At 37.4% G+C, this 1,153,433-nt stretch overlaps 7 protein-coding genes across 16 annotated transcripts; 4 read left to right on the top strand and 3 right to left on the bottom strand.

Annotated features, from left to right (window-relative positions):
* The first annotated feature begins 87,551 nt into the window (after positions 1 to 87,551).
* LOC137241469 (uncharacterized) lies at positions 87,552 to 92,027 on the top strand. The gene is made up of 4 exons (XM_067769083.1): positions 87,552 to 88,294; positions 90,844 to 90,957; positions 91,015 to 91,441; positions 91,503 to 92,027. Exons 1-4 carry the CDS (start codon positions 87,552 to 87,554, stop codon positions 92,025 to 92,027), a joined length of 1,809 nt encoding a protein of 602 aa, XP_067625184.1.
* A 421,226-nt stretch (positions 92,028 to 513,253) lies between these two features.
* LOC137241992 (uncharacterized) lies at positions 513,254 to 514,395 on the bottom strand. Its single transcript, XM_067769363.1, has 2 exons — positions 514,290 to 514,395; positions 513,254 to 514,228 (listed from the first exon to the last, which is right to left on the bottom strand). Exons 1-2 carry the CDS (start codon positions 514,381 to 514,383, stop codon positions 513,318 to 513,320), a joined length of 1,005 nt encoding a protein of 334 aa, XP_067625464.1. The 5' UTR covers positions 514,384 to 514,395; the 3' UTR covers positions 513,254 to 513,317.
* A 107,467-nt stretch (positions 514,396 to 621,862) lies between these two features.
* LOC137239342 (discoidin domain-containing receptor 2-like) lies at positions 621,863 to 1,122,242 on the top strand. The gene is made up of 17 exons (XM_067764529.1): positions 621,863 to 622,657; positions 670,011 to 670,116; positions 741,611 to 741,842; positions 743,774 to 743,921; positions 744,957 to 745,136; positions 745,710 to 745,849; positions 748,112 to 748,319; positions 770,935 to 771,096; positions 771,182 to 771,408; positions 771,537 to 771,681; positions 794,506 to 795,268; positions 820,220 to 820,483; positions 823,572 to 823,664; positions 990,728 to 990,890; positions 1,011,202 to 1,011,351; positions 1,013,667 to 1,013,871; positions 1,122,110 to 1,122,242. The coding sequence occupies exons 1-16, from the start codon at positions 622,336 to 622,338 to the stop codon at positions 1,013,826 to 1,013,828; spliced, it is 3,465 nt and encodes a 1,154-aa protein (XP_067620630.1). The 5' UTR covers positions 621,863 to 622,335; the 3' UTR covers positions 1,013,829 to 1,013,871; positions 1,122,110 to 1,122,242.
* Positions 749,944 to 751,486, bottom strand: LOC137239344 (fibrinogen-like protein A). Its single transcript, XM_067764531.1, has 3 exons — positions 751,288 to 751,486; positions 750,297 to 751,172; positions 749,944 to 750,234 (listed from the first exon to the last, which is right to left on the bottom strand). Exons 1-3 carry the CDS (start codon positions 751,461 to 751,463, stop codon positions 750,153 to 750,155), a joined length of 1,134 nt encoding a protein of 377 aa, XP_067620632.1. The 5' UTR covers positions 751,464 to 751,486; the 3' UTR covers positions 749,944 to 750,152.
* LOC137239346 (angiopoietin-1-like) lies at positions 753,671 to 756,100 on the top strand. 3 transcript variants are annotated; one of them, XM_067764532.1, is made up of 4 exons: positions 753,671 to 753,887; positions 755,152 to 755,214; positions 755,283 to 755,837; positions 755,927 to 756,100. In XM_067764532.1, exons 1-4 carry the CDS (start codon positions 753,682 to 753,684, stop codon positions 756,033 to 756,035), a joined length of 933 nt encoding a protein of 310 aa, XP_067620633.1. In that variant the 5' UTR covers positions 753,671 to 753,681; the 3' UTR covers positions 756,036 to 756,100. The 3 variants fall into 3 exon arrangements, with proteins under 3 accessions (XP_067620633.1, XP_067620635.1, XP_067620634.1); XM_067764534.1 differs by having other exon boundaries at positions 755,283 to 755,850; XM_067764533.1 differs by lacking the exon at positions 755,152 to 755,214.
* Positions 758,650 to 760,363, bottom strand: LOC137239343 (uncharacterized). Its single transcript, XM_067764530.1, has 2 exons — positions 758,879 to 760,363; positions 758,650 to 758,808 (listed from the first exon to the last, which is right to left on the bottom strand). Exons 1-2 carry the CDS (start codon positions 760,351 to 760,353, stop codon positions 758,730 to 758,732), a joined length of 1,554 nt encoding a protein of 517 aa, XP_067620631.1. The 5' UTR covers positions 760,354 to 760,363; the 3' UTR covers positions 758,650 to 758,729.
* A 444-nt stretch (positions 1,122,243 to 1,122,686) lies between the features above and the next one.
* PDZ-GEF (PDZ domain-containing guanine nucleotide exchange factor) lies at positions 1,122,687 to 1,150,639 on the top strand. Of its 8 annotated transcripts, none has more exons than XM_067764522.1 (7): positions 1,122,687 to 1,122,821; positions 1,122,903 to 1,123,100; positions 1,123,975 to 1,127,863; positions 1,128,996 to 1,129,052; positions 1,134,691 to 1,135,161; positions 1,140,020 to 1,140,147; positions 1,143,078 to 1,150,639. In XM_067764522.1, the coding sequence occupies exons 1-6, from the start codon at positions 1,122,792 to 1,122,794 to the stop codon at positions 1,140,103 to 1,140,105; spliced, it is 4,731 nt and encodes a 1,576-aa protein (XP_067620623.1). In that variant the 5' UTR covers positions 1,122,687 to 1,122,791; the 3' UTR covers positions 1,140,106 to 1,140,147; positions 1,143,078 to 1,150,639. The 8 variants fall into 8 exon arrangements, with proteins under 8 accessions (XP_067620623.1, XP_067620622.1, XP_067620628.1 ...); XM_067764521.1 differs by having other exon boundaries at positions 1,128,906 to 1,129,052; XM_067764527.1 differs by lacking the exon at positions 1,134,691 to 1,135,161.
* The last annotated feature ends 2,794 nt before the right edge of the window (positions 1,150,640 to 1,153,433 follow it).

The following is a 1,153,433-nucleotide window of genomic DNA, read 5'->3' as shown; positions in this document are numbered from 1 at the left end:
TGACGAGGTAGTAACGAATGAAGAACTACAAGAGCTTAGAGTTAACGCAGCGCAACGTATCAACGTCGAACGAGCTAAAGCAAAGATTCGTTATGACTCCAAGCATATCAAACCAACACAGTATAAAGAAGGCGATCTGGTGCTAACTGAAAATGAACCTACGAGCACAGGTACGTCCAGAAAGCTAGAGCCCCGTTACAAAGGTCCTTTCATTGTAACGAAAGCTCTAAGCAACGACAGATACGTTATCGAAGATTTGCCTAAATCACAGCGTACGAAGAGGCATTACTCATCTGTATTTGCTTCAGATAAACTAAAGCGGTGGTGTCAATTTCCACCTGATGATTATGACGAAATCGAATACTTCGACGACAACGAGGATGGACGAGGGCGCCCATCAATGTCAGAATAGCCGACTGTAAGATGAATAATTGCAACCCTACCATATTTGCATATTACCGACCAACAGCAACCCTAATAGTCTTTCTCTCACGACGAGTTAGTTACCAACAAGAGTCGAAAAGATTAACATCATCCATTCGTGTGTGGCCAAATGAAGTATAATCAAATATTCTAACTTTCAATGTAACTTTAATTAAACTCTTTTAATATATACTATTATTCATTAAATATTATAACTTTAAAACATGTGTATTTAAATCCTGACAAAACATAAAGTGAGAAGGTGGAGCAGTGAAAACCCCTTCTTACACTATGAAGACTCAAAAAAATAAATTTGAATTTTTTGAAATGCAATCACAAATAAATTTTTGGTTCCGATTAGGCACGGTTTAAGCGTGTTCTACAAAGATCTAAGATCAGATTGGTCTTTGAAGACTCAATGTAATACAATCTGAAATTTGAACCTTCTACAACACGCTTTAACTGTTCCCAATCGGTAGTAAAATTTATAAGAAATATGTTTGACCATTGTATTACCATTTGAAGGGCTGATGGTAGAAAAAATGATTAATTTATTACTTTTAAGGGCCGTCTTAATAAACCTATTTACGAGGGCAAAATAAATATTTTTAAATTTAACATATGCATGCGCAAATGTATGAACGCCAACATATTTCGCGGAAAATTTCGCTTTAACTTGGTTTTTTTTTTTTTTTTTGGAATGTATGAAATTTATGACGAAATGTGGAGATAATAAGTTTATGAAGAAATTAAAACTTTTACATAAATGAATATTTAATTAATAAGAAAGTATGAAATTTAATTTGAATTTTTTTATAACACCAATTCAATTTAACCCTTTGCCGTGAATTTATTTATTTTTTCTCATCAACAAAAAATTCTCAGAATTTAGAAAGTCAAAGGCGAATCCTTTGAAACGAGCCGCAAGGAAAAACTTGCTTTCAGCTTTTAATGTTATAAAGGCTTGTACAAATATTTTCAGGGGTAAAGGTTTTTTTGTTTAATGTAAATGCAGCAGCAGGAGTAACAACAACAACAACAAAAAGCATATCATACCAAAAATTCCCAAAATACCAAAAAACGTATTTAATGTAAAATTTTAATTAAAGTGAACACTTGTCATTCATAATTCACGGAGAAATGGTAGTGATACCGAAGCCAAACTGTCAAATAGACAACCGACTGTTAGCAGTATGTATGTAAGTATGTATGTGAACGTGTGTGAGAACAGGGTGTCTAAGGTATGGTGTATGGAAACAAAAGTTGGCAATTTTACTTTACTTTGAAGAGTTTTAGACTTCACGCACAATCTTTTGGATTTGAAAGGGGCTACAATGCACTTTTTTTCACACAGTAATTCAAAATTTATAATAATATCACACATTGAAAAAAAGAATAAAAAAAAACTAAGTACACACACCAATTGCGCGCTAACGCATGACTGGTTGTTCAAAGCTGGCCAGCACTGTATGCAGTAGCTTCTGATTTTATAGCAAATCGTAGAGTACAAAAATAAAACTTTAGTTAGTCCTTGAGCTTCGTATATCTTTGAATACAGAATTGACTGCGAATTCTCTTCAATAATCCTTTGCATACACACGTAACCAAAATAATGAAGAAACCCGTTATACAAAACTACCAAGTAATGCAAATGTCCTTTTTCTAATGTCATAAAAGCTTTGTTTGTAAACCAAACAGAAATAAAGTTATAAGTCAATATGTGAATTAACCTATGAAAGGGGGTTTTTGGCCCCTAACTCTAAGTTCGTAGGGTTTATGTGTTCGACTACACCTACAAATTTGGGTATATCTTTGAGTAACTTGTAGCAGGGCTATAACCTTTAAACTTGGAACACATTTAAGAGTTTGGTTACAATGCTACATGAGCAAGAAAACTTTTCACTAGATGGCGATCCAAACGTGATATTTAGAAAACTCGTTCGAATTTCAAGTAACATCAGTCGAGTTTCAAGTAACATCTCGGTAACCTAGAGACTTTGAATATAGCTAAGAAAGATACCAAAATTCACTATTTACGATATAGAAATCCCTCAAGATGAGATAGGGTTCAAGATAAACGGACATTTTTAGAAAATTCGTACAGAAAATGCGAAATCTTCCAATACTCTTTTAGGTAATTTTTCATTGCGGTAGGAACTTGGAACCAGGCATGCTTAACCAACGAACCGATATCATTTCGTTACGATAATCAACGTTAATAAACGAAACGAAAGGACTTTGTTTCGTTTACTAACGTTAATTATCGTAACGAAATGATATCGGTTCATTGGTTAAGCATGCCTGCTTGGAACCGTGAACTTACTTCAGGGTACCGCAACACATAATTATAACAAGATAAAAGTGGCACAGCGGCCGAAAAAGTTTTGAAATGCATACAAAATATTGTGATCAAGTAACTTTCCGAAGAGCTAGAGCATTTAAATTTAAAAAATTATTTAAAGTTTAATGTAACTGTAGTACGTATGAGAGAAGGTCATGCTAGCGGTTGCACCGATCTAGCAATCGTGACGGATTCGGACGAGGTACAAGGTCTCTGCTGCAAGGTCACCACTCTTAGCTTAGGCCCAGTCCAATTTGATACCATGTAGCTCTGAGTAAACAACACCATATTCGTCTTCCCATCCCGACATTAAGTGCCTAAGGATGTACATGCCTAAGCGCCCGATCCATCAAAAAGTCATATTCTTATGGCGTAGGTTTAACCGGTCCCACATCGAACTACCTAGGCAGTTGGTTGATGATCAGCATCCACAGCAGATGTGATTAAACCACTCGTTACGGTGTGCCCCTGCCTGCTAATTTTGTGGCCTCATACAGCTCCCACTGTGAAGTAATCTTTCTACAACTAAGCATGCAGCCGATCGATCTGGTTAGGGCTGGGTGTACATACTTTAATGTACTTAAGACCTTACATGATCACCCGTTTAGAATCTTTTTTGGAAGTGTCAGCAATGCCTTAGAAGACTCATTAGGAGTGCTCCTTTTATTCTAAAGATTTCACTGTGTTTATAACCACCCTTTGCAGTGCCGTGTCTACCGGCTTGCCTTTGATGTACCATATCTCGTTGGTGTCCGTTGGTCAGCGTAATATTAGCCGTGTTTTTTACACGTTTATACGTCCACGTTTCGGGTAAAAAAAAACGCTTATCCTCACTTAGATAATGTTTAGGACACCCATCTAGCGGCTACCAGCTACAGAACATGTTGTACCGATAAGCGGAGATATAGCGATAGCGTATAACCTACAGCTGAATCGGTTGCGATGAATAGTGGACACACACCATTTGTAGATGTAATACATAGTAGCATTGCAGAGGTGACAAATAGATACATATTTCAGTTGCATCTGAGTATAATGCGTATTGATATTTAGGAGTACTAATTTTCTGTGCAGCAATTTCAGAAGAGTAGATAAAGTTTAACGCTTATCAGTCCATATAAAGTTTAAGCGTTTGTGTATATGCATGTAAAAAAACACGGCTACTGTTTCGATCGAAAAACTTGGATGTGCAAGAACTTAAACACCCGACGCACCCTGTATATGCATAATTCTTATTTTAGATAATTCTCTGACTGACCGAATCATATATGTACATATAGATATATACGTATGTACATTCAAGTACCCGTAAATGTATAGTGAAACCAAAAATTGCATGATGAATCGGAAGGATAATAAGCAAAATTGGTTTGACGAGTGAAAATTCTTTGGAAAAGCTCAATGTGCACGATATCAACGATACAAACATTTAGCATGCACACATTTAATAGCCAATGCCAGACATGCTGTCATTTTACAAATGAATATTATTTTTGGGTTTCATGATCTGTGCTGCGCCACTGGACTGCTACTCAACATCCCATGCAGTGGCGTAGTGAGGTTTTCTTGCGCCCGGAGTGAAATAATTTTTTCCACACTTAATAATGTTAGCTCATTTAGACGACCCTGCACCATCTTTGATCTAAAATATGTCAAAACCAGTTATAATTTACTGAATGAACGTTCGCAGCTAGCAATTGATACTGAGATAGTCAAGAGTATTTTAAGTGCCGCTCGCAAGTTTTCAAAAACATCTTCTCCATACTAGATTATAAAAGTGAGTAATTCTAACGGAGTTTTAGGTTCAATTTCTTTTCTACTGCGCAGTAATATTTTGCAGTCACATATTTCGATAAAAAGTTCTGTTCCATCAAAATCTGTATTATAAAATTCACCCATGTTCTTATAATTTCTTTCTGAGTGGTTATTATCCTTGTTTAACAAATTTCCAACGTCTAAGAGAAACCCAAATTTAAAGTTAAGATCATTTAGTCGTGTAAATCTGGTACGTATTTCTTGTTGTAGATGTTCGATAACACTTTTCATAACGCGAAAAATTTCATATTCTGCGGAAAGGCCAACATCTCCAGCCGATTCTCCGGGCATCTTGCGGCGCGTTCGTACACGTTTTACTATATCAATATCCCATTTTCCACAAAGAGACTTTTCTTTGTCTATTGCTGCTTCATAGAGTGTGTCTCAAATTTCTGATAGTTCAGTCCCCAAAGATTTAAGATCATGATACGATTCTCTAAAATTCATACCGGGATCTTGTTAACTGTGCTGCGCACAATCAATCCTCCTCAAGATTTCATACCAGAAATGAGCTGATGTTATGAAACTAAAATTTAGTATATTTTGCAACAGAATTTTAGCTTCGCCTCTGGTGTCACTTGTGGTGTAAGTGTCCTCTGCTTATTGTACTACTACATTTTCTAGCCCATCGACGATAACGCTAACCGCTTGTATTCTTGCGCCTCATCGTGTTTCAGATTCACGTTTACAGTTTTTGTTAAAGCATGTATTAATAATTCCCATCGTAAGTTTGAACATGAGAAAAAAATATATATGCTTCAATTATTCCACAACCTGTCACAATTGTTACGGATATATGTATGCATAAAAATACAAATTATCCAGAAAGTTCTGCTTTGCGGACCATTTGGCGCCCCCCTGTGATTAGCGCCCGGAGCAAGATGCCGCCTCCCCCCTCACTACGCCACTAATTTCATGCCCAAATACGTAATAAAGCTGCAGATCTACAATGCAAATGCCTTTTAGGTATGTAAAATTCACAAATGAGTTAATGAGTATATGCAGCTGCTTGTGACATGCACTGCTGTGCAGCGTAGCGTATGCATGCTAATTGAGTATTTGCACACACGCATCAAAAGGCAAAAATGAGAGAAATGTTAAAACTCAGTAATATCAGTTGAAAAGTACAATCATAAAGGATATGCGCAACAAATGCATCTTTTGAAGTAAATATTTGCAATTACGTATGTATGTGTGTGAATGTGATTGTACTGAAACTTTCAGATATATTATTATCAGCCGAAAGCTTAAATAGGCATTGTTACTCTCTCCGTAACTGTAGTACATATGTTCTTCTTTAGTAAATACATACATAGCTACATACACAAAAATTCGACATATCCTTTGAGTAAGCGCGTGTCCTTCGCAATTTTTCGAAGCACTTATGTATATATACATAGCAACAACAAACTAAATACCTCAATTTTCCTTAAAAAGTATGCAGCAATTCGAAATTGATGCCCGTGCTGGGATCATACCTGCCTATATTCCTGTGAGAATATTCTACGTAATCAAAGGGTATATTTTGCAAGATGTACTGTGAAGGGCAATGTATATGCATATATATATTTTTTCAGCATACATACATATTTACACCTTTTTTACAGCGTCCTTGTCATAATCAATAACTTATGGGAATCTGGAAACACTTAAAAAAATTCTTCAAAAAGTTTGCGTGGAGATTGTACATCAATCATACTGTCAAGAAAAGAAGTTTAACGACCACACTGAAAACCCCAATCAAAAACCAGGACCTATGTTATAAAATAACTCTGTCCGCTTGGCAAGCACGACAAGCTTACTGGGAACTATGCCACCTGCTGCTTCGATATCTCACAGCTGTATCACTCCTAATAGCTGAAGTCTTAGCCAAGCAAGCGCACGACACTAGCATAAAATATTTCCTCGTCAAACCCGCACTTCCTACATCTGACCAAGGCATGTTTAAAGGCATTTACCTTATTCCTATTCCTTACAGGGTTTGCTTGCACTCTAACACACTTGCTATGGGAGATAAATTGCTGTTTGGTTGTCGATATAAAAGTTGACACGGCTGCAGTTTAAGCTATTTAAGCGGATCTGCGCAGTATACCACAGACCCTACTCCTTTCGTTACTTTAGAAACATTGGTGTACACGTGTATCGCCTCCTCTGCCATAAAGGGCAACTTTGAGCCAAAAATCCGTCTCCAATGTGGCTCAAAGAAAGCCATCGAAGCACTGGTAGGAAACTACGCAGTCTGTATGTCACATATTTGATGACGCCTTACTACCATGTCGGTATGGTCTACGCGCAGTTGCAGTTGTTAGCTCTATGTTTTCAGGGCTCCCGTTATGCTAAGCAATGATAGCTGACATAACCTCGCCAATTTTTTGAGTTACGTCCTTTTTTTGTGTCCGTCCACTAAAAGGACTCTATAGTATAGGAAAGGCTTCACAATCTCTGATCCAATGAGAGAGAAATAGAGAGTGATAGACCGCACTTACTCCCAACATTCCTTTACATGCATAGAGCGCCGTCAAAACCTTCTTCAGTCTCTTCTCCACGTTAAGTTTCCACGCCAACAAGACCATAACTCATCAATAATGAATCGATAGAACGTCGATAAAAATATGGTAACTCGTGGATAATGGTTTTTGCCTACAACAAGTCGAATACTCGTCCTAATCACATAAATAGTTTGCCGATAAAAAACCCATAACAAATGCCGTTCGGAGTCGGCATGAGACATGCAGGTCCCGTCCCGTCATTTTGTAGCAAAAATTAAAAAAGAACATGACGAGAATTGGAAGAGAATCTCGGCGTTAAATCTCTTCGGAGGTTATCGTGCCTTACATATATATTTATATATAACACTGTCATAGTCAGTCGATAATATCCCAATATCTCTTCGATAACGAATTTCGTCGATATCAAATTATTAAAACTTCGAAAGCAAACCTCAGTGGTAGCGACTGCTGGCCAAGGAGTCATATCTCTAGGAGAAAATAAGTTTGCATGGGCTATCTACTCTTTTAAGAACTGCATCAGCAGAAAGAGAGGGGACTACTTTCAAGCTTGCACGATAATATCTACGTGAACTGTTAAAAGTTGGGCTATGTTGTTGCGATAAACCACTCTCACCAAGTGTTGGGAAGCGTTATCGATGTTGATGGTCTTTGTCCGAATATGGGTCCGGTACGGGTTGCGGAAGCTGTGAATGTATAAAGCTATGTATTGCGAGTATCAACCCCTTGATACCAACTTGGGCTATGTTCTTAAGTCTTGGATCATGGTCAGATTCACTTTCATTCCGAAGACGTGAAACTGCTTTTAGGTCTCTCCCAAATATTTTGGGGACGTCTGATGGATCTATTCATATGGTGTAGGGTCCCTGGCTGTGATTGTAATCACCGGGGCCATACTGAAATAAGGCTTCGCCCGATACGCGTGGAAATGGGCACTCCAGCTTCCCTCCGTTCCTATCAGCACATGTTACTGTTTACCTTATCCTCTAGTTTACCGTAGCAACGCAGCGATGATGTTCGAGCAAATATTTGACAGTGTATCTTTCTCCTCCTGTTCTCCTTTTCACTTATGGATTTGCAACAACTAGCCTTGTACACAACAATTTGCTTGCCTACCAAAAAAAGGAATACAAAAATGTGACCTGTTCTTCCTATAGCTTCTCAACCAGCTGGGAATATAGTCGAATAAATTAATGATTGAGAAAAATTAAATACATTTATAACAGCGTCAGCGAGATGCCTCCTTTTCTGCAATATTCTCCTTGTTGTGGCATGTGGGCATCACAAAGTTGTAAGCACACACGTGTAGAGAATAACCGTTGATACTACGAAGGTGACCATGTTGCCAGTGGCGATATCGACAACGATTTACCATTGACACTTGCAAAGTTGAGCGCACGACAATGTTGAGCAGGAGCGAAAGGCCGGAAGTAAAAATGACTAACGAAGGTTGGTGGTCAGTGGCCATTGGACAGTGAACTTTTGCCTGTCTGTTGGTCAGATGTTTGCTGATAGTAAAACGAGTAAGGCCAGTGAATGATTGAAATGTCGTGCAAGTGATACATGAACGTGAGGTGGGGTAGACAATGCATGAAGAAACACCTAGCCACATTTACTTCTGAATGTGTAGATAGGGAATCAGTCGATTTTAGAGGCATACTTATAGGCGCATTAGCCTGATTTCCTTATTTTTAATACAGAAATGAAGGAGTCTAAGCCTTAGTTAGTGTATGTGTGATAACTTTTTTGTTTAATCTATTATGTTTTTGATGTGGCAGATCTTTCTAGTTGATCAGTAAATGCGCCCTATATATTGTTATTTTAACTAGCCAGTTACATTCCTTATAAATTATTTTTTTATTATTGAGAAATTTTTGTACCTATAATTAAAATTTCAAAACACAAGTAGTAAATTGTGACAAAATCGGGAAATCCGAGTGGGATAGGGGGCTTAGAATGCATACACGGCAGTTTGGTCTGTCCAAATTGCTGCAATGGGTTATGTAGCCAATCCTTTAAAGAGGTTCCCAGCGCAATATATACCTTCTTTAACGCAATTGACAACCTAACCTACCCTAGACACATTCTGTTTGCTATGCAGCCGAAGCTACGGCGACCCCAAACTCCTCATAGAACTAGGGAATGGGTAGGACGTTATGGCCTAGAAGGAAGGTTTAATGTGGTCATATTAAATAATTTCCGAGAGGGTCGGAATAATACCTTGGTGGTGCTTGCTACTGGAACGTTTCGGAGCAATATCCACCTAAGAAATATCTGCATCCATACCACTCCCAAAAATATTCGGGTAGTGTGTTTATCGATACAACAACAACAACCAAAGTGGAAATTTATAATATAAAATTAGCCTAGATCATTTAATCTCAGTGCCTTTCAATAAGTCGATTATGTGCCATTAAATGTGATGGTTAGATTTTGTGAGTTCGTAGCACTTACTTGTAAAGCTTGATGTGTAAACAAGTAATCTGGTATTAGGATAACCATACACCAATGATCATAACTGAAACATGAAAAGAGGACATAAACTAGAACCGACAAGAACAGAAATCAAACAAAAGACCTTAAAATCGTAGCAATAGGTGCGTGGCCGTGAAAGCGTAACCATAAAGTGCTTACCGTAAATCCGTGCACGTGGATACCCAACGGTACAACCGAAGCCGTTAAATGGTATTCGTAGACCGGTAAATGTAAGAGTGTAGCCGTAAAACCTGTACCGTAAAATCTTAAGTAGTAAACGAAAATAAGTAACCGTCGAAAAGCAAAAATAAAATTGTACCATTAAACCGTACCATAGATTCGTAACTGTATAGTCGTAGCTCTTAAACTTTAACCATGTGACCGTCACTGACTAACGGTAATCACATAACAGCAGTCGTAAAATTGTAGCCCATAGAGCTGTAATTAAAAATCGAAACCAGAGACCAATATTGTAATATAAGCAACTATGAAACTATAACCGAGATCGTAACCACAAATACAAACATAAACGAGTTCTATGTGCTACCATAACAGTCACCGTATAAAAAACCATAACCGTAGCCCTTTAAAAACACTTTAACTCTCACTCTAACCGTCCCAGTGATTATGACTTTCCTTTATTATTTTCAATTTAGCTCTTGATCGCTCCTTTGATTTCAACTATGTATCTTATTTCGTCTACTCTTCATCATTACCACCGTCAGCAACATTAACGTTAACAATTTCATAAGCCCCTTTATCACGATCATCATCTTAATTCTCTTCTTCTTTCATCTTTTGTTATGGGCCCTCTTTAGTTTTCTTTGTCCTTTAATTTAGATTTCTCCTTCCCTTTCTTACCTCTCTTTCTAAATTTAAATTTATTTTCCCTCCCGTTCATCTTTTATTTTATCTATCATTATTTTCCGATTTTTAATTGTTGTTGTATGCTTCAAATTAAAAGAAGAGATTTTAGGCCGAGATTCCCTTCCAATGTGCTCCTTTATTAATTTTCCCTACAAATTGGCGGGGTGAGCCCTACTTGTTTTTATGCCAACTCCAAACGGCATCTGCAAGGCAGATGAATTTTCACTGAGAAGTTCTTCATGGCAGAAATAAACTCGGAGTGCTTGCCGAGGGGCGACCCAACTTAGAAAAATTTTCTTCTAATTGAATAAAACTTGTTTCTAAAATTTTGATGTTGCTTTGGCCAGGATCTTCGGTGTGGTAAGCGGAGCACGCTACCATCACACCGCGGCGGCTGCTTCAAATTACTTAATGGAAATTTAGGGGATTGTTGCAAATGCGCGCATTCCTTTCTGGATATGCATCTGTCAGTGCGACTATATTGTGCTACTGGATCGACTGTCCCGGGAACGACTTTTTTATTCGGGTTTTTGAATTTAAGTTGCCTCTTGCAATGCGCATATTCACGGGAGACATTTCTAAGCCCTTTATATCGCTAGAGTATACCGATTTTTTGTATTCCTATTTAGTTTGATAGTTTGGTTTATGCGCACGCTCTGAAGATTTCCCTTAATGCCTATTTGAGCTCTTATCAACTTAATCAGATATTCGCGCGTAAGCTGAGCGTCATTTACCTTTCAAAAAGTAAATATTTGGGTCGTTATATGTAGCTCCGAAGCGATTTGGGCCAAGCTACTATACCGATTTACGTCGTGCTATGTTTTCCCCCACGAATCGGCGGGACAGCAGGAAGATGAATTTTGTCTAAAAAACTTTTCATGGCAGAAATAAACTCGGCGCGTTTGACAAAGAACTGCTGAGTGGCGATCTCGTTTTTCAAACAATTTTTAAAGTGATTTGTTTTTGCTTTTTCAGGGACGTGATCCCATTATCTCACTTGAAGTGTTTTCGAAATCACAGCCGACTTTCGGTCTGCTAAGCGAGCACATTTGCGATTTGATATTTGTCGGATAATTTTGAGGAAAACAAAAATTTAAAATGTCAGCTGATGCAAAAAAAGAAGTAACAACAAAGATAAAACTTGCCGACAAGGTGGCAAAACATATGAAATATTTATCGATTGATCAAAGTAGGCAGCCGGCAGGCAACCCGTAGTCAAGCACTCAACGAAGGCAGGTGAAACGTCAAGGCATTTAATATGAGAAATACCGAAAGGGCATACGAAAATATGGAAAATGTGTATTTATGTAATAATGGTGTATGTGTATGCATGTATGAAGCCAAAGAAAAATGTATGCGTTATATGGTTTATTTCACTTGTCCCAAAGCTCAGATAGGGTGTTTTTGAAACAAATTCTGAACAAGGGCTCTATTAAAAAGTTTTCTGAGAAGAATGTTTTCACTCAGCAAAAATCAAACAACAACAAGAAATCAAAGCAATATAATTATTTGTAGCTAAAACAAGACACATTACATCCTTTAATGTAAAGTTTATTTATCAGCATTGCAAGAAACGCTGCAATCTTTTTGATGAGTATATATTAGACTGGGTCGAAAAAAAAAGTTGCTAATGTCCGCCCCTAAATTTGAAGATTATGTTGAGAGGGTTTCCGAAAAATTTTTTTTATCCTTCGAAATACAGCCAAACTTGGTTATTTGACGACCGATTTTTAAAATTGATATGTCATTATTTTGGCCTTGAGAAGCTCCACATTTCCGTTTAATGTCCTTTTAAGCTATGAAGTCGTTTTCACATGATTAGGTCAGCTAACAAAATTTTACCCCCTCCCCCCACAAAACGGAGATAGTACTTTGTTTACTTAAGCCTCAATCTCGACGAAAAAGTGGGTTTGTACAATACCCAGAAAAAAAGTTGATTTTTTCGCATAGCGTTATTATTATAAATACGAAACTATAGGTTTGACTCCCTTATTTACTTTGACTTCCCCTATTCATGATATTTGGCATATCTTTATTAACTTTTCAATGCAAACCCTGCAATTTTTTCTCCAAAAATATCATGAGTTTCAGGTCTAAGTATAATAAAAATCAGGTAAAATAACAGTTGCAATAAATATTGAAAGTGCTATAACTTCTTTGTTTATTAGCAACATTTTCTTGAATTTTTAAGTACTTTCGTTAGGTAAGAAAAAAAAACATACATTAGGGGGGGGGGGGGTAAAATTTTGTTAGCTGACCTAATCATGTGAAAACGACTTCATAGCTTAAAAGGACATTAAACGGAAATGTGGAGCTTCTCAAGGCCAAAATAATGACATATCAATTTTAAAAATCGGTCGTCAAATAACCAAGTTACAACGAAAAAACCTTTGGCTGTATTTCGAAGGATCAAAAAAAAAAAAATGTAAAAAAACATTTTCCGAAGCCCTCTCAACATAATCTTCAAATTTAGGGGCGTACATTAGCAACTTTTTTTTTTTGTATGGGGACCAACCCAGTCTAGTATATATGTACATATATTAAGGCGGGTATATACAAGGGCTGATTCATAAGTAATGATATTTGATTGTTCGGAATAGAGAGAGAGCGATGAAACGCCTAGGGAGGCTCATTAATCCGAACCAGAAAACGATGATGATGGGGTTGGGGGAGTTTCCCTCTCGACTATGGCGAAGTCAGAATAGCGATAGGCAGACCAAAAACAACAAGCTATTCAAATATGCCGTCGACGAGAAGATAAGGCGCACGCATCAACTTTCTTTGAAAATTAGGTCCGAGGGTTGCATGGCGGATGATTGGAAACTAAGTGTTCTTTGCCCAGTCTACAAAAAGTGAGATCCTGCAAACTGAGTCAACCAACGCGGAATCAGCTTTTTTACTTTGTATTGCATGTAAGGTCCAGTGGTATTGTTCGAAATACTCGAGCCCACCGTGAATAATGCTTATAGTACCTTATCAGTGCGACTTCAGACCTAGGTAAATCACCATCGACCAGATTTGCACTAGTCGCCAAATGCTGGAAAACCCCGCTTAAAAATAATAGACACACATCAAGTCTTTATCGCTTTTAAAGCATCCTTCGGCAGTACAATAACTTGCTCGCTATATGTCGTTATGCCTGGATTTGGTGTCCAAGAAAAACTGATGCGGCTTTACAAAATGACGCTGAGCAACACCATCAGCTCAGTCAGGCTTGAGTACGACCTCTCCGAGCCTTCTGAAGTTAAACGAAACTTCAGCAGGCACGGCCGGAGGTGCGATTGATGCTGAAGAAAATTATACCAGCTGCAGCAATTTACCGCTCTGGGACAACATTCTATAAGAGCGTGCAATTACTGGCGTTTGCCGACGACATTGCAAGTCACTTATCGTACCCGTCCTGCTATAGTGCGCAGAGGCATGGACCATAATAATATCAGATGAGGCGACTTAGGGAGTATTTGAGAGAAAAGTTCTTCGAAAGATCAACGCGTTGGCGATGGCGTGTACCGTAAAAGATTTCATTATGAGTTGTACGAGCTTAACGCAGACATCAACATAGTCCAGTGCATTAAAACAATGTGGCTTCGCTAGCTAGACCATTTTATCAAGATGATACCCCGGTTAAGAAAGTATCTTTTTCGGAATCCACCCACGTGAGCAGAGGAAGGGGCGGCCCCCACTCCGCTGGAAGCACCAGGTTTAAAAAGATTTAAACTCCCTTGGTGTGACGAATTGGTGCCAGTTGGCAGAGCGAAGAAATAATTAAGTAAGTAAGTACTGTTTACCCGGAGAAGGAAACTATCCATTACAGATTCGTTGCTGCGAGGCACCAAAATCCGATTTTTAATGAAGCAAAATACCTAGGATCGAAAGCTTGACAAAACTGCGTATCAATGACCAGGTAGAAAAGGATTTTTTAAATTCCCTTGGTGTGGCCGATTGGCGCCAGTTAATCCAGCAAAGAAGCGCCTTGCCTTGCTGGATGGCCATAACCGTTTAAACGGTTAAGCGCCAATTAAGTATGTAAGTAAGTATAAAACGTAAGTAAATAAATAAATAATTAAAAAGACTTCACTTACCTAATGATAAGGTTTAGTTATCAGCACAGAAAGCAGAGCTGCCGTTTTGTTTTGGGTATTTATGTGAATGCGAGTGCGAGTATGAATCACTGCCAATAGACTGAATATTTTGTATATTTTTTTCGGTAGCCACTGCCACATGAGGATATAGCGCAACGCTCTGAGGAAGAAGAAGAAGAAACAATATTTACTACATTAACAATAAATTCCAAAAAAAAGTTAATACCGCTTTGTGGTGGTATATAAAAAGAAAACTTCTTTTCATATTCTTAAAATTATGCTTGCAGCTGTAGAAACTCAGCAAAATCATGCAAGAACAAGTAAGGAAGGTTAAGTTCGGGTGTAACCGAACATTACATACTCAGTTGAGAGCTATGGTGACAACATAAGGGAAAATAACCATGTAGGAAAATGAACCTAGGGTAACCCTGGAATGTGGTTGTATGACATATGTATCAAATGGAAGGTATTAAAGAGTATTTTATGAGGGAGTGGCCCATAGTTCAATAGGTGGACGCCATTTAGGGATATAGCCATAAAGGTGGATCAGGGTTGACTCTAGAATGCGTTTGTACGATATGGGTATCAAATTAAAGGTATTAATGAGGGTTTTAAAAGGGAGTGGTGGTTGTTGTATAGGTGGTCGCCTTTTCGAGATATCGCCATAAAGGTGGACCAGGGGTGACCCTAGAATTTGTTTGTACAATATGGGTATCAAATGAAAGGTGTTAATGAGTTTTTTAAAACGGAGTAATCCTTAGTTCCATAGGTGGACGCCGTTTCGAGATATCGCCATAAAGGTGGACCAGGGGTGACCCTAGAATTTGTTTGTACAATATGGGTATCAAAAGAAAGGTGTTAATGAGTATTTTAAAAGGGATTAATCCTTAGTTCCATAGGTGGACGCCGTTTCGAGATATCGCCATAAAGGTGGAGCAGGGGTGACCCTAAAATTTTTTTGTACAATATGGGTGTCAAAAGAAAGGTGTTAATGAGTTTTTTAAAACGGAGTAATCCTTAGTTCCATAGGTGGACGCCGTTTCGAGATATCGCCATAAAGGTGGGCCAGGGGTGTGCAATATGGGTATCAAACGAAAGGAGTTAATGAGTATTTTAAAAGGGAGTGGGCCTTATTTCTATAGGTGGACGCCTTTTCGAGGTATCGCAATAAAGGTGGACCAGGGGTGACTCTAGACTTCGTTTGTATGATATGGGTATCAAATGAAAGGAGTTAATGAGTATTTTAAAAGGGAGTGGGCCTTATATCTATAGGTGGACGCCTTTTCGAGGTATCGCAATAAAGGTGGACCAGGGGTGACTTTAGAATATGTTTGTACGATATGGGTATCAAATTAAAGGTGTTAATGAGTATTTTAAAAGGGCGTGGGGCCTTTTCGAGATATCGCCATAAAGGTGGACCAGGGGTGACTCTAGAACGAGTTTGTACGATATGGGTATCAAATTAAAGGTATTAATGAGAGTTTTAAAAGGGAGTGGTAGTAGTTGTATATGTGAGGGCGTTTTCCAGATATCGACCGAAATGTGGACCAGGGTGACCCAGAACATCATCTGTTGGATACCGCTAATTTATTTATATATGTAATACCTGCCAAGATTTTAAGGGTTTTTTATTTCGCCCTGCAGAACTTTTTAATTTTTTCTAAAGTTATATTTCGCGTCAATAAAACAATCCAAGTACCATGTTTCATCCCTTTTTCGTATTTGGTATAGAATTATGGCATTTTTTTCATTTTTCGTAATTTTCGATATCGAAAAAGTGGGCGTGGTCATAGTCGGATTTCGTTCATTTTTCATACCAAGATAAAGTGAGTTCAAGTAAGCACGTGAACTAAGTTCATTAAAGATATGTCGATTTTTGCTCAAGTTATCGTGTTAACGGCCATGCGGAAGGACACACGGACGACTGTGTATAAAAACTGGGCGTGGCATCAACCGATTCCGCCCATTTTCACAGAAAACAGTTAACGTCATAAAATCTATGCCAGTACCAAATTTCAAAAGGATTGGTTAATTTTTGTTCGACTTATGGCGTTAAAAGTATCCTAGACAAATTAAATGAAAAAGGGCGGAGCCACGCCCATTTTGAAATTTTCTTTTATTTTTGTATTTTGTTGCACCATACCATTACTGGAGTTGAATGTTGACATAATTTACTTATATACTGTAAAGATATTATATTTTTTTTTAATTTTACTTTAAACAAATTTTTTTTTAAAAGTGGGAGTGGTCCTTCTCCGATTTTGCTAATTTTTATTAAGCGTACATATAGTAATAGGAGTAACGTTCCTGCCATATTTTATCATGATATCTTCAACGACTGCCAAATTACAGCTTGCAAAAGTTTTAAATTACCTTCTTTTAAAAGTGGGCGGTGCCACGCCCGTTGCCCAAAGTTTTTCTAATTTTCTATTCTGCGTCATAAGCTCAACTCATCTACCAAGTTTCGTCGCTTTATCTGTCTTTTGTAATGTATTATCGCACATTTTCGGTTTTTCGAAATTTTCGATATCGAAAAAGTGGGCGTGGTTATAGTCCGATATCGTTCATTTTAAATAGCGATCTGCAGCGAGTGCCCAGGAATCTACATACAAAATTTCGTCAAGATACCTCAAAATTTACTCAAGTTATCGTGTTAACGGACAGACGGACGGACGGACGGACGGAATCAAATTTTTTTTCGATACTGATGATTTTGATATATGGAAGTATATATCTATCTCGATTCCTTTATACCTGTAGAACCAACCGTTATCCAATCAAAGTTAATATACTTTGTGAGCTCTGCTCAACTGAGTATAAAAACAGCGTTACCCCCTTTGCCTGCCATATGCATATATATATGTTTGTAACTATGTTTCGCTACTTTATTTTTAGGGTATACCAGGGACTTTTTTCGTGTGCCTGAAACATATTCCGCTTGGACAATTTTTTATGATTTTTTTTCATTGATTCTTTTATGTGCCTCGCAAAAGCCGAATGTTTGAATGCCTCAGTAACAGAATGAATGGTATACAGTTACAACTTTTACTGTTGTTGTTTGTGTTTGTAGTAGTGATGGCGGTGGGTGTTTTGCAACTACATTACATACCTGTATATGCTTCAATGGACAACACTGTCGTTTACGTTTTAATCGCATTTCTCTTTTTTCAGAGATTGAAAATTAAGGAGTTTGTGTGCTTAATAATGCTTGTAAAGTTTCAAAAATAATTGAAAGCTGTGCTGTTAATATTTGTTTTACAACTGTATGTGGCGATTAAGTTTGTTTTGTTGTAATAGTTTTGAATTTACTTAACTGTCAATTGTATGAAAGTCGTAAGTGATATTATAGTGCCGCGTACTGTATTTCGAACCAAGGCGGTGACTCTACTGCACTTATAACCAGGTGCAAAGGGCGGTGAAGGCCTCCACTGAGTTAGGAGAACCAGTTTGAGGAAGGCCTGGCTTCCCTTGGTGCTCCCAATTGCTGTCAGTTATCGCGAAACGTTGGTGTGACTTGTTACTGTTAAGCGTTAATTAATGATGATGATGAACACTGCAAAGTAGCATTTAAATATTACTACATTTATTGAGGTATTGATTACTTGGTGAAGTATCTGCGTTGTCGCCCGCAAAAGGCTGTTAATTATGCATGTTGCGTTAATCTATACGTATACTTACAATTTATCTCAGCTATCAAAAGTGGAATGCTGCAACGCTCCACAAAAACCTGGCCTTTATGCATCCATTTACATCAATGCGAAGACTAAGAAGCTGATTTTTTCACCAATCGAAAGCTGCTACCAAAACCCGTTTCGTGTGCAGCCCTTTGATGAAAGGTGTTGTCACTGATAAATTTTCCACGGGTGAAAAATAGTTACTTTTTCTTCGGATTTGTAATCCGGACAAAAATTCCAGTTTTTTGATGTCCCATTTGACAATCTTGAGTAAGTTTTCGGTGAAAGTTATAAATTAAACCTTTACCATGCAAAATACCCCAAAGTTATTCTGAAATGCCCAAACTTGATTTTGAGCATGATGGTATCTATGGCCAATGTTATAAAAAATGCACATTTTTACGCGCTCTCACAGAGCGAGAAGTTTCATATCAGGTCATCAGTGTCTCTCTGAGAAACCCTGATTTGGGATAGTAGACTTAAACTATATTTTTAGAAGATTTCACTAACCAGCTGAGAATTACTAGCGCACTCAACAGCAATTGAAATAAACGAAAAAAATAATATTCACAGCATAACAGCCTCATTATTCTCAGCGAACGAGATGCTTAACGAACGGCAATATCATCTGCTAATAGCCTCATTATTCTCAGCGAACAAGATGCTTAACGAACGGCAATATCATCTGCTAATGTAGGTACTCTGAAGCTGAAGTTGTCGTTTATCGTCTAGCTTAACGTTATTCGTCAACTGTACGAAAGCAATTCTCAAATTTATTTTCGTCTATTGCAAATGTCGGAAAAATCAAAATTCAGCTGTGTTAGTGAGAATGCAATGGTCGCGTAAGTCACTTGATGCATACTGTTTTGTTGTTCATTCGCTTATTAGCAAGCAACAAGCGGAGATCGTTTGTGAACAAATGGTGAAACATGGAAAAGATTTGTCAACATTGCGAGCGACGCACACAATTGCTCAGCGACTACTAAACTAAAGAGAATAAGAATACGTGAGACGACGCTGGTCTACTATTAAGCGGCAATTACCCACCGACGTGGGCCCTACGTACGGACGTTTGTCGAACGAAACACGTTTGACCGAACCCTCAAGCCCGTAGGAATCAATGTATGCGTCTGCGTACATTTACATAACATATTTGTGTGTGTATTGTTTACAGATAAGCACTGTTGCCATTGACCATTTTGCATGCATGCTTGTGGAAACATCAGCTTTTTCCAATTTAATTTTTGATGTTGTAAAAGGCTGGTATTAATATTAAATAAATATAAATATATTACATATTTATAATCTGCTCTTTTACGAAATTATTTCGAATTATTTTCATAATTTTTCAAACTTTAATTAGATGTTTTTGCATGAAACTGCAAACGGTCAAAAATTAGCGCACAAAAGTTTACTAGGCAACTCTGTCTAGTGAGAGAGCGATCAGCTGACACGTTCTTACGGAAAAAATCAAAATTGTTTTAATTTCTACGTTCCGGGCTACGTACGTACAGGCGTTGCACGCCGGTGAGTTTTCGTTTGCATTGCACACTCATAAGATAGGTCGTGTCAGCTGAGACGTTTTTGGTACGTACGTTCGTGAGTAACTGCCGCATAACACTTCTTTTTGCTTTCAAGCAGTTCTTCGTGATAGGGAAAGCGGAGATAACGTAAGAGTCGGCTGTTATCATTTTGCCTATAGTACTGTTAGTTGTGCTACAAAGTGACGATCGTTTCGGACACGATAGCGTCAAAGCTAATAAGGCCGTTACTAATTTAAACACTACACAAGCGTGATTGTCAACGAACAAATGAAGAGGGACTATTCAGCGTCTCGAATGTCAAAGCTAAATCGTTAGTCAACAGTTGCGTGCACAGAAATCGCTCATTGGTCCAGGCAAAGGTACATGTGATGCGATATTTGATAACATACGCAGCAGTATATTTCCTTACATGTGCCCCAAAACAAACTCAAGCAACTCTCTACTGCAAATCACCCTACCTTCTTTTTGTTAAGCAAAATGTCACCATAATTTAATAAAGTGCTCCAGAATGGTCATTCTTCTATTATATTATCGCTCATTTATAGTACTTTGGATATTTGTAAGGTTTCATAAAAAATTACAACATTTCATGATGATGTTGTAAATTTCCAGCACAGTTCTGTCATAAATTCTTCATTTTGTGCTTGCAGCTGACATTTTAACCGTTACAACTCTACATGCCAATAAACTTCAAAATGCCACAATACTTTTAACAATACAACAGCATTTTATAATATGTATTTTATATATGTGAGTAATCTTCTAGAGGGTATACTGAGTAGGTGATTTCAAAAGTAATTGGACAGTCCAAATATCCGAAGGTAAGTTGTAATATAAGAACCACTTACCCACTGCTGGGAAAGCATTCAATTCGAAAATGAAAGTATTTCACGATGCTGCACTCGTTACCCACTTTGATGGTTACGTTAATTTTGACTTTGAGATTTAAGATCTAATCTCCAAATATCTATTAGGTCGGTAACGGAGCTCTCATAGCCTATTAAAAGGCAAAACCATAAATTTTGCTTAAATAAAGCAAATAGAGCTTATTCTTGGACGTATATCGGAGTTTCATTCCTCTGAGGTTTGGGTTATAGTGGCTGAACCCCGCAAGGCCGTGGGGCATACTAAGGTCAGCTGGCCTATTGTGATTTGACGCTTTGCTGCCCGATAGGAGAGATTTGGTCCAGATAGCGCTGAACCCTCTTCTTTTGAAATAAGGTACTTTGTCTCGTTCTCATTTGTGATAGGCTGAGTTTATAGAGACACCTCAAAGGCAGGTTCTAGTGCTTTTCAGAAATTGGGTTTCTCGGTAAATAAAAAGTTAAGGGCCAGTTAATGGTGACTAAACCATAACCAGATAAAACAGCTGATCGAACCAACCTTATGGAAATCAATGTAATCGATTAATGGTGCCATACTATAACGCTAAAGCCATAAACATATCATAGCCAACCAATTGGTTTTTGGTTTTTCGCCATAACCATAACCTAAAAATATTTGAATTGGAGAATTTATTAACTTTTTGTAGATTTCATTTATGGTTTTGGATACGTTTTGACTAAGAGACTTATCTTTTGTGGTATATGTTTGTAATTTTTTGCATTTTCTTCACTTTAATGAAATTTTCTCGATTTTTAGGTTAAGGCATCAATAACTGATGCAAATTTGATATGCATAAGTAAAAATATGGTTATGACTATGTCAACTTTGGCTCGGACTTTATCCCTAAAACCGGTTAAGAACATTTTGCTGCCATCCTAACATTTCCTGCTTACCCTGTCTATCACTAGTGTGTATTCTATGTAATGCTTTTTATTGGGTTTTACGAATTGGGATTTGGTTTCTTTTCACGAAACCTTTACAATTTCTCGTTTAATATTTTTTCGGCGTCATCATATTGACTTGACATCTTGCGGTCTCTACATGCGCTGAAGCCAAGCCTTTTTATATGGCACTTATACATTAATATGAGAGTACAGGCGCTTGTCGTACGTTCATTGCGAGGCACCAGCTGTCAATAGGGAATTGTTATGTGCAGGTGTAGGTGCATAGTTACTAGAAAAAAAGTAAAAAAAAATAGTAAAATGTTGCTATATGCACACCTCAGCCAAACAACGTACTTCTATTTGCCTTCTTTATAGTTTTTTATGTATGAATTTTGGTGAGTAAAAGAAATACATGTTTTGTAGCATAGTTAAAGGCACTCTGCAGCAATATTTTTGATTCCCTACGATGGCGCTGAAATTGCTTGCTCTATGCTGTCATGCAACGTGTAATGAAAATACCTTTGCGTTAAGGTATTGTACAAAATACCGAGAGTACACACACATACTCACTCAAAAAATGAAAGAAATCAAAATGAACAAATTTTTGAAGCGAAATATGGAAAATTATTGGAAAATAACTGCAGCAGCAGTAAATCATAATCAACCGGAGGTAGAATCTTATAGAGGCGATGCGACATAAAAAGTTTAAACGTGGTTTTGTTTTTTTAAACACACATTTTTTATGTGAATTTCATTGTGCTAAGAAAGTTAAATACGAAAGGTTGCATTAGATTGAGCTAGCCGGGACTGTGAGGAACTCACAAAGCCTTAAAGCGTCCATAGCGTTACTAGAAGTTTGTTTAGCGAAACACCCTAACTAAAAACAGGAAATATGTTTTAAAATAGCTACGCTCTTCTTAACAAATACAAGCAAATGTATATTGGAACGATTTTCCGTCATCTCTTGTCAAATTTGGTTTCGATACAAACCGGTTTTGGCGTTGTGCCATCATCAGTATCGATTTTCGTTATGATTTGTTGTTGTCGTTTGTCTTGTATTTAAGGTTCGTAGGTACGTGAGCAGGTATTGTCAAAATGAATGCTTGTGTATATTTATGTGTATGTGCTGTGTGTTCATTCTGAACCGAGGGTGGTTGCTACTGATCGATTTATGTGGGTGACTGAGGCAGGTAAAAGTCAGTAATTCTAGTCATATGACATTCTTTAACAAGAAGCTTTGAAGGGCCTATTACAATTGTTGCTTCTAGATCTGACAGCTGTATCACTTCCAATATCCGGAGTCATAACCTGGCAAGCGAAGAGTAGTCCTCTCCAACCAACATTTCCATATCTGCTTTTACTGGTTAGGCCTAATTTAAAAGCATGTGGAGCCGAAGGCAGTATCTAGTCAGAATACCCGTCATGAGTCTGCAGTCCTTGTGCCCTCTATTAAAGGGAAGAAAAATGCCAAACAGGAAGTGTTCGCAGATGAGCATTCTCATTTGCAATGGTAGATGAACTTACATTTTAACGATACCTAAACTTCTTCTACATTTAACGAGAAGAAGACTTCCTGACTGGTTTTTGGGTACTTTTACCGCTGTCCGAACACCTCGGGAATGAAATGCACTACAAAACCCCTGGGCAATAAACGTGTCGGTACATGGTGAAGGCACGTAGATGTCAGTGACAACAACCGTTAGTATTCCCACTGCAGCTTTGTTTGGCTTGAGAAGGAGGCTAGCAGCTTTCCTTTCCAAATATGGCCATAAGGGCGTTGAGTCGTCACAATCATGCCAGTTGCTATACAGCAAATCTGCGGTCTTAATCTCATATTCCTCGATTTGCCTTAGGAGATAATCCAACGGTGGTCGCAAGAAGCTTTTCGCCTCGCTTATGTCCATTTCGGAACCTTTCCAAGCCATCGCATCTGAAAATTTATTCCTTCAATAACGCTATGCATTGGAATCCAGCAAAGATAGATGCTTGAGTGCCTTACGCTTTCCAGCGTTGCTCGACAACTCCGCACAATAACAGAGTTTATCACATTGGATTTTAATACCTTTAAGGCAGTCTGGCTGTCGATAAAGATCTTTATATTGATGTATAGGGCCGTACTATCCTTTAGCTATCTAGTAGCTCTCTCTATGGCATAGATCTACGCCTGGAATACATACTTTGAGTACATTCCAGCTCCAATTAGTGTCCTTTTCCATTTTTCAGCCCTCTATCTTTAACTTTCGTACTTTTGATCAGAACTCAACTGCTCAAGTCAATCAATGCATATGCCTTAATTAAATTTCACAAACATGAACGTAGTTTGGTCCTTTCAGCTAGCAGTTCGCTTAATATAGAACTCCTATTGAGTTAAGTGCTACTTTATGTAAATTTCACACAAAATAAAAACTTGTAACAAAGCTACTTGTACCTACACATCCATTCCCACTTAACTTAAGGTAGAATCAAACGCTTTTGTTTCAAATATAAGGAAAGCTCATTTATTTTTTTTATTTGATGTTGAGGTGTGGGAGCGCAGAGTAAGCCCTTGACCAAGCACTGAGGGTTGCACAAAATTTGGTATATTACAAAATTCACAACATTCTTTGTTTGCAGCTTTGGTATTTGTACAATTGCATTGTTGTTTGGCAACAGAACTGGTAGTTAACCTCAATCCACCAACACGATGCAGCACAGCACATCCCTTAGCATCACTTTTACTTCTGCACCTCAGCTTTTCCTTCAAGCACAGCGTTTTGCCCAGCTACTGGTAAATAGATTTGAATCACTTCACAACTCATCGGTGATGGCACCGATTCATATCAACTTACATATACCGTTATAGCTTGGAATGAGGTTACCCAGAACCATGCACGTGAATACAAATACAATCATAACCACTTCTACATCACCACCAACCAAAAATGTTTGTTGGTATTTTGCATATGAACTGCCAAACATAGAAATATTTGTATACCTTGGAAAGTGGGTACCGTGCTTGAGATGGCAAAGTGGATGAGTACGTCTAGTTTACTAAATAAGCAATTTCAATTGAAATAACCCAAAAAATTCCAAATGTGCAGTGCAGCAAAAAAACACGGCACACATGCCCATGAAAGAATGGTAGAATGGGAATACATAAGAAATCTATAAATGCACATCAATTAACGTGAAAATAACCCCGTTGGAAATTCTAATTGTGAAACAGTGCAGCATTACTACTAAACAACGCATAGTCATAACCACAGCTCCGTCTGAGTTCATACCAGCCGGTAAAATATCTGAAATTGCACCACACAGAAGGGATATATCCAGAGTAGTTGCGGTGCTCACGGCGCATCGGACAATTGGGGTACATGAGGCACGGATGGGACTGGAACACAATACCTCCCGTCGGAGCTGCAAGCGTCAGGAGGTGGAGGAAACGGTTAGGCATCTGCTGTGCGAATGCCCAGCACATTGTCGAAGCAGAATGAAGTTTCCTGGGAAGCCCTTTTTCGAAAGCCTCCCGGAACTTAAGGACGTTAGGCCGGGAGAGCTTCTCAAATTTATAGACTCCACGGGATTGGTATAGGGGGACGGGTTTCCCTGAGACGCTTGAAAATTCTTATCAATCTTCTAACAACCACCTTTCATTAATTAAATCACTCGTATCAAAACGGCGTACGAGAGCTAATTGGAGTCAATGGGAACTCGCCACTTCAACCAACCAACCAAACATACCACACATCGCGGCCAAATACGCAACCCTAGCAAGAGGGCGCGACTTAGCTAGACAGCTCAACCTTGGAGACCCTGTTATCAGGAATATCAGCTATGATATTATGCATACAAACGTGCCAAATGTGAAGAGTGTCAAAAGAACTGTAATTTATCTGTGGTCAAACGTCAAATCCTTGTCATACCCGACAGAATACAAAGTGCCGCCCATTATAACCACCCTGCAGAGATTAATGAAGCCATTATAAACGCCGAGTCCTCCAAGTCAATAGGCTCAGGCGGCATCACCATGTAAATTCTTAAGCACCTTTGCGATACACGAATGTTTCGAATTTGTCGTTGAAGTCCTTCATCATCCCAGAGCAATGAAAATAGCAAGGAAGATCTACTAGTAAAGCCTGGAAAACCAGCTAACTAATGTGAGTTATGTTGACCGACATCACTAATTTCGCCAGTAGGACGAAGACGTTGAAAACGTCCCTCAGCGTTTTAGGGGGCTTAGAATATACTCGCGGCAGGTATGCCTGTCGTAAGAGGCCACTAAAATACTGTAATTGCTGCAAATCCTCTTATTTGCAATCCTCTGCTAAGTTCGAATCACTAAACTGTTGAATAAATAACTCCAATATTGAATAATGGAAAAATGGCCTTTATTAAAGTACTTCACAATAACACTTATACTTTGCTACTCGCTGGCTTAATAACCAAACTGATTGATAACTCAAATGAAACTCTCCTATTCAAAATAATACTGCTATAGCTCGCTAGATAGCGCTTAATCGAACTGCTTGACGGTTCAAATCAACTGAATTACTTCTTACTCGCTTGCGCCACATTTATAGTTTACGCTGCATACATCTAGGCTCTTCTATTTCCAGAAGTTACTAGTTAGTTTCGGCTACAAAATCGCCAGCCACAACTACGTGCACAAATTATTGCCCTCTCTTGTGACAACTCAGATAAGATATATGCATGTGTTTGTGCATTGCCGCTCCGATGCTCGTATACGTACATATGTGTAGACGCAATTATTTATTCGTTTATGTAGATACATAATGATTGAATTATTGATGTGAATGTTTGTAGTTTACAGTCTCTCGAGTACACATAGGCGTATAAGTAAATGCATCTGTGTGTGACATCTCTTTCGGCTGCCTTATATATGTGTATACATGATTTGATTATTGACGTAAATACTGCTTGGCATGGCCTTAGCATCGCCTTAGTGATGGTATAGCTTAGTGATGCTAATATCCGTGACACTGCCCTCCACCTAAGTCTGATCGTCCCGATCAGACAAATCTCCCGATCTAACTGCCGCTGGCATCTCCAAATGTACCACTCTTCTAATCCGTGGTTTCCCAGTGGTCTGTATGCGGTAGATGGTATCACTGATCTTCTTCACAACTTTGTACGGGCCTTCCCGACTGCACCGAAATTTGGCTGGAACACCTTTCCGCCGGTGAGGGTTGTTTAACATTACCAAATCTCCCGCCAAGAAACCTTCCGAATTAAAGTTCTTGTCATGCCAGTGTTGCATCTTACTACTCGTTACCCTGGGCCGTTCCTTCACACTCTGTTGTTTGGTCAATGAAACACTTCGTAGAGCTTGCGCTGGACGGATTTGCTTTGCATAATCGGTATCGTTCCCACATTTCACAACAGTAGTGCGCTCCGGCTTGAAACTACCCTCGCATTCTTTCTCGGAAATTCGTTGCTTCGTTTTCCTGCGTCTTTTAGGTTTTGTCAATGCCAGTGTTTCTCTCGCAGGTAATTTTGATTTTGATTTATTTAGCCCATTCGTTTCATCAACCTTTACCTTTGACTTTCGTGGCCTTTGTCGACTTTTCTCCACCAGTACTCGATTACTGCTGAAACCTTTTTGCAAACTGAAGTTAATTGGCACATCCTGGTTTTTATAATGCATAATCCTTTTCTGCATGTCGATCCTGATGTCATAGTCAACTAGGAAATCCACTCCCAATATGACTTCATCAACGATTTCTGCCACAACGAATTTGTGTAGAACCATGACCTCCCCAATTAAGACCTCACATACCACTTCTCCCTGGACTTGGTTATACTCGCCAGTAATCGTACGCAATCTTTCTCCAGGTAATGGCTTTACTTTCCTGTTGACCAAATCAGATCGGATCAATGAATGAGATGCGCCCGTATCTACAGTAAGTACACGCTCCTTGCCATCCACATTTCCTTTGACGGTAAGACTGCTCGATTTTCTTCCAGTTTGCGAGATAGGTATCACACGACATTCCATAGCTGGGGCAAGTCCTCGATTTTTACATTTGACTCGCTCTTTTTTATCTCCTCCAGCTTTGCGTTTACGACCAGCAAAGTTGGAACTACCATGACTGGTGCTGCAATGACGTGCAATGTGACTTGGGTTACCGCACTTGAAACACTTCATAACTCCGGCATTATTTTGTTGTAATCCCTTCAGTGCTTCCAAAATTGTGTCTACCCAATCTGGTCTTTCCACTTCCACACGATGAGCTTTGTATGCTGGTTTACTCAATAGTGAGACGGTTTCCTGAGTCAATGCATGTGATACCGTATCTGCAAATGTTGGCTTTGGGTTTGCGTATGTGGCTCGCTTCGTTTCGACGTCCCGTATGCCATTTATAAAGCTCTGAATTTTTACTCTTTCGGTGTATTCCACGGGTGCGTCGGCATTCGCCAAATGTGCAAGCCTTTCGACATCTGACGCAAACTCCTGCAAAGTCTCATTAGCTTTTTGGTAGCGGTTTTGCAACTCTATTTGGTGTATCTGCTTCCTGTGTTCGCTTCCATATCGCCTCTCTAGAGCACTCATCAATGTTTCGTAGTTGTTCCGCTCTCCCTCGGGAATAGTTTGTAGGATTTCAGCAGCAGATCCTTTCAATGCCACGAATAGCGCAGCAACTTTATCTTCCGCACTCCAGTTGTTCACTTCTGCGGTCTTCTCAAATTGAAGCTTGAATACCTCGAAAGGAACAGAGCCGTCAAAAGATGGAGTTTTTATCTTCGGATTGCTCGCTGGACCAGCTGAGCGGTTTAGTTGTAACTGTTGCATAAGACCTTTCCACGCTTCTATCTCGGCATCAATTTTGTCCTCGAGTTGTAAAATTTTTGCATCCTTCTCGTCCAGTTTCGCAAAGAGCTGCGATGATACCTGTTCCGAAATATTTGTCGATATTCCAGATATACGTGCCTCTTGCGCTTCCAATTGAGATGACATATATGTCTTCTGTTCTTCCAATTGAGATGACATTTTCGACGCCATTTCGGAAATGCGTGCCTCCTGTGACTCCAGCTGAGATGCCATTGTCGATGTTTGTACAGATACTGTGTTCGTCACTGTCTGCGGTGTTTCGTTTTTTTCTTCCATTTTTGTTGTTGTTTTGTCGCTATCATAATCAAAGTCATACTCCTCAGCATTGTAGATTCCTTCAAATACCATAGCTACACTTAGTCGTTTTTGTAGCTGGGATTTATCGCCAAAAGTAGCCACTCCACGGACCTCCAACTCCTCCTTCAGTTGCTGGATCGTCAATTCACTCAACTTTGGCATGTCCAAGTTTATTCGAAGTATTCGGAATTTATTCAACAATTCCTCTTCTGACACCAATTGTAACGAATTTGCTGCAAATCCTCTTATTTGCAATCCTCTGCTAAGTTCGAATCACTAAACTGTTGAATAAATAACTCCAATATTGAATAATGGAAAAATGGCCTTTATTAAAGTACTTCACAATAACACTTATACTTTGCTACTCGCTGGCTTAATAACCGAACTGATTGATAACTCAAATGAAACGCTACTATTCAAAATAATACTGCTATAGCTCGCTAGATAGCGCTTAATCGAACTGCTTGACGGTTCAAATCAACTGAATTACTTCTTACTCGCTTGCGCCACATTTATAGTTTACGCTGCATACATCTAGGCTCTTCTATTTCCAGAAGTTACTAGTTAGTTTCGGCTACAAAATCGCCAGCCACAACTACGTGCACAAATTATTGCCCTCTCTTGTGACAACTCAGATAAGATATATGCATGTGTTTGTGCATTGCCGCTCCGATGCTCGTATACGTACATATGTGTAGACGCAATTATTTATTCGTTTATGTAGATACATAATCATTGAATTATTGATGTGAATGTTTGTAGTTTACAGTCTCTCGAGTACACATAGGCGTATAAGTAAATGCATCTGTGTGTGACATCTATTTCGGCTGCCTTATATATGTGTATACATTATTTGATTATTGACGTAAATACTCCTTGGCATGGCCTTAGCATCGCCTTAGTGATGGTATAGCTTAGTGATGCTAATATCCGTGACAATACCAAACTGATTCAAGGGGTTGTGCAGCGCAACCCTCTCAAGAGGTTGCCAGCGCGATATAAAGCTTCTCCAACCTAATTTTCAATATCACCTATCCCTGGCGAATCCCGCTTCATTTACAGCCGAAGCTCTGGCGACCCTAAGTCCTCATGGAACTAGGGGATCGGGAGGGCGGGATGCCAAGAAGGTTTAGTGTGATCATATAAATCGTTCCCGATATGGTCGGGCGAGTACTTTAATGGTGCTTTGTTACCGAAACGTACCGAATCTATATCCGGAAAAGGACCATCAACATCGATAGCATCCAAAGCCTTCGGGGAATGTCTTTGTCGTTAATAAAACAACAACAACAACAGAAACAACGTTGAAATCGTCCTCTTCCTTTGTCTTACTGCAAATCGTCGGTTAACCAACCATCAACAAGGATTTCGGAAAATACGCAGCAGTACCACCGCGCCGCACGACTTACAAACACAGATAAATTACGGACTAAACCAGCCAAAACAATATAAAAAGACGGCGCTCTTGGCACTTGATCTGTCAAAAGTTACAGATACAGTCAGCTACGCGACGGAGTAGCACTTTGGCTGAAAAGATGGAGGCAAATTATTTAAATGGTCGGCAAGCGTTGGTTCAATTTAAGGAAGAAAACCTCAAAACCTAGAAGAATTAAACAGAGGATATCGAATGGTGGTGTCTTTTGCCCAAGTCTACGGCCGCTCTTTTTAGGAAGTGGAACGGATGAAGTAAATATGGGACGTTCACGTCGATAGCGTAACGTTACCGACTGTCAGTCACCCAAATATCTTAGGTGTAACTTTCGACAACACTCTAATCTTCAAGACGCATGCCAAAAAAAAGAAAAGATAAATAAAAAAACATTGCTAACAACTTTGAAAACAACTGAAAGGACGCTAATATGCTACGCGTAACCAGTATTTTCACCAAGTACTGCACCAGATCTCCCACGGGATGTCTTCTTATGACGCCTGAACACTACATATGTAGTGAAGCAAAAGAGCTCAATATAAAGAATCATAATGAAATGCTGAACAGACAGTTTTGTTACAAACCGGGGCTTCGCAGCAAACAACTCGTTGATCTAGCTCCACCTCCCATAGGAATAAGGAAACATCTTCATATGCACTACGATGAGATTGAGCAGCTAGCAACTCACCCATTTGATCCAGACAAGCAGAAGGAGTCCATTAGCAAAATCCACATGGAGTTGGTAAATACCTTCGTAGGGTCACGCTCGCTGAACCCCTTTATCAATGTACATTATTCAACACTTGCAGAAGAGAACGCAGACGGCGTAGAGGACACGAGTCACTCTGACCCAACTTCAAACTGGTCATGGTAGCAGGTTAAACTTTTACTTGTCCAGAATCAACCACAACATACGTACTTAAAATATATGCCCTGCATGCGATGTGACCACACTACGCCTCTAACAGCAGCATCCCTTGGACCATGCAACCATGTTGCGAATGTTAGTTTTCTCGGACTCCCTTAAGAAAGCTTTGACGACAATTTTTCGCACCTATTGAATGGAGCGAAGCACTGTAAACACAAACATAACAAAAGTTCCCCGCAGTATAAGTTTTGCATGGGAATTTTTAAAAGAGATGACCGAAATGGACATAAACGAGGCAGACTGGGTTATCTCCTGAGAAAAATCGAGGAACGTGATACTAGTGACAGTAGCTAAGGAACTAGCTTCCATCTCAAACTAAATAAATCTGTAATAAGAGTACTTACGTGTGTCGTCACAGGTCATTGCGCTGTTGCACCGATGCTTTGACATTGGCTCATATAAACATGTTCCCTCTGCATAAGCTGTCAGGATGAGGAGGAAGAGGACTCGATTCATCACTTTCTCTGCTGATGCCCAGTGCTGCAAACAAGACGGCTCAAATTTCCTGGCGCATATTTTAATCTAATTGGTTGTCGTATGGACTTTCTTAATAGCAGTTGCAGACTGAAAGATAGCCTTCAGAAGTTTTCTTTTCTGGTACCGGATCACAACTGATTTTATCTTGCTTACTATGTAGAAAAGGATACTCATACCTTGCCTCCACCTTCAACTCAATAGCTAATAATAACCATAATCTGGAGAAACCAACTTTTAAAATGAAAACTCTAATGAACATTAATGTTGTTCGTCAAAAAATTCTCCAAACTTACAAACACTCAAACCACCCATACAAACGCACCAAATATATTTTGATTTTGACACCTGACACCAAATAGAAATACCGCAAGGATGTTAGATGCAGTAAGAGCAAACAAGGCGCCCAAATTTCACGTGAAAAAAACGCTTAATAATGCCCCGCACATCTCCCAAAATTCAACCGGAAGCGGTTAATCGAGTTTTTTAGCATAAATTTTAGCTTAATATTGCAGCATAAATGAAGAAAAATTACATTAAAAGCCAAAATGACTCGCAACAAAAAAGATAAATTAAGAAATGAAAACACAAAAAACAAAATTTGACAGGAAGGGACTGCGTCAGTGAGAGCCTCTATGAGCCACTTTGATGCGTGCGACTCAAAAGGAGGCTGACAAAAATCAACTCCTCACACGCAAACACACATACACACCTAAATACATTAACTCGGGGGTAAGCGAGCCTAATTTGTAACATAAGAAAACGAAATTATATTTCTTTGTTAAAAATTTGTAAAATTTTTACTATTCACTTTTTTTTTTTTTTTTGTTGAGTAAACGACTTTCAGTGCTCCTGTGTGTATCTTCACTTGCTCTAAGTAATAGCATAACACGCGCTGTAATGTGATGTGTAAAGTCAGTTATATAATCGCATTAGTGCAGTTGGTGCGGCATAAAAGGTGATTTTTGGAAAATTTCAAAATATGAACGGTGTATACTTTTCGCTAAACCATATGTTGTGGTGCTGGGAACACACAGATGTACAGTAGGGTGTACCTTATTTGAAAGGAGACAGAAATTGGTTAGGTTAGGTTAAAAGGGCGTGCGTGGGAATTTCTTACACTTCTTCCAGACACTTTGGTCTATTGTGAGTGGCTGATGAACTTAAGTATAAGTAAAAGATCCACCTTCCCACCATACACCAGACTGTCGAAAAAGCATGCGACAAGAAATCAGAGTCTTCTCTTATGCATTTCCTGGACATCTCCTCATCCTGGTACAGTTTCTGCAAAAGAAGCTTGTTAATATGCGCCACTGTCGCAGCATTGATGAAATAGCGCAATGACCTGTGATGACACCCCTAAATACTCTCACTGCAAGATTGTTTAGCTTGAGAAGAAAGTTGGTTCTTTTCCTATCCAAACATGGTTATAAGCACATTGAGACCTTGCAATCAACCCGGTTGTTCCACAGCAAGTACGTTGCGCTCACATTATATTTCTTGATTTATCTTAGGAGATAACCAAGCAGTGATCGTACAGAGCTGTTAGCCTCACTTATATCTACTTCGGAACCTTTTCTGGTCATATCATATGCAAATTGATCATTCCCTTCAACATCGCGAGAAACTGAGATGCCTTATGGAGGACAGCGATGCTCGGCATCTGCACACGACATCCCACTTTTTCACGTTGGATTCTAATGCATTTAAACCATCCTGGCTCTCGACAAAGATCGCTATATTGATGTCTGGGATCCTACTATCTTGAAGTAGACTGTCTGCTCTATATATGGCACAGACCTCTAGCTGGAAGACATTGCATGAGTCTAGTAGTCAGTACGACCAATTTATCTGCCGATGAATTGAGCTCATTACAGCACCAGTTCACTTTTCCATTTTCGAACCGTCGGTGTAGATTGTTATGCTTCTACCACTGTCTAGGCCTTCCTGCCATTCCTCCTTTGAAAGATACCTTATTATCTGCGCCTGAAAGTCAAAAACTACTGTAATATAGTTGTTTTCGGACTTTGTTATAATTGGGATTTCGTTTAACCATTCCCTCGTTATGCCATATATTATTGTTGCGTGCCCGTTTTTGGTTGATTTCCATATGTTGGATTCTCCTGGTAACCAAGCCAATTTCCCTGCATGCACACTTGTAGAGGCATCAAGTGAAAAATTTAGATTAACCCTTGCTGAGGTGTTCTGCTGACTGCGCCTGACGTAGCCAGGCATGTTAGCCTTCGCACCTTCCCAGCGGCATGGGGATTCCTTTTTTTTTTGTCTAGCGCCTTTCACAGAACAAGTAACTACCGAATTTGTTGAATAAAATAAAGTGGCAGTCCCCAGTTCTTTTGAAAGCCCTTTCACAGGTGTTGCATGCTTTCAGAGCTTTCTTTGATTACACTTCAAAGTTCTTTTTCCAGCTTAATAAAGCTTTAATTTGGGTAGCTACCATAACAAATTATTTTTGCAGTCTTTCTGATCTTGCCACAAAAGGGAGAAGTTCTATCACGTTTTTCTAAGCTACTGGGCTAGACGAAAAATTTGCACCCACTTATTTCTAATGAAGGCAAAAAGCGCGCACGAAAAGCTTTTTCGAACATATTTATTTCATACCTTTGCCTCTTTCCCAAATCCGAAATTCAAATCATGTACCGAATTTTATCATAACATGAACATTTCTAAGGTTTATGGGATGGCTTACCCTAATGTATGAGTTTATGACTCATATGTAGATAACGATGTTAAAATACTCACGAGAGGCATCAAAGTCAAATAAAGTCGTGTTGATTTCGTGTAAGTACCTACATCACATGGCAAGTCACAAACGACAAGCGTAAGAATATGTCATCTCTATAGTCATTGACAAGTTGTTCGCCTGTCACATACAGACAGCTACTACTCAAGCTAAGGAGTTAATACTTTCCAATACCACCATCATTTTGAAGTCCCAAGTGGGCAAAGCTTTTGATCGCCAAATTCTTTAAGCATCTCACTCGATAAATGCGAACTAAGTAAGTCACATCCAATAGATGCGAAGTAAGAGACATGAAAATAAGACTACTAAAACTTGCGAAGTTTGCTAGACTGACCCTTCAGAAAATCACTGACTCTGTACCCAAGGAAGGTGAGTGAACTGCTCATCACAATCCTCCTTCGGGCGGACCTCACAAATATCACATTCTCATGCCTTTCTTGTCTCTTCATCTGAGTGGATGTGTAGTGCCACACTCAGTACCTCTAAACTATATCAGTGCTTGATTTTATTGAGCTGGAAAAAAAAAAGCCAAAAGGTTCGCTTCTGGGCTTCTTTCTGGCGATTTAACAGATTTGGAAGGTACATCATCATCGTTTATTGGCCTTAACCGCCTAAGCGATTTTGAACGTTTCGTAACAAGCCACGCCAGCTGTACACGTTTCGCGACAGCTGACGCCAATCCGGAGTGCCAAAGGAGGTCAAGTATTCCTTCATCTGACTCTCCCACCTTAGTGGAGGTCTCCTCCTTCTTCTGCTTCGAAACTGCGTTTTCGGCTGCAATACTTTCTTGGCCGGATCTTCTTTGTCCATTCGCATAACATGACCTAACCAGCGAAGATTTTGGTTTTCGGACTGCACTATCACCATATCTGCGTAAATCTCATACAGCTCATCATTATACTTTCTTCAATACTCACCGTCGGCATTACGGACATGACCATAAATCATCGGTAGAACTTTTCTCTCGAAGTTGGGAGGTACAATGCTTCCTTATTGTACTCACTTAGGTGACTGTTCTGGCATTATGGCCAATAAACAATAAAAATTCCCCTCATATATATAGATGATCAAATATCACCTAATGGAATGAGACTGATCCAGTTTTCCTTTGCCCGAAACATGGTCAAATCCAGCAAACGTTAAAAGATGTGTAAAGCTACAAGAATGTCTTGTGATCGTGTATTATCCCTGAAGTATTTTCGATGTGCTCACGATTCCAGTTGGAGGGTTCTAATAAATCCAGAATTCATAACTCAGCTCAAATACATATCGGCGAAGTAGCAGCAAATCTCTCAAGCACATTCTACCATCGTTGGGGAAGTACTTGGTTAACGGCGGCTGCTGAAAAATATATGAATAAATAGAAAATTAGGCGTTGCAAAAGAGACACATCCCATAAGACTACGTTGCAACAAGCAGAGTCCGAAGGCGCTACCACGACCTCGAGAGGGAAGCGGGATGCTTTTAAGTTAGTAGCAAGTAAAAGTAGAAAGGAATTAGATGAATTAGACTTCTCTGCCTCTAACTAAGAAAGAACCCGTCAAAAAGGAACATAACTTTTCGTCGATATAAAAACAGCTTCGCATGTACGAAAAGACACACCACCCAGTTAAGAAGCTTAGAATATTATCGCATAAATGCATAGCTCAACACAAATTTTAAAAACTCGCATGATGGACACATGGACACATCGTGTTACTCCACTTATTAGCCTCAGTTGTTTTTATACTTATCTCAGCAGAGCTCACAGAGTATATTAATTTTGTTCACATAACGATACCCCGTAACGGCATAAACTAATCGAGATAGATATAGACTTATATATATCAAAATGATCTGGGCAAAAAAAAGAAATTAATTTAGCCATGTCCGTCTGTCCGTCCGTGAATACGATAACTTGAGTAAATTTTGAGGTATCTTAATGTAATTTGGTATGTAAGTTTCTGGACACTCATCTCAGATCGCTATTTAAAATGAACGAAATCGGACTATAGATAACCGGGCCCACTTTTTCGATATCCAAATTTTGAAAAACGGAAAAAGTGCGACAATTCTTTACCAAAGACGGATAAGGCGACGAAAATTGGTAGGTGGGTTGACCTTATAACGCAGAATAGAAAACTAGTAAAATTTTGGGCAATGAGCGCGGCACCACCCAATTTTAATATAAGGTAATTTAAAAGTTTTGCATGCTGTAATTTGGCAGCTGAGTACGTAATGTTCGGTTACACCCAAACTTAGCCTTCCTTACTTATTTATTCAAGAGCTAGCCTTGACTAAACATTATTAACCCTCAACTAATTTCAATTACCTACCGCTAAGTGCTACACCGAGAAAGTTCCACAAGCCACAGGTCGCTTCAACGTCTTCACTGCGCATTTGTCGTGGCTAAATGACCCTCATAATCATTCATTAATGGAGACTAATATGACTGTTCCTGTGTATATGTTTTTTTTTTTCGAAGATGCAGATATTTGGAAAATTTATGATGCTCATTCAACAGTAGCGGTAACAGAGCAGCGCACACCGTTTCATTCCAGATGTGCTACAACAATTTGACATCGTGCTTGCAACTTCGTCTAATGTCATATGGACGGACAAAGCAAACCAAGCTGTCACTCATTACTCACTTTTATTCTTTAGTTATTCTTTTAGCGGTTGGCTACTCGAACTCCCTGCTGCGCTGTACCTCAGTTTCGTTTGTGGTTGCTGGAAAATTTTTCAGCTAATTTCATTTTATTTTACCTTCTTTTTTCTTCTAATTCCATTTTTTTTGATGCTCACTCTGGGCGTTTCAATCTTACTACTCCTGCTGCTTTACTTTTGCCAACTACTTTTGTTCTAATTTGTTTCTTATTTCGTTTTTATTGTGTTATTTCCTTCTGCACTCGATTTTCGTCAGTTAGTCATTTATGGCGTACCACCTAGTGAGTTCTCATCTTGGGACGGTTATGTACACACACATAGAAACGAATTTGTCAAGTGCCAATGTGTTCGTATTCAGACCGCGTTATGACTTGCTGCTGGAGTTTGGGATCTGGTCATTGACGGGTTTTGCGGTAGCATGTGATGCGGTTTTGTTTTTATGATTTTCGCTATTCTCTTCTTATTTAAATTCCAATGTTTCATGTTTGTTAAAGAAAATTGGTCCTGGAATTTACGAATTGATTTGGAGCCAGGGCTGATCAGTCTGCTGCAGAAAATTAAATATGGCTCTGCCTTGAAATATGAGTAGTAAACTCTCCTATCATCATCTCCTTGAATCCGCCACAAGCCCGCCTGCATCGGGAATGGTTTTGTTGAGCTCTCGAGCCTTCGCTCTGTGTTTTACATTTTTTTCGCCTTTTGGGACGGACATGCCTAGCACGGTGATATTCTGAGCTTCGAAATCCACAGGGAGATCTTTTCGTATAAGTGAAGATAGTTTTCTTTTTGATTCATTAAGAGATTTTGTTCCTTTTTTCATGATTTCTTTGTGAATTAATTAGCATTTTTGACTTCCAATTGAGTGCCTTTTAAAAATACTTGATGGCTAATCTTCTCAAGTGGCCCGATGAAACCAGACTAATCCTGTTAATCTTCGATCGGAAGACAGCCATGTAACTTCATGCGTCTTTTTATGTGTGCATCTGTTGCTGTTTATAACTATGTTTCGGGTAGTGGTGAAATCGATCAGTCTCATTCCATTGGACGATGTTTAATTATCTAGTCGAAAGTTTACGATCGCAAGGCCAGATACACCTTTTTTTCTAATATGACATGAAATAATCACTTTTAAATGATGGCAATGCATCTTTCGTACGAGTATTCTACGGACTAAGAACTCTTCATTTTTCAAATCGCCCTTCTCCTCTTTAGATTCAAGAAACAATATGACATTTAAGTCTCGAAACGAAATCTCCCTTCTACAGCTATTATAACCCCGAATCAATGACTTCTTGAGTGACCAGTCCTGTAAACTTCAAAAGTTTTTTTCGTCTTATTTCCATGTTCCATCTATTGAATAAACTTTGCCTTTACGAGGATATCATCAAACCAAGAAAGTGCACCATCATGACCCTGACTGGATCCCGGACGGATCCCAAAAACGATCTAGAAATTATCCCCGAAGGGTCCCCAAATGATCCCGAAATAATGCCGAAATGATACTGATGGGATCCCGGACGGATTGCGAAAACCATCCAGAAATGATGCCAGAAGGGTCCCCAAATGGTCCCGAAATGACTCTGACGTGATCCCGAAAACCATCTAGAAGTTATCCGGTAATAGTCCCGATATGACCTTGAAAGAGTCCAGAAAATGTCCCGAAATTACCCCGACGGAATCCCGGCAAGATCCCCAAAATTATCCAGAAATGTTCCCGGAAGGTTCCCAAAATGATCCGGAAATAGTCCCGAAATTACATACACGAAAATCATCCAGAATTGATCTCTGAAAAGTCCGCAAATGATACCGAAATAGTCCAGAAAAGTCCCGAAATTACCCAGACAGGATCCCGGACGGATCCCGAAAACCATCCAGAAATTATTCCGGAAGGATCCCCAAATTATCCCGAAAAAGTTCCGAAATTACCTTGACAGGATCCTGGACGGCTCATCCAGAACTTATTCTGGAAGGGTCCAGAAATAGTTCCGAAAAAATTCCGGAATTACCCTGAAGGAATCCCTAAAACCATCCGGAAATGATCCTGGAAAGAAATGGTCTCGGAAAAGTCCCGAAGTGATCCTGACGAGACTCCTAACGGATCTCGAAAACCATCTAGAAATGATGCCAGAAGGGTCCCCAAATGATCCCAAACGGATCCCGGAAACCATCCAGAAATTATTCAGGGAGGGTCACGAAATAGTCCCGAAATGACCCTGACGGTATCCCAAAAACCATCTAGAAAAGATCCCGTAATAGTCCCGAAATGATGTAGTCCAGAAAATTCTCCGAAATTATCCCGACGGATCCCGAAAACTATCCAGAAATGATCCCGGAAGGGTTCCAAAGTGATCCCGAAATAGTTTCGAAATGACCCCGACGGGATACCGGACGAATCCCGAAAATTATCCAGAAAGGATCCTGGAAGTGTCCCGAAATTACAAATAAGGGGAAGCTAATTATAAAAGCAAGTTAATAAAGCAGTAGAGCAGCAGGGGCGTTGAAGGGAAAGAAGAGTTACAAACAAATATTCAGGTAAAACTAGTAAAAGCGTATTAATAAAAACAATTGAAGGAGGATGGATGGCGGGAAGAGAAGGAGAGCACCACTGATCGTTTTTCCAAAATTGTTTAGATCTCGGTCTGTATGAGCCAGATACCAAAAAATATTGATTTAGGAGAAAATTTAGTTCGAGTTTATAGATTTTACACCAGATGTTGAAGAGAGCGGGGGGCGGGTGGGGGGTGGAGGGTGATACTGCTCAGTTTGTAAGCCCCCGACTTTTTTGACTCTTTGAGTTTGTAATACTTTTGAAGGTCAGTATACGTAACGTTATAATGTGTAAAAATATAGAAGGGGTCGTTGGACACCCGTCCCCTTTCCCTTTTCGAAAAAATTTTAGCCAGTAGACTATTTATTGTCTATCTGTGTCCCAAATTTCATCAAAATCCGTGTAACCGTTCTGGCGTGATTCAGTCAAAAAGACGAAAAAATATAATTAAATTGTAACTGTTCCTAGGGGACGTGTGTAGGGTATTAGTAATAGATTAATTGTATTAATTTAATTTAACTTTGTAAATTGTTGAAAATTATAAAAGTTTAAAGTAATTTAATTAATACAATTAATTTATTACTAATACCCCACAGCGTGGACCTCCCCGCTTTTCAAAAACATATAGCTAGTATATCCTTCTAGACTATTGGCTATATATGTAACAAATTTCATCCGAGTCGGTCAAGCCGTTCTTACGTGATTGAGTCACAAAAACAAACGTCTGGACATCCAAACTTTCGCATTTATAATATTAAGATTAAGATTTATAATGGACCGAGTGAAAACAAACAGGACTGGGACGCGGTTTTAGGCTAGTTTTACGAATATGTAAAAGATGAACAAACGTTTATATCTACAAGAAATACGCCTTATTAACACTTAAGGAAAGATATTGATTATGTCAGCCCATTTAAGTTCGAAGAGTGTTGTTGCCAGAATTTCGTGCACTGCTCCGAACTCTGGTTTTGTGGCAGTATACAATAGAAACTATTAGCAGTTTGGAAACAGATGAAACTAATTAAGTGTACTATTTTTACTATTCTGCATTTATTCACTAAACATACGTCCATTGTACATATATCTGTACTTTTTGGCAATAACCGCTTAAGTCTTATATTATAGTTTGCCGCAAATTGATATTTAAAGTTTAAATGCATATTTGAAAAAATTTAAAACAGGTTCTCAATCAAAAGTTCGTGAATCAGGTGGCTTAAAAAAAGGTTAATAAAGGCCACCAAGTCTTTGTTAAATCGTATGTGTATTACAAGAAATTATTGCACATAAATAACTTAGTAGGTTGTTGCAAATTTTAAAATATGTACATTTACATCTTACATCGACTTAAACGTTTATTGCAGATTTTGATTTAAATATAAGCCTAACTTATATCGACATAGGTTTTTATTGCAAACAGTAAACCAAACAAACCTTACGACTTAAAGCAAAACGGAAATATACAGTCTCGAGTTAGATATTTCATTTGTTAGTTTTATTTAACAATAAATAAAATTTTTAACATAAAAACTCACTCCTTAAATTGGGAAAAGTTCGGGGTCAGTGTATTCATATCTATGTTTATATTTCATATAGTCAGCTAAGTTTCATTATAACCCTTTCATTAAGCAATGGATTTTTTTAAATAAATTGTATATGAACCTCTATTTAGAATATGTAAAACTTTAAAAGGCTCAATTTCATTAAGACTAGTTTTATAGTAAATTTTGGCGAAATTGTTTTTTAAATCGTAACCATTTAACATTTTTCCAAAGAAATCTTTCGCTATTTTCATTACTAAGTCTCCAATTATATTTTGATTTTAGTATATTCGAAAATGTATAGAAATTAACACTAAAAACGTTTTTTTTGTACCTGCACAGTGCACACCCAACAAAATAATACCAATCATGGGGATGGTGCATTTGTGATTTTCTTCTTTTTTCTCAATAAGCGCGTGATCTACGCCGCACTCCATGTAGGTGTTCGGCGTAGATCACTAAACTTGTGGGTGTGGCCTGGTATTATCACTCTAGTCATATTATCATCTTAAGGTGTTCGAATTAACAACAGTGATCTTATTTGCACCGCGCCCTGATATTCCTTCATGCCACATGTAGCAATATGGAGATATTGTTGTGTAATCGTTAAATTAAAATTTCACAATTGCCTTTTATAAAAACTTAAAGATATGCGCAGGAAAGGAGCGAAGATTGTTGTAAGTCGAAGGTAAAACTTCTTATGCCAGTAGTTCCTTTATCTACCCATTTGGAGTTACAAGCCAACTCCGCTGTTTCTTTGTGCACTGACCGCTCTTTCTGCAATTATTGAACTAGATCTTGACTGTTGCCTTCATTAGCAATAACTATTTTTGCTTCGAATTTATCTCCAATTTATCACATATTTGACAAATGTCTAGTTTAATTTATTTTTTTGCTAAAAACGAACGTGCCGAGTTAAGAATAAATATAATAAATTCTGTACATTTAAAAACCTTCCAATATGAAACAGAAGCAGTGGCAAAATAGTGCATACATTTTCGAAAGCGATAACTCGGATTGAAAGTATTTGCAGCGTAGGCCTCTCCTTGTGTAGTGCCTCTCATAGCTTGAAAAGCTATTAATTTTTCTTAAATTTTGCTTATTCTATCTTTAGAGCGCATGCTTCATCTAGCTGCGGAGCCACGTCTATCAAGAAAATTTGAGTTTGGACTATAGATTTTTTTAACAACGCTTTTTAAAAACTTTTTAACATACTTGAATATTTGTTCCGTTTTCATTCACAATGGTATGGTCACGTTGACGTGGCTTTTTAGAGTGGTAATATAATTTAGGCAATTTTGTCCATTAATATTTATAAGGGTTCCAATAAATAAAACTCGTTCATTGTGAGAACCAAGTGGGCGAAAGCTATCAAATACTTTTTTGTGGAGAGAAGGTGATATTTTAGTTATGTGTATTGGGCCAAGTTTTATAATTGTATAATAGTACTTTTTTGTACTGGTGATATTTTAGTCTTACATTTTCTGCGGCATTCCTAATTTATAAGGTGGAAAACTCTTTCTGCTACTACTCCTTTGGAGTTTACGTTACTTTTACCACTATTTTATTTAATTTGGAGTTTTAGCGCGAGAAGGAAACTTTTTCAGTGCTTCAAATAGTTTCATCGATTTCTTGGTGATCCACTTCTGACTTAATGATATTAATTTGATTATTTTCATGGTTATCAATTTCAGATTCAAAGTCAGTAACTTGATGATAATCAGGATGGATTCGCGATCCTGTGTATCAAACACAAACACTTCGAATTCGGCGAATCCAATTTTTAAATCTGTTTACATCTCTTCGAAAATTTAAGGATCTCGCCAAATTAAAAACAATGGAACACTTTTAAATGTAATTTAGTAATGCGTTCATATTTCGTGCGTAAATTTAACATTAAAAAAATCAAATTACCACAAATTTAAAGATTTCATGTTCGAATACCGACAATTTTAAAGGTGAGAGAATAGCCTTTGTCGGACGAGTAAAGTGAATAGCTTGCGATCGGAAGGTTGTGAGATTAAATCCAGAGAAAGAAAAGGTTTTTTTATTCAATTTTTTTTTAACGAAACATCTGCGAGGAAAATTTGTGATAAGTACATTGGATGTGCGCTTTTTTGTTGTACTAAAATAACTTAAGTAGACTTAAGAACTCAAACGTGTTACACAATGGATGCAATAACCGCTTATCTCGATAGAGTTGCGTTATCCGCGACATAACAAACCTATATTCAGTTATGTTCATATTAATAGTAGTGCTTTCTTAGAACTCCAATAAAGTGGATTTATCTAAAGTAAATCAAACCAAATTTAAAAACGTTTGCGTTATGTAATAATGCAATAAGGCTAATTATATTAAGAGCAAAAAATATTCTTTCTAATCACGCCAAGTTGTTGTAAATTTGAAAAAGATTACACAAGTGTCAGAAAAGAATGTTCATAAAAATAGCAGTTTGAAAAGATTTTTATTAAAAAGTCACTGTAACTAAAAATATATAGTGAATTAGCTCAAAAAACACAAATAGTTGACTATTATTTCGTTGTATAACCCCCATTTCGGATGACGGCGGCACATCTACGAGACATGGAGTCCACTAAACGCTTACATCGGTCCACTGGTATATTAGCCCAAGCTGATTGCACTACTTCCCACAATAACTTTGTATTGGACGGTTTTTTTTTCATCAACGGCGTGCTTTATATCCTCCCATAAGTTTTCAATGGGGTTCAAGTCCGGAGATTGAGCTGGCCACTCCATTACTGCAATTTTGTTCTCCCGAAAGAAATCCTTTGCTCGCTTTCTTGTATGTTTTGGGTCGTTATCCTGTTGGAAAACCCGATTTGGCTGAAAATTTGTGGAGAGGTAGCTTAGAACCAGGGAACGGACATATGATACTTTTATCCAGTTCTGGGTAGGGTCTTGAGATCAAAACGTGGACCTGAGTAATCCTGAGATGTGTTTGTACAATATGGGTATCAAATGGAAGCTGTTTATGCGTACTTTGATACTGGGTATCTTTTGTACCCCTGGGTCACTAGGGTTCCAAGATCTAGGCCAAAACGTGCACCCGTGCAACCCTAGAATTTGTTTATACAATATGGATATCACATGAAAGCTGCTGATGAGTGCTTTAGTACAGGGTAGTTTTCATACCTATTGGTGAGTAGGGTCTCGAGATATACGCAAAAACGTGGATCAGGGTAACAATTGGGTGTGTTTTTACATTATGGGTATCAAATTGAAGCTGTTGATGTGTGCTTTACTACAGATTATTTTTTATACCGCTGGGTGACTTGGGTCTCGAGATATAGGTAAAAACGTGGATCAGGGTAACAATTGGGTGTGTTTTTACATTATGGGTATCAAATTGAAGCTGTTGATGTGCGCTTTACTACAGATTATTCTTTATACCGCTGGGTGACTTGCGTCTCGAGATATAGGCCAAAACGTGGACCCGGATACCCCGAGACAATGTTTATACAATATGGATATCAAATGAAAGCTGTTGATGAGTGCTTTACTACAGGGTAGTTTCCATACCTATTGGTGACTAGGGTCTCGAGATATAGGCCAAAACGTAGACCCGGGCACCCCTAGAATGTGTTTATACAATATGGATATCAAACGAAAGCTGCTGATGAGTGCTTTAGTACAGGGTAGTTTTCGTACCTATTGGTGATTAGGGTCTCGAGATATAGGCAAAAACGTGGATCAGGGTAACAATTGGGTGTGTTTTTACATTATGGGTATCAAATTGAAGCTGTTGATGTATGCTTTACTACAGATTATTTTTTATACCGCTGGGTGACTTGGGTCTCGAGATATAGGCCAAAACGTGGACCCGGATGCCCCGAGACAATGTCTATACAATATGGATATCAAATTGAAGCTGCTGGTGAGTGCTTTAGTGCAGGGTAGTTTTATACCTATTTGTTACTAGGGTCTCGAGATAAAGGTCAAAATGTTATCAGGGTAACACTAGGATGTGTTTTTACATTATAAAATAAAATGCATTAGAAACAAAAAAATGTTTAAACAGATAACTTGGTAAGCAGGCTAACGTCAATATCCCATATATTTCATTTTCTCCTTGCGGACGGGGCCGCGTGTAAAGGTTAGTCTAATATATATTATAAATGGGAAAGTTTGGATGTTAAGATGTTTGGATGTTTGGATGTTTGGATGTTTGTCCAGACGTTTGTCTTTGTGACTCAATAACGCAAGAACGGCTGGACCGATTTGTATGAAATTTTGCACACATATAGCCAATAGTCTAGAAGGATCTACGAGCTATATATTTTTCAAAAGGGGCGTGGTCCCCGCCCCCTAGGAACAGTTATAATTTAATTATTATATTTTTTCGTCTTTGCGACTGAATCACGCCAGAATGGCTACACGGATTTTGATGAAATTTGGGACACAGACAGTAGTCTACTAGCGAAATTTTTTTCGAACATGGAAAGATGGGTGGGGGTCCCACGACCCCTTCGAGAAATAATTTTTCATAATTTTTACACATTATAACTTTACGTATACTGGCCTTCACCAATATCACAGACTCAAGGGGTCAAATAAGTCGAGGGCTTACAAAGTAAGCAGTGACACCCTCCGCCCGCCCCCCTTTATCACCCCCTCTGGTGTAAAATCCATAAATTGTTATAACTCAATCTAAATTTTCTCCTAAATCAATAGTTTTTGGTATCTGGTACATACAGAACGAGATCTAGACAATTTTGGAGGAACGATCAGTGTTCCTCTCCTCTACTCCCGCCATCCGCCCTCCATCAATTATTTTTATTAGCACGCTTTTATTAGCTTTACCTGTATGTTTCTATCTAACTTTTTATTCGCTCCAACGCGCCTGCTGCCTTATTAACATGGTTTTATAATTAGCTTCACCTTATTTCTAATCCCGTAAGGGTCATATCGAGACCCTTCCGGGATCATTTCTGGATGGTTTTCGGGATCGGTCCGGGATTACGCCGGGGTAATTTCGGGACTTTTTCGGGACTATTTCGGGATCATTTTGGGACCCTTCCGGGATCATTTCTGTATAGTTTACGGGGTTATTTTGGAACATTTTCGGGACTTTTCCGGAATCATTTCGGGACTATTTCGCGATCATTTGGGGACCCTTCCGGCATCATTTCTGGATGGTTTTCGGGATCCGTGCGGGATCTCGTCGGGGTCATATGGGGACTTTTTCGGAATCATTTGGGGGCTCTTCCGGCATCATTTCTGGATGATTTTCGGGATCCGTCCGGGATATCGTCGGGGTCATTTGGGGACTTTTCGGGATCATTTCGGGGCTCTACCGGCATCATTTCTGGATGGTTTTCGGGATCCGTCCGGGATCTCGTCGGGGTCATTTGGGGACTTTTTCGGGATCATTTTGGGGCTCATCCGGCATCATTTCTGGATGGTTTTCGGGATCCGTCCGGGATCCCGTCGGGGTCATTTCGGGACTTTTTCGCGACTAATACGGGATCATTTGAGAACCCTTTCGGCATCATTTCTGGATGGTTTTCGGGATCCGTCCGGGATCCCATTAGGGTAATTTCGGGACTATTAGGGGATCATTTGGGAACCTTTCCGGTATCATTTCTGGATAATTTTCGGTATCCGTCCGGGATTCCGACGAGGTTATTTCGGGACTATTTCGGGATCATTTGGGATACCTACCGGCATCATTTCTGGATGGTTTTTGGGATTCGTCCGAGATCCCGTCGTGGTCCTTTCGGGACTTTTTTTCGACTAATACGGGATCATTTGCGGACCCTTTCGGCATCATTTCTGGATAGTTGTCGGGATCCCGTCACGGTCATTTCGGGACTATTAGGGGATCATTTGAGGACCTTTCCGGCATCATTTCTGTATTGTTTTCGGAATCCTTTCGGGATCCCGTCAGGGTCATTTTGGGACTTTTTCGGGGCTAATACGGGATCATTTGGGGATCCTCTAGGGGTCGTTTCGTGACTTTTTCTGTTTTATTTCGGGATCATTTGGGGACCCTTCCGGCATAATTTCTTGATGGTTTGCCGGATCCATCAGGGTCATTTCGGGACCATTTTGGGATCATTTGGGGACCCTTCCGAGATCATTTCTGGATCCGTCCGGGATGCCGTAGGAGCCATTTCGGGATTTTTTGTTACTTTTCCGGGATAGTTTTTGGACCCTTCCGGGATCATTTCTGGATCTGTGCGGGATCCCATCTGGCTCATTTCCGGACTATTTCGGGATCATTTTGGGATCCTTCCGGAATCATTTCTGTATGGTTTTCGCGATCCGTCGTTGATTCCCTCGGAGCCATTTCGGAAACTTTTCTGGAGTATGTCGGGGTCATTTGGGGACTTTTTCGGGATCATTTGGGGCTCTTCCGGCATCATTTCTGGATGGTTTTCGGGATACGTGCGGGATCTCGTCGGGGTCATTTGGGGACTTTTTCGGGATCATTTGGGGGCTCTTCCGGCATCATTTCTGGATGGTTTTCGGGATCCGTCCGGGATCCCGTCGGGGTCATTTCGGGACTTTTTCTCGACTAATACGGGATCATTTGCGGACCCTTTCGGCATAATTTATGGATAGTTGTCGGGATCCCGTCACGGTCATTTCGGAACAATTAGGGGATCATTTGAGGACCTTTCCGGCATCATTTCTGGATAGTTTTTGGAATCCTTTCGGGATCCCGTCAGGGTCATTTCGGGGCTTTTTCTTGATCATTTAAGGATGGCTTTCAGGATTCGTCCGGGAATCCGTCAGGGTAATTTCTGGACTTTTCCGAGACTATTTCGGGATAATTTTGGGACCCTCCCAAGATCATTTCTGGATGGATTTCGGGATCTGTCCGGGATGCCGTCAGGGTCATTTCGGGACTTCTTCGGGACTTTATCGGGATCATTTCTGGATGGTTTGTGGGATCCGTCCATGACCCCTTAAGGGTCATTTCGGGACTATTAGGTGATCATTTGAGGACCTTTCCGGCATCACTTCTGGATGATATTCGGTATCCGTTCGGGATCCCGTCTGAATCAATGCGGGACTTTTACGGAATCATTTGGGATTCCTTCCGGCATTATTTCTGGATGGTTTTCGGGATTTGTCCGGGATCCCGTAGGGGTTATTTCTGGACTTTTCCGAGACTATTTCGGGATCATTTTGGGACCCTCCCAAGATCATTTCTGGATGGATTTCGGGATTTGTCCGGGATGCCCTCAGGGTCATTTTGAGACTATTAGGTGAGCATTTGAGGACCGTTCCGGCATCACATCTGGATGGTTTTCGGTATCCGTTCAGATTCCCGTCGGAATAATTGCGGGACTTTTTCGGGATCATTGGGGTCCCTTCCGACATCATTTCTGGATGGTTTTTGGGATTCGTCCGGCATCCCGTCGGGGTCATTTCGGGACTTTTTCTCGACTAATACGGGATCATTTGCGGGCCCTTTCGGTATCATTTCTGGATAGTTGTCGGGATCCGTTCGGGATCCCGTCAGGGTCTTTTCGGAACTATTGGGAGATCATTTGAGGACCTTTCCGGCATCATTTCTGGTTAGTTTTCGGGATCCTTTCCGGGTCCCATCAGGGTCATTTCGGGACTTTTTCGGCATCATTTAAGATTGGTTTTCAGGATTCGTCCGGGATCCGTCAGGGTAATTTCTGGACTTTTCCCAGACTATTTCGGGATAATTTTGGGACCCTCCCAATATCATTTCTGGATGGATTTCGGGATCTGTCCGGGATGCCGTCAGGGTCATTTTGGGACAATTAGGTGATCATTTGAGGACCTTTTCGGCATCACTTCTGGATGGTTGTCATTTCGGGACTATTAGGTGATCATTTGAGGACCTTTCCGGCATCACTTCTGGATGATTTTCGGTATCCGTTCGGGTTCCCGTCGGAATCAATGCGGGACTTTTACGGAATCATTTGGGATTCCTTCCGGCATCATTTCTGGATGGTTTTCGGGATTTGTCCGGGATCCCGTAGGGGTTATTTCGGGACGTTTTCGGGGCTAATACGGGATCATTTGGGGATCATCTAGGGGTCGTTTCGTGACTTTTTCTGTATTATTTCGGGATCATTTTGGGACCCTTTCGGCATAATTTCTTGATGGTTTGCCGGATGCATCAGAGTCATTTCGGGACCATTTTGGGATCATTTGGGGACCCTTCCGAGATCATTTCTGGATCCGTCCGGGATGGCGTAGGAGCCAATTCGGGATTTTTTGTTACTTTTCCGGGATAGTTTTTGCACCCTTCCGGGACCATTTCTGGATCTGTGCGGGATCCCATCTGGGTCAATTCCGGACTATTTCGGGATCATTTTGAATCCTTCCGGAATCATTTCTGTATGGTTTTCGCGATCCATCGTGGATCCCCTCGGAGCCATTTTGGAACTTTTTCTGGAGTTAGTCGGGATAATTTAGGGACCCTTCCTGGATATTTTCTGGATGGTTTTTGAGATCCGCCCGGGAGCCCGTCAGGGTCATTTCGGAACCTTTTCGGAATCATTTTGGAGCACCTTCAGGGATCATTTCTGTGTGGTTCTCTACATACGTCTAGAATCGTGTCGCTCTCATTTCGGGCTTTTTTGGGATTATTCGGGGAACTTTTCGGGGCATTTCTGGATGGTTTTCGGGATCCGTCCGTGATAGCGTTGGGGTCATTTCGTAGCTTTTTCTGGATAATTTCGGGATCATTTGGGATCCCATCAGGTTATCAGCTCATTTAGTTCTTTTTTTTACTCAATTACAAAAATAAAATGCATTAGACAGAAAACAAAATTTTAAACAGATAATAAGCAGGCTAACGCGAATATCCCATATATTTAAAATTTTCCTTGCGGACGGGGCCGGGGGTAAAGGCTAGTGTATATATAAACAAACAATTACTAGGAAATTGTCTTATAAAGAAGTATAGCAAAATGTTTTGTCAAAGCAACGTTCATTTAATTTCTCTGCAATATGCGTCAATATGAACCTGTTTGTTTAACTAATTAAAAATTTCCATTAAAGTTATGAATCAAATAGGCTAATTAGGCCCTTATAACGAAAAATTTATATGGAAATGTTGTTACAAAAGCTTAATAATCATTGTACACACATCAATTTGATCACACAATTCAACTGTGCAAATATACATATTGTTAGTAAAATTCCCAATTATAAGAATTGATTTACTTCGACAACACTGACAAAATTGTAACACTTTTCTCTCTTCTATATTTCACCTTACATTTTATATGAGTTAGTTGCTGTTAATAAATCGTGCGATGCACATCTAATGTTTGAGTGCGTGTTTAACTTTATTTCGTAGGTTTACCCCAACAATGGTTATGGGCCCAGACGGGATTCTGTTTCAATAAAAGCGTTTTAAAGTTATTGACGCGGTAAATGTTTTTTGTAATACTACCGAAATGAGTTCCGGGCTATATCAAATTGAAAAACTAGATGAAAGCAATTATGATGGATGGAAAATTTTGATCAAATCCGTGTTAGTGCATTGCGATTTATGGGGCTATGTGTCCGGTGAAAGTGTCGAGCCAACTGAGCAGGTTGCTGCAGAAAAATGGAAAAAGTTGGACGGAAAAGCATTAGCTACATTGCTTTTGTGCATAAAACCGAGTCAATTACTGAATGTGAAAAATGCTAAAACTTCGAAAGAAGCATGGGAAAAATTGGCTGCAGTTCATGCACCTAGCGGTCCAGCGCGGAAAATTACAATTTTCAAGTCGTTGGTCAACTTGAAAATGGGTGAGGAAGACCCCATGGCAGAGCATTTAAACAAATTTTTTGATCTGTTCGAGAAACTTGTTGAGTTGGACATAAAGTTGCAAGACGAATTACTTGCAATTGTTATGCTTTCCAGTCTGCCGAAAAGCTATGAAAATTTCATTGTTGCGATCGAGTCTCGAGACAGCTTGCCAAGTACAACTGTACTTAAAACCAAATTATTAGAAGAAGAAAAAAGGCGAAAATCTGAGTGTGTGAGGTCCGAATCCAATGAGGTTGCATTTTTTGCGAATAAGTCCCGCAATCAGTCTCATCAACAACGGCAAGCGCAACAACAAAACAGAACATTCAAGGGCAAATGTTATAAATGTCATAAGAGAGGGCATTGTGCCTCGTCTTGCAAATCAAGTAACATAAGCAAACCGAGTGTTAATTGCGCTATGCTCAATGCCTCTCAGCATCGAAATAAGCTGAACAAGTCTGTTTGGGTTTTGGACAGTGGATCGTCGTGTCACATGAGTTGTGAAAAATCGTCTTTCACTCAATTTTCCGAGCATCGTGAGAAGATAGAGTTAGCAGGAGATAAGTTCATTTACTCCGAAGGTATTGGTGTTGTACGCGTAGAGACGAAGTCTAGCACAATTATCTTACATGATGTACTTTATGCTCCGCAACTCAAATCTAATTTCCTATCAGTGAGCAAGTTTACGGCGAATGACTGTAAAGTAGAATTTGGCAAAGAGACTGCAAGAGTGATGACACTTCAAGGTGTAGAAGTATTGCGAGCGAACAAAAATGGTGATCTCTTTATATATGAAATGCAATCAAATAATTTGTGCTTTGCGACAGCAACAAATAATTACATTAAAGCTTTTAAATGGCATAGAAAGTATGGGCATTTGAATATTAAAAGCTTGGAGCAGTTGTCAAAGAACAATATGGTGCACGGAATGAGCATAAAACCATTGGAAAAATTTGAATGTGACATTTGTTTAAAAGGCAAAATAAACTCATTGCCGTTTGCAAAAAATTATGATAAATATAGTAAAAGTGTTTTAGAAATCATTCATAGCGACGTTTGTGGTCCTATGCGTACTCCATCGCTCAGTGGTGCTAAATATTTTGTATCGTTCGTCGATGATTTCACCAGAACAATCTTTGTGTACTTTATAAAGCAAAAAAGTGAAGTGCTTGAAAAGTTTAAGATATTTAAATCTACTGTAGAACGCGAGACGGGCAATAAAATAAAAATATTTCATTCGGATAATGGCCGAGAGTACGTGAATAATGATTTTTGCAATTTCCTAAAGAAAGAAGGGATTCGCAGGCAATTGACTGTTCCATACACGCCGCAACAAAACGGCATAGCAGAGCGAGTAAATCGAACGTTAGTTGAGATGAGCCGCTGCATGTTGCTTGATTCGAAATTGCCAGAATTTTTGTGGGCAGAAGCCATCAATACAGCTGTTTACGTGCGAAATCGTTCGCCGACAAAAATATTGCAAAATATTACACCACATGAGGCATGGACTGGCCGTAAGCCAGCTGTTTCTTACTTCGAGATATTTGGCGCAAAAGGCATTGTTTTGAACAAATTTCCGCAAAAATCTAAGTTCTCGGCAAAAGGAAGAGAATGTTTCATGGTGGGCTATGCAAGTGAAGCAAAGGCATACAGGTTATATGACCCGAAGCAACGAACAGTAGTGATTGCACGTGATGTAAAATTTTTACAAGGTGAGCGTTCCGAGGCGGTAGCTGATTTCACACCAGAAGATGTATATGTGTTTGACAGTACGACCGAAGTACCAGCAGTAAATAGCAAAAAGGAAGTAAGTGAATGCACAAACGACGCTAATAGTTCAGTATGCACAGATTTTGTAAATTCTGAAGAATGCGATACGACCGTCCAAGCCGAGAATACTGAAAATAAAGATGAAGTACTTCCAAAGGCAAGTTACACTGAAGCCGAAAACATAAAAATGAAACTAAGACCACGGAAGCCGTTAAGCCCACAAGTAAATTTAATGAAAACTGATAATCCTTTAACAGTGGAAAATGCAATGCAACGAGAAGATGCAGACAAGTGGAAGTCTGCTATGCAGTCTGAATTTCAATCCCTTATACACAAAAACACGTGGACGTTAGTCGATTTGCCAAGTGGTCGTAAAGCAATAAAATCAAAGTGGGTGTTTAATGTCAAACGTGATAAAGATGGCGTTGCTGTTCGCTACAAGGCACGCCTAGTAGCTAAAGGTTGCAACCAAAAATATGGCGTTGATTTTCAAGAAGTCTTTTCACCAGTAGCGAGATATTCTTCAATTCGCTTGGTATTAGCGCTCGCTGCAGAATACAATTTGTTCGTACATACCATGGATGTTGCTACGGCATACCTTAATGGAAAGTTAGATGAAGAGATATTTATGGTGCAACCAGAAGCATTCGTTGACAAAGATAACCCAAATAAAGTGTGCAAATTGAATAAAGCATTGTACGGTCTTAAGCAATCAGGACGACAATGGAATGAAGAACTTAATATTGCACTTATGAAACTGAATTTTGTAAAGTGCAACGGGGACGCGTGTGTGTACGTTAAAAATGTTCCAGGCGAAGTAGTAATCGCTGCAGTTTATGTCGACGATATATTGATTGCATGTTCGTGTGTCGATATGCTTGAAGAAATAAAACACCAAATATCTGTGCAGTTCGACGCGGTAGACAAAGGACCCATTGATCAGTTCTTGGGTATGGAAGTTTCTAGAAATAGAGACGGTATTCAGATATCGCAAAAGCAGTTAATCCGAAACTTACTTGAAGATTTCGGCATGTCCGAATGCAGAAATTGCTCAACACCTTTAGACCCTGGCGTAAAATTTGAAAGATGCGATGGTGGACCCAATTGTGTATTGGTAGACCAGAAGAAGTACCAGTCTGTCGTTGGTTCCTTAACTTATTTGAGCATTTGTACCCGACCAGACATCATGCATTCAGTTTGCAAACTGGCACAATTCAACAAGCATCCGCATGTCGAGCACATGAATGCCATTAAGCATTTATTAAGGTATCTTAATACAACCCTTAATTTAAACCTTACTTATTTCCAGAGTCGTGAAAAATTAAAAGGATTTGTTGACGCCGACTGGGGTGGAAATTGCGTTGACCGTAAATCATATACGGGCTTTGCGTTCTTTATTGCAGGAGCACCGATTTCATGGGAGAGTAAAAAGCAAGCCACCATTGCCCTCAGCAGTACTGAAGCCGAGTACGTCGCTCTCTCTGCAGCCTGTAAAGAACTGGTTTATTTGAGGCGCTTCATAGAAGAGTTGGGTTTCAATGAACTCGTCGAAAATGCTACAGATTTATATGGCGATAACATTAGTGCGCAAAAGTTGGCTAAAAATCCTGTTTTCCACACTCGAACAAAACACATCGACATTAAGGTTCACTACGTTAGAGAAGTAGCAGAGAAGGCGCTTGTAAACATAAAATATTTGCCATCAGAAAAAATGGTTGCAGATATTTTAACTAAAAATTTAAAGAAAATAAAACATAATGAATTTACCTCAAAATTAGGGTTGAAATAAAAATGTAAATTTAGATATATGTACATATGCATATAGGTACGTATTTATATATTTTTTCTTTTCGAGTGAACATAAACTTATATGATCTTTAATGAAATAAGAAGCATATGAATTGAATTGTCCAAGTTTTCTTTTTAAATAAAAACTGTTAACTAATTTTGAGAGAAGGATTGTTAGTAAAATTCCCAATTATAAGAATTGATTTACTTCGACAACACTGACAAAATTGTAACACTTTTCTCTCTTCTATATTTCACCTTACATTTTATATGAGTTAGTTGCTGTTAATAAATCGTGCGATGCACATCTAATGTTTGAGTGCGTGTTTAACTTTATTTCGTAGGTTTACCCCAACACATATGAATATATAAACAAACAATTACTAGGAAATTTTCTTATAAAAAAGTTTAACAAAACGTTTGTATGAACCTGTTTGTTTAACTAAACAAAAGTTTTGCAAAATGTTTTGTCAAAGCCACGTTTATTTGATTTCTCTGCAATATGCGTCAATATGAACCTGTTTGTTTAACTAATTAAAAATATCCATTAAAGTTATGAATAAAAGAGGCTAATTGGGCTCTCATAACAAAAAATTTATATGGAAATGTTATTATAAATGCTTTATAATTATTATCCACATATCAATTTGATAACACTATTCAACTGTGCAAATATACATATGAATATATAAACAAACAATTACTAGGAAATTTTCTTATAAAAAAGTTTAACAAAACGTTTGTATGAACCTGTTTGTTTAACTAAACAAAAGTTTTGCAAAATGTTTTGTCAAAGCCACGTTTATTTAATTTCTCTGCAATATGCGTCAATATGAACCTGTTTGTTTAACTAATTAAAAATATCCATTAAAGTTATGAATCAAATGGGCTAATTAGGCTCTCATAACAAAAAATTTATATGGAAATGTTATTATAAACGCTTTATAATTATTGTCCACATATCAATTTGATAACACAATTTAACTGTGCAAATATACATATGTATATATAAACAAACAACTACTAGGAAATTTTCTTATAAAAAAGTTTGGGAAAATGTTTTGTCAAAGCCACGTTTATTTAATTTCTCTGCAATATGCGTCAATATGAACCTGTTTGTTTAACTAATTAAAAATTTCCATTAAAGTTATGAATCAAATGGGCTAGTTAGGCTCTCATAACAAAAAATTTATATGGAAATGTTATTATAAACGCTTTATAATTATTGTCCACATATCAATTTGATAACACAATTTAACTGTGCAAATATACATATGTATATATAAACAAACAACTACTAGGAAATTTTCTTATAAAAAAGTTTGGCAAAATGTTTTGTCAAAGCCACGTTTATTTAATTTCTCTGCAATATGCGTCAATATGAACCTGTTTGTTTAACTAATTAAAAATATCCATTAAAGTTATGAATCAAATGGGCTAATTAGGCTCTCATAACAAAAAATTTATATGGAAATGTTATTATAAACGCTTTATAATTATTGTCCACATATCAATTTGATAACACAATTTAACTGTGCAAATATACATATGTATATATAAACAAACAACTACTAGGAAATTTTCTTATAAAAAAGTTTGGGAAAATGTTTTGTCAAAGCCACGTTTATTTAATTTCTCTACAATATGCGTCAATATGAACCTGTTTGTTTAACTAATTAAAAATATCCATTAAAGTTATGAATAAAATAGGCTAATTGGGCTCTTATAACAAAAAATATATATGGAAATGTTATTATAAATGCTTTATAATTATTGTCCACATATCAATTTGATAACACTATTCAACTGTGCAAATATACATATGTATATATAAACAAACAACTACTAGGAAATTTTCTTATAAAAAAGTTTGGGAAAATGTTTTGTCAAAGCCACGTTTATTTAATTTCTCTGCAATATGCGTCAATATGAACCTGTTTGTTTAACTAATTAAAAATTTCCATTAAAGTTATGAATCAAATGGGCTAATTAGGCTCTTATAACAAAAAATTTATATGGATATGTTATTATAAACGCTTTATAATTATTGTCCACATATCAATTTGATAACACAATTTAACTGTGCAAATATACATATGTATATATAAACAAACAACTACTAGGAAATTTTCTTATAAAAAAGTTTGGCAAAATGTTTTGTCAAAGCCACGTTTATTTAATTTCTCTGCAATATGCGTCAATATGAACCTGTTTGTTTAACTAATTAAAAATATCCATTAAAGTTATGAATCAAATGGGCTAATTAGGCTCTCATAACAAAAAATTTATATGGAAATGTTATTATAAACGCTTTATAATTATTGTCCACATATCAATTTGATAACACAATTTAACTGTGCAAATATACATATGTATATATAAACAAACAACTACTAGGAAATTTTCTTATAAAAAAGTTTGGGAAAATGTTTTGTCAAAGCCACGTTTATTTAATTTCTCTACAATATGCGTCAATATGAACCTGTTTGTTTAACTAATTAAAAATATCCATTAAAGTTATGAATAAAATAGGCTAATTGGGCTCTTATAACAAAAAATATATATGGAAATGTTATTATAAATGCTTTATAATTATTGTCCACATATCAATTTGATAACACTATTCAACTGTGCAAATATACATATGTATATATAAACAAACAACTACTAGGAAATTTTCTTATAAAAAAGTTTGGGAAAATGTTTTGTCAAAGCCACGTTTATTTAATTTCTCTACAATATGCGTCAATATGAACCTGTTTGTTTAACTAATTAAAAATTTCCATTAAAGTTATGAATCAAATGGGCTAATTAGGCTCTCATAACAAAAAATTTATATGGAAATGTTATTATAAACGCTTTATAATTATTGTCCACATATCAATTTGATAACACAATTTAACTGTGCAAATATACATATGTATATATAAACAAACAACTACTAGGAAATTTTCTTATAAAAAAGTTTGGCAAAATGTTTTGTCAAAGCCACGTTTATTTAATTTCTCTGCAATATGCGTCAATATGAACCTGTTTGTTTAACTAATTAAAAATATCCATTAAAGTTATGAATCAAATGGGCTAATTAGGCTCTCATAACAAAAAATTTATATGGAAATGTTATTATAAACGCTTTATAATTATTGTCCACATATCAATTTGATAACACAATTTAACTGTGCAAATATACATATGTATATATAAACAAACAACTACTAGGAAATTTTCTTATAAAAAAGTTTGGGAAAATGTTTTGTCAAAGCCACGTTTATTTAATTTCTCTACAATATGCGTCAATATGAACCTGTTTGTTTAACTAATTAAAAATATCCATTAAAGTTATGAATAAAATAGGCTAATTGGGCTCTTATAACAAAAAATATATATGGAAATGTTATTATAAATGCTTTATAATTATTGTCCACATATCAATTTGATAACACTATTCAACTGTGCAAATATACATATGTATATATAAACAAACAACTACTAGGAAATTTTCTTATAAAAAAGTTTGGGAAAATGTTTTGTCAAAGCCACGTTTATTTAATTTCTCTGCAATATGCGTCAATATGAACCTGTTTGTTTAACTAATTAAAAATTTCCATTAAAGTTATGAATCAAATGGGCTAATTAGGCTCTTATAACAAAAAATTTATATGGATATGTTATTATAAACGCTTTATAATTATTGTCCACATATCAATTTGATAACACAATTCAACTGTGCAAATATACATATGTATATATAAACAAACAACTACTAGGAAATTTTCTTATAAAAAAGTTTGGGAAAATGTTTTGTCAAAGCCACGTTTATTTAATTTCTCTACAATATGCGTCAATATGAACCTGTTTGTTTAACTAATTAAAAATTTCCATTAAAGTTATGAATCAAATGGGCTAATTAGGCTCTCATAACAAAAAATTTATATGGAAATGTTATTATAAACGCTTTATAATTATTGTCCACATATCAATTTGATAACACAATTTAACTGTGCAAATATACATATGTATATATAAACAAACAACTACTAGGAAATTTTCTTATAAAAAAGTTTGGCAAAATGTTTTGTCAAAGCCACGTTTATTTAATTTCTCTGCAATATGCGTCAATATGAACCTGTTTGTTTAACTAATTAAAACTTTCCATTAAAGTTATGAATAAAATAGGCTAATTGGGCTCTTATAACAAAAAATTTATATGGAAATGTTATTATAAATGCTTTATAATTATTGTCCACATATCAATTTGATAACACAATTCAACTGTGCAAATATACATATGTATATATAAGCAAACAACTACTAGGAAATTTTCTTATAAAAAAGTTTGGCAAAATGTTTTGTCAAAGCCACGTTTATTTAATTTCTCTGCAATATGCGTCAATATGAACCTGTTTGTTTAACTAATTAAAAATTTCCATTAAAGTTATGAATCAAATGGGCTAATTAGGCTCTCATAACAAAAAATTTATATGGAAATGTTATTATAAACGCTTTATAATTATTGTCCACATATCAATTTGATAACACAATTTAACTGTGCAAATATACATATGTATATATAAACAAACAACTACTAGGAAATTTTCTTATAAAAAAGTTTGGCAAAATGTTTTGTCAAAGCCACGTTTATTTAATTTCTCTGCAATATGCGTCAATATGAACCTGTTTGTTTAACTAATTAAAACTTTCCATTAAAGTTATGAATAAAATAGGCTAATTGGGCTCTTATAACAAAAAATTTGTATGGAAATGTTATTATAAATGCTTTATAATTATTGTCCACATATCAATTTGATAACACTATTCAACTGTGCAAATATACATATGTATATATAAACAAACAACTACTAGGAAATTTTCTTATAAAAAAGTTTGGGAAAATGTTTTGTCAAAGCCACGTTTATTTAATTTCTCTGCAATATGCGTCAATATGAACCTGTTTGTTTAACTAATTAAAAATTTCCATTAAAGTTATGAATCAAATGGGCTAATTAGGCTCTTATAACAAAAAATTTATATGGATATGTTATTATAAACGCTTTATAATTATTGTCCACATATCAATTTGATAACACAATTCAACTGTGCAAATATACATATGTATATATAAACAAACAACTACTAGGAAATTTTCTTATAAAAAAGTTTGGGAAAATGTTTTGTCAAAGCCACGTTTATTTAATTTCTCTACAATATGCGTCAATATGAACCTGTTTGTTTAACTAATTAAAAATTTCCATTAAAGTTATGAATCAAATGGGCTAATTAGGCTCTCATAACAAAAAATTTATATGGAAATGTTATTATAAACGCTTTATAATTATTGTCCACATATCAATTTGATAACACAATTTAACTGTGCAAATATACATATGTATATATAAACAAACAACTACTAGGAAATTTTCTTATAAAAAAGTTTGGCAAAATGTTTTGTCAAAGCCACGTTTATTTAATTTCTCTGCAATATGCGTCAATATGAACCTGTTTGTTTAACTAATTAAAACTTTCCATTAAAGTTATGAATAAAATAGGCTAATTGGGCTCTTATAACAAAAAATTTATATGGAAATGTTATTATAAATGCTTTATAATTATTGTCCACATATCAATTTGATAACACAATTCAACTGTGCAAATATACATATGTATATATAAGCAAACAACTACTAGGAAATTTTCTTATAAAAAAGTTTGGCAAAATGTTTTGTCAAAGCCACGTTTATTTAATTTCTCTGCAATATGCGTCAATATGAACCTGTTTGTTTAACTAATTAAAAATTTCCATTAAAGTTATGAATCAAATGGGCTAATTAGGCTCTCATAACAAAAAATTTATATGGAAATGTTATTATAAACGCTTTATAATTATTGTCCACATATCAATTTGATAACACAATTTAACTGTGCAAATATACATATGTATATATAAACAAACAACTACTAGGAAATTTTCTTATAAAAAAGTTTGGCAAAATGTTTTGTCAAAGCCACGTTTATTTAATTTCTCTGCAATATGCGTCAATATGAACCTGTTTGTTTAACTAATTAAAACTTTCCATTAAAGTTATGAATAAAATAGGCTAATTGGGCTCTTATAACAAAAAATTTGTATGGAAATGTTATTATAAATGCTTTATAATTATTGTCCACATATCAATTTGATAACACTATTCAACTGTGCAAATATACATATGTATATATAAACAAACAACTACTAGGAAATTTTCTTATAAAAAAGTTTGGGAAAATGTTTTGTCAAAGCCACGTTTATTTAATTTCTCTGCAATATGCGTCAATATGAACCTGTTTGTTTAACTAATTAAAAATTTCCATTAAAGTTATGAATCAAATGGGCTAATTAGGCTCTCATAACAAAAAATTTATATGGATATGTTATTATAAACGCTTTATAATTATTGTCCACATATCAATTTGATAACACAATTCAACTGTGCAAATATACATATGTATATATAAACAAACAACTACTAGGAAATTTTCTTATAAAAAAGTTTGGCAAAATGTTTTGTCAAAGCCACGTTTATTTAATTTCTCTGCAATATGCGTCAATATGAACCTGTTTGTTTAACTAATTAAAAATCTCCACTAAATTCATGAATCAAATAGGCTAATTAGGCTCTTATAACAAAAAATTTATATGGAAATGTTATTATAAATGCTTTATAATCATTGTCCACATATCAATTTGATAACACAATTCAACTGTGCAAATATACATATGTATATATAAACAAACAACTACTAGGAAATTTTCTTATAAAAAAGTTTGGCAAAATGTTTTGTCAAAGCCACGTTTATTTAATTTCTCTGCAATATGCGTCAATATGAACCTGTTTGTTTAACTAATTAAAAATCTCCACTAAATTCATGAATCAAATAGGCTAATTAGGCTCTTATAACAAAAAATTTATATGGAAATGTTATTATAAATGCTTTATAATCATTGTCCACATATCAATTTGATAACACAATTCAACTGTGCAAATATACATATGTATATATAAACAAACAACTACTAGGAAATTTTCTTATAAAAAAGTTTGGCAAAATGTTTTGTCAAAGCCACGTTTATTTAATTTCTCTGCAATATGCGTCAATATGAACCTGTTTGTTTAACTAATTAAAACTTTCCATTAAAGTTATGAATAAAATAGGCTAATTGGGCTCTTATAACAAAAAATTTGTATGGAAATGTTATTATAAATGCTTTATAATTATTGTCCACATATCAATTTGATAACACTATTCAACTGTGCAAATATACATATGTATATATAAACAAACAACTACTAGGAAATTTTCTTATAAAAAAGTTTGGGAAAATGTTTTGTCAAAGCCACGTTTATTTAATTTCTCTGCAATATGCGTCAATATGAACCTGTTTGTTTAACTAATTAAAAATTTCCATTAAAGTTATGAATCAAATGGGCTAATTAGGCTCTCATAACAAAAAATTTATATGGATATGTTATTATAAACGCTTTATAATTATTGTCCACATATCAATTTGATAACACAATTCAACTGTGCAAATATACATATGTATATATAAACAAACAACTACTAGGAAATTTTCTTATAAAAAAGTTTGGCAAAATGTTTTGTCAAAGCCACGTTTATTTAATTTCTCTGCAATATGCGTCAATATGAACCTGTTTGTTTAACTAATTAAAAATCTCCACTAAATTCATGAATCAAATAGGCTAATTAGGCTCTTATAACAAAAAATTTATATGGAAATGTTATTATAAATGCTTTATAATCATTGTCCACATATCAATTTGATAACACAATTCAACTGTGCAAATATACATATGTATATATAAACAAACAACTACTAGGAAATTTTCTTATAAAAAAGTTTGGCAAAATGTTTTGTCAAAGCCACGTTTATTTAATTTCTCTGCAATATGCGTCAATATGAACCTGTTTGTTTAACTAATTAAAAATCTCCACTAAATTCATGAATCAAATAGGCTAATTAGGCTCTTATAACAAAAAATTTATATGGAAATGTTATTATAAATGCTTTATAATCATTGTCCACATATCAATTTGATAACACAATTCAACTGTGCAAATATACATATGTATATATAAACAAACAACTACTAGGAAATTTTCTTATAAAAAAGTTTGGCAAAATGTTTTGTCAAAGCCACGTTTATTTAATTTCTCTGCAATATGCGTCAATATGAACCTGTTTGTTTAACTAATTAAAACTTTCCATTAAAGTTATGAATAAAATAGGCTAATTGGGCTCTTATAACAAAAAATTTGTATGGAAATGTTATTATAAATGCTTTATAATTATTGTCCACATATCAATTTGATAACACTATTCAACTGTGCAAATATACATATGTATATATAAACAAACAACTACTAGGAAATTTTCTTATAAAAAAGTTTGGGAAAATGTTTTGTCAAAGCCACGTTTATTTAATTTCTCTGCAATATGCGTCAATATGAACCTGTTTGTTTAACTAATTAAAACTTTCCATTAAAGTTATGAATAAAATAGGCTAATTGGGCTCTTATAACAAAAAATTTGTATGGAAATGTTATTATAAATGCTTTATAATTATTGTCCACATATCAATTTGATAACACAATTCAACTGTGCAAATATACATATGTATATATAAACAAACAACTACTAGGAAATTTTCTTATAAAAAAGTTTGGCAAAATGTTTTGTCAAAGCCACGTTTATTTAATTTCTCTGCAATATGCGTCAATATGAACCTGTTTGTTTAACTAATTAAAAATCTCCACTAAATTCATGAATCAAATAGGCTAATTAGGCTCTTATAACAAAAAATTTATATGGAAATGTTATTATAAATGCTTTATAATCATTGTCCACATATCAATTTGATAACACAATTCAACTGTGCAAATATACATATGTATATATAAACAAACAACTACTAGGAAATTTTCTTATAAAAAAGTTTGGCAAAATGTTTTGTCAAAGCCACGTTTATTTAATTTCTCTGCAATATGCGTCAATATGAACCTGTTTGTTTAACTAATTAAAACTTTCCATTAAAGTTATGAATAAAATAGGCTAATTGGGCTCTTATAACAAAAAATTTGTATGGAAATGTTATTATAAATGCTTTATAATTATTGTCCACATATCAATTTGATAACACTATTCAACTGTGCAAATATACATATGTATATATAAACAAACAACTACTAGGAAATTTTCTTATAAAAAAGTTTGGGAAAATGTTTTGTCAAAGCCACGTTTATTTAATTTCTCTGCAATATGCGTCAATATGAACTACTTGTTTGTTTAACTAATTAAAAATTTCCATTAAAGTTATGAATCAAATGGGCTAATTAGGCTCTTATAACAAAAAATTTATATGGATATGTTATTATAAACGCTTTATAATTATTGTCCACATATCAATTTGATAACACAATTCAACTGTGCAAATATACATATGTATATATAAACAAACAACTACTAGGAAATTTTCTTATAAAAAAGTTTGGGAAAATGTTTTGTCAAAGCCACGTTTATTTAATTTCTCTACAATATGCGTCAATATGAACCTGTTTGTTTAACTAATTAAAAATTTCCATTAAAGTTATGAATCAAATGGGCTAATTAGGCTCTCATAACAAAAAATTTATATGGAAATGTTATTATAAACGCTTTATAATTATTGTCCACATATCAATTTGATAACACAATTTAACTGTGCAAATATACATATGTATATATAAACAAACAACTACTAGGAAATTTTCTTATAAAAAAGTTTGGCAAAATGTTTTGTCAAAGCCACGTTTATTTAATTTCTCTGCAATATGCGTCAATATGAACCTGTTTGTTTAACTAATTAAAACTTTCCATTAAAGTTATGAATAAAATAGGCTAATTGGGCTCTTATAACAAAAAATTTATATGGAAATGTTATTATAAATGCTTTATAATTATTGTCCACATATCAATTTGATAACACAATTCAACTGTGCAAATATACATATGTATATATAAGCAAACAACTACTAGGAAATTTTCTTATAAAAAAGTTTGGCAAAATGTTTTGTCAAAGCCACGTTTATTTAATTTCTCTGCAATATGCGTCAATATGAACCTGTTTGTTTAACTAATTAAAAATTTCCATTAAAGTTATGAATCAAATGGGCTAATTAGGCTCTCATAACAAAAAATTTATATGGAAATGTTATTATAAACGCTTTATAATTATTGTCCACATATCAATTTGATAACACAATTTAACTGTGCAAATATACATATGTATATATAAACAAACAACTACTAGGAAATTTTCTTATAAAAAAGTTTGGCAAAATGTTTTGTCAAAGCCACGTTTATTTAATTTCTCTGCAATATGCGTCAATATGAACCTGTTTGTTTAACTAATTAAAACTTTCCATTAAAGTTATGAATAAAATAGGCTAATTGGGCTCTTATAACAAAAAATTTGTATGGAAATGTTATTATAAATGCTTTATAATTATTGTCCACATATCAATTTGATAACACTATTCAACTGTGCAAATATACATATGTATATATAAACAAACAACTACTAGGAAATTTTCTTATAAAAAAGTTTGGGAAAATGTTTTGTCAAAGCCACGTTTATTTAATTTCTCTGCAATATGCGTCAATATGAACCTGTTTGTTTAACTAATTAAAAATTTCCATTAAAGTTATGAATCAAATGGGCTAATTAGGCTCTCATAACAAAAAATTTATATGGATATGTTATTATAAACGCTTTATAATTATTGTCCACATATCAATTTGATAACACAATTCAACTGTGCAAATATACATATGTATATATAAACAAACAACTACTAGGAAATTTTCTTATAAAAAAGTTTGGCAAAATGTTTTGTCAAAGCCACGTTTATTTAATTTCTCTGCAATATGCGTCAATATGAACCTGTTTGTTTAACTAATTAAAAATCTCCACTAAATTCATGAATCAAATAGGCTAATTAGGCTCTTATAACAAAAAATTTATATGGATATGTTATTATAAACGCTTTATAATCATTGTCCACATATCAATTTGATAACACAATTCAACTGTTCAAATATACATATGTATATATAAACAAACAATTACTAAGACATTTTCTTATAAAAAACTTTAGCAAAATATTTTGTCAAAGCCACGTTCATTTAATTTCTCTGTAATATGCGTCAATATGAACCTGTTTGTTTAACTAATTAAAAATTTCCATTAAAGTAATGAATCAAATAAACTAATTAAGCTCTTATATAACAAAGAATTTATATGGAAATGTTATTACAAACGCTTAGTAATCATTGTACACATATCAATTTGATAAAAAAATCAACTGTGCAAATATACATATCTATATATATAAAATTCAAATTATGTATGTAGGTATAGATCGAGTTGCGTCCTAAACGGATCGACCGATCACAACCAAATTTGCATGACCCACTAGAAACCTTCCAAGAATAGGCATAGGCCAAAAAATAATATAGATATATAAAAGGGGCGTGGCACCTCCCATACAAAATGAATATTTGTTACTATATAACTCTGAAGGTATTCATGCTAGAACATTGAAATTCAGTAAGGAGTTATATGAGGTCAATCCCTAGCATGCCCAAGAAAATGTGGGGGGGGGGGGGGGGGGGGGGGGGAGGTTAAGTCCAAAGACCTCCAGTATAATTCAGAACTATGGCTGCCGTATAAATTTAGGTTAGGTATGTAGGTATAGATCGAGTTGCGTCCTAAACGGATGGACCGATCACAACCAAATTTGCAGGACCCACTAGAAACCTTCCAAGAATAGGCATAGGCCAAAAAATAATATCGATATATAAAAGGGGCGTGGCACCTCCCATACAAAATGAATATTTGTTACTATATAACTCTGAAGGTATTCCTGCTAGAACATTGAAATTCAGTAAGGAGTTATATGAGGTCAATCCCTAGCACGCCCAAGAAAATGTGGGGGGAGGGTGGGTTAAGTCCAAACACCTCCAGTATAATGTGAAATTGGGGAAAAGAGGGCGTGGCACCTTCCCTACAAATGGAATTTTTCAGAACTATGGCTGCCGTATAAATTTAGGTTATTATAACCTTTAAAGTTTGACTACAGAATTGTTTGGCTGTTAACCCTTTTGGATGTTTAATAATTTTCCGGCCTTAAAATTTATTGTTAACTTCAGTCTATCCACATCTTCTGTCTATCTATATATATATAAAGTTGAAATTATGAATGTTTGTATGTAGGTATAAATCGGGTTGCGACTTAAACGAATCGGAAGATCACAACTAAATTTGAATCACCCACTAGAAACCTTCCAAAGATAGTCATAGGCTAAACATAACTTCAATATAAAGAAAGAGGGTGGCACCTACCATACAAATGGAATGTTTGATACAGCATAGCTCTGGAAGTATTCATGCAAGAACATTGAAATCCAGTAAAGAGTTAAACTGGATCAATCTCTAACACCACTAAGAAAATAAGGGGTGAATAAGAAGGGGCGTGGCACCTCCCATACAAATGGAATAATGAAAATTGGTAAGGAGATATATGACGTTAAGTCCTAACAGCACCATAATATATGGAATTGAAAAAAAAAAACAACACAAATGGGACTTTCAGAACTATGGCTGCCTTAAAAACTTAGGTTATTCCAACACGTAAAGTTTGATTGCAGAGTTGGGTTTGGCTGATATTCCTTTAGTATTCTTTTATGCTATCTTTAGGGAGGAAAAAAAACATTTCTGTTTAATTTGATATTAATTGATCCAAGAGAAAAAAGAGAAATCACTATGGCAGTTGCTTTCTCAGATACCGCGGATACCCTTTGCGTGGTGGACGTACAACTCCGCATTTGAATGACCACTGTCTGTAAACATCTGATAGACCGATGTGCAACATAAGCAAACGTTCAGGCCAAAGTGAGGGTATGCGATGTGTGCACCATGACTCATAAAGAGTCGCTGCAAGTTTCAGAACGAACCCTTAAGAATTTAAGGTGTAATGATCATCCCAAAGTTGCTGCTTTCCGGTTACTTGCTGGAACAGCCGCATTTGAAGTAATTGTGTGCTTTTTTTTCTATAGACCCCTTTACGTTCAAAAATTTACTCTCTTTAGAAATACGAGAGGGCATTTTGGCGAAAACACTTCAGAAGCAGCTTTTGCTAAACAACTTCTTGAAATTAAATATGGCAAAATTCCTATTTCTTTGCTAACAGATTTGATTCCTTTTGATTGAAGCAATTCAGTTTTCGGAAAATTTCGAAAACAAAAAAGTTTAAAACCAAGGATTTCATTGATATTGATAGATTTGTCTTTTCAATTTTAAATGCCTCAAATTTCATATCCTATCAATGAAGCTCACGGACAATCATTAGCTGCGATTCAAAGGATTGATGGGCGCTATACAAACCTTTACAGCTTCAGAGCTTCTGCAACTCAATTGTCAACCTCACCTACGTCAGGGGAATCCTGTTACAAATATGAATATATCATACAACAACAGTCATTAGCTGTAGCAGAAGTCAATCTTACCAACTCATGTTTTAGCCATGGCCAGTTACACGTAATCCGCTTATTTTTATAGAAACGTGTGGTAAAGCCCAAGGGCATAAGCCAGTATGTATATAAACAAACAATTTCTAGGAAATTTTCTTATAAAAAAGTATAGCAAAATGTTTTGTCAAAGCCGCGTTGATTTCGTTTCTCTGGAATTTGCGTCAATATGAACCTGTTTGTTTAACTAATTAAAAATTTCCATTAAAGTTATGAATCAAATAGGCTAATTAGGCTCTTATAACATAAAATTTATATGGAAATGTTATTACAAACGCTTTATAATCATTGTCCACATATCAATTTGATAACACAATTCAACTGTGCAAATATATATATGTATATATTAAGAAACAATTACTAGGAAATATTCTTATAAAAAGTTTAGCAAAATGTTTTGTCAAAGCCACGTTCATTTATTTTCTCTGCAATATGCGTCAATATGAATCTGTTTGTTTAACTAATTAAAAATGTTCGTTATAGTTACTAATTGAATCTGGCTCCTAGAACAGAAAACAGAAAAACAAGAAATGTCATTATAAACGCTTAATAAGCTTGTTGTATTTGCCGGGCCCCCGCCGTGGTGTGATGGTAGCGTGCTCCGCCTACCACACCAAAGATCCTAGTTTCCCGCCCCGGCCAAAGAACATTAAAAATTTTTAGAAACGAGTTTTTTCAATTAGAAGAAATTTTTTCTAAGCGGAGTCGCCTATCGGCAGTTTTTGACAAGCACTCCGAGTGCCACGAAAAGCTCCTCAGTGAAAACTTATCTATTTTGCAGATGCCGTTCTGAGGAAATATTAAAGGAAGCACGACGCAAATTGGAAGATGAGCTCGGCCTAAAATCTCTTCAAAGACTATCGCGCCTTCCATTTATTTATTTTTGTTATTTATAATGGTCCGAGTGAAAAAAACAAAATTTTTGTTGTGTAGCCTTGCTTTTAGTTAAGATGTATTGTTGTTATTTAAAATTCCTGAAATTTTGACTGAAAGGTTTTTGCTTCTTTTTTATTCACAAGACTCAATTCGATATATTGGATCCTCCTTTTTAAAGATCTCTACTATATCCTTCGTTCTGTTTATCACCGTGTGCTTATCTCCGCCATTGCGAGTATTTCATGATTTTTTAGGACTTTTTAAATATTATTTTCTTGGCGATTTCGTTATTTTTTTAAGGTCATATCTTGGCATATCGTGCCGACTGGGACGCGGTTTTAGGCTAGTTTTACGAATATGTGAAAGATGAACAGACGTTTAAATCCACAAATAAATAATAGTTTAAAAAAACTAATAAAACACGCTTTTATAGCAAACCGAACTAAAAAATAGAAAATAAATTTCAATTAAAAAGAGTTTATATAACAGTAGTAGAAGGTTAAACAATCGTTTATAGTTAATCACCTCAAAATAAAATTATAATAAAATTTAAGTTATTAACAGAATAATTGAATTCACAGTAAAAAGCGTGGGGTGCTTGATATTGAATGTTACAATCATTCTATTGGCAACTATCTGAGAGGAAAGGTATGAAATGTAGTCAAACGCACCCCACGCTTTTTACGCTGAATTAAATTATTCTGTTAAAAACTTAAATTTTATTATAATTTTATTTTGAGGTGATTAACTATAAACGATTGTTTAACCTTCTACTACTGTTATATAAACTCTTTTTATAATTGATGATTTAGCGACCTTTATATTCTAATATATGTTTTTTGCTGGCTCAAGGTCCAAATTAAAACACAAACGTTTCGTCTTTTTTGTCAATATATTTCGGTTACACTTCGGTAACCATCCTCAGGATACTATTAACAATATTTGTTAGAGAGCAAGCGACAACAGTAGACACATTAGACGGATCGGATATTCATCATGTATGTGATTTTTTGTTTACAAAAATTTTTTATATTGTACATTGTTTTATATTGTGATGTTTTTATATTGTTAATAGTGTCCTGAGGATGGTTACCGAAGTGTAACCGAAATATATTGACAAAAAAGACGAAACGTTTGTGTTTTAATTTGGACCTTGAGCCAGCAAAAAACATATATTAAACTCTTTTTAGTTGATATTTATTTTCTATTTTTTAGTTCGGTTTGCTATGAAACCGTGTTTTTTTTAGTTTTTTTAAACTATTATTTATTTTTAATTTTTTAGTTCAAATAATTTTAAAAGTTTTAGTCGAGAATGATGAAACCTCGAAACGCCACGGTCCATGGATGAATCCAACCCCACGGAACCGAAAAGGGCCAAGACGCAGGGAGGCTGAACGCGGTCTTGTGGTAATAAGGCCAACTGACCTTATGGCCGTTGACTTTATGTCAACACACCATCATATTAATGCATTGTCATCGAGCCTTAATATGTGTGCAAAGTTTCAATCAAACTTATGGCCATTCAAAGTGGTAATAAGGCCAATTGACCTTATGGCCGTTGACCTTATGTCACCACACCATCACATTAATGCATTGTCATCGGTCCTTGATACGTATGCAAAGTTTCAAATTAATCAGACTTCTATAAACCGATGAAAATTAAGCTCAAAGATTCCGCTACATACAGGCCAAGCTAATAAAAGCGTGTTAAAAATACGCCTAATTAACACTTAATGAAAGATATTGATTATATCAGCCTATTTGAGTTCGAAGAGTGTTGTTGCCCAGAATTGGCAGTATACAATAGAAACTATTAGCAGTTTGGAAACAGATAAAACTAAAAGTGTACCATTTCGTTAGCTTAATGTGAAAATGTGTAAGTCACCTTTTTTGAAAAATTTTTCATTTTTTTTACGTGCTGGGGGCAATGATGTGTAAATGTGCTAAGTCGTAAGCTTTTAAAAAGAGTGTGCTAAGTCATCCTGTGCACGCATTTAATTTATTTATTTAATTTATTCAGTCTAAAAGTACATACTTTGTTGCTGTTTTTGTTGTATTAACGTTAAAGACACTCCCCGAAAGCTTTGTGGAGTGTTACAGATGTTAATGGTCCTTTGCCGGATATAGATCTGGTACGTTCCGGTAACAAAGCACTATTAAGGTACTAGCCCGACCATCTCGGGAACGATTTATATGACCACATTAAACCTTCTAGGACAGGCATGCCTAACCAACGAACCGATATCATTTCGTTACGATAATTAACGTTAATAAACGAAACAAAGTCATTTCGTTTCGTTTATTAACATTAAGAACGTCAAATTAACGAAATGATTTTGTTTCGTTTTCTGCCGTTTCAAAACCAAATCAAATCGTTTATGTTGATTATTAATTTCAAACTATGCTCGCAAAGCTGATTGATGGCGGAGTCATTAAAGGTGAAAGCATTAGCCAAGCTGATTGCAAATTTTCTCATGAATTTTGACAGTACGAACATTTCTCAGAGTATTTTTGACATTACCACCAACGAATTACATAAACAAATTACATGGAGTTTGTGTGTATGTCCGCTCCACCTTACGGCTTCACCATGGCTATAGCATTGCCAGCACAATTCAAACATAAAGTATCACGTTTTTGTTAACGTTTCTAACGTTAACGAAAGCTTTTGTTTCGGTTAACAACGAGATACAATTTATCTTGATAATTTCTTTATCGATAATATTTCGAAGTGTTTCAACGGAAACGGTGGAAATTTTTTGATAAACGATTAGCTTAGCGTTAAGGTGCATCCCTGTTCTAGGCCATCCCGCCCTCCCCACCCCCTAATTCCATTAGGAACTTGGGGTCGCCAGAGCCTCGGCTGTCAATGAAACAGGAATCGCCACGGTTAGGTGAGGTTGACAATTGGGTTGGAGAAGCTGTATATTGCGCTGACATCCCCTTGAGAATGTTGCGAACATAACCTCTTGAATTTGGATTCACCCAATTGAGACATGCCTTTGGTGCTTGATAAACGCTTTGCGCTGACCACAATCTATTTCAATTCTTACACGTCGATAACTACATGCTTTCTTACAGACTAGTTAATAATAGAAAACAATTCAAGCTTAAACTTATATAAGCTGTTATTAAAATTAATAACACTACTGAATCGATTTGCTAGATGTATAGTCCTACTTTTTTTCTGCATAAAAAGGGTGCTGGACCCAAAACAGTTTTCTTTTCTTTCGGGCGGATCCGAAAACCATGGAGAAATGATTCCTGAAGGGTCTCCAAATGATCCCGAAAACCATCCAGAAATATGCCGGAAAGGTTCAAAAATGATCACGAAATAGTCCCGAAATTACCCTGACGGGATCCCGAAAGCAATCTAGAAATTATCCCGTAAAAGTCCCGAAGTGACCCTGACAAGGTACAAGAAAATTCAGAAATTACCCCGACGGGCTCCGGACTGATCACGAAAACTATACAGAAATGATCCCATGATGATAAGGGTCCCAAAATGGCCCCGAAAAAGTACCGAAATGACCAAGACGGAATGCCGGACGGAAACCGAAAAATATTCAGAAATAATCCCGGAAAGGTCCCAAAGTGATCCCGACATAGTCCCGAAAAAATCCCCAAAATTGTCCTGACCGGATTCCGAAAAAGTACCGAAATTACCTTGACGGCATCCCGGACGAATCCCGAAAATTATCCAGAAAGGATCTCGGAAGTGTCCCGAAATGACGAAAACGGGATTACAAATAAGGGGAAGCTAATTATAAAAGAATGTTAATAAAGCGAAAGAAGAGTTACAAGCAAACATACAGGTAAAGCTAATAAAATCGTGTTAATAAAAACAATTGAAGCAGGGTGGATTGCGGGAGGAGAAGGAGAGCACCACTATTCGCAGTTTTTCCAAAATTGTTTAGAACTCGATCTGTATGAGCCATATACCAAAAACTATTGTTTTAGGAGAAAATTTATTTCGAGGGTGTCACTGCCCACTTTGTAAGCCCTCGACTTTTTTGACCCATTGAGTTTGTAATATTTATGAAAGTCAGTATACGTAACGTCATAATGTGTAAAAATATCGAAGGGGTCGTTGGACAGCCTCCCCTTTCCCTTTTCGAAAAATTTTTAGCCAATAGACTATTGTCTATCTGTGTCCCAAATTTCATCAAAATACGCGTAACCGTTCTGGCGTGATTTAGTCAAAAAGATGAAAAAATATAATTAAATTATAACTGTTCCTAGGGGGCGTGGACGTCCCTTCTTTTCAAAGACATATAGCCAGTAGATCCTTCTAGACTATTGGCTATATGTGTGCCAATTTTCATCCGAGGCGGTCAAGCCGTTCTTGCGTGATTGAGTCACAAATGCAAACGTCTGGACATCCAAACATCCAAACTTTCGCATCTATAATATTGTCACGGATATTACCATCACTAAGCTATACCATCACTAAGGCCATGCTAAGCAGTATTTACGTCAATAATCAAATCAAGTATACACATATATAAGGCAGCCCAGAGAGATGGTCACACACAGATGCATTTACTTATACGCCTATGTGTGTGCGAGAGACTGTAAACTACAAACTCACATACATCTAAGAGACGCTGAAAAGTAGAAAATTGTAAACAAGTAGAAACTATATGAGAACTATAAACACTCGAAATAACTAGTAAGTTCTGGAAATCGAAGAGCCTAGAAGTATGCAGCGTAAACTATAAAAGCGGGGCAGGCGAGTAAGAAGTAATTCAGTTTGATTTGAGATTTCGATTAAGCGCTATCTAGCAAGATATAGCAGAATTATTTTGAATAGTAGAGTTTCATTGAGCTATCAATCAGTGTGGTTATTAAGCAAGCTATTCGTTGCACAGTTTGAGTGTTATTGTGAAGTACTTTAATAAAGGCTATTTTGCATTATTACAAATTGGAGTTATTTATTCAACAGTTTAGTGATTCGAACTTAGCAGAGGATTGCAAATAAGAGGATTTGCAGAAAATTCGTTACAATTGGTGTCAGAAGAGGAATTGTTGAATAAAGTCCAGAAGACAACAAGGATATGGCAAAGTTCAGTGAATTAAAGATCCAGCAACTGAAGAAGGAGTTGGAGAGCCGTGGATTGAATACAAGTGGCGTTAAACTCGAACTTCAGGCACGGCTACGAGACGCAATGGAAGCAGAAGGAATTGATGTGGAAGAGTATGTCTTTCACCTTGATGGCGAGGAGACAACAAAAATTGAAGAGAAAAACGAAACATCGCAGACGGTTACCAGCACAGACTTGAACATGATTTTGGCTGCAATATCTGCTCAAACATCGACAGTGGCTTCTCAACTGGAATCGCAAAAGACAGATATAACATCTCAACTGGCATCTCAACTAGAAGAACAGAAAACGTATATGTCATCTCAACTAGAAGAACAGAAAACGTATATGTCATCACAGATGGAATCCCAAGAGACACGAATAACATCGAAGATTGAAGCACAAGAAACGCGAATGTCAGAAATGTCGACACAGATTACATCCAAGATGGAAATGCAATTGGAAGAACAGAAGACATATATGGCATCCCAACTGGAATCGCAGGAGACACGCATAACATCAAAGATGGAAGAACAAGAGGAGCGCTTATCATTGCAGGTGGCACAAATGTCTTCACAGTTAGAAGCACAGGAAGCAAGGGTAACATCAAAGCTGGAAGCGCAGGATGCAAAAATCGCTCAATTTCAGGCAGAAGTCGATGATTTGAAGGGTCGTATGGAGCAGTTACAATTAAATCGTCCAGCAGTTTCAGCGAGTAAACCAAAAGTAAAAACACCATCCTTTGACGGTTCTGTTCCTTTCCAGGTCTTTAAGCTACAGTTTGAGAAGACCGCAGCAGTGAACAACTGGAATGCGGAAGATAAAGTTGCTGCACTGTTCGTGGCATTGAAAGGGCCTGCAGCGGAAATCTTACAGACGATTCCAGAGTACGAACGGAACAGTTATGAAACATTGATGGCTGCTGTAGAACGACGTTATGGAAGCGAGCATAGGAAACAGATATTTCAAATAGAATTGCAAAACCGCTACCAGAAAGCTAACGAGACTTTGCAGGAGTTTGCTTCGGACATTGAAAGATTGGCTCATCTTGCAAATGGGGATGCACCCGTGGAATACACGGAAAGAGTGAAGATTCAGAGCTTCATAAATGGCATACGGGACGTAGAAACGAAGCGAGCCACATACGCGAACCCAAAGCAAACATTTTCTGAAACGGTATCCCATGCATTGACTCAGGAAACGGCGTCATTATTGAGTAAACCAGCATACAAAGCTCATCGTGTGGAAGTAGAAAGGCCGGAGTGGGTAGATACAATTTTGGAAGCTCTGAAAGGATCTCAACGGAAGAATGCCGGAGTTATTAAATGTTTCAAGTGCGGCAACCCAGGTCACATTGCACGTCATTGCGATCTTGGTCCTAATAGTTCCAACAATGTGGGTGGCCGTAAACGCAAAGCTGGCGGAAATGAGCAAGAGCGTGTCGGATGTAAAGAACGAAAACTTGCCCCGGCTATTGAATGTCCTGCGATATCTGTGTCGCAGATTGGAAGGAAATCAAGCAGTCTTACCATCAGAGGGAATGTGGATGGTAAAGAGCGTGTACTGACTGTAGATACGGGGGCATCTCATTCCTTGATCCGATCTGATTTGGTCTACAGGAGAGTAAAGTCATTACCTGGAGCAAGGTTGCGTACGGTCACAGGCGAATATAATCAAGTCCAAGGCGAAGTGGTATGTGAGGTATTAATTGCAAAAGTCATGGTTCTACACAAATTCGTTGTGGCGGAGATCGTTGATGAAGTCATATTTGGAGTGGACTTCTTGGTTGACCATGACGTCAGGATCGATATGCGGAGAAAAATTATGCGCTATAAGAACCAGGACATACCACTTAACTTTAGCTTGGAAAAAGGGTTCAGCAGTAATCGGGTACTGGTGGAAAAGACTCAACAAAGACCACGAAAGTCAAAGGCAAAGGTTGATAGATCGAATGGGCCAAATAAATCAAAATCAAAAGTACCTGCGAGAGAAACACTGGCATTGACAAAACCTAAAATACGCAGGAAAACGAAGCAACGAATTTCCGAGAAAGAATGCGAGGGTAATTTCAAGCCGGAGCGCACTACTGTTGTAAAATGTGGGAACGATACCGATTATGCAAAGAAAATTCGTCCAGCGCAAGCTCTACGAAGTGGTTCATTGACCAAACAACAGAGTGTGAAGGAACGGCCCAGGGTAATGAGTAGTAAGATGAAACACTGGCATGACAAGAACTTTAATTCGGATGGTTTCTTGGCGGGAGATTTGGTACTGTTAAACAACCCTCACCGGCGGAAAGGTGTTCCAGCTAAATGTCTGTGCAGTTGGGAAGGCCCGTACAAAGTTGTGAAGAAGATCAGTGATACCATCTACCGCATACAAACCACTGGGAAACAACGGGTTAGAAGAGTGGTACATTTGGAGATGCTAGCGGCAGTTAGATCGGGAGATTTGTCTGATCGGGACGATCAGACTTAGGTGGAGGGCAGTGTCACGGATATTACCATCACTAAGCTATACCATCACTAAGGCCATGCTAAGCAGTATTTACGTCAATAATCAAATCAAGTATACACATATATAAGGCAGCCCAGAGAGATGGTCACACACAGATGCATTTACTTATACGCCTATGTGTGTGCGAGAGACTGTAAACTACAAACTCACATACATCTAAGAGACGCTGAAAAGTAGAAAATTGTAAACAAGTAGAAACTATATGAGAACTATAAACACTCGAAATAACTAGTAAGTTCTGGAAATCGAAGAGCCTAGAAGTATGCAGCGTAGACTATAAAAGCGGGGCAGGCGAGTAAGAAGTAATTCAGTTTGATTTGAGATTTCGATTAAGCGCTATCTAACAAGATATAGCAGAATTATTTTGAATAGTAGAGTTTCATTGAGCTATCAATCAGTGTGGTTATTAAGCAAGCTATTCGTTGCACAGTTTGAGTGTTATTGTGAAGTACTTTAATAAAGGCCATTTTGCATTATTACAAATTGGAGTTATTTATTCAACAGTTTAGTGATTCGAACTTAGCAGAGGATTGCAAATAAGAGGATTTGCAGAAAATTCGTTACAATATTAAGATTAAGATTTATAATGGACCGAGTGAAAACAAAAAGGACTGGGACGCGGTTTTAGGCTAGTTTTACGAATATGTAAAAGATGGACAGTCGTTTAAATCCACAAGAAACGCGCCCTATTAACGCTTAAGGAAAGATACTGATTATGTCATTTAAGTTCGAAGAGTGTTGTTGCCCAGAATTTCGTGCACTGCTCCGAACTCTGGTTTTGTGGGAGTATACAATAGAAACTATTCGCAGTTTGGAAACAGATAAAACTAATTAAGTGTACCATTTTTACTTTTTTATTTATTCACTAACATACGGCCATTGTACATATATCAATTTCATAACACGTTTTAACTGTGCAAATATACGTATATGTATATAAAAAACAATTACTAGGAAATTTTCTTATAAAAAAGTATAGCAAAATGTTTTGTCAAAGCAGTTTTCATTTCGTTTCTCTGGAATATGCGTATATATCAACTTGTTTGTTTAACTAATTAACTAATTAAAAATGTCCATTATAGTTTCTAATTAAATAGGCTTATTAGGCTCTTAGAACAGAAACCAGAAAAACAGGAAATGTCTATATAAACGCTTAATAAGCTTTTTGTATTTGCCGGGCGGCCGCCGTGGTGTGATGGTAGCGTGCTCCGCCTACCACACCGAAGTTCCCGGGTTCACGCCTCGGCCAAAGCAACATCAAAAATTTTAGAAACGAGGTTTTTCAATTAGAAGAAAATTTTTCTAAGCGGAGTCGGTGCCGTTCTGAGTCGGCGTAAAAATATGTAGGTGTCGTCCCGCTAATTTGTAGGAAAAATTGAAAGAAGCACGACGTGAATTGGAAGATAAGCTCAGCCTAAAATCTTTTCAAAGGCTATCGCGCCTTGCATTTATTTATTTATTTTATTTATAATGTACCGAGTGAAAAAAAACAAGATTTTTTATTTCGTAGCCTTGACTTTAATTAAGATGTATTGTTGTTATTTAAAATTCCTGAAAGTTTGACTGAAAAGTTTTTGCTTATTTTTTATAAGCTTTTATTTACTTTCACTTGGCTGTTGTATGTAAAAAGTTCAATTTGATACACTTCCCAGTGTCCGATTGAGCTGAAATTTTGCACACATGTATAACTCCGATGACAATGTAATATTACTTTGCGATAATTCGATAAATTAATCGATAACAGAGTTATCGGTAAAGATTTGTATTCACAAGGGAATAACAGCCTAAGTCGTCAAGAACGCAGGTAACTTCGCTTTGTTTCTGTATGCAACAAACGTAGAAGTTAGGCTGTTATTCCTCAATTTTGCATACTTTTTGTTGCATAATTTCCTGCGCACTTGATTTTGTGTTACACATTTTCGGCGATCACGGTTGCCACTTTGGGTCCATTTGGACCAAAAATGGTCCCTTCCAACCCCATTTGGTCCACTGGTCCATTTGCTTCAATTTTGGTCCTTTTTAGGCAGTTGCCCCGATTTTTGTACTTTTCTTTCTTTTTCACTCAGATAAAAATTCACAATATTGTCCAAAAAATTTGCAGCACATTCTTTAACCCACATATAATTTTGATTTTACTTGAATGGATTTCTCACCACAAAAAATTGCTCAGTCAATAAAAATGTACGAGTACCGTGACATTTCACCGAGGACATAATTGAGGAGAGGCATTAAAAAGAAAAGTGTTGGCAAACACATTGTTGTTAATTGTTGATGAAACAGCCGACTTATGAAAAAACTCTTGTTTAATATTTATAATAATAATGACAAGATATTTCCATCGGTTATTAAACCCTTAGTGAAAGATTTTTGTCACTAGTAGAGCTAAAAGTATGTATTTCAAATGCACTTGCGCCTCTAAGAAATTTGACAAGGCTTGCAACTGATCAAGCGTGGAGTTCAATGAATTGAAAACTAAGCAAAAGAATGAAACTAATTTAATTTGCATTAAGTGTACTTGCCACTTACTTAATTCAAGCCTACCGAGAGATATTGAGAGTTTGTGAAGGCATGTCGATATTTAAATCTTTTTCACCCAGCACAAGAAATATTTTAACTGGAAGACAGAAATACTTCTTGAAGGCAATAACTTTATAAATGTACAATACAACGAATGCGATTAAAAAATTTTGAAGCAAATGCAAAAGAGATTTGATTTTGGAAGAAATATTTTGTGTAAAATTATCCCCGTAGGTGCTAGCATTAACCCCTGATGCCAGGTATTAAAACTCACACTTACTGAATCTAGACTATGATATAAAGTTTAAAAATTAAGAGAAAAATTAAGCATCTATAGAAATAGAACTAACAAAATTGCTTAGTTTCATTTATGCTCTACTGAGTTTTCCACATAGTTCGACAAGAACGCAAATTTTTGAACCCTTCCTTACTAAAACTTAACTGCGCTGTACATTTTATTTCATTGCAACGAACGACATAATGCTGGAACTAAAAGCTTTGTGAGCAACGTTAGGTTGGTGAGCGACATACACCGATTCTAGAAATGTGAAAATATAATACCAGGAACTACATTTTAGTTTTGTTTGTTCCTTGAATTTAAGCAAAGTATTTATTATGTCCAGTAAAATATACCCCCGGGCCCAGGGTTTCTCAGGGGGCCCGCGATTTAGAGGTACTAAGACATTTTTTTTTTAATTCAGGAGAGTCTTTAGTTATTCCAGGTGCAAATTTTAAGCCGAATTTCAAAAGCAACGAATATTGATAATGATTTTTTACTTGGGCCTGAGGAGACAATAAAAACTTACTTACTTACTTAATTGGCGCTTAACCGTTAAAACGGTTATGGCCGTCCAACAAGGCGCGCTAGTCGCTCCATCTCTCTGCCAACCGACGCCAATTGGTCACACCAAGGGAGTTTAAATCGCTTTCCACCTGGTCCTTCCAACGAAGTGTGGGCCGCCCTCTACCTATGCTTCCATAGGCGGATTCCGATAGAAACACTTTCTTGGCCGGAGCGTCATCTTTCATTCGCATGACATAGCCTATCCAGCGCAGCCGCTGCGTTGTAATTCATTGGACTATGTTGATGTCTGTCTATAGTTGTTGTTGTTGTTGTTGTAGCGATAAGGTTACTCCCCAAAGGCTTTGGGGAGTGTTATCGATGGGATGGTCCTTTGCCGGATACAGATCCGGTACGGTCCGGTAACACATCACCATTAAGGTGCTAGCCCGACCATCTCGGGAACGATTTATATGGCCACATTAAACCTTCAGGCCATCCCTCCCTGCCCACCCCCAAGTTCCATGAGGAGATTGGGGTCGCCAGAGCCTCATCTGTTAGAGAAACGGGATTCGCCGCTCGAAGGTGAGGTTGACAATTGGGTTGGAGAAGCTATATATTGCGCTACACAACCCTTTGAATCCCTCTGCCAATAGCTCGTACAGCTCATCGTTAAATCTTCTTCGCTACTCGCCATCGCCAACGCGTAGAGGTCCATAAATCTTTCGAAGAACTTTTCGCTCGAACACTCCCAGAGCCGCTTTATCTGCTGTTGTCATGGTCATGCTCCTGCACCATATAGCAGGACGGGTACGATAAGTGACTTGCAGAGTATGATTTTCGTTTACCGAGAGAGGACCTTACTTTTCATTTGCCTACCTAGTCCAAAGTAGCATTTACTGGCAAGAGTGATTATTCGCTGGATTTCGGGGCTGATGTTGTTGCTAGTGTTGATGCTGGTTCCCAAATAAACGAAGTCTCTTACTATCTCGAAATTATGGCTGCCAACAATAGCGTGGTTGCCAAGGTGCATATGCGCTGACTCTTTGCTCGATGACAGCAGATACTTCGTTTTGTCCTCATTCACCATCAAACCCATCTTTACCGCTTCTTTTTCCAGTTTCTAGTAAGCAGAACTAACGGCGCGGGTGTTTAGGCCAATGATATCAATGTCATCAGCATACGCTAGTAACTGCACGCTTATATAGAATATTATTCCAGAGCGGTTAAGTTCTGCAACTAGTTTAATGTTCTCCAGCATCAAATTAAAGAATCGCACGATAGGGGTCACCCTGACTGAAACCACGTTTAGTTTCGAACGGATCAGACATTAAAAACATCAAACAGAAATGTATGTTTACATGAATCCGAATTTTTGTGGTGATATTGATGAAGGTTTATCTTCAAAAAGTCTTACAACAATACCACCAACTCTGTATCAAAATCCAGAATATTTAAGCTGCTTCGATACGGTACCGTGAATAATGAGTTTTTGCGATCTGAAGAAGTCAACGAAATAATTTGTCGAGGTCATCAAAAGTGTCCTGTTATTTTTCCACGTGATTGTCATGACGAGGCATTTCCTACCTCGTTGTTAAACAGAATCTTGCCAAATGGAGAGAAAGTGGAGCGTGACTGGTTAGTGTGGGGTACCAGTAGCAATGATTTTGTTGCCTATCATGTCGTCTATTAAGCACCAATACTTTAAATCGACCTGCGCACATTAGAAATTCCAGCTATGGAAGAAGCTATACGATAAACTGTCATCACACGAAAATGCTCGAGATAACATTAAAAGATATTTTATATAGAATTTTGGACACTATTTTATTTTTGGGAGAAAGAGGTCTAGCTTTCAAAGGCGAAGGTATATATCTTGGTGAACGAAACGATGGACATTTTTTGGACATCTAAGATCTCATAAGCCATTATGATCCGATACTTAGAGATCATTTGGAGAAAGTTAGGATTTAACAATAGCAGCACAACGTTTACAACTTCACTATCTTTCCCCAGACATTCAGAAGGAGTTTATAGCAATTTGTGCAAAGCACGTGAGGGAAACTATATTAGATCAAGGCAAGAAAGCCAAGTATTTTGCTATTATCGTTGACGCTGTGCCTGATGCTAGTCACGTTGACTACGTTCATTTTACGCTAACTCCATTTTAATTAGAAAGCAACAAATTTTACAATTCAAGAACGGTTTTTGGCTTTCGTGAATTGTAACAAAAAAACTGGTCAGAAATTCGCTGATCCAATTTGCCATACTTGAATGAAGATTGTCGTGCACAAGGGTACGATAACGGCGCCAATATGAAAGGAGCTTACAACTGAGCCCTACGTCACATTCTCGACAAAAAATCGAATGCTGATTTCTCGCCTTGTGCAACCCACAGTCTCAGTTTATGTGGTGTTGATGCTGCAGAATGTTGAACGGCTGCAATTATTTTCTTCGGAGTTGTACAGAAATGTTTTACTATTTTCAGCAGCACTCCACAACGATGGGTCATCCTCAAAAAAAAAAAAATGTACCGAGCTCGCTTCATAGTGTTTCAGCCAAAAGCCAAATTTGACTGCGCAAGCATATGGCGATGGTACCGGCATTCTCAAGTACATCAACAAGTTCGAATGTATCTTGCTGTCCTCAATTTGGTTCAAAATACTGACTACCATTAATGAAAGAAACGTGGCCTCCAAGTTAGGTGCCTTATTAGCTGATTTGAAGTTGATCAGGAACCAATGGCAAAACATTTTAAACGGATGCAAAACAGTTGCTATTAAATTGAACATCTCGCCAAAATTTCCGGACATTCGAAAGGGAAAACCCAAAAGACGTTCTGAAGATAATTTAAATGAGATGATTACGGATGACTCAGAGTCTGATCTTAAAAACAATACATTCCTGGTGATCGTTGATTCGGTGATCACTGGCTTTACTGAACGATTTCCAGCTATGAGAAATTTGAGCGAGATGTTTTCCTTTTTGTGGCAATTTGAAGACATGGATGAAACTACGGAAATACAAGTCGGACATTTCTCAAAGCTTAGAATGCGAAATAATTCACTTGAAATACATTTACGAAGCAAATTTTGATAAAGGTCTGTCACCATTGGAATTGCAATCTACATATGTTCAAAATCTGTATACAATTTTCCCCAACATTGGTGTTGCTTTACGCATCTTTTGCACTATACCTGTCACTGTAGCTGGTACAGAAAGTTCCTTCAGTGTCCTTTCTGGAATTAAAAACTTTTCAGGACTTGCCACGCTTTGTGTTGAATCCGTTTTGGCAAGACAGTTAAATTTTGATATCATTGTAAAAAATTTTGCGTCGAAAAAAGCAAGAAAAGCCTCTCTTTGATATCCGAACCTTCTATATTCAACAATTAAAATTTATAATCATCATTAAATTTATCAAAAATTTATTAAAATGTTACCAAATAACTAGAAAAGAATATTTGAAGCAATATGTGGCTGTTAAGAGAGAATTTTATTTCTACGTTAAAATAAAACAGTATAGTGTGACGAATATTATCATCACTAAGCGATACTATCATCACTAAGCCGATACTAAGCAGCCACTCGTATGTACGTAAACAAATCATTCATCATGTACACACATACATACAAGGCAGCAGAGAGATACTCACAAACGCATGTCATCATCAGCTGAAGTAGTACTCATATATACACCCGCATATAGCTACAAACAACAAATCTACAGGTATATAGCTGGTAACCAAGCATGAAGTTCACGAAATTACTAGACCTTAGGAGAAATGGGTGAACGAGGAAGCCGAGAGTACAAAAACAGCGCAAGCTGAGGCATGAATAATGAGTTTTGATTTAAGAACGCTATTGGTGGTGAAGTATAAGTGTTATTGCAAAGTACTTTCAAAGTAGTCTAATAAAGACCATTTTACATTGTTGAATATTGGAGTGCTTTATTCAACAGTTTAGCGATTCGAACGTTAGCAGAATGTTTGGAATAAGCGGAATTTCCCCAAATTCGTTACAATAGCAAATATTATGTGTTAATTCTATTTTCAGCTCTTAGTCCAAAAACCATTTAGTTGATGTGGCAAAAATTTTTTATTATGTAATCCATCAAAAATGATGCATGAATGAGACGTCATTAATTCAAATTAATCAAATTTATTAGTGGATTTTTTATATTGGGGCCCGTAAATTGTTTAGTCCCGGGCCCGGATTTTCTCTCTACGGTCCTGGGTGTGGCAAACGTGTTGGCGATGGAACAGAGCAGAGATCTGCAATGGGTAGTTGTAAACTGAACTCGAGATAGGCAAAGTCACAATAAAATATGATTTTAAGTTAGTTAACACTCGAATAGAAGAACTTGACTGTTCAAAGTTGACTTCGAAGAAACCTTGTAATGTTGATGGATTAAAAGAAATGGATATGATGAGAAGCGTTACAAATAACTAAGTAAAGATTACATAACTAATTTAAAGAATATTTTGCCCTACTAAAAATTAAAAAAAAACTGATATTTAAATTAAATTTAAGAAAAAAGCTTTTCTAAGAACAAGCTTTTATTACTTGTTAATAAAACGAACTAAAAAGTAAAAAATAAATTGACTGTAAAGCAATTTAACACTTTATAAGTTTATTGTAACCTTTAACGATAAATAGGCTTTTTCGTCTGCGACAAAAAAAAAGCCATAGTGTACATAATTATATATTTTCAACATTAAAATTTACACCCAAATTATTAAATCTTACCGTTTATATCACAGTTCTAATTGTTCTAATAAAAGCGTGTTACATTGTGATAGCAAGAAAAGGAGGTCCTAAATGTTCTTAATTATACCATCAAAATTTAAAGTGCTCTTTATTAGAACAATTCGGACTGTGATATAGACTGTAAGATTTAATAATTTAGGTTTAAAGCTTTAAGGTTAAAAATATATAATTATGTACAATATGGCATTTTTTTGTCGCAGACGCAAAAGCCTATTTATCGTTAAAGGTTACAATAAACTTATAAAGTGTTATATTTCCTTACAGTCAATTTATTTTTTTACTTTTTTGTTCATTTTATTAACCAATAATTAAAGCTTATTTTTAAAAAAGTTTTTTTTTTCTTTAATTTTATTATTCACATGACTCAATTAGGTATATTGGATCCTCTTTTTTTAAGATCTCCACTATATCCTTCCTTTCTGTTTATCACCATGTGGTTATCTCCGCGACTGCGAGTATTTCATGATTTGTTGGGAGTTTTTATATATTATTTTCTGGACGATCTCCTTATTTTTTCAAGATCATATTTTGGCATATCGTGCGGACTGGGACTTGGTTTTAGGCTAGTTTACCGAATATGTGAAAGATGAACAGACGTTTAAATCCATAACAAATACGCCTTATTAACACTTAAAGGAAATATATTGATATGTCAGCCCACTTAAGCTTGGAAAGTGTTGTTTTCCAGAATTTCGTGCACTGCTCCGAACTCTGGTTTTGTGGAAGTATACAATAGAAACTATTAGCAGTTTGGAAACAGATAAAACTAATTAAGTGTACCATTTTTATACTCAGCTGAGCAGAGCTCACGGAGCATATTAACTCTGTTCGCATAACGGTAATCCGTAACGGCAGAAACTAATCGAGATAGATATAGACTTCTATATATCAAAATTATCTGGGCGAAAAAAGAAATTCATATAGCCATGTCCGTCCATCCGTCCGTCTGCCCGTAAACACGATAACTTGAGTAAGTTTTGACGTATCTTAATGAAATTTGGTATGTCAGTTCGTGGGCACTCATTTCAGGTCGCTATTTAAAATTAACGATATCGGACTAAAACCACGCCCACTTTTTCTATATCGAAAATTTCGTAAAACCTAAAAAGTTCGATAATTCATTACCAAAGACGGATGAAGCGATGAAACTTGGTAGGTGGTTTGACCTTATGACGCAGAACAGAAAATTAGTAAAATTTTGGACAATGGGCGTGGGACCGCCTACTTTTAAAAGAAGGTAGTTCAAAAGTTTTGCAAGCCGTAATTTGGCAGTCTTTGAAGATATCAATATGAAATTTGGCAGGAACATTACTCCTATTACTATATGTGTGCTAAATAAAAATTATCAAAATCGGATGACGAACACGCCCACTTAAAAAAAAAAAATTTAAAAGTCAAATTCTAACAAAAAATTTACAGTATATAAGTAAATTATGTCAACATTCAACTCCAGTAATGATATGGTGCAACAAAATGAAAAATAAAAGAAATTTTCAAAATGGGCATGGCTGCGCCCTTTTTCATTTAATTTACCAATCCTTGTGCAATTAGGTAAGCGCACAGCTTCTATGCCGATAACTGTTTTATGTGAAAATGGACGAACTCAGTTCAAGCCACGCCTATTTTTTATACACAGTCGACCGTCTGCCCTTCCTCTTGGCCGTTAACACGATAACTTGAGCAAAGATCGATATATCTTTACTAAACTCAGTTCACGTACTTATCTCGACTCACTTTATCTTGGTATTAAAAATGGGCGAAATACGACTATGACCACGCCAACTTTTTCGATATCGAAAATTTCGAAAAATGAAAAAATGCCATAATTCTATACCAAATACGAAAAAAGGGATGAAATATGGTGGTTCTGGGTCACCCCTGGTCCACATTTATGGCGATATATCGAAAACGTCTTCACATATACTACTAATGGTCACTCCCTTTTAAAACCCTCATTAATACTTTTAATTTGATACACATATCCTACAAACACATTATAGAGTCAACCCTGGTCCACCTTTATGGCGATATCTCGAAAAGGTGTCCACCTATTGAACTGCGGTCCGCTCCCTTCTAAAATACTCTTTAATATCTTCCATTTGATACACATGTCATATAAACACATTCCAGGGTTACCCTAGGTTCATTTTCCTACATGGTTATTTTCCGTTATTTGGTCACCAAAGCTCTCAGCTGAGTATGTAATGTTCGGTTATACCCGAACTTAGCCTTCCTTACCTGTCACTTTTCCATATTTTTTCACTAAACATACGGCCATTGTACATATATCAATTTCATAACACGTTTTAACTGTGCAAATATACGTATATGTATATAAAAAACAATTACTAGGAAATTTTCTTATAAAAAAGTATAGCAAAATGTTTTGTCAAAGCAGCGTTCATTTCGTTTCTCTGGAATATGCGTAGATATGAACCTGTTTGTTTAACTAATTAAAAATTTCCGTTATATTTACTAATTAAATAGGCTTATTAGGCTCCAAGAAAAGAAAACAGAAAAACAGGAAATGTCAATATAAACGCTTAATAAGCTTTTTGTATTTGCTGGGCGGCCGCCGTGGTGTGATGGTAGCGTGCTCCGCCTAACACGCCGAAGATCCTGGGTTCTCGCCCCGGCCAAGGCAACATCAAAAATTTTAGAAACGAGGTTTTTCAATTAGAAGAAAATTTTCTAAGCGGAATCGCCCCTCGGCAGTTTTTGGCAAGCACTCCGAGTGTTATTCTGTTATGAAAAGCTCATCAACTCATCGGCGTAAAAACATGTAGGTGTCGTCCCGCCAATTTGTAGGAAAAATTAAAAGAAGCACGACTTAATTGGAAGATAAGTTTGGCCTAAAATCTCTTCAAAGGTTATCGCGCCTTGCAATTATTTATTTATTTATTTTTTTTTTTTTATAATGGACCGAGTGAAAACAAACAAGATTTTTTGTTTTGTAGCCTTGACTTTAATTAAGAGGTATTGTTGTTATTTAAAATTCCTGGAATTTTGACTGAAAAGTTGTTGCTTATTTTTTATTCACATGGCTCATTTAGGTATAAATAGCGCCCAAAAAATTGATATCGGCATACTTTATACTTAATAAGTGGTGCAAAAGTTCTTTAAACAAAATGTATTCACTCATTTATTTGGCAATCCTGTTTGTAATTCTAAGCTGCCATTTATCCCATACGAAAGCGCAATTTCGGATGACAAATAGCGAAATTATAGACATAACGGAGCGCCCACATGCGGTTGCTATCTATGGTAATTCCTATTATATGTGCGATGGATCGTTAGTCACCTTGAAATCGGTGGTTACAGTAGCGTCCTGCGTAAGCGAGATGCAAAAGAGCGAACTCGAGGTTTTAGGTGGTGTAACCGATAGAATGAACAGAGACTCAAGAAATGCGCAAACACGCAAAGTGGAGGAAAACATTTGTGCTGATGGTTATACTAGAGAATCAGAATGCATGAATATAGCTGTGCTTAAATTGGAAGGACATTTTAAACATACGAAGACAGTATATCCAGTAAAATTGTGCGGTTCCGATTTAAAAACGGGCGATTTAATGCAAGTTATTGGATGGGTTGGTTGTTTGCTCCAAAGTACTATATTATATGTAAAACGAAAGGATGAATGCCAGCATCTATTGGTCAATTCGAAGAAAAGTCTAGCAGCAACAGCGGTTTGTGCTACATTTGGTGGAGAAAATCGGGGTTACGGACTTAGTGGAGCGGGGGCAATTGTGGGAAACAAACTTTGTGCGGTGTCATACAATAATATTAATGATTGGACAATTCCGGGTGTATTTACAGATTTAACACATCAGAATATTAAAACCTTTTTAGATAACAATATAAATTTTGATGAGTAGTTATTCCTCCACAATATACATATTAAAAAAATTTTTAAATGATCTATATGCGTAAACTTTTAGTTAATTTTTAGTTTTTACGCTTAAATACTAGGTTCTTGTAATCTGTATGAAATTTTTTACATTTTCTAGATTAGTACGAAATAAATAAATAAATAAATAAGTTCACTGTTGAGTGGAAAATCACCTTTACTCAACAGAACACCCAATTTCGAAATATTTTGAGATAGGTCGTTTTCGAAACAGCAGTTGAGATATGGTGGCATTCCACTCAACAGTCGAACTGGCGTTATTTGTTTTATATGTCATCTACAAATAAAACGTTATGATTCCGAGTAAATAAATATTTTTGATTTTATGCAATGCAAGTGGTACGTATATAAACGCCTTAAATTGTGAGACCAAAGTTTGATAAAGACTGTAAAGTTTCATAGAATAACGATACCATAGCCAAACAATTAGTTTTTGGTTTTCGCCCATACGCATAATCTATAAATTTTTGTGCTGGCGAATTTATTCTCATTTTGGAGATTCTATTTTTTGATTCGAAATTTTTTACATTTTCTATTTCATGAAGTTATGACACATTTTAGGTTAAGGCACCAATAATCGATGCCAATATACATATATCTATATCTATTAAGTGAAAATATATCTACGAATTGGGCGTTATGAATATGGAAATTTTTCCAGGGCATTGAAGAACTGATATTTTACCAAAATATGATTTAACTTTGGCTAAAGTTATCGCTGGATATCGCACTGATCAACCTGTTTTGGAAACCCTCAGAAAGCGAAGCCGCTATTAAAAAATATACTTGGCGTGATTTACCTCCGAGAAGATGTAAGCCTAAACTTCGCTTGCAATTTACGTTGTGCTGCTTCTTAGTTTTTCGTACAAATCGGACCTACATGTTTAATGCCAACATAAATACATTCGAAGTGTTCGCAAAACCACTGCCAAGGAGCGACACCGCTTAGAAGAATTTGTTTTCTAATTGAAACAAAGTTTTTATTAGTTGTTGATGTTGCCTTGCGCGGGACTTTAACACAAGATCTGCAATGTGTTTGGCGGAGCACGCTACCACCATCCCAGCGAACATAGTGTCTAACGTTAGAGAAATATTGTCAACTTATATTAGAACTCGAATGTTGTTCTTTAGTGCATCCCTTATCGAAAACTTGGTCAGAGTTCTTGCATATAATTCGATCAGGGAACGATTTAAGCAGCACTAAAATGCGATGTCGTCACAGTTACCAATTATTCGCAGGACATGATAGGGCGAAAGTTGTGTGAAAGTATTTGTAGGCTTTGAATTATTATAAGAAGCATTTGAAATATATTCATATCAAGTATATGTATAAGCTTACAACCCATTAAAAATTTTGTTTAAATATAAGCCATGAAAATCAAATTGATTTTAAATAATGGCATTTAATTCCGCTTCAACTAAAATTTCACATTAGAAACCAATTTCTAATTAACGTTACAATTCGATTAGAATTTTAACCCTTTTCTCGATATCCAGAAACAAAGTTCTCTTATTGTTGTTGTTGTAGCAATAAGGACACCCCGAAGGCCTTGAGGAGTGTTATCGATGTTGGTGGTTCTTTCCGGGATGCAGATCCGGTATGTTCCGGTAACAAGCTCCATGAACGTACTACCCCCACCATATCGGGAACGATTTGATATGACCACTTGCAACCTTCTAGCAATCCCTCCCTCCTAGATCCACCAGGAGTTCGGTGTCTGCAGAGCCTCATTAAAAACTAAAAGGTAATTGCACAAATATTTGCTAAGTTTTCGTTTCTTCAATCAATGTTTTCAACTAACCGGGTACGTGCGCTGTCAAAAATTTAAACCCATGCGAGCTTATACTATGTTCAAAGAGAAAAATAAATTGAGGCAATTTCGATTTAAATTGAGTGCTGTTCATAGAACTCAATTTAGCTTGCACAATAGTAATTTGATAGCTGGTTTGCTCATCTCTACAGCAACAACATAACTTTGTTCAAACTGTCAAAATGTGCGTTTTCGTATTAGGCGAATAGAATGGAGTGAAAACATAAAGCTTTGAAATTTTTGTATGTTGTAAGGAAATGTGTTCAATGTTTTGGTTTCATTTTGAGTTTGTCATCTTCTTTTGACAATCCCTACTCCAGTGAAATGAAAAAAAAATAAATAAAATCAGGTGATGAGATGAGCCAAGCATATAGTTGAGCCATGCGTAACTAGAGTTTAAATCTACTCAATAAACACACTTTACAAGGTTGCATTTGCAGTTTGAAACAATTTAATATGGAATTTTTTTTTTAAATTGGCAATATATTCAGGTAGGTTCTGAAATTCGAGTGAAAGTGAATATGAAAATGAAACCTAAAACGAGGGAATTAAAATTTGGTGTTCTGCAAACCGAGTTTTTCATTCATTTTCTTGCTCGTTTTAAATTCACCCTTAAAATGAACTTAGCATTTGACAGTTGTCAATTGATAAAGAAAAAATAATACATTTTAGGGAAAAATAAAACTTAAAATAAAAAATTAGTGCTATAACAACGCTTTCGTTTATTATTTTGGAAAATGAGAGAAATGGAGAAGAAGCTCTTCATAGAAAGATACTCCGTGACCACTCAAATCCATTAGATGTGCCGGAATCTGCGTAAGTTTGTAGGGCATGCGGTGTATTCTGCTTTTTACATAGTGATTCTCATTATAGTTTTGTGTCCAGCTATCGTGTTAGCAAAGAAGCATTCATTATGCTCTTAAATATTGCTGCGCCACATATAAAGCACACTTCGCTTCCAACGACACTGCAAATGGCTGCAACATTGCGATTTTTAGCCGAAGGTGGCTTCCAAAAAGCTGTGGGTAAGGATAGCTACATCGCTATGGGGCGAAGCACGGTATCAAAGGTGTTAAAAGAAGTGCTGCGTATTTTGGAAAAATACTTGTGTCCCCGGTGGATTAAGTTGCGAATGACAGAAAGCGAACTGACTCAATCGAAGCAATATTTTCAGCAACACTTTGGGATTCCTGGAGTAATTGGCTGCATAGACGGGACGCACATACAAATAACTAAACCTAATAAAGATCACAGCATATTTTATAACCGTAAGGGTTATTTTAGCATGAATGCAATGATTGTGAGTATACAAATATAAAATCTAAAAATATAAAATAATTTAAATAAGTAAATTATTACAGATATGTGATTACAATATGGTTATTAGAAGTGTTGATGGTCGTCACCCTGGGTCAAGTCACGATGCTTTGATATGGAGTGTAAGTAAAGCAAATGACTCCTTCCAACGCCGTTATGAGAATAGAGAACGTGGTTCTTGGCTTTTGGGTGATGCCGGATATCCACTTCAGCCATTTCTGCTAACACCGTTCAGAAATCCACAAGCTTACACAGCAGAGCATACGTTTAACCAAAAACATTGTTCAGGACGCAATATAGTTGAAAGAACTATAGGGGTGTTAAAAAGCCGATTTAGATGTTTAGCTCGTACTCTTCAATACCAACCGGAAAAGGTTATACAAATAATTAATGTTTGTTGTGCTTTACACAACATTTGTATACACTACAAAGTCCAGGAAATCGTAGATGTTGACATAGAAAATCAGGAAGATGCTCTTGCCGAAGAAATATTTAACGATTCTATACTTTATGACGAAGCTGCATTAATTAGAGAAAACAAAACCAGTCACCTTCATAGAAATTCGTGAAAGTAGAAAACACAAAGCAAATACTTTAATTATTATATTAAAATCACATTTCAGGTACACAAAATTAATCACATTTCAGGTGTCAGTTAATAAATTAAAATTTGATACTTCATTACATAAATTACAAACTAAGAATCTAATTATTGTTTCCGCTTTTGTTATATTTTAAATGTATTTTAAGTTCAGTCAGTTCATTTTCCTTTTGTTTTAGCTCATTTTCCGTTTGCCGCTGTCTTTCCATTTCAAGATGGTGTCTCTTTCTTTCGGCATTGCCTTCACGTATAGCAGTCGTCGTTGCCTTTACTGCTTCACAGAGAGTTTCAACTGATCCGCTCACATACACAGTTGCCTCAATACATCCTTTTAAACCATTTACAATGTTTTTCATATCTTTTGTTTGCTCGTCAATGTTGGCCTTAAGGCAATCAGTTGCGGAAGGCTCAGACCTTCGCGAGCGAGATAATGCAGCAGCTCTACTTGTAGATGGCTGGTCATCATCACTTGATGAATCTGAAGGTGTCTCGCTTTCTGCAGCCCCGTAGTCTTTTGTGTTTGGAACACCTTTCACAGAAGTAATCAAGTTACATAAACGGGCAATTGCATCTTCTGTTGGGGTTAGTACATATTTGTTGTATGGTCCACCTCCAGTTGCCCTAGCTTCTTTGCTGTTATGAATGAGTTTCCTTTCTATAAAGGCTTTCCAATCTATCCAAACCTGCCAATTGTACAAATTTAAATAAGTATAAGAAAATACACAAATTATACAGAAAAAATTTAATTTTGCACCTTTTTCCAGACAGAAATATCCTTATGAGGTGGGCCATGCTCGTTCAATTCCACTACCACCTCCGCCCATAGTGCATCCACTTTCAACTTGTCACCTTTAACGAAACCCTTTGCAATATGTGGGTGCTTCTCCATAAATTGCAGTAAAACTGTTTCTTGGCGTACATTTTTATGCTTACCCCTAAATTATTCAACGTTAATTTATTAAATTGGCGTGTGTTTGTTGCGATTTAGTTAACTTACATGTTTTCTCTTGGCAAATTCACCAATTCAAATTGAAGCGAATGCTAACCGAATGTTATCTTGTGAATTCGTTTTCTAGAACATGCCAAATCACAGGGCGTTCATTTTGAAAAAAATGTGAAAATAAAACAGTGGAAGTGAAACACAGAACACCTTTAGTCGAATTCAAAATGATTTTGCTTGACATTCACTCGAAAGTGAATTACAGAACCTGCCTGATTATTCTAAGAATATGCAAAGAATTAAAAAAGTTTTACTAGCCACTCTGGATGTCTGGGCGTAATTTGAAAAATGTCATCGCCCGACGCGGCGTATATCGTCGTCGCTCGTCATTGTCTTTCAAGTATAACATCTTTATCGAGAATTCATTCATACTATTGGCATATATGTATTTACCAGCTTATGCCCGTGGGCTTTACCCAACGTTTCTATAAAAATATGCAAAATAAATAACACACATTTTAAACTTATTTTAAGATTGTGCATTTGCGATTTTAGGTATTGCTGAAAACCATAGTATATAATACAATATTTTTAAACGGTTTATTTAGCTTGACTTGGCAGGCTTGCACAAATTTTGTAATTGAAATTTGAGTAACTTCCATAAGCTACAAGCTTGAACCCGATGACAATGCAATAATAAGAAAAAATCTCCGCTAGTTGGCGCAAGCATCAGGATATTAAAAAAAAAATCATATTTGTGTTCCGATTTGGCTCATATTTGGAACACATAATACATACAAGAATAGAAAACGTCGATAACAAGCCGATTAGAAACCAAAAAGATGATGACTCCTCAATAGGTGGGTAGGTATAATGGCTGCGACCATGGTCGCCCAAGTAGCTAATGAAAAGCAGTTTTGATGCCATAAAACTCATCTGAACCGACTGAGTACCACATGGATATGTTTTACAACCAACCTGAGTTGTTTACAAAATCAAGAATGTTTGCCAATCCTATTTCCGCTAACCTTGCTAGATCTTCCAAAATAGGGCTCCCGAATGATCTTAAACGGATTCTAGCCAGAGCCGGGAATTTACACAGAAAATGCTCGACAATCTCCTTTTCATCTATGTCCTTACAACTTCTGCAGTGGTCATTGTGCGGAATACCCATATTTTTCGCATACGTTCCTAAAGCCCAGTGACCAGTACATACCGCTATAAGTCTATCCTGTCGTTGTAGTCCGGCAAAATGGCTTTTGAAATCGCACAACCCGCGGTGCGCTTCCATTTTTGTCGGGCTTTGTTCACATAAAAATCTCGGATAACTCCCTTGGCCACCCCCAGGGGTATACCTACTTCGACACTGGCTATTCCCTCGACTCTGCAATAACAAACCGATAATTTGTATCCCGGCCGTAGTGGTGTGATGGTAGCGTGCTCCGCCTACCACACCGAAGATCCTGGGTTCACGTCCCGGGCAAAGCAACATCAAAATTTTTGAAATAAGTTTTTTCAATTAGAAGAAAATTTTTTCTGCAATGAAAAGCTGCTCAGTGAAAACCGCTGAGGAAGTTCTAGTTGAAAACATTAGATTTATAGAAAAATTTTAAGGAGAATAATCACATCAAACATGTCAACTTTTCCAAGTACTTTATATACAGCTTTTCTCAGAAACCCTCTTGTCTGTAAGTGAGACTGTAAATTTTTATTTTACATATAATTACTCCAGTGTTATTGACTTCATACGCATTCATTGTCATATCTTAATTCCTCATACCAACATCTACACTACACAGGCAGCAAAGTGATGATTGAACAAGTAAAGAAGGCTAAGTTCTGGTCTAACCGAACATTACATACTCAGCTGAGAGCTTTGGAGACAAAATAAGGGAAAATCGCCATGTAGGAAAATGAACCTAGGGTAAACCTGGAATGTGTTTGTATGACATGTGTAACAAATGAAAGGCATTAAAGAGTATTTTAAAAGGGAGTCGCCCATAGTTCTAAAGGTGGACCAGGGGTGACTCTAGAATGTGTTTGTACGATATGGGTATGAAATGAATGGGGCTAATGAGTGTTTTAAAAGGGAGTGGGCCTTAGTTCTATATGTGGACGCTTTTTCCAGATATCGCCATATAGGTGGAACGGGGGTGACTCTATAATGTGTTTGTACGATATGGGTATCAAATTAAAGGTATTAATGAGGGTTTTAAAAGGGAGTGGCCCTTAGTTGTATATGTGAAGGCGTTTTCGAGATATCGACCAAAATGTGGACCAGGGTGACCCAGAACATCATCTGTCGGGTACCGCTAATTTATTTATATATGTAATACCACGAACAGTATTCCTGCCAAGATTTCAAGGGCTTTTGATTGCGCCCTGCAGAACTTTTTCATTTTTTTCTACTTAATATGGTAGGTGTCACACCCATTTTACAAAGTTTTTTCTAAATTTATTTTTTGCGTCAATAAACCAATCAAATTACCATGTGTCATCCCTTTTTTCATATTTGGTATAGAATTATGGCATTTTTTTAATTTTTCGTTATTTTCGATTTCGAAAAAGTGGGCGCGGTTATAGTCGGATTTCGGCCATTTTTGTACCAAGATAAAGTGAGTTCAGATAACTGAACTGAGTTTAGTAAAGATATATCGATTTTTGCTCAAGTTATCATGTTAACGGCCGAGCGGAAGGACAGACGGTCGACTGTGTATAAAAATTGGGCGTGGCTTCAACCGATTTCGCCAGATTTCACAGAAAACAGTTACCGTCATAGAGTCTATGCCTCTACCAAATTTCAGAAGGATTGGTAAATTTTTGTTCGACTTATGGCATTAAAAGTATTCTACAAAAACTAAATGAAAAGGGGCAGAACCACACCAATTTTGAAATTTTCTTTTATTTTTGTATTTTTTTTGCACCATATCATTACTGGAGTTGAATGTTGACATAATTTACTTATATATAGTAAGGATATTAAATTTTTTGTTAAAATTTGACTTAAAAAAAATTTTTTTTTAAAGTGGGCGTGTTCCTCATGCGATTTTTCTAATTTTTATTTAGCACATATATAGTAATAGTAGTAACGCTCCTGCCAAATTTCATCATGATATCTTCAATGGCTGCCAAATTACAGCTTGCAAAACTTTTGAATTACCTTATTTTAAAAGTGGGCGGTGCCACGCCCATTATACAAAATTTTACTAATTTTCTATTCTGCATCATAAGGTCAACATACCTACCAAGTTTCATCTCTTTATCCGTTTTTGGCAATGAGTTATCGCATTTTTTCTGTTTTTCGAAATTTTCGATATCGAAAAAGTGGGCGTGGTTATAGTCCGATATCGTTCATTTTAAATAGCGATCTGAGATGAGCGCCCAGGAACCTACACACCAAATTTCAGCAAGATACATCAAGATACGGACGGACATGGCTCAATCAAATTTTTTTTCGATACTGATGATTTTGATATATGGAAGTCTATATATATCTCGATTCCTTTATACCTGTACAACCAACCATCCAATCAAAGTTAATATACTCTGTGAGCTCTGCTCAACTGAGTATAAAAAATATCAAAGCATACTTTGAGGCGTTCCCGCGTTGAAACGACTAACCGCGCACAAGTGTGCACGTATTTAACTGCTTATTGACTGCTCTTTTGACATATTGACACTTTTTCTAAATTTTGCATTTTTTTCTTTCTTGTTTTTACTTTTCTTTTTTGCATGATTGCTTTTGTTATTATTATTATAATAATTTTTTTTACAGCACCAGCAGTCAAAGCATTTAATTATGCGACATGATAATAATAATGAAAGCAAGCGTGCGACAATGATGTACAACCAAGATGAGAATCACAAAAAGAAGTAAGCCACCCGCTGTGCTACAGCAGCCAAGTAGTCAACCAATGAAGTTTGCTGTCGAATGCAGTCAGTTGATTGTGTGGTAGGCTGACATGCATTAGAGGAGGTGTAGAAAGAACTAAACGTTGAATTAGGAAAGAAAGGAAGACGAAACACACAGATGGTAAGTGATTTTTAGAGGAATGTGGGCCCTTGAATTGGGGAGTCACTTTTCTACGCAGCCACTTTATGTTGGCGCACGTGTCGCTAACTGTGATTAAATCAAATTGAAATGAAAATGCTAACTAAGTAGTACCTTCAGAAAATAAAAATAAAAAAAACAAAACAAATAAGGAAGGTTAAGTTCGGGTGTAACCGAACATTACCTACTCAGCTGCCAAATTACAGCTTGCAAACCTTTTAAATTACCTTCTTTTAAAAGTGGGCGGTACCAAGCCCATTGTCCAAAATTTTACTAATTTTCTTTCTGCGTCATAAGGTTAACCAACCTACCAAGTTTCATCGCCTTATCCGTCTTTGGTAATGAATTATCGCACTTTTCAGTTTTTCGAAATTTTCGATATCGAAAAAGTGCGGGTGATTATAGTTCGATTTCGTTCATTTTAAATAGCGATCTAAGATGAGTGCCCAGGAACTTACATACCATATTTCATTAAGATACCTCAAAATTTACTCAAGTTATCGTGCTTACGGACAGACGGGCTGACGGACGGACATGGCTAAATAAATTAATTTTTTCGCCCAGATCAGTTTGATATATCGAAGTCTATATCTAGCTCGATTAGTTTATGCTGTTACGGCGTACCATTATGCGAACAAAATTAATATACTCTGTGAGCCCTGCTCAGCTGAGTATAAAAATCAAGATAAAGCAACGCAAGCAGAAATGAAAAGTGTAAAAATGAAATATCTGCAGAGTGCTTTGTCATTATTGGGCAAAAGTGCTGATATTTATGAATATTTCAATCAAAATTTGTTTATGAGCAGAGTAAAAGGGAATCAAAGTTAAGTGCGTGAATATTTTTTAAAAATGAGATTTATTGACTGAATACACTTCAAATAAGAAATTGACTCCAAAAGACACTTGGTTATATTGTTCCAACCAAAGGAATGAACAAACCATCAAGAAAGAAGAGTCAGCGTAAAGCGCTGATCGTGGTGCAGTGATTATTATTGTTATTACTATGCCTGGAAACACGGCGACCTTTGTGCAGATCTATTGTGCATGACCTTTCAGCCTAATATTGTATCTGGAGGCTTTTGATGTATCTAAGCACCTCTTCAGGCTTTTTACTCTCCACATCACATAGGAATTAAAAGTCACATCACCTGGGAGAGTCCCTGCCTAGCCAGAGCGACGCATTCGCAGAGAATGTGAACCGGCGTTTCATCATCCACCTCACAGAAACGACAAATTTGGGTTTCGGATAGATTTAACTAACTTTTGTGATATCTTAGACCATAGTGTCCCATATAGTACCCAGTGAGAGTTCTTAGATTCTCCCTGCTTAGATTAGATTAGAGTTTGGTTGATACTTTCGTTGCCGGAAGTATAAACAGTTTGGCCTGTCTTTTCCCTGGGCAGTCAATCCAGTGACGTCTGAATTGTTTAGTTTCCCAGTTACTTATAGCTTCCATGGTGTATGCTTTTGTAAGTCCACAAAAGGGCTCTGGATCATAGAATGCTGCTATAGCACCCTGCTATGCTAGGTAGTCTCTAGAACAACTTCATTATCATCATCATTAATTAGTGCTAAGCTATACCTACTTCGCAATAACTAACGGTAATTAGAAGCACCAAAGGAATTCAAATGTTATTCAACCAGCCTTTTCCAACTCAGTGGCGGTTTGCATCTACTTTCAATTTCAATTAGACTAAGCCTAAGCTTGAAATGGTAACTCTACAGAAAATTACAGCACATATTTCAAGAGGACTTATACTAGGTAGTAAGTTGTAGTGGAAAACTCATGGATAGGAGATAGCGAGGAAAACTTCCGTGGCACTGTATGCATGCAAGACGATACCAGGATGCACGTGGCGTCTATCGCCCAAACATCTCATTGGGTATTCACGGCAATTGGCAAGCACATACCTTACTATGGGGTGCCAGTATGGTGGGCAGCCACACAAAAGAGTAGGTTTACCAAAAAACTGGAGGGCGTATGCAATTATCAATGATTAGTATAACTGCAGCCCTTAAAACTACCCCCAAACGCAGCATTGCATGCCAGTCTGCAGATTAATGACATATAATGTACGGAAAGGGCCCCATGAGTTGGCAAAATAGAGTGAACCACTCGATTAATCTACGGTAAACCTCCCATTCCGTTTGCCAGAAATCAAAAGAAGACAGCAGTTCCACATGAATAATTAAGCAGGAAAGGCGTGGATGCAGGGTTGAAAAATTTCAAAGAAAATTTGCAAATCTTACGACGTTAGACTCCCAAAGTTGCTCATATCTCTAAAGAGAGGAGAATTAAGGCTCACGATGGGCATACTGACTGGTCACTGCCGTCACATGCTTATAAGTTAGGCCTGGTTAGTAAAAACACGTGCAGGAAGTTTGAGCTGAAAGAAAAAATGGGTGAGCACATTCTATATTTGACTCCTGTGCTCGCAAGTTCACGGCTCCAGCTTCTACGGATCTTGAGGCAACAACTAAGCTATGCTGTTTAAAACTGATAGTATTTGTCAGTAGGACTGTATTATTCTAAAACATAAATACTGGCATCAAATTGGAGTTTTTTCGTTTGGTCGTTTGAACACATTCATTCTATGTGAGGTCTTTATTGGCCGGCAAGTTAAACCTAACTTTACCTGCTGCATTCAAATATGGATATCGATAGAAATACTTTCTTGTCCGTAAAGTCTTCCTTGGCCTAACAGACTTATTCAGCGAAACCTTTTTTTCCGTTGCACTCCGTAAAGCTCATACAGATCGCCATTATACCTCATTCAAGCCTAGCCTTCAGAATCACGGACAGTGATTATAAATTATAACAACGCGGTGTATATCTGCTGCAAGAATTATCCGCTCCAGCAAAAGGGTGAAAACATCTCACAGAAGAGAGTCCTTTTGTTCGAAGACTCGTTTGGTTTCGAATGGCTCGGAGCGGACCTTCTAAAAACTTCCGGCGCTGGTGGTCGTGCTTAAGCTGCTTTGAAATCGATTAAAAGATAATGCGTCTTGGTTCGCTTATAGTGAGCTCTTTTCAAGAACTGGTGTATCGTCATGATTTGGTCGATAGCAGATTTACCTGGTCTGAAGCGCACTTCTAATATTCCAGGAATATCTTGACTTTTGGCTTCAGTCTTACCCACTCTACGCTAGACAGAACCTTGTAAGCGATATTAGGGTGGTTGATTACATGGTAACTAGAGCAGTGTACAGGATAACCCCTTTTTGGGTTTTTGGGATTGGCTTTCTTGTAAATTGAGCCGAGCACAACCAAGTTCCAATGCTGAGGTATGCGCTTTCCGACAATATTTTGCATAGAAGTTAATGAATGCTCTTTACCAACCCTTCCACTACATGTTTGAACAGCTCGGCAGAGTCCGTGGTGTGGCGGTAGCATACCACACTGTAGGTAATGGGTTTAGGGCCCGGGAAATGCCACATCAAGAACTTCTTATTCTGTTAAAATATAGGTTCCGTCCCGACAACTTGGAAAAAATTGGAAGCTCAGCCTGGATCTCTTCGGCGTTAAATCGTGCCAAGTATGTTATTGGTTTTTTTTTTTCAGGGACGGAAACTATTATTCGTTTTATAATATAGTTCCTTGCAAAACTATTAATTTTGGACTTTTAATATAGTTGGATCAAGATAAAAATTGTTTTCCAATTTTTATCACCTGAGTCCGATAAAAAAAAATAAAAATAAATGTAAGGCGCGATAACCTCAGAAGAGATCTAAGGCCGAGCTTCTCTTCCAATTTGCGTCGTGCTCCTATTGATTTTCCCTACAAATCGGCCGGACGGGACCTACATGTTTTATGCCAACTCCGAACGGCATCTGCAAGCCAGATGAGTTTTCACTGAGAGCTTTTCATGGCAGAAATACACCCGGAGCGCTTGCCAAACACTTATTTCTAAAATTTTGATGTTGCTTTGCCCAGGGTGTGAACCCAGGGCATACGGTGTGGTAGGCGGAGCACGCTACCATCTCACCACGGTGGCCGCCACCTGAGTCCGATAGAACTAGTTAAACTCTGACTTTTAAAAATAAAAGTCTGGAAATAAAAGTTAAATCCGGACTTTTATTTTTAAAAGCCAAAATTAAAGTCCGGCTTGATAACAAAGAAACAGCTTATCCGAATTAAAAAAAAATTATTTATTTATTTTTAAAAAATAAAAGTCCGAATTTAAATTTTATTTCCGCACTTTTATTATTAAAAATCCGAGTTTAACTAGTTCTTTCGGACTCAAAAAATAAAAATACAGATTTTATTTTTATATGTTGACTTTTATGGAAAAAGTTCGAAATTAAAAAGGATGCTAGATTCGACATGATACTTATAAAGGGATACCTGAGAACTCAAACATATTCACCTAGGACAATTCTTTGACTCGACCCTGTTTTTTTAGTACTAGCTTACATGTCTCCTGTTCACTCCCTGACTACAAGAGATGAATAGAGTTGGGCAAGGCTGAAAGTCTAGCAAAAACTCTACACTTCATGGTTATTTCGAATCTCAGAATAAGCTCCCCATCCTTTCAATACTGTTATTACTATAGAAGATTTCTCAAAAGACATATATGTGCCATTTACGTTCTGAATGGGCCACAGGTAGATGTTGGAGCTTTTCCTGACATTTTATTAATACTTGACCGCAGTTCATGACAGCAGTGCTCCGTATGTTAGAATTGGTCGAATAACCACCGTGTACATCCATGTGCTGAGCTCCGGCCCAATATAACTCCTCACCTGCAACTGCCCAGCGCTAAGTGGCGCATAGAAGTGCTTTCTGAGAGCTTCCTTTTAGAATAATCTGCGCTAGATCGTGGAGTATGACATCAAGGGCTTGGTAGTCCTTATCAGGTCCTCAAAATGGTTCGAAGAAGAAACATAAGGGTGGTTTTTCGTGGTACCACAACGACCCTAATATCACTGGCCTAACTGTGCGCTCGGGCAGCCACTTCAGGCTAACTTAACCTCAATTACAATGTATCACTTTGCACAATATCCAAAACAATCTTATATATCATTTCTAATTGCTCTTTTTATGTACAGGCCCCTTTTTCGCTCTTATTTGGAATCGAAATCTGTAAATAAAGTTTTGGTTGTAAAGATGGAGATTCGCGTTATTAGCAAGCTTTGGGCATTATTGGTCGTAGTGCTTTTGTTTACCTATATTTTATTAAAATAATTTGTTAAAAATAAACGATTGTGATCACACAAAGGAATATATTTGTATTATAGCACTATTGTGAACATTAGATTAGAACTAACACTGCATTACCGGCAGTTACTAACATTCGCCAGATGGCAGCGCAACCACATTTAAATTTTTATTGATAGATGATTGATTGATAGAACAGCTGATTTCTGTTGATATTTACTAGGAGACTTTTATATTTGTTGCGCAAAATACGCACGGGTCCGGCTAGTCATATTTATTAGAGTCTATCCGAGAAAAATGGATCTAACATGGCTTAATTTTAATCCATCCCTTCCCACGCAAGTATTCCATTTCTGCATTATTTGTGATCTAATTTAATGTGCCAGCATGAACGCATAAAACACCCTTCATTAGTTCCTCCAGCGCGTATCCCTCCTGCTTATTGCATATTGTTCTTCAATTTTTTTTTAAATTGGTAATTCACCTTTCTGTTGCAAATCAACATATGCCGACGTATCCTTGAACTTTCTCACGCTCTGCACAAGGATTAAGTCATTTAAACCATTTCACCATACAATTTTCGGACATTTATTTATTTTTTCTTTTTTTTTCTCTTCTACTTATATTTTGTGCAAATGATTTGTTCACAATTACTCACCGCAATTACGTATTTCGAACAAAGAGCCATGGGCCAGCAGGCAAACGGTGTAGTTACTATTGTGTTAACCTTCGGCTGGGCACGTGTTGCTCACTACCAAAGTTGAATATACAGACACGGTGCAACTGACTCACGGCCATTAACATGCATATGTGCGTGTGTGTTTGTGTTGCGTCTGTTAGAACCCAAAGTCCTGCGGTATCCTTAATTGCAAAGAAAATTTTAAATAAGCGGTTTTTATACCTTTCATGAAAATGAAATGGTATATTAATTTCGTCACGAAACCGAAAATTGTAAGTCCTTAAAGGAAAATAGATAGACCCACCATTAAGTATACCGAAATAATCAGGTTGAAGAGCTGAGTTGATTTAGCCATGTCCGTCTGTCCGTCTGTCCGTCTGTCTGTTTGTATGAAACTAGTCCCTCACTTTTTGAGATATCTTGATAAAATTTGGTGAGCAGGTGTATTTGGGTGTCCGATTAGACATTTGTCGGAACCGACCGGATCGGACCACTATAGCATATATCCTCCATACAACCGATTTTTCAGAAAAAGAGGATTTTTGTAATATCTTACCCAATTTAACAGATTGAAGCTTCAAACTTCACCATATACTTTCGTATATTGCACATATTGTTGCCTGAAAAAATTGATGAGATCGGTCGTATATATAGTATATATCCCCACAACCGATTGTTCAGATAAGGAACTTTTCGTAATTATATATATTGTTGTCTGAAAAAATCATAAAGATCGGTGGTATATATAGTATATATATGGTGATATATATAGTATATACATAGTATATATATATATATTTTCGCAAATTTTAGCCCCATTTTAACAGCTAGAAGCTTCAAATTTCACCGAATACTTACATATATAGCATATATTGTTTTCTGAAAAAATCATAGAGATCGGTTGTATATATAGTATATATCTCATACAACCGATTGTTCAGATAAGAAACTTTTCGCAATTTCTACCCCATTTTAACAGCTATAAGCTTCAAATTTCACCGATTGCTTACGTATATAGTATGTATTGTTGTGTCAAAAAATCATAGAGATCGGTGATATATATAATATATATATGATGGTATATATATATTTTTTGTGCGATTTCGGCCCCATTTTAACAGCTATAAGCTTCAAATTTCACCAAATGCTTACGTGTATAGCATATATTGATGTCTGAAAAAATCATAGAGATCGGTGGTATATATATTATATACTTCATAACTGTCATTTTTGCCCCTTTTTTACGGCTAGAAGCTTCAAAATTCATCAAATTTCATCAAATAGTTACGTTTACGTCATATATTGTTGAAGTACGTGATTCGTAGTCATAGTTTTTACACGCAGACCACAAAAAACCTGAAACTTTGCATCCTCACACAAAGTACCTACCTATTTTTTATTTTATTTTTATGTTAAAAATCGTTTAGGTATGTAGATTTGTTCATTATATATTTCTTATCATATACATCCGATTATTCGGAGATTACGAACGGCATAAGATTATTGTTCAGCCCCATTCATGAAAGGTATGAAGTCTTCGGCACAGCCGAAGACAGTCCTGTCCTTACTTGTTGTTATTGCATTTTGTGTGTTATATGCGCGCTTTACTCTACTATGTGTTTGTTTTTGTGGTTGGTTGGCAGGCGTGGGAAATGCAGCTTTGATTATCCTTTTCTTTTCTCTTTTCGCATACATACATCGTAGATACATTAAACTTTGGTGAACTTGCTTTTAATACTTTGTGGTTTTTGTTATATTCAGCCGTTAATTTTCAAGTACGCCACAGGGATTTTAAGGTGTGCTTGCTTGGTGCAACGGTAGAATCTGATGCGAGTTGCTTCCTATTAAGGAGCTCTTTTAATTGCTGCATACACATTGTGCTTGTGAGCAGCTATAATTCGGTAGAAAGACCTGTTCAACCGAACTCATATGCGAACACAGAGGATCTCTGTGGCACAAAGTGCATCCGTCCGACAGTATCCGTACGGGAACAAAGCGGATCTATCCGACAGTACGAGAGTAGATAGAGAATCTGTGCGACAGTACTAGCAAGGGTATAAAGGAAACTACCCGTTCAGGCATAAACAAGTACAATTTGTCTCTTCATAGGACATACTCAAACAAAGAGGGTCACTCGAATATCCTAGACTAAACGCATTTTTATCAGGGAACCTGTGATCGGTGTCTATCGTGGAAGAGCGTCAAGTTTTTAAAAAGTATCGAAACTAGCTCCCATACAATCCCCAAGAGGCTATTAAAACCCGCTGTGATATCACATTCAAACCAACTCTGTATCCCGAATAGATGTGAAATGTAAAGTCGTGCATAGTCGGCGTTGATTTCTGATTTGTTCGAATATATTTCGAATCGCATTCAAGCTTTTGTCATTTTTACTCGTTTGTCATAGTAAGGGGTAGCATTACGATTTGTCACGCTTTTGGCAGCTGTGATCTATATAACCGTCCAGCGCTAATAGAGGCGCGCCACCTGGACTCACAATAGACAGTGACCCAGCACAACCCTTATCACCATTGAAATATGAGCCTTGGTGAACCCAACAATTTTAGCAGATCGCCTGAAATGTGGTATCCGCCCAGCGTTTTCATAGCTAGCTGGCTCGAGGCCCATCTATAAAGGATCAGACCACAGATGGCGATGAAAACTTTTTAATCCTTATGCCCAAGCAGTTCAATTGTACCAAAGCGCGCTAAGAATAATTACCAGGGATACCGTTATGACCAGGGACCAAGATGGTGTTAATTTTAAAATAGTACGACACAGCTGCAAGCGAGGTCAAGCGCCCCATTCCACCCTCGAACGCACAAGCTTTGACTTCAGGGCTTCGTCCTTGAATTATATGTGAAAGCTCTTACCGGCCTTTGGAAGAATGGTAACCTTTACCTTGTTTCAACATGATGGCCGATCAGTAGAAAGAAATTCCCAAGGGGCAGACTTATATGAAAGGCACTGCGGCGATGCAGAGAGAGGTTCTTGCGCAGTAACATTTTTGCAACGCACTTTTACAGCGCAAGAACACATTAGCACCGACAACGATGTAGGTATTCTACAAGTACCCTATCGGAAAGCTTAAACTGCAGCTGCGTCAATTTTTACAATAACATTCAAGCAACTACTAAGGTTTTAAGCTCTCATACCACAACATCTTAAAGTGTGTTAGAGTGTAAGCAACAGTAGGAAAGACTCGATATAAGAAGATATATGCATTTGAATTCGGTCCCTGGGCACATGGGAATAGATGGAAATGAAAAAGCGAATAAGCCAGCTAAACGTGGCGCATCGCTCGAAACTTGCCACAATAAGAAGAAGGAACAGCACATTTTGTGCTCATGCAATGCGCTCGCAAGGCTAACGCTCCAGCTATTAGGAATGGCACAGCCATCAGATCTAGAAGCAGCAAGTAGCATAGGTCCAAGAAAGCTTTTTAGATGACGGAGTTATTTTTTAACATAGCTTCTGATTTCTCACAGCGCTTTTCATTTACGGCGTCGAGCAAACTTTTGGTACACGATGGACACATCTAACCTAGCTTATCCTTTCCCACATTGCCTTGTAAGTTATTTATTCTGACGGAACTGTTCTTTTATATAACATCAGAAGGCGAAATCTGCGACCAAATACGTACTATACATCGCCCAACGTTGGGCTTCATTTTTACCTTTAAAGTACGATAGTTACATAGGTTAGGTTAGCTTAGGTTCAACTAGCTGCCGCCCGCATCTAGGCCTTTATAGGCCCACTGTGAAACTACACGGATTTGTTCCTACTCTCCTAATCAAACCACTTCGTTGAGTTTGTAAAGCTAACTATGCGTCGTGTATTGACCTCAACGAGAAACAACTTGTCCATGAAACTTTGCCTTCTTATACCGAGCGCTGGACATTCGCAAAGTAGATACCTAACAGTTTGAGGCTCTTCTTCGTTGCCGCAGCTTCCACAATAATTAATGGAGCGCCAATCCTTTCCGCAAGCGGTCCAATACAGACGTAACCAGTGAGAAGACCCACAACTAAGGAAAGATCCTTCTTACGGAGGGTGAGAAACTCACGCGATCTCTTCTCATTCCATTCCGGCCATGTGAGTTTTGCCGTGTGGCATCCATCATGATGCGTCCACCTAGCTCCCGCTTCCATCAGTAGAGCCTCCTTTATCTTGAGCTTGCAGGCGGAGAGCGACATACCCAACCTCTTCCAGGATGGCGAAAGTAGAAGGGAGGTACCCTTACTTGCAAGCTCATCCGCCATCTCATTACCTGGTATGCCCCGGAACCCATACCAGATGCAGAGTAAACTGTTCAGCCATCACATTAAGTGATATGCGATAACCTACTACAGTTTCAGAATTAGTTGTAACAGAGTCAAGCGCTTTCAGCGCTGCTGAACTGCCTGAGAAAATATAATTGTGCCTCTGAGAGACTGCCTTCTGGTTAGGCAGTGCACATCGTCTTGTATGGCCACAAGCTCGGCGGCCACGCTACAGTGATCCGGAAGGCGAAACGATCTTTATATGTCCAATCGTTCTGAATAGACACCCCTTCGACCCTGTTATCTAGTTTAGATCCATCTGTGTGTAGATCTGAATGCTGTCAGTGGGCCAATTTGGGTCATTCGCCCACTGTTCCCTCTCAGAGATTAATATCTCGTATCCCTTATTAAACAGTTAGATGTTTTGAAAAATATTCAACTTATAACGAGTCAACAGTGAAGAGAGCTTAATATTTATTCTCTTTGTAAACATTCTTCGCGGCCACTGTAGTGTGATGGTAGCGTGCTCCGCCTATCACACCGTATGCCCTGGGTTCAACTCCCGGGCATAAGGTTTTTCAATTAAAAGAAAATTTTTCTAAGCGGGGTCGCCCCCCGGCAGTGTTTGGCAAGCGCTCCGGGTGTATTTCTGCCATGAAAAGCTCTCAGTGAAAACTCATCTGCCTTGCAGATGCCGTGCGGAGTCGGCATAAAACATGTAGGTCCCGTCCGGCCAATTTGTAGGGAAAATCAAGAGGAGCACCACGCAAATTGGAAGAGAAGCTCGGCCTTAGATGTCTTCGGAGGTTATCGCGCCTTACATTTATTTTTTTTTTTATTTAAACATTCTTCGCCATTCTCTTCGCACACATCTCTGTCGGTGTTATGCCCTTATACCATTAATATCAAAAATCTGTTTCCGTTTTATAATTATCAAATAAGAAATATTTTAAGTATATTAGGATCCCTTTTTTACGATCCCATAAAAAATCACGTTTAAAAGTTGTATGGTCTTTCGTTTAAACGCGGGGATTTGCCAAAACACATCAAATCCATATTGAAAAGTTGTCGATAAAAATGCAACTAATGCACTCCAGTTTAAAGCGCCTTTCCTCATTTTAAACCTCGCGCTACTAAAACTTCCTTACCAGTGCCCTAAATTTCTTTACGACTTGTTTATTTGCCAGTAGTTATGACTTCACCCTCCCTATTTGATGAGCTTTTGCTTGAGCCTTGTGTGCATGTATTCATGGCTTTCAGAAATTTTTTTTTAGTGTTTCGTGTAAATATTTGCTTATGAACTTACTTCGGAAGCCCATCGAGGCATACATTTCACTCATTCGCATTCATATTGCTTTTAGTGCTATTAAACAGCCTCACTCAAACACACACACACAAACATATACACTTTTTTGAGCTTTGTTTTAGCATAACGTGACAATTTTTTTGCTCTACGTGACGCCACATATAAAATTTGCATTAAAATTACTTTGATTACAAATTGGCAACGCAGCAAACCAGCAGGGGTTACGGGTTATTAATATTTTTTTGGGGGATTTTTTTTTTTGCTTTTTTCGTAAGTGCGGAAGTACTCGTTTGTGGGCAGATATGCGTGCGTTTTATATTTGAGCTTTCGTACTTTATTCCACCTTTGACAGAATTTTTCTGCGGTTACATGATTGCAAAGTTATTGCAGTGTTTCCCGCTAAAACAGTTAGGGAAATAAAGAACAAAAAGTAAGGGTGTCTCAATTTGGGTGAAACCGCTTAGTTCATACTGAGAGCTTCTATCGTATAAGCCATTCAGCTTCACATCTCAGAGTGGTGTTCTTTCCCCGCTCCTATGGAACTTTACGGTAAACTCGTTTAGAGAAGCCCCAAGCTCTGACGGAATACCATCTTTGGCAATTGGGTTAGCTGAAAATATCTGCCCAACACATGTCTCAAAGCAAGAATTTTTAGTTCTTATTCCGAAGGCCAAAGGTGATCCCAACTATCCATCGTATTTACGCCCACTTTGTATGCTAAGTACCGCAGGAAAACTGATGGAGAGCATCCTGGAGCAACGCCTCACGAAGGGGAATAGAGGACGGATAAACGCAGTCGAGAAAGCCGACACGGCATCCCACTGAGAAAGACCGGCGGTCTTGCTGCTCACGCTTGACGTCAAGAGTGCTTTCAACTCAGACAGGTAGGGCGACATGCTCAAGGCATTTGAAAGCAATTTCAAGGTACCTCAATACCTGCCAGAAATTATGAGGGACTAATTGAGAAACCAACCCGTGTAAGAAAAGGTAAAGATATCAGATAGGTCCCAATCTCTGGAATATTACTTACGACAGTCTTCTTTGATTGGACATGACAGAAAGTAGACTCCTAGTTGCTTTCGCGTACGACGTGGCAGCTGTCATAATAGCGCAAAGCTGCGAGCGGGCACAGCTAAAACTAAACCAGGTCATACGCCCTCAGCTGACGACAGCAAAAACGGTACCAGGTACATTCGGGTTGGGGAACAGCAAATAGAAATACGAACTTCAATGAAGTGTCTGGGGGTGAAACCAGAGAGTAAGCTCAACTTCTTAGAGCGCATTAGAGGAGCCTGCGAAAGGGCTGCAACACAATAGCGTATTTGAGTAGATTAGTAGCAAACACAGGCGTTCCAAAGCCATGTACAAAGAAGCTGCTTGCATTAGGCTTGGTTTCTATACTCTATACCGTGCAGAAACCTGGGTGAACGCAATGATATATCGGAACAACAGAATCGTCCTCACCTCGGTCCAACAGAGAGGGGCGCTCCGAATAGATACGGCTCACCGCACGGTTTAGGCTGAAGCTGTATTGGCCGTTTCTGGAACAATACCCACTATCTTCTCGCTGAGAAAAGAAAAGCAATATACGACAGAGGATCGAAAGCGAAGAGAACCGCTGTTGCTTCATAGGCAAAAGAAAAATCTATTCGACGCTCGCAAGAATATTGGAGCAACAGCACCGTGGGAAAGTGGACCAGGCAACTAGTTACGGAACTTAACCGATGGTTGAAGTGAGCACACGGAGCGGTCGACTTTTACCTGATTCCGTTTCAATCCGTCACTGCTACTATCGCAAATATCTGTACATAATGGGCTAGGTTGAAAGCCCGAGCTGGCTAAACAGACGATGTGCGTCACGGCTTCTTTGAATGCGAGCACCTTGCCGAACAGAGTAGCAGGGTAGAAGAGATATTTGGCAGCCTATCCCTTGGCAGTGTCATCATTAGCCGAAGTAATGCTTAATGCGGTCCCAGGTAAGTGGAATTGCGCCGGCCAAGGGAGAGTAGGTTTTAGTGGGTAGCTTTTTATGAAAGAAGGGACTCCTACAATCGGAGGGTCTCAAGTGAGGCTTAAATAGCCCGGCCAGTGCATAAAGCATTTATGCCTTCCACGAAACTAAAAAAAAAAAAACAGAAAACTTGTTATTGAGAGATACAAGGTATGGGACTGGGAAAATTGTGGCATATATGTATGCTGAGGACAGCATTTAAACTTTATACGAACAGGCAGATTATTCTTAACCAAGAACGCTTAGGTATACGGATTACGAACTGGAGTACCCACTATCTAATAAGTAGGCATACAGAAAGATTACGAGCACATTATCGCCGTTGCTGCAGAGTTTGTAAAGAGAACGAAGAGAGAAAAAATCTTGGTACACCACATCTGCCACTACCTGAAGCTAAGTGACACAAAGCAGCGCTTGCCGGGAGTTCTATTTCTCGATAGGATGCGCCAGATTGTGGAGTATGACATAAAGGACTTGATAGCCTTTATCAGCTCCTCAAAATCGTTCGAAGAGGAAAGGTAATGGTGTCTTTTGCCTAATATAACGGGCCTAAGTGTGACCTGGGACAGCCACTTCAACCTAACCTATATCAACACCACTCATTTGGTCACCACCGCTACACGCCGTCATTGGTTGTTTACTTCCAACACCTTAACAATCCAACAGCGAGCACCACAGCAGGCCCTCAACGCCAACCAAGCAACGCTCTTTCTGTCTTTCAACTCAGCGACAATCAAAAGCAAAATTTTCTTCGATTGCTGCAATTTTCCAATCGTTGTTTACAATTTGTATTTACTGAGAAAAAGGCGGCCGAAAAAAAAGAAAGAAAATACATAATAAAAGAAGAAAAAAGTTTATGAGTCAATAATGAGTTGCAGCACTACAACAAAAATACAGTGAGAAATCTGTAAAATAAAGACTGTTAAATATTTTGTAAACAATCGCATGTTCATGACCCAGAACAGATTGTTACAACAGCAACAAAAATAACAATCAGAGTCATAACAACAACACCAAATGTCAAACACTTGCGGATATGTAGAATAATTATTTATTTTCTTGTTCTTATGAGTTTAAACAACTGTTGTTGTTGTTACTGCAAGCATTTGAACTTATTGCTTATGCTTTATTGTTGTAGATAATTGGTATTGAGATACTGTTGATCTTTGTTTAAGTATTGTATGTTTGTAATATTGTTTTGTTGTCTTTGTTTTCGTTTTTTTTTTTAAGTCAAGCAAGTTCGACTATATTTGTTTGTTTAGTTGTATGTATGCATATACTATAAATGTATGTTTGTCTTTTTATCATGGGAGTCTTGCGCTTGCCTTAAATTAAAATGAATGCGTTCATTGATCTTGAAGCCCCAACATTATGTATATACCTACTTATTTATACACGACATGCATGCATATGTATGTACACTAAAATACATATGTATGTAGATATGTACAAAGCAAAGATATTGGGGCATAAATACCCCCGTAGCTTTGTGTGAGAAAGGGGCGTAAGTAAGCTTTTGCTGGACTTTCATTTGACAATGAACCTCCTCCTTGAAATAGCAAGAGCCGCGCACCAAACTTGCCTCAGCCAAATTCATACATAATTTTCCGATCTGACACGCGAGCATTCCAAAAACTTTACTCAAGCATACAAGTACATTAATTTAATTACTAATCAAACCCAGTAGGAAAACGTTTTAGAAAATATCACTGATCAAGTTATGTTGAACTAGCTTAAAAAATATTCCCCATTTCGCACCTCTTCTAAGAGGTCTTGTAGAATTTAATCGCCTATCCAGAAGCCTTGATCTGGACGTTACCAAGCTAAGGTCTCTGTTTAAGGCACGCATTGAGTCTTATTACTTGTCTCAGTAAACCTCATTTTAAAATTGTTAAACTAGTACTAAGTTAACTTGTAATCTAGTAATGTAAGGTTGTTACCATTAGACTTAATAAAGATATATGAAATATGAAATATTTTGCGTGCATCGAATTGTAGGAAAATAAAATCCACCCTGCTTCAACTGTGCTCCTCTCATTGCGCTCTCACGAAAAGTTTGAGCAACTGTTTTTTATGTTTTTTTTTCGCCGAATTTTGTTATTTAATATGCAAGTTTTTGATGCTTCTTAGTAACGCTACGACAAGATATTGATAACTTTTCGATATCAAATCTATAATTCTTAGATGAGAAATCTATAATACGCCAATAACAAATCGAAAACTTTTTAAAAACAAAGAGATAGCTTTTTGATAACAAATCGCTAAAGTTTCGATAACGAATCAATAAATCGCCTATAACAAATCGATATATATTTGAAAATATACGTTAAATATTTGATGGATTTTCGATAAATAATTGATATTTCTTTATAACAAATCGATAATTATTCGATAACAAGTCTAGAACTATTTGATGATATATCGAAAACTCTCCGATAAATAAACGATTCTCGTTGGATAATAAATCAATAAAAAAACCGATAACTGGTCGATAAGAAATCGGCAACTCATTGATACTCTATGTTATCAATAGAAAATTCATAAAACAAATCTATAACTCGGCGGTACCTCGTTGATAACCCGCCGATAACAACCCGATTACTCATCGATAACAAAACGTTAACACTTCGATAACAAATTAATAACACTCGCCAGGTCTCGGTACCGGCTTCGGTTTTGACTTCTAATCTTTCCTTCCCTTTTTTTGCCTTACTATGCTTTAATTTGCTTTATCATATTGCTCATATCAGCTCTATCAAATTGTTCCAAAATTGCGCTACAGTGTAGTAACTATACTAAAGTTGTAGATAACTTTACAGAAAGGCTTACTTTTCTTTCATTCCATTTCTCTGTATTAATTTAAATACATGTAAAAAATATTCTTTGATTCGTAAGAAGATTAATAAATCTAATCTAAATTTACTTTCTGTATTCCTCCATATAGCGTACCAATCCCAACATTAGGCCTACACCAACATTCTATATATTTTATACCATCTACACCTACTTACATCTACTTTACGCTTACATTCTGCATTTCCCCATACCGTGAGTAAAATTTTCCTAGTGATTTTTACGCTTACGGACAATGCAGATACTGTGGTGATTACTTAAAACCTTCCCAAAAAATTTAGTGAACATGCAAATCATACCTAGTTCATTAGTTCGGTATTTCTCACTGGGTACCTTCAACAATGAGAATGAGCTCATCACACTGCACATGGCTGCGCTCATTGCACGCATTGTTGCCGCATTCTCTTATCGGGTGCTATAAATCTTGATACGCTGTCATGTTCTGTCTAATTAGTAATATGTCAATAAACTTATTGAATTTTTGTATTGGGGGGAAGTTCTCTCCTCCTAGCTATTTTACGCCCAACAATCACTTTCTTCTGCTAGTTACAGTGTGTGGTTTAAACTTGTATTTTATTAAGTACATTCAATAGTATAAGTACTTATTTATGTATCTATGCATATATTTTGGTTTATAGCATTCTGCCTATAATAGCCTATAGACATTGCCCTAAAACCAACTGCACTTTTGTTGTCTTCGATATTTGAGGAATTTAATTTACTGCACTTTGTTATATGAGCGACATACATATGTGAGTTTGTGGTTTTTGTTGTTTGAGTATATTCAGCTTAATTTGCCTTCATTATTGTCTATAATCAACATTTATCAGCGCATGTTTTGTCGCTTGTGTTTATCAATTTTCACTGGAACTGTCATAGGCTCATTGTTCATCTGCAACGATTGTTGTGCGAGCAAGTTAATAATGCTCATGTGTATTAAGTATCTATGTTAGAATACTATATGCATATGAATGTTTATATGTATGCTAGTATCTAGTAGTATTTGAGCATAATATTTGTTGATTTATGTTTGAAAATTCCATACCATATTTCAAATTTTTGCTTCAATTTATGACCTATTTGGTGAACCTTAGGCAATTAGACGAGCTCTAGATCAACCTTTTGGCAACTATGTCAGTGGCAAATGTGTTGATATTGTTGTTGTATGTACATGCATATATACTTGTATATAAGCATGTGAATCGAATATAAATTTATTGAAATTTTGTACTAAATAACATCATAAAATAATTTAATTGTAGTGGCGAGGTATTGGTAAATTGCATGCATTAACGCTTAAGAAGAAACAAGGCGGATGGTCAAACGAGTTTTTGGCGAGGTTTGTTGAAACATACACTGTTCAAGTTTATCTAGAAATCTGAAATAATTTCACGCGTCTATATCGAAGAATAGCAAACAACTAAACGCGAGTCAAAGCTTTTTTGAGCTTTCTCACATACAACCGCATACAGACTTTCCTTGAAACCGCCTTACCAACAAGCATAACTTTAACACACAAAGTATGTACTGTGAAAAAGTATAAAATATGCAAGGAAGGCAATTGGGATAAAGTTTACAACTAAGGCATGACGTGGCTGAAAGCGGTTGTAATGCGGCAGTTACTCACGAACGTACGTACCAAAAACGTGTCAGCTGACACGACCTATCTTATGAGTGTGCAATGTAAACGAAAACTCACCGACGGGCAACGCCCGTATGTACGTAGCCCGGAACGTAGAAATCAAAACAATTTTGATTTTTTCCGTAAGAACGTGTCAGCTGATCGCTATCTCACTAGACAGAGTTGCCTAGTAAACTTTTGTGCGCTAATTTTTGACCGTTTGCAATTTTATACAAAAACACCTAATTAAAGTTTGAAAAATTGTGAAAATAATTCGAAATAATTATGTAAAAGTGCTGATTATAAATATGTAATCTATTTATACTTATTTAATATGTATTCCGGCCTTTTACAATATCAAAAAATAAATTGGAAAAAGTTGATGTTTCCATAAGCATACATGCAAAATGGTCAATGGCAACAGTGCTTATCTGTAAACAATACACACACAAATATGTTATGTACATGTACACAGACGCACACATTGATTCCTACGGGCTTGAGAGTTCGGTCAAACGTGCTTCGTACGACAAACGTCCTTACGTACGGCACACGTCGGTGGGTAACTGCCGCATAACACTTCAACCATCGTAGGAGTGCGGGTTCAAATCCCACTTTCGGGAGAAAATACTTTGAAGAGATTTACAAGGTTTAATCAAAACAGCGTCGTCTTGCCGTCCTGATTTCACGGTTCAAATTTTTCCCAAATTATTGAAAAAAAGCTCGTTAAATTACTAACTGAATTGGCACTAAACTATTTAAACGGTAAGGCAGTTCAATAAGGCGCCCAAGTTGCTTGGTTGTTGGTCACACCAAGGTAATTTAAATCAGTTTCCACCTGGTCCTTCCTCTGCTTCCACAAATAATTTTCTTAGCCGTATCAGCAACTTTCATTCGCATAACATAGCCTAGTCAGCGTAAACGCTGTATGTTCATTCGCTGGGCGCTATGTTGATGGCTGCACAAAGCTCGTCCAGCTCATCAACAAATCTTCTCCGGTACTCGCCTTCGCCAACTCGTAGATGTCCCTAAATCTTTCAAAGAACTTTTCCCTCAAACACTCTCAGAGCCGTCTCATCTGGTGTTGTCATAGTTCGTGCATCTGCACTATATAGCAGGACGTGATAGCCCAACTATTTCAAAGTAGCATTTCTGTGAAAGTGATTCTTCGCTGGATGTCAGAGTTGATGTTGTTGCTTGTATTAATGCTGATTCCTAAATAAACGCCAATCCATAGCCTCTTTGCTTGATGACAGCAGGTACTTCGTTTTGTCCTTATTCACCATCATTTCCTCTTCGTTTTCTAGCTTGGATTGAGCACAGCTTACGGCGCGCGTCTTCTGCCCCATAATGTCAATGACGTCAACTTAAGCCAGTAACTGCACGCTCTTATAGAATATTGTTCTAGAGTGGTTAAGTTCGGCAACTACATAGTATAGGTCTTTTCCTCCAACATCAAATTTAAGAAATCTCACGATAGTGCGTCACCCTGTTTGAAACATAACCTCCCGTCCATTTTTTACAGCCGTAAAAATTTTGCAGAGAAGCCAAATATAGATATAGCGTCATATACGCAGCTCCATTTTGTGCTGTTAAAGCCGCCTTTAAAATTGGCGAATAGGTGATGTGTGTCGAATTTTTTTGCTGGGTTTCCCAAGATTTGGCGCATTGTGAAAATTTGGTCCATGATAGACTTACCAGGTCTGAAGCCACACTGATAAGGTCCAATCAACAGATTCACGGTGGACTTTCATCTTTCGCACAATAAGCTTGACAGAACTTTATATGTGATACTAACAAAGCTGATTCCGCAATAATTGACGATTTTCGCTGGATCCCCCCTTTTCTCCATTTAGAGGTGCCACATTAATCCCACCACCATCGATTGCGGGATCGGGTTCAACATCCCTGTGCGGTACATTTAGAGTAGAGAAGTGTTTCCTCCATAATCTGAGCATTATCTGGACATCGGTTATGAGATTGCCGTGTGCGCTCTACAGGATTTTGCGCCGGCCTTAAAACCTTCCGTGTGTCGCCGAACTTTTTATATAAAATTTGGGTGCATTTCTATTACTGGTGGCTAGCAGCTCAATCTCCTCGCATTCACACCTTTCTTCCTCTACATTTTTCTTCATGTAAAGGCGTATCGCTACCCATTTCAACTCAAACTAGCATTCACACCCTCTTCTTCTTGCGCTTGCTTTACAATAAGTTACTTTATTTTTTATGTGCTTACATAATGTTTATTGATTTATTGCTTGGTGTGAACAGTTTTATTACACTTATCACTTTCAATTGAAGAATATTGAAGTAGTCATTGAATAAGGCACTTCTGCTTATCTCTTTTTCAGTACAACTTAAATACAAAGCTTTAGGTGGTCATACATATATTGTCCATTGATTACGCCTGATTATTCTTATATTTCTTATTAAGCATTTTTTCATATTTTTTTATTAGTATGTTCCTACAACGTGTTGCGATTGGAATCTTTCGCGCTTGCAACACTGCCTAACAAATTAATTTTCAACGCATTTCAATGACATTTAGAGGCTTTTAAAAAATATATTACTGATTTGCTGATTAGAATCGATTAATGTCACTGGACGAAAATTCTTTTATGTTTTTATAGACTTTTTTATTGTATGTCTATTTTTTTTTTTTTTTCATTTTTCAGCCGCCTGTCACGAAGCTTATCATATCCACCATCTGAAAATGAAATCTCTTTGATGATCATGACTGCGGAAAAAAGGGTGTCGTAACAGAATTCAATTAAAAAAGTGCGTGTGTCATCTTTCTTCCAAACGATTAAACACTTCATAATGTTCACCCTTTACATTTCTTTGGATAATTGGAAATATTTGTAGCATTTAGTTTACCTTACACTTACTCTAAATAAATAATTAAATATATTACTTACAGAAAATAATTCAAGCATTGAAATAATTCCACTTGTGTGGATAGTTTGGGTTACAGATTGGAATAACCCTAGTAAAATCAACAAATTGGGTTTGTTCTTAAATTAGCGCTGAGATTGATCGAGTTTTGGTTAATTCAATCGATTTTTTGTCTAGAGAACTAATTTTTTAATAATTTCAACAGAAGAGTAACTGTTGGTCTCAATCTAGCAATATTCTGTAAAAGTTATAGATTCTCATCGGGATCTAACTGATTTTTCTGTTAAAATAACTGATTTTGTTGGTCATTTCAACAGTGAACAGCCGTTGCAATACATTGGCAAATTTTAAAGGCAAAATTAAACTGACCACTTTGTAAATATGGACATGGCGCGGCAGAAGACTCTATCATATCAACAACAAAAAATGTGTTATTTTAACAGTCTTCAGTAATATTTTTAATGTCAAAGTAATAAACGTAAATTTAACAGAGCTATGGGTTGCATATTATGAAATCTTTTTTGTTAACTTGACTATTGAAACAGTCAATTCATAAGCAACATTTTGCGCAAAGTTGATTCAAAAGCTATTTACGATAAATTAAAAATGACAGAGATGTCATGGCAAAAAAAGAGAGGGAAATGCAAAGGGAGTGGGAAAGCCAGTGCAAAAAAAATACTTTGTTTCCAGAGAGCTTAAGAGGTGGGAATGTAGAAAGAGGAGGAAGAAAGCAAAAATAAAGTTGAAAGAGCTTGAAAAAGAAAGTACGAAAGGGAAAGGAGTGAATTTTCAGGAGGGAAAAAAATAAGTAAATGGAAGGCGAACATATAGTGGGTTGCAGAAAACGAAAAGGTTACAGGGAAAACGTGGAGCAAGGAGAAAGAGAAACAAGTAAGAACGGGACTGTCTTCGGCTGTGCCGAAGACTTCATACCTTTCATGAATGGGGCTGAACAATAATCTTATCCCGTTCGTAATCTCCGAATAATCGGATGTATAAGATAAGAAATATATAGTGAACAGATCTACATACCTTAACGATTTTTAAGATAAATATAAAATAAAAAACAGGTAGGTACTTTGTGTGAGGATGCAAAGTTTCAGGTTTTTTGTGGTCTGCGTGTAAAAACTATGACTACGAATCACCTATTTCAAAAATATATGACGTAAACGTAACTATTTGATGAAATTTGATGAATTTTGAAGCTTCTAGCCGTAAAAAAGGGGTCAAAATGACAGTTTATATGAAGTATAAAATATATTTACCACCGATCTCTATGATTTTTTCAGACAACAATATATGCAATATACGTAAGCATTCTGTGAAATTTGAAGCTTATAGCTGTTAAAACGGGGCAGAAATTGCGCAAAGTTTCTTAGCTGAACAATCGGTTGTATGAGATATATACTATATATACCACCGATCTCAATTATTTTTTCAGACAACAATATATGCTATACACGTAAGCATTTGGTGAAATTTGAAGCTTCTAGCTGTTAAAATGGGGAAGAAATTGCGCAAAGTTTCTTATCTGAACAATCGGTTGTACGGGATATATACTATATATACCACCGGTATCTATGATTTTCTCAGACAACAATATATACTATACACGTAGTCTGTGTGAGGATGCAAAGCTTCACGTTTTTTGTGGTCTGCGTGTAAAAACTATGACTACGAATCACCTATTTCAAAAATATATGACGTAAACGTAACTATTTGATGAAATTTGATGAATTTTGAAGCTTCTAGCCGTAAAAAAGGGGTCAAAATGACAGTTTATATGAAGTATAAAATATATTTACCACCGATCTCTATGATTTTTTCAGACAACAATATATGCTATATACGTAAGCATTTTGTGAAATTTGAAGCTTATAGCTGTTAAAACGGGGCAGAAATTGCGCAAAGTTTCTTAACTGAACAATCGGTTGTATGAGATATATACTATATATACCACCGATCTCAATTATTTTTTCAGACAACAATATATGCTATATACGTAAGCATTTTGTGAAATTTGAAGCTTATAGCTGTTAAAACGGGGCAGAAATTGCGCAAAGTTTCTTAACTGAACAATCGGTTGTATGAGATATATACTATATATACCACCGATCTTAATGATTTTTTCAGACATCAATATATGCTATACTCGTAAGCATTTGGTGAAATTTGAAGCTTCTAGCTGTTAAAATGGGGCCGAAATCGTAAAAAAAATATATATACTATATATATATACTATATATACCATCATATATATATTATATATATCACCGATCTCTATGATTTTTTGACACAACAATACATACTATATACGTAAGCAATCGGTGAAATTTGAAGCTTATAACTGTTAAAATGGGGTAGAAATTGCGAAAAGTTTCTTATCTAAACAATCGGTTGCATCAGATATATACTATATATACAACCGATCTCTATGATTTTTTCAGACAACAATATATGCTATATACGTAAGCAATCAGTGAAATTTGAAGCTTATAGCTGTTAAAATGGGGTAGAAATTGCGAAAAGTTTCTTATCTGAACAATCGGTTGTATGAGATATATACTATATATACAACCGATCTCTATGATTTTTGCAGACAACAATATATGCTATATACGTAAGCAATCGGTGAAATTTGAAGCTTATAGCTGTTAAAATGGGGTAGAAATTGCGAAAAGTTTCTTATCTGAACAATCGGTTGTATGAGATATATACCATATATACAACCGATCTCTATGATTTTTTCAGACAACAATATATGCTATATACGTAAGCATTCGTTGAAATTTGAAGCCTCTAGCTCTTAAAATAGGGCAGTAATTACGAAAAGTTCCTTATCTGAACAATCGGTTGTGGGGGATATATACTATATATACGACCGATCTCATAAATTTTTTCAGGCAAAAATATGTGCAATATACGAAAGTATATGGTGAAGTTTGAAGCTTCAATCTGTTAAATTGGGTAAGATATTACAAAAATTCTCTTTTTCTGAAAAATCGGTTGTATGGAGGATATATGCTATAGTTGTCCGATCCTGTCGGTTCCGACAAATGTCTAATCGGACACCCAAATACACCCGCTCACCAAATTTTATCAAGATATCTCAAAAATTGAGGGACTAGTTTGCATACAAACAGACAGACGGACAAACGGACAGACGGACAGACGGACAGACGGACATGGCTAAATCAACTCAGCTCTTCAACCTGATTATTTCGGTATACTTAATGGTGGGTCTATCTATTTTCCTTTAAGGACTTACAATTTTCGGTTTCGTGACGAAATTAATATACCATTTCATTTTCATGAAAGGTATAAAAAGGACAACGAAAAGGAAAATTAGGAAGTTCTAGTCCGAGAATCGAGAAGGGAAATATTCTGGTAGAGGAAAGAGAACGCGTAATGGAAGAAGTAGCCCACAATTGGAAGAAGCGGGGTAGGAAGCTGGACTGAACCAAAAACGTGCATGTTTTCTTAAGAAAAAGTTTCATAGAAATTCACTCCGATTTTTTTTTTTATTTAAGAAAAATTGCATATTATTTAAGATAATTTGCGTACGATCTAAGAAAAAATTCGTAAGATTATATTTATGACAAAACTTCGTTCTTATAATATAATAAACTATATTCATTAAGCTGCTTGACTAAATTTGTTCTTAGCTAACAAGAATTTGTTCTTAAAATTTAGAAAATTACGTACACAAACTTTTTTTACTAATGAACAGTTCTTAAGGTATAAGAACAGTTTCTTAATATTTAAGAACTTTTACATACAATTTACTTGCGTATGAAAGCGTTCTTGCAATCTAAAACATGTTTCTTAGAATATAAGAATTGATACGATACATGAGTTTGTGTCTCAGTTAACGAAAGAGTAAGAAAAGGTTCGTATATTTTAAGAAAGTTTTCTAAGAATACAAGAACTATTCTTATTTAAGTATATATTAAGGAAAAGGTTCGTAAAATCTAAGAATAATTTCTTGTATTCTAAGGAAAATTTCATAGATTAAAAGAACATTTTCTTACCAAGCGCTGATATAACTGTTTTTGTGTGAACGTGTTTAGTATACATAATTTATTTGCGCTTATGCAAGTGTCGCGAGAATATCTCCTAAGAAACAATGAATTTACTTAATTAAATTCATTTCTGAGTGCTCCGTACAATGATTAAGTGTTTTCTAAATGCAGAAAACTTTTTCGTTACTGAAACCTTGATGTTTCACTTAAAACAAATTCATAAACTCAAAGAATTTGATGAATATCGTTGTTTATTGTCGTCAGCTCTTTGGGCGTACTCATTCCTTCCTACAAACGCTATATCAAAAGACACATTGGAAAACGAACAAAGACTTCAACTTTATCGGAACCAACAAAAAGTCATACGGAGGCAACTTCATCTACATCAATACCAGAAGGACATGCGACAAATATGCAATATTCAGTAAAGGAGACACCATTATCACCTGCAACAGCTGCAGAACGACATGGGACTAAATTGTTCTCGCCATATTCAATAAATAATTTTACTTTCGCTCCTGATGCTCCCTAAGAACCAATAGAAAACGCTTTAAAGTTTATACTTTACCTTCAATCGAAAACCAATTTTTTCAGAAAAGATGTGTGTCACATTAAACATTCGGTGCAAACTCTATTATTCACGCCCATTTTAGAAGTACTTAAACAAATTATAAATTAATAACTGAAAGCTAATTTATAAGCTAAAACAGAGTTTTTGGCTTTTGTGTCAAAATGTACATACTTATTAGACGAAAAAAGGGGAAAAATTTACACCACATTTTGTAACTTGAAACATAATTCCCAAGTCATTGAGAGTGGAACTTTGGAAAATGAAAACACACAAAGGAAACGTAACGCATCTGAAGGTAAATATAGTATTCAACGGGGCATAATTACGTCATATTGATTATTTTACTTTTCTTTAACAAAAATCTTAGATGACGCTGAAAAATCACTTATTAAGAGGCTCAGATATGACAATTTGGACGCAGAACAGTTTAATGAACTTTGCGGAGCCACATCGAATATAAGACGTACATCTATTAGGAATGGCTGCAAAACTGTAGCCGAGATTGTGAAAGTGTGGCCTGAATATGGAGAACCTTCGGGATATAAACTTGTAACTTAGTTAGAAGATATACTGTAAAAGACTCGGAGGAATCTGTATGTTTCGTAGCGCAAAGTAATCAGCAAATAGAGTAGCACATTAGTTTTTTGAAGCAGAGAAAGCAAAATGTCCAAGCTTATATTTTGGCTGTTGGTGATCCTCAGCATTAGTCATTTCAAAAATTCTTCTTGTATTTGGATGATCAAAAATTTGCTTTTGATAACTTCATACGCTGCTTCGACATATGCTACAAATGTTACTATATTTTTTATTTAAAGTACTCTGACGCCTCAATCCATTTCTGGAAATTTATCGAAATGTACTTTTTCAACATGTATTCTAGTACCTCAAACAGTTCTTCATAGGCTAGCATACTATTGAGTGATTTAAAGAGTATGGATTCGTAAACATAACTATACTAATGAAAGACTTTTGACAATATAATGCTTTGAACAAAATGTACCTAACTAATAATATTAAATTATATCTTATAACTCTTTGTTTGTTTGTATAGCCGAACGATCTCGGGAACGGCTCAACCGATTTAAATGAAATTTGGAACAGATATAATGTGCCACCTTCTAAGACTTTATACATAGGTGTTGCCACTCAGAATGTTTCACAAGGTTGCCACCTATTCGAAATTTAAAAAAAATTGCATGAGATATACCGATATGGGTATCAAACGAAAGGTATTTCACTCCACATTACAATAGGGACATTTTTGAGTAGGGTTGCCATTTAGGGTTGCCACCTTTTCGAAATTAAAGAAAAATTGCATGAGATATGCCGATATGGGCATCAAACGAAAGGTATTTCACTCCGCATTACAATAGGGACATTTTTGAACAGGGTTGCTATTTAGGGTTGCCACCTATTCGAAATAAAAACAAATTGCATGAGATATGCCGATATGGGTATCAAACGAAAGGTATTTGACTCCGCTTTACATTAGGGACATTTTTGGGTAGGGTTGCCATTTAGGGTTGCCATCTATTCAAATTAAAAAAAAATTCCATGAGATATGCCGATATGGGTATCAAACGAAAGGTGTTTCACTCCGCATTACAATAGAAACATTTTTGAGTAGGTTTGCCATTTAGGGTTGGTGTAGTTAGACGAAATAGTACTCTACTTACTCATATTCTATTAGAGCTTTAAAGGAGAACATTAAAGTTAAAAATCATCGTAAAAACTCTTACACATGATTCGACTTAATTTTAAATAATTTTCTTTTAAATGAATAATTGCAATTTCTCACAGATTACTATTAGAAAGATTTCTCAGCACAACGAAACATTGCCGAGCAAAGCTCCGTCGCCCAGGTACTTAAATACTTTAACTAACTTGAATTTTAAACTCGAAAGTATTTTCAATACGAAATGTTCCTAATTACACACATATATAACCCTTTGTTAAATGAGTTATATATTAGCTATTTCAAAAATTACATACAAATATTGATTTTTTGTTACTGTAATTATATTTTTATTGCATTAAAACTTTCATGAATTTTAAATAAAATGCCATATTTTGATTTAATTCAAATAATGCATTAAAAGGTGTTCATATAAGGTAAAAGTAGTTACATAAATTTAAAGAATGGATTCTTATAATACATGAATATTTTCTTAAAATTTAAGGAATGTTTCTTAGATCATAAGAATAACGTCATACAATTTAGGAACAAATTCATGCATTCTAAGAATGAGTTATTATATTGTATGAATATTTTCTTAAAAATTTAAATTTATTTTCTTAAAATTTAGGGAAGAATTATATAATTTTTATAAAATGCAATTTCTTAAAAAATAAGAACTTTTTATTGAAATTTAAAAAAATATTCTTAAAAATAAATTTCATGGCTATCTTAATGTAGTTATATTCTTAAATTCTATGAATACGGTTTTTGGAGAGGTTTTCAATGAACATTTCTTAAAATATACGCATTTTTTCTTAGTATACATGCACTTTTTTGGTTCAGTGTGGAAGCATGGACGGAAGCAAGGTAAAGAGAGAGATGACAGAAAAATGGAAGAAAAAATAAAATGGAATAGGAGCAGAACGGGAATGGAAAATTTAAAGCGTAGTTAAAAATGTAAAATGAAAAAAAGGAGGAATATATGAGCAGGCTAGAAGTAGGGAAGATCGGAAAAGGGCCGAGCAGAAAAAAGCAGATCTAGGAAAATAGGTAGAAACTAGAATAAAGCTACCAAGAGAACGATAAAGAAGACATTCGCGTAGGAATATACCATGCAATGGTTTAGATTAGTTTAGGATTAGTTTTATGGAAGCAATTCATTTCTAATTTCGTTGGAAGGGAAAATTTCGAACTAACTGAAGCGAATCGCATTAGTCCCAAAATAACAGATCTATCTCATAAGCACACGGCGCTAGTTCTAATTCTGTACTCGCAAAGGTTTCAGCTGAATATTTTATCTTTGTGATGTTCTACGAAATGATAATTATCTTCCTTGGTAGACCTTTTGAACGCGTTCTAAACTGGTTCGGTCATAGTTGGTTCTGAAATAGTTGCAGTCTTTGATTAATTCATTAGGAACGTATACCTTATACTTTAACTGTAAGTGCGGGTGTTGCTTGCAAATGAAATGCTCTTCATCCGATTAACACCATTTCGAAGGTAGTCATTAAGGTAGACTTTCTCGCATATTCGCTTTACGGACCAGGGCGCTGAATATTTTATATATTAATACTTGCAGACCCGGCAGACGTTGTTCTGCCCTAAATTTGGCCTACCTTCATACATTTTAAAAAGCTTTTCCCGTCTAACTCTGCTCTCCCCCTCTTCACTTTTTCCTAATCCTTTTATTCACTCCTTTCTCCGTCTTTTTCGCTTCATCTATTCCCTCTTCGTCTCATTCTATCTCTCTCTCAGTCTATCTCTTTTGTTCCAGTCCCAGTCCCACTCCGAGTCTCAGTCGCAGTCCTTGTCCTAATGCCAGTCCCAGTCCGTTTCTAGTCGGAAAAAAGGATCGCAAACACTAATATAGGCAAATTTATATACCAAATTTCAGGCAAATCGAATAGGACGTATGTAAATAAGTATGTGGGTATTATTAATTCATGTCTCTATTTCGGCTCCGCATTCATATTTATCAGTTTTGTCAAGTTGATGCGACTAAATCGAATATCACAATGAAAATTACTTTAGAGCTCTCAGCAACAGCTTTCATTTGATATCCATATTACCCACACATTCTAGGGGTATCGGGATCCACGTTTTGGCCTATATCTCGAGACCCTAGTCACTCAGCGGTATAATATATTACTCTATACTAAAGCACTCATCAACAGCTTTTATTTGATATCCATATTGTATAAAGACTGTCTAGGCATTCACGGGTTCACGTTTTGGCCTATATCTCGAGACCCTAGTCACCCAGGGGTATGAAAATTACCCTCTACTAAAGCACTCATCAACAGCTTTCATTTGTTATCCATATTCTATAAACAAATTCTAGGGGTATCCGGGTCACGTTTGAACAAAATTGACTGACGCATCTCTTCAAACACCGGCGACCAACTAACACACATTTTAGCCTTTCCTTTTATATATATAGATTTTTATTTTTCACACTTCACTATAATATTAAAACGAAATGCAGATATTCATTGCTTTTGAAATTCGGCTTAAAAATTGCACATGGAACAACTAAAGACTCTCCTGAATTAAAAAAAATGTCTTAGTACTTCTAAATCATTGGCCCCCTCAGAAACCACGGGTCCGGGGTTAATCCCCCCTCTCTCGACGGGCCTGGTGATGTGCTATATTTGATATCATTCGCTATAATATATTTTATTGATAAGCACGTTGTTTAATTAAACACCAACCAATTACACGGAAGTATATCCACACCACCTGAAAATATGAGTGCCGGTGCGTATACGTAACACTTTATTATTACGTATAAACATATAAAAAAATTTGCAATAAAATAATATTGCGACTATAAACTGAGATATAACCCAGCCTATCTTTCAAGTTAGATCAAACTACACATGGGGCGCAAAAAAAATTCAAAATCGGTTCAGTAGTTTAGGAGTCCAACACGGACAAACAATGAGACACGTGATTTTTATATATAAAGATAAATAAATAACTGAAATAATTGAATGTTTTAATAATAAATCAAAGAATTGAATTTTTGTTTATTTGATTAATTTTAAATTTTTGATTAATGTTAGTTATTTGATTATTCTTAAAAAATTTAGATTATTTTGATTACAAGCATAATATAACTAATGTCAATTAATAGTCGAAAGTAATCAAATTATTAAATTTAGTGTAGTAATTATTTCATTACTATTAATTATTTGATTAATTTTAATTGTTTGATTAACAATAATTAATTTTTTATTTTTAATTACTTTATTGATTTTAATCTCATACAATATTTTATTTTACCAATTATTTTTTATTATTTTCTAATGCCCAATAATCGTGATTTTTTATTTTTTTTTATTTTTTATTAAATTATTATTCTTTGGTAGGTCATGCGAAAAAAAATTTATTAATCGTAAAAATTAAATAAAAATTAATAATCATTTATATTAATGGAAATTTATGAGGTCTTCGTATACAGGTAGTTCGTGGGGCATTTTTGAAATAAATTCTGAAGAAGGATATTATTCAAAATTGCGTTTTCGAAGCGGCAGCCAAAATAGAGTGATATTTCACTCAGCAATCGAAAAACTAAAATTCTAAGAAATTAAATTTTTACATCCGTGTTTCCGCCTAAGTTATTAAATTTAGATTCTGTGAGTTCACTGACATCAGCCTCAGTTAAACAAAAGTTATGTATACATTTATTTCCTTGTTAAACGGAAGCAGCAACCACAACAATACAACAAACGAAAAACAATGGCTGACGGAAATGTTTATGACGGCATAATTGTTTGTCAATACACACGAGTAGAGCATGTGTATGAGTATTTCAAGCCCTCCAAGATATATATGCACTCAACTCAATCGCTTACATTTTGTACAAGGATACATCCTCATCCTTCAATGTGTATGCATAGACATTTGTACTTAAAAACTGTGCTAATTTTTTTAACAATAATCCTACTTGTCACTCACTTATAGGCTGAAAAATCCATAGACAAGAGTCGATATATGAGCGAGTGTTTTCTTTCTTTTTTGTTTTTTGTGTTTTACAGTAATAAGGATGCACTCAGGCCTAAAGTTCTGCTACTACTCCTACTACATGCGCGGGAGACAGACTTGTATTTGTAGTGAATGAACATAAGTTTTTACACTCAAAAAAAAAAAATTATTTTCTAAAATATGTGGAATTTTTCACGACTATTAAAGAAAGTAAAAAAATATATTTCGCCTTAGAAATCCTTCCCTAATCTGGTAAAATAATTTTCTTGATTGCAAAAACTTTTTTCCTCTGGTTATAGATAGGGTACAAAAAGGAGGAACCTTTAGGAGTCGTAGGTCAAAGGACTGAAGCAAATTCTAGGAACATTAAGAATCAAAACTGGGACAACCCAGAGAAAGCCACCATTGAAGAATTGAATGACTACAATAACTTCCTATCAAAGACGCTTGGGACTACCTACAACAGAACTTGTACCTAAGAAGATTCAAAGGAAAAGCAAAGACAGTAGGATGGAGCAAGGACCTGAGTCTTCCCACAGAATAGCTAAAAGAAATTGATGCATATAAGAACGATTTTCCGTCATCCCTTGTCAAGTTTGGTTTGAAGACACACCGGTTTCTTTTGAGGATCTAAAAATCCACAGGGTGAAGAGAGCCTCATGAAAAAATTTCTGTGCGGGCATGGAGTACTCTAGCGAAATAGTGCAGTTGAAGAAAGTCCTAGATAGGGGAAATATAGTAGAGGGACTTATAAAGAAAGAGCATGAAGAATTATCACGTAGTGTAGGGTGCCTTGAGGCTCTTCCCAACAAATATTTTCTATCGGGAGATTCTTCAGAAGAAGCTGCACACAGCACTTACGCTTCGAACACGGAACGGGTAGTGCCATGCAAGGTGACCGATACCATGATCCAATAGGCGGCGAAGACTTTCTCTAAGTTTAAATGGCTGGACCCAGATGGTATAATTCCGGCCATGCTACAACCCAACCTTGGAGAACTGTTCGACCGTTTCCCTATCAGAAGCGGGGAACGTATTCCAAAGAATACATGCCCATAAGCTTAATACTATTTCTGCTCAAAACCTCTGAAAGACTAATAGATGTGTACTTAAAGCTCAACATGGTTGAAAAACTGGGGTTTTCGACAATTTCGTTAAAGGGGAAATCAAGAATGGTCTTAATTTCATTGAAGTACATTCAACCATAACCAGATGTGTAGGCTGCATATTAAATAACGGAAATATTACTTCACTATGATTGTGTAATGCTACAAAATCAGTAGACAGGACGGGGCATTAGCATCTCTGCTGTGGACGCTTGAAATTGTGCTCAATTCAAAGAAACTTTTTTTAAAAAACTTTTTTCACAGTATAGGTATGTAAGTTTTTTTGTTTATTTTATATGTTGTTTTTCAATAATATGTATTCATATTAACAAAAGCGTTTTGCAGGCACTGCATTTAAAACAGCAACTGCTTATTAATACTCATCGAATCAATGGCTAAAAGCTGTGTGAGCAATAAGTAAGCGCTTACACTCAGACATCCTACCAGCAAAACACTTGCTCTACATTCCCCTACATCGCGCAGTTTCACTAGCATTGCAAATAGAACAATGATGTCAAAAGCAATCCATCGAATACCACTCTCCTTCCCTTAACGGCCTTTACCCTTGCGATTATCCTTAAATATCTGAAATGTTGAAATTGACACGCCGCCGTGCAATTTGTTTTGTCTGTGCGGCTTACGATACGTGAGATAACCAACCAAAGCAGCAGCAGCAGCAGCAGCAACAGCAATGACGGCAACAACGACTTTTAGATAAACTTCATGCTCGCATAAGTTCAAGCGCACGATATATAAATAGACAACTGGTTAAAGCTGATCCTACTTGCTGCCAATGTTTACTTCAAAATATTTCAATAGCGTACCAAGTGAGTTTGGAAAAGGGGTGGGTGAGTGGTTGTGGGTAGGCGCTCTGCTGCTCACACAAAACGTTGATCGAAACGTGACACAATGACTGCTAGCTGTGTTGAGAATGTTTGCAATACGAGCCATTGCCATTCACTAGCCGCCATCATTCCTCAAAACCAATTCATTCATTCATTCATACGCCATCACAGTTAGCAGTAGCTCACTTCAGTTAAATCAGTATAGCGAATATCGCTGCTTTATGTATGTATGTATATATCGTTCTGTCTGTTGTTGATAGACATTGATATATGCACAATATGTATATACGTATATATATATAAGCTTCAATGTTATGCTTGTGTTTCAAATATGTCGGCAATTGTTGTAGTTAGGTGTTGTTGGCGTATGCGTTGACATGTACATTTTAACTTTCCACATAATTGTTTGTTTGGATTTGTGTTACTTTGTATGGCTTGGTGCGTATGTGTATGCTCATACATTCTTTATATTTGTAATGCGTCCAGCATTTGTTACATTGCCCATGACAATGAATTTTAGTATCAACAAAATTTTTATTTTCTTTGAGTATGTGACGGTCATACGTGGCGTATACGTGATATATTTGATTGCTTGAGCTTTTTGTAAGCCACTGTTGGTATTTAAAATAAATATATAGTTTTATTACTTGACATCATTTCGTTGAAGCTACTGAAAGAAAGTATTTGGAACTATTGTGGAAGCATATTTTTTCTTTTGTGCGAAATTTTTATACTCAGTTGAGCAGAGCTCACAGAGTATATTAAGTTTGATTGGATAACGGTTGGTTGTACAGGTATAAAGGACTCGAAATAGATATAGCCTTCCATATATCAAAATCATCAGGATCGAAAAAAAAAATTTGATTGAGCCATGTCCGTCCGTCCGTTAACACGACAACTTGAGTAAATTTTGAGGTATCTTGATGAAATTTGGTATGTAGGTTCCTGAGCACTCATCTCAGATCGCTATTTAAAATTAACGATAGCGGACTATAACCACGCCCACTTTTTCGATATCGAAAATTTCGAAAAACCGAAAAAGTGCAATAATTCATTACCAAAGACAGATAAAGCGATGAAACTTGGTAGGTGAGTTGAACTTATGACGCAGAATAGAAAATTAGTAAAATTTTGGACAACGGGCGTGGCACCGCCCACTTTTAAAATAAGGTAATTTAAAATTTTGCAAGCTGTAATTTGGCAGTCGTTGAAGATATCATGATGAAATTTGGCACGGACGTTACTCCTATTACTATATGTACGCTTAATAAAAATTAGCAAAATCGGACGAAGACCACGCCCACTTTTAAAAAAGAAATTTTTTAAGTAAAATTTAAACAAAAGATTTTATATCTTTACAGTATATAAGTAAATAATGTCAACATTAAACTCCAGTAATGATATGGTGCAACAAAATACAAAAATAAAAGAAAATTTCAAAATGGGCGTGGCTCCGCCCTTTTTCATTTAATTTGTTTAGGATACTTTTAATGCCATAAGTCGATTTTATGACGTTAACTACTTTCTGCGAAAATGGGCGAAATCGGTTGAAGCCACGCCTAGTTTTTATATACAGTCGTCCGTCTGTCCTTCCGCATGGCCGTTAACACGATAACTTGAGCAAAAATCGACATATCTTTACTGAACTTAGTTCACGTACTTATCTGAACTCACTTTATCTTGGTATAAAAAATGAACGAAATCCGACTATGACCACGCCCAGTTTTTCGATATCGAAAATTACGAAAAATGAAAAAAATGCCATAATTCTATACGAAATACGAAAAAAGAGATGAAATATGGTAATTGGATTGGTTTATTGCCGCGAAATATAACATTAGAAAAAACTGTAAAATGGTTGTGACACCTACCATATTAATAAAAGAAAATGAAAAAGTTCTGCAGGGCGAAAAAAAAAACCTTCAAATCTTGGCAGGTATTACATATATAAATAAATTAGCGGTATCCAACAGATGATGTTCTGGGTCACCCTGTTCCACATTTTGGTCGATATCTGGAAAACGCCTTCACAAATACAACTACCACCACTCCCTTTTAAAACTCTCATTAATACCTTTAATTTGATACCAATATCGTACAAATATATTCTAGAGTCACCCCTGGTCCACCTTTATGGCGATATCTCGAAAAGGCGACCACCTACAGAACGAAGGCCCGCTCCCTTTTAAAAATACTCATTAACACCTTTCATTTGATACCCATATCGTACAAACAAAGTCTAGAGTCACCCCTGATCCACCTTTATTGCGATACCTCGAAAAGGTGTCCACCTATAGAACTAAGGCCCACTCCCTTTTAAATACTCATTAACACCATTCGTTTGATGCCCATATTGTCCAAACAAATTCTAGGGTCACCCCTGGTCCACCTTTGTGGCGATATCTCGAAACGGCGTCCACCTATGGAACTAAGGATTACTGCCTTTTAAAATACTCATTAACACCTTTCATTTGGTACCCATATCGTACAAACGCATTCTAGAGTCAACCCTGATCCACCTTTATGGCTATATCCCTAAATGGCGTCCACCTATAGAACTATGGCCCACTCCCTCCTAAAATACTCTTTAATGCCTTTCATTTGATACGCATGTCATACAAACACATTCCACGTTTCCCTCGGTTCATTTTCCTACGTGGTTATTTTCCCTTATGTTGTCATCATAGCTCTCAACTGAGTATGTAATGTTCGGTTACACCCGAACTTAACCTTCCTTACTTGTTAATTTTAAATTTATACTAGCTTGCAAATAACCGATGACAATGATGGGAGAGATCAAATTTTTCTCCTCTACCTTTTCTTCTTAACTCAGATGAAGCCTTCACCCTTCTCTCATAGAAATATAGTCCTGGGACTAATGAAGAAAGCGAACGGGAAATGGCCACATAGTAATGAAGAGTTCCTTGAAGCACTTCTTGACCCACATTTCCCATCGGAGGATGATGCAGAAGAGGTAGCAGAAACCAATAACAATTCGATCACGAAGCAGAAAGTGCCGAGCTTGGTGGTTTATGCCAAGATCGAATGGGCGTGAACAATTTTTCTAAGTTTAAATTCGTCGGTCTTAAAATATATATTCCCATATGTTTTAAATTAATATTAGACTGAATCATGTACACAACTCGTAGATAACTGCTCGTGTTGTTTTCTACCAATGACTACAGACCTAATATTTAAACACCATTTCTACTCAAAACCCTAGAGAAGCTGATAGATGTGCATATGAAGTGCTCCATGAATGAAAAACTGTTCTGTAAAGGATGGGTATCCAAAAAATCGCTTGTGTTATGGATGCAGAATTTTGCCCTAAAAGAACACATGCCTGCACCAACGGCAAATCGGTAGGCACGGTACTACATAGAGTGGCTATAAACATAGAAAATACACCGGAATGTATGGGATATACCTTAGGAGTCAGCTTAGATATTGCTGGGACTTTGAACAACGCCTCTGAAGGGGCGATCATTGATGGTATCACATAACAACATTAAAGTACATCCAGCCATAACCAGATGCAACGGCTGAATTTAAAATTGTTTTACAATAGGGTTTGTATGAGGTCACGAAATCATTGGACAGGGGCACGCCGGGGCGGGGTTTTATCACCTCTGCTGAATGCGCTAATTATCTGCTAATTGTTCAGGCTCTTCGACGAGGGACCAGTTAAATTTACGACGTTCCAGTTTCAATAAGAAGGATGTGCCTTCCGACAATAAGCTCTTGGAAGGATGGGGCGCTTCATGATATACATACCTGGGTATATAATATCGGGTTGACTGCAGAGAATACTGATGTCGTCTTATTTACTAATAGATACAATGTATCAAATTGGACTAGGCCTAAGCTAGAAGGGGTTACTCTGCAGGAGAAACCTTGCGCAATTATTGTAGACAGTAAGTTGTCGTGGAAGCGCAACAGGGAGTAGAGAGTGAAGGCCTCGACGGCACCGGAAGTGAGGTGAAATTGCCTAAACGGCAGACGGGGTGATGCACGTGTACACCGATGGTTCCAATGTTATGAAAGCAGAATTGGCTGCAGTATACTATGCTAATCCGGAAATAAACAGATCCTACAAGCTGCCAGATCACTGCAGTATTTTTCAGGCAGGATTGGTAGGCGTAGCCAAAGCAGTAAAAAAATCGAAAGAAAATAGCTTAAACTGCAGTTGCGTCAACTTTTATATTGACAGCCAAGCAGCAACTAAGGCAATAATCTCGCAAAGCACAACATCTAAGAGTGTGTCAGAGTTTAAGCAATCCCTGGAAGAAGTCGGAATAGATGGGAATGAAAGAGTGGCAGAACTAGCTAAAAAGACGAAACACTCGAAGCTTGCTCCGCAGATGTCCCAATTAAGTTGGGTTACATTAAAAGAAGGCGAGAGCTGCACTTAAACGACCAAGCAGGAAACAGGCGTGGAATCAAGTATAGGGCTGCCAAGTGCCGAAGATTATGTGAAAGTCTTACAACTTTAGACTAACAAATTTACCCTTGTCATTGAAAAGAGTGGACTGTAGACTCATCTGCAATTAGGCTACTAGTAGCTGCGGGCCAGGAAGGAAACGATCAAGAAAGTTTTTTGATTGTGCGCTGGCTTGCCAGGCTAGGACTCAAGCTATTAGGAGTGGCACAGCTATCATATATGGAAGTAGCAAGTTCTCCTAGAAAGCGTCTAACATTTTCCATTGATATTTTTATAACATACATGCTGGTGTCTGATAGGGTTTTTCAGTTTGGTAGGTGAGCAAACTTCTGGTAACACTATGGGCTCAGTCAGTCTATGTGAGGTCGTCACGGACCAGCCAGTTCAGCCTAACTTTACCTCCACCAAAAACATGCTTTGAGGCTATGACTTAGAAAGTGAGACCTCAACTCGACGTATGTTTTTTTTTTTTTTTTTTTACGAAGAGGAAACATCGAAAGCCTCATAGTCAGTGTGGGACTTTAACCGCACTAAACCTCCTACCGTCTGAGTACCATTTACCCCCCGGTACTACCGTCAAGTATTCCGTCGGGAGGTAGGTTGAGCAGTAAGCTCTACGTCTGTCGGGGTCACGTTGCTGTACTTAGATAGTGCCGCGGTATGGTTAACGCTGGGACTGACACGCCCTGCTTACTACCTGAATGTGCTTGACGCATACCTCTTCTACGAATATTAGCAAGCCTACCTTAAACACTGTACATATAGTGCTTGTGGCATGCTTGTGCGTTCGACTACTTGTATTGTAGGGTTTTGTTTTTTATATATGTATATATGTGTAAATAAATTATAAATTTTTTTTTTATTTTTTTTTCGGTTTTTCCGGTTTTCATTTCATTTTTTTTTTTCCACAATACGTAACGGGGCTTTCCTCGTACTTCCACCGGTTGGAGAGGTCTTCTCTCCAATCCGAGTATAAACTCTGATTACATGTGAGACGTTTACCCTCATACTCGTTGTTTCTACGGTTGGAGAGGCCTTGTCTCCAATCCGTAGGTTTGTCGTTGCGTGTATGTTGACTGCTTTTGGTCGCACGGTTGAAGAGGCCGTGTCTCCAATCCGTGCTTTATTCCTTCACCTGGGGCAGTATTCGAGCGGTTGAAGAGGCTTGTCTCCAATCCGTCGCCTGGTTTGCTATTACATTACCTACATATATTATGGTATTTTCTTATCTTATCATTCTCACGCCGCTAATTGTACGGAGGCCTTGCATCCAATACGTGCTCAGCTCGATCCCCTCCACCTTAGCAATTTGTTATCCACCCACACAACTCGACTGTTCAATGTTCGCTGCTGCGCCGTAGCCTTTCAAGACTTCGTAGACACTTCATTATTTCCGCTATTACATCGCACGCCGCTGACCATTTTACCTTGCTTTGTAGCATGCATCCAACAATTGTTTCAGGAGTGTAATCCTCTCCAAATATTCTGCACAGTTTGCATCTCGAGCTATAGAACCTAGGACACTCGAAAAATACATGGTAAACATCTTCTACTGTATCGCCGCCGCAGTGATCGCATATGTTGTTAGGCTCGTTATTGAATCGGTGCAAATATTCCTTAAAGCATCCGTGACCACTCAGAAACTGTGTGAGGTAGAAATCCACCTCGCCGTGCTTTCTAGATATCCATATATTAATATCTGGGATACATCGGTGTGTCCAGCGACCATTTGTTGAGGCATTCCACCTGAGCTGCCAGTTCTGCCCGCTTCGCTCTCGTGCTCCTTTACGTCCCGATAAATCGTCGCTGCTTCTTTTGCTAATATGTCTATAGGACACATTCCTGCGATGATTAGTGCTGCGTCGTCAGAGACAGTTTTAAAGGCGCTACAGACGCGTAGTGCACACAGGCGGTAAGTCGACTTTACCCCTCGGAAGTATGATTTATACTCCGTGGCCTGATGCCAAACAGAAACGTGGTAGATACTTTATTTCCCACGCAAAGGGAGCTAGTGTCTCCCACATCAGGCGCCGTACTATACTCATTTGACGTGGTTACCGTCGTCGAGGTCCTTCAAGCGGTGAATAGACTGCAAGACCGCAAGTCTCCTGGCCCAGACGGGGTACCAAACAGAGCACTCCAACTAGCTCTCACTTATAACACGCCAACATTTGCGGAACTATTTAATGCATGCTTGGCTGAGGGGACATTTCCTACAATATGGAAACGACAAAAGCTGGTCCTGCTGCCAAAGTTTGGTAAAAATACGGCGGAACCATCTAGCTACAGGCCCATTTGCCTGCTCGACTCCGCCGGTAAGGTTCTTGAGCGAGTCCTCTATAATCGACTCGAAAAAGAAATTGAAGATGTGGGTGGTATTTCCGATAACCAGTTTGGGTTTAGGAAAGGAAGATCCACCATCCAAGCTGTGAACATGGCGAAGGAAGTGGCCCAAGAAGCCATAAGCGGCACCCGATGACTCGAAGGCTCTAAGGAATATTGCCTTATCGTTACTTTAGATGTAAAAAATGCCTTCAACCCTGCCAATTGGGCAAAAATTCTAGACACACTGGAGCAGATAGGCATATGCCTTTACCTGCGTAGGATCATACGCAGCTACTTCGAAGGTATAGTGCTGGAATATGAAACGGCTGCTGGAGTAGAAAAGCTTCACGTCACAGGCGGTGTTCCTCAAGGCTCCGTGCTCGGTCCACTGCTTTGGAATATTATGTACGACGGAGTATTTCGACTCAAGGTACCCAATGGGGTGAAAATTATCGGCTTCGCGGACGATATCGCATTGGTAATCACCGCCAAGCACCTAGGCGAAATATGCGCCAAATCTAATACAAGCATAGCGATGGTTCAATCGTGGCTTACGAAAAATGGACTGCAGCTGGCGGAACAAAAAACAGAGGCTGTACTCATATCAAGTAGGAAAAGGGTGGAGCAGGTCATTATAAGAATCGGCCGCCATGACATCGACACGCTGCCTGCAATAAAATACTTGGGGGTTGTGATAGACAGGAGGCTGTCATTCAAATCCCACTTAGAGTATGCCAATGGAAAGGTAGCAAAAACCGTAGCAGCATTATCTAGGACAATGATAAATGCAAGAGGACCAAAGCAACGATGGCGTCGACTTATGTATGTAGGTACATATGTAGGCTCTTTGAGCACTGAGAACGGTAGTATTTGACAGAAAGATTCCTTTTCTTTCCAATATTTATCTACAGTTGTAGTTCTACTTCTATTCAACTTCTTAAAGCTCAATATGTGAGTGAGAATAGCAAAATAATGAACCAGTCAAGAAATGTCTATACCACGCAAAAAAAATCTTAACTTAGCTCGTTAAAAATTCAAAAATTTGCTTATTTTCAGCTAATCAATCAATTCACTCCTCAGGCAATGCCTTCTGGCATCTTCTAAATATTTTATGTATTTGCGTGCGGTCTTTCAATTATACGCACTATGCACAAGCTAAGCAGCGCAGCCAAATTTTAAGTTTAAAAGTAAATATTAGCGCATTGAACTTTAAGTAGGTGTGCGTAAAACAAAAACAAAACACTTGACTGAGAAAATGAAGCAAACAACCACGAAAGCATGATACGCAAAGATTAAAGTTGATGTTAGCGTGTAGAGCAACGCACAATTCACAAACACACACACACACACACTTGCACGTGTACTACAATACACCTTATCAGCGCCTGAGCATATGCAAAGTTTTTTTTTCTTTTTATTCTTTTCCCTGGTTTTTCTCGCTGCAGCGTGTGGCGCACATTAAGATAAAGGCAACAACAACAGCAAAATTTTATGCATAATTTATGACAAAATAAAATCAAATTCATATCATAAATGTTTGCGTGGGTGTAAGTGGTAATTGGAAATTACAAAAACAACGACAACAATAAATACAATATTGATTAATAAAATATAGATACAAACAAAGAAGGCTATAAAAGCATGCTACACTTAGTATCATAAGGAAGTTAAATCTCATATAATGGAAGAACACAGCTAAACACAAATTTGTTGGATTTATAGAAGTGAAAATTATAAGTGGGAGTGCCTGCCTTCTTTCAGGCTGAGCTGCTCATAATATACACAGTTGTGATCGTCCAAAACCTGAAATTTTTTAAAGAATAAAACAAATATGTACTTAAAACAACTAACTATCCGTTTTATTAAGCAGGCCAGGCTTTGACGACACCAAGTTGGAGTCCTAGAATGCTCGCCGTTTTTATACCAAATTAGTTCCAAAATGGTCGGCCTGCTTAAAGTACCTTAACGATGCTATTGATCGGGACGTATCGTGTCAATCAAGAATAGTCAACAATGATAAGATTCCCCAAAAACTTGTGTGAGTTTCTTTATCGCTACAAGAATAATCAGTGGAACTTACAAAACACCTTACATTAGATGCCCAGTTATGTGAACTCCGGAGCGGCCGATCCATCAAAGAGCTAAGAGAACGTCTAAGGCATACTCTTCATATTACATGACTTTCTCTATGTTTATAACCACCATATGCAGTGCCGTTTCTACCGATCTGTCTTTGGTGTACGCATGTTGTGTTGTGGAGAACAGTTTATCATCCATATTGGTCCTTATATATATCTAACAGTTTCTCAAAAGTTTTGAGCAGAAATGATGTTAAGCTTACGAACAGGTCTTTACGGCTGGCGAAACTGTCACCGAAATACAATATTTTTTTAATAAAAGCGATGTGGCTGATTAGTCCAGGATAGCCCAACCTTTTGTATTTGTAAGCTCACCCTTGGGAACTAAAATGTCGCAAAAAAATAAAATTTCAGGTTAATAACCACCGAAAATCAAAAAAAAAACAAAAAAGATTATATATTTTTAAGATACGAATTTTACACAGTGCTTCGTTTGCCCAAGATTAGTCCGAGATACCCCTTAGTTACCTACCCCTTGAAAAAAGAACTATCAGAACAAAAATGTTCAAGCTGTGTGAAGCTGACACCCCAAAATAAGACTTTTTCTGAATCAAAAATTTTTGGTTCGTTTGCGAAAGATTAGCCCAGGATAACCCACCCTTTTTTTCTTAGCCCAACCTTTGACAAAAAATTATCCTTAATCAAAAATTTCAAGATCACAAGAATGCTAAATGATTGTTTATGCACTGTGGTTTGGTTGCCCTATAATAGCGCAGGATAGCCCACTCATTATTTGAAAGCTCGCCTTTGGAAGAAATAAAATTATTATAAAAAATTTTCAAGCTGTGTGAGAAAGTGTGACCCCGGAAGACTATTTTTTTTTTATACAAACTTTGCGGTTCGTTTGCCAAGATTAGCCCAGGATATCCCACTCTTTTTTTTCGCTAGCCCACACTTGGAAGAAATTTATTAGCAAAAAATTGCAACTGTGTGAAACTGGCAACTCGAAATACGAATCTTTTAATCAGAACTATGTGGTACGTTTGACAAATATCAGCAAAGGATAGCCCACACATTTTCTTCGCTAGCGCACCTTTGGGAAAAAAAATTTTCGTAAAAAAATTTCAAGTTGGAAAATACTTATAATTAAAATAAAAATCAAAATGATTTTGTGGAGATTAACTTTTCTTTAAGCTATTCTGATCTATTGCGTTATAGTGCGAATAAAAACAAAGTTTATTCCACCTTACGGTCCAACGTTTCGCCAAATTTCCTTGGCATCATCAGTGGCGTAATATTCTATTTATTTTTCTATACAAAATAAAAACAACAAGAAATGCAGTAAGTTACAATAATAAAGTTTTCAAATGCATATGAATATACATATATCCACATACAAAACACAATGAAACAGATTGAACAATTACAACATACTTCTGAAAATCAACTTACTTAAGATATGGCGGTAGACAAAATTACAAATATAAAATAATGGATATATGTATATTCATAAGCATTTGAAAACTTTATTATTCTAACTTATTGCATTTCTTGTTGTTTTTATTTTGTATAGAAAAAAAATAGAATATTACGCCCCTGACGATGCCAAGGAAATTTGGCGAAGCGTTGGTCCGTAAGCTGGAATAAACCTTGTTTTTTATTCGCACTATAACGCAATAGATCAGAATAGCTTAAAGGAAACTTAATCTCCACATATGACATACTGATTGGAAGAAAGTTATTCAAAATAATTTTTTTGGTTAAATAAAATAATATGAACATCTCTTTAAGTTCTTCATTCCCACTTATATTTTATTTACTATAGGATATTTCTATTTGATGACTAGCGAACGGCATAGGCCATGATTGATTATTTTGTTCCTTGGCGTATTTCACTAGATTCGTTTTTTTTTTTCATTTTTAGGGCACTCAACTATACAAATTTTGTTTTGCTATAAAATTTTTTCCCAGGGTGGGCTCACGAATAAGTAAGTGTGGGCTATCCTGGGCTAACCTTGGACAATCGAACCCAGTTTTTTTTTTTGTTGAGGGGATTTCAACTTTAAAATGTTTGGTTAACGAAAAGTTTTTTACCAGGAGGTCTTACCGAAAAAGAGAAGAGACTATCCTGAGCAAACGAACCACCTAGTTTTTATTTCAGACTTCGCATTTCGGTAGACACAAACTTATCATATCTTTCTCTTCAATCCTCAAAGTATTAATCGCTACATCATCGATACAAAAAATTGTACTCTCTTTTGTCTACTACGTGTAAAGTGGAGTTTGATGTAGTCGTACCAAATTGCTTGGAGTTGTGTGGCATATCACATGCGATAAGAAGCAACAGAGTAATGTTGGCCATGACAAAAGAAGTACGTTGCGAAATATGTACGACTGTTATAGGCGCATCTGAAAATTACTATTTGAAGTTTGACGTTTGAAGTTTTGGTAACTACAGAGCGTTAGAGAGAGTGCAGATTGCTGTCGGATTGGAGTTTCGCACTTCGCTGGAGGCGACCATTGGCGGGGCAGTGCAGCGCATATTTGATGCCTTGTAATAGGCAAACAATGAAGAGGCATAAAATTCTGTTACTTGTCTGTCGTTACATGAAAAATGCAAATGCCGCCGCAAACAAAGACAACAAAAGATGGCGGAAAAGAAATAAAAAAAATTTTATCCTGAAGCGAACAAGGGCGTAGACAGGAGAGGAATGTACATCTACTAGCTTTCAAGGCACCGATTAGAGAAACTTATGTTTAGAAAGGCAGAGTACTTACTTCTCTAGAAACTGTCTGTGTTCAATAGGTGGAGTAACTTTTCGACTTCAGATGAGCTAAGCAAGCCGGTGCTGGCATCACACCTTTCCAGACCTTTATGACCAGTGACTGACTCCAAGCGCTTGAAGACAAGCATATAATTCATATTTTCTATTAACTAAAGTCTTTCCCAGCGAAGTGTTCAATGGGATTCAGTCTGAGCGGCTTATTGTTTTGGATAGCCACAGCTGTGATAACTCTAAGGAAGTCGACGATGTAGTGTCGTCCCGGAACTTCATGTTCAGCATTGGTAAGAAGTACTCCACTCTCCGGAGCGAACTTGTCTTAACCGATTTGATAAATTATTGAAAAACAGCAGTCTTAGTAGCAAGGTGATGACAAAGCGAACTCAACCTGATTCTCCGCCCAGAAGAATGCCAAGTCGAAAGAAAATTCTCATTGATTTTGATAAACTGACATATTGTTGTTCCAAGGCGTTGTATCGAAAATATTAAAGAAAAGCAATCAGCTGATGGGATAACAAATACCTAATACTGAATTCACTTTGACTAGTAGCTAATGTGATAACCCGACGAACAGATTAACTGCTTAAGTGAAAATTTCCTTATGTGAGGTTATATTGAACTGACACATAGACTGAGCATGTCCATAGCGTTACTAAAAATTTGTTTACTACCTAACGATTAAGCCACAATTAGGTAACCGAACTTTTATTACAAAATAGCTCTGTTTTCTTGACATTAACAATGGCGGGGTTGATTCTGGATAAGATCAGAGGTCAACCAGCCTGAGTCAAGAATTTCTCTGTTAAATAAGTTGTGTATTTAACTCTGAGAACAGGGTTTTCCGGGCATAACAACGCACAAGAATTCATCGACCGTGTGTTGGTGGGGCTGAGGTCCTCATCAAGCTCTTCAAGATAAAACGACTAGTTTTTTTTTGAATCTTGAATCGCTTATCTTCACATCAGCTGTATCTTTGGATGCTTCCTTTTCAAAGAGCCGAATTTGTCGAAAGGTAAGTAAGGGGGGAGGGGGCTTACTACTTGGCGCTACGCCTCTGTTCACCATCAACCACAATATGAAAATTGAATGGCATTTAGCCTGCAGTGTTGAATTGAAAGGTATTGACGTGTTTTACCATCACTACACATTTCCACTTTAGAAGCCTGCAAGCTATCAAGATTGTCAATTTAATACTTTGTACTCCTTTGCTCCCCCTTTTTTAAGTATTTTATATATTTTTTTTTGCACAGACTTTTTAGATAATTTTTCTACTTTTTTTGTTATTTTTTTCTATTATGAGTAGCAGCAAAGTGACTACGATACTTAAAAATCAACAAGAGCGCGTAGCGTAGCATTTTTGTTGAAAGTAATTTTTTATCGGAATTTCAGACGGTTGCTGCTCCACCAATGTCCACATATACTAACTTACATAAATATTTACAGTAGCGTATGGAATAATAGAAGTGGTAGTTTTTTTTTTCTTTTTTTTTTTTAATTTCGTCATTTTCGTTTATTCCTGGTTTTAAGAAAGTATTGCTTTGAATGCTGTCACTAAAACTATGCAAATCAATCTCAAAAACGTTTTTGAAAAAGATTCAAACATTTGGAAAAAAAATTATGAAATTTTCGAATTTTTTATTTCAAGTTCCCTAAATATTTTTCAGAGCTTAAAAACGTGTACAAATTCTGTAGCTAAATACATGCAAATCAATGTCGAAAATGTTAGCGAGAAAATTTCGCAAGTTCAGAAAAAAAAATTTTGAAATTTTTGAACTTTTCATTTTGAGTTCACTGATTTTTTTCTGAGAGTATAAGAAAAGTACCGATAAATTCTGTAGCTTAAACGGTTCTCATAAATCTCAAAAATATTTTCGAAAAAACTCAAAAATTTGCAAAAAAATTTACAAAAGTTTCTAACTTTTATTTGAAGTTTTCTGATTTTTTTTTTTTGAGTATGTAGTTTTGCAGCCCAATCAATTTTATTCTCACAAAGTACAAGTTTTAGATCTCTCCGAAATAGCATTGATTTTTGACAAAATTTTTTCCGAAGAGTGTTTCAGAGTTTTTTCTTATAAAAAAAAGTTCCATACTTTGCACGGAGGACAATCTAAAACACTTTGAAAAAAATAAAATAATACGACTAAAATTGATTGAGCTACAAGACTGCATACTCAATAAAAATTCAGAAAACTCCAAATATAATGTTCGAAAATTTTGTAAAATTTTTGACAACTTACAAATTTTTTCGAAACCTTTTTGAGATCGGACTGCATAGTTACAAAATTTATATAAGTTTTTTCCTAGAATTTCGAAAACAAAAAAGAAGGATTCTTTATAACGAAAAGATTCAAACATTTGGAAAAAAAATTACGAAATTTTCGAATTTTTTATTTCAAGTTCTCTGATTTTTTTCAGAGCTTTAGAAAAAAACACAGTTCTGTAGCTAAATCCATGCAAATCAATCTCGAAAACGTTATCGAGAAAAATTCGCAAGTTCAGAAAAAAAAATTTGAAATTTTCAAACTTTTCATTTCAAGTTCTTTGATTGTGTTTTTCTGAGAGTATAAGACAAAAAACGTTTTCGAAAAAGTTCGAAAATTTCCAAAAATTATACAAAAAGTTTCTAGCTGTTATTTGAAATTTCCTGCTATATATATATTTTTTTGAGTATGCAGTCTTGTAGCTCAATCAATTTTAGTCTAACAAAGTACAAGTTTTAGATCCTCCGAAATAGTATTGAATTTTGAAAAAAAAAAATTTCCAAAATGTGATTTAGAATTTTTCCTTATAAAAGAATGTTTCATACTCTGTATGGAGGAAACTCTAAAACTCTTTTCAGAAAAAAAGTGTGCGACTAAAATTTATTGGGCTAAAAGACTGCATACTCAATAAAAGTTTATAAAACTCCAAATATAATGTTCGAAATTTTGTAAAATTTGTCAAAATCAAATTTTTTCGAAAACGTTTTTGAGATCGAACTGCATAGTTTTCTATTACAAAATTTATAGAAGTTCTTTCCTAAAATATCGAAAACAAAAAAAGGATTTTTTATTAAGAAATTTGATAAAAATGGCCACTACTCTTTTTCTGTTCGCTTCTGTATATACAAGAGTGTTATTGTACTCTAAAGCGGAAGCTATTCGTTAGAAGGGCTGGTAGTAGAAATATTCTTCATACAATAAAGATGATAAAAATCAGCGCAGACGTGTGCATAAAATATTAATTATCAGTAGCTAATGTCAGCCGAAAGCCATCGGACATAATATTGAATTGACTCGGTATTGACTGGCAGATGCTGACATTGTGGCTGTAAGGCACCAACTTTGAAGGGTTTTTCAATTGGAGCATTGACTTCGGATATACAAAAGTATACATAGTGGAGATATATATGCTCGGAAGCGTGGAAAGAGTTACGTTTTCTATAGAAATTTCCTTCAATTTTCCATTGCTGCTACTGCTGTTTTGCGAAAAAGGCGTGGAACCTTATTGTTTCATTCGATGCGATGAGATGATGTTTCTTGATTACAGACGTCTAATGGCATGGTTGGTCCATGACTGCCTTTCCAATGTGTCTTAGTCAGTGAAGTACAAAGCCAACAAAGCATCAAGTATGTGTGTGAACGAGGAGAATGGTAGAAAAAATTTGAGTATAAAATTTACGTGTGAGATTTTGGCTGTTTGAAGCGCAAGCGAACGTTGATTCACTACTTGCTCTGCTCGCTGCGCTCATGCGGAATGTAGGTGTAAGCCTATTTTATTTCCGATGCTTTACGAAGCTCTTGAGCGCATCTCTGGTAGAAGTGGTTAGTGTTTGCAACGTTTTTAATAGAACGTTTTGTATTGTCCACTGACCTCCTCTTGGCGTTTCAAATCTTTAGCTTACCGACATTATATATTTAAAAGGCTACCTTAAGATTCAAAATATCGTTGAAATTTTCTGACTAACTCGATCAGTACACCTAGGAGGTATAACGTCCCAAGTTGGTCTAGGCCTAAGCTAGAAGGTGTGACACTGCAGGAAAAACGTTTTAACAAGTAGCTAGGAATCACACCAAACAGTAAGTTGTGGTGGAGGCTCAACGTGGGGAAGAGACTGAAGAAGGCGTAAACAGAACTTTATGTATGTTAAAGAATGCTGGGATGTACAACGTCCTCTCTCTTTCTCATTGCATATTTACAGCATTAGTAAAGCGTATCGTATACCATGGAGTCCTTGCTTGGTGGACGGTCACTCAAAAAAGAACGTACCTCAACAAAATTATTTTGTATGTAGGATTCCTGAAAATCCTGCACACTCCACCAGTAAATCTGCTGACGGAGAACATAGCGTTACCAATTGCAACGAGACTCAATGCTTCGGTGCAACTTGAGCGCAGACCGTACCGTCACAGTAGTGCACGCTGTGATAAAGTTCGCAAAAACACATCTTAATCTCGTCTCCAGAAAAAGTTACTGATTCTGTCCTAAAGCAAATGCATGTAGTCCCAGCACATATTTTTATCGCTAAGGCATGCACTCTGTGCCCAAGTTTGTGAGCAGCGGCTTAGTTGCTTGCAACTGCCCTGTACCGCGATATTGGAGGAGACGGAGAGGTTGGGCACCAAAAACGATCAGCCTCTTATGCGGAGTGTAGTGCTTAGCTTGCCTATTGGATAGTATTCAGCTAGCTGGTATAGTCGTTTGTATTTAATCGGAGTCATCTGAGCACCAGGCAGCCTTGGGACGCAACGGTGGAACATTAGACGATACGATCAAACGATAACGTTGCATCAGTCGAAAACCAATGTTGAAGATAGCTGTATAGACTGAATAAGAATAAAGTGGGAACCCATGTAAGACAATAGCTTTATACATCATTCATCCACCCAGTCGGAAAATCAACAAAACAAAATAAGTCAATAGCTTTCAATGCGATGAGTCTGACGTGGAAAGCAAGGAAATCGTGAAGTCAGTGAGTTCCGTGTGTGAGTGACAGCTGACAAGCACAGTGCCGACTATCAATCCACCAGGAGAGCACTCCGTTAGCATAGGCTCATGAGGAGGTAGAAGCAGGTTTTTGCTGTCGTAGCGATAAAGACACTCGCCGAAGACTGAGTGTTATCGATGTTGATGGTCCTTTGCCGGATATAGATATGGTACGTTTTGGTAATAAGCACCGTTAAGGTATAGGCGATTTAATATGCCGACATTAAACCCTCCAGGCCATTTCGCCACTACTCCCTAGTTACATGAGGCGTTTCAGGTCGCCAGAGAAGAAAAAGAGTCTTCACAAACGCTGTCAAATGAGCTGCTTTCGATTTCTCCTTAAGCGTGAAAGGAAACAACGTAAAGAGAAAATTAAAGACAAAACCTTCGGTCGGATTTTGACAAATATTCAGAGAAATGTTGGAAACTGTTAATTAAATACAAAAACAGCAAGAGAATTAAGCCAAACAAGAATCAAAAAATCGACAAAAATGGAAACAAAGGAAAAAGTTACAAAAAGAACTAAAAAATCTAAAATAACAATAGTAAATATAATGATTAATCCGCTACAAGCCAATTTACTTTTGACAGTGGAAAATGTGTCAACATGACGTGTGGCAAAAGTGACTGTGCGGTGGGGTAAGCGGAACATTCCGCACATGAATGTAATGACGAGGTATATGCGAATTGTTCTAGACTTTTGCCACTGTATAGGATTACGAAAGCGATTACGCACAAGGATCGCCAAACGTTCGACCCATATTGGTTTGTCATATGTACAAATGTGTCTGCGCGTGGGTATGTATATGTATGTGTGAATGTTGTAAGGACACCTTTTGCGCTGTCTTTTTATAGGCAAAAATTGCAACAAAATAAAAATTGAAAACGCAAAAGGCAAACAGCAATGTGGTTGCATGTACATAGGTATGTATAACCATTTGTACCTCACTGACAACCAAACATGACTTTGTTGTAATACGTCGGCTGTCACTTTCAACAGCAGTAGCACTAACAATGACAAGGTGTGTGTGCGCATGTGGAATTTACCTACCTCTATTCGTAGGTTGAATGAATGTGACAGTAACGTTGGTACAATTGTTGATTGCCTTTTTACTTATTTTTATTTTTCACAATTTGCCTTCCGCCTTATTGCTGATGCATGTCACACACACACACACACGCGTGTATGCGTAAGCAAATACATAGATATTTGGGTACGTTTTGTTTCGGCTGCTTGCAATTTACTTGTCATCCGCTGACAATTCATAGACGTACTCAAACGCACGCATATATGTTTGTGTGTGTATTTCGGCAGACCCTGTAGGAAACTTTCACTGTAGCGCATCCAAACTAGCACTTTGTCGTTTATTTTTGGATATTCTCATAATTGAACCCACACTTACTCTGGCACAAAACGAGTATGTATATGAAGGTTAGTTCAACTGAAACTGCTATCTATCAGCTCATAGGGTTCACAGAAAAATCCAAGCACTACAAATATATACTCTAGCGTTTTTTTCAAGACATAAAATAAGCGTATATTAATATAAAAATCAGTGTCGTAAGCATCGGCTTCCACAGAGGTGGTATAAACATTCACAACTGCTACTGGAAGTAATCAATGCAGTAATCAAAAGATGAATCAACAGAGAGTTGGGAGGGTGCATAGGCTAGCGTGCCTGGGAATACCCGGTGAACAACGCATTTCAGGAAGGGCTAAAAATAATTTTCCACTTGGTGCCGTACAAGTTTTCTTGCAGGGACTTGTCAAAAAAGGGGATCTAAAATTGAGAGAATCAAACATGTGCAAGTCATCCAAATATGCGACGATAATATATGAGATGTTAAGTGGAATAAAGAGATCATAACTGAACTATTGTCCGACGCCGACCATATCACAACGGTTGTTTACTTTCAGGTGCAGAACATAAGATCTACTTTGAGGTAGGCATGGAAGGAAGGCCTATGCAGCCGGTTCAAAAATGGAAAGTGAAACTGAGGTGGAATTTACTCAAAGCATCTGCAGGTAAATCAGGCCTCCCGACTCATACAGTGTCTTCCAGGCGCAGGTTTATGCCATTGAGAGAGCAGCCATACTCCTTCAGCACAGCAAGGTCCTACAGACATATGTAACAATCTTTTTCGATAGCCAAGTTGTCTAAAAGACATTAAAATCGAACGTGATATCGGGCTTGAACCTCGCTGGCGTTCATAAGGCATGCCTGGACACATCGATATTGAGAGGAATGATTTTGCGACGCTGGACTAACACCTCCTCCGACTAAGCTGCGCAGAATGAGATGAATGCTTGTTTTGGTATCTGAATTAATTTCGCCATCTGGTCGCCATCAGCGATTTGTTTTACTGTTGTTCCCCCGCGGTGAGATGTTTGCCGTGTATCAGTGGCTTTTTGCTGCGGTATATATTTAGGCTTAAGGGAAGTTATAGAGGAGGTCATGCTATTGTAACCCTACGTTACAAGGCTGGGTGATTGCTGGACGCTGGTGGGGATATCAAGATGCAGTCAGTCAATATGAACATAAAAAACAGATTCAAGGGGATATAGTTTGGCAACTGGTGCTTCCCCGCCCCCTATAGTATAACAAAACTAAATTTACGTTCTACAAAAAAATCTTAAGAATTACTGCCAGAATCACGGTAATTAGTGTGCTGAACCTAAACTAAGTGGGAATGCCGATTATGTTCAATAGCATATGCAGAAGCTGTGGCGGGGCTTTAAGCATCATTCACTCGATATTTGTTTGAATGCCAAACTCTACTACACTCTTGGTTTGAAAGTTTTAAACTGTCAAAACTTAAGGAAATTGCAATACGCTCCGTAAAAAATATTAGTAGATTTATCGACCTAAGTAGTCAAATGGTTTGAACGTAGTGTCGTGTAATCTTAGGGCAGTTAGAAGCAATCACTTCTAGTAGATAATGCACCAGGCAGCGGAACAACCAATCAAAAAGTAGCTGACAAAGTCTGTACCTGTCCAAGCAGAAACAGTTACAATTGGTCTCTTATCAACCCATAAAAGGAGATTAAAACTGGTTAAAGTCGCCTATTCCCTTGCTACTCCTCCCGGAATTCATTCTAGACAGAATCTTCTTTAGCAAAAGAGCAAGCACCATTCTTCCACATGCTCCGCTCAGACGCATGAACAGACATTAGGCTAACTTCTTTACTGAAAGCTTACATTTGACTGACTCGAAGAGGCTGTTTGGTCTATTCTCAATTGAAGTAAGACATATTTTAGCTTATGCTCATACTATCAAACCTACGGCTATTCAAAGTTGTAGGCTATTATGCGTCAGTAGTCGTAGGCAAAAGTATGTGCATGAAAATCGACACTGAAACTGGTTTGTCTCGAAACAAAGAGATGACGGAAAATCGTTTCAATATACATCATGTGAATTGAAATACTTTTTACTGTGAGTAGTGTAGACTTTCATTACAGGGCACTCACATCTAAAATAACACATACACATAAATATATGGATAGCTATAAAGCCGTTAATCGCCACTTGCATGTTATTGACAGGACTGTCAATCATTTTCAACCGAAGAGCCAGCCAGTGGAAGTCACAAGAAGAATGGCTTCATATATGCACATACATATGTACTTACTTAGCTACATGCACATATAAATAAATATATATTTACGTATTTGCACGTTAACACGAGTAAATAGGACATACAATTACAGTTGCTAATAAAATCGATTTTATTACAAAATTGACAGAATTTAGTGTGAGCGTGCACCTAATAGCTCTAAAGTTGCAAACCAAACCTTCGCGAAAATCTCCTCGATAAAAGGATTAGTGCTTACGATTTATCAATTTGTTTCTGAAGAAGTTTTACACGAGTAGCGGCCTCTTGCGAGATATTCGAATTTTGGAATACTCAAGAAGTCGGCTATCGAATTTCTGATTACGTTGGGAGTATTCGACAGAGCATACGATTTTTTTTTTCAAGCACAAACGAGAATTTCGAAACTCGAGAAGTCAGCTCTTGTATTTTGGATTACTCGTACACTGAAAGAAATGGTGCTAGTAAAATCAACAAATCGGTTCTGTTGTTCTTGACTTAACGGAGATTCGATGAAATTGATCGAATTACGGTTAATTCGATCGAGTTCTTTGGCAAGCGAACACATTACTTTAGTCATTTTAACAGAAGAGAAATTCTCGCACTTAAGTTAACAAAATTCTGTAAAATTGACAGATTCCTGGTCAATATAACTGATTTTTGTGTTAACACAACTGATTTCACTGGTCATTTCAACAGCGATGAACAGTCAATACATGAGCAAATTTCAAAGAGAATTTTACGCTCACTGCGCTTTCTACTTTGTACTTATGGCGATGGTGCCACTTGTTTAAAAAAAATATCAAAAGGAGAAAACCACCAAATCGAAAAAACACACAAAATGGGAAAACAACAAAAACTAGTTTTTCAGTTATCAATACAAAAGGAAAAACCCTTTTTTGAATTTACTGTGCAAAAAATTATGAGATACCGGCACACCTATTTATCGGGTACAATTTCGCAACTTCTCCTCCAAGCGAAATGGAAAATTGCGCCCTCTTTTTGCAAAAGTTTTGCTTGAACGAACAGGATTTTTCCAAAGTGAGCAACAATTTGTTCAAGTTTATACGGATTTTCACCCACGCGAACGAATTTAATAAGATAATAAAAAACATCCTTTTTTAATGCTGATGTTTCCGACAACATAAAAGTTTGAGTTGTTTTGAAATCATTTCAACTTAAAATGTTACGAAAATTAAACATGCCGAATTACATGTAAAGTTACTCCAGTGGTGAATTACCATCTAGCGATTTGATTCTTTACTTTTCTATAACTTACAAGTTCTCTATTTAAAATGTGATGTCAAACATTTATACAATTTTGTTCGAAACAATCAAGTGTGGCAACTACATGCGAGAGAAGAAATTGAGAATGAGCTGAGTTGCAACTGAAAGAATTGAGAATTCTTTTTGTGACTACTATTTTCATTTCTATTTGCAAAGCAAAGTTCAAAACTATAAATTAAATAAATTATAAAATATAAAATTTGGTGAAAGTGCGTTTAATAAAACAAAATAATAAAGTGTATAATGTTTAATGTGTGCCAGCATATTTGATGTAAGCACAATTGACGTTCGGTTAGTAAGTGCCACCGCCTGCCACACCATATGCCCTGGGTTCGCACTCCGGGCAAGGCAATATCAAAATTTTAGAAATAAGGTTTTTCAATTAGAAGACAATTTTTCTAAACGGGGTCGCCCCTCGGCAGTGTTTGGCTAGCGCTCCGGGTGTATTTCTGCCATGAAAAGCTCTCAGTGAAGACTCATCGGCCTTGCAGATGCCGTTCGGAGTCGGCATAAAACATGTCCGGACGGGACGCCAATTTGTAGGGAAAATCAAGAGGAGCACGACGCAAATTGGAAGAGAAGCTCGGCCTTAGATCTCTTTGGAGGTTATCGCTCCTAACATTTATTTAATTATACGGCAACATAGGTACTTTCGCACAAAGCTGTCGCAACAACTTTTTTTGTTAATTTGACTACTAAAACGGTCAATTACGAATCAACGTTTTGTACGCAGTTGATTCAACATCTTGTTTCGATGGATAAAAAATTAACAGAAATTTCGGTTGAATTGACCCGTATTTCGGTTGATTTTACCAGTCTGTTTCTTTCAGTGTAAGGCTTGCGGACTTTTCAACATTCAAATTAATCGCTGCAATGCTACTATTGTAAAGAGCTTACGGAAATCGAACAAGAGCGAGACTTGAGAATGTCGCGAAAATCCAAGATCTCAAGTAACGAAAGCAGCGAAGTAATATCCTACTTAGCAGCTTGCTTTATGTAAGGGTTTCACATTCGATCGGAAAATAGGAAGGGATATATCAGAATAAGAATTCACTTTGGAAACATCTATGCACCTCTAAGAAGCGTTTAACAACGTTCGAAGTTGTTATGGTGGCCGAATTTGGTTTGGAGACAACCCGGTGTCGACGTGGTGGCATCTTCAGAGTGATATTGGTTATTCGTTCTAAAGTGGTTGTTTTATAAGAGGGTTGCGGCTCTGGATAAGTTCAGCTGCAGCACATTAAGCAGACATCACCACATGATTATCAACCAGCTACCAGCCACGCCTATCAATCTCGGTAACTTTTCGAAAATGTATAAGCTCTCTTATATAAGACTGCCTAGACTCGAGAATATTGAAGCTTCTGTCTGATATGGTTAAAAATCTCTGAATAAGTTTGAGTAAGGAGCTGTCTGGAAGTTTATTTCTGAGCATAGGGTTAGAATATTCTCCCATCGCCTTTAGTGCTGCATGTGGGCCATCGGTAAGAACTCGGGAACTTCGACAAGGCCCCTACAAGTACTGGCTGTATAAACTAGGCGTAACTCTTTTTCTCTTTGAAGCGTTAAGGAGAGTGCTGCAGGTTTTGAAGAGTTTTACCGATGCCTATGATCTTGTCTGATATAGACACGGTACATTCCGGAAAATAGCACCATTAAGATACTAGTACAACCGTCTCGAGAACGAATAGATACGACCACGTTGAACTATATAGGTCGTCCAACCAGCTACTTTCGTGAAGAAAAATGGTAAAACGGTGGGGTTCGAACATTTGATTAAACTATGCGGTGTGAGCCATAAGTTCGTTTATTACGCTCCAAGCATTAATCGAAGGAATGAGCTAGATGAGCGCTCATCTGGGGTACAAGGCTCTGAATGTTTAGTTTTTTCTTTTTTTTTATCAACGATAGCTTCTTCAATTTAGGAAAAGAGATCATTTAACCTAAATATACCCAACCACTTAAGTGATTCTTCCCGACTGCAACAAAATTGAGCAATAAGCATGTTAATTTTTTCGTTTTTGTAACCTACGAAGTTTCAGAAGGTTTTTGGGGAGTGATGATATATTTAGATCCGGCAAGTTACATCATCACCCCGCCTAAGCAGTCCAGGCTATGAGCAGGCCTTTGCTATGAACGCAGTGCGCAACTGTACTAGCACCTTCTGGTGCAACTACTTCCGGTTCGACTCTAGTCCCCTCTTGCGACATACGGGTTGAGCATATTTCTACTCCTCTTTCTCCTCGCAATATATTTCTAAAAGGTTTCGTGGATTGGCGCGAAAAGGGTGGACCAGACAATAACTTCCACCTAGCATACATAACAATTTCCATGAAACTAATACCACTTGCTCAGCACCAGCTGGTAGCAACAATAAATTTCTTTGCCATACCAATAATTTTTATATGGTGAGGCACAATCAAGTGGACGCAATAAACTTGTGCAAACAGAATGTCATGCAATTTCACCTGCATAGAAAATAAAAAAAGGAGGCAACTTCAAAGTGAGACTCTGCAGACTGTTAAACTGCAGCATACGTGAAGGTGAGGCGAAGGTGCACACCTCTCTAGCTTTTCAGTTAAAAGTAACATTAAATTTGGTACATGGCTCCCTCATTGATGATTGTCATAAAACTTTATTGCAGCAACAGTGACTAAATGTTATAGGCAAATGACAACAACAAAAACAAATGTCAACGATCAGCTGCCAAACATGAATGAACAACAACTAGGCATAAGGAGAAGCTGTCAGCAGCATTTTTGTAGTAAAAAATACATTTTTCACTTTCACAGCAGGTCTCATGCATTTACGATTGCTTCAAATGCTGTTTGAACTCTGTGTAGAGGTGCGAAATATTTAGAGTATGAGAACGCTTTGATATCACATATTAATACGATGGAACCAACAATTTACATGTGCCGAATCCTGTTTCTTTAGCAACCAAGGCAATGGCGGCCTCAGCCTCCTCATAAAACTATGGAGTGGGGGGTAGGATGGCCCAGAAAGTTCAACGCGGTCATATTAAATCGTTCTCGAGATGGCCACGCTTACACCTTAATGGAGATTTGGCCCAGAAAGTACTGGAGCTGAATAAGACAAAGGATCATCAACATCAATAGCACTTCCCAAAACCTTCAGGGAGTGTTTTTATCACTACAACAATAATAACCAATTTAATTTCCCCTCTCGCACTCAAACTCCCCCTCCTACTCCACTCCAGTTCTTACTCCCAATATATAAATATATGCTTCACAACAGCAATGCAAGCAGACGTGACAACAAATAGCTACGCACACATGCAGAGAGCAGCTAAGAGAGCAGACAACATTGCGCATACACATACACAGTAACAGCGCAGATGAAATGACACATATACATAGAAGACAACAGCGCAGGTGGGTTCAGATTTATGAGAGAAGCAAATCAACAACTAGTCGAGAAAGCTGTGCACAAAAAGTCTAAACTCTGTGGAAAAAAGGCGCCCTAAGCAACTAAGAGTATAAAAGTAGCGCAAGCTAGGGAATAGTGACCCACTTTGATTCCAACACGCTATAAGTGAAGTACTCGAATACTTTACATTATGAAAATCCACTACCATAGTAGTGCTGTTAATAAAGAGTATTTTTGTTCGACAGTTCAGTGATTCGAACGAAAGCATAATAATTTAAGGTGTAGCTTTTTCTGTTGTTTCTATGGCGCGGAATAGAAAAAATGTGATGAAACAAAAAAAAATCGCAAAACAATTATCTGATTGTTTCACTACATGCGTTGTGCTTGAATATGGCATTTTTTGAATGTCATAGAGGGTTCAGCGTGGCCATATCAAATCGCTCCCAAGGTGGTCGGGCTAATATCTTGCTGTTGCTGTTTTCTGCAACGTACCTAATCAATACGCCGTCAAGCATCATAAACAAGGATACAACTCCCAAAAAACTTTAGGAAGTATACTTATCGCTAAAAGAAGATGACGATAGTTAGCAATGCACTAATCCCAATTATTTATTAATATTAAACAAACATGAAAAAAATGACACTGAGGATGGCATAATTCCCATACAAACCAAATTGAACAATTGAAGACGAAAAATGGTTGTTAATTCCGCGAACTGCTATTAGCTCACACGACTCTTTGGCATCAACACTGCAAGTAAAATTACAATTAACGCCTACAGTCGGCTTTAAGCTACCCAAGCGCCGAGATAGCCGCTGATGATTGTAGTCATGCAATTTTTCTTTATTTATATTCGATTTCTTTCCATAAAGCACGGTCCTTTGTGCATATTTCTTCGAAATTTCATTAATAAATTTGTTCCTTCTCTGACTGCCATGTAGTAAGTACACACAGCTTGCAAAGAAGAGGCAGCCCAGTTTCCGCTTCTAAATCTTCAATTTAAGTAAGTTTTTTATTTTACTTGCTTTCTTTTTCCTTATGCTTATGTTCTCTGGAACTCATAAAGCTCTTGGTTTGTTTTTTTTTTCACAATACTTTTTCATCTCTTTTAATTTTATTATTTTATGAGTTTACTTGTTACACGAATCGTAAAAGTGACATTTATATGTGAAGTATAACTTATTACCAATAAAAGCATGAATATAAATATATTGCTGTCATATTTTTTTTTTTTTTTTTTTTTGTTTTTTGTAAAGGCATAGCTAAGCTCAAAATAAAGTATTAAGATTAGAATGTTTTAAAATATGATGGGCGAGCATATTTTATTACTATTTTTTATGCCCTCCGTGCGTTGCAATCCTACACAGTTACATCTAAGCTAGCGGATGACTGCACTGAAATTCTTACTGGCCTGGGATCCAAAAACAGGGCTTTGTTAGGATGGGTTACTGGACATTGGTGACATGAAGGTAGATAACCTAGCAAGGCAGGTTGCTACAGCAGCGTTCTATGGTCCAGAGCCCTTTTGTGGACTTACAAAAGCACACACCAGGGAAGTCGATTGATTGCCCAGTGCGCAAAGACAAGCCAAACTGTTTATACTTCCGGCAACGAAGGTATCAGCCAAAATCAGGGAAGACTTACGAACTCTCACTGGGCACTAAACGGTACACCGTGGTCTGAGATATCACTTAATTAAGTTAAATCTATCCGACACTCAAATTTGTAATTTCTGTGAGGTGTAGGATGAAACGCCGGTTTACATTTCTGCGAATGTCTCGCTCTCTTTCCCATCTAGGTGGTGTGACTCTTAATCCCTATGCGATGTGTAGTAAAACGCCTGAAGAGGTACTTAGATACATTAAAAGCCTCCACATACAAAATTGGGCGGAAAGGTCATGCACAATAGATCTACACAAAGGTCGCAGTGCTTCCAGGCCTAATAATAATAATAATGCTCTGCAGTTCGAGCACAAGAAACTTTAGATCAATTATGTATTTATAAAATGTGACCTCTGCTAATAAATATTTGAAATATGCAGACCTAGTGTACCTGGCAGACTTTGTCTTTGACTTTCCTACATTCAAAAAGTGATCCTCGATTCCTCTATTTTCTGTGCATACCATTCTCGTATACTTTATCCTCCATTTTTCTTCTTATTCTTGCCCATCCCTCATACCATGTATCTCCCTCGTACTCACACTTCTGCTTCCACAACATTTCGCTCTCACTCTCATTCCCCCTCCAACTCCTATTCATACTCCACCTTTCACTTTCGCTCTCAATCTCATTCCCACTCCACCTCCTACGCAGCAATTCATAAACATATATGTAAATTAACTTTTTATTAAATTTGCTATATAAAACAAAGTAGACAAGAAATGACAGTGAACCAAGTTAGCGAACAGGATCGTACCACGCAATTTTATCTCGACTTCAGACAGCAAATGAAACCTAAACTAAGGATAACTTTATTCACCTCTATTCTTTTTACAAGCCCAGGAGTCTTTTGATAAAATTTCCACACGTTACCGTCGATCATTCAGATGCTACCCTTCTGTTTAGTTTCGAGAGGTGTTCGGTTCTTTTCAGCTCTTCAGGTTCCGAGGTCCGCTATTTTATAAGGTAGTATAATAAGAACTCCGCACATATCGCACATACATACTTCTCGAAGGGTTGGTGCGTATGCCCATATGGACTATGGCTGAGCTGCACTTAGATTTTGGGCTTCGTGGGTTGAGAGTCTTGCGACTCAGGGGCAGCGATGAGAAAAAAAGAGATGCCATCAAAATGGGCTAAAACTATAACAAAACGATCTAACGATCTTATCTGATGGAGTACAAAATTTATTTACCACTATTAAGCGATTTCATTCAATCAGCATAAGAATCAAAATACATAAAAATCGAATTACTTCCGAATAAAAATCAATGAAAAGAAATCGTAAAATTTTAAGAAACACAAAAGCAAAAGAATCAAACAAACCAGCTCATTAAAAATGAAAACCAATAACGAACTGTTTTGAATGGCTTAAAACGTTATTAAAATGAACGATTAAATATGCGGCATTGGCGAACATTAGAAACAGATGAAGAAGCTAAATTTTTGTTGGAGGAAAAACGTGAAACAAAATGAACTCCAGGGGTGCACAGCTTTGCGCATAGTTGTTTTGGCTTCATATGTTATGCATAAGGTTAAATTGGGTGTAGAGCAGTGGTCACCAAAATTGTAACTGTGACTGTGTTATTAGGAGTAAAACCATACTAGTGGTAGTGGTTTGATCTTTGATTAACTAGCAACGAAGCAAGACGTATGCACCTATGTTTGTTAAACTCAATTAATTAAACCATGGCTATCCAATTCAGATTGATGTATTACTCGAAAGGAAGCAATGTGGACGCTGTGCATCAAATGCGCGACCCCATCACTGTCGTTATTAAAACCGTACCGTGGGGAGCAGAAAAAGCCAGTTGTGATCTGTATATACTGTATCATTGATACTTGTATACAGATCCCAGCTCCTGTCTTTTGGATCGGCCCTCTAATGGGAGATTCGCATAGGCTGTGGTCTCACTTCTGTGTGAGTTTTAGAGAAGATAACCATAAAGCATACTCAATGGAGCTACGTACTTTCTTCTCCGCTGCAGTTGAGAATTAAGCAATCCCCTCGGAGCAATGCGGTGTTTTCCTTAGAAATTTGGCAAAGAAGTTTGTTTTTGAAATTTTCCAAGTGATTCCTCTGCAAAAGGTCAAAGAAGAGATTGTCGTATCTTTCAATTGTGCAGAGATACCTGATGAATGAGTGGTTGACAAAGCAGATGCATCTTGCCTGTGGATAACAACTTAGTGTGGTAAAAATGGGGAAATATATTTTTTGTCAGCAAAAGGTCAACCTTTAGTAGTTGTAAGGAAGTTTAAAATTATAAAAAAATGTGTTCAATCTAATATTTGAAATGCGTTAGGCTTATGCTGAACGATGGCATCGGACCTAATGTAAATGAGTTTAGTAGCTGAGACTTTATGCAAATCGAAATTTTGATTCGATTCCTGCGATGCAGGTTATTTTAGTCAGAAAATATTCTTCGAAGGTCTTAAATGTGGGATTTTATCTTGTGTTTGATTAGTTAAAGTATCAGAACATGATGTAGTGAATTATTCATCGTTAGTTTAGAAGGTAATTGAACTCACGATGAAGTTTCGGCGCACCCGGAAAAGGGTTAAGATCATGGGTCTCCAAAAATTGAAAGTGATTACTCTTTCGCTTACACAACGAGAACCCGATTATGCTATGAGATGCAGACCACTGGCTTTGAGTGCACCAAAACAGATGAAGTCTGAGGCGGTCTTCTAAATTCATTTAACTTTACTAGCTGAGAAGCTTTCACTATAAATAAAAGAGCTGTGATATGTAGCTCTTGAGTGCATCGTTGATATGTACATTTTTCCTGTGAAAACGACACGTGAGTGGGCTGCAACTGGAAAACCATTCAAACCATTAAATTACAAACATAAATGACTACACTCAGAGAAAAGCGCCGTTCTAAAATCCAGCACCACCCGACTCAATTCAAACTGTTCATGTGCTTACTTTTTTGTTCTTGAAAAGCGAACGGCCTGTTCTTAAAACAACAACCTTGTTCGTAGTGGCCCAGCGGCTATGATGTTACGATTGCGATTGTGTGGCGCGAGTTCGAACACCGTCAAACTCTGAAGTTTTTAAAACGATTTTTTTATGTTATATTTTTTTAACTCATATTTTTTGTTCAGTTCCATTCACATATGCATGGGTAATTCTCAAACTTGTTATGAAATGTTTTAAGTATATAATCAGATTACATCAATAAAAAGAAGAATTTCTCAATAAGAGGAAGCCATAAAAATGCATATTATGCGTTTTTTTTAATTTTTGGAATTTAATAATATTTTTTTGTTATTAATATTTTTATTAATGACAAAAAAATTATTATTATTAAAAAAAATAAATAAAAGGGTACTAATTGGAAAAATTGGGGGGCGAGGGGACCACCCACAAAAATAAAACACAAACGGTTCTTAAATTGAGACCGAAAAATGTTAAATCAACCACAAATCGTTCTCAAAGCGTTAGAACGAAAGATCTTAAATCAAGCCCAAGTAGTGCTTGAAATGAGCACAGAAGGTTCACATATCAATACCAAATTGGTCATAAAATACGAACGGTGTGCTTGGAAAAACCATTCTTAAAACAAGCCCATCGGTCACGAGTTACGAAAAAATGTACTTAACAGACTTTTGTCAACGAATGTTCTTAATTTTGAACTTGCTTCGTTCGTTTTAGAACGATTTTTTCTCTGAGTGTAGGCGATACCGACCCCAAATTGTTGAATATTTATTTGTACGGTTGTACGGGTGATATAATTATATACAAACACATACAGATATGTTCTTTAAATTATACCAAAACCTGTAACATTCAAGTGTTGAATAGACTGATCTAACCAGTCGCTAAGGCAAACAAATAACCTTTAAGAAAAGTACCAGCAGCCAGCACCTGAAGTTGAAGCACTGCAGCAACGGCTACATAACCGTCACCGATACTTTGCTAGACAAACTAGAGAGGAGATGCTACCGAGACAGATTTTATACAATTTATTACCTCATTAGATATTCAAGTTTTCATGGTACTACAATAGTTCGATACGTACAGTTTAAACATAGATGTTGTATTGGAACAAAAAAGGCATTGAAGCATGATATTTGGAAAGCAAAAAATCCGTCTCTTATGAAGTGGAAGAAAGATCGAACTTGCTTACTACTTAGGAATTCATGTTCTCATATTGCTGAATTATACAGGCAGGAAAGAGGAGGCTATTAGTTTCAATATTCTATACGACTGAAGAATGTTTCTGTTTCTGTGTCGTTGTTATCATAAAATTTATGAAGAAAATGGATAACCAGCTGACAAAATAAGCTCTGAGAGTAGCCTCTGCTTAACGCACTACAACAGAACCAGCCGTACAAGTGGTATGCGGAACAAACAGCACCGACCAGTTAGCGCTCAAATTTCAAATTTCAATCAGTTTCTTCAACCCTTCTGTAATTTCATTATGGTCCACTCCTGTTGAAACAGCAAGTTTCCTTGGACTCCCGTTAGAGGATATTGATGACAATTTTGATCGGTCGCACCTATTAGGTGGGGCGAAGCACTGCTACAACAACAACAACCACTTAGCGCTAGAAAGAAGCAGGTTGTGGGAAGCAAAAAAGCAGACGAATCAAGAGCGCATGAAAGTCGTTAGCAAAGAAGGCAAGGAAGAAATATTAAAGTTGTGGCAACAACGATGGGAAAATGAACAACGAATTTCAAATAATATTTGCGCAGGATACAAAATGTCGAAGATTCTAAGTGCGACGCAAATGCTCGAGCGAAGATTCGGCCAAACCACTGTCGTTGATGTTACAGCAAAGTGTTGAGCGATCCAGAAGAGTGCCAGCAAATCATTAACTTCGTAGAAAGCACGCTTAGCGCAAAAAAGGGAGGCCTTGACGAAGGAACAAGAGAAGGCTTTCTTAGTCCATGGACACACGGTTGCTGCAATTATGATGCTTTAGGCATTTTCTATACCAACCCGTAAAAAGAATTGTATATAAAGTAAAATACCTTATTTTGTTTAAAGCAACACAGTCAATCTTCGGTGCCGATTTTCTTAATTCAAGTCTTAAAATGACATGTGTCGGCCTAAGCTTAACATATGGTATTTGTTATACCCAGGCATGCTTAACGAACGAAACGATATCATTTCGTTACGATAATCAACGCTAATAAACGAAACGAAGTCACTTCGTTTCGTTTATTAACGTTAAGATCGTCAAATTAACGTTTCGTTCGTTAAGCATGCCTGGTTATACCCTTAATGAAAATGAAATGGTATATCTAAGTTTTTCACGAATCTCAAAATTGTAAGTTCTTACAGGAAAATAGATAGACCTGCCAATAAGTATACTGAAATGATCAGGACGAAGAGCTGAGTTGATTTAGCCATGACCGTCTGTCCGTCTGTCTGTTTGTATGCAAACTAGTCCCTCAATTTTTGAGATATCTTGATAAAATTTGGTGAGCGAGGTTATTTAGGTGTCCGATTAAACATTTGTCGCAACCGGTCTGATCGGACCACTATAGCATATATCCCCCATACAACCGATTTTTCAGAAAAGAGGATTTTTGTCAAATCTTCCTCAATTTATTAAATTGATGCTTCAAACTTCACCATTTGCTTTCGTATATTGCACATATTGTTGTCTGAAAAAATTCATGCGATCGGTGGTATTTATATCATATATAAGAAGCTTTTGATAATTACTGCCCCATTTCAACAGCTAGCGGCTCCAAATTTTACCAAATGCTTACGTATAGAGCATTCATTGTTGTCTAAAAAAATTGTATAGATTGGTGGCATATATAGTATATATCCCATACAACCGATTGTTCAGATAAGAAACTTGTCGTAATTTCTGCCCCATTTAACAGCTAGAAGCTTCAAATTTCACCAAATGCTTTAGTATATGGCACTTCTTGTTGTCTGAGAAAATCACAGAGATCGGTCGGATATATGGTATGTATCCCATACAAACGATTGTTCAGATAAAAAACTTCTCGTTATTTGTGCCCCATTTTAACAGCTAGAAACTTCAAAGTCCACCATATAATTTCGTATATACACTGAAAGAAAAAGACTGGTAAAGTCAACCGAAATACGGGTCATTTCAACCGAAATGTCTGTCAATTTTTATCCATCGCAATAAGATGATGAATCAACTGCGCACAAATCGTTGACTAGTAATTGACTAAAACGGTCAAATGAACAAAAAAAGTTGTTGCGACAGCTTTGTACGAAAGTACCTATGTTGCGGCATTTGCAAGGCAGATGAGTTTCACTGAGATCTTTTCATGGCAGAAATATACTCGGAGTGCTTGCCAAACAGTGCCGAAGGGCGACCCGGCTTAGGAAAATTTTCTTCTAATTGAAAAACCGTATTTCTAAAATGTTTATGTTTGCCCAGGGTGTGAACCCAGGGTCTTTGGTGTGGTAGGCGGAGCACGCTACCATCGCACCACGATGGCCGTCATATACATACGTAAATATGTGCATACATATAGTACACAGCATACATAAGTACAAAGCAGAGAGTGCAGTGAGCGTAAAATTCTCTTTGAAATTTGCTCATGTATTGACTGTTGATCGCTGTTGAAATAACCAGTGAGATCAGTTGTGTTAACAAAAAAATCAGTTAGATTGATTAGGAATCTGTCAATTTTACAGAATTTTGTTAACTCAAGAGCGACAATTTCTCTTCTGTTGAAATGACTAAACTAATTTGTTCGCTTGACAAAGAACTCGGTCGAATTAACAACAATACGATCAGGCGCTTCAGCAGCCTCAATTATTACCTCCACTTTAGCATCCATACAATACCTGGCATAACCGCTGAAGGAAAACTTTGAAGTCTTGTAACCAGAACTATTCAACCATTTTGATTCAGTTGCTGTACACGACTACAATTATAATTAAAAAAGATATTTATAATTTCTTGAAGAATAATCAACAAATATAAATATTACAAGAATATTCAAAGAAGTCATCCCATGCACTGACCTCACTCTTAAAAACGAGACTATTGACAAAAAAGTAGCAACAAACACATAAAAAAGCATGAAACACTAAGAGCTAAGAACTACAGAAAACAATAACAATAAAATTCTCATTGGATTTTAAAGTGTGTGGTAAGAATTTGAGTGCCAACAATAACAAAAACATGCACTTGAAATATCTAAGAATAAAAATAACAATAATCTTTTATTTAGACTGTTTAACACAACTCGGCAATAAATGGGGTAAACAAAGAATTAAAAAATGGGAATAAATAAAAAAAAACAACTTGAGTTCTAAAGCAACTAAATATAAAAAACAATGCACAACAAATATGAAAAGACACGTAAAACTCTTTAAAAAAGACTACAAAACTCTAAATATGTTTAAAGGTTCTTTATTGGATGTGTCCCAGTGTATAGACTTAAAATATTCCTACACCCACTTATTTACCACATAATTTGTACAAATGGTTTTAAGATAAACGCATTTAATAAACAATAAATTCTACTTAACAACTTTGCTTTTAGCTTTTGAATTGATTTGAAAGAAATGTAATAAAACAAGACAGCTTCCACAGACTTAATAAAATGTCGAAAAGGGGTTTCTCGTTCACAATTAAACTGAAAATTCAACGCAACTTTCTGAAAGAAAGTTCAATAATTGGCGCTAATTGGAAACCGTTAAGAAACCCTAGTCACTCAATCCGGGTGACAAAATCGCAAGAAGTTTGCACATTTCAAAATCAAAGTTTCTTCGAAACAAGCTATAAGCATAAAAACTCTAGCACTAACCACTGTCTTGAACACATATATAATCGAAAATTAACTATCATCGTCCCACGATGCGGTTAAGAATCAGAAGTTATCGGATATATAGAGGCACTGAAAAAAATGCTTACTTTGACCGTCCAGAGGTCTACTGTGATCATCATCATTAACGGGCGCTTAAACACCAAAGCAATTTTGGCAGTTTCATAACAAGGCACACCACCTATCTCCATTTCACGATAACGGACGCACCAAGCGAAATCAACTGCTCTTCCACCTGCCTCTTCCAACTCAGTGGAGGTCTCCTACATCCTCTACTTCCTACCTGTGGTTTCGGCTGAAATACTTTCTTGGCCGGAGCGTGTACATCCATTCGCCTGATATGATCTAACCACCGAAGTCTTTGGGTTTTTATTCGCTTCACTATCGTAATATCTGCATAAAGCTCATATAGTTTATCATTATATCTCCTCCGAAATTCGCCGTCGGCATCACGGGCAGGGCCATGAAAGTACTGGAGACTTTTACCTCCAAGGTTCCAAGAACCATCTCATCTTCTCTCGACAACGCCCATGATTCCGAGCCATACATCTGGACAGGTATGATGAGAGTGATTTTTGTTCTTCGGCCGAAGACTTTACTTTTGTTATTTATTCAACAGTTTAGTGATTCGAACGTTAACAGAAGATTGCAAATAAGGAGAATTGCATTAAATTCGTTACAATATCAATATCATCCGCATACGCCAGTAATTGTACGCTTTTTTAATAGATTGTATCATCATGGTTTATTTCTGCTGCAAGAATTATCTTCTCCAGCATTATGATAAAGAAATCGCCTGAAAGGGCGTCGCCTTGCCTGATGCCTGGTTTTGTTTAGAATGGTTCGGAAAGATCTTTCCAAATCCTTACGGAGCTGATGGTGTTGCTCAACTTTGCAGGACACTTAAATACAGACGTAGCAGCAAGCAAGCATCTTCTTTTCGCGCTATCAAAGGCTGCTTTGAAGTCGACAAAAAGATAGTGAGTGTCGATTCTCTTATCGTGAGTTTTCTCTAAGATCTGTCGCATCGTAAAGATCTGGTCGATAGTACATTTATAAGGTCTGAAGCCCCACTGATAAGGTCCTATCAGTTGGCTCACTATGGGCTTCTGTCTACCGTACGCTAGGCTCCTCGTACTCACGCCATTCTGCCTCGCGTTTTTTGCGACTAAATAGGCGCTTCTGATCCTTATTCGCGTCACGATAACGCTCCAATATACAGCGCGTCCTTCTTTTCCGAGGAAGCCCGACATTCCTCATTGTGACAGTTGTTTTTGCGGACACGCTGGCAACGTTTGGTGTCAGCAGTGCCGGTACGTAATATGATAGAAATATACGCCCACTGCTCGATCTCAAGCAGGTGTGAGAGCCGGGTGGAGTAATCATCAGCTGTCTCTTTCGTGAGCAGCTTGGAGGCATAACGCATGAAATAATTTTGTTTACAGTTTGGGAGTTGATATTAAATTGGTTTTTTAAATTAACAAAATATTTCATAACCATTTCTCACAAAATATTACTCAAAATTTGACTTTTCGACTGACGAAGGAAGCTGCCAGTGCATTGACGCTGATGAGAATGACTTTTCAATTTGTTTTCGTACTTAAGATTAACAACAAACGACTATTTGAATTATTTGAAAAATATAAAAAGGGCAACACAAAAAAAAATTTTTTTGGAGAAAATAAAAAGTTAAATGTAAGACAAACCCACGGGAAAAAGGTATTCTAAAATAATAATGAAGAAGAAGAAAAGATGATATGGTCAAAGGTAATATGATATTTTTTTTCACTTTCTTTTTGACTTATCATGCTACTTCAATATTCACTTATGCAACTGTAATTCTTTCATGCACTTGCCGCGTGCGGTTTCTTTACGCTCATTACGCTTTGTCATTCGACGTGCGCACTCGCGCTAAACGCTGATGTTGTTATGCCGCCAGACGCTTTCGTCTTCACATAGAGCGTTAATTACGCGTTAAGCTGTCAAATGACAAGGGTACGTGTGGCAGGCAGCGATTTTTATCGGCAACATTGCATCTACCGAATGAGTGAACGAGTGACTGAAACCAGCTAGAGAGTACCCGCACCCTATAGGCGTTTCAAGCATATGCTGACAAGCAAGCAAGCGTCTTGAAAATGTCAAAATTACGTATAATATGTAAAAGTGTAGTGGCAAAAGGGGAATTCATAATAAACTCTTTATTTAAAAAGCACAAAATAAAACACTTAACAACAACAACAAACAACGCGGCATAATTTTAGCCCACAAACGTCCGTTCTTCATCTTGCTTACCTGTGCTCAAGTTTGTAGAATATGAGTTTGTACGTTTTGACAGTTGATTGAAAACAGACACTCTTACATGCTGTTACACTCACACTCACATTCATTTACTAAATGTTCGCTTGTCATTTGCATAGTTTTCTGTCAATTTGTTGCTTTTTTAATCGGCTGTCAACGGCGCATAGAACGTGTGAAACACATAAATCTTGTTTGCTGGTGTCGTTGTCCGGAAAAAAAGGGGCACAAATTATTGACAGTAGATTTAAAAGTCAAATTTGACAAAGTTCGTACTCATTTCCTGCCTTTCACATTTCACTTTCCGTCGTGTTGTTGATTGTTTTCATTAGAACAATTTACAATTGCTGTTTTATGTAGTAATAGAAATACGAGTAACTAAGTTGCTATTAATTGTGTGGGGTGGTTAGTGTTGAGTTACTCCAGACTTTGGTTCGCTATATAGGATTAGAGGATCGTTGTGGGAATGTGAAATAATTTTATTTAAGTATGTAATGCACTTCATTTAGTTCTTTGTGACAATTTAATTAATTTTAATTTAGAACGTAATCTCAAAATCAATACCGGCAGGGTCTAATGTAGATTACAGAAGTCCATCTAATCACACTTTACTCAAAAAGTTAGTATCAATTTAGTTCGAAATAGTCGTCAGTTGAAAAGATCTAGCTTAGCAAGTGTATGGTAGGAAAGAAAGGCTGTTGATACAGGAAGAGGATCCAACGAAAGCACTTAATGAAAAGACATGATAAAACAGTTGAGAAGTTTACCCACTCGTGGCCAGCAAGAACGAACGAAATGCATGTATGCGGCCACTTTTACTTTCTTTCTCGATGCTTGTTTGTAGTGGTAGCGCGGATAATGCTTGATAACAGTAGCGTGTGGAATTTTGATGCTTGTGAATATAGGTTACGAACTAGAGTAGTGAATACTCCACAAAAACAGCGTGACTTTACCAAAGGATCTAGATTTGCTTGGTAGACTAAGCGCCTGCATTTCAAAGAGTTATAAGTTCCTTATATAATATAACTAAAACAACTAAAAAGCTGACTGTGACAATTGTCAACCTCACCTACCCGTGGCGAGGCCCGTTTCTTTAACAGCCGAGGCTCTGGTGACCCTAATTTCATTATGAACCTAGGGGTAGGAGGGCGGGATGGCCTAGATGGTTTCATGTGGTCATATCAAATCCCAAGGCCTTCGGGGAGTGTCCTTATCGCTACAGCAACAATAACAACATCCCCTCCTTTCGGACCCTTTGAACGCATTCTCAATTGGTTGAGTGGTAGTTGGTCTTTCCTTAATTGCCATCAGCATGTGTTTACCTTTACCGAATTCCCATTCAGCTCAAACGGATTGCCGGGCTGACACATAAATATTTAACAACTACCGAAACATTTACTGTCACAATCATTTATACTAAAACAACCAATAAACGTCTATGAAAAGCGATTTAATTAAATTTGATAAATGTATGTATTTGTATGTATCAGAAATTGCTATTGTCGAGTCTCAAAATTGTGTCATAGATGATTTGTTGCAAGAAGTAATGACATAAAACATTTGTACATGTTTTATGAATGTGAATATGCATAAAGACAACGTTAGTGAGGTTATATGTATGGCTTCTGAATTATGTGGACTACACTTCCATATGACTTATCGGTGTACAAAATGTGACTATACATCTTAATGTATGTCCATACCTGCCCCATTTAAAAAACGCATCAGCTTAAGGATTCAAATATTTCTGAAATTTTTGGAAGTTTTAATATTTGGTGTAGATAGATAAATCGTTATGTGGTAATGCACTGTGAGCTATAGAGGTCTATTGCGCCCTTACCGCCTTCACAGCACCTTATCCAAGACAACCTGAGGAAATCCAGGACGGTGCTCAGCTTAAGAGAGCGTGTGTATGCTTATTTTCCAGTTTTATCGATGCATCATGCATCATAGGAAAGGATGTATTCTGTTGTCTTGCCCACGCTGTCGCATTACGGGCATAGATTATTAGACCATATGCCTCGTTTTTGTATGTTGCTATTTAGTGTACAGTGACCTATGAGTATACCTGCCAATATTCTATGAATTCTTTTTGGGAGGTAAATCATGGCTTTGTATAGCTTTGTGTTGTCCCTCTATCAGTGCCTTTGCCTGTAGCTCCAAGGCAATGACGTTTTATAAGGCGTGCCTCCTCCTGCCTGAATTCTTCCTTTACTGTGTGAGATCCTAACGCTATGATGAGCTCAGGCCCTATAGGTATTTCGACCGCTGTCTTTCTGGCCGGTCCATCCGCTTCTTCGTTTCAATCAACTACTCTGTAGTCTGGTACCCAAGCCAATTTAATGATGTTCTCAGCCCCTAAACCAGGCATCGGCGTTTCATACATCTTAAGATGGTGAGCAGCTCACACAGATAGCCTGCGCTCTTTGTTTAGTGAATGGTTCAGTCTGCAATGAGCAGTTGGCGTGTCAACATCGAGTGTTGGTATCGCTAGTTGCGCAGCGAAAAATGTATGCACGTATTTACGAAAATACATTTTATTAATATGAATTAATTTAACTAATTTAATATGAAAAAATGCCAGTCTCCTCAAAAAGTTTTAATTTTTTTGTTGCATTCAACTTATTTAAGTTTTTATGCGAACTTTCAAAATGTCGTTTGCTGTTATTTACATACGTCGCTGAAAATATTTTGTAGCATAAACCCCCTTGAATTTGCCCAAAGGCGTTGTTCAACATAAAATATTCGCTTGCCATTGTGCGCATCAATAATTTATTATTTATTGCGTGCTTAGCCGTTGCAGTTTTACAAGCGAATGATCAGTGAATCAATTGGTTCGTGCGATCAAAGCGCTCTCACTAATACATCCACACAACATTTTTGCCGACACTTGCCCTAAACGATTCTAACTCTCCACGCTCTCAGAGACTGTTGCTGGTCTAATCTCAATTGCCTTGAGCGCGGCCGTACTGCAGCTGAGTATAACGACTCTCATTTTTGTAGCCTCATTGCAGGTTTATCTCCTCACACCAGCTTATGGCGAAAACATCGGCCTTAAAAATGTGCGAATAATGTCCAATGGGTATGAATATCTTAATTCCAGGCAGTAGATCCCCACTCCGATTCCCTCTATATAAGCGTCTGTTTTTGGTAGTGATTTCTGTACAGTTACCAGAGTTATTCTTTCTCCCTACACTATGGTGGATCTTACTATCTTTGTGTATGCAGCAACTTTGGCCTCTACAGTTGCGCATGTTATTTCAGGTTTTGGAAAGTGTTATTGATGTTGCTGGCCCTTTGGCCTTTGGCGGTATTTTCAGGTGACAAGCATCATTAACATATAAGTTCGACCATCTCAGAAATTCCTTTCTAGGCAGTCCCGCCATATACCTTAGTTCCAAGAGGAATTCAAGGTCATCAGAGCTTTGGTAGCTAAAAAAATAGGTAGGTGGAGTTGACAATTGGGTTGAGTAAGCTATAAATTGCTATGGAATGAAATCAATTAATAATATAATCAAGTATTTATCTACTAAATTTAAGGACCCACTAAGTCCGTCTTCTTCAGGAACTTCTAATTAATTTACAGCGGTCAATAGATTCAATAATTTTCAGTTGTTTGTATGTCTTTCCATGCGTTAATCATTTACTTAACGATTTGTCAGCGACAAGCAATTGCAAATTGTCAACACCAACAACAAAATGAAAATTAATTGTTAATCGCTTCGGAAAAATGCGTATTACATAACAACAACAATATCGCCTACCACCAAAGGTTATTGAACATTTACTTGAACAACATATCAGTAGACAAATAGACAAATACATTCATTATTACCACCCAGCAGGAATAATTTTAGTCTCTGTCAATATCTTTGAATAACACAGTACAATAAAAGTAGAATTTTTTCGTGCAAGAAAGTAATCATAGTATTTTTTAGGAAGCGGACAACGTACTTATAGTGTAGCTAGTCTGAACAATTTTTTTATTTATTTATTCTTAATGGTTAAGGCGTCACAAGGGCTTTTTGGTTAGGTTGTCAAAATTTGGAAAAGATACAACTTCGATACTCGTTGTGCAAAGCTTAATATTTCATACTAACACTTCAACTCTTCGTCATTAGTCCTTTCATAGTTTTTACCCCAAAAGCTATAATACCGCGTAAATCTTTAGCAACATGTTGCACCAACACGCAGCACATTCCTGATGCCTACGGTCATACCTTCAAGTCGTTTTAAATTCTTCTTGCTATCTAATCCACTCTCTTTTTAACACGCGTTTATTAGCTTGGTCTGTATGTATGTAACGGAATGTTTGAGCTTAATTTTCACCGGTTTCTAGAAGTCTGATTAATTTGAAACTTTGCATACGTATCAAAGACTGATGACAATGCATTAATGTGATGGTGTGGTGACATAAGGTCAACGGCCATAAGGTCAATTGGCCTTATTACCACTTTGAATGGCCATAAGTTTGATTTAAACTTTGCACACGTGTCAAGGCTCGATAACAATGCAATAATGTGATGGTGGGGTGACATAAGGTTAACGGACATAAGGTCAATTGAACTTATGACCACAATAGTCATAGATTTGAAACCTTGCACATAATGCGAAAAACGCATTCCTTTAGCATACTGGAGCTCATTTTAACACGCTTTTATTAGCTTGGCCTGTATCTATCTATGTATATATGTATCCATCTATATATGTAACGGAATCTGGAGTGGAGCCGAGAGCCCCGGTAATGCAGAGCTCCGAACCCCGTTGCACCTTTTGAAGCATTTTAAGAGAGGTACTTTAAGCTAGTGCAGGCCACCAGACCAAGGCACCATAAAGAAGAATCGGGGGCACAATGGCTGTGTAAATCCAGTAGGTCACCTTAGGGGAGAATCCCCAGGAGGTGCCAATTGCCTATTGCAGGTGAACAGCTCTGCTGCTGCCTTCGTGGATCGCTCGAGTATATGGTCACTCCATAATAGCTTCCTATCCAGAATGACTCCCAAATACTAAACGCTAAGAACGTACCCCCAATTCTTGGCGGTGTACGATTTGGTACTTTGTACCTCCTCGTGAAGAGGACAAGCTCGGTTTTATCCGGGTTGACTTCCAAACCTGTGGCTGTGGCCCAGTGCGAAATTTTGGATAGTGCCCCTTCCATTAGGTTGCAAAGAGTTTGCCTAAATTTCCCCCGCAAGATGACACAGATCTCATATGCATACGGGATCACTTGGTGACCTTCTGCCTCCATGAGGCGTAGTAGTTGGTTGACGGTAACCACCCAAAGTAACGGAGAGAGAACGCCGCCCTGCGGAGTGCCTCTGCCGACCGGTCTGCGGCGTAAGCAGATTGTATATAAATTCCACCAGGCAAGCGTCAAACCCCAGATCGGCCAGCGCCGAGGTGATGGCCTCAGGAAGAACGTTGTTGAAGGCACCCGCTATATCTAGAAATGCCACCAGTGTGTATTCCTTGAAGTCTAGTGACCTTTCGATAACGGAAACCAGTGAGTGCAAGGCCGTGTCAGTTGACCTACCCTTAGTATAGGCATGTTGAGCTTGCGAAAGAAGCGATGGCTGAATCCTCCTCCTGATGTAGTCCTCTAGGAGTCTTTCGAGTGCTTATGGCAGAAAAGAAGATAAGCTTATAGGCCTATAATCATTTGGTTTAGAGTGGGGCGTTTTCCCTACCTTGGGGATAAAGACCACGTTGACTTCTCTCCACGATGCTGGTACGTAATTGAGCCTTTGACAACCTATAAACATCTCTTTTATTCAAGGCCTTATAAGTTCGGCAGTATACTGTAGCTGAGCCGGAAAAATTCCATCCGGTCCCGGCGGTTTATAGGGCTTGAAGGTCTGTAAAGCCCAATCAATCCTTTTATCGTCTTGGCTTATTAGCTGATCATTAGGTGACCCTCCGCTAACTATATTTGAAGATACGCCCGCGCTTGCTGGGAAGTGTGTATCCATAAGCAAGTTTATGGTTTCAGCGCTGGAGTCCGTTCAGTGCCGACCCGGCTTTTGGACGTAATCCTAGAGCAGCTCCAGGATATCAGCTGGGTCCGTTGGCGTCACTGGAACCCAGGCTCTAGCCCTTGGTCGTGAGGGGATATCACGCGCCTCCACCACCTTGAGGCGCGCGCCCGGTTATACCACCCCTATCAGCGTGACGGCGGCCCTATAGAGGTTTACCGACCTGGCGTCGTCACAGGCAATTAGCTTGACATTGCCCTGGAAGCACCCGGCATCGGTGTTAGAGGGCGGTGGAGCAGGGTTGTCTTTCGTAACCTTAACGGCCACCGTAGCGAGCATCATGATCTGTTTGAGCTTCACGTATGCTTCTTTTGCGTTTCAGGCTTTATTAACAGCGGCAATGTCGTCTGCGTAAACCCCTAAGTATGAATCGTCAAGCATTTCAAGAGATCGAGAACCAGAATTGATTCCTGTGCGGCTCCGCAAGTGACTTTTATGGTCCTCGGGCCCTCTGAAGATTGTCATATAAGGATACGACGATTGAGATAGCTTCTGATGACGCGCTGTAGAAATCATGGTGCAGATATCGAGCTTGGAAACTTTGTACCAGAGAATCGAATGCCTTCGGACTCAGTTATTTATGACTTTGTAGTGCCAAAGTAAAATACATTAAAATAAATTGTAATTGGCAACCCTCTTTAGAAATGTGCAAGATGCAACCATACATCAAATGCACTTGGCATCACTAAAATTGTTAGAGTCGAGCAATGTGGAGAGTTTCTGATTGGTTGAAACTGCCGTTGTTCGACGCTATGATTTTATTTTTGACGCCATCATTAATTTCGTTGCTAAGCAACGAAGAGGAAAAAACTGCCGAGCTACAGGTTGGCGTTAGCGGCAGTTTTCAGTTTGAAGCAGACCGGCACCTGACCATCACGCGCAATTCTAAAAACGCACAAAAAGGAAATCAAGAGTAGTGGACAGTTGTAAAATTAAAAAATATACTGTACAAGAAAGTAAAATATAAAGTTTGTAAATAAAGTTTTTAAAAAAGGAGTGAACAAAAAAAGAAGTTTTGTAAATACGGATTAACGTCAGAATAAAAGTTGTAACGAACTTAAAGTGGAAAAGAACAAAGTTTAAATTAAAGAAACTTATATATATTTTTATTAACGGAAACAAATCTATTTTATTTGGAAGAAAAAAAGGAAAGGTGAAAGTAAGAGTGTGTGTGGGGCGGGAGCGCATTAGAGCGCTAGTTTCCCCTGGATCTAAAATGGATCCTCCACATGGCGACCGTGGGCCGAAGCCCTGGAAATGCGGCGAGTGGCCGGAAGGAGGTAAGCCTCCCAACAGGCGTGGGCATTAAAAAAAAATACCCACTTAAAATTTAAAATTTAAATTCAAAAAAAATATAAAAATTTGAAAAATTACAAAAAAATACAAAATATACAAAAACCCTACAAAAAAAATTTAAAAACATCAAAAATCTACAACAAAAAAAAACTACAAAAATTTAAAAGCCATTTACAAAAAAAATATCAAAATTTAAAAAAAAATTTTTACAAAAAAAAATATAAAACATTAAAAAACTATTACAAAAAAATATAAAAATTTGAAAAATTCCACAAAATACAAAACTTACAAAAACACTACAAAAAAAAACTAAAAAAAATTATATTTAAAATCTACAAAAAAATTTAAAAACAATAAAAATCTACGGAAAAAAAATACAGAAATTTAAAATAAAAAAAAAAAAAAAAACATTTACAAAAATTTTTTTAAAGATACAAAAAAAATCAAAATTTAAAACCATTACATAAATCTGTAAAACTAAGAAAAATCTACAAAAAAATTTTTTTTAAAAATCAGAAAGTCAAAAAATATTAACACATTTAAAAATTTGCAAAAAGAAAAATTTGTATGAAATCAACAAAAACGGTACATGGCAGTGGCGGTGGTTTTTGGCAGTGGCTGGTGAGTGAAAATGATAAATCTTTATATGGATTGAAATAAGAACATTTAGAAAAAAAACATGCACGCATAATATAAAAACTTAATAAAAAACGGAAATAATTAGAATTTTCAAAATTAATAATACAACGAACTAATCAAAGCAGAAATAATATTATTCAAAACAAAAAAAAGAGTAAAAATTAAATATTAGTTTTGGCATAAACTGTACTAAATTCAGTAGAAAAACGGCACTAGCCACGCCACTTTAGTAACGGCACAAGCCACGCCACCGTCATAACGGCAAACTACCATACATCGAAAAACCACCATACATCGAGAAACCGAATAGCGGTAGGCTAGTGACGCCATCAGGAACAGCAAGTGCAGCGGCAGATTATCAGGTGGCAGCAGCAGAACAGCAAGCGCAGCAGCAGAACAGCAAGCGCAGCAGCAATACACCAAACGCAGCAGAAAAACAGCAAACGGTAAAACGCAGAGGCATTTTGGTATGGAATTTTTCTTAATTTTTAAACTCACTTTTATACTATCTAAGCTCATTTTATAAAAATACTTAAAATTACTTTTTCAATTTCTGAACGTTACAAAACTAATTTTCATACCATTTTCAAAAAAATTTTTTTTGGTTAATAAATACATACACAATACATCCATCAAATTTATAGACATACATTATATGCGTAAGATTTCAGGTAGGCACTGTGGGACAGGGTCGGACAAAAACAGAAAATTTTTTTAATATTAATTGATTCTAGTTTTGGTCCCACTCTGCCCTACAGTGGGCTCCATCACAAAAGAATACAAACAAAATTTTGTTAAAGATATGATTACAATTTTTCTTTAAAGCGGTGCGTCCGCGTAAAAATATTACATATTTTTTTTTTATCCCGGTGCGTCCGAGGACATTTATATTACAATTTTGGAAAGATGCGGTGCGCCCGTATTTATAAAAATAAAAACAAGACAATTTTGATAAAAGCGGTGCGTCCGTTTAACCCTGTACAAACATATTTGCCATTCTATAATCTTTGCATTTTAATTCAAATAAAATTATAATTTTGCCATATATTTCTGTTTCAAAATCCTTTCACACTCTGTACAATTATAAATTCTTACATTTCAATAAATATATTCGTAAACAATACCCAACATCTTTTAAATTGAATGTGAATTCCAATTACAACTTCCTTTTTGCATGACAAATTTTTAGCTAATTTAAATCATTGGATTTGGATTTGCGGACAACAAAAGCGTAAAGTATTTCTTTAATCTTTCTTTTCATTAACTAATCACTAACTTTAGTATTTCAATAAAATTCACTAACTAAAGTTTTTTGCTATAAGTATTCGCTAACCAATTATATAATTATAACTAAAATCTAAAAGCTTTCAAAACTACATACTTTCACAAATTTCATTTAAAATATTTTCATAAATTCCCTTTAAGAATACTTTCATAATTTTCTTTTGAGCTCAACTCAACCCGTTCCAATTTAATTTCTTTAAATTCAATTTCTATTCAATCTTCATAAACAAATTCCACATATCTTGCAACAAAAATTTTAATATTTTGTCTATTCGTTTCAACGCGTATGGACCTAAGAAGCGGGAAGGTTGTTTCTAAAGATTCCCATCCGAGTTCAAGTTCCAAAAATTCAGAGCAAAATTTAGATTCCGAAAACTCAGAGCAAGATATAGATTCCAATAATTCAGATTCTGATTCATCTTCAAGTGCATCGTCAACTGATACCTTAATAAGTGAAAATAATTATAAATTATCCCTGAGTGCAGATTTTTTAGGATTTGCTGATCAACCCGTAATTCCAAATTCTAGTTTTTCTATTCTAACTCCGGTTCTTAACGTTACAACCATGGCCACAATCGAGGAGAAAAAATCGTTTATTAATACTTGCGCCTCGATTATGCGAGACAACTACAGTGGAGACCCTTTAGCACTTGGCTCTTTTATAAATAAAGTTGAATTAATGGAAGTATTCTCTAACGAAAACTTAACTCCTACTTTTATTGCATTTTTAAAATCCAAGCTCGAAGGCAAAGCTCGCGAAGCCCTACCAACGCATATAGAATCTGTCAACCAAATTAAAGAAGCGCTATGTAGTTAAATTAGGCCAGACAACTCGAAAGTTGTCGCTGGAAAAATTGCAGCCTTAAGAGTAACCAATAACAACTTTTCAGAATTTTCAAAGCAGGTAGAAGAGCTTTCTGACTCGTTAGAGCGATGTCTAATCATTGAAGGTATGACGAAGGCAAAAGCCCATGAGATGGCAGTTGAACAAACCATTAGCGTCTGTAGATTAAATAGTAGGTCAGATATGGTGAAATCAATCCTTGCGTCAACAACCTTCAAAGACTCAAAGGACGTAGTAGCAAAAATGATTATAGAGCGAGATCAGGAAGTTAAAGAGCGGCAAGTGTTAGCGTTTCGGTCACGTCCAATAAGATATAATAATTTCCGTGGGAATTATAGAGGCAACAGTAATTTCAGATACAACAATAATAGTAATTTTCGATTTAACAATAACGCAAATAGGCAACACAATAATACAAATTTCCGAAATAACAATTATAACAGAGGCAATAATCGCAATTACAATAGAGGCAATAGCAATTCCAACCATAACAATAATAATCGGTCCGGAAATAACAGAAATTCCAATAATCAGGGTTCAAATTCTAGAAATTCAGCCAATGTTCGTTCTTTAAATGCCGAAGCCCCTCAGGCGCGAACACTGAGGGAGCAGGAGCAATTCGACTAAATACTTCTCAGTCAATATATTGTCTAAATTTAAATTTTTCCGATTTCGTCGAAGTCGCTTGTAGCGATTCACATAAAATATGTTCTTTTCTAGTAGATTCACAGGCAGACATTTCATTAATAAAAATTTCCAGTTTGGCAAACGATGTAGAAGTAGACGATAGTAACGTAATAAATATAACAGGCGTAACAACAGACACGGTAACGACAATAGGAACAGTTAATACAAGTATAATCGCATCAAATAAATTTTTTTCTCTGACTCTTCATGTTGTCAATGACAACTTTAATATTCCTTCGGACGGTATAATAGGGAAAGATTTTCTAAAAACGAACAAATGCATAATCAATTATGCTAATGACACAATTACATTCGGACAAGGGACAGAAAAGGTAAATGTTTCAATTTTGCATAGCACTTCAACAAATACTCTTGTAATTCCACCAAGATGCGAAGTTTTTCGTGTTTTTAGTTTGGAAAATTCGACAAGTCCAGTTTTTGTTGATTCTCAGGAACTTAGTAACGGTGTTTTCACAGCAAAATGTATCGTTGATACAAAAAACCCAATAATAAAAGTTATCAACACCACCGACGAGGTCAAGTACGTAATATTCAAACTGAAGACATTAAAAACTTCAATGTCTATCGAATAAATGATACACCTATCGATTCAAAACGTACAGAAGAGCTTAAATCAATTTTGGCAAAACAAATGCCTTCTTACTCTAAAAAGAAATTACTTGATTTATGTTTGAAATATCCTGATATTTTTGCATTAAAAACCGACGTAATGACGCTTAATAATTTCTACGAACAAAAACTTAGATTAACTGACAAAACCCCTGTCTATATTAAAAATTACCGTTTGCCATACACACAACGCGAAGAAATCAATAAACAAGTCGAAAACCTACTACAGAATAATTTAATCGAACCTAGTTTTTCAAATTATAACAGTCCTTTAATTCTGGTACCGAAAAAAGATCCAACAGGCAAAAAGTCGTATCGTATGTGCGTAGATTTCAGAGCAGTCAATAAAAAGCTCATAGCCGACAAATTTCCACTAGCACGCGTTGATGACATACTCGATAATCTTGGCAGAGCCAAATACTTTTCAACTTTAGATCTTTTTTCTGGTTTTCACCAAATACCCCTTCACCCTAAATCTAGAGACGTAACTTCTTTCAGTACAGATCGGGGAGCTTTTCGTTGGAAAGTTTTACCTTTCGGGTTAAACATTGCACCAAACTCATTTTCTCGTATGATGTCAATAGCATTTTCAGGCATTTCGCCAAATCAGGCTTTTATGTGTATTGACGACGTTATCGTCATTGGTTGTAGTGAGACACACCACCTTAAAAATTTGGAAAAAGTTTTCGAAACCTGTAGAAAGTTTAATTTAAAGCTGAACCCAATCAAATGCAATTTCCTTCGTTCTGAAGTAACTTTTCTAGGCCATAAATGTACGTCAAAAGGTTTGCTGCCAGACGATTCAAAAATAGACGCTATTAAAAGGTATACTAAGCCAAAAGACAAAGATGCGGTTAGGCGATTTGTCGCATTTGCAAATTATTACAGGCGATTTATACCGAATTTTGCGTCACTGGCAGCGCCTTTAAATCGTTTAAATAGGAAAAAAGTTGAATTTGTTTGGGACGAAGCGTGCGAAAACGCTTTCGAAAAACTAAAACAAGCATTAATGTCTCCTCAACTACTACAATACCCTGACTTCACAAAAGAATTTATAATTACAGTAGATGCTTCTAAGAGTGGGTGTGGCGCTATATTAAGCCAAAAGCACGGTGATAACGATTTACCAATTTGTTTCGCGTCAAAATCTTTTAATAAAGCAGAACAGAAAAAAGCAATTATCGAATTAGAACTCCTAGCAATACATTTCGCTATAAAGCATTTTCGTCCATATGTTTACGGTACAAATTTCACAGTAAAATCTGATCATAGACCACTAGTTTATCTTTTTAACATGAAAGACCCTTCCTCTAAACTTTCTAGAATTCGATTAGAACTGTCAGAATATAAATTTACGATTGAATATATAAAAGGAAAATCTAACGTTGTGGCTGGTGCTCTTTGACGCATTAGTATAGACGAAATAAAAGAATCTACAAAGCATGTTTTAGCAGTCCAAACGCGATCACAAACCAAACAAAAGGAATTACAAAATAAAGACGATAATTTTACTGATACTTTTGCGAAACGCCTAAAGTACAAGTTTATGACAAATTTTCATACAATTTTTCAAAAAAGATACCGCGAATAAAGTCGACTATACAATTTAATAAAAATAATGAGATCTCCAATAAACAAATTTATGCGCATTTAAAACATAAAAAACTAAATTTACTTAATTTTGTGAATGCTAACGAAAAAACAAATTTAGATGAGTTATTTTCGAGGCTGGAAAAAGCAGCCGGCAGCCACAATATTAAGCAGTTAGAATGGCCAAAAAATGATATATTTTTCAAAGAATTTTCGATTACAAATTTTAAAATGAGCGGTAATAAAATTTTAAAATCATTGCAAATAATACTAACAAACTCTGTAGAAACTGTAACAGAAACAGAGCAAAAACAAAAACTTATGACAATTTATCATGAGGACCCTTTGTTAGGCGGTCATTGCGGTACAAAACGATTATATTCCAAATTAAGAACAAAATACTATTGGAAAAATATGACAAGAGACATTGCGAAATTTGTCAAAAATTGCAATAAATGCCTTTTAAATAAAGTAAAACCAAAAACAAAGGAAAAAACTGCCGAGCTACAGGTTGGCGTTAGCGGCAGTTTTCAGTTTGAAGCAGACCGGCACCTGACCATCACGCGCAATTCTAAAAACGCACAAAAAGGAAATCAAGAGTAGTGGAGAGTTGTAAAATTAAAAAATATACTGTACAAGAAAGTAAAATATAAAGTTTGTAAATAAAGTTTTTAAAAAAGGAGTGAACAAAAAAAGAAGTTTTGTAAATACGGATTAACGTCAGAATAAAAGTTGTAACGAACTTAAAGTGGAAAAGAACAAAGTTTAAATTAAAGAAACTTATATATATTTTTATTAACGGAAACAAATCTATTTTATTTGGAAGAAAAAAAGGAAAGGTGAAAGTAAGAGTGTGTGTGGGGCGGGAGCGCATTAGAGCGCCAGTTTCCCCTGGATCTAAAATGGATCCTCCACAACTTGTCTTAGCAAAGGCTGGACAAGTTAGTCATCTGGGGTGTCCAATGTATTAAGACTTAACGCATTTACTTCGTCTGGACAGTACGCTGTTAACACAATTATCGTGTACTTCTTCAACTGACTCAGATACTACCTGTCCTATCGCAGAGAGCAAGTGGCTATCGTCAAAAGTGAGATAAAATTTCCTACCTCTGCTTGTAAGCATCTACTCGGGCCAACTGATTCCACATTTGTCAATTTCCCTGTCACTCAGACTGCTTCTTTCAAAATGGAGTTCAATCTCACTATAAGCTCAATCAATCCCTAACAACCCTGAACGAAATGGTGGCGGCAGAGCTTATTGCACATGATTCACAAGCTTTTACCGCTCACAGATGCAACATTTCGTCGCTTGTGAGTGTAGTTCTTGTACGAAGACCTCACTTATTCCAACCTGCGCTAATCGCTAAACCGATTCCACTCGCATGATAAAATTATCTAGAACCTCATGCTATACAATTGGCAGGATTGTACAACCAATATAGCTTCCTTAACGGCTAGCTGTCGAAAAAACACAAGGTACTAAATTTTTGCAAATACCACCAGCTGTACTCACCCAATTGAGGGTAGTCCAAATCAAGGGTCGTCATTTCATAGCACAGTTGTGCAAATTCGCTGAACAAGCGAAGTAGAAACATCGGAGGAGACTATTGTTGTTGTTAGCATTCGTCTTTCTCCATTTCTGGTTGATCAACGCCTTACTACTACCATTACGATCATAGTACTCTTAGCAACACAGTCACATTTTCAGGTTTGAAGAGTCTTGGTCTAAATTCATGTGTATGTACCTCCTCGTCAACAGAACCGGGCTCAGTTGACAGCTAATCGAAAAACAATACTACAGCAAAAAGACAACAGCAAAACATTTATGAACTTTGGTTGAATACCCTACAGGGTGGGTTACAAAAAACACCAACAACAAAAATATAAGCGCCACAATACAACAATAAATCAATTGCCGCTGCGCCTACGAGACGAGAATCACATTAAAGCTGAGCCATTCATTCGCAAATACAACGGAGAATTTAGGACCTTCATAAATACAAAAACACGCCCTATAATACATAGATACATACAATCAGATGAATGAGCTTACTGAGTACAAGCGAAAATGTTTTTGAATGCTGACCCAACAATTAGTGACACACATGTCAAATTGAAGATCTAAAATATAGAAATACACAGTTTATGTATTTATGTATTAGGGACCTATAATATTGAGTATTTAGAGTGGAGTCGGGTTACTAGTTGCGAGTCGGGTTACTAGAAGGTGTGAGGACTAAACTGAACTCCGCAGCGCCCGACTATGTGGCTGAGCGATTAAGGGGCTTAAACTTACGCCGGTCCACCTCATAGAACGAGGGGTGAATGCCGTGAACTGCCAACCCCCCAAATACAGGGTCCTGTGAGGACCGTGCTTTATGCAGGAATGGCAGCTAGTTGGTATATGCGGCTATATATGAACAAAGCCTTCCCGATGTCGGTTCGCCTTAGAAACTAACGTTGGCCGTACCACAGTAAGGAGGGCTGCTGTGGCGGATGGGATATCTTTCCCATATTTTATATTAGACCTCTGAGCCCACTTTGCCGGTATGACCACGGTGAATAGCTCGAAATCTTATTTTAAATTGGGAGAAGAGTGTGGATGAGCTGAGTCACAGACTAGGAAAAACAAAAGCGCTACAAACGATGCATCGCTTTTGGATGGCTAAAGTATCCTAAAGTCAACGAGGTCCATGCTGGAACGGCAGATGAATCCAAAAGGAGAAGATATTGGAGAAAAACACAGGGTTGAGAGAGTAAAAAAGGCTTGTTACAATATCGTGCAGCATTGAGATTGTCCAACGCTTGGGAGCAATGGTCGAAATAACAGTCTCTTGGTCTGTGAGCACTTTGAATGGCGAAATACGTCGATGGAACTTAAAGAGTTTTGCTGGAAGAGGTAGGAGGTAAATGAACTTCGGGCGGCAAAATGAGGAGGCAACATTTGATTATAGGCAATAAGAAAGGACAAAGTTCCAGGGCCGTGAGGCTGGCAAGCCATGTTGACAGGACAAGTGCGTCTAAGGCTGCAGAATAGAGGGATCCCAAAGGGGGTGGTAGCAACTACCTAGGAAGCAAGCAACCTCTTTCTGACTTAAGAGGAGCAGTGGCGGTAGGCCAACAACGGATGTAGAAGGGGCGATAAGTGAAGGGGAGCTAGAACTAAGCCTACTGCTGTTCCCGATAAGATGAGTGACATAGCAAAGCGCTGATTTATTGTAGCAATCCCTTCGGACAGATGTCTACTGAAAGCTGCATATCTCTGGAAAGTGGATTCCTATCTTCATGTTCAACATCACGTGGGGAGAACCAAGTAAGATGCTTCCATTATTTTATTCGGCAGGGTAGTACAATAGTGTTAGGTTGATAGCATTCGATTATATTGCAACCTCCAAGGCCAAGGCCCGACCACGCCGATTGAGGTACTTTTAGAGCGCAAAACCCTTTATATCCAGGTCAAAGTATAGGATCCATGCGCATAACATGAAATCTATAATTATAAATTAAAATGGGGAATGTAGGCTCATGACAGATATACTGACTGGATACTGAGATGTAGAAGTTCTCATGTCCTAGTATAAGGATCCCAGAAATGCTCTGGTAATTGCCAAGATAATGCAGTTATTATAAAACTTGGTCCTTATTTTAAAACTTGGTCCTTATTTTTGAAAGGGACTTTGCAGTACGTCGTCGATCAAACAAAGAAACTGGTCAGTTAAATATATCCTAGTGTGGTAATCGTCATAAATTCAATCTACGCCAAACTGATGAAAAATAAATTTATACCGCCTATAAATTTTGTATGACCTTTTTTAAAATAGCCAGCTCTGTCATGACTCAAAGCTTGAGTATCGAGTATTTCGAGGTGTATATACAAATAACAAGTAAGGAAGGCTAAGTTCGGGTGTAACCGAACATTATATACTCAGCTGCCTAATTTCAGCTTGCAAAACTTTTAAATTACCTTGTTTTAAAAGTGGGCGGTGCCACGCCCATTGTCCAAAATTTTACTAATTTTCTATTCTGCGTCATAAGGTCAACCCACCTACCAAGTTTCATCGCTTTATCCGTCTTTGGTAATGAATTATCGCACTCTTTCGGTTTTTCGATATCAAAAAAGTGGGCCTGGTTATAGTCCGATTTCGTTAATTTTAAATAGCGATCTGAGATGAGTGCCCAGGAACTTACTTACCAAATTGCATTAAGATACCTCAAAATTTACTCAAGTTATCGTGTTTACGGACGGACGGACATGGCTAAATGAATTTCTTTTTACGTCCAGATTATTTTGATATAAATAAATAAATGTAAGGCGTGATAACCTCCGAAGAGATCTAACGCCGAGCTTCTCTTCCAATTTGCGTCGTGCTCCTCTTGATTTTCCCTACAGGTTGGTCGGACGGGATCTACATGTTTTATGCCGACTCCGAACGGCATCTGCGAAGCAGATGAGTTTTCACTGAGAGATTTTCATGGCAGAAATACACTCGGAGCGCTTGCCAAACACTGCCGAGGGGCGACCCGCTTAGAAAAATTTTCTTCTAATTGGAAAACCTTATTTCTAAAATTTTGATGTTGCTTTACCCGGGGTGCGAAGAAGTCTATATATATCTCGACTGGTTTATGCCGTTTCGGGGTACCGTTATGCGAACAAAATTAATATACTCTGTGATCTCTTCTCAGCTGAGTATAAAAATTAACAATTTTAGGCATTAGGCACATTTCACATCTCAGATTCCAAATGAGGTGACCTCTAAAATTAGCTTGATCTATTGCAACTTGTTGCCAAAACTGGAGTTGACACGAAAAGGATTGGCTTCAAGGGGTATTGTAGCGCAATTCTTTCAAGGGATTCCCAACGCAATTGATAGCTTCTCCAAACCAATTGTCAATGAGGCTTGGTTATGGCAAAAACAAGTTCCCCACGGAAGGAGAGGGTTGGCTGACCTAGAAGGTTCAACGCGGAAGTATAAGATTGGTGCCGATATGGTCGGGCTAGTACCTTAATGTTGCTATTCTTCTGAACGTACTGGATAAGGACCATCAACGGCGTTAAATCCCCTCAAAACCTTCTTTGAGTTTTCTTATCGCTAAAAGAAAACCGCAATGCATAAAGCGGATGGAAGTTTTACTTTATATGGAGTCTTAAATGCCCTCGGTTCGAGATGATGGAAACTGTCGGTTCTTCAAAGAACACAGCTCTCGGTTATGTACGTCACTAATATACATACATATATATGTGTTACTTGAATGGTTTTTGTGGGCCATTGGGACATTTTAGCACATTTTAGTTGATTTGTTTTAAACAAAGAAGTTTATTGATTATCAGCTAGCAGGTCTATGGGTAAATAAATTGTGTGCGATCGGCGTGAAAAATCAATATCAATATTCTCTACAGTACAACTACCACCAAAACATATATACATACATACTTATGTATGCGAAAATAATTTAAAAGGAGGACAAAAGAAGCAAACATTGCTAAGCACGCGATTACCATTTGCCTATTGACCATTACCAACATTACCACTAACGCCCCGATTCTGAGCGTTACCGGTAAAATAGTACGCAGAACATTATGTAACCGAATATCGTTACCAGTTCTTTTATCCGCGATTCTGGCCCAAGTGGTAACGCTGTCATCACCGAAAAACTCACCAGTGTCTGTGGAGAAATTGGAAAGGTAGTTTTCTTCGCTTTCACGGTTGCCACTGTGGTCCATTTGGACCAAAAATGGTCCCTTCCAACCCCATTTGGTCCGCTGGTCCCTTTTCTTCAATTTTTGTCCTTTTTATGCAGTATACACGATTGGTACTTTGCTTTCTTTTTCACTCAGGTAAAAATTCACAAGCATCCTTATCGCGAGTTTCATTTTCACTTGAAAATATTCACAGTTTTTGTTCACCCTATCGCAGAGGGTGGCGAAACAATTTTTCGTGTTCGAAAAAGATTTCACCTTATCGGCAACTCGTTTGTTCGGGCGAAATGAACAGCGGGGAAACCCGAATTTGTTCACTTATATTTTACAGGCGAACGAGAGGAAAACAAAATGTAAATAATTTTTTGTTTTGTAATTTGATACTCTTATAATTATATGTACTTTTATTATCTATACTATAATAAATCTCTAGAAAATCGTGTCTGTACATCCAAGAATTCTAAAAAAAGCATGAGTGTACTTGACGTTTGGAATGTCGTAGAATCCATGGGCACCAATTTTTTTCTGTTTGTCTGTTTGTCTGTATGTCTGTATGATATCGATAATCTCGGAAACTAACGAATGGATTTTTATGAGACTTTTACAGATGGATAGCCTGTAATCCAGAAGGGAATCTAGAACTTATTTCATTAAAATCGCGTGAGAAACAAAAAAGATATAGTTGTTTAAGCTATAATTAAGCTACTTTTAAGGATTTTTTTTTTTTGAAAAACGAAGGAAAATACACTTAGTTTCCAAACAAATATCAAAGAATGCCTTTGCAAATTTTTTTTTCAGCTTCATATAAATTAAAAATCAAATTCATGAATAGATACAGTGGCGTACCAAAAAAAATTATTTCACGCTGCCATATTACGATAATCGGTTAAAATGAGGTTACCTAAAACCTCTAAATATGCGTACAAGGGGTGCCCTTTGGGTTAGGAGGGTGCGTTACAAGGTCGGTTCCACCGATGGTACCCCCCCTGCTTATCGGACACCCGGCAGGTTTACCCACATTTCCGGTGAGTAATATGGGATTCACACCCCTTATTACTCATCGGAAAGGAATCCCAACGCCATTGGCGGGGCGGATTTCCCCACTACTCTGGTAGACTGCTCGAGCCAATATAAATACATTGTAGGGGCTCCCTTTGGGTCGACGGGGGGTAAAGTTACAAGGTCGGCTCTGCCGATGGTACTTCCCCCCAGGCCTATTGGGCAGCCTTACCCATATTCCAGGGACTCCCTTTGGGTCGAGGGGGGGTAAAGTTACAAGGTCGGTTCTGCCGATGGTACTTCCCCCCCCCCCCCCCGGGCTATTGGGCAACCCTAATATTTTGATATCATCTCCTCTGAGTAAGACGGGACTCACCCCCCCTATTACTCAGAGGAAGGGTAATGCACGGATATACGGCTCAGGTAAGAGGGGAACACTTTCCAACGCCTGCGGCGGGACAAACTCCCCTACTACCCTAGCCGAATACCCGAGCCAATATATTTTAGTTAGTTAGCCTCATACTAATATAGACACTTCGCCGTAGGTACCATCATCATCGCGATCCCGATCCACGGACATCCGATCCCGAAGCCTAGCCACCCGTTGTCATAGCTATTTGGTGAGAGCCACCGTCATCCAGTACTCTCTCTCTGGGCGTGATCCTAACTATCGCCGTCACTACTACCGCCGTTAGCACCCCTTAGCGAGAGCCACCGTCGTCTCCACCATCTCGGCCACCGCTAGCTAGCACTCTATCTCTCTCTCTGCGGAGAGCCGTCGTCCTTGGATTATAATATCAGCGATACTACTTAGTGAACATCTCTCTCTCTCTCTCTCTCTCTCCTGGATTCAAGGTTGTGGATATTTTAGCCTGAGAGCCGCGTGTGTGTGTGTGTTCGAAATCAACACTAATTTACTGTGTATTTATTTAGGTGGGGGAAGTGGGACCTCCATCCGACTCTGGATTGACTTGAGCATACCTCAGCCTTTGACCAAACCCACCTCATACTACAATATAAATACTTTTAGCTAAGATTTTAAACCTTTTACACGCGTTAATCATGGACTCAAACCTTTTGGTGCAATTCGGTTTATCTATTCGCTGACAGGTGGTGCAAAGTTTTCTTGTGTACTGCGATGCTTTGGTAGGTGTGCGATTGGTCGTCGTACACATACACTAATTAAAATTAAAAAAAAAGTAAGGGCCACTTTAATATAAATACGCATTCCGAACAACGTCGGGTACCCTGCTAGTTAGAAAAAAATGAATAAATAATGCACAATCGGAAGCTGAGTGGAAAAAAGTGAAATTCCTGTATTGCTAAGTATGTAAATTCTATTTTTTATGACAATGTATCAGTCGGCCAAGTTATCCATAGTGGAGAAAGCAACGGTTCCAAAATGTTGAGCACCTCACTGATACAAGATTGGCTAAGACTCACTTCATAGTCCTTTTCAACGCATTTTCCCTATGCGAAAAAACGAAGACATGTACTCAACTTTACAATTGGTGGAACTCCAAATTTTTGCTTCAATGGTGGCAAGGAGTTGGTAAGAATATCTAGCAAATATTAGAATGCCCGCTTGTTTAGCCTGTAATATTGGCGAAAGCTAATTGAAAAAAATTAACTTATTATTCAAAAGTGCTGAAAAAAGTAATTTTTAGCTTACTGTGAATCATTCAGCTCCAAAGGGTTAGAACTTACCCTTAATTGCCTCCGAATCGGTTTCACATTTATATTCTCACCGCGCTCAATCAATACCAACCTAATTTCAATACTAAACATTATTTTATAAATTTTTTATTTCTATTTTTGTTGTATTTTAAGGAAATATATGCTTGGTTACAAATCTTACACAATTGTAAGTAAATTATTTGTTCACTGCCAATTCACAATAGAGCACCAGCTGTTTCGAAGTGAACTTTTGTTCGCCCGAATCTGCCGTGAGCCTAACACTTTCAAAACTTATACAAGGAAATTCTATGCATTACTTCTCGTTTGGCACGTTGATATTTAAATCTTTCTCACCCAGCTCAATTAGTTCAAGGAATTCCAGGACTATTGTGGTGTTAAGCCACGCAAAGTAATTGAAAATTAAGTATCTTGGCACAAGAAATATTTTAACTCGAAGACAGAAAGAAGCAAATGCAAAAGGGATTTGATTTCGGAACAAATGTTTTGTACAAAATTATTCCTATACGTGCTAGCAGAACCCCTGAGGCCTGGGATCAAAACTCACACTTACTGAATCTAGGCTCTGATATGAAGTTTAAACGTTAAGGGGAAAAGTAAGCACCTATAAAAATAGCGCTAACAAAATTGCCTAGTTTCATTTATGATTTACTGAGTTTTCCACATACATAGTTCGGCCACACCAGAACGCAAATTTTGAACCGTTTCTTACCAAGAAACTTAACTGCACTATATATTTTATTTCATTGCAATCAACAACATAATTCTCGAACCAAGAGCTTTGTGACCAAAATTAGGTTCACAACGTTTGGTTTTTGAAAGACATAAACTTATCCTATGTCAAAATATAGTACCATTTTTGGTTGCATGTACATATATTTGTTTGCTCAGCTTGAATTAAAGGAAAGTCTTCACTATTTTTAGTAAAATTTTATATAGAAACATCATAAAATTTTGTATTTTATACTAATAAAATAAAACAAAAATTTGGTCGTTTTTTTCGATCAATTTTGGTCCCAAATGTAAACATGGTGTGGCAACCGTGTTCGCTTTACCGAAAATGTCTCACTTGTAGATACGAGGTTAACGAATAAATGGGACGATGTGTATGTATATGCATATTATGCATGATAAGTTTCTACATAGGTATGTATATTGTAATTTATTCTGTGAAAAAACATAATGTAAACAAATATGTATAGCAAGAGGCAACACTTGTTTACTATTATCTTTACTTATTTGAGCTTACAATTCTTTATTTTTCAGTTTTTCCTTTTTCTAAACAACAACTGTTGTGTGGTTATTTCGATGTAACCACCTACTTTTGTGGGTAAAAAATTATCCGGCTATTTTCGCAGGTAGAATACCAAAAGGGTGTAAAAGTTGCCGCATGATTTCGTTACCGTGGTGAAGAATGTTGTTACCACACTAGAATCGGGGCGTAAGAGGAAATCACATCAGTTGTGCTATGATCAGCATCAATGTAATCAGCAATTTGCAAAGTTCCTTTTCTGCTCATTTGCCTTTGTTATCTCATTGATTTTTTCGTGAAACGATGCAGCTGCGCAAATCGAATCAATTTTACACTGCATGGTAGTAATGAGGGGCTGGCGGAAAAAGTACTAATATCGGAAGGCGTAGTTTTCTGTAAAACAAAGCAGACAAAAATTCATTCAGCCACAAGCTAACCATGTTCCTCTATATCCTAGAGTTGAACATAGCCTTCGCAGTTGATACTTCATTGACAAAAGATATGCTATCACAGATTTCTGATAAGGTAGCTCTCATTTCTTGGGTTGCATAAGCTGATGAAATGAGATGTATGCGAAGAATGCAATATTCCAAGAATACGACTATATCATGGTTGTCAAATATTATGAACTATTTTTGGTCACCTAAAAATAAAAGTCTCAAATACGATTGCAACATCATATCGGGAGCAGCGTTGATGTGTGTTCTCTATGCGCTCCTAGAAAAAATCATTGGGAATTTCAAGGTGAAGTATCCCTCAAGAAGGGATTGGTCAGCTCACATTGTTTACAAAGAGAGCGTGACCTCACTCAGCGAGGGTTTCTCCGTGCCGTTAAAAGTCGCAATTTCCATCCGTCTTTCAAACTCAGGCCGTCGATATCTGTAAAAGGGTGCTGCCCGGGGCAGAAAAATTTGCGCCCTTCACACTCAATTGGATACCCGTATACAGGACCATTGACGGCAGTAAAAAAGCGGATACGTTGCCAAAGGCCGATTCACAGTTGGACATCTCTGAAGCAACAGCAGCGTAGGAGACATTTCCTCTGCAAATGCATAGCCCTACCGACCATTATGTCCCGAACATAAGACAGTTTGATGCTGCCCGATTTAGAGGCGGTGTCATAATGCTCCATAAACGACATTCTATCAAATGGTTTAAGTAAACACAAACGTGGTATATTAAGCAATTGGTACCAAAAGATTGTGCATAAAGGTTGCACCTAGAGTACCGCTTGGGCGCGGCCTCTCCTGCCGTGCAGCTCAGGAAACAATGAAATGATTATTGTTTTGCCGTGAAATGACGTTGTTGAAAGACGTTTCGGCAAACTATTAAAGCAACCTGGCGGTATGCCCTTTCAAGATTACTGCATTTCCTAAATAGCTCACCGACGAGCGGGCAAAAAGATGTGATTTCAAGAAATGAAAAAAAAATTTCAATCTTTTCTCCATTATATAAATAACTGCATTACTTTAAGCGAGATTTGCAAAGCCTCTCCCTTACCGGAAATTTTCAAAGCTTCAAAAGCTTTCCACAGATTTTCTTTACACAAAGCTGTACCAGAGATAGTGAAGCTATTTAATTAAATTTATAGAGGTTAAGCTCAACTCAACCATAAACAAGCTTAAATTAAGTACGAATGTCTCTTGATTTTTAAATTTTTATGAAGATTAAAACTTATCAGAGCTTTTAAATGGCGGCAACTTCATTAAAGCTTTGAATGGTTGTGAGAGCTTTTATTAAAAAAAAAAACTGTACAAGAACTGATAAAGCCTTTCAAGGTAATTGCCCCACTCAACTACGCAATTGGTCTTGCGCTGAGCGCCAAAGCGTCTTTGGTAACTCATTTAAACTGAAGTTCAACAATAATGTGTAAATTAGGAAAAAAAATTTTAAAATAATAGTTTGTGCTAAAAAAAGCTTTGCAGAGCTCTTTTTACACAAAGAAAAATAAAATGCTTTTGTAGACAAGATTATGTTTTTCATTATGTTAAACTTACAGCTTTAGAACAATGCGAGAGCTTCTAAAACTATCTCATTTAAGCAGTATTTGTCTTTTAACACAGTTAAGTCTTCTGAAAAAACTTAGCTTAATGCATTTAAAAACACAGTTCTTCTTTTCACAACACAAAATAGCCTTGATGAAGCTTTTCTAGACGACATGACATCATCATGTTAAAATAAGAGCTTAAGGACCTTTCGAGAGCTTTTAAAGCCGCTCTCAATTTAGTCGCATTTGTCTTTCGACACTAATAATGTAATTTCTTCGGAAAAAACTTGCTGAACGCATTTAAAAAACCGCAAAAATTTATAGGTATAATATTCACTGCCAACTAAAATTTGCACCATCTCTAAGCTTTAAAGCTCAACTTTTTTGACATAGCAGAGCAGATACAATGAACAAATAACGCCACTAATAAAGGAAGTGAAATTCACAGTTATCCATTTAATGAAACTCATAATGATAATCACACAATGACCCAGTTTTATTGCGCTGTCCACATAACTCATAAATACTAAGTATCTTAGCGAGGAGGACTCAGAAGAATTACTGATTTAGCGCGTTACTACAAAGTAAATACTAAATATTCATTTGCTTTCACAATCTCTAAGCAGACAAAGTAACAACGTGCCAAGCTCATTTGAATTCATTTGAATGAGTTGATGAATGAATGAATGTCCACAAACCCACCAAAGCTTCTCTCATTAATTTACAAATCATACGAACAAACTTTGCGCCAAGCAAAGATTTTAGGGGTTTTTATGCCTGAGATGAGAAATGGCCTTAGCGGGGAAAAGTTTTTATCCGCGTGACGAGCGGGAGGGGTGAGTGTATCAGCGTAACTTTGGGCGGCTATATTACTTCTCACCATGGTTACATTAATTTACGCCAATTTATGAGCAAATTTGAGTATTAAACGACAATTTACAACTGAAGTAAAAATGACAAGAGAATTGCTGCTAATAGAAATGAATTGAGGAAAGCGTAGGTGGATAAAAGTGATGGAAATGGAATGAGATTATAGGTGTTAGAAGCATTAATTCGCAGGAAGAGAGAGAGGGATTTCAAGAGGTCGAAAGTGAAATGGTCAAAGATAGATAAATTGAACGCGGCATAATAGGGATACCGTGGTGTTGGACAAGTTAATAATGAAAAAAGCGTTTGTTGAATTTCAAAAGTTGTGCAAACTCTGCTATCCTGAGCACCAAGTTTTCAAATAGGTGAAACGTGTCGCACTTGTGATATTCTTGCGTACATCGATTGGAAATTTGCATTCAACTTAAATATCTAATTGCATTTGAACGCTTTTAAATTTCCCTTCAAGGCATTGAGATTTGCTCTAATGAGCATTTTTTACAGTACATCCACTTTTGGCGATGCTGCTGCTTTGGCAGAAAATTTAGGTCTTTCGCAAAATTTGCTAACAGTGTGTTCGCACGACATCTAAAATAATTATAAGCAAAGTTTTTTCTACATGGACGGGGTCAAGTTGGGGAATATTGGAAAGCTACGTCTATGTGTTACGATCGGTAATGACCTAATGGCGAAAAGTCAAGTCCCTCATTGGCAGCCCTTGACGCATATCCCCGATGTGGTGGCCAGACCTAAGAGAAACACACTGTAAACTGTAGGCTTGGCAACGCACTGCACTCAGAATTGCCACGGAATGTCTTCTTATAGAGCTGGAACAGCATTTACACAATGAGGCGTGAATACTCATGAAGGAGGGATACGAAATGCTGAGTAAATAGTTTATGTTAAACAATCACAAACATAGAAATCCTAACAGACATTTGAATAGGCTCCATTAAGAAGAAACGCGAGTTCTAAACAAACAGTTTCTGTTAAACAATCACAAACCTTGAAATTCTAACAGACATCTGATTAAAGAGGCTCCATTAAGAAGAAACGCGAGTTCTGAAAAAACATTTTCTGTTAAACACTTATAAACCAGGGAGTCCTAACACACATCTCATTTAAGGGATGCCTCTTCCCATGGGCATAAAAAAGCAAGTACCATGAAGAAATCCGGTGCACAAGCTTCGCCGTTTGAGCCTGATGGAATATGTAGGCTCTCAGCCTCATCCACGATGAATCGGCAAAGTCCCATGCTAATAAATTCCCCGCCAAAAAGGTTCTGAGAGTCCACAAACCAAAACGAGCTGTTGAGGAAAGCAGACTCGGGAACTAGGGTGATGCACGTCACTGTGGCACAACTTCGATCTGGATACTGCAATAGGTCACAATAACCATGTTTTCAATTGCAATTTGGAACCAGCAATTGACAATTTGCGACTGATGGATGAAGCGAAGCACAGCTACAACAACAACAACAAGGTAGTACACCATGGACTGAAGGTGTATTGTATACTAACATTCGTCTAAATCAGAGAAGCCCGCGAGAGCTTTGTACAGCGCACCGACGTATATTCAGCAAAACAAGCAGTCTATTAGTTTTCGCTTGAACTTCAAGCAAAAACATCTCATGTGTGAGTTCTATGCTCAAACATTCTGACGTTTCGCACCATTGCTTTGAACTAAACCATCACAGGAAGTTGAGGGATATAATCAGCTTTCCGTACCCTCAGTAACTTGAAATACCGTAGCTTTAAATCTCAGCAACAGACGCCGGATTTAGAATTTGTACGGCTTTTGACATAGCATTTAGCTTAAGGAACTCGTGTTGTAATACACAAATTTTATAGATATAAAAAGGCTGTCGGCCACAGTGATGTGATGGTAGCGTGCTCCGCCTACCACACCGTATGCCCTGGGTTCACACCCCGGGCAAAGCAACATCAAAATTTTTGAAATACGGTTTTTCAATTAGAAGAACATTTTTCTAAGCGGGGTCGCCCCTCGGCAGTGTTTGGCAAGCGCTCCGGGTGTATTTGTGCTATGAAAAGCTCTCAGTGAACACTCATCTGCCTAGCAGATGCCGTTCGGAGTCGGCATAAAACATGTAGGTCCCGTCCGGCCAATTTTTAGGGAAAAGCAAAAGGAGCATGACGCAAATTGGAAGAGAAGCTCGGCCTTAGATCTCTTCGGAGGTCATCGCGCCTTACATTCATTTCTTTTTTTAAAAAGGCTGTCGGAGGCTTTATAGCATTTGACAAATTAGCCTTTAAACCGTTCACATTGACTTTGCCTGTCCCAAAAAATGTGCTTACAACAAAGTGCTTTTCGACATGCTCGACCTTATACTTCATCGATACTATATATTGGTTGTAGCTACTACGATGTATCCAACTTTCTCATTTCTTTCCCCAGTTATCGCCAAGTCCTGGTCTGCGACGCTCGAACGTACAGTTCTAGAGCTAAGCGCTTTGATACCCACTTGACTGTCCTAGTAGACTACCAGCTAATAACAGAACACGCCCCTCCAAACTTCCCATCCAGCCTCCAAATCAGTTCCTCATGACTCCACCGCCCACACACTCCTTTCTCAGTTGTGAAGTTAATAGCCGGGGAAAAACCTTGCGCACTGTAATCTATCAGTGCCAATAAGCGCTTTCAAGGAATTTAACTTCGTTTGTGTAGATCGATCAGATACCCCAACGTTTATACCAGGAGCGAGGACAAACTGATCAATCTAAAGTCATTGAAAGAGACATGTGATCTCTTTCCCGCCATGAAGGTGAATTTGAATATATTCGAAGACTTGGGAGCATAGCCCAACTTCAAGCAGTTGTTATGGATAGTGCTCAGCCAGCTGCAAGCAAGACTCACGGATCTCTGCAGCTGCACAGGGGTTATGTCATTAGGGCGTAGAAATTTTGTAGCCCATGCAGGCGCGTCTGCTGAACATACCACACGCAAGAACTTTTTCAAAACAAAAGATTTACATGAATCCATTGTACCATGAAAACATACCCTTAAATCGCAAAAATTCAAATTCGACTGCAATAAGTAAATAAGGGCGATACGCGCGCTTTTCATGTGTCACGTAGGCGGTCAGTTGCAAAACGCACACCGTTAGTCAAAACGTTTTTTATAGCTCCAGAGCGTATGCGCTCCTCCAATGTTGCTCTTATTTCCCGTGCTTTTAAATTGTGGAAGTTTGCGCTAGTCGTACAGTGCGTTTCGTTTTACAGCAAGGTGATTTAAATTCGGCAATGCTAGTCACGTTCGCGGAAATGTAATCGAATCCAAAGTATGCAAGATTTAATCTAAGCTCAATAAACGTAAACGTTGCATAGTAAAAAGACACTCACACATACAAACGAAAAAACAATAAGGCGAATGAAATGCGTTCTAAAATATGTTGAGAGCTAAAATGTTGGCATAAACGTCGACGCTGCTGTAGAGCGTAGTGAAGCGTGCCAAACGCAGTGCACGGACTTTACCAGTTTATTGGTAGATCTACCAAATTTTTAGCCCATTTTCATTTTCTACCACTTCTACCACCAAAGCACAAAATCTACCAACATTTGCCTTTGTAAGAAAATTAAGAAACGATTCAATTTCGAAGACGAAAAATTACACCTTTTGGAATATCTTGATGCAAAAAATATTCAATCTAGTCAAATGACAACGATCGTTCCCTTACTTAAAGCTTTTCCATTTCACATGACTTCCATGGAAATTCTTAACAACGAATGGCGATCATTGATGGCATATGATAAAGAAAAAATAGAAATGATATTTTCCGACGATATTATTAAAGGATGGATAAAATTGGGAACTGAAAAGAGTCTTTTAGAAGAAAATTTGTTGGAAAATTTGAGTGAATAAATGTGCTCCTTAGCAATATTACCTCACAGTTGTGCAGCCGCAGAAAGGTCGTTCTCTATATTGAACGACATAAAAACCGCCAATCGTAATGGATTAAAAATTGCAAGCATTTCCAATCAAATATTAATAAAAGATTATTGTATCGGACGGACTTTATTTCAGCCTCCAATTGAAATAATAAGATTATATAAAAAATTTTAATTTGTGGGGAAGGGGTAAATACACAAATGGTAAATACCCGGTAAATTGGTTATATATGGTAAAAATGGGTAAATACCCAAATATTTACCCAAAAGAAGGGTAAAAATAATCTTTTGGAAAATATGGGAAACAAACACACAAATTCAATCCAAAATGTACCCAATTTGTAGTTATCCATTACGCTATCGGTTGAATTAGTTTTAATCTGTAATCCAGCGTTTTTCAAAAATATTTGGCCAATAATGCATGCCCTTGCAAAAACTTAAGTTTACCCAGTAAACATTTTAAGTAAAACAAAAATATCTAAATTTGAGCGTTTACAGTCGATATAAGCTCATATGGGTGGCCGAAGCCAATGTAATTCCCTTCTTGTAATGGTCGTCCTATATGAGCCTCTTAACGTATGTCATTTGACCCTAAATAAGAGTCCGACATGTGCCTTAAAAGGCTTTTAAACAGCTCTCTACTGGAACTCTCCGGCGTCATTTTTATTTCTAATATACTCTGATTATCTGACACCTATATGGCCTATTTATTAGGCATCGTCAGCGCTTATTGGGGGCATATATAGTTCGACATACCAGGACAGAGCGTGGCAGCTTTGCGGTTACATTAAAAATGTCGAGAAGCGTCCATGAGGAAAAACGTCGATGCTTACACAAAAAAATAATAGCAAGGGTAACAATATTGTACAAATACAATTCATTTTGTATTAAAATGAAAAGTTGTAACAAAGTATCAATATTTGGTCCAAACTCGCTTTGAGGAACATAAATATTTGATAAATGATAATTTTTGCATGCTAGGTTAGAAACTTTTATGCCGTTAAATAAAAGGCAAAAATTAAATTTTCTTTACCCTCCTACGCGTTTCGGCGCTTTTCTGATTCCTACATTGCCAACTTATTTTGGGCTCGTTTCGGATTCTTAAATTATGAGCGTCGTTAGCATGTTTGAGGGGTAGCTTTGTTTGTGTAAATATGTGTACCGTAAAAACATTCTCGAAGCGCTTACAGTTCTGGAGTTCAATATGGGTCCGAAATACGTGAAAAATATCAGCCTCAAAAATGCTACCACTTAAGAGTCTTTTATTACTCCAATTTTCTCAAATTATGAACAAACGAAAAATACAAAATAGGTAAACTAGGCAGCTCCGGAATAAAAACGACAATTTATTCTAAATAAATAATAAATTCAACTAATACTTATATCATTTCTATCTTATCCTCATCGGAGTCTTATCACAATAATTTTCTCCCCTATGTTTTTCGCTTCTGATATGTGTCATTAGAACTCAAAATTAGTAGTATTTGAGGCCAATAAGGCTCATATATGATATCGGAAGGTGGCCTGTATAAGACTTATGTTAGAGGCAAAATATGAACGTGCTAGAAGTCATACAGCATTCCCTTCAGGCTCCTAAATGAGTTCAGAACGAGTGCAAACGATCCAAAGTTTGGACTCCTTTCAGACTAATTGTTGACTCCGAGTGTTTGCTGGGTTGTTTGTTTAAAATCAAAACGAATTTTTTTTTTTCAAATGACGTATAAATTTAATTGCTGAATTGTAATTCCAAGCAGCCTCGTTTCAAATGATTTTTAAATACCCAAAAAAAGATACAAGAAAGGAATATTCCGGATATTTTCCTGGTATTTACCCATAAAAATGGTAAATACCCGGTAAAATCCCAACTCTACCCATATGGCATTAGATTTTTCTTTGATTTTTTTCTGAAATTTTTTTTCTTTTTTTTTTTTGTTGAAAATTTGATTTTTATTTTGAAAAATGTGTGCACAAATGCAATACAAGAAATAAATTTGTTTATGAAAGGAAGTAGTAGTCATTATGTAATAATAAAGGTGATGACAACAACATAACCTCACTCTTTCGACAGCTCTAAATGCCAGTACTTACGTGTATTTCAAAAGTAATAAATTTGGATTGCTTAATATTTCGTAAAAATTTTTCAAATAAATTAGTTTTCTTCAAAATTTTGTCTATATCCTGTTAGGGAATACAAAGTTACGTTAATCTTTTTGGCTAAACAATTCTAGTAACGGCTTATATAGTTATAATATATCTAAACATATAGTAAAATCTACTATGAACGTGGTAGAACTCAAAGGCAGTTCTGCATGATAGACAACCCTCTAAATTATGCATGCCGAACTTGTCAGAATAAGGGAAAACGTCAATTGGATGAGCACACTTGAATATTCATTTCATCATGGTAGTAGTCATCTACTCGAAAATATTTTGCTGCGCTATTTTCATCAGTTTTTTATGAATAATTTAGAACGAAAATTAAAAAGTTTTAAGTAAACGATAACATGCCAGTGTGGCAGAAAAATACTGGTACATTGGAAAATTGTTGTTGTAATGAACTGTTGTATCGGTAAAGTTTCCCCAGTATTTCAAGCTCAAAATACAGAAAAAACAAGTGTCATATAAGCATAAGCCTAAATACATATGTACAAATTTAATTAATTTTCTTGTTTTGTTCACATGTTTTTTTAAGTGTTATTTCAATGAAATGTGCTTTATTTGTTTTACAATAAAACATGAACTGTTTTGTACAAATATAAAGTGTAATCTTGGAAAAAAATCTACCAACTTCTACTACTATTTTAATTTTTCGTCTACCACCATTCTCTTTTTAAAGGTCTGTGCACTGGCCAAACGTCCTCTGATGATGACGAATTTACGAATTTGTGTGTGTGTGTATAAACATTGCAAATAGTGACGAGCGCAAGAAATGATTATAGCATTCGTGTTTATGGTGACAATTTGCTGCTGCTATCGGGAGGTACAAATTTGTGTGATTCGATGCTTTTAGTACAAGTAGGAGGGTCGTAAATATGCAGTTTCAAGTTCTTGCTTTAATGTTGTCGTTTCATTTTATTTTGATTTTCAGAAGTGCAGTAGAGAATTTGCAGAAATCGAATTTAAAAAATCTGAGATTTGGAGTGAAGACAAATATGCACGAAAATCAACAGTATAACGAATCTTAAAGAATTCCCTTTAATTCTGCGCCCTCAGTTATCGTTCGAATCACTGAATTGTCGCCTAAATAAACTCAAATGTTTTCTATGTAAAATTCTCTTTAGCAACAGCATTAATATGGTAACAGAACTTAACAATTCAAAATATTCGCGTACTTCACTTACAGCGTGTAGAAATCAAAATTAATGAATCTTTCCTAGACTGGGCTGCTTATAAACTCTCATTTGCTTCGTTCGTCTATTTCTCGCAGGGTATAGAGTTTTCGAGAGCACCTTCTCGATAAGTTGATTATTTACTTAACTCATATCTCTGCATGTTATATTCGCTGTTTTCTTCTATGTATATGCGCAAGTAAAGTTGTTAGCGATCCGAGCCAGATCCCTGCAGGGTTTTTCAGCCGAATGTGGTAGCCGTAACCAAAACAGTAGAAACACGAGAAGAAAATAGCTTAAACTGCAGGCGCACAAACTTTGTATTGGCAGCGTTTTGTATTGGGAAAAGCTGCGACTGAAAAAGCGTATGAACTAGCTAATAATTGCGCATCCCTCGAAGCTTGTCCGTAGGCGTCCCAATTAGATTTGGCAGGATTAAGATAAGGCGAGAGGTGCACATGATCGACCAAGCGTGAAAGGAGTGGGTCCAAGCGCGTGGCTTTAAAGTGCCCCAGATCTGTCTATACAAAACTTAGTTCACCTACTTATCTGAACTCACTTTGTTTTGGTATTAAAAATGGGCGACAGCTGACTATGACCACGCCCACTTTTTCGATTTCGAAAATTTCGAAAAATGAAAAAATGCCATAAGTATATACCAAATACGAAAAAAGGGATGAAATATGGTGATTGGATTGGTTTTTGACGCAAAATATAACTTTAGAAAAAACTTTGTAAAATGGGTGTGACACCATATTAATTAGAAGAAAATGAAAAAGTTCTGCAGGGCAAAATCGAAAGCCCTTGGAATCATGACAGGAATACTGTTCGTGGTATTACATATATAAATAAATTAGCGGTACCCGACAGATGATGATCTGGGTCACCCTCGTCCACATTTTGGTCGATATCTCGAAAAGGCGTCCACCTATAGAACTAAAGCCCACTCCCTTTGAAATAATCATTAACACCTTTCATTTGATGCCCATATCGTACAAACACATTCCAGGGTTACCCTAGGTTCATTTCCCTACATGGTGATTTTCCCTTATTTTGTCTCCATAGCACTCAGCTGAGTATGTAATGTTCTGTTACACCCGAACTTAGCCTTCCTTACTTATTTTTTTTTTTTTTTTTGAAAAAACGCTAATTCGTTAATATCTCAAAACGTTACCGTAGAATTAAAAATAACCTTGATTTTCGGAATCAGGGGGTGATTTTACATAGGAATTTCATAATGGCATCTCTGGTGCAGAAAAAAAAATTCGAATTCGTGATCCAATTTTATGAGACATGAAAGAAGTTATCAGCTTTGAGGCTGAAATTGACACAAATATTTACTTGATTGCTCAGTTAATGAATTTATGCTTCATTACTACTTTAACTCTTTAGCCATCTTATTGCAAAAAAAAACCTTCACATAGAGATTTTTTCAATATCAAAGCACTCAATATTATCTTCCTCTCGTTTAGTTAAACGACAATTTTGTTGTGATTACATTCAATTGCATCCAATTCATCAAGAAGGTTCAGTTTTGCAATGCTTGAAACTATACATAGTCCCATTTGGCCAACGTCTTATTCCAAAACATTCATCTCACTTCGTCGATGGCCTACCAGCGTACATCCGTTTTTTTCCTTTTTTCTAGTCGTCTGTCTTCCATCATACTTTCTACTTGGCATATATGCACATTGTACTCTTCTTATTTTTTGGCCACCTCCTTCATTTCAACGTTCATCAAAACTTGTGATATAATTGATTTCAAGCTAATTGATTTGATTTTGCAGCCGTGCTCAAACGCATTGACAGCCCATTGCGCCACACCAATCACCGAACACCTCAGAATTTTACTCAAACCACTAACGAACGAATTTACGGCATATTTCCTTCGTTCTAGCGTTGTTTCTACTTTTTCATTATTCCTTTCATTGAATGGCGCCTTCGAGTAGCCAGTGCAGTGTAATAGCTCTTGCTTACCAAATGTCGGATGCTTAACGCCCGCTGGCACCAACACATCTATTATGCTCCTCCCTCAACTCTTTCCTACAAACTCCAAGAGTTGTGTAAAAAGATTTACTGAAAATATTTACCGAATTCGTAATACTGCGGAATGTAAGGTTACTCTGATTGGATAGCTACAATTGGGTCATCCTAAGTTAAAAGTGGGTGAAAACTGTTGAAAATTACATTGATAGCAGAAACATTGTTGTGCATCTCAAAAACCCATTGTCCTTGCGAATACTAGTTGCTTATTTCTTGCATGATCTGCGTTTATTTGCTAATTCTTGTGCTTTTTACAATTCTAACTTTTTTGTTTATTTTCAGAATCTCTCTTGTCATAGTGCCAGTGAAAAAATCTCATTTACTCCTATTTAAGTACAGCTTATCACAGATGTACTAGCATTGAACAGTGGCATAGAAGAGGGGAAGGAATGTGCTGCCGGTTGGCCTATTTGGAAAAGTAAGTCTAGGCAAGGAGAAAGCCGATATGGTATTACCAAAACTTGCGTTTGTAGGCATTTAGGTATGCAAATCGTAAGTACTCTCAGTGAGTAATGAGTGTAGGAAAGTCGTATAGCTGGATACTTTCTTTTGTTGTTGATTTTGTTGACAGGATAAGAACGATATTCCGTCATCCCTTGATTATTTTTGTTTAGAGATAAACGTGTTTTGGTGTTGAGTTTTTGTTATACTAACGTTAAAGACACTCTTCAAAGGCTTTGGTAAGTGTTAGAGGTGTTAATGGCCATTTACCAGATATAGATCCGGTAGCTAGTACCATTAAGGCACTAGCCCGACCATTTCGAGAACGATTAATATGACCACATTAAACCTTCCAGGTCATTCCGCCCCCACCCCTTGGTTACATGAGGAACTTTGGGTCGCCAGAGCCTCGCCTGCTTAATATGTGTATTATACATTCATATTTGTAACGCGATTACCTTTGCGTAGCTGAGGTTGACAATTGGGTTGCGGAAGCTCTGAAGCTAGAAATCTTTGTATTGCGCTTATCAGCCCCTTGAATCTGCGTTGAGTCATCTTCAGTGCTTAATTTCGTTCTGTTGTGAGAGAGTTTTATTGTAAGCTTTTATGGTCACGCCGTGTTTGCATAGTTGTAAGTTAGTTCGTGTGGATTCGTGAAACGCGCTCGTTAAGCGAGTGCTTGATTTATGGCTGTGTGCGATCCGTTGGCAGGTAGAAAGCAGCGGTTCCAATTTGTTTTGTTGATATTTTCTACACATGCTTATTGATCTAATTACTTTCGTAATAAAAACTTGAAAACTAGGAGCGGAAAACCAAGTTCCCATACATTCAAAAAACTATAGAAAAGCATTTCTTCCGAAATCTGAGTCGCTTTATTTGCAGTGTTGGATGTTCCCTAAAGTGGTCATGAAGTTAAGAGTAGTTTCGGTGTTAAATTATTGGTGGGAGAGAGACTTAGGCGCCAAGTACTGTGATTCACGCATGTGTGTGTAGGATTCGAGGAACTTATAATGAGCCTAATCACTATATTATCGCAGCCAAAATACGTGCCGCCTCTGCGCAGCTAAGAGCAAGAAACTGGATACACAAGAAAAGCTAGACGTCGAAAGGCTGCAACCACAACAGAGTGTCAATGATTTCGCAGCTCGACTATCAAACTTGCTATCTGCCAGCACAGGTCAACCCGACGGAGTAACAACTGTGTATGATGAAGAATGAAAAAAAGGATGCCCGATTCAGGGCTACGTTAAATGCGAACGCATCAAAAAGGGTGGGTAAACGCTACAACGATTGATACGGGAAGCGAGATGTCTTTATGGGAAGAACAAAGCATGGGGAGAAAAGCGTGAGTGCGAGAAGCTTTAACTGCTAGCCACCAGGAATAATTGCGGGAAATTTTAACGAAAATTCAGCGGCAGATAGAAGGTTTAGAGTACGGAGCTAACTCCTGTTAGGACAAAAATGGTGAACTTCTAACCGATGTCCAGAAAGTACTTAGATTATGGAGGTAACACCTCTTTATCGTCCTAAATGGAGACAACGATGTACCGCCCAGGCAAGAGTAATAATAAATAATGCGTAATTCAAATTTTCATGGACGGGTACATTTCCAGAATGGTGAGCGGAGCTGTGCGCAGTATTGTAGGTAGATGTTTCTCAGATTTAGCGAGCATATCTCAACTCGTTTTATTAAAGAGATTCTTATAAAGACACCCATATATGGAAATATGACCAACTCGAAAAAATCTAATTTATAAAGGAACGTTGTTCAAGTCTATGTACTTCCATTCAAGCTAGGTTAGCCAAGATTTCATTTTCGGCCATCATGCATCTTGAGCCATTCCTAGTGCAAATTGCCATTTTCAACTTCTGAAGTTTGTGGAACTTTCCTCACACACATCCACCTGTTTTGATGTTGTCATCGCCTAGGTATTCGAAATTCCTCAACCTCCCTTGTGATAACTCTAAAAATTATTTCTCACACCATCTTTGCCTTTCTGATACCTTTTATCGTGCCAATTTGTTTTGGTCTTACTGCTTTTGACATCATCTTTGTGTGCGCTACTCCTTTTCGCTAAATTTTCTTGAACATTCTCGCTATTGGCTCTCAAAACACCGAGTAAGTTTTCTATTGTTTTTGTATGTAATTGTTTTAAATTAATTTTTCAACTTGAATTGGTAATTGTTATCGAACTCAAGTATCTGCAGTGTGTCGATTTCTATGAAATTTGAACGTGCTTTCCAAGAACTTTGAGATTTTTACACACAGAATGCTGGGCACGCGCAGAAGTGAGTGTTTGTGTGTATGTGTACATGAAGTAGTAAAAGTAAGGATAATTTGGGATAAAACTGCGCAATTATGGAAAGCAAAGGCAGATAAAAACTGAAAGTGCATTGCTTGAACACACAACACTGGTAAAGGGAAAAGTTGTGAAATCTTCAAAGGAAAATAAGAAAAAAATTGTAAATAAGTGAAAAAAAGTTTAAAAGTGTCAGGCATATATGTAATACTCCTTTTTTTCGAGCACAGTAATACTGCTCAGCTGAAACAGACTCATATGAAGGGTTATCTAGAAAAGAGTGAAAGCAAAAAGGGTGGTAAACTCTTTCTTTTAAAGCACTAACGAGTTTGCTGCTATCGAACTGTACACTCTTCCGGAGTGTCCTGATACCAAATGCTCTGGCATTCTTAAAGAAGTTCATACCACGTTTATATTTCCCTAGCACTTCACGAATGAGACTTCATGATGAAATTACATCAAGAGTTTTCTCTAGCAGTGCTTCATCTCATGACACGCTACCACCTTTCAGTTATCATCTCTCGTCATAACTCTCTGGGGGGTATTTGAGAGAAAAGTTCTGCTGAACGAGGTTTATGGCTCCAAGTTTATATAACAGTTGGAAATAAGCTTAAAGTCGAGATTTTCCCTTTTCTTAATTTTCTATAGTTTGCTAGATCCCACTTTTCGATGTGTTAACATCTTAGCTCATGGTATGAGGGAATCAAGAATGTAAGCATATTCAAAAAAGGAGTATGCGACTATACCAAGTTTTATTCATATGGGTTGGAATGATGCCTTTTATTTGAGCATGTCCAATGAAGAAACCAATTGTACCTGTTTTAGCCTGAATGGGTAGTGTGGTTCTGGCCATCTTTATAGTCCCACGGATACTGTTGGACAGACCCTATTTCTACTTTTCTTCATAGCCTTACGGGTAATGTTGGACAGGTTCTATCTCTACGGTTATTCCGGGAGAGATTCTCTTCGCACGCCTACGTTCTCTATCGAATTAGTAGAAGTAAACGTAAATAAGATGACACAGAAAAAGAAGAAGAAGGAAGATGAGCAGTTTAATAACAGTGGCGATAGTGATATGGATGATAAAAACGTTGCTTATGGTTATCGTCACAATTGCGAGAGTCGAGACAAAGCATGGAAAGGCAAGGAAAAGAAAAAACGAAAGAGAAATCATAGACTGAAAATCAAAGACGAAACCACAGTGGTGGATATTAACTTGATACCGAAGTGTTGACGGCTATTCGTTTTGAGGAGTGATCGTGGTGCTACCGACATATTAAAAATTTGTTATCGATAACATATATTATCGTATATTAGAAGTTGTTATCCAAAATGTATTAGTTTTTTATCGAAAACTTATAGGTTTTTTATCGAAGCATTATCGATTTGTTTTGTAATGTGTGGAAGATCATGTGTTGATCTTACAACCTTAGATTAAAAAAGTTACACCTATCATAAAAAAGAGAGAATTGTAGACTCATGAGGGGAATTTTGACTAGACACTACCTATTGGCGTCACATGCCGTTAAATTAAGCTTGGTCAGTGATAGCTGATGTAAGAGGTGAGGGTTGGAGGAGGAAACGATCGAGCACATTTTGCGTTCATGCCATGCGCTTGCCAGGCTAAAGCTGCAGATATTGGTGCTTTATCGGTAACCGTATCGGTTACCTTATAACAGCTGATTCGCCAAACTTATGGGAATCAATGCAATCGATTATTGGTGCCGCTAAAGTCGTAACCCGGTTGGTTTACCGTCGTAACGATAAACAGCTGATTACGTTAGGGATACGACTACAGCGATACGACATACGGCACCAATGACTCCCGCTTAAGGCTCTAGTTATTAGGAGTGATACAGCTATCAGAGCGAGAAGCAGCAAGTTGCATAGGTCCCAGAAAGCTTCTAATATTTGCCAAGACGACGGAGTTACATATTTCATAACATAGGTCCTGATTTTTGATTAGGTTTTTTAGTTTGGTTGTTGAAATGAACTCATTCAGCCTATGTGAGGTTCTCACGGACCCGCCAGTTCAACTTAACCTAACATATCAATAAAAAAACTTGCTGGATGTCACCTAAGAAAATAACTTCAAAAGGAGGTCGAGGGGGAAGCTTGCGTAGTAAAATTTCTAATTTTGAAAAAAAGGCATTGATGTGGACGGAATTCGCCTATCGATGCCAAAGCAAGATAGTTGATTATGTCGCTTACAAAATTTTACCTCACAAACGAACTAGGTTAACCATTTTTTTTTGGCAAATCGCGCCGGCATAAGGCGATTGTGCCGCAAACGCGTGACATGCTTAATGCATATCCTCCGAAAAAATATTAAAACTTTATTACAACTTTCACTTTCTACACATATTCTTAGATGCGCATATGTACCGTGCACTCTTCTGATAATGAAAATGAATTTTCCACGCCCTGTCCACACGCGTCCCATTTTTTATGAATATTGTATTACTTTTTTGCAATTCAATTACAAATTCTCAACTAGTTACATTAATCATTAGCTCATGCTTGAAAAAAAATAAATAAATAAATAAAAAGTAACATCATTTATCTATACATGCAGGTCTTGCACGCCTTAACCCACCACCCCCCGCTGTTATTTTACCAAATTTTACGGCGCACGCACGCTTTTTCCACATCACATCATTGTCCCAGCGCGTCGATTGCATTTATGTACCTACGCTTTTGTCTGAGCAACGTGGCAACTCCCCAGTGCGTCTGCCACAGGTTCAACTGCGCTCAGAAAGAATGCATGCAACATTCTTACTCTTTAAAGTTTATTCAGCGCATAAGGCACCACTCCAAACAAATAAAAAAATGTTCGCTCTGGTGTGAATACCTGCCGCCAAAGTGGTCGACTGATGATGTTTGTTTAGTGCTAGTGCTGCTGGTGAGAAAAAGGGGTGGTTTCACTAAAAGCGAATTATGATTGAATATGACAAGAGGTTGAGATGCGTAGATATAAAAAAAATAGAAACTTCTTTCGACCCAGTAGGAATTGGGGTTTTCAAATTAGGCTGCTTAAATTACGTATTTATTACCGCCTTCTTTCTTTCTGGCAAGTGGACTAGGGACCGACCTATTCCAAAACAAATAAGGAAAGTTAAGTTCGGGTGTAACCGAACATTACATACTCAGTTGAGAGCTATGGTGGCAACATAAGGGAAAATAACCATGTAGGAAAATGAACCGAGGGTAACCCTGGAATGTGTTTGTATGACATGTGTATCAAATGAAAGGTGTTAATGAGTATTTCAAAAGGGCGTGGGGTTTAGTTCTACAGGTGGACGCCTTTTCGAGATAGCGCCATAAAGGTGGACCAGGGGTGACTCTAGAATGTGTTTGTACGATATGGGTCTCAAATTTAAGGTATTAATGAGGGTTTTAAAAGGGAGTGGTGGTAGTTGTATAGGTGGTCGCCTTTTCGAGATATCGCCATAAAGGTGGACCAGGGGTGACTCTAGAATGTGTTTGTACGATATGGGTATCAAATTAAAGGTATTAATGAGGGTTTTAAAAGGGAGTGGTGGTAGTTGAACAGGTGGTCGCCTTTTCAAAATATCGCCATAAAGGTGGACCAGGGGTGACTCTAGAATATGTTTGTACGATATGGGTATCAAATGAAAGGTGTTAATGAGTATTTTGAAAGGGAGTGGGCCATAGTTCTATAGGTGGGCGCCATTTAGGGATATCTCCATAAAGGTGGATCAGGGTTGACTCTAGAATTTGTTTGTACGATATGGGTATCAAATGAAAGGTGTTAATGAGTATTTCAAAAGAGCGTGGGGTTTAGTTCTACAGGTGGACGCCTTTTCGAGATAGCGCCATAAAGGTGGACCAGGGGTGACTCTAGAATGTGTTTGTACGATATGGGTATCAAGTTAAAGGTATTAATGAGGGTTTCAAAAGGGAGTGGTGGTAGTTGTATAGGTGGTCGCCTTTTCGAGATATCGCCATAAAGGTGGACCAGGGGTGACTCTAGAATGCGTTTGTACAATATGGGTATCAAACGAAAGGTGTTAAAGAGTATTTCAAAAGGGCGTGGGGTTTAGTTCTACAGGTGGACGCCTTTTCGAGATAGCGCCATAAAGGTGGACCAGGGGTGACTCTAGAATGTGTTTGTACGATATGGGTCTCAAATTAAAGGTATTAATGAGGGTTTTAAAAGGGAGTGGTGGTAGTTGTATAGGTGGTCGCCTTTTCGAGATATCGGCATAAGGGTGGACCAGGGGTGACTCTAGAATGTGTTTGTATGATATGGGTATCAAATTAAAGGTATTAATGAGGGTTTTAAAAGGGAGTGGTGGTAGTTGTATATGTGAAGGCGTTTTCGAGATATCGACCAAAATGTGGACCAGGGTGACCCAGACGATCATCTGTCGGGTACCGCTAATTTATTTATATATGTAATACCACGAACAGTATTCCTGCCAAGATTTCAAGGGTTTTTTATTTCGTCCTGCGGGAATTTTTCATTTCATTCTACTTAATATGGTAGGTGTCATACCAATTTTACAAAGATTTTTTCTAAAGTTATATTTTGTGTCAATAAACTAATCCAAATACCATGTTTCATCCCTTTTTCCGTATTTGGTATAGAATTATGGCAGTTTTTCGTTTTTCGTAATTTTCGATATTGAAAAAGTGGTCGTGGTCAAAGTCCGATTTCGGCCATTTTTTTTGCCAATACAAAGTGAGTTCAGATAAGTACGTGAACTGAGTTTAGTAAAGATATATCGATTTTTGCTCAAGTTATCGTGTTAACGGCCGAGCGGAAGGACAGACGGCCGACTGCGTATAAAAACTGGGGGTGGCTTCAACCGATTTCGCCCTTTTTCACAGAAATACGTTATCGTTTCAGAATCTAAGCCCCTATCAAATTTCACAAGGATTGGTAAATTTTTGTTCGACTTATGGCATTAAAAGTATCCTATACAAATTAAATGAAAAAGGGCGAAGCCACGCCCATTTTGAAATTTTCTTTTATTTTTGCATTTTGATTCACCATATCATTACTGGAGTTGAATGTTGACATAATTTACTTATATACTGTAAAGATATTAAATTTTTTGTTAAAATTTGACTTTAAAAAAATTTTTTTTTTAAAGTGAGCGTGGTCGTTCTCCGATTTTGCTAATCTTTATTAAGCATACATACTGTAATAGGAGTAACGTTCCTGCCAAATTTCATCATGATATCTTCAACGACTGCCAAATTACAGCTTGTAAAACTTTTAAATTACCTTCTTTTAAAAGTGGGCGGTGCCACGCCCATTGTCCAAAATTTTACTAATTTTCTATTCTGCGTCATAAGTTCAACTCACCTACCAAGTTTCATCGCTTTATTTGTCTTTGGTAATGAATCATCGCACTTTTTCGGTTTTTCGAAATTTTCGATATCGCAAAAGTGGGCGTGGTTATAGTCCGATATTGTTCATTTTAAATAGCGATCTGAGATGAGTGCTCAGTAACCTACATACCAAATTTCATCAAGATACCTCAAAATTTACTCAAGTTATCGTGTTAACGGACAGACGGACGGGCGGACGGACGGACATGGCTCAATCAAATTTTTTTTCGATCCTGATGATTTTGATATATGGAAGTCTATATCTATCTCGATTCCTTTATACCTGTACAACCAACCGTTATCCAAACAAAGTTAATATACTCTGTGAGCTCTGCTCAACTGAGTATAAAAAGGTTACTTGTGGTGCGATTTACTTGAAATATGGGAGCGGAAGAGAGGAAAAATAGGTAGAGAGCGGCATAGGGACAGCGAGAGTGAGAGATAAAAGATATGTACCTGCATGGGAGAGGTACATGTTAAGGAGACAGGCACAGGGAAACACAGAGGCATAGGGGAGGGAAAGGAAGTGGGAATGGTAGTGAGCTCGGACGATGAAAAGAGTGAAACAGAGGGAGGGGTGAAGGGCAAGTGAGAGGTATTATGCTTAAGGAGAATCTTCACATTATCCTCTTTGATAACTTTTGTTCATTCGAGTGCAGAGAAAGCAGAGAGATCCAAATGAATTTGTTTTAAACCAAGCTCAAACTAACTTCTAGTTATAACATGACCAGCTGGCAACCTTGACTGAGGCGACCATAGAACGTCGGAGATGGTCTCATTCAGCCTACTTCCATTACATAGAATGTCATGCTGAACATGCGGATAATGCAGGCAAGGCGGCTGCAACCTGGGAACTGATCAGGCTTCGTGACATGGGCTATGAGCCCTCACACCAGCTTTCTTACCAAAATTTACTACATCCCAGAAAATACAAACTATTGTGTGCCAACAACTGCCCCCTATACAGTCATTCCATCCAGAGAGGAGTGGAAAAAGGAATATACATTGGGTAGTGGACGGGTTCCCTGATTTACGGATGGGTCGAAGGTGGACGGGAAGATTGGAGGAGGTGTTTTCTCGAAGAAAGCTGCAAGGTTAAGTTGTCTGATCACTTCAGTGTATTTAAAGTAGAGTGTCCATAATTAAGGATGGGGTGGTTACGATGCTGTCTAGTGCCACTATGGTTGATGAAACCTTTGCTCTGATAGTGAAGCCGCTATTGAAACCAGGAGTTTAACTGTGGTGCGTTCGAAGGAGGTATGGGAATATAATAATATCATCTGGGTGCCGTGACATAGCAACACCCCCTGTGGTCTGCTCCTCTAGAGATGGACCATCGAGTCTGCTAAGAAAATGCATCTTGCACAGAGATATCTTTTTGGCATTAAGTGGATAGCTGAAAATATAGTCTTCCAAGGCTCGGTACGTCTCTACGTCGCCACTGGCATATTCAAATATTTGGTTCACCAGACCTCTTCTATCAATAGTGAAATGGGGCTTTGATGGTTCACTGTCTAATGAAAGTATATGCGGCACCTCCAAACATACTTTCTTGCTGAAGCTCCGCGGAAGATGATAAGGTGATAAGGTGGAGTTACAGAAACACTTCATGCTTTTCTGTTTTCTCCTACTATGCTTTCGAATGTTGTGAAAAGAACCTTCATTCACCCTAACGGCTTTCTTCTCCCCTTTTTCCATTCAGTTGGGACTCAGATTCACCCTCCACACCAAACTGCAACATCGCGGTTGCATGTCCACTTATGATGGGCTTGGACTAAGTAATTTTCTTTTTCTTTGTTGAGAATGTAATGCTCCTATCTATCAAAAGACTCTGAATCCACCGCCCATGACTTAGGAAATATATATGTACTTTGGTGTCGGTTAGTTCCTATGCCACCATGTAGTGTTGCATTTTGTAGCTTATTGAGGTTTGGGAGAACGAACCTGTAGGCATATATTTATGTCATTGTTGTACTTTTGGTTCGATCTGTTTCTCTTCTAGAAACAGCTGCAGGCTTTTTTATTTTGTTTGGATTTTGTTTAGGGATGGGATACATTTTTTGGAATCTCTTCACACTTACTTACTACTATTTTTTTATTTTTATATATCCTTTCGAGGTAATTAGGTTGGCGCTACTGACCGCCGTTAAGGCAATGTTCGCTCCTCCGGGCAATGGTGTATATGTTCAACACAATTTGAGTGGTGGCTGTTATACTCACTTCAGCCAAGGCCATTGTTATAACAACCGTTCGTTCGCAGAGCCATTTTTCGTAGGAAGTGCAATTATTAAATTGACCCTGCCCGGACACCGGAGGTCACTATTAGATATGAGCTATTCAGTAGCTACTCAGCGAAGATCCATCCATCGGCACGTTCTTCTTCAACGCCTTAGCAGCCAGCCTCAGTGGTGTGTTGGTGTTTTGTACAGCACCCTGCTTAGGTTTTTCGTGGATCAAAATTGTAAGCAGAGTGTAGTTCTTCTCTAAATTTTGATGTTGGTATGACTATTTCGTCAACACTGTCTCAAGGGTAATAATACTAAGTTTTTCAGACCTAAAAAAGTTTATAGCCCCCACGATTTCAAACAATAGAAGGTATACTTCATTAGTGTTGATGCTTATGTAGCGAAACTCCCACCTCCTGCAGTGGTAGGAGGAAGTACCCCTACCATAGAAAGGCTGTCTTTTGGTACACCACAGTCTGAGTTTCTTTCTGTAAAGCCATTTCCCAGCTGCCGCTCAAAGCCACATCGCCACGGAAAGGCTTCTACCGATAATGAACCTATACTACAGCCTCTTTAAATGTTAGCTTAAATTTTTAAACTACTAAATTAAGTTCATTACCACTTTATATTTCTTACAGGGCACACAAAAAACTCTTAACCCGCAGTCACTTACCGTTTACTAGGTAAAGTCAAGGGATGATGAACAAAGTGGTAGCTAATTCTTTAAACTTGATTGTGGATTTTTCACAAAAACTTTCTTTTATAGCAACAACAAAAACAAAGTACATCATTAAAAAATGGAAAATTCATTTCGCTTATCAACTACCAGTGAGTAAATAAAAGAAAATTTTATAAAAATGCATTTTGACATGCGGAAAATCCATTTTTCTCGTTCATTTGCATCGCCCAACGTAAAATAGCTTCTTTACTTTGTATTACAAGCATGAAAAAGCCGCACATTTTTTTGCGAACATCATCCCACTTGCATTGGACGCGCGTTGAGTCGCGTGTGGAACGCGTGCAATGCCCGAACCGTCGTCATGCAGCCGGACTGTAAAACCTTTCGTTTTTTTTTAATAAGTCAGTGTACGGCGAACAAAAATCATATTCAAATTCGAGAGCACACACGCAAGTATGTGTGTTTGTGTATGAGTACTATTGGACGGGCATAGACCTTTACCTAGTACGTTGAATGAGCGCTTGATTACTCCCCCGATGATTTGGTCTGCGGACGTTAGGCGTGTAGCGATTGCTTGGTGGCGCTGAGGTCGTTGTGTTTAGGCCTGGGTATTGACGCAATTGTTGTGGTGTTGATACCAGGATATGGGTCTGCGGTATACTGTGCTGATCCGGAAATAAACAGATCCTGCAGGCTGCCGGATTACTGTAGCGTTTTCCAAGCGGAAATAGTAGCCGCAACCAAAGCAGTAGAAACCCGGGAAGAAAATAGCTCAAGCTGCAATCGTGTTGACTTTTATATTGACAGTCAAGCAGCAAATAAGGCAATAATCTCGCATACCACAGCATTTAAATGCATGTTAGAGTGTAAGCAGTCCCTGGAGAGAATCGGGACAGGGAGAATCATACATCTATGTTGGGTCCCAGGGCAATTGGGAATAGATGGGAATGAAAAAGCTAATAAACTAGCTAAAAAGGGCGCATCCCTTGAAGCTTGCTCCGTAGTCGTCCCAATTAGACTGTGCGAAATTAAGCGAAGGCGAGAGGCGCACATGATCGACCAAGCAGGAAAGGCGTGGGTTCAAGCGCGGGGCTGTAAAGTGTCGAAGATTATGTGCAGGTCTTACAACCTTAGACTAACAAGGTTGCTTCAATCATTAAAAAGAGAGGACTGTAGACTCATGATGGGTATTCTGACTGGACACTGCCTTCTGGCGTCACATGCCTTTAAATTAGGCTTGGTCAGTGATAGCAGATGTAGGAAGTGCGGGCTGGAGGAAGAAACGATCGAGCACGTTCTGTGCTCTTGCCCTGCGCTTGCCAGCTATTAGGGGTGATACAGCTGCCAGATCTAGAAGCAGCATGTGGCTTAAATCTTAGGAAGCTTCTAATATTTACCAAGAGGACGGAGTTATTTTATAACATAGGTCCTGGTTTTTGATAGGGTTTTTCAGTTTGGTCGTTAAAACAAACTTCTGGTAACACTACGCATTTATTCAGTTTATTTGAGGTCCTCAGGGACCGGCCAGTTCAACCTAACCTAACCATGACATCAATGCCAACGCCGGTGTTAACTTAGTGAGTTAGCACAATAAAACCAAGCAAATTTTTGACGCTGCTTCGTTGCTAAGCCATGAGAAAGCCATAATGTCCTGAGTTCTATATCACTGGTAATAATTTGACTATTGTGCACGACTTTTCTACCTTGTTACCAGATATTATTCATGCTACAACTCTGGTACGTGAAGTTCTGAAGCTGATAAATTCTGCGACTATAACAGGTAGTGTTATTTTTGAGCTTACTATTGATATTCAATGTAAAATCAATATACAGTGAAACCTCTCCTGAACAGACACGCACCTTCAGCCAATTTTTGTGCGCCCAAGATAGTAGTCCGCTCCATGGAGTGGGTGCCTATTTTAAAAATTTTAAATTATTTTATAGATTTAATATTCTGACCTTCTATTTTAAAGACAAAGTTTTATATTACACTGCTCTAAATTATGTTAACCTCTGCTTCGGTGAGGATCCAAAAACCCCAAAAGGGTTGGAAGGGTGAGGCAAGGGTGCAAAAAGGCCAGAAGATGCAATACACGTATACGCCTGTAAAATAGAACTAATACAACCAAGATGTTCTATAATATACCATGCCGATCCGTCAATAAGAAGTTCGTACAAGCTGAAATATGACAAAAGTAACTCAATAACTTTACGCCACACAGAGTTACACAGCCTTAGTTGTGTTCGATCGTATCGTGCTGCTGCTCGGGTTCTGCGCGCTTAATATGCTAGGTAAATATTATCTTACAATCTGATGAATTATTAAATTAAATATTTGCATGGATGCATGCCAAGCGTGTAATAACTTGTAATTTAATTAAGTTTTGTAAATTTTTGTTTTTGGGGTGGTTCTTGGCGCCATGCAACCAGAAAAGATGTACGATTGTAACGTAAGTCGTAAAGGCGCGTTTGGTTTATATGTTGAAAGGAAAATAATGAGCTAACTTAGAGATAAAGATTTCATATCTGATTTCAAACTTTTTAATGATATTTGCCATACTAGTTCTTTGTTATAATAATTCATTTGTGAGTCTCTTTTAAGTCTTTTATTTAACCAAGGCAACAGAATATTAATAATTCTTATTAATAGAATACAAGACCCTTAAGTCCTGAACAGCAGCGCTGCACTATTGTTAGAGATTTTGACTACATATTAGCTCTAGCTATAAAGAGAAAAGTTGCCTCTCGAATCAAACCTTAAATATGTAAGCCGATCAATTTATATCTGCTTGTTGATTAGTTGGTGGGGAAAGACGGCGCGGTTTTGCTTCTAATGGCTCAACTCATGCACACACACATAATGGCTCTCATGTCCCCACAATATAAAAAAAAACGAAAACTTATTCACTACTTGCTCTGCTGAATCTCAGTCGCTGCGCTCACACGACATGTAGGTGAGTTGAGAGCCGTATAGATTTCCGACACTCTGCGAAGCTCTTCTCAGCATTTCTGTGATCTAGATGTATGTTAGAGGTTGAAAAAGAACTTGCGAGGAATTGAAAAGTTTGAATGTTGCATCTTTATTAAGTTCGCCGTAACATAGACATCGTTGGTAATGAAAAAGTAACTGGGAAAGAAGGGCCCAGCCCTTGGAGTATATTTGATAGGCGTCTCAATCAAATTGGTTAAGATAAAGAGGGTGCAAAAGCCGCATATGATTAGCGAAGGAAGAAAGGTGTGGAACTAACGTGGGGCTGCGAGGTTTCAAAGATACATGTTATTTCAATAAGACCTTACAGTCGAGTTTCCAAAGTCGTAAAAAGGGCGGCTTGTTCCACCTTATCTAATCGGCAAGTGATGGATAGAACAAAGTTAAACCCGCGGTTCCATGACGACTTAGCATCACATTATTATCCAACGCAATTTAAATGCTATCTGTAGCCTTTTATATGGTTTTCCTATCTTGAGATTATGTAAAGGCTATAATTTGGTCATTATTTTTCTGTGACAATCGTTTCGTGCATCGCAGTTAAACCCGCGGTTCCGAGATGAATTAGCACCACATTATTATTCAACGTAATTTAAATGCAAGCCTTTTATATGGTTTTCCTATCTTGAGATTATTTTTCTGTGAGAATCGTTTCGTGTATCGCATTGGCTATGAGAATATGAAGTGGCCAGCTAAACGCACCAGTAGCAAATAATCAGACCATACAATCATATTAGGTTAGGTTCTTAGGTTTTATCATACCTCGATTCCTCTTATTTACCGTTATAAATCCCCTTTTCACAAAAAATCTCATAATCCACTCGCAAGTTTTCCACCACCCTCTCTGACTATAGCTGTCGCCTCTGCATGGAACTCGGAGGAAATTGTACTAGCTTTGCCGAAAGTACACGGTTTTAAAACATTAATGAGTAGTCTTCTTCTAGACGTCAGAGAGCATATTCTACCAGCTTTGTAAAAATGTCCACAGGTGCAGTGGTCTGTGACTATGGAATCGACTGTCCCTTTAATTAATGAAAATTTTCCGATGACGAAGTAGATGCAATTTACTAATTCCGTTCTGATGAGAGAAGAGTCTGGTTATTCTCATCAAATTAATGTCCCAAATCTCTATATACTGATGAGACTGATATAGTTTCCCTTTCTTATTACCCTTTTTAAACAAGTGCTTGAAGAAAGCACCTTGTAAGAACTTAAAACTGGAATCTAGTTATGAACTAAACTATATCCTTGTGTTAAAGTGCCCAGCCTACCAAAGCTTAAGGCAAGGAATCAGGATCATTATTACCGGTGTTGATCAAAGAGCATTGAGTGCAGCTTGGTTATCTTATAAAACTACTTCCCTATAGTCAGAGTGATCATCATTCTCGCAGATCGCTTAATTCAGTATTTCATTTCGCCTTCGCTGCCACAACTACGGTACACTGGGCGCTTAGAATGCATGCTGTGAGAATAGGGATTTTAACATCATTTGAAGGAGCTGCGGTGAGGAGTGAAGCAAAGAAACGGTCGTAAAAACTGTGTGAGTGTCAACCCTAAGCACACACTAGGTTTCAAGCAATGTGCAGTAATATACTGTCGGAACCTCAGGAAGAAGCTAAATGATCTGTAAAAGATATCAGCAGGTTCATTGTCCGAACCAAATGGCTTGAACGGAGCATCAATTAGCCATACTAAAACAGCAGCAATTGGTTCCGTCACAATGGCACCTCGTGCGCTAATTGGCCTCGGATTTGTGGTATCCGAATGGTACAACTACCAACCATCCAAACTTTCTGCTCTATCATTGAATGGAAACTTAAAATAAGCTGGTTCTATTATTCAAAATTACTCGATTTTTACCCATTAGAAACTATAATTTCAGTAAAACACTATTCATCCCTATCAAACATGTGCAGGCTAAGAGAAGACACCGCTCCAAAATCTTTCTACTTAACATTTTTTTGCAAGTTTCCTGCACAATTTAGCGCAGAATATCTGAGCTGTCTACAGAGCCGAGTTCTGCTAAATATCCGAGGAAGGGCTGGGTTATTTAGTGTACCAAATATGAAATCTCCTTTGACAACCTCCCAGCTCCGACAAAAATCAGTAGTTGGAATTCGCGATGCTTTCACTAAGTTTTCCCATCAGGAATTGACTCGTTAATATCACAATCAATCGAACTTAAGAAAAACGAGTAGGATCAATCAGGAGCCTAGTTCGGTAGTCATTTATGCCGGGCGAAGTTTGTCTGGAAACCTAACGCGACTTCAGTATCTTTGAACACCAGTTAGACCTTAAAAAGGTCCAGTACAACGAACTTTTATGTTCATAGTTTATTTCCAAACATATCGATGTATCTCTCTGTCTTGAACTGTTAATAATTTCTTTTAAATTACTAGTTTTTATTCCTCATTGAAGCAGGTTTTTCCGGGCTTCATTATCTTAGGTCATGTGACCGCAAAAAAAATACCACAAATAAAGTAAAATTGAGACATACTGATGGTATAAGCTGATATTCATACACTATCACGATTGATTGATGTACGGAAAAGGCTACAAAAGGCAAAATGCACCAGTGAACAGAGTAAAGTATCAGCAAAACCACAAAGGAAGGAAGGAAATGAAATGTGTGAAAAAAGTAGGATGGGTACCACCGCAGAAGCTGAGCATAGGTAGGTATATAGTACAGTTGTACTCACGTGAGCTATGTGTGGTTAGCAGGCTCTCAACGGATTAAAAGGATGCAACTGGAGGCCGTTTGGTTCGTGGTAAGAAAAGTAAAGGCGCGGCGAACATCTCTTAACATTTCTTGCAACATTGTACATCACTGATGCAGCGTTAGTAGCAGCAACCAACGCCGATGGCAGCATGGACTAAATAATTTTTAATGAAAACCAAAGACAGGCGACTGCCAGGGCGTCCGAATAAATAAATGGGCGCAACAGAAGTGGCAAAAGGCATATGAAATGCAGCGCAAAAAAATAAGAAAAAATCCACTGTAAAGAACCCAAATATTATCATGGTTGCATGCGACAGTTGCAGCATCAGCTGGTGTGTCTGTTGCTATGTGAACGTCGGTGATGTTTAAGTTGAGGAGGAGTATTGCATGATAGAAAATTGCACTTGGGGCGCAAAACAACTGTAGCTGCAAAAAAATGGCGGTGAAGTATGCATAGCTCTTACAAATGGCAACACTGTAGTGGTAGAGTTGGAATGCAGTCGCAGAGGCGCTTGGTTTGGCGGTGGCGGCGACGATGGCGATTGAGGCAATAGCGGCAATAACCTTTACAAATAGCAGTTCAATGCATGCAACAACATAACGTGGAGTAAAAATGAGCCGATCGAATGCGAAAGGATATGACAGCGTTAATTTGTTTGTTGGCGCCCTTGTCCTTATGCGGGGTTTTAAACTGTACTAAACAAAAGATATACTAGATGAGAACTACATTTTTCGGATTGCTAGTCTTACAAAACACATTGGATATATGTTGCTATCCAATGTATTTGCAGATTGCTTGCGGAGTGACTGCCCTTAATCTATAATACAAAAATAAGTCGGGTTTTCCTTCCTAACACCATAACTCCAGAACGCACGAACCGATTTCCACGGTTTGGCCTTAGTTGGAAAGGTCTCGGACTCGTGAGGTTCATAGCAAGGAAAATTCAAGATCGACAGAGTCTCGAGATATAGGCCAAACCGTGGACCCGGGTACCCCTAGAATGTGTTTATAGAATATCGATATGAAATGAAAGCTGTTGCTGTATGCTTTAGTACAGAGTAAGTTTTACACCGCTGCACAGTGTTTCGTGTAGAACAAGCTAGCTGGACAAAAACAAAGTTCTTATTCCAAGAAAAGTGTAATGAGAAAAGAAAGAAAACAAACAAAATAACGGGATTTTTGCTTTTTTTTGATATTTTTGCTCATATATATTGAGTAATTGAAGTAAGAAGTCAGGACTGGCCGTAAAATGCATTGATTAATTTGCAAAATGCTTGTTGAATATTAAGCTTCATATTTCTTTTAAGTGAACACTTTTATATAATTTTTTGATGGATTCTAAGCTATAAGGTGAGTAAATTTTTTTAGTAGTAATTATTTCGCAATTAGAGTATTTTAAATATATTTAGCATTCCGTTATTAAGAAGAAAAAGTATTTTTTCTCTCTATATTTTTAACTTTAGGGACAAAAAAGTTACATACATCCGCGGACATCTGGGCTAAATTTTACATATGTTATAGTCGCAAGTATTCTCTAATAGTCGAAAGAAAAACCATTGCGAATTCTTTGCACATCTATTTTTAATTTTTTTTGTAGATTTAGTTATCTCTACATATAAAATAGGATGTATGTTCGTACCAGCTCCGACGAGATATTAGAACCTTTAAAGCTGATCTACAAACGGCAAAACCAATTCCCAGGTACAGGGAACAAACACGTAGCCATAAAACACACAAAAATAAACGCGCAAGGTCAACAAGGGCACACCAAAAGCAAAAAGGCGAAGATCACTGACTTCAACCTGCCACAACCTACCGCACCAGTCACCCAGGCATAAAAACAGGTACATACAAAACAATCCTAATGCAGGTATAACCACACAGGAACGCTACACAAAACAACCCCATTTGGTAGCATCTACGCCAATACCTGAATGTAATATAAATACTGCAAAACTTGGATTGATAGTAGATAAACCAAAACCAGGTTTCGGCAATACTAATGACGGCAACACTGCTCGTAGGTTTAGATTACGGGACTGGATGTTACGCTCATCAAAAGATTCGATACTCTCCTTCGCGCATTAGCATCTGGGTACAATATAAATATCCAAAGATTTGAAAAATTTACGGTCGAGACTAAAAAACTATACATAGATCTCTATCAATGGTTTAATATACCTGTTACAGTTCATAAAATCTTAGTGCATAGTACTGATATTATAAAATCAGCAATTTTACCTATTGGTCAACTATCTGAGGAAGCACAGGAAGCCCATAACAAAGATTTGAGGCGATTCAGGGATGATAACATACAAAAGCAGTTGCGTGAAGCCACGAATAGAGATCTTATGAATATGTTGCTTATAACATCGGATCCTTTAGTTAACAGTTTTAGGGAGATACCTAAGAAAAAATTTAAAAGTCTGACTTCAGAAGTCTTAAACTTACTGTCCCCCGATAATGTTGAGGAGTCAATAAATACCCCAGTTGTTTCAAGCTTTCACAGTAGTGTTGCTGATGCTCATGACTATTCCACAAGTGACTCAACGAATGAAAGTGATTATAGCGTATAATAACATAATTATAAAAGACAACCTACTCTATAACTTTTTGTTGGATCAGGTTTTATTTAATTTAAATCTATTGTTTTTGTACTTTGTATGATACTTTACTTTTAAGTTTTTGTAATAAGTAATTTTCACATAATTAATTTAATTATTTACATTGTTATTATTATTACTGTAATTCACTTTTACATTCCTGACTGGTACTATAAAATAATTTTGTAAAAATTGTAGTGCCAGGATAAATACTCAAATAAATACAAAATATGTATGTACATATGTACAGTCACTCACATAATTAAGTAGACACCCCTTTTTGGACAATTCTTACAATTTTCGCTTTCGCAAATTTATTTTAACTAATTTCCATAAGAAAATTTGTCACGATCTATAACAAAAACTAAATTATATTTAAAAAATGCTTGAAAAATTCGACGAATTTTCATAAAAAGTTTTAATTTTTTTTCCGAATTTTTAGAATTTTTTAGAGTATTGAGATTTGTAGTCCATTCAATTTAAGTACAATAAAGTAATATTCTTAAGTCCTTTAAACTTTTTTGGATCTATGTCACTTATTCACATGAGTTACTGTATATGAAATAAAATTTTGGGAAAAAATAAAAAAAAAGAACATATGGCTGAAAAAAATTACGTAGTTGTAATAAATGACTGCATATGAAACGGAAAATCTCATAAAATAATTTTGTCCAGATAGCTTGTTCTACACGAAACACTGTGCGCTGGGTGACTACGGTCTCGAGATATAGTCCAAAATATGGACCCGGATACACCTAGAATGTGTTTTTGATGTTGATGTGTGCTTTAGTACAGAATACGTTTTACACGCTGGGTGACTAGGGTCTAAAGATATAGGCCAAAACATGGACCCGGATACCCCTAGAATGTGCGTGTATTATGGATATCAAATGAAAGCTGTTGCTGAGAGCTTTAAAGTAATTTTCATTGTGATATTCGATTTAGGCGCATCAACCTGGCAAAACTGATAAATATGCATGCGAAGCCGAAATAAAGACATGAATTAATAATACCCACATACCTTACTGGCAGTTACTGGCAATTACTGGCATATGCTGATGACATTGATATCATCGGCCTAAACACCCGCGCCGTTAGTTCTGCTTACGCCAAACTGGTAAAAGGAGCGGTAAAGATGAGTTTGATGGTGAATGAGGACAAAACGAAGTACCTGCTGTCATCGAGCAAAGAGTCAGCGCATACGCGCCTTGGCAACCACGCTACTGTTGGCAGCCATAATTTCGAAATAGTAAAAGACTTTGTTTATTTGGGAACCAGCATCAACACTAGCAACAACATCAGCACTGAAATCCAGCGAAGAATCAATCTTGCCAATAAATGCTACTTTGGACTAGGTAGGCAATTGAAAAGTAAAGTCCTCTCTCGGCGAACGAAAATCATACTCTACAAGTCACTTATCGTACCCGTCCTGCTATATGGGGCAGAAGCATGGACCATGACAACAGCAGATGAAGCGGCTTTGGGAGTGTTCGAGAGAAAAGTTCTTCGAAAGATTTATGGGCCTCTACGCGTTGGCGATGGCGAGTACCGAAGAAGATTTAATGATGACCTGTACGAGCTATACGCAGACATCAACATAGTCCAGCGAATTAAAGCGCAGCGGCTGCGCTGGCTAGGCCATGTTATGCGAATGAAAGATGATGCTCCGGCCAAGAAAGTGTTTCTATCGGAACCCGCCTATGGAAGCAGAGGTAGAGGGCGGCCCCCACTCCGTTGGAAGGACCAGGTGGAAAACGATTTAAACTCCCTTGGTGTGGCCAATTGGCGCCGGTTGGCGGAGCGAAGGAGCGACTGGCGCGCCTTGTTGGACGGCCATAACCGTTTAGACGGTTAAGCGCCAATTAAGTAAGTAAGTAAGTAAGTACATACCTATTTACATACTTCCTATTCGATTTGCCTAAAATTTGGTATATAAATTTGACTATATTAGTATTTACGATGTTTTTTTACGGGAAGTAGACCAGAGACGAACTGGGACTGCGATTAGGACTAGGACTGGGACTGAGACTCGGAGTGGGACTGGGACTGAGACTCGGAATGGGAATGGAACAAAATACAAACCACCCTCAGGGACTGGCAATAAGATATGAAGAAGAATGAGACAAACTTGAGAGAAGGGCAAAGAGAGAAGGAGAAGGAGACTGAGAAAGAGACAGAATGAGACGAAGATGGAGATATATGAAGCGAAAAATACGGAGGGCGGAGTGAATACAAAGATTAGGAAAAACTGTAGAGGGGCGAGGGCAGAGTTAGACGGAAAAAGCTTATTAAAATATATGCAGATAGACCAAATTTAGGGCAGAACACCGTTTGCCGGGTCTGCTAGTCAGATATAATTTTTAGTCGTTCGGATGCTTCTAACCAGACGCAGACGCCATCGTTTTCTTTACGAAAGCATGCTTAAGTGTACACTATGAATCTGCATTACGGAGCGAGGTTTAGGTACCCTTTATTTCTAGGGCGAGAAAAGCCTCCCACTATAAACCGAACGGTTTTAGCCCGATAAGCTTGTCTTCTAATTTTGTAAGGTGGATTTCGGCAAGGGCTGGGGTAGCGATCAGAAAATCCATAGTCGAGAAGGCACCTATTTCCTTTTTAAATGAATACACGTCACCTTGTAGGTGGTATTCGGTTCCGACGTAAACACACACTCACCGTGGTGGAGAATTGCATCCAGTTGGAATTTTGGAGGGGAACTTTAACCAAATGCTGATTAATGGAAGGGATGACAGGCGTGAATCAAAGGACAGCGTCCGGCTGCCGGTGGTTAGGTGGCGGAACGTGTGAACGATATATCGATGGACGGACTCCTTATGGCTGAGTATAATCGGTGGTCGGCTTTCAGTAAACGGTTGACGATAATGGGCTAAACGACTTATGTCTTATCGATAAGTTGAAGGGGATAACGGCGGTTGGACAGGTGCTTGACGAATCTGCGGATGGATTCCCTAGCAACAGGTGGTGGATAAAATTGGTACTCCGCGAGTCGTAGATGACGAATCGGTGAGTTTGTCGAGGCCGGTGAGAAGGATTGCTGAATCGGCGGATCGATTACCAAGCAAAAGGTAGTTGGTGGAATCGATGCTCGGCAAACCGTAGATGACGAATCGGTGAGTTTGTCGAGCCCGGTGAGAAGGATTGCTGAATCGGTGGATTGATTACCAAGCAAGAGGTTGTTGGTGGAATCAATGCTCGGCGAACCGTAGATGACGAATCGGTGAGTTTGTCGAGGCCGGTGAGAAGGATTGCTGAATCGGTGGATCGATTACCAAGCAAAAGGTTTTTGGTGGAATCGATGCTCGGCCAACCGTAGAGGACGAATCGATGGATGCCGATGGATCAGTGAGGACGAGTATTCGTAGATCGATTCATAAGCAAATGGTGGTTGGTGGAATCGTTCCCTCGTGAATCAGAGATGACTGATCTGAGGATTGGTGGTTGGTGAATAGGAGCGGTTGATCCATTTTCAACCAACCAGGGGCTAGTGAAATCGATGCCCGGCGAGGCGCAGCTGACGAATTGGTGGATATGTGGATAGAATTTGTGAATAGGAGATGTGCAGATGACGAATCGGTTGTTCGATTTCCAAGCAGACGGTGGTTGGTGAAATCGATATACGGCGAGTCGCAGCTGACGAATAGGTGGATTTCAGTGAATCGGATTGGTGAATCAGCGAAGCGCAGTCGGCAAATCGGTTGACTGTTCTCCAAGCAACCGTTCGTTGGTGAAATCGATGTTCCGGGAGAAGGAGGAGGTAAGAACTAGGTTCCTTCACACCCCATCTCCAGACACACAAAACTAGAGTTGGCGACCAGTGTCACCTCGTAGCTCGAGCCTTCGATGCCCTATCAAATGCAACTTGTTTCTACTTAAGCAAAAGTCGTTATAAACTGTTTGAGAAGTTTGCGCACTCGCGGTTAGGCGACTGTCGCGGGAATGAAATGCTTGCAAATGATTACATGCATTTGGTCTTTGCATTCTCATGCGTTTGCTGATCGCTATTACAGCTGAGCCATATGTAGTTTCATATTTATGAAAAAACTGAGTACTAAGTTTTGTGATTTGAAATAGTTCCACAACTGGTTGGATTGACACGGTGTTTTATAAATATTTCCTGCGCCAACACAATCCATCCTGAACAACCGCATTGTTTTCATTTTCTCTCTATATGTATGTATGTGAGTAGCTCGATAAGGATGTGGTGGCGGGATATATTACGCTGCAAGGATAAAATAAGCTCTGATGCGGTGTTGCAAAAGGATGCAACGGAAAGCTCCAACCAACATTTTTATACTTTCTACAATCCATGAAAAATATGTTGTCATATATGTATGTGTGTTTATAACATATATATAACATACATACATATATAAGTAGATAAGGCATGTAGTAAAGTGTCTGAAACAAAGGAAGGTGACAACAGCTACTTGAGGGCGTGTGTGTTAAGTTACCGTTGAGTGGATAATGAAATATCGAACAGAAAGTGTGGTTGGCTTGAAATGTGAAAAGGTATAAAAGATAAGAAGCTCCAAGCGATGCAAGAAGCAAAATGTAATAAAAAAAATTCGAAGTCGAAACGTGGGACGCCTAAAAAGGAATATGTAACATATCCTTCTCTGACTTGTCATGCACTCTCTATTGAACTCTGCAAAGCCGTTACCACATCTGAGGGTATCTTCAAACTCAAGTTTTCAACTACAGTCCCATTGTGACCCTTAAACAGAAATGGTTTTCACAGTACTCCTCCAATAGCTCACACAAGACACAAGATCTTACTCGTACATCCCAAAAAGAATTATCAAGAGTATTCCCAGCGGGTTTGGGGGTTAGAATATACCCGCGGTAGGTATGCCTATCGTAAGAGGCGACTAAAATACCAGATTCAAGGGGTTGTGTAGCGCAACCTTTTCAGGTTGCCAGCGCAATATATAGCTTCTCCAAACCCATTTGTCAACCACACCTATCCGTGGCGAATCCTGTTTCATTAACAGCCAAGGCTATGGTGACCCCGAACTCCTCATGGATATAGGGGGTGGGAGAGCGTGATGGCCTAGAAGGTCGCATGTGGTCATACCAAATCGTTCCCGAGACCATCAACATCGATAACACTCCCAAAGGCCTTCGCGGAATGTCTTTATCGCTACAACAACAACAACAGTAATTATCAAGAATACAAATAAGGTCCTTTAACACCTCAATCCTCCAGAATATATCAAAAATTAGTAACTGGTCAGTGAAGTACAAGTGGATCAGCAAACATTCATTCAGACGAGGTACTTTAGTAGGAAAATTTCAATAAGCAATATTTTTATTTATCCGATTTGAGCCGAATGACTGCACAAACAGCAAAGCAAAGCTCTAGGTGAATTAATTTTCTACTCTCTTAGAATCAACCCAAACGCCAACCTAATCTTGTATATTATCACGTCACCGTGGAGAAGGAACGTTTTTCTATGTAAAGGTCGAGATTCGTACAGACACAATAAACTTAGCTTTATCAACCTTTTGTCTTTGCTATTTAAAGCCCATGGGAAGTTGTAGACTAGCAGAAAAGAAGGTATTCGGCTTTAGTGCTCTGTTAATATAGAAGCTGTCGTCGAGCCCGTAGTCGAAGTCAGCCCAAATACCTATCGTCATATACATCTAGGTGCACTCCTCCAAAAAAAAGTTGCTGCTATCTACCGTGTAGTATGAAACTCAGTTAGGAACAGCTGACTTATAAGAATACAACGAGCAAGCTGAAAAGCTAAAACGAAATATTAAATGGACACTGAAAAGCGCCCAAAAATTGCTAGAAATTGCGAACTTCTTTTGATGAAAGCACTTATCTGTGTCTTCAGAACTCCGACCCAACAGGAATATATTTACCAAATAACTGGTGCTCTCATATTGATTGGACAAAACGTACGACAGCGGCAAACCAGCCATCACAGGTGGCGCAGTAAGATTAGTTAAACCTAATCCATCACATTCCATACTAACACAACTACCTTCGCGAAGTACTATTCATTTTTTACGTCCAGGATGGATGTGATGTTTCCCAAGAACTTCGGTTCTGTTTTTAGTGATAGCACTGACTTCAATATCCGAAAACTCCGGTCGTACGTTTTACAAATCGTAGTACAGTCTGTATGACGCCGTGACACTTTGAAAATATGAGCTATATCGTCGTGAAGACCAACGCTACTCTGTGATATCAGTGCGATACACAGTAGCAAGTTTGTGCTTGAATTATAATGCGATCTGCAAGAACTAACTGGAATGTTAGCCTGCGCTCGAGATTAACATACAGGACTCGATGAATCATCGCAAACTTGCGGCCGGATAAGCTAAAGAGATTGCAGCCCCGATCGGTTTGTTCGTTTCAACACTGAAGCTCTCTTACATATCGCTGGCAGATATGATTTAGCACTTAACTGGCAGAAAATATCAAAGTTTTGATCAACAAACTCTGGCAGAACGAGAGACATGGCAACTCTTGGAAGGCATCTTAATAAAGCCCAGTTATCATGATTTCTGGTACTGGAGGATGCACAAGAAATAATCGTTAACAGTAATACGCTGGGGCAAATTCTTGATGTAACCATTTACTGCTTGCGACATGTATTCAATAATCTACCGGTGGAGGACGGAAATATACAAAATGTAAGAGGATTCTCTCTGCGCCGAAAAAGGTATATTTGCGAGGTTTGGCAGGATTTAACTGGCTGGTCCATCAAAATCAAAAACCATATCAACATCGAAAACCTGTGCTCTTGGAAAATGCTATAAGCTTTCTAAGACCTCTGCAACATGCTCTAGATCTGCAAGCTGTGTAACTTCTTATAGCTGGAGTCGTAGCTTGGCAAGCGCAAACCGCACATCAGTAGTATCAGAGGTCGTCAACTTCACAAAGATACTCATTCACATTATCCTAATTATGGTGTTTAGAGACCAACAAGTAGAAAGACTTTGTACTTTGAGCTTAGTTTAATCTAATTCTATCATTAGCTTACCTCCTTAGGTAGTTTTGAGGAGCCTTAAAGCAAAGCATCGCATTAGCTCGCGAACTTCAATCATTTAATGGAAAATGTAAGGGAACCAATGACATTCATACGAAACGTGCTCGCACTTCTCGGCTCTGATTCTATTCTAATAAAACCTGAGAAATGTAGGCAAAAAATTTCATGAAATTTAAGTTCTATACACAAGAAAGAAAACGTTTGGGACAGTGTCATTGTTAAATAAGGCCGCAAGTGAGCAGTACTGATAATTTTCATTATACACAAATACTCCTCTTAAAGTTTAAACAGTAACAATAACTCAACTGTGTTCGCATTCCAAAAAAAAAGAGGCACGCACACATACTTTCGCATTATACATATGTCATTCTTGTGTCCTTGCGACAATTGGGACACTAGTGAGTTTAATATACGTCATATATGGTGCTAAAGGCATTTGGCGTAATAAAGTTCATAACTGCACTTAAGTTTGTAAATGGTATTATATACATACATAGGTAAGGACAAGCGCATCTATCTGGGATGTTGCGAACCTTTGATGGTAATGCCGAGTGGTCAAAACCTTCGATTGCCTCCCAAAAATTTAATTGGTAGGAAAATTCTCTTACACAAAAACGCATGCATCACAGACCAATTTGTTAGATTTTCTCCTTTTTATGTATTTTTTTTCTATGACACAGGCCATACGAGACCTCACATAGTACACTGAATCAGTCCATAGTGTTAGTAGGTTTTTTTGTTGTACATCAGAGCTCGGCCGGTAGTGAAATAATTACTCGCACTCACTTCGCACATGTTATTATTCTCTTTCGTTTATTTGTAGTTGAACAAATATACGTGCATATATCCTGCCTCGTTGCTCGTTAATCAACGACTATACCACTACTACTATGATGATTTTACTCTTACCATCACAGTTAAATTTTGGTGACCACTGCTTTACATGATTTTCATTTATCCTTGTGTTGCAATTTGTGTTATATACTTCTACTCTTAACTGGATCAGGGCCTCGATCACATTCGCAACATTTTTGTAGTGGTATTTGTATAGAAGGAGGATTGTAAAAGAAAACTTGAGTAAAGAATCTGCGCATGAGATGTTTAGAACTTGAAGTACAAGCACTGCTTGCTCTGTTGAGCATCAGCCGGTGCGTTTATACGACATACAGCTGAAGACCGAAAATATTTTCGACGCTCTACGAAGCTTTTCTGGGCATATCTGAACTAAATAGGTACCTGCATCTTGTATTGTGCTCGAATACTGATTTCAATACCGACTATGTAAAATAAAATTTTAAAAATCGATTCCGATTCTGCTGCTGCTTAACATACATCCGTTAAATCTCTAGTATATATAGTACTAGCCTATACCCGCGGCCCCGTCCGCAAGGAGAAATTTAAATATATGGGCTATTCGCGTTAGAATGCTTATCAAGCTATCTGTTTAAAATTTTGTTTTCTGTCTAATGCATTTTATTTTTGTAATTGAGTAAAAAAAAAACTAAATGAGCTGATAACCTGATAGGATCATAAATGATCCCTAATTATCCAGAAGAAGCTACGAAATGACCCCCACGCTATCGCGGACGGATCCCGAAAACCATCCAGAAATGCCCCGAAAGGGTCTCCAAAAGTTTCCGGAATAGTCCCAAAAAAACCCGAAATGACAACGACACGATTCTAGACGTATCCAGAGAACTACACAGAAATGATCCCTGAAGGTGTTCCAGAATGATCCCGAAAAGGTTCCGAAATGACCCTGACAGGGGTCCCGGGTGGATCTCAGAAAATATCCAGGAAGGGTCCCTAAATTATCCCGACATACTCCAGAAAAAGTTCCGAAATGGCTCCGAGGGGATTCACGACGGATCGCGAAAACCATACAGAAATGATTCCGGAAGGATCCCAAAATGATCCTGAAATAGTCCAGAAATGACCCAGATGGGATCCCGCACAGATCCAGAAATGATCCCGGAAAAGTAACAAAAAATCCCGAAATGGCTCCTACGGCATCCCGGACGGATCCAGAAATGATCTCGGAAGGGTCCCCAAATGATCCCAAAATGGTCCCGAAATGACCCTGATGGATCCGGCAAACCGTCAAGAAATTATGCCGGAAGGGTCCCCAAATGATCCCGAAATAATACAGAAAAAGTCACGAAACGACCCCCTGAGGATCCCCAAATGATCCCGTATTAGCCCCGAAAAGCTGCCGAAATAACCCCGACGGGATCCCGGACAAATCCCGAAAACCATCCAGAAATGATGCCGGAAGGAATCCCAAATGATTCCGTAAAAGTGCCGCATTGATTCCGACGGGATCCCGAACGGATACCGAAAATCATCCAGAAGTGATGCCGGAAAGGTCCTCAAATGATCACCTAATAGTCCCGAAATGACCCTTAAGGGGTCATGGACGGATCCCATAAACCATCCAGAAATGATCCCGATATAGTCCCGAAGAAGTCCCGAAATGACCCTGACGGGATCTCGAACGCACCCCTAAATGACCCTGACGGGATCCCGGACAGATCCCGTAATCCATCCAGAAATAATCTTGGGAGGGACCCCAAATGATCCCGAAAAATTCCCGTAATGATTCCGAGGGGATCCTGATCGGATACCGAAAACCATCCAGAAGTGATGCTGGAAAGGTCCTCAAATGATCACCTAATAGCAAAATGACCCTGACGGCATCTCGGACTTATCCCAAAATCCATCCAAAAATGACCCTGACGGGTTCCCGGACGAATCCTGAAAGCCATCTCTAAATGATCCCGAAAAAGTCCCGAATTGACCCTGACTGGACCCCGAAAGGATCCCGAAAGCTATCCAGAAATGATGCCGGAAATGTCCTCAAATGATCACCTAATAGTTCCGAAAAGACCCTGACGGGATCCCGAACGGATCCCGACAACTATCTAGAAATGATGCCGAAAGGGCCCGCAAATGATCCCGTATTAGTCGAGAAAAAGTCCCGAAATGAACCCGACGGGATGCCGGACGAATCCCAAGAACCATCCAGAAATGATGCCGGAAGGGACACCAAATGATCCCGAAAAAGTCCCGCAATAATTCCGACGGGATCCTGAGCGGATACCGAAAACCATCCAGAAGTGATGCCGAAAAGGTCCTCAAATGATCACCTAATAGTCCCAAAATGACCCTGACGGCATCCCGGAGAGATCCCGAAATCCATCCAGAAATGATCTTGGGAGGGTCCCAAAATTATCCCGAAATAGTCTGGGAAAAGTCCAGAAATTACCCTGACGGATCCCGGACGAATCCTGAAAACCAATCTTAAATGATGCCGAAAGTCCCGAAATGACCCTGATGGGACCCGGAAAGGATCCCGAAAACTAACCAGAAATGATGCCGGAAAGGTCCTCAAATGATCTCCCAATAGTTCCGAAAAGACCCTGACGGGATCCCGAACGGATCCCGACAACTATCCAGAAATGATACCGAAAGGGCCCGCAAATGATCCCGTATTAGTCGAGAAAAAGTCCCGAAATGACCCCGAAGGGATGCCGGACGAATCCCAAAAACCATCCAGAAATGATGTCGGAAGGGACCCCAATGATCCCGAAAAAGTTCCGCAATTATTCCGACGAGAATCTGAACGGATACCGCAAACCATCCAGAAGTGATGCCGGAACGGTCCTCAAATGCTCAACTAATAGTCCCAAAATGACCCTGCGGGCATCCCGGACAAATCCCGAAATCCATCCAGAAATGATCTTGGGAAGGTCCCAAAATGATCCCGAAATAGTCTCGGAAAAGTCCAGAAATTACCCTGACGGGTTCCCGGACGAATCCTGAAAGCCATCCTTAAATGATACCGAAAAAGCCCCGAAATGACCCTGACGGGATCCCGAAAGGATTCCAAAAACAATCCAGAAATGATGCCGGAAGGTCCTCAAATGATCCCCTAATAGTTCCGAAATGACCATGACGGGATCCCGAACGGATCCCGACAACTATCCAGAAATTATGCCGGAAGGGTCCGCAAATGATCCCGTATTAGTCGAGAAAAAGTCCCGAAATGACCCCGACGGGATCCCGGACGAATCCCAAAAACCATCCAGAAATGATGCCGGTAGGTATCCCAAATGATCCCGAAATAATCCCGAAATGACCTCGTCGGCATCCCGGACGGATACCGAAAATTATCCAGAAATGATGCCGGAAAGGTCCACAAATGATCCCCTAATAGTCCCGAAATTACCCTGATGGGATCCCGGACGGATCCCGAAAACCATCCAGAAATGATGCCGGAAGAGCCCCCAAATGATCCCGAAAAAGTCCCCAAATGACCCCGACGATATCCCGGACGGATCCCGAAAACCATCCAGAAATGATGCCGGAAGAGCCAACAAATGATCCCGAAAAAGTCCCCAAATGACCCCGACGAGATCCCCCACGGATCCCGAAAACCATCCAGAAATGATGCCGGAAGAGCCCCAAATGATCCCAAAAAAATCCCCAAATGACCCCGACATACTCCAGAAAAGGTTCCGAAATGGCTCCGAGGGAATCAACGACGGATCGCGAAAACCATACAGAAATGATTCCGGAAGGATCCCAAAATGATCCCGAAATAGTCCGGAAATGACCCAGATGGGATCCCGCACAGATCCAGAAATGATCCCGGAAAAGTAACAAAAAATTCCGAAATGGCTCCTACGGTATCCCGGACGGATCCAGAAATGATCTCGGAAGGGTCCCCAAATGATCCCAAAATGGTCCCGAAATGACCCTGATGGATCCGGTAAACCATCAATAAATTATCCTGGAAGGGTCCCCAAATGATCCCGAAATAAAACAGAAAAAGTCACGAAACGACCCCTAGAGGATCCCCAAATGATCCCGTATTAGCCCCGAAAAAGTCCCAAAATGACCCTGACGGGATCCCGAAAGGATTCCGAAAACAATACAGAAATGATGCCGGAAAGGTCCTCAAATGATCCCCTAATAGTCCCGAAATGGCCGTGACGGGATCCCGACAACTATCCAGAAATGATGCCGAAAGGGTCCGCAAATGATCCCGTATTAGTCGAAAAAAAAGTCCCGAAAGGACCACGACGGGATCCCGGACGAATCCCAAAAACCATCCAGAAATGATGCCGGTAGGTATCCCAAATGATCCCGAAATAGTCCCGGAATGACCTCGTCGGCATCCCGGACGGATCCCGAAAATTATCCAGAAATGATGCCGGAAAGGTTCCCAAATGATCCCCTAATAGTCCCGAAATTACCCTAATGGGATCCCGGACGGATCCCGAAAACCATCCAGAAATGATGCCGAAAGGGTTCCCAAATGATCCCGTATTAGTCGCGAAAAAGTCCCGAAATGACCCCGACGGGATCCCGGACGGATCCCGAAAACCATCCAGAAATGATGCCGAAAGGGTTCCCAAATGATCCCGTATTAGTCGCGAAAAAGTCCCGAAATTACCCCGACGGGATCCCGGACGGATCCCGAAAACCATCCAGAAATGATGTCGGATGAGCCCCAAAATGATCCCGAAAAAGTCCCCAAATGACCCCGACGAGATCCCGGACGGATCCCGAAAACCATCCAGAAATGATGCCGGAAGAGCCCCCAAATGATCCCGAAAAAGTCCTCAAATGACCCCGACGATATCCCGGACGGATCCCGAAAACCATCCAGAAATGATGCCGGAAGAGCCCCCAAATGATCCCGAAAAAGTCCCCATATGACCCCGACGAGATCCCGCACGGATCCCGAAAACCATCCAGAAATGATGCCGGAAGGGTCCCCAAATGATCGCGAAATAGTCCCGAAATGATTCCGGAATAGTCCCGAAAATGTTCCAAAATAACCCCGACGGGATCCCGGACGGATCCCGCAAACTATACAGATATGATCCCGGAAGGGTCCCAAAATGATCCCGAAATAGTACCGAAAAAGTCCCGAAATTACCCCGGCGTAATCCCGGACCGATCCCGAAAACCATCCAGAAATGATCCCGGAAGGGTCTCGATATGACCCTTACGGGATTACAAATAAGGTGAAGCTAATTATAAAACCATGTTAATAAGGCAGCAGGCGCATTGGAGCGAATAAAAAGTTAGATAGAAACATACAGGTAAAGCTAATAAAAGCGTGCTAATAAAAACAATTGATGGAGGGCGGATGGCGGAAGTAGAGGAGAGGACCACTGATCGTTCCTCCAAAATTGTCTAGATCTCGTTCTGTATGTACCAGATACCAAAAACTATTGATTTAGGAGAAAATTTAGATTGAGTTATAACAATTTATGGATTTTACACCAGAGGGGAAGATAAAGGGGGGCGGGCGGAGGGTGTCACTGCTTACTTTGTAAGCCCTCGACTTATTTGACACCTTGAGTCTGTGATATTGGTGAAGGCCAGTATACGTAAAGTTATTATGTGTAAAAATTATGAAAAATAATTTCTAGAAGGGGTCTTGGGACCCCCACCCCTCTTTCCATGTTCGAAAAAAATTTCGCTAGTAGACTATTTATTGTCTGTGTCCCAAATTTCATCAAAATCCGTGTAGCCATTCTGGCGTGATTCAGTCGCAAAGACGAAAAAATATAATAATTAAATTATAACTGTTCCTGGGGGGCGGGGACCACGCCCCTTTTGCAAAATATATAGCCAGTAGATCCTTCTAGACTATTGGCTATACGTGTGCAAAATTTCATCCAAATCGGTCCAGCCGTTCTTGCGTTATTGAGTCACAAAGACAAACGTCTGGACAAACATCCAAACATCCAAACATCCAAACATCTTAACATCCAAACTTTCCCATTTATAATATACTAGCCTTTACCCGCGGCCCCGTCCGCAAGGAAAATTTTAAATATATGGGCTATTCGCGTTAGCCTGCTTATTATCTGTTTAAAATTTTGTTTTCTGTCTAATGCATTTTATTTTTGTAATTGAGTAAAAAAAAGAACTAAATGAGCTGATAACCTGATAGGATCCCAAATGATCCCGAAATTATCCAGAAAAAGCTACGAAATGACCCCAACGCTATCGCGGACGGATCCCGAAAACCATCCAGAAATGCCCCGAAAGGGTCTCCAAAAGTTCCCCGAATAGTCCCAAAAAACCCGAAATGAGAGCGACACGATTCTAGACGTATCCAGAGAACCACACAGAAATGATCCCTGAAGGTGTTCCAAAATGATCCCGAAAAGGTTCCGAAATGACCCTGACGGGCTCCCGGGCGGATCTCAAAAACCATCCAGAAAATATCCAGGAAGGGTCCCTAAATTATCCCGAATAACTCCAGAAAAAGTTCCGAAATGGCTCCGAGGGGATCCACGATGGATCGCGAAAACCATACAGAAATGATTCCGGAAGGATTCCAAAATGATCCCGAAATAGTCCGGAATTGACCCAGATGGGATCCCGCACAGATCCAAAAATGATCCCGGAAGGGTGCAAAAACTATCCCGGAAAAGTAACAAAAAATCCCGAAATGGCTCCTACGGTATCCCGGACGGATCCAGAAATGATCTCGGAAGGGTCCCCAAATGATCCCAAAATGGTCCCGAAATGACCCTGATGGATCCGGCAAACCATCAAGAAATTGTGCCGAAAGGGTCCAAAATGATCCCGAAATAATACAGAAAAAGTCACGAAACGACCCCTAGAGGATCCCCAAATGATCCCGTATTAGCCCCGAAAAGGTCCCGAAATAACCCGACGGGATCCCGGACAAATCCCGAAAACCATCCAGAAATGATGCCGGAAGGAATCCCAAATTATTCCGTAAAAGTCCCGCATTGATTCCGACGGGATCCCGAACGGATACCGAAAATCATCCAGAAGTGATGCCGGAAAGGTCCTCAAATGATCACCTAATAGTCCCGAAATGACCCTTAAGGGGTCATGGACGGATCCCATAAACCATCCAGAAATGATCCCGATATAGTCCCGAAGAAGTCCCGAAATGACCCTGACGGGATCTCGAACGCACTCCTAAATGACCCTGACGGGATCCCGGACAGAGCCCGAAATCCATCCAGAAATGATCTTGGGAGGGACCCCAAATGATCCCGAAAAAGTCCCGCAATGATTCCGAGGGGATCCTGATCGGATACCAAAAACCATCCAGAAGTGATGCCGGAAAGGTCCTCAAATGATCACCTAATACCAAAATGACCCTGATGGATCCGACAAACCATCAAGAAATTATGCCGGAAGGGTCCCCAAATGATCCCGAAATAAAACAGAAAAAGTCACGAAACGACCCCTAGAGGATCCCCAAATGATCCCGTATTAGCCCCGAAAAAGTCCCAAAATGACCCTGACGGGATCCCGAAAGGATTCCGAAAACAATACAGAAATGATGCCGGAAAGGTCCTCAAATGATCCCCTAATATTCCCGAAATGACCGTGACGGGATCCCGACCACTATCCAGAAATGATGCCGAAAGGGTCCGCAAGTGATCCCGTATTAGTCGAAAAAAATCCCGAAAGGACCACGACGGGATCACGGACGAATCCCAAAAACCATCCAGAAATGATGCCGGTAGGTATCCCAAATGATCCCGAAATAGTCCCGGAATGACCTCGTCGGCATCCCGGACGGATCCCGAAAATTATCCAGAAATGATGCCGGAAAGGTTCCCAAATGATCCCCTAATAGTCCCGAAATTACCCTAATAGGATCCCGGACGGATCCCGAAAACCATCCAGAAATGATGCCGGATGAGCCCCAAAATGATCCCGAAAAAGTCCCCAAATGACCCCGACGAGATCCCGGACGGATCCCGAAAACCATCCAGAAATGATGCCGGAAGAGCCCCCAAATGTTCCCGAAAAAGTCCCCAAATGACCCCGACGATATCTCGGACGGATTCCGAAAACCATCCAGAATTGATGCCGGAAGAGCCCCCAAATGATCCCGAAAAAGTCCCCATATGACCCCGACGAGATCCCGCACGGATCCCGAAAACCATCCAGAAATGATGCCGGAAGGGTCCCCAAATGATCGCGAAATAGTCCCGAAATGATTCCGGAATAGTCCCGAAAATGTTCCAAAATAACCCCGACTGGATCCCGGACGGATCCCGTAAACTATACAGAAATGATCCCGGAAGGGTCCCAAAATGATCCCGAAATAGTCCCGAAAAAGTCCCGAAATTACCCCGGCGTAATCCCGGACCGATCCCGAAAACCATCCAGAAATGATCCCGGAAGGGTCTCGATATGACCCTTACGGGATTACAAATAAGGTGAAGCTAATTATAAAACCATGTTAATAAGGCAGCAGGCGCATTGGAGCGAATAAAAAGTTAGATAGAAACATACAGGTAAAGCTAATAAAAGCGTGCTAATAAAAACAATTGATGGAGGGCGGATGGCGGGAGTAGAGGAGAGGACCACTGATCGTTCCTCCAAAATTGTCTAGATCTCGTTCTGTATGTAACAGATACCAAAAACTATTGATTTAGGAGAAAATTTAGATTGAGTTATAACAATTTATGGATTTTACACCAGAGGGGGAGATAAAGGGGGCGGGCGGAGGGTGTCACTGTTTACTTTGTAAGCCCTCGACTTATTTGACCCCTTGAGTCTGTGATATTGGTGAAGGCCAGTATACGTAAAGTTATAATGTGTAAAAATTATGAAAAATAATTTCTCGAATGGGTTGTGGGACCCCCACCCCTCTTTCCATGTTCGAAAAAAATTTCGCTAGTAGACTACTGTCTGTGTCCCAAATTTCATCAAAATCCGTGTAGCCATTCTGGCGTGATTCAGTCGCAAAGACGAAAAAATATAATAATTAAATTATAACTGTTCCTAGGGGGCGGGGACCACGCCCCTTTTGAAAAATATATAAGCTAGTAGATCCTTCTAGACTATTGGCTATATGTGTGCAAAATTTCATCCAAATCGGTCCAGCCGTTCTTGCGTTATTGAGTCACAAAGACAAACGTCTGGACAAACATCCAAACATCCAAACATCCAAACATCCAAACATCCAAACATCTTAACATCCAAACTTTCCCATTTATAATATATATTAGATATTAGATATATATATATATATATATATATATATATATATCTATACATATGTATGTATAAGTTTATATATGGTCTCATATAATTGCAGTCCTTATCATTTCAGCCGAGCACATCATAAGCGGAAAATTTACGCGTGAAATATGTACAGCATAACACTGTATGGAATGTGTCTGTATATCGAACTATGAAGTTCAATTAGCATACTTGAAACGGAACTAGTTCTAGACTATACATTTTTCAGCTAGATTCAAATAATTATAGTAAGGAGTAAGGTCTAAAATGCAACTAGATATGAACATGTCCGAGGAGAGATATGTTTCATCATCTGTAATACGCATTCTGTAAGAGTGATGAATGATGCGATCTGGATATTGTGCTATCACAGACGAAGTAGTCTTTGGTCCTGCAGTCTCTTAATAAAGAGGTATTGAGAACTCGAAATCATCCCAGCTGGGTCACACCATGTCAATCTTAGTCAAAAACAACGTATCGGTGGTCGTGCGGAGCTGATCGCCTCGCCATACCCAGGGACTCATCAAAAGGAGATATTGAGATGCCTTATTGGCTCCAGCAAGGCGCTACACTTCATCACGTTAGATGCCTTTAAGTATACTGGTTCTCGAAATTTGCGTCTGGGACCGTGCCATCCTAAAGCAGTTTGGCTCTACTCTCTATAACATAGATCTCTGCCTTGAAGACCTTGCATGAGTCAGGAAGTCGATACGACTGATTTATCTGCATATACTTTGAATATATTTCAGCTCCAGCTCCCTATTCCGTATGCGTCAGTGTTGATTGTTATGTTCCCATTCTACCCTCGAAAGATTTCTTAGGTTCTGCACATGGAAGTCACTTAGACGACGAGCTATGGTCGGTGTCGAACATTAGGTCAGTTGTAATCCCGTTTAGTCGTCCCCTTGCGATCTAGTATCTTCGGGTGCCCTATTGAGGTTTCAAAATGCTCCAGTTCTACAATTGTCCTTTGCCAATCTATATTACTGTAACATAATCCAGCAGCTGCATGCGTACAGGCTCATAACAGCTGACACACAAAAAAATGTATCCTAGCAACAATAAAATTGTGTCAACTGCAACAACTACAACAATAAGCACATGAAACGCTATAAGCAATACATACTAAGCAGACATGAGCGAAAACTATTAAAGCGGTTTCATGCCATGCCTTGGCGCACACACATCACCCAACGCAAGTGCACATCTACTGGTATTTGCATGTATTTAGCCTACACGGACTGCGTGTACGCCACCAAAATATACCCAACTAAAGGGAGAGAAAATACCATAAACGTTTAATCGCTAATCATCGTCTTTATAGTTTTTGTCTCCGCTTCCTGTTCTACATCAGCCATAAACCACATAAAACCGCAAACCCCTTGTCCATTTGGAGTTTTGTTGCTGTTTTGAATTCCATATAATGTAGTCTATCAAGACAAGTAGTTGGTAAAGTAAAATAGGTAATGGTTTTGTAATTTTGTTGTTGTTGTTGTTGTTGTTTATCGGAATATATATAGCTTTTGTGTGTGTTGGCATTTTTGGCGTCATGCCGCCGCACATTAAAAATTCATATCTCAAGTGGCACAAAGCAATTTTCAGCGACAACAAAAACCACTATAAGAAGTATAAAGACGGCTGGAGTCGGAAATTATATACCCAGTTGTTGCGTTAACTCCTACGCACATATATTTAGAATCGATTGTATACTCACAATCCAACAGTGGCTCTCGCAAAAACACCCGCGCCAAAATGATCGGAAAGGTCTTTTCTTGTAACAGAAATCCAACAAATGTTATAGCGCGCTTTAAACGTTACGAAGGAAAATATTATTTCGTTCTTCTACTTCTTTTTATACTCAGTTGAGCAGAGCTCACAGAGTATATTAACTTTGATTGGATAACGGTTGGTTGTACAGGTATAAAGGAATGGAGATAGATATAGACTTCCATATATCAAAATCATCAGTATCGAAAAAAAATTCGAAGCAGCCATGTCCGTCCGTCCGTCCGTCCGTTAACACGATAACTTGAGTAAATTTTAAGGTATCTTGATGAAATTTGGTATGTAGATTCCTGGGCATCTCATATAACTATTTAAAATTACCGATATCGGACTATAACCACGCCCACTTTTTCGATATCGAAAATTTCGAAAAATCTAAAAATACGGACAAAGCGATGAAACTTGGTAGGTGAGTTGAACTTATGACGCAGAATAGAAAACTAGTAAAATTATGGACAATGGGCGTGGCACCGCCCACTTATAAACGAAGGTAATTTAGAAGTTTTGCAAGTTGTAATTTGGCAGTCGTTGAAGATATCATGATGAAATTTGGCAGGAACGTTACTCTTATTACTATATGTATGCTTAATAAAAATTAGCAAAATCAGAGAACGACCACGCCCACTTTTTAGAAAAAAATTTGTTTAAAGTCAAATTTTAAAATAAAAGTTAATATCTTTACAGTATATAAGTAAATTATGTCAATATTCAACTCCAGTAATGGTATGGTGCAACAAAATACAAAAATAAAAGAAATTTTCAAAATGGGCGTGGCTCCGCCCTTTTTCATTGAATTTGTCTAGGATACTTTTAATGCCATATGTCGAACAATACATTACCAATCCTTGTGAAATTTGGTAGAGGCTTAGATTCTAGGCCGATAACTGTTTTCTATGAAAAAGGGCAAAATCGGTTGAAGCTACGCCCAGTTTTTATACACAGTCGACCGTCGGTCCTTCCGCTCGGCCGTTAACAAGATAACTTGAGCAAAAATTTATATATCTTTACTAAACTCAGTTCACGTACTTATCTGAACTCACTTTGTATTGGTTTAAAAAATAGCCGAAATCCGACTATGACCACGCCCACTTTTTCGATATCGAAAATTACGAAAAATGAAAAAAATGCCATAATTATATACCAAATACGAAAAAAGGGATGAAACATGGTAATTGGATTGGTCTATTGACCAAAATATAACTTTAGAAAAAAACTTTGTAAATTGGTGTGACACCTATCATATTAAGTAGAAAAAAATGAAAGTTTTGCAGGGCGAAATCAAAAGCCCTTGGAATCTTGGAAGGATATCTGTTCGTGGTATTACATATATAAATAAATTTGCGGTACCCGACAGATGATGTTCTGGGTCACCCTGGTCCACATTTTGGTTGATATCTCGAAAACGCCTTCACATATACAACTACCACCACTACCTTTTTAAACACCCATTAATACCTTTAATTTGATACCCATATCGCACAAACAAATTCTAGAGTCATCCCTGGTCCACCTTTATGGCAATATCTCGAAAAGGCGTCCACCTATAGAACTAAGGCCCACTCCCTTTTAAAATACTTATTAACACCTTTCATTTGATACCCATATAGTACAAACAAATTCTTGAGTCAGCCCTGGTCCACCTTAATGGCGATATCTCGAAAAGGCGTCCACCTATAGACCTACGGCCCACTCCCTTTTAAAATACTCTTTAATACCTTCCATTTAATACCCATGTCATAAAAACACATTCCAGGGTTACCTTAGGTTTATTTTCCTACATAGAGATTTTCCCTTATTTTGTCTCCAAAGCTCTCAGCTGAGTATGCAATGCTCGGTTACACCCGAACTTAGCCTTCCTTACTTGTTTTTTTTTGCAGTGATAAACACACTCCTTAAAAATTCTGGGACTGTGTGGTTATCGAAAGGTTCTCAAAGCCACGAAAAGAGTAGTATCTGGATGGCAACCTAAGTCTATGTTTGACTAGGTTACGCCAGGTTAGGTTAGGCTATGCTAAAGTGAATTGCGCGTTCAAGTGCCTTAACATATATTTGTATGCCTTCAAACCTTAGGGCTAGTTGGCTGGTATCTTGCTGAAAATGTAACTGTAAGGCACGGAGACCTCCTGATTCTTCGATCCAGCCAGCTTAATTGCACCTACGACGAAAGGTGACCAATTTTTTTTAACATAGGGAAACGGCCTTACAACGCGAACTAAAAGGGCGCAAATGCTTCACTTCAATACCCTAAACCTCCATAGGGGAAAAGGAAGTAAAGACCTATATCGTAGGATTAAAGTGCTGAACCAATGACGGGATAAGGTCATTAGACTTGGCTTCTGTGGATTAGGATAGTATTCTTAGCACTGCCTGATAGATAAAGCTACCTCGAAGCAAACTTTAGGAAAAAAGATAAAACACCTCTGGTCTACAGTTACATATGCATTCTTACCCCGAGCTCCCGCTTTCGATTGCCTTCAATTCAGGAATCAAATGTTTTACTGGTGCAGATGTGTATATAGACAGCTGCAAGAGTAACACATACATAATACATGCATACAGCGTTTTCCAGGACCTGCGTCTGTGTGTGTGTAACGATACCCGTAGCGAACCTCAAAAGACAGGGGCGTCTACAACGGCAACAAAAAACGCGTAAATTATGCGCTGCAAGTGTGGCGGCCACCGTGGTGTGATGGTAGCGTGCTCCGCCTATCACACCGTATGCCCTGGGTTCAACTCCCGGGCAAAGCAACATCAAAATTGTAGAAACAAGTTTTTCAATTAGAAGAAAATTTTTCTAAGCGGGGTCGCCCCTCGGCAGTGTTTGGCAAGCGCTCCGGGTGTATTTCTGCCATGAAAAGCTCTCAGTGAAAACTCATCTGCCTTGCAGATGCCGTTCGGAGTCGGCATAAAACATGTAGGTCCCGTCCGGCCAATTTGTAGGGAAAAATCAAGAGGAGCACGACGCAAATTGGAAGAGAAGCTCGGCCTTAGATCTCTTCGGAGGTTATCGCGCCTTACATTTATTTTTTTTTTTTTATTTAAGTGTGTCTTTCGCAAATGCCATAAACAACAACAAAAACATATTAAAATAATAACAACAATATATATGTTAGTACAATAGCTAAAAGGCATGCCTAGAAGCATACTTTACAAAATGAACTAGCAGACTGCTGCCTTTCCGTTTAAGATCTTGTGGTCTTTCTTTTACTCCTTTTTTGACTCGCTACTTCAAATATTTTAGCTCCTTCGAATGTGCTGTTTCATTGTTACCTACTTTACTTTTTTTTTTGCTGATATTGTTATTGTTGTTAAATATTTAAAAGCTTGTAAGTCGTCGTTGGCCTTGTCTCATGACATGAAAGATAGTAAATGTGTAGTCACCACAATTACCACAAGGTTATATCGTTATAATAAGCGGTTCGCTGAAATTAATCTTAGCGAGGTTGTGTAGAGAAAGCATGTGGGAAAAGAAATGTAGATGATGCGACGTATTCTTACATATTGGCTACAGATCATGTGTAGAAACGTAGGGTCCTTTAGTAACCGAGGTGATTCACAGCCAGCTTGTATTATTGAAACATCCTTGCCACAAAAGAATATTGTCTTAAGGCTTTCCTAGACATCGACGGAGCATCAACAATATAAGCCCAGACGTCGCTAGCAACACCTAACCCTAACGAGTCTGGGCATAATAAGGTCCATAATGGGACTGATTGTTACTCAAGGGAAGAAAAATAATTTCATCATTGGAAAAGTAAGGCATAACGCGCTTCAATGTCCTACTCTAGAACCGAGCAGCGACCACGTCTGCCCTGCACCTACTTGAGTCGTCCAGTTAGAGTACTAAAACACATCTTAAGCGCACAGACCGCTGTGCGTCCACAACATTTACGGACAGCCACTTTATGGTAAACATTCCCAGCATATATGATTGGGTGGAGTCGAATCAGTGCTTCTTTGCTGAGGGAGCATTTCCACATAAACTGACGTTTCTAAGATAAACGCTAGGTCTATAGCAGCGGTCTAATCAAAAGACCGGGACCTCCAACTCTCTATCAGACTAACTAATCATTGTAATAAATTCTAGGCAGAAATATCAGCTATACTATCCGAGGGTTGGACGGGAAAATATACTTTCAATTATGTTCTAACATTAACGTGTCGCCGATCTCTTCAGGAGATGGTTCAACAGAACCGTGTTTATGTCACTTGAGTTCTAGATACAGGGATATTTGAGGGGAAGTGCATTCCAGATGAACTAGCTGCGCAGGGCACGACAAAGAAGATTCTGCAGCATGCGAGCTAAGGTCAAAAGAGTACGTCTACCGCCAAGACAACGATAAATGTATACAAATTCCAGGGTGTCGAAAATCGAAGAAAAGCTGGCCAAATTAGGATCATAACATGGAGATCCCATCACGTTTACACCCGAAGTAGTAACTAGGCATTGCATTCTTTGTAGACATGCATAAAGGCTAAGAGTTCCCTACTTCTTTCCCTGGAAGCTATCTTTCAGGTCATGGAGTACGTCATCAAGGACTTGGTAGTCTTTATCAGGTCCCGCAAATGGTTCGAAGATGAAATAAAATCAGAACAATTCTTTTCACGTTTTCCTAACATTTATCTTGGGAGCATAACCAGCATTACGACAAATATCCAAAGATGATTAATGTTCAGCTCCGCAGACTAGGTAATGTTCTATGAGACGATGAGAATGTTCCAGACAACAACAGCATTTACAAGAAAAGGGTGACTTTGATAGCAAATGACTATGCTGTTTCCCCTTGACATCAATTATTTCACAGGAAAAATGACTTATGTACTTTATAAGGATGAATGAAGGTACAAATTCGAACATTTCTTCGAGGGTTGGCAAAGGCAAGCACTTCAATATTTATTCTGCAACTAAAAGCTAGTTTAGGTTTCTTGAAGGGTTGAGGTCGTTGAGCGGTTTTGACGACTTGGATGGGCAGTGCCGACTTGCTCATCCCACTGGGCATTATCGGACCGCTCTTGGCCAGGTGAAGCACGTGTAAACCAAGTGAGTTCTGGACTGACACCATCTTTCCCCAGGCGGTATTGATTTGCTGGGCAGCGGTAGCCTCAAGTATGCAGCCAATATCTTAAAGTTCACTAAGGCTCACATTTCTGGGTAGCTAGGTCACAGAAGAACATGGCATATTATAGCCTTTTTGGCTCATTGTGGACACTGCACAATGCTAAACTTTTACCCATCTAGACTGAAGCATTTAGCAATATAATATCTAAGGAACACCTCCAACACTTCTAACAAGATCTCCTCTTGATGACGATCTCAAAATTCTGAGGTGATGTGTGCGAGTTTCTGAGTAGCTTATGCTATATCAAAATACCTCGGTCAGGCTGCCTTTGAGTGGGTGAAGACACCTTGGTTCATAAAAAGTTGCTATCGACACCCGACCTCGGCAGCTGAGCAAGGAGGGGACTCCTGTTGGGTTACAAAGAACTTAAAAAGTAAGAATTCATCTACTACGAAAATCACAGTGGGGGTAAATGAGCATGATGTATGGTGGATATTATCGCAACTACCAAGAACTTATCCAGAGCCTATATATGCTACATTGGACAATACATTGTTGCATAGCTCATATTTGCTTCGCAATGGGAGCCTTTAACGCACTCTGTGCACAGAGTTTTTCGCCGAGAAAATGAGGGCGTGTTACGTGTTCTTCGTTTTCCAACTCGCTGGGACCCGGTGTACAAAAAAATCCGCCTCTACTCTTCGTTTATCTAAATACTCCTTGAAATCGCAGTGCCCACCAGAGGTCTGCTTTGAGTACAAATAAAATTAGTAAAATTGTGTCTAAATGTGTACGTAGTCATGTACAGACAAATACTATGAGTGACTAGCACATAAAATAGAAAATACATACGAGTGCCCCGCAACACATATGTCCCATACATATATGACATTGTTGAGTATAAACTGAAATCATAGTCGCTTTAACTCAGTAGCATGTTGGTTTCGTGTGTAATGCACTGTATACTTCGTTTATTATCGGTTTTTCTTTTACATTAGCCGTGTTTTTTAACACGCGCGTATACGTTTCGTTTGCGCGTGTTAAAAAACGCCTATCTTCGCTTAGATAATGCTTAGGAGACCCATCTAGCGGCTGTGGTAAAACAACTAGCTACAGCAACAGGGTGTACCGATAAGCGGAGACGCAACGCTCTGATGGCCATAGGGTATAACATATAGCTGAATCAGTTGCGATGAATTGTGGACACACATATAATACATAGAATTAGTGTACAGGGTGAAACAAAGACACATATTTCAGTTACATCTGAGTATAATGCGTATTGAAATTTAGTAGGACAAAATTTATGCGCAGCAATTTCAGAGGTGTATTTATAGTTTGTCTCTTAGCAGTCAATATAAAGTTTAAGCGTAAACGGATATACGCGTGTTAAAAAACACGGCTATTGTATTCAGTTTAGTTTCGTGTACATCGTTGTGTTGCTAGCGTCAGAAGACTGATATGACTATACTCATTTTATTGTGCTGTTAGTCATACTGATTCAAATTAGTGTTTTCGTATAACACAGTTGACTTTCTTGCTCAATAAGACAATTGAGTACTGAACTGCTTCGTGGCTTATGAGCGGTTATGCATTTTGCGAAGCATGACTATGTAAATGTGTTTTAGTGCATATAAGTGCTTGATATTCCTTGTTTGTGTACGCACTAATACTAATATTTTGGTTAGTCCACTAATAATCTTAAAACATGAATAATTGCAGCTCACTGGTGCCCACTCAATATCTGCATCAAGTTGTAATTTGGTTCGCCGTACTTCCTTTCCTACCATTCCTCCATATTTCAATTTCCCACCGTTATTCCCACCTAACCAGTCCTCGCGACCTTGCGCTTTCCTTGGCATCTTCAGGTGGTCGCCTGATTCTAATGTCATACAGCATATCAACTGGGGTTTTTCGAGATAAATTTAGGATAAGCACTTTCTATTCGTATATCAGTAATTCGGTAAGCCTATATTCATCAGCCATTCCTTTATTATACTCAGCTGAGCAGAGCTCACTTAGTATATTAACTTTGTTCGCATAACGGTAATCCGTAACGGCATAAACTAATCGATATAGATATAGACTTCTATATATCAAAATGATCTTGGCGAAAAAAGAAATTTATTTAGTCATGTCCGTCCGTCCGTAAACGCGATAACTTGAGTAAATTTTAAGGTATCTTGATGCAATTTGGCAGGTAGGGCACTCATCGCAGATCACTATTTAAAATGATCGAAATCGGACTATAACCACGCCCACTTTTTCGATATCGAAAATTTCGAAAAAACCAAAAAGTGCGATAATTCATTAACAAAGACGGATAAAGCGATGCGACTTGGTAGGTGGGTTGATCTTATGAAGAGAATAGAAAATTAGTAAAATTTTGGACAATGGGCGTGGCACCGCCCACTTTTGAAAGAAGATAATTTGAAGGTTTTGCAAACCGTAATTTAGCAGCCGTTGAAGATATCATGATAAAATTTGGCAAAAACGTTACTCCTATTCCTATATGTGTGCTAAATAAAAATTAGCAAAATTGGATGACGAACACGACCACTTAAAAAAAAAAAGTTGTATGTCAAATTATAACAAAAAATTGAATATCTTTACAGTATATACATAAGTAAATGATGTCAACATTCAACTCCATTAATGATATGGTGCAACAAAATACAAAAATAAAAGAAAATTTCAAAAGGGGCGTGGTTCCGCCCTTTTGCATTTCATTTGTCTAGAATACTTTAAATGCCATAAGTCGAACAAAAATTAACCAATCCTTGTGAAATTTGGTAGAGGCATAGATTCTATGACGATAACTGTTTTCTGTGAAAATGGGCGAAATCGGCTGAAGCCACGCCCAGTTTTTATACACAGTCGACCGTCTATCCTTCCGCTCGGCCCTTAATACGATAAGTTGAGCAAAAATCGATATGTCTTTACTAAACTTATTTCACGTACTTATCTGAACTCACTTTATCTTGGTACAAAAAATGGCCGAAATCCGACTATGATATATATTCTAGAGTCACCCCCGGTCCACCTTTATGGCGATATCTCGAAAAGGCGTCCACCTAAAGAACTAAGGCCCACTCCCATTTAAAATACTCATTAACACCTTTCGTTTGATACCCATATCGTACAAACACATTCTAGAGTCACCCCTGGTCCACTTTTATAGCAATATCCCGAAATGATGTCCACCTATAGAACTATGGCCGACTCCCTTTTAAAATACTCTTTAATACCTTCCATTTGATACCCATGCCATACAAGCACATTCCAGGGTTACCCTAGGTTCATTTTCCTACATGGTGATTTTCCCTAATTGTGTCTCCAAAGCTCTCAGCTGAGTATGTAATGTTCGGTTACATCCGAACAAAGCCTTCTTTACTTGTTTTTCCTTTGGCGTCATTACATAATGCTTGGAGTAGATCCAGTCTTTTGACCACTGCTACTACGACTATGTCATCTGCATTCCGAAAGGTTGATTTATAGCACACCGTCATAGGTACATCGCATTCCATAGCGTTGGTTATAGAACAGTTCCTTAAGAAATGCCGCTAACAATTATTCTGCGCGGATAAGCATGTGTGCCAACGTTTCGTAGCGCTGTCATTATCTGCCTAACCTAACCGAACCTAAGCTAACCTACCACTTAATTTATGTTGGAGGAAATCTGAGAAAAGACTCCATGGGTTCGCTTATTATGTGAGTGTATTTATATCCTATAATCCAAGAAGGATAACAAAAACGACCTCTAGATGCCGACCAAAATTCATGATCCCATAAATTTTATGTAACTGCCTACTAATAATAGTGAAGTGAACGTGAGGTTAAAAATGTTTACATAGACTTTTTTGTTGCATTTAATTTTCCTTCTGATAGTTAAACTCCCCCGAAATTCTCATTTTCAAGTGCGACATAGTACATAGTATATACGTTTGTACCTATGTAATTAAATATGTACTTGAAGTAGTCCCGCTGGCATCTCCTGTTTGCATTTATTTTTGGCATTTGTGAAGTAATGTGGCGCCAAAGCGACAAAGACAGCGTGAATGATATGCTGAAGTGATGTTGACTTCCAGGAATGAGGTGTATAATTGCTTTACCAGAGGAACAAATAAAATATAATTACATATGTGTATAGGATGAACATATGTAAGTAGATATATATATCTACAATTATATATTTGTAGTACGGATGTAAGTAATTAACGAAAACATTAGCCATATGCGAACAAGTTTGTCTGTACTTATGCAGGCCTTTGAATATTTTACGAATGACATATTCAAGTGTTGTGCAGCACATTTGTATGTATACATATGTATAATTCACATAGAATGTACATAGGTACATATCTTCATATGTAGAATATCTCATGCTGAACATATAGGGAATACCGATCACTTTCATTTCATATAGCTAACTATTTACCCGCTTTTTGTTAGCTCTGGCAGGGAACTGCAACCGATTTGTCGAGCGAAAAGCTCGCGCATTACAGCGGTCGACAAAGTTTGAAAAAAGTACAGACACGGTTATGAGTTAATACTTGTCGAGAGGACTTTGGTTCATATTTTCGAGACGTTTCTTAGGATTCTTCTTAGATATTGACGAGACTTTCAATGTACATTGAAGTATATCCAGCGATAACAGGATTGATCGGGGTTGTATGAGGCAACGAAATCAGTGGACAGGGACACGCCGCAGGGAGGCGTACTGTAACCTATGCTGTGAACGCTTGTCATCAAACAACTTCTTAAGCAGTTCGATGTGGAACCCGTCGAAGTTACGGTGTATGAAGATGACGTTGCAGTTGTCATAATTTTTAAGTGCCTTTCGACAAAGAGCCCTTTGATAAATCGGGCGCTTCGGGATATACATATATACACTGAGGGCAAGAAATAGTAGAATCAAATACAAACGCATATGATTTGACTAAAAACGGCAATGAAAGTACTGTATAGAGCAAATTATTTAAATCACACATGCTCATATTTGATATGACATTGTACACGAAATTATTCAAATCGAATATGCAATATTTGAAGCTCAATTGAATACTTTCATATTAATTTTACTTCATAGCTTTTGTAAGCGATCTGAATACGAAATAAGATGATATTCAAATCCTTTTCAAATACGAAATATTGAATTAAACACCTTACATGTTTAATTGTTTTTTGAATATTAAATAGTATATTTAAATTTAAAAATATTTAAACTTGCTTTTGCTGGATATGCAAAAAGGACTTTTATAGTTTAATAGATACTTATTTTTATTAAAAATAACTTTGGTTGTACGTATATATGTAGTTATATTAAGGCACAAAATAGCTAGATGCTATTACTATATCGAATAAAAGTTCTGCATAATGGAAATCACCTTGATTATCTTTTTTGTGGAGCTCATCACCAGCCCTGACCTACACATATATAAATAAATATATTGTGACGAATATTAGCAACCCTAAGGGGTACTGTCATCTCTAAGCCGATACTAAGCAGTGACTTGTATGTACATCAACAAATGAATCATTATATCTATCCATATGTCCATACAAGCAGCGGAGATAAAACGCACAAACACATATATATATCTGATATGCTCCCAAAAGTAGGCAATGGTTTGTGCAAGTATTACTCACATATACACGCGCATACGAGAAGCTATAAACGTAGTAATTTTAGAGCAGATAACCAACTAGTAAATTCAAGAAATGGAAGCGCCTAGAAGTATGCGAACATGAAATCACAGAGTATAAAAGGCAGCAACAGTAGAGGCACGACAATCAGTTTGATTTAAGACGTTATCTGGCTTGCAGTAGAAGTGTTATTGTGAAGTACTTTAATAAAGGCCATTTTGCATTATGGAAAAGTGGAGTTATTTATTCACAGTTTAGTGATTCGAACGTTAGCAGAAGGTTGCAAATAAGAGGAATTACACTAAATTCTTTACAATATTAATATTTATAATAACCACAGAGTCCTCACAAAATGCACCGTGTGGTTATTCAGACACAGAAAAACTGCTCTGCTACGTCCAGCGCTGGTAGCATGAACGACGTTAGCAAAGGTACAAATTGTGACGAATATTAGCAACACTAAGGGATACTATCATTCTCTAAGCCGATACTAAGCAGTGACTTGTATGCACATAAACAAATCAATCAATATGTCTACACATATGTACATACAGCAGTGGCGAGATACTCACAAAAGTATGCAATCAGCAGAAAGTAGTTCTAACACATACACATGCATATATCTGAGATGCTCACAAAAGCATGCAATTATCGGTCGAAGTAGCGGAGAGATATGCACAAACACATGCATATATCTGAGATACTCACAAAAGTATGCAATCAACATTACTCACATATACACGCGCATATGGCTATGCGAGAGGCTATAAACGTGCATCTGTAGTTTTCTATCTATTGGTTGCGAAGTATACGTGTTATTGTGAAGTACTTTCAAAGCAGTCTTATAAAGACCATTTTTCATTATCGAATACTGGAGTTATTTATTCAACAATTTAGCGATACGAACGTGAGTAGGAGGCGTAAAATAACCGGAATTTCTCTAAATTCGTTACAATATGTACATATGCACATGCATATTTGTGCTTACACAAACTATTTTGCTTCCGAAATGCGTTATTTTCTTTACTAAAATACACTTGCACTTTGAGTAACAATTCCACAATTCAAAATATAGTATTACTTACGTTTTTCTTTTGCCAAGCAAAAAGCTTTTCTCAAAATTCAGCTCTTTTCCCAACTATCAATATCAGCTTCATTTAAGTAACTCAAATGACGGAATTCTATGCCAGCGATTATAACAAACAATATTACACGTTTTTTAATAAATATTTTACACAAATTTTTTTAGTAACCGGTTAATTCCTCCAGCAGTTTATCTAATTAATAAAAAACCCGCAACATTTCTTTCAGTTGGTCACACATTTTTCCTTTTTCTTGAAGTTGCTACAAAATCATACCGTTATTAATGAGTTGCCACCTAACTATTATTCCTTTGGTAGGTACCGAATTGAATTAAATTGCAGATGTTTCTTCCGCTATATAATTTAAATTGACGAAGCGCACTAATTAACGAAATTCGCTATCTCGAATTAGTATTTCGGTTGAACTTACGTTCGGGATCATTTGGGGACCCTTCTGGGGTAATTTCTGTATGGTTTTCGGGATCCTGGCTGTGTAATTTCATGATCATTTGGGGACCCTTCCGGTATGATTTAAAAAAAAAAACTAAAAAACACGTTTTATAGCATATCAAACTAAAAAGTGAAAAATTACTATAAACTGTATCAAAATAAAGTTATAATAAAATCTAAGATATTAACAAACAAATTCGATTCAGATTATAGAAGCGTGTCTTTTACTACTTTTCATAAATTTCCTATCATAGATAGTTGCCAGTAGAAGGATTGTTAAATTTTATTTAAATATATCAAGAACCCCACGCTTTTAACTCTGAATTGAATTTTTCTGTTAATAACTTAGATTTTATTTTGAGGTGATTAATTAGGATTGATTGTTCGACCTTTTACTACTGCAATATTTACTATTTGTACTTAAAAAAATATTTTTCTATTATTTAATTCGGTAAGCTATTAAACCTCTTTTTAGTTTTTAAACTGTTAATTAGAAACATATAATAGCAAAACGAGCCTAAAAGTCTCTTTCCAAAACGGGCTGAAATGTGTATCAATTTTTAAGTTTATGAAGCACACCGGCAACACTGCATGGAATAAACGCTGAGTATGCATTTGTATATACTTTGCCCCGCTCCGCTCATCTACAAGCATACAAAAGAATGTACTTACATATATATGTATGAAGGTAGGCCTAAACACGGTTGCCATTTAAGCTGAATGCTTACATCTATGATTCAAAGTTCTCTGTACAGCATTTAAATACGTACGTATTAAACTTTGATCTGATCGTATTATCTTCGAACACGGACATATTTAAACGCCAATCAAGTAAAAAATATTAATTTTTACTATGCGTATTTTCTCTCAGTGTATCAGGGCATCTCATGTCAGGTTGAACGCCAATGCGGAGAAGACGGTTATAATCTTGTTTACTAAGAGAAACCTTGCGCAAAATATCTAGGAATTATTCTAAATAGTAAGATGTCATGGAAGTTCAACGTGGAGAGAGTGAAGAAGGTCTCGACGGCACTTTATGCATGTAAAATAAAGCTGGGCTTTACGTGGGGTCTATCGCCCTCTCTCTCTCATGGATATTTACAGCAATTGAAAAGCCTATCCTATAATATGGAATCCTTATTTGGTAGACAGCCACACAAAAATAAATATACAACAAAAGAGGCGGTATACAGGCTATCAATGCTTAGCATTACGGGAGCCCTGAAAACAACCCTGACGGTTGCACTGTATGTCACCTGTAGAACTGGCGAAGAACATAGCGTTAACAACTCTAACGAGGCTCAGTGCATCGAAGCAGCTTGAGCACAGATCATACGGTCATAGTAGTATAGCGTCATCAATTACTGGACAAACAGGCTACATTATTCTGTACCTGCCCTTCGAAGCGACACTTAAAGCCACAATAGAGCTGGTTGGCGCAAGGGTTTCCAAATGGCAGACGAGGCGATACACATGTACACCGATGGTTCCAACGTACAGGAGGTTATAGGGTTGCGGTCTACTGTGTTGATTCGAAAACAAACAGATCCTATAAGCTGCCAGATTAGTGTAGTGTTTTTTCAGGCGGGAGTAGTTGCTATAACCAAAGCAATAAAAACACTGTACGAAAGTAGCTTAAACTGCACACGTGTTAACTTTCATATTGACAGTCGGGCAACAACTAAGGAAATAATTTCGCATAGCACAACTTCTAAGGGTGTAATAGAGTGTAAACAATCTCTGGAAAGAATCGCGATAGGGAGATGCTCACATCTATATAGCTCCCCAGACGTTCCAATTAGGTTAGGCGAGATTAAAAGAAGGCGAGGGCAGCAGACGATAGACAAAGAGGGAAAGGCATAGACCCAAACGCGGTCTGTCGAAGATCATGTGTATGCCTTGCGTAAGACTTATAGAGTTACTCCAATCATTTAAAAGAGACTGTAGGCCCATGATGAGTATTCTGACTGGATACTGCTTTTTGGCGTCACATGTTTTGTGCTCGTTCCCTGCGATTGCAATGCTAAAACTTCAGCTATTAGGAGTGGCGCAGCTATCAGATCTAGAAGCACCAAGTAGCATTGATCCTAGAAAGCTTCTTTTATTTTTATTTTAAGGAGTAATTTTATAACATATGCAGGTCCTTGTTTCTGATAAGGTTTTTCAGTTTGGTAGTGTAGCAAACTACTGGTAATACTATGGACTCAGCGTGTATATGTGATATCCCCACGGACCAGCCAGTTCAACCTAACCTAACATAACGCGGAGTTCACACGCAACTTCAGAAACCAAAAAAAAAAAAAATAGATAATTTACCATGTAAAATAATTCCTTACACACATGCATATGTACTGTTATAAGTGTATGTACTTATTCTCATGCGCGTAACCTGTTTTTTTTTTTTTTTTTTGTGTTGAAACAAAATATAAAACACAGCGAACAATTGTAAAGTTTTTTCGTATGCCAAAGAAATTAAATGCCTCAACATTAAATAATTTAAATGTGAAAATGTCCATGGAGACGACAATAAACAAATTTCATTGTTGTTATTGTTGTTGGCTTTTTCAATCAATTTAAATATGCACGGTTGCATGGGAATGACGGTTGTTCGAAGATTTTGTTGTTTTTGTTGTTGTTGTTAAGCCTTTTGTTCCTCATTTGGTCGCTATTATTATTATTACTGATAATTGTTTTTGTTGTTGTTTCGATGGCTTTTGTTTAAGCAAGTTTTAAAATGTTGAATGTTGACAGTAAATCAAACGGACTGAAAAGGGATATTTTAAACAAAAACAACAACACTGCCATACAATATGCACGCACGTTTAACTAATGTTTTATTATTTATGGCAGACAGAAGGACATACTACAACAAAAACAAGATAATAACAAAACAAATTTTAAACTCGCTCGCATGAAATTCGAAACTATTTTCTTGTTCGTCTTTCCCCCTTTTTTGCCAACACACTTGCAGCGAAATTGTTTTAGTGTAGGCGAGTATTTAAAGAAATTTGTTTTATTAAATTTTAATGAGATTGAAATACAACGCGCTAATGATGATGTTTAAGTAGAAGACATTAAATACAACAACAATAACAAAAAAAATTAAAACTAAACTCAAACTTCAAATTTGTATTAAACCAATTGCCGGCAATGATAGCACAATGACAATACATGAAGAGGGTCAATACGTGGAATAAAAGTATTGGAAGAACCGGCTCGGCTGAGATCGAAATGTATAAGGTTCTTCTTTTTCTTGTTATTCTTGTAGCGATAAGAACCCACCTCAAAAGGTTTGAAGAGTTTTGTCGATGATCATGGTCCTTTGTCTTATATTAATCCGATAAGTTCTGGAAAATAGCAAATAACACTCTATTGGAAAAGATTTAATATGACCACGAGAACCTCCAAGTCAATGGATTTTATTCACCTCTTATGACAGGCATACCTACTAGGGGAATATTCTAAGCCCCATAACCCGCAAGGATTTGTAACGTAGCGTTACAATAGTGCAGCCCCATTGTTAGTTTTGACAAGTTGCGCCAAAACGATATAACGACCTATATGCAAGATGAACAATGGTGAGAGAGCAAATGTAATTCACCTACACCTAATGAACGTTAAATAATTTCATTCAATTGTCCAAGCAAGCGTTATACTTCGCTATCGCGTCATAACTATTTGCATTAAAACGAACAACGCATCACTGCTCACAACTGGATAGGTACGTAACACCGGTAAACCGGTCGATGGGTGAGATAGTATCCGTCCTCTGTTGTCCAGTGTTTCGCTATAAAAATTTGAGATATTATTAATTTCAAATCAAAGCGGTCAGCATATTATATTTATTCGGCCTAAGGAACTTGGGACTGATGGTGTCGTTTGTCAATGCTTAGGCCTTTCCTCTCCCACTGATTTTTCCAACCAATGCGCCGGCGAATGGACCGGAGGCATACCATCATCCTAGCATAACAAAGAAGCCTGTACTCGCCACTCTTGCATTTTTTGAAGGCAACAACCCTGGAAAAAACAAATAAGGAGGGCTAAGTTCCGGTATAACCGAATATTACTACTCAGCTGCCAAATTACAGCTTGCAAAACTTTTAAATTATCTTCTTTTAAAAGTGGGCGGTGCCGTGCCCATTGTCCAATATTTTACTAATTTTCTATTCTGTGTCATAAGGTCAACCCACCTACGAAGTTTTATCGCTTTATCCGTCTTTCGTAATGAATTATCGCACTTTTCTGTTTTTCGAAATTTTCGATATCGAAAAAGTGGGCGTGGTTATAGTCCGCTTTGGTTCATTTTAAATAGCGATCTGAGATGAGTGCCCAGGAACCTTCATACCAAATTTCATTAAGATACCTGCAAATTTATTCAAGTTATCGTGTTTATGGACAGACGACGGACTGACATGGCTAAATGAATTTCTGTTTTCTCCCAGATCATTTTGATATATATCTATCTATATCCATATCTATATCTATCTCGATTAGTTTATTTCGTTACAGGGTTACGCGAACAAAATTAATATACTCTGTGAGCTCTGCTCAGCTGAGTATAATGATAGCGATCTTCGACCACTGATAGTTTATTTGCTGTTGCCACCGCTCAACTGTTAATAACTACTGGATTCTCCAATTTTTTAGAAAAAGTTCGAGACACGGTTACCTGGCGACCAAAAATACCCGAATGATTCAAATACCCCCTTTTAAAGGGTTGCCATTGCAATTTATAACTTCTCAAACACAATTTTCAAAATCACCTATCCGTGGTGAATACTGTTTCTTGAGCCCCGACGACCCCAAGATCTTCAAGAAACAAGGGGTGGAGTGGCGGAATGGTGTAGAAGGTTCAATATGATCATAGTAATCGTACCAGAGATGCTCTGGCTTTTACCTTTATGGTACATATTACCGGAACGTACAGGATATACATACATATATCCAGCGAAGGACCACCAAGCTCGGTCTAAAATCTCCTCGGAGGAAAATCGCTCCAATTGTTTCTTATTAAGCGCAAGTAGCCGAACATTAACCCCTTTGGCTGGAAACGGGACAGGTTTTTTGAAAAAGCTGTTACATATGTTTCAATCATGGTAATCTCAAAGCAACCTTCGCAAAGTGAGGTAGAGTTTAAGAGGAAGCGAATATGATCTTAGCCCGCAGTATTGAGTTAGAACTCCAAACCCCATACACAGTTGGAAGAGCGTAAATTGTAGCGAAATGGCTCAAATCTCACATATGACATCTTTAAGGTATTTGAAAGTAACTTTCTGAAGCTACCTTATACTTTATTGCCAAGCTTTTGACAGAACTAGGCGAAAGTACTTCGGTCGCGACTCACTTGGATCCCCCGAGGATTTATCCAAGGTTGAGATCGGTATCATTCGGAACTTTATAGCTATATCTACGTCATCGTTATTTTATTGTATGTGGCATTACAACGGACCTTCATGTTCTTCAAGTGAGCTTCCCTTATCAGGGCAGCTACCAACTAAGCTAACCTAACCTAAGCTACCTTATAACTTGAATATGTTCGCAAACAAGGAGTTCAGCTTTACACTAGACAAGACATTCCAACTCACATCTACACTTTGCTAGGAAGAAGCGATCATCCTATTGATCATAAGTTTTCTCATCCCTAGAAAAACGCAAACTATGTAATATAAAATTTTGAAAATTCACTAAAATCATATAAACATAAGAAGTACTTCCTTTAAGGCTGGCGCGAAGACATTAGGAAATTTTAAAATCTATTAAGGAATTCCCATGTGTAAAATTGTCGAAATTGATAGCGTTTAGTGTTAGATAAACGCGTTTCTATCTCAAGTGGTTATTTGAAACCGTAAAATTACTTAAGTAGGGTGTAATCTCAAAATAAATTGTGCAATAAGTTTCATAATTTTATTGTTTCTTCTTCTTCTTTTTGTGGATAGGTTAGTAGCGAAAAAAATAAACGCAAAGGAAAGTAGGAGAAAAATAATGTAATATTCAACCTAAGCCGGCGGAAGAAAGGCAAATATTTCTTGTTTGAAAAAGAAATTCAATGAGAAGACAAAGATATATGGCCGTATCTACCAACTTCAGTCAGTCACTAAAGGAGATGGTGAAAACGGTCCTTAGTCACTTATCTATAAGATATCGAAATTCTTCTTTCCTTATTGAAGCATCGACTCTCAGTTAAAAGCAAGGAATAAAGGGCACATTACTGATACTTAGCATAGACTTGACTTGACTTGAGAACTGTCACTTACAGTTATGTTAAATGAACATTGCATGTTACTGATTACTCAAAACTTAGCAACACTACTTAACTTGACTTAGAAGTCCGTTGAATTTTTATTTTCCATGTAAGTTCTAAGTGACGTTTACATTTTGAGATGCCATTTGTTTGTTTCCATTTCATTTTGACATTTTGTCGTACAAATTGACATTTATTGATTATGATGCCAGATTGTATGCGCTAAGTGGAGTATAATCGTCGCTATGTTGCCAAATTTACACCAAGTCAAGTCTATGCTAAGTATCAATAATGGGGCCTTAAGTGTAAGCAAAAGTCAGCTGGTTTTCGTGTATTCATAATTTGTTCTACAAAATATTCACAATTATCGATTTTCATGAAAGTTGGTAACCCTGTGTTGGAGAGGAGGAATGGGAAGGAAAAGGACCGAAAATATAGCGAGAAAAATAAAAAGAGGGGTAAGTAGGCGAAGATAGGAAGGCGAGAGAGAAAACAAATAGAAGCAAAAGAAAAGCATTGAGAATCGGAAATAAAAAAATATAATACGTCTATATATTTTACATTTACACCCTTTGTCAACTAATTGGACCCTCAGTGTTAGCAGTACCGCCTACTTTCTTTATTTAAATTTTTTTCTTCGAAAAAAAGTTTTCCTGCCATGTGTTTTTGTTTTATTTTGTTGTTCTTTATTTCAGTAATTTGGCATCGCTTTTATGGTCACATTGCGTGACAGTAATTACAAATAAATGCAAACATCTGTGAAAGATCACACAAAGGCGGCCACAGAGTCATCATGATATTGTATAGAGCGCCGAAACGAAGACGACAGCGTTGCGGATGCTACCGAGTCTATACCAGTGGTGCATGATAATTGCTATAGAGGTTCCAGTAGAAAGCACAATATATTCGCGTGCGTACATGTGCGTGAACGTAAAACGTAAGTACGGATAAGAGCAACTTTGTTAGTCTAAGGCTCACTTCATCGTCGACACTTTACAGCCCCGCGTTTGGTTACACACCTTTCCTGCTTGTTCGATTATGCACACTACTGGTCTTCGTCTTATCTTATCTAGTGTGATTGGGAGATCTATGGTAAAAGCTTAATTTCCTGCTGTTACCATATGACCTGCGACCTAATATAGATGTATATTTCTCCATATTCCGATTCTTTCTAGGAATTACTGACATTCTTTTAGATGTTGTGTTATGCAAGATTATTGCCTTAATTGCCGCTTGGCTGTCAATATATGTAAAAGTTAACTCGGCTGCACCTAAGAATATTATCGCCAGCATTTCCAATTCTTTTGTCACGGCAACTACTTTCGCCTGAAAAACAGTGCAGTGATTTGGCAGCTTGTGGAAACTGTTTATTCCCAGATCAGCACACAATACCGCAGACTCTACCCCCTTCATCGGTGTGAGCGTGTAACGACCCGTACGCCATTTGAGCCCCCCTTGCGCCAACTTTTCATCTCTATTGTGGTTCTAAGAGCTCCAACGTGTCATGCAACTCGTTGGATGATTTGCCTAAATTACGCCTCTCAATTCACACCATCAATCTCCGGCTTTCTTACAAGTCAGAGGGGCATAGGTTTTCAAACATCTTTTGGGAAATTAAAGCAAGGTGATTCGATCCGATTATTCGAGGGGTTGCTCCTCGTCGTCAACATTCCCATAAACCTTGGATCATGTTTTCACCTTTAGAGCAGCAGCAAAAATTACGACGAATCTGTTTGATGTTAGACTCTTGCACTCATTAGACATCTGTCATGTCATTCCTCCAAGACAAGTTGTCAAATACCTCCAACGGATTAGGAGGCTTACAATATACCCGCGGCAGGTATGCCTGTCTTAAGAGGCGACTAAAATACCCAAATGATTCAAGGGGTTGGTAGCGCAATTTATAGCTTCTCCAATACAATTGTCAACCTTACCTACCCGTGGTGAGGCTCTGGCGACCCCAAGTGTCATGGAACATGGGTGTGGGGCGGAATAGACTAGACGATTCAATGTGCTCATATTAAACCGTTCCCGAAATGATCGGGATTGTACCTTAATGGCACTTGTTCCGGAACGTACGGATCTACATCCGGCAAAGGTTCATCAACATCGATAACAAATCTTTCGGGGAGCGTCTTTATCGCTATAACAACAACAACAACGGTGCCAAGTACCTCCGGAAGTATTGACGGATGGTAGATGAGGTGTTACTAAACTCCGACTCACTGAAAATCGCACATAAAATGTTTGTAGTTGAAAGTGTAAACGCCAGCTGATTTACAGCGTGCACCGTAGCTCTGCTGACACGAACAGTTCATGCAAACGGCTTCGCTGGACTCTTGTGTGCAGCACTGGTGAATACATTGAAGAGAACTAAGCGATCGCAGGCAAACATATCGCTGACGAAGACCCTTTTCACCGCTACAAACGCCGCTGCGACTGTGAATGAGTTTAAGTGTGTGTGCAATGACGTGCCATAACTGTAAAGCAAGCGACATAATTGCAATTGGCCAACGTGTTGTTGTTCTTGTTACACTATTTATGCCTTTAGAGGTGGCAACTAAATAAATTGAATGTTGAATGCGAAAAAGAAGACAAATTTAAAAATTAGATGAAAGCATTTTCTTACTTCCATAAAAGAAGTAAAATAAAATTGCAAAAAAATACGTAAAAAAAGATATTAAATGAATTGAAAAGGAAAGGAAACAAAAATTGCATGTGCCTAGGGCGGTGCAAACAAAAAAAATGAAAGAGGGAGCTCTACATGTGCACTGATATAGTATGTATGTACTGATATAGTATGTATGTATGTGTTTGTGTACGTACGTATGTATTTATTTGTGAATGAACGACAAAATGCTATGAAGCGTAAAGAAAACTCTGTACGCCTCAAAGGAGGTCGCTAGTCATAATTATAATTTATGGTTTATGAGATGGGCTAACTGAGTTGGTGCGAAAATTGAAAGGAGGGCAGGTGAGATCAAAGGATGATTGTGAAAATAAATAAGAATATTTCATAGTTTTTTTCTTATGGTTAGGTGAAGAATATATGTTTGTAGGTATTAGAGATATACGCCGCCGATAAACGCCGCCGCCGCCGCCGATTTTGGTTGTTTTTCGCACGCCGCCGCCGAATGTCAAAAATATCGGCGTGGGGGAGCGGCGTCCGGCGCGTTACTATATTTTCTACTCGTTTAAGACTGTTTAGGCCAGTTATTGTTCATGTCGAAAATTGGTCGGATATGGTCGAAAGTGGTATCAACGGATGCGCATCACTGTCAGTTATAAGAAACTAATTGCGAAATTTAACTCTTTATAACTATTCAAAAGTTATTTAAGGCGCTTTAGATGTCAGCTTAACACGGATTTTGCATCACCCAATTGAGCAAGTTATTAAAACAAAATACTAAAAGAAAAGTTATATAATAAATTTATATGCTCACTTTGCATTTTTGAAAAAATTAATAATGAACAATTAATTCAAATAAAACGACGCAAGGCGAACATGTTTTTAAATTGTCCTCAAGAATAAGCGAAATCAGTGATGCAAAATCCTTTAGTAGGTTCTAGGGGCATAAACACTCCTTTGAAATTATTCTTACCTCATACTTAAGTTGAGGATATATGTACCTCTGAGAAGGGTTTGAAAAATCACTAAGTCTTGCATTCAAACATCTGTTGTTTATTTGCGAAACTATACAATAGCGTTTGAAATGTTAATTTTGATTTTCACACTTCATCCTTCAACAGCCAAGTCTCCCGGTTTGACATTTCCTAAAGTTGGCGGCCCTATCCAAAACTAGTCCCTTGGAGTGAATCACATTGATTATAGCCTATCAACTAAGTTTAAATATCACCTACACGTTACGGCTCCTTTTACAATTGGGTATACGTAGGCACATATGTATATCTATCAGGTGAGGCTTTGTCCTTCGCAAGAACACTCAAAGTGGTGAAGCAAAAGCTTTCCCAATACAGTGGAACTAATGAGCGTGTGTGATACTACCCTAACGTAGTGGACAGTCGAACTTGTCTGAAAACTGAAGCTACGCGGTCATCCATAATGAGCTCCTATATCGTAAGGCCGGAAAACAGTAATTAACAACTTTCAACTTAAAATCCGTCGATTTTCATTCTAAATTTGATTTAACGAAGACTATTGAAATCTATGTTGTGAATACAACCGTCTGCAATATTTGGTCTACATTTCAAAATTTTATCCAGGGTCCTTGTAAAATTTTAATTATGTAGATGTGCCGAGGATTATACGATTTTCACCCATGACATAATGACATCCACTTAGACTGCTTATGATTTCGAGGGCGGCATCTTTGGCCGAATAGTCACTCCCTAGCGTTTCAAGGTGCAGCTCGGCAGCATAGCGCGACAAAAGCATCCGTTGGAAAGTCTTCGGAGCTACACCTAGAGCTTCTAGGAAAGCGACGTCAACGAAGGTATGAGTTCGAAGTCGCAGTCCTATAGCTTCTGTACTGGCATATGGTGTGAGGCTCAGGAGGTGTGGTAGCGACTGGTGGTAGGGATTCCTACTGTTCGCACATCGCAAATTGTAGCTCTGGCTCAGCCGAAAAAACTGGAGGCGCCCTGTGCCACGATAGTCATGAGTATTAATAGACCATTCATAGCAACTCTAAGTCGCCTTTATACGTGACCGCTAGGGAGCGACAAATGATTTAAAGAAATTGTGTTCGCGACGATTATTAGGAGTTAACGCTAGGTGAAAATACGCTTTTCACGAGATATACAGGCAAAAGTGTGACTATTTTATGTATCTCTATTTCTTTTCAGCAGACGCAGCAGTACCAATTCCAAAGACCGGGGTTAGGTTCGAAGCCTCTCTGTAGCATGCGAACGAGGGACAATCCCTTCGCAAAGAGCTACTCCTGAAAATTTTTGAACGGTCTGCGAGATTTTGATGCAAAAACCCCAGATCTTTCCGAAATGGCCAACACGTTGATTTCCTTAAATACATATAAACAAAACCTTTCCTAAATATTATTTTTTTAAATAGAAAAATCAAGCTTTTAAAGTAAGAACACCGGCGTACCGCCGCCGATATAATAGAGCCTACGCCTCCGCCGCCGATAAAGTGATCGGCGTAAACCTCTAGTAGGTATGTATGTAGGGAATATGCTTATTGCTCTAAATTTATTTAGAAAGTGAAAGAAAGTTTTACGCACTTGCGTGACTGAGGCTGCTAGCTGAAGTTCCATATTAAGCGTAATAGCTCATACTACCAGCATAGGGGAGTGAAATAGTTAAGGGGGGATTTACCGAAGGACTTGGTCAAAAGCAGTTAGGCTCACCGTTAGTTAAATTAGGTTGAAGTGGCTGCCCGAGGGCATACTTAGGCCAGTGACATTAGGCCCGTTGGAATATCATAATATATATAATATTTCGAACCATTTTAAGGACCTGATTAAGGTTATCAAGTCCGAGGACTCGATCCTCCACCATCTGGCGCAGTCTTTTGCCGCTTAACGCCGGGAAGTTGCAGATGAACTGAGCCAGCGTTTTATCCTCTTTACAATTCCTGCACCATAAGGAACAGCTTAGTTAGTACAACTACAAGTGCGGGAATTTTATCCCTACTTAGGGTGTAAACGTGACGGGATCTTTTATGATCCCATTTTAGCCAGGTTTCTTTCGATGTCTAACACTCCGTTATTTGTAGACATCTTCCGGCAGTTTGCTGGTGGATGTGCTCCTTTAGCATTAGCTCGGATATGGCAAGGAGCATGCTCCAGGGTTCTTGGCCAAAAATAATCTGCTTGGTCTTACGCTGACTAGTGAATTCGCCTACAATTCGGTTTCCCGGTCAATTTCATTGCGTACGGGGACTCATATGAGGCGCACACGGTATTGTTGGCCCATCTTTTGAAGAGATCGGCAATTTAGCGTTATTTCGGAATTGAGCTTGGACCTCATCAGTGTGGTTTAAGACATTTTAGATCTACTATCGACACGATTTTCATTGCAGCCTGGCTGCACTTACGTCCGCATTCATCAGTCCTCCTAAGAAGGCATCGGAAGTGTTTTACGGTTAGTTTGATGGATCAACGGAAATTCCCGCACAACTATTGCTTTTAGCGCAAAGTGCTTAAACCTTGTCTAAGGATCGGCCTTCTTACTATCGCATAAAAAGTTCTGTCAACCTAACATGTCAAGCATATTGTGTAAAAAATTTAAATCAACCGTGTGGGCAGGCTGTTTGGAACTCAACAGTGTGGTTTAAGACCATAACCTTAGTCAGAGTTGGGATTGACCTCTCCAAACCGTTCGTAACTAAACAAGGTTACACACAGGATGACCCGCTATTGTTCGATTTCCGTAACTTAATGCTAAAAAAAATTTTACAAGCCGCTGAACTTAAGCGCTCTGGAAAAATATTTTTTACGTCACTGTTGGCAGCTTTTATTCCGAAATAGGAAAGGTTATCGCTTATTTGGAACAAACATTAACCAAAACCAAGTAAAGGTGTCTAAGTTCGGGTGTAACCGAACATTATATACTCAGCATGACTTTCAATTGTACATTTCATTTCACATAAATTACTTTTCTACATAACACGTGGCACCGCCTGTTTAAAAGAAAAATGTCTTCGCATTTCCTCTTACAGTAAAACTCGATAAGTGAAATATCATTGATTCAAAACTATTTTTCGCTAAGTTATATCGTATTATTCTAGTCTACGACCCTTTTAAACTTGTTTTATATCTAAGTTGCCGTGGCCTTTAACCGATCAACCGATCCCATCCATTTTCTGCTATAAGCAAAATATGTGTACACAATTTCATTGCGATATGTTAATTTTTCTTCGAGTTATGGCTTCCGAAACATAGAAAATTGCTTAGTCATAAAAGGGGCGGTGCCACACCAATTTTTTTAAATTTGAAGTTTTTCCTATTTATTGTTATAAATCCACTTGGGAAATGAAATATCATTGATATAAAGCTCTTTTTTGCAAAGATATAGCTTACTTTATTCGTCCACAGACCCTTTTAAAAATTTTTTATATAAAAGTGGGCGTGGTGCTTAACCGATTTCGTTAATTTTTCTTCAAAGCATTCCTCATAGTAAAAGCAACCTCTATGCCGAATTTTGTTACAATAGATTTAACGATTTTTGATTTATGATTAATAATATTTGTAAAATTGATTTTATCACAAGTGGGCGGTTCCACGCCCATTTTAAACATTTTTTTTCAAATTTTAATCAAGTCTCAATATCAGTCCACACGTCAAATTTCAGCATTCTAGGTGTATTATTTACTAAATAATCAGGTTTTTGTGTTTTCCAAAATGTTATATATATAAAAAGTGGGCGTGGTTATCATCCGATTTTGCTCATTTTCAATACCAATCTATTCTGGGTCCAGATAAGCTCGTGTACCAAATTTGGTGAAGATATCTCAATATTTACTCAAGTTATCGTGTTAACAGGCAGACGGACGTACGGACGGACAGACGGACAGACATGGCTCAATCAAATTTTTTTTCGATATTGATGGTTTTGATATATGTAAGTCTATATCTATCTCGATTCCTTTATACCTGTACAAACAACCGTTATCCAAAGTTAATATACTCTGTGTGCAAAGCGATGTGTAAAATGTAGGGGCTATCGCTATGCTTTAAGGCTGCGCTTTCTTTAAGATTACGGATCGGACTACTCAGAACCGGTGCCACAACTCTGCCTTTCATCATGTCACAATTTTCATTTTAAAGCTTGAAGAGCAGACACTGCTGGAAGGAAAAATCCGATCTTAACAACTCATCCGTTATCCCCAACGCTTCTATCCCTCTGGCGCTGTTGGTCGCTCTAATATTCAGATGCTGCCGCCCACCTGTTGACGTAGCTTATCATACCGGCGCAAAAGCAGTTTCCGTCGTGATCCTCCCGCCTAAGGATTTAGGACGAACACCGCTGCACTGCCGTCATTCCGATTCTACCCTCTGCTTGCTAAGGTCGTTGACCGCCTACTTGTTCAGCTAATCCCGCAATCATTTACTCAGATGTTGCCATTCGCTACTTGTCCCTAAATTAATTGGCTACCTCAGGCTTCGAAAAAATCCACTTCATAGATGAGCTACATATTGGCATAGTCCACCGAATTAAAAAACAGCCTCTACGCCAAGTTATTCGGATGCCATAAGATGCTCCGGCCCAGCAGATATTGTTGTCGGCACCAGCCTACGCAAGTAGAAGAACAGGGAGAGCCCAACATCATTCTAATGAAATATAAAGTGAAAAGCTATGTTAGCTCCCTTTCTGCTTTCAATTGCCGTCTGTTGGTGCAATAAATATGCGAGTGGTAAGCTTTATTGTATGGCTAAAACTATTTGAAAGTTGAGCGTCAATTAAGAAGAAGTAACGAAAACAAGAACTATTGAGAATCTAATGATTTTGTCTAGCCTTAAAAATATTTGTCGATTGTTTTTTCTTTAAAGAAGAACAAGAGGGGTAATACTGTAAATGTTTCAACTAAAATTAAATAACATTAGAGTACCCGGCAGACTTTGTTTTGACCGTAAATTTTGTTTTGCCTACATTTCAAGGGCGGTCTTTAGGCCACAGTAGAGTTGGACGGTTGGCGCAAGGCTGCTCAAATGGCGGACGAGGCGATACATGTGTACACAGATGGTTCCAAAGTAGGGGAAGGAGTAGGCTATGCGGTATACTGTGCTGATCCGGAAATAAACAGATCCTACAGGCTGCCGGATTACTGTAGCGTTTTCCAAGCGGAAATAGTAGCCGTAACTAAAGCGGTAGAAACCCTGGAAGAAAATAGCTCAAGCTGCAATCGTGTAAACTTTTATATTGACAGTCAAGCAGCAATTAAGGCAATAATCTCGCATAGCACAGCATCTAAATGCTTGTTAGAGTGTAAGCAGTCCCTGGAGAGAATCGGGACAGGGAGAAGCATACATCTATATTGGGTACCAGGGCATATGGGAATAGATGGGAATGAAAAAGCGGATGAACTAGCTAAAAAGGGCGCATCCCTTGGAGCTTGCTCCGTAGACGTCCTAATTAGACTGAGTGAAACTAAAGCACATGATCGACCAAGCAGGAAATGCGTAGGTTCAAGCGCGGGGCTGTAAAGTGTCGAAGATTGTGTGCAAGTCTTACAACCTTACACTAACAAAGCTGCTTCTATCATTAAAAAGAGAGGAATGTAAACTCATGACGGGTATTCTGACTGGACACTGCTTTCTGGCGTCACATGGCTTTATATTAGGCTTGGTCAGTGATAGCAGATGTAGGAAGTGCGGCCTGGAGGAGGGAACGACCGCGCACGTTCTGTGCTCTTGCCCTGCGCTTGCCAGGCTATGACCCAGCTATTAGCAGTGATACAGCTGTCAGATCTAGAAGCAGCAAGTGGCTTAAATCCTAAGAAGCTTCTAGTATTTGCCAAGAGGACTGAGTTATTTTATAACATAAGTCCTGGTTTTTTTTTCAGTTTGGTCGGTAAAACAAACTTCTGGTAACACTAGGGACTTATTCAGTCTATGTGAGGTCCTCGTGGACCGGCAGTTCTACCTAACCTAACCTAACCTAACCTAACCTAACATTTCAAAAGTGAGCTTCACTTCCACTCTAGCTATCCAATTTTCTTCTACTTTATCTTCATTAATTCTTTTTATTCTTCGCTACCCCTTATTTTATTTATCTTCCTCCAACTCCCATTCCTACTCCCACTGCTGCTCTCACTAACACTCCAACTTCCACTTCTATTTCCACTCCCACTGTCACTCATTCTCACTGCTCACTCCTTCTACATCTTTCACCACAATTTCTTTATATATGGAATTCCTATACAAAAATTGAATATCAGCTTCACCTGAAAGGCCCATTTCAATATATTTCTATTTCTATTTTTCTTCCCCTAACCCTCTATGTCTCCAATTCCCACTCAAATCTTTTATTTTATTTTTCTCTTTTTCAGCCTATGGCTTTTTATAACTCGGCCTGCGGTACACCCGGAGAGATAAGAAATAAACCGGACCAAATCTATAGCCTCCTCAAATGCCCTCGAACATACACACAAAATGTCATCAAAATCGGTCCAGTCGTTTAGGAGAAGTTCAGTCACAAACGAAAAAGTTGTGTAGCCGATTAAATGAGAGCAATGACCTCTTTCCTGAACGATCGAAACAAATTTTATTGAAAAGTCTCATATGTTCGAAGCCCTAACCAACTAAATTTGTATTCCATTAAAGTAATACGAGTACATATAAAAATAGTTTTTCTCGCTATCAAATGATATGCAGATGCTCTTAACAAACATTTTCTTTAGCAATTTGTTTACATTAAATATTTTCCATTATCTTGTATGAAACATGCAATGGAAATCAGCATAAAATGTAACAAAAAATTGAGAAGGGATGCTAAGGAAACAGATGAGACGGCAATGATCCTGGGTAGATGGATGGATGGATGGGTGTGTGAACTCTAAAGGTGCTGGGATGGATTGTGTTACGATGGATTGGGTGACTTAAAACCACCCAAAATGCAATGCAATCAAAATAAAAGCATGCGTGCAAAAACAACAAAAACCATTAACCAGCGTATACAAAACAAATGGGAAAATGAATAGTATAAATAACAACAAAAACACGCACACACGCATACAATTGTTGTTGCTGTTATCAATTGATTTGCACAAAACAAATGCACCCAAACAAGTTACATACATACAAACTTACTTACAAATCTTAAAATGCGCCATCGAATGCGTTAAACTCAAATTTATTTTGCAATTTATCATTCGGAACAAAAGAAGAAAATTGAAGTGCCGGGGAAAAGTAAACGAAATTGTGTTAGGAGAAGAATTGTGTAAAAAAATTGTGGGTGAGATGTTGAACTTTGCTGAATACTTTCAGAATCGTATTTACATATGTACATATGTACTTATGCTGCAGTGGGGTGAAAACTTAAGTGCGTTGTAGAAATCGTTGGATTTACAAAAACCCGTCGCTCTGAAGCAAAGATGCGGAAAACGTTTTTAGCTGCTTGATAACAAACCGATAACTCGCCGATAAAAAATTGTCTCGGAGTGTTTATAAAAGATAACATAACTAACTTCTTTGTATTTGTAATCGAAAATTTTTTGATAATATATCGGTTAATTTTCGCTAAAGTATCTAAACATGATTACTTTTGAAAAAATTGTCGAGAAATTTTCGATAACAAATTGCCGATAACAGCCGACAACCTTCCTACGAAAAAAAATCGATAACTTTTCAATAAAAAACCCATAACTAGTCGACGAAATAGCGCTAACTCATCGACATTCTTGTAATCGATAGCAATTTATAACACTTCGATAACTCGTCTTCATCACCTATTCGTTCGATAGCTCGTCTATCTCACACACTAGCCCTACACTAACGCTCTACTTATATTCTATGTATGTTCCTCCACGCATAGCTTACCACTTTCAAGCGCTATTCTAACGCGACGATTCTGGACGATATAACAAAGGGACAATTAAACGGAATAATAACCAACCTAACATCCAAAACCGATCACATCACATCGGTTTTGAACTTCAAGGGAAGAATCTTAATAAGGCTTAGGCAATGGCAGGAACATTACAATCTACACCGACGGCTCGAAAATGGAAAAGGCAACTGGAGCTGGGATGTACTCAACACATCTACAGTTAAGCCAATCATTCCGACTTCCCGACGCATTCAGTGTATTCCAGGCCGAGGTCTATGCCACAGACATAGCAGCAAAGCTACTACAAGATAGTATGGTCTTCGACACCGACGTAACAATCTTTGTTGACAGCGAAGCCGCCTTAAGGGCATTAGACTCCAACATGATAAAATCGGATATCGTGCGGAGGTGTAGCGCTTTGCTGGCTTCTAGAAGTCATCGCAATTTCTCTCTTTACTGGGTCCCTGGACGTCTTTAAATTGGATAAATTTCCAATGCTATGAGTAAGATTTTCTTATTTTTGTATTTTTTTGTTTCTTATTTTTGTATACAACTTTTCCTTTCTTCATATTTTTTCATACACAATTGAATATTTCGGTAAAAGTCTAGAACAGGGGTCGACTGCTAATACGCGTCAAAAAATATCGAGAGGTGTCAAAAGACGCGTATTGACCTCAATAACAATAATCCGAAGGCGGAAAGGAAGCATTTGCATTTGAAGTTGGCAATTTTCATGCGGTTGTTGTAATGTTGTTGTGCACTAAAAAAAATTCTATGTACAAAGAAATTTAATTTTGATCCCACCCCATTGGTGGATCGGCCAGGGTAATTTTTATAAGCGCGGCCGAAAATCGCCAACGCAAAAAGGTGTTCCGCGCAAAAGTACTATGGATCTAACAACAACAACAACAACAACTATGGATCCCATCCCGGTTTCGGGGGGACCCGGAGTAATTTTTCGGTTTTTCGTTAATATCCTTTGAACGAGTTAAAATGTAAATTTTCCGCCTTGGGATTATTGTTGTCGAGGTCAATTCGCGTCTTTTGACACCTCTCACGATATTTTTGCACTCGTATTAGCAGTCAACCCCTGTTCTAGACAATTACCAATATTTCTCAATATATTTATATGTACGAGTTAGCGCGGAAAATAAGAGAACCCATTTTTAGAAAGTTTTTTCTAAAACCATGGAAATAAAGTTTCAATTTTTGAGACAATGGCCCGTAATCATAGTCGCTGACTAAAATTCTCTTTAGTTAAAATCTTGCCTAAATTAAAAATTGGATTTACAATTCTGGTCTGTAATAGACATATTAAACACAGTTTTCAGCTAAAATAAGCATGGATAGGGTATCCGCATTAAAAAAAGGTATTGACTGGCGCTATGAAGAAATTTTTTAGAAATTTTAAAAGTTAACTCTGTTCCTTACAACCGTGGTTACTTTACTCCACTTATAAAAAATGGTAATGTTTTACTTGACAAAAACTCTTACAATAGCACAAAAATTGTCAAAGGTGTACCTAAAAAGGCGTATTGATCATAATCCGGTGGTAGATAATTATCATTCAATTCTATTTAAAAGTTGTTAGCAAACGTTTTGTAAAAATTCGCTGTTTTTTATCAGCTGTCAATTTAGAATTGAGTGCACAATCTTTTAATTGAACATGTACTTATTTAAAGAAAATTTACTTAATTTCGTTCTTAAAAAATTATTTAAATCTCGCAATACTTATAAACGAATAAGTAGTTAAAGCGGATTTGGGCTCCTTAAAGCAAAGGAAGCAACAAGGCTATCCACTCATACACTCGTATTCATGTTGAATAGTTTATATAGTTTGTAAGAATGTTGTAAAGAAAATTTGTTTGCATTAAGACAGATGTGACGGCCAAAATGATGCAAACCTGAAATGTTAGGTGACCCTAACCGTTAAAGCCGTTTAATTTAAGAAACAGAATAGGGATATATCTAGCCTCGATACTAACAGGTATGCAAGACATTCAATGATAGGGATTCAAGGGGTTGTGTAGCGCAATATATATAGCTTCTCGAACCCAATTGTCAACCTCACCTTCGAGCGGCGAATCCCGTTTCACTAACAGACGAGGCTCTGGCGACCCCAAGCTCCTCATGGAACTTGGGGGTGGGGAGGGAGGGATGGCCTGAAGGTTTAATGTGGCCATATAAATCGTTCCCGAGATGGTCGGGCCAGCACCTTAATGGTGCTGTGTTACCGGAGCGTATCGGATCTGTATCCGACAAAGGACCATCACATCGATAACACTCCCCAAAGCCTTCGGGGAGTAACCTAATCGCTACGACAACAACAACAACAACACATTCAATGATAATCAGGTTTAATCAAATTTAGGTTTGTCTTCGCAAAGTCAGCATAGATAAAGGGAGTTTAGTATAGTTTTCCATAGGAAAGAAGTGACCTAGAACGTTGAGCCATTGTACATGGACCTGCAAAGTGTAAGTCCCTTTTACATTAGAAAATCATTGAACTCAAGTCGATCATGGCATAGACTTAAGAAGGTGATAAAGGGGGGAAGTAGTTCAGCAGCGCCCGTACCAAGCAGTTCTTAAAATTTTTCTTGCTAATTCTTGTATTCCGTGTTTTATTTCACGATTTCTTTTAAGAGGAATTGGCAAATGTAAAGAGGAATAGAAGACACAAAAGGAAATGCCAGCAGAATTGAATTCAAGAATTCTGTCATGTAATTCATAATTAGAAGTCGGAAATAAGAAATTGTTCTTTTATTAATAGATATTCACAAAACACCGAATAATTACCCTCAAACGGCTGCGAAACTGGTGAAAATTGTATCAGCGCAAAACGGCTATTTAGTTAATTCTTTTTTGTATACAACACTATCACCACAAATTACATCAACCACATGAAAGTCTTAAACTTTTTTTTGCAAAAATATCTTGACGGAGTGGAAGTATTACCTTGCCGCCTTCAGATTATTGCTTCCGAAATTAAAACGCGTAATTTGACACCTCTCCCGAAATTTTTTGACATGTATTAAAAATCGACGCCTGTAGTAAATAATTCCATCCATTGAATATTTATTTCTAAATTTAATGCCAAAATCAATATAGGATGCTACTTTTCCTCAAAAGATACTAAAATATCAAAACTCACAAATATCTTTGAATGCGGAATAGTCTTAATTAAAGATTTCCCATATGTGGAGCCAAGTAACCATCGCACATTTTAAGATTGTGCAATTTTCGTCACAAACATATTAATACGCATTCTAGGTATAATAAATTAGCTCCTGACTTATATTTCCTTGTCGGGGAAACCTTTTTTCACTTCCATTTAAGTTCGTCGCGTTTATATAGCAAATTGTTTAATTTCTCGCAACTTTTGACAGCAGACTACCAACTTAAAACCTATTTTAAAAAAAATTAAAATCGGGCTCTTGTCATTTAAAATTTAAAATACTTTTTTAGAGATAAAATAGTGTTTAAATACGACTATAACAGACTTAAAATGATATTTAATTTAGAACCATGTCTAAACCAATAATCCTTTATTTTATTTCGACTATGATTACGAGCAAATAAGTCTAAGTGAAGCGTTTCTATTTATATTTAATTTAATTTAATGATGAGCTGTACGAGCTATACGCAGACATCAACATTGTCCAGCGAATTAAAACGCAGCGGCTGCGCTGGCTAGGCCATGTTATGCGAATGAAAGATGATGCTCCGGCCAAGAAAGTGTTTCTATCGGAACCCGCCTATGGAAGCAGAGGTAGAGGGCGGCCCCCTCTCCGTTGGAAGGACCAGGTGGAAAACGATTTAAACTCCCTTGGTGTGACCAATTGGCGCCGGTTGGCGGAGCGAAGGAGCGACTGGCGCGCCTTGTTGGACGGCCATAACCGTTTAGACGATTAAGCGCCAATTAAGTTATTAAGTAAGTAAGTAAGAAGCGTTTCTATGGCACAGAAATAGTCCCAGTTTTTCAGAATTTTTTTATTTTTTATTTTTTTTGAGTGTAGCAGATAGATAGTTGCTTACAAAACTATTAGAAACAGAAATTTATTACTCACCACACTTGAATATGATTTAACTCCCTTTTCTTGATCGCGTGACTTCCACTTCTTGTTTCATAAATTTTTATTAATTTTTTCTCAAAATTACGCTTAATATTTTCGACCGGTTTTCATTTCACTTATGTACATATGTACATACTTGCACACTCAAATATTTTTTTCAGTTGTTATTACGAATAAATATACTGCGCTTTAGCTTAATATTTTATTAGAAATAAACACCTTTACCCATCTTTTTTTCTTACTTTGCGCTATAGTTTTTATTTTTAACAGTATTTCACCACTACAACACAAGTATGTAAGCAGGTATAAATCATTAAAATTACAAATGAAACAGCCTAATGTCCATACCTAAATACATAGTCGCACACACGCACATACATATGTACATATGTATTTTTGCAACACTACCGGAATATTCTTGCTTGCGCAGCCACTTGCTGTACTATCACGGCTTTTGAACTTTAAAATTTTCTTGTATAAATAGCATAAACGGAACTTTTTACATTTTCATATACATAAATTGATCTTAATTTACATTTATATATGATTATTTTATAATAACTATCATTATTTTCTTATTATTTTAAACACTTTTCACTTGCGATTCAATTTTCGTGTTTGAAGCTTCGCGGCGTAACAGAAACTAGTTGCCACACCATGTTTTCATTTGAGACCAAAACTTCTCGATAAAAAGGACCAAATTTCCAAAAAAAATTACCAAATTTTTGTTTTGTTTTGTTGGTATACAAATAACTAGGCAGTTCACAAGAGTGTCGTATTCGTTGCAAATCTTAACTTTTAAGTTGTTTTCATATACATTTTGTTGAAACACAGCACATTCGCCGAATAGTATACCTTGTGACTATATGTTAAAAATAATAAATAGTGTTTTAATTCAAGCTGCACATAAATAAAAAAATGAATTTTTCTTTTATATATAACATCTTTAAATTTCTACTCGCATAGCTTTCTCCAACGAAAATGTGAGGCCCTAGTTTTTTCACATAATACTTGGGCATGCTATATGATTTTGATTGAAATAAACCAAAATTATATAATAAACTGAACACGTATCCTTAAAAGTGCCCTTTTGGTATTACGTGATACGTAAACGCCATCGTAATTTGGTATTATGAGTTCAGTGAACGTAGCCAACAAATCGTAAAAGACGTTCCAATGCCCTTGAAATTTGCTTTTTTTTTGTTAAATTAAACTTGGTTTTATAGATAATTTTAAATATTTTAAGCTTTTTTTAGCTCAATTTTAAATAAAAAGGTGAAAAGTGGTAAAAAAAATTCCTTGCTCGCTCGCGCTTGATTAAATTTTCAAAATAAATTTTATTTTTATTAACTTTTTTCGAAATTGCCACCAGTTTAAAATTATTCTCGCTAAATTTTTATTTTTTTATTTTATATGCTTTTTTCAGAAAAGAAAAGGTTATTTGTTTTACAAATCTTAATATATAAAAAACACATGTCACACAATTGAGGCCAATGGACTCCTAAAGTACTGAACCGATTTTGAATTTGTGTTGCACCCCGTGTGTAGTTTGATCTAACTTGAAATATAGGATAGGTGACTGGGTGGCTAGGGTCTCTAGATATAGGCCAAAACGTAGACCCGGGTACCCGTAGATTGTGTTTATAGAATATGGATATAAAATGAAAGCTGTTGATGAGTGCTTTAGTAGAGTGTAATTTTCATACCCCTGGGTTACTAGGGTCTCGAGATATAGGCCAGAATGTGGACCTAGGTACCCCTAGAATTTGTTTATAGAATATTGATATCAAATGAAAGCTGTTGACGAGTGCTTTAGTAGAGGGTAATTTTCAAACCCCTGGTTGACTAGGGTCTCGATATATAGGCCAAAACGGGGACCCGGGTATCCCTAGAATTTGTTTATAGAATGTGGATATCAAATGAAAGCTGTGGATGAGTGCTTTAGCAGAGGGTTATTTTCATACCCAAATTTCTCGAGATATAGGCCAAAACGTGGGCCAGTGAAAGCCTAGACAGTGTTTATACAATATGGATATCAAATGAAAGCTGTTGATGAGTGCTTTAGTACAGAGTAATATATTATCCAGAGACGGACAGGGACTCGGATTAGGACCGGGATTGGGACTGAGACTCGGAGTGGGACTGGGACTGGAATAAAAAACATACCACCCTCTGGGACAGGCAATAAGGGATGCAGAAGAATGAGAAGAAATTGAGAGAAGAGAAAAGAGAGAAGGAGACTAAGAAAGAGATAGAATGAGAGGAAGACGGAGATTGATGAAGCGAAAAATACGGAGGAAGAAGTGAATACAAAGATTTGGAAAAAGTTTAGAGGGCGAGGGCAGAGTTAAATGGGAAAAGCTTATTAAAATGTATGCAGGTAGGCCAAATTTAGGGCAGGGCAACGTCTGCCGGGTCTTTTGGTATAATATATATTTATCAAATTTTCTATTAAAATCCGACACCAATATATTACACACTGTCAGAAATTAATACCATAACACCAATATTAACATTCGTACGTTCAGTCACGTAATGTTTTTTTCTTACCAGTGCCGTTTCGATCACGGAATACGTAATTCGCGCGAAGTAAATGAAATCCTAAAGCGTCTATACCTGGCTTTATGCCATAATTTAAATGTCTCAAATGTCCGTATTGTGTAACGACGGAATCTTCATCACATTTAATTTGGTTCAAGAAATTTGTATACAATGTTAAAAAATATGTTAATAAGAACTGCACAAACATAAATTAGGGGATTTTCTTTACTTTTTAATGCATAATATCGTTAAATTTCTAGGACTAATCGCATGGCTTACACTAAACAACTGCTTAGAACCTAGTTTCATCACAAAATTCTTGGGTCAAAAATATGATTTTGACTGAAATAAACCAAAACTTATAGGGAATTTTGGTTTGAATCAAGCACGGCTCCGAAAAATTGCGTTCTGCTGCTGCCAAACGATGTGGCAAACTCAGTTATCCTAAACGTTAAAACGTCCATACCAGGCCTCATATTTTTATTTAAAAGTCTTAAAGTCCCTATTGGGTAAGGACAAAATCTTTATCACTTTTAATTTGATACAATAATATAGTTCACAATGATATTATTGAAGTTTCTAGGTTATGCCAGCACCTTGTTCGGTGAAATTTAACTCAAAACGTCTATATCACTTCTTCCGAAATTAAAACTCTTCTGCATTTGCTTCAAAAACTCAATATATAAATAAATTTGTTATAAATTCGTCAAGTTATCGCTATCGAGAAATTTTTTGCTTATTTTCAATAAAAATATTTCTTGTTTAAAGTTATATTTTAAGAGCTAGTGACTACCAGGCGTTCGTTATTTTATAAAAACCGAAATTTAATCAGAGTATGCTTCCACCTAAAGTAGGATTGTTGGTACAATATGAAGCTTTGCAAAAATTGGACGTTACTTTCGTCATTTTCTAAATATAATATCATCATTTGTTATAATATATTATATTGTCTTCGTAACCATAATAGAAGTGACTAGCCTGATTGCTAGACAATTTTTATAATGGCATTGTCCAAATTTTAATCCTTCTAAACTTGAAAGGTCATAAAGCAATTTTATAATGAAATTTGAATACAAAATCTTGAAAAAAAAAAAACTTAAAATTTTTTTGCCGAAAAAAGTTTTATCTTTTATAATATTAAAAGTACTGTTTTTGTTTCAAAAAGTGTCTGGCTGAACAAATCCACTATGGAAAGTATCTCGAAATCAGGCTAGTGACTTCGTATAAAGTTACGAAGACATTATTTGAAAACCAGTGTTTATAAAATGACGAAAGTAAGGACTATTTTTTGCACATTTTCAGGCGAAAGTATGCGCTGATGAAAGTTCAGATTTTATAGAAGGTCTGGCAGTCACGGGCTCTTGCTCTAATATTTACTTATTTATATACATATACTAGCAGACCCGGCAGACGTTGTTCTGCCCTAAACTTGGTCTATCTGCATACATTTTAATAAGCTTTCTCCGTCTAACTCTGCTCTCGCCTCTCTACACTTTTTCTTAATCTTTGTATTCACTCCTCTCTCCGTATTTTTCGCTTCATCTATATCCATCTTCATCTCACTCTATCTCTTTCTGAGCCTCCTTCTCCTTCTCTCTTTTCTCTTCTCTCAAGTTTTTCTCCTTATTCTTCATATCTTATTGCCAGTCCCAGAGTGGTATGTATTTTGTTCCAGTCCCATTCCGAGTCTCAGTCCCAGTCCCACTCCGAGTCTCAGTCCCAGTCCTAGTTCTAATCCCAGTCCTAGTCCGTGTCTGGTCTACTTCCCGCAAAAACGCCTGATAAATACTAATATAGGCAAATTTATATACCAAATTTCAGGGTATGTGGGTATTATTAATTCATGTCTTTATTTCGGCTTCGCATGCATATTTATCAGTTTTGCCAGGTTGATGCGACTAAAAGGAATATCACAATGAAAATTACTTTAAAGCTCTCAGCTCTCCATGTTTTGGCCTATATCTCGAGATCCTAGTCACCCAGCGGCGTAAAACTTACTCTGTGCTAATGCACACATCCACAGCTTCAATTTGATACCCATAGTGTAAACACACATTCCGGGTCCATGTTTTGGCCTATATCTCGAGACCCTAGTCACCCAGCAGTGTAAAAATTACTCTGTACTAAAGCATACAGCAACAGCTTCAATTTGATACCCATAATGTAAAAACACATTCTAGGGCTACCCGGGTCCACGTTTTGGCCTATATCTCGAGACCCTAGTCACCCAGGGGTATGAAAATTACCCTCTACTAAAGCACTCATCAACAGCTTCCATTTGTTATCCATATTCTATAAACACATTCCAGGGGTACCCGGGTCCACGTTGTGGCCTATATATCGAGACCCTAGTCACCCAGGGGTATTACAATTACCCTCTACTAAAGCACTCATCAACAGCTTTCATTTGATATCCATATTCTATAAACACAATTGAACTCTTCTTATTTGTATTATTTATTTTAGGACTGTATGCCAGAAATAGCATATAAACTTTCATTAACTTTCCATTAGCTTCCGGACACGAGGACAGAGAATACAGTCGCATCGGCTTCCACTGTTTATTAATACGCATGAAGACACATCCCAGAGTTGGCCAACTAGTAAAAGAAATGGAAAGTATCTTAAGAGGCTTAACACCAAAATAGTCCTGTAATATCTGTAACTCATTGATTTGCTTTGGGTTGTTTGAGGAAATGTATACATATGTACATATATCGACGTGCCAAACGACACTTTTAAAACTAGTGACAAAATGCAAGATTTTTTTGATAGACTCGCTGTTTCATCAACAGTTAAGTAAAATTGGATTGCCCTAAGATGCAACACATTTCTTTTTAGTGCTGACTTGCCTAATTATATGTTGGCTGAAATTACTTTGTTCTGCTACATTTTAATGATTGACTAATTTTTGAATTCGTGAAACACGTGGCTAGGAAATGTAGTAAGAAACCTATTGATGTAAGGAGAAAATTAAAATCAACAGAGCGCTCAATAAATAAATTAGGTATTGCGTATTATTACGAAAAGGCAGTAAAAGGGTTAAAAAGGACAATTTTTGGTCCAAATGGGCAAAAGTGGCAACCATGGGAGCTAGTTAAGAAAAAGGGAAAAACATACTTGCGCGAATATTTCCAAAATGATTGCATCCATGGCGGAACTATACAAGTGGAAGCACGGGACAGCTGATTAGTGCTTTTTATTTGATTTGATACATCAACTTCCGGCGCAGTGTGATTGTGACATTAGTCCATTGAATTCACAAAAACAAAGTACATGGAACTTTTATATATGTATGTTTGTAGATATGTCACTATGCTGCCACCTTGCATGGTTCCGACATGATTGCATCCATAACTAACAAATACATATTGAAATCAATTTTTTTCGAATTTACTTCAATGGATTATAACCATTTCCCCCCATTTACATGTTGTAATCTACCGCTTAACAGAAATTTATGTGTTCTTCCTCATCGGCGTTCGGCTTATTTAACGAAATGATTGTATATAGTTGCTTAAGTGTACTCTTAGGCAGATTTCCGTCAAAAGTATATTTGGTGCAGGTGGTAAATCTGCGCTCGTCGATTTTGTAGATTCTTGGTTCGAATAACGCTGTGGCTCATATTTTTTTTATTTTTACTTTTCTTCTTTGTGATCAATCAGAATCATGAGAGAATGATCGAAAATTTGTTAAAGAGCCAAATTCAGTTGGCCACCCGAAAAATGTGTAGGGTTGCGGAAATGGGTTAGAAAAGTATAGCTTGCATACATACTCATACACGTAACATATGTTTCTAAGTATATTACTACACGAACACATTCATATTTGTCGAAGCTCGAAGATTACCGTTAGTTTCATGTATGTATGTCTCACGTATTCATCTCAGCACTCACTTGAATGCCATTCAAGCGTTGAAGTGTGCTGGTAGCCGGCTAATCTTTAGAGCGCGCTTGGCGTGGTTTTGTAGAGACTGCCGCATTTGTTTTAATTTATTATGGGTTCGAATCCCGTTCAGTTTTCTCTTAAATTTTTTTTACCGAAATCAGAAAAAGCTGACATGCGTCAAAATCTTTATTTATGTATATCTCTACGATAGGACCTTTTTTTTATTCGTCCTACCCTGCACTAAAAACTAACGTCCTTACTACACTTTTTCCAGATTGAAGTAAGAAGAGGGCAGTTGTATTTCAGATTAGGTACCTGGATTTTAGAATTTTTCATTTAGATTTAAGAATAGATATTTGGATTTCAGAAAGTGCAAATAGAATTCTGAAAAGGGAATTTGATTTCAGAAAAATGAAATTAAATTTTAGAATATGTACTTAATTAAATTCCAAAATGTGCAAATTGGATTTCAGAAATGGGCAATTCAGTAACGATAATCGGCAGTTAGATATCAAAATGTATTTGAGATACTTGTATGTAATATGTCAGCTTAAATAATATATAACATATAAATAGGAACGATTTTCCGTTATCCCTTGTCAAATTTTGTATCGAGACAAACCGGCATAACGCCGATGACGGAAAATCGTTCCAATATACATCAATTAACTATTCTGTGGATATAAGTTAAAATAGGATATATGTACCAGTGGCGGATCCAGGCATGGACTGAGGGGGCCGATCGCCCTCCCCGCTCTGATATGGAACTTATGAAAATTATAAAAGTTTGTTTTAATTACATATAAAATTTTCAAATGTTTAGCTTTTATGTATGTATAATCTATAAGATCAACCTAATCGCCGCCCCCCCCCCCCTATAGTTCTTTGGGTAGCTCTTAGTAGTTGATGGAACCTATCTTCCTCCGGTCCGAAATTCGGTTAATGCAGCAGAAATTCTTTGAAAGTCGAGGACTCATATTTTATGAACTATGAGGATTAACTTTTAGTATTTTTCAGCTAAGATAACTAATAAAAATAGTCGTGAATTAGCCTAATTGAAAGTGCTTCAAAACCTGTATAAGAGCTTTCAATACAGGACCCGAAAAAACGGAATAATAATATATCCTTTCCAACAGGTTGTTTAGGGTTCACAATAAGCGTAAATTTTTCATGAAACATAAACTTCCTCATCAAGATCAATAAAAAATGAGGGTTTTCCCAAAACAAAGTGAACACTTGTTATTTACATCTTATAATTATTTAACCGGAATTTAAAATAAATAAATAAATAAATGTAAGGCGCGATAACCTCCGAAGAGATCTAAGGCCGAGCTTCTCTTCCAATTTGCGTCGTGCTCCTCTTGATTTTTCCCTACAAATTGGCCGGACGGGACCTACATGTTTTATGCCGACTCCGAACGGCATCTGCAAGGCAGATGAGTTTTCACTGAGAGCTTTTCATGGCAGAAATACAATCGGAGCGCTTGCCAGACACTCCCGAGGGGCGACCCCGCTTAGAAAAATTTTCTTCTAATTGAAAAATCTTATTTCTAAAATTTTGATGTTGCTTTGCCCGGGAGTTGAACCCAGGGCATACGGCGTGATAGGCGGAGCACGCTACCATCACACCACGGTGACCGGAATTTAAGCTCCTAACTTATTGCTTTTGCTGGTTCAAGACTTTGGCGGCGCCGTGTTGTAGTGGTAGCGTACTCCGCCTACTACACCGAGGGTGCTGGGTTCAAGACCCGCGCAAAAGCGACATCAAAATTTAAGAAAAATGTTCATTCAATTACAAAAAAGCATTTTTAAGCGATTCGCCCCTCGACAGGGGTTTGGCAAACACTCCGAAAAGTTTCTGCCATTAAATTTCATGCAAATTTTCAGCTTTTCTGTAAGAATTTTTAGAATTTTTTAAAAAGTCTTAAGTGTATATTTGGATTGTTTGTGTTATATAATAATACATATTTTTATAAAAATATCGAAAATAATGAAGGTCGAAGCAAGACTTAGTAAAAACTGGAAAAAATCTGAGTGCTGATGACTTTTGTAGATGAGTGTAAATATGTATGTGTGTTCGTATGAAACATTTTATGGTCACTTTATCTTACTTAAAAAGTTGACTTAAATCGCGCCCCCCCCCCCCGCCAACCGCAGGATCGTGCTGGATCCGCCCCTGATATGTACATATACATATATAGAATTGCATATACATACATAGGTATGTATACATATTTAGCAAATTTTTAAACATAATAATTCTCCTAAAGTCATGCCTCGCAACGCAATTGCGTATGCATAGAAGGTTGTAGCGTGTTGTACTGCTCGAGTACAACTAATGCCTGGTAGCTTTTAATGGAGCCATTGCGCCGAAATATAGCCACCTTGCACTTTCGAGACACACAAATTGGCTTTTATGACAATATTCTATGAAATAGTTGCAGTTGTCATGGAATTCTTTAAAAATAACGAAGGCGTTAAATAGAGTAAGCATTTTCCAAATACTTTCTCGAAAATAATCTGACTATTTCTGAAATTCATTTTGAATATTGTGAAATCCAATGTTCACATTCTGACATTTGGTTACTTATTCTAAAAATCGAATGGAATTTTCTGAAATAAAATAAACCATTTCTGCAACCCAACTAACATTTTCTGAAATCCTCTGACTTCTTTCTCTGATCTGACTATTTCTGAAATTCATTTTGAATATTGTGAAAACCAATGCTCACATTCTGAAATTTGGTTACTTGTTCTAAAATCGAATGGAATTTTCTGAAATAAAATAAACCATTTCTGCAACCACAATTAACATTTTGTGAAATCCAAACGATTTTTTCCGAAACACGCAAAAAAATAGTTCCTAAAAATTTCTGAAAACAAAGAAAAGATTGGATTGATTTTACGCCATAGAAACCATTCCTTAATCTATGCAAGTATTCCCATCGCATCTCAACAACTGGGAATAATTTTCTTAAAAGACAATTATAAAAAAATTTTTTAATTTAATTGTGTAACTGTCACAGCTTTCTAGTCGAGCTCCACAAATTTAAAGTCGACTACCATTTCTTAGGCCCACTTGCAGAACAGCAACTTATTTTTTAAGCTCAGGGTTAGTTTAAAGTTTGCAAAAATTTATGAGCTTAGCGCCCCTCATGTCTGGTTGACTCTGAGTTAGAATTTTCACTTCCCATTATGCAAATGAGCCTTATCAGTCCCGACGAGAGGGGAGGGGGAATGGGGGGATTCCGCCGGGCCCTGGGTTTCTGAGGGGGCCACGATTTATAGGTACTAAGATATTTTTTTTTAATTCAGGAGGGTCCTTAGTTGTTCCATTTGCAATTTTTAAACCGAATTTGAAAAGCGACGAATATCTGCATTTCGTTTTAATATTATACTGAAGTGTGAAAAACATTCTGAAAATATCTTTTGCTTAAAATTTAAGAATAAATATTTCATTTGGCAGTTGGCTCAAAACGCTGTTTATAAATTTGTGCAAAACACGTGAGGAAAACTATATTAGATCAACGCAAGAAATCCAATTATTTTGCTATTAACGTTGATGCTACGCCTGATGCTAGTCACGTTGAACTGACTATGTTCATTTTGCGCTACCTCCATTTCAATTCGAAAGCAACAAATTTTACAATTCAAGGACAGTTTTTGGCTTTCGTGTAACTAGAGCTTACGATTTCTTCTCGAATACAAGCGAGATTTTTGAGACCCCAGAAATCGGAAACTCGACTTCTCGCGAGATTCTGGTGTCTCGAAGTACTCATAAATCTGGCGAGTTTCTCGACAAAAACTTAATTGCTGTATGGACAGTATTTATACACTTGTTTTCTTTTACTTGTGATTTCTTACTTGATGTTATTGCTTTCCAATGACACGTAACTTAAAACATATTTATTATACATATAATTTTGTTCACAATAATTTATCTTTTAAAAGAGACATCGAGAACACGGTTTCTCGCGAGCTTCTCGACTTTCAATTTAGTCGCTGCATTGGCTGTATTCTATACATTGCGGTGTTTTACTTGTGGTTTTGTGGCCATTTTCGCTTGTTATCCAGAAGAAATCGTCAGCTCTATATAAAACGGCCAATGAATCGATTAAATTGGATGTTGAGAAACTCGCGAGCCTTACGAGTACTTCGAGATTCGAGAATCTCGGGAGGAGACGAGACTCGCGAAAAATCTCTTTTCGAATAAGTTCGAAAAATCATAAGATCTAATTGTAACAAAAAAACTGGTCAGGAAATTTTCTTTAATTTCCCATACTCTAGGTAAACATGAAACCCCATTAAAAGATTGTCGTACACAAGAGTACGAGAACGGCGCCAATATGACAGGAGCTTAAAATGGAGCACAACGTCACATTCTCGACAAAAACTCGAATGCTGATTACTCGCCTTGTTCCACAGTCCTATTTTATATGGTGTTGATGCTGCAATTACTTTCTTCGGAGTTGTACAAAAGTGTTTTACTATATTCAGCAGCAATCCACAACGATAGGACATCCTAAAAAAAAAAGATGTACCGAGTTTTTTTCACAGTCTTTCAGACACTAGGTGGTCGGCTAGAATTGAGGCAATCAGACCATTCGCAAACCATGTTCCAGGATTAACACAAACACTAAACGCATTACTTAAGCTAAATTTGACTGCACAAGCATACGGAGATGTTGCCGGCATTCTCAAGTACATCAGCAAGTTCGAATCTATCTTGTTGTCCTCAATATTGTTAAAAATACTAAACCAATGGAAACAATTTTAAACGAATGCAAAACAGTTGCTGTTCAATTGAACATCTCGCCAAAGTTTCCGAAAATTCGAAAGAGAAAACCCAAAAGTCTGATTTGTCTGATTTTAAAAAGAATTCATTCTTGGTGATCGTTGATTCGGTAATCACTGGCATTACTGACCGATTTGCAGCTGTGAGAAATTTGAACGAGACGTTTTCCTTTTTGTGGCAATATGAAAACCTGGATGAAACTACGGTTCGGGCGAGTGCAGCAGAATTTGCAAAAAAAAAATAAAAGTCGGACGTTTCTCAAAGCTAAGAATGCGAAATAGTTCACTTGAAGCTCATTTACGAAGCAAATTTTATAAAGGTTACCATTGGAATTGCAAAATGCCAAATGTGTTCAAAATCTGTATACAATTTTCCCCAAAATTTGTGTTGCTTTACGCATCTTTTGCACTATACCTGTCACTGTTCTGCACTACGTTCTTTCAGTGTCCTTGCAAGAATCAAAAACTTTCATAGCTCTTCTTCATCTCAGGAGCGAGTGTCAGGACTTGCCACGGTTTGTGTTGAATCCGTTTTGGCAAGACAGTTACATTTAGATATTATTATAAAAAATTTTGCAGCGAAAAAAGCAAGAAAAGCCACTCATTGATATCCTAACATTCTATATTGAATAATTAAAATTTATAATCATCATTATATTTATCATAAATGTTCCAAAATATTACTAAATAACTATAAAAGATTATTTGAAACAATATGTGGCTGTTAATAGAGAATTTTATTTCTACGTTACAATAAAAAAGTATTAATAGTAAATATTCTGTGTTAATTTTATTTTCAGCTCTTAGTCCAAAAATCATTTAGTTGATATGGCAAAATTTTTTTTTGATGTAATCCATCAACAATGATTCATGAATGTGACGCCATTAATTCAAATTAATGAAATGTATAAGTGGATTTTTTTAGGGGACCCGTAAATTGTTTATTCCCTGGCCCGGATTTTCTCTCTATGGCCCTGGGCCTTATTCACTAATAAATATTGTGAGAAATTTGCAATTTTTGTTGTTATATCGATCTATTAATTTGTAAGATCCCGGGTTCGAATCGAACTCAAGGCTTAACACTAATTATTTTATCATTATTATTGTTATGATACATTTTTTTTTTTTTAATTGAAAACATTTTAAATTATTATAAAATTAAAAAAAAAAATATTATTTCTTTCTACTATTCTAATTTAAAATTTTTTCAATTAAAAACAAAAAATGAATCATAACAACAATAATGATAAAATAATTATTGCTAGGCCTGGAGCTCGATTCGAGCCCGCGATATTGTGAGAAATATTCAATCAAATATTCTTGATGGAATAAAATGAAGAAAAACTTTTCCTCAAATTAAAGAAAATTTTTAAACAAAAATAAGAAATTCTTGCGCATTACTTTGAAATTATTTAAAGACAATTTTTTAGGAAATGTTTTTCCTCATTTTAGGCAAGTTTTTTTTTTTTGTTTTTTTGAGTGTAGAGTTTAGCAAAATTATGGAATACTATGTGCAAGAGCTTTTGCTTTGTAAGAAAACACGCTTTATCGGCAAATTTTGTTAATTTGGCGTATTATCTACTTTCTCTGATTTCGGTAAAAAAAAAAAATTTGACTAATCCCAGCGGAATTCGAACCCTGAACGGAAGCACAGAACGCCGCAATCTTTACAACTGCGCCAAGTAGCCTATTAAACATTTTTTGGTTAACAGCGCAATTCAATTCAGGGATATCTGTCGACCGAGAGAGTGTACATACTACAGTTCTCGATTTCGAAATATACTGATGTGTATGTGTTGGAGTATATATGCAAGTTATATTTTGTTAACCAAGAGGAAGACGGCAACATGGAAATGATGTTCGAAAAGTTAATTTTTGCCAGTTCCTGTTCCGCCGCGAAACTTTAAACACGTAATTTGAATCGCGAGTGAAAAGTGTGTGAAATATTATGAAAGAATAATTGCTATTAATAAATAGTCATAATTAAAAGTAAGCTAAGATCAATATCATTTATATGAAAATGTAAAAAGTTGCATTTATATAAGAAAATTCTAAGTTAAGAAGGCGCGATAATACAACAAGTGGCTGCGGAAGCACGAATGTTCCAGAAGTGCAGAAAAAGTATATATGTATGTATGTATGTATATATACGCGTGTGTGTAATTAGGTATGTACATTAGACTGTTTCATAGATAATGTTAAATTTTTTGTTTGTCCTCATTGGTAGGAAATTTGCAAGTTGAAATTAGTTTTATCTCACAATTCAATGCGCATACCTACATACATACTTATGTATATATAAAAATGTTGCTTTAAAAAATCGTTATAGAGCAAAGCAAGAAAAAAAAATGGATCAAGGTGTTTCGTGTAATAAAGTATAAAGCAATATTGCTGTAAATTTATTATTATATAAAATTGAAAAATGTATGTAAGTGAAGTGAAAGTTTCTAAATGTGTAAAAGTGATAGGAAATATAAAACGTAATTTTTAGAAAAATTTTATAAAAATGTATGAAAAAAGAAGTGGAGGCACACAATCAAGAATATAGGGTTAATTTATATTCGGTTAAGGTGAGTAATTCATTTTTGTTTCTAATACTTTTTCAAGCAATTACCACCTGCTACTCCACTTTTTTTTGAACGAGTATTATCTTATAAAGTTATCTCCAATGTTTTTAAATTTATAAAACCTTAGTCACGTATTGGATTTTGTGATGTTGTTGCTGTTGTTTTAGCAGTGCGACCGATCATAAATTGTCATCAATACCCTGTAACGGGAGTCCAAAGAAACTTGCTGTTTCAACATGGGTGGATCACAATAATTTGTGTCTTTATGGATTTTGTGATGATATGTCGTCTTTAAGTAGGTTCACTGCTCTTATGTATGTATGTATGTACATACATATGTAAATGAATTATTTTTTCTGAATTCGACTTAATCTATTGCGTTGTTCTCATCGTCTTGGTTGCATTCGAGCATTTTCATAAAATCGCCTGGGGATTTGTGTGTGTCGTATGGTGGTCACCGTGTTGTGGTGGTCAGCCTGACACGCAGAGGGTCCCAGGTTCAACTCCCGTGCAAAATAATAACAAAAAAGTAGAATAAAGTATTTTCAATTGGAAAAAAATTCTTATCGGGGTCCCTCCTCGGTAGTGATTTGGCAAGCACGCTGAGTGTATTTCTGCTATGAAAAGCTTCTCATTCAAAGTTCATTTGCCGTTCGAAGTCGGCATAAAACACGTAGGTTCCGTTCCATCCATTTGTAGAGAAAATTAAAAACGAGCATGACGCGAATTGAAAGAAAATCTCAATCTCCTCGGAGGTACTTGGCGCCAAGTAGTAATTTTTTTTTTAATTTTTTTTCGGTGTGTCGTATTTATATAAGTTCAACCATAAGAAGAGCCATCAGTAAGAAGCATTAAAAAATCGAAATTTTTGCAACCGCTAATCTTTTTATTAGTACTTACCATTTTTGGTATGTAAATATCTTTGCTAACGCACTCTTGACTTTCCCTTAATATAAGCGTAGGTGTGGTCGAACCCGAACCGAAACCGGAACCGAAGCCGAAACCCAACGCTGAAACGAACGCGGAGCCAAAAATGGGTTTGAACTCGAAATCGAACGCGAAGCCAACCTGGAACCGAGTCCGATGTCGAAACCAGACTCGAATCCTATACGGAACCAAACCCAAATCTTGGGGATACCCAGAGCACCTAATCCAAACATTCATATTTCTACCAGGAGTCGTAAAGGTTTGAAATGTACATTTGGCTTGGTAGGCTACAATCATGATTCCTCACTCCAAGGGATTTTATGGGAATAGGTATGCCAACTTTAAAAAATGCCAAGTTATCAATATCGAAATTAACCTTTCAGAATTTGCCAAGGCTTTAGAAACAGGTCTCAATTTGGTTTGAATATAAGACCAAACGATTTTCAAACCCGTCTCATGCGTATATTCGCAGTCTTAGTATGAAGTGAAATCATTTCTAAAGAAGAATTTTAATTCCATTGAAATCCCGTTAAATTTCTTAATTTGAGAACTACTTAAAATCTCATTTAGTATTTCAAAAAGCGGTTGCTATTAAAAAGAATCTACTAAAAATATAAAGGTTGTTAGGGTTCAAACATTGTATTTAAAAATGTCCACGTCAAACTCTATAGTCGTCTGAAACCGGAGACCGTAGAAACCAGCCCGTTGGGAGTTAGTATAGAACAATTCTATCCCAAAATAGATTAATCTGCGGCAACTCTTATTAAGAAAGAGTTACACACTTTTTTTCTGGGGATCAACGTGAAACTCGGCGTTCACCTTCATGTAATTCAGTAAAGCAAGCAGGCAATCGATTTTCGCTTGTACTGCGAGCATTAAACATCAAAAGGTTGCATTTGTATTCGAAGGGATGGGTTGCAATGCAACTGAAATGAAGTAGTCGAAAATACATATAAGCGGGATTATACGAGAAGCAAACACCCCGGAAGATTTATAAAAGACTTTTTGACTGCCTTCATTACAATTCTGTCAGATACTTTATAATGCAATCTAATATCACGATTCTTTGTCTATTCATTTCTCATTTTTATATTCTTATTTAGATGCTTCTATTGTTGACGGTTTGCAATTGTAATTATGTTGGTGCTTGTTGTTGTTAACATTATTAAAAGCCAATCAAATGTCACATGCACAACACCAATGCGGCTGACAAATGCTTAAAACAACGAATGACAATAGACGCTCGAGTCAATTGAAAGAACGGAAAAGAGTCAAAATATAATCAACTTGCCCAAAGTGTAAGTCAAGTTCCGCTCGAAATTAATGCTACTATATGAGTATGCCGTACTAACTAAACAGGGTGCTAAGTATTAAGTGTTGGAATGATGGGTGATTCCTCGGAAACGACGTTTTGCGTATCAACTGCCGCTCTGTTCAAAGAAGAGTTATTTCAAAGAAAAGTAGAATTTCAACTTGTAACAACTCGATAACTTTTATATAACAAAGTCCATCAGATTTTCTTCTTTCGTACTCAAAACTATGTCAGGGATCATGAAGAAACTATCCATTTTTCGCCATCGATGATAAGCTTCTGCAGAAATAGAAATTTCACTTCGTAGCTAGGCGTCCTTAAATTCTAGGGCTTCTCGCTGGTCTTCTTACGGGCAGCTTGATTACATCAAAAGTTAAATTTATTGTACTTTGAAAGACGGTTAGGGCCTGGGACAAAAATTGCCAACTCTTTTAGTAACCTCTATCAAACATGTACATACATTAGCGATTTTAAAAATTAATGACTTCAAGGTCTTTTCAATCTTCAGATAGGGTAAGTTTTGCCTCGACCCAAAGTAAATTGCCTTTTTCTCAAACTTTGCCTTAAGTAAACCGGCGAGTTTCGCTTTAGTACTAAACCGGCTAACGTCAAAATCATAAACCTTTTTAAATCAAAGAAATGTGCAACTTTCTTTTACTTATGTTGAACCCTGTATGCAAATACCCAGCACCAAATTTTCCAGCATTCCGTTTATTGTATCATCAATGCCCCACTTTTGCACTTTACTTGCACCCAGCACCCAGCCAGCCAACACAGGTGTTACTTGACAGCTGTCATTGTTGTGTTGTTGTGTATTATTATTGTTGTTTTTCTTTTCATGTATTAAAGTTAAAGCTTAATCGTATTGAAAATACTATACTGTTGACTTTTGGTTTGTTCGCACTTGTTGTTGTCTTACTCCCTGCTTTCAAAGGTGTAGATCTAGCTTTACATGAAGGTGGTGCTGGTGTTGATATTGGTGCCGTTGTTAGCTTAGTAGCTGTAGTACATACTTCAGTTAGATGATTGTTAATGTGTGTTTATATTTATATTTCTATTTTTGTTTTTACGCTTTTGTTCTTGTTAATCTAGTTTTGCTGTTGTAGTTGTTTCTCGAACACCATGTCTCACTATACGAATTGGAGTGAAAGGAATTTGTAGTGGCGCTACAAGTGCGCCTCAAGTGTTGCTTTTGCTACTCTGCTGTGCAAAAACTTTAAATATTTGCTAATACACATTGGAGTTTTTGTCTAATTTTTGTTGTAATTGTTGTCGTATGTGTCTGGAATTTGTTTTAGCTTGACATCTTATATCGCATAGTTTTCTGCATACTAGTTCGTTAGTTACTTAAGATAGGAAGAATTAGCTTTGTATTATAATCTGTTAAGCTTGCCAAGAGATCAGACTGTTTTTCAATTCTAGAGAGGCTCGAAGAGGCATGAATATGAGTCATAGGATAACTGGGAAAAAGTTAAACAACAACAAGATTTAAATTTGGTCGAGTATGTTTTTCAACACGGATTCGAATAAAACTTCCTTGAGAATAGGCCTTTAAGATATTTACAAGCTATAATGGAAACAGGTAGATTATGGATTCGATTTTATATCAGTAAGCCGGCGGACTAAAATTCTCATATATATTCGCCATAATCATGGCTATGATATTGGTAGTGGAATGGTGGATTCATTCGTGTCGGCGATAATTTTAGATCTGCGAGGTGGGAAATTTATTTGATCCTTTAATATTCATACTTAGCCCCTTTGAATGTTGCATCTTTGGCCCGATTCTCCATCATTAATAGCTAGAATTATAATCTTATAGCTTCTATAATAGACTACCATTTTTAGTTTGTTGCAAGAGTATTCCACATTGAGCAGAATACCGCCACGCCTCTAGATTTTCCCTACGAATTCCGAACTCCCATAGCCAAATAATACCAGGGGGTGGCCACTCCCTATCGAATAATCATGCGTGATAAGGGCCATAACCGCAACGAAAACGTAGCGGACTGATTTTCCAAGCGTAATTCCGCCAAAAATTATTATTTAAGTATAAAAAAAGTAAATACCTTCAAGGAGATTTAGAGACGGAACTATAAGTTTTATATCAACTCCGGACGGCAACTGCAGATGAATTTGGATTTTGTTTGATAAACCCCTTCCAAAGGGCAACGCCGTTAAGATAACTTTTTCTAAAGTATTTTAATGTTGCCTTTCGCGGGTCTTGAACGCAGGGGAAGAGTCGCTACCTCTACTCCACGGCGAGTGATAATAGACAAAACAAACCATCGCCTTTAACTTCGCACTACTCACTATTGGAAAATGTTGATCGTTTGTTGCAGCTGAAACTACCACAGGCTTTTGAGGAATGTTGTCAATTCAATCTTATACATGAATGTAGTACACTCTGTTACCAGTACCCCTAGGGTCAAATCAAAACTGCTAGGTCATTTCTATTGAAATTTTCTTAAACCGTTTTTTTTGTATAACTAAATTAGCAGTTCCGGCAGATATGGTTCTGACATAACTTTGGTTTTTTGCATGATTTTTAAGGAGTTTTATCTCTTACTAGTTCTCCCTTCCCTCTGCGTCTCTCTCCCTCTCCTTTACTCCCCTTTCTTTCCCCCCTTACTTTATCAATCCCACTCTTTAGCTCCCTCTCATTCTCCCCTCACCGCTTCCTCATTCTTCGTCTGACTCTATCTCTTTCTCAGGAATGCTTTCGCCAAATTGCCTTTTTCATCATTTGATCTAGCTCAACATCTGATGTGGTCGGTCATATGATCTCGCTGAACGCATTTTTGAACGGATGGTAGATAGCGAACACACACGCTAATTGTTTATTTCTTGAAAATTTTAACGTTTATTTAAAGAATTTTCTTTATACTAGTGACATTTAGCGCTTTTATTTTAAAGATGTATAGTTGCAAGCTAGTTTGCCATTTACTAGTACCTTAACGGTTATGAACCCAGAAGTTATACTAGATCAGGTGTATTCTAAAGTTATGTTAGCTTAGTGCAACTTCCAAGATTGATATCAAGAACATTTTCATATACATTCATACAATGTTTTTTGTTTTGTGTTCTGAGTTGCCAATAAGTGGGTGTTTATTTGCCTTCCGTCTATACATCCACATGCATGAACATATGTGTGCACATGTGCATGGTTGGCACAGTCTTGGACACTTCACTTTGACAGACCTATATACCCACGTCTAGTTTTCCTTTCCTCTTCTTCTTGTTCCTCCTTCCCTTCTTCGTTCTCAGCAAACACCTTCTCGCACTTCAACTCCTCTTTCATTGGTTATTATAAATCGCTCGACATATTTGTTATGCCATTAAGGTCCGCTTTTTAAGTACAAGTTCAACGCAGTTTGTCAGTTAAACTATGCTTAAACTTATTCTGCAGTTTTTCAGTATATTTTAACTGAAGTTTAAGCTGAGCTTAAGGGACCGATCTGACAGGGTTAAACTCTAATTAACCTATTAGTTATTTGCGTTTGTTGGCAATGATATGGAATATACCCTACACGCATTTGGGCTTAAGTACCACTACATCTCATGGTGATAACAAGGCAAAAGTTGTTTCGAAACAGGATTCAACTTGAGAATCATAACGTTCTGAGCAAAAAAGGAAATTTTTTATAAAGCAAAAAATGCTATTACTTAAGTTAAAAACATATAGTTGCCAACTTTTATTTTTGTGTGGTTCTCTCACTGGACTCAAATGTAAGATTACAATGTTACAGAATTTTCAAGAAAATAAAATATGTATAACTTATTTTTAATTAACAGTGCTGCTTTGCTGCTATCAGCCAGGTGTTTATTCTCACAATAAACAGCTGTTGGCTTTGACGGTACCACCTAGGGGGGAAGATTTTTTTTCAACCCACCTCAACTCAATATCCAAAGTAGAATATAAACTGGGGAAATGTTTTTGGATATGCATTTGAAAGCTGTGCATTTCCCAAAATCTCTCAAAGGTCGGAAAATAATTTGAGAATGACGTTGGAGGTCAACTTGAGAAATATACATTTTGCAAAATTTCTCAAAGGTTGGATAGTGACTGGAGAATGAAGTTGGATAACAACTTGTTAATTATCTGGTTTATGAATAATTACAGCATGATGTTGGATATCAGCTCTGGAACTAGATATATATTTCTCTAAGGCTGGAGAAATTTTTTTTCTATGTTTGTTTGGTAAACAAAATCCAACTGTTGCCGTATCTACAAATTATCTAGATAACAAAAAAAAACAGTGTGTCCATACAAAAAGCTTACCCCCAAATGCGACCTTAAACTGTGACTGAAAAACTGCTCAGTGGTTTAACTGGAGTTTAAATTTGACTAGAGCTAAACAAACTTAGTTTAAGCTTAGCTTAACCAACAACTGAAAAACCGGGCCTAAGCGTATTGCACTTGACATCTCTATAGTTTGACGCTTGTGTTGTTGTTGATTTTACTACTGTTGTTTTTACTTCTATATTAAATTGTACATTGATACTAATATTAATGCTTTAATTCATTTGTTTAGGTGTTTGTTAAATTAATTTTCCCTTGCCTTTTGTATTGTAGTTGCTTTCTTGACTTGCCAAAACCGACATACACCAAAGCTTTGACATATAAAAATTTACAATAATAGAGCTTTTATTTTACTAAATCTTTAAGTGAAACCTTGCACAAAATATCTAGGAATCATCCTAGACAGTAAGCTGTCATGGAAGCTCAACGTGGAGGAGAGGGGCAAGAAGGCCTCAACGGCACTCTATGCATGTAAAAAAATGTTGGGGTATACGTGGGGCCTATCGCCCTCTCTTTCTCATTGGGTTTTTACAGCGATTGTTAGCTCTATTCTATACTATGGAGTTCTTCTTTGGTTGAAAGCCACACAAAAAACAGCATACCTCAAAAAATTAGAGGGGGTATGCAGACTATCTATCGATGCTTAGCATTACGGGAGCCCTGAAAACAACCCTGACGGCTGTATGCCATTCTGCATATTTCACCTGTAGTCCTGGTAGCAAAGAATAAAGCATTAACGACCGCAACCAGCCTCGGTGCTTCGGGGCAGCTTGATCGCCGACCATATGGCCATAGTAGTATAGCGTCATCAATCACAAGACGAAAAGACTACCTGATTCCCTATCTGCGCTTGGAGGGAGATCTTAAGGCCACAATAGAGGTGGACGGTTGGCGCAAGGGTGCGCAAATGGCGGACGAGGCGATACATGTGTACACCGAAGGTTCCAAAGTAGTGGAAGGAGTAGGGTCTGGGTATACTGCGCTGATCCGTAAATAAGCAGATCCTACAGGCTGCCGGATTACTGTAGCGTTTTCCAAGCGGAAATATTAGTCGTAACCAAAGCAATAGAAACCCTGGAAGAGAACAGCTTAAGCTGCAACCGTGTTAACTTTTATATTGACAGTCAAGCAGCAATTAAGGCAATAATCTTGCATTGCACAGCATCTAAATGTGCGTTAGAGTGTAAGCAGTCTCTGGAGAGAATCGGGACAGGGAGAATCATACATCTATATTGGGTCCCAGGGCATATGGGAATAGATGGGAATGAAAAAGCGGACGAACTAGCTAAAAAGGGCGCATCCTTGAAGCTTGCTCCGTAGACGCCCCAATTAGATTGTGCGAGATTAAGCGAAGGCGAGAGGTGCACATGATCGACCAAGCGCGAAAGGCGTGGGTTCAAGCGCGGGGCTGTAAAGTGTCGAAGATTATGTGTAGGTCTTACAACCTTAGACTCACAAAGTTGCATCTATCATTAAAAAGAGAGGACTGTAGACTCATGACGGGTATTCTGACTGGACACTGCCTTCTGGTGTCACATGCCTTTAAATTAGGCTTGGTTAGTGATAGCAGATGTAGGAAGTGCGGGTTGGAGGAGGAAACGATCGAGCACGTTCTGTGTTCGTGCCCTGCCCTTGCCAGGCTAAGATTCCAGCTATTAGGAGTGATACAGCTGTCAGATCTAGAAGCAGCAAGTGGCTTAAGTCCTAGGAAGCTTCTAGTATTTGCCAAGAGGACGTAGTTATTTTATAACATAGGTCCTGGTTTTTCATAGGGTTTTTCAGTTAGGTCGTTAAAACAAACTTCTGGTAACACTACGGACTCAATCAGTCTATGTGAGGTCCTCATGGACCGGCCAGTTCAACCTAATCTAAGTGTCAATTAAATTGTTTATTTAAAAACTAGCCTTTACCCGCGGCCCCGTCCGCAAGGAGAAAATGAAATATGTGGGCTATTCACGTTAGCCTGCTTATAAAGTTATCTGTTTAAAATTTTTTTTCTGTCTAATGCATTTTATTTTTGTAATTGAGTAAAAAAAAGAACTTTATGAGCTGATAACCTGATAGGATCCCAAAATGATAACGAAATTATCCAGAAAAAGCCACGAAATGACCCCGACGCTATCGCGGACGGAACCCGAAAACCATCCAGAAACGCCCCGGAAGTGTTTCTAAAAGTTCCCGAAGTAGTCCCAAAAAAACCCGAAATGACAACGACACGATTCTAGACTTATCCAGATAACCACACAGAAATGATGCCTGAAGGGTACCAAATTGATCCCGAAATAGTCCCGAAAAAGTTCCGAAATTACCCTGACGGGCTCCCGGACGGATCTCAGAAACCATCCAGAAAATATCAAGGAAGGGTCCCTAAATTATCCCGACTAACTCCAGAAAAAGTTCCGAAATGGCTCCGAGGGGATCCACGATGGATCGCGAAAACCATACAGAAATGATTCCGGAAGGATTCCAAAATGATATGTATAGTTTTGTTGATTTTCCGACAGGGTGTATAAATGATGTATATTGGAACAATTTTGATTTTGACAAGGGATGACGGGAAATCGTTACATAAAAAATTATTTGTCCCGAATTTACGGATAAATAAACACTTATTTATTATTATTATTATTATTATTTAAAATAGAAAAAATTAAATAAAAAATACAAATAAAAAAAAAACAAAATATATTGTTTAAGGAATATATAAAAATTAGAGTTCTGAACGGATACCGAAAATCATCCAGAAATGACGCCGGAAAGGTCCTCAAATGATCACCTAATAGTCCCGAAATGACCCTTAAGGGGTCAAGGACGGATCCCATAAACCATCCAGAAATGATCCCGATATATTCCCGAAGAAGTCCCGAAATGACCCTGACGGGATCTCAAACGCACCCCTAAATGACCCTGACGGGATCCCGGACAGATCCCGAAATCCATCCAGAAATTATCTTGGGAGGGACCCCAAATGATCCCGAAAAAGTTCCGCAATGATTCCGAGGGGATCCTGATCGGATACCGATAACCATCCAGAAGTGATGCCGGAAAGGTCCTCAAATGATCACCTAATACCAAAATGACCCTGACGGCATCCCGGACTGATCCCAAAATCCATCCAGAAATGATCTTGAGAAGGTCCCAAAATTATCCCGAAATAGTCTCGGAAAAGTTCAGAAATTATCCTGACGGGTTCCCGGACGAATCCTGAAAGCCATCTCTAAATGATCCCGAAAAAGTCCCGAAATGACCCTGACTGGACCCCGAAAGGATCCCGAAAACTATCCAGAAATGATGCCGGAAATGTCCTTAAATGATCACCTAATAGTTCCGAAAAGACCCTGACGGGATCCCGAACGGATCCCGACAACTATCTAGAAATGATGCCGAAAGAGCCCGCAAATGATCCCGTATTAGTCGAGAAAAAATCCCGAAATGAACCCGACGGGATGCCGGACGAATCCCAAAAACCAGCCAGAAATGTTGCCGGAAGGGACACCAAATGATCCCGAAAAAGTCCCGCAATAATTCCGACGGGATCCTGAGCGGATACCGAAAACCATCCAGAAGTGATGCCGAAAAGGTCCTCAGATGATCACCTAATAGTCCCAAAATGACCCTGACGGCATCCCGGACAGATCCCGAAATCCATCCAGAAATGATCTTGGGAGGGTCCCAAAATTATCCCGAAATAGTCTGGGAAAAGTCCAGAAATTACCCTGACGGATACCGGACGAATCCTGAAAACCAATCTTAAATGATGCCGAAAAAGTCCCGAAATGACCCTGATGGGACCCGGAAAGGATCCCGAAAACTAACCAGAAATGATGCCGGAAAGGTCCTCAAATGATCTCCCAATAGTTCCGAAAAGACCCTGACGGGATCCCGAACGGATCCCGACAACTATCCAGAAATGATACCGAAAGGGCCTGCAAATGATCCCGTATTAGTCGAGAAAAAGTCCCGAAATGACCCCGACGGGATGCCGGACGAATCCCAAAAACCATCCAGAAATGATTTTGGAAGGGACCCCAATGATCCCGAAAAAGTCCCGCAATTATTCCGACGGGAATCTGAACGGATACCGAAAACCATCCAGAAGTGATGCCGGAACGGTCCTCAAATGCTCACCTAATAGTCCCAAAATGACCCTGAGGGCATCCCGGACAAATCCCGAAATCCATTCAGAAATGATCTTGGGAAGGTCACAAAATGATCCCGAAATAGTCTCGGAAAAGTCCAGAAATTACCCTGACGGGTTCCCGGACGAATCCTGAAAGCCATCCTTAAATGATCCCGAAAAAGCCCCGAAATGACCCTGACGGGATTCCGAAAGGATTCCAAAAACTATCCAGAAATGATGCCGGAAAGGTCCTCAAATGATCCCCTAATAGTTCCGAAATGACCGTGACGGGATCCCGAACGGATCCCGACAACTATCCAGAAATTTTGCCGAAAGGGTCCGCAAATGATTCCGTATTAGTCGAGAAAAAGTCCCGAAATGACCCCGACGGGATCCCGGACGAATCCCAAAAACCATCCAGAAATGATGCCGGTAGATGTCCCAAATGATAACGAAATAATCCCGAAATGACCTCGTCGGCATCCCGGACGGATACCGAAAATTATCCAGAAATGATGCCGGAAAGGTCCACAAATGATCCCCTAAGAGTACCGAAATTACCCTAATGGGATCCCGGACGGATCCCGAAAACCATCCAGAAATGATGCCGGAAGAGCCCCGAAATGATCCCGAAAAATCCCCAAATGACCCCGACGATATCCCGGACGGATCCCGAAAACCATCCAGAAATGATGCCGGAAGAGCCCCCAAATAATCCCGAAAAAGTCCCCAAATTACCCCGACGAGATCCCGCACGGATCCCGAAAACCATCCAGAAATGATGCCGGAAGAGCCCCAAATGATCCCGAAAAAGTCCCCAAATGACCCCGACATACTCCAGAAAAGGTTCCGAAATGGCTCCGAGGGAATCAACGACGGATCGCGAAAACCATACAGAAATGATTCCGGAAGGATCCCAAAATGATCCCGAAATAGTCCGGAGATGACCCAGATGGGATCCCGCACAGATCCAGAAATGATCCCGGAAGGGTCCAAAAACTATCCCGGAAAAGTAACAAAAAATCCCGAAATGGCTCCTACGGCATCCCGGACGGATCCAGAAATGATCTCGTAAGGGTCCCCAAATGATCCCAAAATGGTCCCGAAATGACCCTGATGGATCCGGCAAACCATCAAGAAATTATGCCGGAAGGGTCCCCAAATGATCCCGAAATAAAACAGAAAAAGTCACGAAACGACCCCTAGAGGATCCCCAAATGATCCCGTATTAGCCCCAAAAAAGTCCCAAAATGACCCTGACGGGATCCCGAAAGGATTCCGAAAACAATACAGAAATGATGCCGGAAAGGTCCTCAAATGATCCCCTAATAGTCCCGAAATGATGCTGACGGGATCCCGACAACTATCCAGAAATGATGCCGAAAGGGTCCGCAAATGATCTCGTATTAGTCGAAAAAAAGTCCCGAAAGGACCACGACGGGATCCCGGACGAATCCCAAAAACCATCCAGAAATGATGCCGGTAGGTATCCCAAATGATCCCGAAATAGTCCCGAAATGACCTCGTCGGCATCCCGGACGGATCCCGAAAATTATCCAGAAATGATGCCGGAAAGGTTCCCAAATGATCCCCTAATAGTCCCGAAATTACCCTAATGGGATCCCGGACGGATCCCGAAAACCATCCAGAAATGATGCCGAAAGGGTTCCCAAATGATCCCGTATTAGTCGCGAAAAAGTACCGAAATGACCCCGACGGGATCCCGGACGGATCCCGAAAACCATCCAGAAATGATGCCGGATGAGCCCCAAAATGATCCCGAAAAAGTCTCGAAATGACCCCGACGATATCCCGGACGGATCCCGAAAACCATCCAGAAATGATGCCGGAAGAGCCCCCAAATGATCCCCGAAAAAGTCCCCATATGACCCCGACGAGATCCCGCACGGATCCCGAAAACCATCCAGAAATGATGCCGGAAGAGCCCCCAAATGATCCCGAAAAAGTCTCCAAATGACCCCGACGATATCCCGGACGGATCCCGAAAACCATCCAGAAATGATGCCGGAAGAGCCCCCAAATGATCCCGAAAAAGTCCCCATATGACCCCGACGAGATCCCGCACGGATCCCGAAAACCATCCAGAAATGATGCCAGAAGGGTCCCCAAATGATCGCGAAATAGTCCCGAAATGATTCCGGAATAGTCCCGAAAATATTCCAAAATAACCCCGACGGGATCCCGGACGGATCCCGTAAACTATACAGAAATGATCCCGGAAGGGTCCTAAAATGATCCCGAAATAGTCCCGAAAAAGTCCCGAAATTACCCCGGCGTAATCCCGGACCGATCCCGAAAACCATCCAGAAATGATCCCGGAAGGGTCTCGATATGACCCTTACGGGATTACAAATAAGGTGAAGCTAACTATAAAACCATGTTAATAAGGCAGCAGGCGTATTGGAGCGAATAAAAAGTTAGATAGAAACATACAGGTAAAGCTAATAAAAGCGTGCTAATAAAAACAATTGATGGAGGGCGGATGGCGGGAGTAGAGGAGAGGACCACTGATCGTTCCTCCAAAATTGTCTAGATCTCGTTCTGTATGTACCAGATACCAAAAACTATTGATTTAGGAGAATTTTTAGATTGAGTTATAACAATTTATGGATTTTACACCAGAGGGGGAGATAAAGGGGGCGGGCGGAGGGTGTCACTGCTTACTTTGTAAGCCCAAGACTTATTTGACCCCTTGAGTCTGTGATATTGGTGAAGGCCAGTATACGTAAAGTTATAATGTGTAAAAATTATGAAAAATAATTTCTCGAAGGGTCGTGGGACCCCCACCCCTCTTTCCATGTTCGAAAAAAATTTCGCTAGTAGACTACTGTCTGTGTCCCAAATTTCATCAAAATCCGTGTAGCCATTCTGGCGTGATTCAGTCGCAAAGACGAAAAAATATAATAATTACATTATAACTGTTCCTAGGGGGCGGGGACCACGCCCCTTTTGAAAAATATATAGCTAGTAGATCCTTCTAGACTATTGGCTATATGTGTGCAAAATTTCATCCAAATCGGTCCAGCCGTTCTTGCGTTATTGAGTCACAAAGACAAACGTCTGGACAAACATCCAAACATCCAAACATCCAAACATCCAAACATCCAAACATCCAAACATCCAAACATCTAAACATCCAAACATCCAAACATCCAAACATCTTAACATCCAAACTTTCCCATTTATAATATACTAGCCTTTACCCGCGGCCCCGTCCGCAAGGAGAAAATGAAATATGTGGGCTATTCACGTTAGCCTGCTTATAAAGTTATCTGTTTAAAATTTTTTTTCTGTCTAATGCATTTTATTTTTGTAATTGAGTAAAAAAAAGAACTTTATGAGCTGATAACCTGATAGGATCCCAAAATGATAACGAAATTATCCAGAAAAACCACGAAATGACCCCGACGCTGTCGCGGACGGATCCCGAAAACCATCCAGAAACGCCCCGGAAGTGTTTCCAAAAGTTCCCGAAGTAGTCCCAAAAAAAACCGAAATGACAACGACACGATTCTAGACTTATCCAGATAACCACACAGAAATGATGCCTGAAGGGTACCAAATTGATCCCGAAATAGTCCCGAAAAAGTTCCGAAATTACCCTGACGGGCTCCCGGACGGATCTCAGAAACCATCCAGAAAATATCCAGGAAGGGTCCCTAAATTATCCCGACTAACTCCAGAAAAAGTTCCGAAATGGCTCCGAGGGGATCCACGATGGATCGCGAAAACCATACAGAAATGATTCCGGAAGGATTCCAAAATGATCCCGAAATAGTCCGGAATTGACCCAGATGGGATCCCGCACAGATCCAGAAATGATCCCGGAAGGGTGCAAAAACTATCCCGGAAAAGTAACAAAAAATCCCGAAATGGCTACTACGGCATCCCGGACGGATCCAGAAATGATCTCGGAAGGGTCCCCAAATGATCCCAAAATGGTCCCGAAATGACCCTGATGGATCCGGCAAACCATACAGAAATTATGCCGAAAGGGTCCCAAAATGATCCCGAAATAATACAGAAAAAGTCACGAAACGACCCCTAGAGGATCCCCAAATGATCCCGTATTAGCCCCGAAAAGGTCCCGAAATAACCCCGACGGGATCCCGGACAAATCCCGAAAACCATCCAGAAATGATGCCGGAAGGAATCCCAAATGATTCCGTAAAAGTCCCGCATTGATTCCGACGGGATCCCGAACGGATACCGAAAATCATCCAGAAGTGACGCCGGAAAGGTCCTCAAATGATCACCTAATAGTCCCGAAATGACCCTTAATGGGTCATGGACGGATCCCATAAACCATCCAGAAATGATCCCGATATATTCCCGAAGAAGTCCCGAAATGGCCCTGACGGGATCTCGAACGCACCCCTAAATGACCCTGACGGGATCCCGGACAGATCCCGAAATCCATCCAGAAATGATCTTGGGAGGGACCCCAAATGATCCCGAAAAAGTCCTGCAATGATTCCGAGAGAATCCTGATCGGATACCGATAACCATCCAGAAGTGATGCCGGAAAGGTCCTCAAATGATCACCTAATACCAAAATGACCCTGACGGCATCCCGGACTGATCCCAAAATCCATCCAGAAATGATCTTGGGAAGGTCCCAAAATTATCCCGAAATAGTCTCGGAAAAGTTCAGAAATTACCCTGACGGGTTCCCGGACGAATCCTGAAAGCCATCTCTAAATGATCCCGAAAAAGTCCCGAAATGACCCTGACTGGACCCCGAAAGGATCCCGAAAACTATCCAGAAATGATGCCGGAAATGTCCACAAATGATCACCTAATCGTTCCGAAAAGACCCTGACGGGATCCCGAACGGATCCCGACAACTATCTAGAAATGATGCCGAAAGGGCCCGCAAATGATCCCGTATTAGTCGAGAAAAAGTCGTGATGCCGAAAAGGTCCTCAAATGATCACCTAATAGTCCCAAAATGACCCTGACGGCATCCCGGACAGATCCCGAAATCCATCCAGAAATGATCTTGGGAGGGTCCCAAAATTATCCCGAAATAGTCTGGGAAAAGTCCAGAAATTACCCTGACGGATACCGGACGAATCCTGAAAACCAATCTTAAATGATGCCGAAAAAGTCCCGAAATGACCCTGATGGGACCCGGAAAGGATCCCGAAAACTAACCAGAAATGATGCCGGAAAGGTCCTCAAATGATCTCCCAATAGTTCCGAAAAGACCCTGACGGGATCCCGAACGGATCCCGACAACTATCCACAAATGATACCGAAAGGGCCCGCAAATGATCCCGTATTAGTCGAGAAAAAGTCCCGAAATGACCCCGACGGGATGCCGGGCGAATCCCAAAAACCATCCAGAAATGATTTTGGAAGGGACCCCAATGATCCCGAAAAAGTCCCGCAATTATTCCGACGGGAATCTGAACGGATACCGAAAACCATCCAGAAGTGATGCCGGAACGGTCCTCAAATGCTCACCTAATAATCCCAAAATGACCCTGAGGGCATCCCGGACAAATCCCGAAATCCATCCAGAAATGATCTTGGGAAGGTCCCAAAATTATCCCGAAATAGTCTCGGAAAAGTCCAGAAATTACCCTGACGGGTTCCCGGACGAATCCTGAAAGCCATCCTTAAATGATCCCGAAAAAGCCCCGAAATGACCCTGACGGGATCCCGAAAGGATTCCAAAAACTATCCAGAAATGATGCCGGAAAGGTCCTCAAATGATCTCCTAATAGTTCCGAAATGACCGTGACGGGATCCCGAACGGATCCCGACAACTATCCAGAAATTATGCCGAAAGGGTCCGCAAATGATCCCGTATTAGTCGAGAAAAAGTCCCGAAATGACCCCGACGGGATCCCGGACGAATCCCAAAAACCATCCAGAAATGATGCCGGTAGGTATCCCAAATGATCCCGAAATAATCCCGAAATGACCTCGTCGGCATCCCGAACGGATACCGAAAATTATCCAGAAATGATGCCGGAAAGGTCCACAAATGATCCCCTAATAGTCCCGAAATAACCCTGATGGGATCCCGGACGGATCCCGAAAACCATCCAGAAATGATGCCGGAAGAGCCCCCAAATGATCCCGAAAAAGTCCCCAAATAACCCCGACGATATCCCGGACGGATCCCGAAAACCATCCAGAAATGATGCCGGAAGAGCCCCCAAATTATCCCGAAAAAGTCCCCAAATGACCCCGACGAGATCCCGCACGGATCCCGAAAACCATCCAGAAATGATGCCGGAAGAGCCCCAAATGATCCCGAAAAAGTCCCCAAATGACCCCGACATACTCCAGAAAAGGTTCCGAAATGGCTCCGAGGGAATCAACGACGGATCGCGAAAACCATACAGAAATGATTCCGGAAGGATCCCAAAATGATCCCGAAATAGTCCGGAAATGACCCAGATGGGATCCCGCACAGATCCAGAAATGATCCCGGAAGGGTCCAAAAACTATCCCGGAAAAGTAACAAAAAATCCCGAAATGGCTCCTACGGCATCCCGGACGGATCCAGAAATGATCTCGGAAGGGTCCCCAAATGATCCCAAAATGGTCCCGAAATGGCCCTGATGGATCCGGCAAACCATCAAGAAATTATGCCGGAAGGGTCCGCAAATGATCCCGAAATAAAACAGAAAAAGTCACGAAACGACCCCTAGAGGATCCCCAAATGATCCCGTATTAGCCCCAAAAAAGTCCCAAAATGTCACTGACGGGATCCCGAAAGGATTCCGAAAACAATACAGAAATGATGCCGGAAAGGTCCTCAAATGATCCCCTAATAGTCCCGAAATGACTGTGACGGGATCCCGACAACTATCCAGAAATGATGCCGAAAGGGTTCCCAAATGATCCCGTATTAGTCGCGAAAAAGTCCCGAAATGACCCCGACGGGATCCCGGACGGATCCCGAAAACCATCCAGAAATGATGCCGAAAGGGTTCCCAAATGATCCCGTATTAGTCGCGAAAAAGTCCCGAAATGACCCCGACGGGATCCCGGACGGATCCCGAAAACCATCCAGAAATGATGCCGGATGAGCCCCAAAATGATCCGGAAAAAGTCCCCAAATGACCCCGACGAGATCCCGGACGGATCCCGAAAACCATCCAGAAATGATGCCGGAAGAGCCCCCAAATGATCCCGAAAAAGTCCCCAAATGACCCCGACGATATCCCGGACGGATCCCGAAAACCATCCAGAAATGATGCCGGAAGAGCCCACAAATGATCCCGAAAAAGTCCCCATATGACCCCGACGAGATCCCGCACGGATCCCGAAAACCATCCAGAAATGATGCCGGAAGGGTCCCCAAATGATCGCGAAATAGTCCCGAAATGATTCCGGAATAGTCCCGAAAATGTTCCAAAATAACCCCGACGGGATCCCGGACGGACCCCGTAAACTATACAGAAATGATCCCGGAAGGGTCCCAAAATGATCCCGAAATAGTCCCGAAAAAGTCCCGAAATTACCCCGGCGTAATCCCGGACCGATCCCGAAAACCATCCAGAAATGATCCCGGAAGGGTCTCGATATGACCCTTACGGGATCACAAATAAGGTGAAGCTAATTATAAAACCATGTTAATAAGGCAGCAGGCGCATTGGAGCGAATAAAAAGTTTGATAGAAACATACAGGTAAAGCTAATAGAAGCGTGCTAATAAAAACAATTGATGGAGGGCGGATGGCGGGAGTAGAGGAGAGGACCACTGATCGTTCCTCCAAAATTGTCTAGATCTCGTTCTGTATGTACCAGATACCAAAAACTATTGATTTAGGAGAAAATTTAGATTAAGTTATAACAATTTATGGATTTTACACCAGAGGGGGAGATAAAGGGGGGCTGGCGGAGGGTGTCACTGCTTACTTTGTAAGCCCTCGACTTATTTGACCCCTTGAGTCTGTGATATTGATGAAGGCCAGTATACGTAAAGTTATAATGTGTAAAAATTATGAAAAATAATTTCTCGAAGGGTCGTGGGACCGCCACCCCTCTTTCCATGTTCGAAAAAAATTTCGCTAGGAGACTACTGTCTGTGTCCCAAATTTCATCAAAATCCGTGTAGCCATTCTGGCGTGATTCAGTCGCAAAGACGAAAAAATATAATAATTAAATTATAACTGTTCCTAGGGGGCGGGGACCACGCCCCTTTTGAAAAATATATAGCTAGTAGATCCTTCTAGACTATTGGCTATATGTGTGCAAAATTTCATCCAAATCGGTACAGCCGTTCTTGCGTTATTGAGTCACAAAGACAAACGTCTGGACAAACATCCAAACATCCAAACATCCAAACATCCAAACATCCAAACATCCAAACATCCAAACATCTAAACATCCAAACATCCAAACATCCAATCATCTTAACATCCAAACTTTCCCATTTATAATATATATTAGATATTAGATTTAGTCACAATTTTTTATATAGTAAGATGTTTATGTATGAATATTCAAGGTTAAAACTAAATCTTTTCGTATTGCTTGCTTTGGAAAGCATAGTAAACTGCATTTATGTTTCTTTAAAGCTTAAAAAGCTTAAAAGCTTCATCAGTTTAAAGCAAATTTATTCAAGCAAGGCTTAAACTGATTTTGGCTACTTTTTCTTTGAAACTTGCAAAAAATAGTTTTCGCTGATTGATAGTTGAACAGTCGAAATATGAAAAGCAATCATTATGGGACGGTGCCCCGATTACAGCGAGGAGAAGAGCCTTAGAAATATCTTAATCTCTGCCCTTTCTTAAGTCTCAATCCATCACTTGCTATGCAACTGGAAGCTCTCTTCAAGAAGTCTTAAAAAAATACAAAATTTGCCTGCTTTTCTAGGTATTTCGGAATGTTGTTGTTGCTGTGTTTGTTGTTGTTGAAGCGATACAGATACACCTCGAAAGTTTCGGGGTGTGTTATCAATGTTGATGTCCTTTGCCGGAAATATATCCGATACGTTTCTGTAACAAGCACCATTAAGTTTAAAAATTCTGTGCTGATTTTGGGGACAATAAAATTGCTAAGCTGTTCAACTAGAAAAAATGTAAATCTTATTTTCTTCCATAAAAGCCAATAATGAAAAAACATTACATAACGCGTTTTAAGTTTACGTTTCAGGCACTTGCAATACCTTTTCAAGTTATAAATCGTAATTTGTAAATTAACAAAAAAAAAAACAAGAAAATGCATAATCATTGGGAAATTTTTAACGAAAATATGCGTCAAGTGGATGCGGAGATTGTGTGCTTGATGCTGGTGATTAAATATTTTAAAACTCAAAAATCATGACGATGTGAAAAATTTCAAAAGTAATTAAGATCTCTGACTATTTTTTGGTCTTTTGAAATTCCAAATGCATTTAAGTTAAAATTGTGATAAACGCTGCAAAGTATAAAGCTGTGTTTAAATATTAGGGTGGGGAAAAATTTAAAAAAAGAACGTTTGTTCTTTGAAGCGCAGAATAGCAAATATGAAATTTTGAAAGAACAAAACGGACACTGAAAGAAAAATTGACGTCAATTCAACCGAAATTTCTGTAAATGTTTATCCTTCGCAAATAGCTTTTAAATCAATTACGCACAAATGTTTGATTCTGAATACAGTCAACACAACAGTCAAATCAACAAAAAAAATAAATATGTCAGTATAGCTCAGTTAACTTAACATATATTATACGACTACTAATTAAAACTGTTAATATAACAGATTTTCGTATGTTTGTTTAATGGTGGTTCAGTTTATACTTATATTTAAGAATTCATCAGCTTAACACCGGCTTATAATAATTGAATTTCAATTATTATGTTTTCTAAGAGAAACTGAAAAGAAAGAAACATTTACTGGCATATTGCGATGGAACCATTTCGAAAACCGCCAACGTAATCATCATCAGGCAATTTTGTAATGTTATCAAAGGTTTCACCGGGATTCGAACCGTGAATCACATGGTGAAACTGCAGTTGCCTTTAACCACTAGGCTATCCTGCTGCTATTTGTTTTCATGCTTAATTCAGTTTTTCTCATTTCTACACTAACAACACAATTGAGACATTTTGTCTTTATATTAATTTGTGTGCCATGTAGATTTGTTATTTTAAAGTTCTTCTTCGTTGCGAATGAGAAACTTTGTAAACTCGGGCTTAGTTTTACATATTTATGTATGTTTGTTTAATGGTGTGTTCAGTTTATACTTATATTTAAGAATTCAAAGTGTGAAAGCACCCTTAGCCAAAGCAAATGTTAAATTCTTTTTGGGGGTTACAACAAATTAAATGGGGTTACACTGAAATGACAGTACTTGGTCGAAAACAATCCCGAGTCGCTCCGGTACATAGCACCGACTGCCTTGGGAAGCGTAAAATTCTTCTTCTTATGCTTTGCTTGCAACAAATGTTGTTAAGGCCGCGTCACAATGTCATTTTTCATATAGATACGTTTAACACAAGCTTTTGCATTCTAATAACATCGCCACAATCAACCAAGATGTTGCGTTTGTAAATATGAAGGAACTTCAGACTTGGCAATTGAACTTTATTTCGCCTTGCCCATTCACATACAAAATTTCGCGAAGCACTGGTATAAACATTCTCCCTATACAACAAAAATATATTGCTAACATATTTTGTGTCATATTCATTTGTAATACTGCAGTTTTTACCTGCGAAAAATGTTATAAAAGTTACCAAGAGTGGGAAAAATAATTTCACTTGCAAAGTGTGCCAACACCCTTAGCCAAAGCAAATGTCAAATTCTTCTTCTTATGCTTTGCTTGTAACAAAATTTGGGAGTTGGCTACTTTTCCATGTCAGATGGCGCCAGTGTCGCTCAATCTACCGTTCTCCATAAAAATACGTGCAATCTACTCATAATGCATAAGATTGAGTAGAACGCATCTATATGAAAATCTGCTTATGTATGTGTCGGGGCTTTTATTGTTACTGGGTATTCGCTCAACATTTTCAGTCGCTAGCCGTTGAAATGACCAGTGAAATCTGTTCTTCAGCTCTGCAAAATCTGTTAGATTGATTGAGAATCTGTAATATTTACATAATAATGTTAACTTAAGACCGGCAGTTTTTCTTCTGTTGAAATGACTAAACAAATTAGTTGTCTTGACAAAAAAATCGGTTGATTTAACCTTAATGCGATCAATTTTAATGAATGTCCTTTAATTGAAGAACAACAAACTGGATTTTTAGTTTTTATAGGCGCAACGTTATTGTCTATCGCTGTGTACGGACGTGTTTCACTAGAGCTCTGTGTTTTTCGTTTTACGATATTTTATGATATTTTTCTATTTGTGTAATACAAATGTATTTTGTGCTAAACAAATATTAACAAATATAATCAAATATTAACAATTTGTGCAAAGCAGATTTTAAATCAATTCCGTGCAATTCATTATATATAAACAATATATATTAAAAAGCAGTGCAGGTGTATGTTGATTTGAGCTGTTGACAGTTGTCTGCTTCGCATATTATTTGCCTTGTCTACACGTTGTTTTTGTCTTCATAGCTGTTTTACACAAACAATATGCCCTGTTTCTGTGGACACAGAGTTGAACGCGCTCAAAGCAGTGTGCAGTGTGAAAAATGTAAAAAAGTTTATCACCTGCAATGTGTTGTTGGTACCTTAGCTGCCGATTTGGATCATTTTAAAAATTCGGATGAGATGTATATTTGTGGCGATTGTGCTGTTGATGACAGTTGTACAAAAACAACAGCAACAACATGTAAATGATAATTATCTAAATTTTATGTTATCGTCTATTCTTGCCGAAGTGAAAAGTTTGCGAGCACAGCAAGCAAGCGCGGTTGCCGGTATACACTCTCTGCAAGCGGACAAAAACCGGTTATTAGGCGAATTGGAAATTTTACGTTCTGAGCTCAGTAATTTACATAAGCTCTATGATGAAGCGGTGGGTGGCGTACTGCGGGGTAGTGCTGGCAAAAAAAAGAAACGAAACAAAGACAAAGGCACAATCATGGGTAACAATTCTGCCGACGCTAACATTGAAAAGAGTTCTGGCCCCGTTTTTGCTGCTAATGTCCAAAGCAGTTTCAATGTTGCTGTTAGCTCTGCCGAAGTGCCTTGCGCTACTAACACTGCTAATGCCGACGCTAACATTTCTATGAACACTGCCTCTTCTCATGCTGTTAATAACCAAAATATTGTAGATGATAGCAACACTGCGCGTACTTTAAATGGTAATGACGCTGTATCGAATGACGATAACATTGTTGATGTTGCTGGAAATTTGGGTGACACTAATTTAGATCCGGCTGGTCCTAGGTTGGTTACTGCCGTGCCGCCCCGACGGGCAATTTTCGTATCAAGATTGCATCCATCTCTGACGGAGTCTGATGTCGTTAATTATATCTTAGCTAAGATTAATAGTACAGGTTCTATTAACATTAGTGCACATAAATTTGTTTTTAAGTATGTGAGGGATTTTTCTTCATTTAAAATATCAGTTCCAGATGTATATTTTGATATGGTTCTTGATAAATTTTTTTGACCTATACATTCGGTGGTACATTTGTACACCACAAAGTCGAAGGTTGAGCCTCGCGCACGTATAGTTTCAAAAAACTTGATTACCAGCCCTGCAAATACGATTCAAAAGTAACTATTCACTATCAGAATGTTCGTGGTTTACGTTCTAAATTAAATGCATTTTACCTTAACAGTTTTACTTTTACTGCGGAAGTGATTGCTTTCACAGAGACTTGGCTAAAACCTGATAATTTAAATTCGGAGTTATTTTCAAATGACTACGTTGTTTTTCGGTGTGATCGTCAATCGAGAGCAGGCGGTGTCCTGATAGCTGTATTGTCCAGTATTTCTACTGAATTGTTGAGCTTTGAGGACGCGCTTGACATTGAATTCATAGCTGTAAAGCTCTTTTTCCCGAATTTTTTCTTATATATTTCTTGTTCCTACATACCGCCTCGGTCAGATATGTACGTTTATGATTGCCATAAAGCAGTTATCCACAGCCTTCATTCTCGTTTGCGTGATAACGATCGCCTAGTGGTTCTTGGGGACTTTAATTTACCATACGTTAGTTGGATTGGCAACGATGATTCAAACTTTTTGACTCCTGTTACTCAGCATGATTTCATTGGTTCGCTTATGGAATTGCCGCTAGTTCAGATTAATAACGTGGTGAACTCTAAAAATAAGTTGTTAGATTTAGTTTTTGGTGATAGTTCAATAGGTACTGGTCTCAGTCGAATCCCTGCCTTATCCCTGCCTGAAGATCCCTTGCACCCTACACTTGAGGTTACACTGGACAATCTACTGCCTACGATTAATTGCATGGAAGTGTTATGTCGTTCTCGTTCGAGATGTTTTAAAAAGGCTAACTTTGATTTGCTTAATCAACTGTTAGCTTCCCACAATTGGTCTGACCTTTATACTTGTACTGATGTTGAGACTGCCACGTCTATTTTTTATAGTTACCTTAGTGACTTTATTAATCGTTGCGTTCCGGTTCATTTTGTTAAGGCTAAGAGTAGTAAACCACCTTGGTTCTCGAGGCAACTTGCTAACCTGAACAATATTAAATCGAGGCTCTATAAGCGTTTTAAAAGATCTGGTTCTTCTGAAGATTTTTCTAAATATTTAGTTGCCCGTTCCAATTTCCAACGCCTGAATCAAAACTGCTACAAGTCGTATTTAACAAGATGCAAAATTGAGTTTTTTAAAAATCCTAAAAAATTTTACGGGTTTGTTAATTCAAAGCGCAGGTCTTCGGGATTTCCATCATCTTTGTCTTTGGGTGGCGAGAATGCTAGCCTTGACCATGATATTGCCGACTTATTCGCAGACTTTTTCAAATCGACCTATTCTTCAACCTGTACCCAAACCGGTAGTTATCCGTTCGAGATAGTTAGTTCTAACTGTATTCTCAATCCAGTCATTGATAGTGCCACTGTACTTCAGAGTTTTTTAGCTCTGAAACCGATTTTTTCTCCAGGGCCCGATGGTATTCCTGGCTGTATGCTTAAGTTCTGTGCTGTGAACTTAACAGAACCGATCGTAAAATTGTTCAATTTATCTTTGCAATCAGCGTCATTTCCATCAATTTGGAAACAGTCGTTTATCATACCTCTGCACAAGAAGGGTAGTAGATCTAATATTGAGAATTATAGGGGAATTGCTAAGCTTTCAGCTATTCCTAAAACCTTTGAACAAATAATTACCTGTCAGCTTCAACATTCGTGTATTTCCATATTATCACCCTTTCAGCATGGGTTTGTGAGATGTAGGTCAACCACCACAAACCTACTTGAGTTTACCTCTTTAGTTCGGGATGGTTTTTTGGCTTGCAAGCAAACTGATGTGATTTATACGGATTTTAGTAAAGCTTTTGATTCAGTGAATCACGAACTTCTGATTCTGAAGCTTGATTTACTGGGCTTTCCGAAGAGTCTGACTTCATGGCTCTCAAGCTATCTTTCTAATAGAACCCAAAAGGTGCTTTATAAAAATATTATTTCAAAATCAATTCATGTTACCTCTGGTGTACCTCAGGGCAGTCATTTAGGCCCATAGCTTTTTACTCTTTTTATAAATGATCTGCCACAGATTTTGAATCATTCACGAGCTCTAATGTATGCCGATGATGTAAAAATTTGCTATACATGCTTGCCTTCGGAGTTAACTCGCTCAAATCTACTTCAGGTTGATTTGGACTCATTTCAACGCTGGTGTAGAATTAATGCATTAGTTCTAAACTGTTCCAAATGTAAGTTCATGACATTTCATCGCGTGAAGCCTGTCCTGTCGTCTTATGCACTTTATGGCACTCTTATGGAGCGTATATCTTCGATTAACGATTTAGGGGTTCTGTTTGACTCGAAACTGAGCTTCAACTCACATATTTCTGCTATTACTAATAAAGCAATGGGTACCCTTGGTTTTGTGAAACGCTGGGCTAAGGAGTTCAAGGATCCGTATCTGACCAAAGTCCTCTACACTTCGCTGGTCCGCCCAATACTTGAGTATTGCTCGTGTGTTTGGTGTCCATTATATACTACTCATATAAAGCGTATTGAGTCTGTGCAGAAACAATTTTTAATTTTTGCTCTACGGGCCTTTAACTGGGACTCAAATCTTCATCTTCCGTCTTATAGAAGTAGACTTCTTCTCATTAATTTGCCAACTCTGGAAAATCGTAGAATATTACTCGGGGTAATGTTCCTGCATAAGCTAATTCTAGGTGAGGTTGACTCCTCTGAGCTGCTAAGTCGATTGAGCTTTGCAGTTCCTGCTAGGACGTCCAGACACTACGTGCCCTTCCATTTACCCCTGTGTCGTAGAAATTTTGACAAAAATGATCCTATACGTGTTTGGTGCTCGTACTATAACGACTTGTATAATTGCATTAGTATCGAATGTTCGTTTGTTGCCTTACGCAATGGTATACTTTTCAGTCTCAACTGATATCTTAAAGTTTATTTGTTTAATTTGTAATGATAGTTTAATTTAAGTTCTTGTTCAATGTTAAAATAAATTGTAAATTTTTAATTTATTTCATTTTTAATTCTATACTTGTATATATTTTTACGCTATCTTTTTTTTATGTTACTTTCCTTTGTATTTTGTTAGTCGACCACTCTTGTTAGTTGACTTTAAATAATTAAATAAATAAATAAATAAATTTCTTTCAGGGCAGCGCTCAATAAAGGCTAGCACTATTTTAATTATTCTGAGAGACAAGCACATTTCAATACTAAATTGAAAGACTTTAGCATTTTAGAATATAGGTTTTTTGTGTATAACACCTGAAGTGTGCTAGTATCCCATGCAGTAAAAGATTTAATTTATTTGGGAACAAGCATTAACACAAACAAAAACATCAGCTTGCCAATAAATACTACTTTGGACTAGGTAGGCAATTGAAAAATAAAATACTCTTTCGGCGAAAATCATGCCCTATAAGTCACTTATTGTATCCGACCTGATATATGTATGGTGCAAAAGCATGGACCATGACAACATCAGATGAGACGGCTCTGGGAGTGTTCGAGATAAAATGTTTTCGAAAAATTTACGAACCTACATATATGCGTTGGTGACGGTGAGTACCAGCAAATTAAAACATAGCGATTACGCTCACTTGGCCATATTATGCAATCAGAAGATGATGCTGCGGATAAGCAAGTTTTTTTTATCGGAAAAAGCCTATAGAAGCAGAGGAAGAAGGTGGCCCCCACACAAGGTGGCGATAAACGACTTAAATTTCTTTGGTGTGACCAATTAGCGCCAGTTAACCCAACAAAGAAGCGATTGACGCGCCTTGTTGGATCGTCATAGCCGTTTGAACGGTTTAGCGCCAATTAAGTAAGTAAGTAAGTTAACTTTCTCCGGAAAAATCGATTTGCTTTCGCAATCAAGTCAAATTGGAGCCAAAGATCATACGAATGTTAATAAAACATTTTGCAATATCTTTCCCCGAAAGTTTCCGATATCTGGCGAGCTTAAAGATATTTCCACTATGGGTTTTCTCGTATTCTTCCGGTAATTAGTTTCAGTGCAGACGGGCCACACTCACCAACGAACCATTGCATTAACTTCGTCCCCTCGTCAGTCCAAATAATATTTTCTTTTAATTTCGGCTCTCTCTAACATTTAAGAACATAAATAAGTATGTTTGTGTTGTAACTATTTGTTATATGACAGTGCGTTTTTTTTACTTTCAATTAAGATAGAAATATGCTAAGATTATTAAAGGAAAAATTCTCCCTACCTTTTCACATACAACCACGCATGCTGTGCGTCGATCAAATTCATGCGGTGTACATGACAAATTGTGGGAAATCAGAATTTGAAAAATACTCAATAAGAATGCATAGAAGAAAGAGCGCAGATGAAAATAGGAAATAAGCAGATTATATGCCACACGCAATATTAACAAAACGCATAGGTCAAGTGGCTAAAAAAGTCCCAGTTAAATGTTAAATGAGAGAGAAAAAAAGATTATAAACACCCACCTAAGTAATTCTAAAGAACTTAAGGTTTAATGACACAGGTTTTCAAAAAAAAAAAACAAAAATCAAATGTGGATGTTTTACAAAAAAAATTCTCTAGCGGTCTTTTGAAAGCGCATTAAAAGTGAAATGTCAATTTTATGGGATACCACAAAATGACAGTCAAAGGATATGAGTTGCTGAAAGATATAGACGAAGACCAAGTGAAAGGAAACAGTAAAGGCTTTAAAACGTGTTAGTGTGCTGAAAATAGCTGTCATTTCGAATTCATAAATTTTTGACGTCATATTTTAATTCACGTAATTATTTTTTGTTTTTGTTTGGAAATGGTTAGAAAGAAAAATTCAGAAATATGCCAGGCAGGTATCCATAAATATGACAGCTGCATTTTAAAGTCGAATAATAGAAATCAGTGAGCTGTCATTAGGAGTTGTAGAGCACTTGTGGCATGCGACTTTGCATGCATTTATTAGTGATGTCAAGGCCGAAATTCGGGATTTTGGTAATTTTTGCATACCAATTGCTCTTCAGTATGAAAAGATGTGGAAGGAGTGGTAACATTTCTTCTGTTAAGTAATATTTATCATCATTGAGTGCCGGGTAACAACCTAAGCGTTTTTAGCCATTTCGTACCAAGTCCCTGATTGGCAATAACTGACACCAATTGCGCGCACCAAGGGAGGTAAAATATTTTTTTACCTGCCTGTTGTTCTTGCTATTGTAGCCTCCTCGAACTCAGTGGAAGTCTTCATCAATTTCTCTTTTTCCAAACTGCGGTGGCATTTGAAATACTTTCTTGGCCGTAGCGTATACGTCCATTCGCAAAGCATGCCCTAACCAGTGTAGCTTTTGTGCTCTAACTTTCTATTTTCACAAAGCCCAGTCAGCCTATCATTATATGTGAAAACAAGGAGAGCACAAACGTCCTAAAGAAATGCATTGTTTATCCTTAACAGCTGTTTCTCGCAATTTCTTTTTTGAGTCATAAGCCACCTTTTTATAGACCGGGTCACATATCTCCTTCGATACTCGTATGACGGCATGACGGGCAGACCCATAAACCGTATGGAGATATTTTCTCTCTTTCTCACTCCCATAGTCAACTTATCTTATCTCGACACCATTCATAGTCTCGAACCATACATAAGGACAGGTAGATGTGATGAGCTTCTTATAGGCCGTAATTTTTTGTCGTTGAGACGCTTTAAAATTGTCTATTTAGCTCAAAGAAGCTGCTAACGCTGGCTTCTAAGTAGACGATGCCCTTCACAATCTCGAGGTAATATCCCTCAATAGTGACATGGCTTGCAAGGATCGAATCGGTCGATTTTTTCTTGAACGACAGCAAATACTTCGTCTTGTCTTCATTTACCGTAAGACCTACTTTTTTTTGCATCTTTGTCTAAGGCAGACAGTATATATATGATATATGTATATATACTGTAACGATTCCTAAAAAAATTCTAAATTATTTTGCACATTCTGTTATCGTTCGAATCGCTGAACTGTCGAATTAATAACACAAATATTCAGTAGAGCAAAAATTTACGCCACTACTATGGTAGTAGTACTTCACAACTAAATTACTAGCGTACTTCACTTATAACGTTTTAAAATCAAACTGATTGATTATGATTTAGACTGCGCAACTTTCATACTCTCAGTTGCCTCGTTCCTCTATTTCTTCCAGGGTCCGACTTACGAAATCCCGAAATGCGTAATCCCGACAAAACCACATCAGGACAGTTCATAATCCCGACAGGATCAAATCCCGACCACTCATAATTCCGACACAACCAAATCCCAACTTTAAGTCCCGACAATATGTAAATTGGGAAATCACTTATGATGTCCTAAATAATACCTCTTGCATTGGCATTGCTCTGCTATTTTAGACATTTCTGCTTAACAACACTAACTCGATCCAACACCTACTACGCGATCTTTCGACTGCGCTTCAAAAAAATATCTCTTAGCCAATCCAACACCGGCTAAGCCACAGTATTTCTGCGCCGAACACCTTTCTGGACTGGATTGTGTGTTGTCGTGATTTGAAGTTTTCGGGATATCATCTTGTCCGGATTTCGTTATGTCGGAATTTTTTCATGCCTGAATTATGTCTTAAAATCGTGGGTATTCTGAAATTCGGGATAGGGGGGTCCACCCACCTTAGAGAAACTCATCGTATAAGTTAAAACAAAAGATAAGATAAAACAAAACTTCGGGATCAGCAGCCCTTATAATATTCTCATACTAGAATAGGTGGGTATAAGTCAGTTTGTATGTAAGTGCGAATACGTACATATTTGACTGACCATGCAACATATCCGGAAGTAAGCAACTAAGCAAGAGAACTTAGAAAGAATTATGAGTTGCAAGGCAATCAAATGAAGACATTTGCGTTGAAATAAATGAAAGCGCATTATTGACATGAGCCTTTGAGGAAACGAGTACAATGGAGCGAGAAGAATGGAAAACAAGAAAATGTGTGCAAATGGGTGCATTTGTATGTGTATGTATATGTATGAGAAAGAATTTCAAATAGAAACAACAGAGCTCTTTTCACCTTAAAGAAAACAAGAAAAAAGGCAAAAATTGAGAAATCACTCAAAATTCGTCAATAAATCGTATTTACACAAACGGGCTTAAATTGCATTACTCGATGGTGAATTGGATTTTCAGCTTAACGAAAAGAAATACAAAACAAAAATACATATAGAAATGTGCTAGGGTGTAGGAAAGGGGGGGCGGGGAGGGTTGCACACTAGTGTAACTACTTTATTTACACTCTGCTTCGGCTGCTGACAATCGACGAGTTGAGATAAGAGTCCCTTATCAGTTACCTATTCGATACCGCGGTAAAATCTACAGTATTGTTTAAATATTTTAAAATTATTTCGACTGGGAATTAAACCAGTTTCCAAGTTATCTAGGACCCAGAGTCATTGCTGCCTCGAAATCTTGGAACTCTGAATCACTAGTAGCTGGAACCTTGACCCCGCGAGCACTGGACACGAACGCAGGACGTTTTCAACCACTTCTCCCCGCAGCTCGCTGTACATCTGCTGTTTCAGACGAGGCCTAACTTAGTATGCCCTTCGTGAGAATTAAGTTTTCTCTCCTAAGGCCCGGTTTTACAGCGCGAGTTTAAACTCCAGTCATAGTTGACTTTGCTGTAACCTTGCAACTTTGTTCGATAACATAAAATTGTGTTGCTAATCTTAGCTTAAGCGGCCGAAGTGGCAAACTTTAATTATAGTAAATTTGACTGGAGTTTAAATTCACACTGAAAAACAGAACCCTAGAGATATGACCAACTTTGTGAGTTTAACGTCGTAGGATTTTCATGTGAACTTAGACATTTTGCAGTTCCGCGCTTCTGTCTACACTTTTCTTGCTTGATGAATCATATGCAGGTCCTATCTCCTCTTGATTTTTTCGAAACGGATTAGGACGTCTAACATCCATTCATCGAGTGATTTCACACAATTGCTCCACCATTGATCGATACCTAGCTACGCCACTGCATACACGATAGAATGCTGCATTGTTCCAGAATTGCGTGCTGTTGCATGCCACTTATTCTTCAAATAATGCAGCATGTTTGCTTATAGGTACAAGTACCTATCATATACATATGTATGTACTATATGTATGTATATTCGCTGTGTACCTACATAAATGTTCGCTGCATAGCAAATCCTCAATTCAACTGTCAGAAATATGTCGATAAGTTTTATGTAATGGGTTTAATGTCAGGAATGCCGAAACCCATTTTGTTCCAGATTATCTGCACATTAACAACTTTTCAACAAATTTTTTGTGCTCCCTTTTTTTTCAGTTTGCTATTCTATAGTTAGATAAGTACCTGGTATATATGTAGTATGTACGTCTACATTGCATTATGCGATCAAAATACTTTGGATTGTTGATCGACAGGTTAAATGGTATTACGCGTGTATCTCGTTTGTAAGCTTTTTGCTTACTCCCTCTGGACAGGTGTGTGTTTGCCAGTGGGATTAATTGTTGGATTATCTTAAGTAAATACCTTGAAAAATTCGACCGCGTTATTGATACTCGTATGTCGATATTTCTATAGATTAAATATGAGGTGAGTATTCAACAGTGCTAGAACAAGTAATTGCAAATGCTGATCTACTTACCGAGCATTCCATGTAAAATCGTAAATTTTCGGCAATTTTCGTTAAATTCTCCTTATTTAATTTCAGTGTATACAGAAAGAAGAATTTAAAATTGGGATGAGCTTAAAAAAACGATTGTTTTGCAAAAAAAAGGTATAGAAGTATAGAAGGCCAAAAAAAAAGAAATAAACATTTAAAAATGAAATAAGCACAAACTTCAATTTCCGTAGCAAACCATTTTTTTATTCATTCTTTTTTTATCCATACATTATTCCATTTATCTCCCTCCCACTCCCAAACCCCTTTTACTTTTCACTTCTACTACCATTTTCAATCCCACTCCACTCCAACTCCCTCTCCCAATTCCACTCTGACTCCAACTCCTTCTAGCACTCCCACTCCAACTCTCAATACTATTCCAAATTTCACTCCCAATTTCACTCACACTTCCTCTTCTACTCCCAATTCAGCTCCAACTCTCTCTCGCCTCCAATTTCATTTCAACTGGCAGTCAATACCAGTCCCACTCCAACTCCCCCTCACACTCCCTCCCCCAATTCCACCCCTACTCCGACTCCCCCTCCCACTCCCATTCTCTCTCCCATTCCCAGTTCCTCTCCCACTCCAATTTCCACTCCCACTCCAATTTCCACTCCCACTTCCAATTCCACTCCAACTCCCAATTCCAATCCTACTCCTATGCTGACTCCCACCCGCACTCTCACTCCCAATTCCACTCCTACTACAACTATCTCTTCCACTACCAACTCCAATCCCACACTCCCCCTCCCACTACCGATTCCAACTCCATTCCGAATTCCACTCACAATCCAACTGCCACTCCCTTTCCATTCTTCACTCTAAATCCCGTGTGTCTTCCATTTTTATATTCAGCGTGCTTTGCGCACAGAGTATATTAACTTTGATTGGATAACGGCTGGTTGTACAGGTATAAAGGAATCGAGATAGATATAGACTTCCATATATCAAAATCATCAGTATCGAAAAAAAATTTGATTGAGCCATGTCCGTCCGCCTGTCCGTTGACACGATAACTTGAGTAAATATTGAGATATCTACACGAGCTTATCTGGACCCAGAATATATTGGTATTGAAAATGAGCGAATTTGGATGATAACAACGCCCACATTTTATATATATAACATTTTGGAAAACACAAAAAACTTGATTATTTTGTAAATAATACACCCAGAATGTTGAAATTTTACATGTGGACTGATATTGGGACTCTTGATAAAAATTTGAAAATTTTTTTTTAAATGGGCGTGGCACCACCCACTTGTGATTAAATCAATTTTACAAATATTATTAATCATAAATCAAAAATCGTTAAACCTATCGTAACAAAATTCGGCAAATTCGCTTTTACTATAAGGAAAGATTTGAAGAAAAATTAACGAAATTGTTTAAGGATCACTCCCACTTTTATATAAAAGATTTTTAAAAGGGTCGTGGACGAATAAAGTAAGCTATATCTTAGCAAAAAAGAGCTTTATATCAATGGTATTTCATTTCCCAAGTGGATTTATAACAATAAATAGGAAAAACTTCAAATTTTTATGACTAAGCAATTTTCTATGTTTCGGGAGCCATAATTCGAAGAAAAATTAACATATCGCAATGAAATTGTGTACACATATTTTCCTTATGGCAGAAAATATTTCTAGGAAAAATGGACGGGATCGGTTAAAGACCACGGCAACTTAGATATAAAACAAATTTAAAAGGGTCGTCGACTAGAATAATAAGCTATAACTTAGTAAAAATTGGTTTTGAATCATTGATATTTCATTTATCAAGTTTTATTGTAAGAGGAAATGGGGAGAATTCTTTTTTAAACGGGTGGTGCTACGTGTTATGTAGAAAAGCAATTTATCTGAAATAAAATGTACAATTGAAGCTCACGCTGAGTATATAAGCTTCGGTTACACCCGAACTTAGACACCTTTAATTAAAAATAAATGTAAGGCGCGATAACCTCCGAAGAGATCTAAGGCCGAGCTTCCCTTCCAATTTGCGTCGCGCTTCTCTTGATTTTCCCTACAAATTGGCCGGACGGGACCTACATGTTTTATGTCGACTCCGAACGGCATCTGCAAGGCAGATGAGTTTTCACTGAGAGCTTTTCATGGCAGGAATACACCCGGAGCGCTTGCCAAACACTGCCGAGGGTCGACCCCGCTTAGAAAATTTTCTTCTAATTGAAAAACATTATTTCTAAAATTTTGATGTTACTTTGCACGGGGTGTGAACCCAGGGCATACGGTGTGGTAGACGGAGCACGCTACCATCACACCACGGTGGCCGCTGACACCTTTACTTGTTAATAAAGAGCATTTTGCTATACAGTACGGCGATTCCAACGATAAAAGAAGGTGCGGAATAATCGAGAATTTCCTAAAATGCGCTACAACATGTACATCAATACGAATTTATACATTCAACACCTTTTCATACTCTTCCAAAACATACGTTTTTACTCTCTTTAACTATGCCTACCGTGTTACTGTGACACTTTCACTGCATTGCGCATAAATATTCTCATGCCAAGTTTTAATACATTTTCTTATTATTTTTATTGAACAATTTGTATGTCTGAATATGACATAACGTCATTTAACTAAACGTACGCACTTTGTGCCTGTCATAAGTGTCTTAATCAATTCTCACTTTCACAATCGATACAACAAAAAAAAACATAATAATAAAAACAAATAACAGTGAGGAAGCTTCTGGTCGACCTATTTGTCACTCGTATGCACCCACCTCCTACGCGTTTGATTGTGTCCTCAACTCCCTAGCTACGTGTATTTTAGCACACTCCTCTCCCCGCAAATGTATCTTTATTTGAATAACGGAAAGATAGCATAGATGGGCATACTACAGTAAGCTGAGATAAAGTTATACACTAAACAGGCCCTGTAAAGTTTAAGTGCATATGCATATGGACAAATCCCAAAAACTTTTCCTTTTTTGGATACTCGGGTTTTACACACGGGCAAAAAACTCAAAGCCAGAAAAAACTATAAGGATATTAAGTCTGACCTTTTGACTATCCGATCTGATGATTTTAAAAATCAAGAAAGTTGATTGTAAGATTTTGCAGAACTTCGAAACGTAAAAAATGTCGATTTTTACACTTACACTACAATTTTGAGGAATCGCTGAAACGCTATGGAATTTAAACTGAATGTTGTTTTTGAGACGGAGATTCTAAAAGTGTGAGCAAAATTAATGTACCCCTCCAATACTCAAAGCTATCATCAATCAAAGTAGAAACACTTTTTTTTGTCATTTTCAATATTGACAGTGTTTTGCTTATAGCTTTTTGAGGCAACTCAGTATTGAAATTCGGATTATGCACGATAATAGCCTATCAGGGACTAAAAATTCCTGGGCTTCAAATTCGATGTGCCCCTTTCAGTTTTGAAGGTAGAGGCAGAAAAGTGGAAGCACCTGGTTGCGTAAATTTTTTACAGGAGCATGTTTTTTTGTGGGCACAGCTACAATTTTACTTTTATCACTTCATACCCGTTTGTTATTTTTTTCTCTACACCACAGTAGTATACCATCAATTGGCTCATCTTGGAATAGTCACGCAAGGAAAGTTATTGATGTTTGTACATGGGGCAAATATACGAAATTTCCGACGAAAATTGGCTATCGTCAAAAAGTTTAGAAACATTTTTTTACACCAGGTCTTATTTAAAAGTAAATAAAAAGAAACACAAATTTGGTACAAAGATCTAAAAAAAAAAAACATTTCTACACTTTTTGACGATTGCCAATTTTTGGCAAAAATTTCGTATATTTGCCCCATGTACAGACATCAATAACTTTCCTTGCGTGAATATTCCAAGATAAGGCAATTGATGGTATACTACTGTGGTGTAGAGAAAAAATTAACAAACGGGTATGAAATATTTGACGATTACTCGGTTTCATATTTTTGCCGATATCTCTACAACCGGGTTTCGGGTATCAACAAAATTTTACCAAAATGTACCCCACATAGATATGTACATCCTGATAAAATTTCAACACAATCGGTTAAGAAGTGTTTAAATAAGTAAACAAATTTAAGGTTTTCCGGGTTTATATTTTTATCAATATCTCCAAAACCGGATCTCGGGTATTAAAACTTTTTTACGTAAACATACTTCGTTCACATATCTATATGTTTTTAAAGTTTCAAAGGAATCGGTAGAAAGGTGTTAAAATAAATGTGTTGCAAACTTTGCAGTAAAAAATATTTGGCGGTTATTCGGTTTTATATTTTTACCGATATCTACAAAACCGGGTCTCGTGTATCAAACAAATTTTACATAGCCGACAGCTGCATATATCTCCATATTTTGTTAAAATTTCGATATAACCGTACAGAAGTGTTGAAATAAATGTATATTTAACATTGCGACCTCAATTTATATATATTTTGCTCGATCTTTTGACTATATCTTTTTGAGGCATTATGTAAGACGAGTAACGGCGATGCACTATAGCTCCAATTTACCACTCAATGTTCTTAACAAGAAGATATTTGCGTGATACCATGTTTCAAAAAAAAATTTTTCCTCCAAAAAAACCAAAGTTTGGCGGATTTCCCCATACACATGTAAAAAAATCGCAGCTCTTATTAGTATCGAACAATTCATTCATTTACATTTTTTTCCTTCATAGGGATTCTTTGGAAATTACCTTGGGTAAAAAACTACCCAAAGGTGCTTTTCGCAACTAAAGAAACTCTCTCTACATTATTTTAAGCGAATTTTTACGAGCAAGGAAACAAAATTGACTACTAGTGCAAACAAAATTGCCTTATTTGCCAAAAATATTTGTAATTTTCTTAGTAGCATTGCAAAATGCCCAACTATGACTACTGTACATAGCGCTATACTTTCAGTGTCTTCATTTTCATGTCTACAAAGTTTTCACGCATCAATACATTTATATATATTATTCACACATTTTGCTCTTTATTTTCACCTAAGATATGCTTTTATGTTCCTTTTTGTGTAATTTTTTTTTTTTTTTTCGTTTCCAACTTTTTTGTTTGCAATTTGTTCAGCAGCAGTTTTTGTGTTTTTGTTTTTTTCTTTCTATTTTTCAATACGTAATATCAATAATATAAAATTCTATATTGTATTTTCACTTGTTTTCAATTTTACGTTTCGCAATACATATTTACCTTTTTATTGTATTTGCTATCTTGCATTATTTAATTTGTGAAATGTTTCGTGCTTGAAAAGTGCCAAAAAGGTGAGCATCCTTGTACTTTTTCTAAACAATCGATTTTGTTGTCTTTGTTCTTACCGTTATTGTGATTGCTTTTATATGTTTGTGTGTCATGAATAATTTAATACAACAGACACATAAAAGGATACTTTGCACTTAAATTTGACTTCGAAGACGTGAGTTGTTCCTTTCTTAGAATTTTTGTATTTTAGAGAAAGCTGCTGTGCAAGAAAATTTGTATGTGCCCATTCCTTTAATTTCATCATGAGTGGGAACAAGAGAAAAGTATTACCCCAGAAAATGTGTAATCTTAGCAAACATCGTTTTTAATGTTTGAAAAAAGGTTCACAAAAAGTATATACAACTTCATCAAAGAAAAAAAAAGAATAGCCCTAAAATATTCAACAATTTAAAAAAAAAACTTCTTTAAAATAAAGCAAAAAACTCTCTGGCATACTGTGAGGCCCATTTTTTTATTTTCTCTCTTAAGTCTCCTGTAGTAGTTTTGAATTGTACGCCCTTTCTTCAATAGGATAGCTTTTGCCAAATAGCGCCTAAAAGCGCTCTCATAAAGCGGCACCAGGTATACTTACCGGAATTCAAGGGGTTTGCTAAGCGCAGTACAAAGCTGTATAGCCTTAGAGCTTCTGCAACCCAATTGTCAACCTCAGCTACGCGAGGGGAATCCTCTTACAAATATGAATATATCCTATACATATTTAGAAGGCGAGGTTCTGGTGACCCAAGTTCCTCATGGAACTAGGGGGTGTCGGTGCAGTATGGCCTAGAATGTTTAATTTGGTCATGTTAATCGTTCCCGAGACGGTTTAATGGCGCCTGTTACTGTAACGTACCGGGTCTATATCCGGCAAAGAACTATTAGCATCGATAACATTCCTCAAAACCTTCGTGGAATCTCGGGCACACTTACCAGCTGACCAATAGCGAGCGAGTACAAGTTTTTTGTCTGCAGTCAATGGTAAGCACATATCAATTCATCGAATTAACAATGTAAGAACTCTGTTTACAGGTTTGCTGATTTCGAAGTAGGGGGTAAATCGGATGAACTATTTACCTTAGTATTTTGTACTTTCTATTGAGTCCCTTTATCGGTGATTTGCTAGCAAAAACAAGTTTTAATTTATTCCCCTACTATTATTCAAGGCGCCTTACAACCAGGAAAATACTTCAAAGGTCTTTTCGACTCGCCGGGAGCTTTTCGCAGGCTTCACCCTACCCACCTGCATCTTATCAGGCTGTCCACCAAAATAAGAAGAAGCTCTGCAATTGATATTCCTTCAGTTGCTCTACCTCTGTTGTTGGTTTCAACTACACTCTTGTCCATGTTTCGCACCACAGCTCAGCGGTTTGCCCACCAATTTTGGCTCCGATACCATCCGCTAGCTCCTACGATTATCTCCACTAGTTTCCACTGGTCACCCAACTATCACTACTCAAAATGTCGTATATCTTCCGATAAGGTGTACCACCTTTCTTTTTCTCTTCGCTGCTTTAAAGGTATGAAAAGCTGAGCTCTCTCTGGAACTTTGAACGGTGACTGCGTTTAAACTTTCTCAGCCCATATACAATTGTGTATTTATTTAGTTAGGTTCCTTCTTGCATCTGCGTTGAGTGGGTGCAACCATAGCTCTTGAAAAAGACCCTTCTAATATGCATTTAAAGAAAGGCTCCAAGCCACCTTGACTTATCGGATTTGATATGTTCCGCAAGATGCTTCCTCATGAAATTTTAATTTTTTTTAGAAATTGTTTCATTAGTTTTAGCTCCTTCCCGCTTAAGCTAAGTTAGTTATGCGAGGCGAGCTTACAAAACTTTCCTTTAACCTAGTCCTATTCACTGGTGCCTGCTAAATATCGCAATGGCTTGCTAAATAAGTTTGCTTTACGCTCCTATCTTTCCATACCATATAAAAAATGGATTTTTTAAGAAATCCTTCCAGAAAAGCTAAGGTAGGCACAAAAACCCTGTAGGCTATGGGGGATATAATTCATTATTTCTGGCACTTTTGTGCTTAAATTCCAAGGAAAAGATTTACGCTCCAAGTTTGTTAGCAGAGATTAGTCCACAACTTAGCATAGTGGATTTTTTATGCTAAAAGATGCCATGACATATGATTATATTGCGATTAGCTGCAAACTCCAGCAACTTCAACACTTGGAATAAGTTTAATCATGGAGGGTATATTAAAAACGCATCCTTCACATGTGAGATGCACTACTTAGAGGGAAAGACATTCTCCTCCCCACAAATTCAGCATTATGATTTCGTTAGTCGACTTCCATTATTTTGCGTTACACTTGTTACTTCTTTTCCTGTCCACTGCAGTAGTGTTCCGATGTTCCAAATGCTTACTAATTTCCTCTGATATCAAATCACTTCACATGACTTTGCCAATCTTACTTTTTACGTTGGATACCCACAACGTTTAGATATCGCATTATTTCATAGCAACATGATTTCACTTCACATAATCGCACTAAAAAAAACACATCATCACTTAACTGAATCACATCACTCACACAATAAGTCGCTAGATCATTTAGTAGTCATTTAAAATCGGAATCAATTACTTTATAAAATTGAACTAATGTATGCATCATAATATCATATTAAATGATAACGCTAACATCTTACAATATAATTCAATTGCATAATAACTTCATCATATCACTCAGTTAGATACTTGGCCCCTGTATTAGTTTTGTAACGTTCGAAATTCTAGCTAATTTCCTCTGATACAAAATCACGCCACAACACATTGTTTATCTTACTGTTCATCGTTGGTAAATATTAATATGACTTTATTTCATGTCATAGTATTTTCACTTCACACCGGCGTACAAAATCTTAACTTCATCACATCACCTAATGCATACATATATCATAATATCATATAAAGTTATCAGTTTAACCTCCTTCGATGATTCATAATAACTTCTTCATATCACTCAGTTAATTTAGTTTCGTCGGATACAAACGAGAATAGATACGATATATCTTTATCGCAAAACATTTTCACATAATTTCTTACTTATCACATTACATTTCATTCATTTTATCACATTGCTTCGTCACTTGACATTTAAGTCAGTTTATCACATCTTTATTTGCATCGCACTGTCACATCACATTATTTCTTTCAAGCAAATCACCTAATTTCCTTACATCACATCACATTGCAGTTACATCATCACATCGTTTTTTTTCACCAAATCGTCTCATTATATAATTTTGTTACATCACATGATTTCTTACATCAAATTATCACATCACTTCATTTCTGTAATTCATATCACAATTCGTTCACTTTATAACATCACATCATTTCTTCAAATCACATCACATTTCATTCCCTTTATCACATCACATCGCTTCTTTACATCACATTGGGCAACCACATTACATCAACAACATCATCACCTCCCATCATATATAATCAAGCACGTTCTCACATATCCGCATCACATCATATGAAATAATTGTGTTAATATCGCTTAGCGATGAAAGATCGCATCACCTCGCCTTTTCATCTTTGATTTTTTTTCAAAAAAATATTTCTTTTGACGTTTGCAGTTGGAAGTTGTCCTCTCTATTTGCATGCCCCTTTATCACAACTAAACTTGACACTCCATCATTTCAGTTGATATGCAATGTAAACTCTAAATTTTTTCCTCATTAACAACAAAATTCATAAAAGTGCAACAACCTCAAGCATTACATAACTAATTATAAAAATATTTCTGTGAAAAATTTTATTTTTCATTGCTTGCAAGTTCGAGCTCATTTGTGGTTAGTAACTTTATACCACATGTAAAATACTTCATAACCTGTCACAAAATGTATGAAATATTTCTGAGCATATTTTAGGTTTTTTGTTATTGTTATGACATAGACAAACTTCAGTACACACACGCTCATACACATATGCACATATGTATATAGAAATGTTTAAATCTCCTTGGACTCCTCATATTATGCCTGGATGGAAAGCTGGAGTGCGTTCATATTTCGCATCTTTTGTTGTTGCAATGCATTGCACCAGAACAATGCAACCCATTGCATTCAGACCTTTTGCCCAGGCAAACACTGAAATTAGAGTGTAAATGAGTAAGTGTGCGGGCAGGGAATATTAGAGAGAGAGGCAAGTGTGACTGCCAAGGGGTTGGCGTTTGGTTGTAAAAAAATAAGCTCATAACGTTTTCAACCTATCACTTCAAGCGTAACCTAACTCAGTAATTACATTAACGCTTATCAACAGTCGGCATTGAAAATGTAGGAAGTGCGGCGGGAGAAAAAGAGCGCCGAAAAAAATATATCTACTATATTTATGTTTAGTTCAAGGAGCTAGAAATGAGCGCGAAAAGATAAAAAGAAAATATATATGTTTCTGTTTCAAAGCGCGCCGTTCCTTTGGAGTGGAGAAAGAACAACTAAAACTTTCCAGGAAGAGAAGGAGAGAGAGAGAGACTATGACTACAACTTCAACTCTATTTCACTCTCTCTCTTGCTCTCTTTGTTCTTTTTTCTCATTTATTTCATATTAGTAGCCTTTAACCTGTAATAAAGGTGTATGAAGTATGTAATCAGGAGCAGTAAACGAAGTTGCGAATGATATGAGGTGACAAAGTTTGGTACTCTCAATATGTATAGTTTCCGTTATTTACCTTTTGCTGCGGTTGTTGCTTTTTTGTACTCAAACACTAAGTTGTGAGTTGGAAATTGAGAGTTGCGCATTACTCCTGCTATATGTTTTAATGTCCTTGTGTGTTGATGTAACGAGTATGAGTAATTTTTTTTGTCGCTATAGCTCTCTAGCCACGTACCAACGTACCGTTGCAAAAGGTGAGAAAAAAGTTGATAAAATGTAATCAATAATTTTAAATATTTAATGCACAGGTGAAACGAAACGAATATAGAAACTTTATATCTCTTTTCATACAACTTAATTCAATTCGTGTGAAAAAGTGTAGGTAGAAATGGAATTTTGTTTTTTCTTCTTCTTCTACACAGCGACAGTGAAATATGTAGTAGATTGAGGAAAATTAGATTTATTGGATGAGCATAATTTTATGTGAACTATGTGGAATTTAAAATTAAAGGATTTTTTCTTAAGAAAATGGGAAGGTTAACCCTCAAACTTCGATCCAGTAAGAAATTTTAATTGCTTGGCAAAACTTCACTCATCCCTTTGCACTTCAAGGATACATTTTTTTAAACGGTTTCTAGGATTTTAGTTAATATTTACGATCCTGATCCGTGGAAAACTGATGTCTATTAGAACGACTTTTCGTCATCACTTGTATAGCTTTTGTGAACGAAAATTGACACTGAATATAGCACAACGCTGAAGCAGATTTAATGCTTTGGACTCATTTAGTCTATGTGAGCTCCTAACCGAGCGGAGAGTTCACTCACTTACTTACCTAATTGACGTTTAACCGTTTACACGGTTATGGCCGTCCAACAAAACGCTTCTTCAGTGGTTTAACTGGCGACAATTGATCATGCCAAGGGAAGTTCAATCGCTTTCCACCTGGTCCTTCCAGAGAAGTTGGGATGTCCTCTTTCTCCGCTTCCATAAGCGGGTTCCGATAACAATACTTTTTTTTGGCCGGAGCGTCATCTTTCATGCGCATAACATGACCTAGCCCGCGTAGCCGCTGTGTTTTATTACGCTGGACTATGTTGGTGTCTGCATAAAGCTCGTACAGCTCATCATTAAATCTTCTTAGGTACTCGCAGTAGCCGACGCACAGAGGTCCATAAATCATTCGAATCCTTTTCTCTCGAACACTCCCAAATACACCTCATCTGATGGTTTCGTGTTCCATGCTTCCGCACCATATATCAAGACGGGTGTAATAAGTGACATGTAGAGCATGATTTACGGTTGCCGAAATAGGGGCGGACCGTCATCACTTGTAAATCTTTTTTAAGAGAATATACGGGTTTGGGAATGAAAAATGACATTAAAGATCGCACAAAGCTGAAAGATTTTAGAAAAAATTGACTGAAAGTCATGCGAAAGTTTTCCGATCTCTATATTTATTTGTTGGATACCCTAAAATGAGAGAAGAAGCTCAATTATGAAACGCGTCAGAGAAGAAAGTTAACAGTTTGCTCTTCTGATTTTTTCGAAGCCCATTTTCTTATACTATCCCAAAAACCTACATTTCTAGAGATATTCTGAAAATATAGACAGTAACTGCTCAGTCCGCGGCCACCGTGGTGTGATGGTAGTGAGCTCCGCCTACCACACCGAATGCCCTGGGTTCACACCCCGGGCAAAGCAACATCAAAATCTTAGAAATAGGGTTTTTCAATTAGAAGAAAATTTTTCTAAGCGGGGTCGCCCCTCGGCAGTGTTTAGCAAGCACTCCGAGTGTATTTCTGCCATGAAAATCTGTCAGTGAAAACTCATCTGCCTCGCAGATGCCGTTCGGAGTCGGCATAAAACAAGTAGGTTCCGCCCCGCCAATTTGTAGGAAAAATTAAAAAAGGAGCACGACGCATATTGGAAAAGAAGCTTGGTCTAAAATCTCTTCGGAGGTTATCGCGCCTTACATTTATTTATTTTTTAACTGCTCAGTCCAAAGAAGAAGCTTTAGAAGGACATAGTGGACACTTTTCATGACGGAAAAGCACTCGGAATGTTCGCCAAGCCATTGCTGAAGGGCGACCCTGCTTAGGCTCTTCGGTGTGATAGACTGAGCACGCTACCAACGCACCGCGCGACCGCATAAGTTCAGCCTATGTCATGGGCCTTCAAAAATTGAAAGATATTGCCCTTTTTCATAGAAATCAGAGGACAATTACGCTAGGAAATGCAGCATACCCGTGGTCGAAATTCCGTCTTCATTTACTGGCCAGTTATATTGCTAATGCTTTGGGCTGGTAGGGACTTAGGGACTCTTATGAGCCGCTGAGTTTTGCTGTGATTTTGACAATAATTGGTTATAGCGATGATAAGTATTCAAGATGCTTTGATGATGAACTGAACGGAATTGACGAAGTCATACACATAGGCACCAAGTGAGATAGTAAACGGTGGGCGGGCGATTTTATACGAAGCCAGCAAATAGAGCGGGGATTGAGGCACTGAATTGGGCAGTTGAAAACAACTTGGAATCCAGGGATTTTCTAATTAGCGTTAGTTTTCGAAGAACAAGGATTATTGAAACTCTTTATTGATCGCAACTAAACTCATCGACGAGGACAAGAGAAACTTCATAAAATTAATAAATTATTTTATCTACTCGTATTCCAGCTTAGTGTGCATTACTTTTCGCACCCTCAAATGTTTACTACATTTATGTTAACAGTACATTTGTTTGCTGTGCCTGTGAACTACCAAGTAGTAGTGGACGGTAAAGTAAATACTACAAACTGTACAGTTACATATCTGTACTCTTATACTTCAAATTATCTATCCCGCTATTTCGTTTAGTTATAGCAGAGAATTTACACATTTATTTTTGAGTATTTTCGTTAAGTTCATCTATACAGCTTGTACTGGTTTAACACTTTTACCTTAGCATATTCTCAATTTGTATATTTCCTCTCTGCTCTCATAGATACCCGTGACTTGGGGATGTGCTCTACTTTGTATGGTATTTGTTTACTATACCGGGCCCCCAAAAACTTAACTATATATGTATATATGTATATGCTTATGTATAGAACATTGTGTATACATATGCGTATGAATATAAACAACCAAATTATTAATTATTCTTTTGCTGTTATTTAAATATCTGAAACTTACAATATAGCCCTACAGAAAAAAAAATAACTATGCCTATATGACCGGGGACATCAGGAGCCACGATCTATGTATGCTATGAATTAACTACGAACTCTTGAAAAATACTAGAAGTTACCAAAGGCCCATCCCAGTAGTGGTTTCAAGACCTGATCATTTGATTTGAAGCGATTTTTGACATTATGTAGCCCTACGCTTGGTTTCACAACTTTCTTCCTACCTGGTTCATTATGCGCCGCTATTGTCTCCTTTTCCAGCTCATTCACCTTTTCGTTACCATTATACTAATATGGCAGGGCCCTATAATAATTGTGAGCGTCTCCCTGTTCCAATTCTTCCAAGTGCTTATTTGCACAATAAAACATTTCTAGTTGTTGTGCTATGCTAGATAATCGCCCCGATGGCCACCAATTTGTCAATACGAAAGCTTACGCAGTATTTCAGATTTTGTATTTGTACGATCTTGTTATTATCTGCGCAGTATATTATAGATCATCCCAGTTTCACTAGTATTGTTCCATTCTCACATCTTTGGACATATGTATCGGCGCCCTTGCACCACGCTTCGAACTCTATTGGAGCTCTACGATCTCAACCGAAACACAGGACAGTCGGTTCCCAAGGCAGTCGGTTCTATGTACCGGAGCGACTCGGGATTTTCCCGACCAAGGACTGTCATTTCAGTGTAACCCCATTTAATTTGTTTCGTCCCTCCCACAAATTGTCATCCTCCCAGCAGCTCCTTGCAGCAGGACTGCTACATATTCTCTTACTCCGGGAAGGTATCGAACCCAATCCGGGTCCGCCTCCTGACCCCGGTCCTGAGAAATGGTTTTGCTGCATTTGCCAGAAAAGAATCTTTTTAGGACGGTCATACTCTGTTCAGTGTGTCTCGTGCAAGGGATGGTTGCATCGGACAGGTTGTTCTGGGCTTGATCCCAAAACCCGACGTCCACGTAACTTTTATAAATCTTTTGTGGCTCCTTGCTGCTCACGCCCAAGGGCGTCCCGTAGTCTACGCCTAAGCGTATCCCCACTACCTTCCAGCAGCTTCGCTGCTCAGCAAGCCACAACAAGTACCCGCTGCTGCTCGCGCCCCACGGCGCCAACAACTCAAACAGCTGATACCACTCATAACTACTACCTTCGGAGTAGAGCTGGTAACAATGCTGAGCATCAGCTCCTGCCCCCGTCTTCTTCTCCCCCCCTCTTTTCTGGCAGCAATCGTGCAGGTCAGGGAAACAGACTCTTAGTCCCTGCCTCCGTTTGCACCGTCTGCCAGCACAGAATATATAGGTTTGCGACATCCGCTCAATGCAGCTCCTGCCTTGGGTGGTGCCACTTTCCTAGATGTTCTGGTCTCCGCGACGGCAACCCCTCGACGGGTTTCATCGCGCCATGTTGCCAGGTCGCAAACCCAAATCATCCGCGTACCCCAATGCTTGCCCAAGGGCGCCCAGTCCCAAGGCCACAACAGCAATTGCGTCCTGGCCTTCCACAACCTAGGCGTAGTCACCCCTCACTTACCCCTAGAGTGGCGGCGTCACCCCTCATGCACTTCAGAATTCTGCAGTTCAACTGTAATGGACTAACTGGGAAGATTACGGAGATAGTCGATTTCATGAAGCGGCACAACATCCGCATTGCTGCGATTCAAGAGACTAAACTCACAGCAAGATCTGCATTGCAGACCTGCTCTGGTTATAATGTCCACAGGAAAGACCGCGAGAGCGGAAATGGAGGCGGCCTCGCGTTTATTATACACCACTCTGTGCAATATCATATATTTGATCCTGGCATCGACCGCAGTGACAATGTCTTAGAACGTCAAGGCCTATCTGTCCGGTCAGGCGATGCAAATCTAGAAATCATCAACATCTACATCCCTCCTGCCACCTGTTGCCCCAGTGGATACCGCCCTAATATCGAGGCCTTACCCACCGGCAACAATCGCATTATTTTAGGCGATTTCAATGCCCATCACGACCTGTGGCATTCAAACTTGCGGGCGGACAGTAGGGGTGAGATGTTGGCGGATCAAATAGACGAAACGACGTTCTGCACAATAAACGGGGACGCCCCCACACGTATGGTAGGAAGTTGTCATAGCTCGCCAGATATCTCAATCGTGAGCGCAGAACTCGTAAACTGCGTCAACTGGCAGCCGATGGTAACATTGGCATCCGACCACCTGCCCATACTTATTTCGTTCGAGCGTACCGCCGACTTCATTGTCACCGAAAAACGCACTTTCATAAACTTCAAAAAAGGAAAGTGGGAAGAATATAAATCTGCAACAGACAGCAGCTTTGCTGCCCTCCCTATCCCGACTGATGCCCGCCAAGGGGAGCGTGCCTTCCGTAAGGTCATTGAATCCGCCTCGGCACATTTCATTCCCGCCGGGAGAATTCCCGAAATCCGGCCCCACTTCCCGGCGGAGGCCGCGAGCTTAGCGAGGGAACGCAACCTTATAAGACAGCTTGATCCAGGCGACCCCCAAATAAGGGATATAAACCAACGCATCAGATTGCTTGTGGACGAACACAAGCGGGCGAAATGGGAAGAGCACCTAAGAGGTTGTAACCTCTCTACCGGTGTAGGTAAACTTTGGTGCACCGTAAAGTCCCTATCGAATCCGACTAAGCACAAAGACAAAGTTTCCATCGCCTATGGCGATAAGGTGCTGTCGGATTCGAAAAAATGCGCGAGCGCTTTCTGCCGACAATATATAATGCATCCTACGGTCGACAAAAATAGACGGAGAGCCAATAGACACGCACATAAACACAAACTCAGTGCGTCACCAATTACCATCACCGCTAGAGAGGTTGAGGACGCCATTGGTCACGCTAAACCATCCAAAGCAGTGGGCCCAGACGGCATAGCCATGCCGATGCTTAAAAACCTAGGGAAAGAGGGTTTCAAATATTTAGCGCATGTCTTCAACCTGTCTCTTTCCACCTTTGTCATACCCGAGAAATGGAAAATGGCCAAGGTGGTCCCGCTACTAAAGCCTGGGAAACCAGCTAACGTAGGTGAGTCATATCGTCCGATATCTCTCCTATCGCCAGTGGCAAAGACGCTTGAAGCCATTTTGCTCCCTTATTTCCAAGCACATTTGCAGCTAGCCCCTCATCAGCATGGCTTCAGAAAACTCCATAGCACTACCTCCGCGCTAAATGTTATTAGCACCCAGATAAATTGCGGTTTGAATCAATATCCCCACCATAGAACAGTACTCGTAGCGTTAGACCTATCAAAAGCTTTTATACGGTCAACCATGGCTCGTTACTGCAAGACCTGGAAGGGTCTACCCTTCCCCCATGTCTTAAAAGGTGGACCGCAAATTATCTGGGTGGTCGGCAGGCATCGGTGCAATTCAGAAACGAAACATCAAAACAAAGGAGAATTAAACAAGGGGTGCCACAGGGTGGTGTCCTATCCCCGCTTTTGTTTAATTTCTACATATCTAAGCTACCTTCACCACCGGAAGGAGTCACAATCGTTTCCTACGCCGATGACTGCACAATAATGGCCACAGGCCCAGGCCCAAAGATCGATGAGCTATGCAATAAAATAAACGGCTATCTCCCTGATCTCTCCAGTTTTTTCGCCTCGCGAAACCTGACATTGTCACCGACTAAATCTTCCGCGACCTTATTTACAACATGGACGCCCCAAATGTCGACCATATTGAACATCCACGTCGATGGCACTACGCTACCGACTGTCCTACACCCCAAAATCTTGGGTGTGACGTTTGATCAGGATCTACATTTTGGTGCGCACGCAACCGCAATTGTTCCAAGAATTCAGAGCCGTAATAAAATCCTCAAATCCCTTGCTGGCAGTACCTGGGGAAAAGATAAAGAAACGCTCTTGACCACATACAAAGCAATTAGCCAGCCGATTACGTGCTACGCGTCACCCATATTGTCGCCAAGCCTAAAAACCACCCACTGGAAGAAACTACAGGCCTGCCAAAATACTGCTCTCAGAATCGCCACGGGCTGTCTTCTTATGTCCCCAGAACACCATCTGCATAATGAGGCGAGAATACTCCCCATCAGGGAGAGAAATGAGATGCTGACCAAACAGTTTCTGTTGAATACCCAGAAACCTGGGCATCCCAACAGACATCTGATTGACGAACCAGCACCGCCTAGGGGCCTAAGGAGTCATCTCCGTAAGCATTTTGAGGAAATACGGCACCTGAGAACCCAGCCGTATGAAGCGGAAAAACACAAGCAGGTCCTTGGTAAACTCCATAGACAGGCGTCGGACCTTTATGTCGGGAATTGCCCGGTGAATCCAGTACTTGAAGAAAAATATCCAGAACTCGCAGAAGAGGAACGCATACTCCCCAGGGAAACGCGTGTCACTCTTGCTCAACTTCGTTCTGGATACTGTAACAGGTTAAACTCTTACCTATCCAGAATCAACCCCGACATACAAAATGTATGCCCTGCTTGCATTGTGTCCCCACATGACACCAACCATCTCTTTAATTGTAATGTGGAACCAACGCCTCTAACACCCCTTTCCTTATGGTCCACCCCTGTTGAAACGGCAAGTTTCCTTGGACTCCCGTTAGAGGATATTGATGACAATTTGTGATCGGTCGCGGCTATTAGGTGGGGCGAGCATTGCTACAGCAACAACAACAACAGTATAAAAATGTGTTTTTTAAATAAAAGGTTATTGGCACAAAAATTATTAACTAATTAAATAAAAATTTAAAATAGCTACCCATCAAAGTTTTCTGACGGTGAGTATAGCCCCCAAAAGAGGTTTCACGGTAGTTGTAAAGTTATACAGCGCTGAATACAGTTAACTTTTATACCTTTCATGAAAATAAGATGGTGTGTTAAGTTTGGTCCGAGTCTCGAAATGTATAAGTCCCTAAAGGAGAAGTGATAGATCCAGCAATAAATATACCGAAATGATCAAAATGATGACTTTGGTGGATTTAGCCATGTAAATTTTTCTATTGTGACGCAAAGAAGTACCTCAACTTTCGAGAAATCTTAATATTTTGTGAGTTATTAAATTTTAATATTCGATTTAACATTTGTAAGAACCGGTCTTATCGGATCACTATAGCATATATCTGCCATACAACCGGTTCTTGCGATAAGAGGGATTTTTGTTTGTGCTTGAAACTTCTCCCTCAAACATTGCATAAATTTTTTTAAAGAAGAAGGATCGGTCGTATAAAAAATATATATACCATACAACCGATTGTTAAACATATACTTGTAGTTAGTTTTTTCCGGTAGTTATTTGATGCACAGATCGAAATATTTTGATGGGGTGACACAGCCACCATTTAAAATAAGAGAATTCAAATAAAATTCATTGAAGAAGAAAATAAACTAAATCGATATACAACCACACCCATTTTGAAAAACAAAACTTTGTTTGAAAAGTTTAATACCTATTCAAACGTTGTGCAATAATTTTGAAATGATGAATGAAACTTCATTATACTCACAATTCACCTCAGTACTGATTTCGGAAAATCGTTTGGGTTGTATACACCGCTCAAACAAACTCATACGATTTCTGCTACCGTTTTCCAAAGATTTTTTAGCAAACTTGCAGAGGGGAGCCCTGGTTTCACCAAGACTTATATATGTGCGTCTCATTATTTCTTCACCAACGACCCTCTAAACCTCAAATTTGAGCACAAGTACGAAAGGAAATGTCAAAATTATTTGGCTGGTTCTATATTGAACACAAAATATATGTTTATACGAAATTCTTCTTCAAAATCAAAAAATACAATTTAAAACCCTTGGTTTCGAATATTTCGGTGTACCCAGTCGTTAAGGCGACTCAAATTGACAGACTTAATAGGCATCTGCTTTATCTACCATATATTTATGAGGTATATCCGCACAACTAAGCGATGTGATCAACCTTTTCTTTGATCTTCCGCAAAAAACAATTAATTGAAAATGTATGCTAAGCTTAGAAAAGATAACGAAGTTGTACAGAACTTGACGACAAAGTCGCCAATTCTAAAGAAAACAATTTTCTAAAAAAGACACACTTTAGCAGAGAACAGACTGCATAGCTCCACTGAGTATGCTTTATTGTCAACTTCGCCAAAAGTGAGCTCCCCGCATTCGGGATAAAACCACAGTTCCCGCGATTAACTCCCGAAGGTGCCGGGCCCAAGATCAGGAGATGAGACCGCATACAAGTATCATATTATACAGTATATACAGAGCACAACTAGTACCCTGCTCCTTCCCATCCAACTTTGAAGTTTTTCGAATCTGTCCCCTGTACATATTCCGATCTTAGTTTTCTCTGTCTCCCTTATTGCCACACATTCCCTCTCAACAATGAAGTTTTTTCTATTAGAACATATTCCGATCTTAGTTTTCTCTGTCTCTCTTATTGCTACACATTCCCTCTCAACCATGAAGTTTTTTCTATTAGAACGGCCTCTTGTACATTTTCCGAAAAAAAAACGCACTATTGAGAGAGAACAATGTAATTAGGTAGCTATCTGCCAAATTTCAAAGCAATCAGGAAGTAAATTTCGTTTCTGGTATAGATATGGCTCGTATGGGAGATGCTACGCCTCTTCCATCTAAAATAGTTTTCAGCTGTCGTTTTGAAAACGTCCTATCTCAGAAAACTTTTGAATAATGCCATACTTCAGAACTTGCTTAAAGGGCGCTCTACCTCAAAGTTATATTCAAAAATACCCTATCTCAGAGTTCGTTTCAGAAAAATCTGAGATATGGTGTTCTTCTACCGAATTTCGATATGAGTAGGGCGTTCTTCAGTTTTCTAATTTTTGGTAATTTTTTTGACAGCCGAGTTGAATATTCAAAAGTGTGTATAAAAAATTGCCCAACTCAGGTGACAAAAAAAATTGCCAAAAAATCAGAAATTTTTTTTAGAGCATTAAGATTTTTTTTTTTACCAAAATTTTATGATCTACAAAAATACGTACACAGAAAAATTCTACAAAAATGTTTGTGAAAATGTTTTACATTTTAATGAAAGTTCATATTTCGCTTACGAATTTTCGCGAATATTCCGTAAGATCTTGAATTCAGTTTACATTGTCTTTATAACACGGTTAAACATGCTTTTCGCTTAAGCAAAACTAGGTAAAAACTGCGAAAAGTCTACGTGCTTACATATATTTTTTTTTGCGTGAGTGGAAATATTTGAACTTAACTTGAAATATATTTGGTTTACAAGAATATTTTCTCGCCAAAAACTTTCATACATATATACATACATACATATTTAAGTAAAACAATAACAACAATACTGTATGGGTCAAATATTATTCCGCCCCACCACCTTCACTCCCACGTTGTATGTAAAATTCACTTTCTTATCATAGGTACTTACCTTTTGTACAACAACAACAAGCATGAGCAACAGTAACATCAGGTACAATTTTTCACCTGCTTCACACACAAATTTACACAAAAACACAACCGCGCATGCATAATCAAATTTATACTCACAAACTCTAATAACATAACATTTTCGCTGCTAGTATTACAAATGTAAATTGCAAAAACAAATATTTACGCTCATTATATTAAAATTGTTTCGTTAAATTCGCTCACTCAGCGCTCAGCTTACTCAATTGTGCGCGGTAGCCAATATGCTGTTCTCAATTCGTTACAAACATACATATGTATGAATGTTTGCATGTGTATTACAAGCTTGTACGTGTTTCTTCTCCACCCACTCAAATAGACAGCAATTGACACAGAGTAATTTACTAAAGAGATTTAAACAGAAAATACAATGTGCCATTTTTTTACTGTTTGTTTGTTTGCCTGATTTTGGCGCTCTGTTCACCTCTGTCGAAATGTTCGTTATTTCATTTAGCGCCGTCGTTGCTCGTTTGCAAGTTTCGTTATTTCGTTTACATTGGGAGCACACATCGTTTTTACAGTTAGTTACAGTTGCCGTGTGCCATGCTTTTTGTTGGCTGCCCCCCTCTTGTTTGTTGTTATTGTTGCTCCAAGGAAACGGAAATTGCACGCCAAAAAAGCCATAGCCAGTCGAAGCGAAACTCTTGACAAAGTTAAACGCGTTTATTATTGCTGAAATGTCGGAGTGCGCGTTTTTTACATAAATTAGTCGTCGTCGTCGTGGTTGTAGTCGTTGCTGTCGCTGTCGCTGTAAGCGTCGTCGTACGCGTTGTTGTTAATTGTGTTAAATTTTTTAAAGTTTTGTGGTTTTTCTTGCATTTTCGGTTCTAAATTTAGCATAAAATCGTATGATTTGTACCGGTCAGACGTTAGTGTTTGTGTGTATGCGCCGCAGTGTTTGTGTATGTGAACGTGCATTTACGTGCATGCATGAGCTGTGCACGCGTTTGGCGCACGTCTAGACTTTACGCACATATGTATTTATGAAAATGGAAATTTTTCGACTGCTTTCAAGTACCTATAAATATTTGTAAAAATTTGCATAAAAATTGCGAAGTCTTGTAGAAAAATATGAAAATATGTATGTAGGTATGAAAAACAAAAGTTGTGATTCTTTAGTGAACGTATTTTTTATTCAAAAAGTAAAAGTGTTCGATAAAAATTTGTTACCCAAATGCTGCTGAAAAGAAACAAAATCTGAAGTTTGCCTAGAATAAAAATTGAAATCTCATATTTGAAGCAACTCAAATTTCTTGCTCGGTTGGTGTATCAAAAAATCAATAAATGCGGCAGGCAAAAGTTTGTTACTTTGGCAAAGAAGTGCAAAAGTTCAAACGATAAAATCTAACGAAGCAAGTGGCGTGTATGCAGTGAAAGTGACTAATTTTGGGGTAAGTTTTACACAATGTCCTGCAACAAATAACCAAAGTTAGTAAACAAATTCTACTAGCGAGCTTAAGTTCATTTCGTTGGTACCAAAAGTTTGTTGGAAATTATTTACAAAAATTTTGTTAGAAATTATTAAGTTGTTCAGAAATTGTATGACGTACCTACATACATATCTGTGAGAGCAGTTACGAAGTACCGTTACTGCGGCATAACCCTACAAAAAATGCGATTAGTCTAGGATGAATGCGCATGATTTGCAAAGGAGTATGTCACTTTAGCCAGTTTTGATCTTTTTATTTATGAGTAGAGTACCAAGCTGACCATATTCTGCCAGAAAATTGGTTTCTCGAAATTTAAAAATTAAGCCCTGCTTCCCCTCTTTACTGTCTATCCCATTCTCTTCTACCCTATATTCCTTTTCACTAATTATTCCTGACCTTTCCTTATCCCATTTGTCTCCCACCTCTCTCAAACAGATTCCCAGTCCCACTCCTATTCTTACTCCCACTAAAACTCCAACTCAAATTCCCACTCCCACTCCCATTCCTACTCCTATTCCCAATCTCACTCTTACTCTCAATCCAACTTACACTTCCATTCCTACAGCCACACCTACTTCTAGGTAGATGAAATGGTTGCGACCCTGGTCGCCCAAGTAGCTATTTAAAGCTGTTTTGATGTCATGCACCTACTTCTACTTCCACTAAAATAGCCACTTTTAGTCCTAGTCATATATGGAATATCCAATACCGAGTACCTGCTTCACCAGACCGGATGATTTCAATATCTTCGTTATAAACCACTACGAAACTGTGTGAAACTAGCGGAATTTTTAAAGTCGCATTCCTTTTCTATTCATAAGATAGATAATTTACCCGTTATCCTGCCTGCGATGTTACTACTCCTCCAGTAAAAAGAGACATTTGTCATATTGTAGCTACTGCAAAAAGAAAACTTTTTATCTTCTTGGCACTCTGTCCTCTTCATGCTTGATCCCCCGCTTTCCTCCGCATTTTTCATCTTTCTTACTCTCGGTGTTTCTCTGTTCTATTCCCACTTGCTTTCCTCTCCCCAAACCTCCTATTTTGCTTCATATCCGTCCAGGCACTGTTTACATTTCAAACAAATCGCACCATAGATACGAATTTTTCACTGGCCCACTTCCCGAAAAGAAAAGTTTTCCAAATACTAAGCTAGACAAAGAGGTACCCCAGCATGAAATCTTGAAACATAAATACGAGTTATTACAAAAGGGCGAAATATAATCCACTTTGCCAAAAAAAAAATGTTGAAAGCATTGTCCGTGTTCAGTGAAGTTGCCTCATACATTATTTCTATTAAGAAAAGATTGGCCCCCTGGTCCACTTCTCGGAAAGATAAGGAAGAAAACGGACCAACTTGTGAATCTAAAGCATCCTCAAATTCCTTTTAAATCCCTTATCACGCACAAACAATTACTAAAAAAAAAAAAATGAAACGAAAACAAATTCTACAATAATGGAACACATGGTACTGGTATTTTAAGATCGATATGAGGATCCTCGCTTTTTTATAATGCGTTTCAAAAAAAAAAAAAAACATACTTGGCTCGATTATCATAAGCGGAAACTCAGGCTCATCTTTTCTTCCATTTTGCGCCGTGCCTCGGTTAATATTCCCGTTTTTGTTTCTTAAAACCAGCTACAAAAAATTTCACACAGACTAGAGGAAAACAATTATGCCCCAATGTAGACAAAATAGATCACTCGCACTCTACTTGGGGACTAGTCGCACGATTTTTTTTGGCAAGGAAATGGTATGATAAAGAAAGTGGCGCAGCCACGGAAAATAAGGAGCGCAATGCACGATCTTTGTGAGCGTTAACGTGTTGAGAGGAGAGAAGAGATAGGCAAGCCGAAAGAAATGAAATGTGAGGCTGAAAGACATGAATGCGAACAGCTTGAGATCGACACTGAGACGAATGCCCGAAAAAAAATCGTCCTAAGACAGAATATCTCTGTACCTACCGAATTCGTGTTGGAACAATAATACCCACTTCATTGACGATGAATGGATCATTTTTATGTTATTTATGGAAAGGTTGGGTTAGGTTGAACTGGCCGGTCCGTAAGCACCACCTAAAGTGGGCTGCATATGTCCATTGTATTGCGAAAAGTTGGTTCGGCGACCGAACTGAAAAACCTCTCAAAGACAAGTACCTATGATATAAAGTAAATTTTTCCCACTTTAACAAATGCTTTCTTTGTTGGCAGCTTATTTGCTTTTTCGTTATCATCAATGTCCGTAAAGTATAGCTTTCAGAATTGCTAAAAATACTCCAAAAAAGCGACGTCACCTTGGCGCCCATATTCGGTTTCCAGATATTTTGTGAGATACTTCTACAGCGGAAACCTTAGTGGTCTTCATTATGGTGTGCTAGCCTAACTGAAACTATCTAAATAGTTTATTTATGAGGTTACAACATCCCTCGTAGGGCGTACGTCTGTCCACTGATTTCGTGGTGCCATATAACCACCAAATATTAGGCGTGCAAGGATTTTAAGAACGAAGATGTTCAGCTAATGGGCGAATAGCCCTTGGAGTATAAATGATCCAAACAAATTATCGTTTATCCAGCGATTTAAACTTGGAAAGTACTTTCACTGCACATTAAATTTTGGTGAAATCATCGACTTTGGCACTTCTTGTTTCGTGATCGGAGCACAAGTTCAGTTTAGCGGCTCTTTCGGATCCCCTCCAAATGGCAATGTGCTTCTCTTTTATTTACTTTTTATTTCCCACCTTTGCTAGCTAAATTGCCCTTCCCTCCTTGAGTATTATGATGAGACGAAACATTATCTATGCGTTTGTCCCTCCTGTCCTAAGGTAAGGTATGCGGTTATGTAATAGAAATGTAAAAGTAGAGTAAGCAGCGCTTTGTTCTTGAAGAGGTATAAGATGGCAGAGAATATTCAAAGCGACCGGTCCGTATTGCAACTTCTAACATTATTATCTTTCCTGCCTGGGAGTAAATTTGGCAGCTGTGGATTTTCCTTATCTTGGCCCCATTTACGCAAAGATCAGGTTAGAGGACTTGAACTAACTGCCGACCTTGCCTAAAAGAGAATGAAACGGTATAGAATCTTTAGTGCACTTAACCCCTTTCCCTAGGAATATTGGGTCAAAAATGTGCGAGCTGGCTTTAATGGCCTGACAAAGAGAAAATTTTTAGATTTGATTTTTGACAGAGCTTGTTTATAATGAGCTGTCCTTAATTATCATCTTTATGCGATGCTTGTTTAAAACTACTGTGCTCCTGTCATCCTTCTTTGAACAAGCCAGCGAGCTAGAAAGGCACGGGCATTATCTTGCGCTCACCAGCTATGCTAACCATCAATTGCGTTTCAAGATCATGGAATATGGTCAAGAAAACTTTCATTACAAAGACGAGGCCATAGATCTCACTATCATATTAACAACCTGTTACAACCTGGCTGCTAAAATAGCAACGGATTAGTCTGTTTGTATATGGCAGGTTTGCGCAGTGCTTAGAAATACGGGGTTCGCCTTTCTCTAAACCAAAGGGGTTGCAATTCAGAGAGATTAAAAGGGTTGTTAGCCACAACATTTATAATTTAAGAGTTTCTTAAAATCTATTTTTCAACTTCCCCCATACAGAATGTATCCTGTTAGAAATTTGAATGTATACGAGCACACATGTTCCATTCTAAGGGGGAAGGTGGACGAAGGACTACGAGTCGAGCTGTTCAATTATAGGAACAAGGAGTTGATTAATGTTTACGTAAACTCCGAGGTAAGGTTCAACATACGACTGCTAGCTCTACAATCCAAGTGTAGGGCACGCTATCATGATACTGTGGATGACACCACCAGATGTCGCAGTAAAATCCATCACATGTGACCGTTATATAATATTGAAAATTTCACAAATGCACTCAGGTTTGCTGCTGCCCACTGCAGTGATTAAAAGCTCTTATGTCTCACGAATTTTGGTTCATACGAGCAAGATTGAGTCATGGCGTCGCGTTGCCTTATGCATAATTTGCTCCTTGGTAAGCTGTTTGGTTTTATACGCTCATATGCTGTCTTCATATTAGCCTCTTTACATCTTCTTATCTCACCCTGTTCTACAGCTTTTCTTGATTCTTCCACTACTTTTCCTTATTATATTTTTTATAATGCTTTCTCCATTTAAGTATGTATTATCCTAGCTAACAACATATACATACTTGTACATACATATGTTATCCCTTATACAACTTGCTACTTTCTTTTTGCCTCCCTCTCCGCTAACTTCATGGCTATTTCTTAAGGAGCAATCGTCTACGATTTTTCTTAGCAGCCACATTATTTCCGCCATCCGCCAAATGCCAAATGCAACGATTCGTTTTATCATTTTATTCTTTTTCTGAAACTCTTTTTCTTGTACTTCCGTTGCAACTGCCAATGCTATTGTAGTTGTGTTAGATATTTGTTATTGTCGTTCCGGGGATTTCGAAAACAATATGTCCCATGTGCGTCTAGCTGGCTTGCCATTTTTGTAAAAGTGATTCTGTTTATGTTCTTACATGCACATATATTATTACATATGTACATACATATATTTCTACTTATGTGTGCGTAGCTTCTATCATCTACGTTAGTGGCAATCCTTCGCAGATAATTTGTTATACTTCCACCTTGCCATAAGCTCCATTTCATTGGTATATTTCACCACCTCTTTTAGCTATTTAAGCCACTTTTCTCATATTATTCGTTTTTGCCCTTGATTTTTACTTTCTACAAGTGCAGTTTTCATGTTTTCACTTCTTATGTTCTTACTTATCCCTTCTTATTTTACATCATTACTTTATTTAGTTCATTCGCTTTGGCATCTGAAATACTTGAAATATAATTGCCTTCAATCCTTGCTTCTCTACTTAAGCTTTCTCGACACTTTTAGCTCTCTTCAACTCATCTGCTCGTGATTTTGCTTTATTTTTTTCGTTGTAGTTAGCGTTATCCTGTTGCTATCAATTGTTGTCAGTTTTCTCTAACATTATTTTGACAAACGTGAATTTCTGTATTTTTTTGGCTTCATTGTTACAGATTCTTTTAAATTGTTAGTGTTAGTAATTGTTAATTGTTTGCTCAGAGAAGAAAAGTTTGCTCTGTTAATAACTAGACTTAAATTTTGATGGATATCTTAGTATATGTTATGGTTTAAAGCCGCGCCGAAAGATTCTCCCACTCTCACAGTAAATTTTGATTCCACACTTCCATTTCCGTTTCACTTTAACTTTCACTCTCACTGTGACTATCACTTTCTCTCTATCCCACTCCCACTAAAACTCTCAATCAAACTCCAACTAAAATTCCGACTCCCCCTCCCTATCCCACTTCCACTCTCACTCGCATTTCCATGCCCACTCCCTATCCAATTTCCACTCCTAATCCCATTCCTTTTAGTAAGTGAGCAATATAATAAACTAACCACAAACCAAATGTATAAAAAAATATCAAAAAGCAATACTTCCGATAACCTTCTCGAACAGCCACTAAATAGCCCCGAAAATACTTCCCAAACTATTCAAAATAGTCCCAAAACAATCTCGAAATTAAAGTAGAAACTATGACTAGATAGTCCCGAAATAATCACGAAAGGCTTAGGCTTAGTGATATTATCCCGAAAACGACCAAGAAACCGATCCGAAACAGTTCCGAGAATACATTAATCACAATTCATAAACGGTTCTGAAATAGTAGAAATTTCGTCAAATTGTCCCTAACGAGTACCTTTAACAATACCGAGACGGTCCCGAAATTATCCAGAAAAGAACTAATATAGTATCGAAATTATTATGAACACGGTCCTGAACTGGTTCAAGTAGTCCCGAGTTTATTCCGAAAATCATACCGAATTTTTCTTAAATAGTTCCGGAAATAACCACAAAATATCCCGAAAACAATCCCATAATGATTTGGAGAAAGTCTAGAAATGATCGAAATCATCTTGAAATAGTCCTTAACTCTTAGACGCATAAGGGGCATATATGTACCCGAGAAATTTTCACCATTTGAAGCAATACTGGCAACCCAAAACACTTCTAACTTCATTTTATTTAAACTTGGCTATACCTTGTTAAGTTTTACCGATGGCAGCATGGATAAAAACCGTTATGTGTGTAAATACTCGTGGAGAAAGAAGCAGAAATCCCTTTAGCAAGTCGTCAGTATTTAGAACTGTTTAATTCTATCTAAAGAATTATATCTCGATTATTTTTAACTTGAGTTGTACTCACTGGTAAGTAAAATTAATACTTTATTACATATTTTTGGTTTTTTCGTAAAAGTAATGAAAATTTACCAAAAAAACGCAAAGGGACGCGGGTGTCCCTATATGCATCAAAGGAGACTTTTGCTTTCAACTATTAATATTTTATGCTTTGTATTATTTCAGGTGTTCACTATTATTTTCGTATATTTTGGTGTCAAAAATGTCTTTAAATCGACGCAGAGAATTCTCGTTGCGAGAAGAAGAAATTATAGAAGTCTTGATGGCTGACAACAGCGACGACGAGGATGGTTTGCTCCTTGATGAAGAGGACCAAACATTTTTAGCGCAAGATCTGGATGCCGGTGTGACTGCCGTTGAAATTGAACCTTGCTCAACCCCTCTTGAGCAAGATGTAATTCAAAACCAGCCACCCAGTGCTAGTGCCCCATCTTTTAATTGGCGAAAAAATACGTATTTGCCCCATAATTTTCTGGAGGAACAAGAATACAATTTCGGTAAGGTTCTCATTGCTGATAGCAACCGCACTTCTGATGAGGAATTAACTCCTGTAAACATTTTCGATAAGGTTGTTGACTTCGAAATCTTAATTGAAAAGATTATAGTTCCTGAATCAATACGTTATGCTGAACAAAACGGTCGATCTTTTACTGTCAGTAATGAAGAGGCGAAAGCTTTCTTCGGAATGAACTATGTAATGAGCTATCATTGCTTACCTACATTTCGGAACTATTGGTCTACAGATATTGATATGGTGGTTCCTTACATTGCTAATGTGATGACTATAAGCCGTTTCGATAAAATACGAAGAAACTTGCATTTTGGTGACAATTCTAAAGAGCCGCGTAGGACCGATCTAAATTATGATAGAGCATTCAAAATACGCCCCGTTTTGGAGCTCTTCAATCGAACTTTTCAAAGCTCTATGACCAATACCAAGACCCAGGCAATAGACGAACATATGGTTAAGTTCAAAGGTCACAATATAATGAGACAATATGTGAAGAATAAGCCAATAAAATGGGGATTCAAATTATGGTGCAGGACAGACTCTTCTACGGGATATTTATTTCAATTTGACTTGTATACTGGAAGAAAAAATAGCGGTCCTGAAACTGGTTTTATAGAAAGTTTGTTATTCCTAACATAATTTGTGTTTATTTTAAAACAAATCTGCGCAACTACTTTTCTTTCGAGAAATAAAAACATGTATATCTTATCGCATATAGGGACATATATGTCCCCTTTGAAAAACACATAAATAAAAAAATTATAAAAATTTTTTTTTTTTCAATTTTATGTCGAAGTAAACCAAAATAAAAAGATACAAACCAAAAAAATTATTGTTACTACCTTGGTTTCCTTATAAACGTGTAAGGGTTAATTGATCCCCAAAACAATGCGTATTGATGACAAAGCAAATTTGTAAATAAAAAATTACGATGACTGTGATCCATATACCAAATATTATAGAACTGAGTTAAATGCATTTAAAGTTATAGAATTATAGAGAAAGGCTCCAGGGGACTTGGAAGGGGAAAGGTGCGGGAGTTCCACTACTCATATTTTCAAATCTCCTCTATCTGTATGAACCATTTACCAAATATTATTGGTATAGGACAAATAATCTTACGATGTTACGGAGAACAATTTAAAAGGCTTGGGAGTCCCAAAATGTGGCGCTCTGTGGTTTTAGTGACATATCAGGGGCTTCCGGTAACACGAAACATTGAGCTATCGAACAAGTTATGGTTGGCAAGGCAATAAGCCCAATGATAATTCGCTGGGTGCTATCTTAAGAGAAGCAAAATCAGTCTGGAGCGTTGAGAGAAAGCTGAAAAAGTTGTGGAAAAAACGCTGCCCGCAAGGGGACGTACACTTCATTATCTTGTGGGTTCTAGCCATAGATGAGCTCCCTCATTTACTGAAATTTAATGGCTTGGGCAAATAAGGGCATGTAGATGCCTAAGTAATCTGAATATCATGGATTCATGAGAAAACAATAACAAAACTGTTCTAGTGCCTTTTACCCGGAAAAAAGTAACCATCCCTGTGTGGCACCTTAACCCAAATTACAATGGGAAAAAAATATCTAGCGGCTACATTGGATACAACCCTTATGTGGAGTGCTCAACTAGATACTAGCTTATACAAAGCGACAAGAGCTGATATGAAGCCAAAAATCACCTATGTTTCGTGACTTTGGTAGCCGAAGATCACGCCAAGAAGAGCAATAGCAAAATTAAGAAAACTGTTGGCATAAATGGTGCGATGAGAACTTACACTGCGGATGCACTTGAGTACCTTCCTTTCCTATTCAAAAAGAGAAATTTTGGGTTGTGGACACAACTCTTCGGGGAAACAGAAAATCAATGTCTTACACTGACGTCTTGTTAATGTATAGATCAAAATTTCATGACCAAAAAACGGGAGCTGGGATATATGTGCCGAACTTCAAGAAAACGAACCAGAGAATGTCTGCGCAGAGGCTTGTCATTGAGGCGTATCCTTATAATTTCAGACATGCAAGGCTGCCTCGCAGTCTAACAAAACTGCTTCTTGACTAGTGGATGAATGTATTGGAGCGCTTAATGACCTATGAACCAAAAACGTGTTTTCTTAGAATAGGTAATGAACAATAGCCAAACAGGGTGCTTAAATATTGTTAACGGGGGGGCTTTTTTGTATTCGCTTAGATCCCTGCATATAAATTAATTAGCATATTTGCACAAAGTAAATAACTTTTTCATACATCTTTATTTTTTATTATTAAAAATTATTGAGAACTCCCAATAAAAATGTGCACAAAAATGCAAATCAGGCTTGTCTAAAGATTCTTGTGCATTCGTAAGACCACGCAACAAGAAAACATCGTTAAAAAGCTTTATTCAATTAGCCAAAGAAATTACCGACAGAAAAAAGTAAGAGCTAATATTTAAACAAGATAAAACAAATAAAATAACAACATAAGAAACAAAAATTTGATAAGCGAGTTTCAAAGAAATGCGCGAGAAAATTATAAATTATGCAAATAAGAAAATATGTAGAAATTCAAAAAAACATAATGTGGAATGAAAGAACCCACGAGGTAAGGCAAACAATAACAGAATAAATAAGGAGGCGAAGAATTACACTAAAAAGGGAATAGCAAAAACAAAATCGTAAAATCAGCAGAAAAGCATAATAACAACACAAAGTAAAATTAAAAAAAGATAATAAAAAAATTTTAAGGACTACCTTTATATAAATGGACCATAAAATAGAATGCAATTTTTCCTTTAATACAGACATAGTCTTGTTGAATTTTGACTAAAAAACTTTAACAATAGCTCTTGTAAAAGAATCTTGGGACTTAAAACTATGATGATGGAGCGCAATCTTTAAATTTATGGCAAACCATGTACTTGGGATTAACTAATTGATTATTTAAAATTAAAACACGCGATCTACCTTTATAATTTTAAATCCCAAAATTCTTTTACAAAAGCTATTGTTAAAGTTTTTTAGTCAAAATTCAATAAGACTATGTCTGTATTAAAGGAAAAATTGCGTTCTATTTTTTGGTTCATTTATATACACGTATTCCTTAAAATTTTTTATCATCTTTTTATTTTAAATTTTTTAGTACTGCCTACAAAAAGGCAATTGCAACTTTGATTAGTAATTTAAGTAATTCCTAAGTGAAAATTCTTATCTTTATTTATTTGTTCAAAATAGCAATATTTAAGAGAATTAGTTAAATTTCCGCTGACAACACTGGCGAAAACAAGAGAATTCCACCTCGCATCATAAAAAGAGAATTCCACCTCGTTTGTCAGCTACTTAATTTGCACAGCTGAAAATCGTGGTAAAATTCGCATACGCCTGAAAGTCTAAAAGAATCGTTGTAAAGTTGCGTACGCCCAAAAGTATACAAGGACGTGCATTGAGTTGGGCATTCAACGTGATAGAATTCTACAACGCCTACAATACTCAGGAGGCTAGCCATGAAGGTATGGCCTAATTTTCTAAATAGTTCGACTTGTGCGTTACCTAGCTCAAATCGTTTGATCAAACATTGCACTGTCACCGAGTTTTAAACTATATTTCAGGTTTCAAGTCTCTACATATCCAGGAAGTTTGTTAAAAATCGATTGCAAGATTCCCAATTTAAAACTAGTTTTCTCAATATCTCTATCCATGCTCTACCTAGCATGATAAAATATTGCATTGTCACCGGGTTTTGATTACGGCCCAAGTTTCATGTCTCTAGCTCATCGGGAAGTTACTCGAAACTCGGTCGCAAGATTCCCCCCGTTTTTAAAGGATTTGCAGTTATCTTGACTAGCGCGCCACCTAGCGGAACTTTGTTTTCTATAAGTTCTATTGTCACCAGGCCTCTAACTATGTGCCAAGTTTCAAGTCTCTAGGTAACCGGGAAGTTAGTTAAAAATGGATTGAAATATTCCCAAATTAAAATTAATTTTCCTAATATCTCGATCCATGCGCCACCTAGCGAAATTTTTTTGATAAAACATTGCATTGTCACCGGGTTCTGACCCACGGCCCAAGTTTCATGTCTCCTGCTCACCGGGAAGTTACACAAAAATCGATTGCAAGATTCCCTGCGTTTTTTCATGATTTTCAGGGATTTTCGTTTATCTCGATTCGTCTGCCACGTGGCGGCATTTTGTTTTCCATGAATTGTAGTGTCATCGACTCGCAAACTATGTGCTAAGTTTCAAGTCTCTGGAGCACCGAGAAGCTAGTTAAAAGTCAATCGCAAAATTTCCATTTTAAAATTAATTTTCCTAATATCTCGATCCATGTGCCACCTAGAAGATGTTTTTTCATTTGCATTGTAATGTCTTCCAGATCTAAACTATGTTCTAAGTATCAAGTGTCTAGCTCAACGGCAAGTTACCGAAAAAGACTTTTCCGTGGGTCATAAATTCGCATGGAAATGAGGGGACAAACATGAAAGGGACTTAATATAAAGGTATAAAAAAACTAAATCTATTTTATAAGCAAACACAACATTATGTAAAAAATCCCTGCATCATCACCAACTAATATTTCAAATCGTAATTATAAAAAAATCTCAAAAAAACTGCAAAACAAACAAAAAATCTTGCGAAGATTGCACGAACAATACTTAAGCTCAGCTACAAACTTGGCTAAGCTACTTGGCTAATTTGACTTTCTTGTCTGCTGTGCAATATAAGAAGGCGAAATGCCGCTCAATATATAAACATTAACTAAGAGAAATGCCAATAATATAAACAACAAGCAGAAAGCTATAAATTTTGTGTGGCAACAAAAATAAAAATTGCAGCAATATTTCCATCGATTTTTGAATGAGACAAAGTTGTAAGTATGTATTACAAAAACAGTTACTTATTTTTGTTTACAACAGCAAAGAAAAAAGCTATTTGTTTTCATAAAAATTGTAGCGATTTTATTAGATAATTTTATATGGGTGGGAGAAAGAATTTTCTTCAGCGTACGTGGGAAAAGTGAATGGAAAGAGCTTTAAAAGTTTTAGGCGCTCATTATTTTTAAGGTTTCTGCACAATAGAAATATTGCTGCATAATAATATCTACAATATAGAAAGTAAATCTGAAATAAATGAAAGGCTGCGTAACCTCTTGACCTTTTTGAATAGAAATTTTCAAAACGATTGTGCACATTTAAAATTTTTTAGCTGTTAGGCTTTGAAGGTGCAAAATTTACAGTAAATGAAAGCCGGCATGTGCAAGAGTTACGGCAAAAACAGCAAATAAGTTTTATTTCAGCAGTCGTTTGGCGGCCGTGTCTTACGGTTATCTATCTGTTCTGTTCTGTTATTGAACTTGAGACACATACAGATGTCACTGTTTCCGCTCTTAAAATCTCTATCCGCTCGCTCTACATATCTCAGAGCACTATAAGAATAAATATGGATGATACAGATCAGTGGTGCACTCTAGAGCTTCGGAAAACTGTTACGCATTCATCCATATGTCGTATGAGCACAGCGACAGAGATTCAGTAAAGCAAGCAGTCAATCAGTTTTAGCTTGTACTTCAAACAGTAAACATTTCACGAGTGAATTCTGTGCTCAAACTTTCTCCATGTAAACACACACTTTCTATTACCAACAAGTTGTGCTTGTATTCGAAGCCCTGCCGACGTTATGCACCACTGGTGTAGATCCGCGAACACCATAATTAAATTGTGACTGTGCTGGTAAGATTATAACCATTGTAGTGGTAGGAAGTCGTATGTCGCTGATTAGCGATCAAATGTTGTCTTCGTATGTATTTCCTCGCCGTTTACGCGTTTTCACATATGGACATTGCAGTCGACTTTACGAGGCCATATCGTTCTTTTGCCTTGTCGCGTCCATCGTGCTTCCTGTATGGCGGGGATGTCGGCCTTTGCCTTGACGCGGACATCAACCAAACCAAAGGCCCGGGCATCAGTACCTTTCCTTCAAAAAAGACAAACGTTTGCCGTTGTCTTCACCTGGAAAAAAATTTCATCCAAGGATTGTTATTATTATTATGTTTTATTTGGAAGGCGTTTTTATTTTTATGTAGATGCCTTACACAGATCCCACAAATCCTCTTGCGGCAAATGAGTTTCAAATGATGGAAACGAAGTGACTTCGTTTCGTTTATTAGCGTTGATTATCGTAACGAAATGATATCGTTTCGTTCGTTAAGCATGCCTGGTTGTGACAATTTCATACTTGAATTGACTTTACGGCCATTTGAAGAGATCATATGGCCAATTGATATTATTGCCATTGATCTTATGTCACCCATTTTTTTTCAAACCATAGAATTAATAATTACTCTTAAGTACTCGTTATTGTCAAATACATTTCACTTTGTAATTATCTTAATTCAATGGCCTGACTACAAACACACACACACACACAAGTTCGTTTGAAACTTGACGAGTTCGTGTTCGATTGTCCTCTTGCATTAACGTTAACAAAATTACGTTTAAAACAAATTTCAGCAATCAAATCGATAAATAAATAAAAAAATAGCAGATAAACAAACTACAAAAAATGGTAATTACAGACAAGAAATTTGGGGGAAAAAAACGAGAACACCAATAACGAAAACTCAATTCAATTGCGAGCATGTTGTATATATATATTTTGATCCCGTTTCACACATACATATATGTCTGCATACATTTGAAAGTGTTTTCTTACCACATGGGAAACGGATATGCGAAGCAGCAGTTGAAGTTCACATAATTAAATTGACATTAGATGCCGTTAACTTATCTAATGTCGTTAATGCAAACCGATTGGCAGATTGCATGTTTGTGTGTATGTGTAAAATAAGGCTATAGGGTTTACGTATGTATGTGTTCGTTGACGACGTAGCGTTTCATTTTCAAGCTAACAGTAAATAAACCAAAAAAGAAATTTAGATAAACTTTTGCGCCAAAATTGGCTTGTTGTAAAAGAAATACACACACACACATACATATGCATATATCAAATCTCAAAGGTCTACTCACACACGTATGCATGTCTGTATTTACCAAATATTTTATTTATTTAACAACTTTAAACATCCAACAACAAGTTAAGTGGTAAATTTATTAGAATAGTATACAAATGGGCGTAGAAATTTTGAAAAAGGTTAAGTTAGTTAAGGGTGCAGCCCGCTCTTCAAGGCCCAGAATACCACCTAAGCTTATAAGAGTTGTGGCCTCAAAGTCTCCCGTAATATAGTTTCCACTGGCCTAGACAGCTCTACGAAAAAGATGTTGTACCTAAAGAATTATTCCGGGGTTCCATATGCTCTCCATGCATGTCCATCACAGTGCGGCTTGTTATTAGTCCAATAAGCTGGCTTATAGACAACCGATTCGACCGGGCGTTGAGAAATTCATATCGAGCCCTCATTGGCAGGTAGACACAGGAAGGTATACCTCTAACGCCGGGGGGGGGGGGGGGAGGCAGAGTATATACAGGGAGTGGGAGAGTTCGGAGAGCGGCTGAGAGTAAAAGTCATGTATATGAAGAAGAAGAAGTTTGTCGCTCTGTTCTTTTGGAACCAACCAGAAATCTTATTGAATTTTTTTTGGAACCAACCAGAAATCTTCTTTAATTTCAGCATACCCCGTTCTTTAACTGTAGATAAGGCCAAAGCAGAAATGAGGAGAAATGCCAAACGATTTTCCGTCATCCCTTTGGAGACAAACCGGTTTCGGCGTTGTCATCAGTGCCATTTTGCATTCGAGAAAATCTTCACGTACAGTGGCTAAATCACAGCTCTCATCGCAAAAACATTAAGCTGCGCTGCATCAATGAGCTTGTTCTTCGTGCTGAGAGTAATAAGATGTTGGATTGAAGGGTGTGTGCTACATATACTGGTACTTAGTTGGCTTTGAAAACGACACCGCCGCACCATTTTACCAAATTGCACATTCGCTGATTCGTATCTTTCAAGTTAATTGTTCTAAGGTGACGAGAGGCCTGATGAAATCTGTGATAGAGCTTATTCGCAAGCGTGATTGTCAGCTAAGTTTCAAGTTATAGTTCTGTTCATTGGCCGTTTGCTACAGTCACACAATCTCAGCGACTGAGTAATTTAGAGCTTTGTATAAATCATGTTGCTCCTCCAAAATCGCGGGATCTGCTAATTTTAGTAAGGAAGCTTTCATAACATTGCTAACCATTGATGGTATAAAAAGTGAGTTATCACGATGCGTAACACTGACTGATGTAGGAAGAAGCTCATCTTACCCCTCCCCTACATATTTCCCATTGACTACGCCGCTGCTTACGTCTTTCTTAGCTTTGCTTAACTTTTCTGGGCTAAAAATGTTAACCCCTTTGGGCCGCCCACAATTTATATAAACGACCAAAAACTAAATTAAAAACACATTAAATACATGCGTGGAAATTAAATGAAAATCTATATAGAGTATAGAAAATAAAGACAAGGATATTTAGAAACACATGCCCATATATACATATCTATTTACATCTACATATATAATATATATGTTATATATGTACAGCAGCGCACAGAGAATTAGCAGCGCAATTCCAGTAAATTTCGTCAAACTCTTTTTGTTTTTCATATTTTAAGAGTCTCACTTAGGTAGAGACTCCTTGCCGGAGTGATGCATTCGGGGGGTAATATTTATTTTATCTCTCTCTTTAGTATCAATCATAGGTTGTTCGATAGCTTGATGTGTCGTGTTATCGAAAACCCCTAGGATGCAAATAAAATCGCAGACTCCACAGCCTTTTCAAATACATATCTCTTCCGGCTTAGTGTAGCTACATCCTGTCTTTTTCAGAGTGCCAATCACATTGCTGTGATCTCAGGAAAGGGCTTTTTCGAGTCGCAATGCTGTTGGAAGAGACTTGGAAATAAAAAATACGAAATATTCGTAAATTTTCGAATTTTTCTTAAAACGTTTTTGATATTGGTTCCAAAAGTTTCAGTTGAAAAATTGACAGAAGTTCTTTGAAGTTTGAAATACCGAAAAGAAGAATTTATTGACGAAATTTTAAAACCATTGCCACTGCTATTTTTATGCTCGCTGCTGTATATGGTTAGGCCCCTCCACCCGCTCTCACTCGTGTAAGAAAGTTGTTAGTCAAGTAAAGTGGAAGTTGTTGTACAAATTGCAGGATTTGAGAGACAAGTTCGAAAGAGTTTTGTTGTTGCTAGTTGGCAATAAACTTGACTTCGAAACTTTGCAGGTAGATATAGTATCTCGATTGTTTATATGTATATGGAGAATTGGAAAAGAATTATAATTATGACTTTACTGCAGTAAAATTATTTTGGAGATTAGCTATAGCATAAATGCTACAAAGCTTCATCTAGATTCCGAGTTTGGAGATATCTACCCACTTTTACTGGTTAGGTCATCGTGGATTGTGTTTGGGAAATTTTAATTTTTGTTGAAGTGGACTAAAGTAGTAGTCATGTTAATAACAGGCTTTTAAACATTTATAGAGCAAAATATGGAGTTCATTTGAAAAAAATTAATTAAGTGAAGTTAGCGAAACACTCGCCGTGGATCCAAAAATTATAGGTCGGTATTTTTACGAAAATTATTCGCTAATTCGGTGCTAGGAGAAAAAATTAGCCGCGCTGTTCTATGTGCTTTTTTGGGGTGCTTCGCTAAGTTAACATGAAGCTAGCGAAGCACCTTCGTAAAAACTCACTTATACTACACTGATCGAAATGCGATTTAGCTGGTAGTTTGTCGCGCATAAGACGCTAATTAGTTGCGAAAAAAAACTGTATTACTTTTTTTAAGTGCAAACAAAAAAGCAAAAAGGGCAAGTTTTCATGAGGGAGCTTCGCTTGGTTCGTGAAGCATCCAAAAAAAGGCAATTGGGAAACGGTGACACAATTGTGCTTTTTGCAACTGCTAGGCAACTAAAACGCGAAAAAATACCGGCTTAGTCGCATTTTAATCTGATAAGGATGTCAAATTTTACAAGGGTGCTTCGCTTTCCTCACGTGCACACGGCGAAGCATACCAAAAAAGCACTTAGAAAAGCGGGAACATTTTTTTGTTTTCGCACCTAATTAGCGAATAACTAATTAGCGTATAATTTATGACAAAATACTGAAGCGGGAGGGTAGTGAGCTTATGGGCAAAAATATTTGATGTATCGAAAGCGTAAAGATGAACACTTCGGTAGGCACAAAACTCAAATTACAAAGTAGTGACCCTTATCATTATACAATTTTTGCAACTATACATAGGCTAAATTAGCTCAAGTGCACCTGACTCTTCAGTTCAAAATAAAAAAGCAAATAACCACATAATTAAGAACTCAGACACAGGCACGCCTTTGAGAAACCTTGCGAAGTATGGGTAAAAAATATGATGGTAACAACATAAACATAGCTCTGTGAAGTTGGCACCTACTTGTGCGAGTAATTAGAAAAACCAAAAGTCATTCGTTTGTGCACCCTTTGTCCATGTTTGTTCCGGAAAAATTTTCGTTTGTCCACCTTTTGTTATAAAGTTATAAAAAAAATTTTTTTTTTTGAAAAACCCACCAATTTTTTTTTTTTTTCGATTAATTTAATAGAAGATAAAGACAACTGCCATAGCTAGTGGTAGAACGATACGAGTACTGAGTAAGTAGTGGCGATACTTTTTCAAAAAATACTCGAGTATTTCGTACTCGATCCTTTATCCAAGTATTAAGTAAAGTACTTCGATAATTTTCCCCGATACTTTACCAAGAGCCGATGGTCTACATGTGTATGATCAAGAAAGCTCAGTCCATTAAAAACACAACTTGAGCATAAATTAAGATCGTGGGAGATGCGGTAAAAGCTCACCAACAGAGCACTAACTCCAACAAAATCATGAAAAGCTGCTAACTCCATACAATTTCAATACATTTTAATTTGTACATCAGGTTATATCCACGCCTACTTTCAAAAATGGGAAAAAGAAATAATGTTTAAACAAATAGCGATGAAGTGGTGAAAATTGATGAGTGGATAAAAAAAAAATGCGATGAACAATACAAATTTATTACAATTTTCTAAAATTGGCATGGCGCCGCCGCCCACATTAAGCAGAAGAAAACTTAAAAATTTTGCCAAGCGTTAATCAAAATCCGTTGATATCACTTTATGCGATATGGCGAAGACATGGCTTTTAGTTTGATATTGAACAAGTGGGCGTGAAAAGCGTCCGATGTCGCTCATTTTAAATACCAATTTGTTCTTGGTCCAGATAAGCCCGTAATCCGAGCTATATGTGGTGAAGATATCGCAATATTTGCTCAAGACAGACGGATGGACGGACGGACATGGCTTAATGATTTTTTTTCGATATTGATGATTTATATATCTATATCTATCTCGATTCCCTTATACCTGTAAAACCAACCGTTATCCTATCAAAGTTAATATACTCTGTGTGCAAAACACGCTGAGTATAAAAATGTTAGCATTCTATGCTGTCATTTGAACACTTCCGCCTTAGTTCTTTTATAGTTCTTTTACCTCAGAAGTAAAAATTTACCAGCAAATACCTGGTATCTTCGGTACAATGAGAAACTTGGTGGAGGAGAAATTATGCCAAGATGTATGCAGGAAATTGAAAAGTAGGTGTTGAAAAAATCGCAGAAATAAATAGATTCAGCTGACTAATAATCAGATTCAGTGAATTAGCTTCTATATACAACAGGGGTGTAAAAAATAAAGTTAGGAGACGTGGTGTAGGAAAGATTAGCTAGGTTAAGTTGATCGGACCGGTCCTTGAGAACCTCACATAGACTGAATGCGTTCGTGGTGGTACCAGATGTTTGTTTAACGACCAAACCAAAAACCCCTATCACGAACCAGCACCTATGTTTTAAAATAAATCCCTCTTCTTGGCAAATACTAGAAGTTTACTAGGACCCATGCCACTTGCTGCTTCTAGATCTGACAGCTGTATCACTCCTAATAGCTGGATCCTTAGGAAAACAACCCTACCTTTCACGGAATGGGTTTTTTCTGTATACAAAAGTTAACTGGAAGAAAGAAATTCCGTTAAAAGCTTTTTTGTATCTAAAAAAATGGGAAGTTGAATTGGCAACCAATATATTAAACCAACTGAACAAATTATTATGTTCTTCGAATTATAACGTATTATTGTTAACAATCATATTTTAATTAAAGTATAGAAACACAAATTTAATAAGCTGTTTGTTCGTACTTCAATTAGAATATCATTGTTTACAAATTCGAAGAAAATATTGGTTTTTTAAGTTAGTTAAGAAAGTTTAGGTTAGCTTAAGAGACCTGTTGAATTGGCAGACAATACCTTAAATCAACTTAAAAATCAATATTTTCTTCTAATTAGAACTTTTTTTGTTAACAATGATAACAATGATATTTTAATTAAAGTACGAAAAAGCAGCTTATTAAAGTTAAAAATATTTACACGTAAGAATAACACCTTTATAAAAATGATTTTGTATCCATGCTGTGTTTGTATAATCTAATTAAACTATCATTGTTAACAATAATACGTTCTAATTAGAAGAACATAATAATTTGTTCACGTGGTTTAAGATATTCTTTGCCAATTCAACTACCCTTTTTATCAATTAAACGGTTTTATTTAGCTTGACTTCCGCGTGCGAAGAGAATTTTGTAATTGAAATGTAAGTAACTTGCGGAAAAGCTACAAGCTTGAAACTTGGAATATAGTTCAGAACCCGATGACAATGTAATAATAAGAAAAAAACTCCAATAAGTGACGCATGGATCTAAATAATTCAAAAAATCGTATTTGTGGTCCGATTTAGCTCATATTTGGAACACTTAATACATACATGAATAGAAAGCGACCTATGAAAAAACAAATCGCAGCCAGGTGGCGCATGGATCGACATATTATAAAAAATCATATTTGTGGTTCGATTTGGCTCATATTTGGAACACATAATACATACATGAGTAGAACGCGATCTATGACAAAAATCACTGCTGGGTGGCGCAATAATCGAGCTATTAAAAATATTCGTATTTGTGGTCCGATTTGGCTTATATTTGGAACAAATTTTACACAAATTCCGGTGGAAACGACATCAAAATACTGAGACGAGTAAAGTCTTTGGAAGGATTATGTATTGAGAAGGTAGATTGTAACAAATCGACAGGAAAGAATCTTCAGCATTCCAGTTGTTCACTGCTGCGGTCTTCTCAAACTGTAGCTTAAAGACCTGGAAAGGAACCGAACCGTCAAAGGATGGTGTTTTTACCTTTGGATTATTCGCTGAAACTGCTGGGCCATTTAGTTGCAACTCCTGTATACGATCTTTTAAAGCATCTATCTCGGCCTCCATTTTATCTTGTCGACCACTGAACCCTTCCTGGAACTGCGTTAGTTTCTCTTCCATACGCGATTCTAATTGTGCAGAGATCTGCGATGATACCTGTGCTGAAATTTGTGTCGACATTTCTGATATACGTGCCTCTTGTGCTTCAATTTTAGATGTTACTTCTGACGACATTTCTGAGATATGTGTCTCCTGTGATTTAATCTTCGCTGTTATACGGTTCTCTTGCGATTCTAGTTGTTTTTCCATCTTGGATGTTAAACGTGTCTCCTGCGATTCCAGCTGAGATGCCACTGTCCATGTTTGAGCAGTTATTGCGGCCAATATCATGTTCAAGTCTGTGCTGGAAACTGTCTGCGATGTTTCGTTTTTCTCTTCAATTTTTGTTGTCTCCTCGCCATCAAGAGGAAAGACATACTCTTCCACGTTAATTTCTTCTGCTTCCATTTCCTCTCGTAGTCGTGCCAGAAGTTCGAGTTTAGTGCCGGTTGTATTCAATCCACGGCTCTCCAACTCCTTCTTCAGTTGCTGGATCTTCAATTCACTGAACTTTGCCATGTCCTTGTTGTCCTCTGGAATTTATTCAACAATTCCTCTTCTGACACCAACGAATTTGCTGCAAATCGTCTTATTTGCAATCTTCTGCTAACGTTCGAATCACTAAAGATTAGCTAGGTTAAGTTGATCGCACCGGTCCTTGAGAACCTCACATAGACTGAATGCGTTCGTGGTGGTACCAGATGTTTGTTTAAAGACCAAACCAAAAACCCCTATCACGAACCAGCACCTATGTTTTAAAATAAATCCGTCTTCTTGGCAAATACTAGAAGATTACTAGGACTCATGCCACTTGCTGCTTCTAGATCTGACAGCTGTATCACTCCTAATAGCTGGAGCCTTAGGAAAACAACCCTACCTTTCACGGAATAGGTTTTTTCTATATACAAAAGTTAACTGGAAGAAAGAAATTCCGTTAAAAGCTTTTTTTGTATCTAAAAAATGGGAAGTTGAATTGGCAACCAATATATTAAACCAACTGAACAAATTATTATGTTCTTCGAATTATAACGTATTATTGTTAACAATCATATTTTAATTAAAGTATAGAAACACAAATTTAATAAGCTGTTTGTTCGTACTTCAATTAGAATATCATTGTTTACAAATTCGAAGAAAATATTGGTTTTTTAAGTTAGTTAAGAAAGTTTAGGTTAGCCTAAGAGACCTGTTGAATTGGCAGACAATACCTTAAATCAACTTTAAAATCAATATTTTCTTCTAATTAGAACTTTTTTGTTAACAATGATAACAATGATATTTTAATTAAAGTACGAAAAAGCAGCTTATTAAATTTAAGAATATTTACACGTAAGAATAACACCTTTATAAAAATGATTTTGTATCCATGCTGTGTTTGTATAATCTAATTAAAATATCATTGTTAACAATAATACGTTCTAATTAGAAGAACATAATAATTTGTTTAGTTGGTTTAAGATATTGGTTGCCAATTCAACTTCCCTTTTTATCAATTAAACGGTTTTATTTAGCTTAGCTTCAGCGTGCGAAGAGAATTTTGTAATTGAAATGTAAGTAACTTCCGGAAAAGCTACAAGCTTGAAACTTGGAATATAGTTCAGAACCCGATGACAATGTAATAATAAGAAAAAACGCCCGACAGGTGGCGCATGGATCGGAATACTTCAAAAAATCGTATTTGTGGTCCGATTTATCTCATATTTGGAACACATAATACATACATGAATAGAAAGCGACCTATGAAAAAAAGAAATCGCAGCCAGGTGGCGTATGGATCGGCATATTCTAAAAAATCATATTTGTGGTTCGATTTGGCTCATATTTGGAACACTTAATACATACATGAATAGAACGCGATCTATGAAAAAAATCACTGCTGGGTGGCGCAATAATCGAGATATTAAAAATAGTCATATTTGTTATCCGATTTGGCTTATATTTGGAACAAATTTTACACACATTCCGGTGGAAACGACATCAAAATACTGGGACGAGTAAAGTCTTTGGAAGGATTATGTATTGAGGAGTTAGATTGTAACAAATCGTCAGGAAAGAGTCCTTGTAATAATGAGTCACTAAATGAACTAAATAGAATGAGAAATAATAGGCAATTAAATAAAATAAATTAAAATTTTTGGCGGCCTTTTTCTTCAGCTAATTATCCTGTTTTGCTGGCTCGAGATCCGTCTTTTATAAATTAAACACAGATATTTCTTTTTTCAAAAAACCGATATATTGCAATTGCTCTACGGCAATCGTCTTCAAGGTTACAGAGATAATAAAAACATAATAACAACAATTAACAAATATACATATCAATCATAACATATTGTATCGAATTTGCTGCAAATCCTCTTATTTGCAATCTTCTGCTAACGTTCGCATCACTAAACTGTTGAATAAATAACTCCAATATTGCATAATGCAAAAATGGCCTTTATTAAAGTACTTCATTTTTTATAGCTTCTCTCATTGCATACTTTCGTGAGTATCTCAGATGTATGCATGTGGTTGTGCGTTGCTTCTCAGCTGCGTATACGTACATATGTGTAGACATAATGATTGATTTATTGATGTGCATTCACGTCACTGCTTAGCATCGGCTTAGAGATGACAGTACGCATAGTGTTGCTAATATTCGTTACAATATTTACATACTTTTCTTAACACGTTTGCTCTGTGTGACGTGGAGTATGGTACTGTATTTTCGTTAGCAGGTGTTGTAGATATGAGCGGAATGGTCCACATCACTCTTATAGTTGAGTCGTATGTTTGTCTGTACGTTGATAATATGTAACATTTCAAGAGTAAATCGTTTAGTATAGTGTTGTTCTTGTTGCAATATTTTGGTCTCGTCAAAGTTAGGTATGTGGCCGCTAGTTGGACAGTGGGCCATGAGTGTAGTTTTGCGATTTATTAGTTGATGGCGATGTTTTAATTCAGATTTGTGTTGTGATAATCTTGTTTTTAATTTTGACATGGTTGTACCGACATGTTATTGCACGTTTCATCAACATGGGCTTTACAGGGAATTTTGTATACAACGTTGCTTTTGTCCATATTTGATATATTCGATTTGGTTTTATTGAAAAAATTTTATAATGTGTTAGAGGGCTTATGTGCTATTTTTACGTTTTCTTTTTTATAACAGTCAGACTTGGCCAGACACTCTGACAGTTGTGGTACATAAGCCAGCGACTTAAAAATAAATGGTTTGTCGGGTTTTTGAATATTTTTTTGGAAGTTTAGCTTTTTTTTTATAAATTTTTTAATTGTGTATTTCGGAAAGTCGTTATTTCTTAATATTGTGAATATTTCTTTCTTTATTTCATCGTGGTATACTTCGCCCAAGGTGTTCAGCGTTCTACGTATACAGCTCATTGCTGTATTAATAATCATAGATTTAGGATGTTTTGAATTAAAGTTTATTATTCGTCCTGAAGCTGTGGGTTTTTTATACCACTTTAATTTAAGTTGATTTCCACGTCTATTTATTTCGGTGTCCAGATAAGCTAATGTTCCATCATTTTCTATTTCTAAAGCAAATTGTATAATCTTATCAAAATTGTTAAGTGTGTCAAGCGTATTTTGTACCGCATTCTCACGTACTATGGCGAAGAGGTCGTCGACGTATTTTGTAGGTAACCTTGGTTTGTAGCGTAATTTGTCAATACTATTATCTAAAAGTTTTTCCATAATAATATCTGCTATAATTGGAGATTTTGGTGCTCCCATAGGCATTCCTTTCAATTGTGTGTATATGTTATCCTTAAACTTGAAATATCTGCTCACTTGAATGCAAAATTTTAATATTTCCATGAACATCTGTTTCGGTATCTTAGTATATTCTTTAATTATTTCCCATTTTTCTTGTATTGTGTCAAGAGCCAGCTGTATATGTATGCTCGGAAAGAGTGATACGACGTCGAAGGAAATAAGTTTCTCGTCGTCAAATACGTAAGTGTTGTTCACCTTTTCCTTGAACTCCAGTCTATTTTTTACGTTATATGTCGAAATGTCCGTTACGTTTTTTAATATTTCCGCGTTTTTAATATTAGCTTGTTTGTTGTTGTGTGGTTTGTTATTAACAACGAAAGTTTTGTGCGAGCTTCTTATTGCTGATTTTTATTTTTTACAGCTAGATCAACAATCAACAATTTGCTGTCAACATCAAAAAAATTGGTAAAAGTCAAATCAAATATAAATTTCCTTTTAAATTGTAAAAAAACAAAAATTATTCCTAAGTTTATAAGTAATTCCACAAAATATAAGAAATTATTTGTATCTGACTCGGACAGACACACGGACATAGATAAATTATTACATAGCCATACGCAGTTTTACCTCATGAAAATCTTGAGCCTACTGATAAAACACAAACACAACATATTACAAAGATTAAAAAGCGCCAAGAGTTAAAATACAAGAAAATCCGAGCGAAACGTAATGAAATACTCACTAATAACAACAAGCACGATGAGTGGCTTATAAACAAAACGAAATTAGAATTTCCGAAAGAGGTGAATGCGTTATTGGCAAAGGGACCGAAGTTCGCTTTACCTGCGGATAACAAGAGTTTCCCACACAATTGAAAGGAATGCCTATGGGAGCACCAAAATCTCCAATTATAGCAGATATTATTATGGAAAAACTTTTAGATAATAGTATTGAAAAATTACGCTACAAACCAAGGTTACTTACAAAATACGTCGACAACCTCTTCGCCATAGTACGTGAGAATGAGGTACAAAATACGCTGCACACACTTAACAATTTTGATAAGATTATACAATTTACTTTAGAAATAGAAAATGATGGAATATTAGCTTATCTGGACACCGAAATAAATAGACGTGGAAATCAACTTAAATTAAAGTGGTATAAAAAACCTACAGCTTCAGGACGAACAATAAATTTTAATTGAAAACATCCTAAATATATCATTATTAATACAGCAATGAGCTGTATAGATAGAACGCTGCACAGCTCGGACGAAGTATACCACGATGAAATAAAGAAAGAAATATTCACAATATTAAGAAATAACGACTTTCCGAAGTACACGATTAAAAAATTTATAAAAAAAGCTAAACTTCCAAAAAAACATTCAAAACCCCGAGAAACCATTTATTTTTAAGTGGCTGGCTTATGTACCACAACTGTCAGAGCGTCTGGCCAAGTCTGACTTTTATAACAAATAAAACGTAAAAATAGCACATAAGCCCTCTAACACATTATAAAGTATTTTCAATAAAAGCAAATTGAATATATCAAATATGGACAAAAGCAACCTTGTATACAAAATTCCCTGTAAAGGCAATATTGATGAAACGTGCAATAATATTTATGTCGGTACAACCAAGTCAAAATTAAAAACAAGATTATCACAACACAAATCTGATTTAAAATATCGCCATCAACTAATAAATCACAAAACTACACTCATGGCCCACTGTCCAACTAGCGGACGAAACCAAAATACTGCAACAAGAACAACACTATAATAAACGATTTACATGTTATCAACGTACAGACAAACATACGACTCAATTATAAGAGCGATGTGAACCATTCCGCTCATATTTACAAACACCTGCTAACGAAAATACAGTACCATACTCCACGTCACACAGAGCAAACGTGTTAAGAAAAGTATGTAAATATGTTATGTTTGATATGTATATTTTTTAATTGTTGTTATTATATTTTTTTCGATCGAGCACGTTCTGTGCTCGTGCCCTGCACTTGCCAGGTTAAGACTCCAGCTATTAGGAGTGATACAGCTGTCAGATCTAGAAGCAGCAAGTGGCTTAAGTCCTAGGAAGCTTCTAGTATTTGCCAAGAGGACGGAGTTATTTTATAACATAGGTCCTGGTTTTTGATAGGGTTTTTCAGTTTGGTCGTTAAAACAAACTTCTGGTAACACTACGGGCTCAATCAGTCTATGTGAGGTACTCATGGACCGGCCAGTTCAACCTACCTATTATATTTTTACTAGCAGACCCGGCAGACGTTGTTCTGCCCTAAATTTGGCCTATCTGCATATATTTTAATAAGCTTTTTCCGTCTAACTCTCCCCTACCCCTCTACACTTTTTCCTAATCTCTTTATTCACTCCTCTCTCCGTCTTTTTCGCTTCATCTCCAACTTCGTCTCATTCTATCTCTTTCTGAGTCTCCTCCTCTCTTTTCTCTTCTCTAAAGTTTTTCTCCTTCTTCTTCATCTCTTATTGCCAGTCCCAGAGGGTGGTATGTATTTTGTTCCAGTCCCATTCCGAGTCTCACTCTCTGTCCCAGTCCTAGTCCTAATCCCAATCCCAGTCCGTCTCTGGTATACTTCCCGGAAAAAAGCATCGTAAATACTAATATAGGCAAATTTATATACGAAATTTCAGGCAAATGGAATAGGACGTATGTAAATAGGTATGTGGGTATTATTAATTCTTGTCTTTATTTCGCCTTCGCATGCATATTTATCCGTTTTTCCAGGTTGATGCGACTAAATCGAAGATCACAATGATCTTTAGAGCTCTCAGCACCAGCTTTCATTTGATATACATAATACACACTCATTCTAGGGGTATCCGGGTCCATGTTTTGGCCTATATCTCGAGACCCTAGTCACTCAGCGGTGTAAAGCTTACTCTGTATTATAGCACACAACAACAGCTTTCATTTGATATCCATAATACACACACATTCTAGGGGTATCCGGGTCCATGTTTTGGCCAATATATCGAGACCCTAGTCACTCAGCGGTGTAAAACTTACTCTGTATTATAGCACACATCAACAGTTTTCATTTGATATCCATAATACACACACATTCTAGGGGTATCCGGGTCCACGTTTTGGCCTATATCTCGAGACCCTAGTCACTCAGCGGTGTAAAACTTACTCTGTATTATAGCACGCATCAACAGCTCCAATTTTATACCCATAATATAAAAACATTCTAGAGGTACCCGGGTCCACGTTTTGGGCTATATCACGAGACCCTAGCCTCCCATTTGTATGAAAATTATCCTGTACTATAGCACTCATCGACAGTTTTCATTTGATATCAATATTGTATAAACACATTCTCGGGGTACCCGGGTCTACCTTTTGGGCTATATCTCGAGACCCTATCCTCCCAGTTGTATGAAAATTATCCTGTACTATAGCACTCATCAACAGCGTTCATTTGATATCCATATTGTATAAACACATTCTAGGGGTACCCGGGTCCACGTTTTGGGCTATATCTCTAGACCCTAGCCTCCCAGTTGTATGAAAATTATCCTGTACTATAGCACTCATCAACAGCGTTCATTTGATATCCATATTGTATAAACACATTCTAGGGGCACCCGGGTCAACGTTTTGGGCCCTATCTCGAGACCCTAGCCTCCGAGTTGTATGAAAATTATCCTGTACTATAGCACTCATCAGCAGTTTTCATTTGATATCAATATTGTATAAACACATTCTACGGGTACCCGGGTCCACGTTTTGGGCTATATCTCGAGACCCTAGCCTCCCAGTTGTATGAAAATTATCCTGTACTATAGCACTCATCAACAGTTTTCATTTGATATCAGTATTGTATAAACACATTCTAGGGGTACCCGGGTCCACGTTTTGGGCTATATCTCAAGACCCTAGCCTCCCAGTTGTATGAAAATTATCCTGTACTATAGCACTCATCAACAGCGTTCATTTGATATCCATATTCTATAAACACATTCTAGGGGCAGCCGGGTCCACGTTTTGGGCCCTATCCCTCATCAACAGCGTTCATTTGATATCCATATTGTATAAACACATTCTAGGGGTACCCGGGTCCACGTTTTGGGCTATATCTCGAGACCCTAGCCTCCCAGTTGTATGAAAATTATCATGAACTATAGCACTCATCAACAGATTTCATTTGATATCCATGTTGTATAAACACATTATAGGGGTACCCGGGTCCACGTTTTGATCTCAAGACCCTAGGCACGTAGCAAAGCAAAATGTAGACGCTGGCCGATTCTCAGACCTACCCAATATGCTCACAAAATTTCATGAGAATCGGTTCAGCCGTTTCGGAGGAGTTAAGCCTCTAACACCGTGAAAGAAGAATTTTATATATTAGATTAGCTCTGTAACCTTGAAGACGATTGCCGTAGAGCAATCGCAATATATCGGTTTTTTGAAAAAAGAAACAATTGTGTTTTATTTATAAAACACGGACCTCGAGCCAGCAAAACAGGATAATTAGTTGAATAAAAAGGTCGCCAAAAATTTTAAAATATTTTATTTAATTGCCTATTATTTCTCATTCTATTTAGTTCATTTAGTGACTCATTATTACAAGGACTCTTTCCTGACGATTTGTTACAATCTAACTCCTCAATACATAATCCTTCCAAAGACTTTACTCGTCTCAGTATTTTGATGTCGTTTCCACCGGAATGTGTGTAAAATTTGTTCCAAATATAAGCCAAATCGGACCACAAATATGACTATTTTTAATATCTCGATTATTGCGCCACCCAGCAGTGATTTTTTTCATAGATCGCTTTCTATTCATGTATGTATTATGTGTTCCAAATATGAACTAAATCGGACCACAAATACGATTTTTTGAAGTATTTCGATCCATGCGCCACCTATCGGAGTTTTTTCCTTATTATTACATTGTCATCGGGTTCTGAACTATATTCCAAGTTTCAAGCTTGTAGCTTTACCGGAAGTTATTTACATTTCAATTACAAAATTCTCTTCGCACGCTGAAGTCAAGCTAAATAAAACCGTTTAATTGATAAAAAGGGAAGTTGAATTGGCAAACAATATCTTAAACCAACTGAACAAATTATTATGTTCTTCTAATTAGAACGTATTATTGTTAACAATGATATTTTAATTAGATTATACAAACACAGCATGGATACAAAATAATTTTTATAAAGGTGTTATTCTTACGTGTAAATATTCTTAAATTTAATAAGCTGCTTTTACGTACTTTAATTAAAATATCATTGTTATCATTGTTAACAAAAAAAGTTCTAATTAGAAGAAAATATTGATTTTTAAGTTGATTTAAGGTATTGTCTGCCAATTCAACAGGTCTCTTAAGCTTACCTAACCTTTCTTAACTAACTAACTTAAAAAAAACAATATTTTCTTCTAATTAGAACTTCTTTTGTTAACAATGATATTCTAATTAAAGTAAGAACAAACAGCTTATTAAATTTGTGTTTCCATACTCTAACTAAAATAAAATTGTTAAAAATAATACGTTCTAATTAAAAGAACATAATAATTTGTTCAGTTGGTTTAAGATATTGTTTGCCAATTCAACTTCCGTTTTTTTGCAGATACAAAATAAAAATTCTAACAGAATTTATTTCTTTCAGTTAACTTTTGTCTACAGAAAAAACCTATTCCGTGAAAAGTAGGGCTGTTTTCCTAAGGCTCCAGCTATTAGGAGTGATACAGCTGTCAGATCTAAAAGTAGCAAGTGGCATGGGTCCTAGTAAACTTCTAGTATTTGCCAAGAAGACGGATTTATTTTAAAACATAGGCGCTGGTGCGTGATAAAGGTTTTTAGTTTGGTCGTTGAACAAGCTTCTGGTACCACCACAAACGCATTAAGTCTATGTGAGGTTATCAAAGACCGGTCCGTTCAACCTAACCTAGCTAACCTTTCCTACACCACATCTCTTAACTTTCTTTTTTACACCCCTGTTGTATATAGAAGCTAATTCACTGAATCTGATTATTAGTCAGCTGAATCCATTTGTTTCTGCGATTCTTTCAACACCTACTTTCCAATTTCTTGCATACATCTTGGCATAATTTCTCCTCCCCCAATTTTATCATTGTTCCGAAGATACCAGGTATTTGCTGGTAAATTTTACTTCTGAGGTAAAAGAACTATAAAAGAACTAATGCTGAAGTGTTCAGTTGACAGCATAGAATGCTAACATTTTTATACTCAGCATGGTTTGCGCGCAGAGTATATTAACTTTGATTGGATAACGGTTGGTTGTACAGGTATAAAGAATCGAGATAGATATACACACTAAAAAAAATTCTGTAAACTTACCGCTATTAATGTAGGCAACTGTTTACCTATTATAATAGCAGCAATTTTACACACGGAAAGTTTACGCGTAAAATTAAACAATTTATGTGTACGAAGGTTAAACATTAAATGTGTAGTCAATCGCAAATTTACGCTTTATATGTTTAATAGCTTAAGCACCGAAGTTGTAAACTTACACAGTATTACCCATCGATGTGTAAATTTCAACTTTAACCCTACACTAGTCGAAATATACATACGGGCAAGGGCTTTTTGAAATTTTCACCTGGTTTTGCTCCAGTTTGATTATTTTAGCTATCTTTTTATAAAAATATATGTAAATATATAATACAAACATTAAAAGTAAATGTTTATGACTTAATGAAAATTTCGCGAAAAATTTCAAGTTTTTACTTAGAGTTTTTTAGAATTTTTTCGAGTATGCAGCATTGAATTCTAGTATAATGATGTGATAACCTTAAGTCGCTAAATTTTTTTTTTTATTTGTGACCACTTTTTTAATGGACTGCCACATTTTCTTTCATACAAACTTTTGAACGTAATATTTTTATAGTCATAAAAAAAATTGTCAAAAATCAGGAAAATTTTTACCGGCTTAATATTAATCTTAACACATCACTGCACAAAATTCAATGAACTACAAAACTGCATACTCGAATTCTAAAACTGTTAGTAAAATCTTGAAAACGACGAAATTTTGTCCATAGTTTTAAACTTAAGCTTATATTGCCTATTATGTGTTGAAATATATTTGTATCAAACAAATAGCGAAAATAATTTAGCTAGAGCAAAACCCTGTGAAAATTGCATATACATATATTTCGACCAGTGTATAAGCACAATAAATTATCAATTTTCTTTTCTAAAGTTTAATTCAATTAAATTCTACTAAATATCAGTTTTTAACCAATGAGAATTTCAATAAATAAGAAATATATATATTTTGGTGTCACATTATTATTAATTCGGTTAATGTCTTCCAATAGCCCTAAAATTCATAAAAGTAGTAATTTAAAGTATTAAGATAAAAATATTGTGTTTGTGCATACAATTCAGTTTTGAAAACTTTTCATAAATTACATATATATAACCCACCTAGTATTTGAAGTTTTAAAAGATACACATAAAGTTTAAACATAGATTTGAAGTAAGATTTCTATTAGAGAAATGTTAAAATTAAAAAGAAATTATAACCATAAATCTTTAAAACTTGCAAATTCTGAGTGGGTTATAAATGTTTTATACTACATATACTGCTTATATAGAGATATTTTGTTTCCAGCTGAAAATTTGTTTCAGAAAAAAAATTTTATTATTAAATATTGGTGAGCTTACAAATTAAGGTATTCACTTTTTACAACTATGTATCTATGTATATACAAATATTTTGTTTCGCACTTTGTGCTTTTTGTGCATATTCCTATTATTTGCAACCTTCTACTAACGTTCGTATCGCTAAACTGTTGAATAAATAACTCCAATATTTAATAATGCAAAATGGCCTTTATTCAAGTACTTTCAAAATAACACTTCTATTGCTCGACAGATAGCGTGCTTAATCGAAACTGATTATCGCGCCTCTACTGTTGCTGCCTTTTATACTCTCTGATTTCCTTGTTCGCATCTTCTAGGCGCTTCCATTTCCAGAATCTACTAATTGGCCATCGGCTATCAAATTTCTCAGCTGTAACTACAGATGCACGATTTTATAGCTTATCTCATTCGGGAGTATCTCAGATATGTATATGCTTGTGGTTGTGCGTTGCTTCTCCGCTGCGTGTACGTACATATGTGTAGACATAATGATTGATTCGCTTATGTAGTTACATGTGACTGTATGCTTTATTGTTGTTGTGACTTCATTTATTTAGCATCAGACTAGGGATGTGAGTATCATTTAGTGTCACTAATATTCGTCACAATATATATAAGAATCTTGTTTCTCGGTAAATATTTGTTTCAGAGAAAAACTTTTTGAACTATTCGAAATTTGTCAGCTTACAAATTAAGGTATTTACTTTTTGTAAATTATTAATATTGTTTTTTTTTTTTTTTAACTCGCGAAGAAGAGGGGTCATGCTTATAAAAAACGTACCATGAATTCCATGGGAAATTTTTTTTGAATAAAGTGTATTAAAGTAAAGTTTAATAATTTGTTGAGTGCTCGCTAAAACATTGTAGTCATTACTTGCTGTAACAATAACTTCTTCGATTACTATATAAGTAAACATATTTTTCTTTGACATGTTATATTCTGAAAAAATTACATATATTATTTCATTTACAATTTATGTACATATGTACGATATATCTTACCAAGAAATGTATTGACAGGTGCGCATGTTGAAATTTTCGCTATCACATCAAATTTGGTGTTTTCAAACTGAAATATAATTTTTAGAATTGTATTTTCTTTTTAATATGAAAATTTTTTTATAACTTACATCAAAATGCATAAATATAAACCTTGTGTCTTCGCCAAAATATTTTGCAATACCGCATACTATATATATCAATAGTATTGGATGTTTCGACCCTGGTTTTTTTTTTTTATTTATTTATTTAAAAAGCTTTCTGTGAATGTGTGGGCCTTAATACCCATCAGTTGCTCGAAGTGTTGCGAAAGGTATTCGCTTTCAAAAATATATGGCCATGCTGCTTGTATTTCTGTAATTGACGGTATAGTTTCCAAATTGTTAAAGAACTGTCTTTGGATTCCATAGCATTCCTTCATATACGTTGTTATTGATAGCTTTTCCTCACAACTGCCAGTAGCTCCGTGCATTTGTTTCAAAAAGTTATGTTTATTTTCGCTTTAGTACGCACTTTTTTGTTGAAAGGTCAACTTATTTCTTGGGTAAAATTACACGCTGTTTTTAGAGTGTATATATAAACAAACAATTACTGGGAAATTATATTTTGAAAAACTAAATCATGTGTTTATTAAAGCTGAGCTCAATTCACTGAATTTTTGAATAAATATAGCAAAATCTGTTTGTTGAACTAATTAAAAAAAATTTTTTTTCTGTATAGCTTTAATTAAAATCTAGGAGTATTCCTGAAATCTATAAGAAAAAAGTTTTTATTTGTTTTTTATTCATACGACTCAATTAGGTATAAATAGTGCTCACAAAATTTATCACGTAGTACTTTATATTTAAAAGTAGTGCAAAACGTCTTACCTAAAATGTATTCAATCATTTATTTCGCGATCCAGTCTCTCGTGCTTACCTGCTATTCGATCCATACGAATGCGCAATTACGCTTTGTAAATGGCGTTGAGATAAAAATAGAGCAGAGCCCACATGCGGTAGCCATTTTTTTTAAAGGATTTTATGTTTGCGCTGGTTCCTTAGTAAATTTGCATTCGGTGGTAACAGCGGCGCATTGCACATTTCAGCGAGATCGGAGACATTTCATCCTTGTAGCTGGTGCAACCGATATAAGTAATATATTAAACACAGGAGGAGGGCAACAGCGCAATGTGAGGGATGTACTTCATCCTTGTGACTATTATAAACAGTCACCATTTATGGATATATCAGTGGTTAAGGTGGATGGATTGTTTTGGGAGGAAGATCAAGTAAAACCAATAACTCTTTGTGAAAGTCAATTAATACCGGAAACACCACTGAAAATTAGTGGATGGGGTTCGGAAAAACTAAGGACTAGAACTCCACCCCATCTTCTCAAAAGGGGTGAATTGTATATAGTATTCTTAGAACGGTGCAATTTTATTTATGAGCGTGCAAACCCCATGGGTATACAACTACATGGAGGAACACTCATTTGTGCTGGATGTACTGGAAGAAGTCCGTCTTATGGAGACTCTGGAGCAGGGGCTCTTGTGGATGGAAAACTTTGTGCAGTGGCACATGCTTGTTGTTCGACCTCAAAAATTCCCAGTTTGTATACAGATGTAACAAATCTAAAAGTTAACGAATTTTTAAGATCCGCCATAGAAAGTAGTTAAAGGACGTTGTTTTAAATTTACTGTTGAGTGGAATATCACCCTAGCTCGACTGAACGCCAAATTTCGAATTGTTTTATGATGGTGCGTTTTCCAAACAGCAGTTGAGATATTGTGATATTCCAGTCAAAATAGCGATATTCTTTTCTTGTATTTTTCTCATGTTCAAATAAGTTTTTATGATTACGAGTCAATAAATGATTTTGATTGTTTGCAATAAAAGTGTGACGCCTTTTGTTGTGAGACCAAACTTTTTTTTACGACTTTAAAGGTCAATGATGTATGAATAATTCATGAGATAGAAAGAAAGTTGCGAAATGGCTGCTAACCTTATGGAAATTAATGTAATAGGTTATTGAAGTCATAGAATGACGCCTTTGTCATAACGATACCATAGCCAACCAACCCCCAGCGTGTTAGGGGGTTAGAATATACCCGCGGTAGGATTGCCTGTCGTAAGAGGCGACGAAAATACCAAATGGATTCAAGGGGTTGTGTAGCGCAACCCTATCAAGGGTTTGCCAGCGCAATATTTACCTTCTCCAACCCAATTTTCAGCCTCACCTATCCGTGGCGAATCCTGTTTCATTCAGAACCGAGGATCTGGCCACCCCGAACTCCTCGTGGAGGGGGTGGGAGGGCGAGATGGCCTAGAAGGTCGCATGCGATCATAACAAATCGTTCCCGAGATGGTCGGGATAGGTACCGCAACGTACTGGATCTGCATCCGGCGAACTACCATCAACATCGATAACACTCCCAAAGGCCTTCAGGAAGTGTCCTTATCACTACAACAACAACAAAAGCCAACCAATAAGTTTTTGGGTTTCCGCCATATTCATAATCTATAAATTTTTGGGTTGGCGAATTTATACACATTTTGGAGATTTAATTTTTTGTTTTAAAAATTTTCTACGTTTTTACGAGTACTGAGTAAGTAGTATCGATACTTTTTCAAAAAATACTCGAGTATTTCGTAGTCGATGCTTTTTTCCAAGTACTGAGTAAAGTATCGATACTTTTCCCCGATATTTTACCCAGTGCCAATAGTCTACATGTTTAAGATCAACAAAGTTCAGTCCATTAACAACACAACTTGAGCATAAATTAAGATCGTGGACGATGCGGTAAAAGCTCACTAACAGATCACTAACTCCAACAAAATCATGAAAAGCTGCTAACTCCATACAATTTCGATACATTTTAACTTGTACATCAGGTTATATCCACGCCTACTTTCAAAAATGGGAAAAAGGAATAAATTTTCTACAAATAGCGATGAAGTGGTGAAACTTGACGAGTGGATAAAAAAAATTGCGTTGAACAATATAAATTTATTACAATTTTTTAAAATTGGAATGGCGCCGTCGCCCACATCAAGCAGAAGAAAACTTAAAAATTTTGCCAAGCGTTAATCAAAATCCGTTATTATCATTTTACGAGATATGGAGAAAATATGGTCTTTGGTTTGATATTGAACAAGTGGGCGTAATAAGCGTCCGATGTCGCTCATTTTAAATACCAATTTATTCTTGGTCCAGATAAGCCCGTGTACCGGGCTATATTTGGTGAAGATATCTCATTATTTGCTCAAGACAGACGGATGGACGGACGGAATTGGCTTAATCAATTTTTTTTTTTTTTTTTTTTTGATACTGATGATTAAAATATCTATATCTATCTCGATTCCTTTATACCTGTACAACCAACCGTTATCCAATCAAAGGTAATATACTCTGTGTGCAAACCACGCTGAGCATAAAAATGTTAGCATTCTATGCTATCACTTGAACACTTCAGCATTAGTTCTTTTATAGTTGCTTTTCCACAGAAGAAAAATTTACCAGCAAATACTTGGCATCTTCGGAACAATGAGAAACTTGGTGGAGGAGAAATTATGCCAAGATGTATGCAGAAAATTGGAAAGTAGGTGTTGAAAGAATCGCAGAAACGAATGGATTCAGCTGACTAATAATTAGATTCAGTGAATTAGCTTCTATATACAACAGGGGTGTAAAAAATAAAGTTAAGAGACGTGGTATAGGAAAGGTTAGCCAGGTTAGGTTGAACGGACCGGTCCTTGAGAACCTCACATAGACTGAATGTGTTCGAAGTGGTACCATAAGTTTATTTAATGACCAAACTAAAAACCTCTATCACGAACCAGCACCTATGTTTTAAAATAAATCCGTCTTCTTGGCAAATACTAGAAGTTTACTAGGACCCATGCCACTTTCTGCTTCTAGATCTGACAGCTGTATCACTGCCAATAGCTGGAGCCTTAGGAAAACAACCCTAATTTTCATGGAATAGGTTTTTTTCCGTAGACAAAAATTAACTGAAAGAGAGAAATTCTGTAAAAATTTTTTTTGTATCTACAAAAAAGGAAAGCTGAATTGGCAAACAATATCTTAAACCAACTGATCAAATTATTATGTTGTTCGAATTAGAACGTATTATTGGTGACAATGATATTTTAAATAGAGTATAGAAACGCAAATTTAATAAGCTGTTTGTTCGTACTTCAATTAGAATATCATTGTTTACAAATTCGAAGAAAATATTGGTTTTTTAAGTTAGTTAAGAAAGTTTAGGTTAGCCTAAGAGACCTGTTGAATTGGCAGACAATACCTTAAATCAACTTTAAAATCAATATTTTCTTCTAATTAGAATTTTTTTTTGTTAACAATGATATTTTAATTAAAGTACGAAATATCAGCTTATTAAATTTAAAAATATTTACACGTAACAATAACACCTTTATCAAAAATGATTTTGTATCCATGCTGTGTTTGTATAATCTAATTAAAATATCATTGTTAACAATAATACGTTCTAATTAGAAGAACATAATAATTGGTTCAGTTGGTTTAATATATTGTTTGCCTATACAACTTCCCTTTTTATTAATTAAACGGTTTTATTTAGCTTGACTTCAGCGGGCGAACAGAATTTTGTAATTGAAACTTAAGTAACTTCCCGATAAGCTACACGCTTGAAACTTGGAATATATGTAGTTCAGAACCCGTTGACAATGTAATAATAAGAAAAAAACTCGATAGGTAGCGCATGGATCGAAATATTTAAAAAAATCGTATTTGTAGTCCGATTTAGCTCAAATTTGGAACACGTAATACATACACGAATAGAAACGACCTATGACTTTGGAACAAATATTACATACAGTCCGGTAAAAGTGATATCAAAATACTTTGGAGTTCGAGGAGTGACAAGCATACGTGGCGGTGAGTCGAGTAAAGTCTTTGGAAGGAATTTGTATTGAGGACAAATCATCAGGAAAGTGTCCTTGTAATAATGAGCCACTAAACGAACTAAACAGAATGAGAAATAATAAGAAATTAAATAAAATAAATGTAAAAACTTGAAAGTAAAATAATTAAACACATTTTTTTAAGTTAAACGGTTTTATTGAGAAAAATACTTAATTAAGTAATATATATACATAAAATATACAATTAAGTAAAAGCTAGAAAATAATTAGGCAGGCCCTAGGTACTAGTCATCACACTCTTCATTAATCTTGGGCGTTGCTCAATCAAATAAATAAAGAAAAGACCTTAATCAGGTTATGCTACGCCTCACGTTTATATTACCATTTAAGTTAAATGGGGAGCTTGAGTCGTGGTGTTAATGGACTGAACTTTGTTCACCTTAATCATGCAGATCATCGGCTCTTGGTAAAGTCTCGGAGAAAATTATCGAGGTGCTTTACTCAGTACTTGGATAAAGGATCGAGTACGAAATACTCGAGTATTTTTTGAAAAAGTATCGATACTACTTGCTCAGTACTCGTATCGTTCTACCACTAGCTATGGCAGTTGTCTTCATCTTCTATTCTAAAAAATGATAATAACTAAAATAGCAAAAAAACAAAAAATTTGCAAAGTTCTGCGTTTGATTCGAACCCACTCTCTTATTAATAATTTATACAATTAAATTATTCCATTGTACTGCAGGGACACGAAGATAGCAGTGGCAATTTTTATCAAATTAAGCCAGTTAGGCTCCTTTTTATACTCAGTTGAGCAGAGCTCACAGAGTATATTAACTTTGATTGGATAACGGTTGGTTGTACAGGTATAAAGGAATCGAGATAGATATAGACTTCCATATATCAAAATCAACAGGATCGAAAAAAATTTGATTGAGCCATGTCCGTCCGTCCGTCTGTCCGTTAACATGATAACTTGAGTAAATTTTGAGGTATCTTGATGAAATTGGGTATGTAGGTTCCTGATCACTCATCTCAGATTGCTATTTAAAATGAACAATATCGGACTATAACCACGCCCACTTTTTCGATATCGAAAATTTCGAAAAACCGATAAAGTGCGATAATTCATTACCAAAGATGGATAGAGCGATGAAACTTGGTAGGTGGGTTGAACTGATGACGCAGAATAGAAAACTAGTAAAATTTTGGACAATGGGCGTGGCACCGCCCACTTTTAAAAGAACGTAATTAAACACTTTTGCAAGCTATAATTTGGCATTCGTTGAAGATATCTTGATGAAATTTGGCAGAAAGGTTACCCCTATTACTATATATATGCTTAATAAAAATTAGCAAAATCGGAGAACACCCACGCCCACTTAAAAAAAAATTTTTTTAAAGTCAAATTTTAACAAAAAGTTTAATATCTTTACAGTATAAAAGTAAATTATGTCAACATTCAACTCCAGTAATGTTATGGTGCAACAAAATGCAAAAATAAAAGAAAATTTCAAAATGGGCGTGGCTCCGCCCAATCCTTGTGAAATTTGGTAGGGGCTTAGATTCTGGGACAATAACTTATTTCTGTGAAAAAGGGCGAAATCGGTTGAAGCCACGCCCAGTTTTTATACACAGTCGACCGTCTGTCCTTCCGCTCGGCCGTTAACATGATAACTTGAGTAAACATCGATATATCTTTACTAAATTCAGTTCACGTACTTATCTGAACTCACTTTGTATTGGCAAAAAAATGGCAGAAATCCGACTATGACCACGTCCACTTTTTCGATGTCGAAAGTTACCAAAAACGAAAAAAATGCCATAATTCTATACCAGATTCGAAAAAAGGGATGAAACATGGTATTTGGATTGGTTTATTGACGCTAAATATAAATTTAGAAAACTTTGTAAAATGGATGTCACACCTACCATATTAAGTAGAATGAAATGAAAAAGTTCTGCAGGGCGAAATAAAAAACCCTTGAAATCTTGGTAGGAATACTGTTCGTGGTATTATATATATAAATAAATTAGCGGTATCCAACAGATGATGTTCTGGGTCACACTGGTCCACATTTCGGTCGATATCTGGAAAACGTCTTCACAGATACAACTACCACCACTCCCTTTTAAGATCCTCATTAATACCTTTAATTTGATACCCATATCGTACAAACACATTCTAGAGTCACCCCTGGTCCCCTTTATGGCGATATATCGAAAAGGCGTCCACCTATAAAACTAAGGCCCACTCCCTTTTAAAAAGACTCATTAACGCCTTTCATTTGATACCCATATCGTACAAACAAAGGCTAGAGTCACCCCTGGTCCACCTTTATGGCAATATCTCGAAAAGGCGACCACCTATAGAACTAAGGCCCACTCCCTTTTAAAAAGACTCATTAACGCCTTTCATTTGAGACCCATATCGTACAAACGCATTCTAGAGTCACCCCTGGTCCACCTTTATGCCGATATCTCAAAAAGGCGTCGACCTATAGAACTAAACCCCACGCCCTTTTGAAATACTCATTAACACCTTTCGTTTGATACCCATATCTCGCAAAAGGCGTCCACCTATAGAACTAAGGCCCACTCCCTTTTAAAATTAGCGTCTTTCATTTGATACCCATATCGTACAAACAAGTTCTAGAGTCAACCCTGATCCACCATTATGGCGATATCCCTAAATGGCGTCCACCTATAGAACTATGGCCCACTCCCTCATAAAATACGCTTTAATACATTTCATTTGATACACATGTCATATAAACACATTCCAGGATTACCCTCGGCTCATTTTCCTACATGGTTATTTTCCCTTATGTTGTCACCATAGCTCTCAACTGAGTATGTAATGTTCGGTTATACCCGAACTTAACCTTCCTTACTTGTTTTCTATAATTTAAGAAAGGACTTTCATGCATTTTGTAACTGAAACTATGCAAAACTGAAATAACTTTTTAACAAAAGGTGGATGGACGAATCTGCAACCACTTAATTCCTGATGAACTTTCAATGTTTAATTGTTCTAGTTTGTTTTGATTACACCTATCCGTGTCACCACTGCTTTTCGCATTTGACAGTTTCTAAGGTGAAGAACTTGGCTACATCACATTATGAAAAGGCTGCGTTCACATCCACACAACTCTGCGTAACCAACTAAAGAGCAAGTTTCTCTGTCTATGATATGTATATAGATAAATATTAGCACTAATGTTCAACGCATACCAATTAACTTAAGAGAGAGTAATATAGGTACTTTGTATACACTAAATGGTAAAATAAATCAGAACGAAAATCGACCAACAGTAAACTGGTCATACAGTTGTTTTAGTCACCAAAGAACGGCATATTAATAAATGTTTTTTTCTGATATACAGTTATGAACATTTTTTGGTGGCCCATGAGGGGAATCAAGTGACAAGCAAAACAATTGAATATAGTCAAAAACGTTCTAATCATCCGACTTTACCGTTTGGTTATAAAAAAAACTTCTGATTGCACCGTTCACATAGAAGGTAACATATTCCAACAACTGCTAACGAGTGCGAAGTCATATACGATTGTACCGGTGTGATAAGAATCAAAGGGAATTAACCACGCACGTTAATAAAAATCAGCACAAACGGTTTGCAATCAAAATGGATACTTCAAAATTGGAGGAGTCTTTTGCGCTCGAAAGTCTTATAGCGCTCCAGCGAGAAAGTGCAAAAATAGTAAAGGAATACATATCAAAGTTTAAAAAATATGCACAAGAAAAGCGCACGGTGAGACTATTTGATTTAAAATTGGAAGCGCTAAAAGAACGACGTCAAGAGTTCCTAACGAGACACAAAATAATAGTTAATGCTGCGCCTGATATAGAGGAGGATTACTTTAAGCAGGATGAATACGGTGCCTTTCTTGACAATTATGATGAAGTGTTTCCCGAGCTATCGGAGATGAAAGAGGAGAAGTATCCAGCACCACCAACAGCCTCACAACCAGCGCCAGCTACTAGCACGGGGATAAAGTTCCCACGGAGTATCACCACAACCAAGTTTCCAGAAATACCATTACCGTCATTTACGGGAAATCCAAAAGACTGGCATAGCTTTAATGAAACGTTCACTCGCATAGTTCACCAAAACCCAGAGTTGAATTCCATACAAATATTCCATTACTTGCGCACAGCGCTCAAAATTGAACAGCATAGAGACATCCACGAACTACAGCTCTCAGAGTTAAACTACCCGATAGCTCTAGAACTGCTGAAACAACGTTATGACAACCCGCGCGTAGTATTCGCTGAGCGTGTGGATGAATTTATATCGCTACCGTTCATGACAAAGGAACAGTCTTCCGAAATGAGACATTTGCAATTCATTTTAAAGGGCTGTGCCACAGAACTTCGTCGTCTCAAGGTTACGGATGTCAATGATCTCTTAACGCATTTCGCCATCAAAAAATTAGCTCCAGAGACCTTAAAGGCTTGGGAGCACCATTTGGGATCTAAAAGTAAGGTGCCAACGTACTCCGAATTCGAGGCATTTCTTAACACACGTTTAATAAGTGTAAGTAATCTCGAACGAAGCAGCCAGTCAGTGCTAGAACGATCGTATCAACAGAACCAAGCAACAAAGGCTAAATCTTCGATAGAACAGAAATCAGGAAACAAAACACAATTGCAAAGGAAAACTTATCACGTCACTACGTCCGTATCTAAAGAAAAATGCACGCTACCCAATTGCACAGGGACTCACAATATTCGATCGTGTCCAGATTTCATCGCTCGTGACTGTTTTGCAAAAAAGGCAATGGTGGATCAGCTTCATCTATGTATAAATTGCTTAGGAACTAATCATTTCGTTTCCAAATGTCCGAGCAGATCGAATTGCAGAAACTGTGGCCAAAGACATCACACATTTCTACATTATTCCTTTAACGGAAGATCAGTAGCCACCAATTCATCCGACAATGCTACGACATCAGCTCAGAATACAACACAGACTCCCTGCTCACCCAAAATAAAAACCTATGCTGCAAGCTTAAAGTCAGAGCTAACACCACAAGAACCAGCAAAAGTGTTTTAGCCACAGCATTAGTACCAGTTGTCAATGTCAATACTGGACGGCAAATAACGCTCAGAGCTCTTATCGACCAGTGCTCGGAGGGCACTCTCATCACAAAGCGAGCCGCACAGGCATTGGGCCTACATCGTACACCCACACACACTAATGTGAGTGGAATCGGCGGAAGTTCCGACACTAGCAGAGAGTGCGTCAGCTTTCAACTTCGATCAAGCCTCAATCCTCACTTTGAGGCATTCGTACAACTGGCATTTGTAATGGACAAAGTCACATCGCAGCTACCAAGTAAGCTAATCGAGCCAAATTATTGGTCACACATCAATGGTCTGGAGTTGGCAGATCCAACATATTTTCGTCCAAGCAACGTTGATTTACTCATTGGGACGGAAATGCAAGCATCAATTTTATTTAGAGATATCCGTATCGGTCAACGTGACCAACCCGTTGCGCAAAATTCGTATTTTGGTTGGATTCTATATGGTCAAGTTGCATCAACTGCAACCTACAATCCGTCACCCATCGTTCATTGTCACCATGTAGCAATCAAATCGCAATTGGATACACTTGTTCAACGTTTCTTCGAATCAGAGCAAATACCGGAAGAACGAGGCATAACACAGGAGGAGAAATGGTTCATCGATTTCTTCAATCAAAATTGCGTTCGACAACCAACAGGGAAGTATCTAGTTCGATTACCACTAAAAACGTACTTTGATCCAACCCAAACATTAGGTCGATCAAGACAAATGGCTAACAATCGATTCCAACAACTAGAACGGCGTTTTCTTCGTACAGAAAAGATCATGGAAAGTTATACCGAAGCGATTCAAGAATATTTTCAATTAAACCAAATAGTTCCATCGACATCTACAGAAGATGAACATCTTACTATCACCACTGCAAAGCAAACAGCAGTTACGGCGTGTGTCTTACCACATCATGCAGTGATCCGAGAAAGCAGTTTGACCACCAAACTTCGGGTTGTCTTTGATGCGTCAGCAAAAACGTCCAACGGAAGGGCACTGAATGATATTTTGTGCATCGGGCCAGCGCTCCAAACCGAGCTCCCAGCAGTATTGTTCAATTGGAGATTATATGAGTTTGCTTTCAACGCCGATGTGCAAAAAATGTATAGGTGCATCGAAATGCACCCGGATGACATACCATATCAAAAATGCTATGGCGCAACAATCAAGGTGACATAGAGGAATATTGCCTTACAACTGTCACATTTGGTACTGCTTCGGCACCATGTACTGCTATCAGTGTCATAAACAGAATCGCGGACGACGAAAAGGAACGCCACCCACTGGCAGAAAATGTGTTGAAGAGAGAAATGTACGTAGACGACGTGCAATCAGGAGACCATTCAGTGGAATCTGCTTTAAATAAACTAAAGCAAGTGAAATCGGCACTACAGTCAGCCGGCATGGAGTTGAGAAAATGGTCTGCCAGTCATCCCTCACTATTGGAATCAATTCCACTTGAACAGCGATACACGAGCTCGTCACGACAACTGCACAGCGACGACACGGTTAAGACGTTGGGCATGAATTGGCAGCCACACGAAGATCTGTTCAAGTTTCAATTAAGATTTGACGTTCCAACTATTGCTACAAGATGAACTATTTTGTCAACCACGGTTCGGTTATTTGACCCATTGGGACTCATCGCGCCAATCTTCGTGATCGCAAAAATTATTTTAAAAAAAGTTCGGCCATACAACCAGGAGCGAGAGCATGCTCCATTGGGGTGGGACGATAAGGTTTCCGAAAAGCTGAACGAGGCTTGGGCCGAATTCACTACCGAGCTCCCATCTATCAACGAAATATCCATTCCACGATGGATCAAATACTCACCAAGAATACAGTCTGCAGAATTGCATATGTTTTGCGATGGCTCCAGCGTGGCATTCGCTGCTTGTGTATATATTCGCATCATCGAAGAAAATGGTAACGTGAACACACAACTGCTGACTGCCAAATCGAAAGCAACACCAACGAAGCCAACATTAACAATTCCTCGAGTAGAATTGTGTGCCGCCGAATTAGCCACACGCATAGCTTCATGGGCGAAGAAAATCTTGAAGGTGCACATCGATGAGATTCCAATGTATTTTTGGAGTGACGCAATGATTATATTGCACTGGATTCATGGCGACACAACCCGATGGAAAGTATTTGTAGCGAATCGCGTCAGTAAAATACAGTCAAAGTCAGCTATAGAAAATTGGAGCCACGTTGATACAAAGAACAATCCGGCTGATTGTGCAACTCGCGGTTTAATGCCAAAACAGTTATCAACATTCAATTTGTGGTGGAAGGGGCCAACCTGGCTCCGGCAACCTAGTGATACCTGGCCAAAGTTTCATAAACACGGTCACAAATTTAACGAAGAGGAATTGGAAGCCAAGTCTGCTAAAGTCCATGTTCACGTCGGCATACAAGGAGATTCAATCCTGTATCATTATTCATCGCTAACCAAACTAATTCGCATATCCGCCTGGATTCATCGATTTGTTTTCAACTCACTTAAAGACAACAGAGCACAGCGCAAGAATGGGCCGCTTCAAGTGAACGAGTTACGCGATAGCTTAATTAAGCTAATTAAGTTAGTGCAACAGGACTCTTTCGCAAGTGATCTGTCCTGTATTAATTCTAATGATCCGTTGCCAGCAAAATCGACAATCAGGGGTTTAGCACCTTTCGTCGAGACTTCAACCGGATTGCTTCGGGTAGGAGGAAGACTACACCGATCAACTATACCCTACCGGCAGAAGCACCCTATAATCGTTCCAAGTCATCATCACTTCACCAATTTATTGATTGACAATGCACACAACAACACGTTGCACGGAGGAGTGCAACTAACTCTGACGAATTTACGACAACAATATTGGATTGTTCGAGGTCGACAACGTGTAGCTGCACGAATTCGAAAGTGCATAACATGCTTTCGAAACAAACCTGAAATATCCCACCAAATGATGGGAAACTTACCTTTCCACCGAATCAACCAACCAACAAGACCATTTGAAGCTACTGGCACGGATTATACTGGCGCATGTGATCTAAAATCCTCAAAATTCCGAGGTAATACTGCATACAAAGGGTATATTGTCATCTTTATCTGCCTGGCAACGAAAGCTGTGCATTTGGAGGTCGTTACCGGAATGTCAACTGAACTTTTTCTCATGGCATTACATAGATTCATAGGCCGTCGTGGCTTATGTCGTGACATTTTCAGCGACAACGGCACAAATTTCATAGGCGCTGACAATATTTTAAACACAAGGGCGTACCAGGACTCCATAGAGAGGGAAATAGTACCCAAACTTGCGGAGCAGGGCATACAATGGCATTTTAACCCACCACATGCACCTAATTTTGGTGGGCTTTGGGAAGCCAATGTGAAATCCATAAAACACCATCTCAAACGTGTTGCGCAAAGTACTCGCATGACGTATGAGGAGCTAACAAACGTGTTGATTCGCATCGAGGCCTGTTTAAATTCGCGACCTTTGTGCCCACTTACCGCTGACCCTGACGATTTAAAAGTGCTGACTCCGGGCCACTTTTTAATCGGCGATGCATTACTAGCCCCACCCCCAGAGAGAGCAATATCAACGCTATCGCTTAGCAGCAATTATATTGCCTTGCAACGAATGATTCAACAGTTTTGGTCACGTTGGTCATCTGACTGGCTGTCGCATCTACAAAATCGTCCGAAATGGCAGCAAGAGCAACATAACCTAGAAGTGAAAGACTTGGTGCTCATAAAAGACGATCGCTTAACACCAAATGAATGGGCAAGAGGGAGAGTAATCGAGGTTCATCCCGGGTCGGATGCACTAGTTCGCGTTGTTACATTGAAAACTAAGGATGGCACATTGAAACGACCGGTAAGCAAACTGTGCCTTCTGCCAATCCGGCAGTACAACACCACCGCGGAAAGTATTTGAATCAACACACGATTTCGCATTCAATTTACCGAAAGTAGCCACAACACAAACATGCCCAACAATTACAATGAATACAATACTGCACAAAAGCAGTATTGGGAGGAGCATGGACGAATCTGCAACCACTTAATTCCTGATGAACTTTCAATGTTTAATTGTTCTAGTTTGTTTTGATTACACCTATCCGTGTCACCACTGCTTTTCGCATTTGACAGTTTCTAAGGTGAAGAACTTGGCTACATCACATTATGAAAAGGCTGCGTTCACATCCACACAACTCTGCGTAACCAACTAAAGAGCAAGTTTCTCTGTCTATGATATGTATATAGATAAATATTAGCACTAATGTTCAACGCATACCAATTAACTTAAGAGAGAGTAATATAGGTACTTTGTATACACTAAATGGTAAAATAAATCAGAACGAAAATCGACCAACAGTAAACTGGTCATACAATTGTTTTAGTCACCAAAGAACGGCATATTAATAAATGTTTTTTTCTGATATACAGTTATGAACAGTGGACAAAGGAAAATTTTTCCTAGACCAACATGGACAAACGAATAACATTTGCCAACTTCACGTGTAATTGCGCTTTGCACACAGAGTATATTAACTTTGATTGGATAATGGTTTGTTGTACAGGTATAAAGGAAACGAGATAGGTATAGATTTCCATATATCAAAATCATCAGTAGCGAAAAAAAATTTGATTGAGCCATGTCCGTCCGTGAGTCCGTCCCTCCGTCCGTACGATAACTTGACTAAATATTGTACCAAATTTGGTACACGAGCTTATCTGGACCCAGAATAGATTGGTATTGAAAATGAGCGAAATGGATAATACCCACGCCCACTTTTTATATATATAAAATTTTGGAAAACACAAAAAACCTGATTATTTAGAAAATAATACACCTATAATGTTGAAATTTGACATGTGGACTGATATTAAGACTGCCCACTTGTGATAAAATCAATTTTACAAAAATTATTAATCATAAATCAAAAATCGTTAAACCTATCGTAACAAAATTCGGCAGAGAGGTTGCCTTTACTATAGGGAATGCTTTGAAGAAAAACTAACGAAATCGGTTAGGGACCACGCCCACTTTTATATAAAATATTTTAAAAAGGGTCGTGGATGAATAAAATAAGCTATATCTTTGCAAAAAAAAGAGCTTTATATCAATGGTATTTCATTTCCCAAGTGGATTTATAACAATAAATAGGAAAAACTTTTAATTTAAAAAAAATGGGCGTGGCATCGCCCCTTTTATGACTAAGCAATTTTCTATGTTTCGGGAGCCATAACTCGAAGAAAAATTAACGGATCGTAATAAAATTGGGTACACAAATTTTCCCTATAGCAGAAAATATTTCTAGTAAAAATGGATGGGATCGATTAAAGACCACTTAGATATAAAACAAGTTTAAAAGGTTCGTAGACTAGAATAATAAGCTATAACTTTGCAAAAAGTAATTTTGAATGAATAATATTTCACTTATCAAGATTTATTGTAAGAGAAATGGGGAGACATATTTTTTTAAACGGGCGGTGTCACGTGTTATGTAGAAGAGTAATTTATCTGAAATTAAATGTACAATTGAAGCTCACGCTGAGTATATAATGTTCGGTTACACTCGAACTTAGAGACCTTTACTTGTTTTTAAATAACTTTTTAACAATAGGTGGACAAACAGAAAATTTTCCTGGATAAACATGGACAAACGAATGACGAATGATAATTACTCGCACATGTAGCATGTGGGTGCCAACTTCACAGTGCTCAGAAACATATCTATTGTAAAAAGGTGGGTAAAGCCCTTCATCTTAAAGTTTTTATACGCGGAAATAAATATGTTTGTATAAAGGAACATTGGGATTAATAAAAGTTCTTCAAAAGTTGACCAGATAACAAAACAAGACAATGTTCTACTATAGTGGTCTCCATTCTCACAAAGACAAATAATTACCATTTACATAAAGATAGTCTAATTTTCTAGTTTATGATAGCCACCAACTTAGCGAATCCTTGTGAATACCCCCATACATGTACGTAGGCAACAATTTGTTTTCAAGTAGAGTGTGTGCAAATGAGCGTGACTTTAAACAAATAAATAAGAAGAAAAAACCAAAACTATAACAGGGAAGTCATCAAAAATTGATACGAGTGGTAAACAAAATTGAAAAAAATTCCCGCATTTGTCAAATTTGTGTATGAGTGCCATAAATTAAGGCAAAAAGGGGCGGGTAGAGCACAGTACATAATGAGGGTAAGCAAGAGGAAGGAAGCATTTGCTTTTATTTTTTTCTAGAGCAATACATTTTAAAGCTAAAACAAAGAACGTGTGAAATGTGTTGGTTCACATGACTCAAAAAAGGGCAACCAAGTTGTTTTGTTGTTGTGATAAATATATTGTGATGAATATAAATTTATTTAATAAACATTTTATTATGCAAGTTTAATTACTTATATTAATAAAAATTAGATATAAATTTCTTTTGCCAGTATTTGTCAACATAATTTAATATACATACGCTAATACTATACACAGATAAAACACTTAACTAAAATAAGAAAAACATTTTCAAAAAAGTTTTCTTGGTTTTTGTTTTATTGATATTTGAGAAAAATTAAAAAATTTGCATACGGCGATGGTTACTAAGACATGTTTCTAAATTTCGCTGCTTAATCAGCTAGATTTTCGTGAGTTGTGTTTCTATCAGCGAACAGCAAAAATCGAACACAACAACGTTCGATTATATTCGGCAACATGATCGTGTTCAATGATCCAACTTGCTTAAACGAACATAATCGACATTGATTTAAAATCAACCAACTTATTGCATGTGTAAATATAATCAATTCAGGCGTTTGCTCGTTTGCCTCAACAGCGATTACATTCATCGGAATGAAAAGGCAAATATGAAAACTCCATGCGTCTGAATATTTGCATGATTCTTCTGCCCTTACGTCACGGCAACAAGCTACATATAAACATTGCTTACGATTCTGTTTATTTGCCGAACTAACATGCCAACCTAATGTTAACGCACGCAAGTCATTTTCTGCCAAAAATGTCTCATGCACATACAACTTGTATGAGAGCAACCCAAATTGAATTTGCTGCGTGAAAACCTAACTCGATTTCCAATTTTTGTTCTGCGTGACATATAGATTTGACGTTTGCACACCTTAACGTTAAGCTAATCGTTTATCAGAAAATGTCCACCGTTTCAGTTGAATCACTTCAAAATATTATCGATAAAGAAATTATCAAGATAAATTATATGTCGTTTTTAACCGAAACGAAAAGCTTTCGTTAACGTTAAAAACGTTAACAAAAACGTCATGCTTTATGTTTGAATTGTGCTAGCAATGATATAGCCATGGTGAAGCCGTGTCATTCGTTGGTGGTAATATCAAAAATACTCTGAGAAATGTTCGTACTGTCAAAATTCATGAGAAAAGTTGCAATCAGTTTGGCTAATGCTTTCACCTTTAATGACTTCGCCATCAATCAGCTTTGCCAGCATAGTTTGAAATTAATAATCGACATAAACGATTTGATTTCGTTTTGATATGGCCGAAAACGAAACAAAATCATTTCGTTAATTTGACGTTCTTAACGTTAATAAACGAAACGAAATGACTTTGTTTCGTTTATTAACGTTAATTATCGTAACGAAATGATATCGGTTCGTTGGTTAAGCATGCCTGGTCGCAAAGCATGCTTATTTGGGTTAGGGCAAAAAACTCCGGTTGTTTGCATGTGCTAAAAAACGCAGTGCGGTTTTATTAGGTTGGCTTGTAAACGATACTAATTCTCGTGCTTTGATTTTATTCTCCGCTTGCCTTCGTTTGATCCATACAATCGTACGCAAAACCTGTTCGGTCATTCGATCGCAATCATGCTAACGGAGTCTAGTGAAGGCGGATGCTGAGTTTATTCAATAATGAGTTTATTCAATTATGAGTTTATTGGCGTGATTGAATGTGAATGCAAGTTTTAGTGTTTGATTAAATCAAGAAAATTGTGGTGTTTGCAGTTCTCTGGCTTCTATCCATTCAGCCATATAAATGTCACGCCGAACACTTTGCAATTTGTCTCTTAGTATTGCGTTTTTGTTGCTTTTCCTTTCATACACATTTCGGTACATATATACTCAATGTTTTTAATCCAAATTGTGTGGAATATTTTAAAACTCGCTCAACGGAACTTCGTTAGTGATATTGTAGTTTGTAGCAGCGCATGCTTCTGCTGCTCGCTATCATAACAATATTTTTTATAGTATTTAATTAGCGAGTCCGACTCATATTACTGTGTTCAATTGTTTTTGTTATTGATATTAGAAAAAAATAACAAAATTAATCTCGGCGTTGGTTACTTGACATGTTTTTGAATTTTTCTCCATCATCAGCTTGTTTTTCGGGAGCAGAGTTTGGAATTCGAAATCTACAACATTCATACTGGTGCAGAGGTGCCTCTTTTCACTCAGCTACATGAATATCGCGCTGTACGCTTAGTGATTTCTTTCTAAGTACTGTCTTTTTGTTGCTATTCCTTTTATGCAAAACTAGGTACATATATACTCTGTCTACTTAATCCAAATTGTGTGGAATATTTTTAGGCTCATTCAACGGCACTTGATTAGAGACATTGGACTTTCTCGATTAATTGGGGAAAATTTCAATTAAATAATAGAAGTTCTTATTTTTGTATAAAGCTTTTCATTATTTAGACGGAAAATTTTTTATAAATTTGTTCCTCAGTTTTTCGATGGTTTTTTTTAGTGTATATATATTATATTTGTATGAAAATGTTTCGTACCTCAAGCTAACAAAAACTGTAGTAAACTTTTATTAGCATTTATTTTTATTTTTTGGCCAAATTGTGACATAAAAATTGGTAAAAGCACTAAATTTAAAGCACCGAATTTTCCAGAAAATCTACAAATTCACACTCTACTCGTGTGGATTGTGTTGCCCGCTTAGCAGGGGGGTGACCGGAAGATTTCGCAACTTTCCAATAAGTAATATCGACTTTTATTTGTATTTTTGTTTTATGCTCAAAGTTTTCGTATTGTTTCCCTCTTCTGTTTTACCACAAATTTATCGCACGCACCAACTAATTTAATTTTTGTGAACATTTCACGTATTTCCTTTGTCAAACAATACACAAACAAAAAAGTTTTATTTTAACCGCTGCCGTTTACGTCATTTGCGAAAAATCAACGTACACGAAATCTATAAAAACCTGTTGTAGGTGATCAAATTCATTATTTTTACTGCTAAGCCCATAGCCAGACTGAGAGTAATGTTTATTAGGTTTTTGCAGCGAATTACGGTAGGTGGATTTGGGTAAGCAGTCTCATCTTTTACTTCATTGGCCTTACTACGCGCCGAAATGTGTATTGAGCTGGTCACGTTCACTTTTCATCATAAAGTAAAACTATGTTTAGCTATTTGGTGTTTGTTTCTTTCTTTAATGTTTCGTATACTTTGTCCTTTTGATCGTCTTCTTACTAAACTTAAACTGTTTTCTTTCTCTTTCTTCCTTTTAAAATTAGTGTGGACTATTCTCTACCATATATTTTTCATGTATGCTGTTCTTCATATTTCTTCTTCACAATGGAACTCTTCTATCTCCCCTTCCATGTCGTCTATTCACATCAGACTTCTTTCTCTTCGATTGTATGTTGTTTTTCGATTCAGTTACAACTCAGTGCTCTTTGTCTTTTCCTTTTCCATTTGTATATCAACCTCTTCGTTACTTTCATTAATTTGTATATTATTTTTTACATATGTCGATTAAAGTTGACTTTAGTTGGTTATTTATGAGGTTTCTGTTATCTTTTCTTTTTCTTATTTTCCTACCTCTCTTTCTAACGTTTTGCTCTCTATCTTTCCTTGTTCTTATAATTACTGATGGTTTCCTTCGTTATCTGCTTCTTTGTAGTTTTTTATTTGTCTTCATCCTCTTCCCGATCAATAAACTCTTCTTTGTTCTTTTTGCTTTTTATCATTCTTTGCTGATTTTAACATTCATCGTTTCCTTCATTTTTATCAGGTTCTTTGCAATTAACTTATTTATCTTTACTTTGTGTTTGATACCTAAACCCTTCTGTATTCGAATTCTCTTACAACCATGGAGCTCTTCCATTGAATTGAAATGGTTGGGTGTAGATTTTTAGAGAAGTTTCTCCTCGCTTAGTTTTCATATTCTCGTTCTTCTTATTCAGCTTTTTCTTCTCATTGTCGTTGCTGTTGCTGCTTCAATCAGTTACCTACTACAACAATGGCATCCTAAGTTGGGGCCGAACCCACGACTTTGAGCTTAAGAGTATCTGAGACAACCTGCCTCTCCTATTCAACACTCACACCATCAGCCAGTTGTGTGATTTTGACTTATCACCACATCCAGTTATATAACCCAGGCACCCAATGTGGGATCTATTTTCTTGATAGCGAAAGCTTGATGCTCTACCCATTGATATTGCCTTCCATGCAAGCTTACGTCCCAAAACAACCAGGCAAATTACAGTTCCTATAAGCCTTTTATCATCGCAAAGAGCCGTATTCTTGAATTATTTATTCATCGTTTTGGTACTACTCGACAGAGGTGTTGTAGTCTCAACAACGCTAAACACACTATCCGGTAACTTTGAGGTCTGGTTCAGTAGGAAAAGTCTTTGGTTACCCGACCGAAGAAACCGGTTTCTGTTAGGCCGTCCATCCGTCGTCATTAGTCTTTATCTCCCTAAGTTGTAGTGGAGCTGATGCCTTTGTCCATCTACTGCTGGCTGTAAACAACCCCACAATAAAACTTCTTTCCTGTTATTAACCATGATCTACTGTTTTTGCTTGACCCCATTCATCAAGGCGACTTACTATCAACGACATTATTTTTATGTTTTCAGTTTAACAATTTAAATCCCTCGAGGGGATATTAAAAATTTAAAATTACCTACCTTAATAAACTTCTAAAGGACATAAGCCAACAAATGTCGAACGACATGCACCAATACAGCTTAAGCTTTAATATGTCGTTCGTATATTTTATAGTAAATCGATTTCAATAAAAATACAATTTTTGTTCTTACGCACGCTCGCACACAAACATCGTTAAAGCAATGTAAACGTAGTTTTCTGTAAAAGCGCAAATAAAAGCCAAAGAAAATGGAAAAATGGTAGAAGAAAAATTTCAGGACAAAAAACAAAATCACTAAAGTAAAAATACCACGAGTTGGTTTGGGCAAATAACATTTTGAAAGTGGGACATGAAAATAAGTCACAAATATAAAAGTGAATATATTTTTTTATAAACAAACATGTGAACAAAGGTAGAATATGGGTGTATATGTAGATAGGACCAGGTGAGTGTGCATGCAAAAAATTCTTCGCAAGCAAATAAGAAAAAAAAATTGGACACTGAAGACACGAATATTTTATACCCAGATGGGGCTTTGATAGGAGAATAAAGGATGTTTTGGTGACATATAATACAGAAGTATAAATTTGTGGAAAGGAGTTTAAACTAGGAACAGATATACGAATAGATTTCAAGCTGATGTAAGAAGGCAAAGTTGTTCTGAGGAACTATCCGGATACCCACCGATTATAGGTTTTTTGAAACCAAATCATTCAATTGCTTCAATTTGTCCAAAAAGTACCTCGTCATATGGTTCTTAATACCCGTCTTCAACATCGCGAACAAGATCATAAATCTACGAGAGAATTTTTCTTTCGAACACTGCAAGGGCAACCCCTTCCTCTGCCGACGATGAATTACTTATAGAGCTTGATTTTTCTTCGTCGTTAGAAGTATTTCCTTTTTGATTGCCTACTTAGTATACTTAGTCCCAACTTGTATTTAATGGTTAAAAAAACGCCTCTTTTGCTTTTGACTAACTCGGAATGGTTCTTCCAAATCATATTTTTGCAAAGTCTTATAAGCTTGAAGCTGCCTTGAAATAGAGCTTTCGATTTCTTCTTGAACACAAGCGAGAATCTTGAGACCCGAGAAAACGAGAACTCCGCTTTCGTTTCTCGAAATACTCGCAAATCTTGCGAGGAGTTACTCAACCGTTATTGGCGAAACTCTCACACTAGGTGTTCGTGACCACGTCGTATTTTTTTTGGCTATATAAATTATCTTTGCCTGAGATTAGAGTCTGTTTGGCTCAAACCAATGGGAATGAGAATGGTAGAGGAGTGGGAGGTAGCAGTAGTAAGATTAGAGAATAGAGATAAGGAAAATAAAAGGCATGAATAAGAGGAAGAAATATAAGAGAATGGGGAAGAAAGTAATTGGGGGAGGGGAGGGTCACTTTTTAAAAGTAGGAAAAGTAATTGGGTCGAAATTGCCATAGACGACACAAACAGATGATCGCTCGGATGACGGATTTAGATCATAATAGAAAGGCCTCTTTCAGTTTATCATTGAAAGAGATCATTACGGAGACGCGTTACACAAGGAGTGGGAGGTAGCAGTAGTAGTATTAGAGAATGGATACAAGGAAAATAAAAGGCAGGAATAAGAGAAAGAAATAGAAGAGAATAGGAAAGAGGGCGAAAGGGGGAGGGGAGGGCCACTTTTTAAAAGTAGGAAAAGCAATTGGTTCGAAACTGCCATTGACGACACAAACAGATGATCGGCCGGATGCCGGATTAAGATCACAATAGAAAGGCCTCTTCCAGTTTATTTTTTCAATGATAATTACGGAAACGCGTTACACATAAATTGCTGGCCGATTCTTTGAAAAGTATTTAGCAGTGTCTGTTAGATTTTGTTCACATATTTTGGGGTATCTGAAGAGTATTTGCATTTGCTACTCCAGAGCAGCGGTAGCTAGGAAAGTGATAGCAGTGCTCTAGCTTTGCTATGAGCTACGTTGTGCCTTTCAGCGGAGAAAATAGCAGAATAGAAACTACAAACGATAAGCTATTTGAAGTGGAGCGATACCCAAATAAAAAAAGTTGCTATGTGCTCCATTCAGCGTTGCCTGCCGTGGTTATTTCGTTCTTTCCTTCGGGATCATTTCAGGGTCATTTTGAAATGGTTTCAGTGATTATATTGGGAGGCTTTTCGAGGTCATTTCAGGGTCGCATGACGGTGGTCTTAGGGACTATTTCGATATCATCTTGAGGGTATTTCAGGCTGCTTTCGGGATTAATTGGGAGTCAGTTAAATGTTGCCTGCCATGGTCATTTTGGTATCAACTCGAGGAGAATTTAAGGCTCATTTAGAAATATTTTAAAGTGCTAAATCTCGAGCATTTCTTGGTCATAAGGGTGTTCTGAGGGACTATTTCGGCGTCATTTTGAGGGTATTTCATAATCAGTTTGGGATGGTTTGGGAGTCATTCGGGGATCTTTCCTTGTCAATTAGGGACTATTTCGATGTGCTTCGTTGCTCAGTACGGGTCCATTTGTTGTTTTGTTTTTTTTTTTTGAAATAATTTGTGTGTCTATCTCGTAGTACTTTCGCGGTCATTTTTGGATTATTTGACATTCGATCTTTATCACATAGTGATTATTTGGAGGTCATTTTGGGAATATTTTATGGACTATTTCGGGGTCGTCTCAGGGTCACTTAGGGATCACTTCGGGCTCAATTTGGGGTAATTTAAAGATGATTTTGGAGACTATTTCGGAGTTTTTCAGGGCTCTTCCTGGAAGCGGTTACTCGAGTATGCAGACTAACGAGGGAATGGCAGGTCACAAATAAAGATATGAGCACATTTGGGTAATCTATTGAGCCTGTGCCTTTAAAAGCCAATTCCCTTAACAAAGTTGTAAGCGAATACAACTCGCACAAAAATCCATTCATATATGTATGCATCTGTGGATATTTGTAAAACCACATAAAGAAAATAAAAAAAAACAAATCGTGAAAATGCCAAAGAGGAAAATTTGCTGCTAGCACGCAAGGACATTGTTATAAAGCTCTATAAACTATCTCACACACACACACACACACAAAAGGCAAGAGCAAAGAGTGGTAGGGAAGAAAGCAACGAAAAAGGGTGTTAAAGGCATTTATCTACTTGTACTTGAGTGTAACTACGTTTTGTAAGTATGCATCTATATAAGCGATTTGAATGGGCGCTATGGAGGTCATTAGTTGTTGTTCGATTTGCTTTTGTAGGTCGTTTTTCTTCAAACCTTTATTTATACTCGCCTTGCTTTGCACGAGTTTGCCATGCCATGGTTAAGTTGCTTTTATACTCGCTCGGCAATCATGCCAAGTACAACAAACAAATCTATTCAATTCCTTTTCTGGCTGTCACACAAACGTTTTGCACACACACATACATACACACTCATATACAAAGGAATACATTGTTGATATCAGCTGCATTATCTGCTTGATTTGTCGATTGCTCTAATTTCTTCCCAAACTCAATCAACGGTCGAGCAGACGACGCACACAGGCGCAAGGCCAAATCATTTGTGCCAGGGTGCGCACAACCCAGCGCAGTGTGAGTGTGTTGGTGGGAAAGATTGGAAAATTTCTTATTTGCTTTATAAATGGCGTTAAAGTGTGGTGTTTTTTTTAACTTTTTTAAATTTAAAATTGACATTTTATAGTTTTTTAATTGTATTAAAATGCTATAAAAATTGAATTCTCGTTTAAAATATTGAACCCTTCGTAATTAGTTTGTAGTGTGGTTACTTTGCGTGTTATCCGTACTCTACTTCCTCACTGATTGGTGAAGTTAATTTTTATTGCCGTTTTATATTTATTCAACAAATAATTAGCTACTGTCAATTTAATTGAAAATAAATACGATTTGATTCATTTAAAAAATGTTGTTGCTATGTGAACCTATGCCGTATATGTACCACTTCTCTGCAGGTCAAGGTTCATAGGTTCAAAAATAAAAAACAAATCAGGAAGTGATTGCGATCTTAAATCAATAAATTTTTATGAGTTCAATTAAGTTTAAAGTATGTAAAACCTTAATAGAAATGGTTCGTGTGTGTGTGCCCTATTGGCTACCAAAGTACTCAACCGAACTTGACGAAACTTTCACAGTAGTCAACCGCTATTTTCTGCCTTTTTAACATTATGGAAAAGTAGGCCACTGCCTCGGGCAAAATAGAGCCTTCAAAAAAAAAAAAAACATCAATTCGCTATATCTCCGCAATCATTTGAGGCAAGGATCCAATATTTGTTAAAAAGATTAAATATTTGAGGAAATTGAAGAGAAAGAGGTAGACGGGGGTGGGGTTGGAGTTGGATTGGTAATGGAAGTGGTTGTTGAAGTGGGAGTTGGAGTGGAAGTTGGAGTGGAAGTTGGAGTGGGAGTGGGAGTGGGAATGCGATTGGGAGTGAGAATGCGTTTCGGGAGTTGAAAAGAGAAATAGTTTGCGAAGGAACCGAGGAGATAAAAGGAATAACAGATAAGAATAAGAAGAAGAAATTCTAGAAAAAGTACGCGAGGATGGGATAGATGGTGATGGGGGAATGGGAAGTCAATTTTTTTATGTAGGGAAACCAATTTTCGGGCAGAATAACGTCACAATAGGGATTTTATGAGGCCAAGAAATCAGTAGACAGGGTCATGTCGCAGGGTAGGGTATTATCACCTCTGCTGAGAAAGTTGATAATCAATAAAGTGCTGAGGTGTTTCGAAAAACGACACGTCAAACTTGCGGCGTGCACAGATAACGTTGCAGTTGTCATGAGCGAAAAGTGCCTTCCAACAATCAGCTTTTGACGGATCGGGCGCGTCGGGATATACATGCCTGGCCATCTAAAGTCGGATTGACAGTCAACGCAGAAAAGACGGATATGGTATTGTTTATAAAGGGTTACATGGTACCAAATTGGACCAAGCCAAAGCGAGGAGGGGTGACCCTGCAGTAGAAACATTGCACATAACATCTAGGAATAATTTTATACAGTAAGTTGTCGGGGAAGCTCAACGTGGAAGAGAGAGTGCAGAAAGTCTCGACGTCACTTTATGCATGTAAAAGAATCCTGGGGTGTACGTGGTCTCTATCGTGCGCTCTCTCTCATTGGGTACTAGCATCGATTGCAAAGCTTATCGCATACTATAAAGTCCTCGTTTGGTGGATGTCAACTCAAAAAAGAATTAACCTCAAAAAATTAGAAGGGGTATGTAGGCTATCAATGTTTAGCATAACGGGAGCTTTAAAAAAAAACTCCGAAAGCTCCATTGTATGCCATTCTGAACATTTCACCTGAAGACCTGGGGGGGAAAGAACAACTGCAACGAAGGTCAGTGACTCGGGACGGCTTGAGCGCAGATCACACCGCCATAGTAGTATGTCGTCATAAAATTTGACGATGAGGCCACCTAGTTCCTGGGATTCGATGTGTGTCTTAGATCTACAACAGAGGTGGAAGGTTGGCGCAAGCACGCTCAAATGGCAGACGAGGCGATAAACGTGTATACCCATGGTTCCAAAGTACTGGGAGAAGGAGACACTGCGGTAAACTGCGCAGGTCCCAATATAAACAAATCATTCAAGCTGTGTTTTTCTGGTGGAAGTAGTAGCCATGGCTAAAGCAGTGGAAACTCTTTAGCAAAAAAGCTTAAACTGCAGCCGCCTAAATTTTTACATTAACAGCCAATGCTATTAGCACGCAGAGCCTAGCATATAAAAGTGTGCCAGAGTGTAAGCAATCCCTGCAAAGAATCGGGATAGAGGGAAGCGTACATCTACATATATTAGGGCATATTTGCGTGGATGGGAATAAAAAAGCGAACGAGCTAGCTCAAAAGCGCGCATGCCTCGAACTTTACTCCGTAGATGTCCCAAATAGATTGGGCGATATTAAGAGAAGGCGAGAGCGGCACATGATCGATGAATCGGAAAAGGCGTGGACCCAAGTTTCGAATATCATGTGTAGGTCTTACAACTTAAGCCTAATAAAGTTACTCCTATCATTAAAAAGAGAGGACTGTGAACTCATGAGAGGTATTCTGACTGCCCGGCCCGTTCAACCTTACCTAACCTATGATATATATTTTTATGATTTCCGGCAGAATGAATTATGTAGTTATTGGAGTACATCTATTGCAACGATTTTCTCTCATCATTTGTCAACATTTAAATTTGAGAAATATCGGTATCGGCGTTGTGCCATCTGCAGTGTCGTTTTTCGCAATCCTAATTTCGCGTGCTTTTCCGCTTCACGGGGAAATGTCGAGCTTATAGTTTCCTTCCTTAACAATTTAAAGTTTCTCTAATTTTTCATGAAATTCGATTCTTCAATAAACCTCAATTCATCATCGAGGTCATCTCTTCGTATCGACTTCATACTCTTCCAATTACTTAACGGTAAAGTAATTTTCTGTGAGTACATAACCTTCAAAATCGTTCCCCAAATCCAATTAGTACGAAAGTGGAGCAAGAGAAAGGTCATAGCAAATAAAACTGCTCAGCTTAAATTAGTTCCTCTTAGCAAACAAACTAGAACAATATGCTGAAGTTGATTTGAAATAAATATACGCATTCTTTTTTATATCTTATATGACACAGCTATGCGATACTTGAGTGAAACTTGTGTTAAAAGGGACGAGCGTGTAACAAATGCTTGCTACTTCAGCAGCTATCCACACATGAAGCAGATTGTGACGTCGGACTAATTGTTATTTTATTGGTAATTCAATGCCACAGTGTGTATAAATTAAAGTCAGGCTATACATGAGCATATTTCTATATAATTCACAGAAAATGTTTGGAAATTAGGGTGGTCCTTAAAGTTGAATGATCGGTTGTTTCAGTCGATCTCCTTTCAATAACAAAGATATGTATCATTTGTAAATTTTGAAGCTCATAGTGCACACTTGTAATTTTTGTTTGTAGAGTTATTAAGGCTGTGCGCGAGTTTGCCTAATTTGCTACCTAAATACACAAAAAACCTTAATCACTGGAAACTGTCGGCAAGGCAGTGCAAAAGAAAAAATTTTGAATTTTTGCGCATACCTTTAGAAGACTGCAAAAGGAGGATCAAGCGCGCATCACAATCTTCTCACAATGACCAATCATGTGGACCTAGAGTGTTAGCGAGATATAGTTGACGTGCCGAGTGTAAGCAATATCATGGTAGATGTTCCTCTCCACCAGCTGATAAAAATGTGGCCAACTTCCGCGGAACCGCTGAACCTTCTTGTTTCCTATCTAGAGATTATTTACCTGTCATGGATCGTAGTGCTCCCTACTCTGTGCATGTATAAATATTGCAACCGGGAAAATGTAAAATTTTCTTATCATTTTCCTAGCATAAAAAATAATTTAGGTTGTCAATTTAACTCGCACAGTTCTGACAGCTTTTTACCTAAATTATTGCAGTGCTGGAAAGTTCCAGTGGAATATTAGTTTAGGTACCTAAAGTTTAGGCGAACTCGCACCCAGCCTAAGATAGATTGTTTAATCGTATACTCTGAATCTATAATTCCAGAGTCGAGGTTGGCATAAGGGACCTAGATAGAAAAAGTTTGTGAACATCGAGTTAACGAAGCGCCTCCGATGGTTCAAAAAACTATTAGGTCGATACCTTGTAGCTAATAATGCGCTAATAGGTACGATAAGAAAAAAAATGTCACTTTTTTTGGGCTGCTTCGCTTACTGCGCATGAAGTGGCGTATTAAGCGCTAATTAGTTGCAAAAAGAAAAATTGTTTCAGTCTTTTTTAAGTAATTTTTTTGGCTGCTTCGTGAACTTTGCTAAGTACCCCCTGACTAAAATTCGACTTAGCTGATACTTTGGTGTGTACTAATCGCTCATTAGTAGCGTAATGAAAATGACAATCGTTTTTAAGTAAATGGGTATTACATACACATATCTGGAGCACCAAATTTTTTCTCTTCGCAACTAATAAGCGCATAATTTGCGACAAAATACCGGCTTGATAATTTTTGATCCTGCAAATTTAATTCGCTAGCTTCACGTTCCTTAAAAGTTTACGCAACGCACATGCGGCAAATTTCTGATTCCCCTAATGACCTCAGAAACTCAATTGGAACATTTTTTTTTTAATTTCAATGGGTAAACAGAACTTTGTTGTAACTTGATATAACCTTTGATAAAATACATACACTTCCTTTCATATAATTTTTGTAAAAATCTAGGAATGTTGTTGAAAAATGTAGCCGCCCTAATATGCTTCTATTGATATTTTGTTAGGACACAAGAAAATGAGTCTTACACAACAAAACTTTGTATGTTACTAATACCTACTAGCAGACTAAATAATTCTATACAGACTTTCATATATATCGACATATGTATATCTAGGATATAGTTCATATGTACCAACGGCTTTAACTTATCCTAGTGAAGAGCATTGTTTACCGATAGCAATAGCACGTTTTCAATTTCTTTCACTATTTGACTTCTTCAGTACTACTTTAGCGACACTCAACAAGGATACGACTTCATCTCGTTCCAATAAAATAACGTCTTGTGTAGTTACTTTATCTCAATACAATTCTATTACAGGATTTGCTAAAAGTTATGGGAAAAGTAAAAAATTTTGATCGTAAAAGGAGACAAGAGGTGGAAGATTAGACTCTGTTTTCTCAGGGTTGTATGTTCGCCCCCCGCGTTGGGCGCTATAGTTCTAAAGCCAATTGCTTGCATAGTGAAAATGGCGACAGATATATTTGGAGTTATTAAGAGTGAAGTCGGTTTGTTTAAACCCTTGCTCGTGCTTCACGCATTGTTTGGGGGTCCAGCAAGTGTGTTTTAACGCTCAATCGCTTAGTCGGTTGAACATTACACTCTTTATCTTAGAATCCCCGGTATGAGCCTCATGTTGGGCGCCCGTTATGCACTCTAGTGCTCGGTTAGTTAGGAATGTTAGCAGGTACGCGTGCACACTTTTCGAGCTCTGTCGTCAGCCGATTTTTTAAACTCATTAGGATGTTGGGCGCCATAGTTACCGGTTATCGAGGAATGATACAGGTATGGTTGGACACTCTTGGAGTACAGTCGTTAGCCGATTGTTTAGGCTGATAAGAAGTGGTGAGTGCCTACACTCGTGTTTGTCCAGGTACTTTCTCGTACTTCACGGTGAGCCCATCCTTAGCATATTGCTTGGGTGGCTAGAAGATCCACACTCTAGATATCAGGATCGTCGGTTTGGCCCCCACGTAGCCGCCATCATTATATATTCAAATGTTTAACTTGTGAAGAATGGTAGCAAGTAAGCTTGCACACTAGTCGAGCTCAATCGATTGCATATTGTTGCGGGTTTTTAAGAATTGTGGCAATTTTTAGCTATTCAGATACTTACTGATCCTCCTATATAAACGCCTGCACTTCTACGAGTATATTCTTATTATAAACAATTGAGTTCATGTAGTCGTAGGTAAAGCTCATCAATTCTTTTGATTTCACAGTTAGCGTTTAGTTTTACCTCTCCCTATCTCACATAAGACTTCAGAGTTGTTTCCTTCTTCTCTATTTTGGTTTATTCAATGTTTATATTTTATTTACTTATGTTAATACGTATTTCGACTTGAGTTACATATACGAAAGAACAAGTTTTATTTTAATTGTATCTGCATTGCTTGTAAAATATTCTGTAAGTGTCTCACTGGATGTACTCACTCCTGTGTGCAGACGTATTTGTTACATACGAGCTGTAAGTATTTTGACAGCCGTCTATGTTCCCTCAGATTTCATCTAAAGTAAGTAAAGCTATCAGACAGCTGATACATTCGACGTGTGTGCGTGTGCGCTGCTCCTTCGGGGGCCTTAAGTGTTTACGAGCTCAGTGCTCTTATTGCTTCCGGTTAACTATTTTCTTGTGCTGCAACTAAGAAGCTACAAATAGATGTACAAATATATTTAATTTAAGGTTTATTTTTTATTTTTATTGATTTTATTTGCTCGGCTATTTGAAGCATTCTTTGGGGGGAATTATTTAATGTTAAATAAGGGTTTGGATTTTACATGTTTTGCAGACAATGTTCTGAATTAAACTAGTCCAGTCATAAGATATACGCCAATTAGGCAAGACATTTCTCCCTTGAAGGGGTTGCACAACAGATTTTGTATGTTGGTATTTAGTACCAAATTGCAGTAGCTTCCTGCAACAGCAATGCCTACCCAGGTTGTATTTCTAGCCCCTTAATCCCCTGGGGAGGATATACTGTAATCAATGACTTTGTTTGAGAAAATTTAGATTTTGCACAATTAATAGTGAAAACTCTGCAATGCCACTTCTCAATGTTCTATCAAAGAAATCTTAAGGCGAAAAATTCAATGGACCAACCGAGGGCAATTTAATTCAAAGCAGTCAGAAGTCGTACAATAGTCAGCAGACCTGCAACAGCTACCAAGGGAATTACAGCAACCATAAAGCTGCAGACATTGGTGCTTTATCGGTAACCGTATCGGTAACCTTATAACAGCTGATTCGACCAACCTTATGCGAATTAATGCAATCGATTATTTGTGCTGCTAAGGTCGTAACCGTATCGTAGGCAACCAATTGGTTTTTGGTTTACCGTCGTAACGATAAACAGCTGATTACGTTAGGGATACGACTACAGCGATACGACATACGGCACCAATGACTCCCACTTAAGACCAACAACCACAGCCATTTTCAAATAAACAAGTTTTAGAGTTCACAACATCATCCGTTATTCATCAGCGCCAACAGAAATATCAGTCGCGAATTTTTTCCAGACATATCATACGCTTCTCCTGCAGTCTTTGTCCATGAAGTATCTTTCACTTCAAGTACACATCTTCTGCACGAAGTGACATTTGGAAAATGCTTTCACCGAAACATCGATATATGTAAGTAGAAAGCCAGCACAAGATACCTTGGGCAATCTCAGTATAAGGGCCCCCAGAAGTTCTTGTATCTTACTAATATTTTAAAGTGCTTTACACTTTTCTAGTTGTTCTTTCTTACTCGATAAATCTTATCGATTTGCACTTTTCTCGAGGACAGCATGCCGTATTTGAACCCAGGAACTTCGGTGTGATAGGGTGAAGCACGGTACAACTACACGTATAAAATCCGACTTCTTCGTATATAATCCCAATATATTGCCAAAGTCTACCTAAAGTCGACCTCTAGCAATCAGACACACATTTGTTCTATGTTCCTCTTAATATAATAAACCTGGCGTGTTTGTGCCTTTTTCTACACTAATCTAACGCTCTGTTGTAACATATGTTTACACTCTCTTACTCATGTTACAAATTTGAAGAAAATTTTAGGTTTCTCATGTTCTTGTTTATGTTTGAATTTTGTGCACTTTTGTGTATGCTTGTCTTTTATTTTCCCTGCTGCTGACTGTTATTTTAAGAATTTCCTTAATTTTATTACTTTTGACTTTGTGCCATTCAAGCCTATGGCTGTGTCGACTTTTGCAAACATGTTTTATTATTTTACTTTACTATTTTACATTTTATTTGTATTTTGTACTTAGTTGTTGTTTTTTTTTTTTTTGGCATTTTATTACAGTTGTTAGAATAGTTGTTCACAAGTTTACCGCAAATCAGTGAAGCCGCACAATGTTTTGCTAAGCCCTCAAAAGAAATATGCTAATATCTATGTATTTTAGTTTAGAGATAGTTCAACTGCAGATATGTATGTGTGTAAGTGCCTATATATTATTTTTTAATGTAGTGTAAAGGCATTTTGTGATTAACACTTATGTAACGTAAACAACTTACGCAACTTTCTTGTAGATTCTACTAAGAATATGAAATGAGTGATTTGACTTTTCTTGAATAATGTCTGTAACTCTAACCACAAAACTGAAGTTTTAATTTAAAATATTTGGTTTTATTTTGTAATTAAATGAATTATTAAATTTGTTTTGAAGTGTTGTATGATGTGATGATATATACATACATAAGTAACTTACAGTTAAATAAAGGCAAGAAAAAAGAAAAAGTGGAGAGAGGAAAAATAAAAAGTCAAAACCGAAGTGGAGACAGAAACCGACGGCTTGTTATCGAAATGTAACGATTTTTTATCGATTATTGTTATAAGTGTGCTATCGACAAGTAATGTACGAGTTATCGAGCTGCTATCGAAATGTTATAAATTTCCAATCGATACCAAAGGTTATCAATTACTTGGTGATTTTAAACCGACGAGTTATCGTTCTTTTTGGAAAAACTATTGACTGATTTGCTAACAAAAATTTATAAAAAAACCATCGATTTACCATAGAAAAGTTTTAGATTGACTATCGTAAATATATCGATTAGTTATCGGTTTGATGTCGTCGTAGCATCCATTTGTTTTCGAAAAGCTTTCGAAATATTATAGAAAAGTTATCAGAAAAATATCAATTGGTAACCCAAAAATTATCGTTTTGAAATCGAAAAGTTATCGATACTTTATCTGGACTTTACCAATTTGTTATCGACGGCTGTCTGCTTGTTATGTGGGCTGATAAAGCTTCAATATAGAAGCAATGATACATACATCTATAATTCGGCACTTACACGCCGATAAAAAACCATTAAGAAACTCCTGATGCGGTCATATGGGGCCGATAAAAACCGATTAGTCGCTGTCGATAATACAAAAAAAAAAAATTTTAATAAATATAAGGCGTGATAACCTCGGAAGAGATTTAAGACTGAGCTTCTCTTCCAATTTGCGTAGTGCTTCTCTCAATTTTTTCCTACAAATTGGCGGGATGGGACCTACTTGTATAATGTCGACTCCGAACGGCATCTGCGTTTTCACTGAGAGCTTTTCAGTCTGTCTATGTTGCGGTTTTCTAGATGTACATCTTACACATCGAGTTTCACGAGTAGCCACATCTTTTATTTATTTATTTAAAACGGTAAATTCAGAACCAACAACTGTCAAGTTAGTTTAATCGCGATTTGCGATGCTGGGAACACCGCCCTTTCCTATTCTAATAGAGAAAGAAGCAACACTTGCTGCACTAAGAATTCAAAATATATCTGAGCTTAAGAGCGCAAACATGACAAGGCATATGAAAGTAATAAGAACATTTATAGGCAATCCCCTATTGAAATTATGCGGGGCAATCACCCCTACGTATAGAATCTCACGGAGTTTTCAGGTTTCTGTTGTGAACAGAACACTTGCGGAGACAGGAAATCCATTAACTGACCCTTACTCAGAAGTCAGCTACACGGATGAATCAAAATTTGTTGAAGGAAAAAACGCCGAATTTGTAGAAATCGGTAGCAATTAAATAAAAAAAATAAATGTAAGGCGCGATAACCTCCGAAGAGATCTAAGGCCGAGCTTCTCTTCCAATTTGCGTCGTGCTCCTCTTGATTCTTCCCTACAAATTGGCCGGACGGGACCTACATGTTTTATGCCGACTCCGAACGGCATCTGCAAGGCAGATGAGTTTTCACTGAGAGCTTTTCATGGCAGAAATACAATCGGAGCGCTTGCCAGACACTGCCGAGGGGCGACCCCGCTTAGAAAAATTTTCTTCTAATTGAAAAATCTTATTTCTAAAATTTTGATGTTGCTTTGCCCGGGAGTTGAACCCAGGGCATACGGTGTGATAGGCGGAGCACGCTACCATCACACTACGGTGGCCGTCGATAGCAATTGGGTGCTATTTTTCAGACAGAAATCATGCAATGGAAGTTTGCGGTAGAAAATGTATACGAAGAGGCTTATCCTCGAGGTATATTCTCATTATGTCAGAGAGCATGGCAGCCTTACACGCCTTGCAGTCTTACACAATTATTTCGAAGCTAGTGCATGAATACGTTGGAGTTTTAAATGATCTGGGAGCAAAAAGAAAACAAAATAAGTCAATAACGCAAAAAGAAGGTTATCTTCGAATGGATTTTAGTAACATGAAGGCAATGAACAGGCGGACTATCATAATATGGTCCAGACCCTTTCTCTGGTTCTACAAAGACATACACTAGGGCACCCATAAGTAACTGGGAAACGAAGCAGTTCATACAATGCTGGGCTGAATACCCAGGGCATAGACAGGTCAAATTGTTTATACTCTCAGGAAAAGACAGAAAAAACTGGATAATATACGGTAACCTGTAGTTAACACAAAGTCAATACCACGTCAACGATACTAAAATTACCATCCCGCTTTTTCCAAATCGTCATAAAGTCAACCTCTTTTTTCTCAAGTGGCCATAAGATCAATTATTTCGTTCAGCACCTCCACGTATTAAAATATTAACAACTGTTGGTTTGTTTTCACTATACCTCTGTTACGTGGAATGAAAAAATAATTCTTATTTATTTAAAATTTTCGGACACAGCGCTCCGAATGGTCATGAAGTCAAACTTGGAAAGTTAATTAAGTCAATTGGTCTTCAGTCCCTTTGAAGTGGTCATTAGGCCATTTGATCTTATGGCCTTTTGAAGTGGTCATAACGTCAATTGCCCGTTGTTTACCGTTGACATTATGTCGCCCACCTCTAATATCTTTAACATTAGTTGGCTTTCACTAAGAACTATGAATTGTTGCCTGTGCCATTTTTACTTAATTTTCGCACGAACTACCAGCAGGCAAGCCACCAGTGCTTCCATGCTTTGAGTAGCATATTTTTATAGTCATGCCAAGTCTTAAATCACAGTGCGCACTAAATAAGCAACGCTCTCAACATGAAAATAAATTACGAGTTCACGTTTGCGCTGCCGAGCATATTGGCTGGGCCATTTTTATTTAATTTATGAAAATGATTTATTTGTCTGCGTAATTTTATTTCCCTTACACTTTACCCTTCCCGTTTTAATTTCATACACCAGTAACAACACATCCAATAACAAAAACAAATCCATCATTTATTTATTTAGTTGCATCCTTCATTGCACTTCATCATTTACAGTTTTCATTTCAACTGCTGCTTCGTAGAAATACATGTCATAAAAGGAATGAGGAAGAGAAGAGAAGAAGGGCAAAGTCTACCACTGGCGCCGCAACAGGTAAAAATCAGACTGAATGACTACTGCGGATGCAACACGTCTCTGTGTATTTATGAGGGACGTAATACTAAATTGAAGATATCTTTAAATAAGATAAGATAAAGGAATAAAAACAATATCTGACATACACACAAACAAAGATGTATTCACATTCATCCCTCTGACATGAATACCCCATTTACTCACTTACATGCCGGTCTTTAAAAAGCCAATTTCCTTTTGCTTGACCATCAATTTTCTCATTCTTCTTCATCTTCATGTATGATACATTGTCTTATAACGAGCTGAAGTAGTATGTGCACACCCGCAACCACTATTATCATCATCTTCATCATAATCATCATCAGCATATTTACAAGGCGTCATGTGTGTATGTTTTTATGTTGCGTTCATCGTCGAGTGTTTGTTGCTTGGCATGACAAATGGTGATTTATTGACCATCTCAAGTGGTCGCGACATTGAAGCTGTCATCAGCTGTGCAACGGTGGTGCAAGAAATAATGGGTGTCTTAACATGCTTGACCTCACATGGAGAGTGTGGGAAGTTTTTATATAGCTAATGGGAAGTTTCGAATGTACATCGGATGCAGTTTTTTTTGTTACGGACCCTAAATTAAAGTTAAAATTTGGCGTGTGGAATTGACATAATCGCTAAAACGAGCTGCTTCCTCAAATAAAGGCGTCCATAGTTTCTTCTTACATTAAAAATATCTTAAGCCTGCCATGTCGGACAAAACTCTCCACAAAGAATTGAAAACCGTATCTTGCCTTAGTAGCCTGTCAGTCCATCTTCGAATAAAGTTCTGACTAAATTGATGCATGCACTTTACCAATTCTTCCGCTCCATGCTCGAGCAGCTCAGAGAGAAATCTTTTTTTTTTTTGGGCAAATTGCCTTTCTTTCGCCTCTCCTCTCTCCACTCTCACTTCAGCACTGTTGGACTATAGACTCTAAAGTTACTTTCTGCTTTTCATGCTAGGATGTTGGGTCAGGGTCATAGGTAGCATTTATTAATGACACGTGGTATTACTTCCATAATTTAAGCATCTAGCGCATGTTTAGGGCTACAAGAACTTGAGCTAGTCTTGAACGCTGCTGCCATACAACTAGTTTTCTTGAAATTATTCATATCAATGTCTATGGCAAGGTCCTCTAGTTAGTCTACTGGGTTTTTCTTTATGTCCCGTCTTTTCTTATTGCATAGCTCCCTATAACGGAGCACTGCAGCATTTACAGCCCTATAACAGGCTTGGGGTAAATGCAACAAAAATATAACTTGTCCTGTTAATAAGAAACACAAAATTTCCTTAAAGAGCTTTAGGAACTGAGGACTGGCGCCATATATCGTGCGTGGCATATACAACACAGTCATTCGACCCATGCTTGAGCTCATGTCTAGTAGAAGGTGCTAGACAAATAGAGCAATCAATAGAGGGTTGGGAAGGTTCAAAAGCTAGCATACCTGGGAAAATTAGGCGCAGTCAGCAGCGCACCTCAAGAATGGTTAAACGTAATATTTCACTTGATGTCTTTACAAGTTTTCGTGCAGGGAATTGTTGCGAAAGGGGCTCTACGACTAAAGGAATCCAACAAGTTAAAATCAACTAACTACTGCCACATGATGATAATGGCAAGATGATGACTAAATGAGATCATGACCTAACGTCCAACGCTTACCGTATCACTTAGGTTGTTGACTTCCATATGCGGAACATAAACTCTACACAGCCGGTTTGAAAATTAAAACGAAAACTCTAGCTGGACTGAACTTGAAGCAACTCGACTTAAATAAGTCATACGGACTTCCTGATTCATGCAGTATTTATATATATAGGGAAGAACCCAGCCTGCTTCAGGACAGTAGTGTCTCACACACCATTTTAAAGATCTTTGTCTACAGCCAGGACACCGTTAAAGCATTGAAAACCGAAGTGATAAATTCGAATATCCTGCGGGGGTGTCAAGGCTCGCTGGCGTCCAAAAGACATCTAAATATATCCCTTTGCTGGGCCGATGGGAACAGTGATATTGAAGGAAATTAATGCATAGATGATACGAGATGGACAACAGACTTGTTGTTGACCAACCAGCATCATTGCGAGCCCTCAAGATCCTCATGTCCATGTTTGTATATAAAAGAAACTAGCTTCCATCTCAAGCTAAACAGATAAGCAGTGATGGTACTTATGGGTGACATCACAGGTCTTTTCCCTAACGCACCGATGCTCCGAAGGTGGCGCATATCAACAAGCTCGTTCTGCACAAGCTGTCAATATGAGGAGGAAGAAGAATCGATTCATCACTTCCACTGTCGATGTTCAAGTCTAAAACGAGAAGCATCATATTTCTGGGCACACGGTTTTTCGACACTGTAGCGAAGGTTGGAAAGGTGGATATTTCTCTACTACTAAAGTTAATACGAGAAAGCAAGTGGTTCGTTGAAGACTACCCGTTAGTAATCAGGTTAGACGAATGTGCCACATCCGAGTGGAAGTGCGAGAAGTTTCCATGCAACGCCTCTCATAGAGATATATGTCAGAGTTACGCTCACATAAAACTTTTCTGATTTAGCAGCTCTATTTTAAACGTTGTTACAAAGTTAATAACTTTAAAGACTTGCCACCAAACTTAGTGCTCTTCGTCTTTATTAGCGTCTGATTTTTTTTGCAGAATCTTAACATCCAAGGAAAGATCGACAATAATAACGATTTTTATACTCAGCTGGGCAGAGCTCACAGAGTATATTAATTTTGTTCGCATAACGGTACCCCGTAACGGCATAAACTAATCGAGATAGATATAGACTTCTATATATCAAAATGATCTGGGCGAAAAAAAAATTAATTTAGCCATGTCCGTTTGTCCGTCCGTCTCTCTGTAAACACGATAACTTGAATAAATTTTGAGGTCTCTTACTAAAATTAGCTCTGTGAAGTAAGCACCTACTTGGTCGAATAATTAAAAAAACCATATCTCATTCGTTTGTCCACCGTTTGTCCAGGAAAAATTTTCGTTTGTCCACCTTTTGTTAAAAAGTTATTTCAAAAAAAAAAAAAATCGTGTGTGAAGTTGGCACCTCCATTTGCGAGTATTTAAAAAAACTAAATGCCATTCGTTTGTCCATCGTTTGTCCAGGAAAATTTTTCGTTTGTCCACCTTTTGTTAAAAAGTTATAACAAAAATATTTTTTTTTCGAAAAAACCCCAAAAACAAACGTGGACAATTTTTTTAAATACACGTAAATGGAGGTGCCAACTTCACATACGATTTTTGTTTTTTTGAAATAACTTTTTAACAAAAGGTGGACAAACGAAAATTTTTCCTGGACAATCGTGGACAAACGATGGACAAACGAATGGCATTTGGTTTTTTTAATTACTTGTAAATGGAGGTGCCAACTTCACACACGATTTTTGTTTTTTTGAAATAACTTTTTAACAAAAGGTGGACAAACGAAAATGTTTCCTGGACAAACATGGACAAACGATCGGCAAACGATAGACATACGATTTAGCACAATAAAGCGAAACAAAAAATTTTTTGGGTTTTTTCAAAAAAAAAATGTTTTTGGTATAACTTTTTAACAAAAGGTGGACAAACGAAAATTTTTCCTGGACAAACGTGGACAAACGAATGGCATTTGGTTTTTTTAATTACTGGTAAATGGAGGTGCCAACTTCCCACGGGATTTTTTTTTTTTTGAAATAACTTTTTAACAAAAGGTGGACAAACGAAAATTTTTCCTGGACAAACGTGGACAAACGATGGACAAACGAATGGCATTTGGTTTTTTTAATTACTCGTAAATGGAGGTGCCAACTTCACACACGATTTTTTTTTTGAAATAACTTTTTAACAAAAGGTGGACAAACAAAAATTTTTCCTAGACAAACATGGACAAACGGTGGACAAACGAATGAGATATGGTTTTTTTAATTATTCGACCAAGTAGGTGCCAACTTCACAGAGCTACTAAAATTTGGTATGTAAGTTCCTGGGCACTCATCTCAGATCGCAATTTAAAATGAACGAAAACGGACTACAACCACGCCCACTTTTTCGATATCGAAAATTTCGAAAAACCGAAAAAGTGCGATTATTCATTACCAAAGACGGATAAAGCGATAAAACTTGGTAGGTGGGTTGACCTTATGACGCAGAATAGAAAATTAGTAAAATTTTGGACAATGGACGTGGCACCGTCCACTTTTAAAAGAAGGTAATTTAAAATTTTTGCAAGCTGTAATTTTGCAGCTGAGTATGTAATGTTTGGTTACACCCGAACTTAGCCTTGCTTACTTGTTTCAAAGTTTTAGTTAAAGCACCATCCCACCGGGGCTAGGAAAAGCGAATACAATTCTGCTTATACAATCAAAGGTACAGTTCTGACTCTTAACCATTTCTTTCCGTCTGCCTCGTCTTCAGTAGATCTAGAGGCTTTTGGGACAAATGTGTTCAAGGGGCAACTGAGGTGTTTGACAACCAAAAATCTAAGCAGTATGTGTGTTATTTTCAAGTTTCGGCACCACCTGGCGAACAAAAGTAAGATAGCAGAGCGTTGGCGGCTAGTTTCATGTTTATAGCATAAGCAGCCGTATTTGATTAACATATTTGTTAATACAGTTGCTAATAAGATGTGTGCGTAAGCATTTTGAGGAATTTTATTAAAGACTCAGCCATGAACTTAAACAAATTTAAATATTCATGAAAAATTATGCTCCCATACTCCGAGTTTCAACTTCATATTGCTACCATTCCAAAGTCAAAATAAATATTTTGTTTGTATAGCCGTCACGCTTTAGGCGTAGGCTGGAGGGCCGTCCGATACGCTAACTAAATCAATATTACTTCAACGCTTTTTTGCTCTCATAATTCAACGCTTTGCTCCTGCACACCCCTTAACGTGAAGTGCCCAGAGTCTACGCGACTAATGAAAAATAAAATAAATAAATAAAAAAAAAATTTATTCATTTTTACCTTTGGAACAACCATGGAATATGACGTTTGGAAAAAAGTTGAACTTTTAAATTTCGAACAAATTCTACCTCAAAATTTTATTATGAAGCTTCATAAATACCTTGAGCACTGTACCTGGATCCGTGCAACAGAACAAACTCATTTGTAAGTGTTCAGCACAGTCAGCAACTATATGAAATTAATTAGTTAACTAATTAAATATATATGCAAGTGTGGCAGTGTTTTTTATTGATGACTTATCATGCTCTTTTTTTTTGTTTATAACTACAAAGCTGTAGAAAGGTGTAGTAGAAAGAAGTAAAAGGCAACAGCAAAAAAATTACTTTTAATAGCAATCTGCAGCAACCGAACGAGATCGATTGAAATTAATTTATTAAGGTCGTTTTGACTGATATGATTGTGATTTCATTAAAAAGGTTAATAAAGATTTAATTAAGTCTTAAAAGGAAAAAAGAAGAATGATGGCCTCGGCGGTAATATATACATATTTATAAATTGGTGTACTCAGAAGGGAACAACGAGTGGAAAAAAAAAATCAAAATGTAGGTGCGATAACCTCCGAGGAGATTTTAACGAGTGCAAACTCTCAGATAATAGAATTCAAAGGTAAGAAAAATTTTTTTTCAGTAAAAAAGTCATAATTAAGCTTTAAAAATGTAAAATGTTATTAGTTCGCATGAAGTATGCTAATTATTCCCGAAATATATCGGCACCAATAGCAAAATTGAAACAGCGACTTCTCTCAATACCACAGTCATTCTCACTCCTACTTCCACTCAAACTCCCACCCCCACTAATAATCCCAATCCCAGTCAAACTGCCCACCCTACTTCTACTCTTACTCTCACTCCATGCATTACTCTCGCTAAATCCCACCCTCACTTATACTCTCACTCCCCATAATAATCACACTAAAATCCCCATCCTACTTCTACTCCTACTCTCACCCCATGCATTGCTCTTACTAACTCCCACCTCACTTATACTCTCACTCCCCATAATAGCCACACTCAAACTCCCCATCTTACTTCCACTCTTACTTTAACTCCATGCACTAGTCTCACCTGTCTTACTTTCCCTCGATACTTTTTGTGCCAGTTTAAGTGATAACTTTACTGAACGGTCAGTGGTACATTTACAAAACGTAGTCTTTTTATTATATCGCTACAAAAAAAAAAATGTTAGGCGCGATAACCTCCGAAGAGATCTAAGGCCGAGCTTCTCTTCCAATTTGCGCCGTGCTCCTCTTGATTTTCCCTACAAATTGGCCGGACGGGACTTACATGTTTTACGCCGACTCCGAATGGCATCTGCAAGGCAGCTGAGTTTTCACTGAAAGCTTTTCATGGCAGAAATGCACTCGGAGCGCTTGCCAAACACTGCCGAGGGGCGACCCCGCTTAGAAAAATTTTCTTCTAATTGCAAAACCTTATTTGTAAAATTTTGATGTTTCTTTGCCCGGGGTGTGAACCCAGGGCATACGGTGTGGTAGGCGGAGCACGCTACCATCACACCACGGTGGCCGCCAACATATATCGCTAACAGAGCCCTATAACAACAAGGCACTAATCTAGGCCTTTGGTGGCCGTTACCTAAACCGACACCACCCAGACCGACCGATCGGGGCCAAGCTTAGAAAAACTAGAGCATTGACAAATTTTCAATAGCCATCCCAAATTTTTTGTTTTTTTTGGAAAATAGAGCCGCATTTTCTGGACGGGTTTTCCATAAACTTTTGGGATAACTCCACTGGATTTGCGCGTGTAATCATGCTATATATCGCCATTCACAAAAGTTACGAGCGTAAAACTTATTATTATTGTTACTGACAAAACCGTAAGATCTTCACATAGATAGAACCATAAAGGGCCCAGGGAAGGTTAACAAGTTGAGCTTAAGGCTGGGTGTTAGAGTAAGAGTGAAAGTAGGATAGGGAGTTTGAGAGGATGTTTTAGGGGGAGTGGGGATTGGCGTGAGAACGGAGTTGGAGTAGGAGTGAGAGAGAGAGTGGAAGTGAGAGTGGGATTGGTAAAGGCGGCTACATCTCTCAACAGTTATACATAAAACACTAACATGTAGATATCGTTTCAAAATCCACCGGGTTATAATAATACAAAAAATTATTTGTAAAAAAGCTGCCGAGACATGAAAAAATGTTTTTTTTTTTTCAAATAAATTTTTTAATAAATCTTCATTAGGCGCTCATAGAAATGTAAGTTAATGCTGAGACAAATGAGTTCATTTAAGCCTACTTATTCACGCAACATGGCTTTGATTAAAATTTAATTTTTTTCTTGCTTTAATTACATGTATACGTTTTTATCTTTTTATAGCCACACACGATCATTTTTTAATTTTTCTTTCTTTAATTTTATTTTTTTATCTTTTTTCAAGATGTGAGATATTTTTATGGCAACTTATGTAGCTTGTAATTCGGCGTAATGGTCAGTGAGCAAAAGGCATTGATTAGTGTAAATGGTTAGCTTTCCCAGGCACCTTACACTAAATGGGATATTGTACAAATTAGGGTGAGCCAAAAAACATTGCTTCTTTTTCTGATATAGTGAAAGGGTTGGTCGGGACATTCAAAGAGATATCCTATAAAATTTCAGTTTTAATTTTTAATGTTCAGAGGTGCCTCATCGCGACATAAAAACCGTATGGTGAATCACATATTATTTGAGGTTGAAATTTAACCTCGAATAACTACTTAACGCGTCCGCTTCGCCAAATATCTTTTCATGCCTTTTTGTAGACAGTACAATTACCTAAAAGAATGTGTATAGCAAATGATTTGGGTACTAAGAGTTAGAAAAAATTTAAAATTCTCCATACGATTTGTAGTAAATATCAGATAATAACAGTTCTCAAAACGGATATTTTCACTTAATATCGAGTTTTTATCGAAAAAATATCGATAAATTCCCAATAAAAATCGATATTTATTGGAGAGTATGTCGATAATAAATCGATGACTTGAGGATAAAGTATCGATGTCATAACCTTACAAAATTTGTAGTATTTTCATAATTTTTTGATAATAAATCGGGAGATTTAGGCTAGAGCATTAAAAGGTATAAGCAAAAAAAACTTTTTCGTCGTCCTAACATCGCGTTTTTTCAATTTTTTTCAAATTTTTAAATTAAATAAATTGATTGCTTTTTTAGCCAATTGTTATTTTTCCGATAACCAATCGATAACTTTTTTAAAATGATAAACCGATAACATGTTAATAATTAATCGATAATATAACGAAAAGTTTTCGGGAACAGCTGTTACTTGTAACAAGCTGGTAACATGTCGCGAACAAATCAAAAGCATGCCGATAACAATCCGATAACGATAGCGTCCCGATAATTTTTTGCAATCAAAAATTAATTTTTCAGGACCCTGATAAATAATTCCAAAACAGTACTAAATATGTACAAAAAAAGTAGCTAACGAAATCCCATAATTATTTCAAAATGGCTGCGGAATGATGCCAAATTAATTTCGTAGTGCGCTCAAAATAGCCCGAAATAGTCACGGAGATAGTTCCGAAATGTTTCTTAGCACATTGCCAACATAACTACAAAAAAGATGGAAATGAACCCAAATTCACCGATAACCCGATTTTTCCTTATTTTGTTGATCGCTAAAAGCAATCGCTGGTAAAAACTTAAGTGTAAACATTATAACAAAAGCGGTTATTTTTAAGCGGTATCTTTTTGGATGTGTTGAACAATATTTTTACTATACCAAATGGAATTGTTTTTTACATTTTTTTTTTGGCGCACCCTTATATGCAGACATATATATACGAACATATACATTCTATATCTGTATCTGTAATCTTATTTTATTTTTAATGTTTTTTTCTTAATTACGATTGCCTTTTATAAAATTTCCGACCAACTCACTAACTCTATTTAATGGGTGATGAAGATATGAATTACGGTTCCGTGTATCCCGTGAACGCCTACAAAATACCTACCGCGCTGCTAGCATACGAATGCTCCCCTCAATGTCGCTTGTATATTCTCACATATATTCAAAAATTTTAACATGAACATAAACTCAACGCATTTCTCATCTTAACCTAACTAACTAAGGTTTAAATTATTATTATGCAATTAAGTAAGCGCCAGCAGGTTTAAGGCAGTGAGAAATTATCTTGAAATATGTATAAATGACTATTTTGGTGTTTTTTTTTTTTGTTGTAATGTACGATGAGCATATATTTCACAATAAAACTGCTACCTTTTTTCGGTTGAACAATTTACGCATATTAATATGTTGCCATGGCTGTGTGTGTATCTTAATGAAGCAACAACAAAAAATGTTGTATGTTCACTTCTTGCCAGCCGTAGGCCGTTGAAATGCGGCAAAGGGCCAACATGGATGTAAAGTACCTACTAAGTAATTAACTACAAAATTTGTACCTATTGAACATTCACATTGCGTAGGTTTTTGGTTACTGCGTGTGTGGTCGGTCGGTTGATTTTGAATTAAATTCTCCTTCCAATAGTCATGCGTAATTTCATTTAGTTTTGAAGGTATCTTCAAAGCAGATATACAAAATCTGACTTTGTATGCTTCCGTAATAAAATGAAAATTGATAAGTTTATCATAAAATTTAGGAAAACTTCAATAAGTCAATTCAAACTTTAAACTAAGTAAAAGGCCATATTAAAGGAGATCTGTGCCATAAGCAGCGTTGTCGATTTCTTAGATAGATAAAGAGATTGTTGTCAGGTTTGCAGCGCATTACCTATAGGTCTATGAAACTCGAGGGTGGTGCTCGAGTTTAAAAAGTGTATATGCTTACTTTCAAGTCTTAGCGATGCAAGAGCGCTTAGTCTTCTTCTTAAGATGACATCACATTCGAGAAGTATGTGTTTTGCCGTCTAATTCTCGCTGTCGCAGAACCGGCAAAGATGTTTAGACCATATGCCTAGTTTGTGCATGCTGGCCAAAATCCTAAGACTGATTTTTGAGAGATTAATCATAGATCCACCATCACTTTATCCTATATCCTGTTATCAGTAATTTTGCCTGCATAAATCCTGGAGTTCCACAGCAGTGTCGCTCTATAACGCATGCCTCTTACTACCTCAATTATACTCTTATTGTGTGGGATCCTATCGCCATGATGGGTTTAGGTCCCACAAGTCTTTCCGTCGCTGTCTTCCTGGTCGCCCACCCGCTTCCTCGTTTCCATCTATGTCTCTGTGACTCGGTACCCAATCCGAAGTAATGCTGTTATTAGCTCCTAAACTATTCAAATTCTCCACGCACTGTTGATGATCTAATCTCCACTGACGTGGTTGTCTTGAACGCGGCCTGAATGTTGATGAGCATAATTTGTCATATTTGGAGCCTCGTTGCAGGTTGTTCTCCGCATACAGGCTTTCGGCAATAACTTTGGTCTGAATAATGCTCTGATAATGAGCGAGTGACATTGATATCTTAATTCTGGGGCTGTAGATCCCCGCTCCGATGTCTTATGGTATCTTCAAACCATCGGTGCACAATGCTTCCTGGTGTCTCTGCGAAGCCGGATAAGTGAGACTTCTTCTTTTATTATTTCTATATTATTGAAATCAGTTACTGTGTCTGTGCCAGAGCGTTCTTCAGCAATATTTACCAGTGTGCCTCTGGCTGTCTGCCCTTTCACTATATGCAGCGGCGGACAATGCAGACAGGCGTTGAAGCTTGGTCAGTGATTTCACCAGAGTCGCTCTTGGTGCCCAAGAAGCTACTACATACACTACAATGGCTCTTACTATCATCGTGTACATCCACCTTTGGATCTTGGGGCTACATCAGCTATGTGCCTGCACACCATTATTGCTCTCGTCGCCTTTGATATGACATAAAAATCCGTTGTGGGTTAGCCTCAGTAGAGGTTTGTCTATTATCATGCTACACAGCACGATTGAGGACGCCCCCTTTCGGACACCCCTTTGTGATCGTAATCTACATTGTGTCATCTTCATTTGATGTTTCGACAATCCATTTAACTCAAGTTTGAAAATAAAAAAAGTCTGTCGCAGATTAACGTATGAGTAATTTTGCATGATTGTTTCGCTTTTTTTAGAAAGGGCATTCTTATGAGCTCGTGGAAGGCGGTTTCGGTAGACTTTTGAACTGAGTCGGCTATTGGAAAGTAAAGTCCTCTCGACGAGCAAAAATCACGCTCTACAAGTCGCTCATTATGTCTGAATTGATGTATGACTCGAAATAATGGACGGTGTCGGGCGAAAATGAGATGGCTCTTGAAGTGTTCGAGAGACAACTTTTGCCGAAGATTTTAAAATTGTCGTGTCCGGAGTTAAATGAAGATGAAACAAAACCGAAAAGCTACGATGGCTAGTCCATGTTAAGCGAATGGATGAAGTCGTTTCTTCTCAGCAATTATTTTTATCGGCACACGTATTTCGATGCAAAGAAAACGAAAGGCCTCCACTCAGTTGCAAAATGTAGGTGAAGGAGGATTTGATCTGCCATGGTGCTCCCACTTGACTTCAGTTATCGCGCCACAAGGACAGCTGGTGTGACTTGATCACCCAATGATGGTCATACAAAGCTGTACGCGATGGCCTGAATATCCCTTTTGCTATTTTTTTCTCTTCGGAGTTGCTGGATTATTGAAGAAATTGAGCTCACAGATGCCACTTTCGTACGATTTCCGACTTTAAGAAAATCGCAAGGTAGTGGCTTGAAGAAATCAAGCGTTTTCTTTGGTGGCATAGACCTTCGCCTCGAAGAAACTGCAAGGGTCAAGTAAATAAACAAAGGATTTCAGGTATTTAAATGCGGTGCCCTTTAAGAAGCCACACATGCGCTGGTGGCATCTAAAAATATTTACAATTATAGGTATGTATAAATGTACATTCAAGAAAGCATCTGAAGTATTTAGCTCTGTTGGTCATCAGCAGAAACGCACAAATATTTGACATATGCATATACGCAGCTGACAAAAGCATTAAAGATATTGTAACGAATATTAGCAGAACTAAGGGATACTATCATCTCTAAGCCGATGCTAAGCAGTGGCTTGTATGCACATCAATAATTCAATCATTATGTCTACACATATGTACGTACACGCAGCGGAGAAGCAACGCACAACCACATGCATAAATCTGAGATAATCCCGCAAGTATGCAATGGTTGTGCAAGTGTCGCTCACACATACGCATTATTGAATAGTGGAGTTATTTATTCAACAGTTTAGTGATTCGAACGTTAGTAGAAGGTTGCAAATAAGAGATATTTCAGTAAATTCGTTACAATATAAGGCTTAACAGCGTGGAATTTTGCGAAACTTTAGCGAATGTGAATTATTTGTGTTTTGTCTCTATGAAAATGCGTGCATACAGACAGAAATTAGCGTGTAGTAGAGTTAAACAAATGAATATGCATAATAACAAGAACAAAAACAACTGTGCTGACAAACTTCATATTGTAGATATGTATCTGAGCAAATTCCTACATTAGTGGTCGATAAATTATGGTGGCAACATACGTCAGGCTTGTTGATAATGAATTCACCCTTCTGCGCCAAAAAGTATGCAACAACCAACAAACAAACAAATCATTTGACTACCCAATGGCACTCAAATAGGCGCAATTTCATTTATAGATGTCATACAACAAACATGCGTGGCATGCGCTCGAATTGCGCCGCTAGTAATATGGAACTTTCGAAATAAAATTTTTTTTTATGCAAAGCTTAGTGGGAGAGTTGGCCTCAATTCGCACTTCAGCGCTTTTGGTCAAATATAACCAATACACAATAACAATAACGAACAAAGTAATAAGAGAAAATTTACTATAAGTACATTCAGCCAATCATATTCAAGTACAATTTTGCGACTACGTGTGATGTTGCATAATTTTAGGCGCATTGAATGAATGAATTATACTTAACCACATAATGATGTAGTATGACAGTGTTGTGATTATACTCAGCTGAGCAAAGCTCACAGAGTATATTAACTTTGTTCGCATAACGGTAATCCGTAACGGCATAAACTAATCGAGATAGACAGACTTCTATATATCAAAATGATCTGGATGAAGAAATAAATTCATTTAGCCATGTCCGTCCGTCCATTCGTCCGTCTGTCCGTCCGTCGATAAATTGAGTAAATTTTGAGGTACATTGATGAAATTTGGTATGTAGGTTCCTGGGCGCTCATTTCAGATCGCTATTTAAAATGAACGAAATCGGACTACAACCACGCGCACTTTTTCGATATCGAAAATTTCGAAAACCCAAAAAAGTGCGATAATTCATTACCAAAGACGGATAAAGCAATGAAACTTGGTAGGTGCGTTGACCTTATAACGTAAAATAGAAAGTTAGAAAAATTTTGGACAATGGGCGTGGCACCGCCCACTTTTAAAAGAAGGTAATTTAAAAGTTTTGCAAGCTGTAATTTGGCAGCCGCCGAAGATACCATGATGAAATTTTGTAGACACGTTACTCCTATTACTATATGTGTGCTAAAGAAAAATTAGCGAAATCGAATGACGAACACGCCCACTTTAAAAAAAAAATTTTTTTTAAGTAAAATTTTTACAAAAAATTTAAAATCTTTACAGTATAAAAGTAAATTATGTCAACATTAGACTCCAGTATTGATATGGTGCAACAAAATAAAAAGATAAAAGAAAATTTCAAAATGCCATAAGTAACAAAAATTTACCAATCCTTGTGAAATTTGGTACTGTTTTCTGTGAAAATGGGCGAAATCGGTTGAAGCCACGCCCAGTTTTATACACAGCCGACCGTCTGTCCTTCCGCTCGGCCGTTAACACGATAACTTGCGCAAAAAACGATATATCTTAGCTAAACTTAGTTCACGTACTTATCTGAAGTCACTTTATCTTGGTATAAAATATGGCCGAAATGCGACTATGACCACGCCCACTTTTCCGATATCGAAAATTACGAAAAATGACAAAAATGCCATAACTCTGTACCAAATATGAAAAAGATATGAAACATGGTAATTGGATTGGTTTATTTACGCAAAATATAACTTTAGAAAAAACTTTGTAAAATGCGTGTGACACCTACCATATTAAGTAGATGAAAATGAAAAAGTTCTGCAGGGCGAAATCAAAAGCCCTTGGAATTTTGGCAGGAATACTGTTAGTGGTATTGCATATATAAATAAATTAGCAGTACCCGACAGATGATTTTCTGGATCACCCTGGTCCACATTTTGTCGATATCTCGAAAACGCCTTCACATATACAACTAAGGGCTACTCCCTTTTAAAACCCTCATTAATACTTTTAATTTGATGCCCATATCGTACAAACACATTCTAGAGTCACCCCTGGTCCACCCTTATTGCGATATCTCGAAGAGGCGTCCACCTATAGAACTAAGGCCCACTACGTTTTAAATAATCATTAACACCTTTCATTTGAAAAACACATGTCATACAAAGACATTCCAGGGTTACCCTGGGTTCGTTTTGCTAAATCGTGATTTGCCCTTATTTTGTCTCCAAAGTTCTCAGCTGAGTATGTAATGTTCGGTTACACCCGAACTTAGCCTTCGTTACTTGTTTTCATTTCAATATATGAAGTAAAGTGTGAATTTTTTTGTTTACTTTGTTGTTGTTGTGTTATGTTTACATAGCTGTGTGCCAATAAATATGAAGTTGTCAATTTTCCGCAAAATAACACACTTGCTATACGTCACATACACTCACATATGTACGAAAATGTGTCGCTTATAAAGCAAACTACTTTTGTGTAGCACTCAATTAATCTAAATAGGCGCTTAAATTATCTGTGATTGCTAGTACAGCCAGGAAAATAAACATTTTGTAGCATTTACAGCGCTCATTTACGTTGTGCGTGATATTTACTCCACACCCACTTGCTGCTGCCACACATTCATTTCCACACAACCTCGTACACATTTTATGTTAGTATATATTGAATAGTTAAAAGAGAAATCTCTTTTCGAAATTGAGTTGAATTGCAATTGAATTCAATTTAATTGAATTGAATTAATAAAACCCAATGGACGTAAAATGAGCTCGAAGTTGTTGCTTGGCTAGCACAAGGGAAGGCTGGGGAATAACAGGGGCGCGTAAAGTTATTCATTTAAGAAATTAAGAACGGGGTGAATTAGAATCTTAACTTTCAACCTTGATATTTTGAATAAAGCGCCTGAACTTCGAGCCTTAAATATATTCAAAGCAATATAAAATGCGCCTAAAAGTATGCATAATAAGGTAGTATATCTGACACATGACAGTTATTTGTTTTATGTTCTCTGACTAATTGCACGGCATAAACGTCACAGATGTCTCGAAAGATGATAAACGCGAGATGGTAACTATATCTACAATCTATATCTTATAATTTTTGTCTTCTTTCTAATCCAATTTAACGTACCCATTATCATCATTCGTTACCTTTAACTGGCGCCTAAATGCACAGTCGATTTTGCTGTTGCCGTCATGCAACAAGCTGAGCCAGTTTCGCGAGAACTGCCGCCAAATGGGTGTTCAAAACTTCCTTCGCCTGCATTAGCCACCTCCGTGCACGTCTCCTCTCCTCTCATCTTCAAACCTCTGCCAGAACTGCGAATCGCTTGAGAACTATACTCTCGCACACTTCAAAGGCCAGCCCCTTTATGTCACGACTTTGTCCATGATTCGAGCCATGCTTATGAAACATGCTTTTCTTTTCCGGAGAAAATATTTCTTTGTATTAATTATGTTCAGCATTCGACAGCAACTCTTATAATCGATATACAAGCGCGGTTTAAGTCCGCTGCTAGAAATGTTTTCTCCCGCTGCCTCGCCACAAAAGATCTTTCCCAGCTCTGCACATAGTACATTGTTTTGTATACGGTGATACGGAACTTATATTTCGTCGTCAGGGATTGGGATATCGGACTCGTCATCTCCCTCACTATCAACCTGTGCTGAGAAGTGCTCCCTCCAAAGTGTATTTGTGTTCTTAAAAAACTAAAATTTTTGACTTCATGCGCTTCATACTATATTCCCCGTCTCGATTCAGTGAATGTCTTACTTCGTTTTTAACATAGTTCTGAATAGCTGAAGAAGTGAGCAAAGAACAAAGACTGAAAAACTGCTCGCTTTCACCAAACCCATGATAACAAACCCTTTGAATAGATGTGTGTCTCCGGGTGTAATGAACAAAGTTTCATTTGACTTGTATAGTTTAATTTGACTTGAAAAAAGTGTAGTTTGAATTGAAAAATTTCTTTTGGCTGGAAAAAAGTTTAATTTGTTTTGAAAAAAGTTTGATTTGGAAAAAAGCCAACATTTTATTTAAAAAAGCTTCATTTGACTGAAAAAAATTTCATTTGACTTGGAAAAAACTTTCATTTTAGTTGGAGAAAGTTTATTTTGACCTGAGAAAAGTTTTATTTGACTTGAAAAAAGGTAAATTTGACTTGAAAAAAGTATAAATTGCATCGAAAAAAAAAATATTATTTGGCTGGAAAAAACTTTAATTTGACTTGAGAAAAGTTTAATTCGACTCGAAAAAAGTTTAATTTAAATTGAAAAAAGGTTTAATTTAAGTTGAACAAATTTTCGTTTGAATTGAAAAAAAATAACACTTGAAATGAAAAAAGTTTAATTTGTGTACAAAAATTTGAAAACTGAATTGGAAAAAGTTTAATTTGATTTGAAAAAATTTTCATTTGACTTGAAAAAGTTTAATTTGAACAGAAAAAAGTTTAATTTGAAAAAAGTTTAAGTTGATTTGAAAATGGTTTAGTCTGACTTGGCAAAAATTTCGCTTGATTTGAAAAAAATTGCATTTGATTTTAAAAAAAGTTTTATTTAACTTGAGCAAAGCTTAACTTGACATAAAAAAGTTTCATTTGACTTCAAAAAAGTTTAATTTGACTTGAAAAAGTCTAATTTGAACAGAAAAAGGCTTAATTTGGCTAGAAAAAAGCTTAGGTTGACCTGAAAAAGTTTAATTTAATTTCAAAAAAATTTTATTTGAATTGAAAAAAGTTGAATTTGACTTAAAAATTTTTCATTTGTCTTGAAAAAGTTTAATTTGAACAGAAAAAAGTTTAATTTGGCTAGAAAACAGCTTAGTTTCAATTGAAAAAAGTTTAATTTGCTTTCAAAAAAAAAAAAAAGCTTGTTTTGACTTGGAAAAAGTTTATTTGAGTTGAGAAAAGTTTCATTGAATCGAAAAACAGTTTAAGTTGAATTGAAAAAAAGTTCAGTTTGACTTGGAAAAAAGTTCATTTGATTTGAAAAATCATTTAATTTAAAAAAAAGTTGTATTTGACTTGAGCAAAGCTCAATTTGATATAAAAAAGTTTAATTTTTCTCCAAAAAAGTTTCATTTGACTTGAAAAACTTTCTTGTGACTTGAAAAATGTTTCATGTGACTCAAAAAGAGTTTCATTTGATCTGTATTTCTATGTCAAGGGGTTTGACCCAGACTAAAACACTTATAAGTAGTTATAGTACAACTTAACAATTTAAGGCCAACCTCCCCCATCCTCAAACTTTATAACCCTACGTCACTGCTCACCTAACTTTTGCAGCTTAACAAGATAAAAATAGAGAAAAACTGCATTAATCACTGTGCGAAAAGCCAATGAGATATTCGATGAATCAAAGAACTAATACAAAGAGGAATTGTAGAGAAGAGTTTCGAATTTAGAAAATTAACTCGCTCAAACAAAAAGATACTTGGAATTTGTTTTAATAGAGCAAAATTGCTTTGAAAGCTTGTTGTGCATTCTAACATTTCATAGTCTTTTGATACACAGATAATATAATTAAATACTAGGCATACAATGGGCAAAAAGCTTTCTTAATTTGAGTAAGCTGAATATTTTTTGTTTGCAACCGTGTTTTGTTTTTGTTTTTTTTTTTTTGTTTGGAATCAGACGTTAGGAGTTAATCAATTAGAAAGCACTGATTCAGATGAATTTTGATGCTGTGGTTATTGGCTTGAGATACAAGTAGTGATTTGAGATATGCAAACCGAGCAGCAGGTATGCTAAATTCCAAGAATTTGATGAATTTCTAGTTTCTATAGCATTTTCAGGCCAAATGAAACATTTTTCAAGTCAAGTGAAACTGTTTTTAAGTCAATTTAAACGTTTGTCAATTCAACTAGACCGTTTGAATCAGATGAGCATGAACAAACCCTCTGCCTCATCCGACGAACCACGTTCTCAGAGTCTAGTACCCGAAACTTGCAGATAAGGAAAGCCAACTTCCCAGTAAAACCTACATCACTCTGGCACATTTTCGTTCTAGATAGTACAATAGATTAAACGTTTACCTATCTAGTATTAACCTCGATATACGCAATGTATGTCCAGCATGTAACGTGTCTCCCCACATGACACCAACCATCTCTTCAATTACAACGAGGAACTCATCTAACCTATGTCTTTTTGGTTCATCCCTTTGAATCTGGATGGTCCCACCCTGTTGAATCGGGTTTGTGAATGATTGCACCTGCTGTATTAGAGGCGAGGTATTGCTGCAAGAAGAAGGAGAAAAATATCTCGCAGTGCGTGAGAAATCATTGATTTGAGGCGACCTCACTATATATTTTTTCTGCACGTGTGTTTGTGACTGAGCATCTCCTAAGCAACTGGACCGTTTTTGTTGAAATTTATAAATTTTGTGTGTGTGTTCGAAAGGATTTGAAAATGCATACGCAAAGAGAGCACAATCCTGTTACGAAATGCAGATACCTGAGATAATTCATAGGTTCATAATTTGGTCCGTTTGCTTTCCCCACTTTCCTTGAAGCGAACCGACCTATTCTAAAAAAAAAAAAATAATTATGCTACGATTTCCCGGAAATTTGGTACAGGAGTACTTCCTTTGCTAGCTTATTACTTGAGTAACTTTTCTTCCCGTGTAGTGGAAAACGGACCGACCTCTTCAAAAAAATCTATCAAGAGTATCTCTTCGACCAAGTTATTGTTTGAAAAAGGGAAGAGGACCAGGAACCGACCTGATCGAACAAATGGATCAACTTGCTTGAAATTCAGTGCAGGGTTTTCTCTTCCACAAGCTTAATATTCGGAAACCCTTGTTTTCAAAGAGTAAACCAGGATGGTGCGAATTGCTTGAAATTAATTATTTAGGCGACCTTTCGAATCCGCTGGCGGCCACCGTGGTGTGATGGTAGCGTGCTCCGCCTGCCACACCGTGCCCTGGGTTCTCACCCCGGGGAAAGTAACATCAAAATTTTTTAGAAATAAGGGTTTTCAATTAGAAGAACATTTTTCTAAGCGGGGTCGCCCCTCGGCAGTGTTTGGCAAGCGCTCCGAGTGTATTTCTGCCATAACAAACTCTCAGTGAAAACTCATCTGCCTTGCAGATGCCGTTCGGAGTCGGCATAAAACATGTAGGTCCCGTCCGGCCAATTTATAGGGAAAATTAAGAGGAGCACGACGCAAATTTGAAGAGAAGCTCGGCCTTAGATCTCTTCGGAGGTTATCGTGCCTTACATTTTTATTTTTCCTTTTTTTTTATTCGAATCCGCTAATCTCATATATATAAAAGCGAATGCAAAAAACAATAGGCTGTAAAGAACAAAAGGAAAATAAGAGAGAGAATTGAGAAATGGAGACGGATAGAGAATGAATGATAAGAGAACATACAAAAAAGAGGTGGAGATGAAGAAAAATAGGGAGCGGTTAAGCCAGAGTGGTTCAATTGTGAGTAGAAGGGAGAAATATGTAGAAAGTTTAGCGGTAGATACTGAGGAGAGACAAGAATTAAACATGGAGAGGACGATGCAAGCTGGTGCCAATTTATTGTTTTTGCTGAAGCTACATATACCATGACAAATGCCTTGGTATATTGCGAAAGAATAAGAAAAGAACGGGTATATTATCCATCTTATAACCTTGTAAAGATGGATGCGATCTTAAAAATTGTACCAGCGTTCATATAGTTTCGTAGTGATTTACAAAAACAAGATATTGAAATCGGCCGGTCAGGTTAAGTAGGTATCCCATGTTTGGTATAGAGATTCCATGTATGAAGGAATTGAGCTGAGTCTTAGTAGAAGGAGGAGCGGGTGTGGAAAAAGGAATGGGAGTGGAATTAGGAGTGGGTGTGGGAGTAAGAAGAGGAGTGGGAGTCGCAGTAGTAATGGGAGTGGCAGTAGAAGTGGGAGCAGTACTTGGAATGTAAAAGGTTTGGAAATAAGGAGATAATATAGAAAAGAATGGCATAGACAATGAAGAGGGAAAGCGAGGTTCCCATTTGAAAAGAACAAACGAATTTTCGGGCAGAAGAAAGTTTGGCGGGTACCCTAGCTTGTTTATAATTTTTAGCTTATCAATACTAGCAATTGAAATTACGAGAATTTTGTGGTACTTTTATCAATCTACCAGTTATTTCCTAGTATATGCTTATATACGTAAACGAAAGAGTAAATAGAAAAACAAAAAACAAATATCGAATCTGTTGCTCAACGAACTTACTTTCTTCTCAAACAAATATCTGCAAATCCTGTAAATTTTTTACAGAAAAATAAAATATAAAAAATAAAAACTTATTTAAGCAATCCCTTCAAGTATTTAATAAAATATTTAACAATACAGAGACATTTATTTCGACGTTCAGCTAAGCCTCCAGACTGCCATTGGAAGCCACCACGCCGTTACATAAAATAACTTCTGCCCAAAAGCTCATTGTTTATGCAAAATTTCGAAAGTCTGGTCGAAAAGTCGACTTAATGCCAAAGCCGTCGACAGCACATAGTACCAATAAAATAAACATAACAACAACAACCACAACGAAAGCTATAACATAAATTACATGCATACGCCACAACGACAATTTCAATCCTACTCGACTTGCACACATACGAAGAAAGAGTCGAGCATGCAAGTCGAGAGTACGTCCGCCAACACTAAGTTTGTGTGTGAGTAAAAACGTGTGTGTATTTGTGTTTGAGCGCAGTCTACACATAAATAAACTAATTTCAAAAAAAAAAAAAAAAAAAAACATGCATGTCTGGATGCATACGTTGTTTTCAGTTCAGACATCATCAAGCAAAGCACCACAATAACAAAAATAACAGTAATTTAACAGGCTAGTCAATATTCGTAAGTGGCTGACTGGATCGTAGTTTACTAGTTGCCTGTTTGGTTGGTTGGCTGGCTGGACCATTGAAGAGAACGTCAGTATAACAAATGTAAAGGAAACAGCTGTACAACAAAAACAGACAGCGGTTATATCCTTTACTAGTAACGGATCATACGTACTTATTTGTTGTTGTATAGGTAATATGAACGGAAATGAAAGCTTCTAGAGCTTTGTTTGCGCGCGTATGTGTGTGCATGAATGTGTGTATTAGCTCAGACTCCTATATATATGTTACTCTTATTTTGGTTACTTTCAACTGGATTGATAAACCAAGTGTATACAGGGTGCTCGATTAAAACAACAGTGAATAATTTTTATTTTTTTTTTTTCAAATAACATGCTTCCGTGAACTTCGGGGTCATTCTGGCCACAAATTTTTACTAGAAATACTATTTCACCAGGCACCTATCCTTCAGGATCTAGAGTTACTAAGCTGCATTCAGAAGTTAAATAAGAACAAGAATATTGAGGATGAAATGGATATGGAGATGAAGAAGTAAAAGTAGAAAACGAATGAGAAACAGAATAATAAGGGGAAGGAGAAGCCTAAGAAGTAGAAGAAGGAATATAATAATAAGAAGAAGAAGGAGGAGCAGGAGCGGGAGAAAGAGAAGGAGAAATAGAAAGCGAAAGACAGTGAGAATGGGAAGGGAAGGAAAAGGAGAAAGAGACGAGAAGGAAAAAGAGAAAGGAAAGAAAAAAGGGGAAAGAAAAGGAGAAGAGAAGGGGAAGGAGAGGCAGAAGATGAAGAAGATGAAACAGGAGTATGACAAGGATTAGGAGATAGAGATTAGATATAAGTTGAGAAAGAGAGGGAGTGGATGTACGGCTAGTCAATGGTGAAATGTCGAGTAGTCACATGGTGGCTTTAGAATGGTGGAATGCATTGGCTGATGAAGAACCCAAAACAGAAATAGATGTATTCAACGGCTTCGCTCCCATGCATGTAAGCATTCAATATCATTGTGACTGTACTCTGTATTGTGTGTAGTGGTAACAACTAAAGGTATCAACAGTTAGGGTCATACTGAAAACAGTGTAATGACTAGAGGAGTGAGTACTTGTGCTGCTACTGACAGGAGCGTCACAAACTTAGGTTAGTTTGATTGGTAGACACCCCAGCAGGGGACAATAACAACGTCCATTTTGATACCAAATACGATAGCGGTAACGTAAGCTATATTTAACAAGTAAGGAAGGCTAAGTTCGGGTGTAACCGAACATTACATACTCAGTTGAGAGCTGTGGAGACAAAGTAAGGGAAAATCACCATGTTGTAAAAAGAACCTAGGGTAACCCTGGAATGTGATTATATGACATGTGTATCAAATGGAAGGTATTAAAGAGTATTTTAAGAGGAAGTGGGCCATAGTTCTATAGATGGACGCCTTTAGGAATATCGCCATAAAGGTGGACCAGGCCTGACTCTAGAATTTGTTTGTACGATATGGGTAACAAATGAAAGGTATTAATGAGTATTTTAAAAGGGCGTGGGCCTAAGTTCTATAGATGGACGCCTTTTCGAGATATCGCCATAAAGATGGACCAGGGGTGACTCTAGAATTTGTTTGTACGATATGAGTATCAAATGAAAGGTGCTAATGAGTATTTTGAGAGGGCGTGGGCCTTAGTTCTATAGGTGGACGCCTTTTCGAGATATCGCCATAAAGGTGGACCAGGGGTGACTCTAGAATTTGTTTGTACAATATGGGTATCAAATGAAAGTGTTAATGAGTATTTTAAAAGGGCGTGGGGCTTAGTTCTATAGGTGGACGCCTTTTCTAGATATCGCCATAAAGGTGGACCAGGGGTGACTCTAGAATTTGTTTGTACGATATGGGTATCAAATGAAAGGTGTTAATGAGTATTTTAAAAGGGATTGGGCCTTAGTTCTATAGGTGGACGCCTTTTCGAGATATCGCCATAAAGGTGGACCAGGGGTGACTCTAGAATTTGTTTGTAGAATATGGGTATCAAATGAAAGTGTTAATGAGTATTTTAAAAGGGCGTGGGGCTTAGTTCTATAGGTGGACGCCTTTTCTAGATATCGCCATAAAGGTGGACCAGGGGTGACTCTAGAATTTGTTTGTACGATATGGGTATCAAATGAAAGGTGTTAATGAGTATTTTAAAAAGGAGTGGGCCTTAGTACTTTATGTGGACGCTTTTCAAGATATCGCCATAAAGATGGACCAGGGGTGACTCTAGAAGTTGTTTGTACGATATGAGTATCAAATGAAAGGTGTTAATGAGTATTTTAAGAGGGCGTGGGCCTTAGTTCTATATGTGGATGCCTTTTCGAGATATCGCCATAAAGGTGGACCAGGGGTGACTCTAGAATTTGTTTGTACTATATGGGTATTAATGAGTATTTTAAAAGGGCGTAGGCCTTAGTTCTATAGGTGGACGCCTTTTCGAGATATCGCCATAAAGGTGGACCAGGGGTGACTCTAGAATTTGTTTGTACGATATGGGTATCAAATGAAAGGTGTTAATGAGTGTTTTAAAAGGGCGTAGGCCTTAGTTCTATAGGTTGACGCCTTTTCGAGATATCGCCATAAAGGTGGACCAGGGGTGCCTCTAGAATGTGTTTGTACGATATGGGTATCAAATTAAAGGTATTAAAAAGGGTTTTAAAAGGGAGTCGCCCTTAGTTGTATATGTGAAGGCGTTTTCGAGATATCGACCAAAATGTGGACCAGGGTGATCCGGAACATCATCTGTCGGGTACCGCTAATTTATTTATATATGTCATACCACGAACTGCATTCCTGCCAAGATTCCAAGGGCTTTTGATTTTGCCCTGCAGAACTTTTTCATTTTATTCTACTTAATATGGTAGGTGTCACACTCAGTTTACCAAGTTTTTTTCTAAAGTTATATTTTGCGTCAATAGACCAATACTAATACAATTTGGTATATAATTATGGCATTTTTTTCATTTTTCGTAATTTTCGATATCGAAAAAGTGGGCGTGGTCATAGTCGGATTTCGGCCATTTTTTATGCCAATACAAAGTGAGTTCAGATAAGTACGTGAACTGAGTTTAGTAAAGATATATCGATGTTTGCTCAAGCTATCATGTTAACGGCAGAGCGGAAGGACAGACGGTCGACTGTGTATAAAAACTGGGCGAGGCTTCAACCCATTTCGCCCTTTATCACAGAAAACAGTTATCGTCCTAGATTCTAAGCCTCTACCAAATTTCACAAGGATTGGTAAATTTTTGTTCGACTTATGGCATTAAAAGTATCCTAGACAAATTAAATGAAAAAGGGCGGAGTTACGCCCATTTTGAAATTTTCTTTTATTTTTGTATTTTGTTGCACCATATAATTTCTGGAGTTGAATGTTGACATAATTTACTTATACACTGTAAAGATATTAACTTTTCTTTTAAAATTTGATTAAAAAAAAATTTTTTTTTAAAAAGTGGGCGTGTTCGTTCTCTGATTTTGCTAATTTTTATTAAGCTGACATATAGTAATAAGAGTAACGTTCCTGCCAAATTTCATCATGATATCTTCAACGACTGCCAAATTACAGCTTGCAAAACTTCTAAATTACCTTCTTTTAAAAGTGGGCGGCGCCACGCCCATTGTCCAAAATTTTACTAGTTTTCTATTCTGCGTCATAAGTTCAACTCACCTACCGAGCTTCATCGCTTAATCCTTATTTGGTAATCAATTATCGCACGGGCGTGGTTATTGTCCGATATCGTTGATTTTAAATAGCGATCTGAGATGAGTGCACAGGAACCTACATACCAAATTTCATCAAGATACCTCAAAATTTACTCAAGTTATCGTGTTAACGGACAGACGGACGGACGGACAGACGGACATGACTCAATCGAATTTTTTTCCGATACTGATGATTTTGATATATGGAAGTCTATATCTATCTCGATTCCTTTATACCTGTACAACCAACCGTTATCCAATCAAAGTTAATATACTATGTGAGCTCTGCTCAACTGAGTATGAAAAGAGCACCGTAGCATGGCAACGATGTATATCGAACAAGACCAAGCTATAACCTGGATATGTTCGTCGACAGCTCTTGCTTTCGCCTAGAACTGGGGGGAGCTAGGTAGTCAAGTATGAAGTGCTTTGATAATTTTACCTCGTCATCTTCCATGCAGCTGCTCCAGCAAGTAGGGTTTACTGGCATGTTGAGACGTACCGTATAGACTCCAATTGGACAATCCCGGGCAAACTGATATTGCTACCCTGCAATGTCATCCGTATCCTCTAACGGGAGTCCAAGGAAACTTGCTGGGTGGACCATAATGGAGGGGTATTAGAGGCGTTGGTTCCACATTACAATTAAAGAGATGGTTGGTGTCATGTGGGGACACTTTGCAAGCGGGGCATACATTTTGTATGTCGGGGTTGATTCTGGATATGTAAGAGTTTAACCTGTTACAGTATCCAGATCGAAGTTGAGCTAGAGTGACTCGTGTTTCCCTGGGGGTTTACGTTCCTCTTCCGAAAGTTTTGGGTACTGTTCTTCGAGTACTGGATTCACCGGGCAATTCCCGGCATAAAGGTTCGCCGCCTATTTGTGGAGTTCACTGAGGACCTGCTTGTGTTTTTTGGCTTCATACGGCTGAGTTCTCAGGTCCCGTATTTCGTCATAATGCTTACGGAGATGACTCCTTAAGCCCTTATGCGGTGTTGGCTCATCAATCAGATACCTGTTGGGATGCCCAGGTTTCTGGTTATTCAACAGGAACTGTTTGGTTAGCCTCTAATTTCTCTCTCTGACCCTGCAAGACTCGTGGCCTATCCATAGAGGAGCAGACCACGGGTGGACAGAGGTTAGGTTACGTGGTAGCTACCCTGATAAGGGAAGCTCACTTTAAATAGGGTTTAATGGTTTTAATGGGGGAAGCTCACTTGGGCAACATGAAAGTCCGTTGTGATACCACATACAATAAAATAACGGTTACGTAGATATAGCTACTTAGAGAGTCGTTGGGTAGCAACGATAAAGTTCCGTATGATACCGATCTCAACCTTGAATAGATCCCCGGGATATCCAGGTGAGTCGTGACCGAAGAACTTTCGCCTAGTTCTGGCAAAAGCTGGGCAATACTCCATACAACTGCAGTAGGATTGAGTTTCCAGTATATTGAACGTACCGCATGGATACCCATGGGACAGTTCCCTGTCAAAACCCCAATGACCATTGATAGGTGAGCCTTACTGAACCCAATTATTTCGGCAGACCCCTTGCCATCCACTTCGGGCCATAAAGATCTTGCTACCTTGCAAGAAGTGGTGTCCGCCCAACGTTTGCTGAGCTGACTCGAGACCCAGCTATGGAGAAGCAAATCACAGGTGACCAGCGGAATCTCGAAATCCCTACAGCCATCCTCATCCGGTTAATTTGTACCGATGCGGGCTAAGAGTACCGCTTGACAGTTGCCCGGGATATCACTATCCGTGAACAAGTTAACCGGTCCCCTGCCCCAGATGATTCCTCTTCCCTACTTCTCTCTCGGGGGAATGACTGGGGTGAATGTTGTATAGGGAGCGGTTATTGGCATACAATAGTCCGTCCTGTCCGCGATAAAGTCGAACCTGGTAAGAGGGGTAGAGTGTCCGAAGTCAGAAAGCCCATAACTTAGGGCTTTAGCAGCCGCTTGGCCATCGTAGTAGATGTTGAATTATCTAAATGTATGAGCCCTGGAAAGCAACCTCTCTGCACTGCTCTCTCGAGGATGACTGTTCTGCAGATTGCACAGGGGGCAGTTGTTGGAATATTATAGACAGTTTTGTCTGGAATGAAGTAAATGTTGTTAAGAATGCTATAATGCCTTAATGCGAAAGCCCATATCAAGAAATCAGATCAATGCCTAGGTAGGTGTTGTTCTAAGAGCGCAGCTGATTCCAATCAACGCTTGCATTACTCTCTGTCTTAAGTGTTTCACACCCGACCTCTACCCCATGGAGCAAGATCGGCTTGACTACTATTTCATTGAGCCAGTGTTCTACACTTCTTGAGAGTCCCCGGCTCGTACCGCGATCGTCTACCAGCAAAATTAAAAGGCAGCCTAGGGCTTTCTAGCCCTATCCTCCACATTTTCTCTCCAGCACAGTTTTCTGTCTAATATAATATCCAGTTAATTGACTCTATCAGTGTGTTCTGTGAGCGAGGATCTTGTGTCTCTTCGTAAATATATTAAGCTTTGGTTTTCCAGGAAAGGTGTCCTTGACCTCCTCCAAAAAAAAATGTATCCGTATAATTATTGTGCTCTTGCGGTATCGTGCACCCTGTTTTATATGTATTTGTACATGTATGTAAGTATATATGTATGTGTTTTCCTGACAAGGTCTGGGCCAGTGACATAGGCCAATCGTACATATCCACTTGTCAGTCGTAGTACAACAAAATATTGCTGTTGACATTTAACCTATGCGGCAGTGCGCTTCACCGGTTTCTTAATCTAAAATGCATTCAATGTTTTTGCTGGTGGGTTTTTAAAGCATGTTGTTGTTGTTGTTTATGCTTTTGCAATGTCTATCAGGTTCGTTGGTTGTTTATTTATTTTTGTAGGAATATATCTGAGTTTGTCCATAAATATTTTTACAAGTTTGCTTCTCTCACCACCATTTTCAATACTCTCGTTGGCGCAATCTCACTCCCCTCACACTTTCCGTAAACCGAATTCTATTACTCGGCATTTCTTCGAAGGTTTAGAAAAATAAATATTGCTGATTTTTGCCAGTTTGCATAAATTTAAAGTCACACATGTACCTTGGGCAGCTTATTTATGTGAGAGTTATGTTTTTTGTGTTGTTGTCGCCGACAAACGTGAAAACTTGCCAACATTTGGTTTCGGCGTTTACTAAACTTTTGGGATATCGTTTTGTGTCTTTTAAGGACCATTTCTGCATGAATGAGGAAGTGAGCTTAAAATTTGAATGCGTTATAGTTTTCCTCTCTCGCTCCCTTTCCGTTATTGGCTTTGACCCCCGGAGGTCCATTCATTGAAAAAATCCATACTCGTAAAAATTTGTACGCAGAAAGATTGCATTTAACGGTTTGCCAGAGATGTCGGTATATTATTGGTGAACTATCGACTTGCAATCTGTTTATTATCAAAAAATTATCTATTTGTAATCGAAAAAAATTTGTTTTTTATGAAATTGTTATCGTTAAAATAGCGCCTTGTTTTGGAAATTATCGATTTTTTATAGAAAAAATATCGATTTTCTATTGGAAAATTACAAATTTGTTATCGGAAAATTATTGTCTTGTTATCGATTTTCTATTTTGAAATCATTTAGCAGGGTTCGGCAAAATATAAAAAATTAACGATCTGTTATTATCGGATCGTTATGGGCATACAATGGGTTGGTTATCGACGAATTAACAGCTTGCCATCGATAATAACTATCCTCGAAGAGAGATGTCGGTGTATTATCGGTGAACTGGCGACGGGTTATCTGTTTATTATCGAAAAGAACATATTGAAATTTTATCGATGTTTTATCGATAAAGTAACGATTTCTTAGAAAAGTTATTGAATAGTTACCGAAAAGATATCGATAAGCTGCCCATAAAAATATCGATCTGTAACGAAGAAAAGATCGATTTGTAATCGAAAAAATTCGATTTTGTTTGTTGGAAGAAAAAACAAACAGTTACAGCAACATCGAAAATATATCGAAATATCATCGAACAAAGATTTGCTATCGAAAAGTAATAGATTTTCGAAATATTATTGAGTTGCCATGAAAAAATATCGATTTGTTGTTAAAAAAATATTTATCTATTCGTTATCGAACAAATATCGGTTATTGTTCGAAAAAGTGTAGATTTGTTAGCAAAAAAAACCATTTATTATCCAAAAAATTCAATTTACTGTCGAAAAAACATCGGTTTGTTATCGAAAACGAAAAAATTTATTTCGTTTATTTAAAGAAAAAAACAATGAAGTTGTTTCAAATAAGACTACTTCCGGCTTTGAATAAACCCTCCGCATGTCCAAAATCTGTACAGTCTAGCACAAAGTATTACAAGGGTTCAACTTCGTCTTCTAAGCAGCTGCAGGACCTGTATAGTCAGATGAACGGAATGGACTCCCATTTGACAGCAATCACCCAGAACATAAATCACAAAGGATATATGAATCGAAGTGAACCCAATTATTTCAGCAGGCAGCCTGCCATCCAAATACCATCACATTGATAACTGAGGTAGATTTTTCTCGGCATTTATTCCAGTCCACTACGTTAGGGTCAGGTGTACAAAGCTTAGTAAACGGAACGATATGAAAGTCTCCTGGTGTGTTGCTACAGCACTGAGCTCACCTGATACTATTATTAAAATTACCACACTCTCAGATCACCGTTCTACCCTTGTCTTTTGAGCTTTTAATACTGTTTAGCTGTCCAAGGAGTTGCGAAATTCTTTAACCTTCGTATTACTGAACAACATCCCATTCAATTCAATATAAATTGCGGCTAATCCTGCTTACGAGACGTTAAAGCTACAGGGATTCTGATCTTACGGCTTAAATCTAGTTAATGACAGTAAACCGACCATCTTTTCTTTCAATTTCTACTCATGAACCGTGAACCAGTTCATCAGCCTATCGCCCTAATTAAGGTGTTGCTCACCATTCTCCCTCGAAAGTGGCAAAGCTCATATAAGAGAAAGTTGCCGGTAGGCGCAAATCATTTAAAGCAATAAGGGTAATCCCCGCTTAAAAACTCATACAAATAGACAAAATTAATTCGTTGTAGTTCTATAAAATAGAACAAAAGCAACAACACCAAGTTTCTTTGAAAAACCGCCTTACCAACGCACAACTTTACCATATGATGCTATACGAAGTACGGACTATGAATAAAGAAAATATGAAAAGAAGTCTATTGGGATAAGGTTTACAACAACTAAGGCATAACTTGGCTGAATGCGTTTGTAACACTTCAACCACCGTAAGAATGCGGGATCAAACCCCGGCTTTGAAGAGATTTACAAGGTATAATGGAAACAGCTGTCGCTTTGTCCGTCCTGTTGTTACCTTGTTTAAATTTTTTTCAAATTATTAAATAAATTAAAGAAATCTTTCCTGCCTATGGCGTTCTAGCGAGAAGCTAGCAATCATTTTGGCGTCGGCTTGTCTTTTGCAACGCAACCAAATAAGAGTTCATCCGATCAGCATACGTATTTCGTAAGGGCGTCACCGCCGACTTCTCCATAGCCCGTTCCCAACAGAATGGTCAATTTCTACCCAACGGCAGATTCTGGGTCCTAAATTGACATAGATAAGACTGCCTGATATTGCCTTATCTATGTTACTGCAGCCTCTTTTGATGATTGCTTTTCAAGTCCACGCCTCTGAGAGGGAGTTTAGCTTTCTGTAGGCGAGTCGGAAATACTGAGCGATAACCCTAATTTTTCTCATACTGCTAATTGTAAAAATCTTATCGCACTTCGTCCGCTAAAAAGCTTGAAATAATTTTGCATTATGTTTGCTATAAAATTTAACAATACAATGAAGTTACTTAAGTTTCAGATTTGTCAGCAAAACTTTAATTCTATTTAAAGTAACATACTTTTTTTCATATCCGCACCCAAAATCACCAAAAGCTTATTTTCTTGCAAAGTGAAATCCATTATGCTCGTTTGTTCGAAGAAATAAGCGGAAAAAGTGCCTGTAGGTGTAGTAAGAGCAGAACTACAAATTAGAGACAACATGTAGCGAACTCAAATACACCAAAAGCGCAAACGCGCCCTGCAAGAAAAATTTAATTATTCTTCGTTCTCTAGAACAAATTTACAATTTATAAAATCATTCGAATTTCTTGATTAAGTTCAAATTTGTTGAGCAGGATCTTGAAAAGGAGATTATTAAAGTGCAAATAATTAGAACTTTTCGTACATGGCTGAGCTTACGTATGTCAGTGAAAAAGAAAAAAATTGGCGTGCTTACTCGGACGCCAGCTAGGGGTTGGTTTGTGAAGGAGAGTACTCAGTCGGAATTTGCTGCCATAAGCAAGCTGCTCCATTGTTGCCTCTGACTATCTACTCATGTCTTAGTCAAGAAGATTCGGCGAAATAATTACAGTTTAAGAGCAGGGCAACTTGAAAACTCCTTGGCAAATGCTGAGAACGCTTAATACAAATCATTTGCTAAGCTATCAGCATTAGACAATATTTGTTCAGATTCCTTGCCCTAAAATAGTAATTTTTTTCATGCATCTTCTTTACAAAGATATTAGTAGACATATAACTCAAGACGATGGTGTAGTAGCTTGCGTGTGCTAGCAAAATCCGCCTGAGTATTTACTCTAAACTACCGTAATAATGATATTTAGTGTCGCTTATCAAACGTTCGGAATTTTTCTGCAAAAACTAAGCTACGTAATAAAAAATACAACTTATTCTTCTTCTTGCTATTCCTTTCCTTTTGTACTATCCCACATCTCCGACAGGCGTTAAATGGACTAGGATGATGACGGTCCTACGCCACAGTGGTTTATCTGGTAACTGTGTTGCTGATGAGCTAGCCAGAAATGTCACAGAAAATATCAATTTAATTCCGTTAAGGCACGTCGCTGGCCCCTTTTCGATGTGCAAACACTTCGTATTTACAAAGAACCCCACCTGTAAACTTAACCAAAAATAGATGAGAACCGAACCAGATTCCTGATCAATCTCAATCGCTTCTCTTTAAAGCCATTGATCAGGATATTAACGGGATACTGCATGAAGGTAGTACGAGGCGAACGCATGGGAATCCCAACGAATGACTTCTGCCGAAGCTGTAGAGAGGAGGAGGAGATAGAAAGTTTTGAACCTTTCCCCTGACCAACAGGGTAGTATTCTTTTAAACGTTGGGCCAGTTAACAGATTGTTAAAAAATGCAAAAATGTGCAGAAGGAGGACTGTGGTTACCGTAATAGGCTACCACCGTAGAGGAGTTACAGGAGTGCACCAACTCTTTATCAAATGTGCTGCGTATTACAGAGCATGTCGTCTGAGAAGATTTAAGGGAAAAGCAAAGCCACCATGATGAAGTAGGGATATTAGTCTTCTTAGAGGCAGACAACGGAAATTTTTATGTTGTCAAAAGTTGCGGGAAGTGTGAAGTGCTGGAACGAATACAGAGATCTGTTGAGGGTCTACGAAGGTGAAATCAACAGGTTGAAGAGGGTTTTATGTAAAATTTTCTGTGCGAAAACTCTAGGAAAGGGCGAGACGGGAGAAAGCTTTACCTATAGTAGATGCTATCCAGTGACTAATAAAAAAGGACCACAGAGAACGGCATATGTAATAAAAACTTTTTCCATACTCTTGGAGAACGGCGCGAGTTATTTTCATAACGAAAGCCGAAGTAACCACTCATCTGCACCCGAAAAACTATAGGCCTTTTAGTTTGACACCTTTCCTACTCTAAGCCTTAAGAGATGTATATTTAGAAAAAAAAACGATCTCGAGCAACTTTGTTGTGGATTTGGTTAACGATATATCAACACTCATGCATCAGTGTCATCTCGCATACAGATTCTAAGAGGCACTCAACACTCATTTTTGCAAACCGCTAAAAGTAAACTCAACATCTCATAACTAGTTCACTGCAACAATATAAGCTTTCAGCTCTTCCAATGAGAACATCTGGGCTCCAGTGCATCTCCTAGCATTCAATAGCTCGGTGCTAAAGAATATGGGCTGTCTTTTCCTTAAGATCAGTAATTAGCTCCAGAGGAAGTTGCTGGTACTCCCCCACAAAATGCTTCGGCATACATCTTGGCATCCCCAGCACTCCTTCGCTTCCAGCAGTGGCTCTTTCACCACGTGCGTATTCTTTGCTTTGATAGCACCGTGATAATATCTTTGAATGCGTTCTTGACAGTACCAATGGAAATGTTGTTGGTGCATGACTCTTTCGACTACCAAAGTCAATTTTATTAAAAATTCTTACGATTCCTTACTTTTAACTCACATTTTTGCTACAGGTATGCTTACAGTTTATAAGCTTATCTACATGCTAAAGGCTGGAGAGTGGCCTTCACAACTAAAGACTATGTGTGTATGTATGTGCGCACCTGGGCGTATGAGCAACTTTCAATTGTATGTTGGCAATATTAGTATGAAGTTAGACGAAAACCAGCAAACCAGTATGATATTGTATTATGAGCTTCCAACACAGCATGCCTATGAATGTGTGTGTATTTTCAAGCCTTCGTATATGTATGAATTTTGACAAGATGTATGTAAATGTATATGTGCAGCATTCACTATTACAGCTTTTGTGTGCACCTGTTCTTGGCAAGTTTTGTATTACCTAACATTTTAGCTACTTCTTTTTGATTTTTTTTTTTTCGTTTGGTTTTGTTTAAATTTTTGTTTTCATTATTTTTTGTTGTACATTCGTTGCTCCATTTTGTTCACTCTGAACGCTAGCAGCAGCTCACTTGTTTTTCAGTGCTCCCCTCGTTCGCTGCTGTTATTCAACATTGCACATTCTTCTTGAAGTCTCCGGTGTACAGATGTGTAATTTTCAATACCAGCGGCAAAAATGGATTTCCGTTTTACCGAGTTCTTTTTTGCAGATGTCAGTACCGCTACGTTTTATATGGATTTATATACCCAAATCTACTTAGCACAAATGTGGTTATTACTTGCCCACTTTGCGGTAGTTTTTTATATCACGACCGACTCGACTTCTTAATAACAAAACTAACAGAGCTTTAAGCAGCTCCATGACATTATTTACCGCCCGCTCGCCAGTAGCCAGAATGACTATCAAATGCTTAACATGGTATTCTGAAAATATTTGCAATTGATGCTGAAATATCCCAAAAATATTCCTAAAAGGAAATTCTGTGTAGTGGGAGGGTACCCTGCCGGTGGTCTCGTTCAGGTGGCGCGAGGTGTGTATTTACTCAGATAGCCACGCAACGCTCATGGCGCTTAGCTCCTGCATAACTCTGTCAGCAGCTATAAGAGTTCGCTTCAATCCGCAGCTAACTTCGCAAACTTAATATTTGTATGAGTACCAAGTCACAGAAACATTGAGGTCGTCAAGACGCATCATCCACTTACATCAATAAAACAAAACATACATGTCAGATTCACGGAGATAGCAGTGTCCAACTGGTATTACTTGAACACCTGCAAGATACCCAAGCAAACCTGATCGCATTACGATAAAAGAAGCTTGAAGGATCCAGTTAAAAGGTCAAGTAAAGAAATTTTTAGAATCACTGCCACAATCCCGGGATACTGGCCCCTCAGGCTGCACGCTCAGAGAATGGGGATCGCTTTGAAGGAGAGGCGGTGAGGAAGGCGGCAAAGAAAAAGCCTTGCAACACCTTTGTACATGCGCAGCTCTAGCTCTTGCTTCCAGGAGAATGTGCATCAAAACGGTATCCAGTGATTTATTTAGGCACAGCAACCAACCAGTACCAAAATACTGTCCATATGATCCCGAATGTAACGCTGCGTCATAATACTTTCAAAATTTCATTCCGAATTCAATCCGATTTTTTAGGAATTTAACGCTACCTGACTTCATATTATCCGATTATACCAAAAGCTTTCGCACGAGTTAGCTCAATATTTCGGGCGGTATTCAATCATAACCCAGACCCAGATTTTTGTTGTTGTTGTATTGACACATTTCCCGAAGGTTTTGTGGAGTGTTATCGATATTGATGGTCCTTTACCGGATATAGATCCGGTAAGTTCCGGTGACAAAGCATCATTAAGGTACTAGCCCGACCATCTTGCGATCACATTAAACCCGCCAGAGCCTCGCCTGCTAAATATGTTCATATTTCTAACAGGATTCCCTTCTCGTAGGTGAGATTGACAATTGGGTTGAGGAAGCTTTGAAGCTACAAAGCTTTGTATTGCGCTTATAAACCCCTTGAATCCCCCCAGTCCCAGCTTCTTTGTTACCTTCCCCACCGGTTTTTCATTGTACTCCATCCCCCTTTACGGATAGCTCAGTCTCCGGTCAAACATTCGGCGGAAATTCTGGAAATTGTCGATCGGTCACTTATATGTGACTCTTAGTTAGATACCGCACCATTCAACCGTTCTCCAGCATCTGACTCCACAAAAAGCGTGGGCAGTGCTCAACTATTCCCTGATACATATTTCCACGGATTGTCCAGCCAGAACTCAATCATTCACCGATACACAACTTGCCTTATCAAAACATCACTATACCACTATGAAAAAACCACAAGTGGGTATTGTAGCTTTGGCTCCAACCGCCCCTAAGTTTCTTTGTTTTGTTTTATGTTTTTTTAATTTTTTTTAAGATTTTTATTGCTCACTGCACAGTCGTCAATATATGTGCTTATAGTCTTGTTTCATTTCTCTAATCCCATTCGCTCTTTTTTTTGATTTCATATTTTCTCCAAAATTCCAGCATGTTCCAGCAACATTTTCCATGGAACACCATGTTCAAATTTTTATTTTTTTGCTTATAGTGCGCTTCGCATTTCTGCTTTGCCTCCTTCAACGCTTTCACAAATATGTTTAAGCCCCTTATTGGCATTTGCTCTTTGCTCTTTCATCTGGGTGGTTCTTTTGTTTTTAAGCTATACAATGCCTAGCTGCAGTAGCTGATGGCTCGTATGCATTCAATAGCACCTCAGGTCGTTTGCTGACCAGCAGGAAGTTGGTGTTATTGGATTGTACTCTTAGTCTTCAATTTACCAATGTTGCAAATTTTGTTGCTTTGTTTTACTCCTTTCAGAGCTTTTTCATTTACTTATTTCGTGGGATTTACAAATTGATGGATTGTTTCAGATGAACAAGAGAAGGTTTGCTTGCATTATTATACAGTTTTTCTTACAAAATTACTACTGTATTCTTTTTTCGTTTTTTTGAAAATTTGTTTGTTTGCTTTGAACTGTACAACTTTGAGTTTTCATTAATTTTTCACTGAAGATCATGTCGTATTCGTGTTTTATATGGCCATAAATGTACCCAGAAGTGGCACATAGTCAGCTAGAATCGACTTAAAAAGGAGTTCTGTTGAGGACTAGAAAGCACATTCAAAAATTAAAAGATTTATTTGTTTATACTTTTGATGTAGATTCAGTGACCAACTAGGTGACTCACGCAGTTAGTCTAGAGCAGTGATACCCTCAAGAGCTTCGCAGAGCATCGCAGATCTCTTCGACTTTCACCTTCCTGTCGTGTGCGCGCTGCCACTGATAGCACTAAAAAGAATTTTGTGTTTATATTTGAAGCTCTGCTGGGGTCGTGCACCTTTGATCTAGGGACAAATTAATACATGCGTATAATATGGCCAGATATAATCCGCAAAGCTGTAAGAGGGATAGTAAGTCGTCATGAACGTGAAGTTATCGAACGTGAAATTATCGATGTGTTGTCATAAATTATTCGCTAATTAGTTCCGCAGAAAAAAAGTTTGCTTCGCTCTTCTAAGTGCTTTTTTTCGGGTACTTCTTTAAGTTCCCATGATGTTGGCAAAGCAGCCACGTATAAACTGATTTATATTTCACTGATCGAAATGGTAGTAAGCTGGTCTTTTGTTGCATATTAGTCGCTAATTAATGGCAAAAAGAAAAATTATGTTTGGCAAACTAAAAGGATAGTACGTCGTCATGAACGTTAAGCAAGCGAAGCACCTTCGGCGAATCAAAATACTAATAATTCGGCATTTTGTTTTATTTGCCAATTATGCGCTAACTATGTGCGGAGGAAAAAAATGTTGTGCTTCTTTAGCGCTTTTTTGGTGTACTTCTCTAAGTTCGCATGACATCTGTGAAGTGAAGCACCCTCGCTGACTTATGTTATACTGATCGAAATGCTACTAAGCTGGTAAAAGAAAAATTGTGTCACTATTGTAATGCTCTTTTCTTGGGTGCTTCGCTAAGTTCACGTGAAGTGATTTACAATTATCTGATCGATATGCGACTTACCTGGTACTTTGTTACGTATTAGTCTGTAATTAGTTGTGAATAGAAAAATGTTGTGATTTTTTTTAGTGGTTCGCAAAGTGCTTCAAATTTTTTCTCTTCGCATCAAATTCGCGAATAATTAGCAACAAAATACGGCTGAATACTTGCATGCATATATAATGTGAACTACCCGAACATGCATACTTTGTCCTAACCAAAATCTGGTCTACAAATAAAATAATGTTCCTTTTATTCTGTCTTCATCTGCTATTTAAATTCTTCTCAAATCCTCCTCTCTTTCTATTGTTTTTCTCGCTCAAGGTCTAAAACTCGTCCTTGCTTTTCCCCTTCACCCTGTACTTTGTCCGCATATCATCTTATTCAACATGAATGTGATGTGGTGTAATGCGTTCGCTAAACGAGGTTTTTACTGCTTGCTTCGCAGCGAACAAACACAAAAGCAGCTGCTTTTTAAATATCACTTTTTTGTCACCGTAGTGTGATGGTAGCATGCTCCGGCAGTCAGTTTCTCTAGGTTTAAGCGCAAATAGCAGTTATTCACCGATTGATACGTTTTTTAAAGCTAAAATTACAGTTTTATGAGTGGCCAGTTTGCAACAGTTTACACAAATTTTTCAAATAGTTATGTTGTAAATAACTATTTGAAAAATGTGTGTAAACTTTTGCAAACCGGCCTCTCCCATTTATAGATTCCTTTACATCATATTTAAGATATCACATACTTATGTATTTTTGGAGAACTTTTTTATACTTAGGGACAAATTATGTACAATGCAACGAGTTATTTTTCTCATGTGATCCAAAGTTCATATCATATAAAACATGCATTCACTTCATTGTGTGACAGTAAACCTCAATACCTTTATGGAATTTTCGGTATTATATAGTGCTGACTGTGAATATGGGTGACGGCGATGTAAAGCGGCACAGCGTCAAACATAATGTGGCCCTTAATCATAATTGTTTATGAATTTTATTTTAATACAAGTTCAAAACCAAATGTTATCTATTCTGTTTCTTTCCGGAAATGGCAAACAATGAAATCACATCTCAAGCAAATATAAATTGTTGCCCGCATACACACAAAAATGAACAGCATTACAAATCTGCATTTCTTCAACCCAAAATCCTTTAAAAGTCCTTTAACATAACCGCAGCTTGGAAGTTTTGAGTGCTACAAACAAAACATTAGAACAGCGGGGTACATCTAATATTTGTATTTTTTAGTAACTGAGTTGCAAAAAACAAATCTTAGAATAGTAAAAACCATCTAAAACAACAGCAACAGTTGTCGTATGTGTTATTATACCAAAATCAATTGAGAGTTGTTAAGATCCAACCGGTGCCAAAGTGAATGAGTGTCGATCGGTTGTTGTTGTTGTTGTAGTGATAAGGTTGCTCCCCGAAGGCTTTGGGGAGTGTTATCGATGTGATGGTCCTTTGCCGGATACAGATCCAGTACGCTCCGGTACCACAGCACCATTAAGGTGCTAGCCCGACCATCTCGGGAACGATTTATGTGGCCACATTAAACCTTCAGGCCATCCCCTCCCTCCCTACCCCAAGTTCCATGAGGAACGCCAGAGCCTCATCTGTTAGCGAAACAGGATTCGCCGCGGATAGGTGAGGTTGACAATTGCGTTTGGAGAAGCTATATATTGCGCTGGCAACCTGAAGGGTTGCGCTACACAGCCCCTTTATTCTGGTATTTTAGTCGCCTCTTACGACAGGCATACCTACCGCGGGTATATTCTGACCCCCTAACCCCCCTAACCCGCTGGGGTGGTCGATCGGTTGTCCTGCCATTCGTTTGATTGAGTTGAATTTCGTTTGAATTCCAATCATGCTGTGATTACTTTCTATGTTATTCTACCCAAATCAGTTCAGATGTTGTTGGGAGCCATTGCGAGCCAACTTCAGTGAACACGGAGGTATTGTCTTGCCGTTAATTTGATTGCACTGAATTTCATTTGTATTTAAAAGCATGCTGTGATTATTTGCTGTACTATTCTAGCGAATGGTAAGTGCTGGATGTCCCGCGGCCCAAATTGAGGCGATTGTCTTGCCGCTCGTATGATTATGTAACACTTCGGCACCATCTTAATTCAGAATTTATACTTCATTTGAATTTCAAAACATCTTGTCATTATTTTCTGCGTTATTCGCCGAAATCGATTTGGCAATTGTTGGGAGCCCGTGGGAGACAAAGCGATTTTGTTGGGAGCCATAGAGAGCCAAAACAACAACGCTTATTCTTAAACCTGCTTTTTCTTTGTTGTGCAGAAAACTGACAAAACGATGTCGCTTGACATATTATTTAGAACTGTAGTTGAAAATTTGAAACTGCTGCGTGTCACAGAACTTGTACATGTGCAAATGTTTATTACACATACGTGATGCTCACACACACACACAAACACATATACATGTGTTACAATAAACCACAAAAATGAAATGAAAATGAAGCATAAATGGGCTAACTGTGATGAAAAAAGTCTACTAAACCAAAGACAAATTGGAGAAAAAAAAAGTAAAGTGGAAAAAGATGATGCAAAAGGCTTTGCAGAATGAATTGTGAGAAAGGAAAAGGGAGTTAGAAGAACAATTAGCTGGTGCAAGCAATTTTACAACATTTTTTCATAACTTCCTATTGTCTATTTCTATCTCGCTCATTCTATGCGTTAAGTATCATTTGTGTGGGAGTCAGATATCTTTGTATAAGTGTTAGGGTATAGCGTTTCTTGAGAGAGTTGATATGAAAATGTTTAGAGGATCTGATCTGCCAAGGAAGATATTCCTTAGGCGATTTAGTCATAGAAAAGCAAGGCTTAGTGATAGCTTACCTAATAAAAGCAGCTCACTTGGGACAATATGAAGGCCCCTTATGATATCAAATAAAATAACGGTGGAATACGTTTTAACAACTTATATATATGGTTCCGAATAAAGTTAGTCTTGACCGTGGATAAGTCTTTCGCAGATCCCAGCACCTAAAACCAGACAGCATGCAGTAAATTGAAAATAACAACTCACCATCCTTTAAGAAACTGCAGAAACCCTTCTAATCCATTCACGTCTTGCTAAAGGATCTCGGTTATCTGCAAGATGTAGTGTTTTCTCCGCGCTCTTATTCCTGATTCGTATTCATACCTAATACAAAAGCAGACAAGGGGTGTCCAGCGAGAACTTGAAATACGTACGTCGCTATTTCAGTTGTCACCATTCATTCACCATGACAGACTCGTTCCAGTGCCACTGATAGACTCCCATTCACCGCATTTTTGGTGATACGAGTTTGAGTTGGATGATGCTTCGATTATTTAGCAGCTTAAACGTGCCACTTTAAACCTGTTGACTAGTCCAAAACATAACTTGCTCCATTTTTCTCCCTAGAGTGAAGAAAGCAGACGTTGTTAATAATGCTGAAGTGTCGGCAGCCAGAAAGCCAACATTGCGTTAGGTAATAAAATATAAATTTGGAACTTCCTTTTTTTAACCTGCTTATTTGACCGATACAACGAAGTCTTCACGAGTCAGACTGAGTGCACTTTCAGTTTTTCACCGCTAGACATAAAATTCTTGCCGGCATATATTACCAGTCATGGCCCGAAGATCCTCATCAACTCAAATTTATAGAGGCATTAACAATTGTTAGATGACTCTATCTGACCTCAAAACACGCACCAACACATACAGCCTACAATTTAGTTTAATAAAAAATATTAATAACAATAAAAATTATTATTAAAATCCAAAAGATTAAGAAAAAACGCATTACGCATTTTTTCATATATTTCTCTTATTGAGAAATTCTTCTTATTTGATGATGGAATCTGAGTATATATTTAAAACATTTCGTAACCAGTTTGGGAATTACCTGTGCATATGTGAATGGAACTGAACGAAAAAAGAAGAAAAACAAATTGTTTTAAAACACTTCTGAGATTGACAGTGATCGAACTCGTGCCACACGATCGCAACTGAAACATCATAGCCGCTGGGTCACTACAACTACTTGATAGCTTGTGCCAAATGTTGTATTTAACATTGTACTGCACACGAATTGTATCGTTTCTTTTTCCTTGAACTTAATTTAAGAACATCGTTCTCATTAATAGAACATTTGTTCATATTGTAAGACCAGCCGTTCTCTTTTCAAGAAAATGGTGTCAGTTCAAGAACAAGGTTGTTGTTTTAAGAAGAGGTCGTTCGTTTTTCAAGAACAAAAAATAAGAACATGAAAAGCTTGAATTGAGTCCGTAGTACTGGATTTTAGAACGGCGTTTTTCTCTGAGTGTACCTATTTTAAGTGGCCATAAGATCAATTGACTTTATGTCCGTTGATTTTATGTCATCCCACCGCTTAACGTCAAGTACCTCGCAACGCTCAAAAGCGCCCAAGCGATTGAGCGCCAATTAGTGATAATAAAACGTAATGATGGATAATTCACAATACCGAGTGACCCTACTACGGAAAAATATATACAATTGTTTATATAACATACTAGCAGACCCGGCAGACGTTGTTCTGCCCTAAATTTGGTATATCTGCATACATTTTAATAAGCTTTTTCCGTCTAACTCTGCCCTCGCCCCTCTACACTTTTCCCTAATCTTACTACACTATTTACTCCTCCCTCCGTATTTTTCGCTTCATCTATCTCCATCTTCGTCTCATTCTATCTCTTTCTCAGTCTCCTCTCTTTTCTTTTCTCTCAAGTTTTTCTACTTCTTGTTCATCTTTTATTTACAGTCCTAGAGGGTGGTATGTATTTTGTTCCAGTCCCATTCCGAATCTCAGTCCCAGTCCAACTCCGAGTCTCAGTCTCAGCCCCAGTCCTAGTTCTAATCCGAGTCCCAGTCCGTCTCTGGTCTACTTCCCGGAAAAAAAGCATCGTAAATACTAATATAGGCAAATTTATATACGAAATTTCAGGCAAATCGAATAGGACATATGTAAATAGGTATGTGGATATTATTAATTCATGTCTTTATTTCGGCTTCGCATGCATATTTATCAGTTTTGTCAGGTTGATGCGACTAAATCGAATATCACATTAAAATTACTTAAAAGCTCTCAGCAACAGCTTTCATTTGATATCCAAAATACACACACATTCTAGGGGTATCCGGGCCCATGTTTTGGTCTATATCTCGAGACCCTAGTCACCAATAGGTATGAAAACTACCCTGTACTAAAGCACTCATCAACATCTTTCATTTGATATTCATATTGTATAAACACATTCTAGGGGTGCCCGGGTCCACGTTTTTGCCTAAATCTCGAGACCCTAGTCACCAATAGGTATGAAAACTACCCTGTACTAAAGCACTCATCAACATCTTTCATTTGATATTCATATTGTATAAACACATTCTAGGGGTATGCGGGTCCATGTTTTGGTCTATATCTCGAGACCCTAGCCACCAATATGTATCCTGGTCCACTTCGCGGAAGAAAAATTATCCGACATTTTATTCTAGATATAACGCTACTTACATAACAAATTTCAGGCAAATCGAGCCATATATACGATAGATTAGAATAAATCGGTCCCTGGTCCACTTCCCGGAAAAAAACTCTTCACAAACACTCTCCGGGTTCTTACTAAGTTATCCTGTAAATTTGAATAAAATCGGCGTGGTAGTTTCGGAGTCCATAAGCCTCATACAAACATACAAACATACATACATACATACATCCTATTTTATATATATAGATGATGGCATCTCTCAAAAAAAAAAAAAAAAAACAAAAAAAAAAAAGATGATGGCATCTCTATAAGATTGCGGCACTGAACAAGTGCCAGTGTATGCTATATCTGCTATATGCGAATTTGCAAAGTGGAAAACTTTTAAAGCACAAACACGTTTTAATATTTTTATTTTGCTATTTTTATTTTTTTTGTAATAATATTTCATCGTCCTTTTTCCAAAACAAGCATATATTTCACCAGTTTTATTGTGCCTCACAACTGACTGTTGCTTCCCGACGCAGCAGCAGCATCAGCGCCAGGTGCTGCGTGTTGTGAAGTGCAAATGAACAAAATGCTGCTCGCACATATGAAGTTTTTGGGTATATTTCAATCTATGCTTTTTATCCTTATACGCTCATTGTATAGTTCTACATACAGCAGCGAACAAAATATGAGTTGTGTAATTTTTTTTTAAATTTGGTCAATTAAAATCAAATTTTTTTTACGAGAAATCTTCTACGAATTTTGTAACTTATTTTATGCAAAAACCTTTTCGAAAAAATTCGGAAAAATTTCAAATTTTTAATTGGTGTTCTCTAAATTTTTTTTTGAGTATGCAGCTTTGTACCCAAATAAATTTAGTCAAAGTCATAGAGCCTTCAAAATTCGCATTGGTTTTTATCGTTTTCCGAAGGGTGCTAAGATTTTCTTTCGCGAGAACATTGCGAATCCATCGGGACACAGAAGGACTCAGCAGGGCTTGGAAATATTCTAGACACAAATCATTCAGATAAGACCTTTGTCAACCGCGCTGGTGGAATATGGGCAGGTTTAGCAGCTAAAATCCTGGACATCCTTACAGATGCTCATTTTTCGAATGGACCCGGAGAGGCAGCAAAAGGAGAGGAAGCAATTGTCAAACTAGGACCTAAAGGAATCTTCTCCGCATGCATTCGTTATAGCAAAATTCTGTCCTAGTGGAAAAAAGGTGGCCTTATACCACAGTCGGGAAGAAGAAACACTAGCTGGCCAGAGATTTCAGGCCAATAAGTCTTTCATATGTATTTTGTACTGAAAGCACTTGAGATTGCTTGATATACAGAAAAGATATTTCTTTGATAATATTCTTCTTTCCACGTCACACTATGTGTACGTAAGGGGAACCCACATTGACAGCGGATGTGGTGAGGCGAAATCCTTTATGCATAAACAATTTATTCTGTCCACGTTTTTTGATATGGAAGCTGCTTCCAACAACGTAAGATCTGCGGTGATAGAATTAGCCGTCGGTAGGGCGGAGGTGGAAGAACCAGTAAGGATTTGGATCTCGTCTCTTCTTCTTAATCAAAAGAGTTCAGCTGTGCTGGGGGTAGCGGGAATTAGTAGGCAGATATGTAGAGGCACACTACAAGGTGAGATGCTCGCACCTTTGCTAACACACATTATGTGAAGATTGTGGCTTTAGGTGACGATGTGGTTACCCTAATCTGGGCCCGTTCGCTTCAGTGATAAGTGAAATTATGGAAAGAACGTTGGTAAAACAAAGTAGGTGCGAACAGGTAGGTGGGAACAGGTAAATGGCCTTTGACTAAGTCCGTAGAGGTTGCAAGCCACCTACCTTTGAAATACCAAGGCTAAACGGGCAGCACAATTAACGTTATTAAGTCGTACCAAATATCTGATACTAACAATAAATTAGAAAGCATGTACGAGGAATCTGTAAGGAACGCTTGCAACGCTTTGTACGCCTGCCAGGCGATGTTTGATAAAAAATGTGGTCTCAGGCAAAAGATGGTGCTATCGCTGTATGAGGTAGTAGTGCGACCAGATTTGACGTTTGGCTTTATAGTATGGTTGGAAGTTCTTAGTAAGAACTACAATCTCACAAGCCAATAGAAAGTTCCGCACACTGCGTGCGTTGGTTCAACAGAATCAGCCTGCGTTGAGGCCACCAAAGCCTGCCGACCTTTTGCCACAAGGCGACTTTAGACCTCATCTTAAACCTGCCGCCGTTAGTCATGCATATATTATTGGCAGCATGCAAATCAGTCGAGCTCCGGAATATAAGTGGCAAAGCATCTACCCATCTTGGCTGACAGCCAACCAAAAATCAAGGCTTCAGCTGCTCCGTACACTAGCTCAAAGCTAGTAGGATCATGTAAGCAGCTTGTGGCTGCGTTAACCAACACTCTGGCAATATCTTTTATTTGAGTTTCTGTACAATGGGGAATCGAATAAATTGAGATGGCTGACGAGCTGGCACATGGGAGCTCTGTGGAAGGAGATGAGGAAGTAACCAGCGTCAAAGTAGGCATTTCCCTGGGGAGGAATTTGCATGAACAAAGATCAAAATTGATAAAATGTCAATGCTATTTTTCTGTTCGCTGCTGTACATATCCTTTTTGCGGCACACACTTTTGTTTGTAAAAATCTGCATCAACAGTGTCTGCTTGTAGTGAAGTTTCAGCGTTTTATTACTACAAATCCATTTGTTAAATTACAAGCGTACAATCCTTTTAAAGTCCACACCAAGATAGTGAGCATACTCGACCACCTTTTTTTTTGCCTTAGAACCGAATTTCTGGGGTTTGCTTGTTTGCACTTTTTATACCTTTCATGAACATGAAATGGTATATTAACTTTGGCCCGATGTTTGTAACGTTGGGAAATATAGAAGATAGACTCACCATTAAGTATACCGAATTGATCAGGGCGACGAACTGAGTTGATATAGCCATGTCCGTCTGTCCGTCCGCCTGTCTGTTTCGACGCAAGCTAGTCCCTCAAATTTTGAGATATCTCAATTAAATTTGGCACAAGGATGTATTTTTGTATTATATTAGACATTTGTCGGATCCGTTAGGATCGGACCACTATAACATATATCTCCCATACAACCGATCGTTCAGTTAAGACGATTTTGGTCATTCTTGCCGCAATTTAGAAAGTATAAACGTGAAACTCGGTGACATATATTCTAATCTATCATAGAAGATATCCTGAAAAAATCACTTTGATCGGGGCTATATATAGTATATATCCCATACAACCGAACGTTCAGATAGACAGATTTTGGGCAATTTCTCCCTTAATTTAAAATATAAAAACGTTAAACTTGAGGATATTTATTCTAATATATCATAGAAGATTTCATGACAAAATCATTTCGATCGGAGCTATATATAATATATATCCCATACAACCCATCGTTCAGATGAGGCGGTTTTTTGCCATTTTTATTTTATATTTATCTTACAAATCGTTTAGGTATGTAACTCTATTCACTATATATTTCATATCTTATACATCCTATTATTTGGAGATTACGAACGGGAACCGTCCCGTTCTTACTTTTTTTTTTTTTTTGTGTTGGCTAGCGTACCTTTAAGAGCGTGGAAATATGTTTTGATGCTATTGGTGTCATAAATTTGTATTGCTACATAAATATGGATAAATTTACCTATAAATGTATTTGCGTTTGGTGCTTTTCAATGCTTTCTCGAAAATTGCATTTTTTCTTCATAAGTTTATAAGTCTGTTCTCTGGCTGCTTATAGCCTTTGTCTCTACCGCATTGAAGCGTTTGTGGTTCATTGTCATCAGTCCAAAATAACAATCAACAGACATTCTTTGTTTGATTCTTTTCAATTTATAAATGTTTTACTTTGTCTGTGCGGGAAGAGCATATATTTTCATTTTTTAAAAACCGCCAATTAATAAATAAGAACTATAGAGTTCAATGGCTCATGGTCGTTATAGCTCAATGTTGATGGACGGACGAATAGTTGGTTGGGTAACATGGTTTCGTTGTTGTTGCTTTCATTGTAGAAGAACTTGGTCCAGCGAGCAGAGCTTTTGGAATGGCATTGAAACGTTTGAAATAAATATTAAGCTTAATATGCGGCCGCTGTGGTGCGTCACAAACATTTAGATAAATTACGTTCTAAATCAGCAAAAGTCCCATCATAGGACGGTGCTCGTGGCCCTTGACCTGTCAAGAGCTTTCGACACTCAGTCAAGGCAAAATACTCCAAGCAAAATAAGGATCAGCTTTTTCCTCTTGTCTACAGAGATGGGCCGCAAACTATCTGAATGGTTGCCAAGCATCGGTTGAATTACGTAACGAAATCTTAACACCTAGGACAATTGAACGGGGGGGGGGGGGGGGCACAAGGTGGTATCCTGTTGCGCCTGCTGTTATTTATCAAAGCTGTCTTTTTCATCAGAAGTTCTTTACATCGTTTCCAATGCCGGCGACTGCATGATATTGGCAATAGGACCTGGTGCTCCAAAAACACAAATTAGTTTCCCAAATAAATAGCTATTACCAGTCTTTGCGGTTTCTTCACATTTCGCGACCTGGTACTTTTACCGAACAAATCGACAGACGGATGACGCAAATATCGGCATTACGCTACCGACTCCTAGTCACCCAAAGACCTTAAAGATCGATTGCCTACAGCACTTTGCGAAAAAGATATAGAAACGCTGCTAACAACGCACAAAGCAATTTGAAGGCCGCTCATGTGTTACGTGTTGCTAGTTTGGTCGCATGAGCTAAAAAACACCAACTGGAAAATGCTGCATGCCGAAATACTGCACTCAGTACTGCCACGGGATGAACTCTTATGACCCCTGAACATCATCTTCATGGTGAGGTAAAGAGCTCAACATTAAAGAGCACAACGATATACTAAATAGACAGTTTTTGTTAAATTGTAACAAACCTGGATACCCCAGCAAACAACTGCTTGCTCTAGCCCCGCCTCCAAAGACTATAAGCAAACACTTTCGTAAGCGCTATGATGAGATCTGGCACCTGCCTACGCAGCAGGTAAGATCAAGGAGGCCTTTAACATAATCCAGACAGAATCAGTAAACACCTGTGCTAAGTCGCGTCTGGCGATCTCCGTTATCAATATACATTAACCAATCTTTGCAAAAGAAGGAAGCCAGACAGCCAAGCGTGCAGGAGTCAATCTGGCTAAACTGTAACAGGTTAAACTCTTACTTGCCGAGAACCCACCCCGACATACGTAATGTTAGGCCTTCAAGCAATGTGTCCGCATATGTCACCAATCATCTTTTCAATTGTAATGTTGAACCTACGCCTCTACTAGCAACACCCGTATGGTTCAGCCCTATTGAAACTGCATGTTTCATTGGACTCCCGTTAGAAGACTTTCATGATAATTTTTCAGTAGTCGCACCTTGTGAATGGGGCGAAGCACTGTTAACAAAATAACCCCACACCGAAGGTACTGGGTTCAAGCCCCGGGAGAAAAACATCAAAAATTTAGAAAAACAAAAATTTTTATACTAGATTCTAAGTATTAGTTGATACAGTATATATATAAATGAGTCAGAATGGGGCGCGTTTCTCTACCATGTCACTGTGTAGATAAAGTGAGAGCAAGTTTTTCTGACTTGACTTCACCCTATTTCCAGTATTTCTAGAACTTATTTGAGCTTTTATGGACCATAAAGCTGTGACCAACGGGGATCTCCCAAATTCGCAAGGAAATGTGTCAGTGCCTTTTTTAGTCAATATCGAAGTTGCCTTAAGTCGCCTTAGGTTCTATAACTCCGTGCGGTAGAGTTACCGGCGCGGACACAGTATACCGTGAATCCATGCAATATTGCGTACGAAGGCCAGATACTTTTTGAACTTGCAATTCTGCAACGCATTGCGACTGCTAAATGCGAGAAACGAGCGATATCTTATAACTTTAAACGAGCAATTCTTGTATATTCGTATATTTTTATATTAGTACTAGCAGACCCGGCAGACGTTGTTCTGCCCTAAATTTGGCCTATCTGCATACATTTTAATAAGCTTTTTCCGTCTAACTCTGCCCTACCCCTCTACACTTTTTCCTAATCTTTTTACTCACTGCTCCCTCCGTCTTTTTCGCTTCATCTCCATTCTCGTCTCATTCTATCTCTTTCTCAGTCTCCTTCTCTCTTTTCTCTTCTCTCAAGTTTTTCTCCTTCTTCTTCATCTCTTATTACCAGTCCCAGAGGGTGGTATGTATTTTGTTCCAGTCCCATTCCGAGTCTCAGTGCCAGTCCCACTCCGAGTCTCAGTCTCAGTCCCAGTCCTAGTCCTAATCCCAGTCCCAGTCCGTCTCTGGTATACTTCCCGGAAAAAAGCATCGTAAATACTAATATAGGCAAATTTATATACGAAATTTCAGGCAAATCGAATAGGACGTATGTAAATAGGTATGTGGGCATTATTAATTCTTGTCTTTATTTCGGCTTCGCATTCATATTTATCAGGTTTGCCAGGTTGATGATACTAAATCGAATATCACAATGAACTTTAGAGCTCTCAGCAATAGCTTTCATTTGATATCCATAATACACACACATTCTAGGAGTATCCGGGTACACGTTTTGGCCTATATCTCGAGACCCTAGTCACTCAGCGGTGTAAAACTTACTCTGTATTATAGAACACATCAACAGCTTCAATTTGATACCCATAATAAAAAAAACACATTCTAGGGATACCCGGGTCCACGTTTTGGGCTATATCTCGAGACCCTAACCTCCCACTTGTATGAAAATTATCCTGTACTATAGCACTCATCAACAGTTTTCATTTGATATGCATATTGTATAAACACATTCTAGGGGTACCCGGGTCCACGTTTTGGGCTATATCTCGAGACCCTAGCCTCCCAGCTGTATGAAAATTATCCTGGACTATAGCACTCATCAACAGTTTTCATTTGATATCCATATTGTATAAACACATTCTAGGGGTACCCGGGTCCACGTTTTGGGCTATATCTCGAGACCCTAGCCTCCCAGTTGTATGAAAATTATCCTGTACTATAGCACTCATCAACAGTTTTCATTTGATATCCATATTGTTTAAACACATTCTAGGGATACCCGGGTCCACGTATCGCGCCATCGATTTTTCGATAAGGTTTGGGCTCAGGAAAATAAAGTTCCATTACGCATACCCAAAAAAATAATTTTCGACCGTGCGAAATTTAATTTTTTTTACTTTTTTTCGACTTTGATTTTTAAGGTTTTTTTCATGTCCTACTACAAAAATGTTCATAAAAACGTTGCGTTTTTCAAAAAACTGTTATCGACAACGTTTCTACCGGACATTTTGGGTCGGACAGCGTATACATACAAATTTCTCAATCAAATGAAAAGTCAAAGTGGAAAAAAAGTAAAAAAAATAAATAAAATGAAATTTCGCAGGCTCGAAAATTATTTTTTTTGGGTATGCGCAGTGGAACTTTTTTCCTGAGCCCAAATCCTACCAAAAAATCTATGGCGCGATATCGGTTAATAAATCGACCCAGTCTAATCATACTAACTCCTTCACAAATTTTACATTCATCCTGTCCATTAGGTTACTCCCTCAGCGCTCATTTATTCTCATAGACAAACACTCTCATATCCACAAGTCCCTTTATGTGCAACGAACGAATCAAATTCACCAAGAAACTGCACAAAATTCAAAACTAAAACTAAAATTACTGACATTTCGCAATAGCAATGACTACAAAGTAAGTAACTGGAATGTATGATTATAGTGTATAATGTACTTATAGCTCCACAACAATAACAATCAACGAGTAGTTCCCTTTAGCAGGGAAACAATACTCAGTTAGAGATATTTTTGTGAGTTAGTTGTTAATGTTGCTGATTTGCTGGATTGTTGTTGCTGTTTACGTTGTGGGTGGATGGATGGATCGTGTACGCTAAATGAGATGAAGGCACATACTTACATAGTTCAGAAGTGGAATAGTTTGAGGGAATCATAAAAAGCACAGTGATTGGAATATAGTAAACGAGTAGTATGTAAAAGGGGGTTCTAGACCAAATGGTGAAAGGAAAAATGTGCATGAAAAAGTATATACACACCGACCAACATATATATACAGCAAAACAATCCCGCTAGATGGCGCATCCGTTCTTCCGGTTTGTGTTCTGGTTGATCTTCCGGTATGTGTGTGTGTGAATTTTGGGAACCCAGCAAGAAATCGAGCGACTGATACTGAGCAGATACTGTTCAGATCAGTATCTGAGCAGTACACTCATCAACAGCAGGTTCCCAAAATTCACACACACACATACCGGAAGATCAGCCAGAACACAAACCGGAAGAATGGATGCGCCACCTAGCGGAATTCACCATTTAGTCTAGAACCCCCTTTTACATACTACTTAAAAGCTTGCTTAGTTGAGCTTTGTAGCTCGAGTGCTCTCCCTTACTGCTCTCAAATACCAACTTTTACGAAGTGACTTTGTTTTTACGATGATTGCGGTACGGTAAGTTTCATGTTGTCTAAGGTATTGAGCTTTTCATCTATAACCTTTCACACACCTAATATTCGGGTAATTTTTGTTGGTGTACTTTTGCTAAGAAGCGAGAAATAACTTTACAATGTGGTCTAGAGTAGTAGATAATTCACAAGGGTTAACTAATTCTCCCTTTTAAAAGACTGGAACTGAACTGTTCTCAAAATGGCGAAAATAAGCGCATTTTTATGTTTCCCCTTTCATTAATAACAAGCCGTTAAAGCCTTTTGTGCCAGGTACGGATTCTGACATAGAAAAAAAGATGTACCTGGTGACCAAGACGTGCCATCTTTAACAAGGGGAAGTTACCCCTATTTACTGCCGTTAAAGCAATGTTAGCGCTGGCACGCAGCAAGAAATATCCAGGAGATGGAAACTGGAACCATATCCTTCTAATTAGTTAGCAGCTAATGAAAACGGGAGGATAATTACTGAAATACGATACGAATTGGTTAATACGCGTTTTGATATTGATGTGATGTGCACTGATTGCCATCTGGGGTTAAAACCTTAAAAAGAAACCTTTTCGTGGAAAAGATGGAAGATCCTATTCAGTATGTAGCCTATCCTTCGTAAATCAATAACTTAAGCTGAGATGCGGCCACTGTGGTGTGATGGTAGCGTGCTCCGCCTACCACACTGAAGATCCACATTCACGCTCCGGGCAAAGCAATATTAAAATTTTAGAAGTAAGGTTTTTCAATTAGAAGAAAATTTTTCTAAGCGGAGTCGCTCCTCGGCAGTGTTTGGCAAGTACTCCGAGTGTATTTCTGCCATGAAAACCTCTCAGTGAAAACTCATCTGCCTTGCAGATGCCGTTCGGAGTCGGCATAAAACAAAAAGGATCACGACAAAAATTGGAAGAGAAGCTCGGCTAAAACTTTTTTCGGAGGTTATCGCGCCTTACATTTATTATTTATAAGTTGAGATCATACGAGTCACCCCAATGCGACTGCCAACACCGACCCCTCGGTGTTATTCCGTCACAAACCCTAAAGGAATTGGATCAATTAAATAGCTAAATTTGTAGTGGAAGCTTCCTTTATTAGGCGTCACTATTTTGGCTAAATAGAATTTAAAAACCGACGAAGATGGCGCTATTGGGCTTAAAAATCAGTCCGTTTTTTATACTTTGATTCGGGAGTTTTACTTAATGTTTATGGTGAGGTTATGCATGTTTAAAGGACGGATTGTTTTCCTAAACATCTAGACAACATCAGCTTGTGTTAATTGGTAAAAGAAAGAGGGACCAGAATTCGCCATCAGCATACCGGCTCTTATGCATGCTCGACAAAGCCGCAAAACTTTTTGAAAGGCTCCTTATGCTACGTACCGCAGACGCCGTAGAACAAGAAATAGAACTATCACCCAGGAGGCTAGGTTTCAGGTTCAAAAAATGCACTTTGGGCGCGATTAAAGAGGTCCTTGCAAGCGCATAAATAGCACAGCGTGGTAATGCTAAATCCAAGCGAGTTGTCCCCCGTGTCCTCAGAGAGTCCAAGTCATATGCGGAGCAGCGAGTCATGATACTCAAAAAGGAATTACTAGACTCGCGTAGACTCCAGTTGAAGCAAAAAAAAAAAAAAAAACAAACAGAGTTGATACTCCTAACAAAAAAAGCATATACCACCAGCTTTAAAACCTTCTCCGGAAATATAACATCAAACAACGTAGTCAACTATTAATTAAGCTTTGACTCTAGACTTTTACGTTTTGGCAAGCACGATGGAAAAATGAACAACGACGCATATGGACAGCGAAACTAATAAAAGATACTTTCAAAAATATTTGGGCTAGTTTAAACTTAAGCTAGCCCAACCCTCGATATTTTTTAAACAACAAGTGTAATAAATTTGATTAACCCGTATTAAATTATCATTAGATGTGGTGTATTTAAATACGTTTTCGTTTTTCGATTGGGCATATATTAAAAAAAAAAACAAGTAAGGAAGGCTAAGTTCGGGTGTAACCGAACATTACATACTCAGTTGAGAGATATGGAGACAAAATAAGGGAAAATCACCATGAAGGAAAATGAACCTAGGGTAACCCTGAAATGTGTTTGTATGACATGGGTATCAAATGAAAGGTGTTAATGAGTATTTTAAAAGGGAGTGGGCCTCAGTTCTCTAGGTAGACGCCTTTTCGGGATATCGTTATAAAGGTGGACCAGGGTTGACTCTAGAATGCGTTTGTACGATATGGGTATCAAATGAAAGGTGTTAATGAGTATTTTAAAAGGGAGTGGGCCTCAGTTCTATAGGTAGACGCCTTTTCGGGATATCGCCATAAAGGTGGGCCAGGGGTGACTCTAGAATTTGTTTGTACGATATAGGTATCAAATGAAAGGTGTTAATGAGTATTTTAAAATGGAGTGGGCCCTCGTTTTATAGGTGGTCGCCTTTTCGAGATATCGCCATAAAGGTGGACCAGGGGTGACTCTAGAATATGTTTCTACGATATGTGTATCAAATGAAAGGTGTTAATGAGTATTTTGAAAGGGAGTGGGCCTTAATTCTATGGGTGGACGCCTTTTCGAGATATCGCCATAAAGGTGGGCCAGGGGTGACTCTAGAATTTGTTTGTACGATATGGGTATCAAATGAAAGGTGTTAGTGAGTATTTTAAAAGGGGTGGGCCTTAGTTCTATGGGTGGACGCCTTTGGGCTGACTCTAGAATTGTTTGTACGATATGGGTATCAAATGAAAGGTGTTAATGAGTATTTTAAAAGGGAGTGGGCCTTAGTTCTATGGGTAGACGCCTTTTCGAGATATCGCCATAAAGGTGGGCCAGGGGTGCTCTACAATTTGTGTGTACGATATGGGTATCACATGAAAGGTGTTAATGAGTATTTTAAAAGGGCGTGGACCTTAGTTCAATAGGTGGACGCCTTTTCGAGATATCGCCATAAAGATGGGCCAGGGGTGACTCTAGAATTTGTTTGTACGATATGGGTATCAAATGAAAGGTGTCAATGAGTATTTTAAAAGGGAGTGGGCCTCAGTTCTATAGGTAGACGCCTTTTCGGGATATCGTTATATAGGTGGACCAGGGTTGACTCTAGAATGCGTTTGTACAATATGGGTATCAAACGAAAGATGATAATGAGTATTTTAAAAGGGAGTGGGTCTTAGTTATATAGGTGGACGCCTTTTCGAGATATCGCCAAAAAGGTGGACTAGGGGTGACTCCATAATGTGTTTGAACGATATGGGTATCAAATTAAAGGTTAATAAGGGTTTTAAAAGGGAGTGGTGGTAGTTGTACATGTGAAGGCGTTTTCGAGATATCGACCAAAATGAGGACCAGGGTGACCCAGAAGATCATCTGCCGGGTACCGCTAATTTATACGGACAGTATTCCTGCCAAGATTCCAAGGGCTTTTGATTTCGCCCTGCAGATCTTTTTCATTATCTTCTACGTAATATGGTAGGTGTCACACCCATTTTACAAAGTTTTTTTCTCTTTGATATTTGCTCATGTATTGACTATTGATCGCTGTTGAAATGACCAGTGCGATCAGTTGTGTTAACAAAAAAATCAGTTAGATTGTTCAGGAATCTGCCAATTTTACAGAATTTTGTTAACTTAAGAGCGACAATTTCTCTTCTTTTGAAATGACTAAACTAATTTGTTCGCTTGACAAAGAACTCGGTGGAATTAAACATAATTCGATCAACTTCACCGAATCTCCGTTAAGTCAAGAACAACAGAACCGATTTGTTGATTTTACTAGCACCATTTTTTTCAGTGTACGTACCACTTTCATTGCATACAATCAAAAATATTTATTTACTCGGAATCATAACGTTTTATTTGTAGATTATATATAAAACAAATAACGCCAGTTCGACTGTTGAGTGGAATGTCACCATATCTCAACTGCTGTTTCAAAAACGACCTATCCCAAAATATTTCGAAATTCGGTGTTCTGTTGATTAAGTGTGATATCCCACTCAACAGTGAATTTATTTATTTATTTATTTAATTCGTATTATCTAGAAAATGTAAAGTTTTCACACAGATTACAAGAAGACGCACTAGTATTTAAGCGTAAAAACTAAAAATTAACCAAAAGTTTACGTATACAGATCATTTAAGAAAGATTTAAATATGTATTTTGTTTAGGAATAACTACTCATTAAAATTTATATTGTCATTTAAAAAGTCTTTAACATTTTTATGTGTTAAATCTGTAAATACACTCGGAATATCCTTTTCATGAAGATTATTGTATGCCACCGCACAAAGTTTGTTTCTCACAAGTGCCCCTGCTCCACCGACTCCAAAACACACATTTTCTAAGCCATATGCAGCACAAATCGCTGTTTCTGCTAGACTTGTTTTCTGACTGGCCAAATGATGCTGGCATTCATCCCTTTTTTTTATATTTACTGAAACTCGTTCGAGGAGATAATCACTGTCCATACCGCCCCATCCATTAACTGTCAGTAAATCGCCCGTTTTTAATTTGCAATCGCACAATTCTACTGGCTTTACTGTATGCGTTTGTGTAAAAGGATCATCCAATTTAAGCACAGCTACATTGATACAACCTGATTCTTTAGTATAACCATCAACACAAATTATCTCCCACACTTTGCGTGTTTGCATGCCTATTGTGTCTCTGTTCGTTCTATCGGTTACACCACCTAGAACCTCGAGGTCGCTCTCTTTTTTCTTGCATACGCAAGTCGCGTCTGTAACCACCGATTTCATGGTGACTAACGATCCAGCGCACATAAAATTTGAAGAAATATATATAGCAACTGTATGTGGGCTCTTACTTATATCTATAGGTACGCCATTTATCATGCGAAATTGTGTATTCGTATGGGATAAACAGCAGCTTAGAAGTACAAGCAGGATAGCTAAGTAAATGCGTGAATACATTTTATTTAAAAAAACTTTTACACCACTTATTAAGTATAAAGTATGCCGAGATCAATTTTGTGGGCGCTATTTATACCTAATCGAGCCATGTGAATAAAAAATAAGCAAAAACTTTTCAGTCAAAATTCCAGGAATTTTAAATAACAACAATACCTCTTAATTAAAGTCAAGGCTACAAAAATCTTGTTTGTTTCCACTCGGTTTGTTTTCACCCAGTCCATTATAAATAAAATAAATAAATAAATGCAAGGCGCGATAACCTTTGAAGAGATTTTAGGCCGAACTTATCTTCCAATTTACGTCGTTCTTCTTTTAATTTTTCCTGCAAATTGGCGGGACGACACCTACATGTTTTTACGCCGACTCCGAACGGCATTTGTGAAGCAGATGAGTTTTCACTGAGAGCTTTTCATGGCAGAAAAACACTCGGACTGCTTGCCAAAAACTGCCGCGGGGCGACTCCGCTTACAAAAATTTTCTTCTAATTTAAAAACCTCGTTTCTAAAATTTTTGATGTTGCTTTGGCCGGGGCGTGAACCCAGGATCTTCGGTGTGGTAGGCGGAGAACGCTACCATCACACTAAGGCGGCCGCCCGCAAATACAAAAAGCTTATTAAGCGTTTATATTGACATTTCCTGTTTTATGTTCTAGGAGCATAATAAGCCTATTTAATTAGTAACTATAATGGAAATTTTTAATTAGTTAAACAAGCAGGTTCATATCTACGCATATTCCAGAGAAACGAAATGAACGCGGCTTTGTCAAAACATTTTGCTATACTTTTTTATAAGAAAATTTCCTAGTAATTGTTTGTTATATATATGTTTGTATATTTGCACAGTTGAAACGTGTTATCAAATTGATATGTGTATACTGCCACAAAACCAGAGTTCGCCCGGGATCCCGTCGGTGTAATTTCGGTACTTTTTCGGCACTATTTCGGGATCATTTTGGGCCCCTTACGGGATCATTTCAGTATAGTTTTCGCGATCAGTCCAGGATCACGTCGAGGTAATTTTTGGACTTTTTCTGTATTATGTCAGGGTCATTTTGGAATCAATTCGGAATCCTTCCGGCATCATTTCAGGATGGTTTTGGGGATCCGCCCTGGATCCCGTCAGGGTCATTTCGATATAATTTGGGGAAATTTCCGGAAACATTTCTGCATGGCTTTAGGGAGCCGTCCGGGATCCCATCGGGGTCATTTCGAGACTTTTTGGGACTATTTCGGGACCATTTCTGAATAGTTTTCGGGATCCGTCCCGGATGGTGTCGGGGTAATTTCTGCACTTTTTCTGCACTTTGTCATGGCCATTTTGGGACTTTCACGGGATCATTTCCAGGCGGTTTTCGGGATCCCGTCAGGGTCATTTCGAGACATCATAAAAACCTCGTTTCTAAAATTTTTTATGTTGCTTTGGCCGGGGCGTGAACCCAGGATCTTCGGTGTGGTAGGCGGAGAACGCTACCATCACACCACGGCGCCCGCCCAGCCAATACAAAAAGTTTATTAAGCGTTTATATTGACATTTCCTGTTTTCTGTTCTAGGAGCCTACTAAGCCTATTTAGTTAGTAACTATAATGGAAATTTTTAATTAGTTAAACAAGCAGGTTCATATCTACGCATATTTCAGAGAAATGAAATGAACGCGGCTTTGTCAAAACATTTTGCTATACTTTTTTATAAGAAAATTTCCTATTAATTGTTTGTTTATATACATATACGTATATTTGCACAGTTAAAACGTGTTATCAAATTGACATGTGTACAATGGCCGTATGTTTAGTGAATAAATACAGAAAAGTAAAAATGGTACACTTAATTAGTTGTATATGTTTCCAAACTGCTAACAATTTCTATTGTATACTTCCACAAAACCAGAGTTCGGAGCAGTGCACGAACTTCTGGGCAACAACACTCCTCGAACTTAAATGGGCTGACATAATCAATATCTTTCCTTAAGTGTTATTATTTATTCCATACTCCATTAGGAGCTTAAGCATTCAACAAAAGTTTTCCAATTATCTCTATTTCGTGCTATTTGTCTTAATTCGTTAAAGGATTTGCCAGTTTACTGAAGAACCGTTCTCCTCCAAGTCATCTTTGGTCGCCCCTGCATAGTGTCCCTTGAGGATTCCAGGTTAAGGCAGCATGTGCAACGTCATCGTATGGTTTTCGTAATGTGTGTCCTATCCAGCCATATTTACGCTTCCGTATTTCAATATATACACTGGTTTGATTGATCAGCCTCCATAACTCTTCGTTCGATATCGTTCTAGGCCACCATATCTGCATTATATTTCTCAAGCAGCGGTAAATGAAGGACTGTAGCTTGGCTTTAGTTTCAGCAGTTATGAGCCAAGTTTCCGAGGCGTACAACAAAACAGATTTCACACATGCATTAGAGTGTTAGCAAGGCGTATTTTTTGTGGATATAAACGTCTGCTCATCTTTCACATATTCGTAAAACTAGCCTAAATCATGAAATATTCGCAGTCTCGGAGATAACCACATGGTGATAAACAGAAAGGAAGGACATAGTGGAGATCTTAAAAAAGGAGGATCCAGTATACCTAATTGGGTCATGTGAATAAAAAATAAGCAAAAACCTTTCAGTCAAAATTTCAGAGATTTTAAATAACAAAACATCTTAACTAAAGTCAAGGCTACACAATAAAAATCTTGTTTGTTTTCACTCGGTCCATTATCTTCTTCTATAGTATGATTCTAAAACACGGCGCTTAGGTAGGCTAAACTACAATATGTACAGAAATGCTTTCCAGGCTATATGCAACGAGGGCACATCTATTACCGATTTGTTTCCCGGTTTTAAGCGAACGATGCACAACATAGTATTCGCAGATATACCGATTGGAAGGATTAGCACCCTTCGAAATGGATCTATCTGCGCAGCTATGGCAGGTTATCTGAACAATTTTCCACCTACTATTCCAAAAACAAAATACATTTTTTCAAATTTAGAAAAATTAAAAAATAACAATAATTATCATTAGAAAAAAATTATTGTTCTGGCCTTGAGCTCGCTTCGAACCTTGAATGATTTATCAATAGGCCGATAAAAACAAAAACAATTGTTAATAAACCATGAGCACTTGGGAATGTCAAACAAAGTAATTGACAATAAACAAAAATCCAGCATTATCAGTGATTTGCACCAGATGGCGCAACACTGAATAAATATAGTTGGTAAAAAGGAATAGAAGTAGCAAATTTGCCAGTCAAACAAACCACGGCTGTATAGCTAAATGGTTAGCGCAGCATGCCTAAAGCGTACTGATGATGAAGGCTTAGCACCCTTCGAAATGGATCTATCTGCGCAGCTATGGCAGGTTGTCTGAAAAATTTTCTACCTACTATTCCAAAAACAAAATACAATTTTTCAAATTTAGAAAAATTAAAAAATAACAATAATTATCATTAGAAAAAAATTATTGTTCCGGCCTTGAGCTCGATTCGAACCTTGAATGATTGGAAAAATAAAATATGAAACAATAGCCATCAAAGCCTTCATATACTACAACACCAAAAAAGTTACAATACTTTAAAAGTTAAAAATACGAATATCTAAAAACCTATTTTTCAGAGAAGTGCCCTTATTGCACACAACTCCTCAATTTTGTTGAACTAAGCAGGTTTTATTTTCAGTAATTTTTATGACTTCTGAACAACTTGTTCTGCAGAAATCATCCTCTTTTATATCTATATCAAAAAGTCGTTTTGAGTGAAAAGTGAACTTAGCAGTTTTTACCGCCGGGTCGACGATATGTATTTATACATATATACATAGATATAAATAAAATATTTTTTATAAAATTAAATCATTAAATCAGCTTTTATATAAAAAATACACCCGATTATCGGAGGTTAAATACCAGTAAATCTTAATCTTAATATTATAAATGCGAAAGTTTGGATGTTTAGATGTCCAGACGTTAGTCTTTGTGACTCAATCACGCAAGAACGGCCTGACCGACTCGGATAAAATTTGGCACACATATAGCGAATAGTCTAGAAGGATCTACTAGCTATATGTTTTTGAAAAGCGGGGAGGTCCACGCCCCCTAGGAACAGGTATAATTTAATTATATTGTAACGAATTTACTGCAAATCCTCTTATTTGCAACCTTCTGCTAAGTTCGAATCACTAAACTTTTGAATAAATAACTCCAATATTTAATAATGCAAAATAGCCTTCATTAAAGTACTTCACAATAACAACCAATAGCTTGCTTAAATGAAACTGATTTTCAAAATAGTACTGCTATTGCTCGCTAGATAGCGTCTTAAACCCAACTGATTGTCGGGCCTCTACTTTTGCTGCCTTTTATAGTGTTTGGTTTCTTCGTTGACATTTCTAGGCGGTTCTGTTCTAGAATCTACTAGTTGGTTATCTGCTGTAAGTATCTCAGATATAACTACAGATGCACAATTTTTATAGCTTCTCTCACAGCTCATGCGCGTGTGTTTGTGCGTTGCTTCTCCGCTGCGTGTACGTACATATGTGTAGACATAAAGATTGAATTATTGATGTGCATACACTGCACTGCTTAGCATCGGCTTAGAGATGACAGTACCCCTTAGTGTTTCTAATATTCGTAACAATATTCTCAATATTCAACGGATCACTGAACTCAGTCGAAGGAAGAGCGAAACGTACAAAGGATTTTTGAATTCGTTCAATCCTATTGATTTGACAATCATAATAAAGTCTCCAGATAAAGACAGCATATTCTAACTTTGGACGCACCAAACTTGTGTACAATAATTTCAGTGTATAGGGGTCCTTAACGGCGAATAAATACAAGCATTGAGTAGGATTTAGCAATTATGTAATTTATATGACCAAGAAATAAGAAGTTGGAGTCAAAGACAACACCGAAATCCGAAATTTCTCGAAGGGAGCGAAGTTGTGAGTCCTCGATACAATATGAGGTGGGAACGGGAGAATTATACTTTGCGAACGAAATATGAAAACACATTTTTATGTTCAACTGTAATCTGTTACTATTACACCAGGCTACGACGTTATTAAGATCCGCTTGTAACTTAACACAGTCTAAATGACTGGTTACAGCCGTAAATATATTCAGGTCATCAGCATATAAAAGAAATCTTGCGTGTCGAAAGCAGCTTGATATGCCATTTATAAAAATAATGAAGAGCAACGGACCCAAAATACTGCCCTGAGGAACACCCAAGAGGCAACAAAAGAACGTGATGAAGTATTGTCAACTTTTACTACACAGCTTCTAGATGAAAGATATGATCTTATGCACGATAAAACGGTGGAGTGAAAGCCCAAACTTGCTAGATTGGTTAATAAGAGCGAGTGACTAACTGTATCAAAAGCTTTCGAAAAGTCCGTATACATGGTGTCAACTTGACAACTGTTACCAAAAGCTGATAAACATAATTCTGAAAATATAGCTAGATTCCTGGCAGAAAGCCATGCTGATTATTAGGTGATATGAAGCTCTTAATGGCAAACGACATTTTCTGTTTAGCGATGTTATCAAATAATTTAGAAACCGTAGATAATTTGGAGATGGGTCTGTAATTGGAAATATTATTCTTGTTACCGCTTTTAAAAATAGGGGTAATAGAAGTAATCTTCCAAGCATTCATAAATTCGCCACTATCGAGCGATTTATTGAGTAACATTAAAAGAGGGTAAGCAAAAGCTGAGCAATTTTTAAATAGGCAGGCCGATAAATCATCGACATCAGCCTGTGCTGTGTAACTAATATTTATAATGCCATCTATTACGTCATCAATTATTAGGTTTAGAGCACCAAAATTAATAGGGTAGTCAACGACTGGGCCTGGTAGTCAGTTTCTTCAATGTCAGACTTAAAGTTAGAACTGAAAAAGTACGCAAAAAGATTTGCAGCATCATAGGAGGTCGAAGCAATGGTTTCTTTATAGAATACCTCAGACGGAATAATAGAAAACGATTTTTTAGACTTAACATAAGGTCAAACGGCTTTCGGGCTCGTTTTAATTTCAGTTTCATATTTCTGAACATAATTTTTATGTAGCACCCTACTCATGGATTTAAACTCCTTCTATGATAAGAAGATAAGATAAGAAGAGCCCGAAGACTTAAATATATTATAAAATTTGTTTCTTTAATTTGTTAGTTTCTTTAAATCTTTAGTATCCCATTGAATTTTATAAGGAATAATGCTCTTGCAGATGCTGTTAACTTAAAATTAAAAAATGTCAAAGCAGTCATGTAAAGATATTCCATAGAAAACACAATTCCAGTCTAAAGAAGACATTTCAGACAGAATCAAAATCGCAATTTTTAAAACAAAAACTAGTAGAATGGTTATCTTTACAAACAGAGTTAAAAAGATAAAATTTCAAGTTTAACACTAGCGGATCATGATGTTGATTTGCTGCCGACAAAGGGTCCGGGCAATCATTTAATGAAAAATTAATATTATCGCTAATAAATATAAGATCCAACATTTTTAAGAGTCTGCTAATGAAACTATTAACCTGGACCAGATTAAGACTTAACAAATTATCAATTACATATGACTCAGCGAAACTGGTAACATTATTAGGAAACAGAAAAACTATCATCTAGTCTATTCCAGCTTACATTGCACAGGTTAAAATCACCAAGAATACAGTAATTACTGTTAAAATGCTTAGTAAATAAAGCAAAAATATTATCAATATGTGATTTATAAAGTCCATCAGCACTAGACGGCGGAATATATGATGCACAGATTAAAAGTTGAGAGCTGCCGCAAATTGATACACAAAGTTGATCTAAGAGCGAGTCCCATTTGCCAAGCGAACCAAAGAACATCGATATTTCGTGGAAACTGCAATGAATATACATCCCCCTCTCTGTCCTTCCTAAAATATTATCAGACCAATTATAAATATTCTCGCGGAATTGTGTTCTCGCGGATATTTTTATTCCCGCGGAAAAATTCCTCTAATTCTTTTCTCCTAGGGAGAAGAAAAATTGGGGAATAGGAATTTCGAATTTTCGAAGTCAGCTGTTTTGTCAATTGAAATTTCGTTGCGCATTTCTTATTTTGTTTAAAAAATTGAAAAGTTTAATTATTGTTGCGAATTTGTTTGAAATTAAGAAATAAGGTATAAACAATGCACATTATTGCATTTCTTGTGATATTCACTGAAATGAGTAATGAATTGGTGCCACAGCAACATCAACAGAGGAGCATAAGAAGAAGACGGCGGGATAACACAAATCCGCCGGAGTTGCCTGCTTTCATTCTGCAAAGCAATTTTCTGGCGGCCACGTCGAGTAGAGTTCGCCTTTCGCCATATGCCAAAATCTAATTAAGCCTTTTTAAAAAATCCTTGCGCAATTTCTGGATGGCTGCATCAAATATACAAAGAGCTCTTCCGTTGCTTATGATGTACTTTTCGACTTAAAATAAAGAATATTGTAGTTGTTGTTGTTGTTGTATTAACAATGAGAATATTGTGGTAGAATGTAAATACATATTTTAGCACACATTTTTACAAGTAAGTGTTCTTTCTTAAAAGAACCAATTTCCTTTAACTATTTTGATGCATTCCCTTTAATTTAACTAATGAAAAAACTCCTATGAAATAGCAAAGAAATCTCCCTCTCCCTCACATTCATTATACCAACTTTTCTCCCATAACCGGTTTCCGCTTTTTCGAACATTGTTCAGAATAGGAGGAAAGGGAGAAGTGAAAAACTCACAAGGAATTTTTATTTAGAATACGAGGAATGGGAGAAGGGAAAAAACTCGCACGGAATTTTCGTTTAGAATTGGGCTGTATAGAACATAGGATCGAAGAATTCGTTGCTAAAAAAATTTTCGTTGAGCCAGCTCTCAATAAGCACCACAGCTCTCAATAAGCTCAAATCGAAGAGTACTTTAGATTTTGTTCTTAAACCAGACACGTTACGAAAACATATTTTTAAGGGCTTATTACGAATTATGACCGGAGACTGGGCCGTTATGGTTCGAGTGGTGACACCGCCACCTTTCTAAAGAACTGGAAGGCACGAAGTTTAACATTTGCAGGCCAAATATCGGTATTTAACACCTTTTTATAGCGCCAATATTCAACACCCAATTTAAAGTTGACTTTCTTGAGATCACCTTCAATAACATCCTTATTCACAAGCCTAACGCACACCAGAAACCACTTCTCAATTGAGGCATGTTTAGAAACATAAGATATAATATTGTCGGAAGTTACGCTAGGAAAGAACGAGGATATGTGGAGCCACTTCATCGTTCGTGCGACACCTAGTTCCTGACTGTGGCTGGAGTCATCAAGTAAGGGCTGTTATGAGGCTTTCGTTTAGATTTAGAATTAGTTTTCCATTCGGAAACATGAGCCACAGTAGATGTTGGAGCATATGGAATAGTACGAATAGTAGACGACGAATCAAGTGAGGGGTTCAAACCATTTAAGGACAAATTTTAATTTAAAGAATGAAGATGGAGTAGTATCACTAATAAGCTTAGTAGTATTAGACTGCTGGAATGCATGCATAGGTACAGCAAAAGTTTTAGGTAACGAAGTTTGAATCTCAGTTAGTGTAGTAGAGAGAGTAACAGCAGAGTTAACAAGTAAAGGTGTCTAAGTTCGGGTGTATCCGAACATTATATACTCAGTGTGAGCTTCAATTGCACCTTTCAGTTCTAATAAACTACTTTTCTACAGAACACGTGGCACCTCCGTTTAAAAAAAATGTCTCCCCTTTTCCTCTTACAATAAAACTTGATAAGTGAAATATTATTGATTCGAAACTATTATTTTGCTAAGTTATAGCTTATTATTCTAGTCTACGACTCTTTTAAACCTGTTTTATATCTAAGTGGCCTTTAACCGATCCCGTCCATTTTTACTAAAAATTTTTTCTACTATAGGGAAAATTTGTGTACCCAATTTTATTACGATCCGTTAATTTTTCTTCGAGTCCCGAAATATAGAAAATTGCTTAGTCATAAAAGGGGCTGTGTCACACCCATTTTAAAAATTTTAGTGTTTCCAATTTAATGTTATAATTCAATTTAAAAAGTAAAATTCTATTGATGCAAAGCTCTGTTTCGCTAAGATATAGCTTTTTATTTTCGTCTACGACCCTTTTAATCATCTTTTATATGAAAGTGGGCGTGGTCTTTAACCGATCTCGTCCATTTTTCTAGAAATATTTCCTGCTATAGGGAAAATCTATGTACAGAATTTTCCGTTAATTATTCTTCGAGTTACGGCTCCCGAAACATCGAAAATTGGTTAGTCATTAAAGGGGCGATGCCACGCCCATTTTTTTGAATTTGAAGTTTTTCCTATTTACTGTTATAAATCCACTTTGGAAATGAAATACCATTGATACAAAGCCCTTTTTTTGCAAAGATATAGCTTATTTTATTCGTCCACGACCCTTTTAAAAATCTTTTATACAAAAGTGGGCGTGGTCCTTCACCGATATTGTTAATTTTTCTTCAAAGCATTCCTTATAGTAAAGGCAACCTCTCAACCGAATTTTGTTACAATAGGTTTAACGATTTTTGATTTATTTTTAAAAATATTTGTAAAAATGATTTTATCACAAGTGGTCGGTACCACGCCCATTTAAAATTTTTTTTTTTCAAATTTTTATCAAGAGTCTCAATATCAGTCCAGAAATTTCAACATTACTAAATATAACATTTTTTTGTGTTTTCCAAAATGTTATATATATAAAAAGTGGGCGTGGTTATCATCCGATTTCGCTAATTTTCAATACCAATATATTCTGGGTCCAGATAAGCTCGTGTACCAAATTTGGTGAAGAAATCTCAATATTTACTCAAGTTACCGTGTTAACGGACAGACGGACGGACGGACGGACATGGCTCAATCTAATTTTTTTTGGGCACTGATGATTTTGATATATGGATGTCTATATCTATCTCGATTCCTTGATACCTGTACAACCAACCGTTATCCAATCAAAGTTAATATACTCTGTGTGCAAAGGACGCTGTGTATAAAAACAGTTTTAGCCCACGTGGTGGAGTATCTGGCAGCGAAGAAGCACGCAAAGTAACAGCGGCAGCAGCGTTCGAGGTAGATTTCGCCTTTAATGCATTTGTGACAACTGTAGAATATAACATAACTGAGCACGACGCAGCACGAGAGCCTGGTATAGTAGGTATGAAGCAATTTGCTGATGAAACAAGAGAAGAGCATTGACAAGCAGTAGTTACCAGTGTTGTCACTTCTAAAATCTATTTACGGGCCGATTCTGAGCGTTACCGGTAAAATAGTACCCAGAACATTATGTAACCGAAAATCGTTACCAGTTCTTTTATTCGCGATTCTGGCCAAAGTGGAAACGCTGTCATCACCGAAGAACTCACCAATGTCTGTGGTGAAATTTAAAAGTTGGGTTTCTTCGCTTTATCCATGGCGGAACGATACAAAGTGGCAGCATGTGACAGCTGAATATAAACTTTTTTATTTGATTTGATACATCAACTTCCGGCGCAGTACGATTTTGACATTCGTCCATCGAATTTACAAAAACAAAGTACATGCAATTTTTATTTATGTTTGTAGGTATGTCAACATGCTGCCACCTTGTATGGTTCCGCCATGGCTTTACCGAATTGTGCCACTCGTAGATACGAGGTTAACGAATAAACGAGACGATGTGTATATATGTACATACATGCATAAGATTTTACATAGTTATATAGTAATGTATTCTGTAAAAGAACATAATCTAAACAAATATATAATATATAGCAAGAGGCAACACTTTTTTACTATTAACTTTACTTATTTCCGCTTACAATTTGTTATTTTTCAGTTTTGCCTTTTTCTAAACAACAGCTGTTGTGTGGTTATTTCGATGTAACCACCTACTTTTGTGGGTAAAAAATTATCCGGCTACTTTCGCGGATAGAATACCAAAAGGGTGTAAAAGTTTCCACATGATTTCGTTACCGTGGCGAAGAATGTTGTTACCACACTAGAATCGGGGCGTTAGTGGTAGATTTTCAAAAAAAAATGTTGGAAGATCTCCTAAAGATAGTGGTAGAATTTTGAAAAACATTAAAACCAATTTTTTTCAAATTATTATTATTCAACCATTAAAACGAACAAAACAACTTCAAGTGCATTAACAACATACATATTGTAACGAATGTTAGCAGCACTGAGCGATGATATCGTCTCTAAGCCGATGCTAACCAGCGACGTGAATGCACATCAATAATTCAATCATTATGTATCTACATAAACGAATAAATAATTTCGTCTACACATATGTACGTATACGAACATCGGAGCGGCAATGCACAAATACATGCATATATCTTATCTGAGTTGTCACAAGAGAGAGCAATAATTTGTGCACGTAGTTGTGGCTGGCGATTTTGTAGCCGAACTAACTAGTAACTTCTGGAAATCGAAGAGCCTAGAAGTATGCAGCGTAAACTATAAAAGCGGGGCAGGCGAGTAAGAAGAGTTCAGTTTGAGTTGAGCAATCAATGAGTTATTGATTAAGCACGCGATCTGGCGGCCAATAGTAGAGTTTCATTTGAGCTATCAATCAGTTTGGTTATTAAGCTTGCTATTCGTTGCAAAGTATAAGTGTTATTGTGAAGTACTGTAATAAAGGCCATTTTTCAATTATTCAATATTGGAGTTATTTATTCAACAGTTTAGCGATACGAACTTAGCAGAGGGTTGCAAATAAGAGGATTTGCAGTAAATTCGTTACAATATAAACATCTGTATGAAGATTACGTGTATACTGTATATTCTTGGATCCTTTTTTTTTAATTTGTTTTTAAATGTACTTTTCGGAAAAAATACAAAAAAATTAAAAAATTTTTTTTTTAATTTTTCAGTTTTTCGAGATTTTTCGAATTTCGCCATTTTTTTTTCTCATAAAAAACTTCAATCAATTCTGCAATCATCCCCACTAATCCCGGAGTGGGCCGATTTTTTTATTATATTTTTTTTTTATTTAATTGAAAAAAAAATTTTCAAAAATAAAATTTTTTTTTATCTATTTTAGTTATATAACAAAAAATGTAAGAAAATGATTAGTATTCTTTTCTTTATATATTATGGTAATCTACGATTAAAATGACTCATTTTCGTTGTCCAGCAGTTGCATTAGGCCGGTATACACATAGATTACCATAATATATAAAGAAAAGAATACTTAAAAATCATTTTCTTACATGTTTTTGTTATATAAATAAAATTGATAAAAAAAAATTTACAAATTTATTACTAATTTCATTAGATGCCGTGCATATGACAGACAGTGATGCCGTCGAATCGAGAGGAGAAAATCAGTGAAATTGGATTCATTTACCCATTTTTCCTCTTATTCCAGTGAAAAAGCCCCACTTTTACCCACCAAGATAAATGTTCTTAATTATATATTGATATGTAAAAAAATAAATGCAATAAAATTTGAAAATTTAGTGAATACGGAAATATTTATTTATTTGTAACTTAGAACAAATTTTTTCAAATAAACTTAGACTTTTTGTATTTGGTTTTATAAAGATGTATATGGGGTATTCCATCCCATTTCGACCAATTTTGAACCCGACCCCTTTAGAATTGGCTGAAAGTTTTTCTTCTTTTTCTAGCTTACGAAAGACGTTTTTCAGAATTTTTTCAAATTTTTTCATCCAACTCAAAAAATGTTATGAATTTAAAAAAAAACACCGTTTTTGTTTTCAAAATGCTATAACTTTTTCAAAAATTGACCGTTTGGGATCCTTTTTTTTTAATTTGTTTTTAAATGTACTTTTCGGAAAAAATACAAAAAAATTAAAAAATTTTTTTTTTATTCAAGGTTCGAATCGAGCTCAAGGCCAGAACAATAATTTTTTTTCAAATGATAATTATTGTTATTTTTTTTTTTTTAATTTTTCTAAATTTGAAAAATTGAATTTTGTTTTTGGAATAGTAAGTAGAAAATTTTTCAGACAACCTGCCATAGCTGCGCAGATAGATCCATTTCGAAGGGTGCTAAGCCTTCATCATCAGTACGCTTTAGGCATGCTGCGCTAACCATTTAGCTATACAGCGGTGGTTTGTTTGACTGGCAAATTTGCTACTTCTATTCCTTTTTACCAACTATATTTATTCAGTGTTGCGCCATCTGGTGCAAAGCACTGATAATGCTGGATTTTTGTTTATTGTCAATTACTTTGTTTGACATTCCCAAGTGCTCATGGTTTATTAACAATTGTTTTTGTTTTTATCGGCCTATTGATAAATCATTCAAGGTTCGAATCGAGCTCAAGGCCAGAACAATAATTTTTTTCAAATGATAATTATTGTTATTTTTTTTTTTTTTAATTTTTCTAAATTTGAAAAATTGAATTTTGTTTTTGGAATAGTAAGTAGAATTTTTTTTTTAATTTTTCAGTTTTTCGAGATTTTTCGAATTTCGCCATTTTTTTTTCTCATAAAAAACTTCAATCAATTCTGCAATCATCCCCACTAATCCCGGAGTGGGCCGATTTTTTTATTATATTTTTTTTTTATTTAATTGAAAAAAAAATTTTCAAAAATAAAATTTTTTTTTATCTATTTTAGTTATATAACAAAAAATGTAAGAAAATGATTAGTATTCTTTTCTTTATATATTATGGTAATCTACGATTAAAATGACTCATTTTCGTTGTCCAGCAGTTGCATTAGGCCGGTATACACATAGATTACCATAATATATAAAGAAAAGAATACTTAAAAATCATTTTCTTACATGTTTTTGTTATATAAATAAAATTGATAAAAAAAAATTTACAAATTTATTACTAATTTCATTAGATGCCGTGCATATGACAGACAGTGATGCCGTCGAATCGAGAGGAGAAAATCCGTGAAATTGGATTCATTTACCCATTTTTCCTCTTATTCCAGTGAAAAAGCCCCACTTTTACCCACCAAGATAAATGTTCTTAATTATATATTGATATGTGAAAAAATAAATGCAATAAAAATGGAAAATTTAGTGAATACGCAAATATTTATTTATTTGTAACTTAGAACAAATTTTTTCAAATAAACTTAGACTTTTTGTATTTGGCTTTATAAAGTTGTATATGTTTTTTCGTTACCTCAAAATTTATACAATTGATATGTTTTGAGATAAAGGAAGTTCTTATCTTTACTATGTTGTTTAATGTTAACAATACAGGTCATGTTAAAGGAGCAGTTGATTGGTAGATTTTTCATTTGATTTAACATTAAATTGTTTGACGCAGTTCGATTTTAACATCAAACCAGAGAATTACAAAAGCAAAATCCACTGTGTTTGTTTGTTTCTATGTATTTAAGTCGCGCTGCCGCCACCTTATACGATTCCGCTATGAAACTGACTAACTTTGAAAGAGTTTTCATAACACTCAACCAAGAGATATGTAGATGTAAGACTATGTGTTAAAGAGGCGTATTTGTTGTGGATTTAAACGTCTGTTCATCTTTCACATATTCGTAAAACTAGCCTAAAACCGCGTTCCAGTTCGCTCGATATGCCAAGATATGATCTTAAAAAAAAATAACGAGATCGTCTAGAAAGTAGTGTTTAACGCAATGATGTGAATGCGTATTTCAAATTAAAAGAATTAATTTATTGAGTTTAACACTTAAAGCTAACAATTGGAATTTCAAGTATGACAATTTAAATTATAAATATGTCCACAATGGAACGAAAAGTTTGTTTAAATGAAATTTAATTAATTACGCCGAAAAATAGATGATTTGAACGATGTGATACTTCTTGTGACCGCGCAAGGGTTAGGTGAGATTAGGAAACTAATATAACGCGAGTACTATGGCGCCCGCGCAAGGATTAGGTAGAATTAGGGGACTAATGCAGCGCAAGTGCTACTTCGGATGGTTTTATATTTAAAATATAATTTACGGTTGTGGATGTTGTGAGGACCAAATAAATCTTCATTAATTTGGCCCACACAAAACGACCCCACAACATATTTGACACGACATTAACACAACAAGTGGCCACAAAAGGCTCTAGCAACACGATCAACCAACAAGTCTCAGCAACACAACTAGCGGTCGCAACATTTAACAGCAACACGGCCAACCAACAAATCTCAGCAACACAACGAGCGCACACAACCATTTGAGCTAGCAACACCAAACACAACAGCCATAAAAGGAGCGACACAGCAGCACAGCAGTGAGTCAGCACGGAGCTGTGGTCGTGACCAGAGCTACTAGCGAAGTATATCCCTATTGCAGTTGATCTTCTCTATGCAATAGGAATCCACTTCATAGGAGCGAGTCGTGGAATGGTGATTGCGGTTGATCTTCTCTACGCATCACCCCCAGAGACCAAAGGCCCGGCCACAGTAACGCGCAACCGCGACAGGTGACACCCGATCACCTCCGTCAGTAGAAGTATGCCGGCAGAGGCCGCAACAGAGCGGCAACGCACGTAAACCAGCAGTCAGCACGGAGCTGTGGTCGTGACCAGAGCTACTAGCGAAGTATATCCCTATTGCAGTTGACCTTCTCTATGCAATAGGAATCCACTTCATAGGAGCGAGTCGTGGAATGGTGATTGCGGTTGATCTTCTCTACGCATCACCCCCAGGGACCAAAGGCCCCGCCACAGTAACGCGCAACCACGACAGGTGACACCCGCTCACCTCTGTCAGTAGAAGTACGCCGGCAGAGGCCGCAACAGAGCGGCAACGCACGCAAACCAGCGCAGAGCGCGGCAGCAAAGTCAGTCAGCACGGAGCTGTGGTCGTGACCAGAGCTACTAGCGAAATATATCCCTATTGCAGTTGACCTTCTCTATGCAATAGGAATCCACTCCATAGGAGTGAGTCGTGGAATGGTGATTGCGGTTGATCTTCTCTACGCATCACCCCCAGAGACCAAAGGCCCCGCCACAGTAACGCGCAACCGCGACAGGTGACACCCGCTCACCTCCGTCAGTGAAGAACGCCGGCAGAGGCCGCAACTGAGCGGCAACGCACGTAAACCAGCGCAGAGCGCGGCAGCAAAGGTACGCCGACACAGGTCACATCAACGCAGCGACGCATAGCGCAGCTAGGGTAAGCCAGCGCCAAGCGCGGCGGCAGAGCGCAACAGTGGTACACCGACAGAGTAATACAAGTAAGCGCCGACGTAGGGCGCGACAGAGCATCACCTCAGCAATACAAGTAAACGCCGACGTAGGGCGCGACAGAGTATCGCCCAGCAAATACGAGTAGACGCCGACGCAAGGCGTGGCAGAGAATCACCCAGCAACCAGCAATACAAATAGATGCCGACGCAAGGCGCAGCAGAGTTATACAAGTAAACGCCGACGTAAGGCGCGTCAATGCACCGACGCCACATACTAACGTGATCCGTCTAACGGAACACGGCGACAGAGCATCGCCTCAGCAATACAAGTAGACGCCGACGTAAGGCGCGACAGAGCACCACAGCAGAGAGAGACGCCGTCATAAGGCGCGTCAAGGCAGCGACGCCACATACTAACGGGATCCGTCTAACGGAACACGGCGACGAGCATCGCCTCAGCAATACAAGTAAACGCCGACGTAGGGCGCGACAGAGTATCGCCCAGCAAATACGAGTAGACGCCGACGCAAGGCGTGTCAGAGAATCACCCAGCAACCAGCAATACAAATAGACGCCGACGCAAGGCGCAGCAGAGTAATACAAGTAAACGCCGACGTAAGGCGCGTCAAGGCACCGACGCCACATACTAACGGGATCCGTCTAACGGAACACGGCGACAGAGCATCGCCTCAGCAATACAAGTAGACGCCGACGTAAGGCGCGACAGAGCACCGCAGCAGAGAGAGACGCCGTCATAAGGCTCGTCAAGGCATTGACGCCACATACTAACGGGGCCCAGCTAACGGAATACGGCCGGACCGCTAAGGCCCACCACCGCAATCAAGTATTCCGCAAGATAATCGAAGTGAAATTGAAAATGAAGTATACAAACACGTTTTATTTTATATTATAGAATTTAGAACCAATAATAAATAAAGTGAAGTTTTTATATTAAATCGATTTGCAAGGTGCCCCTTAATACAAATTTATTGTAAACGAACCCTGGGCACGGCGAGTATACCCCAGCAAATATCAAAGAAGCAACGGGGCACGAAAAAGCTGCGTTACAATTGGCGCCCGAGCAGGGACCCCGCAAATCGTTACCACGTCAGAAGGAACATTCCTGACGAGAAACCTAACCACAAAATGGCCGACCAGATCGATACCACGTGGTTAGATACAATTTCAAAGGAGCAGCTGATATGCATCACACAGGAATTGGGTATTGAGCAGACAGATACCACCCGAGAAATCTGAAAGCGCATAACAGCACTGACCTCAAAGGCAAATACGGACTCGGAAATCCACGAAAATTTTTTATCCCTACAAGCCACCTACAAGGAAACTACGCACATGAGCGACGTAAATGAGGTTAAGACACCGACTCCGTCGAACGAAGGAGGCACACCGAAGGTCGCCGTTACAACAGTAGAACAAACTTAATTCGCGTTTCCTCCCAGGAGTACAGTACCCACACAACGGTAATTACCATCAGGAATAGCGGTACCACCCAACGGTACATCTCAGGCACCTCCCAGGAGTACAGTACCCACACGACAGCACGTACCATCAGAAATTAGGGCATCATCAACCGGCACATCTCAACCCACGCAACCGTACTTACCAGTGGGAATGACGGCACCAGCCATGAACTATACAGGCCAGGTAACTCAAGCACCGACCGTGGTGTTCGCGCCCATCATCGACCAGGTAAGAAAGTGGTCCGTAAAGTATGAAGGTGGACAGGACCCGTTAGCGTTCATCGAACGGTTAGAGGAGTTAGCGGAAGTATACGCGCTAAACGTGGACCTCCTGCCAAAAACCATGCCCGAGCTACTAGGGGGCGCCGCGCTACAATCGTACCGCAATAACAATGCGCACTGGGGAGAGTGGACAAGCTTCAAAAAGGATTTTTTACGTTTCTTCCTACCAGTCAGGTACTTCGAGCGGCTCGACGACGACATACGCCAACGAAGGCAGCACAACAAGGAGAGGTATAAGGACTACGTACTAGGAATCCAGAGCTTGATGAGACACGCAGGGTACACCAGCGAACAGCGGCTGGAATGAATCTTCCGTAACAGCCACCCCGATTACCAACTTTACATCCGTCGGAGGGACTTCACTAATCTCGCAGAGCTCCTGACACTTGCCGAAGAATACGAGAACATACGCGAGGACTATCGAAGATCATCAGGCGGACATCACCGCGAAGTTACGCGACACATCGCCAGTGACACAACCCGGGTGTCACCATCAAAACCTGCAACACAACCACCACGACCACCGAACCTAACGAACCGCACGCCTCCATTAGGTGCCTAAACCCACAGAAAATTTTTTGCTGGGAATGTGGCCGCAACGATATACGAACCATCGAATGCTGCCGCCGACGTCAGGGAAACGACAGAGGGCTCCACGAAGAAGAAGGCGCTGTGAGCCCAAGGGACCTAGCGCCGAAACGGCAGTAACGATACCCAAGGAACCCAGCGCTGAAACGGCAGTAACAATGTACCAAGAGCATGGTCGCCTCTACGCCGTAGCCAAGCTCGGCGCGGAATCAGCCGAGGCGGTTATCGACACAGGGGCATCAAGAAGTTTCTTCTCGAGCAACTTAGCAGAGCGTGTGGTAAACTGGGGAAGCGGAGAAATGGTGAGAGTGGCCCTCAAAATAACGATGGCAAACGGGACTAGCACTACCATATTCGACGCCATAAGGACTGAGGTACGCCTCGGAGAAGCGTCACTCCACACAGTTGTACACGTCATGCCCGGAGCGATCGACGACATCATACTGGGCCTAGATACGCTAGGAAGCATGGGAGCCACCATATCATGTGGAGAAGGCCACCTCGTGCTAACCAGACCCCTTGCCCAGCACACACCGAATCCTGGAGCCGCGCCAGAAACTATTCAGAGAACAACACCAGCAATAACGAATATCGCCAGTTACGACAGCCCTGGGACTATTCCAAGTTCAATATCATCAAGAACGAATATCGCCAGGTACGACAGCCCTGGGACTATTCCAAGTTCAATATCATCAAGAACGAATATCGCCAGGTACGACAGCCTTGGGACTATTCCAAGTTCAATATCATCAAGAACGAATATCGCCAGGTACGACAGCCCTGGGACTATTCCAAGTTCAATATCATCAAGAAAGGATATCGCCAGGTACGACAGCCCTGGGACTATTCCAAGTTCAATATCATCAAGGACGAATATCGCCAGGTACGACAGCCATGGGACTATTCCAAGTTCAATATCATCAAGAAAGGATATCGCCAGGTACGACAGCCCTGGGACTATTCACAGTACACCATCAGCCAGAACGGATATCGTCAGGTACGACAGCCCTGGGACTATTCAAAATTCAACATCATCAAGGACGGATATCGCCAGGTATGACACCCCGGGGACTAATCAAAGTATAACACGAGCGAGAAAGGGTAACGCCAGGTACGACACCCCTGGAGCCCCATCTGGAACCATTCAGAGTGTAACAGCACCGAGCAGTAGTAACTTCAAGCACGACGGCATTATGCAGAACAACGACGACGACATACAAGAAGAAGCGGAACGAGTGCGCGGTTTTCTGGCAAAGGAACTCCGAAAATTCGAGAGCATGAGTGGAGTGACGACAATAGCCGAGCACAAGATTGTCCTGACGGACGAACGCCCCATCAAGCAACGTTACTTCCCACGCAACCCAGCCATGCAGACAATCATCAACAGCGAAGTTGACGAATTGCTCCAGAAAGGATGCATCGAGCCATCCTGTAGCCCACACAGCGCACCGATCGTACTGGCCAAGAAGAAAAACGGGAAGTGGAGGTTGTGAGTGTACTATCGGCAGCTCAACGCCCGATCCGTACCCGACGCATACCCCTTACCCAGAATACAACACATCCTGGACAAACTACGACGAGCGAAATACATCAGCAGTCTGGACTTGAAGAACGGCTACTGGCAAATACCACTGGAGCCCAAGAGCCGGCCCTACACAGCTTTCACAGTACCGGGACGCGGATTATTCCAGTGGCGCGTTATGCCTTTCGGCCTACACTCTGCACCCGCAACGTTTCAAAGAGCACTATTTTTGGAGCAGGTTATTGGACCGGAGATGGAACCCTACGCTTTCGCTTACCTCGATGACATAATCATCATAGGATCCACCTTGGAGGAGCACATTCGCAACCTGAAAGAAGTGATGCTACGACTACAGCGCGCCAACCTCAGAATAAATCCGGAGAAATGCGAATTTTTCAAGAAAGAAATTCGATACCTAGGACACGTAGTAAGCGACAGGGGAATTCACGCCGACCCCGAGAAAGTTGCAGCCATCAAAGACTTGACGCCACCAACAGACGTGAACGAGGTACGCCAATATCTCGGTATAGCATCCTGGTACCGACGTTTCATACCCGACTTCGCCACGATCAGCCAACCACTCACAACCCTGCTGAAAAAATGCAAACATTGGAAGTGGGGGCCGAACAACAGGAGGCCTTCGAAGTCTTAAAGCAAAAGCTCACGGAAGCACCGATACTTGCCTGCCCGGACTTCACCAAGACCTTCACCTTACAAACGGACGCCAGCAATTTCGGGCTGGGTGCCGTATTGACATAGGACCTGGAAGGCGGAGAACGCGTGAGCGCCTACGCCAGCAGGAAACTCAACAAGGCGGAAACCAACTACTCGCCTACCGAGAAGGAGTGCCTCGCGATAGTCTGGGGAATACGCAAGATGAGGCCATACTTGGAGGGATACCGATTCAAGGTAATCACGGACCATATGTCTCTAAAGTGGTTAAACTGAATCGAAAGCCCTTCAGACCGTATAGCACGATGGGCCTTGGAGCTTCAACAACACACTTTCGACATCGAGTACAGGAAAGGGAAGCTGAACCTGGTAGCGGACGCACTATCACGGCAGCCACTGGAGACCGTACGCCTAGCAACGACAACAGAGCCACAATGCAAGTGGTGGCACAAGCGCGTCGGCGAAGTACGCACTAACCCTGAGAATTTTTCTGACTACATGATACAAGATAGGCAACTGTACCGCCATATTCCCTGCCGGTCACACGATGAGGAAACGGTCCCTTGGAAACTTTGTGTACCCACACCACTGCGACAACGAGTATTAGAAGAAAATCACAATATACCAAGCGCTGGACACATGGGCATCCGCCGGACAGTAGCGCGGATTGCCAACCGGTACTACTGGCCTGGCATGTTTCGGGACATCAGTCGATACGTACGACAGTGTGAGTCTTGCCAGAAGTACAAGGAAACACAGCAAAAGCCGGCCGGAAACATGCTCACACAAGTGGCCCAAGAACCATTCGCCACGGTATGCGTCGATTTCGTTGGACCACTCCCACGATCCACACACTGGAACACGATGCTACTAGTATTTTTCGACAGCTTCAGCAAATCGGTGGAACTGGTCCCCATGAGGCGTGCGACAGCAGAAGGCCTACGCCGTGCGTTCAGAGAACGCATCCTCGCAAGATTTGGTGCTCCCAAGATACTGATATCGGACAACGGCGTCCAGTTCACCAGCACAATGTGGCAGCGTTACCTCAGGGAAATGGGGATACGACAACAATTCACGGCGCCCTACACCCCGAAAGAAACCCCGATGGAACGGGCGAACAGGACAATCAAGAGAATCATAGCACAACTCACCAGATCACAGCACTGTTGTGTTGATGGGACGACCGTCTCCCAGAAATCGAGCTGGCCATCAACACCAGTGTGACCGCGTCCACAGGATACAGTCCAGCCTTCCTCGTACAAGGACGGGAACCGCGACTACCAGGGGAATTGTTTGACGAGGTCAATCTGGGGACGGGCACAGCTACCACAACGGCAGAAGAGAAATCTGACAGAATGCAAGAGGCATTCAGAATAGTGAGGCAGAACATGGAACGAGCGGCGGCAGATCAAGCACGGCACTACAATTTACGGCGGAGAAAATGGACCCCCGTAGTCGGCGAACTAGTGCTTGCAAAGGAACACCATCTCTCCAAGGCCGGCGAAAATTTCGCGGCAAAGTTGGCCCCCAAATATGACGGACCCTACCAGATCCTAGGATATGTATCACCAGTGATACTCAAAGTACGAAAAACCAACGGCGGGAAGGAGAAAATGGTCAATATTGGAGAGCTAAAGCCATATCAGGCAGCAGAGACCATCGCGGGAAATTAAAATAAATTCAGGGAAAATAATCTAATTAATATCAAGGATGGGAGGATAAGCAAGCACCGGTCATTCTATCGCAAACCACCGAGGTGACAACACGTTCTTTTGCTACGAATTTCTTTTCCAAAAAAAAAAAAAAAAAAAAAAAAAAAACAACAACCTAAGATGGAGAGCCATAACGCCAAACTAAACAACAGCGTCAAGCGTATGCGCCAGCATTACGAGGAGGAGGAAGCAAAGCGCCCCAGGGTAGTACTGCTGGAAGGAGCTACCGGCGCCGACGTCAGCAACACGCGTGGAACCACACGCACAAACACGTACGCTGACGTCGCACGCAACGTTACACCACCAAGCGCTACTGGCGCCGACGTCAGCAACACGCGTACAATTAAGCGCGAAAACACGTACGCTGACGTCGCACGTATCATCATACCACCGAACACCACAGGCGGCGACGTCAAAAACATGCGTGCAACTACACACGCAAACACGTACGCTGACGTCGCACGCACCATTACATCACCAAACACTGCAGACACCTACACCAACACCACGAACACTGAGTCAGCCGCAGCCGCAGCTTATGCCAGCACCAACATCAGACGCGCGGCGGAAGCAGCCAGACGGGCAACGAAACTCGTGACACGCACCACGTGCATATCTAAATGGGAGGAAGTCGCGGCCAAGGCCCACGACGCGGATGGACCAACGCTAAACCAATTCCCGAAAATTGCAGAAAGCGTGCGAGACATTTTCCGACGCATCGCCGAAGGGAAAGGACGCTCCCGCGTAAAATTTCGCATACGGGAATACACCGTTACGGTGGTAAAAGGCAGGGCCCGCAGACGAATACTGGGCACCGAGGGCTAAATTTCTGGAGTGGGGGGGGGGGGGGGGCGGGGGGGAGTGTGAGGAACAAATAAATCTTCATTAATTTGGCCCACACAAAACGACCCCACAACATATTTGACACGACATTAACACAACAAATGGCCACAAAAGGCTCTAGCAACACGATCAACCAACAAGTCTCAGCAACACAACGAGCGATCGCAACATTTAACAGCAACACGGCCAACCAACAAATCTCAGCAACACAACGAGCGCACACAACCATTTGAGCTAGCAACACCAAACACAACAGCAAAAAAAGGAGCGACACAGCAGCACAGCAGTGAGTCAGCACGGAGCTGTGGTCGTGACCAGAGCTACTAGCGAAGTATATCCCTATTGCAGTTGACCTTCTCTATGCAATAGGAATCCACTTCATAGGAGCGAGTCGTGGAATGGTGATTGCGGTTGATCTTCTCTACGCATCACCCCCAGAGACCAAAGGCCCCGCCACAGTAACGCGCAACCGCGACAGGTGACACCCGCTCACCTCCGTCAGTAGATGTACGCCGGCAGAGGCCGCAACTGAGCGGCAACGCACGTAAACCAGCAGTCAGCACGGAGCTGTGGTCGTGACCAGAGCTACTAGCGAAGTATATCCCTATTGCAGTTGACCTTCTCTATGCAATAGGAATCCACTTCATAGGAGCGAGTCGTGGAATGGTGATTGCGGTTGATCTTCTCTACGCATCACCCCCAGAGACCAAAGGCCCCGCCACAGTAACGCGCAACCGCGACAGGTGACACCCGCTCACCTCCGTCAGTAGAAGTGCGCCGGCAGAGGCCGCAACTGAGCGGCAACGCACGTAAACCACCGCAGAGCGCGGCAGCAAAGTCCGTCAGCACGGAGCTGTGGTCGTGACCAGAGCTACTAGCGAAGTATATCCCTATTGCAGTTGACCTTCTCTATGCAATAGGAATCCACTTCATAGGAGCGAGTCGTGGAATGGTGATTGCGGTTGATCTTCTCTACGCATCACCCCCAGAGACCAAAGGCCCCGCCACAGTAACGCGCAACCGCGACAGGTGACACCCGCTCACCTCCGTCAGTAGAAGTGCGCCGGCAGAGGCCGCAACTGAGCGGCAACGCACGTAAACCACCGCAGAGCGCGGCAGCAAAGTCCGTCAGCACGGAGCTGTGGTCGTGACCAGAGCTACTAGCGAAGTATATCCCTATTGCAGTTGACCTTCTCTATGCAATAGGAATCCACTTCATAGGAGCGAGTCGTGGAATGGTGATTGCGGTTGATCTTCTCTACGCATCACCCCCAGAGACCAAAGGCCCCGCCACAGTAACGCGCAACCGCGACAGGTGACACCCGCTCACCACCGTCAGTAGATGTACGCCGGCAGAGGCCGCAACTGAGCGGCAACGCACGTAAACCAGCGCAGAGCGCGGCAGCAAAGGTACGCCGACAGAGGTCACGTCAACGCGGCGACGCATAGCGCAGCCAGGGTAAGCCAGCGCCAAGCGCGGCGGCAGAGACAACAGTGGTACACCGACAGAGTAATACAAGTAAGCGCCGACGTAGGGCGCGACAGAGCATCGCCTCAGCAATACAAGTAAACGCCGACGTAGGGCGCGACAGAGCATCGCCTCAGCAATACAAGTAAACGCCGACGTAGGGCGCGACAGAGTATCGCCCAGCAAATACGAGTAGACGCCGACGCAAGGCGTGGCAGAGAATCACCCAGCAACCAGCAATACAAATAGACGCCGACGCAAGGCGCAGCAGAGTAATACAAGTAAACGCCGACGTAAGGCGCGTCAAGGCACCGACGCCACATACTAACGGGATCCGTCTAACGGAACACGGCGACAGAGCATCGCCTCAGCAATACAAGTAGACGCCGCCGTAAGGCGCGACAGAGCACCACAGCAGAGAGAGACGCCGTCATAAGGCGCGTCAAGACACCGACGCCACATACTAACGGGATCCGTCTAACGGAACACGGCGACAGAGCATCACCTCAGCAATACAAGTAAACGCCGACGTAGGGCGCGACAGAGTATCGCCCAGCAAATACGAGTAGATGCCGACGCAAGGCGTGGCAGAGAATCACCCAGCAACCAGCAATACAAATAGACGCCGACGCAAGGCGCAGCAGAGTAATACAAGTAAACGCCGACGTAAGGCGCGTCAAGGCACCGACGCCACATACTAACGGGATCCGGCTAACGGAACACGGCGACAGAACATCGCCTCAGCAATACAAGTAGACGCCGACGTAAGGCGCGACAGAGCACCACAGCAGAGAGAGACGCCGTCATAAGGCGCGTCAAGACACCGACGCCACATACTAACGGGATCCGTCTAACGGAACACGGCGACAGAGCATCACCTCAGCAATACAAGTAAACGCCGACGTAGGGCGCGACAGAGTATCGCCCAGCAAATACGAGTAGACGCCGACGCAAGGCGTGGCAGAGAATCACCCAGCAACCAGCAATACAAATAGACGCCGACGCAAGGCGCAGCAGAGTAATACAAGTAAACGCCGACGTAAGGCGCGTCAAGGCACCGACGCCACATACTAACGGGATCCGTCTAACGGAACACGGCGACAGAACATCGCCTCAGCAATACAAGTAGACGCCGACGCAAGGCGTGGCAGAGAATCACCCAGCAACCAGCAATACAAATAGACGCCGACGCAAGGCGCAGTAGAGTAATACAAGTAAACGCCGACGTAAGGCGCGTCAAGGCACCGACGCCACATACTAACGGGATCCGTCTAACGGAACACGGCGACAGAGCATCGCCTCAGCAATACAAGTAGACGCCGACGTAAGGCGCGACAGAGCACCGCAGCAGAGAGAGACGCCGTCATAAGGCGCGTCAAGGCACTGACGCCACATACTAACGGGACCCAGCTAACTGAATACGGCCGGACCGCTAAGGCCCACCACCGCAATCAAGGATACCGCAAGATAATCGAAGTGAAATTGAAAATGAAATATACAAACACGTTTTATTTTATATTATAGAATTTAGAACCAATAATAAAGAAAGTGAAGTTTTTATATTAAATCGATTTGCAAGGTGCCCCTTTAATACAAATTTATTGTAAACGAACCCTGGGCACGGTAAGTATACCCCAGCAAATATCAAAGAAGCAACGGGGCACGAAAAAGCTTCGTTACAATGGATATTTCCTTTTATTTTTCCTTGGGTTTGATGTGGTGGAGATGATGATGTTAATAATCGATCCGTTGTTGGTGATCCGATGAAAAATGGTAAATGTAGATGATACCGGTTGATGATACTGGTTGATGATATTTGGAAATGATGGATGATCGGTAGATGATTTTGGATGGATCCGGTTGTTTTGTCGATATAAACTGATATCACCAGTAGTAAAACAGCAAGAGAGCATTGCTGTGTATCGTACTAGTATTTGTAAGAAGAAATGATTGATGGAAGGCAACTCCTACAATGTTGACTGGAAGCACTGGATGGCAACTCCAGTCTACTCTACAGCCAGGGTTGTATGAACGCAAGTCATAACTAGTGAGGTGAACGCAAGTCACGTAAGGACAGGAATATCATTATCTATTTAAGTGAGCATAACTCACTTAAACAAATAGTATTCAAAAAGTTCCAACAAATCATGAAATACTAACAGTCGCGGAGATAAGCACACGGTGATAAACAGAAGGAAGAACATAGTGGAGGTCTTAAAAAAGGGAGATCCAATATACCTAATTGAGTCATGTGAATAAAAAATAAGCAAAAACCTTTCAGTCAAAATTTCAGGAATTTGAAATAACAACAATACATCTTAACTAAAGTCAAGGCTACACAATAAAAAATCCTGTTTGTTTTCACTCGGTCCATTATAAATCTTAACCTTAATATTATAAATGCGAAAGTTTCGATGTTTGGATGTCCAGAAAAAGCGGGTAGGTCCACGCCCCCTAAGAACAGTTATAAAATAATAATATATTTTCGTCTTTGTGTCTGAATAACGCCAGAATAGTTACACTGATTTTTATGAAATTTGGGACACAGATAGACAATATTCTACTAGCTAAAAATCTTTCGAAAATGGAAAGGGGAGGCCGGCCAACGACCCCTTCGACTATTTTTTAACAATTTTTACACATTATAACGTTACGTATACTGACCTTCAAAAATATGACAAACTCAATGAGTCAAATAAGCCGAGGACTTATAAAGTGAGCAGCGACACCCTCCACTTCCCTCCCCATCCCCCTTTCACCCTTGGTGCAAAATTAATTTATAAATTTTCTCCTAAATCAATAGTTTTTGGTATCTGGCTCATACAGATCTAGATCTAAACAGTTTTGGAAAACGATCAGTGGTGCTCTCATTCTCCTCCCGCCATCCACCTCCTTTAATTGCTTTTATTAACACGCTGTTATTAGTTTTACCTGTATGTTTGTAACTCTTAATTCGCTTCAACGCGCCTGCTGCTTTATTAACATGCTTTTACCTTATTTATAATCCCGTCGGGGTCGTCTCGGATCCGTCGAGGTAATTTCGGAACATTTTCTGAACTATATCAAGGTTTTTTCGGGACTATTACAGGATAATTTCTAGATGGTTTTCGGAACCCTTCCGGGATTTCTTCGGAGTAATTTCGGGACATTTTCTGGACTATATCAGGGTCATTTCGGGACTATTACGGGATCATTTGGGGACCTATCCGGCATAATTTCTGGATCGTTTTCGGGATCCATGCTTGATCCCGTTAGGGTCATTTCAAGATCATTTGGGAACCCTTCCGGAAACATTTCTGGATCATTTACCGGATCTGGCCGGGAACCCATCAGGGTAATTTCGAGACTTTTCCTCTACTATTTCGGCATTATTTTCGGACCCTTTAGGGATCATTTCTGGGTGTTTTTCGCGATCCGGGACGGTCAGGGTCATTTCGTGAATTTTTCAGGATCTTTATCAGCTCATTCATTCCTTTTGTACTCAATTACAAAAATAAAGTGCATGAGACCGAAAAAAACACATAACTTCATAAGCCTGAATAGCCCGTATATTTCATTTTCTCCTTGCAGACGGCGCCGCGGGTAAAGGCTAGTAAAATATATAAATAAACGCAAGGAACGATAACCTCCGAAGAGATTTTGGCCGAGCTTCTCTTCCAATTTGCGTCGCGTTTCCTTTAATTTTTCCTACAAATTTGCGGGACGACACCTACATGTTTTTACACCTACTCAGACCGCAATCTGCAAGACAGATGAGTTTTCACTGAGGAGCTTCTCATGGTAGAAATACACTCGGAGTGCTTGTAAAAAACTGCCGAGGGGAAAAGTACAAATGGTACACTTAACTAGTTTTATTTGTTTCAAAACTGCTACAAAACCAGAGTTCGGGGGAGTGCACGAAATTCTGGGCAATAACACTCTTCGAATTTAAATGAGCTGAAATAATCAATATCTTTCATTAAGTGTTAACAAGGAGTTAATTTGTTGTGGATTTAGACGTCTGTTCATCTTTCACATATTCGCAAAACTAGCCTAAAACTGCATTCCAGTCCGCACGATATGTCAAGATATGATCTCGAAAAAAGTACCCAGGCCGTCCAGATAATGCTCTTTAAATAGTCCCAACAAATCGCGAAAAAATGTTCTTCTAATTTAGAAACCTCGTTTCTAAAATTTTTGATGTTGCTTTGGCCGGGACGTGAACCCAGGATCTTCGGTGTGGTAGGCGGAGAACGCTACCATCACACCACGGCGCCCGCCCGGCCAATACAAAAAGCTTATTAAGCGTTTATAATGACATTTCCTGTTTTCTGTTCTAGGAGCCTACTAAGCCTATTTAATTAGTAACTATAATGGAAATTTTTAATTAGTTAAACAAGCAGGTTCATATCTACGCATATTCAAGAGAAACGAAATGAACGCGGCTTTGTCAAAACATTTTGCTATACTTTTTTGCAAGAAAATTTCCTAGTAATTGTTTGTTATATATATGTTTGTATATTTGCACAGTTGAAACGTGTTATCAAATTGATATGTGTACAATGGCCGTATGTTTAGTGAATAAATACAGAAAAGTAAAAATGGTACACTTAATTAGTTTTATATGTTTCCAAACTGCTAATAGTTTCTATTGTATACTACCACAAAACCAGAGTTCGGAGCAGTGCACGAACTTCTGGGCAACAACACTCCTCGAATTTAAATGGGCTGACATAATCAATATCTTTCCTTAAGTGTTATTATTTATTCCATACTCCATTAGGAGCTTAAGGATTCAACAAAAGTTTTCCAATTATCCCTATTTCGTGCTATTTGTCTTAATTCGTTAAACGGTTTGCCAGTTTACTGAAGAACTGTTCTCCTCCAAGTCATCTTTGGTCGCCCCTGCATAGTGTCCCTTGAGGATTCCAGGTTAAGGCAGCATGTGCAACGTCATCGTATGGTTTTCGTAATGTGTGTCCTATCCAGCCATATTTACGCTTCCGTATTTCAATATATACACTGGTTTGATTGATCAGCCTCCATAACTCTTCGTTCGATATCGTTCTAGGCCACCATATATGCATTATATTTCTCAAGCAGCGGTAAATGAAGGACTGTAGCTTGGCTTTAGTTTCAGCAGTTACGAGCCAATTTTCCGAGGCGTACAACAAAACAGACTTCACACATGCGTTAAAGTGTTAGTAAGGCGTATTTGTTGTGGATATAAACTTCTGTTCATCTTTCACATATTCGTAAAACTAGCCTAAAACGGCGTCCCAGTCCGCACGATATGTCAAGATATGATGTTGAAAAACATAATGAGATCATCCAGAAAATAATATTTAAAAAGTCCCAACAAATCATGAAATACTCGCATTCGCGGAGATAACCACACGGCGATAAACAGAAAGAAAGGACATAGTGGAGGTCTTAAGAAAGGAGGATCCAATATACCTAATTGGATCATGTGAATAAAAAATAAGCAAAAACCTTTCAGTCAAAATTTCAGAAATTTTAAATAACAACAAAACATCTTAACTAAAGTCAAGGCTATACAATAAAAATCTTGTTTGTTTTTACTCAGTCCATTATCTTCTTCTATAGTATTATTCTAAAACACGGCGCTTAGGTAGGCTAAACTACAATACGTACAGAAATGCTTTCCAGGCTATATGCAAAGAGGGCACATCTATTACCGATTTGTTTACCGGTTTTAAGCGAACGATGCACAACATAGGATTCGCAAATATACCGACTGGAAAAATAAAATATGAAACTATATCCATCAAAGCCTTCATATACTACAACACCAAAAAAGTTACAATACTTTAAAAGTTAAAAATACGAATATCTAAAAACCTATTTTTCAGAGAAGTGCCCTTATTGCACGCAACTTCTCAATTTTGTTGGACTAAGCAGGTTTTACTTTCAGTAATTTTTATCACTTCTGAACAACTTCTTCTGCAGAAATCATCCTCTTTTCTATCTATATCAAAAAGTCGTTTTGAGTGAAAAGTGGACTTAGCACCTTTTACCGCAGGGTCGACGAAATGTATTTATACATATATATGTACATAGATATAAATAAAATATTTTTTATAAAATTAGATCATTAAATCAGCTTTTATCTATCGAGGTGTGAGATATAATTTTTTGCTAAAAAAATACACCCGATCATCGGGGGTTACATACCAGTAAATCTTAATCTTATTAATATAAGTGCGAAAGTTTGGATGTTTGGATGTCCAGACGTTTGTCTTTGTGACTCAATCACGCAAGAACGGCCTGACCGACTCTGATGAAATTTGGCTTTATGCCAATAGTCTAGACGGATCTACTAGCTATATATTTTTGAAAAGCGGGGAGGCCCCTAGAAACAATTATATTTTAATTATATTTTTTAGTCTTTTTGACTGAATTACGCCAGAATGGTTACACAGATTTGATGAAATTTGGAACACAGATAAACAATAGTATATGGGTAAACATTTTTCGAAAAGGGAAAACGAAGCCGGTCCAACGACCCCTTCGATATTTTTACACATTATAACGTTACGTATACTGACCTTAAAAAATATTTCAAACTCAATGGGCCAAATAATTTGAGGGCTTCCAAAGAGCGCAGTGACACCCTCCACTTGGCCCCCCCCCCCCCCTTTCACCATCTGTTTCAAAATCAATAAATTGTTATAGCCCGAAGTAAATTGTCTCCTAAATCAATAGTTTTTGGTATCTAGCTCATACAGATCGAGCTCTAAACAATTTTGGGAAAACGATCGCTGATGCTCTCCGTCTCCTCCTGCTATCCGTCCTCCTTCAATTGGTTTTATTAGCACGCTTTTATTAGCTTTCTCTGTATGTTTTTTTGTAACTTTTCATTCGCTCCAACCCGCCTGCTGCGTTATTAAAATGCTTTTATAATTATCTTCACCTTATTTGTAATCCCGTCGGGGTCATTTCAGGACACTTCCGGGATCCTTCCAGGATAATTTTCGGGATTCGTCCGGGATCCCGTCAGGGTAATTTCGGTACTTTTGCGGGCTCCCGTCAGGGTAATTTTGGGGATTTTTTCGGGACTATTTCGGTATCATTTGGGGTCCCTTCCTGCAACATTTCTGGATGCTTTCCGGGACTCCGGTGGGGATCATTTCGGGACATTTTCTGGAATATATGAAGGTCATTTCGGGGCTATTACGGGGTCATTTCTAGATGGTTTTCGGTATCCGTCCGGGATTCCGTCGGGGTAATTTCGGGACATCTGCTGGACTATATCAAGGTCATTTCGGGATTAATACGGGATCATTTGGGGACCTATCCGACATCATTTCTGGATGGTTTCCGCGATCCATTCTGATCCCGTTAGAGTCATTTCAAGATCATGTGGGACCCTTCCGGAAAAATTTCTGGATGTTTTTCGGGGAACTCGTCGGGGTAATTTCGAGACTTTTTCTCGACTATTTCGGGATTATTTTCGGACCCTTCAGAGATCAATTTTGGATGGTTTTCGAGAGCTGCCCGGAATCCCGTCGGGATCATGTCGGTACTTTTTCGGGATAATTTTGGGACCCTTACGGGATCATTTCTGGATAGTTTTCGTAATCCGTCCGGGATCCCGTCAAGGTAATTTTTGGACTTTTTCTGTACTCTGTCAGGGTCATTTCGGGACGTTTACGGGATCATTTCTTGATGGTTTTCGAGATCCCGTCAGGGTCATTCCGGGACTATTTCGGGATGAATTCGGAACCCTTCCGGCATTATTTCTGGATGATTTTGGGGATCCACCCTGGATCCCGTCAGGGTCATTTCAGGATAATTTGGGGACCCTTCCGGAAATATTTCTGGATGGTTTTGGGGATTCGTCGGCGATCCCGTCGGATTAATTTCGGGCCTTTTTCTCGACTATTTCGGGATTATTTGCGGACTCTTCAGAGATCAAATCTGAATAGTTTTCGTAATCCGCCCGGGATCCAGTCGGGGTCATTTCTGCACTTTTTCTGTTCTATTTCAGGGTCTTTTCGGGACTTTTACGGGATCTTTTATTTATTTATTTAAGACATCTAGAAAATGTACATTTTCATACAGACTAGGGAGAATAAAAACATTAAATTACAAATTAATTAACGATCCTATTTAATAAAAATTTAAAATTACTTTTTGGTAGAGAGAAATCAACATCATGTGCACTTGAGTACAAATTAAATTCTCTTAAGGCTCTTAGAATAGAAGAATTAAAGGCATACATTGTTCTAACTCGATTAATAAAAAAAAATGTCATTAGATACTCCTCAATCTGCGGGCATTCTAGCAAGGCAGGAGACGAGCTCCACGAACTATGTCATAAACAAAAGAAAGTGAGAGAATTATTCTTCTGGAGTATAACAATTTTAAGTTAATTAGCTGGCATCTAGCAGTGTACGAAGGTAACGGATCACTGAACTCAATCGAGCGAAGAGCGAATCGTATAAAGGAATTTTGAATTCGTTAAATCATATTGATATGACAATCATAATAAAGTCTCCAGATAAAGACAAATATTCTAACTTTGGACGTACCAAACTTGTATACAATAATTTCAGTGTATAAGGGTCCTTAACGGCGAATAAATGCAAGAGAGTAGGATTTAGCAATTATGTAATTTATATGACCAAGAAATAAGAAGTTGGAGTCAAAGACAACACCGAAATCCGAAATTTCTCGAAGGGAGCGAAGTTGTGGGTCCTCGATACAATATGAGGTGGGAACGGGAGAATGATACTTTGCGAACGAAATATGAAAACACTTTTTTATGTTCAACTGTAATCTGTTACTATTACACCAGGCTACGACGCTATTAAGATCCGCTTGTAACTTAATACAGGCTAGGTGACTGGTGATAGCCGTAAATATTTTCAGGTCATCAGCATATAAAAGAAATCTTGCATGTCGAAAGCAGCTTGATATGTCATTAAAAAAATAATGAAGAGCAACGGACCCAAAATACTGAGATGAAAGATATGATCTTGCCGTGGTTGATCTTCCTGGCAGAAAGCCATTCTGATTATTAGGTGATTTCAAGCTCTTAATGGCAAACGACATTTTCTGTTTAGCGATGTTATCAAATAACTAAAAACCGTAGATAATTTAGAAATGGGTTTGTAATTGGAAATATCATTCTTGTAACCGCTTTTCAAAATAAGGGGTAATAGAAGTAATCTTCCAAGCATTCATAAATTCGCCACTGTCGAGCGATTTATTGAGTAACATTAAAAGAGGGTAAGCAAAAGCTGGGCAATTTTTAAATAGGCAGGCCGATAAACCATCGGCATCAGCCTGTGTTGTGTAACTAATATTTATAATGCCATTTATTACGTCATCAACTATTAGGTTGAGAGCACCAAAATTAATAGGGTAGTCAACGACTGGGCCCTGGTTGTCAGTTTCTTCAATGTCAGACTTAAAGTTAGAACTGAAAATGTCCGCAAAAAGATTTGTAGCGTCATAGGAGGTCGAAGCAATGGTTTCTTTATAGAATACCTCAGACGGAATAATAGAAAACAATTTTTCAGACCTAACATAAGGTCAAAAGGCTTTAGGGCTCGTTTTGATTTCAGTTTCATATTTCTGAACATAATTTTTATGTAGCACCCTACTCATGGATTTAAACTCCTTCGAGTAACGCAGATATATGTAGGTAGATATCTATGATAAGAAGAGCCCGAAGACTTAAATTTATTATAAAATTTGTTTCTTTAATTTTTTAGTTTCTTTAAATCTTTAGTATACCATGGAATTTTATAAGATCTTTTTATATTGATAGGAATAATGCTCTTGCAGATGCTGTTAACTTAAAATTTAAAAATGTCAACGCAGTCATGTAAAGATAGTCCATAAAAAAGGCAATCCGAGTCTAGAGAGGACATTTCAGACAGAATCAAAATCGCAATTTTTAAAACAAAAGCTAGTAGAATGGTTATCTTCACAAACAGAGTTAAAAAGATAAAATTTCAAGTTTAACACTAGCGGATCATGATGTTGATTTGCTGCCGACAAAGGGTCCGGGCACTCATTTAATGAAAAATTAATATTATCGCTAATAAATATAAGATCCAACATTTTTAAGAGTCTGCTAATGAAACTATTAACCTGGACCAGATTAAGACTTAACAAATTATCAATTATATATGACTCAGCGAAACTGGTAACATTATTAGGAAACAAAGAAAAACTATCATCTAGTCTATTCCAGCTTAAATTGCACAGGTTAAAATCACCAAGAATACAGTAATTACTGTTAAAATGCTTAGTAAATAAAGCAAAAATATTATCAATATGTACTTTATAAAGTCCATCAGCACTAGACGGCGGAACATATGATGCACAGATTAAAAGTTGAGAGCTGCCGCAAATTGATACAAAAGTTGATCTATGAGCGAGTCCCCATTTGCCAAGGGAACCAAAGAACATCGATATTTCGTGGAAACTGCAATGAGTATACATCCCCCCTTATAGTCTTGGTTTTTGCGAAGTCTCTGTTCTTCCTAAAAACATTATAGAGCTTAGGATCGAAGAATTCGGTGCTAAAAACTTTTTCGTTGAGGCAGCTCTCAATAAGCACCACAGCTCTCAATAAGCTCAAATCGAAGAGCATTTTAGATTTTGTTCTTAAACCAGACACATTATGAAAATATATTTTTAAGGGCTTATTACGAATTATGATCGGAGACTGGGCCGTTATGGTTCGAGTGGTGACACCGCCACCTTTCGAAAAAACTGGAAGCACGAAGTTTAACATTCGCAGGCCAAATATCGGTATTTAACACCCTCTCATAGCACCAATCTTCAACACCCAATTTAAAGTTGACTTTCTTGAGAGGTCATCAAAATCATTATTCACAATCTTAACGCACACCAGAAACCGCTTCTCAATTGAGGCACGTTTAGAAACATAAGATATATTGTCGTAAGTTACGCTAGGCAAGAACGAGGATATGTGGAGCCACTTCATCGTTCGTGCGACACCTCGTTCCTGACTGTGACTGGATCCATCAAGTAAAGGCTGTTATGAGGCTTTCGTTTAGATTTATAATTAGTTTTCCATTCGGAAGCATGAGACGCAGGAGGTGTTGGAGCATTTGGAATAGTGCGAATTGTAGACGACGGATCAAGTGAGCGGTCCAAACCATTGGAGGACAAATTTATTTTAAAGTCATTAGGACCAATACTATGACCGTTAACGTATGAAGATGGAGTAGTATCACTAATAAGCTTAGTAGTATTAGACTGCTGGGATGCTTACATAGATACAGCAAGTGTTTTAGCTAACGAAGTTTGAATCTCTGTTAATGTAGTAGAGAGAGTAACAGCAGAGTTAACAAGTAAAGGTGTCTAAGTTCGGGTGTAACCGAACATTATATACTCAGCATGAGCTTCAATTATATCTAAGTGGTCTTTAAGCGATACCGTCCATTTTCACTAGAAAGATTTTCTACCATAAGGAAAATTTGTGTACCCAATTTTATTACGATCCGTTAAATTTTCTTCGAGTTATGGCTCCCGAAACATAGAAAATTGCTTAGTCATAAAAGGGGCGGTGCCACGCCCATTTTCAAAATTTTAGCGTTTTCCAATTTGATGGTATAATTCAATTTAAAAAGTAAAATTCTATTGATACAAAGCTCTTTTTCGCTAAGATATAGCTTATTATTTTCGTCTACGACCCATTTAAACATCTTTTATATAAAAGTAGGCGGGGTCTTTAAACGATCTCGTCCATTTTTCTAGAAATATTTCCTGCTATAGGGAAAATCTATGTACACAATTTTATTACCATCCGTTCATTTTGTTTCGAGTTATGGCTCCCAAAACATAGAAAATTGCTTAGTCATAAAAGGGGCGATGCCATGCCCATTTTTTAAAATTTGAAGTTTTTCCTATTTATTGTTATAAATCCACTTGGGAAATGAAATACCATTGATCTAAAGCTCTTTTTTGCAAAGATATAGCTTATTTTATTCGTCCACGACCCTTTTAAAAATCTTTTATCTAAAAGTGGGCGTGGTCCTTAACCGATATCGTTAATTTTTCTTCAAAGCATCCCTTATAGTAAAGGCAACCTCTCTGTCGAATTTTGTTACGATAGGTTTAAGGATTTTTTGATTTATGATTAATAATATTTGTAAAATTGATTTTATCACAAGTGGTCGGTACCACGCCCATTTTAAAATTTTTTTTCGTATTTTTATCAAGAGTCTCAATATTAGTCCACAAATTTCAAATTTCAACATTACTAAATAATCGGTTTTTTTTGTGTTTTCCAAAATGTTATATATATAAAAAGTGGGCGTGGTTATCATCCGATTTCGCTAATTTTCAGTACCAATATATTGTGGGTAGAGATAAGCTCGTGTATCAAATTTGGTGAAGATATCTCAATATTTACTCAAGTTACCATGTTAACGGACAGACGAACGGACGGACGGACAGGACTCAATAAAATTTTTTTTCGATACTGATGATTTTGACATATGGATGTCTATATCTATCTCGATTCCTTTATACCTGTACAACCAACCGTTATCCAATCAAAGTTAATATACTCTGTGTACCAAGGACGCTGAATATAAAAACAGGTTTAGCCATGTGGTCGAGTATCTGGCAGCGAAGAAGAACGCAAAGTAACACCAGCAGCAGCGTTCGACGTATATTTCGCATTTAATGCATTTGTGACAACTGTAGAGCAGAACGAATATCACATTCACCACTTACCACAGCAGAATTTGTTAAACTACCACCGTCTGTATTTGTTATTTAACAATTATTTGTACACTTTTTATTCAGCTAATCTGTTCAGAATTTACATTTTTACACTCTAAAACTACAATCAGTATATTTTGTGTGCTTAAATTATGTTAAAACTTGTGTTAAATTTTTTGTGGTGTGGTGGAGGTGACCTACTAGAATTTTGTGAAGCTCCGCTGCTTTCCACTGAAGCTCGCGCATGCAACATCTTTATTCTTCGATCAGTATTAGGAGCATGTGCATTTGTTTGTATTTAAATCTTTTTTGTTGTGCAGAGAGCGAATTTCATTTAATATTTCCAATTGGTCGATAAGAAATTTGTTATAACTTTTGAGATAATTGATCTCAATTAGAGACAAATCTAAAGCACTTGTCTGCTGAGATGAGTGAGGATGACTTACGTCAACATTGCCAACATTAGAAAGCATAGGTTGACTGTTGAAGTTATTTGCTTTGTCAGGAATGCATATTGTTGTAGCATCACTGAGATTAATAGACTTATTGAAATCTATGATAGGTGGCGGTGAGCGAAGAGAAACTAAACTTTAAATTGCTGAATGCAGTGCACAACGTGTTTACACTTATTTTTAGCACAACAATTATTAAAACAAACAAATTTATTGATTTTAGACAAATTAAGGCACAATAAAAATCAAAACTCAACTTCACAGCTTGAAGTTTGCATGGCGGTTTTGAGCTCTTGGTTCTTCTCGAGAAGGACGGATGCAGCAAGGTAATCGCATATGCGAATGACCTTGCGCTATTAGTTAGCGGGAAGTTTCCGCAGAAACTATGCGATAAAATCCAAACTAAGCTGAGACTGGTGGAGAACTGGACCAGGAGTAAGGGTCTATAGGTCAATTCAGCCAAAACTGAACTGGTTCTGTTCACTAGGAAACATAAAATACCTGCGTTGCAGCTGACGGGTCTAGCAAGTATGGCCCTGATGCTGAGGGACACTGCCAAATACCTAGGAGTAGTTCTGGATAGCAAACTATCCTGGAGGGGAAGCGCTCAGGAGCGTGTGAGAAAAGCAACGGTGGCTGTACAGCTGTAGAGGAGCTGTTGCGCGAAGATGGGGACTATCGCCGGATATTACCCTGTGGTCCTCCACTGCTGTCGTTAGACCAATCCCTTTACATGGAGCATTGGTGTGGTGGAGGAGTTTAGATACTAAATCAAACCCGCGGGTATTTCAGACAGTACAAAGAAGTGCTCTAGTGTGCGTGGGGGTGCTCTGCGCATCACCCCTGTGAAGGCGCTAGATACTCTTTTTTAAAGCGTTGCCAATAGTTTTAATGGCCAAGCAATGTGCGGCCTTTTGTGCTCTATGGCTGCGAGAGTTATCCGGCTGGAGAGACAATGTGGATAGCAATGCAGCCATCCTTAAGAATCTGGATTCCCCTTCGTCGGACTACTGCGCTCCGGTTGTATTTTTCAATAAGAAGTACGAGGTTGTTATCCCGGATAGGGATTGTTATTTGAAGAGCCGCCGGACCCGAGCGATAGGCTGCAGATATATACTGATGGCTCCAAACTGGATGGAAAGGTGGGCAGCGGGGTCTTTGCACCTCAACCAGGGTGGAACCGATCTTTTAGACTGCCCGATCTTTGCAGCGTCTTTCAGGCGGAGGTGGCTGCCATAAATGAGGCCGTTGATCACCTGAGACATGCTTTTCACGGCCATAATCACATTTTTATTTACTCTTGACAGCCAGGCTGCACTAAAAGCACTTGGATCGGTCACATGTAAGTCCAAGACAGTAGAGAAGTGCTGCAAATCTCCTAACGAGATCGCGAAATGAGATGGCTGACGATTTGCAAGAGGGAGCATATCCGTTCCGCTTTCGTCGTCCTGGAAGGGATTGAGCATGCCGCTCGCTACTTGTAGGCTCACTTTGAAAGGGATTTTCCTTAGGGAAGCGAGTGTGAGATGGAGCAGTCTCGAATCCTGCTATCACCCCAAGCTCGTTTGGCCTGAATGGGACACGAAACGCACAAGAAGTCTTATTCTTTTTGGTAGGGGGGGGGGGGGGGGGGGGGATATATCCCTGGACTTATAACCCGCCACATAGCATTCGGGAAGCATGAACAACGGCTGGGTGCTCCCTATAATGATTACTGCAGGAGCTGCCAGAACAAAGAGATATAAACAGTCAAGCATTTTCTGTGCGATTGTCCTGCTCTTTGGCGCAAGATGAACTAAAAAAATACAGAAGCTCAAAGTCTCCCGTGCACCTTCATAATTTCAACAATTATAAAAGCGAATTTGACAGACTTCATAAATATCTCTTTAATCAACATATAACCAAAATTGAAGACAGCCTGAAACTCAATCCGTCTTCGTTCTGGAATTACGTGAACTCTAGGCGTAAATCATGCGGCATACCTGCTAGAATGGAATATAAAGGATGTGTATTCAATACTACGCTAGAGACTTGCAATCTATTTGCCTCATTTTTTCAAGAAGTTTATGAAAGCTACCAGCCCGAAGACACTCCTTCTACAATTTCAAGACCAGCTAATTTTAATTTTATTGACGCATTTATTATCACTGAAAGTAATGTTGCAGATGCAATCTTAGACCTTAAGGCAAGCTTCAACTGCACTAATGGTCTTCGCCCAATATTTTTCATTCGGTGCGTGGATTCTCTTGTAAAACCAATCACCAAAGTCTTTAAGACATGTTTACGCCAAGGAAGATACTTAAATTGATGGAAGTCATATTCAATTGAACCCATCTTCAAATCTGGAGACAAAAGCCTCATCTCCACCTATCGAGCTATAGTAAAGCAGGGCCCTAACTAGCTGCCAACATGGTTTTTTGCCAGGTAAATCAATAGTCACTAATCTATCTCTTATTTCAAACAACATTATCACTGCAATGGAACAACATTCGCAGCTCGATGTCATATATACCGACTTCTCAAAAGCTTTTGACAAAGTTGACCATAACATTCTTTTACTGAAGCTCAATAAATTTGGTGTTTCCAGTACTTTATTGAACTTTTTCAGAAGCTTTCTTTTTGGTAGGAAATTATCGATGATAATAAACTCAATAAGCTCGAACATTGAAGTCTATGCCACATCGGTTATTCCCCAAGGAATTCACATTGGCCCTCTGTTATTCTTACTCTTCATAAACGACTTAACGTCGCATATCATATCGTCAAAGTGCTTAATGTTGGCATATGATGTCAAAATATTGCTCAATATTAACAGCCTTCTCGATTGCTGAAAACTTCAACAAAACTTAAACATTTCCTTAAATTGGTGTACCATCAATAACCTAAGCCTAAACATTAGCAAGTGTTGCGTTCTATCTTATTGCCATCCCGCATATGTCTATACTTTCAACTATTCTCTGGATGGCGTTAATTTGTTGCGTAAATCCGAAATTAGAATTTAGGAATTATCTTTGACACGAAATTAACTTTTTATAAGCATATTGATCTAGTCTCATCTAAAGCGTACTCGATGGAGGTTGCATAATCAGGAACACCAACGATTTTAAGGACCCTATGACTCTGAAAACACTCCATATTGCTTTGGTACGAAGTATTTTAGAATATGGGGCGATCATTTGGAATCCATACTACGCAAAGTACTCTGACAAAATAGATATGATCTAGAGGAAATTTACAAGATTTGCTATGAAAAGAGTGTTTATCGAAAATGACATTCCAAGTTACGCTTCAAGGAGGAAAGTCCTTGGCTTACAATCTCTTGCAGACAGAAGGTCATATCTGTCGCTGTTATTTGCCTGCAATATTATATCTGGCAATATTGACTGCCCAGATATATTTATTGTTTTTCGAGTACAGGAATCTAATATTAATCTCAGAAATCCCAGAAAGTTTACTAAGTCGCTTTATTCTTATAATGGGCCGATAGCTAGAATCATTCGCCTTTGTAACACATTCGCTCCGCAAATAAATTTCAACGACAGCCTTTATTGTTTTAAGCTAAGCCTATTTGCACTGTTTAATTAAATATGTAAACATGATTAGAGTCTGTAAGAAATTTTGTTTCGATGACTGAAATAAATAAATAAATAAATCGAACTGTTGGTTTGAGTAGGGGATAGATCCACGTGGTATCACAATGGGACCTTTTATGGCCTAAGTGCACTGGTGCTCGGACCGGTGGCCACTCTAACCTAACCTAATACGGGTTAATTAAATTGATTACACTTTTTTTTTACATATCGAGGATTGGGCTAGCTTAAGTTTAAGCTAGAACAACCCATATGAAAACGTTTTTAATTACACCATATTTAATGATAATTTAATACAGGTTAATTAAGTTTATTATACATGTTTTTTTAAGCTTAAGTTTAAGCTATCCCAACCCATATGCCCAGCAAAAAAGAAAACGTTTTTTTAATTCACCCCACATGCATATCTAATTACACTAATTTAATTTGGAGATGGCATTCAATACTAAAATACTGTTTTTAAAGAATGCCTTACTTTTTATTGCATTATAATGTTATCAGTTAGCTTAACATACTTATTTTTTACATACATACTTGTTAATTTTGTAAGCAAAATTAATGAATAAATCAATCAATCAATCAGCCAATTACACTTATTTATTGCTAATTTGATACGGATTAATTAAATTTATTACGCTTGTTTTTTTTTTTTAATTATCTAGGGTTGGCCTAGTTTAAACTTAAACTTGTCCAACCCTCGATATTTTTTAAAAAACAAGTTCAATAAATTTAATTAACCTGTATTAATATAGCATTAAATATGATGTAATTAAGTGCGTTTTCGCTTTTTGATTTGGCACATGGGTTGGGCTAGGTTAAACTTAAGCTAGCCCAACCCTCGATATTTTTTAAAAAATAAGTGTAATAAATTTAATTAACCCGTATTAAATTAGCATTAAATATGGTGTAATTAAATACGTTTTGGTTTTTTTGATTTGGCATATGGGTTGGGCTAGTTTAAACTTAAGCTAGCCCAACTCTGGTTTTTTTTTTTTAAACAAGTGTAATAAATTTAATTAAACCGTATTAAATTAGCATTAAATATTGTACGGTCTCATTTTTTGATTAGGCTGGAAAGATTGGACTATCTTAAGGAGCCTGAACAACAGAAGGCTATTAAAAAATGCGAAATATGGAGCGCTATCTTGAAGTTATGCGAAAGCGCTCCCGAAGTAGGCGACGGTTCCAAATGGGGGTTTTTAGGCCAAGTACACACGGCGACGGCAGTAATTATTGTGGATTCGACATTTTCCATTCCAACCCGCAAAAAAAAAACACAAAAAAAAAAGATTAATAGATTTAAAAAAGACAGTTTTAAAAAAATTTGCGAGTGAAAAAAAAACATTGGCAAAAACGGCTATACTATTGCTCATATCCAATTTCATTCACGATAATATTCTACACAAGTTGTATTTAAACTTAAATTACGAAATTACTCACGTTTTACTTTTCTTGAAATGCTACAACTTTTGACTAAGAAAATATGCTGTCTAACACACTGTACCCAACTCCTTCTCATTGTCTTCACACGAGCGCACTCGAAATCTAACCATTGTGATGCTTTTGTTACAAAAAGGTAAAATTTAAATTGGAAAAAACCAAAAAAAGCAGTCTCCAGCAGCAGGTGTTTCATTTCATTTTGTGCAACTCTATGCTATGTGCTGAATGAATGACTAGTTGGCATTAAGTGTAAAAACGGCTTGCCTGCCTGCCTGTCTGTCTGCCTATCCATTCTTTACTTGCCTTGTCCTCTTGCTGTCCGCCTCTTTCTTAGCACTGCCCACCTGTCCTCCTCGTCTTGTCTTCATTGCCACAAGCTCAGTTTGTCTGCACGAAACATATAGTCACCTTCCCATGACCGGGCAACTTAGATAAATGGGTGGGCGTACTATGTTTTGCTGGACCCACAACTAGTTGCCTATGATCGTACAATAACAGCAAACGCAAAAGGACAGCACAAACTAACAAATGAACAAGTTTACTCGCACTAGAGATACAGCTGCCATACAACAAACAGTGCGCGTTATGCGAGCAAATACGTCGATATAGGAAGCTGTAGGCTATGTGAGTTGGTGGTTTGGTTTTGTAGTGGATTTGTGCCGGCGTCTATAGTTTCATGATATTCGCACGTTAGTTTAGGGAATTGCAAATAAATTTTTCATCTAGAGTTATAAATTATTTTATGGCAATTGAAAAAAGAAATAAGAGCGTGTTCTAGGAGAAGCAAAAAAGAAAAAAGAATTCAAGGAAAAATTAGCAGGAAAAATCCAATAGAAATGAAAATATATTTTTTTTATATTTATGAATATGAAAAATATATGCAGTGAAATGAGTGTGGTTAAAAAAATGAAATAGTTATATATGGAGATATATATTTATATATACTTACAAAAAGTACTTTATTTTATGTGAATATATGGTCAAATAAATACATTCGTACAAACATCATTATACACAGGGTGCGGTATTTGTACAGTTGTGCCGAGTATCCGGTCTAACCAGCTGTTTCCCCTATTTCAGCTATCCGGTTATCCAGCCATATGGTCGTTTTCAATTCATTTCAGTGTACGAACGGTTTTGATTTTACCCGGCGTATTTCTGCCGCAATAAAACTCATTTCAAATAAAGATATTTATTTTCATGAAATATTTTGTTTGTTTATTGATAACTTATTATTGTGGCGAATATTACCATCTCTAAGCTGTTTGTAAGTAAACGCATAACAACAGAAACATTAAGCAAGCTACATAAACACATTAATCATCATTTATCCACATACATACAAGGCAACGAAGAGATAACTCACACACAGATCACACACAGTCATCAGTTGAAGTAGTACTCACATATACACGCGCATATGGCTATGCAAAAAGCTATAAAGTACAGATACACACGCGACGCCTATAGCTGGTAACCAAGTAGAAAATTCTAGCAGAAGAAACGTCTAGACATTTGGCCACAGAGTATAAAAGCAGCGAAAGCTGAGTAGTCAGTAATCAGTTTGATTTAAACACGCTATCAGTTGCGAAGTGAAGTTTAATTGCGAAGTACTTTCAAAGTAGTCTAATAAATACCATTTTGTAATACAGAATATTGGAGTGTTTTATTCAACATTTAGCGATACGAACGTAAGAAGAATGTTGCAAATAAGCGGAATTTCCCTAAATTCCTTACATTATTATATATCACGCTTCTACCCTCCTCTTCTCTCCTTTCTCCCACCTCGTTTTCCTTTACTTCCTTTCTTTCTTCTAAATCTATCATCAACCTCGCGTTCTCTTTTAGCTTTCTATTTTCCTCTATCCTTCCTCTCGCTTGTCTCCTCAATTTCCCGCATATACATATTTCCTCTTACTCTTTCTTTCCCTTTTTTCTGGTTCTTTCTCTCCCTGTCAATGACCGCGTCCCTATTTTCCTCCAATACCTTCAAATCTCATTTTTCTTTCACCACCCTTCACTTTCCTTTCCTCTTCTTGTTACGACTCCGTCTACCCCTCTCTTTTACTAACGATAAATTCGATTTTTTTTTTCAAATATTTCGATACCTTATCTAAGTCTTCAGCATATAAATTTAGGTAAAACCTAAAGCGCATCTTAAAGAATATTTTATTGATCAGGTCTGCATCTGGTTCACCTCATAATAACACAGATTAAGGGCTACCAAATTTCAAGCGAATCGAGACATACATCATATTTTTGCTATAGGTCGGTGTCTAAGCCACATTTTCGGACAAAATATTGTCCTATAAAAAGGCCAAGGAATAAGGTACTTAAGTAGGGCCTTTCCAGATAATCGGATGTTAAGATTCTGAGCTGTCAGTAATAGTTCCGAAAATATAGGATTGATATAAAAGATTTTCTTTGTATGGGAGGTGACCACACGGTTGGTACTCGAAATTCCCAAACACTAAATTCACAGCTTGAAAAAATCTCCCAAACCAAAATCGAGTCCGCCACTATTCCCACTAAATTATTCTTAAAGTGTAAGCAATAACTTGATACAGTTTCAATGAAGTCCGTTGAATGGTTTGTCGGCTGTTATAGATATGTATTTCTCTAAGCTATTTCTGTAAGAACGCTTGAGAACGCTCTCTCGCCGACCAATCGGTAAAAGAAAAATTTGTCGCCCGAAATTTGTGTACAGGTGTAAGCAGTGACATTGGCTGCTGTGCCTTATGACATTGGTCACCAAAATTAAAACTGTGGATGTGTTGGTAAGCGTATAATCTTCTTAGCGTTAGTTGTTGATCAACGAGCAACGCGGCATGATGTATGCACGCATGTTTGTTAACACTTAAAGAAAAATTCGTAAAATGAGTCTAACAAAAAGTTAAAACAAAATCCGTTGCTTATATTAAAATATTGAAACTTTCTGCGCATTAGCGTTTTGCTTGCAAAATATCTTAAAAATGAGAACGTTAGGGAGCAATATGTATTTTCTTTTTCTCCTCCTAGCATTAATGATTGGCTGTTTACGAAAACTACTTTTAAAAAGTAACCCTATGTAATTCTGCACTAGGCACATGCCAACTTAAGATTTTAAATAGGAAAATCGGCATAGTAGATCGGCTATTTTACTCTAAGCAAGTCACTTTCTTTAATTTTATATATATGTTATATAATATAACAATTATATGGAAAAAAATCTATTTACGTTTGATTGCTCACGCATGGCTTCAACTTTAAATAACAACCTCACTCTGTATATGTACTAAGGACTTAGACAGTATGCCACATATTCATTTGCTATTTAAACAGCAAATATTATTTGCTATACATTTCTCACGAGATTCAAATAAAATTATAAAAAAAAAAAAAAAAAATTTTTGCAAAAACCGCTGAGAACACAGATTCTTCGTTCGATGATTTATCGAACGAAAACGAGTTTCATTTAAATTACTTCTGAGCACTATTTAGTGTCTCCAATGAGCCACAACACACAAAGTCGGACCAATATTTTTTAGTACTCGTTGTATTGGCACACTCGTTGAGAGCTACTTTTAATTTCTTAGTTAATAGGGATGCCATAATAGAAAATCCAACTATGTGCTTAGAGAGACCAATGTGGGTATTCAAGGGGTTGTGTAACGCAACGCTTTAAGGAATTGCCTGCGCAATTCATAGCTTCTACAGCCCAGTTGTCAACCTCAGCTACCAGTGTTCCTGTTTATTAAGTAGAGTTCCATATGACAAAAGGACGTAGAAATCTCTAGAGAATCTAAGTAGATCTCCGCCTTTACCCCTGACTTCATATTGGACCCATCGGTGCAGATTTGAACGTTGTCATGAACTGCAAGCCTGCCTCGTTGCTGCCTGAAATGAAGGTATCAATCCTGGCTTAAAACCTGTGTCCGCATGAAGTAGAAAATATGCTCTCCGTGATTATCCCTCCAGTACCCAGACTCTCTAAGCGATTGATCCCGTTGTTCAGAGTACAAGCCTATTGATTAGAATCGGGTTTAAAATGGGATCTTATGGTCGAGTGGATTTCGTACCGTAGGAAAGCCGATATATTCATATAAACTAAAGAAAGACTAAATAGAGTACCCAAAAAATGTTCCACTGCAGGGAAAATACCACCAGATGTACAGAAAATTAAAGCACTTCAGCTGATGTGGAAGGGCCAAATGTCGAAAATATTGGATATCTACGTGGAAGGCATTCTGCTACAGACTGTGCGGAATGCAAACATATTGGGTGTGACGTTCGATAGTGACCTTAATTTTGGCGAGCATGCACCCGCAATTTTACCTATAGCTCAGTGTTGTAACAAAAGCTTTAAGTCCCTCACTGACGGTACTTGGAACAAAGAAGCACTAATAGCTAGCTATATAGCATATGGTTACCGAGCTTAAACGAAAAAGACACTGGAAGAAAATGCAGGCCTGTCAAGGCACCGCGCTCAGAATTGCGACGGGATGTCTCCTTAAGTTTCCAGACCATCATCTATACAGAGTGGCGGGTATACTGCCCTTAAAAGAGAACTCGGAAACCTTTGGCATCATAACAGATATCTGATTGAAGAGGGCACACCCGCGGATGATTTTATGTATTCTCTCGGTGTCATTTCGGTATAAAACTCTTACCAATCCAGAAACAGCCACATACGATTTATACATCCGGCATGTTAAATGTCTCCACATAACACCAACCATATTTTCAATTGCGCTGTAAAGCTAACGCTTCTAGCACCCATGGCTCTTTGGTTCAACCCTAATAAAACTTCCGTTAGAGGATATCGATACCAATTTGTAAGTGATAGCACCGTTTAACTGGGGCGAAGCAATGTCATAAGAAGAAGAAGGAAAAGAGAAAGAAGAACAAGAAGAAGAAGAGAAAGAATTGGAAGTCCACCTGAACCTTGATGTATAATGTAATGATTCTCAGTAGTTTTTATTTTTATTCATCAAAAAATATTTATACCTTCTAACAAGTGGGCAGTGAAATCACTTCGTACTTAAATCATAATTCCTAAACAAGAAAGCTGCTGCCTGCTCCTGAAGACGTCGGTTCAATTGGTCGCGCTTGAGGAGTTCCAACAAATTCTTGTGATATTCCGATTGAAGCGACTGTTCCAGTAATGCCTGAGCAAAAATACTTTCTGTAGTTACAGGCGCGTTAATCATAGGTAAGGAAGCAGTAAGAGGCTGGTCTGAAGAAAGTTGGCTGGATTGTGCAGGTTCTAAGCTCGGTGTTTCCGCCTTAGCTACCACAGACTGCAATGAATCAGCTGCTTTAGCAACTAAGCGCGGATAGGTAGAAAAGTTCGCTGTGGGATAATAATGAAAACTAGGATAAGACGCTGGATTAATGATGATATATGAAGGTGGGTTAGCGGCTGCATATTGCTGATAAGGTTCGGGACGTCCTTGCGTAATTAACAAGTGAGTGGATGCTTGTTTCGGCAACGTGAATATATTCGATAATGAAATTGGTTGAATGCCAGCTGGCTGAGGCGCCGATGCAACATTATTAACTGGCGTAGATTGTGTAGACCCCGGCTTTGAAAAATTAAATATGATACCTGGAGGTTTTGGTTTCACCAGGCTAGCACTGTTAACTGGCTTGGGTCTTGGTGCTAAAAATTGCAAGTTAGCGAGCGCCTGTGTGAGTGCTGCATAACTCTTGGGCGTATTTTTGGTGGACTGTGCAGCGGGAACATTTGGATAGTTCACTGATTCCTGTGGCTGTATAACATAGTCAAGACTTAAAGGATGTACTGGATAGTTGGTTTGCCTTTCACCTTGCAGCGTTAGCCGCTGCTGCTGTGATAAGTAAGGGTATTGCGGTTGTTGTATTTGAGCAGCTGTGTTTAAAGGCTTCGCTGGCTGCGCTTGATCCAAAAATTCTTGGAGTACTGAAAAAGGGAATAAAAGTGTTAGAGGGGTTCACATGAGTTTTAAGATTTATCCACCTACCATTTTCATCAATAACATGTTCCTCTTTAACATCCTCTGTACGAAGCCCGTTAAAAAGCTGGAAGAGCGCAACAACTGCTAATATGAACTTCATCTCGCTCCACTGGTAACTATTTAGATCTGTAGGAGTTAGGAGCTTTATATTACATTTGAAAATCACAAAATATGCGACTTTTGGAAGAAAGTCTGTTACTAAGATCTACCTCGAGTGAAAGTTCATTAAACCTAATTAGAAATCGCGCTAATAAAGAAAATCTCAAAATATTATTAAAAGAATTTACATATTTTAGTAGGTAACTTTGTATTAACTATGATGCTACAAATTCTTTATGCTTTCGCAAATTTAAATGGAATTTTTATGGCCACGCATAAAAGTTTGAATTTCTCCTGGCTACTGACCTATTCTTTGGTGTTTTGCTTGTCGTATTTTATTCAAAAGACCACCACCGTACTTGACTTAATTTGACTATCCGCTCGTATTAAAAATTTCTAAGTCAAAGCAGTTTGCAAATCTAAATTTATGCTCATATAGTTTGTTTACGGACGGATACTTTTGTAAGATATCTACAGATTTGGGCAACTTAATAAGACCGCCTGGAAAGGGATAATGTGCGATAGCTAAGGAATAAGCAACATCTACACAATAAGGCGACATACTTCCCATAGCGGAGAGACGCCGAATGTTGCACAAGCAGTTCTAATGAATACTCAGAGATCAAGACATGCTAGCAGACAACTGATAACAAACATGCGTGCATATTTCTAGTCTCGTTGCTCGTTAATCGACAACTTATCCTTTACCACGAGGATGATTTTACACTTACAGCAAGAATTTCAATTTTAGTGACCACTTTATATAAGAAAAATCTCCAAAAGTACTTCAAATAGATTCGGCACACTAGAGTTCAGCCGTAGAATCCGAAACTCGCTGTAAAGGAAAGCACACTTCCCAGGATAAACCCTTACTAATGCAGAACAATCCTCGACAACATTTTCTCTGCATGTATTTTGCTCCCACATGACAACTTCACCAAGTTTTCGATTGCCAACACCTCTCTCCTTTGTCTCTTAGGCCAACCCTATGAAACTGAAAGTATACAAGGATTTCCAATAGGGGATACCGATGACAATTGTGTGATGAGTGATCGTACATCTTGGATGGGGCGAAGCTTTGCTACGGGAAGAAAAAGAACAAATAAAAGTTAAAAATCAACTATGTTTGCAGGCAGTGAGTGCAGATCAGTGAGGGTCATATTGCGGTTTCAAATTTACTATTAAATTTGTCGATGTTTAACACGCTTATATTAGCTTCACTGTATGCTTATTTGCAACTCTCTAAGCTAGGTGCGCAAAAGGGAGTTAGACTCATGTGCCGGAAATTATTGAAGACTCACAGCAGTGGTTAAATTACTCGCTACAAAACGAGTTGTGCTTAATAGCGGAGACACGAACCTCTGTGCTTTTGTAGTTTTTAAACTATATTTATGTATTCATGTCGCCTGTACACTTAAGGAGTATAGTGCGGGAGGTGAAGAGAGAAATAGAAAGAGATAAAGAACCTAACAATGGTATGGCATGAACTTCGACTGCATTGTTTTGACTAGTACTTGCCTAGAGCGCAAAACCTCTACCTCTTCTTCATATGTAACAACAAGGTGAGGTTCAGAGACAGCTATGTCATAATAACTGATCCAGACTTGAACTGTCATTAAGTGACGAACGGTTCTCCCTCTCTAGATAATACCAGCGGCACTACACACATTTAGAGGGACAAACTTTCAGATATCGTATAGCTCTTCTTTACTTAGGTTAATTGCTTGTTCATAATATTCGGAACAACATGTTATCATACCTATATAGGCAGCTTTGCAAAGAGCTAAGGAGCTTTACCTGTACACTACCTTCTTCTAACTGTATATCGGCATAAGCCTCCACTCGGCAACATTATATTCAATAATCTGGGGCAGGATATAGTTAGAACTCTTTTTAAAGTTTATTCACCGTATTTCACGTTGTTTTTTTTAACATAAACCGTTCGATAAACTGTAAAAAAAAAAGTAGCGTTATAGTCTTGTGCGGACATTGACAAAATATTATATCATCGTTTTTGAATATTTCGTGCTGCACTACTTAGCTGGCTGTTACTGTATTCTAATTTCGCTTTATCTTCTTTTCTAAATTACAATTTTCATAGCTACTCCTCTTCACATATTCCCTTTTAACGCACTAATTTTAACGATCGCACTCATTTATTACTGCCATCATTTCGATCTTCTGGCTGTCGCTAGATCGTACGCGCTAAGTATAATATCTAAATGCTAAATTGGCACACAATTCAAATGAAGACATCATTAATGTTATGGGTGGACTATAAAAAAAATTTGCAATTTTATTACAATTCAGTTTATTATTCAAGAACTCTTTTTTCTATGATAAAGCGTTCTTTGTTTAATAGTATCAGCTGATAAGCGGGTTAGCACAATTAAAGATTTGATTAATACTTTTATTGAGGAATGTGGATACAAAAATATTCAATAGGAAATTTGTTCAGTTTTAATGATTTACATAGATATTTAATAGAGTATGTATACATTAGGGTCGCCCTCATAAAAAAACTTCCGATTTTTTTCAGTCTCCGGTAATACCGTTAGAAGGGTGTAATACCGGTGTCAAATTTTGCTCCCGATTGGGAGCAATTAACGGGTGTCTCACAGCGATCGAAGCTAAGATTTTTGAATCTCCATGGAGGAATCTTATCCCCGATGAAGCTAAGTAGCTTACCGAAACGTTGGTTCATACCAGTGAGAGTTCTCTTGCACTTAAACACCTCATTGGTCAAAAAAATAAACCTAATTTCCACCAAAAAGTACAACAAACATTTGAGCTGCTTTCAAAAAAGTTAAAACTCTTTAACTGTGATCCCTGTGCGACACCCATTGATCATCTCCAATTGTTTATAATTGTTTATAATTATCAGCATCTTTTAAATTAAACACATTGTCTCGAAGCGCCTTTATCTTACAAGGTTATTTTTTTTAATTTCAGATAATAAAGTTAAGATGGCTAAGATAAACTAATTTGTAAAGGTAAATATATGCTTTTGGCAGAACTACATTAACTCAATTAAAATACTACTATCATAATACCTAAAAATTTACCTCATTCGCTCCCGACATTTTTCCGAAAGGAACCCCGAAAGTAATTCTGAAATAATCCGAAAATAATAATAATAATTGGACGTTGTGGCAGCGCACTGCCCTCAAGTGGCTCAATGACACCAGGTTAATCCTGTTCATTATTTTTTTATTTATTAATTTAATTAATTTTTTTTTTAATTATTTTTTTCCATGCTGAAACTATCAAAAAAAACAAAAAAACAAAGTAGTACTGAAATAGTTACAAAATGAACTCAAAATGGCTCAGAAGAGATTTCAGAAGAACGTTGAAAATGGCCGAAAACAATCTCGAAAGAAAATAGAAGGGTGTTCCCTTAACATAAATCCAAAATAGAAGTAATCTCGAAATGGGTATGAACTGGGCTGAAATTATTCCTAAAACAAAACCAAAATTATGGCAAAATAATTTCGAAGTGAACTGGAAATGGTACAAAAAACAAATAATGTGAACCTAAAATAAAAGCTGACAAAGAGTTTCAAAGTATTTGGGTAGATTATTAAAGAGCTAAAATTCAGAAAACTTTGTTTTTAAAAACAATAGATTTCGAAATATTCGAAACCGAAACCGAAATAACTTCAATGTGATGTTGGGATTGACCAAAAACCATCACGAATATATAATTATATAATATCGCTAAAATTAGTCCGAAAAAATCCCAAAGTAGTCTCGAAATGATTATGAATTATACGCGAAATTATTCCAAAACAATAATGATGTGATTTACAAATAGTTGCAAAGAGTTTCAAAGTGAACTGAATATGGTCCCAAAAATTAAGCTGTTGCCATGCCCATTTTCCAAAAATTTTACCAAATTTCTATTCTTTGTCATAAAGTCAACCCAACTATCAAGTTTTATGACTTCACCGGCATTTGGGAATGAATTATCGAATTTTTCCAATTTTTTGAAATTTTCGATATCGGAAAAGTGAGCAAAGTTGAAATATGATACGCCCATTTACAACACCAATCTATTCTGCGTCTAGGTAAGCCAGTATAGCAAATCTCATAAAAATATTTAAATTTCATTCATGGGTTTCAAAAAAGTTAACCAGCATTACTCCCGAAATTATGCATATTTGTCGGAATGATAAAAGAGATCATCTGCTGTAAGACATCGTGTCGTGTAAGACTCTCTCTAATTTTGTGGTTTACTTTAGGCCAGGGTTCACCAAAATTAAAATTGTGACTGTGTGGGTAAAACGAAGGTCATCTTATTGGTAGTGGTTTAGTTGTTGATGAAAAATAAATGAGTTAGGACGTATGCATTCGTAATTATGGCATGTAAATACTACTTTATTGCTTGAGTCTAAGGAAAAATTTAAACAAAATAAATTGTTAACATAAAACCGTTAAAACATTCTGCACATTAGCGTTAACAATTATGCGTGCATACGTACTGCCTCATTGATTTTTCATCAACAACTAAACCACTACCAATAAAATGATTTTCGTTTTACTCACGCAGTCATAGTTTGAATTTTGGCGAACCCTGCTTTAGGCACTGCTCGTACAAAGCTAGCCCAACAAAACAATCAACTTCTGGGTGCAGGCAGAAGATATAATTTTCTTAAAATAAGCACTTAAAGTTTAAGGAGTTGAAGGCAAAATAGACTACAGCAGCATAAAGAAAAATAGCAGTGTAAATTGTTGTAAAATTTCGTTGACTAAATTCTTTTTTTTCATTTATTCATATTTTAAGAAAAAACTTTTGTGAGTTTTAGAACTGAAATTATACAAACCAATCTCAAAAACGTTTTTGAAAAATTTCGAATAATTGAGAATTTTTACTAAAATAACGAACATTTTATTTAAAGTATTGTGAATTTTTTTGAGTATGCATTTTTAAATTAAATCAATTTTAGTCTTACAAGAAAAAAAAAATAATAATAATGTCAAAAATCAATGCAAATTTTGACCCATGAGTTGTATTTTTTCAGACTGAAATTGTTTTTGTTACAAAACTGCATATTCAAAAATATTCAGAGAACTTCAGATAAAAAATTCGAAGTTTTCATAAATTTGCCCCTGATTTTCAAGATTTTTGGAAACTTTTTTGACATTGATTTCCATAGATTTAGTTAAAAATTTTATAGGCGTTTTTTCTTAAAATAGTGAAAATCAAAATATTAGAATCTAATTCAAAATTTTTGATAAAAATTGTCACTCCTATTTTTCTTTTCGCTGCGGTGAGTTTGATTTGTTTTCTAAATTATGGGCAAGGGTAAATATTGAGCAATTTTGTGTAGCACTTTAATTTGGTTTATTTCGCCCGTCACTTTTTCAAGAGCATAAGCCATTGATAAAATTCTACGTTGTGAGTACAAGAGTCTTTTCCACACAAACGTACATGCATAAATGTATATTTCTCCATTCGTAGCACAATTTTTGTCAATTCGCCACTTAAGCCAGTATTCTTTCATGCTCTTCTAGGCCCTGAAAAGATGAAGTAAAGATGAAGTCATCTACTAGACACGCAAGTGTGTGTATTTGTAATCATATGTAGTATGTAATTTGTATAGCACGAAGCACTAGTGCCCACTTACATGCACTTAGCTACAGCTTGGCTATATGGATTACTAAGAACTGACCAATTCATTCAAGCAGCTGAAACTTGAAAGTGGAACTAACGTAGAAACCAGCTAACTAAGCTGAGCTGAGAAAACGAACAGCAATTATTACACTCAAATTGAGGGCGGCATAAACTTGCTTTACTGTGACATTTATATTTACCCAGCAGTTAAAGCAACTAGTTTTAAACGAGCCCAAAACTGCGTAGTGTGAACGAGTCAGCCTTTTTTCCAAACAAGTAAATTTGAAAGGCCGTGTGAAGCTGGCCACTGAAATTCGAAGCTTTCGATAAAATCTATGTGGTAAACCCACCCTTGAAAACAAAAACATTAAGAAATATTGAAGCTGAAACACCCTAATATAAATAAATATCAAATGATAGTTTTTGCACTGGGGTTTGTTTGCCCAAGGTTAACTCAGGATAGCCCATTTTTAAAGAAATAACTATCGTAAAAAAAAAACTATTTCAAGTTGAGAACCTCCAAATTAAAAAAATTGTAAAATAATTGCTTTCATATTGTGGGTTTTCAAGTTGAACATTTTTTTTTCACGGTGATTTTTTTATAAAGGTGTGCGTGCAAAAAAAGGCTATCCTGTGCAAACTGAACACATAGTATTGTAACGAATTTTGGGGAATTCTAATTATTTTGCACCGTCTGCTATCATTTGAATCGCTGAACTGTCGTGTAAATATTAAAATATGCAGTATAGCAATATCGTCTTTATTTACAACTCTACTGTAGTAGTACTTCACAATTACAATACTCGCGCACTGTCCTAAACGCGTTAAGACCAAACTGATTCATTCTTCCTTAGCTTACGCTGCTTGTAGAGAGAGTATTGTTTCCTCGTTCGTCTACTTCTCCTAGTGTCTAGACTTTTCACGAAAATCCTACTAGAACAGTTGTTTATTTATTTCTGTGCTCATTGCCTTTGGCTACATATATATATATCTGTAGTTTATGTAAGGCCATATGCGCACCTTATTGCCAGTCTACATGTGTGTGAAATATTCTCTTCACTGTTAGGTGGTGTTTATGTGTGTGTGAATTATTCTCTTCTGTTCAAGCTGCTGGTTATGTGTGTGAAATATTCTTCACACGCTTTCTATGTATGTATGTGTGTATATGGCTTTCTGTTGTTATGTAGCATTTATTACTAGCAGCAGAGTGACGCATCGAAATTGCTAACATTCGGCACGGTATTTATATAAAAAAATTTGCATTTGAGATAAGGAAATTGTTATTTAGGAACGGGCAAATGAAATACAGGAACTGCCAAAGAGTTTGAAAAAAACGACAAGTATAATTCAAAATCGATCAAAGGAATTGCAGAAATAGGAAAATTGCTTTCAGAATCGTGCAAATGAATTTCAGAAAAATACAGAAATTGTATTTCAAAAGATAGCAAACGAATCTAAAAAAGGGGAGACTTATTAAAAAATGAATTTGAGAAAATGGCAAATTGGTTCCAGAATCAGGCGAAAGAATCCCACAATATAGCAAAGGATTTTGAGGAAACAAACACAAATTCATTTTTTAAAAATGATCAAAGGAATTTAGGAAAAGTGCAATTTAATTAAAGAAACTGTGAAATGAGTTTCAGAAAGCAGCAAATGAATATGAGAAAAGTGCAAATTTATTAAGGAAAGTGTAATTTGAGAAAAGGGCAAACGAATTTGTTAAAAGAGAAACGTATTTGAGAAATGGGCGAAATTATTTGAGAAATAGAAAAATGCATTTCAGAAAGAGGCTAACTAATTTGAAAGAAAGCATATTTTTTCAAAAATGAGCGAATGAATTTCAAAAAAGTGCAAATTTTTGACAAAAAATGGCAAATGCACTTGAGAAATTAGAAAATATATTTCAGAAAATAACAAACTTATTTGAAATTAAGTTCATTATTTCAGCAGAAAATGTGTCTTACAAAGCAGCAAACTAATTTGAAATGAAGATAATTTTGAAATGAGAACCCATCAAAGGACTTTAAGAGACGTGCTAATGAATTAGAGAAAAGAGGAAATGAATTTCAGAAAGTGGCAAACGAATTTGAGAAAAGGGTAAATTTATTTAAGAAAGCGCAAATGAATTTTAAAAAAGGACAAGTTTGTTTCAGAATCGGCCAAACGAGCTTCGAAAAAAGCAAATTGCATTTGAGCAAAGAGAAAATGAATTTCAGAATAGATCAAATATGAATTCGATAAAAGTAAATATGTATTTTGGAGCAGGCGAAATGTTATTCAAACACAGGAAAGTCTTATTCTAAAAAGTGCAAATGAGTTATGAAATGATAAATGAACAAATGAGTTGCCGAAATATATTTAAAAAATATTTTTTGCTGTTCCTCTATATATTGTTAAACCTTTCTGAAAAACAAATTATCATATTTGAAATACGTGCTGATTTAAAAAATTCATTTTCACTTTTTTGAAGCAGATTTGACTATTTTTCTTATTTCTCAAAAATATTTACCCGTTTCTGAAATAAACATGTTTTCTCTTTTCTGAAATTGATTTGGCCCTTTCTGAAATTTATTTGCACATTAAAAACTTTCATTTGTCCGTTTTCAAACGTAAGTGCTTGTTGAAAGTAACTTAAGTATGTTGTGCTATCTTCAGTCTTCTTTTACTTTCGAAACCCCTCTCGCAAGCTTCAATTATCAAATTAGATAAATAATAATTGCACTGGCATGGTATTTTTTTTTTTTTTTTTTTTTTTTTTGCGGGGTGGCTGAAAAATGCCTAATGCACCATAATTGCTGTCGTTGCAGCAACCGTGTGTCCGTAGACTAAAAAACAACATCCATCAGGCGTGTCATTACTATAAATGCCATTTTGCTCACTGCAGTCCAGCACTCTTTCCTGTTGCACATATGTGATACTAAATTTCTCGTGGTAGGTTCTTCCCCAAAGACTCCATGCAAGGCGAGTATTTCCTCGTGGAAACGGGGGCAGTGGAACATGACGTGTTCTGCGTTTTCTAACTCCGTGGTACACATTGGGCAATGAGGATCTTCCTCTGTCCTACGCTTTCATAAATACTCTTTGAAACCATCATGTTCACTCATTATCTGCGTGAGATGGTAGTTCAGTTCGCCGGTATGTAACTACTTGGCTAGCATGGTCATAGGTCATAGGTTCTGTCGCTGGTGTTGAAGTTCATAAAAATTTAATATTGAGAACACTCCAATTACTTTGGTACAAGTCTGCGCTTTTTCGGACTAGTTTTTTCACTTATGGTTGACTGTGAATTTAACTAGTTCTAGTTTGTTCACTATTTCCATTTTTATATTATATAAAAATATACCTATATGAATGTGTGTATGGTAGCACAATGAAAAAAAAAATGTCAGCTTATTTCATCTTTGCTATTATATGTATTTGCGCAGGCATCGTAGATCAATAAGGATTTCCGGTTCAATTCGTATGCTCGTCCGTTTACATTTTCGTTAAGTTTTCTGCCATATTTTTTGCTGTTTTTTTTTTGTAAAATTTTTTCTAAACGAATTGCAAGTAGGCGATATATGGCAGTTATTTCCTTTTATTTTTGATCTCGTTTATTTATTTCTTTTTTGCTTGCAGTTAACTGGTTGTTTTGCGTATTTTCGTCGAAAGTGTAAATTTATTTCTGCGCAGCGTTTGCCTGCTTTTAGGCTGATGTGATTGCTAAAATAATTTTCAATTTTGCTTTTGTTGCACTCATCATTGCTCCGACTTTTAGCAAACTTTAGCAATTTTTCAACCATTTTGAGCAATTTTTTTGCCTTTCGATGTTTTCATGGTTGTAGCTCTTCAATGATTTTGTTTTTTTGGTTTTACTGGTGCTAGTTTAGTATGTAATTTTTTATACCCAGTTTCTGGCACTCGTCATTACCGCACCTATGTTTAGAAGTACAGTGATCAACTCAATATCAGGGAATTTGTATATATGTGAAGTTATTGCGAGGAACATTTCAAAATGAAGATTTTATCACTTCCCCTCTGGCTATGTGTGGTAGTTTAATTATCATACAATCCTTTCTGTAACATTTTTCAAAGTACGCCTAAAAGTATTCTCTATAAATCTACTTAACGAACACATCCAAACTAGCGGCAAGCCAAAATCATTTCATCGAATTAGCAAAATACTGACTTCAAGGGCAATGCTTGGTTCCTCTTGACTGGCTAAGTGACGGGATTTATGCTCAGGCCCTCCAACCGTTTAACTCAGTCCTGACTCCAGGGAATCAGCTGAGTGACAGCCAGGAGACTCCCCACCAGCTTGCGCCAAATTGTGTATTTAATAGATTGGTGATATCCTGCCGAGAGAGATTTCAAGTTATATTGCCCAGTTCAAAAATATACTGCGATAGAGGCTTTCAAACCCTCAACCGAGATGTGATGGACTAATTCAAGGGCGCGTTCATAAAAACACCGCACTATTACATCACCAATAAGATACTGTTCGGAATTGTTTGGAACAACTTCAGTTCAACTATACTGGAGCATAAGGAGCTTTTACCGGCGTTCCTGCCCAACAGATTATTGTATTTCTTTTACACATAGAACTTGGTCGTCTAGTTTTGAAACTAGTAAAGTAACTTGTTTTCAGAAAAAATTTCAAATCTGGGAAGCTTTTATATAACGGGGTATCGGCCTAAAAGTGCATCTGATAAGGCAGCAATGGTTCTACTCGATAGGCACTACCAAGGATCATATTTCAAATCACCTCAATTTCTTGGGAGATGCTCGAACTAACACCGAAAGTAGAAAATCCCGACGTTTTTTTATACAGTAAATTAAGCTAGAGTATAGATTGAGAAAGGCTGTAAACGCTCTAGAAGCAGAGTTTGTAAGGTGTGGATCTTAAGGCCAAACATAAAACACCTGTTGTATATTGTTATCGTCAGACTCATCTACGGCATCACGATGTGCTGGCCAGTATTCGAAAGAAGCAGCATAAAATGCAGGATGGATATTTATATTAGGATCTTTTGTATCTCATTAACCAACGCGCTGGAATATGAAATACATTTTGACCGATCGACGTGTATGTAGTCAGGTCTAGTGCACTGGAGCGGTATTAAAGGCAATGACAGCATTCCGAAACCCTTCCGGAAAATTTAGCACAAATAGACCCCAATAATCCCACCCGATCTCTTCACATGAAGTTTTACATTTGAGCTCCAGAGATGAGGTTGTGAGAGGATTTTTGTGATCTAGATGCAGAGTTTCTCTTAACGGATGGAAGTGATATCCAGTCAGAGCATTCTACGGTATTCTAGATTTCAAAGACTATTCAAAAAGGAGACTGCTTGTTGATTCATATCTAAGAATACCATTATACTTTCAAAGAATTATATTCGTGTAGATTTACTCTGGCAGTGCTGAATTAAGTGAACCAAAAGATACCAGGCAGTCGCTTAACAAACTGGCCTCATGTTGCGAAATGGCGGGGAATCGGGCTATCCGGTCAAAATGTGCTAATATTATTTGCAGAGCGCCTAAAAAATTCATCTATTTGTGGCGTCACATACTCAGAGCTTACATTTAGGCGCACTAAAAGTGGTTAAAAAGAAATTGCATACTTTTTGGCGCATTTGATAAATTTTTTTTTTGGCGATCTTGCATTAATTACAGCTGGAAAAATATTTTAGGGGTACAGTATCATTCTCCAAATGTTTGCTGTAAGTAGGCTGTTACGTAAACTAACAACTGGGTATATAATATTCGCTTTCTATAGCAATCATACATACTTGCTTTTGGTTTTTGAAATTTTTTTTTGTTTGCCGCTTTTTTACTTTTTACGCATTGTTTTTGTAATTGAACTACAGGACACATACTTTCTCACTTTTTGTCTGCTTTCCGCTGTCTTATCCACTTGTCAGTTGTATTGGAGGGTTTAGTATAGGATTTGATTTTCGTTTCAGCCACGTTTACTTTCTGTTTTATTTTTGTTGATTTAACACTTTTTTTGCTTTTAAATTTTGTTTTTAAATTGTTATTTTTTTCAGCATTCCCATTTCGTCTTCACGAATTGACCGACCCTCTACCTCTTGCACTTACTTGATTTTCTTGCTTGATTTCTTTTCCAATTTCAAAAGTGTCACTTTTTTCACTATGCCATTAATCAGAAATTGCTTAAACAAGCGTGATTGCATAAGATGCGTAACGTGTGTTACATAAATGTAAAATAAAGGATGCTATATTCCTGTAATAAGTCACAGTAAAAGTGCTTTTATGTGAATTAAACATGAGCTTTTAGAACAAATAACCCATTCAAGGGTAAAGAAAAGAATTGATTTTATAATATATTCACACAAATACACACGAACTTACATATGAATAATAATGCTTGAGTGACAAAAAATGGTATTTTTATACTCAGTTGAGCAGAGCTCACAGAGTATATTAACTTTGATTGCATAACGGTTGGTTGTACAGATATAAAGGAATCGAGATAGATATAGACTTCCATATATCAAAATCATCAGTATCGAAAAAAAATTCGATTGAGCCATGTCCGTCCGTCCGTCCGTCCGTCTGTCCGTTAACACGATAACTTGAGTAAATTTTGAGGTATTTTGATGAAATTTGGTATGTAGGTTCCTGGGCACTCATCTCAGATCGCTATTTAAAATGAACGATATCGGACAATAACCACGCCCACTTTTTCGATATCGAAAATTTCGAAAAATCGAAAAAGTGCGATAATTCATTACCAAATACGCATTAGGCGATGAAACTTGGTAGGTGAGTTGAGCTTATGACGGAGAATAGAAAATAAGTAAAATTTTGGACAATGGGCGTGGCACCGCCCACTTTTGAATGAAGGTAATTTAGAAGTTTTGCAAGCTGTAATTTGGCAGTCGTTGAAGATATCTTGATGAAATTTGGCAGGAACGTAACTCTTATTACTTTATGTCTGCTTAATAAAAATGAGCAAAATCGAAGAACGACCACGCCCACTTTTTAAAAATTTTTTTTTTTAAATTCAAATTTTAAAAGAAAAGTTAATATCTTTACAGCATATAAGTAAATTATGTTAACATTCAACTCCAGTAATGATATGGTGCAACAAAATACAAAAACAAAAGAAAATTTCAAAATGGGCGTGGCTGCGCTCTTTTTCATTTAATTTGTCTAGGATGCTTTTAATGCCATAAGTCGAACAAAAATTTACCAATCCTTGTGAAATTTGGTAGAGGCTTATCTCCGAGGACGATAACTGCCACGCCCAGTTTTTATACACAGTCGATCGTCTGTCCTTCCGCTCGCCCGTTAACACGATAACTTGAGCAAAAATCGATATATCTTTACTAAACTCAGTTCACGTACTTATCTGAACTCACTTTGTACTGGTGTAAAAATGGCCGAAATCCGACTATGACCACGCCCACTTTTTTGATATCGAAAATTACGAAAAATAAAAAAATGACATAATTATATACCAAATACAAAAAAGGAATGAAACATGGTAATTTTATTGGTCTATTGACGCAAAATATAACTTTAGAAAAAAACTTGGTAAAATGGGTGTGACACCTACCATATTAAGTAGAAGGAAATGAAAAAGTTTTGCAGAGCGAAATCAAAGGCCCTTGGAATCTTGGAAGGAATACTGTACATGGTATTACATATATAAATAAATTAGCGGTACCCGACAGATGATGTTCTGGATCACCCTGGTCCACATTTTGGTAGATATCTCGAAAACGCCTTCACATATACAACTAAGGGCCACTCCCTTTTAAAACCCTCATTAATACCTTTAATTTGATACCCATATCGTACAAACACATTCTAGAGTCACCCCTGGTCCACGTTTATGGCGATATCTCGGAAAGGCATCCACATATAGAACTAAGGCCCACTCCTTTTTAAAATACTCATTAACACCTTTCATTTGATACCCATATCGTACAAACAAATTCTAGAGTCACCCCTGGTCCACCTTCATGTCGATATCTCGAAAAGGCGTCCACCTATAGAACTAAGGCCCACGTCTTTTTAAAATACTCATTAACACCTTTCATTTAATACCCATATCGTACAAAAACATTCTAGAGTCACCCCTGGCCCACCTTTATGGCGATATCTCGAAAAGGCATCCACCTATAGAACTTAGGCCATTCCCTTTTAAAATTATCATTAACAAATTTCATTTGATACCCATATCGTACAAACAAATTCTCGAGTCAGGCCTGGTCCACCTTTATGGCGATATCCCTAAATGGCGTCCATCTATAGATCTATGGCCCACTTCCTCTTAAAATACTTTTTAATACCTTCCATTTGATACACATGTCATACAAACACATTCCAGGGTTACCCTAGGTTCCTATTACAACATGGTGATTTCCCTTACTTTGTCTCCACAGCTCTCAACTGAGTATGTAATGTTCGGTTACACCCGAACTTAGCCTTCCTTACTTGTTTTTGTATTGAGAATGAATAAGAAATCATAGCTTCCAATATGTTTTTAAGTTATATTTAAATTGCTTAGATATGAGGTATTCAAGAAGCAGAATTTATAGTAAATTTTACCCATGTTTTTACATGTCTGAATAAAATATAAACAAATGCTTGCGAATTGTTTAATATATTTCAACGATGTGCCTTCTTCCTTATATTATTTAAACCTCAATTAATGAACAAAAGACAATGGTTTTTAACTCTGAAAACCGCTGTTGCCTTATCTCAAGAAAAAAATTCTTAAAAATAATATGGACGCGCCTGGAAGTATGCAAGTTTTAGAGTTGTACATGTAAGTGCAATACTTTCTCAAAGAAAAACAAGTAAGGAGGGGACTGTCTTCGGCAGTGCCGAAGACTTCATACCTTTAATGAAAGGCGCTGAACAATAATCTTATCCCATTCGTAATCTCCAAATAATGCGCTGTATTAGATAAAAAATATATAGTGAACAGATGTACATACCTAAAAGATTTTAAGATAAATATAAAAAATATATAAAAAAAACCCCTATCTGAATGATCGGTTGTATGGGATATATATTATATTGTCACGGATATTACCATCACTAAGGCGATGCTAAGGCCATGCTAAGCGATATTTACGTCAATAATCAAATCATGTATACACATATATAAGGCAGCCGAGAGATGTCACACACAGATGCATTTACTTATAATCCTATGTGTGCGCGATAGACTGTAAACTACAAACATTCACATCAATAATTCAATAATTATGTATCTACATAAACGAAACACTAACTGCGTCTACATATATGTACCATGTACGTATGCGAGCAGCGGAAAGTCAATGCACAAACACATGCATATATCTGAGATACTCCTATAAGTATGCAAAGAGAAAAACTATAAAATTGTGCAATTGTAGTTACAGCTGAGAAGTTTGAGAGCTACTGGACTAGAAGATTCTAGAAGATGCGAAGTTTGAAATCAAAGAGTATAAAAGGCGACAATTGTAGAGGCGCTGGAATTCAGTTTGATTTGAGTTGTCAAGCAGTTACGACTAAGACGATATCTAACGAGCAATAGCAGTATTATTTTGAAAGTCAGTTTCATTTAAGCTATCAGTTTGGTTATTAAGCTATTCGTTGCACAGTTTGAGTGTTATTGTGAAGTATTCTAATAAAGGCCATTTTTTCATTATTCAATATTGGAGTTATTTATTCAACAGTTTAGTGATTCGAACTTAGCAGAGGATTGCAAATAAGAGGATTTGCAAGTAAATTCGTTACAATATATAGCTCCGATCGAAATGATTTTAACAGGAAATCTTCTATGATATATTAGAATAAATATCACCAAGTTTAAAGTTTTTATATTTGAAATTAAGGGAGAAATGGCTAAAAATATTTCTATCTAAACGATCGGTTGTATGGGATATATATTATATATAGCTCCGATCAAAGTGATTTTTTCAGGAAATCTTCTATGATATATTAGAATAAATATCATCAAGTTTCACGTTTTTGTATTGGAAATTAAGGGAGAAATGGCTAAAAATCTTTCTATCTGAACGATCGGTTATATGGGATATATATTATATATAGCTCCGCTCAAAGTGATTTTTTCAGAAAATCTTCTATGATATATTAGAATAAATATCACCAAGTTTAAAGTTTTTATATTTGAAATTAAGGGAGAAATGGCTAAAAATCTTTCTATCTGAACGATCGGTTGTATGGGATATATATTATATATAGCTCCGATCAAAGTGATTTTTTCAGGAAATCTTCTATGATACATATATTAGAATAAACATCACCAAGGTTCCCGTTTTTATATTGGAAATTAAGAGAGAAATGGCTAAAAATCTTTCTATCTGAACGATCGGTTGTATGGGATATATATTATATATAGCTCCGATCAAAGTGATTTTTTCAGGAAATCTTCTATGATATATTAGAATAAATATCACCAAGTTTAACGTTTTTATATTGGAAATTAAGGGAGAAATGGCAAAAAATCTTTCTATCTGAACGATCGGTTGTATGGGATATATATTATATATAGCTCCGATCAAAGTGATTTTTTCAGGAATCTTCTATGATATATTAGAATATATATTACCACGTTTCACGTTTTTATATTGGAAATTAAGGGAGAAATGGCTAAAAATCTTTCTATCTGAACGATCGGTTGTATGGGATATATATAATATATAGCTCCGATCAAAGCGCTTTTTTCAGAAAATCTTCTATGATATATTAAAATATATATCACCGAGTTTCACGTTTATACTTTCTAAATTGCAGCAGGAATTACCAAAATCGTCTTATCTGAACGATCGGTTGTATGGGAGATATATGTTATAGTGGTCCGATCCTACCGGATCCGACAAATGTCTAATATAATACAAAAATACATCCCTGTGCCAAATTTCATTGAGATATCTCAAAATTTGAGGGACTAGTTTCCGTTCAAACAGACAGACGGACGGACAGACCGACATAGCTATATCATCTCAGTTCGTCGCCCTGATCAATTCTGTATACTTAATGGTGAGTCTATCTTCTATATTTCTCAACGTTACAAAAATCGGACCAAAGTAAATATACCATTTCATGTTCATGAAAGGTATAATGAGTAGATCGCCTTAGAGCAGCAGATATTTAAAACAAACCTTTATATCAATATATGGTAGATGGAAAACCCTGAAGGGTTGCTCCCTTATCTCCAGCAGAGCAAATCGTAAAAAATATTCGATGCGCCTAAGGATATGTACATTTTCATCCATGCTTATGCCAATTTTATGCATACAAATGCAATATTCTCTTAGAGGGAAATCAGGAGATCGCTTTGGAATAGCAGGTATTTACAAAGCCCTTATTTCAATGCATGGTAGACAGTTAAACCTGGAAAGTTTTTTACCTTTCTTAGCAACCATCTTCTATGAAAACGGACCCTAGAAAATAAAAAAATTTTAGCTACAAAGAAAATATCCTTTGATAAATTTCAGCCTAGTAGTTAATCTCTTTTACCTACCAGAAAACTGACACTAGCATTATGTTAAAGATCACCTCGTAAGAGGCTATTGACAAGCACTCAGTAGCTTAATATCCAGGTATATAACATCACTTATGAATAACAACTGTCACCTTGGCCCCATCTATGAACTAACATTGTATGTTTACGAAATTCTCTCTCACTTCCCAATGAGCTTAGAGCCATCTGCAAAGTATTACAAAGTTCGTATCAATTGCCATTTTCAGAATAGAGAGAAAGAAAAAAACAAGAACAACGCACTCAGTCTTCATAAAGTTAGTAGCAAATTTTTTATAATTTTCGTTAGTTCTCTCGGGATATCAGTTTTCTGTTACCGACCAACCCTAGCCCAATTGCGCCAACTGTTCCAAAGTAAGGTATTCACTCCTTATAACACTGATAGTGAGACCTTCTTTTAAAGAGTTTACATGGGGTAGGTCAGCTAAGTTTCGGTGGCAGTTACAGTTAGTGGGGCGAAGCCTTTCGTACTGTATGCTGGTGCACTGTGACACTAACTCCCAGTCATTTGTTGAAAACCAGCGTTGCAACGACTTACAAATAAATCTCTATAAAAAAATAATCTGTTAAGACTCCAGGATGCATGAAAATGATAGAGAGAAGGAGAGTGAAAGGTAGATGGCCGTCCTTAGCCCAGTATAACTGATGCAAATATTGTTCAGCCATTTAGAAACAAGGAAGACGCTTTTACAACAAAAAAGTTAGCACTTATTAGAAACTCGTATATTTCCGCAGTGTTATTTGTGCATTTCTGACTGGCACATGATTCCTTGCGGAAGTTGTTTTCTATCTTATATTTCTATTTAACAATCGCCCAACTACCGAACTTGAAAATTTCCGCAAGAAAGGAGTGTCCGAGAGCAGCCAACCTCCTTCTACTTAGTGTGAGACAGCTGCACCCAAACTTTCTGCTATTCCTATTTGTAGCGTATTTTAAATACTTTCTAACATATCCCTTCCTATTAATCAATGTAGACAACGAGAGGAATATTTTTTAAGATATACATATAAACGTTTTGAGAATTACAGAAAGCCTCTTGCGGATGAAAAAAAAGTTGCTGGAAAAATGATTCCTTCTTTCTTTAAAATATTTTTTCTTGCTTACAAATTTGAATTGTTTTTTTTTCCTATTTCTTTAATTCGTACTGTCTTTGCTTCCCATTCATCATCTCTCACTCTCTATTGCTTGTTTGCCCATCTAATTTTATTGCCTGTATGAATTTATTTGTTCTTTTTCTATTGAATACTTTTCTACTGCAAATTGCGTTATGTCACTGACAATCAATAAATATTTGTACAGCACCCCAGCTGTCATACGGTTTTGTTGTGCTCTTCTACAATTCAAGTCCATCATGCTTCTTGCCCATTGTTTTCACACAAGCTGGAGTGTCCTAATATTTACTTACATACACACCTTCGTTAGCTAAGTGGATACATTTTAGAGCAGCTGCTCTTCGCTTTGTAGAAAAAAAGGCTTTTGCAGGGAGGGAGGCAAGTGTGGCAGTAAGCCAAAGCGGCTTGGGGGTGAAACAAAGTATCGGAACTTAGTTCACCGGTCATTTCGATACATATTCATATGTTTAGGACGAGCGCTTGTTTGCCTAACATTGAAATATCGAAATGTTGTCTATAATGGAATTTTACATTTCCTTCAATATGCATGTACTGTTGTGTGCCAAATTCGAAGAAGTGTCGGTTGTGAGCGGTAGAGAGCCAATGCAAGCTTAACTGACAATTTGCTTTGGCATTTGTACTAAACACATTTATCCTAAAACACACAGTCATCTATGCCAGTGATGCGCTAAACAGTTTCAGGTAGCTGCACAAGTATCACGTTTAAAGCGAGAAAGCAATTAAGGAAGCTTTTGATAAATTTGGGATCATGCAATCCAAGCTATTTGTAGTTATCTCTGGAATGTAGACTGCAGTGAAAATCGAAAATCTATCAGATAACACAGCTCTCGGACTGGAAAATCTACTTAAGGCCTAATACCCGCGGATAAAGCAAGTATCACATATCGGCTGATACAATATAGTCAGAGCCTAATATGATCAGACCCATGAGTTTGATCACAATAAATTGGTTTTGTTAAAAGCTAAGCTAGCCTGCAACGAATCGAGAGACCCAACTTATCGTCAAAATAATAAAATAATTTTATATTAATCCCAACACACACAGCTTGATGTATTTGTAGACCAGCAGATTCGGGCTTATGTGCTGAAAGAGAGAGAGAGAGCAATTCAAAAGTAGTTGGGAGCATACAATAAAGGTATCAGACAGCTAGACCACCGATTAACGTCAGCTGTTGAGTGTGGAATAGCAGAGCGTCTGAGAAGCGCATAGAAGTCGTAGTGGCTGAGATTAAAAGTCAAAGAAGAGCTCAATGTTGATTGAGTATTGAGTTTGAATGACGCCAACTTCGTGCATCACTGATTTATATACACTTGTTAATGTACGATATTTGTGTTGGTCAAAAATTGATTTTAAATCTGTTAAATCCAATGACATGACAGTTCCTCCTACTGCGTCTTTTAGCAAGAAAACGCACACGTCCTTGGACAAAGGCTATATTTACATATATATGTTCTTATATTTGAGTACTTTATAGCTGTTTGTGGTTAAGGTTACATTGATTGTCGGTAATTTTGTGGACATCTACGTGATTTGTGTCCGAATGTTTTTTTTTCTAAAAAATCCTTTATTACTTTCGCATTAATAAGATTTAGCGTTCATTTTGAGTAATGTCTCACTTAGTCATGTGACAGCGATTGCATATGTGACGCATATCAAATACAAACAATTTCTTTTTAACAAATACCATATATCATGTATTGATTTGAAAAGGATTAAGTAACTGAGATTTGCCTTAAACTAATTTGTAAAAGTGCTTGTGGAACGTAAACCGAAGATGCCTGGGTCAAAAAGGGGCATTACTTAAAATTCGCCAGATTGTTGAAAAAAAGTCATCCACAGAAATCTGAACAAATTTGTATGATTTCCAAAGCCAGAACTCCAAAAGAATCTCTAACACCCTATCCTTACAATAATTTGATTTTATTATTCTCATGTGCGCCTAAGGGTATGCAACGTTAAGCTACATTTATATTAAAATGCTAACCACTAAGTGTTGCATACTTTAAGGAGCATATTACTTTCTTCAAATTATATATAACTAAAAGAGTTTTTTTGGAAATTATTTTTTATTGGAAAGTGTGTTGACTTGGCTTGCCTTACACAAATCTGACTACCCCGTCTATTAGAAGCTCCTAAATGCCGCTATATCTGAATTTACTTTCCTCGAGAATTTCACAGAACTTTACCTATTAATAATTATCTTATCTTATAACTTTTATGATACATTTTTTCGTAAATGAAAACATTTTTTACATTAGAATAGAAGAAAGAAAAAATTTAGGCAACTGCCAAATCTCGTTGTATAGAACCATTTCGGGAACTGCTAAATTCCTTCATCCTATGTTTGACAGCTCTACTGGTTCCTTGAAAAATCAAAAAGCCCACTAAAGCGGTTAGATATCAAAAAAAAAAAAAATGTACAACAAGGATATTTAATTCATTACGATTTCTTTAGCCTTTTAGGTGAATAAATGTATCTGACGGGAAAACAAAGCCAAGAGGATTCACTTATGAGGTGTTCACTCCACTCTCACCGTGTCTTAAATCTTTCAAACAATTAACATTACAGATTTTTTGCATAATTTCAGGGCCTGATTTAACAAAAATGAGCCTTTTACTATATTGTTTGTTTTCCACAGCATACAATCTCATGTGGAGGTGATCTGCAATCAACTTAGTCGGAGTAAGTCCCAAGTCACATTCCATTCCCACTGTCTCGAACTTACAAAATCAGCGCGGTAAAATTTGACTTAGCCGTACCACTGCTTCAGCCATAACTTTGTTCTTGATTCTGTGTTTTAGAGAAATACTCTTTCTGCATCAATGAACTGAGTGGCTCTTTATCGACTTTTGCCCTAACGCATTATTTGAACAAAGGTTTAGCGTTTTAAAGTACTTATTTCTCTACATCAATGACACGAGTGGCTTACTATCGACTTCTGTCCTAATAAGGTGGATTAGATATAGTTCCTTTGGTGAAAAGGTTCTTGTCAATTGATCTTGCGACAACTTCTGACAACCTTCTGCTTTGGTGAGGTATGATTGATTTGCATCCTGGATTCTAGTGCATTCCCCCGTCACATGAGACCATAAGAGTTCAGAAGCCTAGGAGGTTGTGAACAAATGCAAATCTGTATGAGTTTTTAAGCTTTAGATGTATGAAAACATTTATTTGAAGCAATTTTTCATTTATAATGATAATGCCATACGAAGTATGGACTATGAATAAAGAAAATGTGCAAAGAAGGCAATTGGAATAAGGTTCTTTGTCCGTCCTGATGTTGCGTTGTTTAAATTTTTCCCACATTATTAAATTCAAATCTGGTTTTGCGTAGTGTACTGACAAGAGAAAGGGATGATGTGTGACATACGTAACATTTTTGAGATCATCGCTTAGGATCGAACTCTGGGTTTATGGACAGTTAAATTTTTGTATAGCCAATCCATAAGTCTCGAATGATCTGCACGTAAATGTATCGATGCCTTGAAAAAACCATATAGCGGGTGAATCACGTCGTCATACTTCTTGAACATAGAGTAAACTTAAAGTCCTACGTAAAGATAGCTGCAATGTTTTAAAATCGTTCATCACTGTATTTTCTCTTCCGAAGTCACTATGTCGATAATATAGCTGTTCCCGTCTTCTAGGGCCGTGGTGAGAAACGCTCGTAGGAGATGACAATAACGTAAGTTCACCTGTTATGCGATAGATGATGCCAATCGGGATCACCTAGGCAGGTCAAGTCTTCCTCCACCTGCCTTGCTCAACTCATAGAAAGTCTCCATTCGCATAAGATGTCAGCCATCGAGCCTTTATTCGCTGCAATTTCATCATATCTGCGTAAAGCTCCTACAGCTCATCATTATACCTCTTTCAATACTGTCGGCTTCAAGAGCCATCTCATCTTATATCAACACCGTTCATAAATCCGAGCTATATATCAGTACAGGTAAGATGAGCGACTTGTAGAGTGTGATTTTATGTTCGTCGAGAAAGCTCTTTCCCAAATAGACGAAATCCTTCACAGTCTCGAAATTACATTCGCCAACAATGACGTGGGTGTCTAGGCGCGAATACGTCGAATCTTTCTTGGATGACAGCAAGTACTTTGTCTTGTCCATATTTACCGCAAGACACACCTTATTTGCTTCTTTATCTAATTCAGAGAAGGCAGAGCTCACAGAACTCATTGACGGATTGAAAGGACCCCCAGGGGGTTAGGGGGCTTAGAATATACCCGAGGTAGGTATGCCTGTTGTAAGAGGGGACTAAACTACCAAATCGATTCAGAAGTTTCCAATTTATAGCTTCTCCAACCTAATTGTCAACCTCACCTATCCGTGGCGAATCCTGTTTCATTTACAGCGAACCCGAATACCTCGTAGATCATGTGGTCATACCAAATCGTTCCCGAGATGGTCGAGGCTGGTACCGGAACGTACCGGATCTGCATCCGGCAAAGGACCATCAACATCGATAACACTCCCCAAGGCCTTTGGGGAGTGTCTTTATCGCTGCAACAACAACAACCGATTGGAAGGCAATTATTTAGTTTAAATTTTTTAACTGAGTTGTCTTTTTCGCTGAATTGACCCATTAGTCTCCCCTTCTGGTATAGTTATGGCTTCTCTGATTGCCGCGATTTGGACCTATAGCCAGCTGTATCGATCACTATGCGACTCGAATAGTTTTTGAGGACTCATTGCATCACCACACCAGTATCAGCAGCCCGAACCTGATTAATATTACTTATAGTCTGATTACTGGCCGATAATAATTACATATATCGATCGCCAACCATTGACAATTTTACAAACACATGCTCTGAATTTCCATATATGGGTACCTGTTAGTAGTTCCGATCGTAAAATGTGTTCAATCTCTTAGAGTTTCCATCCCAATTGGCTATACTGAAAAATATATCAAACCTATGTTTGCAAATATGTTAAAACATCAAAGCATCAAAACATTTCAACTTTGTTTGTGTTGTTGAATTGTGGGAGGTGTTTATAGTTTCGAAATAAAAAATTCTAAGAAAACACAGTTAACAAGGCAAGCAATGCTAAATGTGGCATATGTGACTTTCTTGTTGCATGAATGTCAACACCTACAAACAGCAAAAGCAACATAAATGCCGACAGCTAACACAACGACGACAAGTAAAAACAAGTAAGGACTGGACTGTCTTCGGCTGTGCCGAAGACTTCATACCTTTCATGAATGGGGCTGAACAATAATCGTATCCCATTCGTAATCTCCAAATAATCGGATGTATAAGATAAGAAATATATAGTGAACAGATGTACATACCTAAACGATTTTAATATAAATATAAAAAAATGGCAAAAAATCCCCTTGTATGGGATATATATTAAATATATCTCCGATCGAAATGATTTTTTCATGAAATCTTCTATGATATATTAGAATACATGTCACCAAGTTTAACGTTTTTATATTGGAAATTAAGGGAGAAATTGCCAAAAATCTTTCTATCTGAACGATCGGTTGTATGGGATATATACTATATATAGCTCGGATCAAAGTGATTTTTTCAGGAAATCTTCTATGATATATTAAAATATATATCATCAAGTTTCACGTTTATACTTTCTAAATTAAGGGAGAAATGGCCAAAAATCTTTCTATCTGAACGATCGGTTGTATGGGATATAACTATATATAGCTCCGATCAAAGTGGTTTTTTCAGGGTATCTTCTATGATATATTAGAATATATATCATCGAGTTTCACGTTTATACTTTCTAAATTGCGGCAAGAATGACCAAAATCGTCTTATCTGAACGATCGGTTGTATGGGAGATATATGTTATACTGGTCCGATCCTAACGGATCCGACAAATGTCTAATATAATACAAAAATACATCCTTGTGCCAAATTTCATTAAGATATCTCAAAATTTGAGGGACTAGTTTGCGTTCAAACAGACAGACGGACGGACAGATGGACGGACAAGACGGACATGGCTATATCAACTCAGTTCATCGCCCTGATCAATTCGGTACACTTAATGGCGAGTCTATCTTCTATATTTCTCAACGTTACAAACATCGGACCAAAGTTAATATACCATTACATGTTCATGAAAGGTATAAAAAGTGAGAGCGAATAAGTGCATATACGCACACACATACATATATGCAAACGTTCCATGTTGGCGCCGCCGCGCTTGTTGCACATTCACTAAATTCGTTGCAACATTTCCTGCAAATGTTTAACACACCATCAACATGGTTGCATGCAACGCCTTTCACTTGTTTGTTGAGAAAAAATTAAGACATAAAATTGTGGCAGACTTAAAAATACAAAAAGACAACAACAAAAATACTTTTAAAATCTCGAAAACAATTTTTCGTTTAAAGCAAACCAACCAGAATTTATGAGCTACAAAAAATTGCCAACAATTATTGCCACACATGCAACATGCCACGCATTGAAAAATAATAATATAGTATTTTGCTATTTTAATGGGTTGTTAGAGAAGAAACGAAGCATAAAAACATAAATATATATCACCCTGCAAAAAAAATAAACAAATTAACAGACACCAAGACCTGAGAATGTCACTGAAACAGGAAAACAGCACTGTCAGTTTGATGATAATTGGCAACTTTGTTGCTATTGCAAGGGTGGAGTAGCCTCGGTGATAGACTGGACTGCATTTAAAGGTACTTATGCACAAAAATACTTAAGTTCTATTTGGAACAAGTCATTTGCCATGATCTTGGTTTTGACAAAGGAGTTCAATATATGGCTTAGGGCCGGACTTGCGTCATAGAGTTTGTGAAAAGCAAAACGAAGCAAAAAATTTGAGATTTTTTCAACATACTTATGAGGACAAGGAATTATTGCAAATTGACTCTAATTCCGGTATCGCAACTACACAGTAGAGTGCTACTGTTCTGCCCTCAGACTTTTTATATGCCTTTTTTAAAAAATTCTCTGAATTTTAGAGTTTAATGTAACAGCTATTTGACTGGTAGTGGTTAAAAACAAAATTCTTTTTTATTCTCCTACGCGTTTCGGTACATTTTGTACCTTTCTCAGTGAGATCCGTTTTTTTTTTTATTGGTTTTCCGAGTTTGCTCTGTGAATTGCACCCTGTGTCGCGTTTTGCAGCTGAAACATATGAAGTGGAAGAAAGTGTAAAACTCCACCTATCTGTTTAATGGAAACTAAAGATAATGAAGTTGATGGCGAGAATGGCGTACCATTTTATTTACTGTCAAACTCTTCCACTTTGCTTGATTCTTTACTTCGAAGGTGATTATGGCCGAGTTCAAAAAGTATTATATTTGTTCCTTCTTTACTTATTTATAAAGTTTTTCTATGAAGAAAATTTCGTTCAAAACGTCTAGAATACATGCTTTCTAACCATACTAGATTAAGCCAGGAAAATATTGTATATTTATCAATATCCCAATACTTTAGGAGAAATACTTGAAGGGCGCTTCGAAGGATTTATGTCTAGGCAGCCAAAAGCGGCATTAAAGTAAACCCTAGAGAGACGAAGCTAATATTCGTTAGCACTAAGAACAAAACAATATAGTTTCGCCTCGCCTTTATCAATGGTACTGCCCTAACCCTGTCCACGAGAGACAAGTATCGAGCGAAAGGTGGGAAATGCTTAAATGGGCTTCTACTCGTTTAAAAGAAACGTCGGCATAAAATCTGGTCCTTTTTTCCCTGATTTTGGGGCAGCGCACTGCCTACAAGTGGCCTAATGAAACAAGGCTAATCCTGTTCATGTACCCACAGTGGGGTCTAAAACCCAAGCCCCTGATATGGCGGTCGTAAGACCCATACTAACACATCGAGCTAAGGCATGGTGGCCGGCCATGGACAAACAATAAATATCAAAAAGATGAAGAGAGTATAGCGGGCAGTCTTCCGAGGGGTACTAGGTATACGAAGATCGTATTTAATTGAGGACTAATTGTGCTTCTAAAACAGGTACCACTCTGACTTCACATTCGAGCGCGAGGTAGTATGGCCACACTATTAGCCTCAAAAGGCATTCCGGTGTGGCTTCTTTATCAGATTATTAGATCTTATACGTAGAAGTTATGGGTATAGAAAGGACGTGCACGCATCTGTCAGAGGACTGGGCAGCGAGATGTGCATTTAGCTTCCCAATCACATCGTCATCAGCAGAAGCAAGAGGTCGCTTCAAGCCGCAGCTATACTTCTGTGTCATTGTCGCATGGCTCTGACTTCTTCATCAACTTGCTTTTCTGGTGGTAAACTTTGAACTCAAGTACACTTGCATTCATACTGGTGTTAGGACTCAAACCACATCTCAGATGTCTCTATCCCCTCAGCCGTCTCTCTGTCTTATATTAATTACAAAAGAAATAGCACAAAGCAATCAGCCTGTCTCGCTAATCATATACATACATACTACTGTATTTAGAGAGCGAGCGTTTAGAGAACATTTGAGCGAAAACACAACATAAGCATAGCAATGCACCAACTGTACTCGCTGAAAGATAAGTTAATTGGTGGCAGTATAAATCTGAAGTGAAATTCGCAATCGCTTAATGAAAAAATCACATAAATTGGTAATGCTTAATTGTTTTTGATGTGTGTTTTTCGTGATTAAAATTTTCATGCTGCTTCATAAGATTAAGAGCCGAAATTTTTACTAACAAGTATTGTTAAGGATTTTTTTTCTAAAAACGGAAGGTTTTTAACTATTTTATAATTATGTGAAACATTTCTGAAACTCTCCACTTTCATAGCACGAACTTTTGGTGTAAGATATATTCACTTTACTTATAAAACATAAGATTTCTTCGAAGGGAGGAAAAAGAGGAAGGCCTTGACAGTGGTAGGGTCGTTACAATCTACACAGATGGCTCAAAAATCGAAATGGCTCCTGTTCTCAAAGCATCTGCAAGTAAATCAATTGTTCTGAATCCCTGACTCATGCAGTGACTTTTGCAGTAGAGAGAGCAGCCAGACTGCTTAAGGATAATATGGCCCCTGACATCAATATAATGATCTCTGTCGACAGCCTTGAAGTCATTAAAATCTAACGTGATAAAATTGGATATCATGCCGAGATGTGGAGCATCGCTAGTGAGCATATTGCAGAGAAGGAATTGGTTGATGAGATTGCCAGGAAAGGTTTGGAAATGAACAAACGTGAGGCGGACAGCACCGTACGACCACTGCTCGGTTATCTTTTGAGGAAAATCGAAAAATATGAGATGAGGGCAACGGTCTTGCTGTGGACCCACCGGCTTGGTCTCAAAGTGATTATGACCATGTTTGAATGTAAACACAACTAGTTAGCTTTTTTCTCAAGTTAACCAAATCTGCAGTTACGGGTGTTATCACAGGTCACTGCGCAATTGCACCAATGCTCCGACGGTGGTGCATACCAACAAGCTACATCCGTAGAAGCCGTCCGATTGAGTGGGAAAAGGAGTTGATTCATAACTTTCTATGCCTATCTCAAGAATTGCAAACAAGGCGACTCAGATTTGTGGGCGCACGTTTTAACTTCAGTCTGGTAGAGTTTAAAAATGTGGAGCTTTCAGTCCTACTTAGGTTTATAAGAGAAGAAAAGTGGTTCGTTGAGGACCAGTAGGAAGTAATCTGGTTGGAGAAGTGTGTTGCCACCTGACACTCACTGTGGGAAATTCTCTAGCAAGCCCCCTTAACCTAACCTTTACGAGTATGTAATTATTTTTCATCCTCACTTCAAGGACAATTTTGCAATCATAATTTTAGAAATAGCAGACATTAAAGAGGAAAAAATTTACGCTTAGCACAGAAACATTCTGTGTGGCTGGCTGGTGACTTTTAATATATTACAAGCAATCTCGTAACAACACAATTATGATTATTACCAGTTTAACAATAATTTTCGTAACATTTGAGATTGGTATAGCAAAAGTGTGAGGGTGCTACAAGGAAAATTAGGAAAAGGGCAGATAAAGGGAATGTAGCAAAACGAAAAAATTTAAAAATGTCCTAACCCAACAGCTAAAGCGCTTGAGGTATAGAGCTGCGAAAAATATTGCTAACATTTTTCAACATTTTTTTTATAAAAGTACGAAAAAAGCGAGTGCAATAACAAAACGTCTAATAAAAGTAAACCGAAAAACGGAACGACATAATTTATTGCAACAAAATGCGGCAGCATTAAATGCGCACAAATCAATTACGCTCGAAGTGGGCCGGCTACAGCAAGTCAACAAACAACTCAAGCAACGGTAAGTAGCCTAAGCTGTAGAAAGAGGGAGGAAGAGAGAGAGAGAGAGTGAGAATGGTAGAAGTCAAGAAAAAATTTTTGTAGTTAACAAGAAAGTAACCAAGTTTATGCGAAAATCTAAAGTCAACTACCAGGCGGCGAAAGTACATAGAAAAACTTTTAGTGGCAACTAAGAAGCTGGAAGAGGCATGTGAAAGCCAGCAGTTTTCAATTGATATGCAATGTACGTGGCATGCTGGTGGCCAAGTGTTGGAGGAGTAGTTCGAGAGTATGTTAAGTAAATAGTTAGGTTGTTAGAGCAAGGAAGCTGAGCACTAAGAAAGCGTTTGTTTATTTTTTTGGTAAACACAAATTTACTCGCAATGTCCAAAGATGTGGACAACCGGAGTTAAGGAAAATACGTTTGCGACAATTTTTGTTTCAAAGTCAGCTGAAACACCCACAGCTGTTGATTGCAGTAAGCGTAGAGAAATTTATAATGTAATAATAAAAACTGAAAATAAGAGGTTGCAAGTATGTAAGAAATATAAAAAGAAAGCGAAAAGGGTGTAAGTAAAAAAAATAGTTTTCCTGCTCTAGAAGTATTAAGTTAAGAAGGTGACAGCAGAACGTTCATATAAGTAAGAAATAAGTATTTCCACAAGCATATGCATGTCGAGGTTTTTAAAAGTGAAGGCTAGTTGATGTTCTCGTGAAAGCGAAAGCAGACATCACCTCCCTATCAAAAATTCGAGGGCAAGATAGTACCGGAAGACTGCCAGATCTTGCAACTACAAATAGTGAGCGTGCATAGGTAAAGGATGGAAACTATTATCTTTATGTTCTCGTTAAGAGAAATGCAGGAGGTTGAGGGCAAGGTAGGAGCTTTAAATTGTCAGACCTTGTAGCTCCATTAAGTGACCGTTCAAAAGCAAAGCACCACGGCGGTAGTATTCATAGAAGAGTATGCGAATGTGCAAACTTTTCAAAGCAACAAAAATGGGGCAGCCAATATTCTAACACGCCTCAATACAGCGAATATAAATGCAGATGACTGGCTCTTTGCTATAACCTCATTTTCGAGGGAAAGGGAAGAGCACTGCTTGCAGATCCACGCTCCAACTAGCGAGAGGAAAAATTACTCTATATAAGCTGCTGCAACTACTACATTGGTCTGGCAACCAAGATGAGCAAACCTGGATATCGCTGAAATACTTCAGCTCGTTGTAAAACATAAAGTAAACTCAACACCCAACTGAGAAAATGAATTATATGTGGCAACACCAGACTGTCAAAGAGAACCGACAGAAATGCAGAAAGCTTCTTGAAGTGACAGATGACCTCCAAAGCAATTGGAGCATGGATACATCCATGTAGTACATAGTACTTACGTGAAACCTTGAAAGTAGTATAAACCTTCCAATAGGAGCTTAAAAAAGTACGATCCCGCAATCGAAATCATTATCCTTTAAATCCCATATACATGTTCAACTAGCATTTTTGTCTTCTTAGATATGATCAGTGTGGGTTGACATTTGGTTAATCCACCATCGAAGAGGCTTTCACGATAAATTTAGAGAAGGCAACTTAACGGCGGCCACCGTGGTGTGAAAGTAGCGTGTTCCGCTTACCATACCGAATGCCCTGGGTTCACACCCCGGTCAAAGCAACATCAAAATTTTAGAAATAAGGTTTTTCAATTAGGAGAAAAATTTTCTAAGCGGGGTGGCCCCTCGGCAGTCTTTGGCAAGCACTCCGAGTGTATTTCTGCCATGAAAAGCTCTCAGTGAAAACTCATCTGCCTCGCAGTTTCCGTTCAGAGTCGGCATAAAATAAGTAGGTCCCGTCCCGCCAATTTGTAGAAAAAATTAAAAAGGAGCACAACGCAAATTGGAAGAGAAGCTCGGCATAAAATCTCTTCGGAGGTTATCGCGCCTTAAATTTTTTTTAAGTTAACGGAGAAACGAAAACCATAACCAAAATGTCGATATTCTAAGCAGCTTTCATAAAAACCGTGAAAACATCGGCCTTTGCATTCGAGTCTAAGTTCCGCCTTCATTGGACTAGTTTTACATCCCCAAAAAGTACGAAGAAGTTATATATCTTACTTGCTTCGATGTATGGTTCGAAATCTCATCAGGACAGGAGCAGATGAACTAGAGCAAAACTCTTAATAAGAAGAATGCGGTCGTCCTACGTAAAGTCGTCGTAGGAAGTTTTTTCCGTCCTCCCAGGAGAAAGGATTTGGATTTCCGATACAATAAGGTGAACATCAAGATAGCTAAAGGTTGGAGTCTAACGTTTGTTGGAAGCTCTGCACTCTTGCTGATTAAGAAAGTTTTATTGTGAGTGGACCCAAGAATGGTTTTGTATACAAAAAAGCACGCTGTAGAAAAAAATTTTGGAATTTCAGGCGTGCAAAGCAGGGTTGGAAAGCCGATTGCGATCAGATAATATCAGACCAATAGCCAATGAATTTATGAGCACAAGCAAAAGATGTCTCTTAATGAGTTTAACGCTAGTAAATACTTGATGGCTTTTATAAAGGAATATAAGATACCTTTGACCGATTTAGTAAATATCATTAGATACTTTGAGGCGTAATATAAAGAATTTGATTTTTAGTCTTAGGATACAAACTATGTAACATCTTAAGAATGAATGTAGTGGAACATGAAAAAACTTGAAAGAACAGGATCATACGTCTAACAGAAAGGAGAGTATTTAAGAGATAGAGTCAACGTTCATGGAGACCTTAAAAAAGCAGAGACCTAAAGTAATCTTGGAGGCATTGGAGACGAGAGGTCGAAGAAATGGTACAGAAAAATATGTAAGGAGCATCGGGTGAAAGGTCTGAAAAAATCATGTACAATTACTTCAGAAAAGGAAACCCGTACATTTGCTAGTCCGAGAAAAGCCCCCATGATCGGAATCTACCTTTTCGAATAGATCTCTTGAGCAAGTCCTCCTTTTTACTCATGTTGAAGTCTCACTAAAAGCTTAACAATATTCTTGACGGCTGCATACTAAGCTTATAGTACACTACACCAAAGTGTGGAGGAATCATGGAAATGGGGTTAACAAAAGTTCGTGCAACAAATTTCGTTAGGCACCAAACCAAGCAAGCCGACTTAAACTTTGCAAAGTAAACGTAAAACATGAGGGGCACATGCGTCTACCAAAAGCTTTCAACAGAACATATGCTGCACAACCCGAGGAGAGTGTCAAGTGTCAACGACAAAAATGATTACGAAGGCGTGCCAACGACACGTCGTAGAACATAGTACAGCCGCAGGCCCAACACCCCAAACTGAGAAGGCTATGAAGCATTTATATGTAGCAAATTCTGTAAATGCATAGATGGCGCTATGTTCACACATGACAAGATGACAAGCAGACATACATCGCTCTAACAGCTTTGCGACTTTGACTATTTCGTTCGGGTAATCATATAAGACGATGATGAAGATGCGATGCGCTTATAATTACAAAATTATATGTGACACATACACAAGCGACCCCTACACCCGCAACCAACAAACGGCATTTTTATGGGCAATTTGTGCAATTTTTTTGTTCATATTTTTTTGTTTTTTGCTTTGGTGGGCGTGTATGAGTGGGTGGCTCGCACTAGAGTGCTCATTAAATGTATAAAGTGTCGTCGTCAATTGCTGTGAGCAATAAAAAACGCAAAAAAAATTGAAAATACTGAGGAAGTAACAAAACACATGACAGCAGTTTTGCAAAAAAAAAAAAAACAAAGAGTAAGAAAGGTTAAGTTCGGGTGTAACCGAACATTACAAACTCAGCTGAGAGCTTTGAAGACAAAATAAGGGAAAATCAGCATTTAGCAAAATGAACCTAGGGTAACCCTGGAATGTGTTTGTATGACATAGGTTTCAAATGGAAGGTATTAAAGAGTATTCTAAAAGGGAGTGGGTTAGTTCTATAGGTGGACGCAATTTCAGGATATCGCCATAAAGGTGGCCCTAGAATTTGTGTTGTACGATATGTGTATCAAATGAAAGGTGTTTATGATTATTTAAAACGTAGTGGGTCTTAGTTCTATAGGTGGACGCCTTTTCCAGATATCGCAATAAGGGTGGACCAGAAGTGACTCTAGAATGTGTTTGTTCGATATGGGTATCAAATTAAAGGTAGGGTAGGGTAGGGTGACCCAGAACATTTTCTGTCGGGTACCGCTAATTTATTTATATATGTCATACCACGAACAGCATTCCTGCCATGATTCCAAGGGCTTTTGATTTCGCCCTGCAGAACTTTTTCATTTTCTTCTACTTAATATGGTAGGTGTGACACCCATTTTACAAAGTTTTTTCTAAAGTGATATTTTGCGTCAATAAACCAATCCAATTACCATGTTTCATTACTTTGTTCACATTTAGTATAGAATTATGGCATTTTTTTCATTTTTCGTGATTTTCGATATCGGAAAAGTGGGCGTGGTCGTAGTCGGATTTCGGCCATATTTTATACCAAGATAAAGTGAGTTCAGATAAGTACGTGAACTTAGTTTAGCTAAGATATATCGATTTTTGCTCAAGTTATCGTGTTAACGGCCGAGCGGAAGAACAGACGGTCGACCGTGTATAAAAACTGGGCGTGGCTTCAACCGATTTCGCCCATTCCCACAGAAAACAGTTATCGTCAGAGAATCTATGTACTTGCCAAATTTCACAAGGATTGGTAAATTTTTGTTCGACTTATAGCCTTAAAAGTATTCTAGACGAATTAAAAGAAAATGCGCGGAGCCACGCGCATTTTGAAATTTTCTTTTATTTTTGCATTTTGTTGCACCATATCATTACTGGAGTTGAATGTTGGCATAATTTACTTATATACTGTAAAGATTTTAAATTATTTGTTAAAATTTGAATTAAAAAAAATTTTTTTTTTAAAGTGGGCGTATTCGTTATCCGATTTTGCTAATTTTTATTTAGCACACATATGGTGATAGGAGTAACGTGTCTGCCACACTTTATCGTGATATCTTCAACGATTGCGAAATTACAGCTTGCAAAACTTTTAAATTACCTTCTTTTAAAAGTGGGCAGTGCCACGCCCATTGTCCAAAAATTTACTAATTTTCTATTTTGGGTCATAAGGTCAACGCACTTACAAAGTTTCAACGCTTTATCCTTCTTTGGTAATGAATTATCGCACTTTTTGTGTTTTTCGAAATTTTCGATATCGAAAAAGTGGGCGTGGTTGTATTCCGATTTCGTTCACTTAAAATAGCGATCTGAGATGAGCGCCCAGGAACCTACGTACCAAATTTCATCAACATACCTCAAAATTTACTCAAGTTATCGTGTTTACGGACGAACGGACATGGCTAAATGAATTTCTTTTTTCACCCAGATCATTTTGATATATATAAGTCTATATCTATCTGGATTAGTTTATGCCGTTACGGATTACCGTTATGCGAACAAAGTTAATATACTTTGTTAGCTCTGCTCAGCTGAGTATAAATACACATACAGCATACATAGTCTGTTAACGCTTAGCTGAGAAAATTTACGCTGACAATGCTTGGTACTCGAGGAAATAAGATAACCATCTAGCCAACGCGTGAATGAACGCATTGACATTGAATAAACTGTAACTTGCTTAGTCAACGTTTGCATTTTCAGATTTTTTTTTTTCTAATTTTTCTATATGCATATACACCATTTTTTTGCATTCAAAAACCAGTCAGTTGATTGCTCGTTTAGGCACTCAAAAACGACGCCTAAGTGTATGCTATAACAGCGGTGCTTGAAAATTTATTGGCTACTTAGAGGCTTTGTAGTACGCAGTACAAAATGGCACGAGGTGTGAGAATTTGATGAACGAAAGTTAGAAAGTATGTAAAGAAATGGCAATGATATACATGAGAAGAGAGTGGAACAGAGAGAGAGAGAGGGTTTGAGATATTGTACTAAGGAAAAAATTGCTGTGAACTGTTTTTGGCATTAGCAGCAATGTGTGTGGATAAAGTATACTTTTGATTGCCTAAAAGTACGCTAAAATAAAACCTATATGATATTTTTATGTTAGTATGAGTCTATGTATAGATAAGTTTAAAAGAACTGGGTCGAGAAGTAGACATCATCCGAGCTCGACACCCAGGCCAGTACTGAGGCCATAGTGATGCGCTAAAACCTAAGCAACACTTGCTGTACCAGCTACCGTGGTTCGAACCATTTTGTGTAGTCAATAACTTTCACTATTGCCCTTATTTTAAGCTCGGTAGCCCCCGCCAGACCATTGATAGGAGCGTTGACCGTAAGCAGCCAAGCTTCTTCTACTTAGTGCTGAACAGTGGCACAGAAGATGCTGCACATTTTTATCCTCCTGTGAGTTCCTAACAAATACCGACCACTTAGAATCCTTACTAGGGACGAAAGTCATGCCGTGTTCAGGATGAGAAGGGTGTGAGTGCATTCTTAATCATGGCAAGGCCAACCAAGGAAGTTATCGTTACATTCTATGTCCATTTTATTGGCGTGAGTACCTACACTGAAAGAAAAAGACTGCTAAAATCAACCGAAATACGGGTCACTTTAACCGAAATTTCTGTCAATTTTTATCCATCGCAAAAAGATGTTGAATCAACTCGTTGATTCGTAATTGACCGTCTTAGTAGTCAAATGAACAAAAAAAGTTGTTGCGACAGCTTTGTATGAAAGTACTTATGTTGCCATATAAATAAATAAATGTAAGGCGCGATAACCTCCGAAGAGATTTTAGGTCGAACTTCTCTTCCAATTTGCGTCGTGCTCCTTTTTAATTTTTCTTACAAATTGGCGGGACGCGACCTACGTGTGTTATGCCGACTCCGAACGGCATCTGCAAGGCATACGAGTTTTACACTCGGAGTGCTTGCCGAACACTGCCGAGGGGCGACTCCGCTTAGAAAATTTTTCTTCTAATTGAAAAAGCTTGTTTCTAAAATTTTGATGTTGCTTTTCCCGGGGTGTGAACCCAGGGTCTTCGGTGTGGTAGGCGGAGCACGCTACCATCACACCACGGCGGCCGCCATATAAATACGACAATATGTGATTACAAAAATACGCATGCTCCCTACATATACATACATATGAATATAGTCAGTAGTAGACAGTAGTCATAAAACTGATTCTCATTTCTTTCAGTTGCAGCTCAGCTCATTCTCAATTTCTTCTTTCGCATGTAGTTGCCACACTTGATTGTTTCGAACAAAACTTGTAGTATAAATGTTTGACGTAACATTTTAAAATGAGAACTTGTAAGTTATAGAAAAGTAAAGAATCTAATCGCAGGAAGATAATTCACCACTGGAGTAACTTTACATGTAATTTGGCAAGTTTAATTTTCGTAACACTTTAAGTTGAAACGATTCCAAAACAACCCAAACTTTTATTTTGTCGGAAACATCAACATTAAAAAAGAATGTTTTTTTTATTATCTTATTAGATTCATTCGCGTGAGTGAAAATTCATAAAAACTTGAACAAAATGTTACTAACTTTGGAAAATCCTGTTCGTTGTAGCAAAACTTTTGCAACAAGAGGGCGCAATTTTGCATTTCGCTTGGACGAGAGGTTGCAAAATTGTACGCGATAAATAGGTGCCCCGGTATCTCATAATTTTTTCAAAAAAGGTGTTTTTCGTTTTGTATTGATAACTGAAAAACTAGCTTTTTATTGTTTTCCCATTTTGTGTGTTTTTTCGATTTGATGGTTTTCTTATTTTGGTGTTTTTTTTTAACAAGTGGCACCATCGTCATAAGTACAAAGTAGAGAGCGCAGTGAGCATAAAATTCTCTTTGAAGTTTGCTCATGTATTGGCAGTTGATCGCCGTTGAAATGACCTGTAAGATCAGTTGTGTTAACAGAAAAATCAGTTAGGTTGATTAGGAATCTGCCAATTTTACAAAAGTTTGTTAACTTAAGAGCGACAATTTCTCTTCTGTTGAAATGACTATACTAATTTGTTCGCTTGACAAAGAACTCGGTCGAATTAATCGTAATTCGATCAGTTTCACCGAATCGATTGTTGATTTTACTAGCACCATTTCTTTCAGTGTAACATACAGGGACCAGAGAGACTCCTTACCAAGGTCTTATCTCCTGATTTATGCAGTATCAGAAGGGGGTTAGTGCCTCTTTTATCATAGCAAGGCCAAACTAACCTTTTTGACTCCCAGGTAGGAAGCGGTGATCAGAGCATGTTTGTTATAGTGTTCTTTGTTACACGAAATTGAAAAAAAAATCCATAAGTATATCAACCTAATAATTTTCGGGATAAGGATGTCTTAACACTCCTTACCAGCTCATCATCTCTACAGTTGCCTTCAATATCCTTTTGTTGAGGTACCCATATAAAGTTGATACTGAACTGCTGCACCATTTCATTGAAAGATCTGCAGAATTCAGTGATCGCCTCTGTATTGGCGACACATTAATCCAAGGGCTTCAGCGTGGTGAAAAAACTGCCTCCCCTCCCACACCTTCCCGTCAAACTTAGATCCATCAGTAAATATGTTGATGGCACCTCGAAGAGCATGTTGCCTATTTGACCATTCTTGTTTTATGGGGAAGCACACTATGTTATTCCTAGTGAATTTTGCTGCTATTGAATGCTGCTAGTGCAATAAACGATGAGCACTGGTACATCTGTGCTCAAGATCGCAGCGTAATCATGTCCTACATTCTTCTAGCAGCCAGTTTCTCATGCTTGCAGCTCCGCGATAACGGATATTTCCTTCACTACCAAGTCCAGCGGTGGGAAGAGAGAATAGAAGCGCCACTAATACAGAGCTCCGAACTTCTTGGATTTTTTGTAAGCAGTCGAAATAGGCGTACAATGGCTTAATAGATGCAATGTACAATTGCGGGTAACAAATCCATGGAGACAGCAGTTTTCATTCCAGATTTGTTTATCCAGAATGACTTCCAGATACTAGACTTTATCGCTGTAAGTCAGGGTTCCGCCGCTAAACTTAGCTTATATAAAATAAAGCGTATTGTAACTTCTTGTAAAGGCAAGCGATGCAATTGTATCGGGTTGGCCCCGCGTCCCGTACTCGTTGGCCAGTTTCATATTGTTGATGCTACTATCTACATTAGATTGCCGAGAGTTTGCGGGAATTTTAGCAGCATAATAACACAAATATGGCACCCCACCTACATGAGTTGTACTAGCCGATTAACGGTCAGCATTCTACGTAGCGAAGAGAAAACACATCCTTGCAGTGTACGTCTTTTTATCAAACTATGGAGCGTATTTATGCCAAGTTTCGAATTAACCCAGATGTCACTGACTAATCCACAGCTAGTTGTGGGAACCCATGAAGTATATCTACCGAATACAAAGGAGCACTTGTGGACAATTTTGTTAAATTTTTTCGATTTACACAATCACTCTTTAACTTGACTGATAAGACACAAAGGAAGTATTTCAGGCACGTGCCTCTCTACTACATATTCCAAAAACCAGTACTGACTCATTTGATTTTCTAATAATTTGTATTTTTTAGAAATATCGATTAACTGTCGCGTGAACTATTCTAAGTAGCCCCAACGTGGGCGCTAGTTTTTCCTTGGTCGTATATTGTCATAGCTCAGAAGATTTTTAGATGTCATGGCTCAGAAGATTTTTAGATCGAACTTCGTTTCCAAATTGCTTTGGTCTTCCCCTTCTCTATACTAAACCATTTTGTATATATAACCATTTTTCGCAGAATCAGTTTCATTTTATTTTTCCGCCGCACAGCTGTTAACGTCTGTCGGCCCATTTCGTTAGCTCAATAGCCACGAGACTATTCATTGTGGATAGATAAAGTTTGGTAAGAGAAATGAAAAAAGCAAACGGACCAAAATAAAATCGTTCAACAAATGGGCATAGGACTTTTAATTTGCGCTAGCAATAACAACTAAAAAAAAAAAACAAATACAAAAAATGGTTAGAATGGTAGTACCGTTAAAACCTCAGCAACATTTCCTAATACATAGCGCAGGCAGCCGCTACAAGCCCACTTTGAATATTTGGGAATAGAGGATGATGGCCTTTAGACTTTTATTACAATCGTTGACGCTTCTATGTGCTGATAGCTATAATAGTAGTTTTTTTTGTTGTTTTTGTGCATTTTTATGCTTTTGTTGTTTTTGCAACAATGATGATGAAGTGTTTAGATGGCCGCAATAATGGTTTAAAGAGCAAAAAAATACAAAAAAAGAGAAACATTGTGCCAAATGGCATTACCAGAAAAAATAAGAAAGGAAGCAATGCAAACAAAAAGACAAAAACCCAACATACAAGCACAGAGTCGAAATTTGGCTAAAGCCGAATATTTTATACTCATATGTGTGGTGTTTGCATTTTTTAGAAAATACGGTTTTAATACTGAAATAAGTCCAACGTGCATATGTTTGAGATCCTCTTCAAACTTGACGTTGCTCTCAGTCGAGGAACACCTATCTTTAAAGTTTCAACATTTTTTTCAATTGTATCAGTTTTAATGTATCAGTTTGAGGCCTAAAGTTGGGCGCCACTGTTTTATTGGTTTTTATTCAGGAATATAAGTCAGAAATGTTTCAAGTTGAGCTTATTCTCAAACTTGTAAAATCTGCTCTACATATTTCTTACAATTTCAGTATTAGTCGCTTCTCGCCAGGGAATTTATAGGCCGGACGAATGAGAGCAGCGTTTTATGGCGGGAATACCCTCGATAGACCTGTCGATCACTGTCGCGGCTATCACAGCTCATGGCGCCCTTTAAATATTTTCTAAACTATTTGCAGTCTGGCGTTAAATATTGGGCCAAGCCCAACGTTGGGCGCCACTGTTTTAAAGCTTATTATGTATGTAGTTACTAATAGTAGAAAACATACTGAAATCTGTAAATCTCGGCGATTAGGTATATCTTCGACCCTGTGCTCCAGAGGAACAAAAAGGCAAACAAGGCCAAAGTCAGTAAATTATAATTTAATTATATATATTATATATGTTCGATGCAATTTGCGTTTGAACGTATGTATTGTTCTGCCTCCTTTTTCCTTACATCATTTCCAATGCTAATTACAGACTGCACTCACTTTAGGATGCCTCCAGTTGATCTGAACAAGCCTTCCGTCCCTTTTTCACCCACTCTTATTTCTCCCTGTTATTTATTTTAATTTTAGAAATTTTTCTTCTAGAATAGATTACTAGACTTGCTAAACTACCGCTAAGAGATACAACACTTTGTAAGGCCTAGAGACGCAACCATCTTCTCTACTTCTGTGACATATAGAACGCATTTACGTTTAGCTCTCTTACTGGACATTCTCGTGTGTATTACGATATTACAGCAACCTTATAAAAAAAGCTGTGCTGACTTGCTTGGTTCGGACCAGACGTTATAGCAGAGGTTCCGAAATCTGAGCAGCGGAATAACTTTTCGTTGACATGGTCTTTTATCGACACTACTCATAGATAGCCATATCATAAACTTCTTTTATATGCTAGAAATTTCATATTGAAAAATGTCCAATGAGTTTCTTAGTCGCATAGATATAGACGTGACTTATTTTTGAATTGTCAGTGGAAATCGAAATGAAAAATTTCTAACTACCATTGCTATTACTGTTCTACTCTTTATCCAGCAGCCAAGTTAAAATTTTTTTTTTCACATTTACATAATAAGGGCGCCCAACGTGGGGTTCCAGTCAATGATTAAATGAAAGCCACCGACTTCAAGAAATTCATCAGGACTCCAATCTTTGTACAATAGCAGCTGGGTATAAAATTTCTTGTTGCGCAAACTGCTATGCCACTACTGCTGTTCTTGCAATGTTTTCTTCTGCTCTTGTTAGCGTGGCGTAAAATAGTTTTTCACTTATGTTTGGTTAATGTTTTATTCACTTTTTTTACTACAATGCTTTTTGCCACCCTCTAGTGCCCCATACCAAATTTCTATCCGAAAATTTTCATATTTTTTCCGTAATTTTACCACCAAGCTAAAGCTATGTACATACATAGTTCTCCTGGCGCATAACTGCATTAATAGGATGACTATTTTCGTTAGTGCAGTTTTTGGCGGAAACTATTGCCCTGTAAAAGTTTATCACACTTTACAGCGGTGCACGCACACACACATACACCCATAAATTCATCTCAGTCGTCTCATAAACAAATGCAAGTGCAGGCAGCCTTGTTTTGTCACTGAACGAGAAAAATTCAACAAAAAGGAAGGACGAAAAAAAATATCATTATTTCAATGACGACACAAAAAAAGGAAAATTATGAGCGAAGTGCCCATCAAGCAAAACATCCAGCAGAAACTAACAAAAAAGTGTGCAACAACCACACAATGGCAACAGAACACTTCAAGGATTTCATTCATTGTGCATAAACATGAATTCAAGTCCGCAAACCTAAAATACGCGACAAAAATGTATTGATAATTTGTTTTTATTAATTAAAAAAAAATGCTTGAATTTAAAGAAGTATGAAGCTTATGAAAAATTGTTGGAAGAAAACATTGTGTTTTTAGCATTTACACTAATGACAACGTGTTGAAGGTCAATGCTCCTAAAGCTATGTGACATTTTTATTTTACTCTTTGATTTTTAAGATTGGGTGAAGATACTATTTCTGCAACATTTCATTTAAGGTAAAATAAGGTTTGTAATTTCTTAATGCTTGTGGACTTAGATACCTATTTTTATAGTAGGATTCCCGAAGTTTCAGTGTGCATTAAGGCGGATTTGCATGAACGCTTCGGTCGCTTCAAAGCAAAAGAAACGTCATCGAAAATATCACAATAGGAGATAGTACTTTTTCCAGTTTGGTCCCCTCGCAGGGCTTTCAGTTAACAGTTTAAACATTGCAAGGTCCATTAAAATGGCAACTATAACTCACTGCAAACCTTCAGAACGCGTTCTTAACCAGTTCAGCCGAAAATTGTTCTGAGATGGTCGCTGCCTTCTCATAATTAATTTCAATACGTAAAGCCTAATTTAAGAGCTTAATTTAAGAGCTGTTGGCTGGCGTAGGCGTGGCTGCCAACTGTCCCGTCTGCGCATCCGATTAACACCAGTTCGGATGTAGTCATTAAACATGTACTGCGAAAATGTCACCTTGCATGACTGTCCTCGTTTTTTCTACAGGGTTCCTGCAATATGAACCTCATTTTGTTTTAAGCTACATACATTCAAAAAATGTGCTCCTAATCCGAGAAATATTAATCACGGCTGGGGCCCCGATAACGCCGTAAACCACATTATCTTTATTAAGACTCTAACTGTGATGGCGAGATTTGTGAAATTGTATTTCCATCAAAATTGTTCAACGAGATTTTTTGATATGACGCACGATATTCTAAATCACAACACGTGACACCCCATACTAAATAATTTGTGGTGCTTCGCTTGATCCCTTAAACTTGATTCCTTGTTAATAAAGTTACCTTTGATAGTGGATTCCGGTAGAACTGGTTACTTCATTTCCTTCTTTTGGGAACCTTTATATTTTGTTATTTTGGCGCTTGCTCGGGCGCCAATTTCAGTCTGAATACTCACTAAAAAATGAGAACTTCAGTGTCTCCTTATAATATTTAATTACGTAACCTTATAATATTTAATTACGTAATTCGCTGTATACTTGGAATGCTCACATACATTTCATTAGTATACTATATTGTTCTTTTCACGTTTGCTTTCTCTACTAAGAAACTCCAAGGTAAGTTCCCGCACGTGATATGAAAAGAAACACCCTACCAGCAGATGGGACTGTCAACGAGCCATGCGGAAAAGAACTATTCATGAAAATTAACCTATGGCTGTGATGTCGTGTTCTGGGATTATTCTGAGAAAATATTCTCGACAAAGTGGAATGGATTAGCATAGCCACACAAATTCTAGCGCACTTTCCCGAGAATACTCTAATGTCTAGTTTATGATTACCACGAATTGCTGATCTATCGCCCTAAAGGTTTAACATAACTTCCAAAACAGTTGTGCTGGCATAAGTCAGTATCATTGTATGGGCTACGAAACTCCTTCATTGCGTTTTAAATGCTTTCGTTCTGATCCACATTGATTCATTTAATTTATCTGTCAGCTGGTGCTACATTCGTACTACAATTTTTTTTCTAGCCGCCTTTAACTTGCAGTGCCATCGTCCGCCAACAAAACGACATTGACAGACTGACCGACAGCAGTGCGCCGCCCAGTTTGTGGTGACTAGTCATTTGGCCACTAACAACTAAGAAACATTGCATTTGAAAAGAAGTAAAAAAAAAACCGAAAAAACCCGAAGTAATCGAATAAAAGATAAAAACATGTCGCCAGAGTGTCGGCGCATTTTTCGTCTTGAAGCTACCGGAAAATATAGCAAAAACAACAAATTCACATGTTTTTGTTGCTACTGTTGTACGTTAGTTTTTGCACGTGCTTATATACATACACACGAATATATTTGTTTGCCTTTGTGCTTTGCGTCGTCTGCCACTCAGCGTATTTTCTATATTGCTTTTACACCCGCCAATTTTCTCTTTCGATTTTTCTAGCTTGCAATACACAAAGTCCACACTCCCTCGCTTCTTTCTTTCGCGCTGCTTTGTAGCGCTTTTTTTTTAATTTTTTTTTTTTAGCGACTTGCGGTCTCGACGCACGCAAGTTTTTGTTGTGGTAGCATGAAGGTGAAGGTTCGTTGCCGTCGTCTTTGAGCAGCCTTCGGTCATTACTCGCATTTTTGTTTTTCTTTTTATACGCCACGCAACTCCCTCCCACGTCTACCTCTGCCGCGCATATGTTTACGATGTCCACTGGCATGTAATAGCCCACATGGAAATTATCAACACACAATTGTTACACACTACTTGCCTTTGCCACCCACCCACCCAAAGCACGAACACATCAGTACTCACATATATACATATATGGTCTGCCTTGAAATATGACCATGGTCCGTCGTCTACAGCAAACGAAAAACAGAGTTATATAAACAAAAAAAAAAAATGATTTGCGACACTGTAATTATGCGACTTGGGATTTGTTAATGGAAATTTCAGGCGAGTGTGTAATTGCTGGATTAGAGAGAAAGTGTGTGGAATATAAATATGTACTTCCATACGAACATTTGTATGTTGGCAAAGTATATAAAAGAATTTTTTTTATGACAGCAAATAATTCTTATGGCGGCTACCGTGGCGTGATGGTGGCGTGCTCCGTCTACCACGCCGAAGATTGTGGGTTCAAGTCCCGGTCAAAGCAGCATCGAAAATTTGGAAAAACGTTTTTTCAATTAGAAAAATGCTTTTCTAGCGGGTTCGCCCCTCTGCAGTGATTTGGCAAACACTCCGAGTGTATTTCTGCCATGAAAAGCTTATAAGAAGAAGTTCGGCCTAAAGTATTTTCGAGGTCGTCGTATTATTCGAGCTGCCAGTTTAGGTCGTAAGCTTTTAGGACAGGACGTTTGTTGCATGCGCAGTTGAAAATATATTTTTACGCATACACCTACACTCGCGAAAAAAAACTCTTGGCACCAGGACTTTTTGCTGTTTTCACTTAATTTTGCTTAAGAAAAATAATTTCGCTATTTTTCATATAATGGGATATACAAATATGTAATAGATATATATCAACTTAAGTTTAATCGACAATTCGAATTTGAAACAAGAATATACAGTAAAATTTTAAAATTTTTAATAAGAACTATGTAAATTTGGCAGTTTTGTAGCTCATTGGGTTTAAGTATAATAAACTGTTAATTTTAATCCGCTAAACAAATTTCCTGATTCTTTTTCTTCCGCTTTTTATACTCAGTTGAGCAGAGCTCACAGAGTATATTAACTTTGATTGGATAACGGTTGGTTGTACAGGTATAAAGGAACCGAGATAGATATAGACTTCCATATATCAAAATCATCAGTATCGAAAAAAAATTCGATTGAGCTATGTCCGTCCGTCCGTCCGTCCGTCCGTCCGTTAACACGATAACTTGAGTAAATTTTGAGGTATGTTGATGAAATTTGGTATGTAGGTTCCTGGGCACTCATCTCAGATCGCTATCTAAAATGAACGATATCGGACAATAACCACGCCCACTTTTTCGATATCGAAAATTTCGAAAAATCGAAAAAGTGCGATAATTCATTACCAAATACGGATTAAGCGATGAAACTTGGTAAGTTAGTTGAACTTATGACGCAAAATAGAAAAATGGTAAAATTTTGGACAATGGGCGTGGCACCGCCCACTTTTAAAAGAAGGTAATTTAGAAGTTTTGCAAGCTGTTATTTGGCAATCGTTGAAGATATCATGATGAAATTTGGCAGGAACGTTACCCTTATTACTGTATGTCTGCTTACTAAAAATTAGCAAAATCGGAGAACGATCACGCCCACTTTTAAAAAAAAAAAATTTTTTAATTCGAATTTTAAAGAAAAGTTAATATCTTTAGAGTATATAAGTAAATTATGCCAACATTCAACTACAGTAATGATATGGTGCAACAAAATACAAAAATAAAAGAACATTTCAAAATGGGCGTGGCTCCGCCCTTTTTAATTTAATTTGTCTAGGATACTTTGAATGCCATAAGTCGAACAAAAATTTACCAATCCTTGTGAAATTTGGTAGAGGCTTAGATTCTAGGACGATAACTGTTTTCTGTGAAAAAGGGCGAAGTCGGTTGAAGCCGCGCCCAGTTTTTATACATAGTCGACCTTCTGTCCTTCCGCTCGGCCTTTAACACGATAACTTGAGCAAAAATCGATATATCTTTACTAAACTCAGTTCACGTACTTATCTGAACTCACTTTGTATTGGTGTAAAAAATGGTTGAAATCCGACTATGACCACGCCCACTTTTTCGATATCGAAAATTACGAAAATTGAAAAAAATGCCATAATTATATACCAAATACGAAAAAAGAGAGGAAACATGGTAATTGTATTCGTCTATTGACGCAAAATATAAAAAAAAAATAAATGTAAGGCGCGATAACCTCCGAAGAGATCTAAGGCCGAGCTTCTCTTCCAAGTTGCGTCGTGCTCTTCTTGATTTTCCCTACAACTTGGCCGGACGGGACCTACATGTTTTATGCCGACTCCGAACGACATCTGCAAGGTTTTCACTGAGAGCTTTTCATGGCAGAAATACACCCGGAGCGCTTGCCAAACACTGCCTAGGGGCGACCCCGCTTAGAAACATTTTCTTCCAATTTAAAAACCTTATTTCTAAAATTTTGATGTTGCTTTGCCCAGGGTTCGAACCCAGAGCATACGGTGTGGTAGGCGGAGCACGCTACCATCACACCACGGTGGCCGCCAATATGGACGCAAAATATAACTTTAGAAAAAAACTTGGTAAAATGGGTGTGACACCTACCATATTAAGTAGAAGAAAATGAAAAAGTTTTGCAGGGCGAAATCAAAAGCCCTTGGAATCTTGGAAGGAATACTGTTCGTGGTATTACATATATAAATAAATTAGCGGTACCCGACAGTTGAAGTTCTAGAGTCACCCCTGGTCCACGTTTATGGCGATATCTCGAAAAGGCGTCCACATATAGAACTAAGGCCCACTCCTTTTTAAAATACTCATTAACACCTTTCATTTGATACCCATATCGTACAAAAAAATTCTAGAGTCACCCCTGGCCCACTTTTATGGCGATATCTCGAAAAGGCATCCACCTATGGAACTAAGGCCCACTCCCTTTTAAAATATTAATTAACACCTTTCATTTGATACCCATATCGTACAAACAAATTCTAGAGTCAACCCTTGTCCACCTTTATGGCGATATCTCCAAAGGCGTCCACCTATAGAACTAAGGCCCACGCTCTTCTAAAATACTCATTAACACCTTTCATTTGAAACCCATATCGTACAAACGAATTCTAGAGTCACCCCTGGTCCACCTTTATGGCCATATCTCGAAAAGGCGTCCACCTATAGAACTAAGGCCCACGCCCTTTTAAAATACTCATTAACACCTTACAACTAAGGGCCACTCCCTTTTAAAACCCTCATTAAAACCTTTAATTTGATACCCATATCATACAAACACATTCTAGAGTCACCCCTGGTCCACGTTTATGGCGATATCTCGAAAAGGCGTCCACATATAGAACTAAGGCCCACTCCTTTTTAAAATACTCATTAACAACTTTCATTTGATACCCATATCGTACACAAAAATTCTAGAGTCACCCCTGGCCCACCTTTATGGCGATATCTCGAAAAGGAATCCACCTATGGAACTAAGGCCCACTCCTTTTTAAAATACTCATTAACTCCTTTCATTTGATACCCATATCGTACAAACAAATTCTAGAGTCACCCCTGGTCCACCTTTATGGCGATATCTCGAAAAGGCGTCCACCTATAGAACTAAGGCCCACGCCCTTTTGAAATACTCATTAACACCTTTCATTTGATACCCACATTGTACAAACGCATTCTAGAGTCACCCCTGGTCCACGTTTATGGCGATATCCCGAAAAGGCGTCCACCCATAGAACTAACGCCCACTCCCTTTTACAACACTTATTAACACCTTTCGTTTGATACCCATATTGTACAAACGCATTCTAGAGTCAACCCTGGTCTACTTTTATAACGATATTCCGAAAAGGCGTCCACCTATAGAACTAAGGCCCACTCCCTTTTAAAATACTCACTAACACCTTTCATTTGATACCCATATAGTACAAACAAATTCTAGAGTCACCCCTGGTCCACCTTTATGGCGATATCTCGAAAAGGCGTCCACATATAGAACTAAGGCCCACTCCTTTTTAAAATACTCATTAACACCTTTCATTTGATACCCATATCGTACAAAAAAATTCTAGGGTCACCCCTGGCCCACCTTTATGGCGATATCTCGAAAAGGCATCCACCTATGGAACTAAGGCCCACTCCCTTTTAAAATACTCATTAACACCTTTCATTTGATACCCATATCGTACAAACAAATTCTAGAGTCACCCCTGGTCCACCTTTATGGCGATATCTCGAAAAGGCGTTCACCTATAGAACTAAGGCCCACGCTCTTTTAAAATAATCATTAACACCTTTCATTTGAAACCCATATCGTACAAACCAATTCTAGAGTCACCCCTGGTCCACCTTTATGGCGATATCTCGAAAAGGCGTCCACCTATAGAACTAAGGCCCACGCCCTTTTAAAATACTCATTAATACCTTTCGTTTGACACCCATAGTGTACAAACGCATTCTAGAGTCACCCCTGGTCCCCTTTATGGCGATATCACGAAACGGCGTCCACCTATGGAAATAAGGATCACTCCCTTTTAAAATACTCATTAACACCTTTCATTTGATACACATGTCATACAAACACATTCCAGGGTTACCCTCGGTTCATTTTCCTACATGGTTATTTTCCCTTATGTTGCCACCATAGCTCTCAACTGAGTATGTAGTGTTCGGTTACACCCGAACTTAACCTTCCTTACTTGTTATTTTTATTTTCCTCTTTTCTTGCGGTTTCTTCCTTTTTGTTTTCTTACCTTTCCTGCTTTCAGTTTTTGTTCTATGTCGTTTTTACTTCCAATGCTTTTCACTTCATTTTTTTACTTATATTCCTCTACATCTTACTGATCAAATTAAACTTTATTTCATTTAGGCACAAGGCCTACAAGGCATATCCTATGCGTCAATAAAATTTTATATTAGAAACAAAGGAAACAACTCAAATCTTGAAATATTACATGAATACAGCACTTTTGTGAATTGTCCAATAATTTTTCTGATTATTTCAGTTTTTCTTAAATTTTTTTAAATATTTTTTAGTGTTTTCTTTCATTTTAGTTATATTCCAACATCCGCGACTTGTTTCTTTTATTGATTCTCATATTTTATTTTTTGGTTTTTTCACAATTTCTTTACATTCTTTTCTTGTAGCTTTAGCTTGTTTTTCACTTAGTTTTCCATTTTTTCTTTTCAGTGTTTTCTCATTTTTCATCACAAATTTCGCTCTTAACTCATTTATTTTTGTTTACTTCCTATTTTTTTATCGCTTCAAATTTCGCGTTCTTATTTCCTTATTTCTTTTTTCTAGAATTTGGATTTGAACATTTTTCTTCTTCTTCTTTTCCGTTATATTCTTTGCATTTTGTTATTAGTATTTTTTAAAAAATTACTTTTTTTGATTACTTTTCAATCTTCTTTCCTTATTCTCTTTAACTATTTATACCTTTCATGAAAATAAATTAAAAAATTTTTTTTACAAGTTACTTTTTTGCTTATATTTGTTTCTTTTCTTTTTCCTTTTTTTTAACAATGTTCAATAATTTCCTTCGCTTACCTTTTTTGTTTCTCCTTTCTTCTTCAAAATTTTCTTTTCAAATCATCTTCTATTCTTTTACTGTTTTGGACTGAAGATCCTTACTTAGGTCAAATGTTCCTTATATTTTAGTTTATTCTTATTTCTTTATTGTTTTTTGTATTTCTTTTTCCTTTTATCTTCCTTTTTATACTTATTTCCTTTTTCGTTTTTATTTTTTTTATTTGTCCTGTTTTTATTTTTGTATTTCTTTTTTATTTGTTTTCCTTTTATTTTTGTTTTTATTTTTGTTTTCTGATTTTCCTTTTAATTGTATTTTTTTCCTTCTTCTTTTACGTATATATTCCTTTTATTTTTCGTTTGCCTTTAATTTTTCTTTAGCGTTTTATTTTCTTTTGCCTTCAATTTTTCTTTTGCCTTTTGATTTCCTTTTCTTCCTTTTTCTACTTATTTAACTTTTTTTCTTTCTCTTTTAATTTCGTTTTTATTTTTAATCTTCATTTTCTTGTTTTATTTTTTTACTTTCATTTTATTTTTCATTCTCTTTATCTGTTTTCTTTTCCCTCCTTTTTTCTTTTTACTTTTTTTTCTTGTTTTTCTTCTTCCTCTACCTTCTCTTGCATTTGCTGATATCTTTCCTGCGTCATATATCTTTTCCATTTGCAAATATCTACCTTAACTTTTTTCTTCTACTTATTTTCCTTTTTCTTTTTTCTTCCTCGCCTTGTTCTGCTTGTTTATCTTTTTCTTTTCCTCGGACTATTTATCTTCCCTTCTTTTCCGTCTTTCTTAATTTTTTATTTGAATTCGCTCTTAATCGTAATTGTCCCTTAATTTTACTTCGAATATCTTTATACATGTATTCATCTTAATTTTTTATTTTTAAAATTTTTTTATTTTGTATTTACTTTCACATATTATTATGTTTTCCTTTTTAGCTTTTGTTTAATATTTTTATAGGTTTTTACTTTTCTTCATTCGACCTTTTTTCCGTCAATAAACTTCTGTTTTCATTAAAACTTTTTCTTTTTCCTTTCTATTTCTCATTTTTCTTTATTTACTTGCACTTTTTAATCTTAGTTCCCCCTTCTGTTTCATCTTTTTCTTGATGTTATTCTCTCATATTTCTGTTTTTCTCCCATATTTTTAAGTTTTCTGTATATCTCTTCATTAGATCGTTCTTTATTTTATGTTTATGTTTTCAATTTGGTTTATCCTGCTTTAGCCTTTGCTTTTTTACTTATGTTCTTTAATTATAGACTCTGCTTTGTTACCTTATCGATATTTATCTTTTCCCTTGGCTTTTGATTTTATAGGCTTTTTATACTTTCCTATTATTACTATAATATTTTCACTTTTTAATTTTCCAATTTTCGAATTGTTCTCCATTTTGTTGTATATTGCTCATTTCTCTTTCCTTTTTGATATTCCTTTTGATTTTTTAGGATACCCTTCTTTCAGTTCTTATTGCTAAGTTATTTCCTTATTTCTTTTTTCATTGCTTTAGTTCTTATTTTTTTTTATTTCCTTTTCTTTTATCTTCTTCTATCCTACTTTTTACATTCGTTTATCATCTTTTTTATACTTAGCTGAGCAGAGCTCACAGAGTATATTAACTTTGTTCGCATAACGGTAATCCGTAACGGCATAAACTAATCGAGATATAGACTTCTATATACCAAAATGATCTGGGTGAAAAAAGAAATTCATTTAGCCATGTCCGTCCGTCTGTCCGTCCGCCTTTAAACACGATAACTTGAGTAAATTTTGAGGTATCTTGATTAAATTTGATATGTAGGTTCATGGGCGCTCATCTCAGATCGCTATTTAAAATGAACGAAATCGGACTACAACCACGCCCACTTTTTCGATATCGAAAATTTCTAAAAACCGAAAAAGTGCGATAATTCATTACCAAAGTCGGATAAAGCGATGAAACTTGGTAAGTTCGTTGACCTTATGACGCAAAATAGAAAATTAGTAAATATTTGGACAAAGGGCGTGGCACCGCCCTCTTTTAAAAGGAGGTAATTTAAAAGTTTTGGAAGCTGTAATTTGCCAGTCGTTGAATATGTGATGATGAAATCTGGCACGCACGTTACTCCTATTACTGTATATGCGCTAAAAAAAATTAGCAAAATCGGATGACGAAAACGCCCACTTTTAAATAATTTTTTTTAAGTCAAATTTTAACAAAAAATTTAAAACCTTTACAGTATATAAGTAAATTATGTCAACATTCAATTCCAGTAAAGATATGGTGCAAACAAATACAAAAATAAAAGAAAATTTCAAAATGGGCGTGGCTCGGCCCTTTTTAATTTAATTGTTCTAGAATACTTTTGATGCCATAAGTCTCCAAAGCTCTCAGCTGAGTATTTAATGTTCGGTTACACCCGAACTTAGCCTTCCTTACTTGTTTTTTTTTTTTTTTTTTTCTTGTATTTTCTTAAGTCGTTAGTTCTTGATAATTTTTCCCTTCACCAAAATGTCCACTTCTAGTTCTATTCTTTTATTAATCCATGTACATAAGATAGCTTTGTGTTCTTTTATTGTTTTTTATAATCGTTGGTACTTAATCCAAATATAACTCGCACCTTGCAATAGAGTTATACATTAACTTGGATCATACTCCTAGAAGTCTAAGAAACTGGTGGAAATTGATGGCACATAAAAAGTGTTTCATTGAGCCCGGAACATCCACCTATAGGCGTATTATATTCTTAGAATAGGACTTTTAAATTCTTCAATAGGCTTCTTATGTTATTTAAATTTTCCATTTTAACTTTTGAAGTCTTCAGCAACTTAAGATTCAGATTGTCTCGCATTCATAACGCATTCCGACAATATATTTAGTTTCGGCGCAGAACTCAAATTTCCTTTATGCAATTCCTGCAATGCTACGAAATAAATGATATAAGCAAAAATACCGCTTAGTGCTAATTTCACACCAGCTTCTTAAAATAGATGCATCCACCATAGCCAACTGCAAAACCTGGCCCCGTTAATCCAAAGCTCCCGTCATACCCGTAGCATAAAGCTCACAGCTGAGTATGTAATGTTCGGTTACACCCGAACTTAGCCTTCCTTACTTGTTTTTTTTTTTTTTTTTTCTTGTATTTTCTTAAGTCGTTAGTTCTTGATAATTTTTCCCTTCACCAAAATGTCCACTTCTAGTTCTATTCTTTTATTAATCCATGTACATAAGATAGCTTTGTGTTCTTTTATTGTTTTTTATAATCGTTGGTACTTAATCCAAATATAACTCGCACCTTGCAGTAGAGTTATACATTAACCTGGATCATACTTCTAGAAGTCTAAGAAACTGGTGGAAATTGATGGCACATAAAAAGTGTTTCATTGAGCCCGGAACATCCATCTATAGGCGTATTATATTCTTAGAATAGGCCTTTTAAATTCTTCAATAGGCTTCTTATGTTATTTAAATTTTCCATTTTAATTTTTGAAGTCTTCAACAACTTAAGATTCAGATTGTCTCGCATTCATAACGCATTCCGACAATATATTTAGTTTCGGCGCAGAACTCAAATTTCCTTTATGCAATTCCTGCAATGCTATGAAATAAATGATATAAGCAAAAATACCGCTTAATGCTAATTTCACACCAGCTTCTTAAAATAGATGCATCCACCATAGCCAATTGCAAAACCTGGCCCCATTAATCCAAAGCTCCCGTCATACCCGGAATGCGTTGCATAAATTAATTGAAGGAAACGCGCCAGACACTGTGTGGCCTGTCATTTCAGCGACAAAGTGAAGGAAGCGAAACAGTAACAGCAAAAAAGTTATAAATAAAACAACAACTATAGACCAATACAATGCACTCAGCTAGAAAAACGAAATAAGGAGGCAGCAGCAAAGTTTACAACAAAACGGCAATATGTGGCAAGTGTAAGCGATTGCCTATTAAGGCTAAAACTAACGTAGCACGCGTTGCATATTCATTTAGTAGGTACACATATATATAGATAGTAGCACACATGCAAACACACACAAATATACACAAAACAAGTAAGGAAGGCTAAGTTCGGGTGTAACCGAACATTACATACTCAGCTAAGAGCTTTGGAGACAAAATAAGGGAAAATCACCATTTAGAAAAATGAACCCAGTAATAGGAGTAACGTTCCTGCCAAGTTTCATCATGATATCTTCAACGACTGCCAAATTACAGCTTGCAAAACTTTTAAATTACCTTCTTTTAAAAGTGAGCAGTGCAACGCCAAGTGTCCAAAATTTTACTAATTTTCTATTTTGCGTCATAAGGTCAACGCACCTACCAAGTTTCATCGCTTTATCCGTCTTTGGTAATAAATTATCGCACTTTTTCGGATTTTCGAAATTTTCGATATCGAAAAAGTGGGCGTGGTTGTAGTCCGATTTCGTTCATATTAAATAGCGATCTGAGATGAGCGCCCAGGAACCTCCATACCAAATTTCACCAAGATACCTCAAAATGTACTCAAGTTATCGTGTTTACAGACGGACGGACATGTCGAAATGAATTTATATTTTCGCACAGATCATTTTGATATATAGAAGTCTATATATATCTCGATTAGTCTATTCCGTTACAGATTACCGTTATGCGAATAAAGTTAATATGCTCTGTGAGCTCTGCTCAGCTGAGTATAAAAACTGGTATTTACTTCATGTGTAGAGATAGTGTGCGACAAGCAAAGAAAGAATACTAATTTGTGGCTAACAAAAAAAAGAGAACTTAATAACGGCAAATGTAGACTTCAGCGCGAAGCAACAGTAACACAAACAACAAACATGAATAAGTTGGTAGACGAAGCAGAAACGCACATTAATTTCAATGAACAAGGTTAGAGTGTGTTACACTGTGTAGCATTTCAAGAGTTATGCGCTGGGTCTTGTTTGATCAAATCTTCAAACGATTTTATAGCTACAGCAGAAGCAAAGTACAACTTACTCTACTGACTACTAGTCTCTACCACTAAGTCACGTACACAATCAACGCCAGCTGTATAAGTCTGCCACACTTCTTTAGTGCATCGGAAGGTGTCGTCCAACGCGGAGGCTGTAGGCACTACCTGAGTGAATGAATCACCGAGATCAAGAAGAGTTTGTGCGATGGTTTCTCATTCCAACATTCCTGTGCCGACTAACTATGCAGGCTTACAGTGTCAATATGGATCTACTTTTTCTTCTATATTTTCTTCAAGATAGATATTCTATGCTAGTGGCAATCATGATCCCCCTTTTGTTACTTCGCAAAACAAGACTATGTCTGTGAAAGAACTTAAATCTTCAGGAAGTAAACTACATAGATCAAGAGATATGAGTTCTTTATAGAACGCCTTAGAGAACTCAGGCGTCATAAAATTTGCACAAACTACGAAATCCCTTAAAATTTTGTACTTGCTTGGTGATCAATTTAATCCTTTGGCAATTTCCCAAACTTCCACTCGTAGAAATTTTGGCCATTGTGAGTGCCCGCAATAAGTTCCTTGTAGCGGCGGTTCCCCCCATAAATTCAGAAAACAAAAATTCAGAAACACATTTTTTCAGAAAACATTAGTTAGAGCCCTTTTTTCAGAAAGTCAAAATCAAAAGAAACATAAATTCAGAAATCAAATTTCAGAAGTCAAAATTTCGGAAGTCAAATTTCAGAAGTCAAAATTCAGAAGTGATATTTCAGAAGTAAAATTTCAGAAGTCAAAATTCAGAAAGTAATCAGACACTGCAAAAGTGGTTTACGGAACGAAATTGTCGTCCGCCTGTACTTGCCGATGGACGTCAACAGTTGGGACTCCACTTGATATAATAGAAATACCTTAAACAAGGCAAGTTTCGAACGAAGAGCTCAAATTGGCATCGGCCTTTATCTCGTAAAATAAAACATTGAAGGGCTTACTCTTTTGCTCGGTTTTCTGACAAATTTCATTCCCAAACATATTGTTGCATAGTGTTCTTTCTGCAAAACTCCAATAAACATCAGACAACCTCTTTTACCCAAAAATTAAAAAAACAGCAAGAAGGCGCTATGAGCAAATTTTTTCGCTTTGAACTTTGCTCAAAGAAAGTGACGGCGGCACGATGCAAATGGTGGCATTGTAGACGGCTTGTTTGCCACTTTTTTCATCCTTTTAAAATTCAAAATCAGTTTTATTCTTTTTTGGTGCAATTTTAGCCGCCATATCTAATATCCACTTTAGGGCTCGTATTTTAGCCAAATGGCATAATATTAATTTGCGCTCGTCGTGCAATCCCATAAAAACCAATTTTTTTCAGTTCTAGTAGCATTCATATTTTGCGTCCGTCCGCAAATGTTTGTGTGTGTGCATATCGGCGGCCAGCATCTGCCTCTGTCTATTGTCGCCTTTTATAAATTGTCCATGTCCACAAAACATATGCCATAACAGCGGAGAAGCTCAAATGAATATGCATACAATTATTTGCTTACAAATACGATCTCTACCTCTGCTCCTAGTACTCTCCTATTTTGCGCTTTATGAAAATGGTTTTGTTTGTCTGTCCGCTGTTTTTGCGTCGCTTTTTACTTTTGGCCGCAATCGCTCAAATAGTTGAATGTTCTTTCTTTATTTTTATTAATCTTATTTGAAGCGGTAAAATTACAGATGTTCGGCGATTTCGCTCTCATATTTATTTAGAGTTTGCATGGGAATATGTTTGGATTCATATTTTTTAAAGATATTTCGTAAGTCATGAAATACAGTGGACTATTATTTTTAAACTTGAAAATCCAAATTTACCATTTAAAAATATTTCCACCTAGAACTCATAAACCTTATGAACTTAAAGTTAGCGAAGTACCTTCCGCGTACCAAAAAATTAATAGGTCTGTATTTTGGTGCAAATTATCCGCTAATTAGTTGCGAAGATAAAAAATTTGGCGCACTTTTCTAAGTGCCTTATTTGAACTGATCGTTAATTCTTCGTGACATTAGTGAAGCACCCTCGTGAAAAATGATTCCTACGATCGAAATATCACTTAGCTCCTATTATTTCGCGTGTTAGTCGTTAAATATTTGGGTAAGAAAAATGTGTTCACGTGAGCTTAGCGAAGCATTCCAAAAAAAAGCATTTGGAAAAGCGTGGCAAGTTCTTTCCCTCCTCAACTAATTAGCGGACAATTTGCCGCAAAATACCGACTTATTAGTTTTTTTGACGCGCCTACTTCACGTTCATCAAGTAATACCCAGCGGATTGTGACAAAGTTGAGTTATATCTCCAAGGAGATTTAGCCGAGCTGCTCTTTCAGATTGTGGTGTGCTGCTTTATCACTTTCCTATAAATTCGCGTATCTACATATTTTACGTCGATTTCAAATCGAAGAAGCTCAGGGAGATAAACTTTACTGTGAAGCTTTTCATGGCAAAGCTAAAGTGCTTACTGGCGCCAAGAGATAACACTATTTTAAACTAATTGTTCTATAGTTATTTCATATCAATTGTGGTGTCTCTTGATTCTTGGACCGTTAGGCCAGTATAACCTCAGGATCACGGTGGCCGCTGCTTGAGCTAAAGTAGGATCTAGAAATGTGATGATTTTAGGCACCAACCTGATACTGTTTTCCTCTTGCATGATGATCAGTATCGGTATAACGATTTATTCAACCCTACTAGAGACTGGGTAGTTTGAATAAACTGGGTTGATGTTAAGCAAATTCTGATGGCTCGCTACTGAGAAAGCTTATCTCTAGTCAATGTTGTTGCTGTAACTGTAAACACGAAGTCTTAGGGAAGTGCTACGGATGTGGGCAGTCCTCTTACCCTCTTCTAGATAAGAATCCGGTATACCTCGGTACTAGCATCTTCTGGTACTAGGCCGACTGCATCAAGGCCGGTTTTTGTTTTACCCTTCGTACTTATGGATTTGTTGTTTTTTGCCACCTCTTACAATAGGTATTTCGCTAAGGAAACATACATTCACGTATTACGACATAAGGGCTATAACGATTAGTTGTAGGTCAATAGGCCCTGTAACATCAGTTGGAATGACTATAAGAATTTCAGATATACATAGATGGGAAATGCGTATTCTCAAACAGTCCGTATGAATGGCCTTGATCTCTCAATGATATAGCGCAGCACTTCACTATTAGCAACTTGTGTGGCGCTAGTGATTCAATGGATGCAATTGGAGAGGTATCTCCGTAGAATGGGCGCAACTTCAGCTGTATTGAGGACAAGGAAACCGTGCAGCATCTATTGTGCGATTATCCGAGACTCAGTGGCAGGCGCTTGGCTGATCTCAATCAAATGTTGTTCAAAAATCTTGTGCTGATTTACAATCTGGAAATGTAACAGTTGCATTTCTTGATTCCAAGAAGTGGTACTAACCACTGTATCTGGTAGAGTAAGCGCTACAGGCCGTTAAGGACCTCGAAAGTGTTTCTTCGCACAGTACCTTCAACCAAGGACAACCAAAAATAGGCTCCCACCAAAAAGTCGAATCAAATACGGTTATAAAGATCGATAAAATTCTCATAAACTGTAGAGGAGTCTTTTTATCGTTAAATGAAGATGAAAAATTCAGGAAAAAAGTTCTGCTGCGTCCTGTGCAAGCTTCAATATCATTATTTACTCTCGACATGAAAGTGTTGTGCTGACATTGAAAGTGAAGTTTGTAGGGAAGTTTACTTTCAAAAGATCTATGTATACCGCAAGTTCAAGCTATGCGTTTACTCTACCAATTTCCAATGTGAGGTATGCGCGATAATGGAGTCTGATGGTCAAGCTTCACGTGGAGTGCTATCGAGGGGCTGTGAAAGTGCCTAACCTCGCTTGCAATTCTCTTCACTATTTTAAAAGTAGGATAATCAAGAATGCGGTCCATAGCAGTATTACGAGTTTGGAGGTAGGTTAGGTTATGTTGAACTGGCCGGTCAATAAAGACCTCACATAAACTCAATGTGTCCATATTGTTACCAGAATTTGTTTGACGACCAAACGGTAGAACCCCAATCAAGTGCCAGGACATACGCTATGGAATATCTCCGTCCTCTTGGCAAATCCTAGCAGTTTTCTAGGATCCAGCTTAATTGCTGCCTCGAGATCTGGCAACTCTGCCGTCCCTAATAGCTGGAGCCTTAACATGGCGAGCGCAGGACACGAACACAGAACGTGCTCAAACGTTTCTTCCTGCATCTAACACTTCCTGTACTTGTTGTTACTGACGAGGCCTAACTTATAAACATGTGACGCCAGAAGGCAATGTCCGTCAGTATGCCCATCGTGACCCTTAAGGCTTCTCTCTTCAGAGATAAGAGCCACTTTGTAAGTCTAATATCGTAGGCTTGGGGGTAATTAGAAGTTATGTTGGCCAGACGACAAGTGGTGTAAAAATGAGTCTCGAGCAAGTTAAATAAACACGGTGCGGACTACCCCTTCCTATTCCAGCTATCTGAAGTATGATTAAGTGGATTCTTCAAGCCACTTCATGGTTGATTTTCTAGCTTTTTGCAGAACAAAGAGATTGTATTTCGGTCCAGACACGTCGCAGAATTCGGAACTATGTGAAAGTGACCCTAACTTACGCAACCAATACGTTTCCTACAAGCTTTTCGCGATTTCCTAGTGGATATCTTGAGATAACGCAATCGGTGTTCACTTGCCATAAAGCTACTAAAGATAGTAATGGTAACGGTATTATAATACCCCTCTTTTAATTCATTACAGTTTCCTTGGTTTGATTAACTTCCAAAACTTTTTTTTTAATATCCCATATACCACCACAAACCCAAATACATCATTTCCTTTTTATCTATTCATGTATACAGTTATGACCGTAGTATCACACAACCCAATGCCAGTCGCACTAACTGATATTTGCCTACACGAGCTCGGAGCAGTTGTGCCGCACCGCTGCGTAGGCGCATTTTTATAAATTATCAAAAGCATATGAAGGACTGAGTGAATAGCGAATAGCAAAAAAATTGAATTTTTTTTTTTAAGTTGCCGGCTGCCGCTTATTTGGGTGCTATACAAGCCACAAGCTCCGTACGCCGCTAGCACAAAAGACAGCACCATAATATGAAAGCTCTTTGCATAGGCCATGTGGTTGGTTAGTTGCATGGTTGTGGATTTTAGACAGTCCGCAGTATGTTGTCAGAGGTCATATCGCATTCATTTGCGCAAAAATATTTTTTCGCCTATTACTTTCTTTTTGTTCTTTTATTTTGGGTAATTTGTTTGGTGGCAAAAGTTTTTGTTTAAATTGAAATGAAAAACCTATGGGCTACGTAGCTTTTGTAGTTATGTATATGGCGAAGAATACAAATTAATATTTTTTTGCCTCGGAAATGAATAGTTTGGTAAGACATTGTATGTGTGCTTATTCTTTTGCAAATTTTTAAGGTTTTGTATATAGAACTAAACATTTCCTGTGCTTTGTTAAAGCTCGTTATTAAGATATGCATTTTATTAAGAAGCTTTTCATGGCAGAAATCGGAGTGTTTGTTAAAGCACTTCCGAGGGGCGACCCCGTTAAAAAGAAAACTTGTTTCTAATTTAAAAAAGCATTTCTCTAAATGCTCTCTCGATGTAGACTTGCTCGGGACTTGACGCCAGGACCTACGATGTGCAAGGCGGAGCATGCTGCCACCACACCACGGCGAACAGATATTTTATTCTGTATGTTCTGCCAGCTGGTTTAAAATTGTCAAATCTTTCCCATTATTGCACTTCTCGTAACCTAATTTTGTCTGCGTTTATTCTACCAAACTATCCGACGTCATTGAGAGAGAACATGACCTTGTAGGACAGCAAGACCTTGGATACCCTCAAATTAGTGACATAAAGCTGCGCATCAGACAGCTCGTAACCAAACACAAGGGGGTGATATGGAAGGAACACTTAAAAACAGTAACCTCTCTGGCGGTGTTAGTAAACTTTGGTCACCCGTAAAGTGCTATCGCATGCGAAGAAATGTGCGAGCACTTTCCGCCGGCAATATGTAATGCATTGCTTGCTCAACTTCGATGTGGCTACTGTAATAGGTTAAACACTTACCCATACAGAATCATACCCGATATACCAAATGTATGTTCCACTTGTGGCGTATCCCGCCATGACAACAACCATATTTTCAATTTCAATGTGGAACCAATGCCTCTAACACTCTTGTCTATCTGATCCAATCATCTTGAAACAACAAGTTTTTTTGGACTACCGTTAGAGGATATTGATGACAATTTGTGAGTGGTCACATCTATTGGATTGGGCAAAGCACTGCTACAACAGCAAAGACGACGTAGACACTCTCCATGGAATAAACCTTTGGAAAACAGCGATGCGAGAAAAATTCATTGATTTGACCATCGACATAGTGAGTCACGTGAGGCTACTTGTGGGACTAGAAATAACATCACTTCTCAAAGTCTGGCCTTGTATCAGACTTGGTCGGTGGTATTACGCATACACCAGCTAACCAGATTTACGTCTTGATTCTAAGCTTTGGATACCGTAAAAGGCTAAGATTTTACTTGTTAATAATATGTGCTGCCACAATGAATATGGATAGCCTTACTTCTCATATGCCTAGTGTAAAATAGGATCTAACACCAACACCTCGATTTTAACTGTTTAAAGAGATTTGGCCATCCCAGAAATCATGAAAGTCTCTTCTTGGCTGCGGTACCCTTTCGCGAATTGGAAACAGCGATGGCACTTTCTTTTTAAATGAAAATGAGACTCCCTGAAGAAGAAGCGGAATCATCGAAACGTGTAGGAGGGAAAAGTAAAATTTGTATTTTGCCTTATAACAACCGACAGCAAATGCTTTTTAACAGAAAGTGCTTTTTAACATTTTTTAGTTCACGTTAAAAGTTCTTAATTTCGCCAAGCTCTCGGCGTTTAGACCACAAAAATGCTTCAAATCCAGACAAATTTCTGTAATTTTTTTTTTTGTAAAGACCGCCTAGGTGATTTGTTCCATGATCTTATTTTCTATAAGATAAAAAACTTAAAATATGATATCGAGTTCGTTGCTAAATTCACAGACATCGAACACCTGAGATTGGTTCGTGAAATAATTCCTCATGGTAACTTATTAGGTAGTGGAGTGCTTTCTGTCAAAAGCTTAGATATCGCTCAAACATTCATAAATCAAATAGGGATCATACCGCGGGAACCGCGGTAACATTTGAGCGGCAGTAAGGAACAAGGCGTTTTAATACTGACTGAGAGCCGAGGTAGTTGTGAGCGCAAATTAAATGAGAACAGGGCAATGAAAGTTCTGAAACAGGTCTTTCCGTATAACAGCGAACTCATGGATATTTTCAAATTAGTGGCGGACACAGCCAGCAAAACTTCAAGTGTAAACTGAAATTTTTTTAGCAGCTTGTGTTTTAAAATAGTAATTAGAAAAAAAAAATTTAGTACATAATTTACGCATGAGATGTTTGCTGATTCACTACTTGCTCTGCTGAATATCACACTACTTTTGCTTACGTGAAGACCGAATAGATCTTCGACAACCTACGAACTCTGGGAACCTCTGATATAGAGGCACGCTTGTTACCCACTGGAAACTTTGTCGACGCTGTGCACAGTTGAAAAATTTCCTTTACGCAATTTTGCATTCCTCTCTTTTGCCACTATCATGTGCACTAAAATCCCTCTTTGAAATTTTATGTATCCGCCGCGCACTTCAGCACCTCACCAAATGTGTCGCTGCACTTTCCGGCTGTCAAATTTCATTCATATTTTGTATAGTCAGTCATCTTTCTTTATCTCTGCGATTTGGGTATATTTATATGACAACTTGAATAGCTGTTGCGGGAATTATCATACCAAATGAATGCGCGCAAATAAAATTTGTATACGAACACTTTTTGTAGAAAAAAAAAAAAAAAACAAAATTGCACAACAAAAATGTATATATACTGTCACATTTTGCGAAGCGCCAAGCATAAGCGTTTGCATGACAAAATGTGTCAAGTGTTGTGGATAGACAAAAAACAAAAAAAAATTTAATGAATGTGCTATGAAAAGTGCTATAAAGAAAAGGGGGAGCTGTCAAATGGCGCGCAGACGATACAATTCACAATAGTCGGTAAGTATCAGTAACGGTAAGGTGCGTGCGGAGTAGATACCATTGTTGTTGTTGTTGGTGTTTAACCATTTTTATTGTCCTTCTGTTTTTATATTTCCGCTTTATCAAATCCGTTCCCACTGTCTACTAGTGGCTTAACACATCACTCAGTTGACTATACCGATCCAAAGGCAGCAACAAATTTAAACTTTTGCCGTCAAGGGAAAAGATTTTTATGTCCATTATTGGTCTACACCAACTTTATGGTTAACAGTTTTTTATTGCAGCTGCTGATTGCTTATACATTATATAACATTTAATATACTCGTAACTACAAAAAGGAAATGCAGCTTTCAAAACAGACGCCGGCTTAAAGAGTGATAAAAATAGCAAAAAGTTGAATGACCTTCCTCTAACCCAAAACCCATTATCCTGAATAAGAGGTCCAACGCTTGCTTCTTTCACTAAGTACAACAGGTACTGGTGGGGTAGTCGCTTTGTTCATTATTCGTTTTCCCATTGGATCCATAAAGAATCGCTCTAACATCATACAACGAAGAAATTGGGAGATCTAAAAGTGCTACCTGAAGAGAATATTGTGAGAAGATTAATGATTTTCCAATATCGGCTCGACACCAAAAAGCCCACTGTAATTGGTGCTCTTAAGAAAACAGATGGGAGCTACGCTAATCAGCCGGAAAAGACATGTAAACGCTTACTTAAAACTGACCTTCCTAACTGTATAGCAGGCTATCAACACTCATATATATGGTCGGCTTGCCGACCCTTAATGGTAGAGAAAGAAGCCTATTAACAAAGCTCACCACTGTCAAGCGAGTGCAATGGGATTTTTCTACTTTTATTTCATTGAAGTCACCAGGGCCTTATGGGATATATCCCTGTAAGTTACAGCAGGTAATAAGCCATATAGCCATATAGCAAAGCTTCGCAACGACGCGGAGAGTGCTTTTGAATAGTTTCTCTCAGAGATGTGGACCAGGGACCGATCTATTTGAACAAATTCTATTAATGGTTCGATTTGCTTGAAATTTGGTATATAGGAAGCCCTTTTTATCATAAGCCACTGATAACTGAAGTTCCGATTCAGTCATTACCGGAAGATTAATTCGCTAATTTATGTTACACCTAGTGTAAATAATAAATAATTTTAAAATTTTTCAAATTTAAATTGAAATTTATTGACTTTTTTCCATTCCTTTTATTATCTTATTGTAATTAACTATTTGCATGCAATTAAAAACTAATTTTTAATGTTAAAAAAGTTTAAGAGCCTACATAAGTAATCTCACCCATTTTTTTTTTAATAGGTTGGTCCCTGGTCCACTTTCCGGAAAAAAACTTTTCTAATATTACCTATGTAACAAATTTCAAGCGAATTGCTTAACAAACAAGCCTTCGCTATTTAAACTAATATTTTTGCCCCGACTGCCTGCGTAGTGAAACACAAAACTCCTTCGTAGTGCGCACGAGCTGTGCGTGCATTCGTGTATTTCAATGCACACTAGAAGATCTGTGTAATATAGTGACAAACACAATACACAAAACCAATTAAAGTTTCCCCAAGTGTTTTATTACTTTGTGTTTGGCAGTGTGCATCGTAATGCCGAATACTACATAATAGAATTGTGCTGATAAACACCTTGTTAAAGGTGGACCAACGGGCCAATCTTCACTCTTACTACAAAAATGCAAATAAAGTTTATTCAATGAAATGCATTACCTTTTTGCTTGATTCGATATTTGTAAGTTGGTAGTTGAGATAGTTATTTTTTGACACAATAATTATTGTTTGCGTGCTTTCTTTTTCTTTTACTAATTTAGTTGGGATAGGTAGAACGCTTGTAAGCGGGAGTACGAGTGAGAGTGGGAGTGGAGCCAAAATATAGAATCCGCATTATATCCGTTACTGAAGGGGTATCCAATATTTGGTTTATAGGTTCCATATATTAGGTAATTAAGGTCAGAGATATAGATGGTGTGGAAGAGGGAGTAAGCATAGGAATGAGGGTGGGAGTTGAAATTAGAGTGGGAGTGAGATTGGGATTGGGTTTGCGGGTGAGGGGGAAAATTAGAATGAGAATTGAGTGGAGATGAAGGGTAAAAGGAAAGGAATAAGAAGAAGAATTGGATGAATAAGTTGTAGTTTGTTCGATGATATAGACCGTGATAGAGGGTAGGGAAGTCCAGTTTTAAAATATGATGGCAGCACGGCGTCTGCCGTGTACGCTAGTACATGGTTAAGAGTTTGAACTTAAATATCGAACTTTTTTGTTTTACATATGTATATGTAAAAACCAAATTTGGTGTCAAAATTAGATTATACAGGTCTTCGCTAAAATGGGTGCGCAGAACTAGGTTTCAAATTTAATCCAGAGAGACCTACAACTGCACCTAAAAAAAAAAAGAAAATTCTAGTGAACCGACTGAGCTATCACATCTGTGGAAGAAACCATGCCATAACACCTTATACGTATAACAAAATGTTTCGAAAGGGAATCTTTGACTTGCAGCACTTTTCACAAATGAAATTGTTGATGTGTTACCATCTTTGCTCACGGTATGGGGGTATCCTGAATGTAAGATGTTAGATGAAGCATAATATTATTTAAGAGGTATGCATATCCCAACATACATTTATATTAGGAACGACTAGAAAACGAATCATATTACTCTAGGGTTGGGGGGCCTAGGATATACCCGCCTGTCGGAAGAGGCGACTAAAATACCAAATTGATTCAAGGGGTTGCCAGCGCAATATGTAGCTTCTGCAACCCAATTGGCAACCTCACCTAGCTGTGCCAAATCCTTTTTATTAACAGCCGAGGGCTCTGGCGACACCGAACTCCTGGTGGACCTAGGAGGGAGGGATGGCTAGAAGGTTGCATGTGGTCATACCAAATCGTTCCCGAGATGGTGGGGATAGTACGTTCATGGTGCTTGTTACCGGAACGTACCGCATCTGCATCCCGAAAAGGACGATCAACATCGATAACACTCCCCAAGGCCTTCGGTGAGTGTCCTTATCGCTACAACAGCAACAACAACGGAACTTTGTTCTGGATATCGAGAACAGGGTTAAAATTCTAATCGAATTATAACGTCAGTTACAAATTGGTTTATAATATGAATTTTTAATTGAAGCGGAATTAAATGCAATTATTTAAAATCAATTTACTCATATTTTAAACAAAATGTTTAATGGGTTGTAAGCTTATACATATACTTGATATGAATATATTTCAAATGCTTCTTATAATTCAAAGCCTACAAATATTCTTACTTTCGGTAATCGGTAGCTATGACAACATCGCGTTTTAGTGCTTCTTAAACCGTTCTCTAATCGAATTATATCCAAGAACTCTGACCTAGTTTTCGATAAGAGATGTACTAAAGAACAACATTAGAGTTATAATATAAAATGACAATATTTCTCTAATGTTAGATACTGTGTTCGCTGGGATGATGGTAGCGTGCTCCGCCAAACACACTGAAGGTCTCGCGTTAAAGTCCCGCACAAGGCAACATCAACAACTAATAAAAACGTTGCTTCAATTAGGAAACAAGTTCTAGGCGGGGTCGCTCCTTGGAAGTAGCTTTGCGAATACTTCGAATGTATTTCTGTTGGCATTAAACACGCAGGTCACGTCCCTCCGATTTGTATGAAAAACTAAGAAGAAGCACAACTTAAATTGGAAGCGAAGTTTAGGCTTACATCTCCAAGTATATTTTTTTTAATAGCGGCTCCACTTTTCAAGGGTTTCCAGGACACCTTTAGCCAAAGTAAAATCATATTTTGGTAAAATATCAGCTCTTCAATGCCCTGGAAAACTTTCCATATTCATAACGCCTAATTCGTAAATATATTTTCATACAGATATATGTATACTGGCATCGGTTATCGGTGCCTTAACATAAAATATGTGATAACTTCATGAAATAAAAAATGTAAAAAATTTCGAAACGAAAAATAGAATCTCCAACATATGAATAAATTCGCCAGCGCAAAAATTTATAGATTATGGGTATGGGCGAAAACTAAAAATTAATTGGTTGGCTATGGTATCATTATTCTATGAATTCAATAGCCGATTACGTTGGCTTCTACTGTTGGCAACTATCTAATGAATTCATCTATCGATAGTTAGTTACTGAATGATTTTAACTATCGAATGAATTTTTTAATTCATTCATTCATTCGTTTGATCTGCTATTTAGATAGCCTGAGGCCAGTACCGATGTTTTTATACTCAGTTGAGCAGAGCTCACAGAGTATAATAACTTTGATTGGATAAGGTTGGTTGTACAGGTATAAAGGAAACGGCATAGATATAGACTTCCATATATCAAAATCATCAGTATCGAAAAAAAATTTGATTGAGCCATGTCCGTCCGTTAACAAGATAACTTGAGTAAATTTTGAGGTATCTTGATGACATTTGGTATGTAGGTTCCTGGGCACTCATCTCAGATCGCTATTTAAAATGAACGAAATCGGACTATAACCACGCCCACTTTATCGAAATCGAAAATGTCGAAAAACACAAAAAGTGTGATAATTCATTACGAAAGACGGATAAAGCGATCAAATTTGGTAGGTGAGTTGAGATTATGACGGAGAATAGAAAATTAGTAAAATTTTGGACAATAGGCGTGGCACCGCCCACTTTTAAAAGAAGGTAATTTAGAAGTTTTGCGAGCCGTAATTTGGCAGTCGTTAAAGATATCATGATGAATTTTGGCAGGAACCTTACTCCTATTACTACAGGTATGCTTAATAAAAATTAGCAAAATCGGAAAACGACCTCGCCCACTTAAAAAAAATTTTTTTTAAAGTCAAATTTTAACAAAAAATTTTATATCTTTACAGTATATAAGTAAATTATGTCAACATTCAACTCCAGTAATGATATGGTGCAACAAAATACAAAAATAAAAGAAAATTTGAAAATGGGCGTGGCTCCGCCCTTTTTCTTTTAATTTGTCTAGGATACTTTTAATGCCATAAGTCGAACCAAAATTTACCAATCCTTTTGAAATTTGGTAGGGGCATAGATTTTATGACGTTAACTGTTTTCTGTGAAAATGGGCGAAATCGATTGAAGCCATGCCCAATTTTTATACACAGTCGACCGTCTGTCCTTCCGCTGGACCGTTAACTTGAGCAAAAACCGATATATCTTAACTAAAATTAGTTCACGTACTTATCTGAACTCACTTTATCTTGGTATAAAAAATGAACGAAATCCGACTATGACCTCGCCCACTTTTTCGATATCGAATATTACGAAAAATTTAAAAAATGCCATAATTCTATGCCAAATACGAAAAAAGGGATGAAACATGGTAATTGGATTGGTTTATTGGCGCAAAATATAACTTTAGAAAAAAATTTGTAAAATGGGTGTGACACCTACCATATTAAGTAGAAGAAAATGAAAAAGTTCTGCAGGGCGAAATCCAAAGCCCTTGCAATCATGGCAGGAATACTGTTCGTGGTATTACATATATCAGTAAATTAGCGGTACCCGACAGATGATATTCTGGGTCACCCTGGTCCACATTTTGTTCGATATCTCGAAAACACCTTCAAATGTACAACTACCGCCACTCCCTTTTAAAACCCTCATTAATACCTTTAATTTGATACCCATATCGTACAAACACATTATAGAGTCACCCCTGGTCCACCTTTATAACGATATCTCGAAAAGGCGTCCACTTACAGAACTAAGAACCACTCCCTTTTAAAATACTCATTAACACCTTTCATTTGATACCCATATCGTACAAACAAATTCTAGAGTCACCCCTGGTCCACCTTTATGGCGATACCTCGAAAAGGTGTCCACCTATAGAACTATGGCCCACTCCCTCTTAAAATACTCTTTAATACCTTCCATTTGATACACATGTCATACAAACGCATTCCAGGGTTACCCTATGTTCATTTTCCTACATGGTGATTTTCCCTTATTTTGTCTCCATAGCTCTCAGCTGAGTATGTAATGTTTGGTTGCACCCGATCTTAGCCTTTCTTACTTGTTTGTAGTACATTTAGTATACAAAAGAACAATTTCTGGATTGTTTTGGTACCCCCCGGGGTAACTAAAGAACAAACCTATATAAGACAAAATGTCGAATGTGACTAAAATTGTGTAAATTTTGCTTGAAGTAAATAATGAAAATATTCAATTTAAATGACTTTGTTACATGTTATGCAAAGCGCAAGCATGATATGCAAATGGTTTTTGTTCACAACCCACTGAGGTTTTTTGGTCTCTGAGCAAGTCATGAAGTTTCTTTCTTACCTCTTTGTACTTAAAAGGTAGCATTGTATTTGATAAAATGTTTATGTTTCGTAAAGAATATAATGGCTGAAGCATTTTTTTATATTCTACAAATCCTTCATTTTCATCGATGGAAAGCGACTGCAAGTCCTTTGTAATAATTTTTAAAAGAGATTCAACTATGTTATTATACCTTTCATGAAAATGAAATGGTATATTAATTTCGTCACGAAACCGAAAATTGTAAGTCCTTAAAGGAAAATAGATAGACCCACCATTAAGTATACCGAAATAGGTTGAAGAGCTGAGTTGATTTAGCCATGTCCGTCTGTCCGTCTGTCCGTCTTTCCGTCTGTCTGTTTGTATGCAAATTAGTCCCTCAATTTTTGAGATATCTTAATAAAATTTGGTGAGCGGGTGTATTTGGGTGTCCGATTGGACATTTGTCGGAACCGACCGGATCGGACCACTATAGCATATATCCTCCATACAACCGATTTTTCAGAAAAAGAGGATTTTTGTAATATCTTACCCAATTTAACAGATTGAAGCTTCAAACTTCACCATATACTTTCGTATATTGCAAATATTGTTGCCTGAAAAAATTGATGAGATCGGTCGTATATATAGTATATATCCCCCACAACCGATTGTTCAGATAAGGAACTTTTCGTAATTACTGCCCCATTTTAAGAGCTAGAGGCTTCAAATTTCAACGAATGCTTGGGTATATAGCATATATTATTGTCTGAAAAAATCATAAAGATCGGTGGTATATATAGTATATATATGGTGGTATATATAGTATACATATATAGTATATATATATATATATATATTTTCGCAAGTTTTAGCCCCATTTTAACAGCTAGAAGCTTCAAACTTCACCGAATACTTACGTATATAGCATATATTGTTGTCTGAAAAAATCATAGAGATCGGTTGTATATATAGTATATATCTCATACAACCGATTGTTCAGATAAGAAACTTTTCGCAATTTCTACCCCATTTTAACAGCTATAAGCTTCAAATTTCACCGATTGTTTACGTATATAGCATATATTGTTGTCTAAAAAAATCATAGAGATCGGTTGTATATATAGTATATATCTCATACAACCGATTGTTCAGATAAGAAACTTTTCGCAATTTCTACCCCATTTTAACAGCTATAAGCTTCAAATTTCACCGATTGCTTACGTATATAGCATATATTGTTGTCTGAAAAAATCATAGAGATCGGTTGTATATATAGTATATATCTCATACAACCGATTGTTCAGATAAGAAACTTTTCGCAATTTCTACCCCATTTTAACAGCTAGAAGCTTCAAATTTCACCAAATGCTTAAGTATATAGCATATATTGTTGTCTGAAAAATCATAGAGATCGGTTGTATATATAGTATATATCTCATACAACCGATTGTTCAGATAAGAAACTTTTCGCAATTTCTACCCCATTTTAACAGCTATAAGCTTCAAATTTCACCGATTGTTTACGTATATAGCATATATTGTAGTCTAAAAAAATCATAGAGATCGGTTGTATATATAGTATATATCTCATACAACCGATTGTTCAGATAAGAAACTTTTCGCAATTTCTACCCCATTTTAACAGCTATAAGCTTCAAATTTCACCGATTGCTTACGTATATAGCATATATTGTTGTCTGAAAAAATCATAGAGATCGGTTGTATATATAGTATATATCTCATACAACCGATTGTTCAGATAAGAAACTTTTCGCAATTTCTACCCCATTTTAACAGCTAGAAGCTTCAAATTTCACAAAATGCTTACGTATATAGCATATATTGTTGTCTGAAAAAATCATAGAGATCGGTTGTATATATAGTATATATCTCATACAACCGATTGTTCAGATAAGAAACTTTTCGCAATTTCTACCCCATTTTAACAGCTATAAGCTTCAAATTTCACCGATTGCTTACGTATATAGCATATATTGTTGTCTGAAAAAATCATAGAGATCGGTTGTATATATAGTATATATCTCATACAACCGATTGTTCAGATAAGAAACTTTTCGCAATTTCTACCCCATTTTAACAGCTAGAAGCTTCAAATTTCACCAAATGCTTAAGTATATAGCATATATTGTTGTCTGAAAAATCATAGAGATCGGTTGTATATATAGTATATATCTCATACAACCGATTGTTCAGATAAGAAACTTTTCGCAATTTCTACCCCATTTTAACAGCTATAAGCTTCAAATTTCACCGATTGTTTACGTATATAGCATATATTGTTGTCTAAAAAAATCATAGAGATCGGTTGTATATATAGTATATATCTCATACAACCGATTGTTCAGATAAGAAACTTTTCGCAATTTCTACCCCATTTTAACAGCTATAAGCTTCAAATTTCACCGAGTGCTTACGTATATAGCATATATTGTTGTCTGAAAAAATCATAGAGATCGGTTGTATATATAGTATATATCTCATACAACCGATTGTTCAGATAAGAAACTTTTCGCAATTTCTACCCCATTTTAACAGCTATAAGCTTCAAATTTCACCGATTGTTTACGTATATAGCATATATTGTTGTCTAAAAAAATCATAGAGATCGGTTGTATATATAGTATATATCTCATACAACCGATTGTTCAGATAAGAAACTTTTCGCAATTTCTACCCCATTTTAACAGCTATAAGCTTCAACTTTCACCAAATGCTTAAGTATATAGCATATATTGTTGTCTGAAATAATCATAGATACCAGTGGTATATATAGTATATATCCCATACAACCGATTGTTCAGATAAGAAACTTTGCGCAATTTCTTCCCCATTTTAACAGCTAGAAGCTTCAACTTTCACCAAATGCTAACGTATATAGCATATATTATTGTCTGAAAAAATCATAGAGATCGGTGGTATATATATTATATACTTCATATAAACTGTCATTTTTGCCCCTTTTTACGGCTAGAAGCTTCAAAATTCATCAAATTTCATCAAATAGTTACGTTTACGTCATATGTTGTTGAAATACATGATTCGCAGTCATAGTTTTTACACCCAGACCACAAAAAACCAGAAACTTTGCATCCTCACACAAAGTACCTACCTGTTTTTTATTTTATATTTATCTTAAAAATCGTTAAGGTATGCAGATCTGTTCACTATATATTTCTTATCTTATACATCCGATTATTCGGAGATTACGAACGGGATAAGATTATTGTTCAGCCCCATTCATGAAAGGTATGAAGTCTTCGGCACAGCCGAAGACAGTCCCGTTCTTACTTGTTTTTTTCTTGTTCTGAGAGCTCATAACGTGAGCTGCTAACAAATAATTTTGTTTGAACAGTCTTTCTCAAACATCCACTATTGGAAATGTCTTCGAAAGGTATTTTAAGGAACTACTCGCTGTACTTACTAGATTAGTTGTCGAAAGAGAAGTGGAACTACGTTCCTTTTCAGAAATTACATGCGCTATTTCTGCTGAAGTTACATTCCTTTGTTCTGAGGAAGACGGATGCTTTCGGCGTAGATGGTCATTTAAATTTGATGTGTTTCCAGAAAATTTAAAATTATTTTTGCATATATGGCCTTTAACTTCATTGCCATTTTTGGTGAAAAACATTATAAATATCTCTAAACAAATTAAATAGTTAAAAGAATTTCCTCAGATTAAAATTTGAAATAACTACCACGCTTAAAACGTTTGTCGATTAGGTTGAAGTATGCTAAGCGTTAAAATTTATTTAAATACCTTTTTAATTGAGATCACTGATATATGCACAGTAAGAATTTAAATAGAACGAACGATTTGAAGAAATGGTAATGAGCGAATCATTCATACCTAAAACTTAGGTTGGGTTAGGTTAGGTTAGCTGCCCTGATAAGGATAGATCACTTGGACAACACGAAGGTCCGTTGTGATACCACATACACCAAAAATAACGGTGACTTAAATCTAGATACTTAGAGAATCGTTGGGTAGCAACGATAAAGCTCCGAATGATACCGGTCTCGACTTTGGATAAATTCTCGAGAGATCCAAGTTAGTCGCGACCGGCAATGGGCAATCAAGCATAAAGTGATTTGGTGATTCCCCTCATCATCCTCCATACAGCTGCAGATGGATGGAGTTTCCAGGATATTGACACGTACCGCATGGATACCCATCGGACAGTGCCCTGTCAAAGCCCCAATGACCAATGATAGGTGAGCCTTAGTGAACCCAATTATTTCAGCAGACCTCCTGCCATCCAATTTCGGCCAGAAAGATCTTGCTACCATGCAAGACGTGGTGTCCGCCCAACGTTTGCTGAGGCCCAGCTATGTTGTTGTTGTTGTTGTAATGATAAGGTTGCTCCCCGAAGGATTTGGGGAGTGTTATCGATGTGATGGTCCTTTGCCGGATACATTAAAGTGCTAGCCCGATCATCTCGGGAACGATTTATGTGGCCACATTAAACCTTCAGGCCATTCCCTCCCTCCCCACCACCAAGTTCCATGAGGAGCTTGGGGTCGCCAGAGCCTCGTCTGTTAGTGAAACAGGATTCGCCGCTGATAGGTGAGGTTGACAATTGGGTTTGGAGAAGCTATATATTGCGCTGGCAACCTGAAGGGTTGCGCTACACAGCCCCTTGAATCTGGTATTTTAGTCGCCTCTTACGACAGGCATACCTACCCAGGAGCCCAGGCCCAGCTATGGAAAAGTAATCCACAGGTGGCCAGCGGAATCCCGCAATCCCTACAGCCATCTTTATCCGGTTCATTTGTACCGATGCGGGCTAAGATATCCGCTTGACAGTTACCCGGGATATCACTATGGCCCGGGACCCAGATAATATTAATTGTAAAATAATTCGATTCAATCGCGCAAGCGAGGTCAGGCACTCCCAGACCACCCCCGATTGTACTGTAGTTGAGCCTTGTTAGCCGGTTGGCTATCAGAGTAGATGTTAAATTCCCTAACCGTAGTAGCACTGGATAGCATTTCATTCACCGCATCCTTAATCTCAGCAACTTCCTCTTGGAATACACTGCAGGGATCAGCGAACTTAACTTGCGGCTTACATTTAGCTCTATCGGCATACAATAGTCCGTTATGTCCGGGATAAAGTCGAAACTGGTAAGAAGGCTAGAGTGTCCGAAGTCAGAAAGCCCATAGCCCATATCACGAAGCCTGACCAACGACCTTGCCGCGGCCGCCTTTCCCGCAGTATCTACTGGATTTCTGTTCAGCGTGACATTCCGTGCCAAGGTAGGTGTTGTTCTGAGAGCGCCACTGATACCGATTAGCGCCGTCCGTTGCACTGACATTAACAGTTTGGAGGTGGTCGCTATGTCCAGTGCTTTCCACCAGACCAGCAACCCATATAGCAGAATCAGTTTGACCACCATCTCATAAAGCCAGTGTACTAATCCTGACGAGAGTCCCCATCTCTTTCCGATAGCCCCTCTGCAGCAGTACAAGGCAACCGCAGCCTTCCTGGCCCTGTCTTCCACATTTTGTCTCCAGGAGAGTATCTTGTCCAAACCAATCCCCAGATATTTAAGGCTATCAAAAAGTAACAACGGTACCCCTTCAATCGCGGGAGTTCTGAAATCGGGCATCTTGTATCTCCTTGTAAGAAGAACCAATTCCGTATTTCACGGGTTGACCTTCAATCCACATGATTCAGCCCACCTAGCCACAGTATCCAGGTAGCCCTGCAGAACATCGCGCAGGGTGCCCAGATATTTGCCTCTGGCTGGGATAGCGGGGTCGTCTGCATAGGCAACCACCCGACCAGCATTGGCTTCAAGCTCCCCCAAAAGTCGCTGACTACCATAACCCAGAGCAGAGGAGATAGGATACCCCCTATGGCATGCCCCTGCACACCTTCCTCTTAATTATGGCCCCTCCCCACTCCGCTGCGACAATTCTGCCGCATAGAAGTTGGCTAATAAATTCAACCAGAGCCGCCCCGACTCCTAAACCCACCAGAGCTTTTTCGATTGCCCTCGGTAAGACATTTTTAAAAGCCCCCTCGATATCTAGAAAGGCACCCCGAGCGAACTCTTTGTGTTCTAGGGACCTCTCTATTTGCTTCCGTCGATGCAGTACGCATGCTGTGAAGCCGACAGTAACTCCCGAGTTATGCTTTCCCGTAGGTACAGGTCAATCAACAGCTCGATCGTTTTAAGAAGAAACGACGAGAGACTGATTGGCCTAAAATCCTTAGGTGATACATGAGAGCTTCTGCCGGCCTTCGGAATAAAGGTAACCCTAACCGTGTACCAAGACTTCGGAATATAGTTAAGCCTGAGGCAGTTAGTGTAAATAATGACCAGCAGCAGGAAATCCCTAAAGACTTTTGAAGTTGCGCAGGAATGATGCCATCCGGGCCCGCAGACTTATAGGGCTGGAACGACCCTATAGCCCAGGTTATTTGACTTTCCGTATTGGTATGGCAGGCACTTCTGCATGGCCAACGACCGCCGACTATGCAGGCGAAGATCCCCGCGCAACTGGGACATCGGGAAAATGATTGTCCAGTAAAAGCTTTAATGACTCCTCGCTACTCATCTACCACTCCCCACCATCATCTCTGAGGTACCAGAGGAGCGCAATTCCTAGAGAGTATTTTTTTAAGCCTCGCAGATTCATTGCAGCCTTCTACGTTTTCGCAGAAGCTTCGCCATGATTCTCGCTTGGCTATCCTTATTTTCTTTTATATAAATCCCTAGACTCATCTTATAGAGCTCCCAGTCCTAGGGTAATTTACTCCTCCTGGCTCTGTTGAAGCCGCCGACTGGACGCTCTTAGGTCCGACCACCAGGGTGGCTTGCCCTCCCCCCTGTAAGTTTTCAATGGACAGGACAGTTGAAAGACGTTATTACTTGCCGAGGTGAAGTTTTCAACCAGGACGTCTAACTCAGATTCGGACAGGTCCGAACTAACGGTATTCGCCGCAGGCAACAGCTCTCCCAGCTTCCTACAATACAAGTCCCAGTTAGTACGTTTAGGGTTCCTAAAAGATATTTTACCGGGACGTTCTTCATTCACCGAGAACTGAATATATCGGTAGTCAGAGAAGGAGTGCTCGTTGAGAACCCTCCAGCCAGATATCCGACTTTCCGGTTCTGCAGTAACCAGGATGAGGTCCAGGACCTCCTCCCTTACCGCAGTAATAAAAGTCGGGTAATTTCCCCTATTACATATACAAAGCCCCTCATCTACAATAAAAGCAAATAAAGACTCACTTCTAGTGTTGGTAGCCGAGCTACCCCAGATGCTATGATGTGCATTAGCATCGGCACGAATGATCACGCCAACACCTCTCCGCTTTGCTTCAGCGGTGATATCGCAGGTGGTCCCCATGGGCATGTACGCTGAGACCACCCACATTTAATTACTGCCTCGCTCGAGGCAGACCGAAGTTACGTCATTATTGCTGAAATTAGAGAGAATAAAAGCCTTAATCTCTTTTTTAACAAGCACACAGGATCTAGGCCTACCTGTCTCCCCATGCACCAAGGTTTTGAATTTTCCAGTCCTTAATCCAGAAATCTTTCTACCGTTACTAATCAGCCACGGCTCCTGGACAAGGACTATATCCACTCCACCTTTTTCAAGGCAGAGCACCAAATTTGCGGAAGCCGCCTTAGAGTGCTGAAGATTGATTTGATGGATTTCCAACAAAACCGCTCTTCTTCCGCAACCCACACTTGGCGAATTCGTGTTAGTATTGTCCATTGTAAAAAGTCCCCCCTCAAGGCCGCTATCCGGAGCCGATTGTGTAGTCGCCCTTCAACGGTCTCATGGTTATCTATGCTACGCAGGGAGGCCACGCGAGGGTCGACGCATTACCTTATTGGTAATGCGTTCAGAGCCAGACCGGACCCAAAGCGGGAAAATTTTCAACCACACCTACACCACCAACTTAACGGCGACGGAGCCGGAACGTACCTTGAGGCCCGCCACGGTTTTAACGTGACGTGGGTAGGTACAGCATTAGCCTACCAGCCATTTCGGTAGGGTTTCACCCCGACCTACTAAGGTGGCAGGATACCGCGCCTACCAGCCCAAAGTCATCAAGTCAAAAACTAAAGTAATTAATCAAAAGCCCTACAATCCAGTTCGTCAACGTTGTGTACCGATCTTGACACTTAACAGAGTCCTCATAATGACTCAGGGGTGCGGGTTTTATCGAGTTGTCCTCTCTAGATCCGCAATTATCATTAGAAGCAGGGACACCTCGTGCAGAACCTGATACCTAATCACGCGCGACAGTTCTTAACTATAGTGGGTCTAAGATTGATAACAGTCCCTGATCCAGCCAAGTATCTTAGCCTAGTAATTCGAAAAACTAGTAATTCGAAAAAATAATAATGGCAAATTTGTAATGACTATCGAATGAATGAAGATAGATAGATAATTAATTGAGGATCGCACTGCGACCATTGATCTCTTGTGCCCTCAACTGCTTCACACCACCTCATCCAAGCCGACTTCTCTGATGAACCCTAGCAGTTCACCTGGCTTGAGGGATTTGATGTGAGAGTGCTCTGGCCATGGTGAGCCCAAAAACTTAGCCCTACGTCCTGAGATTGCGTCACATTCCAGGAGTATATGTTCCGCCGTCTCCGCTGATCGATCACAAAATCGGCATGTGTTGTTCGATAGTATGCCCAGCTTCTGCATGTGGCTATTCAGTCTGCAGTATCCTGTAAGAATAGCTGTTAGAATCCTCAGGTTATCTTTCGACAGGCCCATTAATGCCCTATATCGAGTTGTGTTGTAGCCCCCCAGCAGTAACTTAGATTGCCTCAAGCCTGGCATATTGCGCCAGTGTTCTTCCCCCTTTTCCCTTTCTTCTAATAGTAGATTCCCTCTGATTTCCTGCGGGCCTACTGGCAGGAACGGCTCAGGACCAATAGGTCGTGTCGTTGCTGCCTCCCTTGCCAGGCTGTCCGCTTGCTCATTGCCCTTCACTCCCCTGTGGCCAGGAACCCAGGCCAACAACAGTTTGTTGTGTGCTCCTAGTTGATTTAGCTTTTCAACGCACTCAAGTACTAGTGCTGATTTTATTTCAGACACCGAGATCGCCTTGAGGGCGGCCTGACTGTCACTGAGTATGGCAATTGTCTCGTTGGAGTATTCGCGCTGAAGGTTCAGGTCAGCACACTGATTTATAGCGAATACTTCCGCTTGAAAAATGTTCGGGTGTGCTCCCAGAGGCGTTGATATCTTGGCTCTGGGTCCAATGACTCCAGATCCAATCCCCTCTGGCGTCTTCGAGCCATCTGTGTACCATACTATTCTATTTAGCTGATGAATGTACACAATTCTGCTTTCCTCCCACGTACCCTTGTCTCCCAATTCTACTTTGTACCTTCTCTCATAGACTATCTGCCTGAGGATATCATCCCTCGGGAGTTGAGAGATTGGGATCTTCTCTCTCAATTCCTCCATGTTTCGGGACGATATAACTTTACCTATGCCCGAGCCCTCCTTAGCAATATTCAGGAGGGTTCGCTTGGCTGACTGCTCTATTGATATATGCAGCGGGGTCAGATCGAGGATAGCCTCCAGCGCTGCTGTAGGGCATGTGCGCATAGCTCCCGTGATGAATACACATGCCAGTCGCTGAAGTTTTGACAGCGCTTGCCTCGTCGTTGCCCGAGTTGTTTTCGATGCCCAGGCTATCGAACCGTATGTTATCATAGGTTTTACTATCATGGTATACATCCATCTTAGCACATGCGGGCTACAGCCCCATGATTTGCCTGCTGGACGTTTGCATATCATGATGGACCTCGTGGCCTTAGCTCTCATGGAGTCGAAGTGCTGTTTCCATAGGAGCTTGGTGTCAAAAGTGACCCCCAAGTATTTCACCGCGGTTCCATGTTCTAGTGCCACGCCATCTATTGTAATTGCTCTCAGGGCTGGTAGGGCCCTTCTTCTGGTGAAAGGGATGATGGTCGTTTTAGATTGGTTGATGTTAAGCCCCACACTGGCACACCATCCCTTCGTAATATTCAATGCTCTATGTATTATGTCACAGAGCGTACTCTCGAACTTACCGCTTGCAATTATGACGATGTCGTCAGCATATCCCTGGCATCTTATGCCACTGTCAGATAGCTTTTGCAGGAGTTCGTCCACTACTAGGCTCCACAGAAGGGGTGATCGAACACCTCCTTGAGGGCACCCCCTCGTGGTATTAACCTTAACTGCGCTGTTGCCTACATAGAATTCAGCGATTCTTGTGCGGAGTAGATTGTCAATCCATCTCTGGATTCCTCTTCTCTGCAGTGCTATGTTTACGCTTTCATGAGATGTGTTGTCAAAGGCACCCTCAATGTCAAGGAAAGCGCAAATCACTGTTTCCTCTGTTTCGAACGCCCACTGTATTTCAGATGTTAATTGGTACAGAGCTGTATCCGTGGACCTACCCGCTCTGTACGCATGCTGGCTATGATGTAAGGGCCAGCTCTTGAGAGCGTTCGACCTGATTTCTCGGTCCAATATCTTTTCCATTGCCTTCAAGACAAAGGAAGTTAGACTTATTGGTCTGAAGGACTTTGCCTGCGAATAGTCCTTTTTTCCTACTTTTGGAATGAAAACCACTTTTGCTCTTCTCCACATCATGGGTATGTATCCCAGTGCCAGGCTATCTCTCATGATCCTGGCCAGATGTGGGATAATCTGTGTCCCTTGCTGCATTAGCACCGGGTAGATGCCGTCCACCCCCGGAGATTTGTATTTCTCAAAGGATTCCACTGCCGATCTGACTCTGGCCTCACTGAAGAGGGAGTTGGCCAGTTGCCAGTCTGATGGGATTGGTTTCACTCTGGGGAACACAGGTTCCGGTAGTTGCGGAGAGGCACCCGGAAAATGCGTGTGTAGCAGGGCCCTCGCTCGCTCCTCCACCGTTCCGGTATAGGTACCGTCTGGAAGCCTAATCGCTAAATTAATCTCCCTCTGCTCTTTGGCTAGGGCCTTGTGGAGCCTTGCCGCTGCAGGTGTGCTAGTAATTCCCTTACAGAAATTTCTGAAACTTTCCCTCTTAGCTTTCCTTATCTCTTTATTGTACTTTGTTAGATTTTGAGTGTATTCCTCCCAGTTGCCGGTTCTTCTTGCCCCGTTAAAGAGTTTCCTGACTTTCTTCCTTAGTAGTGTCAGGTCATGCGACCACCAGGGGGTTGCCTTCTTACCCTTAACTAAGGAGACTCGGCAACTGGAGTTGTAGGCATCTATCATTATCTGATTTGCTCTATCCACTCTGCCCTCTAACTCAGTACAGTTAGTGCTTCTGCTCTTATTTCTGAGACTATCCGCGTTAGCCTCTATGATACTTTTGTAGCTGCCCCAGTCTGTTTTCTTGGGATTTCTTTTAGCGCTGGATTGCCCCGATACAGCACCCAGCTCAAACCTTATGATCCTATGATCCGATAGGGAGGGACTCTCCATTTCGAGATCATATTCTCAGTTAGGTTGTTGCCAAGTGTTATATCCAGGACCTCTGCCCTGACTCTCGTGACAAACGTCGGTTTGCTCCCAACGTTATATATATTCAAATCGTTGCTGACTATATATTCTAGTAAACACTCACCCCCTTGGTTGGTATCATTGCTGCCCCACTCCGTGTTGTGGGAGTTAGCATCGCTTCCTATGATCAACGGAAGTTTCGCTCTTCTGCAGTGCTCCACTAGCTTCTGCACGTTAACTGGAGGGACTGTGCTGTCGTCCCCCGAGAAGTAGGCTGCGGCCAGCACAATGCTGGTGTTGTCTCCATTCACCTTTGCCTCGATCTGCACCGCCACCAGATCCCGGCTTAAAAATTCTGTAATGCAAAAATAGTTAATGTTTGACTTAAGCATTACACATGCTCTTGGTCTCTGCTGTGAGAGATCCCAAATAACTCTGTTATTACTTACATTAAGGCCCCTCACCTATCCCTTGTAAGCCCAAGGTTCTTGTATGAGGGCGATGCCCAGATCATCCGAGGCGAACCTCCTCACCAGGACAGCCGAGGCTTCAATGGCGTGACGGCGGTTGATCTGGGCTATTTTTATGCTTGTGCCGGTCATTTTGGCCCGGCCGGCCTCATCGGATCATCGTCATCCGACAATCCGTTCTCGCTTTCGTCCCGCCTATTCAGCTCCAGCTCCTGGAAGTCAAGGCCCTCGATGAGCTCTTGTGTGGTGGGGATTCCTTTTTCATCCCCAGGCTGCACGATTTTGTCCTTGCTTGCTGCGGTGGGAGGGTTTGTGGTCTCGCGAGCTCTGATGGTATCGGTGATCGCGTCCGTCATGTTCTCGTCCGACAGCTCGCCTCTGTCGGTGCCCTCTGCCTCCGCCTTGTCTTCCGGCTGCTCGCTATTCCCTGGTTGTCTCTGCCTCCAGGGTCTCACTAGGACCAGGCCGTACCTATAGTGCAGCTTAAGTCCGTTCCTGCGTATGATTTGATACGATTCCTCGTCTATGCCTACGTCGAGACTTAGGTCTGTTTCCTCTGCGCTACAATTAATGACGCGCCATCTCTGCGTCCTGAGGCCCTCATTTTGGTTAGCGAGGAGCCGTAACGCAAACTCTTTGGGGCGTTCCGCACTTCTGGAGAGGAACATAGTCACATTATGCGTTGGCGGTATTTCATCCCCGCCTCTCGTGCATTATTGTGGCCCTGTCCACCCCTCAAGCGTCGGTATTACTTCAACGAGCCACTTAACCGTTTTTTTGTCTTCGCAGTCCACGAGGAGGAGCCCTGCTCGGAAGTATACCCCGCAAAAAACTAGAGCATGACCACATCCCCTGAACACTACGTCCATTATGAGCTCTTGGAGATTCGTCAGGTCCTCTTGACTTAGGGTCTCCGCCGGGTAGTTACTGGGCAGAACAGCTATTCGGATACCCCTAAGGGCTTCCGAATAGCTCTGCTGCCTTGGTGCCATCCCAGCGGGTACCCCAGTCGCCCTGGCTTGAATCTCCCTGCCCGTGGGTGCAGTGTTCCTGGGAGCGTGGGCCCGTTGCCTTTTTGAGCTTGGAGTTTCCTCCGTCGTAATTTGCCCGATCCTGCGCTTTTCAGCGGGAGCGGGCGCATGCTGGTCAGCTGCCGCTGGCTGTGCTCTTCTTCCTTCTCTGCTTCCACTTTGAGCATTGGCTTTTCTCTGCCCGTGCTCTGGTTCATGCCTGCGCTCATCTGCCCTGGCTCTTGCCTCCCTGGGCGACAGGCCTTCCTCTAGATATCGGAGATATCTTTTTACCCCAGCCCCACTTAGTCCAAAGCGTCTCTTATCATCCAGCGCTCCTGGACTGTCCCGTGGTGGAAGTGCAGGTTGCCTGCCTCTGTTGTGCCTTCTGTTAGGCCGCTTCCACTCCTCCGGGTTCCGCTCTTTATTTTTCCCTTCCTGGGACCTTCCATAGGTGCTCTGTGAGCTGCTACTTGAGTTATGCTCTGACGGTGAGCGCCTAGACTTACTCGTCCCTCTAGAGGGACTGCTAGGGTGGTGGTTTTCGTGCTTGGATGCACCGTCGTAGCCTCTCTTTGTCAGCTTTTCTCGCTCTCCGGCAGTTACATCTTTTGTTTTCTCATTCGGCCCGCGCTGCGCAATGGAGGTACTGGGCCCTCCATGGATCGCGGGTTTGTTTCCTGCCGCCGCCTTCTGCTCACCTTTTTTGACTTGCCCGCGCTGCTCACCAGTGGATAGGGGTCCACTGGGGATCGCGGGTTTCTCTGCTTCCTAGTTGGAGTGCTCTTCGTGCCCGCGCTGCTCTCCTTGGGTTTTGGTATTGCCGTTGGGGTGCGCGGTTTTAAGAGCCGGCTCTCTGTATACTCCAGTGCTAGTGGAGGGAGATTCATCCCTCTGATGCTCTAAGAAGAGCATTGCCTCCTCTCTCGTGAGGCTTTCCAGGAATTGCCTGGAGCACGTGCATGGCCTGCTGCTTCTCTGCCCGCTGCTCTTCTTGGAGCCCGTTTTTGCATACAATCAAAAATATTTATTTACTCGCAATCATAACATTTTTGTTTGCACATGATATATAAAACAAATAACGCCAGTTCGACTGTTGAGTGGAATGTCACCATATCTCAGCTGGTGTTTCGAAAACGACCTATCTCAAAATATTTCGAAATTCGGTGTTCTGTTGATTAAGTGTGATATCCCACTCAACAGTGAATTTATTTATTTATTTATTTATTTCGTATTATTTAGCAAATGTAAAGTTTTCACACAGATTACAAGAAGACGTACTACTATTTAAGTGTAAAAACTAAAAATTAACTAAAAGTTTACGTATACAGATCATTTAAAAATTATTTAAATATGTATTTTGTGGAGGAATAACTACTCATCAAAATTTATATTGTCATTTAAAAAGTCTTTAACATTTTTATGTGTTAAATCTGTAAATAAAATCGGAATTTTGCTATCATAAATATTATTGTATGCCACCGCACACAGTTTGCTGCTCACAAGTGCCCCTGCTCCACCGACTGCATAAAACGTAGTTTCTCCATCATATGCAGCACAAATCGCTGTTTCTGCTAGACTTTTCCCCACACTGCGCAATTGATTCCGGCAGTCATCCTTTCGTTTTATATATAGTTTAGCACTTTCGACGGCCTTTTTATTGCTCCATCCATTAACTGTCAGTAAATTGCCCGTTTCTAAATCGCAACCGCACAATTTTACTGGATTTACTGTTGGCGTTTCTCTAAAATGACCATCCAATTTAAGCACAGCCACATTCATAAGTTCTGATTTTTTAGTATAACCATCAACACAAATTGTCTCCTGTACTTTGCGTGTTTGCGCGTCTCTTGAGTCTTTCTTAGTGCTGTCGGTTACACCACCGAGAACCTCGAGGTCTCTCTTCCTATGCGCGTATACGCAAGCCGCTTCTGTAACCACCGATTTCAAAGTGACTAGTGATCCATCGCATGAATAAATTGAACGAATTATTATAGCAACCATGTGTGGGCTCTTACTTATGTCTATAGGTTCGACATTTATCATGCGAAATTGTGCATTCGCATGGGATACACGGCAACTTAGAACAACGAACAGGATAGCTAAGTAAATGCGTGAATACATTTTATTTAAAGAACTTTTGCACCACTTATTAAGTATAAAATATGCCGAGATTAATTTTGTGGGCGCTATTTATACCTAATCGAGCCATGTGAATAAAAAATAAGCAAACACTTTTCAGTCAAAATTCCAGGAATTTTAAATAACAACAATACCTCTTAATTACAGTCAAGGCTACAAAATAAAAAAATCTTGTTTGTTTTCACTCGGTCCATTATAAAAAAAAAATAAATAAATAAATGCAAGGTGCGATAACCTCCGAAGAGATTTTAGGCCGAACTTATCTTACAATTGGCGGGACGACACCTACATGTTTTTACGCCGACTCCGAACGGCATCTGCAAAATAGATCAGTTTTCACTGAAGAGCTTGCAAAAAAACTGCCGAGGGGCGACTCCGCTTAGAAAAATTTGCTTCTAATTGAAAAAATTCGTTTCTAAAATTTTTGATGTTTCTTTGGTCGGGGCGTGAACCCATGATCTTCGGTGTGACAGGCGGAGCTCGATACCATCACACCACGGCGGCCGCCCGGCAAATACAAAAAGCGTATTAAGCGTTTATATTAACATTTCCGGTTTTTCTGTTTTCTGTTTTCTGTTCTAGGAGCCTAATAAGCCTATTTAATTAGTGACTATAATGGAAATTTTTAATTAGTTAAACAAACAGGTTCATATCTACGCATATTCCAGAGAAACGAAATGAACGCGGCTTTGTTAAAACATTTTTATATACTTTTTATAAGAAAATTTCCTAGTAATTATTTGTTTATATATATGTGTGTATATTTGCACAGTTGAAACGTGTTATCAAATTGATATATTGTACAATGGCCGTATGTTTAGTGAATAAATACAGAAAGTAAAAATGGTACACTTAATTAGTTTTATCTGTTTGCAAACTGCTAATAGTTTCTATTGTATACTACCACACAACCAGAGTTCGGAGCAGTGCACGAACTTCTGGGCAACAACACTCTTCGAATTTAAATGGGCTGACATAATCAATATCTTTCATTAAGTGTTAATAAGCCGTATTTGTTGTGGATTTAAACGTCTGTTCATCTTTCACATATTCGTAAAACTAGCCTAAAACCGCGTTCCAGTCCGCACGATATGCCAAGATATGATCTTGAATATAAAATAATAAAAAAATTGTTTTAAGTTAAACGGTTTTATTGAAAACAATGCTTACATAAAGTTATAATAATACTAAAAGCTAGAACATATTTAGGTAGGTCCTAGGGACTAGCCATCATGCTCCTAATAAACTAGGGCGTTGATCAGACAATTAAATAAAAGTGTTGCACGCGTCAAATTTATAAAAATGTGAGGCGTAGCATAACCTTATTAAGGTTCAGTTGGTCTTATGTATGACTATCAATAGAAATTTGACGCGTCCAACCCTTTTATTTAATTGCCTGATCAACACCCTAGATTGATTAGGAGCATGATGACTAGTACCTAGGACCTACCAATTATTTTCTAGCTTTTAGTATTATTATTACTTCATGTAAGTATTGTTTTCAATAAAACCGTTTAACTTAAAACAATTTTTTTTATTATTTTACATTCAAGATCATATCTTGGCATATCATGCGGACTGGAACGCTGTTTTAGGCTAGTTTTACGCTCTAATGATAAAAATCTAGATTTTGCAATTTCAAAGCTGTCACCTAGCGCGTGAGTTTATTCTTTAAATGGAATGCGAACCGAAAAGCGTCTGTCATATTCACGTTTCATAGTTTCTTCAAACAGTTTTTCACAAGCGGAATCTTCAGGAGTCCCCACGTTGCTGGATATAGCAACTTCCTCAATTTCCCAAATCCTTTTCAATTGATCGCTAAACTCCATGGTTTGTAGGAGATTACACTGAAACTTATCTTTATGTACATTATTGTCGCACATGACACCGGAAATAGTCCGTCCTCTGGTTGTATTCTGTAGATATGGACCCTTGCTTAAACGGATTCGACCCTCGAGCAATAAATCCCAGAAAATATCTGCACCTAAGAGGATATCGATTTTTGACGCCGAATAAAATGACGGATCTACTACAGCCACGTTTTGCGGAATGTTTAACAGTTTATAATTTAAAACACTTTACGACTGCGTTGTAATTTTCGGTACAAGACCTTAATTTGATTTCGCAGGACCCTGTTGTATGAGTGACTGAATGAGCTATCCCTGCAATGCGAAAAGTGGACTGTATCGATTTGGCGTTTATTTTACGACTTAATGCGTTTGTTACGATGCAGTGTTGACTACCATTGTCTAGCAAAGTGCGAGCTGTAAAGTAGACATTATCGATACCGGCTACTTCGACTGGCGCTGTAGCTAGAATAATAATATTCAACGTATCCTGCCTATGTTCAATATTTTCCTTCAATTAATCGGAGATGTGTAATGCCGTTGACGTATTATTGTCTGGCGTAAATGTAAATTCAGGTTCTCTTAAAGATAAGAGGGAATTTGCTTTGGACGCAAACAATTTGTACACAAGCTTTTATTACATACGAATTTATACCTGTCTCCTGGTTGGTTGGTATTATGATTATTAGCTCAGACAAACACGCAATCCACTTTGCTTCGAATCCTTCTTACTTTCAGTCGATACGAAGCTATGCAGCTTTGGTTGAGACTGACTTATGTTGGCCCCACAAATTGACTTGTTATTGTTTCGAGAAGCTGAGATTTGGTGCACTTTAATTATATCTAACGTGTCGGCTTTATCGTTTAAAAAGTTAAGTAGCTGCGCTAACTTAATAGCCTTACCCGGTTCTTTGCAAAACTGATTTTTATATTGTTCCCATTCTTTTTCAAACTGGCTGTCTAGCTTTGTAACGATTACATTGTAACGTATTTAGGGAAACTCCGCTTATTTTACACCTTCTACTAACGTTCGTATCGCGAATTGTTGAACAAATAACTCCAATATTCAACAATGCAAAATGGTCTTTATTAGACTACTTGACCTGCCTACTCAGCTTTCGCTCCTTTTATACTCTCTGCTGTCTCATTCGCATACTTCTAGGCGATTCTTCTTCTAGAATTTACTAGTTTTAGCAGCTATAAACTACATATGCCATATGCGGGTGTATATGTGAATAATACTTCCACCGATGATTGCATACTTTTGTGAGTATCTCTCCTCTGCGTGCATGTAAACATGTGTATACATAATGATTGATTTGTTTATATAAATACAAGTGACTGCTTAGTATCGGCTTAGAGATGATAGTATACTTTAGTGTTGCTAATATTCGTTACAATATATATAAGTATTTTATCCCACTGATCTGTTGGTTCCCCAAGGGTATTTAATCTACGGTGGTTCTTAAGAACGGTTTCGACTAACTTCCTAAAGCTTGTAGAAGACTCTTTGTTTAAAGGCTGTATTGAACATAAAGATTTAACGTGATTGTGAACTAGTAACTTTGTATTATTAAACCGATTAGTGAGCAAATCCCTAGCAATCAAATAGTTATCATTCGTAAACTCCACTGATTTGATTACTTGTGCTGCTGTGCTGGTTAACGATGACCGCAGATAATGAAATTTTTGCATGTTATCTAATGGCTAGATTTATGAATTATTAAATGAAAAGTGTCACGATTCAAGCCAATCTCCAAACGACCCGTTAAACGACGGCAGAGAAATCGTAGGTAGTTTTACCAACGCTTGAGAGTTGCCTTTAGCACTATCACCAGTCCGATTAGATTTATTATTGGTTTCTACGAGGCTTGAAATACTAGCCATAGAACTATAGTAGGAATTTTCAAATGCTTCACTAATGTCTACTTGTTGCCCTATGCAGCTTTCGGGGGTTACTTCTTCAATTAAGGTTTGAACCGAATTGAATTCGTTCAGCAGCGACTTGGCTGATTCGATTCGCAACTTAATTTCGGATAGTTGTTTGCTTGTTAATTGTGCGCCCTCAAATGACGCTACACATTTCGAAAATAGTGTTGAGGGCCCATTACTGATACTTAGCATAGACTTGACTAGACTTGGCCTAAACTTGGCAACTTATCCACGATTATACTCCACTTAGCGCATACAATCTGGCATCATAATCAGCTGTCATTTTATTGTGAAATATTTGCTACAAAAAGTGATGGTTTTTAAACAAGGTTAATTTTGAGTACTACAATTAATTTATAAGTGTAAAAATTAATTAATTAAATAAAAATAAATCTCAATTTGTATGACAAAATATCACAATGAAATAGAAACAAACAAATGGCATCTGAAAATGTAAACGTCACTTAGAACTTACATAGAAAATCAAAATTCAACAGACTTCTAAGACAAGTTAAGTGTTGCTAAGTTTTGAGTAATCAGTAACATGCAATGTTCATTTAACAGAACTGTGATAGTTCTCAAGTCTAGTCAAGTCTATGCTAAGTATGAGTAATGGGCCCTTTAGCCTACCTTTGATCGAACTATGCTTCTTTCCTTGTTCGTGAAAAAGCGCTTTGTTTAAATCCGTATCATCTAATTGAGGCAGCACGCGAGACCTAACGGAGTCGATTCCCATTCTCCAGGTTATGTAATGAAATTGGTATGTATGCTTGCAAGTCCAAACTCAACGCAATTTGCCTATTACCTACAAAGTGTAGAGTTTTAATAAAAATGAATGTGATTGAAGGTTAAGGAATGGGAAGGAAAAGGATAGGTATTTGGCGAACCCTGATTCGAGTAATTGATGATCCGGCTCGAAGGACCAATATTCGAGCCGGTGTACTCTTGTTCGCGCGGTGAGCCGAATAGCGGTCGTTTTTGGCCACTGCCGTAGACGTTCCGATTCCTCCCTTTATGGTCGTGCCGATTTGTGGCGCTGTAAACCACCACCCAACCAAACGTGTTGCTTTGATGATTTTGTTCGTTTAATTGTTCAATGTAAAGGTTTTATTCGAGCTCAAGGCCAGAATAATAATTTTTTTCTAATGATAATTATTGTTATTTTTTAATTTTTTTAAATTTGAAAAATTGTATTTTGTTTTTGGAATAGTAAGTAGAAAAAATTTCAGACAACCTGCCATAGCTGCGCAGATAGGTCCATTTCGAAGGGTGCTAAGCCTTCATCATCAGTACGTTTTAGGCATAAAAATTTAGCAGGAAAATTTTCTAATTACTATTCCAAAAACAAAATACAATTTTTCAAATTTAGAAAAATTAAAAAATAACAGTAATTATCATTAGAAAAAAATTATTGTTCTGGCCTTGAGCTCGAATCGAACCTTGAATCATTTATCAATAGGCCGATAAAAACAAAACCAAAGCTTTTATCTTTACAAATTTAACAATCAAGTATATCAATATTGTCTTTACAATTTAATGTGAAAAGTATAAATTTTAGTATATAGAAAAAATTGTGTATCACTTCTTTGAGTATTGGCTACGATTGAAAATTTATGTATCTACTGTAATGACAGATGCCATGGTGTTGCCACAGTATATGGTGAGAGTGGTGAATTCAAGTATGTATAATTTTCACATATAGATGGCGTGGCAACAGTACGCAAGAACTCCATCCTTCAAAGTTTAATATTATTTTATAAAATTAAAAATAACTTAATAAAGCATAAATTAGATATTCCAGAAGAATCGACCCCAGAATATACACTTAGAATTAGAATAAATATGAAACCACGTATCTGTCGAACGGAAAGATGTGCAAAACCACTAAGACATTAAGGCGGTAAACTTTTCAACAAACTTCCAGTTGAACTTAAAAATGCAAGAAAGTTGCAATGTTCTAAATTCGAGGTCAAACGGCTACTTCTTACAAATTTTGATTTTAATATCTATATGCAAAGTACGTTCTACACTATATTTTTAATTGTACTTATTTTATATTAAATTATTAAGCTAAATTTTAGTTTTAATTAAAATTAATTATTATTTCCTTACTGTTGTTTTTCATTGTAACCTCTCATAAAAATTGATAACAAATAGAGTAGAATAGAAATAAGCTATTTTCTCTCGCAAAACTTCGCTTTTTTTGAGAAAACTTGTAATAATTGTAAACTTTGTTGTCAAGAAAAAAAAAATTCGGGATCATTTGTAGACCCTGCATGGTTTTTCGGATCCGTCCGGAATCCCGTCAGCATCATTATCAGCTCATTTAGTTCTTTTTTTTACTCTATTACAATAACAAAGTGCATTAGACCGAAACAAATTTTTAAACAGATAACTTCATATCCCTGAATAACCCCTATATTTCATTTTCTCCTTGCATACGGGCACGCAGGTAAAGGATAGTAAAATAAATAAATAAAAGCAAGGTGCGATAACCTCCGAAGAGATTTTAGGCCGAGCTTCTCTTCCAAATTGCCTCGTGCTTCTTTTAATTTTTCCTACAAATTGGCGGGACGACACCTACATGTTTTTACATCGATTCAAAACGGCATCTGCAAGTCAGATGAGTTTTCACTGAGCAGCTTTTCATGGCAGAAAAACACTCGGGGTGCTTGCCAAGAACTACCGAGGGGCGACTCCGCTTAGACAAATTTTCTTCTAATTGAAAAAATTCGTTTCTAAAATTTTTGTTGTTACTTTAGCCGGGGCGTGAACCCAGTATCTTTGGTCTGCAGCACGCTACCATCACACCACGGCGGCCGCCCGGCAAATACAAAAAGCGTATTAAGCGTTTATATTGACATCTACGCCCCGATTCTGAGCGTTACCGGTAAAATAGTACCCAGAACAATATGTAACCGAATATCGTTACCAGTTCTTTTATCCGCGATTCTGGCCCAAGTGGTAACGCTGTCATCACCGAAAAACTCACCAGTGTCTGTGGAGAAATTTGAAAGGTAGTTTTCTTCGCATTCACGGTTGCCACTTTGGTCCGTTTGGACCAAAAATGGTCCCTCCAACCCCGTTTGGTCCGCTGGTCCCTTTTCTTCAATTTTGATCCTTTTTAGGCAGTAGCCATGATTGGTACTTTTCTTTCTTTTTCACTCAGGTAAAAATTCACAATATTGCCCAAAAATTCGCCACACTTTCGTTAGCCCGCATATAATTTTAAATTTACTTCAATGGAACTCTCACCATAAAAAATTCCTCAGCAAATAAAATGTACCAGAACAATAACATTTCACCTAGGATATAATTTATGCCAGGCATTAAAAAGAAAAGTGTTGGCAAACACATTGTCATTAATTGTTGATGAAATAACCGACTAATCAAAAAAACTCTTGTTTTATAATAATATTAATAACGGCTAGATATTTCGATCGGCTATACAACACTATGTAAAATGTATGAAAATAAAATTTTCTTCTCGCCTAGCATACCTTATAGCGAGCACTCTGCCGTGAGCCTAACACTTTCAAAACTTATACAAAGAAATTCTATGCATTACTTCTCGTTTGGCACGTTGATATTTAAATATTTCTCACCCAGCTCAAAGAGTTCAATGAATTCCAGGACTATTGTGGTGTTAAGCCACGCAAGGTAATTAAAAACTAAGTATCTTGGCACAAGAAATATTTTAACTCGAATACAGAAGGAAGCAAATGCAAAAGAGATTTAATTTTGGAAGAAATGGTTTGTATAAAATTATTCCCCTAGGTGCTAGCAGAACCCCTAAGGCCTGGGATCAAAACTCACACTTACTGAATCTAGGATATGATATGAAGTTTAAACGTTAAGGGAAAAAGTAAGCATCTATAAAAATAGCACTAACAAAATTGCTTAGTTTCATTTATGATTTACTGAGTTTTCCACACACATAGTACGGCAACACCAGAACGCAAATTGTGAACCGTTTCTTACTAAAACCTAATTGCACTATACATTTTATTTCATTGCAATCAACAACATAATGCTAGTACCAAGAGCTTTGTGACCAAAACTAGGTTCACAACGTTTGATTGGTGAAAGACAAAGACTTATCCTATGTCAAAATATAGTACCATTTTTGGTTGCATGCACATATATTTGTTTGATCAGCTTGAATTAAAGGAAAGTCTTCACTATGTTTAGTAAAATTTTATATGGAACTAATAAAATAAAACAAAAATTTGGTCGTTTTTTTCGATCAATTTTGGTCCCAAATGTAAACATGGTGTGGCAACCGTGTTCGCTTTACCGAAAATGTCTCACTTGTAGATACGAGGTTAACGAATAAACGGGACCATGTTTATATACATATTATGCATCATAATACTGTTTTCACACAGCAACTTAATGATCTCATTTCACCTTCTAATGAAATCGTAAATTTTTTGCTTTCACACAGAAGTAGTTGCTCGATTAGTATGAATGATGAAATGTCAAGCGAATAAAATGACAATGCTATATGACAGACAATGACATTTACTTTGACAAATGACATTTTTAAGCCTGAACACACCAAAAACTAAGAAGCGGAACGCTGCCAACAGAATTGCATTGGGCTTTTGATTTCATTAGGCATTCGATTAGTCACTAATGAACTAATTACAGATTCGAATTTTGAACACACCAAAAACTAAGAAGCGAAACGCTGCCAACAGAGTTACATTGGGCTTTTGATTTCATTAGGCATTCGATTAGTCACTAATGAACTAATTATAGATTCGAATTTTGTAGGGAAGATTGAGCTCAATAAGCGCCTTAGTGTAGAAAACTGCCTTTATTATTCAATAAGCCGTGTGTGTGAAAATAGTATAAGTTTCTACATAGGTATATTGTAATTTATTCTGTGAAAGTACATAATGTAAACAAATATCTATAGTAAGAGGCAAAACTTTTTTACTATTATCTTTACTTATTTGCGCTTACAATTCTTTATTTTTCAGTTTTGCATTTTTCTAAACAACAGCTGTTGTGTGGTTATTTCGATGTAACCACCTACTTTTGTGGGTAAGAAATTATCCGGCTACTTTCGCGGGTAGAATACCAAAAGGGTGTAAAAGTTGCCACATGGTTTCGTTACCGTGGTGAAGAATGTTGTTACCACACTAGAATCGGGGCGTTACTGTTTTTATGTTTTCTGTTCTAGGAGCCTAATAAGCCTATTTAATTAGTAACAAACAGGTTCATATCTACGCATATTTCAGAGAAACGAAATGAACGCGACTTTGACAAAATATTTGCTATACTTTTTTATAAGAAAATGTCCTAGTAATTGTTTGTTTATATATATGTATGTTGGTATATTTGCACAGTTGAAACGTGTTATCAAATTGATATGTGTACAATGGCCGTATGTTTAGTCAATAAATACAGAAAAGTAAAAATGGTACACTTAATTAGTTTTATCTGTTTCCAAACTGCTAATAGCTTCTATTGTATACTGCCACAAAACCAGAGTTCGGAGCAGTGCATGAAATTCTGGGCAACAACACTCTTCGAACTTAAATGGGTTGACATAATCAATATCTTTCCTTAAATGTTAATAAGCCGTATTTTTTGTGGATTTAAACGTCCGTTCATCTTCCACATATTCGACAAACTAGCCTAAAACGCATCCCAGTCCGCACGATATGCCAAGATATGATCTTAAAAAAAATAACGGGATCGTCCAGAAAATAGTATTTAAAAAGTCCCAACAAATCATGAAATACTCGCAGTCGCGGAGGAGCAGGATCCAATATACCTAATTGAGTCATGTGAATAAAAAATAAACAAAAACCTTTCAGTCAAAATTTCAGGAATTTTAAATAACAAAAATACGTCTTAACTGAAGTCAAAGCTACACAATAAAAAGTTTTCTTTGTTTTCACTCAGTCCATTATAAATCTTAATCTTTATCTTAATATTATAAATGCGAAAATTTAGATGATTAGATGTCCATACGTTTGTCGTTGTGACTCAATCACGCAAGAACGGCTTGACCGACTCGGATGAAATTTGGCACACATATAGCCAATAGTCTAGAAGGATCTACTAGCTATATGTTTTTGAAAAGCGGGGAGGTCCACGCCCCCTAGGAACAGTTATAATTTAATTATATATTTTCGTCTTTGTGACTGATTTTTGATGAAATTTGGGACACAGATAGACAATAGTCTACTAGCTAAAAATCTTTCGAAAAGGGAAAGGGGAGGCGGTCCAACGTCCCTTTCAATATTTTTACACATTATAACGTGACGTATACTGACCTTCAAAAATATCACAAACTAATGGTTCAAATAAGTCGAGGGCTTCCAAAGTGACTAGTGACACCCTCCACCTCACCACCACCCCCCCCCCCCCCCCTCTCACCCTCTGGTGCAAAAGCTATAAATTGTTATAACTCGAAATAAATTTTCTCCTAATTCAATAGTTTTTGGTATCTGGCTCATAGAGATCGAGTTCTAAACAATTTTGGAAAAACAATGAGTGGTGCTCTCCTTCTCCCGCCTTCAACCTGCTTCAATTGTTTTTATTAACACGCTGTTAATAGCTTTACCTGTATGTTTGTTTGTAACTCTTTGTTCGCTTCAACGCGCCTGCTATTTTATTAACATGCTTTAATAATTAGCTTCCCCTTATTTGTGATTTCGTCGGGGTCATTTCAGGACACTTTCAGGATTCGTGCGGGATCCCGTCAGGGTAATTTTGGGGATTTTTTCGGGATAATTTCGGGTCCCTTCCGGCATCATGCTTTTCGGGATCCGTCCGTGATGCCGTCGGGGTCATTTCGGAACTATTTCGGAATCATTTCTAGATGGTTTTCGGGATCCGTCCGGGATTCCGTTGGCGTAATTTCGGGACATCTTCTGGACTATATCAAGGTCATTTCGGGAGTAGTATCCGTCCGGGATCCCGTCAGGGTAATTTTGGGTATTTTTTCGGGATAATTTCGGGTCCCTTCCGGCATCATGCTTTTCAGGATCCGTCCGTGATGCCGTCGGGGTCATTTCGGAACTATTTCGGAATCATTTCTGGATGCTTTTCGGGATCCCTCCTTGATCCCGTCAGGGTCATTTCAAGATCATTTGGGGACCCTTCCGGACACGTTTCTGCATCGTTTTCGGGATCAGTCCGGGAACCCGTCGGGGTAATTTCGGAACTTTTCTCGACTATTTCGGGATTTTTTGCTGAACCTTGAGAGATCAATTCTGGATGGTTTTCGAGAGCTGCCCGGGATCCCGTCGGTGCCATTTTTGTCACTTTTCCGGCACTATTTCGGGATTATTTTGGGACCGTTACGGATCATTTCTGGATAGTTTTCGTAATCCCTTCGGGACCCCGTCGAGGTAATTTTTGGACTTTTTCTGCACTCTGTCAGGGTAATTTCAGGACGTTTACGGGACCACTTCTAGATGATTTTCCGGATCCCGTCAGGGTGATTTCGGGACTATTTCAGGATCAATTTGGAACCCTTCCGGCATCATTTCAGGATGGTTTTAGGGATCCGCCCTGGATCCCGTCAGTGTCATTTCAGGATAATTTGGGTACCCTACCGGAAACATTTCTGGATGGTTTTCGGGATCCGTCCGCGATCCCTTCGTAGTAAGTTCGAAACTTTTTCTCGACTATTTCGGGATTATTGCGGACCCTTCAGAGATCAATTCTGAATGGTTTTCAGGATCCGCCCTGAATCCCGTCGGAATAATTTCTGCACTTTTTCTATACTATGTGAGGGTCATTTCTGGACTTTTACGGGATCATTTCTAGATGGTTTTCGGGATCTCGTCATTTCGGATCCCTTCCGGCAGCATTTCTGGATGGTTTTCGGATCCGTCCGGAATGACGTAGGGATCATTATCAGCTCATTTAGTTCTTTTTTTATTCTATTACAAAAATAAAATGCATTAGACCGAAAAAAAATGTCAAACAGATAACTTAATAAGCCTGAACAATCCATATATTTCATTTTCTCCTAGCGGGCGGAGCGGCGGGTAAAGGCTAGTAAAATAAATAAATGAATGCAAGGTGCGATAACCTCCGAAGAGATTTAAGGCTGAGCTCTCAAATTGCGTCGTGCTTCTTTTAATTTTTCCTAAAAATTGGTGGGACGACACCTACATGTTTTTACATCGACTCAGAACGGCATCTGCAACGCAGATCAGTTTTCTCTGAGGAGCTTTTCATGGCAGACATACACTCGGAGTGCTTGTCAAAAACTGCCGAGGGGAAAAGTACAAGTGGCACACTTAATTAGTTTTATCTGTTTCCACACTGCTAATAGGTTCTACTGTATACTGCCACAGAACCAGAGTTCGGAGCAGTGGACGAAATTCTGGGAAACAACACTCTTCCAACTTAAATGGGCTGACATATTCAATATCTTTCATTAAGTGTTAATAAGGCGTATTTGTTGTGGATTTAAGCGTCTGTTCATCTTTCACATATTCGTAAAACTAGCCTAAAACCGCGTCCCAGTCCGCACGATATGCCAAGATATGATCTTACAAAAAATAACGAGATCGTCCAACTATGGTTTTGGGGCAGTAGAGGATAGAACATACTAAGCAGTTTGGAAACAGATAAAACTAATTAAGTGCACCCATTGTTTTTTTGTATTTACTCATTAAAAATAAAGTTGTACACGTTTCAACTTGATGATGCAATTCAACTCTGCGAATACATTTTTAAACAAACAATTATTAGAAAATTTTCTTTGGCAAAAGTAAAGCAAAATATTTGTTCAAGGCTGATCTCATTTCAGTTAGCGGAGTATGCAGAAATACCTTGAATTTTGTGAATAAATACTTCACTTCTCCCAACTATGGTTTTGAGGCAGTAGAGGATAGAACATACTAAGCAGTTTGGAAACAGATAAAACCAATTAATTGTACCCATTGTTTTTTTTTTGTGTTTACCCATTAAAAATAAAGTTGTTGTACACGTTTCAACTTAATGATGCAATTCAACTCTACGAATACATTTTTAAACAAACAATTATTAGGAGATTTTCTTTGGCAAAAGTAAAGCAAAATATTTGTTCAAGGCTGATCTCATTTTAGTTAGCGGTGTATGCAGAAATACCTTGAATTTTGTGAGTAAACAATTCACTACTCCCAACTATGGTTTTGGGGCAGTAGAAGATAAAATATACTAAGCAGTTTGGAAACAGATAAAACTAATTAAGTGTACCCATTGTTTTTTTGTATTTACTCATTTAAAATAAAGTTGTTGTACACCGTTTAACTTAATGATGCAATTAAACTCTGCGAATACATTTTTAAACAAAGAATTATTAGGAAATTTTCTTTGGCAAAAGTAAAGAGAAATATTTGTTCAAGGCTGATCTCATTTCAGTTAGCGGAGTTTGCAGAAATACCTTGAATTTTGTGAATAAATACTTCACTTCTCCCAACTATGGTTTTGAGGCAGTAAGCAGTTTGGAAACAGATAAAACCAATTAAGTGTACCCATTGTTTTTTTGTATTTACTCATTTAAAAAAAGTTGTTGTACACGTTTCAACTTAATGATGCAATTCAACTCTGCGAATACATTTTTAAACAAACAATTATTAGGAAATTTTCTTTGGCAAAAGTAAAGCAAAATATTTGGTTAAGGCTGGTCTCATTTCAGTTAGCGGGAATATGCAGAAGTACCTTGAATTTTGTGAATAAATAGTTCACTACTCCCAACTATGGTTTTGTGGCAGTAGAGAATAGAACATACTAAGCTGTTTGGAATCAGATAAAACCAATTAAGTGTACCCATTGTTTTTTTGTATTTACTCATTAAAAATAAAGTTGTTGTACACGTTTCAACTTAATGATGCAATTCATCTCTGCGAATACATTTTTAAACAAACAATTATTAAGAAATTTTCTTTGGCAAACGTAAAGCAAAATATCTGGTTAAGGCTGGTCTCATTTCAGTTAGCGGGAGTATGCAGAAGTACCTTGAATTTTGTGAATAAATAGTTCACTACTCCCAACTATGGTTTTGGGGCAGTAGAGAATAGAACATACTAAGCTGTTTGGAAATAGATAAAACCAATTAAGTGTACCCATTATTTTTTTGTATTTACTCATTAAAAATAAAGTTGTTGTACACGTTTCAACTTAAAGATGCAATTCATCTCTGCGAATACATTTTTAAACAAACAATTATTAAGAAATTTTCTTTGGCAAACGTAAAGCAAAATATCTGGTTAAGGCTGGTCTCATTTCAGTTAGCGGGAGTATGCAGAAGTACCTTGAATTTTGTGAATAAATAGTTGACTACTCCCAACTATGGTTTTGGGGCAGTAGAGAATAGAACATACTAAGCTGTTTGGAAACAGATAAAACCAATTAAGTGTACCCATTGTTTTTTTGTATTTACTCATTAAAAATAAAGTTGTTGTACACGCTTCAACTTAATGATGCAACTCAACTCTGCGAATACATTTTTAAACAAACAATTATTAGGAAATTTTCTTTGGCAAAAGTAAAGCAAACTATTTGGTTAAGGCTGGTCTCATTTCAGTTAGCGGGAGTATGCAGAAGTACTTTCAATTTTGTGAATAAATAGTTCACTACTCCCAACTATGGTTTTGGGGCAGTAGAGAATAGAACATACTAAGCTGTTTGGAAACAGATAAAACTTATTAGGTGTACCCATTGTTTTTTTTGTATTTACTCATTAAAAATAAAGTTGTTGTACACGTTTCAACTTAATGATGCATTTCAATTCTGCAAATACATTTTTAAACAAACAATTATCAGGAAATTTTCTTTGGCAAAAGTAAAGCAAAATATTTGTTCAAGGCTGATCTCATTTCAGTTAGCGGGAATATGCAGATATACCTTGAATTTTGTGAATAAATAGTTCAAAAATAAAGTTGTTGTACACGTTTCAACTTAATGATGCAATTCAACTCTGCGAATACATTTTTAAACAAACAATTGTTAGGAAATTTTTTTGGCAAACGTAAAGCAAAATATCTGGTTAAGGCTGGTCTCATTTCAGTTAGCGGGAGTATGCAGAAGTACCTTGAATTTTGTGAATAAATAGTTGACTACTCCCAACTATGGTTTTGGGGCAGTAGAGAATAGAACATACTAACCTGTTTGGAAACAGATAAAACCAACTAAGTGTACCCATTGTTTTTTTGTATTTACTCATTAAAAATAAAGTTGTTGTACACGTTTCAACTTAATGATGCAATTCAACTCTGCGAATACATTTTTAAACAAACAACTAATTAAGTGTACCCATTGTTTTTTTGTATTTAATCATTAAAAATAAAGTTGTTGTACACGTTTCAACTTAATGATGCATTTCAATTCTGCGAATACATTTTTAAACAAACAATTATCAGGAAATTTTCTTTGGCAAAAGTAAAGCAATATATTTGTTCAAGGCTGATCTCATTTCAGTTAGCGGGAGTATGCAGAAATACCTTGAATCTTGTGAATAAATAGTTCACTACTCCTAGCTATGGTTTTGGGGCAGTAGAGGATAGAACATACTAAGCAGTTTGGAAACAGATAAAACTAATTAAGTGTACCCATTGTTTTTTTGTATTTACTCATTAAAAATAAAGTTGTTGTACACGTTTCAACTTAATGATGCAATTCAACTCCGCGAATACATGTTTAAACAAACAATTATTAGGAAATTTTCTTTGGCAAAAGTAAAGCAAACTATTTGGTTAAGGCTGGTCTCATTTCAGTTAGCGGGAGTATGCAGAAGTACCTTGAATTTTGTGAATAAATAGTTGACTACTCCCAACTATGGTTTTGGGGCAGTAGAGAATAGAACATACTAAGCTGTTTGGAAACAGATAAAACAAATTAAGTGTACCCATTGTTTTTTTGTATTTACTCATTAAAAATAAAGTTGTTGTACACGCTTCAACTTAATGATGCAATTCAACTCTGCGAATACATTTTTAAACAAACAATTATTAGGAAATTTTCTTTGGCAAAAGTAAAGCAAACTATTTGGTTAAGGCTGGTCTCATTTCAGTTAGCGGGAGTATGCAGAAGTACCTTGAATTTTGTGAATAAATAGTTCACTACTTCCAACTATGGTTTTGGGGCAGTAGAGAATAGAACATACTAAGCTGTTTGGAAACAGATAAAACTTATTAAGTGTACCCATTGTTTTTTTGTATTTACTCATTAAAAATAAAGTTGTTGTACACGTTTCAACTTAATGATGCATTTCAATTCTGCAACTACATTTTTAAACAAACAATTATCAGGAAATTTTCTTTGGCAAAAGTAAAGCAAAATATTTGTTCAAGGCTGATCTCATTTCAGTTAGCGGGAATATGCAGATATACCTTGAATTTTGTGAATAAATAGTTCAAAAATTAAGTTGTTGTACACGTTTCAACTTAATGATGCAATTCATCTCTGCGAATACATTTTTAAACAAACAATTATTAAGAAATTTTCTTAGGCAAACGTAAAGCAAAATATCTGGTTAAGGCTGGTCTCATTTCAGTTAGCGGGAGTATGCAGAAGTACCTTGAATTTTGTGAATAAATAGTTGACTACTCCCAACTATGGTTTTGGGCAGTAGAGAATAGAACATACTAAGCTGTTTGGAAACAGATAAAACCAATTAAGTGTACCCATTGTTTTTTTGTATTTACTCATTAAAAATAAAGTTGTTGTACACGTTTCAACTTAATGATGCAATTCAACTCTGCGAATACATTTTTAAACAAACAACTAATTAAGTGTACCCATTGTTTTTTTGTATTTAATCATTAAAAATAAAGTTGTTGTACACGTTTCAACTTAATGATGCATTTCAATTCTGCGAATACATTTTTAAACAAACAATTATCAGGAAATTTTCTTTGGCAAAAGTAAAGCAATATATTTGTTCAAGGCTGATCTCATTTCAGTTAGCGGGAGTATGCAGAAATACCTTGAATCTTGTGAATAAATAGTTCACTACTCCTAGCTATGGTTTTGGGGCAGTAGAGGATAGAACATACTAAGCAGTTTGGAAACAGATAAAACTAATTAAGTGTAGCCATTGTTTTTTTGTATTTACTCATTAAAAATAAAGTTGTTGTACACGTTTCAACTTAATGATGCAATTCAACTCCGCGAATACATGTTTAAACAAACAATTATTAGGAAATTTTCTTTGGCAAAAGTAAGGCAATATATTTGTTCAAGGCTGATCTCATTTCAGTTACCGGGAGTATTCAGAAATACCTTGAATTTTGTGAATAAATAATTCACTACTCCCAACTATGGTTTTGGGGCAGCAGAGGATAGAACATACTAAGCAGTTTGGAAACAGATAAAACTTATTAAGTGTACCCATTGTTTTTTTGTATTTACTCATTAAAAATAAAGTTGTTGTAAACGTTTCAACTTAATGATGCATTTCAATTCTGCAAATACATTTTTAAACAAACAATTATCAGGAAATTTTCTTTGGCAAAAGTAAAGCAAAATATTTGTTCAAGGCTGATCTCATTACAGTTAGCGGGAATATGCAGATATACCTTGAATTTTGTGAATAAATAGTTCAAAAATAAAGTTGTTGTACACGTTTCAACTTAATGATGCAATTCAACTCTGCGAATACATTTTTAAACAAACAATTGTTAGGAAATTTTTTTTGGCAAAAGTAAAGCAAAATATTTGTTCAAGGCTGATCTCATTTCAGTTAGCGGGAGTATGCAGAAATACCTTGAATTTTGTGAATAAATAGTTCACTACTCCCAACTATGGTTTTAGAGCAGTAGAGGATAGAACATACTAAGCAGTTTGGAAACAGATAAAACGAATTACGTGTACCCGTTGTTTTTTTGTATTTACTCATCAAAAATAAAGTTGTTGTACACGTTTCAACTTAGTGATGCAATTCAACTCTGCGAATACATTTTTAAACAAACAATTATTAGGAAATTTTCTTTGGCAAAAGTAAAGCAAAATATTTTTCAAGGCTGATCTCATTTCAGTTAGCGGGAGTATGCAGAAATACCTTGAATTTTGTGAATAAATAGTTCACTACTCCCAACAATGGTTTTGGGGCAGTAGAGGATAGAACATACTAAGCAGGTTGGAAACAGATAAAACTATTTAAGTGTACACATTGTTTTTTTGTATTTACTCATTAAAAATAAAGTTGTTGTACACGTTTCAACTTAATGATGCAATTCAACTCTGCGAATACATTTTTAAACAAACAATTATTAGGAAATTTTTTTTGGCAAAAGTAAAGCAAAATATTTGTTCAAGGCTGATCTCATTTCAGTTAGCGGGAGTATGCAGAAATATCTTGAATTTTGTGAATAAATATTTCACTACTCCCAATTGCGGTTTTAGGGCAGTAGAGGATAGAACATACTAAGCAGTTTGGAAACAGATAAAACTAATCACGTGTACCCGTTGTTTTTTTGTATTTACTCATCAAAAATAAAGTTTTTGTACACGTTTCAACTTAGTGATGCAATTCAACTCTGCGAATACATTTTTAAACAAACAATTATTAGGAAATTTTCTTTGGCAAAAGTAAAGCAAAACATTTGTTCAAGGCTGATCTCATTTCAGTTAGCGGGAGTATGCAGAAATACCTTGAATTTTGTGAATAAATAGTTCACTACTCCAAACTATGGTTTTAGGGCAGTAGAGAATAGAACATAATAAGCAGTTTGGAAACAGATAAAACTAATTACGTGTACCCGTTGTTTTTTTGTATTTACTCATCAAAAATAAAGTTGTTGTACACGTTTCAACTTGGTGATGCAATTCAACTCTGCGAATACATTTTTAAACAAACAATTATTAGGAAATTTTTTTGACAAAAGTAAAGCAAAATATTTGTTCAAGGCTGATCTCATTTCAGTTAGCGGGAGTATGCAGAAATACCTTGAATTTTGTGAATAAATAGTTCACTACTCCCAACTATGGTTTTAGGGCAGTAGAGGATAAAACATACTAAGCAGTTTGGAAACAGATAAAACTAATTACGTGTACCCGTTGTTTTTTTGTATTTACTCATTAAAAATAAAGTTATTGTACATGTTTCAACTTAATGATGCAGTTCAACTCTGCGAATACATTTTTAAACAAACAATTATTAGGAAATTTTCTTTGGCAAAAGTAAAGCAAAATATTTGTTCAAGGCTAATTTCATTTCAGTTATCGGTAGTATGCAGAAATACCTTGAATTTTGTGAATAAATAGTTCACTACTCTCAACTATGGTTTTAGGGCAGTAGAGAATAGAACATACTAAGCATTTTGGAAACAGATAAAACTAATTAAGTGTACCCATTGTTTTTTTGTATTTACTCATTGAAAATAAAATTTGTGTACACGTTCAACTTAACGATGCAATTCAACTCTGCGAATACATTTTTAAACAAACAATTATTAGGAAATTTTCTTTGGCAAAAGTAAAGCAAAATATTTGGTTAAGGCTGGTTTCATTTTAATTAGCGGGAAGATGCAGAAATACCTTGAATTTTGTGAATAAATAGTTCACTACTCCCAACTATGGTTTTAGGGCAGTAGAGGATAGAACATACTAAGCAGTTTGGAAACAGATAAAACTAATTACGTGTACCCGTTGTTTTTTTGTATTTACTCATCAAAAATAAAGTTTTTGTACACGTTTCAACTTATTGATGCAATTCAACTCTGCGAATACATTTTTAAACAAACAATTATTAAGAAATTTTCTTTGGCAAAAGTAAAGCAAAATATTTGTTCAAGGCTGATTTCATTTCAGTTAGTGGGAGTATGCAGAAATACCTTGAATTTTTTGAATAAATAGTTCACTACTCTCAACTATGGTTTTAGGGCAGTAGAGGATAGAACATACTAAGCAGTTTGGAAACAGATAAAACTAATTACGTGTACCCGTTGTTTTTTGTATTTACTCATCAAAAATAAAGTTGTTGTACACGTTTCAAATTAGTGATGCAACTCAACTCTGCGAATACATTTTTAAACAAACAATTATTAGGAAATTTTCTTTGGCAAAAGTAAAGCAAAATATTTGTTCAAGGCTGATCTCATTTCAGTTAGCGGGTGTATGCAGAAATACCTTGAATTTTGTGAATAAATAGTTCACTACTCTCAACTATGGTTTTAGGGCAGTAGAGGATAGAACATATTAAGCAGTTTGGAAACAGATAAAACTAATTAAATGTACCCATTGTTTTTTTGTATTTACTCATTAAAAATAAAGTTGTTGTACACGTTATCGCGCCTTACATTTATATATTTTTATTTTTACATAACTACTTTTATTCTATTTCGGCCTTTATTTTGTAAATTTTTATAAAATTTTTTTTTTTTCGAGCTCTAGGCCATGTATATGTAAATTAAAACACCAAAAATGCTTGTTTTACATATAAATTTTATATCTGTCAAATTTATTTTTATGAATTTATTTTAATCGATATTTCGATTTCAAACTGAAATCATCTTCAGGACTGAAAGGCATGTAAAAACACAAAAAAAAAAAACATTTTTATAAAAATTTTTACATAGCAACAATAAATCTTAACTAAATTCAAGCCTACACAATAAAAAATCTTGTTTGTTTTCACTCGGTCCATTATAAATCTTAATCTTAATCTTAATATTATAAATGCGAAAGTTGGGATGGTTAGATGTCCAAACGTATTTCTTTGTGACTCAATCACGCAAGAACGGCGTGACCGAACCGGATGAAATTTGGCACACATATAGCCAATAGTCGAGAAAGATCTACTAGCTATATGTTTTTGAAAAGCGAGGAGGTCCAGGCACCATAGGAACAGTTATAATTTAATTGTGTTTTTCTGTCTTTTTGACTGAATCACGCCAGAACGGTTACACGGATTTTGATGAAATTTGGGACACAGACAATAGTATACTAGCGAAATTTTTTTCGAACATGGAAAGGGGGTAGGGGACCCACGACCCCTTCGAACAAATACTTTTTAATAATTTTTACATATTATAACTATACCTATATTGACGTTCACCAATATTACAAACTCAATGGGTCAAATAAGTCGAGGGCTTACAAAATGAGCAGTGACACCCTACGTCCCCCTCCCCCTTTCTCTCACCCTCTGGTGTAAAATCTATAAATTGTTATAACTCAATATAAATGTTCTCCTAAATCAATAATTTTTGGTATCTGGCTCATAGAGATCGAGATCTAAACAATTTTGGAAAAACGATCGGTGTTGCTCTCCATCTCCTCCCGCCATCCGCCCTCCATCAATTGTTTGTATTAGCACGCTTTTATTAGCTTTACCTGTATGTTTCTTTGTAACTTTTCATTCGCTCCAACGCACCTGCTGCCTTAGTAACATGGTTTTATAATTAGCTTCACCTTATTTGTAATCCCGTTAGGGTCATATCGAGACCCTTCCGGGATCATTTCTGGATGGTTTTCGGGATCCGTCCGGCATCCCGCCCGGGTAATTTCGGGACTATTTCGGGATCATTTTGGGACCATTACCGGATCATTTCTGTATAGTTTTCGAGATCCGTTCGGGATCCCGTCAGGGTTGTTTTGGGATATTTTCGGGACTATTCCCCGATCATTTGGGGACCCTTCTAGCATCATATCTGGATGGGTTTCGGGATCCGTCCGGCATCCCGTCGAGGTATTTTCGGGATCATTTGCGTACCTTTGAGAGAAAAATTCTTGATGGTTTCCGGGATCATTATGGGACTTTTTCGGGGTCATGTTTGGTCTCTTCCGGCATCATTTCTGGATGGTTTTCGGCATCCGTCCGGGATCCCGTCGGGACCATTTCGGGGCTATTTTGGGAAAATTTGGGGTATCTTCCGGCATCATTTCTGGCTGGTTTTTGAGATCCGTCTAGGATCCCGTCGGGGTAATTTCGGGACTTTTTCTCTACTAATACGGGATCATTTGGAGACCCTTTCGCCATCATTTCTTGATGGTTTTCGGGATCCGTCCTGGATCCCGTCAGGGTCATTTCGGGACTATTAGGGGATCATTTAAGGAACTCTCCGGCATCATTTCTGGATAGTTTTCGGGATCCGTCCGGGATCCCGTCGGGGTCATTTCGGGACTTTTTCGGGATCACTTTGGGTTCCTTCCGGCACCATTTCTGGATGGTTTTCGGGATTCGTGTGGGATTCCGTCGGGGTCATTTCGGGACTATTTCGGGATCATCTGGGGTACCTACCGGCGTAATTTCTGGATAGTTTTCGGGATCCCGACGGGGTTATTTTTGAACATTTTAGGGACTATTCCGGGATCATTTCGGGACTATTTCGCGATCATTTGGGGACCCTTCCGGCATCATTTCTAGATGGGTTTCGTTAACCGTCCGGCATCCCGTCGTGGTATTTTCGGGATCATTTGCGTACCTTTGAGAAATAAATTCTTGATGGTTTCCGGCATCATTATGGGACTTTTTCGGGGTCGTTTTGGGTCCCTTCCGGCCGTCGGGGCCATTTCGGGGCTATTTTGGGATCATTTGGGGTATCTTCCAGCATCAATACTGGATGGTTTTCGAGATCCGTCCGGGATCCCGTCAGGGTAATTTCGGTACTTTTTAGGTGCGATAACCTTCGAAGAGATTTTAGGCCGAGCTTCTCTTCCAAATTGCGTCGTGCTTCTTTTAATTTTTGCCTACAAATTGGCGGGACGACACCTACATGTTATTGCATCGACTCAGAACGGCATCTGCAATTCAGATGAGTTCTCACTGAGGAGCTCTTCATGGCAGAAATACACCCGGAGTTCTTTTCAAAATCTGCAGAGGGGAAAAGTACAACACTTACTTAGTTTTATCTATTTCCAAACTGCTTACTCGAAACTAGAAAAAGAAGCCGTAAATATGGGTTTGATGGTGAATGAGGACAAAACGAAGGACCTGCTGTCATCGAGCAAAGAGTCAGCGCCGTTTCTTAGTTATCAAGCGGGACTTTTATTTGAGCCTTAAAGAATAAAAGTCCGGATTCAACTTTTATTTCCGGACTTTTATTTTTAAAAGTCCGAGTTTAACTAGTTCTATCGGACTCAAAAAATAAAAATATCGATTTTACTTTTATATGTGGACTTTTATGGAAAAAGTTCGAACAATACAAAGTATGTATGATTCGCATGATATTGCTATAGGGATACCTGGGAACCCAAACATTTTCACCTAGGACAATTTTTTGACCACTTTTTCGACTCCGGAAAAAAAATAATTATTTTCCGTCCCTGCTTAAAATTTTTTATCATCTTTTTATTTCGTATTTGGTATAGAATTATGGAATTTTTTCATTTTTCGATTTCGTAAAAGTGGGCGTGTTCATAGTCGGATTTCGCCCATTTTTAGTACCAAGATAAAGTGGGTCCAGACAAGTACGTGAACTAAGTTTAGTGAAGATATAACAATTTTTGCTCAATTTATCGTGTTAACGGCCAAGAGGAAGGGCAGGCGGTCGACTGTGTATAAAAATTAGGCGTGGCTTCAACTGATTTCGCCCATTTTCACAGAAAACAGTTATCGTCATAGAATCTATGCACCTACCAAATTTCACAAGGATTGGTAAATTTTTGTTCCACTTATGCCATTAAAAGTATTCTAGACAAATTAAATGAAAAAGGGCTGAGCCACGCCCATTTTGAAATTTTCTTTTATTTTTGAATTTTGTTGCATCATATCATTACTGGAGTTGAATGTTGACATAATTTACTTATATGCTGTAAAGATATTAAATTTTTTGTTAAAATGTGAGTTTTAAAATTTTTTTTAAGTGGGTGTGTTCGTCATCCGATTTTGCTAAGTTTTATTTAGAACACATACATTAATAGGAGTAACGTTCCTGCTAAATTTCTTTATGATATCTGCAACGACTGCCAAATTACAGCTTGCAAAACTTTTAAATTACCCTCTTTTAAAAGTGGGCGGTGCAACGCCCACTGTCAAAACTTTTACCAAATTTCTATTCTGCGTCATAAAGTCAACCGACCAAACAAGTTTCATTGCTTTTTCCGTCTTTGGTAATGAATTATCGCGCTTTTTCGATTTTTCGAAATTTTCGATATCGAAAAAGTGGGCGTGTTTATAGTCCGATTACGTTAATTTTAAATAGCGATCTGAGATGAGTGCCCAGGAACTTTCATACCAAATTTCATTAAGATACCTCAAAATTTACTCAAGTTATCGTGTTTACGGACGGACGGACGGACGAGCATGGCTAAATGAATTTCTTTTTTCGCCCAGATCATTTTGATATATAGAAGTCTATATCTATCGCGTTTAGTTTATGCCCTTACTTTGCATTACAAAATTCTAATTTTTGCTATTACATTAAAATTTATATATATTCTTCTCATTCTCTCTCATTTCAGTTGCTGGAAGTTCACATAATGCTGCACGTTTAGCTGTCAATTTCAAAACTCATTCAATTGAAGTAAACTACTTACGTTTAGTACTAAAATACAACAAAAATAGTCGACTACCTACTTTCGATTTAACTATTCGCATTCTAATTAAATTTATTCAGCATTTTTTTTTTTTTGCAAAAGTTTATATAACGAAAACCGACTAGTGAATAGATGCAGCAACAACAACAAAGTCTAAAATTAAATCGTTATGCGAGTAGCGTGCCGTTATTTTAACTGTTACGGCAATCGTTCGAGTGGAAATTACGTGCAATGCCAGAAGAACAGAAGCAACATTGACATTGGCCTCGGACAGCAGCAAGAACAAGAGCGCGAAAAGGAAAAGCAACAACAAACAGAATAATAGTAACAACAATAAAACAATCAATATTTTAGCACTCATTCATGCCACACTCAATACACGCCAATTTAACGGGGTGGCAACCTTTTGTTGGACAACAACAACTACATAAGTTAAAAAACCCAAAAGCAAAAATTAGCAAAATCCAAAATTCAGGAAAATCAAACGTAAGCGTTTGAATAACATAAAATGGCTGCAATAAAAATTCGACTATTGAATTCATTCAAATTGCAACATCAAGAACAGCAGCAGCAACAATTTCAATCGTCCCCTAAAGCCAATTGCCGTCGCTATGCCGCATTAGCTTTGTTTAGACGTTGTTTGTATTGCGCAACAAATTATTTGAAAAGTTATTGCCACATTAAGCGTCATGGTGTTAATAAAAATAAAACTTTATGTTGGCTGACATTGACTTTGATTTTATTTAGTTGCAACAACAGTTGGCATGGACGTGGCAAGGGTGGTAGTGGCGGCAGTAGCGGTGGAGCGTTTTGTTATGCACTCGATATTGGTAAGTTTTTCAAAATGTTATAACTCCTAAATACGCATACATTTTATTATTATGTTCTGCCTTGATTGTTCGCGGATATACAGGGTCCGTTGAAGGTACTGCGACGTCCCATTATCTCGTAACACTAATAAATTTCAAAAGGAAGCCAATGTCGCTTTCAAAAAGAAATCAATCGTGACCCCAATTTTGTGTGAAGGGACACCTAAATATAAAGCTTATCATCCTGTGCCTGTAGTACTAAGATATGCCATCATATAATATGATATGCTTTTTTTACACCGATCGAAGTGGCGGTTGTTCTCCAGCTTTCTCATTATGCAGGAGGAAAGCCCATTATCAACCAAAATCTGAACATCCCTCTGCTGGATAACATGGAAGGTTCGATTAGGCTAGGTTGGACTGGCCGGTCCATGAGGACCTCACATAGGTTGATTGAGTCCGTAGTGTTACCAGAAGTTTGTTTTAACGACCAAACTGAAAAACCCTATCAAAAACTAGGATCTATGTTACTTAACCCACTTGCTGCTTCTAGATCTGACAGCTGTATCCCTCCTAATAGCTGGAGTCTTAGCCTGGCAAGTGCAGGGCACGAGCACAGAACGTGCCCGATCGTTTCCTCCTCCAACCCGCACTTCCTACATCTCCTATCACTGACCAAGCCTAATTTAAAAGCATGTGACGCCAGAAGGCAGTGTCCAGTCAGAATACCCGTCATGAGTCTACAGTCCTCTCTTTTTAATCATAGAAGCAGCTTTGTAGGTCTAAGGTAAGACCTACACATAACTTTCGACACTTTACAGCTCCGTGCTTGAACCCACGCCTTTCCCGCTTGGTCGATCATGTGCACCTCGCGGCTTCGCTTAATATCGCCCATTCTAATTGGTACGTCTACGGGGTAAGCTTCAAGGGATGCGCCCTTTTTAGCTAGTTCGTCCGCTTTTTCATTCCCATCTATTCCCATATGCCCTGGGACCCAATATAGAGGTATGCTTCTCCCTGTCCCGATTTTCTCCAGAACCAGAACCAAAAGGTTCCAATATCCATGTAAGAAAAGGACAGCATAGTGCTGGTTTTGTGTACGTACGCTCTTAGGAACAAGTCCAATTTTTCCTTCTAAACAATATTACTCTCGATTATGAGGTTGAAGGGTTGGTCTGCGAATGCTAAGTCTCAACTGCCACTCGTTTAATCATGGACACCTCGCTATAACTTGCTCGCATACCAGCTGAAAGCACTAGCACTATAAAGAAAAGCTAAACGATTTCTTGGTATCATTTCTGAAAAACTGTAGGTTTCTCCAAATAATGAGCTCAACGCTTGGTTTTCATTAGGTCAAAATGTCTTACATTAAATACTGCCTCAAGCTTACCCACTGGTCAGTTGGTGTTTAAGTTGTCCCATTGTGTCATATTACTGGCTCATAGTCGATAAAGCAGTGCGTGGTCAAAAGCCCATTAAATTTATGCTCATTTATTTCAAAACCCATTTTATTATTTCCCGTTGTTTCACAACTTGCGGCATTATTTTTTGACATGTTAGCAAGTGAAATTTAATATCAAATTCGCCATAACGCTGGGCAATGTTTTCATTTATTGGTTAATTTATTTGTCAATTTGTAGCCAAACGGACGCCAAACACGTTATCCAAGCTTGTGGCCGAATTTGACCTAACGAAAGCCAAGCATAACTCTTTTGCTGCCATCTCATATTCGAATTTGACTTGACTTTGACTTCACCTTGAATTGGATTTGACTAGAATTTGATTTGATTTTAAATTAACGTTGACTTGATTTGCTTTGAGTTTGACTCAGCTTTTACCTCTAAATATGTCTTCGTCACCACTAGATATATCTTTCTTGAAAAAATATTCTCTCTCATTGGCTCATATGACAAACCTTGTATAATATTTTTGACTGTTTTCTTTCGAGAATGTCACCTTAAAATAATGTTTGTAGTCCCCATACCTCTTTAACTCGCGCTGTTTTATTGCCAATTTTTTTATTTTGTACCAAAAGCAGCAGCTTTAATGTATCTTTGTGTAAATGTACACATATTCACCTACACAATCACAGGCGTACTTCTATGCTCAGTGGCAACATTTACTGCAGCATAAAATTGCCTACTAATTCTATTCAAATTTCGCGTTAAGGTTGAATATTTTGACGCATCGCTGTTAAAGAAATTAAATGTTTGCTCCTTATGTATGTTTTTTTAGTTACGTGATCAATTATCAAGTAATTGCAACTCTATTATCTGTAATGATATGTATTGAACAGTAATGAAATGCAATGTACAAAACATAACGGCATGTATTTTTAAAAGAGGTGGGGACATTATACATTTTACTTGACTTTGACTTGCCACTGGCTTAGCTTTGACTTGACATTCGTTTGATTCTGAATCGACTTTGATTATGACTTCATTTTGACTTGACTTTTGTTCGACTTGGACTTGAGTTTGAATTGACTTGACTTGATTATGAGTTGGCTTTGTCTCGAATTTGTGTGTGACTTGACTTTGACTCGACTTTGACGTGGCTTTGACTTGATTTGATTTAACTTTGACTTGGCTTTGACTTGACTCTGACTTGACTTTTTTTGGAATTTGGCTTTAATTTGACTTTGAGTTGGCTTTGACTTGGACTTTGGTTTAACTTTGACTCAACTTGCCTTTGCCCCTTTTACTTTCACTTGACTGTGATTTGACATTGGCTAAAATTTCACTTCACCAAGACTTGAACTGAACCAGAATTTGAACTGAGTTGAACCAAACTTTGACGCGACATCGGCGCAGCGACGGTCCAGATTGTATACTCCTTGTCCCTGAAATTTGCTTAACGAATTCCTAAAAATTATAAGCATAGCGAAAAGCAGGAAAATGTACATACTGTCTTTTAAGAATTTTAATACCGATAAGTTTCTGCGATTAGAATTTACTCATTAACTAAATTAATACTCATCTAAAGATAAAACCAGGTCTTAAATTAGAAGTTTACTTCAAAAATCCAAAATTTCCCGAATAAACGTTCAATTTTCTCCGATTTTCCTTTTTTAGTTTACTGCATTTTTGCTATGGACGGCGGTACAGCCTAACGGTATCTATTTATAACTATCGCTTTTTCAAAGTTTACTGGAACAAGTAAGGAAGGCTAAGTTCGGGTGTGACCGAACATTAAATACTCAGTTGAGAGCTATGGAGACAAAATAAGGAAAATCACCATGTAGGAAATGGACCTAGGGTAACCCTGGAATGTGGTTATATGACATGTGTATCAAATGGAAGGTATTAAAGAGTATTTTAAGAGAGAGTAGGCCATAGTTCTATGGATGGACGCCATTTAGGGATGTCGCCATAAAGGTGGACCAGGGCTGACTCTAGAATTTGTTTGTACGATATGGGTATCAAATGAAAGGTGTTACTAAGCATTTTAAGAGGGAGCGGGCCTTAGGTCTATCGGTGGACGCCTTTTCGAGATATCGCCATTAAGGTGAGCCAGGGGTGACTCTAGAATGTGTTTGTACGATATGGGTATCAAATGAAAGGTGGTAATGAGTATTTTAAAAGGGAATGTGCTTTAGTTCTATAGGTGAACGCCTTTTCGAGAAATCGCCATAAAGGTGGACCAGGTGTGACTCTAGAATATGTTTGTACGATATGGGTATCAAATGAAAGGTGTTAATGAGTATTTTCAAATGGAGTGATCCTTAGTTCCATAGGTGGACGCCGTTTCGAGATATCGCCATAAAGGTGAACCAGGGGCGACTCTAGAATGTGTTTGTACGATATGGGAATCAAATGAAAGGTGTTACTGAGCATTTTAAGAGGGAGTGGTCTATAGGTGGACGCCTTTTCGAGATGTCGCCATTAGGGTGGGCCAGGGGTGACTCTAGAATGTTTGTACAATATGGGTATCAAACGAAAGGTGTTACTGAGCATTTTAAAAGGGAGTGGGCATTAGGTCTATAGGTGGACGCCTTTTCGAAATATCGCGATTAGGGTGGGCCAGGGGTGACTCTAGAATGTGTTTGTACGATATGGGTATCAAATGAAAGGTGTTAATGAGTATTTTCAAAGGGAGTGATCCTTAGTTCTATAGGTGGAAGGAAGCCTTTTCGAAATATCGCCATAAAGGTGGACCAAGGGTGACTCTAGAATGTTTGTACGATATGGGTATCAAACGAAAGGTGTTACTGAGCATTTTAAGAGGGAGTGGGCATTAGGTCTATAGGTGAACGCCTTTTCGAGATATCGCCATTAGGGTGGGCCAGGGGTGACTCTAGAATGTGTTTGTACGATATGGGTATCAAACGAAAGGTGTTACTGAGCACTTTAAGATGGAGTGGGCATTAGGTCTATAGGTGGACGCCTTTTCGAGATATCGGCATTAGGGTGGGCCAGGGGTGACTCTAGAATGTTTGTACGATATGGGTATCAAACGAAAGGTGTTACTGAGCATTTTAAGAGGGAGTGGGCATTAGGTGTTTAAGTGGACGCCTTTTCGAGATATCGCCATTAGGGTGGGCCAGGGTGACTCTAGAATGTGTTTGTACGATATGGGTATCAAATGAAAGGGGGTAATGAGTATTTTAAAATGGAGTAATCCTTAGTTCTATAGGTTGACGCCTTTTCGAGATATCGCCATAAAGGTGGACGAAGGGTGACTCTAGAATGTTTGTACGATATGGATATCAAACGAAAGGTGTTACTGAGAATTTTAAGAGGGAGTGGGCATTAGGTCTATAGGTGGCCACCTTTTCGAGATATCGCCATTAGGGTGGGCCAGGGGTGACTCGAGAATGTTTGTACGATATGGGTATCAAACGAAAGGTGTTACTGAGCATTTTAGGAGGGAATGGGCATTAGGTCTATAGGTGGACGCCTTTTCGAGATATCGTCATTAGGGTGGGCCAGGGGTGACTCTAGAATGTTTGTACGATATGGGTAAATAACGAAAGGTGTTACTGAGCATTTTAAGAGGGAGTGGGCATTAGGTCTATAGGTGGACGCCTTTTCGCGATATCGCCATTAGGGTAGGCCAGGGGTGACTCTAGAATGTATTTGTACGATATGGATATCAAATTAAAGGTATTAATAAGGGTTTTAAAAGCGAGTGGCCCTTAGATGTATATGTGAAGGCGTTTTCGCGATATCGACCAAAATGTGGATCAGGTGATCCAGAAAATCATCTGGCGGGTACTGCTAATTTATTTATATATGCAATACCACTAACAGTATTCCTGCCAAGATTCCAAACGCTGTTGATTTCGCCTTGTAGAACTTTTTCATTTTCTTCTACTTAATATGGTAGGTGTCACACCCATTTTACAAAGTTTTTTCCAAAGTTATATTTTGCGTCAACAAACCAATCCAATTACCATGTTTCATCCCTTTTTTCGTATTTGGTATAGAATTATGGAAGTTTTTTCATTTTTCGTAATTTTCGATATAGATAAAGTGGGCGTGGTTATGGTCGGATTTCGGCCATTTTTTTTACCAAGATAAAGTGAGTTCAGATAAGTGCGTGGACTAAGTTTAGTAAAGATATATCGGTTTTTGCTTAAGTTATTGTGTTAACGGCCGAGATGAAGGCCAGACGGTGGACTGTGTATAAAAACTGGGCGTGTCTTCCACCGATTTCGCCCATTTTCACAGAAAACAGTTACCGTCATAGGGTCTATGCCTCTACCAAATTTAAGAAGGATTGGTAAATTTTTGTTCGACTTATGGCATTAAAAGTATTCTAGACAAACTAAATGAAAATGGGCGGAGCCACGCCCATTTTGAAATTTTCTTTTATTTTTGTATTTTGTTGAATCATATCATTACTGGAGTTGAATTCTGACTTTATATACTTATATACAGTAAAGATATTAAATTTTTTGTTAAAATTTGAATTTAAAAAAAATGTTTGTTTAAAAAGTGGGCGTGTTCTTCATCCAATTTTGCTAATTTTTATTTGGCACATATATAGTAATAGTAGTAACGTTCCTGCCAAATTTCATTATGATATCTTCAACGACTGCCAAATTACAGCTTGCAAAACTTTTAAATTACCTTCTTGTAAAAGTGGGCGGTGCCACGCCCATTGTCCAAAATCTTAAATTTTCTATTCTGCGTCATAACATCAACCCATCTACCAAGTTTCATCGCTTTATCCGCCTTTGGCAATGAATTATCGCATTTTTTCGGTTTTTCGAAATTTTCGATATCGAAAAAATGGGCGTGGTTATAGTCCGATATCGTTCATTTTAAATAGCGATCTGAGATGAGTTCCCAGGAATCTACATACCAAATTTCATCAAGATACCTCAAAATTTACTCAAGTTATCGTGTTAACGGACGGACGGACGGACGGACGGACATGGCTCAATCAAATTTTTTTTCGATCCTGATTATTTTGATATATGGAAGTCTATATCTATCTCGATTCCTTTATATATGTACAACCAACCGTTATCCAATCAAACTTAATATACTCTGTGAGCTCTGCTCAACTGAGTATAAAAATACAGGTCCCTTAAGCTAGCCCAACCTTTCCAGCCCAATCAAAAAACGAAAACGTATTTAATTAGAGCATATTTAATGCTAATTTAATACGGGTTAATTAAATTTATTACGTATTTAATTACAGCATATTTATTGCTAATTTAAAACGGGTTAATTAAATTTATTACACTTGTTTTTTTTTAAATATCAAGGGTTGGAATAGCTTAAGTTTAAGCTTAAGTTTAAGCTAGCCCAACACATATGCCCAATCAAAAGCTGAAAACATATTTAATTACAGCATATTTAATGCTAATTTAATACGGGTTACTTGAATTTAACTTAAGTTTCGTTTTTTGATTGGGCTGGAAAGGTTGGGCTAGCTTAAGAGACCTGAAAAATACTTTTCGATAGCAGTTCCATAACTTTCTGACCACATTTTTTTAATTTTTCGATACACCGATAAGTTCTAGATAAGAAACCAAGAAATTGTCTTTATATGCCTCACTGGCAAGCTTTGCTGTCGATATCAAATTTATTGCACTGCGATAACTACAACTCGTCTATACCTCGGCGGCAACACACCTATGTTAATCTGAGAACTCGTCGATTGGCAATGGACAACAAGCACTTAACAAGTTGATAACAACCCAATACCAAACAGTTAACATTCGTTTTCGGTTCGGCCGTCTTATAATATTTCCTATCTCTCTCACTGTTTCTTTTTTTTACTTTCCTTGGCTTTATTTTCCTTTCCTTTGCTTTTAATACTCCTTCTCGTTTGAAGTTGCATCATGAATTAAAAAAAAAAAAAATTAAGGTAGTACCATCTAACGGTACATGTTTATAAGCACTTTCCCTATTTCAAAGTGTACAAAACTCGATAGCCCTTCGATAACAAATCAATAACTTTTTGATAGCATATTAGTAACTTTTCGATAATTAATCGATATACCTTCGATAGCTAATTGAAGCTTTTCGATAATAAATCAAAAATTTTTCTATAACACACCAATAACTGGCCAATAAGAAAACCCTTAACTTATCGATACCCTTTATTTTCTCTATCAAATTTATAACACACCGATAACATACCTATAAAGTCCGATACCTCATTCATGAATAATGGGTACAAAAACAACAAACAGTTAACATTCGCTTTCGGTTGCGCTTTCGGTTTTGATTGTAATATTTTCTCCTCTCACCCCTTTTCTGTTTTCTTTATTTTCCTGTCCTGGCTTTTCCTATCCTTTCTCATATATCATTTTTCGTTGCAACTAGCCTCAAGTCCAAAAGAAATATAAGTAGTGCAACCTAACGTAATCTGCTTATAACCATTTTTATACTCAGAGTGCTTTGCACACAGAGTATATTAACTTTGATAGGATAACGGTTGGTTGTACAGGTATAAAGGAATCGAGATAGATATAGACTTCCATATATCAAAATCATCAGTATCGAAAAAAAATTTGATTGAGCCATTTCCGTCCGTCTGTCCGTTAACACGATAACTTGAGTAAATATTTAGATATCTTCAACAAATTTGGTATACGAGCTTATCTAGACCCAAAATAGATTGCTATTGAAGATGAGCGAAATCGGATGATAACCACGCCCACTTTTTATATATATAACATTTTGGAAAACACAAAAAACCTGATTATTTAGTAAATAATACACCCAGAATGTTGAAGTTTGACGTCTAGACTGATATTGAGAATCTTGACAAAAATTTGGAAATTTTTTTTAAAATGGGCGTAGCACCGCCCACTTGTGATAAAATCTTTTTTTCAAATATTATTAATCATAAATCAAAAATCGTTAAACCTATCGTAACAAATTTCGGCAGAGATGTTGCCTTTAATATAAGGAATGCTCTGAAGAAAAATTATCGAAATCAGTTGAGGAACACGCCCACTTTTATATAAAAGATTTTTAAAAGGGTCGTGGACGATTAAAATAAGCTATATCTTTGCAAAAAAGAACTTTATATCAATGGTATTTCATTTCTCAAGTGTATTTATAACAATAAATAGGAAAAACTTCAAGTTTTAAAAAATGGGCGTGGCACCACCCCTTTTATGACTAAGCAATTTTATATGTTTCGGGAGCCATAACTCGAAGAAAAATTAGCATATCGTAATGAAATTGTGTACACAAAAATATTTCTAGTAAAAATGGACGGGATTGGTTAAAGACCACGGCAACTTAGATATAAAACAAGTATAAAAAGGTCGTAGACTAGAATAATAAGTTATAACTTAGAAAAAATTGTTTTGAATCAATGATATTTCACTTCTCAAGTTTTATTGTAAGAGGATATGGGGAGACATTTTTTTTAAACGGGCGGTGCCACGTGTTATGTAGAAAAGTAATTTATCTGAAATGAAATGTACAATTGAAGCTCACGCTGAGTATATAATGTTCGGTTACACCCGAACTTAGACACCTTTACTTGTTATATTTCAAATGCTACAAAAATCGGTAACTTTTCGATATCAAATCGATACATTTTTGTTAACATATTGCCAACTTTTCGATATCTATAACAATTTGATAACATGCCATTCGGTTTTGATTTCATCTTCGAGTTTAGTTCTACAATTTCCTTTCTCTTTTCCTTTCTCCTTTGTTGCCGAAGTGATATTAATTTGTTATCTATAACTAACGAAGTTTTACCAGTTTTTTATCGAAAAACTATCAGTTTGCTATCAAAAATTATCTTTAACGAATCCCTAAGGGCCGGTTTTGGATACTTAACGCAAAATTTTCTTCTATCACCTGGTACAAAAATCGTCTTCCACTTCATCTTTATGAAATAGACATTTTATGTGAAAAGTTAAGTTCGCTCGGGTTGAAGGAACGATATCTTTCTTCTCATACACATACATATGCGCTTAATATTCTTTCTTCGAATATAAATATGAATTATACAATTAAATCAGATTCAATATTAGCTTATCCCAAGATTTTAGGCACTTGAAGCGCCGCACGGTGGGGTTTTGATCAATCTAGCTGGCCAAAAGTCGATTTTTCAAAAGATCCTAATTTTTTTAAATATACTCCCTGGCGTTCCTGGATGTACACTGTATAGTATACATACCCCAAAACCCACCTGCAACTTCAACGGAGCTAACCGCGCACATCTAAAGTTGTATAAAAATAGTGTGCAGTTGAATGTATTTTTGGATTAAAAAGCAATATACATGGCTAACCTAAATACTTGTTCACTTGTTTAGCCTTAATCAAATTTAGTTACATTTTCTTTTAGGACAGGTTAATGTGTTTTTAATTCATATATTAGATTTTTTTTATACCGCATGTTTTAACTGAGTTATTCTAATTATAATTTTGCCTTACTGGCAAAAGGTGGCAATCTTGTGAAAACATCATCAGTGGCACACCTAAGTGAAAAGTCTTAAAATATAATACTATATCGATGAACCAAATTTGATTCAAATTGGTTAAGCCTTTCCGAGATGGTAGTGAATATACAACGAAAGAGCTTTTTATGCATTTTTCTTTGTCGAGAAATATTTTGAAGTTAACTGTGGAAGTGTACCTCTAATTTTATTTTTTTATTTGCTTACGTTACTCATGCTTTTACATTCTTTGTATAGTTATAAGTTGATTATTTAGTTTTTTAGTTACTTTTGTTTCTAGTCTTTAAGATTATTTCTGATCAAAGACTGAATAAACAAGTAAAGGTGTCTAAGTTCGGGTGTAACCGAACATTATATACTCAGCGTACGCTTCAATTGTACATTTCATTTCAGACAAATTACTTTTCTACATAACATGTGGCAACTCCCGTTTAAAAAAAAATGTCTCCCTATTTCCTCTTACAATAAAACTTGATAAGTGAAATATCATTGATTCAAAAATATTTTTTGCTAAGTTATAGCTTATTATTGTAGTCTATGACCCTTTTAAACTTGTTTTATATCTAAGTTGCCGTAGTCTTTAACCGATCCCGTCCATTTTTTCATTGCGATATGTTAATTTTTCTTCGAGTTATGGCTCCCGAAACATAGAGAATTGCTTAGTCACACAAGGGGCGGTGCCACGCCAATTTTTTTATATTTGAAGTTTTTGCTATTTATTGTTATAAATACACTTGATTGATAATAAATTGATATAAAGCTCTTTTTTGCAAAGATATAGCTTATTTTATTCGTCCCCGACCCTTCTAAAAATATTTTATATAAAAGTGGGCGTGGTCCTTAACCGATTCCGTTATTTTTTTTTTTTTCAAAGTATTCCTTATAGTAAAGCCAACCTCTCTGCCGAATTAATTTTTTTTTAGGTTTAACGATTTTTGATTTAAGATTAATAATATTTGAAACAAGTAAGGAAGGTTAAGTTCGGGTGTAACCGAACATTACATACTCAGTTGAGAGCTATGGAAATGAAAGGCATGAAAGAGTATTTTATGAGGGAGTGGGCCATAGTTCTATAGGTGGACGCCATTTAGGGATATAGCCATAAAGGTGGACCAGGGGTGACTCTAGAATTCGTTTGTGCAATATGGGTATCAAACGAAAGGAGTTAATGAGTATTTTAAGAGGGAGTGGGCCTTAGTTCTATAGGTGGACGCCTTTTCGAGATATCGCCATAAAGATGGACCAGGTGTGACTCTAGAATGCGTTTGTACGATATGGGTATCAAATGAAAGGTGTTAATGAGTATTTTAAAAGGGAGTAATCCTTAGTTCCATAGGTGGACGCCGTTTCGAGATATCGCCATAAAGGTGGACCGGGGGTGACCCTAGAATTCGTTTGTGCAATATGGGTATCAAACGAAAGGAGTTAATGAGTATTTTAAGAGGGAGTGGGCCTTTCTGGACCAGAGGTGACTCTAGACTTTGTTTGTACGATATGGGTATCAAATGAAAGGTGTTAATGAGTATTTTTAAAAGGGAGTGGGCCTTCGTTCTATAGGTGTTCGCCTTTTCGAAATATCGCTATAAAGGTGGACCAGGGGTGACTCTAGAATGAGTTTGTACGATATGGGTATCAAATTAAAGGTATTAATGAGAGTTTTAAAAGGGAGTGGTGGTAGTTGTATATGTGAAGGCGTTTTCCAGATATCGACCAAAATGTGGGCCAGGGTGACCCAGAACATCATCTGTTGGATACCGCTAATTTATTTATATATGTAATACCTGCCAAGATTTTAAGGGTTTTTTATTTCGCCCTGCAGAACTTTTTCATTTTCTTCTACTTAATATGGTAGATGTCACAATCATTTTATAAAGTTTTTTCTAAAGTTATATTTCGCGTCAATAAAACAATCCAATTACCTTACCATATTTCATCCCTTTTTTCGTATTTGGTATAGAATTATGGCATTTTTTTCATTTTTCGTAATTTTCGATATGGAAAAAGTGGGCGTGGTCATAGTCGGATTTCGTTCATTTTTCATACCAAGATGAAGTGAGTTCAGATAAGTACGTGAACTGAGTTTAGTAAAGATATATCGATTTTTGCTCAAGTTATCGTGGTAACGGCCATGCGGAAGGACAGACGGACGACTGTGTATAAAAACTGGGAGTGGCATCAACCGATTTCGCCCATTTTCACAGAAAACGGTTAGCGCCATAAAATCTATGCCCCTACCAAATTTCAAAAGGATTGGTTAATTTTTGTTCGACTTATGGCGTTAAAAGTATCCTAGACAAATTAAATGAAAAAGGGCGGAGCCACGCCCATTTTTAAATCTTCTTTTATTTTTGTATTTTGTTGCACCATATCATTACTGGAGTTGAATCTTGACATAATTTACTTATATACTGTAAATATATTAAATTTTTTGTTAAAATTTTACTTTAAAAAAAAATTTTTTTTAAAAGTGGGAGTGGTCCTTATCCGATTTTGCTAATTTTTATTAAGCGTACATATAGCAATAAGAGTAACGTTCCTGCCAAATTTCATCATGATATCTTCAACGACTGCCAAATTACAGCTTGCAAAATTTTAAATTACCTTCTTTTAAAAGTGGGCGGTGCCACGCCCATTGTCCAAAATTTTACTAATTTTCTATTTTGCGGCATAAGTTCAACTCATCTACCAAGTTTCGTCGCTTTATCGGTCTTTTGTAAAGAATTATCGCACTTTTTCGGTTTTTCGAAATGTCGCAGGATGGGGAAAGGAAATTGATTTTCATAATTAAATATAATTCATTACCAGCAATCTGTCAAGCATTAATGTACATTAATATGCAATACAGATGAACGCAATACAGCATCATACAAACAACAATTGTTCTCTCTACTACACTCACAGCTTGTCCATATGGACCATGCCACCAGATATAACTTTCTATCCGTCAGTTACTTGTTGAACGGACAGATGCTGTGCTTGTTGCCCCAAATAAGACGATTCGGAAATCGCGCAACTTTCTAAGCAGAATACATTCAAATATCGCACTAAAAATGTAAATGGTTGAATGAGTGATTACGATAATTATATTTATTTTCTCATATCTTAATGTTTATTTATGTGTGCACTTGTTCGTATCAATTAATGTTTGTTTGCCTTTGTACTTCATTCATATATGTAAGCATATAATTAAGTAATTGCGTTTTGTTTAATGAGTTTGTTGATGGTTTTTTTTTTTTTTTTGTTCTTTTCTGGCTGGTTTTGACATCAACGCACTTGCTTGCCTTTCACCAAGAACTTGTTTATTTATTATTTATGATAATGTTTGTTTGAAAATAGAATTTCTCGCCCCCAACTGGGATGATATTGATTAAGTGGAGTTTTGTTGTGCAACAGATTTCTCTTTTTTTCAATGAACCATGTAGCGAGCTTGTAGGCCTTCTTATGTTATGTCGCATGTCTTTGCTGCTGCTGTCTGTGCCACATGTTGCAGGAAAGTGCTACGCTGCTAGGTATTAAGTGAAAATACTAGCTCAGCTTCAAAAAATTGCTCCTTAAATTTGTTTTCTAAGTAAGCACATATCTGAGTCTGCTATTCGATATGTGCTCAGTTGACTTCATCAATAACCCTGAGAGGTAAATCTCTAATTCAAATATGATGCGTTTATAGTGCATGCAGAACTACTACTAGTTCTTCCTCTATCTCTTTTATGTGCTTTCAACTGGCGAATTGTCCTCGTTGTATTAACTTTTCTGTAGTTCCGAACTAGATACCAATTTCCACTTCAGAAGTAGTTCGTTTGTTGCCACTAACTCGATGGTTCTGATCTAGTATTCAATTTTAATTAATATATAGTTCTTTTGTTCATTCTATTATGTCCCTGTACGAAAAATCTCTAGTTCAAAAATTATGCGCTTCTAGTGTATGCACAACTACTACTAGTTCTTCCTTTATCTCGTTTACATGCCTTCAACTGGCGAATTCCACATGGTGATGTTCTAGGCAGGGTTTTCCCGCTGCATACCTTTTCTGTAGTTCCGAACTAGATACAAATTTCCAGTGATGAAAAGTTAAAGTTGAGATCTATTTCTTTTGTTGGTATTATGTCGTTGGTTCCGAACTAGACCTAAATTCTACATGTTGCTTCCAATACGATTGTATCCCCTTTTTCGATAGTTCCAAAGCACTATCTGCATTGGAAGTATCAACTTTCTTTTCAAGATAGTTCAGCTCCAGGCGAAAGTTCGACATATTTTAGTTGGTACATTTCTGCTTATCGGCCTTCTGCCGCTTTTGACAAGAATATTCCTAGATCGGCCTAGCACCGGCCACGCTATACAAAGTATTTCCCTACGATATAAAGAAACGCCCTCATAAGTGTGTGTGTACAGACAAAAAATAATAAATAATAGTATTTCGGATCCCAAAATTGCCCTCGGAAGGACTAAGGTATGTTAAATACAAACCTAGAAGTTGATTGTCATTGTCCTAATCTATTCTATTGAAACTATGCTATGGAGCTTACGTGCGATAAAGGATTTCAAGTGTAAGGAAAGAAGCCAAAAGTTTCTTAAAGATAGTAGCAAGCTGAGGAATAACTAGTCAGTTTGATTTAAACACGCTGTTAGTTGTAACGTGAAGTATAATTGTGAAGTACTACTCGCAAAGTAGTCTAATAAATATCATTTTGCAATATTGAATATTGTAGCTATTTATTCGACAGTTCAGCGATACGAACGTGAGCAGAAGGTGTATAATTATCAGAAATCTCCAAATTCGTTACAATATTTATCAACATTTTTTTAACTATGAAATATTAAAAACTACACGCTACATTTTTGAACTAGAGTAAATCTAGTTAACATCGAACTAGTACTTATGTGGTACTTCAGGTCTTGTTCCGAACGACAAATTTGTATCACTAGTTACTGACTTCCCCACATTAAGTATGCAAAATAGCTAAATGAAAGCAACTGCTGACTGACGAATGCCTATTATCATTTACACATCCGCCTAAGTAACTCATCTTGTTCGTGTGAAGACCTGCCCGACAAAGCGAGCTCGGTAATTTGATGTGAAATATGGAAAAGCGGTATGCTTGCTGTGGTAACGCCACCGTTATTTCCTGAAGCGTCCTGTTTCACATGAATATTCTACTTTACTTCCTTGTTCGGAATTGTAGACGAGTCTAATTGACTTTCCTCTATCTTCGCTCTCCTATTCCTAGTCATGACATGTAACGCTTTCATCTTTCTCGCATTTTCCTCATCTTATTCATATGGCCACTTACTGTACAAGGTAGACCGGCCCAGTTTTTAACATTGTGATAAGAAAACAGAAATAAGGGCAGCGCTACTTTCCGAAGTGGCCTATTATTGGGAAGGCCCGATACCAAGTGGTGCCAATGATAAAATAAATAGTGCGTTTCAAAATCATCAGAGGTATGCAAATCAAATAGAGGATCTTTGTCAAACGTTCCCTAATCTGTATTCGAGCTTTAATGAATTTTATATTTTGTAAGGAAACTGTAGATAGTTTTATTCATCTTCAAAGGGGTGAACAAATTGGTCTCACTGTAGTTTTCTTACATCGTGATCGCTCGCTTCTCAGTGGTAAGGGCACCGGTCTTGGAAGTTATCTTTCTAAGAGGCATATAAATACTGCCCGATCCGCAGCACATTCTTCAAAGCTTTGGATACACGATATTACCCGATTACTTGTGTAACAGCACACCCTAAGACGTCATTGCACTTGGTATTCTCATACCTTGGCCTTTGATATCATGTGGCTCAGTGCTCTATCCCCCTATCTTAAGCCTACAGCACATGCCTCTATGTATTGCCTTTTAAAGGCTGTATTTGATTACTCCATTCTCTACTTTTCAAGCTTTCACGCTCTCCACAAATTCTCAGATTTGCTATACATCACAATGCAAATCTACAAAAATTTTAAGCAAACTGTTGATTACATTATGTCAACGGAAATATCTACTCTAAACAATCAATTCAGTTACTCCACTTTCGCACACCACTCTCCGCAAAACCACCGCTCATTGCTTGATCTTTGATCAATGCGGCATAACTTGCAACCAACAGCGAGATTCGTAAAGAATTTATAGCGAATTTAAAACGATCACAACAGCATATTAAATTTAGTAAACTGTTAAATGATAGATTTAGATTATCTTTAAGCGGGCAAGTCGTGATTGGATGATGCAACAACAAATATGCATACTCATATGTGGGCCAAAACTGAACCGAGTAGCCACCACACCAGGCAAACAAGATCATAAATGCTTGCCAATCAGCCGTTGGCGTTACGAAAGAAAGTAATATGTAGGTAATTGTAATCGTTCCATACTCGATATGGAATATAGCGCGTCGAGGTCTAAAAAGAGTGCAGTGGGGCGGCAGTGACTGACAAAACGCGGTGACAGTTAACCAAGAGCGCTTGATTGTATGAAGGTGTATTGTATATGTGTAGCACACATCGCATATGTATATATGTATACCTTTGCAATCAAATAAGACATAGCCTATAATATGCATTTTACGTCCCATTCAAGTGACGTTATTTTAAATGAGTTTATCGATGCAGCAAGCATCACATATGTACCGCTTGTCACACATGCCGCATAGGTTCAACAATCCCGAAACTGTGCATTAATTTACGCGATTTACTAATCCAGAAATAAGGGAAATATAAAGTTTTCAGTATGTGATATTTTCTGCACACAACAACAAAGGGTTTATAATTCTCTGTAGCCGTAGTGCCTACGATCTGGTTTCAAACGGATGAATGAGTAAGTTTTGAATGTTCTAGTTTGTCCACCACTGCGGTATAACTCTGAGATAATATTTTGTGAAACCGCAGTGCCAGCGCGAAAACACAAGCTTAGAGCTCAAGTTTATGTTACTAATATGCTATTTTTCAGTGGCAGGAACCCCGACAGTGGAAGCTCACTGTAACAACATGCAGTTCGGGTTTAGTACCACATAAGACAACGGCAACGTAAACTCTAGCTATTTATAGAGCCGTTTCATGGTAATGATGCAGTTTCAAATAATGCCGATCGTGAACCTGGATATGTCCTTTCGAGATACTTTCGAGATGCTGCAACAAGAGTTTTAAAGTATGTTGAATAGTTGACTTAAAACTAACATCAAATATAAATATGTGCTTATTTATATTAATTCTATATGTGACTTCAGGTACGCCAAAGTACCTGTCCATGGTTGTATGTATGTGTGGATGCTCCGGTCACACGCTTTAATTGCAACCTTATACTACGTTTCCACCAAACCCAAACTCCGTGTTTGCCAGTTTTGTAAGACTTTTAAAACATGTCTAAAAATATCGCGAAAGCTATCGAAAAACGCGGTTTAACTTCCGGATCAATAATGCGAAAGCAAAAAGCAAAAGTTGCATTTCTGCCAAGAGATATTTTGCATAAAAGAGTTGGCAAACACGGAGTTTGGGTTTGATGGAAACGTAGCATAAGCCCAAATTAATGTCACACATTTGATGAAGAATACAGACGAAATAAGAGATGCATGTATGTACATATGTATGTATGCTTGTATGTACGAACAGATCAAAGTCACACGTCTGGTGAAGAATGCAGCCGATATTAGAGATGAGTTTTTTTTGTTGCATTGCATTCCTCCCAAACCATGAGAATTAAAATATTCACGTCGGCGTCAACAGGATATATCGCATAGACAGTATTCACTCCACAGCCACCTTAACTGCAGCAGCATCCGCTTGGAAGATGTCGCAATGATTAGGCAACTTAAATTGGCGGTTTACATCGATCTCTCAACAAAAACCCTTCTCGACACAACCTGCCCGTCCAACTTGGACCTAACCGTAAAGCAGCTAACAAGTCCACTGCTCCATATTTATTCCTTTTCCCAATCGTCTCTTGAGAGGATGATTGTTATAAAAGTTTGATTGAGGTGGGTTTAGATCCTTATGGTCACATTGAAATGAAACAAATCGGGAGTGAGGGCACAAAAAGCATCATAACAGACAACTGTGCTATCGTAACGATATTTTCTGCAGGAGCACCCAGGGATAAGCGAAAGAGGAATATTACTTCTCTGTCGATATCCAGGAATCACTTTCTATGCCGATATCCAGAACTGCAGCTAAGACGAATCACAATTCGCGGAGTAGAGTAAGGCGAATCTTTTACACTTCCTAAGTTCGTATAGCAGAGCAAGTGGTTTATTGAAGCCAAATTAGGAAGTATCTGGTTAGACGTATGTTTTCGGAACCGGTTCACATCGGAGGAGTTTACAAGGAGTACTTTTGGTTACTAATTTCGAAAATTGTGGAAGTATTCTAACCTTGTACCGAATAATTATTTTTTGACTAGAATCTTGACTAGTTGAATTAAATTATATAGCTTGCCAACCAAGAATTTGTGTGCCAGGTTAGGAGGGTGCTTATAAATAAAATAAATGTAAGGTGCGATAACCTCCGAAGAGATCTAAGGCAGAGCTTCTCTTCCAATTTGCGTCGTGCTCCTCTTGCTTTTCCGTACAAATTGGCCGGACGGGACCTGCATGTTTCATGCCGACTCCGAACGGCATCTGCAAGGCAGATGAGTTTTCACTGAGAGCTTTTCGTGGCAGAAATACACCCGTAGCGTTTGCCAAACACTGCCGAGGGGCGACCCGCTTAGAAAAATGTTCTTCTAATTGAAAAACCTTATTTCTAAACTTTCGATGTTGCTTTGCCCGGGGTGTGAACCCAGGGCATACGGTGTGGTAGGCGGAGCACGCTACCATCACACCACGATGGCCGCCAGGAGGAGGGTTGCTTGGTTGAAGTAAAAGCTTTCTGCGATGAATTTCGCTGGCTTCTTATCGAAAACAACCAATACCGGAATTTAAATACTGTAACGAGTTTTGGGGAATTCCGATGTTCTTGCACCTTCTGCTAACGTTCGTATCGCTGGACTGTCGAATAAATAAGTCCAATATTCAGTATTGCAATATGGTCTTTATTGAGTCTACTTTGGGAGTAGTACAATTATACTTCAATATCACGCACTTCACAAAAGCTTATTTAAATCAAACTGATTAGCTATTCCCCAGCTTGCGCTGCTTTTATACTCCCTGTTGCGTCGTTCGCATATCTCTCATGAGGTCTAGACTTTTCACAAGGATGGAACAGTTCTATGACATACTTGTTTATTTAGCTATATGCGTGTGTATGTGTGAGTAAAAACGTCTGCTCTTATCTAGTGACTACACGTGTGTATGTGAAATATCTCTTCACTTCGAGCTGCTGGTTATGTATGTACATGTACATAAGTTTGGCTGCTCACTGTATTTGTTGTTTTGATTATTTACTAACAGCATAGTGATGCTAATATTCACCACAATAATTTATTATCGGCTCATTAGCGATAGCGAATTATTATCGTCCAGTTAACGGTTTGTTATTGGCTTCTTATCGCTTAGACATCGGCTGCTTATTGGTTTCTTAATGGGGGTTACAGATGTGTCGTAGATTTTATATATGTAGCGATCCTTTCTGTATACGCTTATTAAAAAACCTATGAGTCGTTGATAACAGGCCGATAAGAAATTGATAACACTCCAATAAGAAATTTATAGCTTTCTGTTATCAAATCGATAACATTTAAATAAAAAGTCAATACAATTTCGATAAATAGGCTTTTCGATAACAAATCAATAACATTATTATCGTATAATAACATTAATCGATAACTTTTCAATAGTATATCAGAAAATTTTGAACAAAAATAAATATATTTTTCACAATATTCGTCAACTTTTCGATAAATATTCGATAACTTTTCGCTAGCAAGACAACACGTCATCGATAAAAATTCGGTAGCTCATTGACAACCTTTTCTACCCATATCAAATTTATAGCACTACGATAAAAAATCGGTAGCTCGTCCATACGCCGTCGAAAATAAACCGATAACTCGTCGTTAACACTTTAACTATAAATTTATCGCCTTGCCTTGCCTAAATCTACGGTCAGATTGCGCTCATTTCAATATTCATTGAACAGACATAGTACATAGCAACCAAGTGTTCAATAGTTGAGAAAGCTAAGAATATTTGATGACTTAAGCCAGTTTCGGGTTTCACAACACTACATGTAATTTTACATTTTGCCCACCGCAATGGGCCAGTCATGTCTGCCACACAACAAACATTTTTACAACAAAACCCGTTCGCTCTATTAATCTGCGTGATTTTTCCTTCGAGATTTCATTTACTGATATCAGCATTTCGGTGTTAATAAATTTCTCAAGCTTTTCAAATGTCGCCTGTGCAGTATGCGATGTGTTGAAAAAATTAAATAACAATTAATAGTCGTTGTAGCGGAAAATAGCATTGCGCATGCGCAACACTATTAATTTAGAAAATCTGTTTGCACGTACTCGTATCGAGTACTATGTTATGTACATACGTAAAATATGCGAATACTTGTTTTCGTTGTTTATTGTGCTATGCTGTATGTTTATGTTTAAAATAACGTAAACGATAAATTTCATATGCGCGATTGGCTGATAACGTTTAGCCAGCAGTTAGCTTTTGACAGCTGGTATTACCGGGTCGTTGCGTTTTCACGAGCATACATACATTTATACGTATGCACAGGAATGCATTCATTATACAGATTTGCCCAACAGAGACGCTTGGCTTATCGTATTTTCGTTGTTGTTGACATGCATTTAAGATACAAATCGTTGCTGGTGTGTTGGGACCATTTTGGGCTTCACACGCAAATTAATCGCGTTTCCTTGCAAAATATTGTGTATTGATAGATTGTTTGCGACTTGAATTTATTGTTGTCACAAGCACTATACCCGACGCGACGTCGCCGTGGCATAATATGCAATGATACAAACATTCCAATAAGCAAAATTTGAAACTTTACTTGACGTTTATCATACTGTTATGAACTTTGGGAAACTCCTGATTCTTTTGCTGCTTCTGTCAACGTACGAATCTCTGAACTGTCGAATAAATAGCTCAAATATTCAGTATAACAAAACGGTCTTTTATTAGGCTACTGTGGGAGTAATAATTCACAATTACAATTATCGCATATTTCACTAAAGCGTGTTAAAATCAAACTGATTGATTATCGCTTGCACCGCGCTGCTTTTATACTCTTAGTTAGCCTCGTTCACCTATTTCTCCTAAAGTCTAGACTTTTCACGAACAATGCATTCTGGAACAGTTGTATCCCATACTTGTTTATTTAGCATACATGTATATCTGTAGTTTATATTTTTTTTCTAGCTATACGCGTATGTATGTGTGAGTAACAGCTTCTGCTCTTCGCTGATGAGAATGTGATGTGTGATTGTTTCTTCTTCTTATTCGCTCTTATCTGCTGATGTGTAAGTGAAATAACCGCTTCGCTTCAAGCTGCTTGTTATGTGTGTGAAATATTCCTCGTTGCTTCTATGTATGTGCGTAAATGGCTTACGGTCGTTGTGTTTATTTACATTTACTAACAGCATATTGATTATAGAAATGCTAACATTCGCCACAATATAATAGAAACAATCTTTACTCATTCACCATCCGTTTTCTTCTCCCACTACTTTTAAGCTTGCTCTCCCTCATTTCTGTACCTTTCATCCTTCCATGTCCAATCAAACTTTCGATCTCACTCTATATGCCCTTGCTTCAGCTCTCCATTCCCCATATCCTTCCCTATCTTTCTCTTTACAACCTACTCCCTTAAATTTCGGCGAACTGCCCTCAAGTGACCCAATAAAACATAGCTAATCCTGCTCAAGTTCCCACACCCCGTCGGGCTGCCGCTAGGCACTACGTTATGGTGGGGTAATCAAATTAATCAGTATACCTCAATCTTGTCATAACTTCAAACGCTATTTCGCTCCCAGCAGTCCAATAATCTTTGTATCTGCAGATTAGGGGACATTAATACCTCGTGTGCGGCCCCCCCCCCCCCAAAAAAAAAACCCCTGTTTACACTGAGTCATTCATTAAGAAAGCAAGTGTAACGGAACATTACGAGTTTTGCGTGTAAATGTTCAATGGGACAGTTTGTATAGCAAAGATTCTCCTCTATCAATCACACGCTTGTATAAATACGCTAGTGCCATTTCGCCAGCTAAGTAACGTGGATGTCCAGCTTCGATTCATCCTACCCTTCTTGACACTCAACCATTGTTCATGACATTGTGCTTGTCTCACCGTCTTCAGATACTCGCCCGATGACAATGCCATACAGATCGGCCATTTCACTTTACAGTAGATCTGCTGCGATTTTCTAAGATAAAAGATGGATCACGTCGTCTGACACCGTCAGATAAGCACTTACTATTCGTATACCAGTAAGTAGGTAGGCTACTAATAAATCCTTCCGGTGGGTAAGTTTTCTGACGATTCCATGAACATGGGAATAGATCTGTAAATACTGACGCTCTAGACCATACCACTGCTTTACGCGCTATATGTGACCCGGCCTATGAAAAGATGGCTTATGACTCAAAAAAAAATTTTCCACTTTTTTCTGGTTTCGATAGTTTTTGAGACGCCCTTTCACGTGGTGAAAACTAGAAAGTCCTAACTTGCTTAGAAGTGTACTAAAAATGTAGAGAAAGAAGAGCACAAATTAAAGACGATGAAGCCTTTGGTTCCTTCGATGTCACTTTGGTGGCTGGTGAAGCATCCTCAGATTTTTTTGATAGCATTTTTTTCGATGGCAATGGAGCCAAAATATCGGTCAGAAACTGGTTTGTGCTTTGCCTTTTGGGCATGACTGATCATAATTCAAAAGAAAAACTACTAAGAAACTGAAGAAATGTGTTGTTTATTTTTAACAGCTGTTTCTCGCAATTGCTTTTTTGAGTCATAAGCCATCTTTTCATAGGTCAGGTCACATATATATATTCTTCTCCCTCTCACTGATAGACTGCTGCTTTGATGGCTGTATATAACACACCCCCGCTCTCTGACCGAGTTTCCCATATTTGACCCATCTTTCACTCCCCCACTCCTGATGAATGTGCTTTCAGCTAGTACTCTGCCGGTTTCCGTCTACCTCGTCTCATTCCTTCTCTCCCTTTCTCTATACAAGTATAATCACATCCCTATTCTATCGTATAGATATACTGTATTTCATTTTTCAATGCTCTCTTTCCTGCTTCTTTGTTCTGGTATTCTTTTTGTTCGAAAATTTCTTTTATTCTACCCTTCCCTGCTTTTCTCACACGCTATGGAGGACATTGCGCACATAGTGTACAGATAAGTAAACTATGGAAAGGGAAGGAAAATACTAGTGGTAGAGATAAAATGACATTAATGAGGCCGTTTCGAAAAAGGCACGCCCTATATCCCTGTGAAGATCTGTCTCTTCCTCCGCTTCCTAATACGTTCGTCCATTCGTCGAGATCGAACCCTTTAGGCATTTATTCAGCCTATTCGTAAACCTCCACATACTCTTAGTCGGCATCACGAACATTACCATAAACCTTCAAAAGAGGCAAGGTTTGTTATCGACGAGTTATCGATTAATTATCCAGGTTTTATTAATTTGGTATCGATAACAAAGGTAATAAATGTGTTAAATATTTTTATAGTTTTTTTAACGATATATTATTAAAAATTTATCGATTTGAAAAGTTTTCGCTACAATTTTTTTGTTGTTTGGTTAATTTGTAATTTGTAAGGTAATAAATGTGTTAAATATTTTTATAGTTTTTTTAACGATATATTATTAAAAATTTATCGATTTGAAAAGTTTTCGCTACAATTTTTTTGTTGTTTGGTTAATTTGTTATCAAAAATTTGTAAATTTGTTATCGAAATGTTATCAATTTTTTATAGAAAAATTGTCGATTTGTGATCGGAAAGCTCTCGGTTTTGTATCAAAAAGTTAGTTACGGCAAATCTGACGGTTGTGGTTAGGGTTCGGATAAATCTAAGGGTTACGTTAAATTTTTGTTATCGTCGTGTTGGCGATTTCCTATCGAAAATTTGTCAATTTTTTTCAGGTATTTATCAGATACGGTTGTTGTCTGCATATAGCTATGGTTGTGGCTATGGCTACGGTTACGGTAAATCTCACAATCACTATTAAAATAAGGATTCGGTTTTGGTTAAGATTACTGGAATTACTACAGTCCCTGTTTTTCGATTTCCCAAAAAAAAATACAAGCTTTTCCTTTCCCTTCCATTGCCGTTATCCCACAATCAACTTACCACAGAGATTCACCGGATTTTCCGCAGCCGCCAACTACAGCCAATTCACAAACTTTGCAAACGCTTAACGCTGTCCAGCAGCGAAATGAAAAAATATTTTCCTCGTATTTGTACAGTTAATTAAATTAACGATTTCGAAAATATTTCATTTGTTATCTGTGAAGGTAAGGGCGTATCGGGTTATGGTGGTGGTGGTGCTGTCATAAGCGGCGAGTTGCTTGCAACATTTGCTTGTTAGTGTTGGTTTTGTGTGGTTGTTTTTGTTTGTTTTTTTGCTATGAAAATTGAATTATTTCATTTTTTGATATTGTAAGCAAAACTTTAAGCTGCCCTGCCATATTCACTATAAGGTAAATTATTCCACGTTTTACTTTAGTTTAGTATCCGCAAAGTAACAGAAAACATTCCTTATACACTCACACACATATATATACGCAAATATGCATGTATGTAATGTGTGTCTCAGCGTTATTTTACTTTTATTTTAGCCATTGGCTGTTTGCTCGTTTTGCCACAATTCCACTGTTGCTTGCCAATTCGATTTGCGAATGTTCACAATGAATGAATAAACGAATGAATGAGAGCTAAAAAGCTCGCCGCGCGGCTCTGTGCAACTAAAGTTGTACAAAACAAAGTTACCTAATTGATGTATGAGCTTCGGTGTTGTTGCTGACTCAGTTGTGTTGCAAAAACATGCCTACAACAACAACAACAAATAGTTGTGCTAATTTTACCTTATGTTGAATTAAGGCTTACTGTGTTTATTATACCCAAATGCGGAAAGTCCAAGGTGTGTGTATGGAAAACAAAAGAAAAAAGATAGTTTCGTCTTTAAAGGTAATCTGCTGTAAGGCCTGAAAGAGGAACAAATGTCCTAAACCTAGATCAGAAGAAATTCGTTCCAAAATGAGAGGTGAAAGAAGTCTGTCATAGGCGAGGAAGGGCGAAATTTTTTTCCTTGTTAGGCTAGGCAATGCAAGGTTAGAAGATTCGCTTCTCAAGATCTACTAAGCAATCTTACTTACTTACTTAATTGGCGCTTAACCGTCTAAACGGTTATGGCTGTCCAACAAGGCGCGCCAGTCGCTCTTTCGCTCCGCAAACCGGCGCCAATTGGTTACACCAAGGGAGTTTAAATCGTTTTCCACCTGGTCCTTCCAACGGAGTGGGGGCCGCCCTCTACCTCTGCTTCCATAAGCGGGTTCCGATAGAAACACTTTCAATCTAGATCGGCTAAGAAATCTTGATCGGCTCAATACTATGCCGTGTTCTAACAATAGTCCAAGGAAACTTGGGGTTTCAGCAGGGGAGAAAGAGGAGTAAGAGGCGTTGGTCAACATTACAATTGAAAATATGGTTGGTGCCATGTGATGTGTGGACATACATTATGTATATCTGTGTCAATTCTTGATAGGTAACCTATTACTGTATCTAGATCGAAGTCGAGCTAGAGGTTGTTTTCCTCCAACTGCGAACTTACGGTATTCGTCTTTAAGAACGGTGTTCTGCAGGCAGTTCCTAGCATAAAGGTCCGATGCCTGTTTGTGGATATCTATGAGGACCTCTTTATGCTTTTCTTCTAGATAGGCCTGAGCTATCGAGCACCTACGGATCCTCTTCAATCAAATGTGTGTTGGGATGCTCAGGTTTCTGGATATTTAACAGTAACTGTTTGTACAGCATTTCATTTCTCCCTCTTATGGGGAATACTCTCGCCTGACTGTGTAGATGGTGTTCTGGTGACATAAGAAGACCTCTCGTAGCTGAGAGCAGTGTTTTGACAGATCTGTAGTTTCTTCCAGAGTGTTATGTTCTTTACCTCATCCCCATTACTGCAGCTGCAGAGTTCTTTAGGTATCTTAATAAGGTAGTGCTTTCGTTTTTTGTTCCAACAAGCAGGTGAAAAGTATATCCGATCTGACAGATGAGAGAAATAATCAGGACCTAAACAAAAGGAACCGATGCGCTCGAATGCGTTTTTCTGTTCGGTAAGGGTTGGCCCTAGTCGAGACTGGTACGTAGACTAGAAAAAGCATGTGTGGCATAAGTTGGCAGATCTACGATAAGTATAACCTCTGGCTAGATAATCCTGTTGTCATAGCGATAAAAAATTTTTCCGCAGGCATTTGGGAGTCGACCAACAACATCGAACGATAATCCTCTTTCTAGCAGCTTTCATATACGTTCGTCAATCTTATAGACTGTCTAATTCAGCGGAAGACAGTGATCGTGAGAATGTTAATTTAGGTGGGTATCTTCTGTTTCGAATATTAGATCTAGATTACCGCAAAAAGTCTAGTAAACTTAATTGAAAATAAAACTATTCTGAGTATTATGCCGCAATCTAACATACCATTCAGTTTTAGTCGCTCGTGATAGTCTTAGTAGAAACTGACTTAATTTCCTTGACGTTTTCTTATTCCTCACTCTCATTCAATATGGACTGTGGGTCGGTTAATGGCAATATAAGTTTCATTTTTCCAAGAAACTGACTCTGCTTAGCTTAAACTATTAGCTTTTCAAATTATATCTAACCGATATATTAAGGTGTATAGAAATTCGGAAAATAGGACGGTGCCACTCCCCAATAGGAACAATTGTTAGTCGCTATATCCCCGCAATTTTTTAAGCCAGTATTTCATATTTACTATTGAGATTCTATGTTTGAGGAAATTGAGGAAGGAGAGGTAGAGGTTTGACAGTAAATTGGAGTCGGATGGTAGTTGGAGTGAGAATGGGAGTGGGAGCGGTAATTGGAATGGCAGTGGGTGTGGAAGTGGGAATGGGTATGTGAGTGGTAATGGGAATGGGAGTGGATATATGACATAGGATGAGAAGAGGATGGAATGAAAGAAGAGGATGAATGAATGACAGAAAGTAGACAAGGACGGGATGGGGACTGATCAGAAAAATCGAAAATCACTTTACCAATTTAAGCAAACCATTTTTGTTTAAGACAAAGTATGCGGTGTACGTTAGTGAGCTAATAAATGTTGTAGGCTAATGTGAAGTGTTTTAGCAGGTGTACAGGATGAGCCAAAAGCCTAGCGAGCCAAGAATTTGTTTCCTCAATTTGATTGGCAAGGCAGCGTGACATGCATAGATACGAAATAACCCATGAGCTTGAATGGTGTGGATATTCTCGTGAAGGCGGAGGGCGGCGGAGGGGATTTATAACCGGGTATTTGGGAATTTCTGTTAATACTGCCTTAGATATACAAATCAAATGTGATAGCAAATGCGGCTCAACAGATTTGCCAGGACTTTGTGCGTGAATGAACTTAAGCCTGAAAATCTTTTAAACTCTACTAAAGAAAAACAGCGGAACCGCATGCAAACTTAACTTTTTAGTTTATTCGCAGTATATGGTATCAAAATGTGGTACTAGCGCTGATTGGAATCATGAAGAACACACGATACCAACCAACAACGTTGTTTAAATCTCGGTCAAAATATAGGCAGTAAGAACTTTTTGTCTAGGAAATACGCCGATGACAGTCTTTCACTTCTTAGGTCGTAACATATCCATATTTAAGAGTGCCAGTGTGTTTGTTGCGTCTCACTGGAACTACGGGTAGAAGTTCCAAACTAAAATTTCTCTGCTCGTATTCGTCTTTCAAGACATATTGAGCATGCTCTTCGATTGGATTAGTGAAAGTTTCGATATAAAATTCAAGCCCTCTCTATCACAAAATCGAATACCAAAGAATTGTTAGCTTCCAAACCGGCAACGGCACTGTGCCATTATCACTGTCATACTTTTCATGGGATTTTGCACTGAAGATGGCACAGTACAACATTTTTCTTCTTAGTTCCCACTCTCTGTAACTGGGTACACATTTTTACCTTCAGAACTGACATACTTATTTTAATACTTTTTATACTCAGTTGAGCAGAGCTCACAGAGTATATTAACTTTATTCGCATAACGGTAATCCGTAACGGCATAAACTAATCGAGATAGATACTTATTTTAATACTTTTTATACTCAGTTGAGCAGAGCTCACAGAGTATATTAACTTTGATTGGATAACAGTTGGTTCTACAGGTATAAAGGAATCGATGTAGATATAGACTTCCATATATCAAAATCATCAGTATCGACAAAAAATTTTATTGAGCCATGTCTGTCCGTCCGTCCGTCTGTCCGTTAACACGATAACTTGAGTAAATTTTGAGGTATCTTGATGAAATTTGGTATGTAGGTTTCTGGGCACTTATCTCAGATCCCTATTTAAAATGAACGATATCGGACTATAACCACGCCCACTGTTTCGATATCGAAAATTTCGAAAAACCGAAAAAGTGGGATAATTCATTACCAAAGACGGATAAAGCGATGAAACTTGGTAGGTGAGTTGAACTTATGACCCAGAATAGAAAATTAGTAAAACTTTGAACAACGGGCGTGGCACCGCCCACTTTTAAAAGAAGGCAATTTAAAAGTTTTGCAAGCTGTAATTTGGCAGTTGTTGAAGATATCATGATGAAATTTGGCAGGAACGTCACTCCTATTACTATATGTATGCTTAATAAAAATTAGCGAAATCGAAGAAAAACCACGCCCACTTTAAAATAAATTTTTTTTAGTCAAATTTTAACAAAAAATTTAATATCTTTACAGTATACATTATATCAACATTCGACTCCAGTAATGATATGGTGCAATAAAATACTAAAATAAAAGAAAATTTTAAAATGGGCGTGGCTCCGCCCTTTTTCATTTAATTTGTCTAGGATACTTTTAATGCCATAAGTCGAACAAAAATTTACCAATCCTTGTGAAATTTGGTAGAGGCTTAGATTCTAGGACGATAACTGTTTTTTCTGAAAAAGGGTCGACCGTCTCTCCTTCCGCTCGGCCGTTAACACGATAACTTGAGCAAAAATTTATATATCTTTACTAAACTCAGTTCACGTAGTTATCTGAACTCACTTTGTATTGGTGTAAAAAATGGCCGAAATCCGACTATGACCACGCCCACTTTTTCGATATCGAAAGTTACGAAAAATTAAAAAATGCCATAATTCTATACCAAATACAAAGAAAGGGATGAAACATGGTAATTGGATTGGTTTATTGACGCAAAATATAACTTTAGAAAAAAACTTTTTAAAATGGGTGTGACACCTACCATATTAAGTAGAAGAAAATGAAAAAGATCTGCTGGGCGAAATCAAAATCCCTTGGAATCTTGGCAGGAATACTGCTCGTGGTATTACATATATAAATAAATTAGCGGTACCCGACAGATGATGTTCTCGGTCACCCTGGTCCACATTTTGGTCGATATCTCGAAAACGCCTTTACATATACAACTAAGGACCACTCGCTTTTAAACCCCTCATTAATACCTTTAATTTGATACCCATATCGTACAAACACATCCTAGAGTCACCCCTGATCCACCCTTATTGCGATATCTCGAAAAGAATAAAAGAACTAAGGCCCACTACGTTTTAAAATACTCATTAACACCTTTAATTTGATACTCGTGCCGTACAAACACATTCTAGAGTGACCTCTGGTCCACCTTTATGGCGATATCTCGAAAACGGGTCCACCTATAGAACTAAGCCCCATGCCCTTTTAAAATACTCATTAGCACCTTTCATTTGATACCAATATTGTACAAACATATTCTAGAGTCACCCCTTGTCCACCTTTATGGCGATATCCCGAAATGGCGTCCACCTATAGAATTATGGCCCATTCCCTTTTAAAATACTCTTTAATACCTTCCATTTGAAACCCATGTCATACAAACACATTCCAGGGTTACCCTAGGTTCATTTTGCTAAATGGTGATTTTCCCTCATTTTGTCTCCAAAGCTCTCAGCTGAGTATGTAATGTTCGGTTACATCCGAACTTAGCCTTCCTTACTTATTTTATTTGATTTTTATGTTCTACCATTTCGAGAGTGTAACTGGAGCCGCCACGCTTCCTCCTTTGCTTTGGGCGCGCTATCCTAAAGTTGCTTCCAATGTGCACTCTTTGCATTCCACACTCTTCCTTCACACGCCACATTACATTGTTCCCTTCTACTTTTTACATTCCCGGTTAATGCGGCAAAATCTCCATTTTCATTTCTAATTGACGTTAATTTACACCGGTGTTGCCTTTGCTGCTTGAGGTTAGCTTCTTGTTTTTCATAGTTGTTGATGTTGTTTCAATTGTTAGCATACGCTACAATCTGTTCGCTGGCGCTCTTGTTATAGCTTTTGGTAACTCGAAATATTAATTAAACTCAATGAAATCTGGTATGTTATGGAGTATTTGTTGGAGTTTCGCATTTGTGTGTGCTCTTCTGCTTCGTCCATTGGTTCAAGGGCTACTCTGTTATACTCGCTATCTGTTGTAAATCTGTAGCTCAAACTTTAATTGTTGGTTTGTGTGTGTTAGTTAGTATAAGTAGTTTTTGTTTTCGGTTTGATTTTGATATCCGCGTTTGCACTCTAAACCTAGCTAATGGCCTGTGCATATTATTCATTACCGGAATTGAAATTGCTACTGATACTCATAGTTCTAACTACTGGTACTCGAACAGCTTTAGGTCGTTCATAGAGTTGCAGTTATTATTCTCACTTAATTTAAACAATAAATTTTCGGTTTGCTTGTCTTGGTAGGAAGGTCAGTTGTTCTGTTTTTACAATTATTTTGCGTTAATTAATGCTTTTACGGTTAACAGATACTGAGTTTGGTACAGCACCTGCTTTTCATTCTGCGACTAGTATCTGTATATTAGTTTTAAACTTTTGTTCATCATTTTTTCCTCACTTCAATTATTCGAGCATACTTCTCTCCCATTTAATTAAAATGTAGTATCTTCAGTTGTGATTCATTTGAGTTTTGGGTTTCATACGAGTAATGTAATACCGCTCAATTGGAAATAACGTTTTAGTGTAGTGGAGTTAGGGTAATGAGTAAAAGTGGGGAAAGCTTTTGATTGCCATTAACAAGAGATTGAGCAGTGCGACTCTTTTGGGAGCCTTTCAAGTAGGCCACTCTTTACGGGAACTCGCGTACAAGTATTCATTGCGTATCCACACGAAGGGTGACATAAAGTCAACGATCATAACGTCAGCTCGAAGGACAAAAAGTTAATTGAAGTTATGAGCATATGAAATGATTATAACGTCAAGTTTTCCGAAATGGTCACAAAGTCAACTCTTCTTTACTCCAGTGGGCATAAGGTCAGTTACTTTATTTAAATGTTAATAACTGTTCAATTATAGCAACATTCTCATTGTAGTTTTGGTCGTTCGAATGAAAAGAGCAGCCGAATAAAAAAACAGACCAATGAAGTCCTCTCTGAGATAGGAAGAACCTATTCAACTAAAACTTTAAAGAAATTTGGAATTAAAAACTAAGCCAAAAGGTTTAACTAAGAAAGGTCACAAGACCATAAGGACACCATATCCATTTGAGGGGGACATAACGTCAATTGATCTTTTGCTCGTAGACCAATTGCCATGACACCATTTGCCGTGGTGAGCACTAGGCTCTATGTCTTTTGGGGTCAAGTTGCAGTACTTTCATTGTCTCACGGCGTTTGGCAAGCTAAGTCTCGTATACACATACACAGCGTTGTTTCTACCTTTGCTAACTGTACTCATGTGTTGGCCCATAATATACAATGAGTCTTATCCGAAAATTGTGGTTTCTTTTCATGTGTATGATCATTGGAGAAAACCAAGTTGTTGGAGAAAACCAAGTTGTGTGGACCGTCTTTCTTAAGGTCATATAAGCCTCAGGGCAAATTGAATCGTTTCACAATATCCACCCTGAGGTTATTGGCAATGCGCTGCTTGGCGAGGAGTCGAAGGGGCTCTGGTTGAACTCAATAACAAACTGCAGGGCCATCGAATTCAATCAAGAGAAAAATTTGCATAGGTACGCCATCTGTCTCCTCTACTCTGAGTTTTAGTAGTAAAGAAGCTTCTGGTTAAGCTAGACGGCAGTAAGTGCCGGGTGGTGGCTTATGTGGATGATCAAGCAATAATTTTCAGAGGTAAATTTCTACACACCCTCTGAGATACTTTGCAGAGCTATCTTGACCCGGTGACTAGTAGGGCTGAGTTATGCGTACTAGCAAGCAACCTTGAAAAACGCGGCTGGTTCTTTTTACGAGGAGAATTTATGAAAATGCATCCCATTGAGAGATGAGTATGGCAAGGAATTAATATGCCGCAGTCGACTCACTAACTTGTTCACAGATGACACGAAGTTAAGCAGGAATATTGGGGGAAAATGTTTTCCATCGGGCGCTCGATTTAAGCCGCAAATTTTAGCTGTCTGATCACTACAGCTTTTCCAAGCGGAAGTAGCCGCAACCAATTAAGGATGCGATGAATGGGATGCTGTCCAGTGGTACTATGAAGCAGCTTTTAAAGCCGCAATCGAAGATGTTATGAGAATGCCTGATCTCGCTTTCAGTTTCGTCGAAATATTTAAATATTAGTAACATTAGTGTCATAGGACATAGAAATATACCTGGCAACTCTCACGTCGACTTCCTAGCGCGTATGGGTCCAACTAATAAAGATGGCTGTAGGGAGTACTGAGTATCACTGGCTATCTGTGGTCTGCTTCTCTAATGATGGGCTGGGCGGATACTACCTTTTACAGGAAAGCGAGTTACTTTTGCGGGAAAGTGTATACCAAACGGCCTTTGGTAATTATTTTGTTCACCAAGGCTCATCTATCAATGGTAGTGAGGGTTTTGGCAGTCCCTGCGGTTCAGCTCAGCATACTGTAAAACCTTCCTTGCTTCAGCTGCCTGGAATGACAATGGAGTAATCATGGAGACACTTCATACTTGAATGCCAATATTTTTCCGGAGCAATGCAAAGGACTTATCCAGGATCGAGCTTCTGTCTCCATCCTACGACTAGAAAAGCATATCTAAAATTCTTGCGTTGACTTTTGCTATTTTTACCTTCTTTGCTTATTCTGCGGTTGGAAAATCCAAAATCTAATCCACGTCTTACATCTCCTTATGTTGGCTGGTGTCGGCTGCCGCGCCGCAGCTTTTCAAGGCCTCTTACCCGCTTCATTCTGTCTGCGATATCGTCGCACGATTATGTCTGTTTTGCTTTACCTCCGAGCACCTATCCCCAGACGTGTCGGAAATGTAGTTTTAACCAAATATGCTAAACCTGAGTGCTAGATTAAGCTTAGGCCCAAAAAAGAATAATTAAAAACTGTCCTGAAAACTTTAGATGCTGACTTTGCTTGAGTGAAATTTTCAAAGCAACAATAACAAACAAAATGTATATAGCCACCCCTCTTAAAACACAAATAAAATTGGATTATATTGCAAACAAGTTTAATATTCTTTCTGTTTATGGTTCTCAATTAAAAGGCGAAAAAATAAATCCAAAATCCCTCACAACTGAGCTCATAACAAAACATCTCGTCCGCATCCGCGCACGCCAATTACTACGCAGCCTCTTCTCCACAACAATGCTCTCGATGAATAGTGTTGCATGCATAAAGCCAACGAGCCGTGCAACATGTCGGCGCATTTTATTAGTGCAACAACAACAACAACAATAATAATCATCAACAGGAACAGGCAACAAAGAGTTTAAGCTTGTAGTGTTGTGCTGATAACTAAAATTACGTGGGAGGCACAGGCGGGAAAAGCGAAGAGACAACGCAGCTTTTCGGCTGAGATGCAAAAGGGCAGTGGAGCAAACTAGAGATGTTCAAAATAACGAAAGCAGACCCGATGAATTGGTTTCTTTCAAAAAGCGAAAGCAGAGTAAATAGAATACAATTCTGTTCCCAATAAGTCTAAAGACTTGATATCAAAAGATCAAAAGTCAGTCCCGAACTCTACTCCAAAAGAACTTTGTATAATCTTCCAAGAAAAAATTAATGTGTTTCAACCCCATACTTAAAATATGTTAAGATATTTTTATGAAAAAAGACTAAAATCAGGTTAAATCATTTAGTAACCACGCCTTATATATGAATCAAAATACTGGAAGGGATTGCCGCCGTTGCAAGTAAACCCATAACGAAAATGGCGATACTCCATTCAAAAAAAACCGAAGTAAATCCAATGGGACAACCACCAAGCCGTAGAATTTTTTCTGAAGTTTAGGCGGTCGCAGTTGTGTGATGAAAGCGTGCTCAGCCTACCACACCGAAGATCCTGGGTTCACGCCCAGGCAAACAAAATCAAAATTTTAGAAACAAGTTTTTTCAATTAGAAGAAAATTTTCTAAGCGGGGTCGCCCTCGGCAGTGTTTGGCAAGCAGTCCGAGTGTGTTGTGCCATGAAAAGCTCTCACTGAAAACTTATCTGCCTTGCAGATGCCGTTCGGAGTCGGCATAAAACAATTACGCCCGTCCCGCCAATTTGTAGGAAAAAATAAGTGGAGCACGACGTAGATTGGAAGAGAAGGCCGGCTAAAATATCTTCGGAGGCTATGGCGCCTTACATTAATTAATTAGTGCAAGCAATAGTCTTCCAAAACATATAAAACGATAACTTTTAGCTTGGGACGCTAAGTCACAAAGCAGTGAAAGATAAAAAGCTTGCACGGATAGCCTACGGAAGGCTGAGATACTACAAAACTCAACCAGTCTGTGCGGGTCTCTACAACGGCTGAACTATCCTGTATGAGTATATACAGTGTTTCTCCAAACAACAACTTTAAAAGCCCAGATTTTAGGAAGCAAAATACGCTTACTACTACTCTTGCAAATCATAAACTACGCATTGTTAATTTTGGCTGTTGCCGTTTATGTTGCAATGCGTCATTAGTTCGCACAGCTTCGCGTCATAATCCAAAATGTTAGTGCTGCCTTCATTTCAGGCGCATTCAGTTGAATTTGTTGTTGTGCTTATTTTAATGTAGTAAAACATCTTTGCGTGTAGTCTTCAATGATACTTACGGTATAAGCAGACAATTTCTAGGTCTTGAACTATTAATTCATAAAAGAGATTACTCAGCGCCATTGCCTTTTTCTTTTTCTTGTAGCGATAAGGTTTAGAGGTGCTTTATCTATGTTGCCGGTCCTTTTTCGGATACTTATCTTGTACGTTCCGGAAAATATCACTATTAATCGTTCCCGAGATGGTCGAGCTAGTACTAGCCCAATCAAGTTGAACCTTCTAGTTCATCCAGCCCCATAATTCCGTGAGAAATTTGGGGATCACAAGAGTCTCGCCTGCTAAAGAAAAAGGATTTTCCACGGGTAGGTGAAGTTGACAATTGGTTTGGAATTAGTAACAATTGCGTGCGCAACACCTTGAAAATATTGCGCTGCGCAACTGCTTGAATCCCTGGACTCGTCAGAGAAGTTCTGTCAGCTCCATTCCGAGTTAGACACGACTATGCGGCTGCGACGTCTCAAGGCAATGATGGATATGTTTAAATAAGAAAAATAAGACTCCCCTTCAAACTGATGAAATCTGCAGAGGGAGTACTTACAGACACTACCATTGGACTTTCTGTACTATCGCGCCAATGTCAACAAAATCTTCCGACGAAAGTTATCAGGATGAAGGTGAAAAAAGTCAAATCATCACTTTTTCTTCCGGACATCGGAGGACTAGGCGCATGTGTTTTGAACAGCTTGAGGAGGTAACACAACTGGATCCTTCGCTCTTACTTACGTTCACATGGAGATATTGCTAACCCACTTTCGACCGATCCAGGATTGGACGAATGTATCCCACTCGGAACTCACTGCGAATATTTAAAGTCGACATAAATGTCGCCGTGTTGAAGTTTGAGAAACTTACGCGCAAGCTTCGTCAATCTACCATAACCTAAGTATAGTTAGATAATTAAACCAAGGCTGCAGCTTGCCGATTCTGTCTTGAAAGACAGAAAGGACTTCGTCTTGACCCTGCCGGTTATAATGCTTCGAATATACCCTCGGTAGGTATGCCTGTCGTAGGAGGTGACTAAGAGCCGAATGTCAATCCTGGGGTAGGCCCCACGCTTCGGACTTATCACGTAAAATGCTCTAAAAAAAAAAATAAAAAAATGTGACAACAACAACAATAACTACAACAAATGTCGCTTATACTTACTTTATTTGCTCGAAATTCAGCGAAATTGGCTTGAGCTTTAGTGAGCCAGACTATGAAATGTCTTTAACCATTGCATATAAAGAGTTTACGAGCTGCAAACTCACCTACATCAGGCTCAAACTTAGTTTATGCAGAGCCCAAAGCGACTCCCCTGGCATCCTTTTGGTGGAAGCTTCTTCATTAATAAACATGAGCGCAAAAAGCCTAAATATTCCGTATGGCTAAGCGAGTGTGTGGGTCTTTTGATGGTTATAGGCTAAAATGGGATACATAGTTTTTGTTGCTATTGCTGTTATTTATGTATATTTACCAACATATATGCAGTTCGATACTTAAAATTGTTTGAAGAGGCTTTTGATGAGCTCGTAAGCGAAAAGCGCAGAAGATGGAAAGCTGCAGCGAGTTTATCTCCTATGCATTGATTATTTTTGGGATCCAGCGAATTTCTCGCAAACGTAACGCAAAACAAATAAAACGCAAGCGAAACCAACAAAACTCGTCTAATACAAACCACAGTTTCAGCCGTTTCACCTACTTCACTTGATCACAGTTAGTGAGTGGTCAATAAATTTAAGCAGTCAATCATTCGGTTATTTCAGTAATTGTGCGTAAGTCAGTTAGTTTGTGTGTGAATCGGGCGATAATGTTTATGTAGTTAGGAAGTTATATAAGTAGTATGAATGGATGTTTGATGTTGGTTTCTTGTGGACCATTGGTAGATGATTTCAGCAGCCAATCAAGTCACTTTATTTGTTTACATTCATCAGTAAGATCCAATCACTCTAGTCAATCAATGCTTTGACGTTCACTTAATCAGTCAGCCAGTTTGAGGATGGAATGCTTAGCAACGGACTTCTACTCATTATGCTGTGTGGCCTCAATGTAAGAGTGAAAAACTTGCTTTGTTTAGTTTCGCATATTTTTTTAACGATTATAATAAAGGGTTTTAATAGATGAAAATAAATTATGCAGAAATTGTTTCTTTCTATTTTACTAAGAACCTAAGCCAACGGAAGGAGTTGTCTACGTAGTCTAACAAAGCGCCAGTTTTCTATGAACTTGAAGTTAGTAAAGCACCTTCAGCGGATTCAAAAATTAAAATATCGTTATTTTGCCACAAATTATTTGCTAATTAGTTGCGAACAGAAGAAATTTGCCGTGTTCTTTTAGGTGCTCTTTTTGGTGCGTCGCTAAGTTCACATGAAGTTACCGAAGCACTTTCGTAAAAACTGACTTACACTTCTCGAATTGAAATGCGACTTAGGTGGTATTTTGCTGCGAATTAGGCGCTAATAAGTTGCGAAAAGAAATATTGTGTGACTCCTTTTTTAGTCCGTTATGGCTTAAGTGCGTCGCTATGTAGACATGAACTTAGCGAGTCGCACTCGTAAAAACTAATACCACTCAATGATTGAAATGCGACGAAAAGGAGGGGTAATAATGTCTCTTTGTGGTATCATAACGGCACTTCTGAAGTGCCTTCACGGCAACCAGTTCAACCTAGTCGAACTTGGTGCTCTGTCGTCTGAGCGATTTTTTTGATTTATCAAAGCACACCAGTAATTGCTTTTTGGTAATAACAAGAGTCGAATGTTAGTACTAACGGGGACCAGATGTGTCTTCTTTGTGGTGGGAGTTCGCTCATACTATAGGTGGACCTGAAAACAGCATCCTTTTCTTCCGTAGTAACTTTGGTCTTTGCACAATTTCTTTTTCCGAGCGAGAAATATGGCCTAGTAGTTTACATCGTTACGGTAAACTTTCCCAGCTTCTGTGCAAGGAATCGTATATGTGTCTTAGCTGCCACAAAATGGAGTCCTTGTCGATATCGTGATTCCAAAGCGAACACACTTCCACAACTCTAAAACGATATCCGACCTGTAGCTTGGAACATCTTTTTATGACACCATTAAGGTGCATTCGAAGTCAATCAGTCATCCCATTGTGAAGGATAAGACATCCCATAGGCGGTATTTTTCGTCTATAAGAACAAGGACACTTCTCTTGCCAATCATGACTTTGAAGTCGTAAAACACGATTTTGATGTTTTGTAGGGTAAATATATATTTACTGTTTTATCATAGAAGAAGTTTCTTCCTCAGTGGCCTTACTCTTTATCTACGTCAGAAGAACTTTCGAGAAGCTATAAACTGTGCTGGTAACCCGTTGAAAGAGTTGCACAACCCTTGAATCATTTGGGTATTTTAGTCGCCTATCCCGACAGGCATAACTGCTGCGGATATATTCTAATCCCCTAACCCGCTGGGGGTACGGCTGCTACGGTATATTATGCCTGCGCTCTACTGTTATGGTTATAGTTAGCTACGGTTATCATTGCTGTTATGTTAAGATGTCGGTGGCGCTTCTACTTACCGTTACATAAGCGATAATGGTTACAAATGCAAAAAAATTTTGTTGACGATTATGCGAACTGCTTTGCTAACTGTTATGAGTGCGAATATTTTTATGGTTATGGCTACGACTGAAGTTGCGGTTACATTCATGGTTAAGGTTGTATTTAAGATTACTGATATGCTGATGGTCACCGTAACGGCCTTGCGGTTATGATTACAGGCACGATTAAAGATATGATTATGGCTACGGTTAAGATCATGGCTACTACTATGATTACGAATGCGGCAACTGTTACAGTTACTGCTACGGTTACGGAAATGTTAAATATTACAGCCACTGTTACGGAAATGGTTACATTTCCTGATTATGTCCGCGATTATAGTACCGTAAAAAGTTAATGTTACGTAAATGGTTACAGTTAGTGCTACGGTTAAGACCACAATTATAGTAACGTAAATGGTAACGGTTACGGCTACGATTAAAGTTATGGCTACAATTATAGTTATGAATATGTTCACGCATACGGCAACGGTTACTTTTATGGCTACATTTATGGTTACGGATATGTTTACGCATGTGGTTACGGTTACGGCATGTAGTTACGGTTACGGATATAGTTTTTGCTACGGTCGTGGTTATGAATTCGCTTCACAGGGAATTGGTAGTTATGACTTATACTTACAGATATTATAAAAGGAATTGCGAATATTTAAAAAAAATAAGAGTGGACTATAAATGTGACCATCACTGTATACAAACTTACGTATATTATCACACACTTTGTAACTTTTGTGACTTAAAACTGAATAAATTTTTCTAGTTGTAACTTTATGCGCATCCATGTATATTAAATTTTCCGCTCTGCTTCATTTGAAAAAAATATGCTTACTAAAATATTTTTTTAATAATCCTCATACAAAGATTTCATATTGTTAGTTATCTAATCCGAAAACTTCAATTGCTATCAATTACAGAATTTTTGTTTCAATGAATTTGCAATTTTTTAGCGCTTAATTCAAGGCCTTCATATTGAGTATTGAACTATTCAAGAGTGAAATTTTTTGGTGTAAGCTTACGCAAAAAAAACATAGATACTTGCAGGGATTTTTCTATGTAGTATAAAAAAGCGCTGAATTCGAGTTAAACGAATTGAACTTTATTATTGACTAAATTGTTAGTTTTTTATATAAACACTAATAAATATGAGTGGATATTTTTTCTCGCTACACAATCACAAGTGCAATTCATCAAATTGCTTTCAGCAATGAAAATGCATTGAAATGTAATAATGGTAAAAGGATGAAAATAAAATAATAATGAAATAGGAAAATAGAACACAAGCACATATGTATGTACATACAGCGGCGAACAGAAAAATAGCAGTTCCAATTTTTAGCAAATTTTGTCTATAAAATTTTTGTTATCGATATTTTAAGAAGAAACTTCAATGAATTTTTATCTGAAACTGTGCAAATAAATCTCAAAAACAATCAAAAAAGTCTGTTCTAAACGAACCGCCGCTAATGTCATTTCTTTCATATTGTAACAAATTTACTGAAATTCCGTTTATTTCAAATCTTCTGCTAACGTTCGAAGTACTAAACTGTTGAATAAATACCTCCAATATTGAATAATGCAAAAAATGGTCTTTGTTAGACTACTTGAAAATAACGCTTATACTTCGCAACTGATAGCTTGCTTAAATGAAAACTGATTGGTCGTGCCTCGACTGTTGCTGCTTTTATAGTGTTTGGTTTCCTCGTTGGCATATTTCTAGATGGTTCTATTTCTAGAATTTACTAGTTAGTGACCAGCTATAAAATTACCAGCTATAACTACTTTTATAGCTTCTCATATGCGCGTGTATATGTGAGTGATACTTGTACAAATTATTGTCTACTTTTGGGAGTATCTCAGATATATGCATGTGTATGTGCGTTGCTCTCCGCTGCTTGTATGGGCATATGTATAGACATAATGATTGGCTTGTTGATGTGTATACAATTCACTGCATAGTATTGGCTTAGAGATGATAGTATCCCTTAACGTTGCTAATATTCGTCACAATATGTATAAGCAAATATAGAAAAATTGTGTTCTATATGAAAGTATAAATATGTAAATGAAGAAGGCAATTGGGAAAAAGTTGTATAACGGCAAGACGTGGTGATGGCCTGATACGTTTGTAAACAGTGCGATCATAACAGGAGTGCGGGTTCAAATTCCACTCACGGGAGAAAAAGCTTAGAGGAGATTTTGGCAGGTATAGTCGAAACAGCAGGCGCTTTGTCCGTTTACCCAGTCTCAAAAACCCTTCGAAAAATCTAAAAAATTGTATGAAAATTTTTGGTTTTTTATTTGGAATTGCTTGAATTTCTTTGGGTATGCAATTTTGTCCCTCAATCAATTTTATTCTAACAAATTGACAGATTAAGGTCTCGCAAAATTCGAAATGATTTTTGACAATTTTTTTTTACCGCAGGGTGTCCTAAATTTTCCAAATTTTTTTTTTATATGGAAAAAAAATCGGGTGTTTCAGATTCGAAAAAAAAAAAATTCCCTAAAATCAATGTGAATTTCAAGAGACTTTTTACTTGTATTTGTTAGACTATCAATAATTGGGCAATAAAACTGCATACCCAAAAAAATTCAGGGAAATCGGAAAAAAGTTCTAAATTTTCATAAATTTTGTTTTTAATTTTTTTTTTTTTTTTTAAACCTTTGAATTTGCATAGTTTTAGTAACAAAAAATGGAAGAAGTTTTTTCATAAAATACGAGAAATATAAAAATAATAATTCAACTCACGAATTTTTATTAACAGTGCCACTGCTATTTATTTGCACGCTGCTGCTCATACATAGATAAGTATATGTAGATGCAGCTGTTACAAAAGATATAAATTGTATTAAAAAATTCTTTTGATAAACAGAAATAAATAGTCATTGAAGTAGAAATGATGCAGCTAAATAAATATTGGAAAAAAACTTGCAGTGAAAAATAAAAAAAATATTATTTTTAAAATTGAAATGAAAATAAGTTAGAAAGCTCATGTGCTTTCCTGGAAATCTGTAACCAGAAAATACAGTTTTTGATAAAATAATAAAAATAAAATATAAAAAAATATTCTCGAATTTAGTTCATTGCTGAGTGCGCCCATTGTCGGCATTAAAGCTCAATAGGATTACTAAGTTTTTTACAAATATTTCATATATGTTATGGCTGCTTTTTTGAATAATTTTTACTGCATGTTAATTTTTTCCAATAATATTCCCGTTTCGTTTCGGTTTGATTCCCAACTCAGTTTTGTGTGTCGTATTCAGTTACGATTTTGCAAAGCGTTTGTTCTGCGTTCGGTTTTTGGCATTGTTCTGTTCCTATTTGGCAAAGTTTTTCACTTTTCTATCCGCCTTTGACTACGGTTCCGTTTCCGTTCCATTCTCGTTTTCTTTTTGTTTCAAATGCCATTTTGATTTCAGTTTAGTAGAAAGTCTTGCTTTTATTCTGTGTTCTATAAATTATTTCAGTAAAGGTATTCTTTTGTTGTTGTTGTTGTTGTAGCGATAAGGTTGCTCCCCGAAGGCTTTGGGGAGTGTTATCGATGTGATGGTCCTTTGCCGGATACAAATCCGGTACGCTCCGGTGCCATAGCACCATTAAGGTGCTAGCCCGACCATCTCGGGAACGATTTATGTGGCCACATTAAACCTTCAGGCCATTCCCTCCCTCCCTACCACCAAGTTCCATGAGGAGCTTGGGGTCGCCAGAGCCTCGTCTGTTAGTGAAACAGGATTCGCCGCGGATAGGTGAGGTTGACAATTGGGTTTGGAGGAGCTATATATTGCGCTGGCAACCTGAAAGGTTGCGCTACACAGCCCCTTGAATCTGGTATTTTAGTCGCCTCTTACGACAGGCATACCTACCGCGGGTATATTCTGATCCCCTAACCCGCTGGGTATAGGTATTCTTATAGTTTCGGTTTTACAAATTGGAATTGTTTTTCCTAGTTTCGAAGTCTTTCAGTTTAAGTTTTACAAAGTTGTTCGGTTTTTCCGTTTCGCCTCAGCAAAGTTTTGCAGTTTATCCAGTTTTGGAACTGTTCCGATTTTAATTTTGCAAGTGGTTCCATTTCGGTCCCATTCCGGTTTCGGATTCGTAAAGTTATAAACTTTGGTTATCATTCCAGTTTGGGCTTTTCGTCACATATTTGTCATTTCGGTTTTGCAAAGTCTTTAGATTTCTACATTTCTGGCCCTTCTCCAGTTTGGTAATTGTTTTTTTGTTCGCATTTCCACATTTCTGGTATGGTTTCGGCTTTGGTTTTGCTACGAAGTTTTGTAAGGTTTTAGTCTCGATAAAACAAAACAGAAATGCTAATTTCCATTCTGCTTTCTATTTTCCAAAGTGTTTCGGTTCTTGCCCAGATTTCGGAGTCATTCCGATTGCCATTTTGTAGATATCTTCTTCGCTTGTTGTTTTATTTCGGCTTAGCTCCGGCTTTGGATTTGTAAATTATAAACTTAAGTCATCATTTCAATTTGGAGCTCTCGTTAAATATTCGTCATTTTGGTTTCGTAAAGTCTTTCGATTTCTACATTTATGGCACCTTTCCAGTTGTGTAATTGTTTTTTTTTTCGCAATTCTGGCAATCCGGCTTCGCTGTTGCAAAATAAAAATTTCCTGTTTCGATGTGGTTCTGGTTTTTATTTTGCGAAGTGTTTTGGTTGTGGCTCCGGTTATGTTGCAGTTTCATTCCTATTTTGTTTTTAGAAAGTGTTTTCAGTTTTGTAGAAAAAATTTCGTTATGATTTCGGTTGCTTGAGTTAAGTTATACTAGATTTTATTTCTCTTTCATTATTGTCCTGGTTTCAGTCTGATTTCAAAAGCTCTTTTTTTCAAATTGTTCTTTAATTCCAGCTTACGTTTAGTTCGGACTACAAATTCGTTGTATTTTTCTTGCGGTATCGGATTCGTTTTACTTTCGGTATCGGAAAGTGCTCTGGATTCTGTTTGTTCCGTTTTTAGATTTCTCAACAAAGTTTGATCTTTTAGAGAGTTTTAGTTATGAATTCGTCTTGCATTCGGTATCGAAAAGTGCTTTGTTTTCGAGTTTGTTCCGTTTTGAGATTTCTTAAATAATTTCGAACTTTTAGAGGTTTTGGCTATGGATTCGGTTTCGAAAAGTCCTTTAGTTTTAGGTTTGTTCCGTTTGCGGATTTCTAAAATGGTTTCGGTCTTTTAGATGGGTTAAGTTACGAACTCCTCTCGCTTCCGCGACGAAAGCTGGTATGGGCCCGGGTTTCCCATGGATTTCTAAAATATTTCAGTTCTTTTTGAAAGTGCCAGTTACAGATTCGGTACCGAACCGTGCTTTGTTTTCGAGTTTGTTCTGTTCTCTTATTTGTTCTGTATCAAATTGAGCAAAGTTTTCTTGCTCTTGCTATCATTTAGAGTTTCGGTGTTACAAAGTTCATCATATTTGTTTCGGATTTTGTTTAAATTTCTCAAAAGGTTTTCTTTTCGTTCTGGTTTCAATTGGTAATGTTTTAAAGGTTCGATTCCATTCCGGATTAAAATAAATAAATGTAAGGCGCGATAACCTCCGAAGAGATCTAAGGCGAGCTTCTCTTCCAATTTGCATCGTGCTGCTCTTGATTTTCCCTACAAATTGGCCCGACGGGACCTACATGTTTTATGCCGACTCCGAACGGCATTTGCAAGGCAGGTTAGTTTTCACTGAGAGCTTTTCATGGCAGATATACACCCGGAGCGCTTGCCAAACACTGCCGAGGGGCGACCCGGCTTAGAAAATTTCCTTTTAATTGAAAAACCTTATTTCTAAAATTTTGATATTGCTTTGCCCGGGGTGTGAACCCAGGTCATACGGTGTGGTAGGCGGAGCACGCTACCATCACACCTCGGTGGCCGGATTAGTGTTTGCTAATTTGCTTCGTTTTTATTTTCGGTTTTAGCTCCAAATTCGCAAAGCTTTGACGAAGCTGATCATTTCGCTGTCTGGCATTTGTTCCGGCTTATAAAATATATTGTAACGAATTTACTGCAAATCCTCATATTTGCAACCTTCTGCTAAGTTCGAATCACTAAACTGTTGAATAAATAACTCCACTATTCAATAATGCAAAATTGCCTTTATTAAAGTTCTTCACAATAACACTACTATTGCTCGCCAGATAGCGTCTTAAATCAAACTGATTGTAGCGCCTCTACCATTTCTGCCTTTTATACTCTTTGATTTCCTCGTTGCATCTTCTAGGCGCTTCTGTTCTAGAATCTACTAGTTGGTTATCTGCTATAATTATAACTACAGATGTACGTTTATAGCTCTCATATGCGCGTGTGTTTGTGAGCGACACTTACACAATTATAATTGCATATCTCAGATAAGATATCTGCATGTGTTTGTGCGTTGTTTCTCCGCTGCTTGTACGTACATATGTGTAGACATAATGATTGAATTATTGATGTGCATTCAGTCACTGCTTAGCATCGGCTTAGAGATGGCAGTACCCCTTAGTGTTCCTAATATTCGTAACAATATGTTATATATACATTCCTTTTAACATCTAGTGGAGGAGAGAAGTAAGAAGTATTTGATACTGCTGGGGGCTTTTAGCAAGTTTTGGCAGCTATCTTCTTCTTTTCCATAAATAGTTTGGGAGTATTATAGATGTGGATAGTCTTTAGCCGAATATTTATCTAATTGATTCGAAAAATAGCACCAATGAGGTATTCGTCTCATCATCTCGGGAGTTGATGTAACCATGTATAACCTTCCTATGAGCTGGAACCACTCCTGTAAGAAACTTCGGTCGTCAAAGCCTTGGCTGCTAAATATATGGGAATTCTTATCAAGACTAGTGCATTTTATCATATTTTATTTAGAACTTAAATTTATTTTCGAGAAAGGTGTGGAAAAGGGCCCATATTTTGTACTGGAACTTTGGAATTTTTTAGTGGTATATTTTGAAAAATTCTTGCAAAATAAAATTCGTAGTTTATTAAAACATTTGTAAATTTTAAACATTTTTTTTTCACTTATACGTCTGTTTATATATTACAGTATTACAGTCAAATCCATTTATTAAGTCAACAGTCAACTAAACCAAATTTGAACAAAAACCTCACTTAATCCATTTACAATAGCTAAATTGCAATGAATATTTATTTGACTGAATAACTAATAGTTAGCACTTCAATATGTAAATATTTTTTTAAGTACAAAAAAAGTCATTTAAAAAAAGGTTAACTGCTGAAGCGCGCGAAGATAAATTTAAATTTACGGGTATGTATATTTATATAAAAAATTATGTTCAGTAGAGGATCAATTTAACATACTACCAAACAATAATGGCCAGGGTGGCATTGCGACTAGACTACCTGAATCAGAAAGCCGAAGTTCTTGATCAATAGGTCGGCTTATCTTGTATTACATGTCGCCAATAGGCGCTTTCCACATATATAACAGCAATTACGGAAACATGCAGGCCTGCCAAAACTACGCGCTCAGAACTGCCACAGGATTCTTCTTAAAATCTTCGAATAACACCAACAGAAGTATCGAGGCAAATGTACTCTCCTCACTGCACAGAGCGAGGTTAACAAGTAAAAGACTCAATCCTCTTGCTACCTGCAGATTCCGAGAAAGCTATGCCAGATAAATGAGGGGGGAGTTTCGAGAAACTTATGCCGAATATATATAGTTCCGGCGTAACAAAGTGTGCTTAACTCTTAACAACTTATTGTCCATTTTCCATTTGTAGTCTAGATATAAGGCTCTGCGAAATGTTGAGTTAATGTTGTTGCTAACGTACCATTAATGCATCCGCTGTTACTGGAATTGTAGCGATGAAGACACTCCGCGAAGGGTCTGCTCAGTGATATCTATATTGATTTTCCTTTTCCAGATATAGATGCGGTACGTTACGGTAACAAGCACTATTAACAGGTTCCCTGCCACATGTAACAATATGCGTGAAGTGCTCCACGTCCAACGATTTTTTCAAGATTCGTAATTACGTTGGAACAAATATTGAGGATATAAGCTTTTTAAAGACTATAGTGAAAAAAAATATACGAAAACAACAAAAAAAAAATTGAAGAATTTTGAGAAATTTTTAGGAAGTATTTGAAAATCACCAAATTTTTGTAAAATTTAAGTTTACAAAGTCTATACATCCACGTCCCATACGAAAAACAGAAATAATTCACCACGTTTAAGTAATTTCCTTAGTAGGAGGTATATATAAGGTTGCTCATATATGATACACGAACGACGCGGACACGGTACAAAATTGCTAACATGAATCATATATGATACCTGGGACAGGGAACCTGTTAAGTTACCAGCGCAACCATCTGGTGAATGATTAACTATGACCACATTGAACCTTCTAGGCCATCCACACGCACACCCCATTCGATTTTGTATACGCCTCATACAAGCAAAACAGATAATCAACATTTATATGTAGTAAACAAGCATTAGTTGTAATTTTAGAGCATCAGCTTCTTTTCTAAGTACTAGTTGGAAACTTTAAAATCAACTAATTTTCGGCACTTCCTAATAAGCAGCTTGTCGTATGACATTTAATTCTAATAAAGAAACCTACTTTTAGGCGCACATATAAACATACGTTTCCGCTTAAATTTTATACGGCATGCAACAATAATAAATACGGAAGTCAACAGAAAACAAAAGAAACAATGCTTTCAACCAGTAAACATAAACATTTATATAAGAGAAAAAGTTAACCACCTCTATTCCCTCTGAATTCCACCAACTGTTTTTTCACCTTTCATTTCATTCCATTGCATACTTACAGGCACCTGTAAACAACCGCTCGGCATGGAATCTGGTGCCATCGCTGATACGCAAATCACCGCCAGTTCAGCACATGACATGGGCAATGTGGGTCCACAACATGCCAGGTGAGTACAGATTACTGAGTACAAAGTACATGAAAAGGCAATTTTTACATTTAATTTGTTTATTTGTTTTATAAGCGTGTGTGTATGTACAAATTTGTGTGTGTGCGTATGTGAAATCTCATAAACGTAAGCGAATACAAGCCGCTTGCGAGGAAAAAAGAAACACAAAAAGGCACTCAACCATTGAAGCACTGCACATACAATTTGAAATGACACAAAACATATAAACATACATACATCACAGTCCACGCACACAAACACATGTAAATGTTTATGTATTATTTAAGCTCAGGTGCGTTACGCTATGTTTTTCCGTTCGCCTTGTTTTTTTTAGCTATGAAACTTTGGTCGTGCATTCCTTTGCCATCGGTCTTTGTTTGTATGCCTTTGACAAATTCTTTTCCGTTGTTTTGCGCTTTGTTGGCATTCGGCGTGTGCGCACAGCAACAACAAAAAATAAAAATTAAAAGCAGCACACGTAAAAGGCACAAATACCTCAACGCAATACGGCAGTTGGAATTAAGAAAGGTTATTATGTTTTATTTAGTTTTTTTTTGTTGGCCACGTAGTTTTTGTTTTCTTATTTATGTATATTCAAAAGGAGCAAGGTACGCGGCGTTGCTCGGGTTGGGCAGATACTAATCTAAATAAAAAGGTTTATTTTAAAGTATTCCTTCCCGTTACTCAAAGTTAAGCAATCAATATATAAGATTTTGTTGATCTTCTTCAAAACGTATCTCCCAATTTTTCTTATTATTACCCTTTGTATTTTCCTTATCTCTCCCTCTTCTGTTTTTACACCCTCTACCTCTCTTCTTCTTTTTAACGCGCTTTTATTAGCGTGGCCTGTATCTATGTAACGGAATTTTTGAGCTTAATTTTCACCGGTTTCTAGAAGTCTGATTAATTTGAAACTTTGCATTAATGTGATGGTGTGGTGACATAAGGTCAACGGTCATAAGGCCAATTGGCCTTATTACCACTTTGAATGACCATGAGTTTGATTGAAACTTTGCACACGTATCACGGCTCGATGACAATGCATTAGTGTGATGGTGTGGTGACATAAAGCCATAAGGTCAATTGGCCTTATTACCACTTTGAATAGCCATAAGTTTGATTGAAACTTTGCACACGTATCAAGACTCGATGACAATGCATTAATGTGATGGTATGGTGACATAATGTCAACGGCCATAAGGCAAATTGGCCTTATTACCACTTTGAATGGCCATAAGTTTGATTGAGACTTTGCACAGGTATCAAAGCTCGATGACAATGCATTAATGTGATGGTGTGTTGACATAAGGTCAACGGCCATAGGGTCAATTGGCCTTATTACCACTATGAATGGCCATAAGTTTGATTGAAGCTCTGCACACGTATAAAAGCTCTATGAAAATGCAATAATGTGATGGTGGGGTCCCTTGGTCATGAGGGGCTATGACGCACCTCCACTACCTTGAGGCGCGCGCCCGGATATACCACCCCTATCAGAGTGACGGCGGTCCTATAGAGGTTTACCGACCTGGCGTCGTCACAGGCAATTAGCTTGACCGTACCCTGGAACCACCCTGCATCGGTGTAAGATGGCAGTGGACCAGGGTTGTCTTTCTTAACCTTAACGGCCACCGTAGCGAGAGCGGCCTCGATCCACTTTCACTGTTGTTTGGGCATCCTGCCATCTTCGCTGCTCTCGGCTATAATGCCAATGATCTGCTGACCCTTGGCAATTTCGGCGAAAGACCGTGTCCAGCCTCCCTGCGTCTTGGCCCTTTTCGGTGCCGTTGGGTTGGATTCATCCATGGACTTCTGGTGTTTCAAGGATCACTCTCGAATAAAACTTTTAAAATTACTTGAACTAAAAAATTAAAAATAAATAATAGTTTAAAAAAACTAAAAAAACACGCTTTTATAGCAAACCGAACTAAAAAAAAGAAAATAATTTTCAATTAAAAAGAGTATATAACAGTAGTAGAAGGTGTGTTCCATATGGAATCGTATTTCCAACACAGAACTCATCACCAATTTTCAATTTCACGTGCGCCACTGGGTGGTGCGACAAATTTTGTATGTCAGCAAAAGTTACTCATACGCCATGTACGTACTTAAGTGCCGAACTTTTGTTTGGTCATAGCATTGATTTCACAAAATGCTAAAGCGATTGCATTAAGTGATTCAAAAGTTTTTTATTAAATTTAAGCATTCCATTGTAAAAATAGCTGTCTATATGAGATGATAGACAAAAATTGTGCAACCAAAACATTTTTTGAATTAGTTATGAGATTTTAAGTACGAATCGTGTGTGGCAAAATAAAATTTGAAAAATAAAGCAAAGAATGATAAATTAGAGGAATGAGGAATCTAAGAAATAAATAATAGTTTAAAAAACTAAAAAAACACGCTTTTCTAGTAAACCGAACTAAAAAATAGAAAATAATTTTCAATTAAAAAGAGTTTATATAACAGTAGTAGAAGGTCAAACAATCATTTATAGTTAATCACCTCAAAATAAAATTATAATAAAATTTAAGTTATTAACAGAATAATTTAATTCACAGTAAAAAGCGTGGGGTGCTTGATATTGAATGTTACAATCATTCTATTGGCAACTATCTGAGAGGGAAGATATGAAATGTAGTCAAATGCACCCCACGCTTTTTACTCTAAATTAAATTATTCTGTTAATAACTTAAATTTTATTATAATTTTATTTTGAGGTAATTAAATATAAACGATTGTTTGACCTTCTACTACTGTTATATAAACTCTTTTTAATTGAAAATTATTTTCTATTTTTTAGTTAGGTTTACTAGAAAAGCGTGCTTTTTTAGTTTTTTAAACTATTATTTATTTCTTTGATTCCTCATTCCTCTAATTTATAATTCTTTGCTTTATTTTTCAAATTTTATTTTGCCACACACGATTCGTACTTAAAATCTCATAACTAATTCAAAAAATGTTTTGGTTGCACAATTTTTGTCTATCATCTCATATAGACAGCTATTTTTACAATGGAATGCTTAAATTTAATAAAAAACTTTTGAATCACTTAATGCAATCGCTTTAGCATTTTGTGAAATCAATGCTATGACCAAACAAAAGTTCGGTACTTAAGTACGTACTTGGCGTATGAGTAACTTTTGCTGACATACAAAATTTGTCGCACCACCCAGTGGCGCACGTGAAATTGAAAATTGGTGATGAGTTCTGTGTTGGAAATACGATTCAATATGGAACACACATGCACACAGAACTCGATTTTTACAGATATAGATTTATTTTCAATTCAAATTCTCCTTCAAAATCATTCAAAATATACTCATTTTGATTTCGAATTATTTCTCTTATTCGTGTATATATTCGTTTTCTTACCCGTTTTCGAATAAACTTTCGTATTCAGCCAATTCACTTTCGTATTGATACGCATGTTGCAACAAAAGTGATGACCCTGCAAAAGTGACGGCTGCTAGTTTTGGTACTCAGCATGGTTCACGGGAGCTTTAAGGTATAATATCTGTTTGGAGAATTTGAGTTCGATCTCTAATTCAAATGATTCTTTCTCTGATGACCAATATTAACAGTTCTCTCTTCGTGACTTATGTCCTGAAACAATTTTTCTCCGAAATTCCAGAAGTACTAAACGGGACTTGTATTTTAGAAAAATAAGACAGATAATTTCCACCAGTGCCTTCAGAGCTAGGTAAGGTAAGGTTGACCAAGCCGGTCCGTGAGGACCTCAAATAGACTGATCGCGTGCGCGGAAGTTTGCTTAATTACGAAATGACCCTCTTGGCAAATACTAGAAGCTTTCTAAGACCTATGTCACTTGCTGCTTCTAGATGTAATAGCTGTATCACTCTTAATAGCCGGCGTCTTAGCCTGACAAGCGCAGTGCACGGGTAAAAAACGTACTCGATCGTTTCATCCTCCAACCTGCACTTCCCTAATTTTCTATCATATAGATGAATGCTTCTGCCGATCCCGATTATTTCCAAGAATTGCCTTAATTGTTGCTTGGCTGCTATATTTTTTGAAAAACATTGTAGCGACCTCGCAGGTTGAAGAATCTGTTTATTTCCGGATCAGGCGGTAGATTCAGTAACTGTGATAGTTTGTATGATCGAATAATGTACATTTCAAAACTCATATTTTTTGAATACAGCTAGAGCACAGTGTACCGTATACCGTACTCTTCCCATTTTCTTGGAACGATCTGTGTGTACGTGTATTGCCCCGTACGCCATTTGGGCACCCTTTCGCCAAGCATCCACACCTGCATTGCAGCTTTAAGAGCGCAGGCCTATGGAAACAGAGGAAGGGGACAACCCCCTTTCCGCTGGAAGGACCAGGTGGAAAACGATTTAAACTCCTTTGGTGTGACCAATTGGTGCCAGTTGGCAGAGAGGAGACGCGACTGGCGCGCTTTGTTGGACGGCCATAACCGTTTAAACTGTTAAGCACCAATTAAAAAAAACATGATGACGCTATACTACTATGGCTATATGGTCTGCGCTTAGGCACTGATCCTGGTGTCACTTCTTAATGGTATGTTATGTTTTTTCGCATTACAATCGCTGTAAATACCCAATGAGACAAAGAGAGTGCGATAGATCCCACGTACATTCCAGCATTCTTTTACATGCATAAAGTGCCGTCGGGGCCTTCTTCACTCTTCACGTAGAGCTTCCATGACAATGTACTCTCTGGAACTGTTTTTGGATATTTTGTCAAAGTTTGTCGTGCAGGGTCAACCCTCCTAGCCATGCTATGCTTATGACAACTGCAACGCCATCTGCGTTCGATCTAAGTTTGACCGGCTCCTTAACGAACAACTTGAGCAGTTGGTTGATGACCAATGTCCACACCAGGGGTAATCATATCCCGCTATATATTATGAGAAATATTTCCAGAAAGAGGTTTGAATGGATAAACTTTTAACCACATTCATTCGTTTGATTGATTGGGCTTATTCTATTTGGATTTGAGGGGGCAGCTATCGGCAACTGCTTTATACGAAGACGATTTTAATAGGTGGTAGCTCTTCATTAGCCAATTTCTACATTTCCCCCATAATCTTGTCTAACTATAAACTATAACTTCACAGAATTTTAAAATGTTTATCAAAAATTAATTCCCATTGAAATCGAATCGCGAAATGTCACATATTAACAATCGAAAGCTGAACTGTTACTAGGTCAAAAGAGCATCGACTAAGCTCATAGCATACAATGGCAAATTTCAACACGAGGCAGCAGTAATTTTTTTTTACAAAAAAATTAAAATCATTCTATTCTTTACTGTCAACGCATCCATGCGTTTTCTGCTTCCGCAACAGCGTCATTTCATTGTTTCATTTCCTGCATTCGCATGGCATTGCTAGCATTTTAATATTTCAAACCATTTATCGTATGCGCATAAAAGTATGCAATGACATATAAAAGGGCGTAAAGGATGAAAGTGAAAAATGAATTTGTAATTATTTAGAAAGCAATGACATTTTTATAACATGAAATATCAGTGCTTGTAAATCGGAGGAACGGGCAACGGTGTGAAAATGGAGTGGATGAAAAAGTATAGCAGAATTTCAGGCGTTTAATTTTATCAGGCCTGTTCTGGAATAAATTTGGTTTTTATAGTTTCTTCCCTGATATTCTGTTCGATTTTACTACTTCAATGTAACCAAAATATGGCAAATTCCGGAGAAGTAAGACTCTTGAATATGTTCTTTGAAGAAGGATGTTTAATTATAATAATTATTGACATGTGGAAACACAATAGCCCTAAATTAAGGTCGTGGTGCATCAACGTCTATAAAAGTACTGACATATGGAAAAAAAAATTGAATGCCAAATCAGAACTGACCAACAGATGTCTCATCACTTCGAATTTTTCACGAATCACATATGCAGTTCTTAACTTGTATGTGTGAAGCTTTCATGGGCTTGTTAAAGGATGATTCATCCTATCTTTGTCGCAGTCAAATTTTCCTAACGACTCTCGGAAAACAGAATGTTTTGAACTTAGCACTTCCATATAAAATGTAAATGCATATGTATATGCGCGTAAAAAATTACTGCTACTATTTGCCAAAACAAACGCACTGTAGGTTCAGTCGGCTCTGGATTAAATAAAGAGGCTATAAAGACTGAGGTTTTGTGATAAATGAGGCAAAAGGTATTCGGTAAATGAGGACAAAAGGATGTACTTCATGCCATTCAAGCAAGATCGGAGCAATCGCGCCTTGGCAGCCACGTCACTGTTGACAGATATAAATACGGAGTTCTCCAGAAAATGTATGGTCCATTCCGCCGACAGCGGGTATTGAAGAAGGAATAATTATTGGTTGTATAAGTTTTACGCAAGTATTACGATAGCAAAGCGAATAAAAGCCCAAATGCTGTGCTATCTAGGTCATATTATGCCAATCTACGCAGATGCTCCGGCCAAGAAAGTATTTCAAACGTTTGGAAGTGGGGAAGCAAAGGAAGTTGGCGACCTCCAATGAGTTGGGAAAGGCAGGTGGAGGAGGACTATTCCTCCAAATTAGCCTCCGCTTTCGCGAAAAGGGGGTAGCAGGCCTGACTGCTCACGAAACTACCAAAACCGCTTAGGCGGTATAGCGCTAATTAATGATGATGCATTGGTTTGTTATATCGCAGAGTCATCATCGGCTTCTTATCGTTTTATTATACTCAGTTGAGCAGAGCCCACAGAGTATATTAACTTTGATTGGATAACGGTTGGTAGATGAAATTTGGTATGTAGATTCCTGAGCACTCATCTCAGATCGCTATTTAAAATGAACAATATCGGACTATAACCACGCCCACTTTTTCGATATCGAAAATTTCGAAAAACCGAAAAAGTGCGATAATTTATTACCAAAGACGGATAAAGCGATAAAACTAGGAAGGTGAGTTGAACTTATGACGCAGAATAGAAAATTAGTAAAATTTTGGACAATAGTCGTGGCACCGCCCACTTTTAGAAGAAGGTAATTTAAAAATTTTGCAAGCTGCAATTTGGCAGTCGTTGAAGATATCATGATGAAATTTGGCAGAAACTTACTCCTATTACTATATGTATGCTTAATAAAAATTAGCAAAATCGGAGAACAACCCACCACACCCACTTTAAAAAAAAAACATTTTTTTTAACTCAAGTTTTAACAAAAAATTTACATTATATAAGTAAATTATGTCAACATTCAACTCCAATAATGATATGGTGCAACAAAACGGTGCAAGAAACGGCGTCCACCTATAGAACAAGGCCCACTCTCTTTTAAAATGCTCATTAACCCCTTTCATATGATACACATATCGTACAAACAAATTCTAGGGTCACCCCTGGTCCACCTTTATGGCGATATCTCGAAACGGCGTCCACCTATGGAACTAAGGATCCCTCCCTTTTAAAATACGCATTAGCAGCTTTCATTTGATACCCATATCGTACATACAAATTCTAGAGTCACCCGTGGTCCACCTTTATGCCGATATCTCGAAAATGCGGCCACCTATAGAACTAAGAATCACTCGCTTTTATAATACTCATTACCACAATTCATTTGATACCCATATCGTACAAACACATTCTAGAGTCACCCCTGGTCTACCTTTAGAACTATGGCCACTCCCTTTTAAAATACTCTTTAATACCTTCCATTTGATACCCATGTCATACAAACACATTCCAGGGTTACACCCGAACTTAGCCTTCCTTACTTGTTTTTTTTTATCAACTTGGTATCGACGTATAACAATTCAATAAATCTTCGATAACAAATTTAAATTTCTTCTAATTAATTAGATATAAAATCGATAACTTTTTGATGACTTGTCGATTTTCGATAAATAATCGATATTTTTGCGATAATAGATTGCTAATGTTCGATAGCAAATCAATAAATGATCAAGAACAAATGGAATACGTTTTAATAACTTATCATTAATTTTTGTTAGATAATCGATAACTTTTCCAGTATAAGCGATATATTTCGATAACAAGCCGATAAGCGGTCAAAAAAATCGATAAATCTTGTTGTTCCCCATACCACTGTAATTTTTAGTAATATTTTCATTTGAACCAAAAAAGTATTCACTGAGCTTTATTGACCTCAATAAAAGCAACCCCTTGTGGAACCTATAAAACTATTGAAATAGCAAATAAATATTTAAATATCAATTCACTTGCTATTTTTCATACAAAAATTAACCATACAATTAAATGACAAGCACAATTCCCAATAGGGGTCACTGAGGGATTTTATTTGAATTTCAAAGCAAACAAATACATTTGTGTCATAATGAGGTCAACTATTGGGGGATGAACCCTTTCATTGATGTCCATAGTAATAAAGTGACAATAAAATGTAGCGTAGGTGATATACAACAAAATATATCCCACTAGAACATGGAAAAGTAATAAAATATGCACTTAAAGTAATTTAAAATTTTCCACTTTGACAAGAGTTGAATTTTTTATGAACGGAATACTGAAAAATCACAAAAAGCTGAACGGCAAAGTGAACAAAAAAGGCAACAAGAAGAAGAGAAAAAAAATCTCAACTAGCTGAATGACCGCACAAGTGACCAATTGGTGAAAAAAGGTAACAACACTATTTGGGGGGAGGGCGTTTGGATTGCAGCACACACTCTACTTAAAAGGCAGAAAGTTGGAAGAAGAAATCAATTTTGTTAAATGTTCATACGTAAAAATAAAATGTTACACGCAGCGGCACTCATATTTTCAGGTGGTGCGGAGATACTTCCGTGTAATTGCTTGGTGTTGAATTAAACAACCTGCCTATCAATAAAAAATAGTATAGCGAATGATATCAAGTATAGCACATCACCAGGCCCGTCGAGAGAGGGGGAGGATTACCCTCGGACCCGCGGTTTCTGAGGGGGCCCGCGATTTAGAAGTACTAAGACATTTTTTTTAATTCAGAAGAGTCTTTAGTTGTTCCATGTGTAATTTTTAGGCCGAATTTCAAAACCAACAAATATCTGCATTTCTTTTTAATATTATATTGAAGTGTGAAAAATAAAGTTCTATATATATAAAAGGAAAGGCTAAAATTTGTGTTAGTTGGTCGCCGGTGTTTGAAGAGATGCATCAGTCGATTTTGTTCAAACGTGGACCAGGGTTCCCTAGAATGTGTTTATAGAATATGGATAACAAATGTGACCAAATGTGGGTGACTAGGGTCTCGAGATATAGGCCAAAACGTGGAACCTGAAACCCCTAGAATGTGTTGGTAATATGGATATCAAATCAGAGCACAACAAAAATTGTTAATACATCCCAGAGCACGGGGAAAAAAGTGTCAATAAAATATGACACTATGGCAGCATTGCCAACAAACAAGTCCAATTTTCACAGCCATTCTGCAACAGATGTCGCAGTGTTGTGAATATCAATTGGCATGAAACAGAATAGAAGTAGGATTAATGAAGACAAACAAAAAACCGCTGTGATGGCTGAATGGTTATAGCAGCGGCGCCTAAACCTTGCCGATGAAGGAATTTAGCAGTTCCCGAAATGGATCTATACAACGAGCTTTGGCAGCTGTCTAAAATTTTTTCTTTCTTCTATTCTAATTTAAAAAAATGTTTTCAATTAAGAAAAAATTTATCATAACAATAATAATGATAAAAAAATTATTGTTAGGCCTTGAGCTCGATTCGAACCAGCGATCTTAAAATCAGTAGGCCGATATAACAACAAAAATTGTTATTATATTGAAGTGTGAAAAATAAAATTCTATATATATAAAAGGAAAGGCTAAAATTTGTGTTAGTTGGTCGCCGGTGTTTGAAGAGATGCATCAGTCGATTTTGTTCAAACGTGGACCAGGGTTCCCTAGAATGTGTTTATAGAATATGGATAACAAATGTGACCAAATGTGGGTGACTAGGGTCTCGAGATATAGGCCAAAACGTGGAACCTGAAACCCCTAGAATTTGTTGGTAATATGGATATCAAATCAGAGCTGTTGCTGAGAGCTCTAAAGTAATTTTCATGGTGATATTCGATTTAGTCGCATCAACCTGGCAAACCTGATAAATATGCATGCGAAGCCGAAATAGAGACATGAATTAATAATACCCACATACCTATTTACATACGTTGAAGAAGAGAAAAAAAATGTCAATTAGCTGAATGATAGCACAAGTGACCAATTGGTGAAAAAAGGACACAACATTATTTGGGGAAGAGGGCGTTTAGATTGCGGGCCACACGCTGTTTAAAAGACAGAGAGTTGGAACAAGAAATCACAGGCAGACAATCTAAATGGCAGTTGAACTATGAGGCGGCGTCTGTTGCATGAAAATAACAACAAATGTGAACTCAGGTATATATTATAATAAATTTTCAGTAGGTGGAAAAACAGTAAGTAAAATGGTAGGGAAGGCGAAACAGATACACAAAAACTGCTAAAGAGGATAGTGAGGGCTTAGGGCGTTTACAAAACTTTGAGGCTGTAAGTGAAATAGTAAAAATCAATATAAATAAATAAATAAACAAACAGCGAAGCAGACAGACAAACAAACAAATAGAAATAAAAAAAATGTATAAACGGAAAAACAGACGAACAAATGGGCAGAGTAAACAAATAAAAACACGTAAAAATATATAAAAAAAAGAAGGCGTGCAGTGTCACAGCCAAGAGACAATCATAAGAAACAGGACATTGGGCTTAGTAGAGAAGGACTGAGCAGCGTGAAATACAGAACAGCATAAAATAGAAGCAAATCTTAAATGACAGCAGTTTATTGATTTTGATGTCACAAAGTTTATGTTGGATACGGTAACATTGGCTGGGTGCTTGTAATGTCAAAATTAGAGCAACACAATGAAATTCAATAAGCTTTAACCAGCTAGGGTGTGTGTGTGGGTGTGTGTGTGTGCGCGCATAGTAAAATTGGCAATTGAGATTAAGGACACAAACGAATATATTTTTCTTTATAATTTGATGATACTGTTATTTTGACGTGCTTGAACGAAAAGCTTAGTTCATGCTTAATGTATATGACTTAGGCTGTTATGTCTTGTAAACAAACATACATACGTAGATAATGTCCTCCAAATCAGTGTTTTCTTGGATGGTGTTGTTGACAACGAAGGCCAATCATCAAATGTAACAAAATTTATGCACGGTGACGTATAAATCCCACACGCCCACTCACACAAATGTATGAGCTCATAAATATGTCTTGTAAAAAAAAGTCATAAAATATACGGAATGTCATATAAAAGTTATAAATGGTATTAATATGATATGGAGACTGGGCGCCAGCTGAGCAGGATAGCGGATGTCTCTAGAATTTTATTGATTTTTTGGCAACAAAATAATTGAAGCCTTGCGTGAAAGGATAAAAGAATGTAAAGAAAGGATAACATTTATACCTAGCAGCGTCTTAAGCCTTACACAAAATGAAATATGTTTCATTGTAATAAAAATAAATGCTCGTTGTTATTCATCTTCCAACTGATTTAGGCCTGGTTTCTCTTCCAACTGTGACGTGCTACATTTGATTTTTATGCCATTTCCGTACCGCATCAGCATAGCATTTTTGATGTCAAAAATGCGGTCTAATGCCACTCAGAGGGTTTGCCAAACAACTAGGCTAGGTCATCTTATGCCAATATATCAAGACGGAACACATTCCTTTCGTCAGCCGAATTGGAGCTGGAGAAGGGGTGGAACTCTACTGAATTCAAAAGGTTTTCTCTCATTTCATGTTCCCGCTTGGCACCTAAGTGGTTAAGTTTCAAATAATGACTGAAGAGATGAAGTCAGCTGATCAGTGTCAGTATTTTATACGATATCCTAGATAAGATATAAGGCAGGCTGCTGAGTGAGCAATGCGCTATGACTATTCCGTAAGATAGTTAACAAAAAAATAAATGTAAGGCGCAATAACCTCCGAAGAGATCTAAGGCCGAGCTTCTCTTCCAATTGGTGTCGTGCTCCTCTTGGTTTTCCCTACAAATTAGCCGGACGGGACCTAGATGTTTTATGCCGACTCCGAACGGCATCTGCAAGGCAGATAAGTTTTCACTGAGAGCTTTTCATGGCAGAAATATACTCGGAGCTCTTGCCAAACACTGCTGAGGGGCGACCCCGCTTAGAAAAATTGTCTTCTAATTGAAAAACTTTATTTCTAAAATTTTGATGCTGCTTTTCCCGGGGTGTGAACCCAGGGCATACGGTGTGGTAGGCGGAGCACACTACCATCACACCACGGTGACCGTCAGATAGTTAAGGCGCATAAAAGTAGCACTCTTTGTGCGTAGATGTGAGAGGCTCTGGTGTGCTACGCTCCTTTTGGTTACAGTGGCAGGTGTCGTATGACCCCACTGTTCTCCTGCCTTACACCATCCATCGCTGCATAGTGGTGATGTCAGCCTTTGCACTCACAAGGACATCTATATGAATTGCAACTGATAACTTTCCTTGAAAGAGTCTGCATATCACAGGTACATGTCCTCGTAAAAATTCAGATCCGAAATATTGTTAGTGTTTGCATTAGAAGCCGCTTTTACGTGGCAAGTTTCCGGCTCAGCGCACAAACGAGGGTGCGGGATCGATTAGCAGCTACACGCTTGATGTCAAATAAGCATCAGTTTACCTTTGTTAAACGTGAGTAGGTTAGGAGGTTCAAGGCGTTGTGTAGTGCAATTTATAGTTTCTCACTAAGCCGTAACGAATATTGTTCATTTGGCAGGCGAAGCTCTGGAGACCACAAGTGCCTCAGGGGTTGAGAGGATGTAATATTTTATAAGGTTTATTGTGGTCATATCAAATTGTTCCCCAGATGGTGTGGCTAGTACCTTAATAGATATATTTTCCAGAATGTACCAGATAAAGTACTACCAACCGACAAACTACTACCAACATGCAAAGAACTTCCAAAAACCTTCAGGAAGTCTCTTTATCGATACAAGAAGTAGAAGAATACTAAGCTTAAAAGTATTGGTATATGCTGCAATAATTACTCGCCATCCCTCATTAAATTTGTTTTGGATACTAATTGGTTTCGGCAAAGTTCCATATTCAGTTTAATTTTTCGGTATGATCTGTTTTTATCATTTGTTTTGTCAAAAAATACTGTATGTGTATGTGGGTTTAAAATATATCTAATGTACGAACACTCGCATTCTGAATATTCATATATTTTCCGAAATTGGGTGTTTTTTTACCGATCAGTTTGTGCAATTGGTTGAGACAGGTAAAAGTTCGTAATTTTAAGAGGATTCTGTAGCTCGAAAATTCTTCAAACATAATAACTCCATGTTGGTCAGATATCTCGAAAAAGTAACAGCTATTTGCTAGGTTCGCTGTGTATCTTTCCGAAAACGGCGATACTTTTACTGAGGATCTACCAAGCAAAATTGTATCTATATTCATATATACAAACCCACAATGAAACAAAAAAAAAAAAGTATACGCGTGAGTACCAAAATTTATAAATAACTGCCTTTTTCATTTCAAAAAGTAGTTAATATTTGATGAATGAAATTAGATTATAAAATTCAAAAGCAACCTCAAAAAAATTTGGTAGAAAACCAAAACTAAATTCCCCTCTAAAGCTTTTTGTACGCGTTTAGTGGGCTGAGTAATGTCGAACCCAAAAACATTAAATCATAAAAATTGACTCATTTGTAACATAGAAAGCACATTAACACATTACGCCAACACAAAACGTTTTACCTCGTATTCATTTCGAGCGAAAATTTATACTTTTTCGTTAAAAGTAAAAAATGTTTATATAATTCAAAGAAATACGAGGAAAATGCCTGAACGACCTTTTCACACAACTCTCACATACACACAAGTACAACGGCTAAATGCTAACAGGCTAGCTAAAAGTTGAAAAAAAAAAAATTGTTACGAGGCTATGAATTGTAGGGTATGAAGAATACGGGCAGAGTAGTAGAGTCATGCACACTTTTTTGAAATGGTACATAATATCGAAGCGAGAAATCAAACATTAATGTAATAAAATGGTAAACGCATTAACACAATTCCAAAAGTTATTTGAAAAGAGCTGTAGAAGCGTGAGTGTGAGAAAATAGAAGGGGAGGAAAATTTTGTGAAAGTTATTTGGCGTGGCGTCAAGCATAAAGGCTATCAGTCGAAGGGTATTTGTTAAGATGTGTTTTTTCAATTTAAACTTCGATCATCAAGACAGATTCCTATATGAATAACAAAGTCGGCGCAGGTTCTCTGGAAAGAAAGTGCAATAGGTATTTTATCACGCGCTTCATCCCGAACTTCAGCCGATGTTATAAAACCTCACTCCCATATTTTCACCATGTTTTTGTTACTCCAGCCTTCTTACCGACTTCGACTTCAACCCTAGCAGAATACTGCCCGCCTGCTGGTTCATCGCCCATCCATATTCCCTCAAGAGATGAATGGAATATTGCATTAATATGGAGTGGGAGTCTGGTGAACGGTTGGATTCAGGCTGGACGGGAAGCTTGAGGGCGCGGTATTTTGCCATGCGCTCGGTGTTAGCTGGACATTCAGGCTGCCCGATTACTGCAGCGTGTTGCAAGTGGAATTCGCCACTATAAAAGATGAGGACAATGGAATGCTTGATAGGATTTCTCATCTATTCAGTTAGTTGAACAGGGATTAAAGCGCTAACCTCTGCCACCATAAGGGCTGTTAGAAAACCGCCTAAACTCAATTGCAGTGATATATAACTTTATTTGTAATAAAAATTATTTGAGTGCCAGTGCAAAAGGGTATGCCTAGATACTGCCAGGCTGGTGTCTTTTCACTTGAAGACACGGGCGAATTGAACGTGTCTGTCGGTGGAGACTTTAGGACTCCGCTGGACATTTGCTCTCCGCTTCTGGACAGGTGGGCCATGAGTCAGCTGACAAATCATTCTTGCCGTGTATTGGCAACCATAGTGTTTGGTGTGAATTGAACAGACCCACCTATATTAGCTGTATGAGGAACGACGAGTTGGTGTTATGCTCAGCTCTCCACCTTTTGCGACGACGAAGCTTGCTAATTTGTTCTGATTTAAATTCATCTTAAGTGATGTATGTGAATTTTAGTTAGGTTAAGTTAAAAAGAAGTTTCAAACAATTCCACTCAGAGACATTATTTTAGTCCATACTTACTTAGCCCTTAGTGAGTGCCGGTGGCCGTTATATTTGTCCAACCAAATTACTTCCTAGCAGCCCTCAACAAACCACTTGTTTTCTGTAAAACTGAAGTAGGTGTGAAATTTCCAACTTCCCAAACTTTGCCACACCGCCGTTAACGCGAGCGCCTAGGTATCTGAGCTATATATTTTGCAGTGCTGAACATCTGTAGAGAAAGTGATGAATTTACTTCTCTTCCATCTCATTCTGACAGCTTCAGCAGATGGAGCTTGTTGTCGGAACATTGGTCCAGTAACGCAATAATATGTGGTGACGCTCGTAAGTAGTCTCGCTTCTTATCCAAAAATTGTCATAAGGATCTTGAGATCTCGCAATTATCCCGGTCGGTCCACAGCAAATCCCTTATACCAATCTCATATTCCTCGATTTCTTCTGGAGCTAACACAGCGGTAGTCATACGGTGCTATCTGCCTCGCTTATGTTCATTTCAGAACCTATCCTGCCCATTCCACCTTCACATTTAATCCCTTCTATATCGCCGTGCACAAGGTCTCAGAAAAGTGGACATTGAGATGCCCTATAAACGCCAGCTGGGCTGACACATCCGCATGACAACCGACTTCATCACCTTGGATTCTAATGCCTTCAGAATAGTCTGACTGTCGACAAAGAATTTTGCATTGTTTCAATGATCGATTTCTCCTGAAGTTGTTTGGCTGCTCTCTTTATGGCATAGACCTTCGTCTTAAATAAACACCCTTTATAACAGTGAGAAAGTGATTTATACCAAAAATGATTGCCAATCAATAAAATTGGCTACGAAGGTCAGCCAAATTAATTCAAGCAGCATTAAATTACAGCAGAAAACAAAGTTAACAAAAGGAAATCGAAAATTGAATAGTAAACGAACGAAATATGTTGCACACTGCCAAACATATCACCAATAGCTTCAAACTTAAGTGAAACTTTGCGAAAAGTTCATACAACAACAACAGCGCACAGCAAATGGTCGAAAAATGTTAGGCAGTCACAGTCACAGTAGGCCATACTCATGAATGCGACTAAAATCAAGATGATTGCCAAGTTTAAGTAGGATTAAAGAAAGAATTGTGTATTCGAAAGCGTAAAAAACACTTTTGTAATTTTTAATTTTTCTTAAGGGTTTTTCTTTTATTTATAGAATTTTTCTCTTTTCAGCTTTTTTACTTTGACTTTTGCTCTCACGAATTGTGCCTCTTCACAATTCGATTGGTGGTTTTTATACTCAGCTGAGCAGAGCTCACAGAGTATATTAACTTTGATTGGATAACGGTTGGTTGTACAGGTATAAAGGAATCGAGATAGATATAGACTTCCATATATCAAAATCATCAGCATCGAAAAAATCCGTTAACACGATAACTTGAGTAAATTTTGAGTTATCTTGATCAAATTTGGTACGTAGGTTCCTGAGCACTCATCTCAGATCGCTATTTAAAATGAAGAATATCGGACTATAACCACGCCCACTTCACTTGACGCAAAATAGAAAATTAGTAAAATTTTAGACAACGGGCGTGGCACCGCCCACTTTTAAAAGAAGGTAATTTAAAAGTTTTGCAAGCTGTAATTTGGCAGTCGTTGAAGATATCATGATGAAATTTGGCAAAAACGTTACTCCTATTACTATATGTATGCTTAATAAAAATTAGCAAAATCGGAGAACGACGACGCCCACTTTTAAAAAAATTTTTTTTTAAGTCAAATTTTAACAAAAAATTTAATATCTTTACAGTATATAAGTAAATTATGTCAACATTCAACTCCAGTAATGATATGGTGCAACAAAATGCAAAAATAAAAGAAAATTTCAAAATGGGCGTGGCTCCGCCCTTTTTCATTTAATTTGTCTAGGATACTTTTAATGCCATAAGTCGAACAAACATTTACCAATCCTTGTGAAATTTGGTAGGAGCTTAGATTCTAGGACGATAACTTATTTCTGTGAAAAAGGGCGAACTCGGTTGAAGCCACGCCCAGTTTTTATACACAGTCGACCGTCTGTCCTTCCGCTCGGCCGTTAACACGATAACTTGAGCAAAAATCGATATATCTTTACTAAACTCAGTTCGCGTACTTATCTGAACGCACTTTGTATTGGTATACAAAATGGCCGAAATCCGACTATGACCACGCCCACTTTTTCGATATCGAAAATTACGAAAAATGAAAAAATGCCATAATTCTATACCAAATACGAAAAAAGGGATGAAACATGGTAATTGGATTGGTTTATTGACGCAAAATATAACTTTAGAAAAAAACTTTGTAAAATGGGTGTAACACCTACCATATTAAGTAGAATAAAATGAAAAAGTTCTGCAGGGCGAAATAAAAAACCCTTGAGATCTTGGCAGGAAAACTGTTCGTGGTATGACATATATAAATAAATTAGCGGTACCTGACAGATGATGTTCTGGGTCACCCTGGTCCACATTTTGGTCGATATCTGGAAAATGCCTTCACATATACAACTACCACCACTCCCTTTTAAAACCCTCATTAATAAATTTAATTTGATACCCATATCGTTCAAACACATCCTAGAGTCACCCCTGGTCCACCTTTATGGCGATATTTCGAAACGGCGTCCACCTATAGAACTAAGGCCCACTCCCTTTTAAAATACTCATTAACACCTTTCGTTTGATACCCATATTGTACAAAAGCATTCTACATTCACCCCTGGTCCACCTCTATGGCGATATCTCGTAAAAGCGACCACCTATACAACTACCACCACTCCCTTTTAAAACCCTCATTAATACCTTTAATTTGATACCCGTATCGTACAAACACATTCTAGAGTATGGCGATATCTCGAAAAGACGTCCACCTATTGAACTAAGCCCCACTCCCTTTTAAAATACTCATTAACACCTTTCATTTGATACCCATATCGTACAACCAAATTCTAGAGTCACCCCTGGTCCACCTTTATGGCGATATCTCTAAATGGCGTCCACCTATAGATCATGGCCCACGCCCTCATAAAATACTCTTTAATACCTTTTATTTGATAACACATTCCCGGGTTTCCCTCGGTTCATTTTCCTACATGGTTATTTTCCCTTATATTGTCACCATAGCTTTCAACTGAGTATGTAATGTTCGGTTACACCCGAACTTAACCTTCCTTACTTGTTTTTTTGTAATTGTTGCTGGCTTCTACTACAATCAAACGCTTTTGAGCTTACGGTGTGGCATTTGTACGCTTGTGCGCCTAAAAGTAGGCAATATTTTGCTCATCAACGTACTTACTCAATTGACGTATGTGCGCAATTGGCAGCTTCATTTCATGCTACTTAAACGCTGCTTATATCATTTACTCACACATTTGCTTACACACCTATCAACAAACACATACAGCTAATCAAATATAAGGACATACACGCCCATATACACATAAGCGCTGACCGCTGACATTGACATTTGATTGCTCTGATTAGTCTACAGCATTGCGCGCTTTTATCGATCTATTTGCTTTTAGTTACTTATTTTTTTGTTTTTTGTTTGTTTTATTTCGTATGTTTGTGGTTTCGAGTTTCTTCTTTGTATTACGCGCTTCGTGGTTTCGCCGTTAGCTAGTTTGACCCACAAATAAAGGAAGCCAATGAGGTCGAAAGTATGATAAATATAGTGGCGTACATGCTAATTAGGTCAAATAAATAGGAATCTTTTTGTAGATGGAAAAAGAGACAAACGATTCCTTTTAGTGTGTATAGCTTGAGAAAGGGCTGAAGAAGTTTTCTTTTCGATTGTTTATCCACGTAAGCACCCGAGGCACTTGATCGCCTTAGAAAAATCGAGATCAGGAAGTTATTTGCTGAATGGTGGAGCAACCTATTGGTATATAGCAACGACTGAACCCTTCTAAAAATGTCAAGAAAGAACAATTATGTTGAAATGTTTTGCTGTATTAGAATACCTTCGCCAGACCCAGAAGTAGAATATTCGATGTACAAACAAGTAAGGAAGGCTAAGTTCGGGTGTAACCGAACATTACATACTCAGTTGACAGCTATGGAGACAAAATAAGGAAAATCACCATGTAGGAAAATGAACCTAGGGTAACCCTGGAATGTGGTTGTATGACATGTGTATCAAATGGAAGGTATTAAAGAGTATTTTAAGAGAGTGTAGGCCATAGTTCTATTGATGGACGCCATTTAGGGATATCGCCATAAAGGTGGACCAGGGCTGACTCTAGAATGTGTTTGTACGATATGGGTATCAAATGAAAGGTGATAATGAGTATTTTAAAAGGGAATGGGCTTTAGTTCTATAGGTGAACGCCTTTTCGAGAAATCCCCATAAAGGTGGACCAGGGGTGACTCTAGAATATGTTTGTACGATATGGGTATCAAATGAAAGCTGTTAACGAGTATTTTGGAAAGGAGTGATCCTTAGTTCCCTAGGTGGACGCCGTTTCGAGATATCGCCATAAAGGTGGACCAGGGGTGTCTCTAGTTGTACGATATGGGAATCAAATGAAAGGTGTTACTGAGCGTTTTAAGAGGGAGTGGGCATTAGGTCTATAGGTGGACGCCTTTTCGAAATGTCGCCATTAGGGTGGGCCAGGGGTGACTCTAGAATGTGTTTGTACGATATGGGTATCAAACGAAAGGTGTTACTGAGCATTTTAAGAGGGAGTGGGCATTAGGTCCATAGGTGGACGCCTTTTCGAGATATCGCCATTAGGGTGGGCCAGGGGTGACTCTGGAATGTGTTTGTACGATATGGGTATCAAATGAAAGGTGGTAATGAGTATTTTAAAAGGGAGCAATACTTAGTTATATAGGTGGACGCCGAGATATCGCCATAAAGGTGGACCAAGGGTGACTCTAGAATGTTTTTACGATATGGGTATCAAACGAAAGGTGTTACTGAGCATTTTAAGAGGGAGTGGGCACTAGGTCTATAGGTGGACGCCTTTTCGAGATATCGCCATTAGGGTGGGCCAGGGGTGACTCTAGAATGTTTGTACGATATGGGTATCAAACGAAAGGTGTTACTGAGCATTTTAAGAGAAAGTGGGCATTAGGTCTATAGGTGGGCGCCTTTTCGAGATATCGCCATTAGGGTGGGCCAGGGTGACTCTAGAATGTGTTTGTACGATATGGGTATCAAATGAAAGGTGGTAATGAGTATTTTAAAAGGGAGTAATCCTCAGTTCTATAGGTGGACGCCTTTTCGAGATATCGCCATAAAGGTTGACCAAGGGTGACTCTAGAATGTTTGTACGATATGGGAATCAAACGAAAGGTGTTACTGAGCATTTTAAGAGGGAGTGGGCATTAGGTCTATAGGTGGACGCCTTTTCGAGATATCGCCATTAGGGTGGGCCAGGGGTGACTCTAGAATGTTTGTACGATATGGGTATCAAACGAAAGGTGTTACTGAGCATTTTAAGAGGGAGTGGGCATTAGGTCTATAGGTGGACGCCTTTTCGAGATATCGCCATTAGGGTGGGCCAGGGGTGACTCTAGAATGTTTGTACGATATGGGTATCAAAGGAAAGGTGTTACTGAGCATTTTAAGAGGGAGTGGACATTAGGCCTTTTCGAGATATCGCCATTAGGGTGGACCAGGGTTGACTCTAGAATGTGTTTATACGATATGGATATCAAATTAAAGGTATTGATGAGTGTTTTAAAAGCGAGTGGCCCTTAGATGTATATGTGAAGGCGTTCTCGCGATATCGACCAAATGTGGATCAGGTGATCCAGAAAATCATCTGTCGGGTACTGCTAATTTATTTATATATTCAATAGCACTAACAGTATTCCTGCCAAGATTCCAAGGGCTGTTGATTTCGCCTTGTAGAACTTTTTCATTTTCTTCTACTTAATATGGTAGGTGTCACACCCATTTTACAAAGTTTTTTCCAAAGTTATATTTTGCGTCAACAAACCAATCCAGTTACCATGTTTCATCCCCTTTTTCGTATTTGGTATAGAATTATGGCATTTTTTTAATTTTTCGTAATTTTCGATATGGATAAAGTGGGCGTGGTTATGGTCGGATTTCGGCCATTTTTTATACCAAGATAAAGTGAGTTCAGATAAGTACGTGGGCTAAGTTTAGTAAAGATATATCGGTTTTTGCTCAAGTTATTGTGTTAACGGCCGAGCGGAAGGACAGACGGTGGACTGTGTATAAAAACTGGGCGTGGCTTCCACCGATTTCGCCCATTTTCACAGAGAACAGTTAACGTCATAGAATCTATGCTCCTACCAAATTTCAAAAGGATTGGTAAATTTTTGTTCGACTTATGGCATTAAAAGTATTCTAGACACACTAAATGAAAATGGGCGGAGCCACGCCCATTTTGAAATTTTCTTTTATTTTTGTATTTTGTTGCATCATATCATTACTGGAGTTGAATTTTGACTTAATTTACTTATATACAGTAAAGATATTAAATTTTTTGTTAAAATTTGAATTTAAAAAAAATTTTTTTTAAAAAGTGGGCTTGTTCTTCATCCAATTTTGCTAATTTTTATTTAGCACATATATAGTAATAGTAGTAACGTTCCTGCCAAATTTCATCATGATATCTTCAACGACTGCCAAATTACAGCTTGCAAAACTTTTAAATTACCTTCTTGTAAAAGTGGGCGGTGCCACGCCCATTGTCCAAAATCTTACTAATTTTCTATTCTGCGTCATAACGTCAACCCATCTACCAAGTTTCATCGCTTTAACCGCCTTTGGCAATGAATTATCGCATTTTTTTGGTTTTTCGAAATTTTCGATATCGAAAAAGTGGGCGTGGTTATAGTCCGATATCGTTCATTTTAAATAGCGATCTGATATGAGTGCTCAGGAACCTACATACCAAATTTCATCAAGATACCTCAAAATTTACTCAAGTTATCGTGTTAACGGACGGACGGACGGACGGACGGACATGGCTCAATCAAATTTTTTCTGGATCCTGATTACTTTGATATATGGAAGTCTATATCTATCTCGATTCCTTTATATATGTACAACCAACCGTTATCCAATCAAACTTAATATACTCTGTGAGCTCTGCTCAACTGAGTATAAAAAGATAAAAACAAAACGGAACCTCCGTCTTGTCTTCTTTAAATGTTTCCTTAAAAATTTCCGGGACGGCACCTGCATGTTTATTGTCGCCTCCGCACGGTATCTGCAGATGAATTTCCAATGAAAAGCTTTTCATGGCAGAAATATACCAATGGAATAAGTGTTTGCCAAATCACTTCCGAGGAGCGACCATAATTACAAAAACTTTTTTCTAGATAGTGGTCACCAGAATTGAAACTGCGGATGTGTTAATAAGAGTAAATTTATCGTAGTGGTAGTGGTAGTGGTTTGGTAGTTGATTAACGAGCAACGAGGCAAGACATAAACACGCATTATTGCTAATACTCAAAAAATAATTAGTCAATGTGCTCTAACAATATTTTTTTATTCCTCTTTCGATGTTCTTACTCTATTTGTTCAGCGACTACTAAATTGAAGAAAGTAATAAACAGTGTCAAGTGAGCGCGAACAATTATTCCACTAGCTGCCAATTTCTGGTCTAGATACTCCGAAAGTACGTGAACTTTAAAGCCATGTCGGTTTTTAGATTCTGCTACACATAAATTACTCACAACTACTGTTAACGAAGTCGTAAAGCGACGAAGATGAAGCTCTGGGTATTGCCGTATCCCTCATAATCGGCCACCAGGAGAGTAGCAATGGTGCATACTCATCATGATTCAGAACTCACGATAGAGTTTTCAGTATAAAATATTTTTTAAAGCACAATAGACAACAAACCACTAAAATGGTTTTAACCATATTTAATTCATAAATTTCAATGTGAACAGTAGGTGCTAAAGGGTTAAGATTATCTACAAAAATTTTCCTCGTGAACTCTTTTCTGATTTTCCTCTGTATAGTAAAAAACATCACCTTTTATTTGATTTATATTTCAATAGTAAATATTTCGCACATTAACCCATTATCTGCCATGAAGAATTTTTTTGGTAACTTCAGAATCAAAATTTTATTACCAGACCCCCATATTTGCCGTGCAATTATCTTGTCCGAACAGGCTTACCTTTATATTTAGGCTGCAGGTTTAGCTCTGCTATATAAGTCATCTTCTGAAGCATTTTGTTAGATAAATGACACGATAGTGTGCCGGCGTAGGCTGCTGGTTGAAAGACCGTGCTGGAACCGTTGCAAATTTAGTTATTCTAAGCCACCTAAGCCGCTGGGGATGTATAAGGTTCCAGGGCCAGATGGCATCCAAACAGAAGTAATTAAATAAATTACAAAAATGTTTACAGAGGTTAGGCTTGATATGTATAACGAAATTTAAAGGATGGATTGTTCCCCCTGAGATGGAAAAACCAACAGCTGTTATTAATGGGAAACGGAAAGGCGGACTTGTATTCGCTATCAGCTTACCAGCTGTGCTCGATACAGCAGCAACACTTTTTGAAAGTCCTCTTAAACAATATGTCGCAGACGACGTAGAATAAACTGTGGATATATAAACGGGGCAACATGACTTATATCGGAGAAGACGTCCCTACAAGCGTAGAAATATTACAGTGAGGTAATGCCAAATCCAAGCGAGTTGTCGTTGCAAACTTTCTACAGGGTGAGATGGATAGACATGCTGGCCTCCTTAGATCAGCGATTTGAAATGGGATGCTGCCAATAGCTCAGCATTAGGAGCTATCACAGTGATCGCATTCTAATATATCAAACCTCAGATCTTTAGGAAGCGGAGGAGGTGCCATATTACTTTTAAATTCAAAGCAACGAAGTTTTGTCTACTGATTTTATTCTAGTTGATTTTTTAAAATCTCCATTTCATTATTTTCCCAATAGTGAAAAGCGTGACCAATAAAAATAATGCAACAGTTAGCAAAGTAAAATGCTTTGTCGAATTATTATGCTTGGGCAACGCCAGCGTCCTATCGTTAATGTTTGCTTGAGAGATTAACATGAAGCCTAATTGGGTCATAGCACACAGACATTTGTAATGCATATCAAGGTGAAATTGCTTTGTTTGTGTAGATTTAAGTGGGAACATTTCAAGTGCATTGGGTACGTGATATTACTACACTTGCTAGGAGTAGTTTCGAGATATACTCGCTTGGCACGGAGTCTTCGCGGCTTCGTCTAATAAAAGCTGTTACAGAGCTAACCAGTTTTTTGCTGAGGCGCAAGAGAAGGGTAGCCCAGGCTGGTTTTATATGATGCAGAATAATTTGTAGGATCCGTATGATCGTTTGAAGTCCCCTCGTCCATTTCAACTGCTTCTGCGTGTTTGGTAGTGACTATGATTGTTACATCATGAACTATTTCCTCCATTTTAGTAGTTGGGTCTCCTCTTTGCCCAGTCCACAAGAAAGGGTATACCGAAAACTGTGCAAACTATCGCGGAATCAACTTTTCTAATATTGCATATAAGGTCCTGTCAAGTATATTGTGCGAAAGATTGAAGCCCACATTGAATCGGATGATTTGGGCTTATCAGTGCGGCTTCAGACCTGGTAAATCTGCCATCGATCAAATTTTCACATGCGCCAAATCTTGGAAAAAAACCCGCAAAAAAGGAATCGAGACACATCATCACTTCGCCGATTTTACAACCGCCTTCGACAGCACGAAAAGGAGCTGCCGCTATGTCTGAATTTGATTTCCCCGCAAAACTTATACGACTGTGGAAAGTGACGTTGTCAACACCATCAGCTCAGTCAGAATTGGGAAGGACCTCTCCGAGCCTTTCGGAACGGTAAAAGCTACCAAAAATATCAATGGAAGTGTCGAAAGACGCGTATTGACCTCGACAACAATAATCCGAAGGCGGAAAAGAAACATTTTATGTCTGTCCGCAGATATTTGCAGTTGAAGTTGGAGATTTTCATGTGGTTGTTGTAATGTTATTGTACCCACAAAAAAATTTTGAACATAAGTGATTTGCGCGGATATAGTTTTGTTCTCCAAACCGGTGTTGGACCCACCCATGGTAATTTTTTATTACGCCGCCGAAGGCCGGCAATGCAGAAAGGTGTTCTGCGCAAAAATACTGTGGATTCCACCCCCCGTTTCGGAGGGACACGTGGGTCATTTTTCGGTTTTTTGTTTATATCTTTTGAACGAGCTAAAATTTTTATTTTCCGCCTTCGAATTATTAATACAGATGTCAAGACGCGTCGTTTGACGCCTCTCTCGATTTTTTTTGTAGCGTGTTAGCAGTCGACCCCTCAACTAGACTTTTACCTTAAACTAAATGAGAAAGAACCGGTATAGATGGGTTTGATGGTGAATGAAATCCAGCGAAGAATTACTCTTGCCAACAAATGCTACTCTAGTCCAAGGTAGGCAATTGAAAAGTAAATTCCCCTCTCGGCAAACGAAAATCATACTCTACAAGTCGCTTATCCTTCCCGTCCTGCTATATGGTGCAGAAGCATGGAGCATGACAACATCAGATGAAGTGGCTCTGGGAGTGTTCGAGAAAAAAGGACCTCTACTCGTTGGCGATGGCGAGTACCGAAGAAGATTTAACTATTAGTGAGAATTGTTTGCGACTTTACACTCGGAAATTGTCCAAATTAAGATTCCCAACGCACCCAAATATCTGAAACACTGCATGTGCGCACTTACACACGTACATTCACATCCCAATATTTTACAGTCAGTTTAAAGAAATAATATCGATTCCATGCTTGGACTGCTTTGCCACTAATTTTCTTCACTTCTCTTTTGAACAATTTCTTTACCTTATCACAAATTATTTGTGGCTCATTTACGAGCGCCTTTACTGTTATTAAGCGATTACGGACCAGACCGGTGAATATGAGGTGCAAAAAATGTGAGTAGCTGCGCCATCTTTCCACACATGGCATCACATTCGGCTAGTGACTTGCGTTCCTAAGAATAGGATCGACAACAATATACTGAATGACAGCATTCTATGGAAAATATTCAACACTAAACCAAATGGAAAATGCGTCAGACTATAGCGCAAGGAGTCAGTGAATTGAAAGATTTTTATACTCAGCTGAGTAGAGCTCACAGAGTATATTAATTTTGTTCGCACAACGGTACCCCGTAAAGGCATAAACTAATCGAGATAGATATAGGCTTCTATATATCAAAATGATATGGGCGAAAAAAGAAATTCATTTAGCCATGCCGGCCCGTCCGTCCGTCTGTCCGTCCGTCTGTAAACACGATAACTTGAGTAAATTTTGAGGTATCTTGATGAAATTTGGTACGTAGGTTCCCGGGCGCTCGTCTCAGATCGCTATTTAAAATGAACGAAATCGGACTATACCACGCCCACTTTTTCGATATCGAAAATTTCGAAAAACGGAAAAAGTGCGATAATTCATTACCAAAGACGGATAAAGCGAAGAAACTTGGTAGGTGGGTTGACCTTATGACGCAGAATAGAAAATTAGTAAAATTTTGGACAATGGGCGTGGCACCGCCGACTTTTAAAAGAAGGTAATTTAAAAGTTTTGAAAGCTGTCATTTCGCAGCTGAGTATGTAATGTTCGGTTTTTGTATATATGTTTTCTTTATATCAGTTTTCTTTTATTTTATTTTATTGTTTTCTGACTTTTTTTTGTATGTTTTTTCCTTTTTTTCTATTTATACAATTTTCTGTTTATTTCAATTTTATTACAACAAATCAATTCTTGGTCGAAGCGGTGAATTCAATTTCACTGCTGTCATTTGCCATTCAAACCATTTAAATGGGTCATTTGGTGGGGTCAATTTGACTGTTGATGTTGTGGTTTTAATGGGGCGACCATTTGCGATTGTTGTGTTGGGAAATAAGCGCAAATACCTACGAAAAAATGTATGTTTACTAATATATTTTGTATACACTTTTTTTCTCAATGCTACGTTATAGTTTTTGCTTCTAGCCGCTTTCTGTTTGCCCTTATTGGTGATTAGTTTCGAGGCTCTTGCCACATTTCCTTATACTTTCATTCACTAAACCCTCTATCCCTCTCCTTCTCTGAGTCTCTGTCTCCCTCTCCATCTTTCCTCATTTCTTTTCTGATCCAACTATCACTATTTCTCTATCTTCGCTTAACTCTATTTCTTTCTCGGCCTCTTTCTCCTTCCATATTTTATCTTCTCTCTAGATCTCCTTTGTCTTCTCCATACCTTGTTTCCAGTTCCTGTTCCTGTTACAGTCCCAGCCCAAGTCCAAGCCCCAGTCATAGTGTCAGTCCCAGCCTCATTCGGTACCTGGTAAACTTCCCAAAAAAAAAACATTGTAAATACTAATCTGGGGAAAGCGCAACCTATACACCGAATTTCAGGCAAATCGCAACGTGCATAAAATTTGTTCAATTGCTTCAGTACCTGGTTGATTTCCGAGAAAAATAGTATCGCAAATACTAATCCAAGCAAGGAGCTACCTATATACCAAATTTAAACCAAGTGAGCAATGAACAGAATTTGTTCGAATAGATCGGTTCCTGGTCCACTTCCCGAAAAAAAATATCGTAAATACTAATCTAGTTAAAGGGCTACCTATAAACCAAATTTCTTCCAAATCGAACTATGAATACAATTTGTTCGAATAGATCGGTCCCTGGTCCACTTCGCGGGAAAAATCTTCACCGGAACACTCTTCGGGTTGCTGTAAGCCTATCCTGAAAATTTAATTAAAGTCGGCGGAGTGGTTTCGGAGTCCTTAAGTTGTATACAAATATACAAGAGAATAATTCTTCATTCATATTTGAGTGTCTGTACACATCTATTAATCTCTTTAGGGCTTTGAGCAGAAAAGATGTCAAACTGATAGGCCTGTAGCCTTTAGGCGGCAGATGACTGTTTTTCTCGCTTCCATTATGAAAACTTCTCGAGCCATTCTCCAAGATTGCGCGACGTGGTTCCGTCGTATGTAACCCTCAAAGAATATCCTACGCTAGTCTACAATCGCTCCACCTGCCATCTGCAGCATAACCGGGAATGTCCTATCTGAACCCGGCAATTTGAATATGGCAAACGCTTTTATTGCCCATTCATTTTTGGCATTTGTCAACAATGCTGGTGCCTCTCGGTCCGTATTAGGAGTGTAGACGTTGTAACATAACTCCTGCTGGAAGTGTATGCTAAAAAGTGAGCAAAAGGACTCTCCACCATTCTCCGTCGGCCTTTCATATCAGTTCCTGGACTGCATCCCTCTCCTGATAAGTTTTCATTAGTCTCGCTGGAGTATTCTATGTCCGCTGAGAAATTTTTCCATGAAACCCGCCTTGACCTGTTGATTCCTGGTTTATAGATCCTCAACAATTCTCTGTATTCTTCAGAGCACTCTTCGTATGTTTGCAAACTTAAAATGTTCTTTACCTGTAGACAACTCTGTAGCCCAAGACAAAGGCGCCCTTCTTGATCTACCTGCCGTTTGAATCCTTCTGGTGGGCTTCGTGTAGCAGGATACTAGCATAAGGGATGGTTCTTTTTCCCCCCTTATTACGACCACCGCTAAGTCTACGGTGCTGAAGTAAGATAGCATGCACGATTATAGATGTTTCCTCCCTACGAATGCAGCTTTATTCCTGCATTCACTCCGAGTACAGACATCTTTCCTCTAGATGAGAGCCATATCTCCTGTATCAGCAACACATAAAAAAAATCATCCGCAAAAGTCAGTAGGAGCTCGCTCGACGACGCTTTCTGTGTTTGAGGTTTATCTGTAGGACTCGCAGCACCACTGGGCTGTTATTCCCTTCCCAAGTATCCACCACTGTGGTCTCGCAATAGATTTTTGTCGCTCATTTTAATCTCTGGAGTTTTCTACTGGTTTTTCTACCCTAACTTATTAAAATTATATATTGTTACGAATATTAGCAACACTAAAGGGTACTGTCATCCCTAAGCGATGCTTAGCAGTGACTTGTATGGACATCAGTAGATCAATCATTATGTCTACACATATGTACGTACACGCAGCGGAGAAGAGACGCACAAACACATGCAGATATCTTATCTGAGATGCTCCCAAAAGTATGCAATTATAATTGTGGAAGTGTCGTTCACAAATACACGCGCATATGAGAAGCTATACACGTGCATCTGTAGTTATAATTTTATAGCAGTAACTAAGTAAATTCTGGAAGCGCCTAGAAGATGCAACGAGGAAATCACAGAGTATAAAAGGCAGCAACAGTAGAGGCGCTACAATCAGTTTTTATTAAGCAAGCTATTGGTTGTGAAGTATCAGTGTTATAGTGAAGTACTTTAATAAAGGCCATTCTGCATTATTGAATATTGGAGTTATTTATTCAACAGTTTAGCGATACGAACGTTAGCAGAAGATTTAGAATAAGCTGAATTGCAGTAAATTCGTTACAATATTTATCTTAAAGTTAACTCTAATTCACGACCTCTATTATATATCTGTATATGGCATATGTACATGAGCAAACATAGTCACATGATTTAGTTTTTATGCTCAGTTGAGCAGAGCACACAGAGTATATTAAGTTTGATTGGATAACGGTTGGTTGTACAGGTACAAAGAAATCGAGATAGATATAGACTTCCATATATCAAAATCATCAGGATCCAGAAAAAATTTGATTGAGCCATGTCCGTCCGTCCGTCCGTCCGTCCGTTAACACGATAACTTGAGTAAATTTTGAGGTATCTTGATGAAATTTGGTATGTAGGTTCCTGAGCACTCATCTCAGATCGCTATTTAAAATGAACGATATCGGACTATAACCACGCCCACTTTTTCGATATCGAAAATTTCGAAAAACCAAAAAAATGCGATAATTCATTGCCAAAGGCGGTTAAAGCAATGAAACTTGGTAGATGGGTTGACGTTATGACGCAGAATAGAAAATTAGTAAGATTTTGGACAATGGGCGTGGCACCGCCCACTTTTACAAGAAGGTAATTTAAAAGTTTTGCAAGCTGTAATTTGGCAGTCGTTGAAGATATCATGATGAAATTTGGCAGGAACGTTACTACTATTACTATATATGTGCTAAATAAAAATTAGCAAAATTGGATGAAGAACACGCCCACTTTTTAAAAAAAATTTTTTTAAATTCAAATTTTAACAAAAAATTTAATATCTTTACTGTATATAAGTAAATTAAGTCAAAATTCAACTCCAGTAATGATATGATGCAACAAAATACAAAAATAAAAGAAAATTTCAAAATGGGCGTGGCTCCGCCCATTTTCATTTAGTGTGTCTAGAATACTTTTAATGCCATAAGTCGAACAAAAATTTACCAATCCTTTTGAAATTTGGTAGGAGCATAGATTCTATGACGTTAACTGTTCTCTGTGAAAATGGGCGAAATCGGTGGAAGCCACGCCCAGTTTTTATACACAGTCCACCGTCTGTCCTTCCGCTCGGCCGTTAACACAATAACTTGAGTAAATTTTGAGGTATCTTTATGAAATTTGGTATGTAGGTTCCTGAGCACTCATCTCAGATCGCTATTTAAAATTAACGATATCGGACTATAACCAAGCCCACTTTTTCGATATCGAAAATTTCGAAAAACCGAAAAAATGCGATAATTCATTGCCAAAGACGATGAAACTTGGTAGGTGGGTTGACCTTATGACGGAGAACAGAAAGTTAGTAAAATTTTGGACAATGGGCGTGGCACCGCCCACTTTTAAAAGAAGGTAATTTAAAAGTTTTGCAAGCTGTAATTTGGCAGTCATTGAAGATATCATGATGAAATTTAGCAGGAACGTTACTACTATTACTATATATGTGCTAAATAAAAATTAGAGAAATCGGATGAAGAACACGCCCACTTAAAAAAAATATTTTTAAGTCATATTTTAACAAAAAATTGAATATCTTTACTGTATATAAGTAAATTAAGTCAACATTCAACTCCAGTAATGATATGATGCAACAAAATACAAAAATAAAAGTAAATTTCAAAATGGGCGTGGCTCCGCCCATTTTCATTTAGTTTGTCTAGAATACTTTTAGTGCCATAAGTCGAACAAAAATTTACCAATCCTTCTTAAATTTGGTAGGGGCATAGAATCTATGACGGTAATTGTTTTCTGTGAAAATGGGCGAAATCGGTTGAAGCCACGCCCAGTTTTTATACACAGTCCACCGTCTTTCCTTCCGCTCGGCCGTTAACACGATAACTTTAGCAAAAACTGATATATCTTTACTAAATTTAGTCAACGTACTTATCTGAACTGAACATAGTCACATGATTTTGTTTTTGTCTATCCATATGTCTTAATTAAAATGAAATATTTGTCTTATTTGCCATTTAAAAGCACAAAAAGTACAAATCGGAATATATTTAATTGGTTTCAGTAGAAAAATAAGATTTATTATGGGTTCGTGGGCACACGTTCTCTGTGTTAAGAGCGCACTTATACATACAGACAAACAGGCAATATAAATACATAAATGTGACTGGTACTTATTTCCGATTAATAAGAAAAAGAAAATTTCATTTCATTTTGATACAAGGAAAATTTGTGATTATTTTGCTATAACCTTACTTGGCCAAACCGCAATAAAAAAGAAAAACGAGCAGACATATTCCTGCATCAAGCTACTTGAAATATATTTTAATGTGTCTAAGTTTGATGTTCCTACCTTAGAAGGAGCCCAAATAGTAGGGGCATGCGAAGGAGCAGACGTGTATAAGGGGAGCGTCAGGATAATCAAAATCCGTTGATACAGTCAACCAAGGCACGACTCTTCCTACCAGTCTCAAAAAGTGAACTGAAAGCACTTAGTGTCATCGGCAAGCGTCGCTGCAGTTCAGGAACGTAACATCAAAACCCACAAGAATTAATCAAGGGGTGGCTCAGGGTGGTGTGAGAATACTCCGCATACAGCAGAGAAATGAAAAGCTGAACAAACAGTTTCTGTTGAATACTCAGAAACTTTGGCCTCCCAACAGACATCTGATTATAGATCTCAATCTCTCAATTCTCAAAATATGATATCCTCAAGAAAGTAGTCTTTCAGAAAAGATATAAAGTAGAATTGGGAGACAAGATAACATAAAATACAGCCAGGCTAGAAAGCATCCAATGCCTACGCAAGATCATATGGTACACAGATGACTCCATAGTGGATTCGCAGCTGGTGTATTTGAACCCGGAACAGCGAAAACATACGTTATAAATCAGTGTTCTGAACTAAAACTTCAGCGCAGATACTCCGAAGAAACTATCGCCATACCCAGCGACAGTCATACCGCACTAACCCCAATTTCACTGTTCGATATAAAAACATCACTAGTCTTGTAGTGCTTATTAAAGATATACCAACTAGGAACGTAAAATGTAGTACTGCTGGCCTGAACCACGGGCTTCCGGGTAGTGGAGGCTAATGAACGGTTGGACAGCCTGGCGAGAGAGGCAGCTACTGTGCGACCCATAGATCACTGACGCAATGCGCCATGCTTAAAACAATCTAAGCTACTATTAAGAAGATATAGTACAAATCGCTGTAGGGAAATTATAGGTCTTTGAAAAAATAACCTAAGATTTCTAACAGCTATTCGTACAGGAAATTGCAGATCCAACAGCCAATTTTCCAAACAATTGCACATAAAATCGCGTGCCATCTGCCGGTTCCGTGATCGTCCAGCGGAGATGGCTGAACATATCGTGTTGGAATGCCATGCAATCTCAAGACGTAGAGCAAAGTTTTTGGGCTTGCCATAGCTAGAGCACTCGCACATACAAACCCTCATGCAAGGGAACTACTAGTCTTGATGAGGAAAGTCGGCTTGGATGTAGTGCGATGAGAGAGATGAGGGCGCAATAGATTCCCCCAGCGGGTTAGGGGGCTTAGAATATGCCCGCGGTAGGTATGCCTGTCGTAAGAGGCGACTAATAAATGATTCAAGGGGTTGTGTAGCGCAACCCTCTCAAGGGGTTGCCAGCGCAATATACAGCTTTTCCAACCCAATTGTCAAACTCAACTACCCGTGGCGAATCCTGTTTCATTAACAGTCGAGGCTCTGGCGACCCCGAACGCCTAGGGGGTGGGAGGGCGGTATAGCCTAGAAGGTTTCATGTGGTCATACCTAATCGTTTCCGAAATGGTCTGGCTAATACCTTTATGGTGCTTGTTACCGGAACGTACCGAATCTGCATCCGGAAGAGGAAGATCAACATCGATCACAGCCCCAAGGCCTTCGGGGAGTGTCGTTATAGCTAGAACAACAACAAAAACAGAGGGCAATGATCGCAGTGCAATTATCTGTCTTTCTGCAATCTCGCTTTCTGTCTCTATTTCGGTTTTGGTCCCTGTCCCAATTTCGGTTTATGTTTGGTTCGAACAACATCTCGGTTTCCTTATCTGTTACAGATTTCAGGTTTGGGATGCCGTATCGGGCTCGGTTCCAGTATCAGATTTATATTTGCTTTCGGTCTCGAAGTTACACAGACGTAAGGGTTAGATTTCGGTATAATTTTCAGACTTTGTTTCGGTTTTAGTTCATAGTCCATTTTCGGCTTCGGATTACTGTTGTAGTACCGATTTTGGTTTTTTGGTGTAAGTTACAATTTCGGATTCAGTGAGACTTCCAGTTTTAACTTCTGTCTTAGATTTGGTACGGCTGCAGTCTTGATTTAAGTTCCTTTCTGGGTTTTAGCATGTGCCCAGTTTTGGTTTCGGTCCCAGTTTTTGTTTCTGTTTGGGTCTTCATTCTACCAAATTGCACCACCAAATACTCGCAACAAATGCAAATAAATATGCTTAACTTAAGTGAAATATAAATAATTTAGTCATGGTCGCAACAACCTATATTGGTGACACATTACAGCAACAACCGCAGCACACTCTAACAATAACAACAGTAACAACATTTGTCTTTGATGTTTAGGGCATTTGCTGCTTTGTTTTTGGCTGTCATTCGTTTGCTATTCATCACTTTTGCCTGTTTGTTTGCTGTATTGCGGTTTGTCAAACGGCCTGTCAACATTAAAACAAAGCGCATGCTGTGTATCCACAACAAATAACAACAACAAGTATGGCGTATAAGTTATCGCATTGCTACTGTTTGTTGCCATTGCTATTGAATGTAAACACTGCCACATACACACACACACTTCCATTAGTGCAAGTAGAAATTGCCAATATTTTTGGTGGCGGCTGCTGTTGCTGCCACTTCAACATGTTGTTTGCCTTTCAATTATGTTGTACAAACAAAAGGCGACAATAGAATCCCATCATGAACCACTGCCCACTAATTTTGAAGAGCTAAAATATTTGCTACAACCAGCTTGCACTTTCAATTGGAAATATTCACTACATAAACAATACTTTGCTTAAAATTTATACTGGCTGTATATGACATCTACATTTGGATGTTACGAAGCTTTGATTCCGATTTCGAAATAATGAAACTTCCGTTTGGTTAAGACTTGGTCTGCATATTCTGGTTTAGGCAGTCGCAGTTCACAGTAACTCGTCCAATCGAGATTATGTGTTTACTTTCGAGCTTGAATGAGCCGAATATTTTTAGTCTTTTTTTCGCATTGGTATTGCAGTTGCGATGGATGTACCGTACAGTCTCATCCGCATTGACGCAAAACTGACAGATGCTGCTAGCACCGATGCCCAGTTTGTGCATGTCACTTTTGGGCCTGCAGTGACCTGTAAGCAACCCTGTTACCGTTCTCTATCTTTTTTCGAAGAGGTACACAGTTGCTCTGTATTGATTGTCATTGTATCAATCTAGCAATATCTTTGCCTATCGCTGCCATATGATTTGGTTCCAGTGTCGGTTCCTTAGATGTGCCGTTTCCCTCCTAAGCTCATGCTTTATTGTGTGAGTTTCTATTGATATATAAGTTACAGGTCCTATAGGCGCTGAAGTACTTGCCTCAGTGGCTGGGCTGTCTGCCTGCTCATTTCCCTTCACTCCCCTGTGATCTGAACCCCGCCCAGGACGTAGTAAAGGCTCAAGTAATGCTAAGCATTGATGGGCTGCATTCCCCTTTTTACCTTTTGAGTTAGGTTCTGTTTTGTATGTATGCCCACTAAACAAGAACTCTAAAGTAAATGATAGGCTTTACAATCGTTGTAAATACGCAAAGAGAGAGAGAGAGAGACGACGATATACCCCACGTACACCCCAGCATTGTTCTGCACTATCTCGTCCTCGTTGAGCTTTCGCGGCAACTTACCGACTAGAATGATTCCTAGATATTTTGTGTTAAGTTTTTCCTATGACTTACACCCCGAAGTAAAGTTTTTTTCTTCTTTTCGATCCTGGACCATATTCATAGATACTGAGTACTTTCATTTCACGTTGGTTTTATGTTTAAATTTTTCTCTTGCTCTCTCTATATCTGTCTCGCTATCTCTCTCTCTCTCGCGCGCTCTCTCTCTTTCATCTTTCCAGCATCTAATTCCCCTTCCGTTTCTCGTCATAATCTTACCTCGCAAAGCATCAAGTTGCATATTAAATTGTATACCTCTGAGGCATAATTCTTCCTGACAGCCGATTTTGCAAATATTGTTAAGTTCATGCATATACATGCACATGTGTATGTGTGCGTAAGTGTAATCCCCTTTGCATACTTGTTGTACACATTCATTCAGCTCTCTTTCCTTTGAAAACATTTTTAACTGTTTTGCATAGCCAACATCCACTTGACACAATGGCACATAAATGCAGTGCAAAATCCACTAAAGTCAATACTTCAACACCAAAACAACAAAAAAGTTGTTGTAGGTATATTATAGCTTAAAAGGTAAGCAAAAAAGAATAAATACTAGCAGTAGTGGCGGCAACAATACACAACAACAAGGAGTAAACGTAGCTGAGCGACGAACGTGAGCTTTGCATGTCATTTTCGATTTCATGCCAGCAATGGCATAGTTCTAAGGCTTTAAGCGCCAAGGATGGCATAGGCAGAGGAAGGTAAGCAGGTATGGATTCTGCTATACAGATTTTGTGACTTGCATACGTAGATACACATACGCCATTTCAATAATTACGCCACTATAGCTCTCGCATCTCTATATGGGTTATTCCATCCCATTTCGACCAATTTTGAACGCGACCCCTTTAGAATTTGCTGAAAGTTGAAAAAAAGTTATGAATTTTTTAAAAAACACCGTTTTTGTTTTCAAAATGCTATAACTTTTTCAAAAATTGACAATTTGGGATCTTTTTTTTTTAAATTTGTTTTTAAATGTACTTTTCGGATAAATTCAAAAAAATTTTTAAAGTTTTTTTTTGTATTTTTTAAGTTTTTCGAGAATTTTCGAATTTCGCCATTTTTTTTTTTCTCATAAAAAACTTCAATCAATTCTGCAATCATCCCCACTAATCTCGGAGTGGGCCGTTTTTTTTTTTTTTTTTTTTATTTAATTGAAAAAAAAAAAACTTTAATAATTTTTTTTTGTATTTTTTCCGAAAAGTACATTTAAAAACAAATTAAAAAAAAAAAAAAAAAAATCCCAAACGGTCAATTTTTGAAAAAGTTATAGCATTTTGAAAACAAAAACGGTGTCCAACTCAAAATAAGTTATGAATTTAAAAAAAAAACGGTGTTTTTTTTTTTTGAAAATGCTATAACTTTTTCAAAAATTTACCGTTTGGGATCTTTTTTTTTTAAATTTGTTTTTAATGTACTTTTCGGAAAAAATACAAAAAAATTAAAAATTTTTTTTCAATTAAATAAAAAAAACAAAAAAAAAAATATCGGCACACTCCGGGATTAGTGGGGATGATTGCACAATTGATTGAAGTTTTTTATGAGAAAAAAAAAATGGCGAAATTCGAAAACTCTCGAAAAACTGAAAAATTACAAAAAAAAACTTTAAACATTTTTTTGAATTTTTTTCGAAAAGTGCATTACAAACAAATTTAAAAAAAAAAAAAGATCCCAAACGGTCAATTTTTGAAAAAGTTATAGCATTTTGAAAACAAAAACGGTGTTTTTTTAAAAATTCATAACTTTTTTTGAGTTGAATGAAAAAATTTGAAAAAACTCTGAAAAACGTCTTTCGTAAGCTAGAAAAAGAAGAAAAACTTTCAGCCAATTCTAAAGGGGTCGGGTTCAAAATTGGTCGAAATGGGATGGAATACCCCATATATACTTAGCTAGCTGTATTTCCTTCCATTTTTTATGATTTTTTTTTCACATTTCTTTCATCCAGTTTTTTTCTAATCATCCACCGGTAACACTCACATTTGCTTTATCACCCCACATCCAATACAAATCTGCCTTGATAATTTGTTGTGATTTTGCATGACTGAAACCAGGAAAAATAATATTACTAACAGATGTAGTTGTTTTCGCTGCATAACTTTTGTTTTTGTTTTATATCTAAGGTTACTACCGGTCATCTTGAGGCTTTTCCTTTAAGCTGTCAGCACTCAGAAAAAAGACAAAATCCTAAAAACGAGTAAAATAGCATTAAACTAGGGAAAAGTGGTAAGCCTGCAGCGCCAAGTAATCATTCCCTAAATCTGGCTCAGTAAATTTCTTAAATAAATACTATTTAAGGTTTAATACATTCTACGACGATTCTGCAAGAATTTTGAGCGGATTCTGCACCCATTCAAAACTGATGCATTGAAGAATTTCTTAAATGCTGCACTAATCGCGCAGAATTTGCATTGATCGATTCTGCATCATTCGTCGGCTTTGTCCCGTCCATCGTGCTTGCAGTATGTCCTACGCATATTCAACATTAAGAAATCCCATAAAGTGCCATTTACAGATAAATTTATAACTAAACTTAGCACAACATTCAAACTCAAAAAGCCTATCGAAAAGCAAGACCTTCGTGCCATCATAAGCATGCAGTCTCTTCTAATTTAGTGAAATAAGTAACTCTTTTAGTCTAAGGACGTAAGACCAGCATATGATCTTCTATATTTTGCAGCCCCGTGCTTAGCTTTACGCTTTTTCTGCTTGGTCCAACTTGTTTGGGACATCTACGATTCCTTCAATATTTCCATTGATTTGGTCACGCGTTACTATTCTCCACATACCACCCTACAGTAGTTTGTTAGCTTGTAAGATCAGTTCATTTCGGATCAACTCATTTTACAGCAGATCCTAACCCTTCCAATACTTTGGAGCCTCGTTTTACACGCGTATAGCCTCATTTGCCATTCGCGCATCCTTGTGCCAACCTCTTGTATCTCTTTTGTAGCACTAAGATGCCCATCAAACCACGTGGCGGGATCAAGTAGTATGATAGTCCAATGTCAAATGACGCTATACTATTATGGCCGTATGGCTTGTGTTTAAGCTACCATGAAAAACTGAGTCTGACACTGCCCGAGAGATATGTTTATGCGTGTATATGGAGCTAATATTGTTGTTTGTGCAACTGTGATTCGAGCTGTTTTGAACAATCGAATTTATGGTGCTCTTGAGCTTTGTCTGAATCGGAGTGAGTTGAACTTTTGCGGATATACCCACTCTGAAGTTGAGATATAGACTAGAGCTTGCATCCAGTTGTCCTTCTGCTGCGGGTGGTAGTGACTGATCTCTGACTACGGTTCGAGTGAAAATTGACTTGTGACCATTTATGTATGCCGTTTTTGACTTATCGCTACATCAACCCTTAAAATGTATGTGTAATAGTTTCGGAGATACCACCTTGGGTTTTAAATGGATCCCACGTCAAACAGTTTTCTGCCGCGCCGCCGCGCCGAGTATAGGCGGAATCCGGCAGAATGTGGTATACCTTAGAAAATATTGCATGATCTGAGGCGCCGTCTTAGTTTTGTGGAGAATTCTAGCGATAAAGTTAGAATTAGCAAAGATTTCTAGAAAAAGGAATTGGCTCGATTTTTCTATTCAACTTTGCTCCCAAATTTAATAAAAAATTTAAGTAAATTCATTTTAAATGAAATTAAAGCATAACTTTAGGTGATTTAAAGCATCGAAGGGACATATTGCATAATTTTAGGCGCCATTTTAGTTTTGTTGGTGTTGTTGTATTAAAGATAAAGACACTCCCCGAAGGCTTTGGGGCGTGTTATCGATGTTGATGGTCCTTTGCCGGATACAGACCCCATACGTTCCGGTAACAAAGCACCATTAAGTTACTAGCCCGACCATCTCGGGAACGATTTATATGACCACATTAAACCTTTTAGGCCATCCCTCTCTCCCCACCTCCTAGTTCCATGAGGAGCTTGGGGTTGCCAGAGCCTCGGCTGTTAATGAAACGTTAATGAAACAGGATTCGCTGCGGATAGGTGAGGTTGACAATTGGGTTGGAGCAGCTATAAATTGCGCTGGCAACCCCTTGAGGGGTTTGCGCTACACAACCCCTTGAATCCCATTTTAGTTTTGTTGAGAATTCTAGCAGCGAATTCTAGAAAGAGGAATTGGCTCGATTTTTCTATTGAACTTTGCTCCCAAATTCTATAAAAAATTTAAGTAAGTTCCATTTAAATGAAATTAAAGCATAATTTTAGGCGCTTTAATGCATCATTCAATGCAAAACAACTAAACATGCGCACACTTTGAAAATACAACAACAAATGCGCTTTGAACAACCGCGAAACCTCTCGCTGTTGGCAGTTGGATGTTCTCAGAGTAGTGAAAGCTTCAAATTACAGACATAATAAACAAATGCTTTGGTTTCAGCGGCTTCTATTTAAAAAAAGTTAAATGTTTGTCTTTTGTTTTAAATTTTATTATTGTAAGAATAAAAAGAAATAGCAAACAAAAGAACCGAATGAAAAGACAAATTTAACGTGGACTTATGAGGCTTTTGTAAGCTCGTACTATGTGTATGTGTGTGTGTGTTAGTTTATGAATATGTTAGTGTACGCTTATGACTGAGACAGTATAAGCAAATATTGGGTAACGATTTAATCCGCTTAAAATACAAACAAATAAGTCGAAAAAATATCACGCGAACGTATGATGAACAACAGTACGAATGAAAGGTACTTCAATGAGTTTTATGGTATTTATGTAAGAAAACGGAACGAATGGGGAACAAATTCTAAAATCACTGATACAAAATTTATACATAAATAAGCACATATGTGCAAGTGTGTGTTCGTCGCGAGTGCAACTGTGGGCTTATGTAGGTAAATATTCAATAGGGAAATCTTCCTTGTAGGGAAGTTCAGAAACGCTATCTTCTATGAGTATACTTACTGCACCTGCGAAGTTTGAATCGATTTTGTTGTTGTTGTTGTTTTAATAATGTCAAAATATCCCAACTTCCACGTTAGCGATTTCTTTGACCCCGCCGAACCCCCGCTTTGGCTTAACTCGTTTCTCTGTTCTCTAAAAATTGGTCGGAGTGAAAAGCGCAACCTAACATAAAGTTAATCAGGATATTGAAAGCAAAAGGAGTCATGCCTTTACATCATGAAACGTCAAAAAACTTTAAAGCCTTTGTGATTGCTTTCGAGTATGAGCATTCGGCTAGCATGCAGTTGCAATCAAACCTAAAGCTCAGATCCGTAACAAAATCTTCAAGTACTTATCTGTAAGCACTTACAGCAAAGGCAAAGAATGCACAACGAAGCCAATTATAAAACCATTGATCACCGCTTGGTGCTAGGCATTTCCAATATGGTAGCCGAGCTTAAAAGAAGCACACTTCTGGAAGCTGCAGGTCTGTCAAAACACCTCGCCCAGAGTAACCACGGGATGTCTTCTTATGTCGCTAAACCATAAAGGAGTAAAACTAAACAAACAGTTTCTAGTAATTACTAAGAAAAATAGGCATCCTAATATGTAACTAATTGAAGAGGCTCCGCCTCCCAGCTATATAAGAGAGCACACAAAAATACAGCCGTTTGAACCAGACCAGGTCTTCAGCATCATGCTCAAAATTTCGACAAAGTCTTATGCAGAAAAATGCCTGGCGAACCCCGTTCTCAGACGCCAATTACGCTTTTAATTATTAACTCCGACACACTAATGTGCCCCCACATGATACCAAGTATGAAATGTTGAAGAAACGCTCATGGCTCTTCCGTTCTACCCTACGGTAAATCCAAGTTTTCATGGACATCCGTTAGGGGATATCAATGCAAATTGTGAGTGATCGCTCGCACTGGATGGGGCGAAGCATCGATGCAAGGAGAAGAAGAAGAAGAAGCGTTCGCCTTCACTTTCACATTCGCCGAAAAGTGCAGCTGCTTACGTGGTTATTGTCGTTGTTGTTGTTGCCCGCGCGAATGTAGGTCGTTCTTTGCTGGATATGAATGCGGTACGATCTGGTACTAGCATCTTCTGGTCCTATTCCGTTTGCCTCCGGAAGGAATTGTTTTTTAACACTCAAACCTTCGGATTGGTGGATTTCAGTCCTACCACGGAAATATCCGAAGCCCCTTTGACTGGGGGCAGCTTATAATTTTTTCGGTTTTACCCCTGATCGTTTTGGATATATCATTATCGTCATATCCATCTCTCTCGAAATTAAATGACGGTATGTCATCCTTTTCATTATAATGACATGCGCATAATAATCTTTATTCTTCCTTTGTTTTTTCTCCTTCATTTTCTACTTCCTACTAATCCTCTTATTTTCTTATACTTCTTCTTTTCTACTTCTTTTTATACTCAGCTGAGCATAGCTCACAGAGTATATTAATTTTGTTCGCATAACGGTACCCCGTAACGGCGTAAACTATTCGAGATAGATATAGACTTCTATATATCAAAATGATCTGGGCGAAAAAAGAAATTCATTTAGCCATGTCCGTCCGTCTGCCTGCCCGTGAACACGATAACTTGAGTAAATTTTGAGGTATCTTGATGGAATTTGGTACGTAGGTTCCTGGGCACTCATCTCAGATCAAATGAACGAATTCGGACTACAACCACGCCCACTTTTTCGATATCGAATATTTCGAAAAACCGAAAAAGTGCGACAATTCATTACCACAGACGGATAACGCGATGAAACTTAGTAGGTAGGTTAATCTTATGATGCAAAATAGAAAATTAGTAAAATTTTGGACAATGGGCGTGGCGCCGCCCACTTTTAAAAGAAGGTAATTTAAAAGTTTTGCAAGCTGTAATTTGGCAGCGGTTGAAGGTATCATGATGAAATTTGGCAGGAACGTTACCCCTATTACAATATATGTGTTAAATAAAAATTATCAAAATCGGATGAACACGCCCACTTTAAAAAAAAAAATTTTTAAGTCAACTTTTATCAAAAAATCAATATCTTTACAGTATATATGTAAATTATGTCAACATTCAACTCCAGTAATGATATGATGCAGCAAAATAAAAAAATAAAAGAAAACTTCAAAATGTGCCCTTTTTCATTAAATTTGTCTAGAATACTTTTAATGCCATAAGTCGAACAAAAATTTGCCAATCCTTGTGAAATTTTGTAGAGGCATAGATATTATGACGGCAACTGTTCTCTGTGAAAATGGGCAAAATCGGTTGAAGCCACGCCCAGTTTTTATACACAGTCGACCGTCGGTCCTTTCGCTCCGCCGTTAACACGATAACTTGAGCAAAAATTATATATCTTTACTAAACTTAGTTCACGTACTTATCTGAACTCACTTTATATTGGTATAAAAAATGGCCGAAATCCGACTATCCACGCCCACTTTTTCGATATCGAAAATTACGAAAAATTAAAAAAATGCCATAATTTTATACCAGATATGAAAAAAGGGACGAAACATGGAAATTTGATTGGTTTATTAACGCAAAATATAACTTTAGAAAAAACTTTGTAAAATGGGTGTGACACCTACCATATTAAGTAGAATGAAATGAAAGTTCTTCAGGGCGAAATCAAAAGCCCTTGGAATCTTGGCAGGAATACTGTCCGTGGTATTACATATATAAATAAATTAGCGGGTACCCGGCAGATGACGTTCTGGTTCACCCTGGTCCACATTCTGGTCGATATCTCGAAAACACCTTCACAAATACAACTAAGGGACACTCCCTTATAAAACCCGCATTAATACCTTTAAGTTGATACCCATATCGTACAAACTCATTCCAGAGTCACCCCTGGCCCACCCTTATGGCGAGGTCTCAAAAAGGCGTCCACCTATAGAACTAAGGCCCACTCTCTTTTAAAATACTCATTAACACTTTTCATTTGATACCCATATCGTACAAACACATTCTAGTGTCACCTCTGGTCCAACTTTATGGCGATATCTCGAAACGGCGTCCACCTATAGAACTAAGGATCACTCCCTTTTAAAATACTCTTTAATACCTTTCATTTGATACACATGTCATACAAACACTTTACAGGGTCTCTCAGCTGAGTATGTAATGTTCGGTTACACCCGAACTTAACCTTCCTTACTTGTTATTTCTAATAATTGACTTCCCTGCAGGGTATCTACGTATAAAAACCATAATATTTAGTACCAGCCCCAACTGTTGCTCTACATTTTATTCCGCGTTCACGGCATTTTAAGCCCTAAGATGTATGTAGAACAAATATACCGCTAAGCGTAAATACTTCAACCCGCTCCCTCATGAAGTTTCCCTGCCTGGCATCGGCCAGCCAAAAAGACAGCGATATATATTTGCCATACATCAGCATACTGCTGCTCTCTTTTGCTGTCTATTTTCCAAAGCTCCAAAGTTTCTGCTTAGACTGATTTAGGGAGAAATGTAGGGTTATGTATTTTTAAAGCTGCCTCCCTTTGTACACATGTGTGTGTATTAATATAAGTAGATAGCTCGTAAGCGAATGCCGTTGACAGCTTATATCATATTTTATATTTACCAGAAGATTTGGGCACACATGCATATCTTATATATGTATATGTACCTATCTACATTCGCTACAGTGTTATATACTACATACGAACATAAACTCATCAAAAGGGTGGTTGGTGTACATGAAATAGGTTTTTTCGTTCAAAACACCTAAATCGGTAAAACTCTTTGGCACCTTATCTTCGCAATGATACTGGAGATAGTCTGGGTTTACTTCTTTATTAATTTAAAGTCATTGAGTACGCTCAGAAATGCCAAGTACTAGTACTTATTCCCAGTATCGATTGTGGAACACACCTATACAGTTCATGGCCTTGAATACTCGAAGCAGGGAGTCGGATAAGTAGATTTCTGCTCAGGAACGGTTATTTAGAGTCCACTCTGGAGTATTGTCAGTTCTCTCATTCGCCATGCGACTCGTCAACAAGAGCGTAATCATCACGCTATTCCACAGTGGCGCTTAACTATACACTAAACCAACGGGTACCCACGCAGTTGCTCTTTTAGCTCTGTACGGCTCCTAACAACATCACTTTGGCTCCGTCTAGCTCCCAACGATAACAAAATCGATTTCAGCAGAAATGGTATGAGTTCGTACTATACTGTGCCAGCACTGGTGCAATTCTGAACAGTTTTTTGTATGCCTCCAATTCTTGGGTCTGTGAATTTTATTCGGATATAATTCAAGCCCCTGAACCCGCTGTGGCTATGAAACTTGGTCACGTAAACTCTCGCTATTCGAGTAGCTGAAATCCAAGTCTATTCGTAGTTGGGTCCGGAGTAGCCTGTATTTTTGGCAATGTGCTGAAATGAGCTAGGTACTGGAGCATTTCGGTTCTAAAGCCCAGTGCGTCCAAAATGCATGTGCACAGTTGTAAGTGGAACAGCTGGCAGCGAGAAGGAAATTTATGTATATTGAGACCGAATCAAAGCAAAAGTGGAAAGACGCAGACTGATCCTCGAAACCGCACTTGAATTTTAGAAAATTAATGTTTTACGTGTTTTGCTGTGCGACACTTCTTCTAGTTGGTGAGTCTACGACACGAATGTAGTGTCTGTGTTTAGTTGCTGAAATTGATGGGCCTGTGCTTTGGGCACGAGGGGAAGGGAGTGCTTTACGCGTTTGGACGTGAGCAGCAAGGAGCCAAAAACATTTGAATAATTACAAGATCGCGGAAATGTGGTATCAGTCCACAGCATCTCTCTTATAGTAGCTAGCCATTCCACTTGACAAACCGACGGAAATGTGATGGTTTCTTACTGATAGATGCACACAATTAAATGTCTTTGTTCTAGATTCGTTTCGATAAATCAAAAGCTAATGGATCAATACAGCTGTGGTAGCTTCTCAGAAATTACAGTTTTTGAGTGAAATGTTGCTAATAAAGTGATTTACAGGCCCATAAATATTTCGTATACCATTTTCTAGTGCATTCCATGAGGTATCCCATCGCGTCTTGACACTGACCACGATTCCGAACCAAAAACTCGGCCACGTATGAATAGCAAATTTTTCGTAGAGAGACACTACTCTTTTCAATTACCTACTTTGTCCCAAGTAGCACTTCATTGCAGGAGTTATTCTTCATTTGATTTCTAAGCTGGAATATTTTTCGCTGTAGGTGCTGGCTCCCAGATAGATGAGGTCTTTCACGGTCTCGATTTTATATCCTTCAACAATGACGTGGGTGGCAAGATGCGAATGGGTCGATTCTTTCTTGGAGCGGGAACAGATTTGTCAGATCGCGTGGCAGCAATTAAGCTGGATCCAAGAAAACATCTAGTATTTGCCAAGAGGACGGAGATATATTATATTAAAGGTCTGGATACCTAATTGGGGTTCTTCCGCTTGGTCGTAAAACAAATTCTGGTAACACTAGCGGCCTATTCAGTCTACGTGAGGTCCTCATTGACCTGCCAGTTCAAACTCACATTGAAATTGATATGCCAATAAGAAAATATTCATATGAAATACCCTTTTGTAAGTCGAATGCTTAAATGTTATGACAACAACACAAACATTGAAAAGGGAATATAGGTTAGTTGAGCCGCGTTTTGTGCGCCGTTGAATTGCGGCAGATATAACGGTATTTTATTTTATTCTCTTATATTCAACTTACCGAATCAGTCTAACCAAGTACACACCATTATATAACTGTATGTATGTGTGTGTACAAATATTTACATATGTGTGTGTTTATGCCTTTTTCGCTCTACTTACATTTTCATAAGCATACTCTAAGGGGTTTCTTGAAAATTTTTTTTTAATACCTGCGTCGAGTTCATTACGTGGAAAAAATCCGAATATCGACTCTTATTGAGGTGAAGAAAAGCTAAGCTATAAGCGTACATACTTACAAAAATGAATATGTGCTTGGTTGAGGCTATGAACGAAGGCTTTGTGAAAGTTTTTAGAGATATTATATGTGCGTACTATATATATTTCTGCATATGTATGTAGCTACTTGTATCTTCCTGAAGGCTCTTAGCTGAATCAGAACATGTTCTAATGATGTGTAATTATTTAAAATGTTAAGGATTTTGTAACAACATGACCAAGAAAGGAGTAAGCCTTAAAGATAAGGTAATTTTAGGTTGAACTGGCTGGATCCAGAAGTTTACTCAATGATCAAACTGAAAAACTCTATCAAAAACCAGGACCAATGTAATAAAATAAAATCGTCCTCTTGGAAAATACTAGAAGCTTTCAAGGATCTGATAGCTGTACCACTCCTAATAAATGGATTATCCTTCTTACCGCACTTCAAACATCTGCTATCACTGACCAAACTAATTTCAAAAGCACCTGACGCCAGAAAGCAGTGTTCAGTATATAATACCCACCATGACCCTTCAGTCCCCTCTTTTTAACGAAGAGAGTAACTTTGTTGACCTAAAATTGTAAGACCTGCACATAAACTTCGACATTTGCAGTCCCGTGCTTGGTTTCACGCCTTCCTACTTGGTCAATGATTTTTAGCTCTTGCCTTCTTTTGATCCCACCCAATCCGATTGGAATGTCTACGTTACAAGTTTCGACCGATGCGCTCTGTTGAGCTTCTCCCACGTACCTAATAAATATGTGTATTTCTCTCTGTCACTATTCTTTCCAGGGATTGCTTACTTTCTAACATACTTCTAGATGTTGTGCAATGAGAGATAATAGCGGGACTTTTTTTAATCATTTGGCAGTGTTCAGAAACATTTTTTTACGACTACAAAAAGTTATCGGTCTTCTATTATCATCGTTTTGTTATTGATCGTGGTCGACGTTTTATCGATTTGTTATTGAAAAAAAAAAACCTTATCGAAGAATTATCGTTATATTGGTGAATGATCGACATGTTATCGGTCTTACAGCACATTGGTGTTATAAGTTTTTTATCAAACAGAAGTTGCTACCGAAAAAAACGAAAAATTACGATTTGCCATCTAAGAGCACTAATTTATCGATTTTTCATCGAAAATATATTAATTTGTTTTCAAAAACTTTTCGATTTTTTATCGAAAAAGTTTCGATTTTTATGAGAGTGCTATAAATTTGCTGTAGACGATCATCGGTCTGCTTTGAAACCGATACCGTTAAAATTTCAATATATAATCGATAACGCATATGTAAGCCGTCGATAACAACCCGATAACAAACCGACTACTTTTCGATAGCAAATCGGTATCTTTTCGAAAACAAGTTGATAGTTTTATGATCACAAAGAGATTTTTTTTCGATAACAAATCGATACTTTTATGATAACTAATCAATTTTTTTCGATAACAAACCAATATTTTTTCGTTAAGAAATCGAAAACTTTTCGATAGCAAATTAATAACATTAACAAAACAAATTTGACAACAAATAGATATTTTTGCGATAAGAAATCGATAACTTTTAAAGGTATATTGTAATTTTTTGAATATTTTCCTTCCACTTTTCTTAAGTAATTTCTTATTAAACTTTCCACAAAACATAAAATGCAAACATCTAAAGCAGCTGTGCGTGAAATAAACGAGTTAATGCTGCCATTTTAACCCTTTAAGTGTACAAAATGCGTAAAGAAAATTGACATTTATTGCCATAGCAAAGCGAAGAAAATAAGCCATTGATGCCAAGTGGTGCCACGAAATTTTCAAAATTTAAAGGATGCCTGGCGTACGAGTAACCCGTCATAATTGGCATAAAACACCTCATTGCACCGACGCAAGCACGCGTACACTCACACAGAAGCAATGAAATGCGCAAGCACACATACACATAAACATATGCCTCTTTTATTATAAACTCGAAATTTTTAATTAAAAATCACCGCAACTAATGAGACGACGACAGCAGCTATTATAAATTTTCGTTTTCTTTTTAATTTTTTTTTTTTTGGTTTTTTTTGTTTTTTTGTTTGTAATGCTGCACGTTCCATACTTTCGATTAAAATAAGTAGCAACAAATGAAAATAATATGCGCTTAAACAAAGTAACAATAACAATAACAATTATAAAGATTAAATAAAGCAAAAAAAAGTGTGTGTGCTAGTTGTTAAGTGAAAAGCGTTCCATCGTGCTTAAAGATAGAAAGTTTCAGCAGAGAGATGTTGAATATAATTCAAGCAGTAAAGGGCGAATGTTGTTGTTGTAGTCGCCGCAATGGTTTAAGGACTTCTAAATTACGAGATCATAAACATTAAAACAAAAAACTGTAAAGCGACATAAATAACACGCAACAACGCCACTGTTACACCACAATTACTTTTACGCTTTCTCTTGCTCTTACTCTTACCATTTTTACTACTCATACTCTCACTCTTACTCATAATCTTACTCCTTATCTTCCACTTCCTCCTTACTCTTCCTCCTTCTTCTACACACCTCATTACTTTGTCTATTACTCTCTTTCTTACACTCTTTCTTACTCTTGCTTTTACTCTCACTCTTACCCTTACTCCCAATGCAGCATTCCGAAGAATTCATCAGTCCTAGTTCCACCATAGCAGCGTTATTTTGCTTCTCGACCTTCTACAGGTGAAGCTTTGTTACACCCTAACTATAATAAGTACTCCAACTACTCCACAAAAATCTCCTAAGTTCGTCCCAAAATCTTATTCACGAATGACTGAAATTTGGTCCACTTAAACTTCGCTACCTTTTAAAGCAAGATTCTAAAGCAGATATATTTATCAAGAGTTATTAGGACAATACTGTTTTGATTATATTATCAATCTATCTAGTTCACTAAAAGTGAAATTGTCAATAAATAAAAAAAAAACATGATAAAATTCTTATTAATTTCATTATAGAAACTCACATTTAAACGAAGTTGATTCCTCTGCTATTTGAATAGTTCTTTCAATTAATATTCAAATTAATTTTAAATTTAGTTTTAAATATAAATTACATAACCTGTAGGTAGATGGCAGCGTTCAAGTAAACAAAATATTTCTATGGAAATCATTTGACAAATTCACATTTTGCATGCATGCAAATAATATTTTGTAATTAAATTTTTGTTTGCATACGTAAATGAATTGAAGCAATTTCATGCTGGTACTTTTTTGTTTGTATCCTTTGAAATGGCTTACATTATATTGCCATATTAACTGTAGCCTACTTTGTGGCGTTATACTGCATGCAGAGCTATATTCTTTGGTGACACACTTGCAAGTTCAGCAAATAGTTCAAGTCATTCCAACATGAGGATATCGAATGCTACTTACCGTAGGTAAAGGGACAGGATCGTCGCTAGGCTTAAGAAAGACAAGGGCCGACGTATTTGTATTGACGGACTTTTTTGTTTATATTTATATTTAATGTCTAAGCCGCTAACGCTTCGCTTTTTCTCGGTGTTATATTTGTTATTACAAGTCATAAACGCTTAAGTCGAGATAGGATGATTCGTAATACCTATTAAATAAACCCTATCGGTTTTAGATTTCAATGATATATAATGGTCCACAATTGGGTTAATTATATTAATTGATATTTGTGCAACCTAGACTTTTGTGTTCGAGATTTGAAGTGTTTTCTACGACCTTTTCGTTGGCGTGACCTTACTTTAGCTTTTCTTTTACTTGTTCTCCTTCCCCGTCATTTCCCTTTCCTCTTCCTTCTATTGTACACCATCCTCATCCTGTTAGTCTTTCTTTTATACGGACCACCAAATATTTTTTCTTTTCCTTTTAAACTTCTTTTTATACTTTTACAGTTTTCTCCTTCTCTTTCTTCGCTTATTTCTCTCTCATTACCGCTTACTCGAACTCTTACTCTTAATTTTAGTCTTTTGGTCCTCTCCTTTTTCTTACTGCTTACTTCTTTCTTAATTTCATTTTATTATTACTACTTATTTTATATTATATTTTTCTTAATCTTATCCTTATTTTCATTTCACTCTTTCTCTTGAAGTTATAATTGCCGTTTCCCTTAATCTTACTGCTAATTTATTATTGCTCCTACTCTTACTCTTGCTCCTACACTTAATCTTTCTATTTATCTTAATATTACACTTAATCTTTCTCTTTCCCTTACTTTCCCTCTGACCCCTCATTTTACTTTTACTTTCAGTATTACCTCACTATTGCTCTAAGTGTCACTCTAGCTATTACTCTTACTTAAGTTTTTAGTCTTGCTCTGACATTTGCTCTTAATCTTTCTCTGCTCCTATTTTACTTATATTCATACTCTTACTCTTATTTTTTTTCTTACTCTTTTCCCTTCCCTTACTCTTACATCTACTTTTCGCTTGTCTTTCCCTGTTCCTCTTTCTTTTACCTTTACTCTTACTCTGACTCTTACTCTTGGTCTTACTGTTTCTCTTACTGTTGCCCTTACTTTTGCTCTTACGCCTACTCTTAGTCTTAATATTACACTTTTTCTTTTTATCTTTGTCTTACTTTTACTCATAATTATACTCATATTTTTACTCTTCGCTGTAAATTACTCGCACTTTTCCTTCTCCGTACTCTTGCTTTTCCTCTTAATCTTCCTCATTCTCCTCCTTCCCTTTGCGTTTCCCCTAACTTTTTTTCTCTCGTTCACATCCTTTCCATTTGCAGTTTCCTTCTCCTTCCTCTTTTTGTTTTTTTTTTTTCTCACACTTCACTCCCCTCCCATATCTCATCTATCTATGTCATAGTCATAAAAAGAGATTTTAATAAAATTCAATGAATTAACTGCAAATACAATTTGATCAATATAACGGAAACCTGGCGTCACAGCTTTACCCCTCCTCTACCCCCCCCCCCCCCTTATTTTTCTCCTTTTCATTTAAGCGGCGAGCCTCTAATGATTTTGGCATAAATTCTCGACATTGATGACAGTGACAGTGATTTATAAGAAGATGATAGTGCAGCTGTGTCATCTGACCTCTCCCATGAAAAGGCACGCAACTTTAGGTTGTATACTTTTAGGCGATATCAAGAGCTTGTAAAAAGTATTTCTCGAACAAGGTGTACACAGTTAAACTCGATTTCATGGAAACTCCAAGCGGCTCACAAAATCAGCAGAAAAAGTATATTTATACTGAATACTGAGTTAAAACGATCTGCAAGCAAATTTGAATTCGAATCGTCGCTTAATTTTGCGTAAGGACCCTTTCGTTAAAAATAAAAGTTTTTAAAATCGATTTTACAACGATCTACCGTACAATCTTTATTATGGGATTACAGCAGGTATATCGAGCCTTAGTATATTTTTACCTACGCGAATAATCCGGATATGGAAAACCAAATGCAAGTACTTTAATACTGCATACTTTTTGGCGTATAAAAGAATTAGTGAAAGCTGCTTGTTTACTATCGCCGGTAGAATCAATATCTTGATTTCAATATTAGAAATTTATTTTTGATATATTTTAAGGAAGGTTTTGCTTAGGTACTGAATATGGCAATAAAATACCCGTGATACCAACACATTTCTACTCAATTTGGGAAGCTTGTGTACATACCTTACATATATTTAAGGAAAATTGCTAAAACGCTTGCTATTTTGGCATAAAAATAAAACGAAATAAGTATCGAAAACAACACAATACACGTACATATTTGTCTATAATTTATATCAGCAAATTGCCTACAAATGTGCTGTAGGCATGAAAATACTAACACAGAAGCCACGGGTGGTGAGAAATTAAATGGAACAAAAGTAGCTAAAAAGCAACAAAATGAATGTACAATGATTTGCATAGCTGTGTTATGTACATTTTGTTTAGAAATCATTAAATGTGCATTAAAAAACGGGAGTAACGATAAAATTATGCATATTCACATGCAATATTTGTGTAAATAATGCATACATTTAGGCGCAAAAAACCCGAATAATAAATTAACAAACAAAGGTCCTAATTTTTCTGTTGCAATCATTTTTTCGTGCTAAAAATTTATATTTTTGTTTTATGAAAAACCTCTGCTATGTGCACCCTAAAAGTATACTATATGTATATTCAAAGAGGAACATGAATTTTTGTGACCTGTAGCAGTTTTCACTTTCATGCGCTTTTTGCAGGAACACTGTATGACTTTGTTCAAATAAAATGATTCCAAAAAAATATATTTAAAACGACGTTTTGCACGTAATATTATATTATTCATAATAAGTTGCCTAAAAGTATGCACCAAACATATTATGTGGTATATTCAAATGGGGCATTTGTGCACAATAGCGAGTGTACAGTAATTTAGATTCCTATTAAATGTAAACAAAAGTGCACAAGTATGTTATAATACTAGCTGAAAGCATCGGTGAGCTAAAATGACACAATTTTGTGGCGTTATCGCACCCAAAAGTATGCAACAAAAATTGTTGGTTTCTTATTTTGTGCATGTAAGCTTAAAGTTTGAGTTTAGCGCTTATGTGTAAAAGTTGAAAATTAAATTAAGAAAAAAAAATATATATATATAAATATATATAAATTAATCTAAAAGGGAGTCGTACTCGAGTCATTAGCCATTATTTCGTTTTAAATAGCCATTTGTCGTAATCTGTTCGGTTCATTCGATGGACCGAAGTTTTAAGCTCTTTAACTCTTCCGGAGTTTGCTAATAAATTTTGCTGAGAACACCATCGTTTCGGCTTCAGTAGCACTTTCTGCATTTGGCAGCGAAAGCTAGTTGGTACTACAGATCTTGCGTATTACTTTCAGAAGGTTTGGGTTATAGTTCTTTTTTTTTTTTGTGCTCTATAAACTTTGCCAGAGCGTATGAAGAAAGTTCTCAGTTTCATTAGCTCATATCCTTCGATGTATCTGAGCTGCAAACTTTCCCTCAGCGGGTTAGGGGATCAGAATATACCCGCGGTAAGTATGTCTGTCGTAAGAGACGACTAAAATACCAGATTCAAGGGGCTATGTAGCGCAACCCTTCAGGTTGCCAGCGCAATATATAGCTTCTCCAAACCCAATTGTCAACCTCACTATCCGCGGCGAGTCCTGTTTCACTAACAGCTGAGGCTCCGGCGACCCCAAGCTCCTCATGGAACTTTGGGGTGGGGAGGGAGGGAATGGCCTGAAGGTTTAATGTGGCCACATAAATCGTTCCCGAGATGGTCGGGCTAGCGCCTTAATGATGCTGTGGTACCGGAGCTACCGGATCTGTATCCGGCAAAGGACCATCACATCGATGACACTCCCCAAAGCATTCGGGGAGCAACCTTATCGCTACAACAACAACAAAAACAGCTGCAAACTTTAATGAAACCTGAATTAAGACAGCCTCTCCAGAATCAAAAACATATGACTCCGCTCTGACCCAAATGAGACACCTACACACTCCATGGCAGAGCTTTACAAGTTTTTACATCAATATAAGCGAAAAAATTATTAGAGGATGATCGATAGAAGCTGGGTTGCTACCTTTCACAACAAAATTTATCGGAAAATACCAAACGGACACCAAACTTAGTATTATCTCGAAAAAATAGTAAATTAGTGACAGTAAAAATTCTCTGCCTTACTTGCAATATTTTTTTGCTGAACTCTTTAGGGAATGCCCAACTTTTATAACTTCGTATGCATTAGATCAAAGTAGCGCCCAACGTGGGGCATAATAATATGGCTTTGACATGGAGATAGAATTTAGGACTATATAGATAGTGGTCCCGGACGATACCGTATGAATGGAAAATTTGTATTATATAATATAATCTCCTGCAAGTTGTAGCTTGCACTCACTTCTTGTTGTTGCAGCGATAAAGACATTCTCCGAAGGTTTTGGAGAATGTTATGGATGTGGATGGTTCTTTGCCTTATATACATAGATCCGATACGTTCCGGTAACAAGCATCATTAAGGTACAAGCTCGACCATCTCGATAAGGATTTATTATAGCACATTGAATCTTCTAGGGCATCCCGACCCCTAGTTTTACGAGAAATTTGGGATCGCTAAAGTCTCAGCTGCTATAGAAACAGGATTAGCCATGCGTAGGTGAGGTTGACAATTAGGTTCGAGAAGCCATACATTGCAGCCCTTTGAATCGCTTGCGTATTTTAGTCGCTTTTTACGATAGCCATCCCTGCCGTGGGTATATTCTAAGCCCCTAACCCGCATATATCCGTTATTACTGACGTCTTTTTTTCTCAAATATCAGTTACAATAATATATTTTCCGCATTATGTATTATGGTAATAAAGGTTTGTTTTTTAGTATGCTGAAAAGTTATGTTGGCGATTACAACTTTTTTCGCCAATACCCTGAATTTGATGATTTTTCCGTATTTTTTTTTTAACCTCATAGGCCGAACTTTAGGACTCGTTAGAATAAAAAGCCAGCAAAATTTTACTTACAGCAACGCTGCTCATACGTTCTAAGAAGAACTTCACTTGAAATTTACTTTTAAAATGCGTACTAATAAATTAAAGTAGCAGTCAAAATCAATTCTTCTACTACTACAGAATTTAAGGCGAAATTTTAAGCTGAAAAAGCAAAATTATAGTTTGCATCAAATGATTATACACCTTTGTACCAAACCCATTAACTATTACTCATATTACACATAGTGCTCTATATTTAGTTACATGCGTTTAGGTGCACTATACTAGATTTAGTTTCTTGCACTGCATACGGAAACTATAATACTCTCGCATTTGAGTAAAGTTGATAAAATGAAATGGCTATTACACCCATACATTCATACATTCGGAAGTACATACACATGTATGTAAGTTAAAGAGCATATCGCACGCTAACTACAAAAGAGTCACAACTTGAAAAATTTAAATGTTCAGGAGAGAAGAAAAACCGTTTATGTGAATACGTATGTAATGTTATACTGAAATGCAGTTTCACAAAGAAGGTGACCTTTGTTATAAAATGAATTGACGGAATTTTGTTGTAATTATTTGTTTATGGACAAAATATATAACAATTTTGAATTATGACTATTTGACTACTCGTACATTCACAATTATTTCATCAAAAAAGGCACATTTCACAATAATACAAGCAAATTTACTTACTTTTTACGTATAAAATGACACAATTTTATTTAATACAAAACAAAGTTAAAACTTTTTTGCAACAAGATAGTCAGAATTTAAAACAATACGCTTTATGCGTAAAAAACTGTTCACTTGTTCTTAAACACATTGACACAACTAAAAATAGTACTCATTAGTTTATACAGCGCAAGCGATGCAATCAACACCAAAACTGGCATAACGGTAATTTGTCAGTTAAAGAAGAAAATAATGACAACGAAATTTAAGGGGCAGTTAGAGATGTGTACTGTGAATTGGTTTATGGAAAAACCCGATTTTGAAAAATGTTAAGTTATGACCCTTTTGTAGTTAGTGTGCAATATGCTGATGTGTGCTATTGTAACTGTATCCTGCAAATAAACGTGTGACCCATTCCTAAGGAGAGTAGCTAACGATTAATGAATTTCGTGTACAGTGCGCTATAGTTGACTCCAATTAGTCCCTTTTGTGTATTATTGGGATAAATGATACGGTATGGTAAAGTGAGTCGACTTCAGTTTAGGCGTAGAGGTGGAAAGAGGAACTGCCCGGGTACTGTCGGCTTAGACAAAAACGTATACAATTATTATCTTCAAATGCGATCCTTAAACCAAAGGGAGTAGTTGAATTCATTAAAAGAACAAAGCAGCGATAGTAGCATGTATCTTTGAGACTCATCCATATTCATCCTAGACTTATAGCTTTTATTACTGGCTTTGGTGTGCGCCTTAAAATTAGCTTCGTTTTGCATACTGATGTACATGCAATTGCATACTCTTAGGAAATGCATGAAGCCCTGTACTAAGAGTTGGAATAAAGAGAGTGTGTGAATGTGTGCGTGAATATGGCATATATAGCACTGAGCGGCGGCAGTTATATTTTGCCGCTGCTGGTTATGTAGTGGTGCTGATTTTCGTAGCGCTGCAAGTATATGCGGCTATGTATAACAAATTAAAGGGAAATTTGGGTAAAAGAAAACCAGTACGTACGTACGTAAAAAACTAGCACACATGAGCTCCTTTGGATGTTTATTTGTTTTCAAGGTTTCAAATATGACTCAGAAAATAAGAGATTTAACAAAAAAGAAAAGTAAACAAAATGTAAGCGTAAGTATAGTCATTACAATGTACCATAATGTGGGACCAATTAACGTGGGTGACCGTGGGTAATCGTGGTTATAATCACGTTTGTGAAGCCAAGACAAGGCAAGGCAAGGAAAGAAAAAAAGAAAGAAGGGGGAAGAAAAGAAAAATTAGAAGTCAAACCTGAAGCCGGAATTGAAACCGGACGGCGTGCTTAAATTTTATTTTTTTTTTATCAAAGTGCAAATGGATTGTTATCGATAAGTTATCGGTTTGTTATAGGCAAGGTATCGACAAGGTATAGACGCTTTGTTACCGAAGTGTTATAAATTTGCTACCGATAACACATTTTATCAATGAGTTTCCAAATTTTTGTGGGAGTATTATAGGTTGGATATCGAAAAGTTATCGTAAAATTATCGACTGATTAGCGAAAGTATAGCAATTACTTAGAGGAAAGTTATAGATATGGTATAAAACAGTTTTCGGCAAGTTAAAGAAATGTTATTGATGCTTTAAACAAAAGTTATAATTATACCTTTCATGAACATGAAATGGTATACTAACTTTGGTCCGATGTTTATAACGTTCAGAAATATAGAAGGTAGACTCACCGTTAAGTATACCGAATTGATCAGGGCGACGAACTGAGTTGATATAGCCATGTCCGTCTGTCCGTCCGTCTGTCTGTTTGAACGCAAACTTGTCCCGCAAATTTTGAGATATCTCAATGAAATTTGGCACAAGGATGTATTTTTATATTATATTAGACATCTGTCGGATCCGGTAGGATCGCACCACTATAACATATATCTCCCATACAACCGATTATTCAGATAAGACGATTTTGGTCATTCCTGCCGCAATTTAGAAAATATAAACTTAAAACTCGGTGATATATATTCTAATACATATTAGAAGATTTTCTGAAAAAATCACTTTGATCGGAGCTATATATGCCGTACAACCGATCGTTCAGATAGAAAGATTTTTGGCCATTTCTCCCTTAATTTCCAATATAAAACGTTAAACTTGGTGATATTTATTCTCATATATCATAGAAGATTTCATGAGAAAATCATTTCGATTGGAGCTACATATAATATATATCCCATACAACCGATCGTTCAGATCAGGGCGTTTTTTGCCATTTTTTATTTTATATTTATCTTAAAAATCGTTTAGGTATGTACATCTGTTCACTATATATTTCTTATCCTATACATCCGATTATCGCATTGTCATATTGACATCGACAGTTTCTATAGGTGTGTATGCACTGTGTTAATGATAGCTTTTCAATTTATTTTCAAAAAATTATCGATTATTTACTGAAAAGTTATAGCTAATTTATGAAAAAGTTATCGATTTGCTATCGTAAAAATATGAAATTGTTATCGTTGTATTAAAAATTTTTCATTGTCGTTTTATCAATTTGTAGTCGATTACTTATCGATTTGCAATAAAAAAATATCAATTTTTTAACTAGGTCTCATCGAACAAACTCAGAGAGGTTCAAACTAGAGCTATAAGCTTACCAGGAGGCTTAAATATAGACTTAGTTACATATACGGTGGTAGTTTTCATGCTATAAAAAGCTTCCTTGAAGTGTGTAAGTTCTCCTCTGAAAATCTTCTCCAAGATTTGGAATGTGGCGAAAATCTTATCCTTAGTTAGCTTACGTGGTCTAAATCCACATTGATAAAATTATTTTGCATCAACCCTAAATGTGAGATTAAGCAAACTTAATTCGAGGTAGATGGCACGATTGTAATTTAAATCTATTTTGCATTAATATGACGTATCTTCCAGTTAAAACGACAGTGTGAACAGCTGTTCTGTGTTGTGCGCTTCCCACTAAAAGAAGGGTTCTATTACCACAATCTCTAACGGCGGAACTGGCTCAAGGTTAATACTATGGATATCTCCTCCAAAGGGTCGAATACGTTACAGTGTAGTTATTATCGCGAGGTATAAGTAAGCTGCCACCTCATCGTCTTGTCATCACATTCCTCTAACGCGAGTCCAATGAAAGTAACAGTATCAATAGGGTTGGTGCACAGGGAAATTGCTGTTTGAGGTTACCTCGCCGTCATTCTCACCCTAGAAATAGCTAACACAAATGGGGCTATCCAAGTCTCTCCAAATAGTGCAGACACTTTCAGTTCGCATACACATGCTTCGGTCAAAAGATCAGCGTGACAAATGCCGTTGATATTTTTATCAAAAGGTTACAAGATGCCCCTAGGTGTGAGGTTTAGCAATTTTTTGCAGCCTTGGAAATCACAGTGACAGCTTTCAACGCTTTGAAATCCGCTTAACTATCTGAGTAGAAATTAACTAAATTTCCTCGTGGTTTGTGTGGCTGATTCCAGCCACAGGTTGGTTAATAGTGGTGACCTCCGCCTGGTTAAATAACTCTTACATTTTATATTAATTCGTGTTCGCTCTAACTTCACAGAATGTGGCGCGTTATTGTTTACCTCGTCCTTTCTTGATCCCTCTTTCCTTCTCTTCTTTTCGTAGGTAAGCATTTCTAATTTCCTACATCTTTTACCTCCCTCTTTCCCGGTTTTTATACGCGTTGAAACTTGTATACTTTCTACCTCCTATTCTTTGCTTCTAGTCATCTCTCTTCGATCACCTGCCGTGATTTTTATTATCAACGGTTTTTCTTTGTTTTCTTTCAAAGCTCAGTCTCCATGGACTCTTCAAAGTTTGCTTATCCCTCTCCCCATACATTTATTTAGCCCTTTCTAATCAATTTCTGGCATTATTCCCTTTTAATTTTGTATCAAAACAAATGCTTAAAGTTTAAGTGTTATAGTAGTCAAAAAAAAACCCCTGAATGGGCCATTCTCCTTTCTATCCAAGGCTGCTATTTCTATTTTTTTGTTCGCTGGTGTATGTGTAGATATATTTTTACAGTGAAAGCTGATGTTTAGGTGTCGTTAAGTCAAGTCATTTCACGATGAGTTGCGCATAAATTGTAACTGGCACATACACATACACATTTATTTACATAAATATGAACGTATTTTCTTTTTCCGCTTATATGAGTTTAAATGTAAAATACATTTTTTTTTTCCTTTGTGTATATTTGCACGCCTCTCGGCGCCGTTGTGCGATGGTAGCGTGCTTCGCTATTCACATCGAAGATCCTGGGTTCACGCTCCGGGCAAAGTAACATCAAAATTTTAGAAACAAGATTTTTCAATTAGAAGAAAATTTGTCTAAGCGAGGTCGCCCCTCGGCAATGTTTGGCAAGCACTCCGAGGGTATTTCTGCCATGAAAAGCTCTCAGTGAAAACTCATCAACATTGCAGATGCCATTCGGGTTCGGCATAAAACAACTAGGTCCCGTCCCGCCAATTTGTAGGAAAAGAAGCTTGGCTTTAAGAAGCTTGGCATTACATCTTATCGCGCCTGACATTTATTTATTTTTACATTTATATTTACACGCCTCGCATAGCGCCACGCCACTACCATGACCTACATTATTATCCTTATAAGCGCCAAATTGCTGCTAAAAACGGTAATCTTTTGTAGCTAAGTTGATAGAAAGTACAAGATAGAAGTGGTCTAACGTGCGAATGTATGCTAAAATACCAATTACTTTCTTCTATTGCATATCCTTAACTCATTTGATCAATCAACATTGCGACTCTGAACAGAAATACTGCCAATACTATCAAAAATCATACTTTTACAGCTTTTATGAATACTCCTAACCTAACTCAATATGATACTGAATACTGAATGCTGAAATACTGACTCCTTCAGCAGAGGTGTTGCCACAAAAATTCTGCAAAGTTTTAACCATCACGAACAGAGGAATAACGTAGAGCACCAAAGACCTATTAAATCTTTTCCGAACGAGGAAGATTAGGGTGAGCTGGCGGTAGTTATAGAACCCAACTAATTACAATAATGGTTGGGAACCAAATTCGGTGATTTGATCTTCGGATAATTGTGCACTAGGCTTCGGGGTACACTAAAAGTTAAAACCCAGCCAACAGCTCTTATACATAACTTTCTCTTTGCCTAACAAAGGCCTTCGAAGAACGAAATCAGACGACTCCTTCTTAACACCCGGAAAATTATTGAATTGCACCTTAGCAAATGAGTGTAACTCAGTGACTGCATTTTGATTACCTGTCCTTGATCGGACATTTCGAAACCGCCTAGAGTTCATTACCTGATCTTCGCCATGGCTGGACATTCGCAGAGGAAAAAGGGGGACCGTTATCTTAAATCCTTCTGGACATTAGCAGAGGTAAGGTGACCGTTTCTTTACAACCTTCTTGTTTGCAAGTCCTACATATGCCGTTAAAGGATATTTCCATTCTTTCTGTGTGTGGGCCAAATGCCCAGTGTCCTGCAAATGTCGCTGGCATCCTAAATATTTTTTTAAGACAATTTAAGTGAATCCTCAGTTTATTTAGCTGTAGTCCAGCCAATTGTTTTGGTGGTCCCACATGAGTCCGCAGAGTACCAAATTTGAATAACGGTTTTCTTTAGATAAGATAATAATTAGGTAAGAATGCCATTTTCTATCATTGTAAATGGTCGATACACCGCGGAGTTTGGAAGACGGATTGCTGCTCGGAGGAGACCCCTGCACAAAGACTGCAGTCCATTTTGGATCCATCAGTTATCAATAGGATGACGCCCTCCTTATATACCATGTCGGCTGACCAATCGGTTCTGGAGGATAGTCTCATCTTCGCTCCATTACTTAAGGACGCTATGTAGGTTGGCTATCAAGCTGATTTCATCTAACTAGGCTCTTTATAACCTTTTCGCTTTACGATTACGCTCACATAAATCGCCTGTTGCAGCGTCTGAGGGCAGCGTCACATTCCTCATGGTACTAGTTTTTTTCCATGGGCTCGCTGTAACCGCAAATCTCACGATGCGAGGGTGCGTAATTAAAGATTATTCTCAGAAAATATAGCTATAAGTATGTAACTACTAAGCGTCTTCTATATGAGCGGCTCACCGACGGCAAACGTTAATTGTGTTTTTGAACACGCGCGTGATATTTGGGCACGGTCATCCATCACACTCGTTCTATACCAACCGTCGATCACAATGAGGTCAATGTGAGTTTGGGTTATTTGCTAAAGAGACTGCAAGTAGCGTCATGCATCTTTTTATGTTGCAACCTACGACTTCATTTTTTGGGCTGAGTCGAAATCGATCAACCTCAACTCGTAGCGGATGAATCTTGCTAAGCCTGGCGTTAAAGTAGCCATGTTATGGAGCGGTAGTGTGTCTTTTCTAATTTATTATTAAAGGCGGTTTTATCCAAAACGCTTCGTCAAGCAGATAAAAGTTAAGTTAAATGACTCAAACGTAAACCTCTCTCGCACTATAAAGCCAACACCGTATTTACATATTCCATTTTCCTCAGCCTTGTAAGGGCCTACTGTGCTCTGGCCTTGACCCGCGTTGGCTTTTATATAGCGATAATGTAAGCGTTTGCATTAACGAGGACAACAACGAGTCGGTCATCGCTTTCTTTTATTCAAAAGGGTTCGCCTATACTGGATTCATTACCTCAGATCATCGTTCTGCAAACGTTTGCCGTGGTCATCAATAGAAAAAAGGGGTTCCAATTTGAGACTTGTAGCATTTTCTCATTGCACGTTGCGTTCACGCTACGAATGCCAAGCCCAGCGCATAACAGGGACATAGGGTCTAGATCAGCCTCTCTCCCACCATAACAAAACCAACACCGTATTTGCATTTTCCACCTCGCTTATCCTTGTACCTGTGAAAGAAATCGATTGGCCTACTATCCTGCGGCTTTTTCTCGTTCATTGCATTTCCTATATGGCGGCGAAGGATGCCTTTGCATTTAGGAGGACACCAACGTGTCGGGCATCGCTATCGCCATTAAAAAGAGGTCTAGTATTCTGGATACATTTCCTCAAATCATCTTTCTTAAAACATTTGCCGTGATCATCATTCGAAAAAAAGGTACTCATTTGAGAATTGGAACCTTTTTTCATTGAACGTTGCGTTCACGCTACGTACACAAGTCTTACGCATAATACGCCTTCAAGATATAAAATATTTAGGTTAGGTTAAACTGGCCGTTCAAGAAAGACCTCACATAGACTGAATGTGTCCATAGTGTTACCAGAGTTTGTTAAACGGCAAAACGGGACCCAGTTTAATTGCTGCCTCAATATTTGGCAACTCTGCTGCCCGTAATAGCTGAAGCCTTGACCTGGCGAGCGCAGGACATAAACACAGAAGGTGCTCAACCATTTCTTCCTGCAGCTCACACTTTCTACACTTGCCGTCTAAAATATTTACTTTCAAAACTTGTTTCAAATTTCAAAAGTTTAGAGGAGTATTTAAATTTTAAAACTTTAAATTCCTAAATAAGAACTAGTTCGTTCACATTTAAATCTCCAAATCAAGCTCTCTTCATTATTTTTGCGCTTATCTCCATAGTAGCTTAAAAGGCCAACGCAATATTTCACAATTTCATAGCAAAACTTTTATGAAGAATTTGTTTGTTTTCCAATTTTTTTTTTTTTTCATTTGCGTTTTTGTTTGCATTTTTTCATTTCTTTGCATTAACAAAAGTTCGTCGACTGTGCGTCTGACTGCCCAGGACGTTTACGCCCTCAGGCGACCCATATTTCAACATTATTAATAAAATAAAAACAAGTAAGGAAGGCTAAGTTCGGGTATAACCGAACATTACATACTCAGTTGAGAGCTATGGAGACAAAATAAGGGAAATCACCATGTAGGAAAATGAACCTAGGGTAACCCTGGAATGTGGTTGTATGACATGTGTATCAAATGAAAGGTGATAATGAGTATTTTAAAAGGGAATGGGCTTTAGTTCTATAGGTGAACGCCTTTTCGAGAAATCCCCATAAAGGTGGACCAGGGGTGACTGTAGAATATGTTTGTACGATATGGGTATCAAATGAAAGCTGTTAATGATTATTTTGAAAAGGAGTGATCCTTAGTTCCCTAGGTGGACGCCGTTTCGAGAATATCGCCATAAAGGTGGACCAGGGGTGTCTCTAGAATGTTTGTACGATATGGGTATCAAACGAAAGGTGTTACTGAGCATTTTAAGAGAAAGTGGGCATTAGGTCTATAGGTGGGCGCCTTTTCGAGATATCGCCATTAGGGTGGGCCAGGGTTGACTCTAGAATGTTTTTACGATATGGGTATCAAAGGAAAGGTGTTACTGAGCATTTTAAGAGGGAGTGGACATTAGGTCTATAGGTGGACGCCTTTTCGAGATATCGCCATTAGGGTGGGCCAGGGGTGACTCTAGAATGTTTTCACGATATGGGTATCAAACGAAAGGTGTTACTGAGCATTTTAAGAGGGAGTGGGCATTAGGTCTATAGGTACACGCCTTTTCGAGATATCGCCATTAGGGTGGGCCAGGGTTGACTCTAGAATGTGTTTGTACGATATGGATATCAAATTAAAGGTATTAATAAGGGTTTTAAAAGCGAGTGGCCCTTAGATGTGTATCTGAAGGCGTTCTCGCGATATCGACCAAATGTGGATCAGGTGATCCAGAAAATCATCTGTCGGGTACTGCTAATTTATTTATATATTCAATAACACTAACAGTATTCCTGCCAATATTCCAAGGGCTATTGATTTCGCCTTGTAGAACTTTTTCATTTTCTTCTACTTAATATGGTAGGTGTCACACCCATTTTACAAAGTTTTTTCCAAAGTTATATTTTGCGTCAATAAACCAATCCAGTTACCATGTTTCATCCCTTTTTTCGTATTTGGTATAGAATTATGGCATTTTTTAAATTTTTCGTAATTTTCGATATCGATAAAGTGGGCGTGGTTATGGTCGGATTTCGGCCAGTTTTTATACCAAGATAAAGTGAGTTCAGATAAGTACGTGGGCTAAGTTTAATAAAGATATATCGGTTTTTGCTCAAGTTATTGTGTTAACGGCCGAGCGGAAGGACAGACGGTGGACTGTGTATAAAAACTGGGCGTGGCTTCCACCGATTTCACCCATTTTCACAGAGAACAGTTAAAGTCACAGAATCTATGCTCCTACCAAATTTCAAAAGGATTGGTAAATTTTTGTTCGACTTATGGCATTAAAAGTATTCTAGACACACTAAATGAAAATGGGCGGAGCCACGCCCATTTTGAAATTTTCTTTTATTTTTGTATTTTGTTGCATCATATCATTACTGGAGTTGAATTTTGACTTAATTTACTTATATACACTAAAGATATTAAATTTTTTGTTAAAATTTGAATTTAAAAAAAATTTTTTTTAAAAAGTGGGCGTGTTCTTCATCCAATTTTGCTAATTTTTATTTCGCTCATATATAGTAATAGTAGTAACGTTCCTGCCAAATTTCATCATGATATCTTCAACGACTGCCAAATTACAGCTTGCAAAACTTTTAAATTACCTTCTTGTAAAAGTGGGCGGTGCCACGCCCATTGTCCAAAATCTTACTAATTTTCTATTCTGCGTCATAACGTCAACCCATCTACCAAGTTTCATCGCTTTAGCCGCCTTTGGCAATGAATTATCGCATTTTTTCGGTTTTTCGAAATTTTCGATATCGAAAAAGTGGGCGTGGTTATAGTCCGATATCGTTCATTTTAAATAGCGATCTGAGATGAGTGCTCAGGAAGCTACATACCAAATTTCATCAAGATACCTCAAAATTTACTCAAGTTATCGTGTTAACGGACGGACGGACGGACGGACGGACGGACATGGCTCAATCAAATTTTTTTTGGATCCTGATTATTTTGATATATGGAAGTCTATATCTATCTCGATTCCTTTATATATGTACAACCAACCGTTATCCAATCAAACTTAATATACTCTGTGAGCTCTGCTCAACTGAGTATAATAACGCAAATAAAAAAGTTTTTAAAAAAGTGAAAGTCACATACTGTGCTGTCAAATGACTATGCCATAACCGTATTGTGTGTGTGTTAGTATGCATTCGCATGAACCAATTCACATAATCCATAAAGAAATGAAAAAGCAAACAAAAAAACGTATTCCACACCAGCATATGTAGATTGGTATGTCTCATTGGATTTATGACAGTACGAATTGATATTAATGCACGCCGGCAGACTGAGGACGTATATATGTATTTTTTTTTTTTTTTTTTTTTTTGAAAAAATCACCATCTCTAAGGTCTTATATATGTACATAGTAGATCCTGAAAAGCATATTTAATTCAATTTAGTACACTTTTTTGCATCACGTGTGGTTTTGTTGGAGTCAACAAAATTTACTAATAAAGTTTCGAATGGAATTTTGTTTTAATGTCGCTTTAGCTTTTCCACTCTAGAACAATCCAGACATAATGTTTGATTAAATACAATAAAAAAATTGCGCCACTAAGAATGTCAGCAAGAGAACGAATTAAGATGATTGAGACCCTAGACTCACATCAAGGTACATGTCTGTCTCTTGATCGAAGTACACGAAATTAGATGGACCACGTTGTGATAGACGTACGGCGTGCCTACAATGTTTTAGATGTGTACACGACCGGAGGACCTAACATCGACTCGAACCACTATCTCGTAGCAGCAAAAACACGCGCACACCTCTGCGCAGCTATACGCAACATCAAAAACACAAGAATGCTAGACGTGAAAAGGCTGCAACAGATTGCCAACTCGACTCTCACACGATGAAAAACGCCGCGTTGCAACCGAAAAAGAACCCACTGCCTACAGGGCCACGTTCAAAGCGAGCGCAACAAAATTATTTTGTGAACGCTACCGAGAGTTGAAAAGAGAAGCGATACATCTTTTCAGGATAAAAAAGACAGAGGCGGAAAGGCGTGAGTGCGAGGAACTTGAGCTGCTAAAGCCACCAGGAATAAAGCCCGCAAATATTACCGAAAAATTCGGCGACAGACGGAAGGTTTTAAGTGCGGGGCAAACTCATATTGAGCGAAAACGGCGACCTCTTGCAGAGAGTTCACCTCATCGGTTGGGACTAAGGTAAGTGAGTCTTGGGCATTGGACATATGTGTTTGGATGCACCGTGTGGTTGGGCCAACAATGGCAGGTACTCAGGTAAAAGTATGCACTTAAATATGGAAGGAACAATTCTGCTCAGGGATGACGTACCCAGTCCCGCAATCGATGATGATGGAATTAATGTCCTCCCACCCAAACTCAGAATAAGAATAACCAAACTAAAAATCAACAGCGCTACGGGCGCTGATGGATTGGCTGAAGAGCTATTCATATGCGACGGTGAGCTTTAGTATAGCGCATGCATCAGTTTCGATGCAAAATAGTGTCAGAAGAGTGCATGTCTAACGATTGGAATCTAAGTGTTCTTTGCACAGTCCCAAAACACAGAGATCCTGCGAACTGCGCTAACTATCGCGGAATCAGCTTTCTTGATATCATATATAAGGTACCTAAAGGTTAAAGCTCATCATAAATCGGCTGATTCAGCCGTAACAGTGTGGCTTCAGACTTGGTAAATCTACCATCGACCACATTATCGCGCGAAATGTAGGGAAAAAGCGCAAAAAGAATTGACACATATCACCTCTTCGTCGGAACCGCTTATGTAAGCAGAGATCGAGGGCGGTCCCCACTCCGTTGGAAAGACCAGGTGGAAAACTATCGCGCCTTATTGAACTTCCATAACCTTTTAAACGGTTAAGCTCCAATTAAGTACTTAAGTAGGTTTGAAAAATATGTAGCAATTTTTGAATACGCAAGCAGTATCTAGCTTTATCAGTATATAGAAGGCAGCGTTAAAGCGTGACATTGTCACTTCCGTTGATCATATTGTGCATGCATGATGCTTATAAGCGAACGGTTGCCGGGTCTATCCTACATCTTCTTTTGCTATTGAGCTAAATATTCGCATTCGAAGAAGATCGCAGCGAATTCCCCTTTTGTTGTTCTGCCTTTGAAAAGACCGGAAGTCTAACTTCACTACTAAAATTTCGTAACAGTAACGAAAAAAAATAACGAAATGATCGAATAGTTTTTAATCGATGAAGAATGCAAAATTGTACCGAAGAAATCGCAAGACAGTGCCGAAATCGTTACGAAGAGATGCCGAAATGTTACGGAAAATAATCGCGAAGTTATCCCCAAAAACAGTACCGAATTAATTTTGAAATAATCATCAAACAGTTCAGAAACTATCAGGCAAACATTCTACAAATGATCTGAAGATGGTCCAAAAAAGGTAAAAAAAGATAAAGTTTCGAAATTATTTCGCAATAGTTTGGAAGATATCCCAGAAAGTCGTAAAATAGTAGCAAAATTATTCCGAAAATAATACTGACTTATTCTTGAAATAATAATCAACATAGTTTCAATATTTTTTCGCGAACTCATTCCGAAATTATTTGAAGATGATCCCAAGATAGTTAAAACTCCGAGAAAGACGCAAAAACATTCGTAAATAGTTCGAAGTGATCCCGAAACAGTCGAAAATTGAAATTATCTCGAAAAAAATACCTAACCATTCTTAGAGTAATCATCAACACAGCGCTAAAATTCTTCCGAAAGTAATACCGCACTTATCTGAATATATTTCCGACGCTCCCGCAGTAGTACCCAAATAATCCTCCCGAATTAGCTCCGAAATGAAAGGCAGTTGGCTTTGCTTAATTTGAGTTTGTTCACTACTCGATTTTGTTTGTTGATGTTTTCTTTTTTGTCACCCTTGACTGATTATATTGATGTATATTTAATTTGAATAATTACCGTTAACACGCATTCACGCTTACACCCATATTAAACATTTATCAGTATTTGTCGTTAGCCTTTCAGTATGGAGCTCTCGCGCTGCTATTCTGCTGTTCTTGTTGTTATAGCTACTATTGCAGCCCTACAAAGTTTAATTACCATTAACGCTTATAATCACACTTTAATGGATGCTTTAAAATTAAATGCGTTTACAATTAGTTATTCGGATTCGCTCACAATTTTTAATCACCATTTATTTAATTCAATTTATTGTTTTATATTTGCATGAAAAAAGTTGAACAGAAGTATTAATTACAGTGGCAATCGATAAGTTATCAGCTGTAAAATTTAAATCTCACAAAAGAGGAAAATGTGAGGAAAAAAATATTTATTATAATTATGAAAATTTATAATAATGTAGTGAGGTATCAATAACAAATAAATTACTTAAAAATTTGTGCACAAAAAAAAAATATGGTAATAATTACAGCTTTATTATAATATACAAATTTTCGCACATATTTTGCTTCATATATATATTTCAGTGGTGCACAACGTCGTCAAAGCTTTGAATACAAACGCAACATTTTTGCAGTAGTATGTGCTTACACGGAGAATGTTTGAGCATAGACTTCATGAGATGTTTGCTGCTTTCAGTACAAGCAAAAAGTGATTGCTTGCTTTAAGGTTCAGTTATACTTACATAGCAAAGCAGTGCACAGCAACATTGCTCTCACAAGCAATATCTGTTCAATGAGATTTGCGTGTACTTGATTAGACTATGCACTGCATTGCATGGAAGTCTGTTGAATTTTGATTTTCATGTATGTTTATGGCGGCCACCGTGGTGTGATGGTAGCGTGCTCCGCCTATCCCACCGTATGACCTGGGTTCACACCCGGGCAAAGCAACATCAAAATTTTAGAAATAAGGTTTTTCAATTCGAAGAAATTTTTTCTAAGTGGGGTCACCCCTCGGCAAGCGCTCCGATTGTATTTCTGCCATAAAAAGCTCTCAGTGAAAGCTTATCTGCCTTGCAGATGCCGTTCGGAGTCGGCATAAAACATGTAGGCCCCGTCCGTCCAATTTGTAGGGAAAATCAAGAGGAGCACGACGCAAATTGAAAGAGAAGCTCCACCTAAAATCTCTTCGGAGGTTATCGCGCCTTACATTTATTTATTTATGTATGTGCTATGCGCGCGACTCTCACTCCCCGTGCTGTTAACATTATTATTGCCAAGAGTGGAAAAATGAACATCACTCCTAGAGTAGCACATATTGCTTGCTTGTGGTTGTGTATATTTTACATATAAACTTTATTTGTGTGTGTGCTTGCCCTTGTCAGCGATAGTCTATATACGCTACGTAAAATATAATCACGTTTATTTTTCACATGCTATGTACTGTTTTTTCATGCAATGCACTGTAAGTATAACTTACCCTTTACTGAATCTCTGTCGGTGTGTTCACACGATATGTAGGTGAACGCCGAAACTCACCGAAGCTCTAAGAAGGTCTTGAGTGCACCATTGGTACATTTAAATCAGTGGTCGCGGTGCCATAGCTCAATTGAGCAAATCAATTGCTTCACACATATTCTTATGCGGCAGTTACCCACCGACGTGTGCCGTACGTACGGACGTTTGTCGTACGAAGCACGTTTGACCGAACTCTCAAGCCCGTAGGAATCAATGTGTGCGTCTGTGTACATGTACATAACATATTTGTGTGTTTTGTTTAGAGCAAAGCACTGTTGCCATTGACCAGTTTGCATGTATGCTGATGGAAACATCAACTTTTTCCAATTTAATTTTTGATATTGTAAAAGGCCGGAATACATATTAAATAAGTATAAATAGATTACATATTTATAATCAGCACTTTTACATAATTATTTCGAATTATTTTCACAATTTTTCAAACTTTAATTAGGTGTTTTTGCATAAAATTGCAAACGGTCAAAAATTAGCGCACAAAAGTTTACTAGGCAACTCTGTCTAGTGAGAGAGCGATCAGCTGACACGTTCTTACGGAAAAAATCAAAATTGTTTTGATTTCTACGTTCCGGGCTACGTACGTACGGGCGTTGCACGTCGGTGAGTTTTCGTTTACATTGTACACTCATAAGATAGGTCGTGTCAGCTGACACGTTTTTTCTACGTACGTTCGTGGGTAACTGCCGCATTACTCTCCATCGTCAATCGTTAGCGAGACAGCAACGAATAAACACTGCGCACGGTTGTCGCAAAAATTATAAGGTTCCATGTGAGAAATTTTACGATGGTATAACGCAACTGGTATGACGGCCTTTCCGTATGTAGTTCATCTTCCAAACATGCTTAGGTTTGGGTTTTTACCTTTTTGGGTATGTTATATTAAATAACTTTTCAATACAATATGAGTTTGTGTTTTAAATCAGCTACATATTTTTTAAACATTCCCAGTTGCGCCTAGTGTATTAGTTTCGGAAATATGATTTTTTAAGCGAGTGATCGCCTCTCTTTTTGCGATATTTGAGGGACTTGAAAATATTTCAAACTATTTCTGAATCAAAACTGATAAATTTCCAAAATTGTTGGTATAAATGCATCCTCTGCATGTTGTAATTTTAACTTTAGTTTCCTGCTGGGTTGCTTATGACCTCGCTCTTACTAATACACTTGCAATTTAATTTTTGTCGACCACTGATTTGGATACATATGTGCGACTTAAGCGCCAAATACACGACACGAACATGTCCGCGAACATTCCCGTTATGTCATGTTTCTGCGACCTTTTCTGTCGTGTATGGTGGTGTTTGCCAGTTCGCGCAAATGTTCGCCAAAAATCAAAATATTTTAATTTTTGGCGAACATTTGCGCGAACTGTTCGTGCGTGTATGGCGAAATAGCTCATAATCGTAGTAATTTCTGAACGGAACAGACGTGCGCGGAAAAATAAAATGGACAATAAAAAATTTTTGAGTGAATTTATTGAATCTTCTCTCTTTTTTTTACGCTTAATTGCCACAGCGAGCAATATTGCTGCAGCACAATTGTTGTCCGTATTCATCGCTGTATGAAAGAGAACTAATGTTCGGCCAAAAGTTCGTATGGTGTATGGCCAAAGCTGCGAACAAGATTGCGGAATGTTCGCGGAAATGTTCGTGTCGTGTATTTGGCGTTTTAATGACTAACGCCTGATTGAAGCGCATTGAATGCATTTGACGTTTTTGTTTAAACTTATGCTGAATATTTAAATTGTTTACGAATTTGGCCTCAACTTATAATTGTCTGCTTTTCAGTTTAACTATTTACTGTTTCATTGTTAAGCTCTCGATTATTTCTAATTTCTTTCTTTCACTTATTTATTTGCAGACTGAAAGTGGATAATAATGGTGGCGCTTGGTGTCCTAAACATATGGTATCACGTGGCCTCAAAGAGTATCTACAAATCGATTTGTTGCAAGTTCATGTTGTCACAGCTATACGCACCCAGGGACGTTTTGGCAAAGGTCAAGGCCAAGAATATACGGAGGCGTATGTGCTGGAATATTGGCGTCCTGGTTTCGAGAAGTGGCTGCGTTGGAAATCCATACAAGGCAAAGAAGTGGGTAATTGTTTTCTGAAAGAATCGAAAGTGCACTATATTTTAAAATTTTTTGCAAGCTTACAAATTTAATATACAGAGTGTAGTGTTCCGGAAGTTAAACTAGATTAAGTTAGATTAAATCTTATTATTATTATTAATATTATTATGCCTCGTTGCACTTTATTTATATCTATTGTTCTTGAACTTTCATCCTGTTACTCTATGTGGATGCATTTAATGAATTATGGTATATCTTGAGGCACTTTATCCCATAGAACGAAGGGATTAGGAGTCATGCCACATAGATGGGAGAATATCTGCCTTGCCAGAGCGACGCATTCGCAGAGAATGTGAACCAGTGTTTCATAATCCAGCTCACAAAAGCGACAGACTTGTGTGTTGTATAGATTTAACCTACTAAGGTGATATCGTAGACTACATAGTCCCGTATAGTACCCAGTGAGAGTTTCTAGCTCCTTTCTGCTTAGATTTATGAGTTTGGCTGATACTCTCGTTGCAAGGAGTATAAACAATTTGGCAATGCTTTGCCCTGGTCATTCAATCCAGTCTTCTCTGAACTGCTTTGTTTTCCAGTCACTTATGTTCTTTCCAGTGTGTGCCTTTGTGAGACAACAGAAGAAAAATGCTGCTATTGCACCAAGCGAGCTTGGCTAGATCTTTTGTAACGTGGAAATATTTAAGCTGTGCAATTAAGTTTTGACTTTGGAGTTGAAATATCTCAATTCTTCTTACTGCCTGTGACCTCGACTTCTTCGAGCCTATTGGAGGATCGAGGGTTCCATACATTGGTCTTTGGAAAGTTTTATTTTGCTAAGGTAGATACTCGAATAGACCTGCAGTAACAGTTTCATAAATCATGTTTACAATGTACACAATCCCACACTTTTTTGTGCAACTTCTACTCTACGTAGAACATACATTAGGGTGGGGGAAAATATATATTTTTTTTTTATTTTGTTATAAGGAAAATGATGCTCCCAATTGGCGTCAGTTATCGGCAAACAGGGACTTGTTACGAAATAGCCAAAGTCACCTAGGTGGTTATGCGCCAATTAATGATGATGTTGACGAAAATATTAATCAGGACATTCAAAAATATTGCCTGTAAAAATGTCAGCTTTTTATTCTACTGTTAACAGGTACCTTAACGCTTCTTAATTTTTTCGATACAAATCGAATGTGGACTTTCAAGCGTTTATAAAATATGTACCAGAACACTTACTCTTAGCACACAAATCACCAGCTATATCTATTCTTAAGGGAAATTGATCTATACAAATTTTTAAAAAAGATTTGGGCCAAACTTCATGTTGGATGTGATTTGCCATACGATTCGTATGAATGTTAAAATTAAGTCGCAATAAGGCACCTCTAAATAATGAAGAAAAAAGCTGAAATTTTTACAGGCTATCTTTTTGAATGTCCTGAGTAATATTCCACTATAAAAAAGAAAAATAAAACTTAAGCTTTTTTGGAACCACCCTAATTTATCTGTACAATATATGAACATCTTCCACACCTTTTTTCTTAGCCTAAGGCCATAGTTGCTTAGCGCGCACAAACGATCGCGCATTCACTTACTCAACTTCACACATTAATCAATTTGATAACGATCGCATTTCAATCGAATCTTCATGTAAGATGTACAAAACATAGTGGGCTAGCCCAATTGGTCGTACATGCTTTACCAATGTTTCCTATTCATAGTTTAGCACTAAGTTTTCTTTATACATATAAATATTTAGTTAATCTCACACGCGTGCAAAACAAATTGCGTAGGTGTCATGGAATAAAATATGTGAACTGCACCTTGCTAGTGAAGCAAGATCTAGATTTTAGGAAAAAAGTTACGTTTCTCATAATAATAAGTTATTTATATCTTACTGCAAATATTTACCAGTCTTTTTTTTCTTTTGTTCCTTCTCCAGATCTTGCCTGGTAATATTAACACTTATAGCGAAGTGGAGAATGTCTTACAGCCGATCATTTTCGCTTCGAAGGTGCGCATTTATCCATACAGTCAATACGATCGCACTGTGTGTTTGAGAGCGGAAGTGGTCGGTTGTCTTTGGGAAGGTGAGTGCATAATTTTTCATATACACATACAGCAGCGAACAGAAAAATAGCAGTTTCAGTTATTATCGAATTTCGTAAATTAAATCCTTATTTTTTTCCAATATTTTAAGAAAAATCTCATGAGTGATTTTACTGAAACTATGCAAATCATTCTTAGAAACCTATTCGCCAAAATTCGAGAAAATTTGGTACTTTTTACTTAGAGTTCTCTGAATTTTCTCGAGCACACACAGACAAAGTATGAATTATAGGTCTCTCAAAATTAGCATTGATTCAAAAAAAAAAAAAAAAATGTTCGAGTGAGTTTTTAGAGTTTCCTCCATACAAATCAGATGAGTAGTTCCGTGATATTTTCATTGAAACGGTGCTCTGAATTACATAGCTTTCTAACCAATTTTTAAGTTATGTCCATTCTTACTATTGTAACGAATTTTGGGAAATTCCTGATAATTTTGCAACTTCTGTTAACGTTCGAATCTCTTAACTTTCGAATAAATAACTCAAATATTCAGTATAAAAAACGGTCTTTATTTAGACTACTTTGGCAGTAGTACTTCGCAATTACAATTATCACGTGTTTCACTAAAGCGTATTAAAATCAAACTGATTGATTATCGCCTCGTGTATCTATTTCTCCTAAGGTCTAGACTTTTGACGAACATGCCTTCTGGAACAGTTGTATCTCATACTTGTTTATTTAGCATACATGTATATCTGTAGTTTATGTTTTTCTTCTAGCTGTATGCGTGTGTATGTGTGAGTAACAGCTTCTGCTCTTAGCTGATGACTACATATGTAAATGTGAAATAATCTCTTCGCTTCAAGCAGCGGGTTTTGAGTGTGAAATATTCTTCATTGCCTTCTATGTGTGTAAATGGCTTACTGTCGTTATGCTTATTTACTAACAGCCTAGTGATATTTGAAATGCTAATATTCACCACACTATTAGTATTCTAGAATATTTGGAATGTTTTTAATCAAAGATCAAATTCCACTGAGGTCCTAAATATTACTATTGATTTTGACTCATTCCAGATGGCATCGTTTCATATAGCATACCTAAAGGTATACAGCGTGGTATAGAAATCGATCTTTCGGACAAAACTTATGATGGTCATGAGGAAGGTGATCGCTATGTCGATGGATTGGGACAACTGGTCGATGGGCAAAAGGGCAAAGATAATTTTCGAACAGACATACATGGATTTGGAAAAGGTGAGTTTAGAAAAATTTGTTTTTTTATTTTTAAAACGGAATTTTCGGATTAAAAAGGACTTGAATTTTTGTGCCCAATTGTATTGTCGCAAAAAAGTTAGTTTGAGTAAGAGTAGTTTCATTTCGTGCCGCCAATGTTGTCATATCCTCCCTTCTAATTTCAGAGCACTGCTCATTTATCATTCAAAGAAATATCATTTCCGCTAAGGCGAAAAGATTTTTCGTTTGTTGTTGTTTTATGGTCCGTCCAATTAATTTGTAAGATCATGTGTTCGAATCGGCCTCAAGGAGTAACTATAATAATTCTTTTTATAATTTTGTTTTATTATTGTTATAATACAATTTATTTTTAATTGAAACAATTTTTAAATTATAATAGATTTTTCATTTAATTCATTAAGCTGTGGAGTTGATTCAAAGAATTTCTTAAGTAATATTTTTCAGAAAGCTATTCATGTCAGATTCTTCCTTTAGGCTTATTTAAAAAACCGGTATATGATTCAGAAACAATAACTCCTAAGTGAATTTCAAAAATTGTATTCTTACAACTCTAAAAACATCTTTTATCCACAGGTTATGAATGGGTTGGATGGCGGAATGATACTCCAAATCTTAATGGCAACCCTATAGAAATAACTTTCGAATTCGAAAGTGTGCGAAACTTCAGTGCTGTCATGTTGCATACCAACAATATGTTTTCGAAAGATGTGCAGGTACGTCGTAGGTTTAAAATTAAAAAAAAAAGCTATCTTATTTATACATTTTTTGGAAAACATGTCTCTTAAATAAATTTCATAAATATCTTCATATAGAAGGTTAAGCTAAAGACCTTAAATTAAAGTATCCAAAGATTCAGTGCAACTCCTTTTAGAGTATATGGGGTATTCCATCCCATTTCGACCAATTTTGAACCCGACCCCTTTAGAATTGGCTGAAAGTTTTTCTTCTTTTTCTAGCTTACTAAAGACGTTTTTCAGAATTTTTTCAAATTTTTTCATCCACCTCAAAAAAAGGTATGAATTAAAAAAAAACACCGTTTTTGTTTTCAAAATGCTATAACTTTTTCAAAAATTTACCGTTTGGGATCTTTTTTTTTTTTTAAATTTGTTTTTAAATGTACTTTTCGGAAAAAATACAAAAATATTTTAAAAGTTTTTTTTTTTGTAATTTTTCAGTTTTTCGATTTTTTTCTTTATTATTTTTTTTTTTCTCATAAAAAATTTCAATCAATTCTGCAATCATCCCCACTAATCCTGGAGTGGCCGATTTTTGTTTTTTTTTATGTAATTGAAAAAAAAAACTTTAAAAATTTTTTTGTATTTTTTCCGAAAGTACATTTAAAAACAATTTAAAAAACAAACAAGATCCCAAACGGTTAGTTTTTGAAAAAGTTATAGCATTTTCAAAAAAACCCCTTTTTTTTAATTCATAACTTATTTTGAGTTGGACACCGTTTTTGTTTTCAAAATGCTATAACTTTTTCAAAAATTGACCGTTTGGGATTTTTTTTTAAATTTTTTTTTAAATGTACTTTTCGGAAAAAATACAAAAAAATTTTAAAGTTTTTTTTCAATTAAATAAAAAAAAAAAAAAAGGAATTGGCCCACTCCGGGATTAGTGGGGATGATTGCAGAATTGATTGAAGTTTATTATGAGAAAAAAAAATGTCGAAATTCGAAAAATCTCGAAAAACTGAAAAATTACAAAAAAAAACTAAACATTTTTTTGTATTTTTTCCGAAAAGTGCATTTAAAAACAAATTTAAAAAAAAAAAGATCCCAAACGGTCAATTTTTGAAAAAGTTATAGCATTTTGAAAACAAAAACGGTGTTTTGGATGAAAAAATTTGAAAAAATTCTGAAAAACGTCTTTCGTAAGCTAGAAAAAGAAGAAAAACTTTCAGCCAATTCTAAAGTGGTCGGGTTCAAAATTGGTCGAAATGGGATGGAATACCCCATATACATTTGCTCAAGAGAGGCTTTATACTAAAATTTCAAAACCAGCGTAGTGAATTTGCGCTCTTCACGACCACACAATATAGGTGGAGAAATCAGCTAAGCCTCTACATTGAGAAAGGCCTTTTTTACAGGCTATACTAAATTGTTTAAGTCGGTGACTCGTGGTCACTTCTACTAACGGTCACATCTGTTATAAGTAGAAGGTTAACCATTGCTTTGTTTTACCTTCCTTGGGACTCAATAATGCAAAAGTCTTCGAAGAAGCTGTTTTAATATGTTCTTATTATGCCTATGGCCAAAAATGTCCGTTTCCATATGCATATTAGGTCCAGACGACATGAAGTAATCGAATCAACCCCAGCCTACATAGGATTGGCATGGTGCTTTTTTAAAGTAAAGAATTTAAAATTGTATCCGGCGCACAGGTCCTTAAAGAATTATTTGAGGAACAGAGCATATGCCCAAATTCAGAATGAAAATCATACAGAGCGGTCTGGTTCGTATTTCTATTATAAGCAGCCCCAGATTCACAGCGCGTCACCTCTAATACAATGCGCTTACACCGTCTATGCTAAATGATGTATTTAACGTCTTTCCTGCGCCACAGCTTGGGCCAGGCTTTCCTTATTCGTTCACTCTTTAGGTGTATCCCCTTGCATTGTTGAAACAATGATGTGTAATTGTTGTAGGTAGACAACGAAAATTTCTTTCTTAACCAATTCCTTAAAAAGATCGACCGCTGGACTCACTTGAAATACCAGTTTGCTCACCTTACTATAGCCGGCTTTACTCCAGTTAGATCAATCTCCTCAATCTCTGCACCTCAACCCATAGAGCATCTTTGGGATAACCAAAACAAAAATATCTGAAAAAAGATCATTACTAGTAAGATATGCTCAAAGACGAACGGGCAAAAATTAATATCCTTCTAGAATTTTTTAAAAATTTTCGAATTTATTTTCAACTGAAATTTGACATAGTAATCCAAAAATTATTTTTCATTAAATTTTCTTGCAGGTTTTCGTACACGCTAAAGTTTTATTTAGCATTGGCGGTCGTCAATATGCTGGCGCACCAGTTCAATTTTCTTATATGCCCGATACAGTGCTCGATCATGCACGTGAAGTGACAATCAAATTACATCATCGCCTTGGAAAATATATACAAATACATTTATATTTCGCGGCACGTTGGATAATGCTGAGTGAGATCACATTCATATCAAGTAAGTTCACGGAAATAAAATTTTGACATTTATACCAACACAAATATTTTTTACTTGCAATTAAACTTTGCTTTCGTACTGCATCAAGGACGAATAGTTGGTTCTAATAAAATCAAAACTGCTTAAGTAAAACCGAAATTTTCCAAAAACGAAAAATTTGGTTGTGTGTTCGTTGTGAACCAAACGCCCAAACATGCGAAAAAGACCAGCTAGCATATGCATGACCAGCAAACTGCTTTTAGAAAGATTTGCAATAGTTGCATACCAAGTTCGCAAGCAATGAGGACTGTTTTCGGAATAATTTCAGTACTGTTCCGGACTTGTTTTTGGCATCATATCGGTACTATTTTGGACTTGTTCTCAGAATGATTTCGGGACTGTTTTAGTACTGTGTCGTGGGTCATTTAGAGACGTTTTCTTGAGACTTTCAGAAAGTTTTGGTACTATTTCGAGGTTGTTTCAATACTAGTTTGGAATTTTTTTCGGTTTAAGTAATGATTTGGGAAACGTTTTGAGACTTTTTCGGGTTTATTTACAGAACACTTCGGGACTGCATCTGGACAATTTTTGTTTTATAATTGAAATGATATCAGGACTATTTCGGCATCAAATAAGGACTATATCCAGACCACTTGGGGATTGTTTTTGGAAACATTCGCAATAATTGTAGAACTATTTCTCAAATATTCACGACTGCTTTCGGGATCATTTCAGAATTATCCTAGGCTTATTATTAGGACTTTCGAAAAGTTTTGGTACTGTTTCGGGATTGTTTCAACACCAATTCGGAATTTTTTCGGCACCGTTTGTTTATTTATGGCGGCCGCCGTGGTGTGATGGTAGCGTGCTCCGCCTACCACACCGAAGATCCTGGGTTCACACCCCGGGCAAAGCAACATCAAAATTTTAGAAACAAGATTTTTCATTTACAAGATAAGCGGGGTCGCCCCTCGGCAGTGTTTGGCAACCACTCCGAGTATATTTCTGCCACGAAAAGCTCTCAGTGAAAACTCATCTGCCTCGCAGATGCCGCTCGGAGTCGGCATAAAACCAGTAGGTTCCGTTCCGCCAATTTGTAGGAAAACTTAAAAAGGAGCACTACGCCAATTGGAAGAGAAGCTCGGCCTAAAAGCTCTTCGGATGTTATCGCGCCTTACTTTTATTTATTTATATATTTTAGATCTCTTCGAGACTCTTTCATGATCGTTTCGCGATAATAAGGTTGTTTCGGGATTGTACCAGAAATGATTTCGGCGCAATTTCAGTTCTTTTTTCGATCACGTTGAGAGTATTTCGGAGTTGCTTCAATAATCAGAAACTATTCCGATTTTCTTCGGAATGATTTTGGCATTTAAATATTATCATTTAAATATTATTGCGCCATTATTACTGCATCATCTAGGGACTTTTTTGAAACCTTTCCCGAGCTTTCCCGCATCATTTCCGAAATATTTTAATTTTATTTTAATTGTTTAGGCTTGCATTCGGGATATATTTGCGGGAGCAGTTCAGGACTATTTTACAGCTAGTTCGGTATAATTAAAGGGCTGTGTTGAGTATCATCTCGGTCTTGTTACGAGACCATATACAAAAAAAAATCTGACAAAAACTAAGGTACATTTATTATATTTTCATATCTTCAAAAAACTTTTTGGCTTAAGTGCCGTTTTCTCTAGTAAACTTAAAACGTTTCAGCCCGTTAAAAACTTTTTTTTGAACAAATTTCTAAAAGGTTTAAGGTTTACTAAAAAAAAACCAGCCCTCAAAATAGCAAATAAAAAGTAAGTAGGCTTCTTAATGTGACCCTTCTTGCGCACATGTCACGCAGAGCGCTTAATGTTCACAATTGATCGGCCTCAAACCCATTATGCTTGGCGTATTCAAATACGCATGTACGCCACTGAATTGCATAGCGCTGTAAAGAGTATAAAAAAGCAGATTTCGATTCTAGTCAAACAACTTATCTCAAGAACTTACTATTTACACTGATCCGAATACCACCAACCCATTTGAAGACCTTTTGCACAACTATCATAGCCATTACCATTATCTTTGTCTTTAGTCGAAAATTTCGAGTCTCTCACTAGGTGACGTATAGCAGATGTCTCTGAAAATTTACCCAAACGTAACACCTGAAAAGCGGACTTGCAGTTACCTATACTAAAGAAGCCATATTTTTCACGTTCAACATCATTCGTATGGAAATTTGTAAACACAGCCAGTTCTTGCGGTGCATGCGCTGTCAGAATGTGTACTTTATGCAGTCCAAGAAAAAAATTTCCGCTTATATCACCAAAGCCTTTAACATATTCATTCCATGTACGATCGAAATGCGGACCAGGCGTAATGCGACGTGAAAATATCGTCCAGGCACAACCATGCTTTTCTAAGGGATCTTTGTAACAATAAACTTGAATTGGTCCGGAATCCGCAATATAAATTGTATATAATCCTTCACTCGTTTCACTATCTGTGCGCATAGCTTCAGCGCAACTCTCCACATATCTAGCATCCACTCGGTTTGTTGACATGCAGCTGTTTTCAATGATTTGCTCAGTTTCTTCAACATCTTGTGGGGACAAAACTTCAGGATCAGTTCGTACGAACTTTAACCTAGTCACACCATGTCTTGAATAATTATTACTACCGTCCACTTTGGGGCAAACGCAGTTGCATTGCTCCTTGGTTATATTAGCGGTACTTGTAAAGACATTCGTATGTTCTGTGTGTTCAGTTTTTTCGCCCGCATGATATACGACTTTTTCAGTTACAGTCTTTATACCATCATCTCCAACTATTTCCTTCTGTTTAATGACCGTTATTACTTCAGTTGGGTTGCCTTGAGTTGATTTTCTGAAAAAATTAATGAATATAAAAACAAATTTAGCTTTTACGCTCTCTCTCTCTCTGTGAAACTCATGAAATTTCACTATATCATTTTAAACCTTCTCTGCTTAAACTTGAATACCTTAACGAACTTTTACCGAATTTCTTGCGAAATTTGTCTCTCAAATCGGAAACTGCCTCCTTTCGCGCTTTCTCTGTGTTAGTGTCTCCTGCTGATTTCACAATATTGCCACGGCCCATTATATCTGCAAAAATTATTAAGAGTACTCCCGTAAAAAGAGCGTATGCTGTTTTCATTTTGCCCGCTGCAGTTAAACTTAAAATTGTGCTGTTAGAATGCAATAGAATTGAGTGAAACTTGAGATTGCTTAGATATGTGCTTGCATTACCAACTGTTTTGAAAAGTTGTTTCGTTAATAATGAATTTCACAAACAAGTGGTTCTGGTTTCGATCTTTTATTCTTGAGTCAAATATACAGCATAGTAACAATTTATTATACCCAGGTTGTTCATATGAAATTTGCCTTTCTTTTTGTTAATTTTGTAATGGAAACTGCAACCTCTCCCAGCTCCTGACAAAGATCATAATGTGCACACCGGGAACTAATCTTAGGATGTAAAGTAAGCAAATAGACATGTGCTCAGAGAGTATGTGAATTTTACCTCCGGTTGGTGCTTCTGTTAAAAGGAGACTCCTACTTAGTGAAAAGAGCCAGGTGGGCATCGAATAAACGCCGAAGTGGCGCCCGATGAATATTTGTGGGGCTCCGATATGTATACCCGCATATTTTTAAATCTACGAGCACCACTGACTTTACCAAAAAAATTCTGTATATTAAGTTTTCTCATGAATAATATTTCAAAACATACAAAACTGGAATGCTGTCTGTTAGTGAGTGAGAGCATGGGTAGGAGCGGGAATTTGAGTGTGAGTGTTAGTAGGAGTGTGATTGAGATTAAGAGTGAAAGTTGGAGAGACAGCAGTAATGGGAATGGGATAGGGAGTAGGAGTGGGAATGGAAGTGGAGGTGTGTGTGGAGGATTAAGTAGACGAGAATTGTATAGAAAGAGGAGAAGTCATGCACACTTTTTAATATAGACAAATCAATTTTCTACCAGGACAAAATCTGCCGATTACACTAGTTCCTAATAAATATATTTAGCCTAGCTTCCCATACATCATACTATTTTATTCCATAATCTCAACTGATGGATCCAAAACTCACCTTGGGTCAGACTTTGGTGTTTCGGAGGTGTGTTTCGCTCTTACAACCTCGTGCGTTTGCAGTAGGCATAGAAAATAGCATGACGAACGGGTAAAGAAGTAGAGGTTTATAATAGGTGTGTAGTACTGCCTCACAGTACTGCCAAGTCTGAATCGAAACTGATTCCGCAATGAAAGTTGCAATTTATTTTTGATGATGAGAATAACAACACTACTGCATTCTGGATGCCCCTTTATAAGAGACTGGTCTCAAAAGTGACATTTCGGAAACCGCACACAATTTTAGCAGTCCCACTACAGTCTTCGTAGCCACGTTAAAAAATTTCTGCAAATATTTCCCTAAGTCGACACTAGGAAGTATGGAAAAGCGCGTGGCAGACTTCATTCATGATTCCAAAAAATGGAGGGAAAACCTGTGAAGCCGTCCTGCCTTCGCTACATCGTGATGAAAGACGTTTTTGAGGCCGCCGTAGTGTGGGGGTATCACACCGAAGGTCCTGTGTTCAAGGTCCTGGAAAAGCAACATTTAATTATGAAAACAGTTTCTAAGCCTCTTTCGCCTCTCGGTAGTGGTCTGCCAAACACTAAGCATATATTTCTGCCATGAAAATCTTTAAAATCAACATAAAAGATGAAGGTTCTTTATGAACAATTTGTAGGAAAAAACTAAGAGAAGCACCACGCGAATTGAAAGCGAAGCTCTGCCTTAATCTCGTCGGAGGTGAACTGCGCCATGCATTCTTTTTTATAAGAGTTTTTTGAAACAGAAAACGAAGTCAGTTTTTCGAAGTCAGCTTGAGGAAAAAGACAAAAGTGACTTATATGTTGCTGCTTTATTTGATTTATATGATAATGACCACATCAGATGTGCCAATATTTACTACGTCTAATCTCTCATCTGGTGCGTATGAGCTACAGCATTGTAAGGGGTTCCTGCCCAGCTGTTTTATATCCTCGTGAACTCAAAGGATAACCGTACGAAAACCCAGCAGACTGAAGGTTTAAGGGGTGATGGAGATTTGTATAGTGTTTTGTCGGACATGATTTGGGTATGCTTTTTAATTATACAGGTTTCAAATTCGATTTGTAGCACAGTCAAAGCGCAGCCACCGACTACCGTGGCCCTGTAACTTTATATGCCTACTAAAACTTCTCAGCGATTTTCAATTATGACTGTGAATAATTAATACATACATATGTTAGGTAATGCTTTTTTTAACACATGCCTACTTCAATTCAAGCGGCTCATTATAATTTTGCTGTTAGTTTGAAAACGATACCCAGCTGAATATGACTAAATATCATTTATCGGCGTTTCTGCTGCAAATAATAATTTTCACTAGCTTCGTCTATGCGTTGCATCTTAAGCAAGGAACAGCTTCCGCGTTGGCGCCAGTGAAGGAGAAACAAGGTGAAGTGGATGTCGAAGCGCTAATTGAGGTTGTTGCTGAGTTTTTGAGCGAGTATGCCGATGAAGTGGATGATCGTTTGTTCAAGTAATTTGTTTTTTTTTTTTTTTTAATTTCTCTTTCTTTCTAAGAAACGAAACGGTTTTGTTTTCGAATTCGGTTTAATATACTGAAAGAAGCGAGCTAGTAAAATCAACATGCCGGATTTATTGTGCTTGAACTAACATACATTCTGAAAAATTAATCGCATTATGATCAAGTCAACCGAGCTTTTTGGCAAGAGCTCAAATTTGTTAAGTGATTTCAGCAGAAGAAAAACTGTTGTGCTCAACTTAACAGTATTCTGCAAAAATCATAGATTATCAATCAATCTTACTGATTTTTCTGTTAAAAGTACTGATTTCATTGGTCATTTCAACAACGAAAATCTTTGTTGTTATGAGCATGGCGCTGCAGTAGTTTCTGTCGTATCAACAGCCTTCGCTGTTATTCTAATGTTGGCCAAGATTTGGTATCTTTACCGTTTTCATTATTATCCTAAAGATACAAATAATAAGTTAAGCTAACAGAAGTATCACTTAGTATGAAAATATTCTTTTTTGTTGACTTGACTGTTGAAACTGTCGATTGTGTCGTTGATTCAACAGCTGTTTGCGTTGGATGATTAACCAAAAGAAATTACGCTGATAAAATCAACATATCGGGTTTGTTGTGCTTGAATCAACAGACAATCGGGTAACTCGATCGCTTCATGGTTAATTCAACCAAATTTTTTGTCAAGAGAGCAAATTTTTAATTTATTTTAGCAAATGAGAACTTGTTAGGCTCAAGTTAATAGTATGCTGTAAAAATTATAGATTCTCAATCAATATTACTGATTTTTCTGCTAAAAGAACAGATTTCATTGGTAATTTCAACAGCGAACAGCTTTGTACTTTTGACCATGGTGCTACACAAATTTCTGTCATACTAACTGCCCTCATTGGAGTAACAGTTGTTGACTGAAATTCGTTATTTTAACAGACTTCATTGGTATTTTCAGGGTGTCAGCAATATTTGTTAAGTTAACAGAGATATTGCTTACATATGTATGTTGATTTATTTTTGCTGTTGAAAGGGCCAATGCAGAATCATAAATTTTTACGAAGTTGATTCAACAGCTATTGGAATCAAAATTGACAGAAATTTTGGTTAATTTTACAAGTTTTCCTTTTAAGTGGCTCATGTTACGTCTACAGTTATAGTCAAGGTGACATTTGTTATAGTTATGGTGACGGTTTCGTTTACTTTCTTTTTGATTATATATATTTTTTTATGAAATATAACAACAGTGATTTATGGACATTTACAGAATGGAGCGCCTCATAAATCAAACGCTTATAAATCAAAATTATTTCGAACGTGGACTTAAAGAGTAAAACTATTTTGGAAATTCCTTGTGTTTTTCTCAATAATAATCACATCGCATTTGTTCGTTCTTAGGTTCCATACAGAATTCACACCAAATCATAAAAAACTCTGGAGTTGCGCAAATATTTTAGCAAATGACAGTACGCTCAATAGCGGTATTTACAATATAACTGTACCGAATATAGCCAATTCATTTCAAGTTTATTGCCTGGTTGATCCGCTAGGTGGCTGCGCTTGGACTGTGATTTGGCGCCGGCAAGATATCGCTAGTGATTTTGATCGCAGATGGAAGGAATATAAGAAGGGTTTCGGTTGGCCAGAACATAATTTTTTTATTGGCTTAGAACGTTTGTATGCTATGACATTTGCTCAGCTACAAGAGATTCGTATTGTTACGAAACATGATTTGGAGGAATGGGATATAGAGACATATGATAAATTTGCAATTGGTGATGAGAGTACCCAGTATGAGGTGATCGTATTGGGTGCTTACAAAAATAATACCAACTATCAGCGTTTGCGTAAGAATGCGAAGTTTTTTACAAAACACTTGAGTACCAGCAATGAGAATAAAGAGTGTGCGAAGGCATTGAAAATGGGTTGGTGGTTCAGTGATGGCTGTAAGGAGTAAGTCTAAGGAGTTACGTACTCATTTACTCCTTTTTAACTTTAACTCTTTTAATATTTTTATAACTCTCTTATTCCTACTTCTACAGACAATTTAGAATACGTGGTTTTTATTCATATTTAAATTCGCCAACATATGTAGCAGTTCGCCCGCAGAATTGTATTGTGGAGCTGAGTGACACAGTTTGGCCTGAATAATGTCGCTACTGTACTTAAAAATATGTTTGCTGTAATGTATTGAAGTAAAATATTATTTTCATTCACATTTTTATTTATCCTTTCAATTTTTAATATTTGGCAGATGGTTTTTCGACTATTTACTTGAGCTTCCAAAACACAAGCAAACATTTCGAGACTGGAGAATCGAGAGCTTGGCTTTTCTCAGGGTTCTCGAATCTCGAAATGCTTATAAAGCTCTCCAGCTTCTCGATATTCGATTCAATCGCTGCATTGGCACTTTGCATGAAATTCCTATGGGTTCGCCTCAGCCACATGCGAGAGTTTCGAGACTCGAGAAATCGGGAGTTTAGCCTCTCGCAGGGGTTTCGAATCTCAAAATTCTCGTAAGACTCGCAAGCTTCTCGAAATTAGTCCTGCGTTGCCAATATTATACATAGAGTCCAAGATTTCTTTTCAAGCATATGCGAAAATTTCGAGATTCGAGAAATCAAGAACTTGGCTTCTCGCAGAATTTTCGAATCTCGAATACTCATAAAACTACCAAGCTTCTCGACGTTCAATTTAGTCGTGTATTTTTATTATTATATGTAGTGTTTACGGTTTTTTCTCGAAGGCAAGCAAGAATTTCCAAACTCAAGAGATCGAGGACTTGGCTTCTCGTAAGGTTTTCGAATACTCGTAAAGCTCGCGAGTTTCCCAACACTTAATTTAACTGCATTGTTGCCAGTATTATATGTGGAGTCTACAATTTCTTCTTCAACACATGCGTTAATTTCGAGACTCGGCAATGTTAAGTTGAAACGAAGAGGATTTAAGAAACCGCTTTTTGCCATGCCCTGTTTGGGCTTGAGTTTCTATTATAACAACTCCAACATTGTAGCACTGGATGTAAGGCCGTGCTTCGATGTCGTACATTGATCATTAATTCCATTAAAATGGCTTATTATTCCTATATAAGAGGTACTATTTGGATCTCTTCACCGAAACTGTTCACTGAGTGAAAATATCTCAGTTTTTCGAGTCTCTGTTGGAAATTTTCAAGATCGCAGTTTTATTGTTGCCACACAGCGATTTGCTAAATAGCTGGAAGCCATTAGAGGATGTTGTAATACAACGGACTAATATAAAAGTGTCGAAGTGAGCTGGTTTTTAACTGGACAGCTGGCACCCACTAGGTGCTACAAGATCACGGTAATTAGGCCACCATTCGTAAAAGGAATATCGCTGACATGGTTAAGGACCTAGACATCATACTTGACAGCAAGTTATCATGGAAACTTAGTTTATGAAACAGAGTCAGGTCACCTTGTAATGCTGCCGTGAGGTAATTGGGAAGCGCTTTGGCCTTTTGAAGAGGCAGTACTTTGGACGCAGGTGTGCAAAGTGTATACTGTGACAGACATTGTCGTTGCCTTAAAACATTTTCAAAAGGGAGGACATCAGTAGGGCAATTTTACGACATGGAGCTTAAGGCCCTATAGTTGAATGGCTCAGTTCTATGCTTAGGAGTATGGTCGTCAACGCAACTTTTTTTCAATAAATCAAATGACTACCAGAGTCACCCCGCAGGAGGACGTGCCATCACTACTTCTCTAAATATCTGGTATTTGCTAAAGTTCTGGAAATGTTCAGGAAAGAGGGAATGAAGGTAGTCGTACAGCGACGACTTTGAGATTCTGATCACATGTAAATTTAGATTCAAAAGCGGAACTTGTTCCCTTCTTTAGTTTACTGAGGCTAAACGGCACAAAGACAAAACTCTTGTCTGAAACCAAATATATTAGCGTGATTTTAGACTCTAAATAAAGCAACATACGACACTTGCAAAGGCTTTCGGTAGCGACTAGGGATTGTCACAGCATATTATTCGTTGGATGTACAACACAGTCCTTCTACCGATACTGATGTATTGAGCTTTTGTCTGGTGGAAGAGGCCAGACAAAACGAGTTTTCAACAGAGGGTTGGGTGGATGCAAAGAGTGGCATGCCTAAGACATCCTTCGAGAGAGGAATGCCTAGACGGAGGTTTGGACTTTAAATTCTACATAGATGGCGTGCCGACATCTGGACTCATGCGGGTTCTTTCAGTCGGAGGTTTATGCCAGACTGCTCAGGACTGTACGGACGCAGACACCAATGTAACGATCTTTTTCGAAAGACAGCCCGCTTTACAGCAATAGAATCCAATGTGATAAAGTCGAATATCGTGGGGTGGTTTTGAGCCTCACTGGCGTCCATCTTAAATTTTACTTCTGCGGGGTCCCAACCTACAGCTAGATTGAAGGGAATGAATTTCTAAATGAGATGGCTAGGAAAAGTTAGAAAATGGATACGACCACCTCTGGATTATCTTCCAAAAAATGGAGGATGTCCAGGACTACAAACAAGACGACTCAGATTTTTGAGCACGCGGTTTTTCAAAAGTCTGCCAGATGTTGCAAACATGGATCTTACGATCACTCCTAAGTTCATCAAAGAAAGCAAATGGCTCGTTCCAGCCTACTGGGCAGTTATCGAGTCAGATTGGTCCGATTCTCGAAAATTGTGAGTGCTGAAAGGAAATAAGTTAGACCCACGACTAAGTACAATGAAATGGTTAGAAGAACAAGCTTAGTTGATTTAGCCGCCGGTATTTATTCTTTATTTAAAATTCTTTTTTTTGTAACTTATTGTTCATATATTGGAACGTCAATACATATTTGGTACAAAGTTCTACCCGCAATGGTTGTTACGCACGGCCATTGTAGTTGGCGATTTAACATAGGCGTGTATGCTACTCATTGATGAAGCACTGAAATTAACGTAAAGCAATGAATAAGACATATTTTGTAGTTAAAATACTTTGATTTTAGTTTACTTACTGTATGCAGCGTTGCGTATACCACCAACCCATTTCAAGCTGTTTAGCACATTTCGAAAAACCAGTACCACCATCATGATCTTTTGTGGTAAATCTTGAGCCTAGACGCAAACGCCTAACCATCGTATTATTTGATACAGCATTCAAACGAATTATCTCATAATCACTTTTTTCATCATCTAGCATAAAATGTTGATAAATCTCATTCTCCAAATCTTCACTCTCGAAATGTGTATGAAAGTGTATTTGCAGATCCTCGTAGTGTGTTAGTGCATATACATTTTCAAGTCCCACAAAAAATGCTTCATCCATACTCGGATCGCCAAAACCTTTACGATATTGCTTCCAATTTAAATTGAAATTATCATTTTCGGTTTTACGTTCCATTATCACAGTCCAAGCGCATTCTGGACGTGCATCTGGTATGCAACGTACTTTGAATTTTGGCCTATCGGGTAGCGTTATATATTCGTATGCTGAAGACGATTTCAAATTATTTATGTAAATAGCAGCGCAGCTTGATTTCGAAGCAGCGCCATCATAGGTGAAATGATATTTCGAATTTTGGTAATGTGTGTTCTCTTGGTGTTCTAGATGCTCATCTACGGTTTTGTTATTGTATGTTACAGAATGAGTTGTTGTCTTTCGTTTAGTTACATTTAAAGAATCGTAAGCAGATTTATCGCATGGACAACAATAACGTTCATCGGCATTTGCATCTAAAATTTGTTTGCCCACTTCGTCTACAGTCGAAATTTTTGTGTAAATAGTCGAACTTTTTGTGTCGAATGCAGGACGTCTATGTGCACCTGAAAACGCATCACGCGCAGCCTCATTGCCAGCGTTCTCTCTTGTGTCATTGGTACTCTCCCCACTGGATTTATTATCACTCTCGCTAATGATTTCGCTGCCCTCACTTGCTTTCTTGTTTTCTTCGACAATCTCTTGTTTGCTCTCAATGTCTGTCTTATTGCTCTCTTTAGCTCCATTGCTGCCCTCTTTAGGTATATTATTGCTCTCATCAGATTTCTTATGGCTCTCATCAACTTCATTAATGCTCCCTTTAGTTTCATTATTGCTATCATAAGCCTCGTTGTTTATTTTTTTAACCTCATTACTGTTCTTTTCAGCTTCGTTATTTCTCTCATTTGCTTTATAACTACTTTCTTTTGCCTCATTATTTGTCTCTTCATACATTACATTACTTTCCACATTTGCTTCACCATTTCTGTCTTTTGCTTTTGCATTATCCGCCGCAATATCTTTTTCATTACTCGCTTCTTTTCCTACAATACTTGTCTCAGTAACTCCATTATTATTACTCTCGTGGGAATCCTTACTACTCTCAGTTATGGTTGCTGTTGTCGTAATTTGAGGACCAAACATTCTTCTTGTATGCTTGAAAGAGGCCATTGTGCAGTTATTTAAAACAAAGATAAAGATCACGAACAATAGCCGAGAAATATATGTAGCCATTGTGATTAGCTTTAGCGATGAACAAAAACTGAAATAAGCATGATTCTCGCTGACTTTTATAGCGCTGTGGAAGTTTCAAGACATTCCTGATTGACCGATAAACATCTGTTATGTTATTCGATCTTGAAATTGTGTAATAAAACTACTGGCGATAGTTGCGAAAAGGTAATTAATTTGAGCCAGTGATACGTAAGCATACTTCAGAAAGCTAGTGAATTTTTCACTTAATTAGATACAATTCACTCTAGATCACACTTCTATACAAACTTCCTATAAAACCCACAGCAAAGAGTGTAAACAAATATTTTGCTAGAGAAAGTGGTAGATCCTAGGAAGTGAAGAAGACAGCCAGAAGACGGAGTAGACGCCAACCTTCACTGATGAAAGAACCGAGCAACTATCCTTGCAGGGCATTGGGTAAACTCATTATCCTGCAAATCAAACAGGAAACATCTTCAACATGATTTTCGGTCAAGAGGTAAGCTCAAGGTATGGGTTTTGAATTGCGCCTGAGATGGAAACTTTGAACCCTCTCTGTGTTGCAGTAGTGATATTACCTCTTCGAAAGCTACCCCGGCGGCAAAGGGAGCGCATGTGTGATATACAATACGTCATATGCAGTCTCCAACGATAAGAGCATGAGCTTAGGAAGCTACCTTATATCAGCTAAGCGCAATTACTTCAATAGGAAGTAGATGTCTGCACTGTACCTATAGAGATGACAGCTCTTCGCATCCTCGACCTCATGCCGATCATTGGCAATGCATACTGTTTTCTACAAAAGTTTACCGGCGTTAAAGCCGCTTAATTTAGGACAAAAAACTAAGTTTAAATTTTCCTGCTACACGTTTCGTTATTATAAATATCTTCCTCAGGGAGTCTACTTCCTTTGAAGTTTTGCCGTTTTGCTTGCACTGCCTTTAGTCTATTCGATGTTTGGATTTATCAGCAGAATCTTTTTAAGATTTAAGAAGAGTTTGAATCCATTATCATACCAAGATCTTCATTCATTTACCACAAAGGTCACACTGCTAAAAAAGGAAAAGAAAAAACAGCCTAGAGCAGTTCCCTAGAAAAGTACGTCTCTTTTGACTTCCTTTATATAAGGTTGGTTGTATGTTTGTCCGCTTTTCATACAAATCTTGCAATCGATTATTAAGTAACTTCTCATTGAGCTACACATAGGTTAAAACACCGTGACAATGCAACAAAAGGAAAAAATCCGTTAGGTGGAGCACGGATCGAAATAATTAGATAAGAATTTGAAAATTTTCGAACCAGCTTTTAAGTAACTTCTCGATGAGCTAGAGACTTGAAATTTCAAACTTAATTCAGAGGTCGATGGTAGCCGATGACACCATGCAAAAAGGTTAGCTAGGGGGCGCACGGGAATCGTACGAAACGGAGGGAATTTTTGGATTGATTTTTATGTAAGTTCCCAGTGAGCTACAATTATGAAACTTCACAGATAGGATAAGTCGCCGAGAAAATTTATGAAAAGGAGAAAAAAATTCCGTTGGGTGGCGCACGGATCGAAATATTTAGATAAGAATTTGGAAATTTGGTGTTTTGAGATCGCTACTAAAGTAAGTTCTCATTGAGTTACAAACATGAAACCTCAGAGACAGGTTTATACGCCGTGACAAAGGAACAAAAGGGGAAAAAATCCGTTAGGTAGGTAATAATTTGGAAATTTGAAACCGGGTTTTAAGTAACTTCTCGATGAGCTAGAGGTCGATGAAAGCCGATGACACAATACAAAACGTATCGATAAGGAGCGCACGGGCTGAGATATTTAGAAAAATCAAACGGAACGGAGAGAATTTTGGGATTGATTTTTATGTAAGTTCTCATTGAGCTACATGCGTAAAACTTAACAGATAGGTTAAGACACCGAGAAAATGGAAGGAAAGGAGAAAATAAAAATAAAATAAAAAAATTTGAGCACTTCCTATATATAAAAGGTCAAAAATCAGCTAAAAATGTCTCCTTATATGGGGACATATTCTTACTAAACTTTGATTTTTAAATTTTGACATAGAAATTGCAAAAATATTTATGAGAAGTAAAAATATAAAGGTGGAGCGCAATTGATTGAGTAATAATATCTCCTTTCCTACCAATTTTCCAATCCAAGTTATGTGCGCTCCACTTATGTATTTTTACTTCTCATAAATATTTTTGCAGTTTCTATGTCAAAATTTAAAAATCAAAGTTTAGCAAGAATATGTATTTATATAAGGAGACTTTTTTCGCTGATTTTTGTCCATTTATATAAAGGAAGTGCTTAAAATTTTTGTATTTTATTTTTATTACATCTTAGTAATAACTGGCACAACCTTGCAGCATCAACAAAGACCTAATATTTCTAAATCTCTTAGTCTCAATTGAGTGGACAACTTGAGTTTAATCGTACAATAAGTATTCAAATTTTCCGAGACCTTGTTTAGTCTTCAATGACTAGAAATGTTCCTAATTCTTACGGAGTAACCCTCGTTGCTTGACATTAGTTATCATAGCCTTGCAACTTATACAGGGACTTTTCATCTATTCTTTAAAAAAGTTTTGAAGTCGAAAAAATTTAAATTACAGTACGCTAGATAAAACCTCATATGCGATCTAAAGCAGACTAATTCCGCGGTTGCCCTTATGAAGCTTTTCATGGAAGAAATACACTCGGAGTATTTTTGCCAAATCACTTTCGAGGGCCGAACCTGCTTAGAAAAACTTTTTTCCAATTGAAACAATTGTTTCTAAGTTTTTGATGTCGCTTTGCACGGGACTTGAGCCGAGTACCTACACCACCGCGGCTGCCTTCCAGTAACTTAAGCATAAATTTCCAATATTTTATGCCTGTATAGGCCTGTAGTCTTTGGCATTTTCTGGAGTTTGCTGCCCGCCTTGTGTAAGAAGATAATTTTTGTTCCTCCAGCTTTTTATAATATTGGCAAGAGTGGTGCTAGCTCAATGTACCCTTTTCAGCTAGAGTACCGTTGGGTCACCTCGCTTTTGAAGCAATACCGGGGTGGCTCCATCGAGACTAGGCGATTAAAATGGAAAGAAACTTTTGAATGCGACAATTATCTTTTTCCTGTCAATAATCACATTCAGGGTGGTCAGCGAGTGCCCTGCCATGTGCGTATATACCTCGTCCTCACTTACGAAATATCATTGTAATGATCTTGAAACAGAATTTGACACAGTCTCGATGACTCGCGAGTGCCTTCTATGGAGGAGCAGAAGGATTGCCTGCACACCACCTTTGCTAATCATGCCGCTTTTTTGTATCGTTTGGCTGCCAAATTTTGTTATTAAGGTAATCATCGAATGCCTTTCTTACTACTGGTCTAAGTTTCTTATCCTAACCTTGTCATAATTGGAAATATATCCTCGTGGAGGATGAGTTTTCTTACCTCTTGGGCGCGAACAGTGGCTTTAACGCCATAAAGCAACATTGAGATTTTGTAATTGGCTTAGCTATTACTTTAATAGATTTTTGAAGGTATATTAAAAGCGTTTTGAAATTTGGATACAAATGACTAGCAACGTTAACATAAACGTATTCGTACATTCATGCGCCTACCATCATCACATCCATCAATTTTGTATCAACTTAATGAATTGCATTTTCATTATAATTTACCTTCACTTTATTGCGAATGGCAACATTTTAGCAAACTCAGCAAGTGCACAATGGCATTAGATTACGATGATAAAATACTTTTGTGCTACGGTGAGCATTAAGTGCTCAAGGCTGTCGGCGGTAATGTACAAATAATTTTTATTTTCTTTTTTTTCATTTCACTACTCTACTATTTATTCACTTTTGTTGCATTTATGCCATTTTTTGCGTTTGTTGCATATGAAAATGGCAAATCGATTGCACTCATTTCTGATTGATCTGATTTTAATTGCAAAATATATTTATGTATGCCCTTCACAAAACTGTACCGTAACAATACGAACCAGTGGTACACAACGAATACGAGCAAGCATTTTTATACTCAGTTGAGCAGAGCTCACAGAGTATATTAAGTTTGATTGGATAACGGTTGGTTGTACATATATAAAGTAATCGAGATTGATATAGACTTCCATATATCAAAATAATCAGGATCGAAAAAAAATTTGATTGAGCCATGTCCGTCCGTCCGTCCGTCCGTTAACACGATAACTTGAGTAAATTTCGAGGTATCTTGATGAAATTTGGTATGTGGATTCCTGAGCACTCATCTCAGATCGCTATTTAAAATGAACGATATCGGACTATAACCACGCCCACTTTTTCGATATCGAAAATTTCGAAAAACCGAAAAAGTGCGATAATTCATTACAAAAGGCAGAAAAAGCAACGAAACTTGGTAGATGAGTTGAACATATGACGCAGAATAGAAAATTAGTAACATTTTGGACAATGGGCGTGGCACTGCCCACTTTTAAAAGAAGGTAATTTAGAAGTTTTGCAAGCTGTAATTTGGCAGTCGTTGAAGATATCATGATGAACTTTGGCAGGAACGTTACTGCTATTACTATATGTACGCTTAATAAAAATTAGCAAAATCGGAGAAGGACCACGCCTACTTTTAAAAAAAAAATTTTTTTAAAGTAAAATTTTAACAAAAAATTTAATATCTTTACAGTATATAAGTAAATTATGTCAACATTCAACTCCAGTAATGATGTGGTGCAACAAAATACAGAAATAAAAGAAAATTTCAAAATGGGCGTGGCTCCGCCCTTTTTCATTTAATTTGTCTAGGATACTTTTAATGCCATAAGTCGAACAAAAATTAACCAATCCTTTTGAAATTTGGTAGGGGCATAGATTTTATGACGTTAACTGTTTTCTGTGAAAATGGGCGAAATCCGTTGATGCCACGCCCCGTTTTTATACACAGTCATCCGTCTGTCCTTCCGCATGGCCGTTAACACGATAACTTGAGCAAAAATCGGCATATCTTTAATGAACTTAGTTCACATGCTTACTTGAACTCACTTTATCTTGGTATGAAAAATGAACGAAATCCGACTATGACCACGCCCACTTTTTCGATATCGAAAATTACGAAAAATGAAAAAAATGCCATAATTCTATACCAAATACGAAAAAAGGGATGAAACATGGTAAGGTAATTGGATTATTTTATCGACGCGAAATATAACTTTAGAAAAAACTTTATAAAATGGTTGTGACACCTACCATATTAAGTAGAAGAAAATGAAAAAGTTCTGCAGGGCGAAATAAAAAACCCTTAAAATCTTGGCAGGTACAACATATATAAATAAATTAGCGGTATCCAACAGATGATGTTCTGGGTCACCCTGGTCCACATTTTGGTCGATATCTGGAAAATGCCTTCACATATACAACTACCACCACTCCCTTTTAAAACTCTCATTAATACCTTTAATTTGATACCCATATCGTACAAACTTATTCTAGAGTCACCCCTGGTCCACCTTTATGGCGATATCTCGAAAAGGCGTCCACCTATAGAACTAAGTCCCACGCCCTTTCAAAATACTCATTAACACCTTTCATTTGATTCCCATATTGTACAAACAAATTCTAGGGTCACCCCTGGTCCACCTTAATGGCGATATCTCGAAACGACGTCCACCTATGGAACTAAGGATTACTCCCTTTTAAAATACTCATTAACCCCTTTCATTTGATACCCATATCGTACAAACGCATTCTAGAGTCACCCCTGGTCCACCTTTATGGCGATATCTCGAAAAGGCGACCACCTATACAACAACCATCACTCCCTTTTAAAACCCTCATTAATACCTTTAATTTGATACCCATATCGTATAAACACATTCTAGAGTCACCCCTGGTCCACCTTTATGGCGATATTTCGAAAGGGCATCCACCTATAGAACTAAGGCCCACTCCCTTTTAAAATACTTATTAACACCATTCGTTTGATGCCCATATTGAACAAACAAATTCTAGGGTCACCCCTGATCCACCTTTATGGCGATATCTCGAAACGGCGTCCACCTATGGAACTAAGGATTACTCCCTTTTAAAATACTCATTAAAACCTTTCATTTGATACCCATATCGTACAAACGCATTCTAGAGTCACCCCTGGTCCACCTTTATGGCGATATCTCGAAAAGGCGTCCACCTATACAACAAGCACCACTCCCTTTTAAAGCCCTCATTAATACCTATAATTTGATACCCATATCGTACAAACACATTCTAGAGTCACCCCTGGTCCACCTTTGTGGCGATATCTCGAAACGGCGTCCACCTATGGAACTAAGGATTACTCCCTTTCAAAATACTCATTAACACCTTTCATTTGATACCCATATCGTACAAACGCATTCTAGAGTCAACCCTGATCCAACTTTATGGCTATATCCCTAAATGGCGTCCACCTATAGAACTATGGCCCACTCCCTCATAAAATGCTCTTTAATGCCTTTCATTTGATACACATGTCATACAAACATATTCCAGGGTTTCCCTCGGTTCATTTTCCTACATGGTTATTTTCCCTTATGTTGTCACCATAGCTCTCAACTGAGTATGTAATGTTCGGTTACACCCGAACTTAACCTTCCTTACTTGTTTGTACTAGTATAAGTTTATATCGAGAATTTTTGAGCACAGAATTTGCGCATAAAATGTTTAGTGCTTGAAGTACAAGCGAAACCTGATTGACTGCTTGCTTTACTGAATCTCTGTCGCTGCGCTCACACGATATGTAGATAAACGCTGCATAGTTTTCCGAAGCTTTACGAAGCTCTATAGTGCACCACTGATATAAACAGGCAATAGCCATACAAACAAACTGCATATATATGTAACACATACTAATATATTAATGAATAACGTTAGTAATGAAATATGAAAAATGAAAAGGAGGTAAAAAACAAAAATTTCAAAATAAAATGAAATCCATTAAAAAAAGTGCTGGCAACTGAACAAAAATGGATGCATTTCAATTAGAAGAGATTAAGCATGACTTATAAACAGAGAAAGAGTGCAATCATTGTTAGATTTGCTCTGATGTACGTTTGTTTGCTCTACGTACGTATGTATGTGTGTTTGCGTTTACTTGACTGAATGTTCGAAATATACCAAATTCAATACACTTTTATAAACGTGAATATAGATAGTTACATTGCGATAGAAAAGATGAAAAATCAACAAAATATCTAATGGTGTAGTTGAATGTTTGAATAAAAATGCCGAAGAATTCAATCTCACAATTGTATTGAATGTTTTTTGGCAAATTTAATTTTACTCAATCAAGACCTTCAGAAATATGACAACCTTGCCCTTACAGCAATGGCGTCCGGCTACACACTGCAGTCTTGAGGGTTTGCTTTTTCTCAGCATCCCCCACATTGTACACTAAATGCTTTAAAATAAGCAATGAAGAAGATGGATAATGCGTATTTTAATAGGACCATGGAAAGTGCTTGTAGAAATGTGTACCTTGCAACCTTGCACAACAGGGTACATGAAATGATGAGGCTTTAAACTATGAGAAGGGAATATGGATGTGCCTTGCAGATAACTATGTCTCAAACTTAATCTTCAATTACCAAATGTGTTTGTAATAGATGCTTTATGATGACGCTTTGCCTTAACCTTTACCTTTACCTTTACGTTTACCTTTACCTTTATCTTTACCTTTACCTTTACCTTTACCTTTACCTCTACTTTTACATTTACCTTTACCTTTTCTTTTACCTCTACCTTTACGTTTATATTTAACTTTACCTTTAACTTTACCCTTATCTCTATATTTGTCTATATCTTTGTCTTTATTTTTATCTTTATCTTTATCTTTACCTTGATCTTTACCTTTACTTTTACCTTTACCTTTCCTTTTCCCTTTACCTTTACCTTTAACTTTACTTTTAGCTGTGCCTTTATATTTACCTTTACCTTTCCTTACCTTTACCCTTACCTTTACCTTTACCTTTACCCTTCCCTTTACCTTTACCTTTACCTTTACCTTTACCTTTACCTTTACCTTTACCTTTACCTTTACCTTTACCTTTACCTTTACCTTTACCTTTACCTTTACCTTTACCTTTACCTTTACCTTTACCTTTACCTTTACCTTTACCTTTACCTTTACCTTTACCTTTACCTTTACCTTTACCTTTACCTTTACCTTTACCTTTACCTTCACCTTTACCTATACCTTTATCTTTACCTTTACCTTCAGCTTTACCTTTACTTTTACTTTTACCTTGACCTTTACCTTTACCTTTACCTTTACCTTTACCTTTACCTTTACCTTTGCCTTTACCTTTGCCTTTACCTTTACATTTACCTTTACCTATACCTTTTTACCTTTATCTTTACCTTTACCTTTACCTTTAGCTTTACCTTTACCTTTACCTTTACCTTTACCTTTACCTTTACATTTACCTTTACCTTTACCTTTACCTTTACCTTTACCTTTACCTTTACCTTTACCTTTACCTTTATCTTTACCTTTACCTTTACCTTTACCTTTACCTTTACCTTTACCTTTACCTTTACCTTTACAAAGGTAAAGGTAAAGGTAAAGGTAAAGGTAAAGGTAAAGGTAAAGGTAAAGGTAAAGGTAAAGGTAAAGGTAAAGATAAAGGTAAAAAGGTATAGGTAAAGGTAAATGTAAAGGTAAAGGCAAAGGTAAAGGCAAAGGTAAAGGTAAAGGTAAAGACCTTTACCTTTACCTTTGCCTTTACCTTTGCCTTTACCTTTACATTTACCTTTACCTATACCTTTTTACCTTTATCTTTACCTTTACCTTTACCTTTACCTTTACCTTTACCTTTACCTTTACCTTTACCTTTACCTTTACCTTTACCTTTACCTTTACCTTTACCTTTACCTTTACCTTTACCTTTACCTTTACCTTTACCTTTACCTTTACCTTTACCTTTACCTTTACCTTTACCTTTACATTTACCTTTACCTTTACCTTTACCTTTACCTTTACCTTTACCTTTACCTTTACCTTTACCTTTACCTTTACCTTTACCTTTACCTTTGCCTTTACCTTTACATTTACCTTTACCTATACCTTTTTACCTTTATCTTTACCTTTAACTTCAGCTTTACCTTTACTTTTACTTTTACCTTTACCTTTACCTTTACCTTTACCTTTACCTTTACCTTTACCTTTGCCTTTACCTTTGCCTTTACCTTTACATTTACCTTTACCTATACCTTTTTACCTTTATCTTTACCTTTACCTTTACCTTTACCTTTACCTTTACCTTTACCTTTACCTTTACCTTTACCTTTACCTTTACCTTTACCTTTACCTTTACCTTTACCTTTACCTTTACCTTTACCTTTACCTTTACCTTTACCTTTACCTTTACCTTTACCTTTACCTTTACCTTTACCTTTACCTTTACCTTTACCTTTATCTTTACCTTTACCTTTACCTTTACCTTTACCTTTACCTTTACCTTTACCTTTACCTTTACCTTTACCTTTGCCTTTACCTTTGCCTTTACCTTTACATTTACCTTTACCTATACCTTTTTACCTTTATCTTTACCTTTACCTTTACCTTTACCTTTACCTTTACCTTTACCTTTACCTTTACCTTTACCTTTACCTTTACCTTTACCTTTACCTTTACCTTTACCTTTACCTTTACCTTTACCTTTACCTTTACCTTTACCTTTACCTTCACCTTTACCTATACCTTTATCTTTACCTTTACCTTCAGCTTTACCTTTACTTTTACTTTTACCTTGACCTTTACCTTTATCTTTACCTTTACCTTTACCTTTACCTTTACCTTTACCTTTACCTTTACCTTTACCTTTACCTTTACCTTTGCCTTTACCTTTGCCTTTACCTTTACATTTACCTTACCTATACCTTTTTACCTTTATCTTTACCTTTACCTTTACCTTTACCTTTACCTTTACCTTTACCTTTACCTTTACCTTTACCTTTACCTTTACTTTTACTTTGACCTTTACCTTTACCTTTACCTTTACCTTTACCTTTGCCTTTGCCTTTACCTCTACCTTTATCCCTACCTTTACATTTACCTTTACCTTTACCTTTACCTTTACCTTTGCCTTTACCTTTACCTTTACCTTTACCTTTACCTTTACCTTTACCTTTACCTTTACCTTTACCTTTACCTTTAACTTTACCTTTATCTTTACCTTTACCTTAACCTTAACCTTAACCTTTAAATTTACCTTTACTTTTACCTTTATTTTCATCCTCAACTTGATACTCATTACTTTTTTATCGACGTCCTTTACCTTTGCAACCACTTTCCAATCGAAACCAAGGGGACGTTACCGATAGAAGGAAGGTATTCTGCTCTTACGTCTCGAATGTTTTACTCCGGACATCTGACTCCTGAAAGGCATGAATGTGGTACCACCCATCCCTACCGATCTGCGATAGCTGCCCTACTTTTAGAAAATGCTATTGACTGCCTTGGAGTTTAGTCTTAATAATAATTAATGGACTTCTTCTCAGCTATTCTTTCCTTGCTATATCCGTCCGTTTTAATATTTGTGTACCATAATCTCAACTAATTCAATATTCTGTTTTACCATTTTTACTTTCAGCGCCCATTATAGGCAATTTTACAGACGAAGACTTCGCTGGTGCTGCCTTCGGTGCGGGTGCAACATCACAAGACAACGTAGAGTATCCATTACAGCGTGACGAAGTTGAACGCGTCATTAATGGAAAATTTGGGGAACGTAGTTTGTCGCCAATTCCATCGGGTAAGTGACGCCAACGCAAAATATTAAGCATTGAAATTAAATCAAATTTAAAAAAATGTATATATTTTCATTTTCGCTCTTTTAGTGATTTCTCCCAAACCCATAGATCATCCAGAACCGGAAAACAGTTTTATTGGCTTCATATTTGCGGTATTGGTGGCGATAATATTGGTGCTTGTTGTTGTTATACTCTTAATTGTTATAAGAAATAAACGTGGCCGTGGTGGTAATGTACTCGATGCTTTCCAACATAATTTCAATCCTGAAACACTGGGCGGTGCTGATAAACGACTCAACTGTAGTGGCATGAAAGTGAGTTTATGATGTCATGAAGTTCTTAACTTAATTACTGTGTATTATTTTTGACACGATTTTCACATAAAAACAGCACTGACGGCGCTCAATTTAATTTAATATTTCTTTTTTCATTTTTTTTTCAGGCGGTCACTATGGACAATGATTCAGAGTCAATTGACAAGAGTAGTCTCTATCATGAGCCATTCAATGTAAATATGTATACAAGTGCAGCAAGCGGTTGTTCAATGAATGAAATGCAACGGCAACATGTCACACCGGACTACACGGGTATGTTAATTAATTATTAAAGATATTTTTAAATGAACGTATGAATGTAGGTAAATGCGTAATCGCTAATAGTAGGAAGACAAGTAAATTTGTTGTAACAGCTTTCCTAATGAAGTTAAAAATCTTTTGGTCGTGTAATGAATAATGGCAGAGGAAATAATTTGTTGTGATCGAACATAAGTGAAAGGAAGAAGGAGAAGTGGAGGAAGAGGTAAAGGGAAATTGAGAAGGAGGGGGCAAGGGACAGGCGAAGGATGTGCGCACTTCTATAATATCAGTCATAATACGCAGATGCCTCCGTGCGGTCAGGAACGCGTTATCCGAAGATCGGTAACTGAACACACACCTTATAAATAACACTAGCTCCAAACTATTACAGAACTATTGCATTGAGTGACGGTAGTAGTTCTAATTATATCCCTTGTTGTTGTTGTTGTTGTTGTAGCAATGTTTCGCCCACCTAATAGCCGCGACCGATCACAAATTGTCATCAATATCCTCTAACGGGAGTCCAAGGAAAGTTGCTGTTTCAACAGGGGTGGACCATAATGAAAGGGGTGTTAGAGGTGTTGGTTCCACATTACAATTAAAGAGATGGTTGGTGTCATGTGGGGACACATTGCAAGCGGGGCATACATTTTGTATGTCGGGGTTGATTCTGGATATGTAAGAGTTTAACCTGTTACAGTATCCAGAACGAAGTTGAGCCAGAGTGACTCGCGTTTCCCTGGGGAGTATGAGTTCCTCTTCCGCAAGTTTTGGGTACTGTTCCCGGAGTACTGGATTCACCGGGCAATTCCCGGCATAAAGGTCCGACGCCTGTTTGTGGAATTCACCAAGGACCTGCTTTTTGCTTCACACGGCTAAGTTCTTAGGTGCCGTATTTCCTCAAAATGCTTACGGAGATGACTCCTTAAGTCCCTAGGCGGTGCTGGCTCATCAATCAGGTGTCTGTTGGGATGCCCAGGTTTCTGGGTATTCAACAGGAACTTTTTGGTTAGCATCTCATTTCCCTCCCTGATGGGGAGTATTCTCGCCTCATTATGTAGATGGTGTTCTGGGGACATAAGAAGACAGCCCGTGGCGGTTCTGAGCGCAGTATTTTGGCAGGATTGTAGCTTCTTCCAGTGCGTAGTTTTTAGGCTTGGCGACCATATAGGGGACGCGTAGCACGCAAACGGCTGGGCAATTGCTTTGTATGTGGTAATGAGCGTTTCTTTGTCTTTTCCCCAAGTACTGCCAGAAGGAATTTGAGGATTTTATTACGGCTCTGGATTTTCGGAACAATTGCGGCTGCGTGCTCACCAAAATGTAGATCTTGATCAAACGTCACACCCAAGATTTTGGGGTGTAGGGCAGTCGGCAGCGTAGCGCCATCGACGTGGATCTTCAAAATGGTCGGCATTTGGGACGTCCAAGTTGTAAATAGGGTCGCGGATGATTTAGTCGGTGATAACTCCAGGTTTCGCGAGGCGAAAAACCTGGAGAGATCATGGAGGTAGCCCTTTATTCTGTTGCAAAGCTCATCGATTTTTTGACCGAGTCTGTGGCAATTATTGTGCAGTCATCGGCGAAAGACACGATAGTAACTCCTTCTCGTGGCGAAGGTAGTTTTGATAGGTAAAAATTAAACAAAATTGGGGATAGGACACCATCCTGAGGCACCGCTTGTTCAATTCTTCTTGGCTTTGATATTTCGTTTCTGAATTGCACCGATGCCTGCCCACCACCCAGATAATTTGCGGTCCACCTTTTAAGACATGGAGGAAGGGTAGACCCTTCCAAGTCTTGCAGTAACGTGCCATGGTTGACCGTATCAAAAGATTTTTTTAGGTCTAGCGCTACGAGTACTGTTCTATGGTGGGGCTTCTGATTTAAACCACAATTTACCTGGGTGCTAATGGCCTTTAGCGCGGTGGTGGTACTATGGAGTTTTCTAAAGCCATGCTGATGACAGGCTAGCTGCAAATTTGCTTTGAAGTGGGGGAGCAAAATGGCTTCAAGCGTCTTGACTACTGGCGATAGGAGAGATATCGGGCGATATGACTCTCCTATGTTAGCTGGTTTCGCAGGCTTTAGTAGCGGGACCACCTTGGCCATTTTTCATTTTTCGGGTATGGTGGAAAGAGACAGGTTGAAGACATGTGCTAAATATTTGAAACCCTCTTTCCCTAGGCTTTTAAGCATCGGCATGGCTATTCCGTCTGGGCCCACTGCTTTGGATGGTTTAGCATGACCGATGGAACTTATGTTTACATGCGTGTCTGTTGCACCTGCGTCTATTTTTGTCGACCGTAGAATGCATTATGTATTGTCAGCAGAAAGCGCTCGCGCATTTTTTCCCATCCGACAGCCCTTTGTCGCCAAAGGCGATGGAAACTTTGTCATTGTGCCTAGACGGATTCGATAGGGACTTTACAGTGGACCAAAGTTTACCTACACCGGCAGAGAGGTTACAACCGCTTAGGTGCTCCTCCCATTTTGCACGCTTGTGTTCATCTACAAGCAATCTGATGCGTTGGTTTATATACCTTATTTGGGGGTCGCCGGGATCGAACTGTCTTATAAGGTCACGTTCTCTCGCTAAACTTGCGGCCTCTGCCGGGAAGTGGGGCCGAATTTCGGGAATTCTACCGGCGGGAATGAAACGAGCGGAGGCGGATTCAATGACCTTGCGGAAAGCACGCTCCCCTTGGCGGGCATCAGTTGGGATAGAGAGGGCAGCAAAGCGGTTGTCTGTAAAGCATTTGTATTCGTCCCACTTTCCTTTTTTAAAGTTAATGAAAGTGCATTTTACTGCGACGATGAAGTCGGCGGGACGCTCGAGCAAAATAAGTATAGGCAGGTGGTCGGATGCCAATTTTACCATCGGCTGCCAGTTGACGCAGTTTACGAGTTCTGCGCTCACGATTGAAATATTCTGCGAACTGTGACAGCTTCCTACCATACGTGTGGGGGCGTCTCCGTTTATAGTGCAGAACGTCGTTTCTTCTATTTGATCCGCTAACATCTCACCCCTACTATCCACCCGCAAGTTTGAATGCCATAGATCGTGATGGGCATTGAAATCGCCTAAGATAATGCGATTGTTTCCAGTGAGTACGCCGTATCCAGTGAGTATCCCCTCGAGTCCTTCCAAGTGACACCTTTAACATTGTGATGTCCTACGAAATGGCAATTATCCCACAGGTGGTTCTGAGACAAGCGATGCCTTTGGTTGATTAACTTAAATACATATAGCGCAGACTTGAATACAATTTTTCTAGTGCAAGTGTGGCTGCCAACTGTCCCGCTGTGCATCCGACCAATAATCACTCGAAAGTGTTCCACAAACCTGTAAGGCACAACTGTCGCTTTAAACGACTAACTCCAATTTTTACTGCAGGGACTATCTAGACTAAAAGATTTCAGGGAACTTCAAACAATCACCGAGACTTTCATACATGGGCTACGAAAAAAGTGACGATGCCCACGATTCTACCAGAAGCTGCAGCGCATGATAGGGTTTCAAGTTCTTAGCAAGTTCCTGTAGGAGCAAAAATAGTGACTTGCTAACTGCTACACACAAAGTTTGAGTATGATATGCGAGCATCTTTTGCCATGAATATCAAAAAGTGAGAGTGAGGGAACCCAGTGCTCCTTTTACTAAAGATCGAAGACAATTTCCCATCACCCGATTACGAGAAAGCTGGAATATATTTTTTCAATATAATAAAGCTTCAGTAACTAACGGAGTATTATCCGATTCACAGTTTGCCTTTTTCGTCAATAGAGGACTAAGCGATAACCACCAGGATCCCCCGCGGGTTAGGAGGTTAGATAATAAATAGATTCAAGGGGTTGTGTAGCGCAACCCTTTCATGTTGCCAGCGCAATATATAGCTTCTCCAAACCCAATTATCAACCTCACCTATCCGCAGCGAATCCTGTTTCATTAATAGCCGAGGCTCTGGCTAACCTAAACTCCTCATGGATGTAGGAGGTGGGAGGGCGGGATGGCCTGAAGGTCCCACGTGTTCATAACAAATCGTACCCGAGATGGTCGGGCTTGGTACCGGAACGTCCAGGATCTGCATCCGGCAAAGGACCATCAACATCGATAGCTAACAAATTACATGGGGTCGGACCTCTAAGCCAGGTGAATCATGTACTCAAAGAACAATACCCATAACTAGCGAAGGAGGAACGCACTCTCCCTAGGGAACGCGCGTCACTCTAGCTCAACTTCAATCTGGGTACTGTAAACGGTTAAACTCTTACCTATCCAGAATCAACCCCGAAATAAGAAAATGTAAGGCGCGATAACCTCCGAAGAGATCTAAAGCCGAGCTTTTCTTCCAACTTGCGTCGTGCTCCTCTTGCTTTTTCCTACAAATTGGCTGGACGGGACCTACGTGTTTTATGCCGACTCAGAACGGCATCTGCAAGGCAGATGAGTTTTCACTGAGAGCTTTTCATGGCAGAAATACACCCGGGGCGCTTGCCAAACCCTGCCGAGGGGCGACCTCGCTTAGAAAAATTTTCTTCTAATAGAAAAACCTTATTTCTAAAATTTTGATGTTGCTTTGCCCGGGGTGTGAACCTAGGGCATACGGTGTGGTAGGCGAAGCACGCTACCATCACACCACAGTGGCCGCCAACCCCGAAATACAAAATATATATATCCTGCTTGTAATGTGTCCCCACATGACACCAACCAGCTCTTTAACTGTATTGTGGAACCAACGCCTCTAACACCCCTCTCATTATGGTCCACCCCTGTTGAAACAGCAAGTTTCCTTGGACTCCCGTTAGAGGAAATTGATGACAATTTGTGATCGGTCGGACCTATTGGATAGGGCGATGCATTGCTACAACAACAACAACAACATCGATAACACTCCCCAGTGCCTTCGGGCAGTGCCCTTATCGCTATAACAACAACAACAACAACATGACCACCAGGATGTACACCATTATCCCGCGGCTGCCGCAGCATGGAATGAGTTTGCCAGCATACAAAATGGATGGTTCCAGGTTAAAACCTTTACAAATTTACATCAAAAAATTTCTTTAGAAACAGAAAGTCTAAACGGTGTTGCACCGAGTACGTAATTCTGCAAAGATTACAAGTAGCTCCCTCAGCAGCAAGCACCTTTCTGTTACTTTATATGGTTACGGCCTTTTTCCCTAAACGGTCGAAAAGTCAAACAGAAATTTTCTAGTTGCCCAAAGCGTCATATTGAGAATGCTCATAAAGTCAACTGGCCATTTTTAGTGGTCATAACGTCATTTTACCTTTCGATCGTTGACCTTATGTCACCCTACCCAGCAAAAGTGGCATCTGAAGAGAGAGAAAGTTGTTTTCACATAATTACCGTTAGCAAATTTTTGTCCCTCGATAAACCTAATCAATTTGCAAAAGAAAAAAAAACGTTTAAACGAAATGTTGTTGAAAATTTCACACCTGGCCAAGTAATTTGTCATAGCAAAGTAAATGAGTGAAAAGCCGAAAGAAAAATAAAATAGTATTTAAAAAGTGGTGTAACGTTTTTGTGTTGTTATTTTTCGTTTAACTAAAATAACATTTTAATTTACACATGCCCATGTTCACCAAAATGCTACATATGTATATGTGTTTGAGTCCTCTTGAGTATGGATAAAAGTGTGTGCGACATCAAAGTTGCATATGACATAGTAATATGATGGGAAACCAACAACAATAACAACAAAAAACCAATATAGTCATCAAAGTTTTGCATGTTGTTGTTACTTTTGTTTTCTGTAGCTGCTATCGCTAACTATCGTTGTTATTGCTTATAGGTTTTCGGTGAATTTCATTTGTCATCATATGACACCAGTGTCGCTGACAGGACATGTAAAAGCAAATACATAGCCACACACGTATACATATACCAATACATAAACGAACACATTCACTTTGGTAAAGTGACGTGACGGTCACACGGGAGCAATTTTATGTACGTTGTAATTTACGTTAACGTCTCACCTTACCTTCTCTCTTTAGTATTCTCATATGCATATGCCACCGGCAGCAGATCATAAAAAGTTCAAAACTACCAACAAAACAACAAGAATAACCAATTCTAAAAAAGAAAAATTATTAGCACTGTCATTTTATGTCATCAACGGTTAACATCATTTAAGCTCAACTGCAGGTGAATGGCGACCAAAAATGTTAGGAGCATTTGAACGGGGGACGGGGTAATAAATGCTAGTTACAAACAATCTGCGGAGATTTTAATAAAAAAAACGTCGAATCCCCGAATTTGTGTTGCATATATTATTTTATACCATGTAGCTACAGTAATGTATAAGGACCATATTTAAGGCGATGCCATGCCCTCTTTACCCTATTATCTCACAGATATTTATCACCGTAAAATCTGACAAGTATGACGATTCTTAATATTGCACTAGCAGACTACATACGTATTTATCTTCATTAGAATTTACTTGCCCTCGTTCCGGAAATTTTCCATTCTACCTTACTTATTCCTCGGCAGCCATTTCTCATCTTTTATTCATATTCCTATTCCTATTCGTCCTTGCAAAAATCGTTGGATCATGTGATCCACTGGAGTACTTACCATTATACTCCACTGTAATGCAGCAATGGACCAACTCATGTTTCTACACAAACATATTGTAAGCCGATCATTGCTCGTTTTTAACGATTATAATCACTACACGATGTTTATTGGACTGTGGGTACTCCATAGCTTACTCTGATGTAATGCGGAGTTGGAGTATATGGTCCAGTCCTAGGACATTGCAACGTTAATTGGACCACCTTTTTTGTATGAATTGTGGTTAATTTTGGAGTACTCGCGATTTTTGCAGGGGTGTTAACCCTCCTATTTCAATTCGTTTTTCTATTCATATACCTGTTCCTATTACCACACACACCATCCACATTCTCCTTCCAATACCTATTCCAACTCCCATTCCTAATTTTATTTGTATTTCCAAATCCTTTTTCCTTCCACATTCCTATTATTTTTCCTATTACTATTTCTATTCCTCCTCCTTTTTCTTTGCTGGGTCTTATTCCTTTTCCCCTTCCTATTCTAATTCCTGTTCCTACTCCTATTCCTATTCCTGTTAACACTCCTATTTCAATTCGTGTTTCTATTCATATTCCTATTCTTACTCCAACTCCTATTCCCAATTTTATTTCTATTTCTATTCCAACTGCTATTCCTCCTCCTATTAATATTCTCGTTGCTATTCCTTTTCCTCTTCATATTCCTATACCTGTTCCTACTCCTATTCATATTCCTCTTCCTAATTTTACTTCTATTTCTATTCCAATTCTCCTTTCTATTCATATACCTGTTCCTATTACCACACACACCATCCACATTCTCCTTCCAATACCTATTCCAACTCCTATTCTTATTCGTACTCCTATTCTTATTCTGTTCTTATTCCTATTTCTATTCTTACTCCTACGCCTATTCTTGTTTCTATTCCTATTCCACACCTATGTCTATTGCTATTCATTTACCTACTCATATACCTATTCTTACTCCTATTTCGATTCCCACTACATCACCTCTTATTTGAAAGATTTCTAAAACCAGATTTAGCCTACTTAACCTCGCCTCGCCAACGTATCAAACTGCTGTCTGAATTTCATAAAGACTTAGCGCTACTAACTGTAAGCAATTGTTCTCAAATCACCCGAGATCTTTGAAAAGATAGCCTTCCTTAAAAGTTCACAGATAAGTAGTTTGGGTGTTTTGGTGATCAAAGTGCTTAGTTAGAAAAAAGATACACAGTATTCGAAACGTAACCATAAGAGTAATCTCAACCGTAAATGTACCCACAACCAAAACGTTAACCATAAGCATAACCATAACCGTAACCGTAACCATAACAATAACCATAACCATAACCGCATCCATAACCGTAACCGTAAACTTACCCGCAACCATAACGATAACCGTAAGTATAAACATAACCGTAACCGTAACCATAATCATAACCGTAACAATAATTGTAACCTTAACTGTACCAATCACCGTAGCCATAACCATAACGACAATCGTAATCATACTCGTAAAAATCACCGTAACCATAAACGTAACCATAACATAAAAAATCCATAAGCATAAGGGTAACCATAACTGTGCCCATCCGTAGCCATAAATGTTACCATAATCGTAAACATAACAGCGACCTTAACCGTAAACCCAACCGAAACAATAACCATAACAGTAACTATAACCATGTTCAACACCGTAACCGTAACCATGGCAGTAAGTAAAACCACGTTCTTAACCATTACCATAGTCGGCATTGAAGGCAGGCATAAGTTTGAAACGAAATTACCTCAACTGAAACTGTAACCGTACCCGGAACTGTCATCACCATAACAGCAGGTGTCAGCTGTCAACGCATCACCAAAACCCGTAACTCTGCAGTGTTAACCTCTGTTTTCATCTTCCCTTTATCATTAACACCACGATCATTATGTGTATTTTTTTTCAAGCGAGCTTGAAGAAAACGCTTCAACTAGCTAAACAGTTTCATTATGCCAAAACCATACAGATGGTGGAGGTTTATCAGCTAATTGTTACTTTTTTTCGCTGCTATGACATTTCTACTTCTAGCGCAGTATGTTTTTGACACTCAACCAGAGAATTACAAAAACAAAATACATGAATACATGCCGCCACGCTGTTATTTTGCTATTTTTGTTTATCAGCACATTCGTATGTTCATTTCATTCGCTCGTTCACAATAGTGCCCTATTTTTGAATATGCAACACTATACAACACTATCAATCAGGTCGACAATTACCTAAGCGGTTTCAACTGAAAGCGCTTAGCCAACTCAACTCGATTACTTTTTATTGTTGGTTTCCATGCAATTCGGTAAGCTAGCTAGTGTTTTAATTGTACTAGTTAGCAACGAAATACAGCTATTGTTACTAACTATAGTAAACGACATCAGTTGATGACTTTCCACTTGGTAAGCTTGGCTTTATGTGCCAGTGCTACTGGGTATTGCAAATAGAACGTCAAGCAGGCTATTGACACTTTTATTGTATGTTGTTATCATTTTGCATTTGTAACATTTGCCTCATGCAGCACCATGCAATATGCAACATGTACGCGCTTAATTGAACAACTTGCCAGTGTTGAGCGCTAATGTCCCACAGCTTCGCTTACTCACAATGCTTGCTTCGGATTCATTTTGTTAGCAACTCTTTTTTGTGCTTTTTAATATCCTTTCCTCATCATAATTGCACCACCAAAAACTCAGGTTTCATTTGTCAATAACGTTTTTGCCACCAATAGCGCCATTTCTCTCTCCCCGACTTCTTCCGTTACTGGCATTCACTTAGATACTCCCTCGTTCGTGCAAAAGCTCCATTGTCACTTTGGCTTGCTTGTCGCGTTAATGAGTTCTAATGTTCGAACTCTTATCGCACAGTGACCGCATATTTCGATTTTATGTTTCACCTTTGACGTATGTTGTTGTTTTTTGCTGCTGTTGATATTTTCCGTTAACATTTCTCTTGTGATTTGTAAATGGTATTCTGTTTTTCGCAATATGGCGTTATGACAGCTGAAACGGCCGCATAAAAGTCATATTCCGAAATGTTGTTTGGCAGCTCGTAAGTTTTCAATTTTTGCCTTTCAATGCATACAAGTTGTGGTTGCAGTTTTTCCATTTGTTGTTGTTGTCGTTGAGGCTTTTATGCATTCATTAAACTTTATTTGTGTGATGAACCCATCACATGTCAATTTATTACTCAATTAACCGTCTTATTCACTTATGGTGTTTTGCGGTCTCTTGTGCATAGCTACTACGTGGGCAGCCCTATTCAGTTTGACCGCAACCGTAACTATAACTCCAATCTTAACCTCAACCATAACTATAACCATAATCGCAACCACAGCCGTTATTAAACGGTAAGCATACACGTTATCATATCTGTAGCTTTAACCGTAGCCGTAACCGTAGCCATAACAATAACCATAACCATAACAGTACCTCAACCATAACCATACCCGTTGTCATAGTCCGAGAGACGGAGTTTTGATAATCAGTCTACTCCTCAACTGTGAAAAACTATGACATTGTGACTGAACAGAACTTCGTCCACCAAATTTGAAAATATTCACTTCCTATAATAACAAAACGTTGTAATGACGACGGCATCAGTGTTCTCTGACTGATGAAGACCTACAAAGCAAGTAACACTTTGGATGGATAGGTTGAAGTCAGCCTTATACCCAAAGTGGAAGGAAGACCACACAAAGCAACAAGATACAGCAGACCAATCAATAAGCTTTACATTCATCATGCAGAAGGTTTTTGGAACACTTTTCAACAGCCGCATATGATCAATTTTTGAAAGCAGCTTATAAGATGAGCGAGTCAACCGACACAAAATGTCCAAAGGGGCTATAGTCTCATTGCAAGTGTAAGCCAACCTGGATGAAAATATGCAGCTTAAACAGCAAATGGACAGTCATGGTCTTAACTCTTCTCACAGCAGATAGTAAGATCGCCTGGGTTCAAGTTCTGAAGATTAATTAACCAAAGCTCACCTAGCGGATTCTACTATGACTATGACTACGTGAGTCCAATTTATAGGATCCAATCAGCTATTGCTAGATAGAACTTTATTATTATTATTAGATATTAAGTAGGCTGATTTCGCGGTAATTGACTTGGCACTTCAGCTCGGATTATTTCCGAAAGATTAAAGCCTTGAGCTTACTTCAATATCTTAGTCAAAAGCAGGTAGCCTAAACTGCCGTAAAATACACACAAATTTTACACGAGTAGCAAAGCGCAGTATTCAGTTTACATGAATCCATTTGTTGCTGTAAATATACATAACATGGAACAGATCCTTAGCTTAAATCGGACAAGCTTGTTATAATAGTTTTGCGTTACTTTGGCAAGAAAAAACCAAAGAAAAGAAAAACAAATAACGAGTTCACTTACCTGTAAAAGAGCAACAACGAAAACAAAAAAAATAACTGAAACCAACCAAAACTCACCCAAATTACGTAAGAGGCAAAAAATATACTCCAAAGTGAAAAACGAAGCAAAAAAAATGTAAACTGCAGCTGCATAAGTTTGGGTTTAAAATTAAAAAGTTTAAGGGCTTAAAACTGGATTTGAGCGCAGCAGGGTAAACTTCTTCACTTTCTTAAGGCTAACACTTAAGGTTGGGATCGACTCCCAACGTGGGGCGCTAGAAGCGCATAAGAAAATGCAAATTTTGTTTTGGACGAATTTAATGCAATGAAAGCAGACACTTACAAACTGGAAAATAAAATAATCATACACATATACATATTTAAATATAAATATATCAACGCACATATACATATATAAATACTTGTGTGAAAGTTCACTAATACATATATAAAGTCATTTCAAAGGTGAGCTCTGTTTTGCGTAGGACAGTCACAAATGTGCATTTTCTGTGCTGCAATTAATTTCCATTTTTTCTTCTTGCCTTGTGTTTTCTTCTTGTTATTTTTATAAGTTAAGGAAACTAAGTAAATGGGAAAAGTTTTGCAGTCAGCAGCAGCAGCATGCAGAACAGAGCAGCAGCAGCTGATGAAGGATTTGTAGAAGAAATGTAGTGAAGATTTAACAGAAAAACGAAAGTATTAAATAAAAAAAAGCTATGAATAACTTACAATTGTCTTGCATTCTAACAAATGTATGCAAATTTGTTGTACAAACACATGCACGATAGTATACATGGGTGAAAGTTAGCCCAGTAGTAAAATAGCTAAGTACGTACTTCACGTGGAAGATTAGGCACTAATCGGGTGGCAATAAAATATAGCGAAACAAACCATTTTGAAATATTTAGAGAGTTCTAGCGAAGATTTTATCCCTTTAAGCTGTCACCGAAACAACATTTTAAAATATCTCTAGACAAAATCTCGAGACATTATTTATACTTCGGAAATCCAAATTGTATACTTGACAGAAACCATCCAAGCGTTATCTAATTGTAAAAAATCATTATACGATGTTATTTGATATCAGGAGTTCGTAAGAAGCGTGTATCAATTGCTAGAAAATATATGTCCCTACTTAAAGTTAGGTGCATACTCGGGCGCCAATTGGGGGCGATATGGCGGCAAGCCGACTGCACGTCTTAAGAATATTTAATATATTATGGTGAAAAGGACAATTCGTCCAGCAAGACTACCTTCATTAACCTGAATAAACTGGCAACAAAAATTATTCTTGGGGTACACGAGAACAAATCAAAACACTTAGTTTTGTCATAGCAGCCACGAAACAGTTTTGGGTACAAATATGGCTGTCAACTGTCCCACTTTGCAACCGATCAACACCAGTTCTGAGGTAGTCAATTGACCTGTGGAGCGAAACTGTTACTTTGCGTGACTGTCGCCCATTTTTTCCACAAGTTCTATAAACCTCTCATAACAACATTAATCAGTCGGTGTAAATAACCATATTCTACTACTAGGTCATACTCGGGCGCCAGATAAAACCTTAGTCATGAGTAGTGCAATATTATCGATCTTGTGCTGAATAGGATTATGGGCGCAACATAACTAAGCTACGCAAGAACAAAAGCGTAAGATTTCTTCAATCTTCTGATGATATTCATTTGACTGACGTTTACAACTCCTGTCCCCACATTTTCATTTGTCGGCTGAGTTGATTACTAAACACTTAATTATGCACTCGACAAAAAAGTATCAATACAATGAATATAGTGCAGTAAACTAAAGCTCTAGAGCGGTTCAGTCTAGGAAGTATTATACGAACGAGTACAGGCAACCTGGCCCAGAAGGTATTCCAATCGACACGCGACTTTGGCAGAAAGAGCAGTTTTCTGAGAAAATTTGTTTCAACTGAGTTTCCTACACCGAAATAGTGTGCGGGGGCCTTTTCTTCAGTTCAAATGAATTACATTACATCCCTCGCTCCCTAACTCCCCAAGCCATAATTTTGAAAAATCGTCGAAGATGAAAATATTGCGCAACTCGTAGGAAAAATCCGCTCACAAATAAGTTTTATGAACCATCAATAATCCTTCAGGAGCACAAGCTTGAGTCACTCCTAAGCCTGGGTGGCAAACAAAAACCAAGTAAATAAGAAAGAGGCGTGAGTACTACTTACTCGTAAAATGGAGCTCACCCAGGTGTTGAAGTTAAACCAAAACGAAGACATCTTTACGAGAAACAACACAATGAGCAAAGCTTCGCCGGCCGCTTATCGCCGAAATTGTATCGATATCAAATAAATATCTTTTTGATAATAGATCTTGGCCTTACGACAACAAATTGCTTACTTTTAGATATTTTTTTAATTTTTTTACATAAATAATCGATAACTTTTAGATAATAAATCTATAGAAAATTTTTAAATTTTGGAAAACAAATCTATAAATTCTCGATAACAAATCGATAATACGCCATAAGCATTTTTATAACAAATCTATAATAAACACCTGAATTCAGTAAGCCGTCTCTAGTCACTATTAGAGAGTATTTGGGGTGCAAATCACTTTTGAGACAATTTGCCATTCTGTGTTAACTTTTATATTGACAGTCAAGCAGCAATTGAGGCAATAATCTCGCATAGCACAGCATCTAAATGCATGTTAGACTGTAAGCAGTCTCTGGAGAGGATCGGGACAGGGAGAAGCATACATCTATATTGGGCCCCAGGGCATATGGGAATAGATGGGAATGAAAAAGCGGACGAACTAGCTAAAAAGGGCGCATCCCTTGAAGCTTGCTCCGTAGATGTCCCAATTAGATTGGGCGAGATTAAGCGAAGGCGAGAGGTGCACATGATCGACCAAGCAGGAAAGGCGTGGGTTCAAGCGCGGGGCTGTATAGTGTCGAAGATTATGTGTAGGTCTTACAACCTTAGACTAACACAGTTGCTCCTATCATTAGACAGAGAGGACTGTAGACTCATGACGGGTATTCTGACTGAACACTGCCTTCTGGCGTCACATGCCTTTAAATTAGGCTTGGTCAGGGATAGCAGATGTAGGAAGTGCGGGTTGGAGGAGGAAATGATCGAGTACGTTCTGTGTTCGTTCCCTGCACTTGCCAGGCTAAGACTCCAGCTATTAGGAGTGATACAGCTGTCAGACCTAGAAGCAGCAAGTGGCTTAAGTCCTAGGAAGCTTCTAGTATTTGCCAAGAGGACGGAGTTATTTTATAACATAGGTCCTGATTTTTGATGGGGTTTTTCAGTTTGGTCATTAAAACAAACTTCTGGTAACACTACGGACTCAATCAGTCTATGTGAGGTCCTCATGGACCGGCCAGTTCAACCTACCTACCTGCCTACGCTTTCTCGCGTCTCCAGCTTCACAAAATCAATCACTAATTGCTGAGCTGGGCCGGGGCAGATCACAAACATGAAAATTTCAGAAAACGTTTGAAAATTATTTTCGAAAAACGCTTTAAATATGTTGTTTTATTCCTCAAAAATAAAATAAGCATAGAAAAAATTAAAAAACAGAAAACACTTAAAACAAACATCGGACTCTAATATGGCACCGCTGAGATTCGAACCTACACACTTTGGGATTTTCTATACAAAATTGTGAACGGCGTCTTCGCAAGCTCAGCCACAATACCACCCAACGTTATGCTGACAAAATGCAATGCTATATTATTTGTTCAATGTATGAGTAAATTGTCGTTTTAGTGAATTTTGTTGATATGGTGAATTGTTTTTGTGACTTTCGTTTGCTGAATACCCAAATCATCTCAAGTCACAAAAATTGTCTCTAAAGGAAAATCTCAAATTTAGAGACTTAAGATGAGACTGAATTACAGAATTCAGCCGTAAATTCATAATTTTCCGATAACATTGATACTTTTTATAACAAATCGATAACAAGTCGATAACTTTTCGAAAAAAATCTATAACTTTTCGATAATAGCTCATAACTTTTCGGGTGCAAACTGAAAAACAAAACAAGTAAGGAAGGCTAAGTTCGGGTGTAACCGAACATTACATACTCAGCTGAGAGCTTTTGACACAAAATAAGGGAAAATCACCGTGTAGGAAAGTGAACCTAGGGTAACCCTGGAATGTGTTTGTATGACATGCGTATCAAGTGGAAGGTATTAAAGAGTATTTTAAAAGGGAGTGGGCCATAGTTCTATAGGTGCACGCCATTTCGGGATATCTCCATAAAAGTGAACTAGGGATGGCTCTAGAATGTGTTTGTACAATATGGGTATGAAATGAAAGGTGTTAATGGTTATTTAAAAGGGATTAGGCCTTAGTTCTATAGGTGGACGCCTTTTAGAGATATCGCCATAAAGGTGGGCCAGGGGTGACTCTAGAATATATTTGTATGATAGGGGTGTCAAATGAAAGGTGCTAATGAGTATTTTAAAAGGGATTGGGCCTTAGTTCTATAGGTGGACGCCTTTTCGAGATATCGCCATAAAGGTGGGCCAGGGGTGACTCTAGAATGTGTTTGTACGATATGGGTATGAAATGAAAGGTATTAGGGCTTCATTCTGTATTGCGAATGATAGCTCAGACGAACGATTCGCCTCTAAACGATTTCGTCTAGCAATGGTATTCGCGATTATTTTCGTTCGGCCTTTACGTTTCTAACTTTATGTCAAACAGGAAGGCGAAATCAATTGTCAAATGATATGTTACTATCGTTTAACATAGTGCAAATACACTAGCGATTCTTCTCCGAGGCGAAACGAACGTTCGTTTCGTAATGGAGAATGAAGCCCTTAATGAGGCTTTTAAACGGAAGCGGCCCTTAGTTGTATATGTGAAGGCGTTTTCGAAATATCGACCAAAATGTGGACCAGGGTGACCCAGAACATAATCTGTCGGGTACCGCTAATTTAGTTTTATATGTAATACCACGAACAGTACTCCTGCCAAGATTCCAAGGGCTTTTGATTTCGCCCTGCAGAACTTTTTCATTTTCTTCTAATTAATATGGTAGGTGTCACACCCATTTTGCAAAGTTTTTTTCTAAAGTTATATGAACCAATCCAATTACCATGTTTCATCCCTATTTTCATATTTGGTATAGAATTATGGAATTTTATTCATTTTTCGTAATTTTCGATATCGAAAAAGTGGGCGTGGTCATAGTCGGATTTCAGCCATTATTTGTACCAAGATAAAGTGAGTGAACTAAGTTTAGTAAAGATATATCGATTTTTGCTCAAGTTATCGTGTTAACGGCCGAGCGGAAGGACAGACGGACGACTGTGTATAAAAACTGGGCGTGGCGTTAACCGATTTCGCCCATTTTCACAAAAAACAGTTATCGTCATAGAATCTATGCCCCTACCAAATTTCCCAAGGATTGGTAAATTTTTGTTCGACTTATGGCATTAAAAGTGTTCTAGACAAATTAAATGAAAAAGGGCGGAGCCACGCCCATTTTTAAATTTTCTTTTATTTTTGTATTTTGTTGCACCATATCATTACTGGCGTTGAATATTGACATAATTGACTTATATACTGTAAAGATAATCAATTTTTTGTTAAAATTTGACTTACAATTTTTTTTTTAAAGTGGGCGTGTTCTTCATCCGATTTAGTTAGTTGTTATTTAGCACATATATAGTAATAGTAGTAACGCTTCTCCCAAATCTTATCATGTTATCTTCAACGACTGTCAAATTACGGCTTGCAAAACTTCTAAATTACCTTCTTTTAAAAGTGGGCGGTGCCAAGCCCAATGTCCAAAATTTTTATAATTTTCTATTTTGTGTCATAAGGTTAACCCACCTAGCAAGTTTCATCGCTTTAGCCATCTTTGGTTATGAATTATCGAATTTTTTCGATTTTCGAAAAAGTGGGCGTGGTTATAGTCCGATTTCGTTCATTTTAAATAGCGGTCTGAGATGAGTGCTCAGAAACTTACATACCAAATTTCATCAAGATACCTCAAAATTTACTCAAGTTATCGTGTTTACGGACAGACGGACGGACGAACGGACATGGCTAAATGAATTTCTTTTTTCGCCCAGATCATTTTGATATATAGAAGTCTATATCTATCTCGATTAGTTTACGCCGTTACGGATTACCGTTATGCGAACAAAATTAATATGCTCTGTGAGCTCTGCTTAGCTGAGTATAAAAATAGATAACTCATTGCTTACTTTTATTAGCGATAGAAAATGTTAATAACAAAGGAGAATTTGCACTTGCATATTTTGCTGGGTCAATGTTGGTGCGCCATGTCGTATGAGTAACAAATAACACGCATACGAGCGCCACACTACAACTCGTGCAAACAAAATTGTTCGAAAACAAGTTGATGAAGGGATGATGCTTCAAGAAAATTGCATTTCAACAGCGATGTAGAGAAAGTGATTGCGTGCTGGTGTTATTATTATTGTTGATTGTTTTTCTTGCTGCTATTGTTGTTGTTAGTCATTATTGCTAAAGACATCTGTACAAGTATATGTGTGTATTACTTGTTTGTTGTTGTTATTTAAACCGTACGTGCTGCATGTAAATGCGAACGATTTTATTTTAACATTGCATGTTTTTGCGGCGCCAAGTTTTGAATGGTAATTGAATTTGAGGATTTCGTAGGGCTCACGCGCACAATATTTCCCTTTAATACACAAGCACAAATCTACACACTCACACGCACACATACATGCGTATGAAAAGTGCATGCAAACAAGGCGCATTGATATGCAGTAAAACTACAAATGCAAGCAAAATGAAGTTAACGCATGCACATGCACAAAGACACACATCCGAGTGATGTATAGCAAATGTAGTTGTTGTGAAAAGTTGTCATTTTTATGCTTGCATGTTGATTTATATTCAAAGTATTTTTATAAAAATTTATTTACATATGTGCATCACACCTGCACCTAGCTAACCAAACCAGCAGTACTGTAAAATAAAGTTTTTGAATTAGTACTTATTTTGAGGCTTTTGACAACAAATGATGACTATAGTAAGGTTAGGTTGTGTGACCGCTGCTCCAAATATGTGTAAGTAAACCCCTCAATTGAATATTCTCAGACTTAGTGATGACACATTAAGTTACGACGGCAGACCTTGTAAACAGCAGAAGTCACAGAATGGGATTGATCTAGTGCCGTTTCGATAGCTATACGTGTTTGTCTCATCCTGCAGTCCAAAGCTTCTTCCATCTCATACCGATTGCTGTACCGAGGGTTTCTGAAAGAAAGCATCCTAAACTGCCTTTTGCGTACTTCTACCAGATATCGGTGCATGCCAAGCCTTACCCCCCAGGTCTGTTGGGTTGATCACTGCGTCTAAGCGCTAGACGATACTCAATAATGTACAGTCCTGTGTGAGGGTTCTTTAACTCTTTCAGACATATAGTCGTGCGCTATGGATTTCGGCTAAGCCATCATACTATCGATGAGATACCTAACCTAGTGAAAGTTTTAGAAAGCTTATTACCACTAATAGATGAAAAAATTGTGTTGCGTCAAATTGAAGTCAGCAATATGATAAAATTATTCATATATTTTGTATGATGTCTACAAAAAATGTAAACTACCGGCTGAGAGGTGGTGTTCTTTTTTCAAGTAGGGTCTGGGGGTCAGGCTAATAAACCCTTGAATGACCTTATGCACTAAATCGACTTAAAATTGTTCATTTGTTAGCTACTGAAACCCTTGGGGTCTACTAGTTATGAAATTTTTATTTCATTTGATTTTCCTTCCAATTTTGCCACAAATGTGGACAACCGGTTACATGAGGGTTAAGCGATGTAACAGTAACAGATCAAAAAGATCTCGATACCCGGCTTCGGGTAGTGTTAATCCAGCGCAGCTGTGTAGATTAGATTTGAAACTTTCTAACACATGATGTACTGGATAATATCCCGTCCACGGCATCCCCGATAGCAGCGACTACATCTTGGAAGCTGCTCTAGTGAACGGGCGGTCTTAACTTTTGGCAGACTGTATGTTTGCTGCAGAATACACCGCTCAAAAATTCCCATTCTGCTTTGACCCATCCCTGAAAAAGTTCACCACAGCCCTGCCACAGATGAGTCCCGTATACCATTCCTCGAAGGTTTAAAAGTTGTGCAAAATCTGGCACAAAATAATCTGCTCTGCTAAAATAGTTACGAAGGCGTGAAAAATAGTTCTATTAGACCAACGCTAACATTCTCAAGTTCGGTGGGACTACTATACACAATGTAAAATAGGTTTGTATAGTGATATAGAAAATATGAAGTATTTCAGGCACTCGGTCTAACTCAAACTCATTGAAGTTATTTAGATTTAAATTAGGGGTATGCATTTAATAGCAAGCTCTCTTTGTATTTTTCTCCCACTTGATTCAACTCTTTCCACATTTCCTTTTTTGCCAGATGCCTACTTCTCTCCACTTACATCTACAAATCTCTCTCTTTCTCTCTCTGTCTGTCTACCTATCTCTCCCTCTCTCTCTTTAATATCCATATACCACTCTACAACCACACAACCAACCACCTCAGCACCACAGATGCCCCTCAAGTGGTCTAAACCGCTTTCCGGCTATACGCAATATCTTTCACTGCATTTACACTTCTTCTCTTACTGTCTTACAATCTTTTTTCAACTTAAGAGTCATCACATTCTCTTTTACTCCTTCCCCCTTTTTTCATATTCATTTATGTTCCATATCTTTAATATTAGTAAATTTGTCCCATCTTACCACGCTCTACGGCTTACACTATCTTTTTCTCGCCCCAAGCCACTCCAAATTCTTCTTCTCCTTTTTGCCCCATCTGCGGCTTTGTATCCTTTAGATGAATATGTAAATAAATAAGTTCTAGCTATTGCGGGAAATACTCCGAAAAATTTGAGTTTCATGGCTTCGAATGAAATCTTTCTTCTTTTTGGTTAGGAGAGAATGTATACGAAAGAATCCAAATTTTTTTGGATTCGAAATCTTTTCTCATTCACTTAATTTTTATGACTCTTTTCAGAGCAAATTCTTAGAGCATTATGTAGTATTTAGGTGGTTCTAATAAAACCTTTTACGCACACTTTGGGTTAGTTGGGTTGATTCGCGTTTACTTTGCTTCCTCTTTTTATTACTTTCAAATACATTTTGCTCGCATTCTTGTTTATTTTTGCATGTGCACATGCAAATCCTGCTGAAAATGTCAGCTGAAATGGAATTTAAATTGCACTCTAAACTCTTTTGGCCAACATGTTGTTGAGAAAGTTTCTTTATATGCTCTTTCTTTTTTGTCCTTTTTGTATGATTTCTGGTTTTGGTTTATATATTCATAGTTTCCATCAGCATATTTCTGTGCATTAATTTTTTTTTTTTTTTTTTTTGTTTTGTAGCAATTTTCTAAGGGCTTGCTAATTTTTTTCTCGAAAATCAAAATGTTTCCATTTCAGCGATTTAACTGGAAGTTGTAATATTTAATGAATAAAAGTGCTTAGTCGTTATGTGTATAATAAAACAAAAAAAAATATATTTTCAACTGTAACTAATACTTTGTAGGCTAAAACATTTGGCCTGCACAGTTCCGAACTATTACAGAACTATCTCATAAGGAGACAGTACTGGTTCTTGATCTGTCCCATCGCACCGCTTTGAGCTGACACTTTTAACTTTGCGATGTCCCACGAAATGGCAGTTGACCCCCCTTGCAGGCTCTTTGAATGCGTTATTAACCGATTCAGTCGTAGGTATTCATATAGCTCAGACTTAAGTGCTGTTGGTAGCAGTGTGGCTAACAACTTTCCCGCTTTGCATCCGTTTAGCACCAGTTCGGAGGTAGTCTTTAACCCTGTAGTGTGAAAGTAGTACTTTGTGTAACTGTCTCCCGTTTTCGCTGTAGTAGTGTAAACCTCAGAGTTTAGTAGTAACAGTTCCCAGTTACAATATTTCCCGTAATAAAAATTTCAGTATGAGTATCCTTTTGGTATGCAATATAAAATCCTTAACAAAACCTATAAACGAACGAGAACAAATGACTTTTTATGAGGCTTACTTAATTTGGTGGCAGCCGTGGTGCGAATACAGCATGCTCGCTTACCACACAAATGGTCCTGGGTTCAAGTTCCAATTGATATTAGATAGGGCGTTTATTAAAAGTGTTAATGTAGGGTTTTTTTCGAATTACAGGTCGAGGTAGGGTAATATTCCACTCAGACACCACTAAACTGATGCCATATCCCCACCAAGTACTAACATTCTTTATATTCAATTTTCACTCCTCGACGTCTCCGTAGAAGTAAGCGGACGAGAACAATAACAGCTACACACTCATGCATACTGCAACGAAGTACATACTGCCATGGAACAACGATCGTAATTAGCTTAAGAAGACAGTAAAAAAAATTCACACACACATGTAATTAGACACAGCGAATATGAGAGCAAGAGAACGAGAAGTTAATAAGCAACTATTCGAAAAGAATGTTCGTCAAAAGTCTAGACCCTGCGAGAATATTATAACGAACCAACTGAGAGGTATATAAGCAGTGAAAACTTAGGTAATCATTCCATCAATTTGATTTTAAAAAGTTTAAAGTGAAGTCGCGAATACTTTAAATTTTGAAATTCTAGTACCATTGCCCTGGTGTATGAAAGACATTTCGAATTTTTCAGTGATTCGAACCGATAACAATCAAAAATTCTTTTACTTCGTTACAGTATTTTTTTCTGTCCTTATTCCGAGTTTTTCTGCATCGCGGTTTGTCCATATTTTGAATAATTTTCTTAAATTTCTGGATCTTATTTGCCTATATAATGTTATTTATAGAGCCCTTCGATATATGATTTATTATTAAAGAAAATTTGCCTAGTTTGTGTCTTTTTGGGGTCTTTATAAATTATTACATATGTCCTGACGTAATTCTAGAAGTCGTCATTTTAAGGTACAGCATCCAATTATTTTAACTTCCAAGCATTTTTACTCACTGTCAAAATCGTAGATATGTTCCTAATAAAATGTTGTGCTTTGTACGGTTTTTGAGTCATCGGCGAAGCACGGCAAACAATCTCTCATGCTTCGAGAATGAACGAGTTTTTAGAAGTTTAAAGAGTGCAAGGTTTGATTTTTGGAGAGAGCATAAAAGTAGATGCTTATATTTGCAACCAAGAGCTTCCAGGCCATCTCGAAAAACAGGTTGAAGGTGCGGCGGATGAACGAGTTTCAGATCAAAAGCTGCCTTTAAATAAGATGTGATTGATCTTGAACATAGGCAAGGAAGAACGGCTTAGTGATCGTTAGATTTTATGAAAAATTAAGTGATTATTGACCTCCGTCCGTAAGTGAAGAGACAACAGTGTGGCTCCCCACGCACAGTGACGTGGCCCTCACGGCACAAGTGCACCAATTTTTTGTCGATAATAACAAGATATTCACACCTCCTCTGATTATTTCGTATGCGCGATGCGTTATCCAAATCAGAAGAAGCAATGGGCTAGTAGAATGTGAGGAAGCTTCACGTAGAGAGCTTTACGGCGGTTTTACATTTTCACAAGCTCGCTTAAGTAGCTGATTAGCTAAAGTAATCGCCACAATATGGTTTTGAATCTAAATAACGCAGAATATGGCTCAAGTCCCAGTTCAAGAACGGCACTAATTAGCACTTACCTAGAAATTTCTGCCATTTTTAAAAAGACAAACTCCAATAAATATAGATTACTTTAGCCTCAAGTCTTTCAAGTGTAGCAATTTTTCCGATTGAGAAGCAGAAGCTCAATAGCTGATCAGTGTTATTCAATTATATAGATTGGAAATTAAGCTTGTTATGCATTAAAGCCCCCTTTCTCTATAAATCCACTCTAACTTTCATCAACTCTTCTCCTTCTCTTTACAGATGTACCCGACATTGTATGCCAAGAATATGCTGTACCGCATATGCAAGATCTACTGCCCAGCGCACAAAAGACAAATTCGATTTACGGCACCGGAGGTGGCGGTGGTGGTGGTAGCAGCAACTACAGCACCAGCGCACGCAATACCCTCAACAGCATGTTCCAATCCAAATTATCAACTGCCAGTCAAAAGTTGCAACAATTGCAACATCAACATTCTCAACCACCGCCACCACCAGCATCCAATTCAACGCATGCAACCACACATTGTGCACCACCCATACCACCTTTGCCGCCAATGTTGGGCTCGACCAGCAATGACAAATATGCAACCACAGCGATTTGCAAAGCAAATGCCGCCAATAATGGTTCACATACTGCTCTAGCAGGTGGTATTAGTAGTGGTGGTGTAGGAGCTGCTGGAGCTGGTGCATGCAATACATTACCCAATGGCAGTATTGGTGGTGGGAGTGGTAGTCTCGCTTCAACAACAGCAAGTCTTGCATCAAGTTCAACAACACCGACGGGTGGCGGATATGGTTATTCAAGTTCGGCAGCCACATTAAATGCTACAAAACCGCATCATTATAATCTGGACATGACTGGCAATGGTGTTGTTTGTGATGTTGGTGTTGGCGTTGATGTCAACGAAGAGCAGGCCAATTTTCAGGTGCAAGAATTTCCACGACAATCATTGGTGATAGTTGAGAAGCTGGGTTGTGGTGTTTTTGGTGAGCTACATTTATGCGAGACCAAGGGAATTAGGTGAGTGTGAAGTTTTATTTGAAATATTTTGTGTATTGAAAATAGTACTGAATTAAGTACTTCATTGACTTTGAAAGCCTTTAAACCGTATACATTGGCAATATGATGACCCACTAAGCCCCTGGCCTCATCAATCAAATGTCTGTTGGGATGCCCAAGTTTCTGGGTATTCAACAGAAACTGTTTTTCAGCATTTCATTTCTCTCCCTAATAGGTATTACTCTTGCCTCGTTGTGTAGGTGGTGATCCGAGGGCAGTGTTTTGGTGGGCCTGTCTTTCTTCCAGTGAGTAACATTAGGGACGCATAGCATGCCATCGGCCGGTCAATTGCGTTGTAAGTGGTAATAAACATTTCTTTGTCTCTACCCCAAGTGCTCCGGGCAAGAGATTTGAGGATTTTATTACGGCTGTGGATTTAAGGTACAACTAAGACAGTCGGTAGCGTAATGCCATCAACGCGGATGTTCAATATCATCGATATTTGCCGTGTCCTTGTTGTAAACAAGATCGCTGATGATTTGGGCGGTGACAATGCCAGGCTTCGCGAGGCGAAAAAACTGCAGAGATCGGGGTGATAGCTGTTTATATTATTACTGATAACAGGTCGGGAGGGTATGTTGGGTACCTTCGGTAAAACAAGGAATACCAAGAGTGGACGATTCTTGCTGACTATAATTGATGATGGCCTAGAAGACTACTAGCAATTAATAGTAGTAGCACACTCACTGGGCAACACCAATCCCCTACTCGTGCACTAATATAACTTGCTGGAGCTGAAAAATTGGTATGCGAACTATGCAGTGACCGGTATGTAGAATGCGGTTAGGAGAGACGAGCCCAAAAATCATCAAGTACACCAGCTCCCGTGTTACTTGTATCTATATAGCATATACAACTATGTACAAATATCTCTTCAACTTTCTCGCACATCTTAGATCATTGGTACCGAAAAAACGTCAAGTTAATTGAAAGGTCGAAAGATCCTGATTATCTATCAACTGCACTTATGTGGTTGTCGTTAGAGCAGCCTGCTCAAAAGCCGCAATCACTCGTAGAATCGTCAGCAAAATTAAATTACAGAGGTCTTACGAATCCAGGATCCACTGTGTAGATAAAAGTTTATTTCATTATTACACCCGGATTAAAGTCGAGTGACATGCTTCTCTCTAGCTAATAACTGTTTTGTCTCTGGCAATGGGCTTCTCTCTGGCTTATATCTGTTTTTTCCCTGGCAATGGGGCTCTCCGCATCTGAAGAATCAAAAACCTTACCCGACTTGAATGTCATAATGCTTTGGGAAATGAACCACAATTTTCATAGAGTAGAGTCTGGACTAAGCAGTTGTCTGTTAATATGGTTTCCAGAAAGAAGTGCGTGGGCATGGCAGTATATTCCTTGACAATGATCATTTTCGCCTCTTTATGTATGAATGCACTTAACTTTCAAGTGTCATAAGAAACCCCCTCTACACGTTGTTAGTTAGTGATGGAAATCATATAAGCAATTCGTAGCAAATCATCTTATATAACGCCAGTATCATATAAGCGTAGTTGGGTGTAAGCACAAAAGCGGACTAAAGTTTAAGCTTTCTAGTTTAAGTACGTACTAGAATAGAAGCGTATTAGTGTAGAAGTTGCAGTCACTGTCATAGACAAAACTATAGTCATTGTCGTAGATGTATGGACCAAATGTAAACACATAGGAGCGTAATAGGAGTAGTATATAGGCGTGTTACCGCAAGCGTGCCAACGTATTAGCGTAGTAGCGTACAAGTATACACATTAGTTTGCTTATATTTTTATTTTCGTTTGCAATGAGACTATTTTATTCTTTTTCTGAACACCTGTTTAAAAAAGTTTAAAATCAGCTCAAATTTAATATCCTATCTGGATGTTTTTAATTCTCTACCTAAGAAATTAAACTCAAAAATAAACATGTGTCAATAAATTCTGGTAAAAAAATGGAAAAATATTAGACATGCATATATGTATGTAAGTATGTAATTGAATTAACTTGCTAGCTTTTCAACTAATTAAAATTAAGCTTAATTCCAAAGTTACTTTCATTTTATCCAATATTTCTGCGAAGCAAATTAATTTGATGTAAGTTTAACAAATACATTCAACTGAATTTTCGACATGATTTCACCACCAGGGATTTGCTAGAATATCTTTATATAACAGCTGCCTTTTTCCACCAGTTCACTTCGAACTTCAAAAAACAAACAAAATTTCACAAAAACAAATTTTCCAAAAAAAAAAGAAAATCCCCTAATATTAGGTATGTTAAACATTCATGCAAATAATTGATAAAATTGCGAATTCTAACCACATTTACCACAAAGCAACAAATTAAATAGAACTAAACCGAAAAATTTTAAACAGAAAACCAATTGCATTAAAAATGAGAAAATGTACCTAAAATATTGCATAATAAAATTGTAATTGCATTGAAAAAAAGTTAATATATGTGTGAATGTATCTACATATATACATTAGAGTAGTCCATATGTATCGAACAAACGATTTGGTCCAGCTCGTTGACCTAGAGTGTCTTAAGTTTTCTCCATTCTCTACCCTCTTAAGGGAGCTTTGCTGAAGCTGATACACATGATCTATTAAGGTCCATCCGATCAAACCTTGATACATCGTGTTCAGAGCTCAATATTATAACAAGAACATTGCTGTACTTTGGACCAATGAATGTAAGGATACTAACCCTGTTGCCTATTTGCAAACTCCCTTGCAGCAGGTAGAGGCTCGCCTCTATCATATGTATATCCTCCCCCAACGCATTGTGGTGCTCATCTGCATCCGTGCTTATGAACAACCGCTGTTTACGACTTTCCCCTTATACTAGTCTCTTGATTTCCGCAGTTTTGCCTTTACATTACGGACCATATTGTTAAATGCTAGTATAAATGTCTGCTAATTCTACTGCTCGACGGTCAGCACGTCAAAATTCTCAGTAATTTAATTGGGCAGTATATATGAGTACAGCTGTTTTCTTACCATGACTGGAGCTAGCGCTCTTCCTTCCGATTGCCAAATCCGCGCGCTCTGAGTCCCGAAACTTTTCCTCTCAATGAGAGCCATAGTTCCTGCATCAGCGCCACATGAATCGAACGCTCCTCATGGGTGAGGAAGGGTTCTCTCGACGCTAATTTACTTTGTTGGAATTATTATTTTTTGAGTCTCCATAGAGAAATTTTAATTTTGATCACTGTGCGTCACGCCTTATGCGTTTCCAATCGGTACCAAAATTTATAAATGAAATGTTTGACCTTAGTATTTTCTTTTTGAGGGGATAGATCGAATAAAATTGGTTAATAAGGTCCACCCTAGCCTGTGAATACTAGATCGGCCCTGAATTAAGAAAAAAATCCGATTACAAACCGCCGGGCGGAAAATGGTATCTTTCACCGAAAGATTTAAAATATTATTTGTTGAGGATCAGATAATATATTTTGGGTACCGCCGGTTTGAAATCAGAAAAAAATGTGAAAAAGAGCATTTAAGACTGGCCACGCACTGACGTCGTTTTGATGTCTTCCCACAGTCATTTTCGAATAGATTGATGAAACAAGAAGTATTCTTAAGTGTAACAACGCGACTCTCATCCAAAACAAGCAAAAAGACGTCAGAAAAGAATACAGGGTTTCTAGAATGGCAAAAGCCAAGTTGAAACAAAACAAGTAAGGAAGGCTAAGTTCGGGTGTAACCGAACATAACATACTCAGTTGAGAGCTATGGAGACAAAATAAAGAAAATCAATCTGGGGTAACCCTGGAATGTGGTTGTATAACATGTGTATCAAATGAAAGGTATTAAAGAGTATTTTAAGAGAGAGTAGGCCATAGTTCTATGGATGAACGCCATTTAGGGATATCGCCATAAAGGTAGACCAGGGCTGACTCTAGAACTTGTTTGTACGATATGGGTATCAAATGAAAGGTGTTACTGAGCATTTTAAGAGGGAGTGGGCCTTAGGTCTATCGGTGGACGCCTTTTCGAGATGTCCCCATTAAGGTGGACCAGGGGTGATTCTATAATGTGTTTGTACGATATGGGTATCAAATGAAAGCTGTTAATGAGTATTTTAAAAAGGAGTGATCCTTAGTTCCATAGGGGGTGTTCCACCAGGGGTGTCTGTACGATATGTGCATCAAACGAAAGGTGTTACTGAGCATTTTAAGAGGGAGTGGGCATTAGGTCTATAGGTGGACGCCCTTTCGAGATATCGCCATTAGGGTGGGCCAGGGGTGACTCTAGAATGTTTGTACGATATGGGTATCAAACGAAAGGTGTTACTGAGCATTTTAAGAGGGAGTGGGCATTAGGTCTATAGGTGGACGCCTTTTCGAGATATCGCCATTAGGGTGGGCCAGGGGTGACTCTAGAATGTGTTTGTACGATATGGGTATCAAATGAAAGGTGGTAATGAGTATTTTAAAGGTGGACGCCCTTTCGAGATATCGCCATTAGGGTGGGCCAGGGGTGACTCTAGAATGTTTGTACGATATGGGTATCAAACGAAAGGTGTTACTGAGCATTTTAAGAGGGAGTGGGCATTAGGTCTATAGGTGGACGCCTTTTCGAGATATCGCCATTAGGGTGGGCCAGGGGTGACTCTAGAATGTGTTTGTACGATATGGGTATCAAATGAAAGGTGGTAATGAGTATTTTAAAAGGGAGTAATCCTTTGTTCTATAGGTGGACGCCTTTTCGAGATATCGCCATAAAGCTGGACCAAGGGTGACTCTAGAATGTTTGTACGGTATGGGTATCAAACGAAAGGTGTTACTGAGCATTTTAAGAGGGAGTGGGCATTAGGTCTATAGGTGGACGCCTTTTCGAGATATCGCCATTAGGGTGGGCCAGGGTGACTCTAGAATGTGTTTGGACGATATGGGTATCAAATGAAAGGTGGTAATGAGTATTTTAAAAGGGAGTAATCCTTAGTTCTATAGGTGGACGCCTTTTCGAGATATCGCCATTATGGTGGGCCAGGTGTGACTCTAGAATGTTTGTACGATATGGGTATCAAACGAAAGGTGTTACTGAGCATTTTAAGAGGGAGTGGGCATTAGGTCTATAGGTGGACGCCTTTTCGAGATATCGCCATTAGGGTGGGACAGGGGTGACTCTAGAATGTTTGTACGATATGGGTATCAAACGAAAGGTGTTACTGAGCATTTTAAGAGGGAGTGGACATTAGGTCTATAGGTGGACGCCTTTTCGAGATATCGCCATTAGGGTGGGCCAGGGGTGACTCTAGAATGTTTGTACGATATGGGTATCAAACGAAAGGTGTTACTGAGCATTTTAAGAGGGAGTGGACATTAGGTCTATAGGTGGACGCCTTTTCGAGATATCGCCATTAGGGTGGGCCAGGGTGACTCTAGAATGTGTTTGTACGATATGGGTATCAAATGAAAGGTGGTAATGAGTATTTTAAAAGGGAGTAATCCTTAGTTCTATAGGTGGACGCCTTTTCGAAATATCGCCATTAGGGTGGGCCAGGTGTGACTCTAGAATGTTTGTACGATATGGGTATCAAACGAAAGCTGTTACTGAGCATTTTAAGAGGGAGTGGGCATTAGGTCTATAGGTGGACGCCTTTTCGAGATATCGCCATTAGGGTGGGCCAGGGGTGACTCTAGAATGTTTGTACGATATGGGTATCAAACGAAAGGTGTTACTGAGCATTTTAAGAGGGAGTGGACACTAGGTCTATAGGTGGACGCCTTTTCGAGATATCGCCATTAGGGTGGGCCAGGGGTGACTCTAGAATGTTTGTACGATATGGGTATCAAACGAAAGGTGTTACTGAGCATTTTAAGAGGGAGGGGGCATTAGGTCTATAGGTGGACGCCTTTCCGAGATATCCCCATTAGGGTGGGACAGGGGTGACTCTGGTATGTTTTTGTACGATATGGATATCAAATTAAAGGTATTAATGAGGGTTTTAAAAGCGAGTGGCCCTTAGATGTATATGTGAAGGCGTTCTCGCGATATCGACCAAAATGTGGACTAGGTGATCCAGAAAATCATCTGTCGGGTACTGCTAATTTATTTATATATGCAATACCACTAACAGTATTCCTGCCAAGATTCCAAGGGCTGTTGATTTCGCCTTGTAGAACTTTTTCATTTTCTTCTACTTAATATGGTAGGTGTCACACCCATTTTACAAAGGTTTTTCCAAAGTTATATTTTGCGTCAATAAACCAATCCAGTTACCATGTTTCATCCCTTTTTTCGTGTTTGGTATAGAATTATGGCATTTTTTTCATTTTTCGTAATTTTCGATATCGATAAAGTGGGCGTGGTTATGGTCAGATTTCGCCCATTTTTTATACCAAGAAAAAGTGAGCTCAGGTAAGTACGTGGGATAAGTTTAGTAAAGATATATCGGATTTTGCTCAAGTTATTGTGTTAATGGCCGAGCGGAAGGACAGACGGTGGACTGTGTATAAAAACTGGGCGTGGCTTCCACCGATTTCGCCCATTTTCACAGAGAACAGTTACCGTCATAGAATCTATGCTCCTACCAAATTTGAGAAGGATTGGTAAATTTTTGTTCGACTTATGGCAATAAAAGTATTCTAGACAAACTAAATGAAAATGGGCGGAGCCACGCCCATTTTGAAATTTTCTTTTATTTTTGTATTTTGTTGCATCATATCATTACTGGAGTTGAATTTTGACTTAATTTACTTATATACAGTAAAGATATTAAATTTTTTGTTAAAATTTGAATTTAAAAAAATTTTTTTTTAAAAAGTGGGCGTGTTCTTCATCCAATTTTGCTAATTTTTATTTAGCACATATACAGTAATAGTAGTAACGTTCCTGCCAAATTTCATCATGATATCTTCAACGACTGCCAAATTACAGCTTGCAAAACTTTTAAATTACCTTCTTGTAAAAGTGGGCGGTGCCACGCCCATTGTCCAAAATCTTACTAATTTTCTATTCTGCGTCATAAGTTCAACCCATCTACCAAGTTTCGTCGCTTTATCTGTCTTTTGTAATGAGTTATCGCACTTTTTCGGTTTTTCGAAATTTTCGATATCGAAAAAGTGGGCGTGGTTATAGTCCGATATCGTTCATTTTAAATAGCGATCTGAGATGAGTGCTCAGGAACCTACATACCAAATTTCATCAAGATACCTCAAAATTTACTCAAGTTATCGTGTTAACGGGCGGACGGACGGACGGACGGACGGACATGGCTCAATCAAAATTTTTTTCGATCCTGATTATTTTGATATATGGAAGTCTATATCTATCTCGATTCCTTTATATATGTACAACCAACCGTTATCCAATCAAACTTAATATACTCTGTGAGCTCTGCTCAACTGAGTATAAAAATTTTTACACAAATGAAAAAAGACACACATCAACATAAGCTTATAATTTAAGGACGAACTTTTGCTAATTTTTTCTGCACAGTCTAATGCACAAACATAAAGACAACACATATGTATGTATCTGCAAATATATATATGATATCGATATCTATATATTTCATTTACCGAGTTTTCAAATGTAAAAGCAAAAACCAAACTCAACTGGAATGCCAATTTGTAGGAAATGCCAAGTAAAACCACAAAGTTTTCAAAATGAATATGAAAATGTAAATGCGAAGGCAAATAAATGAAAGCTGATTTTTATTACTATTTACTTTACTATTTTTTAAATTTTTACCCATTTTTTTAAAGGAAATTGAGACCAAATTAATAAAACATGCATTTTGCAATGATTTTAATGCACTTTTTTTATAATGATTTGCATAAAAAAAATTTTTGGTTTTTTTTCTAAACAATTGGAATTTATTTCAGTGTGAAATCACAGCATTCACCGCATACTATTTTAATCTCATTGAATTTCTACTTATGCTTTATTTATGGATTATACTGCAAAATTGTAACTTTAACATTTAATCCATTTGAAGTTAAACAATTTTAGTTTTTATCGCATATTTATACAAATCCAATATGCCAATGCTTGTTTACGGTTGACTTCGCTCACAGCTAGACTTAAATCTGTGTTTTGATTTAGTTTAATATCGCTTTTTTATTAATTAACAAACAAACAAAAAATACGAATACTGACAACGAATGAAACTAGAAAATTTTTCTTCAGCTAAGCTTCGTATCTACAGAAACACTGGTACTGAAACCGGCGCTCTATCCCCCAGCCTCACGACTGCTCCATTCTTCGTTGTGTAATTTTTAACGCTGTTTGTGTCACATTGGACTTTATCCACTCACCAAAGCTTGCCTACGACGAGTCCCGGTTAGTGGATGACCTTCATGACTGCATGGCGGGGGAACGAAAGCCGAAGATGTACCAGCTGTAACTCCGAAAACCGTTGAATGAGGTAACGTGCGCCATAAAGGCAGCCGAATCCATGGTGATGAGGGCCAGTAGCCGTCCTAAGACAGCAAACCTTCCATGCAAGCAGTAAGGAATGGAGATCAGGTTGCCTTTAACAAAGCACCAAACTCACCTGATTGACTTGCGAAAAATGAAGTGCCAACTTATCCATACTTCCTTACAAATGAGTTGAGAATTGAGCTGCTTGCTTTTGGCAACCTAGTGAATTTCTCTGTTTGGTCAACACCAGCGGTGTGATTTGCTGTTGCTGCCCAGCTGTGAGATGTTTACCAAGCACTAGATTACTGCAAATTGTATTGCAGCATAATTTAAGGCGCAGGTGAAGTAACAGAGGCCGAAAAGGTTGGAAAGGTTTAAATGTAGACTCGGACCATTATTTTTAGGTAACCAAAATTTGCAAAAAAAAAATTGTGCAGCGTAAAAGATGTGCACACCTGCTCACTGAGTAAATTCCGCTATTATGTTTGTTGCTGTGCTGGGCGGTTACAAAAAACCCGGGACCGCCAATTGTTGTTGTCTGTTGTAAAACTACTGCAAACTCTGAAGTAACCATTTCTTTGAGTCTATAAACCTGCTGGTATGTTATACGGAACATCTTCCTGAAGTTTCGAGAGTATGACGACCTTAGACGATGCGATGGTGGATTTATGTACCATGAGCGCTGCTTGAATGTCTAGTAAATCAAGCTATCAAACCGAGTCTTTATACAGAACTGCCGCTAAATCAGTGAGGAAGGAGATTTAGAGCGGCTACTGAAGTTGCTTTAATGTCGGGGCACGGCAAGAGTGTCTCCCTACTGGCCCGTCCTACCATCCCTCCTCCAGGTCGCTTCAGACGGGATAGTACTTAATGATATGAATAATGTGTGGAAATTCTTAAAGGAAGTCCACGCATGACAGAAGGATTATAAACGAGTTCATCAATAAAAATAATGGCGAAATTGACGAACCGAGATGGTTCATTGCTATCTAGAGAGAAAGTTAACGGAACCGAGAGATTTGCTATCTGGCGTTCTAGCTTAAAAAGTTAAATCTTCCGCTAAAAGAGGACAATATGAAGTGCTTACTGTCATCCAAGAAAGAATCTGTTCAGTCCCGCCGTTGTAGTTTCGTCGCTGTTGAGGGATATGCGTTCTAAACTGTGAACGGTTTACTTGTTGTTTTCAAACTTTTCACAACGAAACCTGACAACCTATGTAAATAAAATCTAGGTCATGTTATATTATACATACATATTTATAAATTACCTGCGCTTTATTTTATGTAATTCTTGAGGTATCTTGGATATGCTGGTATTATTTAGATTTTTTTCACATTTAGATTATGTTATATTATCTTATTTTATGTTATGCTATGTTATGTTGTGTTTATAATATTTTTTATGCTTTTCTATGTTATGCTATGTTGTTTTATGTTATGTTATATTATGTGTTGTAATGTTATGTTATGTTATGCTTTCTTATGTTATGTCAAATCATGTTATATAATGTAATGTAATGGTATACTATGCCATGTTGTGTTATGTTATTTTATGTTATATTATGTTATGTGTTGTACTGTTATGTTATGCTTTGTTATGTTACGCAATGTTTCTTATATTATTTATTTATTTATTTATTTATTTTGTTAATTATTTAAAGTCAACTAACAAGAGTGGTCGACTAACAAAATACAAAGGAAAGTAACATAAAAAAAAAGATAGCGTAAAAATATATACAAGTATAGAATTAAAAATGGAATAAATTAAAAATTTACAATTTCTTTTAACATTGAACAAGAACTAAAATTAAACTATCATTACAAATTAAACAAATAAACTTTAAGATATCAGTTGAGACTGAAAAGTATACCATTGCGTAAGGCAACAAACGAACATTCGATACTAATGCAATTATACAAGTCGTTATAGTACGAGCACCAAACACGTATAGGATCATTTTTGCCAAAATTTCTACGACACAGGGGTAAATGGAAGGGCACGTAGTGTCTGGACGTCCTAGCAGGAACTGCAAAGCTCAATCGACTTAGCAGCTCAGAGGAGTCAACCTCACCTAGAATTAGCTTATGCAGGAACATTACCCCGAGTAATATTCTACGATTTTCCAGAGTTGGCAAATTAATGAGAAGAAGTCTACTTCTATAAGACGGAAGATGAAGATTTGAGTCCCAGTTAAAGGCCCGTAGAGCAAAAATTAAAAATTGTTTCTGCACAGACTCAATACGCTTTATATGAGTAATATATAATGGACACCAAACACACTAGCAATACTCAAGTATTGGGCGGACCAGCGAAGTGTAGAGGACTTTGGTCAGATACGGATCCTTGAACTCCTTAGCCCAGCGTTTCACAAAACCAAGGGTACCCATTGCTTTATTAGTAATAGCTGAAATATGTGAGTTGAAGCTCAGTTTCGAGTCAAACAGAACCCCTAAATCGTTAATCGAAGATATACGCTCCATAAAGTGCATAAGACGACAGGACAGGCTTCACGCGATGAAATGTCATGAACTTACATTCGGAACAGTTGAGAACTAATGCATTTATTGTACACCAGCGTTGAAATAAGTCCAAATCAACCTGAAGTGGATTTGAGCGAGTTAACTCCGAAGGCAAGCATGTATAGCAAATTTTTACATCATCGGCATACATTAGAGCTCGTGAATGATTCAAAATCTGTGGCAGATCATTTATAAAAAGAGTAAAAAGCAATGGGCCTAAATGACTGCCCTGAGATACACCAGAGGTAACATTAATTGATTTTGAAATAATATTTTTATAAAGCACCTTTTGGGTTCTATTAGAAAGATAGCTTGAGAGCCATGAAGTCAGACTCTTCGGAAAGCCCAGTAAATCAAGCTTCAGAATCAGAAGTTCGTGATTCACTGAATCAAAAGCTTTACTAAAATCCGTATAAATCACATCAGTTTGCTTGCAAGCCAAAAAACCATCCCGAACTAAAGAGGTAAACTCAAGTAGGTTTGTGGTGATTGACCTACATCTCACAAACCCATGCTGAAAGGGTGATAATATGGAAGTACACGAATGTTGAAGCTGACAGGTAATTATTTGTTCAAAGGTTTTAGGAATAGCTGAAAGCTTAGCAATTCCCCTATAATTCTCAATATTAGATCTACTACCCTTCTTGTGCAGAGGTATGATAAATGACTGTTTCCAAATTGATGGAAATGACACCGATTGCAAAGATAAATTGAACAATTTTACGATCGGTTCTGTTAAGTTCACAGCACAGAACTTAAGCATACAGCCAGGAATACCATCGGGCTCTGGAGAAAAAATCGGTTTCAGAGCTAAAAAACTCTGAAGTACAGTGGCACTATCAATGACTGGATTGAGAATACAGTTAGAACTAACTATCTCGAACGGATAACTACCGGTTTGGGTATAGGTTGACGAATAGGTCGATTTGAAAAATTCTGCGAATAAGTCGGCAATATCATGGCCAAGGCTAGCATTCTCGCCACCCAAAGACAAAGATGATGGAAATCCCGAAGATCTGCGCTTTGAATTAACAAACCCGTAAAATTTTTTAGGATTGTTAAAAAACTCAATTTTGCATCTTGTTAAATACGACTTGTAGCAGTTTTGATTCAGGCGTTGGAAATTGGAACGGGCATCTAAATATTTAGAAAAATCTTCAGAATAACCAGATCTTTTAAAACGCTTGTAGAGCCTCGATTTAATATTGTTCAGGTTAGCAAGTTGCCTCGAGAACCAAGGTGGTTTACTACTCTTAGCCTTCACAAAATGAACCGGAACGCAACGATTAATAAAGTCACTTAGGTAACTATAAAAAATAGACGTGGCAGCCTCAACATCAGTACAAGCATAAAGGTCAGACCAATCGTGGGAAGCTAACAGTTGATTAAGCAAATCAAAGTTAGCCTTTTTAAAACATCTCGAACGAGAACGACATAACACTTCCATGAAATTAATCGTAGGCAGTAAATTGTCCAGTGTAACCTCAAGTGTAGGGTGCAAGGCATCTTCAGGCATGTCATGACATGTTATATAATATAATGTAATGCTATATTATGCTGTGTTATGTTACTTTATGTCATGTTATGTAACACGAAGTAGCGCTATGTTTTGCTATAACGTTTTGTGCTTTCTTTTTATTTGTTTCAAGTTACATCACTTCATTCAATTTCATTTAATTTAATCCGCAGTCACCACTACAGTCATAACTCTGCCATTTCTCATATAGCACAGGTATCGCCCCTATCTCCTCTTTTTTCTCCATCTATCAACTATAAGCTCATCACAAATTCCATTATAACCTCAGTCCGCAAAGCCATTGGCATCATGCCGTCATCGCAGATAGTTAATAAAGCTCATATAAAGTTGCAAACACACTCATACAATACTCGTACATATGAAATCCTTGTTCGTCAACTTCCTTCATCTGCATGTTTCTTTCTTTTACAACAAATTTTATTGTTTCGTCGTCTGCCCAAACGACCGCAGTGTTATTTGTCTACCTTTGATTTCGTGCAAGTTTTAATTGAAGCTTTTATTATGGCATTGTTGAGAACTCAAACTAAAACAAAAACAAATATGAATAACAAAATGTGTGTACAATAAAGGGCAATGCAACTGACGGACTGGATAAAGCACTCTTAACATTCAGATGTACAGCAGCGAGCAAAAAAATAGCAGTGGCATATTTGTATCAAACTTCGTCAGCTAAATTCGTTTTTTTTAATTTTTGATATTTTAAGAAGAAACTGAATCTGCAGCTATGCAAACCAAACTCAAAAGCGTTTTCGTAAGAATTCAAAAATGTGAGTAAATTTAACAAAAATTTATATATTTTTTTAACTTTTTTAATTTATATTTGTTTTATAGCTCAATCAATTTTAGTCTAACAAAGTACGCGTTCGTTTCTGACGAAAGTTCGTAGCAGTTTTTTCTTAAAATATCGGAAGTAAGAATAGAAGGATATAATTAACGAAACTTGAAAAAAATATTTCCCATGCTTTTTTTCTGCTCGCTGCTGTATGTGTGTTTCTATGTGCATACGCGTCATGTGCATATTTTCAGTTTGCTGCCAAACTTAGTTTTTTTCTTCTTTACTATTTGAGGTGCTTTTTGTACTTTTAAAATTAGTTGAATTTCTGTGAAATTTCAAAGTGCAAAGTAAACTTATTTACGTTGTTAAAAATTTATTTATATGATTAACTTTTGATGATGCAAGTATTTGATTGTTCTAGAAATAAGTACCCACTATCTCGAGAACTAGTTGATATAGCAACGTTCGACTTCATAGACCATGCCCCTTAAGTATATCCAGAAAGGTGTTTTGACTACGCTTTTCACTTCTTCTTTAGCAATTTTTTCTGGAAGACACATTCTTTAAGTCATACCGTGTATAAAACTCACCTATTTTTTTTTTTCAAATATACAAGTTTTGTTAAGGTACAAATTAAATATTCATTTCTAATTAAAATATATGGTGCAGCCAATTTTTTTATTCTGTCTGAATTCAAAAAGTGAAGTGATTTTGAAAATTTCATCGTACATATGTGATATTTCCAATTTGCCATTTCTTCTTCATTGTGTTATTTTGCTTGTACTTACTTGAGCAGGTGTATGACGCTGAAAATTTGGTGAAATCAAGAATAAACCAATTTGTTTGGCGAACAAATGAAAGACAGTTGGTTTACGACTCGCACAATCACACTTCTTGCCTTGAATTTGCATTCGTTCATAGCAATGATGTGCGCTATGTTAAAAGGTTTAAAAGTTTGATTCTCAAATATTTCAAAATGGATGACGTGGTCGTTTAATTTAAGTAGCTTTCTTCCTAGAACTAAATGTGAGTCTATCTGAACAAAAAAACAAGTTACTGCCCAACACTTTCGTTGGTCTCCGCTAATACCTCTTTCCGAAACTAAAGACTTTTAATGTTTTAGATTATGAGAACTTTTCAATTGATTGTGAGCTACTACCAGGCTTTAGTAAATCAAAGTAGAATTTCAGGGGTTAATGAGCTCAGGTATTCGTGATTCTCCTAAGCCTCAAACTTTTTCCGAGAGGGAGGAAAATAAAAGCCAGAATTTTACTGATGTGATGTTGACCAAACTAAGTTAATTTTTATGTATTCGCCCGTTTTCAATACAAAATTGAGAAATCACTTATTAAGTAACTCAGCGGAGAGGTAAACAATTCAAACTTCAAACACATGGTAGCTCTGTGGAAGTCAATGCGAGGTTTTGTTGACAGGTCAAATCACGCACAACACGCGAAAATATAACTTAAATCAAGCAGATTCCACAATATGCATGGTAAGAAAATTCGATCAAAATTGTGAACATTGCCATTGGTTTTTTGAGCTTTCAGTTGGAACCTTGAAACATAGAGAAAGGTAGTCTGCTAGGTAGCGGCCGGGTTCAGAAAATATACAAAATGTTGACACTGCAAATGCAAATGGAGAATCGATCGATTTAAAGATATTTTCCCAGCGAGCCCTAGTTGAAACTTGAAGCATAATGTATCGCCTCCCGGCTTGGGCATGGCTCTTATTCGGCAGGCAATTCGAAATGCTTGTGAAAACTAGCGATAAAATGACGGCCTGTAGCGCAGAAACGATTTACCACACGCAAAAATTTGTCTGACAAGAGACTTTCATTTAAAATCCTTGAAAAGTGTGAAAATCGCAGAAATTGCTTAGAAGTCGAGATATTTTCGAAGACCTGCATTCTGTGGGCTTCATAACACAAATTGTGTTATTTTTGTTATTTCTTTTATTTATCAGAAAACATTAGATCTAAAGCTTCTTCCGACTCCGTTATTGATATCGCGTTAACAGATTTATAACAGAGGTCGTCAGCTACAAATAAATAATTATTTGTGCTCACTTCATACATATTATTATTCCATTTTGTTAAGTAGTCGCTGAGCAACCGCCGTAGCAATATCGGAGGAAGCTGTTTTTATTTGCGTTGAGAGTTAACGGATATTTGTGCATATGTCTTGCATCGTTACTTGTTAATCAACGACTAAACCACTATCGCGCCACCAGCACAGTCACTGTTTAAATTTTGGTGATAACTGATTTATAACATGCACATAATTTCGATCCTGGCTCACAACTTTGCGGTTTTGGAGGCTATGCAGTTGGCCTTAGTTAAGGTTTCGTGTCCGAGTGGCAAATACATAGACATTCATTCACACTTTGATTGCAGCTCCTTTTGATTTTAATACCGCTGGCAGTATCTTTATCGGAGTTAAAATCCTGGTGGTTTTGCTTTGATAACGGTTTAGCTCCACATTCAGATTCGGCTTTGTTTACAAATTCGGTTCCGAATTTCAGTTTGAGTCTCGGTTACAGATCTTGTTAAGAGTTTGCTTTCTACAATAGATACCTTCAATTTCATATCCACTGCTTTAGCGCTACTTCTTAAATTTAATACCAATTTTTTGTTCCCAAAAACCTAATCTGCCTCCGATATCCAATCTTATATCCTTGCTCTGTTCTTTAGTTTCACGAAAGTACACTTGCATAATCTATTCCGTCAAATTGTATGTCATCACTAGCTATTCTACCATTTCTCATGCATTTGGGCTTTATATGATCACAACTGCATATCGTTGCTCTAACACATATAAAGCTTTGCTTATTCACAAACTTGACCACTTCTATTCTATTAACGTGTAAGTATCTCGGCAATGTGTCCATTTTAATTTTTTCAGTTTTATCATCTATCTAGCAATAATAATAAAGCCACCATCTGTGGTTGCCTCTTTAACTATCCTTTTCACACATACATATGCAAATAAACAATACATAAAGGCATGTTTGTTTGTTTATGTTGAAGTGATTTTATCGCATTGTCCAGCCTAGTGTTTCCATTGTATGTCTAAAACTGTCTATCCAAATGTCCATCAATATTTATCAGTCTACGACCCATCATAACTGACATTTTTGCTCTTTCTTCTACATTAAAACCACTACATTCAAACTGTGTTTACGATATTCTCTTCAACTCCTATGTGCTTTTATTACCAAAATATTTTTTTGCTATTTTTGTTTTTCAGTTTTTTGGCTGCGCAACCGCAAATGTCGGCATTTGTTCATATTCAATTTTACCTGTACCATACATAGCAAATAAATTGGCATATTTTAATTTTCTCTTTGCATTGTGGTTGTTAATAATCTTGTGGATATGAATGGAATGGAATGTAGATTATATGAATACACTGTACGAAATGGTTATGTGGTTTTTTAATTTTAATTGATTATTTGGTTTTGAGTGTGAATAACTATATAACCAATAGATTATGTTAGGTGAGTGGAGCTCACTTGTATACTATTCAGTGGCTCTTACTGATAGCCACGTACAGATGCGCCCGCTCCATCCAAGAAAGCCGTATGCTACCAGTTACTCTCACTCATTATGTTATCTTGCCCCTCCTAAGTATTAGTCTCTTATGTTACCTTCTTCTTACTCCTACGCTTACTCATACTCCTGTTAGTATTCTTACTCTTACGCGTACTCTTACTTCTACTCGTACTCTTACTTTTCATACTATTCGTACCCTTACTCTTCCTCTTCATTTAAATCTTGGTTTTACGCTTACCCTTTCTCTATCTCTTACTCAAACTCTTACCCTCACTCTTATTCTTACTCTTAGTCTAACTTTCTTACTCTTATTGTTCCTATTACTCGTACACCTACTTTTCCTCTTCATCTTGCTCTTGTTTTACGCTTACCATTTCTCTTTCTCTTACTCACACTCCTACTCTTAGTCTTATTCCTTATATTCCTTGTCTTACTCTTGCTCTTACTCTTACTCTTGTTTCTACGCTTTACTCCTACTTTCACTCTTATTCTTACTCTTAACTTTTCTCTTATTCCTACTTATATTCTTAGTCTTACTCTCACTCTGACTCTTACTCTTACTCTTAATCTTACTCTAACTTTTACTATTACTCTTATTATTACTCTCACCTTGTTCTTGCTCTGGCCTTTCGTCTTCCTCAAACTTTTTCATTGAATTTTCCCTCCTCCTCTCACTGTTGTTCCTTTCCTCCTACTTCATGCAGTTCCCTGTGTAATTTTTAGTCATTCCACATTCATATTTATAGCGCTTCAGTGCCTTCTGCTCTTCCTCTTTTTCCGCTTTACATACCTTTTCTCTTTCTCATTATCTTTTTTTCAGTTAATTAAAATAAAAAGTATTGAGGCTAACTCACCTAACTCACACAAATATGCCCCTGATCTCTTCAGGAGATATCCCAACATAACCGTGTTCACCTCACATGGGTGAGTATCTCCGGTGTGTACCTTCGGTATACAGAGACATTGAGGGAAACTATATTGTACACGAAATTGCTAAGCAGGGCATGTAAAACAAGATTATTCCTGACGAAGAACACTTAGGCTTGCGCTCTTCCACATGCAGACATGCAGGCTTATGCTAAAAGAGTACATCCTTCGTACACCATTTCAAGGGATAAAATCACTACACTAGTAAGAGTACTAACAGGGGCCTGCCTCATTGGTATGCATGCTAAAAAGACGAAGACATCGCTGCCTAGGATCACCCTTTCTGTACAATCTATGCCTGGTCGTGAAGTACGATATCAAGGACCTAGGAGCCTATATAAGGTCCACGAAAGGCTTCGAAGAAGAGAAGCAAGTAGTGGTGCTTTTCTTGTCGTATCACAACTGGACTTGCCACTAGTCTTTGTGAGCCTGAGCGACAGCCACTTCAACTCAATTCGCCTACCTGGCTTTAACTGAGCTCGGTATACTTTTTATTTAATCAAAACACGATTCTTACTTAGCTTAACTTTGTGTCTTAAATTAATTACAAAAAATTCTCAAATCTACCTTGAAGCCCGAACGATTGAACATGACGTCTCAACTATGCATCCAACGTTTGACATTCTGATGAAATATGCCATATGCAATTTTCTTTATAAAATTAAATCTAAATTTCTTCTATTTTTGATTGAACTTATGCAACTCGCAACTCAATCAATATACACATTATGCTTTAAAACACACATATGTCACCAACAAACTTAATTCGATCAATACTGACGTTACTGCACAGTTTGAAGTTGTATCGTTGGAGTATATTAATACATGTATGTATATTTATTTGTAACTGCACTTTGAATAAGTTGCGGTGTTTTTGTAGAACTAAAGGCTATATGTCACAATTTCAAACTAAATATATCGAAAAATATGCTTGAATCTATGTATGTGTGGGTATGTGTTGGTTCATATTTAAACCACACATTTGACTTCTGTCAAATATTACAATTTCAATAAAGCCACTCAAGTGCCTCAACATTGATGACAGACGAGCACCAAACCTTGTAGTTCCACTGAACCTAACAAATATGCAATATATTCAGCAGCCGGCTGACCACAACCGACTCGAAACACAAATTTGTATTTGTATTTGAATCGTATTGGTTGTGTGTATGTGTGTGTATGAAAAAAAGTTTTGGAATTGCAACGTCAAACGCAACTCAATGTATTAGCATATTTACAGTATACTATGATTGAAATGGGACACCTGTGTAAATTTGACAAACTCTAAATTCAAATCAGAACTTTTTCTCAAAAAAATTCAGAACATTCTAGAAATAAATTGTTTTATAGTATATTTTCTGGAAGCTCAAGGATATAATTTTTTCTAAATTCTAAGCAATTTCGTAAAAAAAAAAATTGTAAAAAAAGATTTATGTTGCTATAAAACAGAATTTTAAAATTTCACAAATTTTATTTTTTTTTTTAATAATAAAAAAGTTTACAGAAATTGCATTTTTTCTTAAAATTTTTAATAAACAAATAAAACTAACTTTTTCCAAAAATTTTACAAACAAAATTTTATAAGTTACACTTTTTATTTAATTGTTATAGTAAATCGGTTTTTGCTTTAATTTAATATTCTTAATTTTTATGAACAACCAACAAATCAAAATGTTTTTGATTGTTCTTAAGCAAACGAATTTTTTATGAATACAATTTTTTTGTTAGTTTTCTGAATGTATTTATATAGAAAAGTTTAAGTTTAGAAAAAAGTTAAAAAATGTATAGAAATTTAATTTAAAAAAAATTATAGAAAAACAAATTTTTTATTTACTTTGATTTTTGTTTTTTATGCATTTGTTTTAAAGCAAAAAAATCCTATATATGATATCCAAATTTTTTCTTATTTCTTTTTATTGATTTTTCAATAAATGCTTACCAAATTTCTTTTTTCAAATTTTCTGATTTTAAAACTTTTCAGAATTGAAAATCTTTTACAAAGTTTAATTTTTTTATCGCAAAAATTTGTTTATGAGAGTTGTAGCCAGTTGTAAAATACAAAGCTTTTACAAAAAAATAAAAAATGTATAGAAATTAAAATATACTTTTAAACTTTACCATAAATCTATTTCTGGTAACATTTACCTCCTGAGATCATCAATTTAATAAAATTTTATAAATAAAACACAATATGTACAAAGAATTCAAATTTTTCAAAAAAAAAAAAACAGAGTTTTTTGATTTTTTTTTTTTTACAAATTTCTTTTTTTAAATATAATGGGAAATAATAGACTTAAAAATTAACACAATAGTTAAATGAAGCTTCAGATCCTTTATTGATTTAAAAAATGTCCGTTTTCAAAAATATTTAGCGTTGAAATTGTTCGAATTTTATATATAAAAAAATTATTTTTTCATAAATTAAAAAAAAGTATTGCTAAATTTTGAAAAAAAAAAAATAAAATTATTTAACTTGTCCAATCTTCCTTACTTTTGCTGATTGAAATCTTCCAGTTTTTAGTTTCTAAAAACAATTTTTTTTATTATTTTTTTTTTTATTTCAAAAAAATTTGAAAACAAAACTTTGACATAATTGCACAATTCTTTTCATTTTTTATTTTAGCTTTTAAAATACAGATTTTTCTTTCAAACAGAAAAATATCTGAAATATAGGAGAAAATATTAAAATATAGCTTGAACTTTACCGATATTTTGAACTACAGCGCTATTTACAGTATTACAGTAATTTTTGACAAAGTTCATTTTATCGTTATTTTATTAATTTTATTAATTATTAATTATTTTCCTTATTGACTACGAAATTATTTTGTCAAACAAAAACAATTGTACGTCTATGGATAATTTCATTTCATCGGTTTATCGAAGAACAAACAATTTGTTCATAAATATAAAAACAAAAAAAAAATAAAAAATATTTTGAGATTTTTCTAAAATACGCCTGCAAAGGAGCTCATATAGAACAACTTCAGTTAGAATAACAAGAGTCAGTTTTTTCACAAAAAAAGCTTACTTAATTATTCAGAAAACTGGAAACAGTTTATGGCTTAGGGCTAGTGTATAATACTTAATGATTTGACAGACATTTTATTTAAAAAAATGTCTTCAATTTATTATTTTTAAGCAAAGGTAAAGGTTTCATGTGTTTTTTTCTAAAAATTGTAAGGTTTTTTCGAAATATTTTTGGCTCTTTGATTTAATTTTAACAAAGTGTATTTTTGTCCTACAAAAAGTGTTTTTTGTATAACCAAAAAATTCGGAAATTTTTATATTCAAATTTCCAGACAAACTATTTGAATATTTGAGAAAGACATGTCATTCGCATCTAATTATGAATAACTGTATACAAAATATATAAATTTATACACAAGAAACATCTATGCATTGCATGAGTAATAAATAAGTCGGTATACACATTTGTATGTGTTAGCCATTTTATTGCAGCTATGAGCATGTTAATTATTTCACATATCCTGTTTTGTCGGCAACAAGGATAACGTTCATAATGCACTTTGAGGTTTTATGACCGCAACACAATTTTATATGCTGCCACAATGTGACACACAACCACCAAATGAACGAACGGCCAAGCAAGCAAAGGACCAGTAGCCGACAGTCAACTCAGAAGAAAGCATGTGTGTGTGTCGGACATGTGTGATTCGTCTATATTGCAGGTCACTTGGCAGCTGCAAAATTGCTATCATTCCATAAATATACTTTTTTTTACATCCTTGTGCTATCTCTCAATCTCTCTCTGTTAATACATAGTATAGCATATTTTTCACCTACATGGTTTATGTGTTGAATAAATAGTTTGTATGTTTGTTTCTTTGTATTTGGTTGTGTATGTGTGCATATTTTATTTCATATTATGACAGGTTGGTTTCTGTACACTGAAAGAAATGGTGCTAGTGAAATGCAAGTTGCGCCCTCTTGTTGCAAAAGTTTTGCTTGAACGAACAGGATTTTTCCAAAGTTAGTAACAATTTGGTTCAAGTTTTTACGAATTTTCACTCACGCGAACGAATCTAATAAGATAATAAAAAAACATCCTTTTTTAATGTTGATGTTTCCGACAAAATAAAAGTTTGAGTTGTTTTGGAATCGCTTCAACTTAAAGTGTTACGAAAATTAAACTTTCCGAATTACATGTAAAGTTACTCCAGTGGTGAATTACCTTCCTGCGATTTGATTCTTTACTTTTCTATAACTTACAAATTCTCTATTTAAAATGTTATGTCAAACATTTATACTACAAGTTTTGTTCGAAACAATCAAGTGTGGCAACTACATATGAGAGAAGAAATTGAAAATGAGCTGATCTGCAACACTGAAAGAATTAAGAATCAATTTTGTGACTACTATTTTCATTTATATATATTTATATGTATGTATATGTAGCAAGCATGTATATTTATGTATTCACGTATTTACGTATTTATATGGCGGCCGCCGTGGTGTGATGGTAGCGTGCTTCGCTTGCCACACCGAAGACCATGGGTTCACACCCCGGGCAAAGCAACATCAAAATTTTAGAAACAAGCTTTTAGAAGAAAAAATGTCTAAGCGGGGTCGCCCCTCGGTAGTGTTCGGCAAGCACTCCGAGTGATTTCTGCCATGAAATGCTCTCAGTGAAAACTCATCTGCCTTGAACATGCCGTTCGGAGTCGGCATAAAACAATGGGTCCCGTCCCGCCAATTTGTAAGAAAAATTAAAAAGGAGCACGACGCAAATTGGAGGAGAAATTCGGACCAAAACCTCTTCGGAGGTTATCGCGCCTTCAATTTATTTGTTTACATAGCAACATAGGTACTTTCGTACAAAGCTGTCGCAACAACTTTTTTTGTTCATTTGACTACTAAAACGGTCAATTACGAATCAACGATTTGTGCGCAGTTGATTCAACATCTTGTTGCGATGGATAAAAATTTACAGAAATTTCGGTTGAATTGGCCCGTATTTCGGTTGATTTTACTAGTCTTTTCTTTCAGTGTATAGACAACATTTGGTATTAAATCATCGTCAAAAATTGTAAGTGAAATACATTTTTATTATGATTATGAAATTTGTGGAAAAATTATTTGACAATTTAATAATTTTAATGCAACCGACAGCTGGCAAGTCAGAGACATTACTATTTTGAAAAGTCATAAAGAGATATTTTTATTATTTAAAAGTGGTTTTTTGTTAATTGATAACTGAAATATTTTACTTTTTGTATTACAAGTGATAGGGAATGAAAAAATTATATGAAGAACTGAATATGTAATGTGATTGAATTTTTAAAATTATGATATTACCAATTTTTGTTGTTATATCGGCCTACTGATTTGTAAGATCGTGAGTTTGAATCGAGCTCAAGGCCTAACAATAATTATTTTATCATTATTATTGTTATAATATATTTTTTCTTAATTGAAAAAATTTTTTTTTTTTTTTTTTTTTAAATTAGAATAGAAGAAAGAAAAAATTTAGACAACTGCCAAAGCTCGCTGTGGTGGCTGAATGGTTATAGCAGCGGCGCCTAAACGTTGCCGATGAAGGAATTTAGCAGTTCCCGAAATGGATCTATACAACGAGCTTTGGCAGTTGTCTAAATTTTTTCTTTCTTCTATTTAATTTAAAAAAAAAAAAAAAAATTTTTTCAATTAAGAAAAAATATATTATAACAATAATAATGATAAAATAATTATTGTTAGGCCTTGAGCTCGATTCAAACTCGCGATATTATGATATTACTTAATTTAATGTCATGCGATGTCATATGTTATGTCTTATTGTGATAGCAAGTGATGTGATTCTAGACATTATGTTTCGCATTGCTATACATTTTGCGAAGTTTCACATTCTACGAAAAATTAGTTATGATGTGGTATTTTTGCCAATTATGATATCATGAGACGATGTGATATCAAATTGATATAGAATACTAGAAGAAATTATAAAGTTTACCTTAGTAACGCAAATGGTACCATGTGATATAATTATAACGAAAATATGATATGACGAGCTAATATGTAATATGTAATTTGATGTCATACAATGTCGTACGTTATGACATATTGTGATAGCGAGTGGTATTGGCAAGTGATTCGAAATCATATAATATGAATCAACACGATATATGCACATTTTATTATAAAGTTATGCAATATAGGAAAAAATGCATTATGACGTGACAGTTTGTGCAAGTGATGATATCATGTGCAGATGTGACATAATATAGTTAGATATGATATGATGCTGATTTTTAAATGCCACAAATATCAAGAATTCACCACGCAACATAGTATGATGCCATATACTGATAAGTAGTTTGACTGAACATTTTTAATTATGATATTACTTCATTCGATTCCGAGAGATACGATATGATATCTTATAGTATACTATGAAATTTCATGTAAATCGAGCTCATATAATGTGAAGAGCTGCTATAACAAGATATTATATTAGTTGTTAAATGATACGAGTATAGCGTGGTATGATATCCTGTTTTGTTGTATGTGAATTTCGTTTACGCCTTTATTTAATCAAATAATGTGATTTGACGTCATATAATATGATACGATTTTTTGCAATTTTGTATTCCTTAAAAGTAATAGATAACTATATTTTGCAGTATACGATATGATAATGATGTCGTATTAGGACATTTGTTATTTTATTATATGACAGGATATGAGGAAATAACTGAATATATAGTTTCATGGGTAATGTTGATATTTTAGACATTTAAAAAAATTTTTGGTTAGATATCGCATGATATCATAATGTCTCACAGTATTATTGAGATACAGCATATCTTTCATTCAATGGTATATTAGCACATAGATAGCATACTCGTTTTGTGTTTAGGTTATAACTGTCAAAGGAGCATGTGAATCTCCTGTTGAACTGAGACATAAATACGGCGGTGATAAAACGTGATACAAACAGGTATAAACTGATATGCAGAAATTGTGATTATACGAAATGTATGAAAATACGGATCAGACATTACGCTTAAGAAGTGACTTGATGACATCTGACATTATATATACAACAACTACTGTCTTTACATCAAACGAAATCGTATTGTTAGATAGTACTTTATATAACGCTTTGAAAAATGTATATTTATGTTATGACATCGCATGAAACATAATTAAATACTGTTACATGCATTAAGTTACTATCTCATCTTTACTCTAATTAATTCACTAAAATTACCTCATTTTCTTTCTCTTTCCAGCACGAGTTTAGTCGCCGTTGCCACATTACGTCCTGGCGCTCCTGAACACATGCGCAAAGAATTTCGCAACAAAGCGAAACATCTTGCACGCCTCAGCGATCCAAATGTGGCGCATTTACTGGGCGCGTGTTTGAGCGATGAACCCATTTGTATGGTGTTCGATTATTCTGCATGTTTAGGTGATTTAAATCAATTTCTGCAAGAACATGTTGCTGAAACAACGCACAATCTACAATCGGGTATTATGACGAACAAAAGCCTAAGGTGGGTTTAGATATTGTTTAAGGTAGATTATTTTAAGAAATAAGATTATAATACACATAAAACTTATTGTTTGGAAAACCCAATATTAGAGCAGTCAATCACTCTTATCTATCATTTGGATTTTTTGAACTCTCCAAACTAAAACTAGTGGCCTCTTTCTTATTCTTCCTGCAGCGATAAAGAAAATTACTGGGGGTTTGGGAACTCTTACCTATGTTGTTGATCCTTAGTGGGTTAAGGTGTTAGCCCGACCATTGCGGAAAAGATTTGATATGAAAACACTGAGCCTATTGGGTTATCTGGTCCCCTATTTCGGCAAGGAGCTTGGGCTCGCCAGAGCCTCACAACTGGGCTGAGGAAGCTCAAAATTATGCTCGCAACCGGCTGAAGGCGCTGCGCTACAAAATGACCTGAATTCTTTTGATTCAGTGGTCTCTTTAAATATCGGTAACTTTTTGACACTCCGATACCAATTACTTTTTTGGTACGGTTCCTCTTTTGGTTCCGATTTCTTTGTAGGTACAGGTTACTTTTTTGATACTCATTATTTTCTAAGTAGCTGTTACTTTTTAGTGCTGGTTACTTTACCCAAACCGAACACCATTAAAAACCGGTTACTTTAACAGAACAGGATACCTTTCCCAACCCGGACACTTTTCCCAAACCGGTTACTTTTCCCAAATTAGTTAACTCTACCCAAACCGGTTACTTTACCAAAACCGGTTACTTTTCACAAACCGAACACCATTCAAAAACCGGTTACTTTACCCAAACCGGTTACTTTCCCAAACCGAACACCATTCAAAAACCGGTTACTTTAACAGAACAGGATACTTTTCCCAACCCGGACACTTTTCCCAAACCGGTTAATTTTCCCAAATCAGTTAACCTAATCCAAACCGGTTACTTTTCCCAAATCAGTTAATCTTCCCAAGCCGGTTACTTTTCCCAAATAAGTTAACTCTACCCAAACCGGTTACTTTACCCAAACCGGTTACTTTTCCCAAATCAGTTAATTTTCCCAAACCAGTTACTCTTCCCAAGCCGGTTACTTTACCCAAACCGGTTACTTCTCCCAAATCAGTTAATTTTCCCAAACCGGTTACTTAGCAAAACCGGTTACTTAGATAAACCGGTTACTTTTCCCAAATCAGTTAATTTTCCCAAACCAGTTACTGTTCCCACACCTGTTACTTTACCCAAACTGGTTACTTCTCCCAAATCAGTTAATTTTCCTAAACCGGTTACTTAACCAAACCGGTTACTGTTCCCAAATCAGTTAATTTTCCCAAACGGGTTACTCTTTCCAAACCGGTTACTTTACCCAAACTGGTTACTTTTCCCAAATCATTAATTTGCCCAAACCGGTTACTTTTCCCAATCAGTTAATTTTCCCAAACCGGTTACTTTTCCCAAACCGGTTACTCTTCCCAAACCGTTTACTTTTCCCAAACCGGTTACTGTTCCCAAACCGTTTACTTTTCCCAAACCGGTTACTCTTCCCAAAGCGGTTACTTTTCCAAACCGGTTACTCTTCCCAAACCAGTTACTTTACCGGCTACGGTTACCGGGTAAGTATTTTGACCCGTTTGTGAAACCTATTTGTTCCATCTGTCTTTGTAGCTTTTGAGGATTTGTTTTGCAGTGAAACTGAAATCTGCTCAGTGCTATTCTAATCCAATTATTGTCCATAGTCTAAAGACTGCAGATCTCCATCTTCCCACGCATCAAATAGTTGTTTTCATTATAAGTCTCACATATCATTATGGAATTTGAGTAAATTGACGGTTTTCGGACTCTCGGAAAAAATTTAGTTATAATTCAATACACAGCTGTTTTACGTTATTGTTGGGCCAAAATTTTAGAAGTATTGCGATGATAAACGTAACAGTTTTTTACTCAGTTGATCAGAGTTTAAGTTCAGAACTTTCGTTTCTTTTTCACACGTTTCGGCGCTTCTTTGATCCTTCTTTAGGGAGTAGAAAAAGTTGTTGCTTCATGCTACCTGCCTTAAATATAATTTTAAAAACTTGGGGTTATCTAATCTCATTCCACAACAACAATTCCCTCTCTACCTTCCGTAGAGAATTTACATATAAATTCTTGTTTAAGACTTCGGTTATTTCAGATAAAAAAAAGTTTTGATAACAAAATACTCGTATAAATATAATAAAGTTTAAAAGCCAAACACAAAAATGGTTTCAGTCACAGACACATAAATACCGACTCACATACGTATAGATGTAAGAACTTAAGAATTGTTGCACCAAAAAATATTCAACAAACTTTTCATTTCGTTTCTCTTTTTACATCCTTTGCTCTTTATCTTGTTTCCGACTTCCGCTTTGGCTGATATAACGACGACGATGGCAACGATGGGGGCGACAATGGCTGCTTTCACATTTCCACGAACAACACACTTGCTGGCATCTGCACCCCAACCCTATACCAACAACACTAAATGGTTTTTGGTCTCCATAAACCAACGTAACTACCAAACAAACTTTGGCAACGAAATAATGATCATCATCAACATAATTATTAATTCTCCTTATGCTATGCTTTTTCCTCAACAAAATATAATGTTGTGCGGCCACACTTCCGGACTTGTGTCGATAATTTTCAACAACTACTACTACTATACGAATGCATGTGTTATACTAAAATGATTCTCACCAATAAATGCCATCATCACTTTTGTCTGCAACAACATTACTTTTATACTCATCATCACCATCTTGGTTGCTTGCAACTTATTTCTTCAAACTCAACTTTTGCATATCGACTGAATCGCCAAATGTGCGACGCACTGTTCGATCGACCGTACGACGTATGCTGCTACTTCAATCCGGATGCGGTGTTTGCTGTTGTTTTACATTCCACTTCATTCTTATTTTATGTGGTATGTTGGCTCACAAAACTTTTCACATTCTCGGCAAAACGCGCAACAAAATAAATGTCTCCATTAACGGCTATGGCTCTACTGTGGAATGGGTGACGAAAAAATTTAACCGAATATTTGGACAAAATGTTGAATTTGGTTCTTTTTAAAACAAAATGCTGGATATTTATCATGATGCATATACAGCTATGGCTGTCTGGTATATATAGCGACGCAAATAGCGTCGGGCATGAAACATTTGGAGCAAATGAATTTCGTTCATCGCGATTTGGCAACAAGGTAAGTGGACAATACTGTTTTACTACTTTTTGCTACTATTTTCTATAAATGATGGTATAGATGATGTAATATAACCTTATGGCATGTGGCATCAATGCTATGATGTGATGTGAAAAAATTCTAATCATACGATATGTAGCCTTGACTGTACATAATGATATCTGACATCGCTTGTATTTAATACAAAATATTCTGTGATGATGTGCTATATATTTTACATTTCATATTATTTAGCTTATTCGTACTATCAAATCATACGATCCGCTAAAAGATCGTAAGTGATGTGATATTACACGTACTGTATTCGTATACTTCAGATACGACATATTTTGGTGATGATGATGTCATATGAAAACAAATCATATGGCTTATTGCGTTAGTATAATCAAATCACGAATTTATTTGTATTTATTTAAGATGATATATCCTAACCGGATTCAAATTATTTGCTATGATTTGATATGAACAATTTCATGTCATATTATATTTTGCTATTACTATGCATAATGATATCTGTAATCATCTGATGTGTATTTTACATGTCATGCCATGATATCTATTAATTAGCTTATTCGAGCTATCGCCTAATGTTGATGATGATGTGATATCGAAAGCTTTCAAGTCGAATCATATAATATGGCTTAATGCAGAATCAAATCACGCTATGATATTACTTTACCATGCCGTAACTTGATTAGATATGTTACGACAAATATCGAAAATATGTCCTCTCGGGATCCAGTGTTGTATTTTACAAAAAAAGCTCATATTATACCATGGCATCTTGTGTGAGAGAAAAAGAATTTGCCTAATGATGAATACACTGTGATATTAAGTAGCTTTCATGTAAAATTATTCGATACTATGAATCGGCAAAGCCTATTACATGTTATACCACATAATATCATATCTATGTATGAGCTTATGAAATGCAATTACATCATATGATTTGATCATATACATGCGATAGGTTAAATTTTTCATCTTTTGTCACATAATTCATATGAAAACATATAAATATGTCACCACGTTGAAATTCTTAACACAAATCGAAAATATAAGGTGTGATAATTTTCATATATATATGATTCTATATTATTGTGAACGTTTATTATTTGAGATTTGTTTTTTAGTGATATATATTTATATTAAACTCGCTGGTATCATATCATATCAAATCGGGGCTACATTAATTTGATATGCTTCAATGTGATCACGTAATATAACATTAATTTATCTATGCATGTAATTCAAAGTGCAATTTATTGTAATAAATCAAGACATCATGTGATAGACGCAAATTTAAAATACGATGCGATATTGCTCGCTATGTATTAAATTTTCCGGTGATATGATATCAAATCAGAGATACCAGAAGTAGTTATGATGTGATCTTATACCGCAATGCATGCTCGATGAATAAATTAACATCACATGTACATTCACCGCACACACAATGGCATATTATAAATCTGGATATGATGTAATCATGTCACATCATACCACGTGGTGCGATATCATACAAAATATATAGCTTGTTTATACTCAGTTGCGCAGAGCTCACAGAGTATATTAACTTTGATTGGATAACGGTTGGTTGTACAGGTATAAAGGAATCTAGATAGATATAAACTTCCATATATCAAAATGATCAGTATCGAAAAAAATTTAATTGAGCCATGTCCGTCCGTCCGTCCGTTAACACGATAACTTGAGTAAATTTTGAGGTATCTTGATGAAATTTGGTATGTAGCTTCCTGGGCACTCAGCTCAGATCGCTGTATAAAATTAACGATATCGGACTATAACCACGCCCTCTTTTTCGATATCGAAAATTTCGAAAAATCGAAAAAGTGCGATAGTTGATTACCAAAGACGGATAAAGCGATGAAACTTGGCAGGTGAGTTGAACTTATGACGCGGAATAGAAAATTAGTAAAATTTTGGACAATGGGTGTGGCACCGCCCACTTTTAAAAAAAGGTAATTTAGAAGTTTTGCAAGCTGTAATTTGGCAGTCGTTGAAGATATCATGATGAAATTTGGCAGGAACGTTACTCCTATTACTGTATGTATGCTCAATAAAAATTAGCAAAATCGGAGAACGACCAGGCCCACTTAAAAAAAAAAATTTTTTTAAGTCAAATTTAAAAAAAAAAGTTAATATCTTTACAGTATATAAGCAAATTATGTCAACATTCAACTCCAGTGATGATATGGTGCAACAAAATACAAAAATAAAAGGAAATTTCAAAATTGGCGTAGCTCCGCCCTTCTTCATTTAATTTGTCAAGGATACTTTTAATGCCATAAGTCGAACAAAAATTTACCAATCCTTGTGAAATTTGGTAGGGGCTTAGCTTCTAGGACGGTAACTGTTTTCTGCGAAAAAGGGCGAAATCGGTTGAAGCCACGCCCAGTTTTTATACACAGTCGAACGTCTGTCCTTCCGCTCGGCCGTTAACACGATAACTTGAGCAAAAATGGATATATCTTTACTAAACTCAGTTCACGTACTTATCTGAACTCACTTTGTATTGGTACAAAAAACGGCCGAAATCCGACTATGACCACGCCCACTTTTTCGATATCGAAAATTACGAAAAATGAAAAAACGCCATAATTCTCTACCAAATACGAAAAAAGGAATGAAACACGGTAATTGGATTGGTTTATTGACGCAAAATATAACTTTAGAAAAAAACTTTGTAAAATGGGTGTGACACCTACCATACTAAGTAGAAGAAAATGAAAAAGTTCTACAGGGCGAAATCAAAAGCCCTTAGAATCTTGGGAATACTGTTCGTGGTATTACATATATAAATAAATTAGCGGTGCCCGACAGTTCTGGGTCACCCTGGCCCACATTTTGGTCGATATCTCGAAAACGCCTTCACATATACAACTACCACCACTCCCTTTTACAACATTCATTAATACCTTTAATTTGATACCCAAACGCATTATAGTCACTCCAGGTCCGCCTTTATGGCGATATCTCAAAAAGGTGTCCACCTATAGAACTAAGGCCCAATACCTTTTAAAATACTCATTAACACCTTTCATTTGATACCCATATCGTACAAACGCATTCTAGAGTCACCCCTGGTCCACCTTTATGGCGATATCCCGAAAAGGCGTCCACCTATAGAACTAAGGCCCACTCCCTTTTAAAATACTCATTAACAACTTTCAGTTGATACCCAAATCGTACAAACAAATTCTAGAGTCACCCCTGGTCTACCTTTATGGCGATATTACGAAAAGGCGTCCTCCCATAGAACTAAGGCCTACTCCCTTTTAAAATACTCATTAGCACCCTTCATTTGATACCCATATCGTACAAACAAATTCTAGAGTCACCCCTGGTCCACCTTTATGGCGATATTTCGAAAAGGCGTCCACCCATAGAACTAAGGCCCACTCCCTTTTAAAATACTCATCAACAACTTTCGTTTGATACCCATATTGTACAAACGCATTCTAGAGTCACCCCTGGACCACCTTTATAGCGATATCCCTAAATGGCGTCCACCTATAGAACTATCGCCCACTCCCTCTTAAAATACTCTTTAACACTTTCCATTTGATACACATGTCATACAAACACATTCCAGGGTTACCCTCGGCTCATTTTCCTACATGGTGATTTTCCCTTATTTTGTCTCCATAGCTATCAACTGAGTATGTAATGTTCGGTTATACCCGAACTTACTTGTTTTTGTTTTAAATTAATGAGACGATATAGTATCACTACTGTAAAGGGAATAACTTATACATATAAAAAAAATTTGTTTGTATGCAGCTTTTAGACTCCGAAACCGCGCCGCCAATTTTATTTAAATTTGCAGCGTGGCTTCGCAGCAGCCCGGAGAGTGTTCCTGTGGAATTTTTTCCGGAAAGTTGACCAGGGGCCGATTCTATTCCTCGTACGATTAGTCTGAAATTTGGAATGGTAGATCTTTGCCTAGATTAGTATTTACCGGCCTTTTCCTTCCGGGAAATGGACCATGGAACGACTGGGGCTGGGACTAGGATTGGGACTGAAACTGTAGCTGGAAAAAGACTAGGACTTGGACTTTGCCTGGGACTGTTAGTGCAACTGGGACTGCGAATAAGGGATGGAAAAGAATAAGAAGAACTAGAGACAACAAGGAAGAAAAAGAGAAGGAGATAGAGAGATAGAAGGTGGCTGAAGCCGGGAAGATGTGAAGAAGAAGATTGATAGGGGGAAAGATATGCAGAGAAAGAGAAAGGCAGAGGGATGAGTGAATAAAAGTATGAAGTAAAGGGGGAGGGGTAGTAAGATGTAAAAATTTCTTACAACTTATGCAGCTCGACCACGGTAGAACAGTACAACGTCTGCCGAGTCTGCTGGTATATCGATAAATCAACATCACATTTTTTTACACCACATATACAAACAATAGAATATAATAAATCATGGTAAGATATAAATATTTCACACTGTTCAAAGCGGTGTGATGTCATATGATTTACAATGCAATATAATTAAAATATTAAATTATGAGTCCTTATGGAATGTAATTCAGTGCCACATAATATGACAGAGTTTCACGCAAAATGTTACACTTGCGATCTCACTTGTACGATTAAGCATCACATCATGACTTTCCTGCTATACCTCTATATAACTTTTCTACCCCCACAATTGTAAAAAAACAATGTCTAAATGCCATTAAACTTACATTACTCATCAACAACGTTATCCGCACAAGCCCCGCACTCTCCCCTAAATACATCACGCCTTCCAGCACTCCACCCAACCAAAGCAAATGAAGCTGAAACCAAAAATGGCTATGCTGGCTACTCGATTTCATTCAGTTGAAACCATTTTGTGGTTAAATGTTTTGAGTTTCGACATTTCAAAATCGCACTTACATTGAAAACTTTTCAAATTTGCAATTTTAGAAACATACCAAACACGCACACATACACACTTCAACATAACTACTTATAGTTTTAAGTAGTATTGCTAGTAGATAGACTCGGCGCCGTCGACGACTTTCAAAAACTTTGTGTGAAAACTTAATTTTTGCGGTGTAAAATCGTTTGCAGCTCTAACTACAAGCAAAGTATTTGCACTTTGTGAATTTCAATCGCTAAATGTCTATATTTAACTACATTTATACATTTGTGCGTGTGTGTATTTGTGTTAAGGGTGTGTGTATGGCTGCGTGTACACCGGTGTTTGTGCGGAAATTAAATTCGTACTCCATTTGCTGATAAGCAAGATGAGATGAGACAAGTTTTTCCTTCCATTTCAATTTTCTGTTGTTTTTTTTTTGTTTTTACATGGCGCGAATATAAATTTTAAGAATTTGCTTAAAAATTTAAAAAGTGTCAAAAACTTATACAATTTGTTGAAGTTGGCAGATTAAACGGAGTTTCATCAGTCTAGTTGGGATGTAGGAAGAAAGAAATAGATCGACAAAGGGAAATAGGTATGTGAACGTAAGTGAGATAAATTGTCAATTTTTTATTGAAAGGGTATCGATTTATTATCGAAAAGTTATTGATATGTTATCAGAGAGTTATAGATTTGATATCGAAAAGTTATCGATCTTTTACTGAAAACGTATCGATTTGTTATCAAAAAGTTACCGAAATTTTATCGAAAACTATACTGCACTCTGTCGTTATGTGGGAACAATGTTAGTGCTAGAGTTGGTATGAAGAAAATTAGACAGCAAATCAATAAATAGAAATTAACGAGAGCAGAAAAAATCGGTGATTTATAAAGGAGAAAGTGGAACGACAGAGGAAAAGAAATAAATTTAAAGATGAGCTATCGGTTTTTTAAAACAAAGTTTGGCGATTTGCTATCGAAAATTTATTGATTTACTATCGGAAAACTATCGATATTCTATCAAAAAATTATCGATTTTTTGTCGAAAAATAACCGATTTTTTACTAAAAAGTTGTAGATTTTTTATCAGAAAGTTATCGATATGTTATCGAAATATTATACTTCACAGAAGCGTAATGTGGAAACAATGTACGTAGATTTGATAAGAGCGAAATAAGACAGCAAATAAACTAATGGAAATTAACACAGACAGAAAAACAAATCATTGGCATATAAGGGAGAAAGTGGAATGACAAAGCAAAAGAAGTAAATATAAAAAATCGAGTTAACTATTTTTAAGCGAAAAATTATCGATTATTTATAGAAAAATTGTCTATATGCTATCAAAGACTTATTGATTTGTGAGCGAATCGTCTTTTCTGCAATTTGTTAACGGCATGTTATCGATTTTTATACTCAGTTGAGCAGAGCTCACAGAGTATATTAAGTTTGATTGGATAACGGTTGGTTGTACAGGTATAAAGGAATCGAGATAGATATAGACTTCCATATATCAAAATCATCAGGATAGAAAAAAAATTTGATTGAGCCATGTCCGTCCGTCCGTCCGTACGTCCGTACGTTAACACGATAACTTGAGTAAATTTTGAGGTATCTTAATGAAATTTGGTATGTAGCTTTCTGAGCACTCATCTCAGATCGCTTTTTAAAACGAACAATATCGGACTATAACCACGCCCACTTTTTCGATATCGAAAATTTCGAAAAACCGAAAAAGTGCAATAATTCATTACCAAAGATAGATACAGCTATGAAATTTGGTAGGTGAGTTCAACTTATGACGCAGAATAGAAAATTAGTAAAATTTTGGACAATGGGCGTGGCACCGCCCACTTTTAAAAGAAGAAGGTAATTTAAAACTTTTGCAAGCTGTAAATTGGCAGTCGTAGCAGGTATCGTGATGAAATTTGGCAGGAACGTTACTCCTATTACTATATGTACGCTTAATAAAAAATAGCAAAATCGGAGAAGGACCACGCCCACTTTAAAAAAAAAAATTTTTAAGTAAAATTTTAACAAAAAATTTAATACCTTTACAGTATATAAGTAAATTATGTCAACATTCAACTCCAGTAATGATATGGTGCAACAAAATACAAAAATAAAAGAAAATTTCAAAATGGGCGTGGCTCCGCCCTTTTTCATTTAATTTGTCTAGGATACTTTTAATGCCATAAGTCGAACAAAAATTTACCAATCCTTTTGAAATTTGGTAGGGACATAGATTTTATGACGTTAACTGCTTTCTGTGAAAATGGGCGAAATCGGTTGAAGCCACGCCCAGTTTTTATACACAGTCGACCGTCTGTCCTTCCGCTCGGCCGTTAACACGATAACTTGGGCAAACATTGATATATCTTTACTAAACTCAGTTCGCGTACTTATCTGAACTCACTTTGTATTGGTGTAAAAAATGGCCGAAATCCGACTATGACCACGCCCACTTTTCGATATCGAAAATTACGAAAAATGAAAAAAAATGGCATAATTCTATACCAAATATGAAAAAAGGGATGAAACATGGTAATTGGATTGGTTTATTGACGCGAAATATAACTTTAGAAAAAACTTTGTAAAATGGTTGTGACACCTACCATATTAAGTAGAAGAAAATGAAAAAGTTCTGCAGGGCGAAATAAAAAACCCTTGAAATCTTGGCAGGTATTACATATATAAATAAATTAGCGGTATTCAACAGATGATGTTCTGGGTCACCCTGGTCCACATTTTAGTCGATATCTGGAAAACGTCTTCAAATATATAACTACCACCACTCCCTTTTAAAACTCTCATTAATACCTTTAATTTGATACCAATATCGTACAAAAACATTCTAGAGTCACCCCTGGTCCACCTTTATGGCGATATCTCGAAAACGGGTCCACCTATAGAACTAAGCCCCATGCCCTTTTAAAATACTCATTAACACCTTTCATTTGATACCCATATCGTACAAACATATTCTAGAGTCACCCCTGGTCCACCTTTATGGCGATATCTCGAAAAGGCGACCACCTATAGAACGAAGGCCCACTCCCTTTTAAAAATACTCATTAACGCCTTTCATTTGATACCCATATCGTACAAACAAAGTCTAGAGTCACCCCTGGTCCACCTTTATTGCGATACCTCGAAAAGGCGTCCACCTATAGAACTAATGTCCACTCCCTTTGAAAATACTCATTAACACCTTTCGTTTGATACCCATATTGTAGAAACGTATTCTTGAGTCACCCCTGGTCCACCTTTATAGCGATATCTCGAAAAGGCGACCACCTATACAACTACCACCACTCCCTTTTAAAACCCTCATTAATACCTTTAATTTGATACCCATAATGTACAAACACATTCTAGATTTACCCCTGGTCCACCTTTATGGCGATATTTCGAAACAGCGTCCACCTATAGAACTAAGGCCCACTCCCTTTTAAAATACTCATTAACAACTTTCGTTCGATACCCATATTGTACAAACGCATTCTAGAGTCACCCCTGGTCCACCTTTATGGCGATATCTCGAAAAGGCGACCACCTATACAACTACCACCACTCCCTTTTAAAACCCTCTCTAATACCTTTAATTTGATACCCATATCGTACAGGCAAATTCTAGAGTCAACCCTGATCCACCTTTATGGCGATATCTCGAAAAGGCATCCACTTATAGAACTAAGGCCCACTCTCTTTTAAAACACTCATTACACCTTTCATTTGATTCCCATGTCGTACAGACACATTCTAGAGTCACTCCTGGTCCACCTTTATGGCGATATCTCGAAAAGGCATCCACCTATAGAACTAAGGCCCACTATCTTTTAAATACTCATTACCACCTTTCGTTTAATACCCATATCGTACAAACACATTCTAGAGTCGCCCCTGGTCCATCTTTATGGCGATATCCCTAAATGGCGTCCACCTATAGAACTATGGCCCACTCCCTCATAAAATACTCTTTAATGCCTTTCATTTGATACACATGTCATACAAACACATTCCAGGGTTTCCCTCGGTTCATTTTCCTTCATGATTATTTTCCTTTATGTTGTCACTATAACTCTCAACTGAGTATGTAATGTTCGGTTACACCCGAAATTAACCTTCCTTACTTGTTTGTAGAAAAGTTATCGATTCGTTATCAAAAATTTATCGGTAGGTTATCGAAATATTAGTGATTTATAATTTAAAAGTTACGATATATTATGGGATAGTTATCGAAATATCATAAATGTTATCGATTTTTATTCGGTATGTTACGGAAAAGTTATCGATTTGTTAAGGAAAGCTAATCGAATTGATAGGGAAAAGTTATCCATTTTTAATCGGTTTGATATCGGAAAGTTATCGATTTGTTGAACAAAAGTAATCGATTTGATATCGAAAATATCTATCTTATCTATTTTATGGAAGTGTCCAATTTTTTCGGCGTGCTATCGATTGTTATACAAGTGCTGATAAAACATCACTATAAAATCGATGGAACAACTGTAATAAGCCGACAAGAATCAGTAAGAAGCTTATGATTGGGCGACAATAAGCCGATAACAAGCCAATAAGAAACCAATAACTAGTAGATTCATAGAATGCTGAACTTATTCATCGACAATTGTCTAAACACAACATATAAATTTCAACAAAATTTAAAACTTCAAACAAACTTTCAAAGCATAAAGCACGTACGCGCATACCTTAAGAATAAAACTAATCCATAATTCAAATTTGCAACGTACACATCTATTTTGATATATGCAGTTTAACCAAATCATTTGAAAACAAATTATTTCCGCTTAAGCAAAGTTTCATAACCCACATTAACGAAACAATAACCGAAAACTTTTCAAAGACAACTCAACCAAAATTAAGTTCAAACACACTTCATTTGCATGTCTGTGGTATTTCTTCAAGTTTTTTTTTTTTTTGCTCTACTATTGCTAGCACGTAACGCCAAGAAAATTGAAAAAAGTTCACTAAAAATTTACACAAAATTCAATGAACTGTAAATTTAACGCAGCCGCCTTTTAGGCGCGCACGCACGTCCATATGACTAAGTGATTGCGTACATGCACAAACCAATATTAGATTGGTTTTCGACAAATTCTCGGAAACAGAAAATATAACAAACTGCGTAACCAACTGAACTTAATAAAAAACATACAAGGGAAGTAAAAAGAAAAAATAATAATAATACGCAATTTCTAGGAATGAACAAAATTTAAAAGAAAAGCACATTAAGTTATATGTAAATTTAAAAGGCTGAGAAGATATGTAAGCAAACTGTTGCCACATTGAATAAGCATACATATTCACATATACTTAAACATACATAAGTGAAAACTCTCGAAGATATGTAAATATGTATGGATGAGCTATGTATATGCGCGGCTAAATATAAACATTTAAATTTTTTTAAGCAAACAAATAACAGATATTTTTGATGACAATTTGTGATTGGTTTCACCTATTGGACGGGGCGAAGCACTGCTACAACAACAACAACAGATATTTTTGGATAAGGTGTGTGGACCCTAAGAGATCAATTAGTGATATTTAAGGAAAATCTTCGCACTGCTTTGAAATTAGTTTGGGCTGTTTCTAGAATTACCTTAGTACTCCGCTATAACAAATTCGGAACCATTTCGTAATGATGTCGGTACTGCTATGCATTAGTTCGGGCATACGCGGAGTCAGCTCTGGTCTACTTTAAGAACATTTTGGGTTTATTTTGGAATTGTATTGAGGGATTATTTCAAAATTATTTTGGAATTATATCGAAACATTTGACACCTATCCCACATCATGACGGAAATATTTTTGGTAAATTTTGGTATTATTTGAGCATATCCTTGCATTTGGGCAAATTCTGGGACTATTTTGGGACACGTACGCGGCAGGCTGCGGTGCCATTTTTTAACCCCCAGCGGGTTAGGGGATCAGAATATACCCGCGGTAGGTATGCCTGTCATAAGAGGCAACTAAAATACCAGATTCAAGGGGCTGTGTAGCGCAACCCTTCAGTTTGCCAGCGCAATATATAGCTCCTCCAAACCCAATTGTCAACCTCACCTATCCGCGGCGAATCCTGTTTCACTAACAGACGAGGCTCTGGCGACCCCAAGCTCCTCATGGAACTTGGGGGTGGGGAGGGAGTGAATGGCCTGAAGGTTTAATGTGGCCACATAAATCGTTCCCGAGATGGTCGGGCTACCACCTTAATGGTGCTGTGGTACCGAAACGTACCGGATCTGTATCCGGCAAAGGGCTATCACATCGATAACACTCCCCAAAGCCTTCGATTTACTCCAGGACCATTTCTAATTACATTGAGGCCTTTTCAACACCATGTTGGAAATTTTTGAGAGATTTTCGGTATAAATTCTTAATTATTAATGAAAATGAAAAGCATCAACGACTTGTCAATAGATAAAAACCGATGTTTAGATAAAGACCGATTTGTCATCGATAACAACCGATGTTCATGCGTTATCAGTTTGTTATTGGATTGCTATCTATGTCTTATCGGATGGCTATCGATAACAAATGATGTCTGCTTGATATTGACGATTTATCGGTTTGTTAACGTCGTGCTATTGCTTTCTTATCGACGTGTTATGAAATTGTTATCGACTATCTTCTTTGACTATCGAATGGCTATATTGGCGATTTATCGGTTTGTTATCTACGCATATTTACTGTTATCGACGTGGCACCATCAAATCTTTCCTTTTCAAGAGGCTAAATATCTGATTTTCACCTAGCTGCCCAAGCAGAGACTCACATAGGCCATTGTGGCCCGTTGTGATAGCACGAAGGAGCCCTTGTTTCCTTTCTGTAGAATGTGGTTCATACACCCATAAAGCTAAACCAGTGCATTTGATTAATGTAGTGAGGAATTTTGTTTATATTTGCTGATTCTAGCATCGGAATGCACTCAGGGAAGTGTCTGTGCAGATATCAGTACCTGGTTTTCGAGAGCGCGGGAAAATTACACAGATAATGCTCCAGGCTTTCTACATCTTCCTCGGCCCTGCAGCTGCGACAAAAGTATTTTGTTTGCAGACCCATATGAGCCCCATGGGCGTCCAAGACAGTGACCTGTTAGAATACCCACTGATGGGCTAAGAGAGAGGCGATTCAGAAGTATTATCGATTGCGATCTTTTTTGTTCCGCTTGGGCCCGTTTTGCCTGAATACCGTTTATGTTCTTTTCATGGCCCATCTCGCGTTTGCTTGCTCCGTGAACTGATATCGCCACCAGTGCTTGCAAGTATACAGAGGAGGATTCACCCAGCCAGCAGAGGTGATTATTTGCAAGCTACGCCTTCCCTGGTTAGCTCATCAGCGGTGCAGTTTCCCGGGATGTAACTCTGGCCTGGGACCCATATTATGTTTAGGTTGTACTTTCACCTAGGCTGTTTAATTGCCCGAAGAGCAATAACGATGACACAAAAGTCGGTACTGAGTATAATACAAAAATTCTAGAATTAAATATTAATTAATACTAAAATATTAAATGGCAATTTTAAAGTTCTTTGGAAAGTATTATTTTCTAGCCTACATTTTATAATTCTAAATTCCATGACGCATTATTAAGGCTAGGCTTAACGATCGATTTCACGGTCAATCCATAAGGTCTTCACATTGGTTGATTATGTTCAAAGTTCTACAAAAAGATTTTCCGGCTACCAAACTTAAAAACCAACTCGAAAAATATGACCTATTTTGTAACAAGGCATGGAAAATATTATAAACTTTCTAGAAACTAACGTACTTGCTGCCTCTTGATCTGATGGCTGTGTCACTCTTTCCATCTCAAGTCTAATTCTGCCGAGCGCAGAGCACAAACACGGTAGGTGCCCCAATGTTTACGTCTGCAAACCCCACTTCCTACAGCATCAATCAGTGGCGATCTTTAGTTTTAAGGAACATGACGGCTACAGGTCTTGTCCAAAAAGTATGTCAATCATGAGCACTGCGTTTGGCTCTATACTTCTCCATTTTTACTGCTTGGTTGATCGTGTGCAAGTTTTGCCATCTTTTTATCACTCTTCATCTCATTACGATGACTTCAGCACAAGTCTCGGCGGTTGCACCCTCCTTAAGCTTATTCATCCGCTTTTCCTTTGCCATCATGTCCCATGTGACCGGGATCCCAATATAAATTATTTGTCCACTAGGTCAAAATCTTTTAGAGTATAGTTCTTAGATATCGGAGGAAAATTCGGGACTCTGGGAAACAATTTTCGTTTGAAATATTTTTCATAAACATTTTATATTTTTATTACTTTTTTTACACCAACAAATTTTGCTATATCTGATGCACTACCTCGCATCAAATATATCCTTTTATCCACTTTTCGGCGGCCTCCGTGTGCCCTGAGTTCGCACCCCGGGCAAAGCAACATCCAAATTTTAGAAATAAGTTTTTTCAATTAGAAGCAAATTTTTCTAAGCGGGGTCGCCCCTCGGCAGTGTTTGTCAAGCGCTCAGAATGTATTTCTGCCATGAAAAGCTCTCAGTGAAAACTCATCTGCCTTGCAGATGCCGTTCGGAGTCGGCGTAAAACATGTAGGTCCCGTCTGGCCAATTTGTAGGGAAAATCAAGAGTAGCACGACGCAAATTGGAAGAGAGCTCGGCCTTAGATCTCTTCGGAGGTTATCGCGCCTTACATTTATTTATTTTATTTATCCACTTTTCGTTATTGCATTTAGCGTGAAAATTTCGTAAACATCGTAAAATTTGCCACAAACGCATTTTCAAAATGGAATTTCACATCATCTTTTGTCTTGCGGCTGTAACATCAATGAAGCATCAAACGTCAACATTTGCCTTGTATTGCTCAAATATAGTTTTCGCACAACTCCTGATGCTACTCGTTTTCTAACCAATGCTTATACAATACTCGTGCTATTTGATCCTCCCCCCCCCCCCCCCCCCACATACTTGACATTGTTCTCGCTAGTGCGACACTTTTGTGGCACAAGTGGCTTGAATTTATTTTTGTATATATTTTTCTAGGATTGTGTTTTTTTTTTGCAATACGTTCCGTACACCGTTTTGTCACGCAATTTTCTAACAAAATAAAATTTATTTTTCGCTACCAATTCACTTGGTCCTCTATCGCGCCGCCACCATCGTTCGTACTTCATCTACGCATTTCTGAAGTGCACCGTGGGTATGTGCGTTGTTGTTAGTCTGCCATTTGTTGTTATTTTTCTTGACTGAATAACAAAAAGTATGCACAAACCATTTGTCGCTGACAGGGCGAATAGACTTGAAAATATATATTTAAGCTATCTTGTTTATAGACTTCTCAATTGTGCTGCCACAGACGCTTTCTGGCTACCGCAATTTTATTATGGGAGAAGAAGAACAGAAAATATTTTATAAGATATCTCACCCTACAACTACAAATGATAAAATCTCGACTGAGTTAGAGCCAACAGTGAGTAGGGGAGACAGTCGTAGACTTTTTTTCATCAAATTCATTTTCTTTGTCTGATGATTTGTCCATTTCTTAAATAAGTTCACTAGGCCGTGTCGATTTGTGGGGAGGCAAAAAAATCGCCCATTGCTCTGTGAAAATCATATTCTAGGGATCAAAATAAGAAACTTTGCCGAAGGAACCATACCTCTAAAACGAATTCTGATTTGGGTCGTAGGGGCAAATTTTGAAAAATTCCACTTTGAAATGCCTATGTTTTTTTTTTCTTTTTGGAGTTTATTTTTCTCTTTAGAAATTTATTTAGTCAGAACGTATGTAAATGAAAAAATTAATTTAACTTAGTAATAGAAAAGAAATTACAAAAAATTATTAGAAATTAGCGTCTTTGCAACCCCCTTTTAAAACCAAGGCATCACTGTGATGCATTTGCATGTCGTAAACATAGTTGTGTCGGTTTTTTATTCAACCGTTTTAAAAAATGAAGGTATCACTGTGACACAATTGCATATCGTAAAATTGCTTGTGTTGTTTTTTTTAAGCCACCACAAGACACAGCAGGTAGAATTGAAATTGCCCCTACCCAAAAGTTCAACCCAAAGGGGGGACATCAGAATTCGTTTTAGAGGTATGGTTCATTCGGCAAAGTTTCTTATTTTGATCCCTAGAATACGATTTTCACAGAGCAACGATTTTTAAATCGACCCGCCCTAACGTTCACCCTTTTATCAAATTCATTTCCCCTTTTCTGAATAACATTTTCAAGTTTTTGAAAGACATTTGCCAGTCTCTCAATATAATATGTCACTTTACCATATTCATTTGCCCATTCTCTCAAGTTCATATTTGCTTTTCTAAATTGAATTTTCTTTTTTCTGCAATACATTTGCTAAGCTCTCAATTTAATTTGACCATTTCCCAAATTTGGTTTGTCAATTGCTGATCTTCATTTTCCCTTTTCCCAAATTCATTTGCACATTTCTGAACTTCATTTGATTTTTTTCGAACTTATTTGCACTTTCTCAAATTACTTTTCCCTTTTCTGATTTACATTTTATTTTTTCTGAAAAACATTCGAGAATCTTTCAACATTTTCTCAAATTCATTTGCTCTTTTCTGAAATATGTTTTGTTCTTTCTTAAGCACATATGTGGATCTCCAACTTAATTTTTCCTTTTCCCTAATTTATTTATTTTTGTTCTCCCTTTTTTCAAATTTATTTGCCTATTTTTGAACTTCATTGGACTTTTTTCGAACTCATTTGCCCTTTCTCAAATTAATGTTTCCTTTTCATTATTTCTGAAATACTTTTGCGAAGTTCTCAACTAAGTTTGTCTCCTCCCAAAATCATAAGCTTATTTTCTCAAGTTGCATGACGGGCATACTAACTGGACACTGCCATCTGGTATCACCTGCTTATTAGTTAGGCCTCGTAAGTAATATCAGTTTTGGGAAGTACGAGTTGTAGGAAGAAATGATTGAGCACGTTCTGTGTTCGTGTACTGCACTCTCCAAGTCAAAGGTCTAACTTTTAAGCGCGGCAGAGTTGCCAGATCTCGAGGCAGCAATTAACAAATTAATTCTAGAAAACTTCTGGTATTCGCCAAGAGGATGGGGGGTAAAAGTGTAAAGCTTTTGCGTTGCGGGCAGGCAACAATTTTCACAAAAAAACGAAATATCTCGTAAAGACGTTACCTGATTTTTAGAATAGAACAAAATATATTAACAACCCTTGCGCGGCGTAAAAATGCGTAACACTTTTTCCGGAAAAGAAAACGCTATAAGGCTGTCCACGAGCAATGTCATACAGAGAGATGGGAAATTTTAAATTGGGCCAACCTATTGTCTTGTAATAAGTAGCACTCGCTGATCCCGCGTTCCTTTTTCGATAGCAGTAGTGGTTTAAATGAATGTAATAAGAGATCTGAATAGCTTGGAACTCTAGCTCTGTCCAGGTGAAAGGAAAAATACAAAAAAAAAACACAAAAACTTCGCTAAGATCTTTAGACGCTGAACCTCAAAATGTCATTATTTAGCTACGCAGTTTTGTCATGTTCTTCACTTTTTTTTAGTGCTCAAATACTAATACTTTGTCATTCATTTTTCACACTACACTCGAACACTTAAAAGCTATTCCACCAACTGCGCGCTTTCGACATTCATTGCACCATCTCCTTGCCGATCTGACCACATCACGCTTTTACAGTTCATTATGCGTTTTCGTCTCCTTCTCTGGCCTTTAAACAAACACATAAATATTACGTTCTTCGAAATTGTGTCCTTTGGGTTAATTTATTTTCGTTTCTTTTTCATCTATGAGTAGTTTCTAGCTCTAAGTACGTTTTCGTCTTAGTTCATACATTTCATGCGCGTTCGCTACTTTTGCCCTTAGGGAAATTAAAATACTGCGATAGCATTTTAAGTCTAACTTTATTTAAAAGAATTTCCCTTTGCAGTGTGGTAATGGTTGGCTGCAACCGCTACTCAGTGGCAGTAGAGTTTCCCTTTAAATTTTGACGATGAAAGACCAAAGCTTTTTTTTTTTGTTGTATGGAAAAAGTTCCAATGATAGAATTAGGCTCCGCCTTAGTGACATCTTTATCGCAATTATTAGTAAAAGCATTCACGAACTCAGTTTGCGCTCTTTCATAGCCATCAGTTTTAAAGTCCTGGCCCCATATTGAGCTTCCTCCGTTTTATATTAAACAAATTATTGTAACACTATGGGCACATTCTGTCTATGTGAGGTTTTTATTGAGCGACATATCCCGAGGAGGTGGGCAGAGGTTGAGGTAGTATTCTTACCAAAGCCAGGGAAACCCGAGCAACTGCCCTCGTCGTATCGACCAATAAGCCTGAGCTCGTTTCTCCTAAAAGGTATGGAGAAAATCTTAGATCAGCATATCAGGGAGGTCAATCTAAATAAACTCCCTCTGTGTAGGAATCAGTTCGCCTACCAGTCAGGGAAATCCACGGAGACGGCTATTCATAGTCTCACGGTAAAAATCGAAAAGGCTCTAGAGTCAAAAAATATAGCCCTCTGTTTTATTGATATATCAGGGGCTTTTGATAACACAGCACATCAAGCTATCGAACAAGCTATGATTGTCAAGGACATAAGCCCTATAATAACACGATGGGTGCTGTCTATGTTAAAGAGTAGAAAAATCCATTTGGAACTGGGAGGGACAACTGAATCAATTGCGGCCACAAGAGGCTGCCTACAAGGAGGTGTGCTCTCCCCTCTCCTGTGGACCCTGGTCATTGATGACCTCCTTCAGTTAATGAGAACCAAGGGATTTGACACACAAGGATATGCAGATGACCTAGTTATTTGCATCACAGGGATGCACGAAGATACAATATCAGATCGCATGCAACAAGCCCTTAGAGACGTGGTGCATCATAGAGACGAGGTGCGATACCAAAGGATTGTCTATAAATCCTAACAAAACTGTTATAGTGCCTTTCACCCGGAGAAGGAAAGTATCCATCCCAGAACCAACCCGGGGTGGTACAAAAATACAATTCTCAATGGAGGCTAAATATCTAGGGGTCACACTGGATAGAACACTCACGTGGAATGCTCATTTGGATGCTATCTAAACAAGGCGACAAGAGCTTTCTTCGCCTGTACTCGTCTCTACGGCAAAACATGGGGGATTTGTCCAAAAATGGTATATTGAACATTTAATACTGTCGTAAGGCCAATAGTCACCTATGCTTCTCTAGTTTGGTGGCAGAAGGCCACGCAAAGAAAGGCAACGGCTAAACTAAGCAAACTGCATCGATTAGTTTGCGTTGGCATAACGGGTGCAATGAGAAGCGCCCCTGCTGACTCACTTAGTGCTTTAGTGGGAATACCTTCCTTCCCTATTCTGGCAGAGAAAGAGGCAACACTAGGTGTACTAAAACTTCCAAATATTTCTGAATTGAAGGAAGGAAATATGATAGGGCCTATGAAAGTAATAAGAAAATTCATAGGAAATCCCTCATTACAACTGCGTGACGTAATGTCCCATAAGCTCAGAATCTCACCGAACTTTGAAGTGTCCATTGTGGACTGGACCCACTGGGAAATAGGGAATTCTTATAACGACCCTGACTCAGAGGTATGGTACACGGATGGATCGAAATTCGATGACGGAAGAACAGGGGCTGGCACCTATGGGCCAAACTTCAAAAAATCGATACCAATGGGATGTTACCCCACCATATTTCAGGCAGAAATTCATGCAATAGAGGTCTGTGATAGAGAATGTCTGCGGAGAGGCTCAATAGCGAAGACCATCTACATTATGTCGGACAGCCAGGCGGCACTGTGTGCCTTGCAATCCTATACAGTTACATCTAAGCTAGTGGATGAATGCACTGAAATCCTTAATGCCCTGGGAGCCAAAAACAGGGTTTTGTTGGGATGGGTTCCCGGACATCAGGGACATGAAGGTAATGGACATGCAGATGGTACAGAACCCTTTTTTGGACTTACAACCTAGTTCCTATATTTCAGCTGTCGAAATGTCGTTTAAATTTATCCTAGGAAAACTTTATTTTTAACAAATTACTGTAGCAACAACAAATAAAATAGGTAACTGTTCTGCTACGAATTAAATCAGATCAAGCGTTGTAAGTTTTATTTTGAAGCGCTATTGTAATCATTACCAAGATAATTTCAAATATGTGAGCTGCATAAAAACTCAATAAAAATTTGCTATTACCGTTCACATAAAAATGCATCTGCACTAGTATGTAATACACATCTGTGACCCAGAGGCACGAAGGAGAAAATAACAAAAGTTCGGCATTAAAAAAAAAAAATTTAACAAAATTCCTCATGGAGAAGGAAAAAATTCAACAAAACGCTTAGTTTTTGGTTTCGTAGAGCTTTCGGAAATGACCCCTATTAACCCATTAAGATTTTTTTTTTTCACTGGGATGTGGAGGTTGTTTGCAATTGTGTTACCTTAAGCATTCTTGGGTGCCATATGGAGACATCAAGAAGCAGTTCTAAGCGCGGTGCTTGGGTAGGGTTGTATGTAGCCTTCTCCCACATTCAATGGTAGCTATATATATCCATTGAGTATCTTTTACATCCGACTACTACACTGACAGTTTCGTTCAGCTCATTACATTGGAGGCAAATTCGGTTCTTCTCTTTGACATTGAGCATGCTCAGGCGCCACATGGAGGCATCAAGAAGCAGTCTTAAGGACAATAGGTTTTCACGGCTGTTTGTAGCCTTACCTTCCACGCCTTTTCCAGAAAATATCATTTAGATCCGATAACCATACTAACAATATTGTTACGGTTCGTTACCGCGGAGGTAATTTATATTGTGCCCTTTGACATTGAGCATGCTCAGGCGCCCCATGGAGTCATCAAGAAGCAGTTCTAAGCGTGATGTTCGGACTGCGTTGAACGCATCCTTCTCCTCCACTCAACTATATAGCCTTCTGCAGTGAGTTTCATTTATGTCCGACAACCATATTGAGAATTTTGTTGGGTTTCGTCACAATGGAAGTAATTTCGGTTGAAAGTGTATTGAAGACGAGGCCATGTCAATTCTCACCCAAAATTTTAGTATTGTTAGCTGTTGTCTTAACTACCAGTTCCTCTTCGCTAGGAAAGTGGTCGTGAGTTTGGTTGGTTATAATATAAAACATTATGATGTGAATGCACTGAGAAAATTTTGGCGAGAACTCTTCGTTTTGATTTATATGTCCTTGGCTGATGGATCGTTACCTTTAATGCGTAGTCGTCGACGTAGGAACTTTGGTAACCTTTTTAATTCCTTCTTACTTTGGATATTTTATGTCTGAATTCAATAGCTGTTTGTCTACCCTTAAACCGGGAGGGGAGGATTTCGTTAAGAGTTTGGGCGAGACAAGGACAAATTGACAAAGTGAAAATCACAGCCAAGATATCCACCAAAATTTTGTTATAGCTCTACAATTTTTACACGGAAATCGGTTGTAGGCAACATACTAAAGTATGTTGGATTGCTCTAGAAAATCAATTCAATGTCTTCGAAGCAAAATAAGACAGAACGGTTGTGCTGTGCAGTGTAAAGAGGAACACCCAGATTGTGTCCAAAGAATGTATAAAATATAATTCAGGAACAATTGCCGCTGCCGGAGGTTGACTGGCGAAGTTTGCATGCTAAAGCGAGTAGCAATATCTAAGCCAGGCTTTTGAATGTAGAAATAACATTAGGCTACCTTTTACCTTTCCTAGAAAGCATCTTTGAAGTGAGATTTGTGCTCGAGAAGTGCCTGGGAAGGCGACAGATTATGTTAAGTTATAATAATTTAACTTTACAAAAATGAGTTCAATGTGGTATGTGATGTTTTAGTAGAGGCTTTCTCAGATGAATTACGACTAGCACTGTTCAGGATCTTTCAAGTAGTTGGAAGTTGTTGATATCGAAAGAGGCTGCAGTGTCGTGCTAGAAGATTAAATAAAAGTGATATAGATATGGATGCACGTTTACAGCCAGTAGTGCGATTTACTTCCGAAGAGATTCATGCCGAATTTCTTCTCTTCCAATAAGCGTTGTGCTCCTTTTACTTTTTCCTACAAATTCGCGGGATGGAACCTACGTGTTTTATGCCGACTACGAACGGCATCTGCAAGGAAGGTGAATTTTCATTGAGAAGCTTTTCATAGCAGAAATACACTCGAAGTGTTTGCCGAATCACTGTCGAGGGCCGACCCCGCTTTTAAAAATCTTCTAAACTATTAAAAGCAACGGGTAATCGGATGAGCTCCAATGCAATTGGCATCGTTGGATAGCACTGATGCAATCATCATACATCGTCCGCTCACAGCAAATAGGCAGATTATTGGTTAAAGGATAAACTTATCAAAAGAACGCTTTTATTATTGTCAAAAGTTCATAGTAATTTTCTTGCGAATTATTCTTTTTACTTTAGATACTAAGATTCTTTCACTCATCGAACTTTTGTCGATCCCCTAGCATGCTTTCGTATTCATGAATAGTCTTCTATGACACGTTTATGTTTACAAAATCTATAACAAATCAAAAGCAAGATTTTCATGAGATTATATACTTACAACGAGAAAAAAAATATGTGCAAAATACAGTTACATAACATTTCTTTCAGGGTGCAATTACATGCAATTCGTTTACATGGACATTCATACATACATATATACATATTGATTGACATGCTAACCATATTTGTAGCATTAACCAGATTAACTACGAATAACTGCAAATTTTTAACATTTTTTTTGTAAATGAATTACATACACATACCTATGCAAATTCATAAACATTCATACATATATATGTATATAAGTGTATATATGTTTAAAGAAATGCATGTGATTGAAGCAATTCGCTCATCATCAATGCAATGCTCAATGGCACTTCAACTGAATGCTGATATGCTTCGATGATTACAACTTTGATTACTTCAACTGTTTCTACATTTGCCAAACGCAACAAAAAACAAGTAAAAACGGGACTGTCTTCGGCTGTGCCGAAGACTTCATACCTTTCATGAATGGGGCTGAACAGTAATCTTATCCCGCTCGTAATCTCCGAATAATCGGATGTATAAGATAAGAAATATATAGTGAACAGATCTACATACCTTAACGATTTTTAAGATAAATATAAAATAAAAAACGGGTAGGTACTTTGTGTGAGGATGCAAAGTTTCAGGTTTTTTGTGGTCTGCGTGTAAAAACTATGACTACGAGTCACGTATTTCAACAATATATGACGTAAACGTAACTATTTGATGAAATTTGATGAATTTTGAAGCTTCTAGCCGTAAAAAAGGGGCAAAAATGACAGCTTATATGAAGTATATAATATATATATACCACCGATCTCTATGATTTTTTCAGACAACAATATATGCTATATACGTAAGCAATCGGTGAAATTTGAAGCTTATAGCTGTTAAAATGGGGTAGAAATTGCGAACAGTTTCTTATCTGAACAATCGGTTGTATGAGATATATACTATATATACAACCGATCTCTATGATTTTTTCAGACAACAATATATGCTATATACGTAAGTATTCTGTGAAATTTGAAGCTTCTAGCTGTTAAAATGGGGCTAAAATTTGCGAAAATATATATATATACTATACATACCACCGATCTTTATGATTTTTTCAGACAACAATGTATGCTATATACGTAAGCATTCGTTGAAATTTGAAGCCTCTAGCTCTTAAAATAGGGCAGTAATTACGAAAAGTTCCTTATCTGAACAATCGGTTGTGGGGGATATATACTATATATACGACCGATCTCATCAATTTTTTCAGGCAACAATACGTGCAATATACGAAAGTATATGGTGAAGTTTGAAGCTTCAATCTGTTAAATTGGGTAAGATATTACAAAAATCCTCTTTTTCTGAAAAATCGGTTGTATGGAGGATATATGCTATAGTGGTCCGATCCGGTCGGTTCCGACAAATGTCTAATCGGACACCCAAATACACCCGCTCACCAAATTTTATCAAGATATCTCAAAAGTTGAGGGACTAGTTTGCATACAAACAGACAGACGGACAGACGGACAGACGGACATGGCTAAATCAACTCAGCTCTTCAACCTGATTATTTCGGTATACTTAATGGTGGGTCTATCTATTTTCCTTTAAGGACTTACAATTTTCGGTTTCGTGACGAAATTAATATACCATTTCATTTTCATGAAAGGTATAAAAACATGCAATTTAAATATATAAAAATATATAAATGTGTGCTGAGATATAACGAAGCAGCTTACCTTTGGCCCCTTGTGATTTTACTTACTTCATGGGAAATCTTGTTGTGTACATTGCATGTTGACTCTATTTGTAAGTGTGTCAGTATTTATCATGGTGAAAATATTCGTTTTTTTTTTTTTTAATATATTTCAATGCAATAAATCGCAAATAAATACTTCAAAACAAATCAAGCGCATATATGTCGCCACTCCTATAAATATGCAATAAAAAGTTACAAATGCAAATCATCAGAAATATTCATAGAAAATAAATATTATCAATGTATGTTTACGCGCAAGTTGAAAATGTGTTTGTATATTGCAGGGAGACAGCTGAAGGAGATATTGAAAAGAAATTTTAGAAATTCAAGTTGTGAATAATAAAGTATATTTAAAAAAGTAGCCGGTATTTTAAACTGCAGTTTCTAAACTTTGAACAGCACTTTTAAAAATTTTGTCCTTAATAAAAAAAAATTTATTTTAACCGTAAGAAATTTTGATTCTCAGAAAGCATATCACGCATGATACATATTATATGGAATGCTTATTCTACATAAGCCATCTCATATTGCCTGTATACTTTTAGGCGTCAATGAGATGTTTAAACAAAATAGCCTGAATTGGAAGTGGCAGAAATTTGCTATCGATAACATTGGTTACCGATTATCGAATATCGCTATTTTATCGACGCACTATCAGTTTGGTATCGAAAATTTATCGATTTGCCATCGAAAAGCTATCGATTGTTTTTCGAAAAGATATCTATATGTTTTTTGAACTATCGATTTGTTATCGGAGTGTTGCCATTTGAAAATTTATTCAGATACTATCGAAAAGTTATTCATGTGTTTGCGAAAAGTTATCGAATTGTTATGAAACACCTATCGTTTGAACAGTTTGTTTGCTTTGTTTCCAAAAATTTATTGATTTGCTATCAAAAACATTTTGATTTATTATCGAAAAGTTATCGATTATTTATCTAAATGCTATCAGCAAGTTGTCGATTTTTTATTAATTTGCTATCGAAAAGTTATCGATTTGTTATCAAAAACTTATCGATTTGTTATTGTTTTGTGTTTTGCTTCCAAAATGTTTTGTATTGTATGTATTGATTTATCATAGAAAAGTTTACGATTATTGTCGAAAAGTTTATCAAGTCATTATCGATTAAATTTTGATATATTACTGGAGTGTTACTAATTATTTATTGGCGTGTTATGAATGTGTTACCGATTTGCTAACGAAAACTTACTTTTTTCTAAAAATTATAAATTTTTTATCAAAAAGTGATCGGTTTGTTATCGAAAACTTATCAACTTGTTGATGATGACTAATAGGTTTGTTATGAAACAGATGCCGAACACATTCACTTCGACGGTATAAAAAAGAATGACTCGTCCGTATTGGTTATTATGATAGGAAGCCGTTGAAATTATTTGTTTCAGGTGATTCTGTCTATGTTGTGGGTAAACTTCAACATCTGGGTGAGGTCCTATTAATATAAAACCATTAGTTTTCTCGACGTACCACCTGTATGTTAACACATCGAACTTCTCCACTTACTTACGTAGCAGCCTCAAGTTTTCTTTCAAAGCTTGAGCGTTAGTGTCTAGAGGATCACATTTTCTTAACTTAATAAAAACACAGCAATCTGCTTGTATTTGGCCACAACCTGTCAGGAGAATTCACTTTATATAAAATCTAAAACCTTGCGATGACCAATGAAGTGATGTTGCCATTGAAAACCTGTTAAAGAAATTTTTAAGCGCTGTCCTCAGAGCCAAATTATGGCTAAGGTGAAAGGACTGGCGGGAAAAATAGTTGCGGCAGTCATTGTAGCATTTGCATGGCCATCGATATGTCTATCTATTGACTCAATTTCTGGAAAGATATAGTCGGTATTAAACTTCCTGGCCATCTGCACTACAGTTGCTTTTAATATCCTTGTGTTCGAGTTCCCTGTTAAAACCCATACCTTTCCTAAACTGGTCCACTTTTGTGTTAAATATATCTGTTTTCAGGAAACCCCTAAGTGCTAGATTACCTCATTTAGGGATTTCGTGGTGTATCTGTGGCATTATCTCTCTTAAAAAACACATGCTGCAAAATATTCCACTCACAAATGTAAAAATTTGAACCTATAACTTTTCAATACTTATTTTTTTGTAGAAAAGTTAAAGCCATGAAGGCTTTGATAGTAAAGATATGGCATTTTTTCGAAGCCACTCCCCAGCTAGACTTCTTTTTAAGAAAATCATAGTCAAGTCTCCTGACTTCTTATCGTACGAGCCTAATACTAAATTGCAAACGTATGTTCCTATATTTTGATTGAAGAAAAAGTTGGCTGATTCTCAAGGAAATTATAATAACCACTGTACTGATACCTTTTTTATGGTATGCCTTGGCGTATGAGTAACATCAAAAGCTGGCCTAGAGTGTCGTTTTTACTATCTAAGTAAAAAATTACATTTGTGCAAGCTTAATATGGGTAATAATTTAAACAGTTACTTAAGAGTAACCGGGTAACCATATATTTTGTTTATAATATTTGTAAGCAATTGTGTCATAAGCTCTCAGAAAGACCTTCAACAGTTTTTGCTTTATACTCGCAGTGCAACTTCAACGAAGCGGAAACGTCAATGTGCCAAGGGGAAACAGAATTAAGATACGTTTTTATATTTGCGATGAGATATGTTGGAGGGATTTGTAGCATAAAAACTAGCATTAATAGATAAGATTAAATATGCACTAGTGTTGTAATTATTCATGCTGTTTTTTTTTCCTATCAAGGTTTTGGTAATCTAGGTATTGTGAAAGTGCTACACAACTGTTGTGAATGGTTTTGACTGGGGCTTTATCACACAAATAAGCAAATTGGTCTATGAACAGAAAATCATAAATAGTACAATGATCTATGTTTTTATACAAACGAATTGCTACCGATTTCTTATGAACTTGCTATCGATAACAAATATTATAAGTTAGTTAGCGATTTGTGTCGACGCGTTATCGATTTTTTATCGATTTGCTTTAAAAAAGTATCAATTTTGTTATCGAAAAGTTATCTTTTTTTTTATCAAAAAATTATCGATTTTTAATTGAAATGTTTAGGTTTGAAAAGTTATTATTACTTGAAAATGTATCAATAAGTTATCACAAAGTTATCGATTTGTTATCGAAAAGTTATAAATTTGTTAACGGAAAGTTTATCGCAAGGTTATCGAAGTACATTGGCCTGTTTCTTATATACATTTGGCTATATCTCAAAAACAATTGAAAAATGTATAGATTTGAACTCTTTACAAAACTTATGCTTAATGATGTTGAGGATCACCATGTTGCTGTTGTTGTGTTAGCGATAAGGACACTCCCCAAATGTTTTGGGTAGTGTTATCGATGTTGATGGCCCCTTGCTCGATGGAGATCCGGTACGTTTCCACTAGTCGCCAAAGCATCGGCTGCTAAATAAACAGCTACGTTTAGGTGAGGTTAATAATTGAGTGCGAGAAGAAGCTGCAACCGCTGGCAACCCCTTGAATCAATTTGGTCGTCTCTTACGACAGCCATACCTGCCGCGGGTATATTCTAACCCGCTGGGGATTGAGGAACACAACTTCGTTATCATTAGGAAAGAACTTCAAAAACCATTTAACGCCAAAATAGGTGTGAGACGAATCAACGTACAATTTCCTTAGTCTGATACTAAGGAATATAATGTTAGCTATATATCTAAACCAGTATTACAAGAGCATATAATTTATGGCATTTTCTAATGACTTTGACTTCATAATATTGAATAAGGATAGCTTGAAGTACCGCAATTTTTATTTAAGTGCAAGCAATCCTTTTAAAAGTTAAAAGTGATTTAAATATGTGAAGATCTTTTGCTAAGACAGCATTTCGACATCATCATGACAGCTGTACCTGGCGCTCCCAGTTTACTTCCTTTGAAGAAATTGCTCTAAGTGTTTTCTAAGGTCTTTGAAGGGTTCGATTATACGACTTTTCAACCAAGCCAACGCTCCCAGTTTACTTCCTTTGACGAAATAGCTCTAAGTATGTTAGGTCTTTGAAGTGGTCGATTATACGATTTTACTACCAGGCCAAACGAGAGACTGCTTCCATTTTCTTCTATAATTCATGCTGTACTGTCACAATAAAATCGATTTCAAATCTGCATGAATACTTGTTTATAAAAGTCTTCAGAAGTAATATATACTTGCACTGAATACAGATGCGGTTTTATTCGTCTTAGGTCCTTCAACATTTTCTTCATGTTACCGTATTCATATGTATGTTTTCGCATAATCCCTACTCTATTATTTCTTTCCCAATGAACTAATAATACAGTGATAAAAGCTGCACAACCCTTGAGACAAACGCATTTAAATATGCGCACATAGAAAGAAAAAAGATTTGCAATAAATATAACAAGTAGCTCTTTATAAGGTTTCGTGCTAAAACACACACACACGTAAACATTCCAGCAGTAGTATATTTATGCGAAACCCTGACAGACTGCAGTCAATATACTGTGAAATATGCAATGATTGCATATTTTGCATATTGCACAATGGCCACCCTACCATACACATGCAACCACATACACAAACATATGTACTTACACATGTGTGTACATTCAAGTTGAAACTTTTTGCATAAAGTCAAACCTCAATCAACGACAACTTGTCTGACGCGTCGGCTCTAAAGTGAATAAGGCTGTCTGGGGTGAAATGGCTGTCTGACTGCGACAGTGTTGTTGCTTTTATAGTCTGTGGTATATGTTTAAGCCTTACTTAGTTAAATGGTAAGAGGAATTGGTACCTTAACACCCCCAAAGGAAATTAGCCTGACAGGAAATAACAAATGCAACAGTAATAACAGCAAACAGCAAATAGTTGGGCTAAGTAACTGTAAGTTTATATTCATAGGAGGACATGAATAAGGAGTTCGAGTTAATTTCAAGTGAGACGGGAAGCAAACGTAAAAGGCGTTCATTGACATTTAACACTTTGCTAAACGCAAACAACATTTAACGGCATTTTATGTATGTATGTGTGAAAGTTTCTGATTTCAAATGTGAGTGTACATGTGGGCCTTGTGTTTATAGGCAAATGTTTACTTATGCGCCTGAAAATATGCAACATTGCAATTCGTATATGTAATAAAATAGCTTAACACTTACAAAGTAATGTAACAGATTCAAGTATGCCAAAAATAATGGTTGATTAGACAAACAAATAGAGGGATGTGGGGTTATAAATATATAACAACATACATCTGCACAAATACAGACTTATATGTTGTACGTGCTTTCAGGTCTAGAAAAAACTTTGTATTTGTTTGTTTTTGCTGCATGCACAGCGATTTTTGCCTGAATATATATGAATAAAAAAATTAAATGTAAGACGCGATAACCTCCAAAGAGATCTAAGGCCGAGCTTCTCTTCCAATTTGCGTCGTGCTCCTCTTGATTTTCCCTACAAATTGGCCGGACGGGACCTACATGTTTTATGCCGACTCCGAACGGCATCTGCAAGGCAGATGAGTTTTCACTGAGAGCTTTTATGGCAGAAATACACCCGGAGCGCTTGCCAAACACTGCCGAGGGGCGACTCCGCTTAGAAAAATTTTCTTCTAATTGAAAAATCGTATTTCTAAAATTTTGATGTTGCTCTGCCCGGGGTTTGAACCCAGGGCATACGGTGTGGTAGGCGGAGCACGCTACCATCACACCACGGTGGTCGTCGGTATATATGAAACAAACGCCTAAAACTATGCAACATTGCTGAGAGCTAATGTTCATTGAGAGGTTTCACACGCAATAACTCACGATATTAGACAAATTTTTGGTTTTTGGAATAAAATCCCTACTTATACGGAGAATTCAGTTCAAGAATTTCCGAAACCGTTTTTACTGCCTGAACTATGAAACAAATTTGTTTCAGGGCTAACAGCCATTTCCTTAAAGTAATAGTGTCAATTCGGCATTATCAGACTCTGCCCTCATAGGAAATAAAAAAATATAAAAGAAGGCTTCTTAATGTCACGCTTGTGTTAACGTTTCAAAGTTGATATAATATTAGTTTGGAGTTTAGAAGCACAAACAATTTATTCTCATGCCCCTTTTAAGCTCTGCAGTCAGTTTTGCATAATCGTCTTAACGCAGCTTGATAAACAAGAAGCTTATTTTAAAGTGATGGTGAAAACTAGCCCAGAGTCATATGTGACTCACAAAAGTGGACTGAAATAAGTTAATGCGTCGCATGTGACTCATATCTTTATACAACTTAAAGACGCTTTCTTGGTATAAACGGGTCGTTTTATATTTGTGAATTCTATGCGAGCGTATATCTAAGACCTATATAAGACCTAAACTTTAGGAAAATGAAAGAAATTTCAAAATTTTTTTTTTCTGATACCGTTTTCTTATTTTCATTAATTTTTGTATATACTTCTAACTTCAATTAAACTAAAAAGTACACTAATACACGCTTTTGACATTTATATATCAATTTACCACTATTGTAATTCGAAAGTTAAATTATTTCTTATGGTCTTTGCTATTTTTTTGAGAATACTTGTTTTTTGAAATATCAAAGAACGCTTTCCTTTCAATACAAGCTTCAAATACCGAAGCGGCCTTTTGGAACTTTTTTTCTACCAGGCGTAATGTGCAATACAGGCTCCAACTATGAGTCTGACATAAGGATCCATCAAACACATTTTTCCGCGTTTCATATTAACAGGAATCTATTATCTATTGAAATCCTTGCATTTTATTGATATTTTAAATGTTCTCGAACGTTGCTAAAAATATGCAACAACGTAAATTTAAAAGGAATCTTTGCTTAATATATTCACCCTAGATGTATGCTTTTACTGCAAATCGGCGTCCAAAAATGCGCTAAGTGCTCCCAAAAGATGCACTCGACGTTTATTTTTTGGGAATACTTGGAGTATTTTGTGAACGGGTCCAGCACGCATATTTTCTGAGCCAGGCGGGACTCTTTATGTGGACGTGTTGATACAGCTTCCATATTAAATTTATATAAATCGGAATCCATGCTGGCAGCATTTTCTAATAACCTCGAGGTGTTTTTCATATACATTGTGGGATCATTCCGAAATGAGCTCAAGCTCGCTTCTGCTTTAAGATTTTCAGTTTTCTTTTCGAAATTATACCCGAATAGCTTTCAGTATCATTTTGGGGCAATTTTCACTCTCAATTAACGCTCGGCAGAATAAATTCAGGTTCAGAAGGGCTATTGTACGGAAGTTTTGTAGGGCTTTTCCGGGATCAAACCAAATCTTGTTTATTTCGGCTCAAGGTACTTGTGACCCCTTTGAAGCGAGTGCAGAGTGCTTGTTTTTTGTACCTTTCTGAGACGGTTCTCGTGAACACTTAGTATAGCTATGGAATTGTTTCCATATCCATCGGGGGTATGTTGCGATCATTTTGAATTTCGAGATTGCTTTCAGAATCACTTCAGGATTCTTTGGAGATGTGCTCACGACTTCTTCTGTTGCAAGTTTTTAGTCATATTTTCTAAAATATTACCGGCATTTTTTTACATTAAATATCTTAATTAGTGCTTGGTCTTTTATGCTGAAGTAAATTTAAGTTCAGTGAGGTGATTGTTTGGAAGTTTTGTCAGGTTACTCCGAGATCATTTCTGCACAAAGTAGAGGTTGTATTTAGAAGAGAACATTAGGATTTATAGTATTTGGTGTCTCAAACTATACAGCTACCCTTCAGAGATTATTGTTGTGGATATTTTCGTGCATCTTCGGGATTTAGGATCATTCCGAGATGAGGAGAGGGTCACTTCTTGATTATTTCGATTTTTCTAAGTTGTTTAGTATCTGCATCGTTTTGGAATTTGGATTTAAAGGAGTATTTTGGGCTCTTCCGGTGTAGTCTTTTGGATCTATCAAAATTATTTCAGAATCAGTTCGGAAACATTTGTTATTCAAAAACCACAGAACATGTGGAAAGATTTTGGGAAGTGTTACGGCAGTATTTTGCCTCGGTACTAACACCTCCTGATACTAGCACGAATACAGCAAAAATAATTTTTTTGGCCCCCCTGAACTTTTGGGGCTGCAGATTTAAGTCTTTTCTGAAGAACCGCAGGGGTTTATGTTCTTGCATTGCTTGGCCTTGGGATAACTGACATTGTTATTGTTGCTAAAAATATCTTTCTATCCCAGTACTATCTACAACAAAATACGCCACGTTTCAGCATTCTCTATCATCTTCGATGGACAAAAAACAGTTTTTATTCAGACCTGCTCTGACATTTGGTTCGGAGTCATGATCAGTGTGGTTATACAAAGAGACGTCCTTGAAATGCTCTGAAGAAGGCTTCTGCAGAAGATGTATAGTTCTGTCGGGAATGCTTGTGGCCGGTATTAAACAAATCCGCAGAGCTTCGCTAGATTGTTTTATTGGAATAGATGAAGACGCTTAGCCTCAGTATGCTTAATCGGCACCGGTAGTTGGCAACAGAGGAAAGGAGACGCCTCCACATTTTCAGAAAGAGCTGGCGAAAGAAAAATTGATTTCTCTTACTTAAGTGAAATTGGCAAGGGGAGACCAAAATGGCCTGTGCGGCTAAACGTACAATCATGATGATGAAATATAATAATTTTGATAATTCGACTAGGCCATAGCCATACCTGTAAAAGACTAACGGTAATTCAAATCGGCCTCATCCGTACATTTGAAGGAGTTTCACTCTCTTCACTTTCACTTCAGCAAAAAAATAATCCTTTCCAAAGAAATTTTGGCAAAAAAAAAATGCTCAAACTAACTCTTAAGCTCTTCTCATAATCTCTAATCCTTCAAAAACTATCCTTCGCCACAGACAAGCTGTTCACTCAAAGCCTAACAATTAAGTCTGGTAAGCCTGCTTTGCTCAAACACTTAATCACTTATGTACATCTTAAATCTTATAAACTTAACTTTGTACTAGTCGCCATCAAGCACATATATACACACACAAACACATGTGCAGGTATGTTGGATAAATATTGTACAAACACTCGTTTGCATTTTATGTTGCTTAAGCAAACACACACATGCGCACATATTTATGATTATTAATTTTCATTGTGAGTGACATGTTGACACTTGAGTCACTTTAACACTTACTGTACTATTGCTCGTGCTTGCCTAAGCTTAGTGGCATGTTGAGTTTTTGGGCTATAAGAGATTAGTGAGGAAGCAGCGGCTGAGGCCAAACTAAGGCAAATGTTAAAAATTACAAAATTTGTGCTGATGTTGTTGTGTAAATTTAGAAATTTTAGTTTATTTATTGTTACTCATACGAGCTTACATAGTGCTGTATATATACATATGTGTGCTAAACTCAAATTTTTTGCAAAAACTCTGAAATTTCCTAATATGTACTGGTACCCGCCAAAACATCAAAACATAGTGACAGCTGAATTTATAAACTAAAGCAACAAATCGTTTGAATGTATTTTGGATGTGTTTGTTTTCCTGTGTATGTGTGTGCTATGTGCTTTTTATATAATTTAGTTTTTTCACTAGAGAGCCATAAACACTTTCAGTCATCAACATTAGCCTACACTTCAGAAAAATGAAAAATTATGAAAACGTTAACGAATCTAATGCAGTTGCCATGAAATCAGCAACAACAGCACGCTTGGTATAACCGCAGTTTGGGCAACAAAAGCCGAAAATACAAACTGTGTACTAAAATGGCAACAAAATTTGAAGCCACTGCACCCAAAATTGTTTAAAAGACCAATCCCTGTAGGAAAAATGGCATGATAACGAAGCACTCGTCGAATGTTCTGTTTGAGCATATTTCTTTAAACCAAAAGCAGGCAAGTTTTTGAATTACAAAAGTAAGCTTACTTAGTTTACCTCGCGTATTTTGATGGATCGCCATATCTCGTTAGCAAATGCTATTGTTGATCAAAAAGTATAGAGATAGCTGTAATTAAGTTTAATGCGCACCCCTTCCTTAAACTCATTCAATTGCCTACCAAAAAGACGAAATCCTTCACAGTCTGGAATTTATATCCTTCAGCAGTGACGTGGCTACCAAAACGCGAATGCTCCGTTCCTTTCTTGGATGGCAGCAAGTACTTTGCCTTGTTCGCATTTACCGCAAGACCCACTTTTTTTTCTTCTTTGTCTAAACCTGAGAAAACAGAATACTCAGCGCGTTTGTTCACGCCAACAATACCAATATCATTAGCATATGCCAGTAATTGTAGGCTCTTATAATGGATTGTACCATCACGCTTTATTTCTGCTGCCAAATTAGCTTCTCCGGCATTATGTTAAAGACGTCGCCTTGTCTAAAGCCTCTTTTGTCTTCAAGTGGTTCGGAGAGATCCTTCCCAATACTTACAGAGCTGGTGGTGTTACTCAACGGAATTTGGCATAGTCTTATTGACTCAAACATAACAGATGAAAGCAGCTTCAATTCTATTATCGGGAGTCTTCTCCAGGACCTGGCGCATCGTGAAGATCAGGTCAGTACTAGACTTAACAGGTCTGAAGCCACACTGATAAGGTTCGCATTAACAAACTTCAGTTATATTCCGTATTGACATTTAGCTATTTAAAAGCGTAAAATAGATGGAATTAGCCTCTCGAAAGGCATATACCAAATAAACTTAAACTGAACAACTCCGTGGGTTTATCTGCTCCCCGTGGTGCTCGCTTTAAAGTCTTTAGTTACACTTGCGTACTAGAAGCTACTTCTGGTTTAGTATTCATCCACCGCGGGCGGGTGACCTAGAGGTGAAGCGCACTGAAACCAACATTCGCAAGCACACACACATGCAATATTCCCGCCGTTTTCTCCAGCAAAAACTACTTCTGGTTAAGTGTTCCTCCACTTCAGGCGGGTGGCCTAGAAGTAGCCGCACTGAGGCCCATATTCGCAAGCACGCACACATGCATCACTCCCGATGTCTTCTCCATCTAAACACCTCTAAAGCATACGTATTAGACTAGTAGAGAGAGAGCCTCTTTTTTGTCCACCCGTACGTTACCTTCCCGTTGGAACTATTGTTCTATAGCTCGTGCCTCTCTTACTACCTTCTTGATCGACGGCTTTTTTCCAACAATACTCTCTCCGCGTCATCGTCGCTGGCCCATTCATACCTGCCCTCCTTCTCAACCTGAAGCAAACCGCACGCTGTATCTCCACCAGGTCGAGAGCAAGTGCACCAAGCAACACCTTCATCGCATCGCGCATACGTTGCGATACACAGGCAATCATCCTAGCATCAAATACCTTGCTTACTATGACCTGTGCTTTTAGTGCTCTAACTTTATGACTATTTTTAGCGCAGGGCTGATGTTTCCGCTATTCGCTGTCCTGCTAAATCGAAAGATTAGATATCAACAAAACGTTGAAAACATTCATCAAGCATCACATGCATATGTCGATAAAACTGTATTATGCACGCCAGACTAGCTGGGACCCTTTGGTCCACCGAAAGTAATAAATATTTCCCAATAAAAAAGTGTACCATAAAACCAAAAAAATAGCATTTTCTGTGGCTTTTAGACATACGTTTTAGTAAATACCGTGGTGGAATTCGAAGAGGGATAATCAAACTTATTTAAGCCATTGGGACATCTGACGGTTTTACTCATTGAAAAATGGGTTCATTAGGACATCTGGATAGGAAACAAACAAGAGGCCAATACATAACTGACTCTTTCGACTATGCAAATTTCTCATATACAGGCTCTTAATGCTGTGAGTTTTGTGTCATATTCTTATCAGCACCTCACATATTAGTTTTGCGTTGTTTGCTAATTTTAGCGATAAAATAATCTTATAGTTTTTGTGGCTCTGCAGGTGGGCTGCTCTTAGGCCAATAAAACTCTTTTAAGTATATGTACACTCCTATCGTATTTGTGCTCCCTTTTTCTTCTTGTTTAGTTACTTCTCAATTTTCACTATTTATTATTACTCCCTTCCGTCCCCCATACGTCCTTTCGTCGTACGTAGTTTTCTTTCTTACTTCCTTTGGCACCTGGCTTTATTTCTAATTCTTTATAATTTTGCTTCTATCTTTCCTTTCTTACCTTCAGCTTTCTCACTTGGACTTTTCTTCTCATTTCACCTTCTATTGTTATTTTTTTTGTTTAATATAACACCCGCTTCATTCCTACATACCCGTTTAATTTCATACACCATAGTTTCCTGTCACTTCTCTTTGCATGCAGTCCTCTAAAACCGCATCGCTTAGCCACTCTAAATACTTAAGCATTCAGCTCGTTCGCTGTTAATGTGCTTCAATTTTGCCTAAGTAAAGCTTCAACTACATAGTCGCTCACACTAACTAGCTTTTGACGGTAACACCAAACGCTCACTTCCCACCGCACCACACCAATACCAACTGACAAACAGGACAAACTAACAAAGTGATGAGCTAAAGCTGTCACTGCATTTCAAAAATTTTAACATACAATAACACAACAACAACAACGTTACACTAAATTTACATATTAACTTAACCATGCATACATATGTACACAGATATACGCATACACATGTATATATGTTTGTACAGCTAGCTTTGTTTGTTGCCTGTTGTTTGGTATTTAGTAGCATTTGGCTTAGTATTTGCATCAAAGCCGCTTGCTTGTCAGTCTGCATTTTACTGATAAGCTACCAAAAGTTAGTCATCAGGAAGTGTTTAATTTGCTCAAAATGCATGTGTGTGAGTTTGTGTGTATTTATATGTTTTTTTTTTTTTTTTTGCTTACATGCAATTTCTTACTACTTTTTATACATTCATGATGCATTTTTGGCCAGATAATGATTTGTTGGGCTCAAAAGTGGTTAATTTCCACATGGGACAATACTTCATACAGACAATCATACATAGCACAATATATTTTTTTTCACTAGCTCCGCTAAGTTTTTGAGTCAGCCAGGGCGTATGAGTAACCTTAAGCATTTGAAACCATTTCAATATCGCAACCGAAGCAATGGCTCTAATTGTGACCTAAAATTTGCCTAGCCTAAACTAGTTTCAACTAACGTAGAAGGTTTCAATCGGTTATCTAGGTTTGGTGGTAGCTACCCTGATAGGGGAAGCTCACTTGGACAACCTGAAGGTCCGTTGTGATACCACATACAATAAAATAACGGTGACGTAGATATAGCTACTTATAGAATCGTTGGATAGCAACGATAAAGTTCCGAATGATACCGATCTCAACGTTCGATAAATCCTCGGGAGATCCAAGTGACTGAAGTACTTTCCCCTAGTTCTGGAAAAAGCTAGGCAATCAAGCATAAAGTGATGTGATGATTCCACCTCATCATCCTCCATACAGCTGCAGCAGAATGGAGTTACAGTATATTGAGACGTACCGCATGGATACCCATGGGACAGTGCCCTGTCAAACCCCCATGACCATTAATAGGTGAGCCTTAGTGAACCCAATTACCTCGACAGACCTCCTTCCATCCACTTTCGGCCAGAAAGATCTTGCTACCCTGCAAGGGGTGGTGTCCCCCCACAAACTACCCACTTACCACAAAACACACCTTTTGAGCTAGTCGGACAGCTGTTTAAAGGAAGGAAAATTTCGCTTCGTTTAAGAAAAATCTTTTGTGTTTCCACAAATTGAGAGACTGATAGATCTGCACATAAAGTGGAGCACTGCCCTCCACAACACGTCTACACCAAAGGCAAGTCGGTGGACACTGTACTGCATTGGGTGGTTATAAACATAGAGTCCTATATATAAGAAGTATGTTTTAGGAATCTTTTTAGACATTGCCGAGGCTTTCATCAAGGTCTGTAAAGGCCGATCATTGTCGGGCTTAACTACGTTGAAGTACATTCATCCATAACAAAATGGATCGGCAGTATGTTAAATTGCAGGAAGATTACTTCGCGATGGGGGTTGTATGATGCCACAATATCAGTAGGCAGGGGAACGCAACAGGGCGCGGTGTTATCGCCGCTACTGTAGATGTTGAACAATCAACCAACTGGTGGTTTGATGAGGGACTCGTCAAACTTATGGCTTCAGCAGGTGACGTAGCAATCACCAGAAGTGGGAAGTGCCTCCAAAAATTAGCTCTTTGTGTATCAGGCGCTGCGGGATATTCATACCTGGGCATCTAATGTCGGGTTGACCGCCAACGAGGAGAAGGAAAATGGATGTGGTCTTGTTTACTGAGAGGTATTAGGTCACAAATCGTACCAGTCTTAAGCTGAAAGGGTCGACTCTTCAGGAGAAATTTAGTACAAAAAAAAATTGGAATCATTCTAGACAGCAAGTTGGCATGGAAGCTCAACGTGGAGGAGAGAGTGAGTAAAGCCTCGACGACACTTTTTGCATGTAAAATAATGCTAGAATGTACGTAGGGTTTATCACCATTTTTCTCTGACTGTGCTTTTACAGCGTTTGTAAAGCCAATCCTATACTATGGAGTCCTTGTTTGGTAGACAGCAACACAAAAACGAACAAACCTATCTCAAGAAGTTAGAGGGGGTATGCAGGCTATCAATGTTTAGCATTACGTGAGCCCTGAAAACAACTCCGGCTGCTGATGCCATTCTGCACACTCCACCTATTGACCTGCTGACAAAGAAAATAGCGTCAACAACTGCAACAAGGCTCAGTGCCTCGGAGCAACTAAAGCGCAGACCATACGGCCAAGGTAGCATAGAGTTATCAATTACAGGTCACATAGACTAGTGAATTCGGTAACTGCGTTTTAATGAGGCTCTTAGAGTCGCAATAGTGGAGGATGGTTGGCGCAAGGGTGCCCAAATGGCGAATACACGTTTGCAACGATGGTTCCAAAGTAGAGTCAACTTTTATATTGACAACCGAAGAGCAATTAAGGCAATAATTTCGCATAGCATAGCATCTTAGAGTGTATTATAATGCAAGCAATCCCTAGAAAGAATCGGGATAGGGAGAAGCATACATCTTTATCCGGTCCCAGGGTATACATATGGAAATAGAAAGGAATGAAAAAGCGGATGAACTAGCTAAAAATGGTGCAATGATCGAAGCTTACTCCTTAGACATACCAATAAGATTGGGCGATATTAAGAGAAGGCAAAAGTTGCACATGAATGGCCAAACAGAAAGACGTGGCTTCAGGTGCGGGTCTGTAAAGGGTCCAAGAACATATGTAGGTCTTACAACGTTAGACTAACAAAGTTGCTGCTACCATTAATAAGAGAGAACTGTAGACTTATAACGGCTAATTTGACGGGTCACTGCCTTCTGGCATCATAAATAAAAAAAAATGTAAGGCGCGATAACCTCCGAAGATATCTAAGGCCGAGCTTCTCTTCCAATTTGCGTCATGCTGCTCTTGGTTTTCCCTACAAATTGACCGGACGGAACCTACATGTTTTATGCCGACTCCGAACGGCATCTGCAAGGCAGATGAATTTTCACTGAGACCTTTTCATGGCAGAAATACATCCGGAGCGCTTGCCAAACACTTCCGAGGGGCGACCCCGCTTAGAAAAATTTTCTTCTAATTAAAAAACCTTATTTCTAAAATTTTGATGTTGCTTTGCCCGGGGTGCGAACCCAGAGCATACGGTGTGGTAGGCGGAACACGCTACCATCACTCCACGGTGGCCGCATCATATGCCTTTAAATTAGGCTTTGTCAGTGATACCAGATGTGGGAAGCGCGGGTTGATGGAGAAAACGATTGAGCAAGTTTTGTGCTGTGTTTCTAGGCTAAGACTACAGATATTAGGAGTGATAAAGCTAACAGATCTAGAAGCTGCAACTGGCATAGATCGTATTTGCCGAAAGGATGGAGTTATTTTGTAACATATGTCCTGGTTTTTTATAGAGTTTTCCAGTTTGGTCGTTAAGCAGTTTTCAGGTAACACTAAGAAACCATTCAGTCTATGCGAGGTCCCCATGGACCGGCCAGTTTAACCTAACCTAACCTTCCATTGAGCTATATACTAACTGCCGCTGAATTCTTCAGAATGAGCTACCTTCGCTTCTCAATAACTGTTCCGATTAAGCTGCCTTTAAAGTAAACTTCATTAGTTACTTAGTGATCGTTGGGTTGATTGGCTCTCTTAGTATTGGCCTACAAATTTATTGAGCGTATTATTTTACAACAACAAAAAGTATATATTTACTAATTCTAGGCATAATGCTTTCTTCATAAGCCCTTAACTTTATCACGTGTTTCCATTATGTCAAAATATTTTTAATCTGACAACTTACGTCTTCGCCGCCACCCCGCAAATTGACATTACTTAGATGACACAATAAATATTGCAATATAACGAATAATTTAGCAAAACAACTAAACAAAAAAATTTAGTTCACTTGTCATCAAGTATAAGTTGTCATATGTTGTTGATTCACGAGTCTATTAGTCACTTGAGGGCAGTTCAACCGCACAAATGCCAAGTCAATTTCCAGGTAAATTTGCAAACAATCACATATTCGCATACACACACATACACAAACACGCAAATATGCAAGCTCATGTACATACATATTCGTGTTTACTAAAATATTTAGTTTTGTGGTTGCATGCAAAGCAATTTGCAAGTAAAAATAAATAATAACAAATTGTTAAGCATTGCTGTCGTGGGGGTAGGAGAAAACAGAACCTTAAGCTTTGAAAAAAAATGTCAACTAAATTTGTTATTTCTAAACATAATGACTTTTTGTCATGTCATAGTTCATGTCCATAATTTTACTATTGACATGAACGTTGTTGACGATGTCGATGACTATAATAAATGGTTGTAAATTGTAAATTGCAAATATTTTTGTGTTATTATTTTTTTTTTGTTCGAAAAATGCTAAATTATAGAGAATTTAGTATTAGAACAAAGGACTGTTATTAATGTTGGGAAGATCAATGAACTTTTGAAAAATCTTAAAATGTGCAGGAATTTTTTGCTTAAAAATTTGGTTTAAACGCAAAAGCAATTAATATATACTATAACGCATTTAGTGAAATTCCTCTTATATGCAACCTTCTACTAACGTTCGAATCACTAAACTGTTGAATAAATAACTCCACTATTCAAAAATGCAATTATTAAAATACTTCACAATAACACTTCTACTTCTCGACTGATTCTGATTTTCAGCTTTACCTCCTTTTATACTCTGTGATTTCCTCGTTCGCAAACTTCTAGGCGTTTCTATTTCTAGAATTTGCTATTTGTTTACCAGCTATAAATTTCTCAGCTATAACTACAGATGCACGATTTTTATAGCTTCTCGCATAGCCCATGCGCGTCTATATGTGAGTGATACTTCCACAGAAATTTGCCTACTTTTGGGAGTATCTCAGATAAGATATATGCATGTGTTTGTGCGTCTCTCCGATGCCTGTACCTACATATGTGTATACATGATTCGTTTATGTAGATACAAGTGACTGCTTGCTTTATTGTTGTTGTGGCTTCATTTACTTAGCATCAGACTAGTGATGTGAGTATCACTTAGTGTCACTAATATTCGTCACAATACAATAAACACACATTTTATAAAATCTGATATAAACATATTAACTCAGTTGAATGCTATGATATCCGGGGCGTATGAGCAACTTGTTGTATCCTCAAGTTTTTAGGAAATTATTTAAAAACAAAAAAAAAATTAAGAAAATATGCAAACCAATCTCAAACACGTTTTACATTTCAAGTAGATTTTTTTAAACTTTTTCTAGTATGCAGCTTTATAGGCCTATTAATTCTGGGCTGGCAAAGTACAAGAAATACGTCTCTCAAAATTTGCAATGATTTTTGACCTTTTTTTCGAAGGGTGTTTAAAATTTTCTTCTCATGAAAAATAAAGGTATGCGCCCTTCGTATGGAAAAAAATAAAACACCCTCCACACAAAAATTGTCAAAAATCAATACGAATTTTAAGGGAACTATAACTTTGCTTTAATAAGACTGAAATTGACTGGGCACAAAACTGCATATTCAAAAAAATGCAGAAAACTAAATAAAAAGTTCGAAATTTTTGTAAAAATTTTTCGAATTTTTTGAATTTTTTCGAAAACATTTCTGATATTGGCTTGCATATTTTTATATACAAAATTCATGGAAATTTCTTTGTAAAATATCGCAAATAAAAACGAATAACTTGTTAATCGTGTTGAGTGTATTTTTTTTTTTTTTTTTTTTTTTTTTTTTTTGATATACCATCAGTGTGGGAAATTGTTGTATTTTTTTGAACTTTCTATAATCTCTTATCAAATTTGTTTTGGAGACAGCTGATTGCAGTGTTGTGCCATCTTTAATTAAATTTTTCATTGAGCCACCGGTACGGCGGAAAGTTGATGCTTGCTGAGGGCCAAATTCGTCATTCCTTCTTGGATTTGGTTGGAGACAACACGGTTTTGATGTTGTGCCATCCTCAATGTCTACAAAGCACCAAATAAAAATGTACCTTAGTGAACTAATGTCTTTCAAAGAAACAGCCACTGTTCTGGGCATACTCTTCCTCTTTAACCTGATAGCTTCTGCAGAGGAAGCTTTTCGGTATGTCCCACCAACGGAGCATCGGTGCAATAGCGTAATGGCCTGTGATGACACCCGTAAATACTCTGATTGCAGATGTGTTTAGCTTGTTAAGGAATATGGTCATAAGTACCTTGAGTCCTCGCAGTCATCTCGACTGGTTCACAGCAAGCTCTTTGCCCTTATCTCATATTCATCGGCTTTCCTCAGTGGTGGTCAAACGGCGCTGTATGCCTCGTTTAACTACCTAACTCATCTGCAAATTCGTTCTTTTCAATATCACTGTTCCCAGGGACTAAGGAAAGGGAGATATTTAGACCTTTATGGACCCCAGCGATATCTGCCTTTATTAGGTTCGACTACAATGCTTTTAGTGCGGTCTTCTTGTCGACGCTGGTCGTTACTTTGGTGTCTGATACCGCAGTGTCGCGAAATAGTATAGCTACTTTCTATGTAAGGCATGGACCTCCACCTAGAAGGCACTGCATCACATGCTGCTATCGGAGTCGTCAGCTTCAATTTCCTTTTCCATTTCGGAGACGTCTGTGTAGATTATCATACCCCTACCACTGTCTAGTCATCGCTCATAGGAAACATTTTGTATTCAGTAGTTACAGTCGGCTATAAAAATCTATGAATATCGTGCTAAGCAGCAATCGCTACTCCTAAACTACATATTCTTGTAGGCCGGTCTATATTAATATTGTAGGGCATTCAATATGCTTTGGCACAATAAAAACTACAATACGCAAATATTGAGGTCAAAAGTTTATTTCTCTCAAAGTACCAGCATAAAAAATAGTGATTAGGGTAAAAACACAACTTTCTTAAATAAACAAATATCTTGCGGTTTTATTTTATTTTTTAGTTTTATTTTTATTTTTTTAAAATGTCAAGTGAAATTTCCTTCACCCACATTTATTTAGTGTTGTTTGTTGTTGTAATGTTTAGAACTAAAACTTTATGCGCTAGCACTTTGAATTGCATTTCTTGAGCTAGTTGTTATATTTAGTTGTCATCATTTTTACCGTTATTTCGCTTAAAGTTTCGTTGTACGATGTGAATTTTTCTCCACTTTTTTACGGTTTTTACTTGCCTGTTTCACTGGTATTACAATGTTCACATTTAAATAGTTTTAGTTAGTATTTTTTCCTTTTATACCTTTCATTAACATGAAATGGTATATTAACTTTGGTCCGATGTTTGTAACGTTGAGAAATATAGAAGATAGACACACCACTAAGTATACCGAATTGATCAGGGCGACGAACTGAGTTGATATAGTCCGTCTATCCGTGCGCCCGGTGATATATTCTAATATATAATAGAAGATATCCTGAAAAAATCACTTTGATCAGAGCTACATATAGTATATATCCCATACAACCGATCCTTCAGATAGACAGATTTTTGGCCATTTCTCCCTTACTTTTCAATATAAAAACTTGAAACTTGGTGATAAATATTCTAATATATCATAGAAGATTTATAGTAAAAACCATTTTAAGAGGGTTTTTTGCAATTTTTTATTTTATATTTATCCTAAAAATCGTTTAGGTATGTACATCTGTTCAATATATATTTCTTATCTTATACATCCGATTATTTGGAGATTACGAATGGGATAAGATTATTGTTCAGCCCCATTCATGAAAGGTATGAAGTTTTCGGCTGTCCCGTCCTTACTTGTTTTTGTTTGTTTTTGTTTCTGACGTTTTTATTTTCATTATAGTTGTTGTTGTTGCATTTTCATTTCACTTGTTGTTTTTGTTTTATTTTTTAATACGCGTTGTCGCAGTTCTCTTATCCTTTTCGCAAGGCTCGTCTCATATGAAACAACAAAAATTATTCAAGTAAAACTCATTCGGTCTAACTTGACAAGCTCAACTCAACAGTAACAATTCAAGCACTCGACAACAACAGCTCAACACAAACAGCATACAGAAACAATACTATTAGCGAAAAAAAAAATACTCAACGTAGAAAATTGCCTGAGGCCATTTTGCTGTCGGTTTTGCTCTTGTTGGTGATTCAGCGACGTTGTAGTACATACGTAGCAAGGGGGGCCAAGAAGTGTTTAGAGTCGATCAAAGTATGATTTCTGAAAGCTCCTCCAGCTCCTCGAAGGAACGCAACATAAATTTATATTAAGATGTTAGAGCTCAAACGGCGCTGTTGAAAGCGTACATCCAGAAAGTAGTCAAAATCATAAAAAAATATTGAGTAAAAATCGATTAGAATACAACATAGGGATAAAAACTGTAAAAAAACAACCAAATTTGAAATTTGTTTGATAGGTAGCCCCTAGCTCCCTACCTCATCCCGTCGATGTCCATTAGAAAATCAAAAACTGTACTCTGTTTCATAGAGTTCATTTGACTTAATCTACAATTTCAGTGCACCGAGCATCGCTTTTTCTTCTTTGCGCTAAGATGTGACTATCGGAAATGATATGCTCTGTCGTCTCATCATCAATAAGCTCAAGCAGATACCCACTGGTCGCACTAGTGTGTTCCTGCAGTTGTCTAGCAATTATTTAACAATGTCTCTATAAACCATGTTATTTTCCTTCCCGAAAAAGTCATAAGGAAAGTTCGGTTCCATCCACGCCTGAAACACCACGTTATGCTACTTCATGAACTCGAATACACAAAAATAACAAATGCATCTTGGTTCTTTTTCTTTAAAATGTCAAGTTAGCTTATTTCTCTTCAGACCATCTGAAGCGCACTTAGATGTTCTCACCGACGACTGCGAGCACAGCGCATAAACGGGCGTAATCTTTTTTCGCATTAAGGCATGCCTGTTCTATGGGATGAAAATATTACCACATCAAAAAGTTCGAGAACGCAATATATCGTTTGAGGTACCGATGTGTACCGAATTCGAATCCGACAAATGATTTCGCACATCTGCTATATCTAAAAAAAAACCTTCGGGGGGTATTTATAGCGTTTTTAATCGTTTAGTTAACCTTTCTGAACATTCCAGTCAAAAAAGATTGCTTGAACTCACAGTCTTGAAAGTTTAAGGAAGATTTATTTCCAGCAGAGAACATGCCATATTCATAAGACTCCACTTTACCTATGCGGGGTGCCATTGTGCTTGAAATAATGTTTGATCTATTGCCTTTTTTACTGTCGACTTTGCTAGTATTTTGACTCGTCCTAATCGGAGAGATACAGAACTTTCTTCAGCTCTGCCTCCGAATTTTTTTTCAATTTTTTAACTCCACAATAGTTCTATCACAAGCTCCCAGCCAATCTCTTCGTTTCCGCATCTACGTTTAAGGTTGTCACCAGCGGTATTATAATTACGAGTACTTAACAAAACTTTAATTACAATTCCGCCCCCAATGAAAAGAAAACTAAAACTAAGTAATTTGTTTTCTCAAAAATCTGGACTTCAATTTAGCACTCTACACTTCCAGATATGAGTTTGGCCTGACATTTAATTGTGGTATTAAGCAGCGGCAATGAAACCCCGATTTTTTTTTTTTTTTTTTAATTCTATTTCCTTAAAAGTATTACTAATAGAATTACTACTTATTTATTTATTTAGGTCACGCTCTTATAGAATCATATACCATCATACCGGGTAGATATTTTCCTGGCCGAAAAATTGGATGTACTAAAATTGAAAAGTGGTACATCCTCCTATCATTATTAGTTTTCTTCCCATTCCCTTCTAATTTTTTCTATATCTTCAGTTCAATTATTCCCACTTTCTTTCTCCCAATGTCACACTCCATATCGCTCATATACGCAGTTCCCACTAACGTTCCCTTTTTCGTCCACTCCCTCTACCTCTCCACCATTTTGTTCATATTGTAACGAATTTACTGAAATTCCTCTTACTATTTGCAACATTCTACTAATGTTCGAATCACTAAACTGTTGAATAAATAGCTCCAATATTGAATAATGCAAAAATAGCCTTTATTAAAGTACTTCACAATAACACTTATAATTCGCAACTGATAGCTTGCTTAACCCAAACTGATTGTCGTGCCTCTTCTGTTGCTGCCTTTTATTTTGTCTGGTTTAGGCGTTGCATATATCTAGGCTTTTCTATTCTAGAATTTACTAGTTAGTTATCAGCTATGAAATTACCAGCTATAACTACGTTTATAGCTTCTCATATGCGCATGTATATGTGAGTCATCACCTTCACAAATTATTGCCTTCTTTTGTGAGCATCTCAGATAAGATATATGCATGTGTTTGTGCGTCTCTTCTCCGCTGCTCGTGTGGACATATGGGTAGACATAATGATTGATTTAATGATGTGCATACAAGTCACTGCCTAGCACTGGCTTAGAGATGATAGTATCCCTTAGTGTTGATAACATTCGTCACAATATATAAAACCTTCATACAAGACTTGGATACTTGCTTTTCAAATACGGCTCACTTCTCAAAAATGTTATACCGGAAATACTTTAGATCCCACCCCTGGTTTCGGAAAGGTCCGGTGTCATTTTTCGGTCTTTTGCTCGAAACTAAAAAATTTTTTCGTCTCTTGACACCTCCTTCGATATTTTTCGACGCGTATCAGCAGTCGACCGCTGTTCTAAACTTTTACCTTAACATTTTTGAAGCCGTGCGTTGGTCAGCTTCCCACTAGTCCTCCTTTAATACGCCAATGGTCTCTGCGTTACTTTTGCTTTTGAATTTGTTTTTATGTTTTGTGTTTACTTCAAATACAGTTTCATTTGTTGTTTTTGTTTTTTCTATGTGAAATTGCATTTGTAGTTATTGTGTTGAGGTTTTGTGCTCATTGTTCTTGTTGGGCGCAACTTTTGCTGCAGTTCTTATGGTCCTTTTCAACTTCTTATTCTTTTCTTGTAACATGCAACAATAAGGAGAACAAGCGTGTAGAAATGCAACAACAGAAATATTTTCAACAAAACATTGTAGGCGACAACAGGACAACAAAACATTTTTTGAACAATTTTGCGGCAAATTTCGCGCTTGTTCATATATTTTCCATATTTTTTTTTTTTTGATTTAGTGTTGTTGCATTTTATTCTCCTTCTCGCACTTTTATCTGCATACGCATTTAACCATATCAACATAAAAAGATATTTTATTTTCTTGCTTCTAAATTTCATGGGTCTTTGAAGTACTTAACAAGCCACTTTGCTTAAGGAAAATAGCAAGTCTAGAATAACAAGCAGAAATCTTAAGTGGAAAATCGTCGTAGAGGTTGGTGGCTCCTTCAGTTAAGCAACTATTGTTGGCGTGACTTTAAGGAAGTGCTAAAGAAAATATTGACGTTTAATTCACCTTTTCTTTAATGTTGTCGAAATAGAAAAATCAAGAAATAAACGATAAAAAAGGTTTATTCAAAACTTTAACACTGCGTTAAACATTTAGCGACTCTCAAGTTTTGGAAAGTAAAGGTTCACATATTTTTAGTATGGAATGTTCCTTGAAGCGCTACCTTTCATCAATTGTGACTATGACCGTATATTACGCCTTTAGTAGCATCACAGACATTCCCGCTCACAGTTCTACCACTACACTCTTCCCTACAAAATGCAGCAAACATCAATAGAAACGAGACAGATATACAATATGAGTGAGCGCTTGCATTCATTTCATTGGATGGGCGATCACTTTTAGAAGTTAATTCGCAACTGTTTTATGTCCACAAGCAATTAAGAGGCAAATTATATATAACTCGTGTGAACCAAAGTTCGTATAATAAAAGAGGACGCCATAAGTTCTGTGAGTGAAAGTAAACCTGAGTGCTTTTTCGAAATTTTTGTTACTATATAGTGGTGAAGGTGATTGTGAGTAATTTCTGGGCAAAGTATCACGGCGTCGTACATAATCTGCCCACAAGCAAACAAATGTATGCTTAACCGGGCGTAGAAAGCTAGGACTGCATAAGATAGTTTCGAAACTCAAATCTTGTTTGGAAAAACATACTTACTTACTTACTTAAGTGGCACCGTTTAAAAGTTTATGGCCATCGAAGAAGGTGCGTCAGTCGCTTCTTCTCTCTGCCAACCGGCGCCAATTGGCCACACTAAGAGAGTTTAATTCCTTTTTCACATGGTCCTTCCAGCAGAGTGAGGTTCACCCTCTTGCTCTGCTTCAATAGGCGGGTTCCGATGGAAACACTTTCTTGGCCGGAGCGTCATGCTGCGTTTTAATGAACAAACCAATTTCCCTTTTTTTCCTCTAACCGGTATCTGCCCTTATCGACTGTTTATGGTTTATCTAGGGACTTGTATCCAAGATGCGCAGTGAGCCTTTTCCAAGATATATGTTGGGACTATCGTACAACTTCCCTTTATAGAGTAGCTTTTACGTGGTAAGACTACCGAATAAGTTTGGCATCCACCAATTCACCATTTACTGATTCCACAGTTTGTTTGGCATCAGTCAACCATGTATCACCATCATCTATCGATCCCACTGTCTACCGGTCCACCAGCATAGACCAGTCATCTATTACCTTTTCATCAATTCTACTGCTCGTTTGTGCACCAGTACTTTACTCACTGATTCTAGCTGACGGTTTTCAGCATCCTCCATTCCAAAATTATCATTTTTACCGATCTATCACCGTCCAGCTATTTCGTTGTTACTCCCCTCCCGCTTCCTTCTTCCCCTCTTCACAAAGCCCACCTGCTTAAGTGTCTAACGATCATCCCCTATCACCTCATCTGACCACAGTGTGTTTGTTATGGCATCAGCCAGTCAATTCTACTGCCCTGTCGTCCACCACCATCCACAAGTCATCTGTTCCATATTCATCAATTTCGAATTTGGATAACAACCTGGTACTGACTTGTTCGCCAGGTAATGCTTGGATTTCTGTCATCCGATTTCCTGACCTCTCTTTTACCGGCTGTTCCTGCTCTCCCCAATAAACACCAATCTTTGTATCTACCACTCATATCATCCGATGGATTTTCCCCCTCCGTTTGGGCGTGCACGACATAGCAACGTGTTTTCATTAATAAAGAAAATAGTCTCATAGGAAAATAGTCTTAAGAACCAACCCATTCATTCGAACTCAAGCTGGTCTAATATTATCATTGTAAGCAGCACTTAAAGTCTTGCCATAAGCCATCCAAAGTTTGCGCTTTGAACTCATCTCCACTGACTTATAGGGAATTCGACTTAAATAGACACGTTAAGGTTCCATATAGACTAGGAGTCGCAGTCTATATCACAACTGTGCTCTCACTTTTAGTGCAATCAATTTCAGTTTTTGGAAATGCTTGATATAGACAGAGGGGGGTAAAAATATGACGATGAAGCCTTTTATGATTAAAACAAATTTTCTTCATTACTTAGAGAGCAAGGGAGAAGAATCTGAAAGTAAAAGTGTGGATGTAAGTCTGATGGATAGAGGGGAAATAACATAATGCTTTATGAGTTGCAATCTTAAGAATTAAGGTCACACAATGGGAAGGTAATAGACTTATGACATGACGCAAAATGTACCTAGGACTTAACTGTGCGTAGAAAGCAGAGAATTCTTCATATCTGAAACACTCTATGCTACGTTACTTACAAAGGCCATTTACGATTTTAGCTCTCAGTATGAAGGATTTCTGGCGTGTAAGCTCATTCATCTCCTATCATAAGTACATATCCTTCTGAAGCTCGTAATATGAAGAGTCTTAATTTGAAAACAATTTCCAAACTCAATATTTACTTTAGAAATACCTAGAAATATTAAATGTGTGTAGATAAGAGAGATTTAAAATGGTGCTCTTTGCCAGTCTGTCGTACGTCGCACTTTGCATTTCTTGCTGCGCTACTTTTTACTTACGAAAATTGTTATAATACAAAATGTAAACAAACGTAAATGAGATATAGGTTCATACATGCATAGGTAATTAAATGAGAAAAAGCAAAGATGAGCATTTTTGTAAATATAACCATGCATGTCAATTTTACAGGGTGCGGCCGGTATTTGAGATGTGAATCACAGAATTTTTGCCTTTTGTTTCTTTTGGTTTTCTTCATCAAGGTATTTTTGGCATTATTTCGCATGGTAAGCCTGCATACAAACATTTTTTTTTCTTTTTGTCCCGACCTACCTTCTTTCACTCCAACTCCCACTAAAGCTCTTGCTCTCACCCCCCCCCCCCCCCCCCCCCCCCCCCATTCCCACTTGCACTCCAACTCCGACTGCACTCACTTCACTTTTCATCACCGCCTACGCTCATTCCCACTCAAAGTCATACCTCCACTCCAATTTCCACTCAAATATAAACTCCTACTCCTACTTCAGCTTTGACTCTCACTAACAAACTAACTCATACGTCCAGTCCCACTGTCACTCCAGGACGCAGTTTGATCTGTAGTTACATCATAAATTTATATATGCACATACATAGTATCTTCTCCAGCACCAGGCTCGAGAAATAGCCTTCCGAAGCCTAGCTTGGTTTTGAATGGATTGAGGCGGTCGGTCTCAACGCCATTTGGCAAGGCTCATGGTTCCAGAATTCTAGAACCTTTAAATATCCCCAGCAGTGGTACATAGTGAGGAGAAAATGTAGTCGGGGAGTGTGCTTAAATTGGAAATTTGTCTCAGTGAGTAGCAGAATGGGGTGGAGCTGTCTGTGTCGTGAGGAGGTGCTTTAAATGTTAGAGCACCTAGGAATTTTTCAACAACTCTTCTCTAATCCTAGCTAATTGCAAATGAAGAACGATCTGACCTCAATATGTAATGAAAACAGCGATTGTGAATTAAATATGGGACTACGTACAAGTCGTTTGAGTAAAAAAATGCAATCAGTGTACTTATTGGCGCTTACGATCACGATAGTCGAGATGATACTCCCAGCGAGTTAGGGGCTTAGAATATACCCGCGGTAGGTATGCTGGCGTAAGAGGCGAATAAAGTACCAAATTGATTCAAGGGGTTGTGCCGCGCAACCCTTTAAAGGGGTTGCCAGCGCAATATATAGCTTCTCCAACCCAATTGTCATTAACAGCCGAGGCTCTGGCTACCCCTAACTCCTGATGGATCTAGGGGGTGGGAGGGCGGTATGGCAGAGAAAGTTTCATGTGGTCATACCAAACCGTTCCCGGGATGGTCGGGCTAGTACCATTATGGTGCTTGTTACCGGAACGTACCAGACTTGCAACCGGCAAAGGACCATCAACATCTATAAAACTCCCCAAGGCCTTCACGGAGTGTCCTTATCGCTACAAAAACAAAAACAAAATAGTCGAGATAGTCGAACTAGTACCAGATCGCAACGCTGCCCAAACCTTCGGAGAGCACTCTTACATACCACTTAAAGTCAAGGCCTTCTCAAACAGTTATTCATATTTGAAAATCAAAATGAAACAAAAACTTGATACACCCTGTATAAATTTAGATACGAGTATGAGATTCCTTAAAAAGGCTGAGCCATATCCAGGGAACAAATTTCTTCCTGTATTTTGATATTTAACACACATATTTCACCCTACAGTAGGGAAAAAAGGTGCAAAATGGGACAACATATGAACGATTAAGTGAGGTAAAACGGTTGCTGCTATGCGCGCATGAGTGTGTGAGCGATGATAGCAAAAGCGAGATGCAAACAAAATTTTACACTTTGCAAATATTTTTTTAACGAGCCACAATTTTCAAATAAAAATGATTAGAAACGTGACTAAGTGCGCAAAAATGCTCAAAATGTTATACATGCATACAAACATACACCTACATTTAGACACCGCACATGCACGTAGCACAAGTAGTGGCAAGTTGTGTGACACAGTGAACGTTATTTGCTTTATCATTTGCTGCCAGTGTTGCCAACTAGATATATATATATATATTTTTTTTTTTTTTTTTTTGTAAAAAACCGTATATTTAGTTATTTGTTAGATGCATAAATTTTAATTTGTGTGTGTATGTGTGTAAGTGCACATATTTGCACACTTGCTATATTAATATTTTTGTCAACTCAGGCAACTATGTTTGGGCAAAGGAAGAAAAGCTCAAATTGCTCTGTGCCACATGTAATTTTCGGGTGCATATTTCACTTTTACTATGTTTTACTATACTAAAAACGCAATCATGTAACCTTTGACCCCTGCTTTAGTCGATCGTATTATTCGGCTGGCCTTTTGTGCTGCCTGCAGTCGTTTAATTGCATTAATTTTGTTGTATGTGTGTTTGTTGCAAGTGCAGTAGATTGTTGTGTAGGTATTTTACTTCAGTATGTGTGGAGGCAGTAGCGGGAACATTAGCACTCATACATTCAAACAAACTCTGTATGGTGTGGAATATCTCGAGAGAAGGACTGGCGCTATTGACAGTTGTGCGCTGGGGTCATTTGGTATCAGCATGTCTAAAATGGGTTAACGAATATTTGTAAGCCCCTACAACATTTTGTAACGATTTATTTTAAATTTTATTTCCTACACACACCCTCTTACATGTGTATGCGCTCATAAGCCCTAACCAAGCTCTTCAAATAACATTACAAATAAACGCTTACAGCGACAATTTGGCTTTTACTGCAAAAACACTATTAGAACTTGTGAATATCGCGTTTTTCACACATTCAATATGGTGAGTTCTGGGTAATTTTTTTTTTTCTTCTACTAAAAACATTTCTCATGAAGACATGCATACTCCCTGTTATCCCTCGTGCTTGTAGTAATAGCGCTGTAAGCACTTTTTTATTTACTCACTGGTAGTTGAAGTACTTTTTAATGTTGTGTTAAACTAGTAATAGGATCATCTCAGTTGCATTGCTGATGATGCCCATTAAAGTTAATACATTTGCTCATCATAAAAAAGTATAGCGGAGTCGTAAGGAAAGTAGCACATTGAAATCATCACTTTAACTCGTAGTGAAAGGTAGCGCCTCAGTATTGCGATAATGCAAAGGCGGAAGATTTTATGCGAACGCAATTTGTATAAAAGATTTTCAGTCAGTACGCAAATGTGCTCGGATCTCCATAAAGCGACATACAATTGTGATGATGAAATACAGTTAGCCAACGAAGCTCGTTTTGAACTTTAAGCGCACTAAATCCTTTAACGTCTAAGTACCATTCCGAAACTACAAGAAATAGTTGAACATTGCCTACGTCTGCCAGGATCTCGTTGCTATACTTTCACAGTTGTTGTTGTAGCTGTGCTATCCATTAGGTACGATCACTCACAAATTATCATCAATAACCTCTAACAGCAGTCCTAGGAAACTTTCGGTTTCAACAGTGGTGAACCAGAAAGAAAAGGTGTTCCAATTGAAGAGATGGCTGTTGCTATGTGGGGACACATCACATGCAGTACACTTATTTTTCTCCTTTCTTCTTTTGATTTCGTGGATATGTTCTTCTGTTTTCGTATACTTCCGATAACTCATTTGCTGTCTGAGTACGCTCAATTCAAGTATACGCTTACATTCCAGATTCCCCCATACCATGAGCTTAGATGTTTACACGTGAAAAACAGTGTCGCCCCTCTGTCGTTTTTGGAGAAAACCCGCCAGGTGCATTTTTGCTATTAAAACCCTCTCCGCACACCACAAATTAGAAGCAAAGCTCGGCTTTAAAATCCTCTAAGGTAGAGCATACCAAATTATTATTATTATCATCATTGGTCGGCTATGTAGGTGATTAGATTGAGATTAGTTTGAACTGGCAGGTCAATGAAGACCTCACATAGACTGAATATGTCCAGAATTTGTTTGAAGGACAAAACGAAATATCCAATTTAGGCACCAGGACTTATGTTATAAAATAACATGTTAAACCGTTTTTTTTTTCTTGCAGCTCGCACCTACTGTTTTTCAATTAGAAGAAAATTTTTCTAAGCGGGGTCGCCCCTCGACAGTGTTTGGCAAGCGCTCCGGGTGTATTTCTGCCATGAAAAGCTCTCAGTGAAAACTCATCTGCCTTGCAGATGCCGTTTGGAGTCGGCATAAAACATGTAGGTCCCGTCCGGCCAATTTGTAGGGAAAATCAAGAGGAGCACGACACAAATTGGAAGAGAAGCTCGGTCTCAGATCTCTTCGGAGGTTATCGCGCGTTACATTTACTTTTTTTATTTACTTATAAGCATGCGACGTCAGAAAGCGTGTTCAATTAGTATGCCCGTGAGTCTTAAGTCTTGTCTCTTTAGAGGTATGAGCAACTCTGTGAGTCCAACGTCGCACATGATCTTAGAAATTTTGCAGCCCCTTGCTTCTGTCTACGCCTTTCCTGCTGGATGGATCATATGTAGCTCCTATCTCCTTTCGATTTCTCCAAAAGGGACTGGGACGTCTACAGTCGATCTGTCCAGTGTTGCACTCCCTTTTGCCAACTCATCGGCGTTTTGGTTATCCCATTTTGACCGAAAACTCAGTATTTATATATGGTACGGCCTGAGCGAAGTTTCTCCAATGCTGCTTTGCCTTCCAGGACACTTCTTGATGAAGTATTGTGTAAGATGATTGCCTCAATCGCCGCCTGACTATCAATTTATATATATATTGACGCAACTGCAGCTTAAGCATGCTTCTTCCAGAATTTCTGCTGCTTTCTTCACAGCTAAAGCTTCTCCCGGAAAATGCCACAGTTGATCATAAGCGTCCAGCACAACTTTTAACCAGAAGTAGCAGCTCAGTTAAAGTTAATTTTTCTCAGCTAACAAGAATGATATGTGACCCGGCCTATGAAATGGTGGCTTATGACTCAAAAAAGAAATTGCGAGAAACAGCTGTTAAAGATAAACAATGCATTTCTTCAGTTTCTTAGTAGTAGATTTTTTTTGAGTCATAAGCCACCTTTTCATAGGCCGGGTTACTTATTTATTTTCCTTTTTAGGCTACAAAATTACCATTTTTAGCACAAATTAATTTATTTTGTCATACAATGCAAAATTTGTATGCGAAGGTATGCGCGCAGTGTGTGTGTGTGTCGTAAATTTAAGTGTACTATGCCCACAAATTTTATAAGTGTATTTGCTACATATCACTTTGTTGTTGTTGTCATTGCTCACTTACATGCTACTTCAGCAAAAATCCTTCATGCATAATTACATTGCGCCATATAAATATTTTTGCAAAAGTGTTTGAGTAGTTGCAAGGAATAGAAACAACAACAGGATACTCCATTTAAAAATAAATCCTTCACCTAAGTACTTTATCGTTTAACAATTGCTTATATGCTTTTTAAATCTTATATATGTATATGGGGTATTCCATCCCATTTCGACCAATTTTGAACCCGACCCCTTTAGAATTGGCTGAAAGTTTTTATTCTTTTTCTAACTTACGAAAGACGTTTTTCAGAATTTTTTCAAATTTTTTCATCCAACTCAAAAAAAGTTTTGAATTTTTAAAAAACACCGTTTTTGTTTTCAAAATGCTATAACTTTTTCAAAAATTGACCGTTTGGGATCTTTTTTTTTTTAAATTTGTTTTTAAATGTACTTTTCGGAAAATGTACAAAAAAAATTTTAGTTTTTTTTTTTAAATTTTTCAGTTTTTCGAGATTTTTTGAGTTTCGCCATTTTTTTTCTCATAAAAAACTTCAATCAATTCTGCAATTATCCCCACTAAAACCCGGAGTGGGCCGATTTTTTTTATATTTTTTTTTATTTAATTGAAACAAAAATTTCAAAAATAAAAATTTTTTTTATGAATTTTATTTATTTAACAAAAAAATGTAAGAAAATAATTTTTAAGTATTCTTTTCTTTATGTAAAAAATATAAAAAAAAATCGGCCCCTCCGGGAATAGTGGGGATAATTGCAGAATTGATTGAAGTTTTTTATGAGAAAAAAAATGGCGAAATTCGAAAAATCTCGAAAAACTGAAAATTAAAAAAAAAAAAACACTTTAAAAATTTTTTTGTATTTTTTCCGAAAAGTACATTTAAAAACAAAGTTAGAAAAAGAAAAAGATCCCAAACTGTCAATTTTTGAAAAAGTTATAGCATTTTGAAAACAAAAACGGTGTTTTTTTTTAATTCATAACTTTTTTTGAGTTGGATGAAAAAATTTGAAAAAATTCTGAAAAACGTCTTTCGTAAGCTAGAAAAAGAAGAAAAACTTTCAGCCAATTCTAAAGGGGTCGGGTTCAAAATTGGTCGAAATGGGATGGAATACCCCATATGTACATATGTAATAACACTGGAGAAACTGTTCATAGAACTTAACCAACCAGTTTCGCTCTACAAAATATTCAACAAATTTCTGGGGACCAGCAACGAAATGTGAAAAGCTTTGTATTTTGTTGAACCAAGAAGATTTTTGTGGCTATTCTATTAGAGCACATAACTAAGGCACAAACATATACAGAAGCAAGTAAAAAAATTGCAGTGTAGTTTTATCAAAAGTGACTTATTTTGTTTATTTAATAATTTGGAAAAAATTTAAACAACGTGACATCAGGACAGACAAGGCGACATCTGTTTCGATTATACCTTGTAAATCTCTTCAAAGCCTTTTCTCCCAGGAGTGGGATTTGAAGACGCACTACTACGATGGTTGAAGTGTTACAAACGCATTCAGCCACGTCATGCCTTAGTTGTTGTAAAGTTTATTTATTTTGTTGATTTTCCGACAGGGTGGATAAATGATGTATATTGGAACGATTTTCCGCCATCCCTTGTCAAATTTGGTTTCGAGACAAACCGGTTTCGGCGTTGTGTCATCATCAGTGTCGATTCCCGTTCTGATCTACTGTTGTGTTTGACATGTATTTATAGTTCGTAGGTATATGAGCAGGTATTGTCATGCCGAAACCAGTTTGTCTCAAAACCAAATTTGACAAGGGATAACGGAAAATCGTTCCAATATACATCATTTATCAAATTTCGTTAATTAAATTCCTCTTTTCACAATTTTTGTTATTTGAAGAAAAACCTTCTATGAATTTTGTAACCGAAACTTTGCAAACCAATATCGAAAACGTTTTCGAAAAAGCCTGGAAATACGAGAAAATTTTACGAAAATTTCAAACTTATTATTTGGAGTTCTCTATCTAAAGCTACAGTGAGTTCCAAACAAAAAGAATAAATACCTACTTATTGCTAAATATATAACTATGATCCCGTTTTCGAGCTGCAACTTGGTCGTATCACTATAAAATTGAAGGGCAACCCCAAAAATGAATGCGATACACTCGAGTTATAGGAACCATACACTACAAGTTTATTTTTCTTGCTATTTTTATTTTTCTTCCAAGTATGCCTCTTCTTCGAGTGCTGCTTCAATATACTTGCCTTTACAATAAGTATGTTTTGATCCCAAAAACTGCTCTAGAGGAATCCGGAACATACCGGCTTTATATCCGGCAAAAGAGCGTCAAAATTCAAAACACTCCCGAAAACCTTCAAGGAGTGACTTTATCGCTACAAGAAAAAGCAGAAGGAGTTCTTCTCTATGTGTAGAGGTCAATCGGAAGTTCCAGCTTTTATAAAATTAACCAAGGCAGACGGATTGATCTAAAGTACGTTTGGAAGACTTAATACCTTCTACCGTGCGTTTTGAATGAAAGTTACTTAAGCCGTTTTGCGTAGATAGAACCTAACTATCTCGTAGCAGTTATTTTCAGTTGCATTAAAATTATGCCATCACACCCCGGAGACTTATCGAATTAAAAGAGCTAATGCCCCAAGCAAAGATCATTTTCCCCTAGATAGAAGACCATCTCGCTCAGAATCCAGCAATCGCTGGCAGTAACGTAGCTAATTCTTGTGTGGTGGAGTATTCCAAAAATGAATGATAAGATACTAAAAGGGCTTCTGCTCACTGTTTAGCTACCACATACGTACATTTTTCAAGCTAACCAAGCGAATGAGGCTCCCCGAGAATACATATCTGAGCCCTATAAACAAATTATCACTGGCTTTTCTTTATGCAGATTTACAAGAACAAAAATCGCCCTTGTCGAATTTCCGGTTTCAATCGGTTGGTATATTGAAGAGCTTTCTCACATGCGTGAGTGAATTTGGCGCCCAGAACAACCCAAGGTACTCTCTTGGCATTTCTAAACGGGGTCCGATAAATACAAAGGATAACTTTTTAGCGGCCATGCTGAAGCAAAAGGGGAGTACAGCCCATATAAAGAGATCCAAGTGACTATAACCACAAGCTCCTTTGTGGCCCATCCCGCATTAATCCTGCACTGATGATATTTTTTTAGGGTAAGCACTCCCCATTTAATCAGCGCGCGGTGTATTGAGCGAAATATGACAAAAAAAAATCACCGGCTTTCCAAAGCACCATCTTTTTTAAAGGTCTGAGACTAACCTCTCAATCCGAACTCAAGATAAGTTTGGTCACCCACTAGCAGTCTAGTCACTAGGAGATGAAACGCAATTTGTCACTTATCTCTCGCTTTGCATCGTGTTAGGTGCCACTATTAACTGCAAGCGGCATCTCTTCTCGAGTTTGATCAGCCTCAAGGAGTCGAAAGGGCTGAAAATATGACTAAATGCCTGAAATTAAAAAAGATCTTACAAGTGGTCGTCTTCTACACATATCATACAAAATTTCCATATTTTGCAAAAAAGAACTAACTTCTATAAATATTCATATCTTGTACGTACGCCTTTTGTTACATATTTAGTACATTTTTTTTTTTTCTCTTCTTTTTTGAATTCCCTTTTTTCCTTTTCATATCCTATTATATACGCTCAGTTATTTTGCTTCAACACCCACTGCATCAACATAATTTATTCAAATCCTACACAGTACTACATACCGAGCCATTCTCATTTGCCTACTTTTAGGCTAATGCGCTCATTTACAAGAAGTGCACAGACACAAAAGGGCAAATGTAGAAGAATGTGTAGTGCATAAGAAAAAAAAAATATATCAACAAAATCGGTTCTGTAAGAAAATTTGCAATAATAGTTGTTGTTGTAGTTATTGTTGTTCTTCTTTGTGCTGTTGTTAAGTTAGCTTTTGTGTAAGACTTACCTTTTTGCATGTGCACACACACACACACACGCACGTTCCTATAATCGCTCTTTGTTCCAGCTGTTTTACATATTTCATTTTTTATATGCCATTGCGCCTTTTCCTTTTTCTTTATTACTTATTAAGCTCTTCGTCATTGTTGTTGTTGTTGGCATTGTTGTCTTGCTTGTGTCTTGAATATTACATTGCAACAGCTTGTCTTTATAATGGAAATAATTGTAAAGCAGACATAATTATTTGTGTATGTATGTGTTGTATATAAGCAGGCAATGAGCCAAGACTAAGACTGGACAAACAGTTACTTTGCTGCATGCATACATACATACATATAGGTGGGTTCTCTTACATACTTGCTTTATTCTTCTTCTTAAAGAAAGTGAGCAAAAAAGGAGTTGGAAGCATGTGCGAAAGTACAAGATTAAATCGAACTTCATATTATACACCCGGAAGTAAGTTATAAGACGAATCTTCAAACAATAATAACGGTGTGTTTTAATCCCACATGAGCTTACCGCTCTACTAAATGCACCACGTGATGTGTGGATCTTCATGCTATATATTTGAGCATTTTTGTCTTCCCATCTCCTTTAGAGCTCCTGCGGCATCTTTCACAAATCGCATCTTTCATGCCAATAAACATCGGGCTGTTATATAGCAATTACGGTATGCCAATTATTATCAGAGAACATACGCCGAAGCACTATTTTTTACTTTTAGTGTTACTTGGTGCCCGAGCAGGTACCCGTTTCTGGCGATAACTATACTTAATAGCAATAAGCACCTACATTGCCGAAATGGACCAAATAAACATTCCCTGCAACAGCTCAACTATAGGGTAACTTCTGAGGTGTTTGGATTTCTACTGTCCGCCAAGCTTCATGCTTTGATGTAAATGTTACTTGGCGTCCGAGCAGCGACACTTTCGTATACCATTTTTAGAAAACTACAATAAGTACTAACAATGCCAAGGCTATTCAAATAAATGAAGTTCTAAGCAGAGTTAATATCAATTAACAAAAGTTTAACTACGTTGTCAACGAATTCTCTCTGCTGGGTATCAAAGCAACAAGAACATAAAGCAGTTTTACGACACTCTTTAGCTTTAAATACTTAATAGCATACGCCTTTTATGGTTTTCGTTTAATAACAGTATTTTTGCTTTGGGCTTGATTTTTTGCGTGGTCGCCTATGTAATTTACTCTGTTACTCATATTTATATACACACAAACAATTACGTATTCGCAGGCATAAACACTTTTAAGATGCCAATAACAATATGCATGTAAAAGCTCATAGTCTTCGCATGCATCTTTGTATGATGAGCTGGGCGTTTATGTATAGGTTTTTGTGTGCGCGCTTTTGTTTATAAATGTAACTTTATTTTTTTGTTGTTGTTTGTTAAACTTGATTAAGATGCCCTGTTGCTGCCCGACTTTAAAGTGCGCATATAAAATTGAAGGAGTTGTTTGTGTTTCAATGCAAAATCTCAGCATACTTTTAGGCGCTTACCACGGATAATTTTATATTCTCGCATTTTATGAAGGCCAATGATGAGAAGTATTGTATGTGGCTTAATATTTTAATAATGTAATTAAAAATGAAATTATTTAGCTTATGAGAATGTTAGTTTCAGCTGTGCGGCATACTTCCAAGTGGATGGATTAATAAAAATTATTATGATGTGCTAGATTTATACTTTTTTGAAGTTTTAAGCTCAGCATTACATCAAAGTGCTTGAAATGTGTGCCCTCTTCAAACGAAGTAAGATGACCTTTTTTATTTCAATTAAGTTTTATAAATGTTTTATGCGAAGAGTTGATATACGAAAATCTTTAGTATGTTTAGAGGAGGTTTTTGCTGTTGCTGTTGTAGCGATAAAGATAGTCCCCGAAGGTTTTGGGGAGTGTTATCGATGTTGATGGTCTTTTGCCGGATATAGATCTGGTAGGCTTCTGTAATAGCCTATATGAAAATATAAAGTGTAAAACTTTGTATTGCGCTTATCAACCCTTTAAATTCATTCGGAGGATGTAGAAAATAAAAGAAACCATGCTTACGCAGCAGTTGAATATCCGTATGGACTTTAAGCGTGGTATACGAATAACATAAAAAATCTTAGCTAAGCTGACTCGATGACACCTCACCTCGTCATTCCCCATGCAGCTGTAATTTATTGGATTTTCAGTATATTGAACAGGCGCTACATGGATTCTTATTAGGCAGTGGCCACTTATAGCTAAAAATCAGGAATAATTGATTCCTAGGAAACCCAAAAGCTTCGACAGACCATCTTTCATTCACTTTCTGACATGAAGATCTTGTTTCTTTGAAAGAACCTATGTTTGCATGGCGTTTGCATTGTTGACTTGAGTTTAATGCGTACAAGAGTAGACTACAGGCGTCCATCGAAAGCTCTACATCATCCCAACGTAAGAACCATTAACGGTCGAAAGACCTTGTTACCGCTGTCAAGCTTAATGTTATTTCCTTAACTACAGCGACTGTCGCTTCGAAGGCACTACAGCGATCAAGAAACGGGGGTATGCATCGAGTCCCCCTCTTCCAACTTGGGTCCGCACAAGAACAATTTCCACACGCCACTGCTCTAAAATGGACCTTTCACCTGATTAGTCTCCCAGGCTTTCAATCTTGGTTTTGATTACTAATCTACTTAACGTCCATTGAACTGACATAATATCAATGGTCAAAATGGTAACTGCCGTTGTAACCACTTCAGATTGCCATAAGATCAATTGGCTTTATGACCACTTAAATTTTTACAAGTTAAATTGACTTACGGTGCGATTTTTTATGGGAGGCTTGAGCGCCATACACGAAATTTTGAAATCCATTTTTTTCTTTACACTGGACAAAAATGTAGTGAAAACATTGCAACATAACTGTAAGTGGGCAGTTGCTAAAAGTGTAAAACGTGGAAGTATGAAGCAAAATAATTGACATTATGGCTGCTTGAGAAAAAAAGAGTTGGCTTTATAATTATTTCTGAAACACAAGATGGTCATAATATCAATATCGATGGCTTTGTACACATTTCAAATTTGATGTTGTGGCCATTTTATTAGAAGTGGCCATAAGGACAATTGACGTTATGACCGTTGACTCTATGTCACCTCCCCCTGTAATGCACCACATGCTCTTGTGCGATTAAATACCGAAATATGGTTGCTACACACAAAAACCAGAGCGCCGGTTAAGTTAATTCTTCTATAGAAAGTTTAAACAGAATTACGTTGCCAGCATCACTCGACGCCCAAAAGTAGACTACTTTTTCCCAACAATCACGAACATTAACTGTTGCCGTTTATTTTGAATACCAGCTGCATTGTAGCGTTAGCTGAAAAACATATCTGGCAGCTAGACGCCGGAAAATATGTTAAGTATGGGAAAGTCTACATCCCAGCAAACACAGTTTCTAACGTTAGAGAAATATTGTAATTTTACATTAGAATTCTAATGTAGTTCTCTAATGCATTTCGACTCGAAAACTAGGTTAGAGGACTATGTTAGAATTCGACTGTGAAACGATTCGAATAACACTAGAAATGCGATGTTATGATCATTGTCACAGTTATCGATTATTTGCACGGCATGATAACTCATCCCTAGTGTTATACAAACAAAATAAAAATAGTGAAAAGTTGTGTGAAAATATTATAATTTGCGAAATAAGTTTTTTTTATTTATAATAATAAATACTAGTAAGTGAAAATTAAAAAAGGAAGGCGAGCAGATTATAGAAGTGCTACTTGAATAGCATGAAGAAAACGCTTCCTCATCCGTACCTAAAACCAACGCTGAGCTCAATCTTTAAGTACGGTTTTAATTTAGTATAATAGAAAAAGTCTTTGATATATGTTCTTTCTTAATACATAAGCTTATAACCAAATAAAAGAATTTGATATAATGAAACAATGAAAATTCCCCTGATTTTAAATAATTGAACTTAATTGCGCACCACTTCAAAATTCTCATTAGAAACTCATTAGAAATTGACGTTAGAATTCGATTAGAATTCTAACCCTTTACTCGATATCGAGAACTAGGTCCCCTTTTTGTCGAGAATGCTATAATTCCCGACAGTTTCGCAAATCCTCCTCTAACCTTCTACCTTAGAGAAAGACATTAGAATTCGATTCGTCTTCTAATCGTTTGTTGGGATAATACCCGGTTATTTAGCTTACGCAAGCTTTAGACTTACAACCACCCAGCATAGTCAGGTTATTTGCGAATTAAAACGGCCTAAAATTTGATAAAGGAAAGAAATTGTAAAGCAGTACATAGGCAGTTAGTTTGTGTAGCGCAGCTGTGAACAATCCATAGGTTTTGTGAGAAAAATTCTTTACCTGCTTAATGCCTGAGGTAAGCTTGTGTATGCCTTCAATGTGTACCTATTCACAAGGCCTACTCACTCATACCCTTGCAACTTTGTAAAGTTTCTGCTGGAACGTCTTAGCAACCACCCCACAACCACTTCCACAGGTTCTTGTCGTTTTTGCTCCCTATTACCCTTTAAATGTTTGGTTAAAAAAAATGTTCTTTTCAATTGTATTGTCAGCTGCGCTGACGTTTCTGCATGCTCGTTAAACTAATTTTCAATTTTCATTCTTTCATTTTCATGCTTTGCTTTCATGCTTATGTCAGCTTTTATTTTCTTAAAAATTGTGATTTTTTTATAAAATTTTGGAGTTTTTTTAGTATTTAATTTCCTTTTTTAAAAATACTTGTTAAAAGTACTTGCATACTTTTCGGCTACTCTCTTACAATACTTTTATGCTTCTTCTTCTCCTTATTGCTTGTGCTTTAGAAAAGTTTCAACTACACAACTTGCTTTTCGGCGTATTTTTCTTAGAAATTCATGTTCTTGTAAATTTAATTTTAAACAATAATAGTGTGCGAAAAGAAACGATTGTATTCACATTTTACTGTAGGCTATACGAAGAATTGCGGCGATGACTGCTGGTTGAGAGAGTGGAAAAATCCAGTAAGCCCTAACAGCCGTGCAGGAAATCAAACTGAACTGAGAGAAGGACTCATTTCATGGATAAATATAAATAAATTTGAAACATTAAGTAGTCGAAGCAAATCGATTCAAAGTGACAAGCTGAGGTCATACAAAAAGTACAGAACCTATTTCTCTTTCTCGTAATCCTGACAGCTTCTGCAGAGGGAGTTGGCTGACCCCCAGCGGGTTAGTGGGGTCAGAATATACCCGTGGTAGGTATGCCTGTCGTAAGAGGCGACTAAAATACCAGATTCAAGGGGCTGTGTAGCGCAACCCTGCAGGTTGCCAGCGCAACATATAGCTTCTCCAAACCCAATTGTCAACCTCACCTATTCGCGGCGAATCCTTTTTCACTAACAGACGAGGCTCTGGCGACCCTAAGCTCCTTATGGAACTTGGGGTTGGGGAGGGAGGGGATGGCCTGAAGGTTTAATGTGTCCACATAAATCGTTTCCGAGATGGTCGGGCCAGCACCTTAATGGTGCTGTGGTACCTGAGCGTACCGGATCTGTATCCGGCAAAGGACCATCACATCGATAACACTCCCCAAAGCCTTCGGGGAGCAACCTTATCGCTACAACAACAACAACAACAGGGAGTTGGCTGTTATGCGCCACCGTCGAAGCATTGGTGCAATAGCGCAGTTCCCTGTGACCCCCAGTAAGTACTCCCACCGAAGCTTTGTTTAGCTTGAGAAGAAAACTAATTCCTTTAGTATTCTAAAGACCTTGAGACCTCGCAATCATCTCAGTTGGTCTACGTTAAACTCGTTTCTCTTATCTTGTTATTTTTGGTTTTCTTCAGGAGATAGCCTAGCAATGGTCTTGTGGAGCTGTCTGCTTCGCTTATGACTATTCCGAAACCTTTTCTGGCCATCGCAAGCGCATTTCCTTCAGTATCGCAGAGACTCACTAAATAGAGATATTTAGGTGGCTTGTGGGCCCCTAGCGAAGTTCGACGTCTCCGTGAGATATCCGAATTTATCCCGTTGAATCTTAACGTCTTTAGGCTATCCACAAAGATCGTTACATAGGCAGGCTATGGCATAGACCTACAAATACAAAGAGCCTATTGTCAGTTACCTTTAATTGTACTTAACCAACCTATCAATTGGAGACCGTCACTTACCGCTGAAGACCTCGGACGTTCCCTAATAAAAGGATATCTCTAAAGAAGACCAGCTATCGGTAGCTAATTTCCGTCCTTTTCAATCACCGAATTATGTTTTACCCATGTTGAAAAATCATTTTGCGTTACTCCTGCGAATAATGCCGTTTCAAGGGAATCGGACAATAGTAAGGTGGGTTTCTTGGCTTGTCTTTGTTTTAACCGTAATAACACTGCCCGAAAGTTAAGGGGAGACTTATGAATATTGGAATACTTAACACCTTCGATTACTGACTGGTATAATTTAAGCCTAACTCCCACCCTCTTCGATTGTAGGACTCCCTTCATCACCTAAAGGGCTATCCTAGCTATGCCACACATATCTCCTGACCGTATCCACGTTGTCGAAGTAGCAGGTGATGTTTCTGATGATAGTTCACCAAGTGTCCCTTTTACCCTATTTCCTTGTTAGGTGTAGTATTCGAATTCGAACTTCCACGACGGATTTTAATCGCCCCATTTAAAAGGTAATATGCATGTTTTCTTTGTCTCTTGTAGAAACTTTCTACATTTAGCTCATGCCCTGTAGATTTCTGGATTTATTATGAATAGGTACGTGTTAACATCTTTAAAAGCAGTCTCTTTGTGGAAGTTATAAAAGCCCAGTCGGCACAAAATGGGATAACTTTTGGATGCGCTTTACCATATCAACTCTAAAAACACCTTCGATTAATGAAGTAAATCTCTCACTTACTCCACTGTATAGCGATATCTGAGCACGTTATATCAGAGGTTCTCTACTACAAGGGGGTAGTAAAAGTCAAAGTAATAGTAACCAAATAATGAAATTGGAAAGCGATCAGCATCATATTCTGAATTACCAGCACTGCCGGCATCAACACAGTGTCGCCAGTAACGCCAATAGCACCAAATTCGAGCCTGACACACAAGCAACATTCGACTCAATGGCGAGTATCGGCAAAAATTGCTTGCTGTTATAGTGCCAACTCACTGAGTTGACACCGGCCTTGGCGTTGATGTCATTGTTCCAACACTACAAAAAATGTCACAATACCCAGAATTATTGCATACTAAAGCTGTTGTTTTGGCAAACTTAGAAGATAGTTCACCTATTTATCTTAAAAGATATGTAGATTGGTTAAGTTGATGAAAGAATGTTGAGTTTAATTAATGCGAAGATGCTCAAGAAGTAGCTGCTTTTAAGGTATTTCTTTGTGGAATTGTGCCGACGGAACGAGGAAGCCCCTGCGGAATATATTGAGCACAGAAACGTGTCATTAAGTTCATATTGCCAATGCTTCAGTCGTAAAACTGCTATCAGTAAGTTTACAAGTATGCAGACAATGTCACGAAGGAGATCTTTAGCTAAAATATTCATTAATAAAAAGATGATAAAAAAATTTTAAGGATAAATAAATAAATAAATACATTTATATAAATAGACCAAAAATAAAAGGCAATTTTTCCTTTAATACAGATATAATCTTGTTCAATTTTGACTAAAAAACTTTAACAATAGCTCTTGTAAAAGAATGTTGGGATTTAAAACTATAAAGGTGGAGCCCACTCTTACAATTTAAGGCAAACCATGTACCTGGGACTAACTAATTGATTATTTAAAATTTAAACACGTGCTCTACCTTTATAATTTTAAATCCCAAAATTCTTTTACAAGAGCTATTGTTAAATTTTTTTAGTCAAAATTCAACAAGATTATGTCTGTATTAAAGGAAAAATTGCCTTTTATTTTCTGGTCCATTTATATAAAGATATCCTTAAAATTTTTTTATCATCTTTTTATTTTCACTTTTTTAGTGCTGCCTACAAAAAGGCATTTGGAATTTTGGGTTCTGACTCAAGGCATAAGTTTCAGGTCTATAGCTCACCGGGAAGTTACTTAAAAATCGATCGCAAGATTCCCAGCGTTTTTTCAGGGATTTTCGTTTATCTCGATTCGTTTGCCACCTGGCGGCATTTTGTTTTCCACGAATTGTAGAGCCATCGACTCGCAAACCATATGCTAAGTTACAAGTTTCTAGGTAACCGGGAAGTTAGTTAAAAATGCATTGAAAGGTTCCCAAATCAAAACAAATTTTCTTAATATCTCGATCCATGCGCCACCTAGCGAAATTTTTTTGATAAGGTATTGCATTGTCACCGGGTTCTGACTCACGGCTCAAGTTTCATATCTCCAGCTCACCCGGAAGTTACTAAAAAATTACCCTCGTTTTTCAAGGATTTGTAGTTAGCTCACTTAGCGCGCCACCTAACGGAATTTTGTTTTCTGTAGATTGTATTGTCACAAAGCCTCGAACTGTGTGCCAAGTTTCCAGTCTCTAGGTCACCGTGAAGTTAGTTAAAAATGGATTGAAAGATTCAAAAATCAAAACTAATTTTCTTAATATCTCGATCGATGCGCCACCCAGAAAAATTTTTTTGATGAAATATTGAATTGTCACCGGGTTTTGACTCACGGCCCAAGTTTAAGTTCTCTAGCTCATCGGGAAGTTACTTAAAAATCGATCGCAAGATTCCCTGCGTTTTTTCAGGGATTTTCAGGGATTTTCGTTTATCTCGATTCATCTACCACCTGGCGGCATTTTGTTTTCCACGAATTGTAGTGCCATCGACTCGCAAACTATGTGCTAAGTTTCAAGTCTCTGGATCACCGAGAAGTTAGTTAAACGTCGATCGCAAAATTTCCATTTTAAAATTAATTTTCTGTGTATCTCGATCCGTGCGCCACCTAGCGGATTTTTCTTTTTCACTTGCATTGTAATATCTCCCAGATCTGAACTATTCTCTAAGTATCAAGTGTCTAGCTCAGCGGGAAGTTACCGAAAAAGACTTTTCCGTGGGTCAAAAATTCGTATAGAAATGAGAGGACAAACATGAAAGCGACTTAATATAAAGGTATAAAAAAGACAACCTCCCTCTTATCACACACAAATTCTTCAACCGCGTTATTTATTTTCAATTGGTTTCTTTCGTTTCCAACTACTTGGGTACAACGGGCGACCCTTCACCGTTGAGTTTCATTCCTCTATCACCAATCTCTCTTTGCTTCTGCTTATTTGTAGCATATTTTTTTATATTTTACGAGATGAAACCAAACTCCTTGAAGAAGCAAAATGGCACCGAAACGTGTAGAATAACTAAGAAAATCATTGCTGCAGGCTAAAATTCACCCCCCAAAAGAGCGTATAAATTATATATAAGATTTTTAATGAGTCTTTTAAGTGCTTTTATAAATTCAGAATTCTTCTGATCAGATTCAAAATTCAATATTTTTGTTTGGCTAGATTTTCCAGAACAACGTCGGCTAAACTTTGTTCTTTCATTCCAAAAGTCTTCACGTAAATCGTGTATCACACACTGACCATATATCTGCAAGCAGTTTTTAGTCTTATTCGATAGTCTAAAGCTTCAGTATTGTTTTGTTTCTGGGAGTCTTAATTTCATACTCTTCTTCCATGCTCAGGAAAATAGTAAGTTAATTTATCGCGACGAGTTTTGAAAATTTTCTAAAATTTCCTACTGGGTTTACATTAAACCATCGCTGAAGAGCACGCAGAACATTATTATGTAAATTGCATAATGCGCTACAATTGTGTTTTGTAAATTTCTTATTTAATTTTATTTGTATAAAATTAGATTGCTAATAGGGTTTGAAATGGGTTAAGCATCCGAGGCCATAACCCGATTGCAGTAGGCAAATTTGCTGACTACCACATTTGTCTGCGTTAAAATTCCACTTAGCTACATGCTGATGGTCAACAAGCAAGCAAATAAAAAAATTTCTGTGTAAAAGGGCTAAAAATTAAAGAAGAAGAAATTTTAAAATGCTGCGTTTTTCGCTAATGGTGTGAGAATGTACTTAGGTACTTACCTAAGTTGCTTAGCGCATAACAATTCGGTTATTATATAAGTTTGAATGTTGCAAATTGTATGCCGATCATGTACAAAAAAAAGTTTTGTAGCACACAAAGAAATTTGAATGCGCTAAAAATTTCGCTGATTGTGAGCATTGATTTTGTTAGGAAAGGGTTAAAAAAAAAATTTTATATTTTTTCACTTTTTTCCTTCTTGCGGCTATGCAAGTTGTTATTTGTAGAAATCAGCATCTTTTAATGCGTCGCTTTTATTACGCACATTACTTACGTTTCCTCATTATTTTTTATATGAATTTCTTTGTGTATTCTGCGTTTTGGAAAAATATTAAAAGCGTCTCAAGTGGTTTTTAGTGGCCGCAGTCGCAGCTTAAGCAACTTAACTTTCTCATCTCGTCTACAATTTTAAGGATGGATTAACAGCAGTTAAAACCAGTAAGGAAGTATGAGTACGGTTGGAAACGTACATAATATACTCAGCAGTGCATATTAGCAACACATGGGTGGGACTTTATGCGCTTTTTCTTCTGTATTGTTTGTTTGTTCGTCATACAGCAAACACTAAAATCCACTTGCGCTGTCATGTCTCAAGTTCTATAATTATCTGCCGCTTGAGAGAGTAAGAAACAAAGGATAGTAGATCTGGTCACAATTATAATTTTAGTTAAGAAAGTTTCAATTGAAGTCCAAAAATTTACAATTGAAATTCAGAAAACAAATGAAGTTCAGTAAATTCCAATTGTAGTTCAGAATTTTCATTTCTTACTCAGAGAATTGTAATTAAAGCTAATGAAGTTTCATTTAAAGTTCAAAATTTGGAAGCTGAAGTTTTCAAAATGAAAAATAGAAGTTAAAAAAATAGCAATTTTAGTTAAGAGTTTCCGCTTGTTGTTGAGAAAATGACAATTTAAGTTATGAAAATTTTTTTTGAAGGTTGTAATTGAAGCTGAGACCTTCCATTTGTAGTTTAGATATTTGCAATTCAATTTCAGAAAAAACGAACAAAGTACAGACAGCTGCAATTTTAGTTCAGAATTTCCATATCTAGTTTAGAATCATATTTAGTTTTAATCACAATTCTGTTTTAGAAAGTTGTAATTGAAGTTCAGAAATTTAGAATTGAAATTTAGAAAATAATATTTGAAAATCAAAAGTATGCAATTGTAGTTCAAAATTTCCTCTGTAGCTCAAAATATTACAATTTTAGTTCAGAAGTTTTTAGTTACAATCTAGCTCAATTGCAGTAAAATTTAAATAAATTTTCCTTCCCTTAATTATTGCTTACAATTTATGACTTGGTCTATCTCATCAAGAGTTCACCTACGAACTCAGTTTATTGTACTATGAGGGACAAATTGAATTAGTTCGTGACCGAAGTTCAGCCTTCAATGGCATCCTTTTTCCACAAACTATCGATACTATGCGTATGCTGAAAAAATAAGGCACGCTCGGGCATCAGTTCAAACTGAAGCTTGTCAAATGATTACTTTAAAGAAGTGTTGAATCGCGATGCTTCAAGCTAAGACTGTAACATCATTCGATTGTTGCTGCCTCACTTAGGTTTGTGCTCGGGCGCCAGTTACAAACTGAAGCTTTTAATTGTTTAAAAAAGGCTCGCTCGTGGATTGCATCTAAGAAATATTGAAACGAGAATCTTCAAGGAAAATCTATGACATATAGCTTCTTCACTTTTGGTTATTGCTCGGGCGCCAGTTAAGGACTGAACTTTCTGCTTGCTTAGAATCGACTTGCTGTGGGAATCAAACACACTAAATTAACACTTTATATGACTTCACACTTATTTGCCAATTTTATTTTGTTATTAATGGGTAGATTAGTAGTGTAATGTAGTATAACACTGATGCAACTCCCTCTGCTAAGTTCCCTGCAATCTTAAATAAAGTAAAATGATCTAATATCGCGGTGCAAACGTGTGGAAGGTCGAGTGGGCCATATGGCTCCGTTTTCGCTTCAGCACCGTAGAACGTTTAGTTCTGAGTGATATACGACTACTTGTTTATTGAATCAGTGACATCGCCCAGTAAGGGAGGACATTTAGTGGTTAGCTGTAGGGAACAGAGATGTTCCCGCATTGGGGTTGCATCGCTAAGGAGATAGCTGGCATTTGCTATTAGATGTGTGTTTGCTTTAAAATCTGATGTAACCATTCCTACTTTCCAATCCGAAGAGATGAGATGAATTAAAAATACTGTATTAAAATATACCTTCCGCGCTCAATATCATATTCCGAATATTTCCAAAGGTCAACAAGTTGAAAGACCTAATTTCCGACTTAATATAAATCATTGTTTTTTCTATAGGCATATTTAGTTTTTCTTCGTTTCCCCGCACATCTAAGTATAACGTAAATAAACCTACCCTCCTCCCACCCTATTAAGATCAATACCATTTAATTTTAGCACAGAATTCTTAAGCTTTCTTTGTAACCTCATACTGTACCGTCATTTAATGTGATGGAGCCTTCAACCTCATCAACGCGGCCAGTCATTCGCATATGTTGCCATTTTTATAGCCTTGAACTATGCGCAAAATATTCTACGACTGTGTGGGTGTATGTGTGCTTAAATAAATGAAAGCTCACGAAGTTATGAAGAAAGTCGAAATCACAGTTTCCCACGCATTTTTACCTGTCGCAAATGCCGTTAACTTTATTTCGCATTGACCACTACCATCACATTCAAACGCATACTTTGTTATACATAAACTTTCAGGTTTCTACTGTGTGCACTTTACTTGCACCTCATAACATTAGTCAACAGTCAGCAAAGTTTTATAACCACATCACCATCTTGCGTTCATGTTTCGCTATGTTTCTAACCGCTCACAGCGATATTAATAGCGCTGAACAGAAACAAGAACCGGATACGCAGAAAACAAACTGAACTCGTTAGAAACCACTTAGAATACTATAAGAACAGAAAAACCGATTAAAAAAGCCAAAGGACGGCTAAAAGCTCTTTACTTAGAATGTATGCAGTACAGCGTTCCTCAATCCAGGAAAATACTGCTGGCTGAGGCAAGTCCAGGACATAGTATAATCGACTAATATAGCAATGCAGCTCTTCGGACTTTTGTGCTTACAGCTATAGCATTAAGAGATTTTGGGGCGGGAGAGGGAAACAGAGTGGGAACGGGAAAGTGAAACTAGGATTACGTCTACCGCCAATCTTTATCAAATCACAATTGATTCGTAGCATCCCGGAGAATGTTTGTGTGAAGATTTTTTCCGACGTATTCTAAAATTTCTCATTTAAGGTGTGATTTGTTTGATATTCTGTCTTTAAAGTACCGAATTATGCTAAAAAAGCTCTTAATGATACGATTTTCTATGACCTTTTTGAAAAATACGTATATATAGTTCTAAAGGGTGAGCGACAGAGAGAGGGAAAGAGGAAGGAAAGGAGATAGAATAAGATTTAAAGTAACAGTTACAGTACAGTAACAGGTACAGGGAAATTCCGAGTCAGAAAGAAAGAGAGTGAAACGGGGGAGGGAGGAGGATAGAAAGAAAGCTATTTAGAGAAAGAAGAAATGGGGTAGAGGAAAGTGCCATAGGGCGTAGTGATGAAAGGTAATGAAGAGGTACAGAAAGAGAGTGAGAGGTATAAGAATAAGGTAAAAAAAAGAGAGAAAATGTGGAAGTCAGAGCAAAGGTGAAAAGGTGAGTAAGTGGAAATAGGGAGAGTATTAATCATGAACTATAACTGAAAAATACGGACTACTTTAAATGGGGTTACACTCAGCCGTATCCATGATGAGCTGGCATAGTCGTATGCCGGATAAATGGCCGTCGAACACCGCGATCAAAGTCAAATAAACAAAACTCGCAGTTGAGGAAAGCCACCTTCCCAGGCAGATACGCGTCTCTCTCACAGAGCTTTCATCTTTATACTGTAATAGGCTAAAGTATTATTAATCCAGAATTAACGCCGCCATACCCAATGTATTTACGCAAGTAATGAGTCCCCACATGATACCAGCCATCTCTTCAGTTGCACTGTAGAACCAACGCCTTCAGCACTCATATATCCAACCATGTTGAATCTGCGAGTTTCTTTGCACTCCCTTTAGAGCATATAGATGACAATTTGTGAGTAAAAGCACCTATGAGATGGTGCGAAGCATTGCTACAATAACAAAAACTTGGTTCTTCAAATACTTCTAACTACACATCACTGTACAATAACTTCTCTCTCTCTTGTTCTCCTTCTTTCACAACCTCACTTTCTTTTCATCAACATTTGGCGTTCATATTGACCTGTGCGTAATAAATTGAACCTGCCGGCTTTGCTTTTTGGGCTCCAACCAAATTTTGCCCATGTAAGTGTGATTGTAAGTTTTTGTAAGTAATATGCTAGTACCTCTTTTTGTTTCATACATCTTGCCTTCGGTATGTATAATTTAATAAACCGCAATGTATCCAATTTCCTGCGTACTCCATGCAAACAAACAAATATATTTACCGTAGCACCCAAAAACTGCGCTTGTTTTTCGTTTTTATTTTTCGATTTTTTCTTCGTCGAGGGTTGTAAAAATATCCGCAAGCAAATTTATTAAAAATTTACATCAAATTCGTAGGTCGTGTTACAATTTTTATAGGCGCTATATTGACTTGCACAATGTGTATGTGAATTATAGTGCATTTCATTTCTCCCTCGTTTGCGTTTAACCTTCGTTGTTGGCAACCGCTCAAATGTACCATAAAATAGAAAATAATATGATTTTTTCAATTTGAACACCACTAAAGATGTGAACATTGTATTGGATTTCAAATTTTTGCAGGGTCTTATTAGCACCCACTGCAAACGTACAGGGTAAGCAATCTCGTTACGATTACCTTAAGCTGCAAAGCTCTGTATTCATTACCTTCTCCCATTTTAAATAAGTTTTTAGCTCTGCACGGGTAAAGGTAGAGAGAGGCTGAGTGAAATGTTTTGAAACAACAGCCGAGAGTACAAAAGCAGCGCAAGCTGAGAAATCAATAATCAGTCTGATTTAAACACGCTAGTAGTGAAGTATAATTGTAATGGTGAAGTGCTATTCCCAAGTGGTCTAAATAAAGACCATTTTGCAATGCTAAATATTGGAGTTATTTATACGACAGTTCAGCGATTCGAACGTTAGCAGAGGGTGCATAATTATCAGGAACTCCCAAAATTAGTCACAATATGAATTACAGAAAAATAACTGATAGTAACTGATAGTAACTGATTCTACCTGATTTGATAGAAGTGCAGAGGCTCCTAGCTGCAGGCTTGGCTATAAAAGACAGCGTACAAGTTCGTCAGGCATTCATATCGATTTAGCCGTATTTAGGCGGGACAAGTTTTGTTTCGGCTACTTATTTATTGCTGATACTCTAACTCTTGACACCCGAGTTCATCTCCGATGTCGGGTTGATATGTAAGCACCGCCCATCTGCCGTTCGATGCTACTTACTCTAAGTAGAACCGGCCGGTCAATGAGAGATTTACATATTCTAAATATGTGCTACCTGAATTTGATTGAAGACCATACCGAAAACCCCAATTAGGTAACATAACTTAAGTTATAAAATACCTCCGTCCTTTTGAATAATTCAAATCTACCGCCCTTAGTAGCCACAACTGATCTCGCTAGCGCAAAACACTTAACTTAGAACGTGTTTAACCATTTCTTCTTGAGGTGCGCACATATTTTTAACTGCAGACATGTAATGTCAGAAGGCAATGTCCTCATCATGAACTTAAATCTTATCGCTTTAGAAATGTAAGCATGTTTGAGTCCAATATCGAAAGACTTACACCGGACCTATGAGACAGAGTACATATTCATATGCTATGCATCTTTATATCCTTTCTGCACCTTCATCAGTAGACGAAAAACTTAACTTTCAGGGAAACGTAAATCTACTTCGAAATTAGGGTTATTTTGCTACTGCAATTTCATCCAATCTACGCTATTCTCTCAGGCAGGCACCTCACAAATCCAGGGTTCGGAGTTAGAATGGGAAGTCGAACCAGGAGAGCGACGATAACGCAGTATCAACTAGTTTGGTGCATAAGCGAGAGCGAAGAGAACGAACCAAGAATGAAACGCAGATAGAGGACACAGCCCGACCATCCCGGGACGAATTTGCATGGCACATGAAACCTTCAAGGCCATCCCGCTTTCTCATCCCCTAGATCCGCGAGGAACTTGGAGTTGCCAGAGCCTCGGCTGTTACTGTAACAGGATTGGCCACGGGTAGGTGAGGTTGACAATTGGGTTGGAGAAGCTATATTTTGTGCTGGCAGCACATTTCGTATTTTAGTCTCCTCTTACGACAATCATACCTGCTGCGGGTATATTCTAAGCCCCCTATCTCTTATACTTCATATAATATGCAGCTTAATTTTTTATAGGGAAGAATAAATTGTCAATATAAATGCGAATTTAGAGAGACCTAAAACTTGTGCATTATTGTGCTAAAATTCATTGCGCATACTCAAAATAGTTCAGAAAATTCTAACTACAAAATTCGAAATTTTTTAAAAATTTTTCTATAAAAATTCAGAAAATTTTAAATACAAAATTCGAAATTTTTATAAAACTTTTACGAGTATGTGATTTTTTCAAAAACTCTTATGAGATGGGCTTGCATAGTTTCAGTTACGAACTTCATAAAAGTATTTTTTTTTTTTAATTATCGAAAATAAAAAGAAGAATTGGATTTGCAAAATTTTATAAAAATTGGCACTGCAATATTTGTGTTCGCTACTGTATATTAATTATTTCTTTTTTTCTTAAATTTCTACCATATTATCAAACTTTTTAACATTTTACAAAATATTAAGACTGTTCAGAGTTTTGTGAATTTGATAAATGCTACGGATCGTGACAACTTTTTTATTTAGAATTTTTCCTTTTCAAATTTTGTTTTATATTGAAAATTGTTGATTTGTTATTCAATGTTTGAAAAAAATTACTATAAGTTAGCTCAGAGTTTTGTGTATTTGACGTTGGAAACGTTGCTATAGCAAATATAAGCTACGGTTCGTGAGCAACTTTTTTCATTTTAAATTTTTTCTTTGCACTTTTTGTTTTGTTACGACAGTTGATGATTTGCTATTCACTGTTGAAAAAATAAACTTCGATATTTGATGTTGCGTTTTTACAATGACGTAGCAAAAGCATAACCGTGGATTTTGTTAGTGTAGTTTCAACCTTCATATTATGACTTTTGCCAATAAGGCTAGAGTTGTTCTATCATTCGTGAAGAGATGGTCTAAAGAATTTAGTGACCCTTATGTAACCAAAACCCTTTTTATCACATTAGTTAGACCGATACTAGAATACTGATAAATAGTCTTGAATCCGCGATATCAAGTTCATTCAGATAGGCTTGAGTCAATACAGAAGCAATTTTTACTTTTACCTTTAAGGAATTTTCATTGGGACTCTGCATATAATCTTCCACCTTATACTAGTCGATTAAAGCTTATCAATCTTCCAACTCGCGCTAGCCGTAGATAAATGCTAGGAGTATTATTTATGGCTAAACTACTGAATGAACTAATTTCTAGCCCCTCTCTTTTGAACGAAATAAACTTCAATGTCCCATCACGAGCGTCAAGACATTACAAACCTCTTCTTTTGAGCCAGTGCAGAACTAATTTCGAATTAAATGAACCTTTCCGGTGTTTGTGTCATGATTTTAACTCTCATTCGAATTTATTTGATATAACGGATTCACTTTTTACTATAAGGAAAACTGCCGTATCCTATCTTAACTCGTAACACAAAAAAAAATAAAAAAAAATCTTTATATGCTAAAAGCGTTAATTTATTTAACAATTTACTATATGTATAATTTTCAACTGTTATGTATGTAATACTCAGCTGATGATTTTTATTCTGTAGCTGAGCATTTTTAGGTCTCGACGCTTAACAAACCTCCGCCTATCAACAACTCGGCAAAAAAAAAACAAATCCGTGCATCATGCGTATGCGCCGCTCGTGTCGGTTGGGCGGGCTTTTGAGGATATTAATCCGTTGGGTTTATTATTATTAAAAAATATGCTACGGAAGTTTGCATTGCAATGATGCTAGACTAGTTACACAAAATCCTGAACTCTCCTTATGTTTTTTGATATTGCATATTTGCAACGATGTAGCAAATACATACTTGTATATTTTTTAAGTGTATTGTGCGAATATACGTTTGCAAGAGCGTTTGTACAAAATCCTGAACTACCTTGTTCTTCTTTAACATAATTAATTTTTTTTCTGTTTCTTTACAGGTACGTGCACGCATACTTTGGCATATAATCTCACTATTCATCAAATAGCTCAAATTTTTCAAACAACGTGTAAATATTTCGGGCTCGCATTAATGTATGTGTTTATAAATTTCTTATAGAAATAAGTATGAACATATTCTCTTATTTCTAAGTTTCCATTAATTCTGATGAGATCTAGCATATGTGTACGCATTAATATTAAGAGTGACCTACATATGTAGTAAACCCGCATACTTGGAAAATTTTCCTATACACAAATTCTGAGAGAATTCACAATTTTGCTAGCCCTGAAGACTAACATGATGCAGCAGAATTATGTCCTATTTATTTAAATGTATGTAACTATGACAACATACACTAAGTTCTTATAACCAGTGCTCAAATTGAAAGGTGCATCTCAATTAAAGCAACAACAACTAATTACATAAAATACTAAACATTTACTAAGAGCAAACAGCAACAGTAAATGATGCAACTTCCTACAATGTATGTGTTTTGTATAAGAATAATGGACATGAGTGCTTGTGTTGTTTGTGTGCGTGTGTAAATAATTCCTTTTTGTATTGGAAGTATTTTGTTCTGAAATTCCTGGACAATAAAATAAGCTCATTGCGATATTGAACTACACAACCACATTGAAAGTGTTCCAATTGATAGACAGATAAAAGCAAACAATAAAAATTACCAACAGCCGACTGACGTCAAACAATGTATGGTAAATAAGTTGGCATATTTGATAGGCTAAAAATAGTCGCATATGGAAGCTTAAATTTGGCATAGGCCGCAACTACAGTAAATCCATTTGCAATACGTTTAATGTGATTATCAGCTCCCAACGACACTTAGCATTTTCAGTGACGTCACTTATAACGCTAGCATTATCTCTTTAGATTGCCATTATCTCCTTACAACATATGTGTTCGTATCCGTCTTATTAACTATAGCCAACATAACAACTAAGACCACTCTAATCCTTATTATCAACCTCATTATTATCATAATTATCAGCATCACCTTCATAGTCCCTGACGGAAGGCAGGCGATTGTAGCGCCGATTGAGAGATGAATCATATAAAAACGCCAAACTCAATACTTTTTGGCTACAAACAAGTTGATTGATTGCGGTTATTGTTAAATAACAAAAACAACAAAAGCGTCTAACTGCAAAAACTAAATTTTCATTCAGTTTCATGGACCTCTATCATATTTATGAATACAACTGGTTAGACCTGCATGTACTTCAAAAAAATAAAATTCGACAAAACTTATTTTGGGAAGAGGGAGAAGACTTCGACTAAACATCCCGAATCTTTGGGAGATGCATTTTGTCAAAGACTTGGATAGAGGGTAATACCGGTTTATGAGTTAGAGGCTGAAAAATGTTCCACAGCATCGGAGGCGACTAAATTTAGCGAGTCCTAAAGTTCGCAAAGTGAATTCTCACAGCCAGCACACAACTCGCTGAAACCTTTGGGGAGTGAATTTGTGGCGAAAGAAAATCGTACTCAGAAATAAACAATGACGCAATAAACGCGCATATGCCTGGAAGTATAAATGCGACGGGTAGACTAGTTTTACGCGAACAGGATTAATGTTACCCTGAGCGAATATCATATGGTAGCGAGCATCAGATCTTATTAGAAACGACATAACGTCTGTGAGCGGCCGAGCGTCGTTCTGATGTATGACTAAGAATCACGAACAAGAGAAAAGATTTCCCGAAAATATATGGCTTTCCTTTAAAGTCAAACGGAGTGTATTGAAGGCATTCAGGAATCATTTTAGAGTATTGGCATCTTCGAAGGACATCAGTAATTCCGTAGTTCCACGCTGATCTATAGATCTATAGACGTGGAGTATATCTGCGTGTACATTACAATCGAAAGTATTACACAAAAGACCCCAATAGCACGCTGCTCGTTTAACATAATAGTCAGCTGAAACTTGAGCCTGGATTTACATAGACGCTGTTAGAACCAGGGGTACTCGCCATTTCCTGGAAAAAATACAACATTAAAAAACTAGGGAAATCACTAAGGTTGGGTTCAATTGTCATAGCAAACTTGGTCCTTAATCAGTTGTCTCTAAGTGTGCAAAAAAATCAAATGGAAAACTGTAATTAGGCGTGGTTCCAGAACCAGTTTTTCCGGTGTAATTCCGACATCACATTGATACATTTTGTCGCTGCATTTTGACTGGGGCTTTAAGGTGAAGTTTAAATTAGGGACTGTAAGAGCAGAAATGTCGGGGATTTAAAAGTGAATAATGGCTTTGCAACGGGAGTTTTCTCTGAACTCTCCAAGCGAAAATACGTATAGAGAGTACAAACAGGTTATTTGGGGATACTCAGTGGGAGGTCGAAAGTTATATATACTCTTAGGCAGCCAAGCCGCACATACAGCAATAAAGTTTCTGATCACATACTCTAAGCCAACTATAGCTATGAGGAGATATTTTGTCTGAAACATCAAACAAAGAGGGACAAGCTTGCAGAGGCATTAGTGGTGTAAACTGCTCCGTAAGGAACATTAGCGAATACATGGACTGAACAATATGACTAGTTAGATGGAGAAAAGAAGCGTCTCTGGCAGAAAGTATATAAAAATGGCGTCCTCCTTTCGGATTGACTCTGTGCATCTCGGGCATAACAACCAACCAACTGCCTGCCTCTCTCTTAGACATTTTTCGTTATGCTACGTCATCGATATTTGCAGTAAAAAAATACACGTTTTTTAAATATATTATAAGTAATCAGTGTTGCGCAAATCAACACAGCTGCATTTTGTAAAAATTCTCCCTGTTTCTGTTATTTTTGTAGCGATAAATATACTCCCCAAAGTGTTATCGATATTGCTGGTCCTTTTCCGGCTAAAGATCTGATACTCACCCAGCCATCTCAGTGACGATTCAATATGGCCACAGCGAACCTTCTAGTCCATCCATCCTATCAGCCCCCAACCCCTAGTTCCATGAGAAGTTTCCATTACCACAGCTTCGCCTGGTTTAATCTGAGTATGATACTTTAACATATGGAACAGTATTTCCTACGCGTAGGTGAGGTTGACAATATATATAACTAGCAGGGCGCCTGGCGTTGCTAGGGTTTTGCAGATACTAATGTAAATAAGAAGGTGTATTGTAACGAATTCCTTCCAGTTACTCAAAGTCAAGCAATCAGTATATACGATTTTATTGATCTTCTTCAATCTGTAGCTCCCAATTTTTCTCATTCTTACCCTTTATAATTTCCTAATCCTTTTTTTACACCATCTCCTTCTGTTTTTTTTTTTTTTTTTTTTTTTTTGTTAGATCCCTCATTCTTCTAATTTATCATTCTTTGCTTTTTTTTCAAATTTTATTTTGTCACACACAATTCATACTCAAAATCTCATAACTTAATCAAAATATTTTAGCTGAACAATTTTTGTCTATCATCTCATATAGACAGCTATATTTACAAAGGAATGCTTAAATTTTATGAAAACTTTTAAGTCACTAAATGCAATCGCTTTAAGTTTTTAGGAATTCAATGGCCAAACAAAAGTTCTGCACTTAAGTACGTACATGGCGTATGAGTAACTTTTGCTGACATGCAAAATTTGTCGCACCACCCAGTGATGCACGTGAAAATTTTTCAATTTAAAATTCTTAGTTTTGAAGTATGAAAAACCTACGTCTTGACCGAAGGATAGGTTCCTTTGTCAAAATTTGGTGATGATTGAAGTGTGTGAAATACGTTTACATAGGGAACGCACACAGAGATTATATATACATATATAAATATATAATTTGCGTTTCATTTCGCTAAGATAAAAAAATTCTCAATTTAATAACGTTCTTAAATATTTGAGTACATTTTTGAAAATCTCATTAATTTGAGTACCCAATAAAAACCTTTGCTCATTCTAAGCACTTTGTTGGTTGCATAAAAAAATGTCATATCATTACTTATCTGCCAGCCACACAAATAACATTTTGACAGTGACATCTTAAACTGTCACTGATGGCCATTCGCTTGAAAATGACAGCTCAGCTTGCGTACTCTTGGCAATACATACATACAACAAGAGGCAACCACACAACACGAGTCAGAAAATGTATACACCAGCACAATACGTTAATATAATCAGCAACAACAACAACAACAGTATTGTACTTACTTATTGTAGTCCATCAAATAAAACAACAAATAAATAAACAAAAGAGTTGATGACTACTTTTACGGCCTTTTGGCACAAAAAAAATACTGATAATATTATTAAAAATCCCGCAAAAAAGTAAACAAATTAAAAATAAGAAAAATACATCAAAATTATAATGAAAATGAATGTGAAGTGTTGTTTTGTTAAAAATGATGAGGTTGGCGTTGAAATAAAAAAAAAAAAATTTGTTGTGAATAACAGGGGACTAAACAAAAAGTTTTAAAAAGCATGCTACAAATAATGCTGCATCAACAGACGCATCATTAGAACCCTTTTTTTGTTGTTGTCAACACAATGACAGGCTCTCCCCTTTATACAATACAAAAGTAGCACATTACCTGACAATTAACCGGGCGTTGAAGTGGCTTAAGTGGGTGTGGAGAGATTGGTGGCTCATTATTATTGCGCGGCATTATATCTTTTGTGTGGGTAAGAGGGTAGGTAGCAGTAATGTTCTAGTGGGCTTTTTATGAATTAAGGAGGTTTTGTAAAACAAAAAGACAGGGAATAAGACTGGGACTTGGTATGGGAATGGGACTGGAAAAAGGGATGGAGAAGAACTAGAGAGAAGAGAAAAGAGGGAGGGAGAAAGATATAGAGTTAGACGAAGATAGAGAGATATGGATAGATGGAGCGGAAAAGAAGTGAGGGATAAGACGGAGAAGGAGAAATAAACGCAGAAAAAGAGAAGGGCCGAGGGAAGCGTGAATAAAAAAAAAGTTTTGCAGATAGACTAAAGTTAGGGCATAGCAACGTCTTCCGTGTCTGCTCGAAAAAAAAGGTTTCAAAGTGGGGTTGTAGGACAAAGCCACAAAACTCTTCTTAAGTTGCAAAACTCCACCGGCAACACACACTTAGATGAACAGCTTGCAGTCGTCAGAGGTCACGTCACAATCATACCACTTGGAACGTGAGAATCTTTGAGTTGACACTTTTTTTGTAAGTCTGTGCATACAACAATTGAGTGCACCTTATATTTTTTGCTATTATTGTAACCAACCTGAGAAAGTTTAGGAGACTGTTGCGGAGAGGATAGTCCTTTCGGGATACAAATCCGATCTGCAGCAACCTTCGAGCGGAGGTCGCCGCTATAAAGGAACGTAGATGGGATACTATCCACCGCTGTAAGTGCTAGGAAATTTAGCTTCTACTCAGAGAGTCAGGCGTCCATCAAAGGACTAAGCTCTTCCACGTAAGGTCGAAGGCTATGAGAGTATAAGGATATCCCTGGAAATGGTCAGGCTCGTCTCCTGGCTTGGGCAGGCATAGGCGAACCGTACTTGTCTGTCAGTTGGGTCTGCAAGCCATCGGCAGACATTTGAGGTTTTACAAAAACACATATATCCGTGATTATTGGAGCGTTAACAGGACACTGCCCAATGGGAGTCCTTTCTGTACACCCGATAATACTGGACAGTTCCAGCTGTGTTGGTGTTATGGAAGACGATAAAATGGAGTCATCCAGTCACTTCATACTTAGCTGCACAACTTTTGTGAGAACAAGGAGCTAATATCTGGGTAGGTTGTGATTTGACTCTGCGGAGGAAATTTCCAAGATGTGTGCCTCATTCGTAGCATTATATAACTGGAAGCCAGTTTCAACGCTAGAGTATGCGGTTACAGAACGAACGAATACAAAAGTGTCCAAGTGAGTTATCTCCCAACTGGTAAGCTGCCACCCAATTTAACCAAAGCATTGTACAGCGATCTTAGGGACATTAAAGCACGAAACTCTTGAAACGAACCGAGTTTACGTAAGCGAGAAATCAGCAAATTCATAACGCGTACACTCTTACGACTCCCCTCTCACAAGTGCTCTATAGAAATCATTATGCTATAAGTTATTATTTTTCTACCTTAATACCTAATACACAGCTTCTCATGGCGTCCTCCCAAGAAATCATTTTTTCCATTTATACATATCAACATTTATACTTATCTCTTTTCTTATTTGGTACAAATAATTTCCACGTAACAACAATCCCCTACAAACCTCAACTCACATTCATCTAAACAGTATTACGAAGCGAAATTAGTAAGCAAACGAGCAGAAAAAGTTTTGAGACACTTTCGGGATTAGCAGAGCAAAGTAGGCGAAAACTTTAGGGATTTACTGTCTTTTATAAGCGAACGTTGTACTAATAAATATATGAATGAATCAAGCACGCGCACACACGCATACATATACGTTTATACAAATAGCATAAGCTTACTAAACTACTACAAAAACACGTATAGAAAATAATATTTTTGTTTAGTGTGGTTACAATGATTATAAGCTGCAGAATGAAAGTATTTATATTAGTGTTTGTGTATAAGTGTACGGGTGTGTGTGTGTGTATTAGTTGAATATGAAAAATTTGCTTGATTATATTGCTGTTACAAATGACAAACACAAAACACACTAAAATATATGTCATAATATTGTATATTTGTTGTTGTAAACATATTTATATACATATATACTAAAAGAACTTTATGTGGTGAGGCAAAAACCAAGTCTGAATGCTTTGCTTGAATTTGTAGAGATTAAAAACTATTCTACTGGGATTATAGCGGTAAAGCAGTAAAGTTTTCTATAAAAATTCCCTTGCAGCAAAATAATATTTGAAATAAATTAGTAAGATTATTGATTTTTGTTGTTGCTGTCAGTGTACTTACTTCGGTGTCAGAAAATGAAAATAAACTTTCTTGGCAATTAGCGATTATTGATCACTGTTGAATTAATTGAGCTTTGTTTTATAAATTGAAAAAAATGAAGCGAGGTTTGTTTGATTTGAGGAAAAGCCATTGCTATTAGAGTTTCGAGTACACCACGGCGTATACGTAACATTTGTGATATGGATGGGTTATATCTGCAAATCCTTTCAGCATTGCTATGACTAAAACGTTTATATAATTTCAGTCGGATGATTTCAGTTTCTTTTCTAGTAGAAATCATATTGAGTGAAATATCACCCTATCTCGGCTGTCGTTTCGAAAATGTCCTACCTCAGAAAACTTTTAAATAACGAACTAAGAACTAAACAAGAATTTCTTTCAAAAACGTCCTATCTCAGAATTCGGCTGAAGAACGCCGTTTCTGAAATTAGATGCATAGTGTTTGGACATAAGCTGTGGTGTTTATGGATAAAATTCTGAGATAGAATGTTCTTCAGCCGAATTTCGACGCAGGACGTTTTTAAAACATAGTTTAGAAAAGGTTGTTTTTGAACAAGAGCATCCCTATATGAAGGCGTTTTCGAATCGGCAGCTGCGATAGGGTCTTATTCTACTCAGACGTCGATTTCAAAGCAATAAAAACCTGAAATTTAATTTAATTTTTCTCCGTAAATCACCTGAAAGGCTTCAAATAAATAAGATTCGCGTCAAGGGAAAAATATCAAACGATTGTTAAACGGCCCAATACCCAAAAATAAAGAATGTTTTGCTATAAACGTGCTATCGACGACTTTATATATGAGTTATCGATTTTTGTCGCCCATTTACCAGTTTACTTTCGAAAAGATATCGATTAAATATCGAAAAGTTATCGGCGTATTTAAAGTTGGTTTAGAAAAGCTATCGATTTCTTATCAAATACATATCGAAGAGTAAACGATTATATATCGCTAACTTATCGATATCTTATCAAAAATATATCGAGAAGTTATCGCTTGTTTGTCGTTAACTTGTCGATATCTTGTCGAAAAGTTATTGACGTATTATGAATTTGTTATCAAAAATTTATCGATTTGTTATCAGAAATATATCAATAAGTATTCGAATTGTTGTCAAAAAGTTATCGTTTTGTTTTACTATCACTTTAATATCGAAAAATTATCGATTATTTGTCGGAAAGTTATCAAATATGAGATACCGTCGTAGTGTGCGTGCTTCGCCTACCACAACGCGGTCCAGCTCTCAGTCGAAACAAAATACAAAATTAAAAAAAAAAGTATGCAATTAAAAAAGTGCTTCCAAACATGGTCGTCCCCTTGCAGCAGTTGGGCAAACACTTCGATTGTATTTTTGGAGTGATATGTTCTAACAGTTATCGATTAGTTATCTATGTGCTATTAATTTCTTATGGAAAAGTAATAGTAAGTGGCCGCCATGGTCACGGGTTCAAGTTCCGAGCAAAGCAACATCAAAAATTTAGAAAAAATATTTTTAGTTAGAGCAAGTAAGGACGCGACTGTCTTCGGCTGTGTCGTGATAAGCTGTACGAGCTTTAGACAGGCATCAACATAATCCAGCAAAACAAAAGGCAGCGGCTACGCTGACTGGGCCATGTTATACGAATGAGAGATAACGCTCTGGCTAAAAAGTATTTTTATCGCAGCTCGCCGATTAACGCAGAGGAAGAGGTCGTCACCCACACTGCTGCAAGGACGATTAAGATTCTCTAGGAGTCATCAATTGGCGCCAGTTAGCAGAGGCAAGAAGCAACTGGCGCGGTTGTGTTAAGCGCAAATTAAATAAGTAAATAAGTTGTTAAAATGGGCTAGAAATTAGGAAAATACTATTTATCTGATCAATCGGTTGTATGGGATATATGCTATGTTAGTCCGATCCGGCCGGTTCCGAAAAAAAATATTCAATCGGTCACTTAAATATACGCGGCCACCAAATTTTATCAAGATATTTCGAAAATTTGCGGGACTAGTTTGCATTCAAACGGACAGACGCACACGTCTGAATCAACTCAGCTTATAATCTTGATCATTTCAGTACACTTATTGGTGGGTCTATCTCTTCTCCTTTAAGGACTTACCATTTTGAGATTCGTGACAAACTTTATAACCATTTAGTTTTCATGATATATATAAAAACTCTTTCTTAGCGGGGTCTCAACTCAGTTGTGCTTGCGTAAATATTGCAGTTGAATTTCTGCCATGAAAACCTTAGGTTAGGTTAGGTTGAACTGGCCGGTCTATGAGAACCTCACATAGACTGGTTGAGTCCATAGTGTTACCAGAAGTTTGTTTTGACGACCAAACTGAAAAACCCTATCAAAAACCAGGACCTATGTTATAAAATAACTCCGTCCTCTTGGCAAATACTAGAAGCTTCCTAGGAATTAAGCCACTTGCTGCTGGACTCTTAGCCTGGCAAGTGCAGGGCACAAGCACCTCCTCCAACCCCCACTTCCTACATCTGTTATCTCTGATCAAGCCTAATTTAAAGGCATGTGACGGCAGAAGGCAGTGTCCAGTCAGAATACCTGCCATGAGTCTACAGTCCTCTCTTTTTAATGATAGAAGCAACTTTGTTAGTCTAAGGTTGTAAGACCAGCACATAATCTTCGACACTTTACAGCCCCACGCTTGATCTCACGCCTTTCCTGCTTGGTAGATCATGTGCACCTCTCGCCTTCGCTTACTTTCGCCCAGTCTAATTGGGACGTCTAAGGAGCAAGCTTCAAGGGATGCGCCCTTTTTAGCTAATTCATCCGCTTTTTCATTCTCATCTATTCGCATATGCCCTGGGACCCAATATAGATGTTTGCTGCTCCCTGTCCCGATTCTCTCCAGGGATTGCTTACACTCTAACACGCATCTAGATGCTGTGCTATGCGAGATTATTGCCTTAATTGCTGCTTGAGTCTCAATATAAAAGTTAACATGGTTGCAACTTAAGCTTTTCTCTTTCAGGGTTTCTACTGCTTTGGTTACGGCTAATATTTCCGCTTGGAAAACGCTACAGTAATCCGGCAGCCTGTAGGATCTGTTTTTTTCCGGATCAGCGCAATATACCGCAGACCCTACTTCTTCCACTACTTTGGAACCATCTGTGTATACATATATCGCCTCTTCCGCCATTTGCGCACCCTTGCGTCAACCGTCCATCTTTGTTGTGGCCTTAAGATCTCCCTCGAAGCACAGATGGGGAATCACGTAGTCTGTTTGTCTTATGATTGATGACGCTATACTACTATGGCCCGAGGCACCGAGCCTGGTTGCGGTTGTTAATGCTATGTTCTTTGCTACCAGTTCTACAGGTGAAATGTGCAGAATGGCATACAGTGCAGCCGTCGGGGTTGTTTTCAGGGCTCCCGTAATGCTAAGCATCGATAGTCTGCATGCCCCGTCTAATTTTTTGAGGTATGTTGTTTTTTGTGTGGCTTTCCACCATGAAACCCTTAAAACTGCCTGAAATATTGTATCTGCTGATCTTCTCTCATTGCAGCCTGAAGTGCTAGGCTTTTTTAAAAATAAAACCCGTTTGAAGATCACTTCATAGAGGGTCATCTCATAGACTTATATATGACAAGTTTTTAGTACTTTTTAATTAATTAAATGTAAATCGATAACATTAGAACAAAGATTCATAAAATAACAATTAATTCCCTGAAAACATAATTTCTTAGAAGTTATTTTTAGACATAGCTAATGCATTCCGCTTATAAATTTATGTGTTTAATTGTTTCCATATGCTAATACATACTTTTGCAGTTACATACATATATACATTCTACGTACATTTATTGATACCAATTAAATTATCATTGATTTTGAAGCTATACTTGGAGAATAGCTTTAATCAGTATGAAATGTAGCTAAGTGCAAGCTTAACTCTTGTACATATGTACATACAGACAACTGTACGCAAACTTAAGAAGCAGTTTTGTACATATAAAATCATATATACAAATATCTAAGAGCAAATTATATTTAAGATCAGTGCATTAAATGAACGAATCAAATTACTTAACAAAACTCAATGACCAATTCAAAATTCAGCTGACGTCACTACAAATACAAAAGTTACCATCGAAAAAAGGTAATCATTTTTAATAAAGCAAATGCCAAAAAAAAATTATTAAGATGACATTTATAATCAAAAGATAAAAGTTGAAAAATTATTAGATTACTTGTTGTACTAAATAAAATATGTGAGAAGCTAATTAAACATTGAAGAATGCTGTTCGACTCTCTAATTTGTGCTAATTCAATATAATTACTTGCAAGGATGAGCTAGGACGTGTGAGAAATAGCACACAATTCAAAAAGTGCTAAAATATGTGTTGGCTTTTTTTTTGAAATATAATCTAGTGTTTTTCAAATGCTTCACTATGCGTTTGGCATAGTCTTAAACCAAGTCCATGCCTACCTTATTCAGGCCGGGGGAATCATAGATAAGACAATGGTAGGACATCCACGACGATAGCATTATACTACCGACTTTCAGTCAACCAAAAGCTAATGAGTTTTTCAGGTCCAATTAAAACTTTTTCAAAAAAAATTAAACTCTTTTTTCAGGTCAGATAAAACTTTTTTCATACCAAATAAATTTTTTTTCAGGTAAAATATACCTTTTTTTAAATCAAATGGAACTTTTTTTAAGCCTAGTGATACTTTTTTCACATCAAATAAAAATGTTTGCAAGTCAAGTGAAACTTTTTGCAAGTCAAGTGAAACTTTTTTCAAGTTAAGTGAAACTTTTTTCAAGTTAAGTGAAACTTTTTTCAAATCAAATGAAACTTTTTTCGGATCATATGATTTTCAAATCAAGTTCAACTTTTTTTTTAAATGAAATGGAACTTTTGTCAGGTCAAATGGAGCTTTTTTTAAACCAAATTAAACTTTTTTCAAGCACAATGAAACTTTTTTCAAACCAAATGAAACTTTTTTCAAGCACAGTAAAACTTTTTCCACATCAAATAATAAATTTTTCAAGTCAAGTGAAATTTTTGTCAAGTCTCGTGAAAATTTTTTTCAAGTCAAGTGAAACTGTTTTCAATTCAAATGAAATTTTTTTCAAATCAAATGAAACTTTTTTCGAATCATATGAAATTTTTTCAAGTCAAGTTACAACCTTTTTTAAATGAAAGGAAACTTTTTTCAAGTCATGTGAAACTTCGTTTAAATCAAAAATAAACTTTTTCAAGTCAAATTAAACTTTCTTTAACCATACGAAACTTTTTGCACATCAAATTAAATTCTTTTTTATCATAAGAAACTGTTTTTCAAATAAAATGAAACTTTTTCAAATCAAATTAAACTTTTTTCAGATCAAATGAAACTTTATTCAATTCATATAAAACTTTTTTTTTTGAGCCAAGTAAAATTTTTTTCAAATCATATGAAACATTTTTCGAATCATATAAAACTGTTTTCAAGTCAAGTGCAACTTTTTGACCACATTAAACCTTCTTTCCCGCCCCCACACCCACTTCCATGAGGAACTTGTGGTCGCCAGAACCTCTTCTGCTAAAGAAACAGGATTCGCCACGGGTAGGTAAGGTTGTCAATTGGTGTGGAGAAACTATAAATTTCGCTACACAGCCCCTTGAATCATTTGGGTATTTTAGTTCCCTCTTACGATAAGCATATTTCCCGCTAGTATATTCTAAGCCCTCTAACCTCCTGGGATGTAGGGCTATTCAGCGCTCCGTTAACTGAACAGAAGTACTTGACTGCTTCTTTGGTTTTTTCCTCATAGTACCTCGTACCAATGCTTCTTAAAGGAATTACCCTTATCTCAGCCTGCAGGCTTATGTAGCAGGTGCTTTGTCCTCCTAGTTCACCGAGTTTGCTTGGTTATCTTTGCAGGTGTCCAATGAGTACCTGTATCCTGGAAATTGCTTTTTATGTTACTTTTGATTGATGCAAGTGAATGCTGCATCTTAAAGTGCCCTTACATATGCAGGTACCTATGCCTTCTTGGTGCCTGAAAGTGCCTGTGACTAGGAACCCTTATTAGTGATGTTTGCGAAGTATGGTGCGGCATGAAGTGCCGTTTTGCAACTGCCTTACCAGTGATGAATAGAGTTGGCAAATATCCGTGTACCTGTGATTTTGTCACAGCTACTGAAATATCACAGTACACTTCAGCGACAGCTTACGAGGAATATTCGTGACAGCATTTATTTCCCGTTGCCAATTACAGACTCAGACATAGCTCTCATCACAGGAACGAATCGCTTCTATGCTATGAACCAATACAACGAGCAAGTTACTTAAGCTCCGACTGAATAACAGTAGATGCCCCAAAAAGTTACGCAGAGTTTATTATCCGCAAAACAATCCGCAGGGAAAAATATAAAACTGAGGTAAATCTATACGACAGCATGACACTGCTAATAAGCGTCCAAAAATATCGAGAGAGGTGTCAAAAGACGCGTATTGACCTCGACAACAATAACCCGAAGGCGTAAAAGTAAAAATTTTAGCTCGTTCAAAAAATATTAACGAAACCGCAAAATGGCCCCAGAGCGCTCCGAAACCGGGGATGGAATCCATAGTATTTTTGCGCAGAACTCCTTTCTGCATTGGCGGCCTTCGGTGGCGCTTATAAAAAACTACCCTGGGTGGGTGCAACACCGGTTTGGAGACCAAATCTATATCCGCGCAAAACATTTTACACACAGCTTTTTTTTGGGTACGAAAAATCATCAAAATTACAACAACCACATGAAAATTTTCAATTTTGTTTGCAAATATCTCCGAAAAGAAATAAAATTTCCAATTTCCGCTTTCGGATTCGTGATCCGAATATCTCCCGACATTTTTGGACGCAGTGTCATGATGTCGCATAGAATCACCAAAACTGATTCCTGTTGGCGTGGTATTTGTTTTTTTTTTTTTTCAGTCCCTGTCACAGTTAAACGCCACTGTGACTGAGAGGGTACAATCACAGGTAACATTGTTCCTCAAAAATCATGGGATCGGCTAACATTAGTGATGAAGCGAGGATCTATGACCTATATAAAGAACATCTTGTATTTTTTTGAAGCAAAATACCCTTACCCTTCGAAATCTTTGACATTTGTAATAAAGGAAGCCACATTATAACTTTCTAAATTAATAAATAGAAATTTGTCTGCCTACGCTTTTCACCCTCTAATTTAATTACCTTTAGCGCCTTATGAAAAAAGGCCTTAATCAATCAAAAAATTAGAATGAGAGCTATGTATGCGAATGTCATTTACATACCTTCAAGCATTGAATGTCACATTTGACATTCTACGCGCATTTGACTAATACACCACCAAACACCAATGAGAGTTGTCAAACTTTTGCTCGAACCACAGTGGTGTCGTAGCGCATTATATTTAATTGTTTTGGATAACCGAAATTTCTTTAAAACTGGCGCAACTAAATACAAAGCTCACAAACTATAAGAGCGCCTCAAGTCTCATGACATTCAAAGTTTGATTTATTACTTTTTGCGTAAAAGTCTTTGCATAACGCAAATGCGCTTTCACTCCTTTGTGTTTCTTTGTTTATTTATTAATTTCAAATTCACTGAAACGTCATGACGCTGTACGCCGAGTGGCTGCCAAGTGTCTTTGCTGAAGTTTGTGGCTGGAGGGGAAGACTTTATCGTTTTGTTTATGCGAAATAGCTCACCTTCGAAATGCTCAGCCAAAGTGTTTGCTTTTAGTTTTAATTGATGAGTTAAATGCGGGTGAAAAACAATAAACGCCGTCTTTTTTCAACCACTCACCTGTGACAGCACTTTTCCGTTTTCGCACAAATATTAATAACAAAATTCCTAAAATGTGTTGCTTTGCTATATTTCATTAATTTCTTTATTTGAGTTATGAAAGAAATAATTTTGAGTTGTTATTAATGAGCAGCGAAATGTCAAAATTTATGGAATTCCTTAATGGATAGCTTTACTTCAGCGAATCAATATGCAAAATTTAGGTTTGCTGTGTAGGACACGACCTCAAATGGCATCTACAGTAGGTGTTGGAGTTTTGGTGAGATTTTCTCAGATTGTGTTCACGTCTTAGAAGATTTATTCTAACAACTAGCATAGCCGGCCGACTTTGTTCTGCCTGAAAACTTATTTGACTACATTTAAAAAGTGAACCTCGCTTTCCCTCTTCACTCACTCCCACTCCAATTCACACCCCCACTCACACTTCCATTTGCATCTACTCCCAGTTCCATACCAACTCATACTTTAATTCATTTTAAATTTTTGTGTGTTAACATATCGATAAATTTTGGATAACAAATGGATAAATGTTCCATAATTTTGTGATAAGATATAGATAACTTTTTGAAAATAAATCATTAAATCCCATATAACATAATGATAGCTTTTTGATATCAAATCGAGTAATTTTCGATAAGATATTTAGTATATTTCGAGCACAAATCGATACATTCTCAATATAAACTTTTGGACAAAAAATCCATAAATTTTCAATAATTTTGTGATAATATATCGATAACTTTTTGATAATAAATCAGTAAATCCTATATAACATAACGATAGCTTTTTGATATCAAGTCAAGTAATTTTCGATAAGATATTTCATAACTTTCGAGAACAAATCGATACATTTTCAATATATACTTTTGGAAAAAAATCGATAAATTTTCAATAATATATCGATAACATATATATAACTTTTTGATATCATATCGAGAACTTTTCGTTAAATAACTGATAATTTTTCGATGATAAATCGATAACTTTTCGAAAGCAAACCGATAACTTTGGACCTTTACTGTTGCTTTAAAATTGGCAACTCTTTTATAACATTTGCTATCGTTAGCGTATTTATAACACTCCCATAAAAAATTTATAACTTGTTGATAATAAACGCACAATCCGTAGATAGTAAACCGATAACTTATGGATAGCACGTCTTTAACTTTTGGACTACAAATTGATAACATGCCTTGGCTTGCCTTAATTTGCTGTCTAATTTCGCTCATATCAACTCTACACTGTATGACTGCGCTTACTTCTTTATCGTCATCATTAAATGGTACTTTACCGCCTAGCCAATTTTGGCCGTTGTCTTACCTTACCATTCACGGAAGCACAATTGTTTCGCGATAAATGTTGTCAATTGAAAGCGTTGTGAACATCAAGTCTTCTTTCATCTTTCGCTTCCAAATGAATGGAGATCATCCATTTCTCCTGCTTCTGAATACCGGTGCCGATAGGAATACTTTCTGAGGTGGAGCGTATTTATCCATTCAAATAACATGACCCAGAAAGCGTAGCCTTTGGGCCTTTACTCTGCGTAGAGCTCATCATTATACCACCTTGGTTAATAAACGAACTCCATCCAGCTATGAATTTCCTTATTTATGCTTTTAAATAACTTTTCATGGAAAACTTGCTTCCATTCTTTAACGTTTAAGCTTTTTACTGCATTTCCCTTTCACTGATTGTTTCTGAAAAGTAAGTCAAGTGAAAGTTTATGCATTTGAACCCATTTAAGCTTTTTTCTCTTGCTCTCCAGCTGACAGCAAGGTGATTTGGGTTTGTGCATCATCTTTAATTGACAGTTCGGTAAGGTTTAGAAAATGCGAGAAAGATGTTGAATTAATAAATGTAAGGTAGAAAGTGTTTCATTTCTATCCCTCTTATACCTTCTCCTTCTTCTTAGCCCTTTTCGTAGTAGACCGCATTCAAGTGGCAACCCACACAACACGGACTGACTGTACAATCTAGGAAATTAATAAATAAATACTTGAACACAAAATTTGATGAAGTAGATAATATTTTTGAAATTTGCTCGCAAATAATTTGATGAAAGGATACCTTTGGCAACATGTTGTTTGTTATTGTAAAACAAAAACATAAAATCACTGAAAATCACTTAGAAACAAAACCCGCTGTCAGTCACACGGAATTGGCAACAAACAAATGCTAATGAATAAAAGTTTAGTAAAAAAATAATAACAGCTAAGACGTGTAACAACAACAACAAGAACAGGAGTTACAGTAAATGTAGCAAAAATAAAAACAACAGTAAAGAGTACACAATTTATAATAATAATAAAGTTTGTAGACTAGATGATGCGTGCGTCAAGTTGATTCATCAAACCGATATCAGCATGCTTGGCTTAGTAAGGTTGAAAAGTGCGTGCGTGAGAACTTCTCACACCTTGAGTGATGGCCGACACATTAGTCTTATCGAACACTTCCTAATAAGTCCATAATAAGCCAGTTGCGCTCTCATATGAACTTAAGTTGAAGTTGATGATTCATTTCCCTAACTACCTCCAGGTTATCAAAAAATTCTGCATCGAGGAATGTGATGACTTCGCTCCCTTTCTTTCTCATTCTGTGAACCTTTGTAGAGTGACCTTTTTGGTAAATGCCACTTTCGAAGCCAGTGATCTTTGACTTTTGACCCGTAACAACGTAAGAACTCTAACAGCAGATTTCTTAAGTTTTAGATGGAAGCTTGTTCCCTTTTTCATACTTATGTACATGGCCATAAGTGCTTTGAGACTCACGAGTGGTCCACAGATTTCCTCGATTTACCAAAATGAACCCCAGCTATGCTCAAGCGAGTCGCTTATTCGCTGAGATAATTGGCTTTAATGAGTAATACGGGCGGAATTTGAAACGTTGGGGCTGCCCTATTTTTCTGCTTCATAGGTAGGTTCCTCCGGATCCTTTATTTTCAAATGCCTATACTTCGTTGGATTGCTTGATGACAATTGTTACTTCGTTATGTTCTCATTCAACATCAAACCCTTCTTCCCTTCATCTCATTCTAGTTTGGAGTTGTTGCCGCTAAAATTGCAAAAAAAAATCCGCGAAGATTCAAAGGAGAGTTGCGTTCTTTGACGGACATGAAGCTGGTACGCTCCGGTACTAACAACTTGTGGGATTAGACAGACTGCTTGGGGAGCAATAAATTTGTTTGACCCTGGGTTGAAGTCGCCCCTTACCACAGGCGGTCGCTTAACTCACTGGGAGCTCCAGTTTGGAGCAAGCCGAACTTGCGTTAAATAGAACTCAGGTCGATAATGTCAACGTTCCAGGGCAATTAAGTGATTCAGCTTGCATAATTTTCTCGACGACTTTTATTCCATCGTCAAAGATTGTACGATCGGGTTGATCATCTTCCATAGGTGTTTCATCGATATCCTCATCCAGGATTCTTAAAGAAGAATCCATCCATAATCTAAGTACTATCAAGGCTGCGACTATCAGGTCGCCGTTTTTATTCTAGCCGGAGATTGCTCCTGGTATGAAACCTTTCGGCTGTCATTAATTTTTTTACCATTATTCCTTTAAAGTAGCATGGTAAGCTCTCTCTTCGAAAAAAGACATCTTGGTGTCATCTTTAACTCAAGGTAGCGTTCACACACTCTTCTTGCTACACTCGATATCAACGTTGCTCCTAAAGGCCTTTCATACTATTAAAACGCGACATTAAAACAGATGCATTAGCCGGTAACTAATATATTCTTCGCCGGTTGTTCGAAATGCTCTAGAAATATTTTTCCACTGCTTCTGCATTTCATCGTGTTGACTCTTACTGTCGATCAGTGAGCTGCAATTATGCATCTTTTAAGGTTATTAGTGGACTAACCAAAAAATTAGTATTAGTGCGTATTCAAACAAAGAATATCCAGCACCTTTATCCACTAACACACATTTACATAGTCATGCTTCGTAAAATGAATAACCGCTCATAAGCCACGAAGCAGTTCAGTACTCAATTGTCTTATTGAGCAAGAAAGTCTACTGTATTATACGAAAACACTAATTGGAATAAGTAAGACTAACAGTGCAATAAAATGAATAAAGTCAAATCAGACTTCTGACAACGATGTACACGAAACTAAACTGAATACAGCGCTAAAGAAAAACCGATAATAAACGAAGTATACAGTGTATTACACGAAACCAACGTGCTACTGAGTTAAAGCGACTATGATTTCAGTTTATACTCAACAATGTCATATGTGACCCGGCCTATAAAAATGTGGCGTATGACTCAAAAAAACAAGAAAACTACTAAGAAACTGAAGAAATGCATTATTTATCTTTAACAGCTGTTTCTCGCAATTTCTTTTTTTGAGTCATAAGCCACCTTTTCATGGTCCGCGTCACATATATGTATGGGACATATGTGTTGCGGGGCACTTATATGTATTTTCTATTTTATGTGCTAATCGCTCATAGTATTTTTCTGTACGTGACTAAGTACACATTTAGACACAGTTTTTTGGCTCATGACTAAGTGCACTAATTTTATTAGTAGTTACTCAAAACAGATCTCTGATGTCGATTAACAAGGGGAAGCCGAGTCGCGAAATCATTAGCAGGCTGTTGCGTTTGGAGCTTTTTTGAGCCCGGCGGAATATTTTCCTTTTTGTGCGGTGTCGCATTGCGCTGAACTAAACGTGAGGTTTCCAGTTCCAGCGAAATGAGAATTTTATTAAAAATCGATAGCGACGGTTCTGTGAAAAAATCTGAGCATCTCGGTCCCTGCCTAAAGGTGGTGACCCTAAATATTTCATTTTCATAGAGCTTTAGCTAACTAGGTCAAAATTTCAGATCTCTAGATTAACGCTAACTCGGAGCCTGCCCGACCTTGTGAAAGTTTTTTCCCAATGTTGCATTCTCATTGGCATCTGAAGTATGTTTCAAGTTTAGAGATTCTATCTCTACGTGAAGATTTCTCAGTTTTGTTTTGAAATTTGCGTACAAACATGAAAGTGACTTATTGTAAAGGAGGTAAAAAGAGGGTGAAACTAATGACTGACATATTTAAAGGAGTATTCCGATACCTGGTCCTCAGCCCCCCTGCCAAGGTTTTCCTTCCTGGGTCCTTCTACCGCAGTTTTTTTTTTTCAAGTTACGCCTAATCCAACACTACAACAAGGCAGCACAAGGAACGTATACAAGCCGGGCAAAAGCACCGGACGTCAAATTTACCACCTGCATCTCGTTGCAAGCGAAGACATTTCTCCGAATTAGGAAATAGCTACATTATTTCGATATCGCTTTATAATTTCAGGTTTTCTATTTTCATACGCTCTTTTTTTATCCCCTTGTCAATGTTACTCATCATCTATCGCCTATTCACGTACTTCGTACGCAAAGATTTTGTTCTCCCGATAACTACAGCCTTGTGTTTAGATCAGTGCTCACCAAAATTTAAGATGTGGCTTATTTGGAAAGAGTAAGATCATTATAGTGGTAGTTGGTCGTTGATTAACGCGCAACGATGCAAGGCGAATGCACGTATTATTTGCCAACATTCTACGCTTGTTCAGTGACGACTAACACATTTAGTTAATGAAATGAAATAGCAAACTGACTAAAAAAAACAAAGACTTGACGCGATTCGCCTCCAAGGTTATAAAGGTCGAGCTTCGGCGCTTGACTACTCAATCGAAATTGCAATGTGTTTTTATTTAACGAAATAAACTATATTGTGAACTATTGAGTGTAACAAAAAAGTCAAATACATGTTACCAAAAAACTGCAAATTATATGAATTGGAGTAATCACAGAGATAAGAAAGAGGTCTCAGAGAAAGGGATAGCAACGCACAATAGACTACATAAATTTACCTTTCCACGCAGCATCTGTCAAAAACGAAACAAGCAAATTAAATCGTTAGCCACTTTTTCATTAAAACTAATTACGCATTCAAAACTCTTTACTACAAAAACTACAACAACAACAAAACAAAATGACAAACAACAAAAAATTCTGCCGAGCAACTAACCAAGCAACGGCTTTCAGACAATACCCACCCAATGTTGGCGCTATCGCTCACTTCTCTAGAGGAATTTACACAAATTTAAAATTGTTGAAATTTTCTTATAATTAAATTCAAAACGCCGCACAATAGCAAATAACAAGGAAAAAGCATTTAAAATATATTCAACTACAGGCAGTAACGAGTTAGGTGAAGGAGTAGCTGAGGAAGTATAAAAGCAACAATAGGCTAACGAGTTTTCTCTCACAAGAACAAAAATCACGAAATTCACTAAATCACTACTCCCACTTACAAATTATTACTCTACATTTTATTCATCCTGGTATGAGCTTCCTCTCCCTCCTTCCCGTTCTCTCTCCCTCTTCCCCCATCACGAAATAAAACTTTATATCATTGTAGCACCTTTTCAGGCGCTAATTCGCTGGCACATTGAATTTTCTTTTCCTGCTTTAAGCTTTACCAGATTTCGCATTAAAATTTTTGTGCCATTCAACTTTTGAAAGTACAACAACAATGAAAATAAATTTTATAATTGGACACAATTCAGAAAGCCAAAATATTTCAAGTCGCAAATTTTGTATTTCAAATACCACAAAACGAGGCTTTTTATGGTTACTCAGCATACTGACCTCGTTGAGGTCATTTTAGTTTTAAGAGCAAAATAGGAGGAAACTGGAAGAGAAATGGGTGGGAACTTTGATAATTTTCTTAAGAGATAATTTTAAAAAATCTGGGTATGTTTTTGGGTTAGAACGCTTTGTTTGTGGAGAGAAGAAGTGTACATTAGCGGTATTCCAAAAAAGCGGGGGTCTCTTATAGCTTTTGTTAAAGTTTCAAAAAAATGTGGGTCTCAAGCAATATCATTGTGGTGTTTATATCGTCGATAACAAAGCGTTAATTCTTCGATGTCGGTTTCGGCTCATATCAAGCCGATTAAGGCCTTACCAACAAGTCCCGAAATTAAATCGAAGTGGCCCTAAAATACGCCCGACATAGTTCCGAGAAAGTGCAAGTAGCTCGGAATTGGTCTCGAAACAATCTTTTAAAGGTTCCTATATAGACCTGTGGGGACCCCGAAAATATCCGAACTGATCTGAACTGAAATAGTACCTAGATCATTCCTAAAATATTAGAATTACACCAAAATCTTTCGAAAAATATATTAAACTAACTCCTGAAACAGAAAAAATTTATAAGGAAGGGGCCCAAGTTATCCCCCAAGGTCCAATTAATCTGAAACGATCTTCAAAATATTCTAAAGAAGATCCATATATAATATCGAAAACCTTTTGTAGCTATCCAAAAGTAATAAAAATAAATGAAAGTGCATCCTTGCGCCTAAAAGGACATCATTCACAGCCCGAGAATTTGCTGGATATCGGCATACCTCTCACTCACCTTTTACGACGGTACTATGATGCGAATCCACCACACCTTAAGTATGTCCTTAATTTTTTGGAGATTGTTTCTTTCTTTGAAAAGGCCCGCACGTGACCCGCCCCAAATATAGGTTAAACAGACGTTGTTTTGTGCCCCCGAAAATACTTGGATTCAAACCCATTCAAATACAAGAACCAGAGTCTATCATCTGTATACTTTGAGCTACGATCCAGATGAAGATAGGTCAAGTCACATCCTAACAAGTTACGCCAGATATCTCTGTTACGCGAAAACTGACGCCAATTTGAACCACCAAGGGAGGTCAGCTCTACCTCCACCTGCCTCTCCCAACTCATTGGAGGTCCCATTCCTTCCTCTGCTTACAATTTGATGTGTTAACTGAAATACTCTCTTCGTTGGAGCGCTTTCGTCCATAACATCGAATCTTTTGAGCTTTTGTTCTCTGCACTGTCTTCATATCTGCATAAATCTCATACACCTCATTATTATACCTTCGCTTCCCAAGGCAGTCGGTACTATGTACCGGAATTTTTCCCGACCAAGGACTGTCATTTCAGTGTGACCCCATCTAATTTGTTGCGTCCCTCCCACAAATTGTCATCCTCCCAGCAGCTCCTTGCAGCGGGACTGCTCCATATTCTCTTGCTCAGGGAAGGTATCGAATCCAATCCGGGTCCGTCTCCTGACCCCGGTCCTGAGAAATAGTTTTGCTGTATCTGCCGGAAAAGAATCTTTTTAGGACGGTCATACTCTGTTGAGTGTGTCTCGTGTAAGAGATGGTTGCATCGGACAGGTTGTTCTGGGCTCGATCCCAAAACCCGACGTCCACGAACTTTTATAAATCTTTTGTGGCTCCTTGATGTTCACGTCCAAGGGCGTCCCGTAGTATACACCTTAGCGCCCCCCCTCCCCACTACCTTCCAGCAAGCCACAACTAGTACCCGCTGCTGCTCCCGCCCCGCAGCGCCAACAACTCAAACAGCTGCTACCACTCATAACTACTATCTCCGTAGTAGAGTCGGTAGCAATGCTGAGCATCAGCCCCTGCCCCCGTCTTCTCCCCCCCCCCCCTCTTTTCCGGCAGCAATCGTGTAGGTCAGGGAAACAGACTCTTAGTCCCTAACCCCGTTTGCACCGTTTGCCAGCACAGAATATATAGATATGTTGGCGACATCCGCCCAATGCAGCTCCTGCCTTGGACGGTGCCACTTTCCTAGATGTTCTGGTCTCCGCGACGGCAACCCCCCGACGGGTTTCATTGCGCCATGTTGCCAGGTCGCAAACGCCAATCTACCAGGTACGCCAATGCTTGCCCAAGGACGCCCAGTCCCAGGGCCACAACAGCAGTTGCGTCCTGGCCTTCCTCAACCCAGGCGTAGTCACCCGTCACTTACTCCCAGAGTGGCGACGTCTCCCCCTATGCACTTCAGAATTCTGCAGTTAAACTGTAATGGACTAACTGGGAAGATCACGGAGATAGTCGATTTCATGAAGCGGCACAACATCCGCATTGCAGCGATTCAAGAGACTAAACTCACAGCAAGATCTGCACTGCAAACCTGCTCTGGGTATAATGTCCACAGAAAAGATCGCATGAGCGGAAATGGAGGCGGCCTCGCGTTTATCATAAAACACTCTGTGCAATATCATATATTTGATCCTGGCATCGACCGCAGAGACAATGTCTTAGAACGTCAAGGCCTATCTGTCCGGTCAGGCGATGCAAACCTAGAAATCATCAACATCTACATCCCTCCTGCCACCTGTTGCCCCAGTGGATACCGCCTTAATATTAGCGCCTTACTCACTGGCAACAATCGCATTATCTTAGGCGACTTTAATGCCCATCACGATCTCTGGCATTCAAACTTGCGGGCGGACAGTAGGGGTGAGATGTTGGCGGATCAAATAGAAGAAACGACCTGCTGCACAATAAACGGAGACGCACCCACACGTATGGTAGGAAGCTGTCACAGTTCGCCGAATATCTCAATCGTGAGCGCAGAACTCGTAAACTGCGTCAACTGGCAGCCGATGGTAACATTGGCATCCGATCTCCTGCCTATGCTTATTTCCTTCGAGCGTACCGCCGACTTCATCGTTACAGAAAAACGCACTTTCATAAACTTTAAAAAAGGTCCCTATCGAATCCGTCTAAGCACAATGACAAAGTTTCCATCGCCTTCGGTGATAAAGTGCTGTCGGATTCGAAAAAATGCGCGAGCGCTTTCTGTCCTCAATATGTAATGCATTCTACGGTCGACAAAGATAGACGGGGGCCAACAAACACGCAAGTAAACATAAGTTCAGCGCGTCATCAATTACCATCACCGCCAGAGAGGTTGAAGATGTCATTGGTCACGCTAAACTATCCAAACAGTGGGCCCAGACGGCATAGCCATGCCGATGCTTAAAAGCCTAGGGAAAGAGGGTTTCAAATACTTGGCACATGTCTTCAACCTGCCTCTTTCCACGTTTGTCATACCCGAGATATGGAAAATGGCCAAGGTGGTCCTGCTACTAAAGCCTGCGAAACCAGCTAATATAGGTGAGTCGTATCGTCCGATATCTCTCCTATCGCCAGTAGCAAAGACGCTTGAAGCCATTTTGCTCCCCTACTTCCAAGCAACTTTGTAGCTAGCCTGTCATCAGCATGGCTTCAGAAAACTCTATAGCACCACCACCGCGCTCAATGCCATCAGCACCCAGATAAATTGCAGTTTAAATCAAAACCCCCACCATAGAACAGTACTCGTAACGCTAGGCCTATCAAAAGCTTTCGATACGGTCAACCATGGCACGTTACTGCAAGACCTGGAAGCGTCTAGCCTTCCCCCATGTCTTAAAAGGTAGACCGCAAATTATATGGGTGGTCGGCAGGCATCGGTGCAATTCAGAAACGAAATATCAAAGCCAAGAAGAATTAAACAAGCGGTGCCTCAGGGTGGTGTCCTATCCCCACTTTTGTTTAATTTTTACCTATCAAAACTACCTTCGCCACGAGAAGGAGTTACTATCGTGTCTTTCGCCGATGACTGCACAATAATGGCCACAGGCCCAGGCCCACAGATCGATGAGCTATGCAACAGAATAAACGGCTACCTCCCTGATCTCTCCGGTTTTTTCGCCTCGCGAAACTTGGCATTATCACCGACTAAATCTTCTGCGACCTTATTTACAACATGGACGTCCCAAATGTCCACCCTTTTGAACATCCACGTGGATGGCACTACGCTAGCGACTGTCCTACACCCCAAAATATTGGGTGTGACGTTTGATCAGGATCTACATTTTGGTGAGCACGCATCCGCAATTGTTCCGAAAATCCAGAGCCGTAATAAAATCCTCAAATCTCTTGCTGGCAGTACCTGGGGAAAAGATAAAGAAACGCTCATTACTACATACAAAGCAATTTGCCAGCCGTTTACGTGCTACGCGTCACCCATATGGTCGCCAAGCCTAAAAATTACCCACTGGAAGAAGCTACAGGCCTGCCAAAATACTGCTCTCAGAATCGCCACGGTCTGTCTTCTTATGTCCCCAGAACACCATCTACATAATGAGGCGAGAATACTCCCCATCAGGGAGAGAAATGAGATGCTAACCAAACAGTTCCTGTTGAATACCCAGATACCTGAGCATCCAAACAGTCATCTGATTGATGAGCCAACACCGCCTAGGGGCTTAAGGAGTCATCTCCGTAAGCATTTTGAGGAAATACGGCACCTGAGAACCGAGCCGTATGAAGCAAAAAAACACAAGCTGGTCCTTGGTGAACTCCACAAACAGGCGTCGGACCTTTATGTCAAGAATTGCCCGGTGAATCCAGTACTCAAAGAGAAGTACCCAAAACTTGTGGAAGAGGAACGCATACTCCCCAGGGAAGCGCGTGACACTCTGGGTCAACTTCGTTCTGGATACTGTAACAGGTTAAACTCTTACCTATTCAGAATCAACCCCGACATACAAAATGTATGCCCCGCTTGCAATGTGTCCCCACATGACACCAACCATCTCTTTAATTGTAATGTAGAACCAACGCCTCTAACACCCCTTTCATTACGGTCCACCCCTGTTGAAACAGCAAGTTTCCTTATACTCCCGTTAGAGGATATTGATGACAATTTGTTATCGGTCGCGGCTGTTAGGTGGGGCGAAGCACTGCTACAACAACAACAACAACATACCTTCTTCGATACTCGCCATCGGCATTAAGGAAAGGACCATAAATCCTAAACATTCAAGCATTTTCTCGCGACACCGTCCATGATTCCAAGCCACACATCCGGAGAGATGTTTGTTCGTCGGGAAGGGACTTTCGTTTGCCTAATGTTTAATTACCTTCGTAAATTTTGTGGCATGTACCATGTAATGTAAAGAGCGCATCCCTTGAAGCTTGCTCCGTAGACGTCCCAATTAGACTGGGCGAGATTAAGAGGCGAGAGGTGCACATGATTGACCAAGTGGGAAAAGCGAGGGTTCAAGCGCGGGGCTGTAAAGTGTCGAAGATTATGTGTAGGTCTTACAAGCTTAGACTAACAAAGTTAAACTAACATTAACTAACATTAAAAAGAGAGGACTGTAGACTCATGATGGGTATTCTGACTGGATACTGCCTTCTGGCGGCACATGCCTTTAAATTAAGCTTGGTCAATGATAGCAGATGTAGGAAGTGTGGATTGGAGGACGAAACGATCTGATCGAGCACGTTTCGTGCTCGTGTCCTGCGTTTGGCAGGCTAATATTCCAGCTATTAGGAGTTATACAGCTATCAGATCTATAAGCAGGAAGTGGCTTAAGTCCTAGAAATCTTCTAGTATTTGCCAGAGGGTGGATTTATTTTATAACATAGGTCGTGGTTTTTCAGTTTGGTATTTAAAACAAACTTCTGGTAACACTACGGACTCATTCAGTGTATGTGAGGTCCTCATGGACCGGCCAGTTCAACCAAACCTAACCTAACCATGTAATGGGGTGAACTCTAAAGTCTTCTCTTTCCTTGGTATTAAAATTATATTAGATCAGACTTCGCAGTTTATACTGCTTTTCTAGTTGCTATCTGTGAATAGTCATCCATTCAACTTGCCAATCAGCGACAAAGTTCCGTATCCACTTACATTGGGCACAAGGCACGCATCCGAATGTTCCCTTACAAACCCCGGTTGCACTTAAGTTCTTCTTGAGTAGAAATGCTCGAAAGAGCGAACTTAATACTTTGTCGACACCCTCCCGCCCGCGGCCCAGCTGCCTCTAACAAAATGCAACAACTCACTTAGGAAAAGGTTAAATAATTTACAAGAAATTTATCTTATCTCATATTTCAAGTAGTTCCTAATTCATTTAGTACGCAAACAAACCTATCATCACACAAAATACATTTTTATGTACTCATATCCTGTAAAGGTCGCTTTTAAGACATTTACTCATTTCAGATTTTGTCTTTTAGAAATTTTCTTCAGCCTTAACAATTTCCGACACCAAAAAACACTTTGCCCCGCACATTTGCTTAGGTTCCAACTTTGCAATTTCTGTGTCATTTGCCCTTTAAGCATCCATAAACTTTGCACTCCTTAGTTTTTCCGGAGCTCATTGTTATTTGTGTTATTCTTGTAATTTTGTTTCTTGTTTCATAATTTTTCCGTCTCTTCTGTTCCTCCAATTCTCTCCTCCTTCACATTCCTCAACTTGTTAAGCGAGTAACAGTGCCTCCAATCGCACCAAGAAAGCAAAACACCCAGTGACGGACGACGACCATTTTCGTTCTCGCATTTGGCAGCAGCTGTTTTTGTCATTATTAATAACTGTTAATTATTCACTATAATTTTGTGTGCGCATATGAAAACGATATGCTTGTACAGCGCGGGAGACGAACTCGAGTGAGAAAAGTTCTATTCAAACAAAGCTTTTACCTTTTTTGGAACGCATCGAAGCTGCACTGTGGGATGGATTGTCAGGGAAAAACGCCTGAGTTGAGTATAGGTTGGATGGCAGCTACGTCAGTTAAAAAGAAGGCCGTTTCTGTAAGACGGCAGTACTGAAGTACTTATATCGGATATTTTCCTAAAGAATTCTATAAATAGCTAATAAAGAAATGGACTCATGCAGTCTATGTAGGGTACTCACGAAGCAGCCGGCTCAATCTAATCAAAAAATGCTTAGATCATTCTACCTAAGCATCTTCCATGTAACTAACATTGCTAAATTTGTATAAAATATTGAACTGCACAATAAAAGCTCCGATTCGTCAATGCCGTCTACAAAAATACGTACATCTGAAGAAAATAGGTCAACAAAATCCAAAAGTCACTACTGGCGTCCAGCTTCAGTTCGCAAGTTCCAGCTCGGTACGTGACATCCACATGAACGCTTAAGATATGCCAATGTCAGATGCCGTCATATCATGGCATTTGAACAGTTTTGATCATAAAATAGATCGAACAATCGTGACCCAAGGCTATACAATAACATCGTATATGAATAAGAATTACGTCTGATTCACCTTCCTGTCGATGTTGGTAAGATATTACAGTGCCCAGGTAACCGAAATATATGGCATACCTCGAGAACTTGGCAAAATACTCTCATCTACTACGCTCAGGCCGCAACATACATCTATACTGGGTCTACAGTCATAAAATATAGAACCTTACGAATGGGCCGTTGAGGTTCTCTCACTCTTTCTCTTTCAACGTCTCTTTCCCCTTTCCTCGCTCTTTTTTTTGTCTCTTTTCTTCTATCAAACATCATTAATTTGATGTTTTCGCATGGATCGGTTCCTAGCCCAGTTCCCTGAAAAGTAGTTTGCAAAGTACCTCATGATCATGTTCTACATATTGTAACGACTTTTGGGAATTTCTCATAACTATGCACCTTCTGCTAACTTTCGAATGGCTGAACTGTCGAATGAATAACACCAATATTCAGTATTGCAAAATGATCTATATTTAGACTACTTAGGGAGTAGTACAATTATACTTCCTTATCACGTACTTCACAAAAGCATGTTTAAATCAAACTGATTACTTATTTCCTCAGCTTGCGCTGCTTTTATAGCATCTGTTGCCTGGTTGGCCTATTTCTCCTAAGGTCTAGACTTTTCACGAACATGGCACAATTGTATCTCATACTTGGTTATTTAGCTATATGCGTGTGTATGGGTTAGTACCATCTTCTGCTCTTAGCCGATGATTACATATGTGTATGTGAGATATTCTTCATCGCCTTCTATGTGTGTGTAAATGGCTTACTTTGATGTGTTCTTGTGCACAAGCGTGGCTGCTTGCTTCATTATTGTTGTGCATTTATTTAGTAGCTGCCTAGTTATATATAGAACCGTTAATATTCGCCACAATATTATATTGTACAGTACGGCACATTACATATTCCATAGTACAGTACATATTATATCTGTCATCAAGCATAAAAGTCGTAGATGTGCAAATTCTCCGATATTGGACTTACCAAGTTGCTCTTATTTCTAAAAAACTTAAGGCTTGTTATAGGCATACTAGCTGGACACTATCTTCTGCGTCACATATTTTAGACCTCATCAGTAACAGAAAATGTATGAAGTACGAGCTTCAGAAAGAAACAGTTCTGTGATAATGTACTGCGCCCTCGAGAATAAGACTCCACCTACTAAGGGCTACAGAGTTGTCAAATCTCTTTTGGTATTTGCCAAGAAAACGAAGTTGTTTGTAACGTAAGTCCTAGTGCCTAATATGGGTTTATATGTACTGGTACCACTATAGACACACCAACTTCCTTGCTTTTTCAAACTTTATCAGTAAGCTTTGATTCAGTAGTATAATTGTTGACCGGAACTCTGTTCTTATGTCCTTCATTTCAAACAGCCAGTGCACCACTTTTGGAAAAAGCCCCAGCGTTTGCTTACGGTCTCCTCACAACAGAAGTACTACGTACCCTAAACTTAACCTAGCTCTGTCCTCTACTTTGGGTTTCCACAACAGTTTGCTGTCAAATTGAATCGGATACAACCAGTGTTGTTCCTCTGATGGAAGATGGACTGAATACAGTAATTATGTAGAACGCCTCATTACTTTGGAACTCTTAGCTATTTGGGAACATTTTTATATAAGCTTTGGCCCACTGTGCACACCTTATCAATGATGAAACTATCGTTATGCTATTTTAATTGTGTTGTTGCATTGCTGGTACGCCGTATGCTTTAAGTTCACATTTCGTTCATTTACTTTAGTGTCGTTTGCCTATCGTAGAGCTCTCCTCCTTTGCTTGTACTTTTCCACAGAAAACTACAGCAGCCAGTCAAACGGATTGCAACATTTTTCATTTCGCCTGTTTTGTATCATTTGTCTTACATTTTTTTTATTTCAAAGTGGCGTTGCATTGCTCAGCTCAGCAGCGATAACTGTTTCGTATTTGTACATTTTTGAATGCTCCTCCGTGTAAAAAAATATGCGAATGTGGCTGTGGGATTGGCGTAATGGTTGTTTGTTAGTTTGGTTTTTTTTTTTCGGTGCATAAAAAATTCGAATGTTGGCAATTTGGCGGGTATTGAACGCAACAAAAACTTAGCGTGGCTGTGAACTTCTGACTCTCATGTTGTTGTTAGAATAGTTTGTCACGTCTCTCTTCTGGCTTCTTTCGTCTATGAAATATATGAAAAAGTTGAGTCTACGTGAAGGTTATTGAAATGCATAAATTATTGACTTTTGGTTTAAGTGGTGCAACGATTTGCTAGTGTTGCTATTGTTGCTGGCTCTTAAAGTGTTAAAGCATTACGAAGTTGCCGAGATGTTGTACACACTTCAACAGAAAGTGAGACAAATTCATACGTAAATAATTTCTGGATTTTGACATCTGATCCTTAGGCTCACTTGGAGAACGGCAAGTTATCTTTTAACCCATGGTTAGCTTCCCCGTTTTAAAATTTACTTTTGGTTAAAATATTCTGCATGTGGCCCTAAAAGAAAGACACTCTTTAGATATATTTCAAGGCCCAGTTTATTAGGAAGATTTTCTAACATACCATGCACACAAACAAAAAATAACCCTGAAGATGGCGTCTTGTTGGTTTCTTATCGGCTTGTTATAGACGGCTTATAGATGTGTGGTCGATTTTATAAGGAAGTTTTTTCGGTATCTGTTTCATAACAAACCGATAACACGTCTATAACACGCCGATAGGAAATTCCTTATAATTTTTTGATATTAAATCAATAATTTATCGATCACAAATCGATATTTTTTATAAGAAATCGGTTACGCGCCGATAACAACTTGGTAACTTGGTACGATAAAAAATCTACACCAAATCGTTATCTGTTCGATAAACAATCGATCTTTCTTTCAAAATCGAAAACTTTCGTTATCATATGGATAATTTTTTGATAACATTTAGAAAGCTTTTTGGTAACATGTCGATAATTCTTCGATAACTCTTCAAAAAAATCAGTAACTCCTTGTTAACCTTTGTTATCGATAGTAAATTTATATAGTTTTATTAATAAATGAACTACTCGCCTAAACCGCGTCTACACCTATAATAAGCCGTTTTTTAGTTCCGGCTTCGGTTTTGATTTCTTTCGTTTCCTTTCCTTTCCTTTCATTTCCTTTCTTTACCTTTCCTTCCCTTACCTACCTTTCATTTCCTTGCCTTTCCTTTCCTTCCCTTTCCTTTCTTTTGTTTTTTTTTTTTCTTTACCTTTTCTTTCTTTTCCCTTCCTTACCTTTCTTTGCCTTTCCATTTCTTTTCTTTCTCTTCATTTACTTTCCTTTCTCTACCTTTCCTTTCCTCACCCTGAGCTTATGTGACTTGATATTATTGCGTCTAAAGTCCTGTCAATAGCTTTAAGATTCTAATTGTATTGGGAGCTTTAAAATAATTTGTCTTGAAGTGTCTTGTTATATGTCCTAAGACAGAATCTCTTGGGTTCAACGTTCGAGACAGCCCTCGTGGGCTTAACCTAGAGATACACAGAAATCACCACATGAATTGATTGCTGCTTATTTCACACCAAGAATGCAAGCACTTTGTACCATATGTGATACCACGATAAATTTTACTAACAACACGGGGACGTAGCTTCTAGTGAAACTAATACCTAAACAGTATCCGCTAATCCAAACTGGTTGCCTGTGATTGCGATTGAAACCCACTTGTTAACCCAATTCACTAACGCGATGAACGAATTCAGTATCTTTATAAGACGACTAGTGAAAAGGGTACTGAATTCGCCGCAGCTTCCGTAATACTCATTCCCCAACTGCAAACAAACCTTATGTCGGAGGATATTAAAAATGTATAGTTTGTATAACGTCCAGGTGGAGACGACGATATGTCAGTAGGATCAAGGACTACAAAAGAACTATATCTATGATATACAAAGCGACCCAATCGGGTGAGTGGTGGAATACCTCAAGAGAAGAGGATGAAGCTAGTTTGAAAAGCTACCGATAAATACAAACTTCTAGGCTCGTCAGTGAGTCTCACATTTTCCAAATTGATGGCACGACAGCTTGTGAGTAAAATTATTTTTGTTACTTTCTGCGCGTCACCTTTCACAATTTCTTCATATTGCAACTAAGCACTAAACGGATGTCGCAACACTGTCGTTCCTACTACTTACTCATACTACGCTCAACCCATTTACACTCATTTACTCATCTCACCTTATTTCGTAATTTATGCACTGACATTTGCTTGAAACTTAAAAGCAAATCAACAAAAACCAAACTGCCAACTGCAATACTTTCATTAACCCCAGGGTTGATTTCAATAATTTACAGTTAGTAAATTGCAGTAAAGCGCTGTTAAAATTAATTTGCGATAATTCATCGATTCGATGTGGTAAATGGCAATGAAACGTGGTTAAAGGGATATCAAATGGCACGAAAAGTACTACACGAGTAGTATTGAGGGGAAAATAGAGAAGTGAGAGTGTGTATATGCATGAAGGGGTAGACAGACTAAAGCGCTAATCACAATTAACTAGGCGTTTAACTCGATTGAAATCCACGTAGACTGACGCTAAACAAAATTGGCTTTCAGTTTTCACAGTTAACTACAAAGGATCCGAACCAGTAAGGCTTGACTAAGGCTTCCTTCATGTAGGTTGTAATAGGGCAGAGTTTATTATAAACGCCAACGAAACTTCATTGGTTTTGGAAATTGGCTAACTGAATGGCAATCCTAAAGTTATTTCAGAATCAGTAGCTTTAATCCGCAATAGCTAAACACCTTAGCAACTAACTTAACAAGTTAATGCAGATTACCTCTTCCTCATTCACCACCTAATCTCTGGAGCTTAATCGTAATTGTTTACCGCAAGCTGACAAACTAATTTGAATTGGTCAATTTACTTCGGGATTTTTAGATGGGGAGCAGGTACTTTAGTGTTTTTAGTCTTACGAGTAATCTCCAATTTTGAATCAATTAGGTAATTAACATAAATATACCATCCGTATAGAGCATTATAGGCTATGCTTTATAATAGAATGAATTTTTAACACTGCTTCATAGTCTTATTCGATTTTGGGATTTGACTCTAGAAGTGCGCATCTAGAGTCTCCAGCTTATTCCCAAGCAGCTGCTTGATCCGAATCAGCATGCCTTCTGTCAAGTCTTTAACTGTACACCACTGAATGTATTGGCAATAAAGTATTCCTTGCATAAAATATTGCTACGTATATATATATTTAAAATATCGATCGAAAATTTATTACAAGTACTTCGTTTTGAGTAGAGTTCAATAAAATTAAGTTGGTATTCATGTGTGAGTGCCATCGAACATAGCTATGATACGTACATGAGTTGGTAAGCTAAGCACGTGTCGATAAATTTATTGTGTCGTTAACTGATAAGGTAAACGACAGTTTGTAACCGTCATTCATGAATCGATAATATGCAAATTATATCGTAATTTACACCCAAACATTTGTTAAACCCTTTTTTACTTTACAAATGTTCGTACTTAATTTCACCTGTTAAGGGTTCGAGCATTTATTTACATACCTTTCAAATATCTGAAGACATACATACAGCCAGTTACGCCCGTGACCCTCCTGTTTGAACCAACACCCACTTCGGTGGTGAGTTAAGATGGTAAAGAAGCAACTTCGCATTGCTGATCTGCTCTTCTAAGCTAACTGGGCTGCCGTTGGTGTTCTTAAACATTTATTCTCTGCGATATATTAAAACCACCCGCGAATGAGCCTAATGGTCCAGGGCCTGGTGAATACTACAGCTATACGGGTTGAAAACTATATTTGACTTAATGAACGGCAACACACAAAAACAAGAAAATACTCAATAAAATTAAGGAGCTCAAAAGCCTCTTTAAGAGCAAATCCGAATTTGTGTGTCAACTCGCCAGGTACAAATCCCATCCCCTGAAAGGTCTAAACTAATGTAATCGTTAATCGTTGTTCTGCCTCATGGCTTTAAGCAAAGATAACACAGTGCACTATCTGTTGGTTAGTTAAGATCAAGTTGAGTCATAGCCACCCCGGCAGAAAAAGCTCACTTGAACCACATTAAGGTTCGTTGTGGTGCCTCATAATAAAACGGATACATAAGCTATAGAGAATTGTTGTGTGGCAACAAAAAAATTTTGAATAAGCACAATCTTGATCCTGTATAAATCCTTCGGAGATCCTAATGAGTAGAAACAGAAATACTTTCGCCTTAAACTCGCAAAAGCTGAACAGCCAAGCTTGAGGTGTATCGATGATTTCCCCTCCTCATCTTCCATGCAGCTGCAGCAAGAGAGGTTTTGCAGTATGTTGAAACGTACTGCATGCACTTTCATTGGACGGTGACCCGTCAAAACCCTAATAATCATTGATAGATGAGCCTTGCTGAATAGAAAAAAATTCAACAGAGCGCTCGCTTCCCACTTTCGGCCAAAAGGGAGTTTTCATAGCCGCTAGCTATCGGATTAGATGTTGAGTTTGCTAATCTTGTCAGTAATTTATGGTATTGATTGCTGCAACATACACTTGGAAGGTGCGACTAACATCGAGCTCCTGGCACTCTATGTTTTCGGTAATATCTTGCACACCTCCTGAATGGGTAGGTTTCATAGATTTCCACTACCACTTTGTAAACTATTTTGAGATGGCTTCACAAAAACTTAAACTTGAAGTATCTGAGTCAACTCGCCATCAATCAAAGCCTAAACTGTCATAGTATAGAGGAAGTCTGCATTTTCCTCTACTTTGGCAATAGAATACACTCACTCGTATGTCGCTAGAAGAAGTTCTATCTTTGATGAAAAGTACAGTCGGTTCAACACCTTTTATATCGCTAATCTCAAACCGATCGAGCTCAATGCGAAATAATACTCTGCCCAGTGCATTGATCTCCTCGCCACAAAACAAACATAATGAACGAAGGCGAATACACCGTCCTGAATGAGTCTCCTCTTTCTTCTTCTTCTTGTAGCGATAAAGATACAGCCGAAGCTTTTGGGGAGTGTTGCCAATGTTGATGACCCTTTGCCAGAAATTCATGCGGTATGATTCGGAAACTAGCACCATCAAGGTGCGGTCTCGAACATTTCGGCACCGATTCAATATGATCTGGTCAATTCACCACCTTCTTCCGTGAGGAACTTAGGGCCGCCGAAGCCTCGTCTGCTAAATATTTGTATTATACGTTCATATTTGAAACAGGATTTGCCCCATGTAGACGTTGCCAATTACTGCGGAGAAGCTACGAAGAAACGCGTATCCACGATCCATATTCTTAACCATATATGTAAATCAACGGCTACAATACCAGATGGATAAAAGTCTAAACGTAAAAGCCTCCTTTCATCGAGATACTAAAACCGTGTCCGTTCTTTTGCACAAGTTTGCCTTAGAATTTAGAAAAACAGTATCAAAACTTATCAAAAATTTAAAAACCAAATCAAATATATTTGTGTTATTGTAGTACTGTCCCCAAAAAAATTTAGTTTCTAAAAGAACGAACCATGCTTTCAAAAGTGTGAAATGAGATACTTTCAAGTCATGGACGAGGTGCCTCACGTCTTTAAGGAACTCCCTACGTACTCAAAAAAAACTATTTGAACGGCTGAGAGCTAATAAGACGCTAGAAGCAAATCTTTGTAGCTTGCAGCTAGACCTTTCTAGAATCTTAGCTCCCCAGTCTCCCCCTCTTTTGTACTTCATGTTCTCTAACTATCGCTGTTGGTTTCGTTCTTGCAACATGAGTATGTGTACCTTTCGTTATCTTGTGCTTTCGTGGTCGTTTGTTTTTTTTTCTTTGAAGAAGTTTTTTGTTTCGTTATGCGGAAGCGGAAGTACATATCTCTTTAGTCAGAATGCGCCTCCATCGCATTAGGTTGAAATACCAAACATTCAATAGACAGCAGTTTGATGAGAAGGCATAACAAGTTTTCAATTCAATAGGGGAAAACAACAATAATTATTGTTGCCTTTAGCATTGTTTGTTTGCATACATATATACCGATATATAGCCGTGTTTGTAAAATACCAGTTAATAGCAGTAAGCCGTTACAAATGGTCGATACCAAAGCGTAACCGTTCAACGTCTAATGTAACGGTTCATTGATTTGCTGCTTATTATAACTATGCCTTCAACCTTGTACCTGTGTGTACATACATATGTTTTTATACCTTTCATGAAAATGAAATGGTATATTAATTTCGTCACCAAACCCAAAATTGTAAGTCCTTAAAGGAAAATAGATAGACCCCCACCATTAAGTATACCTAAATAATCAAGTTGAAGAGCTGAGTTGATTTAGCCATGTCCGTCTGTCTGTTTGTATGCAAACTAGTCCCTCAATTTTTGAGATATCTTGATAAAATTTGGTGAGCGGGTGTATTTGGGTGTCCGATTAGACATTTGTCGGAACCGGCCGGATCGGACCACTATAGCATATATCCTCCATACAACCGATTTTTCAGAAAAAGAGGATTTTTGTAATATCTTACTCAATTTAACAGACTGAAGCTTCAAACTTCACCATATACTTTCGTATATTGCCCATATTGTTGCCTGAAAAAATTGATGAGATCGGTCGTATATATAGTATATATCCCCCACAACCGATTGTTCAGATAAGAAACTTTTCGTAATTACTGCCCTATTTTAAGAGCTAGAGGCTTCAAATTTCAACGAATGCTTACGTATATAGCATATATTGTTGTCTGAAAAAATCATACAGATCGGTGATATATATAGTATATATATGGTGGTATATATAGTATATATGTATATATAGTATATATATATTTTCGCAATTTTAGCCCCATTTTAACAGCTAGAAGCTTCAAATTTCACCGAATGCTTACGTATATGGCATGTATTGTTATCTGAAAAAATCTTAGAGATCGGTTGTATATATATAATATATATATGATGATATATATAGTATATATATATTTTTTTGCGATTTCGGCTCCATTTTAACAGCTGGAAGATTCAAATTTCACCAAATGCTTACGTGTATAGCATATATTGTTGTCTGAAAAAATCATAGGGACCGGTGGTATATATAATCTCATACAACCGATTGTTCAGATAAGAAACTTTGCGCAATTTCTGCCCCATTTTAACAGCTAGAAGCTTCAAATTTCACCAAATGCTTACGTATATAGCATATATTGTTGTCTGAAAAAACTCACAGAGATCGGTGGTATATATAGTATATATCTCATACAACCGATTGTTCAGATAAGAAACTTTTCGAAATTTCTACCCCATTTTACAGCTATAAGCTTCAAATTTAAACGATTGCTTACGTATATAGTATATATTGTTGTGTCAAAAAATCATAGAGATCGGTGATATATATAATATATATATGATGGTATATATAGTATATATATAGTATATATATATTTTTTTTTTTGCGATTTCGGCTCCATTTTAACAGCTAGAAGCTTCAAATTTCACCAAATGCTTACGTGTATAGCATATATTGTTGTCTGAAAAAATCATAGAGATCGGTGGTATATATATTATATACTTCATATAAACTGTCATTTTTGCCCCTTTTTTACGGACAGAAGCTTCAAAATTCATCAAATTTCATCAAATAGTTACGCTTACGTCATATATTTTTGAAATACGTGATTCGTAGTCATAGTTTTTACACGCAGACCACAAAAAACCTGAAACTTTGCATCCTCACACAAAGTCCTACCTATTTTTTATTTTATATTTATCTTAAAAATCGTTTAGGTATGTAGATCTGTTCACTATATATTTCTTATCTTACACGTCCGATTATTCGGAGATTACGAACGGGATAAGATTATTGTTCAGCCCCATTCATGAAAGGTATGAAGTCTTCGGCACAGCCGAAGACAGTCCCGTCCTTACTTGTTTTGAATTGGTGTTTGTATTTTTGTAGGTGTATAGAGATAAGGATGCGTTAATATCTGAATATATTTGAGTGATCTTGCGCATGTAAAATTCATCTGCAAGTTCTAGTAGGCTTTCAGTGGTAGTGCAGTAGAAAATTGGATTGCAGACTGCGTTGTGTCACTGACGACAATATACGGCATACATAGCGATAGCTCGTGAGCATATGAACGAGTCTCGGAAAGTACTGAGTGTTGGTATCGTGTGTGTGTGTGTATAATGTATGGATGAAGAACCTCAACCCAACAAGTCAAGTCTGTTTAAACGGCATTGCAAGGAGTGCTAATTAGCATCGAAAAGACCTTCAAAGAGTATGCCTTGAGAGCCTTTTTAGTCATTTCCGAGGCCAACAAGAACGGTCGTAATGCCATTGAAGCACACCCAGCCTTTGCTGGATGGATCGGCTGCAGGCGCTGTTATGGCGGATTCCGCAAGCGCTTTGGGGGCGTTGCTTTGCGTTTGAGGCTTTGACATCGCCAATAGAACGTCATGCCGCGTTTGTCGCTTCAAACCGACATGTATCTAAGTTCGCCTTTAAAGCTTGTATCAGAAAATTGATGTATAGAAGGCAAATTCAATGCGCTTTGAGTGAACCACACACGTTCTCGTTGAAGCTATATCAGCAAGAATGCTTGAGTTCTGGTGTGAACAGCGATATGGGTTGATGTGCTATTGAAAAGAAAACAAGTAAGTGTGTCTAAGTTCGGGTGTAATCGAACATTATATACTAAGCGTGAGTTTCAATTATACAGTTAATTTCAAATAAACTACTACTAAAAAGTCTCTCCCGATTTCCTCTTACAATAAAACTTCATAAGTGAAACATTATTAATATAAAACTATTTTTCGCTAAGATATAGCCTATTAATCTAGTCTACGACCCTTTTAAACATCTTTTATATAAAAGTGGTCATGGTCCTTAACGGATCCCATCCGTTTTTACTAGAATGATTTCCTTTTAATTTAGAAAGTAAAATACCATTGCTATTTAGCTCTTTTTCGCAAAGTTATAGCTCATTATATTCGCCTACGAAATTTCTAAAGTATTTTATGTAAATGTGGGCGTGGTTCTTTTCCAATCTCGTCCATTTTTTCCAGAAATATTTGTTGCTATAAGGAAATAGCTTATGACTATCTGTTAATTTTTCTTCGAAACATAGAAAATTGCTTAGTCATAAAAGGAGTGGTGTCACGCCTATTTTCAAAAATTGTTCTATTTCACTTGGAAAAAAAATACCACTGATATAAAGCTCTTTTTTGCAAAGAAGCCTTATCTTTTTATTCATCAACAAATCATTTAAAAATCTTTTTTCTAAAAGTGGACGTGGTGCTTAACAGATTTCGTTCTTCGGAGCATTCATTTTAGTAGAGGCAACCTCTCTGCCGAGTTGTGTTATGATAGGTTTAATGGTTTTTCATTTATAATTAATAATATTTGTAAAGTTGATTTTATCCCACGCGGGACGGTGCCACGCCCATTTTCAAAAATGTTGACCAAGAGTCTCCATATCAGTTCACACATAAAATTTTAACATTATAGGTGTATTATTTGGAAATAAACAGATGTTTTGTGTTTTTCTTAATGTTATATATGTAAAAATGGGCGTGCTTAACATTCGAATAACGATGGGAGATGAGCTCTAAGGAACCCATATACCAAATTTCAATAAGATATCTCAATATTTACTCATGTTATCGTGTGCACAGACAGGCGGACGGGCGGACAAGGCTTAATCAATTACTTCAATTACTTTTCATCCTGAGTATTTTGATACATGGAACTCTATATTTATCTCTATTCGTTTATGCCGTTACAATCAACCGTTATGTTACCAAAGTGAATTTTTGATATACAGTAAACGTAAAGATTACCAATAAGTTACGTGCTTTAAATTGTGTTCAAATCAAACTCAAATTGTTAGAGACAACATATGCTTAGATCTTGATAACGAAAGCCTCACAATATTCCTTACGTCAATATCGTTTAACTCTGTTTTGCTCCTTCACTAGCATTATATAGTTTCAAGCTATATTAATAAGACATAGCTACACAATACACTCATTCTGTCCTTTCAACTCATTGAAGCGTTTTAAAGCAATGCACTGCTGCCGCTATAGATTAAACTAACATTCCTTTTATCTATCGACCAGCAAGCATTCAATTCAGCACCTCAACATAGGCAACCGCAAACGGCAAGTATTGCTTGCATTGGAGTTTTGATTGCCTTTGCTGCAAATATCTTTGAGAGGGCTTACACACACACATACGTACAATTGTATAAAAAGATAAATGAAAATATGAGTACATAAATAGAAATGCTCATAATCATGCTTTCATTGTAGCGATGTATAGCTACATACATATATACCCACATATTTAGATATATTTATCAGTACACCTTCAAATCTGCGTATTGCTGGCAACTTGTTTCGCTATACATACGGATATGTTGCATATGCATAGGCGCATCTTTTTTGCATGTATGCATATTTGTGTGTGTTTTCTATGCACATTTATATAAGTATGCCTACAAATTCCTTTGCTTACTTGAAAGGTATTCGGCATAAATCTCACTTCAATAATGCCGCACATTATAAAGATAATATAGATATATCGACTCTTGTGCCAGTGTGTGAGTATATCTGTGGCTTTGTGCTACATTTATGCTGGTATTTATCTGTTATGTCTTGCTACATATACAATAGGACATTGGACTTTTTTACTTGTACACGACTTATGTTGAACAGCGCGCTTTACTTTTGTATTTCTCGTATTGCTTTTGGGCTAAATACCTGTAGTTGATTTGAGTTTGATGAATATTCATATGCGCTATGTTTGGTCATGTTGGGACTGTGAATCTGGGTCAAATGAAATAAAATAAAATAATTGCAGGGCGCAATATACCTCCGCAGAGATTTAGGCAGAGCTTCTCTTCCTATTTGCGTCGTGCTCCTTTTAATATTGCCTACAAATTGGCGGGAAGGGACCTAAATGTTTTATGGCTACTCCGAATGTCGTCTGCAGGGCAAGGTTTTCACTCAGAAGCTTTTCATGACGGAAATGCAGTCGGCGGGATTATCAAATTACTGCGGAGCGATGATCCTGCTTAGAAAAACGTTTTTCTAACTTGGAAAACTTGTTTCTACACTTCTGGTGTTGCTTTCCTCGGGACTTGAACTCATGATCTTCGGTGTTGTAGCATTCACTCATTAAGTTATTCACTCATTTGTACAAACATATATTTCAACCCGTTTTGGAATGTCTTAAAATACATTGACTCTTACATACATATTAATACATTTGTACATACATATATTTTGGCTCGCTTTGGTACGGCCTGAGATTCAATTGACACATTCATGCATTTGTACAAACATATATTTTGTACACCGTGCATCATCTGGTAACCTGAACCTCGGTATGCTACTGTTTGGAGCTTGCTCGCAACAAGCCTTTACCTGTAGACAAATTATTGACATGATTCATTTGTGCTTGCGTTGCAGATTCCATAGCTAACTTTATTTATGCTTAGAATGCAGTTCCCAGGGAACAGATCTGAATGTATATGTGTGTTATACACTTAGTTTGTAAGTATTAGTGTAAGTAAGTATTTTAGCTCAGAAATTTTGTATAAAAGAAACAACTTTTGAATAAAGAAATTAGTTCAATCTTCTGCCGCTTCAATGGCAGTAAATTCTATCTGGTGCCGCTAAATGGGCACTACAACCTAAATTACTTTATTCTCATTCCCCAAACATTACATGGCGATCCTGCCAGTTCTGCGTAAGAATAGGCAGACTGCTATTTAAAATGCAGTTTGCTAAACATCTTTAGCAGGACGCCAAACAATACAGTAGGCGGAGCACGTTGCCATCACCCCACGGTGGGCCAACTGAAGATTCTTGGAAAATTGTCCTTTTAAGGAATTATTTACTGTGTCCTCTACTATCTCGAAAAGGACTCAAATGATTAAGCTGAAATTTTAAATTTTAGTTTTATTTTATTCAACTATCTGCCTATGTAGATTAGGTTAGGTTGAACTGACCAGTCAATAAAGACCTCACGTGGGCTGATTATCTCCATAGTGTTACCAGAATTTGTTTAACGACCAAACATTAAAAACCCCAACTTGGTACCAGTACCTATGATTTAAAATACCTCCGTCCTCTTGGCGAATACCAAAAATTTTCTAGAACCTAGCTTAATAGCTAATTCGAACAACTCTCAAAAGCTCGCTTTTCCTGCATCTGCTGTGTCTGACGAGGCCTAACTTATAAGCCTTCGGCGCCAGAAGGCAGTGTCCAGTTAATATGCCCGTCGTGAGCTTTAAGTCTTCTCTCTTTAGACATAAGAGCACGCTTCTGTCCACGCCTTTCCCGTCGCACCCGAAAAAGTATAGCGCTCATAAAATTTGTAAAACCGCTGGTGTGTATCCTCGGTTACGAATGTACTTTGCATGTCTTTATTAACAGCTCAATTGTGTTTAATGTAGTTCTACCTCTATCGGAGCTCTGTACAAGGCCATATGGTTCTTTGATGCTGTCAAGGGCTCTTTTTCGTGTTCCTTAGAGTTTTCAGACTTTCTAATTTCTTTTTTGTATTCTGCTGGATGTGGTATATTCTTCTCAATGTGCCTTTGTTTTTTTGAAGAGTTCTTGCATGTTCTTTTTATTATGTTCTTTAGAAATATTTTTACAGCCACCTTTCAGTTTTACGGACATCTATTGACTCACGAAATCAAGAGGTAAAGTAATTTTAAACGACCACGCCTCTTTACTCTAGCCGACAGCTTCATACAACTTATTGGCCTGTCATTAGTCTTTTACTGCTGTAATATCATTTAGAATTCTGCCCCAAAGATTCAAGGAAAAACTCAAATTTGTTATTAGAGGATCAGCGGTTTTACCACCTAAGGTGATATGTAAGACTTTATATCTATTTCGATTAATTAAATGTTAGTCTCTCACCCTCATAGTATATATTTAGATAGGTTAGCTTTTTTGGAGAAGGCGTGAACTTCCTAAACTTTTTTCCGTTGTATGCGCCTTTGGTGAGTGCTGATGGAAAACATTTATTCCACCAAATACTCTTTAATTAATATTCAACAAATCAGTTGCTTTTCGTTATGAACTCTAGTGGGAGGGCAAAATCCTCATTCCTTACGTCCGCCGGACTGCCATGAGAACAGAAATCTAAGGTATCTCGGTAGTCTGTGACATCAGAACTTATGGTTCAACTCCTCTTCTTCATGACAGCTCCCACCAAGGAAGCTTTTATGGTTGTTGTTATTGTGATAACTTCGAAACCTCCATGCTATATTACAGTGAAACGCCCGAATGCTTACTACAAATTATTTTAGTTTAAGAAAGAAGCTCGCTCCTATCAAAATATGGCCATAAGAACCTTAAAACACTCAATCCTCCTGTTCAATCGATTCCTTAATAGTGTATTCCTCCTTGGCTTTTTACAAAGATCGTTACATTGATCTGTGAGATTGCGCTGCCCTAAAGCAATCCAGCTGCTCATAAGACTGACGGACCTACATATGCTTCGAAGTCAACCCCTCTTACCTTTTCCATTTTAACTGTCTATCCCTCATCCTATTCTTTCCGCAAAGGATGATCCAAACATTTTCCAAGAATAAATTATAAAGGTTGAGTTACCCATTAAAGTTGTGTTGGTGCTATACATACAAGTAAATATATTACTACAAACTTAATGTCGAATATAGGCACATATGCAAGCAATCACAGGCATTAAGCCACTCATCTCATCTCACATAAATGGTTGCATGTACCGTTGCTTTTTCACGTGAAGCTGTAAGCTTGGGAAATGCATATTGCTTCGGCGTTGTATTGTCAAAGGGCCTTTGTTGGTGGGGTCGAAGTATTGTGAAGACATTTGCGATGGCTTAGGATGCACTGCACAGTTGCGCTTTCATTTTCTATGGAAAAAGGACGCCGTATGAGTGCACAGCTGCATACAAAAACAAAACAGAATAACATCGATACACAGCAGCGAACGGAAAAATAGCAGTCGAAATTTGTGTCAAATTTTGTCAATTAAATTATTTTTGTTTAAATTTTCGTATTTTGTAAAAAAAAAACGTTTGTGAAGTTTGTTCCAAAAATTGTTTCGAAAAAATTCGAAAATTTCTAAACAGTTTTTGAATTTTTTTTTAGTTTTGAGTATGCAGTTTTGCAGCACATTCAATTTTAGGAAAACAAAGTACGAAAACCCGAAAAAACTTTTCGAAAATTACGAACTTTTGAAGTTCTCTTTTTTTCTGAGTTGCAGTTTTGAAGTTCAATCAATTTTTTAACCACAAAGTGCAAGTTATAAAAGTCTCTTAAAATTCGCATTGATTTTTAAAAAATGTTTCAATTAAAAAATAAAGCAATGCGCCCTTCGTGTGAAATAAATCCAAAACGCCCTTCAAAAAAAATTGTCAAAAACCAATGGGACTTTTGAGAAACCTATAACTGGCACTTTTTTGTACTAAAATTTATTGTACTTTAAAACTGCAAACACGAAAAATGCGAGAACTACAAATAAAGAGAAGGACATTTTCGAAAAGTTTACCCGAATTTGCGAATATTTTCGATAATGAAATTGATTAGGCTACAAAACTGCATGCACGAAAAATTCCACAGAACTCCAAATAAAAAGTTCGAAAATTTCGTCAAATCTCCTAGAATTTTCGATTTTTTTCGAAAATGTTGTTGAAATTGCATTTGCATATTCTCAATTACCAAGTTCAATGGTTTTTTATATCGAAAAAAAAAGAATTTAATTGTTGAAATTTTATAAAAATTTCCAACTGCTCTTTTTCTGTTCACTGATGTATGTATTCACATTCATATGCACATTTGGCTATTTGTAAGCAATAAGCACAGAGAAGCTCAGTTGCGCGCATGCAACTTTTTTGTTTGTACTTTTGTCAGAAATTGTAATTTCACTTAATCCGCTCAATTTGAAACGCACACCCAGCCGAGGTAGAGGCCACGCTCTCCTTTTGTTGTGCATTGTTCGCCACCCATTGCGTGCTAGAAAAGCACATGTGGTGTCTCGCTTTCTTTTGGTGTACCTTAAAAAGTGTGCAACTGTGGGCAGATGGTAGACAGTTCTTTGAATTTCTATACCTTTCATGAACATGAAATGGTATCTTAACTTTGGTCCGATGTTTGTAACGTTGAGAAATATAGAAGATAGACTCACCATTAAGTATACCGAATTGATCAGGGCGACGAACTGCGTTGATATAGCCATGTCCGTCTGTCCGTCCTTCTGTCCGTCCGTCTGTCCGTCCGTCTGTTTGTTTGAACGCAAACTAGTCCCTCCAATTTTGAGATATCTCAATGAAATTTGGCACAAGGATGCATTTTTGTATTAGACATTTGTCGGATCCGGTAGGATCGGACCACTATAACATATATCTCCCATACAACCGATCGTTCAGATAAGACGATTTTGGTCATTTCTGCCGCAATTTAGAAAGTATAAACGTGAAACTCGGTAATATATATTCTAAAATATCATAGAAGATATCCTGAAAAAATCACTTTGATCGGATCTATATATAGTATATATCCCATACAACCGATCGTTCAGATAGAAAGATTTTTGGCAATTTCTTCCTTAATTTCCAATATAAAAGCGTTAAACTTGGTGATATTTATTATAATATATAATAGAAGATTTCATGAAAAAAATCATTTCGATCGGAGCTATATGTATATAGTATATACCTATCCCATCGAACCGATCGTTCAGATAGAAAGATTTTTGGCCATTTCTCCCTTAGTTTCCAATATAAAAACGTGAACCTTGGTGATATATATTCTAATATATCATAGAAGATTTCCTGTAAAAATCATTTCGACCGGAGCTATATATAATATATATCCCATACAACCGATCGTTCAGATAAGGGGGTTTTTGCCATTTTTTATTTTAAATTTATCTTAAAAATCGTTTAGGTATGTACATCTGTGCACTATATATTTCCTATCTTATACATCCTATTATTTGGAGATTACGAACGGGATAAGATTATTGTTCAGCCCCATTCATGAAAGGTATGAAGTCCTCGGCACATCCGAAAACAGTCCCGTCATTACTTGTTTTATTTTCGCTTTGACCGCATTTAGTTTTCAGAAATAGTTTAAAAGCTATTAAGGTCGCTTTAAACGATTTTGAAACTAATATTGTGGACCGTTTAAGGGTTCATTTTTATCTCAATATATTAACAGGTTGCATGTATCATATATGATTCATGTTAGCAACCGTGTCAGATACGCTCGTGCATCATATATGAACAACCTTAGATATACTTTATACTATGGAAATTACTTAGACGTAAGCTATATTCGCAAATTTTTTTTGTATATTATTTTTTATTATTATCTTTAAACAACGTATACCTTCAATATTTGTTCCAACGTAATTACGAATCTTGAAAAAAAATCGTTAAGCGTGGAGCACTTCACGGATATTGTTATATGGACCTGTTAATTCGCTTATGATACGAAAAATGCCAAAATGACGACTTTTGACTTGAGTAGAGTTTGACAAGAAATAATTTTCTAGGCTTACACGATTTAAGTCCCTTTCAGCCTAAAATTATGCACCGTTTAAGGGTCAGTTTACATGTGGTGTCTCGCTTTATTTCGGTGTGCCCTAAAAAGTATGCAACTATGGGCAGATGGTAGATAGTTCTTTTAATTTTTTTTAATTTTCGCTTTAAACGCATTTAGTTTTTGTAGATAGTTTAAAAGGGGTTAAGCTCTCTTTAAACGATTTTGAAACTAAAATTATCCACCGTTTAAGGGTTAATTTTTATCTCAATAACTTAATTTTGCTCTAATTAAACAAACAAAAAAAAGAAACATTGCATACTTTAGGGCGCTTAAGATATGAAAAACGCCAAAATTACGACTTTTGATTTGAGTAGAGTTTGACAAGAATTATTTTTCTAAGCTTATGCGATTAGAGCTATTTTAAACCTTAAATTACGCAGCGTTTAATGGTTGGTATGCATATCAACCACTTTATAAATAGTTTAAAAAAAAAAAAATTCATTGCATATTTTTTAGGGCGCTTAAGTTACTAAATGTGCCAACATTACTACTTTTGATACGGGCAGCGTTTTACGAACTTAATTTATGTAATCCAAATTTAAAAAATAAATTTTAATATATAGAATCAACCCTTTTGCCTCTTTCGTATATTTCTACAATTTTCTTGTAGCTGCATGAAATATACAATTAAATTTTTTTCATTTACCAAAGGTCGTTTTTCATTTGTTGTTCCAGCAATTAGCATTATGCATTTTAATCGGGATCAAAATTTGTAAATTTGTCCACCATATTTTAGAAGACAGCCAGCGACTGACGTGATTTATGCGTAAAAAAGTTAATGAAGTGATTAAAATCTCAATTTGCGTTACCCTTTGCAGCTAAAAATTATTGATGCTAGAGGGTAGAAACTTTTGAATTTGTATATATGGGTTTGTTTTTGCGTAATATATATTGCATTTATAATTGCGTTAATTAAGATTTGTGGCAGACATATTGAGGGGACAAAAAATAAAGAAAGAAAATTTTGGTTTAAGTAGAGATTTCAGAATTTATAATTTTGTAAAGTGTTGATATTTGTATGTCTTTCAAAATTTTGTCGTAGAATTCCTTTCAAAATATATTTGTTTATAAAGTAAATGTGTATACAAATGCGACTTGGCAGCCGCCGTGAAGTGATGATCTCAAACCCGAACACGAAGGTCTTGGCTTCAAGTTCCAAGCGAAGCTACATCAAAATACTTTAGAAAGAGAAGCTCGGTCTAAATCTCCACGGAGATATATCGCGCAAAGTACTTATGTTTTTTATGTATACTGTTTATAAAACCAAATATGCAAGATATAAATTAGTTTAAATTAACAAGAAGTCTGTAAAAATGCTTTACAGCATACAACCGAAGGCTTTCCGTAGGTTTATTCCTCATTCCCAATTGCAAGATTTTCACCCAAATACGTTCAGTAATGAACCAACTGATCACAGAATTTACCAAACGTTTCGTGGTTCGTCGCTTACTTCCAAAATCATAAAAAAAATCACTGGCTACTGAGCCTAGGGACGCCCGCGTCGCATTACCAGATCCAGCAAACATGATTTTTGAGGCTGTGTAATTTTGAAAAATTTGTCGGCGCTCTTTTAGAATTCCGAAACTACTTTGATTCTTATTAAAGACTAGCAGACCAGGCAGACGTTGTTCTGCACTAAATTTGGTATATCTGCATACATCTTAATAAGCTCTTTCCGTCTAACTCTGCCTCTCCCCTCTTATATTTTTCTTAATCTTTTATTTATTATTATTAATTCATGTCTTTATTTCGGCTTCGCATGCTTATTTATCAGTTTTGCCAGGTTGATGCTACTAAATCGAATATTAAAATGGAAATTACTTTAAAGCTCTCTCTCAATAGCTTTCATTTGATATCCATAATACACACACATTGTACAGGTATCCGGGTCGACATTTTGGCCTATATCTCAAGACCCTTGTCACTCAGCGATATAAAAATTACTCTGTACTAAAGCACACATCAAAAGCTTTCATTTACTATCCATATTACACACACCTTCTAGGGGTATCCGGGTCCACGTTTTGGCGTATATCTCGAGACCCTAGTCACACAGCGATATAAATAATAATAATTACTCTGCACTAAAGCACACATCAACAGCTTCAATTTGATACCCATAATGTAAAAACACATCCTAGTATTACCCTGATCCACATTTTGGCCTTTATCTCGAGACCCTAGTCACCCAGGGATATGAAAATTACCCTGTACTAAAGCACTCAGCAACAGCTTTCATTTGATATCCATTTTGTATAAACACATTTTTGGTGTGCCCGGGTCCACGTTTTGGCCTATATCTTGAGACCCTAGTCACCAATAGGTATAAAAACTACCCTGTAGTAAAGCACTCAGCATTTGATATTCATATTGTATAAACACATTCTAGGGGTGCCCGGTCCACGTTTTGGCCTATATCTCGAAACCCGAGTCACCCAGGGGTACGAAAAATACTCAGTATCAAATTACTCATAAACAGATTCCATTTGATACCCATACTGTACAAACACATCCCAGGATTACCCAGGTCCACGTTTTGATCTCAAGACCCTAGCCAGAACGGGATAAAAAGTATCGTATGTCCGTTCCCTGGTTATAAGCTACCTCTCCACCAATTTTCAGCCAAATTGGTTCATCCGTTCTTGAGTTATGCGTAGTGTAACTAACACGACTTTCTTTTATATAGTATTTTTCTAAAAAAAAATCATAACTCAAGAATGGCTAAACCGATTTGGGATTTAAATATCAACTAACCATCATCTCTCCTTCCTGTATCTTTCCTAAAAATTTCATGGCAATCTTTCTATCCTTTCTCGAGTTATGGAGTGACAATCAAAATGTACACTTCTTTTTATATATATATAATAATTAGTAGCAGATTTTATCTAATCCTAATCTGTTAGAGAAAGATATCCAATATTTTGTATAGAGATCCTTCTGGTAGACAAACAATACACATATACATGCAATATTCATTGAGAGTGAGAATGTTAGAGGGGAGCGCAGAGAAAGAGTATCAGAGGAAACTGAAAAGGAGAGAAAAGTGAGTCAGACTAATTTTTTTAGGCATAAAAGTCTGTAAGCAAAAAAACTTTCACTCTGTTCCAAAACTCATTTTCGATGATTTTTAGGCTCCCGTTTGTAAATAATAGCCATGGACTTGTGGATTATTCAGCGGTGTTCCTCTTATGGAAGTGTCGATAGCTATCCACAAAACAGTGACTTGTTCTATTGAGTGGCCAATAGATCGCTCCCACGGCAGAGTATGAAAATAAGACGAAGATAGAGGAGAAAAGAAAATAAGGTGACACAAAATTTTACTATATCGACATGTTGTGTTTGTGTCGCCGATTTTATATTGAAGTTTTATCGGTATCTGCTTCAGAGAAAACCGATAACAAATCGATAATTCTTCCATATCAAATCGATAATTTTTCTATATCAAGTCGATATTTTTTCGATATATTTTTCATAAATTTATAAATTTTCAATAACAAATCGATTGCTTTTTGATAAAAAAGCGATAACTTTTGATAAAAACACAATAAAATGCGATAGCAAATCGATAACATGCCGATAAAAAGTTGGTTTAAAGCCGATAGCAAAAAATCGATAACTTTTTTACAACATATCGGCAACTTTTCGATAAATACTCAACAGCTTTTCGAAACAAAATTCATATTTTCTCTATTGCAAACCGATAACTTTAAAAAATATAGAACTCATCGATAACCTTAGTTCTAGAAATATTAATTGATAATACTTTAATAACGAATCGATGACTTGTGTATACCTCGTCGATAACAAATCCTCTCCTTTTTTCCTTTCCTTTCCTTTCCTTCCCTTTTCGTTACTTTACTTTCCCTCTCCGTCCTCTCCTTCCTTCTCTTTCCTTTCCTTTCATGAAATATTCCCTTTAGATAGGATCACGAATGGAACTCTTCGAAATGACTAAATATTTATAAAATAACTCCGTCCATTGGCGAGTACCAAAAATTTTCTAGAACTTAGCCTAATAGCTGACTCGAGATCTCGCAACTCTGTCGCTGCTAGAAGCAGCAGCCTTGATTTGGCTAACGCAGGACACGAACAGAACCTGCTCGCATTTCCTACACCTGCTGTTACTGACGAGGCCCTACTTAGAAGCATGTGACGCTAGAAGGCAGTGTCCAGTTAGTATGCCCATCGTGAGCATTAAGTTTTTTCTTTTCAGAGATATGGGCCAATTTGTGAGGCTAATATCTTAGGCTTTTCACATGATCTTAGAAATTTTCCCGCCCAGCGCTTTTGTCCGTCTCCTTTTGATTTCTCCATTTATGACTGGGAACCCAGAATAGATGTATGGTTCGGCCTGAGCGAATTTCTCCAATGCTTTTTTTATTTCAGAACACTTCTTCACGAAGCACTGTGTGAGATTATTGCCTTAATAGCCGCCTGACTATCAATATATATATATATATTGATGCGACTGCAGCTTAAGCACGGTCCCTCGAGGATTTCTGCTCCTTTCTTCACGGCTATAACTTCCGCCTGAAATACGCTGCAGTAATATGGCAGTCTGTAGGATCTACTTATTTCTGGATCAACACATTAAACAGCAAACTCGACCCCTTCTGTTAACTTGGAGCCATCTGTATATACGTGAATTGTATGTTCTGTCATTCCTGCACCGTGGCGCCAACCGTGGGTCTCTAACTTGGCCGCCCCAGAACTCTTTCGAAACTCAGTTATGGCACCACGTCTTCCGTCCGCCCGAAATTTGATGGCGCTACCATGGCCATACGGCCTGCACTCAAACTACTCCGAAGACCTTAAGCATTGTTGCAGTGGCCCATTAGGTCTGCAGGTGAGATGTGCAGAATGACATGCAATGCTGCTGTAGGTGTTATTTTTAGGGCTCGCGTTATGCTAATCATTCATAATCTGCATACCTTCTCTAGTTTTTTGGTATACGTACTGTTTTGTATGGCTGTTCACCAATCAAGGACACCATAGTAAAGTATGGGTTTAACAATTGCCGTAAATACCTAATAAGAGACTTCGAGTGATAGGCCCTACGTGCATCCTAGCATCCTCTTCTCGACTTAGATCAAAAGTTTTGATAGTTAATTGTTTAATCCTCCATGGAAAAATCTTGACTTTGACCCTTGTAAGATACTCTTTAACCGTTTCGACCCTTGGTCTTTTGCTGGATGAGGTTAGGAAAAAGGAAATTTGATTTATAAGAACCACCTTAAACTCTTTTGTTAAAATATGTAGAACTTTGCACGGTTATGCTATCGATATCTGAGTTGTTAGGCTTTTTTGTTTTTTTTGAAATTTTATTAAACGGAAATTTGCAGAAATAATAAAAATCCTTGAAAATTTTACGAAATCCACTTTGATAGAAAAATAAATAAATTTATGTGTATTAATAATTTGAAATTCAAAAGGATTTCAAAACAAAGCAAACCAGTAAATCTTGGAAAATTCATTAGTTTTAACAAAGACATTATCACCGCAATTTAATTAAATTTCACGAAATCAACATAAACTTTTACACCGAACACGTGTAACCCCCAGGGAGTAATAATAACAACAACAATAACTAAATATATCCTTTATCAAAGGGGAATTCATTAATGCAATGAATTAAATCAAATGAAAATGAAAGAAAAATCATCAACACATCAATCGTAGTAGAAACTTGTCAACTTCACACCCCCCACTGATAGGAGAGAGAAAGCTACCACATGCTAAGTAAAATTGGAGGGGGTAAAAGCAAAAATACAATCAAAAGCAATAAAAGTTTAGTTATGCTTGATATTTGAGCAGTTGTTTAAGTGCATAAGTGCAATAGTCAGGATATTATGGCACGATACAATAAAATTAAAGATATTTCATTGATACACAAAGACACACGCACACACATACACTGGCACGCGGTCGCTCAGGATATGGCTTATAATTGCCAATAAGAAAGAACAACAATCAAAAGAAAGAGATCAAGTCGCATCAAAGCATTTGATGATGCTGTGTATATTTGGGGTGGGAATGAAGGTAAGAAGCGTGTGTGTGTGTGTGCGTTAGTTGAATGAGTAGCGTGTAATGTGATATGCGGTTGCTGATGATTGAATGCTTGAACGAGTGACAACTTGGATTACATACAGAAAGCAGCAGCTACCGAGGGAGGTGAAAAACAAAAGGCAAGTTAAATTGGGGTGGGTCCGCTTACAAAAACGCTGAATGCTTATTTATATTGCCAAATGACAAGATTTTTCTTCTTTTTTTTTTGTGTGTAAGACAATCAACATATGGATTTTGTAGTAAGTGGGATGTTTGTGAATTTATATTTAGACACATCAGGTATGTAAGCATTTATAAATGTTAGAACAATATTTTTCAAAAGAGCTGAAGGGTGGCTAACATTTTGGTGTTAATCCAATTGTGAAGGAGAGAAAATTGAAAAGCAACCGAATATGCTTAGCCTCCCACCACCCAATGCCAACATTAAATAGTAAATTTTAACTGACACAATGAAATCATCAGAGTGTTTGAAATCGAAATGCATATACATACATATATTCATGTTTATATATGTAAATGTACCTCTACAATCGTATGGAATTGTTTGAAAGGCTCAGAGGGCATATGAATTGCACGGCTTGTCACCCGGCAACAATTTCACACGTGTCCATGTCGAATGGCATTTGTTTTCTGTAATTCCATTTTACTATCGAAATATTTATTTATTTTCGTCATGGCTGTTGAATTTTGCCCGAAGCGCATAATAATCACATGCATACCCATTTACATACACAAGCGGGTAAAGGGATACAAAATTCAATATATTTTGGGTTAAGAATTGAATAAAAATTGTAAAGCTTAATATTTTAAGTTAGAACAAAAGAAAAAAATATATGAATCAAAATTTAAATACAATAAGATAAAATTAAAAAAAAAATAAATAAAGTAAAATAATATAAAGAAATCAAATAAAATAATATTAAATGGAATAATAAAATTAAATTAAATTAAAATAAAATAAAACAAAATTGAATAAAGGTAAATTAATATAAAAAAATAAAATAAAATAAAATAAAACAAAGTAACACGAAACAAAATAATATTAAATGGGATAGTAAAATTAAATTAAATTAAAATAAAATAAAGGAGAATAAAATAAAATTAAATTAAACAAAATTAAATAAAGTTAAATAAATTAAAATAATATAAAAAAATAAAATAAAACAAAGTAAAATAGTACAAAATAGTACTAAATTAAATAATAAAATAAAATAAAACAAAATAAACTAATGTAAAATTAAACAAAATAAAATGGAATAAAAAAATTAACAAAATAAAATAAAATAAAAAAAAAAATAAAGTAAAGTAAAATAAAATAAAGCAAAATAAAATTTAATAAACTCAAATAAAATAAACCAAAATAAGATTAAAAAGAAAATAAAAATACAATAATATCAAATAAAACTGAAAGTAATAAAGTAAAAAATTTAAAAATGAGATAATCAAAAAGATAGTAAAGCAAAATAAAACAAAACAAACTTAAATAAAATGGAATAAAAAATTAATAATAACGAAGAAACGATAAAATAAAATAAAATGAAAAAAAATAAAATAAAAGACAATAAAAAAAATAACTAAAACAACACAATATAAATAAAATAAAATTAAACAACATTGAAGGAAGTAAAGTAAACTAAAACAAAGGAAGATAAGAAAAAATAAAAAATTCCAAAACTAAATGAAGTAAAACAAAACAAAATAAAATAAAGTACAATAAAATTAAATTTAGTTAAAACAACAAAAATACAGAAAAATAATACAAAATAAAATAAAATAAACGGAAAATTTAGCTAATAAGACCCTTAAAAAAATTAACTGGATGATATAACATTAAAAAATTAAGAATATGAAACTTAAAAACATAATATTAAACAAAATTTTTAAAAAGATTGGTTTTCAAAAAAAAACTTACAAAAAAAATTTATAAAATGATATTTTTTCATAAAAATTGTTTTTGTTAATTTTATTCTTTTTTGGGGTAAGCCCTATAATTTGTTTTTAACGCATTTTTGTTATTTTTTTTTTTTAACTAACTGATAGATGAAGAAAAATGAGATACCGGCTGTGTGAAGCTGGATCTACGAGTTGCGATTTTTTAATAATTTAAGATAGTCCACCCTCGCAAAAAAATTATTTACCAGTTGCAAAATCCGCCAAAAATATATCGAAATAATTGTTTATAGCCCTTACCTTTTTTTATTCCCACGCTTGAAAAAAAAAATTATGTGAAAAAAATAGCAAGTTGGAAAACACCCAATGTTGAAAAAATTCAAAACGACTGTTGTTGTTGTTGTTGTAGCGATAAGGTTGCTCCCCGAAGGCTTTGGCGAGTGTTATCGATGTGATGGTCCTTTGCCGGATACAGATCCGGTACGCTACGTTACCACAGCACCATTGAGGTGCTAGCCCGACCATCTCGGGAACGATTTATGTGGCCACATTAAACCTTCAGGCCATTCCCTCCCTCCTTACCACCAAGTTCCATAAGGAGCTTGGGGATGCCAGAGCCTCGTCTGTTAGGCAACACGATTCGCCGCGGATAGGTGAGGTTGACAATAGAAGCTATGTATTGCGCTGGCAACCTGAAGGGTTGCGCTACACAGCCCCTTGAATCTGGTATTTTAGTCGCCTCTTACGACAGGCATACCTACCGCAGGTATTCATAATGACTGTTTTCTGGCTGTTTTTCTTTTGTGCAATGTTAGCCAAAAATAGGCCATCCTTTAGTTTGTTTCAAAAATAACTGATAAAATGGCTCATTAAACTAATTTAAAACAGCTGATCGTGGAAGGAATATATTCATAAGAACCAATAAGACGCTTGCGTACTCAAATAAGTCGTAAATTTTCACTTTCGACAATTATTTGAATTTCGTAGTATTGAAAGAGTTAATTCGAAAATTTTGATTATTTTCGGTCTAGTATTTTAGAAATTTTAAATAATTTTTTACACATACATAAGTGACTTCATGAGTTACTTATAAAGTTATTTTTTTTTTTCATCCAAATATAGAAACATATGTATTTAATTAGCGAGCTTTTCTCATATTGCTTTATACAATGGTTTTTGTAATTGATATTAGAGAAAAATTGTAAGTTTACAAACGGCGATGGTTACTAGGATATGTTTCTGAATTTCACTTCTTCATCAGCAGAGTGTATGTGCCTACATGGTGATCAAAAGGAATATAAACAAAAAGGCAACTCTTAGAGACCAATTGTACAGCGAACAACGGGACATTCATATGGCTTAGCAGCTAAAGGCTTGCACTGATATGAATGTTGGAGATTCGAGTTCAACGCTCAGCTCCCGAAAAGCTAGCTGATGAAGAAGTGAAATTCAGAAACATATCCTAGTAACCATCGCCGTTTGTAAACCTACAATTTTTCTCTAATATCAATTACAAATATAGAAACTTTAATCTATAATATAAAAATAAGTCGGGTTTTCCTTCCTGACGCTATAACTCCAGAACTCACGAACCGATTTCCACGGTTTTGCATTCGTTGGAAAGGTCTCGGGCTCTGTGAGGTTTGTAGCAAAGAAAAGATATAGGCCGAAACGTGGGCCCGGGTACCCCTAGAATGTGTTTATGGAATATGGATATCAAATGAAAGTTTTTGATGAGTGCTTTAGTAGAGGATAATTTTCATACTTCTGGGTGACTAGGGTCTCGAGATATGGACCAAAACGTGGACCCGGATACCCCTAGAATGTGTGTGTATTATGGATATCAAAAGAAAGCTGTTGCTGAGAGCGTTAAAGTAATTTTCATTGTGAAATTCGATTTAGTCGCATCAACCTGGCAAAACTGATAAATATGCATGAGAAGCCGAAATAAAGGCATGAATTAATAATACCCGCATACCTGTTTACATACGTCCTATTCGATTTGCCTGAAATTTGGTATATAAATTTGCCTATATAGTATTTACGATACTTTTTTCCGGGAAATAGACCAGCGACGGACTGGGACTGGGATTAGGACTAGGACTGGGACTGAGACTGAGACTGAAACTGAGACTCGGAGTGAGACTGGGACTGAGACTCGGAATGGGATTGGCACAAAATACATACCACCCTCTGGGACTGGCAATATGATATGAAGAAGAATGAGAAAAACTTGAGAAAAGAGAGAAGGAGAAGGAGACTGAGAAAGAAATAGAATGAGACGAAGAGGAGATAGATGAACCGAAAAATACAGAGGGAGGAGTGAATACAAAGATTAGGAAAAAGTGTAGAGGGGCGAGGGCAGAGTTAGACGGAAAAAGCTTACTAAAATGTATGCAGATATACCAAATTTAGGGCAGCACAACGTCTGCCGGGTCTGCTAGTCCTTGGGTAAAAATTTCAATAAATCCATGATAGATATAACTAAAAAAATAATTGTAAAGCCAATATTAAGCTAACACCCACAGCATCCACACACACTGCCACACAAGCTAGTAGTAATTAAAATAAACAAATGACGCAGCAACACAGAAGTACTCATTAAGCTTAACGTAATATTGCACTTTTTTCACCCAGTGTCCACTTCTGCGCCAAAATAAACCGAATAATTTACACAAAAGCATACGACACCCAACACCTGCCCTACAGCAGCAGTGAGTGAATAGTCACAAAGGTAAGCATTGAAACGCGATGCCATCACTAGCAATGGAAGCGAAATACATACATACGTAATTACGCAGATATCGCGTAGACTTTTTTAGAGTTGGAGAGCAAATTAATAATCCATCATTTGCTAGTCTACAATGACCGCAGGTGCTATACGAAAGCTGCGAAGAGATTAATGGAGGTGGGTGAATGGGTGCAATGCGCGTTAGACCATAATAATTTTAGTCATTCATTATAAATTTAATGAATTAAAAAATGTTCTAAATGATTGCCAACAACGCAGGCACATACGCGCACAATTAGACTCATATACGTAGGTGATTTTAGAAATACAGGGTGAGTCCTCTAGTACCTGTAGCTATCTGTAATTTGTCAAGACTTATAAAAGTGTTGTTTTACACAAATATAGCAATAGATACCTTAGAAATCTGCTTCCAACTCGCAAATAATCTTGCATAGGCTAAGATCATTCTACCTGGTGCAATGTTGCGAGACTGTTATTGACTACAAGTTCTCTTTCAAACGTCCAAAGCTCACTAGAATGTGTCTTTCCCTATGGTTATGGGCCTACTTTTTAAGGGCAAAGCGAAAATTTCGATAAGTGGCTGTATTCTAATGACTTATCCAGGGTCTAGGTGGCTAAATATGATAATGTTATGCGATGGTGGAAAATCTTGGAACATCGCTATACTCTTACAAGGGAAACCGAATAAAATCCTCAAATGGTTTTGGAATGATCCTATAACTCTCCTGAAATGGTTTTGAATTAGTCACTAAATGATCTTGAAGTTGTCCCAAAGTGATAACTAAAATAGACCGAAAGTGAGTCAGAAATTGTTTCAATTCGAAGTGATCATGAAATTGCATACAAAATGCAGCGAAATAGTTTCGAAATGACCCTTGAAATAATCCGTACTTATTCTTGAAGCCCTCTCCATATGTTGAGTATGTAGTCTCGAGTATAAACTATACAATGTCATCATTTTAAAATTTGATCGAAGTCAGTCAGTCCTTTATGCTTGTGCCACTTAACTCCATAACAGATGATATGTGAATGTCATGATGTGTCCATCTTCAATTGAGTCATTTGGTATGTCCTCTTCTTATTGAAAAAAAGAAGACTAATTCGTTATTATATGAATGCACACATCGACATTTGAATTGAAAAACCCGATAAGTCCCATTTTTACTGCCCTTTTTTTACTTTACGGACTTGTTCATAAAAGTCGCTTTTATTCAGCCTAAATATAAATCTCCTTTTTACCGCTGATCGTTAATATGCGAGGCCAAGTATAGTAAGTAGGCCACTGGAGCTATGGGTTATGGTCCTTGGTAAATCAAGAAAGCTACCGCTGCTTAAACTTTGAGCTTCAATTTCAACACCTTGTATATGTGTATATCCCTATTCGAATATGTAAAACAAAATTTAAACACAAACTTTCATCTATACTTTATATACGTAAGCGTATGAGTGCGGCATAAGCTATCGTAAAACCTTCTGGGCATTAACTTTGAAGCAATACAAACTTACAAATCAACATATTACATTACTGAGCTTATTGTGCAGTTTCAATAAACTATATCAATGTATTTTAAATCCGGTAAAGGGTATAATTATGAACTCGAAAATAAATTTCATACTTTGTATGTATATTTTTTTGATTATACATTTGTACTTTAATGTATATGAGCTTATTGATTTGTAATTATAACAACTAAAAGCTTCAAATAATCAGGCTAAACACAACACAAAAGGCAAAACTTCAAACAGTATTAACAAAAGCAGGAAATATGAGCTTGTCTGTGATCACTAATTATCCCTATATGTACATATATTTGACAGTTTGATAGAAGCAGCTATCTTGCGTTATCAAGAATACAGTCGGTCAAGCTAATATTGATCTAAAGACTAAAAGCAGTGTAACTCCATTTGATTTTATTAGTGTCTTCAGCAGTCTCTGCGGTGTGTTCACCCTGGTAGCACTTTGAGTGATTTCACAAAAAATTACCCGTGAACACGCAAAGCATGTAAATAAACCCGTTTGAAATGGGGGGTCAGTCTATAGAAACACATCTAAAATGACATGCGAGACAGCTCCACGGTTGACTTCAAATGACTGGTTGACTCAGTCGATATCTGTAATTCTAGAAGAGTTGCTTCAAATCTAGAAAGTCTGTGGGTAAAATCCTTAGAATTTCATATTCTAACCAATTTTTGATGATTCTGATTATTTTGCACCTTCTGCTAACGTTCGAATCACTGAATTGTCAAATAAATAACTCCATTAATGCGTATTGTAAAATGGTCTTTATTTGGACTACTTTGGGAGTAGTACTTCACAACTATACTTCACTGCTAGAGTGTTTAAAATCAAACTGATTAGTTTTTCATCAGCTTGTGCTGCTTTTATACTCTCTGTTGTCTTGTTCGCATATTTCTCCTAAGGTCTAGACTTTTCACGAACATGGAACAGTTGTATCGCATACTTGGTTATTTAGTTATATGGGTGTATATGTGTAACAATTTCTGCTCTTAGCTGATGACTTAATATGTGTATGTGAGATATTCTTCGTCGCCTTCTATGTACGTGTGTAAATGGATTACTTTGATCTGTTCATGTACACAAGTGTGGCTACTTGTTTTATTGTTGTTGTGCATTTATTTACTAACAGTATAGTCATGCTAGCATTCGCCACAATATTGTTTCAAATGCGAATGCATAATAGTGGCGCCCGAGCTGCAAAAAACCAACCAAGAAATCAATATTCAATTTATCAATTCTTCTATTTGATTTTAGGTTAATATTTTGCTTTTTATTTACGCGGGTCTTTGTAGCTCAATGTTGCCTTCGAGAGCTTCACAAAACTTCGGAGTACTATTCGGCGTACACCTATATGTCGTGAGAGCGCAGTAACGGAAATTCAGAAAAGCAAACAGATTTCTCTTATACTTCAAGCAGTACACATTTCGCGTCAATTCTATGCCCAAACATCGAAACATTCTCTTTGTACTACTACAAAAAAAAGGTGTTGTTGTTCGAAGCTCCGCCGTTGTTGTGCACTGCTGCTGTAGTTCTTTGGCATGCTTTTCAGTATTCTACCGGGTGTTCATTTGCAATACGGTTACAAAGAAATACGGGTTATATGCACGTAATAGTCCAGAATTTTAAATCTCTTGTAATATTCATACATAAAATTCTATTGAAACATACGTTTTGAATACCTCATTTCTGCATGTTCATGAGTATGTATGTATATTAGACTGGATCGATTTATTAACCGATATCGCGCCATCGATTTTTCGATAGGATTTGAGCTCAGGACTACGCATACCCAAACAATAATTTTCGAGCCTGCGAAAATTTATTTTTTTGATTTTTTTCGACTTTGATTTTTAAGGTTTTTTTCATGACTTACTAAAAAAATGTTCATATGTATACCCTGTATATCCTATCGAAAAATCGATGGCGCGATATCGGTTAACTTTCGTCCATACAAATCGACCCACCCTATTGTATATGCATATATGTTATGAAATATAACAAATTGCATACAAATGCGCAACGAAACAATGTCCAGCTAGGCATATGTAATTGAAAGGTATTCATGCATGTGTTCAATATGTGTGATTTATATATGTGTGTTTGTGTGTGTGTTAATATAGCGAATCGCCGCAATTTTGTGTTAATACCAAATGAAGCGTATTTAATATTAAACGATTAATGAAACCGCAAAAGGCACCAAGCAAATTTTGCTTACACATCGATAACAAAAAGGGTTTCAGCTCAACGCGCCATCTACTCTATACATTTGCTGTGTAATTAATAACTTTAACTCTTTATATTAGCGACATATTAAACTTTGAAAGTGAAGATGTATTTTTTTGAACTTCTCATTAGGAATGTTGTTACTGAATTTATGTATTTCCTTTATCATCAAAAAAAAAATTTGAACCGCCTATAATTAGGCTATGCTTATATAATCATCAGAAAGCTTCAGTCAATTCTGGCGTACTACTATGCGTACAGCGTAGTACTGGGTGTTAGTTACACAGTTTTGGAGCTGCTTATATAATTAGGCTGAAATGGAGAAATCGAATTCAAGTTTTAAAGCCGCACTGGTAGATGCTTGACTGCCTTCCACTACTTCCAGGATCATTACTAGACTGTTCGAGGTTAATTTTGAGATCATTTCGAGGCTTTCTTGTAGTAATTTTGGGATCATTCCGGGTTTTTTTAAATTTGTTTAAGTTCTACTTCGAGATTATTCTGGAAGGTGTTAGGGAATATTTCCTAAACGACGACTTCGGTATAGTTTCGGAACTATTTGGAGCCATTTTCGGGATCATTTCGGGATTATTATTTGAATCATTTACTAGAGTTCGGGAAATTTATTTTATGAATACGAAAATTTATTATTATCGAAGTTTTAATGGCATGTTGTTGGCTTGATATCAAAGAGTTATCGTTATATATTTAGTGAATTACCGACATGTTATCGATTTATTATATAATAGTAATCGATTCGTAATCGAAAAATTATCGGTTTATTAACAAAAAAATATCGATTTGTAATGGGAAATATCGCGATAAGTTAACGAAAAAAGCGTCGATTTGCTACCGAAAAGCTATCGATTTGTTATCTAAAGAATATCAACTTGTTATCGAGAACTACCAATTTTATATCGCCGAGTTATCGATTTGCTTTCGACAAAGATTGAAACGGACCATATAGAAGAAGATGGATTGTGCAGAGATATTCAATAGAATAGTTATCGAGAAGATGTGCAGACCGGCTTGTACGTTCAAGGTGAATCGAAAGAAACTTTAGGAGCATTACGCGGATATGAATAAAGGCAGCGTATGAAAGCCCAAAGGCTCAATCAACATTCCTTCATGAGAGGTAATGATGACCGCATACACATCGTATGACTAACCATTGGAGAGCTGTCGACCAATTTCCAAATCCTCCTTGGCAAAGTAAAAAGTATTGGTCATTTAAAAGATGAATAGAGAGAATTTTGCAGATGAAGACAAAAATTGTTAAATTCTATGTCTAAATGCAACCAACATCTCCACCATGCTCTGCCGCTGAGCATCGGAGCTAATTTCCTGCAACTTCCATATTCAATAATGTCCAAACTGTCTCATATGTATGTATTAAAATGTATTTATATAAGAGGATGTTGCCATATGTTTGTACTCACATGCATAGAAGTTCATATGTGTCTGTGTGTGTGTGTGTGTGTGATCAAATTATGTACAAAGTAATTACCATTAATGCCGCAAATGGCCAAGTTGCCAAAGCGTAGCACTTGAGTGCTTATAATTCAAATACTCGATATTTTGTTGTTGTTCATGTAAATCACATACAATCACACACTTTCCGTTTGTACACAAAAACAAAAGCAAGCAACAACACGCAACCAAGCATTCAAATCGGTGCAATCATCTAATATGCAACAATACGACAACAGATGTACGCTGGGGAGAGGGGAATGCGGCAGTAGGTAGAGGCAAAAACGTTTGGATAATTACTTTCAAAATTGTGATCAATCACACAATTTAATGGCGTTGATGGCATTTACCACAATCGCAAGGCATAGCCGCATACATAAGTTGAGGGATAGATGGGAGGCGAGTGGCGAGAGGCGAGAGGGTGGTGTGAGTGGGCGCAATGAAGCGTGCACAGCAGTGAGCACCGCAGTAGGGAGTAAATTTAGTTATTGAATTTCCGGTGATTTTGTGGCAGGGGGATGAGTGCGTTGCGTGCGCACTAAAGCGATGAATTTGATGGAGGGCTGATGTCCGGTTTTTGTTTTTCTAGTGGGAGGTAGTGGCTGGCAGAGATTAAATAGATTTTGAAAACGTACTTTGTTTTAGTAAATTTTTTAACTTGTATGAATACCTTGTTGTTCTCACAATTTCGAAATAATAACAGTAAACTCATGATACTAAGCCAAGTTGTCTTTTGGTCTCGGGAGACCTTTAGTCCTACAGCTTCTTTATTTTTCAATTGAACATAACTCTCTGAGCTATTCTAGCCAACTTCAATACAACACATTAATCACTCTCATCTGATGTTAGCCAAGGTAAGTAGACGTAGCCTACACAAGTTCCGTTTCACTATCGAATTCTTCTGCTGCCGGCGCAAAATTTTTCATATCATTCAATTTCTTCCGCTTCTCAAGCACAGGCTCATCGATATTCTGAAAAATATTTCTCATCCAAACTTGTAGCTAACGAAAAGGAAAAAGAGGCGGATGTTCCGCTATCGGATTATCACCAGCAATCTTTCTTCGGCATGTTCTTTGAACTTTCTTTGCACAAAAGCAAAATGCGCGAATAGTTTCCGACAAGAGATGATAGTTCCGGTCAATACTGAGTCCTCGACCTCGCGTCCCCTATGAGCTGTGGCAGCCGACGATTACGATGTGATTGACATGATTTCCTTATCTAGAACGCGATACTACACATAGCTCACGTTTTGGACTCACGGCGTCAATCAGATTCCCGTCACTGAGAAATGTTGCATTAGAACCAATGACAACTACCTTTCCCTTCTCGACACTAAAGTCGCAAAATACGGGTCTGATATCATGCCGGATGCGGACTTAAATGTGTTCTGTCGTTTATACGAGACAATTCTTTGTTTAGATTTTCTTTAGCCTGCGCGCCGTGATTTGTTGTTCGAGTTGCTTTTTCAAGAGCCTGTACAATATAAATCTACCAGTCTCTCTTCCTTAATACAAACTCACAACTCGAATATTTTCCTCTTTTAGATGCCTACATTAGTAGAGGTCTCTAGGCGAGCTTGTTTTTTACCCCATTCACGCCATAGCAGACATAGGCAGTATGCTCTAACTTTCATCCTCCGTAAGGCAAGAAAGGCAGTGAAGAGCCAACACTTTTTACAGCTCTGAATCAAAACCTCATACCTGACCCCAGAGAATACTTGGCACATTCACAGGAAAAAGCAAGTCGTTGCATCTTTCGCAGGAAGAGCTAAAACGAAACCAAATTGACTGGTCTCGTCGCGTTTTACAATAAGCAATGGGGATTCCAGAAGTTTTAAACCGCAACGCACATTTTTTTCGACGCAATGGTCAAGATCTCCTTCACTCAGAGAAAAAATCGTTCTAAAACGAACGAACCAAGTTCAAAATTAAGAACATTCGTTGACAAAAGCCTGTTAAGTACGTTTTTTCTTAACTTGTGACCGATGTTTTAAGAACAGTTTTAAGAACAGTTTTTCCAAGTTCGTATTTTATGACCAGTTTGGTATTGATGTGTGCAACTTCTGTGCTCATTTCAAGCACTACTTGGGCTCGATTTAAGACTTTTCGTTCTCACGCTTCGAAAACGATTTGGGGTCGATTTAACATTTTTCGGTCTCAATTCAATAACGGTTCGTTTGTAGTGCACACGAATTGTACCGTTTTTTTTTTTTTTCTTGGGCTTAATTTAAGAACATCGTTCTCATTAATAGAACATTTGTTCATATTTTAAGACCAGTCGTTCTCTTTTCAAGAAAATGGTGTCAGTTCAACAACAAGGTTGTTGTTTTAAGAACAGGTCGTTCGTTTTTCAAGAACAAAAAAGTAAGAACATGAAAAGCTTGAATTGAGTCCAGTGGTGCTCGATTTTAAAACGGCGTTTTTCTCTGAGTGTTACTAATATGAATGTATGATACAATTATTTAGCCGGCGTACCTCTGGTGGCCGCACGTTGTTTATGTAGAATTGAGGGGGGATGCCCTAGAAAGTTCGATATGGTTATTTTATATCATTACCAGCATAGTCGGACTAGTACTTGGAGAGGGGATCTATCTACAACAACCACAACAATCCCGGAAATATTTTTACTGGTAACTTCTTTTCTGAATTAGGTGAATTTGTTAAGTTGAGTTATTTCAATTATGTTATGCCACTTTATGTTACGTAGAGTTATGTTATTATACGAAATAAAAAACCTTTTGTTTTATTTTGTTATGTTGTGGCTCTATTTCGTGTTATGCTATGTTTTAATTTTTTATAGTATTTAATATTATGTTATATTAGGATGTTTTGTTATGATATAATATATTATACGGAGTTCTGTTGTGTTATGTTATATTATTTTAAATCTTGTTCTGCTTTATTATGTTATTCAGCTCGACTTTTTTGTTTGTTAGTAATATATGTATATATACGTTTTTGCACCATGTTCGATAATACTTTTCTGTGTTATGTTATGTTGTGCTATGTGGTGTTATGTTTTATTTTCTTAATTTGTTACAACAGTGGTCTTTTTAATTTTTTTATGTATTATGCGCGAAATATTATATTTCTTTATGTTTTGTTATGCTTTAATTTAGGGCTGCTATGTTGCACTAACTATAATATGTTAATCAACGTTACGTTATGCTATATTTTTCTCTATTCTGTTATGTCATGTTATTTTTTAGCTGTATTATATTATTTCATATTTTGTAAAGCTTTGTTGTGTTGTGCATTGTTATGATATGTTAAGCTATGTTATGTATTGCCATGTAGTACTATGTTTTCTTATCTAAACAGTTTATATAATTTTGTTAGTCAAATTACCATCCCTACGTGAGTGTAACAAAGCTTTTGACACAGCTGCGGAGATCTTATTTGCACCTTCAAAGGGTTTGATTCAGGGACCTAAATTGTCATTCCTTTTATTTTATAAGTCCATAAATAAGAGTTAGATCCGAACTTTTATTTTTTAAAGACAGAATAAAAGTCCGTCCCTATAACTATGAAACGGCTTGCCTAAATGAGATCATTTTTTATCCTACAGAATCCTTCTTGTTTCAACAGAAAGCGTTGTATGGAATTTCAAGGCAATATTTCATTTGGTTCAAACTTTATGGAGAAAAAACAGGTGTAAGTTTCCTATGGAAAAGTATACGTTTAGTACTGTAAAAATTTAAAAGCGATAACTTGTAATTTATTTTAATTATATTGAAATATGGCCTTTATTAATTGTAGGCGTTTATGTTTCTTCTATGACAGTATAAACAAGAATAATCTCAAAAGTTCAATTCTCCAACATTCCCCATCTCCCTCGTCAGCTGATTGACCTCAGAGTTGTCTTTTCTTGTAAGTGTTACCAGATCCCTTACAAATTGGTCTTGGTTTTTTTGGAAAAAAGAACTTTCAAATGACCACAAAAGTTTCAAATCTAAACGTTTAGTATAATCTATAGTACAGAAATTTTTTCATTTGTATGGGCCATTCCATAGTTGTAGGGTCGGATTTTTGTTGTGCTAAAAAAATAAAAGTCCGAATTTAACTTTTACTTCCGAACTTATAAAATAAAAGTCTGGATTTTACCTATATTTGTGGAGTTTTTTAAAAAAAAGTCTGAAAAATAAAAATAATGCATTATTTGTCGGGAAAATGCTATGCGTATACTTGGCATCCCATCAGCTTTCATCTAAGAAAATTTTTTGACCAGGACTTTTTCGACTCAGCAAAAGAAAATAACTATTAAAATTTGTCCCTTGCTTAAATCCCTTTTATGTCCACCTTTGACTTTTTATGGTTTTTTTAGGCTTAGAGCGTTTTGACTTTCAAACTAAATTTAAACAATGCGAAATAAATAATTTTATTACCATTGGTTTACTCACATTAATATAAACGCACACAGCAACAAGTTATGTGTAAAAGGTTTCACAAATGAAGGTCACATTATACGAAAGGATATTTTTACACCAAAGAAGCACAAAATGTATGTAATGAATGTCACGCAACAGGATTTTTCATTTATCCTCCCTGAAACGTATGGCAAAATGTGCCAAATATATAATAGAAGTGGCGCAGGTCACCAACACACACACATATCACTCTTTAAATTACTATCATCATATCATTTGCAGCATGGGTATGAATGTCTAGATCTCGAATATGGCAATATCAATATGCGTGTGTGTTAACGCCTTGCTGTTAATGCCGTTGCCAGCAATGTGACCGACCCACCGAGCAATTCACTCAACCTGAATGGGATGTCCATCAATGAAAATGAATATCAACTTTACTTCAGCAACAGCAGCATATTTTACCACCAAGACCATTATCATAGTTATGTCAACACACTATAATAATGATGATGATATTGATGATGATGATGATTAAGGGTCAGCACCCAACTGACCGTAGCGGGTCAAATATAAAGTATTTGCTGAAGATGCTGAAATTGGAAATGTAAACCGAAGAGGCGTACGCATGGGCAAGACATAGAAATATAATAATAATAAAATAAAAGATATGCGTAAAAAAAAACAAAAAACAAAACCAACAGAGAATGTTGAAACTGAAAATGAAGCAACTTTCCAGTCAATTGAAGCGCACGAATAGCAAGCAAGCTGACATCAAGAGCAATCATTTGGCAGCCGTTAACATTCGTGCCAGTTGACAATTTTATGGTCAAGCAGGGACAACTACTTAAATATGCATACTGTATGTTTTTGAAGAAGAGCATGAGTTTGTTTGAACATTAATGATAGTAATCCCGATACTTTAAGCTTCGTTAGATTAGCGCCCCATATACCATACAATACACAGTTTTGGAATCAGACGAAGCAACTTCCAAGTAACATGTAACACCTGGATTCAGATAAGTGGCCCACTCATGAAGAAAGGGGCTGTTGTTGCTGCTGTAACAGCAAAACACACCACTAAGGCATCTTTGGGGAGCTCTGCATGCCTTAAAAAGTTTGATTCTGGATAATCACTAAGAAGATACTGCCCAGTTTCTTTTGTTCCGAAGAATGATTTTCAACATAAAGTATTGTGTTTCCTTAATGATAATTGTTCAGTGAACGGGAAATACCGCAACTAATCTGAATATGCCCCGCCAACTCAACTTCAGTGAAGCTTCGAATCGTTTTTCCTTGTATGAAGACCAGAAATGTGACTAGAAGCTCACTGATACCCTTAGATGTCATTTTCATGATAAATAGATCGTACGAGGGCATATTTCTTATTACATCCAGAGTCTTTGTAGGTCATAATCTAATCGGCCCAGTGATTACACCACTCTTTGAACGTTCCCCAAATTGATATTCATGTCGCTCGGTAGAATAACACGTTGAATATACATACCTCACATGCGGCCACGAACCACAACTTTTTCCATCCATTCTTTCACAACCATACATAGCTCTCAAGGTCCGTATAACGCTCTGTATGGCGCTCCCAGTGAAACCTGAACCTCAAATTTTTTCCAAGGTATTTCACACCCTAAGAAAACTGCACTTTTGTTCATTAGAGATGGTTAATTGAAAATTGGGATGAGGGCTTAATTACAAAAAGCACCGAGTCTTATATCAGTATTAATGCGTCATATACGTAGACAACAAATTTAATCTGATCTCTGTAGATTTGGACATCATAAACTGTTTATAATACAAACCTTAAGCAGTAGTGATCTCGCCCTATGGGCTCCACTGCCGGAAGTGAGCTGCCATCTTTGTCTGTTACAACAGGTTATTCAACGCCAAGACCATAGTCGATTAGTTACCGGTACTTTCGGCGGTATTAGCGCACTTATTAGGCAATTATGGCTCAGTAAACTGCCTTGGTTTCAGTTTGCTATAACATCAACCGTTGACATCCCAGTATGGTGGAGATTGCAGATAGGGAGCAAAATCTGATAGAGCAGTCATTTGCCATTACTATAAATAAGACTTCCGATTAATGCCTATATCTACGATTATAATGATAACCGAAAGAGTGCGGAAACGAATCGGAGTAGATAGTAGGCTATACCTTATACATTATATAACAAAAATATCTGGCAATGTATCGAATTTAAAATACTTTCATACTTAAGCTAAAATAAACATACATAAGTTACCCTTATAAATCTTCTCTGCACACAATTGAAGTAAATCCATCTTCCCAAAAGCGCAACTCGAACACTCATGTTATTAAATTAATGTGACAACTGTTTACTTCAAACATCTTCGGAGAACAGGTACACAAAGAGAGAGTACTCAAAAGTTCGATTTGATCAACTTAATTGCTCCCTAGACTTCCAGCTCAGCTATGGGGATCACTTTCGTGAGAGCTTTCTAGCTAGGCATATAACTTTTTATACATTGGGCTCTATTGTTAGTGTAAGACCAACAGAGTTAGAGGTCGAAACTTGTCTAAAATTACATGTGTTACTTGAAGCATGTAAAATTACACTGACGATGGCACAAGAAAGAAAAGTGTTTGGTTTTCAAACCAAGTTTTGCAAAAAATAATCGAAAAGCGTTTGGGGTTCTTATTCTTTAGGGCTTTCAGTTTCTAGCACCCTTTCCTTCTAAGGGATTCCATAGCACCAAACTTCTCTTCGGGATAACATCAGCAACATCTCTTTGCATTGCACGGCCATCTCTAAAACACATTCAATTTTTTACCAACCCCACAAAGCATGTCTGAATATAAATTTATATTACAGCATTAAGTAATATACATACTAAAATAAGTATAGATTCCTATCTGTGAGTGTCCTTTTACTACTTTTTCGAATGCGTTGAGTTCACCATTTGATTTAGGGGCAAGGACATATGCACTTGAGTGACCAAAAGGACGTGTGACCTTCATTTAATACCATGTAAAATGGTGGTCAGGCTGTCAAAGTTATAAAATAAATATTTTTCTTTGTACTTACTCGTACATACGCAAGTGCATATACATCTATCGACATAGTAATTATGTAAGCCCACATAGAGTATAAAAAGACATTTATATATAAGCGATTAGCCGACAATCTCATTGCAGAAGCCGGTCATTGATAGCAAACAATTGAAAGCTTACAGTTTTCTAAACTCAGTGGGCTGGGAAGAACCATCCAATGCTTGCCGAGTAGAAAAAGCCATTTTAGATGCATTTAAGGTTCATTAGAGCTACCGTCGAAATTATTGCTCAAAAAAGCCTTATATCCCCAGGCTCGGATATTACCGAATGGTTTACTTTCGCCGTCAGTAAATCGCCATCTGAACTAAGTGGATTAGGTACTTCTGCACAGTTCTTTAAAATTGTTGTCTATCTCAACAAGATACCTAGCACTTCAAACGTTTCAGTAAATATCATTTGCAGGAAGAGGCGCACAAAACTGCTCGGCGCTCTTGAATTACAATCGGAGAACTAGTTTTTCAACCAACGGTCTACTTGGGCAGAAAACTCTGTCTCTTAGGATTATCTGTGTTCCTAACCAACGATGTGGTATCACAAGAGGTATGTTTAGAAGTAGCATCTACATTAACGTAACAAACATGGGCTGCACCTCATTAGCATCTGCACCCGTACTCACAACTGCTTCAACAGTGTTCGTTGCTGCCTACTTAATGGACTTTGTGACTCTTGATCGTAGTTTTTTCACGTTTTTAGGCTTAATAAAGAGCCCTGCTCTCCCAATCATTAACACCACGTTTCTTTCCATATGCCACCGAATTGCTCTCCCTCTCTGAATAAGTGAAACTTAATAACATCTATCACCTCTCCCCCATGTAGTACTCATATACATGGTTGCTGGATACTTAAGGCATGCTTGTGGCCTCTAGGGTAACCTCTGTCGTCAAAGTTTGTAGATTCCCACAGAAAAGGTTTCTACCAGAAGTAGTTAAATCAATTCATTGTAGCATTATTTGTTTTTTTATTATTTAAACTTTTTTCGTAGGATGGCTTTACTTCCCTGCAGCGTATCTCACTATTTCCAAACTGGCGTATAACTATCGTATCAAGAGGCGGTATTATTTCTAAAATTTTTGACATTTCAGTCTATAGTTGCAACCCCTGGTTAATTTATTCAAATACACCTAGCCAGGTAAGCGCTGTTGGCACAAGTTTAGCTATCGAACTGTCTCGTTTTGTATCCAATTAGAACCAGTTTGAAGATAGTCAATAAACCTGAAGATCAAAACTGTCACTTTGAGGGACTGTCTCCAATTTTCTCTGTAGGGTTTTTACTTTGGTCCTGAATCTGATTCATTCGCTGGTGGCATTTTCGATTACTTTCTACAGGTTCGTGTCTTTAGATTGTCAAATACTATTTATAAAGAGTAAACTTTATTAGCCACAAAAAAAAGTACAGAAACTCACACTTTAGTATGACTTCACCGTAATTCAATCCATGAGGCTTCAAAACGAAGTTTTTGCCATATTGTGTTTGCACGGCGCACTTTATATTCTGGGCGTGCTATAATTTCGCCACCTGGAAGCACGTACATATCTTCTGTTGCTATACTGGATATCATTCACCAATATAGAGCATCATATGAAGGGTATCTTCCAACTCAGGCAAAAAGAAACAGGCTGCAAAATATTTAGCGTCTATATGATATTCCTGTTCCTACATACCGAGACGCAGTATATGCCATTCGAGACGTCAACCCCTGATTGTATTTGATTATTTCATACAGGTTTTTGTCACTCAATAGTCAAATAAATACGTGCCGATCCTGTTTACATATAATCAGCTTTATTAACCACTATGAAATTAGTACAAATTCACCTTGGTGTCTTTATGATATCTCTCTATCCGAAGTCAGTGGAGAACTCGGTACTCAATAATGCTTTCGGGTATAGTCACGCATCAATCTAAATATATTTGGATGGTACGTTGAATAACTGGAGATCTGGTGGAATTTTACTAGTAAACTCAAAAAACCGCTGTGATGGCTGAATGGTTATAGCAGCGGCGCCTAAACGTTGCCGATGAAGGAATTTAGCAGTTCCCGAAATGGATCTATACAACGAGCTTTGGCAGTTGTCTAAATTTTTTCTTTCTTCTATTCAAATTTAAAAATTTTTTCAATTAAGAAAAAATTTATCATAACAATAATAATGATAAAAAATTATTGTTAGGCCTTGAGCTCGATTCGAACCCGCGATCTTAAAATCAGTAGGCCGATATAACAACAAAAATTGTTAATACATCCCAGAGCACGGGGAAAAAGTGTCAATAAAATATGACACTATGGCAGCATTGCCAACAAACAAGTCCAATTTTCACAGCTATTCTGCAACAGATGTCGCAGTGTTATGAATATCAATTGGCACGAACCAGAATGGAAGTAGGATTAATGAAGACAAACAAAAAACCGCTGTGGTGGCTGAATGGTTATAGCAGCGGCGCATAAACGTTGCCGATGAAGGAATTTAGCAGTTCCCGAAATGGATCTATACAACGAGCTTTGGCAGTTGTCTAAATTTTTTCTTTCTTCTATTCAAATTTAAAAATTTTTTCAATTAAGAAAAAATTTATCATAACAATAATAATGATAAAAAATTATTTTTAGGCCTTGAGCTCGATTCGAACCCGCGATCTTAAAATCAGTAGGCCGATATAACAACAAAAATTGTTAATACATCCCAGAGCACGGGGAAAAAGTGTCAATAAAATATGACACTATGGCAGCATTGCCAACAAACAAGTCCAATTTTCACAGCTATTCTGCAACAGATGTCGCAGTGTTGTGAATATCAATTGGCACGAACCAGAATAGAAGTAGGATTAATGAAGACAAGCAAAAAACCGCTGTGATGGCTGAATGGTTATAGCAGCGGCGCCTAAACGTTGCCGATGAAGGAATTTAGCAGTTCCCGAAATGGATCTATACAACGAGCTTTGGCAGTTGTCTAAATTTTTTCTTTCTTCTATTCTAATTTAAAAATTTTTTCAATTAAGAAAAAATTTATCATAACAATAATAATGATAAAAAATTATTGTTAGGCCTTGAGCTCGATTCGAACCCGCGATCTTAAAATCAGTAGGCCGATATAACAACAAAAATTGTTAATACATCCCAGAGCACGGGGAAAAAAGTGTCAATAAAATATGACACTATGGCAGCATTGGCAACAAACAAGTCCAATTTTCACAGCTATTCTGCAACAGATGTCGCAGTGTTGTGAATTTCAATTGGCACGAACCAGAATGGAAGTAGGATTAATGAAGACAAACAAAAAACCGCTGTGGTGGCTGAATGGTTATAGCAGCGGCGCCTAAATGTTGCCGATGAAGGAATTTAGCAGTTCCCGAAATGGATCTATACAACGAGCTTTGGCAGTTGTCTAAATTTTTTCTTTCTTCTATTCTAATTTAAAAATTTTTTCAATTAAGAAAAAATTTATCATAACAATAATAATGATAAAAAATTATTGTTAGGCCTTGAGCTCGATTCGAACCCGCGATCTTAAAATCAGTAGGCCCATATAACAACAAAAATTGTTAATACATCCCAGAGCACGGGGAAAAAAGTGTCAATAAAATATGACACTATGGCAGCATTGGCAACAAACAAGTCCAATTTTCACAGCTATTCTGCAACAGATGTCGCAGTGTTGTGAATTTCAATTGGCACGAACCAGAATGGAAGTAGGATTAATGAAGACAAACAAAAAACCGCTGTGGTGGCTGAATGGTTATAGCAGCGGCGCCTAAACGTTGCCGATGAAGGAATTTAGCAGTTCCCGAAATGGATCTATACAACGAGCTTTGGCAGTTGTCTAAATTTTTTCTTTCTTCTATTCAAATTTAAAAATTTTTTCAATTAAGAAAAAATTTATCATAATAATAATGATAAAAAATTATTGTTAGGCCTTGAGCTCGATTTGAACCCGCGATCTTAAAATCAGTAGGCCGATATAACAACAAAAATTGTTAATACATCCCAGAGCACGGGGAAAAAAGTGTCAATAAAATATGACACTATGGCAGCATTGGCAACAAACAAGTCCAATTTTCACAGCTATTCTGCAACAGATGTCGCAGTGTTGTGAATTTCAATTGGCACGAACCAGAATGGAAGTAGGATTAATGAAGACAAACAAAAAACCGCTGTGGTGGCTGAATGGTTATAGCAGCGGCGCCTAAACGTTGCCGATGAAGGAAGTTAGCAGTTCCCGAAATGGATCTATACAACGAGCTTTGGCAGTTGTCTAAATTTTTTCTTTCTTCTATTCAAATTTAAAAATTTTTTCAATTAAGAAAAAATTTATCATAACAATAATAATGATAAAAAATTATTGTTAGGCCTTGAGCTCGATTCGAACCCGCGATCTTAAAATCAGTAGGCCGATATAACAACAAAAATTGTTAATACATCCCAGAGCACGGGGAAAAAAGTGTCAATAAAATATGACACTATGGCAGCATTGGCAACAAACAAGTCCAATTTTCACAGCTATTCTGCAACAGATGTCGCAGTGTTGTGAATTTCAATTGGCACGAACCAGAATGGAAGTAGGATTAATGAAGACAAACAAAAAACCGCTGTGGTGGCTGAATGGTTATAGCAGCGGCGCCTAAACGTTGCCGATGAAGGAATTTAGCAGTTCCCGAAATGGATCTATACAACGAGCTTTGGCAGTTGTCTAAATTTTTTCTTTCTTCTATTCTAATTTAAAAATTTTTTCAATTAAGAAAAAATGTATCATAACAATAATAATGATAAAAAATTATTGTTAGGCCTTGAGCTCGATTCGAACCCGCGATCTTAAAATCAGTAGGCCGATATAACAACAAAAATTGTTAATACATCCCAGAGCACGGGGAAAAAGTGTCAATAAAATATGACACTATGGCAGCATTGCCAACAAACAAGTCCAATTTTCACAGCTATTCTGCAACAGATGTCGCAGTGTTGTGAATATCAATTGGCACGAACCAGAATAGAAGTAGGATTAATGAAGACAAACAAAAAACCGCTGTGGTGGCTGAATGGTTATAGCAGCGGCGCCTAAACGTTGCCGATGAAGGAATTTAGCAGTTCCCGAAATGGATCTATACAACGAGCTTTGGCAGTTGTCTAAATTTTTTCTTTCTTCTATTCTAATTTAAAAATTTTTTCAATTAAGAAAAAATTTATCATAATAATAATGATAAAAAATTATTGTTAGGCCTTGAGCTCGATTCGAACCCGCGATCTTAAAATCAGTAGGCCGATATAACAACAAAAATTAGTAAACTCAAAGTGTAATCCGCAGAAGCCGAGATTATGTTTGCTTAGTCTGAAAAAAAAATGCATGTATACGCAAAGCTTTAGACCCTGACCGCTGGACGCAATGCCCTTAAATTTTACAATAAAATCCAGGCGGATGACAGAAGACTCCGAGCGTATCACAGGAATCCAAGTTTATGCATCGCACTTTCTAGCGCATTACGCAAAAGTATCAGCCACATCACTTACAAACTGATTGGACCTTATGTGGTCGCAGTGTCAGGACAACATCTTACCCATTAGAAAATGATAGGAAGCAGAAGCTCACGAAAGCTTCGCTGTAAAATGAAATGTATGATAAAATCAAATTAAATATTAATTTAATATAATAAAATACTAAATAAACTTTAAATATGCATAATAATTGAAAATAAAAACCTGCACGCAATTCCGGCAGCCAACACAAATAACCCTACGGCCAACCGTGGCCAATATAAAAGCGTAATATAAACGCCAAACCGCATGCGCCTCAACATCAAAAGGCCAAATGTAAAAGACCAAACAGGCGACAAAGCAAATCATAGAGCACAGCATGATAGTGAACACAGCAGGAGTTTGAGTCGGCACAACGTCGACGAAACGACAACAACAAAAAACATATGACAGCATAATGATATTTCACATATGAGAGGAGCAGAGTGACTAAAATTGAAGTTGTGGCTATTGGGAGGGCGAAAGTGGAGCAAAATTATTTTGAGGGCTTGCAGAGCTGGAATGTGTGTACATATTTAGCGAAACCTGAACGGCATTGCAGTTAGCAGGACTGAAATAAATATGTTCGAACTACACAGTTCTCACATGCCAGTCAAGTTTATTTGAAACTCACAAGTAGTCATTGGGTTTCATGTGTGTGTGGAGTAAGGCAATCGAGTTTTCAGCTGATATTCAATTAGAACGGCATAAGTTATACTACTTAGAAAATGGTCGATAAATAGTAATCAGTGGGTTACGGCGCCCTAGTTCATAGCGAACAGCAAGCATCTTGCATACGCTTTTAGCCTGCGACTAAACTCAATGGTCCAACAACGGCAAGGAGTTGGGCTAATGCATAAAATTATATTTTCAAGTTTGTTAGTGCCCTCTACCGCACTCATAAAATGTTTCCTTCTCAGTGCACTTATCTGCAGCATACTTTATTCTGTGCTAATTTCAATTAAATATTTAACTTTGGCTGCAAAGCTTCTACATGAGATAAAATTGAAAATTATGCAACTTTGCTTGCCGTCTTCTTTTAATTTCTTGCGTCTTAGCTTGACATTTTTGAATGTCAATTAAAGCGACTGCCCAACCACTAACGTCCATTTATTCATTTACTTTTTTCTTTTCAACTTCACTTTTCAGTACTTTGTTGTTTTTTTGCATTGTTAGTTGTTTTAATTTTTAATTTAATTTGCACGCGTAGCACGTTTTGGTACGCATCACAGCGAGTCAGAGTTGAAGCATTGACTCGCATATTTGCATATTTAAATTTGCTGTCCATAGATCGCGTGCTTTGAAGAGGACAGTGGTATTAAAACTGTTTGAAAGGTTCAAGTGTATCGTCAGAATAACTGTTGGTATATTCGTTTTTCAATATTCAGAAAAATCAACCTCAAACCAGAGTACGCGTAAGACCGAAACCTATACGAAGTATCTAAATATACAATGCTCGACAGTAGAAGCAAGAAGCAAGAATCCTAACGAAATACTTGAACATTAAAGGTACACAACAGAAAGGTAATTGAAATAACCTTTAGTCCCCTCTGGTATCAGCTCTTGATTTTGAAGCTTCAAAAGTATTTCTCAAGCGAGACTCAGGGCCTAACCCGATTTGTGCTGCGACTAAGTAGCAAGAGATGGCGATTCAAAAAGGAATACAGAAATCCGTCAAAAGAGTTCAAAGCCTCCAAATACATTTTTCTAGCGTCCTCAAAGAGTCTCATCTCCCTCCCTTGATTCAAGAGGCTGCCTTACTTACTTACTTACTACTTACTCACCTACCTGTCACTGCAAACTAATGTCCGTAGACTAGGTAAGATTAGGTGGAACTGGCCGGTCCACGAGGAACTCACATATCAGAAAAATGTTAAACTACCAAACCGAAAAACACTATCAAAAACCAGGACCTATATAATAAAATAACTTCATTCTTATAGCAAATACTAAATATTTTTCAGGACTTATGACACTTGCTGCGTATTGATCTGATACCTGTTTCACTCCTAATAACAGGAGTCTCAGCCTGGCAAGCGCAGAACACGAGCGAAAAACGTGCTCGATCGTTTACTACTCCAACCCGCACTTCCTTCGTCTGCTATCACTTGTCAAGCTTAACTTAAATACATGTGACGCCAAAAAGCAGTGTCCAGTCCGAATAACCGTCATGAGCCTACAGTTCTCTCTTTTTTATTATAGGAGTAACTTTTTTTATCCGTGAACCAAAAACTACCCCTTTTGGGATCGTCACCCACACCCATTTCGCATAATTTCAGGGTTTGTTCCATATTTCTCGTTTTTTAAGAGCCTTCTGTTCTTCCTTCGTCTAGGTGTCGGTTTTTTGTTCTAAGTGTGGTTTCTTGCCACTCTTCTAGGCCACTCAGCATCGTCCTTATCTGCATCTCCTCGAAGCTTCAGGTGCTCTATGCTTCAGCATCTCTTATTAGTTGCGCTGTCCATTTGCCTCATTTTTAATTTCTCTATCGTTTTTGCCACATCCTAAACGCGTTTTTCTTTCCCTCTTTGCTAAAGACTTCCGTGCGCTCTTGATCCATCTGCCCGTTTGTTTCCCATAACCTTCTTCTTTCCAACGCTTATTAGTCGATGGGGATCATTCCGGTTATCACTTGTACGGCTGTTCATGGTGCAGTACGGCAAGCGGAGGGTATTCTCGGAGCAGCTGTTCGCTGCACAGCTGTTACAAGCTTATACCGATTCCTCTTACGAAGTGTGTTTTCCCACAGTTCGAAGTCGTAGAGTAGCGTGGATTGGATGATGTGCATCTTCTTTTTGTTTTCTCTTGGTTTTCCGATCTTTGCCATCAATCTGCTTAGTAATGTTACCATGTCTGGAGTGTCATCTTACCCCTAAGTTGAACTATCTTTTTCATGTTCTGTTTTTTTCTGCTGCCAACTGCAGTCTGCGCGAGCCTAGCCACTCCTTAGTGCGTACGAAGACCACATGGAGCTTTATGTGTGCTTCTTCTGAGTTTCGGGCTGATATTGAAGTATTAAAAAACTAAATTTTGTACTCTAGCCTCCTTAATGCAAATAAATCTAAATTTCTCGAAAAATGCAAACAAGTATTCTGAAGTGCTCACATACAGCCTTCCTCTTTGTTCCCCTTTAACACCTGTTTCCTCAAACAAAAACCTTAGGTACATAAAAAAAATTTACTCACATTTAATTATTTCCTACGAAAGTGCAATATCTTTGCAATCTCTGCAATTACACAATGAACACCACTAGCATTCCTGCTAACTCTGGGTTTCCTACCAATATTCACAGCTATTTCACTAAAAATCCGCAATAATCTCACGCTCGGTCACTTGCAACACGCCGGCGTAATTGCCATATAAAAAGAAAAGTAGCCACAACAACAGGAAGAGTGATTAAATTTTTGCTAAATTTCAGAACAGCGCTTACCATCCATACCCCATGATACAGAACCCTATATGTATAACCATGCTCCCCCTTTTATATTATGTAGGTCATCAGTCGTGCGGAAAACTTCTACACCACCTCCCATTGTGGTCCACCATTGGTATGTAATCACTTCCCATAGATACTTTCGTTTTGCTTCGTTTGCGCCCCCTCCCTTAAATGTTGCATTTTTGCTCATAAGGAGACCTACACACGCCGCCGACTGATATATTTTTAACACTCCAACGAATATTTTTTTATGCTCCCTATCGCTGCGTCGTTAATTTATTCACATTTTTCCTCATTTTTTTATTTTTTTTTTGTGCTACTCTTTTTGCACTTCACTTTCACCATTTACTTTTACTACTTCTTCACCATCTCTTTTTTATCGTTTCGTTGGCAATATAAGTTAGCAATTTATTCACTATTTTTATCCGCAGATACTCACATAAATATTAAATGTCCATGCCAATACTAGAACGCTTCGTTTGTTGTTGCTTTTAGTGCGGTGAAAGGGAGCGATTTTGCGTTAAGTTTTACACTTTAATGACTTTCACTTTTTAATATCCGGCTGTTGTGCATAGTCCGTCATTCATGCGTGAATATAGATTAGGGTGGGCAAAAAGTACAGCAACGATGTTCCATCGTACCTTCCTAGGAGCATATACTGATTTCAACGGACATCGCAAGATTCGCAATTATTTACCATTCGAACCAGCGCGAACTCAAGCCTTGGACTAAGTGACAAAGTCAAATATTTAGGTGTCAGACAAGTAGCTAATCTGAAATGAATACGAGTATATAGCGGAGTGAGCAAAGATAACATCAACAGCCCTGGTTTCCTCTAACGCCCCGATTCTAGTGTGGTAACAACATTCTTCACCACGGTAACGAAATCATGTGGCAACTTTTACACCCTTTTGGTATTCTACCCGCGAAAGTAGCCGGATAATTTTTTACCCACAAAAGTAGGTGGTTACATCGAAATAACCACACAACAGCTGTTGTTTAGAAAAAGGCAAAACTGAAAAATAAAGAATTGTAAGCGCAAATAAGAAAAGATAATAGTAACAAGTAAGAACGGGACTGTCTTCGGCTGTGCCGAAGACTTCATACCTTTCATGAATGGGGCTGAACAATAATCTTATCCCGTTCGTAATCTCCGAATAATCGGATGTATAAGATAAGAAATATATAGTGAACAGATCTACATACCTTAACGATTTTTAAGATAAATATAAAATAAAAAACAGGTAGGTACTTTGTGTGAGGATGCAAAGTTTCAGGTTTTTTGTGGTCTGCATGTAAAAACTATGACTACGAATCACGTATTTCAACAATATATGACGTAAGCGTAACTATTTGATGAAATTTGATGAATTTTGAAGCTTCTAGCCGTAAAAAGGGGGCAAAAATTAGAGTTTATATGGGGTATATAATATATATACCACCGATCTCTATGATTTTTTCAGACAACAATATATGCTATATACGCAAGCATATGGTGAAATTTGAAGCGTCTAGCTGTTAAAAAGGGGCAGAAATTGCGCAAAGTTTCTTATCTGAACAATCGGTTGTATGAGATATATACTATATATACTACCGATCTCAATCATTTTTTCAGACAACAATATATGCTATACACGTAAGCATTTGGTGAAATTTGAAGCTTCTAGCTGTTAAAATGGGGAAGAAATTGCGCAAAGTTTCTTATCTGAACAATCGGTTGTATGGGATATATACTATATATACCACCGGTATCTTTGATTTTCTCAGACAACAATATATGCTATACACGTAAGCATTTGGTGAAATTTGAACATATTTAAACGATTTTTAAGATAAATATAAAATAAAAGATAGGTAGGTACTTTGTGTGAGGATGCAAAGCTTCACGTTTTTTGTGGTCTGCATGTAAAAACTATGACTACGAATCACGTATTTCAAAAATATATGACGTAAATGTAACTATTTGATGAAATTTGATGAATTTTGAAGCTTCTAGCCGTAAAAAAGGGGTACAAATGACAGTTTATATGAAGTATATAATATATATACCACCGATATCTATGATTTTTTCAGACAACAATATATGCTATATACGTAAGCATTTTGTGAAATTTGAAGCTTCTAGCTGTTAAAATGGGGCCGAAATCGTAAAAAAAATATATATATACTATATATACCATCATATATATATTATATATATCACCGATCTCTATGATTTTTTGACACAACAATATATACTATATACGTAAGCAATCGGTGAAATTCGAAGCTTATAACTGTTAAAATGGGGTAGAAATTGCGCAAAGTTTCTTATCTGAACAATCGGTTGTATGAGATATATACTATATATACAACCGATCTCTATGATTTTTTCAGACAACAATATATGCTACACACGTAAATATTCGGTGAAATTTGAAGCTCCTGGCTGTTAAAATGGGGCTAAAATTTGCGAAAATATATATATATATACTATATATACCACCATATATATACTATATATACCACCGATTTTTATGATTTTTTCAGACAACAATATATGCTATATACGTAAGCATTCGTTGAAATTTGAAGCCTCTAGCTCTTAAAATAGGGAAGTAATTACGAAAAGTTCCTTATCTGAACAATCGGTTGTGGGGGATATATACTATATATACGACCGATCTCATCAATTTTTTCAGGCAACAATATGTGCAATATACGAAAGTATATGGTGAAGTTTGAAGCTTCAATCTGTTAAATTGGGTAAGATATTACAAAAATCCTCTTTTTCTGAAAATTCGGTTGTATGGAGGATATATGCTATAGTGGTCCGATCTGGTCGGTTCCGACAAATGTCTAATCGGACACCCAAATACACCCGCTCACCAAATTTTATCAAGATATCTCAAAAATTGAGGGACTAGTTTGCATACAAACAGACAGACGGACAGACGGACATGGCTAAATCAACTCAGCTCTTCAACCTGATTATTTCGGTATACTTAATGGTGGGTCTATCTATTTTCCTTTAAGGACTTACAATTTTCGGTTTCGCGACGAAATTAATATACCATTTCATTTTCATGAAAGGTATAAAAAAATGTTGCCTCTTGCTATACATATTTATCTACATTATGTACTTTCACAGAATAAATTACATATGTAGAAACTTATCATGCATAATATGCACATACATCGTCCCGTTTATTCGTTAACCTCGTATCTACAAGTGACACATTTTCGGTAAAGCGAATATGGTTGCCACACCATGTTTTCATTTGGGACAAAAATTCTTCGAAAAAAAGGACCAAATTTTTTGTTTTATTTTATTAGTATAAAATACGAAATTTTAGGATGTTTCCATATACAATTTTACTAAACATAGTGAAGACTTTCCTTTAATTCAAGCCTAACAAACATATATATGTGCATGCAACCAAAAATGATACTATATTTTGATATAGGATAAGTCTATGTCTTCCACCAACCAAACGTTGTGAACCTAGTTTTGGTCACAAAGCTCTTGGTTCTAGCATTATGTTGTTGATTGCAATGAAATAAAATGTATAGTGCAGTTAGGTTTTAGTAAGAAACGGTTCAAAATTTGCCTTCTGGTGTTGCCGTACTATGTGTGAGGAAAACTCAGTAAATCATAAATGAAACTAGGCAATTTTGTTAGTGCTATTTTTATAGATGCTTACTTTTTCCCTTAACATTTAAACTTCATATCAGAGCCTAGATTCAGTAAGTGTGAGTTTGGATCCCAGGCCTCAGGGGTTCTGCTAGCACGTATAGGAATAATTTTGTACAAAACATTTGTTCCGAAATCAAATCTCTTTTGCATTTGCTTCTTTCTGTCTTCGAGTTAAAATATTTCTTGTGCCAAGATACTTAGTTTTAAATTACCTTGCGTGGTTTAACACCACAATGGTCCTGGAATTCCTTGAACTCATTGAGCTGGGTGTGAAAGATTTAAATATCAAATTGCCAAAGGAGAAGTAATGCATAGAATTTCTTTGTAAAAGTTTTGAAAGTGTTAGGCTCACGGCAGAGTGCTCGCTATAAGCTATGCTAGGCGAGAAGCAATTTTTATTTTCATATATTTTACATAGTGTTGTATAACCGATCGAAATATCTATCCGTTATTAATATTATTATAAAACAAGAGTTTTTTTTTAGTCGGTTATTTTATCAACAATTAACGACAATGTGTTTGCCAACACTTTCCTTTTTAATACCTGGCATAAATTATATCCTAGGTGAAATGTTATTGTTCTGGTACATTTTACTGACTGAGCAATTTTTTTTGGTGAGAGTTCCATTGAAGTAAATTAAAAATTATATGGGGGCTAACGAAGTGTGGCGAATTTGTGAGCAATATTATGAATTTTTACCTGAGTGAAAAAGAAAGAAAAGTACCAATCGTGGCTACTGCTTAAAACGGACCAAAATTGAAGAAAAGGGACCAGCGGATCAAATGGGGTTGAAACGACCATTTTTGGTCCAAAGTGGCAACCGTGAAAGCGAAAAAAACTACCTTTCAAATTTCACTTGGGCCAGAATCGCGAATAAAAGCCCTGGTAACGATATTCGGTTACATAATGTTCTGGGAACTATTTTACCGGTAACGCTTAGAATCGGGGCGTAAGAGAGGAGTTGGTGCCTTGTTAGGGTTTTCTCGTAAAGTAATATACTGGATCAACATAACTGTAGTTCTTTACATGTTTCGTTATGTTCTGTTATGTCATGTCAAGTTTTCTTCATATCTATTGTCGTCTGTGCTCATAATATCACGATTTGCCTTACCATATCTTGTCATGTCAAACTTATATCTTCGGCCAAAAATACTTCCAGTAGAGAAACTTTGGTCAAGGCTTTACAAATATGTGAGAACTATTTTTTCATAAAATTGATGCGGGTGATACCTTCATACCGACCCACAACCATCCACTTTCACCATACAAAAAGTGAGTAGATGTGGGGCAAAAAGTGGTTGTTGTTGTTGTTGTTGTAGCGATAAAGTTGCTCCCCGAATGCTTTGGGGAGTGTTACCGATGTGATGGTCCTTTGCCGGATGCAGATCCGGTACGCTCCGGTAACACAGCACCATTAAGGTGCTAGCCCGACCATCTCGGGAACGATTTATATGGCCACATTAAACCTTCAGGCCATCCCTCCCTCCCCACCCCCAAGTTCAATGAGGAGTGGTAAGATGTTTCTATCGCAAATACAATGTTTAATAGGATTAAATAAAGAAATTAAAGTTGTTAAAAGATCTTGCATACATAACAATAACAAAACAATAAACACACACAAAAGTTGCATATCATCGACTGGATAAAATAATGTCGTATGTCACTTGTGAGTACATATAACATACGACAATAATTTATCAGGGTGACGCTATCAGAAAACTGTCGCAAAACATAGTTAGTGGCAGAAAGTGGCAGCTGATATTAACACTTTAGAATCTTAAAACTTTTACTAATAATAGCATATAAGTCCCAACGTGAGGCTCGGTGAGGAACCCAACTAAAACTTTTGCTGAATTTGAAATATTTGTGCAAATAAACACTAATAAAGGCACTGGTGAAATTTTACATAACAAAAAAACACAACAAGCTAAAGACACTAAGATTATTTCGAAATGAAGTAAATACCTTTGACTTCAATGTTCATTTTTATTCGTTTCAATACAATAATATTTTATGTATTTTTAAATAGCTTAAACTTGCACATTTCGTCACAAACTTTTCACTTTGATTTTTTTTATTTTTGGCCTATCGATTTTTAGGTAGGGAGTACTAAAGTGAATATCAAAGGTTTTTAGAAAATCTTTTGAGATCTTTAAAGGAGGGAGTCTCAAAGGATTGTAGACAAGCTTTCGCAAAATCGCAAGAAAATCGTCCGAGATCCTTAAGGTAAGAAGTTCCAAAGTATTTAAGACAACCTGCCCAAATGTTTAAGGAAAGGAGTTCCAAAGGATTTGAGACAATCTTCCAAAATCTTGATGAAAGGAAATCCCAAAATATTAAGACAACCCTCTGAGATATTTAAGCGAGTCTCAAAGCTCGTTGCATACTGCTTTATGTTAAGGATGCACAGTACCGACCACTGTGCATCCTTAACATAAAGCAGTATGCAACGAGCTTTGAGACTCGCTTAAATATCTCAGAGGGTTGTCTTAATATTTTGGGATTTCCTTTCATCAATTTTCCTTTCATCAAATTTGTTTGCCTAAAATCCTTTGGTGTTCTCTTCCTTAAAGATATCGAAAGGTTGTTTAAAATCCCTTGTCTACACTCCCTTAAGCTTCCGGTCCTTAAAAATTTCGGAAATTTTTTCAAGGTCATTTGGAACTTCCTCATTTAAAGATTTCGGAAGATTGTCCAAAATAAATAGTTTGAGAATTCCATCGTCAAAAATCTCGAAAGATTGTGTAAAATCCTAAGAGACTACCTTCCTTAAAAATTTCGGAAGGTTGTATACATTACTGTGTGACTCCTTTTCTCAAAGATCTCGAAAGTTCGTCTACGACACTTTGAGACTCAATTACTTTTAGATCCCGAGGGATTTTCTAAAATCCCTTGAGACTCCCTTCCTTAAAAAAGCCACGAAAATTATCTAAAATGCTTTTGGACTCTTTTCCTGAAGTATCGCTGAAAACCCTTTGAGACACTCTTCCTTAAATATCTCAGAAGGTTGTCCAAAATCATTTGATACTCCTTTCCTTAAGGATCACGAAAGATTGTGTAAAATCCTTTAAGACATCCCTCCTTAAAGATCTCTGAAGGTTCTCCGTAATCCCTTGGGACTCCCTTTCTGGAATTTAAGTGAAGGTTGTCTGAAATCCTTTGTGAAACCCTTGCTTATATATCTCTACAGGTTGTCGTAAACGCTCTGATACTCCCATCCTTCAAGATCTCGAAATATAGTCCAAAATTTTCTCAGCCTCCAGTCCTTACAGATCTTGGAAGACAGTATTAAATCCTTTGGGGTTCCCTTCCTTAAAGTTTTCGGAAAATAGAGTAAAATCAGTTAGGACTCCCTTCCTGAAATATCCGTTAAAGTTGTCTAAAATCCTTTGGGACTCCTTAATGATCTCAAATCGTCTTTAAAGATCAAGGAAGTTTGTCTAGAATCTTTTAAGACTTCCTTATTCAAAGATCTGGGAAGTTTGTTTAAAATCATTTGAGACTATGTTTCTGAAAATCTCGTAGTTTTGATCGAATTTTGTGCGACATGGGTCACAGATATTCTACCTTTTATGTACCTACCTAAAAGGAGGAAGAAAAAGTGTAACTCATATATTTCGAATAGCATCCCATCGAGCATTAAGTATCGCACCACGAATTGGAATTGGATTAAAGCAGGGATGCACCTTAACGTTAAGCTAAATCGTTTATCAAAAAATTTCCACCGTTTCTGTTTAAACACTTCGAAATATTATCGATAAAGAAATTATCAAGATAAATTGTATCTCGTTTTTAACCGAAACGAAAAGCTTTCGTTAACGTTAAAAACGTTAACAAAAACGTGATACTTTATGTTTGAATTGTGCTGGCAATGCTATAGCCATGGTGAAGCCGTAAGGTGGTAACAGGGAGCGGACATACACACACAAACTCCATGTAATTTGTTTGTGTAATTCGTTGGTGGTAATGTCAAAAATACTCTGAGAAATGTTCGTACTGTCAAAATTCATGAGAAAAGTTGCAATCAGCTTGGCTAATGCTTTCACCTTTAATGACTCCGCCATCAATCAGCTTTGCCAGCATAGTTTGAAATTAATAATCAACATAAACGATTTGATTTCGTTTTGATATGGTAGAAAACGAAACAAAATCATTTCGTTAATTTGACGTTCTTAACGTTAATAAACGAAACGAAATGACTTTGTTTCGTTTATTAACGTTAATTATCGTAACGAAATGATATCGGTTCGTTGGTTAAGCATGCCTGGATTAAAGTATGCATAAGCTCAGAAAAAAAGCAGTAAAAATTTCAATCATCATAATGTCAAATGATCACATATCTGTCATCCGTATAACTTTACTGTTATTAATCCATTTGAAGTGACGCCAATGGCTTAATTTTTTTTTTTTTTTTGTTGGGTTATTCCAAGGGAATGTCAAATTCAAGTGGAGAGTCAATAAACAAATAACTGAATTTTTTTAAAGATTTAAGAAAGGGGATGAGTTTAGAGATTGACTGTATGTATGTATGTATGTATGTAAGTGTAAGTGCACATGTGGGTGTATGAACACAAGTGAAAGCGTATCCAAAAAGCATAAAGCAAAATAATTTTGTTCTAGTGAATCACTTTAGTGAAAGTGAAAATATGCGCAAACATCCTGTTCCCGCTTCACGTATGAAAAATTCTCATATTTATATGTGAATGAAAAAACAAAAACCCTGACACGTGTCAACTTCAATGGCAATGTTTGTCAGACAAAAACCGTAGGAAACTTGATAGAAATTTCGAAAATTTTGCACTTAAGCACTTGTCAAGATAGACAGATATTTGTCGATGTTTTGTAATTTAACGAGATTCCTTTTCATTTACTACATATGCATGTACATACGAGTATGTACAGAATATTAGGTCCAAGTCACATTCACTGCTTACGTATCTTCGAGAAGAGTAGAGAAGGGAGCTCATTTGAAGTATGGAGATGATATATTAGAAGACTGAGTACATTTTGGGTCTTTGGATTCCAGAAAATTTATAACTACGTATATTGTAGCGATTATCTAGGAATGATTTTCCGTCAGTTATGGCGTTGCGCCATCTTCAGTCTTCGGTTTCCTTCTGAACACTGAAGATAATAATAAATAATTCTGACCCTGTCGAATAAGTCAGCCATAAAGGATATGTAACGATTATCAGTTAACCTGTGTCATATTTGATGTGAAATAACACTGAACCATCTTCATGGTCATTTGTTAAAAATGGTGTAAATGTTGAAAGGGATATCAGAAGATCGTTCGGAGCATCAACGCGATTAATCGACTCAATTTCAGATTGCCCATACTATTTTCCTTTCGCCTAAACTGATTTAAAAAGAAAAGAACTAGAACTACTCTACGCCGAACTTTTTTAATAGAATTTTCGGGCATTATTCCTATCAGCCAGCATCTGAAGTTCCTCGCACTCATGCCGTTCGTCCTCACGTTTTTCGCTTCTAAATAGGCGTTTTTCTTTGTTCTTCGCGTCACGTTAACGCTCCACTCAAACTCACATAATTCATCTTTAAATTATGTACTTTCAAAAACACTTTAAAATAAATTTCATAATTTCCAACATCTTCGAAAAGGAAAAAGCCAAGCCTCAATACACTACTTTTCTGCAAACAAACAGCTCACTTGCACACAAATTCAACACTTCCACGAACGCATGTCAACCTCAAACTCCACTCAACGCTGGTGCAGAGCTCTTGAGCTTTTATATATGATATTTACTTTTCAGCTGGTTTGATGTGCCAGTTGTTGATTGCATGAGGGATTTAATGCTTTCATTTTTGGTTTACTACTGTTTGCCAGAGGGTTAATAAGTGAGTGCACGTATGTGTGTAGGCACATTAGGGTGGTCCTTATAAATCAAATAAACGATTTGCCAGTCTCCTCCTTCAACGGAATGCGCAGTTCAAGACGTATCACGTACAAATTTATGTCCTCATTGGAGACGCTTAAGGGTCCCGCATAGGGGTCAAAGAAAAAGTTTCGTATGGAGACGCAAAAAATTGAAATTGCATTTTTTGATTTTCAATAGCCAAAATCAGTAATATTATAGGTTACAATGTAACATATAAATTTTAGTCTTGATTGTATGATGTTTAGGCGTGTTGTATAGGGGTCAAATCGCAGATTACCCTATGAAGACTTATATATGAACATCTTAAATTTAATGACCAACACTCTTTAACCGTCTCCAATCGGGAACTTGGTATTATCATCTGAAGTGGTGAGACTGGAAAAAGTTATTAATAATAAGAACCACCCTAATGCATGTATACCGGAAATAAGAGCAAGCACTCATACACGAGCTACACATGGATGGGCCAAAGTTGTCTACAAACCATTCCCAAGCGGAAACGACCCCATTGACCACTTCTCGCGCAAACCAAACAACCACATGCCATTCGCCTGCTGCTATTTGCCGCTTACTGCCACAACAAAAACAAATCGTATTCAACGTAAATAAATGCGTTAATATTGGAATATATTTTTGTTGTTTGTATTGATTGCTCGCAGTTGTTTTCTTATTTCATCATTTCACCGTCACGTCTGTCATCTCAGTTCGGTAGCTTTTGCGCCGCCCAACCGCCAGCTGTCGCCCTTGCTCTCCTGCTCTTGCTCCGGGCGACTGTCAAAAAAGTCTGACTGCAACATCACAAGCTTTGATGTGCTAATACCAATATTACCGTTAGCATATAATGGCTACACTTCTTAATCCATTTGGTAGCATTTCGCCTGAAATACTCATACAAGTGTGGAACGAAAGGGGACGCTTGTGAAATGAGGGTTCAAAATGCGCTAAATTGCCGTAAGGCAGCAAAATTGAAGCAGCAAAGCAACAACCACGCGTTTTATTGTGTTTTTGTTGTTGTTTTTTATGTATTCCATTGTATTTGTTTTTTATTTGTTTATTTAATTTTTTGATTTGTTTAATGCTTTTATAACTGGTTTTTTTTTGGTACGACCTTTTATTACAAAAGCAAAACAAAAAACCCATAAAATGGTTCTTCGTCATTTTTAATTGAATTTTCAATTTTGAGTGCGGTTTCGAGTGCAACTCATATGATATTCATTTACAATTTTTTTTTCTATCAATGCTTCGATTGCATTTGTTTAAATTTGATCTTCTTCTTATTGTATTTTGTATTTCCAGAAGTTGCATTATAGGCCCGGAATTAACGATAAAAGTTTGCTCCATTGGCACTGTGATAAATCGTATCGCTTATGCGGCCGACTACTGTCAACTGGAGGGTACAACCGGACGTCAAACACAACCGATGCCCGTACGTTGGATGGCCTGGGAGAGTGTATTGTTGGTAAGTGTAAAATAATTTGAGTATGAGCAGGAATAACTGATTTTAATTGGGCGCACCTCATAATACAGGCTCTCAGAAATCTCGATAGGATACAATCCAACCAGACCAAGTTTTGTAAATTCTTTACTCCCCGTTTATATACACTTGGTAAGCACAATTAGGTAAGGTTTAGGTGGCTGCCGCTGCGGCTTTCATAGGGCGACATTAGTAAGTCTGTTGCAAAACCACTAAAGGTCACCCTTACCACTATCAACGAATCATTTTGAAGTCATGATAAAAGATACCAAGTTTCTTATATCAATCTTCTGAACTTGGCGTAGATTATCCCGATATAGAGCTCCCAGACAGCGCTACCTGGCTTCACTTAGCGCCGTGTAGTTGAAGAAGAGGTTATAAACCATTTCCCCCCCCCCCCCCCCCCTTCGTTGTTTTTGCAAGTTCTACAGAGTGAAGGAATCTCTTAAGATCCAAATTGGCCAGAATTGCTTAGATGTCCGCTACCCTGGGGCTTGTAGCTATTTATCGTTGGCTTGACGACAGATATACTCTTTTAGCAAAAGCTTGCATGTGGCAAAGGGTACACCTAAGCGTTCTTTGTCGGCATGAAACTGCTAGGTCGTTCCGTTCCGTGCCTAGCAAGTTATACAATTACCCTCAATGCCCGGTGTCCAGAAATCCATATAAGGTGTGCACGATTCTGCTCGTCGATCTTCTGAAGAGATTGGCGACAGTTAAATGTTAGTTTATAATTGAATGAGTAAGAGTCAAGGGATTTGATTTCCGTTTAGCTAATTTCCCTCTCATATCTAAACTGCGGCTTCCTTAATAACATATAAATCTGCCTGGAAGGCAAAACAATGACCAGGTAATCTAAAAGAGAGTTGAAGGTCCCGGTCCTTTGAATAGAGCCCTCCTCCATCTTTACCATCGGTGTATATGCAAAGTCTGCCATCAACAGTGAAACACCGGCCCGAGTCCACCTAATCATCCCTGCTGGGAAAGTTTACATGGAAGATATAATTGTTTGGTGTGCTGCAGTTTTCTGTGGTTCTTGTAGTAGTATCATTAGGTGAATCCTTTAAACGCAGGCCTGACGCTGCGGCCGCTTGGCACCTTTCTGAAGAGCTTAACTTGACGTTTTCCTTAGGGCACGACTCGTGCCGATTATGCTATGAAGATCTGTAAACGGTGTCTCGGCTGATATTTTTCAACGCGTTTTCAATATATAGGACGGCCACAAGACAATAATCTTTTTCTACCAAGGACGTTTCAACAAAAGAAACTAAGTTATACGCGTTTTGATAGCCAGATATGAGATTTCTATTAATAGCGGGAGTGAGGAACTTGCGAATTATCCCCTCCAGAGTCTTGAGTGCAAAGTACGAAAGACTTATCGGTCTGTTGTTCTTTGGCTAGCAATGAGATGCGTTCACAGCCTTAGGAATGAAAATAACCACGGCACCTCGCCACACTAGTTTAGAGCCAAATAACCCCAGCTCCCTTAGAAGGTTTAAATCTTTTAACTGCCCACTTAACCTTCCCCCTCGGTTCTGGGTATGTTTACAGCCAGACGGAAATGGTGTATCCATAATTAGCTCAACAGTGCCCCTTATTTACTTACCCGGATACCGCCGCAAATAGGTTCTTTGAAAGCAACCACATTACCCTTGCAGTGTCGTCGACACTCTCGACCCCGACTCAGCAATATCCCCACTAACTTCTCAACGCTCAGGGCTGTTTTTTAGATCTATGCTGCGATGGCTTAATTTATATTGGCTGCTGAGTGCTGATAATATTTATATCATTTTCTTTAACAAACACAGTCTTTTCTGGCAAGCCCCTCATCCATCTGGGAATCAGCATTAACAGGCAATAGTTTTGACCTTAAATGCAAATTCGGACTTAGTAGACAGTTTAAAAATATAAAAAAGCCTCTTTCCGCGAACAAAAGTCAAGGTCTATCAGTTTCTAATCATACCTGTATGATTTGAAATCAAATATGGTGTGGAGATAAGATTAAATGGCCCTTGAGGGTTTCAAGAGATCTATGCTCCCTTCCGCTATCGAAGAAAGCTTTACGATGCGCCCAGTTTTACTCAGGTAAGAACGTAGTGCATGTATCCAAGTCTCACAAAGGCCTTCCTGGCTAGGTCCAGAATTTATTCCTGTCTACACCAGAATTTGGCAATAGTAAAAAAAGGAGACCTCCACTGAGTAACGAAAATCAGGGGAGCAAGGATTTACTTCTCTACGTGCTCCCAGTTAGTGTCAGTTATTGCGAAGGAGTTAAGTGCTATGACGATTAAGTGTCAACTAGCGATGCTCAGCGAAAACTTCAAAAGGCAGTCGGCTTCTACAGTTAAATATGCGAATTGAGTGGAGTATGTAGCGTGAACCTGATATTGGATAGGCAACTTGTTGCTGTTGTTCTAGCAGTGCTTCGCATCATGCAATAAGTGCGACCACTCTATATTATCCAACGGGAGTCCAAGGAAAATTGCAGTTTAAACAGGGGTGGACCAGAGTGGGAGGGGTGTTAGTGGCGTTGATTCAACATTGCAATTAAATAGATGATCGGTGTTATGTGAGGACACATTGCAAGCAGGACATACATACATATATTATGTATGCCGGGGTTGGTGCTAGATAATGTGACCGCCTTATTTGCAACCTTCTGCTAACATTCGAATCACTAAACTGTTGAATAAATAACTCCACTATTCAATAATGCAAAATGGCCTTTATTAAAGTACTTCAGAATAACACTACTACTGCTCGCCAGATAGCGTCTTAAATTAAACTGATTGTCGTGCCTCTACTGTTGCTGCCTTTTATACTGTCTGGTTTCCTCGTTGCATAGTTCTAGGTTTTTCTATTCTAGAATTTACTAGTTAGTTATCTGCTATAAAATTACTACGTTTATAGCTTCTCATATGCGCGTGTATTTGTGAGTGATACTTGCACAAACCATTGCCTATTTTTGGAAGCATCTCAGATATATGCATGTGTTTGTGCGTTTTCTCTCAGCTGCTTGTATGGCCATATGGGTAGACATAATGATTAATTTGTTGATGAGCATACAAATCACTGCTTAGTATCGCTTAGAGATGACAGTACCCCTTAGTGTTGCTAATATTCGTAAAATTAAGTAATAGTTTAACCTGTTACAGTATCCAGATCGAAGTTAAGCTAGACTGACGCGCCTCTCCCTCCTCTCTGGCACAGATGTCCGGCGTCTTTTTGTGGATAGACGGCAACTTAGCGGCGCTAGTGGATATCTAGAAAGAGATAGAAAGTTAGTTTATTTGATATCAATGTATATTGTACCGATAAAGAGGTGACGAACGCAAAATGCGCTCTAATTAATCAATCAAATGGATGTGTGAAATGGAACTCTTGAAATGTTAATATGCCCACCTGATTATATAACAAAGTAGTAAAAGCCACTGTCAAGGCATTTGCTGTTTTAAAATTTCCAATATTTAACAATTATGACTTTTTTTCAATGAATGTCAACGAAAGTCCAACAACTTAAGTTGCGTAACAAAAATGCAACGTGAAAACTAAAAGCTTTTGCCAAACTGATAAAAGAACATCAAAAAAGTGTTCAAATTTCCAAACATTGCAGTGTACATAATTTTCTAAAGCAAAGTGACCGCCATTTTACGCTTCTCTGCCGCTTTTCCACTCCACGACTCTCTGCCGTTCAATATCACACTTCCGTGTTGTAGTAACCGAGCAAAGTATTAGCGTAAAAAGTTCCACACTTTCATTTACGTTCATAATTAAAAATTAATGAAGAAATTTATATAAATTTCAAAACTGGGACAAAAATAATTGGCTTGTAACGTTACGGCTTGCTGCTACTGTCCCATGTACTTTGTACAGGAAGGAAATTGTCAATATGCGGCATTGTCACAGCACACAAAGCTCGTGCTGCTCTGCGCTTTAGTAGGAGAAGAATACAACAAACACAACTTCTGGTATATGTACGATTTGTATCTATTTTTGCTTAAAATGGCAATAGTTTGCCAAAGTTGTTTTTAACGGTGTACAAGTATGTGTCGTTGTGAAAACTATTAACTTGTTAGAGAAATTATTAGATTGCAACTAGAACTAGTGTTAGTACTACTTACTGTAGGACAGTATTGTCCAAAATACTACAATACTTTATGTGAACACCTGCTTTTTTTATTTACAATGATTTTTATAAGTCAAGAATCCACAAAGATCATAATCCTTCTTATCTGATTAAGTCAAGTTGCTACTTCACGTTTTAGGAATTCTCAGCAACAACCTTAACCGCCAACAAAGATTTCATGACGATCTATATGAGCTTTTCTAAAATATCAACATAGTCCAGAGAACTAAAATGAACGGCTACCCTAGGCTGTAAAAAAAGATACTAAAGTGCATTAGACATCATTATCGGCACGCAACTATGGAAGTAGATAAGTATGGAGGCCCCACGCCGGTTAAAAGACCAGGTTAGGTTAGGTTGAACTGGCCGGTCCATGAGGACCTCACATAGTCTGAATAAGTCCGTAGTGTTACCAGGAGTTTGGTTTAACGACCAAACTGAAAAACCCTATCAAAAACCAGGACCTATGTTATAAAATAACTCCGTCCTCTTGGCAAATACTAGAAACTTCCTAGGATTTTAGCCACTTGCTGCTTCTAGATCAGACAGCTGTATCACTCCTAATAGCTGTAGTCTTAGCCTGGCAAGCGCAAGGCAAGAGCACAGAACGTGCTCGATCGTTTGCTCCTCCAACCCGCACTTTCTACATCTGCTATCACTGACCAAGCCTTATTTAAAGGCATGTGACGCCAGAAGGCAGTGTCCAGTCAGAATACCCCTCATGAGTCTACAGTCCTCTCTTTTTAATGATAGAAGCAACTTTGTTAGTCTAAGGTTGTAAGACCAGCACATAATCTTCGACACTTTACAGGCCCGCGCTTGAACCCACGCCTTTCCTGCTTGGTCGATCATGTGCACCTCTCGCCTTCGCTTAATTTCGCCCAGTCTAATTGGGACGTCTACGGAGCAAGCTTCAAGCGATGCGCCCTTTTTAGCTAATTCATCCGCTTTTTCATTCCCATCTATTCCCATATGCCCTGGGACCCAATATGGATGTATGCTTCTCCCTGTCCCGATTCTCTCTAGGGACTGCTTACACTCTAACATGCATTTAGATGCTGCGATATGCGAGATTATTGACTTAATTGCTGCTTGACTGTCAATGTAAAAGTTAACACGATTGCAGCTTGGGCTATTTCTTCCAGGGTTTCTACTGCTTTGGTTACGGCTACTATTTCCGCTTGGAAAACGCTACAGTAATCCGGCAGCCGGTAGAATCTGTTTATTTTCGGATTAGCACAGTATACCGCAGACCCTACTTCGTCCACTACTTTGGAACCATATGTGTACACATGTATCGCCTCGTCCGCCATTTGAGCACACTTGCGCCAACCGTCCACCTCTATTGTGGCCTTAACATCGCCCTCGAAGCGCAGATAGGGAATCAGGTAGTCTGTTCGTTTTGTCATTGATGACGCTATACTACTATGGCCATATGGTCGGCGCTCAAGCTGCCCCGAGGCACCGAGCATGGTTGCAGTTGTTAACGCTATGTTCTTTTATACCAGGTCTACAGGTGGAATGTGCAGAATGGCATACAGTGCAGCTGTCGGGGTTGTTTTCAGGGCTCCCGTAATGCTAAGCATTGATCTGCATTGAGTCTGCATACCCCCTCTAATATTTTGAGGTAGGTTGCTTTTCGTGTGGCTTTCCACCAAACAAGAACTCCATAGTATAGGAGTCCTACTTACAATCGCTGTAAAACCCAATGAGAAAGAGAGGGCGATAAGCCCCACGTACACCCCAGCATTCTTTTACATGCATAAAGTGCCGTTGAAACCTTCTTCACCCTCTCCTCCACGTTGAGCTTCCATGTTAGCTTACTGTCTAGGATGATTCCTAGATACTTTGTGCAAGGTTTCTCCTGTAGGGTCACCCCTCCTAACTTAGGCCTGATCCAATTTGGGACCTTGTACCTCTTTGTAAACAAGACCATATCCGTCTTATCCGCGTTGACTTTCAACCCGACATTTGATGCCTAGGTATGATAAACGCCAAATCCGCGCGCGCTAAGTCCAGAAACCTTTCCTCCCGATGAGAGCCAGGCCTCCTGGATCAGCGCCAAGTCAAACGAACCCTCCTCAAGGGTTAGGAGGAGTTCGCTCGACGCCACTTTACTGTGCTGGAGGTATATCTGTAGGACTCGCAGCACCATTGGGCTGTTTGTCCTCCAGCACCTTCGTCGTGACGTCGTCGTCCTCCTCTTGCCCTTTTGGTTTAGAGTGTTCGAAGCCCCCTTCAGCCCTTTGTAACTGTTGCGCCTGGTGTTCCTCTGTGCGACTCACAGCACCATCTGGCTGTTGGTCCTCTTCTAACACCTTCGTGGTGACGTAGGCTACCTCCACCTGTCTTTTTTCCCTTAGGCTTTTGAGGTCCTTTTCGCCTTCGCCCACTTCCAGCGTGTTAGGATTTACATCCTCGGGACTTCTTTTCCTGAGAAGACCAAGTTGAAAGTGATTTGAGTTTCCATAGTCTTCTCCTTTTTCTTTGTGTAGCGGTAAGGAGACTCCACAAGTGTTTTGTGTAGTTTTATCGCTGTCTATAGTCCTTTGCCGGATATTAATCAGCCACGTTCCGAAATGGCACTACTGTGGGTGTTTCACCGAAACAGATTTGTTTGCAGAGTAAATTGTTAATATGAAAATCGTTCCAATATACATAGATATGCGCTGGGCATTCGCACACTAGGTATTCCACCGTTTCTTCCGGTCCATTACAATTTCAAGTGCGACTTGAGCTATTGCGTTCCAATTCCAGCCATGCCGCGTGAATCCCAGGCTAATCAAATTTTATGGTATCGTTGCTGGCCAGTGAGTACGATGGGCTACCAGAAAAGACAGCTACCCTGTTACCGATACTTTTCGAACACAACAGGACTTTTCATGCATCCCGGACAGCAATTTTCCTATGGGTTAAAGATTTCTAAGTTGCCACTGAGCTAAGTAAAGTCCGGTTGTTTGGTCATTGAGTACACGGGGTAAACTTTTGCCTGTCGTCAGTCCTACTAAGTACAACTTGCCGTCATCACAGAGCTCGACATAATTTATTTTGACTTCCTAAAGGATGGTAATTGTTTAATGCACCCTACTAACGGCATTGTCATATCAGGTAGAGAGATACGTTGTTGTTGTTGTTGTTTTTGTTGTTGTTGTAGTTTATTTAATAATTTGGGAAAAATTTAAACAACGTGACATCAGGACGGACAAGGCGACAGCTGTTTCGATTATACCTTGTAAATCTCTTCAAAGCCTTTTCTCCCGGGAGTGGGAGTCGAACTCGCACCCCTACGATAGTTGAAATGGTTGTAAACGCATTCAGCTACGTCATGCCTGTTGTGAAGTCTTTCCCAATTGCCTTCTTTATGCATATTTTAATCTTTTACACATTGCATACTTCGTATGCAATTATGTGTTAAAGCTATGCTTGGTACGGCGGTTTTCAAAGAAACTTTGGTTTTTGTTGCTGTTTTCGTTCTATTTATAGAACTACAACGAATTAACCAATTTTGTCTGTTTGTATGATTTTTAATAATCGGGGATTGCCCATATTGCTTTTTTTTTTTTTTTTTTTTTTTTTAAATGTATGAAAACATTTATTTGAAGCAATTTTTTTAATTTTATAATTTATTTAATAATTTGGGAAAAATTTGAACAACGTGACATCAGGACGGACAAGGCGACAGCTGTTTCGATTATACCTTGTAAATCTCTTCAAAGCCTTTTCTCCCGGGAGTGGGAGTCGAACTCGCACCCCTACGATAGTTGAAATGGTTGTAAACGCATTCAGCTACGTCATGCCTGTTGTGAAGTTGTAGTGTGTTGTAGTGATAAAGACACACCCGAAGGCCTTGGGGAGTGTAATCGATGTTGATGGTTCTTTGCCGGTTGCAGATCCGGTACTTTCCGGTAAAAACCACAATTAAGGCACCAGCTCGACCATCTCGGAAACAATTTAGTATGACCACATTAAACCTTCAAGGCCAGACCGCCCTCCCACCCCCTACATCCATGAGGAACTTGGGGACGCCAGAGCCTCGGCTGTTAAAGTACCAGGGTAGGTGAGGTTGACAAGTGGGTTGGAGAAGCTATATTTTGCGCTGGCAACTCCTTGAAAGGGTTGCGCTACAAAACCCCTTAAATCAATTTGGTATTTTAGTCGCCTCTTACGATAGGCATACCTGCCGCGGGTATATTCTATGCCTCTCTCCCGCTGGGGATCAATGTAGTTTACAGAGTGCATTAAAAATAAACATGCAAGTAAGTTAGGATTGTGGACTTGTCCTCTTCGCCACTCTCCTGTAGTGCATGGTTGCTGCATTTACCAGAAGCGCTGCCCTAATTTCTCTTCAGTATAGTGCACTTCAGCAATGTTTCGTCGCTTTCCATACGCTCCTCGACACATTAGTAAAGAGAACTGACATGGTAGCTTACTTAAATTATACTTAAGCACAGCCAAGGCTTTTCGCCCCAAGCACTAGCAGTAGCTGCTCAGTGAGACTCCCAGATTCCGTCTATTTGATAGCAATGTTTTCGTAAAGGTAGCAATAGAAGGATATAGAAGCTTTCTTTAAATTTAGTTTCAGCTTCTGCATACTAGTTCAGTACTAGTATTGCTAGCGGGATTTGCGGCATGGTATGCACTAGAGATGTTACGGAGGTTCGATTTAAATTAAAAACATTTAACAACTTCCATTTGATTTTGATTTCTGAATCAATTGCTGCTTGGCCTAAAATCGGACTTAGTGACAAATGGTAGCAAGGTACTCCATTAAGAAACTGAGAAAAAACCTTTTCGTTCAAAAGCCTTATTTGAGCCTATTCGGACAAAATATTTATTTTTTTTCATTCGCAATAAGATACAAGGAAGACTAACAGCAAAAGAAAATAAATAATATCAAAACAACACAAATAAAATAAGTAAAAACAAATTTTTAAGTTGAACGGTTTTATTGAAAGCAATACTTACATGAAGTAATAATAATATTAAAAGCTAGAAAATAATTAGGTAGGTCCTAGGTACTATCCATCACACTCCGCATCAATCTAGGGCGTTGCTCAGACAATTAAATAAAAGCGTGGACGCGTGAAATTTCTAAAAATGTTATTAGGGTTCAGGTGGTCTTATATATGACTATCAATAGAAATTTGACGCGTCCAACGCTTTTATTTAATTGTCTGAGCAACGCCCTAGATTGATGCGGAGTGTGCTGGATAGTACCTAGGACCTACCTAATTATTTTCTAGCTTTTAATATTATTATTACTTCATGTAAGTATTGCTTTCAATAAAACCGTTCAACTTAAAAATTTGTTTTTACTTATTTTATTTGTGTTGTTTTGATATTATTTATTTTCTCTATTTAATAGCCTATTATTTCTCATTCTATTTAGTTCATTTAGTGACTCATTATTACAAGGAGTCTTTCCTGACAATTTGTTACAATCTAAGTCCTCAATACATAATCCTTCCAAAGACTTTACTTGACTCTGCGCCACGTATGCTTGTCCCTCCTCCAACTCCAAAATATTTTGATGTCACTTCTACCGGACTGTATGAAATATCTGTTCCAAATATGAGCCAAATCGGACCAAAAATACGATTTTTGTGAATATATCGATCCTTGCGCCACCTAGCCGCGATTTTTTTTTTCATAGGTCGCTTTTTATTCTTGAATGTATTATGCGTTCCAAATATGAGCCAAATTGGCCCAAAAATACGATTTTTGTGAATATATCGATCCTTGCGCCACTTAGCGGCGATTTTTTTCCATAGGTCGCTTTCTATTCTTGTATGTATTATGCGTTCCAAATATGAGCAAAATCGGACCACAAATACGATTTTTGTGAATATCTCGATCCCTGCGCCACCTAGCGCCGATTTTTTTCTTATTATTGCATTGTCATCGGGTTCTGAACTATATTCCAATTTTCAAGCTTGTAGCTTATCGCGAAGTTACTTAAATTTCAATTACAAAATTCGTTCACAACGGCCGTGCATGCAGCCGTGCGGCCTGGCCTGCCTATCAAGTCAAGCTAAATAAAACCGTTTAAAAATCATGAAATATTATAAAATCCGGTACCGTTCCGCAAAATTGGCTTTCCTATCATCCCTTGTAAGGAGTTTAAAGTATACGGTTGTGAGTGAGTGTTAGTTAGCCTTTCATATATATGTATGTGTATGTGTTAGTGCGCGAAAGTTGCTCTATCGATAGTTATGGTTGAACATTCTTGCTATTTAAAACAAAAAAAAATTATGATTTTTAATAATTTTCTATTACGAAGATTTTATATCAGTGAATTTCATGGGATTAAAACTTTACTTTTAGATTATAAAAAAAATCTACGAAAAAGGTTGCAAATGTTTAACAAAAATGTGGCATGCAAGTTTTAGTGAAAGTTTTTCATATTTAAATTCAAATGTATGAGGCAGCTAATGAATTGAAAATTTAATGTGTTAAACGTTATGAGAATTGTCTAAAGGGAAGTAAGAATGAGCATTAAAATGCATTGAAAATTGATAACTCAGCTATCACAAAATAAAATTTAAGGCAATTAAATCTGGTTGCAGTGAAGTTGCATCGGTGGTGCAAGGTTGGGTTAGGTTGAGGTGGCTGCCCGGGGGCACACTTAGGCCACTAATATTAGGCACGTTGTGATACCACGAAAATACACCGTTACCTTTCGTCCTCGAACCATTTTGAGGACCTGATAAAAGCTATCAGGTCCTTGACATCATTCTCCACAACCTGGTTCAGATTATTAGAAATGGAGCAACCATAAAGCGCTGCCGTGTCCCGCTTAGTGCCGGGCAGTTGCAGATGAATTGAACCACCACTTTACAACTCCTGCAGTATCGACGATAAGGCGCTCCTAACCTTTCTGCATGCCTACTGTTTAAGTGACTGAAACTATGAACATTTTTCGTTCGTTCGTTTGTTTAGTTAGCCATTGAGTGTGCTTGTAATTCTCAACTAGTGAAATATTCTAAACACATGGTTTAAATTTTTTATCCCAAAGCGGGGGGTTTTTCAAAGCAAAAACAGGTGGCTCAACCCGCAGCCAATACCTTGGGGGCCCAGTGCTCGCCCCCAATGAATACATACAAGACGGAACAGGCACATAGCGACCTCTCTCTAAATAAAATAATAAAGAACCCACTGAAATAACAAATAATATAATAACAAAAAAACTATTCGCCCGTCGAATCACCAAAGCTTAGACACCTACCTATAAGGCAATGGCCAGTTAGTGCCCAGTGTGGAAGTTGTATCCCTTCTTAGGTTGTACACGTGACGGGATCTTTTGGGGCCCATTTAGGAAAGGTTTCCTTCGATGTTCGACATCCCGGTGTTTGTAGCCATCTTTCTTCGGCTTGACGGTGGGTATGTTCTTTTAGCATTAGTTTGCATGTGGACAGGGGCATACCTAAGCGTTCTTGGCCGGGAAGAATCTGCCTGATTGTACCCTGCCTAGCGAATTCATCTACAATGCAGTTTCCCTCAATGTTCCTATGTCCAGGAACCCATGCGAGGTTTACACGGTTATGTTGCATCGGTGGTGCAATGTGGCTCAGGTTTTTTTTTTTTTTTTTGAGAAACAACCGTTGGTGTGTTATTAATTTGTTATCAAAGTGTTAACAGTTTGTTATCGATCAGTTATCGGTCTTTTATTGGAGAGGTATAGACGAGTAATTCATTTGGTTATAAACTTGCTATCGATAATAATTCTTATCACGAAGTTAACGATTTTTTATCCCCGTGTCATCGGTTTTTTATAGAAAAGTTATCGATTTACTATCGAAAAGCTGACTCGGCGATGCCAAAGTCGATAATTTCACTTTCGGTAATAAGGGGATAATAAAAATATTATTTGATATGCGCCTTTTACGACAAGCATTCCTTACGCGTGGATATTCTAAGTCACTCAAACCGCTGAAACTGTCGTTGAAAAGATATGCCCTTATTTTCATTAACATAGCCAGGAACGTATCAAATATACCCGCTACTACTTCAAAGGCGATTTTAGATCAATACAGAATAGAAACTCTGAACGAGAGGAAATATGGACGCTCCCTTCAGTGTTCTAACTGCAACAGTGCTAGGATATCCTGGGATACCACTTCTTTTCTATAAAGATTGATATGTGTAATGTTGCGTATCAATATTGTAAAAATATCGAAGTACATTTGCGGTTGTATCGCTGTAATAACGCTGTACTTTACCTAGTATGCTCTTCGCTTAGGACACCTCACTTACCTTGCACCCCATCAGAGCTCCGTACTAACACACCACTTGTTGGCTAACATTTTTTATATGCATACAATTCTATATTTTCGTATCACTTTATGCGCTTTATTTAGCCTCTAGTTAGTCCTATATGGAGCGTGAAGCCGTGTGTAGAAGTAAATGCAAAAGCTTCTGAGCGCCTCACCAGGGACTTGCCAGAGCGATTATTTTACATGTGGCTCAAACAGCTTACTAATTGCGGCCAAGCATTCTCTGCGTAGCCCATGAACATTTATTCAGTGGTGTGCTAATGTGATAAGGCTGCAACCTGGCTGACATAATCGGTTAGCTGGGGGATTTTATCGGCTGCGTCTGACCAGCACAAGGTGCTAGCGGTTGTCTGTCTTGAATTAAGCAGCTCGCTAACAAACATACAAGTAATACCTTCGTCCCCGCTGATGACGTTGTGCTTTGGAACGTGCGACGTGCGTTTCTGGTTGGACGGCGATAATCATTTAAAGGACACCGCCGCTCCTTAGCTATGCTGTTGCATAAGCTTTCTTGGTCTGCATGAAAATCTCAAAAACAAACTTCAGCTTTCATAGCTTTCCAAGTCTGCAATATTTCAGATTAACTAATGAAAATAATCCTCCGCACTATGCCAATTCACTATTTAATTGCTTCTCATTGAATGCACTAAGATTTTCCAGTATCTCATTCCAACTTTATACGCAAGGCAAAGCCCACAATCTTGTCTTGTAACGCGCCAAAATAACGCTCTACATAAAGCCTTAGCTCTTTTCGCAAAATTTTAATTTTGAGCGCACTCATACCATATAAAAACAACAACAATAAAATAAAGTGAAATATTAAATAAAATATGAAAAATAAAACTTAACTTAAGCAAATAAAATGACAGATAAATGTGTTTTTGTTGTAAAGCTTTGCTTATTTCTCACTCTCGTACGTATGCCAGTATTTTGCCCAAAGGCAGATGAGAGCAAATAAAATGTGTAAATAAGTGGCAGAAAAGCAAAGCAGAAGGGAGCTAAGTTGAGCTGAATTGAAATAAGTTGTTGAGGGGTTATAAGCCACCCGCGCTGAATGAGCATTACTTTAGCGCGAATTTACTATGTTGTATAGGTATTAGGGTGGGTCGCATCGGTGGTGGGGGCGAATTTCGGCTTAATTATTTTATAGTATTTCGGAGTTGTTTTCTCTATACCACTGATCGGCAACCGACTCTATTGTATTCTTGAACCGCTATCAGCTCCTTATAAGTTTCATAAGATAAAAGTATGTTTTAGACAAGAGCTTACGATGCCTTCTCGATCCGAGAATTCAGCTTTTCATAAGATGGCATGATACCAGCTAAGATACTTGCAGACGGGTTTCCTTCCAAAAGCAACCAAATACTATAAACGAATAAACCTTTTATCACCGTACTTGAAAGCTGTGGAACCCTGTACACCATAATTGCATTCGTTTATTTAAGCTTTGAAGTAAGACATTCAATGCTTTCTGGACCCATTTAAGTATCGTTATCGAGACCACCTCACAAGAGTGGTCCTACCGCCTTTCTCCTACATATTGGCAGCAAACGAAATCCTAGAAAATTCAAGTAAACAAAGAACGGGATTAATATATGATCTTCCGCTTTTTTCAAAACTGAGAGTCATAAATATTAGTTAACACTCTCATAGTTCCCGATGCCAAGCAAGTTAAGAAAACGTATGCTGAGAAGAAAAACTTAATTGCTGGAAGGAAGGAACCTTTGGGAAGAACTCAACACTGTTGTCATATATCATATGTACATGGTATGTTTAGCGCAGTCATCCGTCCAGTCTTAACACATGCTGCTCGAGTACCGTGAAAGGCGTTGACCAAGGGAGCTGGGAATTGCAGCAGAGCGCATTAGAATATTATTCTTCACGATTTTTTCCGGTACGTACAAATCACACCATGTCTAACCCAGTTTCGGGATAACTGACGCACATTGAGATCGCCACGTAAGTTCAAGCCTTCTTACACCTGGTCCTCTCAACTCCGTGGAGGTCTCCTTTCTTTCTTAGCCAAAATGTATTCTCTTATTTCCATAACATGAGCTAGCCAGCGAAGTCTTTAGGCTTTTAAGCGTTGCGCTATGCTCACGTCAGAGAACTTGTACTGCAACTTAGACCGTGCTTGATTCGAAATCATTTATCCGAGAAGCTATGGTGAGAAACTTATAGAGCAGAATTTTTCATCGCCGATAGAGAATTTTACTTTTAAGTTGCCTACTTAGTTCAAAGTGAACTTTTTGGTTTATAAATATAGGCACATTAAAATCCGCTTCAAATGGTGGTATTTATTTCGCACCCGCAATAAGACACTTTCCGCCAAAAGTAGACTTTGGATCAAGGTTGGCCAGGAACTGGATTTGATTTTCGAAGCTTGTTGTAAAAGTTATCTTTATTGCTCTCTCGAAATCGATGTTTTTGTTGTTAGGAGTCAAGCTGAGCCAAAGTGATGTTGTTGTGAGCCATAAAGAGCCATAAGAACTATTTTACTCAATTATGCAAGCATTTTCTAAGAAGTTTTTAACCGTTGCTTGAATATTGTATTGCTTAATTTAGTTAGTTTAACATCTAGCTAAATAACTATCAATATTGATATAAATTAAACATTAAATAACAGCAATATTTTCTGCGTATGCAAAGAAGTTTTTTCTCACGAAGAATTTCGCCCCACCTTAAACCCTGCAGTGCAGCACTCTAGGTGCCCACGCTGGAGAGTCGCGACTCGGGTAGAGTGAGCAAGTTGGACGCTGTGCTCATTCATATACACTTTTCGAGTAGCAGCCCACCAACACTTGCACGTATTTTCACATTTCCGCGTAATCCGCACACCAGGCGTATAAATTTTCATTTAGCGCGTATTTTCTAAACGAAGTCGTACCGGATGGGATTTAGAATATATTCAACGTTACACTACAACATCTTTTCTGTTTTGTACACAACTACATACTCACAAACTGCTACATTTTATGTGCAGTAAAAATTTTGGTGATTTTTTAATTTATTTTATTTCCTTTTTTTCACTGTCGCATTTGCTAGCATTTTAATTTTTTCATACTTTTATGTACAAATTTTACAGTTAGTTTTTATATTAAGCGCTTAAGCACTTTTTCCAGTCAATTCTTTTAGCATTTAATTTCGAGTTGTGTGCACGCTTTTCGGCTGTGATCGTCTTTATCTGTCTGAATGAGTAGCTCTTTGTAATATCTGCTACTATTTTTTTCTCTTCTTTTTATTATATAGTAATTCTCTATGAAAAGTACAAATTGCCCGTAAAAGTGCGGTTAAGGAGGACTTTCATTTTTTTTTTCGTAGTTGGGATTTTATGCATCAGTGCTATAGAAAGGGTTAAAACTACAAGGTAGTGTCTAGTGTTGCTGACAGCAAACACTCATCTCTATCTTTTTACGAATAGAAAACTGATTGTGTATAGCACAAATAAACTAAATACTTAAGCGCGGGAGCAATGACTTAAATGAATGGCAAGCAATGACGGCGTGAATGAATGAATGACTGAACTGGAATGAGCGAAAGAGTGTTTGGGCTAAATGTTCTGGATATACGAATAGTTCTAAAAAGGCATCGGTGGAATTAAATTGCTAGCACAAAAACGGCAATAAAATGACTGTGAACTTTGAATGGAATGGAAGTTCAAATTAAAGAATATTAGATGTTGGCATGAGGTAGGAAGAGAGAGCTGTAGTTGCAATGAAACTAACAATTTTGGCAAATTAAAATCCTGAAATATTAAATCTTGCATAATGGTACAAAGGCACATAGACATGAATGAGTCAAACACAATGAAGAAAACTTGGAGTTTTGCTTTTTTCTAACGGAGGATTATGTGACCGATTGGGGCTTAATATACTAAAGGCAATTTCCAAAATCTACCACAAAGATTTTGCGATTCTAACAAAAATGCGCAGACTTGCGCCATCCGAGAAAACTAGTCACTTACCCAGCCAAATCTTTATCTACACCGTTTAAAACTTGGATGAAATAGATCAGAGTGAAGCCAACATAAAGTCAATGATAGTCCGCTATTATAAACAACGATGAAAGTAAAAAGCTGGAAAAATATTGAGTCACTGCACGGCAGTAGTTGGGGCAAAGACGAAAATGCATTATTTGCAACTTTAAGGAGGTCGGTCTGTCATTTCGATCTTCCCCCACAGATTTTATTGGCAGCAATAGGTTTTAGGATTACTGCAATGAAAAGCTTGCCAAAATATTAATTTACTTTGAAAGCTGTCATGGCTCCTCTAATAATACTAGAACAGCCTTTCATGTTTGAGGGCTTCATTCTGTATTGCACACGATGGCTCAAACGAACGATTCGCCTCCAAACGATTTCGTCTAGCAATGGTAATCTTTATTATTTTCGTTCGGCCTTTACGTTTTTTACTTTATGTCAAACAGGAAGGCAAAAGCAATTGTCAAATGATATGTTATCATCGTTCAACATAGTGCAAATACACTAGCGATTCGTTTCTGAGGCGAAACTAACGTGCGTGTCGTAATAGAGAATGAGGCCCTGAGTGTAAATTCTATCTCAGAACTTTTTTTCGTTAGCGCCATATCTCACAATTCCATTAAATTGAAAAACGACATAATTCAACTTTATTTTTTTAAAATGGCCGCTTCTTGAATAACGACCTATCTCAAAGATAGTTAAGTTAACGATTTATCTCAGCTCAAAATTATGTTAAATTTAGGGGCGGATTATGTATAACGCAACGAGTAAACCTGAATGCCTCTATGAATTTTTTGGTATTAAATAATGGCGACTGTGAACGTAAGTGACTGCAATGCAAAGTGTCACGGCGTCATACATAATATGTCCCTTATACTAAAATAGGATCTTTTTGAAACAAGTTTTCGTAAGATGCAACAGGTATCAGGATTACTGGAATGGAAGGTTTCCCAAATGAAATGATTAGCTAACTTTAAAATTCGGCCAGGCTTGGCTGTTAGGTCGAGAACACCCTGTCTCGGAGTTTTTCTTTTTAAGATATCCCACCTCGGACTTTTTTTATTTTTCCTAGATCAAAACTTTTTTCATAAACGCCATAGCTCAGCTCGAAATCTATTAATCTTATACTGAATCAGAGCACTTTGAAACAAGTTCTGAAATAATGCATTCTTCAAACGAATTCTGAAACATGGTATTGTAGTCAATGGGTCAATCCGACTTAAAATACACCATCGATAAAAAAACTTAAAACTAAATGCATGAAAATCTTAAAACAGATATTTGCTTTAGTTTTGTGGAAGGAGGAAATACTTTATGCACTGAACGATATATTTAAGCCTCACTGCGAGACTCTCCGAGTGTAGGATCCATTTCTTCCACGAAGCAGATATACTCTAGGAATTCTATCACATTAAAATAAATATTTAAAGTGAGTCAGTCAGTTGAAATATATTCACACATTAAATGCTCCCAATATAATCTGTCCCAGCTGTCACGAGTTAAAATGAGCTTCTAATTTTTCTTTGTAAAATATAAAATTTACGTTCAAGGACAAATGGAATCCTACTTCCTCAATAAAGAATATGATACAACCAATTTCGAACAGATTTTTCTAGCTTGTCTGAAATTGGGAAGTGAAGGCATCTTCTTACATATGCTGATGATTTCACAGTCCCACTCGTCACTCCAAGAAAATGCTAGTGTTTCGTGTAAATTACACTCCTATGTTGTAGAATTCATTGGCTTCATATACTCATGTCTTTAGGTGGCAACATTTCAAAACCTTTATAATCACTAGTTTGAGAAAAATCACATAAATTTTTTGTCAAATTCGGGTCGAAATGTCCCACCAGTCACTATAGGATGCTCCCTATGTTAAATAAAAATGAAAGTTTAAGAAGGTGCACACTGAAAGATCTAAACTTGTTCCTCATATATATTTCAGTTTGCTATTAATGTGAAAGTATTGATACGTAGATCTATATTAGAATGGAAGAACTTGTTGGTAGTATTCCAAAACAAAACGTCTCCTACTTAATAAAATCTTTATTTGCGATCCATGGCCAAGTCTGATTGAGTAGTAGCTACCCCATAGCACAAGCTTTTATGAACGGCGTGAATATCCTTTGTAAGATAATGGCGACTAAGCTATAGCAATTGAGGCACTCATTTCTTTATATGGTACAACTTCCAATAACACCGATCTCGAACCTGAATAAATCCTCCGAAATTAACAGTGAGCCGAGACCTAAATACTTTTGTTTGGTTCCGGCAAAACCTGGACAATTAAGTATGATAGGAATCAATGATTCCACTACAACATACTTCGCCCAACTCTACGCCCATCATCTACGACCACGCCTCAACTAAAGTCAGCGATTTAATAGATGCTTCTATATATAAAGTTATCTAGCCGTGTAGCGCTGCTTAACATGTGGGCCATCATCCTTTATAAGAATTTTGTGGCGCTTTGATGAACACTTAACGAGCTCGGCCGGTTTTTGTTTGAGGTAAACGCAATGTATTTCGTGTCCTACGTGTTTCGATGCTTTTGCACCTTTTTCAGGGAGTCTAGTTGCACGGGCGTGTTTTGTCAAATAAACTGGCGTGTTTTGTCAAATAAACTAGTGTTGTTTTTTTGTTTTGCCAAATATACTCGCTGACTCGAAAAACTCCTTGACCCCCTGCGGGTTAGGGGGCCTAGAATATACCCGCGGCAAGTATGCCTGTCGTATGAGGCGGCCAAAATACCCAATTGATTCAAGGGGTTGTGTAGCGCAACACTTTCAAGGTATTGGGAGCGCAAAATAATGCTTCTCCAACCCAACTGTCAACCTCACCTACCCGTGGCGAATCCTGTTACTTTAACAGCCGAGGCTATGGCGACCTTAAGTTCCTTATGGATCTATGGGGTGGGAGGGCGGTATAGCCTTGAAGGTTTCATGTGGTCATGCTAAATCATTCCCGAGATGGTCGGGCTGGTGCCTTAATGATGCTTGTTACCGGAACGTACTTGATCTGCATCTGGTAAGGGGCCATCAACATCGATAACACTCCCCAAGGCCTTTCGGGAGTGTCCTTATAGCTACAATAAAATCTCCTTGAAGTAGGTGCAAACTAGCATCGAAACGCGTAAGATGAAAAGGAAAATTTGTTTTCGCTTTCAACAAAAAACGGCCGTGGAGCAAAACCAGAAATTTATTTTACTTGACGAACCAGAATCGTAGTAACTTTTTAGATGGCGATATATTTGTAGATCTCAAATTCAAGATGACTTACACAGCCACACTTTTAAGGCCCGTTTATTCCTCTTAAGTAGGGTTTAGTCCTGAACTGCATATAGTTGGGTGGAAACACCTTGCCTGTCAGTTGCTGTCACTACCAAGATGAACTTTTGAAAATGAATGAACGAATGAACTAAAATGTATGCTACAAAACAAGTTGTAAATAATCCTAATACAAACACCATCTGTGCAAAAATTTATGCATTCAAGCATTTAAATGAAATTGCAGATGTTGCTATTGGTGCAAATTATTAGTATGAATTATTTTGTGTTACTCAAAATATTGATTTACTATTTACTTACGATTAATTTGAGTTATTGAAAATATTGATTTACGCCGAATACTCATAACTTTGATAAATATTTCAATTATTGGAGCGGATGGAATTATGTCGAATATGAAAGTTACACTTGTAATAATACATTTTCTAATTAGTATTACTTATGTATATATGTACTTATATGCAATAGAACTATTTATTTACTAGAAAACTTTAACTAACTTAACTAGAAATGTCCACTTAAGTTGTTGCATGTATCTTTCTGACGGAAGATGTGCTTCAAATCTTGTAGTAATCGAAAACTAAAATTCTTAGTAATAAACTCAATATTCTTGCCAATTTCTTCCTTTCAGGGTAAATTCACATCAAAATCAGATGTTTGGTCATTTGCTGTAACGCTGTGGGAAATACTAACATTTGCACGCGAACAACCCTACGAGCATTTGACAGATGAGAAAATTATTGAGAATATCGGACATATCTATGCTGATGATAAATTGCACGTAAGTTCACGAGAAATAAATTTAATTATAGTGAATCAGATGTGAGAGTGTTGAAGAGCATTTGTTGCCATGAAACTTAATGATTTAATTGATTAGTTGTAGAAAACAAATTAGTACGAAGAAATTACTTAAAATCTATGAGTTTTGATATTGGCAAAGGCATAACATCGAAAGAGTAAACGTAACAGTTTGAAATCGGGTTTCTTACTGTAAAACCAATTCCAATTTTTTTAACGATGTGTTGTGTTGCAAGATATAATTCCGGGATTTTCGTGATGCCTCCATTCTTCGTACAGCTTGTTTGTGAGGGACCGCAATGAATGTTGAGACGACTTGAATGTGAGAGGGGGGAGGGACGCAACAAATCAAATCAGGTTATACTGAAATGACGGGAAAAATCCCGAGTCGCTCCGGTACATAGAACCGGCTGCCTTGGGAAGCGCGCGCAATGAATGTAATCCCGTGCTGTGTCGATGCATAACTGTCAAAGAATATACGGATACTATATTCGTAATAATACCGCCATACTCCGCGAAGAGTACTGATCCAATGATCAAGTAGCGTGAAACATATGAGCTTCAACGAATACTTGGCAGAATATCTGCCGAAAAATTTTATTTATATCAATCTCCAAGACATTTTTCTGTATTATTGGCATTTTTAAAATAATCGCAAATCAAGGATCTCAGTCAATTTTCTATAGAGCTTTATTATTGCACATAATTTTTGTGAAATTGTGAAATACCACAAGCTAAGCTGCTTCTGGCTCCATCGATTAGCTGGGAAGCTCAGCAACCTGATAATTGTTTCACGCTCACTTCACACATATACATATTCTCTTTCGTTTAGTAGTCGCTAAACAAGCAAAGGAGCAACATAGAGAGAGATTTTTGTTTATTTGAGCATTTAATTTCTTTCAAATAAGCGCTCATGGCAACATTTTTGAATTGTTAAATGCTAGCAATATATTTTGTTATAGTTTTTTGTCAGACTCAAGCAATAAAATAAGATTTTTATAGCATACGTATTTACGAATTAATGTTTGAGTGTTAATGAACATGCGTACAAACATCTTGCATCGTTGCTCGTTAATCAACGACTAAACCACTACCACGACGAAGAATTTACTCTTACCAGCACAGTGAGAGTTTCAATTTCGTGCCTGCTCTTAACAATTTTCGGAGCGAGCAGTTAAATATTTTTGTGTAGCTTTCTCTCTCTCTCGCTCTCTGTTTGTTCACTATTATTTGTAATAGACCGCTCAATCCAAGTAAACTGTTACCCGCTCTGTAAGAATATTGTCTTTGATGATAAAATAGCTTTCTAAATTTAAAAAGATTATATACCTAAGCCTATTTCATTAACTTCTTTCTGATAGCGTAGTTCCTAGGATCGTCAGAAAAAGTGAACTAATTTCTTCTATTCATACTTCTTGGTGCTGTCTATAGTGGCGGTCGGAGTATTCAAATTTCATTTGAAAAAATGTGTGTACATTTTGAAGTACATTGCACTCCTTTTTTGATATTACTTAACTCGGCAACCCCAAAAGTATTAAACCTTAAATTGTGTATCGGTTTTAAAGAACACGAAATGTTATACCAATATTTGACTTGGTAAACTTAATTCCCTAGGCCTGTTTCATTTCAGCCAATCTCGCTTTCTTGTGCGATAACACTATATACTATATACACCTCAGCTTCGAGAACAGGGACTTCGCCTGCGCTAATCTTCTTACATAATACCTGAAATTTGAGTATCGTAATACTTCGACTTACGGCAATATCAATAGAAAAAGTAAAGTCCTTGGTAGTATGGAAGATAAATCCATCAGTTGTTGTAAATTGAAAAACACCCTATCTCAGAACTGTTTTATGGAAGATCATATTTTAAAATTGTATTGAAAATAGGTACATTCTTCAGAAAATGCTGATATAAAGCTACTAAAATATAGCAATTTTGGAAACATCATCTCATATATGATGATTCCTGGCTCTTTTAGTTTATGTTATGTATATTTGTACAACTTTTCTATCATATCACTTGTTTTATAACTTACTAGAGCTTCCAATTTCTCGAATTAGTTCGAGAAGATATTTATCGCGAGTATCGGCTTCTGGTTCTCGAAACACAAAGTACTCGACAGACTTGCGAGCTTCACGACAATGCAGCGATTAAATTGAGGTCTAATAGGAGTATTTCGAGAAGCCGAGTTCTCGATTTCTCGTGTCTCGAAGTTCTCGTTGTTTTCGAGAAATATCGTGACCTTTATAGCTTACTAAACTTAAACGCTATGTTTTTTTTCATTTCTCCCGCAGGAGGTGCTGCCGATGCCGCTTAATTGTCCGCGTGAAATTTACGATTTAATGTGCGAATGTTGGCAACGCAACGAATCGAGTCGACCCAATTTCCGGGAAATACATTTATTTCTGCAGAGAAAAAATTTAGGCTTTAAGCCCAACAACACAATGCATTACTAAACTTAAAAAGAGAAAATAATAAAAGCAACGATTTTGGTTATGGGTATGTATTATAATTAATTTAAAAACTATTTTATAATTAAGTAAACGCTTGCAAAATTTTTCTGAAAGCGAAAACCCATTCGAATGGCAGTGAATATTTAGTATTGTGAACAAAAAAAAAATTTATTATAAATGCAATTTACATATAAGCTAAGCAAACCCCGGCGAATTTACTAATTAGTAAACAGAACTTATTAATAAAACTAGACGGTAAATGAAAAGTGGAAAAGAAAATGGAATATTTTCGCAAGTGAAAAATAAATACTCGATTGATATGTTTTAAGAAAATAAGAATTGTAATTGATGTAAGTTTAACTAGCATATAATATATATATTTAAGTTCATTAGTTATTAAGTAAGTATGTGGTTAAGTATGAAATGTCATAACTAATTTTAGGTAAGGCAGCTGTACATTTATTTCAATGGCCACTTTTGAGGCCACTAAGCGAATACACATCATTAGCATTTGTAACGTTAAAGTTATAGCATAAGTAATTTTACAAAAAAAAAATATTAATTAATAATAATAAAAAAGTGTAAGTGTAGTTATGCATGTACTCTTAAAATAATTGGTAAGGAAAATAATCATTAAAAATAACTTAGTTTTCATAAGCAAAAGCGCTTTTAGCAACTTGTTTTGTAGGTTAGGCAAGAAATCTAAATTTAAATGATTTGTGGGAAACTAGTACTAAATTATAATATTATTTTTAAAACAGTAATTCCTTAATATTTTTCTTGGCACTGTTCTTCTAATCCAGTAAATTCCAACCCCCTCTTATTTATCTGTATCATTTCACAATTCCCATTCTCCCCACAGAATTCATATTTTTTTTGTTTTTATCTATTATTATTATTATTATTTAATTTTTTTTTTTAATTCCGTTCTGTCATTTATTTATTTTTTTCTTCCACGCTCGTCTGTATCATGTCCCATTTTACTTGTTCGATTTGTGTTTTTCGTTTTCATCTTATTTCTTACTTTTGTTTTATGTCGTTTTATTGCTTGTTGGTTTTTCTTCCACTAGCTTTCAAATTTCCGTTTACCTGCTTAGTATTCCACGAATTTTTGCATATTTCATTATATGTTATCTTCCCTCCCTTTCTTCTTCTAGCAACATGAACCATTCATACGATTTTCAAATGAATAGATCCCTGGTTCATATCACGGGAAAGATATAGAATATGTTGGTCTTAGCAAACATATAGCAAGGGGCGCCCCTAGAGCATGACAGATATTGAACGGCTAGATTTTGAATATGTTTAATATGTTTTCGCTTGTTTCAAATACGTTTTGCTTACAGCCGCACTGACGGCCGAATCCGTAGGGTTAAAGCTAGTGTTAGGCCCTGGTGGATAGCATCGAGTTTCTTCTGAAAAAGTGTGCTTTCCATACTTATTTACTAAATTGTATGGTAGCACCGTGAGAATTACGAAAACTGCTGATACAAATATAGTCCTTTCAAAAAAAGGAAATTACTCCAGAGCCTTTACAATTAGGTTTTGCAAAATTCAGTGCTTTTATGTATCTGAAAAATTTGTATAATAAAGTAATATTTGAGAACCTTAGAAAGTGCTATGGATATGGGCAATCCTTTACTTGATTTAATCTGGTACGCTAAGACAACAGTATCTTCTGGTATTGAAACGACATTTTTAGCCCTCGTTTCCTTTTGTCTGTGTGTTTGTAGTCGCTTCACGCCACAGGCAATCCTACCCCGAAAATATTCTAAGCCCCTTAACCAGGTGGGGGAACTAATAAAGCTTCGCTTTTTCCACAGAGTAGGGCCATTCAATGCTTCAAAATATCGTTACAAAACTATCGATTTCTGTCCCCTAATTTAGGTTGACAGTCGCGTGTGTGTCTAGCGGCCGCTGCGTTGTGGTGGCAGCGTGCTCCGCCTACCACACCAAGGATTCTAGGTTCACGCCCCGGGCAAAACATCGTTAAAATGTTAGAAACAAGTTTTTTTCAATTAGAACAAAGTTTTTCTAAACGGGGTCGCTCTTGGCAGTGAGTTGTCAAACACTTCGAGTGTATTTCTGCCATGAAAAGCTTTTTCAGTAAAAATTCCGCTGCCCTGAAAATGCCGTTCGGAGTCGGCATAAAACATGTAGGTCCCGTCCCGCTTTGTAGGTAAAATTAAAAGGAAATTGGAAGAGAAACTTAACATAAAATCTCTTCGAAGGTTATTTGCGCCTCAATTTAATATTTTTTTTTTTAAGTCGCGCTTGTCCTTTTTGGACTTAAGTACTTAATTTTTTTTCTCATGACCTCAGAATTCTTATTTTTTTTAATTTTCAATCTATTGTTTATTTAAAAAATTTTCAGACCAAGCTCAAACTATCTGCTAAAAAATAGCAATATATTTACATCTGGAAATATATTAGCTCTAAGTATAGTATATAAGCTAGAATAAGATCAATAAAACCAAAAAAATATCATAAAATTAAAAAAAAAAATTTGTTATTCTAATACAGCATTAAAATAATATTGAAACCTAGACGTAGATATGTGTACCTATCTCCGCCGCCTGACCTGTCTACAAAGAATTCAATTCTCAGCAAACAAAAAATATATATATTACAAACTCAATTTGCTTCTAATACAAAATAAAAAGTATTTGAATTGTAATAGTCAAATGGAAAAATATTCAGAAAAATATACACATAAATACGCATCACGCTATATATCTTCTATGCATGTACACTGGTTATCAATAATTGCTATGCACGTAAATAAAGAAGAGCTTATCTGAGTTTGTTCGCAACTAAAATAAAAGTGGAGGCAAACTATCGATGGTGGGCAATGTCTTACTGAGCTTCAGAGGAGGAAATATGTCGATCTGGCAATCAAATAAAAAAGCTAATTTATTATTGCAAAAGTTAAAGAAAAGCTTTCATGATATTTTTTAAAATATTCATTGACTCAGGTGTCCTTATACTGAACTCCACTAAAACTCGTTCAAATAATTTAATTTGTAATCTCAAGCAGAGCTTTGTTTCTTCGAGGTCTTACAGAAAATTAAGATTGCTGGCTGTGTCGAAAGCGTTTAATGAAATCAAAGAAAAATAAAAAAAAAAATAAATGTAAGGCGCGATAACCTCCGAAGAGATCTAAGGCCGAGCTTCTCTTCCAATTTGCGTCGTGCTCCTCTTGATTTTTCCCTACAAATTGGCGGGACGGGACCTACATGTTTTATGCCGACTCCGAACGGCATCTGCAAGGCAGATGAGTTTTCACTGAGAGCTTTTCATGGCAGAAATACAATCGGAGCGCTTGCCAGACACTGCCGAGGGGCGACCCCGCTTAGAAAAATTTTCTTCTAATTGAAAAATCTTATTTCTAAAATTTTTATGTTGCTTTGCCCGGGAGTTGAATCCAGGGCATACGGTGTGATAGGCGGAGCACGCTACCATCACACCACGGTGGCCGCCATGAAATCAAAGAAGGCAATGTTAAAATGTATTTTCAATAAAGTTCTAGGCTTGAGTCACATTAGAACTCAAGTTGAGAATTAACATACATATCCTCAAATCTTAAGAATTGTTTCTAAACGAAAGATCCAATTTAGAATAAAAGGATGGGGCTGCTCAACCCTTATACCTTTATAGCACTTTTGTTTTGTTTTACCCTGAAAAATAGGCACAGCTACAAATTCTCACTTTGATTATAAACAAATTTCTTAGCACTCCCATATGCCCCTACACATAAATTCGATTCATATGAAAGCGCCTATATTTCATGTGAAAGTGCCATATGAAACCAAAGCACTTCGGTATGATATTCAAATTTATACTAACAAATTGACAGCAAATTGCTTTTAAATATTGTAGCACTGAGAAAAATTTTAATTCAAAATTTAGTCATTAAGGTACCATCAAGACTCTTTAAACATTTTTTTTAAGTGACAGTGCACACATAATTTTGTAAATGTATTGTGATTTGCACTTCAATATAAAAATTTTTGAACAGCCCTAATAAAAGGCATTCACCAAAATTATTTAAGGCATGGGTTTTAATTTATAACACAATAAATATTTATTTAATTTATATTCACATACAAAATTTTCAGTCTTTGCTTATTTTTTGGGGGCATCAACTCGAAAACTTAAATTTTCTTAAAATTTCTCAATGGTTAGGTTACAACGGGAGAATGATGTTTGATATCAACTTGAGAATAAATGGATATCAACTTGAGAACTGAAAATTTCACAAAGGCTAGAGAATTAGTTGAGAACTTGAAAAATATCAAATAGACAGAAAATAAATGGGGAACGATGTTGGGTATCAACCTCAACACTATAATTTTCTCAAAGGTCGAGAACAATAGAAGAATGATATTGGAGAAGAACTTGAGAACTATGAATTACTTAAATTGTATGGAATAAGAGGATCAAGATTTTGCACACCAACTTCAGAACTATAAATTTCGCAAATGGTAGAGAATAAGTTGAGAAACATATGGGTATCAATTTGAGAGCTATCAAATTCTCAAAGGATAGAGCAAAAATGGAGAATGGTGGGTGGCGGATATTAACTTCAGAACTACATTTCTCAAAGGGTTGAGAATAAGAGGATAACGATTTCGGGTAACAACTTCAAAACTATTAATTTCTCAATAGTTGAGAAGAAATATAGAATAATGTTGGATAACAACCTGACAACTATAAATTTCTCAAAAGGAGGGGAATAAATGGAGAAAGATGCAGGGTACTACGTTAAAAACTATAAATTTCCCAAAAGTTTGAGAATAACGGACAACTGTGTTTGATATCAACTTGAAAGCTTTCAATTTCTCTAAGGTTGACAATTATTGGAGATTGATGTTGGATGTCAACATGAGGACTATACCTTACATAAGGGTTGGAGAAATATTTTTTCTCGAGGTTTGTTGGGCTAAATATTTTTTATCTTAAATAGTTAGTTCTTAGTACAAATTTAAGCTGTGAGGTTTTCGATCAAATAGTCGATATAGGTTTAGTTGGTTTCGATACACGTGAGTTGTGTGTTATCGATAGTTTGTCACCACTAACGCTCACATTTCTTAAAAAACTATCACCTCTAAATCTTTTTGACAATAAGACAAATATATTGAATGAAAACTGGCATATAATATAATTGAGTAGGTATTTTCATTATTAAAATATTGTTTATAGTTTCGAATTTTTGAAAATTTTGTTCCATATCAATCAAAATCAAAGTGATGTTCTCATGAGGGGTTAAATTCATACATTTTTGAAATTTGTTTTAATAACTCTGAGTTAAAAGGATAACTTGTTGTTCTGCAAGTGGGACTTATTGTGTAAGCTTTTTAAATTTATTTTTTCGTCTTTATAATATATGACTTCTGTCAATTACTATTAGCTCAAAAACTATCAGTTATTGTTCAAAGATTTTTTGTATAAAGTGTATCGCATACTGGATGGATGTCGAAAGTTATTCATGAATATTATAACTGTATATTTAAATATATTTCACTTCGTCTTAAGCAATTAAAAAGTAGTTTTATGTAGAAAAAAAATTTGAGTAAACTCATAAAATCTTCCCTGTGCCTTTCCCTGCTACAATTTTTGATTTGAGGATTTTGTTTAAAGTTGAGTTTTAATCAGAAATGTCTGTCAGGAGAATGTACTTTAAATGATCAAGTTAGCGTTTCTGTGTAAAAACTGTGTATTTCGTTTTTTAGCCTAAACAAACGAGAAACGGTTGGGGAGGTGTTAAGGTTAGCATCTAGAAATAACCAATGCATAGAATAACGCTGCTTAGGACGACCATAATGTCCTGTTAAACTTGGTGCATCTACATATCTTAAAGACAGCAAAAAAGCTCCAAACAACTGCAAGTATCTGAGAAATGGACATCAACCGACTACCGGCACGCAACGACATTAGACGATATGCAAGAGTAGTATGAAACGGGCTCCAAGAGTGGTGAGCTCATTATTAACTGCATGGACTACTCAAGAAAGAAAAAAAGAAACTGCGGCTGGGATATATTGAAAGTATCTCCTGATCAATCATTAGCGAGCCTCGCTGGTGTTCACAGGCTATCTCAATGTTTCGCTTTGCAAGCAGAGAACAGTTTTAAGAAAGAATTTAAATTGAGCTTGCCACGAAACGTATTGTAACGAATTTACTTGCAAATCCTCTTATTTGCAATCCTCTGCTAAGTTCGAATCACTAAACTGTTGAATAAATAACTCCAATTTGTAGTAATGCAAAATGGCCTTTATTAAAGTACTTCACAATAACACTCAAACTGTGCAACGAATAGCTTGCTTAATAACCACACTGATTGATAGCTCAATGAAACTCTGCTATTCAAAATAATACTGCTATTGCTCGCTAGATATCGTCTTAATCGGAACTGCTTCACAACTCAAATCAAACTGAATTACTTCTTACTCGCTTGTGCCGCTTTTATAGTTTACGCTGCATACATCTAGGCTCTTCTATTTCCAGAACTTACCAACTATTTCGAGTGTTTATAGTTCTCATATAGTTTCTACTTGTTTACAATTTTCTACTTTTCAGCGTCTCTCAGATGTATGTGAGTTTGTAGTTTACAGTCTCTCGCACACACATAGGCGTATAAGTAAATGCATCTGTGTGTGACATCTCTCGGCTGCCTTATATATGTGTATACATGATTTGATTATTGACGTAAACATCGCTTAGCATCGCCTTAGTGATGGTATAGCTTAGGGATGCTAATATCCGTGACACTGCCCTCCACCTAAGTCTGATCGTCCCGATCAGACAAATCTCTCGATCTAAACGCTGCTAGCATCGCCAAATGTACCACTCTTCTACTCCGTGGTTTCTCAATGCTTTGTATGCGGTAGATGGTATCACTGATCTTCTTCACAACCTTGTACGGGCCTTCCCAACTGCACCGAAATTTGGATGGAACACCTTTCCGCCGGTGAGGGTTGTATAGCAGTACCAAATCTCCCGCCAAGAAACCTTTCGAATTATTTTCCTTGTCGTACCTGTGTTTCATCCTACTACTCATTATCCTGGATCGTTCCCTCGCACTCTGTTGCTTGACCAATGAAGAACTACTTCGCAGAGCTTGCGCTGGACGGATTTCCTTTGCATAATCAGTATCGTTCCGACGCTTCACAACAGTAGTGTGCCTTGGCTTGAAACCACCCTTGCATTCTTTCTTCGTTTCAATAAGTCCGTTAGGGCTTTTCAATGCCAGTGTTTCTCTCACAGGTACCTTCGGTTTTGATTTGTTTGGCCCATTTGTTCCATCAACCTTTACCTTTGAATTTCGTGGCCTTCGTCGAGTCTTCTCCACCAGTACCCGATTACTGCTGAACCCTTTTTCCAAACTAAAGTTAAGTGGCACATCTTGGTTCTCATAACACATCACCCTTCTCTGCATATCGATCTTGATGTCATGGTCAACCAAGAAATCCACTCCCAATATAACTTCATCAACAATCTCCGCCACAACAAATTTGTGTAGAACCATGACCTTCCCAATCAATACTTCACATATCACTTCTCCCTGAACTTGGTTATACTCGCCAGTGACCGTACGCAACTTTGCTCCAGGTAACGGTTTTACTCTCCTGTTGACCAAGTCAGATCGGATCAAGGAATGAGATGCGCCCGTATCTACAGTCAGTACTCGTTCTTTGCCATCCACATTCCCTCTGACGGTAAGACTGCTTGATTTCCTTCCAATTTGCGACACAGATATCACAGGGCATTCAATAGCCGCGGCAAGTTTTCGTTCTTTACATTCGACACGCTCTTGCTCATTTCCGCCAGCTTTGCGTTTACGGCCACCCACATTGTTGGAACTATTAGGACCAAGATCGCAATGACGTGCAATGTGACCTGGGTTGCCGCACTTGAAACATTTAATAACTCTGGCATTCTTCTGTTGAGATCCCTTCAGTGCTTCCAATATTGCGTCTACCCAGTCTGGCTTTTCCACTTCCACGCGATGAGCTTTGTACACTGGCTTACTCAAAAGTGAGGCTGTTTCCTGAGTCAGTGCATGCGATACCGTTTCAGCAAACCTTAGTTTTGGATTCGCATATGTAGCCCGCTTCGTTTCCACATCTCGTATGCCATTTATGAAGCTCTGGATTTTTACCCTTTCAGTGTATTCCACGGGTGCGTCTGCATTTGCAAGATGAGCCAATCTTTCAATATCTGAAGCAAACTCCTGCAATGTCTCATTTGCTTTTTGGCAGCGGTTTTGCAACTCAATTTGGAATATCTGTTTCCTATGCTCGCTTCCATAACGTCGTTCTATAGCAGCCATCAATGTTTCATAACTGTTCCGTTCATACTCTGGAATCGTCTGTAAGATTTCCGCTGCAGGCCCTTTCAATGCCACGAACAGTGCAGCAACTTTATCTTCCGCATTCCAGTTGTTCACTGCTGCGGTCTTCTCAAACTGTAGCTTGAAGACCTGGAAAGGAACAGAACCGTCAAAGGATGGTGTTTTTACCTTTGGATTGCTTGCTGAAACAGCTGGGCGGTTTAGTTGTAACTGCTCCATACGACCTTTTAACGCTTCTATTTCGGCATCAATTTTGTCCTCGAGTTGTAAAATTTTTGCATCCTGCTCTTCCAGTTTCACAAAGAGCTGCGATGATACCTGTTCCGAAATTAGTGCCGACATTTCAGATATACGTGCCTCTTGCGCTTCCAGTTGAGATACCAAATATGTCTTCTGTTCTTCCAATTGTGATGTTATACGGGTTTCCTGCGATTCCATCTTCGATGTTATGCGTGTCTCCTGCGAGTCCAATTGTGATGACATGTTGGTGGATATTTGCGATGACATTTCTGTTATACGTGCCTCTTGCGCTTCCAGTTGGGATGCCAGTTGCGACGACATTGATGCTACTGTCGATGTTTGTGCAGATATTGCAGCCAATATCATGTTCAAGTCTGTGCTGGTAACCGTCTGCGATGTTTCGTTTTTCTCTTCAATTTTTGTTGTTGTTTCGTCCCCATCAGGATAAAAGACAAACTCGTCCACATCAATTCCTTGCGACTGCATTACCTCTCGTAGCCGTGCTTGAAGTTCGATCTTATTGCCGGTTGTATTTAATCCACGGTTCTCCAACTCCTTTTTCAGTTGCTGGATCTTCAATTCACTGAACTTTGCCATGTCCAAGTTGTATTCCCAATCTTCGGAATTTATTCAACAATCTCACTTCTGACACCAATTGTAACGAATTTACTTGCAAATCCTCTTATTTGCAATCCTCTGCTAAGTTCGAATCACTAAACTGTTGAATAAATAACTCCAATTTGTAGTAATGCAAAATGGCCTTTATTAAAGTACTTCACAATAACACTCAAACTGTGCAACGAATAGCTTGCTTAATAACCACACTGATTGATAGCTCAATGAAACTCTGCTATTCAAAATAATACTGCTATTGCTCGCTAGATATCGTCTTAATCGGAACTGCTTCACAACTCAAATCAAACTGAATTACGTCTTACTCGCTTGTGCCGCTTTTATAGTTTACGCTGCATACATCTAGGCTCTTCTATTTCCAGAACTTACCAACTATTTCGAGTGTTTATAGTTCTCATATAGTTTCTACTTGTTTACAATTTTCTACTTTTCAGCGTCTCTCAGATGTATGTGAGTTTGTAGTTTACAGTCTCTCGCACACACATAGGCGTATAAGTAAATGCATCTGTGTGTGACATCTCTCGGCTGCCTTATATATGTGTATACATGATTTGATTATTGACGTAAACATCGCTTAGCATCGCCTTAGTGATGGTATAGCTTAGGGATGCTAATATCCGTGACAGTATATTAACTAGGCTTAGTGGAACATGCTATTGAGAAACCAAAATTGCTATAGGCCCACCGGGATGATTGAGAGATCCATTAAACATGTTAGGTTAGGAAGAGGAGAAAATAATAGTGAATTCATCTGCTTCTCAGCTGCATATATATTGGACTGCAGACAAAACGATTGATATTTCTGAGTAAACGCTTTTTCGATAACCTGCTGGAGAAAGATCGTGTCGAGGAAAGACGAGATGGCCCTTTAAGCATTTTAAAGAAAATTTCACCATAGTGCAGTTCAAAGACTTTCCTGCTGATTTTTGTTATATGAATAAAATAAGACATTTTGGCTCCAAAAATATTCCTGTCGACACTTGTGTTATTTAAGAAAAATGAAGGGAAGACCTTCACTGAGTTTCGAGAATCAGGTGGTGGAATAATTAAACTCCCTTCGTCCTCGCTACATAATGATGATGAGGATGATTTAAGGTGGATCGTTCACTTCTACTTAATTTCAAATAAATTTTACTAGTAATAACGTGGCGTACAATTCAGAACAGCATTTGATAAGGCAGATCTAATTTTGCTGAGAAGCTTTTCGAAGCAGAGATATACTTGAAGAGCTTGCCAAACCTCTGCCAAAGAGTAAAACCGTTAAGAAAATTTGCCACTTCATTCCGTAAATCAAAATATGAATGAAAGAAAAAAAATCGTTAAAGTATACATAAACTATACACCCCGCAGGAAAGTCAACAAAATAAAATGAATCTAAAGTGAAAGCTTCTGGCATGAAATTTGGGAAATTCTTAACCTTTGCTTCTTAAGCCAACCTAACCTAATCTCAAAAACTAATTTGTGTCTAGAGTGCATTTTTCATGATGTATATCTGGCACAAATATGTTCACTAGTTACATAGAGCTTTAGGAGCTTTAACATAACACTAAATTTGCAAACATATTTTTTTGATTTGTGTTTTAATTTTTATTTTAAATTAAAATTATTTGTTTATTTCTTTTTTTATGCTTTAACACTCTAGAGCTTTTTCACTCCCTTTTTACGTTTGCTTCCATAAAAGCTTTAAAACAAATAATATCGTAAAAAAGGTTTCGCTACATATGACAAGTATTAGAAAAAAATTATTTGTGCAATTTCTTTATTATAGGCAATATATATATATATATATATATATTTTGTGTGTATATTTCATGTCATACATATATTTATAAATGCAGTTTTAATTAAGTAAAATATTAATCCATACCTTGGGTATTCAAAAATTGAAATTAAAAAATTATAAAAGGCAAATAAATGATGTACATATATACTGAAATGTATCTTTAACATACGATTCAATGAGGCAGAAATCATACTTTATGTATATAAAAATGTACAACTTTTTCTTTTTTTTTTTCATTTAACATAAACAATTTTGTATTTACAAAAACAAAACGCTGGAATTTAAGTTTTTTGATGGACATATGCTAATAAACTTATTTGCTGAAATAACTGTGTGAATATTTGTATTTATTGATAAAAAAGCACGACAAGAAAATTGATTAACGAATATTGCAGAAAAAAATTATACAAATTAAAAAGAAAAAATAAATTTAAATTCAATTAGGAACTGTGCATTTATTACAAATTAAAAGAAACTGCAAAGTAAATAAGATAATTATATAGTGTGTACATTAGATTGGGTTGAAAAAAGTTGATAATGTCCGCCCCAAATTTGAAGATTATGTTGAGAGGGTTTCGGAAAAATTTTTTTAATTTTTTTTGATCCTTCGAAATACAGCCAAAAAGGTTTTTTCGTTGTAACTTGGTTATTTTACGTCCGAGTTTTAAAATTGATATGTCATTATTTTGGCCTTGAGAAGCTTCACATTTCCGCTGAATGTCCTTTTAAGCATGATTAGGTCAGCTAACAAAATTTTACCCCCCCTAATGTATGTTTTTTTCCTTACCAAACGAAAGTACTTGAAAATTCAAGAAAATGTTGCTTTGAAATCATATTACTAAAATAATAAACAAAGAATTTATAGCACTTTCAATATTTATTGCAACTGTTATTTTACCTGATTCTTATTATACTTAGACATGAAACTCATGATATTTTTGGAGGAAAAATTGCAGTCAGACTCTGACTTCTGAATACAGTCAGACTCTGACTTCTGACTTTTCACCTCGTATAGCAGCTGTTATACTAAATTTCTCAAAAAAAGAATCCAGCTCTTCTAATAAGGGAAAAGGGCGGACCACGCCCACATTTTTACTTGTTCAATTTGCTGAACGCGTTAACAAAAAAATAAAATAAAAATTCGAAATGTCGAGTTTCGAACTTCAAACTTCGTAAGCCGATATCTATTTTTTGGAGGCTAACTTCGAAAAACGGAGATAGTACTTTGTTTACTTAAGCCTCAATCTCTACGAAAGAGTGGGTTTGTCCAATACCCAGAAAAAAATTTGATTTTGTCGCATATTGTTAATATTATAAATACGAAACAACAGGTTTGACTCACTTATTTACTTTCATTTCCCCTATTCATGATATTTGGCATATCTTTATTAACTTTTCAATGCAAACCCTGCAATTTTTCCTCCAAAAATATCATGAGTTTCAGGTCAAAGTATAATAAAAATCAGGTAAAATAACAGTTGCAATAAATATTGAAAGTGCTATAACTTCTTTGTTTATTATTTTAGTAATATGATTTCAAAACAACATTTTCTTGAATTTTCAAGTACTTTCGCTTGGTAAGGAAACAAATATACATTAGCGGGGATAAAATTTTGTTAGCTGGCCTAATCATGTGAAAACGACTTCATAGCTTAAAAGGACATTAAACGGAAATGTGAAGATTCTCAAGGCCAAAATAAAGACATATCAATTTTAAAAATCGGACGTCAAATAACCAAGTTACAACGAAAAAATCTTTTTGGCTGTATTTCGAAGGATCAAAAAAAAATTTAAAAAAATTGTTCCGAAACCCTCTCAACATAATCTTCAAATTTAGGGGCGGACATTAGCAACTTTTCTTTTGTATGCGTACCAACCCAGTCTAGTATACATTGACATACATTCATAACTACACTCTCAGCCTAACGCGAATGATTAGAAACCACCATAATGAATTTATTTATTTTAAATTATATTTAAAGCTTTGGAATTTGTGCTGCAATAGTTTTTAACAAAAAAAAAAAAACACAAACAAAAAAATAAATTATTTAATTATTATTAGGTAGTAAACATAAAATGTTATTGTTTCGCTTACAACGAATTAAATCAAGAGAACCAAAATTAAGCTGAATGCTGAATGAGTGAATTCATACAGACATATTGTAGTTGTAAGAGAGAAGTGAAGAAAAACTCAATTGTATCTATAAAACATTATAAAAAAAATTTATAATTTTTAAAGTAAATATTGGCCGAAAATTAATTTATATAAAAAAAATAAAAAGTTAATAATAATTTCATTATAATAACAGACACAAACTTGGTAATCAATAAGAATAATATTAAATTTATTTAGTAAATAAAATTAAAAATGATATAACTAGCTAATAACTATTAAGTTGAAACAATTTTAAAATAAATAAATAAATAAAGTGAATAAAATAAAACGAAAAAAAATATCTTTATAACTTTAAACGAGCAATTTTTCTTTGTTAGTATAGCCGAGCGATCTCGGGAACGGCTCAACCGATTTAAATGAAATTTGGCACAGAGATAATGTATCACCTCCTAAGACTTTCTACCTAGGTGTTACCAATCAGAATGTTTCACAAGGTTGCCACCTATTCGAAATTTAGAAAAAAATTGCATGAGATATGCCGATATGGATATCAAACGAAAGGTATTTCACTCCGCATTACAAAAGGGACATTTTTGAGTAGGGTTACCATTTTGGGTTGCCACCTTTTCGAAATTAAAAAAAATTGCATGAAATATGCCGATATGAGTATCAAACGAAAGGTATTTCACTCCGCATTACAAGAGGTGCATTTTTGAGTAGGGTTGCCATTTAGGGATGCCACCTTTTCGAAATTTAAAAAAAATTTAATGAGATATGCCGATATGTGTATCAACTGAAAGGTATTTCACTCCGCATTACAATAGGGACATTTTTGAGCAGGGTTGCCATTTAGGGTAAGCCACCTATTCGAAATTTAAAAAAAAATTGCATGAGATATGCCGATATGGGTATCAAAGGAAAGGTATTTCACTCGGCATTTCAATAGGCGCATTTTTGAGCAGGGTTGCCATTTAGGATTGCCACCTATTCGAAATTAAAAAAAATTGCATGAGATATGGGTATCAAACAAAAGGTATTTCACTCCACATTAAAATAGAGACATTTTTGAGTAGGGTTGCCATTTAGGGTTGGGGTAGTTAGACGAAATAGTACTCTACTTACTCATATTCTATTAAAGCTTTAAAGGAGAACATTAAAGTTAAAAATCTTCGTAAAAAATCTTACACATGATTCGACTTAATTTTAAATAATTTTCTTTTAAATGAATAATTGCAATTTCTCGCAGGTTACTATTAGAAATATTTCTCAGCACAACGAAACGTTGCCGAGCAAAGCTAGGTAACTTAATACGAATAACAAAGCTGTCAAATTTTGCCGTGCCATATCAATATTGGGCCTCGTACATGGGAAGTGGTAATCGCTCAGACTCGACTCTACGTGTTAAGGGTGGGTTGTTTGGTTTTTTCTCCGGAATCAAATTACACAGAAACTCGAGTTCGAGCAAGATCTGGCTCTATGTAGCTTTTTAGGTTAACCAGACAAACGTTGTCCTGCCAGAACTTTTTCAACTGAAAATTTCAAAATAAAATACAAAAAGTTCCCATCTTTCCCCCATTCCCAGCTCTCCCAGCCTCTAATTTACCTATTAAGTTTTTATAAATTCAAACTTTCATTTTCTCATTCAAGTTCCTTATCCTTTAAAGCTACCAAAACCACAACCTTTAGATAGATCTCTAGCCTCTACCTCTGCGTTTATATATACCACAAGGCCACTTGTGGGTATAACACGCAACAGGTTAAGTGTTTACTGAAACAACCCTATGCCATAGACTTCTCTCGTAACGTACGTTTTATGCCAGCATTTTAAAAACGCCTACTAAAGTTACGCCTGGTCCACATTAAGATCTCTAATAGTTACAGGTATTGGTACAAAAATCATGTTATTTTAAAACACCACCAATATGTTTTGTTCACATTTTTATTTATATATTGGAAGCAGATTGAGCTATCGAAAAAAAAAGTTCCTTTGTCACAAAGCCCTTACCGTAAGCAATTAGCTCACATATTTTAAACACGGGTCCTAGTGTTAACTGGGTCCGCATTTTAGCTAAACCAATTCACCTTTAAACATTTTAATGTATCTATAGCTCAACCTTCATTTACCTCACTATATCCTTATACCTATGTATATCTGTCTCATTTCCTCCCTCTCTTCCTCTTCATCACTCTCACCACCCCCTTCTCCCTCAAGGCACCTCTTTCTCTCTATCTCCTTCTCCTTCACAGTCTGTTTTGCCACTCTTCTCCCTCATGAACTAACTACTGTTTTACATCTCCATGGGACCGAGTTATATTAGTCATATCGCACAGCTAGAACAAAACAACGATCAACTCAAAGAATCGCAATATCCAAAAAGCGCTAAAAAGATGACTGCCTCCTACATATATATACGCCAATGTAAATTTAATTTTTACAAAGCCTTTTTCTCGCTGATTAGTGGAGATGTTAAAAAACCCGGTATATGGTTCGGTAGGTATTCAATTGGGAAGCCCGGTGGTACTCATAACTTCAAAATTTCAGATTTTTGAGTTAGCTCCCTTTTGGTTTAGGTGTGAGATATAGGTAGACCTCAATTTCGAAAAACTGAGCAGTGGCACTCCTAATCTAGTTTCGGATCGTGTAGTTTTGTGATCATGCAGGGACTATTTCCCGAACCTTTGTTTGGGATAACTTCGGATATCCATGGGGACTTTATTCGAATAATTTCGGCACAATTTTAGGATCGTATCAAAAATGTGTTCGGATTGTCCTAAGTATCATACCAATACTGTTTTCTGAGCATTTCAGAGTTGTTCTGGCGATCATATCTGGCTGGTTCTCGGGATCGTTTCAACGCTGGAAACAGTATTTTTTTTTATAAAAATATAAGTCATAATAACAGAAAATAAGATAAAAGCAACGATTAGTTAAATAAACATAAAAAAGTAATTAAATTTTAAATGAAAGTAAAAAGAACCTGCTAAAAACTCAAAGAAATAAATTAAAATAAATGTAAAAACTAATTTGATTAAAAATGTATTTTAACTTGAAGATGTAGAATACATTATTTTATTTTATATGAATAAAAAAAATTATAAAATACTCAAAAAAAACAAGTGCAATCAATGTGAAATTAAAACATACATATTTTAAATGAATTTTAAATTACAAGCAAATAATATTTCCTAAATTTTATCCTTTATCAATGTTTTTCAATTTAGAGTAACTAATTTTTTAAAAAATAATTAATTTTATATAAATATTAATAAAATGTTTATGATTAAGTTGTTACTGAGGTATATGTACATGTACATACATATTTAGATTTTAGCAAGAAAAAAAACATGCGGCTTATTAAAAGCAAATACAATGCAACATATTATGTCCAACTCTGGAAAAATTCATAAATCTTTTGAACAAGTTTCCTATTACGTAATTAGTATGCTTTATCCAATAAAATCTATAGTATTATCTAAAACAAACTGCTATAAATCCAACAAGTAGCAAGAGTACTTAAGTGTAGAAACTTTCAAAATCATAGTTGGGCATAATGCATTAAATAAATGGATCAAATTTTTTAAGCGCCGCGTATTTCACAGCATTTAGTTATAGCGGAACAGATTACTACACTTACAAAAAAAAATGTTTGCTGCGATGGAGAATTATTTCGCTATCACTAAAATTAATTTGTGAACTGGATGCACTCTGCCCAACTATGTATAACAAGAATAAATGAAAAAGAACTTATATCCAAGAAAATATGTTTAAGCAACTTGAATACAAATAATGTTGAGCACAATCATGTTTCAATAGAAAAAAATACAGTAAGTGAAAAAAAGAAATTTAGAAAATAGTGTTAGCAGTAAAATATGCCAAAGGCAAATTCTAATAATGGTTGACTTAATAAGAAAAATCATATTAGCATAGTTCTAACGCTTAAGTAAAAATATATGTAATAGATTTTGGAAAAGCAAAAATAACACTTGTAAAAGAAAATAACTATCATAAAAATTGAAGAAACATACTGCATTAAAAATGTGGTTAAAACGTATACACTTGAATGAGAATAAAGAAGCAAATCCAACTTATGTAATACTAAATATGTTTTGTTGTTTTATTTACAAAGGAAGTACAGTGGCGAGCATTATGTGGTCGTTTACTTACTTCTTTTTATCTCCTTCATCGCTATCTTTTTCACCACTCTCTTTATCAAGCACACCATTATCATCATCATTACTAACCTTCTTCTATGGCATAATAAAGAGGAGTAAGTGAAATGTCGAAGAAAAAGAAGTAAATGTAAAGAAGACGAAAAGAAGAAGGGGAGCAAGCAAAAGAGCAATAAAGCAAGTAAAGGAAAGAAAAATGAATAATAAAAGAAAGAAAAGAAAAAAGTAAATGAAGGAAATGAAGTAAAAGCAAAGGAACGGAAGAAAAGATAAAGCAAAAAGAAACGAAAGAAGATTTAAAGAAAAGTTAGAGGTCTAAACCGAAGACGAAAATGGACAGCGTGGTATCAAATCGTTAGATATTTTCATTCGAAGTGTTACCGCGTTATTATCGATGAGTTATCGCTCGCTTTTCGAAGAGTTATCGTTTTTTATTATCGTTGCGTTGTCGGCAAGATAAAGACGAGTTATCGATTTGTTTTGAATTTGGTATCGGTATCAAAATCTATCGATGAGATACTATCGTATCGAAAATTTATCAATTTATTATCGACAGCTCGTCTGTTATCTATCGCAAATTTATCGATTTATTATTATTATTTTATTATTGTTATCTATTATTTATCGAAAATTCATTATTATTTTATTATTATAATTTATTATTTATCGAAAAGTTATCCATGTATTACCAACGTTATCTATTGTTATTGTATACAATTTATTTCTCATCGGCTTATTATCGGGTTTTTATCAAAAAAATATCGATTTGTTATCGAAAAGCTATCAATGTTTTACCGAAAACTCATCGGCTTGTTATGATGCAGATACCGATAAAAGCTTCTTTAACCTGTCAATAACACTATAGTGGCAACCCTGCTTAAAGATAGAAACTTCGTCCTGGAAACCTAGCAAAGTGCTTAGATAACGGAGAGAGGGAAGTAAGGCAACAGCCAGGGAAGATGATGAGTCAGAATTCACAATCGTTAACACAGGGCAACAAAATTTTAACAACTGTTTGTTGCCCAAATTGTTATGGTTGATTCTAATAGGATCTTCCACGTCGGTTTGCTGTAGTGTTCGCGACATTTGCACTTAAAAATTGAAAAAAGTTCATTTTTGGTGGTTTTTGAACTTCTGTGAAGCAATAAGTTACCACAATCAAATCAGATCGAAGATCAGTATCGAACTTGACGTGGAAAACCCTATAAAAAACGTTCTTAACATTTTAGGCCGCAATAACACTGTAGAGGTCCTCTCAATTCGGGACTAAACGCATACGACAACCCTACCTTTCGGGTATAGCGGCTTCTTCTTACGGAAGCATGAACTGGCCCACTAAGTTCGATCTTGTCATGACTAGGTGCTGCATTGTTAGTTATTCCGACAACCCTGCCTTTCGTGCGTGTTTATGAGCTTCGGTTTAAATTTTCATATTTAGTATGTAAAACGTAGCCCCTCGGATCTTCTGCTTCCACTGAATTTTTTCTGCATTTCTCGCAATAAATCTCCCTTTCTCCTCTTCCTACTTTTCGGAATTGATTGTTTCCATTTTTGTACCCCTAGGCTTGTGGTTTCAGATACATTTTTTTTTCTACAGCAAGGAGTAGCATTGGCATGGCCGCGTAATGGTCAGAGTGCCGTAGTGCGATTTTGATGATTCTTTTCTGAGAAGATTTTCGTGGTGGGAATACATTCGAAGGGCTGGATAGACCGAGAGGCCACGGCGTTTAGATGCTACCATAGGATATACTATATTACTATGAACTATCGGTCTTACTTTACGGCACGTCCGCCCAGCTATTATTTCAATATGCCGTCTATTTTGCCAGTGAGACAGTGCCAAGGTCTCCCCCTTTCTGTTTCGATCCTAGGAGTGGCTTGGGTTGATTACATTATCTTGCATATATATTCCTCACATTGCTTAGAGTGAAGGAACAAGTTCGAAGGAGAGGCCGATTTCACAAAGACTTGAATCTTGTGAAAACAAATTTTCTTTCTTTACCATTTTTTTTTTTCAGTTCGCCCACGTATACGACTACTTACTCTACTTTAAAATTCATTAGATTTGCTTCTTTTTCGCATTTCCCTTTTGTGTTCATAATTACATTATACAGTTCATAAAAACAAGATCCTACTCAAATGAAATATGCATTTTATATCCAATTCATTACATAATTCATTATGGAAAATCTCTCTCCAAGTGGCATCATAAAATTTTCCAATTCAAACAAATGAAAATTCAGAATTTCACCTGAAAACAAATTTGAAGAAGAAGAGGAAAAAAGTAAATTTAAGAAGTGGCCTTTTACTTGCACAACGGACCGCATAGGGGCAGCGGAGATAGGGACGAAAAACATTGTCTCTTTTATGTTTTTTTAGGAATTTCTAATTTCGTTACTCTCCATCTACGTAATTGTGTATGGTTGTATGTGTGTATATTATTAATGAAAGCAAGCCAAAGGAGCAAACAATAACAAAAAGAAAAATGGAAAATGTGTTTGGTTTGCTTGAAGGGCCGAAGCAGGATTTCAAGCAGTGTTGAGAGGCAAAAGAAGCACAGAAAGCGCACATTGAAACACACACATACACACACATTACACGCATACAAAACTAGGTGGTATATGAGCTCACAATACTACAACAACAACGACAACCTAATCTTTGGCGCGTATGTTGCAGCGGCCAAAATTTCCAAAGCCCAACAACCACCATACGCAGCTGGGCACCATTTGATTAATTTTCAAATCCCTCGCATTCACGAAATGCAACCCGCTGCAACAACAAATCTAACAATAGTTAGTTCTTTATGAAAAAGCGAAGCGCAACAGCTACTACGGGGCATCAGCCCACTAAGGATGTTGCTAACCCCATACAATGCCCTCTTTCTGAAAAAGACATAAATCCCCAAAAACATTAACAGCGTGGCATAGAATAGTGTGTGGCAAGTTTTTGCTGTCGTTTTTAGTAGTAACACTGCTGGAAGGAATCAGGTGCGTATGCTGTAATGGGCGGAAGGATATTAAGCTACCTATTGTCTATATTTAGCGTAGGAGGAGGAGGAGGAAGGGGAGAAGAATTTAAGGACTATGTACGGTGGTTCAATGGCGGGATATGATTGATGAATATAAACTTAGTTCCTAGTATGAAAAAATGTAATTAATTATCTTTTAACGAAGCCACGTGGACTTCGTCTAAAAAGCAGGGTTTTTTTGTTGTTTTTAATAAAGCTTGCAGACTGTCTTAGGATTAGGTAAAAGCATCGAAACGCGTACTAGGAAAGAGTGAACATTTACCATACCATTTTATTCATCGATCGTAAAGCCCCAGCAAGAAAATTAATCGGCTCATACAAGATGATGGGTACACGCCTTTACTTGAACTTGCTTCGAAATATTTGAAGGTGTTTGAGGAAGAGAAAGAAAATTGCCTGCTTTGAAAATAAATAGAAACACCATAAGATTGAAAAGTCTGCAATGAATATAGGATAGGGTAAGAATATCGACCGCCAACGCCCTGCTCCAGCTGACCACTGGCATCCAAAATAAGTTCAAATGCGGAGTAGTAGAACTTCACGTCTCCTTGGACATTGAAGATGCGTTTGTCCACACAGCCCACAATAGTGCAAGTCGTAGCGACCTACATATAGCACTGTGGATAGATATTCTACTTCGTACGAAGATATCCGAAAGCTCAATTGGAGACGGCACAATGCATACTAAGATCACAAAGTGTGATCCGCACGGTGAGAGTGTTGCCGCCCTTCGAAACCTAGTCTATGTATATTGTATAAATAATAATTTTGTCTAAACTTAAAGCTCATAAGGTTGATTTGAAAAGCTTTTCCCATATTTAAATTTTTTTTCAAGCCAAAACAACTGAAGCTAGGATTTATAAGGTTGTATCTTTAGCGCTGGCTAAAGTTTTAAACTTTTACAAATCTGCCAGCTTTCCAAAAAACTTTCGTTTTTGGCATAAAACTTATAAAAAAAATTTTGGTCCCTAAACTTTTCTGTAAACTTAAAATATTTCTTTGAAAGATTTCGTGTTTATTATATAAACGGCTGTGGAATATTCTACTAATACTAAAAACTTTAAGCATGTTTGCTATAGTTGTAAACTTCTACTGAAAAGCTTTTACTCAAAATCTTTTAAGCTTCAAGCTTTTATTAATCAGCAAGCTTTTGCTCAAAATCATTTTCTGAAAACCTTTCTCTAAAAAGCTTCAAGCTTTATCTAAAAATCTTTATGCTTTCACAAAAAAAATTTGAGCTTTTACTCAAAAACTTTAAGCTCTTGCTAAAAATATTTAAGTTTTATTGAGCCATTTTCTTCGATTAACTGCAAAATTATTATTTTGTGTTCAACTTTTCTATGATTCGCTTCACTGTCCACACGTTTCGTAAACATTTACTAAATTTATGTAAAAATGTATTTATGCTATATTTACCGTTGGAAAATGTGGCTGCAGGCTTGCCAAAAAAACAACGTAAAATGGCAAAATAAATGTAAGTAATTTAGAAATAATAATGAAAAAAATTCGTACTCGAGGTGAATACGCAAATGCATAAACCTGCATACATAAACACATTTGCAAATAAGCATGTAAAACCAAATAAAACAAAAATACAAATGGCAAACGGCTTACACACACACACTTAACGACACTCTTCCATACACAGTTGCATACAAGAAGTAAGTTTTTTTCTGCATGCAACAGAGCAGGCATCGAGCGTCATTTCCGCTGCAGACGACGCACAAAAAAATTTAACCACACACATACAAAAAGCAAGCATACACACGCATAAAAACCAAACGAACGCAATACAAAAACAGCTGCTAGCAACACTTTACCATCTCCAGTGACAGCGTCATACTATTATACACATTACACATTTTCGTAGCATACATTAAGGCGCTAGACAAGTAGGGTAGCTAAGCATGCCAAATCGAGTGCCAGCAGAAAAGTGAACCTCATCTGTTTTGACAAACATTGCGGATATAAAAAGGATCAAATACTCATTTTGGTGTGCTAGCGCTAGTTCCAATTGCTTGGCATTTTGTGTTACGTATGTACGTATGTACACACACCGCCCCTCCCAACACGCCTAGCGTTCATCTGTTGCTGGTGTTGAGAAAATTAATGATAAGAGAAGTGATTGTGCGGTTGGGCAAGCGAATGCGTTGTAAATAAGTATACGTATTTAAAAAAAGAGCTTACTCTGTATTTGCCGGTTGCTAACTGTTGCTTACTTCAATGGCTGCCAAGCTTTTGTGAGCTTCACTCTGTTTTCTTGTGACGCTTTTGGACTTTCTTAAATATTTAATTTAATTTTCCCAGTTTATTGTCTAGTAGCAGGAAATTAATTTGATTTTTGCATTTTTTTGAGAGCATAAATTATAGCATTAGCTCTCATTCAGATGTTCCAACTCAAGATGAGGGAAGATGACCCAGATTTAATTGGACAGGTCATTTAAAGTTCGTTCATTAAAGTTCAAATATCCTTTTTGGCTTATTGTTTCGTCCGTTCGGAAAAAGAAGGCATTATCTTTATCCTTTATTTCCTCCCCTGTGTTATTCTCTCTCTTTCTTCTTTCCCTTGTGAGACAAATGAGTTAAAGGTTCTAATATTTTTAGCCTCCTCTATTTTTTATACTTTTCTTCATTTTTTTCATGTGTTAACATCTTGCCCGCGGTGTGCTATCAACAAAGATGGGGCAAGTCATCGAAGTGTTATAAATTTAATATCGATAAGTTACCAATTGTATATTGATGATTTATCGGGTTTATCGAAAAATTATCGATTATTTATCGAAATTTTTGCAATATCAAAAAGTTATCGATATTTTGTCAAATAGTTATCTTTTCATTACCAATAAGTTATCGGTTATCGTAAAATTATGGATTTCCTATTGAAAGTTATCTATATGAGTGACCCTGTCTATGAAAACGTGGCATATGACTCAAAAAAAAAACTGCTGTTTACAGCTGTTTATCGCAATTTCTTTTTTGAGTCATAAGCCACCTTTTCATAGACCGGGTCACATATATTATTAAAAAATATCGATTTGTTATCAATAAATTTTCGATTTCATATCGAAACAGAAACCGGTAAAACTTCAATATAAAATCAAGGACATCTCTGTAGCCCGTCGATGGCGAGCCGATAAGAAACCGACGAAGCTCAACCCCTGGGCGAGGTCTAACTCAACGTAACCCTGTATGTTTACACATCGGACTTCACTAGTGTGTGGAACTCACGCCTTTTTTTATGGAGAGGTTTCCTAGAAGAAAGGATGGATTGAAATGCTTTATATACTAGCCGTAGTTTTTAAAACTTTAGCACTCGTATGGCAAACCCACTAAAATTCAATAATCACTTGTTTGTACTTGAGATCGCATTTATCATAACTTCGCGAAGGGAGGGGCACTTTATGAGTTATATGGCCACTTTCCCGCTAATTGACTTCTTATTAATGACATTGCTCGAAAATAAGTTGCCAAGAAACTTTTCATCTCCCAAAAGGTCGCACTCGTAAATGATGTGGCGGGAGGCGTCAAAATGTTCACAGTATAGACTATTCGAAGTTTCCACCTTTCCTATTCTGTGAGCATAGTTGTTATGAATTGGTTCAAGCAGATGTCAGCCTTTGTATAAGCTCATTTTAACTATGGACACAGCGCGGAAACTGACTTACTGGCAAAAGCATCTCTATTCGTGTATGCACAGTTTTCGCATATTACTTATCTTCACGCAATGAGAAGATATGTTATTAAAGCTTCAGGGCAGGTCTTGCACCTTAGATGATAAAAGAACCCAAAACGATTGCGGGCAATTTCATACACAGCCATGTATGTATATCTTTAGACCACTGTGTCTTCCATTAATCAGCACTGATGAAGTACTCGCCGGCTCCTCGAAAGTGTTCCGAGATGGTAAGCTTGCTGTTTCGCCCAAAATATTTCTAAATGCGGCATGTTTCTATTTGCAAGACAGAATCGATTTTGTTTTTGCAGTTTGTAGGTTTTTATGTGTGCATTAATCAACAAGTTGATTCAAGGTTCTATAGTTAGGGTTCAATTTCTACGTCATAGTGGTGAATTAACCGATCAAAACGGATGAGTGTCCGTTACCTCTTGAACCGAGCAAGGTAGAATCGATTTTGTTTTTGCAGAAGGTAGTTTTTATGTGTATATTAATCCACAAGTTGATTCAAGGTTCTATCGTTAACGGTTCAATTTCTACGTCATAGTGGTGAGTTAACCAATCAAAAGGGATAAGTGTCCATATCTCTTGAACCAAGCAAAATAGAATCGATTTTGTTTTTTGCAGATTGTAGGTTTTTATGTGTACATTATCTCCATAAGTTGGTTCAAGGTTCTATTGTTAACGGTTCAATTTCTACGTCATAGTGGTTAGTTTACCGATCAAAATGGATAAGTATCCATATCTCTTGAACCAAGTAAGATAGAATCGATTTTGTTTTTGCAGATTGTAGGTTTTTATGTGTGCATTAATCCACAGGTTGATTCAAGGTTGTATCATTAACGGTTCAATTTCTACGTCATAGTGGTGTGTTAACCGATCAAAACGGATGAGTGTCCATTACCTCTTAAACCGAGCAAGGTAGGATCGATTTTGTTTTTGCAGAAGGTAGTTTTTTATGTGTATATTAATCCACAAGTTGATTCTAGGTTCTATCGTTAACGGTTCAATTTCTACGTCATAGTGGTGAGTTAACCAATCAAAAGGGATAAGTGTCCATAACTCTTGAACCAATAAAATAGAATCGATTTTGTTTTTTGCAGATTGTATGTTTTTATGTGTACATTATCTCCATAAGTTGGTTCAAGGTTCTATCGTTAACGGTTCAATTTCTACGTCATAGTGGTTAGTTTACCGATCAAAATGGATAAGTGTCCATATCTCTTGAACCAAGTGAGATAGAATCGATTTTTATGTGTGCATTAATCCACAGGTTGATTCAAGGTTGTATCATTAACGGTTCAATTTCTACGTCATAGTGGTGTGTTAACCGATCAAAAGGGATAGGTGTCCATATCTCTTTAAACAAGAAAGATAGAATCGCTTTTGTTTTTGTAGATTGTAGGTTTTTATGTGCACATTAATCCACAAGTCGACTCAAGGTTCTATCGTTAACGGTTCAATTTTCACGTCATAGTGGTGTGTTAACCGATCAAAAGGGATAAGTGTCCATATCTCTTTAACACTTATATAAAAGATAGTAAGAATCAATCGTGGGGATATCGATCTCCACGTATGCTTTTTCTAACTAAAAACCGTGATCCCTTATCCAGCTATTTATGCTGCGCATGACCTGGTTTATTATAAGTAAAAGTATTGTCGGCGTCGGGCGTGACCAGAAGCACCATCGATTTCGGGGGTACACAGTTTTGTATTTTGTTGACTGCACCTATATCTTATGCTACGAAGCCATCTATCCTTTTCGGCGACTATGCTGTCGGTGAGCCAGTCCTACCCTATGTTCTATTGCTTTCTTTGAAAGGCTGCTCATAATTTTTCCTGTAGCATTCATAGTGAACAGAAAGGCGACTTGGGGTTTCCTTTGCCCTTAGGAACAAAAGCTGAACAGTTAAGTATCACGGAACTCGATTTATCCTATTTATCACCCCGTCAGAATCAATCACTATTAATATAAAAGCTGACATCAAGTACAACAGGTAGTGTCAGCTCAGCGCCTTTCAGCAGAACTCGTAATCCCCTACAGCCCCTACGTTTGCATCTTTAATCTCGACAACATCCGTTTGGAAGACGCTACAGTGGTTGAGCAGCTGGTACGTGTGGCTTACATCGATCTCCTCACAGAGCCACCTCCAAAACCCCCATCGATAACCTTACCTTTCTACTTCAACCCATAGACGAGTTTTTCTTCCAACCCTCTCTCGAGAAAATGACTAAGATGAGGCTTGTACAAGGTGCAGTAATCGCCACAAAATAGTCTGCCTTACCCGAGATAAAGGTGAAGTTGCTAAGAATGTGGAAGTGTTTGAAGTCTGAAAACCCATAACCCATATCACGCACGGTGCCCAGGTCTCCGCCGCCCTGCTAGCAATATACACAGTTTTTAGATTCAGCATGACATTCAAGGACAAGGTAGGTGTCATTCTTAGGGCTTTGCTGATACTAACCAGCGTGTTCTGCTATACTGACGGGAACATTCGCTTGTCTGCCATCTCACTGAGGCAGTCGAAAGCTCCCAGCACTAGCCGCTGGCCTCCGTTCAGCAGTACAGGGCAACTTATCTCTTCTTAGTCATGTCCTCCACATCTTCAGGATATTTTCCGGTTCATCAGTCGCTACCTTCGATACACTCACAATCGAGGGAATCCTGAAACGGGGATTTTATGTGTCATTTCAAGAAGAACCATTCCGTTTTATCAGTGTTGACAGCCAGTATACAAGACTTAGCCCACCAAGCCGCCGTGTCCACTCCTGCCCTTAATTATTTGGTCATGCTGGCGTCTGCTGGCTCCCAGCTTCGCCAGGAGCACATTTATCACATCTATCACACCCACCTTCCTCTCAAATATGGCCCACCCCACTACGTTGTGACAATTATTTTGCACCGAAGTTTGTTAGTGAATTCAACCAGAGCCCCAACGACTCTTGAATAGAAACCAGGCTTTTGGTACTAGTGTTCTCTAATAAACAAGACCAACTCTTAAGGAGCTGTCTGAGAATAACGTTTTCTGTATTCGAATGGAAAATACCTTGCAAGAAGAAGTCTGATCATGTAGTGTAGTTGGAAGTTCCGCTTCGAAGCGAAAATACAAAAACCACTCATATCCCTTACTCATATCTCCAAGCTCAACCTTCCTACGACGCTTGTTAATAAGCAAAGCACATCCTAAAATAAAAATCATATCAAATGGCGCGAACTGCACAATACAAGTCAGCTATGTACATACATAACTATTAAGTAAACTGGATTCCGCTAACACGGAATACGGACTTTAGTAGTGGCTTTTGTAAATCCCACAGAACGACGTTAAATTTATCCTCTACGCGCATAAACAGCAGTAATTCAGATTTTTGTACTTGTACTCGAGTAATTTGTTGTTAAGTACATCTTTGGCTCTGCTTGAGCATACTTTTTGAGCTCTGAATTCATACAAATGAACTTTCTGAATTTTGCTTTGAACTTCATTCGTCTTCGGTTTCATTATAGCAATTGTTGCTTTTTTCAATTAGCATCAATTCACAATTCTAAATGCTTGGAACACATTTAGCAAGCAAACGAATGAATGACATTAACCGCAGCGCATAATTACGCATCTTCGTAAGAAATGTGAGAGCTTTAGAGCACAGTTGGTGGCCAAGCAAATACAATGCCTGCGGCAGCAACAGTATGAACACCACTCATATAGAGAGAGGTGGGGGCTGGTTAACAATGTAGGCCGTTAGGGGAGCAGGAAGCTGAGCTACTGACAGCTGGCAGTTGGTACTGGCATTTGGCAGCCAACTCTTGGTCTTTTGGGGCTATGACAACAAATGTGAAATTTCCGTTGAGATTAAACGATAGCAAGTGTAAGGCGCTAAGCGTTTGCGAGGAAGAGCCAGAGGGAGCCGTGTAGTGTGAGAAAGCATATGGCATGATATAGTCTGCGTTGTGAAAGACACTTTGGCATGGGAGAGCTTTTGGCGTGGGTGGCTATTTACCGGCATTTGATATGGGTTTACCGCCTATAATAAATTGATGCGCAGCATAGCAGCAGCAAATGATAATAGTGGGTGATAGTTGGGGGTATGCTGGTGCTGGTGCTGGTTCGTGTGCCGCTGATGCCATAAATAGTATTACCCGTTGGCTGTTAAATACTCTTTAAGCTCCCCAACTCGGACATTGAAACGTTGTTTAGCTCATTACTGTTGTGTACCCAGATGTTTAAGGATTTAACAATGCCGAACTCCTCAGAGACTTATTGAATGTGCGTTAAAAGTTGCTCCATTATATGCTATCACTTCTTTATTGCTGTTGTTGTAATGTCTTTATTGAACGTTAGGAAAAAAGTTGCCTCAATAAATTTACTTTATTTATTCGTTGCACTGGTAATTGCCGTTATTAAGGTGTTTCATATAAATTTATGTATGCATAACAAATCGAACTCGTCGTCCGTCGCTTATTGACATGCAACTTTATTTCTTGTATAAACTGGGATGTCGCGTGCGACATGACTTTTAAGAATAATTATGAACACGATAACAATTAATCCCTAAAAAAAGAGTTTCAGGTTATCATCGTGCGTTCCGGCAGCCATAATGCCCAAAGCATAGCTGCCAAATCCGTATTAGACCTGGTCGTGGGTTTTGGGGAGTTTTATCGATGTAGATGCTCCTTTGCCGTTCCGGAGAGTAGTACCATAAAGATACTAGGCAGATCATCTCGCAAACGATTTGATATGACCACGTTGAACCGTTTAGGTCAGTAGTATGTAAATACCAGTTTCAGCTCAAATGGAGAAAGGAAAAATGAGAAAGGAAAAGTATATACACACCGACAGACAATTTCGTTGCCTACATTTAGGCGCATCCGTTGAAACCGCAGATGTGTATGTGTGTGTGTGAACTTTGTGAACCCAGCAAGAAGAAATCGAGCGACTGATCAGTATCAGATCCGTATATGAACTACCTGCTTTTCTTCCGCTAGACTATGGACCAAACTTCCTCCAAGAAATTCAATCCGACATCGGCAGGGATAGGGACTGCTTTCCCTACTCTTCCTCCGCATCCTGACAGTTTCTTCAGAGGAGAACTGTTGGTGAACGAATAATCGGCGCCATAAAACAATGATCTGCGATGCCGCTCGTAAACACTCTTTGTAGAGTATGAGAAGGAAGCTGGTTCTTTTTCTATTCAAACTTTAAAAACTTGCAATCATATCAGTTGATGCATGGTAAGCTTGGTTTCCCAACCATTTACTCCTCGATTTTCTTCGGGAAATCGCGTTATGGTAGTCGTACGAATTTGTTTGCCACACTCATTTTCATTTCAGAACCTTTTCTGGCTATCTTATCTGCAATTTCATGCATGACCTCAGTAAGGGCAGAAACTTTCGTATTATTCTTGATTGCATTATATTTGCTTTTAAAGTCTTAAGCACTTAGGAGATCGTCTCGAATATATCCATTGTGCTGACCATATCATCAATGAACTCGCCCACAACGATATTTTCATACCCGGGAGCTCATCAATAAAACCATTCAAATTTTCTTGTGGCGGAGCAGAGCTCTTGCCATATAGGAATCTTCCGATTAAAAGAGGACTCATTGATACCGAAGTTGATATAATTGCCTGGTTTATCAAGAAAAGCCTTTTTCCTTAATTTAACCATTAGTAGAACGTCCCTACCACTTTCCAAGCCCGTCATGTTAGAAGGGCGCGGTGTTTGTTAAGTAAGGAAGGCGGAAATTGGCTCTACCATGGTTTCATTTTGAGAAGCATTGGCCGATAATAAAATCTTACCTAATTTCATTTTTAGCAAAGTTAGCGCAAAACTGCAAAGTATTTCACGCTCTATCCATCCCCCGTAAAATTTAGAGCAAATTTCTCATGTATTGATGACATCTTTGCAGTATGGACTCATATTGGTTGTCTGCTTTACAACAAGGATTACAGTTAGGTAAATTTTACGGTTCCGGATCAAAAGCTCGGGTTACGTATCCTGTTTTCACAACATGCTTTTGCTTGAATTCGTAGGGGTTCTGAAATGTAGGTCGTCTTGGCAATGCCATCTTCTTTATTGGCTATGGTTATGACTTAAATAAAAGTTTGCTTTGAGCTGAAGACTGAATGAAATGAAACTTTGTTGAAGACCGCTGAAACTTCCTTTCCTTTTGCCTTGAAAAAGGGCTTTTCATAGGCTTGCTACCACTCTTTGCTTTTATGGAGTTTTACGTCCGAGAAAGGCAAAGGCAAAGTTAAATTTAGTTTTTTCCTCCTACGTGTTTCGCCACTCACAGGTCTTCCTCAGGTAGTCTCATAATTTTATTTTAGAAAGAATTCACTAACAACAAATATAAGTACAATTAAATTACATGAAGTAAGACTCTTAAATTATTCTACTGCACCTAAGACTCGAATTACTTGGGGTTACTATTTGAAAGCTAAATTAAGGAGCCAACAAGTTGGCATGGAGATATAAATCAGTAATGTGGATGGTCCCGTTGCTTAGGCACATTCGTCTATCTCAGAGATGGGTCTAAATATATTAAAACGACTTTGCTATTTAATAGAAACATTGTTTCGCTGCAGCGATAAACTGTCCGAGCGATCCTCTCTTTCTGTCAGTTTAAGCCACTCCCTTTTACTATTTTGTTCTTCACAGTGCTATGACCATAAGTCATCAAATTTCACTGCCTGACGTTTGCCGTCTCGGTAGTCTTGCGCAGATCACAACTGTAACGATACATCTGACTTTATGTTCTGAGCCGACTTGACCTTACACAAGTTTCAAGCACTACAAAGAGAAGCTTAGAAAAGAATAGACAAAAATTATACGTTGGACGATCGGCTATAACGAGAGGTTACAACATCATAGAAGGAGTTTACATCGCTGGCTCTGACCCAGATGGTTAGTTATTGTGCTTAATGCAAAAACCTGTTCATAAAGAGCGTGCCAACAACAATTCATAGCTTTGCAACGAAAGGCAATTGGAAAAAAATTTCCCAGTAACAAGACGTGGGTTCCGTGAGTCTTTTTTCAACAGACCTATCAACGCAAGAGTGCGCGAATTCGAATAACACTACCGGGAGAAAAGACCTTGAAATTATTTACAAGGTAGTATCGTGATCATTTTCGCCTTGTTCGTCCTGATGCCGGGTTGTTTCAGTTCTTTTCAAAATATTTAATAAATCGAACAGTCCCTTTTTAGGCTCAAGCATCATATTTGAACAGAAAAATTTTGTGCTAGCGCTGTTCTCTAAGCATATTTATCTAAATTCCGAATCCAGTATCTACGTTAAAACGCACCCTATTACTCAATCCCACAAGTTAGTAACACAAAAAACCGAACTAACAAGCTTTGAGTGACAGCAAACTAGTAAAAGTATCAAGTTTAGAAGCTTTTCGATACACCAAAATATGCACAAAAGCTTAATGCATATCGAAAAATTTGCATTTTCCCTGTCTGACATGTATTGGTTTCAATTTCTACTGTGCCACCCAACAACTGGCAAAACATAATAAACTCAAAAATTTAATTGACATTTCCTAAGATAAAAAAAAACCACCACACCCTTCAGTGCATGCATAAAAAGTGCTTACGAGCAACAGCAGATCTGATTTTAAATCCCTAATCCGATTTTGTGGCTGCCCACATTTAATACACCCAACGTAAAGTCTTTCTAGTTTTTCTGTAACCTAACCTCAAATTTGACTTAAGGCGTATGCAAACCAAAGTCACTTTAAGAAAATTCAATTTCTTCAACGTGTTAACTTACGCACCAAAAAAAATTTTTTTTAAGCTAACTGAAATTTAAGGGTGAAATCGAAACTTAGCGCTGGTCGCCGCAAAAGCTATGTTTTCACCCTCGCTTCTATTTTTTTTTCACTTTAAACTTCTTACTGTTTTCTGTATCTACTTTTATTTGTATACGTATCAGCTTTTTTTCATCTTCAACATGCACTCCCTTTCCAATTTCGGACGGCTTTATTAACTCACCGACTCGGCACAGCCATTCAATCTCACTAGCCTAGTTATCAATTTCGACCATTAACCCCATTTCGTAAATTTTTTGTTATGATGGCAAACTAACTTAAAAGCAATCAAAATCATCGATATTAGACTTTGATAAGGCCTCATCGTGCACACAAACATACTAAAGACAAAGGCATTGATCTCGTTTGTCTCATCAAAAACCCCCACATCTCAAGCTTGGGCTTTAGTTTTAGCTTTAGCTTTATGCAGGGTTATTTCATTTTAATGCCGGTTAAAACCACAAATAGTTGTTGTTGGGCACATTGTTATGGCAGACTGAGTAGCTGAGTATGTAAAAAGATAACAGCGGCTGTTCGAGCATCACCAAATCCCAGCACAATCTTTGATTTAGAAAAACTACCAGACAGGAAAGAAAACAATTTCCAATCCCTTAGGATGAGACCGACCCGTACCGTTGTATTTGTATGCTTATGTCAGTAGAGCAATCTCTCAACACACAAATAAATTGAAACAAATAAGGAAATAAAAACAAAAGCCTTTAGCGAATACAAAAGCAACAAAAGCGAAATTAAAGTAAGTAAATAGAAAAAAAGGACTTAAGGAAGCGATTGGCTTGCAAAAATGGAACCGAATCAAAGAAATACATTAAAAAGTGTGGCAAATATACATGGTGGCGCATAACGGGTTAACCTTATTGCTAAGACTTTGCGCCAGAAAAATAGAGAGTAGTAAAAGAAAAAACTCCAGCTTTTTGGGTGTAGGTGGGGTCATTAAACAGGAAAAATGGTTTTCTAGCGCTGTTCCCACTGGGCCGTGCTTATTACAAGATTTTGACATGCAGCCATCATCTGCCGCGTCCCCATCGAGAAGCATCCTAGAAATGCAGATCTAACTAGAAATCATTTTCTTCTTCTTATTCGTAATTTTTTTTTTAAGCGATGAGAGGACTCCTCGTAGGTGCTGATAAGTTTTATCGATGTCGATGGTCCTTTGATCCTAAATGATCTGCTACGCTCCGGAAAATAACATCATTAACATGCTAGCCTGAGCATCTCGGGAACGATTTGATGTTACCAGTTGCAACCTTCTAACCCTTCTTCCGTGTCGAGCCTAATAGCGCATAACTCATCGTAACGAAATCTCTCTCCTAAGCTAACGGTTTTCGAAGTTAAAATATACTTGGTTTTGTTAGGTACATCGATAATATGTAAAGCCTACGTCATGTGTATCGTCTTCCTCCTTTGCCAAATCATGGACTTTTTCAACGCATTCTATCCTCTTGTGATCACGAACTAAATAAAGATGTACCGATGTTGAAGAACACGTGATAAAGGTGTTTTCCAACATCTTATCTGTATCACGCTGGAGGAGAATCACGTTCAATGTTTTTGCAGAATGCGATTGCGAAGAACGTGGCGTAAGCTGAGCAAATAGGAGTTTGAAGCCGTATTGAAGGAATAACTCCACCGAGATTGCTTATAAGAACTCGATGGAGGACGCATAGAATAATAGCAATTCGAAAAGCGTTCTTTTAACCATAGTCACGGCCTGTCATCCAACAGCATGCTGCTGTGGAAAGCCAACATCGAAGGAGATGTAGTAGTAGTAGTAGTGCAGGACCATCATTAACTATTTGGGAGAGGTACAAAAAAAGCAAGTGATACATAATCAATGAGACATTTGTCACAGTGTGGACGAACCCTAGGTCGGTACATAAAACGCTGGTACTTTCACAGATGGAGGCTGAGGGTAGCATGCAACTACGGGGCTTGTTTGAAAGGCCTTTAATCGGTACTTTGGGTGATCTCGAGCGGAGTTTGCTTACAAGGATTAGTATAGAGCAACTTTGCAGAATTGTATACCAGTAGTCGTACGAGGTGTTTTTCTTGATGCACATCTTGGAAGAATAGCTCCACCAGAGATCACTTACGAGGTCTGGAAGTCTTATGACTTCTTCGTGTGGATTGCCACGTTCTAGGCTCTAGGTTCAACAAAGTAATACATCAACGTTATTATCTAATCAGGAGCACTCCCGCAGTAATTCAAAGCTGCGCAATAGGATAAGAGATGTATCATAATTTTGGAAGCTAAGTGAAGCATCCGATAACGCAGGGGAGAATATTTGCGGACAGAGTGCAGGCGGGCGCTACGAAAAAAAACAGTGAACTGTTTCAAACCTCCAAAGTTGTGACTCCTATTCGTACAAGTTGCCCACAAACTGCTTATGTGCATTAGAATGACATATAAAGGGCTTTTGGATGAGCTTTTAGCATTCCAGATATAATATTCCTGAGCAGCATGCTCCAGGCTTCACAGACTCGTTACTCTGAATTTATGAATGTTCCTACTTGAATTTGAAACGACATAAATCTTTCAACTCTCACACTTTTTGAAACACCCTTTAAATATTATATACATATGAAACTAAGGGAGAAAAACTGCTCACTAAGCATAAGAAAATATTGGAACAAACATAAAGAAAAACTCAATCCTCAAGCGGCCCAAATACGAATATGAATCAAATATAAAGTAATAAGTAAGAAGAAGAAATACGTATTCTTGGACAAAGATGCTGGCATCTGTCATCTGTCGTCGGTTGAGTGAATGTTTTGGATGGCTGGTTAAGATGGTTAAAGCTAAATTTTGTAATGGGTAATGCAAAAATAAATGCTGGGATATAACGGTAAATAGGAAAAAAGATGCGATAGTATAGAAGAAACGGTAAAATCACAACACAGCCATTGGAGAAAGACTAATGTTACCATTACTCATAAAGCCTTTAGCGATTGAAGTCTACTTGGACTCTTACTAATTTTTTGTCGTAGTAAAGAAAAGAAAAATAAAGAAAAATCAAGCAATCATGATATGGTTAAGAAGTTGCAGTCAAGAGGCGTAATGGACGCGTCTTCCGCTTAGAGTGACAATCAATTGTCGTAGTTGTCAGATTTTTTGGCAACTCAACACACAACATCGTTCGAAGTGTATTTGGGACACACTCTAACATATTTAATTTTATAAATAAAATAAACAAGTACAGGTGCTTATAAAAACGAGCAGGCAATAACAGAAACAAAACTGCAGCAATTTTCAGCTGGAGGCGAGTCATAACGAAATCGCATGAAAAAATATTGTAATAATTTTTAGGAAATTCCTGATTATTATGCACCTTCTTTTAACGTTCGAATCGCTGAACTGTCAAATAAATAACTCAAATATTCAGTATGGCAAAATTTTTTTTATTTACAATTCTACTGTGGCAGTAAGACAATTACAATAAACATGTTCTTCAAAAACTGTTTCATTATTCCTCAACTTGCGCTGTTTTTATACTCTCCGCTACCTCGTTCGGCCATTTCCCCTATATAGTATAGTATAGTATAGTATAGTATAGTATAGTATAATAGTATAGTATAATAGTATAGTATAGTATAGTATAGTATAGTATAGTATAGTATAGTATAGTATAGTACAGACTTTTCAAGAACAACCTTCTTATGTGCAACAGGAAAGAGTGCTGGACTGCAGTGAGCAAAATTGTTATTTATAGTAATGAAACGCCTGATGGATGCTGAGAAGGAGCGCAGAGAAATGCGCATGCGAAGCAGTGGCGATTAAATGAACACTCAGAGCAAATAGCGGGAACCTGGACGCAGGGACAACAGTAGGGTCTTAAAAAATGAGAAATATGGAACGCCACCCTGAAGTAATGCGAAAGTGGTGCCGGGGTGGGCGACGGTTCCAGAATGGGGCTGTTTTTTAGTCTACGGACACACGGTTGTGGCGACGGCAGCAATTATGGTGCATTAGGCATTTTTCAGCCTCCCCACAAAAAAAAAAAAAAAAAGCAAGAACAACCTTCTCGAACAGCCGCTTATTTATTTCTCTTTATGTATCTGGTATTCACTTTTGTTTTCTGGTTATATCCGTGTGTATGTGAGTAATAACCCTGCAAAAGGTCATGCGATTAATGCCTAAAGAGATTGGTCTCCGATTGATCTCTTTTGCCTACATTTGGGCATAATTGATCCCCTTTAGTCCTTTTCTAGTACATCTGGGATTAGTCAGTTTGAAATCAATGTAGCCAATTTTAAGAAATACTAAAAAAACCGGCATCGAAATGAGTAAAATAAAAAAGGTTACAGGGGATTGAATCAAATTATTTGAGAATAGAAAGAAAATCAAAAAATGTAAGCATTTCCTTTATTAAATGGACAAAAATCAGCAAAAAATGTGTCCTTATATAAAGACATATTTTTCCTAAACTTTGGTTTTAAAATTTTGACATAGGAATTGTATAAATATTTATGAGAAATAAAAATATAAAGGTGGGCGCAATTAATTGACTATATGTGACCCGATCTATGAAAAGGTGGCTTATGACTCAAAAAAATTGTTCCACTGTTTTTCTGGTTTGGACAGTTTTTGAGACGCTCTTTCACGTGGTAAAAACTAGAAAGTCCTAACTTGCTTAGAAGTGTACTAAAAATTTAGAGAAAGAAGAGCACAAATGAAAGACGATGAAGCCTTTGGTTCTTTCGATGCCACTTTGGTGGCTGGTGAGGCATCCTCAGTTTTTTTTGATAGCATTTTTTTCTATGGCAATGGAGCCAAAATATCGGTCAGAAACTGGTTTGTGCTTTGCCTTTTGGGCATGACTGTTCATAATGCAAAAGAAAAACTACTAAGAAACTGAAGAAATGCGTTGTTTATTTTTAACAGCTGTTTCTCGCAATTTCTTTTTTGAGTCATAAGCCACCTTTTCATAGACCGGGTCACATATATTGATAAGTTTTCTCCTTTTGTACCAACTTTCCAATCCAAGTAATGTGCGCTCCACTTTTAAATTTTTATCTCTCATAAATATTTTTACAATACAAGTTCAAAGTTCAGCAAGAATATGTCTTTATATAAGGATACATTTTTCGCTGATTTTTGTGCATTTATATGAATGACATGCGTACAATTTTTTTTCATTTCCTTTTTATTTTAATATTGACTTCACTTGTCTGGTTTATTGCATCATGACCTAACCTTTCCCAAACAGTTCTCTAACCTAATTCTCTAATCTAGTTTTCGATTCAAGATGCACTAGAGAACTAACGTTAGATAATGTGTATGCTGGGATGGTAGGAGTGTGCTCCGTCAAGCATATTGAAGGTCTTGGGTTAAAGTCAACAGCATAGAAAAAAGTTGTTTCAATTTGAAAACAAGTTCTTCTAAGCGGGATTTGCAGTCAGTGGTTTTCCAAACACCCCGAGTATATTTCTCCATACCACATATCTTCTCCCGTACGTCCAGCATGCAAGGTTGTTCCTGCTGAATCGTCGGCATTTTACATGTAGGTTCCGTCACTCCAATTTGTAGTAGAAACTGAAAAGAAGCACAACGCAAATAGCAAGCAAAGTTTATGCTTAAATTTCCTTGGAGGTAAAACGCGCCAAATATTTTGTTTAATGGTGGCACCGCTTTCCGAGGGTTTTCTAAAAAGCTCAGTGCGAAATCCAGTGACAATTATTGCCAAAGTAAAATCCTATTTTGGTAAAATATCGCCTCTTTAAAGGCCCTAGAAAACTTGCCATATTCATAACGCCCAATTCGTAACCATATTTTCCCGTAATCATAGATAAATATATATTGGCATCGCTTATTTGTGCCTTAACCTAAAAAAAGTCATAACTTCAAAAAATAGAAAATACTAATAATTTCACAACGAAAAATACAATTCCCAAAATGTGAATAAATTCGCCCACGCAAAAATTTATAGATATGGCGGAAAACCAAAACTAATTGGTTGGATATGGTATCGTTATAAGGCGTTATTCAATGGCTTCAATAACCGATTAGATTGACTTCCATAGAATTCGTTGGATCAGCTGTTTTACACGGAGTTTTCCAGAACCTTAGGGTAGTCATTCCGCAATTTTATTTTCATCTCATAATCTATTCATACACGAGGGAACTTTAAAGTTGTGATCTATGTTTGGTCTCACAACTTAATTCATTTACACTTTCATTGCATACAATAAAAAATATTTATTTATTCAAAATTATAACAATTTATGTACATGTAAAAAATTTCATCATTTCGACTGCTGAGCGGAATATCATCATATTTCAACTGCAGTTTCGAAAACGAGCTATCCCAAAATGTTTCAAAATTCAGCGCTCAGTCGAGTTAGGGTGATATACCAATCAAACAGTCAACTGATAGTAACACCTCATCGTCGTTGTTGATCGTGGTTGTTATAAAGTTTAGAACACTGGGATTTGTTACATCTACATATACACACGGACGATTTCTCTTTCTATAAATACTTTGTGCCACCGCACAAAGTCGTCCATTCCGAACGCCTGCTGCTCCAGAATCTCCAAAACACAAATCCTTTCTACTACGTCCAGCATACAAGGTTATTTCTGCTAAATGTGCCGGTATTGGTATATTCGCATTTCCATTCCTACATTGCTGTATTTGAACGAACTTAGTTTTGAGAAGAGGAGAAACAGTTCTCTTGTTTTTTTCTAACGAACCCCATCCACTAATTTGCATCCATAAGCCCGGTACTAATCGATCATTGCAAAGTTCTATTTTTTGTACTGCATCATTCAGTTCAAAGGGTGTAATCACTTTAACTATAGCTATATCCATAAATTTTATTTCTGGATTATACTGAGGATGGCGATGTATTTCCTCCACACAGTGTCGTTGCCCTCCCTCTGCGTTTATATCGGTTACACCAGCTAGAACAGAGAGACTCTGCAGATCTATATCTACTACGCAATGCGCAACTGTAAGAACCGATTTAGTACTGACTAAGGAACCAACACATTCATAGCCGTTATTACGAAGTATTGCTACTGAATGTGGGCTTTCCGTTATATCTATATCTTGGCCGTCTATAATACGAAATTGTGCATTGGTATAGCTTAAAACGCAGCTAAGTAGGACAAACAGCAGCTCGAAATTATTTCGCAGATTCATTTTAGCTTAAAACTTCTTATACCACCTTTAAAGTGTAAAATGAACCGAGATTAATTTTGTGGGCGCCATTTATACCTAATTGAGTTGTGTAAATAAAAAATAAAATTTAATTTACATTTAAACTTAAGTTAAAGGTACTCAAGATCTCGTTATACTCAGCGTGCTTTGCACACAGAGGGTATTAATTTTGGTAACATATCGGGCATAAACGAATCGAGATAAATATAGACTTACATATATCAAAATGCTAAGGAGGAAAAAATGTATTGATTTAGCCATTTCTCTCCATCCGTCCGTCCATCTGTCGGTGCACACGATAACTTGACTAAATATTGACAATAAAATATTGTGACGAATTTTAGCAACACTAAGGGATACTATCATATCTAAGCCGATGCTAAGCAGTGACTTGTATACACATCAATAGATCAACCATTATGTCTACACATACGTACGTACACGCAGCGGAGAGGAGACGCACAAACACATGCAGATATCTTATCTGAGATGCTCCCAAAAGCATGCAATTATAATTGTGTTCGCACATACACGCGCACATGAGAAGCTATACACGTGCATCTGTAGTTATAATTTTATAGCAGTAACTAAGTAAATTCTGGAAGCGCCTAGAAGATGCAACGAGGAAATCACAGAGTATAAAAGGCCGCAACAGTAGAGGCGCGAAATTCAGCTTCATTTAAGCAAGCTATTGGTTGTGAAGTATCAGTGTTATTGTGAAGTACTAGGCATAGTATAAAGGCCATTTTGCATTATTAAATATTGGAGTTATTTATTCAACAGTTTAGCACTACGAACGTTAGTAGAAGGTTGCGAATAAGAGGATTTGCAATAAATTCGTTACAATATTACACTTTGGTATATGGCTTCCTTGGCGCTCATCTCCCATCGCTATTAAAAATGAGGGAAATCGGATGGTAACCACGCCGACTTTTTACATTTATAACATTTTTGGAAACACATAAAACCTGATTATTAATAAATAATTCATCTAGAATGTTGAAATTTGATGTAAATGGGCGTGGCACCGCCCACTTTTGATAAAATCAATTTTAGAAATATTATTAATCATAAATCAAAAATCGTTAAACCTATTATAACGAAATTCGATAGCGATAAAATTGTTAACACCCTATACCTCTCCTAAGGCAATAGCCAATAGGTTGCCTTTACTATAAACAATGCTTCAAAGAAAAAATATCGAAATCGGTGAAGGACCACGCCTATTTTTATATAAAAGATTTTTAAAATGGCGTGGACAAATAAAAAATGCTATATCTTTACAAAAAAGAGCTTTATATCAACGTTGTTTCATTTTCCAAGTGAAATTATAACAGTAAAAAGTAAAAAAAAATTAATTTTTGAAAATGGGCGTGGCGCCGTCCCTTTTATGACCATAGAAAGTCTATGTTTCGGGAGCCATAACTCGAAGAAAAATTAAAGGATCGTAATGAAATTGTGTACACATATTTTCTTTATAGCAGGAAATATTTCTAGGAAAAATGGACGGCGTCGGTTAAAAACCATGCCCACTTAATATAAAAGATGTTTAAAAGTGTCGTTGACTAGAATAATAAGATATATCTTAGCGAAAAATAGTTTTGTATCAATGATATTTCACTTATCAAGTTTTATTCTAAGAGGAAATCAGGAGACATTTTTTTTTTTATTCCGATCAAGCATTACGATTCAAACTCACGCTGAGTATATAATATTCGGTTACACCCAAACTTAGACACCCTTACTTGTTTTTTGTTTGTTCTGATTAGCTGAACAAACAGATTTGGCTCTTTCAAATGACGCATTTTGCTATACTTTTTCAAAACAAAATTTCTTTGCAATTGTTTGCTTATTTATATGTGGGCGAATCCCAAATAAGGTCCATCACGAACCGAAAATCACTTTATTTCTATCACTTGGGATTAAAGGTCCAATATGTGTATGATGTGGAAATGATGATGTCCCTCATCCTGAACAGAGAAACATAATTTCAAAGAAAGGCTTCAACGGCTTTGCAAATTTGATTGTTTTACTAACAAAATATAGCGTCATTTCTTTATGTTGTGGCGCTGTTAAACCCAGATTTATATTTTTGCTTTTGATAAAATTTTGTCTAGACTTTTATTTAAAATTAAAAAAACTTTGGAAAACGGAGATTTTATATTTATCCTTATTATTTTCCTAGTTAGCAAACGTGGACGTGAAACTAAGAAAGCTTTCAGATGTTAAATAGGTCTGTTTACTAAAATTTTTCCGGAAATTTCGGGCAACAATTTTTATTGGTGTCTAATATTTGTCAAGTTCTCTCTTCCATTAGTTGGTTCACATATTTAGCCAATGAACCAAATTTTTATGGTGTCAGAAAGAGGTCATTTTGTGCTTTCAGCAGTGTATAAACTCTCTTTTTATTATTTTCGCATTGCATTAGCTTTTACAAAAATTTTGAATGTTTGATTTGCATAGGCATATTTTGTTTATATTTGTAGAAAATGGTTAGTTGATAACTAGCAACTGATGATAACACGTCGCGAGTGTCGAAACAATTGTTTTGCCAAATAAAACAAACATATATATATATATATATATAAACGACTATAAGGAGTTTCAATTTTAATTCTTTATTGTGTGAGTCGTTTACCGCTCTATATTAATTATTTAGTTAGTGTATAAGCTGTTAATTGATTCTTGGAGATGTTAGAGAAATCTTACAAAATATGACGGAAATTTAAATTGTTGTATATCTTTTTTAATTAATGTATACAAAGGATTATCTGAGGAAAATCTAAAATCAGTTCTGATTTCAACAACATATGTAGTATATTTTAAAGGTTAATGTAGGTTTTATTGGTGTATTCAACAATTTCATTTGAAGACACATAGAACAATACCCAAAACTAGCAGAGGAGGAACGCACTCTCCCTAGGGAAACGCGCATCACTCTAGCTCAACTTCGATCTGGGTACTGTAATAGGTTAAACTCTTACCTTTCGAGAATCAACCCCGACATACAAAACATATGTCCTGCTTGTAATATGTCGCCACACCACACCAACCATCTCTTTAACTGTATTGTGGAACCAACGCCTCTAACATCCCTGTCATTATGGTCCACCCCTGTTGAAACAGCAAGTTTCCTTGGACTCCCTCAGAGGACATTGATGATAATTTGTGATCGGTCGCACCTATTGGATGGGGCGAAGCACTGCTATAACAACAACAACAAGACATAAAGATAGCAGTTCAAACTAGCTTGCATTTTTTTGGGAATGTTATCTGCTTTAAAAAATATATATCTAATATATAAAATTCTTCTGTCACGGTTTTAGAGGCTTAACTCCTCCGAAACGGCCGAACCGATTCTCATGAAATTTTGTGAGCATATTGGGTAGGTCTGAGAATCGGCCAGCGTCTACCTTTTTTTCGCTACGTGCCTAGGGTCTTGAGATCAACACGTGGACCCGGGTACCCCTAGAATGTGCTTATACAATATGGATATCAAATGAAAGCTGTTGATGAGTGCTATAGTACAGGAGGCTAGGGTCTCGAGATATAGCCCAAAACGTGGACCCGGATCACATATAATGTGTTTTTACATTATGGGTATCAAATTGAAGCTGTTGATGTATGCTTTAGTACAGAGTAAATTTTACACCGCTGAGTGACTACGGTCTCGAGATATAGGCCAAAACATGGACCCTGATACCCCTAGAATGTGTTTTTACATTATGGGTATCAAATTGAAGCTGTTGATGTATGCTTTAGTACAGAGTAAGTTTTACACCGCTGAGTGACTACGGTCTCGAGATATAGGCCAAAACATGGACCCGGATACCCCTAGAATGTGTTTGTATTATGGATATCAAATGAAAGCTGTTGCTGAGAGCTTTAAAGTAATTTTCATTGTGCTGTTCGATTTAGTCGCATCAACCTGGCAAAACTGATAAATATGCATGCGAAGCCAAAATAAAGACATGAACTAATAATACCCATATACCTATTTACACGTCCTATTCGATTTGACTGAAATTTGGTATATAAATTTGCCTATATTAGTATTTACGATGCTTTTTTCCGGGAAGTATACCAGAGACGGACTGGGACTGGGATTAGAACTAGGACTAGGACTGAGACTGAGACTCGGAATGGGAATGGAACAAAATACATACTACCCTCTGGGACTGGCAATAAGGGATGAAGAAGAAGGAGAAAAACTTGAGAGAAAAGAAAAGAGAGAAGGAGGCTGATAAAGAGATAGAATGAGACGAAGGTGGTGATGAAGCGAAAAAGACGGAGGGAGGAGTGAATAAAAAGATTAGGAAAAAGTGTAGAGGGGTAGGGCAGAGTTAGACGGAAAAAGCTTATTAAAGAGTATGCAGATAAGTCAAATTTAGGGCAGAACAACGTCTGCCGGGCCTGCTGGTATATATATATATATATATTTGTCGACTAGAAATGGTTAAATGGGAATATCTTATCCAAATTTCAATGGATTTGTTATGTTCTTGTTATATTTCTTCTATAAAATTAACATTTGTACATCGTTAGAATAACAAGAACCTACTCTATTGAATCGCCTAAAAATGTATCGAAGAATAAACAGAGGGAAAGTTATATACCAGTATACGTCTCCGCTTATGAAAAGGGGTTTTGGGCTCTTAGCCCGGATTTTGAGGGCTTATTCGAAATTCCAGGTATGCAGATTTTGTTTACTCTACTAAAACTCAATAAATTGTTGCGTCCATAACCGTACTTAAGCTTATATCCAGCGTTTTAAAAAGATATTTCAGATTTCGAACATCTGGGGCATTGGATCTTTATATCACCTTCTGTTCTTCCCTTCGCTTCTTTAAGTTTTGCATACTTTCACAAGCATTAAAAATGTACTTACATTTTTGAGGTACCCACAATTGTTGGTTCAAATATTGTAATATCCGCTCAGTCCAATGCTCTCTTTTATGCACGTTGAAGTGCGTGCGTATGTTGTGTCCGTTACCAAGGAATTGCCCATATGTATTTGCAAAGTGTGTTATTGAGTTGACACGTGTACAATGAATTTATATTTAATGAAAAGTAGAATGCGTACACTTAATTAGGTTTATCTGTTTTGACACGTGTAAATAAAAAATAAGATTTCAAGAATTTGAAATAACAAAAGTACCTCTAAGTTTAAGTTAAAGCTAAACACGGTCAACCTTGTTATACTCAGCGTTCCTTGCATACAGATTGTATTAACACAATGGGCATACACGAATCGAGATAAATATAGACTTCCATATATCAAAATGCTGAGGATGAAAAAAGGAATTGATTTAGCCATGTCCGTCCATCCGTCTGTCTATCTGTCGGTGCACACGATAACTTTGAGTAAATATTGAGAATAAAATATTGCAATTTGGTATATGGGTTCCTTGGCGCTCATCTTCCATCGCTATAAATAATGAGGGAAATCGGTTGGTAACCACGCCCACTTTTTACATGGAAAACACATAAAACCTGATTATTTAGTAAATAATTCATCTAGAATGTTAAAATTTGATGTGTGGACTGATATTAAGTCTCTTGATTTCTTTTGAAAATGGGCGTGGTACTGCCCGCTTGTGATGAAATCAATTTTGCAAATGTTCTTAATCATAAATCAAAAACCGTTAAACCCATCATAACAAAATTCGACAGAGAAGTTGCGTTTACTATAGAGAATGCTTCGAAGAAATTTTAACGTAATCGGTGAAGGACCACGCCCATTTTTATATAAAAGATTTTTAAAACGGTCGTGGACGAATAAAAGAAGCCATATCTTTGCAAAGAAAGAGCTTTATATCAATGGTGTTTCCTTTTCCAAGTGAAATTATAACAAGAAAAGAGTTGTCCCTTTTTTAATTTTCAAAAATGGGTGTGGCACAGCTCCTTTCATGACCAAGCAATTTTCTAAGTTTGGGGAGCCATAACTCGAAGAAAAATTAAGGGAAGGTAATAAGATTGGGTAATATATTTTCCTTATAGCACTATAACCACGCCCACTTTTATATAAAAGATGTTTAAAAGGGTCGTACACTAGAATAATAAGCTATATCTTAGCAAGAAATAGTTTTTTATCAATGATATTTCACTTATCAAGTTGTAAGACGAAATTAGGAGACTTTTTTTTTAAATGGGCGGTGCCACGCCCTATTCTGATCTAGTATTACAAAACATTTCTACAGCCTCAAAAAAAAATAAACCTCTCGTAATAAAATTCGAAAACGTAATTTATCTGAAATGAACTGTACAATTCAAAATCAAGCTGAGTATATAATATTCGGTTACACCCAAACTTAGACGCCCTTGCTTGTTTTTTGTTTGTTTTAATTAGCTGAACAAACAGATTTGGCTCTATCAAATGACGCATTTTGCTATACTTTTTCAAAACATAATTTCGTGGGCGAATCCCAAATAAGGTCCATCACGAACCGAAAATCAAAAGTGGTCAGACTTTATTTCTATCACTTGGGATTAAAGGTCAAATATGTGTATTATGTGGAAATAAAATAGTTTATTCTTTCCCCTCATCCTGGCCAGAGAAGTATAATTTCAAAGAAAGGCAAATTTGAATGTTTTACTAACAAAATATAGCGTGATTTTGCTTTTAATAAAATGTTGTCTATACTTTCAATTAGCATTAAAATAACTTTGGAAAACGGAGGCTTTATAAATTGATCATTTCCTTAGGTTATATTAGGCTAGGTTCATGTGGCTGCCATCCGCATCGGAGCGGCACACCTAGGCCTTTATAGGCCCATTGTGAAACCACACGGATTTGTTCCTACTCTCCTAATCAAACCACTTCGTTGAGTTTGTGAAGCTAACTAAGCGTCGTGTATTGACCTCAGCTATATCAGTTAGATCTACGAGAAACATCTTGCCCATAAAACCTGGCCCTCTTTTACCGAGCGCTGGACATTCGCAGAGTAGGTGTTTAACAGTTTCTTCTTCGTTGCCGCAGCTTCTACAGTAATCATTAAATGGAGCGCCAATCCTTTCCAATACAAACGTGACCAGTGAGAAGACCTACAACTAAGGAAAGATCCCTCTTACGGAGGGTGAGAAGCTCTCGCGATTTCTTCTAATTCTTGTGAGTTTTGCCGTATGGCATCTATCATGATGCTTCCACCTAGCTCCCGCTTCTATCAGTAGAGCCTCCTTTATCTTGAGCTTGCAGGTGGAGAGCGGCATGCCCAAGCTCTTCCAGGATGGCGAAAGTGGAAGGCAAGCTCATCCGCCATCGCATTACCTGATATGCGCTTGTGTCCCGGAACCCATACCAGATGTAGAGTCAACTTTTCAGCCATCACAGCCTATTTACTTAGAGAAATCTTACAAAATATTTCGAAAATTTAAATTGTTGTATCTCTTTTTTAATTTATTTATAAAAAGGATTATCTGAGGAAAAACTAAAATGAATTCTGATTACAGAAAGATATGAATTTTAAAGATTAATGTAGGTTTTATTGGTGTATTCAACAATTTAATATTAAGACACAATAGAAAGCAGTACAAATTAGCTTACATTTTTCTTGTGCATCTTCTCTGCTTAAAAAAAAATATCCATATTTTTGTCGACTAGAAATGGTTAAATGGGAATGTCTTATCCAAATTTCAATGGATTTATTATATTCGTGAGTTTTTAAACTCAAAATTATATATGCCCCCTTTAAAGTTTTGATTTATTTTGTACTTTTGTTCTATTTCTTCTATAAAACTAACATTTGTACATCGTTAGAAGCACAAGAACGTACTCTATTGAATGACCTAAAAATGTATCGAAGAATAAACAAAGTGAAATTATATACCAGTATACGTCTGCGCTTATGAAGCGGGTGTTTTATACCCTTAGCCCGGACTTTGAGGGCGTATTCGAAATTCCAGGTATGCAGAAAAACTTAATGGCTCGCAAAGAATATTCTTTCAATGTAATTTAGTGTAATTCATTGAGAAAAAAAAATTGTCGCGTCCTTAAACGTTTTAAAAAGATATTTCAGATTTCGAAAAATTACGGGCATTGGATCTTTATTTCACCTTCTGTCACTCGTTTACGGAATCTAAAATCTCCCCTTAGCTTGGTTAATTTTTGCGTACTTTCACAAGCATTAAAAAGTTACTTCTATTTCTTGGCGCGTCCGAACCTCATCATATACGGTCATATATATGTACTTACATTTTTGAGGTACCCACAATTGTTGCTTCACATATTGTAATATCCGTTCAATCCGCTGCTCATGTTCTCTTTTATGCAGGTTAAAATGAGTGCGAAAGTCATGTCCGTAACCAAGGACTTGCCCATATGTATTTGCAAAGTGTGTTTTTAAGTTGACATGTGTACACTGAATGTACTTTTAATGAAAAAAACAAAGGGTACAATTAATTAGTTTTATCTGTTTTCAAGTTGGTAATATTCCATCGGACACTACTACAAAACCAGAGTTGGGAGCAGTGCACTAAATTTTAAGCAACAAAACTTACAACCTAAGTGGGCTGACATAATCAAGATCTTGCCTTAAGTATTAATGAGACTTTAATTTGTTTAAACGTGTGTTGATCTTTCACATATTCGTACAACTAGCCAATTGGACGTATTGCTGGCATGACAATGATATCATCGGCCTGACCACCCGCGCCGTTAGTTCTGCTTACTCCAAAATGGAAAAGTAAGCGGTAAAGATGGGTTTGATGGTGAAGGAGGACAAAACGCAGTACCTGTTGTACCATCGAGCAAAGAGTCATGCGCCTTGGCAACCACACTACTGTTGGCAGCCATAATTTCGATATAGTAAAAGACTTCGTTCAATTGGGAACGAGCATTAACACTAACAACAACATCAACTCTGAAATCCTGCGAAGAATCACTATTGCCAATAAATGCTGCTTTGGACTAGGTGGGCAATTGAAAAGTAAAGTCCTCTCTCGGCAAACGAAAATCATAGTCCTGCTATATGGTGCAGAAGCATGGACCATGATAACATCAGATGAAGCGGCTCTCGGAGTATTCTAAAGAAAAGTTCTTCGAAAGATTTATGGACCTATACGCGTTAGTGATAGCGAGTACCGAAGAAGATTTAATGATGAGCTGTACGAGCTTTACGCAGACATCGCCAAAGTCCAGCGAATTAAAACGCAGCGGCTACGCTGGCTAGGCCATGTTATGCAAATGAAAGATGACACTCCGGCTAAGAAAGTGTTTCTATCGGAACCCGCCTATGGAAGCAGAGGAAACGGGCGGCCCCACTCCGCTGGAAAGACCAGGTGGAAAACGATTTAAACTCCCTTGGTGTAACCAATTGGCGCCAGTTGGCAGAGCGAAGAAGCAAAGAAGCGGCTTGCGCCCCTGGTTGGATGGTCATAACCGTTTAAACGGTTAAGCGACAATTAAGTAAGTAAGGCTTAAAGACATTAGTCTTACGCGGGCTTAAAAGACATTAGTCTTACACTCAACCAACGAGTCTTATAAATAAATAAATAAATAAATAAGAAGGTCGTCTATTCTCCTTCTATTGTAATTCGGCAATGTTCTATTAGTCATCTTGCAGTTGTCTGAGGAGTATAAGTTGGAGACTGCTAACTCCTTGAATCTGCTGTGTATGTTTGTTTTGATTGATGTAAGTAAATGATGCATCTCGACCACTTTCAGGCAGTGCCCCTGCCCTTGCAAGTTTCTATGTCTTCTCGTTACCCTCGAAGTTTCTGTGACTTGGGTTATGTTTGCGAAGATAGCTGCAACTAGTAACCTCCAGCAGCTACTGACAGCCTTAGACAGAGTGATTTCGGAATTAAGCGCCATGAGCGCTGCTTAGCTATCCGAGTATAAGCACACCTCGCGCCCTCCTACCGAGTCCTCTGAGAGGAGCGTACACAACCTCTCTATAACCAGAAGTTCGGCTTGGAAGGAGCTAGAAAAATTGGGAAGAAGGAATGACACCTTAAGCTGTTCACAGAAGACACCCGCTCCCATACCGCAGTCTATTTTGGAACCGTTAGATATGTCGAAATTTATAAATTAGAGTCTTAGAATTAATGACCGACCTGAATAGCGTCGAAAGAATAAAAATTTGGATATGTTACACACATCTGAAAGAGAATTTAACTTTTATTATAAGAAATTCCACATTTAAAATTCATATCTAGGGATTCTTTAGCTCTTTTCAAGTCCACATCCTATACTTCCAAATCTCTAGAGTTCTTTAAAGACAGCACTTTTGGGGAGAGTGGGTTGCTTTTACGAAGCAAGGAAAACGGGAATAATGTAAGCCCCTTTAGCGAGAGGTTTAGTAGATAAGTACCTAAGCAGTATATTACTTTCAATAGTGAGAGCGGTGTATAGAAGCTTACGTAAGTGGGGAAAACTTCTGGCCACCATTCACCAGCGAATGGTCAAGGTACTCTTTTACATGCGGCACACTTTTTCATGCCACTTAGCGCCAAGTATCCTCTGAGAAGTCACTAGACACACGTTTAATAGTGAGCTAATGAGAGAACGCGACAACCTGGCTAGGCCTCTCCAACATAGTGGGTATAGGGCCAACTGGGGGATTTTATCGGCAGATGCGACTGCAAGTGGGCATCGGTCATCCTCGCTGAGAGGGTTGTGTGGGCTTGTCACCCATCGCGTTCACATTTCAGCATTGGTTCATGCTTGTTTTTTTTTTTTTTCACTTAACCAAAAATATTTGGAGACATATCCAATCATTGGGGCTGCAAACAAGTTATAAAAATTGTACAATTTTCGCGATGAAATTGAAATATTTATTAGCTCGAACAGCAGGGGAAATGGTAATTGATGCATTCGGATTGATATCCGAAAAGGAATTTTATGTGGATAGCGAAGAAAAGGAATATAATTCCGAAATACAAAACTGATTGAGTTATTTCGAGTTTAAATATATTGGATTGCCACTTCCTGGAACACACCAACGTTGGAAGAAGGCGTTATATCTAATCGAGATATGAAATATGTTTTTTTTTAGCAAATTGGGATGAAGTCCAAACAAATAATTCCACCGACGGGTGGCACAACGCCATTCGCAGAGCGTTTGGGACACACCCAAACATATTTAATTTCATAAATAAAATAAACAAGTACAGCTGGTTATAAAAACGAACAGGCAATAACAGAAACAAACCTGCAGCAATTTTTAGCTGGAGGCGAGTCATAACGAAAACGCAAGCAAAATATTGTAGCGATTTTTAGGAAATTCCTGATTATTATGCACCTTCTGTTAACGTTCGAATCTCGGAACTGTCGAATAAGTAACTCAAATATTGAGTATGGCAAAATTTTCCTTATTTACAATTCTACTGTGGTCGTAGTACAATTACAATACTCGCGTTCTTCAATTATAGCGTTTGAAATGTGTATGTGAGTAATAACCCTGCAAAAGGTCATGCGATTAATGCCTAAAGAGATTGGTCTCAGTTTGATCTCTTTTGTCTATATTTGGGCATAATTGATCGCCTTTACTCCTTTTCTGGTACATTGGGGATTAGTCAGTTTGAAATCTATGTAGCCCAATTTCAGAAATATTAAAAAGAAACGGCAACGAAATGAGTAAAATAAAAAAGATTGCAGGTGATTGAATCGAATAAAAAGAAAATCAAAAAATGTAAGCATTTCCTTTATTAAATGGACAAAAATCAGCAAAAAATATGTCCTTATATAAAGACATATTTTTGCTGAACTTTGATTTTAAAATCTTGACATAGGAATTGTAAAAATATTTATGAGAAATAAAAATATAAAGGTGGAACGCAATTAATTGACTATATATTGATAAGTTTCCTCTTTTTCTACCAATTTTCCAATACAAGTAATGTCGTCCCTCCAATTTGTAGAAGAAACTAAAAAAAATAAAATTAAAGAAAAAGAACTTTTATACTCAGCTGAGCAAAGCTCACAGAGTAAATTAACTTTGTTCGCATAACGGTAATCCGTAACGGCATAAACTGATCGAGATAGATATAGACTTCAATATATCAAAATGATATGGGCGAAAAAAGAAATTCATTTAGCAATGTCCGTCCGTAAACACGATAACTTGAGTAAATTTTGAGGTATCTTGGTATGTAGATTCCAGGGCGCTCATCTCAGATCGCTATTTAAAATGAACGAAATCGGACTTCAACTACGCCCACTTTTTCGATATCGAAAATTTCGAAAAACCGAAAAAGTGCGATAATTCATTACCAAAGACGGATAAAGCGATGAAACTTGGTAGGTGGGTTGACCTTATGACACAAAATAGAAAATTAGAAAAATTTTGGACAATAGGTGTGGCACCGCCCCCTTTTAAAAGAAGGTAATTTAAAAGTTTTGCAAGCTGTAATTTCGCAGTCGTTGAAGATATCATGGTGAAATTTGGCAGGCACGTTACTCCTATTCCTGTGTGTACTCCTATGTGTGCTAAATAAAAATTAGCAAAATCGGATAACGAACGCGCCCACTTTTAAAAAAAATTGTTTTAAAGTCAAATTTTAACAAAAATTTAATATCTTTACCGTATATAATTAAATTATGTCAACATTCAACTCCAGCATTACTGGAGTGCAACAAAATACAAAAATAAAAGAAAATTTCAAAATGGGCGTGGGCTCCGCCCTCTTTCATTTAATTCGTCTAGAATACTTTTAATGCCCTAAGTCGAACAAAAATTTACATTTATTGTGAAATTTGGCAGGTGCATAGACTCTATGACGACAACTTTCTGTAAAAATGGGCGAAATCTGCTGAAGCCACGCCCAGTTTTTATACACAGTCGACCGTCTGTCCTTCCGCTAGGCTGATAACTTGAGCAAAACACGATATATCTTAACTAAACTTAGTTTACGTACTTATCTGAACTCACTTTATCTTGGTATGAAAATTAGCCGAAATCCGACTATGACCACGCCCACTTTTTCGATATCGAAATTTACGAAAAATAAAAAAATATCATAATTCTGTACCAAATGTGAAAAATGAGATGAAACATGGTAATTGGATTGGTTTATTGACGCAAAATATAACTTTTGAAAAAACTTTGTAAAATGGGTGTGACACCTACCATATTAAGTAGAAGAAAATGAAAAAGTTCTGCAGGGCGAAATCAAAAGCTCTTGGAATCTTGGCAGGAATACTGTTCGTGGTGTGACATATATAAATAAATTAGCGGTACCCGACAGATGATGGTCTGGGTTACCCTTATCCACATTTCGGTCGATATCTCGAAAACACCTTCACATATACAACTAAGGACCACTCCCTTTTAAAACCCTCATTAATACCTTTAATTTGCTACCCATATCGTACAGACCCATTCTAGAATCACCCATGGTCCACCTTTACGGCGATATCCCGAAATGGCGTCCACCTATAGAACTAAGGCCCACTCCCTTTTAAAATACGCATTAACACCTTTCATTTGATACCCATATCGTACAAACACATTCTGGAGACCTCTGGTTCACCTTTATGGCGATATCTTGAAAAGGCGTCCACCCATAGAACTAAGGCCCACTCCCTTTTAAAATACTCATTAACACCTTTCATTTGATACCCATATCGTACAACACACATTCAAGAGTCACCCCTGGTCCACCTTTATGGCGATATCCCGAAATGGCATCCACCTATGGAACTATGACGCACTCCCTTTTAAAATACTCTTTAATACCTTCCATTTGAAACACATGTCATACAAACACATTCCAGGGGTTAACCTAGGTGCTAAATGGTGATTTTCCCTTATTTTGTCTCCAAAGCTTTCAGCTGAGTATGTAATGTTCGGTTACACCCGAGCTTAGCCTTCCTTACTTGTTTAAAAATAAGCTTTTATTATTGGTTAATAAAATTAGCTAAAAAGTAAAAAATAAATGGACTGTAAAGAAATATAACACTTTATAACTTCACTGTAACCTTTAACTATAATTAGGCTTCTTCGTCTGCGACAAAAAAATTCCATATTGTACATAATTATATATTCGTAACATTAAAACTTTACACCTAAATTATTAAATCTTACAGTTTATTTCACAGTCCTAATTGTTCGAATAAAAGCGTGTTACATTGTGATAGCAAGAAAAAGAGGTCCGAAATGTGCGAATATAACTAAATTATTCCACTGTATTCCCAACGTTTCGCTAATATTTTTATTTTTAGCATCATCAGGGGAATATTTATTAATTTATCTGTTACAAACAATATATAAAAATTGTCAATTAGTTTCTCAAAACAGACATGAAAACAACAAAGAAAAACAATTTGGTAAATAGTTGAATATTTAACAAGATACACATACGTTATTTTGTCATTAAATCAAAAAAAAAATGTTGTAAAAAACATTAAAAACATAAATCATCCCAATATACTCAGTACCATCTGACTATTATGGTAGCTTTGTCAGTACTAAAAATCATTGTAAATTTTACCAAGTAGCGCAACTAACAGCTGATCGGTGAAAATTCGCACATTCACACGTACAGTTCTCGACTCAGTTTCAGAAAAAAATTTAGATTATTTAATTCAAATTTTAAAGTGAGATAATCCTTACAAATTTATGTATACAGAATATATATGGCGTTTTTTTTGTTATTAAAACAATAGTTTTATTTATATTAAATCTTTTATCATTTTTTTTTTTTAACTTTGAAAAAACTCCGAACACCATTCCTTCATTATATGACATTCGACTGCCTAGTCCACTGCCTTCCACCCTATTCGCAACATAACCTCTACTTAAGCTGCCAAACTATATAGTAAACAATGCTAAAAATTTTGATTTTGTTAACAAACAATGTAAGCGGCCGCTATGTTTTCCGTGTCTTCGCGTTTATTGGTCGTCTTTTCTCGTCTTTCCGTGATTCTCAGGCTCTAAAGTGTATATCTTGTTGCTTCTCTCTTTTTTTTATCAATAATTTGCGTGTTGGTAAAGTCAGCTGAGTGTCCACTTGTTAATATATGTTGCGCTAGTGCTGTACCATGGCGGAACGATACAAGGTGGCAGCATGGAACAGCTGATTATAACCTTTTTTTATTTGATTTGATACATCAACTTCCGGCGCAGTACGATTTTGACATTTGTCCATCGAATTTACAAAAACAAAATACATGCAATTTTTATTTAGGTTTGTAGGTATGTCACCATGCTGGCCACCTTGTATCGTTCCGTCATGTGCTGTACTTGTTTTTTGTTTTCTGATATCCGCTATATATGGTCGCCTAGTCTAACCGAAAGAGGTCGTTTTGTAGTACCAATATATATTCTTCTACATTCGTCGTTTTCATCTCCTTTGCATGTTATCTCGTATATAACATTGTTTTGTTGTTGGTGTTCTAAGGGATGCTTTGTTCTTGTATATATTGTGGACATGGTGTGGTTTGATCTATAAGCTAGTACCAAACATTTTGGAATATAAAGATATTGCATGCGCGAACTTCGGTGGAAAGCAGCGGAGCGTAACAAAATTCTAGTAGGTCACTTTCACCACACCAAAAACTTTAACACAATTTTTAACATAATCTAAGCACAGAAATACACTGATTGGAGTTTTAGTGAGTAAAAGTTAAAATTCTGAACACATTGGCTGAATAAAAAGTGTACAAATAATTATTAAATAACAAATACAGACGTGGTAGTTTAACAAATTCTGCTGTGGTAAGTGGTGAATGTGACCTACTAGAAGTTTTGTGAAGCTTGCCTCACACTATTTTTCGTCTATGCAATGTCTCTCTATTATATCGTTTCTGCTAGTACTGTGTTATGTGTTTTTGCTATGCTGTGGTAAACATTTTCGGTAAGTCGTGGTATGTATGTTGCGCTGAAGAATTTCTTTTGTGTTTGTGGTTTCGAATTTGTTATTATTTGGTTGTGGCAGTTTCTTTTCATGAGGTTCTGGTCTATCGATTCGCGTATTAAACTTTTTGGATAATTATTTTTACTTAGAATGTTGTTTGGTTTTTCTAAGTTTGTTTCGTGAAATTTATTGTGGCTTATGGCCAATACTTTACTTATAAGGTTTTTAGCCGTGTTGATTTTGTACTTTTTTGGTTGCGATGAAAGGTAGTTTATCAGACGCCCGGATGAAATGGGCTTCGCATACCAGTCAAGTAAAATATTATGATTTTTCCTGTGTATGCAAACGTCCAGAAAAGGAATTTTGGAATTCACTTCCATTTGCATCTTAAATTGTAATTTACTGTGGTACTTATTTAAAATTTCTGAAATTGTGTTCGCATCATTTCGTTTGATTACCGCGAAAATGTCATCCACGTATTTGCATATAAATTGGATGTTTACGTTGAATTGTTGTTTAAGCTCCGAAATTGTATTGTCCAGTAGGTCGTCCATGACGATGTCTGCAATCGTGGGAGAAATGGTATTGCCCATGGGCATTCCGAAGGTTTGTGTGTATAAATCACCGTCAAACATAAAATAATTGTTTTCTTTCAAACAAAAATCTAAAATTTCTTGAAACTTCTTTTTTGGAATATTTGTATTATCTATTATTTTGTCCCATTTACTTGTAATTATTTTTGAAGCTAGCATTGTTGGTATATTTGTAAACAAAGAGATGACATCGAAAGACACTAGCACTTCTTCTTCACACACTTGTATGTTTGATAGCCTGTCTTTTAGAATAAATGAGTTTTTAATATTATATTTGTCTGAAATCAACGTTTTTAAAATTTCACCAATGTGTTTGGATAGTTTATAGCAGGGGACCATAACTGAAGAAGTGATCGGACATAAAGGAATTTGTGGTTTGTGAATTTTCGGTAATCCGTAAATTCTTGGTGCAGCGGTTGCCGAGCATACAAGCTGTTGTTTTCCCCTAAATATTAGCGAAACGTTGGGAATACAGTGGAATAATTTAGTTTTATTCGCACATAAAAAATATAGATTGGAAAGCCTATTTACATATATATTTTTTCTTAAATTTAATTTAAATATCAATTTTTTTTTTAATTTTTAGTAGGGTAAAATATGGTTTAAATTAGTTATGTAATCTTTACTTAGTTATTTGTAACGTTTCTCATCTTATTCATTTTTTTAATGCATCAACATTACAAGGTTTCTTCGAAGTCAACTTTGAACAGTCAAGTTCTTCGATTCGAAGACCTGCTAAAGACCTAACTCGGCTTAAAGCCACATAAGTTTGAACAGCAGCAAATAATTTGCAGCCTGGATAAATAACAGCATGATCTACAGTAGGTCCCTGCATTTTGTGCACAGTTGAAGCCCACGACAAGACAATCGCGAGCATTCTTCTTTCAGCTGTGCCGTGATTAAATTTAGAAGGAAATTGAACTGATATAGGCTGTATTATGTGAACGCCATCGTTACCAAAGTCTACGACAACCGATGGTATATCGTTATGGTATAGTTGAGCTCGTCTGTAATATGGCCGTATAATTTCAGTGATGTGACCTATTGCCCAACATAACTTTAGCACCAACAAATATTTCTAGTTCTTTAGGAAGACCTCCTGTTTTGGTAATGTCTGAGTGTATTATATTATTAACATAAATCTGATTATTGTTTTTTGTTCCATCAATTAATTGAACTTGCTAATAATCAGCGGCCACCGTAATGTGATGGTAGCGTGCTCCGCCTACTACACCGTATTTCCTGGGTTCAAACCCCGGGCAAAGCAAGATCGAATTTTTAGAAATAAGAAAGATTTTTCAATTAGAAGAAAATTGTTCTAAGCGGGGTCGCCCCTCGGCAGTGTTTGGCAAGCGCTCCGGTTGTATTTCTGCCATGAAAAGCTCTCAGTGAAAATTCGTCTGCCTTGCAGATGCCTTTCGGAGTCGGCATAAAACATGTAGGTCCCGTCCGGCCAATTTGTAGGGAAAATCAAGAGGAGCACGACGCAAATTGGAAGAGAAGCTCGGCCTTAGATCTCTTCGGAGGTTATCGCGCCTTACATTTATTTATTTTTAATAATCAGTGATCAGCTGAGTGAAAGACAGTGCTATACAATAAAAATATTTATTTATTCAAAATTATAACAATTTATGTACATGTAAAAAATTTCATCATTTCGAATGCTGAGCGGAATATCATCATATTTCTACTGATGTTTCAAAAACGACCTATACCAAAATGTTTCGAAATTTGGCGCTCAGTCGAGTTAGGGTGATATTCCAATCAACAGTCAATTTATAATAACACCCTTTAGTTACATGTTGTTGCTTATAAAGTCTCGAACTGTTTGATTTGATACATCTATATATATATCCGGCGAAAACTTCATACATCTTGCCACCGCACAAAGTCGTCCATGCAAAACGCCTGCAGCTCCAGCATCTCCAAAATACATATCTCTTTCATATTGAGTATACAAGATAGCATTCCTGCATTCTCGTATTTCCACGTCCTTAGTTTTAAGAAGAACAGAATGAGTTTCTCCTCTGAATGCTTCTACCGAACCCCATCCACTAATTTGCATATGTGTGCCCGGTTCTAATTGATCAGTGCAAAGTTCTATTGGTTGTACTGCATAATCTCGTTCAAAGGGTAGATTCAGTTTAACCACAGCAATATCTATAATATTTATTTCTGAAAAATACCCAGGATGAAGAAGTATTTCCTTAACACAGTGTCGTTGCCCAACTTCTGCGTGTATATTGGTTACACCAGCAACAACGATGAGATTCTCACGTTTATCTTTTACGCAATGTGCAACTGTAACCACCGATATATAGCTGACTAAGGAACCAAGACATGCATAACCTTTATTATCAAATATTGCCACTGAATGTGGACTCTCCTTTATATCTATAACTCGGCCACCTATAATGCGAAAGTGCGCATTGATGTAGATTAAACGACAGATAAGCAGGACAAACAGTAGCGAAAAGTGATTTCGTGGATTCATTTTAGATTAAACTTCTTCTACCACTTTTTAACTATAAAGTACACCGAAATAAGTTTTGTGGGCGCTATTTATACCTAATTGAGTTTTGTAAATAAATATAAGATTTCAGGAATTTGAAATAACAAAACTACATCCAAATTTAAGTTAAAGTTCCACAAGGCCAATCTTGTTATACTCAGCGTGCTTTGCACTTAAATTGTATTAACTTTGGTAACATATCGGGCATAAAAGAATCGAGATAAATATAGATTTACATATATCAAAATGCTGAGGATGAAAAAATGTATTGATTTAGCCATTTCCTTCCATCCGTCCATCCATCTGTCGGTGCACTCGATAACTTGAGTAAATATTGAGAATAAAATATTGCAATTTGGTATGGGGTTCCTTCACGCTCATCTCCCATCGCTATTAAAATTTAGGGAAATCAGATAGTAACCACGCCCACTTTTTACATATATAACATTTTGGAAAACACATAAAACCTGATTATTGAATTGATATTAAATATTAATTTTTTTTAATGGGCGTGGCACCGCCCACTTGTGATAAAATCAATTTTACAAATATTATTAATCATAAATCAAAAACGGTTAAACCTATCATAACAAAATTCAACAGAGAGATTGCCTTCACTATAAAGAATGCTTCGAAGAAAAATTACCGAAATCGGCGGAAATCCACGCCTATTATGTATATAAAAGATTTTTAAAAGGGTCGTGGACGAATAAAAGAAGATCTATCTTTGCAAAACAGAGCTTTATATCAATGGAATTTCATTTTCCAACTGAAATTATAACAAGAAAAAATATTAATTTTTGAAAATGGGCGTGACACTGCCCCTTTTATGACAAAATAATTTTCTATTTTTCGGGAGCCATAACTCGAAGAAAAGTGAAATGATCGTAATAAGATTGGGTACACATATTTTCCTTATAGCAGGAAAAATGGACGGGGTCGGTTAAAAACCATGCCCAATTTATATAAAAGATGTTTAAAAGTGTCGTTGACTAGAATAATAAGCTATATCTTAGCGAAAAATAGTTGTATATCAATGGTATTTCACTTATCAAGATTTATTGTAAGAGGAAATTAGGAGAAATTTTGTTTTAAATGGGAGGTGCCACGCCCCTATTCCGAACAACCATTACAAAACATTTCTAGAGCCAAAAAAACAATAAATCACTCGTAATAAAGTTCGAAAAAGTAGTTTATCTGAAAAGAACTGTACAATTCAAACTCACGCTGAGTATAAAATATTCGCTTACACCCAAACTTAGACACCCTTACTTGTTTTTTGTTTATTTTAATTAGCTGAACAAGCTCTTTAATTAGCTGAATTAGCTCTGTCGAAATGAAATGGCACATTTTGCTATACAAACAAAATTTGTTTGCAATTGTTTTTTTTTTTTTTTTTCATTTATATGTGGGCGATTCCCAAATAAGGTCCATCACAAACCGGAAATCAAAAGTGGTCACACTAAGAAAATATAACGTCCTTTGGAAAGCGGAGGTTTTATAAATTGATCCTGCTCTTATCGTTATTATTTTCCTAGCATGAAATTAAAAAAGATTTCAGATGTTTAAAACATCTTTGCTAAAATTTTTCCGAAAAGTTCGGGTAACATTTTTTATTGGTGTCTAAAATTTATCAAGTCCATTACCTCACTTCCATTAGTTGATCCATATATTTAGGCTTAAAACTGTATGTCTGTTTAACCAATGAACAAAACTTATATTTTGTCAGAAAGAGGACATTTTCCGCTTTCAGCAGTGTATAAACTGTTAATTGATTATTGGAGATGTTAGAGCAATTCTACAAAATATGATGAAAATTTAAATTGTTGTATCTCTTTTAATTGATATATACAAAGGATTATCTGAGGAAAATCTAAAATCAGTTCTGCTTTCAACAAGATTTGAATTTTAAGGATTATTGTTTCAATGTTTTGTTGTTGTGTTCAACAATTTCATATGAATACACAAAAGAAATCAGTACAAACTAGTTTGCATTTTTCTTGTGAATCTTACTTGCTTGAAAAAAAATATATATATATATTTCTCGACTAAAATGATTAAATGGGAACATCCCTGCAAAAATTGTTGGATTACGTGTTCCATTTTCTTCATGTTGGAGTACTCTAACAATACTCCTTTGCAATGCGTTTGCGGACCACCATCAGCCGATCACTGCTCGTTTTTTCACGACCGTCATCACGACACGATGACGATCGAACAGAGTTGCCAAAAGTAAAATATTGCATACAAATAACTGATAATAAAATTTTACTATGGCAACTCTGATAAAATGCAACCGCGCACTGGTTTTATGTATACATACGTCCCAGCCAGCATTTTTTGAAAATTTTGATCAAAAAATATTTAAATATCATACCCCAAAATGATTAAAAACGTTCAAATTTAAAAGCATTTTCTGTTCGAAAATTAACGTATCGTCGGGAGAAAAATGTACCATAAATGTGATTATTCCTGAATAATCATTTATGATTCATATTTCGAAACGCTTTTTATGCATATTTGATATCATTGTAAAATTGAGCTTTAAGAGTTTTAGAGTAATATTTGACTGCTCTTCACAGTCATTTTCTAATCATATTCGTGAACATATTTCAATCGTTTTGGTTGAGATTTTTTAATCATTTTTTAATGCCATTATAATGCATTTATTCTTCATATCTCATTCAAGATATGATACTACATAATAATCTTATTTCATAAGGGGAAGAAAGCATGCGAAAGTGAGCTATTCGAACCACAGCTAACTCGCAAACAAACTTGACCGATATACACCTGCGACTACAACATCCAACATCAGCATTATCGTCTGCTTCCGTGCTTAAAATACGGATATGATACGGGATGTTGAAGCCGTATCCAGGTATGTCAAGATAGTTTCACTTACCTGGGGTTCAAATAGCTCACAACCTATGTATTGTCCAATCATTATGTATTTTCTGGGAAGCTGAAGGGGAGAAATGGTTGGGGAAATCTTCGTTCACGAGCAGCATTACATTATTTTTGTCTTGAAGAATATCTTTTGCATAAATAATAAAATTTTTATATATTTTTTCTTAGCTTTATGATTGAAAAAATATATGTATGTGAAAAAAATAAAATTTTTAATGAAAAGTAAAATTTCAACAAGTATAAAATTCATTATTCAGTCAACAAATATATTCATAAAAGATTCAGAAAGTTGAATGAAAAATGATTATAAATTTTTGATCAGCTCAAGTAAACACATTTGATTCAAATTTATTTCCAAAATGTGATTGAAAAACTATATTCAGTTTTTGATCATCAAAGGTAAACATATTTGATTATTCTTTTTGTTAGTTTTTATGAAATATTAAAATATAGTCATTAAAGGACTTCAAAAATGATTCCAAAAAGTGATCGAAAAATGCTTTTTAGTTTTTCATCATCAAAAGTATTCATATTTGATTATTTCTTTTGTTAAATTTTATGATAACTCATTATTTAGTCAGAAAGAGTAATCAAATTGTATTGATATGTAGGGAAATTCAAAATTGAATCACCTAAATGCTGAGTGGGACTATAGTATAGAGAAATATTAGTTTCTTTATTCACGTAAATGCTAAATAACATAAGAATATTCGTAGTATAAAATATAAAAGTTGTTTAGCTCCTCTTCATTTACTTTCATTTAAAATTAAATTCACTCCGATAATTCTTTCCGACGCAATTCCTCTTTAGTATTTTGGCATATGATCCTCTGTGGAGTACTACAGTTAAATTACTTTGGAAAGTACTCTCACGTATGTACTCTATGGAATACTCACAAACAAAGCGAGAGTGGGATCACCTACTCCTCTCCTAGGACATCGCAATGTTAATTGGAGCACATTTTTTGTATGAATACAGATTAGTTTTGAAACACTCGAATACTCCCAAAGGAGTATTCCTTACATTATTTATGGATTACTCGCGTTTTTTGAAGGGATCTTATCGAAATTTCAATGGATTTATTATATTCGTGAGTTTTTAAACCCAAAATTATATATGGCCTCTTAAAATTTTGATTTATTTTGAACTTTTTTCTATTTCTTCTATAAAATTAAAATTTGTACATCGTTAGAAACGGAAGAACGTACTGTATTGAATGATTTAAAAAATTCTCGAAGAATAAACAGAGGGAAAGTTATATACCAGTATACGTCTCTTATAAAAATGGGTTTTGGGCCCTTAGCTCGGACTTTGAGGGCATTTTCCAAATTCCAGGTATGCAGATTTTGTTTACTCTACTAGACCTAAACATTGATGTATCGCAAAGAATATATTTTCAATATCATTTAGTGTAATTCATTGAGAATAAATTGTTGCTTCCGGAACCTTACTTAAGCTTATATCCAGCGTTTTAAAAAATATTTCAGATTTCGAAAAATCACGGGAATTTTGGGTCTTTATTTCACTTTCTGTCTCCAATTTAAGGAATGAAAAATCTTTCTTTAGCTTCTTTAAGTTTTGCATACTTTCACAAGCATTATACAATTACTTCTAATCCTTGTCGCATCCGAACCTCATTATGACCATATATATGTAGTTACATTTTTGAGGTACCTACAATTGTTGCTTCAAATATTGTAATATACGCTAAGTCCGCTGCTCATGTTCTCTTTTATTCATGTTGAAATACGTATGTTGCGTCGGTTAGCAAGGACTTGCCCATATGTATTTGCAAATTGTGTTATTAAGTTGGCACGTGTACAATGAATGTATTTTTAATGAAAAGTACAATGGGTACACTTTGTTTCCAAGCTGGTAATTTTCCGTCGTACACTGCTACAAAACCAGAGTTAAGAGCAGTGGAATAAATTTTGAGCAACAATACTAAAAACTTAAGTGGGCTGACATAATCAAGATCTCGCCTTGAGTATTAATGAGACGTTAATTTGTTATGGATTTAAACTTCTGTTCATCTTTCACATATTCGTAAAACTAGCCAACACCCGCGGGCCAGTCCGCACGAAGAAAATACAACGTAAAACTATTGCGATATACCAATATATGATATTGAAAACAGTACCGAGACCGTTCAGAAAATAATCTTTGAATAGTCTTAAAAAATCGGGAAATGTTCGCAGTCGCGGAAATAACCACACAGTCATAATTAAAAGGAATGATATGCTGGATATCATACAAATGTAGACTCCAACACTCCCCTGAAATCCTTTTTTTTTAATGCTTTTTAAATAGTTTCTTTTACATTCATATTACTTATTTGTTAATGTAAAAAGCAGAGCGCTAATATTAAATTGTGCAAAAGACACAACATTGCATTGACATGAATGGTTAGGTTAGGTTGGGATGCGCCCTTTTAGATAAATTATCCGCTTTTTTTCCCATCTATTACATTATGCCCTGGGACCTAATATAGATGTACTCTCCTCTTTCGGTTAGTCAGCAGCGAATGAGGCTAACTGTTTAAGCTCCCTTGGTGTGACCAATTGGCGTCAGTTGGCAGAGCGAAGAAGCGACTGGAGCGCCTTGTTGGACGGACATAACCGTTTAAACGGTTAATCGCCAATTAAGTAAGTGGGTCGTCTGTTCTTCTACTATTGTAATTCAGCCAGGTTCTCTTAGTTATCTTGCTGTTGTCTGAGGAGTATCAGTTGGAGACTGCCAACTCCTTGAATCCGTTATATATGTTTGTTTTGATTGATGTAAGTAAATGATGCATTTCGACCGCTTTCAGGCAGTGCCCCTGCCCTTGCAAGTTCATCTGTCTTCTCGCTGTGCTCGATGTTCCTGCGACCAGGGTTTTGTTTGCGAAGTTAGCTGCGGCTTGAACGACCTCTTGCAGGTACTGACGGCCTTGGATGAAGTGCTATCTGAGTAAAAGCACACCTCGCTCCCTCCTACCGAGTCTTCCGGGAGGAGCGTACACAACCTCTCTATACCCAGAACTTCCGCTTGGGAGAAACTAAAAAAATTGGGACTGACAGTGGCACCTTAAGCTGTTCACAAAATACACCCCATACCGCAGTCCATTTTGGAACCTTTCGATATTTCGAAACTTATAAATTAGAATCTTAAAATTATTGATCGACCTAATTAATGTCGAAAGAATATTGTATACACATCTAAAAGAGAATTTAACTCCTATTAAAAGAAATTACACTTTTTAGTTTCATATCCAGAGATTCTCTATCTTATTTCAAGTCCACATTCTATACTTCTAAATCTCTAGAAGTTTGTGCTCTAAAGACAGCAAAGCTTTACCACTCCCCAATCAGAGATGGTTGCTTTTACGAAGCAAAGAAAACGGGAATAATGTAATCCCCTTTAGCGAAAGGTTTAGTAGATTAGTACCCAAGCAGTATAATATTTTCAATAGTGAGAGCCGTGTGTAAAAGTTCACGAAAGTGAGAAAAGCTTCGGGGCACCATCCTCCAGGGAATGGCCAAAGCAATTATTTTACATGCGGTTCAAACAGCTCACTTCTTCCGCCCACTTGGCGCCAAGTATCCTCTGAGAAGTCGCTCAACACATGTTTTATAGTGAGCTAATGTGAGGAGGCTACAACCTGGCTAGATCACTCCGACATAATGGGTTTAAAGGATAGCTGAGGGATGTTATCGCTAGAGTCCGACCCACATAAGGTGCGACTGCAAGTGGGCGTCGGCCTTTGATCAAGCGGCACGCTTTACAAACGTATACAGTAATATTATCATCCTCGCTGGATGGGTTGTGTGCTGAGCTTGGCACCCGTCACGTACAAAAACGCTCCAAAACACAAACCCAGCATCGGATAATAAGCCAACAATTTTCTGATGACGCGCCTTGCAAACATTTAGAGTTCTATGATTTAGGGATATTTTTGTACGATTATACATCGAATTTCACTTTAGTTTTGCATACTTTCACAAGCATTAAAACATTTTTTCTATTTCTTGTCGCACAAAATAAATATATTTTGTTATAGATATTTGATAAAAATTGCAAACTTTACAAACGGCGATGATTACTAGGACATGCTTCTGAATTTCACTTCTGCATCAGCTAGCTTCTCGGGAGCTGAGTATTGAACTCGAATCTCCAACATTCATACTAGTGTAAAGGCAGATGCTTTTAACTACTCAGCCATATGAATGCCCCGCTGAATATAGACTTCCTGGTTTCCTGGTTTTTTCTGGTTTCGATAGTTTTTGAGACGCTCTTTCACGTGGTGAAAACTAGAAAGTCCTTACTTCCTTAGAAGTGTACTAAAAATGTAGAGAAAGAAGAGCACAAATGAAAGACGATGAAGCCTTTGGTTCCTACGATGCCACTTTGGTGGCTGGTGAAGCATCCTCAGATTTTTTGATAGCATTTTTTTCGATGGCAATGGAGCCAAAATATCGGTCAGAAACTGGTTTGTGCTTTGCCTTTTGGGCATGACTGTTAATAATGCAAAAGAAAAACTACTAAGAAACTGAAAAAATGCATTGTTTATCTTTAACAGCTGTTTCTCGCAGTTTCTTTTTTGAGTCATAAGCCACCCTTTCATAGACCGTTTCACATATATATATTTCTTGACTAGAAATGGTTAAATGGGAATATCTTATCCAAATTTCAATGGTTTTATTATAGTCGTGAATTTTTGAACGCAAATTTATATGTGCCCCTTTAAAGTTTTGATTTATTTTGTACCTTTGTTCTATTCCTTCTATAAAATTAACATTTGTATATCTTTAGAAGCACAAGAACGTAGTCTATTGAATGGCCTAAAAATTTATCGTAGAATAAACAGGGGGAAAGTTATATACCAGTATACGTCTCCGCTTATGAAAAGGGGGTTTTGGGCCCTTATCCCGGATTTTGGGGGCGTTTTCGAAATTCCAGGTACGAAGATTTTGTTTACTCTACTAAAACTTGATAAAAGTGTGTTATTGAGTTGACACATGTACAATGAATTTATATTTAATGAAAAGTACAATGGGTACACTTAATTAGTTTTATCTGTTTTGACACGTGTAAATAAAAAATAAGATTTCAAGAATTTGAAATAACAAAAGTAGCATGCTTTGCACACAGATTGTATTAACACAATGGGCATAAACGAATCGAGATAAATATAGACTTCCATATATCAAAATGCTGAGTATGAAAAAAGCAATTGATTTAGCCATGTCCGTCCATCCGTCTGTCTATCTGTCGGTGCACACGATGACTTGAGTAAATATTGAGAATAAAATATTGCAATTTGGTATATGGGTTCCTTGGCGCTCATCTCCCATCGCTGTAAATAATGAGGGAAATCGGTTGGTAACCACGCCCACTTTTTACATATATAACATTTTGGAAAACACATAAAACCTGATTATTTAGTAAATAATTCATCTAGAATGTTAAAATTTGATGTGGGGACTGATATTAAGACTCTTGATTTCTTTTGAAAATGGGCGTGGTACTGCTCGCTTGTGATGAAATCAATTTTATAAATGTTATTAATCATAAATCAAAAACCGTTAAACCCATCATAACTAAATTCGACAGAGAAGTTGCCTTTACTATAAAGAATGCTTCGAAGAAATTGTAATCGGTAATCGGTGAAGGACCACGCTCATTTTTATATAAAAGATTTTTAAAAGAGTCGTGGACGAATAAAGTAAGCCATATCTTTGCAAAAAAAGAGCTTTATATCAATGGTGTTTCATTTTCCAAGTGAAATTATAACAAGAAAAGAGTTGTCCCTTTTTTTAATTTTCAAAAATGGGCGTGGCAACGCTCCTTTCAGGACCAAACAATTTTCCATGTTTCGGGAGCCATAACTCAAAGAAAAATTAAGGGAGGGTAATAAGATTGGGTGCACATATTTTCCTTATAGCAGGAAATATTTCTCGAAAAAATATGTGGGATCGGTTAAAAAAACACGCCCACTTTTATATTAAAGATGTTTAAAAGGGTCGTAGACTAGAATAATAAGCTATATCTTAGCAAAAAAAAGTTTTGTATCAATGATATTTCACTTATCAAGTTTTATTGTAAGAGAAAATTAGGAGACATTTTTTTTTTGAAATGGGCGGTGCCACGGCCCTAATCCGATCAAGCATTACAAAACATTTCTACAGCCTCAAAAAAAATAAACCTCTAGTAACAAAATTCGAAAGCGTAATTTATCTGAAATGAACTGTTCAATTCAAAATCAAGCTGAGTATATAATATTCGGTTATACTCAAACTTAGACGCCCTTGCTTGTTTTTTGTTTGTTTAAATTAGCTGAACAAACAGATTTGGCTCTCTCAAATGACGCATTTTGCTACACTTTTTCAAAACATAATTTCTTTGCAATTGTTTGTTTATTTATAAGTACGTGGGCGAATCCCAAATAAGGTCCATTACCAACCTAAAATCAAATTTTATATTACTTAGGATTAAAAGGTCAAATATTTTGTCAGAAAGAGGGCATTTTGCGCTTTCAGCAGTGTATAAGCTGTTAATTGATTCTTAGAGATATTAGAGAAATCTTACAAAATATGACGAAAACTTAAATTGTTGCATCTCTTTTTTAATTTATATTTACAAAGGATTATCTCAGGAAAATCTAAAATCAGTTCTGCTTTCAACAAGATTTGAATTTTAGGGAATTATGTTTTATTGGTGTATTCAACAATTTCATATGAAGACACAAAGAAAGCAGTACAAACTAGCTTGCATTTTTCTTGTGAATCTTATCTGCTTCAAAAGAATATCTGTATAATTTTCGACTAGAAATTGTTAAATCTTATCCAAATTTCAATGGGTTTATTATAGTCGTGAGTTTTTGAACACAAAATTATATATACAGGGGGTTTATTTTTGATTTATATTGTACTTTTGTTCTATTTCTTCTATAAAACTAACATTTAATAACCTAAAAATTGATCGAAGAATAGACATAGGGCAAGTTATATCAGATTTCGAAAAATTTCAGCCATTGGGTTTTTATTTCACTTTCTGTCTCTCATTTAAGGAATGTAAAATCTCCCCTTAGCTTCTTTAAGTTTTGCATACTTTCACAAGCATTAAAAATTGCTTCTATTTCTTGTCGCGTCCGAACCTCATCATATATGGTTATATGTACTTATATTTTTGAGGTACCCAGAATTGTTGCTTCAAATATTGTAAGATCCGCTAAGTCCGCTGCTCAGGTTTTCTTTTATGCAGGTTGAAATGCGTGCGAATGTTGTGTCTGTTACCAAAGACTTGCCCATATGTATTTGCAGAGTGTGTTATTAAGTTGACATGTGTACATTGAATTTATATATAATGAAAACTACAATGGGTACACTTAATTAGTTTTATCTGTCTTCAAGTTGGTAATATTCCATCGTACATTGCTACAAAACCAGAGTTGGGAGCAGTGTACTGAATTTTGAGCAACAAAACTTACAGCCTAAGTCAACATCAATAAATGCTACTTTGGACTAGTTAGGCAATTGAAAAGAAAAAATCTCTCTCGGCAAACGAAAATCATGCTCTACAAGTCACTTATCTTACCCGTCCTGCTATATGGTGCAGAAAAGTTCTTCGTAAGTTTTATGGACCTCTACGCGTGAGCAATAGTGAGTACCGAAGAAGATTTAATGATGAGCTGTACGAGCTTTACGCAGACATCTCCATAGTCCAGCGAATTAAAACGCAGCGGCTACGCTGGCTAGGCCCTGTTATGTGAATGAAAATGACGCTCCGGCTAAGAAAGTGTTTCTATTGAAACCCACCTATGGAAGCAAAGGAAGGGGCGACCCCACTCCGCTGGAAAGACAAGGTGGAAAACGATTTAGACTCCCTTGTTATGACCAATTTGCGCCAGTTGACAGAGGGAAAAAGCGACTGGCCCGCCTTGTTAGAGGGCCATAACCGTTTAAACGGTTAAGCGCAAATTAATTAAGTAAGTAAGTCAGCTAGGTTGTTTGTTCTGTTACAATTGTAATTCGGCCACGTTCTCTAAGTTATCTTGCAGTTGTGTGAGGAGTATCAGTTGGAGACTGCTAACTTCTTTAATCTGCTATGTATGTTTGTTTTGATTGATGTAAGTAAATTATGCATCTCGACCGCTTTCAGGCAGTGCCCCTGCCTTTGCAAGTTCATCTGCCTTTTCGTTGCCCTCGATGTTCCTGTGGTCAGAGTTATGTTTGCGAAGTTAGCTGCGGCTTGAAACGACATCTCGCAGCTACTGACGGGCTTCGACGAAGTAATTTGGGAGTTAAGTTCCATGAGCGCTGCTTAGATATCTGAGTAAAAGCACACCTCGCAGCCTCCTACCGAGTCCTCCGACAGGACCATACACAACCTCTATATACCCAGAACTTCCGCTTGAAAGAAACTAGGAAAATTGGGCAGACAGACTGACAGCAAAACCTTAAGCAGTTCACAGAAGACACCCGCTGCCATCCCCCCGTACATTTTGGAACCGTAGGTGTAGCGAATACTTGCTGAATAAATTTTGGTAGCGTAGCAAAAATCCGCTCAATATGTCGAAACTTATAAATTATTATATAAGTACGATCTGGAAGCAGCAAGCAGGGTGAACCCTTCAAAACTTTTGGTTGCTAAGAAGACTATAAGGTTATTTTATAATATAGGTCCTCGTTCTTGATAGGGATTTTCCGTTTGGTCGAGATTAAACTTCTTGTAGCACTCCCAGTCAATGGGAGGCTCTAACAGACCAGCCATTCCAGCCTAGCCTAACCTAACCTTAGAAGAGGTACTTGTATCACGAAGACTTTGAAGTTTTTCTTTACAAACTATTAAAGTCATAACAAAGCCTTAGTTTAGGCAGAAATTAATGTACTTTGAAACAACAGTAATTTGCCTTCAAGGAAAATGAGCCATTACTCAAAATCCTTGAAAAAATTATTCCTATTCCAAAAATGATTAACTAATCCTACGTGTGACATCTGTAATCCTAGCACATCACAAGCCACATGGGTGCACAGTTTTTTGTTTATTTCTTTGGCTTTTTGCTATGTACATACGCCCTTCACACTTGCTGATCTTTCGTAGAGCCTTTCTTTCGCACAACCCTCAAAACAACTTGTCGCATTATGAACGCCAAACGGTAATATATCTTTTAACAACTACCCAATGCATTTCAATTTAATTCAATGTGCCAACTTTGTTTTTTTGACAAACACACACCACCAACCACCACCAGCACCACATGTGCAGACGGACGAACACATTTGAAGGTAAAATTACTACGAACCTACATTTTGTACTCTTGAAATGACATCAGACCAAACCACGATTTTGTATGTCTTATAAAAATAACATTAACAAACCAAATAATAAAAACAAAAACAACAAAGTCTTGCACAGGAAGGAAATAAAATGTTGTAAGTAATGTCGATATATACAAAGAGTGAGATGAAGACGGTGTGGCATAAGCTGGTAAAGCTGATATGCATGTGGCAAGTAAAGTCTATCTTAAGGCTGAGGTTAAAAAATTTAAGGCTATATGATGTCGCACAGTGGGCCGATAAAACCATAAAAAATCATTACTGAGTTTAGTAATCGTAACACACCAGTCTAATCTATTAGGTAGAGCCGTTTCTAAGGGCCCTTGAGTTGTGTAAGATTTCTTAATAATTGAGTGCGCAGAGTAAGGGCAGATGAAGGTTAAGTTAGGTTGAACTGGCCGGTGCGTAAACACTTCACATAGACTAAATGAATCCGTGGTGTTACCAGAAGTTTTTTTAACGTCCAAACTGAAAGACCCGATAAAAAAGCAGGACCAAATACTACCAGCTTTTCAGGACCTATGCCACTTGCTGCTTCTAGATCTGACAGGAGTGAATCCTAAAGGTGGAGTCTTATCTGACAAGCGCAGGGCACGAGCACAAGACGTGCTCGATCGTTTCCTTCTCCAACGCACACCTCCTACGGATTCAAGGTGTTGATAAGCGCAATACAAAGATTTATAGCTTCAAAGCTTCCGCAACCGAATTGTGGACCTCACCTATGCGAGCGGACTCCTGTTACAAATATGAACGTATCATACGCATATTTAGCAGACGAGGCTCTGGCAACCCCAAGTTCTCGATATGATTGGACTAGTACCTTAGTGGTGCTTTGTTACCGGAACGTACCGAATCTATACCCGGCAAAGGGCTTTTAACATCAATAACACTCCCCAAAACCTTCGAGGAGAGTCTTTATCGTTAATTCAACAACAACTCACACTCCCTACATCTGCTATCACTGACCAAGCCCAATGTAAAGATATGTCATGCGAGAAGGCAGTGTAAGGATAACTTTGTTAGTCTAAGGTTTTAAGACCTACACATGATCTTTAACACTTTACAGCCCCCCGCTTGGTCGATCGTGTGCAAATCTCGGCCCCGGCTACTACTTCCACCTGAAAAACGCTAGCTTGTAGGTTTGTTTATTTCCGGATAAGCACAGATATGGCAGACCCTGCTGCTTCTACTATTTTGGAACCATAAGGGCCGAAGAAACAGAAGGATATCCTTTATTGGCTTCTATATGAATCGGCGTACGGTTTCTAAAGAACATTTACCTGATTGAAATTCGGTAAGGGTTTGGAAAACGTTTCTTTAAAGAAATTTCATTCTTTTTCCAACACAGTAGCTGATTCAACTTATCCTCTGCCCTGGAGGACACCTGACACAAGTAGTCCAATCTTCAATGCCTATTAATGCTGCGAATGATGAAGATCAAACACGTCTAGAAGCCCTTCGTCACTGCAACCCTTTAACTTGTACACTATACCGGCATCTCTTAACGATTCGCGAGATAATTTTCGTCCTGCTATATCGCATCTCTAAACGCACTTCCACTCGCCGTCATTGTCGTTCCTGGCTCTTTCCGGAATCAATGATCGTGTTGAGAAATTCTGGAGACCTAAGACTTGAGAAGAGAATCAGTAAAAATTGTCATACTACAGTTAATATCGAAGAAGGTCATTTTAGTCTTTTTTCGGCCAGAAATCGAAGAGAGGCAGCTCGCAACACTGTTGGCCTATGGAATTAGGGATTTGAACATGTTTATTTGCCAAGAGCTCTGGCTTCAGAGCCTGCGTTTTCCTCAGAGGAAAGTAGAAATTTCTCTGAGAGAAAAGAAACGTGATTTAGTTTAGGAAAGTAAAGAATCCTGCAAACCGCTCAGAAATGGAAGTACAGGTGTACCAAAGGACCTGCGTAACGGTTCTTTTGATTTTCATCAAGGCATAATCACTTACTTCCCAAATCTATTACTTTCCAAATTTTGGCTAATCCGCACACCGTGCCAACATATCCGTACTCATTAGACCACAACTGATGGTCATTTCTTTGATGGTATGGTGGTAGTTGGTTTGGGTCGTTGCCTTTCTCGTGTTAAGCTCACTCAGGTTGATTGGTACGCAATGGCGGTACGCTTTAGTATAGCGCTCTTGTATCTATATAGTCCAAAACTCAGTAGCCGTCATAATCCAATACAACGTTACGGCGTGTCGTAATACTATTTTAACACCTATGGGAATTTTACTACCCCCGAAACAGGGAAATGTAAATCTAAATGGAAATGGAAATGAAAGTATAGATGCTGACTTTCCTGCCCTTACATAACTGACTGCTACCTCAGTGGCACGAAGCAAAATATACCAAAATTAAAAGAACGATATCCGCGTGGTACCAAATAGTGTATACCCAGCAGAGTGTTCGAATAGCAGCAAATTTTTCTTGACTAGAAACTGTGCAGACGGTGGACGAATGGATCTGGACGAAACAAGTTAGGGAACGGGCAGTTATATAGGCGGTAATATTAACTGGCTAGAAGACCCAGCAGAGGATGCTCATATAAATGGATAACTATACGAATAGCAAAATTGAAGATCAGCACTGTGACTAAGAAATTGGTGCACTACTGCAATGACGTGCGGGTTAATTTGACAAAAGGGACAGACGGGCGTACGGTTAGACAGACAACAGAACAGGTGAGGAATCAGTAGATGGTCAAACTGCGGGCGGTTCTCCAACTATATTGGTGTCAGTCATGAGACGACTGGCGCAATTTCTAGAAGGATAGCCTCTATGAATGGAAGATCTGACCTTTAGAAGCGAGTATATACAGATGTGAATGGGATTGAGATCGGGTTATGTGGGTGGGGCTAGTCCCTTTGACCCTAATACCGCAGCAGTTAGATTAACCTATGGAAAATATTGTAAGAAGGCTGTCGAATGAATGGCGGTGGGGATCCCATCCTACTACATATATCGATCCCGACGCTTGCTGAATACTACAGACGCATAGATATGGACGTGTCCAGGTCACATGCCATTTTGGGCAATCTTTTATCTAATCAGTGACCGATTCTCTGAGCAAACTCGCCATATTTCCAATCCTTTCTTGTAGGAAACAGAATTCTAAAGTTTGTATCGAAGACAGTCATAGGCTAAATTCGGTCTGGTTGACTCGCTCGTCTCAACTGTCTATATGCAAACCTGTACTCCACTTCTTCGGATCGGTCGAATACCGCCTTGTCAATCGGTATCGTGAGCTCTTCGCTCATACCCTATTAAGTGGACTGATGTTAGTAGGAATTTTCAGTATACCCTAACAACGTTGCCGCTACTGGTTATACATAATAAGAAAACAAAAAAAGCAATAACAATGCTCACTTCCTTTGCTTTGCTTGAGTACATTCGCACTTTGCTGTGGCTTGCTTGTGTCGTGGTTTTGGCTTGCGTTTTACGACAAGGCTAAAAGGTTAAATTTCATATAAGTAGGCAAACCCCAAATCCATGTGCACATTGTAACCTTATATTCCATAATGGATATGTGCATGTGTTAACATGTTAGCCTCATACTTAAGTGAGTGCATATGTAAAAATTGTAATTGGACATGGCACACAAAACTCGCTGAGCGTAAGCATATCCTTTAGCAATACGTATGCGATAACAACCCCACGCCTGCCTATACCTCTACTTAAAGTCCACTCACACCATACATTCATTCACACAATATGCTCCTTCCCCAGTTCGTTTTGCCTTCTTCTTGCTCTTACTATTATTCTTCCTTCTGTCGCATCAGGTCAGTGGGCGTTTCATCCATAACATCAGAATAAGCGCTGCATAAAGTCAACGCCCTGCGCTGGCATTGTTAACATGCTAAACTGCAATTTTCGTTCACTCGATGCCGCCCTTCACGCATACCATGTTTGTATTTGTAACATATTTTTATCCGTTTAGTCTCTGGGGACTCACTACTTTCAATAAAAGAAAAATTTGTTTCCTCCTTCTCTTCTGAATCTCTCTTCTTTGATTTTATTTTTATTTGAATACAAATATAAATAGTCTTGAGGCTTTTTAGGCGTAAAACTTAACATCTGTAGCAGCCTTTTAGGCTTTATGTTTGTTCAAGCGCAAATCCTCTTTCCTCTTGTTGTTAGCAATTTTTTGTGCATTTGATTTGTGAAATAGTGTTGGAGTTTGGAGGTTGCAGTTTATTTTCTGTGATCTCCATTTTATTGGCGTCTCCAAGATATCCAAATCCTAAAAGTAGACAAGCTTGTATTTAATTAACGTCGACGTTCAGAGGATTTATTGGTAGAAGAGATTTTTGTCCATCAGATTCATTTGTACTAATACTTGAATCGAAGTAGAGCTGGAAGCGTGTGAGCTGCATTTTCAGCTTAAGAAGTATTATAACGCTGTAAAATAACATTCGAAAGGGGTCCATGTAAGGATGATGGATCTTCAGTTCTATTTTTATTAAAAAGTTTTCTTTGAAAGGCTAGTGCCGTTTTATGGTTTTAGTGACAGTTTGCATTTTGTAGCACACTCACTTAGGACTTAGGTCAAAATATAAGCCGCCCATGGTGACTCCACAAAGTCTTGCATTATCTTCAAAACGAGGAAGTCTAACCATGTTCGTCAGGTCGGTTCCATCAGTTGTAGGAAACTTGTTCAAGCTGGGATATTTGCAGAGCAGATGTAATATTGGTTGCCACTTCTAATCGCTCCTGCTATTTGTGCAAAACCGCAACGGTCTTAATAGTTTAGGTTTAAATAGAACTTGCTTCGTTGAAACTTGGCAAGTAACTGCAATCATTTTGGTTTCGGCGTTGTACCATTTTCAGTATTATATTCCGATTCTTAGGCGTCCAACTTCCAAAGGGCTTGGAGCACGATACAAGAATCGTTACTCCAAAAGATAATTCAGGCTTGGGCTCTAGAATACCACCATCGATTTTTCCAGTTATGTTTAAGCTTTACAAGTAAATGTAGATCCTTTCGTTGGAGACGTGCAGTCATCCATTCTATTCCAAACTCCTCTGTCTCGTCGCAAGCGAATCTGTCTCTGTAAATATTACTTTATGAAAAGCAGAGCTAAAAGATCGCCACTAAGTTTAAGAGTGAATGAGTTATGATGGTGTTAGAATTAAGTAGTCACTTTATGATTGGGTAGCGTTTTAATGAGCTGTTGGACATGGGAAAGTATCTAAATTTTTACTAAGCTTCATATCAAAGGCAAAGCTGTAAAATTGCAGAGCCACGAGTTCGAATTCCATTTACAACTGAATATTGGGTTTTCTCTGCTTGTATTTAGATACTATTGGTTGGGTACGAACTCCCTGGTACGGGTGTAAGACCCGCGATCTAAAACCGGTTCCTATGAAAAAGTACATGCAATATCAGTTGCAGCTACATAACTTTTTCTATAACGTGTGTGCTATGACTTAAGATCAAAAAAGGGAAAGTGTCTCTACTCGTCTGGTTTATCTGTTTCGACATGCCGCTTCCTCAGGAATTCAATTTATTCGCATGCTATGAACTTCTGGGAAAAAGCTAAAGGTGGAGGCTTCCAGACGAACACCCGATACGCTCCAATGGTAGGACCTTCTTGTACTAACCCGATTGCGGAGGAAACGATTTGGTTTACAACTCAAGCGTAAACAATCGTCACATTACGTTAAACAAGGCAAAGGTCTAGTCGTACATTAGCCATCAAAATAAACATTACAGATCTTTGCGCCACTGATATAAAGCAAATCGCATCGGCATTAAAGCGACGATATTCAACGTACGGATTACGCCCCGGCTTAAAAGTGGGATGGTATGGCTAGGGATTTCTTATATAAGCGCCAAGGACGAACACAAACTTACTGGGCGAACACTGTCCTGTGGTGGGATGTTTTTTTATCCAACCCGAAATTCATTTGGGCATCAATGGCGTTTAGCGCAATGGTGCTATTTAACTCTTGGAAGCCACGTTGATGAGTGGTAAACCGTAGATTTGCAGTAAAATGACATCTATTGTGTAGTGCCCTCTCCGGTAACCATGCCGTTGATGAGACAGTTCTCTCCCAATTTTTATGGCTCCCTTGGGGCATTGTTCCAGAGTGCTCTTCATGATTGAGTTCATGGTTTCCGGCATGTATAGTGGTGTTAAAGAAAATGGAGTCTCTATCGAAGAAGAACTACCATGCTCTCTACCATTTGGTATGAAAAAAATATATTTTTTTGTGCAGAAACTAGAAAGCTCCGGAAGATAAAAAATTGGGTTTGGCATCTATGAGGATCTCTCTACCACCTCTTATTTATTTGTATTCTCTAAGCGTGGTGCACTAAGGGAAAATTTTAGCGTATTCTAAGCCACTTCATCTGCTATGGCTTCCCCTACTGCATCCTACCCTCTCCTTTCGTGAGGAACTTGCGGTCGCCAGTGCTTCGCTTGCTAAATATGTAAATGATAAATTCATTTTTGTAGCAGGATGCGCCACGCGAAGGTGCGGTTAGCAATAGCGAATCCATGGAGGCCTGATCTGCGGATATGACTCCTTTTATCTCTCATTACCAATATCCTGCTTTCCTTCGTATTAGATAGCGGTCTTAAACATCTTTTGAAGGACGAATGCACAAATGCAATTGATGTAGAAATATGTTTTATGTTCTGCTTTATGTCAACGATAACTTTTATGTCATACCAGAAGTGGCACGCGATGAAGTTTTCATGTATGCTACACTATCACATACCCCGCACCCTGTGTTGTTTTATTTTAGCACATTATGGAGGGCGCTGTCGCTGCTTCATTTTCAAAGGTTCGAAGCCACAATATTGTGGCCATACTTTCGGAGAGCTTCAAATGTTTTTAAGTTTCGAAATACAGTTGCTGTTGTTGTTGTTCTTGTTACTGATTTGTATAAAAAGAAAAGCAAAATTGCTAGCGCTTCAATTTTCCAGCGAGTATAAATTGCAACTTCAGTTATCATTTTTCACCACTTACACACTTCACCATAGTTTTTGCTCTCCACATTCCGTACGTTCCCCTAATGACAACACGTATCTGGCAACACGACTATTTCCATTCCACTCATACACAGCAATAGTGAAAAGAAAACGACAACGTCGACGCGTACGGAAGGAATTTGGCTGCTACATTTTCCATTTTTATTTAATATTTATTTGCTTTAAGTGCATTTTAAAATAAACAAATTCAAGTGAAATTGTTGTATTTTAATGTAGTGCAGTTAAATAAAAACGAACAAAGCATTGAAGTGTATACAAAAACGTATAAAATAGAAAATTTTCATTTGCCTACAAATTTTACTTGCGCATTGTCTCGGTCTCGTCTCGCGTAGTCCGTGTTCCGTTCGGTTGATTGCTGAGCAAGAGGAAGACGCAGAAATAGCGACAACTTGTACATGAAAAAATCTCATTTATGAAATAAAACCACGCGAAGTTATTAAAATAAGCATTAAAATGCAGTCGAAGAGCGGTATGAGTTTGTATAAAATAAATTTTTAATTTAGTTGTTGCATTAGAATGTAGAGATAAAAGTGAAAACATAAAGTATATACTTTGTATGTAGAGTTGTTTGCTGCTTTCGTCATTGAGGGTGTACCAATAAGTGGCAACAACAACAATGTGTTGTAGTGGCGTACAAATTCCACATATCTACCTGCATATGGTGAAGTTTTCCCGACGTTTATACATTGCTGCTGCCATTACATGTATTTTTATTTTATTTAACCCTTTCTGTACGTGCAGCGAATATGTGATGGAAGAACAAGCCGTTTGTTTAAAGAAATTTAAATATAGTGGTTTAATCCCTATTATTACTGGAAAAAGTAGCAAATATTTCAATAGTTTATACGCTTATTTTCTTTATTAACCTTTTTTATTTATTATGCTGGCGCCAAGTGCTTATTGTTTGTTTTGCGGTTTTTGATTGTCGTTTTATATTTTGTTTTTAATTAGCATACAATTAACAAAACAAAACCTAAAAAACGTGTGTTGTTTAAATTTACATTTCAATTGTAAATAACTTTAATTTATGCGTAGAGAAACTTTAAATTACTTCCTTTTTCACTTTGAAACAACAAAGATGAAAACAAATAAAGAAAATGTGGTTCAGCATAATTTAAAACTGCAGTGGGTAAAGAAAAATATTAAGTTCTTAATATTATTTGATTGCCTTGAATTTTGCGATCTAAACAACGCCCATATTTGGCAAGTACACGTACATAGTAACAGTCTCAAGCGGGGCGGGGGGTTATGGTAGTAAATCACTTACTTCTTAAGCAGAATTGGTTAATTGCTAAACAAAAATATAAAAAAATAACGCATAAAAAGTAAAAATGATTACTTCAAATTTGGCTTCAATTCACCTTATACCCTTCACAAGTTGCTAATAAAACGAGATTTTTATTAAACTCGAAATTTTTTCAATAAATAATACGGTTATGCTTATACATTTGTTGTTGATACCCCATTCTAATACCTTTTTATAACAGCATTGAACAGTTTATTATTATTATTGATTATTATTTTTTTCCATGTCATTTAACCAAAGATTAGCTTTATTGTATGGTATAAATAAAAAAAAAAAATGTGTAATACGTAAATGTCAAAGCGCCCACTTGTTTTCCAGTGAAGCAAAAAGCGCTATAAAAAGATAAATATGTACCTACATTTACACAAACTTTAAACTGGTGGCCAAATTATTATCACCCTAATAACAAAATCAGTCTACCGGATGCTTAAGTACAGTAGCATCGCGAAAAAGTTAGCAAAAATGTCCCAAAGGTTTTCTTTTGTTAAATATTAACTTTTCCAAGCTGTTTTCAAATTTGAAAAAAAAAAAAAATAGTAATAAACATAGTTTTTGGGATATAACACATTGAATTTATTTAAATGACTTATAGAGCATAAACTTAGATTTACTGGCTGATTTCAAGTTCACAGAAATACATATTAATTTATTCACATTGTAAATATGTATCGACGTGCCATACGTAGAGATGGGTAAATACCCAAATGGTAACTTGGGTATTTGTATTTATCTTACAACCAATTTGTAAAATTGGAATACAAATATTTATAAAGCAGCCCAAATACTCAAATTTTAACACATCAAAGTTTACATTATTTTAAAATATGTATTCATTTTTGAAATATCATATTACATTACTCAAATTAAAATAGTATCTAGTCACTATCGCTGAAAGTTTCATAATCCCCAAAAGAAGTATGGGGTGTAGACTGTGGAAGTAGGTGGTACTTCATCCAAAGAGGATGAATACAATAAGAGCCGTCACTCGTTATTTTGTGGCGAGTACCTCGCTGGAAATTGAAAAAATTGATGCCGAATGTTTTCTGAGAGGGACATTTTTAATTGTCTCGCATTTATCCATGCCGTGTAGGCCCCTTGTGCAACTGTGGTTTTTAGAAAGAGAATTAAATAAATTAATTAAATACAGTCGAAAAATAAACACAAATACCCCACGAAAATGTATAGAAGACATTTATAAACATCTCGCCCAAAAAAAATGTAGCGACTACCTCTCAGTATACATCGAGTAAATGCCAAAAAAATAACGAGTGACGCCTCTTATTGTATTTATCCTCTTTGCTTCATCGAATGAGTTTGTGCTTACATCCTCGTCGGCATCAACTTCGCAAGAAGTATAATTTTGTCGTACACATTAGTTGAAAAGATTCCAATTGTGTGAACAAGCTTTTGCCGCATTATCTGTTGTTAATCTGTTTCTTCTTTTGGAGTGAATAAAACGTTGACAGCTGAATGAGCGTTCAGTTGTAGCTGAAGTGCATGGAGCATTCAATATACGAACTGCTGTTTTGCTCAATTCCGTGGTCGCGCAAATAATTTTCCACCACGTGGAAGGAGAAATTTCTGCAATGCTGTCCCAAAAAAAATCTGCAGCCCCAAAAGCAACCTCTATACTTATAGTTTGCTAGGTCAACCTTAGAAATTACGATAAAGTTGTTACTCATATCATATATAAATTGCATTGCTGTAAGATAACCAGATGAACCTTAGTTCCTGCCTTTCGGACTATTCGGATCAAGGAAATTAGCAGCCAAATGTGTGTGCTTTACCGACATTTCAAACCTTTCTTCAAAGTAAGATAATAACTGTTGCTTGTCATCATCATCATTAATTGTTTTGTTTGCGCAAATATATGTAGATTTGTTAAATTTTATCAACATTCACTTTTGGAAAATCCAAAACAAATATCTGTGGCAATTTGAAAAAACAACCGAATTCGAGTTAGGATAAAAGTGATGTTCTGGCTTCATATCAGAAATCCGTTACAGATCTCCCTAGCGCCAAATGGCTGCTACAAAATATAGGAAGTTACAATGGTGAATTGTGGCTAGCTTATTAGATAAAGGTCTATGTATCGCCATTATCCTAACTCGAATTAGGTTGTTTTTTCAAATTGCCACAGATATGTATTTTCAATGACGTATATATTGAGTTTCTGATATATAATATTCCAACGAACCTCAATTCAAATGCTTTTCAAAATACCCAAAAAAGGTAGATAAAAGGAATATTCCGGGTATTTTCCCGGTATATACCCTGAAAAATGGTAAATACCGGGTAGAATCCCATCTCTAGCCATACGAAAAGTAACGCTTTCAAATTTTTTTTACAAAGAAGTCGTATGAAAAAAAAGACAAGAATATCGGGGAATCACGCACTTATTTTTATTGCCAAACAAATGGTTTGAAAAAATTGATGAGCTCAGAACAGATAACCAATAGTTACTTTTTACCATTGTACAGGTCTACAAGTAGGATATGTAGCAGCACGCACATACACAGCCACGCTCACCTGATAAATTGCTTGTTCTTGTTCGTTTTTTGTGTGGATGCTATTTGGCAGTGTTGTACTTCTTAGGTCCAAGAAAATTTAGTAGCTGCTAACGAAAACTGTGTAAAATTTTTATTGCAAAATTACAAAGAAATATCCTTATTTACTTTCAAATGAGCACTTAATTACATCTCTTTTTAATATGCATATGTTTTGGACAATTTTAATTAACAAATTGTGATACTTTATTACTGGGGACGATTGCTAAAACATGGCCAAAACCGTTGAGGGAAGTATTAATAGACGCGTTTTTGCCTCGGTTCCAATAATTCGAATACTTTTCCGCCTTTGGACTATTGATAACAGGACAAAACGCGTCTTTTCATTTTTCTTTCCGCTTTTTTGGACGGGTTATTGTAGTCGACCTCGGTTTCAAACTGTTTTTCGCGGAGAACTTTTGAACGGGTAGAAAAACTTAACTCCCGTGTTTGTATTCTTAATACTGAAATAACTACGCGTCCTCAGATACCCCAATTGAAGACTTTTTTATAATTTTCTGAAGAACCCATATGGGTGCACTTAAAATTTCCTACTAAATTCGTTCAAAAAATTTACGATCACAGCAACCCATATCTGATATTCCGATCCCTTTTTTGCTTCCCTGTGTCGCTTTCGACGAAGCAACCCCGGTAATTTTGACACTTCGTTCAGTGTCAAAACTCATGTTCCACGCAGGTTCCACTGGGTTCCACGCTAGTTTGACACTGACCGAAGTGTCAAACTGCCGTGTGTTAGAAAGGGAAAGAAATTGTTTCCCTCTCATACATATCATACTTGTAAACCTGTACAATGACTTTTTACAGCGGGACGTTTACGCTCAAGCTCGGCCAACCAAGCCGAGCGATTAAGTTTCTCGCCAGTGTCCTTTTTCGCGATTCTACTGTGCATCAACAGAAAACTCCACACCTAACTCATTTGCATTGGAGTAAATTAATGGGCAACAGCAAAAGGGAGTGTGTCAATTAACATTTGGAAAACGCATAGGAACTTTGTTGTTGTTGTTGTTGTTGTAGCAATGCTCGCCCCACCTAAATAGCCGCGACCGATCACAAATTGTCATCAATATCCTCTAACGGGAGTCCAAGGAAACTTGCCGTTTCAACAGGGGTGGACCATAAGGAAAGGGGTGTTAGAGGCGTTGGTTCCACATTACAATTAAAGAGATGATTGGTGTCATGTGGGGACACATTGCAAGCAGGGCATACATTTTGTATGTCGGGGTTGATTCTGGATAGGTAAGAGTTTAACCTGTTACAGTATCCAGAACGAACTGGATTCACCGGGCAATTCCCGACATAAAGGTCCGACGCCTGTCTATGGAGTTCACCAAGGACCTGCTTGTGTTTTTCCGCTTCATACGGCTGGGTTCTCAGGTGCCGTATTTCCTCAAAATGCTTACGGAGATGACTCCTTAGGCCCCTAGGCGGTGCTGGTTCGTCAATCAGATGTCTGTTGGGATGCCCAGGTTTCTGGGTATTCAACAGAAACTGTTTGGTCAGCATCTCATTTCTCTCCCTGATGGGGAGTATTCTCGCCTCATTATGCAGATGGTGTTCTGGGGACATAAGAAGACAGCCCGTGGCGATTCTGAGAGCAGTATTTTGGCAGGCCTGTAGTTTCTTCCAGTGGGTGGTTTTTAGGCTTGGCGACCATATGGGTGACGCGTAGCACGTAATCGGCTGGCTAATTGCTTTTTATGTGGTCAAGAGCGTTTCTTTATCTTTTCCCCAGGTACTGCCAGCAAGGGATTTGAGGATTTTATTACGGCTCTGAATTCTTGGAACAATTGCGGTTGCGTGCGCACCAAAATGTAGATCCTGATCAAACGTCACACCCAAGATTTTGGGGTGTAGGACAGTCGGTAGCGTAGTGCCATCGACGTGGATGTTCAATATGGTCGACATTTGGGGCGTCCGTGTTGTAAATAAGGTCGCGGAAGATTTAGTCGGTGACAATGCCAGGTTTCGCGAGGCGAAAAAACTGGAGAGATCAGGGAGATAGCCGTTTATTTTATTGCATAGCTCATCGATCTTTGGGCCTGCGCCTGTGGCCATTATTGTGCAGTCATCGGCGTAGGAAACGATTGTGACTCCTTCCGGTGGTGAAGGTAGCTTAGATATGTAGAAATTAAACAAAAGCGGGGATAGGACACCACCCTGTGGCACCCGTTGTTTAATTCTCCTTTGTTTTGATGTTTCGTTTCTGAATTGCACCGATGCCTGCCGACCACCCATATAATTTGCGGTCCACCTTTTAAGACATGGGGGAAGGGTGGACCCTTCCAGGTCTTGCAGTAACGAGCCATGGTTGACCGTATCAAAAGCTTTTGATAGGTCTAACGCTACGAGTACTGTTCTATGGTGGGGATATTGATTCAAACCGCAATTTATCTGGGTGCTAATGACATTTAGCGCGGAGGTAGTGCTATGGAGTTTTCTGAAGCCATGCTGATGAGGGGCTAGCTGCAAATGTGCTTGGAAATAAGGGAGCAAAATGGCTTCAAGCGTCTTTGACACTGGCGATAGGAGAGATATCGGACGATATGACTCACCTACATGGGTTAGGGGGGGTCAGAATATACCCGCGGTAGGTATGCCTGTCGTAAGAGGCGACTAAAATACCAGATTCAAGGGGCTGTGTAGCGCAACCCTGCAGGTTGCCAGCGCAACATATAGCTTCTCCAAACCCAATTGTCAACCTCACCTATCCGCGGCGAATCCTGTTTCACTAACAGACGAGGCTCTGGCGACCCTAAGCTCCTTATGGAACTTGGGGTTGGGGAGGGAGGGGATGGCCTGAAGGTTTAATGTGGCCACATAAATCGTTCCCGAGATGGTCGGGCCAGCACCTTAATGGTGCTGTGGAACCGGAGCGTACCGGATCTGTATCCGGCAAAGGACCATCACATCGATAACACTCCCCAAAGCCTTCGGGGAGCAACCTTATCGCTACAACAACAACAACAACAACCATTTTCCATTTCTCGGGTATGACAAAGGTGGAAAGAGACAGGTTGAAGACATGCGCTAAATATTTGAAACCCTCTTTCCCTAGGTTTTTAAGCATCGGCATGGCTATGCCGTCTGGGCCCACTGCTTTGGATGGTTTAGCGCGACCAATGGCGTCCTCAACCTCTCTAGCGGTGATGGTAATTGGTGACGCGCTGAGTTTGTGTTTATGTGCGTGTCTATTGGCTCTCCGTCTATCTTTGTCGACCGTAGGATGCATTATATATTGTCGGCAGAAAGCGCTCGCGCATTTTTTCGCATCCGACAGCACCTTATCGCCAAAGGCGATCGAAACTTTGTCTTTGTGCTTAGTCGGATTCGATAGGGACTTTACGGTGGACCAAAGTTTACCCACACCGGTAGAGAGGTTACAACCTCTTAGGTGCTCTTCCCATTTCGCCCGCTTGTGTTCGTCCACAAGCAATCTGATGCGTTGGTTTACATCCCTTATTTGGGGGTCGCCTGGATCAAGCTTTCTTATAAGGTCGCGTTCCCTCGCTAAGCTCGCGGCCTCCGCCGGGAAGTGGGGCCGGATTTCGGGAATTCTCCCGGCGGGAATGAAATGTGCGAGGCGGATTCAATGACCTTACGGAAGGCACGCTCCCCTTGGCGGGCATCAGTCGGGATAGGGAGGGCAGCAAAGCTGCTGTCTGTTGCAGATTTATATTCTTCCCACTTTCCTTTTTTGAAGTTTATGAAAGTGCGTTTTTCGGTGACGATGAAGTCGGCGGTACGCTCGAACGAAATAAGTATGGGCAGGTGGTCGGATGCCAATGTTACCATCCTACCAGTTGACGCAGTTTACGAGTTCTGCGCTCACGATTGAGATATCTGGCGAGCTATGACAGCTTCCTACCATACGTGTGGGGGCGTCTCCGTTTATTGTGCAGAATGTCGTTTCGTCTATTTGATCCGCCAACATCTCACCCCTACTGTCCGCCCGCAAGTTTGAATGCCATAGGTCGTGATGGGCATTGAAATCGCCTAAGATAATGCGATTGTTGCCAGTGAGTAAGGCCTCGATATTAGGGCGGTATCCACTGGGGCAACAGGTGACAGGAGGGATGTAGATGTTGATGATTTCTAGATTTGCATCGCCTGACCGGACAGATAGGCCTTGACGTTCTAAGACATTGTCACTGCGGTCGATGCCAGGATCAAATATATGATATTGCACAGAGTGGTGTATAATAAACGCGAGGCCGCCTCCATTTCCGCTCTCGCGGTCTTTCCTGTGGACATTATAACCAGAGCAGGTCTGCAATGCAGATCTTGCTGTGAGTTTAGTCTCTTGAATCGCAGCAATGCGGATGTTGTGCCGCTTCATGAAATCGACTATCTCCGTAATCTTCCCAGTTAGTCCATTACAGTTGAACTGCAGAATTCTGAAGTGCATGAGGGGTGACGCCGCCACTCTAGGGGTAAGTGAGGGGTGCCTACGCCTAGGTTGTGGAAGGCCAGGACGCAATTGCTGTTGTGGCCTTGGGACTGGGCGCCCTTGGGCAAGCATTGGGGTACCCGGATGATTTGGGTTTGCGACCTGGCAACATGGCGCGATGAAACCCGTCGGGGGGTTGCCGTCGCGGAGACCAGAACATCTAGGAAAGTGGCACCACCCAAGGCAGGAGCTGCATTGAGCGGATGTCGCAAACCTATATATTCTGTGCTGGCAGACGGTGCAAACGGAGGCAGGGACTAAGAGTCTGTTTCCCTGACCTGCACGATTGCTGCCAGAAAAGAGGGGGGGAGAAGAAGACGGGGGCAGGGGCTGATGCTCAGCATTGCAACCAGCTCTACTACGAAGGTAGTAGTTATGAGTGGTATCAGCTGTTTGAGTTGTTGGCGCCGTGGGGCGCGAGCAGCAGCGGGTACTTGTTGTGGCTTGCTGAGCAGCGAAGCTGCTGGAAGGTAGTGGGGATACGCTTAGGCGTAGACTACGGGACGCCCTTGGGCGTGAGCAGCAAGGAGCCACAAAAGATTTATAAAAGTTACGTGGACGTCGGGTTTTGGGATCAAGCCCAGAACAACCTGTCCGATGCAACCATCCCTTGCACGAGACACACTGAACAGAGTATGACCGTCCTAAAAAGATTCTTTTCTGGCAAATGCAGCAAAACCATTTCTCATGACCGGGGTCAGGAGACGGACCCGGATTGGGTTCGATACCTTCCCGGAGTAAGAGAATATGTAGCAGTCCAGCTGCTGGGAGGATGACAATTTGTGGGAGGGACGAAACAAATTAAATGGGGTCACACTGAAATGACAGTCCTTGGTCGGGAAAAATCCCGAGTCGCTCCGGTACATAGAACCGACTGCCTTGGGAAGCGGAACTTTGTTGTTGTAGCAGTGCTTCGCCCCATCTAATATGTGCAACACAAAATTGGTTGGACCAAAGAGATAAGGGTGTTGGAGACGTTTATTCCACATTACAATTGAAAAGACAGTTCGTGTCATGTGGGGACATATACAAGAGACTTTTGGATTTTGTTTTAGCTCTGTACTTGGATGCAATTAAAACTTTGTCGGCAGATTGGATAGAATTTGGGTTAATATCTCAAGTTCGGGTCCACACAGTAGGACCAAAGAGCTAAGGGTGTTAGGGTGTTGGTTCCACATTGCAATTGAAAAGGTGGTTGATGTAATGTGGCGACACGGTACAGGCGGCACATAAATTTGGATAACTTAACCTATTTCAAGCACCAATTTACAGCATTTGTCTTTGGGAGCTTTTATGACTTTCTGACTTCTTGAGTGCCGAATTCCTTCATATTGCTTTCAGAGATGACGAGTTAAGTTCGAGGGAGGTGTTCCAGAGACATAAGACATACCGCGGCAGCCCTCATCGCGGTGTTTTGACTTGCCTGCAGTTTCCCCCCGTGAGTTTGTATTAGGCTCGGCGACCATATTGGGGATGCGGGGCATTCAAGCGGTCTGACAACCAGCGTTTCTTTATCTATTCCCAAAAATGCTGCCGGCAAGAGACTTCAAGATTTTATTTCAGCTCTGGACTAGGTACAATTGAATCTTTGTCGACGGATTGGGTTTATATCTTATGCTATGGCCTATCTAATGCTGCTGTTAGGGACGTTGACTCTAAATTACATTTTTAAAGATGTTGAGACTTTGAATGCAGGACGGATAACAAGGGGTGACTAATTTACTGCCTCTGTGTATAGTGCCTAAGAAGTTGTCATCTTATTTTATTAACCATGTTCAAAAAAGTATATACCAATTCACGGAATCTGGTAAAATGATGTTTCGTGGCTTAATTGCGTTTGTCGCCACGACAGATTTCCAATTTCTTAGGCACCAGTGTTACTAGAAAAAATACATCAAACGACCCTCCTTTCATAGCTCCCCGTTACATTTTGTTGTTGTTAGTGTCTCATCACCCTGCATCGCACCGTAGCGCACTACACAAATCAGTCATCTAACTAGCCAGCGAGCTACCAAGCAACCATGCTTCTCATTCCATTCATTCATACAATTCAGCAGCAGCTGAGCTCTATTAACAGTGTTGCTACTTTACTACAATTTAACTCCCACTTCATCTTACACGAACAACAGTTTGTTGTTGGGCTACAATGCATAACAGCTGAAGTGAGTTGCTTGTTGAAATAACTATTTTATTTTCTATTTTTTATAAGAATGCATACGTTTGTTTGTATGTGTGCTTACGTGTGCGAGCATATTTCTTTTTGTTAGCAAATAAACGTCGAAATAGTAGCTTTAAACAATTTTGTAAATGAATTATAATGAAACCGAAAAAATTAATTACATCAAAAGCAATTTTATTTCTCACACGCTCGTGACGAACTGAATGTGTTGTTGGTTTTTATTTTAGCAAATTTGAGTATACACACATAAGATATAAGTAGATATATTTATACACAATTGTTATTAAAGATCATTGCATCCTAAATAATGTAGGTGCAGTAGTTAAGGTCATAATTTGTTTTTTTTTTTCTTATTTATGTATTGTATCCAATAATAATGGAAGTTCGTAAACTAAACAGTGGGAATAACAGCTTATAAATATTGAATATCCGCTTCTAGTAGGTATGTATCTCTTGGGGCATACTTGATAGTAACATCTCGACGGCGAGCGTATATCAAATAATTATATGAGAAGCTTTTGATTGGTAAAAGATATAAACTCAAAATAGTGAAGGAATTCGCCTGTGTGGAAACCATCATACAGTGCCCAACAATGTCAGCTTAGAAATCAACAGTAGAATTTCTTTGCCCACAACTCAGCAATTGAAAGGAAAGTCCCGACAAACAAAAATCACAGTCTGCAGGTCTCATAATATCTAGCCCGATGTTTGGATCGAAAACATGAACGGCGTCAAGAAAAGATAGGATGGTCCTTGAAAAATTCGCGAGGAAAGTTCTCGACAGGATAAATGGACCTTCCCGCAATGCTAAAGAAAGAAGTCAATGATGAGCTGTATGAGTTTACACAAATATAAACGTAGCACAACTAACAAAATCGCACTATGCTAATGGATAAAAATCTCGAATAGTAGTGAAATTGCTGAAAGTCAAAATACGTTTTTTGTAGGAAAGTATTAATGACTTAAATAGAATTCGATATCATCCAGCTAAGTTTCAAATTAAACCAAATTTCTTCAGACGATATTACCCAAATTTTTAGAGGTTAGATTAGATTAAACTGGAGGTCCGTCAAGCTGGACCCCCCACTATGGATTCGAAATTTGGTAGGCCAGGTATTATGTGCTATTTATGTGCTAATTTGTTCCCAAAATAAAAAATTTTGTGCTCAAAATTTAAGTACTTTTTTTTTAACCTCAAAATGGGGGGTCCAGCTGGACGTCCAGCTAGACCCCCCCTCGTAAGCACTAGGCTAAACAAAACAATTTAAATGTTGGAATTATGTGCTCTTTACGTGCTCAATAGTGCCAAAAAGAATTCGGGTTTTTGGCAACGTTTAATGATTTTTTTAAAACTTCAAAAGTGGGGGTCCAGCTGGACGTCCAGCTGAGCACGTAAATAGCACATAATTCCCACAATTAAATTGTTTTGTTTGGCCTAGTGCTTACGAGGGGGGGTCTAGCTGGACGTCCAGCTGGACCTCCCACTTTTGAAGTTTTAAAAAAATCATTAAAAGTTGTCAAAAAACCGAATTCTTTTTGGCACTATTGAGCACGTAAAGAGCACATAATTCCCACATTTAAATTGTTTTGTTTGGCCTAGTGCTTACGAGGGGGGGGGGGGGGGGGGGGGGGGGGGTCTAGCACAATGATCTTTTTAAAAGAACTTCAAGAAAGAGATAATTGTTTTCGTAAGCAATTTGCTTGCATCCATAGTTAACAAAATGAATGCCGTTATTAAAATGAAACTCCAATAAATAAACGAATAAACTTCCAAAGCTACTTAAGCACAAACATTCATGCAAATGTATTATAGATTCCAAGGCATTCCACTTGACTTGTCGCCTAAATTGCCTAGCATGGTCTAATTGTGTGTATCAAAAACATTACATGCAACAACAAACACAATATAATGCGTATAGTTTTCAAGTTTGGCCTGTTCCATTGATGTCGTGGTACCTTCCACTGAGTTGCACCAGTTGAATGCGCTTTGCTAGCAGCAGAAATGTGTAACTGACTGCAGCGCTGAAGAGCTAGCAAAGGCACAATTAAGTGTACTAGTAGTGCAGCAGCAATAAAAAATTACAATAGGACGCTTGAAGAGCGCATCGACGCATAGCTAGAGACATGCGGTGGTTCTCTCTCTGCAGTACCAATGGTGCGCAAGAAGTGATGTCTGAGTTTAATGATTGTGGGTCTGGCAACCTACACTAACCGCTCATGCAACAGCACCAACAGCGGCATTGTCGTTTGTTGACAATAATCATTTACAACGGTACTTTCTATTAATTATTTTTCGTTGCTTTGATGGTATACGTGCGAAAGTCGTATTTCGCGCGGATTTGCTTGAGTTGCAATTTTTGTTTTTATACCTAGATGTACAAAGTAGTCATTTCTATGTATAAACTCTATTGATAGACGAAACTATCTTGAGCTGTAACTAAGACACATATCTTTTTAAAATTTGATTTTGTAAACGGCTTAAAATAGAAAAGGTGGCGATAACCAATTTGTAGGTCATATATTAAAAAAACAGCCCACCACAAATTGGTAAAGAAGTTCTGCGTCTAGTATCATATGGCGTTTAATGATTACCTGTGGGCAGACTGGCTCTCATTCGAGTGGACACCTTCACTGAGTTGGGAAAAACTTAATCACCCCTGGTGCTTCCTGTGTGCCAGTGTTTTCGATAAGAAAGCTTAACTGATGTGTTGTACTAAACATCGGCCGAAATTCCCCGAGCAGTTAAAGAAGAGAGCCTGAAAGAAATAGATCGAGTAATAGAGTAGGGCGGAATAGGATTGGAAGAGAAAGCATTATGGTGTGTTGCCTATTGTTAAAGCTCACAACTAGGTATAAAACGCTTGGTTTCGCACGACTGAGACGTCTTTACTTCTTTTTTATTGCGATTTCATTGTAGCTGTAAAAGTATATTTCCATTATCATGGTTTGTTTGTTTGTTTTGTTTTTTCCATTGAGTCTATAACTTAATTTTTTATTTATTATAATAATTATTTATTCATGTTTTATTTTTGCAAAATGACAACTTTTACCAATAACAAATATAAACGTTATCAGTTTATTTGTCTCGTGTGGTAAGAAAAATGGTATCATCACAGCCAACGACCTAGCGACCCGTTATAATAACAACATATTCAGCCTTGTCTTTAGCATTTCTTTTTTTATTATTCATCTTGGTTTTTTATATTTAACTTTTTGCCGCTGCTCCACTGTTTGTTGTAACTCATAAATATGCTGTCAATAGCTCATCATATTTTCCCCTCACCCATCACTCAAAAGCATTTGGTACTCACTTTAACTTTTCATACCTCTTTTCGTTCCTCATTCACTTCTCTTCCGCTGTTTTTTTAGCATTTTTTTTTTGTGTATTTTATTGCTACTGTTGTCACACATAGTGAGATGTTTCCATACTAAAAACTGTTGTTTGCGAGACGTTTTGTTCAGAGGGAAATGCTAATTAAAGTTTTTATGGCTAAATTATAGGAAGTGTTCGAACTAATTGCTATGCTTATAATGAAAAAATTTGCTAATTAAGAAATTGTGTAGCTTTCTCTTAGCGCTATTGTTGCTTTTTTATTTGATTTGAATGATTTGGGTGTTCATTTTTATTCATTTCACTGAGGTGTTTCAATTGTAGATAAGTACAGCTGACGTAATATCTTTAAAATTTCACATAGAGCTCGCTTCGTTCTACTACTCCCCAGAATTTGGATCTCTTTGTACTATAAATAGAACAGAAAATTTTCTTTAGATCTAGAGCGAAGTAGGATTGGTGAAGCTCATACAATTTTGTGTAGATCTTTCTGAACTGTCAAACGCTGTGTTCTGCGATGAAATTTGTTTTCAAAAGCTTCCATAAAAAAATAGAAGCAAGTATTGAGCCTATGACTTTCAACGTCAAGACTAATACTCTTCACTCTGATATAACAGGCGCCAACCCTTTGTCTTCCCGTTATTTAGATAAGATTATGCCTTAATTCACCAGGTATTTTCGTAGAAATATACGACCAAAAAACTGAAATGAGTACCTTTATTGAATATATGCACTCAATGTCGCGCTGATGTATGATTCGTGGGTCAATAAAGGAGAGGCGTCATATGCGTGGGGACTAACATACTTTCGCTAACTTGATCATTATTTGTGTGTTTTGGATAAAATCTAAGTTGGAATCATGTTATAACCTTGCAATAGATCATTGATAATTTTAGAAAAATAGGTAAGAATTAAAATCCGAAAACTTTGAATTACTAATGTAAGATGGATGAAAGTTTCCCGACCTACACAACAACAAGAAAAAGGAAACTATAAAAAACGCACAGATCGTTAAGAGTGGAAACGAGGTGGAGAAGAGAAAACTATGATAGATTGAGACAGTTCCCACATCAGCGAAAAATTCCAGACAAGAGTTAAGAATGGAGATTAGAAAAAAGTAAAATAAACACACCAAACTTGAATGAAATACGAGATGGTATCAAAAACACTATTAGGCTATAAGTTGTATCACTATTGTAGTATCACTCTAACGTTTAGAAAAATTAGTGAAATTGAAAGCATAGAATTCCACCGACCTTCATCACATAAGACTAGAAAATGATGAAGGATTGGCAAAGCACTCACATCACACGAAAAATTGCTAAAGATCATTAATTAAACAATATCAAAAACACACCAAAATCGAAATAAATTAAGTAGTGATTTTAAAATGTACATCCCGTGTACAAAAATCGGTTAGAATGGGGACGCGAATTCAGAAAAATTACTTCATTACAAAATTACAACAAGAAAATTTTCCGATTTGAAAGTGTAGACTAGAAAACTGCTATGATTGCTTAACAGAGAGCGAGGAAACTATGAAATATTGCCAGAAAATCGTATCGTTATGAATGTAGAAAGTAATCAAAAGACGCACAATTGTAATTAAATTAAAGAATGATATTAAAACCAGTATGGGGATGTATCTTATATCGATATGGTGTAGAGATATACGCCGCCGATAAACGCCGACGCCGCCGCTGATTTTGGTCGTTTTTCGCACGCCGCCGCCGAATGTCAAAAATATCGGCGTGGCGGCGCGGCGTCCGGCGCGTTACTATATTTTCTACTCGTTTAAGACTGTTTAGGCCATTTATTGTTCATGTCGAAAATTGGTCGGATATGGTCGAAAGTGGTATCAACGTATGCGCATCACTGCCAGTTAAAAGAAACTAATAGCGAAATTTAACTCTTTATAACTATTCAAAAGTTATTTAAAATAACAGGCGCTTTCGATGTCAACTCAACACGGACTTTCCATCACCCAATTCAGCAAGTTATTAAAACAAAATACTAAAAGAAAAGTTATATAATAAATTTATATGATCACTTTGCATAATTCAAATAAAATGACCCAAGGCGAAAATGTTTTTAAATTGTCCTCAATAATAAGCGAAATCAGTGATGCAAAATCCCTTAGTAGGTTCTAGGGGCATAAACACTCCTTTGAAATTATTCTTACCTCATACTTAAGTTGAGGATATATGTACTTATGAGAAGGGTTTGAAAAATCACTAAGTCTTGCATTCAAACATCTGCTGTTTATTTGCGAAGCTATACAATAGCGTATGAAATGTTAATTTTGATTTTCACCCTTCATCCTTCAACACCCAAGTCTCCCGAATGGACATTTCCTAAAGTTGGCGGCCCTATCCAAAACTAATTCCTTGGAGCGAATCACATTGATTATAGCCTATCAACCAATTTTAAATATTACCTACACGTTACGGCTCCTTTTACAATTGTGAATACGTAGGCACATATATCTACCAGGTGAGGCTTTGTCCTTCGCAAGAACACTCAAAGTGGTGAAGCAAAAGCTTTCCCAAGCCAGTGGAACTAATGACCGTGTGTGATACTACCCTAACGTAGTGGACAGTCGAACTTGTCTGAAAACTGAAGCTACGCGGTCATCCATAATGAGCTCCTATATCGTAAGGCCGGAAAACAGTAGTGAACAACTTTCAACTTAAAATCCGTCGACTTTCATTCTAAATTTGATTTTGACGAAGACTATTGAAATCAATGTTGTGAACACAAACGTCTGCAATCTTTGGTCTACATTTTAAAAATTTTTTCCAGGGTCCTTGTAAAATTTTAATTATGTAGATGCGCCGAGGATTATACGGATTTTCACCCATGACTCAATGACATCCACTTAGACTGCTTATGATTTCGAGGGCGGCATCTTTGGCCGAATAGTCACTTCCTAATGTTTCAAAGTGTAGCTCGGCAGCATAGCGCGACAAAAGCATCCGTTGGAAAGTCTTCGGAGCAACACCTAGAGCTTCTAGGAAAGTGACGTCGACGAAGGTATGAATTCGAAGTCGCAGTCCTATAGCTTCTGTACTGGCATATGGTGTGAGGAGGCGTGGTAGCGACTGGTGGAGGGATTCCTACTGTTCGCACATCGGAAATTCTAGCTCTTAAAAACAGCCGAAAAAACTGGAGGCGCCCTGTGCCACGATAGTCATGAGTATTAATAGACCATTCATAGCAACCCTAAGTCGCCTTTATGCGTGACCGCCAAAGAGCCACAAATGATTTAAAGAAATTGTGTTCACGACGATTATTAGGAGTTAACCCTACGTGAAACTACGCTTTGCACGATATATACAGGCAAAAGTGTGACTATTTTATGTATCTATATTTCTTTTCAGCAGACGCAGCAGTACCAATTCCAAAGACCGGGGTTAGGTTCGAAGCCTCTCTGGAGCATGCGAACGAGGGACAATCCCTTCGCAAGGAGCTACTCCTGAAAATTTTTGAACGGTCTGCGAGATTTTGATGCAAAAACCCCGGATCTCTCCGAAATGGCCAACACGTTGATTTCCTTAAATATATATAAACAAAACCTTTCCTAAATATTATTTTTTTAAATAGAAAAATCAAGCTTTTAAAGTAAGAAAACCGGCGTACGCCGGCGCGCCGCCTACGCCGCCGCCGCCGCCGATAAAGTGATCGGCGTAAACCTCTAATATGGAGAAGGGGGAAACTCTGATGGATTGGTAAAAAATACAGAGAACTTCATATGAATATGGATTAGAGAAATATGAATAGTAAGAATGAATGCTTAGAAGAATCCAAAATTTAGATAAATCGTTACGCAAGACAAATACTCCGAAATCTCTGCGATAATTAAAAGACAGACTTTTCGAAGGGCATGGCATGGCGTTGTTCAGAATTATGAACTATGAAAACACTGAAAGCTCGAAAAGGTTAAAGAAAGTTTTTCCCAATAATTCATAATCGGATTAATTTATCCAACTTTTATTAGTCCCTACGTAGATCGTGTGGCTCTCTTTTGTAAACAAACCGAGCTGAAAAGAATCATGTTTCGTTTTAACAATCAATCAGTATATTAAACGTTATCAGTGCAGTTAAAATAAGAAAGCAAAACTATTTTTTGTTTAAAAATTTGTTTGCGTGTTCCTGCCATGTTGAATTACATTTATCTGTATTAATGTACTTTGGGTTAACATTGAGCGCTGTTATAACATTTATATGTATATGCAGTTTTATCCGTAAGTGTATGGGAATATTTCTAAACATATTTTTTACATGTTTATTTTTAATATTTTATCTCCCCTTTTTATACTCAGCGTGCTTTGCACACAGAGTATATTAACTTTGATTGGATAACGGTTGGTTGTACAGGTATAGATATAGACTTCCATATATCAAAATCATCAGTATCGAAAACAAATTTGATTGAGCCATGTCCGTCCGTCTGCCCGTCTGTCCGTTGATAGGATAACTTTAGTAAATATTCAGATATCTTCACCAAATTTGGTACACGAGCTTATCTGTACCCAGAATAGATTGGCATTGAAGATGAGCGAAATCGGATAATAACCACGCCCACTTTTTATATTATAACATTTTGGAAAACACAAAAAACCTGATTATTTAGTAAATAATACACCTAGAATGTTGAAATTTTACGCGTGGACTGATATTGGGACTCTTGATAAAAATTTGAAAAAAAATGTTAATGGGCGTGGCACCGCCCACTCGTGATAAAATAAATTTTACAAATATTATTAATCATAAATCAAAAATCGTTAAACCTATCGTAACAAAATTCGGCAGAGGTTGCCACTACTATAAGGATTGCTTTGAAGAAAAATTAACGAAATCGGTTAAGGCCACGCCCACTTTTATATAAAAGATTTTTAAAAGGGTCGTGGACGAATAAAATAAGCTCTACCTTTGCAAAAAAGAGCTTTATATCGACAATAAATAGGAAAAACTTCAAATTTTAAAAAAATGGGCGTGGCACCGCCCCTTTTCCGACTAAGCAATTTTCTATGTTTCGGGAGCCATAACTCAAAGAAAAATTAACGGATCGTAATAAAATTGATTAAACAAATTCTCCCTATAGCATGAAACATTTCCACAAAAAATGGACTAGATCAGTTAAAGACCACGCCCACTTTTATATAAAAGATTTTTAAAAGGGTCGTAGACGAAAATAATAACCTATATCTTAGCGAAAAAGAGCTTTGTATCAATAGAATTTTACCGCCCCTTTTATGACTAAGCAATTTTCTATGTTTCGGAAGCCATAACTCGAAGAAAAATTAACATATCGTAATGAAATTGTGTACACATATTTTCCTTATAGCAGAAAATATTTCTAGTAAAAATGGACGGGATCGGTTAAAGACCACGGCAACTTAGATATAAAACAAGTTTAAAAGGCTTGTTGACTAGAATAATAAGCTATAACTTATCAAAAAATAGTTTTGAATCAATGATATTTCACTTATCAAGTTTTATTTCAAGAGGAAATGGGGAGACATTTTTTTTTAACGGGCGATGCCTCGTGTTATGTAGAAAAGTAATTTATCTGAAATGAAATGTACAATTGAAGCTCACGCTGAGTATATAATGTTCGGTTACATCCGAACTTAGACACCTTTACTTGTTTTGTGTACATTATATAACAAGACTGCTACCCTCAACTGCATAATCTGGTTTGTTAGACTGTCAGTGCGGCGTAGAACTCGATTGTACTAAGAATTCGTTAGAATATGAGCGTGCGGTTAATTTTCTCAAGCTAATTCACTTATGTAGGTACATAGTACTTTTAGAGACATACATATGAATGTAAATTTTATCGGATATAAATTTGTACTACTTAGTACTAGCGTGATATAAATGACTATTATAATCGCACAAATATTTATATTTTATACTAACAGAGATAACTAAATTTGAATACATTCAAATAAAAACCAAATTAGAATGCAAAAGAACATTTCATAAGCCGTATACGGGTATCTAATAAGCTTAAGCCGTTCAAAGTTTAATCTCTGTCATCCAATGTATAACGACCATTTTAAAAATCATAAGTATGAAATATATACCTAAACGTATAAAATACATACAAACGCAGATCAAAAACAAAAATTATTAATCGCACTTTTGATATACTCAAAAAACTCCAAAAAGAAAGAAAGCTGTCTTCTTGTCAGTCGCGTTTAATTTTGCCGTTCTTTGCCCAAATATAATTGTACAAAGTCAAGCTTATAAAGCGCCCACATTTGTGTCATAACTAATTTGAAAAATGAAAAGGTGGCGCTTTTTTGAAGATCGTCTACTCGTGTTGTGATTGCTTGATACGTAAGTTTTAGGTAATAAAAGTAATGAAATACAGCAAGGCGTATTTAATTTGGCTGGCAATTTTATGCGTTAAAATGAAAAAGTGTTTAGTAATTGAAGCAACAGAAAACGTAAATTTATCTCCTTAATAACTTATGTATGTTTGTTTAATGGTGTGTTCTCCTTAATAACATTAGGGATTGTGCACAATTTCGCTGTTTCAAAGAGAAGTTCCACTGCTTTCAACTATTCATTATTATATGTATATGGGTCGATTTATTACCCGATATCGCGCCATCGATTTTTCGATAAGATTTGGGCTCAGGAAAAAAAGTTCCACTACGCATACCCAAACAAATAATTTTCGAGCCTGCGAAATTTTTTTTGAGTTTTTTTTCATGACTTACTAAAAAAATTTTCATGTATACCCTGTCCGGCCCAAAAATGTCCACTAAAAACGTTGGCGATAAGTTTTTGAAAAAAAAAAAAAAATATCAAAATTTTTTGGTAGGTAAAAAAAAACCTTAAAAATCAAAGTCGAAAAAACGTAAAAAAAAAAAAAATAAATTTCGCAGGCTCGAAAATTTTTTTTTCGGGTATGTGTAGTGGAACTTTTTTCCTGAGCTCAAATCCTACCGAAAAATCGATGGCGCGATATCGGTTAACATTCGTCCATACAAATCGACCCACCCTAATGTATGTGTATAATTTGTATAAACTACACAAACGTCCCATTCATCTGCATCCCATGCATCTTACGATGCATTTACATAAACGCTTTGGACGCGTTGCTTCGCTTTGCCTTCGCCATGCGCCTTGCCGGTTTTTCGCTTTTATTGGCCATATGTCTAAATTGAAGAACAACTGCCCGGTGTTTTAACGATTCTTTTATTAAAGCACTAGCAGACCCGGCAGACTTTGTTCTGTAATAACTTTGATATATCTGCATGACTTTTAAGAAGTTTTTATAGCTTTCTCTTCCTTTTATCTCCTCTTCTTTTTATCACCCTTCCTCTCTTTCTATGAGTTAGACTCTCCTCCACCCTCGCAGCTCCCGCTTATCTTCGTCTCACTTTTCCTCTTTCTTCCTCTCGGGTCTCCCTTCTCCGCTTTCCTCTATCTAAATTTCCAGCAATCCGCCTATTAAAATAAGTATTCGTACTATTTAATGTATGTAGATGAGTTACAAAAGAACACATTAAACAACAAATTAATCATTTAAAAGTTACAATAGAAGTGTATGATTCAAAAGATGTATGCCGTTTTTATCGGTTTTGCTGCATAAATGTGGTTGTGACACCGCAATCAAAACGAAATGAAAATGCATAAATATTGTAACGAATTTAGTGAAACTCCGCTTATTTTACACCTCTTACTAACGTTCGTATCGAAGTACCTGGGCAACAAAATACATTTTAATCATGAAATTCACAACTATGAAACTAGAAGTAGTAAAAATATAAGACTGCCTATGGTAAGAACTGAGTTCGCTAAAAAGACTTTGGAATATATAGGTTATAAAATGTATAATGAACTACCAAATGAAATAAAAGGCTGTGAAAATATTAACAAGTTTAAAGAAAAATTATTTTTATAATGTAAATCATTAAATTTGTAATGAATTTTTTCTTTTTTAATTTAAACTAGGTCTTCACAATAACACTTATACTTCGCAACCAATAGAGTGCTTAAATCAAACTGATTTCAGATTACTCGGCTTTCGCTGCTTTTATACTCTGTGCCCAAATGTCTAGACGTTTCTTCTGCTAGAATTTTCTACTTGGTTACCAGCTATACGCTCCCAGCTATAAACTACAGATACACGTTTATAGCCTCTCGCATAGCCATATGCGCGTGTATATGTGAGTGCTACTTCCACCGATGACTACATCTGTATGTGAGTTATCTCTTCGTTGCCTTGTATGTATGTGGGTAAATGATGATTAATGTGTTTATGTAGCTTGCTTTAATGTTTTTGTTGTTGTGCATTTACTTAGTACCAGCTTAGAGATGGTAATATTCGTCACAATATGTACATACATACCTAGGTAGGCATGCTTTGTCTTTCTGACCTTTTTCGCCTTTTAATCCAATTCGACATGTCACGTGGTGATTTACTCTTGCTGAACGCATGTTTGAACGTTTGGTTGACAGCGAACACACACACACAAACAGCTTATGTTTTTTTTAATTGCAATTTTTCTTTAAACCGTAAGTTTAATCTCAAGTAGTTTTAATCGAGTGATTCAGTGCTGAGTTTTAGCTGTGTAAACTACAAGTTTGTGATTTTTTAACATGTTTTATTAATTTGCCACGCTTCTGTTTTAGATTCATTCACATTATATCGAAATAAACAATCTCACATAGTTAAGCTTTATAATGCCAAAAACCCGTTCGTTTTAAATCAGATGTATCCAACAGCTTACTCAACAAGGGATCTCAAAATGAAAGGAAAAACCATTAAAGGTGTCTAAGTTCGGGTGTAACCGAACCTTATATACTCAGCGTGAGCTTCAATTGTACATTTCATTTCAGATACTTTACTTTTCTACATAACACGTGGCACCGCCCGTTTAAAAAAAAAATGCTCCCCATTTCCTCTTACAATAAAACTTGATAAGTGAAATATCATTGATTCAAAGCTATTTTTTGGTAAGATATAGCTTATTATTCTAGTATACGACCCTTTTAAACTTGTTTTATACCTAGGTTGCCGTGGTGTTTAACCGATCCCGACCATTTTTACTAGAAATATTTTCTACTATAAGGAATATATGTGTACACAATTTCATTACCATATGTTAATTTTTCTTCGAGTTATGGCTCCCGAAACATAGAAAATTGCTTAGTCATAAAAGGAGCGGTGTCACGCCTATTTTTTAAAATTTGAAGTTTTTCCTATTTATTGTTATAAATCCACTTGGGAAATGAAATACCATTGATATAAAGCTCTTTTTTGCAAAGGTATGGCTTGGTTTATTCGTCCACGACCCTTTTAAAAATCTTTTATTGGATTAATATCGTTCCCGGCAAATTTTTGCGAGTTCACATCGTCGAAAGAAGAACTCATCACCAAGTGTTCCCCGGCATTGCACAAAATTATAAAAATCTCGATTGGATTAGTGAACGGGCAATACTTGCAGCGAAGAATAAGGACGTCGATAGCTTGAAATTGATTATTCAAAGTCAAATAGCTGGAGAACTGCATTCGTACAAAACCGTTGACAGCGTGCCCGACGAGGATGAAGCGACAAACTATCCGACAGAATTTTTGAACTCGCTTGATGTACCAGGAACTCCGCCGCATAATTTACAGTTGAAAGAGGGATCGATCATAATCATGTTGCGGAATCTGAATCATCCGAAATTGTGCAACGGTACGCGGTTGTCCGTCAAGAAACTGATGAACAATGTGATTCAAGCTACGATCGTCAAGGGCAAATTCAAGGGAGAGGAAGTCCTTATCCCACGAATTCCGATTATTCCATCTGATCTTCCATTCCAATTCAAGCGGATTCAGTTCCGGTTCGATTGGCTTTTGCGATGACAATCAATAAATCGCAAGGCCAATCGTTGGAAGTCTGTGGGATTGATCTCGAATTTCCCTGTTTTTCACATGGTCAGCTGTACGTTGCCTGTTCGCGTGTTGGGAAACCGTCTTCGTTGTTTGTTTTTGCCCCGGAAAACAAAACAAAAAACATTGTTCATCATATGGCTCTCTACTAATTTCGATTCCGTTCAAATAAATAACATTGAAATTTGAACTATTTGCGTTTTATTATCCTTGAAGTTTATCTGAAGGCGTTAAATTGGGGGGGTGCCACACCTCTTTTCCAAATGAAATGAAAAGGGAAAAGAAAAGGGGAAAAAAGGGAAAGAGAAATGGAAATGGGAAATGAATAGGAAGGGGAAAGAGAAAGGAAAAATAAAGAAATATTTAAAGGAGAAAAGAGGGAGAAAGCGAACGGAGAGGTAAAGCTTGAGATAGGAAGCGAGGTGCGGAATTTTTTATAGGGGCTTCTAAATGACAAATGCTTCCGTTTCCAGGAAAAGTTTGTAAAGCACTGGAAGCAATATTACCGGGCAGGATAACATCTAACATGGATCTTCAAATATATGAGAGATATTTTGTTAATTACTGCAAATAAGATTAAAGAAAAAAAAAACTTTTAAAAATTAGCTTTTATTATTGGTTAATAAAATTAACTAAAAAGTAAAAAATAAATTGACTGCTAAGAAATATAACACTATAAGTTCATTGTAACCTTTAACGATAATTAGGCTTCTTCGTCTGCGACAAAAAAATTCCATATTGTACATAATTATATATTTTTAATATTAAAACTTTACACCTAAATTATTAAATCTTACTATCTATCTATCTTTATATCACAGTCGCAATTGTTCTAATAAAAGCTCATATCAAATATCGGAGCTGTTCTTGAAATAGGTTTCACCGCTTGAACCTCATGGTCCCAAGTTTATAGCCCGCATTTTTCTGCCTTCTGAGTGCAGGCGGCATTCCTCACACATTTTGTATACCAAATGATCGTAGCTTTCATCACATCAATCGCCTTTTCAAATTGAATACAAATTTCACTTACTTTTTTTTTTATAAATTTAACAAATTCTATTGGCTACTACATACTTCGCCATGCCCTGATTGTCGTTGACCGACAACAATACATACTTGACGCAGTGTTTCCTGTGATCTTCATCTTATACATCTGTCAACAGTCTCATGTGAATGGTGTATTTAATATTCATTTCTTGCAATTGGTATTACAAGAATGTAGCTTTTGTGATAAAACAATAAAAAAAAAGAAAAATCTATGTAAAGACGGCTGGTTGGCTCACTGTTAATAAAATAATAGCAGAGTGGGATGCTAGGCCGCACGATGTGGTGCTTGGCGGCTTTATATTGCAAGCAGTCAAGTGACACCAGACAAATAACCAAAGTAGGGCCTCACAAAAATGAATGAAGATATGCTAAGCCGTAGCACAATGAATGAATTACTTAACAGCATGATTGTGGCACTTAGATATAAAAGAGGGAGGCCCGGTAGTTACATTCGTGCAGGAAAAAGGAAACTTGCAAAAACAAGTAAGGAAGGCTAAGTTCGGGTGTAACCGAACATTACATACTCAGCTGAGAGCTTTGGGGACAAAATAAGGGAAAATCACCATGTAAGAAAATTAACCTAGGGAAACCATGGAATGTGTTTGTATGACATGGGTATCAAATGGAAGATATTAAAGAGTATTTTAAAAGGTAGTGGGCCATAGTTCTATAGGTGCACGCTATCGCCATAAAGGTGGATCAGGGGTGACTCTAGAATGTGTTTGTACGATATGGGTATCAAATTAAAGGCATTAATGAGGGGTTTAAAAGGGAGTGGCCCTTAGTTGTATATGTGAAGGCGTTTTCGATATATCGACTAAAATGTGGACCAGGGTGACCCAGAACATCATCTGTCGGATACCGCTAATTTATTTATATATGTAATACCACGAACAAGATTCCAAGGGCTTTTGATTTCGCCCTGCAGAACTTTTTCATTTTATTCTACTTAATATGGAAGGTGTCACACCCATTTTACAAAGTTTTTTCTAAAGTTATATTTGGCGTCAATAAACCAATCCAATTACCATGTTTCATCCCTTTTTTCATATTTGGTATAGAATTATGGCATTTTTTTCATTTTCCGTAATTTTCGATATCGAAAAAGTGGGCGTGGTCATAGTCGGATTTCGTCCATTTTTTATACCAAGATATAGTTAGTTCAGATAAGTACGTGAACTAAGTTTAGTAAAGGTATATCGATTTTTGCTCAAGGTATCGTGTTAGCGGCCGAACGGAAGGACAGACGGTCGACTGTGTATAAAAACTGGCCGTGGCTTCAACCGATTTTGCCCATTTTCACAGAAAACAGTTATCGTCATAGAATCTATGCCCCCACCAAATTTCACAAGGATTTGTAAATTTTTGTTCGACTTATGGCATTAAAAGTATTCTAGACAAATTAAATTAAAAAGGGCGGAGCTACGCCATAATTGACATAATTTACTTATATACTGTAAAGATATTAAATTTTTTGTTAAAATCTGACTTAAAAAAATTTTTTTTAAAAAGTAGGCGTGCGCATCATCCGATTTTGCTAATTTTTATTCAGCTCACATATAGGAATAGGAGTAACGCTCTGGCCAAATTTCATCATGATATCTTCAACGACTGCCAAATTACAGCTTGCAAACTTTCAAATTACCTTCTTTTAAAAGTGGGCGGTGCCACGCCCATTGTCCAAACTTTTACTAATTTTCTATTCTACGTCACAAGGTCAACCCACCTACCAAGTTTCATCGCTTTAGCCGTCTTTGGTAATGAATTATCGCACTTTTTCGGTTTTTCGAAATTTTCGATAAAGTGGGCGTGGTTATAGTCCGATTTCGTTCATTTTAAATAGCGATCTGAGATGAGTGCCCAGGAACCTACATACCAAATTTCATCAAGATACCTCGAAATTTACTCAAGTTATCGTGTTTACGGACGGACGGACGGACATAGCTAAATGAATTTATTTTTTCTACCAGGTCATTTTGATATATAGAAGTCTACATCTATCTTGATTAGTTTATGCCGTTACGGGTTACCGTTATGCGAACAAAGTTAATATACTATGTGAGCTCTGCTCAGCTGAGTATAAAAAAGCTCAGTCCTAGGCAATACTAGAAAGGAAACTGTATAATCTTAGTGCGTAGAAAGCCCAATATATGTAGTTATTTACTTGGTTTGCATGCTTGCAGTGATTTGGTTGGTAGCTTTCGATGGCAGATGCAATTCATAAATTCATACAAATCAGAGCTCAACTCATACAAAACATGTTTTCCTTTAGGGGCTGGACAAGATTAAAATAAATAAATGTAAGGCGCGACAACCTCCGAAGAGATTTTAGGCCGTGCTTCTCTTCCATTTTGCGTCGTGCTCCTTTAAATTTTTCTTTCAAATTGGCGGGACGGGACCTACTTGTGTTATGCCGACTCCGAACGGCATCTGCGATGAGTTTTAACTGAGAGCTTTTCATGGCAGAAGTACACTCGGAGTGCTTGCCAAACACTACCGAAAGGCGTCCCCGTTAGAAAAATGTTCTTCTTAAGAGAAAAAGCCTGTATCTAAAATTTTAATGTTGCTTTGCTCGGGGGGGGGGGGGGGGGGGGGGGGGGGGGGGGGGGTGAACCCAGGATCTTCGGTGTGGTAGGCGTTGCAAGATACTTGCATTGAATTCGGTCAACTTTACCGTGCCTCGCTAAATTTAAGCGCATTTTGACTTGAATATCACCTTTTCGATCATGCGCAATGTTTTTGGCTCACAGAGAGGATTGTTATTTCTTAGTCGGATATGAACTATAAATCACTCTTGTACATTGTCGACCCATAGAGCATTGAAAAAGTGTATAGAGAACCGTTCTTTAAATAAACTTTTTCACTTCACAGAAAAGTGGCTCACGTAAAAGAAAAGTAGCGGTAGTACTTATTGAAAGACCCTCGTATAGTGCTATGCTCGTGACTTGGGGGTGGGTAAATAGCGGCATTAAGTGGGCATGCAATATTAATTCATCGTGGAAACAGTGATATGATGCTGTGCCGCGGTTGGAGTTCTTCCATCGTTGGCATTGTGGTGAAGGTGCGGTGGGTGCGACGACCAGCAGAGTCAATGCAATTTGTCGGTACTTTCGTGTATCATGCGCCCAAATTAGTTTATTATAGAATAATCGTATTAATTTTTTATTTAACATGTGAAATATGAATATGAAATATGCTACTATATATGTATGTAGCTTAATACATTAGGGTGGAGCATAATAGATAAATGTATTTAAGTGATTTCATCGTTCAATATTTATTTGTGATTATTGAAAAAAAATATTTTATACAAAATTTTTGATTTTTTTTTAAATTTTGTGTTTTTTTTTTTTTTTTTGTTTTTAATAAAATTAATAAGTAAGTAAAAAAAAATAGGTCTCAAGTTGTCGAACAAAAAACTAAATAACTCGTTTTTTTTTTGTTGCTTTTTGATTTATTTTTTTAGAAACTTGGTTCGAAAGAACTTCGCATATTTTGGTTATTTAGTAAAAACTTTTGCAATGGTCGAAAATTTTTTAGTGTGTTTAAAAATATTGATTTTGCATTAAAATTTTTAATTTTCCATTTCAATTTTTTATTAGTTTTTTTCTAATTATTCTTAGTTTGAACTCGAGCTCAAGACCTTTAGCAATAATTGTTAGGATAACTGATGTTTTTGTTTTTTATACAAATTTTATTTTTGTTAGCAGTAATCATTTTAACCGATTCCAAGATGTTTTCTATTTTTTTAGAAACTTACAAGAAAACATTAAATAAACACACAATTTTTTGCAGGAATTTGCGAGAAAATTTTTTATTTTGGATTTAAAATATATTTTAAATGGTTTTTCGGAAATACATTTTTCAAATTATAAAATTCTAATTAAACTTGTTTTCAAATTGTGTTTGCACAATTTCTGCATCTTTTCTTTAATTTTTTTAAAAACTTGCAATTAAAAAAAATATCAAAAATAATTTTTTTTTTTTAATTTTTTGAACGTGTATTTAAATTAACATTTCCAAATTCTTTTTTAATTTTTATCTTGGAGCTTTCAAGAAAAATTAACAAAAAAATTGAATTTTTTAAAACTTTTAAATATTTAATTTAAAAATAATTGTTTTTGTTTTTATCGGCCTATTGATAAATGATTCAAGGTTCGATTCGAGCTCCCGGCCAGAACAATAATTTTCTTCTAATGATAATTATTGTTATTTTTTAATTTTTCTAAATTTGAAAAATTGTATTTTGTTTTTGGAATGTTAAGTAGAAAATTTTTCAGTCTGAATTTCTCAAATTTAGAAAAATTAAAAAATAATAATTATCATTAGAAAAAAATTATTGTTCTAGCCTTGAGCTCGAATCGAACCTTGAATTAATTTAAAAATTATTTCTTGTTATTTTTTATTGAGTATTGCGTTGATTTTCTTAAGCTCAAGGCCGAATTTAAAGAAAGCGAGATGTTTTACATATTTGTAATTATTTTTTCGTCGATGGAACATATTTACATTATCCTGATTATGGTTTCGAAATATTGACCAAAAATACAATCCCAAATATTAATGTAGAAATTGTGGTTTTATTTAAATTCGGCCATGAGCTCAGGAAAATCAACTAAACTATTTTTTTTCAGTAATTTTCTTATATATTACTATTTTTAGTGAACGTCGTGCTGAACATATATCCAGTAGATATAGCGGGAAAGGCGGCCGCGAAATGGTCGTTGGTCAGACTTCGTGATATGGACTTCGGACCCACTGGCCTTCTTACCAGTTTCGACTTTATCCCGGATAGAACGGACTATTGTATGCCGATAACTGCTCCCTATACAACCTTCACCCTAGTCATTCCACCGAGAGAGGAGTGGGGAAGAGGAATTATGTGGGGCATGGGACTGGTTAACTTGTTCAAGGATTGGTCGAAGCTGGACGGAAAGGTTGGTGGGTGTCTTTTGTCAAAAGCTAAATGTAAGCCGCAAATTTAAGTTGGCTGATCACTGCAGTGTATTCCAAGCGGAAGTTGCTGCGATTAAGTATGCGGTGGATGAAATGCTATCCAGTGCTACTACGGTTAGGAAATTTATCATCTACTCTGATAGGCAAGCGGCTATCAAGGCCTTGCGCTCAACTACAGTGCGATCGAGGGTGGTCTGCGAGTGCCTGACCTCGCTTGCGATTGCATCGAATTATTTTACAATTAAGATTATCTGGGTCCCGGGCCATAGTGATATCCCGGGTAACTGTCAAGCGGATCTCTTAGCCCGCATCGATACAACTGAACCGGATGAAGATGGCTGTAGGGATTTCGGGATTCCGCTGGATTCCTGTGGATTGCTCCTCCTTAGCTGGGCCTCGAGTCAGCTCAGCAAACGTTGGGAGGACACCACGTCTTGCAGAGTAGCAAGATCTTTCTGGCCGAAAGTGGATGGCAAGAGGTCTGCTGAAATAATTGGGTTAACTAAGGCTCAGCTATCAATGGACATTGGGGTTTTGACAGGGCACTGTCTCATGGGTATCCATGCGGTACGTCTCAATATACTGGAAACTCCATCCTGCTGCAGCTGTATGGAGGATGATGAGGTGGAATCACCAAATCACTTTAAGCTTGATTGCCCAGCTTTTGCCAGAACTAGGCGAAAGTACTTCGGTCGCAACTCACTTGGATCTCCCGAGGATTTATCCAAAGTTGAGATCGGTATCATTCGGAGCTTTATCGTTGCTACCCAACGATTCTCTAAGTAGCTAGATCTAAGTCACCGTTATTTTTGGTGTATGTGGTATCACAACGGACCTTCGTCTTGTCCAAGTGAGCTATCCTTATCAGGGCAGCTACCACCTAACCTAACTATTTTTAGTTTGCAAATTTTAAACATTTTTATCAATTGAAAAAATTTAATTGTTTTTGAATACAAAAATTTGCAATTATTTTTTTTTCTAATTTTATTAAACGAGCAGACAAAAAAATTTTTTTTTTTTTTTGTCAAATAAGGTTCAGATTTTTATAAATTTAGTCTATATAAAGTTTTCGTTATTGTAGAACTATTTTCAAAAAATGTACCAAATCGCAATTTTTTATAATTATAAGGTTTTTTAGTAACAGTTATTAGTTTTTTTAAATATATTGTATCAAGAAAATTAAATTTAACATTTTTTCACCAATTTGAATAAAATAAAAATCGATTTGCAAATATGTATTACAAAAACTGGAATTGAGTGCAAAAAAAAGGTTTTTAAATCATGAGTTTTCTTTAAAAATTTTTATTTTTTTATCTACTTTTTTTCATTTCGTCCCTTTTTATAAACAACCTCCCTAATAAGTATTGTGTGATTCTATTAATTGAAAGTAATTTATGTTTTTCCTTCTTTTTTCATATCTTTGCAGAGTCGACGGTCGACGGTCAGGTTGAGTGGTGACTGCTGAATGCCACCAAAAAATAGAAATAAAAACGAAGAATAAACCAGAATAAACTAACAACATTTACAAAAACTGCAATAAAAAGAGAAAAACCTACAAGTGAAGAATAAAACCAACAATGGCGGTCGTAATAAGAGTAGCTGCCACGGCAGCGGCAGAAGCAGCATAGAATGTCCAAAGAAAGTCGCACGCGAAGTAAACCGTATGCAAAAATCGAATAAAAAGCGAATTTATACATAAAAACATATGTACAAACATACACCTACACAACACATACATACATAATTGTAATTAAGCGTGAAAAGTTCAACATTGATACAAGTGAAATTTATCAAAATCCATTAAACAGCTAAGCTAACAAGTTGGTGCAGCAAAAATTCGCCAATAAAAGAGAAACATATCAAACAAATAAATTTTATTTTCTGCTTTATCTATACCGTCAAAATATTGCATCATTATTATTATCTTTATCATCAACGTCATTGAAACAAATATTTATCTGCATTAGATATCAAATCAACGTTGAAAAGCGTCCAAACATACATTTCAAGCACGAAGGTGCGCCAAAAACAAACAATTGTCAAAAGTGCGGAACAAGCAACAAAACAGCAATTATCAGTTGTTTTATTTGTTGCATTTAACAATTGGAATGGATCCATATCATCATATCAGACATCATGTAAGTTCTTTTTTATTTTTGTATAACAATAGCACTTTAAGTAATATTTTAATTCTCACTTATTTCTTTTTCCGTTTCCAGTATCCACCTACACGCCCAGAATTGCAACAAAAATGCAATCGCGGCTCGCATTCGAGTGATACTAGTTCTGCGTACAGTGGCAGTGATACCATGGCATCTGTGTACGGCTCATCAATGGATGCTGAGGAAATTGATCTTTCCGGTTTGGTGGAGTCGGTGGTAGATTCTGATGAGGAGGACTTAGCGGAAAGTATGGATGTGAGTCTGGTGTATATATATTTTCAGATTTTGTTTTAAGCAGTATATTTTATGGTATTTGTTAAAAAGGAGTAATAGATAAGTAACTGTTAATTTTAGCGCGAAAAAATATTGATTACAGAACGCAACAGCATTTTCGGGGCAGCAATTTTCTTAACTGCAGCCCACTTTCCAGTTGCGTTCACAAACCTATTAGCGATCGCGACTCCTAGTATAAACTGGCATTATCAGACTAGCGCCCAGTAAACAGCATCTTTTTCGGGTGTATGGCGCGATTAACTGTCAGCGCTTTTATCTATTGCGTTTTCCTAAAAATCAGATAGCAAGGCTATGTTTATAGTGCGGGTAATAGCACAATGGACTGAAAGTGAAAGATAACATTTGTGAACAATGGAAGAGAATAGAAGGCTCTGCAAATTCCCCAGTCCTTTGAACACATAAACTGGCTTCATTCTCTACTTCGAATTCTCAAGTCCCAACTGAACACTCTTTATTCAGCAATAAATCATTTTATGTATCTTCCACCTTCATAATCTGGCAGCTGTTTTTGATCACTTCATATCGCCCTACTCTCCGGCTCAAGATTATGAAGATTATAAGTGATCTTCCAACGCATATTGCGAGTTGATTATTTAGTCAATTGAAGTATTTAGATTGAAATGGTGAAAGACAGATCGAATTTTAACGAAATTCCGGCATTATCAAGTTAGGAAGCCTCTTTTGCATCATGTCTAAGGAGGGTGCAAGTGATCATAGGAGATATATGAAAAACAGTACTTAAATTTAAGGGACTGAAATTCTTTTACGTTCCACAAACTTTTTATTTCATAAATTACTCCAGTTCCTTGCTTATTGATATCTCCTTTCCTTTCAGAGTTTAAATGTCCGCGATGCTGTGCGTGATTGCCTGGAAAAAGATCCCTCCGAGCGAACCGAAGAAGATGTCGAAATTTTGCTCGAATTCACACAAGGCCTCAAAGCCTTCACAAACATCACGCTTGCAGTTAGACGAGCATTATGCGCCGTAATGGTATTCGCTGTGGTCGACAAAGCCGGCACTGTAGTAATGTCCGATGGCGAAGAGCTCGATTCATGGTCAGTGCTGATAAATGGAGCCGTAGAAATCGAACATGCAAATGGAACACGAGAAGAACTACAAATGGGTGATTCCTTCGGCATACTGCCCACAATGGATAAACTATATCATCGTGGAGTGATGCGTACCAAATGTGATGATTGTCAATTTGTGTGTATAACACAGACCGACTACTATCGTATACAGCATCAGGGTGAGGAGAATACACGACGACATGAAGATGAAGATGGGCGCATTGTAATGGTCACCGAGCTGCGACAAATCGGCAGCAATGAACATGGCACACATGGTACGAGTGCGAGTACAAGTACTGCAAGTGCAGCAGGCATGAAACGGGGTCATGTAGTGATACGCGGAACGCCTGAGCGGCTACTGCAACAATTGGTTGAAGAGAATTCCATGACTGATCCAACATATGTGGAAGATTTTTTGCTTACACAACGCATATTCATCAAGAATCCACAAGAGGTAACACAAAAGTTGCTTGCTTGGTTTGAATGTGGTGAGGGTGAAGCGCCAAAAGGCACTAATGCATCTCCGCAAGAGATCAGAGATCGTGTAACGCGCGTTGTATTGCTCTGGGTTAATAACCATTTTACCGATTTTGAGGCTGATTATGAAATGATGGAATTTTTGGAAGTATTCGAGGCTGGACTGGAGCACACGCGTTTGTTAAGTCAATTGCGTTTGTTGCATATAGCATGTGCGGCCAAAGCGCGCATGCGCAGTTGCACGCTTACACGCTCCTCGCGTGATGAGCCATTAAATTTTAATATAATCGGCGGTTATGAAATGCGCGCAATCACAGCAGCGACAGGTGTTGGTGGTTGTGGAATTTATATAGCGCATGTAGTACCCGCATCAAAAGCACAAGATATTGGACTTAAGCGTGGCGATCAAATACACGAAGTAAATGGACAATCTTTCGAGCATGTTACAAGTAAGCGCGCTATGGAGATACTTATGGGGAGCACACACTTGAGTATAACAGTGAAAAGCAATCTACTTGGTTTCAAAGAAATGATGTTAGCCATTGAGCAAGGTGGCAGTGGTGGCGCTAGCAGTGGTGGAAGCAATGGCGGTGCAGGCACACCTATTGGTAGTAGCGGCAGTGGTAGCGTTGGCGGCAGCAGTGTTGGCTCGTTAGGCGGCAAATCTTCACTACGCAGTCCACGACGCATATGTGCCAATGATATTGCTAAGCTACACGGACGTTGCATGTTAGATGATATGGGCGCAACAACAACGCGTGCACATATGCTACGCTTAAGCTCTGTGGATATGCTGCTGCCGACAGCAGATCAAACTGATTGTTGTGCGCCAGCAACACCACCTCCAGCAATATCACAGCAGCCGTCCAGCAGTGGCAATATGGCGAGTAATTTTATGTCAAACTTATTACAGAGCGTTAGCAACGCTTCAGCGCGCAAGGATTCACAAACGAATTGCAATGATGGCAACGGCGGTGGCGGATCAAAAGGTGGCGGTTTCATGACGCTAGCGCCAAAGCGACGTTTGCAAAAAGCGCTTGCAAAAATGAATTTATTACAACATAAAAGCATAGGCGGTGCTGGTTTAAATGATTCTGTCGATATAGTTACGCCAACCGAAACTATGTCACAAAAGGCAGGCAAACTTACCACATCCTCCTCGAGCTCATCCTCAACCTGCGGCGGCCCTGGCGCTAATCGTCTTTATCAATCGCAATCCAATCCTGATTTAAGTTCTTCCCTACTTTTCGAAGATGCCAATTCGATGACGACGAGCACTGCAACAGCTCCCACACATACACCCAACTATTTAACTGCATCCATGCATCGGCCATCAGCCGCCTCAACCACAAGCTCTGCCATGTTACCTGATTATCCTGAACATGTGTTGAAAGTTTATAAGGCGGATCAATCATGCAAATATTTGCTTATCAACAAAGAGACAACGGCGCATGAAGTTGTGATGTTGGCTTTACAAGAGTTTGGAATACACGATCCGAGCTCCAATTACTCGCTATGTGAGGTGAGCGTTGGTGAGGGCGGAATGGTGAAGCAGCGCCGTTTACCCGATCAGTTGCAAAATCTTGCTGAACGCATTGGTTTCGCCGCGCGCTATTATCTCAAAACAAATGGCAGCACTGAAACATTGGTGCCCGATGAGTTGGCGCTTGAGCTGGTGCGCGAATCGAGCGTGCATTTTCTACAGCTGAACGCGTATGAGTTGGCTATACAGCTAACGCTGCAGGATTTCGCAATATTTCGTCAAATCGAGTCTACTGAATATATCGATGACCTTTTCAATTTACAAACGAAGTACGGCGTGCCAATGCTATCGAAATTCGCTGAGCTTGTAAATCGTGAAATGTTTTGGGTTGTCACAGAGATCTGTAGTGAGCACAATATTGTGCGTCGTATGAAAATCGTTAAACAATTCATCAAGATTGCGCGCCATTGCAAAGAGTGCCGCAATTTCAATTCAATGTTCGCCATCATTTCCGGATTGGGGCATGCCGCTGTTTCGCGCCTGCGTCTCACTTGGGAGAAGTTGCCTTCTAAATATCAGCGTCTATTCTCCGACTTGCAAGATCTCATGGATCCATCACGTAATATGTCGAAGTATCGGCAATTAGTTTCCTCAGAGTTACTCGCTCAACATCCCATCATACCATTCTATCCCATTGTGAAGAAAGATCTCACATTTATCCATTTGGGTAATGATACGCGCGTGGATGGTCTTATTAATTTCGAAAAATTACGCATGCTCGCCAAAGAGGTGCGTTTACTAACGCATATGTGCTCTTCACCTTACGATCTGCTTGCCATACTTGAACTAAAAGGACAATCACCTTCAAACGCACTGTTCTCACTCAATCAATTGTCCAGCACACAAAACGCCGGCGGCAACTCACACAACACAGTTATCGCTGCCAATGCGGGTCAATCGACAATCAAGCGACGCAAGAAGTCAACAGCTGCACCCAACCCCAAAAAAATGTTCGAAGAAGCACAAATGGTGCGACGCGTCAAGGCGTACTTGAATAATATGAAAATCATTAACGATGAGGATGCATTACATAAATTTTCGCTTGAGTGTGAGCCTTCATCGAATTCTCAATCGTATGGCGGCGGCGGTGGTGGTGGTAGCAGTAGCGGCGGTAGTACGCGTGGTGTTGAAAGCGGTTTGGGTCGTGAGGGACGCAGTGATGGTAATTCGTCTGTGCGTAGCGGTGATCAATTGAGCATTTATTCGCATACATCGTCCTCATCTGCGCCAAATTCGTCGTTGTCACTGCGCAAGCGCCATCCTTCTTCACCCACTCTCTCCACAACCAGTTCGACATCGTCGACAAGCGATCAACATAATCGTCGTAATATGGCGGCGCATAATAATAATTCAAAATTTGGTATCGCATCCCCGCAAGCTGTTAAAAAAATACTTGCTCTCTCGGATCCAACAAAAGTGCGTCCACATCAGCCATTTACACCGCGTCATTCGGGCATGCCTCCTCCACCTCCACCACTCTTGGTTAATACGCCGCATCATATGCTTGCGCATACGTTTGCCACAACACCTGCTGGGGGTTTGCCGTTGGCTGCAACAGCAGCTGGAGCATCAGCGACGCCAAGTCCGTGTTCTCATCGTCGTTTGGCTTCCGGTAGTAATTCGATGCCGGCAGGTTAGTGACAAATATTTTTGAATTACTAAACATTGACTTGTTTACACTTGATTTTTAAATAACTGTTATTTCTATAAAAATCGGCTCAATGCCATAACCTTTTAATTCCTATGTGGTCCCACATCCCCTTTGTAAGACTCCCCTGTTTTCTCTCTAACGCTTTTCTGGTCTTCTCGACTGTTTTTTTTTTTCTGTCTGCATCTCTGTCTATCCCTACCACTCTTTTCATTCCCTATATATCTATCGCTCTCTTTCGTTATCTTTATTTCTAGCTTTCCTTCTCTATATCCTCTCCCTCCATTCTTTAACACCAAAAGACATATTTTAAATATAAATTAAGAAAAAATGTATCATAACAATAATAATGATAAAAAATTATTGTGAGGCCTTGGCTCGATTCGAACCCGGGATCTTACAAATCAGTAGGCCGATATAACAACAAAAATTGTTAATACATCCCAGAGCACGGGGAAAAAAGTGTCAATAAAATATGACACTATGGCAGCATTGCCATCAAACAAGTCCAATTTTCACATTCATTCTGCAACAGATGTCGCAGTGTTGTGAATATCAATTGGCACGAACCACAATAGAAGTAGGATTAATGAAGACAAACAAAAAACCGCCGTGATGGCTGAATGGTTATAGCAGCGGCGCCTAAACGTTGCCGATGAAGGAATTTAGCATTCCCGAAATGGATCTATACAACGAGCTTTGGCAGTTGTCTACATTTTTTCTTTCTTCTATTCTAATTTAAAAATTTTTTCAATTAAGAAATAATTTATCATAACATTAATAATGATAAAAAATTATTGTTAGGCCTTGAGCTCGATTCGAACCCGCGATCTTATAAACTCAGAAGGCAAATATGGTTTTTGTAAAGGCATCACCCCAGAGGCACACTTACTTATCTTTATAACTTTAAATGTGCCGAACAACAATCCAAAATCAGTGTAGCCATTCTTATGTTAGGTCTCTAATTTTTATAAATATGTATATAAAATTGTATCAAGCATTAATATATTTTGTAATTTACGTACAGGCAATGTGGTACCCGTCGTACGGGCCATACATGAACGCTCACATTCGGATACGCCAACCACACCTTTGCCATCTGTCGATTTATCCGTAGAAAGTAGTAGCGTTACAACATTTCGTGACTTGCCATTGCGTAAATCTGTGACTTCTGGTGGGTTGAACTATTTACATATAAATTTTTGGTTAATAGGAAAATTTATTTCTTGTAATTCATACTATTATTGCTATTAACTTCCTTTCTTGCTTACTAACCAAAATTAATCAAATGGCAATGAGGTCTAGAATATTAGAACGTAGATTGGAAAATTAAGTTAATAAGCGTGTATACATATTAAGTAGTGTAGTTTTAACCCTAGTGAGATAACGTACGTCTGTGAGACTTACATCGTTTTAATTTTGCTCGCAGTCTCCCACAATCCTAAAGAGAGAACATTCTCATTCTCAGTTTTCTGAGCTACAATTACCAGCTTGTCAGTGGGGGGTGTTTTTCAGCAGTAACTTTTTTGTTTGCTGAAATATATATTGTTTTTTAAAAATGCGTCTAAGAGACGTATCGTCGTTATCTTTTACGTGACTACGTGACATTACTAATTTTATATGGAATTTTTGCCGAAAATGGTAATTATACCTTTCATAAACATGAAATGGTATATTAACTTTGGTCCGATGTTTGTAACGTTGAGAAATACAGAAGATAGAGTATACCGAATTGAACGGGCGACGAACTGAGTCTATATAGCCATGTCCGTCTGTCCGTCCGTCCGTCTGTCTGTTTAAACGGAAACTAGTCCCTCAAATTTTGAGATATCTCAATGAAATTTGGCACAAGGATGTATTTTTGTATTATATTAGATATTTGTCGGATCCGGTAGGATCGGACCACTATAACATATATCTCCCATACAACCGATCGTTCAGATAAGACGATTTTGGTCATTCCTGCCGCAATTTAGAAAGTATAAACGTTAAACTCGGTGATATATATTCTAATATATCATAGAAGATATCTTGAAAAAATCACTTTGATCGGAGCTATATATTCATGAAAGGTATGAAGTCTTCGGCACAGCCGAAGACAGTGCCGTCCTTGCTTGTTTTAGCTAATATTTTTTAAGTATAGTTTAAACCAGTAAATTCACTCAATTGAAGTACAAAAATATGTATTTTATTTTAAGTTTTTGGCTATAAACTGAGGTCCTTCGAAAAAAACTGATTTTTGTAAGGGCAAATCCAAGACAAGTCAAACTTAATTTTTAATATATTAAAAAACAGTATTTTTCTTTAAAAAAAAACATTTAAAACAAGTGAATATATATCAAATAAATGATTAAAAAAAAAACAAAAAAAATTTAAGTTTTTTTTTATATCTTTCGGGTCCTTAAATTTGAACACGTGTCTCAGGCGTACGTTATCTTTCTAGGGTAAAAAATAACGTTATCTTTCTAGGGTTAAATAAATTATGGCTATGGTCAATTGTATTTAATTCCATAGAGAATGCGCGCTTCGTTTGGCTAAGGATGGTTTATGAGAGTATAATTAATTTAAGGGAGCGGTAATTATTATATTCTTCTTCTTTGGATTATCTAAAGTTTATTTTGGCTATTGTAGTTATGTTCATTTTTTTAGTTTGCCAAAAAATTTCCAATGCTTTTTAAGGAAACTAAATAGAATAAGAAAGCAGTTTTATTGTGGTCTTTCCATGGATGAATTAAATATCGTTCGCTTAATTCACAAAGGTCGTATAAAACAGATTTTTCGAAACTGCGTTTTTAAAGATTTTTGTTTGATGTACAAAAAAACACTTCCGTTAAAATTTTGAAGTTTTGGAACCAAATCTCTTTATAGTGAATAAGGAAATAAAATATTTTTTGTATCTCCTGTAAAATTTATAATTTGCTGGTTAGCACCTTTGTGAATTAAGGCAACGATGTGTTTTTCTTGTGACTAAACTTTCTAAAAAAAATTGAATACTGCCTTATTCATATACCTCTGTGGCAAAGATTTTACATTTGGCACAAAATTTCCGAAGTGTATCAACTAACCAAGCTCATTTTTCTAATTAAAAAGAAAGAACGTGCATATGGATTCGGAAATTTCGAAACATGACTTAATGGCGAACATTTCGCCCCTTAATTTGTAGTGAATTTTCATTCTTTTTGGCGTTGTGCACTGCTAAATCTAAAATAAAAATGGCTCAGTCGAAATAAATGCCAACTTGGATATTAAAAATGATACGATTTCGAAAAGTTTTCGAAAATCAAATTAATTTTGCACTTTCGCAACTTCGAAAATTGTGGTAACTAAAAATTATGAGTTGAAAACTTTTCGAAATTCACAAAATTTCGTACTTTTTCAAATTCACATTATTTGGTGAAATTTCAAAGTTGGCATTTCAAATTATACTGTTTTTGGGTTTTCGTCAGTAAACAGTGGGCAAATTGTAACATGCGTGATCGTATCACCTCTTACGTAAAAACATGGCCTTCCTATTATAACATATGTGACCCGGCATATGAAAAGGTGGCTTATGACTCAAAAAAATGTTTTCCACTTTTTTTCTGGTTTCGATAGTTTTTGAGACGCTGTTTCACGTGGTGAAAACTAGAAAGTCCTAACTTGCTTAGAAGTGTTCTGGAGATGATATTTTCATCCACTTCTATTTGACGTTCAGCTTGAAACAATGCTTGTAGTTCGTCCTCGTAATTGATACCAACATCATCGAAAGAATCATCATCATTCTCTTCGTTTTCACAGAAATATGTTTGAAAAACCTCACTAAATTCTTCTTCGACAGACATTATTCACAAGCGACACACGTCCTACTCGTTCAGCATTGCTTTTAAATCTGAGCACTCACACGATTTTGTTTCGGTCAGAAACTGGTTTGTGCATTGCATTGAAAAAAACATCTTTATATACACACACGAACTTATCTCATTTATGCTTTTTAGTTGCCTTTTGAGCATGACTGTTCATAATGCAAAAGAAAAACTACTAAGAAACTGAAGAAATGCATTGTTTATCTTTAACAGCTGTTTCTCGCAATTTCTTTTTTTTTTTGTCATAAGCCACCTTTTCATAGGCCGGGTCACATATGTAGGTGTTCGTACTACTTGTAATCGGGATGATGGTATACGTGGACGAGTATTGGTTGAATTGATGATTTATTTTGACAGTTTCATAACTTTTTTGGCTTTAAAATATGATAACACGTATTTTTAACTCCAAAAATATTACCTTTTTCAAATAAATCACGATTTGTTTGCTATTGTATGTTATAAACCCATTTAACTTATACTAATGACGTATTACGTAATATTCTTTATGCGGCAGTTACCCACCGACGTGTGCCGTACGTAAGGACGTTTGTCGTACGAAGCACGTTTGACCGAACTCTCATGCGGTAGTTACCCACCGACGTGTGTCGTACGTACGGACGCTTGTCGTACGAAACACGTTTGACCGAACTCTCAAGCCCGTAGGAATCAATGTGTGCGTCTGTGTACATGTACATAACATATTTGTGTGTGTATTGTTTACAGCAAAGCACTGTACCATTTTGCATGCATGCTTATGGAAACATCAACTTTTGGAATTGCAAATTTTCATGGTGCAAATGGCAGAAACAAATACTGAATAAGAATTTCTAGTTCACTTATTTGTAACCTACAATTTTATATAATAATTTTAGGATATTTCAACAAAATTTTATACAATCTTTAGGCCTTTTTGTATAATAACTGCAAACGGTCAAAAATTAGCGCACAAACGTTTACTAGGCAACTCTGTCTAGTGAGAGAGCGATCAGCTGACACGTTCTTACGGAAAAAATCAAAATTGTTTTGGTTTCTCCGTTCCGGGCTACGTACGTACGTGCGTTGAACGTCGATGAGTTTTCGTTTACATTGCACACTCATAAGTTAGGTCGTGTCAGCTGACACGTTTATTCTACGTACGTTCGTGGGTAACTACGGCTTCAAGCCCGTAGGAATCAATGTGTGCGTCTGTGTACATGTACATAACATATTTGTGTGTGTATTGTTTTCAGATAAGCACTGTTGCCATTGACCATTTTGCATGTATGCTTATGGAAACATCAACTTTTCCAATTTAATTTTTGATATTGTAAAAGGCCGGAATACATATTAAATAAGTATAAATAGATAAAATATTAATAATCAGCACTTTTACATAATTATTTCGAATTATTTTCACAATTTTTCAAACTTTAATTCGGCGTTTTTGCATAAAACTGCAAACGGTCAAAAATTAGCGTACAAAAGTTTACTAGGCAACTCTGTCTAGTGAGAGAGCGATCAGCTGACACGTTCTTACGGAAAAAATCAAAATTGTTTTGATTTCTACGTTCCGGGCTACGTACGTACGGGCGTTGCACGTCGGTGAGTTTTCGTTTACATTGTACACTCATTAGATAGGTCGTGTCAGCTGACACGTTTTTGGTACGTACGTTCGTGAGTAACTGCCACATTAGTATCGTATTCGATTCGTGATCGTATATCACGATTCGCCACCACGGAAGAAATTGTGTAATATAAAAAAAGTTCAATAGAAAATTCCGCGCAGAAAACTTCAGATTCATTCTGGACAATAAAAACTAATTTTTCCGAACAAATAGCCCCTTCCTAAAAATGTCGAAAAATTTTCAATAATTTTCCGCTGTGCACCACTTGGAACATTATTTCACAATCCGAAATTATTCGAAGTTGCAATTTTTATAATTCTGGCTCTTGAAATGAAAAAAATTATTACAAAAGATTAACTCAATTTTCGATAACAATTCGAACTTATCTTTCGAATCAAATCTTTATCACTTTCTGTTGTAGGCGGCCCTTCACCTTATAGAACAAATTTTTTACGATTTCTGTCTGAACTTCTTATACTCCATGGCTCAACTATATGGTTGGCTCATCTCTACAGCAACAACATACCTGTTCATATTGTCAAAATCTGCGTGTTGGGGTTAAGCGAATGGAATGGAATGAAAACATAAAACTTAGCAGTTTTTGTGTGTTGTAAGAAAATGTTGTCAATGTGTTGGTTTCATTTTGAGTTAGCCATCTTCTTTTGACAATCCCTATTCAAGTGAAGTGAAAAAAATAAAATCAGCTGATGAGATGAGCCAACCATATAGTTGAGCCCATGGTATACTCCTCAAAAACGCCAACAGTCGGAAAAATTTCGAAATTAAATATTTTATTATGCGTTGTTGGTGCACTTCTTATGTCTCACTTATATATTGTATGTATATGCCTAGGTGTGCGTTTTTTATTTCATTTCCAGCTTATTACTATTTATTACTCTTTTGTTTATTTTTGCTTTCCACCCAAATCCGCCTGAAGCGTACACACATGTAGATGCTGCTCACTTTATTTAAAATATGTAACTATAACAAAGAGCGTGTCGGCTTACACAAAACCACCCACAACGCATACACATACCTGCCTACAATCATACACAGTAGAAATGTAGTTTTGCAAATACAAAATTTGAGACGCAATTGTAGTTGGGTATTTGAAAATTTTTTAACTTTTTTAGTTTACAATACATAATTTTCTGTTGTCTCGTCATTATTTAACACCGACAAAAAAAACAAATAAAATATTAAATAAATTTTCAACCAAAATGTACAAAATAACATGCCATCATGCCATATCATACATTAAATACAACAATACCCACTTGCCGCGCTGATGTGCCGTCAACCAAAATCGCATGCACACTCACTATGCACCGCACATATCATGAACAACAATAAAATCGACGTATAGGCTCAGTTTCATCCAGTGACAGTGGACACGGTTCATATGCACAACAACACGACACCAGCAGCTCAGTTTACACCGCAGCCGATTGTCGTCTACTACAACAAATCTCGAATACAGCTGCACGTAATATGAGTGGAGGTGGCAGTGTCGGTGCAAGCAGCACTAGTAGCAATAATAGTTGCAGTAGCAGCAGTACAAGTGGCAGTAGCCAATGCAGCAATAGTGGTACACCAATACCACCACCTGGATCGAATTCCATACCACCACCACCCGCATATCATATGTTGCGCAGCGCTGCACATAACGCTGCCGCCGTCAATAACTTACATCATGGGAATGCGTCAAGTGTAGCTTCACTACCGCCACCGCCATATGGGCGTTTACATTGTGGTGTGCACATGATGGCTGTGCCGTTAATGCATCCAGCAGCAGCTGCTGTGGCAGCAGTACACGCGCGACATTCCAATATGCATGGTAAGTTTTTTAAAGGGAAGAGAGAAAGCGGTAAGGAGAATAAATTGGCTACAAATGAAATCAAAGGCATATTAATCGATATTTGTAGGGCAGTAATAGAGGCACAAGAAGGGCAGTTGTAAACTAGCCTTAACAATTAAGATAAACATAAGAGAATTCATTATGCTTGGTTAGTAAGCAGAAAAGGTTTATTTTAACCTTACCAAATGTATGAAAACCAAAAAAAAAAAACCAAAACAAGGATTTTTTTTATTTTTTAGTTGTAACTAGTTATATTTTATATTTTACAGGGGTTGCGCTTTCCCCTGATTAAAAATAGTTAACTGTTAAAATATTACATATAGTCCGGTAGAGTCCAAATTGGACCACAAATACGAATTTTTTGATAATATCGATCCTTTCGGCATCTAGCGGGAATTATTTTTCATAAAGCGCTATATATTTCTGTATGTAATATGTGTTCCAAATATGGGCCAAATCGGACCACAAATACGATTTTTATACTCAGCTGAGCAGAGCTCACAGAATATTTTAATTTTGTTCGCATAACGTTACCCCGTAACGGCACAAGCTAATCGAGATAGATATAGACTTCTTATATATGAAAATGATTTGGTAGAAAAAATAAATTCATTTAGCTATGTCCGCCCGTCCGTAAACACGATAACTTGAGTAAATGTTGAGGTATCTTAATGAAATTTGGTATGTAAGTTCCTGGGCACTCATATCAGATCGCTATTTAATATGAACGAAATCGGACGATAACCACGCCCACTTCTTCGATATCGAAAATTTCGAAAAACCGAAAAAGTGCGATAATTCATTACCAAAGACCGATAAAGCGATGAAACTTGGTAGGTGGGTTGACCTTATGACGCAGAATAGAAAATTTGTAAAATGTAGGACAATGGGCGTGGAACCGCCCACTTTTAAAAGAATGTATTTTAAAATTTTGCAAGCTGTAACTTAGCAGTCGTTGAATATAACATGATGAAATTTGGTAGGAACGTTACGAAAAGGTGGCTTATGACTCAAAAAAGAAATTGCGAGAAACAGCTGTTAAAGATAAACAATGCTTCAGTTTGTTAGTAGTAGTAATTTTTTTTTTTAGTCATAAGCCACCTTTTCATAGACCGGGTCACATATGTGCTAAATAAAAATTTGCAGAATCGGGCGACTTAAAAAAAAAAATATTTTAAAAGTCAAATTTTAACAAAAAATTTAATATCTTTACAGTATATAAGTAAATTATGTCAAAATTCAACTCCAGTAATGATATGGTGCAACAAAATACAAAAACAAAATAAATTTTCAAAATGGGCGTGGCTCCGCCCTTTTCATTTAATTTGTCTAGAATACTTTTAATGCCATAAGTCGAACAAAAATTTAGCAATCCATGTGAAATTTGGTAAGGGTATAGCTTCTATGCCGGTAGCTGTTTTCTGTGAAAATTGGCGAAATCGGTTGAAGCCACGCCCAGTTTTTATACACAGTCGACTGTCTGTTCTTCCTCTTGGACCATGACGACGCCCACTTTTTCGATATCGAAAATTTCGAAAAATGAAAAAAATGCCATAATTCTATACCAAATACGAAAAAAGGGATGAAACGTGGTGATTGGATTGGTTTTTTGACGCAAAATATAACTTGGGAAAACACTTTGTAAAATGGGTGGTTACAAGGTACATGGGGAATTGTAATTTTTGTTCTATCTTTCGGGGCACCCTCCTAAAATATGCCAATAGATCAGAAAATGATTATTGCAAAGTTTCAGGCCAATCCGATAATGTTAACACGTGCCTCATTGAGGTCAACGTTAGGCAAAACAGCGATTTTTCAGAAAAAATTGTAGTGTTTCGTCAGTAAAAGCGAAACCATTTAAGACAGGAACTTCACTCGTATATCATTAGATAGGTAATTTTATTTGTATTAATTTTGATCTGAATAATATTTTTATAAAACGGTTATTTTTAGCAGCATTTGGCATTTATCCGATCAGTGTGACCGCATTAAGATTAGTTGTATATATTGTAAATGAAAAAACTTACCGTACCTATATAAACGTTTAGGACACTGTCCTCTTTTTTGGCAATAATAAGTAAATCACTCATAAAACTGTTCAAATAAGAACACAAAGGAGAGCCGGAAATGAAAAAAACGGTGGTATTTTCAAGGTGCTGAAGAGGTTATAACTGCAAAATTGTCAGTACTGTTGGATCGGTGCACTATTTCCGTTAGAGATGCGGTGCGAATTATAGCAGCTACAGCAGAAGCATTAGGTCATGACGTACAGAACTTAATTGTAAGTAGAATTGCTATACGAATTCGTAGATAACAATTTCGCCAACAAAAAACAAATCTCATAAAAAGTAGATTCAAAAATTCGGATTTCTGAATTCTGGGTTCCCTTGTGCACGGGTATGGAAAATTTCTTCAATATTTGTCGAGTAGAGAGATTAGCGATTTTAATTACTTGTCGCGATGAAGAACAGTTGATAGGGTTCCATTCCTTGAAAATAGTACGGGGATTACTCAAGCAAAAGCTGTATTATCAGCAGTTGAGTAGTGGGGAGCACCTGAAAAAATACAGGCAATGTGTTTTGATACAACGGCAGTAAATACTGGTCGCTATAAGGGAACCTGTATTGTGCTAGAGCGATTACTAGGGAAACATCTTCTTTATTCAGCATGGCGCCACCATATTTTGGAAATACTTTTAAAAGAAGTTTTTAATTGTAAAATGGGCACATCAACTGCACCTCAACCAGATATATTTCGCAAATTCCAGAATGCGTGGTCTAAGCTAGACAAAAAGGAATTCAAAACAGCTCTAGAAGATGAGGAATTTAGAAATAAAATAAGTAATCCAGACCAAATAACCAATCTCCTTATTACACAGTTAAACAATCATCAACCCAGGGATGATTATAAAGAATTTATTCAGCTTTGCCTTATTTGTGTAGGACGTCTTCCGGTGGGAAAAATTACTGAAGCTTTTCACCACGCCAGATTAATGGCAAAAGCCATATATTGTCTTAAAATATATCTTTTCAGGGAAGAGTTTTTTTTAACTGATTTAGAGAGAAAGGGCATTAAAGATATATGTTTGTTTATAGTCAATATTTATGTAAAAGCATGGTTTACTGCCCCGAACCAACACAAGCCACCAACGAAGACCTACGATTAAATAAATCGTTAGTTCAGTACAGAACAGTTGACAAGGAAATTACGGACAAAACATTGTCTAAAATAATTAACCATTTGTGGTATCTTAATTCGGAGCAAGTTGCTTTTTCATTTTTCGATGATATTTTGGAAAAAAACGTCAAAACAAGAATGGTCAGAAAATTAATGTCCGAAGTGGAAAACGACGAAACTAATTCTGACGACAGAGATATAAAAGCAGTAGTTAATTTCCAGGAAGTTGACAATTTGTTAGATAAAGAAATTGATTACTTTGTTTCTTCTCGCACCCTACACTTTTTTAACAGATTTGAAATTGATACATATTTTGAATACTGATCCCGATTTGTGGTGTAAAAATCAGCATTATTTAAAAGCTTATAGGATAGTGAAAGGTCTAAGAGTAGTTAATGACACAGCTCAGAAAGCAGTAAAATTAATCCAAGATTTCAATTCATCCTTAACAAAAGACGAAAAACAACGACAGTTTCTATTACAAGTTGTATCTGAGTTTAGGCATCTTTTTTCCGGATTCTTCAAAAGCTACCTTATCTAAACCATTACTTTAGTTCGCAATATAATGTTGTAATATATGTATGAATAAGTAAATCAGAAATTTTAACTTTGCAACAATATATGTTTGAGGTAATAAATATATGTTTAAATTAAATGTATTATATTATTGTAATGTCCATAGACGTTTGCATGGGAATTCAAAATTTGGGATATCCACTCTGACCTGATCTGATAAATGCTAAATACTGCTCAAAAATAACCGTTTTATAAAAATATTATTAAGATCGAAATCAATACAAACAAAATTACCTATCGAATGGTATACTAGTTAAGTTCCTGGCATAAATGGTTTCACTTTTACTGACGAAACACTAACATTTTTTCTGAAAAATCGCTGTTTTTCCTAACTTTGACCGCAATGAGGCGAGGCACGTGTTAACATTATCGGATTGGCCTGAAACTTTGCAATAATCATTTTCTAATCTATTGGCATATTTTATGGGGGTGCCTCAGCGGAAAATCTAAAATTGATTTCTTGTGGCCACCCTAGTGCGACACTTACCATATTAAGTAAAAGAAAATGAAAAAGTTCTGCAGAGCGAAATCAAAAGCGCTTGGAATCATGGCAGGACTACTGTTCGTGGTATTACATATATAAATGAATTAGCGGTACCCGACAGATTATGTTCTGGGTCACCCTGGTCCACATTTTGGTCGATATCTCGAAAACGCCTTCACATATAAAACTAAGGGTCACTCCCTTTTAAAACCCTCATTAATACCTTTAATTTGATACCCACATCGTAGAAACACATTATAGAGTCACCCCTGGTCAACCTTTATGACGATATCTCGAAAAGGCGTCCACCTATAGAACTAAGACCCACTCCCTTTTAAAATACTCATTACCAAAACACATTCCAGGGTTCATTTTCCTACATGTTGATTTTCACTTATTTTGTCTCCAAAGCTCTCAGCTGAGTATGTAAGTTCGGTTACACCCGAGCTTAGCTTTCCTTACTTGTTTGTCATAAACTTTTGTTTCGCGCGCTTATTTTTTTTATATTTGATCTTAATTTTTTAAAGCTTTTCTCAATTGCTGTAATAAAATAAGCTCTGTCAACATTTAATCACTCTTCTTCTTTTTTCCCTCCAACAGGTGGACCGCCGAACTTCGTTGATGGCAATAACAAATGTCCGATGTGCCCAGCAATATCGCCACCGCCGTCGACAATGAACCAATAAATTGTTTGAGAAACATTTTTGAGATTATGTGTAATTTTTAGAGTAAGTATGATTAAGAAAAAAATTTTAGAATTATTTTGATACGATTACCCGCTACCCCTCGTCAGTTTTCGTTTTCAGGCTAATTTTTTGTTTCATAATTTGTTTGACTAGCCACTTTACACTTTAATATGTCTTCAAATTAAGGACCAATTTTTATAACTTGTTTCTATGCAACTCAAGCCAAAAGTAAATAGACAAATATCTTGGAATTTTAGCAGCAGCTCTTCCAAATTTAATTCTTCTTTTAGTCGAATTATGGTTTACAAAATGCTTTCTTTTTAATTCATTATGTGTAGAGCAAGTTTTACATTTTGTTTTGGAACCCCTTTGGATTTTCGAAAGCCCACAGCAATTGCCAAAAGAAAAGGATTTTCGGCTCTTAAAACACTTGTGAATCGTAGCTCGAAATCGTGATACAAAATTTTGGATGAAAAAAGGCGAACTTATGTGGCACCATATATTGAGCCCAACGTTGGGCGACATTCTTCTTTCACCATTCCTAACTGTGGCAAAAGAACGACGAGAGACAAAGAGTGATTAAAATTCTTTTCAATACCAATCCGAATTACATCTGCTTTTTCAAAAACTTTGAAAGTTTTTCTCGATTTCCCTGCATCTGGAGATAGTTATTTATCCGCTGATCGCCATAGAGTATAGAGTTTTGAAGAAATGTTTTCTCGAAGTCAAATCTATCTGTAACGAACAAATTATGACTCCATAGGAAAAGAGCTGAGAAATTTGTATAAAGCATCATATCTCTAAAATAAAATGTTGTCTTTTATAAGTGGGCTTAGTTGCGAATAGAAGCCTCGCATAAGCTTTGCGCTTTTTCTCATACCCAAGACTGGGAAGATCGCCGCCTAGCTTTTATAATTGAGCTGAAAACCAACGTTTCACAAACATCCTGTCCTCGGCCACTTAATGTAGGCTCGTTTCACTTGAACTGCCAAATAAATACGCGCAAATGTTGCTTATAAATATTTAACTTCACACTTTGGCGTAATCTTCCCTTTAATTCGTAAACACCACTTCGGATTGCCATAACTTGCTTGTACGCCGCTGGCCTTTTTATTTTGTCAGTTTTGTGGTTTTCGCACTTAGTAGTCTCTATTCCTCTCTCTAATCCACAGTTGTCTAATTGTACCTCATTCCTTCGTACCTCATATTCGTGGTCAGTGTTGCTTAATATTTCCTTCTTGCGCACACATTCGTCTACAGCTCAATTTGCGTCGTAAGTGACGCTAGTTAGAATAGTGATGTTAAAAGGAGCGGTTTTAAACAAGTAAAGTTATCTAAGTTCGGGTGTAACCGAACATTATATACTCAGCGTGAGCTTCAATTGTACATTTCATTTCAGACAAATTACTTTTCTCCATAACACGTGGCACCGCCCATTTAAAAAAAAATGTCTCCCCATTTCCTCTTACAATAAAACTTGATAAGTGAAATATCCTTGTTTGAAAACTATTTTTTGCTAAGTTATAGCTTATTATTCTAGTCTACGACCCTTTCAAACTAGTTTTATATCTAAGTTGTCGTGGTCTTTAACCGATCCCGTCCATTTTTACTAGAAATATTTTCTGCTATAAGGAAAATATGTGTACACAATTTTATTACGATCCGTTAATTTTTCTTCGAGTTATGGCTCCCGAAACATAGAAAATTGCTCAGTCATAAAAGGGGCGGTGCCACAACCATTTTCCAATTTAATGTTATAATTCAATTTAGAAAGTAAAATTCTATTGATACAAAGCTCTTTTCGCTAGGATATAGCTTATTATTTTCGTCTATGACTCTTTTAAAAATCTTTTATATAAAAGTGGGCGTGGTCTTTAACCGATCTCGTCCATTTTTTCTAGAAATATATCCTGCTGTAGGGAAAACTGTGTACCCAATTTTATTACGATTCGTTAATTTTTTGCGAGTTATGGCTCCCCAAACATGGAAAATTGCTTAGTCATAAAAGGGGCGGTGCCACGCCCATTTTTTTAAATGTAAAGTTTTTCCTATTTATTATTATAAATCCACTTGGGAAAAGAAATACCTTTGATATAAAGCTCTTTTTTGCAAAGGTATAGCTTGTTTTATTCGTCCACGACCCTTTTAAAAAATCTTTTATATAAAAGTGAGCGTGGTCCTTAACCGATTTCGTTAATTTTTCTTCAAAGCATTCCTTATAGTAAATGCAACCTCTCTGCCCAATTTTGTCACGATAGGTTTAACGGGTTCTGATTTATGATTAATAATATTTGTAAAATTGATTTTATCACAAGTGAGCGGTCCCATGTCCATTTTAAAAATTTTCATCAACAGTCTCAATATCACTCGTCATGTCAAATTTCAACATTCTAGGTGTATTATTTACTAAATAATCAGGCTCTTTGTGTTTTCCAAAACGTTGTATATATAAAAAGGGGGCGTGGTTATCATCCGATTTCGCTTATTTTCAATACCAATCTATTCTGGGTCCAGATAGGCTCGTGTACCAAATTTGGTGAAGATGTCTCAATATTTCCTCAAGTTATCGTGTTAACGGACAGACGGACAGACGGACATGGCTCAATCAAATTTTTTTTTCGATACTGATGATTTTGATATATGTAAGTCTATATCTATCTCGATTCCTTCATACCTGTGCAACCACTGTTATCCAATCAAAGTTAATATACTCTGTGTGCAAAGCACGCTGAGTATAAAAAGTTCTGAAAAGTCTGTTTTGTAACAAATTAAATAGGACATTCCTCAACCATTTGCTGATATAGGAAGTTCAGGAGTCGATATGCGACTTTAACAAGGTTTTAATTGCTACTCTAACTGTATTCGTTGTAAAGTCGTAGAAAAAGTGTATTTGTTAAAAGAAAAATTTAAAAATTGTTGTTTATAGAAATCCAAATAATAATAAAACTTTCTTTTCTCGTCTTTTTTTTCAGTTTAAGAAGAAACTAAACCAAATGCCAAACCCTCTTTTTGGTTGTGTTGAATTGCAAAAAAGCAAAACACTGCTTAATTTTATTAAAACCTAACGGACAAGAAAACAAACGAAACTAAATATAAAAATCAAAATTGACTGCAAATTATTTATTTAATACAAAACTTACTAACCAAAAAGAAATTCCCGTTCTTCCTTTGCGGTAATGCGATGCTAAATGAAACTTCGTCGTCCATGGAAAGTGACAAAACAAAAATAAAATCTACTCCCATCAGATGCCACCAACCATTTTGAACATAATATACATACACATACATACATATTTACCAACATACATATTTATTTTCGTATACATATACATAAACATAGATTTAACTAATAATAACAAATAAAGCAAAGTAGCCAAATGAAATGAAATTGAGAAAAAAATGAAAGTGCAAAAATAGATTATGCTAAGGATAAATAACAAATATTTCAAAATAAATGTTTTAATGAAAAATCGTTTTGCTTGTTGAATTATGTGAGAAATAACTATATTTACTAAAAGCAAATATCAACAAAAAATTACAAAATAACAAAAATAAGAGTTTATAAAATCAAATTATGTGCGAAATAAAAGTGTAAAATTACAGACTTAATTCAGAGCTGAGCGTTAAGGCTTACATCAATAAAAAGATAATAATTGCAGTAACTCTCAACGCATAGCGTCTATTACATAAAACAAAAAGTGGTCTGTACATTTAACGGCACTAATATATTTATAAGTATGTATTTTAAAAGTTTAAATTCCAGGGATCCGTTTACCTCGAAGTCCCTAAAGACTTTGAATAAATTGATATAAGCAGATATATGTGACCCGGTCTACGAAAATGTGGCTCATGACTCTAAAAAGAAATTGCGAGAAACAGCTTTTAACAGCTGTTTTTTGTTTTTTTTTTTAGTCATAAGCCACCTTTTCATAGACCAGGTCACATATATTGCTACAAATCGGAATTTTTTTATTTTTATTTTTGAAAATTTCGAGGCACTTGATTCGGATTGAACACAGTTAGGACAAATACACTGACAACTTTGTGAAAATCGGAAACTCAAACTGAACACAATGACAATTTTGCTGCTAGAACAACATTTTTTTTTTTAACTATACCACGCCTGAATTTGATTCGTTTAGAATTACTCAGCAACTTTGAACTAGAAATGTAGCAAATTAAAATTAACTACTTTATTGTTATCGGATGCCTTTGAATTACAGTGACTGTAATTGTAATTTTCGTACTTTTTTTCAAGGTTTAACTTATCCAACATTTGGATTACTAAAACTTTTATGTTTATTTAATTTTTTCGGATTGTGCGATTACAGTAATTGTAATATATCTTTTTCCCAATTATCTATAACAATATTTGTAATGTGCATTTTTTCAAATTTAGATTACTGCATTACAATTACTTCAATTGAAATACAAATTTTTTTTTAATTTTATTTGGAAATTACATTTTTTAGTATTATTTTCGAAGTTGATGCTTACTGTAACCGTGATTTAAACCTTTTCAAATTTACTATTACTACAGTCGTAATTTCGATTTATCCAAAAGAACGATTACTGTATGTAGAGTTTTCAGCTACCACATTTACCATTAATGTAATTACATTTTTCTTCTAATGTTAGCATTATACTAGTTTTCGCTTCACTTTTCCAAGTTATGATACTGTCATTGAAGTGTTGATTTCCCCCAAAACTACTGTTACGGTTTTACTAATTAAAGAAAAAAACAGTATGATAAAAGTTATCGTACATAACAATCGATAACATGTGCATGTAATCATTATCGCCTAGCTCTGACTGAATTATACATATTGCATTTGTATATTTTTTGTATGATGCTTATAATAAAAATACTATATATTCATATTTAAAAATGTGTACATATATTTACAATACTTTTTGTATGTCTTATTTACTATATAAATAATATAAATATTTATACTTTCGACTACAACTTTTTTAAAAATAGATTCCCAAACAGAAATGTGTATGTAATTTAAAAAATTAAAAGTAAGTTTTTCCACAATCATGTATGGATTACGCGTTAGTTAAGTTACTTAAGAAACAAATAATAATTTTAATTGCATTAGTTTTGGCTTTTACAATACATGCGTACATTTGTAAGTACTAGCTTAAGAGAATGTTATCATAATTAATTAAATATTGTGTATTTTGTCGCATTGTGTTTGTTGAATGTATGTTTTATGTATTTAAATTTAAAGAAAAAAACTGCTGTTCGAATATTAGGAATCCAAAACAAGAAAATTTCAAATAAGTGAAAAATATTATGCACATGCCTAAGTCACTCTCCCACATAGCACATATGCCCAGTCGGTATTTGCGATATATTTAAGTAAGCTTAGTTTTGAATGAAGGAATTTCTTACTTTTTCAAAATTCAAATATAAATGCAGCGTAAAATAGGGAAGATGAAATGAAAAACATACGCAAATCGAAAGGCGTTAAAGTCTTTAATACTGGTAAAGCTGCGAATGCGGTCTTAATATTTGGTTTTGACGCAAATCCTTTCAAAATTACATCTTAAAGCGTTGAAGGTAAGCTATAGACATCTCGCGTTTTCTCTTGCTATCTCATTAAACGAACAAGTGCACTCGTAACTAGTATTTCGATAAACATATGTGTGAAAAGGTGACTTATGACTCAAAAAAAAATGTTTCCACTTTTTTCTGGTTTCGATAGTTTTTGAGACGCTCTTTCACGTGGTGAAAACTAGAAAGTCCTAACTTGCTTAGAAGTGTTCTGATCATCGAAAGAATCATCATCATTCTCTTCGTTTTCACAGAAATATGTTTGAAAAACCTCGCTAAATTCTTCTTCGGCAGACACTATTCACAAGCGACTCACGTCCCACTCGTTCAGCATTGTTTTTAAATTTGGGCACTCACACGATTTTTTTTCGGTCGGAAACTGGTTTGTGCTTTGCATTGAAAAAAACATCGCTCTTTATATACACACACGAACTTATCTCATTTATGCTCGTTTGTCTTTTTTGGACATGACTGTTCATAATGCAAAAGAAAAACTACTAAGAAACTGAAGAAATGTATTGTTTATCTTTAACAGCTGTTTCTCGCAATTTCTTTTTTGAGTCATAGGCCGGGTCACATATGCTAAAAATTAGCAAGAGTACTACTATCCACCAACTTTCAGATCGTTCGATGCAACGAGTGGGCATTTTTTCGTGACTGAACGGAAAAATTATCGTTTTTAAACGATACCTTGTTGTGTTAACAGTGCTTCGATATAAAATTAATGTATATTTTTTGTAATTTTTTTTACTTCTTGGTTCCTAAAATTTTTTAGAATCTATTTAAATTTTCTTTTCAATAGGAATGAATTAGACGAATTTTCAACATTGAAACCTTATGAAAATTAGGATTAATACTTCATTCTTGAAACCAACAATGCATTCTATCCCATTTAATCAAAAACGACTGACTATATACTTAATAATTATAATCTAACAAAAAACTCTTCATATACTTAATAATTTTAATCTAATAAAAAACTTCATATATTTCAAAAAATCATATAAAAGTTGTTACATTTAGCAAGTCTCGCCTTATAATCGCAACATAACCAACTGGGTAGCACGCAATTTCGAAAATAACAATTCCGCAAAAACAAAAAATACGCATGCATTAGTTCTTAAGCATGCCAATATGAATATGATTATGTTAAGAATTTAAAAATTCTGCCTGCTTTAATGGGCAAAAAGTACAAGTGTATAGCTTACCATTTAAGTGAAGTTTGTAAATCAGCTTACTCATGCATTGGCGGGTGTAAAAATTGCACCAATATTCAAAATGGCATGGTTATATCGCACCTAGATCAAAATAGCGATCAACTCAAAAATTCGCAATGTTCAGAAAATGCGAAAAACTTGCTGCCTCCTCCATATGCGCCAATGCTATTTTTATTTTTTTACAAAGCCGTTTCTCGTTGATTATTCAAGGCATTAATAAATCGAGCTTACAGTTCGGTAGCTGTTGCATCGGAAAACCCGGTTGGACTCGTAACTTCGAAATTCCAGATTTTTGAGTTAGCTATCTTTTGATCTAGGTGTGAGACTTGTACATATTTAAAAAAAAAATATTCGCATTAATTTTTAGAATATGGTTTATCGGCTTCAACTCACGCCGATACATGTATTACTACGAGTTTGAAATGCAATGCAAATGATGCCGTTATGAACTTTGTTCAAGCCTTTTAGGCCCACTTGCAGAGCCGAAAGCTAACTCTTTCCTTAGAAGAAGCTTCTAATAGAAAAAAGGTAACTTACCGTTCTGCAAGTGAGCCTTACTGTAATGTTTACACATGTAAACGCTATAGTAGCAGTGAAAATTATTCACAAATTTTGTCGGTATTTTTTGTACTTATCAAACGTTATTTCAAATCCGTACTCGAAAAATTCGAAAAGTTTTTCAAATCTGCTAAGCATTTACAGGAACTTTTGGGCAAGAAATTTTAATTTGTAAAATTTTCTTTACGGAAGAAACAGAAATAATTAAAAAAAAAATTTCCAAAAATCAATGCAAATTTGGTGAGACTTCAATTTTGTACTTTGTTAGAACTTCAAAGCTGCACACTGGAATAGCTTCTGAAAATTGTGAGCATCGATTATGAAGTCAAAACATTTAAAAACTTCGAATTTTTTCGAAAACAATACACAAATTGCGTTGTACGATTCATTCAAATTAAAAATTTGTTAATAATTTGTGCTGCTATTTTTATTTTCTCGAGTGTAGATGTATCTGTAAGTGTGAGTAAGCAAATGCAAACAATTTTTTTAAATTATGGTCTTTAAAGTAAGATGAAAAATGATTGATGTTAAACGTACAAAAAAAAAACGAAAAAGTAATGGAATATTTTGGTTTCATTAAATATTGAACAATTTTATTGCAACATGATGCACAAGTCAGTAATCAGAAATATTATATAAATTAAGGCTGGGAGCTCTTTAATATAGGGTGTGTTCGAGACACCAAATAATAGCTGCAGTATTGGTGAAGTCCGACTTAATTGATAGAATGTCAAACTTATAATGTGCTGCAATAACGCCGTGAAAACTTTTACGTTGCGTTTGATTTGCTAGTGATGATTGTAAGATGGACAACATTTCTTGCTCACACCTTGGCGAAGAACTTGATGCGCTGTCGAAAAAAGTAACACTGCTGCAACGTGTATGTACAATAAGGCGGGTCAAATTGTATGGGTGAAAAAACTTCAGGTGCACATCCAGTTTCTGAATCTATGGGTCATACTGAGTAATATTGTCCATGGGACCATAGGTCTGAAATAATTTCGAGCCATCCTAATTTTGTTAGAAATTTTTATAAGCGAATCCGAATTTGACATTTATTTTCATGTATTTTATTTGGCGGCCACCGTGGTGTGATGGTAGCGTGCTCCGCCTATCACACCGTATGCCCTGGGTTCAACTCCCGGGCAGAGCAACATCAAAATTTTAGAAATAAGATTTTTCAATTAGAAGAAAATTTTTCTAAGCGGGGTCGCCCCTCGGCAGTGTTTGGCAAGCACTCCGGGTGTATTTCTGCCATGAAAAGCTCTCAGTGAAAACTCATCTGCTTTGCAGATGCCGTTCGGAGTCGGCATAAAACATGTAGGTCCCGTCCGGCCAATTTGTAGGGAAAATCAAGAGGAGCACGACGCAAATTGGAAGAGAAGCTCGGCCTTAGATCTCTTCGGAGGTTATCGCGCCTTACATTTATTTTTATTTTTTTTTATTTTATTTGTGAGAGCCGCTATTCGGGTTGGGATATAAAATTTTCTCGGGAGGCTCGAAATTCATTTCAGACCTATGGTCCCATGGACAATATTACTCAGTATGACCCATAGATTCAGAAACTGGATGTGCTTTTCAACAATAAATTTGATCCATCCTAATATACAAGCATTTGATGTGTGTGTGCACTCCTGAAAAACGTAAAAACCCCGTGAAATTAAAGGATGCTGGATAATAGTGGCTGAAAAGTTTTTAGAACTAAATAATTTGTACTGCGAATAAGATGAAAAAACATATTTCAAGCATCATTTTAACCAAAATGTTGCTTTTGACGTCTGGAACTTTTTGGAAATTTTTTCATATCCATGTTTTACATTTAGTTTTTATACGCTTTGTGCCAAGTAGTGTTATTTATTTCAAATTTGAATGACTAAATAATGAGGAAAAGCTTCTAAGGATCGTTTTCTCATGTGAACTTTAAAATCTACTTGCCCTATAAATACAAATTTCGTATACAAAAACTTTTTTATCGGACAGTGAAACCTTAAAGCTTACACGAGAAAACGGTCGTAAGTATGTTAATGTTACTGCTCTGCGATGGCTTTACATCAGAGGTATTGTCAGGGCTGGCTTCATAGCACATCGAGCCCTATATTCCAGCCTTCACCTATATGCCTTGTGCGTGTACTTCAAGCTTTCTCTTGCCATTCTTCTTAATTAAACACACTACTTCGAAAAATGTATTTGTACGCGCAACCGTGCTGTTGTTGTGCACCACTGCTTTAAATCAATATTTTTTCAGTATATTTAGTATTTATGTACTTTTTCATAAATATAATTTATTAAATATCTTACGAAAAAATGTTTAAAATTTAAAAAAGTATAAACACGAAAATTTAAAAGAAAATTTGAAATAGTAACTGTAAATATTTAAATTTAAAATGAGGTTAATTTTCGCAAAGTAAATAAAAAAAAACGTTAAATGAGACATGAAAAAAATGATGTTGAAAAAAAACAAAAAAAAAAATAGTTAAAAAATGACTTGTCAAGTATCTATATTTTACTTAAACAAACCAAAAAAAAGCTAAGGAAACTCAAAAAAAAAACGTTTAAGACAATTAAAAAATTTAAAAAAAGAAAAACCAAATCTGAAAAAAAAATTCGAACAAAGTAAAATTGATTTCGCTGTTTCATTGTATTATGTTATATATATGCACATATTTATATAACGTGTAGTTTATTACCATTAACATCATTCGCTTTAAACTTAATTTGCCTTTAGCTACTACATATCTACTACTTATTGAATATACATTAAATATGTATTTTAAGCTAAAAATATTTTTTCTTTTATTTTTCTATTTTAAAGTGCAAGATCTGCACTAAAATTAGCGTATAAAAAACGTTTTTTAAATATTGAAATTTTTTATTTAACCCTTAACTGCATTAGCTGAATGTATTATATATAGTAACTATATATAGTAACTTCTCACACAAAATTACATTTTATCATTACTACTTATTTAGCTATGCGTTTATTTTTAATTACCGTAGTTTAGTTTAATATTTAAGTAAACAACAAAAGACATAAAAATATGTAGGTAATATTTTGCTACATGCGCTCTCTTTTTAATTTTTCACTTTCATTATAGCCTTAAGTTAGATGTCTTAACTTTGCTCTCGCTATATACACGTGTATAATTATGCAATGGAATAAAACAAAAACAATCAGGATGTATAAAAATATGATAAATGTAAATGTGTTTTGTTTACATTACTTTCTTTGAAATGGGCCTGAAAAGGAAAAAAATCTACTGCCGTCCTTAGCGTCTAAACGCTAATGCTAATCACTTTGACAGTGATTTAAAAATATCAAGTAAGTACTAGATAGTCGTACAACATTATCTTATTTATAAACTTTCAAACCTTTATTGCAGGCAATGAGTTTGGAATTTGAAAGAAATTTGTTTGATGTTCTTCACCTCAACAGTCAGTTTGATTTGAGAAATTTATTGTGTTTCAAAGCTTAGAGAAAAATGGTTGAATATCAATTACATCGGCAATGAATTTGAAAATGGGTAAGTGTTGTAATTGATTGTGTTTCTAAGTATGAAAGAAATTTGTTTAGTTTTTATCACGGCGACCATGGCGCAATAAAACCATGCAGGTGATCTTAGCAGTACAGCAACAAAAATTTGACTGCCCTCATAATCCGGTCATCATTTTTAAAGTAGTAAGATGGGAAAATTTTTGGTACTATTTTGCTACTTTTTTAGTACTTTAGCAATTTTATGTGTGGAATATAGTCAAACTCGATATATCTCACATATTGGAAACGGGAACATGAAAGAAAAGTGATGAGAAAACAGTGGCAACAGGAAGAAAATGTAGAGGAAGTTGGAAGGAAGTGGGAAAAGTAAACGGGCCAAGAGGAAGAGTGAGAGTGAGAGTAAAAGTAAGAAAAACGATGATGGTTTGAGAGAAATAAGTGAAAAGAAGTTTACAAGAAGAGTAAGAATAACATAAAGATAAAATTAAGAGTAATTGTGATAGTTAGACTTGGGTAATAGCAAGAACAGGAAGAGTAAGAGGAAAAGCGGGAAGATTTACGGAAGAATGAAAAGGAAGGGAAGTTGAATGGGCCGATTAAGGTAAACTAGAAAATGCAGAGAAAATAAGAGTGGATGAAAAGGGTTAGCCAGAGGAGAGATAAATGGATAGATAGAGAAAGTCGGAACCATGTCTGTTGGGTGTGATCATACGCCTATTTCATGTTTACCTAAACGTTTTCAGGGTCAGCCAGAGCTGCTTGATAGGCCAAATATTTCTTTTTTTGCCATCAAAGAATTTCTATAAGTTCTGATTTTTTGAAGCATCGGGGTTGTAATACCTCTGCCGCTTATATTTTTACACCATCCATCATTTTCTGCTCAATGAACCTGTCTCTTTACGCTTAGTTTACATATATAAATGTTGGGTCTCTGGACCGTGTACCGCCGATCCCCAGCTTTCGTATTACAAGCCTCCCAGATACTCTTCCGTGTTTTCATGACATTGTGTTGTGGACAATGGAAATTCTGAAGAACCAGCTATTCAGTTGCGTTGACTAAAACTTTTCCATTTCCAGGTTGTTAAAGCAATAGTATTTTTGCAATCATTAAAATTTTTATTTTCAATCTTGTGGTTGAGAATTATTGTGTTTCAAAATTAAAAGAAATTATTCGAAGGGTTATTACACCGACAATAAATTTTAAGAACCAATTAAGCATATATATTCGTACAGCATTCGCTTTGAAGATCAAAAATTTTATAGGACATCATTGTCATATTACCTTAAAAAACAAATTTCCTCGAATCTGAAGGTTTTTTTAATAATGGAGAAATATTGTTCTTCCCGATATTGTCCATTCCGGTTTGAAGGCCCTCAGGCTTCTCTAAGTGCGGTGCCGTTGTTGTTGTTGTTGTTGTTGTAGCGATAAGGTTTCTCCCCGAAGGCTTTGGGGAGTGTTATCGATGTGATGGTCCTTTGTCGGATACAGGTCCGGTACGCTCCGGTAACACAGCAATATTAAGGTGCTAGCCCGACCATCTATGGAACGATTTATATGGCCACATTAAACCTTCAGGCCATACCTCTCTCCCCACCCCCAAGTTCCATGCGGAGCTTGGGGTCGCCAGAGCCTCGTCTGTTAGTGAAACAGGATTCGCCGCGGATAGGTGAGGTTGACAATTGGGTTTGAAGAAGCTATATATTGCGCTGGCAACCTGAAAGGGTTGCGCTACACAGCCCCTTGAATCTGGTATTTTACAGGCATGCTTAACCAACGAACCGATATCATTTCGTTACGATAATTAACGTTAATAAACGAAACAAAGTCATTTCGTTTCGTTTATTAACGTTAAGAACGTCAAATTAACGAAATGATTTCTTTACGTTATTTGCCATATCAAAACGAAATCAAATCGTTTATGTTGATTATTAAATTCAAACTATGCTGGCAAAGCTGATTGATGGCGGAGTCATTAAAGGTGAAAGCATTAGCCAAGCTGATTGCAACTTTTCTCATGAATTTTGACAGTACGAACATTTCTCAGAGTATTTTTGACATTACCACCAACGAATTACACAAACAAATTACATGGAGTTTGTGTGTGTATGTGCGCTCGTTGTTACCACCTTACGGCTTCACCATGGCTATAGCATTGCCAGCACAATTCAAACATAAAGTATCAAGTTTTTGTTAAGGTTTTTAACGTTAACGAAAGCTTTTAGTTTCGGTTAAAAACGAGATACAATTTATCTTGATAATTTCTTTATCGATAATATTTCGAAGTGTTTCAACGGAAACGGTGGAAATTTTTTGATAAACGATTAGCTTAACGTTAAGGTGCATCCCTGGTATTTTAGTCGCCTCTTACGACAGGCATACCTACCGCGGGTATATTCTCACCCCCTAACCCGCTGGGGTCTTATTACTTCATGAGCGGTAACGCTTTTGTGAAAAGTTAGGCCAATGTATCCAACCGATTATACCGAATATTTTTAC

Source organism: Eurosta solidaginis, chromosome 2, assembly GCF_040869045.1.
Source record: "Eurosta solidaginis isolate ZX-2024a chromosome 2, ASM4086904v1, whole genome shotgun sequence".
Taxonomy (NCBI): domain Eukaryota; kingdom Metazoa; phylum Arthropoda; class Insecta; order Diptera; family Tephritidae; genus Eurosta; species Eurosta solidaginis.
This window is presented reverse-complemented; position numbering and strand designations above follow the sequence as displayed.

What these genes read in the sequence shown, in the direction of transcription:
- LOC137241469 (XM_067769083.1), top strand. Translation starts at nt 87,552, where the DNA reads ATGTATTCACTCATTTATTTGGCAATCCTGTTTGTAATTCTAAGCTGC. An exon ending in AACAATATAAATTTTGATGA is followed by an intron (nt 88,295 to 90,843) that starts GTAGTTATTCCT and finishes ATAAAAAATTAG; the next exon opens with TGCTATAACAACGCTTTCGT. An exon ending in TTAGATGTGCCGGAATCTGC is followed by an intron (nt 90,958 to 91,014) that starts GTAAGTTTGTAG and finishes TTCTCATTATAG; the next exon opens with TTTTGTGTCCAGCTATCGTG.
- LOC137241992 (XM_067769363.1), bottom strand. Translation starts at nt 514,383, where the DNA reads ATGAAGTTCATATTAGCAGTTGTTGCGCTCTTCCAGCTTTTTAACGGG. An exon ending in ACATGTTATTGATGAAAATG is followed by an intron (nt 514,229 to 514,289) that starts GTAGGTGGATAA and finishes TCCCTTTTTCAG; the next exon opens with TACTCCAAGAATTTTTGGAT.
- LOC137239342 (XM_067764529.1), top strand. Translation starts at nt 622,336, where the DNA reads ATGGCTGCAATAAAAATTCGACTATTGAATTCATTCAAATTGCAACAT. An exon ending in TGCGAGACCAAGGGAATTAG is followed by an intron (nt 795,269 to 820,219) that starts GTGAGTGTGAAG and finishes TTCTCTTTCCAG; the next exon opens with CACGAGTTTAGTCGCCGTTG. An exon ending in ATGACGAACAAAAGCCTAAG is followed by an intron (nt 820,484 to 823,571) that starts GTGGGTTTAGAT and finishes ATGCATATACAG; the next exon opens with CTATGGCTGTCTGGTATATA.
- LOC137239344 (XM_067764531.1), bottom strand. Translation starts at nt 751,463, where the DNA reads ATGAAAACAGCATACGCTCTTTTTACGGGAGTACTCTTAATAATTTTT. An exon ending in TTCGGTAAAAGTTCGTTAAG is followed by an intron (nt 751,173 to 751,287) that starts GTATTCAAGTTT and finishes TAATTTTTTCAG; the next exon opens with AAAATCAACTCAAGGCAACC. An exon ending in TATTCGGATCAGTGTAAATA is followed by an intron (nt 750,235 to 750,296) that starts GTAAGTTCTTGA and finishes TACTCTTTACAG; the next exon opens with CGCTATGCAATTCAGTGGCG.
- LOC137239346 (XM_067764532.1), top strand. Translation starts at nt 753,682, where the DNA reads ATGACTAAATATCATTTATCGGCGTTTCTGCTGCAAATAATAATTTTC. An exon ending in GTGGATGATCGTTTGTTCAA is followed by an intron (nt 753,888 to 755,151) that starts GTAATTTGTTTT and finishes GGACATTTACAG; the next exon opens with AATGGAGCGCCTCATAAATC. An exon ending in TTCAGTGATGGCTGTAAGGA is followed by an intron (nt 755,838 to 755,926) that starts GTAAGTCTAAGG and finishes CTACTTCTACAG; the next exon opens with ACAATTTAGAATACGTGGTT.
- LOC137239343 (XM_067764530.1), bottom strand. Translation starts at nt 760,353, where the DNA reads ATGGCTACATATATTTCTCGGCTATTGTTCGTGATCTTTATCTTTGTT. An exon ending in TATACGCAACGCTGCATACA is followed by an intron (nt 758,809 to 758,878) that starts GTAAGTAAACTA and finishes CGTTAATTTCAG; the next exon opens with TGCTTCATCAATGAGTAGCA.
- PDZ-GEF (XM_067764521.1), top strand. Translation starts at nt 1,122,792, where the DNA reads ATGGATCCATATCATCATATCAGACATCAT. An exon ending in ATCATCATATCAGACATCAT is followed by an intron (nt 1,122,822 to 1,122,902) that starts GTAAGTTCTTTT and finishes TTCCGTTTCCAG; the next exon opens with TATCCACCTACACGCCCAGA. An exon ending in TAGTAATTCGATGCCGGCAG is followed by an intron (nt 1,127,864 to 1,128,905) that starts GTTAGTGACAAA and finishes ATTTACGTACAG; the next exon opens with GCAATGTGGTACCCGTCGTA.